This window comes from Dendronephthya gigantea, unplaced genomic scaffold, assembly GCF_004324835.1.
Source record: "Dendronephthya gigantea isolate DGI-Jeju-01 unplaced genomic scaffold, DenGig_1.0 000005F, whole genome shotgun sequence".
Lineage (NCBI taxonomy): Eukaryota > Metazoa > Cnidaria > Anthozoa > Malacalcyonacea > Nephtheidae > Dendronephthya > Dendronephthya gigantea.
This window is the reverse complement of record NW_021163015.1, coordinates 2,293,008-3,372,282: the sequence shown is the minus strand read 5'-3', so window position 1 is coordinate 3,372,282 and position 1,079,275 is coordinate 2,293,008. Positions and strand designations below refer to the sequence as shown.

The 1,079,275-nt window shown below is 37.9% G+C and overlaps 205 protein-coding genes, 5 long non-coding RNA genes, 2 other non-coding genes and 2 pseudogenes across 267 annotated transcripts in view; 91 read left to right on the top strand and 123 right to left on the bottom strand.

Moving 5' to 3' along the window:
* LOC114515828 (nucleolysin TIAR-like) overlaps positions 1–4,535 on the bottom strand; it is a 6,519-nt gene extending 1,984 nt beyond the window's left edge. The window contains exons 1-9 of the mRNA XM_028535152.1: positions 4,454–4,535; positions 4,355–4,380; positions 4,177–4,273; positions 2,731–2,829; positions 1,940–1,994; positions 1,740–1,827; positions 419–494; positions 130–160; positions 1–30 (exon numbers count right to left, since the gene is read on the bottom strand). The exon at positions 1–30 is cut by the window's left edge and continues 42 nt beyond it. Of these exons, the coding sequence (XP_028390953.1) occupies positions 1–30; positions 130–160; positions 419–494; positions 1,740–1,827; positions 1,940–1,994; positions 2,731–2,829; positions 4,177–4,273; positions 4,355–4,380; positions 4,454–4,462 (511 nt within the window). The 5' untranslated portion in view covers positions 4,463–4,535. The remainder of the gene's footprint in view (positions 31–129; positions 161–418; positions 495–1,739; positions 1,828–1,939; positions 1,995–2,730; positions 2,830–4,176; positions 4,274–4,354; positions 4,381–4,453) is intronic.
* Positions 4,536–4,705: 170 nt separating this feature from the next.
* Positions 4,706–11,469, bottom strand: LOC114516227 (probable E3 ubiquitin-protein ligase HECTD2). Its single transcript, XM_028535648.1, has 21 exons — positions 11,081–11,469; positions 9,329–9,873; positions 9,108–9,210; positions 8,920–8,994; positions 8,750–8,814; positions 8,461–8,506; positions 8,202–8,311; positions 8,058–8,103; positions 7,807–7,912; positions 7,587–7,701; positions 7,340–7,439; positions 7,022–7,129; positions 6,769–6,901; positions 6,415–6,503; positions 6,132–6,290; positions 5,955–6,029; positions 5,762–5,849; positions 5,560–5,666; positions 5,328–5,443; positions 5,085–5,231; positions 4,706–5,012 (listed from the first exon to the last, which is right to left on the bottom strand). The coding sequence occupies exons 1-21, from the start codon at positions 11,198–11,200 to the stop codon at positions 4,892–4,894; spliced, it is 2,574 nt and encodes an 857-aa protein (XP_028391449.1). The 5' UTR covers positions 11,201–11,469; the 3' UTR covers positions 4,706–4,891.
* A 255-nt stretch (positions 11,470–11,724) lies between these two features.
* LOC114516126 lies at positions 11,725–13,212 on the bottom strand. Its single transcript, XM_028535508.1, has 3 exons — positions 12,920–13,212; positions 12,058–12,605; positions 11,725–11,893 (listed from the first exon to the last, which is right to left on the bottom strand). Exons 1-2 carry the CDS (start codon positions 13,130–13,132, stop codon positions 12,105–12,107), a joined length of 714 nt encoding a protein of 237 aa, XP_028391309.1. The 5' UTR covers positions 13,133–13,212; the 3' UTR covers positions 11,725–11,893; positions 12,058–12,104.
* Positions 13,213–13,451: 239 nt separating this feature from the next.
* LOC114516108 (ADP-ribosylation factor-like protein 3) lies at positions 13,452–15,332 on the top strand. Its single transcript, XM_028535486.1, has 8 exons — positions 13,452–13,573; positions 13,653–13,796; positions 13,877–13,937; positions 14,059–14,114; positions 14,426–14,476; positions 14,570–14,668; positions 14,822–14,911; positions 14,986–15,332. The coding sequence occupies exons 1-8, from the start codon at positions 13,571–13,573 to the stop codon at positions 15,031–15,033; spliced, it is 552 nt and encodes a 183-aa protein (XP_028391287.1). The 5' UTR covers positions 13,452–13,570; the 3' UTR covers positions 15,034–15,332.
* A 202-nt stretch (positions 15,333–15,534) lies between these two features.
* On the bottom strand, positions 15,535–18,044 carry LOC114516107 (isocitrate dehydrogenase [NAD] subunit beta, mitochondrial-like). Its single transcript, XM_028535485.1, has 13 exons — positions 17,929–18,044; positions 17,687–17,755; positions 17,431–17,567; positions 17,266–17,345; positions 17,079–17,142; positions 16,936–16,998; positions 16,795–16,864; positions 16,587–16,720; positions 16,407–16,509; positions 16,176–16,322; positions 15,996–16,090; positions 15,855–15,915; positions 15,535–15,760 (listed from the first exon to the last, which is right to left on the bottom strand). The coding sequence occupies exons 1-13, from the start codon at positions 18,028–18,030 to the stop codon at positions 15,686–15,688; spliced, it is 1,200 nt and encodes a 399-aa protein (XP_028391286.1). The 5' UTR covers positions 18,031–18,044; the 3' UTR covers positions 15,535–15,685.
* A 1,422-nt stretch (positions 18,045–19,466) lies between these two features.
* On the bottom strand, positions 19,467–21,898 carry LOC114515944 (glutaredoxin-3-like). Its single transcript, XM_028535265.1, has 13 exons — positions 21,804–21,898; positions 21,566–21,674; positions 21,353–21,427; positions 21,109–21,225; positions 20,879–20,963; positions 20,710–20,793; positions 20,534–20,616; positions 20,328–20,395; positions 20,191–20,248; positions 20,041–20,096; positions 19,856–19,895; positions 19,690–19,782; positions 19,467–19,622 (listed from the first exon to the last, which is right to left on the bottom strand). The coding sequence occupies exons 1-13, from the start codon at positions 21,860–21,862 to the stop codon at positions 19,578–19,580; spliced, it is 972 nt and encodes a 323-aa protein (XP_028391066.1). The 5' UTR covers positions 21,863–21,898; the 3' UTR covers positions 19,467–19,577.
* A 63-nt stretch (positions 21,899–21,961) lies between these two features.
* On the top strand, positions 21,962–24,140 carry LOC114515945. Its single transcript, XM_028535266.1, has 3 exons — positions 21,962–22,783; positions 23,320–23,522; positions 23,615–24,140. The coding sequence occupies exons 1-3, from the start codon at positions 22,256–22,258 to the stop codon at positions 23,802–23,804; spliced, it is 921 nt and encodes a 306-aa protein (XP_028391067.1). The 5' UTR covers positions 21,962–22,255; the 3' UTR covers positions 23,805–24,140.
* A 34-nt stretch (positions 24,141–24,174) lies between these two features.
* LOC114515940 (poly(U)-binding-splicing factor PUF60-like) lies at positions 24,175–29,988 on the bottom strand. Of its 2 annotated transcripts, none has more exons than XM_028535260.1 (11): positions 29,881–29,988; positions 29,092–29,179; positions 28,137–28,333; positions 27,890–27,993; positions 27,638–27,758; positions 27,363–27,455; positions 27,132–27,259; positions 26,536–26,987; positions 26,023–26,372; positions 25,513–25,702; positions 24,175–25,346 (listed from the first exon to the last, which is right to left on the bottom strand). In XM_028535260.1, exons 1-11 carry the CDS (start codon positions 29,935–29,937, stop codon positions 25,237–25,239), a joined length of 1,890 nt encoding a protein of 629 aa, XP_028391061.1. In that variant the 5' UTR covers positions 29,938–29,988; the 3' UTR covers positions 24,175–25,236. The 2 variants fall into 2 exon arrangements, with proteins under 2 accessions (XP_028391061.1, XP_028391062.1); XM_028535261.1 differs by having other exon boundaries at positions 24,176–25,346; positions 27,902–27,993.
* An 82-nt stretch (positions 29,989–30,070) lies between these two features.
* Positions 30,071–32,713, top strand: LOC114515942 (RING finger protein 145-like). Its single transcript, XM_028535262.1, has 2 exons — positions 30,071–30,545; positions 30,768–32,713. The coding sequence occupies exons 1-2, from the start codon at positions 30,419–30,421 to the stop codon at positions 32,324–32,326; spliced, it is 1,686 nt and encodes a 561-aa protein (XP_028391063.1). The 5' UTR covers positions 30,071–30,418; the 3' UTR covers positions 32,327–32,713.
* A 3,049-nt stretch (positions 32,714–35,762) lies between these two features.
* Positions 35,763–52,932, bottom strand: LOC114515911. Its single transcript, XM_028535228.1, has 44 exons — positions 52,891–52,932; positions 51,470–51,940; positions 51,069–51,287; positions 50,611–50,826; positions 50,425–50,502; positions 50,255–50,332; positions 49,957–50,055; positions 49,667–49,816; positions 49,347–49,409; positions 49,124–49,252; positions 48,916–48,987; positions 48,713–48,805; positions 46,175–48,601; positions 43,696–45,303; positions 42,123–42,152; positions 41,930–41,962; positions 41,646–41,708; positions 41,519–41,551; positions 41,409–41,438; positions 41,207–41,284; positions 41,011–41,109; positions 40,844–40,909; positions 40,527–40,751; positions 40,322–40,456; positions 40,044–40,237; positions 39,885–39,930; positions 39,752–39,808; positions 39,357–39,557; positions 39,011–39,256; positions 38,650–38,893; positions 38,421–38,488; positions 38,294–38,333; positions 37,956–38,192; positions 37,752–37,882; positions 37,578–37,631; positions 37,302–37,418; positions 37,165–37,188; positions 37,007–37,045; positions 36,639–36,773; positions 36,465–36,542; positions 36,345–36,389; positions 36,146–36,256; positions 35,963–36,055; positions 35,763–35,869 (listed from the first exon to the last, which is right to left on the bottom strand). The coding sequence occupies exons 2-44, from the start codon at positions 51,932–51,934 to the stop codon at positions 35,774–35,776; spliced, it is 8,745 nt and encodes a 2,914-aa protein (XP_028391029.1). The 5' UTR covers positions 51,935–51,940; positions 52,891–52,932; the 3' UTR covers positions 35,763–35,773.
* LOC114515943 (loricrin-like) lies at positions 52,219–56,070 on the top strand. The gene is made up of 6 exons (XM_028535263.1): positions 52,219–53,016; positions 53,727–53,947; positions 54,207–54,324; positions 54,414–54,944; positions 55,314–55,412; positions 55,540–56,070. The coding sequence occupies exons 1-6, from the start codon at positions 52,905–52,907 to the stop codon at positions 55,785–55,787; spliced, it is 1,329 nt and encodes a 442-aa protein (XP_028391064.1). The 5' UTR covers positions 52,219–52,904; the 3' UTR covers positions 55,788–56,070.
* A 439-nt stretch (positions 56,071–56,509) lies between these two features.
* On the top strand, positions 56,510–58,099 carry LOC114515946 (BCL2/adenovirus E1B 19 kDa protein-interacting protein 3-like). Its single transcript, XM_028535267.1, has 7 exons — positions 56,510–56,713; positions 56,865–57,000; positions 57,124–57,220; positions 57,404–57,483; positions 57,574–57,642; positions 57,722–57,802; positions 57,910–58,099. The coding sequence occupies exons 1-7, from the start codon at positions 56,650–56,652 to the stop codon at positions 57,953–57,955; spliced, it is 573 nt and encodes a 190-aa protein (XP_028391068.1). The 5' UTR covers positions 56,510–56,649; the 3' UTR covers positions 57,956–58,099.
* An 889-nt stretch (positions 58,100–58,988) lies between these two features.
* On the top strand, positions 58,989–63,053 carry LOC114516065 (hemicentin-1-like). The gene is made up of 4 exons (XM_028535428.1): positions 58,989–59,582; positions 60,677–60,815; positions 60,966–61,733; positions 62,046–63,053. Exons 1-4 carry the CDS (start codon positions 59,052–59,054, stop codon positions 62,630–62,632), a joined length of 2,025 nt encoding a protein of 674 aa, XP_028391229.1. The 5' UTR covers positions 58,989–59,051; the 3' UTR covers positions 62,633–63,053.
* A 431-nt stretch (positions 63,054–63,484) lies between these two features.
* On the top strand, positions 63,485–65,604 carry LOC114516242. The gene is made up of 2 exons (XM_028535664.1): positions 63,485–64,912; positions 65,239–65,604. The coding sequence occupies exons 1-2, from the start codon at positions 63,710–63,712 to the stop codon at positions 65,578–65,580; spliced, it is 1,545 nt and encodes a 514-aa protein (XP_028391465.1). The 5' UTR covers positions 63,485–63,709; the 3' UTR covers positions 65,581–65,604.
* Positions 65,605–65,662: 58 nt separating this feature from the next.
* On the bottom strand, positions 65,663–68,010 carry LOC114516243 (ribose-5-phosphate isomerase-like). The gene is made up of 11 exons (XM_028535665.1): positions 67,856–68,010; positions 67,351–67,411; positions 67,223–67,278; positions 67,049–67,108; positions 66,904–66,968; positions 66,756–66,824; positions 66,636–66,663; positions 66,455–66,565; positions 66,298–66,351; positions 66,170–66,215; positions 65,663–65,920 (listed from the first exon to the last, which is right to left on the bottom strand). The coding sequence occupies exons 1-11, from the start codon at positions 67,994–67,996 to the stop codon at positions 65,826–65,828; spliced, it is 786 nt and encodes a 261-aa protein (XP_028391466.1). The 5' UTR covers positions 67,997–68,010; the 3' UTR covers positions 65,663–65,825.
* Positions 68,011–68,150: 140 nt separating this feature from the next.
* LOC114516139 (tRNA-dihydrouridine(20a/20b) synthase [NAD(P)+]-like) lies at positions 68,151–70,331 on the bottom strand. 2 transcript variants are annotated; one of them, XM_028535529.1, is made up of 10 exons: positions 70,096–70,331; positions 69,953–69,979; positions 69,788–69,882; positions 69,622–69,697; positions 69,489–69,530; positions 69,153–69,405; positions 68,983–69,076; positions 68,800–68,885; positions 68,545–68,632; positions 68,151–68,296 (listed from the first exon to the last, which is right to left on the bottom strand). In XM_028535529.1, exons 1-10 carry the CDS (start codon positions 70,200–70,202, stop codon positions 68,166–68,168), a joined length of 999 nt encoding a protein of 332 aa, XP_028391330.1. In that variant the 5' UTR covers positions 70,203–70,331; the 3' UTR covers positions 68,151–68,165. The 2 variants fall into 2 exon arrangements, with proteins under 2 accessions (XP_028391330.1, XP_028391331.1); XM_028535530.1 differs by having other exon boundaries at positions 68,169–68,292.
* Positions 70,332–70,486: 155 nt separating this feature from the next.
* LOC114516132 lies at positions 70,487–72,688 on the bottom strand. Of its 2 annotated transcripts, none has more exons than XM_028535513.1 (3): positions 72,628–72,688; positions 71,871–72,162; positions 70,487–71,588 (listed from the first exon to the last, which is right to left on the bottom strand). In XM_028535513.1, the coding sequence occupies exons 1-3, from the start codon at positions 72,630–72,632 to the stop codon at positions 70,740–70,742; spliced, it is 1,146 nt and encodes a 381-aa protein (XP_028391314.1). In that variant the 5' UTR covers positions 72,633–72,688; the 3' UTR covers positions 70,487–70,739. The 2 variants fall into 2 exon arrangements, with proteins under 2 accessions (XP_028391314.1, XP_028391313.1); XM_028535512.1 differs by having other exon boundaries at positions 72,265–72,680.
* Positions 72,689–72,815: 127 nt separating this feature from the next.
* On the bottom strand, positions 72,816–77,953 carry LOC114516131. Its single transcript, XM_028535511.1, has 12 exons — positions 77,819–77,953; positions 77,374–77,497; positions 77,118–77,273; positions 76,845–76,969; positions 76,605–76,767; positions 76,312–76,512; positions 75,918–76,223; positions 75,545–75,688; positions 75,104–75,367; positions 74,716–74,888; positions 74,064–74,154; positions 72,816–73,650 (listed from the first exon to the last, which is right to left on the bottom strand). The coding sequence occupies exons 2-12, from the start codon at positions 77,495–77,497 to the stop codon at positions 73,409–73,411; spliced, it is 1,989 nt and encodes a 662-aa protein (XP_028391312.1). The 5' UTR covers positions 77,819–77,953; the 3' UTR covers positions 72,816–73,408.
* A 1,099-nt stretch (positions 77,954–79,052) lies between these two features.
* On the bottom strand, positions 79,053–87,934 carry LOC114515837 (smoothelin-like protein 2). Of its 2 annotated transcripts, none has more exons than XM_028535161.1 (6): positions 87,645–87,934; positions 82,076–82,837; positions 81,768–81,994; positions 80,730–80,820; positions 80,451–80,602; positions 79,053–80,139 (listed from the first exon to the last, which is right to left on the bottom strand). In XM_028535161.1, the coding sequence occupies exons 1-6, from the start codon at positions 87,699–87,701 to the stop codon at positions 79,992–79,994; spliced, it is 1,437 nt and encodes a 478-aa protein (XP_028390962.1). In that variant the 5' UTR covers positions 87,702–87,934; the 3' UTR covers positions 79,053–79,991. The 2 variants fall into 2 exon arrangements, with proteins under 2 accessions (XP_028390962.1, XP_028390963.1); XM_028535162.1 differs by lacking the exon at positions 87,645–87,934 and adding an exon at positions 87,075–87,509.
* A 4,717-nt stretch (positions 87,935–92,651) lies between these two features.
* LOC114515994 (cilia- and flagella-associated protein 58-like) lies at positions 92,652–98,485 on the bottom strand. The gene is made up of 18 exons (XM_028535334.1): positions 98,347–98,485; positions 97,951–98,016; positions 97,412–97,627; positions 97,186–97,334; positions 97,027–97,099; positions 96,834–96,917; positions 96,453–96,647; positions 96,079–96,376; positions 95,856–95,938; positions 95,632–95,724; positions 95,353–95,550; positions 94,909–95,259; positions 94,635–94,740; positions 94,380–94,497; positions 94,122–94,233; positions 93,897–93,974; positions 93,361–93,641; positions 92,652–93,104 (listed from the first exon to the last, which is right to left on the bottom strand). The coding sequence occupies exons 1-18, from the start codon at positions 98,353–98,355 to the stop codon at positions 92,987–92,989; spliced, it is 2,628 nt and encodes an 875-aa protein (XP_028391135.1). The 5' UTR covers positions 98,356–98,485; the 3' UTR covers positions 92,652–92,986.
* A 77-nt stretch (positions 98,486–98,562) lies between these two features.
* On the bottom strand, positions 98,563–104,966 carry LOC114515995 (major surface-labeled trophozoite antigen 417-like). 3 transcript variants are annotated; one of them, XM_028535335.1, is made up of 24 exons: positions 104,741–104,961; positions 104,010–104,096; positions 103,791–103,929; positions 103,546–103,583; positions 103,336–103,399; positions 103,126–103,214; positions 102,977–103,040; positions 102,700–102,788; positions 102,552–102,615; positions 102,366–102,454; positions 102,168–102,231; positions 101,998–102,086; positions 101,777–101,840; positions 101,580–101,668; positions 101,341–101,404; positions 101,179–101,267; positions 100,813–100,876; positions 100,651–100,739; positions 100,258–100,372; positions 100,047–100,138; positions 99,856–99,968; positions 99,533–99,637; positions 99,148–99,248; positions 98,563–99,035 (listed from the first exon to the last, which is right to left on the bottom strand). In XM_028535335.1, the coding sequence occupies exons 1-24, from the start codon at positions 104,778–104,780 to the stop codon at positions 98,951–98,953; spliced, it is 1,986 nt and encodes a 661-aa protein (XP_028391136.1). In that variant the 5' UTR covers positions 104,781–104,961; the 3' UTR covers positions 98,563–98,950. The 3 variants fall into 3 exon arrangements, 2 of the variants coding, with proteins under 2 accessions (XP_028391136.1, XP_028391137.1); XM_028535336.1 differs by lacking the exons at positions 100,651–100,739; positions 100,813–100,876 and having other exon boundaries at positions 104,741–104,963; XR_003686260.1 differs by lacking the exons at positions 98,563–99,035; positions 99,148–99,248 and having other exon boundaries at positions 99,545–99,637; positions 99,856–99,967; positions 100,045–100,138; positions 104,741–104,966.
* A 229-nt stretch (positions 104,967–105,195) lies between these two features.
* On the top strand, positions 105,196–106,382 carry LOC114515998 (ankyrin repeat domain-containing protein 53-like). The gene is made up of 2 exons (XM_028535340.1): positions 105,196–105,637; positions 105,721–106,382. The coding sequence occupies exons 1-2, from the start codon at positions 105,246–105,248 to the stop codon at positions 106,361–106,363; spliced, it is 1,035 nt and encodes a 344-aa protein (XP_028391141.1). The 5' UTR covers positions 105,196–105,245; the 3' UTR covers positions 106,364–106,382.
* A 194-nt stretch (positions 106,383–106,576) lies between these two features.
* Positions 106,577–107,147, bottom strand: LOC114516000. Its single transcript, XM_028535343.1, has one exon. It carries the CDS (start codon positions 107,123–107,125, stop codon positions 106,583–106,585), a length of 543 nt encoding a protein of 180 aa, XP_028391144.1. The 5' UTR covers positions 107,126–107,147; the 3' UTR covers positions 106,577–106,582.
* A 67-nt stretch (positions 107,148–107,214) lies between these two features.
* Positions 107,215–108,891, top strand: LOC114515999 (protein TEX261-like). Its single transcript, XM_028535342.1, has 6 exons — positions 107,215–107,367; positions 107,519–107,598; positions 107,689–107,842; positions 108,006–108,073; positions 108,271–108,385; positions 108,460–108,891. Exons 1-6 carry the CDS (start codon positions 107,301–107,303, stop codon positions 108,573–108,575), a joined length of 600 nt encoding a protein of 199 aa, XP_028391143.1. The 5' UTR covers positions 107,215–107,300; the 3' UTR covers positions 108,576–108,891.
* Positions 108,892–109,398: 507 nt separating this feature from the next.
* On the top strand, positions 109,399–120,859 carry LOC114515996. The gene is made up of 6 exons (XM_028535337.1): positions 109,399–109,667; positions 117,649–118,881; positions 119,261–119,443; positions 119,586–119,758; positions 119,847–120,121; positions 120,388–120,859. The coding sequence occupies exons 2-6, from the start codon at positions 117,842–117,844 to the stop codon at positions 120,649–120,651; spliced, it is 1,935 nt and encodes a 644-aa protein (XP_028391138.1). The 5' UTR covers positions 109,399–109,667; positions 117,649–117,841; the 3' UTR covers positions 120,652–120,859.
* On the top strand, positions 110,958–112,667 carry LOC114516001 (polyadenylate-binding protein-interacting protein 2-like). The gene is made up of 2 exons (XM_028535344.1): positions 110,958–111,364; positions 112,452–112,667. The coding sequence occupies exons 1-2, from the start codon at positions 111,071–111,073 to the stop codon at positions 112,515–112,517; spliced, it is 360 nt and encodes a 119-aa protein (XP_028391145.1). The 5' UTR covers positions 110,958–111,070; the 3' UTR covers positions 112,518–112,667.
* Positions 120,860–121,301: 442 nt separating the features above from the next.
* Positions 121,302–126,610, bottom strand: LOC114515997 (G-protein coupled receptor 26-like). Of its 2 annotated transcripts, none has more exons than XM_028535338.1 (2): positions 126,526–126,610; positions 121,302–122,491 (listed from the first exon to the last, which is right to left on the bottom strand). In XM_028535338.1, the coding sequence occupies exon 2, from the start codon at positions 122,427–122,429 to the stop codon at positions 121,344–121,346; it is 1,086 nt and encodes a 361-aa protein (XP_028391139.1). In that variant the 5' UTR covers positions 122,430–122,491; positions 126,526–126,610; the 3' UTR covers positions 121,302–121,343. The 2 variants fall into 2 exon arrangements, with proteins under 2 accessions (XP_028391139.1, XP_028391140.1); XM_028535339.1 differs by lacking the exon at positions 126,526–126,610 and adding an exon at positions 123,677–124,584.
* Positions 126,611–127,444: 834 nt separating this feature from the next.
* LOC114515815 (cGMP-specific 3',5'-cyclic phosphodiesterase-like) lies at positions 127,445–136,110 on the bottom strand. Of its 2 annotated transcripts, XM_028535133.1 has the most exons (23): positions 135,303–136,110; positions 133,729–133,818; positions 131,967–132,035; positions 131,769–131,858; positions 131,547–131,687; positions 131,415–131,470; positions 131,273–131,339; positions 131,143–131,199; positions 130,939–131,011; positions 130,778–130,845; positions 130,611–130,703; positions 130,485–130,535; positions 130,265–130,411; positions 130,062–130,169; positions 129,879–129,988; positions 129,675–129,762; positions 129,343–129,443; positions 129,181–129,264; positions 128,893–128,956; positions 128,672–128,746; positions 128,475–128,558; positions 128,230–128,335; positions 127,445–128,034 (listed from the first exon to the last, which is right to left on the bottom strand). In XM_028535133.1, the coding sequence occupies exons 1-23, from the start codon at positions 135,945–135,947 to the stop codon at positions 127,757–127,759; spliced, it is 2,745 nt and encodes a 914-aa protein (XP_028390934.1). In that variant the 5' UTR covers positions 135,948–136,110; the 3' UTR covers positions 127,445–127,756. The 2 variants fall into 2 exon arrangements, with proteins under 2 accessions (XP_028390934.1, XP_028390935.1); XM_028535134.1 differs by lacking the exons at positions 133,729–133,818; positions 135,303–136,110 and adding an exon at positions 132,959–133,697 and having other exon boundaries at positions 127,455–128,034.
* Positions 136,111–137,159: 1,049 nt separating this feature from the next.
* Positions 137,160–141,155, bottom strand: LOC114515816 (peroxisome proliferator-activated receptor gamma coactivator 1-alpha-like). Its single transcript, XM_028535135.1, has 10 exons — positions 140,885–141,155; positions 140,430–140,460; positions 140,207–140,254; positions 140,070–140,115; positions 139,909–139,970; positions 138,636–139,837; positions 138,365–138,486; positions 138,223–138,284; positions 137,969–138,055; positions 137,160–137,790 (listed from the first exon to the last, which is right to left on the bottom strand). The coding sequence occupies exons 1-10, from the start codon at positions 141,140–141,142 to the stop codon at positions 137,669–137,671; spliced, it is 2,040 nt and encodes a 679-aa protein (XP_028390936.1). The 5' UTR covers positions 141,143–141,155; the 3' UTR covers positions 137,160–137,668.
* A 131-nt stretch (positions 141,156–141,286) lies between these two features.
* On the bottom strand, positions 141,287–142,989 carry LOC114515817 (protein farnesyltransferase/geranylgeranyltransferase type-1 subunit alpha-like). The gene is made up of 7 exons (XM_028535136.1): positions 142,841–142,989; positions 142,609–142,723; positions 142,418–142,522; positions 142,044–142,316; positions 141,889–141,951; positions 141,610–141,781; positions 141,287–141,533 (listed from the first exon to the last, which is right to left on the bottom strand). Exons 1-7 carry the CDS (start codon positions 142,974–142,976, stop codon positions 141,438–141,440), a joined length of 960 nt encoding a protein of 319 aa, XP_028390937.1. The 5' UTR covers positions 142,977–142,989; the 3' UTR covers positions 141,287–141,437.
* Positions 142,990–143,235: 246 nt separating this feature from the next.
* LOC114516026 (exocyst complex component 6B-like) lies at positions 143,236–151,657 on the bottom strand. The gene is made up of 33 exons (XM_028535373.1): positions 151,483–151,657; positions 150,870–151,035; positions 150,720–150,767; positions 150,551–150,641; positions 150,423–150,468; positions 150,278–150,340; positions 150,107–150,188; positions 149,890–149,949; positions 149,747–149,818; positions 149,588–149,662; positions 149,380–149,472; positions 149,132–149,178; positions 148,991–149,044; positions 148,826–148,892; positions 148,679–148,750; positions 148,553–148,602; positions 148,408–148,455; positions 148,200–148,305; positions 148,010–148,066; positions 147,884–147,936; positions 147,708–147,772; positions 147,563–147,609; positions 147,407–147,486; positions 147,221–147,275; positions 146,955–147,134; positions 146,789–146,869; positions 146,633–146,693; positions 146,482–146,555; positions 146,299–146,411; positions 145,661–146,182; positions 144,565–144,900; positions 143,795–144,124; positions 143,236–143,632 (listed from the first exon to the last, which is right to left on the bottom strand). Exons 1-30 carry the CDS (start codon positions 151,572–151,574, stop codon positions 146,050–146,052), a joined length of 2,331 nt encoding a protein of 776 aa, XP_028391174.1. The 5' UTR covers positions 151,575–151,657; the 3' UTR covers positions 143,236–143,632; positions 143,795–144,124; positions 144,565–144,900; positions 145,661–146,049.
* A 198-nt stretch (positions 151,658–151,855) lies between these two features.
* LOC114516024 (probable ATP-dependent RNA helicase DDX56) lies at positions 151,856–157,782 on the bottom strand. Its single transcript, XM_028535372.1, has 24 exons — positions 157,761–157,782; positions 155,797–155,884; positions 155,671–155,712; positions 155,509–155,585; positions 155,364–155,406; positions 155,183–155,266; positions 155,032–155,102; positions 154,810–154,882; positions 154,612–154,709; positions 154,470–154,521; positions 154,336–154,374; positions 154,198–154,262; positions 154,074–154,124; positions 153,951–154,004; positions 153,799–153,870; positions 153,632–153,720; positions 153,456–153,515; positions 153,311–153,377; positions 152,990–153,198; positions 152,850–152,908; positions 152,645–152,750; positions 152,449–152,540; positions 152,308–152,367; positions 151,856–152,235 (listed from the first exon to the last, which is right to left on the bottom strand). Exons 2-24 carry the CDS (start codon positions 155,866–155,868, stop codon positions 152,212–152,214), a joined length of 1,659 nt encoding a protein of 552 aa, XP_028391173.1. The 5' UTR covers positions 155,869–155,884; positions 157,761–157,782; the 3' UTR covers positions 151,856–152,211.
* A 2,186-nt stretch (positions 157,783–159,968) lies between these two features.
* LOC114516123 (uracil-DNA glycosylase-like) lies at positions 159,969–162,252 on the bottom strand. The gene is made up of 9 exons (XM_028535505.1): positions 161,892–162,252; positions 161,485–161,536; positions 161,326–161,369; positions 161,160–161,214; positions 161,015–161,057; positions 160,819–160,907; positions 160,662–160,726; positions 160,471–160,584; positions 159,969–160,275 (listed from the first exon to the last, which is right to left on the bottom strand). Exons 1-9 carry the CDS (start codon positions 162,144–162,146, stop codon positions 160,120–160,122), a joined length of 873 nt encoding a protein of 290 aa, XP_028391306.1. The 5' UTR covers positions 162,147–162,252; the 3' UTR covers positions 159,969–160,119.
* A 1,225-nt stretch (positions 162,253–163,477) lies between these two features.
* Positions 163,478–167,050, bottom strand: LOC114515978 (MICOS complex subunit Mic60-like). Its single transcript, XM_028535304.1, has 7 exons — positions 166,758–167,050; positions 166,574–166,665; positions 166,260–166,455; positions 165,775–166,177; positions 165,172–165,701; positions 164,849–165,064; positions 163,478–164,621 (listed from the first exon to the last, which is right to left on the bottom strand). Exons 1-7 carry the CDS (start codon positions 166,827–166,829, stop codon positions 163,782–163,784), a joined length of 2,349 nt encoding a protein of 782 aa, XP_028391105.1. The 5' UTR covers positions 166,830–167,050; the 3' UTR covers positions 163,478–163,781.
* Positions 167,051–167,162: 112 nt separating this feature from the next.
* Positions 167,163–170,816, bottom strand: LOC114515979 (cathepsin L-like). The gene is made up of 14 exons (XM_028535305.1): positions 170,593–170,816; positions 170,126–170,242; positions 169,599–169,748; positions 169,174–169,267; positions 168,960–169,073; positions 168,709–168,825; positions 168,607–168,632; positions 168,441–168,537; positions 168,122–168,322; positions 167,981–168,045; positions 167,793–167,883; positions 167,653–167,698; positions 167,554–167,578; positions 167,163–167,424 (listed from the first exon to the last, which is right to left on the bottom strand). The coding sequence occupies exons 1-14, from the start codon at positions 170,782–170,784 to the stop codon at positions 167,350–167,352; spliced, it is 1,410 nt and encodes a 469-aa protein (XP_028391106.1). The 5' UTR covers positions 170,785–170,816; the 3' UTR covers positions 167,163–167,349.
* A 149-nt stretch (positions 170,817–170,965) lies between these two features.
* Positions 170,966–172,481, bottom strand: LOC114516135 (DNA-directed RNA polymerase I subunit RPA12-like). 2 transcript variants are annotated; one of them, XR_003686267.1, is made up of 5 exons: positions 172,268–172,481; positions 171,924–172,027; positions 171,724–171,833; positions 171,521–171,617; positions 170,966–171,449 (listed from the first exon to the last, which is right to left on the bottom strand). XR_003686267.1 is itself a non-coding variant. In XM_028535517.1 (4 exons), exons 1-4 carry the CDS (start codon positions 172,434–172,436, stop codon positions 171,593–171,595), a joined length of 408 nt encoding a protein of 135 aa, XP_028391318.1. In that variant the 5' UTR covers positions 172,437–172,481; the 3' UTR covers positions 170,966–171,592. The 2 variants fall into 2 exon arrangements, 1 of the variants encoding a protein (XP_028391318.1); XM_028535517.1 differs by having other exon boundaries at positions 170,966–171,617.
* Positions 172,482–172,654: 173 nt separating this feature from the next.
* Positions 172,655–173,789, top strand: LOC114516293 (mediator of RNA polymerase II transcription subunit 28-like). The gene is made up of 4 exons (XM_028535725.1): positions 172,655–172,828; positions 173,145–173,205; positions 173,429–173,541; positions 173,610–173,789. The coding sequence occupies exons 1-4, from the start codon at positions 172,787–172,789 to the stop codon at positions 173,757–173,759; spliced, it is 366 nt and encodes a 121-aa protein (XP_028391526.1). The 5' UTR covers positions 172,655–172,786; the 3' UTR covers positions 173,760–173,789.
* On the bottom strand, positions 173,748–177,219 carry LOC114516292 (proton-coupled folate transporter-like). Its single transcript, XM_028535724.1, has 6 exons — positions 176,849–177,219; positions 175,902–176,214; positions 175,129–175,674; positions 174,836–174,919; positions 174,588–174,747; positions 173,748–174,265 (listed from the first exon to the last, which is right to left on the bottom strand). Exons 1-6 carry the CDS (start codon positions 177,038–177,040, stop codon positions 174,136–174,138), a joined length of 1,425 nt encoding a protein of 474 aa, XP_028391525.1. The 5' UTR covers positions 177,041–177,219; the 3' UTR covers positions 173,748–174,135.
* Positions 177,220–177,556: 337 nt separating this feature from the next.
* On the bottom strand, positions 177,557–181,140 carry LOC114516013 (cytosol aminopeptidase-like). Its single transcript, XM_028535358.1, has 15 exons — positions 180,979–181,140; positions 180,754–180,887; positions 180,622–180,676; positions 180,419–180,524; positions 180,287–180,355; positions 179,931–180,201; positions 179,710–179,852; positions 179,572–179,587; positions 179,265–179,478; positions 178,981–179,083; positions 178,620–178,699; positions 178,288–178,397; positions 178,173–178,209; positions 177,990–178,083; positions 177,557–177,792 (listed from the first exon to the last, which is right to left on the bottom strand). Exons 1-15 carry the CDS (start codon positions 181,078–181,080, stop codon positions 177,740–177,742), a joined length of 1,587 nt encoding a protein of 528 aa, XP_028391159.1. The 5' UTR covers positions 181,081–181,140; the 3' UTR covers positions 177,557–177,739.
* Positions 181,141–181,285: 145 nt separating this feature from the next.
* LOC114515917 (transcriptional adapter 1-like) lies at positions 181,286–182,404 on the top strand. The gene has a single exon (XM_028535235.1). It carries the CDS (start codon positions 181,286–181,288, stop codon positions 182,267–182,269), a length of 984 nt encoding a protein of 327 aa, XP_028391036.1. The 3' UTR covers positions 182,270–182,404.
* A 23-nt stretch (positions 182,405–182,427) lies between these two features.
* LOC114515916 (adhesion G protein-coupled receptor A3-like) lies at positions 182,428–192,461 on the bottom strand. The gene is made up of 20 exons (XM_028535234.1): positions 192,031–192,461; positions 191,679–191,750; positions 190,167–190,238; positions 189,853–189,924; positions 189,679–189,750; positions 189,512–189,583; positions 188,537–188,676; positions 187,892–188,415; positions 187,626–187,781; positions 187,321–187,415; positions 187,028–187,223; positions 186,626–186,821; positions 186,484–186,539; positions 186,328–186,373; positions 186,039–186,151; positions 185,815–185,927; positions 185,432–185,703; positions 185,260–185,326; positions 184,385–185,135; positions 182,428–184,186 (listed from the first exon to the last, which is right to left on the bottom strand). Exons 1-20 carry the CDS (start codon positions 192,210–192,212, stop codon positions 183,134–183,136), a joined length of 4,320 nt encoding a protein of 1,439 aa, XP_028391035.1. The 5' UTR covers positions 192,213–192,461; the 3' UTR covers positions 182,428–183,133.
* A 143-nt stretch (positions 192,462–192,604) lies between these two features.
* Positions 192,605–197,179, bottom strand: LOC114516282. Its single transcript, XM_028535710.1, has 13 exons — positions 196,882–197,179; positions 196,548–196,701; positions 195,878–196,470; positions 195,686–195,756; positions 195,521–195,606; positions 195,373–195,436; positions 195,143–195,237; positions 194,973–195,035; positions 194,722–194,852; positions 194,413–194,498; positions 194,283–194,330; positions 194,130–194,187; positions 192,605–193,956 (listed from the first exon to the last, which is right to left on the bottom strand). The coding sequence occupies exons 1-13, from the start codon at positions 197,051–197,053 to the stop codon at positions 193,262–193,264; spliced, it is 2,316 nt and encodes a 771-aa protein (XP_028391511.1). The 5' UTR covers positions 197,054–197,179; the 3' UTR covers positions 192,605–193,261.
* Positions 197,180–197,554: 375 nt separating this feature from the next.
* LOC114516079 (E3 ubiquitin-protein ligase RNF4-like) lies at positions 197,555–199,523 on the bottom strand. Its single transcript, XM_028535447.1, has 6 exons — positions 199,162–199,523; positions 198,616–198,766; positions 198,464–198,534; positions 198,264–198,379; positions 197,998–198,055; positions 197,555–197,894 (listed from the first exon to the last, which is right to left on the bottom strand). The coding sequence occupies exons 1-6, from the start codon at positions 199,282–199,284 to the stop codon at positions 197,745–197,747; spliced, it is 669 nt and encodes a 222-aa protein (XP_028391248.1). The 5' UTR covers positions 199,285–199,523; the 3' UTR covers positions 197,555–197,744.
* A 331-nt stretch (positions 199,524–199,854) lies between these two features.
* On the bottom strand, positions 199,855–202,689 carry LOC114516206 (transmembrane protein 127-like). Its single transcript, XM_028535617.1, has 3 exons — positions 202,312–202,689; positions 200,717–200,884; positions 199,855–200,592 (listed from the first exon to the last, which is right to left on the bottom strand). The coding sequence occupies exons 1-3, from the start codon at positions 202,556–202,558 to the stop codon at positions 200,285–200,287; spliced, it is 723 nt and encodes a 240-aa protein (XP_028391418.1). The 5' UTR covers positions 202,559–202,689; the 3' UTR covers positions 199,855–200,284.
* Positions 202,690–202,996: 307 nt separating this feature from the next.
* LOC114516200 (solute carrier organic anion transporter family member 4A1-like) lies at positions 202,997–210,254 on the top strand. 3 transcript variants are annotated; one of them, XM_028535605.1, is made up of 9 exons: positions 202,997–203,197; positions 206,304–206,452; positions 206,619–207,175; positions 207,449–207,614; positions 207,805–208,219; positions 208,396–208,534; positions 208,644–208,822; positions 209,118–209,332; positions 209,401–210,254. In XM_028535605.1, the coding sequence occupies exons 2-9, from the start codon at positions 206,323–206,325 to the stop codon at positions 209,688–209,690; spliced, it is 2,091 nt and encodes a 696-aa protein (XP_028391406.1). In that variant the 5' UTR covers positions 202,997–203,197; positions 206,304–206,322; the 3' UTR covers positions 209,691–210,254. The 3 variants fall into 3 exon arrangements, with proteins under 3 accessions (XP_028391406.1, XP_028391407.1, XP_028391408.1); XM_028535606.1 differs by lacking the exon at positions 202,997–203,197 and adding an exon at positions 204,382–204,908; XM_028535607.1 differs by lacking the exon at positions 202,997–203,197 and adding an exon at positions 204,382–204,912.
* Positions 210,255–210,532: 278 nt separating this feature from the next.
* LOC114516204 (putative cytochrome P450 120) lies at positions 210,533–225,322 on the bottom strand. 5 transcript variants are annotated; one of them, XM_028535612.1, is made up of 11 exons: positions 214,973–215,037; positions 214,605–214,676; positions 213,589–213,796; positions 213,049–213,393; positions 212,633–212,706; positions 212,515–212,564; positions 212,269–212,413; positions 211,588–211,698; positions 211,370–211,497; positions 211,202–211,292; positions 210,533–211,001 (listed from the first exon to the last, which is right to left on the bottom strand). In XM_028535612.1, exons 3-11 carry the CDS (start codon positions 213,785–213,787, stop codon positions 210,867–210,869), a joined length of 1,278 nt encoding a protein of 425 aa, XP_028391413.1. In that variant the 5' UTR covers positions 213,788–213,796; positions 214,605–214,676; positions 214,973–215,037; the 3' UTR covers positions 210,533–210,866. The 5 variants fall into 5 exon arrangements, with proteins under 5 accessions (XP_028391413.1, XP_028391414.1, XP_028391412.1 ...); XM_028535613.1 differs by lacking the exons at positions 214,605–214,676; positions 214,973–215,037 and adding an exon at positions 225,264–225,322; XM_028535611.1 differs by lacking the exon at positions 214,973–215,037 and having other exon boundaries at positions 214,605–214,924.
* On the bottom strand, positions 212,118–212,188 carry Trnag-gcc. Its single transcript has one exon. It is a non-coding gene; the product is annotated as a tRNA-Gly (tRNA).
* Positions 215,820–223,980, top strand: LOC114516210 (transient receptor potential cation channel subfamily A member 1 homolog). Its single transcript, XM_028535621.1, has 6 exons — positions 215,820–216,429; positions 217,004–217,169; positions 217,376–217,623; positions 217,899–218,024; positions 218,133–220,375; positions 223,468–223,980. Exons 1-5 carry the CDS (start codon positions 215,983–215,985, stop codon positions 219,708–219,710), a joined length of 2,565 nt encoding a protein of 854 aa, XP_028391422.1. The 5' UTR covers positions 215,820–215,982; the 3' UTR covers positions 219,711–220,375; positions 223,468–223,980.
* On the top strand, positions 221,928–225,259 carry LOC114515909 (growth hormone secretagogue receptor type 1-like). Its single transcript, XM_028535227.1, has 2 exons — positions 221,928–222,000; positions 224,217–225,259. The coding sequence occupies exons 1-2, from the start codon at positions 221,928–221,930 to the stop codon at positions 224,981–224,983; spliced, it is 840 nt and encodes a 279-aa protein (XP_028391028.1). The 3' UTR covers positions 224,984–225,259.
* Positions 225,323–225,760: 438 nt separating the features above from the next.
* Positions 225,761–227,035, bottom strand: LOC114516208. 2 transcript variants are annotated; one of them, XM_028535620.1, is made up of 6 exons: positions 226,901–227,035; positions 226,717–226,791; positions 226,451–226,548; positions 226,299–226,348; positions 225,971–226,164; positions 225,761–225,893 (listed from the first exon to the last, which is right to left on the bottom strand). In XM_028535620.1, exons 1-5 carry the CDS (start codon positions 226,947–226,949, stop codon positions 226,002–226,004), a joined length of 435 nt encoding a protein of 144 aa, XP_028391421.1. In that variant the 5' UTR covers positions 226,950–227,035; the 3' UTR covers positions 225,761–225,893; positions 225,971–226,001. The 2 variants fall into 2 exon arrangements, with proteins under 2 accessions (XP_028391421.1, XP_028391420.1); XM_028535619.1 differs by having other exon boundaries at positions 225,761–226,164; positions 226,901–227,030.
* Positions 227,036–227,113: 78 nt separating this feature from the next.
* Positions 227,114–232,066, bottom strand: LOC114516203 (trypsin-4-like). Its single transcript, XM_028535609.1, has 8 exons — positions 231,998–232,066; positions 231,161–231,302; positions 230,027–230,146; positions 229,743–229,778; positions 229,423–229,662; positions 229,009–229,155; positions 228,248–228,774; positions 227,114–228,146 (listed from the first exon to the last, which is right to left on the bottom strand). Exons 2-8 carry the CDS (start codon positions 231,276–231,278, stop codon positions 227,892–227,894), a joined length of 1,443 nt encoding a protein of 480 aa, XP_028391410.1. The 5' UTR covers positions 231,279–231,302; positions 231,998–232,066; the 3' UTR covers positions 227,114–227,891.
* LOC114516205 (serine protease 44-like) lies at positions 231,281–235,453 on the bottom strand. The gene is made up of 4 exons (XM_028535616.1): positions 234,890–235,453; positions 234,500–234,759; positions 232,572–233,182; positions 231,281–232,241 (listed from the first exon to the last, which is right to left on the bottom strand). The coding sequence occupies exons 1-4, from the start codon at positions 234,985–234,987 to the stop codon at positions 231,984–231,986; spliced, it is 1,227 nt and encodes a 408-aa protein (XP_028391417.1). The 5' UTR covers positions 234,988–235,453; the 3' UTR covers positions 231,281–231,983.
* On the top strand, positions 233,713–236,844 carry LOC114516212. Its single transcript, XR_003686278.1, has 4 exons — positions 233,713–233,876; positions 235,449–235,547; positions 235,632–235,725; positions 236,263–236,844. It is a non-coding gene; the product is annotated as an uncharacterized LOC114516212 (long non-coding RNA).
* A 24-nt stretch (positions 236,845–236,868) lies between these two features.
* LOC114516202 lies at positions 236,869–239,714 on the bottom strand. Its single transcript, XM_028535608.1, has 7 exons — positions 239,525–239,714; positions 238,974–239,102; positions 238,704–238,817; positions 238,041–238,457; positions 237,783–237,911; positions 237,251–237,697; positions 236,869–237,150 (listed from the first exon to the last, which is right to left on the bottom strand). Exons 1-7 carry the CDS (start codon positions 239,631–239,633, stop codon positions 236,996–236,998), a joined length of 1,500 nt encoding a protein of 499 aa, XP_028391409.1. The 5' UTR covers positions 239,634–239,714; the 3' UTR covers positions 236,869–236,995.
* Positions 239,715–240,007: 293 nt separating this feature from the next.
* Positions 240,008–245,588, bottom strand: LOC114516211 (annotated as a pseudogene).
* Positions 245,589–245,776: 188 nt separating this feature from the next.
* LOC114516198 (gamma-tubulin complex component 2-like) lies at positions 245,777–254,760 on the bottom strand. Its single transcript, XM_028535603.1, has 35 exons — positions 254,745–254,760; positions 253,386–253,455; positions 252,928–253,003; positions 252,738–252,829; positions 252,604–252,661; positions 252,374–252,523; positions 252,151–252,244; positions 251,988–252,079; positions 251,822–251,896; positions 251,651–251,735; positions 251,495–251,572; positions 251,340–251,407; positions 251,226–251,270; positions 250,996–251,088; positions 250,786–250,847; positions 250,662–250,704; positions 250,396–250,467; positions 250,248–250,309; positions 250,099–250,156; positions 249,913–249,967; positions 249,702–249,759; positions 249,500–249,592; positions 249,283–249,374; positions 249,105–249,192; positions 248,870–248,937; positions 248,733–248,780; positions 248,581–248,645; positions 248,405–248,475; positions 248,197–248,250; positions 247,995–248,115; positions 247,698–247,790; positions 247,167–247,217; positions 246,895–247,005; positions 246,467–246,683; positions 245,777–246,282 (listed from the first exon to the last, which is right to left on the bottom strand). The coding sequence occupies exons 2-35, from the start codon at positions 253,436–253,438 to the stop codon at positions 246,053–246,055; spliced, it is 2,871 nt and encodes a 956-aa protein (XP_028391404.1). The 5' UTR covers positions 253,439–253,455; positions 254,745–254,760; the 3' UTR covers positions 245,777–246,052.
* LOC114516199 (protein O-mannosyl-transferase TMTC2-like) lies at positions 253,868–258,543 on the top strand. Its single transcript, XM_028535604.1, has 7 exons — positions 253,868–254,040; positions 254,713–255,020; positions 255,418–255,677; positions 255,785–256,958; positions 257,334–257,501; positions 257,591–257,797; positions 257,911–258,543. Exons 1-7 carry the CDS (start codon positions 253,943–253,945, stop codon positions 258,255–258,257), a joined length of 2,562 nt encoding a protein of 853 aa, XP_028391405.1. The 5' UTR covers positions 253,868–253,942; the 3' UTR covers positions 258,258–258,543.
* On the bottom strand, positions 258,444–266,545 carry LOC114516197 (protein SFI1 homolog). The gene is made up of 33 exons (XM_028535602.1): positions 266,470–266,545; positions 266,164–266,198; positions 265,207–265,333; positions 264,785–264,920; positions 264,620–264,691; positions 264,441–264,551; positions 264,261–264,355; positions 264,057–264,174; positions 263,877–263,979; positions 263,631–263,787; positions 263,350–263,511; positions 263,166–263,236; positions 263,006–263,098; positions 262,834–262,931; positions 262,633–262,749; positions 262,463–262,543; positions 262,272–262,353; positions 262,071–262,163; positions 261,867–261,952; positions 261,711–261,786; positions 261,538–261,633; positions 261,267–261,343; positions 261,099–261,201; positions 260,912–261,008; positions 260,634–260,794; positions 260,478–260,552; positions 260,294–260,368; positions 260,099–260,218; positions 259,964–260,020; positions 259,300–259,849; positions 259,040–259,229; positions 258,832–258,943; positions 258,444–258,761 (listed from the first exon to the last, which is right to left on the bottom strand). The coding sequence occupies exons 3-33, from the start codon at positions 265,322–265,324 to the stop codon at positions 258,666–258,668; spliced, it is 3,678 nt and encodes a 1,225-aa protein (XP_028391403.1). The 5' UTR covers positions 265,325–265,333; positions 266,164–266,198; positions 266,470–266,545; the 3' UTR covers positions 258,444–258,665.
* LOC114516207 (UPF0687 protein C20orf27 homolog) lies at positions 265,742–267,304 on the top strand. Its single transcript, XM_028535618.1, has 3 exons — positions 265,742–265,859; positions 266,333–266,551; positions 266,624–267,304. Exons 1-3 carry the CDS (start codon positions 265,817–265,819, stop codon positions 266,845–266,847), a joined length of 486 nt encoding a protein of 161 aa, XP_028391419.1. The 5' UTR covers positions 265,742–265,816; the 3' UTR covers positions 266,848–267,304.
* A 161-nt stretch (positions 267,305–267,465) lies between these two features.
* Positions 267,466–269,543, top strand: LOC114516257 (protein MAK16 homolog). Of its 2 annotated transcripts, XM_028535680.1 has the most exons (10): positions 267,466–267,585; positions 267,762–267,808; positions 267,934–268,043; positions 268,123–268,301; positions 268,400–268,437; positions 268,506–268,560; positions 268,646–268,720; positions 268,818–268,904; positions 269,023–269,257; positions 269,441–269,543. In XM_028535680.1, exons 1-9 carry the CDS (start codon positions 267,571–267,573, stop codon positions 269,236–269,238), a joined length of 822 nt encoding a protein of 273 aa, XP_028391481.1. In that variant the 5' UTR covers positions 267,466–267,570; the 3' UTR covers positions 269,239–269,257; positions 269,441–269,543. The 2 variants fall into 2 exon arrangements, with proteins under 2 accessions (XP_028391481.1, XP_028391480.1); XM_028535679.1 differs by lacking the exon at positions 269,441–269,543 and having other exon boundaries at positions 269,023–269,328.
* Positions 269,259–271,094, bottom strand: LOC114516256 (tetratricopeptide repeat protein 23-like). Its single transcript, XM_028535678.1, has 2 exons — positions 270,300–271,094; positions 269,259–270,124 (listed from the first exon to the last, which is right to left on the bottom strand). The coding sequence occupies exons 1-2, from the start codon at positions 270,963–270,965 to the stop codon at positions 269,363–269,365; spliced, it is 1,428 nt and encodes a 475-aa protein (XP_028391479.1). The 5' UTR covers positions 270,966–271,094; the 3' UTR covers positions 269,259–269,362.
* Positions 271,095–271,277: 183 nt separating this feature from the next.
* Positions 271,278–273,141, top strand: LOC114516102 (ubiquitin-like domain-containing CTD phosphatase 1). Its single transcript, XM_028535477.1, has 9 exons — positions 271,278–271,572; positions 271,661–271,752; positions 271,854–271,945; positions 272,011–272,126; positions 272,250–272,348; positions 272,440–272,477; positions 272,575–272,673; positions 272,765–272,881; positions 272,966–273,141. The coding sequence occupies exons 1-9, from the start codon at positions 271,407–271,409 to the stop codon at positions 273,119–273,121; spliced, it is 975 nt and encodes a 324-aa protein (XP_028391278.1). The 5' UTR covers positions 271,278–271,406; the 3' UTR covers positions 273,122–273,141.
* Positions 273,142–273,436: 295 nt separating this feature from the next.
* On the bottom strand, positions 273,437–279,452 carry LOC114516101 (nucleolar protein 14-like). Its single transcript, XM_028535476.1, has 29 exons — positions 279,117–279,452; positions 278,975–279,016; positions 278,793–278,885; positions 278,540–278,660; positions 278,356–278,423; positions 278,193–278,261; positions 278,015–278,107; positions 277,812–277,898; positions 277,651–277,719; positions 277,478–277,560; positions 277,330–277,403; positions 277,016–277,141; positions 276,791–276,934; positions 276,581–276,623; positions 276,393–276,480; positions 276,113–276,198; positions 275,911–276,005; positions 275,777–275,808; positions 275,574–275,675; positions 275,292–275,354; positions 275,093–275,183; positions 274,929–275,004; positions 274,777–274,845; positions 274,466–274,576; positions 274,332–274,365; positions 274,134–274,252; positions 273,889–273,976; positions 273,666–273,736; positions 273,437–273,568 (listed from the first exon to the last, which is right to left on the bottom strand). The coding sequence occupies exons 1-29, from the start codon at positions 279,297–279,299 to the stop codon at positions 273,463–273,465; spliced, it is 2,526 nt and encodes an 841-aa protein (XP_028391277.1). The 5' UTR covers positions 279,300–279,452; the 3' UTR covers positions 273,437–273,462.
* Positions 279,453–283,061: 3,609 nt separating this feature from the next.
* Positions 283,062–288,226, bottom strand: LOC114516228. Its single transcript, XM_028535649.1, has 6 exons — positions 286,478–288,226; positions 285,583–285,669; positions 284,601–285,070; positions 284,323–284,437; positions 284,011–284,191; positions 283,062–283,862 (listed from the first exon to the last, which is right to left on the bottom strand). Exons 1-6 carry the CDS (start codon positions 288,000–288,002, stop codon positions 283,457–283,459), a joined length of 2,784 nt encoding a protein of 927 aa, XP_028391450.1. The 5' UTR covers positions 288,003–288,226; the 3' UTR covers positions 283,062–283,456.
* A 2,675-nt stretch (positions 288,227–290,901) lies between these two features.
* LOC114515793 (potassium channel subfamily K member 9-like) lies at positions 290,902–296,504 on the top strand. Its single transcript, XM_028535097.1, has 2 exons — positions 290,902–291,414; positions 295,327–296,504. The coding sequence occupies exons 1-2, from the start codon at positions 291,087–291,089 to the stop codon at positions 295,896–295,898; spliced, it is 900 nt and encodes a 299-aa protein (XP_028390898.1). The 5' UTR covers positions 290,902–291,086; the 3' UTR covers positions 295,899–296,504.
* Positions 296,505–296,528: 24 nt separating this feature from the next.
* LOC114515794 (potassium channel subfamily K member 4-like) lies at positions 296,529–301,279 on the bottom strand. Its single transcript, XM_028535099.1, has 3 exons — positions 299,838–301,279; positions 297,500–297,817; positions 296,529–297,313 (listed from the first exon to the last, which is right to left on the bottom strand). The coding sequence occupies exons 1-3, from the start codon at positions 300,151–300,153 to the stop codon at positions 297,084–297,086; spliced, it is 864 nt and encodes a 287-aa protein (XP_028390900.1). The 5' UTR covers positions 300,154–301,279; the 3' UTR covers positions 296,529–297,083.
* Positions 300,068–311,247, bottom strand: LOC114515792. The gene is made up of 24 exons (XM_028535096.1): positions 310,809–311,247; positions 310,342–310,400; positions 310,017–310,231; positions 309,734–309,854; positions 309,603–309,669; positions 309,333–309,422; positions 309,036–309,253; positions 308,757–308,834; positions 308,425–308,488; positions 304,590–304,666; positions 304,383–304,471; positions 304,093–304,266; positions 303,845–303,968; positions 303,678–303,760; positions 303,437–303,521; positions 303,207–303,359; positions 303,046–303,141; positions 302,839–302,928; positions 302,577–302,630; positions 302,253–302,324; positions 302,106–302,174; positions 301,925–302,014; positions 301,653–301,815; positions 300,068–300,154 (listed from the first exon to the last, which is right to left on the bottom strand). Exons 1-23 carry the CDS (start codon positions 310,996–310,998, stop codon positions 301,726–301,728), a joined length of 2,448 nt encoding a protein of 815 aa, XP_028390897.1. The 5' UTR covers positions 310,999–311,247; the 3' UTR covers positions 300,068–300,154; positions 301,653–301,725.
* A 5,557-nt stretch (positions 311,248–316,804) lies between these two features.
* On the top strand, positions 316,805–320,609 carry LOC114515728 (transcription factor SOX-8-like). Its single transcript, XM_028535011.1, has one exon. It carries the CDS (start codon positions 317,128–317,130, stop codon positions 318,310–318,312), a length of 1,185 nt encoding a protein of 394 aa, XP_028390812.1. The 5' UTR covers positions 316,805–317,127; the 3' UTR covers positions 318,313–320,609.
* On the bottom strand, positions 320,592–327,327 carry LOC114515727 (major vault protein-like). Its single transcript, XM_028535010.1, has 27 exons — positions 327,087–327,327; positions 326,714–326,847; positions 326,510–326,576; positions 326,391–326,442; positions 326,149–326,306; positions 325,735–325,826; positions 325,593–325,662; positions 325,424–325,518; positions 325,241–325,307; positions 324,769–325,009; positions 324,207–324,303; positions 324,058–324,118; positions 323,877–323,971; positions 323,721–323,808; positions 323,537–323,590; positions 323,357–323,407; positions 323,125–323,170; positions 322,968–323,047; positions 322,594–322,732; positions 322,295–322,437; positions 322,091–322,191; positions 321,780–321,960; positions 321,634–321,679; positions 321,327–321,391; positions 321,145–321,225; positions 320,962–321,042; positions 320,592–320,840 (listed from the first exon to the last, which is right to left on the bottom strand). The coding sequence occupies exons 1-27, from the start codon at positions 327,138–327,140 to the stop codon at positions 320,742–320,744; spliced, it is 2,538 nt and encodes an 845-aa protein (XP_028390811.1). The 5' UTR covers positions 327,141–327,327; the 3' UTR covers positions 320,592–320,741.
* A 342-nt stretch (positions 327,328–327,669) lies between these two features.
* LOC114516095 (cyclin-J-like) lies at positions 327,670–329,075 on the top strand. The gene is made up of 4 exons (XM_028535470.1): positions 327,670–328,004; positions 328,126–328,410; positions 328,519–328,678; positions 328,883–329,075. Exons 1-4 carry the CDS (start codon positions 327,731–327,733, stop codon positions 328,977–328,979), a joined length of 816 nt encoding a protein of 271 aa, XP_028391271.1. The 5' UTR covers positions 327,670–327,730; the 3' UTR covers positions 328,980–329,075.
* Positions 329,061–332,510, bottom strand: LOC114516093 (DNA cross-link repair 1A protein-like). The gene is made up of 10 exons (XM_028535468.1): positions 332,160–332,510; positions 331,245–332,012; positions 331,012–331,145; positions 330,810–330,928; positions 330,590–330,651; positions 330,432–330,513; positions 330,194–330,339; positions 329,954–330,108; positions 329,715–329,865; positions 329,061–329,626 (listed from the first exon to the last, which is right to left on the bottom strand). Exons 1-10 carry the CDS (start codon positions 332,500–332,502, stop codon positions 329,475–329,477), a joined length of 2,112 nt encoding a protein of 703 aa, XP_028391269.1. The 5' UTR covers positions 332,503–332,510; the 3' UTR covers positions 329,061–329,474.
* Positions 332,511–332,553: 43 nt separating this feature from the next.
* LOC114516094 (glycosylphosphatidylinositol anchor attachment 1 protein-like) lies at positions 332,554–335,904 on the bottom strand. The gene is made up of 11 exons (XM_028535469.1): positions 335,716–335,904; positions 335,366–335,545; positions 334,991–335,250; positions 334,827–334,928; positions 334,532–334,728; positions 334,164–334,360; positions 333,902–334,092; positions 333,597–333,745; positions 333,278–333,483; positions 333,003–333,170; positions 332,554–332,931 (listed from the first exon to the last, which is right to left on the bottom strand). The coding sequence occupies exons 1-11, from the start codon at positions 335,772–335,774 to the stop codon at positions 332,670–332,672; spliced, it is 1,971 nt and encodes a 656-aa protein (XP_028391270.1). The 5' UTR covers positions 335,775–335,904; the 3' UTR covers positions 332,554–332,669.
* Positions 335,905–336,237: 333 nt separating this feature from the next.
* On the top strand, positions 336,238–337,099 carry LOC114516018 (protein N-lysine methyltransferase METTL21A-like). The gene is made up of 2 exons (XM_028535363.1): positions 336,238–336,605; positions 336,675–337,099. The coding sequence occupies exons 1-2, from the start codon at positions 336,302–336,304 to the stop codon at positions 337,097–337,099; spliced, it is 729 nt and encodes a 242-aa protein (XP_028391164.1). The 5' UTR covers positions 336,238–336,301.
* LOC114516019 (ras-related and estrogen-regulated growth inhibitor-like) lies at positions 337,081–341,010 on the bottom strand. The gene is made up of 4 exons (XM_028535365.1): positions 340,852–341,010; positions 338,379–338,432; positions 338,227–338,300; positions 337,081–338,008 (listed from the first exon to the last, which is right to left on the bottom strand). The coding sequence occupies exons 1-4, from the start codon at positions 340,934–340,936 to the stop codon at positions 337,592–337,594; spliced, it is 630 nt and encodes a 209-aa protein (XP_028391166.1). The 5' UTR covers positions 340,937–341,010; the 3' UTR covers positions 337,081–337,591.
* A 1,641-nt stretch (positions 341,011–342,651) lies between these two features.
* On the bottom strand, positions 342,652–349,141 carry LOC114516017 (ras-related and estrogen-regulated growth inhibitor-like). 2 transcript variants are annotated; one of them, XM_028535362.1, is made up of 5 exons: positions 348,927–349,141; positions 348,165–348,400; positions 346,459–346,515; positions 343,762–343,835; positions 342,652–343,239 (listed from the first exon to the last, which is right to left on the bottom strand). In XM_028535362.1, the coding sequence occupies exons 2-5, from the start codon at positions 348,376–348,378 to the stop codon at positions 342,796–342,798; spliced, it is 789 nt and encodes a 262-aa protein (XP_028391163.1). In that variant the 5' UTR covers positions 348,379–348,400; positions 348,927–349,141; the 3' UTR covers positions 342,652–342,795. The 2 variants fall into 2 exon arrangements, with proteins under 2 accessions (XP_028391163.1, XP_028391162.1); XM_028535361.1 differs by lacking the exon at positions 348,927–349,141 and having other exon boundaries at positions 348,165–348,593.
* Positions 349,142–351,090: 1,949 nt separating this feature from the next.
* LOC114516307 (drebrin-like protein A) lies at positions 351,091–355,445 on the bottom strand. Its single transcript, XM_028535738.1, has 14 exons — positions 355,333–355,445; positions 355,164–355,219; positions 354,430–354,542; positions 354,116–354,190; positions 353,958–354,039; positions 353,770–353,828; positions 353,570–353,647; positions 353,408–353,494; positions 353,140–353,204; positions 352,855–352,987; positions 352,466–352,783; positions 352,168–352,299; positions 352,026–352,080; positions 351,091–351,938 (listed from the first exon to the last, which is right to left on the bottom strand). Exons 1-14 carry the CDS (start codon positions 355,413–355,415, stop codon positions 351,799–351,801), a joined length of 1,476 nt encoding a protein of 491 aa, XP_028391539.1. The 5' UTR covers positions 355,416–355,445; the 3' UTR covers positions 351,091–351,798.
* A 1,012-nt stretch (positions 355,446–356,457) lies between these two features.
* On the top strand, positions 356,458–359,483 carry LOC114516355. The gene is made up of 8 exons (XM_028535805.1): positions 356,458–356,825; positions 357,007–357,143; positions 357,487–357,657; positions 357,741–358,057; positions 358,165–358,436; positions 358,612–358,671; positions 358,766–358,908; positions 359,036–359,483. Exons 2-8 carry the CDS (start codon positions 357,132–357,134, stop codon positions 359,420–359,422), a joined length of 1,362 nt encoding a protein of 453 aa, XP_028391606.1. The 5' UTR covers positions 356,458–356,825; positions 357,007–357,131; the 3' UTR covers positions 359,423–359,483.
* Positions 359,484–360,954: 1,471 nt separating this feature from the next.
* On the top strand, positions 360,955–362,232 carry LOC114515908 (transcription factor SOX-9-like). The gene is made up of 2 exons (XM_028535226.1): positions 360,955–361,448; positions 361,560–362,232. The coding sequence occupies exons 1-2, from the start codon at positions 360,955–360,957 to the stop codon at positions 362,230–362,232; spliced, it is 1,167 nt and encodes a 388-aa protein (XP_028391027.1).
* Positions 362,233–362,370: 138 nt separating this feature from the next.
* Positions 362,371–365,760, bottom strand: LOC114515745. Its single transcript, XM_028535033.1, has 4 exons — positions 365,064–365,760; positions 364,397–364,653; positions 363,395–364,213; positions 362,371–363,084 (listed from the first exon to the last, which is right to left on the bottom strand). The coding sequence occupies exons 1-4, from the start codon at positions 365,705–365,707 to the stop codon at positions 362,507–362,509; spliced, it is 2,298 nt and encodes a 765-aa protein (XP_028390834.1). The 5' UTR covers positions 365,708–365,760; the 3' UTR covers positions 362,371–362,506.
* An 882-nt stretch (positions 365,761–366,642) lies between these two features.
* LOC114515749 (huntingtin-interacting protein K-like) lies at positions 366,643–367,618 on the bottom strand. The gene is made up of 4 exons (XM_028535038.1): positions 367,450–367,618; positions 367,253–367,308; positions 367,090–367,141; positions 366,643–366,893 (listed from the first exon to the last, which is right to left on the bottom strand). The coding sequence occupies exons 1-4, from the start codon at positions 367,576–367,578 to the stop codon at positions 366,798–366,800; spliced, it is 333 nt and encodes a 110-aa protein (XP_028390839.1). The 5' UTR covers positions 367,579–367,618; the 3' UTR covers positions 366,643–366,797.
* Positions 367,619–368,005: 387 nt separating this feature from the next.
* LOC114515748 (AKT-interacting protein-like) lies at positions 368,006–370,605 on the top strand. The gene is made up of 9 exons (XM_028535037.1): positions 368,006–368,664; positions 369,061–369,125; positions 369,231–369,309; positions 369,384–369,452; positions 369,523–369,579; positions 369,700–369,777; positions 369,937–370,031; positions 370,098–370,177; positions 370,255–370,605. The coding sequence occupies exons 1-9, from the start codon at positions 368,324–368,326 to the stop codon at positions 370,279–370,281; spliced, it is 891 nt and encodes a 296-aa protein (XP_028390838.1). The 5' UTR covers positions 368,006–368,323; the 3' UTR covers positions 370,282–370,605.
* Positions 370,606–370,687: 82 nt separating this feature from the next.
* Positions 370,688–378,497, bottom strand: LOC114515746 (G protein-coupled receptor kinase 5-like). 3 transcript variants are annotated; one of them, XM_028535035.1, is made up of 16 exons: positions 378,366–378,497; positions 378,042–378,125; positions 377,822–377,946; positions 377,565–377,648; positions 375,270–375,385; positions 375,097–375,189; positions 374,861–374,924; positions 374,467–374,607; positions 374,166–374,356; positions 373,848–373,975; positions 373,517–373,605; positions 373,265–373,384; positions 373,047–373,184; positions 372,825–372,962; positions 372,514–372,663; positions 370,688–372,239 (listed from the first exon to the last, which is right to left on the bottom strand). In XM_028535035.1, exons 1-16 carry the CDS (start codon positions 378,415–378,417, stop codon positions 372,198–372,200), a joined length of 1,755 nt encoding a protein of 584 aa, XP_028390836.1. In that variant the 5' UTR covers positions 378,418–378,497; the 3' UTR covers positions 370,688–372,197. The 3 variants fall into 3 exon arrangements, with proteins under 3 accessions (XP_028390836.1, XP_028390835.1, XP_028390837.1); XM_028535034.1 differs by having other exon boundaries at positions 370,688–372,235; XM_028535036.1 differs by having other exon boundaries at positions 372,221–372,311.
* A 1,899-nt stretch (positions 378,498–380,396) lies between these two features.
* On the bottom strand, positions 380,397–383,122 carry LOC114516134 (vegetative incompatibility protein HET-E-1-like). Its single transcript, XM_028535516.1, has 9 exons — positions 382,966–383,122; positions 382,739–382,874; positions 382,232–382,349; positions 381,929–382,059; positions 381,773–381,855; positions 381,588–381,693; positions 381,281–381,406; positions 380,848–381,006; positions 380,397–380,720 (listed from the first exon to the last, which is right to left on the bottom strand). Exons 1-9 carry the CDS (start codon positions 383,037–383,039, stop codon positions 380,601–380,603), a joined length of 1,053 nt encoding a protein of 350 aa, XP_028391317.1. The 5' UTR covers positions 383,040–383,122; the 3' UTR covers positions 380,397–380,600.
* Positions 383,123–383,179: 57 nt separating this feature from the next.
* Positions 383,180–387,560, bottom strand: LOC114516133 (probable ATP-dependent RNA helicase DDX41). Its single transcript, XM_028535515.1, has 22 exons — positions 387,402–387,560; positions 387,229–387,315; positions 387,067–387,159; positions 386,907–386,982; positions 386,749–386,823; positions 386,570–386,630; positions 386,309–386,426; positions 386,133–386,224; positions 385,827–385,920; positions 385,680–385,739; positions 385,543–385,606; positions 385,393–385,465; positions 385,175–385,255; positions 385,012–385,093; positions 384,844–384,925; positions 384,719–384,768; positions 384,571–384,642; positions 384,371–384,467; positions 384,067–384,216; positions 383,841–383,912; positions 383,634–383,744; positions 383,180–383,562 (listed from the first exon to the last, which is right to left on the bottom strand). The coding sequence occupies exons 1-22, from the start codon at positions 387,462–387,464 to the stop codon at positions 383,426–383,428; spliced, it is 1,890 nt and encodes a 629-aa protein (XP_028391316.1). The 5' UTR covers positions 387,465–387,560; the 3' UTR covers positions 383,180–383,425.
* Positions 387,561–388,903: 1,343 nt separating this feature from the next.
* LOC114516084 lies at positions 388,904–389,938 on the top strand. Its single transcript, XM_028535452.1, has one exon. The coding sequence runs from the start codon at positions 389,003–389,005 to the stop codon at positions 389,918–389,920; it is 918 nt and encodes a 305-aa protein (XP_028391253.1). The 5' UTR covers positions 388,904–389,002; the 3' UTR covers positions 389,921–389,938.
* A 3,271-nt stretch (positions 389,939–393,209) lies between these two features.
* Positions 393,210–395,539, bottom strand: LOC114516329. 2 transcript variants are annotated; one of them, XM_028535768.1, is made up of 2 exons: positions 395,418–395,539; positions 393,210–394,909 (listed from the first exon to the last, which is right to left on the bottom strand). In XM_028535768.1, the coding sequence occupies exon 2, from the start codon at positions 394,869–394,871 to the stop codon at positions 393,399–393,401; it is 1,473 nt and encodes a 490-aa protein (XP_028391569.1). In that variant the 5' UTR covers positions 394,872–394,909; positions 395,418–395,539; the 3' UTR covers positions 393,210–393,398. The 2 variants fall into 2 exon arrangements, with proteins under 2 accessions (XP_028391569.1, XP_028391570.1); XM_028535769.1 differs by lacking the exon at positions 395,418–395,539 and adding an exon at positions 395,323–395,410.
* An 11,231-nt stretch (positions 395,540–406,770) lies between these two features.
* On the top strand, positions 406,771–409,035 carry LOC114515752 (sorting nexin-11-like). The gene is made up of 5 exons (XM_028535044.1): positions 406,771–407,072; positions 407,259–407,342; positions 407,475–407,584; positions 407,995–408,093; positions 408,254–409,035. The coding sequence occupies exons 1-5, from the start codon at positions 406,932–406,934 to the stop codon at positions 408,594–408,596; spliced, it is 777 nt and encodes a 258-aa protein (XP_028390845.1). The 5' UTR covers positions 406,771–406,931; the 3' UTR covers positions 408,597–409,035.
* On the bottom strand, positions 408,978–412,197 carry LOC114515753 (nicotinamide/nicotinic acid mononucleotide adenylyltransferase 1-like). The gene is made up of 8 exons (XM_028535045.1): positions 411,024–412,197; positions 410,651–410,748; positions 410,458–410,525; positions 410,140–410,326; positions 409,929–410,030; positions 409,800–409,858; positions 409,593–409,677; positions 408,978–409,263 (listed from the first exon to the last, which is right to left on the bottom strand). The coding sequence occupies exons 1-8, from the start codon at positions 411,109–411,111 to the stop codon at positions 409,258–409,260; spliced, it is 693 nt and encodes a 230-aa protein (XP_028390846.1). The 5' UTR covers positions 411,112–412,197; the 3' UTR covers positions 408,978–409,257.
* On the top strand, positions 409,699–417,619 carry LOC114515750 (casein kinase I). 3 transcript variants are annotated; one of them, XM_028535042.1, is made up of 10 exons: positions 409,699–409,720; positions 413,321–413,485; positions 414,273–414,379; positions 414,484–414,610; positions 414,809–414,907; positions 415,028–415,167; positions 415,374–415,452; positions 415,549–415,623; positions 415,762–416,011; positions 416,495–417,619. In XM_028535042.1, the coding sequence occupies exons 2-10, from the start codon at positions 413,339–413,341 to the stop codon at positions 416,500–416,502; spliced, it is 1,032 nt and encodes a 343-aa protein (XP_028390843.1). In that variant the 5' UTR covers positions 409,699–409,720; positions 413,321–413,338; the 3' UTR covers positions 416,503–417,619. The 3 variants fall into 3 exon arrangements, with proteins under 3 accessions (XP_028390843.1, XP_028390842.1, XP_028390840.1); XM_028535041.1 differs by lacking the exon at positions 409,699–409,720 and adding an exon at positions 412,395–412,579; XM_028535039.1 differs by lacking the exon at positions 409,699–409,720 and adding an exon at positions 412,590–413,183.
* Positions 417,620–417,656: 37 nt separating this feature from the next.
* LOC114515751 (4-hydroxy-2-oxoglutarate aldolase, mitochondrial-like) lies at positions 417,657–420,049 on the bottom strand. Its single transcript, XM_028535043.1, has 7 exons — positions 419,878–420,049; positions 419,609–419,737; positions 419,170–419,297; positions 418,954–419,088; positions 418,760–418,856; positions 418,361–418,494; positions 417,657–418,053 (listed from the first exon to the last, which is right to left on the bottom strand). Exons 1-7 carry the CDS (start codon positions 419,990–419,992, stop codon positions 417,910–417,912), a joined length of 882 nt encoding a protein of 293 aa, XP_028390844.1. The 5' UTR covers positions 419,993–420,049; the 3' UTR covers positions 417,657–417,909.
* A 207-nt stretch (positions 420,050–420,256) lies between these two features.
* On the bottom strand, positions 420,257–424,943 carry LOC114516063 (fibroblast growth factor 2-like). Of its 2 annotated transcripts, none has more exons than XM_028535426.1 (4): positions 424,677–424,943; positions 421,388–421,679; positions 421,184–421,287; positions 420,257–420,987 (listed from the first exon to the last, which is right to left on the bottom strand). In XM_028535426.1, exons 1-4 carry the CDS (start codon positions 424,689–424,691, stop codon positions 420,721–420,723), a joined length of 678 nt encoding a protein of 225 aa, XP_028391227.1. In that variant the 5' UTR covers positions 424,692–424,943; the 3' UTR covers positions 420,257–420,720. The 2 variants fall into 2 exon arrangements, with proteins under 2 accessions (XP_028391227.1, XP_028391226.1); XM_028535425.1 differs by lacking the exon at positions 424,677–424,943 and adding an exon at positions 423,148–423,447.
* Positions 424,944–430,742: 5,799 nt separating this feature from the next.
* LOC114516041 (protein FAM166B-like) lies at positions 430,743–433,457 on the bottom strand. Of its 2 annotated transcripts, XM_028535393.1 has the most exons (7): positions 433,235–433,457; positions 432,779–432,854; positions 432,516–432,639; positions 432,035–432,262; positions 431,750–431,927; positions 431,365–431,474; positions 430,743–431,151 (listed from the first exon to the last, which is right to left on the bottom strand). In XM_028535393.1, the coding sequence occupies exons 1-7, from the start codon at positions 433,282–433,284 to the stop codon at positions 431,039–431,041; spliced, it is 879 nt and encodes a 292-aa protein (XP_028391194.1). In that variant the 5' UTR covers positions 433,285–433,457; the 3' UTR covers positions 430,743–431,038. The 2 variants fall into 2 exon arrangements, with proteins under 2 accessions (XP_028391194.1, XP_028391193.1); XM_028535392.1 differs by lacking the exon at positions 433,235–433,457 and having other exon boundaries at positions 432,779–433,224.
* Positions 433,458–434,010: 553 nt separating this feature from the next.
* Positions 434,011–439,147, top strand: LOC114516040 (ectonucleoside triphosphate diphosphohydrolase 1-like). 3 transcript variants are annotated; one of them, XR_003686262.1, is made up of 10 exons: positions 434,011–434,441; positions 434,865–435,004; positions 435,309–435,580; positions 435,710–435,884; positions 435,980–436,174; positions 436,274–436,543; positions 436,697–436,807; positions 437,032–437,157; positions 438,350–438,500; positions 439,026–439,147. XR_003686262.1 is itself a non-coding variant. In XM_028535390.1 (10 exons), the coding sequence occupies exons 1-9, from the start codon at positions 434,348–434,350 to the stop codon at positions 438,362–438,364; spliced, it is 1,398 nt and encodes a 465-aa protein (XP_028391191.1). In that variant the 5' UTR covers positions 434,011–434,347; the 3' UTR covers positions 438,365–438,407; positions 439,026–439,147. The 3 variants fall into 3 exon arrangements, 2 of the variants coding, with proteins under 2 accessions (XP_028391191.1, XP_028391190.1); XM_028535390.1 differs by having other exon boundaries at positions 438,350–438,407; XM_028535389.1 differs by lacking the exons at positions 438,350–438,500; positions 439,026–439,147 and adding an exon at positions 437,315–438,333.
* Positions 439,148–439,149: 2 nt separating this feature from the next.
* On the top strand, positions 439,150–440,891 carry LOC114515907 (transcription factor che-1-like). The gene has a single exon (XM_028535225.1). It carries the CDS (start codon positions 439,150–439,152, stop codon positions 440,725–440,727), a length of 1,578 nt encoding a protein of 525 aa, XP_028391026.1. The 3' UTR covers positions 440,728–440,891.
* Positions 440,892–441,601: 710 nt separating this feature from the next.
* On the top strand, positions 441,602–453,535 carry LOC114515980 (prominin-1-like). 2 transcript variants are annotated; one of them, XM_028535307.1, is made up of 24 exons: positions 441,602–441,960; positions 443,960–444,003; positions 444,462–444,670; positions 444,986–445,106; positions 445,265–445,421; positions 445,718–445,950; positions 446,527–446,590; positions 446,833–446,912; positions 447,280–447,362; positions 447,555–447,707; positions 447,789–447,912; positions 448,178–448,275; positions 448,655–448,739; positions 448,835–448,981; positions 449,326–449,394; positions 449,747–449,803; positions 450,041–450,094; positions 450,185–450,265; positions 450,613–450,681; positions 451,174–451,263; positions 451,496–451,620; positions 451,843–451,869; positions 452,239–452,262; positions 452,621–453,535. In XM_028535307.1, exons 1-24 carry the CDS (start codon positions 441,729–441,731, stop codon positions 452,640–452,642), a joined length of 2,448 nt encoding a protein of 815 aa, XP_028391108.1. In that variant the 5' UTR covers positions 441,602–441,728; the 3' UTR covers positions 452,643–453,535. The 2 variants fall into 2 exon arrangements, with proteins under 2 accessions (XP_028391108.1, XP_028391109.1); XM_028535308.1 differs by lacking the exon at positions 452,239–452,262.
* A 4,283-nt stretch (positions 453,536–457,818) lies between these two features.
* LOC114516301 (failed axon connections-like) lies at positions 457,819–459,864 on the top strand. The gene has a single exon (XM_028535734.1). It carries the CDS (start codon positions 457,929–457,931, stop codon positions 459,468–459,470), a length of 1,542 nt encoding a protein of 513 aa, XP_028391535.1. The 5' UTR covers positions 457,819–457,928; the 3' UTR covers positions 459,471–459,864.
* A 758-nt stretch (positions 459,865–460,622) lies between these two features.
* On the top strand, positions 460,623–465,912 carry LOC114516302 (RNA-binding region-containing protein 3-like). The gene is made up of 14 exons (XM_028535735.1): positions 460,623–460,788; positions 461,734–461,896; positions 462,009–462,056; positions 462,711–462,811; positions 463,049–463,183; positions 463,260–463,371; positions 463,474–463,542; positions 463,725–463,801; positions 463,885–464,150; positions 464,445–464,597; positions 464,733–464,827; positions 465,238–465,296; positions 465,440–465,572; positions 465,658–465,912. The coding sequence occupies exons 2-14, from the start codon at positions 461,756–461,758 to the stop codon at positions 465,688–465,690; spliced, it is 1,422 nt and encodes a 473-aa protein (XP_028391536.1). The 5' UTR covers positions 460,623–460,788; positions 461,734–461,755; the 3' UTR covers positions 465,691–465,912.
* A 259-nt stretch (positions 465,913–466,171) lies between these two features.
* LOC114516299 (transmembrane anterior posterior transformation protein 1 homolog) lies at positions 466,172–469,794 on the bottom strand. Its single transcript, XM_028535732.1, has 14 exons — positions 469,215–469,794; positions 468,917–469,047; positions 468,700–468,830; positions 468,501–468,544; positions 468,318–468,433; positions 468,105–468,237; positions 467,641–467,738; positions 467,504–467,573; positions 467,334–467,414; positions 467,140–467,249; positions 466,942–467,007; positions 466,799–466,867; positions 466,615–466,694; positions 466,172–466,451 (listed from the first exon to the last, which is right to left on the bottom strand). Exons 1-14 carry the CDS (start codon positions 469,774–469,776, stop codon positions 466,196–466,198), a joined length of 1,947 nt encoding a protein of 648 aa, XP_028391533.1. The 5' UTR covers positions 469,777–469,794; the 3' UTR covers positions 466,172–466,195.
* On the top strand, positions 468,761–469,577 carry LOC114516305. The gene is made up of 3 exons (XR_003686285.1): positions 468,761–468,850; positions 469,135–469,232; positions 469,497–469,577. It is a non-coding gene; the product is annotated as an uncharacterized LOC114516305 (long non-coding RNA).
* A 399-nt stretch (positions 469,795–470,193) lies between the features above and the next one.
* LOC114516300 (cilia- and flagella-associated protein 206-like) lies at positions 470,194–474,804 on the top strand. Its single transcript, XM_028535733.1, has 17 exons — positions 470,194–470,323; positions 470,409–470,492; positions 470,629–470,719; positions 470,812–470,913; positions 471,008–471,094; positions 471,214–471,372; positions 471,457–471,549; positions 471,627–471,745; positions 471,842–471,961; positions 472,066–472,170; positions 472,284–472,370; positions 472,455–472,565; positions 472,657–472,799; positions 472,935–473,031; positions 473,272–473,415; positions 474,051–474,139; positions 474,357–474,804. Exons 1-17 carry the CDS (start codon positions 470,216–470,218, stop codon positions 474,496–474,498), a joined length of 1,881 nt encoding a protein of 626 aa, XP_028391534.1. The 5' UTR covers positions 470,194–470,215; the 3' UTR covers positions 474,499–474,804.
* Positions 474,805–474,809: 5 nt separating this feature from the next.
* On the bottom strand, positions 474,810–477,756 carry LOC114516303 (dopamine receptor 2-like). 2 transcript variants are annotated; one of them, XM_028535737.1, is made up of 2 exons: positions 477,562–477,756; positions 474,810–476,065 (listed from the first exon to the last, which is right to left on the bottom strand). In XM_028535737.1, the coding sequence occupies exon 2, from the start codon at positions 476,013–476,015 to the stop codon at positions 474,960–474,962; it is 1,056 nt and encodes a 351-aa protein (XP_028391538.1). In that variant the 5' UTR covers positions 476,016–476,065; positions 477,562–477,756; the 3' UTR covers positions 474,810–474,959. The 2 variants fall into 2 exon arrangements, with proteins under 2 accessions (XP_028391538.1, XP_028391537.1); XM_028535736.1 differs by lacking the exon at positions 477,562–477,756 and adding an exon at positions 476,203–476,255.
* Positions 477,757–479,266: 1,510 nt separating this feature from the next.
* On the bottom strand, positions 479,267–481,910 carry LOC114515737 (nucleotide exchange factor SIL1-like). Its single transcript, XM_028535023.1, has 5 exons — positions 481,794–481,910; positions 480,986–481,381; positions 480,592–480,889; positions 479,994–480,323; positions 479,267–479,826 (listed from the first exon to the last, which is right to left on the bottom strand). Exons 1-5 carry the CDS (start codon positions 481,849–481,851, stop codon positions 479,535–479,537), a joined length of 1,374 nt encoding a protein of 457 aa, XP_028390824.1. The 5' UTR covers positions 481,852–481,910; the 3' UTR covers positions 479,267–479,534.
* Positions 481,911–481,968: 58 nt separating this feature from the next.
* Positions 481,969–485,763, top strand: LOC114515740 (receptor expression-enhancing protein 1-like). Of its 2 annotated transcripts, XM_028535027.1 has the most exons (14): positions 481,969–482,128; positions 482,300–482,372; positions 483,353–483,432; positions 483,516–483,636; positions 483,733–483,846; positions 483,942–484,198; positions 484,330–484,462; positions 484,556–484,591; positions 484,706–484,741; positions 484,855–484,887; positions 484,978–484,998; positions 485,089–485,115; positions 485,233–485,259; positions 485,370–485,763. In XM_028535027.1, exons 1-14 carry the CDS (start codon positions 482,097–482,099, stop codon positions 485,403–485,405), a joined length of 1,026 nt encoding a protein of 341 aa, XP_028390828.1. In that variant the 5' UTR covers positions 481,969–482,096; the 3' UTR covers positions 485,406–485,763. The 2 variants fall into 2 exon arrangements, with proteins under 2 accessions (XP_028390828.1, XP_028390829.1); XM_028535028.1 differs by lacking the exon at positions 484,706–484,741.
* Positions 485,764–485,784: 21 nt separating this feature from the next.
* LOC114515738 (protein O-mannose kinase-like) lies at positions 485,785–487,394 on the bottom strand. Of its 3 annotated transcripts, XM_028535025.1 has the most exons (3): positions 487,317–487,394; positions 486,579–487,154; positions 485,785–486,381 (listed from the first exon to the last, which is right to left on the bottom strand). In XM_028535025.1, the coding sequence occupies exons 2-3, from the start codon at positions 487,101–487,103 to the stop codon at positions 485,797–485,799; spliced, it is 1,110 nt and encodes a 369-aa protein (XP_028390826.1). In that variant the 5' UTR covers positions 487,104–487,154; positions 487,317–487,394; the 3' UTR covers positions 485,785–485,796. The 3 variants fall into 3 exon arrangements, with proteins under 3 accessions (XP_028390826.1, XP_028390825.1, XP_028390827.1); XM_028535024.1 differs by having other exon boundaries at positions 486,579–487,358; XM_028535026.1 differs by lacking the exon at positions 487,317–487,394 and having other exon boundaries at positions 486,574–486,641.
* LOC114515736 (condensin complex subunit 3-like) lies at positions 486,825–495,132 on the top strand. 2 transcript variants are annotated; one of them, XM_028535021.1, is made up of 16 exons: positions 486,825–486,871; positions 487,628–487,900; positions 488,106–488,526; positions 488,664–488,939; positions 489,074–489,284; positions 489,382–489,498; positions 489,634–489,847; positions 490,078–490,257; positions 490,370–490,480; positions 490,635–490,754; positions 490,844–491,161; positions 491,254–491,435; positions 491,606–491,825; positions 492,057–492,227; positions 492,306–492,387; positions 492,567–492,656. In XM_028535021.1, exons 2-16 carry the CDS (start codon positions 487,628–487,630, stop codon positions 492,635–492,637), a joined length of 2,967 nt encoding a protein of 988 aa, XP_028390822.1. In that variant the 5' UTR covers positions 486,825–486,871; the 3' UTR covers positions 492,638–492,656. The 2 variants fall into 2 exon arrangements, with proteins under 2 accessions (XP_028390822.1, XP_028390823.1); XM_028535022.1 differs by lacking the exon at positions 486,825–486,871 and adding an exon at positions 494,705–495,132 and having other exon boundaries at positions 487,543–487,900; positions 492,567–492,645.
* LOC114515741 (synaptobrevin homolog YKT6-like) lies at positions 492,951–495,380 on the bottom strand. Its single transcript, XM_028535030.1, has 8 exons — positions 495,149–495,380; positions 494,561–494,643; positions 494,333–494,433; positions 494,203–494,261; positions 494,071–494,116; positions 493,929–493,994; positions 493,234–493,335; positions 492,951–493,042 (listed from the first exon to the last, which is right to left on the bottom strand). The coding sequence occupies exons 1-8, from the start codon at positions 495,250–495,252 to the stop codon at positions 493,007–493,009; spliced, it is 597 nt and encodes a 198-aa protein (XP_028390831.1). The 5' UTR covers positions 495,253–495,380; the 3' UTR covers positions 492,951–493,006.
* An 88-nt stretch (positions 495,381–495,468) lies between these two features.
* Positions 495,469–496,353, top strand: LOC114515742. Its single transcript, XR_003686244.1, has 4 exons — positions 495,469–495,574; positions 495,736–495,790; positions 495,955–496,053; positions 496,228–496,353. It is a non-coding gene; the product is annotated as an uncharacterized LOC114515742 (long non-coding RNA).
* A 698-nt stretch (positions 496,354–497,051) lies between these two features.
* LOC114515950 (protein FAM53A-like) lies at positions 497,052–519,277 on the bottom strand. 3 transcript variants are annotated; one of them, XM_028535273.1, is made up of 7 exons: positions 519,093–519,277; positions 503,500–503,560; positions 498,923–499,147; positions 498,739–498,787; positions 497,919–498,529; positions 497,714–497,770; positions 497,052–497,599 (listed from the first exon to the last, which is right to left on the bottom strand). In XM_028535273.1, exons 3-7 carry the CDS (start codon positions 498,986–498,988, stop codon positions 497,276–497,278), a joined length of 1,107 nt encoding a protein of 368 aa, XP_028391074.1. In that variant the 5' UTR covers positions 498,989–499,147; positions 503,500–503,560; positions 519,093–519,277; the 3' UTR covers positions 497,052–497,275. The 3 variants fall into 3 exon arrangements, with proteins under 3 accessions (XP_028391074.1, XP_028391073.1, XP_028391072.1); XM_028535272.1 differs by lacking the exon at positions 519,093–519,277 and adding an exon at positions 505,483–505,722; XM_028535271.1 differs by lacking the exon at positions 519,093–519,277 and adding an exon at positions 503,729–503,867.
* LOC114515949 lies at positions 499,349–501,591 on the top strand. Its single transcript, XM_028535270.1, has 2 exons — positions 499,349–499,846; positions 500,213–501,591. The coding sequence occupies exons 1-2, from the start codon at positions 499,355–499,357 to the stop codon at positions 501,455–501,457; spliced, it is 1,737 nt and encodes a 578-aa protein (XP_028391071.1). The 5' UTR covers positions 499,349–499,354; the 3' UTR covers positions 501,458–501,591.
* On the bottom strand, positions 501,848–503,398 carry LOC114515952. The gene is made up of 2 exons (XM_028535274.1): positions 502,219–503,398; positions 501,848–502,071 (listed from the first exon to the last, which is right to left on the bottom strand). The coding sequence occupies exon 1, from the start codon at positions 503,249–503,251 to the stop codon at positions 502,226–502,228; it is 1,026 nt and encodes a 341-aa protein (XP_028391075.1). The 5' UTR covers positions 503,252–503,398; the 3' UTR covers positions 501,848–502,071; positions 502,219–502,225.
* Positions 519,278–521,622: 2,345 nt separating the features above from the next.
* On the bottom strand, positions 521,623–523,087 carry LOC114515953 (protein DPCD-like). The gene is made up of 6 exons (XM_028535275.1): positions 522,834–523,087; positions 522,616–522,696; positions 522,391–522,512; positions 522,180–522,313; positions 521,992–522,094; positions 521,623–521,878 (listed from the first exon to the last, which is right to left on the bottom strand). The coding sequence occupies exons 1-6, from the start codon at positions 522,907–522,909 to the stop codon at positions 521,774–521,776; spliced, it is 621 nt and encodes a 206-aa protein (XP_028391076.1). The 5' UTR covers positions 522,910–523,087; the 3' UTR covers positions 521,623–521,773.
* Positions 523,088–523,383: 296 nt separating this feature from the next.
* Positions 523,384–526,683, top strand: LOC114516234 (major facilitator superfamily domain-containing protein 10-like). The gene is made up of 13 exons (XM_028535657.1): positions 523,384–523,737; positions 524,041–524,137; positions 524,290–524,393; positions 524,481–524,639; positions 524,816–525,007; positions 525,144–525,240; positions 525,334–525,445; positions 525,529–525,584; positions 525,683–525,735; positions 525,820–525,910; positions 526,033–526,080; positions 526,169–526,258; positions 526,344–526,683. Exons 1-13 carry the CDS (start codon positions 523,516–523,518, stop codon positions 526,448–526,450), a joined length of 1,428 nt encoding a protein of 475 aa, XP_028391458.1. The 5' UTR covers positions 523,384–523,515; the 3' UTR covers positions 526,451–526,683.
* A 384-nt stretch (positions 526,684–527,067) lies between these two features.
* Positions 527,068–528,040, bottom strand: LOC114516235 (TM2 domain-containing protein 2-like). The gene is made up of 4 exons (XM_028535658.1): positions 527,886–528,040; positions 527,676–527,763; positions 527,446–527,561; positions 527,068–527,306 (listed from the first exon to the last, which is right to left on the bottom strand). The coding sequence occupies exons 1-4, from the start codon at positions 528,032–528,034 to the stop codon at positions 527,093–527,095; spliced, it is 567 nt and encodes a 188-aa protein (XP_028391459.1). The 5' UTR covers positions 528,035–528,040; the 3' UTR covers positions 527,068–527,092.
* Positions 528,041–528,123: 83 nt separating this feature from the next.
* LOC114516298 (syntaxin-18-like) lies at positions 528,124–533,114 on the top strand. Its single transcript, XM_028535731.1, has 11 exons — positions 528,124–528,388; positions 528,509–528,576; positions 528,807–528,922; positions 528,991–529,068; positions 529,148–529,214; positions 529,318–529,450; positions 529,523–529,581; positions 529,685–529,754; positions 529,851–529,931; positions 530,041–530,161; positions 532,951–533,114. The coding sequence occupies exons 1-10, from the start codon at positions 528,230–528,232 to the stop codon at positions 530,131–530,133; spliced, it is 924 nt and encodes a 307-aa protein (XP_028391532.1). The 5' UTR covers positions 528,124–528,229; the 3' UTR covers positions 530,134–530,161; positions 532,951–533,114.
* Positions 530,201–534,883, bottom strand: LOC114516295. 2 transcript variants are annotated; one of them, XM_028535726.1, is made up of 7 exons: positions 534,724–534,883; positions 534,302–534,577; positions 533,694–533,830; positions 533,203–533,514; positions 532,507–532,791; positions 532,259–532,370; positions 530,201–532,128 (listed from the first exon to the last, which is right to left on the bottom strand). In XM_028535726.1, the coding sequence occupies exons 2-7, from the start codon at positions 534,573–534,575 to the stop codon at positions 530,627–530,629; spliced, it is 2,622 nt and encodes an 873-aa protein (XP_028391527.1). In that variant the 5' UTR covers positions 534,576–534,577; positions 534,724–534,883; the 3' UTR covers positions 530,201–530,626. The 2 variants fall into 2 exon arrangements, with proteins under 2 accessions (XP_028391527.1, XP_028391528.1); XM_028535727.1 differs by lacking the exons at positions 534,302–534,577; positions 534,724–534,883 and adding an exon at positions 533,980–534,144.
* A 311-nt stretch (positions 534,884–535,194) lies between these two features.
* On the top strand, positions 535,195–542,699 carry LOC114515906 (DNA topoisomerase 2-binding protein 1-A-like). The gene is given in 15 exon segments (XM_028535224.1): positions 535,195–536,710; positions 536,832–537,005; positions 537,314–537,436; positions 537,439–537,506; positions 537,719–537,902; positions 538,027–538,422; positions 538,699–539,381; positions 539,770–539,961; positions 540,270–540,545; positions 540,622–540,753; positions 540,898–541,050; positions 541,191–541,543; positions 541,623–541,809; positions 541,994–542,168; positions 542,321–542,699. Coding segments are annotated over 15 exon segments (4,704 nt in total). The 5' UTR covers positions 535,195–535,329; the 3' UTR covers positions 542,548–542,699.
* Positions 542,700–542,738: 39 nt separating this feature from the next.
* LOC114516297 (histamine H2 receptor-like) lies at positions 542,739–544,485 on the bottom strand. The gene has a single exon (XM_028535730.1). It carries the CDS (start codon positions 544,088–544,090, stop codon positions 543,116–543,118), a length of 975 nt encoding a protein of 324 aa, XP_028391531.1. The 5' UTR covers positions 544,091–544,485; the 3' UTR covers positions 542,739–543,115.
* Positions 544,338–549,850, top strand: LOC114516296 (type I inositol 1,4,5-trisphosphate 5-phosphatase-like). Its single transcript, XM_028535728.1, has 19 exons — positions 544,338–544,373; positions 545,047–545,689; positions 545,791–545,832; positions 546,039–546,142; positions 546,269–546,356; positions 546,553–546,616; positions 546,924–546,958; positions 547,291–547,362; positions 547,486–547,538; positions 547,735–547,798; positions 547,939–547,994; positions 548,154–548,229; positions 548,338–548,433; positions 548,511–548,656; positions 548,750–548,803; positions 548,915–548,972; positions 549,097–549,156; positions 549,347–549,404; positions 549,689–549,850. Exons 2-19 carry the CDS (start codon positions 545,618–545,620, stop codon positions 549,736–549,738), a joined length of 1,248 nt encoding a protein of 415 aa, XP_028391529.1. The 5' UTR covers positions 544,338–544,373; positions 545,047–545,617; the 3' UTR covers positions 549,739–549,850.
* A 3,848-nt stretch (positions 549,851–553,698) lies between these two features.
* LOC114516022 (glycerol-3-phosphate acyltransferase 1, mitochondrial-like) lies at positions 553,699–560,355 on the bottom strand. 3 transcript variants are annotated; one of them, XM_028535368.1, is made up of 28 exons: positions 559,957–560,355; positions 559,460–559,600; positions 559,291–559,361; positions 559,059–559,169; positions 558,826–558,902; positions 558,643–558,748; positions 558,275–558,371; positions 558,071–558,160; positions 557,976–557,997; positions 557,816–557,843; positions 557,635–557,728; positions 557,460–557,508; positions 557,204–557,284; positions 556,976–557,025; positions 556,785–556,817; positions 556,584–556,697; positions 556,336–556,486; positions 556,139–556,209; positions 555,953–556,020; positions 555,723–555,876; positions 555,579–555,612; positions 555,257–555,342; positions 555,012–555,071; positions 554,819–554,896; positions 554,633–554,746; positions 554,335–554,449; positions 554,109–554,177; positions 553,699–553,949 (listed from the first exon to the last, which is right to left on the bottom strand). In XM_028535368.1, the coding sequence occupies exons 1-28, from the start codon at positions 560,161–560,163 to the stop codon at positions 553,792–553,794; spliced, it is 2,529 nt and encodes an 842-aa protein (XP_028391169.1). In that variant the 5' UTR covers positions 560,164–560,355; the 3' UTR covers positions 553,699–553,791. The 3 variants fall into 3 exon arrangements, with proteins under 3 accessions (XP_028391169.1, XP_028391170.1, XP_028391171.1); XM_028535369.1 differs by having other exon boundaries at positions 553,699–553,875; XM_028535370.1 differs by lacking the exons at positions 558,643–558,748; positions 559,059–559,169; positions 559,291–559,361; positions 559,460–559,600; positions 559,957–560,355 and having other exon boundaries at positions 558,826–558,904.
* An 11,686-nt stretch (positions 560,356–572,041) lies between these two features.
* On the bottom strand, positions 572,042–574,475 carry LOC114516034. The gene is made up of 3 exons (XM_028535383.1): positions 573,689–574,475; positions 573,020–573,216; positions 572,042–572,924 (listed from the first exon to the last, which is right to left on the bottom strand). Exons 1-3 carry the CDS (start codon positions 574,241–574,243, stop codon positions 572,795–572,797), a joined length of 882 nt encoding a protein of 293 aa, XP_028391184.1. The 5' UTR covers positions 574,244–574,475; the 3' UTR covers positions 572,042–572,794.
* Positions 574,476–574,775: 300 nt separating this feature from the next.
* LOC114516020 (nitric oxide-associated protein 1-like) lies at positions 574,776–578,118 on the bottom strand. The gene is made up of 7 exons (XM_028535366.1): positions 576,923–578,118; positions 576,595–576,807; positions 576,328–576,459; positions 576,169–576,219; positions 575,969–576,085; positions 575,632–575,869; positions 574,776–575,340 (listed from the first exon to the last, which is right to left on the bottom strand). Exons 1-7 carry the CDS (start codon positions 578,066–578,068, stop codon positions 575,021–575,023), a joined length of 2,217 nt encoding a protein of 738 aa, XP_028391167.1. The 5' UTR covers positions 578,069–578,118; the 3' UTR covers positions 574,776–575,020.
* A 2,067-nt stretch (positions 578,119–580,185) lies between these two features.
* On the top strand, positions 580,186–582,586 carry LOC114516249. 2 transcript variants are annotated; one of them, XM_028535672.1, is made up of 2 exons: positions 580,186–580,552; positions 581,611–582,586. In XM_028535672.1, exon 2 carries the CDS (start codon positions 581,728–581,730, stop codon positions 582,484–582,486), a length of 759 nt encoding a protein of 252 aa, XP_028391473.1. In that variant the 5' UTR covers positions 580,186–580,552; positions 581,611–581,727; the 3' UTR covers positions 582,487–582,586. The 2 variants fall into 2 exon arrangements, with proteins under 2 accessions (XP_028391473.1, XP_028391474.1); XM_028535673.1 differs by lacking the exon at positions 580,186–580,552 and adding an exon at positions 580,753–581,136.
* Positions 582,587–582,593: 7 nt separating this feature from the next.
* On the bottom strand, positions 582,594–586,264 carry LOC114516248 (coiled-coil domain-containing protein 149-A-like). The gene is made up of 12 exons (XM_028535671.1): positions 586,190–586,264; positions 585,946–586,020; positions 585,190–585,306; positions 584,993–585,118; positions 584,606–584,836; positions 584,325–584,387; positions 584,118–584,227; positions 583,968–584,040; positions 583,790–583,868; positions 583,547–583,658; positions 583,360–583,436; positions 582,594–583,180 (listed from the first exon to the last, which is right to left on the bottom strand). Exons 2-12 carry the CDS (start codon positions 585,991–585,993, stop codon positions 582,627–582,629), a joined length of 1,590 nt encoding a protein of 529 aa, XP_028391472.1. The 5' UTR covers positions 585,994–586,020; positions 586,190–586,264; the 3' UTR covers positions 582,594–582,626.
* A 4,001-nt stretch (positions 586,265–590,265) lies between these two features.
* On the top strand, positions 590,266–595,855 carry LOC114515933 (homeobox protein pv.1-like). Of its 2 annotated transcripts, none has more exons than XM_028535252.1 (3): positions 590,266–590,428; positions 592,234–592,690; positions 595,394–595,852. In XM_028535252.1, the coding sequence occupies exons 2-3, from the start codon at positions 592,234–592,236 to the stop codon at positions 595,657–595,659; spliced, it is 723 nt and encodes a 240-aa protein (XP_028391053.1). In that variant the 5' UTR covers positions 590,266–590,428; the 3' UTR covers positions 595,660–595,852. The 2 variants fall into 2 exon arrangements, with proteins under 2 accessions (XP_028391053.1, XP_028391052.1); XM_028535251.1 differs by lacking the exon at positions 590,266–590,428 and adding an exon at positions 591,671–591,752 and having other exon boundaries at positions 595,394–595,855.
* Positions 595,856–595,952: 97 nt separating this feature from the next.
* On the bottom strand, positions 595,953–600,167 carry LOC114515932 (V-type proton ATPase subunit B). Its single transcript, XM_028535250.1, has 17 exons — positions 600,027–600,167; positions 599,822–599,877; positions 599,515–599,613; positions 599,334–599,427; positions 599,141–599,218; positions 598,971–599,052; positions 598,814–598,871; positions 598,481–598,582; positions 598,294–598,391; positions 598,020–598,143; positions 597,724–597,804; positions 597,478–597,547; positions 597,296–597,378; positions 597,094–597,198; positions 596,847–596,976; positions 596,378–596,557; positions 595,953–596,160 (listed from the first exon to the last, which is right to left on the bottom strand). Exons 1-16 carry the CDS (start codon positions 600,124–600,126, stop codon positions 596,403–596,405), a joined length of 1,515 nt encoding a protein of 504 aa, XP_028391051.1. The 5' UTR covers positions 600,127–600,167; the 3' UTR covers positions 595,953–596,160; positions 596,378–596,402.
* A 1,517-nt stretch (positions 600,168–601,684) lies between these two features.
* Positions 601,685–602,681, top strand: LOC114516275 (homeobox protein vent1-like). The gene is made up of 2 exons (XM_028535702.1): positions 601,685–602,062; positions 602,388–602,681. The coding sequence occupies exons 1-2, from the start codon at positions 601,699–601,701 to the stop codon at positions 602,639–602,641; spliced, it is 618 nt and encodes a 205-aa protein (XP_028391503.1). The 5' UTR covers positions 601,685–601,698; the 3' UTR covers positions 602,642–602,681.
* A 1,225-nt stretch (positions 602,682–603,906) lies between these two features.
* On the top strand, positions 603,907–609,190 carry LOC114515905. Its single transcript, XM_028535223.1, has 10 exons — positions 603,907–604,030; positions 604,467–604,527; positions 604,981–605,072; positions 605,211–605,453; positions 605,710–605,994; positions 606,477–606,481; positions 607,470–607,558; positions 607,949–608,034; positions 608,153–608,395; positions 608,660–609,190. Exons 2-10 carry the CDS (start codon positions 604,488–604,490, stop codon positions 608,885–608,887), a joined length of 1,311 nt encoding a protein of 436 aa, XP_028391024.1. The 5' UTR covers positions 603,907–604,030; positions 604,467–604,487; the 3' UTR covers positions 608,888–609,190.
* Positions 609,191–609,435: 245 nt separating this feature from the next.
* LOC114515904 (Golgi-associated plant pathogenesis-related protein 1-like) lies at positions 609,436–610,361 on the top strand. The gene is made up of 3 exons (XM_028535222.1): positions 609,436–609,505; positions 609,593–609,678; positions 609,897–610,361. Exons 1-3 carry the CDS (start codon positions 609,436–609,438, stop codon positions 610,359–610,361), a joined length of 621 nt encoding a protein of 206 aa, XP_028391023.1.
* Positions 610,362–610,969: 608 nt separating this feature from the next.
* Trnam-cau lies at positions 610,970–611,041 on the bottom strand. Its single transcript has one exon. It is a non-coding gene; the product is annotated as a tRNA-Met (tRNA).
* Positions 611,042–611,608: 567 nt separating this feature from the next.
* LOC114516125 (serine/threonine-protein phosphatase 2A 55 kDa regulatory subunit B delta isoform-like) lies at positions 611,609–615,105 on the bottom strand. The gene is made up of 8 exons (XM_028535507.1): positions 614,899–615,105; positions 614,744–614,809; positions 614,300–614,397; positions 613,407–613,569; positions 613,023–613,313; positions 612,574–612,738; positions 612,104–612,365; positions 611,609–611,989 (listed from the first exon to the last, which is right to left on the bottom strand). Exons 1-8 carry the CDS (start codon positions 614,906–614,908, stop codon positions 611,698–611,700), a joined length of 1,347 nt encoding a protein of 448 aa, XP_028391308.1. The 5' UTR covers positions 614,909–615,105; the 3' UTR covers positions 611,609–611,697.
* Positions 615,106–617,880: 2,775 nt separating this feature from the next.
* Positions 617,881–618,906, top strand: LOC114516252. The gene has a single exon (XM_028535675.1). It carries the CDS (start codon positions 618,010–618,012, stop codon positions 618,862–618,864), a length of 855 nt encoding a protein of 284 aa, XP_028391476.1. The 5' UTR covers positions 617,881–618,009; the 3' UTR covers positions 618,865–618,906.
* Positions 618,907–619,090: 184 nt separating this feature from the next.
* On the bottom strand, positions 619,091–620,213 carry LOC114516253 (60S ribosomal protein L26-like). The gene is made up of 3 exons (XM_028535676.1): positions 619,985–620,213; positions 619,277–619,536; positions 619,091–619,151 (listed from the first exon to the last, which is right to left on the bottom strand). Exons 1-2 carry the CDS (start codon positions 620,172–620,174, stop codon positions 619,286–619,288), a joined length of 441 nt encoding a protein of 146 aa, XP_028391477.1. The 5' UTR covers positions 620,175–620,213; the 3' UTR covers positions 619,091–619,151; positions 619,277–619,285.
* A 178-nt stretch (positions 620,214–620,391) lies between these two features.
* LOC114516124 lies at positions 620,392–621,940 on the top strand. Its single transcript, XM_028535506.1, has one exon. The coding sequence runs from the start codon at positions 620,849–620,851 to the stop codon at positions 621,581–621,583; it is 735 nt and encodes a 244-aa protein (XP_028391307.1). The 5' UTR covers positions 620,392–620,848; the 3' UTR covers positions 621,584–621,940.
* A 3,157-nt stretch (positions 621,941–625,097) lies between these two features.
* LOC114516358 (G2/M phase-specific E3 ubiquitin-protein ligase-like) lies at positions 625,098–628,587 on the top strand. The gene is made up of 3 exons (XM_028535808.1): positions 625,098–625,794; positions 626,353–626,406; positions 626,510–628,587. The coding sequence occupies exons 1-3, from the start codon at positions 625,190–625,192 to the stop codon at positions 627,951–627,953; spliced, it is 2,103 nt and encodes a 700-aa protein (XP_028391609.1). The 5' UTR covers positions 625,098–625,189; the 3' UTR covers positions 627,954–628,587.
* LOC114515903 lies at positions 628,516–629,914 on the bottom strand. Its single transcript, XM_028535221.1, has one exon. The coding sequence runs from the start codon at positions 629,734–629,736 to the stop codon at positions 628,516–628,518; it is 1,221 nt and encodes a 406-aa protein (XP_028391022.1). The 5' UTR covers positions 629,737–629,914.
* Positions 629,915–630,509: 595 nt separating this feature from the next.
* LOC114515902 lies at positions 630,510–639,054 on the bottom strand (annotated as a pseudogene).
* On the top strand, positions 634,853–638,031 carry LOC114516359 (octopamine receptor beta-3R-like). Its single transcript, XM_028535809.1, has 3 exons — positions 634,853–634,959; positions 635,404–636,198; positions 636,701–638,031. The coding sequence occupies exons 2-3, from the start codon at positions 635,780–635,782 to the stop codon at positions 637,365–637,367; spliced, it is 1,086 nt and encodes a 361-aa protein (XP_028391610.1). The 5' UTR covers positions 634,853–634,959; positions 635,404–635,779; the 3' UTR covers positions 637,368–638,031.
* On the bottom strand, positions 638,979–656,488 carry LOC114516357 (dedicator of cytokinesis protein 1-like). The gene is made up of 60 exons (XM_028535807.1): positions 656,300–656,488; positions 656,131–656,214; positions 655,517–655,557; positions 655,385–655,437; positions 655,235–655,313; positions 655,055–655,147; positions 654,797–654,852; positions 653,334–653,421; positions 653,209–653,241; positions 652,930–653,093; positions 652,656–652,737; positions 652,512–652,575; positions 652,349–652,426; positions 652,155–652,230; positions 651,803–651,885; positions 651,665–651,708; positions 651,475–651,556; positions 651,079–651,132; positions 650,874–650,944; positions 650,693–650,791; positions 650,477–650,549; positions 650,249–650,355; positions 649,776–649,959; positions 649,475–649,572; positions 649,263–649,346; positions 649,005–649,105; positions 648,708–648,810; positions 648,408–648,460; positions 648,227–648,335; positions 647,899–647,969; positions 647,668–647,774; positions 647,285–647,412; positions 647,030–647,125; positions 646,632–646,730; positions 646,390–646,484; positions 646,200–646,278; positions 645,907–646,007; positions 645,636–645,694; positions 645,478–645,549; positions 645,289–645,365; positions 645,060–645,145; positions 644,775–644,934; positions 644,577–644,617; positions 644,346–644,436; positions 643,872–643,985; positions 643,688–643,777; positions 643,370–643,474; positions 643,151–643,237; positions 643,015–643,069; positions 642,805–642,886; positions 642,613–642,697; positions 642,289–642,375; positions 641,961–642,137; positions 641,626–641,709; positions 641,148–641,294; positions 640,883–641,007; positions 640,510–640,606; positions 640,039–640,197; positions 639,384–639,806; positions 638,979–639,034 (listed from the first exon to the last, which is right to left on the bottom strand). Exons 1-59 carry the CDS (start codon positions 656,367–656,369, stop codon positions 639,768–639,770), a joined length of 5,301 nt encoding a protein of 1,766 aa, XP_028391608.1. The 5' UTR covers positions 656,370–656,488; the 3' UTR covers positions 638,979–639,034; positions 639,384–639,767.
* Positions 656,489–656,826: 338 nt separating this feature from the next.
* On the top strand, positions 656,827–665,062 carry LOC114516375 (serine/threonine-protein kinase mTOR-like). The gene is given in 5 exon segments (XM_028535831.1): positions 656,827–657,926; positions 657,928–663,229; positions 663,381–663,667; positions 663,811–664,132; positions 664,336–665,062. Coding segments are annotated over 5 exon segments (7,395 nt in total). The 5' UTR covers positions 656,827–656,906; the 3' UTR covers positions 664,800–665,062.
* A 235-nt stretch (positions 665,063–665,297) lies between these two features.
* Positions 665,298–669,389, bottom strand: LOC114516377 (ATP-binding cassette sub-family D member 2-like). The gene is made up of 10 exons (XM_028535834.1): positions 668,428–669,389; positions 668,149–668,314; positions 667,882–668,000; positions 667,687–667,815; positions 667,494–667,655; positions 667,153–667,298; positions 666,932–667,077; positions 666,707–666,791; positions 666,487–666,612; positions 665,298–665,719 (listed from the first exon to the last, which is right to left on the bottom strand). Exons 1-10 carry the CDS (start codon positions 669,316–669,318, stop codon positions 665,515–665,517), a joined length of 2,175 nt encoding a protein of 724 aa, XP_028391635.1. The 5' UTR covers positions 669,319–669,389; the 3' UTR covers positions 665,298–665,514.
* Positions 669,390–669,486: 97 nt separating this feature from the next.
* On the bottom strand, positions 669,487–671,307 carry LOC114516376 (golgin subfamily A member 7-like). Of its 2 annotated transcripts, XM_028535832.1 has the most exons (4): positions 671,032–671,307; positions 670,382–670,534; positions 669,988–670,089; positions 669,487–669,886 (listed from the first exon to the last, which is right to left on the bottom strand). In XM_028535832.1, exons 1-4 carry the CDS (start codon positions 671,131–671,133, stop codon positions 669,851–669,853), a joined length of 393 nt encoding a protein of 130 aa, XP_028391633.1. In that variant the 5' UTR covers positions 671,134–671,307; the 3' UTR covers positions 669,487–669,850. The 2 variants fall into 2 exon arrangements, with proteins under 2 accessions (XP_028391633.1, XP_028391634.1); XM_028535833.1 differs by lacking the exon at positions 669,487–669,886 and having other exon boundaries at positions 669,961–670,089.
* Positions 671,308–671,885: 578 nt separating this feature from the next.
* LOC114516115 (cilia- and flagella-associated protein 299-like) lies at positions 671,886–672,923 on the bottom strand. The gene has a single exon (XM_028535496.1). The coding sequence runs from the start codon at positions 672,671–672,673 to the stop codon at positions 671,972–671,974; it is 702 nt and encodes a 233-aa protein (XP_028391297.1). The 5' UTR covers positions 672,674–672,923; the 3' UTR covers positions 671,886–671,971.
* A 961-nt stretch (positions 672,924–673,884) lies between these two features.
* LOC114515796 (CREB3 regulatory factor-like) lies at positions 673,885–678,981 on the top strand. The gene is made up of 5 exons (XM_028535105.1): positions 673,885–674,160; positions 674,316–675,379; positions 677,572–677,645; positions 677,927–678,046; positions 678,178–678,981. The coding sequence occupies exons 1-5, from the start codon at positions 674,134–674,136 to the stop codon at positions 678,285–678,287; spliced, it is 1,395 nt and encodes a 464-aa protein (XP_028390906.1). The 5' UTR covers positions 673,885–674,133; the 3' UTR covers positions 678,288–678,981.
* Positions 678,982–678,986: 5 nt separating this feature from the next.
* LOC114515795 (protein RRP5 homolog) lies at positions 678,987–690,915 on the bottom strand. 4 transcript variants are annotated; one of them, XM_028535100.1, is made up of 45 exons: positions 690,769–690,915; positions 690,503–690,620; positions 690,089–690,400; positions 689,735–690,005; positions 689,493–689,593; positions 689,347–689,418; positions 689,008–689,130; positions 688,739–688,939; positions 688,499–688,566; positions 688,337–688,393; positions 688,165–688,225; positions 687,925–688,071; positions 687,649–687,854; positions 687,437–687,545; positions 687,189–687,236; positions 686,830–687,048; positions 686,363–686,533; positions 686,171–686,239; positions 685,847–686,021; positions 685,643–685,695; positions 685,479–685,560; positions 685,182–685,318; positions 684,987–685,097; positions 684,839–684,909; positions 684,612–684,716; positions 684,399–684,498; positions 684,241–684,323; positions 683,965–684,027; positions 683,727–683,835; positions 683,538–683,621; positions 683,367–683,469; positions 683,096–683,270; positions 682,930–683,015; positions 682,757–682,856; positions 682,489–682,602; positions 682,227–682,411; positions 682,028–682,122; positions 681,924–681,959; positions 681,726–681,839; positions 681,581–681,649; positions 681,304–681,488; positions 680,914–681,082; positions 680,446–680,599; positions 680,070–680,235; positions 678,987–679,910 (listed from the first exon to the last, which is right to left on the bottom strand). In XM_028535100.1, the coding sequence occupies exons 1-45, from the start codon at positions 690,891–690,893 to the stop codon at positions 679,751–679,753; spliced, it is 5,562 nt and encodes a 1,853-aa protein (XP_028390901.1). In that variant the 5' UTR covers positions 690,894–690,915; the 3' UTR covers positions 678,987–679,750. The 4 variants fall into 4 exon arrangements, with proteins under 4 accessions (XP_028390901.1, XP_028390902.1, XP_028390904.1 ...); XM_028535101.1 differs by having other exon boundaries at positions 682,757–682,857; positions 682,934–683,015; XM_028535103.1 differs by having other exon boundaries at positions 689,347–689,409.
* A 411-nt stretch (positions 690,916–691,326) lies between these two features.
* Positions 691,327–693,453, top strand: LOC114516116 (lysosomal thioesterase PPT2-like). 2 transcript variants are annotated; one of them, XM_028535497.1, is made up of 8 exons: positions 691,327–691,712; positions 691,899–691,994; positions 692,081–692,135; positions 692,246–692,301; positions 692,445–692,534; positions 692,658–692,751; positions 692,852–692,906; positions 693,034–693,453. In XM_028535497.1, the coding sequence occupies exons 1-8, from the start codon at positions 691,421–691,423 to the stop codon at positions 693,175–693,177; spliced, it is 882 nt and encodes a 293-aa protein (XP_028391298.1). In that variant the 5' UTR covers positions 691,327–691,420; the 3' UTR covers positions 693,178–693,453. The 2 variants fall into 2 exon arrangements, with proteins under 2 accessions (XP_028391298.1, XP_028391299.1); XM_028535498.1 differs by lacking the exon at positions 691,899–691,994.
* A 261-nt stretch (positions 693,454–693,714) lies between these two features.
* On the bottom strand, positions 693,715–697,855 carry LOC114516149 (pancreas/duodenum homeobox protein 1-like). Its single transcript, XM_028535548.1, has 2 exons — positions 697,167–697,855; positions 693,715–694,629 (listed from the first exon to the last, which is right to left on the bottom strand). The coding sequence occupies exons 1-2, from the start codon at positions 697,549–697,551 to the stop codon at positions 694,208–694,210; spliced, it is 807 nt and encodes a 268-aa protein (XP_028391349.1). The 5' UTR covers positions 697,552–697,855; the 3' UTR covers positions 693,715–694,207.
* Positions 697,856–707,787: 9,932 nt separating this feature from the next.
* LOC114515901 (cation channel sperm-associated protein subunit beta-like) lies at positions 707,788–712,078 on the bottom strand. The gene is made up of 6 exons (XM_028535219.1): positions 711,934–712,078; positions 711,615–711,674; positions 711,266–711,324; positions 710,895–710,990; positions 710,408–710,551; positions 707,788–710,328 (listed from the first exon to the last, which is right to left on the bottom strand). Exons 1-6 carry the CDS (start codon positions 712,076–712,078, stop codon positions 708,094–708,096), a joined length of 2,739 nt encoding a protein of 912 aa, XP_028391020.1. The 3' UTR covers positions 707,788–708,093.
* Positions 712,079–712,309: 231 nt separating this feature from the next.
* On the bottom strand, positions 712,310–713,700 carry LOC114516068 (exosome complex component CSL4-like). Its single transcript, XM_028535431.1, has 4 exons — positions 713,449–713,700; positions 713,198–713,272; positions 712,800–713,055; positions 712,310–712,678 (listed from the first exon to the last, which is right to left on the bottom strand). Exons 1-4 carry the CDS (start codon positions 713,614–713,616, stop codon positions 712,584–712,586), a joined length of 594 nt encoding a protein of 197 aa, XP_028391232.1. The 5' UTR covers positions 713,617–713,700; the 3' UTR covers positions 712,310–712,583.
* An 841-nt stretch (positions 713,701–714,541) lies between these two features.
* Positions 714,542–716,511, top strand: LOC114516122 (uncharacterized protein C6orf163-like). Its single transcript, XM_028535504.1, has 4 exons — positions 714,542–714,733; positions 715,209–715,396; positions 715,558–715,830; positions 715,953–716,511. Exons 1-4 carry the CDS (start codon positions 714,628–714,630, stop codon positions 716,343–716,345), a joined length of 960 nt encoding a protein of 319 aa, XP_028391305.1. The 5' UTR covers positions 714,542–714,627; the 3' UTR covers positions 716,346–716,511.
* Positions 716,512–725,170: 8,659 nt separating this feature from the next.
* Positions 725,171–730,141, top strand: LOC114516276. Of its 2 annotated transcripts, none has more exons than XM_028535703.1 (4): positions 725,171–725,508; positions 728,906–729,124; positions 729,311–729,472; positions 729,603–730,141. In XM_028535703.1, the coding sequence occupies exons 1-4, from the start codon at positions 725,391–725,393 to the stop codon at positions 729,836–729,838; spliced, it is 735 nt and encodes a 244-aa protein (XP_028391504.1). In that variant the 5' UTR covers positions 725,171–725,390; the 3' UTR covers positions 729,839–730,141. The 2 variants fall into 2 exon arrangements, with proteins under 2 accessions (XP_028391504.1, XP_028391505.1); XM_028535704.1 differs by lacking the exon at positions 725,171–725,508 and adding an exon at positions 727,110–728,593.
* A 2,359-nt stretch (positions 730,142–732,500) lies between these two features.
* On the bottom strand, positions 732,501–733,360 carry LOC114516277 (histone H3). The gene has a single exon (XM_028535705.1). It carries the CDS (start codon positions 733,233–733,235, stop codon positions 732,825–732,827), a length of 411 nt encoding a protein of 136 aa, XP_028391506.1. The 5' UTR covers positions 733,236–733,360; the 3' UTR covers positions 732,501–732,824.
* A 568-nt stretch (positions 733,361–733,928) lies between these two features.
* Positions 733,929–735,644, bottom strand: LOC114516387 (5-methyltetrahydropteroyltriglutamate--homocysteine methyltransferase-like). Its single transcript, XM_028535847.1, is given in 6 exon segments — positions 733,929–734,176; positions 734,179–734,230; positions 734,527–734,673; positions 734,768–734,905; positions 735,013–735,534; positions 735,536–735,644. Coding segments are annotated over 6 exon segments (1,050 nt in total). The 5' UTR covers positions 735,587–735,644; the 3' UTR covers positions 733,929–734,036.
* Positions 735,645–736,053: 409 nt separating this feature from the next.
* LOC114516389 (riboflavin biosynthesis protein PYRR, chloroplastic-like) lies at positions 736,054–737,864 on the top strand. Its single transcript, XM_028535850.1, has 3 exons — positions 736,054–736,741; positions 736,873–737,024; positions 737,400–737,864. The coding sequence occupies exons 1-3, from the start codon at positions 736,606–736,608 to the stop codon at positions 737,607–737,609; spliced, it is 498 nt and encodes a 165-aa protein (XP_028391651.1). The 5' UTR covers positions 736,054–736,605; the 3' UTR covers positions 737,610–737,864.
* Positions 737,865–738,194: 330 nt separating this feature from the next.
* On the top strand, positions 738,195–743,188 carry LOC114516386. The gene is made up of 8 exons (XM_028535846.1): positions 738,195–738,521; positions 739,354–739,995; positions 740,808–740,930; positions 741,093–741,230; positions 741,398–741,649; positions 741,937–741,997; positions 742,356–742,487; positions 742,636–743,188. Exons 2-8 carry the CDS (start codon positions 739,390–739,392, stop codon positions 742,800–742,802), a joined length of 1,479 nt encoding a protein of 492 aa, XP_028391647.1. The 5' UTR covers positions 738,195–738,521; positions 739,354–739,389; the 3' UTR covers positions 742,803–743,188.
* A 40-nt stretch (positions 743,189–743,228) lies between these two features.
* On the bottom strand, positions 743,229–753,568 carry LOC114516385 (cilia- and flagella-associated protein 43-like). The gene is made up of 32 exons (XM_028535845.1): positions 753,426–753,568; positions 753,089–753,345; positions 752,923–753,019; positions 752,646–752,816; positions 752,379–752,545; positions 751,972–752,157; positions 751,522–751,592; positions 751,274–751,405; positions 751,046–751,165; positions 750,883–750,963; positions 750,476–750,624; positions 750,266–750,369; positions 749,949–750,104; positions 749,460–749,641; positions 749,232–749,369; positions 748,963–749,104; positions 748,606–748,823; positions 748,226–748,429; positions 747,662–747,929; positions 747,271–747,446; positions 746,816–747,092; positions 746,032–746,378; positions 745,608–745,891; positions 745,316–745,517; positions 744,922–745,034; positions 744,777–744,843; positions 744,561–744,653; positions 744,378–744,451; positions 744,149–744,239; positions 743,954–744,034; positions 743,573–743,726; positions 743,229–743,475 (listed from the first exon to the last, which is right to left on the bottom strand). The coding sequence occupies exons 1-32, from the start codon at positions 753,452–753,454 to the stop codon at positions 743,306–743,308; spliced, it is 5,001 nt and encodes a 1,666-aa protein (XP_028391646.1). The 5' UTR covers positions 753,455–753,568; the 3' UTR covers positions 743,229–743,305.
* Positions 753,569–753,802: 234 nt separating this feature from the next.
* Positions 753,803–757,631, bottom strand: LOC114516388 (sideroflexin-5-like). The gene is made up of 13 exons (XM_028535849.1): positions 757,403–757,631; positions 757,127–757,195; positions 756,895–756,972; positions 756,758–756,784; positions 756,593–756,647; positions 756,491–756,516; positions 756,327–756,380; positions 756,194–756,250; positions 755,951–756,107; positions 755,606–755,721; positions 755,309–755,394; positions 755,033–755,150; positions 753,803–753,901 (listed from the first exon to the last, which is right to left on the bottom strand). Exons 1-13 carry the CDS (start codon positions 757,481–757,483, stop codon positions 753,824–753,826), a joined length of 1,002 nt encoding a protein of 333 aa, XP_028391650.1. The 5' UTR covers positions 757,484–757,631; the 3' UTR covers positions 753,803–753,823.
* Positions 757,632–763,614: 5,983 nt separating this feature from the next.
* LOC114515800 (max dimerization protein 1-like) lies at positions 763,615–767,703 on the top strand. Its single transcript, XM_028535109.1, has 5 exons — positions 763,615–763,757; positions 763,887–763,953; positions 764,654–764,686; positions 765,993–766,107; positions 766,294–767,703. The coding sequence occupies exons 1-5, from the start codon at positions 763,703–763,705 to the stop codon at positions 766,528–766,530; spliced, it is 507 nt and encodes a 168-aa protein (XP_028390910.1). The 5' UTR covers positions 763,615–763,702; the 3' UTR covers positions 766,531–767,703.
* A 106-nt stretch (positions 767,704–767,809) lies between these two features.
* On the bottom strand, positions 767,810–772,026 carry LOC114515799 (upstream activation factor subunit spp27-like). The gene is made up of 11 exons (XM_028535108.1): positions 771,647–772,026; positions 771,442–771,532; positions 770,432–770,531; positions 770,189–770,233; positions 770,003–770,050; positions 769,847–769,909; positions 769,701–769,767; positions 769,433–769,491; positions 769,275–769,334; positions 769,022–769,076; positions 767,810–768,905 (listed from the first exon to the last, which is right to left on the bottom strand). Exons 1-11 carry the CDS (start codon positions 771,765–771,767, stop codon positions 768,829–768,831), a joined length of 786 nt encoding a protein of 261 aa, XP_028390909.1. The 5' UTR covers positions 771,768–772,026; the 3' UTR covers positions 767,810–768,828.
* A 310-nt stretch (positions 772,027–772,336) lies between these two features.
* On the top strand, positions 772,337–775,998 carry LOC114515798. Its single transcript, XM_028535107.1, has 5 exons — positions 772,337–773,064; positions 774,010–774,161; positions 774,348–775,187; positions 775,582–775,656; positions 775,857–775,998. The coding sequence occupies exons 1-5, from the start codon at positions 772,994–772,996 to the stop codon at positions 775,901–775,903; spliced, it is 1,185 nt and encodes a 394-aa protein (XP_028390908.1). The 5' UTR covers positions 772,337–772,993; the 3' UTR covers positions 775,904–775,998.
* A 123-nt stretch (positions 775,999–776,121) lies between these two features.
* Positions 776,122–779,242, bottom strand: LOC114515797 (counting factor 60-like). The gene is made up of 8 exons (XM_028535106.1): positions 779,032–779,242; positions 778,243–778,385; positions 777,811–777,981; positions 777,560–777,698; positions 777,226–777,353; positions 776,915–777,117; positions 776,656–776,725; positions 776,122–776,416 (listed from the first exon to the last, which is right to left on the bottom strand). Exons 1-8 carry the CDS (start codon positions 779,175–779,177, stop codon positions 776,139–776,141), a joined length of 1,278 nt encoding a protein of 425 aa, XP_028390907.1. The 5' UTR covers positions 779,178–779,242; the 3' UTR covers positions 776,122–776,138.
* A 535-nt stretch (positions 779,243–779,777) lies between these two features.
* Positions 779,778–782,871, bottom strand: LOC114516015 (counting factor 60-like). The gene is made up of 8 exons (XM_028535360.1): positions 782,637–782,871; positions 781,850–781,992; positions 781,514–781,684; positions 781,263–781,401; positions 780,940–781,067; positions 780,614–780,816; positions 780,255–780,324; positions 779,778–780,161 (listed from the first exon to the last, which is right to left on the bottom strand). The coding sequence occupies exons 1-8, from the start codon at positions 782,780–782,782 to the stop codon at positions 779,908–779,910; spliced, it is 1,254 nt and encodes a 417-aa protein (XP_028391161.1). The 5' UTR covers positions 782,783–782,871; the 3' UTR covers positions 779,778–779,907.
* A 609-nt stretch (positions 782,872–783,480) lies between these two features.
* LOC114516062 (homeobox protein EMX1-like) lies at positions 783,481–792,432 on the bottom strand. 2 transcript variants are annotated; one of them, XM_028535422.1, is made up of 3 exons: positions 791,804–792,432; positions 786,266–786,474; positions 783,481–785,028 (listed from the first exon to the last, which is right to left on the bottom strand). In XM_028535422.1, the coding sequence occupies exons 1-3, from the start codon at positions 792,084–792,086 to the stop codon at positions 784,867–784,869; spliced, it is 654 nt and encodes a 217-aa protein (XP_028391223.1). In that variant the 5' UTR covers positions 792,087–792,432; the 3' UTR covers positions 783,481–784,866. The 2 variants fall into 2 exon arrangements, with proteins under 2 accessions (XP_028391223.1, XP_028391224.1); XM_028535423.1 differs by lacking the exon at positions 791,804–792,432 and adding an exon at positions 790,529–790,775.
* A 4,694-nt stretch (positions 792,433–797,126) lies between these two features.
* On the top strand, positions 797,127–803,614 carry LOC114515963. The gene is made up of 7 exons (XM_028535284.1): positions 797,127–797,506; positions 797,573–797,663; positions 799,259–799,305; positions 799,763–802,107; positions 802,326–802,580; positions 802,720–802,938; positions 803,077–803,614. The coding sequence occupies exons 1-7, from the start codon at positions 797,475–797,477 to the stop codon at positions 803,226–803,228; spliced, it is 3,141 nt and encodes a 1,046-aa protein (XP_028391085.1). The 5' UTR covers positions 797,127–797,474; the 3' UTR covers positions 803,229–803,614.
* On the bottom strand, positions 803,569–806,522 carry LOC114515964 (TAF5-like RNA polymerase II p300/CBP-associated factor-associated factor 65 kDa subunit 5L). Its single transcript, XM_028535285.1, has 6 exons — positions 805,680–806,522; positions 805,408–805,556; positions 805,069–805,212; positions 804,668–804,861; positions 804,276–804,389; positions 803,569–804,175 (listed from the first exon to the last, which is right to left on the bottom strand). Exons 1-6 carry the CDS (start codon positions 806,474–806,476, stop codon positions 803,828–803,830), a joined length of 1,746 nt encoding a protein of 581 aa, XP_028391086.1. The 5' UTR covers positions 806,477–806,522; the 3' UTR covers positions 803,569–803,827.
* Positions 806,523–807,085: 563 nt separating this feature from the next.
* On the top strand, positions 807,086–810,182 carry LOC114516190 (hexokinase-2-like). Of its 2 annotated transcripts, none has more exons than XM_028535592.1 (6): positions 807,086–807,249; positions 808,345–808,869; positions 809,031–809,323; positions 809,425–809,580; positions 809,690–809,840; positions 809,919–810,182. In XM_028535592.1, the coding sequence occupies exons 1-6, from the start codon at positions 807,175–807,177 to the stop codon at positions 810,111–810,113; spliced, it is 1,395 nt and encodes a 464-aa protein (XP_028391393.1). In that variant the 5' UTR covers positions 807,086–807,174; the 3' UTR covers positions 810,114–810,182. The 2 variants fall into 2 exon arrangements, with proteins under 2 accessions (XP_028391393.1, XP_028391394.1); XM_028535593.1 differs by lacking the exon at positions 807,086–807,249 and adding an exon at positions 807,492–807,630.
* A 296-nt stretch (positions 810,183–810,478) lies between these two features.
* Positions 810,479–811,844, bottom strand: LOC114516192 (vesicle transport protein SEC20-like). Its single transcript, XM_028535595.1, has 5 exons — positions 811,663–811,844; positions 811,474–811,565; positions 811,216–811,323; positions 810,991–811,109; positions 810,479–810,686 (listed from the first exon to the last, which is right to left on the bottom strand). Exons 1-5 carry the CDS (start codon positions 811,834–811,836, stop codon positions 810,496–810,498), a joined length of 684 nt encoding a protein of 227 aa, XP_028391396.1. The 5' UTR covers positions 811,837–811,844; the 3' UTR covers positions 810,479–810,495.
* Positions 811,845–811,952: 108 nt separating this feature from the next.
* On the top strand, positions 811,953–813,569 carry LOC114516151. Its single transcript, XM_028535550.1, has 2 exons — positions 811,953–812,098; positions 812,409–813,569. The coding sequence occupies exons 1-2, from the start codon at positions 812,000–812,002 to the stop codon at positions 813,267–813,269; spliced, it is 960 nt and encodes a 319-aa protein (XP_028391351.1). The 5' UTR covers positions 811,953–811,999; the 3' UTR covers positions 813,270–813,569.
* A 19-nt stretch (positions 813,570–813,588) lies between these two features.
* On the bottom strand, positions 813,589–818,841 carry LOC114516150 (phospholipase DDHD2-like). Its single transcript, XM_028535549.1, has 20 exons — positions 818,609–818,841; positions 818,159–818,325; positions 817,510–818,043; positions 817,163–817,373; positions 816,988–817,077; positions 816,657–816,807; positions 816,430–816,532; positions 816,255–816,360; positions 816,094–816,128; positions 815,890–815,945; positions 815,600–815,756; positions 815,383–815,478; positions 815,192–815,284; positions 814,901–815,112; positions 814,688–814,757; positions 814,560–814,571; positions 814,362–814,452; positions 814,005–814,181; positions 813,751–813,895; positions 813,589–813,648 (listed from the first exon to the last, which is right to left on the bottom strand). Exons 1-20 carry the CDS (start codon positions 818,787–818,789, stop codon positions 813,597–813,599), a joined length of 2,739 nt encoding a protein of 912 aa, XP_028391350.1. The 5' UTR covers positions 818,790–818,841; the 3' UTR covers positions 813,589–813,596.
* A 253-nt stretch (positions 818,842–819,094) lies between these two features.
* On the bottom strand, positions 819,095–825,655 carry LOC114515981. 3 transcript variants are annotated; one of them, XM_028535311.1, is made up of 3 exons: positions 825,363–825,655; positions 819,847–820,067; positions 819,095–819,533 (listed from the first exon to the last, which is right to left on the bottom strand). In XM_028535311.1, the coding sequence occupies exons 1-3, from the start codon at positions 825,577–825,579 to the stop codon at positions 819,258–819,260; spliced, it is 714 nt and encodes a 237-aa protein (XP_028391112.1). In that variant the 5' UTR covers positions 825,580–825,655; the 3' UTR covers positions 819,095–819,257. The 3 variants fall into 3 exon arrangements, with proteins under 3 accessions (XP_028391112.1, XP_028391110.1, XP_028391111.1); XM_028535309.1 differs by lacking the exon at positions 825,363–825,655 and adding an exon at positions 821,521–822,149; XM_028535310.1 differs by lacking the exon at positions 825,363–825,655 and adding an exon at positions 821,527–822,149.
* Positions 825,656–827,952: 2,297 nt separating this feature from the next.
* LOC114515900 (PDZ domain-containing protein 7-like) lies at positions 827,953–833,379 on the bottom strand. Its single transcript, XM_028535218.1, has 13 exons — positions 832,384–833,379; positions 832,059–832,119; positions 831,788–831,951; positions 831,331–831,478; positions 830,855–830,933; positions 830,581–830,763; positions 830,077–830,496; positions 829,873–829,964; positions 829,480–829,574; positions 829,264–829,358; positions 828,986–829,054; positions 828,598–828,807; positions 827,953–828,209 (listed from the first exon to the last, which is right to left on the bottom strand). Exons 1-13 carry the CDS (start codon positions 833,025–833,027, stop codon positions 827,953–827,955), a joined length of 2,517 nt encoding a protein of 838 aa, XP_028391019.1. The 5' UTR covers positions 833,028–833,379.
* Positions 833,380–835,859: 2,480 nt separating this feature from the next.
* LOC114515784 (histone H3) lies at positions 835,860–836,473 on the bottom strand. The gene has a single exon (XM_028535083.1). It carries the CDS (start codon positions 836,412–836,414, stop codon positions 836,004–836,006), a length of 411 nt encoding a protein of 136 aa, XP_028390884.1. The 5' UTR covers positions 836,415–836,473; the 3' UTR covers positions 835,860–836,003.
* Positions 836,474–837,884: 1,411 nt separating this feature from the next.
* On the top strand, positions 837,885–838,437 carry LOC114516255 (histone H1-beta, late embryonic-like). Its single transcript, XM_028535677.1, has one exon. It carries the CDS (start codon positions 837,918–837,920, stop codon positions 838,413–838,415), a length of 498 nt encoding a protein of 165 aa, XP_028391478.1. The 5' UTR covers positions 837,885–837,917; the 3' UTR covers positions 838,416–838,437.
* A 307-nt stretch (positions 838,438–838,744) lies between these two features.
* LOC114516157 (ornithine aminotransferase, mitochondrial-like) lies at positions 838,745–841,315 on the bottom strand. The gene is made up of 8 exons (XM_028535557.1): positions 840,820–841,315; positions 840,258–840,544; positions 839,924–840,096; positions 839,772–839,850; positions 839,562–839,615; positions 839,338–839,397; positions 839,131–839,275; positions 838,745–839,015 (listed from the first exon to the last, which is right to left on the bottom strand). Exons 1-8 carry the CDS (start codon positions 841,157–841,159, stop codon positions 838,855–838,857), a joined length of 1,299 nt encoding a protein of 432 aa, XP_028391358.1. The 5' UTR covers positions 841,160–841,315; the 3' UTR covers positions 838,745–838,854.
* A 73-nt stretch (positions 841,316–841,388) lies between these two features.
* Positions 841,389–845,114, bottom strand: LOC114516156 (2,3-bisphosphoglycerate-independent phosphoglycerate mutase-like). Its single transcript, XM_028535556.1, has 12 exons — positions 845,036–845,114; positions 844,241–844,410; positions 844,026–844,142; positions 843,774–843,906; positions 843,523–843,701; positions 843,242–843,335; positions 843,037–843,146; positions 842,802–842,928; positions 842,511–842,659; positions 842,125–842,242; positions 841,801–841,935; positions 841,389–841,654 (listed from the first exon to the last, which is right to left on the bottom strand). Exons 1-12 carry the CDS (start codon positions 845,100–845,102, stop codon positions 841,506–841,508), a joined length of 1,548 nt encoding a protein of 515 aa, XP_028391357.1. The 5' UTR covers positions 845,103–845,114; the 3' UTR covers positions 841,389–841,505.
* Positions 845,115–845,870: 756 nt separating this feature from the next.
* Positions 845,871–846,314, top strand: LOC114516091 (histone H3). Its single transcript, XM_028535465.1, has one exon. It carries the CDS (start codon positions 845,880–845,882, stop codon positions 846,288–846,290), a length of 411 nt encoding a protein of 136 aa, XP_028391266.1. The 5' UTR covers positions 845,871–845,879; the 3' UTR covers positions 846,291–846,314.
* Positions 846,315–846,561: 247 nt separating this feature from the next.
* LOC114516003 (sideroflexin-1-like) lies at positions 846,562–849,462 on the bottom strand. Its single transcript, XM_028535346.1, has 12 exons — positions 849,339–849,462; positions 848,497–848,707; positions 848,153–848,323; positions 847,848–847,946; positions 847,682–847,757; positions 847,521–847,606; positions 847,368–847,428; positions 847,220–847,286; positions 847,070–847,119; positions 846,936–846,985; positions 846,801–846,848; positions 846,562–846,729 (listed from the first exon to the last, which is right to left on the bottom strand). Exons 2-12 carry the CDS (start codon positions 848,667–848,669, stop codon positions 846,633–846,635), a joined length of 978 nt encoding a protein of 325 aa, XP_028391147.1. The 5' UTR covers positions 848,670–848,707; positions 849,339–849,462; the 3' UTR covers positions 846,562–846,632.
* A 344-nt stretch (positions 849,463–849,806) lies between these two features.
* On the bottom strand, positions 849,807–855,226 carry LOC114515898 (DNA polymerase nu-like). The gene is given in 19 exon segments (XM_028535217.1): positions 849,807–849,931; positions 850,081–850,142; positions 850,220–850,287; positions 850,374–850,455; positions 850,550–850,660; positions 851,582–851,653; positions 851,833–851,915; positions 852,054–852,165; positions 852,277–852,385; positions 852,473–852,505; positions 852,662–852,707; positions 852,792–852,811; positions 852,931–852,984; positions 853,075–853,131; positions 853,253–853,345; positions 853,436–853,483; positions 853,687–853,751; positions 853,832–853,892; positions 854,906–855,226. Coding segments are annotated over 19 exon segments (1,566 nt in total). The 3' UTR covers positions 849,807–849,862.
* Positions 855,227–856,940: 1,714 nt separating this feature from the next.
* Positions 856,941–859,441, top strand: LOC114515929 (stabilizer of axonemal microtubules 2-like). Its single transcript, XM_028535247.1, has 2 exons — positions 856,941–857,079; positions 857,732–859,441. The coding sequence occupies exons 1-2, from the start codon at positions 857,042–857,044 to the stop codon at positions 859,089–859,091; spliced, it is 1,398 nt and encodes a 465-aa protein (XP_028391048.1). The 5' UTR covers positions 856,941–857,041; the 3' UTR covers positions 859,092–859,441.
* Positions 859,442–859,566: 125 nt separating this feature from the next.
* LOC114515928 (transcription elongation regulator 1-like) lies at positions 859,567–866,186 on the bottom strand. Of its 2 annotated transcripts, none has more exons than XM_028535245.1 (18): positions 866,111–866,186; positions 865,632–865,836; positions 865,145–865,381; positions 864,957–865,036; positions 864,739–864,848; positions 864,299–864,532; positions 863,869–864,126; positions 863,651–863,723; positions 863,398–863,581; positions 863,102–863,310; positions 862,849–863,011; positions 861,226–861,393; positions 860,965–861,147; positions 860,587–860,766; positions 860,435–860,518; positions 860,195–860,295; positions 860,026–860,086; positions 859,567–859,923 (listed from the first exon to the last, which is right to left on the bottom strand). In XM_028535245.1, exons 1-18 carry the CDS (start codon positions 866,146–866,148, stop codon positions 859,756–859,758), a joined length of 2,736 nt encoding a protein of 911 aa, XP_028391046.1. In that variant the 5' UTR covers positions 866,149–866,186; the 3' UTR covers positions 859,567–859,755. The 2 variants fall into 2 exon arrangements, with proteins under 2 accessions (XP_028391046.1, XP_028391047.1); XM_028535246.1 differs by having other exon boundaries at positions 859,568–859,923; positions 863,398–863,578.
* A 548-nt stretch (positions 866,187–866,734) lies between these two features.
* Positions 866,735–869,671, bottom strand: LOC114516086 (aspartate aminotransferase, cytoplasmic-like). Its single transcript, XM_028535454.1, has 9 exons — positions 869,538–869,671; positions 868,584–868,765; positions 868,388–868,496; positions 868,182–868,294; positions 868,001–868,105; positions 867,761–867,911; positions 867,444–867,609; positions 867,233–867,375; positions 866,735–867,087 (listed from the first exon to the last, which is right to left on the bottom strand). Exons 1-9 carry the CDS (start codon positions 869,650–869,652, stop codon positions 866,945–866,947), a joined length of 1,227 nt encoding a protein of 408 aa, XP_028391255.1. The 5' UTR covers positions 869,653–869,671; the 3' UTR covers positions 866,735–866,944.
* A 505-nt stretch (positions 869,672–870,176) lies between these two features.
* LOC114515897 (aspartate aminotransferase, cytoplasmic-like) lies at positions 870,177–872,463 on the bottom strand. Its single transcript, XM_028535216.1, has 7 exons — positions 872,349–872,463; positions 871,841–871,953; positions 871,660–871,764; positions 871,420–871,570; positions 871,103–871,268; positions 870,891–871,033; positions 870,177–870,559 (listed from the first exon to the last, which is right to left on the bottom strand). The coding sequence occupies exons 1-7, from the start codon at positions 872,461–872,463 to the stop codon at positions 870,417–870,419; spliced, it is 936 nt and encodes a 311-aa protein (XP_028391017.1). The 3' UTR covers positions 870,177–870,416.
* Positions 872,464–873,063: 600 nt separating this feature from the next.
* On the bottom strand, positions 873,064–876,164 carry LOC114516085 (aspartate aminotransferase, cytoplasmic-like). The gene is made up of 9 exons (XM_028535453.1): positions 875,974–876,164; positions 875,073–875,254; positions 874,879–874,987; positions 874,661–874,773; positions 874,480–874,584; positions 874,217–874,367; positions 873,911–874,076; positions 873,699–873,841; positions 873,064–873,390 (listed from the first exon to the last, which is right to left on the bottom strand). The coding sequence occupies exons 1-9, from the start codon at positions 876,086–876,088 to the stop codon at positions 873,248–873,250; spliced, it is 1,227 nt and encodes a 408-aa protein (XP_028391254.1). The 5' UTR covers positions 876,089–876,164; the 3' UTR covers positions 873,064–873,247.
* Positions 876,165–876,370: 206 nt separating this feature from the next.
* On the top strand, positions 876,371–878,419 carry LOC114516014 (charged multivesicular body protein 3-like). The gene is made up of 6 exons (XM_028535359.1): positions 876,371–876,502; positions 876,815–876,875; positions 876,984–877,285; positions 877,501–877,612; positions 877,702–877,745; positions 877,840–878,419. Exons 1-6 carry the CDS (start codon positions 876,458–876,460, stop codon positions 877,930–877,932), a joined length of 657 nt encoding a protein of 218 aa, XP_028391160.1. The 5' UTR covers positions 876,371–876,457; the 3' UTR covers positions 877,933–878,419.
* A 370-nt stretch (positions 878,420–878,789) lies between these two features.
* Positions 878,790–880,672, top strand: LOC114516037 (E3 ubiquitin-protein ligase MARCH5-like). Its single transcript, XM_028535387.1, has 3 exons — positions 878,790–878,970; positions 879,544–880,240; positions 880,351–880,672. The coding sequence occupies exons 1-3, from the start codon at positions 878,921–878,923 to the stop codon at positions 880,459–880,461; spliced, it is 858 nt and encodes a 285-aa protein (XP_028391188.1). The 5' UTR covers positions 878,790–878,920; the 3' UTR covers positions 880,462–880,672.
* Positions 880,673–884,956: 4,284 nt separating this feature from the next.
* On the top strand, positions 884,957–887,356 carry LOC114516121 (3'-5' exoribonuclease 1-like). Its single transcript, XM_028535502.1, is given in 6 exon segments — positions 884,957–885,246; positions 885,386–885,614; positions 885,770–885,853; positions 885,990–886,061; positions 886,063–886,100; positions 886,308–887,356. Coding segments are annotated over 6 exon segments (906 nt in total). The 5' UTR covers positions 884,957–885,088; the 3' UTR covers positions 886,633–887,356.
* A 528-nt stretch (positions 887,357–887,884) lies between these two features.
* LOC114516120 lies at positions 887,885–889,565 on the top strand. Its single transcript, XM_028535501.1, has one exon. It carries the CDS (start codon positions 888,007–888,009, stop codon positions 889,129–889,131), a length of 1,125 nt encoding a protein of 374 aa, XP_028391302.1. The 5' UTR covers positions 887,885–888,006; the 3' UTR covers positions 889,132–889,565.
* An 815-nt stretch (positions 889,566–890,380) lies between these two features.
* Positions 890,381–892,758, top strand: LOC114516035 (proteoglycan 4-like). Its single transcript, XM_028535385.1, has 2 exons — positions 890,381–890,518; positions 890,780–892,758. The coding sequence occupies exons 1-2, from the start codon at positions 890,438–890,440 to the stop codon at positions 892,511–892,513; spliced, it is 1,815 nt and encodes a 604-aa protein (XP_028391186.1). The 5' UTR covers positions 890,381–890,437; the 3' UTR covers positions 892,514–892,758.
* A 1,280-nt stretch (positions 892,759–894,038) lies between these two features.
* LOC114515821 (AP-5 complex subunit beta-1-like) lies at positions 894,039–903,322 on the bottom strand. Of its 3 annotated transcripts, XM_028535143.1 has the most exons (35): positions 903,127–903,322; positions 902,752–902,817; positions 902,452–902,480; positions 902,299–902,377; positions 901,566–901,616; positions 901,410–901,475; positions 901,069–901,143; positions 900,898–900,975; positions 900,757–900,815; positions 900,591–900,654; positions 900,283–900,342; positions 900,063–900,197; positions 899,946–899,984; positions 899,794–899,871; positions 899,657–899,712; positions 899,485–899,575; positions 899,277–899,367; positions 899,113–899,172; positions 898,802–898,958; positions 898,544–898,633; positions 898,307–898,442; positions 897,943–898,081; positions 897,736–897,783; positions 897,262–897,320; positions 897,115–897,181; positions 896,814–896,886; positions 896,645–896,718; positions 896,250–896,329; positions 895,976–896,063; positions 895,756–895,806; positions 895,596–895,659; positions 895,387–895,489; positions 895,057–895,148; positions 894,839–894,948; positions 894,039–894,563 (listed from the first exon to the last, which is right to left on the bottom strand). In XM_028535143.1, the coding sequence occupies exons 1-35, from the start codon at positions 903,202–903,204 to the stop codon at positions 894,376–894,378; spliced, it is 2,874 nt and encodes a 957-aa protein (XP_028390944.1). In that variant the 5' UTR covers positions 903,205–903,322; the 3' UTR covers positions 894,039–894,375. The 3 variants fall into 3 exon arrangements, with proteins under 3 accessions (XP_028390944.1, XP_028390943.1, XP_028390945.1); XM_028535142.1 differs by having other exon boundaries at positions 896,814–897,181; XM_028535144.1 differs by lacking the exons at positions 896,814–896,886; positions 897,115–897,181; positions 897,262–897,320 and having other exon boundaries at positions 896,645–896,761.
* A 71-nt stretch (positions 903,323–903,393) lies between these two features.
* LOC114515822 (RING finger protein 145-like) lies at positions 903,394–906,036 on the top strand. Its single transcript, XM_028535145.1, has 3 exons — positions 903,394–903,661; positions 903,850–905,058; positions 905,411–906,036. Exons 1-3 carry the CDS (start codon positions 903,526–903,528, stop codon positions 905,713–905,715), a joined length of 1,650 nt encoding a protein of 549 aa, XP_028390946.1. The 5' UTR covers positions 903,394–903,525; the 3' UTR covers positions 905,716–906,036.
* A 2-nt stretch (positions 906,037–906,038) lies between these two features.
* LOC114515823 (putative aminopeptidase W07G4.4) lies at positions 906,039–912,345 on the bottom strand. Of its 2 annotated transcripts, none has more exons than XM_028535146.1 (20): positions 912,250–912,345; positions 910,439–910,478; positions 910,197–910,346; positions 909,748–909,810; positions 909,537–909,619; positions 909,339–909,447; positions 909,142–909,216; positions 908,974–909,020; positions 908,708–908,810; positions 908,500–908,575; positions 908,294–908,385; positions 908,052–908,116; positions 907,862–907,901; positions 907,707–907,782; positions 907,341–907,459; positions 907,160–907,243; positions 906,945–907,002; positions 906,766–906,815; positions 906,550–906,672; positions 906,039–906,344 (listed from the first exon to the last, which is right to left on the bottom strand). In XM_028535146.1, exons 2-20 carry the CDS (start codon positions 910,442–910,444, stop codon positions 906,195–906,197), a joined length of 1,569 nt encoding a protein of 522 aa, XP_028390947.1. In that variant the 5' UTR covers positions 910,445–910,478; positions 912,250–912,345; the 3' UTR covers positions 906,039–906,194. The 2 variants fall into 2 exon arrangements, with proteins under 2 accessions (XP_028390947.1, XP_028390948.1); XM_028535147.1 differs by having other exon boundaries at positions 910,439–910,475; positions 912,250–912,296.
* A 451-nt stretch (positions 912,346–912,796) lies between these two features.
* LOC114515896 (putative aminopeptidase W07G4.4) lies at positions 912,797–919,765 on the bottom strand. Its single transcript, XM_028535215.1, has 20 exons — positions 919,549–919,765; positions 919,221–919,261; positions 918,993–919,142; positions 918,789–918,851; positions 918,584–918,666; positions 918,387–918,495; positions 918,147–918,221; positions 917,810–917,856; positions 915,495–915,597; positions 915,280–915,355; positions 915,068–915,159; positions 914,850–914,914; positions 914,675–914,714; positions 914,499–914,574; positions 914,130–914,248; positions 913,974–914,057; positions 913,756–913,813; positions 913,587–913,636; positions 913,343–913,462; positions 912,797–913,063 (listed from the first exon to the last, which is right to left on the bottom strand). The coding sequence occupies exons 2-20, from the start codon at positions 919,224–919,226 to the stop codon at positions 912,920–912,922; spliced, it is 1,560 nt and encodes a 519-aa protein (XP_028391016.1). The 5' UTR covers positions 919,227–919,261; positions 919,549–919,765; the 3' UTR covers positions 912,797–912,919.
* Positions 919,766–921,174: 1,409 nt separating this feature from the next.
* Positions 921,175–925,809, top strand: LOC114515807 (phosphatidylinositol 4-kinase type 2-alpha-like). Its single transcript, XM_028535120.1, has 9 exons — positions 921,175–921,957; positions 922,942–923,142; positions 923,248–923,379; positions 923,468–923,621; positions 923,706–923,791; positions 923,982–924,081; positions 924,181–924,314; positions 924,407–924,466; positions 924,548–925,809. Exons 1-9 carry the CDS (start codon positions 921,577–921,579, stop codon positions 924,716–924,718), a joined length of 1,419 nt encoding a protein of 472 aa, XP_028390921.1. The 5' UTR covers positions 921,175–921,576; the 3' UTR covers positions 924,719–925,809.
* Positions 925,810–942,038: 16,229 nt separating this feature from the next.
* Positions 942,039–946,584, bottom strand: LOC114516324 (vesicular glutamate transporter 1-like). Its single transcript, XM_028535763.1, has 11 exons — positions 946,398–946,584; positions 945,039–945,281; positions 944,888–944,921; positions 944,593–944,792; positions 944,225–944,312; positions 944,058–944,150; positions 943,819–943,946; positions 943,530–943,679; positions 943,204–943,333; positions 942,777–943,015; positions 942,039–942,581 (listed from the first exon to the last, which is right to left on the bottom strand). The coding sequence occupies exons 2-11, from the start codon at positions 945,252–945,254 to the stop codon at positions 942,264–942,266; spliced, it is 1,596 nt and encodes a 531-aa protein (XP_028391564.1). The 5' UTR covers positions 945,255–945,281; positions 946,398–946,584; the 3' UTR covers positions 942,039–942,263.
* A 2,062-nt stretch (positions 946,585–948,646) lies between these two features.
* On the top strand, positions 948,647–953,280 carry LOC114516039. Its single transcript, XR_003686261.1, has 3 exons — positions 948,647–949,090; positions 952,050–952,136; positions 952,599–953,280. It is a non-coding gene; the product is annotated as an uncharacterized LOC114516039 (long non-coding RNA).
* A 405-nt stretch (positions 953,281–953,685) lies between these two features.
* On the top strand, positions 953,686–960,151 carry LOC114516326 (coiled-coil domain-containing protein 178-like). Of its 2 annotated transcripts, none has more exons than XM_028535766.1 (21): positions 953,686–953,974; positions 954,046–954,252; positions 954,388–954,545; positions 954,633–954,900; positions 955,003–955,101; positions 955,402–955,453; positions 955,537–955,749; positions 955,875–955,978; positions 956,347–956,396; positions 956,501–956,596; positions 956,954–957,090; positions 957,178–957,256; positions 957,395–957,562; positions 957,734–957,802; positions 957,949–958,041; positions 958,280–958,393; positions 958,641–958,786; positions 958,872–958,957; positions 959,061–959,134; positions 959,256–959,405; positions 959,673–960,151. In XM_028535766.1, exons 1-21 carry the CDS (start codon positions 953,767–953,769, stop codon positions 959,922–959,924), a joined length of 2,823 nt encoding a protein of 940 aa, XP_028391567.1. In that variant the 5' UTR covers positions 953,686–953,766; the 3' UTR covers positions 959,925–960,151. The 2 variants fall into 2 exon arrangements, with proteins under 2 accessions (XP_028391567.1, XP_028391566.1); XM_028535765.1 differs by having other exon boundaries at positions 954,046–954,261.
* Positions 960,152–968,483: 8,332 nt separating this feature from the next.
* LOC114515895 (protein mono-ADP-ribosyltransferase PARP14-like) lies at positions 968,484–979,734 on the bottom strand. Its single transcript, XM_028535214.1, has 13 exons — positions 979,548–979,734; positions 978,278–978,369; positions 977,856–978,084; positions 977,430–977,672; positions 977,090–977,341; positions 976,080–976,990; positions 975,297–975,755; positions 974,875–975,147; positions 971,984–972,205; positions 971,679–971,910; positions 970,534–971,577; positions 969,735–970,061; positions 968,484–969,210 (listed from the first exon to the last, which is right to left on the bottom strand). Exons 1-13 carry the CDS (start codon positions 979,732–979,734, stop codon positions 968,924–968,926), a joined length of 4,758 nt encoding a protein of 1,585 aa, XP_028391015.1. The 3' UTR covers positions 968,484–968,923.
* A 5,381-nt stretch (positions 979,735–985,115) lies between these two features.
* Positions 985,116–992,041, top strand: LOC114515833 (cytoplasmic polyadenylation element-binding protein 2-like). The gene is given in 11 exon segments (XM_028535156.1): positions 985,116–986,154; positions 987,496–987,589; positions 989,611–989,649; positions 989,901–990,017; positions 990,219–990,308; positions 990,453–990,576; positions 990,919–991,009; positions 991,011–991,066; positions 991,068–991,114; positions 991,312–991,406; positions 991,589–992,041. Coding segments are annotated over 11 exon segments (1,869 nt in total). The 5' UTR covers positions 985,116–985,263; the 3' UTR covers positions 991,814–992,041.
* Positions 992,042–993,672: 1,631 nt separating this feature from the next.
* LOC114515831 (tRNA (guanine(26)-N(2))-dimethyltransferase-like) lies at positions 993,673–997,301 on the bottom strand. Its single transcript, XM_028535155.1, has 8 exons — positions 997,164–997,301; positions 996,831–997,032; positions 996,362–996,593; positions 996,001–996,205; positions 995,498–995,704; positions 995,205–995,396; positions 994,872–995,076; positions 993,673–994,720 (listed from the first exon to the last, which is right to left on the bottom strand). The coding sequence occupies exons 2-8, from the start codon at positions 996,893–996,895 to the stop codon at positions 994,495–994,497; spliced, it is 1,332 nt and encodes a 443-aa protein (XP_028390956.1). The 5' UTR covers positions 996,896–997,032; positions 997,164–997,301; the 3' UTR covers positions 993,673–994,494.
* A 2,549-nt stretch (positions 997,302–999,850) lies between these two features.
* On the top strand, positions 999,851–1,001,521 carry LOC114515969 (adenine DNA glycosylase-like). Its single transcript, XM_028535291.1, has 2 exons — positions 999,851–1,000,309; positions 1,000,404–1,001,521. The coding sequence occupies exons 1-2, from the start codon at positions 999,893–999,895 to the stop codon at positions 1,001,490–1,001,492; spliced, it is 1,506 nt and encodes a 501-aa protein (XP_028391092.1). The 5' UTR covers positions 999,851–999,892; the 3' UTR covers positions 1,001,493–1,001,521.
* A 32-nt stretch (positions 1,001,522–1,001,553) lies between these two features.
* LOC114515965 (insulin-degrading enzyme-like) lies at positions 1,001,554–1,009,410 on the bottom strand. The gene is made up of 31 exons (XM_028535286.1): positions 1,008,845–1,009,410; positions 1,008,294–1,008,370; positions 1,008,140–1,008,166; positions 1,007,948–1,008,051; positions 1,007,775–1,007,848; positions 1,007,474–1,007,569; positions 1,007,257–1,007,379; positions 1,007,037–1,007,149; positions 1,006,865–1,006,954; positions 1,006,648–1,006,720; positions 1,006,474–1,006,566; positions 1,006,024–1,006,115; positions 1,005,838–1,005,918; positions 1,005,609–1,005,712; positions 1,005,415–1,005,517; positions 1,005,176–1,005,271; positions 1,005,027–1,005,053; positions 1,004,857–1,004,939; positions 1,004,484–1,004,628; positions 1,004,090–1,004,200; positions 1,003,809–1,003,929; positions 1,003,647–1,003,738; positions 1,003,365–1,003,476; positions 1,003,162–1,003,229; positions 1,002,992–1,003,091; positions 1,002,784–1,002,908; positions 1,002,568–1,002,715; positions 1,002,385–1,002,446; positions 1,002,206–1,002,272; positions 1,001,959–1,002,062; positions 1,001,554–1,001,857 (listed from the first exon to the last, which is right to left on the bottom strand). Exons 1-31 carry the CDS (start codon positions 1,009,014–1,009,016, stop codon positions 1,001,750–1,001,752), a joined length of 2,991 nt encoding a protein of 996 aa, XP_028391087.1. The 5' UTR covers positions 1,009,017–1,009,410; the 3' UTR covers positions 1,001,554–1,001,749.
* Positions 1,009,186–1,011,449, top strand: LOC114515971 (DNA replication complex GINS protein SLD5-like). Its single transcript, XM_028535293.1, has 8 exons — positions 1,009,186–1,009,306; positions 1,009,783–1,009,869; positions 1,009,961–1,010,020; positions 1,010,113–1,010,166; positions 1,010,242–1,010,336; positions 1,010,424–1,010,512; positions 1,010,654–1,010,729; positions 1,010,835–1,011,449. Exons 1-8 carry the CDS (start codon positions 1,009,193–1,009,195, stop codon positions 1,010,929–1,010,931), a joined length of 672 nt encoding a protein of 223 aa, XP_028391094.1. The 5' UTR covers positions 1,009,186–1,009,192; the 3' UTR covers positions 1,010,932–1,011,449.
* A 2,544-nt stretch (positions 1,011,450–1,013,993) lies between these two features.
* On the top strand, positions 1,013,994–1,019,709 carry LOC114515966 (lysyl oxidase homolog 2A-like). Its single transcript, XM_028535288.1, has 10 exons — positions 1,013,994–1,014,346; positions 1,015,381–1,015,636; positions 1,016,187–1,016,407; positions 1,016,594–1,016,738; positions 1,016,860–1,017,057; positions 1,017,153–1,017,302; positions 1,017,467–1,017,767; positions 1,017,950–1,018,261; positions 1,018,447–1,018,776; positions 1,019,084–1,019,709. Exons 1-10 carry the CDS (start codon positions 1,014,102–1,014,104, stop codon positions 1,019,260–1,019,262), a joined length of 2,337 nt encoding a protein of 778 aa, XP_028391089.1. The 5' UTR covers positions 1,013,994–1,014,101; the 3' UTR covers positions 1,019,263–1,019,709.
* Positions 1,019,692–1,021,891, bottom strand: LOC114515894 (L-seryl-tRNA(Sec) kinase-like). Its single transcript, XM_028535213.1, is given in 7 exon segments — positions 1,019,692–1,020,648; positions 1,020,731–1,020,824; positions 1,020,964–1,021,042; positions 1,021,165–1,021,277; positions 1,021,279–1,021,364; positions 1,021,525–1,021,613; positions 1,021,884–1,021,891. Coding segments are annotated over 7 exon segments (828 nt in total). The 3' UTR covers positions 1,019,692–1,020,289.
* A 1,648-nt stretch (positions 1,021,892–1,023,539) lies between these two features.
* Positions 1,023,540–1,028,637, bottom strand: LOC114515967 (condensin complex subunit 2-like). Its single transcript, XM_028535289.1, has 19 exons — positions 1,028,265–1,028,637; positions 1,027,868–1,027,958; positions 1,027,678–1,027,776; positions 1,027,420–1,027,605; positions 1,027,245–1,027,319; positions 1,026,929–1,027,118; positions 1,026,611–1,026,699; positions 1,026,425–1,026,497; positions 1,026,187–1,026,275; positions 1,025,967–1,026,058; positions 1,025,707–1,025,864; positions 1,025,482–1,025,588; positions 1,025,206–1,025,328; positions 1,024,938–1,024,989; positions 1,024,802–1,024,866; positions 1,024,402–1,024,539; positions 1,024,136–1,024,246; positions 1,023,830–1,024,003; positions 1,023,540–1,023,674 (listed from the first exon to the last, which is right to left on the bottom strand). Exons 1-19 carry the CDS (start codon positions 1,028,531–1,028,533, stop codon positions 1,023,615–1,023,617), a joined length of 2,241 nt encoding a protein of 746 aa, XP_028391090.1. The 5' UTR covers positions 1,028,534–1,028,637; the 3' UTR covers positions 1,023,540–1,023,614.
* Positions 1,028,638–1,028,694: 57 nt separating this feature from the next.
* On the top strand, positions 1,028,695–1,029,988 carry LOC114515970. Its single transcript, XM_028535292.1, has one exon. It carries the CDS (start codon positions 1,028,794–1,028,796, stop codon positions 1,029,598–1,029,600), a length of 807 nt encoding a protein of 268 aa, XP_028391093.1. The 5' UTR covers positions 1,028,695–1,028,793; the 3' UTR covers positions 1,029,601–1,029,988.
* Positions 1,029,989–1,030,030: 42 nt separating this feature from the next.
* LOC114515968 (F-box/WD repeat-containing protein 11-like) lies at positions 1,030,031–1,034,697 on the bottom strand. Its single transcript, XM_028535290.1, has 12 exons — positions 1,034,562–1,034,697; positions 1,034,186–1,034,411; positions 1,032,860–1,033,046; positions 1,032,671–1,032,761; positions 1,032,396–1,032,533; positions 1,032,184–1,032,302; positions 1,031,799–1,032,048; positions 1,031,466–1,031,584; positions 1,031,279–1,031,341; positions 1,031,130–1,031,177; positions 1,030,970–1,031,048; positions 1,030,031–1,030,769 (listed from the first exon to the last, which is right to left on the bottom strand). Exons 1-12 carry the CDS (start codon positions 1,034,595–1,034,597, stop codon positions 1,030,599–1,030,601), a joined length of 1,527 nt encoding a protein of 508 aa, XP_028391091.1. The 5' UTR covers positions 1,034,598–1,034,697; the 3' UTR covers positions 1,030,031–1,030,598.
* Positions 1,034,698–1,034,823: 126 nt separating this feature from the next.
* On the top strand, positions 1,034,824–1,036,545 carry LOC114516174 (protein PBDC1-like). Its single transcript, XM_028535575.1, has 8 exons — positions 1,034,824–1,034,913; positions 1,035,195–1,035,254; positions 1,035,616–1,035,656; positions 1,035,782–1,035,833; positions 1,035,942–1,035,989; positions 1,036,126–1,036,193; positions 1,036,295–1,036,338; positions 1,036,438–1,036,545. The coding sequence occupies exons 1-8, from the start codon at positions 1,034,875–1,034,877 to the stop codon at positions 1,036,521–1,036,523; spliced, it is 438 nt and encodes a 145-aa protein (XP_028391376.1). The 5' UTR covers positions 1,034,824–1,034,874; the 3' UTR covers positions 1,036,524–1,036,545.
* Positions 1,036,546–1,036,810: 265 nt separating this feature from the next.
* On the bottom strand, positions 1,036,811–1,038,115 carry LOC114516173 (N-acylethanolamine-hydrolyzing acid amidase-like). Its single transcript, XM_028535574.1, has 3 exons — positions 1,037,579–1,038,115; positions 1,037,140–1,037,488; positions 1,036,811–1,037,068 (listed from the first exon to the last, which is right to left on the bottom strand). The coding sequence occupies exons 1-3, from the start codon at positions 1,038,099–1,038,101 to the stop codon at positions 1,036,831–1,036,833; spliced, it is 1,110 nt and encodes a 369-aa protein (XP_028391375.1). The 5' UTR covers positions 1,038,102–1,038,115; the 3' UTR covers positions 1,036,811–1,036,830.
* Positions 1,038,116–1,038,244: 129 nt separating this feature from the next.
* LOC114516172 lies at positions 1,038,245–1,041,057 on the top strand. The gene is made up of 8 exons (XM_028535573.1): positions 1,038,245–1,038,611; positions 1,038,979–1,039,218; positions 1,039,571–1,039,643; positions 1,039,759–1,039,854; positions 1,039,959–1,040,069; positions 1,040,225–1,040,351; positions 1,040,421–1,040,819; positions 1,040,967–1,041,057. Exons 1-7 carry the CDS (start codon positions 1,038,481–1,038,483, stop codon positions 1,040,795–1,040,797), a joined length of 1,155 nt encoding a protein of 384 aa, XP_028391374.1. The 5' UTR covers positions 1,038,245–1,038,480; the 3' UTR covers positions 1,040,798–1,040,819; positions 1,040,967–1,041,057.
* Positions 1,041,058–1,043,615: 2,558 nt separating this feature from the next.
* On the top strand, positions 1,043,616–1,045,273 carry LOC114516127. The gene is made up of 3 exons (XR_003686266.1): positions 1,043,616–1,043,719; positions 1,044,012–1,044,094; positions 1,044,524–1,045,273. It is a non-coding gene; the product is annotated as an uncharacterized LOC114516127 (long non-coding RNA).
* Positions 1,045,274–1,046,204: 931 nt separating this feature from the next.
* On the top strand, positions 1,046,205–1,048,048 carry LOC114516061 (RYamide receptor-like). The gene has a single exon (XM_028535421.1). The coding sequence runs from the start codon at positions 1,046,228–1,046,230 to the stop codon at positions 1,047,218–1,047,220; it is 993 nt and encodes a 330-aa protein (XP_028391222.1). The 5' UTR covers positions 1,046,205–1,046,227; the 3' UTR covers positions 1,047,221–1,048,048.
* Positions 1,048,049–1,048,344: 296 nt separating this feature from the next.
* Positions 1,048,345–1,052,795, top strand: LOC114516064. The gene is made up of 4 exons (XM_028535427.1): positions 1,048,345–1,048,490; positions 1,050,126–1,050,534; positions 1,050,835–1,051,117; positions 1,051,565–1,052,795. The coding sequence occupies exons 1-4, from the start codon at positions 1,048,487–1,048,489 to the stop codon at positions 1,051,967–1,051,969; spliced, it is 1,101 nt and encodes a 366-aa protein (XP_028391228.1). The 5' UTR covers positions 1,048,345–1,048,486; the 3' UTR covers positions 1,051,970–1,052,795.
* Positions 1,052,796–1,056,775: 3,980 nt separating this feature from the next.
* Positions 1,056,776–1,061,851, top strand: LOC114516327 (homeobox protein koza-like). Its single transcript, XM_028535767.1, has 2 exons — positions 1,056,776–1,057,527; positions 1,061,000–1,061,851. The coding sequence occupies exons 1-2, from the start codon at positions 1,057,254–1,057,256 to the stop codon at positions 1,061,536–1,061,538; spliced, it is 813 nt and encodes a 270-aa protein (XP_028391568.1). The 5' UTR covers positions 1,056,776–1,057,253; the 3' UTR covers positions 1,061,539–1,061,851.
* An 11,917-nt stretch (positions 1,061,852–1,073,768) lies between these two features.
* On the top strand, positions 1,073,769–1,078,761 carry LOC114516100 (homeobox protein slou-like). The gene is made up of 3 exons (XM_028535474.1): positions 1,073,769–1,074,011; positions 1,074,085–1,074,850; positions 1,077,169–1,078,761. Exons 2-3 carry the CDS (start codon positions 1,074,544–1,074,546, stop codon positions 1,077,666–1,077,668), a joined length of 807 nt encoding a protein of 268 aa, XP_028391275.1. The 5' UTR covers positions 1,073,769–1,074,011; positions 1,074,085–1,074,543; the 3' UTR covers positions 1,077,669–1,078,761.
* The last annotated feature ends 514 nt before the right edge of the window (positions 1,078,762–1,079,275 follow it).

Here is a 1,079,275-nt window from a genome sequence, read left to right as displayed (position 1 = left end):
TTCTAATCTGTTTACCATTGAGTGTTTTACCTGGAAAATAACAACGATAAATCAGGTTTTCTTTGGTCGAAATGGAGAGGATTGATCATTAAAATCATTGCAAGAAAGGGATACTGTTTCATTACGTACCATTCATTTCTTTGATTGCAGATTCTGCATTCTATATGCAAGTGAAATGATATAGCTGAAACCTACGTTTTACCAGGATATTTTGGAAACTTAGGACTCAGGGCAATGATGAAGATAGTTGTGGCAGAAAAGGCAGTAACCAGTCTCTTTTTATATATATGCTAATACTACAACATACGTTCATAATTTTTGTACAATTCTCAGTCTACAGCAAATTGCCCCCAATGAGCAGTCCTGCTCTTCACAATCATATAAAGGGTAAAATCCTCACACATTGTGATATACTTACAATTTTACTATAGAAGGAAACAAAGCCGTATCCTTTTGAAGCACCAGTTCCAACATCAACTACGACTCGTGCATCTCTGTACAGAAAAAAAGAGTCTTACTACGAGGGAAAATAAAACTTTTTGGCAATTCTAGAAGATGAAGGTGCTCAGAACAGAACATAGAGCTTTAAAAGTCAACCATATTTCAGGTCTTCGAACAGTGAAGAACCATGGTTAAACCCCGTGGCTCTTTTTTACATTTTGGCGCAAGTATTTTAAAATATCTCAAATATCTCTCATTTTGTATATCAAGTCATCCTGGTTCTCTTAGATTTGAACTTAAAACGACGCAAAGTGTTAGGCAGCATTGTTTTAATACTACAGCGACGGCTCCGCAAGAACGCAATTGTGCAGAGATTGACCACTTTGGATTGAAAACTCGGGATGTGTTGTTTGCATTTTGAAGTCTCTCATTCATTATAATTATTAATCATTATAACCTAACAACTCGTTCATATCTATTAGGAAAACGTGAAGGGGCGTTTGCAGGCAAAAGTGTGAAAATAAACAACGTAAAAAGCATACGTTGCCAGGAGCTTCATGAGCAGCTGAGGACACAACATCTGTATCAAGGAGGGTACATAGTGTTACATAGGTACAAAATGGTACAAAATAAGCCATAGAGAGATAGTTATAAGTTCTCTAGATAAACTTGATATTTTGATGGAACTAAAAAACTTTTATATTCACCACAGACAACTGATGCCAAAGCAGCGTTAATAAACAAGGATATTGATACTTACCTGGAAGACACATTAATTTATATAAAGCATTAAATATTAATTTCAATAGTTAATGCATATTATATAGGTTAATATTGTGCAAAATCAAACCGTTTAAAGCCAAATTTTTTTATGTGTTTTTAGAATGCAAAGTCATCTACTTTAACCCGTAGTAATTTTGAAGAATAAAAATTTGTATAAAGAAAGAAGAAATAAAAAACCTAAGGCCAAACCTTAGTCTTTATCTAAGAAATCCTTTTTGACTCATGTTGCTCCCTGGCAAGAAAAAGACAGCCGGGATTCTTACGGTGAACCAGGTTATATAAATTATAAAGAAGAAAGGTTTGATAGAAACGTCATTTTAATCAAGTGAAAACATAGAAATATAGAAAACAGCCTTTTCTCAGTACACATCTTGGTTTGGTTGAAGAATGAATGAGAACTGTGATGTGGACTGCCTGGCCTTTGGTTGAAGTGGTAAAAAATCTATAAACACAACTATATAACTATGCTAAGAGCGTTTATTATTAGTTCAAGTAATTGACTATGGAATACTTACGAGATTTTTCCAAATTTCTCAAAAGAGTTCTTGAGGAGATCCGTCGTCATTTCATCAGGTAAATCACCAACAAAGATGTGGAAGTGACCTTAAGATAGGTTTATAAATTGAGTGTGTCTATAAAACACTTAGGAAATTTTCATGTCTAGATATAAACTAGACTAAATGACAGGTGTTTATGGAGGAATGAATGAACTTACTGCTTGTGTCCTTCCTCATTCCGGTGTTGCTTGTTGCCCAATTCACTTTGATATCCTTTCAAGAAAACCAGAGAACATGAGGTAGGCAAGTGATGATTGTGGTTAGCAATCAAAATACATGCGAAGGTTTGCAAGAGACAGAGAGAGAATGAAACCACAAATACTGCGAGGTATCTTCCGGTGTTTACGACAACAAACAGGTGGTTGGAGACAAGTTTTGTAAACAGATGCATCTGCTAATCATGTTTTGACTTAAATCCTTGCTAATTTTTGCCAAGAAAAACAAAGAATAGTTCACTGCACAAAACTTTTTTTGGTTTACCTGTTTACACAGGTGTACACAGACTAACTTTAAGGAAAAGGCTGTCTATTTTAATGTTATCAACACCACACTTCATTTAATTTTGTGAGGTATTACCATTTTATTCAGTTAGCTAGGATATTTCAAAGAAAAATTTGTATTATTGGTGGGCAAACATCTTTTCTCTTAACTTAAAATATTATTAAATACGAACACAATTTTTTCAACACACAAATTTTTAAAGTGAAGTTTTTTACCATTCATTGAGTAATATGCCTAGCAGCCAAATGTTCATGAAAGTGTGTGTTTACACTAGTTAGACCAAAGGAAAACCTTCAAAATTTCAAAAAGCTGGAAAGACCACAACGCTAAAAGGCTCATGTAAATATTGGAGAATAACTTCTTTTATACCGTACTCAATACAAATCCTCACAAAACTTCTATATTTCTTTTGCCATGTTAAAAAAAGGTTGGGAGAGTTTCTTTCTACCTGATCAAAGACACGTCGTCCATTCATGGTTTCCAATGCGGTCTTTGCAGATTCGTGGTCTTCAAATTCCACAAAACAGTATGGGTCGTTTCCAGTGTGCTGCAAGAATAAAAGTTCAGAAGCAGATTGAAAACACTTGGCTTCTTTGGGAAACTGCTCTTGCAATACGAATAGGTCATGTCTGATAATTTCTAGAACATAGAACAGTTCTGCTGTTTGTTTTGTGATAGATTTGCTAACTTTAATATTTTACTCTATAATTAACAATTGTTATATCATTGTGCTCACATTTATTGGGAACTTTGAAAACATTCTTACAGTGGCATTTGTAAACTTGTTTACTGGAATTGAAATTGGGCAACTCCAGTATTTTTCACTATTCTGACTATTTTTTCAAAGTTACTGAATGAAATGAATTATTAATTTATTTTTTCACTGTTTTTTTTTGCTCATTGTGGAGGACTGGTTGTGAAAACAAAAAGAAAGAAACATGAATTAACCGAAGTAATCAAATAAACTTGTGAGACATTTTTCCATTCATTACAAGCTACATGAGAAGGTCAACACACCAGTTAATGCAAACATGCATATATCACATGAAACAAATCACAATCCATGGGGAAAAACCTTAAATCATCTTGAAAAAAATTGTACATACTGAACATAGGACTTTAACAGCAAATATGTAGATAAATAAACAAACACTAATTGATACTTCTCTTTGACATGAAACATCTCATCTCACAAACATCAGGTTAATAATTATTGAACAGTCAAGATCATGATATTTAAAAATTTTCAGAGGCAAAACCCTTACATTTTATACAAATATTTCACCTATTACAGTACAGAGTATGTACTTCCTATCTAGAATAGTTAAAGAGTACGTTTTAAAAGCATTTGACAAAGCAGGAAGGCAAAAATTATGGCTTTCTGCAAGCATGAAATGGCACCCCATGGTCTCAGCATCTTATGAAATTATCGTTTGTCGACTTCGCCATAAAAACTGTAGAAATATTTTCAAATAACTTTTAAACCTACCATTCACGTCAAGTATTGATCCTTGACAGCAAAACAAACGGGAAGTTGTGTGTTAACTTGATGTTTAAGCGAGCAAGCTCACACGAGAAATGTACCGGATCATTTGCACCCGGCCATTCTTATATAGAAAACTATTTGCATTTATGACTTCGCTAAAATAATAATATATTCTCAATGGCCAAAGAAATATACATTTCAATAATGGTATACAATAAAAATGTATTCCCAGTGGCGTTTACTGTTTATATTACTTGAGAAATTAATACAAATTGACTGATTGTATGATCCAAAAGTATAGCTGTCATTGACAGCCAGTCACGCCTGTCGAAATCTTGTATGAAAACATTGTTTTTTCACAGACCTTGACCTAATTTAATTATTTTAAACAGCAAAACTTTTACTTACATCATATATCATTTTACATCTCTCCACTGGGGCTATTTTACCAAACACTTGCTTTAAAAATTCCTCTGTACATCGTCTATCTAAGTTACCAACGTACCTGTGGGAAAGATATTCAATGTCAATACATGCGAACTTTAAGGTCGATTTTACGCAAATATAAAGCCTCCTCTCGACTTACAGAACTTTCGATGCACCTTGATATGACTAAAATTTAAAATAATAAGAAATTTAGAAAAAATTCGACGTAAAAATATGAAAAATATTGCAATAAACTAACCTGCATCATCGTTTCAAAATTCTCGTACTTGAACGCAGAAAAACGCCGGACACGAGTTCTTCCACCGCGCGCGCGTACATTCACGCGTATGCCTGCTGACAAGGATGGACGTGCGAACGCTGGCTCATTGAATGCCAAATGACGCGTAATTTATGCAAATTAGGAACGATAATCACGATGATTAATTATCGATAATTAGCGTAACAACAGCTAAAAACAGATGAGACAGAAATATCCACAAATGTTGGTGTTTGCAACAAAATAAATTTAAAATTTCCTTAAGTCTATCATATCATTTTGTAGAATTAACTATGTACAATATAATTAATTGAAAAATTAATTAAGATATTTGACAAAAAAGTTTTCACCACGAAAGTATTTAAAAAGTTTAGTGTGTGTACTAGTCTTCAATTTTTTCACATAAGACTTCAACGCCCGCTATTCAATGCCAAATCCTTCTGAATTTGAAATTGCAATCGTTAGTTTTGTCTTTAGTTGTTGTCTTGTTTTGTAGGGCGGCAGACAAAGCTGATTAAAACATGTGTGCGCCATTGGCAACCTAAATGTGAAATGAAATAAAACGATAGCATTAGTTTGTGTATTTGTTTCCGATTTATGCACTTCTGCTTACATTTCATCGCTGACATTCGCCATTCGTGTTATCTTGAACTCCATTTCGGCCATGCCCCCGACAGGTATGCGATCACTCCCCGTGCAGAAACGTAACAGTTTCCGCTTCAAGGAATTAGAAAACTTTCCTACGATTTCCCAGAAATATCTAAAATACACAGATGAACGAATTAAGCCGGGAAATGTCTGGACTTGAAAAATCAACACAACTACAAAACGTGCAACAAAAGGATCAATATGATACCTGATGGTTGCATCCCTTTTTGAGAAACCATCATAAATTGTGACTTTTGATAAAGCTCTCATATCAAAATCTGGATTGCCACAGACCAGCATCTCTATCTCTTCAGGACGCAACAACTGAAATAAAGTAGGAGAAGAGAATTAATGATGATCCAAGCCTAGCTTAGGTGTTCCAACAGCGAAGGTTTTTCGACGAAGGAGAGATCTCAAGAGTAACAGTGACGAGAACTTACAATCAGAGCATTTGACGCACAGACGCTGTGGAATCCGCGATAGAATGCATCAAACTGACGATAGATTGATTTATTGAGAATGTAATCAACATATAGATCAACATACTCTAAAACGAGGATTGAAGAAACAGAGGAGTTAGAGGACGATCGAATTCGCATTCAACACGGATCACAGTCACCATTTTTCGTTAGGTTTTCCTACCTTCTCTATTTTCATTTGTCACCGGAATCAAATGACCATTTTCTTTCAAATTTTCAGTGACAACAGAACCAAAGACAGTGCTGGACACCTGAAAAAGTTGTTTATACTGTATTAAATACATGCATGCATGCACCTAGCTTTGTGTTTAGTTGTATTTTAACTAGGACGCTGCATGTAGGACACTGCATTGTACCTGAAAGGTTTGACACATGTCATCTTCAACATCTCCCTCGTAGTTTAAAAGTCCTTGCAAGCCTTTAGCCAGATCCTGTGAGTGTTTGGGTAGCATGTTAGCAAATAAAATGCACATAAAGCCTAATAAATGCGATTAATTCACATTCTACGGTGGGACAATAAAGGAATTGCTTACTGGAACAACTTCTTTCAAGTCAGTGAGATCTAAGTTTGCCACACCGACTGTTGCATTTTTATCACCCGGAACCACTGCGGGACTCAACAGTTTCTTATAACAACAGAGAGGAAACCGTATATCCAATATCGTACTATTGTAAACAGCTAAACCCATTAGCTAACCCACAGTTAAGGACAATCACGGAAGCATTAAAATCGATTAAGGGATTTCATACTATATCACTCAGGAAGGAAGAGTGATAAATATTGCATTTTATGATCACTTTAAGCGCAAAAGATACAACTCCAACAAGATTGAATTCAGCGAGATTATCAACAGCCATATTTGTGAACCAATAACAGGATGATTTCTCGTCGTAACGAAACATCCCTTGAAAAAAAATAGAAAATAAATTATGAATCATGAATATAATATTTCATTTCAGCTGTCGAACAACGTCAGCTTCATCTAGACACGACGTCGTAAAAGAAACTTCGCAGGTTTAACAGGTATATTTTTATAGTTTAAGATTCGTCTGATTACGATATCATGCATGCATGAAAAATGATTTACGTGCAGACAACCAGAAACTTCCATCTTCCGCTTACAAACGGAAGTGGCATTTGATCTTCCTCGCAGGAGTTGATGAACTCACCGAATTCTGGACGAAAGACTTTTCGTATGAGCAACATAAACCACTCCTTCGTCAATCCACCCATGTCAACACCAGGTTCACCCACAAACGTCACTTTTAGTTTCTTTTTTAAATCATTCCTTTTGTGGGATATCTAAAAGAATAATAATCGCCACCTCAACGATCTATATTCCTTTTTTCTTCAAAGTTTTTATTGATGATTTAGCTACTTAATTAAATGTGAACCTCGTTCAAACCTCGCCATAAACGTTACCTCGTTCAATGAATCTGAAATTAAGTGATCCCGTCTGACGCGAAGATTAAAAAACAACATACTAACGGCAGGTGGCTCCCGTTTCTTGACACCAAGAAGTAGACTTTTCTGAAATAAAAAATAGATCTTCGCAACTGACTTCTCATCGATGCATGACTCTACACTAACATTGAATGTAGTTCGTCGCTTTTCCTGAGTTCTTCTTCGGCTATATCGCTACTATTTCATCTGCATGATGTGACCTATTCTTGCGTGTATCTGCATTTGAATATTATTATTTTCTGAATCATGCTGGCAGTGTAGGACTATGATACTCACTCGTGCAATTTCGATCATTTGCGCTTCCGAATCTTTCTGAAGAATATAACGCTTCGCGCTGAGGGTCAATAAAAACGGATATTGACAAAATGTAAAAGTCCTGCAATAAAAAATATGCACGCTGTTGAGTGGATGAAAACTTAACTCGAAAAGGAGCTACGATAATGTGCTCAGACATCGGCTCCAAGGACTTTTAAGTTGTTCTTCATTTTCAGTTGGATTGGAAAATCCAGTTTTACGAACTCACCCAGTTCTATACTGCCAATTATCGTACTCTTTTGTAAGGTTCATATTGTCCAAAATATCAATATACATGTATGCGTAAGATACGATTGGTTTGTTGTTTAACCAGTTCGATGCGTCTAAAAAAGCGCGAAAGAAATATCTTAATTTGGTATGTCGTCTAATATTTTTCTGTACAAATCTCCTCCCAATCGCAGATTAAGATCAACATAGGATCTATTTACTTAAAAGAGCCAACACTTTGACAGCAGATGGGACCCAGAAACGCATTTTCTCCGGAGAGGCCGGTAAATCATCCTCTAAATTCGGAAACAATGCGACGCTGACGAACTGCAAGGTGGAATAAAGGATATATTTTACTTATCCTATAATAATAGTAAAGATTATGATTTATAGAAAGACACGATTCAGTCAACGAGTTGTATTACCTTTTAAGTTTCATCAAAAAATTGACGAAGTTAACTGGTATACGTACCTCTCTCAGACGTCTTATCATTCCTTTGAAACATGAAATTGGTAGCCTATGGGAAAATGGATACTTCATGGTAAGAGGTGAGATTCTAGACTAACTAATTTCCAAAATATGAACTTCAACTATAATATGAGTTGGAAAACCCACCAGGTCATCCAGGACACCAACGTGTGATGTTGATTGTCGGAAAGTGAACTAACTTGGCGTAACAAGTGGGAAAATATCACATAGGAAGAGCAGCTATCAAACTGAGGATTCTAAAAAATTTAACGATCAACATCACGTGAAACTTTCAGGTTTTAAAAAAAAGAATTTTCAATCTGCATCAGTTATTTCTGGGGATTTTCACCATTGATACTCATGTGGCTTTAGATTGACTTAGATGAACTCAATGAATATCGCAAACCTGTAGCAGAATAAGATAGCCAGGAAGATCTTCATCGTTTTGCTTCCTAAACAAAATAAAGCAAGCAAGAATTAGGATGGGAACTCTTTATACGCTATATATTGTATTGAATCCGCGGAACATTACACTCTTTTTCTCACTGAAGTGAGTGAACCTTCTATACAACCGATCTAGCACGCGCAATTTCGGTTTTGTAGCTCATTTGAAAGACTCGCTGTTTATCATATCATCTTTGAACAAAGATCTGAAGATCTCATTTATACATTGCTTTACAACCTACTTGACGTACTTTTTAATATTACTCAGCAAGCAGTTGACGATTGACTTCAAAACTGTCTTCCTGTGATCGCTAGGCTGTTAAATATAACAGAAAGAAAGTTCAGCGTGATTGAAGGAAAAATACGGGGCCTTATTCATCGGCGCTTTCTGTATAATAAACGCAGGTATAAGAGTACTAACCAAAGCCATTAGGATATCAAAGGTGACGTTCACAAAGATGGAATTAATTCCACATTTTGGGTCAAATTCGCTGGCCTGAACAAAGCAAAATGTGAGTTATAAAAATGACGAGTAAGCACAACTAATTTAGTCCAGCGAAACAAATTAGGTTGTCTACATTTGCAGGCATTTCTTTTGTAAACATTTACCTTGTAAATTTCTGATAAATTTCGCAATGAGCTGAATGCTGCTTTGATGAAGTCAACGATTGTTGAATAATCTTTAGCTGCTTTTGCTTTTTTGAATTCTTTCCTGTTTTTAAAGACAAAATGCTGGACATTTACTATATACATCAGTGAAAATCATCAACCCATCTTGCATTCAAAACATCTTTCACATACACACAAGAAACGTCTTCTCGTATCCTTACTTTAAATCAAATGTATTCGTAAACATTTTAATGTTCTTCATTTCATTTTCAGTCGGGTTTTCTGATTCTCCACAAGCGAGTTGTGTCGATGTTTCTTTCGAGTCACTGCCCCCATTTTCATTTTCCTTGTCCTCAATCTTGTCAGTACTTTGACTGTTTGTGGCGGAAGAACTCGTATCATCTGTGGTCGTATCCAGTTTCTCAGGATTCCATACTTCAGAGCCACTGCTACTACTGCTACTGCTAACTGGAGTACCACTTCTCGAATCAATCGTAATACCGCGTAAGTTCGTTTCCACTGATATGAATTTTCGTTTAGCAGAGTCACGCAAGGCCCGAGCTCTCGTCCTCAAAGGTTCTGGGGGGGTATTCTGCGCGTCTCGGCGAGGCGGGGGTTGTGGTGACAGCGGGGGGAGGCTTGGTGTAGAGCTCGGAGAATTGTCGGGGGTTTGGCGTGTGGACCTCTCGCTTGAGAAGAACTTTCGGATGCTATTAAAAGATCGCTTTCCCCGACCATTATTTTTCGATCGAGATTCTTCTTTAGCCTAAATATCGTTTAATAAAACAAATGAGTTGTATTTGACGGTGGCTTCTTCATTGCAACCGCAGATGTTCGTCAACATTATATATCTTAGGTTGACAGCCGTGATAGAAACAAGAAAATTAAAACCAGGTCTTTATTTGCAGGTATCGGGTAATTTGTTCGGTTAAAAGAAAGGAATAAAATATCACAGCATATAGTTCTAAACAAGGTCGAACCTTTCGCAAATTTCAAAATGCTTGGTCTTGGGAAAAGAAACGAACCTGTGCCTGTAGAACAAACGTACGTGGCCGGCGAGGCAATTTCATAGCCAAATATAGAACGTTTTTTAGTGTAGGCGATAAAGCTAGTGCGGGGTTTTTCTCTGAAGTTGAACGTCACGTTCACGATATACGAACTTATTCTTGTTATAGATACCGCCGTCAACATCATAACGAACGTTTGATTATCCCAGGATAATCCTAAGCCGATAAAACCACAAATACTGTAATAAAACTTGTAACTGCTTCTTTATGTGCTCACTCAAAACACCCAGTCTCCCAAACTCCAAACTTCTAAAAATTCTAAAATCTATTTTCATATTTAAGCTATAAATTTTTTATTGCATTACAATTTATTCTATTTGTCTCAACAAACTTCTCCATACATATTTATTTCAAATTTCTTGGCAAGGAAACCCCTTGTAAAAGACATTATATTATATATACTTTTAATTCGTGTATAAGAGGATTGGGAGATGGATGCCTGGCCTGATGGGCAGTAAACTCTGCGTTTAAATAGCGGTGTATATAAATGACATTAATTAGAGTTTTCACCATATTATAATCTAACTGCTCAAATATATTCAATAAATTGGATAAAGTTCTCGCAAGGAATCGCATAATCAAGGAAAGGAAACGTACTATTCTTAAGTGAACCACACGGCTGTCTTGAGGGATTGTCATAAGAAATTATTTTTGAAGAGAAAATTTAGCAAGGTTAACTGCATTATATGTTATATGCAAATTACATGATAAAGTCAAAACCACTAACAAGAATCTTTGTTTTCAAAGCGACGAATAACGGATATATATGAAACAGGAACGCCGAAGAAAGCTTATTTCAAACAAGCTTGTCAATAATGCTTAACGATTTCACACAGGGAAAAAGACGGCGATTTACCAAATACTTAGAATAGGAAATTAAGATTCTGGTAAGCCGTATCAACTTACCGACACTGTAACCGTTATTTCTTCGTCATCGGAAGGATTGAAGACAGGGTTTCTAATGGAAGGTAAAAAGCGTCCTCTGCCTCTATCGTCGCTGTCACTCGCTTGCGATGCTTTTGCCATTGGTCAGCTCATCGGCAAAACGACGGACGAGAACTACGAACTCCATATAAGTTTTTGGAGGGTTTTGGGAGACATGAGTTCTCGCCGTCTTGAAATACGCAGCTGCGTGTATGTGTTACCAAGGGAGACTGCTTATTCTCATGTTAGCAGGTGTATTTCACTTTCGTAAACAATTTGAATGCAGACGAGTGACGTTGTTGTGTTGAAAGATTAATTTTCATGTAATTGTAAGCGCACGTCGCGGTCACATATTAAGCGAGTATTTTAAGGGTTTCAAATAGAATGAGTGGAAAAAATATAATTACAGGAACATCTTCAGCATACACTTTTTAAGTTTTCAAGCGCAAGAAATTAACACCTGCTGCTGCTGGTCGATCATTAAGACCGCGCGCGAATTTGCCTGGCTTGGAAATCTTTCCCAGAATTTTGTGTTTAGCTACTATATAATCGAATTAATGATCCTATATTTCTGGGGTTTTCACTAAACTAAAATGAAGTGGCTCTTTTAAAAACTTCAATAAATTTATTTGATCATGAAGTTTACAGCAATATGAAATACAGTCTTTAATATCAGACTTTAATGATCTCTATATATTATAGGCACTAGAGGACTGTCCCTAAATTGAACCCTGCTTCTAACTAGAAGTCCTGATCTAGTTGATTATTCTGACACAGTCATGTCAGCTAACAAATCTATATATATATATATATATATATATATATATATATATATATATATATATATATATATATATATATCAAAATTTAGAAAGGTTGTTATAGCAAATCAAGAGTGCACATATAAGAGTGCACATATAAGAGTGTATATATATATATATATATATATTAATATATATATATATATATATATGCTGAAATTAATGTTGTTTAAATTACTTCATGGTCATTTCTCTTCCTTTTTTTCTCGTTTTTCCCTGCCCATGACATAAAACTCATCATTTGGGCGGCAATTCATCAAGTGTGCCATTCTATTTGATAAGGCAAAGAGGGCAGCGACTGATCCAATATCCCATGCATCATCTCGACTCAATCCATTCTTCTCCAATTCTTCAAAATCACTTTCTTGAACAGGTTCAGCTCTGCCCATCTTCATTGCAAACTTCAAAATTGCTTTCTCCCTCTGAGATATGTCTGCACATTCCCAGTTTGTTGCAACTTGGTCGGCGATCAGGGGTTGCTTTGAGAAAATCCTATGCAAAGCCCCATGCGCGACAACACAGTATGTACAATTATTTGCACCACTGGTAGCAACTATGATGAGTTCTTTCTCGGCTTTTGTAAGACCGCTTTCATTTGTCATCACCACGTCATAGCAGTGAAGAAATGCTCGGAGTTCTTCTGGTCTGTGAGCCAGTGCTTTGAACACATTTGGGACAAAATTAGCCTAAAATGAGGTATTTAACTATATGGTCTGAACTGCTAATTTAAGTGATGATCATTGTGCACCCAACCAATATGGACCATAAAAGCTACAGATGCCTCAAATACATCACTCCATTGCTGGGTACATAGGGGAATTGCCTACCCCTTCATCACAGCAATTCACCCTAAACACTCCTCCCAAATATCATGGTCAATGCCCCCTCTATATGAATTTAATATAAAACCATAACAGTATCCCTTAATTATATACATATTAAGATAGTACGTAACCTCATTGATCTATGCCTTAACCATCAAGATTCCCCGATAAAATACCTTTTCTTCAACTTCATTCATGACTTGTTGCAAATCCTCTGGCAAGCTGGATCGCTCGGGCACAGGAAAACGACTAATCGTTGACATAGATTCACTCCTCAATACCAATTTAGATGCTGGAATTGAAGTACCAGTGCAAACATCTATCGCAGAACGCATACAGATTAAACTAGCCATTCTTTTTACATCAAACATTCTCCGTAATGACGACATTTTCACGATAAATTCACTTAAATCACAGAGGAAGAATATATGAAATATGATCTTTTATATACCATAGCAGCTATAGTGAGCTCAGGCAGCCCGGTCAATGCGGTGACGTCATACTATCTTATGTGTATAAAATTATCCAAAAATTATCCTAAGGCTGGCAACTCTCTGACAAAAAATATATAATGCATAAAACGACTTAAAAAAGGCATAAAAAGTGTATTTTTATCGAAATTTTGTTAGATAGACATTCTCTATTTATTGCAAAATCTGCCATTTCTATCAACTGGCGTAAAAAATCACGCGATTATTTTTGCTGGATATTTGCGTCGGACGGACGGACGCCATCTTGAATGCTGTAATCACCTTGGTAATCCAAAGTGCCAAAGCCAAAGCGTAGCTTTTCTTTTCTTTATATGCCGTCATTACGTGGTTAATAAAATGGTAAGAAACTACCCAAGATTATCATTTATTTGGCTTTTTTTCCTCGATACTTTTAACGCTAGATACTTTTTCTTAAAAGGGGCTGCTTGCTTTACTAAAGAAATTAAAAAGTGCCCCGTCGAAAGAGCTACGCTTATTACTTCTTGGCCTTGACAATGCTGGAAAAACAACGTTGCTCAAACACTTAGCGTCCGAAGATTATACAAATGTTACCCCTACACAGGTATTTAAATATAAGACGACATTTTCTAGAAGAACAGAGTTCTAGTTTTGGTTATAATTAGTTCACTGCGTAATTGCCAGGGTTTCAACATCAAAACAGTTCAAGCGAAAGGCCTACGTTTGAATATCTGGGACATAGGAGGTCGGTGTTTTAAATATCATTTGTTTTTTTAACTCCATGCTGCCTAAGATGGCATTCGGTTTATAAATTAGACGTTTTTCAAACGAGATTCTGGCTAAAATCGGTTAATTATTAACTTTAGGACAGAAAAGCATTCGTGCTTATTGGAACAACTACTATGAGAACACAGATGTCTTGGTATTGTTTTATTACTTGTTATTCACCATTATTTATTCCACCTTATTGTCTTGCTCTTGAACTACTACTATACATGGGTAGTTCCACAGTTGTTTTTTCCTCCAATCACCTGTAACCAATGTTACACTATTCTGGCTATTGTCAACTTTCTTTGATTTTGAAAGAAAATGAAATGGCTGTTATTGGGAAAAAACTTCTTGGGAATAAATAGGAATTGTGTTAAGATATGAAATATACTATAATTCATAAAATATGTGTACATTAAGTGATATATTTTATTTCTTCCTCAATATACCTCTCTATAAATTTAGATCTATGTGATTGACAGCACTGACAAAAAACGGATGGAGGAAACTGGTTTTGTGAGTAGAAATTTAGAATGAACCATCAAAAAATGTCAGAACTCTTACAAAACCATAGTTGTAGTATAATATTTCAAAAGCCTGTTCTTTTAGGAACTGACAGAATTATTAGAAGAAGAGAAGCTAGCTGGGGTTCCTGTATTGATATTTGCCAATAAACAAGATTTATTGAATGCTTTAACTCAAGCTGAGGTGAGGCTAACGTAAATTATGGTCAACTACCATTACTACTTGTAATCAACTTGACAATACCTATTCTTGCTTGTAAATAATTATTAAAAGCCAAAAGCCATAACAATTATTGATAACATTGTGTGATAACCTTTAAAGTTGTTTTTTTTACAGATTGCAGATAAGTTACAACTTGCCTCACTTGTTCGAGATAGGACATGGCATATTCAAGCATGTTCTGCCCTGACTGGTGAAGGGGTGGAGGTATGCATGTCTAAACGTGCAAACGTTTTTTTTAAAGAATGATGTTTCAGAAATATATAATCTTTGTATTACAGAGTGGCTTAGAGTTTGTATCAAAAACATTGAAAGATACAAAGAAATGATAGGAAATCTTTCCAAATTCACCTGAATCAGTATGGCAACCTCAAACACAAAAGTGCAAATTTTGGAAACTGGCCATGTGCAATTGCAAACCTAAACTAGCTGGAAGACAAACCTTTAATATATTACATTATTTTAACGTGGAAATCCTAGGCATCAGTGTTGTGTAAGAATAACCTAATATTGAATAAGAATTTAATTTAAAAATGCAGCTGCACAGATTACTAAACATGTTTTGTAATTCCTGTGCTTTTGGGCAGAACAATAATACGATTCACTTCAATCTGTCCATTGATATATGAACAAGCTAAAACCCTACATACCTCAATGCCAGGTTTATAAATTCTTTTCAGAATCACTTCTCATTCCCATTTTGTTGTGAGTCACTTGACAGTTATCACAAGACACATCTCTGTTATATTGTAAATCCAAATTTTGTATTGAGAATCTCCTGTACACATACAGTTTTGCTATTGTCTATTCACATTTCCCATACCAATTATATTATATTACTCTCACAACCTGGCTTTTTTGACTGTGTCCTGCACTTAATATCCTCAAGCCAATTGCAAACTTGCAAGAGTGAGCTGGTACCTTAACCCTTTCCCTTTGAATGATTGATTGTTCATTGGGGTCAAGATGGAACATAATTTTTCAGTAGATATTGTCAATCACAGCTTGAACAAAATCTGATGTGCTTGCGCTTCCTCCCATATCCATTGGTAAACACTAAAATGTTCCGTAATATATTTCTCTATGTAAAAATCATCATTACTTGAACCTCAAAATTGCTGCATAAGAAATTAAAAAGAATTCATATTACCTTTCCAGTGCTTATCGTTCTCTCAACCGCAGAGCGTACAGTTCTTGCATGAAGCTTTAGGCTGAGAAAAAATCACAAATGTGTAACAGCAAGCAATAATTAGTACTTGGATTTTACACAAATCAATATATTCAGACTTACTTGATGTGATCTAACATGTTTGCTCCTGAGAGCAACATAGCTGTAGGATTTGCCACATTCCTTCCAGCCATTTGAGCATATGTATGCCTTGCACCCTAGAAAAAGCAACATGTAGTTGACTAGTATAACAAAAACGACATTCAAACCATGCGCACAATCAAAAGTTCTTTAGATACTAACCGGTTCAAAAATGGCAAACTGACTACCAATACTCTTCCCAGGAACAACACCAGCACCACCAACAAGACCAGCAGCAACATTACCAATAATATTCCCATACAAATTAGGAACAACAAGAACATCAAACTGTTGAGGGTTGGAAACCATCTAAAAGTAAATACATGTAAATACAAATCTTTTTCCTCAAACTCATTTTGTAAGCTAGTTCAATATCAAACTGAAATAACATACCTGCATGCAGGCATTGTCAACGATCATTCCTTGAAATTGGATTTTTGGGTATAGTTTTGAGACCTCTTCACATGTATTCAAGAACAAGCCATCTGCCATTTTCCTGCAAAGAATCACAATTCATCAACTATTTAAAACTAATGATACCATCGCAGACAAACACTGATGCAGCATACATACATGATATTTGCTTTATGTATTGCTGTGACCTTTTTTCTTCCTTGCATTGTGGCATAGTCAAATGCAAACTTTGCAATTCTTTCCGATTTTTTTCTTGTGATTACTTTAATCATTTCCACAACACCTGGGACAGTCTGAAATCACCATGATTTTTTTATCATATTAAGGTCTTCTTCGATAAAATATGGATAATGTTTAACTCTACCACCTCATGTTCCAAACTTGTATATTCTCCTTCAGTCTGTTCTCTGACAATTATCACATCAATGTTGTTGTGCCTGAACCATAAACAACAAGACAAGTTGATAAATGTTATATTAAATTTTAAAAAATATTAGACAGTTCTAACCTTGTTTTAAAGCCAGGAAATGACTTGCAATGGACAACATTGGCAAATAAATCCAAGTCAATTCTAAAACAGAAATGAACAATCATATTCTTGTAATTTCTTACACAACCAAAATCGTTCAAGAGTGCTATTTTTTATCTTACTTCATTTTCTGATTGAGAGACAAGATATCCTGGCTGTTGATGCTTGTTGGAGTCGTCAGTGCACCTGTCATATCAAAGAGATTTAATATATTCTCCTCAGAAAAATAGTAGACCAAATTCGAAGGAAAATACATGTTGAATGGGGAGGGAAATGGAAGGTCTTTGAACGCAAGATTATTACTCAGACCTTTGATGGCAACTCCTGTTTTCTTCAGAGAGTTTGCTACATCTAACAAGGAATGTTTGCTTCCATAACTTCCAATATCGCTTGAACATTCAAAGAGAAAATAGAGTGCAAATGAACAAAGAATACGCAAATTCCGATGCATCATATGTTCAACGCATGACCAACCTGACAGCAATTTCATTCCACTCAACAGGAACACCAGCGGCAGTGAACACCATCTTCACCGACTCGCAAAGCTCTGGTCCAACACCATCGCCTGGGATCATAGTTAGGGTGTGTTTACCTCCAATGCGATTGGATGGCTAAATTATTATGAAATTAGGTGCTTAGGAAAATGACAAAGTTGCTGTTGTTTGCAGAATAATATTTGTTTCAAAGTTGTAACAAGAAAGGCAAAATAAATCATCTCTGTAAATCAAACCTGTTCTGTCTCATCTTTGGATGAAAAATGTCTTTGAATTGTGTGACTTGACAATATTTTCCCATGATTCTGTAAAGCAATTCACACGATTGAAAACAGCATAACTATCAACTGAATAATGATTTTCTACTACGGTTAATTTGCTACAAATAAACCCTAGAGGCTGTTTTGTTAAAAATATCACGCTAGGATTACACTTGGCGACTCTAAGGCTAGTAAGCGGTGGAGAATATGGTGTTTACCTTCACGGAAAATTGATTGAGAAAGCTGTTCTTCAGGCAATGAAATACACGTCCATTAAGGCACGGAGATAGCAGCAATCCTCTGGCACTGCAGGACGCCATCTTGTCTGAGAGAATGTTATATTGTGACGCATATGATTATCTGCGGTTTACCGCTGCAAGATAATGCGCTGGCACACGCTCTCCCTACTAAACAAGTTATGAAGTCATCGCAATTTTCCGCCGGTCGCGACCATGGTCGTATATTTGCCATTTTCCGGCGGTCTCGACCATGGTCGTAAATTTGCCATTTTCCGGCGAATATATGACCATGGTCGTATATTTGCCATTTTCCGGCGAATATATGACCATGGTCGTATATTTGCCATTTTCCGGCGAATATGACCATGGTCGTTCAATGAGTCGGAAGTGTTCCATAATCAATGATCAAACACCATACTGCCTTTCTTTGTCAATCGAAAATACACCAAAATTCCTTTCGGAAGTGCCCCATGAACCATGATAAATAATATCTGCATCGTTCCAAAGAAGTTCAAATTGCTTGCCCTGGAAAAATGTTTGCATCTTCCCTATAACTCACAATTAAAAATACTCCAAAATTCCAGTCGGAAGTGTTCCATAATCAATAATCAAACACCGTACTTTCTTTCTTTGTCAATCGAAAATACACCAAAATTCCTTTCGGAAGTGCCCCATGAACCATGACGAATAACATCTGCATCGTTCCAATAAATATGGCGAATATGACCATGGTCGTGTTTGCCATTTTCCGGCGAATATATGACCATGGTCGTATATATGCCTTTTTCCGGCGAATAAGACCATGGTCGTATTTGCCATTTTCCGGCGAATTCGATCATGGTCGTATTTGCCATTATCCGGCGAATTCGACCATGGTCGTATTTGCCATTTTTCAGCGAATATGACCATGGTCGTATTCGCCGGAAAACGACTAATTCGACCATGGTCGTATTCGACGGAAAACGACTAATTCGACCATGGTCGTATCGGCCGTAAAATGACGAATACGACTATGGTCGTATTGGCCGTAAAATGACGAATACGACCATGGTCGTATCATGGTCGTATTCGCCGGAAAACGACTAATTCGACCATTGTCGTATTCGACGGAAAACGACTAATTCGACCATGGTCGTATCGGCCGTAAAATGACGAATACGACCATGGTCGTATCATGGTCGTATTGGCCGTAAAATGACGAATACGACCATGGTCGTATTGGCCGTAAAATGACGAATACGATCATGGTCGTATCATGGTCGTATTGGCCGTAAAATGACGAATACGACCATGGTCGTATTGGCCGTAAAATGACGAATACGACCATGGTCGTATCATGGTCGTATTGGCCGTAAAGTGACGAATACGACCATGATCGTATCATGGTCGTATTTGCCATTTTCCGGCGAACTCGATGATGGTCGAATACGTCGTTTTACAGTTTTTTATTTCACTCAATCGTTTCTTTGCAGTCTTTGAAATGAAATAATAATCAGGCTATGAATGAAAAACTTTCCTTTATTAAGCAATAGCTTTCAGCAGAGAATATGTACAAATATTTTGTCTCTTTTAATTATGTATTATTTTGCATTATCAAATCGTCGCTTGCATGATTTAATACCAAATAGCTATGGTGACAGGACTGAACCAAGTTCTCCAGATTCATGTAGTTCCTATAATAAAACAAAACTCACATTAGATTGCATGAATACCCTTGATGATCCAGGGCTAAAAAATTACCTTTACTATATCCAGTCCACCAATAAGTTCGCCATTCACATAAATTTGAGGAAATGTTGGCCAGTTTGAGAATTTTTTTATACCCTGGCGTACCTGAAATACCAAGCATGCATGATATGTTGCATCTACCATAAAAAATAGGGAATATTATAAAAATTAAAGATACCTCTTCATCTTTCAAAATATCAAAAGTTGAGAACTTTACACTGGGAGGATAAAAAATTAACAAATTACGTGAACACTAAAGAAGAGAGGCCAAGATGCTAAACACAGGTTTTAAAAATTACGAAGATATATTTAGAATTTGTCAAGCATTTACATAACTGTAGAAGTTAGAATTAATTTTCAAACCTTGGATAACTGTCAAGGAGCTGACATAACTGTCTACTAAAGCCACACTTTGGTTCCTGCAAAAATATTATAAATTAGTGAAGATTAAAGATTAACAGATTTAAAATCAAATTAAAAGTCTGAAAGCATGTAATATTTTGTCACATAAACCTGTTGAGACCCCTTCATGACTACAAGTACTGGTGCAGAATTGACAAGTTTATGTAACCTTGATAATAAAAGATTGAAATATATTATGCATTTGTGAAAAGGAATAAAATTAATCTCATGGCAGAATTAACATTTACCTTGAGTTCAGATCCTCAACTTTTGCCTCTGCCAACATGGTCTCTAGTTCACTTGATTCGGACAACTCCTACAACAAAATTTTAGCATTTTAATTGATTAGCAGTCTAACTCTGTTAGATTAAGATCCATCATTAGAATGATTGAAATGACAAGGCATCTTGCCTTGTATTCCCAGGTAAAAGCAATGATTACAATAATTTTCTACCTTGAGGATATCAAGGCCCCCAACTAATTCTCCATTAACATAAAACTGAGGAAATGTTGGCCAGTTTGAGTATGTCTTTAGACCTGAATGAAAGAGGTTTCTTGATCAGGATTTTAGTAAGCTAATACATAGAATATATCAGATTAGCATTTGACTGGACAGATTTGGCCATTTACCTTGTCTAACTTCGTCATCTGTTAAAATATCAAATGTACCAAACTTATATCCAGACAGAATTTGCAAAACTTGTTTACTAAATCCTAATAAAATAACATTAAAACCTTAGGCCTATGTCCAACACAGAAAATGAAGCATAATAACTTTAAAGCACAACACAAAACTTACCACATCGAGGTTGTTCTGGTGTTCCTTTCATAAACAACATATTTGGTGAGCTATTTATCAACCTCTTCAGTTTCTGATCAAGACTCTATAAATAATTTAATTTAAAAATAAGTATCAGAAAAAGATTATGGTAAGATTGCCCCAGGCCTTACACTATGATCTGAGCTGTGTTTCTTGATTCATATCATATGCAGTTGATGGTCTACTCTACTTTACAGTCAGTCACTTACTTCTTGCTTGACTTCTGTGCTGGTTGTAGGTGGGACAAATGTACTAGCATGATGAGTTACTTTCTTTGTTAGTTCAGGAGCATTTGCTCCCTCCAATCTGTCAATCTCTTTTTCATTCTAGACAAAGTTAAACTCTTTAACTTTAGGTACTTTTTGTTAATTATAGAATACCAGTCCAATAGGGTGAGCTAGGTTGGAGGATGAATTGTGTGTAACCAACAACAACAAGTAACCATTAACCAACCTTGAAAAAGAGTATTGTTGGTACAGATGCTATCTTGAACTTCTCTGATAGACTGACAAGATCTTCTGCCTCAATCTATTAATTTATAATGTTAGCTAAGGGGCAATATAACGTGCGGCAAATGTGGTTAAATGCATATCATTAATATGTAATTCTAATTTCTAAGAACACACCAGGGTGCATTCTGAGAAAAGAAAACCAAAATATACATACTTGCAGAAATTTAACATGCACATTATCTTTAACGAGTTCACCGATAACGTCTGCCATTTGTTTGCAATGAGGAGCCCAGGTTGCGGCAAAATGTACCACGACAAGACCACTTTTAAAATAAAAAAACACAATACAAGGTATACAAGTTCCTGTTGCTACGAAACGATTTGAATACACCTTGTTATGTTACATATCATATGAATCACAATGTGAAAAGTATTATTCAAATGATCCTTACTTGCCAAAATCCTTCAAAATTTGTCCGAACTCGTCAACTGACTTCACTTCGACCGCCATCTTGCTTTCTTCCTCTAACAACACGGAAACGTCATGTAAAATCACTCATGTGTACCTTCGAACATCCACATTCTTCAGACACAGAATAATGCATGAGAGTCTAGAGGTGCCACTCAGCGCTGAGTAGACTGACCAGAAAGAAGGCGGGTAAGCCACCCATTACAGAGCGTTCATTGGCCAAAAAATATCACCAACCGACTGGGAAGATTGCAGAACAGATGCACAAACCGACATGCGCGACTACACCCACGTTAAAGGTTCCGGATTCGGAACTCCCTTCTAATCATCTCATTATCCTATGCCGTCTGTGGACACAGGGATTTACTACCGCTAAGAAAGAAGTTTAAAACAGTGTTCTTGTGGTATCAGTACTCACAGTACACACACTTCAATATGAAAGCTATTTTGATTATATTGGAATTATTCAACCTTCATATGGCTATCGTATACACTGCCAATGGTCTCACAAAATTGACAAGAAGAGCGACAGAAGACGGCAAACTCTTTGTCCTTGCAAAGCGGAATGGCGCCAGTTGTGTGTCCGTAGACAGCGTCGAGCCTTGTCCTTTGACTTGGAAACTCAGTTCATACGCATCGAAGATGTACCGCCACCGAGCTGAAAATGTTAACAACACGTTATATATGCTGACGACGATTCTATCAGCTAGCGATGATTGTAGAGATGCTATGAAAAAGACATTGTGCGCTGTAGCCACTCCCAAATGCTTGGCAGATGGCAGTCAGGAATACGAAGATACCGCCAGTGTCTGCCCGAAGATTTACTCAACATGTCCAGCAACCCTCGGCGAGATCTACAAGAAACAGAAGTTCTGTGATAAGGTACCCTCAGGACGCATAGCAAAGCCAACGTGCGTCGCTCCTCCAGAAATGAAAGGACACTGCCCACAACCAAAGTACAAGGTTAGTAACGGCTACTTTCTGTTTCATTGTGAACACACAGGAATGCGTTTTATTTCCGCCAGCTAATTGTAATTATTGTATCGTAAGCACCAGAAGCACCACTGCACCAGGGATGCATTCTACTCTGACAAGCGAAACTTTCCTTTGTTTCAAAGACATACAGCCGCCATTTTAACGTGTTAAAAATTACAAAAATCTAGCGTGAAAGAAATTGCTAGTAGATCTAAAAGGTCTGATTTCAACCGTTGCAATTTTCATCTATCTTTAATACATCTGAACGTGCACGTAAAAAAACTCTGGGGATGTTTTCGACAGTTTTTTCAAACGTATAATTAATCAGTCGGATGAGGTGTCCTTGTGTGCTGAATGTATTCGCATCGTTTAATAATTAATGTCTTTTGTTTTAAATGTGTTCGGCACGTGGTTTGCCGTCGTATTTTTGCATCGCTGTTTGCATTGCAAAGATAAGGCGCGTTCTACCAAATAAGTTTGGCCTTTGGTGTGCTGACGCATTGTGACAATTCCTACTTTTACAGATGCCAAGTGATGCCTTAATCGTTTACAAAATGACAACTGCAGATGACGGTTGGGTGGAAAGTCTTCCAAAAGACAACGTCCCTTCTGAATGTATATCTCGAATGACCAGGTTACAGTGTATGCCAGTTTACTGCTCTGAAGATGAAAAATATCTGCTTACGGAGTTCACAAAGGACGAGTGCAATGCTCTCGTAAATACATGGTAAGCGACGTGACCGGTCCACCACCATGATCGCTTTTATCACCTCATCTTTAACATCAATCCTTACTCTAATGTAAAATCTTTGATTACAGTTTTAAGCAATCTCCCGTAGAGCTGAAAATGAAAGCGGCATGCAACTTTTACCCAGGTGGTCCTAATGTAACCAAAGCAGCGGTACCACCCACAGTTAGATCGGCAGCCATTAATGGCCTTCAACGACTTGATTGTGTTGCGATGGTATTTACTGTTGGATTGACCATCGCTCTGAAATGGTTGCAGTAATGGCGACCACACCGAACACGATTGTCAAGGAACTTTACTGTAACGACTTTAGTTGGACTTGTACGCGAAGCTGCCAACAATAAGCTAAATACTAGATCTTAAATCACCAGTTATAATGTCTTTGTTTTTATTCGATTTACCATCCAATAAAAATAGATTCAAATAAATTACACTCTAGTTCTATTTACACACGTGTAATTTTCCTAAGGAGTCCTGAGGCTTTACGTTTTGAATGCTATAAATGATGCAATAATTTTGTCGCCTAAGGGGCTGTTTACATGAGCCCGGTTACCCGAGATTCAACGAAGCGTGAGAGGACTTTGAGGTATTGAAATAAGTCTTTATGACACCAAACAAGCACATGCTATTGTTGTGGTGATTATACGACTGCCAGCAGGCATTATAATACGCGTGTTTTTGACACACTTTGTGTCCTTGTAAAAGGCGAATGTGTCCTTGTAAATGGAAAAGTGTGTAGTTAAAAATCATGCCTCATGGACAAAAATGTCTAATATAATTTTAATTTGACTATTTAAAATAATTATTGTTTCTATTATAAAGAATATAAATACGCTTGGATAGTTGGGAATTTAAAATTATATGATCTAGAGGCCGAGACGCGTTTCCGCCCGACAGCCCCTGAACATATTCGACAGCCACTGAACACATTATTGAACCTAAAGACAATGTGTGTCCTTGTAAAAATTCCGTATTATAATGCCTGACTGCCAGGATCATGTTATCTGCTCAGTTCAATACCTTAAAATCATCTCACGCTTCGTTGAATCTCGGGTGACCGGGCTCATGTAAACAGCCCCTAAAGCATGGATAAATTTGATTGAGGAATTCACCCAATTCGGGCAAAGGCGTGAGGGTAGTGTAACTAGGCTCTGGTATAAATCAGTTAAATAACTCGATTCATAACCGCGAGTTTCTGCATATTTCACAGATAATCGATCTGTTTTGCTCGCGTTTATACACAGACAACAGAGTGAACAGACACAAACACACAGACAAAACTATACTGGCAATTGTCCAGTTGAAATAGTTCATGCCCGAATGTCCATACTGAACTATGTTGCAACCACAACCAGAGTTACATTGAAATTACACGTATGTAAATACACAAGCGCCTTCTCGCTGCTGCATGTGACAACAATATATGTCGCAGAGCAACGTAGGTAAACATCAACTAACAATACCGTAACAGAAAGCTACACGGTATAACAGTTCGTGGCCCTACACCATCCAGAGACTGTATGTAAGTCTGTAAAAGCTATATATCATGTTTCTGGCAAATACAGCATGGAAGTTATTGCAAGAACGTCTTCAACACCAAGAGGCAAGAGTTCGATTCAAAGTATCCATACGCGAGGTGTCTTTCCACAAATAACGCCAGGGCCCAAAGCAGGCGCCTCCCCAACCATAATATCTAAGCGGTTAAATCATCTGCTTCAAATTTCTCATCGTCGTAGATCTCCGCTCTGATCGTTTTCCCGCCAAACCAGCGTCCGTTCAGATTCGACACGGCCACCTCCACTTCTGTGAAATATCGGGTTAAGTATAAATTAAGCTAAGAATACTGCTGAAACCTTTGTTTAGTTCAAAGACAGACAACAATACTGGTATTATAGTGTTTCTGAAGAACAACGGATGATAAGGATTGTCCAAGTTCTAATTCTAAATATGATCATGATTAAGTTCAAACCTGGAACGGTTGAGAATTTGACAAAGATCTTTACAATCACAGGCGCGTCATCCTCCTCTCCTTGTTTCTCTTGATAGATAACGACACGAGTGACGTTGCCAAATTTGCTACATTCATCTGTGACCTCGTTCTCAAGTTCTTCATCTACGTCATCAATCTCAACCATGTTACGTAAAACCATGATCGTAGACTAAACACGGAGAGACGTCACGTTAGTGAAGCAGGCAGACAGTTTGGGGGGGAAGAATACTAGGAAATAGGGGGGGGAGAATACTAGGAAATAGGGGGGGAGGAATCCTAGGAAATAGGGGGGGAAGAATACTAGGAAATAGGGGGGGGAGAATACTAGGAAATAGGGGGGGGAGGAATCCTAGGAAATAGGGGGGGAAGAATACTAGGAAATAGGGGGGGAGGATCCTAGGAAATAGGGGGAGAAGCTCATAGGATGTTGCTGGTGGGATGGCTAGATACACTACGCAACGCAGAAATACAACCTGACGGGATAATTACCTCGGATTTTCTGGATAGTTTTTGCATCACCATATATCTCGCATTGCTCCCAGATATTGACATATGTTCCTCATGACTAAGATTGCTGTACTCTGACAATTTCTTCTGCGCCTCCTCATCATTCTTCGCGTTCTTCACCTCTATCATGGACTGTACAGGAGCCGTTGCGACCACAGCCGGGGTGGCGACCGGCACCGCGATCGTCGGCAACGCCTGCGCCTGAACGGTTAACTGTGGTTGAACAACCGCTGCCACAGGTGCGACGGCTTGCTCGTGGACTGCTTGCGTTGTCGTGTGCACCATCGGAGCGGTGCCGTACACGGTCGCCATGCCGGAGATAGGCGTAACACCTACGAAGATATCGTGTATTTAGATTCGTTGGAAGGAGTAAAGCTGGAAAGCTACCGTCTCCGTCAGACAACCTAAAGTTCTTGGGATGAGATGGTTAGGATGGATAAAACGTTTTACAAAATCTTCAACCTACAGTTCAAAGCATAGTAAATTTTCACTTACTTGTGAGCAAACCTTGAGCAGGAGCTCCCATGACTGCTGTCGACGCGGTCGGAATTACCCCTGCGAGACTGGAAACGACTGTTGGCAACGCGACCAGGCCTGCACCTGACACAACAGTCGTCATCACGGAGCTGGCGTTGATCGACATCGACGCAACCGAGACACCAGGTATGCCAGTGTCTTGAGCCTGGATCTTGGCGGACACAGCAGCTGCAGCCATAGCCGCGGCGGCCGGAAGTGTGTTAGGGGCGACAGACGAATGCGAGGGTGGGGTGATCGCACGGCCAACCCTTAGAAACTGTCCACCGAGATCAAAAAGATTCATCGACGCAATTGCATCGTTTGCAGACTGTTGAACTTCATACTCGATAAAACCAAAACCCTTGTGTTTTCCCGTTATCGTGTCAGGAGATAGAGTACACGTTTTCACCTTCCCAAACGCTTCAAACACGCTACAAAATCAATACAAATCATGCTATTAGAAACTTTACCTTTACCTGAGGAATCTCTAGTGTATTTGACGTTTAATTCCGCTTAGGAAAGTGCGTCAAGGAATGCATTTTCGGCGTGACTTTTGTACTAAAACATTCAGATACCTTTTGATATCATCTTCTCCCAAGTCCGGATGGATGGAAGCGACGTAAATCCTTGCGTATTGCTGAGCTTCTCTTTCAAACTGTTCTATCAAAGGCTGAGCCTGAGGTACATTGCTTGGTCTTCCAACCTGATATCATAAAATACGGTCTCAACACTCAACACCACGACAATAAGAGGACCGCCACAGTTTGTTGCCAGTTAGAACAACGTGAAAGAAGTACTTAACTAACCTTGATATTTCTGCCACCCAGTAAGACACCATTCATTTGTTCCAATGCTAACTGCGCTGCTTCAGGCAACTCAAACTCAACAAAGGCAAATCCCTGAAAGCAACCAAAACAATGTTGACTAGAGACCACTCTTAATTAGAAACAATTATTCCTAATTAGAACATCACTAATTACCATAGATTTAGAACATAGCTAATTTGAAAATTGGAACATTGTTAAATAGAATACTGTTAATCAAAGCAATAAGAACACATTTATTCTCCACTAATACCAACCTTGTGTTTCATTGTGAGCGGATCCCAAGATAAATCAATCTTCTTGATAGGTCCAAAAGGAATGAATGCTTGCTTGATGTGCTCTTCTCGAAGTTCAAAATTGATGCTACCAACATAAACTCTGAAGGGGTAAAATTTAGAATCCTTTTGTTATCTAGCTTTTGAGAGCTTTGCCATGCATGTCAGAAAGATTCCAATTTTCCTGAATAACTAAATTCTAACATTTATAAAATGACAAAAGGGATAGTTTACTTGGTTCTTAACCTGCACATTAAGGCCAAAGCTCGTTGTCTCTGGGTTATAGAGCTTATGGAACCCATTTGTTGTTGTTGAAGCAACTGCTGTTTTAAGAGAACCTGCAATACAAATTAATATCTATCAGAGAGATGAAAGACCATACAAAATCTCACATATACTGGGAGGGAAGTTGTAGGATATCCCAGTCGTCACAGCCCCACGCCCAACATCACTGGTTTGGCAAACTCAACTAAGAACTGACCTGCTGCACAGACTGTTCCATGGCAAATCTCTTTGCCTTCTTTAATCGCTCCTCTTGATCCAGTGTCAAGCCAGGCAACGCTCTCTTGCACTCCGACCATCTTGGTTGAATGCCACCAACACCTGGTCCTACTGTTAACTCACCCCTAGATCCATCATCCTCTGGGGGCTCTCCTTCGCCTGCAACTGTGCCATTTGCTACACAAGTTGTACACAAACAGCTTCAGAAATTTGCACCAAGTCGATTACCAGTGGCAATGTTTAAATCACATGACATTCAGATACAGTAAAATGCACATCAAATTTTTGAGACACGAAATAAAGCTCTCCTAAATTGGTATCGCACTGTATAGCAACAAGTCATAGCTTAAACACTACCAAAAGTAATTTCCACATATATGAACAACATATACCATATTTCAACAAATGAAAATCTATTTTTCAATTTTACCATTTCCCATTTGCAGCACACCAGTGCTGTGACAAATTATTAGGAGTAAACTAGAAAGTGTTAGGTAGTAAGATTACCAAAATGTTGCTCTTCTGGATTAAATTTTGCCTGTCAGGTGCAAGACCTGGTTTAGACAAGACAAAAAAAAGACAGAAAAAAGAAACACTGGGTTAAATATCGCTTGAGAAATCACAGTTTGAAAGGCTATCATTCATGGTACGGTCATCAATACACATGATTACAGACAGAGGACATTTAGTTTTAAGAGGAAATTAGGGGGGGAAATGCATGCGAAAATTCTAAAATCTGCACTTCAGAATCATAACCTCAATTCGACCTCTTGACTGAAAAATATAAAGAAGAAAAATGAATGCATTTTAACGAAATTATCCATTATTTGAGTTGATAAGACAATTAAGACTTCGTCTGGATAAAATTTACCGGTAATCATTGGCAAGATGTCACAAATTAAGATGTTTATGTCACAAATTAAGATTGTAAATACCTAAATCACCAGGTCCTATATCAAAACCTCGTTTTCTCCTTCTTTCCCTCTTCCTTTCTTGACTGATTTCACCATTCTCTGTTGGTTCCTGGAAATTCATATTTCCCATAATCAGTTCTCTGCATTTGAAACTGGCAGTACTTTAAACGAAGTGTTTAATAGCTGAATTTGCCCAGTGTTGATCAAAGGGAGTCTTTCCCATGTTAATCTCAAGTCAAGAGTTAACTTTTAAACAGACTCTTGCAATGAAAGTAAGTATTGTCTATGTAGTGGGAAAATTGAAATATAGGTACAATTTAGTGGGAAATTGCGAAGTGGAGGCATTTTGATACATTGTCAATAGATGAATTGAATCAAATACAAAGAATCTATTCAAAATCCTGACAATACAAAGAAATAACACAGAAAATATTCTTTTAATTTCTCTCACTACTGAAAAATGAAAAATGTATATTATTTCAAAATCAAAATGAAGACGGTGCACTATATATCAGCGAACAAGATGCATTAAAAGTACATAATTCATACTCACAATTCTAGAAATACGATTAGGTCAAGAATTACGTTGAAAAACGTGCCCAATATTGTTTAGACCACGCCAGATTATACAATCTTATACAAGTATAAAGTGGTATTGTAAACACAAAATATTTTTGATTTTTTAGCCCAAAAATATTAACATAAAACCAAGGGTTTCTGTGTTGTGTTTGCCCGCAAAATACGACTATACTTTCACTAGAACTCCCAACTACAAGAAAATATGGAAATTACACTTTTTAACACAAATACCTTAATTTCTGTGACCATTGGTTGCACTTCAATATTTTCAAGAACCTCAGTCGCCATTTTGAACTGAAGTAACAACGATCACGTTCTAGATCACGTGTTTGAATCATGTGCTCACACGCGTGGGAACCTCGCACATGCAACAGATAGCACACAATACTGGCAAAACTTTCAACATTTTTTATTGTTTTAAAGTCTCTTTCTTATATTTTCTTTCTTTTGAAAAAAGTATCGTATATAACAATTGCGAGTGTTATTTTAGTTTCCTGAAAAGAGTAAGGCGTGCACCAATTCGTAAATAAGTAAATAATATGTAAATAAATACTAAATATTATAATAATCATTGACGTCATACTCACGCACGACTAAACAAACACGTCGCTCATTCGTCGTCAATAACAAGCCTTCTGATTGGCCGAGAACGCGACACGCCACAACAATGTGAGTATATATGGGAAATTAGGGGAAAGAAATGTAGACGTAAGAAGTTCCCTTTTTTCTTCATAAAAATCATCTTAAATTTGAAGTTCAAAGCAGCGATATGCCTGCTAAAGACTTAGAAGTTGGATCGAGGCTTCCGTTTGTGATATCATTGGAATTATTTCTTACCTTAGAAACGGGGATTTTTGATCACTGGTTTTATTATGGCCGATTTATTCAGCTTGTCGGTAAGAATGTCTCTTGTTTCCGATGTATAATCTTGAGTGTTTTCCGCAATTTTTAACATCCTTTCATCATCAATGTGTTGTTAAAATTGTTTGATTTCAGCAAGGGTATATCGTGTGCTTGTATTATATTTAAAAAGATATGTAAAATTTAAATAATTATGTAACACTTTGTTTGCTAAAATTTAGATCATTTAAATGATACATTTTATTTTTATTCTGCAGGAATCATCGTTAGCTTGTGGTGTTTTTTGCTCCATCAAGAACAACTGACAGCAGTTTATCATTATACTTTATTTGCAATTGATATGACTTTTATCTTGTACCTGAATCTCTACAACACGATTGACTTTGGGGGTTCGTTGCTAACTCGTAAAACAGGATTGTCTTTTTGGGATGTTTTCATAGTGTTTCCCATCGTGGTCGGTGCTTGGGTATTTTATATCGCTTCAGTTATCCTGTACTCAAGAGGACTTCACACAAAGAAGCCAATTGCGTTCGCATTCTCAACAGCTCCGATTTTTGTCCACCGAATCTGTTTTCAGAAGGAAGTCAATCATCCGCCAATGTGGATTTGTATATTTGTGTTTATATCAGCATATTTGACATTACAAGCCTTGTATATCTCTGCAAAGAACATTACAAAATACATGTGGGGTTCATTTAATGTTGCAAAATGGCTGTGCCGTATGTATGGTTGGTCTGTGCTGTTCATCTTTCATTGGCGGCGCCTGTACATCGCTGATACACTCACAGTGTTCTGGACAATTGTGTTCAGCATCAATCTTCTTATACAGCACGTCTGGGCAATGCAACCAATGTCACTGTCAGCACTGATATTCAGTTCAGTTGCATACAGTTGCACATCATTATTGACAATGCTAAGCATGTGTTTTATCATTCACAAGATTTGTAACTTTATTTTGATGCACGTCAAGAACTACTATCACGAAGACCATATACTGTTGGAGGAATCAAACTCATCACCTTCTGGTGTTCGGGAAGCTTGTGGATTTTTCTTCCTTGCCTTGTACACTGGAGTTGCATCGTGTGAACCAAGCCGCAAAATGTACCTTTTGGAGTTGATATTTTATCTTCTCCTTGCAGCATTAATAAGATCAATGTTTGAAGTTGTAGAACCTGTTCTACTTGCCCTAAGCTCACTGCAGTCCGCTGGGATCCGAAGGCATTTACGTGTGTTAGGATTAATATTTTTCCTTCTTATATCAGCGTTTTACCTTGCTTTTAGCGTGTACGAGATGAAAGATAGGATACCATTTATGACGCCAAATATTATAACCATTGCTCAGATTGTTGCTGCATTGGTTCTCTACAGTCTATACTGCTATGACGCTCAACATGAAGGAGTTTGGGAGGAACTTGATGATTATGTGTACTATGTTAATGGCGGATGCCGGGTCTTCGAGTTCAGCGTAATTGCAGCAGTTCTCTGCTATCGCTTGTGTGACTTTACTTTGGAGTGGACCCTGTTCCAAATTGCTATGGCGCTCCTCCATGTGTATGTCAACATTTGGCAGCCAGCCAGGGAAGGATGGCAGAGTCTTCGTAAACGACATCAAGTTTATCAGAAGTTGAATGCTTTGCCGGAAGCAAGCCAAAAAGAGATTGATTCCCTTGAGGATGTTTGTCCAATTTGTCTGGAGGAACTCAAGACTGCAAGAGTTACGCCTTGCAACCACTTTTTCCACAATCTTTGTCTTCGGAAGTGGCTCAAAGTGCAGAACAAATGCCCAATGTGTCATGCAAATATTTTGACTCTTTAGGAACTCTAATCTCCAAGAACATGCACGATGCACCAATGTAAAAATAATTCTATTTTCTTTTTTCTTCAGGAAACGCATGCTATTTTGATGCAATTTTCTCAGCTTTTATGCTTTCAAAGAAGCTATGAAAATTTTCAAAGACGACTTAGAATATTTGAAAAATGAATTGTTACGCACTGAAAGTTGCAACAATATAGTAATGTTCGCTTCCGAAATACCAACACTAGAAATCCTTATCGTTTATTGTTCTCATATACTCACTTCGCTATAGACTAAAGATTCAAGAATTTTGTGAAATTGAACTCTATTGAATCTGTACAATGTGATGTGACTTATGTGAGCCTAATTGATTTTCTGTAATAAAGTTCATATTATCGTTACTCGTTTTAGCACAGTGTCGCTGGGGCTATCTTAAAATAGGAATGGGAACAACAAAAATTTGACTGAACACCATTGAAAATGTTTTTTAGGAACCATAAAATTTCTGCACGATAGAAATAAATAAACTACTTTAAAAATAATGACAGGGATATGTAGGGTTATCACTGATCCTCAATGCCACTGGTAAAATGATAGATCCTTACATTCAGAAGGAAAACTTACGTTAGTCAAGTAAACGCTTTTCAAAAGCAGATAAATTCAATTCTAGGAGGAAATTTTGAGAGCAATGACAACCCACTGAACTGTCAGTTTATAGAACTATAACGCTGTCAGTTTATGAAGAACGCAACCAGCTCTGTAGCGAAACATCAATCTTCAATAATCAGGAACTCCATCATCGCAATTTTTTTAATCTCATTGTTTTTTTGCGTTCAAATTAGCTTTAACATCTCAGATTTCTCCTTTTTCTCAAGCTCGAGATTCCTGTTGACACCAAACCATGGTTACTGCACGGGACAATCTCAAAAGGCTCAGTGGCACTGTCATATTTAAAGGGGTGACGAAAAACATGCTTTTGTACACTAGCTTTGAACACGATAAACGTCTCGTTTCTGGGAGGACAAACGTTATACTACACAGGATTTGAACTAAGTTAAAATCGTGCTTTTACATCAGGATTAAGACCATCCTAACATCTTAAACGTCACTGGTACTGGTGCCAATATTTATGCATGAAATTTGGCATACGACAAGCGGACAAGGTTATCATTTCTGGCGGTGCAGCGCAGCTGAATCTGGGTTTTAAATGACTACGAAAGTACACTGCCTACTTCTATTCTCGTTTACGTTCTGATCTAACAAAAGAATCACGACTTAGTGGGAAAAACACCAGCTTATTCATCCTCTTTACATTCCCAGAATTCCAAGAGTGTCTGAACGAGCTTGAAGACATAATAATTACAGGGTTGTACAGGTCAAAGGCTATAGATATAAATACAAATATTCTTATGAAAATTTGATGACAAGCTAAGAAGAAACATAGTAATATTCATGCGAAGCAACAATGGATTGAATGAACAATACAAGCTTGATTGCTGATTGTGTTCAGGTTGAGACATTGACCCGTTGACCCCGCAATAGAAGTGGGCTGTATTGACCATTAGGACGCACAGTCAGGATCACACATTACCTAATATTAAATTACTTGCAGTTGCTACGAGTTACCTGCAGCAAACTTCTGCTACCATTGACGCGATCCGGTACATCGATTCACGCAACTGGAGCTGAACTAAAGGATAACAAGCGAGATTTACAGTTAATTATGCCCAATATTCGTAGCAATACAACAGTTTCTTAAAGATTTAGGCCAAGAATTTACTCGTCTTTTAGGGCGAGCTACATACGACCTGAAGATATTTGATTGAACACAAACAAATCAAGATGGTGAGCCTTGAAGATGACATGAAGCAAAAGGACAAAGAGGCAGCCGTGTTAAAGGCAAATCACAAATACGAAATGTTGTTAAATATTGAATTGGAACGTGTGGATAAGTGCAAACGCGCGTACGAGAGCTCCCATAATTTTGAAGTCGCTGTCATGAAAAACAGGCAAAACCGAATCTTGGAAAAACAACACGAGCTTAACTCGTTAAGAGCACAAAAAAGCGGCACGAAATTTGAAATCGTGGACCTGCATCATGGTCTAAGTAAATCTCCGCCAAACGCGCATGCTAATTGGCATGATTTATCGAGCAATAATGAGATGAATAACCCATGTTGGTTTGATGACTTTGATCATCAGTTGAAGATTTCTGATAGAACAAATATTTCATCCAAATTGCAACCAAAGTGTGGCTCGCACCACAGACTGCGACCAAATGACCAATCTGATTTACAAAGCGTGCAATATGCTAATCATGGCGTTCAATGTGCTACTCATGCCGCGCCGTATGCTAATGTACAAACACGTACTGGAACAAACAATGTAGTAATTTCCAAAGGGAGTAATCTACCTGAAAGTGCACACATTGGTAGGAATCGCACGTCCTCTGTCGAAGATGCAATTAAACTGCCTGTTTTACCAACCGTTGTTTCTTCAAGTAAAACTCCTTCAACTACGGATTGTTCTTCGCCGTCAGTCGCGGTGCAACGTCACACGCACTTTCCGGAAAACCTTACCGAGACACAAGTGGTATATTCACGTGATGTCCACGCGCCTTCGAGAATTTCTTCCGAAGTAAATGATACAAATTTTAAGAAGAAGTCTCATCGCAAGTCCACAGGTAAAGATCAGTTATCACCATTTGATGAATACCGTCTTCGGTTGCAAGAGAGCGAGCAACGCATACGAAAGACGAAACATCATTTAGCTCGGGCTATCAGTGCAGTGGAGTCAACTGGACGACGCGACAAGATTGATACGAACACTGCAGGGATCAGACGGATACGTTCAGCTGACATAAAATAAGAATACCACAATGAATTATGCCTTGTCACTTCTCATTTGCCAGGCCGAACAAAATAGCATTTGAAAAGTCCTGTGGTCCAATTTCTCTATGCAGTTATCATAAGCTATCTGCAGGATGATACTACCTAATGATCGCTTGAGGTTCAAATGTACATATTATTATTCAGTATTTACAAAACTATTTACATTTTTAAAACACAAGCATAGGCTCTGACACGTAAATAAATACATCCCGTGTCTTGACTAACTGCGCCGGTGAAACGCGAAACATAAAGATGAACTTGTTCTGCCTTTTAAAAGCTAGCAAAAGTAGTTTAATTAAGTCTTTATGGTGATGGGAATAAAAATCTCTGGATGTGCGCATCCAATGCATAATATTCAACAGAAATGCCCCATATTTTGTCAAACGCCATACGTCAAAGCTCTGGAAATGAAACAATCATATTCGCACGAAACTTAGTGATAAAAGCGCACAACGAATCGCACTGTAGAATTTTCTGCATGAGACAACACAGGTATCGAAGCTCGTTACTCGGAAAAATTCGCGTGTTCTAACGTCAGTATACGAGCAACAAGTAGTACGTCGTAATTTAGTCGACACTAAACGTAACCTGTCGTCATCTGACGTGAGTCTTGCTCGTGCGCAAATTGGACTCGGCGAGGCAACGAGGCCAAACCGTTCGTCGAGTTGACTGACTGCAATAAATAAATATATATACCGATATAAGTTTAACCAACGTTGTTCAGATTTCATGGTAGATTGTTAGATGGTGAATGGCCAGTATTTACCTTAGCTGATTTTCGTTTGCATGGTTTAAGAAAAGTTGCTGGAACCAGACCTCGTTCGCCGTTAATATCGGCGTCGTAAAAACCATCTGACCTCTGAGAAAATATAAATTGTGTGTTTTAAAATTCAACTGCGATTTATGGAAGCATCAGTGCACGAAAATTCGAGATGTCGGTGTCTCTTACCATAGAGTTATGTACTCGAACAATCTGTCCCTTTCTGAAGCTAAGTTCACGATCTGGGTGCTTGTTGGGGGATTGGGTACTTGGGTTGTAATCATATATGGCGACCATCGCCTGTGAGTGAGAAATGAATCATTAAGATGCGACAAAGTACCAACATACAACAAGAAGCATAATTTCAACGGGTTTTTTTGCATAATACCTTTGCCTTTTGGGGACTCGCAGAACCATTCAGTTCTTTATCACGCTATAGAATAAAAGATCAGGAAGATATTTTATATTATTTCATGAACGTGAATGATGTGAGACTACCCTTATTAACCTTTCTATCTTGTGGCCTTGTTGCAATGGCAATTTCTTCAAGAAAGTTTGAGGGAACAAGTCCTTCGTTACCGTTCACCTGAAAGAGTTGATGCAGATGTATTAGTAACGTGTTTTGTGATAAACCAGAGCATGTGTGTCTCATCACAACTCAAGACAGAACATAAAAACCGACCTGTCCTGTGTAGTAACCGTCAGGTCGGGAGGTATCCAGCACACGAATTATATCCCCTTCTTGGAATTCCAACTCGTACGTCGGGTTTGGATTCGGAGAACTTTTCAACGGATCATAACTAAACAACGCGACAAACTAGAAGAAAAAAAAATTGAATTTATCCTTTAGTCTTTCGTCATTGTTGAATATGCTAAAAACGTATTCAGGCTGAGTAAAGAGAGATCAAACTCTGGTGTACTTCCACTCACTCGGTGGATTCTTGGTTTTTCACTGATAGATCAGTGGAAACACTATTGTTGAATCATATTCGGACAGTATCAGCACAGCAAGAGCTAGTCTTTAAACTAAATAACATCATAGACACTTACAGTTCGGTATGGGAGAGTATCCTCTGGATTTGAGACAGCCTATAAACAAAAAAACAAAATACCATTCAATGAATTGACCAATCAGCACCAAAATAATTAACCTGACAAACATATTGGCCCATCCAATATTACCACTGAAACCTCGCTCCAGTACTTACCTCCGTTGTAACTGACGTGGTATTCTGAAAAAAAAAAGAAAAAGGAAGCATCGAGTTTAAATCCTTCTTTCTGGTGACTAACAATTTCCTATCGCTTTATTCAAACACTGTTTTAAAATGTCGTGAACAAAACCTACCACCATATCAGATTCGTTAAAATGAGCGAGAGATTTTTCAGAAGAGAATCCGTTTTCGGCGACCGTTTGAATGGCGAGAACAAGAGGACGTGATAGATCAAGATTTTCAATCAAAGCCTTGTCGAAAAAAGGTAAAATTTACAACATTACTCAGGGATATCATGCTACACAGGAAGGTATGCAAGACCATGCTTGTCAACTCTTGTCAACTGTTAACCATGCTTGTCAACTCTTGTCCACATTTAATCTGATATGATATGATAAGAGAGATTTTACCTTGGCCATGTAAGGACTGCCAACGTCCAGCTTGTGTTGACCATTTACGAGTATCTTGAAAGAGAAGCGACTGTTAGACGTGAAGTTGGACGACTAAAGGACGTTTTTAGCCCTCACTTTTGTGGACGTCATTCGTTGTATGGGAAGATGAAAAACAGTTTTACAAGAGTGTACCTTGTAGCCTTTGATAAGATGGCCGTTGTTTCTCCCAAGTTGATCAAGCTCTGGCGTGAGCCAGCCAAGAAGCAAAGCATCTTTATTAACACGCCGTAAAACACGAAGATTTCTCGGCGCTGATGGCAAAGCTGGAGGGAAATGAATCAGTTTTGAACAAATTACAACCAAACTAATTACCAGAAATAAACTCCAACAACGAACCTGACGAGAAGTTCATAATCCTTCCCTCTGCGCTTTCTCTACTAACACCAGCATTCTCCGTTCTCATCGTATTCTCCAGATTACTTTGTCTAACAAACTGTTCTGTGATTTCTTTTGATGCATATGGTGTGGAACCTGGAGGACCTGCGTGGATAGCAGTTGACTGACTCGGGACGATAGGGGAATAAGATGGATAATGAAGAGTGGAAACACCTCGGGTGTTCTCTGGCGACCGAACTAAAAGATTGAAAGTACAACGTTGAGATGAGATCTAATATGAACAGTAGTAGAGTCCTCAATGACGTAGCTGTGTTTTAAAGAATGATTCATGATTTTACCTTGCTCTCTGGTCTGTACAGGAGAAGGTGTTATGTTCAACTAAAATTGAATTAAGTATTTTTTTACTTCTAGAATAATGCTTCATTATTAGCTGAATATTAGCGGAATTCTGATTCCAATTTTTACCTTGGTCGGCCTCGCGGGAGACGGAGAACTTGGTTTCAATAAGTTGGAGGGAGTGATGGCAAGTCTACCTAATAAAGAAAAAAATATAAGTGCTGTCAACGATAATTCAAAAAGAAGGTTAATAGATCCTAGCGTGGTGGTGAATTTCAACCAAGAGTTGGCTTGAGCAGAATCTTATCATGCGGTATTCCTACATAGTTTCCCGCATCACCCACGTATCCCTATTTACCTCCTTTTTCAACAGTATAATATCCATTGGCATCCACGTCACCGATGACCGTCAACACTTCCCCTGCAGTCAGCGGCAGCTCAAGGTCAGGTCTGGTTGAAGTACTTGATGTAAAAGGATTGTAATCTTTTACAGCAACAAAAGAACGTCTCACAGAACCAAGCAGGGAAGTGGATGGTTTGGGAGGTTTGTAATCCAAGTCTTTCCTCTTGAAAGAACTTTCGGAGGCGTTCAACTCACGCTGCTAAAAAATTGACAAAAGAAGAAGTTATTATACCTTGCCTTTTTAAATAAAACTATTCCTAACGTGTCAACTCCTATGCTCGCAATTTGTTGTAAAAACAAACGTGACCCTACAAACCTTTTTCAGTTTTCTCATATTATATTCATCCATCTCCTCAATATACAAACTCGACACCAATCCTCTCTTCCCATCCAGTTCGCCCATGTAATATCCATTCAGGTCAAGGTCACTGTTGATCACGATGACGTCACCTTCGTTCAGTTTCAGTTCCCTTTCTGGGTGACCTGTTGTACTCAGACGCTCAGGATTATAATCAAAGATTGCAACAAAGCGTTTGCCTTTCACAGAATCATCTGATCTGACCTGAAAATGTTAAAATGGTGCTTAATGTTTTATTTGCCTAGGATCCAAACCAGACCTTGTTGTAGTAATTTCACTTCAGCTTGGATTGAGTTTTACTTACATGATTATTATTGAAGTCAGGCGGTTCTCGAAACTTAACAGATTTCGCAGGGCTACTAAAACCAAGAGTTTGAATACCGCCTGATAAATCTTCCAAAGCAGAACTGGCGATTGAATGTTTTAGTTCACGAATCTCTGACTTGAGTTTGTTTAACTGATCGTCTTTCTCTTTGCAAGCTTTCTTCAATAATGCAACTTTAGCCTGAGGAAAATGCATGAAAGACATTCAGAATTCATCGAGAATTATCTGGACATTTTGGAGTGGAAAGTCTGCATGCATTATGCAATTGAATTCAGACTCGGAATTGAAAAAAAAAGCAAGAATTCATTATCAAATAAATATATGATTCCACTGATGGAATTCTTGATAAAATTTGTGTATGTATAGATGATCACCTTTAAAGTGGGGAGCTGCACTTCAGCGTCGTCCCGCTGACCTGTTAGTTCCGCGATCTGAAAAATCAGAAATACAAAAAATGCCTGATACGAAAAACTACTTTAGTTGAACAAAAACAACTCCAGATCCTACCTTCAACTTCAATGTATGGAATTTCTCCTCCAGTTTCTCGTTATCTCTGAAAAATTACAATATCTTGGCGTGAACTAACAACCATCAGCGAATGAAAACTTTTCATACATCGTCAAACTTTTAATGACATTGCAATGTCCTCGTCTTCATTTTTCATACCTCGTGAGTTTCTCAAGCTCAGCAGTTCGCCCTACAAGTCTATTCCTTTCCTTCAAGCAGTTTCCCAGTTCTGTTGACAACTCGGTTCGTTCACTTTCAATCTTCTTGGATTGATTACGAAGATAGTTGAGCTCTCGTTCAAGATCTTGTGATTTAGTTTGGAATTGTTTCACTTCTGACTTGAATTGAATCAACTAAGAAATTGCATAGTTTTATAGTCATCGAATCATAATTGTTATGAAAAAAATTGGTCGTAAATGACTTGTAAAATAACGAACCTCGTTCACGCGTTTTCTCAATTCGTTTCTCTCAGCATCGAGTTTTCGCAGCTGAGAGCTTCCTTCATCTCGTTCGCGTTGAATATCCAATAATTTCCTTTGCGAATCACGACATTCTTTCTCGAGACTCGATATCTAAAAGATTAGACTCGATACTTGTAGTAAAATACACAAAATGTTCACAAAAACTGCTTATAAATCTTACCTTAGTTTTGAAAGTATCATTCGTCCTTTGCAAGGCAGTATTTCTGGCTTCTAAGTTCTCTTTTTGTTGCTGTATAAGTTTGTTATTCATGAGGAAGTCATTCCTCTCTGTTTCAACTTTCCTTCCTTTCTGAGCCAAATCATCTTTCTGGGTTTTCAAAGCCTTCAACTGTTCATTCACCTCGTCTCGTTCACGCTTCACATCTTCGAGTTCTTTCAACTTTCCCTGAAGAAGCAGAAAAAAGACATCGGTTACAAACGATCCTGTATGTAGAAAGTTCAATCACACAAACAGTTTAATAAAATAAGTCTATTTACTTGTAACTTTGAAATAGTTTTTTCCAGTTCCACGAATTCTTCATCCGCTCTGTGAAGTCGGTTGACCTAAAATTATGATTGTCATTTTTATACAAGGTTAAGGTAACCTGCTAACCCAAGGTATAAAAGAAAGAAAGAAATGTGTTTCAAAATCAATATTTGTTTACCTGCTCATGAAGATGAGTATTCTCTTTTCTCAAACCCTCATATTTACATTTTAATTCTTGATTCTGGGCCTGGACGGTTTGAAGTAGAGAGACACGATCCTTGTGTAAGGAGAATATGCTTTAGATTACTGGAGTAAACTGCGGTCAGAGTGCAAGGGTGAGAACAGGGGGGGGATACAGTAGTTTGAAGAATCACCTGTAGTGAGGCCACGTTCTCTTCCAGAATTTCTCGTTGTCTTTCTGCATTTGCACGCTCTGATCTCAACTGTTCCAACTGGAATTGAACATAGAATAGTAATCAAATTAAAATAATTCGGAATGGATTGATGAAATGAATGAAACAGACTCATGATTCCATAGAGATGAAAGAAATAAAATAAGAGATAAGTTAAACTCACTTCAAAAGTATATTTATTGATTTCTCCGATCTATATAATTTTGACAATATAATTAAAATCATATAAACTCAATCAAAGGAATATAATACATTAAGTTAAGTTTAACTTACCTTTGTAAGAAGTTCCTTTTCTTTCTTTTGATTCTAAAAGTGAAAGGTGGAGGAATGTGGAAACATCGCAATTAAAGCCCAAAGAAATGAAGCAACGTGATAAGCAATATAGCGTGATATACAATACCTCCACTTTTAAAAACCTAACACTTTCGTCCATCATTTTTATATCTTCTTCTTTCTTTTGAATCTAGAAACCAAAATGTCGAGAATCAGCAATTCCCTTAAAAGACATAATTATACCTACAAGCAAATCTCCATTTTACCTAAAAGCACGCGTAAAAACGTTTGAGGTTTGCTATAAACAGCTGAGGATATGTTAGTCGATCTGTCGTGTGGTTACTGCTATCAACCTTATGTTGATACTTTTATTAAATGTACTCAATTTGCCTTAGTGCTGTTATCACTTACATATGCGTTAGTTTCAATCTCTGCCGCTTCAGCCTTAGAAGAAAAAAATATAAAATATTTGAATCTATTTATAACTTGAAATATCTATAACAAAACATTACAATCCATTGCTGCTATTTGTATCTTGACTTTCTGACTGTTCTATAGTAAGCAAGAGAAGTTTCTTTTAGGAAAACAGAATGTAAAAACATACCCTCATCGCCTGTAGTAAATTTTCTTTATTCTGAAAATTATATTAAAAAAGTTGAGTATTCATGCAAGCGTGTGAAATGTTTATGCTATGCCGTCAGTTGTGTATACATATGTACAAAACATTACTAAGTAGAACACGAAGGATGAACACCTCCATCACAAACGTTTTTATATCATTTGCGAGCAGATTTATAGACAGAGCAAAACCATTTAACTCTCAGATACTTTCAACACAAGATCCTCACTAGTCAAAACAAGACTCACTCTCTTTTGATAAGAGCTGTGCTTTGCACATTGTTCACAGATCTCACATTTAGGATAATGGCGACAGACAGGCCACGACGATAAACCGACATCCATGTTTGTTGCAGAACTCAAGCCATTCACATTTTTACGACGAGAAGAAGAACTATTTCCACTTCTGTGTGAAAGACTCGAGACACCAAAACGGGAAGGAAGCTGCAGTCTGTTCGTATCCTCAGCCATTGGAAAAACAATTCAGAGGCAGCGAAGTATTCTTACACTTCACAAATCGAGTACAAGGCGATGAAGCGAGAAATTTCTACAAAGTTCTTGAGCAAAACCGATATATTTTAAAAGATTAAATACAACTTCCCATTTGCGAAGAGACAACTGTCCTCCATTATCCTCTACGCACAAAATACGTAAGTATTTGACCCAAAAATACAAGCCAAAACCTTTATCATTCTTACGTACGGCGTTTAAGATATGACCTGATACATAAAATGCTCAAAGCAAGTATCTTTGAAGACAAACAACGTACGAATATTTGCAAGTAGTAAGTATGATAATGTTTATCGTCTAGCTGAACCAAGCTAACGTGTGCATTATTTATGAAACAACCTGTTGAATATCGTTAATAATTCATTTGTGGCGAGAATCAAATTGATTGAGAAAAGATTAGGAGTTTCTCTGTATTCTTTTGCAAAGCTATACTTTAGAGAACAATGTGATCGGAAAGTGGATTAGGTAACCTGCGTATCGAGTCATTCTGATAGTCATAACATTTCACAAGAACTTCTAAAGTGTTAAGGAAGATGGTGAAGAAGAAAGATGATAGAACACTTGCAAAATGATACGAACTTTATATTAAGCAGAAAGGAATGAAAATATCAAGATGAAAAAACGATGAGGATGTTGCATTGAGAAACATCAAGAGCGAGATTCGATCAACTGAACATGGATATATTTGGAAATGAGAGATAAAAGTGAAATAACCTTAAGACAGACGGTGCAATGCTCTTGCCACTGAGAAATAACCTTATGACAGATAAGATATAGCTGAAACACAAGACGAAATGACCTCTCCCACCCCTGACGTACGCTCAATACCTTGGATGAGAGAAGTACACTGTGAATCATTCCAGGAAAAGAATATACAAGTAGGACGCCATAAGTAAACGTTACGTCTTCTTCAAGGAAGTCCTCTCAAAGAGTTTTAACTGATCCAATAAGAAGCGACAGCAGAACATTATACACCAGACTCTTTATTTACGATGTGGTGTGAGTATTAGTGTGTAATAGTTTTTGAAAACTGTGAAAAATTAACTAACCTTCAACTGTCTTTCAAGATACAAAATCCTTTCTTTCAGCAGATCAAACTCTCCCAGGTTGAACTCGCTGGCTCGTTTTGTGACCAAGCCTACCGGAGGAAAATATCCATCCACAATATCTTTCTGTGCGGCCATAGAGTTTGTTCTCTCGCCTCGCGCAGGGACGGGGGGTAAGTCTGATATTGGAAGGTTCGTACTATGAGATCGGTATTTTGGTTTGGGTAAAACAGCTGGAGGTTGCCTGCGGAGGGGAGGTTCACTCACAGAACTAGATCCAGCCGTCGAAGCCTCACTGGCTTCGCTTTCAAAAGCAACGTGTTTAACTGGAGCACTATCCCAATCTACAATCCTTTGTGAGCTACCATAAAAATTCATTGACTTCCTAGTACTCTTTGAATGCGTATCTAAAGCAAAGTTCTCAACACTGGCAAACGTCAAATGATCGTCCGTTTTAAGTATGACATCATCATTATATACGACGTCATCACTCATAGAAGTTACATCGTCGGAAATGACATCATTATCGTGAAACGATGCGTCATTAAAAACAGCTGTATTTTCATGTTGATTGATCTTTTCCAAAGAGTCCATTCTAATATGTCGTGTATTGCTACCAATTCTGGAAGCTTGGTTTACACCAAGACTGTCCACACTCATTACTGTGTTGGACTCAGACCTGACAGACGAATCATCGCTTTCCAAAATTGTTTCAATTTCTTGTTCTAACGTGACTCGAATACCATGCGGGTTCTCAATATTATCCGGGGTCATTTCTCCGATATCTTGGTACAGTTCTCCGGCAAGAAGCTCGTCAATGTCATCGTCAAGGTCATTGTGCATGAGACTGGGTGGGGAAACAGAGGGAAGGTCTGGGGGTAGTGTGACAGGTAAAGGCGGTGGTAGATCTGTGGTAGGTGGGTGATTGGTTTGAGTAGGTGGGTGACTGTTTACGATAGGCGTGGAACTATCTTGTAAAGCTGGATTTCTGTTTTCAACGGTCGTTTGAGAAGAGTTCTCTGAACTAGAAGTTTCATCCAGCACGCTGCTTTGCTCACTCTCAGCAGAAGTTAATCTCCCTTGTCCTCCATCAGACAATTTGAAAGTGGATCCTTCTAGTTCTCTTTCAGTACCTTTAGCTGAAATGTCAACATGGCGAGAATGATAAACATTCTCAGTTTGTTTGATGTTTGATCCGGCAGAACTTTCGCCATTCATAAATTCTGCCTCCTTCGCTGCAAACGCCTCAAGTGTTTCATCGAGAGCATCTAACGTATCATCCTTCGATGTTCGGATTATTCTCGGTTCCTCGATGATAGAACGTGGCACACCGTCATGTCGTCGTGTCACAATCGGACTCTCTTCGCTGACATCCGAAGGTTCCTCTTGTGGTGTTAAAACAACATGATGTATTGGGTTAACTGGACGAGCTTCCATCTCATCAAACACATTATTAAGATCGATATTTAACGTGGGATTTGAAGACGTACTTTCTGCAATAACTCTGGACTCACCACCATCATCTGTGAGGACCGAAGTCTCCCGCAAACGAGACTCACCGTGGTCCGCCGTAATGTAGTCGTGTTCCTCCGGCAATGAGTCGTCTTTCCTCTAAAAAATGCAATAAAATGCTACTTTACACACAGAATACATCGATTAAAATGCAATTGAATACCCTTCACGATTTTCCAGAGTTTCACATTACTATATCACCCCACTGGCAATCGACATAATACTTCGTAATTTGTAAATATTTCGAGTGCAAGAACTTAATATAATTGGAACTTCGAGTTTTGAACAAAGAGTTTAAACGACCGTTATGACCTCCACGTTTGTCATACGGCTTGTCAGTGGAGAAAATCTTTTAAAACTTAATTCCTGAATTGAAATTATCGTATAAGACCTTGTGTTTAGGACTCGGTCCACCAGTTTCAAATATTCTCTACAGGTACGCCCAACTCATGTGTCTACTCGTAATAACAGCAGAGACATACGACGAATGTTGTTTCTTGATGGAAAACTCCAAAATTTAGCGAGCTCGAAAATTCATCAGATTTGAATCAAACTATTAAATTTCCACTTACACGCAGGCAAAGTATACACAAAGTGTACCCAGCAAAGAATGAAAAGTTTAAAGTTTATCCTGCCGTGTGACATCATCCAAATAAACAGGTATACCAGTTAACACATTTATACAGGCGTTAAGCAATATTTCACTTTCAAATGCAAATAACACAACAAAAACAAGAACAGTTCGCGTCTTTGTCTATCGAGAAATCTTTTCAACGAAATGTGAAGAAAACGCCGAGGTATTGCCTGATACAGGAAGGTTGTTATATTCCTTACACGCTACAAGTTCGTTCCAAGAGTTATCATTGCAGTATATGTTTACTATTACTAAACTAACTCCAATAGTATCTCCATAGTATCTCTACCTATATTAGTTCCTTTTAAATAATTTAAAGATAAATCTCATACAAACCTTGTAACCAGCGAAGACCTCACTGTCATCCAATATTGTACACTGAACAGCCTTATCTTCTCTCAGTTCCAAAGTACAGATTCCCTCGCATTGTGTTTCCACGTCTATGAGTTCTTTCCAAGAAAAATGTGGTATTCCTTCCTCTGATGGTACTTCATATTGGTCAGGAATTGTGTCGAAATTCTGAGCAATCTCCTCATCCTCTGAGAGGAATTGCGAGTTTGGAATCTGGAGGTGAAGATCTGGATTATGCTCGTCGCCGGATGGAATCTCTTCTTGATCATTATGTTTTCCGTCTTGAATCTGACAAAACAACCCCTGCCCTCGTACAACCTCGCTCAAATGCTGGTCAATTAATGCATCGTTCTGACTACATTCCTTAGCCAATGCCATAACCTCCTTAATCAATGATTCACCCTCATCTTCACGGAGTACCCCATCGGGGATGTCCAGCATTTCGTTTGAAGCAGATAACAAATCCGCAAATTCACACTGAGTATCTTTCTCACTACACGAGGGTATACAATGACCACAGGATCGACACGGGACATTTTTTAATGAACAAATAGTGTCATCAGAGGGTAGAATATCTGCAAGCTCATATTGTATTCCAATGTCCCTGCACGAAGACAAGTGAGGATGATCATGAATGTCATCATTATCAAGAACACACTGAACGCTAAAATCGCACATTTCTCGAAACCCGAAATCAACGTCAGCCAGGTGAAATTCATCCCCCAATTCCTCGTTCATTTCGGCAACATCCATTTCGTTTAAACGTGAATAAGGCATAGAACTATCCGCCGCACCATCCGGGAAAGAACGACTTTCTATTGTTTGGTTAGCAAGAAGCATCTTATTCCCGGGGGAGGCGGAAAGAAGCCTCAAACAGTGAGGACAAGTGTCAACTTTTACTCCATTTTCTGCAACACACTCGCCTTCCTGGTCGCCACATTGGATACCAATATCACACGTTTCAATATACTGACCCTCGACAGTTTTCATCTCAAGAGGAACCTGTTTAATTGCTGCAGAGATGTTTTTATTATCATCAACATCAAGATTTCGTCGACTGTTGACTTTATCTGCGAGCATATTATCATCGCTGGTGTTTTGTTTCAAAACATATTTCATCTGATCTTCCGGATGTGTTTCCACCTGATCACAAGCGGCATCATTATCGAAATCAAACGTATAATCATTGCTGGAAATTTCCTTGCAATATTTCCGATAAGATTCACAAATGACAATAAAAACATCCTCCTTTTCGTAAACAATGCAATCCAAATGCTTCGCATCATCTCCAAGTTCCGAGCCGTCCACGAAATCCTTCCATCCAAGGCCCAGTAAAGTTTTCTCGCTCGCTTCTCCATCGTGTTTCTCGCGAACTTCACTACACATGACGTCATCTCTGACGTCATCGCCCTTGACGTCATCAACCTTGATGTCATCACTCATGACCTCAACCATGGTATCATTAAAGATGACATCATTATCTGTAATGTCAATTTCAGTTTGAACAGCAACATCATTCAATATAGGAATCTCTCTAAAACGGCGTGTTTCAAATTCAGTGAAAATTTCTAAGATTTCTTCTTGATGTGTTAAAATTTCTATGATATTGCACTGCACGTCCTTGTCAATTCCAGAATCTTTGGTAGAGTGGAGAGAAGTTTGATCGTCTGGTAGGACTCTTTCAAGATCAATCGTAATGTTGACTTCACCAGGAACTAACTGAGTACCAATGTCCTTATACTTCTTAATTTTCTTAAACTTACAGACATCAACATTGCCAGCATCCAGCTTGATTATCATATCACCTTTTGGGGCTTCTATTTCTAAGATATTGCACTGAGCAGATCTTTCTACCACCGGAAGATTTGTCGAGCATTGGACTGCTGTATCGATCTTTTGAACCGATACATCTTCAGCGATAGATCTCTGGCCAAACTCCCCAGCGTGCTCGCCGCCGAAACCTGTCTGAACTTCCAAGTCACATAGCAGGTCCTCAAGAACACCATTGGGGGAATCAACGTCTCGATTGAACAACTCCTGTGTCCAAATATCACACTGGCAAGCTACCTCAATCTTCATACTAGTTATATCTTGTCTTTCTGGCTCAGATGCACTCGATTTTACAGTCAAATTGTCAAGACGATCATCAAAATCTGTCTGAAATCTATCTTCAAAGTCTTCTGAAGGTTTCTGCCTTTCAACGTCATCCTTCATCGTAGGTTCAAACGCTGATCTTTCTAACCATTCTTCCTCCAAGTCAGGCGTTATCGGGATAAATTCATCTTCTCCTTCCAATAAACTATCGCTGTGAAATGAGTCATCAAACATAGGAAGTTGAAGGAAGTCTTTTTGAGTCGCCTTGGAAGCACCAGGCGGTTTCTCCGTAAAACTAAATGCCTTAGAAACTTTCTCCTAAAAAAAAGATGCAACAATTTAGACTTTTATATGTCAATATCTTTCATTAATGACGGAGAAAATCAAACATTTCTTTGTGAAATATGAATGTGGTTTTTTTTTACTTACAGTACATATATTGACAGTGTTTGTGGTGATATTTCTCAGCAATATTTTCGCTTGTTCAAGAGCGAGCTGCTCGTCACGATTTAAAACTGGTTTCTGCAAAACAACAGTGTCATATATTATCCAATTTCAGAGACACTCGAGAGATAGTAAACATGTAGCAAGCGAGTGCTTAATTCCAAAGATATTTCATTTTATTTTCCTACTTTCTCATTTTGCAATTCCTCCAATCTCGCTTTCACCTCTTCAGCTGAGCACAAAAGTTCTTTATCTGAAAACTGCATTAATAAAGAAAAACTGTTTACGCGCCAATTTACTGTACTTTACCCTCGTTGATGATTGATGAATTACGACATCGTTCCTCTCAAACTCGTGGTAAAAAGCTTGATCAGAAATGAATACATATTTACTGACCTTGTAATCAATACACAGCGTTGGGATCTTAAATGCGGAAATATAATTTCCCTCGTCAAAATTTCGCTGCAAGGACTCCTGAAGTTGAAACTCCAGTAATTCATTGCGGTCATGAGACTCAACAAGATCCTGAATATAAGATTGTGACTTGTGAGCAAAGATTACATGTCTACATAGTTATAGCAAAACAATCGAATGAGAAAGCTTTTGCCATTTTCCAAACCTTTTTAAGCTCGTCAATTTGTCTCTGTGCCTCGATTAAGTCAGTCTGTAATTGCTCTCTCTCCTGTGAATAGTTTCAAAACAAAAAGGCATTATAGTTACATCAGGATGCAGTTGTATTATTAAAGACTAGTTACCTTAACTGTAGTTAAGGAAAGAATTGCTTAATCAGAGTTGTTTATTTCTGAGTTAACTAGAATGTAACTATGCAAAATGTAGCTTAAGAGTTTTATACAACCTGCCCAGAACTGATAAGTTACTGAAAATTATTTCATTATATGTAGACAAGCCACAAGGATTACCATAAGTGAAAAAACCTACCAACTGCGTTCGCTTCGCATCTACAGAGCTCCCAGTCTGAGCTTGTAGAAGAGAATGCGCTTTTTGTAGTTGAAGAATTTCTTTCTGTAACCTGCGAATTATTTCAGCATCTTGATTATCTTCCCATTGAAATGACTCGCCATTTAACGACTGAAAATAAACGTAAGATAAAGTTTGTGAAGAAAGATCAGATTACGATAATTACGATGAATAATCCACGGTCTTTCAAAGCTAAGCATTTTTAGCAACAATACTTTTTGCAATAATAATTATTTGCCAATAAAACCTACACTTGTGTCAGAGCTTTCCGTGCTGTTTCCAAAAACCGGTGAAATACAATCATCTCGTTCGGGTCCACTTTCGTACGACAAAATATCATCCATTGATCTCTGGAATAGAGGCAGGAAAAATATAAGAAAAATTGTTTATAAATGTCTCAAGTTAATGTTATGACTATGGTATACAGTCAAAAGTTTATAGTAGTTCTTTTATTGACAAAGAAAAGATGCAGGGAAGAATACGAGGTAATATGAAACCTATCGCGGACGCTTTAAGGAACAACCAGGTTTAATTTATATAATCACTTACATGCATCAAGCCACCGGGACCATATCTTCGGTTTTTAAACAGTTTTTGTTTGAGTAAGTCGATTCTTCTATTTTTGTCCTGAAAATGATAGGAAATAAATGAAACATCGTTCATCATTTACACACATCGGACTCGCGGATGTTATGAAAACTTATGCATACGTACTGTACCTGAATGCTTTGCTTGAGTTGGGCAATGGCGCATTTCTGTTGTTTTAACTGTATCCACAATGGATTGGAATCATCCCCCTTGAAATATATTAGCTAGCTGGTAAAATGCTTTATATATTCATGTTGATCTCGGTTGAAATGTCAGGGCTTGTGGTTTATCCATTGATTCAACAATTGATTACTTACAGATGGAAACGAAAACATTGACAGGTCACTGGATAAGTCCATTCTTGAAGATGACAATGGACTCTTTTTTCCTGAAGATTCACTTCCTTTGATGCGATCCAGTTTATCCCTCAAACTGTCTTTTTCCAGTTGTAAACGAATGTAGTGACCCGACTCAACACCAAGCTTCTTCTCCAGCTGATGGATGATGTTTGTCAGTTGTCGGATTTCCGCCATCTGTTGATGATACGTGGAGAGTCAGCTACATTTGGGCTTGTGAAATTTAGACCAGCTTAAAGGTCAAGCTATTAATCATTATATAGGTGACAATGAACAGACAAATTTGCACAAGTGTAATGGTGATGACAGAGGTTGCTAACTACATGTTGTGAACTGGCCCAAGTTCCTTGAGGTTGAGACAGAAGCTCACAAGTGACAGTTGTACTAAGGTTAGGACTGGAATGGATATCAATATTTACCTGCTTACGGCCTTCCTGCCAAGAACTTCTTTTCAGTTTTGTCAGTTCCTGTTCATGTTCTGAATGGATTCTTCTTATTTGACTAACTTTCTTTTTGTCTGCATCTTGAGCAAGCTTACAGGTTTCCTCTACCTTGCTCTTCTGTTCTTTCAGTTCTTCAATGTGAACCTCTAATTTCCTTATCTGTTTCTCATGACTCTTGTGTGCTTCTTCACGAACCTTAATTTCAAGACATTTGGAATGTATTCAGACAACAACAAGCCTTGCACGTTCACAGCCTGCTGGGATATACAGCTAGTAGCCAGGCATTGCACCTGGATATATCTCTAAGAGTGCTATCAGGAAATATAAGGCAGTATTTTGTAACCTCACAGATCAAAAGCACTTTATTTAACATTTACCTCATCTGTGAACTTAATACGAAGCTTTTGAACAAGATCTTCTTTCTCACGATGCCAGTTAAACTGAGCCTTTCTGAATTCGTCATCTTTCTGCTTGATAATGTATGTAATCTCTTTCTCCTTTTCCTTCAATAATCTTTCCCTCAACTCATGCACTTCTTGTTGTTTTTCCTTATACAATTTTCTCCTCACCTCGCTCATCATTGCCTGAGCACGCTTCCTCTCTTCCTGCCTTATCTGTCTTGCCTCAACTAGTTGTTCTCTTCTTAAATGATGCTCATGACTTTTCTCGTCCTGTAGTTCAGTTTGTAGTTCATACACTTTCTCTTTAAGTCCTTCATTTTCAGCTTCTAAACTTAGCCTGGACATGTCGAATTCCAAACCAGTCAATGGAGATTCTGGACGTTCTGGTTTGTCAGGACATGGCACTGGGATACGACTTTGTCTTGGATCAGTTGATTCCATTTCACTCTTAGAAAATATTAAAATACAAGGCCTGGTCTACTTGATGCTAGAAATGTAACACAGAAAATTGGAGAGCAGGGCTAAATATCCACCCAAGTGAACCAACTAAGCAATAACTTGGGTTTAAATGTACTGATACTTGAATAAGCGAGAAATGTACAGAAATAACAGAATATTTGTCGCACCTGACAACAGTCCAAACAATCGCGTGTAAATCTTGATATAACAGCGTTGCCCTGTTTTACTTAATTGTATATGGAGGTAAATTGTGTTTTATACTTACCAAAAGAGATAGTCCTTGACTTTTAAGGTTGTGTATGAAGAACGGCTTGTTTTATATAGATTGTTCATTTTGTTTATGGTGATCATTAATACTGACCCATTTTGGAATGTAATTAGCATATGATGCATATTAAATATTGCGTATGGGGGACTGGGCTGGGACGCCGGAACAGCGAGGGACGGGGGGCGCAGTGGCAGCTGCCCCCTTGATGAGGTATGCTAGCCCACGGTTAACCGTGGTTAGCCGTAGGTCGATTCATATTCTGTCAACTAGGGCCGGATTTTGAGAAAAAGCAGATCGTTTGTTTGCTAACACCCACCACGAAAATCTCATATTTGGTGTCGCTCAGGGCGGTGTAAGTTCGCCCTTGTGTTTCTAATGTATATGTTACAGCAATTAAGCAGGTACTTGAATTACTTCAAAAACAAACCACGGTATTAAGAACCAAGCTAACCACATCAAAAACATAAAATAAGTAGCGTTTTCGTATCAATAACAAGTCCTTCGCAACGGATATTGATTGTGGTCAAACACTGCATAGATATCTATAAACACAGCTCCCATTTGTGGGTTTTGGAACAATATCGCGTGCATTCATTTCATTATACGCACACCGTGACCGCGACGTTGACGAAAATAAAGCGTCAGTTAACGTGTAAATAAAAAGACTTACAATATCCTAAAATCATGTCAGTGAAATTCTGGATGGCTGTCACACTGACGCAGTTCATATTTCTACGGCGTTCGATACTTGCGGACGAATGTCATCGTGAAAAGAAGTTTGTTAAAGTGGATCCAGGTATGTCTTCTGGTTTGTTCTTTGTCGAGTACTCACGTTTACCCTGCAGGAACAGATTCAGAGAATTTCAAAAACATCAGCACTTTATCCTTTTCCCTTCCCAAAACCTGTGTTTTTATACACTCTACTACTATAGTAGTGAAAACACAATGTATCAATGAGAAAATTGATGCATAAAGGAATTGAAATTCGGAGGAAAAACAGAAGCAGCAACAAATTAAACAATCTTTGCAAATAAGGATCGTGTTGGGAAACGACCTGAATTTGAAGAAATACTTTGAAGAGAATTGTTACAATGAAAAGACAAATCATTGCTATGGGATAAACATTACAGATTTAAACTGATTCGGAATCTGATCAGTATTGTTTCAGACTTATATACGTCAAAGAATATGTATCGATACAGTTGTAGTTGGCGCCAGGTTTTATTAATGCGGTTAATAAGTTTTAGACCACGATGAATGATGCAGTGAATAAAATATCACCAATTGCAGGTGGATGATAAAAACAAAGCACATAAAAAGTGCCGACAGATCCCCCACAAGTTCTTAGTAAATAGGTTAGGTATATCACGTTTAAACTTCATTAGTCACGAGTCACGACTACCACAAAACTGTTTTCATTCCATGTATACATGTTATACTAATTGTGTAGATGTACGAGGGATTGTCTTATAGCAATCTCTAACGTTTTCTGCTTCTCTTTTATAGCTAGACTACCTGAGATTAGTGCAATCAAAGTTTCTACGGTGACTGACGAGGCCTTCTGCTCCATAAATTGCATTGATTTCGCAGGATGTAATTCATTTGCGTTTCTTAATGCTACATCCAATGACAATTGTCTGTTAAGCGGCAACGTGAATGGCGCATCAGTTAGTGGAAAAAGTGCAGAGCTTGAAGTATTTATAAAAAAAGTTCAATCTACCCCAAAAGTGAGTTATTACTTGTTTATTTCAAAGAGTAAGACAGACTCGCTTTAATTTATCTGAGGAGAATAGTGCGCAAAATGCCGGCTTGTCATCGGTCCCCAGGCTTAGTGTGAACCAGGCTTTTTTTTTGCCTGTACCACAACCTGCATCCACCATATTAAACCATCAGTGTCCGACTGTCCGCCTTGTAGAAAGCATGGCGTTTTTGCTGGCCTCATGACTGACGGTTGTGAAATAATTACTTCCTTTTCACTTCCCGTAGGGATGTGATCCAAACCCATGTCTGAACGGAGGGACCTGCGTCGACACGTGCGAAGAACCATTTTATCATTGCGTTTGCCCCGAAAAAACAACGGGAGAAGTATGCACTACCATCTTTGGTAAGCTCATTCGCATTATGATAGGAAAAACTCTACAATCTCACCACAACAACCTGAGTATTACCTCATAATTCGATGCATACTTTAAGAACCGTTCTTCGCTGAATTCACGAACCTCGGCGCGTCTGGACGTTTTGGACCAACATCAATTGGTAGCCACTACGACGGGAAACAACACAAAGACCTCACTACCGTACAGAATGGGATACAGCATTTCACAGTTCCTTACACAGGAACATACACCATTGTTGCTGTCGGTGCCGGGGGAGGATATGATAAAAGTGGTACTACTTACCAAGGACTCGGAGTGAAAATTGGTGGCGACTTCAATCTAGTGCAGGGGCATGTTTTGAAAATACTTGTTGGACAGACAGGTGTAACAAACAGCCTATATCCGTCCTCTGGGGGTGGAGGTGGGTCATTCGTGGCCACTTCGTCAGATACACCGTTGATTGTAGCTGGCGGGGGAGGAGGCATCGAAGTCCCCACCGTGCAGTATAACAATGCACATGCAGGCACAGGCAGTTCTGGGAAACCCAATGCTGGTCCTTCTGGTTACAGTTCCTGGCCTGGTGGCTCAAGTGGGAACGGAGCAAGCACGGCAGATACTAGTAATTCAGGTTGGTATTGTCATTGAACGGTATAAGTAAACAGCGAAAAATCAGAGTTATTACCTCCTGAATTATTCAATATTTTGCCCCAAGCATTCTACTGATACTGACCAAAATGAAGATAATCATAAACTTCGCCAGGTGTAGAAATTTCAAGACTATAGCTAAAGAGAAAACACGAAAATGATTACCGATAATTTGCTGGGGTTTTTTAAATAAATTGCAGTTACTTTTGTATTTTTACAAAATATATTTGTTTTTCCCTGAAGTCTTGAAATTTCCGCATAAAACTTGTCAGTATACAGATTAAATGGATTAAATCTATTATTTATTGGATCAAATGTCAATATACAGAATTAAAAACATGTTTCATTAAAGGTGGCGGAGGGGGAGGTTTTTACAGCAACGGTCGAAGTTCGACAAATTTTGGTGGATCATACGGAACAGGGGGGGAAGGAGGATACGGTTTTAAACAAGGTTCGTGTGAAATATTTTTACTTATGGTACTGACACGTGAGGTTGCTGAAAGAGGGCTTTGAATGGCCCCTGTTAACAATGAGAGGCCTACACCCCTGAAACACTGATATCACTTTTTTCATTTTAGGTGGTCAAGGAGGCCGAGCATTGAATCACGGCAGTGATGGAGGATTTGGTGGTGGTGGGGGTGCATACGGCAATGCAGGAGGGTCTGGGGGTGGGGGTGGATATTCCGGTGGGGCATCAGGGGATAATTATTATAATTCGTGTGGAGGAGGAGGTGGTTCATACAACAGTGGGTTTCAAAATAAACATGGTCAAGTTGCATACCGTCGTGGACATGGTTCTGTGACAATAACCAGACTTAACGTTTGAACGCAGCCGTGAGTGGCACAGTCAGAGGGCAACGCACAATCACGTGAAGGATATATAAACAATTTTTAGCTAGCAGTGTTGATCACCACCTATAACCTGAAGAAATGTACTTAACTCACATTCATGTAATATAAGGAAACCGCACAAATAGAATAATTATGAATCAAGGCTCGTTTTACCTTTTGACGACATGTATGCAGTCAAACTAACGTTTTATTAAGACAGCGTCACGGCGATTAACTCTTTTGGCACGTAAGTTTTCCGCGATGGAAGAAGAATTTTAGCAACACTGAAGGTAAAGAGGGGTAGATTTTCGTGAATTGCCATTTAAACTGAAAAGGATGTGGTCCTTTCTGGTAAAATTCAAGAGGGGGAGCTCCCCCCCCCAATTCCAGCTGCTCTCAAGGTAGCACGGGTGAACCCAAAAAACAACAAAAAAGCTTTCGTTATTATCCTTAACCAGATCAGTGTCCTTAACCAGCAATCACATTAGATTATGTCCTTTTGTGATAATTGAGGTAAACAGGTTAGGATTAAGTCTTAGATCGGGTTTATGATCGATTAGGTTTAACGCTAATCCTAAATGTAACCATAATTCTAACCTAATCTCAAGGATCAAGGATTATTCCATGTATTACCAACGACAGTCGGATCAGGATCATCAATAATCGGATTAGGTGGATGATTCGCCCCAGGTCAGCGCTTCATTAGACCAGGAGATCGTGACGTCATATCACAACAATAACAACGCTAAGATAATTTGTTGCATTTTGTTCGAAAGAGAAAAAATTGAGACAAAATCAACAATTTTGCTAACTTGACGCGTTAAAAAACTACAAAACACTCTGTGTAAGGCTACATCATGTCCGAACAAGATGCTGGCAGCCAAAATGGTCATTCTGACTCGAGCAACGATTCGCTAAACGGTGTGTTGAAATACGTTTTTAACTGCGTTTCACTGGGAATATTGCGTTTCATTTGTCAACAGATTATCTCTCAATGATTTCTCAGTAGATTAGCTTGAAATAACAACTATGCTATTAAATCTTTTATTAAAATACGTACATAATATCCTAGGATCTTGGGTGAAGCTTGATGAGTCTTTCAAGAACGGCAATGAGCGTCCATTCTCAATTCATAACGGTGAAATGGAGAACCTTTTAGCAGAAGCAGCCGACGACAAAACGCAAGGAACACAAGCACACAGACAGAGGTTGCTGGAGGATTTTTGAGTGTTAATAATGCAATTATTCATAGCAGCGAGATTGTGTTACAGTTTGGCTGCTACTATGTCTGTGATTTGTCAATAACAGTTCTTCGTATACAATTTGTTTAGTTTACTGTCGACATCAACAGATGAAAGAACGCCAACAGAGACCAGGCCGGAGTCAGACACCAGCCCTGAGACAGTCGTTAGAACGACAGATACAAGGGTAAGATTCAAGGCATTGCTTTAAACTGATTAGACAATTATTAAACTTTCACCCATACACATACTATACTTTCACCAAATATCCAGACTGAACAAATTACGCCTGATTTTCCAATGGAACAGACTCAACAGAGAGCTGATATTTCAACACATTAAACTCATGTGACCAACATTTTTTCACCAGGTGCCACCACCAAATAACTTAAACAATGAACAAAACTGGATTGAAAATTGGGCAAGTCGTGTTGAACCTCATCCTCCCAAGTAAATCAAATACTACTTCTTTAGTACTTCATATTTTTACTTGGACCAGTAACAAATGTTTTCAATCAAACTTTTTTTTCCACTTCAAAGAAAATGGCGTCTTACATATCCATCCCAAAAGCATGTGGAAAAAACCCAAAAGTCAGCCATGGTTGAAAGGTAGTCAAGTGTGTCTCTTGACTTTCAACATGAAGCAATGAATAGTTGATGTCTTTGTGTCTTTTACTTTTTCATTTAGAAAATCTGACTCATTTCAAGTAAATTTCTATATTGTTGTACCAACTCTCTTGGTTACTCACATCCTTGCATTTGGTATCGGGTAGGTGCCACCAGTAAAATTGTCCTCATGAAGTTCAGCACTAGAAGAAAACAACAATTAAAATCCACAGACGACTTGCAATGACTTGTGTTTGCTTTCTTTCATAGTTTCTACATAGGAAGACGATCCTCAACTAGTGCTGTTGCAGTTTAATCTGAAGAGACCTGAAGAAACAAACTTTTATTTAAACTGTTGATGATATTTTTTTCACCATGTGTTGTTGTAGTTTGTTGTTGTTTTCGACGTAGTTTTTTATGTTTTCAAACATTACAAGAATGACCAGCATTTTGCAATTTATATGGAGAGTGATTGCCTTGTTTCTCAATTCTTTGTGTTCATAGACATAGACCTTGCTTGCATTATCGGTGTCTTTCAAACCACCTCTTTTTCAGCAACTAATTTTGCTCAAGATGACAAATTCGTTTTTAACCATTCTTTATGCCTGGTGATGATAAAACCCCTCTTTTTCTACGACAGCTGAAAAATCCGGAAACATTGCCTCCTTGAGAATTATCCGCATTTTTCCCATACCAAACTATTTGGCTCAATTTCAAATGCAAAAATCTAATTAAATGAAATCTATGGGTTGGGAATTCATTCAAATTAAAGCATGGTTATTCGGTTGCGCTGCACATGTTAATGATGTGCGGAGGAAGCGGCCCATTTTTCTCAAATCGTTTTTCAAAAACATTAAGAATAATCTGCGCCGTTGTACACGCAACTGGCATAAGATCAAGCGATTTTGCATTTCATAATCATGCGGTCAAAAATTTGCGCAAAGAATTGTCGGGCGAAGCAAAAAGAACAGCGTTGAGCGTTCAGTCTGTTCAGTTAACAATTCAGTACCCAAAAGGGGCGAGTCGGCCGAGACAAGTCTCCGTATGCATGTAAATGTCCTAAATGACTCCTCGTAGCATCTTTAGACGCACCATTTAGCGTCATCTGGATTCGTCTCCTGCAAAGATCACCTGTCGACATATTTTGCAAAATAAAGTTCGGTTCTTTTGACTATCAGCGGGTGAGTTCATCTACAGGCTGAAAAATAAATGCGCGCAGTGTATTGTGTTATCATTCATCGCCGGCACCGTACTGTTCACAATTCACGTTTACTTCATATAATACGGGCCACTTAGAGAAGCGCATATCATTCTAATTTATGCCTGCTTCCGAAGTGAACTAGCTCGCGCTGTTATCAAAAGTAGCAAATCGTTGATACTTTTATACAAAGGCCCGTAGAACTCCGTTGAAAATGATTGGAAAAAGCGTTTGCTTTCGCATAGTGATATGCTTTCTGTACGTAATCGCAATATCTTCGACGCTCTCTCAGACGTCTGTACGACGAGGACGGAATCGAAGGTCGGATTTGGACACGCGTTTTATGGACATTGTGAGGTCAGCTTTCAACTCGCTCGCGACTGACAGAGGTCTCAAAGCAAACAACAAGTTCCATCGTGCGATTGACGAGATCGAACGAGCTCTTGCAAGCACACAGGCCGGAAGAGGATCCCGAACCTTCAATCCAAAGGAAGCCAAAGAATTCATGAAAATCTTAGCGCGCACTGCAGAGTCGGGGAACATCGAGAACTTTAGACAGATCTTAGGCCGTGCGATATTTCATAACATGACCGGGATCACATCAAAATATCTTCAGCAGCAAACGAATACAGTCATCAACGAAGATACGATAGCGTTGTTGGAAGGCGCAAAAGCATTTCTGAACGATATCGAACGACAGATCGGCAAAGAGCATTTTGAGGAACTCATTAGCTTCAGGGGAGAGGTAATTATATGCCAACTTTAAGTGTGTTGATGTTTTTCTAAATGTTCGTCATAAAGAACTTGTGTATTAATTGTTTAAAAACGTTTAAACGACATAAACAACCTAAATAATTGTAATAAAAGTTTCCGGAACGGATCGGAAGCTCATGCTTAGATAAAATAAAGTACTCTAACCTGAGCTCACAAAAAGCAATCATCAAAATCCGGTTTGTCACAACTCAGTTCATCACGCTAAAATTCTGTCCTATATGGGAAGAAAAGTAGAAAATTTGTTCAATTAGACTAAGTTTTACCATAGGTAGTGTCCAGGCTGTCCAGCCAAAGTTATAAACTCGATTAAGAAACAGGAAATCGCGAGATAAAGTTCCTTTTAAACAGTTTTGCTAGAATTTCACTTCAGCTCAACTAGCTCCAGGAAAAAGGCAAAAACGAACAATGAAATGCCTTTAAATAATTTCAAAGAACCACGAAATCAACTCCAAAAGAAGTCTTGTATATAACACACAAAGTTAAAATCTATTTATATACTTATGGTTGTTTTGTATATCAACAATCCTGCTAGTATATATAGATGTGCCCTAATTACTATATTTACGCTGTTTAATTGCTAAATTCAAGACAAACACAGGTAGGAGCATTTAGGACGGGAAACGAGCAACGATTTTCGAATTTTTTTCATTGATAAACTCCCAGGCTACAATGTCAGCACTCCTGGCGTTTGTTCAATTAAACATAACTTGCACAAAAACACAGCTCGTCTAAATGAACGTGGGAATTTTTCTCTTTTTGAACTCAATCGCATATTTACGAAGGTATCTCCAGCAGAGAAACAGACGAGACTATTGGGCATATATATAACTGAGAAAGTTTGTGAATCATATATAATTGTTGGCAGATGGTGAGAATATAGTCTTGCAAAAACACCAACAAACATACACATACATACCTTCATATATGCCTTCATTTTAATCACACTATGTCTATAGTCTCAGCATCCTCGGGGCTGACATTTCCATCGAAAGGTGCGGAAGTAAATTTTGCAGGAAACATATCTTAAATGCATTCTCATCTTCGTGCTGTTTCTCATTTGTTTAGGTCACTTTGGTGTTTGTGATTGACTCAACAGGAAGCATGAAAGAAGATATAGAGGCAGCCAAAGCCATTGCTAAGGAAATCGTCCTGCAGGATCGCGAATTTCCTGTCAACTTCATTCTATCAACTTTCAGTGATCCAGGTATACACTAAGCGATCAGTGTTACTATTGATACAACTTGGATGACGCGAAATGAAAGTTGAAGAGTACATTTCAATACGTTTTTCCCGTCTATTCAGTGTTTCCAATTCAGTCCCTCTTTCTTTAAAATATTTCTCTGTCTTTTTAAAGATGTCGCGCCTGTTGTCTACCATGATGAAAACAATGTAATTAAAGCAATAACTTCTATTGGGAACATCACTGTTGATGGTGGTGGAGATTGCCCTGAGATGGCGTTTGAGGGTCTCCTGCAGGCCCTGTACAACAGTCCAATGCCTGGTTCTGCCATGTACGTCTTCACGGATGCCTTTGCTAAGGATGATACACGAGAGAATATTGATACAGTGACCGCTCTAGCCATAGACTTGGGCGTCTCCGTTTATTTCTTCACGAGTGGGGACTGCGGTGGACATAAATCCAAGATGTCGAGTTTCAAAACAGTTGCTCAGGCAACTGGTGGACTTATGTTCCCGTTACACAGCTCTAAAGAAATCAGAAAGCTTTCAGGATTCGTCAAACAGAATTTACAAGGCGGGGCTACAGTGGACTCAAATACCGTCAACGAAGCATCGACGAAATCTTACACCATCGTTGTTGATGATACCATCAAGACATTAGTATTGACTGTTATCATGTCCAAAATGAACACAAATGTTCGCCTAATCTCCCCAGATGGAGTGGAACAGAACGCGACAAACAGACTGGATTTGAACGTAATCTTCAACTTGGAGAATCCCACCCCTGGAAACTGGACGCTACAAGTTCCTTCGTCAGCCGGAGATATTGAGTATCTTGTGAGAACCATCAGTAAACTAAATATTGATTTCAGCTATTATTACTTCAAATATAATCCAAAGATGGCGAGTCGAAGTCATGTCCCTGTTGTTCATCCATTGTTAGGTAGGTTCACCACGTACATGACCTGTTTGCCGTCCAATAACACCTTGATATCATCTTATCTGCAGTGCCTATCATCCCATATCACCTTTCCGTAGTGTTCATCTCATCTTCAACTTTCACCACCCCAATCTCATAACCACCCCAATCCATTACCATCATCATCTTCTCCTCACCTACATTCCCAAATATCCCATACCAACCGTTTCTCTTTCATCTCTTCCTAAATCCTGTCTCCGCACGATCGCAATCCTCCTCGCTCTCCTAGCTCAGGCAGTGTCTCTAAATCATCATATTTCTTCCGTTCCCATTCAGGTGAAGACGCACTGGTCATGATAACAATCTACGAGATGCAGCATGTTGATAACACCTCCCTGAATCTTAACGTTATCTACAAGAACGGCACAAATGGCGGGGCGTTTAAAATGCACCCAGTTGGTTCCAGCGGATTCCGTTTCTTTGCAACGATTAGACTTGACAAAGGTCCTTACAAACTGCAGTTGGTAGGGAGAACAAAAACTGGACACATGTTTATAAGACTCTCTCCAGTTTTCGACGAAGCTAAACCTTTCCGTTTAAGAGTGATTTATGCCAAAAAATACACGCTACCCGTCGGAAGAGAGTCGAAGTTAAACCTTGTGATCGAAAATCCTTCCGCTGAGGGATACGAATTCGATGTGAAGGATAGCTTTGGCTACGCAAGAGACGTGACGTCGCGTGTTTCATACCGCAGACACATGTCACAACAAAATTTCCACCTGAGATTTTCCGTTCCTGCCAATGCCACGGCAAATATCGACAAAACAAATCGTGTGGTGATAAATGCCATTGGGATCACAACGAGAGTTACGAGTACTGAAATTTGTCATCTTCTTATAATACCAAAGGAGGATTCAATTTAGCAGTGTTCGAAGTGAACTGTACTATTTTGCTAAGATATATTCATGAGTACATTATATGCCCTTATATAGTTATTATATAGATATAGAACTAACAGCATTCTATGTATTTGGTTAATGCATTATTCTTGGCAAAAAACATAAAAATCATAGCTTTATTAATAAGTAATAAAATACACAGTTTCTGATAGCCATTTGTTTTTAAGATTGAACAAAAATATATTACATGATTGCCCCGGGAATAGTAGCGAAGCAAGTATACTTCTTTCAACGGGGTAAAACCACGGTAGTCATGCATGCATGTCCTAGGATTCCGAAAGACCTTAGGATAATGATATTGTTTGATGTTGTACAGCCGTAAAAGACAATGTAATATAATGGCTGCAATCAAATGAAAATATATAGAAATCTTAAAGAAAGAAATATTGTGTAAGTATTTACTATTTAGTAGGACTGGATCAAGACGATTCTGTATTTCTGAAGTCTGTACAAAAAACTCTTTTTTCACTTGCTCTCTGCGAACAGTTAATGAAAGGGGCCCCCTTTCTACTAACTGTGCTTTGTGATAGTATAATGCTTAGCTGCAACTTGCAAATGCGATGCTATTAATTCATAATTCATACAATTATACGAAACCAATTTTAGGTTTTATATCTTGAGGATCATCATCACCTGGTCATTGTTTAAACGCTCTCGTTATAATCTATAAGAAAACTGATAATTTTACAGGGATCTTTTACATATTTCACGGTTTTATATTTAACACCTAATATTAATATTTCTGACATTCACCTAATTCAGATTACACAATGTGTCAAGGTATCAAATTTCGATCATCTTTGTTTGAAGATCAAACTTCAAACAATCGCTTGTTTGCGTTGGGCTGTCTGGTTGTGTATTTAGCCTCGCGCATAGCAACCGATGCAGTAACTTTAAGAAAAGAATAATACGATATTGGCCTGCTATCATTTTGAATTTGGTTCAAACCGTGTCAGCCACGGCAACAAGAAAGAAAAAACAATTGTATTTAACTGCCCCAAGTCCTGACAAACCGAATCTGGTCGCTATTGGAGACCAAAGATGGAGACAGGTAGACAGTCCAGGCAGAAGACAGACTCACAGCGTATAAGACTAGCCGAGGCGATCAGCAATGGCAGGCTTTATCAGACAAAAATGATCCTAAATGACTTTACAAATTTAGATTATTTGGATGACGAGGAACTGAGTCCTTTAATGCGTGCTTTTATGATCGAAGATGCGAAGCATCGTACAAGATCAGCCATGGTTAAACTTCTTATTCAACACAAGGCTGACGTGAATTTTCAAGACAAACATGGACAAAATGTGTTAAACTGGGCATGCAAAGCAAACAAGCTCGACTTGGTCAGACTACTTCTCGAGAAGTGTCTACAAGATATTGATCCAACCACTCAAGATTTGGAGGGGAATACTCCATTAATTTACGCAGTAATGAACAATAATGTAAATATGGTCAAGTTATTGGTGAGCGTCTTGAAAAAATATTCATTGAGCGTTGACCACAGAAACAAACTGGATCAGACTGCTTACCTGAAAGCGCTGGAATTGGGCTTTGACGAGTGTGCGAGCATCTTGTCTGAAGTTGGAAGAGCTTCACTCGACATCAAGGTCAATCCGTTTCTAGAATTTCTGGCTGTTCCCGACCAGGACGTTTCCAGGAAGATGCGAGTTCGTTCAGCGCCATTAACCCGAGGATACGGCATTGGTAGAGGAGAGAATAGGAATTCTGAACATTTTAAAGTTAATCGGCAAAATGACACGATCTTTCATCCGAACAAGGCTAATCTATCGAGGGAAAAAAAGCTGGGAAACAGACTGTTCAAATCCAGGAAAATTCATAGTGTGGTTTCTCGAAAAAGTCAAAATGAGAATTCGAAAAAGGTTTCTCAGAAATCCGCCAAACGAGACAAAAGCAAAGTCATAAAGAACACAGATCTGAATGGTAAAATATCCATTGGTGATGAAAATCTTGAAATAAGAGATTTAACCGTCGAGGGAAGTAGGGAACACACAGGAAATGAACAGATGGAAGATTTAAAGGCATCAAAAAAAGAGGAGAATTCTGGTTCAAAAAGGAAAGATCACCTCCTGCGTCTTTTACTTGACGAAACACAAAATCCTGACATTCAACGTTTACCCCGGGATACCCCATCGAATACTTCATGTAGTCAAGTGTCTAGTCTGAACGGCGGCGAAATTAAGCGCAACGTACCGACAGTGAATGGTTACTTTTCGTGCAAGCAGGTGAGGCACGTACGTGAGGTGATAAGGCGAAGAGTAACAAGCAAGAAGTCTGATATTATTTGCTCATCTTGCTGTTTTAAGTAGAGAAGGCGAATTAACAAATGCGAATTAACCAATTACTTAAATTGGATAAAATACTTTTCAATCTAAGGGTCCTTATCAGAAGAGCTAGTTTGACTCTTTTTCGATCAAAACGTCTAGACGTTTTTCTGTAAATTTCAGGCAGTTATTTTGTTACAACCCCTTAACCAGGGTAAAATACCCTAGGTTTGTGATCTTACATACTCTTTCAAGCCTGCTTCTCATATTTACGCATATATTTCCAGGCTTTTGACAATGACGAATCATCCAGAAATGGTTTCGCAAACTATCATTCATATCTCGAATGGAAGGCATCTCTCGACCATCCGCCTAACACTTTACGAAGCTTTCTCGCGTTACGAGCCGAACAGCACTCGGAGAAATCCTCGTATCGGAAAGGAATCGTTCTTCCAAAACACGATCCAACGTCGGAAGACTCCGACCGTGATCGTAGTTTCGGTGCGACGTCGCCCGTTTCCGAACGCAGCGGCAAATCAGAAGCGGGAAGAAAGATCTCGGCAGTCGCAAAAACTGTGGGACTGTCCATTTATTTAACAAACAAACGGAAAAATTCCACAAAAACGTAAATCACTCCCTAACAACAGACTCAAATATCTCTGAAACTGTTGTCTTACGAATGCATGTCTTGTGTACAAATGATGTCAGTTCTTGCGTCCGCTTTTTCATATCAATAAATAACTGCCTAGCTAACTTCATACATCAATATCTCTGTCCCAGAAACATGGACTGATTTGCCATTAATTTCCTGACCAGGAAAACCTAGCTACACGCGATGTCTTCTGCTAAAGTGTTTTGACAATTAATTCTTACTTCAGTTATCTTTTTTTCTTGTGTACGTGGTTCCGTCTGCTTTACCAAATATCACCTCGCTTGCCATATTAATAAAAAGACCAGTCTCTACAACACCTTTGGAAAGACACAAAAAACCGGTTGAATATTCATTTATAACAGTCATTACAATGATCATTATTTATTTCACCCATTCCTCACGCCAGGTAGCAATGAATATCCAGGCTGGAACGCATGCGTAAAGCATGGTAACTCTCACACGAGACCGTTTCCCAGGGGGCAGAGAAATGAGAAGTGCAGAGAATTGACAGACGAAGAAAACTTCATCTCTGTCTTTCAAGGATTTAACGTGTCCGTCAGTCTCACCTGGTATCATCATTAATATTTGGTTTAGTTCTTCCCAATTTTCCACCTAGGAAAACAGAAAATTGTGGATAGGATTTCAAACATGATAAAATCATTGTAGTACTAGAACCAATACAAATGTATCCTACCTTTTCAAACTGAAAATCAATTATAAAATTGCGGTTATCTGTCACAATTGGACCCTGATAAAAAACGTTATTCAAAATTTTATTATCCATTCCTCCAGTTTTTATTCCTCACATGACTTCCAAGATGATATTCTAATATTCATGGCATTAAACTTACGGCCTTTTCCTTTGCCATTCGCAGAACAGGAGTCAAACCCAGGCCCTTCATGGCTAGCATCACTGGACTGTAAGCCATAGGAATGACCTCAACAGGAACACCACGTTTCCACTAGAAAATATTCTTTAATTTATGAAATTTGCCTCAAATTATGTTAGGTTTGTGCTGCCTCAACACTAACCTGTTGGCCAAATTGCTTTGAATCTTTCCTAAATATTCAATTAGTAATATTCAATATTAGTTATTAATTATTAATTATTAGAGTGTATATTTTTTGGTAAAGTTGAACAAAACATCAAACCTTTCATCCGCAACAACAACAAAGGTTTCTGCACAAGATGCGACAATCTTTTCTTGTGTCAAACAGCCCCTGGAAATAGAAAATGTCTGATGCTTTTGTTTCTTATTTTTTTCTACAAAGCAGGTTTGATCTATTCCATTGCTATTACCCTCCACCTTTGATCAGGTTCATTGATTCATCCACTTCGTCAGCACCATCAAATGCAACATCAAGCTTCAAAATGAAATAAATCGGTTAATCCTGGCATTCCTCGGCAAGAAAACAGAACGCAAGTAAAGATCATGTAGACATACCTTGGGATTTCTACTCAAATCACTAAGGTACAGACCATTCTCCACTATAAGTTGATTTGCCTAAAGAAATTAAACTCCATTTTTCATATCAAGTTTTCCTTATATTCCCTTATTTTCTACCTTTCTATTTAATTATTTTCATCAACCAAGCAACTAAAGCAAGTGTAAACTTACCTGAAAAGAGGTTGGCACACATTTCACCTGCAAATTTTCTTGCTTCACTCTCTCTGCTGTTGAGAAAAAATCACCCACAGTCATGCAATTATCTACAAAACTCATTGCAAAACTGAAAAGGTAGGTACCTAAACGCTGCACAGCTGGGACGATGGTTGATCCACTGCCAATACCAATGACTTGATTGTCCTAAATGTATTGCAGTTTTATGGATTGAGGATACATGTACACATTACCCCTGAAAAGACTGCAGCACCTTTCAGGATTAATGAATTATATCTGCAGGAATACACGCATAGTTTGTGATGAATTGATGTGGCATTGTAAATACTTATTGTACTCTCTCCTGTAAGATTGGCGTTGTTTTTCTAGGATATCGGTGTTAATACAACCCACGAGATTGGCATTGGGTTAATTATTAAGTTGGCTTTAAGATTGCGGTCTTTCTTACAGTGCAAAAAGGTTACAGACCTTTTTACAAGGCTGAAGCAGCAACTATTTTCAAGAGCAATCAATGTTACATAACTACCAGCATGCGACAGCGAGTCTGGAGATTTTAGATCAAATATTCTTGCACAAAATATCACTTGAAGAATCACCATATTTCGCTGTATTTGCATACAAAAAGATTACCTTGACATGTCTATCAATAGCAGTATAACCAGCAGCCTTCTTTGCAGCCTCCATAGAGAAAAAACGAACTTTTTGGACAAGATCACAATGTCTCAAATAAATCCCTTTTAAAAACATGGAACTTCTGCAAATGTTCTGCATAATTTCCTCCTAAGGCTACTTCATGTTACTCATTGATATTGGTCCAAATGAGTAAAAAATAGAAGTAGTTCTTCCGCCCTAATCGGCTTATCCATATTACTAATCGCACTAATTAATTTTAATCCATTGATCCTAAAGCTTTTAAATCATTTTATTAAATCTATTTACATTAGCTTATTGTTAATCTGTTCTCAGAGCGCTTAGTCAGCTCAGAGTCTTTAGTCATGGAAATACCAAAATTTTCTTCCAGGTAATTCAAAACAGCTGGTATACTTCTAAGCGTATTGAACACTCTTCTTTCTTAAAAAGAAAGCACAATTAAATCTATGGGCCTTCCATAAATCTTGTGGATTGGAGACTATGGGGGAACATGGGTCTATATATAGGGATTTTGGGAATGTGCATCTGTTTATTTTCCTCATCTATCACCTTGATACGACCACACCATAAGGATTGTGTGGAAACTGGTCTCAATAACAACTATCACTTTGTCTTTAGATTGCAAATCTAGTTGACTTATACACAAAATTAATTAATGCAATACTTGCCTGGTTTACAAAGAACCTTTTCCAACATATAAATTAGATGATGATGAAAATGAGTAAACGAAATTCCTAAGGACAAGCTGAGATCAAGCTAGAGAATACGGATTAAAAAATAAGATTCAAAGCAGAATACCCTAACAGCTTAGGGCAACCGTAATTTTCATAACAACAAGCTGACTGCTAGGTACTATATCTAGCTATATCACAGAATTTCACAGTGGAAACCCAATGAACAGATAAACCCGAGATAATATTTACCCAATCTTGAAGACATTGAAGTGGAAGAGAGTCAAACCCAGCATACATTGCAGGGTTGCTTAAAATTCCTCTTGCTGCCATGACACCTGAAATATTTAATGAATAAGATGAATGAGATGTCCAGCTTAAATATATATTGCCTGCTGAAAACGAGAGTTGATTAAATTGCCAAATTTTACCAACCATTGACACCAGTTTTTGCACACACATCAGCAATATCAGCTTCAGATCTGATATCACCATTTGCAACAACTGGGATTGCAACACTGTCCTTGATCTAAATCATGTTCAAATGAGAATGTTTATATCAAAAGTAGGCAATTTCGGTGTTGTAAATTGGTATAATCCTTTACCAGTTTGATAGTTTCCAAGGAGCATGGTTCAGATCGTTGCTCTATTGTTCTACCATGAACAGTAATCCATGAAACACCAGCCTGTTCAGCTCTCTGACACATCTCCACAGTTCTTCTAGTGTCATTGTGAATTCTAATTTTGATTGACACTGGAAAATCAGTTTGAACCCGTGATTTAGTCTGTTTAACCATATCATGAATTAACTCTGGATTTTTTATCAAGCAAGCTCCATAACCAGCTTTCATCGCCCACCTAAAGATAAAGTTAATATTTCAGGATTTGATGATTTTTATCACTTTCAATTGGTACAGTAGCTGAAATATATTAGTACTTTCCTCTGAGGACAACCACAATTAATATCAACTCCATCGGCAAACCTTAAAAATAGAGAAGTAATATATATGAACAGCAACTTTTTAGGAAAACCCTGAATCACAAGAACCATTTCTAGCTGTTTTTAAGACATACGGAACAATAATTTCTGTTGCATCAGCTAAATCCTTTCCACATCTTGCCGCAAACTGAACAGTAAGTGGTCGATCCACTAAGATAGAAATATGTATATATACAAAGCATTTTTTTGCAATATTTAATCGATGATAGGCTTTAGAAAAAGATGGCAAATTATTCTTACAAAGGTTGGTGGTAAAATCACTGTCCCTTGCTTTTACGGATTGAACAAATGAATCGGAAATGATCATTGGAGTGCAAGCCAAGTCGCATCCATACCTTAAAGAACCATTAACATACGATTAATTTGTTTGGCTAACAAGATGCACCATTAGAAATTCTCTCTCACCTTCTCACCAAGCATCGAAATGGCAATCTACAGAAAGAACAAAAGAATTAGTAGTTCTAATGATTAATTAATGGCAACTAATGAGAAATGTTACTAATTATAAGTGAATTACATTACAGCTATGTTTCAAATTAGATACTGACTTGGAATATCGAACCATTGGAGCACATATCCTCACGACATCTTTCTCGTCAAAAAGTTCTAATGGTTTTTTCCATTTTGCTACGATGTCCTCCTCAAATGATCTCATATCAAAATTTGTCCATATTTGCTAATTGTACAGTTGGATATTAATACTTAAAATACATCAATCCACCTTTGAGGAATATTATTATATCTTTATTTTATTTTGTTTTAACAAGTTTTCCCCTGACTGAGATGTTTTCAATACTGGATGTATTAACGTTTCTGTCAACTGTCAAATTACTGTAAAATGAAGTAAAATATTCAAGTCGGAACTTGAATTGCTGTCTCTGTACTGCAGGCGCTAATAAAAGTTTATATGCGCGCTTCATGCTAATTGTGCGCCTACGGCCTGCGTTCAGGTTTCTGCGCCAAGTTTTTTGTTGTAAAAAGAGTTCTCGTTATACTTTTGAGGTATAGTTTCCATCAAATCACACCTTTTGCGCGCATCTCCAGTGTTATGGTCAATTTATACTATTAAAGTTAATTCTTCTTTAATTTTGAAGAGCTAAGTTCAACTGATTAAATATAATCCATATAAATATTGTACAGATATAAAGCCGTCTTTAAAAAGTGTCATCATCGATCCGTTTGACCTCATTACTCACGCTCCCAGCCAGGTTTGAGTCGTGGAAACTTTATTTTTAGAACAACGATGATCTGGATTAACACAGCCATCCTGATAGCGACCGAAGTTATCTTCACCATTGTTACCACTATTGTCCGCGGAACATTTATTACCAGTGTGGGAGTTGCTGCATTTTTTTTTACCGCTCCTATATGAATCGTGGTGAAATGGTCTATTGAATTTTTGAATCAAAAAAGCTTGGCAATTTCCGACGGCACATTCGTACCCGCGAACATTTATGAACTCAACATTCATACAATCACTGGCATTGTATGTCAGTATATCGACTTGAGATTTCAATCCTTCCATATAATCAGTTTTGTTCAGCCCATCCGTGTCAAATCGACACGTCATTCGCCATTTTGAAGAATCCTTTTGTATAGATTTCATTCTAGACAACGACAGACGGTACGATTCCCAATTTGGGTCTTCGGCATTTTTGGGATTGTCATTAAAAAAAGGCGCCTTAAATTCCGTCTTATTTTCAAATCGGTAGGACTGGATAAGTGTCCAGGATACTGTAGTATCACTAACTGACATCTTCACGAAATTGCAAAATACTTGGAAGGGTTTATTGTCGTGATCCATAATTGTGTAGTTTCCTGAGGCTGGTGGATCATGACCGCTGGCTTTAACGTAGCCACGGCACGACTTGATTGGCTGTTTACAGCGGTTCCCGCGGTACCCTGGGGGACAGTCACATGTGAAACGTGGTGAATGCAGGATATCATTAGGATAGCTGGGTTTACACACTCCATCATTGAAGCAAGTTTGGGAGGTCAGGCAACAGTTTGTGTCTTGAAAACAACCGCTCTTTCCACCGTTCTAAAATAATGAATTACAAAATTGAATATATCCCGTACGAAGATCTACTATAGTAGACCGAAAACTGATTTTCAAATTTCATGAAACATTGAGAACTATAGATGCGGTATATGGAATTGCTACATGAAGTGTTTTTTATCCCCCCTCTTCCCATCACAGTGAGTGCGAGATGGGAGTTTTCCTCACACTCGTGGCATGTAGAGATGCATCACGCTATTTATTCGCCCTTTTGACGTTCACGTCCTCGCTCTAAATCTCCCTAATATATAATTTAAAACAGACCTCATAACCATGTTGGTGATTTCTTTCAAAGGCAAAATAGCCACAGTCGCCCTGTTTTTCTTTTATCTTCAAGGATGTGCTTGTTGACAAACACAAGCTGCAAGTCTTATCTTCACCACACATCCGGAAGGCTCTGCATGTGCAATTTTGCAGACATTTCGCCAGGCAATTCCCAATCGTCGTTTCTGATGTGTTTTGAAAACTACAGCCATGCAGAGTTTTGTCTTGAATCATTGTCACCTTGTAAAAAGCCTCAGCGAAGTTAAACAGCAACACGAAGTTGATGAACGACCTAGAAAAAATATTTGTTTACGATTAAGATTGGATTCACGATACAATGATCTTTGCAAATTTGTTGTTTAAGACATTTAAATATGATTTAGATATATATTACTGCCAAGTAACATCCTCGGAGGCAGTGGGGATGGGGACGGCCCCAATCATAAAAGCTTTCTCGTTTATTCCCGGCCATTAAGACACCAAGTTTACCACATCTCCTAGTCGCTGTTAGTCACAAACTCTTGCATTTCTCAGTAATGTTCAATGTTTTCTCATGTAAATTTCCCGCTACTCCTAGTTTCAACAAGGCGTAAAGTAACTTTAAAATTTGCATGCATTTTCACTGCCGTGTTTTGTGCTTATGAGTAAGATATTTACAATAATTGCTGATTAGAAAGACTTGAACAGAAGCGGAAATTAGCCACAGTTTTGTGACAAGAGACGAGAGACAATTATTGAATATAATCGTTGTTTTTACCTCATTCTGCGATGCACTTCTGAGAATTTCTTCAAAATGATTTGGATATTACTGTCGGAGTTCTCTCTTGATTTTAATTTTCTTTTAAATTAACTTCAATTTAAGAAACTGCATTAACAAATGCGTGACATACGAAGCTGAACGTGATGTTTGACTGAACAATTAAAATTTTTAAATTTTAATATTTTAAAAAAGTATTTATGCTTATGCCGACAGAAGAACAGGTGACTTCCTAAACAGAAATTGGCTTCCTTTAATTCCTATGAAACTGAGAAATATTTACAGTTTTAAGTTTTAACTTCGCTCTACGGAGATAATGCGACTTAGAAAAGTGATAAATTGTAAAATAGTAGCTTTTTTCCGTGCATTAGAACGGATTAAAGAAGTTTTGCCATTGTTCCACCTGTTCGTAACGCACGTATAACAAAAGTCCTGTGCTACGTACGCATGTAATAATTTCAAAAGCACATAAACAGTTTAATAACTAATCCAAAATTTAAGTTGTTATGTATGGCTTGGTAATTTTGCCGAGTTTATGTAAATATATTTACAACGCTTTAAAATACAGCCGCAAATAAATATTTCTCAACGGAAGGTGCCTATCGCAGTATTGCTCGTACAATAATTTTTTTTTGGTCAAATTCATCTGACTGGCATTTTGATAATGTTCCGAGTCAATCAGTTGCAAATCTTCACTTTTTTCACTTCAAAACAAGAAAATGAGTTCGAATTTTAAGCATGACAGATCATATTGCTTTTTTCTGCCTGAAATCATCCAAAATCATTCATAATCTCGAAGGTTTCCTCTGCATGCATTATCCTTTTCACCGTGACAAGATGGGGATATGACAGGATCATACTTCACCCATGACTTATATTGCAGATGATAATGAAAGATTTCGCTGCAGTTACACGAAGCGACAAAGACCTGGGTACGGCAATACACTGGCGGATTACTAAACCAACCCAACACTTTACGAAGATTCTCACGTTTGCATTTTCTAAGATTAAGATAGTATGAACCTAAAAAGATAAACGCTCGTTATCAGTCGCCTTTTCCAACGGCTCAGGATTCAATTAAGAAGATAACAGAAAATTGGACACCTAATGTATCTTTTGTGTCTAAAATTGAATATCGTTTGCTAAAAATCTTTTCGTGACCACTATAAGGCAATATATGCATGGGTTTCTTTCCTAAAGCTTTTAATTAAAAACGAGAGCCATGCAGATAAATATAATAAAAAACAAGTCAAGAAAACGTTGGCACTTAATTGTAATGGCAGGTGCGAGTCAGAAAAAACAAGACTCGAATGAACGCAGAACAAATATGCATTCTATTTTAATTTTTGTATGTAAATTGAGGTTATTGCGGTTTAGCTGGGAATAGTGAAATATATTCGAATACATGCAGTTACCAAAATGATTTCAAATTTTACCAGTAAGGTTTTTCTTTAGCGCAAAATCCACACCAATTTTATGTCTAAGATCCGCTACATCAAATAGGATTCCCTCCATTCTCACAAATTTCTATAAAATAGAAGAAACCATTTTCATTCAAGCATCTGTCGCTGCTAACCTCTGGTAATGTGAGTTAAAAGTCAGGAATAGAATTTGGTTGGTTTTATACATGTTGACGTACAAACATGCAACTACAGTTATCAAAATAAGAAACTCTCTTAATAATTGTTCATTAATATATTTTATCTACAGTGGTACTTAGAGCTTTATTTCTCTTACAACAACACATGCATTTCTGAGTTTAACTGATCTACATTTTTTCTTTGCTGTCCAAAGGCTTACAAACTAAGAAAAATTTCGTTCCGCGCATGCAGAACGTTTCTCGTGTGAAACACAAGAGGGACATGTCGCAGTGCTCGGAAGCTTTCGTGCAATTGGATAATGCTTTTCTACGCTTTCTAAAGAACAAAGTTATGCTATTGGTTGAAACAGAAATGTATTGCAAAGTTCAGCCAATGAAAATCATTCTTGCGAGGAGCTGCGACACAAGCTGCCCCAACGTATGCAAACGACTTAACCCGTCTGCTTTAACTAACATTCATCGCTGCCATCATCGCTCCGTCACCCTACCTCGTCATTCCTGTTTTCAATCTTGAACTTAATGGTACCGGGTAAAGAACCCCGGTGACATTTCCACTCGATGTAAGGTGACGTCGGAGAAAGGAAGAAAAACGAAGATAAAATAGCGAGGATAAAAAAAACGATAATGACGGAGCAAACGCGACAATTCCGACGTGATATTTCTGAAAAATAAAAGGACAGAAGTCTAGCAGTTCCGGCTTAATGGTTAGCAACTGATAGATCAAATAACAGTTTATTTCATGACATAACAGTTCTATCATGTTTGTCCTCAGTATGCTTTTAATCTGTCACTGAATTCATGAAGTACTACAGAATGATTTCCCACGACAGAGAAACTGATTCTTCATAATTCCTCTCTTATAAAATCTTTTCTTACCTTTTCTTCTGGTGGCAACGTAATCCTGAGTTGAGCTCACAATCTGAGTCATTCCGTCCATTTTAATATCAACATCATCTCGAAACTCATCAATTCTTCTGACGAAGTTTTCGGACAACGTTTCTTCCATTCTCGCCAACAATCCTTCGACCTCATCGTTTTTAATCGACAGCAAGATTGATACAATACAGCTTACGAGTTTTACTGAATCTTTCTCACTAGTCTCAAGTGAGTAGCCCAAAAGACGTTTCCCACGCCCGCCGTCTGAGGTGGAAAGAAAACATGTTACTCGTTGAAGTGATCTTCATAATCGTCTGGGGCCAATTGTTTGAAAGACGTTTAGCTTAAACGGTGGATATGCTGTGGAACGGTGGAACTTATCCACCGTTTAAGCTAAACGCCTTTCAAACAACCGGCCCCTGATCTCAAAGCATTGCTTACTTGTATCAATACACAGTTGTTCTTCAGTGACTCCAACTCCAGGCAGTTTATTTGACGCGTAAATATGATCTCCATGCTTTACTGGACCAAGCACTTTTATCGGGATTTTACCGACCATACAGATTTTTTCACTCGGATTTTCATCTGAATTAAAGATTACGGTTTGGTTATAGTTGTAAACAGTACGGTGCCGTAACCGCTCAATAATCGATGGCAGAATAAATCACTGTTGTCAGTGATTTATTATATAAACTACCATGCAATCTTGAAAATTTATCAAACTTTCCCAAACCCCAAATAGGATCTAACCAAGGGGGGCTTATTCCTTCAGTCCTAACCACAAACTGAACGGTATATAAAAGATGAAGACTACCTTCCTTGGAGTTTGCAGCAATATAATAGGATCTTGTGATCACGCCAGCAAGAATGGCCTCTTTGTAATTTTCTGGTGTGAGAAGATCCAGGTACGTTTGATCGTTGGACCGGATCTTGCTTGGAAATATTCCAACAACATCGCCCTCCTCGTATCTTGCTGCACTATCGTCGTCTTGTAGTTGCCATGAATACGCAATGTCACCCCTGTTCGTTGTCAATTTCTGGATTCTTAGATCTTTAATTTGTGCTCGTGTGGCCTCAAGTTCCATTGCATGGATATACTTATGGCTGTTAGGTGTATATTCTAAATTTCCAAGAAAAATTATGTGATTTTTAATGTCAATGTTTATGCGCGCAATCTATTTCTTCACAAAAGCAAATATTCTCCATACCTTTGCTTTTCGTTTTAAACCGATAGACATCTTTTGCAAACGATCGTCTACCAACACAAATGTTTATCCCAAAGTTAAATATGTTGTTTGCCGGTGTAGTTTTGTCCGATGTATAAAGTTCTTTTCCTGGATTTTCATTGTAAAACTCATCTGGATCCAGGTTGGCTTCGATTTTGTAAATATAACTTGTGTCATGTGAATCTTGATTTGAAAACGGAAATATACAAGTTTTTATAGCGTCCGAAGAAAGTATAAGTGACTACGAATTAACGAGAAAACTATAGCTATCTTACTGTTGACATTTTGCGGAGAACTTTCAAATTTTAAAGGCACTTCTATTTCACCAGTCACAGCTTTTGTTTTTCCTAACATTGCTCTATCGTTGAGACGTTTTACATATCCACGCAAATACATTGCATTCAATTCTAAATTAGTTGTCACAGAGAACTGGAGTTCCTATTGGGAATAAGAAAAATGACTGGTTAAATAATCTTCGTACAGCTAAAACACAAAAATTTATTCATTCTTTTGACCTTTGTTTCAAGCCTTTGACAACGTCCTTTATGTGGTCCAGAGACCATCTGTTTCTTCATTCTAGTTCCAATTGTTTCACCATCTTTATATTCTTCTTCATCGACTTCAACAACAACTTTTAACTCTACAACAGAAAATCTATTTATGAATAATTTTGTTCGTCTCTCGATCAACCCTTATAAAAAGTTTGAAGCCGAAAGCTGGATCTTTCGGCCATATTCATCGGCATATTGCGACTACAGATAACGACGACATGGCTGTTTCTATTTTACCTTTTATTTCAACGTCACAGACTTCAAAACAGGGGTTTTCAAGCTGGTCAAACCTCAGAAATAACTTAATCATTGTACTTCCAGTCTGGTCTCTACACATATCAAGAATATCCTGAAGATAAACAGTGTAATCCTCGACCATCATTCCTTGAACATCTATACGATAGAAAAGATATACGTTTCAGTTTAATAAAGTGTTTCCGGCAAAACAGGCCTCTCGTTAGAGCTTGCTTGAAAGATCAAACCTTTTGCCTACCTTGAGTTTCCAGTGAACAACTTCCGTTCATAGGAACTTGAATCACTTCATTTTGTTCAGGAAACTGAACCCATGAAAAGGCTGTAGTAACCAGAAGCGATCGCACGACTCTCAAGTTCATCATCTGCAAACAAGATCAGGAATGAAAGGAAATGCATAGTAAAATAACTCTATATAAATTATACACCGTTACTGCACGTCTTATTCAAAATTTCTGATAAGCACAAAGTGGAACCGAACTGAAGAAAAACTGATAAAGCATTTCAATATACTACAGCCGGAATACAGATCATGAATCATTGTCTACCAACTTTCCTCAGGATCTGATAATCATAGCTTAGCCCACAGCGGCGTACCGAAGTTACTGTTGAATTGACAAGCAAGTCTAGCGAAGCACATTGAGTATTGCCTTAAATATATATCCTTAAAAGTCAAAGCAATATACCCATGGAGAGCTGTTGGTAATGCTGCCGCCATCTTGCGATTCACTACACACTGGAAATTTCAATTTGATAAATCTGTTTGTTGCTGGACATCTTGCCTCTGCTCCTGAATCCAAAATTTCGATATGGACGTTGTTGTCAACTAAAAAACACATAGAAAATTTCTTGTACTTTGTTGTTGTTGTTGTTGCTAGTTGTATGCGATTATAAAACAACTACTGTCATTTTGCATCAAGTTTTCTTCCAGTGTATACGTTCAATTTGATCATAGCCTCAAGTCAACGTAGAGATACCAAACAAAGTGCAACAATTGTGATTTACTGCTTTAGTAATATAACCAGAATTATATTCATTGCTGCTCTTGAGATACACAGTACATATATACAATAATGTAATAACAGTCTTTTGAAAAGATACCGTTATTTAAATTTGGAACTTCAATACTGCTGAACAAGTCTTCAACGTCATCAAGCCCATCCATTCGTTCCAAGAAGATCTTCCTTTTCAAATGAGGGTTTCTTCTTGACGTTTCTAACTTAAATTTGTAGCTAACGCTGTCAGAATGTGAAAGTGATAAGCAATCAAGAACGACGAACACGATGAATTCAAAATTAGTTGTGAAGCTTACATTAATACAGAAGTATCTTGCCAAATGAAAGTACTGTGTCTGTGAATAACGTAGCCAATATACAGATTGTCTTTTAGACTTACAGCTATCTTTATTGCCACTTGCGGATAACCATCAACTGCATGGAGATCCAGCAAAGCTGAAATTTTAATCCAGTTTAAAAGCGACGGACCAATATTTACACTACAACTCTTATCTACTCAACTGGAACAAGTCAACCCCCCACCAGTTTTCATACTTAGTATATTCTCATGTTTTATGTATTGAAAAACTACATCGATTGGTCACGCCGCAAAAGCCCAAAATAAAATTGCAAACTGAAAAAAAATTACTTTTTCCCACCGTTTTTTTCCCTACCATATATAAATTTTATTAAATTCCAGAAAAATGATTTTTCATGGAAACGCTGAATGCTCATATTTTCCAGGAAGTCTATAATATCATAGAACCGGCATCCCGGAAGTCGAGTCTTTTCTTGGAAGAACGCGTCTTAAGCTTCTTCGCGAAACATACCTGATAAATTTTTCAGCGCAAAAACCGCAAATCATGAATGAACGCAGTTATGAATGAACGCAGAAATATTCATTCATAAGATCAACAAAAAGGTATGAACATTAAACTCTTTTATTTGCAAAAATATTCCATTTTACATCTGCTTTTAAATTTGTGCAGTGTGTCCAAATCCCCCCCCCCCCCATTTGCCCTTAAAAAATGAAACACCAACGCTCAATTCCTTATGAAACACAGTCGTTGGACGGATCACTGACGAGAACTATCGCATAATATAGTTCTTTACTACAGCACAGGAATCAATGTCTTAGTTAAAAGGGTCTCTTCTAAAATGTTTCAGTTCTTTTGATCCGTACAAAGGCAATCATGGGATAACATTTTTGTGACTGCGGCCTCTGTTTAAATTGCCAACTAATTTATAGTATTATCTATTGTGAAATACACGAGAATTCCTTATTGTGCCATTATGCCCATTGCTTAGCTCTTTTTCTTACCAACTTTTCTTAAACAACCCTGGTAAAAACCATAAAAACCAACCGTTGCATAAAATTTTCCCTGCGCCTGTGCAACTTAAGTGCGCTTTATTGTGCAATGATGAAAAATCCTTTGACGAGTTCGACACACAGATAGGCAAATAAACGTCACACCAACACAACTCTAGATCAAATTTTGAAGCCAAATTTAACGGTTGCCGCCAATTGTTGCCACAATCGCACCGGGCGCTCCTTGAGAGCAAAAAGACTGATCAAGTGCAACGTGTCACTACCATTATGGGGATTGTAAAGGGGAAAAAAGCCAGAAAATTCTTATCAAATAACGGCTTCACAGAGCACTTCGAAGAGTGAGCTTTTCATTTGCATATCTGTGCATATCATATCCCGATCTCTCGAAAGTTACTTAAAAATGACTTGAGTTTATTCCATATATCTCGCACATTTTATCCTATTTTCTCCTAAATGACCTAATTTCGAATTATTTCTTTGCTGCCTTAAAAATTTAAAAATTTAAAATATATCTATATTGTGACCTGACCGTCTTTAGGCGATTGTCAATTGGCTCATGTCCATATCTTTTGGCCTGTATTTGCTGAAAATCATTTGGACTTGGGTTTGGATACTTCGCGGTTCTGGTTTCTTCATTCGGACCAAGTCTTCGACATCGAGTAACACGGCCACGCCGACTTTTCTGAAAGAGAGTTATGAATTGTTGAGGTTGGAGGTTGATGAGAGTTACCAAGCGAGCTTATATTAAAAAACATTTTATCAACTATCATGTCCTGATCAAACAAGAACAAGAATTTTGTGTTGCATGCAGAGAGTTCAATAAATACATTTCGAACAAGCTCTCGTGATCTCAGGCAGAACCCCGTCGAAAGAGAGCAGCTGGAATTGCGATTTCTAAATGACTTGATTCGTTGGGAATCAAGATTCCTTGCGTGCGGCTCCTCGTTTGACCAGATCCCGAGAGGATGTAAAATGCTAAAGCAACTTTCTTACTCTGCGGCTTGAAACGCTGTCGTGAAGTTTCGTTCCCTGTCGCCAGGCTTGAGAGAGTTATAGTCGAAGAGATCTGGATTGAATTTATGAATCAATGCTGCCATTGCTAAACCATCTGCAAAACTTGCACTAAAGTTCGTGATGTTGACACCCTGAAATAAAAACCCGGCGTAAACCATTCAGTAATGCACGATAATCCTAGCGACGGATGTGAAAAGCTAATGACATTTGCCGTATTTCATCCTGGCCCGTTTTTCGAGGCAAAAACACAAGCATCACCTCGTATTCCTCTGTCTGTTCTTTGCACCATTGTAAAACTAATTGAGAAACCGACATTTGTCGCTTAAGTTGTGGTTTCTTCTTTGGAGGACTAAAAATAAATAAAGTGTAAGTGTAGTTGAAAATACAAAACACTTCAGAACCTATAAATTCAACTCGTGGAGTTCACAAAGCTAAGTGATTTCTTTGACTTCAAGCTGTTTGAGCGGTTAAATTGGGTGAAACAGAACCAGAATTTTCTGGCTGCGCTTTCGTGGTTTATTTTGTAAAACAGGAAGAACAAGGAACAGAAACAATATTCATTTTGATAAAAATAACTCACTATAAAATCTTACCTATTCTTACTGATATACGAATGCTATCAAGAACACCGGTATTTTGAAATATATAATATAATGTCTGATGAAGAATCCAATGCAAACTATATTTTATCAATATTGTTTCATTCCGTCTCGAGGAAGCATTTTTTAAATACCTTATCAGTAATAAAAGCAAATAGCTTGGCCAATTATTCAATGAAATCGTATAAACGTCTACCATAATTGATTCCAGCTGAAGTATAACGTGTTTGCATGAAGCAGAAAAATTCTCATCCCTATTTTGCGCAGTTTTGTATCCGAAATTAGCCAACAAATTTCAAGATTGTTTGCTGCCCAGACAAACATGTGTTTCCCACATAGAGTGGGAGTGAAAATGATGTGAAATATTGATCTCAGGCAAGACATTATTCTGTTTTCGAAATTACACTCTTTCAGCGACTTTTTTTTCAATCATACTAAATCTTGATAGCTACTGGATGGACTCTTAGAGTTCTACGCCGGAAAACATTCAGCAATATCGCGCTGACGCAATGTTGCCAGGTAGTTATTTCAACGAAGACTTGTTTGACCAGTCACCTCGTAACCAGGCCACAGTTCATAGGCTGCTAAAACGCCGCGTGAAGCATGTGGTCATCCCGCATGATGTTCACGTGACGCAACGACATAGCGAACCAGAGAGACTGGATACGAGGCAACAAAAGCCCCAAGATTTATTTACCTTCTTCGCGGTATTTTCTCGATGGGTTTATTTTGATTGTCATTTTCTTTGTTCTGTTGTACCGGGGAAGCCGCTGGTGGCTTAGCTGCAGGCTTAGGTGCGGGTTGAGCAGGCTTCGCAGGTTTTGCGGGTTCTGCGGGTTTGTCTTGTTGAGCAGCTTGCTGGAAGTACGCCATCCTCTCAGCGGGTGAACCAAAAGCATTTGGCTTAACGGCCCCAGCCTTGCCCTTAACAAAAAACCCACCGTAAGCAAACTGCGATAGAGAGGTGTGGTTTACGAAATAGAAGACTAGGATCTAGCGACTTACCATTGGAGTAAAACGACCGGCATGTGTGTCCATCTTCGGCGTAATACGAGTCCGCGATAGTCGCCTTTGGAAACGAGCATCTTTAGCCGTAGGGGCGACTTCTGGTTCCGTTATAACCGGTCCATTCTGCATTGGTGCACTTGGTTTCTCGTGTTTGTTCACCGCAAGCTTAGCCACCGATCTACGGCGAGATCGCAAAGCATTACGGTTAGGATGATGAATTTCTGGTTCCTCCTTTTTCTCCACGTGTGTGACCGACTTCGTCTCGACGACAGTTTTTGATGTTTGTACCACGCTACGTGTTTGAGTGGTCTGCACCACTGCCGGTGATTTGTTCCCGGGTCTTGCGCCTGCTTGATTATTATTCGCGTCCTTGTTCTCAAACTTGTTCTTAAAAGCATTCACCCCCCTGGCTGGCGATGATGCGCGCGCAGCTTTCTCTCTCTGCATCACGTTACTCAGTTTGTTCACGAGGAAGCTGGTCGACGGAGGAGGCTTCGCCACACTTCGTCGCCGACTTCGCAGTTCGAGAATGTTCGTTCCGCTGTCGGTTCTCTCCATCGGCTTATCAGCGTTGGCGAACCGTACACCACCGCCATCTTTTGCATCACGTGCAGTCCCGGGGGGTGGTGCTGCTGCTGCGGCGTTGTTGTTGACACGATCATCGGCCACCTGCTGTTCGCGTTGTTCACGTTTTTCTTTCAAGGTCCGAAGCAAAGCTCGGATCTGACGACGCTCAGAGAGATCACGTGTTGTCTCCAACTGAAACAAAAAAAAATTACGCTCAATTCGTAATCACACCAGCAACTCGCGACGTGTTAACAGATTGAGACTGGAACGAACAAGTCAATAATACCAAGATGTGAGAAATTGGTCATCTCTCACGGACCTTGTTCTGTAGGAGGCAGAAGACAAATGATTTCGAAGATAAAAACTGCCCTACTCTTAAGACGTAAAAATTGCCTGATTTCATGAACACTTTAACCCATGACTTAGCTATGTTTCTGTTCCTGATAGATCGCTTTAAATTCCTCCCTTGATATCTATGAACCCCTAAAGGTTCATAAGCGTCATTATTGATTGGTTGGACGATTTCACAGGCTCAGAATGGAACCGCCAACCGGCTAGTGAAAGACACCAGTACTAATATCTATAATGGTCATGCAAGTCTCAGATAGTTAAAAAAAAAATATTTTAATTTGCCACTGAGAGACAGCTAAACTTTATGCACTTTGATAGAAAACTAACAAACGCACCAGTTGGAAAAACGAGCATGAATAGATGGATTTGGAAGAGTGCATATAGGTGCTGAAGCGGTGAACTGGGTTAAACAGTGGTGCGGTTCAAAAAGATTGAATTTATCCTACTTTCATGACTGAATTATACTGTAAACCAGGCAATACTGCTTGCACGTGTACGACAACATATTGCTGGACAATGCTAGATTGTCCTGATATTATCCACTTGGCGTCCTCCCAGCACTTTCCTAATTTGTCCCTAGAAACTCAACTTCATCACTCAAGACCTAATGAATAGAATATTCTCAGAGCTTAGAGACAAAAATTGCATTAAAATAATTGACATAATTCAACTTGGCAGATTAGCCAGCCACAAAGGACTTGGTTTGATATGTGTTGAGCCTTCCTGATCAAAAATGTTATTATTTTATATTTATAGAATGTTTTAGTACACTAAAGATTGGATAATGCATGTGGTTATATAAATTCAATGTCTTTTATGAGCATATAGGTGTGTTCAGTAAATTTTACAAACGTACGTATCTATGATATTGTTTTGATAATGATCGATGCGCCATTATAATGTTTTATGTCCAATGATAGCGATGAATTAAGATGCTATAACGACTGACGATGCGTGCGACTTCATTGGGAAATCAATTTTTTCAAGTTTTTTAAGTGTGTCATCTAAAGATTTCTTGCCTCTGGCATTTGGGCCTTGTCCAAGGATTTTTTGCTTAGTCGTTCTGCGGTAAATTGAATATAAACCCTTCGAGTTATTTGACCTTTGAATGCAGAAATAAGCTCGTTGAAAGACAATCTATAGATGCGAAATTCGTAATAAATCAAATAAAATTTAATGAACGCGTAGAATTACCAGGTCTCTAGCTGCTTCTAGTTTTGGCTAGGATTCAATATTATCAAGTTTTTGAAGTGATTTGAAGCTAAACTTTACAATAAATGACCAATCTTTCAAAAACATGTACTCTTAATTTGCTCAAATAAGCATAAATCAATTAATCTGTCAGTAATATTGGTTCATCAATTAATATTTTGGTTATTTGTATAGTCGAGAGGATATTTTAGTTTTTTATGGAATTTCCTTATCCTATTTAAAGCTTATTGATTGTAATTCAGGCCTGCGGCTAAACAGTGAAATAGCGTCGAGACTTCAGGTTACCCCCACCAAAATGAATAGTTGATATGAAGCCATATGGAAGTAAGCTGTGCTTTTTAAATCAAAAAGGGCCGTAACAAAGGGCTGACCACAAGGACCTTTCAAGTCCATGCAGGACCTCTTTCCTTGCAAAGAAATAAAATATGACGATACATGGTTAGCAATTTAGCGAACCTACATCCCACACACAAAACCGATACAACTTAGTCCTACTCACTCGCTTAAAAAGAGTGTCAACGCCTGTTTATTGCCACCCCCGTACCTCGCCTCGGTTAACCAATTCTTAAAAAGATGACAACATGGCTGTCTAACATGTTTGTGTCTGTATCGTGTCTGTTCACCCACTTCACTTGTTGATAAACAACATTCCTATGAAATTATTCCTAAAATCATCTTTCCTCGTTCATTTCAACGTGGTTAAGTAACTTAATTCTTCGAAAATCAAGAACACATTCTTTGGACACTTCGTGTAAAAGAGCCAGTGCATGCATGCTTAAGAAAGTGCAATCCAAGCTCACATAAAGAGCTTTGAATTCAGAAATTCAATTTCGTACCTTATTAATGACCTACGAGTGTTGACGTTACTGAGAGCGAAAGAATTTGGCAGATTGGCTCCTGCTAAATTGAAGTCCACCTGACTTTAAGTAAAACCTAGGGAATATATCATTTGAAATGCTGTCCTGTGCGCCTGGGTAACAGCTGAAGCCCACAGGAAACTAATCTTTGTAAAATACAACTTAGAAATAATGTTGATGCAAAAACGTCATAGAAATAAGACGTTATTATCATTTCAGCTGACACGATCACATCAGTGGTTTGGCACAAGAACAAGATTATCAAAATGTCGGCAAGAACACAGCGAGGGTAAAACCTTGAACAAATACGTAAATCTCGTAATAACTGATCATTATTTATACAAATATATGCTGTGATTACAGCGTAGAACAGGCGGGCATTGTGTCGCTTTCAATATAAGACTTTAAGTCGTCAAGTGGAGAACTACGCAAGATTCCTTTTGTAACCAATAATAACTTCTGCGTTGTTTTATGCTGAGGTATTTTCGCGCTTCAAAACCTTTCATCGCCCGATGCATTTGCGTCTCAAAGATTCGTTCCTAAATTTGGGATCCTAAGTTTTTAAGACTTTGATGATCTATCGTCAACTCTCTAGAATGACGAAAAGGAATTTTGATAGAATGCAAATCTGGGGAGGATTTTTTATCGGCTGTAAACATGCTTCAAATATTCGTGCCTATATCGCAAAAGCGAAAAACCACGGCAGACAGTCGGACATGCCATTTACAGCTGGAAATCACGGCCCTCTTAGTTACAGAGTAATTGGTATATAATTTAATCATGGTATAACATCTTGCCGCATTTAAATAAACAATCTTAAAGGTATGCAAGACTAAATTCTTTAGCCCCTTGCATTTTTTCACGCATAAACTCTCATATGAGCTTAAACATAATATATATGATCCCTTAATACCCCCTGACGTGAGCGACATACCGGAAATTATCAACAATGTTTAAAATGGCGTTGGATACGCCGGTGGTGTTGTGCTCCAAAACCTGCCAACGAAATTGAACGGTGCAATAGAAATATAGCGAAATAAAACGTCTTTAGCTCACAGAGACCGATTCGTACATTCGCCTGTTACCCTAAAGTTGCGCAAATGCTAAAAGTCAACTCACAAATCTTCAATTCACCGATCTAACAGTCTTGCGTCATTAGAGCTAGGCCATTTTGCTTATCTCTCTTGGTTAACCTCAAATGGCTCACCCTAAGCTTCAGTTATTTAACATTTTTGTGATATCGTATGTCGTTCATGCTGTTTGAAAGGACTCGACAGCATTTCTAACGCCTTTCTTCCTTTGCCTGGCACTCCAAAAGTATGCAGAGAATATGCATTTTTTACAAGGTTGTAATGAAAATCCCCCAATGAACGACCTACTGATAATCGATGTTGACAACCCTAAAGAAATGAAATCCGTTTGGCCAGACGATAGTGTATTCCTAATATTGTGCCGAACAATAAGTCATTTCATTCAAATTACTAGATTTCGAGCAGACGTTCTCGAACCATACTTATAAACTAACAGCCATACTTTAACTAACAGCTGACAGCACCCTGCAAGGTAGATTTCATCCAACAAACACACATGAATCAGCTAAGGTGTTTGACAGACTCAAAGAATTTAAATACCAAACACAGTCAACGATACTGGCTATGTTACTCTACTGTACAATATATGGTACAGTGCTCACTTCAATTATGCCCAAGGTGCGGACGAGAAGCGAATATATAAACATTGTAACCATAAACAATTGTATCTATCAGACAAGACAACTATACATGTCATCATTCATGCTCGTTTCTGCTTGCATAGGTCTTATAAAACAAACATCAATCGTTGTGGTTCTTCGTTGGTAATAAATCTATAAATGCTTAGCGCAAATTACTTCATAATGATGTTGTAAGCTCATTGTTCGCCCCCTTGCAAACAAACTAAAACATTCATAAACCAACAGACATACACGATGATTGAAAAACGCAGCAAGATATGTTATATCTCGTCTATACCTGTGACATCTTCGCATATGAAGTTACCCTAGCAGTCGAAGCCATTGAGAACGAACAAACAGCAATGGATGCCTAATACCACCGGAGTCTCTCCAAGGCAACCTAACCAAGTTCGGTCTTCACCCAAGCATGAAATGTTCTCCGCTAAATCCTGCCATACACGAGGTTTTAACCCGGGATCAACACGATTTATTTGTAATCTAAGATCGAGCCGAATGGCAACGGGTGTGCTTCCTTGATACTTATAAACACGGATACAGAAGACAGCTGAATTCTCTCATCAGGGTAATACACGATACGACTGAAATGCTGTCCAGCGCGAACTCGCTATCATCGTATCAACGTTTCACTGTGTTTATGCAGCCACTTGAAATAATAGTTCTTATCAATCAGCTTTGGGAAAAACGAGTCAATAAGGCAATAAAAAACCTCATACGTGTCGTAAAAACGGAAAATGCCACAGGTGTATAAAATTTCAAACGCCGCACGAAAATGGGCAGAGGTCTCTAGCTTTGGGCCTAAAGCATGCAGTCGCAGCTTTTAACACCAGAGGATTAGGATTTTACTCACCTTTCGCCTCAACGTAGCCTCCTCGACTTTCAAGTCTGCTAAATCATTTGAACCCATCTTGTCTGTTGCGTCGGCCGAGATACGAAGGTCGCTACTGTGTTTGAGAGTGAAGCGACTACGTTGCAAAGTTCTCTAACTGTTTGAACGAAAAACTTGCGAAAAACGTTATCCCAACGAGCGATCAGAGAGCCTCAACTCAACCGGCAAGTCCTATAGTGTAAGACAATCTGCTAAACAATACACAGCCAGCGAAATGTGCAGCGCAAACAATGTGGTAAAAAGCATTTAAATGGTGACTGGTTAATTATTATGCAAATTCATGTCATCAGGTGGACGCAAATTTACGGTCACTTCTGGGACATCATAATTAGCCCCCAATAGGGCAACCTCAGGAGATGCCTTCTGGGGTCTACCTGGGATGGTAAAGTGCTAAATCTTTCAATCGTCGTGATAATGATTCCCAGTTATTAGGTCGCTTGCAGGCTTAAACGTTTGATAAATAAGTCGGGCGATGTCAGAGGCATCTGTGATGGGAAAAGGGATACCACTCGATAAGACTACGAGAGGGTACGAGGGGTGGAGTCCGCCGAACCAGGACAATATGTTCTGGAAACAGGACATTTTTATCTTCCTTTTTTCTGATCGTAATATGATCGCATAGACCCTTAGGGATGTTGCAATGAAACCACACGTTCAACGAAGTGGCAGATTTTGATCGAGAGGTCGAACGTGAACGAGGACATGAGCATGACAGACACATCGAACGTCATCTTCGGCTCACAACACAAACATCAGCCGGAAAAATTTTTACGTTTCCATCAAGTTTCCCATCTTGAACGACGCTTGCGTCAGAATCTTCGTGCTAACTCGGTTTGTTTACCTATTAACTCTCATATTCTCACACAGTCAACCCATGAAATTACAATGGGATGACGCTAATAGACCCTTTAAAAGTTAACTACGCCATTTTACTAGTTGTGAAAAAATAATTGAAAATTTTATGGTGATATCGCTAACGTGCGCAAGGGAAGGGTATCATGGTAGAATCGTTATCGAGTCTTGTATATCGCCATTGATTAGCGTCTTCAATTTCACTCTATTTTGATATATAAGAAAAACTTAGGTTTAAACTATTTTATAGCAAAAATATCCCCCCATTCACGTAACGTGTCGGCGAGCATAATTAGTTCTTCTCTCCGTACGTCATGCATACGTCATTCTCATCTTAGGTTTATTGATTTAACAACCGCAGTATGAATCTCCTTAATTTATTTTCCCAAACGCAACGGCTTCATACTTGTAATCTTTTTCAATCTGTTGAAATGCGGAAAAGTTGATGAAATATGTGAGAAAAAGCGTATGTTCCAGACGTGATGGGTGTTCTAGAAACTACAAAACTTTGAGCGAAGAGGTCAGAGGTGGACGTGGAGTCTGTTGCGTGAGATTAGATCACTGATCTGGATAATATAACTGAAGTGATGATACAATCACAATCGAGACTATCTTATGTCAACTGACTGGTCAAACACAGACGCTTGCACTTTGAGGTGCTATGTGCACCAGCATTGGTACAGCCGTACAGATGCAAACAGGTGTCATGCAGTGGGAATTCAACTTACATAACATTACATGAGGTTTTCAAGGACACCTGTTTTGCCTAAAATATACTTTCATACCTTCTATTTATTTCCACTTAATTAGCTAAATGACTTGGCTGGAAAAGACGATTTATGTCTTTCAGTTTTCTTGCATAGAACTAGACACAGTTGGAGGAAAAAACGAGAACAATTTCTTGAAAGTTGAAAAGAAAGATGTCGGCTCCCCTTAAAAATTTGTTGGAGAGATTCCTTTGTTTTTACAGGCAGATAACTGTACCTGTTGTTGACGCCAGTGTAATAAAAATATCAGATGCATGGAAAGATAAATAATTATAGTTTGTATAAAGTTAACAGCAAGATTAGAAATATTTCATTAAAAAGGGACACAGCTTGAAATGTTTCTAAGTTTAGATTACATAATCTACATGTGGAGCATGCAAGAATAGCGAAGCATACAGCAACTCTAACCTCATGTATGACAATTTAAAATTTCATTTGTTTACGATTGCTGCCTTGATTAAGAAGAGCTTGGTGTGACCACCACATTTTTAACAAATGTTTGATGAGTCAATGTTTTGCTTGTGGAAGTGAAGATCTCCACAGCTATTCAAATAAAGGATATTTGCTCGTTGAAGGTCGCATCACGGCACCTCAAAGAACTCCAACACCACTGACAACCCCACGTACGTTTGATTAGGAATGCGCGTTGGTCTGAACTCTGAAATTGACAGTACTCGCTCGCATTGGGCAATATGATTTAGTCATGAAATATGAAATCATCACTATATAGGTCCGCCTGACGTGCTTCTCACCGATCGTAATCCAAGACCATTTAATTAAAATGCAGACGCAGGACTGTATCGTAACCTAAGCACGCCTGTATACACAGCTATTGCAAAAAACTGGCAAACCTAAAACCTTTGTCATAAATGTAAACCCCGAAGTCTGTAAAAGGATGACACGTTGATCCCGTCATTTAGGTGAAAAAAATATTGCCTTCGGAGCAAGTAGATCTACAATGCTACTGAAGCAAGTTTCGAGTAAAAGAAGCCGAAAAGCCTCCTCATCCACTTAACAGTGTAGTGTTTAATGTTTGAAGAGACAACTTTATTGATTTTGGGTATTCTTTGGTTACTTAACTAAAGTTCAAACGCATTTTTACTCACCCTCAGCTGAGAAAAGATTTCAAACTTGGAAATTACAAGTTTGTACAAGTACCAGTCGCTTGGCAAAATCGTGTTTATGTTGCATGGCTGGCCAGGCTGAACCTTACAAAACATCATGCAATGTTTTGTCTTTCACTTTATAATTTTACTATGTTTATAACGAAAGTAAATAAAGAAACCACAGTTGATTCCTTCTTGAAATATGTTTTTCATCATACAATTTTTGTAAGTGTATAACGAAAATGTAGAAAAAAAATGGAGTTTCACTTTGAGCTATAATAAACAGCCCCTATATTTATGATATGATTTATTGTATGTTTGGAATATATTTCCGAGAAAATGCCAGACTTCGCCTATGATTAGCATCCTTCCGTTTAAGACTTGCCGGCCTTCATTTTCTATTTCATTTTACATGCTTTTAACTGCTGCAGTAACTGAACTGAAACCGAAAGTATAATAATTAATAAATGCAATAATTGTTTCGCTATAGTATAGGAGCAGGTGGTTCAGTTGTATATGCATGTTGTTTAAAAGACATCAGCGTTCGTTTGTTCACTGTACACATCTCTATCATTCATTATATATAACTGAAAATACGCAAACTACCAGGAGCAGGAATGTTTCAGAATAGCATACGAAAAGGCTACCGTTTGATTAGAAATCCCAAGCGCCATAAGGATGCACTCGAAGCTGTTAAAGAAACGGTGCAGAATTTAAATCTCACTGCTGATGAAAGGCTGAGACGAAGAGAAGATCTTAGAAAAATTATTAACAGCCTTTTAGGAATTCCACGGTTTTTCACGAAAGATATATTCGACGATTTTCATCAAGGATTAAAAACCGGCTTGGGGATCGGAGAAGAGAAGTTTTTAATAGCAAAACCGTGCAAGTTTATGTCACCTCGGGATTTTGCTAAGATTCTCCATAGTGACGTAGCTTCTGCAACGGTTTACAAGCTGTTTAAGAACCAGTTCAAAACAGTATGGGATACAAGAAGTGGGATTCCCGAAATGTTCAGCTATTATGGCTTTTGCAATGACGTCGAGACCGGGAGACGAGTGCAAAGGACTTCTGGGAAACCCGTTATGACATATCAAACTAGAAAGGCCCACGTGATATCGAGGTTATATCATGCACAGGAGAAGTTGAGTGAAATTAAAGAGTTGGACTCTCATCAACTTTGCCCTCCAGTTTATACCTGGGTGAGAAATGTGGATAACAAGTTGACAAAGTGGACGAAATGGAAGTGGGATGCTTTTGAAAGAAAATTTATTATCGATGAAAACCAAGGAGACGAAGGAAGTAAGAAACAGCTGGAAGATGATATCGATCAAGTGGGGTGGATATCATATGAACCGTTGAGAAATTACATTAAAGAGAACTCAAAACGAATCATCGAAGGAGAGCGGGATATTCTAAATGAAACATCACATCTTTACTGGCTGGTACTTGAGGAAGATGACGAGACAATTGATGATCCTCTAGCAGGTAGTGTCTCGCAAGTCTATGTCGGGATGACAAAAAGTTTGCAAGACAGATGGATTAATAATGGTAGTTCCCATTGTAGGAGCATGAGACGTGCGCTCAATACTTTGTGCAATAATGATCGTCTGGAATCCTTATCGAATCAAATGTTAGTGGACTTGCGACTTCTGCTTCACAGAGCTTGTAATCCTGATGGAACGAATTGTGGCTTGTTTATAATGAAGCACGATGGTGACTTGAAAAAGACAGAGAGAAAAATCCTAAAAGATGGTGTCCAGTTAGAAACCGTTCAAAGGACGTATTTATTGCAACCAAGAAATATGCTTGATGGAATGAATGGTCGAAGGTAGAATAATTGCATGTAACCATGCAGATTATTGTCTCATGAACAATCTGCCACAAAAATGTGATATCATTCTTAAAGACTTTTAAAATTACAGTACCGTTTGCGCATTACGTTGAATTAGTTTTCATTGGCAATATTATTAGAGAAATTAGAAATATCTGTTTATTATCTCTATTGTAAAAGACATTTTTTATGTATGCCATTTCATCTTAATTAAAATATCCTCCAACGCGCAAGATTTAACAATTACTTAATGGTTTCCGTGTTTGGATGGCCTGGTCCAAACACGCGGGAATGTTGCGAGAGTTAAGAATGTTGTAAGAGCCGAAGTAATTGTTTTATAAAATAACAACAAGAAGACCTGAATTTAAATTTAAATTCTTTAAAACTTTAAACTTCCGTGTTTGGATGGCCTGATCCAAACACGGGCTTCAACCAATCAGAACACGCGTTATATACATGTTATTTTATAATCACAAACACCTATGTATTTTTGAGAGATGAAAACACACTCCGGATGCATAGAATATACGTGTATAGTATATTTCACAGGATGAAAATTGCTAGACCAAATTGCAACGACAACTGCACACAGTATATCTATCCTCTCCGCAATTACACACAAAATTACGCGCCCACATTACGAAATGAAGCTATGCATTTAAGACAATAAACTTAGACAACCACGAGTTATATACAAAACTATACACATATGAAATATTCATATAGTTAGATATACGAGAGATCTCATGCGACGGCTTTTGGTGGTTGAAGATTAAATCCACCGCCAGTAAATCTTGGACCATCTGTTCTTTGAGGTGCAAATGGTGGTATGTTCGCCTGCTGCATCGTCCTCTCTCGTTCACTAAAACAAAATAACATATTTTGAAGTGCAACGTATTGTACTATAGAAACACCAATTATTACGTTTATATAGAAATAATATTGAATTGATGTTAAGAGTTGGGCTGAAGTCTTATCTGCGTAGGAAGAGTTGTTGTAAGGTAAAGAACCGGGCCACCATGTTGTTATCTGCTTCAAGATAACAAGTGAAAGTTGGAGATGGGAAAAGGACATTTTGCAGAGTCCACAAAACAGCAATGCTCTGAACTATCACATACCGTGCTTGTTGTTCTTTCCTCTTCTGCATATAATATTTTTTCTTCGCCTCTTGGAGTTCTTTTGATAATCTTTCAAGTTCATATTGATATTCCTTAACTTGTGCCTCGTACATGTTTAGTTCCGAAGCCATGCTCTTCAACTGCTTAGTTTTATCCTTCAATGTTTGTTGGTATAACTGCACCTGCTCGGCGACCTCGGGGCCTGGTTGACGAGCCAAGATTTGCTTCAGTTCCATGTACAACTTTTCTTTCTCTTGAATGAGGAGCTCTTTCTCAACGACCTGGAAATGAACAGGGTTTGACCAGTGAGCTCTATATATAATATGGAGTATAGGAACTTGGTTGCTAAAAGTGAAGCCAAAGTTGGCGGAAATTGAAGGAGCTATTTCTCAAGAACCTGGAAGACAAAATTAACAGGGTCTAACTGAATCCCAGTTGTATATAACACGCTTCTGGTTTGCCAAATTGCATGGCGAGGTGCTGACCATTCTTAGAGCGATGGTAAAACAAAAAGCACAATGATAAAAATCGTTTACCTCTTCTGTCTTCTGGATGAGTCTTCTTTGTAAGGTTTGAATCTTCTGAATCATCTCATAGGTGCTTGGATCACTTCCCTGGAGGTGAAATATTTAAAAAGATTAAAAAAAATACACAAAAAGTGTGTGTGCAGTACTGAAGAGTCTCTGTTAGCAGCCATAGCAGCACCTCTTCTAAGATGAAGACAAATTTTCTAGGTATTGATCAAAACAAAGATCTCTGACCTCCAACTTCCGCCAGCGATGAATATTCATCGGGTTCTCCAACTCTTCTTCCAAAGCTTTGCAACGCGTCCTCTCGCGCAGTAACTCACGCTGTGTGTGGTAAACCTCGCGTCTGAAATGAAATCATGCTTCCACATTTCATAACGGTTTTTCGAAACTTCTCTGGTTTCACTGGGGGCTCCCCACAGGACTCCCCACGGGACTCCTTACAGGGATCCGAACAGGATTTCTCCTGGGGTTTTCATTCTTCTTACGCACCTGAGATCTTCAATATTGGCGACATTCTTCGTAAGAATTCCTTTCTCACGTCGTAATTTCTTAATCTCTAACTTCAATAATCTGATGTCTTCCAAGCGTTGTCTGTACTGAATCTCACCTAAAGATACACCATGAAACCTTCAGCTGAGTGACTGAGTCATGAGAAAAGATGCTATCTCACGTCTTTACATGAAATGAGTGTCCTGACAATCTTGACCCGGGATCTAGCATGGGATGTCTTTGCAATTTCATTACCTTTGTTCAGGGTGGATTGTTGTATCTTGATTTTCTCATAGAGAAGAGCCAGCTCATCGTTCCGTCTCACGAGTTGAGTGCCAAGAATATCTCTTTCACTGATCACCTGAGACAAAACCATAGTTAGTCATGATTGAAGACTGATAGGAGTATTAGCTTTAGATCCTCACTTCGTCCCTACCCTCTCCTATACCCCCCTCTCAAACCCCTGCCATCCTTTCCTACCCCGGCCACCCTCTCAATGCTATTTTGTCCTAGACAGATGACCACCCACCTGGTCGAGTTCCTTCTTTTGCCTCATCCGTTCTTGATCTGCTTCAGAGATGATCTTCAGCAATTTTCTTTCTTCAGATTCTTGCTGTTCAATATAAGCCTTACTCTCGGCGGCTTCTTGTTTCATTCTCTGAAGCTCAGCCTTCAAAGCGTCTTTCTCTTTCTCCACTCTCTGGTGCTCAAGATGTTCCTTCACAAGAGCGGATTCCTTTGCGGTAATCTCCTCCTTCAACTGATCAATCTGATGATTCATGATCTTCAGTTTTCGTTTCATCTCCGTGATCTCGTCTTGAGATTCAATCAAGTTCTTGCTGTACAAATTCCTGTCACTACGCACCGCCTCGTATAAATTCTGCAAACAAAAGCACAAATATAAACGCAAATACTTCCTACTACCAATCAAAAACTCCGTTTTCTTTTACAAAGAAACAGCTTCAGTGTTTACCTGCTGTTGTTTTAACTTCGTTTCAGCCTCTGCTATCTTCTTCTTGTAATCAAAGATCTGCATCTCTCTCACTTTAACATCCTCCATATGTTGTAAGACTTTTTGAGTGAGCTCCCCGGCTTCGTTGATGTACCTGTCTCGTTCCTTCTCCAGCTGGAAAATAATCTTCCTCTGCTTCTGCGCTTCATCTTTATAATTCTGAGAAAACCCGACGTGCGCGGTTAGTGAGAACCTTATCAAGAAGATCTTTCTCATAAACGTTCATTTATGAAGACTTACCTGAATTTCCTGCTCAAGATTCTTTCTGGTCTGTTCGTTCAAACGGACCAGACCAAGCTGTTTTTGAGTTGCACTGGCTGCTTTCAGGAGATTCTATGGCGGTGGAAGTACAGTTAATAAATACAATTTTTATATTAGGATTTTTTCATTCAACAGACGCCAGGGTGATAATGCCAAGAACGGGCTTCTGGCGCATCAAACTGAAGATGAAGAATTTCTCTCACCTTATTTAGTATATCTCGCTCCCGCACAAGATCATCAATTACTTTTTTATCAGCTTCCGTTTGTTTTTTGCTCGCTTCCAGCTCTAGGATGAGAAAGATCATGCATATCAGACTTCAAGTCCCGTTTCCTTGCGAATATGTTTGCGCAGCCACAGCTCAACTCTTCAATTCACTTCAGCTTCAGGTACAGTACTCGTTTTTTTAATATTCAAATGAAAGATACCTTTTTCTAAACCGCTGATTTGACTCTTCAAGATCTCTTTCTGCTGTTCCACTTCCATTTTCTGATCTTCAGTTGTTCGTAGTTTTCTCTGAATCGTCTCTCTCATCTTGGTCAATCTTACAGAATCTTGTTTCATGATACTAATCTCATCTTCCTTCGCCTTCAGTTCCATCATCTTCTGTCCATTCTCTGTCGCCAGCTGATCGCAGTTCAACAACTGACTTTCAAAATCCTGCTGAACCTTTGTCAGACGAGTGTTCAACAAGTCGTTGTCCTTCGTTGCTTTCTCATTTAGAATCTAAAGTGTCGAAAATCATATTGTCAGATTCTCGGAAATCCCGACATTCTGGGAAAGATTAACGTAATACACTCACTCTCTGCTCCTTGAGTTGTTGTTCTAATCTCGAGATGTCATCCAGAGCTTTCTGAAGTTGATTTTGTTTTGTTTTCAATTCTCCTCCTTTGCTCTCCAGTTCAGTCTTTGCCGTTTTCAATTCACGTTCCATCTTCTCTTTCTTTCGACTCTCCCGTTGTGCTTCGTTATTCTTCACTTGTATATCTTCCTTCAACTGCCAAAAACAACAAACAAATCCTTCATCCATGGTGCTTCAGGACTGTAAAAATGCTTCAAATGTCTAATCGTTTTTTCGTGCTGTGCAATCGTTTCTCTTGTACCGTGTTCAGCAATTGTTTGTGAAAGCACCCCCCCCCCAATCATTCTTGAATGCCTTCAAAAAGAAATGATGCAAACAAACCTCTGCAATTCTCATCTCTGCTTCACCTTTCTCTTGTTCAGCTTTCTGTTGTTTTGCCAGCAACAATGACAACTCTTCACGCAGCTGAACAACAAAAATTACATCAATCATTAAATGTTGAACTAACACGGACCAGTTACTACCACAATTTCTGACAACGTACAGTACATGATAACTGATTATCAAGTCTTACCTTCGTGATTTCTTGTAATTTTTCATCCCTTTCTTTTGTGAGATCATCTTTGATTTTTAACAATTCATTTATGCTAGAAACATGTAAAATGCCATAAGCCAAAGACTTATGAAAATAACATCATACAGTAGTTAATTAACCGAATGATGGCATTACTACCTGTGATCCTGACCCATGGAAAGACCAGCTCCTTGTTCAACCAGTTTACTCAAGTTTGAAATTTCTAATTTCAACGACTGAATAGTTTCCCTGGCTCTTTGTTCCTTGTCATGAGCTGCATCAACCATCTTCCACGCTTTCTCAATTTCCTGGTTTACCAAAGAAAATACTTATAACCATGATCACATTTCCTGATCAAAAAGTGCTATGAGGAAATAGCACTCACCTTTTTTAGAGAGGAAATTGTGTTTTGATCTTCTTGTGAAAGTTTCAATGCAGTCTGAACCTTGGCGGCATTTGCCACAATCTCGCCATTTAGTTCTCGACATTTCTGCATCAGTCGTTTTTCACTCTCGTGGGATTTCTTTAAAGCTCGATGTAACTTCTCATATTCCACTCGAAACTTCTCCAAACTTTTATCGCCCATAAGCTCACCCAGCACCTAAATATATGTAAGTGACTACAGGTGAATATCCCAGTATCGTTCAGTTTGTGACAATAAAGAATTGGCTAAAAGTTAAATGAATAATGTCACAGGGGTACACATTTGTTGCTGTTGACATGATCTGGCTTAACTGAGATTTAAAAAAAGCATGAAATGACTTTGAGGTATTTGAATAAGCAAATAACATGATCCTGAGTCAGGTAACCAGGCTTATGTAAGTAGATCCCAAGATCATGCACAAATTGCAATCGGGTATTCACTCAAAATTTAAGACATTTGCATTGTATATATACATAAATCAGTCTATTTAAACCCATTACCTCCTGAAAGTCTCGTTCCAAAACTTCAAAAGCATTTTCCTCAAAGGCAGGCTTCTCAGACGATTTCTACAAAGAAATTATCGGATAATTCAATTTTAAAGATGTCTATAGGCTATAGCGTATTGGTATTTTATATCTACCATTCCAGACCAACGCATCCCAGATGGGCTTTACTGGCATAAAATATATCCTGTATATTGCAGAAGGGAATTGCTTTTCCGATCTACGTATATTTAGTTGTTTATCTGGCTAGAATATAATTCAAAACAAAATAACAACACACAATAGTGCTCGAGTCGAAGCCGTAACTCCTTCCACAATTTTAATAGTTTCTATCATCACACAGCATCTAAATTCACCGTAATGTTAAGACGAATATATCTTTTATCATCTTACCTCCGTCATTTTTAAAAGGGATTATTCGTATTGATAAAATTATGCCTTTCTTTCTACATTCTTGTATAAGTATAAATGATGGCGGATTTCTTCTCTATCGTTTCTGTTACCTTGACAACGTAATCACGAAATACCAGATCCAGGCTCCTACCATGGTTCACCGTTCCGACGTCTCCTCTGGAACTCTCTTGATTACGACAGCGATGAATAACAATATTAAAATTGAAATATATATTAAATAGTTTTTACCACATGTACTTTTTCTTAGACTCTCTTAGAATAAAGCTGAACTAAATCGATTATGATTATTAACTCTAGCAATTTCGTCTTCAAAGCTGTTTTCTGGATTTCGTTTGTTGACACCGTCAAATTTTGTTGGGTGTAATTAACTTCTGATAGGTTTTTTATAGTAGGTTATACATAAGTTATTTAGAAATTTATTAAATATAATATTCAAGTGCAGATCAACACCCGTTAAGTATGGAGCAATCTCGAATCTGTTCTGTTAAAACTATTTCGTTGTGCATGTGTGACTTCAGATATCGAAATAGCAAAATATTTTTACTCGGTTTAATAGTTTTTGAGTGATGTGTTTCATTGAGGGTCACCAGCCAGCATAGCTTGGTGCGCTGTTATTACTGAGAAGTCCTTCTCGTTCTCTTCTTGTTCTTGCCGTTATGCTAAATAATCTAAATAAACAAAAAGGCTTTCAGATATTTTTCAATTGACATTTGTGGATAGCGATGTAAAAGCCAATACAAGAATGCCTGGAAGAGATGGGAGTTTAAAACATCGACTGACCTTCGTCGTCGTAAACGTTTTACGATAACCGCAATAAGAGCGACGCCAACAATGATAGAAGCAGTTATGAGGATGATTAGAGATACCCCAGGATAACACGTCTGCAAAACACAACATGTAAAATTCTGTCAATCGATTTCCTCTGTAAGACTCGCAATACTGTATACCCCGCTAGCAGAGCATTCTTTACCTTACGTTCAGCTTATACCTTTCTTATGGGGTATCGGGGCGACGAGCGGCGAAGGAAAGGTAAGGTAAACGATGCTCTGTCCATAAAAATCTAGCGTCAAGTTAAAAGCCACCTGGGAGAGGTTAAATATTTTTCTATAAGGACAACACCTCAGACACGATTTTGTCGTATTTCATTGCTCGGGTTAACACAAACCTCTCCACTTCTCTCATACAAATCTGGACAGGGATCACCAGGTTCGACACTACCAGGAGGACATGACTCATCATAGGAGCAAGCCACAGGTCCCTGACCTGCGTTCTACATAGAACCAGAAGTGAATGAAAACAGGCGTTAAAATATGACTCCAACCATTTCAAACTCAAAAATCACTTGTCCTGCATGAGAAAAGATTGGGAACAGGACTGGTTGGCACCTTAACCCTGCTAACTAATCTATCCATTAGAGGTTAGGGAGATGGTCACACCCAAGGGTGAATTCATTGAATCCTATCGTAGTTCCAAATGGATCTTACTCACCGGACAATAAAACCCGCGAGGGCACTCTACACAACTTCTGCTTCCAAAATGAACTTGATAATATCCACTAGGACACGGCTGACAGGAAACTGTTCCTTCGGGTTTGAAAAAACCTGTAAAAATATGCAACGATTCATTGAATCTGCGGAGTTACAGTTAGATCGTGAAGGAACTTTTTGTACACGCCATACCGTTTTGACATTCAGAACATTTCATTTGTCCAGGTTTAAAGTTTGTATCTTGACCACCTGGACATAACATACACTCACTACAGCCTGAATGACTGGAGAAAAAAGCGAGAAACGAAGCATATTAATTTGTGGAGGTGTATCGAAAACTTGCAGCCAAAACGCGTTAAAAACTGAGAGGAATATCGCAGTACACAGCATGAAGACGCCTTACCTACACACATAACCAACAGGACATACTTCACACGACGTTTTTCCCTCGCTGCTTTGGTATGTTCCATTACCACAGGCGAGACATTTGGTTGCATTTGATAAGGTATTGTAATAACCTTACAGATGAATATAGAAATAAGAAATTATAAATCACAGTAAAAACCTTTGTTATGCCAGAATCAGCTAAATTTTTAACAAGGTTTAATCCTGCTAGAGAAGGGGTCGTAAAGTACTGTAACAGGTTCGTAACAAGTTCCTACAGTACTGTAACAGGTTTGAAACAGGTTTGAAACAGGTTTGTACAGTGCTGAAACAGGTTTGTACATTGCTGTAACAGGTTTGTGACAGGTTTGTACAGCACTGTAACAGGTTTAATTCATAGCAATAGATATACCTTTTGGACAATTGTAGCACTTGGTTAATGCTGATACGTTAGCAAATGTTCCAGGAGAGCAAGGTTTGCATTTGATACTTTGAACAGAACTGAAAAAAATCCATCCCCAAATATAAAACAGCACAATATTGATATTTCATCAATGAAAAACTATGGCAGTACCTTGAAATATACCCAGGTTTACAAGCTAAACATGAACTTGATGCCTTATTGGGTTGATGATAACCTAGAAGAGAAATCAAAGTTGATGATCTTGCTAAATTGGACCAAACCATGGCTCAATTGTAACAGGTTTGTACAGTACTGTAACAGGTTCCTAACAAGTTTGTACAGCATTGTAACAGGTTTGAAACAGGTTTGTACAGTGCTGAAACAGGTTTGTACAGTACTGTAACAGGTTCCTAACAAGTTTGTACAGCATTGTAACAGGTTTGAAACAGGTTTGTACAGTGCTGAAACAGGTTTGTACAGTACTGTAACAGGTTTGTACAGTACTGTAACAGGTTTAATTCATAGCAATAGATATACCTTTTGGACAATTGTAGCACTTGGTTAATGCTGATACGTTAGCAAATGTTCCAGGAGAGCAAGGTTTGCATTTGATACTTTGAACAGCACTAAAAAAAATCCATTCCCAAATATAAAACAGCACAATATTGATATTTCATCAATGAAAAACTATGGCAGTACCTTGAAATATACCCAGGTTTACAAGCTAAACATGAACTTGATGCCTTTTTGGGTTGATAATAACCTAGAAGAGAAATCAAAGTTGATGATCTTGCTAAATTGGACCAAACCATTGCTAAATTGTAACAGGTTCGTAACAAGTCTGCACAGCATTGTAACAGGTTTGAAACAGGTTTGTACAGTGCTGAAACAGGTTTGTACAGCACTGTAACAGGTTTAATTCATAGCAATAGATATACCTTTTAGACAATTGTAGCACTTGGTTAATGCTGATACGTTAGCAAATGTTCCAGAAGAGCAAGGTTCGCATTTGATACTTTGAACAGCACTGAAAAAAAACACAACAAAAAATATAAAACTGCCCCAATAAATGTTGATATCTAATCAGTGAAAAACTATAAAATATTTATTACACAGTACCATTCTATGGCAGTACCTTGAAATATACCCAGGTTTACAAGCTAAACATGAACTTGATGCCTTATTGGGTTGATAATACCCTAAAAAAGAAATCAAAGCTGATGATCTTGCTAAATTGGACCAAACCATGTTGGTATACATGCAAAATCATGAGCTAGTACATGGGTCATGGAATACTGCTTATATATATTTATACCATCAACTTCCCTCTCGGCAATTTTTATTAGAAAAACATACCAGCTTCACACTTGAGGCATTTTGTCATTTTGCTGGAGTTTGTAAACGTGCCTGCTGAGCAATCTTCACATCCAGTACTTCTGCTTTTACTACAAAAAGTTGGAGAAGAAATATTGATGATAATTGAGCAGCAATTGAAAGTTTTGAACTCTCTTGGCTTCGTAGTTTACCTTGAAAAATGGCCTGGTTTGCATTCCAGACAGCCCTCGGCTCCTTTATTTGGTTGATAATATCCTAAAGATGAGTAAATACATCTTAAACTTGTTCCACGAAGCCTGTTTTCCTCCAACCAGCTTGTTAAGGTACAAATATATGTAAGATTAACATCCATTGAAAAGCCAATCTAAGATTTGTTACCTAATGCATACCTGCTTTGCAATCTGAACAGGCTGTCAACCCTTCTTTACTTGCAAAAGTTCCTGCAGAACATTCTTCACATTTAATGCTTTTTGCTGATCTGAAATTAAAAAAGTCTCTCTCTCAAGACCAGTTTTAGAAAAATATCAATGACCTGGCCATTTTGCAAATATTTTTAGATAGAAATTTAATTGTACCCTGAATAATGGCCAGCTGGACAAGGTGGACATGCCTTGTTACCAGGAGATGGTTGATATGAGCCTGGTAAGATGACAGTGTCAATATATATTACATAAAACATTGACTAACAAGCAAAAATTTAAACAGAGAAGCATAGCTGTTAACCTGCTTTGCATTCTGTACATAAAATTGATCCAGTGACACTTGAACATGTTCCTGCAGAGCAGTTTTGACATTTTGTGCTTTTTGTTACACTAGAAGAACACAATTATGTTTCTCAATAAATTGAAGACATTTTGTTTTAAATTCTTTTGTGCAAGACTAATGTATAAATACTATATTCCAGAACCTACAGGCATGATTAGTCAATCTTTATATATTTATCTATATATATTCAATGGTATTTGTTCAAAAAATAATAGTTTATAATTATGAAACATACTTTGAAAATTGTCCTGCAGGACAAGGTTGGCATGAGGTGCTACCTTCCTTTGATTGATAATGACCTGGAAACATTTTTTCAAAGCTTCGTGAATTAAAGTTAAATTGATTGGAAAATATCTATGATGAAACAAACAAATAATTATGTACCTTTGGAACATGGAGTACAAGCTTTTGAACCTGGTGACTTGCTGAAGGACCCAGCAGAACAGGTTTTACATTGCACACTATGCGATCCACTGTTAAAAAAGCCAGCATTCAATTAGTTGTTACTAACTACTAAGTAATTGACTAATTCTTATTATCTTGATCCAGTGAATAGTACACATTATATATAGTACACATTATAGAATTATATACCTTGAAAAATTTCCTGGTGCACATTTTAAACAGGCAATAGCACCTTTCTTAGGTTGATATTCTCCTTAAAGAAAAATAGGCTGGTTAATTTCTAACTACTTGTTCAAAGTGCCATAACAATTACTATGTACATAGTGATAAACTGTTCATTTTCATACACGATGAAACTCATTGGAAACAAATGTGATGGTTATGAAAATACGACCATACCTGGTATACATGCAGAACAAACTGAGCCACCTGCTTTACTATAAGATAAAATTTCAGGGCAAAATTTACCATTTATTCCGTTTATAATATCAATAATGTCTGCAACAGTCAAAACAAAATTATTGAAAGTTTGTAATATATTAAATGGTAGTGATTCCTGTTGTGTTTTGGGACTTAATTGTTAATGAGAGGCATGAAAATTTGACCAGTCAGGCATAATGAATAAGATAGTTGCGAACACATACCTGCTAATATACCCAGGAAGACATTGTTTACACAATGCTTGCCCAGTCGCATTTTGAAAACTTCCAGCTGGGCATTTTGTACAGTTTACAGCCCCATTGCAAAAACCAGTTTTATTACAATTTTTACAGGGAGGTAATGCTGAAAAATATAAGATTAAAAGGTCAATTAATTGACATGCGAAATCCCTGTATCAATGATAAACCTGCATGAATACATACTTTGATTTGCAAAGGCACCCTTCGGGCATGCTGCACAAGATAGCCTTACACCAGAGCTGATATCCAAATGACAAACAAAAGCAATAACTAAAATAAATTTAAATGAATCTTGCAATTGGTTTATATACATGAAATGGCTTTCTTAAAATATAAAATATCAATGGGAACGACAATTGTAACATAGCATCATAACAATAGACTTCTATATTAACTTAAAGCCACTACTGATGAGCAAAAAGTTGTGTTTCATAAAATGTGAAAATAAATTATATCTGGTCACAAGATGAGCTAATAATTTGGTTAATCAAATACGGAATTCAATTGTAAAAAAATTAACTTTCTAATAGAAAGTCACTACATTGATTAGTTTAATATATAATTTGACTGGCCTTCACTTAAATTTTTTGTAGTATTATTACACTGGAAATTTGCTAGTCAGTAGAGGTACTGGTGAAGGTGTTAACGAAATAAGCTGACTCATTTGACAGTCAAACCTGTAGTTATCTACGAGAATCACAAGACAGGTTTAAGTGCCATGACAAATTATCACTATTAAAACTGCCATGACGTTCAAACATTTCTGCGCAAATTCGAAATTTATAATCATCAAACACTAACTCATATTTAGCCCATAAAGCAAATTTCTTCCAAGGTAAATATAGTAACATAACTGACAAGGAAAATGGTAAAATTAAAAGACAACAAAGTGTAGTAATGTGTGTAGAACATACCAGTGAGAAATACTAGGAAATGGCGTATTGACATGAACATTAGCTAGCTATAGCAGCGTATAAATTTACATCAAGATTTCTTTATCAGAGCTTTTCCAAAGATATAGAAGGACCATCACACGATTAAACACATGACGCATTAAAAATAAACAAAAGTTGGAAGCTCCACATGCAAATCGTGAAGGAATCCTGACTTTTCTGGAACATTGAGCAATATTACGATGCAAAATTAAATCAATACTCGTAGTTCAAGGTCGCTCAGCCCGCAAACATTCTGCACAGTCAGCATTGACGTCACCGCCCTAAAAGAACCTCGTTTTCAAGTGTTACTATTATTAATTTGCAACATTAGAGTATTTCCTATTTCCTTGACGACTGCAAACAATATAAAGAGAATTCAATTGATGCTTTATTTCCTGTGAGAAATAACAAGTTAATACCTATCACAATAGCATACCTTCTCTCCAAAATCGCACCAAAAACGCCACTCATTTTATAGTACGGAATGACTCATGTTGCAATTAGTGCCGCGAAAGGACATTCTAATGGCGGGAATCGAAGAAGACGTAAACAAATGGAAGTTAAGAAACAAATTGACGACGATTCTCTTATGGCCAGTTCTTCGGGCGATGTTACATGGCTGGAACAAACGTTAAGAAGTAATTTTAAAAAGGCGCTCAGTCAGACTAAAAAACAAGGTTTTAGCACAATACATCTGGCTGCAATGAATGGACATTTGGAGTGCTTGAGAATTCTTATAGAAAAACAAGGAGTTCCAGTTGACTTGGAAAGCGAGACGGGATGGAGAGCTGTACACCTTGCTATCAATACAAAAAACAAAACAAATTCTCTGAAGTGTCTGATATACTTACTAGAACATGGTGGTGATCCATCAAAGTGAGTATGGTAGATTGATATCCACCAGTTGGACAGTTAATACTGTAGATAATCAACTAATGACAGCTTTTTTCATCCTCTAGACCAAATTACAATGGTTTCACCCCAGTACACCAAGCAGCGTCTACAGGCCATGTTAATTGTCTTAGAGCACTTATTGATGCTGGAGCGATGATCAATTCTCTCGACTCTGATAATCTGTTACCAGTTGACTATGCGCGTATATGGGGCCATAGAACATGTGTTAGGGTATTGAACGCTCACCAGTGGCATATTGATAAAGAAGATGAACTAAAACACAAAATAAAGATTGCAGAGGAAAATGAACATATGCAAGAGGAGATTCAGAGGTTGGATCTGGAGGAAAAATCGCATAAAGTTGAAAGGTGTAAGACAGCCTTTGCACAGTGGTTGGATAGCAAGGGATTATCAGACACACTTGAGTGCTATGAACCATTTTCTGTCAAGGTTGTTGACCCTAAATCTGGTCCAAAACCAAAGAAAAGCCCTTCTCCAGTTCTACCAAAGGTTCATGCAACTGGCATGATTGCAAATTCATCAATACCGGAACTTCCGCTTGAGTTGAAATCTCTTTATCATCAATATATGGACGAGTTTGAAGAGGAGAAACGTCTGGACTTAATACCACTTGCAAACAACTCTGCATCTAAGAGACGACAGAGAGCACAAGATACATTAAAGGCTATGAGAGATGCTGGTCGTTAGATTTGAAGCTAAATAATGAAATATATAGAGAATAATACATGAATAGACAGAAATATGTTGTAACATACAAAGACAGAATACTACAGTTAGCCCAATGGAATTTATTTACATTGATGTATATATTAAGATAATATTTATTATTGATGAGCAATCATCAGTGGGTCATATATGATTATGAAGTTTGAGTGGTTAAAAGCAAATGGATTGCCTTGACAAAAGTTAACCACAGAATATTTCTTCATTTTTCCAAATCATTTTCACACAATCAACTGCACACTGGCATGTAATTTGGTGAGACTCTCTTTCAACCTCCTTAAACCCCAATTTGCTGTAAAATTGTAGGGAATTTAACGATGCAGATACTTTTATAAATCTTGCATCTTGCTTCAATGCAATTGTTTTAACCTGGTTGAACAGTAGTCTACCTAGACCATGACCGCTGTGACTTGGGTCAACAAACAAGCCTTTTATTTCAAATTCATTATCCAAGTCTCCTGATTCATTAGCATCACCTTGCTCATCATGACCACCAGTATGGTGAATAAAGGCAACTACTACCCCATTGCTTTTTGCAACAAGTATAGCTCCGCTTTCCAGGAAAGGTATATATGTTTCTTCCTTTTGTTTTCCAGACCATATTAAAATTTCTTTCTCCCCATAATGACTCGAGCAAAGCTGTTTTATGGCCGAGGTATGAACCTCGTATATTCTCTTTGAATCTTCTACCTTTCCCTTTTCAAAAGTATAGGAGATATTCTCCATTTTTTTAAAAATATATATATAGTTCAGTTGTTCAGTTATGACGTCAGAACGCCACTGATCTATGTTGAAAATCAGGATTTCGTAGTGGAAACATTTTTGCCAACATGGCGTTTGACAGCCAAAAATATTTATTGTATTTTTGATTTTTTTTTCAGATATATGATAATATTTTAAAATGTTTTTGTATTTACTAAGCTGGTTTGCAACCTGTATTCAAATACTCTTTGTCACAGTAGCGCTGGGTATGTATATTCATACGATGAAGACTCGTAGGACTGTGTATTAATTATGGTTATGGTACAGTACTGAAATTATATATTGCTAACTGCCGTTGGTACTTAATAAATCTGTGTTATTCGTACCTTATTAAATATGGTTAATTTACTGCTTTAGCATCAGCCCTGTACTATTTGGCAGAGTTAGTAGAAGAGTACACTGTCATCGCAGGCAGAATGATCAAGATTATGATTGGTGTAAGTGGAAATAATACCAAAAAAATAAAATATCATATACCTTTGACAAAATTGAACAATGGCTTAACATATCTTGTGTTTTTCTACCAGGTTGTTACAGTTGCTTATGTTGGTCTGTTATTGTTTGAGAGTTTCCCTTGGTACATTGTAGCACTTGGTTTGGCTACAAATGTAGTCTACTTTTTATTGCTCAATGATTTTCCATACATCTCGTTCACGTCTCCTGTTTTTCTTCTCAGTGTAGGTGTGTAAATAAATATATTATAGATGCAATGAATTAATACCATGCATATTGCAGACACTCAGACAGATTTTGAGAGGGGTGCTAAGCCAGATGCTCCTTAAGGTTAACTGATTTTTGAATACCTGATATAAAAAAATTGATAATCCATTTTTCTTTCTTCCAGTATTAGTTTTTGTCAACCACTATTTGGCATTTCAGTTTTTCTCACAAGTGTACTATGCATTCTCTGAGGTACAGTATAAAGAAATATATACTCCCTGGACATCCTCACTCATAAAGGGACACGCACTCCAAGTGGGCAGTGGGGAAAGCTACCCCCACCTCCCTTGGGAGGAAGTGGGCCCAGCCCTTTGCCACCATAAAGCAATATCAAAATACATTCCTCTGCGGATCCAAAGATCTATGTTATAACTTGTTGTCTTCTTCAGATACTTGGATATTTCACTGTCTGCCTTTGGATTCTACCTTTTGCATTCTTCGTGTCCTTATCAGCAAATGATAATGTCCTACCAACAGCCTCCATGCAACAAGGCCCAAACACAGGTGTGTATTTCTTTCTGGAGCACGTCATCTGCCACACGCAAGACAAATACTTCAAATTTATGCCTTTTTTTCAGATTACACATATGTTGGTCAATCATCATCGAAACGACAAGGAATACTCGCGATATTTGATTTCATATACTCTCAATTGCAGAACATTTTTCCTACGCGATCTGTTAAGAGCTTTTAATATGAAAAAAGAGAACTATAGATGATATTCACTTGTAAAATCATTAAAATGCCCGTGTTTTATTATACTTATAAAGTGTTTAACCAACGCTGCTACCGCATGGATTCCTCTCAAATCTTAATAGCGCGTTTACTATTGGAGGTAGAGTGGAAAAAATAAAGACGAAAGACACCAGAGCTTTACGCGGTAAAGAAACAGTGTGATGATCATAAGTACGATAGTTTTCAGAGCTGTGACAGCTGTCTGTACAAATAGAAATTTCTTTCGGTTTACTCTGTAAATCTCGTATTTTTTTCATTAAAGAGTTTTAACAACAGTCATCTTTGTAATCTCTCCTAAGACTACCTTCCCGAATTCTCAATATAAAACCATTCTTGTTAATAAATAAATCATCACACAATGAATATGGGATACCACGCAGTTAGAGAATTCACCGCAACAATGACATCACTTCATACGTCACACATCACACACGTCACTTATGACGTCACTTATACAGTACCAGACACTGGTTCCAGACCATTCATGACCATACTCGAAGTCGCTCGATTTACCCACGCGTAGAAGGAAGAACCGGCAAAATTGTAATCCATTTCTGCGTGTGAAAACATATTAAACAAAATCAAGGTCCGTCCCAAACACGTCCGGTTCCGTTTCAACGTATCCTTATAAGGAAAGATCTACACACGACACACGTTCCTATGCATGGATGAACGTTTCTCTGGCCGAGTTTGTCTAGACAGGTGATCTGTACCCTTAGTAAATATGATGTATATCTCGATTCAATAGTGTTTTCCGATGTAAATACCCTTCGATAAACCATAACCATTGAATGACCTCTTAACGTTCTCATTGAAATCAAACTATCCTCAGTGGAGCCTCTACATCAAAAACAATAGGAATTTGCGCAAGTATTATGTCAAGTGGCCCGGATGTGAACCGACATAAATCATCATATTTACACAGGCGTTGTAAGACACCGGAAGATCTTTCGCCATATTCCTTCATTACCTGACAATTTGCTAATCTTAAACAAAGAACCTGCATGTTACTGATTTAACACAACACTTGACGGTTCTCAAGACAATATAGGTAAGTGACATTCATTGAATAAGGACAACTGCGCGCAACTGATTAGAGTCAAATAAAGACAGACGATTTATCCTATTCGCAATGTTATGTTTGTGGTCATTGATGCATCAATCGCTTTGTCTCTGTGATTATTTTCGAATTCGTTTATCCCCGACATCTTTGGGCATTACCAATTAATTATGAAAACAGCCTTCGGTCGTAATAACCTGGAGTGATGGTACATTACTCAAAGTGCAGTGGTAAAAGTATGCTTAGAGCTACAGTTGTTGCTGAATGAATGCGTTCTTATAATATATAAATCGTTTCTCACTTGTTAACAAGTCTATCAATCACTTTAGTAGATAAAATTGCTCAAAAATTTAAAAATTAATCTTATCTGAATACCATTTTAAAAGATCAGCCAACAGCATGTTACAAGGCTCGCCAATGAAAAAGCGTCTGCAACGGATAGATTTCTGTAGCCTGCATGGTTTTACACAGTCATAATGGTTCGTGTGATCATAGAGCGCGCGGATCTCCTGTACACGTGTGCAAAAGTCCTGCTCGTTTTATCATGGGGTTAATTAATGACGCAATTCAATTAATAGAAAAACGGAATTGAGTACAAAGACCTAAGACAATTTTTGAGGGATTTCTACCCCACGTTATATAAGTTATTCAACCTTTGTTGTTTAGGAAGTGTTTTTTCCCCAAAAAAGATCTCATAACTACCTCAATTAAAGCACGTAGAGTCCCTAAATTCCTATAATAATTGTTCATGCTTGTAAAATCCATTCTAGAATCATCCTCAGATCTAGAGGTATGAATTACATTGATATAAATTTAAACTTAATCAACCCGTGAATATAGAAAATGACTTGTACATGATGCAATTACAACAGCCACGTTGAACCCACGCGGTTGTGAAACACGACTCATTTATGCTAAGAGGGCATTTCATTCAAGTGCGCAATGACATTTACGCAACGTTGGCATGACAGCGCACGTAATTCCTGATGCAATATCAACTCGCCTTCACTCTTTTTCCTTCGTAAAACGTGTAAATAATAATACTTCGTACCAAACAATACACTGAAATGAACGCGTTCGACTCTTGCTTGTAGTAGAGATAAAGATTAGCGCGTTTTCGTGCGCGGATATCGTGGTGAATCCCTGTGTTTATTTGAGTTGGATGACGTGCGGGGGCGGCTGACCTCAATACCGGAAATGCGGTTAATGATTGTTTTGGGCGAGGTCTCGTTCTGCGCTGTGATTGGCTGTTGCGATGATTGATAGGCAAAGAACACGCACAAAAGCATTCGATTTCGCGAACTATATGCATTTTGAAAACAACATAATTTCGTAGTTTATCGAAGACAAGAGAACCCGTAAACGGCTTGAATATTTTATTTGCGGTTAAAAAAATGATGGATCGGGTTAAGAGAAACGATAAAGCTTTCGCTGAGTTTGAATGGATGGAGAAAATGGATGAATTCGACAAGCAGATCGAAGCTGAATTGTGGGAAGAAGAACTCATCCGTTGTTGTATTGAACAACTGCTGGAAGAGGAAGAAGAAAGAGAGTCGTTAACAGCTGCAGAGATTCTACAGCAAAAGATGGAAACGACGACGTTGGACGGAAGAAATGGAGCGAACCAGAGACCCGTCAATGGCAGTGTTTTACCGAACTACCAAAACGGTTACACGTCCAACTTCACGGTAAGTTATCGAGGCTTTGAAGCTTTTTAATCTACGGTCCGACGACTGTTTGACGGTTTTTAGCGTACTCTCATTTATTAAACATGCCCGCAATTGATCTCGCTTTGAAACACTTAAAAGTTTGCGCTTAAAAAACTTTGGGAATCCACAAAATACGTTCTCTAAAATTGTAAATATGTACTAGTCGAGTCCTTTACATTTATACTACAAACGCACGCTTTTGAACAACGAGATGAAAAAGGCTATAGATACACAATTTATACACAAACCTCTAGACCTCTCTTAAGTATCTTGAAAGCGACATTGTTTGCCCAATTGGTACAGATCATTTAAAGCTTTGAGTAGTTGCATAGCATCTTAAAAATATAAAAGTAGAGTATATGATGTAGAGTATATGGCCACTTGACAACTTCTATAATGGAATTATTCCGATAGCATTGTATTCAAATCGACAAGCCTTTGTCGGACGTTATATGCGGAATAACTTGTGCACTTTTAAGATATTGTCTGAGGTTAGGCGTAGAAATGCCTTGTTACTTTACAATTAAGTTTGGACTACCATTTGAAGCTCCATACTCAATGTTTGTTCTTCACTGACCTATGCCCTTGGTCGCTTAGTAAACATTAACATAATCTTTTTTGTCATCTGACAACAACAATCTTTCTGGATGGTCTCCAAAATTTTTTTGGATTATTTATTTTTATCCATGCCTAAAAATTGCTTAAGTAACTAACATCTGTTTCTTTTTTAATTAATTTGTTGTTTTCCAATTCCACCTGGCCAAGACAATAATGGTCTTATGTTTATCAAACATTTTTCAATTGTTTATAGAAATTCATTTGTGATTATTGTGAGACACCCATGTATCACATTAATTATTCCCCCTAATTGATGGCAGAAAGTGCTTGTGGCTGTGGTGTCCTAGTTTCTATTTCAGGCTGGCCCACTTATAAGCTGATAACAAGGAAATAATAAAGTTTAATTGTTCAACCTATCGATATTTGCACCTATCCACAAAAGCTTTCTTCAAATATATCAAACATAGCAGTACAATCAAATATATAATTGTATGTCTTTCTTTTACAGGGAAGAAGTACGTTAAATCCAAATGCAGCTGTGTTCGTCCCCCGCAATTGTCAGGCATCGTCATAACAACAATGCATGCCGCAAGACATTGATGGCATGAGTCTCCATTGTGTGTGAATAATTCCTAAATTATTGTACATAAAATTTTTACGTTAGACTTTTGCCAGCATTTGTAAAGATATATTTTAAATTAAATTGTTATATAAAATAAAAGTTGTGGTTAAAAACATGTTTTTGATTTGTCATCCCACTCACTTGACCAGATTTTATTAAGAAATGCATGTGTTTATTTTAAGGCTACTGTAGTTTAATCAGGAAGGTTACCTCTACAGTGGAGTAACTGAGCCTCTTTCTAGTGTATGGAACCACTTGAGCCTCTTTATAGTGTTTATTGTACTGCAGTCACCAATGGGTACCACAAACTTGAAAAGGGACTAGAGCCTTAGTGCTTGATATAAATGGCTAATTCCCTGCTAGGTTAATCATTCTGGTTAGTTGAATTACAATATTAACTGCATATTTTCTGATGGTAAAATGATTTCGAGAATTCAGAACGGTTGCTTTAGAGTCGTAAAATAAATGAGCCCAAATAAGTTACTTTATAAGATGTGTGCAAAGAGGCTTACTTTCTAATGTTGTTTCACAGGCATAATATCCTGTGCACAGACCTTGACGTACTACAGGTACATAGGCATACAAATCAGATAATCTCGTAAACCAATTTCAAGGGATTTAGTCATGATGCTTTTTTCCAAGGTGATAGACAAGGACGTGAGATTATGTTTGTTCATCTTGAAAGATTATCCACCGAAATCCCCCACCCAATGCCTCATCTGTTCTCTAAGTATTCAAATTTTAATAGGTTTAGAGACCCTGGCTCCCTGCTATGACCTCGTTGCGCAGTTGCACCTTATATATGTGCGTGTGGTGCGTCTTATTCCTATCACTTTTACAAGAGCTGTTCACAGCCAATCAAGATCCATACACTCAGCCAATCCCGAAGCAGATATATAGCTAGGACTGGACTAATACGCGTGGCTGGACTGTTGAGGTGTATGTACTTCACACTTCTCAAGTTTATCAAAACAACTCCTATCAACAGCACCATTTATAGATGACCACAACTCATGACACGGTTTGTTTGTAGGCACATCTCTGTGCATCAGACAAAACTGCAACTTCTGCGCAGATAATTTTTATTATCACTGAATCCAAACAGGAGTAAGGCTGTGAGTGGCGACCTTATTAAAACTTTGGCTATTTATACACAAGAGTGTATATACTTCCTTCCGTTAAAATTGTACAATTGGCCTCTTTTTTCACAATTCTGGATGCTCGCTCGATTTCAAAAACAACGTATAAATGGATTAACACTAAGAGATGATACTTCAAAGAGGATTTATTATCATCCATGGATCCTTACATCATCAAAATATTTCATCACGTCATTTCGCAACTAAGCTTAAAGGAACTAACGTCAAATACAGACAACTGTTATCAAATAACAGTCTAATATTTGTCTCATTTATGCACCTTGATGTAACACTGAGTCACTGCATGATGATGCAAAACTGTACGTGTTTGCTATTGTGTCTAGACTAAGGAATCCTGCAAACTTGAGGATAGAATTCATGACCACGCCTTGCTGGAAATAGATTTTTTACATAACACAAAACAGGTTTCGGTCTTCTGCTTTTTGTATAATTTTCAGCTGTCTGTTGCATCTTCATGAATACACAAACATCTCTCCTGCTAAGCCGAGCTTGTCTTTGCTTTCCCTCACAAACACAAATACACATAAGCTTGACATTTATTTCAACTCATGCATCAACCAGCACCACCTTTCGTTGAGAAAATAAGCGGAAAGATATTCTAAAGCGTAGGATTTTTCTCAGATTGAGACGCCGATTATTCCGGAATATCTTTCGAGAAGGGAGCAACCTGTGTAAATAAATCATGAGCTTTTTCCTCTGTTTACGTTCGAAAACCATTATCGACAATAACCTAAATTAAATGATCCGTTATGGGACAATGACAGTCCGGTTGCACAGTGTGGATATTAGAAAATACAAGTAGACAATTACTGGCTTTTCAAAAGGCTGCGCAAAAAGTGGATTCGGAGATAAACTGAGCCGGAATCCAAAACCACAGACTGAGCATTTGAATAAAAGCTGGTTCTTCCCGGTTGTCAACTCAAAATTCACAACGCATATATTACTTTGGCCAACTTCAGGCAAACTATTGTTAAAAAAGGTGAGAAATATTTTTGTAAAATTGTATCAAAAAACGTGCCCATATGTGTCACTGCTGTTTGGAATATGAAAATTTTATAGCGCGGTAATAAACTTGTGTTTCAGTAAAGCGACCTCATACGACAGAATGTAAATATGTTTATATTAATATATATAGCTGTATATACTATCATTACAATGCCGTTTCTTTATTGAATACAATGAAATGAGACTGACATGCATGGGGAAAAGCGAATTAGTTTTTGATATAGCTCTGAATTTCGAGAAAATGGGAATAGAGCTGATCTAGTGCAGATTGGCAACAGGATTAATGATGCCTCTTGAGCGCGTATATATATATAATCGTTTGTCACGATATATAGATTATAATGCTTTCCAACGGTTTGTTGTTTATTAACAAACTATCCTTTGATTTTAACCATCAGGTTTTTCGTAAGGAAAGGAAAGAGATCTTTCGGAATTGAATATATAGGTATAGTTTCGGTATCAGTGAATATCGAAATTCGTATTTGAAAATGAACAAGGTGTATATACGACTTATGTTTTATTCCAAGGGCTCTTGCAAACGTCGCATTTTGCAATTTGCATACAAAAAGATGGACAAAAGATAGTGAAGCGTTTATTTCAGCCGATTATCCATCGTTTCAGTTCATATACACACATAAGACGTGATAAACTGGCTTTGCCTCAAAACGGAAACTAAATAAAATGTAAGCAATATGATAAAATCTTATTATACTGAGTATGTAGGTACGTATTGCCAAGAACTGGTTCTTATTTAGTCGTAATTTCTGTGACCAAGGACACGTTAAGGTGATTTTGATCGTGAATGATCACAATGTGTAGAATATTACTACGTGACTTGTGAGTTCTGTCAACGATGGATACAAAGCCGGAAATAATGACCATGTATCTTCTATCCAAACTATTTCACAACGATAAAAACGCCTTGTCACGACCAATTTACGATTAAATAAAAATTAGGCTTAAAACAAAAGGTATATGGTTGTGTATATTGGCTTAATTATCTTCTAGAAAGCACGCAAATCATATTTGTAAGTACAGAATAATATATAGTGTATCTCATTTTACCATTAGTATTGTACATAAAAATATGAGGTCGACCACGAATAAATTAATGCCAACATAATGCCAATAATGGATAAAATGCAAATGATCTGAATAGGCGAAGCCGTCTTGATAACAAGTCACTTATTTACCAGTCTGTCAAATATAATTTTAAAAAATTCATGTCTTATATGATGCAGAATAAATTGAGCATAAATGCATAATGCCAACCTTTTTTTTATTGAAAATCTACTGAAAGTCTCGCTGTTTATATTGCAAAACTTAATTCAGCGTGAAATATTGAATACATATTCATCTTACTGAAGTACAACGACAATGATCCATAATGCATAAGTCAGGAATAACTGTGAATTTGTGGTAGTAGATATTAAACTTAGAGGAATCTGTCTGTCAACGTCTGGCTATAGGTTTCTAATCACTCAACAGCGACACCCATTTATGTTTCACAACACGAGCTGCGCAGCAAGTCATTTTACAGGGGGTTATAAAATAGAATTTGCACGGCATGTTTATATTATTACGTACCAGCCGTGACAGCAGGCTTAGTGAGATATCGGCTTTAATTACACTTTTGCAAAACGTTTTAATATCCTTGTTAATATAATCGTGGCAGGAACAGAATTATTACTAGCAAATTATGGAAGAATATAGCTAGAATAGACCTAAACAGAAATAAAGTAGTATGCCTTCACGTCCTTCATATATTGCTCGACAATCATCATGGTTATATTCGAGGAATTCCCGTCAAAATATATCGCATTAAAAGCGGTATAGCTTACCGAACTAAGCTTCACATCATATTTTAACCCAAGGAACCCTGGAAAAATTGTATTTTATTGCTCGTAAACATCAACTGTCATCAACTCTATTATAATACATAGAATCACTCACCCCCCTGAACTGACCGTCCCATTAACCTCTGTGGCTTTGGTTCCTCACACACGAAAACATAAGTAAAGTTCAGGTGGGATAAAGTATTGTCTTTTTTTCCTCTTTTACTAAATCGTTTTCATTTTCTTTAGACCTCAGGCATAATTTTAGATATAGTTTTAGGTCTTATCGACACGTTAAAACCTCTCGTTTTTCAGAGTAAAAATGTGAAATAGAGTTATGATAACCGGCAGTCATACTATATCAAAAAAGCAAGCATACTATAGGCATAGCAAATAAAGATGTGTGAAGTGTCTGCATCAGGTCAGCCTAAAGGACAGATGATTAGGTGATATTTCCACAGGTTTCCATAGGTTAGAACGCGATGTGACTCCCAGATTGATAAGCCATAGGCAACCGTTTCTTATACAATCATGTACTTCTCTTTTTTCCTCCATATAACTGAAATTGCACCTGCAGATGTCAACTGTATAATTTGAATTTTGAAATTTATTCTGTATTGCCATCGGAGGCATCGTTCAAGTGCTCCATCCATTATCTTATGTTTACCAATGGCCTGCTTTAACTAGACCTCGCTTTTTTCTCTCAAATTTAAATCGGATTTCTCAATTTTACTGCGGATGTTTTCGCCCCAAAATGGCGATGAAATCTAAAACCTTACTCACAAGAGATTGCGGTATGCATCCTGCGGATTAATACATGAGCTCGGTGTAAACGAAAAATACAAATAATAAATCATCCATCTTTGTTAGCATCATCGGATGTCGGTAAAATTCAAAAACATTTAGGGTACATAACAAAGACATATAATATAACATCTATAACAGAGCGTTTGTTTACACGAAGACTTGATATCACCTTTTATGAATCGTAGTTTAATCAATTGTGATTAGCGCAACGGATTGGGTCACTAACTACAGTTGTAAATTACTGGGAAAGGTCACCACGACATCTTTCTCTTTCAGAATGAATGCTGAATAATTTAATGGATGAATGGTTGAGAGCGTCCGCCGACAGACCAACATACACACAAGGTGCTGTAAGGGTATAAACCATTTAACATCAAGCAGAAGACAAGAAAAATGTGGACAATAAACAAAGATAATGGGATGATGGTGTAAACATTTAAGCACAACGTATACGACGTTTCGCCAGACAATGACAATGAAGCGAAAGAGTGTGACGTTGATCTGCCTGTCTGCTGTTATGTCTGTCATCGTTTGTCTACAACTTGTAAACCATTTTGTAATGCTGAAAGAGACGGCCACGGAATGCCAGTGTAGTTGTGACGTTAAACCTAGCCAAGCACCAGAGGGCGAAGAGATATTGAAGGCGCGCTTACCTTCGGAGAAACCAAAGGCGAAGGAGAGGAAATTTATTGATAATGTTGACGAAATGCTACAGATGCTGTCTGGCATGAATGAGATACAACAAACAATACTGGGTGATAAATATGACGAGTTATACGAACTTCTTACTACAGTACGAGAAATAACTGGGGGCGATAAAGACGAAAAATCGACCACAGCTCACAAAACTGAGCCTGAAGCCCTTCCACCTGAGGTGCAAGAGATTTGCCCTGAAAAGTTTATGGGGAAATCTCTCACATATGGCTACCCCTTCTTCCGCAAAGGTTTCGCGACCCTCAACTGCACACAGTTCGTACCAGTTCACGAATTGGTCACCCTCGTTTTCGATGATGTCTATACGTCGAGCATCAACCCCCCCGCTTATAAACGAGTGTTGAAAGGCTTGGCTAAATATCACCCAAAAATGAACGTTGTGTACATAACAAAAGATACGCAGGGGGGCGTAGACGAGATAAAATCTAACGTTAAGGTGGTGCGTGTGACAGAAAAGGTCAAGCAAGGAGAGGTGTGGTCGAAGGCGTTGCCCCACGTGACGACAAAATACGTTCTAATTGCGCCACATTTAGTGGAATTTGATGACGACATCAACTTAAAGAGGCTCGTGCGCATTCTAAGTCATAACCCGGATGCATTTATAGTTTCTGGTGCGTACAGGACGCGCGATGGACACTGGGATATTGGATGTCAACAGTCTAGATTTTTGAACTATACGCTGACGCTACAAGGCGGTTATTATTTATCATTCTGGGAGTGCGTCGTTTGTGATTTTATGCCAGGTCCTTGGCTTGCAAGAACGAAAGAATTGAAAGAAATGGAATTTGATAAAAAGTAGGTTCCATCTTTTATAATTTGAATAAGGAAACTTTGTCGTAGTTGTGTTATTCGATAAACAGTTTTTCTTGATGCAAAAAAAGAATTTCAATTCTGCATAAAGTTGCTGCAAAAAATCTTGTCAGCAAAATGCTTCATTCATCAGCGTCCAGCGATGACGAGTTGTGGAATAGCGCTGATGAATTATTATAGGTTGTATCAAAACCAGGCTCTGTAGTGTTTCCCATAGGTCATTCCATCTATTTCCCATATTTCTAATATTACACATAACCCATTTCGTAGCAGTGTTGTTCCGTGTTGCGGACAGGCATATCCTAGCGCGTCGAATGATTGCAACAAAAATCATTTTGACAATTAAACTGTTTCAATTTTACAGCCTACATTTTGGAGTTTTTCACGATATCTTTTGGAAGGTGAAGAAAATGAGGAAATATGCCCTGAGTTGTCCAGACGTGATGTTTAATATCGACAAGCCTGTAGTGCAAGATGAATGGTACTTGGAATTCTCAAAGAAATATGATATCAGAAAGATTGTTGAGCCTAATGGTAAAGTAAGATGGTAAGTTGGACTGTATAGAGATGCGATGCTCCTAGTATTCAAATGTCATCAGCGATAACGCCATAATCTCGATCAAGTGTCTAGGATTGCGGAAGAGTTGAAGCCACTAATGCAGTGTTCATTGGTTTTTTCATCGTCGTAGGTATGGATGTCGACGTGGTATAAAACATAGAGCGGGACGTTCATGTAACAAACCTAGGGGTGTGGGGGTGCCACCATGTGACCTCGAGAACCTCGCTGACGCTGTCAAGATGATCATGAGGGAATGTGAGAAAGCAGGGCTGTTCTGTGAGTTACAAGAAGGAACACTATTAGGTGGGTATTAGGAACACTATTAGGTGAGGTACGGCTGATAAGGATAAAACGTTTTCCAAATTCTTGGAGCTTCGTTTTCTTTCACCAGGGGCTGTTAAGTTCAACAAAATCTTGCCATGGGAACGAGACGCCGATCTGACATTTCTTACAGCCAACTACACCGCATTTAAGACGCTTGGTCCGGTGTTCAGGAGAGCAGGATACGGCTTTTCGGCGCATGATAGTTCAGTATGGTGCTGCGCTGATGGTCGGAAAGCTGGCGGCAAGTTTACGATGTCCGCCGATGGTTGGAATATTGAACTTTACGGTCAACATCTCATGGAGTCGGAAATACTCGTCGCCCGAGGAGAGAAGCCGACGAAGGTAAGTTGATATTCTGAGCACAGGCATTTGTATTCACACAAAGACGGGACAAAATGAAGGATAAACGGAGAATAAAATTAGTGGTATTCGTATGGAAAATAACAGCCTAAGAAATCAGTAGAATCTTAAATCAAACAACGGTATATATCTCATCTGTTCTTTGTCATGGCATACTGCAGAGAAACACAGTGTATATATTATGCCCGAAAGCATCCCCCATATTCTTAATAAGATGTCAAACTCAACTGAGACACTGATCTATATAGGTGGACTTTGCTGGAGAGATGGTGACGGTCGTGCGGAACCCAGGACTATTTGCACGTAATCGCTATGGCAAATCACTGTATCGTCACCAGGAACACTGGATGGACCGCGGGAAAACCTCAGGCTGGCATTTCTACAATCCAGGAGTGTTTGAAGGCTGTCCTACGGAGGGTCATTCCGGATGTCTAAATCAGTACTCGGTCGATGGTAACATGCAGTTTGATATGAATATATGTCCCTGCACTTATCGGAAGCCCATAAGGTGACAAAGTCGTCGGGGAGCGAATGAAAATATGAACTGGACAGACTGCGTTCAATACTGTAAATAAAGTAGAATGAATACTGACGTTGTCACGATCTAAGCAGCTTGAAAACACTCTCATGAAAGGTATTAAGCGACAGATCTAAGATCTTGAGCACTGGTATATCAATGATAAAATTTTTTGTTTTGCGCGGTGAGACGAAACACGTTTATTCGGTGAAACGTTTTACAAGTGAATATTAATTACACTGTGGTAAATTGAAGACACCACGAGGCATTGGTTTGTTTAGTTCATAACCATTGAGGTCGTGGGTTTATGGTCTATCTGCTTAAAGCAGAGCTTGTGATTTGTGTGAGTAAGCCTGTTATAACTACGTAGATCATTACTAAACTAGAAAAGTTTTAAATTATTGTCAAGGGCATGCAATATGTGATATTTGCTATTGCGGATATAGATAAATGGATGTATAGCTATTTTGTAAACAAATCTATTGGACGAACAGCTAAATGTAGGTCGATAATTTGGTTGTCAAAACTTGTTCGTTCACTGTTTAAGTCAGAACAATAGTCATCTTCAGGGTGATCCTATGTAGGGTGACGGGAGCTTGTTGTATGGGCAAATTACCCACCAAAAACCTTCCTTTTTCATCCACTATTTCACTAAGAAGGTTGCCGGCTGGAACCATCGTCTTCTTCCTAGTAAAACCAAAACTTTCCGTCACCTGAGTTTCGCGCTTCTATTGGTGTGAGGGAGTTCATTGCATTGTTAGTTTTCATAACATCGCTTCTTCTGCTCTGAGATGAAGTCTGGTTTAACGATGGTCGAATCCTCCTTTCCCGGGATTTCGACAAAAATAACGCGGAAAGTGCGCATCGAAAACGTCTCTGAAATAACCCATATATTAAAGGATCTAACGAACTTTTCAAAAAGTTCAGCAACTTTGCGCATACTGTAACGAACATGGGTACACCAAGTTTGTATCCCTGCATCAACTCCAGTAACCTCATGATGGTATACGGTGCGTTGCAACACAGGAACGCCGCAATAACGAGAATGATTTTTCGGGCGGCCCTCGCTTCACGTTGCCTTCCGATCTCTTTACGAATATCATCGAGGTTTTGAATGCCGAATGTTCCGAGCGTGACAACTGCTGGTGCAATGCGCTGAGAATGCCGTCTCGCCACTTGGAATATTTTGTAGTAAGCGCCAAGCATGATTGTAAGCGGAACTCCAAAGTTGAAGAAATATAGACAGTATGTGAAGGCGATCTCGCGTCTGTTAAGATACACAGACGAGAAGGTGCAGAAAAAGTAGTTCTCGTTGAAAATGTACCAGCCGTGAAGAGCGGGGACTAGGGAGAACAACGCCGCCTGCACCCAGACATAACAGACGGAATTAAAAGCCTTTTGCATTGTCATTTTTGCGCGATATTTGAGCGGCTTTATGACAGCATAAAAACGATCAATCGAGATTACAGCCAGCGTCAGGATGGCGGAAATTCCGAGGATTTGGTTGGAGAAACCGTTGAAATGGCAAAGTAGGGATGAGAACGGCCAACCACGGTATACCAAGGCGCCCAGCGAGAGAGGCATGGAAAATAACGCCGTCAAGAAGTCGCCCATTGCCAGGTTCACGATAAATACGCTAGAGAACTGCTGTCGGAGGGCCGTGTTGCGATAGACAACAAAAATAACGAGGAAGTTCGCAAGCAGAGCTGTGACGCACATTAAACCCACAATGATTCCAAGAAAAACCTTTTCCATTGTCCCAAAGTCAGACATTGCAAGCGGGATACTCTCGAAAGTAGGATAGTTCAAACCACAATGTACTCAACGACGGTTCTCTAAATAAAGAAAACACTTTTCATGACACCTTTATTTAAAGAATTCCAATTGGTTGGCACTTTTCGTGTAGCACCTGCAAGCATGGCCATTATTGATATTTCGACTGTTAAAAATGGGCATATGCCATTCAGCAGCGCAGATATACCACTGAGTCGAACCGCATAAAAACACTTCTCTCATTTAGAAATTGTTTAAATATCCAATAAAATTTAAAATGAAACATTTTTTAGTTAAGTGCTTTCGCACGTCGGCTTATAACACCAGCAGAATATTCACGCATGCACACATGGTAACAAGGATATATTATATCATTTTCTCGACATGTTTTTTAATTTCAAGCATCTAACTGCCTTAAACACAGTCCGGAATGATATCAGAGAACAGATAAAAGGCTCCTGTGACGAATATTAAAATTACTGAGGCATGTTGCTTATCTTTAGCACGAACGAGGAGCAATAAAATATTATTTATAAACATATATCCCAGTGTAAAACGTTATGAAACATTTGTGACAATAATTGTAATTACAGCCTGTATATCTTTACTTAAATCTACTCTTTGATATGTTTGTTTTAATAAAACATGATTATATCTGCGTTAAAGGTCTTATGAATTTTTCACACTTAAAGAAATAAATACAGTCTCATCTGAAGAATATGAATGTTATAACCCGTGCAAATGCAAAACTTTCAGGGCGTACGCAAACAGCGGTTAAAGTTCGCCGGTTTCTTTTCTACGCTAGTCTGCATTAGAAACGATAGACATGGCGTCTTTCTTGTTGATTACCTATTGTTTCCGATGAATTCAGCCCGTTAGACCAAATGAAACTTTCATCTCGTATCTTGTCTGGTAGAGCTTTCCCTTCCGTGGGAAAGCAGCTTACGTGTCTACATATGTGTACTGTTTTCTTTCCTTCCTTCCGAAAATATTTCCCAATATGAAACAGTAAATATGCCAATTTACGCGGTACAAGACAAGACAAGGCTCAACTTAAATAAAATCGTTTATATATGTTCACTATAGCGTTTCTTTTAATCCCACAACAGTTGAAAAGTTGCTTATACTTTATGATTTTATTCCAAACTATATTTAACTGTTTTGTTTCGAATTATTTTGTAATAGTCAGTCAGCACGCTGGAGTATATTGACTATTATAATAAGGTAGAAAAGAATGGATCACTCACGCTAGAAATCAGGGTCCATTACCAGCAGCAGTCGCCGGACGATCTCGTGCGTGGCAGGAGAAATCAATTGGTAAACAACAGGCAGAAATAATCAGAGAGCAATGTTAACAAAAACGCCAAATCTTTATTCTCTCTGTTGAACCATTAAACTTCACGAGTAAACTTGCTGAAAGTAGTACAAGCAACTCATCCGTGATATTTTTTGCCAGACTGAAAACGCGCACGTTCTATATGCAAAATCCACTTGAATACGTATGCAAAAGCGGTGGACACTTCATCAATCTTGCTGAATGCACTTATTGGCCTTAGAAACCTTATTAGTTCTGTCAAAATTTGCCCGAAATTTGGCTGTATTGTCATGCAAATGTGCAGCGCACTTAAGACAGAAATTGGACATTCAACAGTCTAGTCATCAGGATATACCTTTTCCTCACGTTTCAAATAAAATGAATACATCAGATCATTTTTAGGCTGACAAAACTTTTCCACTTTTTTACCTTCTCCGGCAAAACATTGAAGTCTAGTCTCAAGCTGATAAAGGGCTGGCCTGCGATATTGATTATTTTATGTTTTAGATATTGAGACAGCTGGACAAGACAATTATTATTCCCCAACAATTACATCGTAGCCATGACCTACTCAATTCTCGAGCAGGTAGCTGTTATTAGTTTGAAAAGGTCAAATGACTGAGACGATATTTCACCTGCCTTTCTATCATGGCTTCGATATTTATGTGTTTTTTTTCATTTAAGAAAAACATGAATCTTACAGGAACCCGGTTTATATATTTAGCCGCGTTTTCATGGCGACAGAATTCCTGTCTCCATTTAATCTTAACTCTTAAATCTAGCGGCTGGATGTTTAAACAAAAGTTTATACAAAAGGCAATGCACTGGCAAGCATTTGGTATACACGGTCTATGTATCGTAACTAGGGCTGCATTTTTAGACAAAACGAGAGTTTTCCATAAACTGCTTGTTAACCACAACACAAGAGATTGATGCAACCCGGCGTCAGCTGGAACTGCCTGCGTTCGCCATATTTTCCCGATTAACTTAAAAACCCCGACAGTTCCACTATTCTTTTATGAAATTGAAGGGATAAAGTCGTGTTCGCGAATTTGCGCATAATTATGTTTTATTAAACTGCCTTATTTAAAATAGAAAATACTGCATGCGTTCATCAGACATACATGCATTGAAAAGGAAATTTTTATCAAAGTTAAATTTATACATCTTTCTACAAATGACAACAGCCAACACAGCTAACATTAGACCGATACACCGCATATCCTATAGACCTTTTTATCACACGACTGTAATTATATCTCTTGTCTTAGTTCAATTTAAAGCCGCCGACATTAGGAAAATATTAAATTTACATACCCTGCAAAGTGGCACTCTAGTTTTATGGCAGTTATTTACTTTTCAGTTCGGCTGCGTTGCTCCAAGTAACTAACGTATACGCGATGCTTTATGCTTGCTTTATTGCTTTATTTCGATTAAATCAAGTTTAAAAACACGATCCACAACATGTTTGCAAATTAAAAAAGTCCATAGTTTATGGTTTTAAAATATTCATAGGAAAAGGAAATGATAAAAAATAGATGACATAAGTCATAACTTTAACCAAAGTGAATTTCATTACGGACATAAGGGATGGAAGTAATTAAATTCCGGAGTTGAATTGAGTTGTCAAGAATTGCAAATTGGAAACAAAGTATATTCAGGAAACCTGGGAGTGGCCAAAGTCAGACGCACAGTAAATACTTCATAATATGGGCTAAAGTCGTCGAGCACTTGACAAATGGACACAAATAAGAGATTTGTGGGCGTAGGATGTCAGGCGAGAATTAAAATAAAAAAAGAAAACTTCAACGATTCGGCTGGTGTTGAGGTGTTCAACAACATTGTTGAAGAACTGGGTTCTATTCCGGTTCTACGACGAAGGAATAAATTGCGTTTGAATAGAGGAAAAATATGACGCAAAAACGCACTGATTCATGCAGTTCATTTTCATGTCTGACGTATTTCCAGCATTTCACGCACGTGGCAATAATTAGGATGGTGCTCCATGATGTGACCAATATTATACAGAGTTTTTGTAATGATATATACTCTGATATATTCATAACGGTGATTTGATAATAGTTTCAAATCCTGTTTAGTTCAGCTGGTGCGCAAAAAGCAAAGCACTTTCCTTGCTTCTAAATCCAACTGCTTTTTGAAAGAATTCAACTACGGGATCCACGTTCATTTCAGAACGTTTTTTTCACTCTCATTTTTGAATTCCTTGCAATGTTACAACAATCTTTCTGGAGCTAGCATGGTCACGGTGTTCGCACAACCAAATTCCTTGCCAGGTACCAATATTCAGTTTTCCATTGGTTAATGGAATGGTCAAACTCGCACCCATTAGACTGGTCTTAACATGAGCTATTAAAATGAATAAAATTAAAACACCTTGCCCTTTGACTTTTGTATTCAGATTACTATGCTGTGACTGGTAGGTATTCACCATCTACTTACAAACCGAGGTTACACTGAATTTAAGGCTTTCGGCATGTTTTGCAAACCTCAGTTGATCTGTTGGCATTTTTTTGCAAACCTAGATCCAGTTAGCTAGATCTTGTGAATAAATAGCAATTTGAGAGTGTATTATCAACAGAATTGCTCCCAAAAATTGTTAGTGCATTGAAAACTAAATTATTCACTACATAATTGATAACATGAATGACCATTACCCCAGAAACGGTGCTGGGGCAAATCCTCTTTTCGACAGGTAACCACTTTACTTACTCAGACTTGAGAATAATTTTTCAATCTATTACTTTAATTATTCGACAATACCTGGCATATCATCAGGACCTTCCAATGTGTGTTTATATGGTGCATCTTCTGGGGCTAATCTATTTAACATCATTTCCATATCATCTCGGACTGATGGATCCCAGCATTCGTTCAAACTTAAACTTGCTGATGTATGCTGTAATAGCAAGTGTGCCAGACCAATCTTATATCCTTTGAGTTGAGGTAGTTTCTGAATTTCATCTGTAATGTTATGAATACCTCTGGTTTTTGCTTTGATCGTTACAGTGGTCTGGTTCCAGACAGTCTCGCTCATGTTCGTTGTCACCAGTCAGAGAATGACAGAACCTCTAGATAATTTAGGATCATACAATGTGCACCTTTCTAAGCATTGTTTTTACTCTTAAGCTAAGCCGGTCAAGGGATGCAAGTGAGATATGAAACGCTTTGATTAATGAAACGAAGAATTCATCGAAAGAATAAAAAAGAACTGTAAAATAAGCTGAAGAAGAGTGCTTACCGTGACAAGAATTTTAAAGATATCTCCAAGAAGACATTCAACAAGACTGAGCCGAATGTACACATGGTCTGCGTTAGTACAAATTCAAGTAACATTCACGAAGAGATCTTCAATCTCGTCAATAACGTGAATAATTGACACGAAATATCGTGGCTAAATATTCTCCCGACAATGTGCCAATATACTCTCCAAAGATAGCTACGTCTAGCGCATATCAATGCATTTATCAGTGATTATTCAAATACAGCGACAAACAATGTTGGTACGACAAAAAATTGCTCTTGCGAAAGAAATACTCTTCGCGAAAAACGCCATTTTTCTCAAATATCACGCTAAACGTTCTTTCAAAATTCGTCCCACGAAAAATGTTCTTTTCGCACGAAAAGTGTTCTTTTCTCACGACTCAAATGTTCTAATTGATTCTTCCCACGCTTGCTACATTTTTTGCAACATATAACTTTGATACATTCTGGAATGCTTGTTGCTACATTTTCGAACTTTTTTGCCACATTTTGGAACGTTTCCTTATACTTCGGAATGTTCTACGATGATTATCTACTATAATGCATCCTTTTCCCTAAAAAGACGCAAGTTTACGGCCGTAAACGCATCCAATACTGTACATACCTGGTAGATCTGATACCTGTCTCGTTCAAACTATCAGATTTATATATACACGTGTAAAAATATGGATTAAGAACAATTTTTACAAAAATATACAAAATGTACAAGTGAAGTAACTATTACAACATGTTATAGCAGACAACATGTTTTTGAAGTCGTCTTTGAAGACTTTTTCTTCTTTGAATCATTAACAACATTCTTGCTTCCTTTAGGATTCTCTGCAGTTATTTCAACACAGCTACTACGAGGCGAAAACGATTTCGTCTCCAAGGCGAGATTGGTGTTGTTATGATGTGGTGTTTCTTCGTCTAATAGTTCTGAGTTTCCTTGTCTTTGGCTGTTATTGTTTATTTCAGGTATTTCCTTCTGTTGGGAAGTCGTAAGACCATCCAAGCTATCTGTTGTTTCTATAATGAACAACGTAGTTAGGTTTTGATAAAACATTGTAGAAGAAGCATTCCATCGTCAACAGAAGGGAACCGAATTGCACCTACGTACACCTTAGTTTTTAATGTACGTCAACTGCGTTTCGAACCTAAATTCGATCCTGCTGTTATAGATATCACAACAACGGAAAGAACGTTGAGGTTCTTACATTTTACCTTCAACGTTGTGTGTGACATCATCAGCCAAGGCCTGCCAATTTTGACGATTGCTTGTGACGCCATCAAGCAATGGAGAAAGATTCGGCTCCATCATTGCCATAAGCTAAAATCAAAATATATATTAGCCATAAAACTACATCGGGATGTATCTACTAAGCGCTTTATAGGACATAAATAAGAGCGAGTCCACTGCAGTTTACAAGCTAAGTCACTTGAAGGAATTTAACTGAGTATTTCCTCACCTTGTATATTGGTAAACAAATGGCGTCTATGAAACCAACTTGCATTTTAGGAAGATCATCCTTCTTCTTACGGTCCATCATCGGCTAAAAAGTTGACAAAATAATAGAAAACAATGAATGACAGGATACCATGAAATACAAGAGGATTTGTATAAAATATTGTCTCCCATCACGTCCAAAAATATTTTGTTTCTAACCATAGGTTCACTTTTCAATTTGTCTCTCTCGATATCTCCTTGTTCAAAGAACTCGCTGGCGACCAGCTTGGCAACCTGAAACATTAGCTTCATCATAATTTCATCAAGGTAAAGCTTGTGAGAGATTTCGAACATGAAGCATGGCCTCATGCAGACGACTAGACACATCATCCCGAGGGCAGTTAAATACAAAATTACAGAGAAATAGTAATACTACTTACGGTCTGTTGAATAGGCCAAGGTTTGGTGATGGCGGAGACGTCGCAGGCTGTCATCATCATTGCCCTAGAGTAAAACAAGACTGATTTTCAATATATTTTAACTAATAGTCATATATCCATACACTTCTGTCATATAAAGTTGTTTATTATTACTAATATTCAACCTTCCACATTAATATTCATCGAGGTGATAAAGCAGAATGATAATACACACAAAAATAATCATCTTCATACATTGTTCTTCAGTGATAGATATTACAAGATGGTTGGCTACAAAACAAATTTTACCTCAAAATACTTCGGTTCTGATCGTTACGTCCCCATTCTGGTTGCTCATCTTCTTCAAGAATTTTGGTGAAATGATCTCGTTTTCTAGAATTCGAGTACAATGCATGAAATCAACGCAATATACTGAATTAATTAAAGTAATGTAAGCAACACTGGTCTCACTTGAAATAGATTTGCAAATCTGTGGATAAAATCGCATGTTCGAGATATTCAATTGCTTTTCGATAATCATCTGGTGGCAGCTCCGAGAAGATGTTGTTTCCCTGAAATTTAGACAAGTAAGCAGCTGGTGTTAACCGCTTCGGTTGTTCACGACAAGAAACGTGCACAATTAGTTTCACAACAGTGACGGGAAGGGGTAATTTACGGGCCAAAAGCTTAGAAAAAATCCAATAGAAAACCACAAGTGTCCTTCAATAAGTAGACACGTTTGTTTTCAATAATTAATGGTGCAAGTTTAAAACCAAATCCTTCAGACTTGAACCGCTGTTTACCTCACTATTTAAAATCATGATGCAATGATCAAAATGGTGATGTTCCATCGTCGACGTTCCATACAACTGTGCTAAAGGTGACTCAATTCTGAAACAAAGAAGTGATAAATAAAAATCGGTTAAAGCTCACATATAACAACTGAATATTACTGATTTTTCCTGATACAGTGGTTTGACTTTGAAAACCTTGAGCGAAAAACTCACTTCGACTGAAATGTGTTGTTTGTTCCTCTGTGGTCAAGATCGTGACAAAGACACGCCACAAGAAGGGCAAAAGCCTCTAAATCCGAGAAGTGTTTTCTCATCGTTCCCGTCTAAAAACCAAACAAATGATGAGAATGGCTGTTCAATCACAACATGAATCTTCATTTCTCTTTCCTCACATACCGTTAGCATAACAAACATGGTTTGCGTAACATTGAAAGCGTGTCGCCAGTTGTGATAAATAACAGGACGATAGTTCTTCTTGACGCTCAGCAACCAACTGATAAACGTCTGAAAATTAGCAAAAATACACGAAGGGAAACAAATTGAGCCGTAAATCACATGCAAGGTGAAGTCGAGAATGAAGCTGTTAGAAAATGTCGCACCTTTGATGAAATGTGAAAGCGATCCAAAATGTTTAAATCTAAGAACATCCTTAAGGAGGCTTGAATGGTTTCATCGTCGCTTAGCTGGAAATCACTGAAGGAGAAGTCGTGAAGTTTGAATTCATCTGAATGAAGAACAGGAGAGTTCTACAAAGAAGAAGGTGTAAAACAAGTTAAACGATCGTTGATAAGAATGATAGAGGAAAGTCGTAGTTTTTACCATCAATCGTTTGACATCTTCTGGAGCGGCACGAGCGTGGTAAGATAAAACCTGGAAACCAATAATAAAATTCAGTTTTGCATTTATAGTCCTGTATGCTGTGTTGAATAAATCAAACGTTATTACCTCCATTGCAACCATTTGTTTTGCCAATAATTTAGACGTCTTCTCATACATGTTTGTATTATGAATTCCAATCCCACAGAATATTGCAAATCCCTGTAAATGATACATACGAGCAAGCTTGAAACATGAACTCACGTCAGATTTGAGTACCATTTGGCCGTATATACCTCAAATAAACTTTCATCATTCTCGTCAAATGGTCGACCATCTGTTTTGTTTATTAACTGACAAACGCCTTGGGAAAATAGAACCGTGTGTCAAGGACAATAACTTCAAGAGGTTGAAGAAGATTCAACTGTCTGAGTTTCAGAAAACGGCAGAAACGTACCAATTGTTTGTTGGTTTCTCTTGATTGGTGTGCACAAGACCGACTTCGTATGAAACCCGGTCACAGCATCTGACTAAACAGAACAAAAAAATGATAAAATTAGTTGCGACGGAGCAGCAAAGATTCAAAATTCATCCCTACATATATGGTGGATTTCTAAAATGAGAAATGAGCTTTCTACTCTATACAAGAGAGGAAAGGAACCTCTTTAACTTTCTCACTGAATCTATCGTCTTGATAAGCATCACTGATGTTGATAGTCTAACAAAAAAAAAACGGAAAATGGTTTCAAATATTCTCATTTGAAAACATCGTACACTCTAGTTGAACTCACCTCGCCTGACGTGGCAGCAAACTTAGCGATTCCATTACTCAAGGACCAATGATTATCAGACGCTGAACTGAAAAATAAAATGAAAGATAGAGTTTTTTCATAGGAGGGAAAACTGGGATTTAAAACATTAGAAAAACCATACCATTCGTCCTTCGCGCCTTCTGGTAGCAAATTAAACGACTTTGAAAAGACGATCTCCTGAATAAAAACGTCAGTTTTTAAAAGAGTACATAAGGAAGAAGAATGCAAGGTAATTTCCAAAGAATTTCCTTACGTTTTCAACAGAACTATCAACTAACGAAACGGAACATCTTTCACAATGCAAAAGTTCTTGAGATTCCAACATTATATTATGAACAACTTTATCCAAACTCGTTTGTTCTTCAAAGATCCTCTTAGCCAATTGAAGCAACACCTAAAAAATCATCAGTTTACCACGATCACGGACTTACTTATACATGCACCTACATGTTTGTCGTTGTTAAATTGATCCTACCTGATTCCGTCTGTACTCCATGACTGACAGTTCAAATAGCTGAGCATTTGTTATTCCAATTCCGCAAAAAGTCAGATAATTCTTGACTACCTGCGTGAAGCGAATCAACTTGAACTAATTAATTAGATAGGATAACATCGGATAAGATTCCATCAACAACACAACACGGAAATGAAAATAATTAGCTGTAATTCTGACCTCTACATCTTTCTCTGAAAATTCATGATCTTCACATTTCTTGTTGATGACTTGAGCGACGCCAATGACCTAAAAAGAACCAGGTTTACTTATCCAATAGCAGATATAGCTATAATCAATCTATTCCGAACAGGGAAGCTCATGAATTCTTGTTAAAGCGTTTGTATACCGCCCCGAACCTCAAGCAAAAAGAGTCATGCAAGTTTATTTATAGTATTAAAGAGTTTTGCCCTCCCTGAAATAGGTTTTTTGGATCTTAAACAAGCAATGTTACAGCATTCCGCTCAGTCTGAAAAACCTAGTTGCATGCCACAATGAAAACACTCCAAGAAAAACAGAATCTGAAAATTTGATTATGGTTAAGTACGACAGAAATTCGGTCAGAAAACTGCAAAACGGAAAGAAAGCGAAGAATGAAGGGTTCTTGAGAAGTAAAACTTCCCCTCAACTTAACTGCAAGATCCTTTTAAACGCGGCAGATTAATTAAAGTACAGCAGAATCATCGATTATTCAAATTGTATTTCGAGTGACACATTTTCAACTACATCGAGGACTTTCAACTGAATTAACATAAGAATTCATAAAGCAGTTATAGATGGCTGCGAACAAGATTAATCATTCATTGTGACGGCTTGCCATAGCAACCCTGCAAATCTTAGCAAAAATAACACGATTTAACTAACTTCGGTTGATTTTTTCAAAAGTGAATGTCTGTAAGCACATAATTTAAGATATGTAGCGAGAAACATCATATAAGTCCATCGAAGAATGTTCAATTAAAACTTCTATATTTATTGCGTCTTAATAATAAGAAATCTATCGTACTTTTGACATTTGTTTATCTACCACTGCCCATATTATTAGACAGTGTTTACTATAAACAAGCTCAGAATTAAAGATCAGTTGAAATTGGAAAGCCATCTGTTATTCCTGTCGGTTTTACTAACTGTTCGTCCCGTTGCCTGTCGAGGCAGATCCAATTTGGACTTACCTGAGCAATATTTTATATCTCTACATCAATGTACATCAATCTAGTTTCTCAGAAAAATATCTTCGAAGTTTTACGGGCGTTCTGCACGCGCTCAGGATAAACTAAGCCTGTTGTTTGTGAATCTTAACGTTACAACAACACCGATATTCCAGCAACAATACAAGCACTTGTGTTACCACAATTGTATCGCAAACGATTTTTTGTACAGCACAGCCATCAATTTTAATATTCGAACAATAAAAGGCTCTTAAGAAGTCAATTAAAGTGCTTAATGACGATGCATTTGAATCAGAGCAATACGAAATAACAATGCCGATCGATATTGCACGTCGCTGTTGAGATATCATCAATTCGGAAACAGAATAGAAGATGCAGATTGTCTTTGCCTCCCCGTGAATGAATGCATGGTTAAGGAAGATATCTCAAGCTAGAGTGCTAGACTAGTATCAATTGGAAATAACTGTAAAAAGGGATGGACAAAATGGAAGATGAAAAAAATGAAGAGGAGGAGAGGACAGATTATGCGTAGTCCAAAGAGAGAGTGAAGAGGAGAAATAAACGAATGTTAAGGAAAGGATGAATATGTTAGAAAGAGTACAATGAAATGATTAAGAAAATCAGTTCAAAATTCTAAAAAGGAGGTGAATGAAAGGAATGCACTAGAAAGACTCGCTTGGTTCCTCCACGCCTCTAGCAAAAGCGACGCATGGTCACCAGGTTCTGAATTGGTCTTCTGTGAAGAAAAGAGATTATGAAGTACAACATCTTACCTGGCCTTCTCTGTTTTTTATTGGGATACAAACAATGCTGTGCGTTTTGTAACCCGTTTCTTTATCGATGGACGAGTTGAATCTTGGATCCTGCAAAGATTACAGTTCAACAATGAAGGGTGTATCAATTACTTACATAAATGTAATGCTTCCTTGAACGCACGAGGGTTGACTATACCACATGAATAATAACTCGATTACAGTAAAACTCCGAAGATAAAGTTAAACTAACATCGGTCAAGTTTTAAATAAGGCCAATCAGTGCCAATTCGTTTTGTTCGTAACAGGTTAGTGAAGGATTTGCAACTAACGAGAAAGTCCACGCATTTAATAAAACCTCTGCTAGTAAACCCACCACAGTCTTTCAAATTAAACCATCAAAAGCGAGGTTTTGAGTTTGCTTGGCAACAAATTGATTGAAACTGTAATTACAAAAACATGCGCAGCTGTAAAGGATACAATTCATTTAAAATTTAGTAATTTACGCGCATTCAAGACATGAAAAAATCATTTTTGTAAGGGAAGTAATAAAATAGCAGTCTGAGATCCAGATTTGGATATTTCGCGGGCATTTTTTATGATCTAACCGGGCTTTTTAATTCACATGTACTCAAATTGTATGTCGTCAAATTATATCCACGTTCAATTAAAGGTCTTGCGACCTTTCAAATATTTACGCACAGATGTACTGCAAAATTACGAATGTATTCTGCTTAACATATGAAATAAAAATATGACAGAATTATTAAAGAGTTTCCAGGTGATTTGTAAAGACCCAGTGAAGAGCAGAGGAGATATGACAAACGACAGCATTCAACACCAGGAACAGAACGTGAATTGATTAAAAACCAATTACAAATTGCAGCTATTATTCACCGATGGAAAACTGTGGCACAAAGAATATCTACCAGGAATATGATTTGAGAATGGATTGAATGTTTTAAGAGTGGATGTTTTCCTATAGAAGTATCACCTCACTATAACAACGAAGACCAAAAGTCATTATGTTTTTTCGAATTTTGTCCCAAATTAACACTTTAAACGATAGAGGAACAATGGTGTTATATTTCTGAATTATATGAAAGCGTATGCAGAGAAGCCAGTCATCCTTATGGAGAATACCAATCTCTTTCTACCTAACGACTACCCCATACAAATATATGATATAGGAAATACCAATATGGGTTGTTCTTCAAAACGATGGCACCATGCATGTTGCCATTACATGAAGTCCGGGACAGCGCCTTAGTTTTGCAAACAAAGTAGTTTATGATAGAGTCTCACAACGTAGATCGCATTATAGGAATTAATGGTACCTAGGCTGATAAACACTTTCCCTAAGGCTGATTCAAGAGAGAGCTAAATACTCCAAACACGACACCAGCTATCCGCTATCACAAATTACCTTCCAAGCCTACTGGTGTTAATCACGCTAAAAAACCAGCCAAATTGAACAAATGCAGTATTATTATCTGCTCTATCACATCGCAGCCGTACACTAGCTTGTACCCTTGGTACAACGATTATAAGCCACGCCCAGAGGCCAGATCGAGTTAGTTAAAATCTTGACTGACCTCATATGCGTTCCTGATGTTAACAGTCTCTCCCGTTAACGCAGCATATCCCGCGATCCCGACCCCGAAGGGGACAGTGTAGACACGATCATCGTTCTCTCGCAACGTGCTTTCCAGCGTGGATTCCGAAGTGACATCGAATAACTTTGATACCAAGAAACGATTGTCCTTCGAGCCTTCAGCTAGGAACAACGAACAACGATCAGCGTTGGTCAGAATCCCAATATTTACGAGGATTTTATGACTTAATCGTTGAACATCGAGTTCGTTTGAGATTTCACGAATCAGTTCCATCAACAATTCCCTCTCGTCAAGGCTTCGGATATCCGCACGCGTTGGGGTTACGTTTCTCGAGTCAAACGAAAGCTTCCCTGGCTCTGGTGATGTTTCTGGATCAAAAATCTCACGCACTTTCTCAGGACTCATGATAGACACCGAGCCTCGCATGGGTTTTAACACCTGACCGTGTTTGCTTGGATTTTTGACAGCCGAGGTGGGAGAATTCATCACTCCAGTTGATTCAAGAACAACATGCGACACGGCGTGTGGATACTTTCCAGCAAAATACTGACGAGCGAAGGCCGTATTTTTATCTAAATACGTCTCAACGACGGCCTCGGAGAGACCTGAGGATGCGACGTTCATGTTATAATATTACCGGCTGTCTTCAATGTTAATTTCCGTCAATTAGTTTCCAGTCAACGCCATATTATACGTGGCCTATAAGACGCTTGAGTACTGATGAATTGCAACGAGAAGATTCTCAGTTGAATCGCAGCAAATAGTCGCGAAACAATCGCTTGTTTGCCGCATTCCGAACTCATTTTGCCGGTAGTAATGTATATTATATATATAGCGTTCATTCAAGCCACAGCGATAATCAATTAGCAAGATTAAAACAAGGTGACGTAGGAACGGCCAAATCTTCTATTTGCTGTAATTGAACTAGCTTCAAACTAATGCCTTATTGGTTGACATTTCCTATACTCACAACGCATGCAGAGAATTGTGGTTTATGCGATTCGCAATAAGTTTCGACTTTTCAATAATTAAACTACGGAGTCCGCTAAATAGATTGGCCTAAAATTTAGAAAGAATCACGAACGTTGAAATCGTTATTTTGAACCGATGTTAAACTGTAATACATGCAAGACTAGCGGTTTCATTCAAGGAAAATTGTTTGGTTAAATAATTTTTCAGAGTTTGTCATTGTTTGCTCTGCTGACTCTGTAATTCCACATCACTAATCCCCTCTTATTGTGGAAATAAATTAAATATCTGGTCTGGAAATAAAAAACTTTTAAATTCACTTTGGCAGGCTCGCGTCGCAAACTTGGGGAGTGATTTCGGAAGGCCATTTTCTTAACATTGTTAAACATTGTGATGTTTCAAAAAAACAAGGATAACTAACGGATTTTAGGTGTCAGAACGGACAGTCGGTGCGGTTTTGACAAAAAAATTAATAGGTAAATAAATATAATTTTGAGTGACAAACTCATACAAGCACAGGAATACAACATTCACCGCAGTCAAACGATTCATCCCGGTTACCTTAACCTGTCTATTGTTAAATCTGTTGCTTTCAACTTATTTTAAGTATGTCTTTTGGCCTGCAGAGATAAACTTTGATATTAATAAAAAGTTAAGGTCATTATTTCAAAAATTAGTTTGATAAAAAGCCCTACTCTCTCCCGGGGATTTTGATTATATACTGAGATTGATTAAAGTTATGCGGTTAGTTTTAGTTTATCACGTCTGAAATATCCAGGGTGACCGTCTCACTGAACTCAAAGACACAACTGTAATAATCGATATAAAACGAGGAACAAACTATGATACATTACTTTGTATTTCGCAAAAATTCGTAAACCATTTACAACAAGAAAACCATACGAGTTTTAACAATACACTATATACGTTTCAACAATCAGCATTTAGAGCAATATTTATACGCAAACAATATCAGAGTAGTAAGCACCATAGTAAAAATACTAACACAGACAGCTTTCTAGAGAATTGTAAATTACATTATTTTATTCAGGACGTGTAGTGAAATATATGAATTATTAATTTGGATCCAAATCAAATTGCAAAAATAATTATTGAAGCCGTAGGCAGACAGACTATCAAACCGCTTCAAAATTAATTTTACGATCTCGCATTGCGCAGGAGAATTTGACTCAAATTCGACTCGTGAAGGACACAAGTGGGACTGTAGGAACTGTGCAATCAATTGTACTCTATTGTGACCAATCGTACCTAGGTGTAGTCAATTGTATTTATTTGTACTCCAGTGTAATCAATAGTACTCAAGTGTCATCAAATCACACAAACCATTTTGAAAAGTGCCCAGCATTGGGAAAACTTTACCGGCCAAGCCCTTTCTGGCACATGCGCAGTAGTGAATCAAAATCATCGTCCCCAGACGCGTCATCGTCAACCTTTCCGCATGTCTCAGTCATTTCCTCGATATTGCTCATAGTCGAGTCTAAAATATCAACACAGAGAATAAGAAACGGGCCGATTTAAGCGGGGACTTTTATCACCTAACATGCAATGAAGTACATTAGAGCTTTCCTCCTAAAATTGACTCCCCTAAGAATGATAACACGACAAAACTCGACAAGTTTCTCCATGCACACTAGATGAAGTCGTGGTAAACTTACCAAAATCAACATAACTTCCACCACAAAACTGCCGTCTTCCACCAAAACACAAGTCAAAATGTGGTTTCGATGGATCTGAGTTTCCCCCTGAAAAAAAAACACAACCAAATTCATCAAGACTAAATCCTCTCATGCCCTGGGGGAGAAAACACACGGAAAACACACGAATTGATTTTTAAAGTTGTATATTCTCATGTTGGAGAGAATTTGGCCCAAATGACATGGCTCCGAGATCAGCGCAATGATATACTTACGTTCAACACACTCAAGGGCATCTTCTGGCTCAAAGAAGGTCACAAAACCATAATTATCGCGTCTAAAACAAAGTGAAATATTGAAGTGAAAACTTGACTACCTTGAATCTGCTTAAAACATTGGTTTGATAAAAAAACTTACTCTCCAACACGCAAGTGTACAGTGACTTTCTCGATTGGACCAAATTTCCTAAATCTATCTCGCAATTCATCGCGAGTTGTTCCATATGGTAGACCCCCAACATAGATCACTCTTCTTTCTCCCTATGAATGGTTAGAATAGTCGATGAAAGTCTATTTTATATCGATAAAACTCAGACATCTAACCATGGTTACAGCCGGCTATACCAGTAACCACAATGGTATGGTTATAAAAAAATAGTCCTTGCAATTACGCATTTGTGAGAGATTACCTTGGCATTGTCTCTGATATTCGATCTTCCCAATCTAAAGTTAATTTTTCTTTCTTGTTCAATATCTCTAAAATATTTCCTGTCCTTTCTCTCATACTTGCTGTGGTGACGATCGTCATGGTGATGATCACCATTCCTATGCCGTACTCTTTCATCGTCTGAATATCTCCCATCATCCCTTGAATGATATCTTCTGTGTTTTTCTCTTCTTCCACCATCAGAATGTCTTGATGTATTCTGGTATCGTTCAGACTTCCGAGGATTTGATCTTTCATCAGCGCTACTGTCATCATCATCATCATCAGATGATATGGATCTTGACCTGGGGCTGTGTTTCCTCTTTCTTCCTTCATCTTTGTATTGTACATAACAATCTTCGCTTTTTCCTCTTGTATCTTCGGTGTCTCTTCTATTTCTCCTGTTATCTTCATCTCTGCCATTCGTATCTCTATGATCCTTACGTTCACCTTTTTGTATTTTTTCTTCAGTTATTTCCTCATTATTATTATTCACAGTTCTTTCAATTTCAATTTTTTGGTAATTTCTATCATTATTCTGTGATTCATCATCATCGACATTGTTTATATCTTCAGGACACTTTTCATTCACCTCACTAACATTTGAACATTTTTTATCACCCAACATCTCTTGCACATCATTTGAATGTTCAATGTTCTTCTCACTTTTACTCAATTCAGATGCCTTCTCTTTGATCAAATTAACAGCATTCGGACAAGTTACTTTTTTCAATGTTTCATTATTAGCCTTTTCAACAGAATTTTCGACTGTCTTCGCTGAGCTTACATCTACTTTATCTTTTCTTTGAGTCAGTTCAATTTTTTTCTCTTGGCAAACTTTAGAAAGTATCTTATTTTCGTTTTCTGCAAGCACCTTAACTTTCTTCGCAGAGGAAACTGTGTCCTTACTGCCAGGGATTGAGTCATTACTCTTTCTTTTACCACAATTAATTTCTTTAGCTTTTTCCCCTGACAATGTAGCAACTTTTGAACTGCCATTTCCAGTAGTTTTTTGCTGCACTTTCATAGCCTTTTTAGTCAATGCTTCTTTTTTACCAGATGTGATTTTCTTGGCTAGTAATTCACTTGTTTTCTTCTGTGCTTTTGTTGACGGTTTGCAATCATTTGGCAGGAGTTTTTGATCTGCGTGTTCTTGTACTGGTGGCGTAGTTGGGGGAGTCAATGCTGGAAAGCAAGAGTGACAACTTAGGAAGACAGATATCATCATAAGATAGATTGATATTTCATTTCCATACCTGTTGTATTGACATGTGAGTTTATTTTCAAGCTAAGAGGTTCTTTATAATTCTCAGAATGTCTAAAACAAAACACAAGCAGAATAAAGTTTTCACTATTTTTCTTGCATTTCTGAATGGGATGTTATTGAAGTCACAGGAAAGAAAATTATCAGTCTTACCTTGGTGAAGTCGCTGGAGTTAGGATACTAGGTGAGTTGCCAAAAGCTGAATGATAGAAAAGGTGATTGATCAGGTGATACAGCAAAGAAATATCTTGCATACAGCCTAACGAACAGGCATCTTGCATAGCACTAACCTTCCTCAAACTTATCCAAAAGACTGCACAAATCACTTGCTTGAATACCTTCAAATGGATGAAATTTATTCATTACATAGAAATTACATTGTTGGTTAATTAACCAATATATTGTTGATCTCTACAAGATTAATGCAATGACAATAGCATGTACAAATTACAATTAAATATAAGAAATATAGCAAAAAATTACTATAATGCTGATATTTCGAATAAATCTCACCTTCATTTGGAAAATCTCCCACTCTTCCATCCTAAGATAAGTAGGATAAGACAAGGAAATAACAATTACAAAAGACTTTCTCTTTAAACAAGAAACAGATGGCCTATGTGGCATCAGGAAGACTAAAGCTAAAAGGACTACAGGATCAAAGAACAAAATGATTTCAACAACTGCGCCAAGATGACAATGCACCATCAACACAGCAGCGCTGCTTCGGTGTTTATCATCAACAGGATTACGGATTACAGTTAATGAACATAAACTAATTTTTTTTTTACTTCCGGACAAATTAGACATTTAATAGTAATCACCCACTGACCCACGTGTACTAATATTGAAATATTTGAACACCGATCAAAATATTTCCTCCCAATCACAAAACGACGTGTGAAAAAGGTCACATTTCTCTACAGACAAGCTAAACTAAAGGTTCTTACATAAAAAACACGGAGTACCTTAACATCGCGTGAACCACATGTTACAAAACTGCCTTGAATGTTGCTCTTTACCTCCCCGTCACAAGCATGTGTGGTCTCGTCTACTATCGCTGTTTTTTGGTTGTTTGTTTCACTAGGAGAACTATGTTTCAGGTAATCATGATCGATATGAATCCTTCTAACGTGATCTAGCGTAGTTTTGGTCGTATCGTCAACTTTCTTGACAGTAGAATGCAACTTCTTTGGCAAAGAAAATTCCAATCTCACCGTAGCCATAATGAATGATCAAAGGAACGATCTCCTCTGATCTCAATATCCGAAATGTTCGTGAAAATGACGTCATGCATATTGTGATCTGTGTCGTCGTTTTCATTTACGATGCACAGAAAGAGTTAAATAGAGTAATTTACATTGTGCTAGAAAAATTTCAAGATGTGCTTCAAAAGGTTTTAGATTTCCACAAATCATGGTTTACAATGGTATTTAGCTGCACAAGACTTGAATGCCTGATTAAATGTTAGGACTGGATCTAGAAGACCAGTTATGTATGGATAATTATTATTAATTATTCTCAGTTTTGTCCATATTTTGTACCAAGACGTCGACACACATAATTCCAATACTCCTTTCTAATGCTGTCAATATCTGTTGCTAGCATATTACATAACTGTAAGAGAACAGAACGCAATATTTCAAAACACGAACTATTATCATGGAAAGTTACCAGCTTTAAATATTTTTACCTCTTGGGCCTTAGTCAGTGTTCCTGCTGGTGCTGATCCTTTTTCAAGATCCTCTTCATAAATATCTATAATAAAACTGAGCAAGTATGGTGAATCCATTCCATCTTCCAGCCATCTGAATACAGTCTCACGTAGCTCAGTTTCGCTGCTAGCTTTTCCTTTATCAAGAATCCTAAACAGGAATACATAAACCATATATTAATAGCATGCATTTGGCAAACAAGTGTACTACATTCAATTTCAGACTTGACTGGAATCTAAATATCAATATTCACCAACCCTGTAAGATAATTCCAAGCACTTTCATTATTAGGAACATCTTTGATCACTTGAATAAGGTAACTAAAATAGTAGGACAAAACGTTTACTGAAATGGTTTTGTTTAGTCAATTAACGCAGGACTTCATTTAATTTTAATTCTGTGAATAACTCACCTAATTTCCCTTTTCATAACTTCTTCAGTGTAGCCAGTTGTATGCGTAATAACAAAATATCTTTGATTCCATGCAGAATTGTTTCGTATGTCATCTGTAAGCAGTTTGTTAACATAGTCTAGTTCATTTTCCCATAGTTTAAATTCTTTAATGACCCATTGTCTGTGTTGCCAGGTGTGATAATTCTTTGCATCAAGATCCAAGATTGATGCTGAGAAGGCCAGCTCAAGTGATGGATCTTTTAGCCAACCAACAACAACCTTTCTGTGGTACCTGCAAATTATATTGATGATAATAGTTAAACACTCATCACAATGTATTGAAAATTCAATTATACTGCGCCATTTTCTGGAGTAATTCTTATTTTATCTTACCAAACTTGGTAATTTTTTGGATGCTGATCAATGACTGTTGATATAAAACTCAGTTCCTCTTTCAGATCCTTGTTGAGGGTCTGTAACAGTAGTCTTCGATAATACCTGGAATATATGATAAGGTTAGATTATCTAGGACTTAGGAGGAGGTACGTGTTCAAACTTCTCCAGAAAGCATTCTTATCTCTTACCAAACGGTATAATTTGCAGGGTTTAAATCCACTGCATCAGCAGTTAAATCCAGGGCTCTTTGGCTCTTTTCCTCAGACTTTAATATTGCACGGAAATAGTCATAAACATCTTTAACTGTTTCAAAAGAGATGGAATAATCTCAGGTATAATTGGGTAAATGCTGTCCAGAATCTGGACATCGGCTTCGAAGCAATGCAAACGTTTAACGATTTCAAGGTAAAGACGTCTTACATTTGTCGGTATAAGCAATTGCAACAACTGGAAAAGGTCCGTCGTCTTGTTCAATAGGTGTCACATCCTTCCATTCCTCCCTATCACGGTAAAACACCCAGTTTTCGTTTTCTTCTTCAGAACTGTCAGACGCCATATTGTTAGTTCTTCTTCTTTGCCACTGACCGGCATATAACCTGTATGGGGGTCAGTTGACTCAGTTCCTCTCCTCTCAGACATAGATTAAATTTGACTAAGTATTTTTCTCATTTGAGGATTATCCCAGCAGCCAGTTATCAAGATGTGAAAAGAGAAATGAAATGTAGTTACTCGAGCTTGCTGCATTCGTAAAAAGTTGCTTCAAACGCAAAAAAGTTTCAAAAAAATTGCCAAGCAAAATCTGTAAAAATTTAGTGTAGAGGAATGTATTTTAATACATAAAAAAGAAACTAAGTCTTATTATTTCAGTATTCTGCAATTATGTTATTGCAATATGCTCAACCAAGTAATCCTTCATATTCTAAAAGTTTCTACGAGATAATTAGAACACCATAAATGAACTAATTAGTGTAACAAATTAGCACTAATATTGTCCGTTGTCCTTTAACTTTCGTTGGAGAATATTTTCTTAACGTCCATCGTCTCAGTATACATTTTATGACTGATCTTCTGCAATGCCGCATACTCGTTGTCCAAACACTCGAATTTAAAAATAAGATCTTCCAATTTCGTTTGGATATTCTTGTAAAAACTGGCAGGAATATTTGGAACAAACTTGGATGAGAAAGAGTACGTTGAAGTCGTCGACAAGGACTGTTGAGAAGAAAAATACGAAAACATGTTACCTATTAAAATCACGGTACTGAATCAAACAACGAAAAGCTCTCTTTTAAAGATCTTCTTTTAAGGTAAGCATTCTCTCAAGGACTAATTTAAAAATCTAAAATCAACCTCAAAAATCGTTTAACTAGTTACCTTTCCACCGGACAAACTGTCCCTTGAGTTACCATCAGCCCCAGACCTCCTATCAGACGCTGGTATATTGCGTGGTGTATCGACAACATCTTTACCTTCAGTTGCAGGTGGTGGGGCACTATCGTCCCTAATCATGCTTAGGAATCCTCCAAAGTCTGCACCGTTATCCGCACCACCTCGATCTTCAGTTGGAGTGGAAGATCGCTTGTTTTCCTCGGGAGGCTGTTGTGGTTGTTCGTCAGGTAAATCGTCCATGGCGGCTGAAATGAGATCATCCAAGTCGGAGCTCTCCACTTCGGTCGTTTTACTGGGATTCACGCCTTCCTCGATCTATATAATCGTTTGATAAATTGAAATGAAAGTCTAAAATGGCCTAAAATACAAAATACGTATTGTCACTTTGAACGCACTACAATTAAACTGAATGTGAATGCAATATTGCGATGATTAAGATTGGTGCTATTACCAAGCGGATGCGATCATCGACCGGATGCTGATCCGGTGATAAATCATGCCGAATTCTTGCTATTTTAAGTCCTAACAGTGCATTTATTGGCTGTCAATATATTAGCAGATAGCAATGTGAAATAGCAGTCAATCTACCATAAAATTATATCACAGACCGACAGACGCGAGACTCAAAAATGCCTCCACTGAGTGACCCCCTATCGGTCATCTCTTATGCTGTGGAAAAACCTTATCTAAGAAGAAAGAATTGATTCTAAACTCGTCCATTTAAACTTTAATCAAAAGAAAGCGAGGATACATACAACATCACCGCTGTACTCTGGTTTCGGAGGCACATCTTCCAAAGGTTCCTCATCAGACTCATCATCTCTCTTTACATGACGTTTGGGTACGTTTTGATCCTCGGGTTTTACCTCTTCCCCCGCCTCCCCGAACAGCTCCTCAAAAGCATCCCCCACACTACTCTCCTCCATTGGCGTCTCTTCTTTCTTCAAATCCGGTTCGTTCGCCGTCGCAGGCTTCTGACGATCAACATTGAAGCCTTGTAGATTGGCGACGCGAGTCTTTGAAGTTCGCACGACTTTGAAACTCATTGTGTTGCTGGGAGAATTACCAAAAAATGTGAACGCAGCTTGAATCTATCGTTTAAGAAGCAATATCACACAAAACATTCCATAGATTGGGTAGAGTAAAATACGAGATACCCCCAGTAAATATATAAATTGAAGTACAGATATTGGTGATGTGCAAGAAAACTGGGAGCTGCAGAAGAAGTTGAATTGCATTCCAGTGAAAGGGTAAAATTCTGGGTGTCTGTCATTCATTGGCTTGTGTGTAACGAGGCGTTTCGTTTACAGCGAACAATCTAGTCCAAGACGACAGTCTGAATGTCTCATTAAGCAAATTTGAACCGAACCATTTGTTGGTTTTTTAACCCAGAAAGGTCGATGATCGTTGTTACTTTAAATGTATCTGCTTTTAAACACGAAAATATCTGCTTTTAAACACGAAAGTTTTCATTAAATAATTACAGGATCACTAATCGCTGTATATTTCAAAGAGCAAACGAACTATTTATTTTCAAGCAGTGAATGTACTTTAGTAAATAGTGAACTGCGTTGTAGTAATTGAAATACTAGTCGAGATATCACTAGAGCTGCTTTTTTGTACAGAGAGTCATGTACACAATATCACTATATCTTTAACTTGAGTACAGGGTGTTTAAAACTTTAATGATGCTGAACGACAGTCGCTAATTATATAAATAGCTTTCACAACTATAGGAATACCGTGAGAAGGTGTAATGCTAGTTACAAACTGTGATATATCTGAACGAAGGCAATGGTTGTTTTCAGGAAACGTTGTGAAGAAGGTTAATAGTAAAGAGTTTGTTCTTACCTCGCATCAGTTTCTCTCCCCTGAAGTCTGTCCAGAAGAATTTGCCAGATTGACCAAAGCAAGTCAAGCGGATCAAAACAGTGTAATGCAAATGTGACGTTTAATCCTAGTTTATGAAAATTCATACATGTACATATCATATGCAAATCAGTTTCAGAACAGCTCAGGCACTCACTTTTATGCAAATCTTCCTATAGCATGAAAGCATGAAACTGCCTCAAATCTTTCCATCGAAACAAACCTCTGACAACATAATATATATTTCACATATTTTACAATTTAACTAGCTTCATGTAACGTTTAAAAAAATATCAAAATTTCTAGAATAGGTTTGTATTCTGCTATGATTTGTAAACTGAAATTCATTCAACAAGCTCTACATATTTTTCTTAGTTCGTATATTTGTCACCATCCAAACTTCGCAATTTTTTTATCGTCGTTTCCCACAATTTTTTCTTCTCCCGATCTCCCTTACGAAGACTGAGAGAAATGCCTTTTTTCTTGTCCGATTCTGCGTACAATCTGAAAGAGAAATACAAAAAAAATGAGAAAAAAGATATAAAACTTGTCTTGTATCTTGCAACGATGAAAGTTTTTGAATGTTTAAATGTAAGAACGAAGAAATAACACGAGCTTACTTTTCCAATAATTTCGCTGCAACAGATGGGTTCACCCTCGAATATTTGCTGTGAGCTTTACCATGGTCTGCCATGTAGGTAGACCAGTCACCTGACATGAGAAGATCTACCAACTAAAAAAAAGAAAAAATGTTTGTATCTACAATATTCCATACAACAACAACACAATAATGTACCACCAACCTGTCTAAGTTCTGTGAAAGTCATTTGCAACGTTCCGTCATTAAAACCTTCTACTGGATTGGAATTTGCAAATTCTAGAAACGCATTTGTCATAGAAATTCGTTGATTCAAAATGATAAAAAGTGGTTGCTTCCATGCATCTTCAACGAACCTTCACACTTCCTTAGATCCTGATTGAATACTTGAAGTCCGTTCATATTCATCTCAGTAACCTTGAAGTTCATGGGAGAAATACTTCAGAAATCCTGCAAACTTCAAGATAACCCATAAGGAATAATATTCGCAGTGTTAATGACTGCATACTTACCCTATCATCAAGTAAAAAATGTCTTAAACTGTTGGCTAAATGCTTGCACGATGACATACAAGCGGTTTGGGCGACATTACCCTGGAAAAAACAATAAATTGTAAATATTTTCAAGAGTGTTACGCGAGGCAATATCCAGATCAAACAAACAAGTCATTTAACTCACAGGAAGGTTAGTGAAGGTCAGGAAGGTAACATTGAGGTAGGTCAGGAGGTCGACAAGGTATTCACTCGCATGATTCTTGCTCCCTGAAGCGGTCCAGTTATACGAGGCTAAGTCCAGGAATTGGTCCATCTTCTGGTTCAATTTCTCGTAAACTCGCTGCTCGGCTTCCGCCCTTACATCCTGTGAGAAAGAGAGACAGTTGAACGGTATGAAGCTTTTTTTTCAGAAGAATCCAACGAGAAGTGTCACGAGCAGCATAAACCTACCTTGAAAGCACCCAGGCCATAGACTCTCGCGACGTTCTCATCATCATTTGAGGTTCTGGGGTAAAATATAATTTATAATAAATTAGCGGTTAAAACGAGTCCGCGACGCTAGTTCATACTCGTCACTAAAACTATTGTAATATGAGATGTTTCTCAATCATTTTGGAACTGTAAGAATTAATTCACCCTGTTTTTGAGGCAACAAATTCCTCGAGACTCGAACAGGCAGCTTCAAGATGCAAAGTGTTGATGGATGTTTGAACCGTCTGTAAATTGTAAGAACATAAAATCATTGCTATGAAAAAGCAGCGATAATAAAGCAAATAAATATACCATCTATACCTGAGCTAGTGTCAATCTTTTTCGTCTGATAACATTATTAAGACAGCCTAAAATACATATTTAGCGTGTCTGGATTATTAAATCAGTAGACTGGTAATCGGTGCCCCTCTATTCACGAAGTGTTATATTCGGAAGTTTCCGGTACCTGCAAGTGTTTTAGTGATTAAAAAATTCGTTGATCTTCTAACATTGTCACCAATGTCCATTTGACTAAAAACACAAAATAATTCAGGACATCAACCTCTGATTGCATATATCTACGACGTTATTTAATAAAAAAAACTTAGGAAAACAACATAGGCTACATGCAATCAATCTTACCTGAAATTGAGATTTTCATAGAATTTCAGTGACGACTTGATAAATTCTTTTATCTTAACATAATAATATAATTCTATGAATTCTAAAACGTTTTCATAGTGATTGCTATGTAGAAATATGACTTACCTGAGCGTAAACTTTTATGACACATTCAGAAAAATCTATTCTCTTCGGAAAACTCTCCTAATTAAATGAAGAAAGAGAACCTTGTTTGGGATCTGGAAGGCAGGAGTTTCCTCGTCTGGAGTAGGACGCTGGATTGAATGTTTCTGTGGAAGAGACGAACGAAGAACTATATACCTGCACTGGACCTTACCTCTTTCAGTTGATCATTGTAACGCGGAAAGTCTCCAAAAACATCTTGAAATTCTTGCTTGCTTTGACAGACTATTGGATTGTAGTTATCCTCATCAAAAACGCCACTGAAATAATAAATAACGTCTGCCTAGGTACGTTATATAAGGGGGTAAAGAAATGGCGAAAGTGGCTAATAGTATTTTGCCAGTAATCAATGTTGAACGAACTTGAAAATGTCGCCCCAATGTCCCATCAAAATGGTATGATATTGTTGCCTATTTAAAAACAAAATACAAAAAGAATAAAAAACATACATGTATGCATTGCAATAATAAAGATACAATGCTCCGCTATTACAGCAAAATACTTTACCCCATGCCGTGAAGAACATCGTTCAGCTGAGAAACTGTTAAACCGTAAGCCTGAAACAAATTTGAACAACTCAGAGTTACGGCGAAAACTTTAAAACGCTCATTTTACCATTCATGTTTCACTTACAGACAAAGTATTGCAGAACCAGCCAATCAATTCCTTCACTTTAATTAGCAAATCAGTTTCCTTGCAGTAACCCTGGAGGAAATAAAGTTTTAACACCAAGCGAGCACACAAACGCAGTTCTGGCCACGACAGCTTTGACAAACTTACAGATTGGTTTTTTAAAACAACAGCAATGATTGCAACAGCCATTTCCCACATTTCATCAATGGTGCTCCTATGTTACACAAAAATGGTCGATAGCAATGAAAAATGGTCAATAACAATTGAATAACTCCCATGAAAATAATTTCTTCATTAAATCATGGTTCCTACCTGGTTACCAAACCTTGGGTCGTGTGCATTATTGTATCTTCTACAACAAAAAACCTTCAAAATAAAAATACCATGGGTTTAGAAATCATTTTCAATGGTATATAAACCTTTCTATTCTGTCACACAACTATACAAACTCACCCCACAATCTCGTGGAAATACAAGCGATAAGATTCAAGTGATCTTCCCTTGATAAAATAAATTAGTCCCAAATTACTTATAAGAATCAGGATGCTGAATGTTGATGAGATTAGCTTTAATAAATAGATCAGTTGAAAATATAATTCCCTATGGAAATAGGATTGCTTATTTTAGTGACTTTATAGTGGTGTACAGGCAAATAATTCTGGTCAAACAACTTAACAACGACCACAGTTTTTTTTACTTACAGTTGTCGAGTTGCCACTGTTGGCTTCCAAAACAAGCCTTGCTTGTTTTCGTCTTTGTGTTCGATAATATTCAACAAAATCATCTCGTAAACCCTAAAATGCATCAATGAAACTCACCGAAATCTCACACAAAAACAGCATGTAAAAGAGACATAATGATAAGCAAAGGAAAAGCCTGGTGAAGGTTTTTAGAAGTCATCTCACTTACTAGGACAGTATAAATATGAAGACCTCTGTAAACAGGTGAAAAGTCCACCAGCTCATGGGCACTTGAACAAGAATCCTAAAGAGGAGAGTTATACCATGTCATCAGACCATTTCTGAAGCATGTTACAGCTTGTTCTAAATGCATTTTATAATTGCACACCTCTTCACTCTCAAATGGGTTCAATTCTGCTCCAACTCCATGTAAAATTGATAAATTATGACGTTTTTGTGCCTGGCAGAGATGGGAATAAAAATTGAAATATGGCTTTGCTACACATGCATGAAACCAGCCTGAATCTCTACCTGTTTCATCGCAATTGAACCAAGAATCTTTGAGTGTTCCCTGATACTGGCAAGGAAATCCTAAAAAAAGAACCATCACAACTTTCTAAAATATCTGTGTTCCGTGGATGATACTAATTGTTCACTGAAGTCAAAGGATCAGCTGGGTCTTTGAAGTAATTACATGAAGATGGCTGGATTTATACAGATGTTACAGATCTATAGGATCTAAACTTACCCTCAGATCAGACATGGCTGCTTTCTTTATGTTCTCACGGTAAACTGGAATGCGAGAACTCATGATCTCCGCAAATCTGAAGCTAATGGGGAAGTATAAAACTGAATTTCCTTGCAACTTGAGGGTTGTTTTCACAAAGCTAAAGGACAATATCCCTACAATGGCATATACCTCTTAATTCGTGGAAGATATGTATGCTCAAGTTGTTCTAAGCTTTTTAGTGCTGGATAATATCTAGTCAAAAAATTGCACACAAAATAGAAATGTATATAAAAAATAGAATTGGAAATTGTTCAAATGTCAAGCCAAAATGCACCTTTTTCCGTCCAGTTGTTCTTGCAACTTGGCATACATTTCGAGAACTTGAAGAAATTAAAGATGTATGAGGCCAGAAAATACAAAACATTGCAGAATATCATTGCTATCGCATTGAAGAAAACTAACCTGGCAAACATAATGTAATTGTCTCTATAGCAGATGCTATGTTTCTTTGCATCAATCGACACTGAATCAAGCTGCTGATTTGTTTTGCAAGCTAGAATTTATATAGAAAATAAAACTTATTGAATGCCTTGATCAAAGGAACATAAAAGAAGAAAAATATTTTTGTTACCTCACAACCTGAGTTGTTGAATGACACATTTAAATCCTGTACATAAAGCTAGATTGGAAAAAATATTGTTTTTACCTCTTGTTAATTGGAGAAAACTCATGTGTTCATAGGTGATCAACTGCAGGTGACAATAACAATAATAATGCGTACCTTCAACTTGTGGGTATCGCCTTTGACATTAAGTAGCTCATTGACAGATTCAATGAAGCCTTGATAATGAAAATTACACATCTTTTCTATTTCTTTATCATGATGTGTGATGCTTTCATCCAGTTTTTGCATGAACAATTTATGACCATCACTATCATATACAGTCCTGAAATATATGGTACACATCAAGTTTCAACCCTGCTACCATTACGGCTAGTTCTAGCCACCAGGGCCACACCTTGGTTCTCATTGGCTAGCAGGTGCACCACCCGTCAATAGCCCTCAAATGACACTGAGACTGACTGAGTTCCACAGCAACAGTATGCATTGTGGTCAGATTAACAAAGCAATTATATGGTCAAACGATCGTGTTGTCAAATTCACATTGCAATTTAATAAAAGCTCGCCTCAAATCCTCGATCACGTTGAAGACTTGAGGCTGTGTGATCTGTGTTGATCTGCAGTTATCTTGATCAACGCACACATCTCATGGCCTCGCTTACACTTATACAGTACAATTACTTCTAAAGTACTGCATCATCTTTAACATCATTATCATATTTTTAGGAAATGATGACAGAATGCCAGAAATAGTTTAAATCGAAACGCTCACTTGAGTGTGGGTCCAACTGGGCCATCGCTGCTTTCAATTTCACCCAGAAGAGTGTCATGCTGCGTCGGACCACTCTGTTGTTCCTCTTCCATTCTTTCAAGCAGTTTATTCCAAGATATCTCAAGTAATTCCAGCTCTTTTCCAACACATTTTCACTTCCACTGTTTATACCTTTCCTGGTCGAAGATGAAACGAGCCTGCTGTACGCCCGTACAAGCGAGGTTACTTCATGGTACCTGGCATTTTCTGTCACAAAAACATGCACTGATGATCGCAAAACCTCCCGGGCGCCTCACCGCCCCTCACCCTCCCAAAGGCTGGATTCAGCCGGGCTAACTCGAGCAATAAAATACGCTTCGATTCCAGTGTGTGGTATTCAATATATTAGGAAAGAACCTATTACAAAATATCCCCGTTTTATGACCATGTATGTTTTAAAGTTCACAATGGAAATTTAGTAAGTAAGCTCATGATATTAAAAGTGGTTCCATTACTTCAGTACTGAGAAGTACTGAGAAATCAGTAGCACGCTACTGTTTCTTTCACCTACAGACACCTCTAGTATAATCAACATCTCAGACTTTCCAATACAGCCATTGATTGATTGCAATCCAAACCATCAATGATCTCTAAATACACCCAAGACACATGCACTTCAATCACGCTCCTATCTTCGAGGTCTCCACAATTTGTGTTCAGGAAACTTCCTAACAACTCCTTGCAACAGAATCAGCGTTTACTTTTCCGTCGTTTCTAAATTAAAAACCAGTTTACCGAATTCTTAATCTCTTTCTAAAGATATAGAACTTGAGCGCCTGTCCTTACCTTATTTTCGTGAGATTTTTGAGTTGCCTTAAAGGTACGCAGTGGGTCTAGTTTTTGTTTCTGCAAACGAAAATAGAACAATATCATTGTAAATATACGCGATAGACATACGAATAAAATATTTAACAATAGTAACGTCACCTTGTTGCTATTTTTCTGGTGTTTATGGAAGGAAACGTAGCTTCTTTTTCGTCGTTGAGAATTGGTCATTGTTGGTTTCAGCGTATCAGGAACTAAACGAAAATTCGTCGTAAATGTGTGAGGATTTATAAACTATGACAAGTGTTAAGTTTAGTCTGTCTATCGCCTGGAACAGTGCAGACAAATATTAAATTACCCAGATAATCCGGGACGTGTTTTAGGTGCGGTTGAATCTTCGCAGGATGAAGATCTTTATCATGTTTCAGAAGCTGCAAATCTCGCGGATTGTCTTCAAAGAAAGCCTGTGAACAAAGTAAAAGTGGGGACATATATCATGTAGAAGTGATTTTCAAGGTTTTTCATATCAATGACAAGATTCTTTCAGAAAGAATATAATTTACCTTTAATTTTTCTGAATTTAATATTTCCGACTTAATTTCTTTCAATCTTGCCTCCCGCACTATAAAAAAGAACACAACGTGTCGCAGGTACTGGGTACAACTTTGCTACGCCTTATCAATGAAAACTGTTCTAATCTTACCTGAAGCTTTCGTTACAGCGCGCAGAGCATCCTGGGCACGATACCGAAAACCCTCAATCTCCTCCATTTTGAACTTAAACGGTTTGAAAATGCGTTCATTTGCCGACGCAAAGTTCGGAGATAATCGCTCTTCCACGGCAGTAATCATTTTGTCATCGGATGACGTCACTAGTGAGAGTGCGTTGCCGGTATTATGACCACGAGCCGTCCTGGAAATGAAATTATAAAGAATTCACATTACGTCATTCTTCTAAGAACGTTCCTCCCCAACTCTCTCTCTCACTCCCCTATTTCTCTCTCTCAACACTAAATTCACCCTACCTGCCAACTCTGTGAACGTAATTTTCAACCGTTTTTGGAAAGTCGAAATTCAGAACATTCTCAACATCTGAAATTAAAAAAAATTGTCAACGTCGTTTTCCTGTCCATTTGTATTATTAACAACGAAACCAATTAAGATGATCACCTTGAAAGTCAATACCACGAGATACGCCATATTCACTGGCTTTATTTACATTCTTGTGAGCTGAGGGCTTGCAGTCAAAGAAACAAAAACGATGAAAACACATCTCAAACCTATAAAAAACTTATCTCAAGCCATTCGGATCATCACATTCATAAGTCGGACATTTAAAAAGATACGTTTTGAAGATTTTGCAGAATCAATGTTTTCATCTGTTGCAATGATGTAGTCATATATTCCTTTGTTGAATTCCTCCACAATATGACATCTAAAAGAAAAGAGATATTAGCTAATTTAACGCTACGAGGAACTTCCTAATCAAACATATAAATCTCAAAAAACTCACCGTGAATTATGTGGTAATTCTGAGTTAAGAACGCATGTCTTGATTGAAAATTGTTCCAGAAATAACTTCAGCCTGAAAGGGATACAATATACAATAATCAATACAAATTAAAGTTCCACTGAGTTTATTTAAAATTTCAAACATTCACACACCTGTAACAACGATCAATACCATTGACAAATATCAACGTTTTTCCAAGAACAAGCCTAGAAAAGAACGAACAAATCTCAGAAGCTGTGTCCTATGCACTGGTACAAAAAACTCATGAGACTCACTTCAACTTCAACAGGGTGTAAACCAGAAGAAATTTGTCATCAGCTTCACATCTAAAAGAACCACAAAAGCTAAATAAACTTCACATTTATAATGACAAAATCTTAAACTCCACGCAATACTTACTTGATTAAATATTGTTTTAGACTGCTTTCTTCTGGCAAATCAGAGATATCTAATTTCAAAGTCACCTACAGTGGTAAACAAGTTCAAAGTTAACTTAAATATTAAAGAAATGCAGAAATATTTAAAATAGAGACATACAGGATTTTGCAATACAATTTTCTTGAGCTCTTTTACTTCCTAATATAAAATGAAGGAAAGTAGTTTAGAGACACAGCACTGATAGACACGGCACTGATTAACCAAAGGAAGGCTTCCAGTGACTCACAACTCACCTCTGATAACGTGGCGGACATTAGGAATGCTTGATAGATCTTTGGTAGATGACTAAAAGTGAAATTATTTTATAGGATATATTATATTTATAGGATATATAGATGGAATAAAAACAATTCCTTATGTACAATGCAAGACAACCTTAACAATGTTTTCAAGTCGTATTCATAACCATATGAGAACACCAAGTCAGCTTCGTCAACAACCAACATTTTTAACGTTTCCTTCAATTCAAGATCCTATGAAATAATATACAATGATATGTCACTGAAGTTAAAACAATTGATATTATTTATAAATGTTGTATCAGTTACATTTGGGTTCCATGTGAAAACCAACCTTTGCCTGGAGATGGGCCAAAACACGACTTGGTGTACCAATAACAATATCTGGTCTTTCCAACAGAATTGGCCTGTTTAAAACATTAATTATAAAACTTTATTCAGAAATCGTTAGGCACAACAGACGTGTGTCTTTACATGATTGAGTTATTTTAGATACAATATACATTATTTAATTGCTAAATCAACAGTTTAATTATCGAATGATAACTCCATGTACCTGACCACATCCAGGGTTGCTTGAGCAACGTCTACAACACGCACACTCCGAGAGCAGTATGACGTAAGATCCTATAAAAATATGTGAAATCTTTCATTTGCGTTTCTCATTGAGGTTCAGCACGACTGTTCTAAACTTCTATAGAATATACCTTTACGTTTTTGCATGCTTGTTGAGATAATTCCTTAGTTGGAACTAAAATCAGTGCTTTCACAGATCCTTCACTTTGGTTGGTCTTAAAATGAGAAATAACATTAACATTGGAAGCTCCACTTACTGAGTGAGCAGCACCAGATATTGTTTTCAAGCAATTTATTTAATACTATACAAACCTTTTTCTCCTGCAGGATTTTTTGAATAATTGGAATAGCATACCTAATATTTTAAGAGAAGACAGGTATTTTAGGCTACTTTCTGAGCCTCAGAATGCACTATACACAACAATATATTTCAAATAATATGTGCTGATGTACTTACGCTGCAGTTTTTCCTGAACCTGTTTTTGCTCTAGCGAGAATATCCTTTCCTTCAATTGCCAAAGGAATGGCACTTTCCTATGACAAGGATAATCAAAGATTTATCAAAAAGGATTATCGTATTATTACTGACCCAATTCATATAACTTATCCCTGAATATACCTGAATTGCTGTAGGTTTCGACCACTTTAACTTCGAAATTGCCTGATGAGAAACAGAATAGAAATACCCGTAAGATAGAAAGAGAGACTGCCAGTACATCACAGTGAACTGAGGTAGATTTCCCACCTTTAAAAGACGGTCATCAAGGCCAAACTCGTGAAAATGTTTAACTTCTTTTTGCACATTCTCGTCGGCCATCTTGAAATATTGCGGGCTCAATATGAGAAGCAAAAGTACTAAAAATAGGTACGCGTTGCGAACCATAGAGATTATAAATAACACGTGTATTTGTATAATAATAATATGTATTAAATAATATGTGTTATTTATAATCTCTATGTTGCGAACCTGTACCCCGCGACTGTCCAAGTTTTAAACTTCTTTTGCGACAGTGTTCTGAGAAACGAACCCAGAAGCCACACACGTGTTTTATCACTATCAACGAACACGTATTGGTTTGGCTCCAGACATGGACACTGTTTTTAAAGCCAAACGAAAAGGAGGGAAACCGGAGTGCCCGGAGAAAAACCCTCCAAAGGTCACCTGAATTTCAGGTTACCTGACCAGCGGTCCGAATTTGGTATTTTCATTAGAAATCGTTCGCAAGACAGTTCAGTTTTTATCAATAGTTCACCGTTTTAGTTCCGCTTCTCCAAACTGAGTCCCAGGAATTGCTATTCAATTCTCGAGTTTCGTCAATTCCATCGCTGGTGGTCTAACGTGCGCCGCGCGCATATCGTGCATCGCAAAACACCAGGCTCTTAGAAATTAAACTGCGCTTTGTCCGACAATGGCAACACAAATTATTCAGTCTGTCATCGTTTTTCAAAGAAATTCACGACTTGCATGCTTTTTCATCTCAAACCGATGTAGACAACAACACTCTTCTTGACATGCACCTCATGCACCGTTTTTATCTGGATAACGCTTGACCGAAAATGAAGAGGGAAATAAACGTAATCGGGCTCAACATGCAACTTTCTAAGTCTTACTTCATATCTGCTAGTGTGGTGCTTCATGCAACTTACTTCGTATCTGCTACAAGAATCAATAATGTTCTCACCTTTCGCACCTTATAATTACCTTTCGTGAACAATTCTCTTCCTTGTCTTCCATTGCTTCATTTCAGAGTTCTTCAACAACATCTCGACGGTGAGGCGTGTAAGGAATTAAAAAACATAGTAAGTGTGTCAAAATGCAAGGGGGTTTGTTGAAAAGGAAATCTCTTTGGGCAGGAGGGTACTGTACAATAATTAAACACATGCAGTATATACCCCATATACCCTCATGAATGCAAGTCCTGTTATTGTGCAATGTAATATATCTTGTAATATAGGAGCTATATTTTACTTATAAAAACTTCAAAGTCATTTAGTCAAAATCATTAGATTACGTTTATTTCCTTCATGCTCGAGATTAACCGGAGAGTTTCAACTTCAATCGGAAAAATTAATACCAATCAGGTAAACAGAAGAGTGCTGATGTCTTAACATCAAATCGAGCATCAAATTGTCATTTTTTTATTTTAAACTTCAATTAATCCGAAAGTATAATTTTTGATGCCATTGACGGACGGTCCTTCGCAACGGTCGCATTATAACAGCCTGAACAGAGAACTTATATAATCATATAAGTACTCGCGATTACCTTCGTATTAATCTAAAATTAGGTCAATACGAATTCGAAATTATTTTCTAGCTTGCGTGCGCGTCGCCATGCTACGGCTAAACGAGAGAACTTATATAAATAATATAATCATAAAAGTACACTGGATTACCTTCGAGTTAGGCCAATATGATTTCGATTTTTTTTTCGCTGCGCGCGCGTCGACCACGGCCACGCTAATTGTATTTTGTTACTTCGAAATGAAAGAAACTACGATCGTAAGTCGTTAAAATTCACACGCAAGTGACAAAACTGGGAATGTTTCATCAAAACGCCATGTTATCATGCATTGTCGAAAAAGGTGAAATGTCACTTGATGTGTGAATATACTAGGTTAGACCACCAGCAGGAATCAATACCGGAATAAACATGCACATACATCATGCACCATGCATCACTCTAAATAGTATAACTATAGTATGTACCTCAACCAGCTTCTACTTGTACACCCGTCTCGTCGTCCATCATCTGATCCTGCGACGATCCCTGATCATCTTATCTGCGACCATCCATCATCATCTCAACTGCGACGATCCTTCATCATCTGATCCTGCGACGATCCTTCATCATCTGATCCTGCGACGATCCTTCATCATCTGATCCTGCGACGACCCTCCATCATCTGATCCTGCGACGATCTCTCATCATCAGATTTCTTAACGTATAGATACAAAATTTGATATCATTCACTTTCAAGAGAGAATGTATATATATATATAAAAGAATTCAGGATAAAATTATCACTCAAAACCCGATTGTACACCTTCAACATCTCCTACGCCACTTGTCCAAAGCCTTCGCATTGCGCACGCGAATACAAAATGTCATGCACGTTTTTGTAAGAAATATTAATCGTTTTTTTAATGATCCTGAGAAAACTAAAGCTCTCAACTATTATCTCCTTCTAGAAATACAATTTCTCATGCAATTTTAGACGTTTTGTGAGCGATAGTTTTGTTCCGGACTATTGTCGTTCAAGATGGAGAAAATACAAGTGATGGGGCCCCAAATCACTTGCATTTGCCCCGCATGCGCTTGACACGACCAGACACATGCAAAAACCGCAAGCTGAAAAGTTAAAAATCAAGGAGGTAAACAGAAGAGTGTTTAGCACATCTCAAGTCAAAAAGCCAAATCTCATGCAATTTTTCCTCATGCATATTTTCATGCACCGAAATCAAATTGAGTTTTGTATTTGCGTGCATAAATGTCCCAAGGCGAAGCTCTCTCGACACGTCGACGATTCTTTCACTCTAAAAAAGAAAACTTCAATAAAATAAAAAAATTCACAGGCATATGAAGCCTAGTTAAAGTGATTTGCTTTTGCTACTTGCTTGATTTTTTGGAAGTAGAAATCAATACACAGACTGAAATAACTTAGCACGTGTGAAATCTAGCATAAAATACATACATATACCAATATACGGGTCTTTCTCTGTACAACACGAGGCACTTGCGGACGGGACTCGGGGTTTCATGCTATTGGACAACCGTGTCCGAAATACGCATTAAGGCGGTTTTCCACTAGGCGGAATTTTTCGATCGAACGAAATTTTTCGCTCAATTTTCTTTTCAATTGTGAGAAGTCGACCGAAGCGGATTCGCTTGACCGACCACAATTGAAAAGAAAATTGAACGAAAAATTTCGTTCGATCGAAAAATTCCGCCTAGAGGAAAACCGCCTTAACGCCAGCTGGGGAAGTTTCAGCCATTTCGTGGGAAAAATTTAGGATGAAGTCCCAAAAAGTTCGATAAACTATATTCTAGTGCCTAGTTTCGCCCACTGTGTACAAACAAACGTGTTATTACAAGTCACAAATGCAAAATACACATATAATAGAACAATACCTATTATTCGCTGCGAGCAAGCGTTTGTGTTTCGCCTTCCCAATCTTTCGGCGCCGTAGTTCGTTCTGAAATGAAATAGCGAGAAAAAATAAAATCAGGTTTGTTAGCTCACTTGTATTTCACATTTTCAATCGAAATATACAAGATAGAGCAGTGAAAATTAGCAAAAATATGCCTCCACTCGCTCTATTCAAATCAACGGTAATGATGCAAAACCAAAGACCAAGCCAACTGATTCTTTCAAACAACCATGATCATGTACCTACATACCTGAGCAAGACTCTTCCAACTTTTTCCTACTGAAACTTCTTCGAGTGATCCTTCCTCTTTCGATGCAACCAACTCTGACTTTCTGCTCGAATTTAAACACCTTTTATTACCATCTACCATGCAGTGAAATAAAATTCCAACGGACAATGCACTTTATGCATCGGATATACAGTAAGTCCTGTTTCAAACGTTGTGCTTCTAACTTGCCGCATAAAGAACAATAGATAATGATCCCCGTTCATCAACTGTTGTTTTTAATTCGCTTGGCAGATAATACAGGGTGAGTAAAAAAAAACTGACACCTTTGAAATTCAAATTAGCTGCGAACTTATGGCTGGAATATGACAATTCCCATGAACAATGAACAAAAACGATTTGATAAAACTGTTCTTTTGTATTTACAGAGCTTAGAATGCATTTTAACTCCCAAAATTAATTCACAAACCTGTGAAGTTTAATTTTTTTTTATTATAAAATATCTAACAAAACACTTTAATAGAGCGATTTTTTCTTTCATGTCAAATTGTTTCTGTACAAAAATAGTTCTATACTACAAATCTTTCAGAATACTACAAATCTTTCAGAATATCAACAGCGTCTCTTTCGCAAAACAATGTAAAGATGGCATTATCTAAAAAAAATGTCTTTTTGCCAAATAACGAAGTATTAGGATGCCTCAGCAGGAAGTTCAGTCCAGTCTATTGGGGTTTTCTTCGTCTTCTTGAGATATTCATTTGCCTGTGAGAAATGTTTACAACCCAGGAATCCCCGGTATGCAGACAGCGGTGATGGATGAACAGATTTCAGCACACAATGCCTTTTCTAAAATGAGGAAAAGATATACTGGGTGAATGAACGGAAAGATTTAGGAGTTGGGTGGAATAAGAACGTCCATTGTAGCTGATTCATTCCTTGATCTCAACACTAATACCAGCTCTATAACATTAGACTCACCCTCTATCTTCCATAAAGAACACCTGTGAGCCAGTCAAATATATGAAAATTAACTTACAATACCTTGTCAATGCAAGCACCTTTCTTTTGAGCATAGGAACCCCATAAGAGAAACACAACATCATCAAGGTGGGTATTGATCCACCTTATCACTGCATCTGTGAATTTCTCCCAACCCTAAATTATAAATTTATCGTCAAGTTATTAACAATTGTTGGGTTATTAACAATTTATATATATTCGATATAACATACTTTGTCCTTGTGTGAATTTGGTTGGCTTGCTCTAACTGTCAGACAAGCATTAAGCAACAAAACACCTAATGGACAAATACTTTAGTTTTATGATAATGTCCTGCCATCAGGATGATGATTTCAAAGGTAGATTGAAGTAAATTGCATTATTTCGTACCTTGTTTTGCCCATCCAGTAAGGTTGCCATGTTTAGGAATTGAAAATCCTTGAATATCATCTTGTAATTCTTTGTAAATATTCACCAAACTTTTGGTTGGAAAGAACAATTTAATATGAAGAAAATGGACTGAGAATCAAGACCAGGTCCTTGCACCAATTACCCGAGAAATTGTTACCGAGAAATCATACCATACCTTGGTGGTGGTGTAACACCAGCCGGAACACTGAAACATAGACCTAAGAGCAAAAAAATTGAACAAATATTATATCTCGATAGAGGAGATGTGCATGTCCAATTTAATTGTAACATAAGGTAAAATAGAAAGATATAGAACTAACCATGTGCTTGTTGTGGTTGGTGGTAAGGATCTTGACCAATAATCACCACTTTCACCTTGCAATTAATATGAAAACATCTGGTAAAGCACAGCTTTATTCCCTAATCCACCCGAGGCATGATCATTGGTCTGGGCAAGAAACCATAAATATGAGGTTTCAGACCTACCTCACCGATCAAGCAATGCTTGGTCCAGGAATAAACATCACTTTCTAAAAATGTCACCATTTTGTTGTTGTGAAAAATATAACTAGTTGATGGAGTTTTGATGAACATCATGGATTTTTTTTATGAAAGATTGTAAATTAGTCACTCTTCAGATCATACCTTTAGGATAAATTGTATGTGATCGTCTCTCAGTCTGAACAAACGCCATCAGCTGAAAAATGATAATTTATCTATTACTAGTACTCTGAAAATAAAATTGTAATATTAGATGGTAAAACCGGCAAACACTAGTTAATTGGGCTGAAGAGTATAGCCATGTTTAATTGGGTTTCAATAGTGCAGGGAAACCTGACCTGGCCTAGCTAGCCCATAATTGAGTGGGCACCCTCTGGAAGGGTGGAAGTTTCATGTCATACCTCGTAGATTGTACAAATATTACCAATACAAATATTACTAATATGTTAATATATATCAAATGAACCATTGGCAAATATTCTTATCCCTGCATTTCCTACAATTTCTCATTGAACTACCATCATTTATGAATCTCAAATCACAATTCATACCTTCTTGAAATAATCTTTAGTAAACTCTGCTTCTAAAGCTTTCCTCCAACTTTCTCCCATTCCACTTGGAGCAGATTTACTTGCGAACTTAGCCAACGCTTGCAATCTTTTCTCCTCTATTGAAGCTTTCTGCTCTGGACTTAAATCTCCTGTTTTCATTGCCTTTGATGATCGCGGAGGCGACTGTTGATCCTCTAACTTACGTTTCATCGGTTGCTTTACAAAAAATCTTGATATTCTCGACTGTCCGAGCATTGCCAAATGCCAATGTATTGCTATCTATTTACTTTCACTGTATTTACTGGTATATTTTGTAACGATTTTGTTACAATTTAAAGCGATGGTAATGTACCGTTCTGGTTATAAATATCGAATCGTGGTCACATGGTATGAATTTCCCGCCAAATGTCGCAAATTTCGCGGGGTCAAATGAAGTCAAACACGTAGAAATCAGGGAACTTCAGCATGCAAAGAAAAATGCTCTATTTTTAAATGCCCTTTTTCACAATACTATTCATGCATGAAAGAGATTTGTATGTTTACGAGAAGAGAGTCGGAACCCAATATTAACTTCAACTGGTTGCAATATATATATGCAAAAAAGCATTCCAACCAGTGATACGTCCAACCCCGGGCAACCAAAAGGGATTTTATCATCCCCACTTGAAACTGAAGTTGATTTGCAAACTGAAGTTTCAACTTACTGGCTAATTTGCATTATCCAATGAACAGACTTATTCCGTATGCAGCAGGTGTTAGAAACAAATTGTAAGTGAGAGGAGCGAATGCTTTGAACGGTTGTGAATGAGTCAAACGGCCGCAAACAATAATGGATGAAGTATTTCTTCAAAAATGCCTTGTTGGAGTGATTTATCTGTGCATATTCTATGAGGTCGTAGGAATTATTCGAGAAAATATTTTGGCCGAGCCAGAGCTAATCATAGGCACAGCTGTCCAAGAAGGCAATACCGCAAAAGCGATGAAAAAGATGCAAAATGATTCTGGCAAGCAAGCAGCGAACTTCAGGAGGTTTCCATCCAGAAATTTGTATCAAATGAGGAGCTTTAGAGATTAAAGGCTGTTCCAATTATCAAAATGAAGACACGCGTCTATATGCGAAAGACTTGCCAACGTGAATAAATAAAAAGCTTTAGTTTGTTATTAATGGGGTTTTAGGATGGCCGTACTAAAGTAGATTACCATTGCAGGAATAGATTGATTCGGGAGTAAAATCTTGAGATATAAAGGCCGTGAAACGTTACAAGTCATAGATATGAAGGAATGAAAACATTCAGCATTACTTTTAATCAGAAATGAAAACAAAAGTGTGGAGACATGTTGTAGTATATTGCGAATTAATTCATTTTCCTTGTAAGCTTCAGACTGTCGAGAAGAGCTGTGATAACTCACGTTCCTTTGAAAAAACAAGAGGGCAACATCTTTCAGACGAGGATGCTCTAGCTTTCATTAAAACGCCGCACTGTTGACGGTTACCTCATTTACATAAACTTATTTATCAACAGATGATCAAATGTTGATTTTATCACTTGTTTCCACGTGTAAAACGAGAATTTAAAATATTTTACAATGAAAACAAGGTTTCGTGAAGCATGCCAAAGAAGTCGTATTTTTCTGTCGACAGATCCTGCTAGGAATCGAAACAGAAATATATGACATGTCTGGGGTCATACAATGCAGAATAATATTGACAGACTTCGGTTTTGATTGCGTTCTTCTGTGTTCCTTAAAAGGCTTTTGAGTTGCAAAATGCCGAATATAGGGGATGGAGGAACTAGAACACACTTTGCAAAGTGTAGCTAAGTATTAGAGCCAAGTATTTATTGAAAAATATAGCATAATATATAAAGCTTGACTACCATAAAATGTCGTTCATTTCTGCTGTTCAACGCCAATGTTATACGCAGACGCAAATGACGTCAGAAAGCGCGCGGCTTGTTTTGCCTCTAAAAAGAGTCTCGCTTCTTCGATCCAGTCCTTCGCTATCCGGCGCGGTTCTCCGGTCAGCTGATTCATATACCTAACTGCTTGCTCGGTGTCGTCATTCTCCAAAGCATGCGTTGCCAAAGCTAATATCTTGTACGTGTCTAGCTCGTCAGGATCAATGGATGCCGGCGGCGTAACCGTGCGTGCTTCAAACACGAAAAGAGACTGGAGATAGGAGACCAAATAGCTCCACACCCCTCCCCCGTCTTCACCAATCATCGCCACTTCCCGGCAAACTTGCTTCACTTTCGTAAACCGTCGTCGGAGTGATTCTTCAGTGTATACACCTCTTTTGAGTGCATTCTCAGGTAGCGAATCAAGAACCTTGCCTACGACTTCGTTGCCATCGGTCACACGGCGGATACCCTCGACTTCGGAAAGTATCGGGTACGGTTGGTCACGGCTGTCTCCGAAGCCAATAATAGCAGTTGAAAGTGACTGACAAGCCAGCCACAGTCGCTGTGCTTCCACGTTATATTTCTCCGTATCAGCTTTGTTACGAATCGCGGTTATGACGCCATTCAGTCGTGCCAGGCTCCCGCGTAGTTTTAACTCTGATTCTTGTTGCGCAAGCAGTAATTTTTCTCGTAAGACGCCGTCATGTTTCGTATTCAACTCGGTTTCTTGAACTTTAAGGACTTCGTTAAGATGGTCACCAAACGCTGCTGCTTGTCGACGTAACTGCGTTCGTAAGTCGTTTTCATGACGTTCAATCTCCTCTTCTTCCTATGATAGAGAGTGTGTTTAACCCCTCTCTGTGTGTCCCACCTTTATTCTCTCTCAGGACCCCACTTCGTCTCTCTCTGTGACCCCTCCTTTCCCTATCTCTGTGGCTCCCACTTTCCCTCTCTCTGTTACCGGTTACCCCCACTTTCCCTATCTCTGTGCCCCCCCCGTTTGATGTCATCTGCCAGACACGTACCCTAGACCCCCAACTATCTTTGCCCACTCACCTTTTGTTTCATCAAACTATTCAGCTCTGTTCTCAACTTCTCCAGTTCATGCTGTAGTTTCATTGAGGTCAGTTTCTCATACTCATTCTCCTGTTTCTTCAGAGCTTCTTCCAGCAGTTTCCTCTCACGATGTTCACGTGCCTGAAGCGTGTCTTCTAACAGGCGCATTCTCTTTTGTGCATAAGCCAACAATGCTGCATCTGCCTTGTCTTCTAACTAAAAAAACCGAGACATATCAAGTGGTTTAAGTAGACTTTTCCCATGCATTATACATAAACTGCTTCAGCAATTCATCTCTTCAAAATATTAAAGTGTTCACTCACTGTATCAATTTCAAACTCTGGCCTAATGGCTGCCAATTCTTGAGCTTGATGCTCCTTTTCTTCTTTGATGAATTCCTGGAATTTTTTCAACACACTTCCCTCAGCCTGTGTCTCTGAAAGACGGTTCTTCGCTTGTTGCAAAGCATAAGTCAACTTTGCCAAGGTTTCTGAAGCAACTTCCGCAGTAGAGTCCAGTCCCTTTGCTTTTGCCGCAGTTATATTTCTTTGCACATTCTCAATAAGGTCAGTCAGTTTTGTGCTAATTTGTTTAGCTTCCTCAAGGGCCTGGGTCTTAGAATCTGATAATTTACTAAGAAGTTCCCAGGCATCTTTCGAAACTCCATCTTTCTCAAATCTCTCCAGAGCCTCCTTAACAGAGTCTCTATGATGTTGTACGGCCATGGCTGCTCGCTCATGCAGATCAATTGCTGTCTCCCCAAGCTGGGAAATAGTTGCAATGGCTGTATGTAAGGCTATTTCAATTGGGTCTACTTCTTTGATTGTTTCAAGTGATTCTGGTTTTGGATCATCTGTTTGTAAAATTATAAATCACTCAGATTACTTTGTGTAAATGATCTTAGAAACTTTATACACTGTTCATACCTTTTGAAATGTCACCGGGAACTTCCATCTTGGGTGATTCTTCTTTCAATGCCCTTTTTTCATTTTCACATTCGCTACACTTCTTTTCTGTGGAAATATCTTTGCCCACGTCACCGTTGGAGACATGTATGACATCTTGAGGAATTGGGGGATCTTCTTTCTTACTGTCAGAGATGCCTTTCTCTACTGCTTTGGAAATATCAAGATCGACAGAGGAGATACCAATCTGATCAACAGAAGAAACTGTCGCAGGAACATTAGTTATTGACACAGGAGGGGAGATCTTGATTTCAGATGGTTTTACATCAGGTTTTTCTAGTTCATCTTTGTTATTAGGTATAACTGGCATCTCTTTACCAGTTACTGGCAAAAGATTGTTCTCAGAGCTCTTCTTTGCACTTGGCTAGAAAAAAGTTTAAATATTAAATCATCATAATTTCAATATATTCATGTAGATCAATCCATCTTGTTAAAGTAAACCTCACCGACACTGGAGCTTTCTTTGGAGTGTTTTTTTGTTTCGGTTCTTTTTTCCCAAGGGTAGCATTGAAGAAGGCTGAAGAATATGGAACTTTATTTTCTATCGTCTGACGGAATTCTGGATTAGTGCTGGAGTAATACATTCCGCCACCAATAACTGCACCGACGACGAGAGTTGTGCCAAGGACAACTTTTCCAGCTCTGAGACAAAGTGAATGAAACTTGCTGGTAAAAATGCAACTGATGTGGTTTGCAGAATCATAATTATAGAATCATTCAGATCTCTTTTTGTGTCAAATTTTGTATCAACGTTACTTACCCAGATCCTACTTCTGCACTTCCATTAGAGAACTGCCTCGTTCGAGAAGTCTCGCCTGGCCTGTTATACTTTCTTACGCTACATAATCGATCCTTTATAAACAAGAAAGTTTATAAATGGAACATACTTTTATCACATGTCATACAAAACATAAACTTAGGATGCTTTATAATCGTTTATTTACCTTATTGCAGTGCAAAGCTCTTCTAATAGAAAGATTATGAAGACTTGTAATTCTTGCAGATGTTTTCCACATAATGTTTTAGGTGATATTTCGTCAGAGAAATTGCAAAATGTTCATCACCATTTTGGAAAGATGTAAAATATCTTCCAACCGCTCGTAGTGGAGGAATGGTGACGACTCAATGAAATTTGACATAAAGAAGAAAGTCTGACCAAAAACTCTTGATAATTTTTGAACAGTTCAAAATGAATTAATATGTTCCGTATGAAAAAGATGCAGACTTTCATGCTGAATTTAATGGTGGTTTCAAATTTCCCATCTATCACCCACAAACATCTATGCATACCAGCAGTTCAATCTCTGTCCATTACATCTGACTTCCAAACAAATTTCATTACAAGCATATTGCACAAAAAAGTTAATAATTACATAATTACATTGTCTTAATCCATATAAAAATCATTACATTATATTTGGTCCCCATTTCTTTTATATAAATCCTATGATTAAAAATGATAGAATATAGGCTTTATGTTTCATTAAAAATTGCCATTGGTATAAAATTATCTTTGTCAGTGATGGAAGTAAAATCCTAGTCAATTGTAGCTGAAGTACACATTGTGTTGAGACCACAGCATCCAGCACCACGGTAGATAAGATAGTAACCCTAGAAGAAAGGAGAAATGGATTCAAATAAGATTTCATCATTTAAGATAAGGGCTCATCTTTCAATGTACCTCAAGAAAAACCTTTTGAGTCAATCAATAAAAACAGAGTTTCTAAGATATATAAATACCTTTTCACCCCAGCTTGCACCCCAACTAAAAAATAAAATAAATTTTTGAATTATGTATAGTTGAACCAAGTGAAATTTAATATATATGTAGATTTCTACCTGTTTTTGATAATCCAGTAGGGTGTTTTACCAAGCAAGCCATCTTCTATAAATGAGAAATATCATCTTAGTATATTTACAACTATATCATTGTATTTAAAACATTGTTAGTTGAATTTCATTACAGTTATTTCACTTACTGACTCCAAAGCCAACAATCAATACACCATGATCAAGTGTTTTAGGATTGCAGAAAATTTCCCAGGGATGAGCCACTCCACCAAGATAGAACTGTGCATAAATAAAAAGGCATTATAGTTCAGAAATTTTATCTACCATGTTTCAGCCATGCACTTTCAGAATTCAGACTAAATTATATCTCACACACCTGCATCGCCAAAGCATCAATACCAATGGAGATTGGGCCATTCTGAACAAGCCAAGCGGCCATGTCTACAGAAGGATAAAATAATTTTAAGAAACAAGTAAGGCTAACATACATACATTTCAAAACCCTCTTTTAACTCACCATCCTCATTGCTGGAGATCTTCACTGAACCATTAATGTAAACTTCAATTTCAGATTTATCCATGCTACATTTCTGATCAACACCCTTGTATGGGTAGTTAGATTCTGAAACCAGTCCACCAAGTTTCATAATTTGTTTATAAGCATTTGAAGGAAGGCCTCCATTGCAACCTTGATCCACTGTATCACAATCAACAAGTTCTGGAGGAGATCATAGTTGCCAGAGTTAGTATCCAACACATCCCTTCCTTTCACAATTATCACTTCAAGAATTGTTGCCACAATTAGTCTTGGTAACTGAGTTACATTACATCCATACCTTGCTCACTGAGAGAAATTAGTTTCTTCTTTTTGATAGCCCACTGTCCTTCAACGTTTCCTGTAGTCGAGAAAGCCCAGCAAGAACCACAGGTCCCCTGTCACAAGATACAGTTAATAAAATTGACCTGAAGGGTTGCATATTTTTACTAAGTCAAACTTCATACCTGATTCTTTACTTCAGTCACAGCACCTTGTAAATAGATAGGCAAAAATATAAGCACATATAGAATTTTCCATCTTTCTTATAATTCAGACAAGCTACTCACCATGATCTCTCCAATCAAAGGAATCTGGAACAGTGATTTCAGGAATTTTAGCTTCCTTTAGATTATAGGTATCCTCATCCCAACCATTCATTGTGTACTTTTCCAGGAATTCTTCCTCTATGTAATAAACAAACCATCAGCATAGGAGTTTAGCCCATTGTCCACCAAATCATGAACCAAGGCAGAATTCTACTCAGCATGCGCATATTGTGCTAATTATGATACCATAAAAACAAAACTCTGGTACTAACTTGTCAGATCGCTGAACTGTGTGATGCCATAACGAGCTGTTCCCCTATCTTTATCCTGCATCAGTTGGGCTAAATCAAGATTCTCTTTGAAAACTCCATACCGATGCTCAAACTCTATTCACAATTGAATACACAACTGTCAGGTTTTACCACATAGTCACATACAGGAATGAAAAAGTCAGGAATGTTAATTGGTGATTTCATCATTACAAACCGGCTTCATCATTGTGATACGTCTTTCCATATTTTTCAACAAATTGGTTGAAAGCAAAACGAATCTCTTCCTCTGTTTTGGGGATTACCTCGATCTGGATAATAGTTTTAAGCTTAGTCGATAAGTCTATTTATTTTTTTGCTTACAAGAAATTACAGCATATGAAAGAATGTAATACTATGGTAGGGAACCTTTAGAAGTTCTTTAGAACTTCGAAGTAATCTGGCTAACTTTCAAATAATGGTTTATAAAGTGAAATATACTATTTACAAACTTGAAATAATGGTAAAAGTTAAGTAATAATGTGTAACTTATGATCTAGTTTAACGTGAATAATGTCATCCGTATAATAATCCGGTTAATGTTTATTTCTTCAACTTCAAAAGCTGGGGGGAAAGTTTTTTTGGTATCTTGGCTTAACTTACATCAATTTCATTGTCCAAAATACTATTAGGATCTGTGGTCACAACACCATCAGAACATGTGAAATGATGGTCTGGTGAACATTCATGTTCCAGCAGTCTCATCGGTTCTGGAAGCCACACTTGCTCCCAGACAAAAAAGCGACACTCCATCTAGAAGAACGCAATATGTAAGGCATGTGCAAATCACTGAGGAAATAATACATTGTGGTAAATACATCACATTACATTAGGATTTAGGAATGCTTAAATGGTGCATTTGACCAATTGATTGTATATTCATCAGTCAAAGGGGAAAGCTTTTTTGCTAAACCCTAACTAAAATTATGGTGGGCTGCACAGAAATATGGAGAAATAGACAAATAATTAATTTTGTATCAACCTAGAATGACCTTGGATGTATCAAATTACATTACTGCGTCATGGCATACCAATGACACCATGCGCCTTTAGATTGTAAATTGCAACATGTTTGCCTTGGCTTGAACCATTTCGAAACTGTAACAAAATGTCTTGACCAATAAAAATACCTCTTTCTCTTCCACTGGGCATTCTTCCAGAGTAGCATCAACATTATCAGGTCTTTTTGGGCACTTGCTAGACGAACCGACCGCAACAACTGTACAATATTTCATCCCTGATACAACCTTGAAAATATTTAAATACGTCGTTAAAACATAAAACGTTTCAAAATGCACGCAATCCACATTATATTTTGCAAATAAGCAACGATATATATCAGTTGAACATATAAATCAGTTAATAAATTATGTCCCTGACATGGATTCCTGTCAAAACAAGTCCATCTTTGTTTAAACACTCTTGAACATCAGATAAAAACATTCAGAATACTAAAGTGCACTTGTAAAAATACACACTAGTAGATTAGCTACTTCCAACAGAAAGAAATATATTGTAAAATGACCAATTTTACAAATGATTATGTATATAACTTGTAGAAAATGTGAAAAAAACAAATCAAAAATTTCCCTCAAACCTGTTTCGTTGCGTCGATCGTTTCAATGGACATGTACCGATAATAGTTGTTTGACATCATATTCAGTTTTTTCATCGCAAAGCTGATGGCGCCCTTGATTTCTTTATCATCTGAAGCTACCTTATGTACTCCTCCCAAGGAGAAGACGGCAGCAATGCAAAGAGAAAGTATAAGTGCGGCACGAACGTCCATTTTGACACAGTTGTCTTGCAGGGCGGAAGGTCTCATCTGACTGAGGATTGAGCAATGTCAATTGTCAACAAAACAGCTAAGGTGTCCTGTGGTTCTTGTTTAAAAAAGATGTTGACCTATCAGATTACAACCTCAAATAAAAAACACCATCTGACCAAACTGTCAGACACCCTTGCTATTTCTATGTTACAATCTTTATAAATCACTTTTAAACCATAACACCATCTGACCAAACTGTCAGGTACCCTTTGCTATTTCTATGTTACAATCTTTATAAATCACTCTGAAACCATAATATGCACAGGAGAAACGAAACTTACTAAAGGGATATGTTCACACAGGAATGGGCTCAAATTCATACATACATTTGTCTAGTTTCTGCATGTGAACACATAGAACTGGTTGAAATTTTATCCATTTTTACCTGAAGTCACTAGGGGTCTGTGGCTATGACCCATACCTGTTCACCCAGAATAGCCAATAAAGCATTGTGATGATGGGAGATTTTTTTATTTACATCATTGCTCATTTGTAGTTGACATCCAGTTGAAAATATAGTATAATATCTAATATATTGCAGCTAAAAGATGATTTTTGCAACCTAAATCTTCCTGATTATCCAGCATTTGTTTTATATCCTCATTGATGTATTTTCCTGGGCAATTCTGCAAGAAATGGCAAGGGGAGTTATGTGCTCCGAACTCTCCAAAATTTGTTCAAAAGTGTATCAAGTTACTTCAACAGCGTATTGTGATCACCAACACTTTTCCAGATTATCCATCCAAAACTCTTCAGATAAAGTTCACAATCATGAATATTCAGTTTCTTGGTTGCTAAAAAATGGACATAAACTCCTAAAATTAGCTCTAAAAGATGTTTTAAGTGCATGTGTTTTTGTGATCATACACATACTATGCTTAATTTTGTATGTATACATACCCACAACTTGGACAATTATAAAACACTGTTTGTCCTTCATCTGCAGAACGAGTTTGTCTTGTTGTGAAAGTCATTCCTTCATGTCCACATTTTGAACATTTCTGATCAACCTTAGTTGATTTAATAAAACACATGTACAACATTAGGAAGTGTTTTGCTTTCAATTTTTAATTAAAAAGGCAGATAATCTTCAATCTTACCATGGGCCCAACAAGCTCCTTTTCATCATCCGGTTTTTGAACATCGGTTTTCGGTTTATATGTATTGAATATTTTCTTTGAATAAATCTCAACTCCTTCAAATTCTGAACGAAATGAAACGATAACGATCAATGATACTACATATTAAAGCATGCTGCTCTCTGGACTCTTTCACTCTGGAAGAACGTTACCTATGTGCTATGTTAAAGCGCGATTCTTCGGTCACTCACATGCGTTATAATGCTGTTTCTTCAGGCTTCATATATTGCGTATAACAAAATAAAATAGCAGTGTAATAAAATAGAATAGCAGTGTCACGTTTGTGACCACAGAATACCTTATACCTTTCGTATCCTTTTGGAATTTGCAAATTTTGCAAGTCACAACATCCGCTAGACCTGGCAAAGGAAATATTGATCCACAATTGGGACAGAATAACGGGTCAGAAGAGAAGATTTCCTCCTGTTGTTTTGACTCCAAACCAGCGGCTAAAGACAGAAACTTGGCCGCCATATTGAATTCTAACCAGTTGGTACCGTAATATAGCCTGATGGTTAACCACTCACCACTACTCACTGTATATGAGATATTCTGCAATCTGATTGGTTAAGATACCCACCCTGTATCAGTTCATATCATTGAATGGTTGATTATCAACCTGCGGAACCCGCGGCGGCGGATACATACAGACAGGGCCTGGTAACTATACAAATTTCTGCAAATGTAGCAAATGTAACAAAAGCACAGAAACAAATCATTTGTATGAACATTTATTTCCACATTTATTGTTGTTATTGTTTACAATTAAAACATTTTTAGGGGATATTCAAAAGTCACATATTCAGTGAATATTTTTTATTAAAATGGAGCAAAATCTAGTGAAAGGTCTCGAGTCATCTATGCAGGTTTGTGATATCATGAATCATGAATTTATAGTAGAGTCTTCTTCAGTCAAATTTCATAATTTCCCGGTGAATCATCTGTCATTTGTAGTAATAATTTGCTGTATAGTTAAGATGTAATACAAATGAACAGAGATTTAAACATATTTAGTAAAGGTTTGTATTCATATAGATGACCAGAATCCAAACCTCTGCTAAAGCCATCGATCCACAAAATGATGGAATATTGCTCTGGAGGCAAGAACTACTGAACTACAATCTACCAGTTATGACTACCCATGAGTAAAATCAATACTAGCATATCTGTTTTAATATTTAGGATTGTATATCAACACTCTTAAGCCAAGGCCGAATTGAAGATGATATCCCAAATAAAACAGGTAGATACACTGTATCAGATTTAGCACTAGAACAACTTACAATTGTCATTGCACGACACTTGCCAAAGTAATAGCCTTTCATGATTTTTGAACATTCAAAGAAACATGATTGATTGTTCAACTAATATTCTCTGCTTGCATGCTTTTAAACATCTGCTGTAAATATTTCTGCCCTTGCACTGTATATGATAATCTCACAACAAAGTGTTGTCTTTTCCCACAGGTGTAGAGTGCTGCATAGAGAAGTTCTTACAATCGGCAAGACAACTTGAAGCATATTTTTCCAAGTATCAAATGTACAGTACTGTAAATCACCCTCAGGATGCAGTAAGAGAGGTAGGTACACAAGTATAACTCATCACAATATTGTCATAGTATAAAATATCTAACTCTTACCATTTCAGGACATCACAAAACTCCGAGAAGAACTGGACAGAAAAGAAGCCTTGTTGAATTCACTCCAAGCTAAAACAATTCACTGGAATAATGAACTTGATAACTTGATCAGTAAACAGAACAATATGTTTATCAGTGACCACGAACGACGGACTTGAAATTTCATACATGAAGTGTACATAAAGTTAGGCCAATGCTGTATAAAAATACAATTTTTTAATCTACATTGTCTTTGAGTCAATACTTCTAAGTTAGGGTCTGTTAACATAGAGCGAGTTATTCAGGCTAGGCTAGAAAAAGCGCTCCATGTAAACAGGCCCTAAATCGTACATACGATAATGCTATTGATGGTCCCGCCGATAATGGTGCACCATTTAGCTACTTACAATTAAGTTCTACAAGTTGCCGCAGAACGAGATGTAAATTAACGAAGTGAACGAGTTAACTTGCTGGTCGAACTATGTTTAGTGTTTACAGCGCAATTCAAGAATGCAAATTTGTTTAAATATATTTGTAAGTTATTTTAAAAGGAGATCACGTTTTGGTTTCAGAATATGTGGAATGCGTGTCCGATATTAAGAGCGGTGTTTCTTCGTCCACTGGTTTTTCCAAAGATTCATCGATCACATTTGCAGAGGTGGCTGCTAAACTGCCAGAGAGTCGACTATACAAAAAAGAAATACGAGTATTAGTTGTCTGGGTCCACGTCTTTCCCTCCCAGCTGCCGATATAGAACCCGTTTCACCTTTCTAATACAATCCCATCCATTCCAGCTACATCGGAAGAAATGCTTCGGTTATTGTCAGGGATATCAGAACGATGCAGAATACTTTTGTATTGAAGCAAACTAAGAGTGTAGAGACCTTAGCCCCATCTAGTGAAAGGGAAGGGGGAGGTACCTTCCCTTGTCCCCCCCCTAATGCCACTGTTCTAGCGCTCAGTCCTCCCTATCATAAGATAAGAAATAAAAGGCAAGTAAAACGTACGTCGTGAAATACAAGACAACCAGACCAAGCAAAGCAGCAACCAGGAACGAGGTGCCATTAAAGTCGAATTTCAATGAAAGTGGATACAGAAGATTAAATATCGCAGATGCGGTGACTGTCGCTAACACGTCGACAAATCCAATGGCTGCAAATAACGAACCTAGTTCACAAAAAGGAAATGTAGTTATTCTAATTGTTGTGTTTCTTTGAGATGCTAATGTGGTCCACATCAACCCTTTATTACTAACCTTGTTCCTCACGTGATGCTTGCTGTGACATCATACTTCTGAAGAACGCAATCACGGCTCCAATAAACATACCTACCACAGGAACTACAATAAAGTAACATAGCATGGTGAACTCTGGATGTATTACCACGACTTAAGCAAAGGAAGCTCCCTGACGGCCTCACAAGATCCTTAAAATTAACATAACATTCTCATGTGCGTCAGCCATCAGGCTTAAAACCCGATCGTCAATGGACAAGTATTTTAACCATAAAAAATCCTAAGTTTCATAAAACACAGAAGCCAAACTTTACCTGAACATACCAAAGCTGCAGTGTCTGCAAATGCGAACAAGATAAGCGAGGTGATGTACGTTAATAATCCAAAATAAATTATATTCATTGTTTTGAAACATTTTGAAAGAAACTTCACACCAATCACAGCCCCGATACCGAGACAAAAGAAGCGCTCTGCACTGTACAGACCTATGTCAAGGGGAGACCAACATAACGGTTTGTCGAGCAGGAACAAAATCGTAACTGTATATGAACCAAAATAACTAATATGCAGGAAATAATTCAGAGCGATAAGCCAACGTAAGTTCCCTTTTCTCTCAGGCTGATTTCGAACTACATCCATGACTGCATTAAAATGTTTCTTGTCAAAAAACTTGGCTGACTTGTCTCTGTTTGCTTTTGGTAATGTCTCAGGCATTAGGAATATAGCGTAAAGAGTGGCTCCAATCATGCAACTACATACGATCCAATATGGAACCTTATAACCTCCTTCAGATTCGATGATTTTCCCACTGACCGCCTGACCAATGGTACCCCCGATAAACACGAAAAACTCTAAAATTCCTAGGAAGAAAAATACGAATATTTGAATGTTTGCGTTTGGATGAACTGAAGGCGAGAACAGGCTCCATGCAAAGAAGTACGCCTGCATGGTTCCATCAACCTGGGTCAAGTTGGAGAACCTGTTGTTGGAAGAGACGCCTTTAGGATATTTACTGATTTAGGGAAAAGATCGAGTGGTTTTTATTGATTATCTCCCTGATTGTAGTCTCCATGCACCGAGTTCTTACCGAGCCTTGCGGCGCGCATGGACTCCGGAGTCGTATCCGCGATGAAGGCCATGGTCGCCAGGATTATCGCAGGAAAGTATCCCGTCATGCCGTTGAGAAACGAGCCTGCAAACAGTACATATAACGGGAGATCAAAGTATATTACAATCAACGTGAGAGACATGTCAATCGTGGCTCCAAAACACGGGAGAATAATCGCAGGCTTTCGACCAACTTTGTCCGACCAGGAACCAATCAACAGCCCTGTTATAAGAGACGGAACTCCCGAGGAAAAGATTAATCCAAACATGTAGAATGATGTCTTTGACTCCACCTAAAATTGCAAATTGATCAATTTTAATCTACACTGAATAATATTGCTTCTCAACATTTAACAATCGGGGTTAAGTGAGCGTATTCCGAGTCGAATTAAGAAGTGATTTGCGGGGAAATTATGGATATATAATGATGATGATATACTTGAAATTTATCATGAAACGCACTCGTGACCTTATTCCTACGCTAGAGTCTGAGTAGGGGTCGATGATTAGTCATATCCAGAGACCAGAGTAAATTAACCTGAGCTTTAATGTAAATGATGTATAATGGTTTGCACTTCATAATCGACTAATCGTGGATTGTACAGAACAAAACGTAGTCAATGCAACACGTCTGTTGCCGAGGAACCACTTTCAGCATGACACACATGTGATCAAATATTTAGTTACACAAGTAATAACACAGCTCCTTGGCCTTAGAAATTAGAAAGGCTAGTTAACGTCTTGATGTGTGTGGTTTAGGAATGTTTACAATCAGTTAAGTTATGAATCAGAGCGTTAAAAACTGAGCAACGTTTTCATGCCTATCGAAAGAGGTTGCACCTAATGTCGCAGCAAAGATTGCAAATGAAATTGTCACTGAGCTACAATAATTGATCAAAATCTTGCAACCGTTTCCCACCTACCTACCTCATCATGTACATCGGAATCGTTAGCACATTGCGTTCTTGAGTCTACGTTGTTTTCATAACCTTTATCCTCGCTAACTCTGTCATACACGTATTGCTGAATTAGCGGTGAATGAATGAGCATACCAAAGGCATAGAGAAACACGACAGGTTCTGCCGTCCGAAGTCGTGCAAGACACGATGTAAACGCCATTGAGATGCCTACATTAACTGTCGTGAATCCATGGTTGATATACTTCGAACTGGGAAGAATGTCCAATCTGGCATTATGTAATATTTACTGTGTTATGTTATTGAATATGAATAATTTGAAATGCTTCGTTGGTTTTAGTCTTTCAGGTGTTATTTAAACGCTGTCGGCCGTTGACAACCGGAATTGCAGTTTTCTACAGTATATAAGCATACATTATTAACGGCAACGTTACTTCTTCATACAAAAATAATCCTTTAAATAATTTAATATCCTTGAATGATGAGATGTTTTAATCCTATAATATAGAAATTGCTCAAAATAATTGCATCAAGAGGAATATGGTAAATGCACCGTATTCTCTTGAACCCCCCCACGCACAAGATGCCTCGACCAATCACTTTATGCCTTTTGATAGAGAAGCCCCGGGCCGAACATCCGTCCAGGTTGATAAAATCAGATTCATTTGCACGGGTTTCGATGACGATGAAATAAAACTACACAGTCTACAAGCGGTTTTAAACCCATTTAATAATCTCGCATATATCTTTGACTGATTTTAATGATTGAAAATCTGAGTCTTTCAGAAAGTTCAGCGAATCCTTCTGAAAACAGTGTTCAAAGCGGCGAGGCTGTGGCTTTCAAACTCTTTCTCCTTCGCAAGATAGAAATGACCATCCAGATACTATAGCGTTCGCTGTCTCACTGTCGACATATTCTCGAGGCAAACTCGACCAAAGTCCTTGTTGGCCGTCCTGAAAAAAAAGGGCGGGGGTGGACGGTTAGGAAAATACAATGTAGGGACGGGAAAAGGTTGCTATTGCTTGTCGACAGGGTTGACTAAATAATACATTTTCTCTCTCGTGGTCTCGCCAAATCCTAAGACGTATTTCGCGCTAGCTGAACTGAAATTTATGGCCTGAAGTGTGTCTTATAATCCTGCATTCCCTACCTGACATTCCCTTCCCAAGGTACGGAACTTCGTCAGAGTTTGCCATGACGCCAGCGATATCAAAATGCGCCCAGTTGTCGCTTGGCACAAACTCCTGTTAAAAGATCGCGTGGTAAGATCACTGAAATTGCTCATCGCTCAAAGAGAAAAAGCATGGAAGCGCTTTGCGAGAATCATGCTGACCTTCAGAAATGCAGCTGCCGTACACGACCCACCAGCACTTGAAAACAAAGAAGAGATAATGAGAAAGAGCACAGATAATTTATTTATATAAAAGACAATCCGTGAAATGCATTACTGAGGTTTCTTGCCCAAATTCACTAAATCAGCCCGATCAGACTGAACTTGCTTGCTGTAGAGTTGAAATGATGGCATTCTCCAAACTCTGTCACCGCTAACAAAAGCCGCCTGGAAAGAGAAGAGAAGTCCAGTGACGTCACATGCGTACTTCGTACCCAGCCTCCTACACTCATATACCATGCACCTAGAATAACTAGGATTTTTCAGTGTGATAACGCTATGCAAATGAAGACACGTGCTAAAAGAGGATCGCAGCGTTTCAGAAACTTTTGCATTTCCATTTTTCAAAGTAATTGAACTCGTGATTTTTTGTCGCGGTTGACTACGTACCTTTTCCAAGTGAAGCCAAAGTTCGCGTGAGTTTGAATAAACGCCAGCAGCACCGGCTCCTAACGCGACGCCAATAGCACCTGGAAGAACAATGAAACAGTTATCAGGCTGGAGAAATTGCAGGAAACCGCAATGGGAATTGAACTCGATATTGCTGACTGGAGGCGAATTTATCGTTGTTTATCAGGCTGGAGAAATTGCAGGAAACCGCAATGGGAATTGAACTCGATATTGCTGACTGGAGGCGAATTTATCGTTGTTTATCAGGCTGGAGAAATTGCAGGAAACCGCAATGGGAATTGAACTCGATATTGCTGACTGGAGGCGAATTTATCGTTGTTTGAAAAACTCCTGGACCTACCCGTCAAGGTGGCAACGCTGATCAACGTTCCTGGATTGAACGAATGAGAGTAGGTAAGAGCATCAGCCAAGATAAGTCTGCCTTCAGCATCTGTGTTTTCAATCTGGCGGAAGAATTACGTGTGAAACATTTGAGGAAATAAGAGAGATTTTGGTCCATCATCTGGCCAGGAAGATTGTGATTCTTCCCGTAGCCCACTCGTTCTTTGATTAAGTCATATAACTACGCGCCACGCCCTCCCTCCCCCCAAGATAGTGTGTTCATAAAACAATTCATATTTATACCTCAATGGTTTTGCCATTCATGGCGGTAACAACATCGCCTGGTTTGTTAGCGCTACCAGAAGGCATGTTTTCGCACAGCGGCATGACTGCAATCACATTCAGCGGTAGCTCTAATCTAGCTATTGTTTCCAGGACTCCAGTAACCGTAGCCGCGCCTCCCATGTCTCCTTTCATCAAAGACATTCCAGCAGCTGGCTTGATGGATATCCCACCGCTGCAAAAACGAGACAGCAAACGGTTTAAAATTTCAAAACCTTGGCGAAAAACTCTTTAGCGTTTACCAAATAACGTAATGCTGACATCTCACCTGTCAAATGTAATTCCTACGATAGAAAAAAAAAGAGAATGTTTTTTAATTAATAAACTTGCACTTGTCATAACTTGTAACGAATGTATATTTTTACCACACAACCAAAAGACAAAGATTCTAGATCCTAGATCTCACCTTTTCCTACTAAGACAAGCGGTGCGCTATCTCTGCTTGACGCTCCGAAATATTTCATTTCTAGAAGAAACGGCAGTTCACAAGAGCCTTTTGCTACACTAAGAAACGCACCCATCTTCATTTCTTCAATCCATTCTTTCTCCCTAAAAAAACAAAGTATTTTCCCTAGTATCGAACAGATTCAACAGAACTTCAACTTTTAACATCATTGATTAATATACCTGACAATGACTTCAACAGAAGGCAGTCGAGATATTCTCTCTGTGACCTTTTCAGTAAACAATTTTGGTGTTAATAGATTGGCGGGAGTTTCCATCAACTCTCTGGCGAAGTTTTGTCCCTCGCCTAGGATACATCCTTTCTTCCAACCCTGCTTCACGCTAGAACTCCCAGAGGCGTCATGAACGCTAATGCTCAATGGACCCTGCCTTTTATCTTCCTGTTTGAGACTGTCGAACACAAACTTGCTCAAGGAAGCAGCTTCTGCCATGGCTTAGAGACAAAATAAAAATATCAAATTGCCTGAATAGAGATTCAATTCACTGTGTTGAAACAGAGCGTCTGGAATATCCTATACCTTTGGCATCATTAGAAGGATCTACTTCAATATGTGTCACACCCAAATCTCGTAAGGACCAAACGCCAACTACAAAGCAAAATGTTTGGATTGGATTGATTAATTTGGCAATTCAGAAACGCATAATCACACCTGCTGCTGCATGTCTTAAATTCTCTTTTCTTTCATTCACACATTCCAGATCATTCTGTTTTAATTTTCTTTTTCCAATATTGACAGCTGCTATAACAGGAAATTCCTAAAGAAAAAGTGAATGCACAGGTGAAACAACAGCTAGAGAATATGAGAGACTTGAGGATAAGAATACCCTAATAGATAATTCTCCAAGATCTAACCTCATCTATATTGTAGAATAGTCTTGATTTGCCAACTTTGAATTTTTTCTGACCTCTGAAATTGGACATATCATACTATCAATATAATTGGCCACAGGCACAAAAAACAGTGAGGGAACTACTGTCACCTACATAGCAAGATTTTGTGACAGTTTTCCTTTAGTTCTTTCATCAACAGCTTTTCCAACTTGTGTCAAATCTACTTCACTGTTATCATTTTCATTCTCATATACACCAACAATTAACCCTACTCGGGTACCAGCAGCCTAAAATTTTTTAACATATGAGAAAAGTAAATCTTTTGTAATGTTTTGCATGCACTCAAAGAAAATTTAAAAAGGTACGAACAGATTTTACCTCATCAGCCGCAGACGAACCAAGAAATCTTCCCAAATGCTGAGGACATGAACTAATAAACCATCCCAGAGTTCTACCTGCCTGGACTGGCCTGACCGCCATTCTGTACCAGTACCTATACTGAATTCAGGTACTCCAAGCTAAGAACACCTTGCAATTGCAACAATGTTTCCAATTTTTGCGTATTACCGCTGGACTACATGCTAGCAACCGCTGAGCAACATGTTACGACACGTGGGTTCATTTTCCAGCCGCTTGCTCTAAATATCGCAGGCGTATTTGAGAAAATGTGAAAAAAACTTTCAAAATGGCGGACTTGCAGGAGGCGCGAGAACAGTTAATGGAAGTTCTCGGCGATTTAGCTTCGAAATATTGGACAACATTGTCGCTTTGGTACAAGAAGAAGCTTTCTAAGGAAGAGTTTGACATTCAGATCGGGCAACTTTTGGGTGAAGGCAATCTTAATGTCCATAATCGATTTTTGTACGCGCTGCTATCGAAGTGTCAGGAAATGTGTTTAACTTCTGGTACACCGAATAAGAACCTGTCGCGTCCTTCTGTAACTTCTGTAGCAAGCCAGAGAAATACTGAACATATTAGGAAACACGTTAGACCGGCAAAAGTTAACTTTGAACAAAGATTCCAACCGTACAGTGTTCTAGAGGGGGCAGATAATGTTGGAAAAGTTGTTCTGACTGATGATAGTGAAATAAGCTTGTGTTCGTACGAGTTTACTCTGCCTGATGTACAGGCAATGAATGGAAGGTTATTCCTCGGAGCCTGGGACGCTGGTTTAGAGTCGGTTGAAGACCTGGGCTCCAACGCAGCTAAGCTAGTGATATCCGCAGTCAAACATCACATCAAGGACATATTAACTGCCTGCTGTTCACGCAAAGGAGGTTTTAGATTAAGAGACGGACATTTTAAGTACGGTTTAGATACAAGTTACGTCAAGCCCCATATTTGGAATAGTTTAGACTCGTATTCTCCACATTCATTTCTTCTGCACCAAGGGCAGACGGAACTGACAGAAGCGGACGCCGCGATCACTGTGGCAAGCAGTCATCACCCCACATCACATACGTCGATATCTACATATGAACTAAGAGAGGTGTTACAAGTGCACTGCAGAGTTATACCCTCGCATACTGTGTATGCAGCGAATATGGAGAGAATACTAAGCCGCCTGTGGCATCCAAGTCATGATGAAATCGAACAGGAAAGACTACATCGATTGGAGGCCAAACGAAGACAGAGCAAACTCAGACAACAAAGAAGCTTAAGATTATAAACTTATTGGAACTATATAAATCACTCTAGCTTACTGAACATATGAAACAATAATGTAATTTTATTGTTGATTGTCATTTGTTACTTGATGTTACTTCTCATATGTTATACTTGTCAGTTTAAACTACTTCGCGAGAACCATATTATGGTAGACTTGGGCAATGTGTGTATAAATTTATTTTACTCTTCTTTGAGTATACACTCACTCACGGCTAAAAAACAAGTAAAACATGACATGTTGACATGTGAACAAAATCCCAAGAACCAGAACTTTTAATACGAAGTTTAAATATTTCGTATCAAAATTGAGCTTTATTTGTGGGTTCCACAAAACCCGATTATCATACAATGCGCAAGGCTTAATAAAAATAAAAATACAAGAATCGATATTTTCAGATTCAGACTCCCACGTGTATTTAAAATGAAGCCATAGGAAGTAAAAAAGTCTTGTTATGTACAATATCACAGTTGATAAATAGTCCAACTGGTTTCCTAGGACTCCCTGTTTGTGCTTGAAAAACATCATTTACTGTGATTATTACCAGCAAAAATTAAGGATTACTTTGTGTGGACGAAATCCCATAGTTGGTGACTTAAGTGTTTTTTTTCAATATTCAGTCTCAGCGTGATCGCTTTTGAATAGTCGTACAATTGCGGCTTGAACCGTGTCAGGTATTCGTCATTCCTTCAGCAGTAAATGATAACATATCTTTGGGAAGCCTGGCAGTTCAACCAAGAGTCAAACATCCCTGGTGCTTTACTGGAATAACAACACACGCTTTTACTCAGTTCAGATAGTCTTCAGTCCATAAAGACACGGTTTCTTCCATTTTAACTCTTCCTTCGTTCCTCATATTCGTAATGCTCACACGCTGGTTTCATTATGTAACGGTTCTCTGTGGATTTTCGACACGTGAGGGATGGGAACATATGCAATCCTATTTCGAGTAGATCCGTTCCATTGCTTGGGCTCAGGCTTCAGGCGGCCGTCTCTATAACGACTTGCAGGTCGTGAGTTACTAGAGCTAGCCCCAAGATTCTGAGCAGCATTTCGCGCGTTCGTTGAGTCACTCAGTCGGTTTGCAACTTGTCCTGGGGCAGGAACTTCGCTTATAGCAGCCGAGCTAGATGCCTGGACTTGATTTTGATGAAGCTTTCGTGCCCTGGGTCCAACCGATCCGGCTTCGTTTCGTGAACCTAAAGATTCGCTCGAACGCTTTCGTTTTGAGTTGGAACGCGAGGAGAGAGTATTCTCCCCGATCGACGAGCTTGATTGCGAGGCGACGTCAGTGGCTTTTTGATAACTAGGAGGCGCGGGCTCAATTAATGCAGGCTGCACGTGAAGTGCAGGTGGGATCTGATGACCAGGTGGAACCTGATGACCAGGTGGAACCTGATGTGCAGGTGTCACTTGAAGGGTAGGCGGTATCTGATGCATTGGATGACCTTGATTTGAAGGATGGCCTTGGTTTGCAGGCGCATAGTAGGATGCAGGCATACTCGGGTGGGTAAAGGGAGCCTGGAAAACGGGTCGGAATTGATGTCCCGGGTGAGGATGTAGGTTTGCGGATGGAAATGGTATTATTCCACTACCTGGTAACACAAAAGGTCGTACCATGCCTGCATGCCCGCTAAAACGCGCCGCCTCTGCCACTGGACTATCTGCCCGAACAGGATTCTGGGGTACTTCGATGGCAGTTGGCGCCGAAGATTCGGATTTCGACGTAAGACCATCGGTAACGTCCGCGTGATCCTCGTTTGTCTCTTCCAGCAAGTTTTGACTTTCTTCGTTGTCCTCGGGAATGCTCGGAGATATTTCAGTAGCAACCTCACCAACAGTTCTACTCTTCCTCTCTGATTGTATTGAGCTATGGCTGCGTCTGTTCTCATCGCCGTTTCCAGTCTCTGTAATATCGACCTGTTTAAAACAAGCGGTTGAACAGAAGAATCGTCAGAAATAGAATTAACTCATTGATTGATCAATTAGAAATATAATTAACATATTGATTGATCAATTAGAAATATAATTAACTCACTGATTGATCAATTAGAAACATAATTAACTAATTGATTGATTAATCAACCAGTGACATGGTATATCTATATAACAAATTACCTCGTTGTCAGCAGCTCCTGCACGGGGATTTTCATCTGGTGGAAAATCTGCCTCATCAAGCAACGAAAGTCGTGCAGTAGACATTGGCCGGCCATTAACAAAGACGTCATTGGTCAGAGCAGCTGAGGACGGAAGAGTTATGTTGGATTGACGATCAGACTCCAATCTTTGAGGCATAGCTTCACCGTTCATTAAAATGGGTTCATTTACCACAAAAGTATTCTCTTTCGTTTTGAAGCTTTCCCACAGAGACCTGCAGGCCCTGCACAGCCCGCAAGAGATTTTGATCTCACGTAAACATTTCCACATTGCGGCCCATGTCTCGCGCACGTTTGGCCGTGCGACGCAATGAAAACCCAATATCGCGGTGCCTAAGGCTATGTTCGCCAACGCGTAAACATAACTAAGAAAGATCCAACGAAGCTTGGAAGTTCTCGAGTTCACAAGAAAATACGCCAAGATGAAGTTGAGATAGACGAGAGACATCACGACCCACGTGGCGACAAGGTTTAGAGTCATGGAAGACTTTTCAGCGTTTTGTGCCTCGTTAGGGTCCGGGGCATCTTCGAGGACGCCCGGTTCGTCCGTTTGTAACCTCTCCTCCTCCGTGTTCTCTTCGCTTGGGCGACGGTCGATAGCACCGCGAGCCAGTATCAAATGCAGGCGCACAAGCAAAACAGCGTTGATTATGAACAGCAGGCAAGCTGGACCAATAAACGCTCCTAAGCCCGCACTCTCTGTCAACCAGCAGCTAGGTGAAGGAAATAGAAACTTCATTTAGGCTACTCAACCCTGAATTTCAGGTAACAGCTGTTCACAGGAATTGTTGCTGTACTGGAGTTACTCAAAATATATCACGTTCGTTCGCAACTTACTAGTCAGCTGTTTTGTAGTTCTTTAGATCACCAGCTAAAGTCATACCACAAACAATCGCTGGAACTCCTAGCCGGGAAAACAAAAGTTTTTCAGAAATGAAATATTTAGCAAGTCAAACTTTCGAATTGATTGAGAATTACATATACATGAAGTAACTGAGACGTTACTTACCCCAGCTGACCATATAGTACATCAGAACAGGATTAAAGACTTCGTCGCTGGTTTCTTTTGGAGGCATCAAGCGACGTGTTACGCACACGACATAACTCCCGAGCCAGAGCAGGGAAGCAAAGAAAAAGAAATGCAAAAAAATCCCGACCATCCGACATACAATCGCGTTCTCTGTACGGTCGATTCCGAAGGCGAACGACAATACGACGACCAACAACGATAGGCAAGCGTTCATCAGCATGATAATATCCTCACGGTTAAATCGAAGATTTCTGAGAAACAAAATGAAAACACAGTCGAAAAATGTTCATGAAAGTCTACATGTACACGAAACTAAAAATCAATTTCGAAGAACTCTGCATGTGAAACCGTTTCCACAATACCTTGCCAGAGCAAAAGTGATTAAAACAGCAATCAAAAGGAGTGACGTAACAACAGCGCCCAGATAGACGACAATTTCTACAGGGTAAAACACGTCTTGGGTAGCTCCCGATTTCTTAAAAAAAAAACGAAAACAGGTTGATATAAATTCTATCAACATTAAAAGTTTCAGTTTTTCTATCTCAATATACCCTGGCTACCTTTTAAATACCAGGGAACTACTTACCGACATGATAGCCAGGTTTTTGTTCATTAAACGTGAGCACTCAACAGTTGTCATGGAAGCCGTTGAAAGTTTCACGTGGCAGCCCGTCATTCGTGACCACTGTTTGCCAGCGACTGAAACAGAAATGGAAGTTCAACAAATTGTTATAGTCTCGCTGAGTTTGCAGTAAATTTTAATGTCCACTTATCCCTGTCGAGTCAAACACAAGCTCACAACAGTTGCAACAAATGGAATGCGTTCAGAGGACTAAAGGTATGCATTCACCATGCAACACAATACTACACTTTACCTTTTTCACCCAAATCAAAATAGCTGATTATTGGATCAGTACCGGGCTAGAAATGTAAAGATAGATTGCAATTCAGAATGTTTATCAATACAACATGAAAATGATATAAAATAGGGACGAATGGGTAATCTAGCAAACAGAACACGCAAAGCAAACCTTGGTAGCAAATTGAATGACGACTGGATCTGTGAGATTTATTTCCTTTTTGACTTCTAAAATAAAAATAAATGATCATTCTTGTTTTGTTTTCTACTGTTGCCGATTTCAACAAGTCCAAAAAAATACACATTTCCCTTACCCGTTTGAATAGACAAGACATTGGATGAAACATATCTTCCTTTCATAATGTCTTCTGTCTCGTTTGAAAGAACATTAGGGAACAGGAAGGCGTTACGATAGACGAGAAACTGAAGCTTAAAATTTTTCGAAGGGAAACCAGCAGCTTCTAAACTTTGAAATATTGTGGCAGGTATAACAATGGACAAAGAGAAGTCCTAAAAAAGATAATCGTAAATTCAGGATTCAATCATCGTGCAATAGTTAGATACATACTGGAACAGGTTGTATAAAAAGACAGTTAACTTTTAACTATAATTAGTGCCAGAAATGGCCAATCATAATCGTGTATTTAAACCGAGTCAACGACAATTTAACCACTCAAAATTGAATTAAAACGTTCTTATACGAAGAGAGATCTTACTTTGCGTTTGTTTGGGTGGCAGATAACACCAGGAGAATCTTTTCTCTTGTCAGCATCAAAGAAGACTTTACACGTCGTGTTGCCATTTGAAGCAACATTCTTGAGGTTCACAGAGCCAAGCACAACATCGCTTAACTTATACGATAAAGACTTGTTCCACGCTCTACGTGATATTAGTTCCAATTGAACGGCAATTCTGCACGAAAAATTATTGATAGAACCTTGTGATGGTTGGTTAAGGCAAAATATGAAGACTATGCACACTGTAAATACTTCATATCCAACCTACTAACCTTGAGGGAGATCTATCTTTCTCTTCTGCAGCATGGAGGATCTTCTCTTTGACACCCATTATGTTGTTAAAACACGCCATCAGGTCATCCAGTAGCTAAACATAATATATAGATAAGTGGTATTACTTTACACTAGTCCCTTGAACACGAAGCAGCAGTAGGCATCTGAAGGACGAATTACATTTTGCAAATAACGTAAATTCATTCAAAGAGGTGGTGAATGCTTGGGGAGTTACGTGATCTGAAGGATACACATACCCAGGGGCCGCGGAACCGGGGGGGCATTCCGCGGCCTCTGCACATACCTTGCCCTGGAACTTCATCCGTATTCCAGTGATGGCAGAAAAAGCCTTGTAAGCCAAAGAGACATTCGCAGCGTTATCGTAAAACGACGGCACCGTTAACAGTTTTAGTTTTTCGACGACATTCAAAACTTCGGCGAAGTCTTTTTTCTTCAGCAACTAAACAAAAAGACAAACATTCAGTAGGTTTTCCTACAAATTCTAGAGTCTATTTAACACAGATGGCAGAACACCACAGCAAGAAACTACATGGTAAGACACGCCTATACCTTGGGTAATAGAAAGAGTTTCTCGGAAAGCGGTGCCAATTGACAGTTACCAGTAGTTATCTCGCCCCAAACTCCTTTCTCGTTACACGTGCGTCGCACGTGAGTATCAACACCCGTAACCTCACCGTCATTTGGCCAGGGGCATGATGCTACCTCTGCTGTTCGCCCTAATGTCACTGGCCAGAGGTATTGATCATGGCCAACTATCAACACGTCACGTGAACACATGGGTCGTTTCCAGGTCACCACTCGGACAGCAATCTCCTTGGTAATCATATCGTCACCGGAACACAAGTACGTTCCACCATCTTTCCACTTGATTGACTTAAATTTCACCATAGTTGCAATCGTTTCTCCCTTAGTGAACTTCAAAACTTGCAAATAATTTGGAAGAGGTTTCTTGTTCTTTCCCCAGTAAAGGCTTCGTTTACGTTTGCTTGTTGTTCGACACGTGATTGTAAGACTATCACCAATTGCAACAATCTGATCTTCAGCCGGGGACAGAATAAGATCCGGTGGTTTATCTGGGGATCATTTAACATTAATATACAATCGATCAATGCTATTACAAGATGAACGCACTGTGACAATGCTTTAAACAGCATTTTCTATTTAAATACAGTAAGACAAAGTTTGAGAAATTACCACAAAGATCTATTCCTTTGAGATCACCCAAGGTTTCGTCACTTTGGCAAGTGCCATGGACTTTAATAGTGTGCTTCGCTACAAATTTCATGAAGGGATTAAGTTGGCAATTGCATATAAGCGGCACACCTTTCAGGGCGCTGAAAAGAAAAGTTAAAGCAATCAAAGAGGTGTTCTTGCAAATCTACGACTATGATCTTGCAACGATTACACTACATTATGAAGATCACAAAAATGTCTTTCGTTTGTCGCTGACATTTATTTTTCATTCGGTAACCAAAATCGAAATTGTGAAACGAAAAATGATTAAAATAATCTCGACTTAGGTTGAAGGAATTCGTTGAAATTAAATATGTAGGAGAGAGTGCAGCTGCCTTTCGTGGTTTTGCAAATTCTTTGTTAACAACGGATGCATCGGGAATGTTAAGATCTTCAAATTCATGTGCCTTTATTACAAAGATTCTACTACAATCGTTTGAGCATTGTTGAATTAAAAATGGACTTGAAAATGGATGAAAATGTTTCGCTTGTTGCACTAGACAGCCTTTCACAAATCATGTCAGAATTGGATGAACTTTCCTCCGAGATACAACGTCTTATTCAAAACATTCATCTTCTTTTAATGACGAAAGTGGACTTTGGAGACACGTTAGCTAAAATTCTCATTGCTATTGGGTATTTAGTCGAAAGAATCGAGATTAATCTAGCGAAAGTTCGACGATTTATGTTTGAATTTATACGAACTTTGTATCGGGTCATGACCGTCCTTCATCGTAATCTTAGAGCAGAACATATCAGTCTTACAAAAGTCATGGTTGATGTTTACGAAGATACAAAAGAATTAGAAAAAGCCAGAGGCATTAGAGATGAAAGATCTCAAACATGAAAACACAGATGGTCAAGGTTATCAGAAGCCTTGATCTTGCATTTGGAAAATTTCATGCAGAGATTCCCACATCTCTACTTGCTACTTACATTTTGTTCAGAGAAGTCAATTCATCAAATGTTCCATTTAAAATTGTAGTAAAACTGTTGTTTTTCAAAAATCTACAGCAAAAATACATTGGTAATTTAATGAAATAACTGTCCTTACAAAAGTGAATGACATCACAAAAACTCACTTCAGACAAATTATTACTTACAATTTTGTTAATTTCTTTAATCCATCAAATGCTTTTCTATCAATTTTTTTAATCCTGTTGTTGCCAATATCACTAAATGGAAAAGAGAATCATTGACCAGAGGTCAAAAAGCAGTAGTTTGGGGGGTGGAATTTTTCAATCCACAAACAATTCGTTTACACAACCAATACTCACAGCATCTTGAGCTTTGGGAGTCCTTCAAATGATTTATTTTTTAGTTCAACCAAGTTATTTTCTTTTAGTTGTCTGCAATATTTGAAGAATTATAAATTTTATACAATAGTTTCAAAGATAAATTATCTAGGTATTGTCAAGGGTGAACGTTGCGAAGATATGCTTTATACTTGGTCTTCAACCTGTCAGAGTATCTTAATTGAGAAAGCTAGGGCTGAAAGAACTGGGAGACTCATAAATATTTGGAATCAACTGATACACACATCACCTTGTCACAATCAAACAGGTTTTAAACAAGAAAATGTTGAACTTACAGTCGCTCTAAGTTATCAAGACCAACAAATGCTCTTGCTTCAAATGCACTGATAGAATTCTTGTGCAGATATCTAAATGAAAAACAGTTGTGAATATTTTTGTTGTAAAACACTACTTGAAAAGATATGCAAAAGCTAACTGAGGAATAGCTTTTCTGATATAGAAATTGGAACATACAAGGTGCTTTAGTTTGTAAATTTTCAGACTATAATATTGTTTGCCAAACAGACAATCATCTTGATGACTTAACTACATACTAGAAATTCTATCCCTCTTGTTAAAAGTTTCAATGACATTCCAATGCATGTCATCTTAAGAGATAATCAAATAGTCTCAACACTGATATGTATAGAAATATACACAAATATTTGAAACGAATACACAGTGCTTTTTATTGTGGAAATATTTCTAAAATAACTTATATTTTGTAGGTGCAAGCCACCAGCTCTTGTGATAAATGCCAGCAAGCTATTGAAGGTGACATTTTGCAGACAAATAGACACTGTCAAACTGTGTACCACATACTGTACAGACCATAGCTAAAGCACACAATTACGGCATAAAAATACCCTTGCTAGACAAACTATATTGACAACCTATAGCTTATAAATAAAGGAAACAATGCCAAACATTTACACTGCCCACAACTATTTAGAATATAATGCAAAGATGACAGACAGTTGCATTCAAATGCTAAACAGAATCTTGCATGAAGTGAGGCATAAAGCAGGCATTCTTTAGAGAAACGATAATCTTATCATTGTCAGACTCAAAATCCAAAGGTTAATCTAAATTATCACTTAAACCAACTACAATTGAAAAAAGGAAGGAAACGCTATAAAGACATGCGACAATGAAAGATTTCATTTCCTCTACGAATCACATGAAAATATGAGAATCACTTTATCAATTAAAAACGTATCTTTCCTCTTTTTGAAACTTTATCGACAACGCAGATGAAATTCGTAGAGAGATAATTAGTTTTTAGAACAAAATCTGCCGAGGAAAGCAAATTAAAGTGCACAGATTGCTGTTGGGAAAACCAATTTTGCGGTTTTAATCACAGGAGCACAAACAAAAGGAAGGAATATCCGAATATGAACTCGACTATTAAATTTCACGATGTTTAATGTAACTATATCCTTCGCTTCGTAGTTACAAATGAAGAAAAAATCGATAGCAAAGCGTAGAGAATTCGCTTCATACTTAATATACTCTATCTACCTAAAACCACTTCAGAATATAATATCGTTCAATAGTAGAAAGACAGCAATCACAGCATCAAAGCGATCGCCGATCGCTAAATTGGCGATATTGTGTCAAGTTTGTCTGTGTTGTTTGAAACAATTTTACGTAAAAAAACTCGTTCAGCAGCCCCCAAAAGCAAGTATTTTAAAATAGAGAATCAAATCAATAAACCCCATGAAATTTACCGGCAAATCTGGGTCAAACAGGCACGATGTAAATGTAATCATGTTTTACCCAAATATTGTGATGTATAAATTACTCACAAGTTCCTCAGTTTATAATGGTTATCTAAAAAGTGCCTTCTTAAGATCGTAATGTTATTCCTTGAAAGATCCCTAGAAAATAGAAAATATCGTCAGTTATTTTGTGTCAACGTGTAAATAATGCAACCTTATATAAGGTATAAGCACGTTTTCCCACATACAACTAACTAAACATAAAACGTAAACAAACTCATGCTGGAGAATTATTGACATTGAACTAACAGCAAAGAACAAGCGATTTCCGCAGAAATTATGTTAGTAAATTTCGCTTAAAGACCACCTAAATTTCTCTTTTTAATCTACAAAAACTGCTGTACAACATAACGTTCAAAATGATGACAAAAGCGCTTACAATACATCCATATTCTTTGGGAAAGTATACAGACTTATATCCTTTATTCCTTTGTTCTGACAAATCACTTTATACATTTTCTTTCGAAGGGAACATTTACATTTTCGTTGACAAACATCGCCATAACACACTACCACGTACAGCAGCAGCAACAGACGAACTATTGGGTCTATATTAGCCATAAATATCCAACTACAACTTCAACTACTTGAGTACTGTTTATGCAAAGCACTGGCGTTCCTCTCAGCGATCTGTCAAAATGTAACGATATAGAGTAGCAACTTCATCTCTCTTCAACAGTATAGGTTCTGGGAGTCATAAAAGGCATCAAAAAACACAAATATGTTTGAAATATTATCCAATGATGCTGGTAATCAGATTGGAAGACAATATATTCTTCAGCAAAAATGATCATGCCGCATAATTCACCTTTGATCTTCTTACCGGGGGTATGATAGTCAGTCATTTCATACTAATGGGGGTAGGGTAGTTCCCTGATTAATATACTAATCACCCGTTCAAATTTTACGAGAGATCAAGTATTTCCTTTAATTACATGTTTACATCAGATTGCGCTAGTGAAAATTGCCCTGACATGGAGCAGGCATATTGTGCAAACATGTAATTTGTTGAGAAAACAAAAAATAGCAAGCAAAACAAACTTTTGTTTATGTAAAATCCTAGCAAAATATCCTTAGACGCATTTTATGACTTATGACTTGATGGAATTGATGCGCTGTGATTTTACGCGGCTTACACAAATCTCAATCATCTTATATTTCTGATAATACAATTTTTCAAATTTGACAAAAAAACCGTAGATAGGTCGAGATTTCCACACAAAGCAGAGCTGGAAGTACAGCTATGAGCTATTAGTACAAAAATCCACAAAAACAAAGCAATTAATGTTGGAACAAATCTCAGTCAAACATTGCTGAATTATTCGTACAGTATGCTGACCGATGGCCTTCGCTACCACAGATGAAACACCCAACAGGCGCCGACATTGAGCCGAAGGGAACTCGAGTTGTACCAAAGCTAGCGTTGTATGACGAAGATGACGCGGCTTGAATTTCTTGAGAATCTGCTGAATACCCCCATGGTTTATCATACGCAAATCCTCTCATATCCCTTCCGGTACTCTGAGGTCTACCACCAGCATTCCTGAAAATCTCCGGAGAACTGTTAGCATTCCATTGAGGATACCCTGTATATTCAATATTGCTCCCCATTACCCATATTGGTATCCCTTCATGTCTCTCGAATTCCACCTTGATCCACGTTTATCACCTGAATATCCGTGGTATTCTCTGTCATCGTTTGTGTTCTCCAACAATCCAGTATTATTCCTCCGCCCACGACCTCTTCCTCCTTTATATTTTTGAAATGAGCGTTCATTTCCGCCATACCTCTTTCCTTCACTTTGCTGTGTCCAATTCACAACAGGATTACCAGCTTGTGTGTTTTCATCCTTGAATTCCGCTATGTTACTTCTCCTTTCTCCCACAAGCGAGACCTCCCTTGTTGAAATCTCATTTGAGAGATGATTAACCTGCAATATCTCATTCGCACTTGTTTGAATATCTCTTGAAGAATCTACTATACGGTCTTCATTCTCCGGACACGAACCCCCGGCATCCTGGTCTAAACTATTCTGATAATCCAACAGTTTCTTTTGCAGTTCTTTAAAGTCCATTGATTCAACATTTTCAGTATTTGACTCGTCTATTGCCGCTTCAACTTCTTGTTTTTCTTCGCTATCTCTTGCTTCTTCATCGTCCTTCTGTTTCTCTGATTCAATACTCAACAAAATCTCTCTTAAATTACTTTCAACGTTCTGCAGCCGTGTGCGAGGGTCGACGACAATGTCGCGACTTGGCTTGACTTCCGGCGATTTTTCGGGAACATTACCATTAATACTGTCACCTAAATCAATATATATAAACACGCATGATTGAGAAAAACTAACACAAGATCTTTTTCCGCTGTTTGAGGTGAATGCACCCTCGCTGTGTTCTCAAAACGTGATATAAAGAAACGAGACTCTAAAAATGACAACATGAAAAAAAGTTGAACGGAAACAACCATGTTGGACATACCATTTTTCTCAAGATATAACTGTATCTCTAAAATCGCACCAGGAGCGAACGATGCTTCCTAAATAATAAAGAAACAGCCGGCTTATTCAGTCATTGCGAGATCTCGCCGCGTATCTGATAAATAAAACACTGATCTCAACATATCATCTCAACCTGAAGCGTATTCTTCAACTCGTTTTTCTCAACACAAAGCAGAGTATCCTGCGAGAAAGGAAACCAAAATCACTTTCAATAAACCAGGGTGATTTACTAAATTCTCCAAATATACTGTTGCTTTGCTTACGCGGATTAAATTATCCTGAAACTTCTCAAACAGATGGCTCAATTCTAGATCCGTCAGCATTTTCTTAACAATTCTATACGGGTCATCTACGAAAAAAAATATTTATCCCTTGAAAGAAACGATTATCTTTAAACAAAAAAAGAAACCGTTGGAAAACGTCTGTCTATGGCTATATGCCTGTGCGAATTTCTGTTGGAGGATTTAAGTTTCAGTTTGACATTCGTCCTAGGCTGATCTTGAAAACAATAATAATACTTCTGTGCTTCTGTTTTCCTAATTTAAACCATTATTTTCTCTTGCTGAACGAACCTGGCAACGGGGAGTCAGGCAATGTTTTAGCTGACGGAGGAGTCTCAACAGCTGCTTTGGAAGTTTCATTTTCTTTTGATGGTGATAATAAACACTTGAATATTTGATCCACAAGAGTCTCTTTGATCACCCTGGTCACAGAGAACATTGCAGTCAATTAGAAGAGTCTTCATTCAGTTTCATGAATGATTAGTTAATTGGAATTTGGAAGCAATAAAATAACTTCTAATCAACAAAAAATATCCATCTACCTTGGCATTTTATCACTCAAAATACAGTTTTTAATTTTACCAAAACATGATTTAATCCACAATCTAAACAAACCAGGGAGGAAACAAACTATTATGCAGCCATATTATCAAACACAAACATCCACTAAATAGATGCAAAAATTCTTTAAACACACAATCATCCCACTTGCCTTTTTTCTGCTGTTAGAACATTCTTTGTGACTTCCAGCACTCGACACAAATAAAATACTTTCACTTCAGATTCTTGCGAGTATTCCTCTGCTGTCTAAAAAATTTCAAGATAAGCTTCTCAGTCATACATCATTGCTTGTCAGTGGATGGAACTAAACTTTCCTCTCCTACTCAACTAAAACTAAGCAGCTATTTATTGGCAAATCAAAATGCATTTCATCACACTTACCTGAAATGGTGAAACCCAGTCATGAAGACATCCTCTAACTGTGTGTCTTAGACAATCTTGAAAACTTTAAGAAATCAGTTCTCATGGTTAACTTGATTGCCATCATTCATATTGTATCAGTATTTAAATAACACATTTTAAAGACTACCTTTTTGTTTCATCTTTTGCCACATCACACAATTTACCAAGAAATGTACAAAAGCTGTCGCATCTAGAATTCTTGCTTGTAGCACCCTAGACATGGTCGACAACAACTTAATATGGTTCCTCATGAGAACTTTATTTGACTGGAAACAACAGGCCAAAAACTTACACTGAATGTTTCTTGTCTATGCTGTTTTAAAACATCTTTTAAATTGGCAGAAAATTCATCTTTGTACATTACTATATTAAGACAAAGATACAAAAGGTTCAAACTGAGGTTTTGAAAAAATTTATAATCCTTGATAAGAAGAGTGTTGAAGGTGTTGTAATTCAAACTACTGATGACAATCTGACTACCCACCATTAAGTAACAAACACAACTGTACTGCAACTTGAAATGAATCTTTCTCATCAATTACACGTGCAACAATTAGATCAACGAGGACATTGACTTCGGATACACCAGGAAACTTTGTGGATAACTGACTAGCCTCGCAAAGTTTTCTCACATCTTCACTTAACCCCACAACATTTTCAACTGACAAACTAGTGATTAATTTCTTAAAACTTCGTTGCAGTTTCCATTTTTTCCAGTTCAGTTCTGATTCAACCATCTTTTGAGGAGAACGAGATTCAGTTAACCATTCAGTTGTTGTGTAAGTTGGTGCATCAAATTTCTTGTATTTTGTAACCACAGGATCTGAATAGATATCTGGCTTTCCAGAAAATCCTTTGCGTAAATGTGGAGGAATGTATCGGGAATTGGGACTAGTGCTTTGTCCAGGAGTTTCATCCTTCACACTGCTGTTTGTGTGCGAGGAAAGAAGTTCTTGTGGAGAAACGAGGTGAACTTCTTTCTTCGGATCTAACTGTAACTTTGGTTTTTGATCAGGAACTGCTTCCAAACCAAGGTGAGTAGATTGATTCTCTCTTGCAAGATTATTTTCTCCATCTCTATAAAAAAGAAAACCTATCAATTGGATGCTGTTTTGAAATTTGATATATTAATCAATGGTCATTATAACTTCTACTTCTTCAGCAAGCTTGTGTGATCATCTTCAATGACTTGGATACTTTCTTCACTTGGTTTTGGTGAAGAAGCACCTCCACATCGATCCCGTTTTCCCCTGTTTCCAAGAAGATCGAGCGATGTCCATGTTGGCTGTGGGCTCTTTTTCTCAACATCTACAAACACACATTGAACGTTGTTTTTACCAAATATATTTAAAATACCGGCGACAATAGTATGAAAAATTAATTATCATCATTAAGACATCGATAGTCATGTAATGCTAATTATAAACGGGTTCTCTGCACACTTTTCAGAAAAACATATGTAAAAATACAGTATGATCTTATGAATACCTTGTGAATGAGAGGAAATAGTAGAGGATGCACTTTCATTCGACTTCAACAAAGCTATCTCAGTAACATCATTCTGCACATTGTTTGAACTTTCAACAGAAGCTACCGCGGTCTTTCCGATTTGGGTTTCCAACAACAGGCCGAGGTAACTGCCTCTTCCTCTACCGTACATCTTCAAGATATTCTTGTCCGTTGTTGTAATGTTGTTTCACAACGTGTTTGTAATTTGAGAAGAGTGTTCAATCAAAAGAACGCAAAAAATTTCCATAATGGTCCCGAACGTGATTGACGGTTTAAAAGGCACCACAACAAACCGCCCGATTCGTACACGTTTGACGAAAACTTTATATTACCCGCTAAAAACATCGATTAGTAGTCCATTACACATACAGTTCAGTGGCAAAATAGAGATATCACATTATCACTGACATTGTCACAATCACTGGTCACAATTTGTTAAAATTGCTGATCAGTCATTTTGAGTTAAAAATTCATGTTTCAGACTCAAAGGTGGCCATAAATAGTCCCTATTGAGAATTAGATATTTTATATGCCACAGTGTGTTGGTTTTTTCAAGGTATATATTTTTATCCAATTGCTATGCCTAACTTCTTTTCTACTAATCCCGATGGCAGGGATTTGTCCTAGAAATGCCTTCGAATAAACAAGAATAACAATCAAACATGTACAAGCCCCAGATACTTATATTTTATACAAACACACCTTTATACAAACACACTTCATTTTACACAAAAACATATTTACAGAAATTCTCAGAAATTCTCATTTTATATCATCATCAGAGTTATTCTTTCTCTGTGCCAAGTGGCAAAAACCTAAAGCCCGATTCTTTACAAACAATTTTACAAAAATATTGGATGGAGTGATCTTTTTGTGAGTCTTTTCCGACATGTTGGACACTTGGATTGTGATCGTATTGAGCTAGTTATACAAGGATCGCAGAAAACATGGCCGCATGTTGTAGATGTTAGCTGACGTTTTGCTTTCTTTATCTAAACAGAAATATCTAATTGTAATGCAGTTGTTTTGAAATATTATTTTCAAAGACGTTTTGCATACAGCTTTTTAATTGTTTGCTCAAAAACAAGACCTTACCTGATTAAAATCATCCATACAGATGGCACAAGTGATGTCGGAAAGCACATTATCAACCCTGTCAGGAAACCAAATAACAGGGGCCAGTTATATAAAAGACTAGTTAACTTTTAACTGAAGTTAAGGACAGAATTGGCCAATCAGAGTCATGTATGAGTTAACTAGGAATTAACTATGCAAAATGAAGTTCAAAAGTTTTATACAACCAGCCCCAGTATATTTAAAAATACATATTTACTAAAAAATTTGTTCTGTATAATTATTACCCTTCAGTTTCTTTAGGAACGATAACCACATCATCTGTACTTTTATTTTGCTCTGGGGCTTTTGCTCTACCTACTAATGACTGATAACGAATGACGGACTGCCGATGATGTGACTGCTGCAATAGAAGGAAAATGAGATTAAAATATACCCTTATTTTTGGCCTAATTGTATTATTAAATTTCACATCATAAATACTTACATCAGGGGAACATGTAAGGTCAACATAAACCTCATTTCTTGACTCATGTGTGAGATCAACAACTGGTTTATCTAAAACATTTTAAATTATTCCTCAAAATATATATTTTCTGTTGGGAAACTGTAAGATGTCTAAATCTTAAATGTTGGTACCTTTAACAAGCTCAACATCAATTATTTCAATTCCATTATTACTTGAAGTTGGCTCAGATGTTTCTGCACTTTCGGCACTATTTGGCTCTTCATCGTTCCTTGTATCAACTAACTGTCCCTCTCTGCTACGTTTTCTATTAATATGACCTCGCTGCAATGCAAAACAAGCTTAATTACCTCACTAATGAATGGCAATTCCCCCAATATAACAACTTAGTTCACATAAACCTTTTCCACCCAACTGTTTTCTCTTGTCAGCTTATAATTTATAATATACACACTTCACCTTTCTTAAAAATTCCACCAGTAGAGTTACCTCTTACCTCAACTGTTAACCAACATCCATCTTTCCAAACAATTTTAACCGACATATTTTTTTCCCTACTCTCTCAAAAGTTTATTATTCTATCTAGTACATGATTTCTCGACAATTAGTACAAACTGAATACATATGTATGTATAACCATTTAAATATTAAATTCACATGAATTCCTTTTCGAAATTGTAACCTTTATTTTGCGCTCAAAAGCCATGGTAAATACTTACTTTTCCCCTTGAATGTGTTTTTGTCGATCTATTTTTTCTACATCTATTGGCAACAGCATTTTGGGTTGCTTGACTATGATTTATCAAATCCACAAGCTCAGTGTTCTCGCTTTGTCTATTCATGGCGAGATACGATTGAAATGAGACGGCGAGCAAACCTGCTTTAGGTTACTCAAAAAGCGCCAATTTATCCGAAGAACGCTGCTTGGTAATAGATAACGATGAAGAGCATAAAGGAAGATGTTTTTACTTCGAAATAAACACAACTAACAATATGTTTTTGACGAAAATACTTGTAGTTTTCAGTTATCCAACTTGAATTTACCAAAGTAACCAAACCTCGTAACTCCCCGTCGAAGCACGTACAACAGTCGGAAACAAGTATGACGTCAACTGGCGTCACAATGACGTTACTGTCACGCCATGTTACTATCGCCGCACGCTGATCTCCATTAGGCTTAGAACATTCCAGTGGCTAATGTAACGTCTAGGACAATATGTGTAATGTATGTACATAATATATTTATTCATGTTGGGTGGGTGTATGGGTGGAGGTTTGGGGGAGGGGGCGTACACCGCTGGATGTAAATAGGAAACAAGAAACAAATAAGCCCTGTGAATATACAAACACTGAAACACTTCATACCAATTGAGGTCAAAATATAATTAAAAAACTATCAATCTAGACATTGATACAATTTCAATAATTTACTTGTTATAAAATCACAGTATTATAATATGATTATAAGTTTTCTTATTGTACAGTTTTAATATAACAGTATTGTAATGTCAGCTGCGCTACAATTGTTTTTTCATCCCTGTATGAGTACTGGCTTTACACGTACCCAAATGAACAAAACAGAACTATCTAAACACAACTGCTCGCTCATTGGATGAGAGCATTTCTGGTTTACTTAGAATAATATTTAACCCAGAATATCCAATCTCTAGTCTTGAATGTACATTTGTATATTATATGTGTATCAACATTGATTACTTTCCTGATTCAATTATGCTTACATGTAGACATTTGGTTAATAACATATCAAATTGTATACAAAACTACAAGAATTAGCTAAACAACTGCATTAATTTAACACCTACTAGGTGCATTTAGAAAATGTTACACAGAGTATACTGGTGGTGGTTCCCCTCTGATCGAGGATGGTGGTGCTGCTTCCATGGAGTTCATTAATTCCGCTGTGAGTTCTTCTTCGCTTGAGAAATTGCTTCCATGTCTTCGGCAGCTGCATTTTATCATGTTAAAGGTGCATGCAAGTAAGGCACAAACCCCTCCGGCAACAACAAGGTAGAAACTGTACGAGAATGTTACATGAATATGTTGCACTTTTGGATTGTTATGCTCCAGGTGTTTTTTAATAGACAATGTCACCCAATACGAAAATCCACAGGAGGCAACAGTCATCACAACTGCAAAATAAAAAACATAAATTTGATCCCAAACCCAAACAGACTATTTGATACCCCAGAACTAGGAAACATATTCTTACAATTAGACGAACCTATGTCAACATCATTTTAGCAGGATACTCACCAGAAACAACATTTCCTATAGAATTTGACCGAAAGATTTGAAAGATCCTTTTTCTTGGTCCCCAAATATCCAATAAACAAGCAGCAAAACTGGTAAATGTAGCACAACATAGAAAAGCCATTATTATCTTCAACTTGAGAACTGTGTCTTCACTATAACATTGTTTTCCTACCAAAATAATAAACTTTGTAAGAGACAAAACTACTAGAAGATTTTGTAGAACAATTTCACCATTATTCGAGTGCTCTTGTGATAGAGATGTTTGAAAGGTTTTCTATTAATATACTGTAGTAAATCTTTCTCATTATGACGTCAAAACACAGAAAGCCTGATGTCACACAAAGTTCACACAAAGTTTGATTCTACAGCTTAAAATAAAACTAACATAAAGCTTTTGCATTTGACATTATTATCAGAAAGATCTATTCTTACTGCCTGTTTAAGGGCCGGTTGTTCGAAAGGAATTTAGCTTAAACGGCAGATAAATTCAAAATGAAAAAGAAATTATTCATTTATTGAACAACCAAGCCAAACTATTTCAGTGTAAATAGTTTAAAAGTCAAATGTCAATGAAAGTACATATTTAATGCATAAGATGTAGACTCACAATCATTTACAAGATGTATGAGAGTATTTTTAAACTTTGGCTTATCCACCGTTTAAGCTAAACGCCTTTCGAACAACCGGCCCCAGAAGAGTTATACATACTCACCAAATTATCTCTTGCATTAAAGGTTTAAAGCTTGCACATGGCAAAAATTAATTGTTTGAGTTAATAACCTTGTGTATAATTAAGCTTAAAAATTGCCATTTCACACCTGCCATGTACAATGGGCTTTTAAAATATTGCAGAAAAGGTATTCAGTAGAAAATTTAAGTTCATTTTTTATATTATTCAATAGCATTTTAGTTGATAGAAATACATAAAAGTGTAAATGGAACCAGTGGTGAAATTTTTGTGTTAAAATTTTATGAATACCATCTTCTGCAGGAAATAGACAAAATGGAATTGACAACACTCTTTACACATAAGATATGGCGAGATAATACATGTATACATTAGGCAAGATAAGAGTTGTCAAGTACAGGCTAGCCAGAAAGTGATCATCTCTCTAATGACAGATATAACTGTTGTTAGTTTTATGGTAAAACATTTGAAGTGGACTTTGTTTACTGCCAAAGAAAATGAAATGGAAAATAAAAATAGACAAGTGTTCAGGTTTCTGGGTTGCTAAGGCCACCAAGAACAGGTTAATACAGACTATTCTCCATAAAAAAATGTCCACAGTATAAATTATACCATCGCCGTTTGATTTCACAGTTTTTTCCCCCAGGTTTTTTCCCAGAGAGAAAGAACCTTTGAGAATTAAATAATTTTAACAATTGAATATACTTAACAGCAATCCATTGCAAATATAGCCGTTTCAGTACAAAGATGATCACTTGTTTATATTTGGAAAACGCTAAATGGTTTATTATTTACGCTATATTACAAAGATGAAACTTGATCCAATAAATTCGTATTTTATAACAATCAACGAAAATATTACCAGCAAACTTTGAAATCAAAATCTCTCACGGAACAGCATACTTACTCATCGTACTCTCGGATTTCAAAGACAACATTTTGTAAATGCCAATATGACGTGCTTTACATTTCGTTCCTTGAACAACAGTGAACCATCGTGGCTCGACCAGAGCAGTCGCTATGAAAATTACGGTAGTCAATCCAAAGAAAGCTGATACGAGGTTCCGTTGAGAAAGAGGCTTCGGTCTGTATCTTGCATGAGTTCGATGGTGTGTGCTCGGGTTGTTAAAGAATCCAGCAGGTGAAAACATCATGGAGAAGCATTAAAATATAGTAAAATATACCCAAATCCCCAAATATTATACGAAAAGACCGATAGAAACGCAAATGTTTTCTTTTACTCAGAAGAGAGCTATCATTTTACTTCCGCCTCCTTCAGCAAACGTCATTAGGCACTCGGCTTCTACTCGTAATAACTTCGTAATAACTCGTAATAACTCCGTTCACGAATTCTCGGTTAAGGCGATGTTATTTAATTCGTATAAACACTTATATTTATGCACTGTGCGATAAATTTTATCATGAATTTTCTTAAAAATTACAAAAGATAAGGAAATTTTATCTTGATATTTGAGAAATTAGTCAGAAACTTCATTGAAATTTGAAAAATTAGAGAATGTTCCATATTCGGTGGTATCGTACATATCCGTCAAACGCTTCCTACTTCTGAACGATAGGATTTTCCAATTTAAAGCACAACAAAAATGAAGGGAAGTCGCAAATATGAGAAATATGAGGAAGGTCAAGCGAAGAGTGTTGTGAGAATTATAAACTATGTACATACGGGAAAATGCTAAATATATATGAATTTAAATGCCAAGCCTTGGATGGAAAACACTTAAAAGGAATCTCCCTCTTTTAAATCTAATTTGCTTCGTCTCGCTAGAGTAGAGGTAAAGTGACATATTCCATCATTATTGGCAATAAACATTGAACATAAACACTGGCTTATCAACGTAATTCCCACAATTTAGAGTGCTAAACTTATCTGTACTAACTGCAAGAGGCAAAGCTCTTTGTGCATGCATTTTATGATTGTGTTGCAAGAAAGTTTCCGCGTTTCCAAAGCGAATATTGTGTCCTTAATAAACGGAAATTTTGAATTGCCACTCGGAGATATTCAAATCACGCTTGTGTGAATAAGTGGGATAAGTTTTAAACACGGATCACTATCTGTACCAATTAGAATTAGGTTTTAAAAGCATCTTTGGGCAATGAATTTGCGGTTAGGGTGTCTTTTCGTTAGGTTAGATGCTTTCTTTTTGGTATTTTAGATGTTGATAAAGCGGCTAGCTTATATGACAAAGACACTTTAGTCACCATTAGCAACGCTACCAGTATTTTCATATCCTTTCTTGTTAAACATGACATTTTCCAATATCCTGTAGAAATGTTGTTTGTTTAACAATAAAGCACCAGATATTCGTTGGCTTTTACAGTAGTTCTACTGCTTTCATTTATCATAATTATGCAGTAAATACTAAATACTATCATCAGGTAAAGGTACTTATTTTTTTCCAAATCCTTCATATGTCCTTTTTTATTAAAATTTTGTGCGGAAAGAGGATAGATAAGGGAGATAATGGATGGAAAGGGAGGATTGAAATTGGAATCTGTCTCATATATGTCCCATTTCAATGCAATATCCTCCATATCAAAATATATCAAAGATTTCAACAACACTCTTGCCAGGCATGCCTAAATTTCCATACAGCATTTGTTACAGTTTATATTAACACCTACCTCATAGCTGGCTATCTGTAGATGTGAATTAATATGTGTACAACTGTATTTTATTTTTGAAAATACACAGAAATTCCCATGTATATTGATGTTGGCAAGAATTTTGTTGACAATCAACTCAAGTGTTCTTATCATACAATCCTTCATTTCAGTCCTGTATTAAAATATTGAGTCTTTACTTTCCATCATGACAGAGAACTTTATTATATTTTAAGTGGTGTAGCTAGAGAAACACTGATTATGTGCGAAAGCGTCTTCTGAAATAAGTGTAGTACAGAAAGATTATGAAAGAGATTTTTATATTGCTATCAAACCTGCTAAAGTAATTGTTTCAGATTTCTTTTATGATATCAAAGCCTAGGATTATTAAACACTTTCTTTGAACATATCATTAAATTGTTAAGAATTTAGCATCCCACTCAAATTGCAATTGTTGATGTTTTGTTGTGGGCTACAAGGTATTTAACCTGAGAGACATTAAAAAATTTACATTTATCTGCACGAACTAACTTTCGGCTTTTTTTGAACTCTTAATTGCCTTCAAGTTCTAAGAAAACTAGAATAAGTTTGGCACGAAGACTTGCTCCGAGAAGTTGAAGATTTTTTTTGAGAAAAAAGTTATTTATGATGCTTAGTTTCCTTGGTAATATATTCATCTTTGAATCGGCCTCTCTCATTTCAAAGCAAGTGTTACATACTTACAACACCGGGTGGCAAATTGAAATTTCGGTCGTTCAATTATTTCGAACAAATTATGGCATAAAAACCTCGCAATTCATTTTGGACGCATCGAGGAATTCACCGCAGGGATATACGTGAAAATATTTACAGAAAAACACCGTGTCAAGAGAGTCAAGAGACGTAGGTAGAGGTTATTATTGCATTTATAGTCACGAGGATGTGAGCTTGCACTTGAAAGCGCATAATAATTCACAACGGTCGACAAAACACATTTATCATTGACATTGTCATTGTCATGAAGACAAAATACGTACGCTAAGCAGGACATTTGGCAGTTTTAACATAGGAACTATGGATGGCTGAAGCGTAAGTAAGGTATTAGGTATACAATCCGTTCCTTGGAGAGTGTTGTGATTCTGTTTTTCAACCGTGTTTTTCAAGGTCGAGACCTACGCGGAAAATGAGCTTTAATGTTAACAGTCAAGGTTACATTACATCGTTGAATGAGTGAGACGCTATTGCACAAGGGTACTAACAGTGGGATATGACTGGAGTATCACATGAGTAGACAACGAGACTAGCTTTTGAAAACTTGGCTTTCCGCATAGTCAAATAGCAGATTAATTGCCGCGAGACTATTTTTTCTAAGTTGCTGTACATTTGTTAGCATGCATATAAATGACAGTAATCAGTATGCTAAATACTGCGCTTTGTAGCGCTGATGAAGGCTTATGTTTTTTTAAAGATCTGTGATCTTCTAACATCTGAACACATCATTAGTGCAAAAAATTCATCATTAACATTCGGTAAAACCTTTTAATCGGCGTCGCAGACTTCGGACCATTGCAGAGGCTTAATAGTCTTATCATGTAATGATTCGACTAACCCCCGCGTTTGATTGTCGTAAAAGGAGGAAGTTTTTTACGCCTTGCACGATTGTCAGTTTGGGCTTAACCGCGGCTTCATCTTTCCCATCGTATTACACCATCGTATTATACTAAGATGAGAATATATCTCAACTAGCACATAGAATACAGGCTTTATCAATATTTCGATCGCTACGTGTGGTTTCAGCATGTTTTTCGGCAGATAAACGGTAGGTAAAAGAGATTCGGTTTAATTGCATCATTTGCATGGCAAACTTGAGAAGGAGTATGCTTTAAGCTTGGTCTAGACAAGAGAAATAGCTTTGCATTATAAACGCTCACTTAAACTTGGCATGTTTGCTGTGATATATTGACGCGATATTGCTCACCGATATTAGATGAACAAGCAGTAGCTAACTAGTAGTGTCTGATCTATATAACTTTATATGCCCATGGCATCATAATAGTACAATAACTGTAGTGTATAATTGGGCTTTTATATTTAAAAAATCTATTTATAAAATTTTGTGGTTGCGATCAACGATCGCATCCTGAGATAATCTGATGATATAACATGCAATAACGACGCATGCAATTCTAATAATTGCAATAACGTTTATGTATAAATACAGGAAGAGATTTTCAACATGTTCTTCCGGACCTTAAAATAGCTAGCTTTTTAATCACGAGAATGTCTGTTTGTCTTAAGGTGACGACCTGAAGCAGCAATGGAGGAAGAAGATTCCGAATACGTGGACTTGCGTTGCGGCTGGCGCTCTTGGAAGCCAAAATTCATGCAACAATTTAACAGTCCAAAATGGTTTCTTTTCTTCTTTACCGTTTTCTCCTGTGTACAAGGTAGGTGTTGAGATGAGCGTTTTTGTAGCCTGGGCCGTTTCAATTGAAAAGGAACTTGTTCATCTGCTGAGTTCAATCATTCTCAAATCAGCCGTTTACCTGGCATTATGTTCAATCCAGTTGCATGTTTAGATCAGGATATATTTCTCTTCTCTCTCTCCCGCAGGCATGATCATCAGCGGTTTCACGGCAGCGGGCCTCACGTCGATGGAACGGCGTTTTCAACTGAGCAGTAAACAAGCGGGTATGATCGTTGCGGCGCACGACGTATCTTCGCTGGTCTTCGTCGTGTTCGTTAGCTATTACGGCGAGACACGACACAAAGCGAAGTGGATCGGTATCGGAGCACTGGTGACGAGCATCGGTTGTCTCCTCTTTGCTTTGCCGCACGTCTTGGCGGGAAAATATTCGCCAAACGAGAGAGTTGGATCCTCCCTGGAAGACGCTTTGTGTTCACCAACATCGCGAAACCAAACGACAACGTGTGAAAATCTCTCCGCGTCGGAATGGAAATATATGTTCGTCTTCATTGGCGCCAAGTTAGTTCTAGGAGTAGGCATGACCCCGGCTTTTACCCTCGGACCAGCATACATCGACGAGAACGTGTCCCCGGAGGTTGCACCCATGTATATTGGGGTGTGGTTCATCGCGACTTTCTTTGGACCTGGTGTTGGATACCTAGCTGGAGGAACGTTGATGAATATCTATGTTGATCTCATTCAGGTACAGGTGGTTTCCTCAAGCAATCAGCTCAACACACACTCTTTTACATCGATTTACTCATCAAGAAGTTCAGTGGAATCCTCTAACCAAAACTTCTCGTCTACACTGAGCTCTAGAGACCCTCCTTTCCTCTCCTACAAGCACCTTCCATAACTCGCTTGAGTAATCACACCGACTGCTGGCTTTATCCCCCAGACTATTGAACTGTCGTATGCCTCGCACATCTGATAAACAAACTTGCCTCAGTTTTATAAAGTTATATTTTGATTACAGCCTCCAGATATGGATCTCACACCTTCAGACCCGCGCTGGGTGGGTGCATGGTGGTTGGGATATGTATGCGGTGGCACCATACTGCTTCTCACATCTCTACTTATCCTTGCATATCCTCGTGAAATGCCTGGCACGAAGCAGATCCGAGCGAAAGCTGTACGCGACGGTACGTTCTCACGCAGTCTTGAAAAACGTTCTCACGTAGTCTTGAAAACGTGTTTACACAAAACAAAATTATACATCCATTATCATGTGTCCCGATTACACGCATGCACATGCAGTAAGTTCAAGGTCTCAAATTCAACGTGAGATTTTGAAGTATTGAAATAAAAGTTAAAATTTACCTGTTTCTCCAGGAAAAGTAAAGGAGAAGAACCAGAATCTTCATGGTCGTATGTCAGAGATCATTCCAGCGACGAAATATTTGATATGCAACGCGGTGTACATGTGCAATACCCTAGCGCTGACAGGTACAGGGCTCGTGGTCCAGGGCTTGGCACCGTTCATATCCAAGTTCCTGCAGTCGCAGTTTGGCGCGAACACGGCAGATGCGGGCATCTTCGCCGGTGTGGTCATAATCCCCGGTACTGCGGGCGGTATCATCCTGGGTAGTTACTTGATCAAACGGCTCGACCAGAGGATCGTGTGTAAACACGCTGCGAAGTATTGCGTCATATTCTCGTTCGTCGGGATATTCGGAACGTTGACGTTCTTGATCCCCGGATGTCAAACGACCGTCATTGCTGGCGTGAACACACCATACCCAGATTCGTAAGTCGCACAGCTTAAATACATCTTCTTGAATACCTGTGCATTGTAAAAATTCTGTGGATTTCTTGACTCTGTTTTCTGTGAATCACTTGACTTTCTAAAGTCCGCCAAAACTCACTTCCCCTGATGTATCTTTTTATCAAGCATGATCCTGATTTGTTCCTCTTTTTCTACAGTTCAAGTCTCCAGAATATGTCGTCATGTTACAGTCCATGTCACTGTGAGAAAAAGCAGTACATTCCAACCTGCGGTAGAAACAATATCACATATTATGATCCCTGTCACGCTGGCTGCTCGCTTTTGTTCCCAAACAAGGTACTGCTAACGAGCTAGACTACACTCGTAATTCTTCAGACGTTATGATGCTGTTTGAGACGCTCAGTGCATGTTCTTATATTGCGATGCTTTGCTGTTGTTGTTTTAGACGTATTCAAACTGTCGTTGTGTTGCACAAGCTATGAATGCCTCAGTGTTCGAGAGCACGGCCAAGCCAGGGATTTGTGATAAGAAATGTAAAAACCTGGTACCGTTTCTTTTCGGAGCATTTGTATTGTTGTTTACCAATTTTATTGTTGCCACACCGAACAAGACTGTTGTGTTACGGTAAGTATGGTGGTTGCCTTGGTAGTGATGATGGTTGTAATGGTGCTGGTGATATGTTGATGGTACTGATAATATGGTGGTCTGTTGGTGATAGTGTTGGTGATAGATGTTGGTGCACATGGTATATTGGGTGGTTTGTTACTGATGATGGTGCTGATGATAATGGTGGTGTTGTTGATCTGTTGATGGTGCTGATGATATGGTAATTTTTCTGTAATGGTGGTGCTGTTTTAGTGATCTGTTGGTGATTATTTTCCCAGCATTTACACTCATTCATACTTCATACCATTCGTAGATCAGTGCCGTACAATTTGCGATCATATGCTCTGGGATTCCAATGGTTGATCATGTCATCGCTGGGTTCGATGCCAGGACCAGTGTTGTTCGGTGCGTTCATAGACAAAACCTGTAACCTTTGGGAAAAACGATGCGACGAGACAGGAGCATGTCTGGAGTACAATAATTCTCAGCTTAGTTACCTCATTCTCGCTGCTGGTTTGTTATTTCAAGGTAAGAACATCTTGCCACTATATTTTATACAATTATACTCTTCCTTAAAGTATTTCCTCGTCATTTAGTCCTAGCAACAATTCTGTACTTCCTCTCGTGGTATTTCTGTAAGTCGAACAAGCCACTAGAATGTGGAGAAAAGAGCGTGGTGACCGCGGACGAAGGTGTAGCAGACTGGGAGCTACAGCGAATCCAAGAGGCTCGTAATACGGGTTCTCCGCTTATCCAGGTCCGAGGCCTGGCCACCAATGACGATAAAGACATTCGTGCCAGTCAGTTGTCGTTGGTTTCACTCACAGCGCAAGGTATGGGCAATGTTGCTCGATATCCGTCAATGACCCTAGATGACAAGTTGTGATTCTTCACCGACGCTCGACGATCACCCCAGTTGTACATGCGTACCTTGCGGTTAGCTTGGCCTTTCAGCCAGACATGATGGCGTTTTCCACGACGAGATTTCGAATCTGATAATATCCTCTGTATCACTTCATGGTATTTAGAACTTTTAGAAATTCACATACAAATTCAAGCATTAATTGCTGACTTCTTCATTACATCTTACTACGATAAGACAACAGCTTATTTATACTTCGCTCGCAAAGCTATCGTAGATACCAATTGATTGCATGCGCCACACGTGATGACCCCGTGACTACGGGATATTTGTATACAAGATAAAATACTGTCAAAACAGTAATATCTCAGTGTAGCCTTAAGCGTATATTGCGGGTTTTTCTAATTCTATTTTTCTTCTTATTTTACTTAATTTATATGCATTTTTTACGCTTATTTATTCACCGCGTATTTTTGACAAGTCATCATCTAATGGTATATCCAAATTATCCACGGTAATCATTGGAAAAACAATCGAAACTTAAACTTTTTTTCAAAATCATTTCATATTCTTGTTATTGACATTACAGTATCCTATTGTATAGCTTAGTAGATTCAAATTAGAAATAACTGTATCAAATTTTATTGAAAACAAGACCTCTCAATACCAGAATATATCCTGGTTTAAGGATACTAACGGACTAAAGAGATACGTTAGTTTCTGTGTTTTCTTCAAAAAACTTGATACAGTTAATCTGTGATAAAATGTAGCATAAAAATAACAATATTATACAATGTAATATGACAATTACCTTATCGTAGAATACGTATTTTTACAGAACATTCCTACCGCGCTCGGAACAAATAAATATGTATCAAATTATATTCAATTTGTGATGAATTCAATTATATTTAAGTTCTGAAGTTCATGAGATCTCATCCCATTCTCCTGGATCTACCAGGGTTAATTTAAATAGTGCAATTATTACCTAAAAACATGCTCAACAATATGTATTACAACGGCTAGACTTTCATATACAAAATCTTAAACTTTTATCTCTATTTATCCCTAACCCGTGTGTTTACCCATGTGTTTTTAAGGACCGACCGTATATAAAAATTCAGCCAATATAAACGACTGCACACGCAACAGTATTCCTTACAAACCTGCCTGCAGGTTTAAATTCCACCCTAATGAAAGTCACAGCGCTGCTTTGCTCCAGAATTTTGCCATGACGTCATGTTTAGGTCTTGAAACAGGAAGCCATTTATAAGTCAGGTCCTGATCATTATCCAACTCCCAGCCATATTCAGCTAATAATCTCTTCATTATTATCTGCACATGATTAAAATTATTTTATTGAACTGAAAAAGTCCGTAAAATTGGATCAAGTGGTCTGGCTCCCAGTTACCCAGAATATGACATCCTGTGACAGTCAATTGCCTGACAAATAGTCCACAGTCCGCCATTATTCTGACTGGGAAATTGCAAAAATTACATCGATTCACTGACATGGTAATACATGTGATACTCACGTGTAAAATGCGCCCGATACAATGCTCTCCAATACAATTTCGCGGTCCGAATCCAAACGTGAAGACACGCGACCTTTTCTGCTGAGCGTCACTATGGAACAGACAAGTTATTATTTATCAAATCGGATTGCGCATTTACAAAATTATTACTGTTTTGAGTCTACTTACATTTCTTCCCATCGTTCGGGAAGAAATTTTTCTGGATTTTTAAACACACTTGGATCAATATTTGCACTTCGCGTTAGGTAAGCCACTGAGTATCCTTTGGGAATATGAAATCCATCTAAGACCACGCTCTAAATCAAAAGCAATAAAAATAAGATAAACGCTATCACTGTTGGAGATAAATACTTCTTGTAGTAATCTCTGCAACAAATTCTAATCACCTTTTTGGCAATTCTTCTTCCGCCAAGGAACGGCGGCCAAAGTCGCTTTACTTCAAGCAATACTTTGTCTAAATATTCGTCATCTGTGGTTGCCCGCAAACGGCGAGCAGCCTGGCAAAATAGAGTGGAAAAATTACATAAAAAAATAGATTTTTATAATGAATATCAAGCATTCGTTTAACACCTTTATACAAGCGAATTTTCAGGAATTGCAACGATTCTCGGCCAAAATGCAACATAATTTAATATGGAACTCATTTTTGTTAAACGATCCATTATAAACCCGCATCAACTTCTGCCTGACATATCATATTCCATCCTTTTTGTGTCCGCCCGCAATAGCTGACCGTGTAGCACGCGGAGGAATGGTTACAAAAATGGAACTATTTTGTTTGAAAATGGCTTAACTTTTCCGTTTTAAAAATTTAAATTGAACAATATCAGTGCGTAATAGTAACGCGATGAAAGAAAGTAAAGTTTAACATATTTTTAAAAAATTTTTAAAATAAATACGGCAGAATGAAAAGAGTTGCATTGGCCGGGAATCGAACCCGGGCCTCCCGCGTGGCAGGCGAGAATTCTACCACTGAACCACCAATGCCTTGGTGATAAAAAGCACCAAATAACAAGATATAAAGAGATCCCTTTAAACAAATCTGCACCAAAAATTTGGATACTCACGTTATGTGGCTTGGCAAGCTCCAGACAACACGAGGTCAGCAGAGAAGACAACGCTTTAGGTACCAATGCGGACACAAACAACAACATATGTCTACTAAGTTCCTCAATGTCACGAAAACCAACATCATTCATTGTACTCAATAAACTAGAAGGAAAATATGGCTTCATATCACAATGTGTTCCAAATTCTACATTTTCTGAGAATAAATTTCTGAGAATCTCATCCAATCACAAGTTACAACTCACCAATCTTTACTTTGTGGTAAGCGTTGCTTTATGACTTCAAGCAAATGTTTCTATAGAGAAAAGCATATTTTATGCATGAAAAATTAAACCAACAGTGCCAATGTGATTATTTTAATACCTGAGCTTCCATAGCTAGTCCATAGCTTGAGGCGAAGTTGCCAATTTTCAAACTTATTGGAACGGATATTAGACCTACAAAAGAGCGTGTTTGCTTAATGAGAAGTGTCTGGAATAAAGAGAGGTGCTTGAACTAAAGAGAGTGCTGCTTTAATGAAAGAGAAGTGCCCACTTTGAGTGAGGTGTCAGAATTAGAGAGGTATCAGAATTTAATAGAGAGAGATGTCAGAATTAGAGAGAGGTGCCTTAATTAGAGAGGTGTTTGAATTAGAGAGAGGTTCCTTAATTAGAGAAAGATTCCAGATTTAGAGAGAGGTGTCTGAATTCGAGAGAGGTACCTAAATTAGAAAGAGGTGTAATCCTATAGCATTAAAGTTTTTAGGTACTACAATTTCCATGTAATTGAGTGTAAATTACCATGCCAATGCGTAACGGTTAATGCAGCAATCTTTTGTGTTTCCTCCATAGACGTTTTACAATCCAAGCCAAGAAACATACTCAGGCACATCTGAGTGGTGAGCTGTTTGAAGTGATCATACACAGCAATGGACGTAGCTTGTTGGAAACCCGGAAAGTGATTGTTACATGATCTATTAACAACATCTGTGATAGTTTCTACAGTTTGAGGAATGAACAAGGAATGGATAAGGCCACGAAGTCTGCTAACACTGTCGTCTTCATTGAAGAAGAGAACAAGATCACCAAATAAAGAATGCATATAACCAAGGTCTTTGTAACCCATTTCAAAACACTGGTAGTTGTCTACAAGAGAATCCACAACTGTATTCAGACTTATTGTGTTAGCTTGACTAGGGATTAGCATGTGTGGTTGTCTAAAGTAAAAAAACACTTCCCTCTGGGCATGACAATATTGGACTTCAATATATAATATTGAACTGGCAGTAGTCTTCTATAGATCAAAACACTTATGTACATTAGCACTGAACCAAACATTACCTTCCAATAATTCTTTGACTGCATTACTAGATGTCAGGAATATAGTTGGTTTATTGAGAACCCTCACTTTAAAAACAGGTGAACAATGTTCTTTTGTTTTGTTTCTTATAAAATCTATAGGACTGTAAGCAAACTCAAATGTCTTGTCACTTAATCCAATCCATCCCACAGAACCTGGCACCTCACATGCAGTTTGCATTCTTCAGGCCTTAATATGAAAAGAAAAAACACATATATTAGAAAATGTTTTGCAATGAAGAAAACCCAGATATTGTGGCGACTCTGACTATTTTTATAACCCTTGTGATGCGCTTATAGTGCATGTAGACTCACAAATAAAGATGGTGAAGTGCCTTGGTGTTCGTTTAAGTTGTATAAAAATTTTAGCCTGATTTTTGTGTTGTCATGTTGTTATCACATGCCTTATAAAAATTATATAATCTATTTCCCTTCGACACAGGAAGTAGGATTCGATGTCTTTTTCTTAATTTGTCTAAAACACACAATATTCTGCAGTCTTTTTAAGTAAAGTCTATAAGGAAATATATTGGAATAAATATTTACGATGTTGAAAATGATTTTATTCCCCTTGAATAATACGACTTCCGTGTTAAAGATCAGGCCAAATAAACGTAAAGTAAATGATCAAAATTACGAGACGAAATCATATTTAATACTTTGAAGTGTGAACGTTTGTCTTGAACAAAAACCGTTCATGTTTTGACATACAAACTAAACGATGAAATATAATCTAATGAGATAACATGTCTTTCGATCAGAAAATTGCTTGTCGTTTCATATTATTATTAACTACAGCTGTGTGACTGTCTTCTACTGGATACCAATATTAATCGCTAATATGAAGAAATATTTTGTAAATATTTTTGTGAAAATTAAGGATTATTATGAAGATTTTTTGAATAACTGCATAAAAATTTATTTCATTTACAAGGCAATACTGCACGCGATGTCGCGATCTGTCAAAAATAAGACTTTAAAATAACCAAGAACTGTACCTTGTCAAATTAAATACGACTAGTGTGTCCTTCGGTTTCAGATTTCAGCCATCAACAGGGAAGTGAATGAAACTTTAAATTAAAACACTAAAACTGTAGTATATCCTCCAGCACTTCAATATCGTATTGTACAAGTGGCTTTATAGACTCATTGATTCGGATGCTATTTTGTGGCAATAAATTATGGAAATCATAAGAAATGCGCATAAATCTATTTTCCGGAAATCGTTACTTTGAAGGTCATTCATTGGCAGAAATTTGTTCCCGTTAAAACATTTGTTACAGTGTGGGGAATTCGGAGAAGCCGGAACAGGGAGGGGTAGCGGGGGTAGTTAGTTAGTAACCCACCTTGGTCTTTAGAAGATTACCTTGAAAAATGATGAGTTGATGACAGGAGTTATTGACTTGGTTGTCGTCCTCTTTTAAAGAGAAAAATGTATTTTATCTGGCCTCTAGGCTAAGATTGGGTGAGGTAGATTTGATACAATTTGATACAATAGATGAGAAGTGGTCTAGGTTGTGTTCTTATAAAGTTTCCTTAAAATTGCCAACGCACACGGTCCTCAAATTCCTCTGACAGACCTAAACCCCGACATCTGATCACATATGCATGAAAAAAATGAAGATGATTACAAAGTTACGATTCCTTCTTGCCTTCCTTTTTTGCGTTCGACGTTCCTCGAAAACGTGGCGACGTATATTTCTCTGAATCCCGGTATATGTTCCTAGAATGACATTTAAGTTCAGTAAATGGAAATAATGCAGCCAGCACTCAGAATGTCTTCTCGAATCGTGAAGTGGGTGAAGAGGAAATGCAAAACACAATGACAACGTTTTTTATCAAAACAAGTCAAGGAGGCTTGAGACTGAAATAAAATTAAAAATGACAACATTTAAGCAATAATAATTCCTCAGTATTGCGCAGCCTAGCACTTTCAAACCCCCCATATTTTATAACTGAAACGAGGAGTTTTTCGTTACTGTAAATCCCCTTAAACCTCAGTCAATGGTCCTGAAATTTCTCATGCAATGTCACCACATATGAGTTTCGGAAACTACATCAATATTATTAAAGGTGCTGTTTTGCTTTGAATAATTAATAGATTTTTGCGCGAGGACCTGCTGTTCAGCATATGTTATGGAAACGCAACCGGTGCTCTGAATTATTTTGAAATACACAAACTGATGTTATCTCTAACTTGATAACAGCTATGTATTCTGAATGTTTCTCTACACAATCATTCATATTTTTTGACAACGAAATACGAAGCTTTATCCTTCTATAGACAGGTGTATAGAGTCTATAGACACTTAAGTGTATTCCGTGTATTTGTAAAAGCTGAGAAACTTCGCAAATATAACGGAAAGTTCAGCCCCGATGAAATCGAACAAAGTTGATCCGTTTACTGTCGGCTTTCGTGAAGACGTACCGTTAACAGAATGTGGATTCATCAACGAAGGAATTTCAGTCCCGGAAGAGAAGATCTCCATTGCTGGACAGCGTTTCAAAAACAAGGCACGAAAAATCGCGTCTGTTAAGGCCATCACTCACGCGAAGATATCTTCAACTCACTGGCGGGAGAAAGCAACGAGACTCGTGATGCGGCGTTCAAGAAGTAAACGTTCGAGACAGCAGAAACCATTCAACGTTATTGATACGATGAGTGGAAGGAAACACACGCAAGCAACTCTTAGCGATATTGAAGACGACGAGGAGCCTTATCAGGATACCTATAAAGATGGAACACAAAGACCACAAACATCCTCATCCAAAGCTCCGAATGTTGATACCCACAGCAAAGCTCTTCTCCACTACTTTGCAAAGGTAATCCCTCGCAACTGATAAGACGCTGCATCAAGGACATTGCTTTGACCAATTCTCGTCCCTTGCATGTAACACAATTTTCCTATATGTTGGGTATTTGGAGGTTGGATGTACTACTTCCTCAGCTCATCCTCTCACTTTTAAAACATGTTTGAGACTAGTCTGAAGTATTACAGTTGTGAGATCCAAAGAATCAGTTAGCGACGTTTCAAGTCAGCAATGTACTTCTGTTTCTCAGAGATTCAAAAAGTAGCCAACTCTCACTGATTTAAAAGTTTTCCTCACATAAAACTACAATAAATTCGGACAGACATTATAATGTATACCGATTAGACCTATGTGCAAAGCAGGTTTATTACTAGCAATAAGTAAATTGGTGTCAACTTTACACAGGTGATAATATTTATTCCCTTAGGTAAATATTTAGAAACTTAAACTAAATTTAATGATATAAGTTGAAACACAAATGAATGGTTTTTAACCCATTTGCGCATGATTGTCCTCAAATTGAACTTAGTAAAAAATATTCACCGGATCAGACGTAGAGTTTTACAATCTTAAATTTCCCTTAAAGGTTGCAGCGTCAGGAAACGAAGACGAAGTGATTGATCTTGAGTTCGTTCACTCTTTAATCACCAACGGTGCGTCGGTACAAACCACAGATCGTCACGGCCAGAGCGTTTTACACGAAGCTGCTAGAGATTGGGACCTAGGAATCGCCGAGTTCCTTGTAGACAATGGTAGGGTGCATAGTTTTAGCTAAGTCAGTACAGAGCACCTTTCTTTCCCACTCTTATATTGCATCAATTTCATGCCCTTTACGGCTGTCTGTTTTTCCCAAAGCCGGATTCCACTTTACTCTATCTACTGAACTGCTTCCCGCCTTATCGGAATACGCGAATGCAATATATCAAACATACTATTGTTTGTTTCTTCTTGAAATAAGGCATTGATATAAACGTAGCAGATAAATACGGAAGAACACCTCTGCATGTTGCCGCTGCAGTCGATTACCCAGAAATGGTTCAATTTCTGCTCCTACGCGACGCGTCTATCGGATCAAGAACGTATGGGGAAGAACAAACGCCTCTACATTATGCAGCGAAAAACGATGCCACAAACTCGCTCAAAATGCTGTTGAAATATGGCGCTGATATCGATGCAAGAGACTATAAGAATAGAACTCCTTTACAAGTAAGTCTACTAAGACTACGAACCCCTGCATGTGTCTATTTATTTACAGCGAGTAGCTCCTTATAAAAAGTTAAAAACGCTACCGTTAATCCTGTGCAGTCCGGTCTTTTACAGAAGAAAACTGAAGATCAAACATAAGTTAGTTAATGGAGTGCAAAACTAAATTTTAAAATGATTTAAATATTACTATTCTGGAGGCTGCCTCCATCAGTTCAGTGAATGACGCTGGATATAGCACTCTGTTTTAAACGGTGTTATCAATGTTCTATTTGTAGATCGCTGCGGAGCTGGATCGATCAGAGACTGCCAGATTGTTGGTAGAAGAGGGATCACATGCTGGTGTTAGGGATGTGAATGGATTATCAGCGCTTGTTCTGATGATAACAAAAATGCCATCAGTGGTAAGAAATCAATTCATTAGTCATCTTCCAGGAGATTTGCGTGTGTGTGCCTGTCAGGATTGCGACAAGGTTTCCAGTTCTCCTTGTAACTTCCCTCTTCCATTCCAGGCTCAAGAAGCTCTTAATCAGTTCCATTCCCTTGATCGCGCAAACAGAAAGGAATACTACTTCTTGAATTTCCTGGAACCCTTAGTTCCAAGATGTCTTTCTGAGGGAGACGCGAAGACCCCGCTGGAGGTTGTAGTTGAACATAAACAGTTTGATCTCATAATGCATCCCGTGTTTCAAAGACTTATCAAAGTGAAATGGGAGTACTTTGGACGGAGCGGAACCTGGATCCAGATGATCATGAATGTTGGCTTTGTTCTTGTTTGGACTGTACTCGCCATCACGTTGCCAGGCAACACCGCTCAACATTATCTTCCAATATCCAGGAACTGGTGGAGACTCGGGCTTGAAGGTGTCGCCGTGGTATTAACTCTTGTGGAGATCTACGTTGAACTGAAAGAGTTCTCGAAGTCAAAGAAAGAACACCAAAAATGGCTGAATTGGCGTGAGCAACAGCTGGTTAGTGATCTGGACTACTGTCATCCACGATGGCCTGGTGAGAAGAAATATATCGATCAAGAAAAATCATCGCTACACTCTCAAAATGTTTCCTATTTTCACGATAATTGGAACTACTTTGACTGGGTCACCTATGCAATGATCGGCGCCAGTATCTTTACGCACATCGTGAAACTTTCGGAAGGTAGCGAGACCACGGCGAAGATTCACCGACGGGTCCTAGCGGCAACGATAATCTTCATTTGGCTTCGTTTGATGAAGACCGCCCGAGCGTTCACGACCCTGGGGCCATTCGTGGTCATGTTGAGTCACTTCGTTGGAGATACTTTGAAATTTGCGTTTTTATATCTTTTGTTTTACATTCCGTTCAGCGTGGCGTTCTGGATGATCTTCGGAGCGGAGCAAAGTACAGCGGTTGATGGTTATGGAACGGTCGAGGAGCTGCTTTTCAGCATGCTACGGTTGACTGTCGTTGATGATTACAATTTCGAAGGCCTGAGCGAAGCAGATCCACTAATGGCCAGATTATTGTGCGGTTTATATCTCACTCTCTCTGCAATCATCTGCTTGAATCTCTTTATTGCTCTCATGTCGGATACTTTTCAACGCGTCTACGACAACGCTAAGGCCAACGCTGTGATGGAACAAGCTGCGATGATTTTGAATTTGGAGTCAAAACTCTCTGTCACAAAACGAAAAGCTTGCTCGGACTTCATTCAACAAAGCTGTAATCCGGAGGAACTTTACTACGATGACGACGCCGTCAATGACATCGAAGGTGAACTGAAGAAAGTCACATTTCAAGTCAAGGAACAATTAAACGACGTCCACGAGATACTAAACGAGCTGCACAGCGGACAATCGTCGAGATCCAGGGTCGAGTCCGATCTGAACTTCCTCCGAAGGACAGTCAGCGACCTTCAACGTGAGCAAATCAACACGGTAGGTAGAGTCGAGCAAGACGTTGCCGAAATCAAGTCATTCCTCAGGCAATTGATGACCGCCGGGCAAGCTACGAAATCACGTCGGAAACGGTCGGCAAGTATCGGTAGCACTGACGCAACCATGCCGGTAATCGACGAGAACGAAACGAGTGAAACCGTGCAATCTCGAGAATAAGACTATATGTAACTTAACAGAGACGTTACTTTTTATTTTGTCATTCCGATAATGACGAGAATCCCACAAGTCATGAACGGTCATTTCATAAAAAGGTTTCGTGTGTCTCTTTGTGAGAATCTTTGGTAACACAGAAACCATACCACGGCTTCTTTCACTAATTACGCGCCGTCACTTTGACGTAGCTGTCCCACAATTTTGACATTTTTTATATTTGTTTGTTCTTAAACACAAATTTTGCATTTAAATAAACAATTGCATAATTCGTAAGGTAAACACGCCACAGTACTTGCATGCAACGAGGATTATGTTACGTTTAAAACCAGAGTCTTTTGTTTCGTGCAGTTTCATGAATCAAAAAGCAAAAACAGTTGAGGAACGCACGGGCAATTCTGATACACGATACATCTATATGAATACACAAAAAAATATGACGCAACTCTGAGTTTTGCCCCCAATACTTCCGATCTCTAACCTTTGGACAAACAGGAACTTATAGAGATAAGTCATGCATGTCTGAACATGTATGTGGTCAATAAAATATAATTTCAAATTCGTGGTTTTGATTTTCTTGGTAAATAGCTGGTTCGAAGCGCAGCATCGTATATAACAGGTACACTGGGCTTTTTATGCACAAATATTGGAAGACGCAGGACCATAACAAGGTAAACAATTTCATTGTATTTATATTGAATTGTGTAATTCAAGAATTAATCCGTGTCAGAAGGAATAGAGAATTGAAATAGTCAACCTTCACCTCGATGAAGCAAACTAATGCCAGGAAAGAGGTGAGATTATAGAGAAAAGGATAAGGGAAACACGAAGCAATAAAAGAACTTATATACCATTTAATTTTGATTAGGATCCAGTTCACAATAATCGGATACGTAATAGTTAATGAAGATGAAAATGTTTCCGATACAGACAAAACTTCGTCACATTTCATAACCTACTTCATGTCGATAGACCAAGGCTTCACCGTTGACTAATTCCTGTCGATGGTAAGTTGGAAATTAGTACGTAGACATTTATGGTTTAAATTTTCGTTAAGCACTCTCATTTCTCTATGCCGTTTATATTCTTTTCTATCCCAAAATGCTCGTAAATATTTGGTTAGAGGGCGTCCATCGATTAATAATGTAAAAACCTTGTCGCGTTATACGATTGTGTTTCTTAATAGGATTTTATTGTACACAATTGTAAGCCGACGTTTGTCAAAAAATATGGCAAGCATTGCTACGGCGGAAAGGCGTACGAGTGCCACTTTATCATTAAAAAACAGTGTACCACAATAGTTAAAGTCCCTTTCATATGTCGCATGTTAATGAGCCCCACCCATGCAGTCGATTCCAAAAAACTGGCATTGATTGACATTAATTAATTAAGTCGGTGCGTGATGCGATTAGACTCGCTTGCCCTGCTTGAAATAGACCCTCAAAGTTTACTGAACCGATGAGTTGAAGTGCATTATGATTGAAAACACGAATATAGCTACCCTGGCAACCTGACTAAAAATTTCAAGAAAATATAGCGCAAAACATAATAAAAAAGATTACCATCTTCAAACGAAAGATATTGAATGAAAACAAGACAAAAACGAATTTGTAATATATCATCTTTGACATGATATAACACGAACTCACCTTCGTCCTTTTTTTTTCAGTATCTCAGGTTTCAAGATGGTAATCTTTGGGTTGTGTTCTATAGCATGCTTTTCGAAACTTTCCTCCCGGGCGGTATTCGGCCACTTCAGTACAACCAACAGCATGATTTTACTGTTTTTAACGTGGTTTGCGAGCCTATCAACAATGAAATAGCAATGATGACGGTATGTAATACCGGCATAGCAATGTTAGCATTCATGCAAGAGAGGTTGGGGATAACCAGGTGTCAAGCCATTGTGGACTAAGCAATTTACGATAGATATTAACAGGTGTGTTTGTGAATTTTGTGGGTGAAACCCTCGTGAAACGTGATCATGAAACGTGATCACTAATCAATAACACTGAAATTTCTGTCGAAAAAGAAGCTGTTTGTTGTTTTGGGTGTTGCCCTCTCAACTACTCAAAAAATATCCCATGATAAAGCAAACATATAAGATAAATTCAGAGCAAAAATGCTTCAAGAGTCACATCATTCATGCAAGTATATGCAACGGAATTTTTGTGTGCCAAAAGCGTGTGGCGAAAGGGAAGATGAAAGCGAGTTTAATCTAGAATGGTAAGCGCTTTGTTCCTCAAGTGCAAGGCCTGTTTACTACCCTGGATCTCGACTGCGTTAAACGTAATTCAAACCTCACTCAACCCACTCAATCTTAGGTTGGTTTTCACGCGACCAAATAAAAAATTAATTCGACAAATTTAACTCTCTTGACGAAGGTCGAAACATCGAGAAATTATCAAAACATCGTGCGAGAAATTTCTTGTCCAATTTCTATTTTCAGGCATCTGTTATTATCACATTTGATTGTACAATGAGACTGTTATTTTTCATTCTTCATTTAAACTTTCTGACTTGATTTTATTTTAGGAGGACAGTGCTAATAACGAATCGATAATAAAAAGAGTTGTATAATATGCTAATCTGTTTGATGTTTTACAATATCAATATTGAAATGAAAAATGATTTGTAAAATCCTTTGTAGGTAAATGATGCCCTGAAATTGAAATACATTAATGATATTCATTCATCAACGTTTACTTAAGAGAGATTAGTTTGTCAAAATTTAGGCAGGTGGAAAAACGGATATCAATATATTAACATAGAGAGTTTTGTTAAGTTTAACGTTGTAACAACAATGATACTCAGTTTAATTTCACTGAAACACCAAAACTATATACGACTCTTTGACGCTGGGTATACGTAACTCTTCCTATGAAAAGAATTTGATGTTCCGGGACACTGAAAATATGACAATTGACAAACCGTATATATTGGTCTGTCAAACTATAGAAATAACTTAAATAAGCTAAATTTGTTTAAAATTTCGTTTTTGTATTTGTTTAAACAGTATCGTGTAATAAATACGCGATGGAAATAAACTTAGCCATCTTTTTAGGTATAATCCAAAAGGAATTTGTGAGGTATTTACATATACCAGCTGAATTTATTGTGGTAATATATCTATATGAGACTTGAAGTGATGCTGAGCTTTGGCAGTAAGCCAGCATGATGAATGATCGACTACAATATACATGACTAAAGAGAATGAAATATGATGTTAAGGAAACGTATGGAATGAACAATATATAGTGTGAGTGAGACACTGAGTCCAACTGCATAACGTAAGCCCGCACAGCGTTCATGGAACGAATGGTAATAATATGAGCCTGAATTGATAAAAATAAACGACGTATATTATTCATATATCTTTGTTAATTTTCCCAAATAAGTAACAATTTTCTCTTGTAGGAGTTTTTAATTAAAAGTAGCTTAGAATCGTCTAGTTATGAAACTATACAAATTGACCTTTTTGAAGAATAAATAAATAGGCTTTAAAATCGGTAGAGAAAATAAGACGCTGCACGTTAATTGACGCGGAAATACATTGCAGACTACAATGCACTAAATACTTGGCTTGCGTTTGCAATTAATTTTCTAAGATTCATTCTAATCCTGCCAAATATTTAGTTAACTTGCCGGATCCAAAGTCAGATGCGGCGTTTTAAGAGTTTTAATGGACTTTGTTGGGTCTTGTGACGCACGTGCGTGTGTGGGAGTGCTGAATGCATCATTTAAAGTACAATTTTTTTTTCAGAAAACACGAAACATCTGGTAACAATACAACGTCAAAGAAAAACTCTTTATAAACAGAGTAGTTCAGGAAGTCCTTGAGGAATCAAACGACTCCAAATCCCATCCGATATTCACTGAACTTTTTGGAAGGAGTAAACACATTTGTTTCTTTATTCCAATCACAAACTGAAATCGTCCGCCAGACGCCTGTCAGGAGAGGAAAACAACTGTTCCTGTTACCACGACGAAGCTCAGTGAACACACCAAGAACTTTACTTCGCTAATATTCAATGTTGACAGACGTCTGTGTATGAAAGCAGCCATTTCAGGTGGACACAAATCATATTTCTTCTAGATCTGTGATCCTGCAATTCACTATTGTCACCTAAAGCATCGTCCATCTTCCCGTATCTTTCGAGAACCAGGAAGGAAGTCTCACGATCAATCTTTTCCAAGAATCTTTCGGCTGTGTCAGAATTTAAAGTCTTTCAATTTCAAGTGAAATTATACAACAGCAGAAAGAGTTCTGCGTGAACATGACAGCCACGGGTTTAGACGCAAACAACACGATGCAAAATGATGACGCGGCATTTGGTGAATGCCTGAAGCTTCCGTACTATTGTGGACAAGTTGAACAATGGATGATCGCGATGAACATATTTTTCATCATAATAAACATCATTTCATGCCTCATAACTCTTGTTGCAAACGCTCTATTTCTCGTGATTTATTTTGGGACACGTTCCTTACAAAGTCCCCACTATTTTTTCATCATGTTACTGGCAGTCACCGACATTAGCGTCGGCCTCGTCTCCCAGCCACTGCTGATCGCTAGGAAATTCATGGAAATCTACAACGTTCACGACTGTGTTTTATGGACTGCAATGAGATCCACTGTATATTATTTCTCAGGCATATCGTTTCTAACGATAACCTTAGTCAGTGTAGAACGCTGGTTTGCTGTGTGCAAACCGATAAAGCATCGCAGAGACGTCACTTCGACGCGAATGGGCGTGGTCGCATCCGTGGTGTGGTCCGCGTGGTTTATATTTCCCGTCGTGCGTTTTGCTGTGCCGAAATTCTACCGAGCATTCGCGATGCTAATTGGCGGAATAATTATCATCGTTTTTATCATCAACGCCATGCTCTACGTGAAAATTCATCACAGCGTACGTGAAGGAAAACTAAAGTTCACAAGCGAGGCACACGAGAAAAGATCAAAAGACAATGTCAACTTTAGAAAAGAAGGGAGATTGGCGAAAACAGTTGCTTTACTTTTAGTCATAATGGTGTCAGCCTATTTACCAACAGCGATAGGGTTAACGTACAAAGCGCTTCGCGGAGTTAACACAATCTATCTGTTTGTATTTCTCCCCTTGGCTGATACATTAGTGCTCATGAATTCCTCTTTCAACCCTCTGTTTTATTGTTATAGAAACGCTAAAATACGCATGGAATTTCTGAAGCGTTTGAACATACAAACTGCCTCGAAAAGTTGTGACTCCTCTCTTAACAACAGGTCAACATCAAAAGTATGAGCGTTATGATTGCATATGCAATTTGCCGTGTCATTTAGAAAGAGGTATTGGGTGAACGCATTAGTTCACATACGTATAATCGATAGGATCAATAGACTTGTTCAATATTAGGACTCGCATGTCGCGATGCTGGTTTTCAAAAAAGCGAAAGGACGACTGTATTGCGAGTAGAACTAACGAAATGCTTCGTGCAATGAATGTAATATCTTTAAGACAGAATTTACTAGCACTAATAGATTATATAGACGATGCTGTAAAGAAGAAATTAACACATATTTACCCGACTCGCTGCCATGTTGTCGTCTTTGTCAAGCTTTCCATTTTGAATTTGCCGCTTCAAAGACACGCCTGTGACCTGCATTTTGCCATAAATTGATATCAAAAGCTTTCGGTTTGCAATGATTTGTCTGAGAAGCAGTTCATGTTATGAAAAAGCATTTCTTTCGAGCCATAAAAGTTAAGAAGATGCCCGCAAGCTCCCGTCCGTGATCGGCTGTAAACTCATACTGAAAACTGCATGGCAGGGCAGAGCAAGTCCATTGTCTGCCAGAAATAATTAAATTTTACGTTGAAGAACAATGGTTTTTCTTATTTGGAAGTCAACCGTGCATATTGCCTGGAAAAAATAATCCTTTAGAGACAATCCCATTCTTATTAAACGCTTGGTTTCATGTGCCTTGCAATTAAAATACAATCGTGTTCACGCACTCTTGTGTTTAGCCATTGAAAGACCCATGCAGCCATTGAAAGACATCATTTACGAATAACATGAAGCTTCCTTACAGAGCGTATAGTTTATACAATAAACTTTTACAAAATTTATTTACACTATAAATAGTTTTCAGGAACATTTTGCGTGGATGCACGCAACAGATTAGTACAGTATATCTAACCGATAGTTTGACATCATCTGAAGGGACAAAAATTATCACTGAGTTAGTGACTGTGAAGACTCAAAGACTAAGAGCTGATATCGCTGGTCCTTACTAGTTCAAGCATGCCGCTGGTATCCATGAGTTTAATAAGCATTGAACGATCCTTTATAAACTTTCAAACCATCTCCCAATGAATCATCAGGTCTGACAGCTTCATCCAAAAGCCCCGCGGCGTCTGAACCACCATTTACCATCAGATGCACCACAGTAATTGGCTGTCCATTGTCAATACCCAGAAATCCTCGTCTAAAGATCACAGAACATTAATCACCGTGTTAGCTTTGTACAACAGAAAGATATCGGCAGGGATGCAATTACAAATTTAACTGCAAACTAATGGAACTACAGCCTCAGTTCTGCAGTTCTTTTTTTGTTTATACCTGAAATAAACATTTGATATTTCTTTGTCCTGACCAACGACTTCCAACACCTAAAAATACTTGTTTATTTGTTTACCGACTCAAATGTAGTCGTGCAATGAAAAACGACAGAGAAACATCGTTCACAATAAAACTTGCAGCTTATTCCTTACCGCTTTTCTGACATTTCCCTCTAAAATTTTGAAGGCTGCCGCGTTTTCGTTTAGGAGATTTTCGTCCCATTTTGAATGTAACTTAAATGTTATCTCTCCTACAAACGAAACACTGGCTTCGTGAAATACAGAAATGGTTGTATGATAGTGATCCTTGCTTTATATTCTTGTTAAGTACTAAACTAGTATAGACAGAGAAATTGCATGCAGAGTTAAATGCAGTCCGAGATATATTATTTAATTGAAAAGGAAATGGTTATTTCTACCTGGATTCGGGTATTCAGGCATGGGCTCACGACGCTGGGCTTGTTCCATTGTGTAGCCATCTTGAAATCCACTTACTAGAAACAACAACAAGAATCCGTAATGTTAACGATATATTCAGCTAACGGCTCGGTAAGACGGCGTGATGCACACAACTTTTCTTTTATACAACGAAATCATCTTTACCTTGAGTGACCGCAAACAACACGAAAACCAAGCCCAATTGTGCAACCATTCTCTCTACAAAACAAACAAACTCTTTCCTTCACTGATTCGCAAATCCTCTGTATTACAGATTGCAATCACAGTTTACACTTAAAATACTATACAGACTACAGTGTATAAACACATTTTTTAAAGCTTTTGATCTTTGTAAATATCAACACCGCATACCACTGAGAATCACACCGTCGTTTAAATCAACAATATTTATATCAGCGCTCTTCTAAATCATCCGAAAACTTTTAAAGAGTATAAAATAGATAATAAAACGTACCTTGTTCTGTTAATGAACAAATAAAACGGTTCACTTAGTAAATAAACTAAAATTTTTGCTTCTGATCACCGCTAGTCTTCAAGGAGAAAATTCTGATTGCTGGACACCTGTTAAATGAAGCAGGTGGCATCTGTCTAACTTTGCACGACGTTCCTTAATCTTCTTACCAGACGAAGAAATCACATTCAAAGAGTTAGGGAAAAAATATTTCGTGCAGTCGGTAGAATAACCGAATGATAACGGGTTTTTGCTAGTTAATGGATACAAATAATTCAGTCGAAACATTTCATGTAATGTGCGAAGCAGTACATAGGCCCTTCCGCTAAGAATTTATCCTTTGGAATCTGGATTTATTCAATCATTTCTCATAACTATCGCTGATTACAGTTTAACATTCCTGACCCTGAAATAATCGTAGAAGTTAATCGAAGAATAATCGCAAAGTTCCGAACCGTAAACACCCGAACTTTGCGAAAGAACTTTGGTTACAAACAGACATATGGAGTATAGTGTTTGTTAATTAATCAGCTACATTTTGCTCTGTAAAGATGGCACAACCAATCATGCAAGCCAGTTTCTTGGCTTAATTTGAAGGATTTAAAACAGCGAAATTACTATGTAAGAATCGGTCCTTCAGTTTGATCAATCTATTTACAGTTTTTGCAGACCCTAGCCCGATCTTCAGGAACTGTTTCGAGCCATTACGTTTTCTACCCAGCCACGAAGTACCTGCATGTCAGCGTATACACCGTATTGGTTAACGCGGGCGCAACCTTTGCCCCAGGACACCACGCCGGCTAATTCATACGAGCCATCGGTATTCTTGCACACTAAGGGTCCTCCACTATCACCTTGACATGCGTCGACTCCGCCCTTAGCATGACCAGCGCAAAGCATATTGTCAGTAATTCGTAGGGAGGCCGAACTACCAACTGCCTGAGAAGAACAGACAGCAAGTTATTAGAATGAAACTTTCATCCAGTAAACACAAGAATATGCGCATAAATGCCACCTTGCACTGCACGAATATTTCTTACCTTTTTGCACTCGGCATGAGAGACTAGCGGAACTTTGGCCTGCTTTAGTCTCGGGCTTTTGTATCCACGTTCCGTTGTTCGGCCAAATCCAGTGACTGTGCAGTTCTTCCCAGCGGGCAGCTTTGGATTGAGATGAGGCAGGCATGCAGGTTGAATATAGTAGGTAAACTGGACGCTGCTGCTAAGACGCAGTAAGGCCACGTCATAATCATATCTTGAAGCAATCGCATAGTCGTTGTGGCTATAGATGGCCTGTATTTGTCGTTCGACTTCGTGCCCGCTCTTATGATAGATATTCGTCTCACCTAGCTTCACGAACATTTGCGAGGGATCTTTCCCAACGACGCAATGAGCAGCGGTGACCACCCACTCGTTGTTAATCAAAGTCCCCCCACAGAAAGGGAGCCTGGTGCAATTACTGCACGATGTAATGGCCGCATTCCAGGGCCATTCGCCCGGATGGGCAAATATCCCCCCAACAATACGACCACCGGTTGTGGATGAGTGGCCACAGCTTCTTGTACCAACTGAAATCGTTAAAAAAAAACCCCATTAAAATTAACAACTCCTTTAGTATCTCAAGGACAAAAACACTCGCTGCCTCGGCTAGAAGGTGTTAAAGTGATTTTAAGAATTTATTCTGCATATAATGATGTCAAAGCAAGTTGTGAATCAGCGACACGTGTTTCAACACACATCTTTTGGACAAGTTTTCATGGTTTCATTGACAATGTTTATTATTTGACAACAAAAATTGGTACCTGTGGACCGTGTGGTCGCAAGTGTAGTTGCCTGGGTCGTTGGTTTTGGGGTGGGTTGAGGGGTTGGTTTAGGGGTTCGTTTTGGAGTGGGTTTTGGAGTGGGTTTTGGGGCTGGTTTTGGAGTTGGTTTAGGTTTTGGTTTCGTGACTAGAGGAAAAAACAGCGGATGAGAATTCAATATTTGAAAACACAAATACCCGGAAATGCTTATTCTTATGATTGCGATTCGCTTTGCATTTTCCAATATCGCGTCAATCTTTCACAGACATCAAAGGGGAGAGCGAGATTACTTATATTATCTTGTTCCCATGAAGTCTGGTGATTTAGGGAATGCCGACATAAAGCTAATTGATACATTGATCCAGTCCTCAACTCTCATCCACTCATGTGCAAAGGAGATGTTCCCAGCCGTACCTGTTCTTGAGCGACAGACAACGCATGATTTCTGACAATTGATTAACATATAATTTGGATTTTTAACACATTCCCCTGTTTTACTCCACGATGCACATTGCTGGTTGTTATCCTTGCAAACACAATGTCCACACGAGAGTGCGCAGTTATCTCTCATCCATTTGGAATATCTTTTGTCCGTACAGTACTTTTGCTTCACCCAATTGTCACACTGAATTTTAGACCTTGTGTTCCTACAATCTAAAATAGCAGTAAACCCTCGCATATAAAAATCTAAATATTTCACTTTATATAGTTAAGTTGTTAGATAAATTACATACACGAGGCTGGAGGTGGCTTCGTAGTTACTGGCTTTACTAAAAAAGTAACAATATTATGTATAAGACTCAAAGGTTATATCGCAAAATTCTAAAAGCTTATTCACACTTGAACTGGTTGAACTAGTTAAGTGGGGCTTACAATCTCTTTGTAATCACTCCATGTCATCATTGGCACTTTTCTCGTATCTTAAAACTGAATGTTTCACCCTAAATCTTGCTCACTTGCGTTTAGTTTATATGTCTAGTGCAAGTCGTGTGATAAAGTTATCTTATATTGCACCAACCTTTGCACAATCCGCATGTCCTTCTGCAGTAATTTCCGTAATAATAGCAATAATTGTTGATTCTGTACGAGTAGCATGTGTTGTAATTATAATAATCCCGGCAGCTTGTTGCTCGTTTTACTTAAAACAGAAAAAGAAAAAGGTTAAAAGACTCCCAATAATGTCTTATAGTCTCTCATAAGCATTATTTGAATTTCATTTTGACGATTTTATTAAGAAAAATTGTGTAAGGGAAGCAAAATTAGCAAATGTAGGTTCATAGAGACCAAGCCAGCTATACATCGTGCTGCAATTTTTCATGCAACTTGTCTCGAAATGCATTCACTGACTTAAGTTTATTTGCTGCCCATATACAATTGCAAGTCAACATCCATCAGTAGTGAATTGGATCCAACAAAGTTGGATCGTGTGAACAGATCTCCGCATGCACGATGCAACGTGATGACTCGTTCAACGGCTTGCAATGGCTTTACATGCATCGTGTTACAGCAGGCCCTTTAGAATCTATACTGACAAAACTATACAATGTTTTCCTCATTCCGCAGTCGGTGAATCCTGAATATAAACCAGGATGGTTAAATCATATTGATCATTAAATAAAAGTACCAAGTCTAGGGCTACCTCTTCGGCATTGCCGCATAAACAATTCATGAATGGATTGAATGCTATTTTATGATTGAATTATTTATATGATCTATAAGAGGTAACCTCTTATAGATCATATTTAGAGGTATCTTCTATAAGCTATGGTATAAAAAAACATATTCGTTTACGATACAAGTGCGTCATATATGCATTGGACGACGTCACATTTGCCGTCTTCTTGTATCCGGTGATATGAATGTATAGACAATATAGTTGAACGTAAAGCGTCGGACAATAGCGTCGGATAAGGCCTTCATAAGAACCTTGAAAAGCATTTTGACATTACCAGAATTCTATCATAATTCACCGATCAATTTCGCCGCTTTTTAGGAGAATGTCTGATACCTGTGATCTGGTATAAACAAACGCATCAACGGCAATTGCTGGTCCTCAACTTGCTCTTAGTGTACGTGAGCAAGCATTACTAGCTTTTCTACTCTTGACTTCATATGAAGGAGAGAAACAGATATTTCTGGTATATCGACCTACCGCGAAATCCATCAATTTGAATGTAATTAGATCCTACTTGAGAACCAGAGACCAAGTTCAGCTCCCCCAGAAACAGGCTGAACATCAGAACCAGGACAGCAGCCTGTGGTTTCGCCATAGTTGAAGTAGGACTGTCTGAATACTGATCACAAATGAATTAATGAAAGGCGTCTTTTGTTTTGTGTGCGCTCTGATGCGTCTAGTTCCCTCCCAGATCGAGTGGCTGTATTTTAAATCTGATTTCCTTTCGACACTCAATTGTCAAGCGACGAAAAATTAATATGATAATTCAAGTATGTGTTAAATAAATAAACACACATACGAATAAAATACGTGAACCTTCAGAAACAAAAGAGACCGAGTGATTCTATCTGAAATTGATAAACTTGAACGATGTGTTTATTATAAATGAGAGCAGCGAACTGCTTCTTTTGAATGAAAATGTTCCCTTCGGAAACGTTGCAACATCGACCAACAAGGTGTAGCATGCGCCCACACCAGGCTCAAGTTGAAATACAGGAAGTATATTTGCATAATTAATGTCGTTAAGAAGGACACAGTTCAAATGTTCAATGAATGTCGCTACGTGAGAACTTAGAGAATTAGTTTTGGCAGATGAGATGCGTGAAATATTCCAATCTCGAAACTAAGAAACTGTGCTTCCTAAAAACCAGGTAAAACACCTCCACCAAATCTTTACAGTCTAAATTATTCACATTTGGTTTAATTAATAAACAGCAAGAGAATAATACATTATTAACAAGATTCAACCCTCAACTACAAAATATTACCATTTTTTCTTGCTAAGTTTAAAGTTTTACTATCATACAATCTTCCCAGTGATGTTTGTTATCCAAGCACTCAAATGCTCCATCTCAGTGTAAACACCATACGTATTAGGACGTCCACAACCAATACCCCAGGAGACGATTCCTCCAAGAACATATCGCTGTTTGCTTCGATCCCAACATGTCAGCGGTCCACCGCTGTCTCCGGCGCAGGCATCAATCCCACCTTTATCATAACCTGCGCAAATCATGTTTTTTGTTACAGGTCGAGGAGGAATCCGTCTCATGCATGCCTTGGAAATGAAAGATAGTAGTTAGAACCGCACAGTGGGAAACTTTATGGAAGGTTAGAGAACGTTGGTTGACTTTGGTTTGCGTAGCTGCTCCACGAAAAATGAAGATTGATTCTTACAGAAGTTCATATGTGTATGATGACGATTTTTGTAGTAAGAATTATCTATTCTTATATAGTAAGAACTATCACTATCTCCTTATATTGAGAACAGCAAATCAAGAAATAATATCAACCAGATAGATAGATAATCCGTTTATTAGAATCATCTAGCAGCCAGGGCTGAATTGCATGATCCATAGTTATATAAAGCAGTATTTCTTAATCTTACCTGCACGCAAACATTGTGGGCTACAATTGGTACATCTGCTTGCAATAGATGGACCGAGCTGGCTGCTCCTTCGGCAACTCTGCCATAACCGGTTACCGAGCATCTTTCCCCCGTTTTTAACTCATTCTCGTTCAAACACAACGGTCTAATGTGATCATTATAAAAGACGTCTTTATTCAGCTGTAAGATAGCAATGTCATCATCGTAGGGTGCCTTGATCGCGTACTTTTGATGAGCGTGAATCGCCGTGCAATTAAATGACTGTTTATGCTCTGTAGTATTTTTCTGATTGGTCACCCCTGCATCAATGTGTAGATCACTTGCCCGGTAGTTTACAAGGCAATGTGCAGCGGTAATCACCCATCGTTTTGCGACTATTGTGCCACCACAAAAGTACCTGCAGGTGGGACAAGATTTTATGCCGACTTGCCAAGGCCAGCCTTTTGTTGGGGCTTTTTTTCCGCCAACAATCCTACCTAATGTTGCCCGGGTGCCGCATTTGATGTTGTCGTCATCTGATGCGGTGGGCTTCTTCACCACCGCTTGGGTTGTGGGTTGACTGCCAGAACCAGCGATTGAACCAGCACCGGATCCTGCATACATAGGGGCAGCTAAAGAGAAAGATTATCGGTTATATTTTCGTGGTTTTATTCAGATGTCTACAAAGTTACTTAGCGCTGAAAATGGTAGGAATGGTAGCCATTTTACCTGCAAAACATGAGAACACGCACACAGAAAAAATTCTTTGTTAGTATCGGTTATACACTAAAACCGGACGAAAATATAGCACTAGGCCAAATGGAGAAAACGAAGTAATCTTCTATATTCTATACACAATGAATGCACAAATCTACTTACATTGCAACTGGCTGATATACAGCGCAAAATATGTCAATATGATGTACACAATACAGAACTTCATGTTAGCGTGATCTACTGAGTCTATGTATTTTATACAATATTCAGGATCAAGCCATGGGAAAGAAAAATAAATACTGTACTCAACTTCCCATCATACTATACATTTATAGAAGATGTTGATGTCGCATTTTACGTAAAAATAATTACGATTGTGGCGTGCGTTCGCGACGCATCAATACTAATTTGCGTGAATTGCGTCTACCAGATCCAGGAATACGTGCGTCATTGACTGAAAAATGTTCGAAGTCCAAAAAGACCACAAGACGTACATTAGCGTCATGAACTGGCTCTAGCTTCACAGAATCAAATAAAGACGGGGATTTTTTCATTATTTAGTGCAAATGGTTGACATACTTGTTGGTATAGATGGATTCGTAGTAACAGGTTGTACTAATAGAGACCTTAAGCATGTAGGACGAGAACACGACGACGGCAGCTATCAATACAATGCTTCATTGAAAAGAAATGAATTATTAAATACCTATGGGGTTTAGACGTGATCTACGGTCTATTTACAACAGCAAAACGTCATTTATTACGTCCTATGTAGCCGGAACGTCTACATTTCAGGACCCAGCGAGCGCTACCTCGAATTAGGCTATATAGAATTGTCCCTAAACGTAAAACAATCTTTTCAACGTCTTATATCTCATTAAATTGGTACAATTGATAATATAAAACAAAGCTTTACCATAAGATTAATTTAAAGGAATATTCCAACCACGTCGTGGTCATGTTGCCGTCCTACATGCTTAAGGTCCCTAATATTCCTAGCTATGTTTGCAATCCATGACTAATCGCTCCAGCAGACGCCTGCGAGGTGAAACGTATATTGCATACACGAAGTGCGTAAAGGAAAAAGATGCGCAACTTTTAGCTTGTCTTCAGAATTTATTGATGAACACTACGGCCTGCGAGTCTGTGTAAGATAGGCACCAACATTTTAAACGTGACCTAGTGCTACTTTATATCAGCAACAAAACAGTGTGAATGAAATCAATACATACCTGACGTTTTTATCACCAGTTTCGGTCGACAAACAGCGCATGACTTTTGACAATGAAGTAGCATATAATTTGGATTCTTAGTGCATTCGCCATTTCCTCCCCAGTATGCGCAATTATTACTGTTATCCTTGCAAAGACAATATCCACACGACTGTGCACAGTTCGTTTTCATCCACGTTGCATATTTATGTGTGCAAAATCTTAGTTTCACCCAATTGTCGCATTGAGTTTTTGGTTTTTTGTTTGCACAGTCTGAAACAGTTCAGTAATATGTTAGTCATTTGATATCGCACACTGTAATGAGAGTGAGAGAAAATACCTCAACTCATCCTCGGTACTACCGGCCGCTGAGATTTTGAAGTAAATAAAACAAGGTCTACAATTATTTACATTGTGTCAAACCATAGTATGGCGCGATAAAGATCACCAACGCAACCACAAAAGACTTCATGATTGTAAGAATTCTTGATAAAGCAATCCGCTGTCATTTGACATATGTACCGTTATATGATATTTTGCGATCACATGCACTAATGAATCAACACCATCACTTATCAATAATTACAACTTAGGCGTGAGTAAGACGCATAGAAGAATAATTTGCGCATGCAATTAACAGGAAACGCGTCATTTATTGAATTAGAAATTCTGACCAAAAAATCACTTCAAATTTTCGCTTATGATAAACGAATGTTATTCAAGGTCTTTCCGCTAGATTATCTATCGATATTTTTCCTTGGAGACTTTCATGAGAGCAATATAACCTTTTGCCCTAAATAATTAGGATAAATGGATGGAATCCAGATGAAAGGATTTGCTGTTTTTGTTCCCAACAGCGTGTGTTCTGGAACACGATGGGATAATTGAAATAGCACATTCCTCTGCGCAGTCAAAATCGATCTTTTTTGTGATTGAATTAGACTTTCATGTAGCGATCATGTTGTTTTAGGGAGTTTGCCGAGGTTTGCGCTGTTGAAAAAATTGTAACTCTTATGGTTCATGTCACGTCTTCGCATCAGGTCTAGCTGCTGATAGATAAATGAGCTTGGTGAGTGTATCATTTTCTTGAGACCCTCGAACTTGCCAGTTGTGTGGACTACAGTAAAGGCATTATCGCATTTTCTAAACGCAGAGATTATCATCGAGTGACGATACGATGCGGATAAGCAATATTGTGTTGTTTTTGTTTACCTCACTTTTTGCACTATTTGGAAATGAAAAAAATGGTGAGTACTGAATGAGATACTTGGGAATACACATGTTGAATGCCATTTACTATCAAATAAAACAACAGGAAACCATTGTAGAATATGAATAATATATTTGGAAAGTTCAAACTGTATTTGAATCTAACTCAAACCCTCAATCGAAATTGTAAAATCTAGAAATCTGGTGAAAACAACAACATACGGTGAACACTCAGGTTTTGGGCTAACCTCAGAGCTGCCAATTACTTGTACATATTTCTTGTACATTCCATGGTACAAGCACAAAATTGAGAACGAAATGAAACGGAATACGACATGTTTGCAGTATTTCTCAACCTTTGAGTTCGCCCGAAATATGATTTTACAACTTAACTCTACGAAACTTTACTGCAAGGTGTTTCAAATAAAACAGCAATGTTTTTAAGGAGTGAGTGACATTTTTTATTACTGGTAATCAAAGTTCAGAGGCCAGATACGCAAAAAGTAGGATAAAAAGTAGAAAACCGATTATTAAACCGAAAATTAATTACATCACACTGTCTCTCTCACATTCAGCTGTCGCTGTAAAAGCCACAAAGAGTTTCAGAATTGAAAGCGCAAGTTATGAGCAGTGTCTAGTGCATAGAAACCGTTTCACGCCATCGCAAAGCTACGAGCCTTCATTAACGCTCAGAAAATGTGACCAAAACTCGACTGGGTTCAGCCAACGCTGGGTATGGACAAGCAGAGGACAACTGAGGTTAAAAGGAAAAAAACGTTGCCTCACTGCTAGTCAACGTGGCGTCGTCTTTTTACAGCGCTGTCGCGTTGATGAAATTCGTGAAAAATACGAATTTCAGCAATGGGAATGCATGGGAAACCTCTTGAAGTTGAAATATATGAATGCATATTTGGTGCCGTTTCATTTCTCTTCGAAAGGCATCAACATATTTGGCATTTTGGCGCGGTCGGTGGCGAGGCGGAAGCGAATTGGTACGACAGTTTACGGAGCGGGTGAATGGTCGCGACAAGGAACAGGAGCATCCCTTTGCGGAGACCTTCCCTTTTAAGGAAGATTTCTTTTCGGATTTATTTCTCAACGCTGAAAGATCTGATTTAATTAGCTGGAAAACCATAATTAACATCTGATGAATTTATTTTTAGCAGCTTATTATCTTACTGATATAATCTTTGATATAATTTTTGTTATAATCCAAAACCGCAAAAATGTTGTGTCGGAATTTTATGGTAATTACAAAGTTTCATAGTGAATAAAATTAATTTGCCTGTAAACCATTTGTGGACGAAACTACGAAACTGAAGACGCTGTCGTTTCTGAAGGTGGGTTAGTCGTTGTTGGGTTATTTTTTGAAGGTGGTTTGGTCGTTGTTGAAGGCAAGTTAGTTGTTGTTGTAGGTGTAGTTACTTCTGGAGTACTAGGTGGTATTGTTGCTGTTGTTTTTCCTAAAAAATTCAACATATTTCTTGTGTCAATGGAGAATAAGGGGCAGAGTGTGACCAAGGTAACGATCCTAGTTGACATAATGTTGTTCGTAATACATACCATTGTCACAAACTGTCCGCCCTGTCTCTGCGCGGGACCAATCACATGTATTTCTGCCACACGAGGTCCACCTTATCGTTCTGACATTGTAATCAAACGGCAGACCACTGTACATGAATGCCAACAGATATAACTTTCTGTTCCCCCATCTCAGTTTGTTTTCGTCACACGACCATCCTTTGTTTAGACTCACCGAATTACATGGCTGAAAACGTGGCACATTATACACATTAGAAACAAGACACTTCCCATTGTAGCTCAACCTAAGACGACCATTGCCTGCCCACTGCCAAAGCTGTCGTGACGAATTTATATCGCAGGTTTCAAGCGTTAACAGAGGAGCCCATGACCGATACTCCTCGGCCAATTTTGATCGATCTCGCAATGCTACACACTTGTTAAAAGCTGCAGATCTTATTTGAAACCAAGGATTCTGAGAACCAATAGCTGCAAGAAAGAATATAGAACTGTGTTAACGCATTTGAAAAATCACGAGCATGCTCGATTTAAGAATCTCAAAAAGGTGAATTACCAGTGGTGGAGACAGACGGTGGGGGAAGGGTAGTTCTTGTAGGTGGGACAGTCGTTGTTGTATGCATTTCGGTCGTTGTGGAGGTAGTAATTTGGGTAGTGGTTGGGTTACTTGTCGTCGATGATTTCCCTAGAAATATGAGAAATATTTTGCAATCAATGACAAAGCGGGTAAAAATTCGACAAACGTAGATAGTGGCATTAAGATTTTAGAACTATGATAATTATTTTGCTGTTTGCATAATCTTAAACCACATACTATCATCACAGAGCGATTTCGTGGAACCATAACGTGACCAGCGACAGTTGTTGGTAATTCTGTTGGTAACTTTAACACTGAAACGTCCTCGTCTTCTTGAAGGGACTGGGAGCAAGTACAGATTACGGTTCTTCAACTTCAAATAACCAGTGGAGGTACAGGTCCACTGTTGAGACCACCTGCGGGAAGTACATGGTTGCAGCGAAATCCCGTATGATCTACCTCTGTAACTGGTGGTGAAGGTCACAGTAAGGCATTTCCGCTTGAAAGCCAACTGAAGTCTCCCGTCGGCTGTCCATCGCCAATTTTGCTCGAAGGAGTCTTGAGCGCAATCACGTAAAGACAATTCTCTCGAGTCCCTCCTCCCTGCGAGGCATTTCTTATAAGCTGAACTGTGAATCTGAAACCATTGTGGACCTAAACACAGAACCATATGTATTAAAAACAGCTTCAATATACACAAGTAAATTATTACAGTTCTTTTAGAGCTAATAGCTTTACCCAGTTGCATAATGTACAAGGGGAACACTTATAGAGTATTATTGTAAATAGAATCGAGTAGTTTCTTAACTGATATGTTGCAGCAAATCCTGCTTGTTTGTCATGTACTTAAATATAAAATTCTCTAACAGAATTGCTGTAACCGTCGAATTTCTGACTAACCGCAAAATCCACATGACCGGCCGCAGTTTTGCTTCATCCAACCTCTACTGCCCGTCATATAACAGTAACCATTTGAAGGATATCTGGAACAGACTCTTGCGTTGTCACGGCAACCTGAAAAGTTACCAATCGATAAAGTTAAGCATGTCAGTTTCATTTGCCATCAATTACACAAAAAACTGCTAATAATTTAATACAGATCAGCATGCGCAAATTCACTTCCCTATTTCTATCATTCAACACACGACTGGTGAAATATAATAGACTCACTTTTTGTGGGACGAACAGATGTGCAAATACCGCAGGTTTTAGCGCAGTTCTTCTTCATCCATCCTTTGTGTGATTCGCAGTATCCATATGACTTGTAGCTAGAACAGGATGAGGATTTATCGCGACAATCTAAAGTGATTTAATATAACCAAAGGTTAGACTGTACAACACACATATGACAACATACAATTTAAAAGAGCTGAGAGAGGGGCCCCTGACTGGGCTTACGTGTGTTGCTGGTACTTGCTACTTATCTTAACTCCCCAAGACTATATGATCCAGTGTTAGCGTTCTACAATTTTCCCAAATCGCATTGTTTGATCTAACACACTGGGAAGTATTTGTTTAACATTTTGAACCGCAGTTTACCCTCGTAGATATTGCAATCTCCAAAGTTTGACCTGGTTATTTTTGGTAAACTGAATACTGCCGATTCAGGTGTGCAATGTATAGTCATAGCCAAAACTTCCTACTTCGTCTGCCTCAGTTTGATCGAGAACAACAATTGCGCCTTACAGATATTATAAAACAAAGTATGCTGGATAACATACCTCTGGACACCGTAGGCGGCTTGCGATGTATACCCCAACGAATTCCGAATATCGTGGTGTAGAAAAACGAGAGTAACAACAAAATGACTAAAAAACGATTGCTCGCCATTATTTCGTTGTGGTCTCAATTCCTGAGGAGGTGATTGAAACAAAGCTGGCTTGCGTGGTGGTTTATAGCAACGCGCGCGCTGTGGGGATCAGCATATTTTGCGTCACAAGGCGCGGCAAACGTCATGAAGATGGAGATGAAGTTCTAAAATTAACCGCAAGTCTCTCGACACTCAGCGTGAGACATCACCACGCCTTCACACGGGCTGGGTCGAACCTGATCGATTCAATGTCATTCAATGGGAGACCAATCAAGAAACGACTGGAATTATCACACGAACGGTGGCGAAGAGGAAGCGAAGATGTACGAGAGTTTACGAGCTGGTGTACATACGGTCGCGACATTCGAAAACCATAAAAACATTTGATGCATTTAGTAACTTTATTATATTATTCAATTTATATACTACAATACCAACCATTAATCTTAAACCGTAAGAATGTTGCGTGAGTTTTCTGGACTACAAAACATAACTCCGAGACATCTGAGCTGGAGTAAAAATACACTATTTATACACGTGAGAAAACATGAATGTTTTTTCTTGTCTTGCTTGAGATATAGAGAACGAATCCTTGTTATAGAGTCTACGCTGCAGGCTATTCTACGCTTCAAACACTAGTCTCCATAAGCGTCCACTTTCTTCTGAATCCAGGGCGTAAACAATGCTGTTTTAGTATATACTCCATAGAGATTAGGCCTGGCACATCCTATGCCCCAGGACACCACTCCGCCTAGGATAAATCTGAATCTACTGCGATCAAGGCAGGTCAGCGGACCACCACTATCTCCTTGACATGCGTCAGTACCGCCCCGTTCATATCCGGCACATAGCATGTTTGATGTCACTTTCCTTGGTCTCAGCAAATTGGCGTACGTCTGCATAAAGACATCAATGAACGTTATAAATTCTGTCTAAACTAAATTTTACTTACTTGTATTTTCGTGCGAACGTCTCTTTTTAGAAATTTTTTTCCAGTGTTGATAATCCAGTATTGATAACCAGAAAAATATCAAGAGATGATCTTACCTTCACGCATGTCTGTAAAGCCGCAATCTTTACATTAGCTTGAAGCAGTTTCGCTGATTTTGCACCATGTTCCGTTATTCGACCAAATCCTGTAACTGTGCATAGATCTTTGTCCGTCAGCACCTTCCCTTGCTCCGGGAGGCACAGCGGGCGCACGTGATCGTTAAACTCAGCGTATTTATCCAACCGTATAAGAGCGATATCCTTGTCATATGGTGCGTCAGTGCCATAATCCTCATGTACAAGTATGAGCCGACCTTTAAAGTGTTGCTCGTGTTCAGATCTTCTGGATTGATCAACCTCCCCGACAACCAGATGTAGATCTTCCGGGAACTTGGCCGTTACACAGTGTGCAGCGGTAACTACCCACTCATCGCTAATCAGTGTACCACCGCATGAGATATTACAGCGGGCGCAATTTTTAATCCCGACCATCCACGGCCAGCTACCAGCGGCAGAGGCGGTGCCATTCACCACCCCCCCGGTCCTCCCCTTAGTTCCACACCTCACGTTTCTATTCCCGGGGGGCGGGGTTGGTTTAGGTGTTGTAAAAACGGGTGGTGGGACGGGTGGCGTGTTTCCCGGAAGGGGTGGGATTGGAGGAGTGTTTCCTGGAAATGGTTGGACGGGTGGCGTATTGTCAGGGATGAGTGAATCTGTTGGAGGTATAGGGGGAGTTGCTAAGCTGTCGGTGGGTGGAACTGGTGGCGCTGTCGTTGTTGTGAGCGGATTAGTCGTTGTTGTAGGTGGGCTAGTTGTTGTAGGTGGGTGAGTTGTTGTAGGTGGCTAGTGTGAGGTGGGTGAGTTGTTGTAGAGGTGGTCACTTGAGTTGTAGTAGGAGGACTTGTCGATGTTGTTTTTCCTGGAAAATTGAATATATTCTGTTATTAATGAATAGGGAAGAAAAGTGAAATCAACGTAGAAATCTTAATACCTACCACTGTTACAAACTGTCAGCCCTGTCTCTGCCTGAGACCAATCACACGCATTTGCACTGCAAGGGTTCCTCGTTGTTCTAACATTGTATCCAAACGGCCAACCTCTGTACATCGCTGCCCACAGATATAACTCATTGTCCCCCCATCTCAATTTGTTTTCCACACACGACCATCCTTTGTTTTGACTCACCGTATTACATGGTCGAAAACGTGGGGAGTTGTACACATTAGAAACAAGACAATTCCCATTATGGCTCAACCTAAGATGACCACTGTTTGTCCTTTGCCAAAGCTGTAGTGATGAAGTTTTATCGCAGGTTTCCAGCGTCAATAGTGGGGACCATGAACTCGATATTGATCGATACCGCAATGCTAAACACTTGTTAAAAGCAGCATTTTTTATTTGAAACCAAGTATTTTGAGAACCAATAGCTGCAAGGGAGAAAATAGAACTGTGTTAACGCAGCATGTTTTCCACAAGCATGCTCGGAGGTACATGGCCTTAGGAATCAGCGTAAGAATCTCAAAAGTTATAATCCTTTGTCAGTTTTTATTGGATTGAGTAATTTTTTAATGGTGAATATGTTGGAAATTTACTAGATGGAAATTCAAGGTTACTTACTAGTCAATTGGGTTGTTGGCACCGTTGTCGTTTGAACATCTGTATAATGATAAAAGTTAGTTTAGATTACAAATTTTTCAATATCAAAATAGTTAACGCCTGACGGCTGACGTACGTGAGAAACTCGCGTGAAAACATTCAAGTTGTTCCTGGCTGATGAAAGCAGGATTGAACAATGTTGTGCTGTATCCAGAAAGACGACGAATAACAATGTTAGAATTTTCAGGACTAACAATTGGTTATTCTTGTCTTGTCAAGAAACAAACAACTTGTCATATTCGTGCATGTAGAACCATAATCACCACTTTGAGTCAATGGAAGAGTACATACCATCAGTACAGAGTGAATTCGTGGTACCATAACGTGACCATAGACAACTGTTGGTAACTTTGTTTCGCACTTGCACACTTCCACGAGATATACCTTTGTAGAGGACAGGGATCAAGTACAGATTAATGTCATTCACCTTCAAATATCCTGCACCAGAACAGGTCCATCGCTGATAAATCATTCCAAAATCGCATTGTTTCAACGATGCACGGTATACCCCAAAGATTCTCATCACAGAAAGACATTGCTGGTTCAAAGCTGACTGGAGCTGGTTATTTCGTGTCCAACGCCATTTCTGCGACGCGGAATTTTCAACGCAATCTCGCAAAGACAGGGAAACTGTTTCGATCAATCCAAACACCCTCGCAATGCTTGCTGTAAGACATTTCTTATACGCTGAACTGTGAATCCGGAACCATTGCGATTGCGTGGCTAAATCGAGGGTAGTTCTTGTAGGTGGGACAGTCGTTGTTATGGGCGTTTCAGTCGTTGTGGGGGTAGTAATTTGGATAGTGGTGGGGCTACCTGTCGTCGATGTTTTTCCTAGAAATATGAGAAATATTTAGCAATGAATATCGAACGAGGGAAAAAGACCGACAAACGTAACTTTGCATTATTTCAGGCACCTACCATTATCACAGAGTGATTTCTTAGTATCATAACGTGACCAGCGATAGTTTCTTGTAACTCTGCTCCAAACTTTAACACTAAAACGTCCTCGTCTTCTTGAAGCGACTGGGACCAAGTACAGATTACCGTTCTTCAACTTCAAATAACCACTGGAGGTACAGGTCCACTGTTGAGACCACCTGCGGTAATTACATGGTTGCAGCGAAATCCAGTATGTTCTACCTCTGTAACTGGTGGTGAAGGTCACAGTGAGGCATTTCTGCTTGAAAGCCAACTGAAGTCTCCCGTCGGCTGTCCATCGCCAATTTTGCTCATAGTCTTGAGCGCAACCACGCAAAGACAATTCTCTCGAGTCCCTCCTCGCTGCAAGGCATTTCTTATAAGCTGAACTGTGAATTTGAAACAATTGTGGACCTAAACACAGAACCATATGTATTAAAAAACAGCTTCAATATACACAACTAAATTATTACAGTTCTTATAGAGCTAATAGCTTTACCCAGTTGCATTTAAACGGGATTAAAATACAATGTGCAATATTTACAAGGGTTTGTCGACGAGAATAAACACGTCCGGATGGTATAATATTTAAATATTTCCGGTGAGTAACACACCTTGAATTATTATGCAAACCTAAATGTATCGAGTTGTTTCGTGTATGATATGTTGTAGCAAAGTTTACTGAAGTAGTGTAAAAATCAGAATTGCTGTAACCATCGAATTTCTGACTAACCGCAAAATCCACATGACTGAGGGCAGTTTTGTTTCACCCAAAATTTCCTGCTCCACATATAACAATTGCCATTTGAACGATATCTGGAACAGATTCTACTCTTGTCACTGCAACCTGAAAGTTACCAACAGGAGTTAAAAAAGTTCACAAGTTTCACAAGTTCACAACTACATCGAATAACGTAATTTCATTTCCATCTATTACACAAAGCATTGCTAACAGTTTAATACAGATCAGTACGTGCAAATTACTTCCTTAATGCTATCAACACACAACGCGGTTGAAATATAATAGACTCACTTTTTGTGGGACGAACAGATGTGCAAATGCCGCAGGTTTTAGCGCAGTTCTTCTTCATCCATGCTTTGTGTGATTCGCAGAATCCATATGACTTGTAACTAGAACAGGATGAGGATTTATCGCGACAATCTAAAGTGATTTAATTTAACCAAAGGTTAGACTGTATAACACATTTGACAACATATAATTTATAAAGCTGAGAGAGGGATCCTTGACTGGGTGTTTACGTATCTTGGTTCTGACTCTAACTCCTGAAGACTGCATGATCCATTCTGAACTGCTCTTCACACAAAACACTGATGTAGTTATTTTATCATTACACACTCCACTTGGAGAATTTTAAAGCATCTTGTCAGAACACCTGAACCACAGCCAACCCTCTTAGATCTTGCAATCTACAGAGTTTGACCCGGTTATTTCTAGTAAACTGAACACAATACTGCCGTATCAAGGATACAGTCAGACTTTTTAGGCAAAACACCAATCTTCTTTAATCGAGAACAACAATTGCGCCTTGCTGCCTTGCAGACATAATAAAACAAAGTATGCTTGATAACATACCTCTGGACACTGTAGGCGGCTTGCGGCGTATTGTCCAACGATGTCCGAATATCGTGGTGTAGAAAAACGAGAGCAAAAACAAAGCGACCAAAAAACGATTGCTCGCCATTATATTGTTGTGGTCTCAATTCCTGAGGAGGCGATTGAGACAGAGCTGGCTTGCGTGGAGGTTTATAGCAACGCGCGCGCGCTGTGGGAATCAGCATATTTTGCGTCACAAGGCGCGGTAAACGTAAACAGAAAAAAAGGTGAAGAAATATAATGTATAATTAACCGCAGGTCTCTCGACACTCGGCGTGGGTCATGACCACAGAGACTCCTTGAAACAATGCATAATACATGACCTTCTAATGGGCCAGGTCATGGCGTCAAACCTGAACGTGATTTGATGTCATTTAATAAGAGACCATCAAAGAGAAACGACTAGCAAGCATTGTATTTGTAGCTTTCTCAAATATCTTGTAATTTAATTGCTGCACGAAAAGCGATTGTACGAGGTTGTGCCCTTTTAAAAGCATTAATGTGGCATTGTGGCTTATAAAAGCCACGATGTTTGAAGATATTGGACTCCAAAAACCTAATTAAATATCACTTCAACACACTTCAACACTTCCACCTGAATGTCAAGGGCGCATCTATGCGTCTTCATGATCAAATAAAAATCACGTACGCGCGCATTTTTTATAGTGCCGATCCACAGTTGCCGAACGCTGTAGGACCAATCGATGAAGAGAAATTCAAGATGGTTGTCGGGAGCCGTCGAACAGGTTCGTCAGATAAAAATGGGATATTTGAATTTGCAAAATTTGTGACTACAGTCAAAATGGAAACAACTCAAATCTAATGACCTCAACAAAGAGGAAACGGAAAAATCAGATCAACGAAATTGATCATGATTTTTATGGTTCGTATTTCCCAAAAAAAATGATAAGAGGGTTTAGTTGATATTAAAGATCGTGGTTCCTGAAAGGCCAATATCCCTCCGTGTGAATTGTGAAATGCTTCGGTTTTTATGGTCGTGAAATGCCATATTTGTAGTGCACTCGACAAACACGTTTGTCGATTTTGTGAAAAGAGAATAAAGAATGTCTGTGTTGTGAACCGTGCTTTGTCTCCCGATGATATAGGACTTGTTTCTTTAGCTTCCGCCACGCAAAGCTTCCGTAATGCATGCAACATACCGGTCATTCGATCTTCTTTCATTTATTCACTCTATTTATCAATACAAATCTCGGAACAAAAGTGCAAACTTAGAAACGGGTTCTTTTCAAAAAAGCCTCAAAACATATTGTAATGATCGTCATCTCCACTGGCGCTACCCCTATGCCGCGATCTAGACGGGGAGGGTGGTAGGGTAAGTTTTGTTTTGATCGAGGTCTCTGGAAACATTCTTCCAGGCATTAGACTCGGCTTATCGTAGTTGAAATTCAAACTAATGTCGCTCAGAGTCGAACTTGGTGATTGACCTGCGCTTGAATTAGAATCGGAACTGGCTACGCTGAGAGTTTCTAAAACAAATAGAAGATCTTGGCATGAAAACTGTGTTGGTCAGTGAGTTGAAATGCCGACCAGGCCTTAGATTTATGCGCAAAGTTTGGTCGGGAACGGGGGAGGGGGAAGGACCCACCTGTATCCTGTTGACCACGCACTTAGTTTCCTTATAAGTATATTAGCTTCATCGTCCGTCATTACCTGCAGCGGAAGACATTTCCAGCTGTTTCCCATAAAAACCATTGTGATCCAGCCGCGTGACAATATTCAACATTTGATGCTGGAAATCTGTTTTCGAGAAGCTGCTCAGTTTCTCCAACAAACCAAGAAGATATTTTGTAAAATTACTGTCGAAATTTGCTACGGTTCTTTCGAAATCAGAGCTGTTGATAACCTCATCCATATCTTTGGATAAAATCTAGAAATTTGAAAAAACATTTTCCCGTTTTAATGACGTCAAGCTAACAAAGATGGAGGCAATTTGAGCAAATAGCAAAATTGAGAAGTTTACACCATCAGTTTTGGTGCCATGGTAATACACTGAATTCAGTATGGGAGTTAAATAGGAGGCATTTATTCTTTGCTCGTAATTTTGAACTGGCGGAAGATATCACGGGAGTCTACCCGACCTTGGCCGCTGCTTTTTTCTTTTGCTTATCATACAACAAATCTTCCTTTTCCAGTTTTCCCGTTTTCTCAGCCGTCGGGTTTTCGCTGTTGATAACTGTCTGGGTGATTCTCTAGAGAAGAGTTGAGGAGTATCATTACTTGGAAGACAATCGTTAGTTAGGACAATGAGGGTGAATGCGTGAAATGGAGGAATGACGGGGGATGTTGGAAGGTGCATGAGATGAGATGCTTGTGGTGGAAAATTACCAGAGTTGGAGGATTTTTTTTTTACCTGAATGCAGTTAGTGAACGTAACACAAACCATCATTAGCTTACTAACAATCTGAAAGACAAATAAATTGCGAGTAAAATTACCCTGAAAGATTGAAGTCAAGAAATAACGTAATCTCTTCAAAGAAGCCCGGGGCGAGAGTTACTTAATTAAAACGTCACAATTAACACGTCGCATTTAATTAATTACGTCGACAATGAAGAAGCGCATGCGCTTGCTTCCAACCTTAGTGTTTTTGCTGTATTTGATGTCTGCGTGACAGATAAAAAAGTAAATGCTGATTCAAACTCAAGACAGAGGCGTTTTGTTTGCGAATGGAAACTCTATTCAGAATGCATGGTGAGTTTAGAAGACCTAAGGACATCGCATGCGCATGCTCACAAAGAGGTAAATGAATTGAAGAAAAAAATATCAACGATAGCAATGACCGTTTTATCTGCATTTTAAAGACGCTGTGATCAAAATATCACTGGAGAATATGAAGGTAAACTTTCTGGAATAAAGCGAGATATTGATCATTGAAAATATTACCTTTAGTAATTCAGGAGCAGTTAACATGCAGTCCTTCAGACATTTATCCAAGAAATCGTTGTGATATGTTAATACGTCATCAACATTATTCACCTATGAATGGTTTGGTTAAAATGATGCAGCATTGACAATGAAAGACCGTTAGGAACAGACTGGTATTTTGTTGCCAATAAAAAAGGCCTAACAGGTAAGATGACGGCAGCTGGATTGCTGAACGAATGATTCAGTAATCAACGACAATTGCTCGGCACCAGACGCTGAACACCCCATACTGAAATGCCCTGTTTCCGTACTTACATCTTTTAAATTATTTTCCAAGATATGCCAGTATGGTTCAATGACTTCAGACATCATGTAGTACTCGTAGTTTTGAACAAACTGCAGCATCTTCGTTCTCAAAGATGAGCACTCCACGTACCTGATATATGCATGTTAGAACCGTTAGAATAAAAGCAAACTTGTGCACGAAAAAAATTACTTTCGCCATTTCAAAACTTACCATCTTGACGCGCGAAATTTATGCTGTTTTGTTGTCTTGTCGTTTAACCAAATCCTTAAAGATGAATATATTTAAATAAAGTTATTTTGGAGTCATTGTGCAGAGGTTTTACAAAACATCGAACCCTTTTTGAATCGGATTATTTGAACTAATAGCTTCGTTTCAACAGGCTTTTTCAACACGAATGAGCCACGCTCGACCATCTTACCTGCAAAGTTGTCTTTCGACGTGTTTAGCGTAAAAAAGATGTCGGAAAAGAAGCTGATATTTTGTTAACGCCTGAAAAATAAGAAGTTTCTTGTTGTAAACCATCAACATTGCTATAATCTGCTGATAAAAAAATAATCGATATTTATGAATATTTATGAATATTTATAAATCTACCTTTCTGCTAAGAATGAGGGATACTGGCCATTTAACAACATAATCAAACGAAAATGCCTCCAATCCTAAACAAAAAAATGATGAAATTCCAAACATGAATAAAACAGGGTAAAAAAACTCAGTTACCATAACTAATTATCCTTCATTCAGACCTGATATTTGAATTTCTGTAGGGTCCTGACCGAGGGAAGACTGAACCGCTGGAAATAGAAATGAAAAATTGACGAGAGAGCTAAGGTATGTTTCTGTGAAATAGTTGATTGCTTTCTGGCGATATATAGCAAAATACCTCTGTCATTGGCAACTGACAAAATCCGGAACAACTGCGTGATGAGATCATACGGTAAGAGCTCCACTCTGGAAGGAAACACAAATTACTGAATACGTTTATCAAAAACCCAGCAGTAACCTCTCTGTCTCCCAACGACAAGAAGATTAGAAAAGGTCTAATATCTGGGCCTGCAGAGTGTGTTGGTCGAGGTTCACGTCAATGACTGGATGTATATTTTTACAAGCAACATTACCTCAAATCATCCTTGAATGGATCTGCGTTTGCGGCTGTTGTTCTAAGCGAGAGCTCAAGCAATGTTTCAAGACGACTTGGAAATATATCTGGACGGTAACAAAATGAAAATTCAGAATTCATATAGGTCAACGGTCAGAACTAAGGCGTGGAATATTGAAGTTGAAAAACATGAATACCGTCCATGTTCTTTTTCATCTCGTCTTCAGCAAGGTCCATAAACTGGACAAAAAAATCCCCCTGACCCATCAGGAAATACAGCTTGATAGACCTAAAGTTTGGAAAGCACCAATACAAATAACAAATATGCCGATCGGGGTACAAAAGTGCAAGCAGGTCACATGCAAGTCCAATGAGGTTATGGTAGTTTTCATCGTTGATCATAAATTGCTTTACCGGAGTCGACCCATCAAATCTTTTTCCTCCATCAGCAAGTCAAGCAAGGTCTTACTCGCGTAATCGTACGCCTTCTCTATTCTATCAACGTATCTGAAAATAAACGACACAAATGTCTTGAGAACAACATCGTTAAAGATTGATCTGAATTCATTCTGTCATCATGACAGCCTACACGATTGCTGATCAATCACGAACATACTCTCTCTCACGAAGTGTGTAAATGATCTCTTCCGCGTCCGGACATTGCACATCACGACCTGTGAATGAAAATTTTTAAGAAATCACTGAATCACTAAGGCAACAAACTAACATCACAGGCGATAAAATAGTGCGGGAAATAAACCACTTGTAATAAAAGTAAGTTTTCCATATTTCTTGGAGTGTTGTCACAAGACTTGCTGAGAACCTACCGCACTGACGAATCACGTTGAGGTATTTTCCTGTGCTAAGAATCTTCTGGGCCACCTGGATGAACAAAAATACTATAATTCCTAATAACTGCACAAGATTCCGATGTAAATGCTAGCATTATTAATTGACAAATATGTCGGGGCTTGCTTATACAAGAAAAAGAAGACCACAAGAATTATCATTACCGTTTCCAAGAAAACAGGAATCTTGTGTTGCACGATTGTATAACGTTGACGCCAATATGTAAGACAGGGTTAAGGAAAAAACGAATTACAAAAAACGACCTGAAAGACCTTTCACATTCAAATTGGAAAACATTGTTTGAAAGGGATATGCATCGTTATATTCTTCTGTTAATTTCTCCTTTTGAAATGCTTCCTGTTCCGCAACCAGGAACTGTCAATAGCAAAACACAAGTCATTGGATTTCACTTGAGATCGCAGAGGGAGAAAGCGAAGGGATTTAGTTGAAGGGTTTAGTACCTCAAGATAGGGATCATTAACCAGTCCTTTGTATATCCATTGTTCTAACATATCAAAATATGGAACACACGCCTGAAATATACACGATGGCTGTGTGAGATGGATTAAAATGATTTTTGTGGAATAATTTCTATAAGTTATGGTCGGATGACTTTGCTTTAGTCAGGTACACGCAGGCGAAATCTTCAGTGTTATATAATAGAATTCAAGTGAAAGTTATTTAGAGGAATACGAAACTTTCTTGTTAAAAAATACAAAACCCTCACAGCTTGCGTAAGCCAAAGGTAAAGATCTTGAGACGTCGCATCACTACAGGACAAAACCAGAATCATAACTTAGAGAGAAATACCAGAGCACGTACGTTTAAACATAATTAAAGGAAAATTTTACCCAGTGAGATTTGTAGTTCGTTCGTGCAACAATGTAAGAACTGCACCTCCTTTACACTGAGCCTAAAAAACACAAAAATATTTTCTTTTCTTTAAAGATCTTCGTGTCTTACAGTACAGTTCGACTCCTTTATTTCCAGATTGCTTTTTTTCTTTCTGCAAATCGTCTGCCATATGAAAGCATACTGAGTTAATTCGTTTCTATTCTAACCGTTTCAATTGCTTCAGCGATGGACGAGAGAACATCCATGCGGCCCAAACATGGCTGAATTAGAAACCAGAGTTTTTGTAAAGACAATTCGCCCTGCAGAAAGAAGAGAACGTCACATTCAGCTTGCATGCGCATGCAGTGTTGAAATGCCCACACAATTGAAGCTACTTTGTGGTACATCGCTATTCATCTGAAAGTGATGCTCTACACTTTACTTCGATGAAAATTACCTGATTAAACTGGTGTTCTAACTGTGCAACAAAAATGTAATATTCCTAAAAGAAAAAACGGATATTACGTTGTTTTCTAGAGCTCTCGTTACAGGTTTATTCAGGACTACATACCTGCATAATGGTTCTCATAGCAGCGCTGACAGCCTGGTTAACCAAACCGGACATGAAACCAGATTTATCTGAAGAGAAAAGTAGATTAAATGCAACCAAATATTACGATACAGCATGGGCGAATTCATCTTAAGCAGAAAATTAACAACAATCACCTTCGATGAAACGGCATAACAGAGAATAATGCGTGCATATCGGAAGAATGCGTTGAACAAGCTCTTGAAGTGAGATATCTAAAGAGAGTTTTAGTTGTAATTTCAATATTAACAGTGGAGTAGTTATCTCTTGATCTATTGCCGTGACCAAATTACCTAACGTTGAGTCAACAATGAACTCAGGTGGATCTAAACCTTGCAGAGAACTGCTGCTGAGACGAATGTATTTTCCTTCAACACCCTTGGAATAGAGAAGAGTTTTATCAAAGATTATAAAAGGAAATCCTGATGCAGACTAAGCGAGAATGATTCACAAAGTGAACGTACTGTCATCAAAAAGAGGAGATCTTCGATGACAGCAATCTCCTGCATTTTGAGAGGAAGCGTTTTCACAGGTACAGCCTGCAGTTGAAATAAGTTGGCAATCGATCAGTGCTTGTCCAAATGGAGTGAAAACACTCACACTCAATTTTAAGCTGAGAAATACTCATACTGGTTGTGGTTGGTCTATGGATTGTACAAAATCTCCAGTGAGATGAGGACGAGTTGTGAACCATTCTGGTAAGAGAGGTAGACCAGGAAGACCTGTTGAAAATAATCATTTGTAAGCAAGTTGAAGAAACAAAAAACAAGGCAATGATTTTTATAGACTTCACCTTTTCTGGCCTGTTTTTCTCGAAGATTTTTCAAAGTCGCTTCAGCTGCTGGTGAAGCAGATGGCCCTGTAATGGACGCTAGTTGTGTACGAAACTAAAGCAAAAAAATTAAAATAAATATAGTTTAGGTACTCCTGATATCATGCAATATACCAAGAGGCCATCCATCCACTTAACATCTAATAAATTGTTTAAATTCATAACAAAAACACTTAGTTTATACTTCTTCAAGCTCTTTTGCAGTCATTTGTCCTGAATATTGTTCAAGATTTTGCAATGTTTCCGCCATGCTGGATGATGCTGCAGGCTTGCTGATATCTGTCTGCCTCTTGTGACCACGTTCTCTAGCGATTCGCTCCAAAGATGCAACCATCTGCCAAAGAGAATTTAACAAGACATAAGCAAGATACAAAATAACATTCAAATGTATTGTACAGTTGTTTAAATACTAACGCTTGGATCATCTGAAATTCTTGAGAGAAGAAACACTAATGGGTCCAACTCTCGAATGCTAAAAAAATGTCAAAATTGATCAGGATGCTTGCTGGTTTACTCCATAATGTTGTCTAACAATTTTATGTTCTTACTTCTTTGATTTTAGTAAATCATATTTTTGGAGAAACTCTCTTGGATATGGTGTAGTTTCTGCTATCTTCTTTTTGGCTGTGTGGGCAGAGACCTAAACCAGACCAAGATATATTGTGATATTATTCTGTTCATGGGTGGATATGGCAGGATGTTTTACAATATCATGATAAATATGGATTGGAAATTCACCTGTGTTGTGACATATGGTGTCATGTTTTTTGTCAGGACCTCTGTGTACACCTCTGGTCCATCTCCCCCCGTCACCCTTCAAAAATGACATTGTGAGTAAGCAAGGTTGGCATCATGGTTGCATATGATGACAACCTGAAGTGGAGCCCAGGTCAGTGGAGTCAAGGTGGCTATATCCAGGGTAGTGGGGAGAAAGGTAGTGAGGATGAGGGCAGTAGGCAATAGTGGTTGGAGCCAACACATAAAGGCCAGGTTAGCTTGCCCATGGTAATGGGATCAAGTTGGCAAAGTCTAGGGTTATGGGGTCATAGTAGGTGGGTTGAAAGTATCAGAGCCCAAAACAGCAAGATCAAGGCCAGTAAAGTCAAATATACAACATCGACGGTCCGAAATGTACAAGTGAAGTTTCCTACAATAAGTTTGTACTTTCTTCTATAGTCATTCCTCAATATACATACCCAAGGAGCTTTAAAAGTTCCGCCACTCGATGATGAACCTGAAACTCGCTCATATTGATAAGTAAACCATCTAAATACAAAGAAAATAACACGAAAAGCTAAGAAACTTGCGAAGTTTTACATTTCAAAAATCGCTCGCTCCTCTTGTGTGGAATTGTAATTTGAATTTTAATGAGCACTCGTTCTGTTTCCACTTAACCCTATTCCTCTTCATCACTCCTTTGTCAAACAAAAATCAATCAGTAAATAAACTATTTGAATTTAATTTATTTTTTCCATTACAAAAAGCATACAAGCTATTTACAACTCGTCGAAGTAAACTTCAATATCCTTCATTCGTGTATATTTAATAGAAATGATCAAACCTCAACGGTTGATTCTATTTCTTTTTATAACCAACCTAAAAATTTTCCGTAAAAAATTTCCTTCGAGGACGCGTCAGTAACGTGGGCTCATAAACAATGATCAGGGGAAATCCATATGTCAACGGTTCGAGAACAAAGTTTTAATATAAAGAATTCTTTTATTTTTTATTTGCCTAATACAAACAGGAAAAAATGGTCGAAAAACTATGGAAAACTGCTGGAATAGTTTCTCTCATAGGGTTTTTATGCTATGTCAACTCGCTAGAAGGAGATTTTGTTTACGATGATAGGTAGGGGCAGTGTCACTCTCGCGTGTTCGATGCGAGAGTTGTTGCAATTTGCAAAAATAAAAGTAACAATTACAAGCAATTATTGTTGTTTGATGTAACGAACGTAGCTGAGAGTGAAATATCGGGGTAGTTTATCAGTTATATTGGCCATGTTTTTTTAGTAAACTTCAGTTAGTTATATATTGTTGTATTGTGCGTCTGTGAACGCCGATATTATATTGTTCATTGTTCTGCAAAACACAAGAAAGCGTCAATTATATTTTAGCGACACGTTTGTTAAATTTGGGAAACGTGAGATTTTAAAGTTGTTTGATTTATTGATGTCTGTTTTACCGCTCGAAAAATAGTGTTTTTATATAGTTTTGTTTTTATGCAACGCTGACGGTTTTTTAGCTCTGTTCTGCCAGGAACATCTGGCAATGAACATCTGTCCAGCTCATTGAGGTAATAGGAATATGCAACAGACAGCGTATTATGCGACCTCATTGAAAAGCAGAAGCCCCTGGAGGGGTTTTTTGTATGCATAGGCTTGCACTTGAAAAAAAATTATTCCAAAGTACCTTAACACTTCTGCAAAGAATCTCATCATCCTACCCAAACCATGTCTTATTCCAGTTTTTACAAGATATTGTTTTTTATAAGGAAAATCTACTATTCTGTACATTTTTCTAGCCGTGCAATTGTGCAAAATGCAGACATCTTACCAAGCACACCTTGGACAAATCTTTTGTTTAATGATTTCTGGGGCACACCATTAAAACACAGCGGCAGTCATAGGTCTTATCGTCCTTTGTGTGTTGCATCGTTTCGTCTCAATTACTATCTGGCTGGTCTTAACCCGTGGGGTTACCATCTGGTTAATGTTCTTCTCCACTGTGGTGTCACCATCATGGTGGTTGTTGCAGCCAACATAGTTTTTAAAGAAAATATTGCAGTTTTTGTTGCAGGAGTGTTGTTCTCTGTTCATCCAATTCATACTGGTAATACAATTATGCATGAACACATAAATGTAGCTTGAAGTACGCTGAACAGTCTGTGATACAATGCATAATAATTACACTATATGTGAGAAAATTTCATCAACCACCCCTCACTGAGTTAGAGTGGTTCACCCCCCTGGAAAAGTCAGCACTTCTTTCAGCCCTCTCTTTCAGATAAGCTCTAGGCCCCCCAACTTCTGTAAAAATGCAAAAAAGATATCTACGAAAAGGTTGAAAAGAGTTCATTACAATCTGGGTGTAGTATGAAAGCTAAGAATCTTCATCCCCCCGTTTTTATCCACCAGTTTTAACCTCCTCTTTCAGGATAGAACGCCAGAATTTGTGATATTTCTAACCTCTCAAATCTGCTAGTGAGATACGCTATCAATATTTTCAGAGGCAGTATCTGGGTTGGTTGGTCGTGCAGATGTTGGTGCAGGATCTTTCTACCTCGCTTCTTGGTTAAGCTATCATCGCGGCTGTCCCAGGAATGATGCAAGCACGAGATGGTCATGGATAATCCTGAGTATGGTGTTTGCAGCGCTCAGTATGCTCACCAAAGAACAAGGATTAACTGTGATCGGTGTATGCTTGCTGTACGACGTCGTTATCATAGCAAGAATACGGCTTCAGAATTTTGATCTCTCTGTGAAGAAGGTAAGCCACACATTTAACTTCACGATTTGAGAATCAAACTTCTCAATACCATAAATCACTCCTCACCAGATCCTCTCTTTGTTAATTCATTCTTTACTCCGTTTCAGGCGAGGAAGAATGGACTCATGAAAAGAATCACTGTACTCTTAACCACAGCCAGCATACTTCTTGCGGCTAGAATGCTATTAATGAACAACGCCCCGCCATCATTTTCAGCCTCGGACAATCCTGCGGCAAATTCCGACAGCTTTTTAACAAGAATACTGACTTTTTTATATCTTCCAGCCATGAACTTTTGGCTTTTAATATTTCCACATACACTATGCTTCGACTGGTCTATGACAAGCATACCCTTGGTGGAAAGTTTAAACGATGTAAGAAATCTTTTTTCCTTCGTGTTTTACGCATTTTTTTCACTTTTTATAACACTTTGTATCAAAGGAATTTTACAAGAAGAGGAGAAGACTGAACAGGCTGGGAAATCGGCCCCAAAAAACCTTAAAAACACCACGAAAATATCTGGTGTTAGAAACAGACGAATTTTGAGAAAAACAAATGGAAATGTTGGTAATTTATACTCGAGCAATAGTTCAGGAAATAATGTCCTGAAAACGGGGGAAAAAATGAAGGAAAGTGAAGATGTTAATCCTCCAGGCGACTGTATTGTGCTGAGCACAAATGAAAGAGCGATTTTATCGCTAGCATTTATGGTATTTCCTTTCATCCCGGCTACAAATCTCTTTTTTTATGTTGGATTCGTAATTGCGGAGCGTGTCTTGTACATGCCCAGCATAGGATTCTGTCTATTATTTGCGCATGGTTTTAACATGTCGTGGAAATCTAGTGGAAAGTTTTTGAGAATTCTGCTTGCAGCGATCACGTGTATCTATCTCGTGTTACTGTCGGCCCGAACTGTTCGGAGAAACATCGACTGGAGATCGGACGAGAATCTGTATCGCTCGGGAATTGCCGTAAATCCGAGCAAGGCTTGGAGCAACCTTGGTAATATCTTAAAGGGGCAGGGTAAGATCAACGAGGCAGAAAAAGCGTACAAGAAATCTATCGAGCACAAATGGAGCGCGGATACCTGGTATAACTTAGGTTTGTTGTATCAGGAGCAGAAAAGATTTAACGAAAGCATGAAATGTTATCAACAGGCTATAGATTTGAGACCGAGGTTTGTGCTACCGTATCTAAACATGGGAGTAGTTCTGGAAAGTTTGAATGAAAGAGAACAAGCGTTGGAGATTTTAATACAAGCAACGCACCTGGACGGAGTAGGTAATGCATTAGGCAACTGACGATGACCACGATTATCATTCAGGAATTTGTCAGCACATTGGAGAAACGCTTAGTGCAGAGCAGGAAGGTACAGTAGAGGAAAGCGCAGGACAGTGAAGTACAGTAGAGGACAGGACAGTAAAGGAAAGCGTAGGAAAGGACAGTACAGGGCAGGACAGTGCAGGAAAGTACAGTAGAGGACAGGACAGGAAAGTACAGTGCAGGAAAGGAAAAAAATGGATAATGCAGTACCGTAGTCCGATAGGACAGGACAGTGCAGGCCATTGCAAGACTTTGGAATACAAATAGAAATACAGAAAGTACAAGTGAAGTGATGTAAAGCGATAGTCAGGCTTTCGCTTCATCTGTATTTAGGCTTGAAGAATCCGAAACAACACAAATATGGCGTAGCAGCAGCGAAATATCACAGAGGACGAATACTGGCAGATATGAAACAAACCGATGAAGCTATTCAAGTTTACCGCGAAGCCGTCGAAACAAGACCAGAAGAATTCCCTCCACACAGTCTATACAACCTGTTAGGTATGATGAACTTCCACCTGTACGTTTATACCAGTCATTAGTTTAGTTTTTGAGCTGTGAACAAGGTAAAATCATTGACTATACTTCAGGTGAAGCTCTGTATACAAAAGGAAATTTTCAAGAAGCTGAGCTGTGGTACAGGAACTCGCTGAAATCAAAACCGAATCACATACCAGCATTTCTAGCCTTAGCTAAACTCGTATCCAGGTTTCCAGAACGTTCCACGGAAGCTGACGATCTCTATAAGAAAGCATTAGAACTGGAACGCAAGAACGCAGACATCTACATTCACTATTGTAAGTACTGGGGGGAGTTTCAGCGGCGCAACTATGATGGACGAGATATTTTGATCTTTTTCAAATGTTGTAATATTTTTCGACTTATTTTCGCTGATATTTTTTTCATTCAGCAAAGCACCTGGAAAATCATAATCAAGAGAAATCCGCTGCAAAGATGATGAGAGACGCAGTGAAAATGTTTCCCGAAAACTTCGACGTTGTTGCCATTTCAGCGGACCTACACCGTAAGATTGACGACTACCATCTAGCGCAACAGTACTACGAGAGAGCCGCTGAACTCAATCCTACGTTACCGTCGGCTCTGATGAACCTGGGCGCAATGTACCACCTGACCATGAAGTTTGATCTAGCGGAAAAGTATTACATGAAGACACTAGAATTGGCTCCGAATGACCAATCTACTATGGATAATCTGAAGAAGCTCCGTGACACCGTTAAGAAAAAGGAAAAGCGATGAAATAAGAGCCAAGATAGGATATTCATTCTTTCTCGGGGTTTTTACCCCATATCCTGAGGCCGATATTACTAGGCTAATAACCCCGGTGTATGGTGGACTAGTTTGGCAAACCTGTTTCACTTCAATTCGTGTCTACGTTTTAAACGTTTAGAACTATTTGAAGATAGTATAAAGTTATGAAATATTGAACAAATAGATGACAAAATATTTGATATTTATCATAGAATATAAACCTATTTATATCAATTTCTCTACAGACGTAATTATGTGATTTTATAAAAATATAGATGTTAAATAGTATTTAAATAAATATATTTATATAGACAAAATGTATAGCGAATGATAGCGTGTCAAAAACCTCAGCTCCTCATACAAACAATCAAGAGTACATACATTACTTTGCGATACTCACGAAACTTTGTCCAGTAATTTTTCCAGGTCGTTTGCGATTGTCTTGTAGCTTTCTTCCAAGTTATGACTTGTGGTTTTCACGTTTTCCGATAACTAAAGAGTTTTTCAAATCATTTATGAAACATGCTGATGAGAGACGAAGATTTCGAAAGCAAAACATTACCTCGTTAATAATATCATCCACAAGCATTCTTTCTTCTTCGTTCAATCCTTGGCCATTTTCTTTCACGTGACGCGACCAATGACGTAATCTTTCTAGCTTACGTCCTGAATCCCTAGAAAGCCGAAATATTCAAAATCTTTGTCAATGTGGCTGTTCTTCATCCTCTTCAAGGAGATGAGAATTACACTTTTAAACATAGTTACCTTACCTTAACTGGGTGGTTATTGTGTAGTACTTCAACATTCTATTACGAAGCTGCACTATCGATTGTTGACTGTTTTTATCTGTTAGGAAGCTGGGGATGACACCAGATTTAGAATTTCCATTGATTTGGGGGCGCGAAGACTCCAATTTCACCTTGCCCTTACATTTCCGTATTCCACACGTCTCTTTAAGTTCTAAAATTTCATGAATTTCGAGAATTCGAAGGCATTCCAGGAAACTATTTTACAGAAAATCACCACAAACCTTGAGAAGGAATCTTTTCTTCTCTCTTCTTACTCTTGGTTTGCTCAAAGGAAGATGGTGGTAACAGGACAGGTTTCTTAGATTTACTACCATCAGCTTTCTTAGAAATTTTCTGAGAATTCAAAGGTCTGCTCACTTCATCAGAACCAGTCTGACTGGTATTAGAACTGGTACGACTGGTTACTGAACTTGAATAAGCAGGTGGTTCAGGTAAACGTTCAGGTTGAATGAAAGGTTGAAGATTCTGAGGCAACTTTCTCGGAATATCTTCAGCGACCGTTGATGATGGAGGGTGTTCAGATAATTCCGAGAGATTGAAGCTTTCTCGTAAATATTCCGGTACCCTGGGTTGCGGTCTTTTGACAGGAGCGATATCTGGTACCGAGGTTCTCGCGTGCACTTCCTTGACTGTCGTGATATTTTTATCAAAACTGGTCGCTATTGGTCGATTCAAACTCGTAATCTGACGTCGTTTACCGCGATTTCGTACCGTCCTTCGTCTCCAATGAATCGCACATTTCTGAACGCATCTTTGCACGTTTTGGGAAAGCTAAAAGAATCATAACAAACACGAGTCAATAACAACTATGGATGTATAATTTCAAGATGAGGATAAAATGAGCATTAGGAAATCGCAAAATAAACTTGTGCCATGATGACGAACCTGAATATGCCTTGTTGCCGCAAATCTTTCTCGTTCAGCCATGAAATAGGTTGCGAACTATTTATTTAGAAAAAAAATGGAGTGTTGATCGTATTTTATTGCACAGATCAGTCAACGTTTTATCAAAATGCTTACCTTGATCCAATGAATGACAGTCACTTTATGCAGTCGCTGTCGTCTTCTTGTCAAGGCTTCGTTAATGGCTATCTTCTTTCTCTTTTTCTCTTCGACATAGTGAAACCATGCGACAAAGGCCTTGAACAAATATTACTCAGTTAAAACCTTTCGTTGAGAGTCGCATCGTGCCGTTAATGGAGAATATTTCGATACCTTTCGTTGCAGACAAAAACTCCACATCCAAAGAGCCATGTGAGATTTCTTCAAAAATTTCTTACGTTCAGCATACTAAAAGGGATGTGAGAGGATGTTGGTGTACATGTGGTGTTATCGATTGCTCAGTGGCACAATATGTTGTAGCATGCAACTGTTTCACAAACATCATCATGTCACTCACTTTTGATCGCCAGACTTTCCAATGCAACGCAATTATTCTTTCATTGTGATACAACATACACTGCTGACGTAATACCTGTGCACACCAGAGAAAAATTCAATCAAAATTCAATAATTAACTGGACACACAGCGCAAATATTGTAGCTATTTTTCGACCTGTTTTCGATACCCAAGGAATCTGTATTTCTTTAAAACATCAAAAGAGTGTTTCAGCACATTTCTCTTCCAATGCTCAGCAGCTATCATCCATTTTTCGTTGGAGGAAACTTTGAATCGATATTCTTTCTTCCATTGGCAAAATGCACGACAAAGTTTACCTATAAAAATTGCTGTTATTTAACAGGACATTATGAAAACAACTAACACTAGGTCTTTAGATCTCCTGCATGGTAAGCTCGTGCAGTGTTTTCTAACTTTCTATGCTCAATCAATACCTCGTTCAAGATGTCTTTTGGCTTCAACGATTCTACGAAACGCTTGCTGTCTCTTCCAGGAACGATCTTCAGCGTATGACTGCCATGCTGAAAAAATCTTAAGAGAATATCTGTTTCTTAGGCGAATATGGAACAACAAATACGCCAGCGTACACATTCAATTTTAGCTAAAAATATTTTGCTATACCCTGGTTATTATCTTGCTTTTCCAATGTCGAAATGATATTTGATAATGTTCCTTGCTTTTTCTCAAACACCCAGCATTTTCCCGCCAACACTCGAACCGAAGTCTGCGAGAAAACGTCACTTTTAGGATCAATAATCATATTTCCAAATTTGCAGTGTATATCTTCACCTTAAAGTCGTTTGGTCATGAAACACTTTCTTCTCTTCAACAAATGATTTCACCGCTCTCCATTCCTCGCAATATATCTAAACAGTTGAAGATCACAAATATTCAGCTTCATTTAAAGAATGCAGAATCATTTACAACATCGTTCAACATAAATGTGCGTAAACACTGTTGAAAAGAACCACGAGCCAGGTTGACCACTGCGTCGATTATACCTGACATTTCAAAGAATGTTTTGCAACAGTAAAGATCAATAATCTTTCTGAACACGAACCTTCCACGATCCAACTATTTTCCCCAGGATTTTTCGGTTAAAATGTAAATCTGCCTTGATAAGCATTCTCCATTTTTCTCTCTTCTTGATCACAAACTGAAAACAAGATTCATCCATTCAAGATTCCTTGCTGTCTATAACACCAAAATTTTCTCAATTGAAGTATCCAATACCTTCGTCCAATTTTCCCAGCACATCAACATTAATTTCCTATTTTGATGTCGCACAGCCATCTTCGACTGAAGGAAACTAAACACAGTAATTCAAGAGTATTAATACATCATCGCAATTAACCTCTCAATCATCAGGTTTAACAACGGCAGCGTTACCCGAAATTTAGATGTTTGATATATTCTCTCCACGACACAAAACATTTCTTCTTCAGTTGTCGTTGATAATGGTCCTGGCTTCGCCCCTGTAACGGATTAGTTCAGAATAAACATGGATACACCATATACGGTAGTCTAGCGGATATATCACAGTTGAAGGTATACGTCTAGACTTCTACACAAACCATAGCTCGGAATACAAACCATTAAACGGTTTTCTTTTATCCTCAATCTTGTTCTTGTCAACCAAACGTGGAAGAATTCCTTCCTGAGCTTTTCATCGTAGGAAATAATAGCCTGGATTCGAACAGTGTACTCAGTAGTCAGTATCTGCTTCTATCTTGCCCGACCAATTGATTTACGACATTTAAAAGGTAAAATTCTATGGGTCTAAGGAAAACTTACCATTCGATGCAGCATCTGCACATCCAACGTGAGATGGTGCTCCTGCAACCAGCGATAAAACGTCTTTGCCAGGAGACATTCCCTGTGACCAAATCATATTATTACTACAATATCTTGAGTATTCAGGAATACCTCATCTCAAATGAAACATTAGAACAAGGTTATATCAACGGTCAAATGGCATACTGTACCTCCGAAATTCTTCAGCTCTTCTCTGATTGATACGTTGGGACTTTACGAGATCAACGAATTCCTCCCAACGGGAAAAGTACCTGAACAAAACGATGTCAATTCTTAGCAATTCAAGGGAAAAAAACAAGCCTTGTCAAGGTATTGACAAGAAAACAAACTCCAAATTTACTTTGGTAGCATGTTCCGTCTCGCCGTTATATCCGCCTTAAATTTCTGTTCGTGTTCCAATCTTCTAAGCTCACAATATCGTCTCCAAAGGTTCAGCATTTTTCTCAATAAACACTTTCTAAATTCATTGATTGAGAAAAGAAGAATTTGAGAAATGAGTTGAGCGGACGACGATTATAAAATCATGTCGTGCTTCTTGCACCTGTAATGATTTTGAACGAAATTGATTGAACTCATCTGACGAAGATCTTCTCTCTGGTCGCAAGATCTCAGCCACGAAATCCAGAATTTTTTCATCAACTGTTCACGTAAAGATGTGTTATTTTAGAATTCAAATATTCTACTCGAAACAAAGACTCACGCTTGCAACTTACCGAGACTTTGTAAAATTTCTCTGCAGTGAGATTAAATAAAGCCGCTCTTCTTTTGATCTCAACTCTCGTCTGGAATGCTCTGATGCATTTCGTCTGCAAACAGCAGAGAGACAGAGTAATATATCATAGAACAACACAATATTGAATAACGGCTAGTTACCTTCAAAGTCATTTCAAAATGATTCATTGCAATGCATTCATTTTCCCTTCGACGATGACACAAGACGATATCTTGAGTGTGTGAAAGAAATAACTGACTGACAATAAGTAAAATCTACAATACTACGAGTTAAGTTTGCTTGTTTTCTTTCTTTCCTTTCCTTGTTGTATTTTTGAAAAGATACAGTGTTTCCAGTGAATGAATACTCGTTGTTTTCTGGCGTTGTTCCCTTTACATTTCACAGTATCCTCGAACTGAAACAACTCCACTTTGCGTTCCCAGATTATTCTCCATTTTAAAAACGCATCGCGCATTTTATGCAAACGATAAAACCGCATACCAGAGGCTGAAAAAGACAATAGTTTCCAATCATTAAGATGCCTGAAAACCTCCATAAAATAGTCTAATATCAACGATTATTAACAGCCAATCTCGTAAAGCCATGATACAAACGTGCACACTTACAGAGACGGAGTTTTTTCACATTTCTCTGCAAACGATATAATTTGAAAGAGCGCAGAACTTTGAACGCTAGTTTTCTGTTGTGAAGTTGGATTGCATACAGAGTTTGGCGTTTTTCATCAAGCGCTGTGGAGTAACTGTGAAGCCATCTTTGCCAAGCCTGGAAGATATTCATTAGAAAGAGTTTAGGAAGATAAAAGGTGAAGTTTAAACTGAAGAAATACACAAAAACCAGCAGTATACTCTTACTTTATAGAACAAGTTATGTGCCCAGAAATGCAAGGCTTGTTCTTCCATTGAATGCAATTCTTGTCTGACTTTGAGGGAGTTCTTCCACTTTGAAAACACCATTCTGTGTCACAATTGTAAAATGTTAGATGTGAATAAACCAATGTAAAATGAAAGTTCCATATTGTAGTATTCCAGCACCTTTTAACTATGATTTCTGCATCTTCCTCAGCTTGGCAGTAAAGCTGCTTTTTCTCTCTCCGTTTGCTGACATAACTCTTCCAATTCATAATCGATTTCTTCAAAAGCATTTGATTTGCTGTCAATAAAATTCATTTTTATTTATTGTGGTAAGACTTTTTTTCATGGAAAAATACTTTTTGTTTGATATTAATTTCGACTCACCTTTCTGGTTTGCAAGATTCATTTTCTCTGTTTTAATTCTCTCATATGTCAGATATGAACGCCATCCTTTCCAAACCTTCAACCACATACGAAACCTGCAGTGGGTGAGCAAGAGTTGGTAATAATTTACATAGTTCTCCACTACGGTCAGATTTTTTTAAAGTCAGAATTACGGCACACCTGTTATGATAGTCAGCTCTGATGTTTAGTTTCCATTCATTTCTACCATTCCACCAAACATCTTCCCATTGTTGAAACAACCTTTTCAGCAATTTTCGATTATAGTGGTGTCTAGAATAAGGTATAGATGGTTCTTTTTTTATACAACCACTGATAAATTACAGCCATGCATCACAAACCTTGCTTTTGATGGTGAAACCCTCCCAAATGTCTTCTGCTGCCATTTATAAACATATTTCAATGAGATAAGCCTGTCACATAGATAACAGTATAAATCATATATTATTTTGAATATATATAGACTTTGAATCTAATGAAAATTTTACAAATCAATTATAATTTACCTCACTCTAATATTGGCAAGTCTTTCTTTTTTAGTGATTTTTTTAATGATCGGAAACTGACGTTCATTTTGCTTCTTTTTTGGCATACTTTTGATGGGTGCTGATGTTTTTTTCTTTTTCATTGTCACCTCTTGTCCTAAAGTTTACCAATACTTGCGTGTCTATCACAAATGTTTGGAGTTCACTAAAGTATGTAATGGCTAGGAATTAAGCTAAACTTATGCAGTTTCATTGTTTTAGTGGTTGAAACCAGCTTGGACCAGTCTACAGAATCAAGACAACCATCACATAATTGGCTGTTGATCCTAGTTATATATGTATGTTATAAGTCCCAACCTCCCTCCCCTCTTGCCTCTCCCCCCTCCCTCCTCCCCAAAAGAGAGATCACCCCATATCCCTGTCTTCCCATCAATCAAATTCACCTTGAACACCTCCCAATGCAACATATCTTGACTTGGGATCAACACCATCCACACCAGGATATTTTCCATGCAGTGCAACCCCATGTACTTTGAAATATCGTTCATTCTTTCTTGACATACATACGCCCTGTGTGACAGTACAAATAAAGCGTTTTTTGAAAACAAAATATGTAATTTATTGTTTAATTAATTCACTGTTACTCTTGTATGATAGACTGTTACAAATCCCGAGGAGCTACAGTACAAACTCCCCCCTGAATTTTGTACATCGGAATATCTCCCGCTGTGCTGATATTTTACCCGTGAAATGAAAAAATAAGGTAACAAGTATTACACAGAAATTAGTGCAAATTAAGAGTTTAGATTTTAAATTGATTCAATTTCAGTTTGCGAGCAAATTGAAGTGCGATATATCCGCACAAAATAATATTTTCTTGGTAAAAACTCGGGAGAACAGTTTGGAACAGTGTGTTGAAAAATGGAAACATCAAACATGCGCTGCAGGAATGCAGGGGGGGAGATGAATAAACGCCGGTGAAAACTTCGTTGTTTATGTGTTTATAGTTTGTAAAGTTCTTAAAAAATCGAAATTATTAGAAAAAGCGTTGTAATGGCAAGTTGTTGTGACAGCGAGAAACATGATGAAGTAGATGGTAGGCGAATGCATCAATATTCGTAAAGCTATCTTTTCTATCGCTATTAAGCATTAAATGCTGAAAGATTGTTTAACTGTATATTTGAACTTAAAGGCGTGGGATGTCCTATTAATTAATTAGCTGTATATTTGTCAAATTGTCACAAAATATCTGAGGATTATTGCTGGGTTTGATGGAAGTTTATTAATACGTTAATCAATCGATATATTCATAAATCTTGTGTAGACACTCACAGTGTAGTATACAGAATTTATGATATTGTATCTTTTTAGTGGATACATAATTAATCACTTTGAATTACCTTTTCTGGAGCAGAGAGTTGCTTGAGAACCTTGTCTTTTTAGGTCATATAAAAATATACATATACATGCATTGTTAGTTATCTAATGCCCGAGGATTCATGCTTCTGAAAATATCATGTTATTTAAAATTTTTCATGTGGTTAATTATTTATGATTTTAAATTTACAGGCCACGTCCACTTTGCGGAGAATGTGGAGCCACATAACCTCATACAAGTTAAGCAAGATGGTGATAGCAAAGTTCAAGTTCATTTAGGATTCCTACAAACCAACCATAAATACGAAATGAAATTTGATATACCTAACCTTTCTGGTGGAGAGGATTTTACAGCATGTGAAAATGTCACAAAGGATGTCAAGTTGGATGTCACTAATGTTCAACCTACGGGTAAAATACTAATGTTATGAATTCATTTAAGTAAAAAAACCAAGTTATATATGATGTTTATAATTTTTTTAGATACTTCAAATACCATTCTAAACACCACAATCCATCTGTCAATCTTTAAAGAAGGTCTGATGAAGAATTGCTTTACTCTGCAAAACAAAGACAAAAAAGAATTCGACGTCATTATTCACGCCCGTGTTTTAGGAAAATATAGTGGGACTCCTCTGGTCAAGGATGGTATTCATTGTTTGGAGGTGATAAAGGAGGATGTTGATTCCGCAAATGAATTCACATAAATATACACAGAAATAATACAGAAATTCAATTGTAAATAAAGACAATTTAAATGACACTTTTTGACATCTTCCACCAATTCTACTCACAAGTTTAATGACATATAAAATCCACAAGTGTCAAATTTCATTGTAAGCACAAACCATTCCAAGTTGATGGGGCCATAATATACTTGAGTGGATTTGAGCATCCAATAAAAATATACGTAATTAATGTACACCAATCACTAATGATGAATTTGGTTCAATTTTTGCCATAAATTACCGACAATATCTAACGAACATTTCTATTATGCAAAGAATTTACCAACTTTATACATTTAGTCTTGAAATAAAATGAAATAGAATTTAATAGATCAGACTCCATTGTGGTCCTATTTCACTGTCAATTTAGTGCTACCAGTATTTATGGTCACCAAAAGCATATAATAAATGAAACCATTGCTCTTAAGTAGACATCTCAACAAATATATGAATAAGAAAAGTCTTCAATCTCCCCCCCCCAGTATAGCAGGTTGTTAACATGCATTGACCCACCCTTTACACCTGGAAATATAGGATTCTACCAGAGTACTGTTGCCGCGAGAAAGGTAAAGAATCTGGGTACAACACAATGTCCGTTCGTTGTCGGTCAGTGGTTTTTCCCATCGCAAATGAACCTTTTTCAAAAATTCTTATATTTCGTTCATTTTTTTCACATCTATTCCCCTTTCTCGTAAGATTATAATGCAGCACGACGAGGTATGTAAAGTATAAATTTTACACTTATCAAGTGCGAATCTTTTTTATCCAGCGAACTGAAAATGTTTGGCCTGAACTATTTAAATCCTGTTACTGTTCGAAACTATTGCAAATTACGCACCCCTAAACGACCAAAACAAAGCTGAAATATACGTACACAAATCTTATCTGTATAGGTAATATGGTCAGTCATCAACCATGGGTTTTGTTCATTTAAAGTCAAGTTAGTACCATGATAATGTGACCTTATCTTTCATACCTGAATATCACCCAGTATTGTTTATTGTGTAGTCCTGATATGAATTAACAATTTCACACTAGACTGTGATCTCTTCAATTGTTCTTTAGGACAGACACAAATAATTTCTGTAGAAATGAATACAATGTCACAGGATTGTGTAACAGACAATCATGCCCACTAGCAAACAGCAGATACGCAACTATCCGTGAAGAAAATGGTATATATCTTTCACTATTCAATAGTATATCATCACCAATGTTACAACCAAGTCTAAGACACATTTTTACACACGTCAGGGGTCTGTTATCTCTTCATGAAGACGATTGAAAGAGCACATTCACCAGCTAAAATGTGGGAGAAAATCAAACTAAATAAGAACTATGAAAAAGCACTTGAACAGATCGATACAAACCTTGTATACTGGCCAAATTTTATGATACACAAGTGCAAACAAAGGTTCACTAAAATTACACAGGTAAAAATTGAAATTGACTAGTTTAAACCCAGATATTAAATGGAAAAAAAGATAAAGAATCCCCAACAAATTACTGTCATGAATTTGCTTTCCTGTAGTATTTGATCAGGATGAGAAAACTTCAATTGAAAACAAAGTAAGTGATCTTTCCTATCAAAACTGGAGAAATAAAACAGATATTTTATTAATTTAATTATTTTTCAGACCTAAACTAGTCACAATAAATAAGAAGGTTGAAAGACGAGAGAAAAAAAGAGAGGTACATTTGTAATCTTAAAGATTTTCTTCTCAAAACACGCCTTCAAATTTCCATCCAACTATATGTGTATTTGTTTCTTTTTTAGTCCAAAGCATTGGTAGCAGCACAGTTGGATAAATCTATTGAGAAAGAGCTTTTGGAACGACTAAAGAAAGGAACGGTACTATTCTTGAAAGTTGCTTGTTTCTCCTTATACTTCTGAACCTTAATTCATTAAATTTTTCCAATTCAAATCCTGCATATCTTGCTTTGTCTAGTACGGTGATATCTATAACTTCCCAAGTACAGCATTTGAAAAAGTTATGGATGATCAGGAGTTGGAGGAAGTGGACGATGAAGACGAGGTAGTGAATAGCACATCTGTCTTGAAGTTCCTACAAAGAAAGATTACTTTACTTCTAAAACAAGATTGTGCTTGTGGTTTGAAAGATACTGTCTGACATGAGAGTTTTTTATTCATAGGAGGAAGAAACTGAGGAACAAGAGGTTGAATATGTGGCAGATGAAGATTTTGAAGAGAGTGATTTGAGTGATATTGAAGACTTTGGAGAAGAGGAAAGTGATGAAGAAGAGAAAGATGTTGAGACACTAAAATCCAGAACATTTGGCAAGAAAGCGAAAGTTGAAATTGAGTACGAGATAGAGGAGGAACCAAGGAAGAGATTAAAAACAACATGATGGCTTTATAGACAAATTGGTACTGAAATAAGTCCACGTTTTATTCCACACATAAGACTATCTGTACATTCCTTATAATAAATAGGATATCTATAGTAATAATAGAGATGTCTTAAACACAAACTCAATAGTTTGACGTTGTGCTTGATCCTAGGAGACTAGACCGACCAACAGTTCCATTAAATCTTGGCCTTTCCTTTAGTTTCTCAGCTGGAGATTGAAATTTCACAGCTCCTGGTGTTTTCTTGATCATATTGAGTGTCTCAGTAACTTGGATGGTCTTCTTGTGGTTCTTTCCAAGGACTAGAGAAAGCATTGATTGACATTTACCAAAATGTTTCAAAGCCTTGTCTGTCTTCCCTTGGCTCAATCTGATGGTACCAAGCAATTGGTATGATTCAGCCAAGCTAAGACTGGGATCACCATACACCATCATTTTACTGGTGATGACGTCACGGATAATACCAGCAGCTTTGTCGTGTTCACCCACACGAATGTATACAGAACTTAGTGCCTCCTGAGCCTGGATTGTTTTCTTATTGTCTGAACCATATGTATCCTGGTATATCTTCAAACATTGCTCTAAGCGATTCTGGCTGTGTATACTATCATATCCCTCAATACCCTGCATATCAATAGTTGTACAGTACATCACATCTGCCAGTTCAATGGTATCTGCATCAAAATTCTTCTCTGCGATTTGGAGACACTTTTCAATCATCTCGATAGCTTTTCTGGAGTTCTCGCCTTGCTTGTAAGCTCTTGCAGAACCTTGATAAAGGGGAATCATTTCTTTCCCACTTTTACCATAAATCTTTCCTCCTTGTTTCAGAGCTTTTTCATAATACTCAAATGCAGCCTCAAACTTTTTCAGTTTCACTGAAACCTGAAACATTGAAACTTGTGAAGATATTGATTGACAACAAATTAATAAGGTTGATTATATTAAGATGATATACAGATGAACATGATGGTGATTATATTGATAATGACAATGATCATATTGATGACACTATTGATGATCATGTTACAAAATTATTACTCAAAGTCATGATCATTACCTGGCCCAAACAATCCATAATCTTCACATACATTGATGACATTTTGCCATCTTCAAACTTCAATTTCTCCTTTGCTGATATTTCAGCCTTTTTAAAAGCTTGTTCAGCTTTCTTGAATTCCTTCATGAGAAAATTCGCTCTGCCCATAACGTAGTAGACAAGTTCCATGACAGCCAAGACCTCATTGCTATGAGACAACCTTGTGCTACGATATTCCTCTGCTTCACCTTGAAGTAGCTCATCTCTGCCTCTCGTTCCATGAAGTAAAGCTTGCTGAGCAAACCCCTTCCGTTTCAAGTAAGCTTCTCCAAGCTTACCATATGCTTTCGCCAATTGCCAATGACCATTCCCATGAACAAGTCTGCAATAAGCAAGACTTCTCACTCGCTCTTTCACGGCTAGTTCGTGCTCTCCTTTTTTATCAAATTCACGAGCTTGTCTTCTTGCTCGTTTCAACAGATGCAAAGGACGACCAGCAGAGCTGGAGCTGCCTAAAAAATCGTGAATTACTTCTTCATCACTAGCTTCAGAAGAGGAAATCTTTTGCCTAAAAGATGCTATATTTTCTTCATCTTCTGAGGTTTCCACAGTCGGGATTTTTATTGTTTTATCTAAGGAATGTGGTCTTTCATCTTCACTGTTTGATATTTCGCTGGTTTCACTCATTTTTATGGAATTATTAACGTTTTTCTTTCACAACTCTTTGTATATTTCGCCAAGCAACAACATTGTTTACAATTCCAGGTAAAACCCATACACCACACCGACTATATCGATCGTTTTCCTTTTAATGCTTTAAAAACAAACATCAAAAATGAATTTATTTATACAAGAAATAGTTCAAACGGGCTTTTAAATCAGTGAACAGTTTTTACATGTCAAAAAACTGCAAAACATTTGCATAAAAATGAAAATATTTTGTCTCAGAGAGCGCATTTTGAATGATGCAAATTAGTTTGACAAAGTATGACAAGGCAAGTTTATTCTGGTACAATAATATATTTTGAATATTCCCAGGCTAATATTCTTTGACTATATATTAAGTGTCGTGGTGATACTGGCCTGGATGAGTTAAAATTTCTTCAGTACAACTGACCGAATTAAAACATGACAGAGTCTGAACATTTGAGTCTAACCATTAAATGGAGTGGCACAGAGTATGTCATTGACGACATTAAGCCATCTTGGAGTGTGCTTCAATTGAAACAACAAATACATAAACAAACAGGTGTTCTGCCTGAAAGACAGAAGCTGTTAGGTTTAAAATATAAAGGTAATAAAAGTGATAAAATTAGCAGAATAAAATGCTATTCTGCACTTGCCTGCTAATATTTGCAATCTTACCATGTCTGCATGAAAAGGTAAAGTCCCAGGTGATGATGTCAAAGTTTCTATGTTGTCTCTTAAACCAAATGCAAAAGTTATGATGATGGGCACAAGAGAAGAGAATTTAGTAAGAACAAGAATATTTACTTATTTATCAGTTATTTACTGCTTACCTTGTGTTATTGATACATGGCACTTTATTGTTCAAATTCTTGTACCTTCTCCAAGGCTAGTGTCCTTCATTCCTCAACTGAGACAGATGGTGGTGATGTTATCAATGATTTTGATATTGAAGAAGAGGAAATTCTTGTAGAAAACAGGTTACAAAACAGAAGGATTCTCCATAATGTTACCATTCCCTGAATAAGTCAGTTTTCTCTTACAGAGATGAATATTTGGCTAAAATTGCAAGGAGAGTTAAGGAATATCAGATCAAAGTATTGAACGAGCCTAGAGCTGGGAAAAAGCTGTTGGTATTGGATGTTGATTACACGTTATTTGGTAGGAATCATCATCTTTGCTTTAAGTCAAGATCAAGACTATGATCTTGAGATCTCAATATTTTGTAATGTGATGTACAGAATCTGTAAGTCTGACTACCATAGTGTTCTAATATCATCGTAGATCACCGGTCATCTGCTGAGAAAGGAATCGAGCTGATGCGTCCATACTTGCATGAATTCTTAACTTCATGCTATGAAGATTATGACATAGTTATTTGGTGTGAGTATGTTTCAGCCCTTCTGTCTTCAAATCTTACATAAATTCCCACAGAAGACAATCAATTTGATTCGATATTTTCGTCATCGTTTAGCTGCAACCAACATGAAATGGGTGGAAGCGAAGATGAAGGTAATAATATACTTTGAAGAAATAAATATCAGTACTTTCTCTAACGGTACAGCTGTCAAAAAATATTCATAATCGCGATCTTTAATACACACTTTAGGAACTCTCCGTGTTGGACAATGCCAACTACAAAATAATGTTCATGCTAGACTCCCTCGCTATGATAACGGTTGACCATCCAGAATATGGAGTTATCGAGGTTACTAGCATTGATTATTGAGGTTATGGCCGTCTGACGTTACCCTTATAATCTTCACGTTTATTTTTCAATTAATTTTTCAATTATTCAGACAAAACCACTGGGTGTTATATGGGGAAAATACCCCGACAACTACAGCAAAGACAACAGTATAATCATCGATGATCTCAGACGAAATTTCATTATGAATCCTGCCAATGGACTAAAGGTGTTTCATAAATCAATCATGATAGCGTGTTGGTAAAACCTGTTCAAATTGAGATTTTTATTTTATTTTTTTCCCAATCATCAGATACGTCCGTTCCGAGAGGCTCACTTGAACAGAGAAACAGACAAGGAACTCAAAGGACTCACCAAATATCTTAAAGAAATCTCACGTTTGAAGAATTTCGAGGAACTTAATCACAACAGATGGGAGAAATATAAACCCGATGAAAAGCACAGCTGATGTTATGACAAATAAATAACTTTTCGTATTTCCACAAACTAACAACGTTCATAAAAATTTAAAGTGTTCGGAAAGGCATCAGGGACATGTAGTGTCATTCACGTACGACTGAAGATCACCCACGCAGAGTTTAGTGTTGGAGAGAGCAGAGTATGGTGCCTTTTCTTTCTAGATATTGTGTGACAACTGACACTTCGTCGACATTGGAACGACGGCAAAAATGTACATCATTCTTTTGTGTATAACTATCGACGCTTGTATACAAACTCATGTACAATTTCTGTCCCAGCACCTGATTCTCCCGGCGTCCATTGCTACGGCAGCGATAATATTTACCAAACTTAGTTCCTCTTTTTTCGTTTCTTTCTGTTAAATTCGTTTGCCTCGGCTTGCTGGTTCGACAACATCGCTTGGATTTGCTTCGTTTTTTGCGCTCGTTCCGCGTCCCTGGAAATAATGAATGACATTCAAAACCACCAACTCACATTTCCGAATCATTCCTGTTGACTGGGAGACAAAAGACAAACCACAAAAACACGAATACCTTTGTAGCTGTTCTTTCAATTGTTGCCGTGCCAAAAATTGACTGTCTTTTCGTATTTCCCTCAAAGCTCCCTGTGTAGAAGGAATTAAGTATGTATAGCGTATAACATAAGCGAAATATCCAGTGCAGTTATGGAGAAGTTAATTCATATTTAGTAAGCTTCATCAACAGTATATGTACACATTACATCCATCGTACTCATTGGCAATCCATCAACCCATACCTTAAACTCTTTTTTATGTTTGTAACGAAGTTTTTGACGTTCATTAATGTTTTTGTTGCCAGATGAGCGTTTGCGCTTTACTTCATATCTTCAAAATTAAAAAAAATATTTTCATCAAATCCAGTGATTCATGCGCCAAATGTTTTTGAACCCAGGAAACTTCCTATCCTTTTAAACCCTTCCTTTACCCTCCAGGGTCAACCCCTTGGGGCGATGTCAGTCAGACAGTTACCCATGCAACTTACTGTTCGTCAAACTTTGGTTCAAACATTTGAATTGGCGTTGGACGGCGAGTTTGCATTGCGAGTGGTTGACGATTTATCTCGTGGCTTGTGATGCTTTTCAATATCTCGCTTTGTAATTCCTAAGGATCGTTGGTTATTACAAAATTAGGGTACTTTATTACGACTTAAAATACATTTCATAGACAGCATGTATCTTACCTGGACTGCTAAAGAATATTTCGATATCGTAATGCTGCAAATAAGGGTTACATTTTGTTTACTACACAGCAAAGAATCGCAGTACAGAACATATAGAGGAGGATAGAACTCTATATCATTTGAGCAAAACTTACTTTTTCATATGTTGAGCGACCGGTTGAAATATTTCTGGGAAGGATACGAGGTCAGAATAGAGCGTGACAAATCTCTTCAACAAAACCAGGCATGTGTGCAGAGCGGTGTTTCTAGATGATAAAGAGATGTAGAACATTGTGAGAAATGTAGAAGTTGAAATTGTACAAACTTCGGAAAGGATGTGGCGTCATGCTTGCTAAGTATAAATCACTCCTATATAACTGACCATGTATCCATATTCCAGAACGATCGATATCTCAAGTTTAAAATAAGTTGGCACTTCATGCATGCAAAGATCACCAGACTTTACCTGGATATATCATCCTCTTCAACATCACAAGAGAAAATGCTATGAAGGCTGACTGGTTTTGAGACGTTACTAAACGAAGAAAACACAAACCACTTTTGGTTAGGAAAGTAATCATTAGCGACAATAATTCATCGTACGTTTGAATTCTATACCTTATTGTCGTATCAGACGAAATCTTCAGTATATCTCTGTGTTTTGAACGAGATTTGAACGGTGGAAATATTTTTCCTAAGATACAGTAAAGAGGAAGAATAATTTCATTGCTGTTCGGAACTTCAACATATTTATATCAGAAAAGAAACCGAGAAGCAATTACCTGCTGGTTGAGTCTTCTCGGATGAAAGATACAAAATTCCTATGAAGTAGTTTATCACTTCTGGAACGTATCGTTTGGACGAGTGCACAAACTAAAATATATTCCAACAACAACGTATTTATTTAGTGAAATATTCCCCAAAACTATGAATTACCATTTGAGTGGTAAATCGCTTTGAAATGTAGCTAGTATATCTCACCTCGTAAACCAGATTGCAAACAAATAACCCGATGAGAGCATCTCTTGTACTCTGAACTGTAATCTAAAAAAAAAATTTTTAACTTTGTTTATTTGTTATCCTAAAAATTTCTGACTTGATTAGGCACTTTATAAAAGAGAGAAAACATGCTCTGAAAAACAATATCCTGCATGTAAACACATGATTTGAGAGCTTTAAAACAGGGCAAAAGGTTTACGGTGATATGTATTCTCATGTCTTTTATCAAATGATCTGGGGGTGATGTTTTTTAAAAACCTTTACCTGAGATAATATTTGAGCCATAAAGATCAGCGCTGGCGTACAGACTCCGTGTCGAAAATCCGATGTTGGAAATAGGACAGACACGATTCTTAAAAATATAACCTAAAATGAAAGTTATCTTCGGTTATCAGTCGGAAAACAGCGACGGAAATCTTGCAAAGTATATAGTAAGAAAAATGAGACAATTCGTGTCAGAGACTAACCGTTTGCAAGTCCGGGACTTTATGTTTTCGACCTTAAAATAAAGAGAAAAGTCTGAATATTCAAGGTCTTTCAGCATCTCATAAAAGAAGACTAGAAACTACAACACAGCTTTAGGAATTTAACACAATCTTACTTAATTCACAAAAACGTTTCTGGATTTCTTTTAATTTATTTTGCATCGTTTTCGCCGTGTGTAAAGGTGAGTGTTGAGCCAGGTCGAAGAGATGACTGGAAACAATATAATCTTGGGTTAGTTTTGAGGAGCAATATATGCTCCAATTGAAGGTAATAAATTCACCAAAGCTTTGACAAGAATCAAATGAGATTAAGCTTACCAAACAAGAGAATCAACAACGTTTAATTTCGGCGTCGTCGCAAATACAAGATCATCAACATACTTCACGAGAATATCGAAAAACACCTGAAAAGAGGAAACTTGTTTTAGTCCTCCAAAGTTCACTTGAGTTTTCAAAGCCACACGCGAAGAGCTCGATGTTACACGAAGTTTGATTGGCTCGTTAGTTCTGCGGAGCCAATCAAACCTCGTGTAACAATTATGCTTTCTGCGTTTGACGTCATCATGAGAGATGTCTGTTAGGCGCAATTTTTCTTCACCTCCATTTTCTTTTTGTTGTGAGGATTCAGTTTTGGATGATTGCATTTTTGAATGCGTTCAACGATTTTCACCACATCTGAAGTTGACCTAAATGAAAACAATTTCATGATCAAAAACTTAAAAATTTGACATTTGCAAAAAGAAGACGTTTTCACGGGAGAAACAAGGTTAATCCGTGATCCATTACCTTTCCCTCACTAGTTTATAAAACTCTTCATATGATCCAGGAGCTTAAAAAGAAAACAGTAAAAAAACAAGTAATTACATTTTTCTAGGGACATTTTTCTAGGCTAAGGAAACATAAAGTAAAGATCCTTCTCATAATGATGTTAAACAGGAAAAGACTGATGTTACAGGTGGACTGAGTGGTGTATGTCTTACATCTTGCAAAACTCACCTTTGAAGGTGTAGGGTAGGGTATCTTCTGTTGTCTCAGATGTTTTTCTAGTTTTAGTGACATCGTTAGACATTGTCCTGAGGTGTGTTTTATCAGTTTGAGCTGACTTCACTTCTTTCGTCTCTTCTTCTGAATCTTCGCTGTCTGTACGTAAATGGAATTTTATAAGTTAGATGGTGTAGTCTTTGGTTGTTTTCACATCATTGTGTTAATCAATGTCATTACCACTTGATTCAATATCTGAATCAACTTCATCTGAATGATAACTATCTTCCTCTTCATCATCATTTTTATCATTATCGTCGGGATCTTCATCTTGTTCATCATTCTCTTGCATCTCCAAGTTCTCCTCTGAAGTAGAAAAGTTGGAAAGGTCAGAAATTACTTGAGTTTGGATTGTCCTTTCCTAAATCAAATCAGGATACTGCTCAGTCAGTCAAACTAATCACATCATAAGATTTTCTCTGAACGAAACTACCTCATAACAACTTCAACTCAAGCAAAAATAACAATAGGCAGGTGATGATACTGTAACTCACCATAACCATCTGGTAGAACCATTCTTCCTTCTTCATATGTCAACATTGACCTGTTATCCACATCCACGGTATAACTGCAATTATAAAAAGATTCGATAAACAAGATCACATTTCTCTATGAAAACCTAACAATCCAGTGTAAACTTACCAGTCAACAAGATCATCAGCGGATACATGGGTTGGTTTTTTTTCTTCACGAGGAAGACCTTTCATTCGGCGTATTCTATCAGACTAAAATAAAATAAAACATGAAAATAAAATTCCATTTTTGTTACAGTAAATTTCACAGGTTAAAACACTGGATAACAGACCATACCAGACCTCTAATTTTTTCAATCTTTCCTCTTCCATTTTTGCCAACTGTTCCTCAGTTTTCAGTTTATCACTCGCCTAAAAATGTTTGGAATCAAAACTTAGGAGAAAAATTCCAGGATATAGTAATGTAGCTTGCTAAAACATTAAAAAGGAAAAATATTACTAACTTGCGCTTTCACTTCAAATGCCATTTCTCGTACGGTTATGTCATAGTCATCCGCTTTCTGTTTCCGCTCTTGTTCATTTCCATCTGCCTGAAGCAAAAACACATGCCAAAATTTTACCTATCATTTTACCTACCTATTTACCTTGTCTTTTCTTCTTTTGGTTAACTGCTGATGATAGTTACAAGTTACAATATTTTACTTACTCGGAACTTCAACAGACTTCTGATATCATCAAGACCTTCATCGAGTTTTTGACGGACAGTATCCATTTCCTCCTTAGCCTGTTGTCTTTCATGCTATGGTCAAGAATCACGATAATGTAGAGTAGATTAAAGATAGAACACATGGTATTAGAAAAAGAAGTCAAGATCAAAAAGAAACCTTTTTAATTTTAGCGTTTGCAACCACTTCCTCCATTATTTCTTTCTTGCTTCTTGGTTCATTACCATCCTAAAAGAAGGTGTCATTTGGAGATTCAAAACATGCAGGAAGAGCAATAAATCAGTTTGTATATTGTTAAAAGCTCTAGTTTTAATTTGCCAACCTTTCCAATATCTTGAGATTTTTTCTTCAGAAAACCACCAAAATGATACTCATCTTTATAATCATTATCTATAAAAAAATGGTGATCCATTTAATGGTTACAATGATGTTGCATTAATTGGTTCCTTATCCTAACCATGTTCAACGGCTCTACCACCATGCAAAAACAGCTCTTTCTCATTTACCATCTTTCTCATCATCACTCAATACTGGACCATCAAAATGCTTGATATCACCAAGTGATTGCCCAAAATGTGTCAATTCTTCATCTTCAAGATTAAACAAGTGACTCTTTTCATGATGTTTCTACCAAAATGCAGATAACTTTGGTTAACAATGAGAATGAACTGGTATTAAGTATATTGTTTCAGCAATTTACCCAATTGAATAAGATTTTATCATATCTATTCCATATAACTCAGTAAATTATGTAAAAACCTGCTTCTCAGTTGCAAAACGTTTCAGCATTTTCTCTTCCAAAGAAAGTTGTTCATCATATTCTCCAAATCGTTTATCAATGAATGTATTAGCCTACAGTTTAGAAAATAATTTATACTGGAATTTTTTTATCTAATAATATTTAACATGCATACAATAAATGATGCTGTTAACAATCAAACCTTATGCCGTTGTTTGTACTCCACCAGCAAAGTCTTTTCACGCTAAAAAGGCAAAAATACTCCATACTAAATAACTCCACAGACAAAGTGTCAGAACATTCAAATGAAATGAGTGATGAAGCTCATATTGTCAATGTCTTACTTTCTTAAGACCACGCGAACGAGAAATACCAGGATTGCCTTTGTCGTGTTTCACTTTTTGTCCTAAAATATCGTAACGACGTTTGTTGATGCGGACTTCAAACGGATTTTCTTTCCCCTCTTTCGCCTCGTTTTTAGTGAAAGCATGTGCGGCACGTTTCGCTTTTCTCTTGTGTTTCGCCATTAACCTTGCTGCAGATTATACCAGATATAATCTTAGTACAGGGAGAATTTCACCCTCATTTCAATAAAAAGATAAACACTTTGGTTTTACAGGAAAAGAACTAGCAACTAGCTGTTAGAACTTGATAACAATAGAAGCTTAATTGCACATTTGCCGGACGCCATATTGAATCACGCGTCATAGCCTGGGGGTTGGGGATGAGTTATGTTATGACGTCATAGTGATGGTCACAGTTCACTGGATGGCCATTGACCACCCTGTTCTGCATATGGTTAACAATTACCAGCAAATTAAATGAAGATTGATAAACATTAAGGAACAAGAAGCTGAGGAGACAATTCGCTAGAATGTGGTAGAGTTCATAGACCATGGTCGAGTCTTTTGTATCAGAAATGTACAAGATTTAGGACAGTGTTCTGGGATTTGAACCCAGAAGCCAAACATTCATTTCTTCGATAACTGCATGTAGTATAAAGTTCGGCTCCAGACATGGACACTGTTTTTAAAGCCAAACGAAAAGGAGGGAAACCGGAGTGCCCGGAGAAAAACCCTCCTAACCGGCGGTCCGAATTTGGTATTTTTATTTTGAAAATGTCGTCATGTTTGCAAGCCCCCAACAGCGCAAATTTATCTGGCAACCCTTGTATAATGCAGTCTTTCTTCAGTTTTGTCAACATGATCCTGGTGGTCTAAAAAGCGTACGTCACCGCTTGTATTCAACAGTCGCATAAAATAAACTTTCAGCTTTCGAAACTGCGCTATGCGTTACATTGGCAACAAAAATTACACTGCATTTCGAAAAGATTTCGGCGAATATGACACGAAAGTAATTTGTATTCTTCGAAATAGAAAGCAAGGACACTCGACTATTGCCTCCTTAATTCTTCATGCTAAGTTTAGGTGCTCTGAGAGAGACACATCAAGTCACATTTTTTTCTACGCCGGACTAACGTCGTCCAAGCATCCAGAAATAAAAGTGATCGGGCCCAAATCACTTGTATTTACTCCTTACTTGAGACGACCAGTTTAAACCAGGGGTTGGGAGAACATGCAAAACTGACTGTAGTTCGAAAATTGAAAACGAAGGAGGTAAACAGCGAAGTGTCCAATGTTGAAGAAAATAACTCTTGAATTACGAAACTGCGAAATTTTCCACAAAACATTTTGGAAGACATGCATTTATGAAAATTTGGGAACATGCATTTATGAAAAACGAAGTGTAATATTTGATGCCAATGCAAATCATTCATTATAAAAGAGCAATTATATAATTATATAACTGCTTTGATTTATACATACATTCGCATTCGTCTTAAAAAAAGACTAATGTGAATTTCATTTCAAACTTTCGAGAATAGAAATATTCAGAAACAGTTCATGCACAACTATCGCCTTAAATAAACGTCTTGTTCGCGCTCATTCTCAGCATGCAGCGCTTCGCAATCGTTGCATTTACACGTAAGTAACAAACAGCGGAACATTTTTAACGAGAAGCTTCGCCGGATCATGCACTAAAATAGAAGAGCTGTATACATTACCTCTGCCGCTAAGCAGCCATGCGAAAATATGGTAATACTTGCCAAAAGGGAGACTGTCACTTGCGGGTAAATGCAACGAGGTTAGACCACCAGGAGAAACGCGCTTGCAGAACAACTACTTATGGTATAACTATGGTATATATATGGAATGGTACCTGGATGAGCTTACTCAACTGGGTCCTCCGACATCCGTCCTTTTGTCCTTGAGTCCATCAACAGCTATCCTCGGGTCATTTCAAAATCCGTCTTTCCGTCCTTGGATCCATCAACAGCTATCGTCGGGTCCTTCGACATCCGTCCTTCTGTCCTTGGGGCCATCCACATTTGTCTTCGGGTCTTTCCAGCCCTGTCAATCATTTTTAAACAGCAATTCAATAACATCATGATTGCTCCGATTTTTCATTCATTCTATGGAATGGATTATTATATGGAACAGTACCTGGATGAGTACTCGAATGGTTCCTTCAACTGTCAACATATATCTTCAGATCTATCAACATCTGTCTTCGCGGGTCCTTCAACATCTAATACGAGTTCTGGTCTTCTGGAAACGATACCAAGATTCAAGGTCTATTACAATTTACAACAGAACAACAACCATGCCTTAAGAACCATTAGTTTTGGAAACGATACTACACGAGTTATAACACATATATAGCATGCATCTCCTCTAAATGCATCTTCACAAACCTTCAACATCTCACTGTAGTTCTTTTTTCCTCGCCATCCCGGTGCACAGACAAATACAAAATTCCCGTTTTTGTAAGAAAGCAATTACTTCTCATGCACACAAATGTTTTAAATATTTTCGTTTCATCAAGTTTGAAAGCAAGATTTGACTTCATGCATGAATACTTTGTATTTTTTTCTCGAAAAAGGCATAGACAAAAGCACGCAACTGTTACCTCCTTGTATCCGTTAACTTTCAACTATGTTTAGGCGCTCTGAAAGCGACATATTTTGCCTATACGCCGGATTATCGTCGTTCAAGCATTCAGAAAATAGAAGTGATCGGGCCCAAATCACTTCTATTTACTCCTTACTTGAGACGAACAGTTTAAACCAGGGGTTGGGAGAACATGCAAAAAAAACTGTAGTTCGAAAATTGAAAATGAAGGAGGTAAACAGAAGAGGGCATCGTGTCTAAGCATCAAATACGACCTTTTAGTTTTAAAAGCGGAACGGAAATCAATCGCTTGAAACTCGATTGTAATTTTTAGGATTTTGTATTTGTTTGCGCTCCTCGATGGGTATCCAAGTGTCACATCTCTTGTGTTTACGACGATGGTGTGCTGGTCTGAAAGAAATAAAAGCGTAATTTTTTTAATGGTTCGTTCTAAGACAGGAAAAGAAAAGACAAACTCGTGTTATCTTTTACCTCCATCAGCACGTATTCAAGCAAGCCTAAAGCCAAAAGATGCAGTGAGAATTTTGATAGAATTCAGTCGGCCATCAGACCACTAATCTCAGCCACTAATCTCGCTATTCAAACTCGATAACCATTTGAACTAGAGTGATAAACAAACAAACGCGCTCTTTAAACTTTAAACGTTTTCGTTCGCGTTTGCTGAAGAAGATCTTTGACTTTCCTCTAGCTTTGAACAAGCTCTTCTCTGCTTTTTCTGACTAGACTTGAGATCCTTGTTTCTTGAAGACTTGAGCATATCTGAGCCTCTCTAGCTCGAATACACACCATCTTAATATACTTGCCGGATTAAACTAACCTCGCACGCAGCTGATTGTGATTGGACGATCCTCTGTTAAACCTCTTGTGATTGGACGATCCTCTATCGATCTATTGTTCCTAATAATCCATTGTCTTATTTCAGATTACCTGAATATATTAACCGAACACCTTTATCATTGTTATTATCAAGAGAACAATGACACAAGAGCTCATAAACAAAGCATTTTGGTCGAATGCAATTTAAACCATAGATAATGAGGCTGAAAGACGTTGATCGTCTCTTTGTATGTATGTATCTCTTAGTGTGTATGGCCCAGTGAACTGGTATGGCCTAGGTTATTCGTCGAATTTTAGTCGCGAGGAATGCAATTCGAATAGATAATACAAGTTTATCATCTCATTATTTATCGTTTGAATTGCATTCGACGCGACCAAAATGCGACGTATAACCCAGGCCAATATGAATAACGTCAAACAAATATCAGAAATGATGTGATTTACATCGAAATATCAAATATGTATTACACAATTCTCTTCACTTTCATTTATAATTTCAATAACATTTTATACATCCATATAGCAGGTTTTACAGAGGAACTGCCTCAAGTTAAATACTTATTTGTAGAGATTATTAGAACAGAAAATTTGTCAATTCTAATATTTCAATATATATAATATAGCAAGCACTGAATAATGCGTGTCTCTCTGAATTGTCTGTCTTTAGGTTTGTTCACAAGATCCCCTATTGATGAAGATTCACTTTCACTTGCAGTGTACATGCGGCTCATTTATTTAAAAACCCTAAATTCAAGATATTTCCGATGCTTTCGCAGGCATCATTAGGAAAATTGAAACCAGTCATTTAGTACTGGCAGCGAAATTAGTAGGAACCTGGTAGGAACTGTTCAAAATTTCCCACGACGTCATGTTGATTACCTTTGCTCCGAAGACCTCAAACAAGCTGGAATAACAAGTGGCACGCGAGATTTTCCTTTTCGTAATCTCAAATTCAGCCACTGATCTTTATTGGGTATGACTTGATTGTTTAGCAAGTCTGTTTCACCATCATAACTTGAAGTACTTGAGAGTAAAGAACTACCGCTGATGGTGCTCAGGTTTGACTCAATTTCGGGGTCCAGGCCATTCTCGCCCACGACGATCCGTTTCCGTTTATTCTTCGGTTGGATCATCAGAAGCCGAACAGCTTCGTTCAGGTGTCGGAAAACGTCGAGCACGGCAAGATCCGATTGCACCGAAGTGCTCAGAGTGGAGCCCTCTGAGGTCAACCAGAGTTTCACATAGTTAAAGTCAACTTGAAGTTGATATGCCCCAATTACACTGAAAACACGACAAGACATGGATTATTACGGTTAAGATATCGCGGACGCTGAGTAGGGGGAAAGAGTGACCCCTCTTACCTTTGGGGGAGAGGGTGGCCCAGGCGGTGGGTGACCATATAAAAAGGAAAAGAAGGAAGAAAACTGACCTGAATTTAATCTGTTCTTTCAAGATGTAACTGCTCCAAGTGTCCATCATTATTTCCACCGTTTGTATCAAGATGGAATTTTGAAGACCCTGGGGCAGTTGTGAGACACCTTCGATGACAGGCTGGAGAACTTGTATGATAGCGTGTTCGACATAGGAACTTGGTGTGCTTGGCAGATTACCTGTAAAAGAGCAGTTGATTTGCCGTTATTATTCCGAAAACAAAAAAAACACCAAGATAAATCGTGTGCAACCTGACGTAGGAATGGCCCATCATTAAGACAAAGAAATTTCCAAGAAAATCTTGACTTACCAGAGGTTCTACTACGTTTCCAAAGACGCCCTTTCGGCATCATCTCTTTCCAGAATTCACTTGCCAACCTGATAAACTTGTGTTTGAAGCTTTCCCACGAGTCAACTTCGATGATCTAAAAAAAGGAGTACAACACGATAGATTTCATTGGAGCAAACTGAAAATTTGGAAAGAAATCTCTTGAAATCTTCGAGACTAAATTCTACATGTGCTGTAGCAGGGGCGTACACCCCTGTGCAGATCCCCACAAACGCATACGATTAGAGAGGAGACTATACCTGAAGAAACCCAGCCTTTCTCTCCATCTCATTCCAATGGTACTTCAGTGCAATCGCGTGATCAGAAACGTTACCCAACTGACAGTGCATTTGCTCCATCAACTGGAGCGTCGCGTTGACTGCCTTCATTAAAATACTCATGTCGTACTGGGAGACGACGAAATATTGCTGCAGGCTCCAGCCGGCTAGAAAGTGCTTGAGTTTCGTCGTGAACCAAAAGATGCAGTAGTTCAGGAACAAGCCAAATCGATCAAACACATCCTTGATACGCACGGCAAGACACGAGGGTGAACGAAGAGTAGTTCTGTTCTCTGTGAATTCTTCCCAGTAGCTGGCTGTGGTGAAGAAATGTTGAAACACCGAACAAGCTTGCACCATGAGGCTGGTGGTCTTTGTCGATGAAATACCGTCAACAATCGATGCTGGTCTGCATTTATCTTGCTGTCCAATAGCAATCATCAGGCAGTGAACTACAAAAGCACCCAACACTTGTCAGTGGAAATAAAAGATGAGGAAAAACGCTTGACAGAACTTATTATAGGGTACTTTAGTATACAGAACAGAAGAGCGGACCAACTATTATTCAAAAAGTTTATAAGAACTCTTCATGCTTTGTATTAAACGCAGCCCAGCTAGTAAACAATGTTGGTTTACATGGTTAAGTCCATGTTTCATTATCTTACTAACTAGTGTCATTAGATGCTGATACAATGACATAACCATGAAAATCAACATTGTTTGTCAAGGCACCAATGCATGCTTGTGTGCTATATAATTCAAAGAAAACTTAGAGTTAGATGAACAGTGCTGGAGACCATTGAAAAATATAATGCTAAAATTAAGCTACATTGCATGTTTGGTTAGCCTACTCAACTACCCAAGAACATACAAAGAAGTCTGAATAAAGTATGCCCTACAGCATTTTTCATAAATTCAAGAACTAATAGCCATTTTTGTATAATTGACCCTTTGAAATACTTACAGCTATCCACACTGGAAAGCACTGATCTGAGATAAAGAGAATGACTGACATGTTGAACTGATTGCATTCCAACCTCAGTAAAGGGACCTACACAAAAACAAAAGGGTCATATATTGTAGACAAATACACAATGTTTTCTTTAAGTGAACTGTTTTAAAATATATAGGTGCTTTCCAAAATTATCTGGTGTATGTTTGATGGGAGGGGTATATTGTAGTTAGTAAGACATGACAGATATTACATGCATTGGCATGGATTTCTGACAGATTTAGATGAGACATGATGAATTATTTCTTGTCAGTTAACTGCAAAAACAACACTCATGCATGCAGGACAATACAGTAACAAGCACAAAAGCTCAGCAAGGGGTCATGATGGGGTCCATAGAAAAATACAAATCTGTCATGGAAGATAAATTGATGTAAAGTTTGTGGCATTGGCAAACACAGCTGGAGATAGGCTCTATTGAAACAGCACAATATTCTGTTTACCATGTTGCTAGGTGGTTACTATGGCTAGACATGAATATCAAGCTGTGTGTACAAGTCAAATAAACATAATTGGTATTATTAAGGGAATGATTCTTTAAACTTATTGACAATTATTTCATCTTTGACAGAGATATATGTTGCAATGATCTATCATTAAATTATCTGGCATTAGACAGAAAAGTATACTAATTAAAATAGGGGCATCTGGACATATTCCCAGGTAATCGATTAACAGGGAATACGCCTAAATGTGCGTAAATAAGCAACCTATTTTGTCTCACACTTGAAAATACACTTCATCACAAGAAACATTTGTGCATTAGTAAGTTCACTTAACCATCCTCCATAGAGTATTAAACGGAAATGGCCAACTATGCATCAAAGCACGTAACCATGCAACTAACCTGTCGCTGCCAAATTATCAAAATGTTGTGTGATCCCCATAACAACTGCCGTGGACCAACAGCACAAAGGTCCAATGGTAGTACTTGTAGAATATGGCCATTGTAACATTTCGAGAATGCTATAAAACTCGGAATCAAATCTATTCCATAAATCATCACTGTAAAAAGCAAATAACTGAAACTTTGCTTTTGACGGCTTTGACTCCATAAATAATGCACGGAGATCTTGATTTGAACCTTGGTTCTCCTGTGCTGGGCTGCACGGGGCAGTCTGTGTTGAGACTTCATGAACATCATAATACTCGGAAGGGTCTGAGCCATCCATTAGAGCCCTGATTGAGTTCTGTTTCATTTGACAGGCAAGACAATTGGCTTGCACTACACTGCACTCCTGACTACATGTCGTTTGATTGTGTTTCTCACAAAACTCATTCGGCTGTCTTCTGACTTCATTCTCGTGATGCAAAACAGCACAAACAGAGGCAGTTCCCATCAACTGCTTGATAAACTCCTCTTCTTTATAACCATATTTCTTGATAACCAGCTGCAATTTTCCGTAGCGAACATTTCCAGTGCACTCCAATAGATCCTGCGTTGACAAGTGTCCGTCAGGATTCCACGAAAATCTTGTGGTTGATAAGAAATCCTGCAATTCTACAGCTTTCGATTCTTGCACAAAATGCTCATGAGTCAATCTTGCCAGCAGTTTTGATCTTTCAACACATATGACTGAGAGAATCTCCACAAGATCTAAGGTTGGAAGCGTACTGCGAAGAACAGCACATATGTTCTTCGTATTGAAACCATAAACATTCATTGAGTCTGCACCATTCTTTATCTGGGCCGATATAATGTGGTTGAACTCCTCAATACCTTGTAGAAAATTCTGCAGATCAACAGTGCTTGAAAGCTGCTTAAAACTTGCATTTGCCAGAACTCGTACACCAGCTACAGCAATCATATGCAACCAGTGTAAAATCTTACGCCTTACACACAAGAAAGACTGTTTGAACTTCTGAATTCTTGTGCGAAGGAGGACAATGCAACGAACTGGCAAAGGCTGTTGGCTTAATTTGTACTCAATATGTTGCCAATGAAACAAATGAATCTTAGCTTCTTTGCAAACCTTATGGTAGTAATCTAAATTGAGACCTTTGTTTTTGGACAGGCCATGACAATATATAATATTTAAACGGGTCAGTTCATTTTCAACGTAATTTTCAAGCTTTTTCTTGAAATTTAACGCACATACAAACCGTTTAAGACATTCTTGAGTAAGTTTTAGCTCCGTAGTAGTCAATAGATGGGCTTGTAATGCCTTTAAACGGTAACAATACACTGAACCACTAGAAAAATGGCTAAAACATGTTTCATTTTTAGTTGCCAACAGGAAAGGTTTTTCAGCGTTCGAGAGCCCTTTAGTAATCTTGAACGATGAAGAAATACAACCATTTGTTCCACTTTTATGAAAAATCCCATCTTGACAGCTTGATTGTCCTTGAACTTGGTCCAAACCCTCAGCCATGATGATACAATTTACAGTTATACACGAGAAACTATGGGAGGAATATGGAGTAAATCTTCGGCCATACACCCGCTAAATTCCGTTGTTTTCGCCAAGTTTCAATCATCGTTTTGATGTTTTATATATAGAACAAGATGATATTGTACAAACGATGTTTTAAAGTAGCACATTCATGACAATATTTTCAATGAAATTGATTGCAGTAATTTCAAGAATGGGAAATGAAGCGGAAAATTTCAAAACAAAATCTACGTGAATCGCCGGAAATAATCGGATTCCTCCGGATATCGCCAAGGCAACGAATGACAGGGGGGGATAAGGAAGAAGCACTGAAGAAGTTTTGTAGGTAATTTCTGAAACATTTCCCACTAACTTATAACCGGATTTTACGACAGGATTTTATAATAAACGACTCGTTTTCTATAGTACAATACTCTATTCTTCATAATAGAACAATGTTTTATAATTTCTGCTATTGAAGATCAAGTCTGTTTCAATGTTTAGCATTGCATATGTTGCAACAGTAGACCAATCTATTATTGCACTCTGCCTTTCTTTCCACACTTATCCACTGTTCAAAATTTTCCCTTCTTTTGCCCTCAACATCGAATGCCTGTTCCAACTGACATGAACACACCAAAGGTCCCTCCTCCTTGCAACATGGACTTTCCAACCAGACTTGTAAGCTCTCTACCCCGTAATCCTGCCCTGAAATTATTGGACAATGAACATTGACACCCAGCACTCTATATATAGCTATGAACATTTCATCCCATTCCCAACAATGTCCCTTAATACTACCTCAGTGCAGCAAATGTCCCAAATAATCCAGCGGCGCTCATACCAACCGCAAATCCAATCGCAAAACCCATTTTAATGCGATCAAAACAACTCACTTGATGTCCTCTTTGTGCCATCGTTGTTTGATGAAAAAATATGGAATTATTGAAAATACAACACGGAGATTGGGGGAAATAGACAAAAAATGTGCCTTGCTAAAAATGTTGCTGGAGGATTGGGCCTAGTATTCCAATATCAGGTAATTTATTCCTGATTATTCAAAATGGCGGAGAATATGTTTTCTGCGCATTTTTGCGCATTTTGCGATAATCAACTCAGCCAGTAATTTAGACTTTCACAGTTCAACATTGGACAGTTGCACGAAAAGACAATTCTTTGAATGACTTACAATAAACGGACAATTAAAAGTTTACCTTCAATAAGCATGCAGTTACCTCAGTGTCACCCGGTGGACGAAATGAATTTTCAGACAGAGTTTTGTTCCATGATTTTTGCTCATGTGAAAAAGTCCGAATGAATTAATGCTATTTTTTACTGTATGTCTATATTTTTCTATTCAAGTCAGTCTTGGTTGAACAGACCCAGCACCGCCAAATCTTATCCATCACAGACAGTATGGCATCCGTTTACAAAGAGCTAAATAAAAAGTATTCTCTAGAAAATATCACCGGACATTTTGGGTCTGCTCCATTCACTGAGGCAGTAAATAATGATGCAGTCCATCAAAGCAATAATAAACCGAGAAATACCGTTGCATGATGGGAAGTAACAATCAACAGGAGATTGAACTAAAGCACTAGTCCATTTTGATTGGTTTATTCCGCCAGAAACAACGCCGAGAATTAATAAGTATGCAAATTTAGAAAAGGTTTTGTACACTACGGTTAGAAATAAGCATAAAACTAAGATTTCCTGATACATTTATTAGCAAGACAATACGATACGCGTCTGAAATATAAGAATCCGGTTGAAGATTAGCATTTAATTTTCAAAAAATGTTTGGGAAAATAAATAAAAGAAATTTCACGCCTCCACACACATCATTCCGCACATCTGCCATGGAAAAAACTGTTTTTCAAATTGCCAAAAAAAATCCGCCCACCTGTTACATTATTAATTCTATATATATCAGACGAGAATAATATTTCAAATGTTTCATGTCAACGTGCAGTAGGAAATATGGGTCCCTTGGCAACACGTTTAATTTCACGTTTGGCTTCGAAACTATAGCGCATGAAATGAAATGGTAACCATGCGCGCTTAGAATCCAAATTTTCGCTCACTTCAAACTTCCAATTGAACTTTAGGTTCCTAATTGGTTCAAAATCAATAACGGGAAAGCCGAATAAAAAAAGTTAGTTCGGAATAGTTGAAATACAAACAAAGTACTCTTTCATTTGTCTAGCTAGTTATAGAGACAATTTTTTAAAATCTCTGCCTAACGAGTGGGACAATTGAATTGATTTCTTTCGTAAGGATGTATCGCATTTCGTTAAAGTTTCGATGGCATAATTTCTTGTTCAATTTGTTCATATATTAGATGTAATTGCAACGGTTGTGTTATCTATCAAAGCAAGTGTGCGTTACATATATTTCTCCCTTCCCTATGTCGGAATTACCGACCACCAGCCCGTGTGATATAATTAATGTCTCATGCCATATAAGGCACATGTTCGTTTGCGCAGGTGATGTGATTCGTCAATATTTATGAAACTTTTTTGATGCCGGCTTACGTTCAATTTATTCAAAGCGACATGATAGTTTAATAATAAATTTCCTCGAGTAACGAGAAAAATAAATCGGCTCAGACTGTCTTGCGGTTATGCCTAGATGTAACTCTTTCGGTCGCGTTCAATACAAATTCACAACGTATTTCAAAAGTATCTTTTTTCGCGTTTGTTTCCAAGTTGGAAAATATTAAGAGGTTCGTTAGTACAAATACATGAAATACATTCTGCAAGTGTAAATAGATTCTCGCTAGTGTCATTTGGCTTAGGCTCTAATGAAACTATTGTCATTGAGATTTAATGAGCCTGTGACGTCACGAATTAGAGGTCATTCAAAAAGATTTTAAAGCATTCTGCATAATACACTAACGCTCATCAAAACAAAGCCTCCGTCTTGAACGAGACTCTCACATATATAAGCTCGTTGATCAGAGAGCTTGCAAATCCAATGCGACAGACATTGTTCTGCAGTTGAATAGAGAGATACAGCCCACTCGCTTTGAACAAGCGATGCAAGAATTGACATTTTAAAGTGGTGCGTTTTGAGACATAAGGAATGGGGGTGTTTTTCATCGAATTTCTTCGATCGCTTAAGAAGCCGACGAAATACATGCTAGGACGAACTTTATTATTTTTCGTCTATCTCGTCTTTGGCGCGCTGGTATTTCAGGCCATCGAGTCTGGGGCTGAGAGCGGCCGTAAAGAGCAACTGGAGTCGATAAAACAGAAAGTTGCTAGAAAATATGGCATAAGTGATACAGATTTAAAGTTACTCATAGATGAAATTGAAATGGCTGTTGACGGCGGTTACTTGAAGGCAGACTACGATCGATGGAACTTTGCTGGCTCCTTGCTCTTCACCAGTACAATTGTTACAACAATAGGTACGTTATGTAAGCTTTTGAGTTTTAAGCCAGTTCTCAATGTCGTCTACCCTCATCAATTGACAGAGAATATAAGATTCGTCTGTGCGCGCTAAACTACCTGGGAAATCCATCGTATACTACATATATATCGGTCAATTTGTGCGACAGTAATCGTCAAAGGCTAGTCGTGTAGTGCGGTCCTTTTTATTAGGTGGTCTCTAATTCTATTTGGCTTGAAATCTATATTCTTAAAAAAAGCCTGGGACTTCTATTAAGCGGTTACACAGTATATTATTTTACGATTGTACAATTTGAATATATAAGATTCAATTCAAATGACAGCTGATATTGAATTATCGAGGGAAAAAAAGCGTTAAAGCGTGTTTCCTGTTCTGCTCGCCAATATGTAGATATACAAACGACAAATAAGGATTTGCTGCCCGTAAAAAAGAGATTTTTTATGAATGTTCAATATCAAAACGTTTTTCCTAAACAACACGATTTGTTTTCTTTACCACCGGCTGTGAGAATATCCTGAACGGTGGAAGATGCCCTATTTCTCGTGAAAATTCTAATCTCGAGACGTCCTTTAGTTTGTTTTGCTCAGGGAGAAGACAGGGTGAAGAGCGTAAGGATACTCTGCGGTGCCGGTCAATATCTCAACAAAAATCTCGCGCGGTGATCAAAAATAAATTTAATATTAATTATATTTATAGAAAGTCTCCAAGCTCGCCTATCGCTTTATAATGTAGCAAAGATTTAGTACGAATATCCGTCATCACTACTTCAAAACTATCCGTTTAAACGGAACGGTATATATACTCTAAATGGTCTTGTTCGGTTTATTTATGATAATACAACGATACCACTTTACAAAGCCATGATCTGTTTGAACGCAATGAAGAACGTAATAGAGATTCAGAAGGGAATATACTTGAAAATAATAAAAAGCTAAGCATTTGGAGAGCATAAAAAAAGGTCGATGACGATGATATAAGCCTATTTCAATCCCACGCGCGGATGCTTCAGATAACGTCGAAAGTTATTTGCTTGCATATTATACATGCATCTTACATACTATCATCTGAAATGCTTCCCACGACAAAGCTGGACTGATTCATGCCGACCACAGCAGTCTACAATATATAACTGCCTGCCTGCTGACTTCACGACCAACGGAAAAATTTTTCAGAATTGTCGCTGCGAAATTATTATGATACTCAAAACTAGCAACTCAGAACAGCAAAATTTAGTACACACACGATGCGATTTGGCGTCGCGACGCGATTTTTTAGAACTTTAAAAAGTAAATAAAGATGTCTGTGATTGGGAATTCTGGCAGACGGTCATGTGAAATAAATCAGAGGAAAGTTACTGCTCTTCTTCTTCTTCAGGAAACCAAAGTTGTCAGCCAGCGATGATGCCGTTAATTCAGCACGCTGGCGAAACGAATTATTTTCTCGCATACACAAAGTATCGGTTTTAAGCTAACTGTACTAGGTTTTAATCTATCTTGCCGATCAAAAAATGTTGAATTCAAACATATTTTTGATGATTTGCTTATTGAAACTGATGAACTGGAATCAAAAGTTAGACATCTTAGATTGATGATATCGCCGGCGTCGCAATTAATATAATGGTTTATTTGTCGCACACAATGCCTGTCGTATCCATTACATATTAGCTTTTTGAAATATTTATTCACAAATATCTTTGCGTTGATATGTATAACATGCTGAATACACCACATCCTACTAGCTTAGGTATTTTCGCAATTTTTCAGGCGACCTCAAATCGGATTTTCTCCTTTGAGGGCTAAATAACTAGTCGACGCTCGTCTCTGTTGATATATACCTCTCTAAGAAATATGCTTCAAAAATTCTAGGAAGAACTGCTTGTAGTTTCTGACATAGTAAAAGCAAGCATATAACCACAAACCTATGAATATTTTGCCATGCAACGAAATTCATGAAAGATGTAGTTCGAAATACACTGATCAATTGACATAATAACTTTTGTAGTAAACATTTTAATGGATCTTTACAAATGCATAAAAATATGATTTTGGCCGGCATTATTCTTTCACGTTGTGGCAATGAATTTTAACCAATATTTAAAGCCAGGTTCTGTTATTCTGTTACGTCACCTACTCATAACTATAAGTTGATTGCAAAGACACAATTGATTCGTGGTGAACCACCGTCCGTAAAAATAGTATGTCATATTTCGATATTTCCGATGGAAAATGCGTTATGATAAGCGAGGTAAAATTTGAAATTAATCGAACATCCATTTAAAAAAAAAACGAATGAGAATGTAAATCAGTCAATGTAAGTAATGTCTATAAGTAATGCAGGTAAAAGTTTTATAAATGGTCTTGTTTCGATTCAAACAAATAACTCGGTATAAGAACGTTGGGCATTTACTCGAATTCAATCATGAAAAACATTTGGGCGTTCGTGAGTCTCAAAAATGATAGGCATTTTGTGATTTTTCCCTATGAACCTCTTCGGGAATTTTTAAACCTGCGATGACATATAATCATCGCAAAAGAACTGGTCAGATAAGATCTTGACAAGCTGACATAAATAAATGATCAGAAAAAGGCGAGGACAAGTTCGACGTGCGAGGCAGCGAGGGGTGAAATGAACTGCCTGATTTAATATAACTGCCGTCCATGTGCATGTGATAATCTATTTGAGATAACGAGAGAAAATATCAAACAAAGGAATGAAACGCAAATCATGCATGTGCTATGAAAACTCGATTCAGCCATTTGCTCCAAGATCTCTTCGAAAGTGAATCTCATCTCGGCATAGCGCACACAAATATATTCAAACATTTACTCGGGACCACGCCTTTACTTCCAAATACGGTGGCTAACGTTCTATTAAACTATTTTGACTAAAAATATAAACGAGGCCAGGCCGGCTTTGTTCATTAAAGTTTCCATTTTTTCCGGCAAAGATCTTATGATTATCGTTATTGTAATTAATGAAAAAACTCCCAGCGTTTAATGAACGACCAATATCGTGATGACACCGTGCATGTCTGATGGTAATGGTAAAACGTTTTCTCACATTAATAAGAATTTTTGCTTAGAAGGAAAATGTGTTTTTCTTAATGTGTTACTCGTTAGTTGATCCGTTAGTTGATGTAATGTGCCGTTGTGAACGTGCTTGAATGGTAATTATATAACAAACACCTCCTTCACTACACTTACGAGACAGAATCTATACAAAGACAAATGCTGCGCTTATTACCAACCACCAAAGACCAAAGGCTCTCTGCCATTTCTAAGTTTCCTTGCTCTTTGTTTTCCTTGCTCGTGAAACCGCTTTCTTCGGACCGTTAAACTTGATTATTCATTTAAAAGATTGCTCATCTAAAACATGTTTCGGCACGCGAAATAATCAGAATTCACAATCAGATTGTGGGCTCTCCAAGGTAATTAATTGTTGTTAATAAATTGTGTCAAGTGGGCGAAAGTGCAGAGGCATATTATTCCCACAAAGTAATCACCGATGTACGAACGTTCAAATATGAGATACCGACAAGTATTTAACACTTCTCTTTCAACAATAGGTGTTTATGACAGTGGTGTGAGTTAGGAAAGTTTTGAGAATGTGATAGTGTAACCATGATACCGTTAATACCGTGTCTAGAATCAATATCGTTGGTCATTTCATATCTATGATCTTTCCTGCGATTAATTTTGTAATTAATAAAGAATCATCCACGTAGGCTAGACGCAATCCGAATAAACGAAATGGGTGGGTTGGAGCAGTTGTGTACAAAATAATCGAAAGTTGCAAAAGGTGACCAGTTAAATCTACCTCCACTAACTAACCATAGTTGAACAGTGGTTTTATAGTCAGTTGGCAGACATCTCAAATTTGTTGTCAAATTGATTCATTTTCCTTTTTTCAGGCTACGGTCACATGACACCCATAACCACCTGGGGTCGTACATTCTGCATTGTCTATGCGTTGTTAGGAATTCCAATAGCTGGGCTCATGCTAAAATCCATCGGCGAGAAGGTGGCGGAGATATTACCCGAGGTGATCACGAGCGTGGAAAAACGACTTCTACGGAGAGAAGAGCCTGTGAACATTCAGTTCAAGACGACACTCATTGTATTCGCCATCATGGCCCTGTTACTGTTAACCTTGGCAGCGTTTGCGCATGCCTATGAAGGATGGACATTTTTCGAGGGTTTCTACTTTGCTTTTATCACTCTCTCCACGATCGGCTTCGGAGACTTCGTTCCACTTCATCCAGCGGATACAAGCAAGCATAACGGACTTCACACGGTGTTGTTCACAGTGTTGACATTCGTGTACATCACCGTTGGCCTGGCAATAGTCTCCAGTGCCCTACTGTCGATCAGCAGGTTGTTCGAATGCAAAGAGCCAGTGGAATTTATGAAGATACCATGTTCCGAATCGGATGAGAGTTTAATTTTGAGCAAAAGTGAACATGACAAGTCGGAAACACCTTGAAAAATCTTAAACAAACGTCGTAATGGAAGTTTAATAAACAACACGGTCAACACCCGTCGTATCTTCTTCGCGGATTAAGTGAACTTTCTTTCTAAATTATATCACTCAGACAACTCTGAAGGATACGAATGTTACGAATGTTTCTATGAACTTTAAAAATGCCTGAATTTAGGACGAGGCGTCGCAGGTTAACTGGTTTGCCGAATTCTACCAAGTTTCAAGCAAAACAAAATGCAAAACTCATGAAAATTATGACCTTAACTTTAAAATATCGTCTCCAAAAGTATTCACCTAATTTCGAACATTCGCTGTAAACGAACATTCGCTGTGAACAAATTTGATCAAAACTCATTCTAAAAAGTGACGTTGAAGTGCGAAACTGTACCAATTGATTCTTATCATTGGCGATGGTAGTTGTTAGTGTTCTTCTCTAATTTGTTATTTATTTAATTATCAAGATCTCCTAGTCGGTATCTCCCTGAAAAGGAACTACGGTCGGTGACGGAAACTTACTAGTTCTTCATTTCTTGTTTGTTAAACTTCCTAAGGACTAAGCCGAGTGTGTGTTGAATGAAATTAAGATAAATTTATTGCTGTGCAATTACTGTAAAGTGTTATTTGAATTTTCGTGAATGAAAATAATAAATTAACTGTACGATACGATGATGAGTTTGATTTGCCTGTAACAGAATGGATTTCAGTCAAAGATGACAGTAAACTAGAGGGTTGTGACCACTTTGTTTTCATATTGCCTAAATAAAACCTTGTTCGGTTGTTCCTATAGGTAGAACACACGTCTCCCTGGTAAAAAATGCTGCCATATTTTAATGCAGATCCTTTAATTCAAATTCTCCGTTTTTAGAGAAGCATAGTTTTGTACCAAGAGATCTATAACTCCAAGATTAAGGACAATTCCAACAACATTGAAATTACTTTAAACAAAATATCTTTTCATCAAGATTGTGCCAAGAATATTGTTTAAAAATAATTTCAATTCATTTGCTGGCACATTGGCACAGCTGCAGTGTCCTGCAAATTGAGGGGTATCAATGAACACTATTCACTCTCTATTGGTACGTGAATTCCGTGAAAGCGATTACGTAGTAGGTTCCAGGAACATCGCTGCCCATATGACGTCATCAGGTGAGAGAAACTTGATGGCGTCATATGGCGCGTACAAGAATCCTAATCGAATTCACTGTCCTGACAGGATTGGTCGGTATTGGCTACTTTGTGAAAGCCGAGCAACGATGGGTCTTCCATAGCAGCGCTGATTGATAACATCATGCTAGATACGATTGCCAGACCGATGGTAAAATATAGCAACGTCATTACCGTAAATACAGTCACGTGGGCAGCATATGCGGCCGTGTCTTGACCAGGACATGGATGGAGTGGGACCAAATCACCAAATCCTGGGAATCGAAAGAAGCGCAGTCAAATGATTGTACGAAAGTCAGACTTCGGTTTGGTAGTTGGCTTTTCCATGGGCGTTATCGTGGGGATGTTCCTAAACCTGGGGCAAACTTCCTCCTCTGCCTTTCCCCTTTTAGGAAGCTGAGTAAAATATGAGGTGATAAATCAGATACACAGATACTTACCTATAGTACTTAGTGTTACAAAACCAAAGTAGATACCATCGAGAAATGACCATTGTTCACTGTAATGTGCGACGCAGGCGATGAGAAGAATCATTGTAAAGGCCATTAAAAATGTCACAAGGGTGCATTTCAAACCCACATTTCTGGGATCACGTTTAAGAAATCTCTTCTCGAATTCTGATATGGCTCTTGACACCCCATATGATATCATGTATCCCAAACGAGCCAGCAACATCCATGTCAGAGGTATTCCAATTAGTGCGTAAAATATGCAAAATATACGACCGCTGTTCGTCGTCGGAGCGAGATGACCGTAACCTGCAAGAGATAGCAAGATTTTACGACACGTGCGTTATTGACTGGAGTTTGAAACTGGGCACATACTAGGCTATACCCATGATCGATGAATGTTAACTGGGGGCTTACCAGGGAAGTCAGGTAGGAGAGAGTTATCATAGTTGAGAATGAATCGAAGAGTTGTGATGAATGATGATGGCCTGGATCGTCATGCCAAACAATCAGATGAGTACATCCCCTTTAAATCTCATCAGAATTTAACACGCTCAAAACTGAGGAGTCAAATTAACGCTGGGCTAACTGGTTCAAAATTGAGCCTTCTTAGTCAGGTCCTTTTATAAAGAGGTCTGGTCAAACCTTACCATTTGAAATCATCCCTAATGAATCGCTCCCTTTTAGAAGCTCTATAAGCGCACCGCCATCACTTTACATAGAGTAAACTTGGCATAAAAAGAAACGAAATAATGTCCGGACGGTATCCACATTGCATGCTCGCAAAGAAAGAGATTCTTGTCTACCAGCTGCCTGTTGAAAGAAGTTCAGTTGCAAACAAAGGATCGACAGTAAACATATACGTAGAGTTTCCACAATAATACTATATTGTTTAACTGCGGGGAAGTAGAGTAATATTTGCCTTGCCATGAATATTTTATCGCTCAAAAAGATAGGCGATAGGCGAGACGTCGCTATTTTTACAATACGCAAGTCGCAAGAGTGTTTCCAAAGATAAGGTTGCTACTACGCAAGGCTTTAGTCTAGACTTTAAAAATTAAAAAAGTCAAGTTTTTTCAGTGTTATGTATATATATTTAGCTGTTTCTTTGCTATCGAGGGCGGTGAAAATTGTGAACCAGATGGTTCAAGTAAGGCCACGTTTACATAGTGCGATTTAGTCGGTAATATAAAGATGATAACTGACTGAAGAAGATACATCATTGATGTCATCTCAAGACTTGTCCGGCAACATTTGTCAGCAACGCCAACGTGCAGTCGGTGCAGAAGAACCTTAGTTCCCAGATGTTGAGATTGTTCAAATCAATGATATTATGACAGCGAATGCTTTCTGGCCCTGTGTGCTCAAGGAATTAGTGTCAACATTCCTGTTGTTTTGCCAAAACACACCTTTTCGTCTTTAAAAGCCGATATACTCGCTTCATCTCAGTTCGATAGGGTAAAAATCATTATAAGCCTATAAGTCTTTAATTACCATGCAATCGCCCAAAATAATTGCACAAAATAATTGCTGTTCTTCTTCCAATGCGCTAATACTAATATGCATTAGACAATGATTGCGAAAATAAGAAAAGCAAATGGCTTTTGATTTGTGATAAGATTTCGAATTCTATTGCATTCAGCATTCTTTTGTCGAGGCTACAGTTCACATCAACTTTTCTTTAATTTTATAAACTTGATTATATTTATCGATGTATTTCGTTATGCCGATGGCAAAGCATACATGGACACCTGAATCTCATGCATCTCTGATTAGAAAAACACTGCAAGCACAAGACTACCTGCAAGTCAATTAGTCAAAAAACAAAACCGCAATTACCATGGGTAATAACGATGTTCTCTATATATATCGTTTCACACTGTCTTCTGCAGACACTGGAATGTTATATTACCACATTGCTGACATCAGGTTAGCTCTTATGAATAATGAAACATATCAAACAATTTATTTCATTCTAACTTCAATAATGTGGAAAAAGTGTCTTCAATTGGCAGTTGGTTATTGATTTACTTCCGGAGCAAAGATACTACTCGGCGTCAAGTTACATACATACGAACAATCGATATTGTTAAAATCGGGATAATTACAGGTAATTGTGCCCCCTAAGGATAAATGTATTCTTTTCTTGGACGAATTTAATCGAAGCAGCAGTTGATAGACTTGATTTACACCAACCCAACCTCTTTTACCCATTATTGTCAATGCATAATATAACTATGATGATTAAACAATGGACGAAAGTTTCTCCAATCTATCTTCTATGCCAAACTAAATGATTAATTCTCAACATGATCCAATGTTTACTTACCGATAGTGGTAACGACTGTGCCTGAAAAGAACAACGCGCCAATGAAGTTCCATCGATCGACCCATTCATCTGAGAATCCCTGATCTGCGATGGCCTGTATCAGTTTGATGAAGCGTCTTAAATCCTCCTCTGTAACATTGTATTTTCTTTGTAAGTCCTTTCTTGAGTTGAGTAGAAGTCGTCTTTCACGTGCCTCGTTCTCCAGTTCGAGGGCTCGGAAAACGAATGCGCCGAAGATTAAGTAACAAAAAAACAGGAATAACTGGACAAGAAGGCTGGACGAACTTGTTGCCGGTGCTTTGTCCATACTCTTCATCCTGAAAAGCGATGTGCATCGAATTCGTCAGTGCAATGAGCAGCGAACTGGCACTAAATAGACGCGAGTAACAACATCTGTCTATTTATCAGCTCGAAAATCAAGAGTTGCCTGTGGGCGGACAAACTTGATCACACACACACACACACAAATCATGCCATTCCCTGCAGCTCTATTCCTTATACATAAACTGGTAAAAAGTAGACCGCGATGGGTATTCCAACAAAGCGTATCTCGCTTAAGTCTATAAAACTAACTTTATTTATTAAGAATCGCAATAATACGCACTAAACGCAGCTGCTTAGTAAAGCGCGTGTGTGTTCATTTCTTTGTTTGGCGCAACTGCGCGCCCGTCAGCAGGTGCTAGTCCCGCGTGGGAGGCATTGCACATGCGCGGAAAAACACATCCAACGGTTAATTAGTCATTTCTGAAAAAAAAATCATTTCGTTAGCCCCAAAAAAGGAGCATTTTCGCAGCGCGTAATTATCTCGCGACTCGAAGATTGGCTGGGAGGTGGAGTCATGCTAAAACAGCTCAGTTTTCACCCTTCAAATGTAATCATTTCGAATGCGCAATCATCTTGCTCAACCCCAAGAAATTAAGATGTTATAATTGGATATTTCGAAACATTAGGATGGAAAATTCTTTGTATTCAACTTCCCATTATTTTTTACTCATAAAAAGTTAAGTCGCCTTGCGCTTGTACAAATAAATTAACATTTAAAAAAAATTAAACTAAGAGAGAAGGTTAGCCTAATTTAAAGGCTCTTTGTGAAGGTATCGACAGGCTTCGGGTTTGTTTCTTATCGCATTACATTCGATCCTTACAATCCTTTCAATTCGATAGAAATTTTTGTCTGGCTGGCTGAGAGGCCCTTGAAAGAAAATCGATTCTGTTAATGCATAAATGTATATTCGTAGTTCTGACGCGGTTGTATGAAAATTATTATTCTAAACACATGCGTGCAATTATCATTTATTATAGTTGAAATGATAAAGATCACGTATGCTTATCTTATCAAGCAAGTTCTGTCTGTGTAATCTCACATAAATATCGCATGCATGGAATAAAACCAGAAATGAATAAATATAACCGCTTGTTTGGAAACGGCATGAACTGACCCGGCTGGTTGATTCAAGGGAAGTGTTTTACCTCCATGGAGTATAAATATATAAGATCGTGGTTTCAATTAAGAGTTCTCATCCTAGACACCCTATTTATATGCAAAATATGCCTGCTTTAAATGTAATTACTTTTTTTCCTTTTCTGACAAATTTTACTTCTTTTGTTTAATCAGAAAAAGAGGGTGTTATCTGCTGAATCTTGACAATTCAGCTTGACTTTGTTCTTGGAAAACACCTGCGACATTGCAAGTTTTGTATATGTCGATTCGAAAAGCGAAAATGATGATTCATTTTGTAAAGAAGGCTACGGCAACACATAATAGACAGCCCTGGGCCTGATTGAACCCGCTAACTACAGTTATAACATACATACCAAATCTCCGGAGAGTACCAAGATTAGTATATAGCAAATTAACCGTCATTACGCAAAGTGTAAACCCATGAATTCAGTTGATTCGTTCCAATAATAGGAAACATAGAATGATAGACAATATTGTAAGAAAACCACACAACATCGATAATATCCACCAAGAATTCTATAAAAACGGACGAATGAATCACAGATGGAACTGACGGACAGGTGTTGTAACAAGTGAAGTTCTAACTCAAGGGATGCTTCGAAATTTCGTTTATTTAGTAACCTACCCATGTTCCGAAGAGGTCGCGACAGAATAAGCAAACTGTTTGGTTATAAGCGTGTTTTACTGGACTACATTTGCCAACGTTACTTCTCACCTAAAATGTACGGTTTAGAATTTATACTGCATGTTTTCTTAGCACGATTGCATGTTCGTTTATTACTCTGTGCATATTTCACCAATCTCACCTTATTCACGCTGTCTTTTATGAATTTCTTGATCACTTCAACAGTGTGAACCGCTTGACGATCGACAATCTGATGTGAAGGTTGGAAACAGGACACAAAGCTCTCAAAGACAGTAAAAATTAAATGTATAAATTGCTTCAATTTTACCTCGTGCGCAGTTCGTTCCAAAGTGTCGCTGGCAATATTAGAATATAAATCACTCATGATGTTGAAGCTTTCCTACAATGGAAATAAAATAAGCGAAAATACATCTGACGCTTTCAGATTTTGGTCTAGGAAAAAGATAAATACCGGATAATGATGTTGAACGTGGCTTTTCGCTCGCGTCAAATGCAATTGACACATCATTAACCCTAACAATCATCTCATTATTATCATCCATTGTCTTATGCATGCATTCGGGGAAAATGCAACGTTTAATCTACACCTAATATTTACAAATAATGTTTAATTAGTAATAATTACACTCACAAAAGCTTTCTCTCTTGACTTGTTGAAGCTTTCTAAATGTCTATTCAACAATTTCTAAAAAGGGGAACTTTGAATGAGCTTGTCAAAGATCTGATATCTTAGGCCTTTTTCAGACGTCCAACGTTCCATCTGCCGAAACTAATGTTAATGAGCTAAAGTCGTTGTTAAGCTCATTTGCATTCGATTCGGCACATGAAACAGGCCATAAATCTTTAAAGGAATTTCTGAGACAATAAATTGAAAGATTAATTGCATTCCTCACCGACAGCACTGAATAAAGTTTGATATAATTTTCTTCAATGACATGCGCATTATTTGATAAGTTTCGGGACATCTTAAAAGGTGTGCGGGTCTGTACAATACAAAAGAAAACTAAAATTCAGCACTAAAATTACGATTTACTTGTCTCACATTCAGGACATGTTTTTCCAAAGAAAATTTCTCCGTTTAAAGCGAATAAAACACTTACCACATTTTCTTTCTTTTTGCCTGAGTGTGGTTGATAGGACGAGAGTAAACTCTTGCTCAGTTTTCGGAAAGATTTATCCAATATTGGATTATTCACCTACCGTTGGAAAAAATTGATGTTGAACCTCGACATGTGAGCGCTATCAAACTCTAAAAGCGCACCTGTTCAGCTAATGCATCAATGTTAACCTTCCCTAAACCGATGTTTCTCCATTCTCGTAAGATTCTATCAAAGTCTTGCAAATGCTTTTGTCTTCCCTTATCTAGTAGAACACCTCCGTCTCCAAACACGCGATCTGCAATGCGAGGAATTTCCTACATATGCCAAAAAACGAGAAATACTTACTTTCAACTATTAAAAAGGCTGAAGAAAGAAGTCTCAGTTAACGTACATTCAGTTTATTAACGCTATTGTTGATGTTAAATTTTTCATCCAGGTTCAACATCACCCACAAGGTACCATCTTCTGGACATTCGCTAAAGGAAGAAGGGAAAATGCTCAGGCTGGTGTCCTGGCTAACCCTGGGTTAAATTTTAATCCAGTGTTTCAGTTTATGTGCATGCTTCTGTGTTAACTTTGTAAACAAGCATGATGAATAATTGGTTGAACTCTAGAAAACGTCTGCAACGAACCTGATCTTTTTGAACAGTTTAAGTGATTTTTGTTCCTTGGTAAACAATTTAGATTCTTGAAGGAATTTAGATGTGTCTAATATCTGTAAGACAGTGGGAATATGATTTAGTGATTATCGCGGATTCAAGTGAAATAAGTTATATCAAACATGATTCACTCCACATACATTATCCAGTCTCTCGTAATGCGAGGACATCTCACAGACGAGCGCCAAGTTAGAGACAACCAGAAAGGCCACTCCAGCACACAAATTCACAACGATGGCCATGGATAGTTGAACAACAGTAGAACTTAACAGAAAATGAAAGATGCATACATTATTTTTTTACAAGTTTCTAGTTCCAAAGTTTCAATCTCAGGTTTCATGAGTGTGACTGCAATAAAACCATGCAACAATCACCATATAACATGTACCTTAAAAGAAGTCGTTTTGGCAACCAGAGAAGCCATTTTTTCGTTTCCATCATGTAATAAGTGTTGAACGGTAGACGTGAAACATACGGACCAACCAGGTTCAAAACGAGGCTGCCAAATATTGACAACGATGCCATAAGCATGACTTGGATGATTAAAAAAGAAATCCACCACCTTGTACAGAAGGATTATTCATAAACAGTGTTGTTTCCCATTAGATTCATTGTTTGTTTTTGTTGTGCAGTTGAAGAATTGCACAAAAACACATCATGAATGGTGGTATAACGCACCTCTTGTGTTCATATCGCCCAATATTGCCATCGTCTGCCAGAGTCATGTCAACTTCATTTTTCATTGGAATCAAAGATTTCTCAGCCAGCTGTAAATTCATATAAACTGAAAGTTTTCACTATATATGCTGAGATATTTAAGCATTATATTAAAACCGTGACCACGACGTTGTTCCAGACGTACATGTAACAAAGATATAAACTAACCTGGTTAGAGTATTTTTTGACAACGTCCAGAGTAAAACCTCTTGCCATCTGAATTCCATCGCAAAGTTTCTCCAATTCTGCAATAGGAATAATATCAAGTGATAGACGGCAGAAGGTGAAACAACTGCAGAATATAAAGTGAGGGATTAGGGTAATGTACTGAGAAATCTCTCTCTATATATAGGCGGTATATTGGCTTATGAGGAACCACTTAAATCAAATGAAATAAGTAATTTAATCAAACTAAATCAAATGGGAAGAAATCATCAATTAATGACAACGCTGTTTGTTGATGAATACACAGAGAACGGAATTCACGTTTTTGCCAATGTTTAGTTACACAAGAATAAGCATTAGAGGAATTGACCTTAGCCAAACATCAAAGGTGGCCGTTAAGGTGGCCATTAAGAGCAGAATTTTGATCGGAATCACAAACTTAGCAAGGCTGGGGGTTCCCAAAACATCTTTCATCTTTTTCCTTACATTGACCGACGTATACCTGCATCCTTTTAAAAACTTAAGAAGCACTTTAAACACTACAGGTGATAAATTTTAATTCCGAGAAAAATGTGGGAACAAGCTCGTGATTTGAATATTATTCATTTATATATTCTGAGAATTCTCTCCATGACAATGTGAAGGTCATAAATGCTAGCGACTACGAGGAATTGCTTTCATTACGCAGTAAGACACAATAAAGTTTACGAAGGAAATTTGATCTAGAAAGGTAGACTGGATTAGTCGCATCGTAATAAAGAGTATCGTGCAATGTATTCCCAAACATGTTCACTATAACTTCACGAGCATCACACACACACTAGTTCAGGTTGTTCACGTTGAATCGTCTAATGCACGTATAGGAAGATATATTAGAAACTTAGTGTGCTCGAGCGCACTCACTATTTAATTCCTGCACCCTCTAGCAAGACGGCTGGATACCCCATCAAGGTTACTGAGGTTAGAACAACGGACAAGTCTTGACACGAGACAATTTTCTGTAAACACCATTAAACTATGATTGATGGGCTCGTGCGATAACAAGAAAAGCCTTATGATTTCCTTGCACGCAGTCAACACCTTTACTGCATGACATTGCATAGTTGATGATTTCACTCATTTCAGTCCTTATGCAAAAGGAAATAGTCAAAAAGCCTATTACTAACTACTACGGTGTAGAGAGCTGGATTCCTGTAGTCAAATTCCCAGAGAGTTTTTCCTATAAGACGTTTTAAATATTCGTTCCGCTCTCCATCATTTGAAAGTTGAAACGGAAATGTTATAAGAATTAGAAATTGATATTTTAGAATTAAGTACAGCACAGAAATAGCCAAGCACCGCAGTGAGAGACGTTGGATTAGACAAATTAGTAGATGGTGCATCAGTAGACAAAGTTCTTCAGTTTTTCCCACTTAAAAGCAAAACATCCTATATTTAACCGAGAACCATTTCAATTTCCTCAAGTCAATCTCTTTTTCCACATTTGCCGACGTGACTACGTCTTTATTTTAGCCATTTTTTTTGTTGACAGCTAATATTAACAGCTGAACTCAGTCTCTATATTCAGACATAATCCAATTACATGTATGAGAATATTTTTTAGTGTCAGACTGCATGTGATTGTTCTTCAATTCATCCCCACGAAATCTCAGTGTCCTAAATTCGATCCACGCTTCCATAACTATTTAATGTATACCTCGCAACAATACTTTGTATAGAATTAGACAAAATTGATTATGTAATCTCACTTTCAGATTTGTACGTCATGTAGGGCCCTGTTTGAACGATTTAGGGAAGAAATCAATAAAGATATTTTCCAAACAGGAAATATTTTGACACGAACAGGATGTCACAAGTTAAATGTCTGCTACATCATCTTTGCAGCATCGCCAATCTTCCTCTAGTCAACAATTAAAAACGATAACCCCCTGATGGGCTAATTATTCGCCACGGTAAGCATAAATAGGCAAGTCGTGTCTATATACACGAGCGTTTGACTATTAATGGGGATGTGCGCGCGGTAAACATAACCTGGACAACAGAATTTACGGAAAACGCGCAACTAATGCAAATTACCACAGGACCGAAAAGGAGTTATTAGACGCAAGAGGATCATACATATTAGGATTTGCTGAGGAGTCCAGAACTCTAAACGGCGTGAATAATTGTAGAGATATCCTGGAATTTAAAATACTGCATTTATTGACAGACAGATTTAATGAGCAGGCAAAGCGGTGTAATCTATTTCGAAGACCGCATTGCCCCAAGGACTGCTTCGAATTGTAAATAGTCACGTTTAAAAGAAAGGGACATTGTCTCGTCTGTTCACACTATCATCGTGCAGAACTTCATGCAAAACAGAGTCTACTGCGTTGGGTTTTACAAAGATTTCAGTGAAACTTCTGCAACCGACAATGCTTCAGTCCAGCGACTGCAACGTGGTTGTATGTAGAGATTTGAATTGCAAACTTTGCTCAACGACCAACTCAGAAACTGTGCATGATCAAGAAGCTTACATCGTTTACACGTGTGAGAGCAAAAGATGCAAACTCTGTCGAGAAGAAACGGACGTACTTTTGGATTTGTTTTGCCCGTTTAATACGGTCGAAGACATTGCGGAAATGACGAGGAAACTAAACAACATCACGGAGTTACCGTGTGCTTCATTGTATGACAATAATGACGATTTCTGTGCATTTGAAGAGCTTCAAAACAACGCTTATGGTTTATGCAAGTCTGAAAAACATGTTGATGCCGTTAATTATCAGTCATTGAGACAGGGCAGCTTTCCAACGTCGCTACGTGATGTTTCGCCAAGCACTTCTGGACAAATGAAAGATATACCAGGAACTAATCTTGACGTCACTGAAAATTTACAGCCAGTCGATGAAGGTTTGTTGACTTATTTGGAGCGCGAACTTCAAGTGGACCAATTGGAAGACCTCCCAGAACTTATGGATATTTGCGATCTCATTTCAAGATAAGATTAAAATTGTTCACAACCAACTAAGACATGGTAGACGAACTGGGTGTTCAACAGAATAGCCATAATATTAACTTTATTACGTTATTTGTGTTGACAGACAGTCTGAGTGATCCGCTTTGAAAACCCGAGTCCTTGGCACAGGTAGAAGGGTCGAACGATGAATATAAATTGCCTGACGCACAAAAAATTCGGACCATATCAAATTATGGAGTAAATCTAATTAATTCAGGTCTAGCCAGATTTCCAGGAATTTGGTCATACGATATGTTGACGACAAAAAAATTCCAGTTTGGTGGAGCGCGCACTTGGGGATCAAATTCTTGTTTTGCAATGCAAGATTTTACAAAAGTGGTATTTATAATAGCCACTGAGCAAGGTGATGCAATATTTCACAAAACATGGCAATGAAATGTGCCTATACAAGAGTTAGTATTTTCCTAACGATTTTTTCTGAGATTAAGGTTTCAAACTTCCAAGGCACTGTAAATTTTACTATATGTAACATTAGAATATTATGACACAAGGACTGTAAACAACTAGACACATATTGGCGGTAATAAAAGTTACAAAAATGCAACCAATGTGTCATTATTTTCTTCTTTACCATGGTATGCATTCAGAGATCATTTGCTCGAACAAGACGGGAAAAGTCAGCCTATGTAGTTCTGACCAGCTCTTCCCAGCTTTTGAAATAGAATTGACTGAAATTTTGTGACAAATAGTGGGGACCTCCCACTTTGCTCTAGCCCAAGCTTGCGAACCGCCGTCTAAACCTTCCACAAACGGAAGCTTTTCGACATATGATGGCACTTTCAAGACGCATGAACAGCTATGTACTCATGTAATACAAACCTCTTAATTTGGCCGATCTTCCTTCGCATAACTGACGCTCAACATCCTCCTGGGTTTCAAGTACCTGCAAACGATTACGAGCAGACATATTAGTATAATACACGGAAAAATACTCCCACGAAGAACAGCATTTTGTGCTCTGACTAAAACAAGAAAACAAGTTTGCGGTGACACTTGTTCATGGTGTAAATTGAGGTATCCACTCGAGAGACTAGCGATGGTGTGAACGTCAATGGCGTTGTCTTTTAACGCCAGATAACGACGCATGTTCAGGTGGAAGTCATGCAGTATTGCAGTTCATGTGTATAATAATATCAAATGATGATAGGCACCTTTTTGACTGAGGAGTAGTTCAAATGCTTCAGAAACTTATCAAGCCTTGAAGTTGTTTCTGAGAGATTCCTTGACGCCTAGACAAAGAAATTCTTTCAATGAACTTCAATTTCCTTTTGTACTAATCAACAAGGCCTGATCTGAAGCGTGCGTATTTACTATGTTTTAAGTTATTATGATTGAAGTTATTTCAAGAAAGTTAGGAACCTATTATAACATTGTACACAAAGGGCGAAAATTGAGAACATAATGAAACAAAGTATTTGCCATTTACATACCTGAAGGGAGGAGCCAGGCAATAAATCATCTTTTTCACGGGCAAATTTCTTACAGACGTCACCGCTAATGATTTTCATAGAACTAGAACAGAGTCTTTTAGCTTCTTTGAAATAAAGATTCATTTTCCCAAGCTCAGATCTCAGGCCACTTGAGAGACGATACAACTCACCCAATGTCATATTGATGTGAGATAGAATGACTCTTGTCTGTTGCAAATCTAAAAAAAAACAAAGTTCATCCAGACATATTTAAAAGCTTGAGCTCATTAAATTTCATCAGTAGATTTTAATAAATACCAGAGGATGCGCGTTCAGAAACTTTAACAAAGTTGACTCTCTTCTTCTTTAGCAACGAATCCAATCCTCCAGGACTACAATCAGCAAGAACTGCAAGCGAGACATACGTTTATTTGAAAGACCGAGTTCGTTTGAAGCAAATTAAAGCTATGCATTATAGAATTGCGGAATATAAGAGCTACTACAAGGATGATGTACTGTTATTTCTTTCACTTATAAAGGAAATTTCTGTGGTGTATACATTTCAACCGCATAGGCCAAAAAACATACCTCGAAACCTATTCAGCGACCGGCTTATTGTGCTGTCAAAGTTATCTCGTAAGATATGATCTAGTTCCTACAATAGAAAAACGACATATGTAATGTACAAAATGAAATCTGCATATTTTAAGCCGACTAACTTGTATTGTGTTATTTTGAAAATCTTGCAGGCTATCAATGGAATTAATCAACGTCCTTCTGGCGTGGGGCAGGCCTTCTGAAAGATGGTTGTTTGATATGAGCAAACAAAGGTCTGTAATTCTAGGAAGATAAGAAAGGATAGCTTTGAAATGGTCGAAAAAAGCTCTAAAGGTGTAATACCGTGGCTGCACTATGCTGCAGTAATTGCATATCAAACTAGTAGGGATTAGAGGTGGCATGGTTTCTTTTTCTTTCTATATGCATCGTTATGAAATGACATACATTAAGAAACAGGACAAGAAAGCAAGTAGGAAGACGTAGCCACGATTGCCAGATGTGCAGCTAGCCACGATCGAGGTTTCGAGAGAATTCTTGTCTGGTTTAGCTTTAATAATTTTCTTGTAAAAAAGGATGACGAAGCCAGTGATGGATGTAGTGAGAACGGAGAGAAAGAGGAATCCAGAGAACGCAATGAACGGCCACTCATATAAGACAATCTAGAAAGAAGACGAAAGCAGTCAGAGAATGCAGTGGAGGCGAAGAATGTGTTCAGAGAGGCTCAGTATCGAGACTTACATAAAAAGTTTGGTGGTAGACCAATTATTACCTTGCTTTTAACATTAACTGTGTTGTTGTTCCAGTTTCCAATTACCTCTTTAAAAATTTCTATTTGATTAATGAAGACAATTAACGTACATCAATTGAAGGGAACGTATACTTTTAAATTCATATCTGCATGCAAGCATGCTTAGACAAGAATCACAGATCACACACACCATTGCAAAATAACAATCTACCTACCCATCATGCATGTAGATAGGATATTCACCAAAATTAGCACAAATATCACAGCTGGCCGAGAAACGTTATAAAGTTATCTACTGAAATCAACTCCACCATCAGGGAGTTTGACCATGTAATCCATGACTATATCACAACTATTCAACCAGTTATGATAACATTTACCTGGACCATAGACCCTTAAAGGTTGGACGGATTTCTAGTATATATATATATGTTTACAGTTACACCAGTCTTATTTTTTTATATAAAACACTCCCCCGTTAGTCCTACCGTCAGGCGGGTCCTTTTGTAGCCAATAAATAATTTGTTTTGTTGAACGGTCAAAAAACCGCATCTCATTTTGTCGGTTGAAATCTTGACGATTTCTTGTGGCACCAACAGAACAGTAGGCGCTCATGAGGGACAATAATGACAGCAATACACACCACTGCATAAAGCGATTGGATTTGCTGTGAATCATTGTTTGAAATCAAAATATAAAGCAGAAATTGTAAATACGCGTAGTGTTTCTGAAGTCTCCGCCATGTTACCTGCAAAACACCTGTTGGAAACACTAGGAAAGATGACAACAAACTAGGATTCATTTGTTGAAATTAAATGAATAAACCTGCAATATGTTTTACGGCTTCATTTTCATACAAAATGCAAAGAGAGAGATTTGCATGCAGGTATGATCAAAGACACGGACGATGCCCATGTCCAGGGATACCAAAATTTGTTGAAGAAGCAGCCCCTGCTTCTATCGCCCCGATGGTGGCCCCTTTTCTCTTTTGCCGGCAGGGGAGAGGATGGCAAAGGATGCCCTATAATCAATGAAATTAAAGAATTTTATGTTTAAAGGCAGTTTATTAATACATCAGCCGACAGAAATGTTGTTGTCTTGTCACAAACACTGTCTGAAATGAGTCAATGCAGAATAATCTTTCACGGAAATTGTGTTAGCCTAGGTATCAAAAATTCTAGTAAGCAGAATCTGTTCTTAACACTTTCAAAATTAGAAGGAAACATGCCCCTAAGCCTAGTGCTTCACCCTGCTTTCTACGCAAGGTTTACGTGAAGCGAATTTTCGCAAAAACCCCTTAGAAAAGTCAATCCTAGGAGCTTCGATTGTAGTGGGAAGTAGTAAAGATTCAACCCATTGATAACTGGACGATAATTAAACCGTTACCATCGAAAGTTTGACTAGTACATGTATCAATTATCAAATTCAATTGACCAAGCCTTTACTTCCTGTAGAACTTAGTCCTTCGTTGCCCGAGATCTAAACTCGACGTCTTGGTTCTGGAAATCCTGGGTCAAAAAGTAGTAACTGATTGTAACTGGTAACTTACTAACTCATAACCTATTTTCTTTGATATTTATTTCACTTTAATTCAATTCAATTTGAATGACCTTTGTGAAATGATCAAACGCAAAAGATATTGGTAAAATAATACGTTCAAGGACAAAGGGGATAGGCGAATGGCAATCTCTGCCGAATCCAAATTACACCGATTACACCATACAATTACAATTACAAGGCAAATCATGCGCTTGCTCATGTTGGCAAATCAGCCAAAACAAAAGCTATGGTCTTGGAGTGTATTGTTGATAAATATAGCCAACCTTTCCCGACAGAAGTGATAAATAATTAAACGGAATTTGACGCTGTTTGCGACACATTTAATTGCAAATGTCTTTGTTTTCGGGACAACATATTGTCTCCTTTTGCTAATGACCAAACCATAGACGCCTGATGGCATAAAAAACTGTTTTGTTTTTACGAGTAAGAATTCAATGAATCTGTAGTACTCTTGTAAACTCAAGCACCTCTTCTCGAGATCTCGCTTACCAGGAATTAATTATGGTTCTACAGTCAATAATTTGTCTTTGACTTTGTTAGTATATTTAATAATATTTCATTATATTCTTCGAAGAAAAACTTCTTAATCCTCGTCTGTTACTAATTCAAATCGCCCACACAAAGACACGATTGAAATGCTAAGTATTCTCTTATATTCTCTCGAAAAATATTTATAGAATTACAGGGATTAGAAAAAGACTGCGATTTCTCAGCAAGAGAACAGCGCGAAACACTAAACCTTTTGTTTTGTTCTATTCCAAGCATTTTCTTGCGAAATTTTCCCAACGTTCAGGCCGCTATTTGAACAAGACGGAAATTAAACCAGTGGCGTAGCCAGCACCTCGGTGATGGTCCTGCTCATCGAGCACCGAAGGTGCGAGCATCCCAGGGGGGTCTGGGGGCATGCTCCCCCAGAAAATTTTTGATATCTGGAAGCCTGGAAACAGCATTTGCGGCGTTCTGGGGGCAGTATCAACAAAAAATTTGCCCTAACCCTGCAACTCTGATAGACCATAAATGGCTCAGAGAATAAAGCTTTTGCACTGTAGAAGTCAAATAGACAACGCTCATCATAGCCAGAAAGTAAAAGAGTTGCATAATTGCATTTCTGTATTGCTGCAACTAAATATGCCATGGCCCATTACTCCTCGTTTTATTTTCAAATTGCAAGTACACACACTTAGCGCAAATTGGCTCACGATTGACAAAGACGATGTCACTTGTTTTCAATATCATTTAACGAGAATGAAGAAACGGAAAACAATGAAACGTACAATAGTGCGCAATGCACTAGTGACTGCTCATACATGATGAAAAGTAAGAATATAGATAATATCTAATACAGTATCAGTATGAACAGAATGGTAAATGCAAAAGAAGTAAGAAGTCACTAAGAACTATTAAACACATTACACATATGTATATTGCAGTGAAAAGGTGCAACTATGCAAGGGTGCACAAAAGACCACTCATACATGATGAATGAATATTTATTGGGGTCACCACACCTTAAGTGTGGGTATCTCCCCATTAAGAGAAAAAATATATAAGATTTTATATGTTTTTAATACTTTCTTAAACACATAGGTTACAAGAAAAGGTGCAAGAGTGCACAAAGGACTGCTCATACATGAATTTAAAGTAAATATTCAATTCAATATGAACAGGGATGGCCCATTATTTATATATTGGGGTCACCACACTTGTGGATATCTCCCCTAGAACCAATTTAGAGGACCTTCCTGAAAAGCACTATTGGTGATGGAAGCTTTCCTCTGTAAAGATTTTTTATTATTATTATAATTAGAAGAATATATTTTTATGATTTTAATATTTCTTTAACACATATATTACATGAAGTGAAAAGGTGCAAGAGTGCACAAAAAACTGCTCATAACTCATAAGCAATTAATGAATAGTAACTATTCAATACAGTGTGAACAGATGGCCCATGGGGTCACCACACCAGCAGTGAATATCTCCCCTTGGACCAATTAAATGATATACAAATAATTTTTTTAAGTTTTAATATTTTATATAACAGGCTATTACAATAAGGTGCAAGAGTGCACAAAGGACTGCTTATGATGAATGAATTATAAAAATTGAACCCATTTAACAGGGATGAACTAGTAATGAAATAGTTATACTTACATTCAACAGCTAATGTCTCTTATACTTAACCTGTCTACTATTTGTAAAGAAAGGCAAGTCTCCTTGGCTTCTCCACAAACTTCTCCACAACTTCACTATGTAGCACATTGGCATCTTCTTTTTCTTTTAGAATGTCTCTATGGATTGAAATCCTACAAAGAGAACTAAGGCGCCCTTGACTCATTCTATTTCTCAAATAGGTCTTTACCCTTTTCAAGCAGGAAAATGACCTTTCAACAGAAGCACTAGTTACTGACAAGACAACATTCATTTTCATTAATTTGACAGCTTCAGGAATACTAGATTGGAGATTAAACTTAAAAATATAGGTTAGTAATTCATTACATGTGTCTTTATGAAAATCCTGATCCCTGTAAATGAAAGAAAGTTGGCTCTCAAGCATGGAGATATCATAAAGGGGCCCATACATCTCTTTTAGTAAATTAATTTTCTCAGGTGGTACCACCCCACCCCAAGATGCAAATTTTTTTGGATTGACAAGATCTAAAAATGCATATTGTTTCATATCCTGAAACCTCTCATTCATCATACTAACAATGGAGTCGATAATCTCAAAATAAATTTGCTTATGGTTGTGTCTTTTCTCAAGTCTGCTTTCTGGTGGGCCCAATATATCTACTGCTTCTTGGTATAATTCAGAAAATTTATCATCACTACGAAGAGAAGAAACAAAGGTTACAAAACGCTGAATTCTTACCATACCATAGTTAAAGTCAGTTTGTTGGCCTTGCAGAATTTCATATAGGATTGATGATTGTTGGAAAATCTGTTGAAAAACACAGACCAAAAAGCAAAACAAAAACTACTAATATTATGTAGCAAACCATGTATCTTTCCCAATGATTCTCCATCCCAGCTCCCAGGCTCATCCACTTCTCCAAGAAAAATGTCATGAAGTTTCTGGTAATTTCTATGCAAGACACTTATCACACGAGATCGATAGTACCACCTAGTATCACCAGGGCTGGGGAACTCGATTTGATGAGAATTAAGAAAGGCTTTTCTTTGAGGGGCATTACTAGTAAAAGTACAAAATGCTCCTATATCAACAAAGAAAACTTTAACAGGGGCTATAGATGAGGCAGACTGACACAAAACTAGATTTAATCTGTGAGCTGCACAATGAACAAAGTATGCAAAAGGATATTCTTGACGCACTCGAACCTGGACACCACTAACATGACCAGACATAACAGCAGCACCATCATAGGTTTGCATCACTAATTTATCCTTGATGTTGGAATGGGGACTAAGCTTATCCTTCACAAACTGGGATATGGCAGCAGCATCTCTCTTTGTGCTGACATCTCCAAATCCCAATTGTCTTTCTACTATCTCACAACCTTTATCCATACGGACTATCATGCTTACCTGTTCCTTAGTTGAGACATCAGAAGTTTCATCAACCTGCACACTGATGAAGGTACACTCGTTAATCTCCTTAAAAATAGTATCTTCAATAATGGAATCAAGGCAACAGATTAAATCATTTTGTATTTCAGGAGAGACCCCAGTGAAACGTGAATCTCCACCCTGACCAGATTCAGCTAGTCTGCCATGCAATCGTCGTTCAAATACAGAATCTAACTTAGCATAGGACTCGAGTAACTCCCTGTAATTACCGCGGTTCAAGCTATCTTCAGATTCATCATGGCCTCTAAACGCCAACTCCTGTTTGGATAAATACAAAACAGCCTCGGTTATGGTTTTTAAAATTTCTCTGTTTTGCCTTACCTCCTCATTGTGGCGTTGTATCTCGTCTCTTCTTGCTTGGGAGATAAGAGAATCCACTCGAGCACCGGAACCGTACGTCTTCCAGGTCTTGAAAGCAGCCATGTGTGACTTCGCCTTTTCATGCTTTTTGCAATCAGAGAGGAAGCCATGCATGTCGCTATAACCATTCTTGCTCCAAGTCGGCGACTTTCCAGGGCAAAACAAAAGACACGGCCAGCAAAATAATCTCTTTAACTCTGTGCTGCCACAAAGCCAATCCTTCTTTTCATACCAAGCCATTTGAAAAGATCTCCCTCTCGCACTAATACTCAAATTCGGCATTGGCCTTTGCTTAACAATAACATTTTGTTCCGCGGTTGCTCGAACAGAAAATGATTTTCTTAACAAAGAATTTATGATATCAGCTTCAGTTGAAGCTAGATTCGTCACGCTTGCTGAAGCCATTACAAAAACACTCGCTCAAAGACAATAACTATGCAAACTACGCTCAAGTGTGTGTACTCACGCGGAAACCTCGCAAGAAAAGGCAATACAATATGCAGCTCCTGCCTTGTCGAGATAGCAGGAGTGCGGAGTTGTAACCAGCCAATTATGAGTGAGTAAGAGGCCATTTATCCAATCAGAATTGAGTATTTTCTTCTATAGAATATTATAGCAGCTCCTGCCTTGGCAAAATAGCAGGAGTGAGCCATTGATCTGTATATATATATATCATATATATGTCATATATGTTATTAGGCCTGAAGCATCAATGCGTGGGATCGATTATATTTGCGGGCGCGAGCTTCCGAGTGGTAACTGTTGCTAGAAACGAATCGAAAAATATAATTGCGGAATTTATAAGGCTTAGGCTTCAAAAATATTTCATAAATTTTTTTGGAGTGGTTTTTTCAAAATTTTGGGGAAATTTTTAGTCCTGCTGGGCAGGACGAGCAGGACCGGTAGCTACGCCACTGAATTAAACACGCTAATGTTAGCGATAGGATATTGTCTTTTCTTACTGACAATAGATTTCGGCGTCTCTTTCAAGCTTTTGTTCCCTGCATTAATTATTTCAGAGCTATTCAGGTTCAAATGCCATTATTTCCGCTGCTTTCAACTGCTTGCTGTCTATCTGAACTGGGCCTTCTTGCCATGAGGGGGAAGGTTATTTAGGGAAACGTTTATTGGGCTAAACGCGGTAACAACAGAAGAAAAGGAAGCACTTGATTAAAAATACAGATCGTATCGTTTGACAAAAGCCCTAAAGGGACACTTTTGCCACGTGACACGAAAACAATAGCTTTTACTTTGGAACAATAGTCATCGCTTTGTTTATTGCGAGCTAGAGACAGCATCATGGCCACTGAATGCGATGTAAAACCAACGATTTCTACACTGGGAATTGGACCGGACAACGTCGGGAAAGAAGGCAATCCTCTTTCAGCAACCGACGGCGAAAACAAAGTGTGGCAAGCGAACATAGACATGGATGCGATCGCGCGACCCGATGTTGCCAAACACAGCAATGGCGTCGGACAAGCAGCGAGCGTCGCACACGAAAGCGGTAAAGGAGAACACATTAACGATATCGGCAACGAAGCAAAACCTCTTTCAGAAGACGAAAGTAAGACAAAATGGCCGGCCACGTTCGATATGGAGGCAATCGCCCGAGCGGAGTTGGCGAAAGACAACCAGAGTCGCCACGAGGCTTTGGCCAAACAATTTTCGTTAGAAAGCGGCAAAGAAGGGCATATTAAAAGGCCGATGAATAGTTTTATGATCTGGGCCCAATCAATGAGAAGACAACTAGCTGAACAATACCCTCACGTTCATAACGCAGAGTTGAGTAAAATGCTAGGAAAATTATGGCGCATGTTACCCGCTGATAAGAAACAGCCCTATGTCGAAGAGGCAGCCAAACTGGACAAGCAACACAAGCGAGATAATCCCGGCTATAAATACAAACCAAAACGTCGCCAACGAGGAATGAAACGTCCTTATGGTCAATACACTAACATCTCGCAAGGTGGCCTACCTAGCCCTTGGCAAGAAACACAATATTCTAATGTCACCGTGCTGAAACATACAAATCAAGCTACCTCGACGATCATTACACAAGTCCCGGGCTCTGGAAAAAACAATTTAAATACTCCTTATGTGTTTGTACAAGGCGGGAGTGTAATTATTAGGCCCAACACGACAAACGGCCAGACTGCAGTGGTTCAACAGGCTCCTGTAACTGCAAACGGCTCCGAAGTGGTTCATGTTGTAACGCAACCCATCGCACAGACAGTGCCGATTGAAAACGGTGCAGAACACGGGGTGATCAATATTAAACGAGAGCCAGTCGAAATGCCTGCTTCCCCTCCTCATGCAAAACTCTCTCCGACTTATGGCAGCTCGCATGTTCAAACTTCGGTTATCAAAAGTAATGAATCGAACAATAACGAACGTGTTTCACCCATTGTTGAAACAAATATGATGAAAACTGTTGAGCAGAACGATACTAATATTAACATTGGGAAGGCGTACAGAATATAGTAGCCAAAACACGAAAGGTATGCAAGTGCTGGTAATACTGATTTGACGATTTTAAAAAATTTCCCTCTACGGTGCTTACACAGATTTATTGTAACGTGTACATGTTGCGTTGAACAGATTTTAGTATAGGTTTTTGTTTTATATTGTTTGAATAGGCAAGACGACCGATAGCAATATATCGGAAATATTTGCGAGCTTTTGACACCTTTGTTTGGCATAGTTCTGTTTCCGTTTTAATTTAAAAAAGATATTTTGTCTGTGCCGACACCTGCGGGCAAATACAATAATGAAATGTTGCTACGCGTTAGACAAAAACACAGTTTTGTTAATTCTTTCACAAATAGACGGCTATTTTAAGTTCCAAGATAGCTTATTTTGTCATAGTTTACATAACTTCCACTGTGGAGCCAGATTACTTCTTTGTTCATTTGTCTTAGGAGGAAATTCCTTGAATACTTCAGAAATAATTTAATCAACCTGGAGGTCAATAGTTGATTCTAGATTGTTTTATTGTCATTACATTTCAAAATGTTTATGACAGTATATTACAGTTCATTTTCCTTGCGGAACTTAAAACTATTATTCCGAAATTGAATTACCAAGTAAAATCACCATGAATCATGGTACCATAACGATTATGTCTGGTCTAACGATGGTAGTCATGAGATGGTGTAAAATGGTTTGTTTTTTAAAAGATTTGTTCAAACTTGTTTTTCCAAGTATGGTCAATGATAAGTTCAAACGTTAAACATTAAATCTAATTATTGATCTTTTGATGGCTATGAGTATTCAGGTTTTAATTTGACCATAGTAAATTGGCACTGATATACTCAAAAACTCTCAAAGTATAATTTATTAGGCGGTCTGAGGTAAATTGTTCATGTAAACTCTGTTGATTAATTCATTCATGTCTGGTCAAGCAAAGGCTCTTGATGAAAGGCATGGTCAGGCTACAAATAAATACTTCCACCATACAGTATCGGCTTACCGTTGATTTGATTTAATTATTGTCTGAATACTCTATTGTGCAAAATATATAGATGACCTGTTTTCATGTGGTAGTAATTAACATATAAATGCCCATATATATTCACTGCGAAAAATAAGTTAAAGAATGACGAGAAATAGCTGTTGTCTATTAAAACTATTCAGTATTTTAAATACTGAGGACTGTGGTTTAACGTGTGGCAGAATTTCATGTAAGAATTTTCACTGCTAATCAAAACACCAATTTAAGTATTTTATACAAATGCACCACAGATTTATAGCATTTGTATCTAAAAGTATCAATCATATTTTGAAAATGCTTTGAAGCAATTCACATTTTTGGCATACTCAAAACATTGAATTAAAATGTTCAAGTTTCATTATCTGTAGTGAAAAAGCACAAACAAACTGAGTGATAAAAAACATCTATTTATTACAACGACCAAAAAAATCTTTTCTACTTCTGAGGGCAAACCATATTTATATTTTATACAGATCATGGACTAGTGCTTCAACAATGTAAAATGTATTTCGACAAATTAGTAATATATAATTAGATGATTGTTGGTATATATGTCTAAATGAATATGGTTTGTAGCAGAACAGGATCTTGTAGATGATGACGAGAGCAGTTGATCATAAGTTTATGTTAACTGCTCAATTTATACATAAAACTACTGACATCAGAGTTTAGTTTACACATGCTTGTTACAAACTTTTTTGCACGTTATAAGATGGTTATTTCCTCTGTTGACCATCATGGTCCGTACATCAATGTTCAACCATGGCAGCTACTTAAATGCTGCCAAGTGAAAAACATGAAAACATGCATGTGTTAACACTCTGTGCCTAGCTTTAGATAAACATTAGTTAGTCGTTTTTACCTTGTATTTAGTTTTAGTATTCCCAATGTTTTTGTTTGCATGATTTCAACATTATTTATGATATACTGTGTGAAAGCTAATTTATATAACCAGTTGAAGAGTCATCTTAATGGAAAAAACTGATTTCATTCTAAAATATCCAAACCTGACAAAACTAGACTTTCTTCAAAAACATGATAAATGCCTATTTATTTACTTTAGTGTGGCCAAATTGCTTCAGTTTTTTCTAGGACTTGAGACTCTTCATAATTAGTATATTTTGACACAATTGACAATGTTGTACAATTGTATTAAAGGTTTTATCCCAGTTGGTCCGTAGTTTTTTATGCTTCTTAATAAATCTGGCTTATGTAGTAAATGTTTTAAAGTTCAATGGGTTGAATTAGTAATGGTGAACTTGTTGAAATAAAATACCTTTTTACCTGATCATTTTGCCCTATTTTCCATTTGGAAACAAATTCTCGTGTTCAATAGCGATAGCTCACATTGGCTTAATTTGCAATGTCAGCTTCTAAATTACAGTACTTACTTGGAATAATATGATTATATTTGGATGCATCAATACAGACATTGATCAGGTCTTGACAACATGTTTATTGGAGTTGAACCATCTGTGATTAAGACATTCTGGATACCAAGACTTTTTAACATCTGAGCCTAAAAAATACCATGTTTGTTGTAATTCATGGTATAACAGCAAACTGGAAAATTTCCAATTTTTTCTTTGTTTTAACGTCTATTTGGCCTAACTTTTGGCCTAACTTTTAGCCTAACCTACCTGACATTCAGGACCCTCAGAAGCAATCTCCGCCAGTGTCTTCTGGCCTATCGCCTGGATGATTGATGCAACCTTTGAGGACTGGAAACATTTAGAGACAACATGTGTTGAAGTGGAATATGGAACAGAGTAATTGACACTAACAGAAACATAATGAAAAGAATGCATCTTGATATAACTTACTTCAATAGCTGCCAATGATTCTTGCTTCCTAATTTCCATCTCATCTCTTTCTTTTTGAAATTCTATCTCTCTATCATGTTTCTACAATACAAATCAGAAATGACTGAAGATCTTGCCATAGAGGGCCAGTAAACCATGTGAACTGAATACAATTCAAACAAGGACATCCCAAAGTATAATACCTTCTGTTTCGTATCACACTCTGCTTTAAATTCAATCGCTGATGCTTCAGCTTTCAGTTTGGCAACTAAAACACAAGTTTGGTACGTTTATTTAAAAAAAAAGCTTGAAACTTTCGTAGATTTCAGGGACCGAATCCTGCTCCTGACATATGTGACCTGACAAAGTAGAGCTATATCTACATCTTTATCGGACTATGAACCAATAGCCACGCCTCGTTTAAACTTATACAGTAAGATCACATCCGTCAAAAAGACTAATCGGTTCAGGAACGATCGTGGTATATTTCGGTACAGTCAACTACCCTACCTTCAATGGCTGACTCTCCTTGTATCAGAAGTTTGTCTGCCTTTGCCTAAAAGTTTAAGACGGTCGTTTGTGTTATACAATAAATGCCACCTTTTAAAAATTGGACGCCTCAATTCAGGCTTCCTTCGTCTTTATTAAACACTCACCTGCGCTTCTGCTTTGCTCTGACCGGTAGACTCAACAGCGGCTGTAATGGCTCTCAACTCAGCCAAGGTTTTCCTTGACTCCTCCGCTTCTTTCTTATTCAAAAGCTTCTGTCTTTCCAACAAACCTCTCGCGATTTGTTCCTGGCGTTTGGCTTCGTGATCAGCTGCTTTTTCAGTCGACCTAGAATGAATGAACCACCTTATAACAGCATTGAAAACGGTAATAGAAATCTGGATTTTTAAATTTCTCTCGCTGGTGTAAAGACTAAAGTTTTTCTCCAACTGCATTCAATACAAAAGACGATACTTACATCGTAGATATTTCGATGGCCATCTGCACGGATTTCATTAAACTATTTTTCATATTTTCATCCACCGGTTCGATGCTTTGGACATCAATTTGTGTTATAACCTAGAACATAAAAGCACGAAGTGAGGGTGAAATTTGGTACGATACCATTTCAACTTGGATGTCAGTTCACGATTAGCTTGAAATACATGTGTAAAAAACATACGAGTTGATTTGCATCAAATTTTAACATCTTCTTCACTTCTCCATCGCTGTCAACACCGAAGGTAGCTTTTCGTATGATACTGTTTGAATATCTATGAAACTGGTCAAATGGAGTCTGGGCTACCATGCCTCTGATTCGACTGGCTGTATGGTTAAACCGTGAAAGTGAAAATTGTATCAGCATATCATAAAGCTGTGTGTCAAAGCCAAAGGTGCATGTTAAAAGAGACAGAAGGAGAACCTCAATAGATGTTCATGTTTACGAAAAAAAATTGTGAATAGTTTTAGCGATTTCCGTACCAACATTCCTGCAGGCATATCCAATAAAATCGGATATCGAGAAGATAGCCTTTCTGGACTCCGGGTCGTCCATATCTACATCAAAATGATTGTTCATACCAAGTTTTATCCGGAGTCTCGCATGATCAGACGTCTCTACCTATACAGAGATTTAAGAAAAGACCTTAGGCAGGAATACAGATCTATAATTTTCCAGAATATTGAACTCGATAGCATTAACCGTTTCTAAAACAGAAGTGGCCGTAATCGCTTGATGGCAGTCAGTATAATCCATATCTTCAAAAGATTCACTGGTCGTATACACAACACTTGAGAACTCGTTTGACGGTGAAATACACCCAACTGATCGCTGAGGAGTTTGTTGATGAACTAACCTCTATAATATCGGTTATAAAATCAGGACCAAGCATCAACAATATGCTTTTCAATGCTCCTTCTTTCTTTGGTTTTCCAGCTGAAAATACAAGAGAAGTTAGAAAACGATTCTGCCATTTTTAGTCATACTTTTTTCATTCTGAATGAATCACCCACCACTTAAACTGAGGACATTAAAATTCTCATGTGGTCCTAGAATAACCTGAAATTACGAGAAAAATATCACAGATAGCTATCAATATACGCATTTCTTAGAAGTGCTCAGTTAACATTTTTAGACAAGGGACCCGAGGTTTCTTTGAACTATTGAAGGGAATTAAAAACTAGCATAATCATATTTTAACCAAATACGTCTGGTATATTTGGTTTGTACGATACAAAGACTCACCATATCAGGTCCAAAGATCACCCGCGCGGTGTTTTCTTTATAGTTGTATACCTTTGAAGGAAACACCAGCTGTTTTTTAAATATTACATCTACTGATAAGCAAACCGGAGGAATTTTTCCAGCGCGAAACACAAGCCTGTGCATGATAATCATTATGAAATTATGAATGTTTGAACTGACCTGAACCGCGGTTCCTTTTGGACATTTATACGTAACAACTTTCATCTTATCTCGCTGCAGGAAACAGAATAAATACTTTAGTCTTTAGGCTAAAAATCGTAGCCGCCCAAAAAGATTCCTTTTCGTTAAAAAGAGCTGTCGATATTAACGGATGCTGCTTCAAAAAAGGTTCAACTATTCTTACTTTTCCATCGGTATAATCAGGATTGATCGCTGACTCAAAATACGCCAATTTTCTGATATCAGTACCATCACCATAGCCACCACCTAGACTAAAAAAACATTAATTTGTTACAAAAATTATTCGTTACCACAGTTTTCATAATGACCGCATAAGTACCTCAACAGTTTTTCAACCTCTGTGGAAAGATCTTTAGACCATAATTCTTCGTATTCCTTTAGTAAATACGACTGGGGTCCAAGGATCGCACGCACCTGGGAAATTCATTTATAAAGAGAGCTAATTTTTTCCACTATTTTCTGTAACCATTCACAGTATCACATAATGTCGGGCAACTAACCTCGCCAGTATGAACATTTTGCACATAAATGCCATTGTTTTCTGACAAAGCAATCGCTTTCCTAGAGAAAAAAAAGAATATAAATAACTTTGTAGGATTGTTGTGGTACGTATTATACGATGTCTAGGGGTTGACGAAATCAACGAAACCTTTTTGTTTCAACCTTGACTTCGATTGGTGGGATATAGTCACGTGGTCCATGAATCATCCATCGATCTCCGGGCGTTCTGCTAATTTTCTTGGTTTCTAAAAGATGTTAAAAAATCCACATTGACATCATTAGCCTGCATGGCAGGCGGTCAGGCAAGGCTATGACATCATTTGACGTCACTGTGTTAGAGGTTCTCACCGGTGAACAAGGCGATGACGGTCTACCAGTAGTTTTCAAAGTAAACAAGCCCAGATAATTCTTTTCATTACTCACGATAGTTTTGCATTTGATGGCAAATAAAAATGTGAGATTTTCTCTAGCTTTGTTCTCTAAACGACCACTGTTGACATTGTAAATTTTTGACTCAATTATAAAGATTTTTTCAGACATAATTATATATAATGACAACATGTTTTGTATCATTCATTCTGTGGCAAAAATTTTTTTAATAAAGTGAAAAATTCACAGTTCTACACTTCCAATGAATCATATGGGATATATTGTATCTTCAAGATGTCTTGACCGCAATCTATCGACAATTAATTATAAATATATATTACCTGAAGTATCATCTTCATAATAATCCAAAGCTGAGAGTACTAGAGCTTCATCATCACTTAGTACATAAGCTTCCTGAATACCAGCTTCAAGAACCTCACCAGGGTGTAAGAAAAAGCTCGAGACTCCGACACGAAGCTGGCGCAACCCGAGCTGATTCACGCCATTTTTATCGACAGGATCCAGAACAACACAGTACTGATTCTTACTTAAGACTGTCTTTCGGACACCACCTACTGCTTCCTAAGAAAACACAGCGAAAAAAAAAGCCTCCAGGATAGACGTATTTGCGTATTTATTTACAGATTTGCATCAACGCGAAAAAATCCTCTCAAATTGGATTACACTTGTGGAAGCGCAAATATAGGCAACAGCCTTTACGATTACGATAATCCTAAGCTTAGTAAATCCTGGTTAAGTGAGGGATTAGGGAGGGATTAGGGAGATTAGCTGCTGATATATATCATTACGTACTTCACCAACTTCGGGAATGTATGTCTCACTGTCGTCTACAGTAACCAACCACTCTTGACCAATACTCCTAAACAATATGACCCGATCAATGATAGATGCAGCCTTTTTACGCTTACCATAATAAGCGTAATATAGAAAAACTAGTTTCTGTGTATAAAAAACGCAGCAAAAAGAGCCGTTCACCTTTTCTTGCCTAATGCATCAACACAGTTTTTCGTTGCCTTGAGATGTAGCCCAGAATCATGCCTCAAAGTGTAAGCACTTTCGACTGTGACTACCTAAATTTTAGGACGTTTTTACTATAACATATGCTTCTAAATTCAGCAAAATACTTCCATCACTTCGCTCTTACTTCCTCATAAACACCTGGTAAATAGGCTCCAATCTTCCTGACCAACCACTCCTCTCCAGTAACTCTCTTCCTATTGCAGGTTTTCAAAGCAGTTTTAGTATTTCTCTCAACTAAATTATCTCAAAGAATCTCTTTTTTATACCTGTTACTTTTATCAACTAAATCCTGCTTTGCCTTTAAGCGAATTGCTTCTCCATATCCTATGACTATTGCATCACGAAAACCCATAGTTTTCTGCAACAGAAAGTACCATTTTAGGCATTCTGGACAGATTCATTCAGTTTTATCTGCATGTGAAGTCATTATCTACATATGGCAATCTTGTATTTACAGAAATGAAAAGGGAAGTGATATTACAATGAACACTAATCAAGGCCAGAGAGAGCAGAGCTGAACAGGAGGATGGGGGGCATCCGATGGCCTTGAGAGCTTAAAAAAGACCAGCAATCTCTTGCAATCTCAACTAATCCGGTTGTAAGGGACGGCCATGCCACACTCATTAGTTTGCCTCATAGTTGGCTCTCACTGATCTTGACATTAATTGTAGGTTACATACAACATCAGGTGAAGGTATGTAGGTCGTTGGTCCTTCAATTTGCCACATTTCACCAGCTTTTCTTTCAATACCATTCACATCACAATCCACATTTGCTTTAAGTTTGATGGCTTTGTGCTCGGGAACAAATGGCAACTTTTTGACAGCAGCCTTGAAATCTACCATTAGTTAACATTGAGAAATGAAACAAGTTGAAAAAGATTAAATAAGATTTTATTTAATAACATGATTTGGACGCATACCATCATTTCTTGCTCCAACCAAACACTCTCCTGGATAAAGTGGAAATGGTTCCTGTGAATGGAAAATGTCAGATAAATCATATGATAAACAAACAGGAATTTTTCATCATGTGCTTTACCCCGTAAAAACGAATCTCAACATAACCATGCTTTAAATCATGTTCCTGTCCTGGAGAACATGGTTTCCTAAAGGACGGAAATGCTATATCATTAAGATGAAAAGAAAATGAACGACATATACACCTAAATGTTTAGTTGCTGGTATGTGATATATCTCTCACTCTGCTTCACAAATTTTGTAGCATTATTATTAATGCATTTACTTGACAGGATCTTTGATTTCACAGTAATGACCAGGAGGAATGACAACAAATGGTAATGGTCCTTTAATAAGTCTATGATTATCTTGAAGAATTATTGTCCTTGGTCCAACTTCAAGGACTGTGATATTACTTGTCTACATAATATAAAAGGAATTGACAACAGATTTGCCTCAGCATTGCCTTAATGATTGCATCTATAGACTTTTTTAATATGAGCATTTCATGAGAACCAACTAATGCTAGGATTGGTAAACATCATAAAATATATATAAAAGATGGACTTCTAATGTACTGTGTGCTCAAACACCACAATTTTTCTCCAAAACTAATTAAAATTATATTCTGTTTATGCAGATATTCAATTCTTTCTTACCAAATCTTGAATATGAACATAACAATATGGACTAATTCGTACAACTTTCTCCATTTATCTACTGTACAAGTGTACTCAAGTACAAATTTAATCTAACAACCGAACTTGCAGAAACAATATGTCAGACTATCTTGCAAAATAATGCAAATATTTCCCTTTTTCGTTATCTGATGTTTTCATTTACGTCACACTACGTATAAAAGGAACTTTAACAACAAATAGGCCGTCGTTCGTCGTGAAAGGCGTCATGATTTTGCAAGACACGCAAAGCCGGAAGTAAATATATATTTAAAGGTATGATATTAATTATTAAAAACTATAAAATACGAAATTGCAAGGTAGAAATTTCCACAATTGGTGGTGCAATGGCATCGATCCATGGTTACCCATTTGGCCATTTTATTTCTTAGATAAATGTGCAAAAAATTCCGAGAAAATCAGCCATTTTGCAAACCTTCTCAAACGCTCCCCCCCCGACTGCTGCCATATATGGGCATAACCCGAAACTCGAAACTGCGGGAAGAAAAGGCGGGGATTTTAATTTTTGACTAAAGTATTTAAATATTGTTTTTCAAAGGGATTGCATTCTTTTATGGTCCCTGCAAACGTCGGACAAGCTTCACCTTGCCTATGAGGTGTTAAAGATGGCAAAAGAATGGTGGGAAGGCGAATTAGCAAACGATATTCTAGCCGTACTTCGCGTAAAGGAGCTCACCTTGGCGAAATTCAAAGCTTCATCTCCACAACTCGCTGTTCGGCGGTATCTCGTTGACTGGTTGGCGATAATCTTTGAGAAAGTCGGATCATCTTATGGCATTTTGCATCTGAGCGTCAGCCTCATGGATTATTTCATGGACAATCACGATATACCCGAACCACAGTTGCATCTGGTTGCACTCACTTGCTTTCTGTTAGCAGGTAATGCGAAAAATCGAACCATGTGCTCTGCTAGTTTTCGTTAATTCCTTCCCATTTCATTCTGTTTATTCATTTGCCTGTCTTTTGAGGATAATCATGTGTTAATTCTTCTATTTTAAAGCAAAATTTGATGAAACCGAGAATAGAATTCCTACCATCGAGCAGCTCAACTCTTTCGTACATAACTCATTTGAAAGATCAGAATTTCATGCGATGGAGTTGATTTTACTGGATCATTTCTCATGGAATGTCGATCTCCCGACTGCAGCAAGCTTCGTTGAAATGTTTCTTGTTCATTCTGTTTTACCAGATGACAATCACTCAGGCCGGCCTCTGAATAACTGCGCGAAAGCGAGAGTCTACGTTAGAAAATATGTTCACTATTTCCTAGAAATATCATTACAAGGTACCGCCCTTCCTTTCACCAGCTGCAAGGTTACGATCTCACTGTAGCACCATGTCACCTAACTATTAACCTAAAAACAACTAACAATCACATTCTTGGAGTTTTTAGATCATAAATTTCTATCATTCAAACCATCAGTTGTGACAGCAGCCGCAGTGGCTTCTGCAAGGTCCTGTCTTCATCTCACACCAACGTGGAAACCGGCGCTTGTGGAGTTAACACATTACGAATACTTCCAGATATGCGAGTGTGTTGATCTCATGCTTAAGTATGTGAAGTGAAATGGTCACTCAAGTTCAACAGCTCAAAATGCATTCAATCAGCTTAAGTTCAGATATTTCTTTCACCAGACTTGTCAATCACCAGATTACTTAACCCCTAGCTGGGTGGCACCAGTAGGTGGTTTGAACAATTAAGGGCTAAATTAAACAATTAAAATTAGTGTCAACCAACAATACATCTGTTTTTTTAGAGCTCATGATGCTGATGAAAAAGCGATGTCTAATTCTCATGCAGTTGTTCAATCCAACTCTAATGTTGTACTACAATCTCCAGCAAGTACAAACTAGCTGCATAGTATTTAATGGACTTCTCTTGGAAATTTAATTGTATACCGTATTATAAAAGAATGACAAATTATTTAAAGAGATATATATATATATATCTAATCATAGTACATTAAGAGTGAATTATTATTTCTGCCAGGAATGTGTAAGGTGTATCGACCAATGGTTGTATACTGTTGAAAGATATTTAGAGTGGACATCATTGTGTAGAACTGTATGCAGAAGTATGATTAAAATATATAGTTTGATAGCAAAATGTTAAATAAATTGAACTGGAATGGCTATATGAGAGATATAACTTATTTATAGAGTTATTGTTGTATTAGGTTTCAAATGTATTTGAGTATATTTCAAGAAAAAATAAAAAAATTGCATTTCTATAAAAAACTGTACATAAAGATTATACAAAATAATAATATATTTCACATTGTAAAATATATGATGTATGTGAAATGTATAAATGATATATTTCACATTCAACACATCTAAATAAAATACTTAATTTTTGAGCCAGGACTTGAAAAATGCTGTCATTTCTTCTCTTCTCTTGGCAGATCCATTATTCACGGTTGGAATTATCTTCTGAGGTTTGATGAACTGAACAAACTCTTTCAATTCACTGAAACTACTATGCTCACTGTATGGAACACCTGAGGGAGAAAGTGTGGACATAAAGTTAATCCAATTTAGGTGGAAAGCACGAAAAATGCATATAACAATAGCTTATCCACAGCTTACCATAAATTGTAACTTGGCCTCTTTTTGATGGTTTAATACTTTTGAGTTCACCTCCTTGATTCCGATTGCCAGTAAATGTCCAACCAGTTGGCTTTAGTGCTAACAGTTCAGTGTATTTAGCACTGTTCGATTTGAGATGATTTATCAGTTTCTGGAAAGAAATACAAAAGTAATATGATTGAGTAATATAAAGTTCCATTTGTCCTGAACCAGATGAGAGTCTAAAATATCTTTCTTACCTCATGGGTCAGGTGAGCCATTGGTAGAACATGAATTTCCGCATTTTTGTAATCCTGGACAATAATCTTCTTCAGTTGATCAGATTCCAAACATTTCAGTACATTATATTTTTCTCTTTGAACAGCCACATTGCATTGAAGAATGTTTGCCACGGCTATTTTTAGTAAGGAAAATATGAGAAAATGTTTGATCAGCATTCTCCAAATGCAATATTCAATACAAACAGGGAATATATATACCTGTAAAAATCTTTTCCTTGCCAATAGTGTATGTTCCAACAACAATCAATGTCTTGGCATTCCGTTTTATTGCCTTCGCAGCAACAGACGCACAGAATTCAATTGTTTCTGATTGTGGCGGGAAAGAATAATGTGGATCACAGTAGCTGTAATGATGAATTAAGACACAGCACTATGAGGACTGGTCAAACATATCCTAATAAAGACCTGATCGAGATGAAATTTCTGTTGATCTTACGTTGTATCCAAGTATAAGGTATGTATTGAGGCTTGTTTGAGAGTAGATATTTCCTGCATTGCTGTAGAGGCTCGGAAGTCGCCTGCAAGAAATAATTTATAGCTAGCAATCTACGATTATGATTTATGGCCAAAACATTGTCAATTAAGTTCACTCACCAGTATGAAGGTGCGTCACACCATTGGGAAGTCTAAAGATAAACATCACGGCACCTGGACAACTAAAGATAATTCAGAAGAGAAGAAGGCTTTATATGGAATAGCTAAAGATCGAACAAAAACTTTCCCACTACAAATTTTTACCAATCTCCACTTATAAAAACCTCATGTTCTGCAGAACTTCATGCAAATATCAAAATGATAATTCTGAAATACTCACTGGTTTGCCTCCAGTAATGTGACTTCTATATTTTCAATCATAGTTGGTGCATTCATAGAAAGTGGATGAATATACTTTGCTGCTACCTTAATCTTTAGTGAAATCAAATTGGCTGTCACCTAAACAAAATTAAAAATAATCTTTTTCACAACCCATTTAATAAACAATATTTTGTGATGACTGAAATCTTGAGTGGTGGTACCTGGCTACAATAGATTGGTTTGGAAAATGATCTTTTTAATCCACCATAATGATCATAATGAAAATGACTCAGGAAATAAGCAGATATTCCAGGTACATGCCCATAAGAAAATGCGTCCACTGCAAATGACGTACCTTTCAAGGACACAAAGGTCTTTTAAGAATCTGAATGTGACTTCATCTTTTTGACAAATGAAATTTAAACTTAGTGAGATACAATATATACATAATTACCTTCAACTATCTTATAAAATGGGCACTTCTTGTTTTGCAAGGTTGATTTTCCACCACCAATGAATTGTTTATTAGTCGGCTGTAATACATCACACACATTGTTTGAAGCACCCTCAGTTTTATTTTCGGTAACTTTTTGTTTTGGTTTCAACCCAAAATAAATGCCAATATCCATTTGTTTCTTGCATCTTGTATCTAGTTTTGTGGTTCTTGGTGACTTGCTCTGTGTGGATATTCTATTGGAAACGACCTTTTCTGCACTTGGTCCTAATCCTGTAACAGTTGTTCCTGTGTTTGACATATTACTATTTGTGAAAACAGTATTTGAGCTTGCAGCAGGACTGGTTTCTGTACTTGTAAAATGCTTTGTAGCATTTGACATATTTGCAGATTCCTGTTTTGTTGGTACAGAATTGTTACCACTTGATTCATAATCAATTGAATCATCATTCAGCCATTGGTTTATGACCTCATCTAAATTCTCTTTCTCTGACGACTGGGTGTGACTTTTGATACTACTTTCTGTATCCATTTCACATCTATCAATTGGAAAAGTATCTTCACCAGTATTTATAGCATTCTGAGAACATTCTTTTACACAGGAATGTATATCATGCTTGGTACTAGTTGCTTCTGCACTGGGAGAGCTTGCAACTTGGGGACATTTAGGAATGGTAGAACTACGCAAACTGGCAAGCTGCTGGTGAGAAAATTGTTTGAAATGTTCAGGTACCATAGACTTGCAATCTATACCATTTGGACAAGGAACTAGGAGAAAAAGGCATAGTTAACTATGGAATGGAATAAGAAAGATCATGTTCTGGATGAAATTGATTTATTCCCCTCTTAATCACCGGCTATTAAACCACCATATAGGCTGATTGCTGAGATAACTACAATGTTCTATTTAAATACCTAGAGACTCTGAAAAACTGGCTACACACGCTTGAACGTGGCCGTCAAGAGAAAGACCAATTAGGAGATGAACCGGCAGCTGACACACCGGGCAGAACATCAACTGATTCTTGTCATCTAACGTAACATCTTGCGGTCTCCTTTCAAAAATTGTCGTATTTCTGGACGCATTCTTTTTAGTTCGAGTCGATTTCAACGACAAAGAACGCCCTCTTTTCACCTTAGTGTTTCTAATGCGTTGTGAATGTGAGTAATTTTCAAATATTGAACCCATTTTTATCTTTTTTACTGCTTGAAAGTCGTCTTCTTCACCTGAAGCTATATCCTCCATATTGGCGGCCATATTGGATCGCGCAGACCACTGAGCTATATACTATAGGCAATAAACTGAATCTAAGAAATTATATCTTTTCTATTGTTCTTTCAAATTAATAACAAAAAAACCTCAATACTGAAGATAATTCTGTAACAGGCTGTGTACTCCTTGTATTCCCTCCTGATCCAAAGAGCCTATGTGTTTGCCACTGACCAAAAGAGAAGCCAGTTAGGCAAGATAACCAGAGTGACCACAGGATATGACCAAGTCCCAAGCAGTGCCAAATCACGAAGAGATGAAAGAATACTGTCTCTAAATAATGTCTTTGAATTACGCATCAGCTCACTAATGTGTTTTGTTTCAGTCGTAAAGAAACTGTAAACGACTATCAATAGGAATAAAATACAGGGGGGAGAGGCCAAAAACACTAGTAGTATTTGCAACTGACGACGAAACCTACAAAAAGATGAATAAACAGTTATTCTCAACTGAAACTCTCTGAAATACTAGATTCGTAGCTACAGTACCTGTTTTTTGTGGACTGGACAAGAAGGAAAGCTGGTACAGTGAAAATTGCGAGGAAAAATCCAAATGAAAAATTAACTGTTGCCAAACATCCAACTTGACAAACATATATCACCAAAGCGATAGATTTTAACAGGATCACATCTCTTTTTTCCATATTGTTTGTAATTCTGAAAAAATAACACTAAGATTGTAATGTCTAAAACTGACCCAATCATAACACTTTCAGAGTAAAAGGGAGAGTGTATCTGCCCTGCAAAACTATCCTCTTTAATACCTCATAATAAATCCTCGATTTGAGCCAAGCAGAAATGCCCCAAATAAAACAAAAATAGTGAAATTTGAAGGGTCCCATTTGACCTTAAACACATGCTTGAACCGTAACATGTATGGACTGAGGTAGACCAACAACCCCACCAAATGTCCCGCAAGGATAACACGGAGAACTTTGCCAAAATGACGAGGTATTTGAGTGAAGGCAAACTAAATAAAGAAATAGATGGTTAGATCAGTTTAGCTGTAGTAAATGTTTGAAGTGTTAGCTGAGCAGTTTAGATCAAGGCAAAGGTTGAAATAGTTGATTAAAGTGCACTCACTTCCTCATCATTATCAATGGGGTCTTTTTTAGGTAATTCATCTGTTTTTCCAGAGCTCTCATCTTCTTGTGTTTTACCATCCTCATTTTTGTCACCATTTTTCTCCTGTTTATTTTCTAATTCTTCTTCCACATTATCCATGATTTCATCTAAAGTACAACCCAACATTGAGTCAACCATTAAAGGTAGTATTTTAAATATCCATTTATCCAACTAAATGCTTAGGAGCTGCTCTTAACAAATCTTGTGCAACCATTTCATCAACATTAAAATTGAAATTTCATCACAGTATTTCTGAACCAGACCTTTCTCCAGAGCAGATGCAATCCAGCAAGCCATTGCAGCTAAAATTGGTCCAATCATGAGACAGCCGAGAGGGGGCATATAGAGACCAATGGATACATAATGGGACGTTGAGGGTAGGAGGTAGAAGAAAAAGGATTGGTGGAATCTCTCAAGAAGATTGTTCAGACTACGAAACATTCCTTCCAATGCCCTAGGGAAAAGAAAGAGATGTTTCTTAAAACATCAATTATATGATATACCACCACATCCTTCTTTTCTAACCTTCCAACTCTGGCAAAACCAACAGGAGCCTCTCCAACCGCTTTTTTCCCCAACAGGGTAACAGCTTCAATACCATATTTGGGAAACAAGCCATGATTGGCTGATGGTCGACCTGAAGCCTGACCAAACATCATTGATACCATAGTGCTTAGCGAACTTCTGTACTCGTCGAATCCATCGTTGAAAAACCGAACAGGCTTAAACAGAAATAGACATTGAATGGTTAAAAAAATCAGGGTGGTTATTTTAAATAATTTTGATATATTCGAATACAGCTAAAGTTTCATTTAGAAGATGCTTTTAGGGAATACGATGGCCCCAAAGTCACTCCCATACCCTTCTTGGCATTTCGCAAAAAATAATCCTACCAATTTCTTTAAAGCCACTGAAATGCCTTCACTTCTGCATAATCTGATGACCATGTTCACAAGATCGAGGTTTGGAAGTTGTCCATTCAAACTTTCTATCATAACTTGCATGTGACTTATATCTCTGTCCTCTAATTCTAAACTGATGGCTGCTTGTATTTCACCAGCTCTGCCTAGCATTCGAGAGGACTTCACATCTACAGAACATTGAAGAATTTCCAATCATCTTAAAACTATAGATACTAGAGAGTACTAGATATTAGAGAGTGGCATATAGAGACCCAATCTAACTTACATTTCGACTGTATTCCATGGTACTCATCTAACCATGATTGTACACCAATTTCATTTTGATCAACCACCAAGAATACAATATCTTTTGACCAATATATGTTATCTAAACAGACACAGTTTATTAGATTGTATTATAAAAATTCCTAAACAATTCACTTCACTTACGCCTGAAATGTTCTGCTAACGACAGCAAGAACACGAGTTCATAAAATGGTCCAGTCTTTCGTGTTTTGAACGGTACCAAAAACACTAATGCTTCTGTCCTTGCAGTACGAGGTGCTCTCAAAATACCGTAAACATTCGTCCCATTGATTGGATCATTTAGAATGGATAATTCTTTGGGAAAATGAACTGTGAAGTTCTGTTGGTATGCTTCTAAACCAATTGCAGTCATTTTATTCATTAACCACAGTGGAAAATTGTCCCTAAAACACATTCATATGTAAATGTTGTCAGAGCTTTTATTGGGATGTATCATCAAACAGATCACATACTATGTTCCCAATCTGGGTCCAATCCCTGATCTTGGCTTATATTCACCTGTACATTTCACTAGGATTCTCAACTTCAGCTTTTAAAGATTTTGCCTCACGACCATAACGGTATTGGGTGTCGACCATAGCTGGCAGGAGGGCGTTTTCTGAGAAATATGTTCGGCTAATAAATGATGGATGAAGTAGCGCAACAAACCAAATCACACCACTAATGTAACCCAGAAATCTGAAGTAAAAAAGGGGGGGAATGAGTTACGATTGTGCAAGACAGGGGGGGTGTAGTAAGAGTCGAAATTAAGGTGGTATATTGCCTTGCACAAGTGTACCTGAGGAAAACCTTTTGACCAGTGTACACAGCCTTCAACTCTATAAAATATTTATATTAATCATATTTACCCAATTTTAACATGATGTCTGAGGACCAAATTGAGTAATCTTCGTAATTTTGTTGCCATTTATACTGCTCCTTGAGATACTCGAGCCTTTTCCCTTTCTAATATAACACACAAATCGTTTGAATCTGCTTTAATTTCTGAACAATTTACCACCACAAGAAACACAGCAAATTGAAACTGTACTTTAGAACTTTAGAGTTTGGACACGTTTTTTGTGGCGAGCATTAAATGAAGTGTTGCAGGTTCGCAACCACTGACCATATTTAATGCACACATTTCAGTCATGTTAAGAAAATTACAGAGGGGAAAAAAGAAAGTGAAAATGACAATTCACATTTAACCAAATAGATTTATTCCCTTCACGTGAAGAAACTCTTAAACCTTTTTGTGATAGTTTTAAAGGAATCTTACAGACTTTCTTACTAATGTTGTTTATAAATTCATTTTCCTCATTCCTATTCTCCATTTACATGAAGTACTTACAAAATCTATAAACCATATTTTAAAACAAAGATGGCCGCCATCCGAGGAGCGGTTTAAAAATAGGACACGTTTACAATTAGTTTTGAGTCAAGACAAATGATTTAATGTTGTCTATAGTACTGAATAAGCTTCTATTTGTGATTGCTATTAGTGCCATGATGAGCTGTGGGGAAAAATCATCGTCAAAAAATAATATGGAATTGGTAGTTTACGAACCTCCCAAGTTATTTACAATTTTTCAAACAGATTCAAGAGAGTTCACGTTTGCAGGTCATACAGTGAATATTAGCCAAGATTGGGAGACGAATGGTGTAGCAGCTGTTGTATGGGACGCCGCCCTTGTTTTAGTAAAGTACTTAGAGACAATGGTGGATTTAACTGGGAAGAGAGTCATTGAGCTTGGAGCAGGTACTGGATCACATGAATCTATAAATCCTAATCTTTTAATCCTAATCCTGATATCCTTTTGTTGTACAGGTACTGGTTTGGTTGGGATTGTTGCAGGTTACCTTGGAGCACAAGTCACCATAACAGACAGACGGATGGCTCTGGACTTAGCTCATGATAATGTCAAGAGAAATATTAAAAATCTGAACTCATCTTCTGTTGATGTCCGTGAGTTGGAATGGGGACAAGATGTCTCGCCGTTTAAACCCCCATTTGATTACATCCTTGGTGCTGATATTGTATACATTGAAGACACATTTCCACAGCTACTTCAAACGATCACTGAGTTAAGTGATATCAGGACTATAGTGTTACTATCCTGTAAAATCAGATATAAGAGAGACAGAAACTTTCTTGGACTTCTGAATGAGAAATTCGAGATTTCAAAAGTACACTACGACGAAAATGTCGATATTTACATATACAAAGCTGTAAAAAGAGTCGATAAAAAATAAAAATTAATGTTTGCGATAAACTGTTTGTTACCTGATATTTTAATTACTTTTACATAAAAATGATGAACGCATTTCGTAATCAAAATCTCGTGGGCTTTTTAATCTGCTTTAATTAAAGCGATTGCGCAGTTGAGTACTTGTCAAAAGATATCATTCGAGAACAATGCAAGCGCGCATGGGCGGCCAGTCAATTGTCTGCAGTCAGAGTAATTATTAAAATTATATCATCGTCGGGAGTGCCGTAATGAGCCCACTCACAAACGGAAAATATAGGATTTAATCGAGTATGCGAGCCCTTGTATTCAGTGTCTCTAATGATGGCGTTGATTTGAGACTTTGGTTACAAGATCACTCAGTCGGTATCGTGTAACTTTGAAGCTTATCAAAACAGCATTAGCTCGACTTTAATTTCTCCTCTTCGCCTTCTGTTGCTAACTTCCTCCCACACGCTGATCAACATCGATCTCCTGGCCTCTTCTTGCGAATTCGCTATTACGAAATCGACATTCTTCTTTTGAACGATCTAAAAGACTTGTTCCGCGATAAATTTTCCTTCACTTTCAATAATGAAGTTCTACTTGATCTACACTCTGACGCTTTTGTGAATCCTTTCACCGCATCATTCATCATGTACTCAACATCGAAGAAGTTTTTTGCCACAGATATTTCATAGAATTTGCATTCTAATTCCTCCGAAAGTGAAGTTCCTTCGCTTTCCATGATTTCTCTGGCATGTTCTAAATCAGTTTTGTTTCCGACAAGTGCCATCTCGAAATTCCCAGAATTATTCTCTCGCAGAAAGCTTCCAAGACGTCTGGATTCTAGGAATGATGTTCGATCCGTGACTGAGTACATGATTATGTACAAGTCTCCAATTCTAAGATATTCTTCAAGTTCTTTCTCAGATTTCTGAAGACAGAAGTTTAATGTTTGTGAAGAGCTGAGTAACGTAATATGTTCATCAAAAGTTGTGTAAATCATTTCATTTAAAACAAGCCAATAAGTTTCAAAGTGAAGCTTTAAAGTCAGACATTTTTTTGGCATCAACCAATGTCATCATGTGAACAAAGACGAAGCTTTAAAGAATTGATCATTAAAATCGTTAAAAGAATTGCGAGTAATCTTACCAGTCCGGATGTATCTGTGATTGTCAATGAAACATTTTCTCCTTCATATTCTAAGCAGTGATTATAACTGTCCTCTAAATACACAAAATATTTTAGTTGTACAACGCTTACCCTCAAAATGTTTCATCACTCGCCTAAACAATAAGACTTACCAATATTACTGTATTCCCAAATAAAGCGCTTTGTTTTCAAACGAACTGTAAAAGCTAAAATAAAAGTACAATTTTTAGAGCAATTGGCAAGACATGAAGAAAACGAAAGAGAGTCAACGAATTTAAAAACAAAGTCAACAGACAAGGCTAATTTTAATGATGAGTCAGTCGATAGAGCCTATGCAATTTACACAGGTCCATCAAATAACTAATCCGGTGAAATCTGTATTGCTTGCTCAACCACGCCGTCTGCTCTCTTTTTAAAAAACTAGCAATTCATTCCTTTCCGCTGCATGAAAATCCTCTGGACTGGCAGATGCAAATCAGATTTTAATTGGGCCAAGATCGATGAGAGTCATATCTAACTTTAACTTAACCCATTGAACCCTGTACATATTAAATCTCTTTCTGCTTAAACAAAAAAATACAGTCGTGGCACGCTAAATGGTTGCAATGCGATTATATATTTACATACTTGAAATGAAAATAAACAGTGCAACGATGAATCAACGTAAACAATCCAGAATTTTCTTATAAGGACCAACTTATAGGCAAAATCTTTTTGGTTTTAGGATCTGTTTAGTTTTATATTAAGTTAAAATATTAAAAATCCAAACATGAAATTACGAGAAGACAGCCTCGCAATGCAGGTGGGCTGGAAGTGGAATTTTTTAATCTGCTGCCTGTGCCGGGAATCGTATTTCCTTCCTTGTTTTCATTTTCTGCCACTGTTTTTAGGCTTGGTATTTTATAATCTGATTTGGTAGGTCTCAAATACCCAATTAAACTGACAAGGTGGATTAAACACGGAGGCATAAAATAAAACGATATTTCTTACAATTTGCTCTGCATGCACTGAATATCTGTGGCTCATATGGCAATCCTATCTGCTATTATTTTAGGTTATCAGGTCAGGAGACACTCAAATAAACAAATGATACGTAGAAACTGGAAGAAGAAAAATCGAAAACTATATTCACTTATAAAGAGTCCTTTGATGCAGTGCAGATAATTGTATTAATTCATTCCTCTCAGCGAAGTAAAAATGACTGTGATCTAATGGAGTGTTTTTCACTGCAACTATATGATTGAACGCGATGTAGCTATATATGTACTTATCTTGTTGCAATGTGTCTAGGTACTGACAGGTGTATAAGTTAAATGCTTATTTGATATTCAGTAAATAATAATAATCTAAGAGAGTAATTGTATTTTGCATGTTCTCCGGCTAACTACAGGCTAACATCAGCTTATTTCAATCGTCAAAAATCAATTCATGCAGTGAAATCCTCGCCGATTCGGATATCATAAAATGCAAGCAATTTAACCTAATCTAGTTTCGTTTAACATCTATCAGATGTTGTTGACAGCAACGACAGATTGACGATATTTATGTAAGATCTCTCAGCCATATTTTCCAGCAAACGGTGCAAACCTCGAATTCTTCTTAACCATTTTTGGCGAAAAATGAGTGGAATTAAGAAACAAAACAAATAGTATTTGTAGTTTAGTCATAACTTGTATCAAATCATAAATGCATGAAGTCTGTGTTATAACCAGTTTGCAAAAAAATTTAAATCGGATCTTCGTTGAAAACTGAAATAGAAAGATGGTCAGAATAATGCTCTGGCCATCAAACTTGAAATGAAATCACGGCTTGTGTCAACGCAATTTGGAAAAAAAACAATGTCCTTAACCTTTCTTGACCGCAGTAGACTTTAGAAATGTGATGAAGAGTCATTGAAGATTTCGCTACAATTGTGTAAAACACTAGACCATTCTACCTGTCAAGATGAGAAGAAAAATGTAATGACGCAATGTGACGTTTTAGAAGCGGTATTGCGTAAAATGTCTGGTTACAAGAACGAGTGAACGACACAGAATGTGTAATCACGATGCAAGCTGCATGTTATCTTGAACTAGCGGGATGGTGTTTAATAATTCATCTCCGTTATCATTCTGTTAATTACCGCAACGCGTATACTGAATGACTTCTTTTGTGCGGAAATCCCGCACAAAAACAAAGGAAATTCACCAAAGCAAGACTGAACAGAACATACCCTTTAGTTTTAGGTAATCGAGGTTTATGAGAGATGAACAAATATGCAGTATTTGCATGCATAATGACAATCATGTGCTATCACTCCATCGTTTACTTGTCATCTTACACAGTTCAAACTGTACAAATATAGTCAATAACAGCCTTCCATGAATTTTGCAACACATAACCCAGTATATTATTATTTATAGTCTATCTCGTTCACTATGATAGACTAAAATAAGAGAGAGCTTCTTGCCCCAAACTTCCAACGAGGCTTAATAATCTTTATTGCGTAATGGTTTTTGATAAAAAAATATTTGATGGTGCAAGAACGTCTTTGGCTCTTTGCTCCAATAAACCACATGCTATCTGCTTATAAGTTATAAACCTACATTAGACTGATCGATATTTCATTAATTCTGAATTTCTGACCTGACTTTCCAACACCATCCTGACCAAGTACGATGACATTGACATGTTTTGTAGTTGATGATGAACGCTTTTTCGTTTTCATCATGATCCCTGAGGGATGATTTCCTTCCTCCTTCCTTCTGGAACACTTCTTCGCCTTTCTTTAACCCTCTCGCTTCAACTACAGGAAACTTTAAACACAACAAAACGCTCTGGTAATTTAATTATCTCCAGGCTGTTCGTCAACACTTGAGATGATAAATAATAGTATTATTAATCTCGTCTTTATTGCAACGCTTTGTAACCCATGGTGCCGAAATATTTGTGGCATCAGCCAATGATGTTTACATTATAAAACCTTTTGGGTTAATATATCTTCAATGATATATCATTGAAAACTCAAATGGCCATTTCTGCTTCAGGACTAATGATATTCCGTTATTTTATCAGATTAGCGAAGTCGTAGGCGATGCGGTCAAGTAGGATAACGCAAAAAAGCAATGCGGATCATTCTAATTCTAATTTTCGGGCAAAATACTTGTCGTAAACACTGTGTTTTATAAGGTTGGTGCACATATAAAAAGGGTCGCTGGGTTATCAGGTATCTTTGTACAAAGTGCCTTGTGTTTACCAGTGGTTCCGCCACAATATACTTTACGATTCTTATCAAAACGACAATATTACCTCATCTAAACTAATCAATTCGCATGCTCGTACGTATTGGGATGTTTATATATCCTCGTGGCAAACGATAACTGGGTAAACACGTCACTGGAAACGTGATTTGCGCACTTAATGTTAATCAATCTGCGCAAGGGTGTTAAGTGTCCAGGATTGATGGACATCCTCCCTGTCTTGTAAGTAAATTATTGGATATTATTCACCAGCGTGGCTGCTTTATTTTACGTGCTACAATTCCAAGTGGACCATGGCAACAGATCATTAATCAAAGCTAAACTCATTAAAATTTCCAGCATTTTTGAGTCCACCAAGTGCATGTTGGAGAAAAATCTCGTGAATGGACAATTTCAAACCAACATTTTAGGAATAGTTGGGGCATTTAACTTTATCCATTTTTCGTAATTTTCTCAACAAAACTGTGCAAATCTTAGAAAGAAATGAAATGTATGCCAGCATGGATGTTTAAAGGAGCCACACTCCAAAATAGCTCTGGCAGCCTCTAACCAATGATCGACTCTAACTGCATTTAACGCTCAAAGTTTTATCTGAAATTTAATTAAAGAGCTCGGCTACCGTCAATAATATCTCATTACGTAAAACCCCAACATGAGGATCTATTTTTGTCATATCCTCCCAAGTTGTTGTTGTCATTCCTGTTTGCGGAAAACAAAACAAACTTGTTGCCGACATACTAGAAAGAAACACGTACGCTAGCTTGTCCGAGTGACCTATAAACTCAATTACTCAACGATATTATTTTTGCTTTTTGTTGCTAGGTGCGGTCAAAAGCGACACAAATCTCGCCTTAAATAAAGTATCTAGATAGCCACAAGTGGCAGGTGTGCAGGTCATGCGGGTGGACACCATGCAGTAGTTTTTGGGAACAGATAAGCTATGGCACGATAGTTTTCTGAAAACAGCTTGCTCACACGAGAACCTATCAAAATGTCTAAAAAGCTTCTATTCTGGTTTTAGCTACAGGAAGGGAAAAACAAAGTATTGTTTAGATAAGAATACACGAGTGCCTCTCGGGAATAACAAGTTCTAACTGTTCTTTAAAGATCAAGCTGCTCCCAGACTCTCTTCTGCGCTTACTGAATTATTCTTCTCTCCTCGAGTAAAAACAGTATTACAGGAAAATTTCCTTTTATTTCAGTGTCCTAAACAGGTCATTAAATATGAAAACTACTTTATCAATAAACAATAACTATACTTAGTATAGACTAATACATAGGAATATTTATATTTACAAATTTGCATGTACTGTACAAACGACGCTATAATTTATTCTACAATGGGTACAGAATTATGCATACTTTTCTTGCGACTCAACGATGATTTGCCTAAGTTATCTTTGCTTTTTTGTTTCTTTTTCAAGATCGATTTGACGGGAGCTTTTTGCGCGCTGATTTTCTTAGAATATCTCCGCAATAATTCCTGGAATAGTCTATCAACTTGTTCGTAACCATCACTGATGGAGATTTCTTGGAAAAGGCACTGGAGTTCGTTTGCGGTTTCCTGCGCAGAGCTGAAGTCGACACGACGTAAATGTTCAAGGTCCGCTTTGGTTCCGACTAGAACAATGTTCTCCGACGCGTCTGGTTTTTTACGCTGAACCGATTCGCCCAAATGCTTAGCATGTTCTAGTGATTCCTTGTCGGTAATTGAATACATTATAATAAAAACATCCCCACAACCAACATACAAGTCCAGCTTCTCTTCGGAACACTGAAAAGGCAAACAAGCAATTGTTGAAATCGTAGGTATATTGAATTATCACCAGATGATGACCAGTTCACTGAGAATCGATGTTATCATTTGTGGGACCAAAAATCAAGTAGTTTGTGTCGGTAGTGCGTCGTTTTCATGCATGTTTTATGGGAAAGTGCGTAAGATAAAATATCTTATATAGTCTGTATTGTGGATATAATACTTCATTTTAATAGATAATTCCAGTTTTAAGATGCTATCATGCACCGTTAAAAAACTGTTTTATACAGAGTGGAATCTAATAACTCTCTTTTCTTCTCCAGTGGTGCCTGCATGTGTGGATATATTTTGGTAAATCTATGACAGGAAAGAGCTAAACAAGCACGTTTTATTGTATTCCATCTCGGTGTACAGCAGCTATTTTAAACGATATTCTTTAGTCGGAATTGCCGAATGAATGTTAAGAATTCTAAGCATTGCACACATTCAAGATCAACTTCCTAAAATTGGAGAAATGTCAAAAAATGTTTGCAGCCTTACTTCACCGGTCGTGTCGTTTATTTCAAGTGGAACGTGTTCTTCGTCAATTAAAGCCATATGTTTCCAAGTTTCATCTAAACAGCAAGAGCATATACTGTTTACTTAGACTGCTTGATCAGTTAGTGGTTAGGGAGAAAGAGAGTTATGAATATGATCTTAAATCTATCTATCTTTTATAGGGTTAATAGTTGGGTAAGAATTAAGGTCAGATTTAAGATTGAAGTTAGGATTATATTCGTGGATTTTAACATGGAATACCAGATATTCCATCGCAGACGTGCGGTAGATTTTGAGACAAAGAGTTGGGTTGTCTAAAATGGTCATTGTCAGCCCTCAAACACACACAATGGAATCTTGCATAGCTACCTCGCGTGTGTTTTATTGACACACACAGCAAACTCTTTTCCCAGCACGATCATTCACATACCGGCTTTGTTGGGAGCCGTTATTTTAATAGTTTCTCTGTTTTGATTAATTCTAAATTGGTAATGGGGTTTCTTTCAATTGTGCGGTGGACTTTGAGAGCGACAATGCAATTCAGAGAAGACAAATTTGGTTTTGTTGCGAAATAGTTCTCAGACAAAGTCGATGGTAAGTCTGTGCGTTGGTGAGAAATATTGATCGATCGAGTTGAAATTTAGAACGAAGAGTTTTTTTTTCTTGAGAAAGCCTTAGGAACATGGTTAAGGTAGGTGATCAGGGAAACGATTACGTCTTGGGCAAAGGTTATTCGATGAAAGATTTGTCTGAAAAACTAAAACGCTATAAAATGTGACAGGTGCGACAGGAAATTGGGGCGCTGAGAATCGCACCAAGGTTTTCATTTATTTATTTATTGAATTGCAAAACCTTCCGTAGAACAGTGACGGAAAATGACGAGTATTTGCGGGTAATTACCCGCCGTTTGAGACTGAGAACCATGAAAGACCCTGGGTTGGCTGAGAATGTTCAATGTATCCACACAAGGGAATATTTTTAAAGCTGTTATCACCGTGCACAATGACACTCTAGAGTTTTGCCAAATAAAGTTTGCAATGCTTTATTCAGAGATTATTGTTAAGTCGAATAGAAGGATGTTACCTAAGTACCTAAGAGTGCCAACCTTAACGTCTCTATGCCTAAAACAAGCCTTGATCATTTGTAAAATTTGGAAAAAAAATGTGAAAAATCTTCAAGTCTTAAAACCACTTGTACGCTAGAAAATTTCCCACGATAAAATCCGACAAAACTATAATAGACCAAAACATCTCTAATCCTTGAATAGTTGTGGCTTGACTGATAAAAAAAAATAATTCCAGCGAAAAAAAACTTCTAAATCTCATAAACTGAACCTACACATAATCATTGTTTTTAGAGAACGAAATTTTTTCCATAATTTTAATTAATTGGACATCGACGAGTCGATGAAAGTCGCCATGTTAACAGTTAAATATTGCACGTGCAAAGGCGGTTTATATCCAGCACGGAGCAATTAATGTTGTTGAATGAATTTATACTTGTTACCTATACGATAGCCTGAGCAGACAGACGTTCTTTCACTACCCAGGAAACCTATACGACAAAATTAATTTTTTCATTGACCCAGCTTACGTATTTGTCATCAAGAACGTCATACAATAATGAAAAACATGCGAACTGAAAATCTGTTGAATTGCTTGAACCATTTAATGGTTTTATTTCTTTCCTTTTTTTATAATTAAAAAGACTCAGTGCCCAGTCAGTGGTCATGCATTGCGTTGCATTTGATTTACCACGCGATTCAGGAAAACCCACTGGGAAAACTTTGATGTGGAATTATGATTATTGGTCGAAGGAAATCAATGATTCTTGAAATTGAAATATATTTTTGGATTTCATATATATTTTAACCCCAGTGTTTGTACTTCTGCCTTCAGGAAGACTCATACCTGGTTAAATCACCGTGGTTAAGTCGAATATGGTGCGAATTTCGCAGCCTAAAGAGCCGTTATCGATCAAGTATCTTATAGATCCTCTTAGTGAATACCCATTTTTTAGAGAAAAGAATGAACTCTACGCCCCACTAATTTGAAGGTATGCTGCTATTTTTGCACTGAGGTCTTTGAGAGAAACGATTAAAAAGATATGTTTGCCAAAAATAGAAGAGTTCCTACCGACTACCGTCACCTTGGTTCTATAGAAAGTTCAGGTGCGATCGAGAGGAACAAGCAATTAAGAAAGAGTGTCCAACTGTTCTGAACTGTTGATCTAAATAACATGTGTTTTTAACACTTTGCCTAAATCCCGAAGTTTTACAATACAAGGATTTTTTCTATTTTCTGCAACGGAAGCTCAACCGTTGGCCTGACAGATGAACTCATTATATCAACCTTTAATTGTTAAACACGGACAAATTTAGCCGCGGTTTTCACTATTTTTAAAACACGAATCAAATGTATCGAATTCCACAAAGGAAACACGCTTCATCATGTTACATGCTGGTGTCTGAAACGCTCAAAAATTTATACATCATAAACGTGGGGCAAAAAATCTCTGCGAGTGAGCGTAGATTTTGAGTGAATCCATGAAAACCTCTGTCTGAGTTCAGATTTTTGTACATCATGTTATTTTGAAGTGACCTGTCGGGCATATGCAACATGACGCTATTTTAACGTGTATATGTCTCCGTTTATCAATATCTGCAATGATTACTTCATATATATTACAACGAAAGCTCACCTCCACTGCTGTCGTATTCGCCAATGAAACGCTTCGTCATGAACCGGACGGTCAGAGCTGAAAGAAGATATTACAACAAATACAGTCTTCAGCTTTTCCACGCATGAATATGGCACATGCAATCCAAAAAACATTAAAATTTTTGTCGGGTGTCATAAATTAGAGACGAAGTGATTAAATTGACAAGTCCTACTCCCAAAACCAGTTGAGGTCATGCACATGCAGTTGTATGCCTTTGATGGAAACCCTCGTAGCGAAATATGGGCAATTTGGGTTTAAAAAACCACAAAAATCTCACAATATGATGTTGAGATAAGTTACGAATATTTCTGATCCAGCATTTCAAAGCCAAGTGCAGTTTTCATTACATTAAGGTAATGTAGGTAACGAATAGGTCACAGGTTATCAAAATGATAATAGCCGATATTTAATGAGCTGTGCTTTTTAATTTTAATATGTTAAAGTGCCTTCGAGACATTGTGGCAGACAGACAAGAAACTAGAACAATGCCGTGTGTATTTTTCTACTTATATTCTTTGAAGCTTTCCACAATTTATGAATCTACACGCATGAAATGTCGGAAGATGGGATAAAGACAAACGATCGGCAACGCTGCGTCATAGACTCATAGACACAGGTCATTAACATACTTTTACAGGATATAATCTTTTAAGCAAATTGGCGAGACATCTTAAGTATTTGATAACTACAAGACCAAATTTGAAGAAAATTGTCTCAAACAAACTCACACAAACTATTATTTTAAACTCAGCGCAATCGACTTAGGTCTTTTACCAAGATGTTTACGTTGTTCGTTTGGTTATCCGTAATGCAGCACGTTTAAATTAGACCAAAATGATTCTGGTCGGAAAAGTTGTAGCTGTTTGCACGAAAACATTCTGGAATGAAATAGCACTTAAAAAATGCATGGTTCAAGGCCTGAAGAGATTGTTTGTCGAGTGTCGCAGTAAATCATTTTGAAGGTCTACCCACGAGTGTGTGATTCATGCGTTTTCTCGTTGCGTCGCGATTGGACGCGATCCAAAATCCACGAAAATCAAACAGCTACGGTATAATGAACAATCATAATTAGTCGCATTCCTCGATCCACAATTTGAAGTAATATCACAGCACCATACTGGGATTTCGAGGCTTTTTAAATCGATACAGGATGTTAATTTACAGAACTACCGCAGTCGTTAGACACACTCGACATTTTTAGGAAAGAAGAAGAATGCTCCTCTGAAGAGTGAAAGTAGCAATTCAAATCTAGCATCCAAAATGACAATGCTGCTTGACCAATTTAATGTACTAATGTACTAACTTCAAAACTTTTTGAATATTTGGTTGAAATGTTTAAATGGTTGGTTGCACACTGCCGCTCGAAAACGCGACTGCATATGCAATGAAGACAGAGATACACACAGATACTGACAGTAGTTACCATTCTGTCCAACTCTAACGCACGATAATGCAGCCACATTCAGGACTGTACACAAATAGCCGAAGTTTGTACGATTTTTTAGTTTGGAGAAACAATTCGATAAAGATATCTTGAACCCCGATAATTAGGGTTAGAAAATTGCATTAGCCTGTTACAGTTCAACGTTAAAATCCTTGTGAATGCGTGCGTAATCCTTGTAAAAACGAGAAGTCACAATGTGAACATGCATATTTATACAATTGTAATGTAATGTAAGAATTACCTGATTTCCCGACGCCTTTCTTCCCCAGTATTACAACACGAATAGCATTAGCATGCTGTAAGATCATTCCGCTTCGTCTCCGTCTCATATCCAAATATTTGTGCTCGCAAAACTCTATCAGATGTCCGAGATCTGAGTATATTTCGAAAATGTCAACCGTAACGGTAATGTCAAACTCTGCTAAAAATGTTCGTGCAATCTTGCTCTCTGGCATGTACACGAATATGATATGTAAGCTGAAAATAAACCAACGATTGTCATGTACGAGAGTTATTAAGTGTATTACGGGTTAGTTCTCCGCCCACAAGCACCGCGGGACTCCACGCTAATAATGTTCTTATAAAGAAGTTACTGACTAAAATTGCGACAGCAACAACAATGCGTGTTGTCTGTTCACAATGCAGCGTGAATAATAACCAAAATCTTACATCCCATTGTGAATAAACCTCGCTTTATATGGCTAGACAAAGCAACATAACGCCTGCATGCATGTATATGTATACATTGGGTGACATTTGATAGCGTAGATGATTATGTCCCAAATCCCAATATAGTACACACTACATTAGGTTATATATTTAACTGTACGCTTTTAATCTGAAACGGTTTATTTCTGCAAAGGTAAACAGTGGTTAAGCTAACGCAAATAATGTTAAATGATTATTGCATCAATGTTTATATACACAGGTGATATAATGAAAAAACAATCTGTCGAAAAGATTCATTCCCTGTCAACAGTTTCTAATTGTAAAATATGTTTACCTTTGTCATTTATTTTTGAATGTTAGTCAGATTGCTTGGTGTGCTCACATTCAACAGCTATGTTTCGCAATGATTTCTTTCAAGAAGACGAAACAAGTATAGTTTGCTGAGCTAATTTTGGATTAGCTTTTGAATTCCACTCGGCGACATGCAGGAATTCACAATGGCCTGTCCATTGTATGCACAAACGATAACACACGCGGTCCTGACAAATGCAAGCTGTCGGCACATGGACAAAACGACAATCATTTATTTGTTTCAGCTTAATAATATAAAGAGAGGAATCTCTTTTTCAAGCAAGCAGTTCCTCTCCTTTTAAATCATTGTTCATAATGGATTCACCTCAGTCTTGATAAGAGTCCTAGAGATTATATATGACGTTGAATGCAGACTGCATGTATGAGAGCCAGTTCTAATTATTTTCATAATGAAAAGCGTACCTACTACAGTTTCAAAGCAGTCTGAAGCATTTGAAGCAAATCTACCCTAACCGTGACCCTCTCTATCATTTATATTCGTTCCTATATCATTTACAATCCCCGTCACTTGAAGTATGACCGTTTTGTGAGGTCTAGTTCATTTTCTAAATATAGTCCCTTTAAAATCTACAATACTGTTATAACACCCACTCACATTCATAGCAATTCCTTGCATAGTTTCATCAGACGTACAGAGTCTATAGTTAAGCATCGCGATATGCATTCCGTCGCCCTTTTTTTAATTACAGACTACAGTAAATAAGGAAATTTGGTTATGTGATTAAAACTGCATGCATTTGGAACAGAATGAATTTGAACAACATGTTACTGGGGAAATCTAATTTCCTTATCTCAACATTGAATATAGAACAACGCGTTATGACAGCATGTCACACCTCTATTCACCCTATTAACACAGTAGTTGGCATCCTTTGAACCTGGTGACATTTTTAGCAACAATGATTTAGAATGTCTCGCTTACGTACAAACAATTTGGTCAGCTGTTTTATCTCTTTAACAAAGTCGTTTAAAACAACGAATATTTCTGCAGAAAATCCGCGCGGTTGCTACCACACGCTTTCGCGAAAAACTGATGCATATAATATGGCGATAATTAGATACATTCAATTAATTATAATATTACTTGCATGTGAACAATAGTGTAATGAACAGGTTACTATACGCTGATATTCTGATAATATCACAGCTAAATTTGGTTGTGCAATTATTACAAAGGCACTAAATTTGACTAGAGAGTACATTACTTGCAATCTTTTCAACACCCTGTTCTTATCCCCCCTAACCACACCTGCACCATACCCTAAAGCTATTGTATCTCTCAATTTCTCGGCCTAGTACTCCAAGTTATTAGAGTGAACTATATATACTATAGAGAGAGAGAGCTAAAACCATTTTCGTATTGTCCCAAACGTCAAATTCCTGTCGTTAGCCACAAAACTCTCTATTCCTTCTTACTAGTTGAAAATAAAAGAAAAGTGAGATTTTTTATCTATGGATTGCTGGATAACGAAATCAAGGTATATGCATCATTGATATTTCTGGTATAGATTGTCTGCATTCTTTCCTGTGTTACCTTGAACCGGGTTGAATGACCGGTGGCTATGGTGTTATTTTTGTGTGACACGTTCTTTATCAGCGTGGGCTGGTGTTATCGCCGTGGGCAGGTTATACAGAACATCGTGGGAATTTCAAAACCAACAGCACTCTACATGCATTATCTATCATCGAAAATATATTTTCAGAATTCAAGCATATTCTCTCTGACAAGCGTCGAAACGTCGAGAAGTTTTCTCATCTATTTTAGGCAGTGCAAGACCGCATTATCCGGTAGCATATTTTTGTCTTGTTCAAAGCAAAATCAGTGTGTCATATTGAGGTTTGTGGTTGGAGATAGCAGGGGCGCAGAGATTGCGTACGGAGCGCTCTCCAGGACCATTGACACTTGGGGAGATAAAAACGACAAGTGTGAAAAATGGTCTGCGCCTTGGAAGCACCGATACAGGAACTCGTCAAGCCAGAGTTTGCATGGAGAAGCAATACCATGAAATATGGATTAGTATATTTCCGCTAATCCGTCCTTGAAAGGACATCCACAAGTACAAATAGGGTAATAAATTACATTCAGGCAAACACGGTGTTTATACAGTGTCATTCACAAAACAAACAACTCTTTTTCAAAGAAGAACTCATTCATTTATCAACTAATTTTCTATATCAAAAATTACTTTTTTTACAGTGCAATTACTGTTTCGTACTTTTGTTTTATTTAGCATTCAACTATTAATCACGTTTTAAACATAGTACAGTGCGACATTAGCTTTAAGATAAGTGCAGTCAGTTGCACTTTCTGTTCCATTACAAATACAAAGCGCGCATATAAATTAATCAAAGAGTAGACATCTCTTCTCTTTAATTCAATGCTGTGATCCGCTGGCCATGCTTGTTCGCATGGCGGTAATAAATTCCGTAATGTGATTGGCTAATGAGAAAGAAATTGCAACGGATTTTTTTTCTTCAACCAATCACATTACCGAAATTTGTTTTCGAAGTCGCTTGGCGCGAACAAGTGGCCCGGTGGCAAACCTGCTTAAAAAGGAGTTTTAGTACGAATAAATGAATTGAACTGATTGATTGGAAACGAATGGAAGGTGGTGTATATTTTCAATCAACTCAAACTTTCGGTTTTAGGAAGTTGATAACAAGCCTACCCCGGGCCCTGTTTCAACTTTCAAGACCTAGACCATTATCTGTTTATATTATTGTTTTGGTATTAATTTGAATAACGTAAAAAAATAACCTACAAATATAAAGTTTTGATGCTACAACCATGGAGCAGGCAAAATGCGGCGGTCTCTTGTTTATAATGCCATATTTCAATCAATGATTTCTACATAGTTTGCAGGAAACAAGCCATATGAACCATCAGGCGCCCTACCTTGCCACCAACCTGGATCTATCTGATTGATTTCCGTTATTATATCACCTGGATCAAACGTGATCTCGCTGTCGTCAGCTAGGTAATTTATACAAAATTATTAATGGTGACGCGCAGGAAAATGCAATTTTGTGGGGGAAGGGGAGGGGAAGACTTGTAGCATACCTGCTTGATAGTCATACAATGCTTTCGCACGAACATCATCGCCACTTGACTCTTCCTAAAAGTACATTAAACGAGAGTACATTACACATTAGCGTGCTATTTAACTTTGTTTGCAATACAAATTGTATTCGAAAATCCTCACCTGACCAGTACCCTCCACTATGGCGTCAGCGTTGTCATAGAGATTCTCGTCATCTTGTTGGTCTTGATATCCAGCTGACGGATCCCCAGTAACTGGACCGCTCTCCGGGATATCATACTCATTGTCTTGTTCCTAACGAGGTACAAAATAAAGAAGTGATTAGATCTGAGTCAGAGAAGATACAGTTGTACTGTAACATAAAGCCATGACTTAGAGAGTTGGGGATACGCATTAACGTTGGAATTAGAAAAAGATGAAAACACTGACAACACAGCGAGATTTCGCGGTCGACACCTACCAGCTCTGGTTCTGGCTCGGGTTCAGGCTCCGGTTCATAACGGTGATCGGGTTCTGGTTCTGGCTCGGGTTCAGGCTCCGGTGAATAACGAGGCTCGGGTTCAGGCTCTGGTGAATAACGAGGCTCGGGTTCAGGCTCTGGTGAATAACGAGGCTCCGGTTCAGGCTCTGGTGAATAACGAGGCTCAGGTTCAGGTTCATGTTCAGGTTCTGGTTCATTGTCCGGTTCCGGCTCGGGCACAGCTGGACGTGGCCGCGCCTGTGGAGCAGGGGGCTGGGGTCTGGCTGCCTTCCCGGCTCTGATCATGTCCGCAGCTTCCTGAAATCCAACGAAAAGATTTTGTTTACCGTTTCAAACGCTTCTGCTGAACAAAAACTCGTAATGCGAACCTCTCTCCTTCCTGCGGCAGCCGCGGCTCTTGCTTTATCTTCTTCGTATTCCTTGGTATAAGCCTGAGCTCTTGCAGCGTCTTTCTCCTTTCTTTCTTCTTCCTTCTTCTTTGCTATTTCACGTTCTTGTTTCCTGCATGAATTAAACTTAGTTGTAAGAAAAAGGCCATGATATATATTCGCAGAACATATGTAAAATACTGCATGCAAACACAAAATTTTAGTCGATGGTTTTACGGCCTTACTGGGTTATCCTAAACAAGCAAATAAACGTCTATTTGTCACCTCTTCTCGTCAATGCTTCTTGATCTTTCTCTGAACTGTTCTTCTCTCGTCTTCGCCTCTCGTAGCTATGAAATAGAACATGGAAATTCGGTTACAATTCAAGTGATTTTAGCACAAGAGACAAAGAGAAAAGCAACACTAGACCATCTAAAACTCGATGGAAACAGTTCACCATTCTGGCAGACACCAACTTATTCGTAAAACGTCAATGGCAAACTCACGAGCTTGTTGCATCTTCTTTTACAAAAGTCGAGAAACGGAAACTAACCTCTCTCTCTTTGCGCTTTCTCTCGGCTTCGTCTTTCGTCTGAGTCTTGCTTTTGGCTTCCTCGTCTTGACGTTTTGCTTCATCTATCTGTCGACGGTAAACAAAATCATCAATTTTCACTCCCAAAATGTATGAAAACACTTGTCAAGTGTCCTTCCTTACTTCCTGTTGCGACCAAAATTGATTTCGTTTAGCCATATCCGTGTCTTTGCGTACATTTTGTTTCTGGTAAACAGAACCCTGGCATGTCGAAAGAAACGAAATTTGATAAAAACGAAATAAAATTGTAGAAAATTGCATATAAATTATACTAGAGTACACAGTATGCACATCAGAAAGAGCATCAAGTAAGTCAAACTTACCACAGCAGTGGGTGCTTCAACTGGTCTGGCCTTTTCTTTATGGTAACTGTAGTTGGCTCCTAAAGAAAGGAGAAGTTTTCTGATAAACAACTAACTTTGACTTTACCATTTATAAAATAAAGCATCTGGCATTAGGCAGAGAAACAACTGTGTACAAGTCATGGTAGGAGTATATCAAATCCTTTTACCTGAAGATGATTTAACCTTTTCAATGATAACACTTTCTTCAACATCATCATCATTACGAGCGTTTATTGCCACATGATGTCCCTGAAAGAATTGTGTAACGAGTACGACCATCAAGTACTACCAAATTATCCACTGGTTACCATTCAAGTAATATTACCTTGAAAAATCTCTCCACATCTCTGACATGATTCGCACATGTTCCTTTTCTTGATGATGGAACACCTTCACCCACCTTTGATGTGAAAATGATAAGATAGTTATGGTTGGTACTGGTGAATAGCGCAAACTGTAGATTTTATGACATTATATGTATCAAGACCATGAATAAATACAGGTAAGGTTTGTGGGATAGGATTAATCAAAGGCTGAAAATAATGTGAATGATTATTAATGGCGACAATTATCATCACATTTCCATGTGGTGATAATGTTTATATATTACCAACACAATATCATTTTAAGAATACCAACCCAGTTTATCAGAACATATTTTGGTAGATTTGTATTAGGATCAATAACTTTCAAGCCAGCATACAACATTTTACCACTGTTCCACTCATCACTAAGTTCTTCAAAACCTCCATCTAAATATCATAAAGTGATTTAATCCAGTGATATACAAAACATTATAGTGAAGTATTTACTATTATAAATATTTCAACTAGTTGTCCGCTATATCACAAAGTATGAAGTAATAACTTCAAGGATTGTTACAGCTTGCTCTAGGAAGTAGTGGTTATCATGATGCAACATGCTGACTTTGCTAGCTTGTTATCACCATCGCCACATTGTTGGAGGTTATGAGATGTCTACATTTTAAACAGTTGTTTATCAACTATTTATTAAAATTCAAGTATTGGGTAATAGACACAGCAGTCAAATTTTTTTTAAAAATACTATTAAAACCGGAAGTAAATCGCAAATCCAGCAGACACAATTTCACTGATTTCATCCTTGAAGACCAATGGACAGATACATTCTAATATTATTTTTGGAGTTCTTTTGAACTATAAATTAGCTTTTAAAGCTTCTATTTAATGATATCATAACGATTGTGAAGCGAAATCCTGGGACAAAACGAAATATTCCAAATCATGTTGCAACATTAAAAATGTAAACAAATTATCTTGTATCAAAATAAAACAGGTTAAAGTTTGGGAAAAGCTTTTTGGATTGAGTTTTACATCATCGAGAAAGAAAAATACCTCCAGTGTCGGCAACTTTAAGAGTGTTGGTATTCTTTTCGTAACCAAAGAGTGCCCTATTAAAAGTATGAAAATATATACAGATCGAATTTATTGAGACATCTAAATCAGCCATTTAAACTCATAAACTTGTTAATAAACGTTCAAACTTTAACGAGTGATTACTTACCAATCTGTTTCGCATTTATCATCAAAAATATCTTGCCAAGCCTTTGAAAGGCTGGCACTGTTCGTCTTTAAATCGATAGACATGTTTATTTTGTAAAGATGGAGTGCGGAACTAGGTGGTTACGAAGGGTGTGGCCCAGTTCCGGTATCTTGTTTTACCATCCTGAGGCATGGGAAAGAGAGAATGGATGTTGAATTATATTACTTGTGTTTATTGGCAAAAGAAAAAGTGATTGAAAAGTAAATGAAAGCGATTATAAAGAAGCTAAGAGAGAACATGTCGATTTTTATTTTTACAGACGTAAATGTTTGGATATAATATAAGGATAGTATTGATATGATTACATTCGCCAAAAATTCACTCGATCGCATCTATCAAAAGGAGAAAATGTTGGAACGAAGTGTATATAGGCCTCATCTTTACTCCTTCGGTGGCAGATAAAGGTAGTGAGCATATGTAGCTACAGCGCTGAGCAGGAACTGAATTTGCAGAAAACACAAGATATTGAGCGATATGAAATCAACGTCCATTTTTAGTATAAAGACATTAATATCCAAATGACGTCACGATATATATTTCGTGTAACTTTGGGAAACCTTGACAAGCAAGGGGCAGAATCTATAGTTAATTTATATCGCTGGGACAATCGGAAGCCAAAAGAGGACAGATTTTCATGAAAGGGCACGACGCATAGAGAGTGTTTGCACTTTGCAAAACGTCGGCAGTTGAGCCTCCGTCTCATCATGTTGTTTCCATGCCAAATGATTGACCTCGTTGTCTGAAGGTGTTCCTCTAAACAATCGCGCAATATTTTTAAGCTTATTGCCTGCATTTCTATCTAGCCTTGCCTAAAGCTAATTAAAGAATTGAGAACTGCAATCTTTTAGATAGATATGGCATCTTTTGACCCCATGCCTCTCCTCGAAAAGGCAAGTGGGGCACCTGCCCTCCCCCAGTGCTTTCTACGAAGTGTCGCTAAAATCTCAATGAAGACATCTTATTTATTTCTCCTTAAACGTTTCTCCCGCCATTGCTCAATGAATGATCGCTGAATCAAAAAATAGACATTCAAAAATCATAATGATATACACAGGACTTTGTTGATCTCAGATTACAACTAAAACAAGATCTTTGACCATCACTACCAGTCTGCCTGACTCTGCCATTACCAACAACCTTGCGTGACAAGCTTTCTGCTAGAACAATCTGCCTTCCATTAAAACATTGAGTGGGGACCATTTGGTTAATATGTATATAGGTTTATGTGTACATAAATATTATGCAAATAGCGTTGTTACCCGATGCTGACAAATACAATCTGCCTTTGAGTGGACGATTTCCGTGTGAACTTTGTTAGTGAATTGACCGAATGACTTGGGAGTCTGTCGAGAACTTTTGGTAAGGTGAATAACTGAAAGGGGAGAATTATTGCTAGACAAATTAAACAGACCGGTCCATAGCGATATATTCTGTATTGTAAAGCTGTGGTAAAAGTAAGTGTTCATTCAACTTTATCGAATATTATACTTTCATATTTAGCATTTAACCTTATATTGACTTTACCGTGAATAAGACATGAGAGTGCTACTTCAAGCGGTTAGTTTACTAAGTTATCGACTTTAAAGTATCTCTTCTGTCATTGGAGTTTTTATAACAATCTATTTTTCATCACAGAGAACGGAGAACGCTGCTGTATATGACACTAGACGCAGGTGCTCTTGTCAGTGTAGTTGGATGCTGTTAAACCCAAACGATATGCCTACTGCGTTGGTTTTTCTCGATCAAGAATATTGACGTAAATGTCTGAAAAGGTGGAGCGAGTATATCTTTCCCTTAATTATATTTTGAAATACGTTGTGGTTTTTTCATAATTGGATGCGAGACATGTCTTAGACTAGTTTATCAGGAGCAACATCAAAATTTTATATTCAGCCTTTGATCCTATAAATAAACACGCTTTTAAATTTATTTATGATCTAAACAATCCAACATTTCACCTGAGTTTTGACAATGATGCATCTTTGTACGCATGCTCTAGAAGCAACTCGGTCGCTTCACGAACTTTCGTCTTTTAATTAGCTGGACTAAAATATAGAGGCACCTTTTGTGTTTTGACTCACTTAAGTATAAAGAATTGTATTTTAAACTGTTTAGCAATCTTGCAGTCCCAGCTTAATGCTGTCACCGCATACCTCGGATGTTCGTCTTTACGAGCGAGTTCGACTTCAGAGTTTCCAAAGCTTGCTCAGTGCATCCCCTGCAGGGCGCTTTCGTTCACCAACAAGACATCCGCGGGTCATACTTGAAGATCTACTAAAAGCAGAGGTAGTGATTGATGATAGTACAGACGCTGGGGTCTGGTGGGAAGAGGAAAGAAATCTTGTTGCATTTTATCTTCTGTTTCTTAGGTGTTGTCGACGCAGCTTGTATTGGCTATTGAAGACCTTGTCAAAAGTTTGTTGTCAATGATGGATTCTTGCAAGGAGAATGGAGAGGATTATGGGATGTCCAGTACCACAGAAGATGAATCAATCAGGAGTTTTCGTAGTGCGTTAGTTCAGAGTGCAAACACTTTAGACGAACTCACGAAATTACAGATTTCAGAGAACGGCAGGGATGTGAATGATCCACAAACCACAGAGAATGGTGGCTTGTTTGTAAACACTGCTTCAGTGGTTGAACATCACGAAACAAATGATGGTAACCATACGATCAACCAACCCAGGTCAGTCTCTTCATGGGCATAGCTGAGCATAGCATTTCACAACTGAAGCTAATAGTAATACAATATACGATTGTGGCAGAAGCGTGACAATTGTCTTTGCTTGATAGATTTGGCAAGATCTTGTCTTCGGGTAGTGACAGTACAACGCCAAAATCATCGTCTCTCTCAGCAAGAGAGAGTGAATTCAGTAGTACGTCCCCGTCAGACGTCACGATAGCCTGCGATGAACACGATGTGAGCGGACGAGATGAGAATGGAAATCATGTTGCTTTCTTGCATGAAGCCGTCAAAACGCTTCGAAATGAAGTCCAGGAATTGCAGGCGAAACACGAGATGCAGTTCATAACTTTTGCCAGTAAATTTATAGAGCTTGATGAAGGTTTGTTTTTAACGTTCGGCAACCAATATGCCATGATAGAGCATTAAACTAGAAAGCTAGAGTCCTACTCTGCTAAGTACCTGACTGGTTGACATCAGTGTAACATCATATTTTAAAAACACTCACTCTAAAACTATCGCTTTTTCTAAACTTGCTTTTTCTGTCTTGGCCACAGACGAGCGTCCCTCTACGAGAAACATTCTTGAAAAGATAATGCAAAAGTTATCTCCACAAGGTGATGGACGAACTGAATTGTGAAAGTAAAAGTGTAGTCATAGCTACTAGCTAAGTGTTTTCATGGGCCATGACCTTTTTGGCTTTTATTCCAGATCAGAATTGGACGTTTCATGGAAGGCTTGACGAAGCAGAAATGGAACATCTTTTCTACTTTGTCTTGCTGCAAAAAACGCTTAAATCTTGTCTTGCAGTCATGAACACCCCAGAAGCCAGAGAATTTAATAGAAAACCAGAGGTAAACGAGAAGACAAACTGTTAAGTGTTGTTTCGGCAAAACTGATACGTTACATTTCTGTGCGCAAGATCTATGGTAATGGCCAAAAATATACATTGTTTTAATGAATCGTCTCTTGCTTTTGTAGAACATACGAGTTCGTGAAAATAGACCCAATCGAAGAGATCTCATTCCATCTTCAAGCAATGCTAATGGACCGGTTTGTGTAAATTGTCGCCGATCTTTGAGAGATCGTGACAGCGCTGATGAAACTGATCCTGAAAATGTCAAAGAAAAGTATCAAACTTATGGTGAAAGTAAGACGCTGCTGAATGTCCCCAAAAGCGAAATACAATACAACAGTTCAGACAGTAATGAAGAGCCTGTCCTCAATGGCTTAACTAAATCATCTTTGAAAAGACCGCACGATTTTGAATTTGAACAGCAAAGCAAAAAAAGAAAGAAAGGAAAGAATTTGTTCTCTTGTTTCAGTACGAAGTGGTTAAGAAATAACAGACGATCCAAAAAGCTTTAGAGATCATTGGGAAAAAAGAAAAATAATGAAAAATATGTTAAATTATATATGAATATAAAATTGTACATTGAATTATATGTTGCGAGGTATATGTGTGCAGTGAGTTTGCGCTATCAGTCTGTTTTATATTAGTGGCCAAGCTGCGCATAACAGTGATGTATTATGTATGCATTACTAAGGCGTCGAATCAACTCATATTAGCTGAATTCAGAGAGTCGTTTATAACACCATTCAAAGACATCTTTAAAAAAATCACTATCTTTGAATATTTTTGATTTTCCGTACGTGGTCACCATTTTGTCTTTTCTGTTACCTGGCAACAAAATGCGTCACTTGGTCATTTAAATCTTGTTGCTATGGTGACAGAAAGCCAAATCTCTTTCCGAAATGATTGACAGCTAGCTAGCTAGCGCATATTGTGAAAAACAATTCGGTTATGGAAACTATCCATGTCTGTTAAACAATTTCTAAGTTCAAATGGAAAACGTACGAACGAGAGGAGATATTCAAAAGTGAAAATGTCTAAAACGTCCTTGGCTAAGCAGTGTTTGAAAGAGCAAAACGCGCACACTACGAACGTTGTATCAAGCCATGCCGACTACAAGTACAGGTATGTTAAAATTTTCATTCCGTTCTGAGCTTTTCAAATGCTATAAAAGCCAGCAATAGTTTAAACTACTTCGATAAAGACAGGCCCACCTTCAGTGAAAGGGAGAAGTCGTATAGAAGTATAAGATCTTTTCGAAAATAAAGAAAAATAATTTGCTTTGATGTACTTTCCTAAATAGAATGAGTCCTGGAACAGCATCTAAAGACTTGAATCAAAGAATTACACGGCAAACGATGGAAGAAAAAGGTCGAGAAGACCAAAGGGTTAGCGAGAAACTTGATAAAAATTCAATGAGGGAGAAAAATAGTTCCGAAAACACCTCTTGCGATTATTCGGTGCAAATCGAACATTTTACATTCAAGTCATTGCAAGAATCAGAAAAATCGTTGAAAGAGGAATGTGAAAAACATATCTGCTTGTGTGATGAAAAGGACACGATTTCCTCAACCTCATCACAAAATATTAAAATTACTGAACGTCGACCTCAGAAGCAAACAAACCTAAAAGTGATGAAATTGGAAAAAGGGAACAAACAAACTGCGAAGTTAATAGGCGAAAGAAATGCCTCACGGAATGCAAAATCAAAAGACAGTGTTTGTTCAGAGGAAGGTAATGGTTCGGCAAATCAAGTTTGCTTCTCTGAACGATTAGAGGCCGTACAAATGCCAGACGTTTGTTCCTCGAAACCGGAGGTAACCTCTCCATCCATAACAACCACCCCTATCCGTTCTGGCTTTAAATTGTTATCAATCGTATCAACAAGGTCAACACCTAATGCACCAGATTCACCTCCAGTAACAACAGAAACACCAATCTTACCTGATACACGCCTAAAACAGCCAAAACTATAATCACAGCTCATACAGTTCAAGATGGTAAGAGGTCGCCAATAACCTCATCGAGAACAACAAGAACGGTAGACATGACCAGTCCATCTCTTGTTAAAGCACCACAGTCACCAACAGTACCAAACGTAACCGCCACACCAAGGTCGCCTATCACCACTCAAGAAAATAAACCATCTTCAACACCCGCCAGTGTAGCAACCAGTATACTACCACCATCACGAACACCAGCCAGTGTAGCTGCCAGTACACTACCACCATCACGAACACCAACAATGCAAAACCAGACTGACACACCTAGTCCACCAACACCTCATCCATATTGCCCACCACCAACGACACTGCCGCTGAAAGCCAGTGACCTGACGAGAAAATCACAAAGCGAGCCAAGGTTCAAAGCCTGGATAACGCCGCCTGATACCGACCCAATGAGTCAGACATTCCTCAGAATGCCTTTCACTTATCAGAGTTTGCAGGTGGAATGTCACCATGGCAATCGACCTCACGTGAAGAGACCCATGAACGCTTTCATGGTTTGGGCGAAGAAGAACAGAGCTTCGATTGCAAAAAGGTAAACAAGGACTCTTCATTTCTTAAGAAAGAGGTAGTAGCAATGATGATGTATTGCTTGTAAAGTTTGCTAGAAACTCGAGATTCGTTTCAAGATTTTTTTTGTTTTAAGATTTCCAAATGCCAGTAATGCTGAGATCAGCGTGAGACTGGGTCATATTTGGAACGAGCTGCCGAGCATTGAACAAAAACCTTATTTTGACGAAGCAAACGAGTTGAAGGAAAGACACAAACATGATAATCCTAATTGGGTTTACCAGCCACGACCTGGAAAGAAATGCCGCAAGGCGCTCTTCACTACAGTCACATCTAAAAGTCAACCTACCTCGCCTGTTGCTCGGAAGATTATCGCGAAAGGCCACGAACGACCGGCGTTACCTCCACGAACCGCTCCGAGCTCGCCGAACGTCAAACGACCGCTGTGGCTCGCGAGAAAATCGGAGTTGTCAGAAGACGAATTACAGTCGCGTATTGTGGAGGATTTACTGGACAACGAGATACCAGAAGACGTTGGAACAGGGAATCCGACAATGGATAAATACATCGATGAGTGGTTAAGCCCAAAGAGAAGTCGACGAGACAGAAATGACGTGTGTTTGATGAATGACGCAATGTTACCTGCAGTGAACGACTATGAACAAGATATTTTGGAAGAAGAAACTCGTTGTGATGGAAAAGATTTTGAAAAATACATCAAACAGTTGAAAAAGGAGCGCAATAATTTCACAAAGCTTGAGAATAATATTAGCAATTTAGAAGATGATGAAAATGAATGTCATGGATAGTCTTAAACGGTTTTTAAATATTTTTATGTAGAAGAGTATCTTCAGTGTCCTGATGTAAGAAGATGTAGCATATGAAAACCTTTCATTTTTTTGTAAAAGAAATACGTGCTACTTTGTAAATGCGTTTTAATTATCATCAGTAACTTTCAATGAGAGATAATATTTGGTCTTGAATCTAAGTTTCAATAGGATAAAATCCTAATCTATGTATACACTAGTCTACAATCACGTCAATCAGGTGAATTGTTTCCGCGTAATATTTTCATCACATGGACTAGACAACTAACAATGGAACAGACATGACAGATTTGGAGCCTGAATTTCGTCCTTTAACCGACACAACAATCGTAACCGTCAAACCTCGTGTTGCCTTCGTTTTTCCTCGGAATGAGACGGAAAACGACGTTCTACGATCTTTACGAGCTAGGGCCGTGCTTCGCGATTGTCTCTCGACTGTTCCCATGCTACCAAACGAGCTTATATCCACAACCTCGCTCTCTCCAAAGTTTTCGATCATGAAGATTACATAACCTGCTCCACCTTGTGTCATAGTGTAATCGTTTCGTGCGAACACAACTTTAACAATCAGAGTTTCAGGTTTGATGGGAGAGTGAGAAATACGTTCGAATGCATGTCCTTTCTTCGTACGCCCCTTCAACTTAATTTTGAAATCTTGATTTGGTGGGAAGAATTTGAAAGAATGGCGGATCCCTTTTTTGTCTTTCGATGTGAAAGAGACGGATCTGGTTGGCGTTATGACATCGCCGCACAAGTCCACGAGTTCTGCTCTCAGAGTACTTTGGTCGACATGGCCCACGCCACCCAGAGTCAGGATAGCTTCAGCTTCGATGCCTGAAATGAAAATGAACACAATTATTGAAGAGTTGTTCATAGGAGTTATACAATAAACTACTACAACAAAAAACTACTACACAAGACCAAGATAAATTTTGAAGTAATCGCCATATTTTCTTCCACATATAAAAATTTTATTATCCTATTTATTGCCAACTATAAACATACAATATCTCACAGAAATACCACACTCAGTGTAATCTATTAACTGTGGTGTGTAATCTATCTCAGATCATCTTTGATTTATTACTTATCTTGTCATATAACGAAGAATCACGCAAGCTATACACAAAGGTCATAGTCTTACCTAGTAAAGGTGCAGTGATGGGAACTGTAGTAGACACTCCTCTTCTAACTGTGGTCCTGACAAAGTAAACTTCAAAATCGATGTTATCCGCACTGGATCCCTTCACAAAGAAATCATACTTCACATTTGGATCAGCATTGATTCCTAAATTCCAAATCCCTACATTCGGTTTGGATATCTGGTACACGGTTCCTTGGTCTAAGTTACTTGTGGTAGTGACGCCTGCAATCGTTCCCGTGGGCGAGGTCAGCGACACGCTCCACATATTCGCTTTGGGTTTGTCACCAGTCACGGATACAACCAGGGTGTCTATAGAGTCATCAACCGTGATTGAATACGAATTGGCAGTTTGGGAAGAGCTCCGTTTCTTACGCGAAGATTGATTATCACTGACTGCATTTGCTACGACAGCAGTCCCTCCAAGCGAGGTTGCTGTCAACCCTTGAAGATCATCAAGTTCCTGAGAATTTTTCAATTCATAAACCTGACCCATAGTGGCTTGCGCTATTTCGTGAAACGACGAGATGTCTACCCCTTGTGTACACGCAGTATTCTGAACAACAAAGAAATTAACGACAAGTCCTTGGGCCTGTGCAGTCTCTTTAACGTATCGTACTTTGTCTTCGGTTGCGTCTTTTGGTCCGGCATCCGTGAATACGTACAAAGGTGAGTCTAGCTGAGGTCCAGCGTCGATTGCGTCACTCATTCCTTGGAATGCCAGTTCAGGACAATCGCCCCCAGAATTGGGTGAAAGAGAAGCAATGGCTCTCACAAATCGATCTTTTTCGGTCTCTGAACAATAGGTTACTGGACCAGTACCTAACAAAAAAACACCAAAAAAACTGTTACCTTAGATGCGCCGCAAGAGATTCGACAAGTAATTTAGAAGCATCGTGTCTGACTAAGCAATGTTGTGCACTTCAAGGTTAATATTTGACTATTTGTGTACCATAAACACAGCACATGCGTAGAACTGACTTGACCGCAACTAATGCTAATTACCTGGGTCATTAAACGGTGACAGAATGTAATCAACCGGCTCCACTCGTTGCTGATTCACGATAGACGTTGCGATTCTTTTTGCGGCTTCAATTTCCTCACGCATGCTGCCCGTATCGTCGATGGCAAACATGAGTGTGACTTGACCTTGCATCGCAAGAAGATCATTGAAAGCCGATACACCAATTGTCCGCCTAACGCTGCCAAGAAAATCCTTTGATGACAGGACAATGTTTCTCTTTCTACGTCCAGTTGCTTTCCTTGATAAAATATACAGTCATTAAAATAATCAATTGCCTGCCCGCCAGCCTAGGCCTTTTTTGTCAGGTGTAATTGAGCAAATACATAACAGTATGATAAGCCTCGTTTTAGTTATATCGCCTTCCGATTATCATCTTATATTGTCTTAGTTGCATTTGTCTCGACAGAAATGCGTCGAAACCAGACTTTAGATATAAGACGATTTTGAGGCACAGGCCAACACAATTGGTAAGAACTAGGCTAGCCTGTTATGACTCAAAGGACAACCTTAAAATACAAACGCAACTTCGACTTTTGAACAAACGCCAAGGCTTAAAGCTAGGGCATGTTCGAGGGCATGTTCAGCCCATCTAACACCGTTTTCATGTAATATGCATTTATATTTCACATTTGCAATTCCAATTCTTACCTTTGCTCGTTCATTTTTCTAATCGTGAACATCGCTTCACCGATTGCCTTACGCGCAAAACGATAACTTCTTTTCTCAACAGCTGTTTTGATAAGATCTTTTAGTTTCCTCAACCTAGTTGCGTCGTGCCTGACGCGACTCACAATTTGCGCATCGGCCAAGGCTTTCTCAATATCTTCGATAGCTTCAGCGAACTTGTTCAACGAGACTCGTTTGGAGCGAACAACTGGGGAAGACGTTCTCAAAGCGACGGTTGGAATTGGTTTGAGAAGTGGTTTGAACTTAGGAGCAGGTCTTCTCCACGCAGAAATGACAGAATGATGTTTATATTTTCGCCGTGGAAATGGTCTAAACCTAGGACCCGTTCCACCCATTGATGTTACCATAGTGTGTTTCCGTTTCGAAAATTTTTTAACAGAAACAGGGCGAATAACGTCTGGTACTTCTGCCAGACTTGTGACGAAACTACCTGGTATTGGGGTGTTCACTGTTGGCTTCTCCGTTGCCAGAACACGGGGTGCGACGTGCGTTGAGTCGTAAAAAGACATGATTGCGCTTCGAGCGTCGTCCATAGAACCATAGAGATCAAACGCCGATGAGACGAGTGCATGGTAGAGAACAAAGATACTGATCGCTGCCTTCATTCTGCGAGATAGGAACTGTAGCAATTTCGCTGCGCTGTCTCTTTTTAAATAAGACTAGTTCCTTAGCGGATGTGACATACAATCAAGCAAATGACATCACTGTAGATGTCGTGCTGTGAGCAATGAAAGATGAGGAAGAGAGATGTCAAACTTCATCCGGACGATTATTAGCACACACATTATCATCTTGTAACAACATTTACAACAAATTACTAATAAAATGTCAGAATTGATAAGAAATCCTCAGGCAGCCATTAGGCAAGTGTTATGGCGTGTGCTTGACGTGTACATTTTGGGAAAATTAAGTGTCCCCTTTCCCGTTTTATTGCGCTATATTTGGGCTAGTATATATCCGTCGTTGACAGGACGGAAGTTAGAACATACGCTGAAACTCTTAAAAGAATGTTGAATGGAAACGATGCGGTCTCCGCATTATTGAAATACCACTACATTACTGTATAATAAAGTCGTAGTTCTAGTGTGTCGACTGTCGAATCAGGAGCGAGGAGAACACATTTGAGAATTATTGTAAGACTATGAAGGACTAGATTTTGATCTGTTTCCCCCGTTTATTTCCCCGCGTTCCATAATCATCCCCACTATTCCCTGTTCATGCTCTAATCACCTCTGACTGTTCTCTTTTCATTCCATAATCATCCCGCGTTATCCCCCCCTGTTTATTCCCCCTTGTCCGCTCTCAGTTTAAAAGATAGCCTAACATTCAGGCTCTATTGTTGATAGGACGGAAGTTAAATGAGAAGGATTAGGGCGGAAGGGCTAACTAAGGAAGAGCTAGGTTTGCTCTATAATGATGATCAAATTCTTGCCCTCAACTGTTAACAGCCATGGCGTCAACAGCTCCTTTGGGATACATTCCATCGTCACTTCGCATGGACTTGTGATAAAAATCGTTTTCATAGTAATACAGGCTTGAACAGGCTTGAAAGCCTTTATTTTGGTGCTCAATGCATTTTTTTATAAGCCATACTGTACAATCGTCTTTACTATTAAAAAAGTCCGCCATCTCATACCCTGCGCATCCCGAAGCCACTTTCGGCAAGAAAGTTCGAGATTTCATTTACTAGGTTTTTCAATTTGTTAGTGAAATCAATGCTTTCACAACATCCCCGCCATGACTCCTTAGACTCCATTCTGCAGCAGACTTCGAGATTTCCATCTCTCTCATCTGTTTACGAATGAAATCGGGGATTAAGTAAACACGAATGTGATCGGGATTAAGTAAACACAAATTAAATCGCGGATTAAGTAAAAATGAATTAAATCGGGGATTAAGTAAACATGAATGAAATCGGGGGTAAAGTAAAGCTGTATCATTCACTCACATGATATCATAAAATGGCTCACATTGTTGCAATACTTACGATTAAATCAACATGTTCTTTCTTTATGGCAACTTTCGACAGTTCTTTTTCGCTGAAACCAAAAATATTGAAGTATATCTGATATCTCCGCCATATATGAGTTGATTCAGTTGAATCAATTCATTCAATTTAAAACTAATATAAAGGCTTCGTTTGTATTTACCGTTCTGCTTTGGCGGCCTTTTCTTTCGAATATGTGTCATCAACAAATGAAATTGCCTATTTTAAATCATTAGTAGAATATTCAGTGAATGGGCCACAAACGTCTGTAATAGACTCTTTATAGCCTTCGGCTTCAGTCAGTCTCAGATATGTTGAAAATAATGAAATATATATTTATTTCTGCTGCACATCACTTACATTTCCAATATTCACTGGACTTATCTCTTTATCTTCTTCATAGTCAGTCACTCTCTCAAGATCTGCAGTCGTTTTACTGTCAAATGTCTTTGTCAAATTGGCAGCATTTTCGTCCACGGCGGTCGCCATATTGGATACGGAGGAGAAGAGGAGACTGGAACTAGTGAATTGTGACAATTTTAATTTCACGAAGATTTTCGTTGCTCATATTTCTCCAAACAAACGATGAAATATATTTGAGAAAATTATAGATATCTAATATTATAATAAATATCTAATACAGATTATATTTTCGATTTAAGATGAATAATTCCGGTTCCGGCAAATTCAATTTCTTTTTTAAAAAACAATCGCATATCAAGTATTGGAAACAATTAGAACTTCAATTAGAACTTCAATTGGAAAATATTCACCAAACATTATGTGTAAAATTGAAAGGAAACAGCAAAATTCGTGTAAGATTATTATCAAAGATATAGTCGGGTGATCCTTCAACAGATATGACAACAAAGTAAATGACATATGAATTATTTATTTCATGCTTGCATGCAAATAAGTCAAATAACGTCTACGCTTCATTTACCTAAGGCCAATTGGCAAAATAAATGGCAACTGAAGTGAAGAATGACTTTTACCGGATTTAGGTAATATGATATACCTCAGATAAATCATAGTTAATATTTGTTTAGCAGATTCACTTGATATTTGGTTTTTAATTTGGCATCGATGAAAGAGATAATGAAAAACAACAGACTGACGAATACACTGACTCAGTCTCGTGCATGTTAACAATCGAAATTAAATATTCACGCGCTTTCAAGAGACAACATAATTCTTAGGGCAATTTACACAAGACTATAAAACAAATATTTCAATGATGCCATCGACGGAAGAGGTTGAAGCGCAAAATTCAAAAGAAAGCAATGAAAAGGAATTTGATAATAATTACGAGCCGGCGAGTACGGACGTTCCATCTCACTCGCGGGAATCAACAGCTAACAGATCTTCGAGGGTTTCCGGGTTGAGTAATAAAATAAAGAGAGAGACGATAAAGTTATTTGGCTATCCAGGGAAGGCGATGAAACGCACCGCAGCAAGTAACGAATTTAACACAGCTGACAATGAAATTCAAAACCTAGAAGACAAGACAGACAACGCAAGAATTCATGAGGATTTCTCAAGCTATTTCAAAGAACATGATATATTAATGGAATTGTGAGTCAATCGTGTTTGAATGAAGTAAATACTCGACATTGTTGACTTGGGAAAAATTTCCCATACGCGTTTTTAATTGCCCTTGTTAACGCGTGATTATTAGGGAGAATGGAGTACATTTCAGATATTAGTTTAATTAACTCCCATATTGAGCAGCCATATTGCTAAATGTTCCCTACAATCCATGGTTTCCTGTAGGTACCAATCCCCGCAAGGGCAACGAACTTGGTAAATTTTCCTAGCTTCTTCTTTCTCATGTCTCAGTTTGTGCTATGCAATGCTTCCGAAGACTATGTGATTTCACCAATACAGCAATATTTGCACTTTGCCACAGCCTGAACCATTCATGACATTATGCTTATAAACTTGATGTGTTTGTGTGATGCTGTTTTTCAGCAAATATCTGTGTAAAAATCCTCCTGGTGGAGTATACGTGATACCATCAATAAAGTCACTTCAAGGTAGAATATTATAAATCATTAAGAATACCACCAATGTTTATCGATAAAATAACTGATAGGGCAAAATCCAATCAAAATTCTAATTTGAGTTCATACTTTTTTTAGTATGGCATGGCATAATATTTCTAAGGGCTGGGCCTTTCCGGGAAGGGGTATTTCGATTCGACATTTTATTTCAAGACAAGTACGTATGGATATTTGTTAAACTCAGCCTATACAGAGGAACTCTAAGAAATACTGAATCACGTAAATTTGTAGTTTTCCAAATGCTGCTCCACTGATCCGCTTCACAAGTCATGTTTTCCACCCACAAATCCACAAGAACGGGTAAGAAAAACCTTCTGTTTCTATTAATATATAAATCATAAATCATTAAGCGTGGTCTTTCTGTTTCAAGGATATTGAACATTGAGCAGGCGTTCCCTCGATGGAATAAACATGAAAATCATATTGGGTAGGAATGCTTATTGCGAACTTTAATGTCCAATTTCACTAAAGCAGCTTGGCCTTTCCCGAGTTTATGAAAGGAGATAACAACCGAGTGTCTCTTAATTTCGTTTTGGCGACTTTTTAGGGATTTGTTAAAATATTTGAAAAGCTCTTTCTATACAATGAACACCGGGAGACCCTTGAATGAAGAAGCTGCGAATTGGTAAGAAATTACTTCCTCGAGGTGTTAACACATACACCAGACGAACTTGACAGAATCTGTAGTCCACCATTGCAACAGTTCATCTCTTAAACCCGGCTCATCTTCATGCATTTGACATGTTTACCACCCCCCGGTAAAGTGAATTACTCTTACTTTTAGCTTGAACGAAAATTTAGAAGATTTCAAAAGCAGAGCGAGGTCTTGTGTCAAGCAATCTCTTGAGGAATTTGAAAAAGAAAGTCTAGTTACATCAGGTAAACTTGTCAGCATTTTATAATACCGTATTACGAATACCTCTGAAGATATTTTTATTGCATTAGACGATGATGGAAACTTGCTGAAAGTGAGAAATTTTTCTGCTCTCGCCATTGAAGAGTGGAAACAAAAACTTCTATGCAAGGCACGTTCAATCTTTCAGACTTGATTTCGTAATGCAGCGAGTTCTTATGGACTCATAAATATATCTTTCGTTTTCAGGACCACCTTGATACGGACGTGCTTTGAGAGTTCCACTTCTCTTCAGAACGCCACGAGTGCTCAAGTTTGCCAAATATTTTGGTGCTTTTCGGGGTAACTTTGAAAAACTCCCTGTTGTGTTGGTTGGTATCCCAATTCATCTTCATTCCTTTGCAAGACGAAACCGTAATCAAAACCACTGGATCCTTTATTAACTGTTGTTTCTATGAACAACTCGTAAACATACATAGAAAACAGAGTTATTCCCATGTCAAAATGACGTGGTATTCGGGAAATGTCGCCTGCATAAGACAACTTAAATATCTTTGTGGATAGCAAGTATACGAATATGAGTGACTTCATACACATTCCAGTCCTTGGTTCGCTTTCAACAAAAAGAAGAGTGACTTCGCTGATAGCGATACTAATACACTAACGATTATGATTCTTTCAATAATAAAACGCTCACCAGATATATTCTAAAATGCTTCAAAATTGTTCTTTATACCTGTACAATAATCAAATACCAACTATGGACCAGCCAGAAAATAATATTCACTTTGAAATGTTGCTCAACCGACATGAAACTATGGTGAGAAATAAGCGTTGGTCAGGTGTCGACTAAGTGGTGTTGACTAGGTTGTAAGTGCATTTTCAAACTAGACATTCATTTTCACCTTGCGTTTCATGAGGATTGAGCATTTTCAAAAAGTGTCTGTAGATTTTTTAATACGTCTCATATGCCAAAACCCCTTTCAGATCATATAATGCATGTCTAGAATCATCTTTAGCCTTGAAAGAACCCCGTATTTCCGTAATCATGCAACTAAAATTTTATATCTGATTATGAATGAGAAACCTGCATTGAAAATTGGTATAAATTCAAATTAGCTGTACATAAAGTGGAAGCAAAGAAAACGAAACTTCAACTATCGCAAAATCTTGCATGTGATCTTGATTAATTTTTAAATCATGCAAAATAATCATTTGTTAATTTAGGACGTATCGGAATCCAATTTATGGGAGAAATTAACATCTGAAGATCTGAAAGGAGCCAATGCAAGACAAATATCTTTTGAGGCCTGTTCGAAGACCAACCCACACTGATGTGAATTAAAACGAAGTTAGCGGATTAATTCACAGCAAACCAAAAAGGGCAATTTGCAGTACCAAGATGACGGGGAATCTAGTTTCCAGGTCCTTTCCCCCGACCTAATTATTACTCTCACTATATTATGAAGTCCTGGTAACTAGATTCCCAGCCACAAAACGCGACATTTTCTGCGGTCTCAACTAGTCTCTCGCCGTCGCACTGCACATATTTGTCGCCCATGCAGCGTGCCAAAACGAGATTGAAGAACGATAAAATTTGCCTTTCAATATACAAAAGAGTGCCTACTGTATGCAAGTGCAACCATCGTCAACACAATCTCTTCCTGAATTGCGTCGATTGCATTATCAATAATTGGTAGCTAATGGCCCATTCAAAACGTATATTGTCCCGGCCACGCTACTTTTCTTTTAAAAGAGATTTTAGTTAGTCTACACATGACATACGCTCAGTAATAATGGAAGACGTAGGTTACCATGCATCGACTAAAAAATCTCATCCAACAGCCGTCGAGGGGCGATAAAAACGGTTAGCAGTCGCCTGTATTACCGTTGCAACGAGGCATACAGACGGTTTTTCTATAACTAAAATGATTTAAGTAGAACGGGAGGCGTAAAAATGAGATGTTTTCACTAGAATATGTTCTTTTTCTATTATTTACGAGACGTCTACCGGACCAGCCTTGAATAATTTGCAAATATTTGTTACCAGTTTTCGTGGCCTTCGTGTGTGGTCAACTCTGCTGTGGCTAATCAACATATTCTCCGCTCGGAGTTGAAAATATTTCCACCGCACGAAGTTACGCGCTGTTTGTACATAGAAATTTCACGGTGGCGAAGGGGTGGGTTGAATTTCAGCTGACGCTTGTGGTGGTGGTTGTCTCGTTCGGCTCTGTCTAGAACAAAATCAACCAGCTTACACAAGGTCTGGAACTGGCTGCATAAAATTCTTATCTGCATTTCGGGTGCTTGAATCGAAACGTAAAACACACCATCGTTACAGGCCAATTCTCTATCACTAACTATACCTCTTACCAACCAGCTTTATGGGTTTCATTCCAGCCGAAGGACCTAAAGTAGTTGATTTTTCCTCAAAACGTCCCTAGTTCGAAGTGTGTTGACCGGCCTGGGGTCTTTCACACAAAACACCAAATAGCGTTTGCTACTTACCGTTTTACTGCTAGATTCCCTACCACATAGGCTGCTTAGACATCCGGGGTTTTTCTCAGGTTCCGGGGGGTGATCTCCAATTAGATCTGGAGACCTCGTTCCATTGAAACCAAATTTGTTTAGCTCTTTATAACACTCCATCTCGATCATCTTGAGAAAGAAAACAAGGTGTTTACCTCGTGGAATTCACTTCAAAATTCACTCCAGTCTTTATATTTCTGACGTGATTTAACGACGCGTATAGAGTGGCTGCCCCTCCTTTTAGCGTGGAGGTGAGGTGGGGGAGGGGTGGGTGAAGGACATGTACCTACCTCTGTTTGCCATGGAATAGCGACAGAACCCGTGGCGAATTTATGATAAAAACCCTCGTCATTGTCATCGAGTCTGACACCTTTGACTGACGAGAACTGTTCGATATCCAGAACATCTTTACAGTAGACTGCACGAGGCTGGAATAGAAAACATTCTGGGTTACATTTGACGCTATGTCAGTCATGATGCTGTAGTTTGCGTCCGTCGTCGTTTAAACTTACGTCAGGACAAAATGGCGGCTTAATAAGACCAGCTTCTAATTGCGCCCAATTGATGCTCCTAAAAAATTGATGTCTTCTTAACTCGTCCCAGCCCCCATCGCGACAACCCAGTCTCGTCTTAGGGTCTTTAGAAAGTAACTAGAGAGAAATATGGAAGAATGTTTAAAATTAATTCACAAAAAATTTCAGCTCCAAAGAGCCTTCACAGAGAGCAGTACCTGTGAACAAATATGTCGTGCATGACTGCTAAATTTATCTGAATATTCTTCAGTGTCCTCCTTTACTCTTCTTTCCACTTCGTCACGTTTCACTTTCTCTCGTCGCGCTCGAAACGGGGACTGGAAATAGTTTGGAAGCATGTCAGCGGATATGCAAAGCGCAGGCGCAGAGTGTCCTCCAGCCGAATGACTCGACAATCCAGCGATTTAGAGACAAGTGTATATAAGGGAAGCAGAGGGAAACAGACTTACTTTCCCCTGAATCATCTCGTATATTAGACAGCCGAGACCCCACCAGTCCGGGGAGAATGTGTAACGTTCGTTTTGAATAACCTCAGGTGCTAAAAAACAAATATCCGTTCTGAATATAAAATAAAAACCGTCTTCTCCTCTTGAGAAAGGAACAATCTCGTGTCGTGCAAATTCGTTGGTCGAAACTGGCCGACGAAATTAATCGCGTCATAACAGGATGGCTTATCTCCCTAATCCGTCTCCACAAGTTCCAAAGCCATTTTTGTTTGTTAATTCAAGTGTTTTTATCAGAAACCAGGAGACTAGTTTATAACAAAGCGTCTAATCTTACCCATGTATCCTACTGTCCCTACTCGTCCACGTACGTTTTCCCCCTCGGGTATCTCAATTGCCAAACCTAAATCTGAAATCCTCACATGTCCATCATCATCTAGCAATATATTCTCTGGTTTCATGTCCCTGCAATACCATGAAACAACATCAGCATATCAGCCATGCCTTGAAGGCTTAAATTAGTTATTTAAACTATTTATTTAAGCAGTTAAAAATGCAAACATTTCGCCAGCAAACGTTTTCTTCTGCAAGTGGGAATCCAGCCTCAATCTTGAGAAAAAACAGCGTGCAAATAATCGTCGAGAATTTCTCTCACCTATAAACTATTCTTTTTGAATGCAACGCAATGATCCCACTGGCTACTTCAGCGGCGTAGAAATACGCCCTGTCTTCCTCAAAGCCAGGATTGCCCATGTTATGAACGTGAAATTTCAAATCACCGCCATTCATTAGTGTTAAAACCATACAAAGAGCATCTTTTGTTTCGTATGCATATGCTAAACTAACCTGAAAGAAACGGACGATGTTTAAGACTTAAGTGTACTGTCAACAGTATACTTCAACCTTTAAACCCATGTTTATAGCCAACAACAGCACACAGGACCTTAGCCACTTACCACAAATTTACAATCTACTTTCTCGAGTAATTGTTTTTCATTCAACGCCATTGCTTCACCCTTCCGTCGTTTAATCCTCTTTTTCTCCAGCTTCTTCATTGCATACATTTTCCCGCTAATTTTGCTTTGACATGCACACACCTGTAGGTTATCAAAACATTAAAGAAGTTTATATGCTTTCCCTGAAGGAAGTGTCAAAATGATATAAGGAAGACTTAGGAAGTGACTGTTTTCCTCATAGGATTCTATCATGGTTGCCAAATAATTAATCTTCTGTGGAGGCATACGATGAGTGTTCCAGATGCACTAAGAACAGTGCTATAGATCAGAGCAGATCACTGAGCAGTGCAACAGTTCAGCAATGATCATTGTTCTGCTCTGCTAAGTTACCTACCTCACCGAAACCACCTTTTCCAAGCACTCGATAATGTCTAAATAACTTCTTTGTAACAGGTTGTCTAAAGCAAAAAAGTGCTTAACTCACAACCTGACAATATGCAAATTCTAACATACTATCCATTTGCAGTTCAGTATTTCATTGCAGACAATTTACACTAAGCAAAATTGCTCTGTTGTTACCACTGACAAATTACTTCGACCCAGTTACCAAATACATGCTAACATATTTACCTTTCTAAATATTTCCACTGGAGAAATCGTTCAAAATACATGCTCTTTTTAAATTCATCAAATGGTTCACCACCAAAGTAAGTTTCAATTGAACTAAACAAAACAGAACTCACATCAACCAATACAACAATGAAATCAGTTATTGATTTCTTTTTTTAAACATCCTACTTTACCTTTTAAATGAGCTAATGAAATGTTCAGATGGAAGTACATCACTGGTGACATTAAAGAGTTGATTAAATTCTACTATAGTATTGTCTTCAATAATGCCATCCAAGTAGCTGATGTCCTTTAAACAAAATATGTCAATAAATAAACATTAAAAGCTTTTAAAATGAAGATAAACATCTTTAATTTGTATTGCCATTAAATTGTAGGATTACGAGTTAAGTTGTTTGGGAATTGGCACAGAAGAAAACCAGTTTTAACATTTCTTCCAACTTCTGTTTAATTTGGCAGTAAAGTGCATTAGGAATTGGGCTAGACAGTCTAGTTACTTTTAATAATCAGTTTTGACATATCAACAAATAATATCCACTTGACCCCAGTGCATTACATCCTGCCTGAAATAATAACACTCCCTTGGAGAAGAATTCATGCTGTCTAACTGTCTCAAAAAGGGTGGATGGATCTTTTTTTTGGAGTCCATCCAAAACTTGAACATATTAAACTTTTATTTCCCTGGAAACCAAGAGATTTATGCAGAGGGTGTGCCAAAATTTTCTGGAATGGTACATCAGCAAATTGAACTGGATTACTTCTTAAGGTCAAGCAATTTGCACTTATACAATTTAAATATAGTATAAAATAATCCTATCTGGCAATATCATTGTTTCAAGACAATGCTTTCTCTGATCTATGAAAATTTTTTTTACCAACTTCTCAATACTGATCTCCATTAACAGAAGCTGGAATATTTATATAGAATTCCCCAAAATTCTGCAAATGTTTTTTAAGGATCTTTTGGATATTTATCTCATTTTAAATTTTCAGTGAAGATTACTCATTGACAGAAAAAGCTCATAACTGTTTTAAAAAATTCGAGTCCTCATTAAAAGATCAACTTAATAAAAACAGCTTTGAATAAATTATTCAAACATTCTTGTTATTTTTTAATCAGAAAAGCTGAAGTGAAAAAATAGACTTGAAGAGGCAAACCAAATTAATTAATCATTTTTCAAACTGTACATATGTTTTATGAAACAAGATATATTTAGGGTAGTGCAAAGTTCACTTTTTTAAAAGCTGAGATATTATAGAGAGGCATTTATTTTTGTGAAGGAAGACATTATGTTATAAATGATAATGCAAAACTGTAAGACCACAGGTGGGCCTTTTGAAATCAGATGCCAATTGGTATATATAAGATCTGCAGAGATGTGGAACATCTGGAAACTCTAATATTGATAAAATGAAGAGTTAATGTCATTCTCTTCCAATCCTCTCATAGACATTAGGAATTTCACTTGAAGCTATTACTTCACAGCTACAAACTGTGTCAGATTGTAACAAATAGCCCGAATATGATTTCTACAGAATAAATTATAGTTTTGTATTATGCCACAAAGAAGTAGGTGGCTCGACTATTGAGCATAAACTATGGACGCCGGAAGTTTTATCTTTAGAAGAAGACTGGAAGTTAAACGAGGCGAACGTTTCGTTTCAAAACCTTTGCGGAAATAGTTAAAGTTTTGTATTAAAAAAATGAGAAGAAACTCAATCAACAGCTAAAAGAAAAATTAATTTACGACAAAATTCATAACGCTGCACGAGAATCCATTAAAGACGTGCCACAACGTTTGTTTATAAAACTCGAGGACGGTTCTATCCCTTAGCACCCAATATTTGACTAAGATTTTTACCCTCGAAATGTTCGTATTTCCTTCGTTTTCGTCAGGAAGAAGAAGGGATATAAATACAAAGCGCAGACTAATTTCACCACATCACAATAAGACACAAATGCAATGAACAAGGCGACACGACTGTGTAATATAATTTAATGTGGTAAAGCGACGATTGTCAAATGTCAAAATGAAATACTTACAAAGGATTAGCGAATACATTAGAGATCCCGCGATAAATGGAGAAATCAAAGGAATATTTTTGGCCGAAAATGTGTTCGAAAGAACTCGAAGTTTAATTTAGGATTCTAATTTGATATTATGTCGGGTTTGTCGGCTGAGGTCGAGCGATTTAACTTATTAAGGGCGAATATTTCGAGATGTTTGAATCCTCGATTCTTTATGTTTTGACCGGCCGGCCACATGGCTTTACCCTATTTCGAGTTGCGATTTAGGAATGCTTTTAGTGTTGTCTGGATTAAAATGTAACCAAAAACAAACAATATGCACTACAGAGTGCAGATCTACAAAGGTGATAGGCATTGGAAGCCAAATTGCTCTTGAATGTTCGAGTAATTTGCAAGCAAAATGGCCATGCAAGGCAACAAGTCAAAATGGTCTACTCACTCCGTTCTCCGGATTCAAAAAGTCTCGAGTGAGTTTGATAGCGAGATCTTTAAGCTGGCTTTCTTCCGCCGTTTCATAGTCGATCTGCGTGTATAAAAAAAACACAGGATTATGTGTCAATGGAAAAGTTGAGATTCCGAAAATTTCAAAGACACGTCGATAAGAAATAGATCGGTTTGTTCAACAATCATACACGGCATAAACATAAGGAGACGTCAACGTAGGTTGAGGGGTTAAACTACGATTGAGAGACTTACTATAGCGCGTAGAAAATTATCCAAACGCGATAATTTGGAGTCTGCAAAGCATTTCGAAGCGCAGAATTCACAAAACAGATCCCTTCCTATCGGTTCCCGGTATATTTGGTGGTAGCTGAGGTCGACTAAAATGAGATTTTTCAAAAGTAATTTAATCACCCGTCCAACAGATTGCCATTAACATACAGTACGATGTGACTTGAGCATATAAACGACGTACGTTCGTGTTTCAGATCTAGACACAGCGAAATGTGAGGAAATTGCAAGAAGGAACGCCACTTTTTGCTTCTGCCTTTGGCTTTGCCTGCAAGTAAAACCACAAGATTATAGCACGTCTGTGTTAAGATAAGCAGAAATCTTAATGTACGTTGTACGTCCAGCATGCTATGTGTGTGTGTACATATTTCTCTACAATATATAAACCGGTCTTGCACTGCCGCTTTCGCAGTCGGTAATAAAACGCAAGGCCACTGCGATCCAGCGATCAAATGTCAACATTATTTACGATCAAAATGATATATAGAGCTATCATATGATGGCTTACTTTCCCTCGCTTTGATGTAGACTGTATTCGCGACAATGTTTTCCAATTCCATGAAGGAAAGTCGATTTGGAGCAAGAGGCTCCTCACGACAGCAAAACCCACCTTCCTAAAGATGGCCGCCTACTCCAATAACATAGCAAATTTCTCGATTCTGATTGGCTCGCAGCCAAACATCATCATTGTATTACAATTACAAATAGTCACTGCCTGTTGCTTGTATAAAATCGGAAGGCCGATATAAAATTTTATAGCTCGTCTTTCGGTGGCCTTAGGAAGATTGCGAGCATTTTCTACTCATCAATTGGACAAAATATGTCACTCAGTTGACTGACGCAACCCACATTTTTTTATTAGAACTTTGTAAAGTTCCTACGTGATCAAAAAGATGTAATATTTCTTTGAACGGAACACAACTCTAGACTGATGAAAATTTGATGAAAAATCGCAGACTGTAAAAACGCATTATTTTTTTATACAATATATACATATATATCTAGATAGATATATGTTGTTAATAATTATTTCGTAAATACTACCTGCACTCAGACAGGGTAACGCTTGAATTAGCGTCAATCAAATTCATTTCAGCATTCAAAAAGCAAATTTCATGAATATATGCGCCAAAGATATAAATATATTGAAACTTTTAAAACGATGTTAAAGTGGTTTCTCAATGGTGTTCTGCAAATCCCGTCGCTGATCTTCACTCCTAAATTCCGGTGCATATCTGGATCGAGAAAATGAGTTGGGGTGAGGTATAAAACCCCGCCTGACATTCTAATGCCGACAGAGCCTTTGTTGATGTACCTTTCAGTAAGTAGATACTGATTTGCATGCCAAGCACAAACAAGAAAGATATTTCGTATAATCAAAACCAGGTTATAAAAATTATAACACTGAACGTCTAGTCCACTTTCGAAGCCATAGAGGGAAGCGTCTTTTCGTTTGAACTATTAAAATATAAGTTTTCATGCGAGGATTTGCGGCGAAGCTAAGAAAACAGGCTACCTCGATTTCTTCCATCTTAACCGGAGGAATGCAAGGAAGGTGAAAATAAAACGTTCAGTTTTAGTAGATCTAAATTTCCGCATGACAAAATTTGTCGAGACAAGGAAAAACATTGTCAATATGCATTTAATATAGATAGTTAGACATTCAAAATGTGGCTTAGCAACTGTTAAGTAAACTTTAGCTACGAATTGACAAATATAACATCTATATATGATATATTCAAATATACATTCTCAAAACAATTATATTCTCAGATCAATTTTTCGAGTACTCTTCAGAATTTATTAGAAGCGGGTTGATTTGACAGAGTTTCCCCAAGGCTACGTGCGGCAGACAAAATTAATATAAATAATTGAATGTGTTTGCTATAGTGGCGTTACAATTGCACGGTTATCAGATTAAAATTACCTATGTCTGTAAGGGACAAATGAACAAGATCTAGAATAAAAGATCGTGCAAAAGTGCCGCTGTAGCCAATTTGGACGGCTTCTTTCGAAATTCAATTTGACAGCTGCATTATGCCATTTACACATGAAACAAATTGACACGCTTTTCTCTGATTGAAAGACATTATGTATACATCGTATGTAATTAATGCAATTTGCAATTCCATAGCTTGTGGAAAAGGGATGCAGATCATTTGAAGCGAAAAACCGAGACGTCTTGAATCTTCGCAGATATTGGCGTATAGACCGCCAATGAATAGGCGTTACTGGAAATCCATCTGGAAATTCTGGAAATCTTGTTCCCAGTGTATTTCGTACACGCGGTCTGGTGTAACGGGCAATTTCTTGGAAAGACCTGAATACATCCTCGTTCCCAAAGCATTGCGTATTAAATTAACAAGTATCTGGGGACGTGAATAGGCGTTATAACAGGTTCAAAAATCTATTTTTCCTCGAAATGAGACCGTCAAAGAAAAATTAAAGGGCATCTACAAGACCTATTAGGATAAATGAGATCGTCAAAGGAAACTAAGCGGATTGACAGGACATATTGGGATAAACGTGACCTAAAGTCTGGTATAACTGGGTATAACCGAAGTATGTACTTTAAACCAAAAAACGTCGTCAATTCCAAAGAATGATATAATAAACAAGAATATTTAAAAGCTATACATTATAATATATTATTTTAAAACAGCTGAAAGCAAATATTTCTTACACGGCGATTGAAGCAGCTGGTTAACGGCTGAGCAAAAACAAACAGCGTGATAGTTGATGGTCAGAGAATACTGGCCAGTCGTATATGGTTGCCAGTGCTACCCATGGCCAGTAAATGACCATTATCTGTAGAATCCAAAGCTTGGATGGTTCGGCCATCGTTGTCCAAACAACCGGCGACCTATAAATTTAAAAACTGATCGTAAAAAGTTTTCTTTCAAAAGTTTCTGTAAAAGAAAGGGAAACGATCCTTGACACTCATTTCTTAATTCAATCCTATCAACTTAAAGTTTTATATTACAACAAACCTCATGTGTATGGCGATATAAAAGCTTCAAATCTTTCGTTCCACTTCCTCCAGCGGCGAGCAAGTCACTACTTAAAAACCGAGCACAATAGAGAAATGCGCCTTTCTCTGAGGGAAACGGTACGGTTTCAACCAGATTACCACTTTTAAAATCCCAGATCTATATGTAATAAGAAATTGAACAGTGATTAAGAAAACCTTCGATCCGGTCCTTCCCCATTTCCCCCTCCTCCCTGCACCTTTATCCTACCATCTCCTTCCCTATCTTCCTAAACCGCTAAACGTCCACCTCACCTCCCCGCACCTCCATCAATATTCATCTCCCTAAATCCCCACCTTCCTGCACCCCATCTCCCTCCTCCCCCTCCCAAAATCGTGGTAGTTAGTCCACGCCAGTTAACTCAAACCACCACTCTCATCACACACACACATACCTGCAAGGCATCATCAGCGACCCATGATCCAGTGAGAATATTATCCACGCACATATCCAACGCATCCCCACAGATATAGGGGCCCCAAATCGTTCTCACAGAATGTGCTGTTCGAATATCCCACACCTAGGAAAGAAACACTTTCCTCATGATCACAATTGCAAGACACAAACTGCAAGACGCTATCTGTGCTTGCTTGATCACAATTGCAAGACGCTATCTGTGCTTGCTCTCTAAACGCCTACAAGACCACCGTTCAAATCTTCACGCAAATACATCGGGAAACTCGCGTTTTTAATTACCATACCTTGATGCATTTATCCCAGCCACCTGTGATGAACACATTATCATCAAAAGGATGGAACTTCAGAGCAAAGACTTTTCGTCCATGGCCAAATTCTGTGAGCTCAGAACTGATCGTGATATAGAAAACAACTCTGGATCAATATTTTTTTCATTTTTTAGGATTGCTGAACTCCAAGTCATACTCACGTATCTTCGTCTAAAATTCCAGTCCCAGGAAAATCCTTTATAACATCCAACTGATCACTGTCATAAATTCGCACAGTTCTGTCCTGTTTTTAAACAATCAAAAATCTCATCTACTCAATGTACTTACTATATAGACTTAGATAGAAAGAACTCTACCTTCCCAGCTGTTGCAAAAATCTTCCCATCATGAGAGAAGTCCAAGGTCTCAATTTCATTTCCTTTTTCAAATATTTTTCGTTTTTGTGTCCAGTCAGTTAAATCCCAGACTGTTATATCACCTTGTGAATCTAGTGATTAGATTTAGGTACATTGTAAAATTTAGATCAAAACCCTATGTTTATTCCAGACCTGCCGCAAATGGAGGATCCCTTTTAAGCATTAACAAAGAATGAAAAATGATAGTTTCCATTTCATTGGGAAGATTAGAACTACAACAGGTCAGCTTATGTGGGCTTGTACCTGTTGTTATGAGAAGATTGGAGTTGAATGGGTAAAACTTAGCACCAGTAACTGGAAGACCAAAATTCGATCCATGACGCAATGGTCGTCGTTTTTTCCCTTGTTTCACAGAATACACCTGAATGCAAAAATGGTTGTTAACCATTGGCAAAGGTAGATCTATGCACGACTTGGAATATGCATTGTTTAATGTTTGCAGTCTGATGGTGGTGTTTCAGCTGATGGTACCTGTTAATGATATAGTGGATGTTTATTCTGGGTTAATATGTGGTAAACCTTGGAGTTAATGCAGTTAGATTTGCATGTGAAGGTCAGTGAATGTACACTTATGGTTCTTGCTAGGTCAACCTGGTTTATAGGAAGTGTCAAATCTAGATAACTAAGATAAGCATATACTCTGTGTAAATTAATAGATGATCAAATAGATGCTACTTTAGACAGAAAATTTCCACCGATATGATTAAAACTCATACTGAGTACTTTGTTTACTATATTTTTTCACAGTACCTGTATAGCACTATTTCCACAGCCCACAGCAAAAAACTCGCCATCTGAGGAGAAATTGATGCAAAATACGCCACCGATATCACCAAAATCAATGTCCTGAACGCTTGAAATTTTACTTAATCCTGACGAACTATCGCTAAATATTTAAAATTACCAAAAATGTTTGTTTACAAGGATATTTTGAATATTGATATTTTCAATTACTCAAGTTTATAAATTCTGCAAACCTTTCCTCCAGGCGAGAGTCAATATCTCTGCCAATTTGAATAGCATTTTCTAAACGACGTCTTCCGGCAGACATTCCAACAACCGATTTAAAGATTTTCCATTAAAATTTTGCATAAAAATGGCATAACTTTTAAAAAACAAGCAAAAGTCGCGCCATATTTTTAATTTTTTATAGTCATTAGTCAATACGAGATAGGGCTATACGGGATTTTACATATCGGCACAGCTTCTCCATCGGGTCCTTTTCCCGGGTCTTAAAAAACTACCCTTTTTTAAGCAAATTCTGAAGTTAAATTATAAATACTTTTACTTTTCTCTTCTCAAAGGTAAACTATTCATAAAATTTACAAAGACGGACCATGAAGACTCAGTTTTTCAGGCAGTGCAGCCGCGCCAATGGCAGGCAGCCGGGCCAGTGACGTCACGTTCCCAGTACGAAGCATTCTTGTACCTAGAGCCCTACCAGTCTGCAGCCCCTGGTGCCAAGTAATCCTTTCGACCGATATTCCCAGTCTCTTTGATCTGTTTTGCTTCAAGTTTAGGACAATCCGTGATACGATGACCCAGTCCACCACAATACGCGCAACCGCGCTCGTCTAAACGACCAGAATATTAGAAGTTAGGGCAAATACACATTGGATTTCGATCAGGAATTTTTAAAGCTCACCTCCGACGTTTAACAACTCTTCATTTTCTGGTTCCAACGCGGCCAAAAATGGTGGGATCTTTTGCTTAGCCTCGGCCAATAAGTGTTTCATGTCCAATAACACAGATTCATCTAACCAAAACGAGGTGAAGAATATGTTACCATCCAAACTGTCAGTCAAACACCCAACAACAACCTTCTGGCACAAATGACAATACATTTACTTACCACAAGACTTATTAATAAAAGTTGTTGCAGTTCCTGTTTTCCCGCTACGACCAGTTCGACCAATTCTATGGACTATACAAACACACGATTAAGTTGTAATCTACCCTCTCGTTTGTCGCAAAATATTCAATGCATTGCATGGGAACTCTTGTATTGAGCAGAACTCGTCCTGTTTTGATGCATCCAGTTTATTTGAACTGCAAGAAAAGACAGATTCTTCTCTTACCGTAGTTCTCAATGTCATCTGGCATATCATAGTTGATCACATGAGCAATGTTAGGAAAGTCAAGTCCCTTGGAAGCGACGTCTGTTGCAACGAGGACATCCTTCCGTCCTTCCCGAAACGCTGACACAGCTCTCTCTCGTTCTTCTTGATCTGAAGGTAAAATATTAAAATCTTTACCCCAGTTCAAAACTGCGTCGCACGGACGGACCACTTTAAGCATTTGCGAACGATTGTCACCAAATCATCTTTTGTCAGCAGGAGACATAATGACTGAGGTTGGAAACTAACCCGAAATCTATCCTACCTTTATCACCATGAATTGCAACTGCTTCTACGCCTTTTAACAACAAGTACTCGTGTATATCATCAACGTCAGACTTCTTAGAGGCAAAAACCAGCACCTGAGTATACGATATGAGTAACGTCAGTTGCAAATCCCAAACCTTGGCTACATGATGACAATCACAATAATTCGAGTTTCTTTCTAACGAAAGGTTTACTCACTGGAGGAGAAGTCTTGTTTAGACATTCCAATAAATAAACCACCTTTGCTTCCTGCTTTACGTATTCAACTTCCTACGAAAACAAAACAAAAAAGATCTTTTTAGTGATATTATTGTATCATATATTATAGATAGATCTAGAGTAGTACCTGTATGACATCGAGACTGGCCGCTCCCGCGCGACCGACGTTGATGGTGACTAAAAATACATGAGAAAAAAATGATATATCTATATCTCACGTGGAGAGATATGTTGCTCACATAAAATACTAACTTGGTTTGACAAGGGCACTTTTTGCAAAGTTCTGGATCTTTTTAGGCATAGTTGCACTGAATAACAGAGTTTGTCTTTGACACTGAAAGAAGAAGTGTTGAATGAGAAGTCTGTGGATGTATTTCAAAAATTAAAAGTAAATCAACGAGAGTGACCGCATTGCCATACCTTGAAATACGAAAATATTGTTCTTACATCCTCTTCAAAACCCATGTCAATCATTCGATCAGCCTCGTCAAGACACAAATACCTGTAAAAAAGTTAAAATATATGAATATGATATTCATAACACCATAAAACATGTTTTATTTCGACCAATATAGTGAAATACCTGCAAATATCTAAATCAACAATCTTTTTATCAAGAAGATCCATAAGACGACCAGGTGTAGCGACGATAATATGAACGCCTCTAGAAACGCCAAAATATTTTAAAATAAAGGTACATGTTGAACTAAATAATTTCAAAAGATCTAATCTCTCAAAGACTCAACTCTCGGCGGAAATGGGAATGATTATACGACAGCCTGGATTACGTTATTTGTCTACCTTCTAATTTTTTCACTCTGATCTTTCATCGATGATCCGCCAATACAAAGCACAGTTCGGACCGAGGGGAAACCTGGAATATTTTTAAACCACATTTTTGTTTCATAAAGCACAATACACAATTTTAACAAAATACAAAGAGGTTATTACCATCAGCTTCGAGAGCTCGCGTGAAATTCTGGATAACATCACAAGTTTGCTTTGCTAACTCTCGCTGTCAAAAAGGAGGAAAAAACTAGAATTAAGATTAAAACCCCACCAGGTCTACCCTAGATTTCCACACTCACTGAAGGCACCACAATAAGGCCATATGGTCCTTCATCTCGTCGGAATGGAAGAGCTTTCTCCTACAAGATGAAACAGATGTTTGAAGTTTTGTGGCTAAATCTCAAGTAGATTTCTTGAGATTGATTTTTAATGTGATTGATTCAAACCTGTTCCAAACTGAACATGACAATTGGCAATGTAAAAACCAGCGTCTTTCCGGATCCTGTGAAGGCTATCCCAATGATATCACGACCTGTTAAACTAAAATATCATTGCTGATTAGTTCATAACTTGTAAAAGATACCCCAAGAATTGAACAGGACATCACCGGGAATAAACAATGCAACACTGCTCAGGCAATACTGAGTTCAACGCATGGACTAGCTACTGTGTTTACTGTGGAAAACATATTAGACAATGAGAAAGTTTATTTATTTTTCAACCATGATAATGGCTATATCACATATCCTTACACAGCAGGTATGCCTTGTACTTGTATTGGTGTGGGATGATGGATCTTCATTCTTTTCAAGGCGTTGATGATTGCCCGAGGAAACTTCATTTCCTGCCAAAGATAAGTTTGGCCAATCAATTTACATTCTTACCACATGCACAACATGTTAGACGTACATCCAGCATTCTCTTTTACCTTGAAGTGCTTAATAGGTGGAGGAATATCTTCTCCTTCAACTAAAATGCACCATTTTTTGCGAATTCTATCAAATTTTGACTCGGGAATATTTTGAAAATATCTTGGAGGTCGCCACCTTAATAATACGGAATAATAACATTAAACATCTTATGAACTTCCCCCCCCCCATACCAGGTCAGGTTGGAGTACATCCCCACCAGGGTGGTAATGACAAATGATTGTGAATATCATTATCTACCCATTATTATCCACACATACCCAGTTTTTATGGGATCAGTGTACACAACTCCTTTTGCGATTTCACTGACCGCCATCAATGCTGAAATTCAAACAAACACAAATGTTGATGACCATATTTTCCATACATAGTATAAATGTTATTTTAAAAGACACTAGAAGCCATTCAAGAACACCTTAAACAACTAAACATAAAATACCTTTTTTCTCGGCAATGCTTTCCAAAATTTTCTGCTCTTCTTTCAACTGCTTTTCAATTTCTGTTTCCTTGACAGCTGATAGGAAAGATTAAATACTTTTCAAGATCTAATCCCATTGGATTTAATTCACATTTGAAGCATTACAAAGGCAAACTTACTTTCTGCTTTCTTTAGAAGTTCACTATGCTGGTCAAGAAGGCTGACGTTAGGAAGTGCTGCTGTCGCACTCTCCACCTGTGTCGTAATGACAAAAAAGTTTCAATTTTATTGATCGAAGCTTAATCAAGCATTGTGATCAAACATAATGAGAAATGTAACCTTTTCCTTGTTGGTGTTGTTTTCATCAGGATTCTCTTTGGTGTTGTTTCCACCCTTAGTCCTTTTACTCAGGAGTTTTGCATGTCGTTCTTGCTGTAAATCGATGGCTTAAGTTCAGAATGCAACATTTTTAACCTGAAAACACCAATCTCTCATATGTACCTCTTGCTTCCTCCTGTCTCTCAAAGGCACATACGGAGTGTAATCCTCTTCATCAGATGAATCTGCGTCATGTTGTCGTTGAGCTCGCTGTGGAGAGGGATATTTAATACATGAACAAAGCCAACATTCAAAAGAATTAAGAATGTTCTGTGGATTTAAATGGAGTCACTTACCTTGGCATAACTGGGTTCACTGGAGTCACCCTCTAGCCTCCTCTTTCTCTCGGTTGGCTCCATCCTAATACTTAAAAATCCCAGGAATTCACTGCATATTTACAAGAAAATCCAGGTTAAAATCTAGAAGTTTCCAAAATTCTTTACTCCTCTCTTCACGTCCATTTTGTTTTTCGCAGGTTTGCGGGAAAGCTCAATTTAATTTTGCACAGAATGAACCCTAAAATCGGGAAAATTTTCAATATGGCGGACGACGAAGGCGTAGTTTTTGACAATTCACCGTTGTATAGACATTTATCCGAAGTTGGTTTTACAGATTTTCACGTAGAAACGTTGAATAACAGCGATGAACTATATGAATCCATCGTCAATAGGAGCGTGAGACCAGAGGATTGCGGAAATTTTAGTATCAGAAATTTAAAGGAGCGAGTTAACTACATTATAGATTGGGCTAAAAGATTTGTTTTAGGCATTTTATTGCCCTCTTTTGTATCAAAAAAGATCTCATGCTACAGCTACAGCTCTTGCGTAGCCATAATAAAATCATCGGGCTTGTTAACAGACGATCATTTGGAACTTTTGTACAGATTTGAGCAATGTACAGAGAACGCAATTGATTCCAAGACCAAGGACGATGAAGTCAGTGTTGTGTTTTCTGACCGTAAAACTGATGTGAACAAATTGCCAGAAGCGAAAAACTCTTTTTTGCTAGACATTGTCGAAAGCAAGTTTATTGCGGGAGCTATAATGCTGGCTGCTTTAATTTTGGGTAGCTTTTCCAACGCCAATTCGTCGAATTTTTTTTCATTCTTTTTCGTCTCGGTTCTTTTAATTTGGGGAGTTCTAAAATTGTATTCTCTACAAGTGAAGAAAAAGATTAACATCCTTAAGAAGAATATGGTATTAATTCTGCAGTACACCAAGTTTACAGCAGGATTTCTAATGCTAATACGAAAATCAATCTTGTTTATTCAGGAGAAGGAACTTATAAGTCGCGGGCATATTATTGCTAATCCTACAGCACCGGTGACCAGATTAGAATCCCAAATTAAGCAATGTATGGTATTAAGAAAATGCTTGTTTATTAAAATGAGCGACTACATTGATCTGCTTCGTAAGAAAATTACACTCCCTGATACGAAATTCAGTGCTGACTGTGGTAATTTAGGTTGGCTTTCCAAAGAGCTTAACAAGATTGTAAACGAGGGCATTATGCAGAGCGAGGAACATTTGCAGGATCACGACTACACGTTGATCAGATTGAAGAAAGTGTTTGCCACATTTGGCAGCAACCAATCCTCATTGTTGTTCTGTGCAGCAATAAATTTGATGCTCGCGATAATCTGTTTACAACAGTCGGAACGAAATGACGAGTTGTTGGAGTTTAAATATTTTGATGATTTATTGAAACAAGGAGGGAAAAGTTGTTTGATAGTCTTGATCAATGTTATAAATTTCACAAATTGGATATCCCTGCTCGCATATTTGATGAAAACCATGGACATGTACCACCGTGTGATAAAACTGTCTACACGTCTTTCATTTTGTCTCTACGTAGCTTGACCTTACACCTCCAGCAGGCTTGCAAAACGTCTGTTGAAATGGAAGAAAGACTTGATAAGCTCGTTTCTGAATCGACTCAAGACCCTGCAAGCTCCGATCTGACTAAGGTAAACGAGCAGATATTAAACATTGGTCAAGAGATAGAGAAAATCAGCATGTGTTGGCACGAAAGTCAAAATAGACTTGAGGAAATTACTTTTAGCCCATCTGAGGAGAAGACAAATATCGTGGAAAAAAAAACAAGTGGGAGCTTGGTTGAACAAGAAGATGTGCATGCTCGGATATTCAACTTGATGGAAGAAGCAGAACCTGTTCCAGACCAGATGTTTGAAGGAGAAACAACGTCTGGTCGTGAAGATGAAAAACAGAATGAATCATTATTAGGAAGAGAAGAATTATTTAGAGAGGAAAAAATGAGAGAGGAAGGCAGACATCTTCTTAAGGAACTGAAGTCTGTTTTAGCAACGAAGGATGGGGAAAAAATGGTCGGAATTCCAAGGGTTTTATTGTTAAAGAAATTCGGCGCTGTTGAGGGTGAAGACAATGGAAGAGACACAGCTGATTTTGAAGAGATTGAAGAGAACGACGCTCGATATGGAGTCGATATGAAAAGTGGTAAGAATGAAAAAGAATCATGTGTTGACGGTTCAAGTGATGAAGAACAGGCTGGTACAGTTCCAGGAGAGGCAAATATTTCTCAGAACAATGAGCAATCATTTCCATGTAATGAAAATGGAGAGAATGAAATGACCGGAATCCAAGACGTCGTTTGTAAACCATCAAATGACCGTGGTGCAGAAGAACGGGCATTTATGGGGCCAATGAGTTATGGCGCTAATCCGTTTGCATCGATTGTAGCAACAGCAGCTGCAGCGAGGAACAGACAATTTGGTGTGACAGAACAGTGCTATGAAATCGAGGCTGAAACATTTAGTGACGACAGTGATACAGGTTGATACAAAAATTAAATTTATGTAAACAGTGAAGAAACCTTATCAAAGTTTAATACAAGTAACAATATTAAAATCAATATTCAAACATCCAACGTTTATTTTTTTCTTCCAAACAACGGCCTTTGTTTGCCTTTGCCCTGCGTTTCATTTTCAAAATACACGCTACTCTGATTAGCCTTGCTTAGATCCTTGGGCCTCGGGGTTGTCCTTGGCTTTGATCTTTGTTGCGTTTGTATCTGTGACTCTATTCTTGTCTGCTGATTCTGTTGCTCAAAGTGTCTCTGTTTGTCTCTCTGTTCTCTCTGTTTTCGTAGCTGCTTTTGATAATATTTCTGGCGTAATTCATTGAGTTCCTGATCCATAGCATCATTTATTCCTTCCAAATTCAAGCTCTCCTCCTTGCAATTCTTCAACTCGGCCGTTAACCTTAAAAAAGCAACCTCAAATCTTTCACATAATTCTGGTTATTTCCGGTAAAGTTCTGTTGATCAATTCTAACCTTTTTAATTCTGGGTCATTCCTAAGTTTCGCTGAGAGCCTTTGTTTTTCCTGCCTCAGTCTTTCCGTCCTATCCTTTTCCGCTTCAATATCTTTATCATTTTCTAAATACAATATAAAATACAAAATTAGCCTGATGACTCACTCCTAGGCGGTGGTTGTGGGAGGAATAACATCATTCGTTTTAAAATAGTGGTGGTCATGATTTGGCTATAAGCTAAAGCCTAAAGGCTCAATATCGGAAGTAGACTTGAGCTATTTTCCTATAGCATCACGTCTTGATTTATCTATAGGAAGAAAAAAATATCTTGCCTTCACGTTTCGACTCCAATCTCTTGATTTCATTAAGCAACTTCTCTTTCTTATTTTCCAACACGTCAACTTCAGTTTTTGCTTTTTTGATCGAGGCGATTTCTAGTTAAATTATATTAGTTATAAATATAAACTTGGAATTATATCAATTATATTGTACTCTAAGATGGTGGCCAACAGCAAGCAGAGTCCACAAATAGCTTCTTATAAGTCTTGTATAATATTTACTAAGAGACCTGATTTTAGTTCGTCTGTGTCTTTCATTAATTCTTCAAGTTTTGTTTTTTTCGCTTCATCCCGCTTTCTCTTCCCATCTCCAGTCAAGTCATACATGCAAGAGAACTCCTCACATTCGGCAATAAATCTTTGCCTAAAAGAAGACGTTTTCTTGTAAAAAAACAGAACCGGGCGCCAAGGGGTAATTTCATAATTTTTTTTTACTTTTCGTGTATACAAAGTTTTCGTATTTTTTTTATGCCTGAAAAGGGCCACGAACTTCCTAACTTCCTCCTTTAACCTCATTCAGGAAGTCGAAAATTCCGAAAGCAAGAGCGGTATATGTTAAACAATAAAATTGATAGACACTTGAGTGTATGAGGTCCTCAATAACCAAATTGGCTTCAGCCACACTTTCTCGCGATGACGTCAAGCGCGTCCAATGTTACGCGAAGTTTGATTGGCCAACACTTCGTGTAACATCAGACTATCCGTGTTTGACGTCATTATGAGGAAAGTCTGTTAACTCTGTTTGCTTTCTCTCGATGAGAGGAAACATCCGCATATCTTGGCTTCCTAAACGGGTTTAAACAGTAAAAAAACAAGTAATTTTTCAAAATCAACTGATCAATAGCAGAAATGAATAATCCTAAAAATTATAAATCGCCTCTGCTACTTTGTATTATCACGAATGTGAAAACAAACGAGTTTCCTCAAAATTGGCGGAATATTTGTCATCTTGACATGAGAGAGGCTAATTGCATCCACTTCTATATTATTAGGGGAACTTGAGTCCGTGTTCCGTTGTATTTTAATACAATAGATAACAGGACGTGTACAATTCAAGGAATTCGCCTATATTTCTTTACATCAGTGGAGTCGTCTTCACAAAAGCTCTGTACCTTTCACAATGAATCACAGCCCGATGATTATCCTAAAATGCAAGAATATTTATTGTTGAATTACAAGGGTACTATTATCTAAATAGTCATACGGCTGCAAGTATAAATAAAAGCTATAAAGCACCAGTGTGTTTTGTAAATCCAGTTTCGTCTGTTCAAGATTATGTTTTTGTAATTTCATTATTTTTTCCTTTTCTTTTAACCATTTTGATTGCAATTCTTGTTCAGCTACTTTGTTATTTTGAATAGCAAGACTTCCTTGAAGCGATTTTAATTCGTCTCTTATTTCTGCAGTCTTTTTCTGAGTCTGGGCGATTTCCTCGTTCACTGCCAAAGAAAGGAATGACTGAAATAAGCCATTAAAGTCGGTCAAAAATTGGCCCAAATTCTGAGGGAATATATTTTTCCAACCAAGCCATTTTCGCCTACCTGCTTTGAACTTAGTATTCCTCTTCTTGACTTGCTCCTCAGATTGTAAAATTTGCGCATACAAGTCTTGTAGAATACTATTTGTTGCCATCAATTTTCATTGAAAAACAGGAGTTTTATATAATTTTCAATAATTCAATTTTACAAGATTACAAGAACATATATCAATTTCCAAGATGGCGGCAGGAATAAATGGCGGGAAAATATCATGTAAGTATAAAGTTCGTTTACTGTGGCGTTGATGTACTACTTCCCGTATTTTCGGATACTTATAGATGAAAACACTTGAATTTTCGACATTTAGGAGATAGCAATTTAATTTAAAGTTTTATACTATTATTCAAATCTTAAAAATTAAGTTTTAAACGGTTCCTAACTGCAAAATGTTGGACTCGCAGCTGGCCAAAACCGAGACCTAAATTATACTTTGGTATCAGTCAGTAGTTTATTTAGACTCTATTTGTGAAAACACTTATTCGGCTTTTTATTACTTCGGGCAAAAGACACTGTTTTGACTCGAGTTGCTATATTTGCTGTCGGGGTGTGTAGCCAAGGGGGCACAGCGTATTTGCCAAATAACAGGCTGACAAATTTGACAAACATACTGCATTCGTTGCCATTTTTGGAAAAATATGTCTGTTTAATGTTAAAACAACCTGCTCAGTCATGCTTCAATGCCAGGACCTATGTTGTGTCAATATTAGCTTGCTTGATAAACAACAGGGGCATATGAGTGGGGATATAACACCTCACTCACTTCTTTCAAAATGGTCAATTGATTTTCTCAACCTTTTAAACAATGAAAATCATAAGCAAAGATTTTGTTTGAATATATTGAAGCCTTAGCCCATAGAGGGAGGATTATGGAGCATTTGATATGGAGCATTTGATATGTCCACAAACAGACACAGAAGACATAATCACGAATAGAAGTTAATCATGTTATTTATTTAGTCAACATTAATTCATCATCCTTACAATATCAACCAAGACCAATACAAATACATATACATAATTATTTCATCTGATTCACTACCATTAATCAGTCTATGGTTGTTTATAGTTAATTTATAGTTCAGATTGTTTATCGTTGTTAAATGTAGTAAGGCTACTACTTGTCAGCATTATGACTTTCTATAAGTCATTCTCATCCTCTTAATCAAAATTCCGAAGGGTATTATACTATTATTATCTCGTATAACCCAGTATATGTCCGTGCTTTTGAAATAGGGATCAATTTCCTCCGTTGAGATCCCAGCTCTACCCATGGTCTGAAATGACCCAGGTTTAACATATACTTGTAAAGCAATCTTTGCTACCTTGAGTTCATTTGAGTCAGAGTCCTGATATTCTACAACAGGAGAGTCAAGGTCTGCACAAATGATTGATGGTGTGAGCTTCACAAAGATCTTTCCATCAGAGCCCAAAAAATCTGCTTTATTGCCCAAACCTTTCTCGAGAATACTCGGCAGCATTTCTTTAGACAATGAATAATATGCAACATTCCACGACGCCGGCTCAGCCATCCCCTTTGGTGTGTTCAAACAAAATCGACACCAACCCAGAGGTAACGAGTATGCCTGGGGTGGCGACCCAGTTTTACATAGAGGAGTGTCCAAATCCTTCAAGTGGCAACAGTTATCACAGTAACATGGGTTCATTAAGGTAGCTAAGTCAAAGTTTGCCACTGGTTGCTTAAGACTTGACAAATATTTTAGACATTCCAGTTGATAGCCACATGTAATGTGTTTTGCAAGTAGAGCATACAGTTCGTCAGATTTGCCTTGATCAACAGATAGTCTGCCTCGACGTTTGGTCTTTGACTCTGATCTATTTCTGGTTTCAACTGTACAGGTTCCGCAGTTGGTTTCAACATCTTTGACGCAATGTTTGTGAACATTTAAGCCACAGTCCTGACATTTCATTCCCTGATGCATTAGACCCCACATGAATGCGTGACAGATATCACACCATTTGGGATGCATATACTGATGAATACGAAAACTATGTGGCTTTGTGAACGATGGACGCTTTGTTTTTGTTGTTTTTTCCACTCCATTTCCGCTGATTCCACATCCGTTTATCTGACTTCCATACTGATGGATGACACGTAGCATGTTCAAGATATCGACCATCAGTTCGGTCAGTGAATTGTAGGTCTTCTCGTCAGACTCAGTGTGATATTTAGCTGTTTCTGCATCATAGAACAGCTTATAATGAAGTATATTGCCACCAGTACTGAAGGACAGTATGTGATCTCCTGGTGAACTATTGCTCTCTCGAACAAGATATCGCCCATTTCCCCCAGATAGCAACTCTGTGACTTCATCTCTTGTTAGAGTACCATGAAACAGCTCCCCAAAATGAGCAGGTCCATTAACATTGCTTTTCATGCACGCAATTCGAATTGGTTCCGGATTAGCGCTGTTCTGCAATGCTTTCAACATGTCACTTCTCCATGACTCATCTTTGCTCGGCGAAGATAGCTTTCGTCGTGGGCTGGTCGGACCAGAGACTGATTCTGCTCTAGGCTTGGATTCCATGAATGTATACTTCGACTTATGATACTCAGCAGGTTTTCTCATGAATTGCATCATTGCGACGAATTAATTCATCGGTGTTAAGATAACACAACCTGTTTGAACACAACAAGCAACATTATTAATCTTTAATAGCAGGAATATTACCCGATGATAATCGCAGTGAATCTACATACAAACTCATTCACCTTGTTTTGGAATGAACGAGCAACAAATTAGATTCATACTTATCGAAACTCGACATGGTATTAAACTGTCCCTAATCTAGCTAACATCTACCCGCTTTGAAATTAATATATATTTATTGCTTTCTTCGCATCAGAAATATTGAGAAAAGCAAAATTCCTAGACCTAGATCTCTTATGAAACCTAAATCATAATATTAGCTTCTTTTACAGACTACAGATATAAAATGTCAAATAAGATTACAAGACTTGTTAGAAGGCGCACGTCCATATTTTCTTAAAGCGACATCACATGTCCACTTAAGGCATTTTAATCTACTCACTTATTCTTGAATATTTATTGTCAAAGGTTTTCTGCCGCTAACAACGTTCTTCTATTAGTTACGTTCGCTTCGATGTGTTGTGAAATAAGACTTACCACATTGCTTCGACGAATGGCTTTATAACTTCTGCGAAGAGCCTATTTGAAGATATGACGATATTGACTTCCTGCCAAATTAATCTTCCTGTTTTTCGAATAAATTTTACTGTGGTTTGACTTCGTGCCGCGCGTGGAATTCCAAGTAATATTACGCGCCTCTTTATCCAATCAACGCCCAGTTTCAAAAGGCGGAGCATACGATAGTATTGTCACAAATATTGTCTGGCAAATTGATAATAAATATCAGTCAGAGAGACAGTCAGAGAAGCTTCAGCAGTCGCATGGTTTATCCCCGCTTTTGCGTAAATTATTGCAAAGACTCACGCGATAAATCGATTTCCCCCTAATCACCGGTAGGTATGCCCCAACGTTCTACCCTTGAAATTACGTGTACAAACGATAATGCTGATTTTATCTTCGATATTGACCGGCATATATTTGGCAGTCATATATGCTAAAACAGTGCTACCATGCTTAAGTCGATATTAATAATTAAAGTCGGATCATTTTCTGTTTTCTTTACTATAAACACGCGGTCAATTATTGTAATAAAATTGTTCTAATTTTCTTTTCGAATGGAATTGTAACCGACATAGTTCTAATTTCGTGGGAAAAAGAACAAAACTGCGACAATAACAAGTAACAAAAGCGTGGCAAAGAACAGCAAAACGCAGCTCACTGTTCGCTTCTACACCCACACAAAATTTATTCGCTTAATTTAGAATTCAGTGTAAAAACGGATGGGCGAGGTTCTATTAAAATAAGACAAGTCTAAACAAATTATCAATTTAACAAACAACTCTTCCAGCCGAAGGTGTCTTGCTGTGGATAAAAAATTGTCCAAAAATTGGTCTCAAATTCAAGATTCTCATTTAGAATATCTTGATTTCAAGATAACGCGTCATCAAAAGTGCAAAACTAAAATACAAGCACGTTTTTTCTCTCAAACAGCCAGATTGTAATCGACATGAGCTTCGATAGGCCTCCTGTCATTCCATACAAACGGACCGGATCCTGTTAATGAACCACGATTAATTAACTACGTCATAAATGATAGCTATATTTGCATGTTGTCTGCGCACTCAGTGGCTTATTATATTTACACGCTTAATTTCTGTTTACCGAGACTCGCTTTCGTTTACTCAGATTTGGAATGTTTCATATTTCGATGTTTTCAAACAAATGTCAAAGTCATTCATTGATACCCCAGTGCCTCGAAATACGAAGAAATTCACACAAAAGACACGTTTCTAGAGCTGAAGATCATCGTTACTGATAATTATTAAGCGCCGATCATGTCTAGGCTTGTTTGACAACCCTGACCTTTAATTTCACAGGAAGCAATCCACACACTTTACTAAACTAACATGCCCTTATATGCAAGTTAAAATGGCGTATTGTACTATGATCGACTCATGTCGGAATGTCTGTTCATTAATTCGCATGCAATACGCTATCATGATATAGAACAACATGAATTAGTTTATGTTTTGCCACATCATCGTCCAGTGCAGTCCAACGAAGTTTCAAAACGTGTCGGTAAGGTGACAAGAAATTATGCTTAGAGCATCAATACTATACATTCATGCAAATCACAATATCGATCCAGCATGAGCCCAGCCCACTCAACTGAGGACAACGGTTAACGACAATGCTCACGCGTGGGCCATTAGAGCCGTTTAATAAATTATCAATCAATTTCTCGATTTTCTGACCGTCTCTGAAAGCTATTTTCTTGGTAATTCGACAAATTACACTCAACCCAACTCAGTAAAAGGTACTCCCAGGAATTGCTTAGGGATACTATGGAATAGGAATACTATGGAGGTAAATGCAGCATCCAGTTTGTAGATTAACCCCCTACTGACTGTGTTAGCACCACAGATAAAGCAATTTCTAAAAGTTAGGGATCTTCGACGGTTTTTCTTTTTTTTATTTGATCGAAATTCTAAAGTTCACAATTTCTGGAAGCGAAGATTTTGAGAACCACGAGAAGTTACTAGAAGTGGATGGGATTACTTTCTAAAATTTTTTTAAAACAATCATCGAATTTTTTTGCTTATATTTCTTATGATGATTGTAAACTATCGATAGTTCATGAGCGTCTTTCCTTACTTAGAGCGTCTTCGTGAGGGGGGGAGTTAACATTTGGTGGAAGTGTATTAATATTCTATATAGCAGAGTATTGTTCTGCTCTATTTTTACCGCCTGGGAAAATCTTGACGCAGGGCGAACTGAGAAGTGCTGAAAAATCGGCAAAAGGACAAATACGGGTCCGTCTGCCTTGATCCAGGATGTCGTATCACAGCTTCAAGCGTCTGTCCGCTGTGAGATTCCGGATGCTTTGTCGGCACAGATTCTTTATTAGAATGTAAACTATTCCAATAATTTTTGCGCCGCTCAAAACTGCGTAAACACGTCACGAAGAAGTAACGAACGAATTGCAAACGTGAAATGTGAATTACAGAATATAGAGTTAAGAAAAATATGCAATCATCTCCGAGCAACCCTCGTGACGAAGGCCGTCAGGTCGAAACGTCGAGAAGTGATTTTGTCTACTTTAGCAGGTGTTATACCACATTTGATGCTAAGTTGTTTGAAGACGCTGCCACGCTGCTCCCGGGTTATATTGGAACATCTCCGAGCATATTATTATTCACATTTCACATCATTCAATTTTGGGGGTCCAATTCAATTCTGAGGACATATGGAATGTAGTATGTTATTGATAAACCAGCGCTGTATTGGCTTTAGTTGGAGTTTTTTATTTTAAACCTTTTCTCACAAGAAAAGCGAACAGGAATAATTTTATGGGATAAATGAGCCAATATAATTATTGTTTTATTTTTGTCACATGGCTTGCACCCAACTGTTCACACGTATGCCGCACTACTATGCGTTGGCGATCACGCGAAAAATATTATGATTAAAAAACTTAAACCGAATTATTTATTTCTGTCATGTCAAATATCGAGTAATGATGAACTTTAGTATTAAACTTTACTTTGCCTTAATTTATTTACTTTATTAAACTCGTATGTTTCCAAAGTCCAATACCACAAAGTTTTACCCCTTGCATTAGGGGTGCATCCAAGTTCCCTGGCATTTAGGCTATCAATAGACAGAAAGAAGAAAGTTAGGTTGATAAATAAGAGTAAAGAATATAGTATATTGTGGTGACTTGCGAAAAGGTCTTGGTATATATGGTTTAGGGGCAGCTTTTACTCTTCCTCTCGACCATGGTCGAATATACCGTTTTCTGATATACTCCACAGTCCACCATGGTCGAATAAACCGTTTTGATAAAAATGATCCAAAGTGGAAATTGGTAATTTAAAGATGGGGTAATTGTAGGGAGTCTGTAAAACCTATTGCAAAAAAAATTCTGTATTTTTGAGTCCCTATGACTTGATTTCCAGCATTTTGGTGAACGAACCATCTTGGCAGAGTGAGGTCTGTTGAGAAAATACCATTTATCACTGTAAATTTCTCATTTTATCACAGCACAGTCTACTTTTTTAGTGCAACCAGTGCAACGAATGAGCCGGTTCAGACTTTACAAGAAAAGTCATCCAGTTTTTCATATAGTTCAAGGGGATGGGCTCGCCGCGTGCAGAAAAATTTTTTGGGATCACTTGAAGACTTGGTTACTAAGCACTGATCTACAGTTTCCACTGGACGGATATTAATAACAACCTTTGACCTCCGGACACTGAGCTATATTTTCACTGGACTAACATTAGAATACAGTATCACTTCCGGTGTATCTGGATTTCCTGTTTTTAAACCAAAATTAAAACGCGCCAAATTTACATTTCCCGCGAAATATTTAAATTTCACTTCGGCTGTTCGAGATTCTCTTGTAAACGTTCGCTTTTTCTCAATATTAATAAAAATGATTACTTTACTTCCAAAAGGAATACAAAACTTGGGTAACACTTGCTTTGCTAATAGTACTCTTCAAGCATTAGTATCTGTTAAACGATACGGAAATGGACTCTTGCAAATGGAACACAACCGGACTCGTTGTCTGCAGGAAAGATCCGGTAATTTACATATTTTATTGTCCGTTCTTTTCGTCTATATTTTTCGTAATTCTGGGTTGTCATAAGAACTATATGTAAGCATTTTTAATAAACGTTGAATAATAAAAATTTTATAGCAAACAGTCATATTCTGTGCGAATGAATTTGTTATTTACATCGTAAAATATATAAGGTAAAATATGATACAGGTTAGGTGATACTCAAGGAATAGATTAATATTTACAAACATGATTGACAACATAACAGGAAACGCACGACAGTACCGAAGATGGCCTCAGCAACGATCTGAAAGAACTTACTGACACACTTCAACGCAACTCGTTCACGCAACATCTGGTTGAACGCATCATTAGTTCTTTAAAACGCACAAACAACAAACACTCTCAACATCAATTTGCCTAGTCAACAACCCAACGTTCATTCTTTATCAAAATTCAAGCTCCCATACATGCTGTTTGCTATAAAAAATTTTGTGGTTTTTGTCAAATGTTGGCCAAGAATGTTGTTCAAGTGTTCTGTAACAATGAACATTGCTTGTATATATTTAATAAATGTGCCCAATGCAGTCAGTAATAGGTGTTAGTCAGAGGGTGTGAGTGATCAGATATTAATGGGTACTAAACACAAACTCCACTTTATCATAGTAGAGGGAAAATAATGAAAATTATTTACCTAAATACATTCATTTAACCAAAAGAATAATGCTTTATTTGCCCATAAATAAATTATTTAACAAGTTAATATATTTCTCATTTACACAGCTGATCTAAGTCTAATTGACTTTATTTTTAATTTATGGACAGGTCAACCCTGTATATTGTGCAGCACAAAACTGTTTATTGATGGTTATAAGGCACAAAACTGTCATGGAATTTTAAGGCCAGCTTCACTGATATCACAGTTGCCAAACATTAATGAAAGCTTTCAACCTGGAATGCAGCAATGTGCCGCAGAGTTTTTCCAGGATTACACGCAAGCACTGAATCTAATTGCTCAGGAGTATTATGAGAATGGAATTGTTCCACCGCACTGCGATACTTCTTTTTTAAAATCCTTCCAATTTAGCCTGAGGAGTGAGGTTACGTGTCTTCTCTGTGGTCATATCTCAAAGTGCACTAGCATTGAGAGTTTGCTCCCTCTGCCTGTAAAAAAGGTATTACATTGGTGTCCTAAAGAACAATACTACCCACTTATCTCTATTTTGGTCAGATCTTTACAGTCTATAAATGTGATCCAGTTTTACTTGCTAGTTCTTTCTATACTAGGACAGATGAAATTGAAACATTTAAAAAATTTAGCAAAAATACCAAGGCATTATGTAATCCTGCATACTCACTACAATGAAATAGTGTGTTTTCTAATAGTTGGTTACATACATATGCACATGCATGTGTGCAATAAGTTCATATGCTTGGTCCATGATTTTCAATTTACATTAACTACACCTTCGCAGGGAACAAATTTGGAGACTGCAATTAAGATGTTGAATAAGCCTGAACATTTGGATGATGAATATGAATGCGATAGGTACTGTATACTAAACCCTGTTAGTACACAGTTTTTCTTTGTTCAATATAGTAACTTAGATCTCATCACTGATACTAAAATTAGAAAAGAGGCTAACAATATTTGGGGTGCAAAAGTCATATCATTTTTTGTAAATAGGTGTAAAAAGAAAACGGAGGCGTATAAACGCACTGTGTTCGAAAAACTTCCGGATGCCTTCTGTGTTCAGTTGTTGCGGTTCTCAAAGGAGGGACGGAAAATTAAAACGTTTGTCGAATATCCAGGGGTACTGAAAATGAAAGAGATGCAATCTGAAATGGAAGATGTGGAAGTTAACTTGGAGGAACAATACAATCTTGTGGCTGTTATTTCCCATCACGGCAGTACAACAAAGTCTGGTCACTATACAGCATGTGTTCTTCGCAATGGCCAATGGTATTCCTTAAACGATTCGCAAGTTTTGAAGATATCGGAATTCACGGCACTGAATCAAGAAGCGTATATTTTGGTGTACGAGAAAAACAGTAGCAGAAAGATAAATAAATCAGCCACGACTTCTAATGCTCCCCCAGACCAGGTATCCTTTGAAATAGACTCGATCCCGCCAAATTATTACGTTGATCATCCGTCTACTTCCTTTTCTTTACCAAGAGTTTGTCGCACTGAAAGAAGCAAGAAGGGATTGGTATATACGCCACTGTCAGAGCAACAGGTAAAGAATGCCAAACTTAAAGCGCATGAAGATCAAGCTCCCCCTACTCATGTAAGATTGAAAGGATATACTTCAAGTGATCTTTTAAGTCTTCTTCCAGGATCATGGTTAAATAACTTCGTACTTAATCATTATATGTGGATTCTAGAAACGAAATGCAAAGCTTTTGGTAACATCGTGCGGACAATAAACAGTGACGTATTTCATAAAATGACAACTCCTTCGATGGAGACATTCAAAAACAATCAGTACCACAGTATGTATGATGGTATTCTTTCAAGTGATGTAATTTTAGGTGCGGTAAATTTTGGTAATCACTGGTGCTTATTGGCCACATTCCCTCAGTTAAGAGCTATGATGTACCTCGACTCCTTGTATGAAGGAGCTTCTGCAAGACAGGGTTTTCAGAGAATGCAACATTTCTTGGAATGTTCCCAACGCATATCGAAAACACAAGATTTCTCTCTTGACTGGAAAGAATGGCTTTTCTATATCTTACCAAGTCGGCATCTAAGTCAGCAGACAAATGGTGATGACTGTGGTGTATTTGTTGCGAAGTGGGCTCAACATATCTCCTTAGGTCTTCCGCTGGATTTCACTCAAGGAGATATTGAATCGTTTAGGTATTCGCTGATTTTGGAAATCAGTGCTGGGGATCCTCATTTAGAAATTAAACTTCCATCTCATGAACATGACAATGTATACGAGATTCCTGATTTGCCTGCGGGTTGTAGAAAAGGGGTAAAACGAAGAGACACGCCCTCGAGATTGGAGCAGTCAAGTCCGAACTCGCCGAAACATTGCGGAGACTCGGACGACGATTTTCAACCGACGAAAAAAGTAAAGTTGTCTGGTGTTCAAGATCCAGCTGGCGTTTGTAACAGCGAAAGAGCAAAAAATACAGCAGGATTATCTTTTTCAAATCATGATTCCATCATCCACGATCATTGCTATGCAGATGTGAATGAGTGTACCGAGAAAATAAGCAACGAAAGCTCGGATTTACCAACGCATGTACAAAACATTTTACCATCAAACTATAAGTACAAGCTTGACGAATATGAAGAACTGGAGAAAGAGTGTTTTACAGGGGCACCGAAAGAAGCTTTTAAAGTATGCTTCACCATTGCTAATATAACTTCAATAGAAGAAGTAAAAACATGGGTCTCGGAACTGACTTCAACAACCAATATAAAATATAACACGCAAGGAGGATACCAACGGAAAGGCGTGAAAGTCTTAATGACAAAGTGGTACATTTGCCAATGTAAAAGGAAGAAATTGACGAAAAAACAACAAGACGCCAAAAAAACACGCTCAAAAAAACGTCAAAAGAGGTTGGGCACAAACCTCAAAAATACCTTTACAGATGATACGGAACTGCACTTGCTATCAACAGCACGTGATAAGAAGACAGATTGCCCAAGCAAGATGTCTGTTAAATTATTACCAGCAAATTCTGTTGGTAACGTATGTCATGTTCAGTTGTGGTGGACTCACAATCATAGTATCGACTGTTTTCATCTCCAGAGCTTTGCTAAAATCCTCCCAGCGACGGTGGAGACATTTAACGATTACTTCGCGAGCGGCATGTCTGCAGCAGAAGCTTTTCACCATCACGAGTCGTTACTTATGAATGATCCATCGACAATGACGCTTCTCGCCGACCGGCGATATTGCCCATCTGCAACTGACGCAAGAAGGATGTTTGAGAAATGGAGAAAGCAAACAAAGGGAGCGTCCGATGGGGTGGATATGTTCCTGGAGTTGGAAGATGTTGTGAAAGATTATAACAAACGACATTCTATGGACGGTGGTAAATGCTTTGTTCAACGTTATGAGAAGACAAAGTGCACCGAAAAACCATTAATCCTTGCTGTTGTTACCCCACTGATGGCTAGGGTACATTCTTTACCTCAAGCTGGGGAGATGGTGTTCTTGGATGCATCAGCCAGTATTGACCGACACAACAATCCTGTATACTTTCTTTGTACGCACCACCCTTCAGGAGCACTTCCACTATGTGTCTGGGTCACATCTGATAACTCCCAGCAAACAGTCGAGAGCTGTTTGGGGAAAGCAAAAAGTTTATTTCCAGAGGGTGCATTTGGTGGTCGAGGTACGCAAGAGGGGCCAAGGATTTGCTTAACGGATGATGACGCGGCCCAGAGGGGCGCTTTAAATACTACCTGGGGTTCAACAAAATTACTTCTCTGTATATTTCATTTCCTACAAGCAGCGTGGAGATGGTTATGGCAGTCAAAACATAAAATAGAATTATGTGACCGAAAACCGCTCATGAAATTGATTCAGAATTTGGTCTTTTCTGAAAGCGAAAACATATTGAACAAACTATTCGCAGAACTAAAAGAAGACAAGACAGCAAAGAAATATGCAATTTTTCTTAAGTACATCAAGAATGCGATGGCAAGAAAGTCGGAATGGGCCTTATGTCTTCGCAAACAACTAATCACTAGAGGTAACAACACGGATAATTATACGGAATCTATGATTTTCATCTTCAAGTGCATAATATTACGACGAATTAGGGCATACAACTTGGTGGAACTATTTCGATTTATCGTTGAGGACTTAGACAAGTATTTTCAACGTAAGTTACTATCGCTTGCTTTTGGAAAACCTCAAAATTTGCACATTGCATCCAGATGTTTTGGTAGAAATGCTAGCACAGTTGATTTCGCCACAATCACGCAAGACAGCACTGAACCCTTTAAGTTTTATGTGCCAAGTAGAAAGGAGAAGGGAAAGATTTACGAGGTGAACTCGTCAATCGGAATCTGTTCTTGCCCAGCAGGTGAAAATGGAAACAGTTGTCCCCATCAAGCTGCAGTTGCACTAAAATACGGCGTCTCCAACAGCAACTTTATTCCAACAAATCACATGGACAAGTACAAGCTAGCGGTATTGGCAATAGGAGACCATCCGGACTTGTGCGCAGAAAAATTCGCAGATGTTCACCAAAAGAAGTTCGATTCGACAAAACCGGTGATTCCACATCCGGAGGCTCTTGATGAGAAAGCAAGAGATATACATGTGCCATTAAATGAAGAGCCCAATAGCACAGAAACTGAATGTTCAAATATGACACACGAAGAGCAAGAGACAAGCCTAGAGGACGTTATCAAACTCCACAAAGAAGTATCCAGTGACATCGAATTTTGGTTACGCAGTGGAAATCCAAATTTTGTGAAATGCTACGGCAAGTACCTTGAAACCTATAAGAAAATCGTTAATAAAGCAAGAGGACAAGCCCCAATCAACAGTCTCTCAACCGCATATGTCTCATTTGGCAGAAACACAAATTGCAAAATGTTACCAATACTTCATCGTGCAAACAAGAGAATTAGAGTACAGCCAACTGCAATATCGCGCCGTCGGTCAGGTATAAAGTCTTCACTCGCACAGCCTTCAGGTCGCAAGGCGACTTTTAGGAAAAGTGATAAATGCACAATGCCTGCTAGGAAAAGAAAAATAGAGCCAAACAGAAAAAGAAACCTTTCACTGAATATTAATTTAAATAGGCCAAACGCTGGACATACACGTTAAAGTGAAGAGTAACATTTAATGTTCAAAGAATAGACTTGTCAAAATAGGATGTCATTGGAGAAACAACTTCCATCTGTTGCTGTAGTTCCTGCATCATATAAAGAATGTTTCAACATAGTGGTGGATCCTCTGCAGAGGAGGTACAAACTTTGGTTAAGTGTTGGATTTTAGTAGCTAAAATACAGCTAAACTGTTGCATTATATGGTATTTCGTGGAGAGTGTAGGCATTTGTGGGATTGAAAATTGATATGAGCAATTGCAGTACTTTTCTGAGGTCAATTTTGTCTTCAGATAGCCATCAGAATGCTGATAAAAGCATTTCACCAAGACCCAGGTATGCATACTCAAATCAACCTGGTGCATTCCCCTAAAATTCAGGGCTGGATCAATCACTGATCCACCACACAGCAACATAAACAAATATTTAACAGTCTCCTTTTCTTGTTCTTCCATTTTTTCAAGACAATTGAGTCATGAACATTTTATGAAACACAATGCTGTAATCATGCTGCTGCTATCATGTCAAGAATATCTTAACGTAAACAGATACTGTAATTATAATTTAAACAGTCTTCTTCTACGTCCCTTTTTTCAAGACAAATGGGTCATGAACATTTTATGGAACTAACTGCAGTTATCATGCTGCTGTACCTGTATCATATAAAGAATATCTTAATGCACTAATGTGAAAGGGAACCCTACCCTGGGGAAATGTGGGGCATAATAGGTGATTCACTTACCAAACTTTCCCTAGGGGATGGGGGATTTGTGTGTGTAGTTTCGATGGTCAGGGTAATATTGTTGTTCCCTAACCCTATCATCCCTCCCTAACATGCATAAACTTTTGTCTGTAAAACAATAATATAACCAAGATGACCAATGATATCAAGGCAATACTTGAGTACAACTAGGAACACTGAAGAACATATATGGCCCTATAATATGGGGGGCATTTTTGCATATTTTACCCGGAGTCTTGCTTATTAGGTCATGAACATCTTATATAGAACTAAATGCCTCATTCATGCTGCTGTTCTTGAATCTGACTATATTCAGATGCTCCGAAAAAATAATATGGGAGTTTACCTCGTTTAAATCAGTTCTAAAATGTATTGATTTCACGCCATTTGTTTCCGCGCTTCGTCTTTCGATATTACAGTTGAGTATAAACTGTGTAGTAAAATCATGGAGCGTATGTAAGGTAGAAAAGCTTGGCTTGCGAGGTTGCTGGAGAATGAAGATCAATGTAGATCAAAAATTGAAGCCGGAAGTAGCGCGCTGCCGACTACCGGAAGTAAAAGGGTATTAATAATGTTAGTCCAGTGAAACTATAGCTCAGTGTCTGAAAGTAAAAGGTTGCTAATAATGTTAGTCCAGTAAGAACTATAGATCAGTGCTTGGTAACCAAGCCTTCAAGTGATCCCAAAAAATTTTTCTGCTCGCCGCGTGCGTGCTGCGTGTTTAACTTGTTTCGTTTTGATTTTTAAGTTAATTCGGGGTCACGAGTTTTTCACGCGAACATGACACGAGACTCGGGACTTTGCTCGGGACCGACGGGACGTTTGTTGACGTAAAACTGCCTCCGTATTTCTTCCGCGATATCCATATTTTTCTCAGGAAATCGTGTTAGAAGTAGTAGAATGCATCTATGAGTTTAACAGTAAACGGGTAATATCTAGATGTGTGAGGTATTACATTCGCAGGGAGACGTGTCAATAATTTGTAGCATAAATGCGAAGCCGCCAAATTTCGATCACGCAGTCAAAGTACAACCCACAATAAACGCTACAATGCTTTCGAAATCTTGTTCAGAAACGGAGGTAAGAGACTCGTTTAAAGTTTTATGATGATTTTAATACGTATAAAGCTATAATCTTGGCATCGATTGCCTTGAAGTTACAGGAAACAGTATTTTTAGACATAAATGTAAAGTAGTCTTCAGTCTTGTGACTTATGTTTCGTAATTACGTCTTACAATAAATGTTCATCAATATATTATTGTATAGTATCTCTCGGTTGAAGTTCGTTATCCAAGAACGTACAAGCATCTTAACAAAGGGAAATACACAGATTATGAAGTATATATCGAGGTATGGGAATAATCTTTTTTTCTTCTCAACCGTTTTGTACATAAAAGTATTTTTGAAACGGGAAACGTCATCCATGACCGTGGCTGACGAAATAATACAGATATGATACTGATATTCCCTATTCCGTTTTAGACAAATAAAATTGCTTTTTCACGAAGAACTTCGACCGTGAGAAGACGATTCTCTGAGTTTTTGTGGTTAAGAAAGCAACTGGGTAGCGTCGAAGTGAACGGTTTAGGAAAGTGAGTATATTTTAGGGCGAAAATGAAGACAATGTTTACATCATTATATATTCTGATTCTGACACGGAATTTTATCATTACAATAATAAATACTTGTTGCTAAGAAAAATTATGAGCCGTGAAAGAAAGGAATTTGCTGTTTCTTGTTTTGAAATTAAAAAACTATTCATGGCGACTAGAACAAGTTTAGCTGGAAAAAACATTGACAATTCTTTGAAATCAATGATGAAACCTTTTAATGACATACTTGGTATTTTGCTTTGCACAATGTCACCTTGACTTATAGGGTAATTGACCTTCAGCCCTTTACTCATTAAAATTCCTATTATTGAATGAGAGTTGATGTTCTCAGTGTTATTATCCTGTATTCAAGACCCACAAATTCTCTAAGCAACAATCTTGTATTGCAGAGGAAATGTTCCGGAGTTACCACCAAAGAAAATGATTGGAAGATTTCATCCTTCGTTTCTGAGCCTGCGGCAGCAAGGACTACAGGATTTTCTTGAAAGGTAGTAATGACTCTTTCCCATTAGAGCGAATAAAAAATATCCCCTCTTCCTATCATGTTGCCTAAGGCTTGAACTGGTCATATAAAATTAGGTTTTTCCCCATAACCCAGGTGGGTTGTGATTTTTGTTAACCGTTCTGCTCTGTCTTTCCCTTATTCAGTGTCCTTGACATCAACAAATTCCTATCATTCAGTGGGCTTCACTTGTTCCTACAATCCCCCATGACTGTCGAGGAAATTGAAGCTTTCCTGGAAGGGAAATATCCGGAAAAAACAGTCGAAGACATGATGGAGGATTTCGGTTGTGCAACTAACACGGACAACCCATTTAGTGTATTTTTAAGAAGCAACAAATCAGACATTATAATTAACAACAGAGCAGGAAGATCTGTATCATATGACAGAATACCAAGTACTGTATCACAAGATGACAAAATTTTAAGTCGATCATCTATGGAGTCGTCAGATATCTCCTCAGGCAGTTACACTGGCATGTTTTATTGAAAATTGTACAAAGTTTTATATAAGTATATTGTACTGTATAGCGATAATATAGACAAACAATGCCATAAGTGGAGCTGTAGAGGCATTTAGGACTACCAAATGGCAAAATAACCTTCATGACAGTATAAAGACAACACAGAATGTCATTTACTTTCTTTCTGCAGCAAGTCAGATAGTTTCAAGAAACTTTAGGAAATGCTTTTTCAATCCTGTTAATGCAAATTCTGCATTTTGATGACAAGGGGCTTGTTGTATAGAACCTGTTAACTTGTTCTAGTCAACGGTTTGATGGTTAAATATTGCAAAAGTGTTCATCAGCCTTCGCTATACAACATACCCCACATGCAGTGTGGAGAAAGTTCACACTTTGCAAAATATAAATCACAAAACATAAATTATTAATTAATAACTTGCTATTTATATTACACCTATCAATTTTAAGCTATTCGTTTATTTTTACAAACTCCTCCAGGCACTAATTACTTGTTCATATATACCACCAAGCTTTTTACCGTTTAAATAGTAGAAGGATTGATTGTTTGTCAATCAATTTTAAGCTATTCGTTTATTTTTACAAACTCCTCCAGGCACTAATTACTTGTTCATATATACCAAGCTTTTAACCGTTTAAATAGTAGAAGGATTGATTGTTGGTTGTTTGTTAATTCTGAAAGAGAATGAACAATTCTGTATCTAAGGACAAGTGTGCTGTGTTACTGCCAATGTGTCCAAAGGCAAGGGTTTGGATTCAAAGAACAAAGGAACTATCAAAATAATGCTTGCATGTTAAGGCTCTGTTACACGGTGCAATTTTTCTTGCAACTTGCAATGCAATTCTACTTTTGAGAGATGTATTTTTGGGAACAAGGAAACTTTTGTGTTTATTAAACTTCATGCACTTTTCTTCTACAAGACTTTTCACTAATTTGCATCTCTTAGAAGTAGAATTGCATTGCAAGTTGCAAGAAAAATTGTACTGTGTAACATGGCCTTTACCTTGTATAAATTGTTTTCCTTTATGTATTCAATAACAGGATCTGGTACAACATATTTAATACTCTCATCACGTCTCAAGGCAAGCCTGCAATTTGATTTGTGAAAAGTTTATTTTAAAGATAAAAAAGGTAAATATTAAACCATATTTTTACCTATGACAGCACAGCATGGTATTTTTGAAAGGATCTCATTTTCGAGTACAATTACCTGACTTTGGTTGAACTGATGTCATTATAAATCCATTCCTTAACTATAAATATGTTGTTCTAAATTATGGAGAAAAATATGAGCCGATGGTAAATATGTATCTTGAATACTTGCAACAAGAACTCTTACCTTGTAATTTGTAAGAAGGTCAGACTCATAAATAAACTTCTCAGGATCTGAGCCAGATCTTGTGATCACAACTAAACCATAATCTCGAACAATTGCAGCCATCTTGTAAAACAAAAAAAAGATACTTGATGCGAAAGTGTATTGCCTACAACATCCATTGCAAAAGGTTTAAATCCATATAGAAATAGGGAATTCTTTCTAATATACATACATGTTCCTCATTCCATAGTCCAGGTACTGCAAAAGACTCCAAGAGATCACCACCACATAATAATTTTACACAAGGGACATCTTTACTGTCAGATGAGGAATATTTCTTCACCACAGTTTCTTTGGTGTGTTCTAAAACATTAACTGTTGGCACCCAGTTACTTTGTTTAACTTCCCAGTCATCAGCACTAAAGAAATATTAGCACAACAGATAATTAATCTTTCCCTGACTCATCACTTACAATTTATATTTAAGATAAATTCATAACTAGGGACTTACACAGCACATCTGCTAGTGCGAACATGCAACTAGACTTACTTTATCCAATTAGATGATTGCGTTGCTAACTCTGCCATGGAAAATCTGTGATGGCCTGATGCAAGTTTCTGGAATCGTACGAAATAAGGGAGTCCATTATACAGATGTACAGGCTCTCTCATGCCTGCAATTTGCACTTTTGACAAACTCCATAGAAAACTCAGGCTCATTTATCAAAAGTGCAACTAATTACCTTTGTAGTGAGTTTCTTATAGTCATCATTCACAGGTGATAAAATTCCCTCAACAACTGAGAATAATCCAGTTCTATGAAGTGCATCACGTGCCAGTTCTAAAAGCAACAAAAATATTGTTTGATGGTTGTTCTCATGGGGGATCCCCCCACACAAGGGGCAATTAAGGGGGTTGAACAAGGTAATAGAGGGTAAACCCTCCAATTATTCTAGTGTTCAGACAATCTTTCAGATCAAACCCATATCGAAATTTTATCAAATATCTAAAATTGAGTGGTGACCCAAAAAGTGAAAACGAAAGTGCAAATTCCAGAGGAATAATTGAAAATTAGAATTCACTAATTGAAAATTAGAATTCACTAATTCCACTCACCAAACATTCTTAAGTGCATATTTGTAATAGGATTAAACGATCCACATGAAAGAAGAACAATTTTCTTTCTTCCCAACCCTGCTGCCATTATTTGAAGTTCTCTCTTAAATAATTATTATATGCTTAGCTTCTAAAGCAAATCACAACACGCAGGTAGGTAGGCTAATGTAGCGTCAGTAGCGATACACCTTTATATATAAAAGTGTTTCTTTTAGTCACTAAGGATAATTTTTTATGAGCTGTATAATCTTGGATTCTTAGTTGCAAAACTGACACAATTTTCTGTCAAATCTCTTCAAACAACATGCAGTTGATACAGCTTCCGTTTTGCTTTCATTCAGTTTCCGAGTTTCGTTCCAAAACAACACTGCAAAACAATAACAACAAAATGTCGAAAGTCATCGTTCAAAAGTTGGTCGCCATCTTCGGAAGATGTCGGAAATTGTGCGCAAAAATAATTTTTCGCATTTTTTGCATTTCTTGTCTTCAACGAGCTAATGGTTTTACAAAAAAATGTTTGTCCTGACGTACAAGTATTTAGTTCTTTGTCATAAAGACATGAATACCGATATGAAATGTCAGTGATACCCATCATGCAGAGTGAAAAAAATGATGTGGTTATAGATAGGCATATGACTTTGCTGATCATCATATTTGGCAATGCACACCCTTTCCTTTGCAATCTTGTGTGTTTGAAATGATACAAGCTCATTTGGGTTTAATATGTTTGTAGGAATTCGCAATTTGTTTGTAGGAACTTGCAATTCTAGCACAGTTCAAGTAAAAACATTGGTTATATTATTATTTAATTATACACCGGAACCATTGATTGATGGCATTACGTTGTTGACTTCGTTGACGGCGTTTTAGGGTATTTTTTTCCTTCATTTAGGCAGAAATTTGAAGACTGTCGCAAAAGCATAGGCGTACGGGGCGCCCCCCAATAAGGGAGGCTGCAGCAGGGGGGCACCCCCTTGCAATGTGAACACCGCCCTTAGACCTCCTATAACCACGTGTATCACGTCAAAGGTTGCCAGGTCCATGTATTTTTTTCTCGCGAAAAGTTTATATAAGATATTTTTCTTTGTATCTTCTATGATTGTGACAGACGGGGAAACTGGGCAGTGCGCATGTCCGTCAATCAGTTTTATTTTCTATTTTGCAGCTCATTGTAATATAATTGTCTGACTATATCAGCAGGAAGCGGGTTCCTTGGGCTGCTTCATTTAAAAATCAGCCTAAAACGAGCTTGAATGTGCAATATTCAAGTGATATCACTCATACAAACTCTTACACCATAATGCTTCACATACTTCTGAATGATCTCATCTGCGCATATTTTTCGTGATCACCATGACAACAAGTTTGAGCCCCAATGTCGACTGCTGGCCCTCAAACTCCCGCAGACAAGCAAAATGGAGGTTGTTTTTGGAAGTTGATATGTAGAAAGTAATGCTTATTTCTATCATCTAAACAAAGGCGAGCCGCTTCTTTTGTATGCTTATGGTGAACTACATATCTTTAGGTTTATTTAGACGTAATTTCTTTGGGGAAAGGTGAGTTATAAAAGCGCTCATTTTTGCTTGTAAATAACTAAATATGAGCTCAATAGTGGCGTATTGTGTGGACTGTGATGTGGGGGTTTATTGCGTTTGTGGGCTTTGTTTAGCGAAATCTATGGCTTTTGGGTATTTTTTTTTTAAATGAAGGCATACGTATATAAGGGAATACTTGATTTATAAGTATATGAGTGAAAACACTGTGTTTTGGGCACAATCGAGATGATTTCGTGTGGCGAAATTGTGTCCGGATGAAGTTCGTGGTCGCTCTTCAATTATTCATGTCGCTTCAACCGCGACCAAATACCGCTTTGTTTGGACTGGATTTATAACTTAATTCTTAAAACATGTTAACTCTTTATATCGTTAAATGCATTTTCTTTGGCAACCAATGGCCAGCAATGAAATTTAGCCCTAAAAATCAGTACTAAAATTTTCACACGCTTCGCGAAATGGGCACTTATTTTTTACCGCGTACAAGCCGAACTCTTTTAAAAGGCCATTTAGGTCAAATTCCAAGGCGATTTTTCATGACAAGGCGATTTGAAATTGGACTGTCTTGATTTGCTTCTTCAAAATGGATGCCAGAGCGTTGACTACGGTGTTTATGTGTGATTGTTGTGTGAAAATATAAATAATATTTAATATTATTAAAATATAGCTAGTTCTACTGTTCTAGGCAGCTGGTCAGTTTAGTTAATCACAAAAAAAGTACTGACAAAAAGCGTGTTTGTTTAGAAACAAATATCAGAATTGATGAATAGGCGACTTCCCTCAGAAATGTCCAGCTCGAGAGAGTCAAAATCAGAGTTTATCGTCGGTAGCAAATATCGCTTGGTAAGGAAGATTGGTAGCGGTTCCTTTGGGGACATTTATTTGGCAACAAATATAACGAACACAGAGGTTTGTCATTGTTAATTTTGCACATTAGTTTTAACTAGTTTACCACGGCAAAAGAAATTAACAATGCGTGGTTTAACCTTGTAATGTTTCCCCATTACAAAAGGGCGTGTAATTGTATACTCTACCGTGTATTGCTCGTAAAATATTGGTAATCAATAAGAAAATATTTTCAGCGGAATTGTTTTAATGAACGAGATCTCATTCCATTCCTTATTTTGCATTAGTAGTTATTTAAACAGTGAGTTATGTTATTTCAACATTCAAACATCTTACAATGAGAATGATATGTTTTTGTTATGAGAAATCGATACTTCATGTATACCAATGGTGTAGAATTTCATTTTATTAATTTTTTTTAGAAGTTACATTTAAAAAGTTACATTATTAAGTTTAAAACTCATTAGTTGAATTCAAGTGAATCCCTACATGGCTAGGTCCGATATTGCAATTGCATCATTGAATTGTTAGTGTCAAAATATTTGTGATGAGATTTGTTTCAACATTTTTCTTGTTTTAATATTGGCAACACAAAAGCCAAATGTTTTGAAAATGATTGTATCTTCGGGGGGTAGTGTGGGCCAGAAGGCATAGTGCGTTCTTATATGTTTAACTATTAACCGTGAAAAATTTTGATATGCCTAGTACAACCATCGTTATCTTTACGTGCTGATGTTTTTCTAGAATGGTCTAAACTGTTCCATAAATTTCAGTCAATGCTGATTTCTCCAGAAGTTAGTTATTACAATAGAATCTTTCCTATGTTAAAAGCGTTTGGTCTGGCTTTTAGGAAGTTGCGGTGAAGTTGGAGTCGTCTAAGGCTCGTCATCCACAACTACTTTATGAATCAAAGTTGTACAAGATCCTTCAAGGTGGCGTGGGAATCCCACACATCAGGTGAAATTGATTTTTAATTAAAGTGTTGACATTACTCATAATCACTTTATCATATTATCATGCAAACAAGGCAAAGTTAGCTTATCAAACATGTTTACTTTCAGGTGGTATGGACAAGAAAAAGACTACAATATTCTAGTCATGGACTTATTAGGACCGAGTTTGGAAGATTTGTTTAATTTTTGCTCGCGCAGATTCACCATGAAAACTGTTTTGATGCTTGCAGATCAGGTGAGTTGCTGTTGATCAGAGGACAGCTGTCCAAAGCTCTCTTAACTTTAACAGTTGATAAGCTCAAAAAAAAGAGCAAAACTATACATTTGTACAGCCCAACCCTGTCATATATATCAAGTATCATATTTGATGGACACATTTGATCGACACACATACTATTGCTTTGTATTTAATTTATCATTTTAATTTTCCTAGATGATTGGTAGAATAGAATACGTGCACAACAAGAACTTCATTCACAGGGACATTAAGCCGGATAATTTTCTAATGGGAATCGGGAAGCATTGTAATAAAGTGAGTTTGTGTCATGAAAATGACAACGTTGTATCTGCTAGCTGTATTTAAAATGTTGATTTTCTTTTATTTTTTTGTACAGAATGAGGCTAATATTTGATCGTATTTTTATTTCTTCAGTTGTTTTTAATTGATTTTGGTTTGGCCAAAAAATATCGAGATAGTAGAACCAAGCAACACATTGTATATAGAGAGGACAAGAATTTGACTGGCACCGCAAGATATGCAAGTATCAACGCCCATCTAGGGATTGAACAATCGTAAGTTGTGATGTATTGACAGAGCATGTTTAAATCGATTACTTCTATCAAAAGACAAAATAAGTTGCAGGATATTGGGTCTTTCTGGAGAGATTAGTTTCATTTCACCACAAGTAAATGAGGCAAATCCTTGAGTATCGAGAGAAATAAATGAATGAATGTATTTTAACATTTCTCATCATTGTTTTGCTTGTATGTTTTTGTAGAAGACGGGATGATATGGAATCACTGGGCTATGTCTTGATGTACTTCAACAGAACGAGCTTACCCTGGCAAGGACTAAAGGTACTGCATGCAATTGCCTTTTGCTTTGACTCCTCTATAAATGCATGGAAATGGTGTGTGATTAGTGTCAATTGACTGACTGTCTGTTAATGGTAGGCTGCGACAAAGAAACAGAAATACGAAAAAATTAGTGAAAAGAAGATGTCAACTCCTGTAGAGGTCCTTTGTAAAGTAAGTAGCCTGAATGGTCTCTTCATATGTATAGACAAGACCAGATTTTTAGATTCTGCTCTGAGGGGTTACATACCACCCCCCTTCCATGTTTGTGAAAAATTTCCTCATGAATATTATTATTTATCATCATTTTAGGGTTTTCCTGCCGAATTTGCAATGTACTTGAATTACTGCCGTGGTCTGCGGTTTGAAGAGGCACCAGACTACATGTACCTTAGGCAACTATTTCGAATTCTGTTCCGCACATTGAACCATCAATACGACTACGTGTTTGATTGGACGTTGCTGAAACAGAAAGCAGCACAACAGGCCTCGAGTTCCAGCACCGCGGCAGCCACGACGGGCACTGGTGCCAAGAGGCATGAACGAGAGCCGAAGACGAGAGGTATGGTATCTCATTCCATTCCACCGTCATACATCGCTCTTCAGTTGAGATAACTTTTCTAGTATTGAAGTAGAGGGTTCTATGTGTTTATGACTGTTCACATAATCGAGCTTAGCCGTGATTAAACGGAGCGTATGATAACTTTGAGGTATTGAATGAAATGGCAGTCGTGTAGTCATCTCGACAATAGTATGTGCTTGTTTCCTTTCGTAATGACTTATTTCAATACTTCAAAATCATCTCGTGCTTCGTTTAAACTCGGTTAAACCCAGGATCACTGTAAGCATTTTTTAAATTCTGGGCTCTTCAGTTAACAGTTGCAGTTTTTATTGCGTTTTGCTCTTTACCTGCAGTAAAAATTGCTTTTTATGAAAAAATTCCGATCTTGGCTGTCCATCCAGTCTCCACCCTTAGGGATAGTGCTAATAATCATTGGGTAGTTAAGAACCCGCCTGTGACGCTCATCTTTCTATCTCTATATAGGTCGCTAGATTGTGGTCGACGGTTGACAAGTTTCTATGTTTTCACGAAATAAAATCGCCCGCCATATCGTCGCTCTACGAATTTGATGAATTCCTGAAATGTTTCTTTTTGTGGCCAACAACACAGAAAACCCAGAAATACTCTTGTAGCAGTTCTTTTTTGAATCACAACAAGTTTTGGTTTGCACGGGCCATCACTACGGTTGGATTGTTTTTAATCAGTAACCTGGACTTCACATTATATATCTATACTGTTCATACGTCGTAATATAAAGTAGTAGCCATTAATCTACACGTAGATATACATTTTATATTTTAAGTACGGAACACACCGTGGGAGGGAGGGGTCATGCATGTTTTGTTCTCGTCCATTTTGCACCAAGTTCTGGTTGGTTAGCGCACCTCACGTTACCCCGCGTCTCTAGCTCCTCAACACAATCCCCCGCCCTGCCAATACCGCGCAGTTATTAGAGAATGTTCAAAACCTGATTTCAGTGCATGTTATTTCAAGTTGTTTACGAAGAGTCTTCGTGTGTGTGTACATCTTTGTTAACATACACTGAGATCCAATTTAGCTAGAGATTCGCTCAATACATGAAGAACAACACTGTAGTTCTGAATCGTAGCTTTAGAGTTATATCGATTCAAAACTACACTGTCTACCGTTTAACGTTTCCCCTGAACTGCATTGAATAAGTTCCGTCCAACTAATAATTTAATCAATATAACGATAGTAAAGATTCGAAATATATGCACTCATCTTTTCTTAACCCTGGTGGTGTGGAATGCGATTTGAACAAGTGCATATACAAGAGTATTTACTAGACAATTGCTCGCGGTATTTTGCTTTGAGACTTAGGTGGATGGTAGTTAAAAATATTACCGTTGTGACAAGGTGTTTACGCCTTTTATGCAGATGATAGAAGTGTCAAAATGTTCCCAAACCATAGTTGTAAAAATTCTGTATATTTTGTTTCTTAATGTTGAGCCTTCGGTTTGATTCGGGCCTGCATTGTTTGGTGATGATCACCTGCAAATTCTGTACGTAATATGTCAAAACTCTCCGTTCCTTGTACCATAGAGATTAAATATACTAAATAGGACAATACATATTGGTTGTAAACTATTTTGAATGCAAATTTGTTTTAGATGATTTTTGCATATTTTGCAAGCCAAATTTTTATTTTAAAAGGTTGATGACACATATAGTGATATAGATCTACATTGTTCCTTGCAGATAGCAGGTTTTTAGGAGATGTGTGTCTGAAGGTAGGTGATGAATGTTTTCCGAAATAAAGAAGCTTTCTCAAGCACGCTGGACGTGTATAAAATATGTTTGCAACATTGTATAAAACTAGGATTAGATCAATTCCAAATAGCATTCCGTATTCCTTAGCGTCAGTCCAATAAAATATTTCACAAAAATGGTTCGAATATTTGCCGGACATCTTCGATCTGTTCTTGTTTTAAGGGCAGTAATGGTGACCTTGTTGGACCTCCGTAATATCCAAAAATCTCCATAGCAGTTTTGAGACCAGCAATCCCGTGTCTGGAGGTAACCTAGAAGAAGGTGGCACAGAGAAGGTGGTGAATCACGCTGGCCTACTGGAAAAATTTTTACCACGGTAAGATTAATCTATTTCTAGTATGGTACAAACGACAGCAACTCGGGAAAGGTGCTTGGAAATTTTGAGTAAATAATGCAGTCGAGTACAGTACAACAATATATTTGGCCAATAAAGTTGGTAACTCTAAAAATATAAAAAACTCGAATAGGCTGAATTCAATTTTTTATCGGAAGACGAAACAGTCCAGATAGGAAGGTTGTTTAAAATGTTTTTGTCTAGCTGGGCCAAGTCAAACTTACTGCAGTATTTGGCAGGATAAGTTTATGTTGCATTTCTTTCGCCTTCTCGTGGTCACCTGTTCTGTGAAGTTCAGCCAATTTACAAACTTCTTTGCCTAAGACATTAGCCAGCGCACACACGCCACCAACAGCACCTAAAACAGTGCGTTGAACATGTGAATTTTCATCCAACAATTAAACTGATATAATAACTATCATGTGCTGCTGATGAAAGTGGGAAACTGTCCTCTGCAAAGCAGTTCTTGTGTCTCTAGCCACTGCACACATTATATCATTGTGGCCCTTGCTCTTTATTCTATGATTTAACCCAATGAGCCATTTAGCTTCCAACCTGGATCCATTCAGGGCATTATAGGCAGAAGAAGACCATTAACATACACAGTAAACCTCATTCATTACCTAAACTGAGAGATGCATAGAGGAAGGATGCCGAACCAGCCAAAACTTGAAATCTTCCCTTTAAAGTTCGATGAATGACACTACCAATTTTAGTAATCTATGTGAAAATTGGTATATTCTGATGAATATTTAGACAACAGTGGAATACGCACAAATCTTACATTATATGTGTGAATGTTAGTTGAAAGTCATACATTGCCTCCACTGTCTTTGAGTCCAATAATATTTGGATGTCTTGATAAATTAACAATGGCTTCCTCAGGCAGGTCAATACCAGTATTTGCTGGGACACTGTACAAAATCACAGGCACTGGACATGAATCTGCAACCTATTCAACACAAAATAAGCATACCTAATTGAGCATAGTTTGGTTGACTCAATTGGCTTATATTCATTACACTGTAGTTACCTTGGTGTAATGCCTTTCCAAGGCTTCCTTCGTCATTCCAGCTTTATAAAAGCAAGGAGTAGCAACAAGGACAGCATCTGCTCCTACAGAAGCCATATTTTGTGCCATGCTGATGGTCTGATTTGTACCTGCATGTAGAATGGAGGATGAAACCTGAAGTATCTTTATAGTACTCTATGTTTAATTGAATGACGGCACTTGTTCCATTAAATATGTGCAATCAATCTACTGGAAGCTTTACTAAAATAGATAACACTGACAGTAAAAGCTCGTATGATGTGTTCTAATTATTTGGCAACTTTTTCTTGGTATACTAAAAATAGGTACATCTATGGGTACATCTACTTTAACTACCTTAAATTGCTACACAATGAATATTGGTTGAATTTTCTTAGTGTACTAAAATGATTCTGTCTTTCATCTACCAGCACATCATTACCTTCACATGCAGCACCAGCAATGATGAGTTTCTCCTTAGGAGCAAATTCCCTGACCTTCTTCACAAGATCTATCCTCTCGTCTGAGTCCATGTACGCAAACTCTCCATTGGAACCCTGTACAACATACCCTGTATGTAGAAATATAGGCTCAAAATTGTTCTCATCAAGTGATATTTTAATTGCTTGACATGACTATACCAGATCATCTTTTCAATTCCTGGTAAATTATGAAAACGTTCTCTTCATATTAGTATAAAATATCTCATACCTTTAAAAGGGATTTCATTCCATTTTTCAACATTCTCTTTCAACTTTTCATAGTCAATATCCTCCTTTTCATTGAAAGGTGTTGGAATGGGAGGATATATTCCACTTATATCCATTTGCTTATAACCTTTCTTCTTTTATTGAATTTTAGAATAAGATGCATAAATTATTTTTATTTCCGAAAATTTCATGCATCATGCAAACATTAGTGATCAGTGGTATGCGTTAGCGAGTACTTCATGTTATTGGGACAGAAAAATTTAGTAATCCAGGCGTGTATAAAGATCAGTGACTCTGAACTGTCTATTAGAAATTTTAACTGGATTGTCACTACACTACAATATTTTAGTTGCAAGTGATAATTTTATTAATCTTTTGATTACGTTATCTCTAAAAAGATAAAGTCTCTGGTCTTTTCTCAATTCATACTTATTTTTACAAGCATACGTACTTATAAATTTTTACAGGGTTATGCAAAATTTCAATTGAAAATGAGGCATATACATTTGCAGTATATATTTCGAACTGCTGTCCTGTATCTTGCGGTTCTTAACATTCATATATTTCTATAAAAAAGAGCTTGGCGAGGTTCAATTCTTGCATCAATATTGAACCAGAAACCAATAACAAATAACATGTCCTTTAGCACTATCCACCTCACTTACAGACTGATTATTATCTATCGACTATCGCCAAACGATCATAAAACAACTAAATTGTCTAGCCAACTATCCGCAAAACTATCTGACAGCAACAATTATTTTCTAAAATTAATTTCAATGCAAGTGCGCAGTTGTGCAAATATAATTCTTCCTTGGTCTTGCCGACTTAGTGAAATCCAAATTCAGTTGTCATCTCCGCCGACCGAGTTCTCTTTGACGTGTGTGGACGCGTGGTTCTGTCGTAGAACTATAAATTGCGTCGAATGCATTCCCGGCGCTGTTTTACATGGTCTTTTTAAAGAACCATTCTTTTTTATTGCAATAAACCATTCATCTGTATTTCCCTTCCAAGGTCCGCAATTTCGTGTTTTACTTGAACTATAACTGCACCAGTAATTCTCTTCATATTTTTCATTGAAGAACGTGTTAGCATTCTGACGGAAATTAAACTGCAAAAATAGCAGATTTTCGAGATTAATGGCTTTTAATGCCAGGTCATGTCAACCGTGCGGTCGTAGCCGGGTTTCTCTGAAACATGATTCTTACAATGCACTAGATTCCTAAGTTGTTTCTTTGAATATCTGTTTCTTTTCGAGCGAAAAATCGACCATGCATTCGTACAGAACAGCAAGGTATTTGGCCTACCGTTGAGGACAAGCGACCTCTGTGGTTGAGAGAAAGATATCTTCCACTAGCAACCCCTTTGAGACGTCTGAGAATATGACCAAATGCTTGAACTTCGATGATTGCTGTAAAGTTAATAAAAACATGTTAAAGTGCCAAATATGTCAGAAGAATGCCCTGAAATCATGACGTTCTTATAGTTGAAGTATTCTTCAGGCAACTTACTGTGTTCAGAAGACACGTTCCGTGTGCCGGCGATCAACCCATTGGGATGAATCTCGAGAAGAAATCCAGTTCTACAATATAGCTGGACCTTCATTGTACCCGAGGGTGTGTTGTTTTGAAAAGCAAGATGGCGTGGTCTTCTCTTTATACTTTTGTCGGTGAACAGTTCATTTATGTAGCTCCTGTAACTCATCAACGTTTTCCTATTAAACGTTTGCCGTAGACGTTTTGCGTTACTTGGCGTGGATGTCATGAGCAAAGCGCTTACAACGAAGTGAAACAGGACGATCACCTGAAAGAGAAGAATGGCAATGGCTCGGTTAAGCACCAACTGATGTATGAATGGAATATTGTTGTTCTAATATACCACCCCTAGATTTACCCAACGTATGGTATTATTATTGAGAAATTTGTATTTCAATTTTCTAGTTTCTGTCAACTATGTTTTCAGTTGTCGCACATTAGACGAACCAGTTTTGAATCGGCGTTGTTTTTATTCGCCCCTCCATGCACCATTCCCCTTTGATCCACCACCTTCTACCTAAGGCTCGAACGGTATGAGGAATATTCTGAGAATTCGCCAAGGAAAGTACAGCTAACCACAACTTGATGGTATTTGTTTTTATACTTCCTGCATGATGGTAAACCCATGATGGTTAACACATGTGATAGAAGAGTTTCCTGTCTTCAAGGAAGGAAGACCTTTTGTCTACGATCACCCTCGGTGTCTTTATCCTTGAGCGGAGACTTTCAGACACAATGATGAACAAGAAGAGCCTTTTCAGCAGGGGATAAGTCATGAAGTGATATGTTATAATACCAAGGAATGCGTATTATATCCACGTATATCATTGATGACCTCTTGTTTGGGTCGATAAATCATGCTAATTAAAACCTTTGAAAATTTTTGGAAACTGTGCAAATTCTGCTGGAGTCTGGACGCAATCTTTGATCCTATTATAAATGTCGTGTCTACATAATTCGTTCCCAATGGCGCAGTGTTACGTTACATCTATTGTTCAAACGGTTAAAAGATTTTTGTCCGCTAAATTTATTGGTTTGCGATGATGAATTGGTACATGCAATACCATATGACTATGAGACAAGTTAATGACTGGAAACAGATCAATCAAATACTGAACTGAATCAAATAGCAATGTACTGTCTCTCTTGATGAATGTCTCAAAAGATCGAGAAGTTCTCAGGCGTATTTCAGGCATTTGATCAGAAAATCAGGGTAATCGCATAGGACCCCAGGTCTCTTCTGCTCCTAAAGTATAATTATAACGCCTAGAGTCTTGAGCTGGTTGCTATAAAACTATGCAAGTATTTTCTATAAATCTTTGTAGGCTATGCTTTGCCTAAAGTTTCAGCGAGGTAATTGCATTTTCTTTGCCTCGGGGATACATGTTTTGTTAGAATTAATTGCATATAAATAGATTAAGAAGAAAATCATGATAGTCTGGAGATTTTGATAATCTTTTTTGGCGACCACCACCAAAGGCCGCATCAGGGGCGACAATAGAACTCTTTAGCGCTGTGAGTATTATTTATTTGAAACAGGAAATTAGGATACAAAGCCTTTGGGGATTATTACTAAAAGGTTTTGGAATTTAAAAGATTTCAATATCACGAGAAGAGAGAGAGAGGGTTATAATTTATATCCACAATCAAAGACTCTTTAAACAGACTATTATTGAGCAATTGATGCAAACATTATAAGAACAGAGAAGTGCGTATATAATTCATGGCAATCTTACCGAGATGATAACTGCGTGCGTGTGAGAGTCAAACGATAATTGGTCTTGGAGGGTGTCCACACACATTCACTGTGTCATTTCGAGTTTGATTCCAACTTAAATTAGTTTTCGGCAAATGTGAGAAGTTCCCACCTTTGCACATGTTATAGTCACGTATCAGTCAACAAATTATCAACGAACGACGGTTTACAGTGCACATTTCGTGATAGAAACATCAGCCGGCGCAATAGAGCACACGTCGGTATATTCTACCACCGTTTAATCTATTTATTTAAGCGATAATCTGACAATAATCATATGAACCAGTCAGAGGTTACGCGATTATTTTAGCTTGATTCACGCCGTGGCCCAACCACTGTTGGCAGTTTGAAATGAAGATATGGAAGCATGTTTAGGACAAGATCGCATGCAGTTGTAGTCATGAAAATACAAAGCACATCACGGCAGCTCTAGGGAACATTTTTGAGAACAAATTGCGGATCAGAAACTCGTCCCAGGGTCATGCGTTGCGATCGCGAGCATGAGATATCTTTGAAACAAACTCACCCGCGAACGGGTATACTCAATGGTATTACATATGAAATCTGTTTGGAAATACATAACGCCGCTAAAATGAACAACCTTGCGATGACAGCTCTGCGAAAATTCCGGGTTGTATTTGAGTGGTAATATATCCCGCTTTCTTTTGTCTTGCGATAGCACGAGTTTTATCTAAAGATAGCCGGGCAGAAGACCAACACTCGACTAAGCAAGTGAGTGATGTTACCCTGATGAGAAATGAACTTTTAACAGTACATGGTTTAGCCATAAGACCCTACACTTGTTCACTACATAATCTGACCGCGGTATTAATTGAAAAAAATGCGAGCATCCTTTTTTCAATGATGGATATGATCGATGAAAAAATAACTTGCTCAAGGCGTTCAAAATTAGTATGTGATAAGATCTGTGTTGCACCTACCGAAAATTAAATATCGTTTATCAATCAATAATGAAACAACACGTTTACGACACAATTAGAGACGACTGTTCATTTCATTATTATCACAAAAGCTGACAGATTCAACCGCGTCATTCAGCGAACTTAATTCCTTCGACAAAAACTTGACTTGCACTCTACTGCTTACCTTTACGCTAACTTGGAAACTTTCCATATCATTAAAGTAAACTTAGACAAATAAAGTGATTTCATTTACCGATAATAATCTGCGTCGTTTATCTTTAAAATAAATTCAATTATGAATCGTTTACGAATGATTCAAAATGACCCATCCTTACACTGGATCGTATGAATGCTCCCAGTTCACACGTTATTACACAAGTACTTAAACGCCCTTAGTCCTCAAAGAGAACTAAAAAGATAAAGAATTTCTTCATTTTCATCTACTCATGTAATCCCCCTCCCAAAGGCATGCCTTTGTGCACCACGTTCAAAAAGAAACCGCGCTAATTATGTGGAAACGATTCAAATGAGACGAAATAAGCTCTGTTTGTTTAGAAAAGCAGACCATTAGTACTCTTTTACTTACCTTTAACGCACACATTCTGTGGTATTCTTTTAAGAGGAAAACAATGTCGGCACAGGCCTTCTTCACCGCCGTTTGTCTGGAAAGTGATAGTTTGTTGCTTTGGTTCTCAGACGCTGCGTTATGAACTCTCAGTGGGCTTGGTGCGCGAGCCTTCTTGAGGCATTGACTGGTCGGAATGTCCTCCGATCAAGCTGAGCTTCGAAGAGTCATTCTTGAGATGACGCACCATGCATTTCCTTTAAACATGTCAAAAAAATTCACACTCAAATCTGCTCCGGTATGGCAACGCGCAAGAGAAATCTCAGACTGACATGAAAGCTATTTCGACCCGTGCGGGTCTAATCCTCCCATATTCTCAAGGGCTTAATAGACAAGGCGGCGTTTGGAGCCGCGTAGTTTGCGCAAATTGCCTCTATTGACTGATGTACCCTCTACTCTCATATGCCGCTCGTACCATAATTGAACAGGGTTTAAAAGATATAGAGCAATGACATGAAGGAATTTCCTTGAAAATTCATATTTGTTTACTCACGGCCACTTAAGAGCCGAGTTCGCTCGCAAATATTGTTCCTTTCCGAGTGCCATTGGGGAGGAATATTTCGCACTTGTTCGCGGCATATAAAAGGGAAAAAATAACCTCATATCTATTTCAATGATACTTTTATTTCATAGTGACGGCTTCCATTGAGATCCAATTAAGCTCTGCGCATAAAAGTTTGGCCGAAGGTGAAGCCATTTCATTTCAAACACAAGTGTGTTCCAACGGAGCAGGCGCTTTTGATAAGTAGCATTTAGAATGCTAATGAAACATTGAACCTTTTTGTTTTTTAAAAGCTGAGCTTGACAGGTTGCAGCCCATGGTTATTTAATGCTTTTTAAAAGTGTTCTTAATTCTAGTCAATAATGAATCTCTGGGAAAACTGAAAATGATTCGTTTCTGGTAATAATGAAGGAAGAAAGAGGAGTGAATGGCGAAAACTACTCGACAGGATTTCCCATGCATATTGATATTGCCAGCCGTGATAAAAAACGTGTAGTCACGATTCTTACTTAAAATGAAGGCTTTTTTCCAACGGACAATGAGTAAAAGGTGCGTTTTAGTGGAAACAGCAAGACGTCTTCATTAATTGATATAACCTATAACCTTTGCTAGTGAAGGTGCAAATTTGCTGTAGATACATAAATCGAAATGCGAATTTCTATTGAGAAACATTGGTATTTAGTACACAGAGTGCGCGAGGACGCTGCGCAGTTGTCGACCAGAGGCAGTTACGGCAACAACGTGCTCACAGCAAGGTAGCTGTGCTCGTAAAATACCTTGAAACATCTGTTTCTTCACTCGTCGCTAACTTAAGCGCGTATTTTACCGCTTTGTAATACACTGAGGCCGTCTGGGGTGCAGCCAGGCTTTTGGTTAAGAATAACATCCGAAGTAGCGGCCTGTCGTCTTGCAGCAAAAACATCAAATGTGATTTCAACAAGGGGCGAAGTGATAGCGATAGTTTGCTTATGTTGCGACAGCGACGCGTCAAGAAAGCCGAAAGGAATTTTGAAATGGAAAGCAAATGTTTTCTTTGGGCGTCTTCGATATTTTTAAAACATGGCGTAAAATCATGTTGAAAGGTTGCTGTCCATTTTGAATGCTTTTTTTGCGCAACTTTTTAAAAGCAGTGGATTAGAATGGCGGTTTACAGTCTAAGAGTCAGAGTGTGAAGCCAAGAAGTCTGCCCCAGTATTCCCCTTCGAATGAATTCAACCCCTCTTTCTGTGCTTGATCCTGGTGACGTCTAGTCTGGCTGGAAATTCATTCTTTTGGGCTTGAAATTATATCTGCCGATTAATTTGTATTCAGCCGGCAGCACGCGTCAGAGAACTTGCCAGAATACTAAACGAGCCGAGAATATGATACCGAAAGAAATGAGTTAGAGAGTTGTAAACATTCCAAAATTCCAACTATACCTACATCAATGCATTAAGTGCATGCGCGCCTTCCCCCTTCACCTGTATTCCCAATTTACCCAAAACCAACACTAGCTTTTATTCCATAATACTATCTTCGATCAGTCCAGTTTACGGTAGTTTGTATTGCTATGGTTCATTGTGAACATTTAGCGCTCAGTCATTGCTGGAAATTTCGCATTATGCAGCAGCTGGTGCCGTGGAGAGGCCTGAATGATAGGCCTGAGTGCACTCTCTTCCTCGAGCACTGGAACTACAGCGAGGAATATTCTCGGCATTCTAACAAACTGGATTTCATTGGCATTTGTCATCTCCCAAGCAAGTTGTCTCCAGCGAGATTGAGTTGTCTCTAGTGGATTAAAACAATCTCTCACTGTTTGTCTTCAAATGGAAAGTTCATTTCAAGCATCGTCTTAAGCTGTATTGAAAAATGAATCTGTCGACTTGCGCTGAACTATCACCGACAAAAGTGCAAAGAATCTATACCTAAGTTTCACGAGAGTGCTAGAACCACCTCTCTCTTCCGGAGACCTTTCTCGATGGTTTTTTATTCAGTATTTTGAGCATTCTCTTGTGAGGCCAATCGGCGCATTCTTTCAGGGAATATCTAACAGTCGAAAGTCTCGACGAATACACAAACAAATCCAAATTAAGACCCCCCAAAAAAACCTTTGCGAAAGGCAAGACGCAGACCTCCATGGTTGGGTACTTAAAAGGTGTAAACCTGAAAAACAATCGATATGTGTATTTTATCACCATATTTTATTTCACCAGACAATCTGGTTAACAGCTTAAGTGAACTTAACGAAGCTCTAGAGTGCAAGGAGAGTAAAAAAAACATTCGTTACGCCTCTAAATTGTGGTCATGCCAAAACGTCGTACTTTTTAATCCTGTGCATACGTGGAGTCAGGTGAAAAATGATATTCTTCTGCAGTTCTACGCGAGCTTTTATGATTGTATTGCGGGAGAAAAGATATCATTAACTGTATTCTGGTATCATGACATTCATTGTTTTGAATGAGTATAAGACTGTAAAAATAGTAAATTAGTAATGACCTGGAGCAAAACTCTGATTCTCGTACACCAAAAAAGCCCCCCAAACAGTGGTTAATGTTAATTAGCACCTTCGAGCAATGCTATGCTTCACGCCCTGGTTGTTAACTGAATCTAAATCAAATATCACAGTGTTAATTAAGTACAGAACCATGTTAATTAGCACAATTAGAGCGTGATTAGAACGGCTGTCAGTGGTACAAGCCGCAATATTTGTATACATGAGATATGAACACTTGCTAAAAGCCCTGTAATGTATATCAAAATATTGTTCGTCTCCGCCCTTTGTAAATAACATGGGGTCATCTTTCACTTGAAGTCTGTTTTCCTGTGTTTACGTGTGTTTTTGTTGCTATCTCACTATGGGTTCGAAAACCGACAAATTGTTTCAATATATGCATTAATTTCGTCCATTCGCCTAATCCAGTTTATTTGAGGTTTACATTTGGCTTACAATCCGGATATGTCGCAAGGTTTAAGGGAAAATTCATTGGATTCCGTTCTTCAGCAAAACAAGCAATTCACTATGTCACATTTCCATGTAAATAAACATGTCTCTAACAAAATCCTTTTTGCATACACTCCAGTTAAATTACATATCATCCTTCTGGGGATCTTGTTATCTATGTAATCCTTAAGACTTATACTAAATGATGAACTGAAATCCCAATTTGGGCTCCCAACTGCGCTTGAGTGTTCCAAGTAGGTCTTCCTGTTTGTAATGCTGGGAAGTCTATTCAAGCTGGTGTGCTGCATCTTAATCTTTCCAGGTTTAAAGTCTAGGCGTGTACGATACGAGGAAATGCTAGGAAAGATTATCTGTCTAGGCGTTTTCAAATATTACAACAGTACTACACGATATTTGATTTCGCTTCACATTCAAGACAAGGAAGACGCTTACAACCTCATTTGTCAGATTGAGATTAATGCATCGTAATGATGTTTTTTCGTCTTTAATACTTTATAAGTTTCAAAAATACCAAAGGAGATTATCATTTAGGTGAAATTGTTGCCATATTCTCTGTCATGAAGTTCTCAATTACGATCGATTTTAAGGTTTGTCATATGCGCAAAACTAAAAAGTGACTTGCACGGAGAATATCGAGTAATTCTTCAAGTTATCGTTCTATTAAATCTATAAAACTTTTTTCAAAATATTTACCTAAATTTTTTGAATAGATAAAACTTAATTTGGTCTTAATGTGAAAGCATTATAGAAGGTCACCCGTGTTTAATAACATACACCAGCACTTCACATCACAATGATAAATGTAAGAATTAGATCACTCAGCAGTTCTTAAGCATCCAAAAATACTCGCCAGGCATTGTCTGCGGTGTATGCTCTTAAACTTGATCATACATCTGCATAAATGGTTATAGCTCAGCTGCCGCATTCGAGAGCTTGATAACTGTAAAATGACAGTTATTTCAGCGCAAGGCATGCGCAAAGCGTTTACTAAATATCTCGTTTATACTTGTTGATTTCGCTGTCAACTTTTGGTATACGATTTAATCCAGTTTCCGTGCTAATAGCCAATCTAGTTTTATGGATATTAAATACAAGTGATGTGTCAACAAAGATTTAAATCAGTATTGTTCAGGATTAGTTTCAAATTCATTGTGATGTGCAATATATTATGGCTGTATAATTTATTATCGACGAAACATTAATTCCACACAGTACACGCTGAGGTAATTTAGGTCTCGTTTCTCCGACATGGAGCGGGTTGGTTTTTCCCACGCTGTTGGGGAAGCAGGCGTGATGGAAAATCGATCATTTTTATGTCTAATGAAATTAGGGCTCATGTGCATAGCTGTGTTAGGAAAGGCAAACCCTATCGAATGTTAACCAAACTTTTTTTTAACTTAAAGTGCCTTTAGGCAACATATGGCCACCATAACCCTTTTCCAAACTTTGCAATTCTCTTCACCGGGGGTTTTTTTGAGTTGTTTTTAAATCACTGACGTCTTTAGCTGAATGGAATTGAATTGAATGAACTGTAGAAGTTGAACGCAGTAGTATAAATAGTGGTGTTCTGGAAAGTACAGAGCCGTTTTTTCTTTCTTGCCACTTGTGGGTTACTGAAGATGAGCTTTGTAGAAAAAAAACAAACAGAGTGGTTTGAAGTGGTGCAACTGAAAACCGTTTTTTGCGTTTTGACATATTTGAAATATCAATCGTTTCATATTCCATCAGTTTTCAGTCTGTCATGCATGCTGCTAATTCTGTCAACTATGCAATAAATCACCAGTGATTTTTCTACAACGGTTAATGTGTCGCTCATTTTCTGATAATTGCGTTTCATTTCAATTTTAAACAAGTGGAACTCGTCATCATGAGGAGAACATGGTTTAAAACGTGATGACATTCAGATCACGCAGTTATAAATGTCGGCGAAACAGAGTTCCCAACGCTTGAAGATTTTTTTAGCAATTTTTCCTTTCATATCTTTCGGCCTGAAATGATACCCAGTAGTAGATGACAAATAACTTAATTATACAGTTTAATATTTCCACTGAGAATCAAGCAGACAGGGGCCAATGCTCAGTTTTTTCGTTGCTGTCTAGACAAATCAGCGAGGCGCCGAATCGGTAAGCTAGCAATGTCAAACCAGGTGGCTTTAGTCGTAGCTAGACCGCATCAAAAACTCTCGATTTGTGCATAAACCATAGTTAACCTATGCTTTACCGTCATGTCGTTACCTCTGATACCTGACGGCAATACCTATAAGTTGTCGAAAGCGGATGTATCAAACTCTTAATCACATTTAAACTGCCACATGCATATACCAGATTTTTTACATTCGTTCGTTTTACACTGATGCCGGGCTGATTCAAAGGCAAGAATAAAGATGATTCAGTATAAACGGTGAATATTTTTTTCTATAAGATGATTCGTTTATTTTGCACTCAAAAATACAAAATTGAAATTCACACACGTATGTACATTCGGCGAACCTTAAATACTTCTTTGCTGTCTTGCCAAATTTTCAAGACTAGAATACTTGAATTATTTATAACCTGCAACTGACAAAGTTGACATCACACCCATTCCAAACCCCCCCCCCATCCCACCCATTCCAAAACCGGCTCCGCCGCCCTTGTGAAATTCTCTAACATGTTATAGTTATGAAATTCTCTAACATGTTAGAGTTATTAAGTAAATATTAAAAATAAAATTCTAATGATTAGTCGTCTTGCATCAGTTCATGTTCCGTGCTACAGTCATATACATTGTGCCACATCAATGATTTATTAAACCATCTCTGTTCAGCCATTACTCTACGAGACCAACCTCTTGTGTCAGTCAGCCTGCATAGCCTGTGCATGGCTTGTGCGTATGAGGTGATCACACAACAGGAAAAGTTATGTATTTGCCAGCGGCATATCCATGAGGGTCTGCGCACGCAGGGCCTTCTCGCGTGGTATTTCCGTATGTCTTTCCATATCTGAAGCGGGCACCTAAAATAGAGTCTTTATTCAGCTGGTTTTATACCATTAAGGTTTCAAGATTTAGTCAGAAACAGGCTTTATAAATTAGACAAATTACTATGACAGTTTGCCATGTCCATGACGCCCTGATGATGCTAACCAGAACTATAGCTAGACCATAAATGGCTAGAGTCCTAGACCCATGGCAAACAAAACAGACTCTGAGATGTAATCTTTACTTACATGGTATGTAGCCAGTGTATTTCGGTAACATGCCTTTTTTTCTGTACAAAACTCCGAGACTTGGATTGCCTTTAAAACTTTTCAAATTCTCAGGAACTGAGCAATCGGGTCTATATATAAATAATGAAGTATATCACGACTTGAGCAACGACTCCGGCGAATATGACCATGGTCGTATATTTGCCATTTTCCGGCGAATATGACCATGGTCGTATATTTGCCATTTTCCGGCGAATATATGACCATGGTCGTATATTTGCCATTTTCCGGCGAATATATGACCATGGTCGTATAATTGCCATTTCTTTTTTCCTACCTATAACTTGCTTATCTCCTGCGCTAAAGGTGAGTCTATATCCCGTTGACTGTTTCTCTCTTATTTTACCTTTTCAAGTCAATTCTTTGCGTCAATAAATGTTCCTGTCTGAGCCTTGATTTCACGGATTCTTCCAGTCCTTCCTCGGTCCATTTCGTATACCTTTGCCCCAGACCAAACTGTTCAATGTTTGGTACAAAGCCAGTGTAGCCGAGAACGGGCGGTTCCAGAAAATCTTTTCTGTCAGCTGAAAAAAACCCGAAGGGAATTCGTGTTTTTATGCCTACGAATTCCGCAGTAAGGCCTTTTTGTGTAGTCAAGGTACTTCTTGACAAAAAATGAGCTGGAACTTACTTGTTCGATAGTTTTTGCTGTACATTGGGTTTAGATCCGGATAAACGGCTGGATCGTGGAAATCATAACGTTTTCTCAGCGATGGCGCTGAAGCTGCGGTCTGAGCTAGATCTTGTTGATCTGATCTTTGTTTTGCGTTCGTTTGAAGGAACTTCTCGAGCGCTTCCTCGGTGCTTTCCTTGTAGCGAGTGCCATATATATATCCCGGAGTGTGGATTGGCACGTAACCTTGACAAGAGAAGGAGAACTATGAATTAGAATGGAAAAATGATTCAATCTTTTGCTGTCTTACAACAAAGTATAAGGTTGGCGCCAGCACACGTTTCCATTGATGAACGATTTTAAAAAGATTTGACATTCCCCAAAATAAAAATTGCCAAACTAATTTAGCCATTTGACAGAAACTGACGGCAACTATATCGGTTGTGATATCGCCTGTTTCAAATGCAATCAAACCGGCACAAATAGAGGAAAGACCCACCTGTATATCCTGGTACCATGTTGGCTGTTAACTTATTATCTCCTGTTGGTGATGGCAATTGAACTCTTGTGGATGTCGAAGAGATTGCTTTCAGTGGATTTAACTTCTCGTTTTTCGTATGGAGCTGTGAAAAAGCAAAATAGATGAAGAACTCGGCTGTTTCTAAACTGATCTCAGGCGGTTTTAGACAGTTCCATAATGCGGTGCATTTTCAAATGATGGTTAACGGGGGAAGAAAGTCAAATTTAAATCAGTATTCTCACCCGAGTCAGTTTATCCGTATCAGCGCCATACGTTCGCCCACATTTGAATCTCAGTCGTGGACAATAACCAGTGTACCTTGAAGAAAAATTCGTTACAATTTTCACCACCATTACAGGGACAGTGGGCATAAGCCAGAGCTTGCCAGATAACTCAATAATCGTATATACAAATAGTCACATGCTTCTGACTTTTGTATATCTTCCCATTCAACAAGTGCATTTGACATAGTTGGCAAAGTTGCTGTTATAGACCAGGAAATGACGCTTTTGATTTGAGAACTAGGAAAGTATTGATAGCTAGGAAGGTGTTGTTGTACGGTACACAATTATGTAAACTATATCTCTGATTTACAAATGAAACTCATTCCGACCCATGTCATTTAATTGGCTGCATAAAAACAAGCCTGTCTGAGCCGTCTCAATCCACAGCCAATGGCACCAACAATTTTGACTTACCCTGGTAGATTACTGGATTTGTAAGGTCGAGTTACTTCTTCAAAACCCATGATGACTGTGAATGACACTGACTCGATAGTTATAGAATCCTAAGTTCCTAACTTCAAAAGTTGTCCACAACCTGTGCGTATCCTTGGTTACATGACGCCATCTCGCTAACCAAATGCAAACATCACCCGTATTTTCATTGTCTTTATATGCAATTTGCATTATGAGTAACCAAGGAAATCCGCGTGTAAACACGAACAACGTTGAGTTAAACACTCTCAGGGTAAATTATTCAGTTTGTTCATTGTTTTTTCTCAACAGATTTGGCGTTGCGAGTAAATGCGAATCTTGAGTTATAAGAATTTACACAAATATGAATATATCGATTGGGTATTTTTGAAGTGTGTAGTTTTGTTACTTAAACATAGCCTTGAGAAGGTAATTGTTTAATATCCCTTGATATGAGTGCAAATACAACAATGTCTATACTTAATGACTTTCATTGTGATCGCAATCTTTTGCATAACTATAGACAATCCCCTCGTGATAATTATGCTTATCACTGGTTGTTTGAATACGTCTTTTGAAACGAAGTTTGTGAGTTGTAACGATCAGATATGAGTGGTGATTGGCAAAGAATTTACGACAGTTTAATCGTTCAGCGTAAACGCTTTCAGTCTGACTTTGCCAAGAAGATAAATTGCTCAGGCTCAGAGGCTGTAGGGTCCAGCTTTTTTGTCAAGGTTAACACCTAAAGCTAGGGTAAACACACTGCCCTAGTTTGTTGCTTTTAGTAGGGTTCCCCTTTAGAGAGGGGCATTGCCTCTTGTGAACTAGCACCAGGTACATGCTGTGAAGACAAGGTAGAATTAGGAATATTGAAGGAGATGAGAGGACGCCTCATTCTTCCTTCTCTCATCCAAGGGTGAAATTCTCACGCATTGCGATTGCGCCACCTCTGGCGACCTCCCACAAGCATAAGACAAATCGTCAAGCCATATATAGAGCGTTAAAAACCGGCCGAATTCGTTTTACGCATGTCCAGTAAGTTTACTGCGCATGCCGCACCAACTACGAAGGCCAACGACAACCTACGAAATGGTGATTTAAATACGACATACGACCATGGCAATAACCGCTGTAGCTAGTTTGCGGGCGTTCAGGAAAATGGCAGACCATTCTCCTCTGGTCACCAGTGCGGATAGTGTCATAAATGAAGGTACTAGTTTATGAAATTTTATTTCATCTGCAAGTATTTGATGCGAGAGCTTTAAGCAATACGCTTTTGTTGAGATATAACAACTGCCTGAATAAGCTAGCCTAATTTTGAGATGGAAAGTTGAAATTGCAACTCGTAGAGTTTCATTTTGCACGACTAATTTAATACCGATGCAGTAATGTTCTTTGACTGTCACTGACCGTATGCATTTAGTGATGCCTTTACAGCATATAAAAGATAGCCATATTGAACTTGCCTGTTTAATTTTCATGTTAAATTTTAATTGATCTTGCATTCTTGATGTTTGATTAAGAATTGTATCATCATCCAGCAGGAACTACGCAATGCCATAATGCTAAATAAAGTTGACTGAGTCATGCGTTTTAGATTACCAATATTAATTGCTTTTCTTGGTATTTTTAGATACAACAATAGTAAGATATGGTAGCAACAGATGTAAGAATGTTTTGAACGTGGTATTGATATTAGGTTTCATAGTTGTTGGTTCTGTGGTGATAATTGTTCTTCTTCTGGTTCGTCCGAATGTCAGAAACAATCCTGAAGTAAGGGGAATAGGATTATGATTTTTGCAAATTACAAACTGTACAAATGATGTTCCTGGTTTTGTACTTTCTGTACTAAACCTCAGACCATTTTACTGGTTCTTATTGTCTGCCAAGGGGTTAACAATTCATTAGCCAGTTTCATTTGTTCCCTAATTGTCTGGCTGCTAATAGACCAAACTACCTGTGGATGCATATTGCCACTTTGGCAACAATTGAACTTTTGTGTATTTTAAATAGCCATATGAAGCCATCTCTAGAATTAGTTAGATTTCATTCGATTTTCATTACATTTTCTTCACAGTACGGTGTTGTATTTGATGCTGGTTCAAGGCACACGTCTGCATATGTTTATAAGTGGCCAGGAAATATAAGGTTAAGAGGAACTGCGGTTCCTGTGGATGAGATTTGCCATGTTTCCAACAGTACAGGAATATCATCATTTGTGAACAATCCAAAAGGTGCAGGTTCGTTGGTGGGCAATTTATTAAAAAATGTCATCGGAGAGGTTCCACATGACAAGAGATCATCAACTCCTGTGTATCTTGGAGCAACAGCAGGAATGAGATTGGAACGGTATGTGTGCTTGAGAGCTTGACTAACAGTCAAACATGGCTGCTGCCTAGAACCACCTGTCAAATGTATTATTATACCAGTACTTGCCAATATATTTCGTTTGCCAATATATATATTTTCTTTCTGTAGTGAGGTGAACAAGACAATTTCGGACAACATTATGTCATCTATACGGGATGTTTTTCTTGCTTCAAGCTTACAATTCTCTGCCAAGAATGCTAAGATCATTACAGGAAAAGATGAAGGTTCTTTTGGATGGATCACTGTGAACTATTTAAAGAAAGTTCTGCAGGAGAAAAATGAGGTAGACAACAGTTGGTTTGGCTTTACATTATATTCCCAAGCAACCCACTTCCTGGCCTAGAATATGCAGTGTTTTTCTTTGTCTTTTTCTGACAGGAAGACATCAAGGAGACCTCCGGAGCATTAGATTTAGGTGGAGCTTCAACTCAGATCACATTTGTGCCGCAAAACACTTCCCAAGCTAACCAACATTTTAGGCTTTATGGTAAAGACTATCCCGTCTATACTAAAACATATTTGTGTTATGGACTTTCTGAAATTTACCGAAGATTTCTAGCACAACTAGCAAAGGTATACTAGAGTAATTTCTGTTCTTATAAAAACTCGTTTCTCTGTTAAATTACTACTTTTTCCCAGTTGTCAATTTCCCGCTTCTTTTTGTCCAATCAGAATGCAAACTACTCGGCTACGATATCCAATCCCTGTGCTCGAAAAGGAAGCATTACTAACCAATCAGCGTCCAACATATTTCGTGAACCCTGCAGCTGTGAGCCATCGCCGAAACCCAGAACTGCCCAGTTCACTTTCAACGGTTCAAACAACGAGTCGGAATGCAACGAAAATATCAGGAGTCTTTTTGATTATAGTTCAACTTGTCCTAATGCTGTACCATTTTTCAACGCAAGTCATAAACAACCTCCAGTTACGGGTAATTTCCTGGTAAGTCAATTCCAGGAGGGAGGGAAATGATTATTTAAAGGTTATTCACTGTGTCTGCCAAATTTTGGAGTGACTGGGAGGTCCTAACACGAGTGGCCTGCGAAGTCCACAACCCAACTTACAAAATTGTATTGTTATTTTTAATGTTTACAGGCATTTTCAGCGTATTATATCATTAAAAAAAACTTGAATTTGCCAACTTCACCCACAATGGACGAATACAGGTCTGCTTATTTGGCCTACTGCAATAGAAATGTGGTTGAGGTGAGATATCCGTCCACTGATATTATAAATGAATTGATGTAAACTTTCTTTACCCGTCAATTTGAAAGAATCGCATGCAAAGGACCTTGAAACATCTTGGCTTCTGTTAGGTTAACTATTGCTTTTCAATACACTTAATTATCAGTTCCAGCTATTTAAAACTGCGTCCACAACCATTTGTACAACAATTACAACCAATTAACCGTCCTATTCTTCTCCAATAGAGAAAAACGCTGGATGCTTTTGTCACTGTAGTTCCGACCTGTTTTTCTGGACACTATATCTACACTTTGCTGACGTACGGTTTTCAATTTAAGAATGATACGTGGAAAATCTCTTTTGGGAAAACCGTAAGTCCATTAATCCACATAATGTTCAATTATTCTTTGTGGATTACTTTATTCAAAGTGCGGTTTTATGCGTTTCACTTCGTTATCATGCAACAAGCAATGTTAGAGCACGAAGCGAATGTTTTCTTCAAACAAATTCTTCTTGGAATTGCTATAGGTGGACAAGAAGTCACTTGGCTGGGCTCTCGGTTATATGATCAATGCAACCAACTTGATTCCATTAAATAAACCCAAACATGTCCGAATTTCGGACGAAAATCTTATACCAGCGCTTGTGGTGTGTGGTATCTGCATACTGATTGGACTAGTATTGTTTGTGAAATATTTGTCCAAGCGTGGCGTATGTAGAAATAGTTGCAGAACCAGAAGACTGAACTATTCTCATTTATAAATAACACATGGGGTTCTTCACGCTCCGAAGAAACGAAACATGAATCAAGTCATGTCCCGACTTCTGAGGTGTTGAAAAGAGGGGATGAATGATTCGATGAAGTCTTTCCTAATTCTCAGAATTGCTACTAGTCGTTGTGATTGGTTGATTTGGCCCCTTCTAAATTCTAATATATTGTCTAAATTTGATATATGGGTTTTAGACAGCGCGTTAGTTTGAGACAAACCAAAATAAAAATAAAAATATTTATGGATAGTAAATTAACTATTAAAAATTGATAAAATAAATTAAAGTCAATAAAATTTTATACAATCTTTCATGCATAAAATGGATGACTCATTGCAAACGAATGCGGTATTGTTTTACGAGTTTCAGGATTAATAATGCGTCTAGTTGTCTCACTAGAAATGTCAAGCCCTAGACTGACTGTCTTTGGTTGTTTTTGCGGCATTTTTGTTATTGTTTTATTAAACTTTTTATGGCGCCTTCCAAAACCTATTTAAGCATCCTAAACCTGCCTAAACTTAATTTTGAGGTATTAAAGTATAGTGAAATTGTTTTGTATTGTATGTGTGGTATCAATATCAATTAGGTCGATTCAGATGCACACTAGTGGTAAATGAAATATTTGCGGCAAAAGTACATCGTAATCTACCAAAATTAATTATTTTAAAACATTCAGCAAAAGCTAAAATCGTTCCTTTAAAGTTTGCATTGTGTAACAGCCAATCAGATTGCTCTAAATTATGTTCGAGACCGAAGAATTGAGTTTTATTTTATCTGGTCATTTATTTGTTTTAGAAATTGTGCTTCTGAATCAAAAAGCTCAAAGATTTGAAGTGTAAAGGTGGATGAATGTGTAAGGATAACTTGTGAAACTTGTGTGAAATATTGTGCCGCAGTTTTTGCGAGGAAAAGACCAAAAAGTCTTGATTCTTGTCGCCTTTTGAAGGTATCAAAATTTAAAACACAATGCACTTTGTTTTCAATACTGTAGCTAACAATTGTAGCTAACTTACTGTAAAGTAAAATATTATTTCACTGGAATTTGTATTCTTGCTTTTCTTTTGCTAAAACGAGTCTGCAGCCTTCACACAGGAATTGGGAAATATGCGAGATAAAACTTTTGTGAATAATACTGAATTTTATTCTTTGTAATGCAGAGTTTAACGTCGGAATAAAAGCTTAATTATTAGGAAAATGGCGGAGTAGCTATTCTTGACATAAAAGCGTCCGACAACTTGCAGTCTTTGACAGGTTTATCTGTCTGTCATCATACGATAATTGTGCTTCTTTCAGAAACTACACCGCGTTAAAAAATAACAAGCATTCAACATCGCTTTGCATGTCAAATGTATTTTTGTTTTACTTTATTAAATGTTCTAAAGTATAAACTTCATAATATGAACAGATGTTTTGAGGTGTCTTACTTGGCATTGACACTTAGGTTCAAGTTGTTTTTTTTCCTTTAATTTAGTTAGCTTGCAGAAATATCTGGGATAATGTCGTTAGGAAGATCACCAATCCTTGAGAAACTTCTTTCCACTGAAAACCAATCTGATACTAGCAATACAACCAACTTCAAACCAAACCCAGGAGGAATGCAAGACTATTCTGAATTACCATGTCCGTTTCCTAAAATTGACCTAGAAACCTCGTATGCTAAAGCATTGACTCACCTTCGTGAAAATTTTGCCAGTGAAGAAGCTTCACCTCTAAAACAGCAAGCGCCAAGCATTGTGGATTTCATCAATGACCATGACAATCCAGTTTCATCATCTGAAATAAGCGATCCAGGCTTTCTTTTAAATCTTCAAGAAGCTGTAACATCGTATACGATGACCTCTGAGCTAGGTTTTCCTGAGGAATATAAACCTTTTCATAACAATCCACTAGTGGACAATAACCAAATCGTTTGGCAAAGTCAACCATCATATTCATCAAGACAGCCATTTTGCAACCATCCAAGTGATCCAACAACACATCGTCTTCGACATTTGCCTATTACTTGTTTCAATCCTTATGAACAAGATTATTGTTCATTTCCATTCAGCCCGCAGCGTCTGTCCTATTTTGATTTCCCATATTCAAATGAAGAAGAGAGCAAGATGGTTCTACCATGCAATTATTTTGATCCAAACTTTGCTCTACCCCCAATCCCAGACTATTTCAATGGATCGCAAATCCAGGATGCTTTTATACCGATGCAGGGCTTGCCTCATTTTTATCCTCAAAATTTAATGCAACAATCTTATTTTAATCCATACCAAATGGAGACGCACAGCGCCTCGCAAACCTGCAATGACTATCATCTAACTAACGAGCGATCCACAAATTTCCTGAACGAGTTTCACCAGGAAAATTTTCATCACCTCCTTCACGACTGCCCTGACACGCGCAATATTGACTCCGAGGATGGACTGCCTTCAACGACGAATAAAATTCCTGGAAACCAAGGATACTTGGAAAATTCTATGAATGTGGATATCTCTGGAACTCAACCCTCATCACATCAAGCAGTCAGTTTGAACGTCAAACGTCGTAAAAGGACCTCTTGTATGTACGAAGGAGACCTCAAAGCATCTGCTCCAAAGGCGTTTGGAGAGCCGGAAACGGGAACTGTTGTAAAGAAAACAAATCAGACGAATGCTCAAGAGGCACGCTTGAGTGAAGAGCCCAAACGACAAGCTGTAGACAATGGAAAAGTGACAAGCAAGCGAGGCAGTCGGAGCTGTCCTGTATGCGACCGGCAACTGGCAAGAACCTCGACTTTGAAGATCCATCTCCGTCAACATTCCGGAGACAAACCTTTCAAATGTGATTTATGTCCGAAATCGTTTGCCCAGACAAGCTCACTCAAGTCCCATCATCGCACACACAGTGGAGAAAGGCCATACACGTGCCCACGTTGTTATAAAACGTTCGTGCATTCGAGCGCGCTAAAGACACACGTGCGCACGCACACGGGAGAACGGCCTCATCGTTGCCCGGTACCAACGTGTACCATGGCTTTCGCTGATAGTTCAAGCTTGTCGAAGCATGCCCGCGTTCATAGTGGCAAACGGCCTTATATCTGCGACGTTTGTGGCCGGCGGTTCACCCAGTCTGGAAACATGCACAAACACAGAAGGTCGGTACATAAAGAAACGAATGAATCTATGGTGAAAATGTGTTTGTGACTATGGTTATCTTTATCCGATTTCTCAATCTCTTGTGTCAATGATGAACACTCATTTCAAGTACAGTCTACTGACGGCTAACTAGTTCACGTTAAAAAACCAACCACACGCTGACCTCTAGTTTAGGCTATGTTGTGTCTATTGATATTGCTTTCCATATAAAATAAATCGTTTTTGTTTCCATATAAGATGAGATTCTATATAACTTCCTCAACTTATTCGAAAGCATTTTCTTATTATCAAAAAAATTTGATAAAAACGTTTTTTGAATGTTTGGAGATGATAATTGCCAATAATTGTGCATCATTGATAATACCGGAGTTTCAGCTGCTCTTTTGTGTTCTTTTTATCAATACAAAAGCTCGTTAAAACGAAACAAGTCTGGTCAGATCAGCATTGTATGAATACCAATGTTCAATTTATAGATTACAATGAACTACAATCGAAATGTTGGGGTGTAATTTATCCCGAAAAATTACCGTAAAAATTTACAAAACGCCTATTCACGCGTCTATTGTATTTCGCCCATATCAACTAACAATTACCAATATTATTAAATAAGTGGTACAATTGGGGCCAATGCCATGGATAAGTACCATTTATGAAAAGATGTTAACAAACCTTGATAACTGATAAGCAAGTAGTCTTATATCATAGAAAACAAAATATTATGACTGCGTGGCGTTTTTCACACATGAAACAGAGAGTGGGCGCTATAAATGATCATGTTTTGCATAAATCTATTTTAATTACTCTTTAAAATAATATAAAAATGCTTGTTCTGATGTCTGGTTACCATGACAATATGACAATCACAGGATGTTCCGACAATAACGGAAGAATGACTCTAGGAATAATGAACCCCGAAGGCTCAAACACCTTGGGAACATCTTTGGAAAACATCACGTTTTAATCATAAGAAGCAGTTGTTTATTTAAGACTTTTTATCTGTTTTAACTATAGAGGGGAACCTTGCGTAAAGAATTCAAACCGTTCGCTCTATGGGGAAATTTTACCTCCTAGTAATCGTGCTGTTGTGTGTCGCATCGTGCAGTTTTGCCAATCAAAATTCGGTTTCAAAGTTACCTAATGGCTCGCTGTCTATTACAACAATTCCAGAAATCATTGTTACTTCTACTTTGACGAAAACGTTTGATGGTAAAGGTTTAGAACCGTGGTATGATGTGGCTAAATCTTTCATTCATACGGTTCAAAAAGAAGATTTACCCTACGGTACGTGCAATCATGTTATGTAATTTGTGTCTTGTGTCTTGTGAGTTGTGAGTTTGTCTCAAATTTGAGCGCTGATCAGTTCGTAGGCGTAGCTTATAAACGTAAAAATATATCAAAATAATCCGAAATAACTGCTATATGGTATTTGACAGTGTTTAATGTCTGCTTGATGCCACAGGACATTAAACTGTTTTACGTAGAAAGCATTATTAGTAGCAGGAAGCAATAATTTTCTAAGCCTCTAAGGTTGAAAGTAGGTTTACGTGTGTGAATAATTGCGATTCAATACAGCGTGTACGAGAGCTTTTCGTCTAAAAACAGCTTCTTGTTTTTCTTTTGAACATTGCGCTCGAGATGAAGCAACTTCAAGCGAGACTGTCCATTAGTCGCCGTGACTTTACCACGATTGTTAACCAACATGCTAATAGTTTAGAATTCTGTGGTTTGAAAGCTTGGCTGACAGTCAACCGTTCATATATGTCTATTCTTTCTTTTCGCCTGCCTGAGACCTCAAGCTGTTTTGTAATAATAAAGAATTAGGCAAATGATTAGTAGCCAACGCAACAATTAGGGAAAAGAGTCGAAGCTAAGAGGAAATATATGAGAAAAGATCATATGATTTTTTGTCGTCATCTCGTCGATAAGTTTGTTGATTTTGTGGGCACTTCCAGAAAAAGAGAAATGTCATGACAACCTAAAGAATCTGTTGTCAAAGACGTATTTATCGTATTTTAAAGAGTAAATGCATTTCACTCCTTCCCATAACTAATTTCACAAGGAAGGATGCTTCTGTTCTTAAAGATTTTTATTTTCACACAACGCCCACAAGGAAAAATTCGTAGTTTTTCTTGCAGAAAAAGTATCAAGTTTCTTAACTGGTCGACTTAGCTGTCTGTACTTTGAATCCGTAGCCAATTTTCCGAACCTTTTCCAGGTCAAGGAATTATAAATGTGTTGTGAGATTTTCAAGCATTACCTAAAGAAATACTAAGTGCAGGCCTGTTTTCATTTGGGTGAGAGCTTGCACAGTTATGCTGCATAATGCAGTGTCTTTGTCCAATGATTTGACCTTTCAGAACAGCAGGAGTTCTAGGTCTCTTGGAAGGGGGCTGAGAATGTTATGAAGTGTGTATTCTGTAAAAGGAGTAAAGGTTAATAACTAACAGGATAGGCCACCAACACTCGCCATACTTGTGCATTTTTGACAGATGTCTAAGCGCAAGTAGCCATTATCTAGAGGGGCTGAAACCTTGTGAGCTGTCTAGCATGTTAACATTTTTACACTAGATGTAAATGACACTTTTAATCCTTTGCACACAGTCTTGTAATTCATATAATTGAAATGAATTAATGCAGTTTGCAAATTTAGGCTTCCTTGCCTAAAATAACATATACTTAGGGCAGTACCTGAAAGTAAAAGCACCTGCCTTCAGTTATGTTGCTATGGCTGCCACTTGTAAAAGTACATCATATGCATAATTTTCAGTGAGATATGTCACATTTCAACATATTGTAATACCTGTGAACATATTGTAATACACATGAAACCTAATATTGCCTTTTCTATGAATGCTGTGGCACTCTAGATTATTGCTTTTTACCCTATGAAATCTACAGTGATTACAGTTTGCAAATATATAAATAAGTATGTTTACAAAATTATTTACAAAATTATTCAAGTGTTTGGTGACAGCTCCTTAAATGCAAACATTCAGTAATTCTTGTGTCAATGAAATTGAATGTGAAAGATTTCAGACAAAGTAAAATATGATATGAAATATTTCAGGCAAATTCCAATATACCAGGGAGCATGGTGGCAGCATCTTCAAACAACTAGCATCAAATGTGGTATAACAGCTGTCTAAATTAGTTTTGTCTAGTTTAGACAGTTGTTATACCACATTTGATTTCAGGCAAAATATTACATAACTTTTCATAAAATGTGAAAGTGAAAAGTGAAGCTAAAATCTCTTCCATTTGTTATAAATATTTTTCATAGATGATATAAAAAAGGCGGATGATGGGGATTTTGAAGTGGAAGAGGTTTGTTCATCATTTAGTGCATGCAAAATGTAAATAAGATCAAATTATTTGCCCAATCGTAGACAGGTTATTAAAATTGTATACATTTGCACCACACTACTGTCAATACATAAGAATTTTGCAAGCTGTGTATGGTTTACTTATAAATTTATAAGCCATCCCAAAATAACAATTGAAAATTTATTTAGGCACAGAGCATACATGTGTTTATTGCTAACATATGAGGATATTTAACTGTAAAGGCCTATAAATTAGACTAAACAATAAGTTATTTGCAATTATCATTCTGAAGAATGCAAAAGATGGTCTATGCTAAATCTTCATTCAATTTTATTCAGTTTGGGATTTAAAGTGTCACATTTGTACTTGCATTCATACATTCACATATGCCAGAGTACGAATCGTATACGACAAATTGCATAGTGTAAATGGGTCTTGAGAGTGTATTTTTTTCGTAGTTTCTCAAAGGCTGGGAGTTACCATTTCTTGTTGTCTTTGCAATTGGATTTTTATTTGCCATCATTTTACCAATTGTTGGTTTTTGCTTTTGTTGCTGTCGATGTTGTGGAAAGTGTGGTGGTGAGATGGTGCAAAAGCAGAGCAATAAAGATGGTTGCAAGCGCGCTGTCTTTGGTGCTGTGCTTGGCATTATCACAATTTTGATGTTGTAAGTAGGAAATTACTCAATTATGGGAATTTACCAACTGCCATGAGCCCATCATGATTGATGCCCCAGATAGTTTTAATTTGTAAACCAGAATATATACTGTACTGTCTAAAACCTGGATGGATCCAGTGCACAGGATACATAGGGATCAATAGGGATGGGTGCAGACCAGTTGCCATTTGCCAATTTGGGGTACAAGCCCCAGGAAAGACTCACCAATATGCCAAAATGCCTTGTTTAATTCCATCACTGTGGACAAGATTTGTCGCATCTCTGGCTTTACATGACCTTGTTTATTTGTCGTTTTCTCTTTAGTGCTGGTTGTTTAATGGCATTTGTGTCTAATGATCGCATCACAGACACTGTAGAAAGCCTGAAAACGACACCAATCGCGGCCATTCGTGATACTGAACAATATTTCAATAAGACTGTCACTGTAAGTGGTAGTGGTGTTTTTTTTCATTTCTGCACCAAGATAGACTTTCTAAATTTATCCTCTAGTCGAATGGTACAGTCTGGGATTGTAAATACAACAATAATTCTAACAAAGGTGGGATTTCCATCTTTAAAATTTCCCTTTTTGCTTCATTTTAGGTGGTGACAAGCAGCTTGATAGGAACGGTTATAGACGTTCTTGATATTGTTGTGAAGGATGTCATAGACCTGCCTTCTACCATTGGTAATGAAGTCAAGGAGAAATTGAAAGGAGTGGTAGAATCACCGCTGCAAAGTGTCATCGAACTCGGAAAGAGTTAGTGCATCATTTCTTTATGTTTTTTTTGTGAAACTTTTTCTACCATCGTTTTCCCCAGGACTTGTGCATGCGGCATAAATAAAATCTCAGAGAGGAGGAGAGTCAGAACAGCTGGCTGCGATTTTCTTCTTTTGATAGATGTTAACGAGTAAATTAGTTACTGATGTTCAAATAAGAGCTCTTTTACAACAGAGCATTCGTAACTGATTGCTTGTTCACATCTATCAAAAGTCGAAAAAAAGAGTGTAAAAGAACCTTTAAATGACAACTTTTGTGCCATTCTCTTTTATTAGAAACAGAACGTATGGGGGAATTACTGGCGAACATAAACAGCAGCACAAATGACTTACAGTCGAAATCCCAAGACCTGGATGCTAAGATTATTTCTGTTAATATTAACCTAACCGCCATAGGTCAACCCAACATACATACAGAGGCTAACTACGGCGTTTTGCCTGACGTTAGTAATCAGTCGACAAATATCAACAATATCAATAATAACAATTTTACCAAAAAGGCAGAGCAGGTTAGTTGAAGTCTCAAATTTGTCTGAATATTGAATTTAATTCTTCCTTTGGGTGCACAGACTGCCCGAGATGAGAAATGAAATAGTCAAGCCTTAACTTATGTCATATTACCTATTTTATTATTTAGTTTAAGGTGGCTCCCATCTGGGGTCGGTTGTATGAAAGCTGGATAGCGCTATCCACCGGATAGTGATTTTTTTCAATCGCTCTAAAATTGCCCGTTGTTCGGTATAACTTTGATTAAACGTTTGTATTCATAAATTGGGATCCTCTTTGACAACTCTTAATCTCCAAAGCTGTGATTCTATTGCTTTTCCAGCATTTTTTAATCGGTTGAAATCAGCCAAAACCTTTTCCAAACTAACGGTTTCAAAAAACGCTAGGGAGCCACTATACCGTAGTGTGTATATTTTATGTATTTGGTTGTTATTTGTGCCTAAAAATATTCGTACTTCTGTAGTATGTATTTTACTCCGTCGTTAGCGTCGTATTTGCAAATTATCTACCCGTGAAAACCAGCGAACATGTTTTGGTTGTGAATAAAATGACTTTGACTGACATTCTTTTGCTTTTAGGGTCTCGGTGAATTCAATAATATCGACGCTAGAATCAGAAACGAGAGCAATGCTACAACTGAAAGTATGCATCATGAATAATTGTTCAATGAATATTTTGAAAGGAAGAAGTTCTTTACCATACACGAACATTTTTCATGAATAATTGTTCAAAGTTTTTGTCCGCGAGTCAGGACGACTTCAGTAGAGTTTCGTGGAATTTAAACATTGTATTCGTACAAATTTTTCGTATTCTACGTGCCACAATGACATGAAACTATTAGTTTACTGTATTCTAGATGGTCTAAAGTAATTCTTTTCTTGTAGAGATAAGAAATGAAACCGTTAGTGCGAAAAATGAATTTAAGGATCAAATTGAGGAAGATATCGTTAAGGAGGTGAACAAGGTACAGTATAAAACAATCGTTGATTCTGTGGCATCACACACCCTGCTCTTAGTTTGTGCTCGAGTAGCCTTCAAAAAATGGGCATCTTTAGAAATAGGACTGGTTGTTGAAAGCCTAAGTTAACGCGCTAACCCTGGGTTTTATTTTAATCCGCTGTTTTAGTTTATCTACTTCTGTTGATACAGAAAATATTCAACTTCATAAACCAGCGATTAAAAAATTGATGTAAAGTGTTGTATTTATACCCAAGGTTAACTTAACCGTCTTCTGAATAACCGCCCCCCCCCTGGCGAATTGGGAGTTATTGTAACAATTACAATAATGTATAGCGTTCAATGAAATAATGTTTATTTTTCTATTAATTCAGCTGATATTAAATAAGACAGACGGCTGGATCAAGGATGTTGAGGAATTGTGGGATGATCATATCGAACCATACGATCGATACAGGTTTGATTTTCTACCTTTGATGGATGTGAACGAATGAATAAGTCACGGATGTTCATATAAGGGCATTTCTACCATCAGAGCATTCCTAACTATTCACTCGTTCACATCTCTGAGAAGACGATAACCGTTTTGAAATTTGCAAGTATATATAATGAAAAATACATCAACACAATTCTCCCGCGAAATTTTCAGATGGAGCGCTGGCGTTGGTTTGACATGCGTGCTTCTCTTACCCGTTGTTTTAATGGCACTGGGTTTATTGTGCGGAATATTTGGTCATGACAAGGACAATGAACCGACGGAGCGTGGAACAATATCCAACATGGGTGGAAACTTTCTTATGGCGTAAGTTCGTTCTATAAACCACTGTTTTTGTCTTGTAAAAAGTACGAGTTTGTATACAGTTTTTAATCTTTTTTCTTACAGTGCAACAGGCTTCATGTTTATATTTGTGTTTTTCCTCATGTTGTTCACTGCAATCTGTTTCGTCCTCGGAGCACATTTGGAGAAATCTTGCTACAGTCTCAGGGAGGAAACATTGTACACTGATGTATGTTTTATTCGTGCATGCATGTATATGTAATAACCTTTCTTATTATATGCGTACTAGTGATGCTAATCTGTGAAAGGATATAGTGATAGTCAAATGGTTGCTATATTAGGCCTCCGGTGGCTGAATTGTAGGCAAGGCAATGACTTTACAATCCAGCCATCTTTCTCCTCAATGAAAGCCCAGTTTATGGTTTGAAATACCTGTTAATTACCAGAGAACTTAAATGGAAAATCGCTTTTAACTGTGTATTCTCTCTTTATAGTTCTTAGACAGTCCTAAATATTGGGACGGAGACTATCTGCTCGCTAAAACAATATTTGATAATGGATCCCTTCCATTGAAAATCGCGAAAGTTCTCTCGTACGTGTTTGTTTAGGCCTGTTATTAATAGAGTAATAAACTATAGGATAGCCCGCAAGAGAAATAACATATTTGCAGATCAGTGAAGAACCTGCAGCACTATATTATAAAACCCACGTTACAGTTTATAATCAGAACTAATACGGAATGCTTAAAGAAAAATAGACCGTAAGAGCTGGCCCAGAAATGGAAAAGTTATTTTGAGGTTTGAATAAACTATGTAAAAGTTGATAATAACCTTGCGGGGTATTCTATAGTTGTGCCAACGTAGAAATTATACTTTTCAAAATGTTTATTTTTCACAGAGTTTCTATTGTTCTATATTCTAACGATTTAAAAGCTGCATATAAAACAAATATCTGGAAATCTTTTCTTGTAGAGATTGCAGAGATAATAAGGCTATCTATCAAGCAATTCAAGGAGATTTAAAATGGGACCTGGATTCAAAGTTCAGTGTAAAAGATGTACGTTTTACCCCATGCTTCACGACGTTTCTTTACACTTCAAACGTTAAATGTCATTGGTCAATGAGATTATATACAACTGTTCTTTTTCACAGAAACTCGGAGATTTTGAGAAAAACTTGGACGGTTTCAATGTTTCAGTAAACGATCAGGATATTCTAAATAACGAAACTAAGAATAATTTAAGAGACTTGAGTAAATCCGGTGTGAATAAGATCGAATTTGAAAAGTTCTTTAACGAGGTATTGCCATGTTCTTTGCTATTGTAAATCTATCTCAAATAACCCCCTCTCTCTAATAATGAGCCGCTATCCTAATGGACCTCCTCTCCCTAATGAGCTTCCCTTTAATAAGCCGCTTTTCTAATGGACCTTCCCTAATGAGCCCCACTCTCTAACAAACTTTCTCTTTCTAATCACCTCTTTCGCCCTAATGGGGACTTACCTGTGGTAAACACGAGCATTTATGATCACCTATAATATGAGTATTATATTGATTCAATTTTCGTCATGTTATTGAAATTGAACTATCCATGTGATTTGCTTCTGTGGTTATAATTTAATATTGTATCATTTTATTTACGCAGACGGGAAAGAATGTTCTAAACAATGCAAGTATTATCGATGACATAAAGAAGAATGTGAATTCGAGCGATGTAAGAGGGAGTTTATAAGGTTGAACTGAACATAGGAGAGTGTTGATGCGTGAAGATACGCCTTTTTTTACATAAGAATTTTTACATACGTTTTCTCAAGAGTTCTTCACTACAGGCCGAGATTGCTTTAGCAAAGCAATTGAAGACAATTTCTGCAATTTAAAAGCATAAAAAGTTTTATATTTTTATACTATTAAATTGTTGAAATTATCGTTAACAAAAGCACTATATGCATGTTGTTGGACATGAAGTAAACTCAAGCTGGAGCAAAACTAATATATAATATTCATCTTTCGTTGGCATTTTGTGAACTAAAATACCTGATTTTTAGCACGATTTATATATATTTCAGATAACAGCAGATTTGGACAACATTCAAAATAAAGCGAATGAAATGAAGATTATTTCGGTAAGTCGGTTGTCCCTGTGGTCCCTCAATGTCCGAGTGTACTATCCCCAAGTCTCCATTATTACCCAATGATAATTTTTCGACAAGTCATTTGAAATAAAGTCGAAAATTTGCAGTCTCAACCCGTGTCTTGTTTGTTTCATATTTTGACTCTCATTAAAAAGATGTTCTGTTTATTCGAAGTCTGTTTTTTGCTTCAAACCACACCACTGATAGCTTACGTCGTTTCTTTTTCAGAATCAGTTAGAAAAAGACGTTAGAGAGTTGCAGACCCTCGGAGGAAACATTTCAGTAAGTTTCATTCTTGTTTTCTAAACTCACATGCAGATAGCATGCATTACGCACGTTAAAAATTAGGTTGACTGGCATTCTTTTCTATAGTCTCTTGCAAATGAAACATTGGTAAAGGCTGAAGGGGCAGAGGATAAGTTTAGTAGTACGGTGAATGTTAATATCGGAAAAGTATGTATTGTTTTGCATTTTTTTTAGAAAGCACATTTGTGCATATAGTTAGAATTTCTGAGAATATACGTGTTTGTAAAAGTACTGGTTTAGTGCTACTGTGCAATATTTTCATTGTTATGACGTGCATTTATATGATATCTGGTGAAGAAAAATATATATCATTGCATTTTGTTTGGTTCAGAATACCAGGAGCCCTTGCCTATCTGGAGTATAGCCTCCAGTTCGTAATCCTTAATCCTTAATCTTTTTTCCTCTTTAATCGTGCTCTTGATTATATTCAATCCTAAATCGCTACGATAATCTTTGAATGATCTGTATTAAATCATTGTGTGTTCTTTCAATAGATTGTTAGCGACGAGGCAAAACGTCTTTTAGGATATACAGACGATATAGCGGACTGGGCCATAAAGTCTGTAAGTACACTTAAGGCCCTGTTACACGGTGATAATTTTTGTTGCAACTTGCAATGCAATTCTACTTTTAAGAGATGTATATTTGGGAACAATGAAACTTTCGTGTTTATTACACTTTATGCACTTTTCTTCTGGAAGACTCTTCATTCATTTACAACTCTTAGAAGCAGAATTGCATTGCAAGTTGCGAGAAAATTGCGTGAATAATATGTGTGAGAAAGTGCGGATAAATGATGTGTAGACTCTATACTTGGATGAAATTTTCACTTTGTATCCTAGTATTTTCAAAATTGTTCATGCATTTTCAAATCTTGACTAAAACGACATTTGGTTCAAGTCTTATTTTCAATAAATGTTTTAGGGCAGAAATATTGTTAATAAATAATAATTTTAACTGTGTATTAGGAGATAATGTTTTAAGGAATTGAATGCAAGCCATTCGCAGAGGGATGAAAGAAACGTGTTGTAATTAACGTGTTCGTGTTCTTTTAGGTCAAACACGACCTGGGTCAATGCAAAATTTTAACTGACGTATACGATGCTGCTGTTAATTTGGTTTGTCGTGAAACAGTTTATCCATTTGTAAGTAACTTCAATATCAATTAGAAGAGACCATAATTACGTGTATTATCATCCATTGAACTCTATTTGAACTTAAAGCGACAAATCGGTCGCCATCATGAAGAGGTTTTTTAAGACCATGGAATATACACCAACCACAATATATTAATAAATTCTATGCGATCAATTCACCCTATGGTTGAATGTGTGGATTTTCACAATAATTCTCCAACTACCCCCTTCATTTCTTTAGAATGGTTACTGGTTTTCCGTTGGCTTCTGTCTGTTCTTTTACATCCCAGCCATAATTTTCTGCGTCAAGTTGGCGAAACATTATAGACGAATGAGATTCGAGGAAGGATTTGACAAACACGACGGGTGAGCAAGTGGTCATTTGTAAGGGTTATGGGGGGGGGGGAGGTAAATAAACGTCCCTTGGAGAATGAAGGTTGCAAGCAGGTATTATATACAGATCAGTGACTTGGAAGAGAACGCCACTGATCTCAATGTAGCTAAAAACGGGTGAGAGTCTCGTGTCGGGTCCATTGTGCTGTAAGTGAAGTCAAAATCTAAGTGCAGGATTATTTCTTTTTTATACAGCGTGGAGATGTCACACATGGGTGAAAGGTAAGATATTTTTGACTGGTTCATTCGGGCTTGAAAATTACAGGGGGAAAAACAGAATTGTAACAATGGGTAACAATCTTGAATTTCTTAAAATATGGCGGTCCAACAGCGGTATATTGACACTGTAAATAAAGAATAAAACTTGTCTTGGATAAAAACGTCTAATTTCATATTGCGATCTGAGTCGCCTGCCTCTGAGCTATGTCATCACAGACTGCAATATGAAACTAGACACACACCACTGAGCTGTATGTCATCACTGACCGCAATATTAAACTGGACACACACCTCTGAGCTAACTTTCGTAACTGACGTAAACTAATATTAACAATAAATTAACACTCTAATTTATCTCTTTTCTCTCTCCAGAAATAAAGTATGGGTTAAACCGGGGTAAACGTTTATGAATATTTTTATGAACATTTTTATGAATATTTTAACTTTTAATTTAATTTCAAAACAGTAATTACTTTTAACCATAGTTAGTGACTGAATTGTCTATTCAGCATTCGTATAAATAACTACTACTCAACTACGCAAAACATTAAGATTTTTATGCTAGTAGCCCTCTGCACTGCACTATAATTTACTCTATAATTCTTAGATAAAAGGGATTATAGTAGATTAGGATTAACTCTAATCCTGAATATAACCCTAATCGTGTTCTAATGTGAAGATTAATTGGTGTATTTAAGATTTACGGAACGTGGAATTGTTACCTGGAATTAAAACGGCTTGTCCATCTTTTTAGGAACGCAGTTTATCCCAAGTGAATCTGGAAAAACAAAGAAAGAAATTCATTATTTGCCATCCACCCTGCCCTTTAGAGAAAATCATTATTATTTATAGACGGGCCAAGACTTTTGAATAGGAATGCATATAATTCAAAACACTTTTTAGGATAATTTTTTAGCAAAGTTTCTAATTTTAGTTGTGTCGCGATTAGGTTATTTTGTAGTTTGAAAAATTTGACCCAGCAAATTCATCACTTGCCGTGGTAAAAGGCGAAGCACGCGTTGTCTAGAAGTACCGCAATTCTTATTCCATTACATTCCAGTTTTTTAAATTCCACCCTGACCCAAAACGTGCAACAGAATATATCGGAATGACAGCATTTTACCTGCCCAGGACAACACTTGTTCACATGCAATATATATACTCGTCCATCTCTTTTTCTCTGTGTTTTGGCAAATGTACAAAAATGTGCTTCAAATTTATCGCTTCACTGAAATGCCACCGACAGAAAACTACGTTTGCAGTCTGTATTTCACATTCTTTACGTTTTTTTCATCGAGCGATAACTAAATTTGAAGCATTTCGCATCTAAAAAAACCTTTCATAAATAATATCAATCGTTCACATTTAATCTTTGCCAAACCACAAATTTTGCACGATTTGGTCGTTTGAAAATGGTTTAATTTATAATCGAGATGGTTAAATATCTCATTAGGCGGGAGGAATAAAGTCGAATTTTTATTCAACCAATTCGGTCTTTGCTTATTGAAGACCAACTTTCTGTATAATAACATGTATATGTCTTGTGTGTATATATAATTATCTTGTTTCGTTGATTACTTCATTTGCCTTAACTATATACCATATATGATTGTGAATAATAATTCGTATCCGATTTTATCAAAAAATAATAATAAACTTGTATAACTTATGTCCTGAGAAATGAAATTTTATAAGCGCGAGGTATGTCAAGACCTCACAGTGGGAGACAAGGTTCCTATCTAGAATTTGGTTTTTAAGATAAAGATTTCGGGTTTTTTTCTTCAAAAGTTTTCCTCTGTTTACAGGCAGCGCCATGGCAACTTTGCGATAAGACAACCACAGGTGCAAGTAGTGTTTTCTTATAAAAAGCTGACTATATTTCATCTAACTTGTGATCCTGAACGATACTAATTGTAACAAACGATACTAATTGTAACATGGTATTGCAATCGCTTGCTGTGTTGAACAGTTTGAGCTCAATACCATGACGACCCCTGAAAGAGCCCAGTATAGGCCTAGACTTGCCGGCATTTGTGCAAAAACTCAGTTAAGAAATTCCGACTGAGAGACACGTGAAATACTTCAACTGCTTCTACTCCAAGCTTCCTGCGTGTCGCATTCTCTCGCTTTGCTAACTGTAGGTTCACCAGTAAATTGTTTCAAGATGGAGTTTGAAAAAGTATCAACAAGCTGTTTAGCTCTGCGAGAAGACTTGAGTTTGCAACGAGGTCAAGTTTAAAGCTCTTTATTTTCGCCCAAAACATGAGGGTCGGCCGGTCGAGCGACCCTGGTGTTTTCCAATCCGTTCCGTACCGTTCCTTGTCGCCTTGGAAAGAAAAATGCTCGCTAATGAATAAAATGTGTATCTCCTGCCCGTTGTCCCCCCAGGGCGTATGGAATGCTAATGTTAAACAAATATTTTTAGTCTTTTATCTACTATGTGTTATTTGTCATGTTTACCATAGGAATATATTAGACCAACAGCAGGCCGGTTGTTTGTTTGCATAACTAAGCTTCTTGGGATGCCATTAATTTGATACCTTTTTGGCAAAATTGTATGTCACCATATCAAACACGTTAATAATAAATCAAATAACAGATTAGGCACGCTGAGCCAATACTGTGTCGATAACTACGTTCATATAGTCTTTTGTGTCGTCCTTACAAATGCCTGATGACAAGACCCTTCAAGTTTCATATTCTTAAAATCGCGTTAGCATGCCATGCACTTGGCAGTATGCAGATGGTTGCTTGTCGTTGGCTGAAGAATCTTGTTAACGGGGTAAAAATGTTGACTAGATATGGGCGTTGCCGGCAATGATGGGGCAATTCTGTGCTAATTTTATTGCATTTTTTGTACGCAACGAGACGCTTAAAACTGGCATCTCTAAAAGCCAACCACTGCGTCACGAATTTAAGAAGCAATCGAAGACCTTTTACGTTGGTATTTGAAATATTGAAAGCATTTTAATATATCGTTGCATGATCGTCATCTTAGCGATGGCATCAAGGTGCTAAAATGAGCATATTGGATATGCTTAGATTGACCCGCCATTGTTGTTATCATGAATGGTGGGAATTACTACATATAACCCTCTTCTTGGTCTTATGACCCTTACTTCCTTTGCCTTGGGATATTTTTCGGTCAAGCTTTGGTGATTTCATTGTGAAATGATTGTATCAGTTTTTGATCTTTCCACAAGGCTCTGAGACAATGCTTTGATGTAATAATCTGATGATTATACTTTGTCCTATTAAATATACCATTTTACGGTTGAAAACTCAGGTTAATTACATCTGGTATACGTTTTCTCAGTGGTAACGTCGTCTGCTATTCAAGCATGGCGTCACGAGGGCTTGACTGGTTGTAATAAGACCTTAGTTAGGATAGTTTAGTTTGTGTTTGTTGCATGCGGCCGTCAGTACACAACGATCAGTATCTGAAGTGATCCAGCCAAGGGCGGTGGCGCCGGTCAGGAGACAAGAAGAGACCCAAGGGGAACAAGAAGGGACACTCGTCCCTAAAATGTTTTCTGTGTTAGGACTGTAAGGCTTTACTGAAATTCACTTAAATACGAACTGAGGTGTACATCTAATATGGTTTCCAGCAGAGCAAAGAGTACCGCCCGCGTTTTTACTAATGAAATAAAACTACAATATACTGTATAGCAACATGTTTAGAGGCAAAACTAAAATACTGTGAATCGGTAATTCTGAATTTAAAATAAATAAAAGTAACCTCGTGTTTAGAGAAAACAGACATAACAGGAAACACTTGTCTATTCCCATTGTTACCAGCGCTCTTGTGTAAAACCCAGAACACATTGGGCGTGGTCAATACATCTGTAAATGCATTCTAAAAGCTTGTATCGCTCAAAATGCTAGAATTTCCAAGCGTGCACCACAAATTGAAACATTCCAGTGATTTCAATAATGCATGACGGAAAACGGTTTACAATTATTGCAGTTTGTATTTTGAAACGACAACAATCGTCGCTAATTGAAACTTAATAAAACTTTAGTTTCACACTGAGCTAGCGGTGTCCGGGAGCTCCCCTTTCCATTGGAAAGGTACATAGTAAAATTGATGACTGCGTGAGGAGAATATCCGGTGAAATTAAAACTGAACAAAAATTAATTTTTTTAAACTAAAATAAATTGGGGATGGGTCTGGTTTCCGGGTTGAAAGGTCAATACCACACGCAAACAATGATGGATAAACTGAACATAAATACATTGCATATTTTATGTCTTTGCTTTATCAAACGGGCCTCTATATATACACCTCGAGACTTGTAGTTGATACCTTCTAAAGCAATTGACACAGTACAGGACCGAGTGTCTGATCCTTATACGTTAAAATTAGACTTCTCCCATGCATGTTCCCTTCTCAGGGGAAGGTTGAATGCATGCTACAGTCGTTTTCATCCAGTAATGCTGGATAGAATTTATAGCTCTCGACCTTTCTACACGATAGTTCAAATTTTCCGAGGTGTTTATTGTGCGAGGCAGAAGATACTGTCATCACCTTCGGAATTCTTGGCATATTTTAGACGCGCCTTTAAAAGAAATTTGAGTCGCCCATGTTGATAATGAAGGCATATGTTTGTAAATATTTTCATTTCACTTCCAACTATTGCTATATGATTTCACTAGGATGGCCGAAAATGCTATTAGATATGCAATTAAGATGTGAATTGCTTTAATGGGAATTCTCGGGCTAAAGCGATTGCAATATTTGATTGAAATTCCCTGTAAAACTCTCTGCCATCTGCCAGGACGTGTTTTCGTTTATTTTAACACTTATCGGAGCAAAGTTATTCAAAGGACTTGAATCGGTCGCAAGCCAGGCCGCTGTGGGCAAGGTTTTAAAATGCAAATTTTTCTTTCCGTCTTCTTAATCAACTTTGTAATTACAAACATTCGCCATCATTTCGACGTGTTTTGGAGCGCTAAAAAAACAAATAAATGTACGAAATATAGGTTGGGAATGCGAAACACGCTGCAGAAGTTTCAGAGGCTTGCGGTGTGAGAATTAGAGCATTCTCGTGCGATTATATTGGGACTTGGAATGTCAACTCCTTCAAAGCGTTAATAAAAAAAGCTGCTTCGATTGCAGTAATGAACTATGAATAAATGATATCTTGCGCGGGGAATATTGCAAGCAAGTCATCATTTTTAACTACGCTGTGGTGTTTGAGATATTGTTTCAATACCAACCGTGATATTTCGGTGCATTTTTTTTTCATTCCACGTACTAGCGTGGAAAACAGGAAAACATTCTGACCGCGTTTACCGAAAAAGTTCGCGCGTTTCTTCGGCATTCCCAGGCGGTATGAGCAAGTCATCAGCACGTATGACAAAAGACATTTTCTCGTGATATCCGATACAATAGGATTAGGAGGGTCGAGGAATCAGGTATTTATTACAGAATCTCTTGATATGCTGCAATCAATATTCAATATTGTGCCAACAATAGTCGACTAATTGTTGTTGGATTTTATTGCGATAAACCATTTTTCCAACTTTCCTAAAATTCTTTCAAGTTGACTTGTGGCCATTAGAAATTCTCGTGGCTTAAGTGCTGCTATCTATTTCGCTATCAAATTTCTCTAACACGACAACGCGTTCTGGCGAGTCCGTTTAGACTTTATTTGCGCAGAACAGACTTAAGAAAATATAAAACGCAAACAATTATCGTCGCACGAAACGATGGCTTTTGTTCAACGAATCATTAGGCTATTGAGTGAAAATCCCTGTTGCGTGGGTAACGCTATGCAAATGTTTGTCATTTCCTGATAGCGTCTACATGACAAGCATCACAGATTTTTTGCGTAAACAGTTGCCTGGCGCTTTGGCGGCCGCTCCTATTGGCTGACTGGATCCGCAGGCTGCTGTGATTGGTCGAGACGCACGGAGAATATCAATTATGGCGATACAAAGGCGTGTATGTACCCAGATTGCAAAGCGCTCATAAAAGACGGTGCTTACAAACGGTTTAGCTTGGCGTTCGAGCATTTGTGTGATCTTTGCTCTTTATCTTGTTCCATTCAGTTGTGATTATGGCCACGGAGGTGCAAGACATCGTTCCTGTCGACGAGACGAACCAAGAGCTTATTGCAGGCGAGAAGAAAGTTGAGTACAGCGTGAAATCCGAAGTTATAAGCACGGTGAAAACTCACGAGACGGTTACATATGTGACTGAGGTACGCAGCGAATCTGAAACAGTAGAGAACCACGTGCAGGAGACGACAACAGAAGAAGTTGTTATAGTTCAGAATGGCGATGCTGAGGAAAGCAAGGAGGAGGAAGAAAAAGCCGAACCTGTCGTGGCCGAGGAAGAAAAACCCAAGGAGAACGGAGAGGAAGAGAGTCCCGCGTCAGAAGAGCCTAAAGTCGAAGCGAATATCGAGTCGAAAGTCGAGGCAACACCCGCAGAAGCTGACGCAGGAGCAGCCGAAACGAGCCCCGAAGCAGCCGAACCAAGTCCTGATATAGAAGAAGAACCACCTAAGGTTATTCTCCATCAACTGCCACCAGTGAAAGAAATCGTGAGCCGTTCTCCGCAATGCCTTGCCCTTGAGACCTTCGTGAAAATGTCTGGCATACCATACGAGAATGAGTACGAAGAGAAGGCGCAAGATGTAACAAAGGAAAACAAGGGAAAAATACCCTATATTGTGTACAAGAAGAACAAGGTCGAAGGACTTAAGAACTGTATAAATTTCCTTAAGAAAGAGTTTGAAACTGAGACGGATAAGGATCTCTCCCCAACTGACGAAGCTGTCGTTCACGCCTTTCGCACTATGATCGAAGAAAGCACGAATTGGAGTTTGGTTTACTATCGCTGGGTTGACAACTATGGCGAATCAAAGAAAATGTTCAGCAAGTTACCACCTGTTTTGAACGTTGTAAGTCCTAAAATGTTCCAAAATAAGTGTAAGAAGTCCATCGAAAGCCATGTTATCGGTCGTCATAACCGCGAAGAGCTGTACAATATCGCTGAGCAAGACCTGAAAGCCCTTTCAGCCTTCCTGGGGGAGAAACCTTTCTTCTTAGGTGACCAACCTTCGAGTTTCGACGCCGTGGCGTTCGGCTTGCTTGGTAACTTTGACTACGGCACAGTTGGTTCCCCGCAGCAGAATTTGATCCGAGAGAAGCTGACGAATCTGCACGATTTCAACGAGCGAATGAAAGAGAAATTTTGGTCGGATTGGGACGAGATTTGTGGCGCGGAGAAGTTCCAGGAGAAACCCAAAGCATCGCTCGTGAAGCGCCTCAGTTTCCGCGGGAATAAAAAATCGAAGAAACCGGCAAAAGAAGAAGGCGAGAAATCGGAACCAACGAGTCCGAGCGAGGAGACGAAAGATGCAGGCGAAACAAAGGAGAATGGCGAGACATCTGAGAGCCCAAAAGTAAACGGCGAAGCCGAGGCAGAAGGCGAAGCCAGCGACGACAAGAAAGACGAGAGCGAGGAAAAGAAAGACGAAGCCGCGGAAAAGAAAGACGAAGAACAGAAACCAGAGGAAACAGCAACATCAGACGAAACGGCCAAACCAGAGGAAACTAAAGCTCCAGACGAAGGTGAGAAAGGTGCGGAGTAAACAATGGTCAAAATACAACAAGACATGATATCCTGTGTATAGACTGTGATAATGGACTACAATCAATCCATGAACACATAAATGACATAACTTTAAGCAGATTTAGACATCTTTCTGCTCGCTCGTGTGATGGACGTCCCCATAAAAATTTGTGGATATTTATATATGATTTTTCCAATTCAATGGGAGAGTATAAGAGACGTAGGGGGGCGCGCTCAGAAACACGATATTCATTTCATAACAAAAACATAGTTAGGTATATTATAATGTGCAACTTTTCCACAAAAGATAAAACTCGTATAAAGTGTAAGCTAGTATTCATTTTGCCTCATTTACAGGCTGTTTAATATAGAGATTTAATACAATTTTGTTGTTCGGCATCGTGTATTTGGCATGCATCTGTAATAGGGCTCGTCCGCTTCCGTTTCACAAATTTCCCACTCAAAATATGATTTCAAATACGCGGTCTCTTTTCAACGCAGCTGCTCGGTGTAAAAAACTAAGAAAATAAGCATGTACGTTTAAAAGGTGTGGCAATTTAATTATTGTTTTCTTTAGCGGACTCGTGCGATAATTTTCCCTCCTAAATGTACCTTTTGTTTGCGCTGTTGCGCTCGTGTTGGCTGGTGTTCCTTGCGTCTGTCATATGATCGTCATACCGAAATCCGGCCCTTTATAGTTCTTGTAAATGTTTTTAAAAACTCTTTGTCCACGTCGTTGAAATACTTGATACTTTTCAGTCGATTGGAATTTGATAAAGGCACCACACTGTATTTGTTTAGCTTGTTTGCTTTGCGCGTTACTGCAATTTCGTTGTCATCTCAAAACCACAATGACATGAAACGGCAAATAATACAGACCACCGTTAGATACACGAATTTCGTTGAGGTTTATAGCGACAAATGTATCTTTGCCTAGTTATTGAATTAAAGCATTAGGCACAGTCAAGACCTTATCAGTTAGAAAAAACTCTGCCAGTAATTTTGTGTTTTGATGTGGGCTGCTTGCAGATGTTTTTATTGAATTATCGTTTGAAGATCGTGGGCATAAATCTTTACGTTTTCATAGAATGTCTGCATATATACATTGTCCCTTTAACTTGAGATCAAAATGCTATTTGTTGAAAGATCCTGCCAGCAACAATAATATGATGTCATTTGTATCGTATTACTAATACCCTTTGGTTTTGTAAAAGACATTTCCCAGAGGAAAATATGTTGGTGGATAATCGTGCGGTTGCAACTCTGCTTGAGTAAACGGTTCGTGCGTGAAATTTTGTGCTTCGTCGCGTCTGCCTGGTCGGGGGCTCTTTTATTTGGTAAACATTTGCGATATCTATAGCTTATAATAGTGCGTCCTTGCACGAAACGGAAGTGGGTAATTTGTCTACGAATGTTTGTATTGTATGAACTTTTTTTGCGGGAAAAATAGACGGATGAGAATTCGGGGGGTTATAAAACGCATTTGTAAACATTGCCTATTTTGGCATTGCTCGAGACTTTAATAACGAGTAGAATATATCGACGCTCTTTACTCTTTGATCATTATACACGTTCAAATTATCAAGTTTATAATAGACATTTTTTAATGTTAATCCTCTTCAGAATTTAGGAGGGACCGAAGGAAAATTTCGTTCAAACGAGTCCTGGTCCTAAATTTTAATGCTTGCGTTCGCTTCCAAAAGGGATAAAGCAAAACGCAAAATTTGCCGAGCAATATTTTGAATTTGCAAGCAATATAATTTTAAATATTAATTGCTAAAATGCAACGGAAAGTTCTTTGTCCGTTATCTGAATATATAATAAGAAATTAATAAATAAAAAGGTCAAAGACATGGAGCATTCATGACTTGAGTAGATTGTTGCGCGTAGTTGTCGCATGTGCGAATATAATAAAATGCATGAATATAATTTGTGTTGTCTGCTGAATTTTTATGTTATATTGTGGCTTGAGTTCTTCTTTGATAAACGGTAATTGGCGCTATAAACTTAAGAGTAATAGCAGTTGCGTCTGCCACAGCTGTTGTCTGCTAAACTGCATTGGTCTTTATAAGAAAACAATACTAACGCAATGCATTTTAATCACTTTGAGAAGAAATCGTATTTGTTTGATTGTACTTAAACGACTCGCTAATTTGTACGTCATGTTTGGACCATACAGGCCTGCGCGTGCAAGGCTTGGTGCGCACATATGGTATCATTTTGGGAACTACAAAAATTCTCTGCCCCTCTCTCGTTCACCTGAGGGCACTTTATTCCGGTAGGGGAAATAACCCCGTATACAAAATGGCGCTCACACATGGGGATGCAACTGCGGAATTGTTGGTGAAAAATCTCCCAAAACAGTTCGCAGATGGCGATAAAGAGTCTTTTTTACAGTATTTTGGTGCTACCGATGTTGTCTGCATGGGATCTAGAGGAAAAATGGTAAAACATTCCAGATATTTGTAGTAAATACTGTCCAATATTTACTTAATATAAACATTTGAAAATTATGAGTCCAAACCCATAGTAACTCAATTTTATTGTTTATTTTAAGCGCAATTCAGCATATGCAACGTTTGTAGACTCTTCATCGGCAAAACAGGTATTATTGGATAGTAAAAAACGTTTTGTATAGAAAACATTCAAACATGTGTTTAAACGTCCCCCTACGTCCCCCCCCGGCTCTAAGTAGGGATTCTACTACCCCCCCTGCTGGTAGGAAAGTGATATGAGCAGATATAATTTATTGTCTTTGATTTAATGGACTCAAGTAGTATTTCCTGTTTTTCATTCCTGACACAAGCAAGCGATGATTGATGGTTGAAATTATCAATCATACTTTATTAATCATGTAACATTATATGCATGAATAAATATGAGAATTTTATTACAATAGCAGTTGTAAAGATTTAGGGGTCGATAAAGTGGTTTTCAAACCGTATAATTATTAAATTGTTAGTTGATACTTAAAATCTGTTGACAATAAAAACCAGAGATATTCTACAATTTCTTGAACTTGAGGAGCATTTGATTGGCAAGGTACTTAAATTTGCATGCTGCATTTAATGTCTGCTCTGAATCTCAGTTTCAAATCAAACATTTTCACTTTCCAAAACACTCACACCATATCTCATTTTTTTGCTATTCTTATGTGACAAAAGGTTTGCACTCTGGCTGCCAATGCTGATAGATTACCAGCCTAAATTCAGACCCCAAATAATTTTCTGTCAATTTTAACCTCAGGGTTTTATTCCAGGCCCTTGCTCGACTCCACCAGCTTGAAGTACTTGGACAGAGACTTGTGGTTGAATTTGCAAAAGCTCAGCACAAACATTTGGCAGGTCAGGAAAGGACAAGGTACAATGTTTAATATATCAAATGAGATTATAGAACTGACTGAACTGTAAGGTATAGAAGATTACAGAATTCCATAGGAGTTGAACCAGAGTCCTGTTGCTGGCCTTTTCAATAACTTCAATTATAAAAAAAGAAAAAAACATAGCTTTTAAACAATTACACAAGAGTTGACACAGCTCATGACCAGTTGCAGACACACACAGAGTTGGTTTCTAAAATCATTTTGTTAACACTCAGGCTATCTCCAAGACATGAAGATGTCGAAGCTGAAGACGAACTAGAACCATTGGAGGAAGAAAAGGAAAAAATTCCTAAAATTTCAGATGAAAATGTGAACTATGATAAAGTCGATAAAGTCAGCTCAAAGTTTGGGTAAAAACAGCAATTGCAAAATTCATCAATTGAAGATATTTTCTGTTAGTTGGATAATCAAATTATTTCATTTCAGTCTTAACCACGGCAGAAATCCGTATCTCCACTATGTATATCCTCCTCCAAGTCCCACCATCATAACAAACATTGCAAATGCTCTCATCTGTGTCCCAAAATTTTATGTTCAGGTAAGAGAAGTGTTGGAGAGACATAGAAGATGCTTTTATTTCTTTTGTTTCAGTTCAAGATTCTTTATTTATTACATATTTACTATCGTTTTAATCCTCCAGGCCTTGCATCTAATGAACAGGCTAAATCTTCCTGCACCCTTTGGTTTTCAAACACCAACGCCGCCATTTGTAAGTAATTGATAGACAAACAGAAATTTCACAGCACACGCGAATGCTCAGTGCTGGGGCCCGGTTTTTCGAAAGGTGGACAAAGTTGGATTGCTTTATCCATCTTTCAAACAACAACCGGCCTTGACCAACAGGATTTCCGAGGATGTCACCTCGAAATATTGCAAGCTTTTCTTTGCCAGCCAGGTGAGACGCAGACTGAGGAAAATGTGAGCTCAAGCGAAGAATCCGAGCTTGAAAGCGATAATGAAACCACACGGTATGAGGAGAATTACTTCAATGTGTCATTTGCATGGCTTCCCCGTCTGCGGGGTTAACCGCAACAATTCGTTTTTATTTCAGTGCCATCCACGAGGCACGCAAGAGACCGTCGACTGGAAAGAAACCAAAGCAAAAACGACTTCGTGTGCAAGCAAGTCAACTCCTTCACCCAAACCAACCAAAACTCTCCACCTCCAAGCCCCACGCTGTACAATCTGTGTTTGAACAAGCAGTCGGGAAGCCTCAACAGCCAAACAAAATTGGAATGAAACTGGCTGATACAATATCAGCGATATTTGAGGCTGGACCCCAGATGATTGTTGCCAACGATGATGAGAAAAAGAAAGGTAGAAATTTTTACCGGCATGGGATACAAGTGCGTGGGGAAGTCGCCTTTGTCTTCCTGTTTTCCAGAGCTTGATCGGAGCTTGCTTAAGATTTCCATCTGTTTTTCTGTCTTAGTCAAACGAGAGCAAGATTTGCATGAGTGTTTGAATGTTACTGTGCAAACTAATCAAATGCTCAGGGTTGATTTTGTTGTAAGCTAGCTGAAACTTGATTGAAATACAGAAAGGTTTTCTTTGAGAGAAGTTGAGTTTTCTATTCAACAATGTTGAGTTTACCGGCGGTGGTGTTTTTAGGATACGACGAAGCACCTTCAGGATTCGGTAAATTCGCGCCATCGACACAAGATGATGAAATTCAAGATAGCGATCTTGAGGATGAAACGGAGGAAGAGACCGGGGAATTTATCTCTCTTCACGAGCTGAGGAAAAACAAAATAAGCAGAGAAGGTAGATATATGCTTTCATATAGTTCATCATGTCCCGCGCCCTGCTGGTCTTCGTGTGTGTGTGTGATTTCACTCACCATATGACCTCCTGGGTTAAATCATCCCTCTTATCAATGTCAGGATTATTTTTGTCTAGAAATGAAATCTCTATCAGCGTTCAAGAACTACTCTTGCGGTGAACCAACGTGTCGCCTTTACGTAAAAAACGTCGCAAAACAAGTCGAAGTCAAGGTACTTCCCAAACACTGGTTTCTCACACAATAAAAAACTTTTTATGTTTTTTTAGCACCATTCTTAGAAAGAGGAATTTATATTATAACACAACCTAAAGCAACGAATAATTCCTTGTCACGAACACAACTTAAACTCGCATTTTTGTGTTGCTAGACTGTCGCTCCATCATTTGAACGTTGGCTATGACAAACGTCATGTCTTGACGAAAATATTTCGTGAACTTTAATCGGATAATGCTAGCTTTTAAGCTATTCTAGTTGTCTGGATACCTTATTTCGTGCCGTAGTCTGTTAATCCAAACGTGCGCCTTAAAATCCGGTTCGGGCCATTCACATAAAGAAATATTAACTAAAAAATCCGCGCTTTTAGACCAATATTTGGTTAATGTCTGTGAAATATTATTCTAGGATTTACGTCATGTGTTCGGTCGATTTATCAATCAGGACTCCGAAGAAAGTAAACTTGGGTAATCTCTATTTTTCCAGTTCTGTTAGTTTTACGTATAACACTTATAATCCCTGAATTATGAAATCCGTAATCCTTCCTGCTATAGAGAAAGCTTTTCAAGCACTTTTTCTGCAAGTGAATTACTTGTCTTAACTTGTTTAGTTTTGACGTTCGTCTAATGAAAGAAGGTCGAATGAAGGGACAGGCTTTTGTAAGTTTTGCAAACGAGAAATCGGCGGAGAAAGCGTTACAAGAGACTCATCGATATCTTTTGTTTGGAAAACCACTTGTCGTTGTAAGTTGAATACTGCAACATTTGCATTTGAATGATGTAAAAAATATTGCAAGCTGACGTTCTGCACATATTCTCTTTCATCCAGCAATTCGCGAGGTCGGCTAAACCAAAATCATGACAGAAGAAGATGGCAGTTATGATCAGCCAAGTCGCATCTGAAGGTAGGAGGACTCCATGACCAGTCCGAACTTGAGGGAAACTTCAGTCACCAATGCAAAGCATTATTAACAGAGACTTACAGAGTACACTTGTGTGAAACTATTTTTGATAATGCTATTCATGATCATTTATAAATAGTTGTCTTAAATAACTAACTGACAATCATCAGAAGAGCTTGAATTAAACAGCTTCGCAGCTGAGTAAACAATTAGTATAATTAGAAAATTTTGTCTTTTGTTGTCCCATCTTCTCTTCCTGCAAGTAAATTCGGCGATGAATTCTTTCTAAGAAGGCAAAGCTATTTCGAGTCGGGATCCTTGGACTAAGGCTTGTTTTCCACTTCAACCGTATCGTAACGTAGCGTATCCGAAGTTTCGAACAGAACTAATGACTTTAAAACAATGAGATACGCTACGATACGGTTGAGGTGGAAACATAACAGCGAATATTCTTCTGTTTCAACTTCAAACAATCCTATTGCTACATAAAGTATAACGGTCTATTTCATTCAGAGCCTTGACTTGTCGAGTTTTCGTTGTCTTGTTCGCAAACCGCTGGTCTCTGTCCAGTGGATCTGCGACCGGAAGTTGCAGGTCTGAGGGACTGGGACTACTGTCCATATATGGCTTGGTTTCGTCGTTATTCGTCGTCTTATTCATGACGTAATGACTTGATAATCCCAAGAGGACGATGCTGTTGAGGATTTTCACGGAGGTTAACCTAAAGGCGGATTAAATACGGTTGAAAATACATTGTGTACTGGACTATATATAGATCAGTGACCATGCCTGCCAATCAAAACCACTCCCAACATGGCGGCTCATTTAATATTCGCGGCGACAAAGGAATGCGTTATCCAGTTGTATTTTAGATCAGTGCCTACCATAAATAAACTAGTACCAGGACAACAATTCCGGCGGCGGTACCAGAAATTTGCACAGATTGACTGGTCACACGGTACACCTGACGTGAAAAACAAGCAGTAAAAGAAGATTATCTACAAGTTCATTGGTGTTTCCAAAAAAATAACCCCTTTAGTGCCCATTCCCCTTCGCGTTCTCGCTTACCACGCAACCCAAGGGCAGAGGAATGAACCCGAGTCGTCGGGAGACCAAATCAAAATGATCAGAACGTGCCTAGACGAATAAAACGAGTCTCATGAATGAAATTTCTCACCGAAAAATCACGCAAGCTGTGATACTGGACCTACCCGCTGACCAAAAAGTCTGCTTGTTGTAGCATCCAGTGAAAGTAGAGCTCTATACTCGCGATAAACCTTGAAGATTAGGATGACTTGATTATTTCATTTCGAAGCAATGTAAGGTTATTATTGCGCATGACACTTATGACAGAGCGCGAAATATTGTGGCAAAGGCCTGGGACATAACCATATGCGCAAGTGACATACCTCGCTTGAAATGCAGTTAAATTTTGTAATGAAAGCATGTTTGATCCAGTCAACAAACATTTCGGAAGAAAGCAGCAATGCAAGCGATGGTATTAACTCGTACAAGTGATCTAGAAATAGAGGGATATTTAGGAATAGATGCCTTCGTTATCAGGTATCATCACATGGTATCCACAATGCACACAATATCTCACCTAGGTTCCACTGAAGTTCATGCATGTTTCTTAGAGCCACCAGTGAGACTAAGACAACATAGTAAAATCTTTCCCTGATGTCTAGTTAAAAAAAACTTTAGATAGTGAAATTTTCAAACACAAACTGTTCAGCGGAAATGACAAACAACGAGACTAGTGGAATACTTCACCTGCACAGGACATTTGAAACAGATTATTTTTCTCAAATTTCTTGAACACGCAGCCTTTTAATTCCACAAACTGTAAAGATAAAGTGCTCTTAGTGTTTGCGCGCTCAAAAAATATTTCAGCGCAAAATATTTCCCACCTGGTTGGATACCATGACGACCATAAGAACTTTATTGTGAGAATTAATTGCCACGTTTAAAGTGATAGCTTGGAAAAGCACTAGCACAGCGTGTAGAACTGCCATACCATCAAGGAAGATAGTAAATGAATATTATGAGTGTAGCGTTATAATATTATAGTGAGACATCGTCGCCAGAATATTTCGGCGTCATTTTGGTAATAATCCATGTTTATTAGTGTTCGATTTAGGATTAGAGTTAACTCTAATCAATCATAAAACTAATCTAAGACTCAATCCTAAACTAATCTCAAGGATTAAATTCGTGGATTCATTGAACCATAGGTCGAAGAACGTGGAGAATTGGGACAGAGAACTCAGAGAAGAGAATTTTCCGAAGCTTTTTTTTTCATCTAATGAAAGTGTTCGTCCATTTTATCAGTGGCAGAGTTTGATATCTTTACTATTATATTTCCAAAGGATACACACATATACGGAAGCTAGCCCAAAATGTAATAAAATCGTTACAAGACTTCGTTTATGTCTGCGTTCAGCTGCAGTCCAAAATAGAGTATCCAGTGTATCCTGACCAATCGATGAAAATAATCTATCTGCAATCTGAAATAAGAAACTTTGTTTTGAGATTTCAGTTTTCAGTTACACCTAAGACTAAGGAAATGCATTTCACAGCTACTTACATCAAGCATGTTATAAATAACGTACAATTTGATGACGGATTGTCCGCGAACGATATGGTACAAGATTGACAGATCAAGACAGTTCATTGCAGCGCAGCAGGCAAGAAGAATAAGACCTGGAATTCATGAAAGAACAGTTGAGAAGAAAAGAAACGTTTGGTTTATCAAATTAGTGAGGCTAACCTCGTAGCAAATCACATATTTGATGAGATTCCAGCAAGGAAAACCTAAACAAATGAAACGGAGTATTCTGTAGTTCAGACTCAAACTTTCAGTCGTTTGGACTCAAACTTTATTTAGTTGTTTGAAGTGCATGAAGAGGAACCATAGGTTGGAACCTGGAGTCACACATTGTAAAAAGGATTAAATTGTGCTTGCTCACCCACGTCTAAGAAATTTAAGGCAGATGACATTTCCAAGAAGTTTTAATACAGCAAGCAGAACTCGTACAGGAAGATATGTGAAAACAAATAAGAAGCAATCCAGGCATAGGAGAAAACCAAACCACATCAACTAGAAAAGGTGAAATGAATGTGAGTAGTCATACAGACAATTGTCTTCTCCTCATCTCGCATATCTCTTGCTGCTGCCAATAATACCTTCTCCAGTTCACGTGGTGTTTTCATGAATGTATATACTTTTTCTCGTTGATCAATGTATTTCTCTTCTTGCTCCTCAAAGAGATAACCTCTTGTCATCTCAACTCTCAGATAATGAAACAGAGAGAAATCTAAACAATTATTTTCCTTTTGTTACAAAACATTGGAATATGAACCAATATGTAATGGACTATTAATTTATTACAATGGCTGTTTAGGTGGTGATTTACTTATTAGTTCTCAAAAACTATTGAAAACTCAATGGTATACCATTTCACCCTATTACAAACATACAAACCTTTCCTGCTGTTTTGGGGTAAGTATTTGGATGAATCAATAACCTCATGATCACCCACATCAGTAATTCCATGGAGATCACCCTTGGCATCATCATCGCACAAATCAATGTTTTCACAGTGTTCATGATGGATTACAAATTCTTGCTCAGATGATGGTTGTTTTGATGTTTCCATACATACAACATGCCTCTTTCGAATCTTTTTATGGGACCCAGTATAAGTTGGAACAGAGTTTGTAGGTTCATTATTAATGTCTGAACTATTGACTTCATTTACTGAAGTGTGAGAAGATTCCATCCCATTGCCCTCGGTGGGATTGGATCCTGTTGGTGCATCAAAAGATTTCATAGTATCATTACAAGTCACAGTTTCTTCTCCAGCAGTAAGTGAATTGCCAAGCGTATCTTCATTTAACAAACACTTGTCTGTATTTTGTATATTTGTTGATTTATCCACAGATAGTGTTTTTTCAGAAACAGAATCATTCTCACTATCTTGCTCTTTTAAATCTCCCTCTTGGATCTCTGATGTTTTATTGCCAAAGTCAGTTACCCCTGCCATTAAAGAGAAAATCCGTGCAGATTTTTATCCAGTCTACGTTCTGTTTCACTCCTGGCCAGAGATTAACTTTGAAAGTTAACGTATGCAAGCTGTGATTTGGCTAAAGCTTTGCTTCCTTGCGTAGACGTACAACATAAGTGATACGCAGTATTGTTTTCCTGTTCTTCAAGTCCTTATTTTAGGCTAAAAACAGTGAAGAATGCGTATTTTTTCAAACACCAGTCCGCCATGTTTGTTTCGCGAAAGCGGTGACGAATTCGGTGCAACAATTGGCGCACGCTGATTGGTTGATTCCAGCGTTCGTCACCAGCTCTTCTTCTTGCTCAGCCTTGTTGCCATAGCGATTGACATAAACTAGCAATATGGCCGCTATTTTTTTGCTCAAGTATTAGCTTCCCAATACATTTTGTACGAATTTTGCATGTTATAACGCTGGATCATGTCTAAGACGCAGGCAGAAAGTGTTATAAAGAATATCATTCGTGAAATTGCACAGGAATGTGCAGGAAGAGGTCAAGCTGTCTCGGAAACATTGGTCGCATTCATGGTATTAAGAGTGTTTACTTGTTATGATTTATATATTAAATTGAATATCAGTTGTTATTATTGTTTTATGCATTGTTATTATTCAGGTGAAAGCAGTTGTCCTGGATCCCACTAATGGCTTTAATGTTGATAGAACATTAACAAAGGATGATGTTGAAAAACTTATTAAGGTGTGGATACTTCGTACAATTCCAGTCACTCATTCCTAGTATAACGGAGACCTTTGTGGTGAAGTTGCTACTGTTGGATGCCACTGAACACATTGCTAGTCTTTGAATAAACGTATTCTGCTGTAATTTTCTTCAGCTTTGTGTTTCAAGACTATTGGACAACCAGTCAGCGTCTCTGGCCACTGTCAAGATGCAGGTCTACTTCGACATGAACTACACCAGCCGAGGTGAATACCTATTTGCATGAGTTGCTTTTTCCAACAGGATTACAGTTCTTCATTTTAATATCAAACCCAATTTTTAATTCACTTTTTTCCAGCTGATTTTCTGGAAGAACATCGGAGAGTTCTTGAGTCAAGGTTAAGTCCAGTTGTGCGCGAAATAACGGACAGTAGAGCAAGAAATAGAGATGAACTCGAAGGTGAGGGGTTCAGGATATTTCAATGTAGAAGAATTGAGTAGATATTTCATATAATTTTCGCTAAATTCAATCCAATTTCTGGTTAAATGCTTAGGCTTGTATAGAAAGATTGTTTCGTGCGTATTGTTGAGATCCGGGCTTGGCTCTCCTACGGATATTGCAGTTGTAAGGGAAGCGACAGGTAATTGGCTCTCTTTAATAACCATCTGTTTATCCTTCCTTACACTCCAATTTTCTGTATAAGAGTAAAAATATTCTTGCCCCTTAACTCTGCCTAAACTACCAGCCCTCAAATTTCAGCTGCGCTGCAAAGCGTTTTCCCTCACACGGAACTTGGGACATTCATGTCTCTGAGTAAACGAGACAAAGAGAAACAGCTCCAAGAACTCACCCAGATCGTCTCTGGAATCCGGCTGTTCAACAGAGAATGTGGCAAGGGAGGAGATGGCATTGATGACTGTAAGTTCAAGAGTTTTTTCTTCAAAAAAATACCAAAATAGTTAACTAATCCTGTTAATGAACGAAAAATATATCATTTAAAAGTGCCAGCAATCTTAGCCGAGGCAATGCCATCCACGAGCAACAAAGTTCAAAATGAGATTGATACAACGCTTGAAATGGCGTTCAAATTCACAGGTACAGTTCCATCGTTTCCTCCGATCATTTTTGATCATTATCCTCAAAATGACTGACTAAACAACGTCGTCTTTCAGCCATAGTTGAGCATTTCTTGTCAAATCCGGGTCGCTTGCCTGAAGACGTTTCTCTGATGTTGTTGAAAGAATGTCTCATGAATTTAAGGCAATTGGAAACATTTTTAAGTGTGATTTTGGTAAGGCTGTTATGACTTAGTTTATGAATTGTACGCGTGGTTGCTGAACCACTATAGTTATAACTTCTAAAGCGAATTTAAAAAATTATTTCAAAGCACGATGTTGTCGATTGTGCGAGACAAACAGAAGCACTGGAAATTCAATTCAAAGCAAGAATGGAGAGTCTCCGAAGTACAGTGCAATCAAAAACTGCCGTTCCAACGGCACAAGTTTATGTAAGGAAAGAAATATGGCGTGCCTTAATTTTTCGTTTTCACGATTTTCCCTGATAATGATGCTATACCCTCTCTCTGAATTTCTCCTTTTTCATGGCGTGTAGCCTCAATTTATAAACCTGTCGCATATATGGAATGGTTTTCAAGACGAGATGGTTTTACTAAGTGTCCTCAGTAATATCCAGAGCAGCTTGGGACCTTTCAGCAAGGTGATGATGTTTTCTTTTGGAATTTTTTGAGGTCTTAATACATCTCTCGGATAGCATGCATGCATGTCCTTGTGTGTCGCAAAAATTTTCAAAACTCGGGTTTATCGTTCTAGGTTATCTGGGAGCTATTTCCAGATGAGATTCTTGAGAGGCTCTTAGAAGGGATTAATGTGAAGACTGATAATGATCGTTTAATGGAGGTAACGTACACCCGCTATGGTCAAGATATGACTCTAAGAACACGCCCTAAAGCTCGACACAATGTTGACTCTCCCCTCCTGTAGACAAATGATGCAAACAGTCGCATTAATCCTCAGAATATTGATCACGATGATTTTGAAGTTTTATATCCGGAAACAACGAAGAATTTTGATCGTTTGCCCATCTTGTATAGGGTAAGAAATACAAGTGCTTTTATACTGTTTTAGTAATCGCTTAGGATTTAGCAAAGCCTAGAGTCATACAATATGTATTATCCTTTTAAAGGGCTTTTGTGCCTGGTCCCTGGTGAGTGACAAGAGTTTTATTTTGCCCTCCAATCCTGCTATTGGAGTGGTGCTGTACAGCAACAATTATTACGCGTTCTCTACCAAAGATGCTTCGTATCAATTTATGGAGGAGCCTGAAAGGTTGGTATATATAAAGTTTGCATTGAACAAAAAACAATGGTATTCCGTAAATAGCGATTGGAACTGTGAATATATATCAGTCCAGTAGTTTGTTTGGACCGGGCGGTCAGTTGACATTCGTCTTTTTTTTCTCAGGTATATTGCTGACGTGGCATCGGCGGCGAAGAAGTCACCAGAATTAATTCAACTGTTGGAACTTCACGCGCAGTTTGCAGCCATCACTCCGTATCAAGTTAGTGTCAACGTTATAAAACCGTTTAATTACAACTAGGAGAGAGGTTATTCAGAGACAAGTATGGGCGTTCGTTAGGGAGAGGCGTTTATTAAAATGAGGCGTTTATTAGAGTGAGGCGTTTATTCGAGAGGGGCGTTTATCAGAGAGGGGCGTTTATTCAAGGTCATAAGGTATAAGGTAAAGTAATCTTCCTTTAACGCATCTTTATCGTGACCCGGGGGTATTTATCTCCGCCAGGAGCAGGATTCCGGGAGGTACACGGAAGCTCCTATCACGAAATGCGACAGTGGTACCCAGACCGATACTCACTTCTTAGAGTCGAATATTGTCAAATCTTACGAATGGAACGAATGGGAGCTAAGAAGAAAAGCTATTAAATTGGTAAGGCTTTATTTTGTAACTGTTCATTGGAAACTCTATCGCCCGCGTCTGTTCTCTCTATTGCCCCGATTAGCCTGATCGAGAATACCATAAACTGATAGCTGTATTCGACCCTGATTAACTAGGTCGAGTATACTATAAACTAGTATATTTTACCACGGTTAAGGGGCTGTTTACATGAGCCCGGTTACCCGAGATTCAACGAAGCGTGAGAGGACTTTGAGGTATTGAAATAAGTCTTTATGACACCAAACAAGCGCATTCTATTGTTGTGGTGATTATACGACTGCCAGGATCATGTTATCTGCTCATTTCAATACCTCAAAGTCCTCTCACGCTTCGTTGAATCTCGGGTAACCGGGCTCATGTAAACAGCCCCTTAGTATACCATAAGCTGGTATATTGGACAATGATTACCACGGTTAAGTATACCACAAGCTGGTATATTGGACCATGATTAATTAGCCTGGTTGTCGAGTATACCATACATTGGTATATTAGACCCTGATATCAGCCAGGTCGAGTATACCTAAAACCTCGATACATTCGACCATCATAAACCTGTATCATCGACGTGCGCTCACCACGGCGAGCTTGTGTTATTAGAATATCTTGAATATGACAATCATTTTCAGGCGAACTTGAGGACGAGAGTTACTCATTCAATGCAAACAGATTTAAGCAATTACAAGGGAGATAAAACAACACAAGTTTATCTACCAAAGTAAGCAATACTATCATTATTTATTCCCATACAGCTAACCTGAATGTCTTCTTTTTCACCTCTGACATTGCATTTCACCCCTGTGTGGTGATGATCTGGTACTCCAGATCTCGATGGCCTTGCTATCACCTCCCCCCACCCCCCACAGTCCTTATCACCTCTCCCCCACTCCCCCACAGTCCTTATTGCAACTAAACAGACTCCCCCACGTGTCTAGGGACAGCGAAACGCAAACAAAACGCGAGAAATCGACAAGCGTTCCTAAACCATCTCGTTATATGGCGGGGTTACGAGGGTGTAACTCGACTAAAACCACCATCACGACAGTAGATCTTACCCTGGATGTTGACCAAACATAATGACGTCATTACATCATCTACTAATGTCACTACGTCACCACTGACCTCACTACATCACCCGGACGGTGATTGTTGATTGTTTTCACACGCGATGTACAGTTGTATATAATGTAGAGTATCAGTTATTTTTAATGAGCATGAAATCCGTGGGAAATAATTTCATTTACTCATAATATCATTCAAAAAGTTTTTGCTGTGAACTAGGCTCCCGTCATTTACGCTTTATAGGCTGCCGCAAGATAAACTTACCAAGCAGTCAAATGTATCACAACACGTTATCTTTACTTTGATAAACACAAATGAAACACAAATTTAAACGTTAGTTGAACAAGACTAAATACTTTACGTTTTACCGTCAAATGCTCTATTTAGTTCTAGAATGAAGAGTGAATTCAAGTTATTTAACAAGTGCATAACTTATTATCTATCTTACTGGGGCTTAAGCGGAACTAAATTCAACATTAGCTAGTTTTTTCCTGCATCTTCATTTCTTCATAACTGGCAGAATCCTGGGTAAACCTCATGCTTCGTGTGTTTACGCTGCTTGTACCGCTCATTAACCGGCCGCTGCTTCGAGATCGCCCGCACACGATCTTCTTGATAGCTTTGCGAAAATCTTTATTCAACGATGCGTATATTAACGGGTCCAGCAAGCTACTGCTGTACTGTAGCATCTTTACTGCGTTGATCACCTTAAACGTCGGTAATGCGCAGTCGCAGCCCGAGCAACGACGACAAATGGCGAACTTCAAGTTCATGATAAACGTCCCGGACCAACACAAGATGAACGCGCACACTACACCAGCTAGAACTCCCGCGGCCTTCACTTCCTTGATGAAAGATGCAAGAGTGCTTTTGTTGTGATTCTGAAGTCCTTTAATCCGGCGAACTTGTTTTCCCGCCACGCGTGCTATGCTGACGTATGCTGCTATGGTTACGCACAACGGAACCAGGTATCCCAAGACGGTAACCACGAGAGTTCTTGTTGTCGGATCCAGGCTCGAAATGAACCTCAAGGCGTAGAAAAGGATACCATACACCCAGCCAAACGCAATCATAATCCCACTCTTTCTTGACGACATGATTTTGCGATACGTGAATGGATAATGGATGCAGGTGTAACGATCGATGCTGATCCCCATGAGGTGCACAATCAATGTCACTCCAGTTATTTGATCGATGCCTTTCCATGCTTGTTGTAGATCTGGATGGTTGAAATGAAACCAAACGTGTCCTTTGATCATGTACGCCATGTAAATAGGCAGGCATAGCATGCCCACGAGAGCATCGGTCACGGCAAGCGATGTGACAAAAACGTTGGTTACGGTTCGAAGTGGACGAAATCGAAGAACGGCGGCAATGACCAAGCTATTTCCAGCTATGATACAGGGAATGAAGAGGCTCAACGTGAGAATGGTTAAGATACGATCACTCGTGAATTCAACTGCTGTTGTCACGCCCTCCCGTGGTGGAATCCCAGAACTTGAGTTTACCAACGTTTGATTATCCGTTGCCATTGATATTGCTATTGTAGCCAAAGTCTTATTCCCTCTGTCGCTTACTTGGCCTATAAATAAAAGAAAAACGGCTTGTTTTTACCACTCAGAACCTCAACTGTTTGAACATTTATACTTTTGTTAAATTCAATGAAAACATCGTGAATTGCAAACGGGCATTTTTGCGAAACGAAGTTCTTTTGCATACCTTCCGTTGCTGTTCGATCAAGTTTTTACAACCTACTAGTTTTAACGTGAAGTCCAATGAAGTCTTTGATAACTCTTTCAACGCTTTTTTAATTAGACGGATTTGATGATTGAAAAATATATTAATTAAAGGGCGAAAATATTGCGAAGCTCGTCGCGGTTGACTATTGTAATTAAGATTTCTTCTAATTGGCTTTAATTTGCGAGGCAGTTCAATTAAACTTGTTCTAAATGATGTCCTAAAGATGTTTATATCCGTGTGTGTTCTATTTCATATCCTTTCCAAATGTTCCGCCGCGTTATTTAGATAGTCCATCATTAATCTGCCAGTCATCACACGTTCATTTACGTTTCTTAATTTTGAACTGTCGTTAGAAATTGTCTTCCAACTAGGGAAAGCAAACACGAATGACATGCAGCCCATTAGTTAATAAACTTGGACATGCTTTATAACGAGAACTACAGGTGATATCCGGACATATGCTATGATATGTAACTGATATATAACTTTCTCAAAAGGTCGTTTAGTGTTGGTGAGGCAATTCTGATCCAACCTAAGCTAGCATCATGCAGACTGATACCATTCAATTCACATTTCACAGCATGCAAACATCAGATCTCTCATAACCGTTTTGCCAAAGATAATCACATTTTTTTACGTTTTGTAAATTTAAAATTGAGAAGACACTCAAGACAGCCTGTCTAAGAGACGCCGAATATATCACCTGAAAAGATAGCGTAAATTGCTGGCATACTGTTTGAGCAACTCATACAGAGTAATAAATATGTATAAAGAAATAATTATGGATACTTGTCATCTAAATTGTTGTATAAATTTAGTCCATTTTTCGTCAGCATACGTCAGCGTATATTAGACTCTAATGATCTCTTAAATGATGTTTCCCTTGTATTAAAGAAATGGCTTCCTATAGGTCGGTCAGCCTCTAAGTCGTTGTTCTTGACATAGATATTATTTCCTGTTCTTTATGAGCAATGGAAATGGATGTGTTATCATGCGTAATAGGAAATTTACGTCAAAAGCTGTATGGGAATGGAATAAAGGAAATGGGTCCCGCAATAAATCGTGCAATTAAATATATCCTGAACGATCATTTATACCACTCATGCAGCGCTGTTTAAAAAAGGCTTTAAAATGCCAGTCTTTAATGTAGGCTCACCTTCGCGAACGGTTTCCTAATAAAATGTGATATTAGTCTGACTTCCTAAGAAAGATTAAGTTGTATTTTTTTTATTTTAAACCACCATAAAAGTCTTCAAGACACCTACGTTTTCTATCTGTCTACCTATCATTATTAAGATTGGAAACACAGATTAAAATGATCATTTATAAAGGCAATACCTTTATTGGACGACGCTCCACTAGATCTTTCGATAATATGTCACACTAGACTCTTGTTTAAATTGTGCTTTAAGGAATGATAAAGGGAAAAAAATTCGCAGAATTTCCTCTGCCTCAATTGATGATACAGCAAAGTAGTGATCTGCAATGGACTCACAAGTTCAGCCAAGACACACTCAAGTCAGGTCACTCAGAACAACGACACAATCTGCTTGACATAATCTACTGTAATCTTACTAAACTTCACACCACATTTCTACTGACATAAAACTCATTAAGTTTGACCTTCCTGAAATAGCACACACAGCTGCTAAAGTGATTTTCAATTTTGTACACATGCACTTGCAGTGTTTGTGTTATAGCTATCTGACAACGATGACGGATTTAATATATAGCCTGCTTAATGATATTTCAACAGCGGTGCTGGGCTTTGTAAAACACGCAAATCTCCTCAAGATGTATTTGGCGCAAGGATTCTCACCATGCGAAGTTTCAGGAAGTCGTTTTCATGCATAGAAAATAAGCGAGGTGCAAATGAATTTTACTAATAGCTATGTTGACAAAAGTACTCGATCATGTGGGGTTTTGTCAGCGACACAATTCCCATAATTTGCTTTTGCAATAGACCTTATTGTTCATAGATAGATAGAAGAAATACTTAATAATAAATGAGTTCTGAAAACTAGCTTGCAGCGTGCACAAACTTCTTGCCTTTTTGCTTGATCACATGTCACTAAAGAACGTAATAAATGACCTGAAAAACGAGGCCTGAAATAATTATCTTTCTCCTTTATTTATCAAAGAGAAATGCTTCTTCACGGGAAACATACTCGCATGCAGGGCACAAAGTTTTTTGGGGAGGCAGGAGGAGTGTTTCTTATGACGATTAGGCGACTTTCAAATACCATAGCCATAGGAAAGCTGGTGACTGATTTGGGGATAGAAATTAGAAAATTTTTCATTCTTTCATAAACATACACTTACTCATAAGCTAATAAACCAGATTTACCATTCAGTTTATGTGTTTTTTCTCCACATCAAGGGGGAAGACTTTTTAATCCAAATTTTCATCCATTTTTGCTGTGTCACACCTGAATTATAGACACGTACGGTCTGTTAAATTGTCATTTTGACGATTGACGTAAGTGCAGTAAATCTCTGCAAGCGCGGCTGTCTTTTATGATGTATTGAAAACTGGTTTGATCTTGCTCTAATGTTTGTGTTTAGAAAATAGGACTTTTGAATTAAACAAGATTTGTGGACATAGTGTGGGATTAATGACAGCGAAAGAATATTAAATAAAAATAATGATGGATGATACGACATCACATTTAAATGATTGGACTGTCTTTACGTTGCCTCTGTGACCACGTCGACAGGATATTTTTTAAGGAATTTTGACTAGTAAGGTATCTGGACTTAGCTCAAGACTTAGCTCTTGACAGTGACAGGAGTGCCAATTCTTTAGAAAAATCAGGTTTATACTACTATGGTGAATGCTTCCGTATATAGTTTTTCCCTGAGTCTTTGGGTTTCAGTTGGCACCGTGGTTCACTAGGAACTCTTGTGTGTTTGCCTTTGACAAATTCAAAGCAATAAAGCTTGATATTCGTATTCAACTGTTGATATGTTGGATCAAATTATGATCAGTTTTCAAACCGTTTTCGTTTAAGTTACTAGTATATTCACACTGACAATAAACACTCTTGATTTTATAGATGTTAACAACTTTTAAAACAGCAATGATAATAAGATATTTACTGTATCAAAGTATGCTATCTTGTCTTGAATATATTTAGTTAATTTCTGTAATAGAGCGTTCATATTCACTCTCCTAGCTCAGGGCGGCCTTTAGGTCAAAACGCAGGAACTCCCATCTGTATCTCAGGCGAGTTGCTAAACAGCTATTTCACACATGACCAAGCGTCCTGATCATCCCTGCCTATCTTCCAACATCTGACAATGCAGAGTGACTACCTACACTTTTCTTCAATAAGTTCAATTGAATCAGTTAGTTTCACCAATGTCTCTAAATATCCTGTATCGTCTTGGTTGTCCCTAGCTATGTCACGTTGCCACTGCTCTCGCCAAAGTTTAAGCGCGTCCCTAAGTCTCGTATCTCGTTTCCATTCTGCACGACATGCGGGCAAGAGGATCTGAAATGCTTGCAGAAGTTTTTCCTTCGTTTCATTCTCAACTATTGTAATAAGAGTCGTTGATAATTGACACCAACCCTCGTCGTAGATTGCTTTTAATAGAGGAGCTCTAAAAAGAACAAAAACAAAATGTGAACACGGCTTGATGAGCGGTGGACTGTGAAACATACCTTACAGTTTATTCATTTCTGTCTAAATAACCTCGTTCCCATCATAGCAAGTACACATGGAAACTAGGCATTTGCGTGTGTTACAAGATGGATTATAGCTGCTCACTTCAAAACTGCTTTTTCATAGTCCTGAATTCCCATTTCCTTTGCTTTTTTTCTTATGTTGTCCATTTGCTCTGTCAATAAATCGACCAGTAACGTCAACGCTTTGATTCTTAACGGTTCACTTTCATCTTCTCGGAACAGCGAGGCAAGAATTGACAATCCTCCAATTTTGAGAAACTTTTTAGTTCCTTTAGGAAACAGTCTCAGCATGGCTGACATGGCATAGATTGCTTTCTTTCGCGAGGAGAGTGTACCGCGAGTGTTTATGAGAATTCTGGTTAACAATTGAAGTGCTCCTGAGTTCAGTAGACTTATTTGAACAGGTAGGTTGCTAGAGAAAATAAACGGATTTAATGCTGTGTGAAAGACATAAGTTGAAGACGTGCATCTGAAGTACTTGTTTTGAATTTGATGAGTAGATATAGTTGAACTTGGACAGGTTATTTATATTTCTAAGTGTTCAACAGGGACCTCTAAAAGAATCAAATAGCTGTATTTATGGCTTTCCGAGAGCTTTCTAGAGATCAAATGAAACGGTCGAATAAGCCGTTTTCCGGCGTACTCGACCATGGTCGAATAAGCCGTTTCCCAGGCTGTACCTTTGGGCAGCAGATCCTATGACATATGCGGCATGACTCTGAATCTCGTTATCAGTTTGATTGAGCAAGTTTACGACTAGTGCTAATCCTCCAATCAAGTCCAAATCCCTTGCATTATCAATTTGATGGACCAGATACTCCAATTCCTCCAACACTGCTAATATTTCTGACTTTTCAGTCTTGCTATTGTTCAACTTAGCAACAAGTTCTTGTATAATTTCAATGTCTTTTTTCATCCAAATATTTGCACCATGAAATTCTTGCTTTATTTCATCCATGCTCCGGTATTTGTTTTTCTCTAAGACAGTTTAATTATAAAACAACTGTGAGCAAATTTGTATAGTAACAGTGCAAATTAAACCCCATCCCCTAAGTGACAACAAAATATTCATACCATGCATAATGCTGGATTCATCATTTAGATCTTCACCATGAAATTTATCTTTAAAATCTTTCAAAGCATCCTTTAGTTTTTGCTTTGAGATGATATTTTTATCAATCTTGATAAACTTTTGTTTTTTTGAATACTTTGAACTTTGTTCTTTATTCTTTCCATGCGCATCATTTGTATTTTCGTCCATCAACTTCGCTCGTTTCTCACCAGTTTGCAAGTCAATCTGAACATGCAAACCAGGAGGAATTGACTGGCCTTCTTTCACGTTTTGCCACTGATTTGTTGCATGAAAGACATCATAACTGTTATCATCATTTATAAATGTTTGCTCTTGATCATCACTTTCGTTTGTACTTTCCGATGGAACTAACACTAAGTCCTTATCTTTACTGTCTTCTAAAGTAATAAAAAATACTCCATGATAGGCGTATCCAAAAATTCACATTATGGAAATTAAATCTTTGGATCAAGGCTAAATTCATTCTTTTCCGTTAGTTTATATGAATGTTTAAACAGTTGTTGGTCCCATCTGGGGGTTAGAAATTCATCTGGATTCCCAGATCTAAATAAAGTTAATTATTAACCAGATTTTAGATTACAAAGCAATACATGCAGACTTTGGCATCAATGTTAGTCTCTTTTCAGCAGCATTGACGAAAGCTCGATGGTAGATTGATAGATCACAAAAATAAATACAAACGTATTAAAGGTGACTTCACTTTATACTCATCGATATTATTTATTAAATACATAATTTTTATTTAACGCTATAAAATGCATTCACTTTTCGCAAGCTTACATCACATACCTGAGCAATTTATTTTTATCAGCACAAATATAAGTAAAAGTATGACATTTTTACACATTTTTGACACAAAAACAGATTCATTCAAATATCTTGTTTACTATACGAAACATACGTAGACTTATAAATGCTGATTCAGCAAACGATATTTTCCGAGGTGTTGTCGTCGAACTCCGACATTGACGTCATGAGATGCCAGTTAATATGTTAGCAATTTGTAAGAAAGATTTCTTTCTGCAAAACATGTTGGATAATCACCACTTTTTGTGAGATTTTGCTTAAATTTTGTCCCGGGAAGACCCAAAGATGGTATCTTACATTGTCTCCCGTATAATTGTGTAAGTAAAATTTAATTTTTGTACAGATTTGAAGCGAAACTGCGTTGGTGAACTGTCGCAACTTCAGAGGATTATTGTTATCTATAAATGGTTTGATGTTACGAAGTTGCCAGAGTTATCTCCTTCTAGACTATTAAAAACTTCCTAACACTTTCGCTTTCTTTGTTTTAGCGTGAGTCTAGGCACTCTCTATCCTGCTTACAGATCATACAAGGCAATCAGGTCGAAAGACACCAAAGAATATGTAAGTATTGAAACGCCAGACAACTGTGTTTTTGTTTATGTAGTGTTGAACCGAACGTCTTGCACTTCATATAATAAAACTCTGCCAATATTTAAGTGAAGTATGCCTTTTTACTTTTGGTTGAAAGGCAGAATGTCTTTTTCTATGTGCTTTCTTTTTTGCGTGAAAGTTTTGCATTTTGACGTGTGGATTAAAAAAATCATGTGAATTTTACTGCATTTAATTATCAATTATGTTCACTTTCGTTAGTTCGCTCTATGTCAAAACTAAATCTATATATTTGCGGTTAGAATGACCAGTATTGCGATGGCAACAATGGCAAGGGGAAAATATGATTAAAAAATCTTGTCAACTTTCGATTTAATCCATTGAATGCTAATGTAAAGTGAATACTGGTTGCAAATTGTAGGTGAAATTTGAGACCAACACTTGATATAAGTTTGATAAATTGTTTATCAATGCCAAATGCGCTTTGAATTAAAGCATTAAACCTTTTTAAAAGTATTTTAATATTCTAGGATATGATATAGGGTAATATTAGTTTGTGTACAGTATTCATGTGTGAATAATATTTTGAAACAACAGGGGGTTAAAACAAGACAATGAATAATCTCACTGTGGGGAAGATATTAGAAGCATTTTTAAAGACATATGAGATATATCAAACAGTTTGTTTAACTGAAATTTTCTATGTAAAAAACTGGTCCAACATTACAAATAAATACTCAAAAAAGCCTTTATTTAATATAATTACACAACCCAGTATATCCTAGAAAAATCTGGAGAAAGAGCCTGCAATGCAATCCCTATGACAATCAACCTGATTTCTCCTGTAAAGCAATCTGAATATGATTGTGCAGTTAGTCATACCTGGTAAATGACAAATAAGTAAAAGAAAAGTTGGATTTCTGGTTATTTTATGTCTGGAATTCAGGCACCAACATTGTTTACCAAATTTGGTTTGTTTCTTATTTCCTCAGGTGAAATGGATGATGTACTGGATTGTTTTTGCCATCTTCACAACTGCTGAAATATTTGTTGACACAATAGTTGGATTTTGGTATGTTTGCTGGTAACTCAGTAAAACTAGCTTCCTTATATATATGTACCACCATCATAATGTTCTGAGCATTTCTTCTGTAGGTTGCCATTCTATTATGAGATCAAAGTTCTGTTCCTATTTTGGATCCTGTCACCGACAACAAAGGGATCAAGTATTTTATATAAAAAATTTGTCCATCCATTCTTCATACAACATGAAAAGGTATGCTAATCAACATGCTTTGAATTGCATGCGCAAATGTTTCACACATTTTCATGACAAGAATGAAATTTAACATCTTTTCTAAATGATTTTCAGGACATTGATAGCTATATTGAACAAGCCAAGGAACATGGCTATGGCAAGTTGGTGCAGTATGGAAAGAAAGGGCTGGATTTGGCTGCTGATACCATGATGAAAACTGCAATTTCTGTAAGAGAATGGAATGCAATTATACCAGAACTCTACATTATCTTTCTCACATAAAACACTCATTTTCTGTGTCATTTGATTGTTAATTTCACCAGGGTCAAGATGTGCTTGTGCAACAATTAAGACGTTACAGATCAGAAAGCTCTCTTGATGGACTGGGCGAACCTGACCCTCCTACGGAGCGAATCAGTGATGAAGTTGATGCAAGACCAAATGGAGGAGATCAGAGACAAAAGCCAAAAGATAAGAAAACTGCAGAACCTTCAGCAGCGACTGAAACAGTTAGAACAACACAACCAACCACTACAACACAAACAAGCAGGCCTGCTGATTCAGCCAGGAAGTCAGAAAGGTAAGTAAGGATTACATTGAGCTTTGAAAAACGACATGGTTGGTCCTTAATTGAGGGGTGATGGCAATGGAAATGAACACAATGTGATATTTGTTTCATTGATTCAATTTGTTTTAATCATTCCTCCTCAGCACAAACCTGACAACTCAAAGAACCCAAGCTTCATCGCTGGATGATGTTTATATGAGAAGCTCGTTAACAGGAGATGGTTCACTCTACAATTCATCAAGTGCATCCAGACGATACTATGATGGGACAGATCAGGTATGATATATTTTATTTTGCACCTTTTCCATGGTAGCAATCAACACAAGAGATATTGCTACTAAATTGTCATGACTTCTTCCTTTTATAAAGACATTAAGAAGTCGTCCGACAAGTAATTATTATGAGGTAAAAGCCTTCAATGTTGTGTTTTCTAATATTACAGCTTTGTCAGTACCACTAACACCACAAATAATATGAGTTATAGTAATTGTAGTACTAACAAACTAATATAATGTGTAGGGCTCCTCAACATTACCAAGAAATTTTTCCACCAGTGTAAGTTGTTCATTTTATTTCCTGTAAAAGGGCCCAGGGAAAATTCGCTGAGCATCTGTCGAAGTGAAATCACTTGCACAAAAATCTATTTCTTTTTTGTTCTCCAATTCTAGAGCTATGCAGATTATTCTACAAGGCCATATGAGGTTTGTTTCTGATTATTTCACAATAATATTTAATTTGTGTAATAATAATCCATTGATGTGTCCATTAACATTGTATAATTTCTTTCTTAGACAAGCAATCTACCATCAGATGTGAGTATTGTATTATTTGCACCGGAGAAATGTTTTCATTCAACATGCGTAATTGATTTGAGGATTCAACATGTGCATTTTCTTTTCCAGTACACCTCGTCCAGCTACCGTTATGAGGTGATTAAATTTCACTTCTTTGTGGATTTTAAATTTGAAAATATACATCATAACTTTGTTGACAATTTCCTTAATATTTATGGTCAATCAATATTAATAATGTCATTTCTCTTGCAGTCCTCGACTTTGCCAAGATCACGTGATGTAAGAAGTTTAAGAATTCTCAATTCTTACAAACCATTTAATTAAGTACATATGTTTTACTTTGCAACTATGATTGTATTCTAAATGTCTGCTATTTATAATTATTTCAGAGTCGTCGCTACAATACGAGAAGTGGACGATATTAGCAAGAACTGATTATGGATCACTATTTTTGTTGCCCAAGTTTGATCTAACTTAGTTTGCTTAGAGCTTACGGAAAATATTTTTGTAAAAAGACTAAGGTAGGTACTGCAGAGACAGTACCTTAGAGTAAGACACGTTGAAGGTAGGCTGCTAAGCTTCGAACTGAATGAAATTAGTCACCTAATGCTATCAAACTGTTTCTCTGTTAAAGGTGTAAGTCCAGGATACAAGGTTATCCAATCACCATTGCACAGTGTGATGTTTTTACTCAGCTTTTGTGATATTATTAAGATCTGTAAAATATTCCTATTTTATTTTGTACTGTTCAAAATTTTATACATTTTGAACAATGACTTTCTGCTTGCTTTTTAATCAATTTTTTGTGCTAATAATTTACTTTTTTACAACTTGATTTACATTTGCTTCAAATATTCTCAATACCTCAGTGGCGCTTGGTCTATCTTTTGGATCTGTTGCTTTGCAGCTATTAAATAAATGTTTTAATTTTGCTTTTACCCTTAAACCTTCTAATGAATCCCCAAGAAACCAAATGACAACATTAGGAACTCTCCATATGTCTATCTTTTCATCATATTCTGGCATCTCAAAGTCATTGAATGGTTTATCGTCATATGGCCAAAGCTGCTCTGGGGCGACAAACCAACCAAACAGCTCTCGATGACCGCATTTCACAAATTGACCTAACTGGTGGTCAACTTTTGGCAGTGCATCCAGGTCATTGATAACGAGATGGAATTTGTCCGAGATTAAAAACTGCGAGAGGGTTTTTGTAAGATCATTTGCATCACACATGACTCGTACGCCCAAAGGACTGTCGTGTAAAAACTCTAGTATTTTTAGGTAGTCTTTCACCAGCTGTATCCGCACTTTTATTTCCTCGCTGGAATGGAGATTGAGACTTGGCAGGACTTGGTCTAATTTGTCAGCTGAACCATGGTGATAATATGTAGTTACCATCTAAGGTAAAAGAAAACAAGTTACCCTTAGGTTCTAAAGACTAATTACTAGCTGATGATCAATGATCATTTCAAACAGTAGAAAATACAGCCTTCTCTTATATATAGGCACCTTAGTTCTTATCAGTGATGGGGTAGGACCCCCTCTTAATTAAAGGGAGAGTCCTACCTATACCCAGATGATTAAAGTTACTTGACCTCCTGCTTCTCTTCACATGCACCAAGAAATTGCACAACCAATTCATTGCCTTGTAATCCTTCAACCATTCTAGTGTTGTGTCGACAATCCTCCCAAAACTGTTCATGAGAACACTTCATGTAAACAACTGTATAACCATGCCAGTCTGCTAAATAGATACTTTTAACTGCATTGTTGTGGCTTGCTGTGCTTAACACCCCCCTGGTTCTAACATTCAATTCAATATCTTCACAATCTAACCATGGATGGCATCCAATCCAGGAGCTAAAACTGAAAGTTCCTTTGCCACAGGGTAAGCAAACATTGTCTATTTGTGAGAAAAAATATCCTTCTTTACATTGCTCCAGATTGCTTGGGGAAACTTGTGGAAGCTTGCTTTCAGAGGCTTTATAAAATTTTCCTAGTTCGCCACTTGAGAATTGTCTCCAGTATATAACGAATGCTAACAGTAATACGGATGAAAAGAAAAGATAGATTGCAATATTTTTCACTGTCATATTTAAAATGCTGGCTGTAAAACCCATTTAACAAGTATTATTTGAACCATTCTTCGTTGTAGTCGTTAAGCCAGAACTCTATATAAATAATCAAATAAAAATTAACTGTTAATACTAATTAAGAATGTGGTTTACAGCATATTCGATTTGTAAAAATTGATCCAATAATTTGTAAATTAGAGACATCTTGTTTACATTCTAAATTTATATCGAATATATACAAATACAATGACAAAACACCTTAGGGGGTGATGGTAGTGCAGCCACCAACGTATCAGGAGTCAGGACGATTTAGGTTTTCTTATACCGAAGCATTTTCGTATTTTTTTTCAGATTTCTTTAGTTTCAAAAAGTATTTTTCGTTTCATTTTCTCAAATTTTTACTTTGATTTTTATTATTAATCGATTTTAATGGTAACCCTTGTCTACCCTCGATGGGTTGCTTTGGGTTGGCTCTTTCCCAGGACAAGCCGTGTTTGTATATAAAAATAAGCGCGAAAATTCAATTTTTTGATATTTTACTATTTTTTCTTTCGATATTTTGTCTTAAGATGTCATTAGATTCGAAAAATAACAAGAAGAACTCGTTCAGCAATGTTAAAGAAGTGTTCAATGTTGCTCAGAAAGGTTCTCAGCATGAAGAATCGCTTTTCAGAGCCTTGGACAGTCTCGCGCAGAGCGACAAGGACGAAGAAGAGTTTCTGGAAGAGTTTATACATTGCATGAAATATTGCATGATCGTGTTTCAAAAGGAGCCTGCCGTCGAAAGAATGATGGATTTTATTGCGATGTATACTACAAGAATAACAAAAGACCAAAGCGATGTAAGCAATATAAAATTTTAAGGGAATCTGTGGGAACTCTGGTGGGATGGAATTCTCTAGAGTTTTAAAATGGTGTTAAGAATTTTGTACACTTTATGTATAATGCATTGAAAGGCACAACTGGGTGTATATAGATGTTATAATGATAAATATCTTGTTTAAGTTCATGAAAATTTCAATTTACAAAGCCATTTCCATATTTTAGCAAGTGAACGCATCTTATGCTGAATGTGATGATGAAAGTGATGACATTATAAAGAACATGTTTCTTTCAAACATTCTCAACTTTCTTCTTGATGTTCATGATGCACAAGATAAAGCTGTCCGTTATCGAACATGTCAATTGATCAGTAAAATATTCCAAAACTTAGAGGAAGAAACTACAATAAATGAACAACTTGCCGATAAAATTTTGACCGCAATGATGACAAGGCTGTGCGATAAGATTCCTATCGTCCGATCACAAGCAATCTGTGCTTTGTCGAGACTCCAAGATCCAATGGATCCAAAATGTCCTGTTGTTGAAGTGTACCTTTATATGATGCGGTCAGACAACAGTGCCGACGTCAGGAAAATGACGTTACAGAATATTGCTATTACACAACATACCCTGCCTTATATTGTGGGTATGTATGAAAATATCTGAAGCCGAGGTTGCATTTCAGTTCACTACTTTAAAAGTGCTTTATGCTCTATCTAGAGAAAAAATCTATAGGAAGTGGTTTGACTGAACAACTATTGTTTTGTTCTATTTATCATTCAGAAAGAACACGAGATATCAAAGATGCTGTTAGAAAATATGCATTTTTTGTTCTGGGCACCAAAGTGAGCATCAGAGCTCTAACAATTGCACAAAGAGTTCAACTACTTCATGATGGTTTGAATGACCGAGTGCAGAGTGTAAAGCAGTCGTGTTATTCCAAGCTTCTCTTAAGTTGGGTCAAGTCATGTGATGAAAACATCATCAAACTGTTAGAATTGCTGGACATTGAGAACTCAGTTAAAACTGCTGAAACAGTTGTAAAAGAACTTTTAAAAGGTAAAAATGTATCTTGCTAGGAGTGAATCTTCCTTATAGGAGTGAATCTTCCTTATAGGAGTGAATCTTCCATAGTGAATCTAGGTAGGGGTGAATCTTCCAAGCAGATTTTTCCAGCATTTTTTGTTTCATAGGAACTGCTAATGATGCTCTCCTATTCCATGTAAAATTATTAAAAGAATTCATGGGCGCATCTCAAACTATTTCTCTGGAGGAACTGAACAGCGAGAGGGTGTTGTTCTGGCAGTGTCTAGTTGAACACTGTGTTAGTCTTGGTCCTAAAGCTCAAGATATACTGGACTCAATATTACCTGAGATATCTGGCTTTTGTGAATACATACAAAGGTATAACTACAAAAATTATAGTTTGTATCGATAATAGCTCTTTCTCAATATATGTATGAGGAACCAGGATATTTACGCTCGGCAATATTTTATCTAGCTTTATGGAGAAGTTCTTCTCCAATTGTGATAAGGAATGTGAATTACATGAAGTATTCATTATGCAGCAGTTACTGACAATTGCAGCTTATATGGATCTTGCAGATGAAGTTGGAAGGTGTGTGATTGCATCCTTACTCAATAGGGAAGGGGAGGGAAGGGACATTTACAAAGTTTTTTACAACCACTCGACAACAATCACATGTAGCTCATATTCCAAACCTTGCTTTCTTTTTCCGGATTCGTTTCTCAGAAAGAGATTAACGAAACTGGTTCAAGAGATGATGGTGAACCCAAACATACCGACTTTCCTCATGCCAATACTTCATGAAAGATACACCAATTTGGAACCAGATGAGGAAACCAGAATCAACCAAATAGCAGAGGTCATAGCGGATATTAAAGAACCAATCACAGTCGTCGAAACACCGCAAATCAACCAGGAAAACAGAGCAAGAGAGTTGAAGGTTGGAACTTGACCTCGTCATCTAGTTTCAGTCCCTTTTAATAGCCTTAAAACGCTTGATAATTTGGTTCTAGTATTTTTAAACCAAAACCTGTGATCATTCATCAGTATCATGTCTCATTCAATCCATTCCTTGTTCAATCCAATCCACGTTCAATCCAATCCTCGTTCAATCCAATCCTCGTTCAATCCAATCCTCATTCAATCCAAAATGAATTCCCCGTTTTTCAGCTTGCTGGTATCAGGGTAAAGATCAATCAAGTACGCGATGAGTTGGAAAGTTTTGTCTCGGCTCAAGAATTCGACAAAGCTGCTGAAGCCAAGAACAAACTCTCAGAGCTGGATCAGGAGAAATCTGATCTGGAGTCGGAAGCGAATTCTGTAAATAACTTTCAGACAAGAATTGAGAAGGTAGGTGCATGAACTACTCGCTTTGAGACCGGCTAGTTCATGCACGGAAATTAATGCTACTCTTATTTCTTTGTATAAAAATCGGAACTGAAATGGTAGTTTTTTCCCTCAGAACGATCCAGAAACGTTGGTGAAATGTTTGAGTATTGCCAGCGGTTTGTTACAGAACATCACCCAAAGTAATCTTAATAACCCGACTCTCAGTACCTTGGTTGAAACTCTGGTGAGTGCATTTTGTAATTATTGATCAAAACCCAGGTGCTATGCAGTTTTCTGTGATATGCTCCAACACAGACCGCAATATGAAACTGAACACATATCCCCAATCGGAATTATTGTGGAGCTCAGAGGTAACAACCGGTCATTATGATTTACAGATTCTTCCAGGAGTTCAAAGTGAGGAACCCATGTTACGACAGGTAGCAGTGGAATGCCTTGGTCTCTGTTCGTTGTTGTCAAAAGATTTCGCGAGACGACATCTTGTTTTGTTTCTGCAGGTATAATGAAAGGAGCTACCTTTAGTGCAATGTCCTTGACGTGATTTACTGGTTTTACTGGTTGTCTAAACTTGTCAAACTTGTTTCAGATCGTTCTTCTCGATGCTGAAGAAGTACAGATTGCTGCGTTGAAGTCGATTTTTGACTTGCTCCATGTCTATGGTCTGGAAACGTTCAAGGTGACTCCCGCTGAACAAGCCATTCTAGAGGCCGAGGAATCCCTGCTGGAGCCTGAGGACGACCTAAGTGATGACGACAGCAGTGATGACGACAACAATGACGTCAGTATAGTGGATAAAGCTGGAGTCGACGAGAAAGAAAACGATGAAAATGAGAAGATTTTGGACGAAGCTCAAAAGTCTGTTAGCAGCGTTTTCTCAACTTTGATCCATTTATTAGACAGGGAGGTAGGTCGACACTCTGGTGGTTCGTTCTCGCCCTTCTTATATAAACGTCTTCTTTGCGATAACCATGTATGAAATACTTTCTTCATCCGCAGAACACGGCGATACGCAACGTTGCAGCTGAAGGTTTTGCTAAACTCCTTCTCTCAGGTCGTGTCCACAGTCCTAAACTCTTCTCCCGCCTACTGTTGCTATGGTACAACCCAATGACAGAAGACGATATTTATCTCAGAGATTGTATTGGAGTCTTCCTAACCGCTTTCGCCAACGAATGCCGGTAAGTCCGGACCCAATTTTATGCCAACGTATTCCCCCTAAAAACCCCTTAATTCCAGCTTTTCTTTGCTGTCAAAAATGCTCGATCGATTCGTTGCGAATTTGCATTATTAATAGCTCTCCTTGTTATTGTAAATTCATTATCACTAAAGTTTCAATTGTTTCTTTCAGAGCGTTTGAAGAGCAGATCGAGGAAGCCTTCATGCCAACCCTCCGTACCTTGTTCATCGCCCCAACCTCTTCTCCACTTGCTCAGGTTGACGTATCTAACGTTGCTGAACTTTTGGTTCATTTAACCTCCGACAAAAATCTTGTCAACCAGACTCAGGCAACAACACAAAACTCCAATGAGACTGCCACACGTAACGAAGACAACACAGAAGATGTCCGGGTGGGTTAGGAACACTCGTTTTTGTGCTAGGTTTAATAATCGTACAAAACTTATCTCAATCAAATCAAGTCTAACTCCTATCATCTATAATTCCTGCTGCGCTTGGAAGTCGTTTCCACCCGTTTTTGCATATAATCTCGCAGATGAAAACTCCACCCAAAAACGCCATTGAGTTCCCCTGTCCTCCAAAACACAGCATCATAATCTCGCTATTTTTATCTGATCCTTCAGCCAGACACCATCCACGGCTCGCTAGCTCTCAAGATAGCGAACGAAATCATCTCGGAGCCATTCTCACCCGGTGTACGAGTTCTCTGCAAAACATTGACACAGTTGCAACTTATGAACGCGAAGAAAAGTGTTTTGAAGGATTTAAGTGTACTGCATGAAGCGATGATTAAGGTAGACAATTTAGAGATTTTAGACAAGGTAGAGATTTTATGTGCACGAAGATGGCTAATCTGAGCTTCTTATTTCAAGGAACTCGAGGACAACAACTCGATAAAATATTTGGAGAAATTTCATCAATCTTTGGTTGTGTTGTTAAGGGGAGACACGGAAGGTACGAATGTTCCACTACGATTCCATCGTTGCAAGAATCTGGGGTGATTGCATGAATTTAGAATGTTTTAATGTCCGCCAGACCTTTCGAATATTTCCGTTTAGATCGTAACTTCCGTTCACAGAAAGACTTCGCCGTCTTTAACTATATTTTTTACATGATTTTCAATTTTATTGTAGAATGTGAGGAGTCAGAACGAACCATCAATGCATCGAGTATAAAAGATTCGTCCGTTGAAAATACAACATGAAACAAGAGGTACTTTTACTTTTCGTGAAAAATTTGACTTATTTTGTAATCAACTTCTAATGAGGACTGTCACATTGCTAGTTCAATAAGTTACAAAAAGACATCTTTCACTGAGAATATATTTATAGCAGCCTTGAACCCATGGGTACAGGACAGCTTTTATGCTCTACTTTAAATTGATGTTTCCTAATTCTGGAAACACAGTGCATAGTAAAGTCTACTCTTGTACGAGCAAGCAAGACTCCTGCAAGAAATTTATAAATGTCAAATGTCTAGAGTTGAATTTCTGCCCCCTAATCACTCCAATCACTCTTGTTTATATACACTCCATCCTCAGCATTTGCCCTGTACAGATTCATCCTCTGTTGAGTTATAAAATAACACAGCATGAATTTGTCTTTTTTGCCTAAAAATGTTAAAGAATCCTAATGTTAGAACAGCCAGACCAGTGATTCACTGGTTGATTCTCATGTACTTCTGTTCTAGTGCATATACAGTGTATATACCTAATACATATATGTATAATTATCTTTACCAAAGATTATTTTGAAAATCGTATTCAAACTATAATACACAGAAAACCTCATTTCATATTACCGTGCTGTAGAACGTTTTTGATTGTAATGTCAATTCTCTTGATTTGTCCACTAAATCATCCAGTTTTTCTCCTCTCTCTAATACACTCTCAATTGTGTTGTGCTGTTGAAGAAACATTTAACACTTATTTACTGTGACCGAAGGAAGCATTATGTTTTGTGGACCCGAGACCTGTCAATATTTCACGAGGCGAAGCCGAGTGAAATATCGACGGTCGAGGGTCCACTAAACATAATGTTTTCTGAGGTCGCAGTAAATAAGTTTTTTATTATATACCACTTGTCAAAGAAAAACTAAACAACGAAGTAAACAACGAAATGTCGCTAGTATTGCTGGCAAATCTTTCCATTCTAGTTTTTAACAGTTGTCAAAAACAAACGCTGCGAAGGACAAAGGTCAAATTAGCCCAATGTCAACTAAAGGTCAGATGTCCACGAGTGCAGCACGTGATTAAAGTTGTTATTTCCCATGAAATAATGCATTGTTTCCCCCTGCTGGGGGTCGCGCGGGCGACATCAAAATTTCGTCACTCTCACGTGATTCGCTCTCGACCAATGAAACGCTACGAACACCAAACTTTGACAAGTGGTATATAATAATAAAAGTTCTTTTAAAGCATTCTCTGACAGGCCATGTGGAAAAATCTGCAAGTTTATACTGTTTTTCATACAAAAGTAGTGATGTCTAATTCTTACCAAAACTATTTTGGTTTCATCTAATTCTGCTTGAACTTTCATCATGGGGTCAGCTTGAGTTGGATTCTGGTGAAAATAAAAGTGTTTTATAGCAGCTGAACTGTTAGGATGCTGGTTAACTTGTTCTCCATTGTATTCTTACTTGATATTTTTCTAAGTATTCCGCACATTTTGGAAATACGATATCCCTTTGAACAGAAAGACAATGGTCAATAACACTTCTCATTAATCATAAAAGACAAGTCGTTATTTTTAGGTAATTGATACACCATACTTTTGTTCCAAGGTAGACAACCTATGTAGTGGATATTCTTGAAGAAAATCATCTAAAACCTTTCAAAAGATATTGAAATTAAATTATCTTTAAAACATTTATGAGTAAAGACTGAATATAGTATACTAACTTTTCCTAGCAGTGTAAATGCTACTCGTGATGGATATTCTGCATCTGATATCAGGACACCAGACAAGTTGTTCTCTCGGACGTAAACATGGCAGACATATTCTAAAAAAACACGACTGCTACTTTCAACGCTTGACAAGTGTGTTTAACAATCCTTGTAAACTTCATTCTGGCATTTCTGGGTTTATCATGCCACTCAAAGAGGAAGAAAGTTATGTTGCTATGGTACCTTGTTCTTTTACAGAAGCCCTTTCTTTTGTCCTTGTTCGCTCAACAATAATCCTTCCCGTAAAGTCCATGAACTCTTTTACGCTGTGCAAAAACACCATCAAATCCAAATGTCAGAATGCTTAATGGTGCTTTGTTTATGCAGATAAAAGTCTCTAGACTGGATGACTACAATGTGATGGTTAGAAGAACTACTCGCAGCTGGGCTTTTTGAAATAGCAGTGAAATGAATGAATGAACCAGCTCATGAATACCCGGCTCTGGGTAATTTTTCTAGTTGTGTGGTCCTTTTCAGTGGTCTTATTGGAAATATGGTACAGATCTTTATGAAATTCTTTGTGAGTACTACAGCTGCCTGCTTCTTCAATGATTTGAACACAATTAGATAGGAAATAAACATTCAATATCAAAATATATTTAACAATTGCTGTTCTTGCATTTAATAATAAAACACCTTCCTTTTAAACAGTTCTTATAAATTTTCACAAAGTATATAATAAATCTTTATGTCTTTACTTTTCTATTTAGTTAACGTAAACTTTACAAGTTAAAAAAATAAACGAAAGTAGAAAATTCGTTGTTTACAAACCTGGACCTTTGAAAATATCCGAAAGACTGTAAATCATAGGCAGACGTCAGCGTTTTAACATTGCTGCCTTTTAGGAAAAGGGAAAGCGCGTATAATTTTACCATGTTGTGGTCAAGGTGTATAGTCGAATATTTACTTCGATTTTAAATAAATATTTCACAATAATGCAAATTTAAAGACACGTCAGGTTGACATACATCTGTCACAAATTGTCACAAATTTCACTTAAGAAATCCGCCATCTCTATACCGCAAGCCTTTGCGGGCGCCGGGACACTGAACTCGATATTTTGCGAATAACTGGAACGTTAAGTCATTTAATGGTTTTTGCCGTCCCAGTCTCCAAATGTTTTGACCGAGAGAGTTGCCATCTTGATTTTCAACATCAAGTGGAAAGATGCCGGTCACCGTTTCTCCTGCAATTCGGGTGGGTTTCTCTCTCAATTCTAGTCTGATTTGTAGTTCAGATAAATGTTTGAAAGCAGAAGTTTGTATTTAAGGAAATGCGTCCTTGTTTTGGGTATTTTAAGGCACTTGTATTCATGTGAAAATATTGTGCTTTTTAATGTTTCAATCTTGAACTCCTAGTTTTCAAGATATGCTGCTCTGCTTGTTGGAATAGGATATGGTTACAAACGAAATGGTAAATTTACGATCACTAGTTAATCTACAGATTTATGCTAATTGTTGGACGACCCCTAGGACACACATTTTGTTGGTAAATCTGACAATTTATATCCATGCAATCCTGGGCAAACTGAATTTAACTATAGGATTTTCAGTTGGATACATAAATTTTACTTGTAGAATATTTAAAACCATATGGAGCAAAAGATAGAAAAGTTCAAGAGAAAAAGGCAGAAGAACAAGCTGAGTTAAAACGTTTACGAGAAGAAGCAGACAAAGGTATGTAATGTTAGCAGCCACGCTAATGCTAATGCTACTAATAAAAACTTAATTGCAAAATATTTTCTATTGTGTTTTCTACATACGGCATTCTACTTTCTCTTTAAGTTACCCAAGTTTAGTTTGTGATACTCCCTATTATAATTCATCTTAATATCTTTCTGTATGTTTTAGGGAAAAGCATTTTTGATTCCTGAGTGCACAATGTGTTGGTATAAAGTGTTTTGAAATGACATTTTACAAGAATGTTCCTATTATATGTTCTTGGAGCGATAATTATATTTGTCTTTTTATTTTGAATGGGTTTTTTGTCTGTTTCTAAAAGCTAGGGTGTTGCATATTTATTTAGTTCATCAACAGTCTAGCCAAGTACCTGTGAACATGATTTAAAGCTTAATATATATTCACATTCATTTTATATGTCCTTTGGCCACAGTAACAAGGGGGTTTGCCTTACACAAACAAGAGACTTTTTGGTTACTTCTAAACCTTCTAGTTTTGTATTTGATCCAATCCGACCTGAATTTATTTATATCATTATTCTTTATTCCATTTTGCTTAAACTAAACTAATTAGTTGCGAAATATTTGCACTGAATGCGTGACAAATATTTCACATTTTAAATCTTTTGCAAATGGCGATTATTTTCCCTTAGCGTGTGATTGATTTCATGTTTACACGGGTTTTTTCTGCATTGCAAGTACACAATACTTTTAGAACCCTTTTACAAGAGATTAACGGCAAGAAAAGTGCCGAAAATATGAATTCGCTTTAAAAAAGCGGCCATCTTGAATTTCTTTTCACTGCCCAAACCGGAAGTTGGCAAACGCGTCGACGCTGATTGGCTGCTTAGGAAATTATGCGCGAAATACGAAATATTTTCCCGGCAAAATCGTGTTTGTTTACATCGAAGAAGCACGTGGTGGCGATTTAAATGCCACATACCTGCAAAATGGTTCTACCGTGTTATTTAAAGAAAAAAGTAAGCATGGTTTTAATATGCATACGTTTTAATAAAACCTGTATAATAGGCGGTTGGCTGGGTAGAAAAAATTCTACTAGGATTATATATATATATAGATATATGTATTGAATAAATTACCTGAGTATGTACATTATGCATGTGTTATAGCTTAAACACTGTTATGTGTATGTTTGTATCACAAAAAATTATTTATGCTGTTACAAACAGTGAATATATAGATAAATATTTTGTATGTCTTTAAGTAAAGAACATGGTGTTGTGTGTAGAGTGGTTTAAGCTCCCATCTTCTTCAATGAGTTTTATGTCCAGTTCAACATCAGCCATGATGCTACCTGCATTAAAATAGTCTGTAAAAGGTTTCCTATTTGCATTTTCATCATCATTTTCAGTCTTAAGACCAACTTTGAAGTCTTCAAATGGCTTTACATCTGTGGTTGGAGAAGCACTGGGAGTTATCAATAAACTTGAGCCGAGATCTTCTGTATCCGTTGGCATCAACATGGTTTTCTCTTGATTTGGCAAACAGAGATGCTTTGGACTCGCAGGGAGATTCCTTTTCCTCTAAGGAATGAAGGTTGGTCGTAATGTAAATAATAATAACTACACATGCTCCCCCCTAATGATGTGTTGTTCCCTCATAATATATTAACACACTTGCTTACAAAGACAACTTACAAGATATTTTGGTGACTTCAAGCTTCTTTTGTCCACAATCTTATTAGAAAAAGACATCTAAATAAGTAGGAAAGAAAATTACACGCAAAAAGTGACCATCAAATTATTTAAATAATTCAAACGAAAGACAATAACAACAACGTGCTTCACACCCAAATATTTGCTTATTCAATAATAAATCCTTAATTTCAAAAGCTAGGATTACCGCTTTCATTTTATCGAAATCCAACGCAGGCCGGGGAATGTCTATTTCAGAAAGCCTTCTCTTTAAACCACAATTAGAAATGTGGGAAAAAGACGGGTGCGATTGACTTCGTCTGGGCACCGTTTCAGACTGCAGGTTACCACATTCATCGCTTTGCCCCACATTTGCAACAGTGTCAATTTGAATCCCATCTTTTTCCTCGCTTATAAACCTTAGTGGAAAGAACTTCGAGTCTTCGAGAGTTGAATTAGCTGACACAGGACGGGGAATAGGTGATTCTGGTGGCGTAGACCAAGTGAAAGTATCTTTGCTACAAAAATCTAATGAACGAGCACCCGAGGATTTCACACGCTCTGTCCGTTTAGGCTTTACTGGTGTCCATATAGACGAAGGCTCCGGAATCCAATTTGCATTGCCTTCATACTCTTTATACGGGTCTGAAAGCGAGCGGCACAATCGTTTTTTCGCCGGTGGATAGCTGTGGCATCTTGTAGTAAGAAAGGAAGAAGTAAGCTCTCTTAATTTGCTGCCATCTTGTGTAGAAGACGCGTCGCTTGCCGTAGTACGACTTGTCCTTCTGTGTTGAAGCCTTGACGCTCTTCTTACGGTATCTGAACAGAAAAGCATTTTAATGAGATAAAGTTACTTCATAGCGTTACTTTACGATTTAGTAAACAGAGGGGAGACAACAGAATATGAAACTGTACGTCAATTACAAACATGCAATGTTCCTCTTATCACGCGGTGCTTTGCATCTTAAAACACAGCAGTTGATTTTACATAATCTATTGAATGAAAATAAGGAGACATATCTATTTACCAATACTTGATCTGTCTCTTAGGCTTCTTCTCGGCTGTTCTCCCAGAATCTGTAAAAGAGATTTAAATAAACATAATTAAAAAGCTCATGTGAACCGAAATATCCTGAAATTCATCGTGTTGATGCGCTCGACAAAATATGTCACAAAACTCTAAAAGGTGCTCACATAAAAAAAACTATGTACCGTCTCAGTTGTTGAGATCTCTTCCAGCGTTTGGTCTTGAAGTTTCTCTGTAATTAGGGTTACCATTTCGAGTAAGCTCCATATAGAATTGACGATTTACATAGCACTGCCCCTCGCGTATCACTTTCACCCGTTGAACTGCTTCGGCAAAACGACGACAAAATCAGGCCTGTTTTCCCCTCGCAATTGGTCGCTTTTCCACAAATTACACACGCTTTATTAGAGCTATAATTATGAAAGGAAACACGGAGATTTTACTAGGTGTAAATAGGTATGTCCTGTGTAATGAAATGGTGTATCGCTAACACGTCTTACAGTCGATTTCACATCACTTTTGCCAAAATATTCCGAAGTTCGTTCCGAAGTTCCGAAGTTTGCCGATGAACTTCCGACTTTGGTAACGAACTTCCTTCTGAATTTCCGAACTTCAAAATGAACTTCCGAACTTCAAAGTGCACAAAATTCAGATTTCACAACTTCCGGCATATTACACGCGTCTTTTGGCGGGTTCGTAAGTGGTTCGTACCATATAATAGTTCGCATATCAGAGAGATAGAGATTCAAGTGGGGTTCAAAATGGGAAGTCCACAGCTCGTTAGTTGGATGTCCGAATTTCAAAACGAACTTGATCAACCGTCATTCGAAAAAATTTTTACGAGATTAAAAGACAATCATTTCATGACAAGAACCCAACTGAAGTTGCTTTTCCCTAAAGACATTGACATCATGTTTACTGCAGATGAATTGCCTTTGGGAGCAAAAGCGCTCTTATTGTATCAATTGGAAAAATTGAGGAATGAATCACCACTCCCTTTGTCTCGCAAACGTACACGACAATACGAAAGCGAAAATTCGGATCTAAATGTCGATCAGCGCGACAAAGATCAGTATGAAGACGAACCGCACCCATCGACCGCACGCAAAGTAAGTTCAAAAATTCATGTGCTCAAATATTAAGCAATCAAATAGAATGAGAGACTAGAAGTAATATCACAGTGAATATGAAATAACGCTTTTCAGCAATGGTAATAACGTGTCACTATATATAATTTACGCCCAGCTAAGCATTTCCGTCTAAATTTAGCTAAATGCTGTCCAAATATAAGTAATAATAATGCTATTATATTGGTAGGATATCAAAGATTAGTACTTTTAATTCGAGTTTCTGTTTTCCCGTGAAAATGTGGCCAGTTATTCACTGACATTGAAAGATACGTGAATTAGCAATCTTGATTTAAAATATCGAATAAACATCGAATAAATATATCTACCGTTCAAATCTATATTTAGGCGGTTTTACCTGCTTTTGAAAAGCAAGTTAATAACTTGAAGGCACAATTGGCAAGAGAGAGAGATGATTACAACGAAATTGAAATTACAATACAATCTATGAATGAAAATGTAAGAGAAAAGCCTATGGTGGGAAATTCGCGGATAATCTGTAGTAACTGCCATACTAGAGGTCATCGAAATCAACAGAGCAAACCGTGCGTTTTGCCAAAATGTGTCGACTATACAAGCTGTGGCGTTAAGGATAAGCACTCTGAATATTTCTCAAGACTTAACGGCTTGAAAGCTGATTTAAAGAGAAAGGCTAACACGGTGAAAGAGCTTGAATCGCAAATACAGTCAATGGAAGATTTTACTTCCAACAGTGAGTATCATTTCATAAAAAACCTAACACCGCGACTCTATAAATTAGACCAGAGTTACAAACTAAATAAACCAAAGCTTATGCGCGACATTCGTATGTTACGCAAATGTCTTGATGGCAAGATCCCTCCAGTCTCTGTCAATGATCCTGAGCAACTGCGTATCCTAATTAGCAAATGCAAAAAAAGTTTCGACTTGGATATTGATGCACCCAATATTACTGACAGTCGTGACCAAGCCAAAATGACGGCAGACAAACTGCCAATGTCACCTGTGAAAAACACCTACAGTGCCAATGAAAATGACAAAGAAATGCAACGAGAGAATTGTCCGTCTGGGAAAAGCAGTGTACTGCCGTCGGAGGAAAAACAAAAGAAAAATAAAAAGCGTGATAAAAAGCGACATAAAAAACACAAAAGAAAAAAGCGGCGTAGATATTCATCTAGTTCAAGCTCTGACAGTGTCAATGAAGATTTCGTTATTAAGAAACGACCCGCGCATTTTGATCGCTTTACTAATTATTCTGCTAGTTTCCCGCCATTTGGATTTAACACTGCTAGCAGCAACATTCCACATGTAGGGTATAACTACATGCCAGAGTACCTCTCCGCAAGATACGTCCCAACATGTGCAATACCATACCCTGTTCACGGCCATTTACCTCCCCACAAATCTCCTCAAGTATTCGAAAATACAAATACAGTTACAGATAATTCAACAGTTTCGCAAGTTTTACATTATGACACAGCCATTCCTTTGCCAAACTCAAACCAGCTCATGACAACTACTGATTCAAGCATAACAACTGTCATAAATGTAAATTCACCAGAAAAATGGTCAGGATTGGATACACTTGTCAATGTGGCAAATGAAATTCAATAATCGCTGTAACAAACATATGTAACAAACATGTAATCATAGATATTGAGGAAGGCAATGTGAGTATTACAAGTCATGAGCTTTGGACTCATATTTATAATGTTCGAGGAACTTATATTTATACATTTATATGTATAAGAGGTCTCGTATTTTGATATTATATTTTTCTATTCTTAATACAGCCAATTTTGAGGTTGCCCTATGAAAATTCTTAAAAAGATAAACATTGCATGCAGAAAGGATGATTTATATCTTATTACAATGTAACATGTGAGACAACTTTTTCTAAACTATACATGTGTAAGTAACAGTAAAAAGGTAGATTTCTACTTGCTGCAAAATAGTTTGCTAAAAAAATATCTGTATATTATCTTTTTATTTGAGAACAGTCAAGTTGCACTAATTTATTTATGTTGGTAAAATTCAAAAGGAAATATGAAAATATTTTGCTAGCAAGCTATTTTGTTGCAAGTGGAAATCCACCTTTAGAGTTAGGTTTTGATATTATTGCACTGGATAACATTACATATCATAACTACATTCTATATTATATTTGGACTATCAACAGGTCGGATTATTTTGGTCTGTGTCCACTTTCTGAAAAAGGTGTAGCCTTCCTGCAGAGAAATCAATTTGTTGGGTTTTTTATTTGTATTATAGAGGAAAAATAATTGTTGCTTTGCAGTCTCATCTCTTCTCTATAGCGTTGGCCTTACTTTCAGGGAAAACCTAATAAACGCAACATTTAAACATTGTGTTCATACATATCTTTCAATCGTCAGTATATCCGCAGTATTTGAAAAAGTTTCGAGACATAGAGTCCGTAATTTCACTGAGACCGTGGAGAATCGCTATTTCAGTATGTTCCTCTGCAAGTCTACTGTGTTTGCGAAGAACTCCCTTAAGGTGCCTGAAACACATTTCACAAGTGTTGTACTCCGGGTGATAAGGTGGCTGATAAATTAGTCTAAGTCCACGGTCCTCTAGCATATGCCTTAAAACAGGTTCTACATGCCGAGCGTGGTGAAATCCACAATTATCCATTATAATTGTGTCGCCATCTTTCAAAATTGGGTTGCCATAAAAGTCCTCTTCCTCGATCGCTTCAGCAAAAAAGTTTAAGAGTTCGAGGCCATTAGATGGACCAGGTAAAATGTTCACATGGCCTACTCCGTACACATTATGGAGCAAGTTCACCGTGTAAGTCGCATTACTCGCATATCGTTGGACTTCAAGTGCTCTTGTTCCGAGACAAGAATGACCATAATGTCTATTCCCAGTTGTCTTAACAACTGAACATTCATCAAAGAAATGCATTGTTCTGATATTTACACCACATACCGCGGCTAAGTAATTCTCCAGCAAGTCCTGTGCTTGTGGAGTAAGCGATTCTCTCGGAATTACTTTCAGTCTCTTATAGGAATAGCCCAAATCAGACTTTACACATCGACTTACAGATGACTGGGAAGGCACATTTTGCGGTAAACATATGTTATTCTCCACCAATGATTGTTGAATTTCTTTCGCATACATACTAGGTCGTGCTTGCTTGCAGAATTCTATGTGTACACAAACATCGTCAGTTCTTGAATTTCTTTGTTGACGGCGACCTTTAAGAGCTTCTGCACTCCCCCGAGTAACGAAATTGTTTATTATATTGCTAACAGTTTGGCGTTTAAGGTTTAAATTAAACCCTATCTGAGACGGGCTTTGGCCTTCATGCCAAAGAAATATTATTCTGTTCCTTACTTCTATTGGAAGAGCTTGCCCTTGTTTTGTAAAAGGATTTAATGCCATGTACAGTATGGAGTCTTAAATAACTTGAAGAGCGAATTTTGAATTTACCGCGCGCGTAGAAGTTTGAATTTTGTGCACTTTGAAGTTCGGAAGTTCATTTTGAAGTTCGGAAATTCAGAAGGAAGTTCGTTACCAAAGTCGGAAGTTCATCGGCAAACTTCGGAACTTCGGAACGAACTTCGGAATATTTTGGCAAAAGTGATGTGAAATCGACTGTAAAACACAAATTCGTATAAATTTTAACCAACCTGAGTGGGGGTCCATGATGACTTCAAAATGGCGAAAATCACTTGGGCTTTAAACGTTTGCCTGCGTGAACAAGAGGAAGGATACGTTAATAAAAACACAGTAACACTATCCGTTAGTTTTGAACGTAGGATAAATGTTTTGTTTCGGAGGCACAGAAAGCACGGATCTATAAATGGACAGGGTCACGAAATTGCCGAAACATAATACGCTCAATTTAAGCTCGTTTACCTTCGATTTAACAGAATACCACCGCCATTGCGTTGAAATTCGTGTACTCGAAGCAGAAACGAAAAATCAAGCGATTTATTTACAAACTACAAACGAAACGTTGCTAGAAGGACACCGCTTCTATATGCACACCCGTGAATTTAGCCATAATCACAATAACAATCATATCCCGGCCGTGGCCGTCCAATCACATTGCACTATTAAACGCATACACGACGCTGATTGGCTGTCGCGCTGCTCATGACGTCCTCTGAGTTTTATCAATGGAATTTTCAATTCATTGAAAAAAATACAAACTTTGTACATAATCTGCGCGAAAATCATCCGAGTTTATATTACGGATAATTGAAAACGATAAATTCCGTCCAGTTTTATCTACCAAGTTACTTTGGATGAAGTGAAAATAATTAGAGATGGAAATATATTTATACTTTTCAGTGGCATTTTCATATGCATGTGACCTGTTGTTTATGCATAAGGAATGCTGGGTTCTGTTAAAATAATTTTTATAAATAAAGAGGTCGTTGAAGAACGCAGAATAGTCCCCGAAAGGACGTAATTTCTTCACGTTTTACAATAAGGCGAGCGTAATTGGGTGGAAAAAAAGGAAGTAGTTATGAAAGAGAGGTCTTTCAATACTCTGTGTTACAAGTGGGATATATTATATACCGTATATATTAATATTATATGAATATATTCTCCTAGTTATACTTTCCAGTTAAATAGCATTTTGAAATAACGATAGGATTTCAAAGCGAAATATTGTAGAGAATGGAAGGGACTTATATAACTCTTAACTTATAATATTGTTTGGCTTTGAGATCGACAGGTCATTATTCATTACAGTAAAGAAAATTAAAATATGTGTGTGATATTGTAAGTGAATAAACGCACCCTATTGGTTCTCTCTTTTGTACGTACTCAAGACTGTTGTTGAAGAGTAATTTAGTCAGATATTTGAACAAGTTGATCTTTGCTGAAAAAGGTTTCGACTAGTTTCTAATTCACTTAATCGCACATAATCCACTCACTAAAATTTTTTGGGCAAATATGACTTTTTTAACTGCAGTCAATTTTACATAAAATAGATGTTGAGCTGCCATATATTTGGGGTTCGTCTTTAAAAAACGTTCCATATTGAACTAAATGTTGTCACTGAAACAGCAGATGCCATGTTGGGAGAGTATCTACATTTTGATTCAAAGGAAAATTAAAGCCTCGTGAAGCGTATACCGCCCGCAAAGAAAAGCTCGTTCATAATTAAATGTCTTTCATAACACGAGGAATAACATTGCTTATGTAAATTTAAGGTTGAATGTCACTTGTTTTTCCGTGAAGAACGCCTGCTCTGAAGCTCACAAAATAGCTTAAGGAATAAGGAGCACTCAAGAACAACGTTATGGGAAAAAGCGCATAAACTCTTGAAAGCAAGTCGTCCAAATCAGCTAAATTATTTTAAGTTTATAATTTAATTCACGACAGTTTCTGGCATTTACAACGTTACCTCGTCCTGATTGGTTTGTTTCAGTAATTAGACATAAAATATTGATTGAGCGGAAATATCTACAACACAAAACGATCGAGTGCTATTCATTCTTGTCAGCAGCAAATATTTCCGAAGTGAAAAAAAGACCTTTATAGCTTTTCTAAGATGTAATCGCTTTCAAGTATAAGCATGATATCGCCTAAGCTTGGCTATATCTGTTCTAACTCTAATTATGTACTACTTCTATAGTGCCGATGAGCGTTTTTACCTGTATGCTAAATCGATATTAATCCCAGTTTGAAGGCTGTTTAGATATACTCGAGGAAACGCGTTAGAATAAAAGTGCTTGTAGAAGGATCTAGGATGATTTGATATAATGACAGGTTTGACAGCTTTTGTCTTCAAATTTCATATTTAAAACATCATTGTCCGTACATGTGCAAGTCATATTCACCGATGGCAAGTCCAAGACATTCCTTTATTCCGTCAATACCGATAGGTTCATAGTACCTATACTGGCATATTGAATTACTCATATATTATTGAAATACCTAAATAACAATCTTCGGTTTATTAACACAGTAAGTGGGTGGCCAAATATCTTCCGTCAATTTTCATTCCTTGCACAATTGTACTACGTATACGATTTTATTTATAATGGCTTACAACGTTAATTGTAATCAGTATATATCAGTATATAAATATATCTCTCTCCTCGTAATTATTTTTAAAGCAGGCAGGTTCGACAAGGTATTATATGCTTAAGTTTCGGACGGATCGAGATTATCAGTATGCAAACGTTGCTTTTTGTAAACCGCTATGTACATCGAAAGTAAAGATGGTAAAAAGCTGCTGGAAGACACGAAATTTGCATATATCTTGTGAGCAGTTCATAGCTATTAGCGTGGGACGTATACAACAAACGATCCTTTAGTCATATCTCTTAATTAAATGCGTTAACTGAAAATCTAATCTATGCCACCAAGTGTTCACAGATCAACTGCATTATCTCAGGCATATTACAGCTTTAGGAGATATATTTGGAACAGGACTGTGTTTTATTTGATCTAAACTATCGCCGACAAAACTGAATGTGCATGGGAACCTGGCGTGTTTGCATGCAAAAAAAAACCAATTCGTTTTCGACGTGCCACCAGATTTCTGCTTTTTAATCAGATCTAAGTGGTATAATCTTTCAAAGATGACACTAAGACGTATACTATCCACATATAGCCTCAATTCCATGTTCCACTCTCATAAATTTGCGGCAACGTGAGGAATATTCAAATTGAAAAAAAAATGATTGCATTAGCAATGTATAATGAATGGCGTACAGTCTTTCGAAGAAACTAAAACTGGGCCAGCTCAGCGATCATTTTCTATCTCTTTTTCAGGTAAATAAAACTGACCTTTTGCGTGTACATGCCCATGGGCATAGGCGTCTTAATCGATGTAGACATTTAACTGTGCTTATAATTATAGGGACAAGTAGTCACGATATTCAAGTCAATATATTTAGCTTGCCTTTTTTATGAAGACGTAGCTGCGTCAGTGTATCCTATAATAGCGTAAGCCGTTAAACTGACGAGCATTAGTTCAATGTTTTTAAGGCTGACAGAAGAATAATTTTTTTTGGTTCAAACGCATGGAAAACGGTGCATGTGTACTACGTACTTTCCTTGCGCCGGATAGGGAGTTAAATGTATATATTTTTCATTTGGCAACGGCTCGTTTTCTCCTATATAATACACTATACAACACAATAGTCAGGGAAGTCTCTTGCGCCGTTATATATCAGTATTTCTACCTGCAAGACACTCGTGTTGCCAAGATGTAGCAAGTATATTTTCAGAATTCAGTTCATTTTTTTTCATCTTAGTCCATAGACTAAACAAACTCCACAACCAATACGACTGTTTTATTATTTTGAGGTTTCAAATACTTTGACCTATCGCTGTGAGAATCTGCCTATATTTTTCCAAATAGCCAACGTTCAGTTTAGCCCCCGTTTATGCTGCCAAATTTCCAGTCATTACTTGCTGAAATTGAGCATGAGTGATTGAATCAAAGAATTTTAAACCAATATCTGCATGAGTAGAAAAACTCTTTGTCAAACACTTCTATAAAATATCTTTTTAAATATAATTCCAGCAAATTCCGTCTGTCAATGTAGAATTACGTAAATGCGCTATTCCATGTAAAGGAGCACAGACGTATTCCTCTTCGATTCCTGGAATATATTTCCAGCCATTTCCTTTCTAGAAATTTTTGAGATTGTATACGTACAAATCTACCAAAATTTCACGGATTCCTTGTGGCTGTTCAGTAATCAGTCTCACGACATGCAGCTTTGCAGACGGACCGGCGGAGCATGCATATATATGAAAAATTAAATTTCGTATTTGCATGGTTTTATTTATTACCTTCGTACATGCAAACAGTAGAAATAAGAGAAACTTTGGGATTTGTCAACATTCATTGCGATTAGGTCTACGTTTTACTTCCAAAGTTTCAAGTCGTGTGGCGAGAATTTGCTCGAGAAACTGAACGAAACCTGACGGAATTGAGTTTTGCGATTGGAGCGAAGACGATCACTTAAGGCAGTCATCAATCAACTCGAATCATCCAACAACATTATTTCCCGACGTTTTTTGTGAGCTAAAGCAGTGCGCGGCTGCGCGCATTGTAATGCTATATTGTCGAAAGGAAAGCGGGAATTTACACGCGGTGTTATCTGATGAAACGATGAAAGAAAAAAGCGAATGAGATGAAATCGCACCGTATCTTGCTATTCTTGGCTATTTAAAACATCGTGTGAAATATCGTCGGTGCTCTTGAATGAGACCGCAATCTTCGGTGTGATCTGCGGGGTGCAAGCAGATTGTTGCTGCAAGTCGTGTTAAAATGTTTGTTCCTATATATTTCCAATCGGATTTTGCGACGCTCACTAAACCATCACTCAAGCATATATACAATTTCGCACAGCGTGTTACATCAGATGCAAATTAGGATAAGCCATTTTTTATGACATTACTGTTGAATCGTAAAATACTAGAAAATATTTAATCATGCATAGCTGAATTAATTAGGACTTATTGTAAAAGGTTTCAAAAGTGCAAAACGATTCCACATACAAGACAAAACCATCCATAAAGTGCAACGTGTTTTATATAGAACGCTAGGTGATATGAGCTTTCTAGTTTTCAATTGTTGTTTTTTGCATATTTATTATAGCTCCTTGTTGTTTATACATTAGCGGAATTCATATTAGAGACGGGAAACTCATCTTAGACGGGAAAGTTGATGGTAAAAACCCGTCTAAATATGAATAGGAATGGATAAATTTATAGGTGTGATGGGTCGGGTAACGCTAAAAAGGTTGTAATTATTACGATAATCATTTTTTTTAACTCTGTTCCGCGTCCTTGACCGTGTTGATATTTCAGAAACCCGTCTGATTTATCCATCTAAATACGAATTTATAAGCCGGCGTCCAGACGGGACTCCCGTCCAACTTACCCGTCTGTTTAGACGGGAAAATTCAGAGGAGAAACACAGTGTCTGGATTCACATCAGACGAGTTTCCCGTCGATGAGTTTCCCGTCTAAGACGAGACTCCCGTCTTTAATATGAATTCGGCTATCGTTAGCAGTATCCGTAAATAATATTTTTGGATGATTCTAGAGAAAAGATGGAAAATTTCATTTCAGTGGTTATTTACCTAGATTTGTCTAGAATGTTGATCAATATTGTTCGCCCGTCGAATCTTAGCGCGTGATACGATAACGCACCGCACGCAGCGAGCTAGCACGCGGTGTTGGTCATAATGACTTTATAATGATGGTTGGAGCGTTCCTGTTTGCCCAATATATTGAAGGGGCAGTCACGGAACAAGCTAATCGTTATCTTTTAAAAAAATCACATTGTTTTTTCTAAATGGTTCGAGCCTATCTGCATTCAACTTAATTCGAAATGAGCCACGCGGTAGCTTATAATTATAGGGTATACTAAAGAGTTAAATAGCTGTGGGTTTGGATCAAATAGCGAGGGATTCTCTGGTGGAATGATAACTATATACACCCTCACAAAATCTCTGGTTCATTCACAGTTGGTAATAAATTTGTTTTTATGTTTAAATATCCGGCACTGATGTTAATACTCTATTGATCTGCACGTACAGTGTTCTTCCGGCGACCTGTTCAATTCGGCATTTGTCATTTTGAAACATTCAGCCGTTTTTCTTCCGGCTATATTCTGTAGTTTAAAAATATCAATTGCACCTTGTACTTCTATACGAGACATTGTCATCACTCCATGCTCCTACGGAGAAAACGTGCATGCATGGTCTGCACTAGGAGAGATAAATATTTCAAGGTAATCGTAATGTATAGACTTCATTGCAATTTCAATGATAACCCATGCAGAATAAGGTGGAACAGAGATGGGAAGAAAGTCCACACTATATGTAAATGTGCAACAGTTGGAGATACAGCTTCTGTGTTCGCTACAACAATAGTTACGGCAACAAAAAAACAACATTCGCAGGTTGCATGCATGCAGAGCCTTTAAATCAATGACAATGAACTTCAATTTTTAACTTTGCATAGCGAGAAGCATCGTTAAAACGTCTGTAATTGCTGGCTAAGTAAGACTAGGTGGAGACTAAAAGATAAGGAGTTTTGGCTCTAGGCTATAATTCATCTTTGCTGTGATATACAGGTCTTATATACACTGTTGATTCAAATGAATGAAAATACTAGTGAAAAGTAGCAAAAACACCAGAAAGAATTGGAAAATTCGTATAGTTTGGGGGTAAAAAATTGCACCTGTTTGTAAAATTACATATAGTCATAGTGCATGTGAAGGCATATACAATCATCTGGATATTCATGCATTAAATGACCGTGCTTCTATACAAAATTTCTTCCTGCATGTGATAGGGAGTGCATGTCGTTTGAAGAGTCATATAAAAATTAACTTACTTCGCTACCGAGGAATCATGAATAAGTTCACTGCGACAGCAGTGCGACTAATGTCTGGAAGAATCGAGTCCAAATGAACTGCTTGCTTATTGAAAATAGTAATTCAAGAGCAATCCACTAGCTACAGAAAGCAATGCATTATATATAATTTTTCTACGACCAATTAATAAATCTATGTTACCCTGGGAATCTTTAGTGATCATGTCAATGGTGGTTAAACACGGGTGAAGTGAAGTTTTTACGCTGTATATACTTCCTGAAGAAGCTTGCAGACAAACATCAACGTAGTTATACTTGCATGCATGAACCCTTGAGGGCAAAAATAACTATATTCTCACGCCAGTCATTATAACAATCAATAGCCCCTATAATATATACACACCAAGCCGTCTAGATGTCACTGAGGTAATTTCATGGGAACTCCATGGGGCCCGTTTTTGGCAGGAAATTTTTGAAATGTTTGCTGAAAATAACCGTAATATTTACAAGTTGTTATTTAGCTTCAATGCTGTATAATTATATATTGCAACGCTGACGCAATTAAGAAGCACGTTTATATAACTTATATATAGGAACTCATGACATATCGCATAGAATATTGACCAAAAGGTGACATTCGCCTGTTTCATGCATGGTAACAGACTTTAAAACATGGCAGAAATTTTACCCTATAGACAAATTTAACTCGTTTGAGAAATAGATTATAAAAAACGAAAGTCAGTGGGTGTTTTATTAAGTTCAATGATGGATTGTGTTGACGCAAGCTGATGGCGTCACCAGCTGCTCTAAAATAAGGTTATTTTAGGTTGTGTTTGGCCGTATTCAGCTTGCCGGCTGCTTATTCAAGACCTCAGCTGGAGAACAATGTTTCAGTGTATCTTTTTAAGTCAAGGAATTCAGTTTGTGGTGTTTGAGAGACCCTCTATATTCAAATTGACACGTAGCACTGTCCCCTGGCAATTTTATGCATGTTCTTGGATTTCCTGACATTCCCATTTTATAAAGCTCCGTTCACAGCCTCTTTTCTGCGATTGTAGATTCCGGATTTTTTTCTTGTGATGGATGTGAACGAGGCTATAAGTAAACATGATCGTCAAACAGCGGAACCTAGCTCAGTATATACACAGAGAATTAGCAAACCTATTCGCACGTTTCAGTCGCGTTTACATCAATCAAAAGAAAAAAATCCCAAAGAGAAAGAAAACCGCAAGTGTAAAAGCGAAAATGTTTAAGTTTAGATAAATTAAGTTATTCGTCGTGACAAACGAGACGGCCATTCGGCTTCGATATTGGTGCAACTGATATGCCGCCTTATTTGGCAATAACTTTCCATGCAGCAACAATGAAGTTGATAAAATCAAACCGATATAGATACGTGTATTGTATAAATAAATAAATAAACTTACTGATAATCATTCATCGGTGGAAACGTTCGACCATTTCACATAATTACACTGCCATTAGCGATTGTAGTGTAAATTGTAAAACCATTGCACAAATCAACCACTTTGTATTAATTAAATCCTAGGAAACATGTTACTCAGAAAAGTACACGCACGGTTAACTGACGGATGTGTATATGTTGTTTATAAAAAAGAGCAAAGATTCCGCTTTTTTAAAATGCCTCAAAAGGATTTCCTGCTTTAGACTGAAGATCGCCATTACTAAGGCCTTTTTTAACCATCGCGTTTTGGTGCGTACGTATACAAATCCTTTGATGAAAGAGACAAGTGAATAAGTGAACTATATTTATTCCTGAATTAAGCTGAGAAGGATCGTGTCTCTTTCGTGCGTCAGATCTTGCAGTCAGATACGTAGGTAGAAAAACGCGCAAGCATGGGTCAGAATATTTTAACTTTATTGGATGTTAGAGCAACTGAATAATACAACCCAAACGAAAGAACGTAAATTGTTCACAACAACAGCCCGTGCATGTGAGGCACTTCCTTTAACATAGCAAATAATGATAAGCATTGAAGCAGAGTCTAATTGATTTGCGCAAAGCCATAGGCATTTATGGAATCAGATCGAGTGTGCATGCGTTGGTATTGTGTTTGCCACTGTCCGGGTAGTGATAGGAAAACATGATTGGAATTAGGCGTATTAATTTATGATCCTTGTTTTGTTGTATTCGATAAGATACTGTAGGGATATGAGTTTCGAGGAGCGTGTGTTCGCTGTTTGCAAAGGGTGGATTTATCGTTAGTTATATCATATACCTCAAAGCCTTGTTACTTCTGATATAAAACTAATTTGACTCTATACGTCCTGATGATTGCACGCCCCTCCCCTGCGACTTATGGGTCTCTGTCGCTGTAATTTGGGTAGGGCCTGGCCAATGAAATCTCCACCTTGAACCGACCCAAAGTCTACGCTTCGGCTGCTGTTGCTCTAGTGATATATAGATCATCACCCTCGCCTTTACATAAAATTATAAACTGATCTATTAATTATGAAACTCATCTTGAAGCGTCACATAAAGTGTGAATAAATAGCTCGTTATCCATTTTACTAGATGCATTTGAATTTTTGCTTGCTTAGGTATTTCGATCGTAAAGGATAAAAAAAACTCACAATCCTTGTGATAGATATCCTTTGCGTACAAATTCAGAGCCATTATGAGGACTAACAATCCTCACTCTCTAATCATCTGCCGTATATCATTTCGGTTCTCAGGCTCAGCCACACACGAGCGTTTACATTTACGTTGTGTTTTTCTTTAGTTGACCTGGTCACGTCAACGCGTGTTTTCAATGAGAGCATTTAATTTAAGTGTCTTCGGAATGAAATTGACCTTTGTAATTTCGAGACAATTACCACGTTAATTGCTAACATATATACTACTCATTTTTAACTCGGTGCAAATGGATGACTTTAGAATGATCGGAAGCTTTGGAAAATTAAAAAAAAAGGAAACTTCACATTCAGCGCCCGCGTTTCTCAATGATGAATGGGCCCCATAGGTGCATTAACATCGTCAACATCGTTTCATGATAGTGAAGAACGTGATTTCCAAAGGCGGGCTTTGAATACAGTATAGCCGAGATGAGAAATGCATCAATGATGTCATGAACAGATATGGTAATTGACTAAATATGTTATTTATTATTTATACGGACTTTGTGGGCAGTTGCATTCGGGCTGAGTGGAACCTCTACCCTGTGTTGAATATATATCCTTTGGTGAACATTTCCGCTTTTCATTTTTCTAGTAACGATATATGAAATGGCCGACCATTCTACGCCGTTTTTTATTGCTTTCACCCCAACAATATTGATTGAAATCAGTAAATGAAACACGTTGATTGAAAAAAAACATCAGTACCTTTGTATAAACAGAATTCAAAGATAAGCTGTGACATTTCAGGGCACAGGACATCGAGATCAATTTCAGGAATGCGGGAAAGCTTGAGATGAAACACAATAAACAGAAATCTTGCTTTCAAGTATTAAAAACCAACCTTCACAGTTTATTTGACAAGCCCAAAGATTATGTGCTTTGAGGTGAAATAATTTTCTCAAGACGACTCTCGTATTAAACGGCTGAAGATAACAGTTGGTCTCATTTCAACATGTCAACAGTATTCCCGAGAGAGAGCTATCTATTGATATCTTTTAATCCAATATGATCAAAGGTGGCCTAGCTAGCTCTAGTGGTTATAATCATTTACACATGACGGTCAAGGGCAACCTTTGGCCGCAAAATGTTTATTATTGCACGTCTTTGGAACTTGTATGGTTATCATCAACCTGACAAAGTCAAGCAGATTGCTGCATGTAGTCATATTCAAACCAGAATTTATCCTACTCATTACATTATTTCTTATTTACATGGGAAAATTTTGAATAAACAATACATGCACGATGATTATCATTCCGTCTGATCCAGCGGCCATCCCAGGATCAAAATTCACACTGTGTAAGTTGCGTAGTTAGTCCTAAGTCGCATCATCATGTGAGCAAATTAAGGCATATTGGAATTAGCTGTACAGGGTTTGACGGGAGGCTTTTTTTTTAAGTCAATCGAATTTTCACATGGCGATTAATCAGGCTCTAGAGAGTTCATGTGACCGGGGTTTGACCGACCGTATGTCTACTCTAGTCAAATTAGCTTGATAGGTTTGATTACTGCTTGTGTTTAGAGACTTAGAGTCTACTTAATTGGCTATCTTTAAAACCAGGAACGGGGAATCAAGGAACGGGGAACCAGGAACGGGGAACGGGGAATGAGAATCTCCGGAATCTTTAAAACCCGGAACGAGAATCTCCGGAATCTTTAAAACCCGGAACGAGAATCTCCGGAATCTTTAAAACCCGGAACGAGAATCTCCGGAATCTTTAAAACCCGGAATGGAATCTCCGGAATCTTTAAAACCCGGAACGAGAATCTCCGGAATCTTTAAAACCCGGAATGAGAATCTCCGGAATCTTTAAAACCCGGAACGAGAATCTCCGGAATCTTTAAAACCCGGAATGAGAATCTCCGGAATCTTTAAAACCCGGAACGAGAATCTCCGGAATCTTTAAAACCCGGAATGAGAATCTCCGGAATCTTTAAAACCCGGAACGAGAATCTCCGGAATCTTTAAAACCGGAACGAGAATCTCCGGAATCTTTAAAACCGGAACGAGAATCTTCCGGAATCTTTAAAAACCCGGAATGAGAATCTCCGGAATCTTTAAAACCCGGAAGAGAAAATCTTCCGGAATCTTTAAAACCCGGAACGAAAAACATGTAAACAGAAGGAGCAATAAAATAAATCCCGTTCTAAACAAGTGGTGTCATTCGATATCAACTTTTTTGACATAAAAACAGTCAATGTATGATAAAATGAGCCTGCCTCTTGAATTCTGTCGTTGGAATTTTCCAGATTCGGTCTAAAACGTGAAATAATGTTATTTGAATAGCCATGCTACAGTGCTACTACGCGCGCAATTTGTTAAATCAATGTCAAGTCTAAAATATCGTGAAAATCAAGCGTTATCGGATGCTTCTTATCCAGGCGAAATATTGGACCATCACCGAAGCCCTATTTTCTCTAAAAATGCGTTTTTCTTCGCCTCGTCGTGGTCCTTGTCCTCGCTGTCTAACCAATATATGAAATGTACATTGGAAATTGGAATACACTGGACAAGTGGCAGAAGGCATTCAATACGATCGAATTATGAAATGAATACATGTCCACATCCGTGGAAAAACGTTACAAAGTGAACTATCTTTTATGTAGTCGGGTGCATCATATCTTCTGTGATTAAAGCTGTTAAAAAGTAAGTTTTATCAAACCTAATATTACTATTAATATTGAGAGTAGTTTGGAAAAGCTAGCACTCAGTTCTAGCTTATATATATTAAACTGAAAAACACTGAAACGGTGAAACCCTTGCCCCCTAGCTCTCCTGCCCTACCATTTCAATGCCTAATGGTAGTTACAGGTTTGACGGGTACTCCCAGTGTATTTATAAACATTTTTGGTACATTTTTCCACCAGAGCCAGTAGGATGCACATAGACAGTCCAATCTAATTTATTCACACCAAAAATTTGAGCAGCTTTTGAACAAGTGAAATTATAACCATAATTTTTCCTCAGAAGAAAGAAATCAAAGGCCTAGCAATAACAATGTTAATTTAGCTTGTTCATTTAGCTTAATCCAGCACATACCTTGGCCTTTGATTAAAAAAGCAGCACTTGGTTTGTCACTAGCTATTTGTTTTCCAAAGGGGTTGACAAGTGTTCACTTTGTTGTATATATAACATTTCAATTGTCATTTAGCTCAGGGTTGTTGAACTGTCACATTAATTTACATGGGTGTAAAGGGATTCAAATTTGTGTGAGGATTTTAGCTTCCTCAATTATATATGTTTGACTTTCATTTTACCACTAAAATATATTTTTTAGGTGTCACAAAGTAATACTGAAATGATTTCTTTTGCTTTCATGCAGTGCAATATCATATGTGCACAATTTCATTGCTCCCTAACTATGTACTGACAGTTCAACAACCCTGAGCTAAATGACAATTGAAATGTTATATATAAACAAAGTGAACACTTGTCAACCCCTTTGGAAAACAAATAGCTAGTGACAAACCAAGTGCTGCTTTTTTAACCAAAGGCCAAGGTATGTGCTGGATTAAGCTAAATGAACAAGCTAAATTAACATTGTTATTGCTAGGCCTTTGATTTCTTTCTTCTGAGGAAAAATTATGGTTATAATTTCACTTGTTCAAAAGCTGCTCAAATTTTTGGTGTGAATAAATTAGATTGGACTGTCTATGTGCATCCTACTGGCTCTGGTGGAAAAATGTACCAAAAATGTTTATAAATACACTGGGAGTACCCGTCAAACCTGTAACTACCATTAGGCATTGAAATGGTAGGGCAGGAGAGCTAGGGGGCAAGGGTTTCACCGTTTCAGTGTTTTTCAGTTTAATATATATAAGCTAGAACTGAGTGCTAGCTTTTCCAAACTACTCTCAATATTAATAGTAATATTAGGTTTGATAAAACTTACTTTTTAACAGCTTTAATCACAGAAGATATGATGCACCCGACTACATAAAAGATAGTTCACTTTGTAACGTTTTTCCACGGATGTGGACATGTATTCATTTCATAATTCGATCGTATTGAATGCCTTCTGCCACTTGTCCAGTGTATTCCAATTTCCAATGTACATTTCATATATTGGTTAGACAGCGAGGACAAGGACCACGACGAGGCGAAGAAAAACGCATTTTTAGAGAAAATAGGGCTTCGGTGATGGTCCAATATTTCGCCTGGATAAGAAGCATCCGATAACGCTTGATTTTCACGATATTTTAGACTTGACATTGATTTAACAAATTGCGCGCGTAGTAGCACTGTAGCATGGCTATTCAAATAACATTATTTCACGTTTTAGACCGAATCTGGAAAATTCCAACGACAGAATTCAAGAGGCAGGCTCATTTTATCATACATTGACTGTTTTTATGTCAAAAAAGTTGATATCGAATGACACCACTTGTTTAGAACGGGATTTATTTTATTGCTCCTTCTGTTTACATGTTTCTCGTTCCGGGTTTTAAAGATTCCGGAAATTTTCATTCCGGGTTTTAAAGATTCCGGAGATTCTCATTCCGGGTTTTAAAGATTCCGAAGATTCTCGTTCCGGGTTTTAAAGATTCCGGAGTTCTCGTTCCGGGTTTTAAAGATTCCGGAGATTCTCGTTCCGGGTTTTAAAGATTCCGGAGATTCTCATTCCGGCTTTTAAAGATTCCGGAGATTCTCGTTCCGGGTTTTAAAGATTCCGGAGATTCTCATTCCGGGTTTTAAAGATTCCGGAGATTCTCGTTCCGGGTTTTAAAGATTCCGGAGATTCTCATTCCGGGTTTTAAAGATTCCGGAGATTCTCGTTCCGGGTTTTAAAGATTCCGGAGATTCTCATTCCGGGTTTTAAAGATTCCGGAGATTCTCATTCCGGCTTTTAAAGATTCCGGAGATTCTCGTTCCGGGTTTTAAAGATTCCGGAGATTCTCGTTCCGGGTTTTAAAGATTCCGGAGATTCTCATTCCGGGTTTTAAAGATTCCGGAGATTCTCATTCCGGCTTTTAAAGATTCCGGAGATTCTCGTTCCGGGTTTTAAAGATTCCGGAGATTCTCGTTCCGGGTTTTAAAGATTCCGGAGATTCTCATTCCCCGTTCCCCGTTCCTGGTTCCCCGTTCCTTGATTCCCCGTTCCTGGTTTTAAAGATAGCCTACTTAATTTCGCGGATTTTCTTGTATAGTACCAAGAAAATGCTCTGTACTATAGCCCTGGCACCTCCAAGCGTCGGCGCCAATTTTCAATTGATTAAAACTAATCAATCCACGAGAAAAGATGATATTTTTATTAAAGTTCAAATGCGCAAATCTGCTCGTACTAAGCTGACGCAAAGTAATGTTTTTTGTCTACGACTTTAAGCTCGCATGTTAATGGTATCACGTCACGCATCGACCGATTTCTTAACCGTAACATCACCGGAGAATATGTTCAGATTCTGAACGTATTGGTCACCACCAGGCATTGTATTGCGCCGCAATATATGCTGGCTGTAGTTTTTGTTTCTGGGTTTATGCTCTGGCATAGCTTTGCTTGATTTTAACCAGATTATTGTAGTGTAAATACATTTCGACAAGGCCTAGCGTAGATATACTTGTGCGGCGCCTCTTTTCACTAACTCTAACCCTAACTCTAAATTCTCTGACCGCCCGACCCATCGAAGCTCAGCCTCTTACAACACAAAGCTGAGCTTATAGCAAGAGAAATATAACTGGCTCCGGTCTCTACACCTTAGTAGAACAACAACTTTCTATGTTTGCTTTCTGTAATCAGTTGAGAACTTGTCTACATTCACATATACTTCTGGGGGCAGCTGCATGCATGCCCCCACCTCGTACGCTTGTGCCTATGGACGTGGACCTCTATTACTGATCGGTTAGAACTTAGCAGCGTTTATATCTGTACCATATTAAATGAATGCGATTATAAGTTGTTAAAAAAGTGCCTCATATGAGGTTCAGTAGATCCCATGTTCACATAGAAGTAATACTTATAAATTGAAAGGAAATGTAACACCACTCTCGCAAATAAGAAAACATCGTATGTTGAAGCTGTATTCGCTATTCGCTATCGTTCGTCCTGACGAGCAATTTTATCGGAGAAAATCACTGAAAATCGACCCTATTTTAGGCGGTTTCACCTGCTTCGAAATCAGCGAGGGAATGGAGCGTCTTATCAAAACAAAAGTGCTCTAGATCTTCTCGTTCTCCCCTCGAAATTACTGGAATTTAAAGCATTCATATTTCTACTTTAGTCGACCGACAAATAATAGTTTGAAAAATGCCGGTGTCACAATTCGCAAAACACTGGCTTACCTTAATCCTCAATTTCTGATCGTATCTATTTCAAACGCTCATTCCGTTTCCGACCGTCCTAAATCACTCCACAAACCAAAGGTCTTCGAGCGAGTCCTTGAGCAGAATTAAGATTATGTCAACTTTAACTCGCTGTTATGAATGCAACCAGTTAAAATGGTATGCACACAATTTTTGTAATGAAAAGGCTAAATAGAATGCCAAATTTGTTGAGCAGCGTTACACAGGTCCTTGTCAAATAATTCTATTGTTAAAGCTTCCCCTAATCTCGATCTGTTAAATTAATATTCAAATAGAAAAAAAACTCTTCAGATTTTCACACGCTTCACGCAAGCTACTCGTGAATGTATTTTGAAACGCGCATCTTTCACTAATGCGCTAAACATCTTTACTCTTTTCGTAAGAGCATGCAAGCCGATGTTGGGGGAAAAAAAGCTTTTATCATTCCAATCTTCTTTCAACAAAATAAATATTTTGGTTTTTATGGAAATTTGCACAGGGCTCAAAATTAATCCGCGCTCTATTTTTATTAAATGGAAATCGCATTTTGCAATCGTCGTTTGTACATGAAGCTGTATTGCCAAGGCAATGTCAAATTTGACATTCCAGTGACGGATGCAGCTTACCTACGAAATGCAAAGTGCATATTGCTATTTTTCAACAATAGTTTTTTTGCAGTAATAATTTTTGCATTCGGAACAGACGAATGCAGGTGGCATTGAAGATGGCTGAGTGGTCTCTTGTGTGTTCAGCGGAGCCACTTTACGATCTGCTGGAGCGAAGCTAAGATTTTGCAAAGCTGTTCATGTTGGCGAATACGGCTAGCATAGTTTTAACTTTCAACTCGAGAGTGAAACTAACATCAACGATGACATTGTCGGTGATTACTGATTACGCACGTAAAATGAGTGTTTCGAAGCTAGGAAGTTTATAAAAGTTGATCGTCCAGGTTATCTTTAAAAGATTGTGGGTTGGCTGCGGATCTTTCAACTGCCTGAGGTATCATCTCTGCAGTAGCATTTCCATAAACACAACAATTCACCGGCCGCCTTGTCCGCCCTTGCACAGTTCAAATGAGAAGACAGAGACGAAACCATCAACGTGCAAAAACATCCAACCAATTTTGAAATGTTTCCAAATCTACATGAACATGTTCATTAAAATTGATTACGAACTTTTTTTAAAGCAAGATACTCAAAAATTGTCAAAAGTGAAACTGAAATTAACGGTTGAAGATTTAAGTGGACATCTCACATCTGTTTTTGATTCAAGAGTTCACGTGGTCTTGTCTTATGTCGACCTCGCCCAGGGACTCAAATTTAAATTTTTTTAAGAGCGTGAGTGTTCAAAGTATCGACTTCCTAAAAACATATGTTTGGAAGATGTACAAGTGTTGATAACAGAAGATTCTTTTAAGATTCGTTCAGTCAATTCTAGCCGGAAGAAATATGTTCGAGATATTCTGTACGATTAAAAAACAAAATGCAAATGCTTTTGCCATCGAAAAAGCAAAAAAGACTATTTTTTAAAAGCTTTTCAAAGAGGTCGAAATCACTTTTTCAAAAGTTTGAGATCAAACATAGTCCAATTAATTGTAAGTCATTAACCAGGGTTTATACATTCCTCGATTTTTGTTCCTCCTCAAACCAACAACATTCATAGTTTTGTTAATTAGTTTCAAGGCACTCATTCACTCACCGAGCAACTTTATTAACAAGCTAATTTTCTACATCTGTTGAATTATGCTGACAAGTTAAAGCGATTTAATTTACTAATATATATAGTCTCTGATACAGATTGTGGGCATTTGCGTATTCTGTGATTATGCGAACGTGATACACAGCACATGTGATGGAAAACAAAAGGTACGCAGTGAGTCTTTACAGCTGTTATCGTGGAGTGCAGAATCCTTGCAACTGATCAGTAGAAAACTGCAAATACACGCATACAATTTTGAGATTAGAACACAAAGAATGTCATATTTGATACTGTGACATCTGACTTGTTGTGAACGTCAATGTCACCAATTGTTCTTCTTCCCAGCTTTACCGTGGCAACAATAAATATTTACAAAACTGTCTGGTTAGGATAATAATTGGTTTATTAGACCACGGCTGAGATAAGTCAAACATTGGAGCTTATACTGAAGGTTCATTACGAGCTGTCATCATCTGGTTTCTAGCAGTAAGACTGTAAGTGGTCAACAGTGGCTCAATGAATCTTATCATTCTTATGAAACACAGAGAATCGCACGTCTCAAAACGTTGCTTTGCGTTTAATCCTTTCTCTCAGAGTGGAAGATTTTGTATCGTTATTTCAGCGCGGAGCAGTTTTTAGATTGAGGAGGCTGAAAAGAGGAGGAGGGGGGGTGAGGGGGCGAGCAGAAACATTCTGAAGCCTGTCCTGTCCGTCAGAGCATTGGAAAGAGATCATTGTGGTCTTGTGGACCAAGCTTGACCCCGCTTCGCGGTCCCTCAGAAATGAGACAATTCACGCCGCGCAAGAAACCGTTCCGTACCACAACTAGTCAAAACAACTTCAAACTCGTTTTATAAATTATTTTAAAAGATTACGGAAAGCTCTAACATAAGTATTTAAATATTAGAATATTTACATCAATTACAGTAAACGTGGATGAGAAAAAAAAACATCCCCACGCAACTATTTCAAAGTTTATTTGGTTAACTAGGAGCGCATTCAATATCTCCTTCTCGCGATGCTTTGTTACTCTCAAGTTCTTTCATTATTAATCTTTCTTGTTCCATAATTTCAGCTGGTTTTTTATACTGAAAGATGAAGAAAAAGGTGAATATTAGAGGGGGGGATTTAGCATCCATTACTCAGAGAACACTCTAAGCTACTTTGAACCTCATTACGAGGTCACTGAGCACCATACTACCTTGATAATAAGAGTGTTATTTGCATGAGCTATTGAGATTGCTTTTTGATCCAGTGGCATATGATTTCTGACCAGATCAGGAATATCATATTTTTTGTAATATCTAGAAACATAAACTGTATAATTCTACAAAGAGTTTCATCGCCCCACAGCTCACCCAAGACAAAAACTGAGACTTTTTATTTTACTTTTTATTTTTTGTTCTGATTATAATGTGACGTCGATCATCGTTAATTGTAACATCATAAACATCAATGCTGTATGGTAGATTACGTATTCGCCATTGGAAGCACTCTCTAGTATCCTTACGAACAAATATTGGCTGAAAATGAAAATAGGTTTTTACAAAAGAAATTTGTTCAACCAAGTGTCATGTGAAAGTACCTGGCATACACTTACATTGCTCCTATTTTCAACAATTTGGCTTGTTTCATGTAGACCAGGCATTGATAAGTCTTCACCAACTTCAAATTCCCATTTTTTTTCAACACCTAATGTTGTTTTTGACTTCCATTTCCGAACTGGGATGAAAAAATATTTATTTTAGAGTCAACTTTTAGAGTCTAAGTTTTTATCCCTGGACCCTGATAACAGTCAAAAGAGTTCCAAGAGTGCGTTTTTTACCAAGTAGAAGACTAGAATGAATATCATATTCCTCCACCAGTTCTCTGGAATCGGGAAAAGTGTAGTGAATTTTTCTTCTTCCTGAAGATGAAGTAATGATTTGTGTCAGTCACTCAGTCTCAGCTAAGGGCTATTATGTGGAATTTTTCAGTGGTTTTTTACATTTTATAGCAGTGGTAAAATAAAATTAAGACTACTGCTCTATCACAAGTGCCTACCATCCTGAACTAAGCTTGTTTTTCGTGCATTTTTCAAAATCTGCAACCAAGCCGTTTCCTTTGTTTTGGTCGCCATGACAGTTCGACATGATACAGGGTGCCCGGGTCTATACGGTATGCGTATCCCCCTCGGAGTTTTTCACTCAACGTTTATTTGATTTACACGGATTCTTTACTTCCTTTGAGTCAAAATTTTCGACAAAAACTTATCTACCGTATACTTTTTACTCGCGGTTTAGCAAAAACATACCAAAAGCAAGCAACTTTACTTTTGTTCAATACAGGCGATACCTTTTAAATTCTCATTAGTTTTGAAATTACTAAATGATTCCCGTAATTACTTTCGCCCACCTATTGAATGTTGGTGTCACCATTGTTCTCGATGGGTGTCACCATTGTTGATGATTGCATGTAATTTCTAATTAATGAAATGCAATAAAAACAAGAATAAAGAGAGTTTTTTTTCACCATTCAACAAATTTGGTTCTTATGCAAATTTACTGGAAATAACGACTTTTGATTGGTCGAAAAGATCGAAACGTGGGCAACGACTTCCGGTTTCGCCTTAGAGCTGGTTTATTTTGAAAAGGAGCGGAATTTAATATTCATTCATAATGTTTTTCCTGCTATCTCGAAGAACTGCTTAAAACTTGCTCTCACACGAAAGAAAGTTATTTCAAATATGAGTGTTTCCAAAAGAAATCAGTCTTTGAAAGAAGACATGAAAAATGGCAGCGCAGTTCATTCTTCGGGCAAGGAAGTGAATAATAATCTCTTAGATCAAAAGTCGTCGTTCCGTGTTATGCTAGTTGTTTTTATTGGCTTGTTAATGGACTTGATGGCGTTTGCTGTTATATTACCCTTGTTGCCGTCGTTGTTGGATCATTACAGCAAAGATAAAGAGGTATGTGCTCACTGAAATAGCTAAATATTGTATAAACTTGCATGTACTACATGAAAAATTGAGATATGGCACATAAGTACTCATTATCATGCTCCATAATTACATAACTAATCCTGATCATTAACAATGATCTTATCAAGTAGGTTATCTAAAGTAGATTTTTCATCATGTTACAGTAATAGTTGTAATTAATCTTATTATCAATTGTTTTCTAGTTCAAAAACTTTTATGAAATGCTAAATATGTAAAATTTTGAATGCCTCTGGCCTATTTCCCATTGTTTTTTTTCTCATACTTCTTTAGGATGGCTTGTACAAATTCTTTCTAACAAATGTAAATAGATTTAGAGATTTTCTTAATATACCCAACACAGAGAGATACAATTTTGTTTTATTTGGAGGTAAGGTAAAAGATTCTTTTTGTTCCATGTGTATTTCTTGTGATATTTTTTGCCTTCAGCTTTTGATGAATAAACTACCTGCTCATTGACAGGCTTCCAACCATTGATTATTATATGTTTAGTTTCATTAAATTATTATTTTTGTTTTAAAGGTTTTGTTGGCTCCTTATTTTCGTTCCTGCAGTTTTTAGCCAGTCCTGTTCTAGGGGCATTATCAGATGTCTATGGAAGGAAGTCAATTCTTCTTTTTTCAATGGCAAGTGTTAATTTCTTGTTTTCTCATATACAGAACCATATTCTGTTGGTCACACGTACATTACTAACGGTTTTTGTCAAACTTTAGGTGGGTGTTGGCATTTCTTATGGTATCTGGGCATACTCAAGAAACTTCACAATATTTGTCTTGGCAAGAATAATTGGAGGTCTTTGTAAGGGAAATGTAACAATTAGTACAGCGATTGTGACTGATGTGACAAGCATGAGAAATCGAGGGAAAGGAATGGTGAGAATTTGACATTATCTCTGAAGATTTTGATGACTCTCTTTCTTGTAACTTTTCCTTCCCTTCTTTTCTTTCAATAGCCTTCCTTTTCCCCCTCTTCAGAATACCTCATCCTCTAATTACCCCTTCCTTAATTCTTCCCCTAAACATTTCTTCAAAATCACATTTCTATACAGGCACTCATAGGCGTTGCATACTCAGTTGGTTTCATCGTTGGTCCAGTCATTGGAGCAATATTTTCCAAGCAATCTGAGTCATCCAGTGGAACTCTATACGTACTGCCAGCAATCTTCACCTTGACGGTTGTCTCTGCCGATATCTTATTTCTGACATGTTTTCTGAAAGAGACATTGCCGAAAGATAAAAGGGTAATAAATTTCGCAAAGCTGATTTCATTTTGGATAAAATCACAGAAGAGAATCTAGCATTTCAGGCAAAGAATTTTCTTTGAAGTTTCTACTTTTGAAGACCTGCATTCACCATATCATAATTTCATCGTTTTAGGCAAACTCGTTGACGTCGGAAATGAAAAGTGCACTTCAGTTAATAAATCCAGTTTCCTTATTTAAATTCGATGCTGTCAATCTTCCAGCAGAAACAGGTATATCCCATTTGAATGCAATTATGCTGGAAAGCATTTGATTTCAGATGAACCTGAAAAAAGTTAAGATTCTTTTATGTGTCTTGTTTCTAGATTTGAATGAAGTAAAGAGAGTCGGTTTAGTCTATTTTCTTTATCTGTTTTTCTTTTCTGGCTTGGAATTTACACTGACATTTCTCACACACAGTGTCTTCCAGTACAGCAGGTTTGTATGGCAGTATAACCTAAATTTCCCTCATTCAAAAGTTCTCCCATTTTGACAGCAAGAAATATGTACCTTTCTTCCAGCATGCAGCAAGGCAAAATGTTCTTTGCTATGGGAATTATCATGGCTTTGGTACAAGGTATAGTTTTCAACCAAAAATTAAAGTATTTTTTATATATTTTGCAAGGTGTAATAAATATAATACGTTTTGTAATACGCTTTGTTTCTGTTTTAAAGGTGGATATGTAAGAAGAATAGCGCCGGGGGGTGAAAAGAAATTAGCTTCTCGAGTACGTTTGATCGTGTATTTGTGGTAAAAATAAAACACTGATATTCTACGTAGAAGCTGACGTGTGGTCTGTCATTATTTTCAGGGAATTATCGCTCTGATACCAGCAATGGTATTTCTGGGTACAGCTGGTTCAATGAAACTGTTCTATTGTGGCATCGTCCTTTTTGCTTTTGGTAATTATTACACTTCACTGCTCTTTCCTCGTCCTTGGGATGCTTTTTTAGCCTTGTTTTTTTCGCCTAAATCAAAATTTAGTCTATAGCGGGAATATCATCCATTGTTTCCACCATCTTAGGCGCTGCGACTGTGGTTTCCGCATTGACAACAATAGTATCAAAATATGGTAAGTTGTTTTACATGCAGACACCAGGCTGGGATAAAAAATTAAAGTTATCGCCAGGCAAGGATAAGAATCATGCTTTTCTTCACAGGAGACACGACACAGAAGGGCAAGATTATGGGCATTTTTCGCTCGCTTGGCGCGCTAGCCCGTGCTACAGGACCATTTTTTTCTTGTGCCAGTAAGTATATAAAGCCGAATTTTTTCACCGTCAGCAAACGCGTTTAGTTCAAACTCAGACTCGTTTTATTTCCATTTTTTCAAAGTTTACTGGAGCATTGGTCCTATGTTTTGCTATGGAATTGGCGCAAGCTTCTTTGTGATTCCATTGTACTTGCTAAAGAAATGCAATCTTTCTCAAAAACATGCGTGAATATCTGGGAAATTTCTTGGCCAGAAGAATGGCCTGAAAAACAAACATTTCTTGGAAACAGGTCACGAAGACACTTACGTAGTGCTTGAAGATGAGGAATAGAGAATTCTCTTTCAATACCGAATATATTATCTATTTTAGAATAATGCATGTATATTTTTATATCACCACACATACACACCACAGGATAGTTGAGACAATTAAAACAACTTTCACTTTTAAGACGTGCGTTAATATTTATTAGAAATATCACGTTCCTAGAATGGATGTTCAGGTAATTTTTTTTTCATTCTTATTTACAATATTTTATTATGCATTCTTTCAAGAAAGTGCTTGGTAGTTGTACAATGAATAATGTATTTCTTGTGGTTGCAATAACCTCCACCAGTAGAAGACTGTTTCAAATATTTCTAGGGTGCTGTTTTATCAGAATGAAACATTCTCCAAACTTGGATTTGTGCATGCAGATGAATTCGTATGTGTTAAGTGTTTTAGCTTAAACTCTATAAATCAATCTCTATGGAAAATAAACTACTCAGTATTTGTAATATAAATCACTATGGGGGATAACAGATTTCCCAGTATGCTGGTATAACCTTGCCAAAAATTACAACTTTACAACTATCTGATAGTATATACAAATCAATAGTAAGGCACCCAGTTGCTTTCGTCCTCAGGTTTGAGTACACCAGCAATGAGTAGCATAATATCGACAATCCACCAGACCCCCAACCCGCCCAATGTTAAGAGTTTGCCGACTCCAATGCCTGTCCAACCGAGGCAGAATCTATCGACACCCAGGAAACCAAGGAGGAGAGAGTAGAGCAAGGTTGTCAAAAAGTAATGACCATTGTATCTGAAGAAAGGAGAAGTATTAAGAGGGAAGAAATAGCAATGTAAGTTGGAATAAATTTGATGTAGGTCTGTTTTCATTTCAAACAATGCCTGTTTTCTACAAAATGGGAGGAATATAAAAAATTCAAAACACAACTAACTTTATGCATGGTACTCCATGTTTGAAGAACATTTTTTCACCATAACATTCCACTCCAGGCAGAACATAACAGACTACTTTGGTGTGGTTCACTTCTTCATGACGAGAACCTCCATACTAGGGATAATGTTGTGTGAGTCAATTCTAGTACTTCCATGTCCTTAGACATCCCTATTCATTCCCCAGGGGAATGAAAATAATTTGAGTTTATATATTCTGGGCAGGACTCACCTTGGTACATCCGTACCCAAGTCGTTTAGCCTCCGATGTGTTTTTTGAGAAGTCTTCTGGTTCATCACAATGAACAAATTCCTCAGGCCTTTAGAAATATAACATAGTAAAATAGTATTGATCAGAATATAAAAAATTTATTAATGTAATTTTTTTGTGACTCGCTGACCAATTTTCATCAAATATTTTAGATGTCACTGGAAAACGTACAGGTAAGAACAACAAACAAGTGGTGAACAAGTATTTTCCGGCTTTTGACTTTCCGGACAACACTCTTTATCACTATTACAAATAGCTCCAGCTGTATAAACGAAACAAAGAGCAAAGAACAATAATTTCACTCTTTTGGTGAGCGCCATTTTTGGCTCATTTTTTCCTTGAGTGCCCGCGTTGTTTTGCTCAGAACTTCAAGTAACGAAAGTGAAATGTCCATATTTTGGATACAAAATGTTTGTTGTTCGTTCTGGACACACGTGTATTATTTTTATTAAAATGCGTCTTTTAAACTAGTTATCTTTTGCGATTAAACCGTGTAAATCGAAAAGTGATCCTTGATGGATCGTACAGCGTTTTTTAAAGCGTGTGTACGGGCAATTCGCACACGAAATCAAGCAACAAAGTCATCAAATGGAACCAGCAAGGACACTTTAGGTATCTTGGGAAGAAGTCGTTCTAAGGTGACAACAGAATTTGGATCAAAAGCTTCAGAAGTTGTAAGTGGATTCAATATTATTGTTATTTGACTGAAAACCTGGTTATTTCGCATGCATCGTATTGCATCCATCAGATTTATAATTGAAACATTTTTTCATAGAAAGATTTTTCTTTCATAGAAACAAAGTGTATCAAAGTTGAAAGAATTTTTATTAAAACACCGGAAAGATTACATTGAAGCAGTCAGGTGTGTAAATGATGCAATATTAGTAGATTGTGATATAAAGAAATTATCATTGCATCTATCACATATTCACCTATGCTTTATCATGGTCACCTTCACCTTACCTTCACAGACCCTAACCTCCCCTTCACCTCAATCTCAGGCCCATCAGCCTACCTTTATAGAACTTTGCTGTACTTTATTGCACTTCACTGTACTTTATTGCATCCAGACAATTTGACCTTTTTATATAGTCATGTGAGTTCGGGCGTAACGGCAATGAGTGACAGGGAAAGAGACCAAATCGATCAAGATGCTCAAACATTCATCAGGACCTGCTCAACAGCAATCCAGTCTCTCAAGGATGAAGGTCTGGAGATATCTTATCTCATATATAGATATTTCTCTCTCTTTTAACATAACAGAATTACTGTTTAGTGGTGAGCCAAAAGAACAGTGAACAAGTGACAGAGCATCGGTGCATGGTTTTAGAAATACTACAGAAATATCTCAAAGGTATTAAAAAAAGATTTCAAACAATTGTTTAATTGTACCCATTTCTAGCACCAGTATAATGATCTAATTGTTGTTTTAGCGACATGCAAGTTATTCAGTGAGCAACGAGCCATCCGTGTTAAGCGAGTTGTGGACAAGAAAAGAGTGTAAGTATCAATCCTGATTTGAAAGTCCAGCAACTGCCAGGTGATTTCATTAAACATTCTGAATTGAATTGAAGTATTTCTAAAGTGTGGTTTTCTAAAACAGCTCAAGATTGCAATGTGATAGCAAGAAGGAGTCTGGCAAAACCTCAGAAATCAATCGCAGTGAAGTAACTACAACTCATTCACCAGAAATAACCGATGCAGATGTCGAATTTACTGCTGAGGAAATGCAAACAGTAAGTTGAGCAGTTTGTTCAAAGTAATTTTTCCTTGAAAATCAACATTCTTATTTAAACTTTTTCATTCAGTTCGAACAGGAGAACAAACAGATTTTTGATGAAATGAACAGTTTAGTTAATGAAGTCAGGTATAACTTAATTGACAACAAAATGTTCTCTTTAAATGTAACAATGATCTAGTTTTTTCCTTAAAATACACATTTAATCATTTTTTCTGCATTTTCCCTACAGAAACATTGAAGGAAGAGTTGTGGAAATTGCTAAGTTACAAGAGGTTTTCACTGAAAAGGTTTTAGAACAGGTAATAATAACTTTGCTAGAAGACGAGAGGATCTTAAGATTTTTATTGGTGGACAAATATCTAGGACTGCTGAAATTATTTCTACTCAATTTTCAGTCAAAGCAAATCGACCATGTTTATGAAACGACAGTAAAGACAAACGAAAATGTGAAAGAAGGAAACGAGAATATTCGAGAGGTAATATTTTGATTCGGGTTGAGACTTGGTTTATCATGGTCGTGTCCACTCACCTGATTGTCTTCTGTACGTCCACTCTTTGTTAAACAGTTTTTTCCTGTCTCAACAGGCAATCAAAAACAATGCAAGTTTTCGTGTTTGGATTCTGTTTTTTCTTGTGATGTGCTCATTTTCGCTGCTCTTCCTCGACTGGTACAGTTAATGATGTTACTTCATCTACTATGATTAAGGTAAGAAAGTTAAAATAAACTTTGCATAGAAAAAGGCATTGAAACAGCATTGTCTTGATTGCTATCTAAATGTACTTTACTAAGAAAGACAATGAAATTTGTGCAAAAAATGGCATCAAAATGAACAAAAGATTGAGCTGTAGTTAAATTATATTTTATTGAAAATGTAAAAAAAATTATCAACAGTCACACTGCAAGTCATTAAATTAAACTACCCGATAAAGTCTAAGGATAAACTATCCTCCTTTTCTATTTATCTTACATTCCTAGCAAGAATGCCTCTGAGGGGGTGGGTGGGTGCAAATGAGGGCAACTTGCTTGAGTCCAGGCCTAGGGGGGGTCCCAAGCATGGGTTTAAAAATAGTACAAAATTATAGGCTAGTTCATGTGTGCATCAACATTAACCTTGTCGATAAACATCTCGTTGCCTGGGCACAACGATGTTGAATATTTAATGCAAGGAGGTTAAGACGAACTAAATGAAGTACTCCAGTCAAACTGTGTACACAATGATTGTAGAACCCTGCTTGCCATTTCGAATTCCACGAGTGCCCAATTATGACAACCGACCGATAGGAATTTCGGAATTAATTCCTGCATCATCTTCAGTTCGACAACGATACTGGCTGCATCTTCTGAGTCCATTTGTAACATAATAAGAACCATCAACGGCAACAAATCATCAGCCGTTATCGCTAGCGAGTAGTCATTGTCATCGATCTCTAAAACGTCACTTCTCAACTTCTGGACGGAGTCCGTGACTTTCGTTACGGAGTCTATGAGACATTTCAGTTTTTCAAACACAGACGACATCTTGAAAATGTCTTTCAGAGAATCCAAAGATGGGCCAAAATACTTGGCGAATTTGGAGAGTTCATTTTGAAACTTGGACTCTTCTTCTTTGGCATTCTCCTGACTATCTTCCACATCATTCTCGTCCGCAGATGAGCCAGAATTTAAGATGAGATCTCCGGGCTTTCCGTTCACAGCGTGTTCATCTTCGGTAGTAGAAATATCATCAGGGATGCTTTGTTCGTTATTGGAAATGTGATTTTCTTTTTCGTTATTAGTTAAAGTACCACCATTTGTCACGATAGCGCCTGACATGTTATCCGCTCTGTACCTCTCATAATCATCAAAACACGAAACCTTGCTCTCTCTACAATCCTCATCGTTCAGTGATTCGGTCACATCCCTGGATTTTCTCCGAACAAAGTTCATAATTCTCCGGAGTGTCTTATTTGACCGAGGATCTGAACTACGAGACTCGTTTCCATGGTCTTTCGAGGACGAGCGCGAGGATCGCGATGAACTCGAGGTGATAGAAGAGGTCTCACTTGACGGTGGTGTACATGAGTCCATCTTTATTGGAATGGATTTATTTGCCAAACGATCGCTGGCGACCTTCACCTGACGACGTTTCTCGAACAATTCCAGCCACCATTCATTCTTCATTTGTAAATCCAAGCAATTGATTGGGTACGTTTTGAGTATATTTAAATCGTGAATCATTTTATCTTTGTATTTTCGATAAGCCGTCTCGAAAACTTTCATAATATCTTTACCAACCTCATTATAGAAATTCTCTTCATAACACAGTTGTAATTTGCGTCGTAGTAGCTCAGAGTTCATGCTATTAAATTGCTCTAAAAAGAGCCGAGCTAATTGATCACAGTGATTCTTAATCTCACTACAAAGGTTTTCCAATGGCGTCAATAACTCTTCTTCTATTGTCCCGTCATAATCGACAACAAGGAAACCATTGCCATGTCTCGACGAGTGCTTCTTTCGCGCGTCTGTGCCACCTTTTGCCAATTCTGCGTTTTTCAAAGCCAGCTGACAGTATTCTCGTATGTGTCTTGTGAACTTTTCAAACTCTTCGCCAAGCGGATGTTCCGGGTTTCTTACAATGGTGGCGACACGTTCGCTCAATGTCTGATACTCAGGAACATGACTGTCGCTGATTACTGCAAATGAGAATAGAAATAATAGATTGGAATTGAAGAGTAATATTTACCGATTAATTTTAATGATTTTTCTGGGTACTCCAGTTAATTCACCCTTGCAAAGCCTTCACCCTCCCTCGGTCCAACTTACCATCAGTTGGTCGTACTCCCATATATCTGTTAGGTATTGCACTGGCCACACCATCGTTATTTATGTCATCTTTAATACGTTCCAAGTTCGCCAAAATACTCATTGCTCGAACCTACGTTAAAGGCAAGTAAGTAAAGTCACAATCGTTAATATTTCGCTTTTATGAATTGAGGCAAACTTAGATTAGAATTTTTCATGAACTAAATTTATTGTGGTCTTGGAATTGTGAAAGACTGGATGACTTTCACCTTCTTTTCCATTTGATATGTTGCCCTTTCTTTCTGTCGCAGTGACATTTCTCTAGAAGAAAGATATTCCAAGACAACAGTCTCGTTATCCTTAGACTGAAATCCTCCACTGTCCAATGCTTCTTTTAATGTATCTGCAGATGCCATCAGTATCTTTTGCAACAAGGCATGCATGTTAGCGCTTTGTTTTCGTGCCTCTGCAAGCTGTTGTTTTTTCTCTTCAGTCTCGCCATTGCCTTGAATATCATTTTTGAGTTGTTGAACAACCCCCTGATTCGTGTCAATCTAAGGATACCCAGAAAATTACTTTAGTCCTAAGGCATGTGGTGACTTAAGTACAGCTGTAAAATGTTTAAACCTTATTGGCAAGTCAAAAGAAGCCAGGGTTTGCATGTGTGGGGTTTGGCATAGCTATAATCAGGTATTCATTTGCATTTGAACTAGATCTTAGAAGTCTTATGATGCAAGGAAGAAATAAATCACACTAGACGGTAGAAGACAATATTACTGTGGTTTCAGAAATGCAAAGATATATATTTGTATTGATTAAAAAAAGGTTTGTACATATATGTACACATATAACAGATTTTTGACAGCTCTAGGCTAATGTATCTTTTGTAGTGTTTTCTAAATTCAGTTTTAATCAAATTTATTGAAAAAGATGAATTGAAAATGATTATCGGCAAATGGTGCTACCTTTTCAAAAAGTTGATGTTTTCTTTTCTGTAAATCTGTATCAAGAGCTATAACAAATCTCTCTGTACATTTTTTCTCTGATGCAATGGATTCAAATCGATGCAATCTTTCATCTTGTTGCAAGAACAGAACCTTGTAGGATTCATCCAATGTTTGTGAGTCACGTTCAATATCTTGCTCACGTTTTGTGATATAAGACATCTGTTGCTTCACAGCCCTTTCAACTCTTGTCCAATCTTTTTTATATATTAGTATTTTTGGTAAAATACAGCAATATAACATCCTTATTAAAGAGGATTGCTCATCATGACCCTGTAAATTTTGAGAAAACTTGTCAGGAAATCTGTGAGGCACAAGCCAACATCTTATCCAAAATGGTAAAGTGAAAGTCAAGTCCAAAATGTTAAAGTAAAAGTCAAGTCTAAAAATGTTAAAGTGAAGTCAAGTTTGTATTGGTTCTTGACTTCCATACAAACACATTCTCTACTTACCTCTCTTGCGTTATTTGTACGTGAATGGCTGATTTTAATGAGGTGCTCAGCAAGGTTAAATAGTTCGTCAATATTATCATCGTATTGGTAACGATCATCGTCAGCATAATGTGTCCTATGCAAAAGATCTTCTGTACCTATGGTAATAGCCAAAAAACGGTTTGTTAGGTGACCTGGCTTGCATGTTTAGTTCAACTATGACTAACGAGTCAACTTTGACTATGACTAACGGCTGCTACCCTACAGGAAACATGAACTAATTAAATGCTATAACGCTCAGATTTACCAATCACAAGTGAATCAGATAAATAGCCAAAGCTACCAGTAGTGATGCTGCAAAATAGTTGGTATTTGAGCATTATTTATAGAGAGTAATAATATCAAAACAGCATTCTGCATATTTTTGGTTTACACTTCCCTCCCAGAATCTTGTTTGTTTGTTGAAAACCAATTTAGTTAATTCCTAATTAGATATGGTCAGACCCTTCAATTGCTTTGCACTTGGAATATTGCAAACTATTTGAAAAAAACAATTACATAAACCAATTATCTATTTACACATCGACTGAAAAGAACTCTGATAAGGCAGTCAGCTATGCGGTGATTACCTTCGTCATCTAATACTTTTCCAACGCTTGACGTAGCCCAGGAAAACCGTCGTCTTTTCACGTCGACACACACTCTGTCCAAAATCAAGATAATACCCCATGGAGCAGGTTCAACGTTGAGATCTGACACGGAATATTCTTCTGTTGGAGGCGGTGAGCGAACTCCATCACTACCAAATGTTCCTACATCGTACGTTATCCGTGGATAACAGCCATCTATCAACTCGATCGTATCGATTCTGTAGAGACTTTCATTGCGTAGATATAGTAGCATCACTAGAAAGAAGCCGGAAATGTCGGAAATATATACAGACTACAATTAGATTGTCTCTGCGTTGAGTTTCGCTTTGACTATATGTTTACACAGCAGTATATTTTAAAAAAGCTGTACTCCGAAATTGTTTTATAAGTTCCGAAAATACCTTAAAAGAAAGCTAGAATGCTTCCCTTAGTCATCTGTGGAAATGTGGAATTCCCTTCTGCAAATATTATTACGTCAAAAAATCAGAAAAATTCCAATGAAATTTGATACAATCTGATTAGATTTCGCAAAATTTCGGTAATTTGATACTTCGATGACTTGCCACATTTTTGTACACAAAAGCGCGGGGCTTGGCGCGAATTTCCGCGTAGTGTGTAGCACTTATAAATACATATTATGTATTTCGAGTTTTTTTTACATTTTAAAAGTTAAAAACTAAAGAATTTACTTACTTGTTTTCTTCAAACATATCTAGTTACCCTACCTGCTATAAATACAAGAAATTTGAAATATAAACATCAAAATTGAATTCTTAGCAATTCTTATCACAGTCCAGTAGATTTACAGATCCATTTCAAATTAATTCCCTATCCAACCCTGATTGAACCTCTCAATCCCTCTGGTAGATCACTCCAGCTTACCTTTGGAGTTCAGTGGGGCGGCCAGATTTAAGTATGTTGTTTTCCGAATATTTGCTGTAATATAAAAGTTTCGGCGTTTTTTCGTTTTTTTTTCGGATTTCGTATCTTATTTTCATAACAAAACAATGTCAAGCAATGAAACAACTTTGCACTTCATAAAAATAGGGGAATTCAGTGGAAAGTATTTGAAGCAAGCTTTTGAAAGTGCCAAATCGAAGAAGCTCGATGTGGAACTTGTGTCAGGAAGGAAGCTTTTGGAACAAGGTGTAGATGAGGACAGAATAACATTTGTAACCGATGAATTCACTGGAGATGTTTTTGAGTTGCTGTTGGCGCATAAAAAAAGGATTTTCGGGCCTATGTGTGTGCTGCAGTGTGTGGAAAACGAGATTCCTCTGCCAAATCCTAACCATCCGGTTTACTGTCTTGCTATGACTGGGGCAATTGTTTGCTGCACTAATATTGAGAATTCATTGAGAAAAAGGTTTAAAACGATCATCGAGTTCATGAACGGGGCTTATGCAAAAGATTTCACAACTCAGGTGACCCATTTGGTTGCTGGTGAAGTTGGCAGTGCCAAGTATGCGATTGCTGCAAAACATCAGAAACCTATTGTGTTACCATCTTGGATTAATGAGGCATGGAAGAAAGTAGGTAACGACTACCAGGTTGATGCCACAGATTCAAAATTTGTCGATGAACATCGTTGTCCAATTTTAAAAGGATGTTCAATTTGTGTCAGCGGATTAAATGCAAGGAGAAAAGAGGAAGTGAAAAGGTTAGTCGAGGAACATGGTGGAAATTATTTGGCTGAACTTCGTCAAAGTGAGTCAACACATTTGCTGATTGAAAAACCGACAGGTCAGAAGTATCAGTTTGCATTACGCTGGAGTGTATATTGTATTCTGCCTGATTGGTTGCATGATTGTATCAAAACTGGATATTGGCTTGAGGAAACGGCATATAAGTTGAAGTCAGGTAAAGATGTAAACAAAGATGTAAACACCACAAGCAATGTAGAAGATGGTTTGACGACTGTTAATGCCACTGTAAATAGCACAGTTTCTAATAGAGATATCTCGAGAAAAGCAGAGATGGCAGCCAGACAAAGCGCTGAGAGCTATGGAAACAAGGACATCTTAAACCAATCACTAACAAGAGTCCGAGCATCAGGCTTGAAACGTCTAAACAAATCTAGGCACAAAAGTAAGGATTCAACATGTGATTATGATGTGCCAATTCCTTCTGGGGAGCAGTTTCTGGATGGTTGCCAACTTTATCTGACTGGTTTTAATGAAGCTCAGATGGATTACCTGCAGAGAATCGTGAATGCTGGTGGGGCAACCAGGTTTAATCAGATCAATCCTAGTGTGACCCATATTGTTGTTGGTGATGAATCAATGCAAGAAATTGAAAAAATGGTAAACTCTGAGTTCGCACCTCATGTGGTGAAGGTACAGTGGTTGTTGGAGTCTTGTCGGCAAATCAAATGTCTTCCTGAGCAAGGTAAATATATGAAACAAATGAAAATACATTGCTTCATAGACTTAGAGGTTGGAATTGAGTTAAAATATAATAAATTTTTGCGATGGGGATTTTAAAATAGACCTTTTCAATTTTGCTTTAGAGTATTATTGCTTTGAATTAAATAACGAGGTTTTTGAAGAAGATCGAAAATCAAATCTAGAGTGTGATAACAAGAAATCAAATGCGCAACAAGAGATGGATGACAATTATGATAATGAAATTCTAAAACAATATTTAAATGTGATGCCAGTGGATGAACAATCAGTAGACAAAGGTAATACAGTTATTTAAAGGTACCCTTATAAAAGCTGTCGTAAATGTTTTACTTGTGTGAATGTTGTACAGATGTGAAAATGACAAATGTTTGCATCCAAGGTAATTGCAAATCTTGATAACAGGTCTGGCTTGCTCACATTCCAAAATATATTTACGTAACATATTTATGTCCAGATTTAACATTTTTTTGCTTATTTGAAAATAAAAGTTCATAAACCAGATAGGTCAAAAGATATGTGCTTTACAACTAAAATTTTATGTCTCAAATTTTTGCCAAATAATTGAGGTTTTCTGTTTCATTGACAGAACAAGTTGAGGTTGATGACGGGATCTTCGAAGGGCTGAAGATGCGTCTTGATGGTTTTAATGAAGAACAGGTAGTTCAACTGCAAGAAGAGATTGAAGAACATGGAGGGAATGTTATATTGAATGAGACATGGCAGATTTTCTAATTGTGCCTTTGAATTATGAATGTGAAAAAAAGAAAGCTAAGACAGTGGTAAGGAGCTTGGAAAGAATCAGGCTTAAATACATAAAAGATAAATTGGAAACACTGGCTACAAATATCCTCAAATTTAACTAGATGTAAGAGGGGCTATATAGATTTAAATATCAAGACATTTTCTTGTATACATATTTTCATAGGTAGTTGCTCATCATGGCCTGTTTGTAGTATATTGTGCATTCAATTTTTTTTTTACTTATTTTCAGGTGACATATTGTTGGTTGGAGCGTTGCATGGAAAGTGGTGAGATGCTCGAACCAAGCAGTGAGTTTCTCTTCAGCCCGTTTTCTCTGGATGATGATGTGTTGCCCTTGCAAGATTGTGTGATCTCTGTCAGTCAGTACGCTGATGTTAAGAGGGAACACTTGACGCAATTGATAGAGATTTTAGGTAGGTGTAATCAGATATTTAGATATTAAAGCCTATTCGTAAAATGGAAGGAATCCTTGCCAAATTGCAGATTTTGTGGAGGTTATAAGGTTTACTGATCGTAGGATTATACTTTTTCTGACAGGAGGTCATTTCCAGGAATGGTTTTCACGTACAGCCAAGGCAAACCTCCCAGCAAACACTCACCTTATTCTTGAAGAACCCCTAGGATTAAAGTATAAAGCTGCTGTAGAGTGGAGCATTCCTGCACTAAGCTCAGAGTGGTTGTACCAATGTGCACGTACAGGGGAAAAGGTCCCCGAAGCACCTTATCTCCTCGACCCTAAGAAACCTGCTGAGGTGAAACAGGATCACACAGGGATAGAAAAGGCTGGTAAAGGACATGAGGAACAGTCAAATGATATAAAAAGTGCGTTCACCAAGTTTACTGTTCCTGAAAGCAGAGATGGGGGAATGGTTAAAATTCATCAGGAGACTATTGACAAGTCAGAAGCACTTTTGTTGAAGCAGAAAGCAAAAGGTATGATTGTATGGAAGATATAATTACCTCTTTTTAAGGGATATGCAAGGCCAACTGCCTATAATTTGGGCCTCAAGCAATTAAGATGGAGATCTGGGTTAACACTATTCCCTTGTGGTATTTAATAGCTGGCCTGGACTCATTGCATGGGGGCCTGGGCATTGCCTGAATACCTGACAGGAGTAGTGATTGGTACTCTGCTCCTGGGGATATGACCCATGAAAATGAAAGAATGTGAAATCATATCTTGAATGCTCTCTGCTGACTCCTATTTAGATAAAGAAGTAACTTCCTCCAGCAAACAACCAATGTTATTGAATGTTCCTGCATTCTTTGGCAAACCTCAGCGTCCCTCATTTGACCTCACTGATGCCCTTGAATACCTTCAATCACCCTGTGCGTCCTCTGGTAGCAGCAGCGCCCACAGTCGCTTGAGTCGAGGCAGCAGAAACAGCTTTCTTATGGATGATTACATACAAGAACATTTACAAGCAGGCTTGAAGAATACTGGTAATCTACTAGAGGCTCGTAAGATCCAACACAAAGATACTGTTGATAAAGAGGGATCCACTGTTGATAAAGAAGGATTCACTGTTGATAAAGAGGGATTCACTGTTGATAAAGAAGGATTCACTATTGATAAAGAGGGATTTACTGTTGATAAAGAGAGATCCACTGTTGATAAAGAGAGATCCACTGTTGATAAAGAGGGATCCACTTTTGATAAAGAGAGATCCACTTTTGATAAAGAGGGATCCACTGTTGATAGAGGGGAAACTAATGTTGATAAAAATGATCACGAGGATGGGTCAAACGAATCTTCATTTCTTCGTGGTGTTGTGCTGTTCGTCTCCAAGAAATGCGCAAAGCAGTTCTCTGATATAAACGAAATGGCGACTTCTGCCGACGCGCAATGTAGGGACAATATGGACACGAATTGTTCGCATGTGATTCACGAGGTTAGTCTTTACCTGACTGTGGTTGTTCATTCTTGATGAACAGTCAGGGTATGTGAGGCGCTCTGAGTAATTCTCACTTCTTCTCCCCACTTCCCATGGTAATGTAAGGCGTGACCGTGACCCAAAAGAACCAAATATTGGGCTCGTCAGAGATTTCACTGAAAGGTCCACTCAAAATCGAGGCTGCAAATATTTGTAATGTTGTATAATTGCCCACCCATAAGTTTCGAAACATAACCAAACATTTGAGTTTGTCCCCCACTTGAATGGGCAGGAGACCCGCCAGTTTGAGTGCTTCTGTTCTAAGATATCGGTTCCCGGTTCTGCAGCCTCTTAGAATGAATGAAACAACATTAATTCACGTCTAGTCTTTACTCTACATTTTCAGGGTCGTCTTACAAAAGAACAGACAAGAATGAAGTCAAAAGGAGTGCATATTGTCTCACCTCACTGGCTTTATGATTGCATTGAACAAAAATGTCGTCTGGATGAAAGTTTGTACCCCCCGGGATATAATCCCAAGCTCGCGTTGTCTGTGGTTAAGACCAGAAGATCGACACGAAGCACTAAGTCTCTTGGGGTAAGTTTGAAGTGGAAGGCAGGGGGGGAATATAACTTATAACAAGAAGTTACAGTACGCCCGAGAGAGGAACTTTAAAAAATGAAGATTTACTCTAGATACCAATTGTGAGCTTGCTCATAATGTAGATCATTCATATTATGTGACAGTTCAGGCCCAATGTAGTGGTAACAAGACAAGCAGTTTTTTTGAATAACGGGCAATGAGCAATCTGTGTCTAATACATTCAACTGAAAAAACGTCTCGATATTTTCAACTAGATCCATTGTACATAAATAAAGTTCTATATTTTGTCTTTATTAATTCAGGACGAAACAATTGCTGTTCTCCCAGATGTCAAGCCGGATAAGTTACACGAAGTCTCGACCGAGTCTTTGAGTAAGAACGAGACCCGTGAAGAGTTAAAGGAACTGCCAGAGACAACATCGGAGATTCCAAACGATGAAGACATGGATGATTTCACGATGGATGAGTTGGAGGCCATAGCTGCGATGAGTCAGAGTTCAGCTCAAAGTGATTCTTTGAGAAATAGAGAAGAAATTAAACGGATACAAGCGATCATGGAGTCGATGGAATCGATGAAAGTAATGATCTGTCAAGAATTGATTAACACCGGTGGTTAGAAGGACTTGTAAACTATAATTTTGCTTTATTCTGTAGACAACCCGACGCCGCAGTAGCAGAATTCACCATTCTGGAAATTCCAGTCATTCTCGGAACTCATCTGAATCGAATGAAACGAAGAATTCTCGGAGACCTTCCTCTCGTCTGCGGTCCTTACGTTCAAGCAAGGTAGGAATGGTTTTTGTTTTTCCTTTTAGCATCTTCAACTTTCCTGGGAAGGGTTGTGTATTTCCTGGGCAGTGTAAGTCGCTGCTGATTGGTCAAAAATGTGTGGAAGTCCCTGCTGATTGGTCAAACATGTCTTCTATCCAGAATGAAAGCCAGGAAGATGATGAAGACGATGATCAGACGATTGCGGGCGAAATTACATACGACGATCCGAATAGCAGGCAGGAGAGACAGAAGATTATAGCTAAGCTGGAGGACATTAGTCCAAGCCTTAATCAAGAGCCCAGCAATGAAACGGTAACGAAAAATTTCACCTCGCAAATATCGCACCACAAGGAATAGAAAAGGACTAGCCACAAAGATAAGGCTATTCATATTATAAAATCAACTAAAAAACTATAAAATATCTTCATTTCATTTTATCGTTTCTTATATAGTTGAATCTGTCCACAAAACCAGATGGTTTTTCCTATAATAAACATCCAATAAAGAAGGAGTCCCTCTCCCCTAGTTCACCAATCCATTCCTCAACCCCAACTACAACTGCCCCACCTATTGCTTTGCACATCACGTCAAAATCGAATCTTCCTCAACCAATGAGCTTGCTGGACCCGCAAGAGGAGGTGGTAAAGGTTGAGAGAAAACCTCCACCAATGTTTACACTTTCAACGATGTCCCAGCAAGAAAAGGTTGATTATGGAGCTCTAATTGAAGATCTTGGTGGCGTGGTCTTCGATACCCAGTTCTTCAATCCTAAAAGTCGGCACACAATCGCTGGACAACTAAACAGGTTAGTTGAAATTCTTTCTTTAGCATTCAGAATATGCATTCTTGAAAGGGTTTTAATTTCTCGTTCTTTTTCGCGGCAGAAATGAGAAGTGTTTATCGTCCATCGCTGCTGGTAATTGGTTGTTACGGAAGTCGTACTTAGAGGAATGTCGTGTCACGGGCCGTTTTATTGACGAGGAACCTCACGAGTGGGGGGTTGAAATACCCGGAGAGCCTTTGACAAGTTTAGGCGTTGCTTCTCGTAGATGGAGGATAGACCTGAGCAAGGTATATGTTTCAACGTTTGTTGATTGAAATTTTAAGTATTCTGTTTTGAGTTTTACAAATACGATGTTTATAGTTCTTGATCTGTCCTATTGAAATATCACGAGCTATGACAGTCTATGATTTGTCCTAAGAATTACGAAATAACGTAAGGTATGACAGTGTATCCTGGTGCATTTTGTTGCAGAAATCTGAACGATATGGAAAGAAATTCGGTGCATTTCAAGACTGGAAAATACTTCTTTGTGTTGACAAAAATAAAGCTGGTTCCTTCACGAGAATGCTAGACGCTGGCGGGGCTAAAGTACTGGGAACTACACCACCGTTTCAGAATATTGGCGAAGCCACACATGCTTTTATCAGTAAGTCAGCGGATATTTACGAAAATATATTCAAACCCAGTTCAGCCTGTCACGGCTCTTAAAAAGCTTCATGCATGCAGCTAGACCTTTCCTGCACGAAAATACGCTATGAAAGTCATCTTTGCTACAACTATATGTATCCTTTTTTACAGGTCCTGGTGCCTCTTTGGTAAATAACGTGGATTTTGGGCGTCTTCAGCAAGCTGGTATTCAAGTTCTCAAGACTGAGTACATCGTTGATTATCTAACTGCCGGAAACAGCTCTCCAGACACATCGAAATATTTGTATAGATCTTCGTCAAGCATGTCTTCTAGGAAACGCAAAGAGCGGGACTCGAGTTTCCCAGAAACTCCTGGGAAAAAGAAACGGGCGAATTAGAGTATCTATTTTTTATGGATTGTTTATTAAAAGGAATCGATTTATAACAATAATAGTCAAAACTTCTCAATCAAAGTTCGCTTTCCTACAGTTTTTGATAAAGGAAACCCATTCAAAAAATTTAACAGCATTTTTTAAACCGTATAAAACAAATGAAATGTTGTATAATAGTTCAACTATGTTGAAAGTTATTAAATTATTTCTTAAAGAAGTCCAATTTATTATCTTTAATTCAATTGTTACACAATTATGCCATAATTATCGGTTAAAATTTCATTGAAATATACATGCATGGCTACTCAAATATATCAGTATGATTCTAAAGGTGAAATCACAGTAACTACATTAATTCAAATCATACTGAACGATATTCACTTTGTCTTAAAGTTATTGGTTTGGTAGGAAGTCAACGGAATTCGACTCTTCTTTTAGGAAGTGAAATTGCTTGCAACATTTCATCTTTAAAACTGTTTCTGTTCATTTTACCACTTTTCATTCAATATTAAATGCAGTAAAACATCCAGTTGCCTTGAATGCAACCTATATTCCTGCTCCACTGTGCCTTAAGTCACGTCATCATTTCAAACGGTGTCACAATGTTCGTATTATTGTATTTCTTACCAACTCCATGCGACCTTTTAAACCACTGAAACGGCATTAAAATCCTGAAGAACTCTTCTCGCATATCGTTGTTAAAATGAACTAACACGAGTGGTGCTAGACCTGCAAAACTGTACGTTATCACTTCAGTCAGCACATCGAAAGCTCTGGCGCTGTTCACAGTCATAGCGCTGTCGTCAATGATGAGATATATGCATCTTGGAGACCACATTAAAACGTAAAGCAGTATCACCAATATCACTACTCGAGACCAACGAACTTCGGCGGGAAAATCAAGCGGGACTCTGTTGTACTCAGTGAAACGCGAATCAACGATGCCTATTGATTGAGCATGCTTTGCAGACAACTTGGTGATTTGGAAGTGCAGGACAAACATCAAAATAAGAGGAATCACTTCAACAGTCAAGAGAAGATAAACGTAGCTCTCTTTACGTAAAATATTGAAGTTACACGTGAACAACTTTAGACCACTGCCTGTATGGTACAGCGACATGAATGCCACAAATATTGCAAAGCACCACACGGCAAGTAGTATGAGCAGAGTTTTATTGTGGGTTAACTTAGCGCGGTATTTGCCAGGCTTTGAAATCGCGATGTATCGGTCAAAACTCACAGAGACTAAGGTGAGTATGGACGCTACACACCACAATAGGGTCGAAGTTAGGTACGCTTCGCACAGCGTGGTTTCCTCACTCAACACTTCCTCGTTCTCGTTCCAAATTCTCGCAATGCGTAAAGGGATAATGGTTGTGGCCGGAATGAAGTTAGCCACGATCAAACTGATCGAATGCAGGTGCGTTACTTTTCGGAGACGTTTGTTCCGCCAGATAGCCAGGAGTAAAACAAAGTTCCCAAAAAGGGTGAACAACATTAGGACGACTAGTAGCACTGTGTTGAGTTCTGAAACGCCGTGTCTGCCCATGGTACACGACGGTTTATCTACAGCTATTAAGAAGTCTGTTGTAGTAATTAGCCAACGAGTCTCTTCAATAAAGATCCTTGTAAATGATATGGTTCCGGATTTAAAGAGACGTTTATACGTTTTAATCAGTGTGCATCACACCACAGGTGAAGCTTGTTAAATTAGCAAGGATACCAGTAATTCTCTTGTCTGTCAGAATTCACTTTGAAGATGAAGTATTGCACCAAAGGCCACGTCTTTACAGCCAAACCTTTCTTCAAATGACGCATCCAACAGACTCAATGTAAGTTCAGAATACCAAAGTCTTAATCTTCTTAATCGTGTTTGTAACGATATTCCTTAATGATACACATCCAAACGAAATGAAATTTGAATGATAGTAAAAGTACAGTATATTCGACGACGCCAAACATTGAACAGAAATATGCGGTAACCATAGATACCTGTCAACAGTTCTCACGTTTCAAAAGATATTTAATCCGGGGCGATTAGCGGTTAGCGCTGTTTGATAGTTCATTAAAAAGCAAGTTAATTGCCTTCAAAAGATCTCGTCTTTGTTTCAATAATTAATATTTCACATTGACATGTTGTTCCTGGAATATTTTCCGATGTAACTGGCCACCATTTGTAATTTGAGCAAAGAGATTTGAGCCGATATCATATGCATGCAGAAGAATGGATTTGTAAGGCAGGAAGAAAATAAATATTGGTTATCCTAATGTAGAAGAGTAAGAAGACGTTTGGTCCTATGGTTGATGCGCAAATTATTTGACTGAATGGCAATTTGGTTACGCTGAAGCAGCGCTAACCATGGTTTTGAATTATGACTGTTCACATCTTCAGACTGTTCACATCTTCAGGGCAACTGATCAATATAAGCTGAGAAAACAAGGGGCTCATTACCATTTTGAAGTGGTGGTTTCGAAAGTCCTTATCACGAAGTTCCTGTTTTTCAGAAATTCATTCCTATGAGGGGGTAAATAAAGCACCTGCAATTGAAAACAACGAGAACGTGAAGGAAAAGTTCCTTCGTCACAGGAAGTCACATACAAGGAACTACGTGAAACGGAATTCTTAAAATTCTTACACACGACTTTGGAGCGCAAATTTTTCTGTTCAGTGTTACGTTTTTCCTGTTAATGAAAGAGCAATGGGAAAGAAAAGATTTTTAAGGAAGGAGACGCTCATAATAGACGTGTTTTTTCTCATCTCTGATGTCACACGAGCCTACAACATCTACGCGTGGCGGCCACGAAATTGGCGAATATTATGTCACCCGAACAACCGGAACTAGCTTCTAGTTTCCTGCTTTGTGCGCGGTCAAGGACGTAGTAAACAAAGCGATCAGAATGACCAATATTGCATCAGGGAACTCTGTCCGTACAAAAGATGACATTTCACGGTTATTTTGCCGCTAATAACAACTGCAAAATCGTTCATCTGTGGGCCCCAAATGGTGTCCATACACAAAAAGAACTGTGAAGTCTTATTCCCATCAGGAAACCGCGAAAGCCTTCGTGTTTTGCCATGGAGGATAGTAATTCTGTCAAAGTCCCGATACTGTTAGTGACGGCTAATGTTGGCTCTCTGTTCGAGGACGTACGTATTTATTTATACTGTGGTGTTACAGTATTCTACCTTTTGTTTCGTTGCCAAAAGTAGCCACGATTATATAATATTGATTATCATGTATGTCTTAGGTGAAAAGCCTTTTGCCGGGATGGGTTCGGGAAATGCAGCAAGTGAGTTTATAAATATACTTACGAATTACTGAATTGTTTGCTTTCCTATAAATTTTATCTTCGAAACAAATGCATCACTAATTGCTTTTGAAGCGCACTTGGTTTAAAAGCATTCTGAAAGTAGCAAATACGAGCTACGTTTTTGTTCTAATTGTTGTTCGAATGCTTTATTGGAAAGTGAACTTGCTCTTTTTTCTTTCCAAAAGAAAATCGCTGCACTCGACCACCCAAAGTTCATCGCATTTCATTTTCAAGAGATCGGGGGTAAATTGCCTCAAGCGGCCTTGGACAGTGTACATCAAATCACAAAGTAAGAATGCGAACGATTTTATAATTGTCCTTGTCGCAATCTTTTTCTTTATCTATTATTTTACCTGCGTGAATTTATTCCGCTTAATTGGACAACATAATTTTTGCTATTCTCGTCCTCTTCCAGCCAACTCTTGTGCAGCCAGATCTTGTCAGAGTACAGTACAGTCGTTGGATACTTCGATCAGGACTACAAAAACGATGAAAAGTTTACGGTGAGTGTGTTTTGCTTATTTTCTTTGTGAAATAAGGAGGATGTATGAAGCAGCTGTTTACTTATGTTTTCCATGATTGTTTTCATTTAAAATTCTGCAGTGAACCCATCCCACTCATATTATACCCAGCACAGTATGTCGGATTCATTTCAATGATTTAATCGTCGGTATTCTTGTTATCTGCCTACTTTTTTAGGCGCTTGGAGCACTATTCCTTGTTCATAAATCTCTGAGGAATATTGCTATTTGGAATTATTCAGGTATATATGGTTATATCTGAAGTGTGATAATTACTAATCCATTTCTATTAGTATTTGAATTTTTCTTGCAAGTAAACACTTTGGGGGAAAAACAAAATATGGTTTACAATTTGGATGCAAGCATAGGCACGAAAGAAAGCATTAGCTTGACTGAATCCTTCTTTGATTTTTCAAAACTACCCTTGAATTCTCTCATGAATGCCAACTTGTTGTCCATGCAATATATTTTAAAATCACAAATGATTTAAAATATAGAATCACATATGATTTAAAATCAGGTGTATTAATCCTTTTTTGATTCTTCTAGATTGCCGGTTTGAAAAATTGAAGCAAGGATTGCAGGTGGGTAACCTACAAAAGCTTTATTTTTTTTACATTAGAAATGTTTCTTGATCATCAAATGTTCTTCTTAGCGACCAGCTAAAAATATGAAATACATGTTTTGCATCTTTCATGGATGCATGCTAAAATCCTGGGTAAATTAAATCACAACTTGGCATCATCTGAAGAGACAACAGTACATTTGCCAGGCATTCGATCCATTTATTCATAATTAATTAAAACAATATTTAGTGTCAGAAAAACACCTCATATTCAGAAATGTTATTTGATTATTGGAGTGGTGTTTATTTTGCCAATCTGTGGTGCTCCAAACTAATATTCATTCACTTTAGATACATACATCTAACCTGGATGCTTTGGAAACTATTGACAAATTAAAATATCCCAAAAGATTTTTTCCTCAGGTATTGTATAATATTTATATGCTATTTAAACAGTTTAATTTGTTGATAGGTTAAAAATGCATTCTCTATAGTATTTTTGTCTCAATTACAAGTAACAATTAACAGCTAAATCTATTTTTGTAGATGAAATGGTCAAGAAAGGGATATTTAAAAACAAAATGGAGGATATCTGGAACGTATGTTTTTTTGATGAAATTATCTTTTGATGTCAGGAAATGGTTATTTCAAAGGGACTGGTGCAATTTCGCATGACAAGGGGTTGATCCCAGCTTGACCACTCACTCATGAACCCATCTCATATCTCTGCTCCCATCTCATATCTACAAACCTCTTAGCAATACATGAAGATGATTTATCTTGTTTCTAATATAGGATCGTGAACCTGATTAATATTCACCTCTTTCATGACCCATCAAATTTGGTTTCCATGGAGTCGGTAAGTCATCGTTTTTGCTTCTGGATAATTTCAAGTTACCCCTCGCCAACAAACAGGGTGTGTTGAGACATTAGACAATATTTGATCTGAAAAAATAGTGTGTGATCCTTGTGAATTTACTTTTACATTCTATATTGCAGAGTCCTTCTGTGTATGCAAAAAACAGACAGAATGCCTTTGAATATGTATTGCAAGGGTGAGTATTCTTTTACAATTTGTCTCCAGAGCAGAACTTAAAAATCTTGAAAAAAACAAGTTTTAAATTGCTAGAATTCTGCTACATGTAATCTACAAGCAAAAGCACTCATTTGTTGGTCACAAACAGTAGTTTTCTTACACATGCTCTCAATTTCAGTCTTGGCAAAGACCACAGTCCAGCTTTTATTTTTGGTGACTTTAACTTTCGACTGGATCAATGCAAATTTTTAAAGGTAAAAGTTTTTCCAATGCATGAAATATTCCCAGAAGATTCTGACCCACTTGCCACTCTAAACATTAACTGAGTAAATCATCTCTTTGTGGTTTCCAATATTTTACAGATGATATCCAAACACTGTTCTGTAAAAACAACATATACGGATGGAAATGAAGAACTTTCAAAACTTGTTGTCGTTGAAAAAAAACATCCAGAAAAGGTATACTCAAAATATTCAAAGTTGTCACTTTAGCTGCAATACAGTACAATCATGTGCTACTTTTATTTCTTCTAAAGGTTCGTCTGGTTGTTGAGCCCTCAAAGTTTTTTTTACACTTTCAACAAGTTTTGGACAACAATGCTTCAAAACTTCGAAAATTCGACAAAGAAGTTCAAACGTTTAGGAGATGGCTATATGAGTTTCCCATCGAGTTTCCTCCATCGTAAGTACAAACAATTTTTATTTCTAGATTATTCCCTTCTCAACTCAATTGTCTCATCATTTCAATGCATTGTTGATTTTATATTATCCATAGGTATCCGTTTAAAGAGGATGCTGAGATCACAAAACCCTTGTATTTGGAAAAAAGGTATAGTATTTTTTGTTTTATAACATAGTACTAATAGTATTGTTGGGACAAAATCAGACATTAATAAAAAAAATTGAATTAAACATATGCCCTGTGTGATTTTTTGACAAGGTGTCCCTCTTGGTGTGACAGAGTTTTATTGACACATAATTGCAAAGAAATAATTTTGGTAAGTGTTGGCCGTTTGAGCCAATTCTTGCTTGAACTTTCTTCAATTCTTGTTATAAAACAGGGCGATGATGAAGTGCAGTGTTGATGTAGCATTTATTAACGAAGGATATATAATTTCACAGGAAAAACATTTAGCAAAATATGACTTGGATGGTCTGAACACGTGTATGGGAGACCACAAGGTATTATTATTATTACGTTTTTATTTGTTTCAAAATCTCCGTAGTTGCATGACAAAGGCGTGATGAAATAATATGTTTCCATACATAATTTGTGTTGTTTTATAAAAGCGCGATTCATTTCACTTGACTAACAACAGACCCTAGCCTTGAGTTTATTTTGGAAATTCTGAAACCATTATTTTTTTTTCAGCCGGTTTCATTGTATTTAGTCGTTGCTGGCAACGAAGACTCTTCGGTAGACCCTGTTGGTAGGTGTTTTAAATTATCCTAAAGTACTTTCGATATTTTTTACCGGTGTTTCAAAGGTTGAAAACAGTTTTCTTTTGAAAAAGCATTCAGTTAAAAATTCAGAGTTTCTGCTAGAGTCAAATGGTCTAATTTATTGAAATTTTACAATGATCGTGATTGCCAAGACTGGGCGCTGCCCCCACCTATTTTTTCCCTTATTAACTCAACTTAGGAAGACTGGAGACGAAAAAAAAATGTTCTCTGCATGACGTCATACAATCACGAGGACTGCTATTTTTTTTAGACGTGGTCGATCCCGGAGTCCCCATTTTGATGCTGGAGACATCGGTATAATATAATCGATTAGTTTTCTAAATATAACATATTTAATTTGAAATTACCTGTATATATTTATATATTGTCTCAATTTGAACATTATTGAGTTGCTTTTTTGAGACTTGAAATATAAAATTTAAAATTGCAACTGTGGATATTCAACGACGTATATTGCTTTCAAAATATCGCATATCAAATAACATCGGGTCTGTACTCAAAAACCCCAAAATTCCTACAAAATAGACTGGGAAAGGCATATTTTTCAATCGTACCATAATCGGTGATAAATTTCTATTTTAGAGCATTTTGAGACACTTTTTGAAAAGTTGAAAAAGTCGTCAAAATTGACGAAAATGGTTAAGCTTACCCCTTACCATTTTGGTCAATTTTGACGACTTTTTGAACTTTTCAAAAACTGTTTTAAAATGCTAAAAATGAATTCCTAAGACTAATATCTTTCATTTTAGAGCATTTTGAGACACTTTTTGAAAAGTTGAAAAAGTCGTCAGAATTGACCAAAATGGTAAGGCTTACCCCTTACCATTTTGGTCAATTTTGACGACTTTTTGAACTTTTCAAGAACTGTTTTAAAATGCTAAAAATGAATTCCTAAGACTAATATCTTTCATTTTAGAGCATTTTGAGACACTTTTTGAAGAGTTGAAAAAGTCGTCAAAATTGACCAAAATGGTAAGGCTTACCCCTTACCATTTTGGTCAATTTTGAAGACTTTTTGAACTGTTCAAAAACTGTCTTAAAATGCTAAAAATGGCTTCCTAAGACTAATACCTCTCATCTTAGAGCATATTTGGTTGGTTTTTGGAACATTGAGAAATCGGTAATTTTGCGTTCAAGTTTTAAAATGTATTATTTTTGTTAAGTATCAACACACTACGGCGGCCTAGTGGTTAAGGCTACCGCCCTACCAGGTTATGAGCGTAGGCTCGAATCCTGCCAGGGAAAGTGCAATTTTTCCCACCTAAGTTGCTATTTAATTTAAAATTCTGGGAATAGGATTAAATAAATAAAGAACAAGAGCTTTTGATATATAAATGTTGCTGTGGCCCAGTGGTTAAGGCTACGGCTACCAGGTTATAAACCTAGGTTCGAACCCGACGTGGGAAAGGTTCGATTTTTCCCACCAAAATTATTCTTTAATTTAAACTTCATCGAAAAGAATCAGGTCAAATAGAGAACAATAGCTTTCGACAAATGACCCGGTAGTGTAGTGGTTCAGACGTTCGTCTCTCAATCCGAGGACTAACGTTTCAACTCCTGGCAATGCAACAAAATTAGCCTGAAAAATTTCGGTGTGATTTGGAATGTTTAAAACAGTTAAAAGACTCCTCGGCCTTTGCAAAAGACCGTAAATTGAAAAAAATTTGAAATATAAAAACCAAAAAAAATTATCGCCTTCAAAAGTACCTGGAAATTGAAAAAAAAGCGCAAGTAAAAAAGTTTTAAAAACACATGTCTTCTAAAAACCCTGAAAATGAAGTAAGTCAGACGGAAAAAAATTAACAATTTCCCGCTTTTAAAAAACTCATGTTTACTTACCTTAATTTTTTTTCACGAAAATTTGACAGGGTGATTTTCTCGAGCGTGAAAAAATTTAATTTTTTTCACTTTTTTGAAATTCTCTTAGATTTTTTTTTGACGAATAAGTATTTTGTCTTGGGCTACCTGTGTCTGTCTTGGGCGACCTGTGTCTGGCTTGACACAGGTAGCCCAAGACATAATACTTCTTCTTAAAAAAAATCTCGGAGAATTTCAAAAAAGTGAAAAAACCTTTTTGAAGAAGAAGTATTATGTCTTGGGCTACCTGTGTCAAGCCAGACACAGGTAGCCCAAGACAAAATACTTATTCGTCAAAAAAAATCTAAGAGAATTTCAAAAAAGTGAAAAAAATTAAATTTTTTCACGCTCGAGAAAATCACCCTGTCAAATTTTCGTGAAAAAAAATTAAGGTAAGTAAACATGAGTTTTTTAAAAGCGGGAAATTGTTAATTTTTTTCCGTCTGACTTACTTCATTTTCAGGGTTTTTAGAAGACATGTGTTTTTAAAACTTTTTTACTTGCGCTTTTTTTTCAATTTCCAGGTACTTTTGAAGGCGATAATTTTTTTTGGTTTTTATATTTCAAATTTTTTTCAATTTACGGTCTTTTGCAAAGGCCGAGAAGTCTTTTAACTGTTTTAAACATTCCAAATCACACCGAAATTTTTCAGGCTAATTTTGTTGCATTGCCAGGAGTTGAAACGTTAGTCCTCGGATTGAGAGACGAACGTCTGAACCACTACACTACCGGGTCATTTGTCGAAAGCTATTGTTCTCTATTTGACCTAATTCTTTTCGATGAAGTTTAAATTAAAGAATAATTTTGGTGGGAAAAATCGAACCTTTCCCACGTCGGGTTCGAACCTAGGTTTATAACCTAGTAGCCGTAGCCTTAACCACTGGGCCACAGCAACATTTATATATCAAAAGCTCTTGTTCTTTATTTATTTAATCCTATTCCCAGAATTTTAAATTAAATAGCAACTTAGGTGGGAAAAATTGCACTTTCCCTGGCAGGATTCGAGCCTACGCTCATAACCTGGTAGGGCGGTAGCCTTAACCACTAGGCCACCGTAGTGTGTTGATACTTAACAAAAATACATTTTAAAACTTGAACGCAAAATTACCGATTTCTCAATGTTCCAAAAACCAACCAAATATGCTCTAAGATGAGAGGTATTAGTCTTAGGAAGCCATTTTTAGCATTTTAAGACAGTTTTTGAACAGTTCAAAAAGTCTTCAAAATTGACCAAAATGGTAAGGGGTAAGCCTTACCATTTTGGTCAATTTTGACGACTTTTTCAACTCTTAAAAAGTGTCTCAAAATGCTCTAAAATGAAAGATATTAGTCTTAGGAATTCATTTTTAGCATTTTAAAACAGTTCTTGAAAAGTTCAAAAAGTCGTCAAAATTGACCAAAATGGTAAGGCGTAAGCCTTACCATTTTGGTCAATTTTGACGACTTTTTCAACTGTTCAAAAAGTGTCTCAAAATGCTCAAAAATGAAAGATATTAGTCTTAGGAATTCATTTTTAGCATTTTAAAACAGTTTTTGAAAAGTTCAAAAAGTCATCAAAATTGACCAAAATGGTAAGGGGTAAGCCTTACCATTTATTCACATTATTAGTACTAGGGAAATTTACAATAATCAATCATGCATTAAAATTAAGTATAATAGTTCTACAGACTATTTACAAAAACAACTTAACTAGACTACTCGCTAATGTTGGAGTTCCATTCCGACAACGTAATGTCGTTAGTTGATGTGATGGACGCAGTCCTCCAACTTCGACTGCCACGAACACACACCACGCGAGCTCTAAGCAAAGCAAAGGCGATCTTTCGTCGTAACCAGCTAACCACCATAGATGGAGAATGATTCTTCTTGTCATTAAAGCCTTACCATTTTGGTCAATTTTGACGACTTTTTCAACTTTTCAAAAAGTGTCTCAAAATGCTCTAAAATGAAAGATATTAGTCTTAGGAATTCATTTTTAGCATTTTAAAACAGTTCTTGAAAAGTTCAAAAAGTCGTCAAAATTGACCAAAATGGTAAGTGGTATTATTATTATTATTATTATTATAATAATAATAATACCACTTACCATTTTGGTCAATTTTGGTCAATTTTGACGACTTTTTGAACTTTTCAAGAACTGTTTTAAAATGCTCTAAAATGAAAGATATTAGTCTTAGGAAATCATTTTTAGCATTTTAAAACAGTTTTTGAAAAGTTCAAAAAGTCGTCAAAATTGACCAAAATGGTAAGGCTTACCCCTTACCATTTTGGTCAATTCTGACGACTTTTTCAACTTTTCAAAAAGTGTCTCAAAATGCTCTAAAATGAAAGATATTAGTCTTAGGAATTCATTTTTAGCATTTTAAAACAGTTCTTGAAAAGTTGAAAAAGTCGTCAAAATTGACCAAAATGGTAAGTGGGAAGCCTTATAAGTATAAGTATTTCACTTACAACTTTCATTGAAGACATATATTAATAATAATAATATAATAATTATTATGTCTTGAACCTATTCAAATGAGTTTTTAGGTCCAGAATGGTTTTTTTTGTAGTGATCGACACGTCCTGACCAGACGTTTCCTGTTCTAGATGAGAAAAGTATTTCTTAAAAACTGATAAAGCGTTCTTTATGGAGACAAAACTACAGCTCTCCCCTATAAGAAAAAGTAATATCTGTTAAGAAATAATCTTTATGCAAATTCCTTAGCAGAGGTAGACTGCTATTTCCATATATTCGTAAACACAACGGGCAATAAAAATACGGACTCTAAGGTACAACTGGGGTTTCAAGCTAAACAACTTCTTGAACCTACCAAAAAGGAGAGTCCCAGCTTTAAAACGGGCCACAGCAGAAGCTTGGGTCGAATTCACCGACTCATTTTCTAAATGAGAAAGAAAAAAAACCCGACTGATGCAAATCCTTGATCTTTCCCATGTACACAGTATCATAATTGTAATATGTTTTGGCCATTAGTTGTAGCGTGATGTCACTAAAGTTTGTCTAAATTGAAGAGTTTAGCAAATACCTGAAATACGTACCATTTGGTTGCACTGAAAGAAAACTAGAAGCACAAAACCAGTAGCTTTCAATAACAGGAGAAAGAATATTCCGCAAAAATCTAAGCTTTCGTATAGCCTCTTCCGAAGCATTTACCTGAAAAAAATTTAGAAACAAATTCTTATCACATGAAATTTAATGATTTAATAATGTTATTAACATCTCTACTGAATGATAAAAATGCGTTTCATATTTCGAGTTTTTACATGCTACGTTTACTCGTTGTGAAAAATTACCCAACCCAAACAATCCTTAAAATGCGAATGATACATCACGGACCCTGTACTCTTGATCAATTATTTCATCTTCCTCACTCTCTGAATTGTCAGACCACGCTGTAGACACCGCCAGCCGATTGGCCCATTTCTTATCACGTGACTTTGCGCTAATATCCTGGATAAGATAGAAAGAACATTATAAGAGGAAATAGTTTAAAATATCACCAAAACAACGAAGAACACGAACCTCGCAAACGTTCAACACATCAGCTGCGATAAACTTCTCAATGGCATCGACAATCGCCTCCTCCATAGTCACACAAGGCTGAAAGTATATTATGTACCTTTTAAACTATTTAAAGGATTACAACATCGTCTTCGTTTCCTTGTAGTCAGTATTTAAGACATTTATGCTGCTCTCTTAGTATACTGCCACTTACATTGCAAAATATGAATTCCTTGCGAAGTACGTGACACAAGTCCAAAGCGGTATCAAGCAGCTAAGAGATTATTTTGGAAACACATAGAAATCAATATTCAAGGATATGGTAAGAAACGCCATTCCTCACAGTATACAAAATTTACCCATTTTTTTTCAGGCCAAATAAAAAGCCTTTTGCTAGTAGTATGAAAAGAACACTTGGAAACGGATTTTATACATAAAAACATATCTTTTGCCATTCACCTGTCGTCTTGACACCGTTGTTGTTGCATACACCAACTCCGAAAGAGACAAGTTTTCATCCTCCAGTAAAGTGACAATGGAACATGCTAGGAAAAAGTTCAACAGGATACAAAATGATATAATTCATAAAACTTAAAAAATATGGAAAAAATAGTATTTGCCGCTATTTTAAAGGACAACAGCAAAGCTGACTCTGTAATTCTTAATTGTTTTCGTTAGACTGGAATTCTCTACTTAGGCAAAACTTTTCAATTTGTAAAAACTTCAATGACATCACGCTACGAATAACGAAACTCTGCATTAGTATACTTAGATTACCTACCCACAATAGATTCAAGCAGAAATACAGATACCACCTATACGATAAACGAAACAAAAACATGTTCAGTAAGGATTGAGATTTAGGCATTTTTCTTCTCATTTTTCAATAACTTGTCAAGGGATACTTCATGTACAAGCGGCTAACCTGATTGCTGTAATAGGAGAGCTCTAAGACAGCTGGTAACAAGATATTCGGTTTGATAACACACGATTTTGAATCCCAGGATACAAGATCGCTTCCTAAAAGCTTGACTGAGTATAAGATGACGTCTTCATTACAACCGCTGAAACCATAGTCCCTGAGATTATATAAATGTGCAAAAATGGTGAGAAATGAGCTGATTTCACTAGAAAGACCTTACAGCTAGGATTCACCTTTTGTGCATAAGAATGTCCTTCTTCAGCATCTCAAAAGCCTTTGCAAATTCTTTCAAGTTAACCCCCTCAAGAAGTTGAAATTATAAGAATATTTTCATTTTTTGAACATGTAAAACTTCAAATTTTTCAAGGCTGAATGAGCATTGAATTATATCAAATTTCACTTGAGTGAGAATAATATACCTTCCGAAATTTTGTCAACAACAGAAACGCGACCATGTTTGTTCCCATAATCGTGGAACTTTCAACACATTCTGCATGTAAACAATTAAGAATTAAAAACCTAACTTAAAAAGATTTCTTGTGGATATACAGATACTGTATACACATGTTTGTTAGTGAAACTGTTGTTCTACCCTTGATAGATCATTGGATCTTACCATGGATAACATGATTGGCAATTCCCTTTGTCAGCGCTGTTGAAGGGCCGTTCAAAGTTTCATAAAAGATGCTTTGTTGATTTGAACATGAGGATGTTGTTTCCATGAAAGTTTGCCACGACAGTGAACTTTCTGAGCTCCGAAGCATTTCCTGCAAAAAGCAACTAGCATTTGAATACATGGCTTGCATGCACTGTCTGTCATGTTCTACAATCGCTTGCAAACCATCTGCAGTAAGAAATCATTACCACAAGGGAAAATGGCATCCCAAAATCGACACGAACTTGTCCAAAATAACTTCGGCAGATTCTCAAAGCATTTTTCACTGTCCGCAGAAAGGATTCTGGCCGCTTTGGTTCTCCCTGTTTTTAAAAGAAAATTAGTTTAAAGTCCGCTCCAAGGTCGCCTTTGAAAAAAGGTAATCTTGAAAACACCGAATCAAATCTTACCATAAGTTCGCCTGTATAACCAGCTTCAAGGATCTGCATAAAAAATGAAGTCAGATCACTTGTTGGTAGACTAAATGGCTGGTTTTACCACTTTTTTGGCGGCGAGCGTAATTCTTTTACCAAATTAAATCGATTCCTGCCGGAGTTTGACCGATAGTTCGCACATTTTCATCTAATATTATCTAACTTACCTGTTCATAGGAGATATTGACGGGTACAATCAATACATCAGATACGCGACCTGGTAGAAGATTGAGGAATTAACTATGGTTGAACACATAACATGTAGAATTAAATGAATTCGGACCTATCAATAGGGTAAGGATTAAATTGATTACTATCACTATTCAAAAACAGAGGAGGGGTTTTGAGAGTAGATCTACAAAATGGAGTAGGCAGCTGCCTCAGCTTGTTATTACCTTCATTTACGGCTGAAATGACCGATGATAGAACTCCGATTTTCGGCGGGTAATTTTTGCCTGACCTTGATCTTGTTCCTTCTGGAAAAAAGATGATAAAATATCAGGTCAAAGGATTAAGGTACGTTTGCTTTTGTATATAACCAAGGAAGAAAGACACGTACGTCTTATGTACCATACACAAATTACAGGCTTTTTGAGGAATACTGGATGCTATAGCCAATAGGCAAGTGTAATTACAATATATTGTACCCACCAAGAAATATTTCGAGATTATTGCCAGAGATCAAGATTTGAGCAATATACTAAAAAGAGAATTGTGGGTTGTAAGAAGTCTTGGGTGAGACTGACACATATAATGTTCAGAAAACTACTGTTAATCACAATGGTATTGAGAGGTTGACTTGGTGAACACATACAGTATCACACACCTCTTTCATGATGGCACTGTACAGTTCATTTTGAGGAGTTTGATCATCAAGCTTCCTTCGGATAAAGAATGCCCCCATGTTCCTCATCAACCAACTATAGAAAAGAAAAACATCGTCATTGTTCACCACAATTATGTTCACAATGTCGTAAAATATGTGGCTTTTGAAACATTTTTCTTACCTAAACAATGGAATATCTGTCAGATTATCTAAAATGATTGATGATGATGAGAAAAATTGGTGAGCAATTTATGTGATAAATCAGTAGAGAATCCAGCAATCCAGAACAATCCTTAATGGACTTGTAACAAACATATATAATATTAAAGATCATCACATACCTCCAGCAGCAATGTAAGGAACCTATAAAAATATTGAAGTTATGTATCCAATTTTCACTTGCATTTGCAAAACCACAACATGCATGCAGCCATACCTTGAGACCATGCCAGTTCAACACAAAAGAGATCAACAAATAATCTACATGACTTTTGTGCAATGGTAGATACACCAAAGGGATGTTCCTCTGAAAACATTTGAAACATTTGTTTTAGATTATCCTAGAGCGATGAAGTTTTGTAAAAACATTGAACATTAGTCAAAATTATAGTTGCCCTTGAGGTTGAATAATATACTGTACCTTTGATGCTTCTTTAAGCATTGTAATTTGTCCTTGATGAATCTGGATGCTGGACAGAACTTTGCCAAAAAACTTGAACAGAAACCATGATACAATCCTAGTAAAGTGAATTCTCTTATTAACTGGCAGCACATTTGTACTGGCATTATAAACAGAGTAAAATACTGGTTAAAGTAGGGCACATCTGGGTTCATTGCAAGCTAATGGGTTAAGCTCAATGAATTAATATATAAGCACATCGATATACAAGATTTTTATTTTATGTAGCCTTATTGCAACTGATATATTATTGATAATCAAGATTGAATGAAGCGAAGAGAAGATTCTTTATTAATGTGTTCATAGATCACTAAAGCTCCAAATTTTACCTAACTAAACTTCTTTTGATTGAGCCACTCATAGCCTTGATGATATTGTGTGCTTCTGCCTTAAGCTGTTTTGATGTCATGGCTGGATTTGTTATTTCTTTCTCGGCTATACAAACAGATTTAAGTCTACATCGAATGATACTATCATTTAGTCATAGAGATGTTAATTGTCCTCAATTGTACCTGAAGAGCCAGCATTTTTGGGGCTTTCGTCAGCATTTTGGTCAGATGCAGCCAGTCGATGTATGGTTGAAGAAACACTACATAATATTAGTCAAAATACAATACAAATACATGCTGATTTCTACTATCTGGACACTTTTAAGCTTTGATGAGGACTTTTTAGGTAGCTAATCTTCAGGAAAGGCTTTAAAAAATTAAATAAATGTACATTGTACAGCAGACATACATCTCACCTTGGAGAATTAACTACAGTGTTTTGAACATCCTTCAGTTTCTTGTACTTTACACTTGGCAAGTTTGCAACATAGAGAATGTCACTAAAAGCAGTCCTGAAGAAATTCTTTCTATAAATTAATGAAAAAATATCTTGTATTGTACTGTACTATACTTATAATGCCATTCATTTATTAACTTAATTTACTACAAAAATAGATCAGACTCAAGGTATGGAATAAAAGTACATACCTACAAAAAACACTCAAATCAAGTAGGTTCCTCAAAGGGCTGTTTTTGATGCCTTCTTTGGAAAACACAATCTAGTTATCACAACAAAAAAAAACGATAATGATGTCTTTTCTCATCTTTCTAAGCCATTTTTTGCAGGCGCTGAATGTAAAACACTGCTTGCAATTACCCGAATACTTTTTTGAGAGCATTTAGAACACCCTGTGCCAAGAAATGGTCGTGATGTGCGATGGTTATCCTCGACTGCAAGTGGTGGTATCAGCTGAAATTTTCGTTCAATGTGTTCCAACATTATGCGACTATTTAAGTCCTAAAAAAAGATGAGTAATTCGGCTTCATTAACATATTTGTTTGCCTGAAAGCACATATATATTAAATACATTGGTTAGATTCAAAAGACAAGTGAGACCCACTCCCCCACCTATTTAAAGACTACCCTAAAAACCCACCAACCCATACTCCACCCTTCCCATCATCATCTACATGCACACCATTGAATACACCCCATCTCACTCGCTCCTTGATGTCCGTGGACAAATTTTAATATTGAAAAGGCATTTATAATGAAAGCTCTCTCGTAGTATTAATTTAGTGCCTCGAATAGTTTAGTTTTAACCATAAATGGTCTTTACTTATATAAACTAAAAACGTATTGATATTTCTTACATATGCATCATATTCCTGGCGCTTTTTCCTGTTTGGTCGTCGCCTGGGTAATGCAGAAGCATCAAATCTTTGCTGCCAGGCTGCTCGTCCGGTTGACGAGTCCTGTTTTCCTCCGGCCTTCACGGGGGCATTCAGCCGTCTTTCTTCGCCTTTTTTCTCCCACTTTTTGAATACATCTTCTAAGGAATTCATATTCGAAGCTTTCATCCCACGTTTGTAAACCTACGTCGCTCTTTAAAGACGGATTTCACACTAGCTTTGAAAACACGTGTGAATGTACTCCGCCATCTTTGTTTTGGACTTCTGGCTTCTGATTGGTCGACATTGAAGGGCTTTAAATTCGAATTAAAAGTGGCACCTTGCTGTTTCCAAGACAATGAAACACCAAATAAAGTGCTCCAAAGTGGACCTATTGCTCTTTTTTTACACCATTTTTTACAATCCGATGCATTATGGTCTATGAGCGACAGACGCTATGACTACTGTGCAAAAAGATACAAGCTTTGTGTTCTTGATCACACAAGTTTCATACTGTACTAAACTGGCTGATGGTCGATTTTTCACAAGGAAACAATTAGAATTAATTTCTCAATTTCGTTTGAGTGATCGGTTGAATTTAAGCTACAGATATTCGAAATATACGACAAACTCATCATGAATGTTTAATTCTACTTTACGGGTGACAATTCAAATTTCAGTCTTGTTAAACCGGACACTGCAGGCTATAATCTTTTTCAATCATAAATTACGACTCCTAAATACCTTTTTATCACATGCAATATTTGCTTAATAAAAGGATAATGTTGATGTGATCAAATATGCTTGAGTACATGTCACTGAACTAAGAAATGATTAGCCGTATTCAAATTTAGAAAGTAATGAGATTTGAGATTTAAAACACTCTCTGTGTCGCCGGCAAAAAAGCAAACCCTTTCCTTCACAATAAACACACGATAGAAATAAAAAAAAACGAAAAAACAATAATTCGTTTTGTATCTAAAATACAAATTGAACGTTACTGACGGCTTTTGTTAATTCAATATGCATTTTCATATTTACATCTTAAGTGGGAACACAAAGACGTTACTCGTTGTACTAAAAGATCTCAACGCCGCCCGTCCGTTATAACTAATCTCTATACATACAAAGACTTTTGTTTCCCCATTCTATTCAGTTCCGCTTATCGTGGCATGAGCCAGTTTCGACAATGAAACAGTTTCTTTTCATACAAAAGTATATACTTTTACAAAATATCTGTGCGCCATGCATGGATTCCATGGACACACGTTGCTTCTATGATTAAATATATAAAACCTCAGTATAGTTTAGTATTTTGTGAGACTTCACTTTAAACTTTAGTCTGATTATTTTGGCCAATTCACCAATGGCTATCGTACGAATACGAACGTTTTCAAAACAACACGGCCGTTTAGATGCCAGCGAAATGGCGAACCGTTGCGTTTTTCGCGAGTAACCATATAACCTAGTAGGCAAACTGTTCTTCACGTTCTACGATGCCCGTGTTCCCCAACACCCGTCAGGGCAGCAAGAGAGTTTCTGTTGCTATCGATAGAAACTGACGAGTCAGGTCTAGGCAATGAACCAAAATCGACTGGTATGCCATAATCAACGTCTGAAATCCTCGGATCCGCTAGGGCACGATTTGAAAAACCCCCATCACCGTCCCACGAAAGTTCGTTGAAGATGATATCGTGTATTGCAGGCGTTGTTGGTTCATTCGTCTTCGTGGCACTGCGTGTTTTAAAAGGCTTCCTCGCGCCGAGCGCAGACCTTTGCGTTGAAAGACGTGGTGTAGCCTGCCTTGTCGGTTTACGACGACGAGAATAACAAGCGAAACATGCGATGAGAAAAACAACTAGGATCAAACCACAAGCACTTCCGACTATGATATACACGAGCATTACATTTGTAGCGTTTTTTGGTCCTTTATACAAGCAATTGCTGTGAAATTGACGACGTTCGCTTGGCGTTAAGTCGATCTTTTTAACAATTTCACCTCGAGTTTTTATGATTAAACAGCTGCGTGAATAGTGCGGTGACGTCATTCCGCTGCATAATATACGGACTTTGAGGAGAGGGCCAGAAGGAAGCTCGGATAAAATCAATGAGTCTTCTGGGTTCCACGTTAGCCTGGCAGAGCCGTTTACAACCTCAGAAATGTTGAATCCTGAACTATTTCCCGCGAAGTGAATGTCGTTTGTGCCATTGAAATACGAAATCCTCAAAACTTTGCAATACGATTGATTAGGAAACCTCAGTTCCATCTGCGCCTGTCTCGACAGGTAGCACAGCGGTTGTCTAGATCTTGGTATAAACGGTCGACCACAGTTCTCAAAATTTAGGATATCCTCGTCGGAGAAGCACCCTTTCATTTTAAGATGATATGTCTTGTTTTTCACTCCGCATTTGCAACGCACTGCGCACCCTTTCTTCGAGAAAGCGGAAACATTCTCAGCGGACCATCGCTTACAATCCGTGTTGCTTGCATTTACGATAACTCGGGTAAAAATATCTCCGTCATCTCGTCTGGTAATATTTAAGGATGCTTCTGGCTGTCCGAAACAGCTAAGCACATTCTGCAGCAGCCACGTCAAAGCTATGACCTTTACGATCAGACCTTTCGGCAACATTAACGTTAATACACGATCACAAACACTAAAAAATTCCAGCACCTTAAAATATTCGTTCGACTGCTGTCTACATCCCGAGGACGTGTTCACATGAGAAGGAAGAACGCGTTGAGATGATATTTAGACAATTAACCAAATATGCATAAGATAAACACGCTATACACGAACAATCGTACACAAAACTCTTCCAAGTTTAGTTGTTTCATAAGACATTTGTTTAGCTATGCTTGAATGAAGCCATGCACGTTTTACCATTGATTGACACGTCGACGCGTGGCGGGTGAAAACAAACTAACTTTCGCAGAAAATACGATGAGGATTCTACGAAGCTCAACGGATATATATATAAAAACTGAACGGATATGAGGTCAGTTAATCCTGTAAAGATTTGATTGCGTGATTATATGGGCTGCGGGATTTCCAAGCTGGTTCTCGTAGTATCGAAACGCAACGATTTTAAAACCACAAGACATTTTATTAGGTTGCCATGAAGCCAATATACATCCTTTGCTATGTAAATGCTAATGAAGTTTTGACATAGCTTGCTTGAGTTCACGTGAATACGCATATACGGACACCTTTTAACGTGCTTTTCAAGTTTATATGGTCACACAGGTATACTTAAATGTATTTTCGGCGCCCGAAATAGGATTTGGTGTGATTTGGTGTGATAGATTAGTGGTAGTTCGGCACAGAATACGCCGCGTCTTGAGGCGAGAGTCTGGTAACTATATATCGGACGATGGAATGCATCTTACGAGCTTCGTGATATCAGACCTAATTTCATAAGGAATTTTTACCACTCTATGGTGAAGTGTATATTAACGTTTGTATGCAAAAATTGTGTCATCACTGATTCACGAGATAGTCCCTCCAGATATAAGGAAAGATTTATAGCCTCAAGGCCCTTGTTTCACGGTGCAAGTTTTCTTGGATAACTTGCAATGCTATTCTTCTAGTTTGATTGAGATGTAAATTTGGCAACTACCGAACTTTTGTCTTTATTATACACTCCATGGCGTTTCTTAAACTTACATTTTAAAGCCTCTTCACTAATTTATAACTCTCAAAAGTAGAATTGCATTGCAAGTTGCAAGAAAAATTGCACCGTGTAACATGGCCTTTAAAAGATTAAAAATCTGCAAGCTCTTATTCCTGTGAAAATACCGCAAAAGATCGCTGTGAAGTGGATGAGCTTCGTCGTTCTCGGCAGTGAAAGATAATGAATTTGATATTTCGTATCTCTGAGGATGGTTCTGAAACTGAATTTGTAAATAAACTACTCGTAGTGATTTAACGCAAAGCTGTAAGTCCCTCTCATTTCTGTATCTGGTATTCTACAACATATATGCATTCTTCTCTTACGTCTTAAGCCAACTATAAAAATCTCAACCAGTGCACGTGAATGCAACGCACAATCGTAGACGCCAATTCGTCAATTTGAGTGGTGGAGAGAACTTGACATGCAGACAAACCAGAACCATCTATAACCATCCCATATGTAAATATTCAGAGCGCTTTAAGAACAATCCTCTTTCAAACTCAATCTAAACTTCACTCGCATTAATTACAGTATAATAATCATAAGTTAAGCCTACTTTGTATGCTTATTGCTTACATGTATAATACAACTGAAAATCTATTCGGCGTGCTAAATGTTAGTGAAAAGTAATGAGACAATGTTCAACTAGTTCAATGCCATGCATGAAAGTGAACTAAAAGCATATAAATATATCACGTAAAACTGATTATGGTAAACGTTTAAAATCAATATGGACAATAGATGTGAATGGCCAGAGGCCAGTTGTGTAAAACTCTTGAACTACACTCTGCATAGTTAAATCCTAGTCAAACTCAGAAATGCCAACTCTGATTGACCAATTCTGTCCTTAAATACAGTTAAAAGTTAACTAGTCTTTTATACAACTGGCGGCTATATATAACTTTTTTTTCCGAGATGAAATAAGTGCAGGAACATGAACGCTTTTAACAGCAGGGGGGGCGGTTGGCTTTAAAATACGTTGACGTGGTACAAACAGAGCAATAAATTAACATAGAAACAAGAAAACCTTATAATACTTTCACATAACATGGATCCAGCTGTTCCTCCCGTTTTGGGGGTTTGCCAGGTTTTGGTGCAATTTTAGGGCGTACTGGAGTCTTCTTTCGTACCAACCCTTGATACATGTCATTATCATTGACCATGCTGAGTAAATTCAATGATGTATATGAAATATTATGCAAGTTGTACGAATCATTGTTCGTCGTGTTTACATAATCGTCTTCATCATCCCTGTTTTGACATGACAGGTCCGGTGTGGAGCATCCGCTCATCTCCGTGTTCAACGTTTCAGCGTGGCGCCCAGGAACGCTCTCGGAAACTCCCTTTGTGTTGATGTAACTGTGATTTTCCTCTTGTTCACCGCTCACTCGTTCTCTGTTTGCTCCGGGGAGATGACCATACGGATGTTCGTAATAAATAGAACTAGTTTCCACGCTGTCATCGTTCTCTTGAGTCTGGATATTTGGCTCGTGGTAAACACCAATATTACCACATCCTTCGTTGGAGTTGGGCGGTGGGGATATTTCAATGTTTGATTCAAAATCACTAGGTCCAGATCTGTCACTTTTGCAATGATTATAACATTGTTTAGCCAAAATAACCATAACAATCAAAAGCAGCCCTCCTAAACCAGCTATAATTGGTATCACGTGTTTCTTCAACTGGTCCAATATGGAACTCTCTGGCTCTGACGAATTTGTCTTCGAAAAGCCACTGGCCGCAAAGAGGCACGTATTGGAATCCTTGTTATTATTTGAAAAATTACGAGAACCCTCAATTATTAAGCAAAACTGCTTTTGTGCTGTTCCGAGACTGTCGCAGACCACAGATCTTAATACATGATCATCGGCCATCGTTTTGTTGGCAAGTTTAAGCCAATTGCAAGATACATTTTTCTCGTATAATATGCGACAACTTTTAAGATTTGGAATCTTCGTGCCAGATCCCACCGTATTATTAACATTAAAGATATCCTGTCCTATATCTGTGAAACATATCTTGTTATTTTGAACGGCTGTTTCTACGTTAGGATACAACATCTCATTCCCGGCACACCAGTCTTCCCGCGAGTCTTTATCATACGACTTGATTTGGTCCAAGCAGAATTTTGTTTGATTTATCAAGAAGAATTGCAAATTATCCTCATCCAAACAACGAACTTTCACAAATATCAAAACCAGACATGGAACGAGTGCAGCAAGATTTCGTAATGATAGTTGTTGTTTCATGGTTATTTGAAAACGTTTGTATTATTTAGCGAATTTGAGATATAAAAGTACTAAACGAGGATAATTCGCCTTTCATTGCATTGTTTGAACGGAAATTGCAACACCAAAGTTTGACGTATTTTATATCGCGACTTCATATGGGCAAACAAATACTTAGTTCCTGATTCCAGGCCTACGAATCGGCGAGGAGCTCCTTAAATCAATACGAAATTCATAAATCAACACAAAAATGGAATGGATCAGTTTTCCCCTCTTCGAAATCAGAAACAGCCAGTATTGACGACGCTTGCTAGTAGTGGCGCTCAATATTAAAATAAGTTGATTTCATTGCTGAAGTCGCGCATGAAAATAATTATAGATGATAGTCCACAGGAAATGCAAGAAGCTTCTTGCAGGCCAGAGAGAGGAGTGTCGACCTTTCATTTAGCAATAAACAAAAGTTAAGTAATGGTTATGAAAGTCAAATACTAAACTGACTCTTGAATGCAAAATATAAGTCTACACTACTGAGTTCGAAACATTGCTAATTCTTGTTGAATTAAAGATTAAATTGAATCTGGATGAATTTTGTTGGACAGACAGTTCATTTCACTTTCCAAGCAGCATTGTCTCGTTCAAGAAGCTGTCTTTCTTACAGTATTTCGACAAAAAAAAATGAATGTAAGTACTAGGTAGGTTCATAAGCGATATGAAAACAAAGACGCCTCTTCATCCATATCGTTTCCGGGCAGAACTAAAGGGCAACAAAGCAACTTGCATCGAAAATATTCTTTTTGTAGCAACGCAAAGAGCTCTGTGTTGGATTTCACTGATTTCACGAGTCGAAAGCAGGCATATAGTAAAAATTATTATTTCAATTAAAAAAAATGTCAATTAAGAATTTTTCTTTGCACAAATAAAGCAAGTTGACAATTATCTTCAGACTTGAATGGGGGTCAAATTACTTTCGGGGCAAGTCCTGGCCTGACTGTGTCGCTAATTTCATCAGCTGATTAGCAGCAGTCTATAATAATACCTATGAAGAAATGAAATTCGCACTTAATGCGAACTTCAATATTCTACTGACAACAGTTGGGAAATTGGCCTGAGATTTGTAAGAGAGTTTTTTTTCAGACGATCCAATTCTGTCAAATCTGTAACTTACACTGTATATCTTGCATGAGAACCCGGGCCAGGGGGTGGGTTATTTTCATCAGCGCTGCATGGTTAGCAACTGAAGCACACTGGACTAGTTGGTGGAAAAGTTCAAGGAAATATCAAGTCATACTGAAAGTGATAACAATCCACCAATAAGAATTGATTTTGCTTTTAGTAAGCAAATACTCTTGCCCACAAAACCTGTGCGATACATGCAGTCGTCTTAGCCACCAGCGGTCGAGATCAATTTCTCAATGCAACGAAATTTTTCGCTCAATTATCATCTGAATTGTGACAAGTCGTCCGAGATAGATCCACTTGGGAAATCACAATTGAAAAGAGAATCGAGTGAATTGTGTTAGATCTAAAAATTGTGCTCCGTGACTGAAAAATGGCTTCTAGTTTTATGTTTCCTCAATGAGACGTGATAAGAGTGTAAAAAATCGTGATCAGCTCTAGCGAGAAGTACACGTGGCCGCGTGGGTGAAGACGTCACGGTGCGCCCTGCATGTGAAATCATATTCAAGTTATCTTAACAATCGGTCGGGTTACAAAGCTAAGTGAAAAAATTGTCGGTCAATTGTGCAATGCTGTAACCAAACTAATTAATCTTCAGTACAATGAAGTATCGGTACCCTAGCTAGCTTCATAAGGAACTTGAAACCCAAACAGGAACACCATCGGCATTGCAGGTGTTTCCCTGTTGTGGGAGTGAACTTGGAATAAGATACGCAATATTAGCCTAGTATTGTTTCCGTTGCAATGATTGCCAATATATAAACGAGTGTATGTCAATGAATATCAGAAAATCTGGTTATGTATTTACATATTTCAATTTCTTTACAAAAGTTACCCTCGTTTTACTAAATTGTTTAATTACTATAACACTGGCGGTGGAAACCAAAACTTTCCTAGAAGATGTGTTTTCTATCCTATACTCACAACACTTTGACGTATTCAAGAGGTTTTTCTGTTTTCTCTTCATAGGCGCTTTCTTGCGTCAAGTCTGGGTAATTTACATAAGTATCGTTCTCGCTGCCTTCTGCATCAGGTGAAACATAAAGCACCACGGGCTCGCTAGAGCTCAACGTTGCTATCTTCTTTTCAAAATGTTCATTCATCCAATCGTACGCGTAACGATATTCGTACCCAGATCCAGTGGAAGATCTGTGGTTTCGAGGATACTCGTATTCGCTGTCTCTTTCAGCGCTTCTCTCTCGTGGAAACGTGTTTACATAACCTGATAGCAAATGATCGTAAGCAATCGAGTATCCTTCGTTCACTTCGCGCGATCTCATATATTCATAATATGTGTCGATATATTCAGGATCACAATATTCATCCTCCTCGGTATGTGAGTCGACTACGATACTCTCATCTGAAACTGCCTCCGTGACATTATTTTGTTCCGAGTTCTGATGATCTTTCGGTTCAGCGAAACGAAACACGTCTGCCTCACAGTATATAGGACTTTCAATTACAGTGTCGCTTGGTACTGTGGAGACTGATTGTCGAATTTCCACTGCCGTAGCGACACAAACGCTTTTTCGAGAATAATAACGTTTTCTCTTGCGGCATACAACAAGTGTGATAAGAAGAAGAATAACAACTGGCGGTACAATGGCAACAATGCAAATATTCTTAACGTTGTCGAAAAAATCTTTGTTTTCACCTTGGTTCGTGGGAGAGGACACAGTTGTGTTGACATTGGAGAAAGAATTCACGGGTTTCCCGGGATCAGAGGTATCAGGTGTACTCAAACAAGACATCAATTCGGTGCAGTTATCAAGGACATCACAACATTTATTACAGTTATTCGTCCAGTCGGCAGGCTTCGATCTATTTAATGGGGTCTTTGACGCTTCACAGAAATGCTTAATACTACCGTAACTACCATTACCACACCGTTCGCAGTTCGTAATATTGCTGGCTTTAGTAGCTGGCTTTGACGAATTGCATCGTACAATGATAGCCAACAGGAACATAAACAACAAACACTGATACAATGGATGCATTTGAAATCGCATTGTAATAATTCCTAATTGTTTTGTCTGCTCTTGTTTTGATGCTTTCAGGAACACTGTTAACAGACCAACTGAGTTCCTGATTTCGTGTCATGACAGTGAAAAGGTTAGCTCACGACTCGCTGTATTTGGCGGGTCAAGTGGCACAGGGGGGGGGTGGGTGTAGACGAAGACTTAGCTTACGTTGAGGTTCAAACCGGAAAATTACTCTTGTGAACAAGCCTTCAGTGACAAAAGATTATTCAATATGCTTGACCACGCTATTCACAAAGGATTCTTCAATACGATTTGACGAAATTCGTCAGATCTAGTCGTATGGCCTGGTGGATTTCAGACAAATCTAATTATAATCACAGAAAATTCAGCCTGGACCAAGGCGTGTTAGAATAACCTAACTCTCTCATACTGTATTTTGTAAACAATTCAATATAAACAAACGAAAGTTGGTCGATAAAGTTTTGTGCACTGGTTATTCTTCAGTAAATTCTGGAAACAATTTGCACGCATTGTACTAGCCTGAATAAACAGGTATTCTATCACTACAATACTCCAACATACTTAGGTTCGCATATCCACGCTGCAAATTATGCTGTGTTTTACAATATTCATATCGTAAATGACAGTTATAAGTTATTATACCCAATTAACATACTATAACAGTAACAGTTAATCTCTGTCATTAACAAAGTTGCCAGATTATTGAATAAGACTCATGCCACCAGCCACTCAGCCGTTGGTCCGGTTCTTGAATTCTACTTTAAATTGATACAATTGTTTCTTTGAATTTACAAATAACTTTATCATGTAATCATACGAATGTATCACAGAGTAAGTGATGACAAAACTGACGAAATGAAAAGTGGAAATGAAATGACTTAGTATCCGGCGGTGTTGCCGACCCCTCCCCCCCCCGGATGCGTGGAATCTTACACAGAACAATACGTGATGTGTTTAAGAGCCTCTCATTGCTAATTGCTACTGAGACGGAAGACGTCATGACACCGTGACACCGAACGTCTTAAAAACAGAACTACGATAGCAATATCGCAGAAAACATATGCTATTATTACTCATTACAACCGCATTTATTCCCCCGCGTATATAGACGTTGCAGACTATTTCGTCATTACAACAATGATGCTACAGACAGTCGCTGCAATTCCTGGAAATTCTGAGAATAATAATGGTAATAACACCAAGTACATACAGGGGGCGGTAAAGCAAATGGCAATTCATGTCAGCGTTCTCACTTTTAAGGAAATTTCCTTAAACTAAGGAAATTTTGATCTTTTTTCACCTTTTTAAGGAATTGTTTGAGGAATTTTATTTTTTAATGAATTTCTAAGGAATTCTGAATTTTATCGAAATTATTTACTTTCGTTACAAAAGTCATAAAACTGAACAAAACATGGCAAAAATTAAAAATTGTTACTCCATTCTTACAATGTTTTTTTAACTCTTCTCAACTTCTGTGATCAGTTCGTGAACCTGGCCATCAGTGAGATTACTTTTCACATTTTTAACCATGCGGGCAAAATCTTCATCTAATTTAGCTTGGTCCGCATGGAATAACGATAATAATAAAACAGCTTTTTACACTAACTAATATAAAACCAAAACAATTTTCCCGCCTTTTTAGTAAACTACACTAGGTCCCAGGCTTCATATCTGGAAACCCGGAGATTTAAGGAAATTTTACTCAATCTGAGGAATTTTTGTCCTTAGTCTAAGGATTTCTAAACAATAGGATGTGAGAGCCCTGATTCATGTCATAACGTCAGAAATATAATAAGCTAATTTTTGCTCCATTTCTCTTATAATCGATACACATAAATAATCAGACCTATTAACCATCTATTTGACCCAATTTAAAAATAAACTTTTAAGAAACTACGAGAGCGAATAAGGATAATCAATTTTAAAGCTTCTTTACTTTGGAATAAAAGAATGAGGAGTGTTGCAACCAAATAAATCCGATTGACAGAATGACAGTGACCTTCCAACGCAGGTCATTCCTGTACCGACTCGAGTATTGATTCGATTAAAAAATTAAGGTTTCCGGTTTTCCAAAAAAAATTGCCTGATACTGTTTGTCCAGTTATTATGGACCCTAAGCATGTAGGATGGGAACGCCAGGACGGCAGCTTCGATCTACTTTCATTTTCGAAAACAGCTGTGTTAAATAACCCGGATTGACAACCCGGTCTCGTTAACAAAAGCTTCGAAATACGATCCCCACGACAATATTACATTTCTAAAAAAACACACCGGAAATCGAAAGTTTATCCGACTGTCGGGCAGAACACTTTGCCGTTTCACGCCGTATCGCAGCGGGTGATACGATTTTAAGAGCTGATATTCGGATCGAAACCTTCACCGCGACACGCCCCTCATGCTTCTCCCAGCCGCGCTAATTAAACGTCCAGCCCAAAGTCGAGACTGGTTCATAAAACCCACTGAGCAGAGTGCCCTTGTTGAGTACTACGTCTGGAGGTAGCTGGTAGTACCCGTTCTTGGGCACCGTACTCAAATTTATTTGGAAGCATTATATGCAACTTACGGGCACTCAAGATACGCATCCCGGGTAGTGTCGCAGCTCTTCGCAAGAATGATTTTCGTTGGCTGAACTTCACAATACATTTCTGTTTCAACCAATAGCATAGCTTCGTTCTTTAGAAAGCATAGAAAAGCATTATCCAATTGGACAAAAGCTTCCGACTTCTGAGCACTGCGACATGTCCCATATGTATGTCTGCGAATTAGTGCCAGGTTTCATGTTCCACTACTCAAACTTTGGTAGTGCGCTCTCATTGGTTGGTGTCAATCATAATCGGAATCGTCAGCCAATAAGACTGGAGTATTCGACAAATACACAAATACACAGCCAAGAGCTTCCACAATTTTTCCACTAGGCAAAATTTTGCGCATTGAGAGAACTTCCTTAAATTTTTAGCTCATGCAACACTGATTTGAAACAACCAATTTCAATCAGTGAGAAACGCCCTAAGCGACATAACCATTCAGGAAATAAACCTTACATGTGTACAAACCCTACTGGTGTAACACTAGAATTTGTGTTAATTTTATGTACAACAGCTCGTATTATGCATTGTTTTCAAAGGGCAGACTACATCAATCACAGAATGTTTCTATGTTTCTTACACATTTGAAATAAAGTTTATATAGTCCAGAATAATTACTATTTAACAGGATTCGAAAGAATACATCCTAGGTTAAGCATACATAATCAATATTACAATCCTTAGGTTTGAAAACGTCATTAACAAATTTTTCTTTTTAGTGATTTTCCAAATGGCAGCAGTAACCATGAGACTAGTAAGACAACCTAATCCAGGTAAAAATGGCCAGATGGACTGGTGCTATTGAATTTCAATACAGAAAGATTACTGGCATTATATATAGAGCATTTCACAAACTCAGCATTCAAGAAAAATCATTTACATCTGCCTAAAGTGGCGAAAACAGATTTATCTCTATATATATTTAACTAAATATGACCAGTTTGTCATACTCCAGTCTTAAAACAGCCTTATATCTGGCATCAGGTTAATCTCACAGTCTCGCCCTTATTTTGTAAGAAAAGATGAAAAATACTTTCCTTGTAACAAACCACAATTTGGTTTAACTCAGACCTAACATATAAGTTAAATGAAAGTACCTTTGCATATGTATATCCTTATGGCAAATTTACATGCATATAAAATCTAAGAAACACTAAATGACACAAAGTGCAAACAAAATAGTTATAAATATAAGCGCAAGGTTCCCCAAGAAAAAGGATGAGGTGCTAGGAAAGGTTAAACATATTGCATCAACATTGATCTCTCCTGGGACAAAACGAGCACTAGAGTGGAAAAATAAAAGGCTGGTTAGAAACTGATGCAATATAGAAAGATGGGATAGAATAACAGGAAATTTAACCACTTGATTGTAACTTACCATTCAAGCTCATTCGAGCATCTTTGTCTGGTGTAGTTTGTCAGAAGTTTTTGATCGTAACATACGGGATGACGGCACAGGAAGTTTTCAATTCTGATCCTGCACCAGGTTGGTAATGTGTGGTTAACACGGAAAGTTGTCAAGTTCATGAACTGCTGCACTTCTTGGTCATGTTGGTCACGAAGCCATGCTGGTAACTGAAATAAAATTACTCTAGTTATATATACTCCATATTAAAACTACAGGTTAGTTAGCTATTGGAAGAATCAAACTTGTACAGTACTATCATACCTCTGGTCAACAACTATTTTAGTTAGTTTTTTTTAAAATCTCCATAGCAAGATCACCACCATACACACTTTCACACCCCAAGTTTTGCCAGTATTTAAATTAAATGCATAGTGCGGAAATTGTTTGAAAGACTTTAAGTGCTAGCAATTTCTTTGTCGCAACTAAATATTTTATCAATTCAAGAAACTAAACGCACTAACAAAAACTCTGAAAAAAACTGTTACTTAAGAGGAATTTTTCACACGAAGAGATACATAGTTGCCTCATTGCTACATTCCTTTTTGAATTAGAATACAATGAAAAATTCTAATTCTAAATTAAAAGACGAAGAGTCGATGTACTTTATTAGTTATTAAGTCGTTTAAAACAGTCGCTCACCTCTTGTTGACTTGATCTACATCTGCTTTCTTCGTCGTATTTTACACAACGATTGAGTTCCCAGCCATCGGGAGGATAATTACTGACATGATCGCAGAGAAAGTATTTCTCTCCAACAAACTTTTCACCGACAAAACTGTTGCACGACGCGATGACTTTACTACATTTTGCAGCGATATTTCTATCGTGTTTGATTCTTCGACTGATATCCAAGTTAGGATAGCGCGGATCCTGACCTTTCTTACACTCGGGGAAGTACTGAGCACAGAGAAAATCTGCGTAAGCATGAGTGCATTGGCTACGGCTATCCAAACGCGATACATCACGAACAAGTCGATAAATTTTCTCCATCAGTTTGTAGTATTGTCTTGAAGCATAGTCAGACACAAAATGATTTCTTGATATATTACAAGGTGGTTCATTTGGGACCCGTTTACACGTCTTCAAATCACCAAGTTCGTACCATTTTCCAGTATCCAACTGGCCTTGTGTTTCACAAAACAAAATGCCAAAAAGAACAAGCAAATAAACCGCAAAGCCTTTGAACGACGCCATTAAATTCTCAAAGTGAGTTGGCTTCAGGCTTTGGAATTCAAGAGATATTTAGCCTCCCGACGAGAGACGAATATCACACAGTGCCTAAACAAATGTGTGTATTTTGAAAATAAAATTGCCACAGCTCTTTGCAGTTTCAAAAAAAATCCAAGTGTAAAAGACTTGAATAGTTTATATTCGGCTGAAAATGCTGTTTAATATTGCGCCGAAATATGTAACTTTTCGATCGCAAATATTTGTGACGTAATGACCCCTGGGTGTGAGCGCGTACTCGGAAAAAATACCCCAGCAGGTATCGTAGGGTTTAAACTCCGGTCGTATCTCACACCTGTTTTACCTGTACTTCCACTGTCTATCATGTGAGAAGCCGCTCTTTTTTGAAAGTGCGGGATTTGCCATTCATCACAAAAAATAGTTTTTAGCGCAATTTCGTTCCGTATTCGCTCTGATCACTTATTTTCAGCGCTGTATTGATTTACTTTTGGAAATGCGCATGTGCGCATGACCGCATGTACGTCGTTTATTTTAATTACAGACTCACTTTGTATTCCTAAATAGTTTACATATTTTGTATGTGAACCAATCTGGTAAAGATCCGTGAGCTACTTCCGTTAGTTTGTGTACTATTTGCACACAACTTGTTTCTTTGGTAAACCTACGACTGCCAAATGTTCCGGGCAAGTCATTTATATATATAGATATGACACATTAAACCCCGCTTTAGGGGAAATAAATGTACCTTGATCTCCGGTCTCAAATCAAAGAGATTCTTGGTTTTCATTCTTTACGTCCAACAACGCTATCTTCAATCCTTTCCCTTGATCCACTCTCCAACATCCCTTCGTCATCATAATCTGGCAGATACCGGGCTGGATTACTCCGAGCACTAAAACCAAGTCTCAACCTGGAATTGTAGCTTGTTTTCTCATATTTCAACATCGCTCTCTGTTGTTTCCGCTTCTTCTTAGCGACAGCCATCCATTGTGTCGCACCAACGTTTTCGTCCGTAAAATATTTTGCCAGCGCTGGGCTTCTCTTTCGCGTTCCTTGATACAGCGAGTGGTTAACGTGACCAAGATATGGAACACCACGTCGACCTTGCAATCATTGAGAAATGTTATCATTGATTTCATCTAATGGAATATGGTGGAAGAAGATAGGGAGGTGGGATATAAAGTTAGAGGAGAAAGAGAAAGTTAGTGGGGGGAGAGGAAGCGGGTTGAAGAAGACAAGGCAGGTGGGGAATGGAGAGCTGGTGGAGGAAGACAGGGCTGGTGGAGGAAGACAAGGCAGGTGTGGAATAGGAGGCTGGTGGGGGAAGAGAAAGGTGGTAGAGAAACATTGGCTTGGTGGGGGAGAAAAAATTCTGGTAGGAACAACCGCCTTACCTCGTTGTCGTACACTGGTAGGAAGGAGTGAAGGCTCTCTAAGGTACAGACCAGCGCCACTGGGTGTGTACGCCTTTAGTGTCACAACTAAACCCGAGCCTGCCGTCACTGCAACCCAGCCGACATTTGATAACATGACGTCAGCGACACTTCGCTTCCAATGAACACCTGTCATTTCAAACACACGGCCACTGAGCTCTGGGAGTTCTTCCATTCGTGTCTTCCCACCACAGGGCACCTAAATAAAGACATAAAGTTTAAGGAAAATTAGAGTTTATGTTTGCAAAAGGGATTTGTTTTTGTCCTGTATTCCAACAATGAGGTCTGCAAGGTTTACCTTCAAAAGATCACCACCAGCATGCTCAGAATACACACCATCAGCACTCTCTAAGCTTGTTACATGAATAGGAAGATTTGGCGAAGCAAAAATTGTGAAGAAAATAGACTGTGAGGCCTGGTGAAGAGAATTGAATTGATCCAAACATTTCACACAAAGAAGTTTTGTTGTTGTTTTCCATTGTATAAAAATTGACTTACTTTTGGTATCTCATCTTCTTTGCTAGGATCCACAGTTGACATTCTTTTCACCTGAGAAATAAAGCAGAATACTACCCCTTTACTTTCTTTAGCAATAAACCACACAGACAAAGAGTTAGCACTTATGAAACTCAAGATAAATTCATCATAAACACATACATTCAGATAGTCTAATCTTGCTAAACCACCAACAAACAGAACTTTCCCAGGCCTCAGGATGACCGTACGAGGAACGAACCATGATGTTGGGTTGAGCAACTTAAGCTCTTGGTTTGATAAAAGATGAGTAATCTATCAAAAGCAAATGTTTACCATTAAAAAACAATTTGTTTGAGAGGAACTTTGTTAGAGGAGGATTTGTTTGTCAATAAAAGGGAACCCATATTTTAGAAGGCTAGCAAAGTCCCAATAATTCTAATCCCATACTTGGTTTTTGCTGTATAATCCAGGTGTATCATATAACCATGAAAGTTCATCTTGGAGGTGATCTTTCTGTCTGGTCACAAACTGAAGCTGGTAGGGTGACAAAGCTTTCGAGACGTTCTCTGCTGGTTCCTTGATATCTCGATATTTTGTGGACTGTTTCTCAATGATGTCACCACTAAGGTCTACTTCCTGTTGGTTTTCTTTGCTTTTCATCTTGAAAGAACAAATTTAGATTTTAGGGGTGTCCTAGCTTGCATAGCATGCTTGGACCTATGGTTAAAATCTATTTTAGAGTTGATTATAATAGTTTGTGATAATAATTACACACCTCCAAATATCCAGTTTTAAGACGATCTTGCAACCTCAAAAATCTATGCTTTGTTATGGGATATCGCAAGAGACTGAGCGTTGTCCCGGCGGATTCACTGACAGTTCCTCTTTGCAACATATTATCAGAGTGCCGACTTGCGGAGAACAGGTCAACAAGAAGATTAAACAATGTTGTCTTGCCTGAGTTATTACACCCCACTAAATAAACATCTGAGTTTTTCCCCCAGTGTTTATTGATTGTTCGAACCAAGCTGAGTATACCAAACCCGGTTTTTGCACTAATCACAGAGACCTCTTGTATATTTGCATTTTGCAACCCAAATTTTCTTCCCTCATCTGACAAAATCCTCTTCAAATGTTGAATTTGATGACTTGGATGTCCATCGACTGGTAATCGATCTATTTTATTGCCGACCAGGATAATATGCTTTGTCTCACCAACAATTTTTAAAATATCTTCAGCAAAACTGCCAGGAACATTCATGATATCAACAATATATAATATCAATGCTTTTCTACGAGATATGTGGGTTAGAAATTTGGAAATAGTTTCAGGTGAAATCATCGGTGGGACATCTTTGTTATAATGCTTCAGGCTAAAACATCTTGAGCAAATTTTCTCTGCCATAAATGAGTTTTCTTCAGAATTCCTAGAAAGGCTTGGATTTCTTTTTTCAGGAATATAACCTGGTCTGTTTTCATTCTGGCTTTGCAGGATAGCACCACAACCAGTACACTTTGGAGGAAGTTTGTCAAAAATTTCTGGAAAAACCTCGATTCCTAGAAATTCTGTGTGCTGTGAAATTCCTTGCTGAGCGGTTAGACACCCATCGTCAAGTTCAGAACTTGCAATGTTTTCAGAAACTTGTGTGGGAATATTGGTAATGTTTCTGAAATAGTCGTTAGTCCTGACTGTAATACGACAGTCTGTTAAGTCAGAAATTAGTTTATTTCCATCAATGGAAGATTCATACTTATCTGAAGAATTAGAACATACACTATACGTTCTATATCCAAAACGACATGGCAGAAACTGTGTTGAAAAAATCCTCGTTTCCCGATATATACTGCCTCTCACTCCTCGTAAATAACACGAAGAACGAGCCAGAGAAGAACTAGCGATGCCAAGCATGTTACAAGCCATATTTTGTGGCGTGATTTTTGCGTAAAGTTCAAATTTAAAAAACAAAATGTACAAACATGTAACCAGCGCTAGGACGTAACGTTTCAAAAATATAATCACGCTGACCAACAAGGTGTGGTAGGCTCCTATTCTCTTTCATTACTTTTGATAAGAGAGTTTAGATGTGAACACTCGGCTTTTCATTTTTCATCAAGAAATTGGGGTTTCCATCATGACATTATTGAAATATTAATTATGCTTTGTCACTCGATTGTTAATTAATCTCTATAACCTCGTTGTCCAATATCGCACATGACTGAAGGGACTTTGTTAAACTAACAAAAAACAATAGATTATATTAAATGATTGTCCTAATGTCCTGAGCTTTATTTACATTTAACAACTTAATTACGGTTAATTTGTCACAAAAATTATGCCTATAGCTTCATTGTTTAACATTGAAAAACAGCAGAACCCGAAATTGATAAAGTTCCATAAACGTTCTCTAACTTCCCTCTCTAAACCTGAATGCACTTCAATTTAAATAGATATTTGCTTAGTGATCTATTTCTTCTATGATCTGATCAGAAATAACTAATAATGTATGGCTTCTAAATACTGCACGTTTTAGCTTTGGTAGTAGAAAAAAGACTAAGGATAAAGTATCGACTCTCTTAATCGTCATTTTGCTCTGTATAAGTTAGAAAACATTGAGAAACGAATCACGAATGATTACAAGATAAGGCTTATTTAAAGGTTTAAAGTTAATCCCTGTTGTCTATTATACGACAAGACAGTTTACTTGGACTTTATGCTTAAAATTGCTCGAAGTTATCAGAGACAGTCTTAATTGATGTTTGGGTCAACGAGAGAAGAAGTTTAATTATTTGAGAAGAGATTTCTGTGCTCGAAAAATCTGCTAATAAAATGGAAAGGTTTAGAAAGAACAATGTTCCTGTTCATTCAAAACAATGGACGACGTTTTTTGAGAAGAAAATCCTTCATGATCCTACCCACAAAGAAATAGAGCGGCAGGAAAATCTTCTTGCTGACAACTACGAGAAGAAATTGCTTGGCTGTGCTTCAGCAAGTGAAGATCTTCGCCATTTTAAGGCGAGAAAATCGATTGACAAAGACGAGAAACAGGTTAGGAGAGAAGGTTATGGAGTGAGGGAATACTTGCTGCAGCCATTGCGAAGGGTCACAGGTTTCTCAACCGGCTACTACGATGAGAGGACGACACCAGCGACTAACATGCTGTCATGTAGGAGAAAGATGAACAGAAAACCAACAAGACACTCGTGGCATTATCACGGAGTTTCGTCTGCCGTTGAATGCTGTGATGAGATTTCAGAAGAACAGAAAGAAAGTTTGGAAAATTGCTTGCAAGTACATTCGATGACAATCAATCAAAACACGGGGCAGAAGGAATGAGATTTCGCATGCAGACAACGAAGTTCTTGTTCTGGATCATGATATCCTCATGGACAACCTGTGTGTAACAATTTCTATCTTTTGTTTATCTCGTATTACGTTTCATCATATTTTTGTCTCTTTCCTTGGATTATATTGCTATACAGTATGAAGCCTAAGAGTTGATCTGAGCTAAACTGACTGTAGCAGGGTGTCACGACCAGTAAAGACTATTAATTTAGAATTTTCTTTAATGATTTTTCCTTGTTATTTCATGCACCCTTTTCAAAGGCATCATTCATAAAATAATATAACTTCGCTGAATCTAGCGCAGCAGAGCTTGTAGCTGAAATTGAACAGGGTAATTCCTGCTTATTTTAGCCAACCACTCATATACTCTCAATAGCAGAGAATTCTAATGTTCTAAGCATCGGATGATCATGCAGAATTGCCACCAAACCGTCTGGAAACAACAGCCATATTAATTCCTGGCTGTAGGTTTCGTTTACGAGTTGCACCGGTTTTGCTTACTGTGCCGTGTTCCCTTTGTACTTCAGGAACACAGAAAACTTTGACTCCCTACAAATTTCTTACATTTAAAGAAAACACCTAACTTATCGAAAAGGAACTTAATTGATCTAAACTGTGCTAAATACTATACAATTCATTCATGCAGGTGTTCCATGAATAACATTAAAACACATTTCACGTTTTTATAAAAATACTACAGAGTACAGTGCCAGTGGAATGCACATTTGAAGATACAAAAGCTTTAAAAAGTGATCTAGGATAGTTTTAAAACACGTCCTGTTATCACCTTGTTAGCCCGCCTCTAACAAACTCTATCTGGTGTTAAAATGATTACTTTATGCATGACGCAATCATATTAAACCAAATCGTTGCTACGACTGTCGTTGCAATGCAATGAATGCGGGATTTCATTTAATCTGTTTACACACGCACTCAATTCGGATTAATCACCTCTTGAGCAATCAAGTGACTATGGAGAAAAAACAAAAAAATCGTTGAAATTCGACGCAACCTCGGTATGAAATGATATGATATGATCAGCCATTTTTCCAGAGCAGTCAGGTAACAAAGATTTGTCACGAACACGTAGTATTATACCACTTTGTTTTTTAACCGCCAAAAACGTAGATAAACACATGTTTGTGAATCAGGACAATTGATATTTTTAAGTCAAATCAATGGTTTAAAGTGTCGGACATGATCAATTATTTTACACCAAACTTAAAGAAACAGAAGCCGGGAAAAGGTGATTTACCTGCATTTCATAAAACTTGAATGCTCTTAAGTTGGTACTGTATAGTATCTTAAAAGGTATTCGTTAATTTTTGTGCTGGATCAATATAGGAAGGCGCCATTGTCGGCTAATTTAATTATTATTGAAACAGGTCGTCGTATGATGTAGGCTTTTTTCAAAGGGTATAACGTCACACGTGTTTGATATACGTAGAAAGGTCTAATTATATCATTGTATCCTTGGAAAGCAATGTTTTTCTTGTGTAAGATAAGATTATAAGGTTATGAAGATAAGATTATTGTGTTGTAAGAATGTAAATCAGTTCAATAGTAATGGAATATGTTAGCATCGACTGTAATGGAGTTTCTGTTTTCCAAAACTGTTTCTGGTGTTCTTGATCGTAAACAAAAAGGTAGAAATGAGAATTTTGTTTTTAGAAGGAAGAAATAGTCGAGATGGGATTACATTTTGCCCCCGGAATATAGATTTGAATTGAAATGATGAAAATTTCTTGAAAACGATTGCACGTAATCTTTCTCTTGCCCTTGGGCTATGATCGAAGGTCTGTAGTTTAAGGTCTACAACTTCACTGAATATGATCAAGAGTCGATGCTGCCGGGCTGTAGTCACCTCTCTATCGATAGTACAAGCTCTCGGTGCGATGTAAATATCGTATAACTGAAAACTGAAGTGGTTTTGATCAGTGGTTTGGATCGCTCAGCAAGTGAAAGCTAGCCGTCTCGTCTGCAGGCAGGCTAGTGGAAGCTCGCTTTAGAGAACACAGGAGTTAGTTTTTAACATATAAAACTATATATTTAGGACTTTAGGGACATGGGAAAGTCATTAATACTGCATTAATATGAGCTAATTCTGCTTACTGATCTAGGTAATACTGGAATGTGAAATCGTTATCACAAAAATATTACAGAGAGCATTGAGGATTTGCCTCGTCCCCAGTCGCTTGCCATTGCAAAAATAGAGATCAGTGGCTGTATTGGAAGTTATGTCTTCGAGTCAGGAGGAGAACGGACACAATGACGACTGGACTGACACAACTTTACAGGAACTCGACAACGAAGAACGTTCACCTGTCGAGGAATCATTCTACGAATCTTACATCATCCAATCACGGACCGCTGTTGATAATCTGTATGCTTCAAATGTCTTGTCATGCCAGAAGCACGTGAAAGAGGTGAGCGATCTTGCGAGACAGAGAAAGGTGAAGCTGTCGGCGCTTGAGAGAGAACAGAAGAAACTTCTTAAAAGAATGGAAAATTTAAAGGAAAAACAAGAAACTCAGCGACGATCAAATGAAAGATCTTCGAGCCCAAAGGTGGAGCTGACAGGCACTTCTGACAAAGTAAATTTCACGGACCGTAGGCGTGGATCGTTACCACCGCTGACAGCAGGCAGCAAGGACTCCACTTCAAAGATGGTAACAAGTTCCGATCGGTTAAGTGTAACCTCCAATATCCTTTCGAAATCCTGTAATGATGTATCGTCTCTGGAAGCACCAAGCCAAGGACCAACGTTAGTCTTGCCTGCAATCAAACCCTCACGATCCTATGAAAACCTGTCTGGATCCCCTTTTGTCACCCATATATCATCAAAAGTACGCAAATATCCACGAACCTCAAGGGGCCTTGCGAGCCGTGAAAAAATCCATCTCTTCGGAGAGCCATGTGATGCAAAAACAAACTGGGATGACAAACATTTCAAAGATAAAATTTCTACGAAAGTTAAGTGGGTTCCTAGAAATTAATGCCGTTGTGGTTGTAACAATAATGTTCCAACATATAAGACGTCGTGTTATATTTAACATTTCTGGGGTAAAAATTAATTGTATGCGTTGTCCTAATTCAAATTTAAATGAATAGTTTCAAGGTTCAAAATGTTTCCGTTTCAAGGTTCAAAATCTGTAGTTTCATCCAACGACCAACTTCTCGTCAAACAAGGAGCTGAACAAACGCGAGAAAGTTTTCGTTTCGTGAAATTTTCCGACAAAACTGGACTGTTGGAAAGAAACGACGTGCCAGGCTCTGGTGACGAGCAACGTTCCTCCAACAACGAACGAGGGCACGGCAGCCTTAAATTATTCAGGTGTTTTTCAGGCGTGTCGCTGTCCGAGCGGCAAATATCACAATTGAAATTACTCGGTGATAGTTTGTTCATTGGCGCCAAACACGAGCAATGTTCTTCATCATTTCTACAACAACTTGTATCTAAAACATTTCCGTTGATCTCACTTGGGTCACCTATTCCCTCATTATCATTCACTATCATTAACACTGAGTTTTCATTCGATTCCATTCTCCCTTGTGGCGAGCCTCCTCCATCATCCTCAGGGTGGCCAATCACTCTACTAACTGTGTTTTTAAAGCCGTTATCCTCCAAGCTACTCTTATTTATCTCAAAACCATCGCTTGCCAAGTTCACCGAGCCATAACCTCGATGGCCTAAAATTTATCAAATATTTTCCCCTTGTTAGACCGCAGAATCTTTCTGCAGAATCAGTATAGATCATCGCAGGTTTATCGCTTGTTTGCACCAACCCTGTTCTCCTGTTTGGCCGGAGCACCCACAGAGCCCCACCCTGGGTAAATTCGTTTTTTCTAGAAAAATAAACATTACTCACCAGGTAAAGACCACAATCCTGCAACCTCCAGTGTTTTCAACTTGTTTTCCAGCTCGCTGACTCGCTTGCCGAGGATTCTATGGAAACAAAAGTCTGAGTATTTTCTGCCTGATTGTCGTCGAATCGGATCATATGTTCTCTAGTGCCAGCAGCTCTAGAATATCTCTATACTGAAATACTTTGTCACCTGTTCGCGCTTTTTTGATGCGAAAGCGCCAGGTTCTTCTCTGTAATCGTTTCCGAGAGAATATTCGCGACGTTTCTAAGATCAGCGACCGTTTTCACGGAATGATCATGGCCTAGAATTAGATAGATTGTGCTACGTAAAAATCTGAGAACTGTTTAAAAGATTACTGTCGGGTGGAGATTGCGCAGTATTTCGTACAAAATACAAACATGCAGTCTTTAAACGATCAGAAATCAGACTTACTGTGTTTAGAGTAATAGGAAGCCAGTCTTCCTCCATTCCTTTGATGAAGTATTTTGTTTTTCTTTTTCTCAAATGCAGCCTAAGTATAAAATTACCGCAAATGTTCAAAGTGCAGCTGTGTGGTTATTTGAATGTATTAAAAAATCATATCAAAGTCAATTGGTAATAACTATAGTACCTCGTATTTCTGAATGCATTCCTTCTCAAGACTTCGTTCCTCTTCCAGTATTACGAGCTTTTCTTTTAAATATCTGAATCAAGATCATGCTGAACGTGAGTTCTTTGTTTCCAAACTCAAAATACATCATCATACATGAACAAAACCTACTTGTTATCAAGAACTAGAGCATCAATGTCAACCAGCCGTCTGTCATCAGCACCAAGGATATAGTTGAGTTGTGTGTTTAACCTTTCACATTTCTCCTTATAGGAGTCTCTCTATATGTTAAATTAAAACAAAGTACGTGTCAAACATACTAATCCAGCGATACTTCGTGAAATTAGTTGAATTACATGAAAAATTTCAATTACTGACCTCTGATACAATGTCAATGTTCTCATCTTTTACGCTTTTCAATTCCTGTTCCAGATTGACAAGCTGAAAGAGACAATTTCGAATCATCAAGTGATAATTTGATCAATAAGAGACAGTTAGTTAGCTTGCAGAGAAATTTAAAATAATTCTCAGAGGTATAGAGCTACCTCTCAACATTAAGGTATTCTCATATGGAAATTCCGATCTCAATAAATTCTGAAGGAATCTAAAAGTCCAATATGATTTGTAATTAATGCTGGAGAAGCCAGTAATTTTCTAACCTGTTCTTTATACTCTTCAAGCTGTAGAATGCATTCCTCTTTTCCATCAGTGACAGTGTCTGATGCCTCATCTCCATGAGAACTAGAGGAACTTGACTGACGCCTCATTCTATCCCTCATGAGCTGAACATCCTCCTGAGACTCAATGTAAAGTTTTTTCAGTTCTTGGAAATCATATCTCAGTGCTTTGTTTGCTTGTTTGTATTCATATATCAACTGAGTAAGAGTGTCCTGAAATGAAAGAAAACATGTTTTTTAATTCTGATGCACTTCTGATGAGAAAACAGAAGAAACAGACTGCTACTGGGCATAGAATTTTCACTATATTGCCTCACCTTCTCAGGTGAATTTTTACTCCATGTCAAGCTACGTTTGGCTAAAACTTACCTTTGAAGTATGACTGGTGACTAAATCAGGACTTTGCACACGTTCTGGTGAATTTGGTTGCTCAGAATGAGCTAGCCGCTGTTTTTCATTCTTCTCACCTTGGACGTATTTGTCCAGATCTTGTTGCTATGCACAGAATCATTACTAGTAAGAATATACAGAAATTTACAGACACTATGATTTACTACAAAACTTACCAGTTGATTTACTTTATTTTTATATATTTCAGTCTCTTTTTTGGATGTCTCCCATTCTTTGGTGATGATCTTCAATGCTTCTCGTTTACTTTGCAACTTCTTTTTACAAATATTATACTAAAAATATGAATTGTCAAAAAATATATTCACAAATTGCCACATCGTGATCTTTTGATCTCTGTACTGTACTTTCAACTCTTCTTTGACTGGACATATGTGGCTCTTATCAGATAATCTCATTGGTTTCTTATGATGTGGATTCCAGTGGCCCCCCTGTATATTCATCACCCCTTTCCTTTCCCGAGGCATGCCTATACCCCTGGAAGGACAATATCCAAACGATTATATTGATGCAACCATTAAGCCATTGAAACTGACATTACGAGATGGAACTAACAAAATTGTGGGCATTCATTGCAACAAATAAGCCACAATGAAAATACTATTACAAACCCTAAGTCATTGAAACAGGTGAACTTGCTTACTTATACATTATTAAGTTTTAATAACAATTCAGAAAATATTAAAGCATGAAATATATACGATTATATACGATCACACTTTTTGAAAGTCCTCATACGAACAAATTATTTAGATAATAAATCTTAAAGCAGAAGAAAATCAATATCTCCTTGTAAAATCTTTTATTTGGGCTCGGTAAAGTGATCATGCTTGATTTAAAAAAGCATTAAAATAACAAAGCATTCTCCAAAATCCAAATAAACTCTCCGTGTCAAATTTCACAACAAATCTTACCTCACCAACAAGAATCGCCCATTCTCTCTGTGTTCTAGCAAGCGCCATATGTATCTCCTTATCGTTAAATCTTAACTATATCATAAAATTTAAAAGAAACTTTCAAAAACTATTTACAAACAAAGAAATCCGAGGAAGATTTGATCAAAATATAAATTAATGTTTTTAAATCGTTCGTGTCCTCGTGGGAGACACCGCTGACGAACAAAGATCCCAGGCGTGAAGAAGACTAAAAATTACTCACATTCTGTTCTGCGCAACTCTGTATAGCAGCTGAACCAATAAAAAACGAGGCATCTACAAAAGATCAAAGATGCGGGTCCCCAAAGGCCCTATATTCCTTTCAAACCCTAGTATATTCCAACATCAATTTCAGGGTCTTTTTTGTGTTACAAGTTGTAAAACTACCACCTTTGACTATCTTCGTTAACCAATTTACTTAATGAGCCTAATGGCGCAATGAAGTGAATGAACGTGCCTCTTCTGAACTCGTTTTTGCTCTTTTAATGAACGCATTTTAAGATCCTAGTCATGCTAAAGTTTGTTTTGACATATATATAAAAAATATCCTACTTTGGGTGTTCTACAACAGTAGTTTTCTTGTTCAGTGATTATGGCTGAAATTCATCTGCCCTTATATTTGAAAGGAAATTAACAGAGTACATACTCATCTATAAAAGTAGGCTATAATAGTCAAAGTGACAACTAAATCAAATATGACTTTGTTACGTTCAATAACTTGATAAGAAACAAATTAAAACGTTACCTTCAGCAGATAACAGACTAACAGTCAACAAGTCGTGAACGACTCGTAAAGCACTAATTAACATAGAACACCCTAGAAAAATCCCGGCCCATCACGAATATATACTCTTTTATTGAAATATAAATCACAGTAATGTTATAATTTGTCAGCTAAATTAGTTTTCACCGTTTGCTATTGTGTTCCCTCAAATACATATGTTCCGAGGAAAAACCTGTGTACATAATGTAGCCAATTGATAACAATACATACATCTGTCGTTAAATAAATGAACTGGTCCTGAATAAGTTCATGAGATGGCGCAAATATAGGCCATTTTGCTGAAAGATTTATTCAAGACAGATATATCAAACAGCTATTGTAGTCCTGACCTGAATTGTTCAGCTGAATCTTGATTTTTTCTAAGATAATGCAACGTTCAAGTTACGATCTTAAGATGGACGGAAAAAAGGTAAAAATAGTTCGTATACATGTGTCTCTAAATGCTTTTTCTTCGTTAATACGCCATATATTGATATAATTTATGTACAGGTAAGCTATCGGAAACGCTATATTCTGCAAAAATAAAAAAGTGAAATTTATTTGAAAGTGAAATCGATTCAAGTTCTTCCTCAGTAATTTCAAGGGCTGGTTGATCACCAGCACTTTTCAAAGATATCTTAATTCAGTATAGCCTAAAGGCTAAAGGCATAATTTTCAAGGCTATTCTCAACACTAAAGGCTCATTTGTCCGTGTGTTCATAAACATAAAAGTGATAAAACTAAACGGTGATACACTGAAAGCGTGTCAATAAAACAATTTACAAAATGATGACATTTTCACGCTTGGCTTTTTGCAAAATAGCTAATGCTATATACGAATTGTAGGGCAGGCCGATAACGTAGGTCTGTTTCAGTGGTTCCATGCAATTGCTATGCACACAAAATGGCCGGCTGCATCTTTAATTTTAGGTTAATAAAACGTTTAAAACGTCATTGTAAATTAAGAAATGTCTATCTTTGTATACCATGCAGTAAAATCTTCTTCATATAGTGCATGTATATATAATGTTGTTCAATCTTTACATGAATAACGTAAAATAAAACTGATTGCATGGGACATACTGATTTCTAATGTGTTGCGATGAATCGTGATAAAGAGGTTTGGAGGGAAGAGTTGGTGGTAAATTACGCCAAATATCGCGACGAAACTAGCGAAGTTTGTCAAGCAAAGGAGAAGCTTCATCAAACGGGAACAGATAGCCCTGAGACTACCTCAGAAGAGAACCAAGATAAGATATTTTAGCGACGTGCACTTGTCTCGCGAAAAACTAGACTTCAATAAGGAATGTGAATAATGCAGCATTTTGAGAAAGTGTTCCAAAAAAGTCCGATTTCTATCTAAAAACGTTTTCATATTTCAAACGAGTCGCTATTAAGGCAGTGTTAATATTTATATAGTTGTGGCGTCAGGGCAATTGAGGTTGTAAACTTGGCATTGTGGTCAGCGCGTAATTGAGATTATTCTTCATTTTTTGTCAGCGTGAGACAGCACCTAGCGGAAATACAACTTTTATTAAACTTGATTGAGTTATTACTCGAAAAACTATCACTAATAAAGGACGAAAAAGTAGCGAGCCAACACTCACGAGCGTGTGTACACAATTTTGAAGAGCATGCTCAATGCATGAGCTCAAATGAGCCTTCGTCTGAAATTTTTGAAGTGCCATAGCGTACCTTATCAGTGCAAATGCAGTTGTTGAGCGAAAACGACGCTTCTGTCCTTGCTGTTGGACGCCAGCGTGCGATCAATGTAGCAATTTAATTAAATTCGTGGCAATTTTCGAACGCCACATTAGAATAAATAGCGAAAACATGAAAATATGAAAACAAAAGTTTCGATATTTGGTTTGTGTTTTTCTTAATGAAGTATGGAATAGAGTTACTTATGATTATTTAAGCAAAAACCTCAGTAGATTTGCACCGCTAAACCGCACCGTTCTTGAGATTATGCAAGTTTGTAGCAACACAGAAAACGGATTAAAGATATATGCCAATGCTGAATGCAGTCATGCTGGGATGAACATAGAGAGTTTTGGATTTAATAAAGTGATACAAACTAGGTTTACGTCCATGATACACTGGAGACCTGTACGATTTTTGAACGCACATTTTCACACGCGATATAGCAAAACCTCTCGTGAAATTTTAGGCTTCCTGTTTTTTTTGACACGTTCTCTCGCTATCGTCATTTTGGGATCGCGCACACATCAACATAGATCGAGACATCTCAGATTGGAAATAAGAGCAAGCTTGAATTATTAATTCCGTTTGAGTGAAAAAAGCAGATGGACATGCAATTGTACAGTTGTTTTGACGAATGCCAATTTTGATCGTTTAAAAAATTGATCACAGTTTTCGGGCTTAATTTCCAACCTCCATTTCTCGAACAAACATCGCGGAGAGCCATAGCCGTTTCAGAGCGTGAGGAGCAACATAAAAACTTTCATAAACTACCGAAACTTTTGTGGACGCTGAATATATAGATTGCATTAATGCAAAGACGGTTTGGTCTGAGGGTTCTGTATATATTCATGAAGCAACCTTTTTGTGCGCGCTTGCAAAAAATCGTGAATAGTTTACAGGAAAGACGGAAATAGAAAACACGAACTTTTGAATATAGAAGGCCAAAGTATTGCCATGCATATATTTATGTAAGTGAATTTTCGTTTATAGTGCAGAGCCGACAAAAATATTGATTAAGACAAATTTCGCCCTGCCAGGGAGTCAGTGTTCTCTGAATAGATGTAATTGATGTTATTAAAAGCAGTTTGGTAAAGCTAACACCGTCACTATAAAAGTGAGTGATAGATTTGTGATCATGGTGTCCGAAAAACTGATAGCTTATTGATTCTAGAAATGTGCCAATGAGAATGTGACAAGCAATAAGAATGGCTCTAATGAGAATGAACATTGGCTAATAACTGCGCACATTCGACAGATATATACGTTGCAAGGTATTTTTTACCTAATTTTTATTATCCTTCGTAATGTTGCTAATAAGCTATTCAAATGCGGTTAGATGAAAAGGGAGTTAGTTGATAGAAAAAAGGGCTATAAGATCAATAATTAATGACTCAATACTCTCCTATCAAACACAGCATGCAGATAAATATTTCAACAGTGAATTTTGTACTAAGCAACCGTGCATGTATATAACTGCGAGTACACGTTAATTTAGGGACAAAATTTTTGGTTTACAATGTTTCGTTTGACGCTCAATTAAAAAGGAACACAATTTGAACAAATTTTTGTTTTTAATATTGATAATTTTATAGTAGAGCAAATTCTGGGTCGCGTAAAATTGGGAAAACAGTAGACGAAGAATGTTTTAGGTTTTTCCCAATATATATAATGTATACTATATTATTTTCTTTATATTTTGTTATGTTTGGGTAATTAAAGCCGGGAGTAATTAGCATGTTAGATGCCTTATCACCAATCAGAGAATATAAGTAGCTCTAACGTTGACACAGAAATTAAATTCTAAAGTAGTTTCGGCAAATTTGCTCCGAGATATACCAGGGTGATTGGGAAAAAACGGGGCGCGCCATATAGACGTAATTTGCTACAAGGGCATTCATTCGAAAAGATAATTGATACAATTTGGAACGTTTTCAAGTTGTGAGAAAAAAAAACACAAGAAAACTACGAACAATCGCTGTCGTTTGTGAAAAAAAGGTAAGCGAAACATTTGCTATTTTCATAAAGTCGAAGGAGCAACGAAGTGCCACGGACTCCGCGTGTTAGTAATAGAGCAATTAGGCAGAACAACAAAGGCAACAAAACGAAGATTCGCTAGGTTATCAAATTCGTTCACGTGGGGAAAGCCAATAACGGACAATCAACGATAATTTTCGACCTATTTCCACAACAAAAAGCCGACATTATCCACGGACCATGCACTTCTTCTTGCAAGTTAAGCCTATTGAAAACGCGAGCCTCAAAACATCACGATAAATTGACTGACCTAATGGCCTTTATTTACTCTCGTTTGCGATTTAGGTTTTCTTTCAGCTCGCAGACTCACACGTGTGCAAGCACACGATGCGTTGTTCAAGCCTTTCAAAGAGAGAAAAAGCGATCCTTTGCAATTAACATTAAAAAGTGCCTATTTAAAAAAGGTGTGAATCCTTCTGCAAATGACAAATTGTCGAATGTTTCTGCATAATTCTGTATAACAATGATATTTTTCATACAAGACAATGTTAAGGGTATAGAACGAAGCTTCGAAGTAAAATATCCATACAGTGAACTAATTTGAGGCGGCGTGCCTTCCGCATGGACAAGAATCTCTATAGTTTCCAAACAATTGCAAATTAAGGCTGTACTCGATCAATACAAATGTGTATATGTGTGCTATGATATATAGCAACTATAATTAAGTAGGAATCCAAATCGCTATGTGCAGGTGTAGTTGAGATATTGACATGAATGGCTGCTCAAAAAGAACAACATGGCCAGATGTCATAATTCTATGCCTACTTCTCGATAACAATAGAGAATACTCGCGGACTGAAATGATACCTTGAATAGATTAATTATAATCAAGCAATAGAATATTTCTGTTTCCGCGCCCATGATATTTAAGCGAAATTTGGGGGAAAAGCGAACTCCCTCGAATCGCCGAGGACATTCGATCCGAAAACCGGAATGTCGATTAGGAGGAGTGTATTTTCGCAAATTATGTCTCCCCTTAACCACAGATTAGATACGACATATTTCAGGTTGTAGTCTCTGGTTCGCTACGTATAATTTCACGCGAATTGAGTAGATATTGGCATGATTAAAAAACATTAAATCCGTATAAATCAATATAAAATTAACAAGTTTATATATCCATGGCCGAATTGTAAAAAAAAAGTCGCAAAGAATAAAATATGGCAATAGTGATTGATACATTTGAACAGGAGACAAGATTCGTTCGAAATTTACAGTGAATTCTTTCATTTACAAAACTGTATTAGTTTATGTTTTCACGTTACAAGCGATGCTATCGATAAAGGTTTGTGCTAAAGTATAGACAAGCAAGAAAATCAATTTCGTCGTAAATCGCTGAGCTTTGCCGGGAATAAGTCATAAGTGGTGTGAGAAATATACGAAGGAACTTGTTTGGAAGTATTTATGTAATTGTCTACGAACATTGTTTTATTGTATATTTTTGATATTGTATCAAACATATTATGCTTTATGCGAATGAAGTACAAAATATCATTTCTTGTTTGCCTTATTAAAAACTAGCGGCATAATTAGTCATGAATGCTTAATTACAAGTGGGGCAATGAATAGAGGCTAATAAACACACTATATATTCAAGATCTCTTTTAACAAGCGTGCTTACGAGCTCGTTGTATTGGCTAGCAACTTACTATTGTTCCCATCTCAAGCACTTTTGTGAATGTTCAATAGGGGGCGATTTTGGCTAATTGCATCCTACTGATATAAATGGTTTATATATTGAGGGAAAAGCTCATTCTTTCTCTTAGATGGAAAGCGAAGCAGTCTCACCAAAAGAACAAGAAATGACGCCGGAACTTAAGAAATGCAAGGAGGAGAAGTTTGATTTCTACGACTGGGAGGATTGCGGTCAAAGATATGCGAACAACACTCTTAGTTACTACCCAATATCGTGCTATACCACGCCAAGCACATATCCCTCACAACAAACTGCACTACGGTACTCTTTTGATGAGCACGAAGAGAGTTCTGCTAAACCCAGGATGTCCTTCAGTATATCCTCCATTCTTGGGCGACGCGAGGACACTGAAGAGCAAAGATTCCACTCGATAGCACAACACCCGAGGTACAGCTCGGGGAGAGAGGGCATCCTTGCCAGACACAAACCCTCCCTCTTTAGAACCCCACCAAAAAACTCGCGCATGAAACGCCACTTTTACCAAGAAGAAGGAACCACAGAAAACGAAGACAAGATCTTTGAGAAAGGTATTGAAAGGCCACGATTCCCCTGCTAGACTGATTTAAGTGACAATTAACAACACTTTTCTCTTAGATCAGTAGGGATTGTTACAGTTTATTTCTTTAAAGCTGGGGGATCTTGGCAACAGCCTGTGTCCTCCATAACATATATAGCCACATGCAGGCCCTTCGACTTCACAAGAAAACAAAGTGATCAATCTCATTGAGACTCGTTTCGTATATCGGTCGATCGCAAATACAGTTAATTTACGATTTTCGTTTCAAATTTCGACGCAATTTTATAATTTACTGCATTTTTAATCTCGCCGCGAGATTAATTGCGCGTGCATTAGAGTTGACAAAATTACGAGCCGTGCAAGAAAAGCGCACGATTTCTAAATGAGTGATTGTTCCGCTGTTCAAACAAATATTTGTTCACAGTGTATACATCTTGCCTGCCGAGGTAATTATGCTTATGCACTATAACCTTGTCTATATGAGCCCTGGCTCATAAATTGGCTTTTCCAGTGCAAACAATCCCAGTTAAACAACGAAATCGTTTTGAACCAAATCCGCACTAGAATCACTTATATCACAACAACGTATACATGACTCAATTTACCCGATTTATTTTTTACTGCACTAAAATGCATTGAAGCAGTCACGTGTGACTTATGATGCCCTTTTAATGTATTGCGCCAAAAGAAAAGATTATTTGGACTGGATGCGTGCCATCTTATACTGTTAGATATACAAAAAATGCTTGAAATAAATTCTGCTGTAAACAACAGTTGAACAGAAGAGGCGAAAAATGTGTCTGTGTTAGTTTGAGATTTAGTTTAAACACAGAGGAAAGTCTCATAATTAGCCTGAACAGTTGTCAAAATTTTCATCAAATTTAAATTGGACATAGTCGCTGTGTGTTCAGCTAACGAAATATTTTGTTACGCGACTCTTCATTTGTGCCAAATCGCTCGGCGATTTAGGTCGTGTTTACTTTCATTGTCTGTCTAGATTATTCAACTGCTGTTACATATTGTCGCTTTAGTATGGATTTAAAGTAACCTTTGTCATTTATTTGTCGACTATACTGAAAGCCGACAAAAATGAAAGAATAAGTTTCATTATATATAAATAGGTTAGTTCAAATATAGGTTTCTTATTTCAAATCTGCTTGGGGTGCAAAAAAACCAACGGAAAACAAGTTTTGAAAAGAATGAGTAGGTTTTTGAAATGAAGTTCAGTGTAACAGAGGCTCTGAGCGTAATTAAAGCTCGGTCGATTTATACACGAACAAAGAATTCTCGAGAAACGTTAAGTCGACAGCGCGTCGGGCAGAATTAGAAAAGTTTTTTTGAGTTAATCTATTTTCAGGTAATTATGCATAAATAATAAATGGCACATCCTTTATTGATAATGGTGAAACAAATGTTGTTCTTTTATTAGCAAATCGATTTCACAATTTTAGTGATGGCGTATTCATGAAATTTTACTGAAACGCGGAACTCGCGTCTTTAAAGGAGACGGACGCCGCTTGAAAATAGGATTATGCAGCATACGTTTAGCGTCTTTTGCGATATGAATGAAAAAAAAAATATCAAAAAAATAATAAAACAGCATCGAGAAAGATTAAAAGATCATGCCGCGACGGCAAATGGTATATAGCGGGAAATTATATCAATTAAGACAAAATATAATCTATTCACAAATTATCATGCCCAAAAATATAGACCTCCTTAGAAATCAACCTGCTCGGGTTGTCTACATCATATAATCCATGCACTCCATTTAGATCATAGCCTAAATATTTTAATGTTCAGATTTAAAGAGATAGCGACTGTATATAGTATAGTATATAGTGTTCTTTTATCTCAAGCTTATAATAATCTTTCTTTTCTTTTATGAAGTGAAAATCAATGATAAAGCATTTCGTCTTAAATAAATAATTTGAAATCGATTAAGAAATGTCGACTTAAAAAGAGACAATAGCCATATAGGACATATGTTCAATGCTAGCTGGTAATAATTTAGGATCATCGATCGCGTTTCAGAAGTATTCTCAAAACCGTGTTGCCATCCATTTTTGGACAGTTTAAAAAGAAAATAATCGAGATGAAATGATTGATATTGTATTTTCGAACGTCTAGTGTATCATACGTATATGTTACATTTAAAACAAGTAGTCAATGCGCATCTATTATGGCCAGCAATCAGTATGACACGTCACGCTTGTCCTAACTCCTAATTTACCTATATCACTTTAACTTATCCGATGATCTGCCCATCCGGATGGGGCTATCACACGTAGACTGATAACTTTCATCCCACCTTGGACTCGTAAACACACACGTTTTCTGTGATAGCGATTGATTTTTTTTACTCACAATTAATGAGCTACAAAAAAGCCGTGCATGCCTTGCCGGCAAAAAAAATAGCAATGTTTTATACACAACTCGTGTGGGCGACGCCTGCAATTCTAAAGCCAATGGTGTCCGCCTGTCCGATTTCTTAAAAAAGCTTCGAGAAAAATCTCGTAATGACTTGAACATTTTATTGTTTTATTATATCTGTAAATTGATTATATCTCATTGGGTTATGCGGAGAAATTGTATAAACGGCATCTGAATTATAGTTATAGTAGTCATACATTAAATACTGAATAAAATCTATCCGCCGTTAAAGCTACAATAAATACACAAAATAAAATAAATCATTCTTCTTATCGTGCAGGATCACCTCTTAACGAGGACTCAAATTTTACGAACGACGAAAAAGACGAACATTCGTGGAAACAGGAAAAACCAAAGCGCATTCGAACGATTTTCACGCCAGAGCAATTAGAAAGATTGGAGAAAGAGTTTGCGGAGCAACAATACTTGGTCGGCATCGAACGTCGCTACCTCGCGTCTACGCTACGACTGACTGAAACCCAAGTGAAGGTTTGGTTCCAGAATAGAAGAATAAAATGGCGCAAGCAAAGATTAACCAATCACTAAGCAGCATTCATTCAAATTGGCCAATCACTATAGCCATTTTATATGTATATAAATGCAGAGGCATGAGATGCACAGATTATGTAAATACGAAGTAAAATGGTTGTGAATATAGAAAGATTGGATTAAACCCAGTTTGTCATATATATACTGTAAATAATATGTTTGTATAGATTGAAAATATATATTCGTCACATTACTAATAAAACTTCGTTTGCCATTTGGGGTAATTACTAACAAGATCTATTTGGATGAAATCAACACACTTCAATTTAAGTTTTAATCAAGAATGTCTCCAGCAAACTTTCCAAAAGCTTACAACACTTAGTATTTATAAAATTTTATTAATACTTCATGTTATGACTACAATCCGTGAATTCCATTTTTTATTGTAGCAATTTAGTATTTATAATTACTTTATTAATTCGCCGATTAATTGTTTTCGTTTTTACACGTTTTAATTGTCGCAATATCATGCAGACCAAGCCAGGGGTGAGAACATGCCTAGTTAAAATAGAAAAACGCTTTCAGAAAAAGCCCTTTTTGTTTATCTTGACAAATACTTTTTGTCCTTTTTAAATGGTGAATTACAAAACCGAGTCTACATAACATTTAGTTGAAACTCAGTTTAACTCCTATCCGAATCTAATCCGAATCTAATCCGAATCTAATCCTATAACTCAATCCTCTAAACGCACAGAAAATGAGAAATGCTACGTACCTTCATCCGCAAATAAAACTAGGTTTTATTCCCCCGCATTCTTGGTTGCGGCCGAGTCTCTCGGGTAGTACTCTGCTAAAACATCTTGCGGAATTCTCTTCAGCATCTCTTTGGGAAAGATACGAAGCAACGACCAGCCAATGTTCAAAGATTCAAACACGGAGCGATTTTCGTAAGTTCCTGAAACGACGTTGTAAAAAATGAAATGTTGTCGGCTTTAGGGCGCGCTGCATGCGACAACTTTAGAGAAGAAAGATCTCCATGAAAACGCAACAAAGATGGACTAAAAGGGGTCCTTTTAAAGACCAGTTTACACTTGAAATTTTGCTGCTCCTGTGCGATTTTCTTCTTTTGATAGATGTGAACGAGTGTATTAGTTACGGGTGTTCAAATAGGAGCACTTATAGATCAGAGCGTTCGTAACTTATTACTCGTTCACATCTATCAAAAGAAGAAAAGGTATTCGTACCTTGACTGATGAAATTCTTCTCAAACTTCGACAAGAATTCGAGATAAAGAAGATCCTCCGCTGTCAAAGCTTCTTCGCCAACAACAGCTTTCATAGCTTGAACATCTTTACCAATAGCATAGTTGGCGTACTGTAAATCACAAATATGATTGGTTAAGGCCGTTGTCTAGACTCAGGCAAGCACTAGACGTTCTTTACTGCGGACATATATATAGAGATCGCTGTCCATTGCCCGCCATAAACTTACCAGTTGGTTCGAGACATCGGCATGATCACGTCTGGTTCTATCAGGACCTATGGCTGACTTCATCAATCTTGACAATGATGGTAAAACGTTGATTGGTGGGTACACCTGAGTACAAAATCAAATTAAATTAGCACTGCAATCCTAACATGTCCAAAGTTAACCGCCAAAATACAATACCAGTGTTTTATCTTAAAGTGGTTACCTGACGGTTGTGTAACTGTCGATCAACGTAGATTTGTCCCTCTGTGATGTAGCCAGTTAAATCGGGAATTGGATGGGTTATGTCTACGAATATAACAAAAAATCAACAGATTATCATTAATTTTCACTCCAGGAGATAAACCAGTAGGACACCTTTCTGAACAACAATTTTAAAGCACCTACCATCGTTAGGCATAGTTAGAATAGGTATCTGAGTGATGGAACCATTGCGACCTTCAACCCGACCAGCTCGCTACAGAAGAAGATGAGAACAGTTGAGGGAAATGGTTGCAAACAATGGCTTAACATGCAGCCTGACAATTTAACGCAGTCTGTGGTATTCTAAAACCCCACTCCACTCAAATTTACATCAACATAGAGATATTGCAGACGCAGGAAATCATTTCTGGGATAGCCTATTTCTCATACCTCGTAAATTGTGGCTAAATCAGTGTACATGTATCCAGGGAAACCGCGACGACCTGGGACTTCCTCGCGAGCGGCGGATACCTTTAAAAAAATACGCTTGTGAAAGGTTTTACCCTCGCCATTTTGGATATAGTTAGCTTAGTTTCCTACCATTGAAAGATTTACAAAAGAACGTCATGTCATTTTTTTATTAGGAAATAAAACTATACGTCGCCTTTCAATGATCACGTTTTTCAATAAAATATATATTTTTTATATATGATGGGAGTGAATTATATCTTGTACATTGGGTTTACCTCGCGCAAGGCTTCAGCATATGAACTCATATCAGTGAGAATGACCAAGACGTGTTTCTCACATTGATAGGCCAGGAACTCAGCAGTTGTTAATGCAAGTCGTGGCGTGATTATACGTTCAATTCTAAACGAAACAGCCATTAAATTGAGTCAAAAACAGCAACAAATTCTAATTTCCTCCAGCTATACCTTTATGAATGTATAAAATGGGTTTGAGGTGTCTCAACATGTCGAAGAATGAACTGAAAACAATTATTATGTAGATATTACTCACGTTGGGTCGTTTGCGAGGTTTAAGAACAAGCAAACATTGTCCATAGAGCCATTCTCTTCAAAATCCTGTTTGAAAAATCTAGCAGTTTCCATGTTCACCTACAAGATGAAAAACTAACCATGTTCAACTCTCTATGGTAGCTCCAAAACTGTGGAATTGAAAGAACAATAAGGAGAAGTCAACATACACCCATAGCGGCAAAAACTGTTGCAAAGTTATCTTCATGGTCGTCTTTCGTACCCTTGGTAAACTTCACCAAACCAGCTTGACGGCAGATCTGTGCTGCGATCTATGAAAACCACAAAACCACACTTACAAAAATGGCCAGTATTCTCACATATTCTCTCAGGCTGACGGCTGCCTTGTTTGGACATTATTAAAAGAAAAATTTGTATCAAACAAAATTAGCCAAGGGTAACGTTTAGTTGTCCATTTGTTACCCAATAGTTGTCTGAAACTAATGACTTCAATGACCCATGTACACACAAAACTTCATATCTTGCTTAATTCTTTAACTTACATCATTATGAGGGAGACCAGCTGCTGAGAATATAGGAATCTTCTGACCGCGAGCGATGCTAAAGGGTGAGAGAGCCCCATGGTAAGACTCTCAAAGTGATTGTATAAAACTACTGGTACCATAGCAATGGTATCCTCGAGAAGACCTGTGGACTAACCTGTTCATTGTATCAATTGCAGATATTCCTGTCTGAATCATTTCCTCTGGGTAAATCCTGGACCATGGGTTGATTGGTTGACCTAATTGTGCAAGAATGATATGTCTGTTGGTAAAATCTTTTACCATGGTACCTCTGACAATGAATGGTATAAATAATGCAACCCTTACCCATTATATCTAAGAAGTCTTCAGCTAATACAGCAGGTCCCCTATCAATCGCTTTTCCTGAACCATTGAACACTCTTCCTATGAGAACATAGGATAAGATTGGTGACAATTAAGACCTAATTTTGTCACATAAACCAGTTGATATGCATCTTTCCTTCCCATTTTTAGCTGCTTACAGTTCATCAAATCTTACCTAACATATCTTCAGACACAGGCGTCCTCAAAATATCACCGGTGAATTCACATGTAGTGTGTTTAGCGTCTATTCCTGATGTCCCCTCAAACACCTTCAGAAAATCAGCCAAGAATGAAATTTAGCGTGTGAATATAGTGAATTTGAAAACATCCCAAATACATTCCTTTCCTTGACTAACCTGAACAACAGCCTTTGATCCACTGACTTCCAAAACTTGACCACTTCGTTTTGATCCATCTGATAATGTGAGTGTAACAATCTCGGCAAATTTTGGAAACTGAAAGGAATTGGAACAACAATTTTGATCTGATTTGATTGAGATATTGACAAATGGGGCAACTTCAACAAATTTTTGTGCATAGTTTTTCTTTTGCTACACAATTACCAATAGTTTTCATACATTTTGACATTCCAATGTATCAAATTATCATCATATGTAAACATACCATGTCAAAAATTGAAAAAAATAAATGCTTAAGCAATACCTTTACATTATCTAAGATAACCAAAGGTCCATTCACTCCCGATACGGTTCTATAAGCTAAAAGATTCGATATGAACAATACATTAATAAATTACAATCAATTAAACTTCCAAGGTTCTGCTTCCCGATCTACAGAAAACATCGAATTCTACCAAAACGACAACAACACAACTGGTAAAAAAGTTCGTTGATAGTAAGTTTCATACTTATTCTTGGCTGTGAAATATAATCTCGTGTAATAGCTGCAGTATGTTCCTTTGCAAGCGCAATTGAACTTTGTTGCTCCATATCACCGACAGGCGCCATCTTTGTTTCTGGATGACCTCATTCACGTGACGTGCGCGTGCTGCTACATCTTAAGGTGGCTCTATGAAAGTTTCTTCAATGGAACCACCTTTCTTCTTCATTTTCTTCATTTTCTTCATTCCAAAGAAGCTTTTCCAACCAGCTTCTAAACTGCAATGGACACCTAGTTTTCGGCGAAAATTTTAAACAGGATCCATCGTAGAAATTTTACATGAGTAGAAACAAAGCGAGGTGCTCAATCGTTAATAAAAATATTTAAATGGATACAAACTCAGTTTGATTAATATTTCCAGTTCGACCAATGTGTAATTTAAAAGTAATTTGATTTAATTAAATTACCTCGAAATTCATAAAATGAACTAGATCAGAGAGAAGTTAGATAACCCCCGCTACCCAGAGGCTCGCTGTTTAAAACCGCTGTTTTTGAAACCGAATCAAATGATAACTTTTTGCATTCATGTTAAACAATGGTAGCTGCTTATCATTCTCGGGATTTTCCACGATAAACTGCAATTACACGCGGTCAACTACCCATTTTGGATATTTCCCACGGCTAAAACAATGCAAATTAGTCGTTTGAAAACAAGTCATTTGGAGGAACTATTGAAAAACAATGTTCACACGATAGCGCAATAAAATCGTCATTGGCGTGTTCTCGATCGTTTGCGACATTATTGACTTTGAAAAACGGATACATTTAGGCATAAATTGAGATATTATTACAAATAATATTCCCAATTGTTTAAAAAGATGTATTTTTTCAATTACGGAGTAGTTGTATGTTTGTCCTTTGGCTCCATACTGCCAACTCTACGGTAAAACTACATCACCGTTAACCGTTTCACCAACCATTTTCACAAAACATGCTAAAACCTGACCGTTGAAATGGTTCCTAAGTTTCGTTGGCATAGCGAAACTGAAGAGCTGTCAGCCTCTGCCCAGGAGACAAATTGCGTCTTTTGATGATAATTATAAAAATATTCATTTGGTTTGTTATGAAACAGCAGCCATTATAAATCAAATTTGATTGTCTTGTCATTTAAACAAAACATAATTAGATTGCAAGCAGGTGTTGAGAAAACGATTATGCATAATGAAATCAGGCCGCATGAAACTAGAACGACAAGCTAACATTGAATAAAGTTCAAGCCAAAAAAGTAGAAATGAGTTTGACCAGAACCGGTTTTTTATTACACAGCCCCTTAGAAGCGCAACTTAGTTAGAAGTAAACATGCAAATTAAATGAACGCCTTTCCATCAGAACTATGAAGAAAAAGAAGAAAAATCCTGAGAAAAGAATTGGCTTTTGCATCGTACTATATACCACTGAAAAGATCATAAACTAGCCGCCTTATGACTTTGCCCTGTATGAAATATTTAGGTTAATACGAATCCTGTTCATTATCACATATCAAATTATGTTTTCATAGCTAATTATTATTGCATACTCTGTTATGAATCATTATAACAAATTATAATATTTTCATGGACGAGGAACGTATATAAGGCGTGGGGTATATACAAGACTCCCTGCGTGACTCGAGCAACCACGAAGTAGTATTTCAAAACGCAATGAATCAGTTTCCACTCCTTGTAAAATGTCGGATGCCAAAACCCACGAATGAAAGTCGATTTTTTGGTGGTGTTTCCCAGGCTCGAAAGCAAAGCACGATTTTCACTCGAGACGTCTCACGATTCGAGCTAAAGACTCCCCGTTCCCGTTACGCATCGCTAACCTATCCCTATCAATCTCGAGAGGTGGTCACTAAATGTCACAATTGCAGCTACCGATGTTGCAACCAAGAGGCGAGCCCCAGGTGGCCCACGGTTTTACAGAATCCTTTGAAAGAGATGACTGATTCCGATGGAAAACAAGACCGTGTGGATGGACTGTTTCCAGTGCATCAAAATCTCCAGGGAGCTAGAGAAATGGCAGGTAGGATTGTTCATCTTCATCTTTCTAAACATCCATTGAATCGGATGTTGTATGCCTCGTACCTAGTTTCTTCTAAGACAATAGTTGCCTCATAATACATCTGTTATTCTGCTACCACACATTTTGTCTTTTACGGTTCTTTCATTGCCTCCAGGCGGTGACAACAACACGGCATACATGCATATACATACTTATAAGTAACTGAACATCATGCATGCAATCGTATATGAAAAGTGGCGTCGCAAAACGGACTGTTCGATGATCTGATTTCGGATTATAGCGTAGAACTGCATTCAAAATGTCAACTGAGAACGGCTCTTTTTAGACGAACAAGTGAGGGAGATGACAACGGAAAGAGCACTAACAACCTCAACAACAGCAGAAAAGCGAACAAGAACAGCCTTTACACCCATTCAGCTTCTTGTGTTGGAAACGGCGTTTGAGAAGAACCACTATGTCGTTGGAATGGAACGAAAACAGCTCGCAATTTATCTCAAGTTGACCGAACAACAAGTGAAAGTTTGGTATCAAAATAGAAGAACTAAATATAAGAAAAGTGTTCAACAGAGTTTCTCATAATGCCCTACTTAAGACAAGTGAAACTACATTTCAAATAAAACCAGGCAGATATATGTAAATAAAAATGAGTGGAAAAGAAACAAACAAGCGCTAACAACGTTGTTTTTCTGTATGGCATTCGTTATAAATTCAACTTCTGGTCCTTCAACTCTTTCATATTTCAACAGGAAACTCTTTAATACTTCAAGGACTTTCATCGCCACAAATCAAATTCAACACCACAGCATAATCATGTCATGCTTTTGCGTCCCTTTAAGACTAGTTAAGGCAGCATCTGTAAGCAAATGTCGCGGTACCCACCTATTAATGCCACCTCACCTTCCCTCTAGTGTATCGTTTCACACTCAACCCATTCACAGCCAGGGGCGTAACTATAGACTAATGGGGGGTGAATATTCATATATTCAGTTCTGCCCGACGGATTTCTATTGTAAGCTATTGCAATTACAAAAGAAATCCGTAGGGCAGAACATGATATATGAATATTCACACCCCCCCCCCCAATTATCGTTCTAGTTACGCCACTGTTCCGGCAGCAGGTGCACGAATATATATATAAATGAACAGGTGCACGTACGATCTCGAGGAGTGAGATATAGATGAGCCAGTATTTATATTTGTAATTTTCGTCAATTTTAAAAACTGTGCGCAATCGTGGGAATTTTGTTCTTTCTAAAGAAAATTAGAAATCTGAAAAGGGTGAATGAATATCAGATAGATATCAGTGAATAGATATAGCCTAAGGAATGAATCAAATAAGATTTAAGACGACAATTTTTTTAAACTTGCAGTATACAAATTTTGGAGCAAAAATCCCGCAACAATCAATTATATTTGTTCGGTACTGGAAGACGGTTGGAAGACAACAAATATAGATTGCTCAATATATAAACAAAACTTCAGTATGTATAACATACAAATTGTGATTCACGTCTTGAATTAACCAGGTAACTGAGATATTGAGTAGTAGCTACTATTTGCAGTGTTATACGGTCGCCTATTTTGAAATATTTCACGGCCGTGTATTCGCAGGCAGGCTTGGCGTTCATCATCGAAGCTGCATGGGCTGTACTTGCAAGAACCGCGGGCACAGCGTATATCCAGTATTTCTATGTTAGGATTTCCGCCAAAAAACCACAAGATGCAAGATTAAACAAACCAATATTACCATATAAGATGAGGAAGGAAGCAAATATTGAGACTTTGAGTATTGCGGAAGTGAAGTTCGTCTATAAGAAACGTCACAGTTTGCTTTGTCATTCACATTATTGTTCTGCAGCTGAAATCGCTTCCTAATTCGTTGCATAAATGGATTGAAAACTAGGGAAGGTTTTGGTAGAAAGTAAGATTTTTAGAGGGAAATTACACGAAGACGTTTGTCACACGAAGGTATCTCTATGCAATATACATAAAGAAAAAGAGCTAGTGATTCATAAAATTGGATTTTGTAAACAAGTTCTTCCTTTCTTATACTGATTTCTATTATATTTTTGGAGGCCACACGGTGGACGATGCGATAAATCCGAAGAGTCAGATGGTCGGCAAAAACTAAATTAAGCTAGCCGGAATGTAGTGTATAATATTTCTCGAATTAATATTTCTCGAAGAATAATTTTTAACATGCAGCTATGATATCGGCTTTGCTATAGCTTGTATCAATGAGATGATGGAGTTTGTGTATACGTCAAAATTAGGGCATGATATTGTTCATACTTAAAGTATACATACTTATACATATTTTTGCGGATGTATAGTTATAAATATTTTAATTTCGAGCAAATTCGCGTAATTGCTCAACAGATGTGTGATATATACTTCGTTGCAGAACGCATAAGGCTCGGCAAAGATGAAGATCCGGCTTTTATTGTTTTTGTGCTTCACCACAGGTATGTACCATCGGCAGCTGTAAATCGATACCCCCGCCGTTTCTTTTTTTCGCGGCAATACGGTATAGAGTGCATATATGAATGATATAACTTTAGAAATTTAAAACTGAACAAATCATGTCCTAACGTGCACCAAGGTTTGTAAACACATTCCGTCTTGCATCCACAAATACAGAATTTTACATTTAGGAAAGAACCGGACGTTGTATATAGAGTGATACAAAAAACTGGCTATAATTCTCTTAAACTAAAGATGTCGAGAAAGCGCATAAAATGACTTTGATATGGAATGAGTGCGCCATTGCCGCTCAACGTATATCGGAAGAAATACATATTAAATTATTCAAACACTCTTTTTTATCCAAATGTTCCCAAGATTTTCAGCTGCGTGTTCTTGACTTCATGAACTACAATACAAGCAGTTCCATTTTTCTTCTACACATTCATTTTCAGAACTCATGGTGTCAACATTCGTTGACGCTGCCTATCCTTTGAACAAAGATGAATGCATTCAAACGCACAACAAATATCGGAAGAAACATCAGGTTGGTATTATATTCAACCTAAATTTCTCTCAAAATAGCTGCCATTATCATGTCACCATCCCAGTTGCCGCCGGGTCGTTCTTGTAGTACGTTCCATTTTAATTGCCATTTGATTAAATAAACTGTTGTATTTCATAGGCTCCTGACATGAAATGGTCTGCGAAACTAGCCAGTGATGCACAAACGTGGGCGAACTATCTCGCACGAAATAATATTTTCAAACACGACCCAAGTAAGACGAACCAAGGAGAGAATCTTTACGCAAGTTCTGGAGACAGCCAAAATTCTTGTGAACGCGCAACTACAGCATTCTATAACGAAATCAAATACTACGATTTTAATAACCCGGGATTTAGTAAAGCCACCGGACACTTTACCCAGGTATATATACATAATACATTAGCATTAGTTTTTCATATTAAAATTTCCGCCAACTTCACCTTTTCTTCTCAGTTCATCCGGCTCATTGTTGCCTGCGCTTTTATTTTATCTTTCATTTTCAATCTGGACTTCTTTCGACATACATCTTCGGCAATATATGACCGCTCACCCAAAACCTCTTCATCGGCATGTTCTGTTTCACCGTGCAGCTGTGTTTACGGCATGTAGTAAGTTTACTGTCAACTTCCTTTCGAAGGTAGTATGGGTGAAATCGACAGAGCTTGGAGTTGCTAAAGCCGAGAGATCTAATGGCGGTACGGTGCTGGTATTTCGGTACTCACGACCAGGAAACTACCTCGGGCAGTTTGCTCAGAATGTGAAACCAGTGTTCACACCTGTACCGAGTCCTACAGAACCACAACTTTCATCGACGACAATAACACCGACCAGCAACTATACAGAAACAACTGGATCGGCAGCGGGACGCCATAGAACAACATTGACGAGCGTACTGACATTTGTAGTTGTTTTTACATTTTTTGTGAAAATATTGATATAGACATACGTTTGGAACCTTTTACACTAGTGTTGTTGTATGAATATATTGTAATATGCATGCATATATTGGCATTAGACGTGAAATAAATAGTGAAAAAACTAAAACAATTTGTTGATATTTATTCCAGTTCGATTACCTTTGCACTATAATTCGCGGATGTTTATCCTATACGTCTGCACATGCAGGCTAATATATATTCTGCATGCCTTTGCATGTATATGATTACAAACAACCTGAATAACTACAAGCAAATTCAACAGTGTCCATCAAGTGTACTGAAATACCTTCCCTCTCTTTTTTTTCTCGAATCGTGTTTGGCATTTAACCCTGTTGCGACAGGCATGAAGAATGATAACACCAGCTGCCAGATATCTAGCATGCAGGTACGCGCATGCATGCTCTTAGATTGCCATGACACCACATTATACAGACAAATAAAGCTGTGTTTACGTTTGTAATTTTAGCAGAGGTTTAGTCAAGACTGTGTGTTCGCGTGAGAATTCCGAGTTTTTTTTTCAGGAAAGAATCCGAGTAAAAAGACAAAGTGAGTAGTTATATAATATTATACTTATATATGCATCTAGGACCGAAATATTGAAGAAACATCGAGTATATTTGCCATGAGAGTTTTAGAAACAAAATTCTACAATGTCTATGCTAAAACTTAAACTGCGAGACTTGCAGAAGTTGTGAGAATACTAAAGTCGAAGCTTCGAAGCGAGGTTTCCCGTTGGGTTTCCCGTTGAGACCAGAGTTTATTTTTTGTCGTTGATTGATAGTCCGTGCGTGGGTTGTGTTTTGCTTGTTGTTGCTTGACTTGCTTTCCCTGTTTCACATCACGTTCACAAGGCGCGTCTCACGAAAAAAATTGATATACCACGAATTAGGCCTAGCACTGGATGCATGACGGTGGTAAGACAAATAAGAGATAGAAATTGGTAAATAAAGCAGACACTTGACATTCAACATTGATTAAGTAGTGCTTCAAGCGCGCGCTGAATCTAAGAGGTTGGTGTATCGAGAATAATCCAGGTAACTGAGATATGTTTCATCTAAATTCGTAGATGTTTAGAAGTCATATTAGTAAAATTAAAACAAAACAGATTCTGTTATAAATCAAACAGATGTTGCAAGAGAAAACATTTATTATTAATGGATATCTACCAGTTGGACTCTGAAGGGATTGCACGCAGCAAAACTTATTTTATATTTTATATGCGTGCGTTTAGTCTACCCATGCTAATGACAAAAGGAAAATGTTCTAGGTGGAGAAATGTTTTCACTGAACTGAATTGAATATGCCATTATAGTACATAAATGTACATCAACTTTGAAACAGCTGGTTGAAAGCCGCAATTGACATGATGTCAATGATTAATTCGATTGGATCCGGCGTGCGTGCATATGAATATCTTTTGCATGCATGCATATAAATATATTTTGTATCTTGAATATAGCTTGTATTTTTGCAATATAACTCAACGATATACACCGTTTCAGAAAGCGAAGATGAATGATGCTTTGTTATTTTTGTGCTGGACAGCAGGTATATATGCAAGTGAATATCATAAAACGTGTGAATGTACTGTAATCTGAATAAGTACTGAATTATCCATCAGGGGAGTGGCCGATGATATATTGCAAAAATGCATGCATCATCAGATGCTGAAAATTTTCAAGTTCTAAACCTGAGAACCGTACGTTTAGCAGTTTACATCGAGAATAAGAAAAGCATCAATTTCGAATAGACTAGTGCATGTAATTTTCCCGTTAGTACAAAGTCAAAGAGAATAGTTTTCGTTTACGCGCCAATCTAAACAATGCTGTAACAAGGGCACAAAACCCGATCGCTGCAGAGGCGTTAAGCAGTGCACGAGTGTTTCTATTTGAGCCACACACAAACATCGAGTTCATTTCATTTATTTATTCTTTGTAGTAATAGTGACCACAGTTGATGCGGCTTTTCCTTTGAACAAAAGTGAATGCATTGAATGGCACAACAAATATCGTACGAAACATCAGGTTAGTGATACTCAAGGAGCATTGTAAGTGCATGACAGGAGTTTTTAAATAATAGCACGCTCTTTTGACACGACAAGCTGTTGATATGGTAAAGGAATTAAATTGTTGTATCATATAGGCACCTAACATCACCTGGTCCGCACAACTGGCCAGCGATGCACAAAAGTGGGCAGACGAACTCGCAAAAAATAACACATTCGAGCACGACAAGAATAGAGGGAGCCAAGGTGAGAATCTTTACGCAAGCTCTGGAGACAGCCAAAATTCTTGTGAACGTGCGACTACAGCATTCTATAACGAAATCAAAGACTACGACTTTGATAACCCGGGTTTCAGCGCAGACACTGGACATTTTACCCAGGTAATCCACTTTTTATATACCATTGTGTGTATGCTCCTTGTCATCTTCATTCAACTCTTCTCGTTCTATCCCTCGTCTTCATTTAGGCTTCACATATTATTTGTGTTTAGGGTCCCACTTTTCCGGATCCTCTTTCCTTCTTGTTTGTTTTCATTTCTTATCCAAATTCCAAAATCTTTCCTATGAAGAGCTCTCTCGCAGATTATTCTATGTGACATTCAACAGTAACCCATCGGTAAATTTCATTTCAACTTTCGTTCACAGGTAGTGTGGGTGAAATCAACTCAACTTGGAGTTGGCAAAGCTGAGAAGACTAATGGTGGAACAGTGCTGGTATTTCGTTATACACCACCAGGAAACTATCGTGGGCAATTCTCTGAGAATGTGAAGCCAGCCCTTGGCTCAGCATCTCCGCTAACAGCACCACCAACTAACTGCTTCGCACTTGCATTTGGAGTTGCCCTATCAGTTTTAACGAAAGCATTGATCTAGACACTGGTTAAAAGTTGTCATACAGGTGTATGTCGTAGTGAACGTAACGTATTTGTTTATGTCCTAAGAATTAGTTCAGGTTGCTTCGGTATAATGCAGTTAGCTTGCCGAATAAAGCAACAATTGTTCAAAATTTAGTCCTTAGTTCAAGATATTTAATCATCACTAGATAAACGTGTAAAAAATAATGCATCAGTACTGTAGCAAGCATTTGCAGCGATGAGGCACTAAATAATCAATGTAATAAACATTTTGGTGAATAAAATTTGTCTTGCTTCGTGGTCGCACTTGACCAGTACACAAGTGAAGTCTGGGAGGATATACTTAGACAACTGCAGTTACAAACCCTAGATATGATGAGATGGGTGATAGAGAACGTTTGATTGAGGAGGCCTTTCTCGTCTCTCTTCTTCAGCATTCCCAGGGTCCAAGACTCATGCAGCTGACATTAATATTGCAGGCGCACGCGACATTATATGCGCGTCATCAATCGCGAGAACAAACTCATTATTAATGATATTTTAACAACGGTTTCGAAGAGAACGGAAATGCAAGAAATAACAAGGTTGAAGACGCTGGGGATTCAAAAATTAATTCTTTTCCTATGTCTTCTTGCAGGTAGGAATGAACTATGAATTGTTGGGTAACATCACTATAGGTAACTATGATCAGGTATTTCAAAATTAATCGCTCATGTTTTTTCAGGGATGGTTTGTGTGACATTCGCTATGAGTCCTTTGAACAAGACTGAATGTTTGGAATGGCATAATATATACCGAGCTATTCACCAGGTGAAAAATTCTCCCTTTTCGCTTTTCATTCTCCCCAAAATTGGCCGTGTGGGTGTGGAAACGTTCTTCGTTCACCGATCTTTTTAACTTTTTCACCATTTTACACCCCGGCACCTCAATACTCCCACCATTGCTCACAGAACCACACTGGGTAGGAGAATAGATGAAATGAATAGACCTTAAACGTACCATTTCAAATTTCGTTTTTTTCCAAAAAGACACCGAGTTTAAACTGGTCTGACACGCTTGCTGCTCGAGCTCAGCTGTGGGCTGATGACTTAGCAAACCGAGATGCCTTTGAACACGACAGCAGCAGAGGAATGGAAGGAGAGAATCTTTACAAGAGCAGCATCGACAGTCCCACAGCATGTAAAAGTGGAACCTATGCATTCTACAAAGAGGAGCAGTACTACGATTATGATAATCCTGGATTTTCAGTAGCCGTTGGACACTTTACGCAGGTCGTGTGGGTGGACTCAAGGGAACTTGGTGTAGCCAAAGCTAACACATCTAGCGGAGCAATTATTCTGGTCTATCGTTATTCACCGACTGGAAACATCGTCGGAGAATTTGCCGACAATGTCCGACCACCTCTCGGAGACGCTTCAACGTACACAAGATCCCTATTCATCAATGCCTTTACATTTTGCAGTGTAATTGCAATAAACTTGCATATGTTTTAGAAATGTATACACTGACAGTCTGGAATTACGAATTTTTGTAAATGAAAGAGTATAACCTGTATATGTACTTTATTTCTCAGAATACACATCAAATTTCACACAAGTATAACTTTCTATGAAACAAATCACTCCAGTTATTAGTGATTCTCTGCGGCGACCCCACCCGATTCGCCTGTTCATAGCAGCATGGAAAATGTCGACATTGCAACAACGATAAATACTAATGTCTAATTATTAGTAAATAGTAATTGATAAAAATTATACATATTTAAAACTTAAAAGGAGATCGTACACAGCAAAGAGATTTTACATTTATATTACGATTGGAAGAAATAATATTGAATTGCGATAGAGTTAAACTTAAACTTCGAATAAGCAAGACAGCAATTTTATCGCCGACATTTTCCGGCATGGCCGCGTCATCGACAGTGGCCTAGGCCGACTAGTAAGGTTAAAAGTCGTATTATATTGTTCGCTTTTTTTTTTTTACAACACAAATAAATTACGAAAGACTCACCAATAGTAGATAATACGTTATATCTGCAGGAAATAGTTCAAAACTAAAAATGAAATAAAATATAAATCGTCAGAGAAAAATGGAAAACGTTTAGCAGAGAGTGGTTTCGATCCACCGACCTCTGGGTTATGGGCCCAGCACGCTTCCACTGCGCCACTCTGCTTACTTGAAAACTGAGTCAAAATATTAGCAATATAATCCTTACTCGTCACATTACCCAAATTTTTAGAAAAACTCAGAGTTCGTTCTTTTAACAAACAGGGCCGTTTTCAGCCCTCTAAGTACCAATATGTAACCGCAAAATACTACATGAAATTAGGAAGTTTAAGATTAAAAGCATTAGAATAAGTATTTCTGTATTTAGACGCAAAAATATTGCTTAACTTACCTTATGTCCAGGTATGTAATTACGCAATATTTCGGATTTGAAGATGATTGGAGAAAAAACATGTTTTCAAAAATCCTCCACCATTTTATAGCAAAGAGTGAAAGCGCTGTTCTAAGCCTCCAGAGCAACGCATTCATTGGCCGTAGCGAAGGCTTAGCCTGCTAACAGACCAAAAATTAGGACCTTTTGAATAAGATACCCAAAGGAAATTGCATTTAAGTTTGGAAGAAAGTGTCGCAGGATGATCCTCAAACATTCTCTAAACTCTATTCTTCTTCAAACGTGGATTTCGCACATTTTACGAGGGAAAAAAATAAGTAGAGAACACAGCGAAAATAATTTATGTATAATTTATGGTGTATAATGATACACTATGAAAAATGAGCTATAATATTGTATAATTTCTAAGGTCAGACCTATAGAAAAATCTATCAATGCTGCTGTTGCTTGGATCGGCCTTGGAAAAGGTAGAGGTTATTAGTGGCTGCAACCGCGGTTATATTGTCCATAGGATGCCACGCGGTATGCAAGATTTTTTTGTTGAAGTCTAAGCATTCTAAAGTAATTTCGTCCTTTTTTCGTTTGCCAGAAGTGGCTACCTTCTTTAGCTCCAGAGCTTGCTTCGGTTTTGCTCCCTCACGCGATGCTCGAAAGCAAAGATCTTCCTTCGTTTGACAATTAAATATGTGGAAAAAGTTGTTATAGGACCCGGTCATAATGGATCTGAAAGACAGAGAAATTATTGCAGCTGGACACAATGTTTTTCATTTGAAAGTCACTCGAATCTCCAATAATTTTCTTTAGAGCAAAAATGAAGTTATGGAATAAACGACTTACTTATCATCTCCACTCCACGAGCATTCAAATTTATCAAAAATACAATCGTTTTCATACAGTGAACATAACTTGGTTTTTAGGTAATCATGAACGTTGAAAACGTCCACAGGTGTCTTCTCCATATTGAGATCCCAGACCTTGACCGTGAGGTAATCTCGTGTTAACATATATCTACCACTGCGACAAAATCTCACGTCTGATATTGATGAGATGATTTCCGAGAAAAATGATTTGTTGGCTGGATCTTCTGGTTGTTCAAACACTACAAATATAAGCAAACATAGATCTTAAACACATATATCAAACAACTTGCATTTAAGAGGTTTCAAGGGTCTTAATTTCAAGTGGTATTATACACACTTCAAATTCAAGCCAGAAACAGTTGATGGAAAAATTATTCAACTATAGGTCCTCCGGCAGGAGTCGAACCTACGCTTTAGTGATGGTAAAGATAAAGAAATGTGACTTACATTTTGAATGTCTATCACAAAGAGCTGCCTTTCTCATGTCACACAGCCTTACGGTTCCCTTACTGCTACTATAGGCAAAAATGTTACATTCTACAGGGTGAAACTCAGCAGCTGTGATTACTTCAGTAAGCTCTTCCATATTGGCTGGCTTAATGTCTACAATATCTGAAGAATTGCAGTTAAGGGAGACATTTTTCAAATGAGCTCATTTAATTGGATAGATGGCAGGAATTTGCAAGGGTTCAGCATTGTTAACTTTTCTCAGGGGATGGTACAAAATAAGTTATGGTACAAGGGGAATTACCAGGTCTAAAAGAGGTTGCACTAAGCAGTGTCATATGATACTCTTCTTTGTAAAGGTAGGTGGGGAGATGGTCATTTTATAAAACATGATAAATGCAAAGAGAATATATAGCAAATAAATTGAGCACCATGCAATGAAAGGATACTAAAACTTTGATTTGTAATTCCAAGATGCCAAAGATTAATCCTAAGATCATCAGCAGATAGATATGTTTCGTCATCACTATTTATAGATATGGAGTTAATATGATATGTATGGGCATTGGCAAAGATTTTTCTTGGACTCGCTTCGACGGTCAACTCGGAGGGCCTCAGAGTTGGCACTCTTAATTCAGTCAAGTTATCAGGTGCCAACCCTATTCCACGTTCATCGCAGAGATTAAAGCCTTCAGCCCTGGTGCAACGTTCAGATATTTTCCAAAGTTTCACTGTTTTATCTGAAATAGAGAAAAAATTTTCCTTAGTATTCAAATGATTCAAGTCACCACCAATCAAACATGAAATCTAGAAAACTACAAGATGATACCTACCATTTGTTGAGAGTAGAAAATGAGCCTGGTTTTTTCTTCGCAACCATTTGATTTGATTAATTTTTTCTTCAATTTCCAAACTTTTTAGATAATCAAACTCGGGTTCATGGCTTTGAAATGTGCTATATACGGTGTACTCGCCATATCTCGGTGAGCCTTTTGGCTAAAAATTTGAACAAACACATATAAAAGTTCATTGCCGAAGAAACAGGAATTATACCTTTATGTGGAACTTCTTTGTAAGGATGGCTTAACAAATGTAGCTTAACCTTGTGTGTATAATGGCAATAGTATTTTATTCTGCCCAATACTAGACAAATATACCCATTTGTGGACAAGTATTTTTGCCATTGATGGATGAAAGATCCCTTATTTGATGCCATTCATTGGCAATGAGCAAGAACCCCACCCACACTAATTCTGTTCTACGAACACAGGCCTAGTAATATAAGCACTTTGTTTGTGAATTTGTTATTGCAAACATTAAAAAGTTAGTTGCTTATTGTTGGTGGGCGTTTCCTGGTGGGAAATTTGCTGTTCTGTAAGGGAGGGGTTGGGTTGGGTGCCTCAAAATAACCATTTGCCATAACAACATATTCAAATCATGAAAATATTGATATAACAAAATCTTTAAATTAGCTATAACAATGCTATATTTAGTATTTGTTTGTACTGGTCTCTGTTATTGTAAAACAAACCAACTTAAGTCACCATTGTTTTCATAGAATTTTAACTGTTTTGGTAAAGAGTAAATTTATTAAATCACATTATGATAATTTTTTAACACCATGCCAAACCCTCACAGACTAATTGGCCAATTTCATCTCTACTTGTCGTAAGCAAAACAACAGAGATATATCGACTAAATAGTATCAGGGAAACATGACACTTACGGCGTTTTCTCGTTGAAATATCACGATTCTGCCACCTTTGTCACCTGTCGCTAATAACTCTCCGTCGTGATTGAACTCGACTGTTGAAATTATGTCAGCTTTTGGGTAAAGAAATAGTTTTAGTATAGCACAAAAAGGCAAGAATAACTTGCACTTTTAATAATGTATGTACAATCTCATGTATTGTACAAGTATTGACAGACAAAGACACACAAAATTGTATATCAAATAAACTGTACAAATATCGTTATTTAGCCACAAAATCAGCCGATTAACTCCCATAAAACAATATCATTATCAGGTTTCGATGCACATGAAGGATCTACGGTTTATTACCGAACTTTATAAGTTGTAGTATTTCAATTCCTGTTTGGCAAAGTTTGATTAATTCCGTTGCAAATCGTAAACTTTTCCGGATACAAATAAATAAGAACTCTTGCCTACCCTCTGTCACTTCTTCTTCGACAGTTCCTTTAACTTGTGAGAAACACCATTCCACATCATCGGTTCCTGGATGAGACATAAAAGCAGAATTATTTCATGTCGTAAACGAAGCAAAGCCAGTCGAAGGATAGGCGCTCGTGAATTGTCGCACCTACCATCAGCCATTAAGCCGAGGTCCTTTCTTTATTCATAAAAATAATTGACTATAGAAGTAGTAAAATATGTAGAGAATAATATTCTTTGAAAAAAACTGCTAACAAATACACGGCGGGAGAGGATGACGATGGATTTCGTTAGCCGCCATAGCCATAATACTTTTTGAATTTCAATATGGATGCCGGGTTGCTGGAATAAAACTTCCCAATTGGCCTTTTCCTGGTCATGCCATATATGGGCATGACACACCAGCCGCCGGCCACAAGTAATGAACCGTTGACTCACAAGACTAAAGTAAAGAACTTTGTAGAATGATTTTTTTTGCTATAAGAAAAAAAAAGCGATTTCAAAGATCAGCTTTAAAGATAATACAAAGAGAAAGATTTTTATACAAGCTTTGCTCTAGAAGAAAAGTAATTGACGGTTATGTCTCTATTGTGACTGATACTTTTACCATGGTGTGAATGGAGTCGAGGTTAGCACAAGGTTAGCACGTGATACACGCAGTTGGAGGGAATGCGGGGGATGAGGGGGTGTCACCTCTCTCCACCCCGTAGATCAATGCAGGAAGAGTACTCTTTATTTTCATCCGAACAGCCAGAAGTTTAGAAATCGTTGACCTCACAAAAAATTTATGTGAATTGTCGAAGCACTAAATACAATTTCATATGGAAATTCTTCTATTAAATAATCTAAGAGTCTGATGTTACACGAGAGTCTGATGTTACACGAAATTTGATTGGCTCCACAAAACTATCGAGCCAATCAAACTTCGTGTAGCATTAGACGGCACAGTCTTGGGCAACTGTGAACTCAAAACTAAATATAAATGTGCTACCACCAAAATATTCAGTTTCTCCTACCAGACCAATGGAAACTCCTCATAGCTCTATGCAAGCAACAAAATTGAACAAATGTACCCATGGTTCCACAATAGCAAATTCAGTAACCGTCTAAAAAGCATATTACATGTGATCTATATATTTTCCAAAATGTTTACTTGTTACACAGTTTCTATTGTTTTATATGTAATTATCTGTCTCGTTTATGTTATCCTGCTTCGAGTGAAGTGATTGCGAACCATTTCTTAAAATCAGACACAGGCAAGCCATTACAAGATAGAAACACGAATCTCGACAAAAGCTCGCCACCCAAAATATTGGCAAGTTCGTTTACAGCGGGATTGACTTTTAAGAGAAAATCAATTACCACCGTTTGTTTCTTAGATCGTTTAGTTTCTGAGCCTAATATATCTTGAAATATTTCTTTGAGAAGGTACGTGGCAATTTCAATCGACTCACAAAACACAGGACCCACTTTATACCCGTTATCTGGGTTGTACAACACCCTTGCAGCGGCATAACCGACAATTTCATGTTGTTGATCAACAGCCACGCGAGCGTAACTAGTCTGAAGTAAACGCTCCACAAATTTCTCTCGCTTGTAACCAAAAACTTTGGTATCGTAATCAAACAAAGCCTTTAAATCAACGTCGCTGACTTGCTTGATACTAAAATCTGGACTCGCACGGGTAGAAATATAATCTTTTATAAAGGATATAGCCTTTGGGATGTCAACAATATGCTTCTCTGTCGGCCAACGAGGAACGGCTTTAAGAACTGCTCTGTATTTTTCAACCATCTCAGGAACAGAATAGCCAGATACAATGCCATTGGGCTCAGAGCGCTGCCATGTCTCTGTGGTCATTTTCATTCCATAGCTTCGTCCTCTGAAGGCTTCGTCAACCACGAAACAGCCATAATGCCGATAATTATCGTCGTATTTAATCATGGAAGCAATCGCGATTGGTTTTTCGTTCAACTCACCAACATAGAGTGAAGTTGGGTCAATAGCAAGGTAGAAATCGACGTCATGTACGCCTGGACACCAATTCTCCTTCTCTAGCAAATCTAAGAAGAACTTCTTCAGGACTGTAGACGATTCAGTGATTGCTCGAATTTTGAACTCCACACCATTGCTAGTCATATTTTCTAAGAGTAATTGCTGTTTACTTCGCTAGCAGCGAAAGAGCCCACGGAAATGAGTTAAATTGCCTCAGGCTTAGAAGCCTTAGCTTAAAGAATGTTGTTAAATGCAGAAGAAATAGGCTTGCAATATTTGTATGCTGGATACTTTTGTATTGCGGAAACGCTTTCTAATTAATGATAATTAATGAGGTTTGTCCTCAGGATATGATTTTTTTTACTCACCAAAAAACCTACTCATGCAAGTCTTGCTGCCATTGCTCACATTACCTTGCAGTTGAGCTTGCGGCTTGCATTTCAACGCCTTGTTCCATCGGTTTGAAACGGTGCATTGATTGGTTAGCAACGCCTTGTTTCTAGGACTAAAATTAAATGATAATACATTTCCAAGATTATGACTTTTCTATCATACATAGGAAATGTATCACTGTGGTATTACTGAATTTATAAACTGTTTCACACATGTCGAATTCTCTGATCTACACAACACGCATTGCAATATGAGAAAGTTCAGCAAAGCGGATAGGACGTACAATGTTGGATGATGAAAAAAAGGTGAAAATTTTTCGTCACCATATTCCAACCATATGTTCCAACTATGATGCAATCTCACTCGTCCATCAAAAGTTGATTTTAGCCTGAGGAAACAAGGCGTTGCTAACCAATCAACGCACCGTTTCAAACAATTGAACAACGCGTTTGAAATGCCAGCCGCCAGCTCAAGTGCTCATGTCTCAACTCTCAGCTGCAAATGGCGGTATAGGGAGAAGATGTCTCAATAGTTGGTGAATTAAACGGGAAACCTAGGGCAGGCTAGAGCCAGATTTTCTTATAAAAAAGCTCCGTGTGACGCCTTCTCGTTGCAATTCTGATGCATAAGTCATACTGGAGTCTAGAGAGCAGGCAAGGAGGAATTTTCAAATGAAACATTTCACGGTTGCGCAATCGTAAAACGTGGCAAAGCATTTCTAACGAAATTGCAATATTGAAATTTGTTCTCGTCAACATACCCTCGGTGTTATTTGGAAGGTATTCTCAGAGACTGATTTAGAGGATTATGAATGCCGGTCATTTCGAGATTCGAATGATCACGGAGTCATCATCGACAGCCTTAAAAAATACTTCATGGAATTACTAGAGAAAGAGGGTTGGATGCCAGGCTTAAATGACATCGATTGCTACCTTGCCCTTGACCCAACTTCTCTCTATGTTGGTGAGTTGAACGGAAAACCAATCGCAATTGCAGCTATGTATAAATACGACGATCAGTATCGACATTTTGGTTGCTACATAGTTGACAAAGCCTTTAGAGGTCGAGGCTATGGAATGCAATTGACCGCAGAGGTTTTGCGACAATCCGAACTTAACGGTATCATATCACTATATTCGGTCCAAAATATGGTTGAAAAATACGAAAAAGTAATGAAAGCTGTTCCACAATGGGTGGCGGAAAGGCATATCGTGGACATACCAACGACTTTTTCCTTCCTCAAAGATGCCATTTCTTCCAATGCAAGTCCGCCATTTAGTATCAAGCAAGTCAGCGACGTTGATTTGAAGGCCTTGTTTGATTACGATACTAAAGTTTTTGGTTACAAGCGAGAGAAATTTGTGGAACGTTTACTTCAGGTTGGTCACGCTCGCGTGGCTCTTGATCAACAAAATGAAATTGTCGGTTATGCCGCTGCAAGGGTGTTGTACAACCCAGATAACGGGTATAGAGTGGGCCCCGTGTTCTGTGAATCGATCGAAATTGCTACGTACCTTCTCAAGGAATTATTGCAAGATTTATTGCAGTCTGGAAAATCTACCAAACAAGCTCTGACAATAGATATTCCTCTGGGCAACCCAACTGCAAATGAATTTGCTAAAATCTTGCATGGTAAAATTATACTAAAATGTGTATTTGCCTGTTCAAATGGTTTGCCCAAGTCTGTGTTCAAGAAATGGTTTGCAGTAACTTACGTTGAAGCAGGTTGAAACAGAACATATTTCATAAGTACACTTTGGGATTTTTAGAGCAATATTATAGCTTTGTGATTATGTGCTTTTTAATGCAACATTGGACTGATTTGAGTACCTGAACAGTAGTTAGAGCACCTTAAAACATTGAAATGCACCTTAAAACATTGTCCTTATTTGTTTTTAATGTAGGACTTCTTAAAACAAATGTGCTAAAGAATTAATAAAATTAGGCACACAAGGATAGGTGGCACATATTTATTTTATTACACCACAAAATTTCATGTCAGGATGACTGTTCTTTCCTACAAGAAGAAAAAATTACAATTACTCTTGGTGGAAAACTTAGTTATAACTAGTTACCATATAGATAAATTTGTTTTATTCTAATGAAATAAAAAAAATTTTTAAGATATGCTGTGGTACTTACTAAAAATGCTCATTCAACAGTAGCCATAGCAACATCTTCCTCTGTGTGTTTCCCTTTTCCTTTTTCTGTCAACCTCTTTCTGTCCTTTCTTTCTAAGATGGCTTTACGATCTTTATCCAACTTCAGTTTGACAATCTCAACCTTGCTAGGATGAATACCGACACTTACGGTCGCACCATTTGCCTTGTCTCGTTGGATTCTTTCAATGTGTATGACCCATTTTTTTCGGTATGTCTGAATAACCTTGCCAACCTGTTGACCTTTGGGCAAATACATATCACAAATGTTGATTATATTAAATGAAAAAGTGTATGACTCAGGTGAATGAATATTGTGATGGTGCTTAGTACTAGGAGTACCAACTGGGAAAATGGAAACTTTGCTTGAAAACCATGCTCAAGCTAATTTTCCAGCTTGCCTAGTTCGAAACTGGGAGTAGCACCATTGACACATAGACATCACAATTCACAATCTCTGTTTTGATATATCCTTCTAGATTTCTATATTCTCCCAGAAGAACTATAAACATACTTAACAAACTAAACAAAGTACTAAATAGTAAATAAAAAACATATCTGATATCTCTCTAATAAAAATACGATATAAAATGCGGATAAAAATTGTAATAATGAACTATTGCCTGTGCCTAAATTTGCAGCCATACACAGAAAAATGAGGTAGCTATTATAGAAATATATATCTAAATACCTTTGTGATGGCCACGTGTAACTTGAACTTCATCATCTTTGCGAATGGGTAAAGAACGTACGTTATACTTTTGACGAAGATCTTTACACAATGGCGCACTCATCAGCTTTCGTCTTACACTAGAGGGCGCTGTGAAATAGGCTTTGCGGCTTTTTCGCCGAGAAGAACTCACATTTTTATTGTATTTCATTTTGAATCAACCTTTCCAAGATGGAGGTCGGGAGAGAAGAGAACTATCCCATCATCCTTTGCCCACTTGTAATCCACATTAGGTCCCATACTTCCAGGTATGAACACATGTTCACGACCTCTGGGGACATCCAATTATTGAAGAATACGAGTATGAAATTTTTTCATAATTGTAAAGTTTGCCTATTTACGGCAATGTCGAACTTATATAACCAGGGAGCAGCGTGGTAGCGTCTTCAAATATGGTATAAAAAAAGAATCGAAATAGGTCTACTACTAGCCTTTACAAACTCAGCCCGGGCTGAAATTTCAGCCTGGTTTTAAAATAATTCTGACGTGTCATAAACACAGCCCAGGCTGAAACTTGCCATGTAATTGGCCGCGGTTTGCTGGGCTGAAAAGACACCATGTAATCAGCCCCTCAGGCCTAGGTTATACGTCGCATTTTAGTCGCGTTGAATGCAACTCTAACAATAGATAATAAACCCCATAAATCTGATTGATCATCTCATTATCTATTGTTTGAACTGCATTCAATGCAACTAGCCCTAAGCACTCGGCTGGAACAAATGACTCTGAAACAAAGAAATACAAAGATATTCACAATGCGCATTGCAAGTGGGTACTAGCACGCAAACAGTCAACCTCTCCTTGCTCGTCGTTGGAAGAACGAAAATGGCCAACGATAACGTTGATAATTTCCAGGTACGAACAATAACTGAGTCATCAACAGTCTTGAAGAAATTCTTCATAGATTTATTAGAAGAAGAAGGCTGGTTTCCTGGTCGAGATGACATCGATATCTTCCTTGCTTGTGATCCAAACTCTCTTTATGTTGGTGAGTTGAACGGAAAACCTGTCGCAGCTGGTGCTCTGTTTAAGTATAACGAGGAATACGGGCATTTTGGATGTTATGTAACCAACAAAGATCACAGAGGAGGAGACTATGGTTTTAAACTGGCCGCAGAATCATGGCGACGATGTCAACCTATTGAAAATTTAGGTGGCTTTTCTGTTCTCGATATGATTGAAAAGTACGGAAAGTCAATGGATGCTGTTGCCCACTGGCCGATGGAAAGGCATATCGTGGACATACCAACGGCTTTATCCTTCCTCAAAGATGCCATTTCTTCCAATGCAAGTCCGCCATTTAGTATCAAGCAAGTCAGCGACGTTGATTTAAAGGCATTGTTTGATTACGATACTAAAGTCTTTGGTTACAAGCGAGAGAAATTTGTTGATCGTTTACTTCAGGTTAGTCACGCTCGCGTGGCTGTGGGTCAACAACATGAAATTGTCGGTTATGCCGCAGCAAGGGTGTTGTACAACCCAGATAACGGGTATAGAGTGGGCCCCGTGTTCGGTGAATCGATTGAAATTGCCAAGTGTCTTTTGGTTGAAGTTTTTTGACTTTTTCAAGACATTTTGCATTCCGGAAAATCTGCCAAACAAGCCGTTGTGATAGATCTTCCTCTTGGAGGCAACCCAGCCGCAAATGAGCTCGCAAATATCCTGCATGGTAAATTTATACTAAAATGTGTATTTGCCTCTATTCATGGCCGTTTGCCTAAGTCTAATTTTAAGAAATGGTTTGCAATAACTATGGTTGAAGCAGGGTAGTATGTTCGAAGCATATTTATTCGCCATATTTTATAGAACATTTGAATAAGGAACTATGATTTTGACAGATTGTGCTTGAGATATCCAATGTAGCTGAAAACTGTATTTTGTGTTTTTTTTCTAAATTAACTGCACGGTTTCAGAAAATATGTGTTCAAGAATCAATAAAATAATCAACAAAAGAATAATGTGTTGTATATATCACTTTTCATGCACTTTTAGCGTTTCTCCTAAGGCTAGTTTCCACTCAGGAAAATTCTCCTTTGGATCGGACAGGACAGGACAGGACAGGACAGGACAGGACAGGACAGGACAGGACAGGACAGGACAGGACAGGACAGGACAGGACAGGACAGGACAGGACAGGACAGGACAGGACAGGACAGGACAGGACAGGACAGGACAGGACAGGACAGGAAAGTTTCCTTTGTATAAACGCCGCCTGAGAACTCACCGACAAAGGAAATTTTCCTGTCCGTTCCGATCCAAAGGAGATTTTTCCTGAGTGGAAACTAGCCTTTACGTTCTTGTAACTGAGTTGTAAGCCCGTCATTACAAAATTGTTGCATAATTTCAAATTGATGCATATCTTGTATTGTCTGCCAAAAAATTGCTGACGTCAATTACTGACGAAGGAAGGCATGCAAATTTGTTTGAAAACCTCTCAAAGTATGTAGAGAAGATGATGCATGAAAATCCCGTGGTCAGGGAGGGGAGTCTCTTGACAAAGCTTTTTCGTTTGTTTATTTCACTTTTATGTGCAGTCATAGTACTCTTAAAGGTCAAGTTATTGTCATTCGGGATTTTAAAGCGCTCGAAGAATCGAAATAGGTCTACTACCAGCCTTTACAAACTCAACCGGGCTGAAATTTCAGCCTGGTTTTAAAATAATTCTGACGTGTCATAAACACAGCCCAGGCTGAAACTTGCCATGTAATTGACCCCGGTTTGCAGGGCTGAAAAGACACATTGTAATCAGGGCCGTAGCTAGAAGCTTAATTGGGGGGGTGCATATTCATATATTCGTCATATGCCCGAATGATTTCTTTTGTATGCTATTGTTCCTATGGTATATGAACATGAATATATGAATATACACCCCCCCAATTAAGCGGTCTAGCTACGGCCCTGATTGTAATCAGCCCCTTAGGCCTGGGTTATACGTCGCATTTTAGTCGCGTTGAATGCAACTCAAAAAATAGATAACGAGATAGTAAACCCCATAAATCTGATTGATCATCTCATTATCTGTTGTTTGAACTGCATTCGACGCGACTAAAATGCGACCAGCCCTAAGCACTCGGCTGAAACAAATCACTCTGAAACAAAGAAATACAAAGATCTTCACAACGCGCATTGCAAGTGAGTACTTGCACACGGCAAACAGTCAACCTCTCCTTGTAATTCAGGGCATCCATAATTTATTTGCATATTGCTTTCCTTGCACAGGGATGGGATTGGTGAGCAGAGAGAAACAAAGAACTTTTGAAAAGGAATGTATAATTTATGCAATTAATAATTACCCTCTCCCCCATAGTGGAGCACTTTTCTAAGAAAATTTCCTTAGAAATGGAAACGCTGCCTTGTATTGGCTCCACTAAACTATTGAGCCAATCAAACTTCGTGCAAGTTGTAACATCAGACTTTTCGCGTTTGACGTCATTACTGAAAAGGTCAAGTGAGCACTAGCACGCAAACAGTCAACCTCTCCCTGCTCCTCGTTGGATGAACGAAAATGGCCAACGATAACGTTGATAATTTCCAGGTACGAACAATAACTGAGTCATCAACAGTCTTGAAGAAATTCTTCATAGATTTATTAGAAGAAGAAGGCTGGTTTCCTGGTCGAGATGACATCGATATCTTCATTGCTTGTGATCCAAACTCTCTTTATGTTGGTGAGTTGAACGGAAAACCTATAGCAGCTGGTGCTCTGTTTAAGTACAACGAGGAATACGGGCATTTTGGATGTTATGTAACCGACAAAGATCACAGAGGAAGAGGCTATGGCTCTAAACTGGCCACAGAATCATGGCGACGATGTCAGCCTATTGAAAATTTAGGTGGCTTTTCTGTTCTCGATATGATTGAAAAGTACGGAAAGTCAATGGATGCTGTTGCCCACTGGCCGATGGAAAGGCATATCGTGGACATACCAACGGCTTTATCCTTCCTCAAAGATGCCATTTCTGCCAATGCAAGCCCGCCATTTAGTATCAAGCAAGTCAGCGACGTTGATTTAAAGGCGTTGTTTGATTACGATACTAAAGTTTTTGGTTATAAACGAGAGAAATTTGTTGATCGTCTACTTCAGGTTAGTCACGCTCGCGTGGCTGTTGATCAACAACATGAAATTGTTGGTTATGCCGCTGCAAGGGTGTTGTACAACCCAGATAACGGGTATAAAGTGGGCCCCGTGTTTGCTGAATCGATCGAAATTGCCAAGTGTCTTTTGATTGAAGTTTTTCAAGAAATTTTGCATTCCGGAAAATCTGCCAAACAAGCCGTTGTGATAGATCTTCCTCTTGGAGGCAACCCAGCCGCAAATGAACTCGCAAATATCCTGCATGGTAAATTTATACTAAAATGTGTATTTGCCTCCATGCATGGCCGTTTGCCTAAGTCTAATTTTAAGAAATGGTTTGCAATAACTACGGTTGAAGCAGGGTAGTATGTTCGAAGCATATTTATTCGCCATATTTCATAGAACACTTGAATAAGAAATTACGATCTTGACAGATTGTACTTGAGATATCTGATGTAGCTGAAAACTGTATGTTGTGTTTTATCTCTAAATTAATTGCACAGTTTAAGAAAATGTGTGTTCAAAAATCAATAGAATAATCAACAATGTGTTGTATATCACTTTTCATGCACTTTTAGCGTTTCTACGGTGGCCCACAAATGCAAACACAACGCAATATTAACTAAGCACGACGGTGTATTTAGTAAAGCTCAACAGCAAGTAAACTCGAAGAAATATCGATCGGCCCATCACAACACAATATTTGCAAAACACAACAATAAATTCATGAAACACAACACAATATTTGCAAAACACAACAATAAATTCATAAAACACAACACAATATTTGCAAAACACAACAATAAATTCATAAAACACAACAATAAATTCATAAAACACAACAATAAATTCATAAAACACAACAATAAATTCATAAAACACAACACATTCATAAAACACAACAATAAATTCATAAAACACAACAATAAATTCATAAAACACAACAATAAATTCATAAAACACAACACAATATTTGCAAAACAAATGTAATACTTCATGTATAATAAATTATTAATAATACGATATCCAATGGCGAACCAGTGAACCGAACTTCGACTTGCTTTTACTTTCCGAAAATAGTATATTAAACCATGTTTTGCTCAGAATGTGGCAGACCCACGGAGGCAACAAATAAATTTTGCCCTACTTGTGGGCATAAAGCAGTGGAAAAGGGGGAGGTCTCTTCCAAAAAAGACGGTAAAAAAGACATAAAATGTCTCACTTTTGAGCAGTTTGCTGCAAAAAAAAGGCAAGAAAGATCGACACATTTCAGAACGTCGTCCAAGACTAAAAAAAAGTCAAAAGATACAGAACCTTTTGCTTTAATAAACATTGGATTAATGAAATACATCAGCGCTGATACAACAACTCCAGTTCGGGGAAAATCATTGCCACTGAAAGTTAAAAAAGATGCCCCCTATGCAGAAGTTTTCACGATGGCGCTAACAAAACGGGAGGCATATGATAAATCATTTGATACCAAATTGAGTTGGAACCTAGTATACCCTGACGGCCAACCTTGTTCAACTCTTCCTGGACAAGAAGAAGAATTCACATTGAGGAAGTATAAAGAAGACTTGGGGAAGCCATATAATAGAATTACATTATATTTATGTCCTGATGAACCCGACAATATGAATTCAGAAGACATTGGCAGTGATGATCACCATCAGTATGATCGTGATCAAAATGTCAGGTAAATTAATAAAATATATTTCTATAAAATTGGAAAATCCCAGGTTTTGACCCTAATGAGGTAAGGGGAAGTGCTGCCTGTGCAAGGTGCAGCCAGGAGGCTATAAAACACGTGTTTTATAGTCAACTTTCTGTAGAACACGTGACCTAAATCATTTGAGAAGTTCATTATTTGCAGAATAAAGGTTGAGCAATATTCAGTGTGGTTTTACTGAGACAAAAGGTGTACTATATAATATGAAAAAAATAAGCTAGTCTTTATGATGACTTGAAATGACATATAATTGGTAATATATAAATTAATTAACAATTATGCACCCCAAAAGTTACAACTGAAGTTGCCTATTGTTTAGAGGCTAGTTAATTGCCATCAGGCCCCTCTCCTTTTAGCACTTTGTTTAATTATGAAAAAAGTGAATTACTTAGGTTGTTTTTTCCAATTATTGCTTTATGGCTAATTTGGTGATTAAAATAATTACAAGATTAATCACTAGCTTCATGGATGTATGTAGCAGCACTCTGTCACACTAAATAACTAACATTGAATTAATGTTACTAGGAAAAAGGAACAAAAAGAAAATGACACTGCAGGATATATTGGTCCACAAAACAGGTAATCAAAATAAAATTGTTAATATTTTAGCAATAATATATCATGTATATAGTACTTCAATCAAGGTCATTCATGCTAATTATATGGCCTCATTTCCCTATAGTGATGATGGTAAATGTCCCATTGAAATTGATTCAGATTCTGAAAGACAACTTGATAGAATCAATTCTAGTAACAGTGTACCACCAAGTTATGGCGCAACACAACAACATGATAAGAGCTCTAGTTCCAATAATAATATTGTGCAAAGTAATGAAATTGATGCATCTTCATCTGATACAATGATGTTGCTTACTGCTAATGATGACTTGCTGTATGCATCTTTGCTTTTTGATGAGAATATGCATTGGAGTGATTCAGAAAGCGAATATTTACAGGACCCAGCAGTACCATTGGAGATTACAGATGATGACAAATCTTTGCAAGACATACTTTCAAATTTAAATACTCAAATTAACTCCAATGAAATATCCAAGTTTAATATAAGTCGAAGTCATATTTGGGAAGGGGCTGTAAGAGGCCTAAGCAGAAAGACATTCTCTCCAGCAAACAAGGTCTCTGTCAAATTCACAGATGATGTTGGGAATGCTGAAGGAGCTGTCGATTCTGGGGGCCCGATGAGAGAATTCTTCACTCTCATTATTGAGTGGATGTTATGCTCTCAGTTGTTTTGTGGTAGTGAAAGGGGAAAGTGTTTGTCAATTAATTCCAATTACCTGAATAATGACTTTTACTTTCATGCTGGTCAGCTTATAGCAATGTCAGTAGTACATGGTGGGCCTGGTCCCAGATGTTTCAGTCAGTCTCTCTATGATGCATTGACAATTGGGGTGCAGAGAGCATCTGTAGATGTAGAAGATGTCTATGATTTTGAGCTACAAGGCTCTCTTAAATCTTTTGTAAGTTCCCCAACAGTTGAAGAAGCTCAAACTGTAATATCAAACAGCAATTTAGAAACAATTTTTGATCTTGCTGGAACCCTTGAGGTGCTTAAGACAAAAGAAGATGTTTTTAATGTTGCTAAAAAAACTGCTCATTGGTTTGTATTGGAGAGGGTGCAAGCATCCCTTGAGAGGTTTAAAGCAGGTCTTAGTGTTCTTGGTGTTTTTGATGCAATGTGTATGCATTATACACAGTTTAAAAGTGTGTTTTGTTATTCAAGTACAGAGTTTAGTGCTGATACATTCGGCTCTATCTTTTCTGTCTTGCGAAGTGAAGAAGGTTCAAATAAATCTGCTCTGGAAGGTTTAGTTTTATCGCATTGGAATGACTTCTTACAAGATGTGGAAGAGAAAGTAGTTGGTGGGTTGGATTTCCCGGACATTCTTTTCTTTGCTTGTGGATGTAAAGAGCTTCCCCCTTTAGGGTTGTCTTTGGAGCTGTGTTTCCTCCATGCGCCAGAAAAAGATGGTTTGCTCTCTAAATTTCCAAAGGCCAACACTTGCTCATGTGAATTACACTTGCCAGTAGTCCATAGCACATATGACGACTTCAAAAAGGATCTAACATTAGCTTTTCTTAACACTAAAGGTTTTGGCTATGCATAATTGAGAACGCAGGATGTACATCTAGCCTATGTAAAGTTTGTTCGTTTTTGCATTTTTCAATGATTGTTTATAACTAACTTTTTTGACTATATGCATAATTGCATGCAAATGTATAGTTATATGTATAGTTATGTAAGTTGTGTTATGTTAAAATGTTTTTTATTCGCATTGAGCTTCAGCAGGATTAAAACCAACGTCTAGTTTGCAGTGACTGTATTCCAAAAATTTTTTTGGCCACGGAAATTTCCTAATATAAGAGATATAGTTATGGGGTGTGTCCATTTTAGTCCTGCTGGTTGCACATACATGTATATAGTTACAAGTTACTTAACTGATTACTATGCTTATGGCTATGTCATACGGTTGTGAATAGTTGTAAGTTGTTTTATTCAAATTTAAAAAAATCCATTTTTGATTCAACGAGTATGAAACTAATTTTCTTCCACCCGAGATTAGCCTGCGTCGTCGATGAGGCGATGTTTTCTTCAAAAATGATATTATTAATTAATTGTAAATTACAAATTGTAATGTTCGCATATATAAGTACATCGATCAGTGGTGTTTATGCGAAATGCATCAAGTTATTGTATAACAATAATGCTTCCCTCCAGTTTGATGGTAGTGTTAAATTATTGTTTTCCACGAGATAACTAATGTATTCACCATCATCGTCATCATACAATTCACAGTATTCAGCCATATCGCAAAGGTCTTCTTCAGAAACGACACACTTGTAATCTTGGTAGCCGCTATTTTCAGGTAAATAATACAGCTCGTTTGGCCTCCCTGGGATGGTGTCATATCGGGATCTGCGGATATAGTGGCTGTTCCAATTATCTTTTACCGAATCAAGATCTGCCTGTAAAATATCTTTGAAACAAAACCAAAGGCATTCCATGCTTGTTTCATTTGCGGTATTAACAACATTTCTTTCCACTAAATCCTTTAAGAAATTTATCCACCATGTGGATCTGTCGTGGCGAAGGAATGACCACCATCTTTCAATGCGTTGATTGGAATGCGACGATCCATATACATGTGCATTTAAACCTGCTTGGTTGTCATTTCCTGGGGCACGAAGGTAACACTGCATTGAAGCCATGACTCCGTTCTCGGTGCCGCAATCAGTTCGTAATATTCTTGGGCAACCATTGGTTATTTTCACGCACTCGTAGAAAAACGATGCAACATGTGATGGATCGTTGTTTGTTCGACAAACCTTCAACCACATAACACGACGACTAAACCCGTCCACACAACCGTGAATCGGAAAACCATACGGCTTTAGCTTGTCATACCCGTCTACATGCCACGCAAAGTTAGGCCCAGGATTTACATAGGATCTTCTTCTAAGTCGACGAGTTCTTCTTAATTCGGTTCCCTCTGGATCGATTTCGCGCAGAATTCTTTCGACATTATTTCTGGGCGTTTGAATTCCATATTTTAGACGGAGACTGTGCCACATCGCACGATACCCTCTCATACATCCAGGACCATCTAATTCTTGTTGGACTGCTTCATAAACGACTGCATTGGGGGTATCTGTACCTCTTCTTTTCAACCCATATTCTGACAGCCTATTTTGCAGAGTTCGAATAGAAATTTCGATCTCGTGCCGGTTATTTAAAAACAAAATAATTGACGAATAACTAAATCCACGATGAAAATAATAGCGTATAAGAAGTTCTTCCTTGTTTACAGCAGATCCACATTCTGGACAAAAGTTCATTGAGGTTAGTTCTAACTCCCGAGAGCAGTACAAACATTGTATACTCCCATCCATTCTGTTACATAAACGAGCTACATCTCTGCTGTCAATATGTCCTCCTCGATTGTTTTAAGAATTTTTCTTTTACAATTAATTGTATTTTATAGTGATAACCTCATTCAGTATAACACGTCGTGGCTGCATGTGTCGTGTTTAAGGATTTTTTTGTTGTGTTTTGCACTGAAATATTGTGTTGTGTTTTATGAATTTATTGTTGTGTTTTGCAAATATTGTGTTGTGTTTTATGAATTTATTGTTGTGTTTTGCAAATATTGTGTTGTGTTTTATGAATTTATTGTTGTGTTTGCAAATATTGTGTTGTGTTTTATGAATTTATTGTTGTGTTTTGCAAATATTGTGTTGTGTTTCATGAATTTATTGTTGTGTTTTGCAAATATTGTGTTGTGATAGGCCGATCGATATTTCTTCGAGTTTACTTGCTGTTGAGCTTTACTAAATACACCGTCGTGCTTAGTTAATATTGCGTTGTGTTTGCATTTGTGGGCCACCGTACGTTTCTCTTACGTTCTTGTAAGCCCGTCTTTACAAAATTGTTGCATATATAATTTCAAATTGATGCATATCTTGTATTGTCTGACATTAATTACTGACGTGGCGTGCAAATTTGTTTGAAAACCTCTCAAAGTATGTAGAGAAGATGATGCATGAAAATCCCGTGGTCAGGAAGGGGAGGGGAGAAGAAAGACTAGGGGCCTAGGTCTGCGGGTACGAGATTACTGAAGACTAATGGAATTAAACACATCACACAATGCGCTTCATGTATAATCAATAATATATTGTATGTATTTGAATGAACGTTAATCCTATCTGTGACTTAAGGTGAATAGGAATTAGGAACATTGTGACTTGCGATGAAGGGCTGTAGAAAATGGTACCAAAAACATGTACGAAGAAAACTAATGCTATCTATATATTTGATGAGGTGCCCAGTAAAGTTGATTCTTCAAATCATGAGGTGTCTTTAAGAACGCTTGGTGTAAATACGACTGTTTCAGTTTATAACATTGTCAGAAGCCATTCAAGTGTTGTGTAAAATTTTACAAAATCAGCGAAATGCTTTTATCGAACAAATGAGAACGTTTTCAACCAAATCATTTCTCTTACGGTTTTTTTACAACCGTTATCATTCCCTTTTGACTTCGATTGGAAAAATTATTATTTCTGGAGCAGATATAGTGATATTTCCCTTGGCTTAACTGTAAGACCAAACCTGGGTATGACGCTGGAGCATTGTTTAACAAGTTGTTTAACAAAGGTTTGCCTTTTATACACGTGAGGCAACCGTAGTAGCCAACACTCGCCAAACTTACAGCGGCATCATCCATGGTTTTCGTCTTTTCCGCGCTTGACCAGACTAGTTTCGCACCAGAGAACATAGTCGAGTTCTCGAAGGGAACTGGGTAGTTGTCAATTGGATCCAGTACTTCAACGATATTACTGCGGTCCGTACCTGTGAAAAACGCGATGTAATCGTGAGCTTAACGGGACACCAGATATTGAACGTAATACAATTAACTTATTACAATCATTACAATTGATTGGGGAAAAGTATAGTTCATTAACTGAATGTAATTAGACTCATCTTCGTTCCCAGGTTTTTCGCGTAAACGCAGTATGAATTCGACTGAGAGTTTTGTACAACTCGATATCAGCTTTGTGTAATACTACATGACGTACCTGCTTTGCCTTCCCCTGCGTCACCAGCCTGTCCATCCCCAGCTGGATTGCCATTGTTGTGCGAGTTTGAACCTGAAAAAAAACCCCCAGGATATTTGAATCAACAAAGATTACAGCTGGTTCCTCAAGAGATGGTCTCAGTCGTGCTTCCACAAGAGAGGACTGGGAAGGAGCTTACGATACGCTGCCTACGCACGAAGGGTATGCTTAAATGAAAGGAACAACGACTCGGAGGCGGCCAAAATTCAATAGTCTTATATCATACCTGTCCACTGAATATGAAGAAGTTCATTTTCACTCATCCTCAGTCTGTTTGGTATGAAATCATACTCCACAGCCGGATACGTCTGCACGATGTTTCCACGTTTCCCACGGACATTCAGGTTGAAGATCGTATCCGTATCCCTGATTTTATTCGCAATTCGTTTCTTCAGTTTGAAGACATGAGATCTATCTTGAAAGGTGCGGCCGTATTGCGCGGTGTTGATCGCAAGTCTGAGAGGTGTCTGAGCTGCCCCGATATCCACCAGTTCGTTCTGTTGGACCGGAGAGATCACCATACCCACTCTAAAAAAAGAAAAGAGCTTGGTTAGAAAAAACAGAGTTGGCAATGAAGAATCGGCGATTTTAATTGCGGTGATTGAACGTGCAACACCGCGAAGCTTATCAGAATTGATATGCTTTATTTTCTTGACACTTACAAGTTTTGATTGTGGACTGGGTAAATGGATCATAATCGTCCGTGATATGTTATATCTGCAAGATAAACGTCCGGTGATCAGCGATAAAACTAGGGTTAAATTTCGGGATTCATCCAATGAACTGAATCACAAATTCCAAACAATTAGGTCTAAATCCTTTAAAGAGTCAAGCAACAATACCTTATTCTAAAAATGCAACGCTGGGTTTTCCCGCTAGGGAAATGAGGTAGCACCCAGGTATAGTTCAATGGCACACCGTCACGGCCGTTGCCAAGGTGATTATCACGTGACCACGGGGCAAGTTCACAATGTGGTTTATCTAAACCAACCAAGCACTTTGGTTGCGGTTTCTTCGTGTCCAAGTCTTGAGTTCTGTAAGGTATTCCCCAAATGAACGGCTGGTCTTTCGTCCTCGCGCCTTCACAGGCCTCTTCGGTTCCATGCTGTGGAGCCTCTTCCAAGTAGTTACTAAACCCGAACCATTCTCCTCCGCCATCCGCGCACGCTTTGGCATTGTTGTACTTCGAGGCATGCCTGTACCCACCTCCATTATACTTTTCCAAACACTCGCCTGGAAGAAATAGATAAAAAATGTTTAAATCATGCCGTGTATGGACCGTTGGTGATAAGTTGTGACGGTTATACGGGCCTCATACCTTTGGGTTTCACATTAAAACTCTCCTTTTCATAATAGTTTTTGCATAATTTCTCATCGTGAACCAAAACTGCGATATCTTTCCAATCGGTAGGATGCCAATACGGGTAATAATCCCTTTCTTCCGGACATTCGTATCCATATCTTTGACCTCCGGGGTTCTGTCTCGTATATTTACTAGACTCACCGCGAAGTTTCTGATCAGCGGTAAACAGACCTAAAAAACGGCAAAATAATAAAAATTATCATAAGCTATCCTGAAGTGCTGCTTTATTGAAGTTTTAGCACAATAGGTTAAAAAGTTAGTTACTTGTATTTTCAAATCAGTGATCTAAACGTTTTTAAAACTACTTTAAATTTAGGGATTTAAAGACTCCCGACTCCCGAAAGACAGAGCGTGCCCCACTTCCTTCGCCCAGGGGTAGTCCCTCTTCTCAACGCTACAACAAATACCTTTATTTCTCTGTCTTTTGTCGCATTTATCATACCATTCCCAGGGTTCTTGCACAGCTCTATCGTTTTTCACATTTTGATTTTTCCTGGTGTCTTTTTGGTTCTTTGCATTGAACTTTTGATTGTTGTAGTCTTGAGTGTTGGTAGACTTGCCTTATCCAAAACAGATCAGCACTTAGTGACGATGAAACACGAATGATTCAAATAATTTTATCAGACGAATAGACATAATTTTATCAATTTAAACTAGCTCGTATAATATTTTATCTATATAGTTATTAATATCTAGAAATCTAGCCGGTTCACGGCACTGACAGTGATTTGGGAGTTGATTTTTAGCTATGCTGCAAGCCACGGTGCAAATAAAATACCTTTTTCCGGCTGAGGTAATCACACTGACGTATGTGGACATGTGTCGTTTGCAAAGTTCCTGTGATTTTCAACATCACAGCTGGCCAAAACCTCAATTCATTAATTATTGTGATGAAATTAAATCTTCAATGTGCAATAGAATTAAAATATTTACTAGAACAACTTCCCTCAAATTGAAAAACACAAGTCTTGTTTCAAATCGTTAAAACACTTTGCGTTTTATAAAGCTTGTCATATAAATAAGTTATGCTTTAATTTGTCAATTTAAAAAAACGCTAAACATTTATGACATATCTTGCGGTGCAAACTGTAAACAATGCTTTGACAAAGTTGCAATTTGCGTTTAAATTCTTATATAACCGCCTCGTTTCCAGAGAACAGCCCTTGGGCCGAACGAGGTTGCTGTTAGAATAACGTCAAATTTGCATAGTGCCACAAAGTCAAGCTGGCCCCTGCCTGCAGACAGATTAGATAATTTGTTGCAATTTTCCTTAATTATAGATTGGAATTTCAAGTTTCTTTGCTGAAAACGATTTAGAAATTAAGATGCAAAGTATTTTAATCACCGCTTTTGTTACAGAGGTTAATAATTAAGTCATTTAAAAGATCTATCAACTATCAAGACACGAGTAATGTACTTAGGAACATTGAATGACAGTTTAAATTAGAATTCGTATTTAATTGCCAACGGAAAATAGCGAAGCCGGATGAGGAAACATCACAGTTTTACACGCAATTAATCTAAATTAACGTTCATAACAAATTATAAAAGCGTAGATATCTGATCGAATGCAACCTGTGAACGTAGATAAAACTCGTAACAGCTTTGCAGAATGCATTGATACTTAGATAGCGCTTAATGCAAGCTACGGTCAGTAAACTCTTATCTAGCGATGGCATTTTGACATTAAAAAGACTGATGCATTTCAAATTTCATATCAAATTTATCGTAGAAAGTGGCTTTCCTCGAACAGCTTTGAGAGACCGATGGAGTTTAGCTATCACCAAACCCCTAAATCCACGTAATCATCAAGATAGTGACTGATTGGAAGCAGAAGTTTTAGGGGCATACCAATCTCAACGATCAACGCGATTCAAATTAAGTTCGGAATTCGGACTGAATATCATTTTTGGGTCTATAATCTTTATTAGTTCGTTGAACTTGTGACCGCTGTGCGTGTGTGAGTATAGAATCATCGACTGGTCTTTTCTCCAACATTCTTGTCATCAACATGACAATCTGACACGCGGCTTGTGTTTTCAGCTGCAGAGAAAACTATTATCAATCGTGGTTTCTCGGGTAACACAGCAGAAATACACGTCTATTCAGAGCTTTTCCCACATCAAACATCCCCGAAGGTAAGTTCTTCACCTCAGTATATATATCTCTAGATTCGCCGCGTAAGAATTTACTACAGCTGAATTTTCGATTGCGCCACGCTGCGTCCATTGTTAAAGCAATGCATTTTTATTGCAAGGATAATTAAATGCAGGATTTCCGTGTATTATCGAGATTTTTATGGCCGTGGGCACAAGAACATTCAACAAAGTAATCACAGGTAATCGTGTTTTTATAGTACAGCAAAAAACAGTGTACAGTACGATGTACACAATCAAGGATTTTAGCTGAACGATTCCCGTCGCGAAAGCGATCATGCTGTCTCAAGCAGCAAATCAAATTGCTATCAATTTAATTACCCTGCGAAAGAACCTTCTGTGTAGACCAAGGAATATCTACACTAGATTCCACAAATCTTGCGTATTACATCATTTGACCCTCTTAAAACTCGCTTTTTTTTTAAGAACGCTGAACCGAATTCCCGAGAATAAAAGACGCAATTTTGAAAGAACACAAGCTATCAGGTTTTCATCATCTCTCACTGTCAATTTTCACAACAGACGGAAGTGGGGACAAGCCTGGATGGCATGGGATTGAATGGATAATATGTAGGCGAAGCAAAAACGATTTAAGGCGTTGAAAAAAGAATATAAAAGAAAACCAACATTAGAAACAACACTCAGCCAATAATCTGCTTTGGTGTCTTTGCGAATAGTTTAAATAGCAACCCAGTAGCCAGGCAGAACTGTCGAGAGAGGGAGCACAGATTGAGCTTGTGAGTTGTGGGCAGAATACGAGGAGTTTTCGTGAAACGAAGAGAAGTAAAGGGTCAAGTCGATCATGCAGAATTTGAGTTGTAATATCAACCACACTAACAATAGCTGTCCTGGAAACGCAGGTGCTATGCCCCCAAATCAGTCTCAGACGTACGTTATAACCAGCACGGTGTTGCTCAGTGTCCTTATCCCTGCGATTATCATTGGAAATGGTCTGGTTATTTTGGCATTTGGAACGACTAGACGATTACGAACAACGACCAACTACTTCGTCGTATCTTTAGCATTTGCAGACATCATGGTCGGCCTGCTATCTCTACCAATATTCACAGTCGTTATCTATAAAAACACACAATGGTTTATAGATAACCCCGACATGAATAATCTATGGAAAGCCGTTGACATGATCACATCCATTGCAAGTATAACCAACTTGATGTACATCAGTATTGATCGTTACGTCTGTATCCAGTATCCCCTCAGGTATGGAAGTATTTACAGCCTCGAAAGAGCTTCGCATGCCAAGAAATACAGCATGCGGTTAGACTTCAAAATGGCGCGGGGTCGTGGCGCGGTCGACAATAATGGCGATAAAGACATGCCGGTGGAATTTCCCGCACACCGCAAACTTCCATCGAGGCTAAATCCTGACACAAATCCCCAAAATGCTAGACTTGTTCGAATAAGCTAGTCTCGCTCAAAATAGAGTTTAGATTTTTATAGGCCATTCAAGGTTTCCCTGGATATACCTATCAAAATCTAAAACCATTTTGAGCGAGATTGGAGGAAGTTTACCAAAATACCAGCTTTGTATCAGAATGAAAAATAGCGTGGACCTGCGCGGCAATTTTATTTCCCATTGCTTGGCCTAACCTCCAGATCATAGGTAGATCATACTGCATAGTTTTTGAGCCACAAATTAATCACTGTGGACCGGGACTGTCTATAATTCTCGTAAATAAAGTCATTTCATCTTTTTCATCAGGTATTACGGAATGGTGACAAGGAAGAAAGTAATTGTGATGATAATCGTAAGCTGGATGTATGGCGCGCTAAACTTCACCCTGATACAAGCGACGTATAGAAGGCGAATGCCTCGCCTCGATGTGAACCTGGCTGTAACGATTCTTGCTTTCATAATTCCTCTTCTGGTTATTCTTGTCATGTATGGAAAAGTTGGGAAGATTGCGTTGAACCATCGTGTTCGTATCATGGCTATTGATCAGGAGCAGAGAGCGGCCCAAGGCTATCAAAATTCAAGCCCAAACGACCAAGAATCAAGCCGGGAGAATGGTCAAGACACAGACAAGGACGGCCGAAGAACAAGTCATAAAAACAAGCGAATTATTTCGTTATTGGCGGAGCTTAAAGCAACACGAACCCTTGCTGTTGTGGTCGGAGCTTTTGTCTTGTGCTTTATCGGTTATTTCGTGATTTTGCTTCACACTACGATATGCCTCAGCTGGAGAAGCTTGAAGTGTAAGCCTGCACGAACCGAGGTGGTCGTGGCCATGCAATGGATCAAATATTTTAACAGCTCACTCAATCCGCTTATTTACAGCGTGATGAACGGTGAAATGAGGAGGGCAATGAAGAGATTGGGTAGAACCGCACGATTATCACAGACTGAATCTACGCTTGAAATGAACTGAATATAAACGCATATAAACACGCCATACAAAAGGGAAAAAATTACGAAAAAGACATTTAGACCAAAATTATTGTACTTACTCGAATAGACGCCTCCCTCAAATAAACGCCTCCCTCAAATAAACGCCCACCAAAAATTTAATAAACGCCGCGGGTAATTACGATAATAAAACCAATATAACGGGACATTAGGCAAAGCGATGATGTTGTATACTTAATATAACAAATGTCTCAAAAATCGTCCTTTCAGTTTGACATATATTAAAAAACTGTATTAGGTTAAGCATTTACAATTATATTTCCGAATTTGGAACACACATGCTTCTTGATTGGTGTGAGTTAGAAAGGTGTTTTTTTTAAAAGAGTTTATTAGAGAGAGTGCTTAGAGAAGGGTTTGTTTACTTTGTTAGTGAGACTAGATGAGGTGCATCAATATTAGAGGAGGATTTAGAAAGGGGTGTATTAGAGATAGAGAAGGGGTGTGTTGCATTAATTAAAAAGGGTTACATTAGAGAAGGTTTTCATTAGAGATTGGGTCTATTACTGGGGAGTATACAGAGGGGGGATTTAAAGAGGACCAAGAAGTATCTATTAGAAAAGTCTAGCAAACAAATAGAGAGTGAGTTTATGAAGCAAATGAGTAAGGTGCATACAACAGTTGATGATCCAACAATGTTCAACTCACCATTTCGTATGTTAAATTTTCCAGGGTTAGTAACATCAGGTTCGCACATGTATTGTAATACCAGATTACAGTTCAATTTATGTGGGTCTTTATCCTCACTTCCACCACACCCATGCTGGTTGGTCCATTCAATTGTCAGAAATGATTTGCCTTCGTTTCCTTTTCCTCTATGCTTCGGTCCACTTTGGAAAAACTCCTGACAAGCGATAACAAGACATGGGTTAACACAAAAGTGCATCACAAATCGAATGCAATCTTCTCAAATGCCTCCTCTTACCATGTTGTATTGGTCAGTTTCAGAATTTGCCGCTTGAGCTTTTTTATCCCCAACATTATAACCACCTCGATTGTTATTCTAGTAAAAGATGTAGAAAGACTACGTCTATGGAAGGAAAGATTTTGGAAAGAATATTAAGTCCTCCCAAAATGAAATACCTTCGCTTTTTACTTCCGCACACACCCAAACAATTGTTGGTACGCAAATTTAGAAAAGGTCTTTGGCAATATTTACATTTTTCAAGACACATCATGTGATCGTAAAATACTTTATAAGCAAGAGATAATTGTCGTTTCAATATTTATTATACTCAGTGATGCACAAAAACATTACATCATGATCTAAGTAACTTCGAGTTATCCGAATGTATTCTTACCTAATTTTAAAATTCTTCTAGCATATTTCCGCTTAGCGTAAAATTCAATATATACGAAGTTAGTATACTAGTAAATCTACAGTTTTGCTATTTAACTGTCGTCAAGCATACGACAAATTAATAATAACAAGAAATAATACTAAACATACATAAAGCAATTTTTAAGACAAACTTCGCTATGGAATACTGAAAGTACATGTTTCTAAAATGTAGCATATACATGTATTTAAATGTAGCAAATTAATACATTTCCTCACAAACCTGGGAGTCAAATACTCGATTTGCGTTCTTCCGATTCGCCGACCTCTCGTTCAGCCTGTTGTTAGATCCTCTTGCGAATGTAATATATCGGCATTAATGATATTGATTTAAGTCTCTGCACAAAGAACGTTGCTACGAACTTCATTATTCGATTATTTCTCCGTGCATGTTTGCTCGCCGCCGTTGTCAGAGCAGAACTGGTCAAAATTTGTCAAATAATTGCGACACTTTAGAAAGTGTTTCAAAATGCAAATTGATTGAATTCCGGTCGTAGGCGGAAGTGATAAGGCATACCATATTTGGAGAGAAATACACAGGCTTCCGTGTGCGGGGGTTCACCTGTTTAGGCGGGCCCGGTTTGAGCCATGTTTGAGGCCCTCTCGTCATAAATGTTGAGCAAGGTTATTAAAAAAAATTACCAACTTCCGTGGAATAATCACAATCATCAATTAAGAAATCTGTAGGATTATAATTTGTTGCAATACTGGGAAGTTTTTCATACTTTTACCAAATATCTGTTAGAAAAAAATTACGGGTTATTTTCTGTGTTAAGCCTAACAATATGAATGCACGTAAAAAATAGTTTCTCAGTTCAAAGATATATGGCTGACATTAGTTATTAAAATTGTGTATTTGCTTACTAATTTACCAGTAAACACCTGAACTGGTGTCTTGATTTTCATATATTACACAACCAGCTCAGTCTGATTCTGTGCCCAATTCAATTTGAAAAAATAGAAGTTTCAATTGCATATTCAAATTAAAAAAAATATTTATCTTTTTATCTTCACTTTTCCAGCAAATTACGTCTTCTTCGGGGTTTTCGGTGGTCTGGGGGGTGCCTGAAAGGAAATGTGCGTAAGTCAGTTTGTGCAGGTAATGGGAGGGTCGGAAAACTGGGGAAGAATTCAAGGACCATCAACACCCGGAATGATGATGCAAATTCGTGATACATCCCCAGGTAGCCTACGCGTACTTGTGTCCAGTTTCATATTGCGCTCTGTGAGATCGACGTTGCGTGCGTCACAGACAGCAATGAAAAACTGAACAAGGAAAAGCCTGGAACCCAATTACCTCTCCTTCAGGTGTCACCGCCCTCTGCATTGCATGCTGCGCTGGTCCATTTTCTATATTGATATCAGTCGGTCGAGCCATCGTCGACTTTCGTTCGCGTTCGGGTTTCGGAGGCGGCTGTTCGTCGTCCGATCTTGGTGATCGTGATAGTGTTGGCGACTAAAATGCGATATTAAAGAAAAAATGAAAACGTTCTCGGGACACAGATACTGCATAACAACTTAAACTGATGTCGTGACCGGGGGGGGTTAACAGAGGGAGAACGTTGCTTTGGTGAAAAGGCACCAATTCACGCGCGTGATATGTGTAGTCATAACTGCGCTAAACTGCGCTATACAATGTGCGCAATATACTACGCCCGATAATGCAATTTACCCGATCCAATTAAAAGTGTGATACATTTGAGAAAATAACCCCGTCAGAATTTATGATCATAGCTCAGGGAGAAAATGAATTCTTGAAATAACTTACGCCTTGAACTAAAACGTTAGCCACGGAGCGTCTTGGTAAGGGTGGTCCTTTTTCCGGGCTCATGGACATGTGCTTTTCAGGCAATAATGGCGGTGCTCTGTAATTTCAAAAAATACTCCGTTCAGAGGAAAAGCATTGATTGGAGTCGAATATCAACAAAACGTCATCCCTGTCTTTTATCCAAAATTCAACGAAAGGTGAGAGGATTTTGAGGTATTGAAATAAGTCTTTACGAGACCAAACAACCACATGCTATGCTCAGGGTGATTACACGACTGTCAGGATCATGTTATATACTCATTTCAATACTTCAAAAGTCGTCTCACGCTTTGCGTGAACTCGACTAAGAGGGATCATGTGAACATTCTCTTACTCCTCAGGTGTCGGTCCCAGATCATTGTCAATTATCACCGTACTCCTGTTGTGTCCGCCGACGGTGCTTCCACTTCGTACGGGTGTTGAGATCCTTTTCTGTCTTTCTTTAACACTGTTATATTGCTATGGAACAATGATAAGATGATTACATTACTTAGTAGGCGATTGTGGCACAGTCCAGTGGCAAACACATGCACTGACCGCATTAGGTTTATGTTACCAGAATGAAGTAACATGGCCTAATTATTACTTCGCAGGCTTACCCTATGGAAAGGAGGAGTCTTTTTCTTTCTCGGCGGAATAAGCGCCATCAATTCCACGAATCGTTTTTCCAACTGGTCGTGGAATGGTCTTAAAGCGTCAGTAACAAGCTCTTTGTGAACAGCCATTCCACTTTTCAGTATGTCATACTGAAACATAAGCACAGTAATTTCACCTAATTGTGCACGTCACTATATCTAAATTGCTTGAAAATCCCCACATTCTGCTCGGTAGACAAGTCTGCTTACAGTAGACACAATGACCAAGTGAAGGAATATCAAATTCATCGATAATCCTTCAAGTTTGTGCGGGATGAAAACTTTCACCTAATTCGTTTGTAACTCAACGTCTCGACCTCTCGACTTTAATGCATACACTCGAAAAGTATTAATGACAGCAAGCTCAATTTAATCTACTTCATAGTCAAAAGCCCAGTGTTGAGACAACCAGACTGCTGAAGCTCCTCAACGTCTCTCCTACCTGATCAATGATCAACTGTTTCAATCGGTCAACGCTATGTGCATCGTTCGGGTTTTGCATTAAAAATTCTTGCGAAAGAAAAGCCTAACAAATACGGAGAGATGAATTGATCACAATTTGTATATACAACGAGCAATTTCTTATCGTTTTACACCTCTACAAACTAAACAACCTAAAGCTACTTTTAAAGTTTGTTGCAAATGACGTAGTTTGCGGACAAAGAGTGTCCTGATTGGCTAATGCGGCCAGGCCACAGGCCAATCAGGAACATGCCCGCGCACTACGTCACAGCCCAGACATTTTATACAAGTTTATAAAAAAGCAGGTTTCCTCACCTTGGTGTAGTTGGCAATTCCTCCCATCACAGCGGCATCGATGACGCCATTCAAAGACATACTCAACGGGTTGATATTCTGCTGAGGATTTTTTTTATACCTGGAGATCAACGTTTTTAGTTCCTGGTTCTTCTGTTCCATCGTTTCCAAAGCCAGATTTAGAGGTGTAATTTCATACTATACAATAAAAAGAAACACTAAGATTTCCAGGAAACTTTTTCTTGGAAACAGGTAGGAATAAGGCTCACAATTCTACTTCATCCTTAAATAATTTAGCATAAAAAATTCACGTAAAATGCCAATCATTAGACTTGAAAACTAGGCTTACTCTTGATATATGTGTCACTTCAAACCAACAAAGTATTCCCGGGAAACGATATTTTGTTTGGAGACAGGTTCGTTCCAACCACAACGTCTGCAAGTTTTAATAAAAAGGTATTTATAAATCAGTTGCTTGGAAATAGATTTTCGTTCGCCGAGCCGCGAATTAAGAAGATTCGTATGCATCTAACGATGGCGCAGAGTAGACGCGAAACGAGATACAATTCGAACAAACATTTCCAACATTTCCTGAATGTTGTTCGTTGCGGATTCTCGTAGTGAAATCCCAGCCAAATTATGGCTCGGAGAAAATTTCAAATAACGAACTCACAGCAAACTCGTTATCTTTGTCTTTTTTCCCTTTATGAAAAGGTCTATCATACTTGAATTGATTCACCTCGTTTCGTTCATAAAACCTTAAAAATAAATTGATGAGTATTTGCATGGGACACTTAACGAGAGTCTAATGTTAGGATCACAGAAGGAATGCGAGGGTGACAAGAGGAATAATGGGTACACGTACTGCGTAATCTGTTCCGATATGACTTTTCCTTGGTACTTTCTTCTCTCAATAGGAACTGGATCGACTAGATTGATTTGAAGATCTTCACAGAAGTTAAGAATATAAACTACAAAAATGTTCGTACACAAACCTTGCGTTCCTCTTAATAAAACATAAACAATACTTAAAGCTGGGCACAACGAAAATTTGTAAACATTTACAAAAGGATACGCTGTTCGTTCGAGTTTTTAATATCTTCACCAGGTGGAGTTAGCTTAGTCATCACCTACAAACCAGAAACATTAACAAGTAAATATTATATTCACCATGCACCGAAACTTTGGAATATATCTGACAGTTGAAATACCTGGGCTGTTGGGAAATTATTTTGTATTCGAACTGTGAAGTCCCCAATTTGTTCGTAATCCTTTCCTCGATAGATAAACTCTTTGTTCTAGTAAAAGATAAAGTTTTTTCTTAGTTGGATCCCGAGAATCGTCCTATGCAGACATTACCTCTATCCTTCCCGTGAACAATCGCGCCACTTTCTACTTTATATAAACGTTCATATATGCAAAATTCTCACCCGCAAAAACGTGGGAAATCCTTGACCATAGAAACCAACTCTGAAGTACGAAGACTCAGCTCTTAATTTCGTCACGATATTATCAAAAAATCCAGCCTCTTTCCGCTGTAAAAAATCATACACCATGTTAGTTAATTCAATGATAAGATGTATAGTAATCACGAAGGTGATTCAGCTCTCAAAACACCGTAGACTGTGCTGCAACCTTCGATCATCACTCTCCACCGCTCTGGTACACAGCATACTGCTTCACGCGCGCCCAACTTAAGATCTTCACCAATCAATGCAGTTATGTCAACAAGCGCAACACAAACTCACCAAGATTTGACCAAGTTCGACATACTGAAACGTCTCTTTCTCGTATTGTTCAGCGAGTTCTTTGCAATATTTAATCGCCTCCTCCCAAGTCTACAAAAACATAACCGTCGATAAACGATTTAGCTTACCGATATCACAATGCATGCATGCAGGAAAAACCAAAGCACTTAGCCTACGACTTTACCTGTCCTTTGTTGAAAAGTTCAATGATCTCTTTAAATAATTTTTCTTTCATACACCTCTGAGTTTCAGCCTGAAATTTCCCATGGTCATCTATGCTGATAGCATCGTCACTCCACTATAGAAATTGAAGGTTTGAAAGGACTATTTACATAAAAGCCTGCTTAACCAAGATTCAACGAAGGCGTTTGGTGATTTTGAGGTATCAAAATTAGTCTTCCTGGAACAAAACAAATACATGCGATTGTCGGGTAACTACACGACTGTCAGGATATTGTTATATACTCATTTCAATGAAGTCGATCATCTCAAGTTTCGTTTAATCTCTGCATATATAGCATAGCAAGATCGTGTGTGAACAGCCCCTTTACATTTGTAACCAATAATCTTCTATAACGCTTCTCTGAGAAGATCAGCATAGCGCATGCTCTGACTAACAGTAACAAAGCTATCGTAACGTACTAAAGCGCATTCATACCTTCAATATATCAGCATGCAACAGCAGAGTGAAAGCTGCTTCAGTGTAGTTTAATACGCTGACGTGGAGTTCATATAACTTGTACAGATACCTTAAAGTAGACAAAATAACGCGGTCAGGTCTAGGCTGATAATATTGGATACAATATTAGTGCAATGAAGAGTTAAACCAGGTCTTTGCAATATATTAGTACGAATGACAGAAAGAAAAGATTTCATAATCCGTTCTTACCGAATATACATTTCGTCACGCTTAATCTCCTTATAAAAATTCTAGAAAACAGAAAACTTAATTCAGTTGGAAGGATTCTTAAACTTTCTCCTGCTGAGCAATATTTCGTCCTTTTTCCTAGCTTGCGTGTTCGTCAAAATTCATGGTGAAACAAAGGCTGGGTTTCTAAATCATGGAATCTTTGTTTAAAACACATACCAACAAATTCACGATGCAACTCATACGATTGTCAATACTATCATCGCTGTTCAAAACAGTCCGATAGTCCAACAATTTCTCCAGCAACGTTGTGATGGTCTCAACAAAACGTTTACCATCGTGACAAAGCTTCGGGTTGACTGAGAACAAGCTGGATAAACTAAAAAAGTAATGAAAGTTTTGAAAAATGGCTTTAAATCATATACTGTAAAAATTTGTCCAGCTCATAGTCATATGAATTCGCATAAAACACTTGTTGTTTGTAGTTTTCACGTATGTACATACATCTGTCCAAATAGAGCCTTGTACTCTTCGTCCCCCCTTCCACTTTCAAGAATAATATCCAATTTTCTTATGATCTCATTTTCAATCTGTTTCATAAATTGATGTACACAAATGTTAATGCCAATGAAGTTGCACACACACACAACAATGGAATACAAATTCTGGAGAGAAATTTGAAGTGCTTATTAGCTGAAGATCTTACAATTTTGAGGCTATTCGTATCACTCACCTCTCTGAAACCACCTTTAGCATTGTTTTCACAGATAATCATGTCAAAAAAGATGGGAATCGTGTCTTTTCTTATTTCTAAAATCAAACGCAAGAGGAAGTCAGCCTACATTCCACCTGAATTCTGGTGTGGTATTACCGATTATCGAATAATTGTGTTCTACGATTTTTACAGAACCCACACATATACCTTCTTCAGGGATTAAGGTCATTTCCAAGAACGGTCCAACAAGTCCGGGAATAAACTTCGTTTTGTGACTCCCTAATTACATTATAAATAATACTCAATTAGAATGTAGTTAATTGCGACAAATTAGGGAAATGGAATTTATTTACAAGTAGAATTACCAAGTTTTTGCCACATATCACGGATTTTCAGAGCAACACTTTTTCGCATATCGCCATATCTAAGAAGAATTATTTAAATCAAAGCGTATTCCTTCGCTTCATTGACATTATTACTTCATTTAGTTACTGTTCAGAAATGAAGGAATACTCCGAGAATACACTTCGGTTTACAAATGGTTGAAATGAAACTTAGATGTCTGGAGTATTCGTAAACTGAATCCATGGTTTTTAATTATAAATCGTGGCTTATGACTTAGTTTTTTTTGCCTACTTTGATAAAATTTTGCTTCTCTTCGTTTCGGTAAAATTTTCCAAATTTAAAGGTCCTTGGGTGATGAAGGAGACTGACAACTCGAAGAAACTCGTCCACAGCTATTGGAAAAAAAGAGGTGCTCTTTGTAGGAGAGTAAGGGAGGCTGAGAGATGAGTGGGAAGAAGTGGTAGGGAGGAATGGTAGGAGGAATGCTTAGGGTAGCTGAGTGAAAGGTAGGGACAAAGAGTGGGAGGGAAGGTAAGGGGGCTGAGGAAAAGTGGGGAAGAAGGGCAAGAAGAAAACATTCTTACCTGAATATTAAAACCGTCAAAATCTAAGAAATTGGTTTCGAGCGCTCCTGAGAAATAATTCAATGCCCTCACGATCACACTAAATTAGAATAATTAGAAAGCAAGTTGTGACGGCAAAGTTTGAAACAGTGGAATTGGTTACGATTACGAAACCAAAGATTGCCTTGTTTAAGAATCAACATTCACTCACTTATTTTGTACCATAATCATCGTGACCCAATCTTTTTGATAAAAACTGTGCGCAATGATGTCACGAAAATGCATGAATAAAGTAATCAGGAAATCCTGAAAAAACGAATAGCAAAATGAATGATAGGAATCGCCCGTGGAAGTCTTCGCTATACGGGTTATAACATGAGTTCGTCTCTGCGTGTGCATGTAGCCGCTTTAGTTCCCCAAGAATATAAGGAGAACTTAAGATATCAAGCTTACCGTGAATCTCTCACGATCCTCAAATGATACGACGTACAAATCGTAATGTTCAATACTCATGAGACTTAACAGCGAAATAAAACAGGCGAAGTATTTCCCCTAAACAAAAAAGAACATTCGTGGAAACAGCGCATCCTAAACATTACCTGCATTCGTTTGTTCAACTTTTATACTCTCACCACAATGGACACTTCAAGATTCCCGTTGACAAAAACAGCCAACCGCAAACGGCAAAGTTAGGCTACGTATTTTCTAGTCAGAGATATTATCTGTTGTCTTGAGGTTTGTCCATGAAAATTGAAGCATGCACATGAACTGTGAACTATAGGCTGTGGAAAACCGCACGCAGGATCAAATCTTAAAGTCTCTAATACACTGTATGTATTGCATATACTCACAGCATACTGCTCGGTTCTTTCAATTCTGATGACTGCATTGAGGATTGGATGCAGCAACGTCAGGGAAATCGTATGAACATCGTCAAACGTTTGTCCCTAGACACGAAACACAAATCTATCGATCACAGAACAAACTAAAGATATTTGCATGTACATCGACTGGGAGTCGGGGACACGTGAAAGTTTGTTAAATACATCTGAATGAAAGGACTGTAAATCAACACAATTCCAAATGAAATGTCAGATGAAACTTACAACATTTTGTTGATTCAGGGTGACCAAAAGATCTGAAATGATGTCCGCACAAACTTTCATCTCTGATTTTTGTATTAAGTTTAGAGAGAGTTCTCGTGTCAGCATTGGCAACAAAATATGCCGAGACACTGAAACAAAATGAGAAATACACAGTCCGCAATGATGATCATTTCTGACTAGGTGAATATTACAATGACCTAAAAATACAACGGTCTAAAAAGGTCAAGACGAATGGCACTATGCTGGAAAAAGCGAATTAGTGTAATGGCTGGAATATGCGCAAAAAGCCAAACATATACCAGCCATCCACTCGTTAACATCTATCGAAAGAAGATAACAGTAAAAATCAACCATCTAAAAGCGTCGATTAGCCAAATACTTACCTTCATTTTGAAACAACTCGCTCTTCACCATATCATGAATACACGTCAACTTTTGGGAGTTTAGGCGACCCTGAGGAATGTTGGTGATCAAATCTCGAGCAAATTCCCTGAAAGAAAACATTATCGCTGTCAATTTCAGTCACACAACGCTGCCACATGTATTTTCTAAGGAAAGTTATTGTGTTAGGGAATTTGTTCTCTTCGACAACGCCGAGGCAAAAGGATTCTCACCCTAAAAGAACGGGATCATAAATCTTCAAAGCATGACCAAAAATGGAAGGAATATTCTTCAAAGCTTGACCCTTATAAAGATACAAATATTTGTCAACAAAAGGACAACTTGAGGGTAAAAAAAGGACAACTAAAGGGTAACAAAAGGACAACTAAAGGATAACAAAAGGACAACTAAAGGATAACAAAAGGACAACTAAATGATAACAAAAGGACAACTAAAGGATAACAAAAGGACAACTAAAGGATAACAAAAGGACAACTAAAGGATAACAAAAGGACAACTAAAGGATAACAAAAGGACAACTAAAGGATAACAAAAGGGCACCTGAATTTTGAGGGTCTCATTCTTTGTGTCCATCATCATAGCGACCAATACCCGAAAGAGTCTGTTCAAATCATCTCGAAATTTCTCCGGATTAGGGTCACTCGATGTCCTGTGAAATACACGAATTGTTTAAGTCCTATTCCAGTAGAGAAACTTCACTGCAAAATCCTTCAATCGTTACCTCTCGTACAACAGCCTTGAGCGGATAATCAGTTTGAAAATGTACTCAATCGCCTGAAATATACGGAATTAAGTTTATTCTTTCGATATTCATGACCTTGTTCAGAAGAATTCTGAAGAGATACATATTCTAACTAGTGTGCTGAAGCCCTTTATCAAACAATTGCACCTATAGTCTTTTTTACCATCAATTTTATACACCCTCCCTCTCCACCAGATCTGATCAGACATCATCTTACCATTACTGGGTAAAGGATAGTACAGCCTCTAACACGGTAAATAATCTATGAGTTTCACACACCTTCATTGTCTTAAATATGTAGTCGAACTTGACCAAATCCAACTTGGGAGAGCGGCATTCAGTTATAACCATTACGTATTGAGTTATGACACATATAAGGGTACTATATTTCAAGAGAAGAAACTACCGTTGAGAAATACGATCCGTTAATCATATGGGAAACAAGAAAGAAAACAATGTTTTCCGGGGTGTCCAAGCACCTCTAAAGAGCATGACCATGTAGGTAAATGCAATAATATTCCAGTAAGGTACTGACTATAATTTAAACATCACATTGCAGTAGGATTTTGGACTTACTCGTAAGCTTTTGCGGCGGAGAATAAATCAGCAATATACGTGTCTAAAACTGGTCTAAAATGAGAATACTTCTTGTCTGCCAACAGATTGATGACAAATACCTTTGAAATTATAAAGGAAATATCGTTAATCGTTTCAATTTAAATCTCACTGGTTTTTTTTCTTCACAAAAGCCGTATTAAGATTAATCAATGAGAAGACATAACAAGAGCTACCGAGTTCATAGGAACCCTATATGGATACTATTTATACACTAACCAAATCGTCAAAAACTAATTTTCCATATTTGTCCGGACTTTCCATTAAAATGGCGAACAATGCATCGAAGATGTCTTGTAAAAACTGAAAGAGAACGAAAATGCAAACATAATGATTTGGTAAAAAGCACCGAACGATTTAGTCGGTCATTATAAAAGACTTTGCTATATATGTATTCATTATCAATGCAATGCAAATCGTCACTCCCAAACCTTCACAATCTCTTCGCCCTTTACGTTCGTTACTTGGGGCAAAATAACCCGCAGATTATTCATTTGAGACTTCCATTTCAAGAGACCCAGTAAATCGACTAAAAAAGAAAAAAAACACTTTTACCATGTGAACAAAAGTGCTTGTGTTAGGAGCATAATAGTTCAGTTACGAACACGCGAGATGCTTCATTATCTATTGTTTTAATGCGTTTGGCACATGAGAAGTTCAACGTTTTCACAGGCCTAAAACTTCCCATCACTCACAAGACACTGCAAGAATCTGGTCTGGAATTTCACGTACCATTTTGGGTGAGTTTTGTTGAGCACAGCAACGATGTGATTTGAAACGACTCTTTATGGCTCAATGTTAACTGACCAACACATAAAGCATTAGATTTGCTGAGCGTTCCAGCAGGCAGATGAAGCTCACTTTTCAACGAGGGCAACTTGAAGTAACTGTTGTCTTTGATTTCTTTCGTATCACACTAATAAGAAAAAATTAAACGAAAAATAAGACGCTATACAAGGAAACTGGCGGTTGTAACAAATACTGTTAAAAGGTTAGGTTTCTGCACTCTGTTTTAAGTTATAAGTGTGACAATTGGAAAAAATTTATCAAGGAGTATATGTACAATTCCTTATAGTAAGATATTTAGACACTTAGTTCATAATTAGGTTCTTATAATTAAGTAATTAATTCTTAATAAGTAATAAGTAAGTAATTAGTTCTTAATCAAGTGATTAATTAATTAATTGTATTTAATGCAAACTTGCCTTGTAAACAACTAAATCGTGATCACCATCAAGCAAGGTTGTTCCATCTTTCACGTTCATTAATCTCACATAAGCAAAATTAGTAATTTTCTGACCTTTGTCTTTGTCTAAAATAAATATGCAACTGTGATGTGCTGTGATGAAACAACTAATGATGCGGTCGTATTTTATTGATAATTCAATCTCGCAAACAGACAAGTACAGTTCTATGACTCTATTAAAACGTACCGAAATTTGAAGAGCGATGTTTAAAAGTGAATGTCAAGTGTGAAGAGTAGAAGTAATCAATCGGGATAACCAGCTGAAATGGAATCAAATACGATCAAAATTAGATACGTCCCAATATAACTAGGGAGCAGCGTGTACGCTGACTTCTCATCGAATTGTTAGGACAAAGTCAAAGATTATCAGCCATCATGGTTCTGGTTGAATGAATGAACAAACCTTGACAGTCTCGTGCCATTCTGGTGTGAGCGAGTGTCTGTAGACACACGAACGATATTCTGTTAAAAGAGGCTCCCCTGCACCCAAACTGATTACGTTCTAAAAAAATTCATAATTCGTGAGCTCGACACAGCAACGAAACCGTCTTTTGGATCAACTGTCTTTATCTCATAATACTCACTGGCACAACTTTCCCTGATTGGTCACAAACGCGCATCGTCATCTCGACATTTTTATTTGCAGTCTTATCGCCTAAAAATACGTCCTTTTAAGTTATTTTTTCCCTCAAAGCAGTCAGCAGACGATGATCAACGTCTTGCAGTGGGAAGAGACTGATGAGCTCAGCCCGATCAGTGCCCGTCCCAAAAATAGCAAAGCATTAATACCTTTGTCAAATTTTCCTGCCACAATCGTAATAAACATGTCGTTACGAACATCACCTGGAAAACGATTTTATAGAAACAGTTAGCCCGCGATGCATGACATCATATTGTGCAGTATAGCCGAGGAGTTTCGCTTAACACAAAGATTATACGATAAACTAAAACGAACACTGTGACGGACTAGGATTTGTAGAGAAACAGAACCCCTCTGATGTCGAGAATAGCAAATCTGGCATCAAAACGGGATCAAAACCTCTTGCGAGAATCATCCATTAATGACTAGGCACTCCGCTTTAAAGAACCACCATGCAACACCCCCCTCCCGCCACTCCGCTCCCCGCTCCCCTCCCCCCTGCTACTCATGAGAACACACAAACAATCTGCATCCACCATTCTTACCGGGCATAATGACCTCAGGAAATCCAAGTTTCCTTGCGATTGAAGTTCTGTTGTTGATTATTGCCGGATTCGCTAACGCAGCCTGAAATATTTTTAAGATATCCATCAATGGCTTGTCATCGGAAGTAATTTCTTATCGCGACGTTTGTTGATTGTAAAATCCTGTTGTTCTTAGAAAAGAGTTGTTTACCTGATCTTTATCGCCACGTAAGAGTCGCGCTGAAATCCAAATACCTGGATAACAAAGTAAAAAATGACTGTTAATACACTTGTATGTTACTTTCATATCGCATTTGCAAGAAAATGCTGTCACGGAAACGTCTCACACCTTGTCCTTTCGAAGGATTATCAGCATTTGACCGAGAGATGGCTTTCGTGATCCATTGATGAAGATATTCGGTATTGTCGATCCTAAATGTGCCGTGAAAGGTTTTTTAGAGGTGGATATATTTGAATTTATATTTTGAAGATTGTTGTTTGAGTAAAGTTCGCAAACTGCCCGTGTTTTGTACGCTCAATTCGTGTTTTATGATATCCCAAGATTTAAGCGGTAAAAAGGATGATTTAAAAGCTATCTCTAACTGGAAAATCAACTATTTCCATGTGTTCCAACAAGTGAGCTACAAGTGAGACTGCATGCATGGTCTTGCAAGCAAAACGACAACAATCTGATGACATACGTAAGAAGAGGAAGAAAACGTTCTTTATCCTCTTCCATTTCTATTTTCCTGTGAATGAAGTCAGTCACGTCCAACACTAGAAACACAATTCAATATCACGAATATTTTACATTAGACTTTCAGGGAACCACCAACCATGAATGAAAAAAAAATGAAATCCACGGTGATGAAATCTACGCCACTAATTCTCTCACCTGCGACGCCGAAGGGTCTTCTCAAATCCTGTGTGAGCTTCGTCTTCCTACTCACAACGTCTTTCAATTCCAAACGACCTAAAGAAGAAAACACCATTGACTTAAATATTTGCATATTCAGAGACCGATGATCGCGCTGTTTCATAAGGCTGGTGTGACATACCAACTCGAACAATTTGGCAAACAACATAAATCTTTTCCCGTTCAAGGTCTTTGCTTCCAAGATCCTTTGAAAAGAGATGAAAGCTCAGTTATAAGTTGCGGAAGAGATGCATGTACCAAGTAATTTGAAGTTTCCTCAACTTACAGTGAAAAGACAGCACATGTTGTGAAGCTTATTTAAATCTTTTGGTAGGCCATGTTTGTCCCAGGATACCAGGTAATGTTCACTACAAGACAAGAGAGATATTAGCGTACGAAAATCATGAGCAGTGTAGTTTAATAGACCTTAATTTCAATCTGAAATGAAATCAATTCTGCGAGCCGGAAAGGTGGTTGGTTGAACCTGAAAAGGTGGATGGTTGAACCTAAGAGAATCGTAAAATGTTTGTGAAATCTGATCTTCCAACTAACAGTCTTACCTTATGAATCGGCCTTCCTTTCCATTCAGGCCTGGAGGCTCATACAGGGTGACAAAAACATCAGCATCGTCTCCGATATTGCACACAACGTTTTTTATGTTGATGTAGAGAGAATGGATAGGATTGGAGTAAAATCGAACTTCTGGGAAACTGGTTTTGGTTTCCTGAAAAAAATGGTGTGGTGTCAAAATAGACAAAAAGCGTCACATATTTCACGGCCCCGTTATCGCAATCAAATCTCTAACAAAATAGAAAGTTGAAGTGTTTTTAGAATTTTACCTCCTCACTAATACGAGTTTGTGTGCTATCGTGCTGTAAAGTAGAAACATACTCGTCATTGACGGGGAGACACACGGAAATTATATTTTTTGTTAAAGCAACTAATGTAAAAGTGTAAAACATACTCTTCTGTAAAGCTCAATCACACCAGTGACATCTGGGTCAAGAATATTCCCGTCTTTATCACGAACAACAAGATCAAGGTCTAGAACCCTACAAATCAAGAGTTTCACCCAGATTAAAAAAACAATGGCTTTAATCGACATGACTGCCCCCCTTCAAAATGCTCTGAAAATATAACCAAGGAGCAGCGTGGCAGCGTCTTCAAACAACTTAGCATCAAATGTGGTATAACAACTGCCTAAATAGACAAAACACTTCTCGACGTTTCGACCTGAGGGCCTTCGTCAGGAAGTTAGTGTGAACATAAACTGTAGTTAACAGTGATAACTAACTCTCCTGACGATGGCCCTCAGGTCGAAACGTCGAGAAGTGTTTTGTCTATTTAGGCAGTTGATATACCACATTTGATGCTAACTTGTTCTGAAATAAGCTAATAATAGGGAGAATACTGTCACACCATTAAAAATTTTTATTAAACGGCAAGGGGCAAAAAATAGTCATATTTTCTATGACCATTAATTATAGCCAGAGTCCTGGGGCCGGTTGTATGAAAGCCGGATAGCGCTATCCACCGGATAGTGGTTTTTTCAATCGCTTCAAAATCGCCCGTTATTTGCTACAACTTTGATTAAATCTTAGTATTCCTAAATTGAAGATCCTCTTTAATAATTGTTGCTTTCAAGCTGAAATTTTATCGCTTTTCGAGAATTTTTAGAACGGTTGAAAAAATCACTATCCGGTGGATACCGCTATCCGGGTTTCATACAACCGGCCCCAGAGATAGATAAGAACTCGATCCAGACTCCCAGCATTGGAAATTTGTTTCCCGCCAATACTGCACCATTCCGCGCTTCTTTTTCATTTTGTGTAAGCATGGCCGACGAGCCGCTAAAATATCGCACGAAAAACTGAAGAAAAAGGCTTTCGTTTCAGTGCAATGAATGCTTTTCCACTCGATAAGACAACGAAAAAGGTAAATTGAGTATTCTTTTGTCTTCCTGGTCGTTTTATAGCCATGAAAAATGAGTGTTTTAACGGACAGTTACAAATTATGCTTTCGAAAGCATTTTAATATAGTTCATTGCGACAAACTAGGCAAATATGAAGAAAAAAATCATGTTTAGGCTGACCTTTAAAGGTTTTTGTGCTTTAAAATACGTTGTAGGTTGCAGTATTTATATTTGTACGTTTATTTTTGGAAGAAAAGCGGTGTCTTGGAGACGCGCGTTTGAAAAGAAATCCGTCGCATTGCCTTGTGTTTATTCTATATTTTTACTTGTTTTGGAGTCATTGAAGTTAACTTAATTTTATCTTTACAGGTTGGGTGGATTATACCACCACAGATCTAAATGAAGTACAAGTTATGTCCAGAGTAAATCCAAATAAGAAAATCAAAAATGACCTACAAAAAGTCTGTCTTCGCCATTAAATATATCCAGGTAAGGCAGTCTCACTCATATTTTACCTGTTGCCATAATCTATTGCAGCAGTAACCTTTTGTTTGAGCTTGGAAACTTGTTCCTTATTAAAAATATATATAAATTTAGGTGGGTCGAAGGAAATAGAATGTACTTGTATACAATCAAGCCAGTGGTGGGGGGGGGGGGGTTGAAGGGCAATGTGTATTACCAGTATGAACCTGTTCCTAGGAAGTAGGGTCTAGCAAATAATTATTTTTCAGTGGAAGGTGTAGTCCTTGTAAGGATATAAAAATATCATTTACCACAGTGAGGGTTCCACCTGATATTTGTCTTCTCCAAACCATTAGATCATCCATGTGTTTGGTAATCAAGTTGAACAAGTCCAGATTTTTCTCCTACAAAGTGTATTTTTGAAATGGTATCTTTGAAGTGAACAAAGTTCAGGAAAGGAAAACTAATTCCCTCTGAAGAAATTTACAAACCAGGTACAAATGTTTCCACATTAAACCCCATTCTCTCAATACACTGGTCATTTCTTGGATTAAGGCAGCATCTCTTTTACTATAAATAAGATTGAAAAATTGTTCCTGAGATTTTAATCTTTAGTTCTAACACCTTACAATACTACTTACTTTGATTGCATATTCCAGTCCTTGGTTTTGATAAATGACGCTGGAAAAATTCCCTGAAAAAAATGACATCCTTAATGTCAATAAAGCCTTTTAAAGAATTTTTTTGAAAAATACATTCAATTGTTGCTTTACCTGAACATTGCGGTTCCTGACCTTGCAACCCCGGTACCACCCTGAAAATTAGATAAATGATTAGATAAATAATTAGATAAATATGTAGGAATGAGATGCCTTTAACAGCATTCAAATTATAGATCTTTGCACATGAAAAGTTTAGGGTGTAAAGTAGTTTGCAAACAAAGAATGTTTCTCATTGAGAAATTGGCTATGCTAGGTAATTCTTTCTGTACAAACTATGACATGGCATAGACATGTCTCAGTTTGTAGATATGCATAGCTGTTTCAGGCAAGAATGTCTTTGCCAGAGACACATTTGCAAAATGCAAATTTTCAGGAAATGATTGAATAAATATTAAAAGGAATTTCCCACTTTTTATATGGATACACTATTCAATATTAATGCCTAAAATTGCAAGTGTTATATTATTAATAAAGATACCATGTGTAGAAGTATTGTACTTCGATATACAAGTACAAATGATATCTCGTTTATACTAGACCTTGTTCGCACAAGGAAGTGAACAGGCAACATGTTGTTTTAATAAATGTAATTAAATGTCTCTTCCGTAATGTCGACTCGATCATAATAAACAGTATTTTCATAATGAAAGATTGAGAACTCTAACCTCCGCACTCTTCGACGATTTTGACCGTTTCTCCGATGAGTAGCGGCAACATATAGCGGCCAGTTCCATCGAAGTTGTAAATTGCTACAAGGAGTGTAACATAGATTGATTGGCGACAAAAATGTGCATGTGAAGAATCTTAGGAAGTCTATTTAGACTAACACCCTACCAACTCCGAACAGCGGCTCCGCTAAAGGCATCCAACTTGACGGTCTTTTGGGTTGATCTTGAGCTTTCATACTTTAATCGATCTTCTTTCAACCTAAGAGCGGGTTGTTTTAACAATACAGGGTAAATTATGCCTCACTTTCCATCAAGACCACCGGACATTTTTGCTACAGTGTTTTGACATTCGACTCAGCACACGCAAAGCGCGACAGTCCCGCGCGCACGGGCTTGCTTTTTCTGTTTTCACAATGTTTCCAGTGTGAAAACAACTTTTGTTTCCCAAGCAAACTTTGTCGACATTATTAAATATTTATCGACAAACAAATATATTGCGAAGAATTAAAAAAGAAAGAATCGCGAAAAAATTGCAAGAGAGCAGCTTCGTGTATTAATATAATGCCACAATTTGCTGGCTCGGGAAAATTTACATAAAATGTTTCTAAAAAGAAACATTTCGCTTCGCAACATTTTTACAACAAAGGATATAAGTGGAAACACTGCTTCCTGTTTTTACTCCAATATGGCGAAAATAGGAGGGGTTGCTTTTTTCTAATTTTCTCTTTCAAAACCACGGCAATTCTTGGATTGTACAAGACGTGAGTTTCAATATGCTACAACAGATTGTCACCGGGCTGAAGTCCCGCAGTTCCGATCAGAAAATGGCGGCTGCCAAGCGTCTGCAACTACATGTCTCCACGGAACTTCGTGAGGTTTCAGCCGAACAGTCGACTGAATTTATGGAAAATTTAATTCATAATATATTTGAGATGACATCGAGCTCAGATGTGAGCGACAAGAAAGGCGGTATTCTTGCCATCATGGTCTTGATCGGCGTGGATCAGGCAAATGCTACGAAAATGCCGCGATTCGCAAATTATTTGAGAAATTTATTGCCATTCAACGATCCTGCTGTCATGCAAATGGCTGCCAGAGCTATGGGTAGATTAGCGCTAACCGGGGGGACATATACCGCAGATTACGTCGAGTTTGAACTAAAACAAGCCTTAGAATGGCTTGGCAATGAACGAAATGAGCCCAAAAGGCACGCGGCTGTTCTGGTCCTCAGGGAAATGGCGTTAAACGCTCCGACATTTTTCTTTCAACAAGTGCAACCATTTTTTGATAATATTTTTGGAGCCGTGCGCGATCCCAAGCAAGCAATCCGTGAAGGTGCAGTTGAGGCACTCCGTGCTTGTCTCATCATTCTCGCCCAACGCGAAACAAAACAAACTCAGAAACAGTCATGTTACAGTCAAATCTATGATCAAGCAAAGAATGGTTTTGAGGATACAACAAGCACAAAAGAGAAGGGGATGATGTTGACAAAAGAAGATAAAGTTCATGGTTCATTGTTGCTTATTAATGAACTCCTTCGGATATCTTGCATAGAGGGTGAGCGACATCGTCAAGAACTGGAGGATACTTACTCAGAGCATTTAGAAGATTTAACCAGTGTAGATAAACTTGGTTCGTCACCCCTCAAGAGCAGAATTCTTCAGCAGAGCAGCAGTCAATCCCAACATCACCTCGATATGACTTTGACCGGAAAATCCATCAATGATACGCATCACTGTCACAGTCGAATCTGTCGTGAATACCTTGAAGAAAAATTTGATGAGATTTGGCGTTGTGTCTAGGATGGTGTTCAAGTTTAGAGGCTCGCGTAATTCATTGATTCAACAAGCACTTCTGGTTTTGTTGCCACAACTGGCATCGTTCAGTCCTACAAAGTTTGTCCATAGGGGATACCTTAGGGAGACCATACCGTATTTATCTGCAGCATTCCGACGCGAGAGGGAAAGATCTGCAGCATTCAAAGCAAATGGTCTCATCATTCTAGCTGTTAGAAATCAAAGAAAAGACCTTGAGCTGTTGGCAAAGATGACCTTAGAACAAATCAAACAAGCGCTACCAATGAAGGACACTGGTCATAAATCTAAGCGTCAGCTTTCTGTAGACCCAATGGTGTTTGCTTGTATTAGTTGTCTTGCCAGGGCTGCTGGAAAGAGTATCTATAACCCTTTGAAAGAGCTATTACAACCTATGCTTTCTGTTGGTCTTAGTCCAGCTTTGACTGCTTGCTTATGTGATCTTGCAAGAGAATGTACACAACTGAAGAAAAGTATCCAGGATGGTTTGTTGACAATATTGTCACAAATTTTGAGAAGTCGGTCATCACGAACAACTCAGCCAAAGAGTTCAAGCCAGCCAAGTACTCCAGCTGGAAATGCTTTGTCAACCGACCAAGCGGAGACATCTAATATTGTCCTTGCTTTGAGAACACTTGGCTCTTTTGATTTCGATGGTCATCAGCTGACGCACAATAAGTTAATCCGTCACTGTTCAGAATCATTTCTTGCCAGCGAGAACAAAGATATTCGCATGGAAGCTGTGCGAACATGTTCTAGACTCCTTTCTCCATCAGTCAACCCGATGATTGTCCCCAATGCTCCACTACCCACAGGTCCGATCAGCCCAGCGTTGGAACAGCTTGTTTCAGAAGTTTTGGAGAAACTTCTTTTGGTCGGAATTACAGATGAAGACCCTGATATCCGTTTCTGTGTTCTCTCTTCTTTGGATGAACGATTCGACTCTCATTTGGCCCAAGCAGAATGTCTAGAGCAACTCTTTGTTGCTTTAAATGATGAAGAATTTGAAATTCGCGAAGTTGCAATTTGCACTATTGGTCGTCTCAGTGGTTTGAATCCTGCGTATATTATGCCAACATTAAGGAAAACGCTCATCCAGATTCTCACAGAACTTGAGTACAGTGGTGTGGGACGAAACAAAGAACAAAGTGCTAAGATGCTGGGTCATTTGGTCCGCAACGCACATCGCTTGATTAGACCTTACATGATCCCGATCCTCAAAGCTCTGATTCCTAAGCTTCAAGACCAAGATCCAAATGTTGTTACAAGTGTGCTTTCAGCTGTTGGTGAACACGCTCAGGTATGTGGGACGGAAATGAAAAGATGGCTTGATGAGTTATTTCCTATCATAATCAGCATGTTACAAGATGCATCATCCTTGTCCAAACGTGAAGTCGCTCTGTGGACATTGGGACAGCTGGTTGAAAGCACTGGATACGTGGTTGAGCCTTACCAAAAATATCCGAACCTTCTTGATGTTCTCTTGAACTTCCTCAAGACGGAGCAAGCGTCTAGCATCCGCAAGGAGGCTATCCGAGTGCTAGGTCTTCTTGGAGCATTGGACCCGTACAAACACAAGCTGAATCAAACTGGAGGAGTCCGTATCGATTCTGGTGTCAGTCAAGATACAGGTGAGAACGTAGAATCCACAGACAACACAACAAGTGAAATCTTGGTAAATATGGGAAGCGGACAACTTGATGAGTTCTATCCCTTGGCTGCAATTGGTGCCTTGATGAGGATCATGCGTAATCCATCTTTGTCGCAGCAGCATCCAAAAGTAATCCAAGCCGTTACTTTTATCTTCAACAGCATTGGTATGAAATGCGTTGCCTACCTTCCCCAAGTAATGCCTCCATATTTGACCGTAATCCGCACTTGTGAAGCAACTCTACGTGACTATGTCTTCCAACAACTGGGCATGCTCATTGGTATCGTGAAGCAACATATTCGCTGCCATCTTGACGAGATTTTCACCCTGATCAAAAAGTACTGGACAATGGACAGTTCACTTCAAACCCTCATCCCCCTTGTGGAAACAATATGCGTTGCAATGGGTGGCGAATTTAAGATCTACCTTCCTCAAATCATCCCACAGATCTTGAAGGTTTTCATGCATGATAACTCTACGAACAGGAAATACACTTTGAAGCTTCTGTCTGCCTTTCAGAAGTTCGGCTCCAGCTTGGATGATTATCTTCATTTGATGATTCCTCCCGTGGTGAAGCTCTTTGATTGCAGCGACATCGCAAACAACGTACGGCGGAGTGCTCTTGAAACCATTGAGAAGCTTTGCGAGCAGCTTGATCTCACGGATTTTGTGAGCAGAATAATTCATGCTGTTGTACGCACCTTGGACACGGAGCCGGAATTGCGCGGACCAGCGCTTGCTATGCTCTGTGCCCTTGTCAATCAACTAGGGAAAAAGTTTATCACATTTATTCCAATGGTTAACAAGGTTATGCTGAAGCACAAAATTCAACACAAAAGGTACGATGTAACAGTGGCCAGAATACAGCGGGAATCCTCGATGTCGTTTTGGGGTGATGAACCGTTTCTCGCATCTCCAAGACCTTCTCATAGCTCGCAAAGCTCTGAGTCAGCTAATGTCGTTGAGGCTGGTTTCAAGAAACTTGCGATGGGTGTAAATGGTTTACAAAGGGTTTGGTCGTCTGCACGATGCGTCTCCAAAGATGATTGGCTAGAATGGCTGCGTCGTCTAAGTCTCGAGTTTCTCAGGGAGTCGCCTTCTCCTCCGCTCAGATCTTGCTATTCTCTTGCACAATCTCATCCACCACTTGCAAGGGATTTGCTGAACGCATCGTTTGTATCTTGTTGGTGTGAACTTCACGAAGAGATGCAAAATGAACTCGTCAAGAATCTTGAGCATTCCTTGAAATCTCAAAATATCCCTGAAGTGACCCAAACTCTGTTAAACCTGGCTGAGTTTATGGAGCATACTAATATCGGACCGTTGCCTTTGAGCGGTGAACTACTTGGCCAGTGTGCATCAAAGTCCAGAGCTTATGCTAAAGCTCTTCATTACAAAGAACAGGATTTCCACAATGGCCCTACAACTGAGACACTTGAAGCGTTGATCAGTATCAATAATAAGCTACAGCAACCTGAGGCTGCGTATGGTATCCTTTCGTATGCCATGAAGGACCATGGTCCAGACATGAAGATGAAAGATTTGAAAGTGAAAGAGCGATGGTACGAGAAGCTTCATGAATGGGAGAATGCTCTGCAAGCGTACAAGAAGAAACTGGAGGAAGATCCTGAGGACATTGAGTATACTTTAGGAAAGATGAGATGCCTTGAAGCTCTGGGTGAATGGGGAGAACTCCATAAAGTCGCATGCCGAAAGTGGCCTGATGTGAGCGACGACACCCGTAAGGATATGGCACGTATGGCAGCCGCCGCTGCCTGGGGGCTTGGTAACTGGGAAAGCATGGAAGAATACACGTGCCTTATTCCACGCGAGACTTTGGACGGAGCATTCTATCGCGCTGTAATGGCCCTACACCAAGACCACTTCCAGCAAGCTCAGACGTGTATCGACGCCGCAAGAGATGTCCTGGACACCGAGTTGACAGCAAGAGCTGGAGAGAGTTATAACCGTGCATATGGGGCTGTCGTGAATGCCCAGATGCTTTCGGAACTGGAAGAAATTATTCAATACAAGCTTATACAAGAACGACAAGAAACGATCAAGTTGACTTGGTGGAACAGACTGCAAGGATGCCAGAAAGTTGTTGAAGATTGGCATAAAATCCTCCAAGTTCGGTCTTTAGTTTTGAGTCCCCAAGAAGACATGCAGTCTTGGTTGAAATACTCCAGTCTCTGTCGCAAGAGTGGCCACTTGGCGTTGAGTCATAAAACCTTAGTTATGCTTCTTGATAAAGATCCCTCAAAGAACCCAAATGAACCATTACCTACGACCTATCCCCAAGTAACCTTCGCCTACATGAAGTATATGTTCCGTAACGGACAAAAGGAGGACGCATTTCAACATCTTCAGCATTTTGTGCAGACAACCTTGCACCAGCAAGCTTTGCAATCAATCAGCCCACAGGATGAACAGAAGAGACAGGAACTGTTGAAGCTCTTGGCTCGAGGTTACTTGAAACTCGGTGATTGGCAGACGGATCTTGGTGGCTTTAATGAAGACACTATCCCGAAGATCTTGAAGCACTACCAGGCCGCTACGGAGAACGATCAGACGTGGTACAAAGCGTGGCATCAGTGGGCCTTCATGAACTTTGAAGCTGTTTTGTATTACAAGAACCGACAGTACATGAGCGATGATCAAGATGACCCAACAAAAGCCATGGCTACGAATCCTATCGTCAACTATGCCGTCCCAGCTGTTCACGGCTTTTTCAAATCAATTGCTCTCTCCAATCCCGGGAATAGCCTTCAAGATACACTTAGGTTACTTACCCTTGCTTTCGACTTCGGGCAGTTGCCGAGTGTTTATGATGCTATCGTGGAGGGAATGAAAACAATTGAAATTGATACATGGCTGCATGTTATTCCACAACTTATCGCTAGAATCGATACTCCTCGACAGTTGGTTGGTCGTTTGGTACAGCAGCTATTAACGGACATCGGGAAACAGCATCCACAGGCTCTGATATATCCGTTAACCGTCGCCTCGAAGTCGTCAAGCTCCGCCAGATACAGTGCAGCCAACAAGATCTTGGATAACATGTGTGAACATAGTCAGGTGTTGGTCCAACAAGCCTTGATGGTCAGCGAGGAATTGATTCGAGTCGCCATCTTGTGGCATGAACTTTGGCACGAAGGATTGGAGGAAGCCTCGCGACTTTATTTCGGCGAGAAAAACGTGAAAGGAATGTTTGCTGTTTTGGAGCCATTACATTCCAAGATGGAGCGCGGTCCGCAGACTTTGAAAGAAACTTCATTCAATCAAGCACATGGCCGTGATTTAATGGAAGCCCAGGAATGGTGTAAGAAGTATCAGCGATCTGGAAATGTTAAAGATCTCACGCAAGCGTGGGACTTGTATTATCATGTTTTCCGCAAGATTGCTAAGCAATTGCCGCAACTTACCTCGCTTGAGTTACAGTACGTCTCACCGAAATTACTCATGTCTCGAGATCTGGAACTGGCCGTTCCAGGTACCTATGAGCCTCACAAACCCGTGATTCACATAGGTCATGTCCATTCTTCCCTGAATGTTATCATTTCCAAACAACGACCAAGGAAATTAGCCATCACCGGCAGCAATGGGGCAGAGTTCATGTTCCTATTAAAAGGTAAACAAATATAAAACTCAAACAAATTAAACTTCATTTAAAACCATCTATTTATGTACAGTCAATAGGTGAATTTTTGAGTTATAACTTTGCAATTTCGTTGTTGGTGTTATTTACCATCTTTTTGAACAACAAAAATCTATCTATACAGGGCATGAAGATCTTCGTCAAGATGAACGTGTCATGCAGTTGTTCGGTTTAGTAAACACTCTATTAGACAAAGACCCGACAACCTCGAAACGACATTTGAGTATCCAGCGTTACTCGGTCATTCCACTGTCTACAAACTCCGGTCTCATAGGATGGGTCCCGCACTGCGACACACTCCACGCACTTATTCGTGACTACCGCGAGAAAAAGAAGATCCTATTGAATATAGAACATCGGATCATGTTGAGGATGGCCCCCGATTACGATCACCTCACGTTAATGCAAAAGGTGTGTAGTCTACTGTCCATGTTGCAGGATTCATACTATGGTTTGATATAAGTTAGAAATGTAAACAAACTTACTGATTGTTCTAAAACGAACTCCCTCTTAATCGTTGTAATTAAAGTAATGGTTATAAATTAATTTCACAGGTCGAGGTGTTTGAACACGCGCTAGCAAATACACAAGGGGATGATTTGGCAAAACTTTTGTGGCTGAAAAGTCCAAGTTCTGAGGTCTGGTTTGACCGTCGTACAAACTACACCCGCTCATTGGCCGTCATGTCCATGGTAGGCTATGTTTTGGGTCTTGGTGATCGACACCCTTCAAATCTTATGCTGGATCGACTTACTGGCAAGATTCTTCATATTGACTTTGGCGATTGCTTCGAGGTCGCTATGACACGCGAGAAGTTCCCGGAGAAAATCCCCTTCCGCCTAACAAGGATGTTGATCAATGCAATGGAAGTTACAGGTAAGCGTGATTCTCACTGATGTTACGTGATGGTGGTAATTTATGGTGAATGATGGTGACTGATCTTGGATGGTGGTGGGATTTATGGAGGGTGAGTTCTGGGTGATGGTCATTTAAGGGTAAATGATGGTGAGTTGTTGTGACATAGTAGCGGTGATGATTGACACTTTTATGCAATTTATTCTTTACTTACTTTTTCCAAGGTATTGATGGTAATTATCGTCTGACATGCCAGCGTGTGATGAGCGTTCTTCGTGAAAACAAGGACAGCGTCATGGCCGTGTTAGAAGCCTTTGTTTATGATCCTTTGCTCAACTGGCGTCTCATGGACACCATACCCAAAGCAAAGAAATCAAAAGGACGTTCCGACTCCATCGCGGACAGTGGCTCTGACATGTTAGAAAGCGTTCAACATGAAGTACCCAACAGGAAAACCGCTACCAATTTAGAGCAGTTGCATTCCATGGACAAAGAGAGCCATGAGCCTGAAGCGTTGAACAAAAAAGCTGTGTCCATCATCAACCGTGTTCGCGATAAGCTGACTGGAAACGACTTCTTAAACCATCCCGTACGCGATGTGAAGACACAAGTCGAGTTACTGATTGACCAAGCGACGTCATATGAAAATCTGTGTCAGGGTTACATTGGATGGTGTCCATTTTGGTGATTTTATATATCCATATGATAACACTGAACTATATATACTTCTGTTCAGTTATTGATGTTACAAATTAAGGTAAATTAGAATGCCTGCACAACCAGCCACTCCCAATTAAGAATGATTATGTGTTAATAGTTTATGGGGTGAAGGGCGATATTAAGAGTTTGTTATGACTGGGGTTTAGGGTAAACACTGGGACTGTTGCTATAACTTGATGATTTACTTCTAGTAAGAAAATACCTTTAAATTCGACGATGATTTTCCATTAATTTTGTTGGCATATTTTTGTCGCGCTTTGCTGTGCTGAACTTTAGGTACAAATTGTGCTCGGCAACTTTTTTTACTTTTAGCAGTTGTTTTTGCAAACAAACAACTTTGTGCAACTTTAAGCTAAAGTTAGCTTAACTTTAACACTAATCGTTAAACGGATAAATTTGAAATAGAGTGATTTTCTGATTGCTCGAATTCTTATTTAATTTAAAAGTCTTAAAAGAAAGGATTAGATAAAATAAAAAAACTTTACTCCCTCGCCGTCAGCACTGATAGGCCAGTGGTAAGGCTATGGCCTACAATTTAGTATAAGAATCCCTGCATCGTTTTGAACCACTCTCGGTTGTTTCCAGTAACAATGGAACTTAATCAGAACTCTTCTTCTAAAAGAAAGCCTTAAAAATTTATCCTCCAAAAAGGGATCTCTTAACTGGTCCACCAGAAGCAGGTCTTATTTAGGCTTAGGACGAAGTACAGAATCTTCTCCAAGTACATTACATAATTCGTTCAATCTCTCTTGCATCTTGGGCACTCCAGAAAGTTGAGATTCCAATTGTTGTTTTTCCTCATGTAATGTGAGTCGCGTTGCTGTATCCAAGACCTCCCAACGCCAGCCTCCTTCACCGTCAAATTGAAGCAAATGTGTGTGGAATTTCCTGAAAGAGTCAATCATATGACGGGTTCACCACCTGTTTACAGGGACATCAGATAAGGTAAGCAAGAAAATTAACTTGACCTGTTCATATATTTAATCTTGATCTAATAGATTTAATCTTAATCTGCCCGGTAGTCACGGGCAGTGTTCATAGGACTGAATTAAATTGCATTTCACAGTGATACTTATTCACTTTGAAACACAAAATACTTGTATAAGAAAAATAGTTATTTTCCTATTTTTATAACAAAAGGTGGACTAGGTGCTTTTTATTGCACTTTGCAAAGAATATCCACCAAAATTGTATCCAATGAAGATACTAGTCCAAATCCTGTTCGAGACAGCGAAAATGTTTCGTTGTTTTTACATTTTAAGATTAATATGAATTTCATATCTCTGAGAAAGGTTCTGTAATAGAACTGAAACGCTGTATGTCCTCGAAGACGAGCGCTAAGTCGTCACGAAAATTTTGTGTATGCACTTAATAGGATGATAGAACTCGCTATGTCTCCTAGTTTGTTTGATAGCCAAATTGACGGAGCAGGGTTTCTTAATAAAGTTACCCGAAGATGCGAGTTCAAATCCCGCTTGAGACAACTAAAATTTTGTTGTTCTCTACAGTGTCAGGTTGATATGAATTTCATATTTTTACGTTTAAAGAGTAGCTACTGGGTTAGGAATCAGTTGAAGTGGTGGTTCGCCACTACCACCTGATCATTTCTAGTTAAAAGTTTAGTAGTTTCGTTCGCCGGATTGCATCAAACTAACCACAAAGATGCTCGATGTGAAATAGTCAACAGAGTAATGCCAAGATCTTTTGCAGCTTGATATATCTTTCCTTCCACATCGATACTCACAGCGCTTGTACATTCGTCCAGCAATGCAAACTGTGGCCTGGGTAAATACAAAGAGACAACAGAATGATTGTGAAGATCTATGGCGCATTTACCTTAACAAACGACAATATAGACAACGACAAACTTCGCACCTTTGATAAAATAATCTCGCCATTCCCATACGTTGTTTTTCACCTCCGGATAGGATATCCTTCCAATCACCAGTAGCATCCCAACCTAGATCCAAAACAAAATGTCAAGACAAACTGTCACGAACAAAGCGTAAAATCCAAAAATTCGTAAAGGACAAAACTCAAACGGGCTCGTAGAGAAAAAACCCACTCGACTTTCGTTCTGGGTCAACAAGGTTTACATACCTCCTTCTCTTCGCACAACATGTTGTAAATGGACAACACCAAGAATATCTTCTAAATCTTCATCTTTTAGACCTTTCTCTTCCATATCAGCTCTAGAGTCCGGATAGATGACTTGATCACGTAAAGTTCCCAGCGTCATGTACGGCCTAAGAAAGACACGCAGTTTGTTTCAGAAGAAATACTGGAAAGCTCAATTTCCTTACCTCAATTGCCATCCTTACCTCTGAGGAATATAAAACATGTGTTTGGGATGTGGTCTGCTCAATCGTCCATTGTAAATAGGCCATAATCCACTGAGAATTCTAAACAATGAACTCTTGCCACAGCCGTTTGGGCCAGTAATAAGGAGATGCATGTCTGCTTTAAGCTATACAAAGTTTAAAATTCACAAGCTGATAAAATTCCTTAAATGCTTTTGCCTTTTATTAAAGCCATGTTATAATAACACCAGTTGTTACTGGTTGGAGTAAAACTACTCCCCATGGAAAGAGCGAACCAGCATATTCACCATACATAATCTAATGGATAATTTACTTTCCACCCAAAAACTTTCCATATATACCTCAAAAGATAACTTTGAGACAACCACATCACCACAAGGTGTGATTATCGGCACTTCTGAGAGATTGATGTGATGTTCAGAATCATAAATCTCTCCTCCTGGCAAGCTGGCCACATCAACAACCTCTCCATGTCTGTGATCAAGGCTGATCTTGACCATATCCTCATCAATCATCATCAAAATCTGAGGATGCTGTTTCCTCAGAAGGACTTTGATTCTCCAGAGCTTTTGACATACTCCGACAATATTTACCCCCCTTCAGATCTTCAAACACTGTTATCATTTCAGACACACGGGAAGTATAACCAGCCAGTTCAGTGATCTGAATGAGGAATACACCACTTATTGAATGTTTAGCAATTTATACAACAATGCAGAAGAGAAGTACCTCTTTATAGGATGACATTATCCTTTCAATAGCATCAGCTCCAGATACCAAGAGTTGTCTTGATGTGGTGAAAAAGCGTGCTCTTTCACCAATACCACCATCACGTTCCCCTTCTGTCTCTACAAAAACAGCAACAGAGTTACATTTGCTAGAAAAGAGTTACACTTGTTAGACAACACAGTTTGAGATTTCGCACAATGGCCACTAAGAATCTCTGGATTTGTATCTGATTATCTGGTAATAGGAATCAAGATGGATTGAACTTACTGCTTCCAAACATCACAGGGAATGCAACCATAACAAAGCCAGCAGCACCCCAGACATACTTCATCAGGAACTGTTCTAACATGATGTACCAAAGACGTTTACTGAAGAGCAGCTCCATTTGAGAAGCAAGGGATTGATAGCTGTTCCATAACAATGAACATTCCACCTAGAGATTGAAAATGTAAACATACTCTAATATGGATATTTTTCAAAGTGGGAGACCTCATGCAAAGGTAGACTTCCTCATGCAAAGGAAGACCTTAGAAAGTGGCCTCTAACCTTTGCCCCATCATAAAATGCAATTTCCTCAGCATTTGTAACAATACGAGAATGTACAAAACGTAGATTCCCTCTGCGCTGCGACTCTTCTGCTACCAGCTTACCAAACTTTGGTGAGGCTACTCGGAGAATCTGACCTGATACTGCAATGACAACTGCAGCAAGCGTCAAAGGTAGACGCCCACTGGAACCTTGTTTCCTTGCAATCCGATCTAAGGCTACAGAAACCATCACCGCATCTAATATAGGTTTCGACAGATGGGAATACAAATGTGCAACTGAACGACAAAACAACCTCAAATCCTCAGTCAGTCTTTCATCAGCATTACCTATGCGATTATCAAGATTTCCTACTCTGTAGTAGACCTGACTTGAAAAGTACAAATTGTACGTGTACTTAACCAGCCTTGTCCGAAATGCAAGTGCTAGCTTGCTTTCTAAATACCGAAGCATGCTGTTTGTGAAAGTGGCAGGAAGAGCCATTCCAAGCCACTGCGAGAGACGTATTACAAAGTTTGTAAAGTCCCTTTCAACGACCGTCTTCACCAAACGACCATCCAAGGTTGCAATATAAATGGATAAAAATGTTCTGACGACAAGACACGCTGAATGCAAGGCCAACAACCCGAATTCTTTACACCAAATACGAGGAATAAAAATTTTTAAAAGTTTGTAGAATTGTCTTAAAAACTCAAAGTTAAAGGCTGGCGTTTTGCCTTGGGTGTTGTCTTGGGCAGATGCTTTGCTGGTGGCAAACTTTTGATGGAGATAAAATCGCAAATATTTTATAAAACAAGGCCCATATTTCTTTGCAAGAAATACAACAGCAACAGACCCTGCGACCAATCCAATGGTCTGGTATTGTTGCCTTGGCCTGCTGAAAACTGGCATTTTTTAAACGCAACCCTTCTCATCAGATTTTTTACTTTGCGTCCGCCATTTTGAAACGTATCGACTCGATCGGATACGCGACAAGTGGAGATTTTCTGGTTCTCCAAATTTGCCTTTATTATATTTTGTATCGCAGCCAAAAAAATTCTTCAATATAATAGGTAGAACTCAAATAACACTCATGAAAATCCATTTTTATCCATTGAATTTTCATATACATTTTAATTTTTATCCTAACTCATAAGCCTGGTTCATTATATTAGTTCCTATAATCAGCTACCCAGAATTTGCTTCTTACAGACAGAATATGTTGCGTACAATTGTCTGCTGATAAAACGAATCACCAATTCGTACCATAGAAAGTAAGAACCTGGGAAAAGTGGTCTTACATTTAGAATAGTCTTAAACAGGTTGTATATTACATGTTTACATATAGGCCCACAATTGCAAGTCTATACACTTCAAATATAGAAAATAGTCTTGTTTTGTTGATGCCTTATACATGATAGGAGTGATGAATGATAAAAACATGTTATCTTGAGGCAACATTTAATATGCAAATTTCAACCTGAAAGGACTGTCAAGAAAAATAGTTTCATTTTAAAAGAAAGAACAGTAATCATTGTATACTGCATTTTACCGTGGACACAAGATTGTTTAAAAGGATACAACTCTGAGACCCCTATCCATTGGATTGGTTAACATGAGTCCTAGTGGAACAAACACATTTGTGTTTTGCTGATTTATATATTCTGATAATCTTTTTAAACACTAGAAAAAATAAGATGATGAATATATATAAGCTGATTATACAGGACTTCAATATAATCATGAACTTGGAAAACTTTAAAAATTCCTTCAACTACAGATATCCCGTTGTAGGATAACTCTAATATTAGTTTGCTGTAGTTTATATTGAAGTTTATATCCATTTGTCTTATATTGTGCATGCATTATAATAAGTATATGATTTGATTTTATACGTTAACAAATTATTTTACCAACAAAAAATATAATCATGAATCTAGCTTCTGCATAGTAGTAGTTCAGACTGCTGAATTACCTTGTTGTAATGTGTTTCAAAGCAGAGCAGACTGAGATAACCTGTTAAACAACCAAGGCAATTCTCAAAATACGATGCTGGACCTATTTTCTCTGCATCGTCCATTATTTCATTTATGCCTTGGATTGTATGTTGAAAAGCCTGTTCATCGATCTAAATAAATTTAATCTCGTTTATAAACGGCAGTGGCAAAATATAGTGACAAGAATAAACATAATCTTCAATGCAAGGTTTGCACACCAAAGTGGGTGTTTACAGTTCAACTTCAAAATATCTAGGATTCAATCTTGAGATTCAATCTGGAGATATTCTAGTCAGGATTACATGCATTGAATTTCTTGATCAGAGGGAAGCAAATTCCGAACGTTTTGATAAAGTTTCACACAAAATGAAAGTACTGGATATTGTGCAATACGGATTGGAGATTCTCAGTATCTCAGCCACAGAAGCTTTCTAGAAGACCAAAACCGACAAACTCCCAAATTTAGCAAGCAATGACAAAAATCTAGACAATATACACATATATTATGCATGAACTCGTGAACATTGAACATTAAATCGAAATTAGATAATTTCATGCTAGCCTTCAAAGATCATGACACAAAAACAAAGTTACACTTCACTCAACACTGTTTCATCAGTATACATACCTTTCCATTTAACTCAACGGGCATTTCGGTCATGAAACGACAATTCGTTCCACGGGAATAATCGCGTTGTACAAATACTTTTATGACCGTATTTTGAGCCATGTTTTTCGATGTTTCAACGCGTTAAATCGCGATGTAGCTTATCTTCAACCAACTCATAAGTCTTCAAAGAGAACCATCAAAGAGAAAAGCTTCAAAATACGACAATAGTTAGATATATTATTCAGAAAAAAACAGTGATTAGGAACAAACCAAAGCGATATTTTCAGCAGCCATTTTGACAGCTAATGACGTCATAGCCTGAAGGCGGTGGCCATATAAACATCGATGAGAGGGTAATATGGGAGAACCAGGGACTATTGCAGTATTAAACCTATGAAACCTATTTGAAATTGTTGATCTTTTCAGTCGTAAATACTACTAAGTAGGGACGCCATCTTTTGGGGACATACATTGTTTTACATTAGAGAATACTAGCATAAACTATATGGCAAATATAACATGTCCAACCTACTTAAACAAAATATTAGGATATTTAAAATTTCACAACCAAGACTCACGCCTGACGCGTCTGCATTCCATCTCTTCAACGTCAGCGATACTCAACTCTTCTTAGTTCTTGTTGTACTTGTAGCGCAATGTATTCAAAATGTGGTACCACTAATATTCAATAAATTGTTTTTATGAAGTTTTTTAATCGTAAGATTTTGAAGTTTTTGTATAATTTAAAACTAATTTATTTAAAAAAAGTGCAACTTGCTCAATCATTTTCGCCATTAAGTTGTTAAGAAACAAAGGCCCCATGAAATCAAGGTAAGCCAACATTGTACAACACAGAAACATTTACGGAACCATTATTTAATTGTTTAAGTTAAATTTTACATTTTACATTTCACATGACAAAACTGAATGTCTAAAACTGAATATTATTCATGTCTTTCTACGTTTTTCGTCGGGTGATATGATCGTATATAACCAACTGTACGTATTTAGGCGATTCTAAAGTAACCCGCGCTGAATTATCGCCAGGTGAAGGAGCTTTTGGATCAACATTCAAAACCTTTCTGTCTCTTTTATTCTTAAACAAGAGTCCGCTTGCGTTCTCGGCAATGACTTGGTAATTTGGGGTCGGATTTGATGTCGCGGTCTGTGTTTCCCAATTGTAAAAGCTGAGGTCAGATGGTCTTGGAAGAAGTCTTTTTCTTCCGCTAAAATATGGTTCAAAATCCTCCACTTTCAGTCTATGGGCATAGTCAATGTATCCAGAAATCTCTTGGCCTCGGGAATTTTTATCTCGTATGAATATGATGGAAGTCATTTTGCCACTACGATTCGCTTCTTCGCGTTGAGCGAGCGCCTTCAGAAACGGATCTTTCAGCTCTTTTCCAAAGCTAGCCAGCGTTTTTTGTTGGCTTCGTTTCGATAATCGACTCGCTTCTGCTGCTTGTTTTCTCGCCTGGAACTCCTCGCGTTTAAGGACTTCCCCTGAGCCTCTGTAGCCAAGTTCAACCAATTGTCTTGCAAGCTCTTCATCCTCGAGGTAATAGAGATCAAGAGGCGTTATTTGGCTGTCTAAAAAGTCCTCGTAAGTAGCAAATTCAGTGACAATATTGTCCGTCGCTCCCACAGTTTCGTCCTCCATTTTGTTTTTGCATCAGTTGCCATGGAAATACGACATTTTACGACCGAGTATCGAATATTAGCCGAGAAAAAACGGAGAATTGAAGGAAGACGACGAACTAGACAATACAAATAGGAAGTTATGTAATGGCATTACGTCGTGTTGATTGGGTCTGTCGATTGTTGAAAGATTGACTTATTGCTGCGCTGAAACACGTGATTCGCAGCTACGTGTGTCAACCCACGTGATTTATCTGAAAGACAATTTCTGCCCAAGGCTACTCTGTGGGGTGTTCCATGTTAGCGTGATTACAAAATATTAGTCAAAATCGAATAATCAATATTCACACCCATATACATGGTCCTCGACAAAATTCTTCCTTTCATTTTTATTTTGATGTAAATTTATTTCATTTTGTACATGTTTAAGTACTCAAGTGACAGTCGAATGATTTAACTTCCTAAAACACACACACCAAGCTTTGCTACGTCAACATTGCGCGCAGACTGGTCGGCTCACCTGAGTAATATCAGTGTGTTTGACAAACCTATATAAGTTGATAGCTTTTTTGGCTTACAAGGGCCAAAATTCTTCAGAATACTCCACCGTCAAAAGACAAACTGTAGAAGAATAACACTTCAAGTGGGAATCAAACCAGGGTAAAAAAATAATAAAGTTGACCTTATGCGCAAGGCCACTGGTTTTACTGAAAGGCTTTGCGTGCCGCGATCAGTATATTGCGCAAAATGCGGTCATCAGCTAGAATTTTGTGTCCTAGTGACGCTATAACACTGACTCCCACAAAAGGTTGGCAATATTTAGCACGAATGGAAGTAGGTATGGCAACCTCCGGTAACATAAGAGCCTCTTTGTTCCAGCTGGTAAAATATATGCGTTAATTAAAAAGAAAAGCGTATACAGGCCAATGCTAAGTTCCTTCATCCGCACTTAAAATTCTTTATTTTTAAAGACATCTTATGCAATCCAATAAAACCTAAAACGGGTGAATGAAGCATCTGTTTATTCAGACCCGATGAAAGATTGTGTTTAAATCAGCCGAATGACGTCATACGTGCATATTGTCTCATCCGGTTACCTTGGCAGAAGTTGAATGTTGCTCAAGGGCAGCGCTTGAGTTATGAAATTTAAAGAAAGTGAAGCAGAATTCTTTTTCAAAAATTGCTGACAAAATTAATTCCTCGAGGCTTTAGACGGATTTAAATGTAAAACAAAAGTAAGCAGAGCGAGATGTTAAAATAATTTTCCATTCCAGTTGGTTTACGTAATATCTCGCTTCTGATTGGCTAAAAACCTTTCGTTGCTATTGGCGATTAGTCTCGTGATTCAGCGACTGCGGGTAAGATATCAAAACAATAACAAACCCGAACAAAATTTTTACGCTAATTTTGTTCAATGCTGTTGTCTTTTAAAAATCTCTTGGAGAACAGACAATAGAGAGGTCTAACGAAGGATAACACTCGATGTATTCCGAGTGGAGAACAAAAACGGTAAGAGCATTGTTGAAAACGTAAAAGCTGCTCAAAAATACAGATATCTTTCGCGGGTTTTCTTGTTGAACTCTTGTATGACATCGCGGGGTTTTAGGGGCAAAATGGAGGGAAATAATTGAAACATTAACGTGAGTCTCTGTCTTGATTTTTAGCCTGCTTGGGAGGGCGATATCTTCGGCAGATTAACACCACCTCCAGAAGATATACTTGCGATGAAAAGAGGCCTTTTGAACTTTTCCCCAAACATATTTGAAGAAGAATCGAACTGTGAACAGACTTGTACTATCGAAGAGGAAGACTTGCTGGATCTGGAATTTGATACAGTATGTCCACGCGATGTTTTTGGCTTCAAGTGCGGGCCTACGTTGGCCGAACTGAACGACACAAGATCGCGTTCACCGCTAATAAACCCTGAAATGAAACGACTACATCAGGTAGCGATTTTAACCGTAGCTGACACAGACGACGAACCTATGTGCGAGGGCACATCCGCGGAGAAGGCACAAAGCGGCTCTGTGTTAGAACAACAACTTAGAACACAGCAAACGGCTAGTGTATATCATGAACAACACTTGCCAGGCTATAGCAAGTGCAGCACAGCTGTGTCATCGACTGTCAGTAGATCTGAGAGTATACCAATACCTATTAAGAGAGACCCAAAACTTGCTCAAAGTGTTTGTCTTTCTCCCCCCTCTCCGCAAGAAAGAAAACCTTTTGGATCTGAGAGAAAGCCATTTGAGCATTTCTACTCAACGCAGGGCGTTCAGCAGCACTTCAGTGCACCGCAGTTCACTACCAGTTATTCTTCCCATCGCGGGGAGATAGCTAGCTCGAGTTATTCTGCAGAGACCGTTTCGAGCTCTCAGCTATTACAACAACAAGCATCTCAAACATCTGCCTCGCATGAACAGGTAGCAAATCGTGCGGCTGCGAATGCATACCAGAGCGAAAGCGATGAAGACGATGAGATAGACAGTGAAGTCGAGGATATGGAAGAAGAGTACTGTCCATTTCAAAAAGAGGGTAAAATACAAACTAGACGAAAAGGAAGAAAAAGCGAAAGCGAGGACATGGTGCCTAATCCGTTGAAATTACTGAAAATAGGCCGGGAGTTGGACAATTTGAACAAAATAATAAGTTCTCTCAAACCGATCAACGAAGTGCCTCAGCATTCTCGGGGGCGGTCGAGAAGGGAAAAAAATAAGCTTGCTTCAAGGTATGTAAACAAGAAATGTTTTAAAATCATTATCACTGACCTTGGCTACACTGCTCAACCGGATGTCGTTTGGTCTACCTTTAGCACGATTTCCCTCTAATTGTTCCTATTCGTTCTCTGAAAGCCAAAACAAGCCAAACATTTAGCAATTCTTTAATAATGACAAAATAGCAACAGATTTGGCATGTTCTAGAACGAAAATTGCTACTTTTTGGATTCTAATTTTTCGTAATTGTAATTTTGGAATACTCTGAGGGATATTTAGAACCATTTAGAACGATTTAGAACAGCATTTAACGAGTTCTTTCCAACGATACTTTCCCACGAGTAAAACAGCAAAACCAGCCACATGTAAAAACAAATTTAAAGCTACTTTGGCGCACACGTTTATTTCATACAAAAGTGCTTAGTCATTGTTGTTGTACATCAAATCAAAAACATAGACGCACTTTTCAGCGATATGTCCGTCTGTCATTTCCCGCAAAATTTTCCCGCGAAATCTGAACCAAACAATTACTATACTCAGTATCTAGAAAGCGGGTAGAAGTTTAAAAATGACTGAAGAAATACCTAATTATGCCGTTAATAATATTGTATAGGTAAAAATGATACATAACAGATACAACAATGCACGTTTTTATGAAAAAAATGTAAACATTGTAGGACTGCACTACAAGTTGTTAGACAAGGGAAATACCTGCATAACATCTGGCAGAGTGAACTTGTTTGGGGGATTGTAACTGTTAAACTTCATCATGATATAAATCTAGACTGTTTGAAATGCAGTGAAACATTGTTTCAGGGAAAACCCTTCCTGAAAATAGAATTTGATTTTCTCTCACGCGCCGATTTAGGTAGAAGGGAACAGAATTTATCGACCGAGATTATAAACCTGTTTTGCCTTTTTTGGGCACATTAACACAACTTCCTTTGCGATTTATATTTCTCGAAGGCTGGCAGACTTCTTATATAGGCTTGTAACAACTTTTTGGGTCGATGTATATGACAAAAATTTTTCCCTCAGATTGTTTGATTTTGCAATTCAAAGGATTTATTTAAAACTATATTTTTTTAACCTTTGCGGTCCTCATGAGTGAAACTTGTTATGTAACTGAGGAAAATAACGTGGGAGAATATTCCCAAATGTTTTCGTACAATTGAGAATTTTTATCCATTCTGGCTAGTAGATCGCTTCCCATCGATATAGTGTTTCCATCATGAAATCAAAACCCATTTGAAGACGTGTTAATTTATACCTCTTATCAGCTTACACGTTCACAAATAATGCAAGACAGCTTCTTTGAGTGGGAAGCTTGAGAACAAGGTTTCATTTAAATTGATGGTTTAAGTACTTTGGGGCATAACATACACGGCTTTTATGAGATAGAAATTCTTATATACCTCTTGCGAATATAATTAACCTGTGTGTTTGTTAAGATTTTATTGCAATACATTATTTATCTATCTTGAAAAATGTAGCTATTCTTTTCAGAAAGTAAACATGAATACGTGTTTAATGTGGGCGCAATATAATTCAAAAATAAATGTATGCAGACAATAGTCCTTTGATTAGAAGAATGATGACAATATACACTCATGCTTGAACATAGCCTTGGCAACGAAACAAAGATTGACTAATGTTTGTGGTCAAAATAGCTAGTTTATTCTGTAGCACAGTATCTCCCATATTATCTTGTATTGTGAAGTACTTTACACGCGAGGTTTTAATATACAATCTCTTTTATCCTTGTTCAAATCGATCACTACCAAACAAAAGGTTTAGATCACAAATCTAATTTATATATGCAAACAACTATGTACGAATAATAGAATAGTATATAGCTCAAAAAGAAGAAAACACACAAAGGAGAATATGTTCTATAATAGGAAATGAGCAATGGATTCTCTAAATAACTAACAAGATATACTAGCGATGTGATACGATCTCAATGCGGAATGATTAATTTTTGGTCTCACCAATGTGTCTTAAAATTACTAAAGAACTTAGCGATTTTTGACAGGTAATAAAAACATTCTTACTATTTAATGATATCAACGTGAGTTACGTGATTCTGAACACGGCCGGTTTTATTAAAATTAGATATACAAGTGTACTCAGTATTCATGAGAACAGCACCGACGAAAACTACCGAATTATTTACAGCATACTTAAGATTTTTCAACGTTTTTAGGGCATGCCGTCTGAAGAAAAAACAACAACACGAAGCAAACAAAGTAAAACTACATGGCTTACAAAGTGAACAAGGTTTGTTTTTAAAATTTGTCTTAGGGGTTAAACTGAGAACGACATTGTATCGACCCACCACTTGACATATGTGATTTAGTAGACAGTCCCTGAGGACGCGACGCTATTGGTTCATTTCTATAAAGAAAGCATAATTACTGCTGGTCGTATTAAATCACATACACGTCAAGATGTTCGGATTCACTTTTGAGAATATAATCATGTGGTCTGATAATTCTAAAAGTCACAGCTGTTTGCCTAAATATTTACACATTCTTCATCAAGGTGTTCTTCCCTCTTAGAAAATCTGATGTTTTTAATCAACGATATGAAAAATGAAATTGTAAATCGGGCCCAGTACCCAAGAAAACATGGCAGTTCTTTGAGTGAGAAGTTCAAACATATGGCCAAAAAAGCTTTCGGTAGGTGCCTGGGGTTTCTTTCTTTCTGAGTGATGTTATATCGAACTAATTTATTTCGAAATAAAACCAACTGGAGATAAAATAAAACATAGTTGAACGTATTAACAAGGTAGTTTTCCTTGACACTATAGATCAACCAATCGCTGGTCATACTTCAGATTACGTACGCGAGGTTTTGCGAGAGGTCGCTAAAGGTAACAAAACAGGCGGACTAACTTTGCGAAAGTCTGATGAAACATAAAGCCAAATGATTCAATCAATGAAAATCAATATATGCAGCAACGAGTCTAGGGCAGGAATATCAGTACTTATAATTACATAATCATGCCGAAACTAGTAACTAGTTCAGATTATATTTCCAAAGGAAATTCATATTCAAAATACTAAAAGTAATTCAGTATATTGATGCAAGAAGTTATGTGCATGCACAAGGTCATCGACGGTATATAGTTTATATAGACGGAAAACTGCGAACAGAAGCGAACAGAGACATTATCATTAGATACAGGAAAAAGTGCAAACCTTCCTATGGTAAGTTAGTTTAGGGTATATATAAAAACCCGAGTGTAGTTAAAATTTTGAGTGGTAAATGCATGTTGAGTTTCATTGCAACTTTTTTTGTTTGAATGAAGAAACTTCAACACATTTATATTTGGTTATTCTTTAAACCAATAATGTATGAAATGCACTTTGCAAGAGGCTAGTTTGTTTATCCTAGGCAGAATATAAGGCGCACTGTATATTGTACAATAATGTATATAGATAATTATATGTATGTAACAATATGTAAAGAACACTATCTATAAATAACGTTTGGCTGCAGGCTTCAGTTTCCAAGAATTTTCACAAAAATTTTGTAATAATAATGTAATGGGGGTATACTGGTTATAAACTCATGTCAAATATCTCTGGTGTGAAAAATTCGATATAATTAAAGATGTGAGGAGTTTGTCTTTTACTATTTTTTATTTTTTGTTGAAGCTAAAGGATTGGTTAAGCTTGAGGATTAGTGAAGCGAAGCTCATATTTTAGAATGTTGGTACAGCATGTTCCAGCATTAAGGCGATTCTCCATTAGGCGATTCTCCATTAGGCGATTCACCCGCGTGGGCAAAGCGGCCTTTGGAATTTTGCCCATTCGACCGTGACCGGCCTGAAAAACAAAGCGCTCTTCGGACGTAATGGAGAATCGGCTTTAGAAAGATGCCGCGACGCGAGGTATATTCTAATGATCGTTGCATGCCAAGTATTTTAATGATGGCGGGGTAATATGACTAATATCCTTTGAATCCAAAGAACCCGCCGGGACTTGACTGACCTCTGTCTTAATTAAAAACTTTCATAATGAATACTCTCGACCCTTCTCTCTTTAACCCCAGTGCAGCAAAAAAAATCGCTCGTGAATGTAATCTGTTTTTCCGATAATATAATTACCAACAAGTTCTCAAATTAACCTTGTCGGTATTGGCATAGACTAAACTCGAAGAACAAAATCAACAAATCATGTCTTGTTGCATTACTTCATAATCAAAGTCCATAAAGACAGAAGATGATTATCCTTCCATGATAATAAGAACGTGACTTCCTCAACACGCGCAAAAAGCATCCAAGTTATTTTTTGGCCGACTGTCAAAAATTCCTCACCCACCATTTGTTATATATATGTCAATGTACAAGATGGAAAATGTTGTAATGTGATCAAACCTTAGCCAGCCTTGTTTCGCACATAATCTTCTGCCATTTTCTTGACGTTTTCCACCGTTCTATCGTCGCCATATTTTTTTTCAAAGTCGAGATATTTTTTAAAGATGAATTTCATCTTCTTCGACGGTAGATTGAAAGTCGAAGCTTTCTCGAGCAGCCGCCTTGAGTGACAAAAGGCAAGAGGTTAAAAACCGAGTGCAAATGTGAGATACACGAATACAGCTGGCAAAGAAATTCCTTTTTTAAATCAACTAAAGGAGCCTAAGGTTTAGGGTCACCTTAAGAATGTGTTAAAACACAATATGAGTTGCCCAACCCACCTCGCAGCGGTCAAGTCCTCATTTTTCGCCAAAACATCAACATACATCGACCAAATATCCGTTCTTTTTGGATAACTCGTTAAAATATTGTCCAGCAAAGTCTTCCCTCGTTCCGGTTCACCGTGTTTGAATTCAAGCATTGCAAATCTTGATATCGTCTCGACATCTGCAAACACATAAACAGCGGCGTGCGTCAGCAGTGATAAATAGCATATATCCAGTGGCTACCCCCTACAGGGGCTATTGTCACAGCGTCTATAAATCACTAAAGATGTCAAAAGCGCTCCCAGGGCCTTATTGTTTTCTGCTAAGTAAATGCCCAGCAAGATCTAATGTTGTGGATTCAATAGTGTTTATGCAGTAAAACTTTACATACGTTTTCGTTTCTCCAAACTTTTGAGGCTTCGCTGAAGAAGATTTCTCGCAGAATCCAGGCTGCCTCGTTCCATCAGAAAAGCAGCATAGTCAGTCCACATCTTCTTACTTGTCTTAAAACGTTTGATCATCGTCTGGTACAGCTGCTCAGCTTGCTAGAAATGAATGCAATTCTTTATATACCGAGGCTCACTGGACTATCCGCAGTGACTTGGCCAAACAAATGCGACTCATTAACCCAAGACTTTTGTTGTTTTCGTTTTGTCCCACAAATTAATGTTGTGCAATGAATGGAAAATGAATTTAAAAATGCATTATGAATAAGACAGAAATAGTAACAATTGTACACTGTTGTCTTGTACTTGAAGACGAAGAATAGTATTAGAAGATATATTCACATTCTTTGCTGCTACATAAGTGTCCACCATTACCAATACACAGAAAAAACTCCATTAACTTGTATACTAACCTCAAATTTATTTGAGCCAACGTAGATATTAACCAACTGCTTAAACACTTCTTTTGGTTCATTCTGCTCCAATGCTCTTTGAAATACTTTCACGAGGGAGCTCTGAGTACCGTACGAATTTTCCAAGTTCAACAACGCGATCCAAACGTTGAATTTCTCCGATTCTTCTCTGCAAAATGGTGATTTAAGAGAATAAGCCAGATGTCACTTGTCTATGATTATGTTTATAAAAGAAAACCAGGCAGAGATGGAGACTATCAGTGATTTAGGACTCATTTTGATTTACTGTATATTTTGCAATCTATAGAGTGGTACTCGCGGATTGGTCGACTGTTAAACACGTTAAATCTAATGCTCTTAATATGTAGTCGGGAATGCAAGTTGAAATACCTAAATGAGATAGATTTGAGAGCTCGTTCGGCCACAGTTCTCGCTTTGTCAATTTCAGTTAGGTGGAGGTAAAACGCCATGTATTGTAACCATAGTAACGAATCGTTTGGAGTCGAGATGAGAATGCGATCAAAATCTTCAGCGGTTTGGGGAGTCTTGTCTTTATTGAGCAGCGCTTGTTCCGTCTAGAAAATATAAAATCAATCGGGGAAATAAGATGAGAACATATGCTGGAGTTGGCATGTTATAAGATATTAAAAAGGTAAACTTTTCAAACCTTGTACAGAAATTCTTCTTCCGCTTTTTTGGCCGACCTTTTGGCTCGTTTTGACTTCTTTCTTGCAACCTGTTAAAACGATCTTACTTAAAAATGGTCTCCCAATTCCTAAAGATCCTACTACGGTACTCATCAGTTACTCTACCTGAGTGCTTTCTTCGTCTTCGCTTGTGTCATCTTCGGAATTAACCGCTTCATTTTCACCTTGTTCTCGGTCATCGCCGTTCTCCGCCGAGTGCCAGTTAAACCCACCAGGGATCTGTTCAATGAAAGCCCAATTATTAGACGGTGCGATGCAGACACACGAAAATTACCGAATGTTCCCATGTTCCAAGTACAATACCTTTAGAGTTGGCTTTTCTTCGACATCTTCGTCATCCTATGATTCAGAGAAACTAGATTAGCTGAAACCAACGATTGTATGAACTTTACAAAAAAAAGACAAACCTGGGAATTGTTATCTTCTGAAGATACATTGGGAGACTCTTCTCCGGACACATCATTTTCAATACCCTCTTCTTCATCTTCACTTTCTTCATCACCTGTAACAAATCAACCAGTGGAAATCATTCACTAACACGAACGCAAAACACAAGAGTTTTAAAAACTATCCGGCTCTTATGTCGCTGGCGTTGTTCAAGCAAACCTTTTCGAAGTTTCTTCAAAACTTTTTCTCCTTCATCGTCGCTGTCCGAAGCATCTTCTTCTTCATGTTGTCGTTTGCTGTTAGTTGATTTACTTTCCCGCCTCTCAGGTTTGGGAGCAGGATCTGTGTCATTCACGTCTTTGCCTTTCAGAGACAACTCAATGTTGTTGTTGTTCGGATCGATACTGAACGGAGAAGGAGTAGTACACAATAGTTTACCTCGTTCCATTGAAAGCAAACCATATGATATAGTATATATAACCTTAAAACTTTTCCTTTAACGAGTTTTCCAAGAGGAAAGAGTGGTTTCCAGTTCTTTACAAAATAATGTGACAGATTCTTGATTTGCACTCGTGCTACGATGCTTCTTGAAAGACTGGCAGAAAAATATTAAAAATGAAGAATTTTATATCAACAATAATGAAAAATTATTGCTGGTTTTGCAACAACAGGCTTTTTGCAAGTCGTACAGCCTTGGCTGCCTTGAGTTCTTTACGCAATGTAAGACAACAAACGTCATAATAATATACCTGACAAAAACACCAACATCACTAACAGCTTTAACATAACCTCTAACAATATCTCCCTCTTCAATATCATCAAAACTTTGAATATCTTTATCAGATTTCTCTGTCCGTGGGTAAGAAAAGACAAACGTTAAATATCAATTAATAAAGCTTTTTACGGAAGGAACGTCCCCTACCGTCGTCGGTAGTAATTCCTTTGGTCTTTGAAGCTCTGGTTGAAAGATCGAATGGACCATCATCTTTAACAGCCAGAATACAGCAACTAGGAAATGAAAAATTTAACACTTTGGACAAGAATAATATCAGAATTGTACAAGAAGGATGGTAGAATAGTTGACTTACCTTAGAAGTTGATTGATTTTGAAGTCTTCGGTCGGATTTTCTTTGAAGTCATCACGGACATCAGTAAGAAACACTGTACCATGTTTCAAATGCGGCAACTGGACCGCGAGGCCTTTACAAGGTAGAATCTTGGTGATCTTTCCAGAGACAATGCTACCTTTCTTCATCTCACAATCTAAATAGAGAGAATTGAAAATAACGTTATGCTAAAGGTTTGGAGGATTTCATTGAAAATGAAATGGAAGGGTTTCAGTTTTTTCTTTTTACAAACCCGACATAGTGAGTTCCAGAGATTTTTGTTCGTGGTTGACTTTCAAAACGGTACATTGATGTCCTGAACCGACTTTGAAATGGCTTGTCAGATCTTTTAACACCTTTAAAACGACAAAAACTAATTCTTATAATAGTCTCAATGATTGAAAGCATAATGACATTAACTCACCTTTGTATCTGTCGAGATATCAACAAGCGTGACTCGACCATTCAGAGATGTTGACACAACCATCCATATATCATAATCTCGTACCTACAACCAAAACATGAAAGCCAATTATCTTTGTAATACCTTTTTTTTTGCTTCAGACTCTCCAACTCCACGGCAATAAAAACGTTCGACTCTAAGCGAACTTACTGTTTTGACAAAACAGAAAATCTTTTCCCCCTCCTTATATTCTTCAAGTTTTCTTTCAAAGAACTTTCCTTCATTATTGTTATTGTTACCGTCGTCTTCCCTCAGCTGACTGCAAGGAAAGATCAAGCAATGATGACGTCAAACGCGGAAAGCTGAGGTTTGATTGGCTCCGCAAAATTGAAGAGCCAATCAAACTTTGTGTAACATTAGGCTTTCTGTGTTTGACAGTAAGAAATACCTTGGTCTTGCAGATAGCTCAGCGTAAGCCTTCGTAAAGTTACGATGTGTGATTGGTAGAAAACTGTAAAGAAACACAGGGTTTTAGCACAACAATAAATAAATTTTCTTTGTAAGCGCTCTTGGAGAGTAAATCCACTCAGAATATTATCTTATAATGATCTAATCCTGAATCCTGGTCTAACCACACTTGTTTGCCTTTCTTCTCTTTTCTTTCCGATCCTTTATCAATCTTAATTTTCAGTATAGAAGAGTGTACAAGGAAAGAAATTCTCACTTGTGTTTTGCTGTATCGCGAAATCCCAGAATCTTCACTTGTATTTTTTCACCACGAGAATAAACAGACATGGGATTTTCGTTCTGAAAATTTATTGAAACTTAGAGAATAATCCTGGACCGGTTGTAAGAAAGAGCGATGGTCGTAAAACGAATTACCTCAGATACTTTATCAGCAATCTCAGTTATAAAAACACGTCCCTTCAATTTTTTCCCACAGAACTGGACATTTATCTGCACACCTTTGATGGAAGTGATCCTTCAACAACAGATGCGAAAGTTTAGACATTTCGTGTGGTGATTGGATACAAAATAACGGATTACGCGATTCTCAATCAAGAACCGTAGATATTTTCCGTGTTTTAAACTTACAAAGCATGTACAATAGCCCCTGGCTTGATATTTTCTTGACTTTCCTCGTTTATATTAACAGACAGAACTAAATAATCACGCTTGTCCAATTTCGACCGTACATATCTACATAAGATATTACATAAAGTATTGGGACAAAAGGATAACGCTCAGTTTTTCCAATACGCTGACCTGTGCGACCATCATGCGCTTTGAAATCACATCATGAAAGACATAATCATTTGTACCTTTGCACAGTGGCTTCGCATGTTTGACCAATTTTAAAACGACTGTTAGGATCTCGTACATCATTTAACGTCTACATTGAGAAAAAAAACCAAAGGAAATTACTCCACAGACAAGTGACTACTAAAAGCTCATTCATTGTTTTCATACTTCTCTGACGGGAACGTAGGCAAGCCTAAATCCATGGTTAGGTAAAATTACCACCAAGTATTCCTTGTGAATAATCTGCACAACCGCTGACACAATCTCACCAATATTCAGCTGAAGAACAACAAAACTGTTGTAGCAAATTATGGCGAAAATAAGGATGGAGATATACGCGTATTATTCGTTTATATTTTCTACCTTCTTTTTATTCTTCGACTTTATCTCCTTGCGTTTTCTCACAATATTTGAATCAACCGACAGATCAACTCTCTTGTTCACAAGATCGTGATCCAATACAAGTGCGTCCAATATCTCACCAACTTCTAACTTTGCACCTTGGGAAAACAAGATCCACACAGTCATTGGTACAGTAGATATTTCATTATTCATATTCCATGCATGGCCATTTTATTCACAACGTCTTCACCTCGTCCATTACAACTGAATCAACTGCACGAATGATATTTTCCACTACCGTTAATACCCAATATTCACCTTTCGTCAACTGTGGCAGCGCAAAACCCTCGACGCCATTCTCCAAAAGAAACATTGTTCCTGAATTTTTAATTGCGGAAACCTTGCCAAAACAGATCGGAAAAAAATGTCTTATTACACTTATTTAAGAAGACTTGTTGTTTAGATCTTCATAAGACACGCACCTTGCCTGGGACGACGGAACTTGGTAAAATATCAATGAACGTATTGCATTCTTCTATAAGTAATAAAATGGAACAATTAAGAAATACACAAAATTAAATACCAGAAATTCATATGACGTCACCTTCATATGGCATACAGGTGACGTCATTTAAAGAAAAGTAATACCGGTCAGTATTCAGAAAACTTAATCTATATGTACTCACTCGATTTCAAACGGAGGCTTTCTAGGATCTCATCCCGCTCTTTTATGTCATCAACAAGCAAGTCAATTCTGTGTTTTTCTCTCTTGTCTTTGGCCTCCTCTGATTGGTCAGGATAACAATCACACGATTTCAAACTGACCAATAAGCGACGGCGCTCGCTATCGATCTCAGTGATCTGTGAAGAAAGACCATAATACTTACTCACAACGGCACCAAAGTAATGTCCAGTACTGTAAAGTAATGGCTAGTACTGTATAGCACTGTCTAGTAACATTAGAGTCTTGTATAGTAATGTGTTGTACTGTAGAGTACTGTGGGTTTTACCTTAGCCATCATCGACTGTCCGACTTCAAAATATTGTGATGCATCAGAAATATAATTGGTCGACAAGAGCTGAAAAGGATTGGGGAGAAAAGAGAGTGTCAACTATGAAAGTCGAAGAACATTGATCTCGAACAAATACTGGATTTGATATCACAAAGGATCACAATGTTTCTCACCATAGTTTATACTTACAGAGTTTGGAGCAAGACCATAAATATTTGGTGAGAACTCAACAAACACGCCGTACGGCATAAGTTGCCGTGTGAATCCTGGAAGAATCATTCCCACTTTTAACTCATTAAACTGCTTTAGAAAAGAACCTTCCACAGCTCTCTTTATCAACGATTGTTTACGTGTTACCATCTGTGTGCATGAAATTAAGGAACGCCGAGGACATTTTAACGAGTTAGCGGACGAGGAGTTTATCCCTCGGGTTGTTAGGCTCAATTTATCGACAACATTTAAAGTACGATCACAATCAGATTTTGGGTGCCAGTGAAGAAAACAATGAAATCACCGAGGCTGGAAATACCCACAGGGAAGAAACTTTGAATTATTGCTTACAAAATCCTCCTATAATTCCTCTAAACTTAGGAAAGAAAGCAGAAAGGGTGTTCATGTGTATCCATGTATGAATCAAATAAGTCCATAAAGGATACTATTGATTTGTCTTTTCCCTTGCCATAATACAAGACGTCCTTTATCGACTTTAGTTCAGGATTCTCTCCATGTTCTGGTGAGAAGATCTCGAGCAGGGAGCTGCAGTTATTGAGGTTGTCGGATAAATGGGGAAGCGGTAGGAAAGCAGGAACGTTACTTGGTTTAATCTGAACATCAAGTCCCGAGTCCGTTTTTCCAACAACATCAACGTCGACAAGCTATAGTTAAACAAGAAATGTTTAAGAAAGAAATGTCGCTCTGGTTCATGGACCGTTACGATAAAGTTAGAGACTTTACGCCGCACACGATTTCAAAAGGAAGGTCATAATAGTGCCTTTGTTCAGAACTGAATCATTACCGTTCCTGGAGCCAGTGATTTTAAATTGAGTGACGGAACGGCAGATGTCTAGAAAAAACAAAAAAATCCAATAATTACACATAAAACTTTCTTTCAACAGAAATACATGAACCAACTTGCACAAAACAAGGTGATAGCTACTGTCTCGCCATCTTGCGCCATCCTTATACTGTAAGACAAACTCCACCTTACAAAGAATGGCTATGTTAACGTTTTCGCTATTAACAACTGATCCTTGCATATCTTACATTGAAACTCAGAGATAACTTTTGTTTTGCGGGTGAACACGACATCACAACACACGTGACCACTTGACCAACGTAGAAAGCATCACCGGGATCCTCACTTGACTTTAAACTGCGAAAGAATAATGTGAAGAAAGTCACAAAAAGCCAGGCTCTTGGGAATATCAAAAGACACTTGTTGAATAGTTTTGTCACTTGTGACTGGACGAACTTACCCGAGCTCTGCCTTTGGTACTAATCCATGAATATTGTTATAGAAATGCACGATACAGCCGTAATCACGAATTGATGTTATAAAGCCATGAGTTTTCATTCCCAACACAACATCAGAAAGATTAGTAATGATTGGAAACTCGGAGTTGACTAAAGTCTTTTTGTGCGTCAAGCGAAGACGTTTCCTTTCCGCATCAACTTCTAGAACCTAATACAGAAATATCTTGAGTATATTCATACGAATTTCAACAACAGAGTTTCTAAAATAAATATCTTACTCGACACTTGACTTTCTTTCCTTCGTGTAATTTTTTCTCGGGATGTTTCAACGTGACGTCAGCGTAATGAAGATACTGGCAATATCCCCGGATGTGATCAGACAGCCCGACCAACATGCCAGATTTAAGCAAACTTTGAATTTTGCCCTGATGTCACGAATGAAAAACAAAACTTAGTGCAACGTTAGCATATTGCAACTGCGAGGAATTCTGATTTTTTTGAGTAGGAAATAAACTTACCGTAACAACAATGCCAGGTTTAATATCCTGATATCTGATAAATGGTTGCTCCAGGACTGATCTGTGTGGTTTGATGAAACGAGAAAATACGACACGAATATTAACTTAGTGAAATTAAGTACAGCCTTAACTGGCTTTAAATCGGAATAATTAAATATTTGCTGAAACTTACTTTTCCAATGTGACCAATGCAAGACCTATCATGGAGTTAAAGCCAAGAATTCGACAACTAAAGAAGGGTGAAAACTTGAATATTTGCTGTGCATTCACTGAGTTTGGCAGCATTTTAACTATGGTAAAAATGAAACCAGTATATTGAGTAATCTGAAGCAACCTGTGGTTAGTTCCCGCCTTAAAACGCGCGTCGATTTTCGTCACTTTTTCATCTGATATTCGAGAAATCTGTAGAAAAATATCACCAATTACTACAAGCAATTTTGTGCTTCAAAATGTCTTAAAACCGCTTATTTGAAGCCTGGATTCTTTGCTGTAATGTAAGGTGAAGACTGAAGAGTCGAACTGGCCCAACTGATATAAAGACGTTGTTTCCAAGAACTAAGTTTACACAACTTACGTGCGCATATCCGGAAATGTGTTCGTTCAACTGAAGAAGAAGTCCTCTGCTTTTATCCAGCCGTAAAACGTTTGTATCTTCAACGATATCGCCGACAACGAAGCTTGAGAAAATGAATGGTTCGCCATTCACCAAATGCTCAAGATTGCTCAAACCAACGGTCTTTGTTGCCGGACAGATATACATTATCCGACACATAACCTAAAAGAGGAAAGTTCATACAGATGTCGTATGCATTTCGTTCACCGTGAGAATTCATTCATCGCTACCTTTGTCTTCGAAGGATACATCTTTTCAATATTTCCATTACTACCATGTTTGGCAAGGTGAAGAAGATCTACTGAACCATCAAAAGCACCAAAGAAGGACAAAACAACACCGTGGTCATTCGCCTGCAAAAAAGAATTAGCCAATTCGTTAACATGCAATCTTTACAAGGGGAGGCATCCTGATAAAAAGGTGGAGCGGTGGAAATTGCATTTTGTATTCTGCTGGGAAAATCACTGATTCCAAACGTCTCCAAATTAACACGCTTGTACAATTAAAGCCACTATCTTTTAGCATTTCAGGGAAGCCAAAATGACTTGTTTTTGACTTAGAATTCTCACCTGTTTAACTGTTGCCTTAACCAGCATCCCAGGTAACAAGCCTGAAAATGCAATCTTCTCTTTCTGGGTAGTCTTGAAAACAAAATGGATGTCAGGAACAACACAACTAATATAGTAAATCAGAAATAGCTCATTACAGTACTTACAAGTGTTGGTTGCTTCTTCGAGACTTGCAGCTGAGCCATTCGCTTATCAGAACTTGTCGAGGTTACAAGACAGTTGAGAATCTGGCCAACAAAATGCATGCCTGAAAATATAACATTATAAGGAAGGAAGGTCTGTCATTTTGATATCATTATGTGTTAACAGATGTTGTCATTAAATACCACTCAAATATCATTAGCTTCCTCCTAATACTCAGGAAATAAATAGCCCAATTGAAACATACCAGCAGCATTTTTCTTTGATAAAAATCCTGTCACACCCTTCACCCCAAGGGACACAGAATATCCATGATCCTCTTTGCTTTTGATATAGCCAGACATGACCATATTGGTATAAATAGAGCTGGGGGTCAGTGAGCTGTTTACCACCTCTGGATTGATTGATAATCTGATCTTACTGTGGCCATGTTTACTGGAGTCTGTTGAAACTACCATACATCTCAACACGGTGCCAATTGGAAAATGGTTTTGTAGTTTATTGCTTTCGTATTTTGGCTAAAAAAATGTAGAAAAATTACAATTACATAGAAACACTATTTAGAGTAGTATTTTAAGTACAGAAAGTTTAAGCATTTCACCTCTTCATTTTCATCACCTTCTTCAGACTCTTGTTCCAGGAGAGAAGTGAATGCAGGGTTGATATCTGTGATGTGTACACAGCCGCTTAAATTGTTTGCCAAACTAACCACCATTTCAAACTCAAATACTTCTTCAACAACACCCAGTAACAAAATTCCCTTTGAGAGTTTCTTAAATGTGAGACTGTCAACATTAATCTCTGTTGAAACAGGAGTAAAGGTTTCACGTGTTGTAGATGACTTCCCATCACTGACAGACTCTCTTTTTTTCTTAAGCTTCTTAACCTTAGCTTTGCCAGAAGAACTTTCTGCCTAAATTTAAAGCGACTGGTTTGCAAAATGAAGCTTGATAAGCTAGGGGTACGGCTGATCAACTACGATCACAGTATTCTAGTGAAACATAAAACAAAATACCCCAAACAATATGTCTTTCTCCGCCTCATTTTTAGCCTCCCTAATCTCTAGCGGAGTCAAAGCGTGAGCACCACCTCGTGGAAAGTCTTCCTCGTCATTTGCCTCTGCTTGATCGCTACTGAAACATTCAAATCAATGATGGGACTGAATATTCGATGAATCGATGTTAGGAAATTGGGAATATAAACTGGTTAATGCCTGGTTTGCAACCGATCGCACTGATCAGGCCCGAACAAGAGATCGAATTCATATCACTGCTACCATACCTACGGTTCTTTTTCGGATTCTTTGTCTCCTTTTTGTCCCTGGCTGGAGTATTCAGTTTACGTTTTCTTGATACTTTATTTTCACGTGCGTCCGACATGTTGAATTGCGTGATGAATGAAATCATGAAAAGCGATCTAACATGAAGTATACGAGTTTCCAAATTCCAACATGGCGGAAATTTTCAAAAATTATTTCTCTAAAACATTCAAATATCTAAAATATTATTATGGTCTATCACTGTATTGCCCAAATTTTTATTTATCCTATAGATATATTTATATCCCTTTGAACAGGAAACCAATAATATATACTACCCGCGAGTTTTGAGGTGAAAACGATGTAACAGCGTTTTACATTTTTTCTAAAATAAATCACCAATTAAATAGGGTTATAGGGTAATACAAAATAATCTTTATCAAGTGGTTTATTGACGTAAAATATCCCTCACAAATGATTTCAGATTTCACCTCACCTTTCACCTAATATATGAGTATAACTTCCTGGTCGACTGGTTTTATCCGTTTTGCATATTTGATATTTGCCTAAATTATCATTCACTGTGTTTATAGCAAAAGCTTTTATTTTTATTCCAGGCAGTGTGACATATTATAGAGAAACTAACACTGTTTTTCATTGAACGTTGCATCCACAATGTCCAAGTGGCTTGTTTTAGTGCTCTTATTCGCACAATATTGTGAAGTTCGTTCGTACAAGCCTGTTGTTATTATTCATGGCATTCTGGACACTGCCGAATCACTGAACGATCTGAAATCGATGATAGAAAAAGCACATCCGGGTACAAATGTCACAGTTATAAAACTGTATCCTGAGATTCAAAGCTTATCGACACCAATGTGGGTTCAAGTTAACGGAGTTTCAAAAGTGTTGAAGGAAATTATGGCGAAGTCTAAAGATGGCGTCCATTTGATAGGCTTTTCCCAAGGTATCACATCTCACCGAAGCAATAATGGATCATATAAAAATAAGAGAAAAAAAATTAGCTTGATAGATTGACATCCTCATACAAAGTTATTAAAACTGAGGCTGAATTGTATATAAATGTTCAATTACAACACACAACAACACTTCCTCATCTCTCCTCACTGCATTTTTTATAACAACATCACAGGTGGTCTTGTAGGAAGAGCCGTTATTGAGAGCTGCAACGATCATAATGTTCAAAACTTCATTAGCCTTTCCAGTCCTCAGATGGGAGAGTACGGAAGTATGGTCAAGTCACTCAAGGCTTTTCGATACAATTTGATTAATCAGTGATCACATCTAACATCTTTTTGTTAATTTGTTTATTAGTACCATCGTTGCTCGCAAAATTTCTTCCTTCGGTGACAAAAGAGTATTTGTACCTGTAAGATATTTTTGAGATATGGTAGTTTACATCAGAAGATTGTGCATTTAAGTTACCCCAGACTTTTTCTCGCTCGTGTCTAAATCTTTTCGTTTCGCTCAATTCCACAGCTTTCTTTACAAAAAAGGGTTTCAAGACCATTTGACCATTGCTAACTACTGGAACGGTAGGTTTATTACCATCATGCAAGCTGAATAAACAATTCCATCACAGAATCGCACGAATACTCTACGTTACAAAATACCTATTAGGACGTGCTTTTAAATTGGCTTAAAGTACACATTGATTGACCCAATTGTGTAACTACAGATCCAAAGCATACGAAAGAATATTTGGCTGGAAACATCTTCTTGCCACTCGTCAATAATAATAACAATTCAAAATTTGCCGATAAACAAAGTAAGTTGACTTGAATTCAATGTGAAAAACATCGGTGACAATGTATGTGAACATTTGGAGTGCAACCATTATCTCAAAGTAGCTTAGAGGACTATTCTGTATGTTTCGATGTCAATGCTTTAGAGTATCGGCTTCAGAAAGAGAATTTTTCAAAACTCAAAAACATAACCGTGATCAGTGGACCTCAAGATGGCGTCATCATTCCCTGGCAATCAGCGTAAGTAGATCTTCAGTGAGTGGATCTTGTAGTGAACCATCACATGATTCACATAAACTTAGGTAAATCGCTATAAGTAATTTTCATTGGAACATTCTAGGTTATTTGGCTTCTACGATGCAAGTCTTAATATTGTACCAATGGAAAAACAGAAGGTATGTGGTATCTAAAGATTAAGATCGATGGACAGTGCACTTAGTATTTTCTTCAAGCCTACGTAGTGACATCCCATGTAAAGTTGTGCAATTCAAGATGATGATTGAGTTTCTATTATTTCTACAGGCATACACCGAGGACTGGTTTGGCTTGGGTACACTTGCAAAAAGAAAAGCAATTCATACATTTATGTTTGAAAATATCACACATACATCATGGCATGGATCCGAAGTCGTTTTCAACAAAGCAATAAAGCAATGGTTGACTTGAAAAATAGAAATTATTTCTATGAAAAAATTCATGTAACCGTTCTTTTTTGCGCTCTCGATCGATCTTCATATTTGGTTTCTGTTTGTAAAAAGTTTTAGTCAGTCATTCGACCTCTATGACTATGTAAAGTTGAGGATTGAGCAAAAATGAATTTGCACGAGCGTGCAAAATAGTTCTTAGAAAAGGTATGCATTCAAGCAATTCATTCTTAAGTGGGTTGCTATAGAGCAGACGAGATGTATTGTATTATCTTACGCCATGTTTTAATAAAAGAATTTCGACGATACCCATTTATTGTGTAGTTTTGCTCCCAATCACTAAACTGCGAAGTAATCGAGTTTTGTTCGTGCAAAAAACTTCATCTATATAAGACTTTATATATCACCAGTTGCTGACAACTGTTGATTTCATCGATTGCAAGAACAAATTTTAGAGAAAAGATCACAAGAGATGGTGTCTAGGTAGCGACGAATACTGCGAAGAAAGAAGCCTCCTCAGGACACAAGCTTTTAATCAAAACAATAACAAGTTTCCCGGTGTTGTTTTTTTGTTAATCAATATTCAAACAATAAATTATTTTAAAATAGTATTTTACAACAAATAGTTTTCGGTGCTGATTGTGATTGTGCAATAGTCAGTTGGTTTTTACTTGTCAAAATTTTTAGTCATGGCTTAGAAGTTCTTCTTATAGTTCAGTCCTTTTGTCTTGGACTTAAATCCAGAGTTTCAGCGTATCAGTCTTCATTAGATTATGGATTTCATGATATATACAAACGTGTAGAAATTCTTGTTCACGATTTAACACTTCTATGTAAAGAGTCCAGCTCTTTCATAGGCAGAAACATCAGTTCTACAGAAACACAACATTGAACCGCTGTTAGGAGCCTCGAGGATTGTCTTTGTGCCTTTAGTGCTGCCCACATTTGAAATTCTCTGCGATAATGGTAAAGAAAACGCGAACATCCAATTGGTTTGACTTGCAAGACTCCTAGCAGCGGTTTCTAATTATCATTGCTAGCCAGTAACTGCATTACATACGAAAAACTGAACTTGCACCGTTCGTAATAACTGGAGTGATGTTACTGGATAATGGCGGCAAACTTGGTAGCGTGGTCATTGGTTTCAATATCGGTTCATTGTTATGAGGTGAAGTATTCGGTGGCGTCATTGGCTTGGTTGGCACAAGAGAGTCTCCGGTGGGGGATTTCACCTTGGCACCGGCGGTAGCACCCCCGGAACATTTCTTGTGTTTCATGCGTCGATTTTGAAACCAAATTTTCACTTGTCTTTCGGTGAGGCTGAGCTGGGCGGCGAGTTCAGCACGGCGCTCTTTTGTCAAGAAATGGTTGAAGTGGAATTCTTTTTCAAGTTCTAACAGTTGTTTCCGAGTGTAAGCTGTTCTTTTTCTCTTTCCTTCCGTTGGTCGAGTGCTCCACACGCTAGCTGGTGTTACTAAAAACAAACCCACATGCAGGAATTTAAAAAAATGTGCCAGAAACAAATTATCGATTGCAGTAATAGGGACTTAAAACTTAGCGCTCAAAAACGACATGTCAAGCAAATTTTGCGCGGTAAGACGATAGAAAAGGTGATCTTAAATATCTGCAAATGATCTTGTTCCCTTCGAAAGATAAGCAGATTAATAAATTGAAGGAGTTAAGGGGAAATTTCAGAGAAGATCGACTCCATTGTTGCCAACAAAATTGAAACCTGAAGTCGCCAATCTTCAGAGCATCAGGGAAATTTGAGTAGGCATATTTGCTTTAAGAAACTTCTTTATTCGTCCCTGGCCCAGGTAAAAACCTGAACGAGTCATGCTTGGCCATTTGTGTTTTTTTTAGCAGGCAAGGTTTCGTTATTCTCCTCTGCAAAATTATACGTTTTTGGACCTTAAATATGAGATTTTATTCTTATACTCGAGAAGCCCTACAAACGGCTAGAGAACTCTGCCCTTGAACTTGGACGGCCCAATGTCATCTCCGCTCAGGCGAGAATTCTGGTTTAGGCCTGTACACGCACATGAAAGAGGGAAAGTCTTGGTTGAGTATTTTCTTCCTCAGATTTCACATAACTGCTTGCAAGGCCTTGATCTATGGATTTTGCCAAAGAGTTTTTGCGAGCAGATGCATTTTCTAATTCCCTGAATATCCTTAGAGAGCCCGAGCACTACAAATAATTTCGTGCGTAGTAACGATCACAAAAAGCGATGAGAAAAAGAGAAACCTCACGACCTAACGGAGTTTGCCCTGTCTCGTACAATTAGGTATAGAAACTGACAATTGAAATACCCCTTGCTTTTAGCAAGAACAAGCGTTTTACAAATCAGTTCTCTTAGAATCACGTTCGAGGTTTAAACGAGAAATTCTATTTCTTTTGCATATTTGGGTCAAATACCATGGCTCGATTAGTGCTAAATTCTTGCATGAATCTGTTTTGATTCAAGTCTCCCACAACAGCCGAACACAATAGGAAAATCCAATAAATGCTGTTGTATATTTGTTTTGACCAATGCAATACAGCAGAGGTAAGAAGATTCCACTTGCTAGACACAGGAGCCTATTCCGAGGCGACTGAAGTCTTAATGAAATCAGGGTTATCTTTTTTCTAAGATAATAATATTGCATGTGTACGTCGTTTTTATATATTAATTAATACTGGCACCGTTTCTATGATGAAGTAGTTTCCGATTGTATATAAGAAAGTGTTTTTGGCAAAACTTATCGTAAGGTAAAACCTATAAGCACACGCTATGAATGCCGGCCAGATTAATTTCCTAGTTCTTACGTATATACTGAGTGTCTTTGCTCATCAACACACAATAATTTTTTGGACAATTTAAATGAAGTTTTCTAGCAAGATTGATGTCGTTCGGTTTAGCTTCGTTGCTTAGGTTTTTTTTATGGATTTTGCATTTCACAATTTATATCCGGATAATAATTTGGCAAAATACTGATCATGATATTTGCATTTGAATCAAATTGAATGACGAATCATAAAATGCCGTGGGTGAAGAGTTTTGTAAGAGCAGGGATTTACGTACAGCTTCCCACGATTCTGTAATCACATTCACAGTTTTTTTATTTGGTTTTATCGTTTCCCCAACGTTTTCTCTCGCGAAATCTTTCTGCTCATGTGAAATGACTTCATTACAAACTTCTCAAATTGAATTTAAGCGTTGTGAGATTGCCAAGAAACTAATCCCCGAAGCCTAGCAAACACGATTTCTGCGTGTATATATTAGGAAATTCTCACAGTAGACTTTACTTAACCTAAACTTACACGTAAACCTTGATTTCTTTTGCCATTACGGCTGAAAGGGTGAAGAAAACGTGTTTTGTTATGATATATTGAAAACTTGAAATGCGAGCATGTTGGCTGAACCGTATAACTGATCCACGGGAGAACAAAACAGCTTTATCCTGGTCGTTTGAATAAATTTTTGTTTGTTGAAGTAGACGCGACAAGGCGAATGATTTATAATTACAAACTCCCTAGGCGCTCGCCTTAACCGACCACTTCTTGGGAAATAAAGGAAGTAGAGTCTTAAAAGCAAAGCAATGCGATGTTTTCAATTAAAGAGCGTATGCGTAAGGGTTCACAAGCTTTGAATAGCATAACAAGATTCGACAGTAAACCGCCATAATCTCTCTTTAAACATTTTCAGCAAATAGTATGCAAGGCAACCTCTGGTTGTACTGACAGCGATGCTTGAAGCGAAAGACAAAACACGTGTGACTTGGGACAAAATTAGCGAGGCATAGGATAAAATGATAGATAATTACGGTTGTATATGGACGAGTAAACCCAATAAGATTATAAGAGCTCGCATTCAAAGATCGCGGCATAATAAATATTGACACAACTCAAAAGGTCATCTGATATTATCTCTACCATTAAAGTAAATAACTTAACTAGATTAATAGCAAAACAAGCAATAGGGGAATTATTGGAAAGCCATAAAGGACAACATTATATTTCTATATATTTACCTGCTGTTATTCCAGTGGTTGGCCACCAGTGCGTTTCGCCGCCTTTTATCCACGGGTATTGAGGATAACCAGTCTCTGTTGGGTAGTACAAATGTTGATTTTCGTTCGGGCTCACTCCAGGGGGATTTTGAACGGACACAGCAGTGGGTCCGTAGTTCACTGTGCCGTCAGGGCTTGGTGAAACAGCGGGTTGATAAACGCTCGCTGGACTCGTGGATACGGGCATGTAGCTGGGAACAGCGCTTTGATGACTGCCAAAGAAACTCGGTGTTGGCTGTTGCATTCTGCATGGCGAGTATGGAAAATCCATGTTCTGTCCGCTTGCCCCGTCCTTGTACGCAGCCAGACCGGAGTTGAAATGTGTGTAGAGATGTTGAGATTGCATATCGTCTCGGAGCTTCGACGTGTGTGTGTGTGTGCGATGTTTGGGCGTTCAGCAAACAAGTGTTCATCAATACTGCAGTTATTTATAAATGCGACTCGAGTTGAATCATGAATAATGCAGGACGTCAAATCTCTTTGACAAGTGCCATTGTCGAGAGATCGCCGCACTAACTTTTGAAACTGCTCGAAATCTCGAACGAAGATTTGAGACTTGAAAGAGTTCTGAAGTTTTCTTCTCTTGCACTATTACTTAACTTCATTGCTATTAGCCTAACTGATTCTCTAATTATTGTATGTAAAATGAGGACAAATCGTTTTCCGATATGTTGTATACTTCGTAATCTATGTATATTTGCATAAATTTTGCACTTTAATTGCGATAAATTGAATACAAAAGTCAAATCAGGCAGGCACAAAACTATACGCGCATATATACTGTCGCGTAATCGAATTGAATTCTAAGTGAATATCTTTAAAACACTGACAGAATAAATTTTTGCCATTTTGGGTTTTCCAAGGGAATTTTTACAAAGCCGAGATAAAATGCTGTCTCAATATATCCACTAATCTGTGTATACATTTTATGCATGTGTTTAACACTTTGATTGAATGGAAGGCTTAACTCTCTGTTCCTGTGAGACAAAGGACATAGCGTTACTCACAGACGAGCCGCGATTGCGGTCGTTTGCGAAGAAAAGAATGCCCGCGACTTTATCAGTTTTTACGTTTTGGTCAAGACATGTACTTCAGTCATGATATTTTTAATCCTCTCTTTCTAAATAATTCAACAAAATGTTCACGCACCCCTCCAGGCAACATGGAAGGCGATAAATCTTCGCGTATACACATGTAATCGTGGTATTTTTTTTACATTTGTAGTATTGAATCTAGTTGTTTTCCCGAGCATGCAAATTGGGCAAAATTTGTCGCTTTGTCAGGAGATGTTTCACGACACAGAATGATAGTTGTGGGAAAGAATGCTACGCAATTGAGCACTGGCATTATTTTTCAGAGATTTTCAAATAAAGCAATTCCCACTAGGCCCTCCAGGTGATTTCAAGTTATCAAATTCAATTTTCATTTTTTGTCATATTGAATAATGTGTCTTGTTGTTTAGAAACTTTCAGAGCTATCTCGTCCCTCCTTCATATTAACTGTAGTTCGAAGTGCATTGCCATGCAATTATTTTCTCTTTCATGCCATACTACCTGCTAATCACGCATTAAGACTAAAAGAACTCAATGAAACTGCAAATAGTGGGTTGATCAAGACCTAAGCCTACGTTTTTTATCGCTTGTTTGAATTACACCGAATAAATTTCGCTCAATCGCATCCAGCATTGTTTGTCTCAACCAACTATGTTTACAACTGAGAGTATAACCTTTAAAAAGTCAGGTAACACTACCAAACATATTAGCAAGTTTGTATTGTATTTTGTAGTGTGTTGCTATCTATCAGATATGAATGGATGCTCTTTAAATTCGAGTTTTTAATTGTGCATTTTACTAGGCAAGGTTTCGTTTTTGCTTTTGGAGTAGTTGTGTAAGAGTTTTTAACACTTACACAAGAAACGACACTCACAAAAATAGTCGTCCTTTCAGAATTACCAGTTTTTTACCGAGACTATCGAAGACCTAAACATTGGTCTTGCTTCTCGACAACATGGGGGATTACCTGTCGAAGTGACCCAAGGCTATTGGCGGGAAACTCCTTAGAAATTTACCCATTGAACGCCACTCAACGAGAACCCTTTAATAGTTCCTGGGCGGAGACATTTTATTCTCAATTATTCTTTGCGATTTGAACTGCTTTCAAAGATACCTTTCCCGCTTCTCCGGTGGACAAACTAGAAAAATTATATAGCCACCATTACGATTACATTGCCTCTGCCTGATGTAACAAAGACAAATGACCAATAAGAACCACTACTTCAGTGGGCTGAGTTTGTTTCTAAAGAAGGCTTTCATTTTAACATAACATGCCATCGGTTTACTGGCATTTTTCATCAGAAATCAGCCTCTGTTCTGGTAATTTAATTGAGTATCGTCAATTGAGTGAATAGCAACTTTTAGTGTCTGTTTACCAATGTTTACCAAATGGCATTTTTGCACAAAGCTTTTTTTGCTGCCATCAAATCGAAAGACAATTAATTACAGTGAAATTGATCGCGAGTTGAAACCTTGTACTCAAGAAATTACACTGCGACGTGTTCTTCCAAATAAAAGCAACACTTAATAATCGCGCGTGCTTATTAGACAAAATTATTTTAAGTTTTGTTCCAACGATTTGTCAAGACGGTTTTAACTCATTAATCTGCTCCTTAACGAAGCTAATGGTAAGGACTAGAAATTAAGTTTTGATTTTATTACGTTTTAATGATAATTGAACTGTAACCACTCATCATTTTGTCAGTAATTCCACGTTGAAGTCGTGAAGAATTAAGCAACCTTTAAGCCTGCAGTTTGTTTGAAGAGAAATTCGCCAAAAAGATGCCGAAATAGTAAACTCTCTGTCTGTCTGGAGAAAAAGAACAATTCATCATATTTATGAACGCGACCTCAAATGATTGTTGGAGGTTTGTAAAAGGAACTCGTAGCGTATGATTCTGAAGAGCTACCTGCTTGAACGTGGATATAAGCGATCTTCAACGGACAACAATATATAATTGTATTTATCAGATCATTTTCTGAAAGAAAGTTCGGCTGCAAGATCATATATATTCGCGGTCTCTTTCAAGATCCCGAGTTGGATAATTGAATTAACCAACTCCTTGGAAAATGCAGCTAATTTAGTGTGCGGTGAAGAATGGAATATCTTAGAATTCACGCAGTTATATTTTGCAAAGTCAGAGCGGAAGATGTAATAACACCTTGGCTGTGCAACATACGTGCTTCGCCAACGCTTTGCGAAGTTGTAAACATGAATTATCTCGCGTACTGATGTCAGAGATAGGATTTTTCCATTCGTGTCTTCCGGTGCTGCTTATAATCTACGCGTGTTTTTATCTTCGTTTGTGGAGCAAAGCCCTGACCGTATCTATAGACGGGCGAGTTGATAAAAACTGCGGTCATTCTCATTTCCCCATTGAAATCGGCGATAGCCTTGTATACGCAATATAATGATTGTTTGGAAGATAACTCACACCTCTCGACACAAAACACACTGCACAATACACATTTGAGTTCATTTATACCTACATCTATGTTAATCTATACTCAAAATATTAGGCAGCTTGCTTTTAAAGGTATATTTGGCCTCGAAACTAAAAAGTCAAGTATAGACAACAGATAAAAAACATATATCTTATGCTTAAAATTGAAAAAAAAAGATCAAGTCCGCCATCGACACCTGGCAAATATGGCGTAGCTGAAAAAAATTTTCAAAGAATATTACGAAGAATCTCCGTATATAGAACGACATCAGTTTTTTCTTTTTTTTAACTTCAGTATTGGATTAATAGGATTTATGGACGAATTTGATTAAGTAGGGGATTATGTTTAGGATAATCGTAAATGTTTAATGTCTTTCTTTGGATAGAAAGATTAAAAAGATTAGCTAAGGAAGAGATTTGGAGTTTGTTAGCAAACGTCTTTATGATTTTGTGCTGCTTTTGATGATTGTAACTCTCTTAGGGTCTGTTTACATGGAGCGAGTTATCCCAGCTAGGCGAGGTAAAAAGCGCACCTGATTCAGTAGTCTTTCATTACGTGCAGTTTTCACCTCGCCTAGCCGGGATAACTCGCTCCATGTAAACTGGCACTTAAAGATTCAATTTTGGTTGGTTGCTGAACATGAAGCAAGTTTCTGACTTGCAGAACCGTCGATCATCCATTGATCATTTAGTTCTGCTAAGATTTTATGATCCTACACCAATGAACTCAAAACTCATTTAATTTAATGGCTGGCCCAATGATGATTTACGACGACACATCATGTGACTTTCCCGCCAAAAAACCTGTAGAATTATTATCCAGATTGAAGTACACTGTCTTTTTTAGCAAAAAAATTATTAGGATCTTTCATGACTCAGGCGCCGTATCCCATCTCACAATATCGGAAACACAAGAATTTGATAATTCCAAGTTCCGACCACACAGAAATATTTGAATTGGTCTGACGCAGTTCTTTTTCAATACACGCAAAATAACGTCTTAGTTACGCATCCATTTCTTTAGTGTTTATTATCCGCGAGCATTCTCCCGAATCTATAATTATCCTCTTGATAATAATTAACGTTTCGTTTGAGTTTCCTCCAGCGGAGGGCGGAGCGTATCCCTTGGCATCAAATCTATGTATTGAAAATCAAAACAATGCCCTGTCTTACTATACTTATTGGCGTTTTTATTGTCAAGGGCGGGCCAATATTTTGCGATTTCATCTCTGAAGAGATCCCATATAACGCATATCCTGTAACGGCGAAAATAATCTCTCCGCGATGTTAGAGGTTTGCACGCAACTCTTGTCTGTCCTGTTTCAATGAAAAAAATTATTGATTCGGGTTTACAAATAAAAAAATAGGATTTAGCAATGAGAAAATGCGATTTATAGGTTCCAAGATGTAAACAATCGACAGTAATCAACTAACAAAAGCTCCCAAAACACTAATCCTTGATTTTGAAAATTATTGTCCAGTGCTGTCGGGATCGCGATCAATGATGAATATTCGTATTCAATTGCTTTCAATATTTCAAATTTGTTGCACGAAAGACATTAACCAATGTCTAAGTTTGTTTAAATTTCCCGGACATAACAAGTTTTAAGTTCCGCTGAAGTCACTTTTAAACGAACGGCCGTAGCTTAAAATTATGCAGCCAGAAACACCAAAGTTTTTGATTTTGATTTATCAGAGTATAATTCTTGAAGTATTTTAACAAACAACTATGGAATAACTATGACACTCTTCAAAACCTGTTGTTCATTTATTTCCAACTGTAAATATAAACATTTATATTAAATTCAGCTGATGTTAAACGTATAGCAAAACTCCTATCGAGTTTTACTAGGAGACTTTTGTATTTTCATCCTATTTTTGTGAACAAAATAAATGCTTTTGTTTGAGCCAAGGATTTCCTATTTAACCACAGAATACCCCCCAATGACACATAACTTAATAATTTTGATTTACCACAGTTCAGTTTAACTTCATGCTAAGATTTTTGAAAAGAAGATGTGGCATCATCATGTATATGCGCGCATCTAAGTATTTCTTATCCTAGGTGCAGAATTAAACAAACTGATGGATCGTAAATGAGTTATTGTATCATATACTTGTCCACACTTAATATTTGAGGTTAAAATGGGACATGTTACTAGCGTTGCTTATTCGAGTAACCCTTTTGCAAATGATTTCCGTTTCCTGCAATTTGCAAAAGAGCCTTTTGTGTGCAATGTTTAAAAAGAGCATCGGTTTCTTTGTAGTTTGGCGATCAGCTGTAAGGAAAAATACCTCAGAATGCGAGTAACCCGCGTTTAATTCGGCGAAGATTCGAAGGTCTGCACAAAATTTGCAGCATACATATATGTTTACACTTTCCCTGACTTTTGGGGGCGCGTTGTTTTGTCTTGACGATGATTTAGAACCGACGAGTTGATAGTCAAATGAATGCAATGATATTTGGCTTAACAAGTAAGATTAACAGTGTGGATAAAGTAGAGTTTTTAGGCGGAAAAAATGCCCTTAAAATCATTATGAGATCATTACGGTCTACACACAGACCATGCACAGTTTTATAAAGTTGAATGCAAATAAAATCTCGAAGTGTTCAGAGTCTAATCTTTCAGACTGATAAGGCGATAAGCAAATGCAGTAGTTTTTGGGTATTTTTGGAGCAGCTCGCGTGCAAGTGCATGTTTTTCAAACGAACATTCCGGGCCGAACTGATCAGCTGAAAAACGAACACACAAGAGGACAACAAATAGAGTTGATAACGCTTTCATGATAAGCGCAGGAACATAATGACCCATTAATCTTCCGCTAACACCGTTTATCTGCTAATTTATATTCTCAAGGCAACAAGAGCAAAAAACGTTTATGAGCCACAAAGTGACAAACGTCTTGTCTTAAGTGTAATTGCCATAGCGAAACTCAAAGTGTCGGTTTCGAGTCTAGATTTCCTGAAAACGGCTAGAGACAGTCGGTATAAACTGCACATTGCCACTCCATCGCCTGATTAATTCGGAATAAACGCAGATGATTTTTTATTTTAACTATTTAATTATTTAATGGTTTATTCTTGAATAAGTGTAGTATTGAATGGTGGGTCTTGCTGCTAGAAGCTTTCATAAATTAGACCATGCAATCAAAACATAGTTGTTTAATATCCTGTCCGAGTTTCAATTTCCTAAATCATTCAAAGTTGTACAGATGAATAGAATGACCTAGAGAAGTGATGATTAATCATAATTTGCACAATTTCGTTTGTATTTGGCATATCCGCTCTCGATCGACAAATAGTAAACTAAGACTTTTATATTGCGATTATTTTTAAATACTGATATCAAGATTAAGTAATGATGTGCAGAACGGCATGTCAGAGATGGAAAAAGAGTAATCGAAACAATTATTTTTCCATATTGCAAGTAGGAAACAACTCGGTTGTAACTAAGTGACTACAAACAAGTTCAACACTGGCATTAATGAGGATTTTGCTTCACATGTTAAACGATAACTTTTAAAACAAATCATTCCCATTCAAGCTGTGGTAAATGCACCTTGAAGTGAGCTCATTGCAGTGTTTTCCCTATACAATGACGCAGACACCTCAATTTTATTTTAATAATATATCTGTTATCCTAATAATTGCTAAATGTGTAAATCAACTTTCACATGCAATCAATGTTCTGACTTCCGAAGTGTATTTGAAAGACGTGAATTCAAAAGCAATACCCAACTTATAGAATTGCACATAAATAGTACGACAAAGCCATCTCCCCGCCATGACTGTTGACACTATCTACTGTTAAATAACGTTTCATTCATCATTTAACAAATAAAATTGTTTTACAAATAGTGCAAATTACAATCGTACAAACTTCAAAGAGATACTTACATGACCAATATTAATAATTATCATTATCGACAATAATATGCAGATAATACTATAGCATGCTTGCATACATAGTTAATATTGTAATCGAGACTTTTCCTACACTAACGAGTAAGGTTCCGTCTTAAACAGGAATATTTCTGAAAAAAATTATAGAGACGAATAAATCATGAATCTCGTGGATTCTTGAACTGTAAATACATCATTCGTAGGACGTGAGGATTTTTATATTTTTTGTATATTATTCCATAATTCCGATGGGACATTACCGAATGCAGCACGTACAATATTCAAATGGAATGTTGCTTCATGCTTAATTTTTGGGTTAAATTTTACACAAATCATGAAAGTGCTTGGAAAATGACTGTGGATGTCATATTTATGTACAATCGTACCTATAATGACTTCTCTATAGCTATGGTCTGTAGACTATGGAGATAATAGTCAATAGATGGGACTAAAAAGAAATCTTAATCTCAAATGCATTCTGCATGCGAAGGATAATATCGGCTTACTAGGTATTAATTGCTAACTATGCACGGGGTTGTTAGCAACGTCCAGGACAAACAGTAATCATCTCTCAAAACTGTAGTCAGGACTGATAAAGAGAGGGAAACCCACGATTAAATGAAACAGAATATAAACATTTGCTTGAGTACATCGTGCGAATATGCACGACATTTTCTGTGATATTATTTCGTCACCATGCAAGCTTTCATTAACATGTGTTGCGGCAGAGCGTTGGGAAAAATCAATGATCAATATACCCAAGCACCAATTAAAGGTCCTTTGGATGTTCGACGTCCGAAAATTCAGATTGCGCAAAATCCGCTCTGCCGGACTGAACGAAAATTAACGACAAACACAAGAATAAAATTTAAAAAACTTTCAGTTGCTTTTTTTACTCATGAGTTTATTTTTTGTTCTAACACGGGTAGCTTGAAAACGTTATTCAAAAATGTTATTCACGAAGGCTTCATTAGAGAAAAGCCTTGCCTGTTCTGTACGTTAACGCATGCGCACATCAACATAGGTCATTCAAATCAACTTTTTCAAAGAGTTAGGAAACATTGTTACTCATGCAACGCAGAGTGTAATCAAATTTCACAAACAACATTCTTTTCTGAAAGTTGTGAATTTTTCCCCGAGTCCAGATATTGAAGGTCTTTGTGAAAGGTGAAAATCTTCAACTTTATGAGTTACTACACTTCACACTGAGGTCAACCAAACAGCCAATATTATCTTGTCTTTCGTCTTTCAAAGCTTTCGGAAGGAAGCAGCATGTTTGAAAGTTTGAGACCTTTTGAAAACTTAAAAAACTGGTTTGCCTACGGCTTGCTGACCATTTTAAGCCGGCACAAAACCAAATTAACAGTTGTATTCTGAGAAAGTACTATCGCCGTGACATTTAGCGACGATGATGAGCCATTTGTTCCAACCCATAATCACATGATAAATACCACGCATGATACAACTAATATAAACTTTGTTGGGAATTCTCACAAGCAGGTTACAAATAAGGAATTACAACGCCTGGTGTAAATATGCAGGGCTAGTGTATACAAAAAGCCTTTTGTCCACGCACAGTGCATGGAATGTGTAAACACACCCACGTTATGCCTATGGTTACACAGGTCCTTGACTGTGCAGGATCTTTGCATGTGGTCGTTAACTACATTGCTCCAGGGTCATACCATGCCCTCGCATATGCCTACAAATACAAGTACAAGGCATTTTGAACACTCTTGGAAAATGCGGCATCCCTGCTTTGTGTCTCAAAGTCATCTTTGAAAGAAGATAAAAAAGTTTACAATCTCTTGCTCCGTGCACACGATAGAGATTTTGAGCATTTATATTCCTCTTTCCATGCCAAAACAGGTGCAAATATTTATCAACTTATGGCACAAGTAACAGACAATTTAATGTACTGAAAATATTTTGTCCATAGGTTATGTAAACCATGCTAGAGTCAAAAGAAAGAAACGAAAGGTTTTTGAAGACGTCCATTCTCTAAATCTTCACAGCGCGAGAAGTTTCTTTTCAAAGCATATTTTGCATATTTAAAAACACCAGTCTTTTAATTCACTTCCGAAGGTGACTTCACCTTTCATTGTGAGGAAAAAACGAGTCCTCAAATATTCTTTTCTCAATTGAACGTTCTTTTTCTGATGAAACAGCTATCGAACACGCGAGTACTCGACAATCTCCATGGACGCAAAGTGTAGGCACTTAAACGTTGGCACGAAGAGGCATAGCCATAGGTATCCCCATTGACTCTATACAGCTAATTTAATTAAGATTGAATTGCTTTCTTGCAACTCACAAATTTCGAAACAAATTCTTGCAGAGTCACCTAGAGGATGATATGTAAGGCAGCGGGAATATATTTAATATTTGCTTTATGATAACCTATCATTCTTGAGTGATACATGATGAGAATTGAGGGAACTTTTTTAAAAAGCGTTGCTAGCCACTCCAAGCAAACTCTTATTCCATGATATAGGATGCCATATTTAGGCTAGTCTGCATACGTATTCGAGGTGTATTCCATGTTTACTATGAAAACTCATTTTACGTTGTTTGTGATTAAATGGAGATAAGATCATATTGGGAAGATATCAAGCAATGATTTTCAATCTTCAATATAAAAGGAGAAAAATAAAGCAGCATAGAAAAATTCATATACTGTACATAAAATACACTTAAAAAAGTAAAAAAGAACATAAAAAAAATATTGCCAATCAATTAAATGATGTATTATGTATATAAGAATTAGATAGCTATTTGTGTAACTTGCACATAGCGTGTTAGAATATTTCCGATCTCTTGTTCATTTCCGGCTGTCTCCTCAAAGGTGACGTCTTAACATGCACTCCTACACACTACAATTATATATGCTAAATATTTTAAAACTTCTATGACGATGTAGAGATTTGTCGGAAGCGGCAAAGCGAGGTTGCTATTTCTAGCCATACACCCACCAAATTCCTGACCAAGTGTGAGATAAGTGCTCGCAATCTTCTGAATAGCGCCGAAGACACTCTATTTCGTTAAAAAAACACAAAAGGCTGTAAAAACCAAACGACCATAACTTCGTGAATTGATATCGATAAAATATTGTTATCATAAACGCTTTTGTTCCATTGTATGAATCAAGGACCATCAACTGAACCTCAAACTGCATTTCCGACGTTCAGGTACTAGAACAACCGTTATACACTCCAGCAAAACTTGACCTTAACCTTGTAACCCCTAGAAGTTTAGTACGTATCCGTTTTCACGTGGTTTCATGCACGCTTGACTATTTTAAGAGCCAAAGATGGACACTTCAAGCTTCTGCACAAAATATCAAAATAGGCAGCTCTCATTGATAAACTGTGTCCGGCAAAGGGTTTTCCAACTATGCAATGCTGTTTTTCACAAAGCTCTATGCTTTTAACCCGTCTTTAGTAGTAGCACCTCAGTGTCGTTTAATCTCCGATACTCTCTTGTGCTGTCTAATCTGGAAACACCCTATTCTGGTCTCGTTGGTCGGAATAATAGAGATACCAGAGATATGCAAAGAACGACGCCATAACAAACAGCATAGCCGTTGTAAATCTGACCACATCTCTTGAAGGATTAGGCAGGGGCAGATCATCAATGAATAGAATAAATTCATCTGTCAGATCACAGAGTGTGTATCCTTCTTTCACAGCGTATGCACGAAAATGAAAAAGACCACCACCTGTAAATTCTAAAGAACTGTTGAGTCTATCTTGGAGGGCGGTGATGCTGGAATCATGATTAGCGATTCTGAAAGTAGTACTGTTTAAAATCTGAAAATCGGATCTTTGATTCAGTTCCACTATGTAATAGGGATCAATGAAATGTTTTGTGATGGCATCATCTTCTACAAGACTGAAATTTGGTCTGAATATTTCTCCATACAATAACCTATACACGGTACTAATGCAATCGGAGTAGGCGACCAATCTTGACATCGTGATGTTCCCTTGACGGCAGTCACAATGGCGACGGTAAGACTTGCCACTGCATTGCTTATACACACGGGTTCTTCGAGAGATCTCGAACCTTTCCTTATACGGTGGTTTTTCTGGGTGTACATTGTATAGGTTTGATGACATAGGAATACCAACGCCTCTAGAAGAAGGTGGTCGGTAATTTGCAGGTAGTTTGTAACGCCTTAAAACACCATCACCGTCTGTAGGTGTACCACGAAGAAACACATTTGGTGAGAAGGTAATTGGATATTGAAAAACCAGACGCTTGCTGGGCGGACACCCTCCATGGACGGTGATAACATTCGAAACACTTGGACATTTTAACGATAAGTACGGGATACTAAACGACATCTGAGACAACCCTGTTGTTAGCGGTCTCCTGGTTAAACTAACTTCCAGTGTATGGTTTGTTTCATAGTGTTCATGGGCTCCTCTGATGAAGAATAGCGATGGGTTGCTCACATGGATTGAAATTTCTGACTCGAGTGTTTCAAGGTGTTGAGCAAGAATAGCAAACTGCAGTGTTACTCCATCTTGGGTATCTAAATGATACAAGGTTTTATATCGTTTTGGGGTAACGATAGGAAAGCTGGAGCAACTCTCCTCCTCAAGCCACCACATTCCATAACCATTCTCTGGGTCACTGGAGTAAACACGTGGTTCAAGTAACTTCCATTCTGTGAAGTCCCCTACCTTCAGAGGGGAACCATTTTGAAAAGAAACTACCCCAGTCGACGCTGATTCAATTACACCATGGTTATCACCGTGAACCATTAAAACCTTACCAACATGTGAATTCGTGAAAGCAAAGTTTGTTGTGGCCTTGAACACGCCCATGGAATAACTTATACTGATGCTGTCAATCTTGTCAATGAGAACAGTTGCCGAGCTAAGATCGTACATCTGCCACGTGCCGGACATCTGGTTTACACGTGGTAAAATACTTGGTGAAATACCTGGAGGCGGCAAACCATATATGGTAGAAGCATCAATATATTTTACCAATAAGATACTCAATCCATTGGCGAGCACCACACTTCTTCCAACATCGTGACTTGACCATCCTCCACCATCAATACTAAGTTCATAAATCGCTTCATGGAAAGTCGAGCTAAAAAGCCTTAATTGCAAATCAGAGTTTAACACTGGCGCTGAGATCGGTGTTAAACCAACAAAATCTTTTATAATTTCTCCCTTGGCTTTTGTATAGTATCCAGTAGATTGGTTTAATTGCACTACCTCGGAAATATGTCCTGAACCTCCAAGTCGACTCTTAAGAACCTGCTTAACCACTGAAGAGCGAAAGCAGGAAGTGGATGAAGCCTGGTTTGAAGACTGTTCGAACGGCGTTGCAACAAATATAAAGAATTCACGATGGCCAATAAATTGCAATAAGAGATGATCGAAACAGAAATGTTTCTGGTAGGACTCAAAATCAATCTTCTCGATGGAATAATTTCCGAATATTGAACTGTCCCCATATCGGGAGAGTCCTTTCATAGACTCCAGTTCATCAACCACAATGAAATCCAGAGGCCCGGACAAAGTTTGATGATGTATGGCGATCAACCTCGAAATCCCGATTCTTCCGTTTAATACATTTCCATGGTTTGTCAAAGCTACGACTTTATCTCCATATTGTGGAAATGACACTGCAGATATTATATGTGGGCTGCGCAAGTCTGTTAGCTGTTTAAATGAGTTACCACCATCACGGGATTTCCATACCTGGAGTATAGAACGAAGAGCTGTTATAATGAGCAACTCTATCTTTGCGCCTAATCCTTGTTAAAAAGTTCTCATTTACCTCTGAACCGTAAACAAACAATGTATTTGACCAAGAATGAAATTGAATATCGGTAGCAATCGAGTTTTTCGAAAAGTACCAAGGAGGAAAAACAAAATGACGGTGAGAATCTTGTGACACAACCAAAACAACGTATCTCTCCGCCTAAAATAATTGCAAGGAGATGGAATCAGTAGATCAGTAGAATGCTAAGACTAAGTGGAGCCGATAAGAAATTCCGAGTTTCATATTCAACTCGATACGTGTTAATCGTGATTTCTGGATAAATGGATAAATGGGTACAAACCTGGTTTATTGTGGTTTTCATCAATAACACTTCACTGCGCTTCGTGACGTCATTAACGATTCCAAGAACGTCTGCGCTCTCAAATGGTAGATTGGAAATAGACATTTCCAGTAATTGGGAGTGTGGTGACACACTTCTATAAAGCGTTTTTGTTGAACCAGTTGTGAGAAGGTATATGAAGTCGTTACTCTCAGGATATACGTGGAAATCTAAGCAGTAAGGCGTGTACTGTAGTTTGATATCTCCATTAGCGAAGGACGATATGAGTGTTACAGGAGTTGAAACCTCAAAATAAACCTGAAATGCAAGGAAATAAAAAGTGTATTTAAACCATAATGATCCTATTACCTAATGTTTATGCCATCGAATATCGCTGTGAGTGTAAACATTACCTCTTCAACGGTCGCCTTGGACATCAAAACTGCAAAATTGGCGCTTTTGACAAGACCAAAAGAGGTGGCTAAGACAAGAAAGCTTCGGGTAACGACTATGTCCAAAAGCCGCAAATTGCCGCAATCTTTCGACGAGAAAACACGGCAAAGCGAGCGATTGATATTAGCACTTGGACATACATCGAACCAAAGTGTTGTCTCAGGTACAAATGCCCCATAGGTAACGCCAACATAACAGCCTAAAGCCAAAGGCAGGAAGATAAAATTGCTGTCTTTACATCCCAAGAAACGGCTTTTGGTAATTTTCTACAATATACTATTTTTCTATATGTACCTCCAATACTAGAAACAGTTTTGTTCTTGAAAGGCAAGACGAACAAGATTTCTCCACAACATGGCGTTGATCTCACCGTAAACTGTGCATTGCTACTGTTTAATACAGAGGACTTGTCCACCATACTTCCCAAGTGTTGTGTCAAGTTGACCACCGGTTCTTTAGGTAAAAGGATAGCTTTAGTTTCATACAAACCAAGTCCCATACCAAGTTCTACTGTGACGAACCATGGTTCGAAGAGAATGTCGTCAACACCTAGAAAAGAAAAGGATTATTTGTTCTTTTAATCTATGTATTAACTTGACATCTTTCAGTCGAAAAAATAGATTCAAAAGAGTAGCTGAAGTTCTTTAAAAACAATCCTTTTTTCAAATAAATCAGTTGAGTATACCTGGTGTAAAAACATTTCGTTGAATCTCAAATCGCCAGTAAAAGTTCGGATTCATTTCTGCCGTTTGAAACTTGAACGTTTTCCACCAAGTTTTATTTCTGAATGTCACGTAAGGATACAAACCAGACGAAATATATTTCTTGTTCAATTCGTCGCTTCTTGCTAAGCTCCAGTTTTGCTTGTCAACAAGTCGACAAAACACGGTCAAATTTTTCTCATTTTCCAAAAACAAGCGATTTTCGCATTGTTTCAGCTCATCCAAGGACATTTCCGAATTTGAAATTGCAAAATATATATTACGGTTTTCACGGAATGTATATCCACAAGTTTTTGTGAGAAATATAGCAAGAAAAATGAAAATATTCACACCGAGCACATACATTTTTGAAAGACTTGTTTTTGAAGGACGTTTTGGCGGGAAATCCTGAAATCAGTGTCTGCCGAGTGGAGTCCTGGACTCTAGTTTGTTTACTCCATTGAACTAACAATTGTACGAAGTTCAGTAATTTATTCATGTATATTTTAAAATTTTACAATTTTTTAATGGGATAAGGAGGGATAAGTGGGAATAAGTGGCTATTTTCCTACTTCCCAGCGTGCATTACAAGAACAAGATAATTTTGTCCATCCACTGATCTCCATATGCTGCTGATTCCATGACTATACCAATGTATATTCTCTTTGTATTTTCATTCAAACCAGCAATCTAAAGTTTGTATGGCCTTTTTTCATTGGTCATCTTTCCTTGTCTTGCATAAAGACAAATGCATTGTTTACACCTGCTGTACTTTTGCAACTTTTCGGAATTCTTTTGTCTTTGTCTCAGGGCACTGCATCTCTTTCCAACTTATTGGGATCATGGATGCACCTTTTAAAATAAAATAAAACCACCATGGAATAAGGATTGAAATGACCCTTCCTTTAAAACAATGTAGCGTATATTGGCTTTTAATGATGAATGAATTGATTAGTTAAGAGCCACATTTCACCTGCTTCACTCATGGCAAAAATCACTCCAAGTTCATTCTCAGCAGTTGATAGAAAATACGAGTGTGAATCACCCAATGAGTTTACTCTTGCTTGAACAATATCACCAGGTCGATATGACTTGTATATCTCAACTTTATCCTTCTCTGTTGCCCGAATGTCCTCTTTTCTTAAAGTTCCTCGAAATGGTTCATTCAGAGGGCATCCTTCAACAGCAAGAATTGCCAGCTTGCAAAACCTTGTGTTCACCCCAGTCACCTGGATGTACAATATTTTGCTGTTACCTTACTGGCTTGACTCAGCCGAGTATGGATAGTACACAGTGCCTACCTAAAACTCAGTCAGCCTCACTGCTCATGCAAACTTTAAGGAAGTGGACAAAAAGAACAATTATGCATACCTTAGCTGTGACAACTGCACCAATAGTAGGCAAAACCTGAGTGTGCTTATCACGCATAACAGTAACTACGCTCTCCTATCATTAAAAACACAAATGATTTGGTTAATTGGATCGTTTTTAACTTTTTTATCATTGTATGATTAGTCGATTTACTCGATTATGCACACTGACCGACCTCAGTACACAACTATAGCTAATTCAAATGCTAAAAACAGTTAATTCACAGTAAGGAAATGCTATACTGCCCGTACACTTTCATCATGTTTTTCCACAATCTTGTAACCGCTCCGGTTTGCATAGACTTGACCAAATCTCACATACGTCCCTTCCCCAGACTTAAATTCTTCGGCTGATCCAAGGCATTCACCTGGTACAACAATATCATGTTTCATTCCAACCTCTCCAGCACTTTCTTTCATGGTAAATTCACTTTTTCTTCCTTAAGTTAAATCCACAATTTCTTTCAATTCTTCCGCCATATTGGAAAAAGGGGACATAAAAGGGATGTTTGGGGGTAATAATTTTGAAAATACAATGTTTCCATTTCTGTTTCCGTAAGTTCATTGCTAAAATTCATTTGATATTTCCCAATCATCATATTTTTTAGAAGATTGGAATGCAGAACATTCCTATTTTCATTAAGTCCGTATTTTAGTCATTGCAAAAAGGTATTTTTGATTATCTTTAGGTAGATTGGCAAATTGGTTATGGACTGACATCTGACAATTTAAATGAGAAGAAACGTCATTATAATCAAAGAATTGTTGAAGTTGAACATGGCTCCTTCACCCCAGTCGTTTTTAGTGCCTATGGTGGATGTGGAAGGGAGACTTCTCACTTCCTTTCGTTCCTAGCAGGCAAACTGGCTGAGAAAAAGAACTTTAGTACCTCCATCGTTCTCAACTGGTTACGTAAGAAGATAGCTTTCGCTCTTCTTCGCGCTAGGGTTGTGTGTGTTCGTGGTAGTCGTTCCTGGAGAACCTTAAACATTCCTTCAACTACAGATATCTCGTTGTCGGAATGGAACTCTAATATTAGATAAAGTAGTTTTCTCTAGTTTATATTTATGTTTATATGCGTAATTTTACTTTTTTCCTCTTGTATTGTGCATGCATTATAAATAAAAAATTTGTTGATTGACAAGCTTACTGTAAAAAAAAATTTAAATGCCAAGTGAAGTTTAGTGAAGTTTTAGTTCACACATGTTTTACCCCTTCTTTTATTTAATTTTCTCGCAAAAACATATTTGGAATTTATTTTAATTCAAAATCTGCATATTTTTTCAACACTTCACGATTCCTTGTATAAAGTTATCCAAAAATACCAGCACGCCACTGTTGCTAGGCAACTCAGTCCAATATTATTGTCCAATATGGTTTCCAGCTGAAATCTGCCACCGGCAAACATAAATAAAACTTTTTGGATGGAAAATGGCAGAGTTTATTTCAAAGCGGGGACAAGCTATCGCGTCCGGATCTCCCTACAAAAACGCTGATGCCTTGCAAAGTCAACATGCGACTCATCGCGACATATTACGTGAGTAATCGTGTCTGTAATGTGATAATCGTGCAGCCATTGTGTGATTTTTGTCATTTTGACATTTAACAAAGTCCCCTACGCGTTGCTATAATAGCCGGTAATTGTTTCACTTTGAGCTGTTTATGTTTGTTCAATTTTAAGCATTCTCGCTCTCCGGAATATAACCGTAACACTAAATATTTATCTTAAATCTATGATTTATGATCGACCTTTTTTATAGCATTATTTTCCAATTTAAAATCAGTGTTGTGATTTTGTGCGTCTCGTATTAAAGCGTTTAATTTAATTTTATGCTTTAAAACTAATGTACTTGATGTTAAGATATTGATTTTCATTTCTACATAATTTACTAAACATAGATTTATAAACTTTTAATTGTTACTTTCAGTATGCAATATATTATATAGTATAAATATTGCTATGACAACCCCCTATAAAGCTTGCGTATTTTTCACACTTTTGATAAATACAGGATTTGGCAACAAAATTTATGAAAGAAAATGTGCAGAACTGGAGAAATTAAGGGAAGAGTCGTTAGCTGAGCTTGAGGTACGGCTTTGGCAGATCGCTAACGAAGAACGAGACCAAGCTGTGAAGGAAACTTTCGATCAGGGCCAAGAGGAACTCAAAATAAGTCAGGAGAATGCCAAGAAAGAGAAGGTAAACTTTCCTCCTATCATGCATTCACCACTATTTTGGTGATCCAGTATTTGACCAACAAAACTAGTCGTTACAAACACCACCATCATTTTCACCATATCATCCACCACCAAGCTACCATCACTACAGTTACTACATAACTACAATCAACATCCTTGCAGGAGAAAGCTGTAAAAGCAGAATGCAGGCGGGTCGAGGCATACATGAAGAAACAGTCTCAACAAAAGCTGGAGGATGCGAATGAAGCATTTCAAGCGCAACTTAAGGAAGCTCTCCATGATGCAAGGATAGAATTTGAAGTCGAGAAAATGTTGACAATTCGTGAAGTTAGAGAACAAGAAATAAACAATGCAGTGGAGGAGGCTGCGAAAACAGCAGAATTGGAGGAATCAAAAAGAAGGAAGATTATCTTGGAAGCTGAGAAAGAAAAAGCTGTAAGTAGGGTACCTTTGAAGATGTCCTTTTGTAGACATACTTCTCAGTTCCCCAGCTCAGGTTCCATGAGAGTCCTCTGTAATGCAGCTGTCATATAACAATAGTATTTTCTTTGAATCAGTATTCTTTGAAGAAACTAAAATTAAAGATGGAAGAAGAGATGCGAAAAAAGATCGCAGAAGCTGAAGAAAGATGCCGTCAGTTGGCTTTGGAAGAACTACGAAGATATGAAGAAGCACATTCGGTTGAAATGGAAAAACTTTACCAGAAACTTCGACAGCAAGAATCTGAATACGATGAAATGAAACTCCAGCTTTCCAGGAAAGAAAATATTCGCAGAAAAACCGAGACAAAATTACGCGAAGTTGTCGAAGAGTTTCAGAAATTTATTGATTTGACGAAAGGATTCACAAAAGGCCAATCCGAGTTCTTGCTGCCAGACATCAACCTACTTCAGGACATGTTAAAAGGTGCGGTTTCGTCTTGTCAAAGACTAAAAGAAGATGAACTTTGAATTGTGAATGATTGCACCGGAGCAGAGTTGTAAACTTTGTTTTTACCGAAAAATTTTATTACTCAATAATATATTTATAGTTTATCTTGTAAGAATTGTTGAAACTATCATGTTTTTAAAACACTGAAGTAATTTGTGGTTGATTTTAGCCTATTAAATTTTGATTTAAACAACTTCTTGATCATTCAAAGTTGTTCGTTTCTTAACCAGCTGTGAACGTCAAAGGCGCAAAGTCTGATGCTACATATATATAGTATTTTTAAACTTTGGTTTATTCACCGTTTAAGCTGAACACCGTTCAAGAACAACCGGTCCCAGATCATTCTGTTCGAGTGTTCAAACGTGCTGCCTAGCCGTTTTAATGCCTGAGAAATATAGACATCGTAGCTTGAAACCATACAATATCCGGATGTGAGATTGCAGTTCAACCACAGAATCAACAAAAGAGCTTGAGACGTAAAGATTCCAGCTTTTTCGAAACGTAACGGTTCCGAAATGATCGCTTTCTCGCGCTTTTACAAAGCTCTTGTTGGTAAAGTGCTCCGAAAAAGACAAGAATATTTTGGCCGAAGATCAGTTGGAGTGGATCGTATGCAAAATTGTGGTTTAACGATAATAACTGTATTTCGTGGGAAATTTAACTGATCACATTCGAGAATAAAATAGCTTGTTAAGAATTAGGAAACGACTTCAGTTAAAAAATTTATAAAGTCATACACATGTAGGAACGCAATTTAAATAACTATAGTTACTACACAACAACCGACAAATTACCCAGACCATAGTTAAAAGACTCAGACGCGCCACTTCACGTCTGTTGCATGTAAACAGACGCGCCTTCTCATGCCAGACGACTTACTCGTCAAGGTAGAGTGCTATCAGTCACTACCGTTTATTGGGCTACAATTAAATTTGTGATCTTTGATAAACACTACAATTTACGTTTCCCCTCTAAAGTTTAATTGCCTATAATCATAATTATGATGCACATTTGAACATGAGTCACGTTTAGCAAGGAAATGTTAGTATTTATCAGCAAAAGATTTTCAACAAAGAACTTCTATTTAAGTCGAGTGCTTCACAGCAGCGGATCTTGGTTTACAAGTGTCGATCGCAATTAAGGAATGAAGAATTTTTTTACAATTTGTCATCGCATCGGCTTTTTATTTATAATCATGATGCAAAAAAAAACATGTTAAGAACTTAGGGCAGTGGCAGTTGACTGAGTGACCTTTTTTAAGTCCTGGTGAATTTTAGTAATTTGAATGAATCTTATCGTGAAATCTTGCCAATGCAGGGAAAGTGGATTTAGTATTAGCGCTCTGCAGGAGAGGGAGAGATCTAGCATGAGAAATAGGGGATTTATGAAAATAATATGTCAAATATGGAGGTGTAACTACATCACATGCTGAGGCCGAGTCTTCTGGCAAACTGGCAAACGATCATATCGTAGTTTAGTATTATTATAACGCATATTTTTCCCGGATGCAATGATACTTGGAACAGGCGGAGAATTTCCGTGCATGAGGAACTAAAATTGATTAACAGTTCATGCATTAGAGCTCATTTCGATTAGATTGTGGTTTTAATAAAAATCAGTTGCTCTTTACCAAAACCCCCATTTTCTTTCATATTATTCTTCTACTATATATTACTCTCTTCCAGCTTACAAAACGGTAGAGACTAGAGCGGTCACCTGACACACCTTGTCAAGTGCAGGTATTTTCTTTAGCACCCGTACGTGTGTTGTATCCGTGTTTATCATAAACAACCCCAAGTAGACGTCTTCCTTCCCTTAGGACATGGTTGCAATTCACAGACAGACGCTCGCGGAAATTTTCTATGTTTTATTTTCTCGATCCCCTCCAATATATGCGCGGTCACTGTTTGATATATTGCAAAACATATCCGTTTCTTTTGATGAATTGTCTCCACGCTGGGATTCGTGGCCTTTTTTGGTATGGTTAAAACACACCTACAAGACCCCCAGATTTTTTGAGGAAGATATCTGTATGCACCGAGACCCGGCTGTGACCATTGAGAAACCTCACCTTCCCTCCCAGGGTCAACATTTTTGTACGTACACAACGGCTGTGAAACTGTTGTTATTAGTGAATCCTGTATAAAGCATTCCGGACCAAAATATTAAAAAATTGACGATCATTCGATGTTTGCTTTTCTGCGATTTGTCAAAAAATTACAACGGAATCTTAATAAGACGGGTACGTTGTAATCGACAATATATAAATCTGTGATTTTAATGCATGTATACTTCGACCAACTTTTGCTGCAAAGCTAACAGTTTTGAGGACAAAACGTTGGTCCATTTTCTAGTTGCTATATTACCCTATTTTTGGGCTACCAATTAGCAACTTCAGTTAATTCGCCACGTGTTTTTAATGACAGCCACAAGCGTTCTGCGAAAATCTTTACTCAATTAAATATTTCACAATCCTATAGTCACACCCCGAGTTAAAAGTTTCGAATAATTGTGCAATATTTAATTTACTAAGTAATGCATTTCCCATTACATTTTTCCCTGGATGTGTCATTAACTCTCAGGGTGGCACTGAATTAGCGATAAATAAACAACAATAACACTGTAATTAATTGCTTGTCATATACGATTACTATTTTAAGTAGTTATAGCATTTTCCTGGATAAAAAAGATTAGTATTTTATATTAAGCAGTTCTTTGACTTCTTACCTCGTGATCTTAGGTGTTATTTCAAACAACAAACAAGGATTGAGTGAAAACGAATTTTCACATCGCCATATCATGACTATTTAATGAAAGCTCACACTAAACCACACATTGAAAGTTGGCTCCAACTTCTCCAGATCGAAAGGAAACGTTTTGATGCCAAAGACCATGCAGCCGCTTGCAACAAGGAAAAAAATGCTTCATCATATATGCAGAATAGTGCTAATCCAGCTTTGAAAAACAAACCCCGAGTCAGACTATGGGGGATTTACATGAAACATGTTGTTCGTTTGCTTTTAAAGTCTACGTTCCCTCAAGGGCAAATCATCATCGGGTGCAATACTTGTGACCGATGCTCTCTAATCCTTCAAGTGCTTTTAATGCAATCAAAAATATGGGTGTGACTGAATATTAGTGCATAGAACTAGATCAGGGTGACATTTTGACTCCATTTACGTCAGTGCTTAACAGAGCTCAACAGCGCCGTCTCAAAATGCACGATCTCAACTACCGTAAAATATTTCCCAGCTGGAATATAGAAGTAGCACTCGTTTTTATATCCGTCATAGACGACCGTGTGGCTCGATTGATGACGCCGACTGGCTTGTGAAATATAGAGAGGAACTAACGTAGAATATATGCAAAATATTGAACGCAGAACAAGATTAAGTAACATCGTAAAAAATGCACAAAATCTTGACATCATCACAACCTTATTTCTCTATCTGAAGAATTCAAACTCACTGGTAACAGCCTGGCACATGTAAAAATCGCGAACCTTTTTTTCTTGAATTTATTGAGGCTGTATTGCCAATTAAATGGAAGTTTATTCATTAATATTGACCGAAACTTGTAGGCGGTAAGCCAAACAGGATGATAACACAGGAATTATCGTAAAATGAGGCAACAATTCATTATTCTTTCATGCCAAGAAAATTACCAATAATTAATTCATTCATTCCTCTCCCCTCTATCTGGCTGTCTCTCAATATTTCAACGGTCATGACGACACGATCAAATTATACACAATGCAATATGCCTGGTTGGTATCTGTTGGCCTTGTTTGAACTTCGGCCAAGAATGTTTGTGCACGAGTTCTCACATATATCAGATTACAAACACATCACGAGAACCGGCAAGCGCTTTCAGCCTTTCTTATGCGGCATCAAATTCCCATCCAGAGAATTCAAGCGAATTATACCACGAGGATTGTCGTCATATATAGGATATAGTAATATTTATAAAAAAAGCAGCGATAATGATTTTATATCATTACCTGAAGTGGCAAGTGTCTGATCACTCTGTTGCGTTTTAGGAAGAAGGTCGTTACTCTTGACGAGTGAAATTTTCAACTTGGATTGATCTGACGAAGACAGGAATTCATCTGACGCCGCTTTGTTTTTACCTAAAAGGATATAGATCATTATTGATAGATTTTTACAATTTTTTATCACCCAATAACATATGAAGTGAAAGAGACGATCTTTAAAACAGTTGGCCTGTTGTAGCTGCAAAAATTCACCCGTTTATGTATGCTTTTAAAATTTTAAATATTAACTCCACAGACAGTACAATTAGTCCTATTGGCGATATACAGTTAGCCATTCCTACTTCCTAAATTGTCGGCGAAATAGCGCGTATATAACTGGCCCTAAAAAGTCCCAAAGTGAAATAAACAAAGCTCATGCAATGACTGAGAAAACAGGAAACAATTTATTGGTTGAAGAAACACGAGTTTTCCTGCTCTCGTTTGCTATCATTCCACGCATTTTTCTTCAAAGTTCTTCCTCATATTTTTATACAAACAATCATTGGGTTTCATTTTCCTATGTTTACCCCGTAAATATTCGTTTAGTAATATAAAACTGCATGTTTGTCGATAACTGAAGATAAACAGTAGAACTATTGATTCAGAATGTTCTGATAATGGTGATAATGCGATATGGATATTGGATAACTTCCTAACTAATCGGGTTAGCGTTAATGTTTCCTTCTTAATGCAGTCAGATAAAACAATCGAAATCGTGTCTTGTTGAACAATTTGAACAATGGTCAATTGAAATTGAAATTGAATGTTTCGAGGGCAATATGCCACCGCACTTGGTTGGTCTTGCGATGAATTAGAAAGTATTTCGATAAAAAAATTCTTAGTTTTACTATATCATATCGAGAATATTTGGAAAAAAGAGACATCAGCAAGAGCGATCGAAAGGAATCACTTCTTGCAATATAGTTACATTAATCCTTTTACAATAACCATTCCTTAAAACTTTCTTTATACTCTTGATTATATAATGAGTCCCAAGAAATCATTCTGGGAGGTCATGTTTCCTTTCCATACCACAGGATTAACACCTTGTAGTACTGGGGTCGATTTTACTAAGTCTAAAGAGTCGCCATATTCACCGCAGATCCTGGATATTTCCAACCGTTGAAAAAGCTCGAAAAGCAATTAAACTCAGTATAAGGAATTGCACCGAAATCATTTAAAAGAGATCCGCAATTCAAGAATACTAAGGTTTAAGTCAAGTTATAATGAACAAGGAAGAGAGAATGACTTAAGAAACGAATGTCAAGCTCAAACCACTCAAATGGATAGCGCTTATCCAGATTTCGCGTATACAAATAATACAACCGGTCGGGAACATGCAGATGCAGAACACACATGAGCTGTGACGTATAATGCGAGATGCAGTTAATCACGCGCGCTCGTTTGGCGACAAATTTCACAGAAGGGAAAGCTAAATAAGGCCTTTCACTTAACGCAATTAATGCGAACAATCTGGTTTTAATATTGGCGTATGGAACATGCCAAAACCTCACGTAGAACGAATCTTGTTTATGAAGCTACATGTGGGGCTTGTGGGCACAACACAGACAGTATAGAATCAACAAATTAAAGATGTTTACCTTTTTAAGAACTATTTTGGCTTTGGCAAAAATATTAAAATATTTCAATCGGCCTCCCGAAACTTTACAAATCTTTACAAAATAAATTCGATATTTTTTCAACCAATTTGTATAGGATATATATTTCTAATTTTTTTAAAACAATTTCAACTCGGAGTGTGACAACTTTTGCTTGCATGCTGCTAATTCATTTATGTCAAACGATTGATGATTATAATTTTGATGACATTCATAAGCATGAAATTCCTAAGCTCCTCTACGACATATTTTATCGTCAATCATTCTTGTCAGTTATTCTTAAACGCCATGGTTTCAATCGAGCAGGCGCTACTACGGAAACGCGGCACCATATACTGACGAAATTTGGCGTGTAGTTTTGTATAGGATATATATTTCTAATTTTTTTAAAACAATTTCAACTCGGAGTGTGACAACTTTTGCTTGCATGCTGCTAATTCATTTATGTCAAACGATTGATGATTATAATTTTGATGACATTCATAAGCATGAAATTCCTAAGCTCCTCTACGACATATTTTATCGTCAATCATTCTTGTCAGTTATTCTTAAACGCCATGGTTTCAATCGAGCAGGCGCTACTACGGAAACGCGGCACCATATACTGACGAAATTTGGCGTGTAGTTTTGACGCTATATGGCGCGTGTTTACTTAACGCGTCTTATTTTTAGAGCTCTAATCCTAACTCCAGGCTTTTTTTAAAATCATTTCGGTCGAAATGAAAGGCGTCATCTGAATTGCTTGTCAAAACTGCAGTAAAAGTGTGATCTTTGTTCCTTATGAGATTCCTTGTTGCAGTGATAAAGGACAGGTTCCTATTGTGTTTTGATGTCTCTATATCAACCTACTTTCGACTCAGTAATTAATTTTTTTGTTCTTAGAATAAGCGAACACAACTTGAGGAAGAATAACGTCATACATATATTTGTGTCGTTTAAATTGAAAGTTACAAATCAATTTACTGATGAATGCCTCTTGTATTTATATATAGCCAGTAAAACTGAATGAAACTAATTTCTTTCTTCTCATTTGGCATCTGTTTTTCATTCTAAACTAAATATGTTTCATCGCTGGGCGCTGGCTGCTTTTTGAACTGAGCGTAGGCTAATATACATGTCGTGGTTGGCCGTGTTTGCACGTTTGCAGTTCGAAGTTGGTTAATTTACCAATTATAGTAAGACTTTGTTGTCTTTGTAAGAGCACACGATGATGCAGAATGGTTTCATTTGCAGTTGCCAAAAATCAGCGCATGGAAAAATCTTGATGCTTCGACCCAAGGGCTCTTCTTTACAATTATAAGAGTTGGGGCCTTGGGAGCATGATAAAACGTCCGGAGTTTTTTTTTGGCAAGGGATGAAACAATTCTTTCAGATGAGGATCCTTGAAGACGCTATAACGTTGCACGGATTTTAAGTATTCATGGTTGTACAATTTTACCAGGGATACTTTTTCATGTGACGATGATCAATGGATTATTTGCATGAAAACCCTGTTAAACACCTCTTGTTCTCAAATAAAGTTCAGTTTCTTCAATTGATCGTATCACGTCTCAAAACAGCTCATGCAGGAAGAAAAATGTCGCTCCTTACGTACAATATGAAACACATATAACGTCACTATATTCAGCCATGAGTATATTGATTATAACCACAAATTACGATTTACGAAAATCAATATGATTAAACGTCACACCACAGTCAATATGTTATTGAATGACTTCAGTTTTACTGCACAAATATGCACGTATGGTAAAAAATAGTTTTCTGACTAATAAAACTGTAAAGCTATATTTAATGTTTACCTACAGTTCACAAAGATCTTCGTTAAGCCGATCACTTAACCCACAATGTCTTAAACACTTGAACTTCAATGGCTTTACAAGGAAAAAGTGTTTTGAAAGTACACAATACAAGCTAAAGACGTTGTGAGTGAAATGAAGAAGAAACCTTTGACATAAGGTTTAAGATGAGTTCCTAATCTGCCTCAAACAACAAAGAGCTCGTTTAAAACGCTTGACTTATGGAAAATCCGTTGAGTTCGCTCTTAATTACTGTTAAAAATGCGTTTCACTCTCCACACCTGTGCACGACAACGATCAGTGGAAGAATTTCTGCTTCGGCCTGGACAAATTTTTCTGCCTTTGCCTCTCACTGGCCCTTGTACGTCACTGAAACACATTTGAGGGAAAAGAAATAAATTTCAACAAGTCACTGCCAAACTCTCGTTCATCATCCGACAGGATTAAGAATTGTATATACGTGTATGACTAACGTATATGCATGCACTAATCACAACTGAAACGACGAACGCCCGGAATTCAACTGGCCTGTCTGTTAAATTCGCATGTTCCTCCTTATATGCGGTTGCCGCTAAATTTAAAATAAGGAACAAGGAAGACGTCACGAACTAACTAACCTTTGATCAACCGATGTTCGTCCGATTTGAAAGCAAGACGATTTAAATTCTTTTCTCCAGTTGCTAGTTCACATCTCAAAAAAATTCTCAGAAATATTCGGGTGTGTTTCATTTAAGTTTAACTAGACGAAGAGGATTTGTTCTATTTTTTTTTATCTGCTTCGCCCGACGCTAAAAACAACTTCAATATACTTCCAAACATGGTTGAAAACAGCGCCCTGTGAAAGATTAGAATATTATGCATACCGGTACAACGCCACATAGCAAAATATCAAATATAGAAAATTATGGTTCTAATTGATAAAGTTAGTGTATTAAATTAATTGAATTCTTTCCTTTTTATATTTATAACCTTATATACCATTTCAATTTCTGTGAATAGAATTAGACGATTTGAGGCTTCTAGAATCAAGCAAAGTTTCACCGATATTAGGGCGCCGTTGATTAAATAATGTAACGTTTTAACGCATCAATGTTCCTTAATGAACTAACAAAATTGAGCTATTACAGTGATAATGAGAATTCATAGTAGCCAACAAGTTTCCCGTCTGTCGTTCCTTATCACACCTTTTGTATATGGGCATTATTGTGCTACAATCTCAAATCACTTTGTAAAAATTCTCGTTATCCAATATTAAACATTGCGTGTTCGTATGCAGGTATTTCACTAATCTGATTAGCCTAGAGCCACCCTAGAACATTTTTTAATATCTTATCCCATCTATAATATCGCAAATATTTCTAACATATGTCTCTGACGGAAGAGACTCGCCCATTCTTGAAGATCGCGTTCAACAAATTGCTGAATAATTTAATTTCGTATTCACGATAGTTTCCTGTCATTAGGTGCTACGTCACACCCCCATGAGGCCTTCACACCCGCTCAGAGCATCACATAAAAGTCGAGCGAAGGAGCATAGAAATCATAGACACAGTGCTTCTTATTGAGAAGATATCAGATCACTTGGGTTAATCTATCTTAAAGCAAAATACAAAAATGTCTTGTAAAGTGGCAACTCTATTGATGCTTTTTGTGGTGTGCGTACTGCAGAAGACGTACGGTTCATCATACGCTCCTCGGCATCCACAGAAAATGTATTGCGATTCAGACTATGGTAAGCGGTTACGAGTCACACATTACTTATACATTTGTACGTTCGAAGGCGTTCTTATCACGTAGTTGAGAGCAAAGTTTAATTAACAAGGTGTCAACGTTTTGTTCATGCTAAATTCTGAAGTGCATAACCCATTGAAAAGTTCTACATGTGAACTACGCCATTTGCGTGGCTGCGCGTGAGGTTTCATCACTGCCAATGTCGAAATATGAAACGCAGTATGATATACGATTGAGCACTGGGTAGTGTAAATATACTTCAATGTGGTGCTGTGGTTTAGCCATGTTTACAAGGTCATTCAGCGCTGAGATAACAGAGATAAGCCATCGGATAAATTGATTTGTCCTCCAAACAATATTTACGCAAGTTCTCAAAATCATAATAAAATGCGCAATTAGGTCGCGCTCGTTTTTTCATCGACAGCCAGTAAATCATCACAACAGTCGCTACGAAAAATTCAAAGCACGTCTTCATGCGGGGGTGGCCGTTACTTTACTATTAGCTTACTCTCAGTCTCTCAAACGTATTACTTTAAACCGCATAAGGAATTAAAGTTGAAACCTGCGCTGCTACACATTCGCAAGCGTTGTGCGAATCTTTTAATGCAGTTTACAAGTTATATACATCCTAATTTTGAACTATTTTGCGAGAGTTTGATGCTCTAGTAAATATATTTACCTTTTGCTCGTGTATAGTGTATTCCCCTTGTATTGTTGAAGCGAGCACACAACTTAACTCGATGATTTTGCCGACAAAAATCCAAATGCAATATACGAGCTCCATTTTCGGTACGTTTCCGCCTATTTCAGGCACGCTGAGTTCATCTGAATCAATGAAAAAAAAGGGTAAAAATATAAACAGATTCAACAGCAGTATACGTAGCTATATATATTGATATCATATACATGTATATAGACGTTCATAAACACAAAATTATACGACAAACGCATGTTGAATGATCGATTAAAGCTCGGATAACTATATATCATTTGCAATGTATACAACTCGCTACAGAATTATATCTGGACTCTTTGTTCCCCGATATTGCTTACGACTTCGTAAAAACGTTTACAACTTCGGTGCAGAAACGTGAGTAATACAACACAGCATTTCAAGTCAGCTTTCCTGTTTATTGTAAACGTAGCTATATTAGCAGCAACGTCATGCCATGAAGGATACTGAATGAAGGCTGAGATTTGTTCCGTTTCATTCAAAGAATCCTTCGATGCAATTGATAATTATATGGTTTTCTTATATTAGGATTTCCTTTATGAAAAGCATAGTTCCTGTGTACTCTGAGAACTTTATCACAGAATATCATAAAGGAATTTTGAGAGTGTGGTTTTACTGACAAAAGCTATTTTGTTCGGTCAAAACACCGTGACTGTTTTAAAAGATACGTAAGAAAGTCAAATCTTTGTTGTGAACTTCCTTCGAATGACAGAGCAGCCTTGATATCAATATATATTCCGTTTCACATAGAGATGTGAAAGGTTATTTTCGAAGTAAATATTTTACTTGATAAAGTTAAGGGTCTTAATTTCAAGTGGAATTATACACACTTCAAATTCAAGCCAGGAACAGTTGATGGAAAAATGAGCCACTAGAATTTACCTACATCGAGTGAAGTGCCAAAAATCATAACATATTAGCATAGTTCTATGGACTTATATTTTGACTACCTTTCGTGAGTGTTTACATTCCCCTCGAGCTCTCTTTTATTTGATCTCACCCTTTCTTAGCGATGAATCAGTCAACTGTGTTGCAACAGTTGAACAACATTATCAAAACTCCCTGAGGGGAATTGATGTAACGGAATAATATGAAATGATATTGCAATAGTGGATTAAATATCCATAAATATAAGATTGCCGAGAGGCCATTACTCGTTTTTCAAAACTTGTTTCGGTTTTCAAAAACTGACAATCAAATATACTTTTGACTAGAAGTCAAAGTAGGACTCGACTGTTCTGCTTTATAACTCGTTTGGTTCAGTCTCAATCGTGTGGGCTCGGTCAATAAACACGTTTTCTTCAACACCTGTTATAAAGCTGACTGAATCAACAGTTACTAAGAATGGAACCGCCAAGTTAGTTCGATGTTTATATTTCCCTGATCTTATCATCACATACTTGAATGAACGTGAGTTAAGGCACGAAATATATTAAAATTAGTGAAATAGGAAGGATGTGGTTGTTCCAATTAGCTTCTATATATTAAAGGTATCTCTATTTGGCCAACCACACTGATTAGAACGTTCCAATATGTATCGTGATAGAAAAACGTTTATGTTGTGTGAGATGAAATGGCAAGAGCCACCACAGACAGCTTTTGTCTTAATGTTCAGTCTAATATAGCAGTTCCCTCAGCCAGGAACAATACTGATAAACCACAAGGCTTCTATAAGTTCGTAAATTCGGTCAAATTGATTCCGCATTTATATTCAGGGCTTTCCATTAATTCATTACCTTTTTGAAAAGCAATTTAGTCCGAGATTCACACAAATCCCATGCATCTATATCAAAATTAATTCGACTTTTACAAAAAGGTTTTTGTTGGTTTTATAACAGGCTAAAATATTTGCTAACTCGTGTTTCAGTTTTGTCTGTCATCAGCAAGGGGAATCTTGGACATTCCTCGCAGTTGAAAGTTCTCAAGAACGTGTTTCCTCGCTATAATCTTCAATCTCGAACTAATCTTTCAGTCAAAATACGCGTTAGTCTCAAGGTTCCTGCTGATTTGACATTGACGTTGTTGTTCAAAACATGTAATAAACAATATTAGTCCAATTAAAATATTGGACTGTACTACGGTTAATGCGAATTATTCCGCGTTGAAAGATGTTTGCTCCGCATTCTCGAAAAAATAACCTTGAATCAATTGAATTACGTTCAATACGTGCGTAAATCGCAAATGATACAATTTGCGGGTTCTGGCCGACCTTTTGGGATAGGCTTTGTTCCCTGTTGTTCGCTGTTCATTGCTGCATGGGGCAGCATGTGAACGGTTTAACATGAATGCCGCTTTGGCATCGCTGAGCAAACGCTGTAAATTCCTTTGGTAAAATGACAACCAATGAATCAAGGTGCAGTTCGGACATCCTCACTCATATTTTTAAAACTCGGCATGTTCAGGAGAAAGCTATACCTTTATCTGTCATCAAATCAATATTTTTTTAAGCGATAAACTATGACATGACTCATGAAGCCTCATTATGCATGATGTAAAGATGTGAAAGATTCAGTTTAAGACAGAGAAACTTTCAGTTTAATATATTTTGTTTGTGGCTATCACGCTATAATAGAAAGTTTAAGATCTTTGTTAGATATATACGATAGCAAATTAGATAGGATAGCAAATTCGTCCGTACTAAATCCCGTCTTGTTTTCATCAATAGTGTTCAAGTTCAAAGCGATGCCAATGGTGGCAGAAACACGTCGGACGAGACGAGGGTTGGTTCCGGGCGGTAGAACGAAGCCCAAGGAACAGATGGTGGAAATTCAGCGTATTTACAAAGGAGAGAAAATGATGATGCCAATGATGAAGCTGAAACGAGCGTCAGCTCTTATCGATTCGTTTTCTGCAGCAACGAAAATTGAAGCGAGTCTTCAGCTAAGTAAGCATTAAAGCAGAATTGTTGTTGTATTGTAAGCCCTGAACTTAAGCCAGAACTGAATTAAATCGCATTATAAATTTGAACTGGTCACGAGAATGAAACTGAATGAGACGTTTGATTGGTAATGTCCACAATCTGTCCCGTTTGACAGGATCATTTCATCTAAACTTTATTTCTTTTCCACAGACTTAAACAAAAAAGAATTCAAAGGGAATCAGAAATGTGTTTTCTTTGGCAAATTGAGACGATACAACGACGGGACGATGATGCCCGCTAGCAAGCAAAGAATGATGGCAGGTGATGGAAATACAATTGAGGAATCGACGATCACAAAAATCATGAAAAGAGGTGGGTGGGTAGTGGTATTAAAAGTCATCAACATCATATAGGTTGATTTCGCTTCTTACTCCGTCTGTGACCAACTCTGCCTCTTATCAATCAACATCAACATCCTTGCTAATCTAATTTCCCTCCACAGGTTTGCGCAGGAAGTACGCCAAAGGCTGCAAACAGGGATGTCAAGTAGAAACAGCTTTCTGGGCAAAAAACGAGAAGAGTAAAACTCACTGTTACTGGAATATAAACGAGTACGCTCGACATCAAATTGACTGCCGGAGAACCACACAATTCTGTTACAGAGCCAAGAATGGCTTCTGCGAATGGAAGGAGACGAGCGAATACAGGAAATGCGTCCAAAAGAATAAAATGCCTTGAACTGAACAAAAACGACGAGTTTACCAAGAACGCTCGCCTAAGAATACTGCGCACGCGCAATGAACTGGTTGAAAACCGGGAAATTTTATAGACACGAAGAAATAATGTAATAAAGTGAAGAATATTTAGTTCTTTAATCCGTGATAGGAATAAACGGTTTAGATTCTAGAAACTAAACATGTTATACTTTATACAAGAAGATCTCAAACTTCGCTAATCAGTTCAGTATAGTACCGACTAACGATTAAATTCTCTTATATGTGTACAGAACCGATTTTACGTATTTTGTATATAATAGAATAAAAGAATAAAAAAATAAAAATTATTTTCTCCAAATCGGTTACTAATATTGCTATATAAAATAAAATTGATTGAAGTCACGAATTGGAGTTAAGAATGAATGAATATACGTCTTGCTGTAACTATTGCGAATGGTGAGAAATCACATAAGACCCCGGCGTTACGAATAAGTAATAGGAAATTTTTGCATCGCCTTCAGCCATATCAAGACCGGAAAATCTATTGTACATTCTATGTTATAAAATGGCCCGATTTATACGTGTACGGTCTACAAAGTGTTATCGTAATAGGCTACTAAGTCGGTTAACGTCAGTTCAGTTGCTTATTTATTAAGTATTTTGGGAAACTCACCACGAGTCGGAAAGTTTAAAAACAATTGAATTGAATTCCGACTACATGGTTGTACATGATGACCGATTTCAAGTTCAAAGCTGATAAAATTACCAGGGATACCAGCTTTATAATCGATCAAGTTTATATCCTGAAGAACTAGGATGATTTGTTTGAAATTCCGGCTCAATTCAAGTTTAAGAGTAAGACAATTTTGTTACAATGCGTACCTGGTTGCTCCGGGACCATTTGATGTGTAAATCCCACACCGACCACAGACCTCGCACAGTACCATCTTGCCAGAACGCAGATCATTCATTGAAGGCCATACATAAACAAAATTTAAGCCCGTAAAGAAGTTGATCTCCTTTGCACCACGATCCACAAACTCGGTAACAAAATACAAAATACAGCAAAATATTCAAGTTTAGCTCACAAACCATCTTTCCTTGAAGAGTCAGTTCGCGGGCTAGTAAGACCTTTGCTTACCCCAGAGATTGAAATTTGCATACCTTGAAATAATTATCCAATGAGAAGCAAGGATTTGGACCAATAAGGCGAGGGTCATGGTAATGAGCATGTCTTCCATGAGGTCCGGCTCTGGCGCGAAGGTATAAAACAAGCAGCACACAATTTCACAAACATTCGCATCTCGCAAGTTTCATATTCTGATTATTCTCAGGTAATCGAAGTATCAGAAAGCTAAGAAGATAAAATGTCAGGTCGCGGTAAAGGAGGCAAAGGTCTTGGAAAGGGAGGCGCAAAGCGTCATCGTAAAATCTTGCGAGACAACATCCAGGGAATCACGAAGCCCGCCATTCGTCGTCTCGCTCGTCGTGGTGGAGTCAAACGTATCTCTGGTCTGATCTACGAAGAAACTCGTGGTGTTCTAAAAGTGTTCCTTGAGAACGTCATTCGTGATGCTGTCACATACACCGAGCACGCCAAGAGGAAGACAGTCACAGCTATGGATGTTGTCTATGCCTTGAAACGACAAGGAAGAACCCTCTATGGTTTCGGCGGTTAGATACTGAAGAAGACAAAGACAATTTAAACAAAACGGCTCTTTTAAGAGCCAACAAATCTCACAAAAGAATACTACGAAAATCGATAGTGTGCAAACGCATATTTTCAAATCCGTATATAAATATATAATGCTCTCTCAACTCCCACCCCTCTTATTCTTTACCCGATTAATTATCGCAATTGGAGCCGTATAAATCTTGCATTTTTATACTAAAGTGTGAATCTCATCCCAATAACTCAAAGCAAAATATTCTTGTATCTGCCAACGTAACAGGAATATCTCCCACTGACATAATCTAGCGTTTAGTTTGCATTACCTAATTTACCTTCGGCTTTGAAAACCGCATGTTTTTAAACTTATACCCCCGAGCAACGCAACTAATATCAAACACAAAAAGATATGTATATCAGTAACATATTGAACTTTTAAACCCGGTTAGTGAGAGAATACGTTGAAAAGCAAGAAAAAAACTAAGTTTTTGTGGGGTTTGAAATATAAAGTTTCCGATCAAATGCGTGTCCATTTACTTTTAATTTCCGGTATCTGTTACCCAATATCCCCATGACCATAAACTCCTTTACGGTTTAAAAAAGCAGGTCAAAGTTCACAACATATATCCTACGTCTGTCAACCACTGATATAAACTCATGCATATTATTGTGTATATCTTTTTCCCTACGACAAGCAAAGCAAGTCATATACTTGATGAGGCCTTATATATATATATACATATATATATTGATGGGCACGATTACAAAGTGTCCCAAGTACGGGAAGTAGTTGGACAACAGTAGCAGATTTACCGCCACCATGGTAATGGGACAATAATTCTTAAAGCTTGTAAATTGGCAATTGAGAAGAAAGCCAAGAAGACGTCCTGACTTCTTTTATTGATCCTAGGGGAAAGTATATGAGCGAGAAACACAAATGTGTTTAAGTAAGTTTGGCGCCATTTTATACTATCTTACAATTCTCGCGGCAAACTCATTGTCCTGGGATCAGGAATCAAGGGGTACCACAATTCAATTTTACGTTATTTAAAAGCATTTTTTAAAGAAATCACGTCCATTCGGGACCTTAGAATGTCAAACATAGAGGCTAGACCGTGAAATATTTGAGAATATATTCGTCTTAGTTCCGGACTATTAGTCTATATGTATATTTGTGAAGCGAAGTATTGCATTTCCATATACACGGGCACGTGCTGTAAATTGCTCACAACGGGTCAATATGTAGGAGGAATACACATCGATAGTTTGGTTTATTTCTTTTGTAAATTTGGTGGCTCTTAAAAGAGCCGGTTTTTGTTGTTGTCTTTAGGACATTGATTTAGGCACGTTCACCACGGATTCGTCGAGCGAGCTGGATGTCTTTAGGCATGATGGTGACTCGTTTGGCGTGGATGGCGCACAAGTTTGTGTCTTCAAACAGACCAACAAGGTAAGCTTCGCTTGCTTCTTGTAAAGCCATGACGGCCGAGCTTTGGAATCGAAGGTCGGTCTTGAAATCTTGAGCAATCTCACGAACCAACCGTTGGAAAGGTAGTTTGCGGATCAGAAGCTCGGTGGATTTCTGATAACGACGGATTTCTCGAAGGGCGACAGTTCCTGGCCTGTATCTGTGAGGTTTCTTCACACCACCTGTAGCTGGGGCACTCTTACGAGCAGCTTTCGTTGCCAACGTCTTTCTTGGTGCTTTTCCACCAGTTGATTTACGAGCGGTTTGCTTGGTACGAGCCATTTCTTCTTCTTCTTAAGATTTCTTGCTTTGCGACAATCTTGAACGCGATAGAGGACAGAGGATTTGAATTCAAGAAACCCGCTTCAAGTTATATACATCACATTCGCTCGCTGATTGGCTGGCATAACACAATAGATCGCGCAAATGATTGGTTAAAAGCGCGGGTAATCATTGGCTCATACGGCTCATTAATTCCAACGCTTCTCATTTGTTAATCTTGATCCTTGCTGAAGGCGAAGCTCTGTACAGTTCCGTCCATAGCGAATTCTTCCATTCATATTCCTTTAGAGCGCTCAATAAGCCTCAATTTCTGCTCATTCAGATTAAATAGCTGGGCCGGTCAGGCAAGATTAGAAATTGGCGGTAAAAACCGACCAATATTTGTTGCAAAATCTCGTAATTTGATACAAATTTCATTTCTTTAATTGATACATTATTCCCGGTCCAACATTCATCCGTAGTAGAATTAAATAGAATTTTTATTATTCAACAAGGGTTTTTAGCCTTTTTCCGTTTAAACTTTGAAATTACGAAGAAAAGGATGCAAATTATAATTATTTGCTACGATAACACCTTCAAGATGTGAGCTGCGCGCTTTTGTAATCAGTTGTTTCTTTTCCAAGTCAAAAAAAGGCCACAGACAATGCTCAGAATACTAGAGTTGAAAATTTTCATATATTTGGCTATATTATTGTTTATATCATATTATCTTGCTGTCCAAGTACATCGTGGTATCCACGTATATATAATTGATTATTATTATTCTAAAGTACATACTGAAACAATATATTCTGAACCGAACTATATTTTTCGGCAAACCTGAACCATGTTTTGCAACTTTTTCCTCATGATCTCTTCAGGAAGAAAACCCAGACCGCAATCTGGAGCAAGAATGAGTCTTTCTCGAGGAATGTGTTGCAATACTTTCGTAACCCTGGCCTCTCTTCAACACTTTCGACCCTGCTGCAAGCGGACTGGACTACGCCCAAAATAATCTGAAACACAGCAATTTTCATCCTCGTCACTCAGAGCACATATACAATTGTAGATCGCTAAGAGAATAGGGTTTATAAGAATAAGCTAGATTTTCAGAATGTTTAAAAACCCGAGTTCTATAATCTACTTTCCCAACATTTTTGCATACCCTTTAATATAGACCACCACTACCCTTTGAAATATGTATGCAACACTTTTGGTGAAAAGAACCTCTCTGAAGTGATGAAGTTTCTTCACACCATACATGGTTGTGGAGTATATGACTATAGGCATGGACAGTAATGGACCAACATACCTTGGACTTTTTAAACAGATCAAATAATTCCAATTCATTGTGTTGATGGGCATCTTCTATTGATATTTCATCAAATCCAGCATTGTCTAACTTCTCGGCAAGTTGAAAATATACAGATGGATCTGCTTTGTGGTAATCTTGTTGGTCCTGTTGAATTCAAGAGAAGGGTAGTTGAGGGAAAATCAAAGGATATATGGTATATTTCATGAAATAGTTATTTTTTCTTGAAATTTCAACTTACCAAATAAAGAGGGTAACCACAACAGAGATGTATAACTTTAATTGTGTCGTCTGAGACACCATTAAAACATTTTACCAGATCATCGATCCCATATGAAAGTGCTTTTTCAGGAAAACGAACCATTACTGGTTCATCTATCTGTAATTAAGATATGACCCAATCGATTAACCCACAAATGTTTGGTACCTTATTGCATAAAAGAGCAGTAGAGTTACCTCTTTTGATAACTTTCAGATCATAATTACCTGAATATATTTGCATCCAGCTTTAGAAAGAGCAACTACTTCATTATTGATTTCTTTCACTAAAATTTCACAGAGCTTTCTCTCATTGTCTTTGTAATATTCATTCATAAATGTGTTCACAATTGTCAAAGGGGCAGGCAAGGTAATCTTGACTGGGTGTTTTGACATTTCTTGAGCTGCTTTCCACTCTTTCCAAATCCATGGCTCTTCTTCTTTTGCACTAATCGGACCAGTTATGGTTGGCAGTTTTGATACAAAGGCCCCACCACGCGAGGTAACCTTAGTAAGTTTATCAAAGTCAAATCCATTCAATTTGCGACAAAAATAATAAATATAATTTTCTCTCTTCATTTCACCATCTGTCATCACATCAATTCCAATTTCCTCCTGAAGCTTGAGAATTTCTGCTGTTGCCTTTAAACTAGACTTTTCTACCTCTTCTGATCTATTCCTTTTCGCCTCATTATATTTTAGGATATATTGATGACTTTCTTCTGTTTCTGCAGTCTGAAATAACCTCAGACAGGTATTCAGGCTTACGAAATGAACCAATCACAGTTGAGATTAAAGACATGACCAGTAACACCTATAGGGACAGGTACAGTACAAAAATTATGTCAATGGTTCATCTGATCTGGGAGTCTTGTCTAGTTGTAATAATGCATCTTTGTTCATTAATACCAGTTCATATGTAGTGTACATAGCTGAAAAAATGCAGCACTATCCACTCTTTCAAAGTTAAAACTGAATTATAATTGTAAGCACTTATTTGTATATAAATATTTGGTAAATATGGTGTATATTATATATAGTATATTTTGTATAGTGGTTTTTATTTAGTATGTGCATAATATGTAGGTATAATTTTTAGTTACCTTTTTTTTATCTGAACGGGAAAACACTTTTTGTGGCCGTTTAACCCAATTTTTTTGTAGAAACTAAACTATACTGAAATAAAATATAGGGCGCAAAAAAAGCTCCCCCCCGGGCCTCACCAGTCACCACTTGGACTTCAGACTTGGGAAGTTGGAACGTCAAATGGAAGGTCAAATGGAAATGAAATGTCGCAACTGGAAGTCTTGTTATACGAAAATAAAGTTAAAATTAAAGTTAAAGGCAAGTAAAGTTGGTTGGATTCGGAATGATATGGCCTAAAAAACTGTGCAAACCTTAGGGGAGGTGTTCGGTATTTGTCATAGGAATGCACAATTGCAAGGCATGAATCTGCATGATTGCACCATAATTTGTAATTGGAACACCCACTGGGCATTGGTAAAGTGATCAATTATTAAAATCCGTGGAGACCGTGTTTAGCGTGATTGTTGCTAAGTTCAAGCATATTTTGATCCATTCTGGTTTTCGTGAAGAATAATATGAATGTTTCACTTGATATAGCATCTATAGTGTTGGAATTAACCGACCAAGCCCGGCAAGCCGAGTGCGGCCTTGTCTCTGTCGAACTTCCGTTTTAGTTTCGTTTTTCGTTTATATTCCTCGATAAATCAAGATCAGCCATCTTCAGATTCTCTGTCGATTCTGTCTTCGTACAATTGATTCTGTCTTCGAACAATCAGAGGGTATTTCCTCGTAGAAATGGCAGAGGGAAACGAAGAGTTTACTTTCTTTTGGCGAGATAATTCCCCTTTCAGTCAATGGCACAAATCAATTTTCACTTTGGACGATAAAACATTCATCTGTGCAGAGCAATACATGATGTATGCCAAGGCAGGTGAGAATATACTATCCTGTAGATTCCTGCTTTTATAATATCCCATATCTTGAAGAGGATTTATATACAGGCATACACTTCACCAGGAAGTAAAATCTCTAAGATTCCAATCTTCTGTTTCAATCTTGAAGTTTTGTTCAATGATATGGAAATAGCAGAAAAAATACTACAAACGAAAGATCCAAGGAGGCAAAAGCAACTTGGACGTCAGGTTAAGAACTTTGATCGAGATAAATGGAATGAGAAATGCAAAGAAATTGTCAAGAAAGGAAATACAGCCAAGGTAATTTAAATACTTTTCACTTGCACCATCTTTTAATACTAGATCATGGTAATCCAAATACTCTCAGCATCAACTCGTTATCACAGCCTTTTCAAATCAATCTCTCATGAATTTTTACATGTTCATATATTTGTCTTATGCCTGACTGATTTCTTTTGTTAGCTATTGTTTCTATACGGTTGTACGAACATGAATATATTAATATCCAACACCCCCCCCCCAATTAAGCTTCTAGCGATGGCCCTGTAGGTGTGATCATAGACAATCAAGAAGACATGAAGAATGTCTTTTGGATTGTCTGTGGTGTGATCTATCACATCATCTTCTGTGCATAAACTTGTAACCATGCCCCAACATCAATGTTCTTCCTCTTAGTTTTCGCAGAATGAAAAAATGAAAGAGAAGCTGCTGGCGACAAAAGGTACAGTGTTAGTTGAGGCAAGTCCTTATGACCGTATATGGGGAATAGGATTGGATGAAAATGACCCAAGAGCAAAGGACAAAACCAAGTGGCAAGGGACAAACTGGTTAGGCTATATCCTTACTGAAGTCAGGAATGACCTTCTTCAAAGTAGTAATGATTGATATATAGAATGGATTTACTCTTAAAATTGCCCTCCTCTTCAAGCATTGGTTAGAGTTGGTAAGGGCTTTATTTAACTTGCATGCAGAGTTGTAAATAAGTTTAATTATTTTAAAGATATTCTGAAAGACATTTGCTGGGCTTTAAACTAGTCTATAAAATAGTTAGTACCCAAAACAAAACAACCATGGTAACATGCAATGATATTACATGAGTGATTAGTGATTTTAATGTTATAACAATGTAAACATGTTCCACATTTGTTCTCGTTTGATTCTGGCTGAGACGAAGTGTTGGTAGTGAGCTGATGGGGTTGGGTCTTCCTTTCTTCTCAAAATAGGAAACTGCACGTCTGCATCTTTCCATCTGCTAAAACTAACTGACAGATTTTAGGCAAAACGTCTCGAAATATGACGCAGCAAGTTAAAAGTCGCACGTCCCTACCAAAGCCCCTACGTATGCCGTGAAAAAGTCATTGAATATATATAAGTACATATAAGCGCCCTGGCCACTGAATGAGGCTCGTTGATTGTGCTTTCTTGCGCTGTTTGCACACACAGCATGATTTACGCAAGGCCTGGATGTTTCTCGGGAGCATTTGTGTGTAATGATATATAACGAGGGATTCGGTTGCACCCTCAAGAAGTGTCCCCAACTTCCGTCCAGCTTGACAGCCGTAGTGGCCGGAGTTCACCCTTCATGACCTCGTGGTTCCGTTTGCGGGCAGATGAAGAGGAATTTCATTGGTCAAGACGACTCTTCATCATGACTCCATCATGTCTCCGTCAGTCATGAGCACTTGCGGACTGACTCGTTGTTTTGAGTCGAGAAGCCAAGAACAAACATATGAATCAAGATAAATAAACAAAGACCACTTCACACCAAACAAGAAATCATATTCAGAACTAAATCTGGTATGTGTTGTGTAGTTAGTTGCTCCGCCGGGGCATTTAAACCTCTTGTAATGAAATAAATACAGCAAAGGAAGTCGCTTTGTCGCGGACTTGCGCGTGAAGGTTGCTTTCATCCAACACCCAACAACGAATGTCATTTGCGTATTTGCACTATTAAGGAAAAAAGGTCATCAACTTGTTAAACCGATTTAAATCGAATTGCGTTCAAAGCCTACCATCAAAGTTTTTTTTTTGCGCTGAACGTAAAACGCAAGTAGGCGACTCGTTGTTTTTAAATGCCTGCTGTTCTATCAGTTCTATGTGGCCGCTAGGATTCCCACGAACACTTGTCTGAAAGTAATGAGTAGGTTTCGTGTTCCCTTCTTGCTAGGAGTGTACACGTATGATTATCACGTTACCTTCAAGTCTATTTTAAGGGAGGGAATCGAGTAAGGTTCCTTACTTACTTTAAAGAGGAGGATAGTATGTTTACATGACACGTTTCCCTGACACCGTTGCCACAACCTGCTACTGTGAATTCCTAGCTTGCGCGACCAATTCCAAGACTCTGCTGTACATACCAAACGAAATTCTAACTTCATAAGTGACAATTTTTGCAAGAAGGGCTCTTTCTTGAGATGTCTTTTTGCCAGCGGCAACTTGCGAGAAATACGACCCTTCCAGCTGCGATCTGTCATATGTGTTTGCAAACAGGAAATAATGTGAACCATAACTTTACAACAAATAACCTCTTTATTTGGCCTATGAGGCATCCTGAAAAACTCATGAAACCATTACTGAGTATGCATGCTCTTAGGATTATGACCTCATGTAAGGTGTTTATTTCTTTTAGACAAGGTGATAGAAAGATACTTGAATATTGGGAAAGATGAGCTTACTCAACCAGTCAGCATCCCCAAGGTTGCTTGATAAACTACCAACCATGGCACAATCTCCACCAAGCTCAACCAAGCCAAAGTCGAGGATCACCAGGCATCCATGCACACCATTTTGTGATGCGAAGGTCGAATGCCCCAAACACCACGATCTTGTGTTGACTCTGATGAACTGTAACAACTGTGCTGGAGCTAAATCAAATATTCTGCAGTTTCAAAAATGTGTTATCAGGTACATCGATGAAGGCTGGGATAAAGATGATGTTGTTCCAGATCCATCTGAAGAACTTAGGTTTCCACTAGTTCATTTGGCATGTGGTTTTGGAAAATCTTCAGCTCTTGACTGGCTGATACAATATGGCTTTGAACCAAATTTGAAGTCAGAATCAACAGGACAGTTCCCACTACATTGTGCAATACGTGGGCTGCATCGATCGAAAACAAAAACCACATCAAAAGAACTTGTAGCAAAGTTGAAACGAATTATGACCATCTTGCCCAAACAGTTGTTGTTTCATGATGAAGTCAATGGTGACACTCCACTTCATACAGCAGCTGTTTTGTTAACTACAATGGACCAAAAATTTCAGTATTTTCAGGTAGGTATATTGTCATACCCCCTCTCACCACTGACAAGCACATACATCTAGCCTTGAGTTGAAGTTGCTGGGATCCAGATGGAGTTCCCAGAAGAGCTGAAACCGATTGCATCAGCTATCAAGATGCTGATGTCAGGAAAGCAATGTTAACCATTGATGTTCGAACAAGGTCAATGTAAGGACAGTTGCCACCATCTGAAGGCAATTGCAGTTCCCATGAAGTTGTAACTGTGACACCATGTCACCATAAATTTTCATGCAGGGTGATGAGTCAGGAATGCTCAAATTATGATGGAGGATGATATCAAGAAAGAATATTTAGATATGAAACTAAATTGAATATGGATCACCTTATTTTGTCTCAATGGGAATTTACTTAACTGTTTATCAAGAATCTTGGTCAGGGTTAAGTACTGGATAGTGGATACACAATACTGTGCACTGGTTGCAAGGATGAACTAACATAACTAATGCACCCACCTACCTTGAGATGATGAGGGCACACCTGTATCTGTATCTACAATCCACTCACCGTAGCTGCTGTCCAAGACCATGGTAGACCACCACTCTTATTCTTCAACACTAAGGAATTCTCCAGGAACCACAGTATTTCATGAAACTACCAAGATCTGTATACTGAGGCTGGATGTATGCAACTATTCCCACGATGATTGATATGCCACGAAACACTGTTATGGATGAATTGCCATTCTTTTGTTACCCTACTAAAATAAATATTTGCCATCTATTACCATGACAGAGAATATTTGCTGTTGGTTTAGAGTTAATAAGTGACATATTTAACCTTTCAGAGCTGTATTGAAGCGATTAGCAATGAAGCATTAAAGATGGACTGTCCTTCAAACACCATTCTAGATGCCATCAATTATGAAGGCAAAACTGCTCTACATTTGCTTGCTTCGGCCAGCAAGAAGGTGCGTTGATGGTTAAATTCTACTCCAGGATATTCCAGGCTGAAACAAACTCTGCAATGCTCTCAGCTAGCTGCAATGACGATGCCCTAGCGGAAAGTAAGGGTGTATTTCAGCTGAACTGCAGCATACACAGTCTCAGTATTTGCCATCATCTCATTTCAGGTTGAGTTCTGTGCCGGTGCGATTCGCGCTCTCGTATCTGCAGGAGCTGATAAGACCATCAGAGACAACAACGGTGAGACTGCATTGGATATTGCATTTGCTGGAGGCGTTCAAAATCTTGTACAGGAACTCCTGAGGGTAAGGAACCTAGAATGCATCAAGAGCATGCCCAGAAAGCCTGATTGCTGTTACACGAAGTTTGATTGGCTTTCTGTTAGTTTTCTGGAACCAATCAAACTTCTTAAAACTGGCTTTCTGCGTTTGACGTCGTTATGACAAAGGTCTATTGTCACAATTTTTTTTAGAACGGTGAGCAGGGTATTTACTCCGAGTTGGATACCGACCAGGAGCTTCCCGTATCAAGTGCGAGTGACTTATTTCCTTCCCCGAGTCGCACTGATGACAGTGACGCAGTGTGGAACGAGAGAGCGAGCTCACGATCATCCAGCACACCTTCCACTCTACCCATCACCAGCAACACACCGGGTATCAATGATCATAGCACGCCAACCATGGCTTTGATGGAGGTTAAACAGGAGAGGATTCTCGTATCAGAGGTAAATATATCGTATAATGTCAGTTGTGTTACCTGACGCAAGCAAAGGGCTAGAGATCTGTGTCTGGTCCATCAAAGGTAGACCTTCCCAACATGCAGTAAAAAGTGTAGGCAGTTTCCTTGGGTGAGGATAGACCCACCACCCATGGATAAACCCACCACCCATGTACGACCAAGCTAGTGATGGAGGTAGTTTCCCCTGAACGCAATTGTGTGTGTGTGTTGGCTTTTCTTTTGTCCATGGCCTATCTTTTATCCTAAGTAGAAAATCCTTTTCATTTTCAACAGGAGAACTGCGGCTCACCCTGCGCATGCAGTCCGTCGGATGAAGATGTGTCCGCGCAAGGAGGTACAAACCTTTTTCCATTTGCACTGCAGAATACGTCCGTCCGTGATACGAGTCCAGGATAAATGAACGGTCTCAGTGCGGTTTCCTGGCGTAAAAGGAGTACAGGTCAGGCTCCGGTCATAGGATAGGGTAGAAGTTCCAGCTGTAAATGATATTGAAGTGTTTCAGTGTCAGAGCCTCAGAAAGACCTTAAACTTCCTGGACATTAAAAGAATAGTTCCCCAAAATAATAATAACTAATACAAAAATTTCCTAAGTTTATTCTAAATTTCCAAATTTCCTATGGCCTCAGCAAGCACCTCTCTAGCTAAAGCACTCTCTTTAATCAAGCCATGTGTTACTTACTATATTTTCAAAGGTTTATCAAACTCCCCGGCTGTGTTGAAGTACCTCGGTGACGCTGGCTTGTTGGGTGACGTCACCGCACTTGTTGCCAGGGCCCGCGCACAAGATGAAGCTAATATGAGAAGAATTGAAACCAGAGCAAACGGTAAAATATACTTTTATGGTCAGAGGAACGCACGTGTGTCGTACGTGACTGCCACGTCTTTCATCACCCCAAACACAACCAAATACGTAATTACCTTGCCACGGAGCAAAGGAGTTGACGCTTTCATACCCAACGTTTTGTTTTCCAGAGATCGACATTCAAATAAAGAACAAGGAACATTGTATTCAGAAAATGAAACAAGAGCTTTCCACCCTCAAGAATAAACGCAAAGAATGCGACTCGGATTTTGAAAGGCTCAAAAAGAGAATGCATTCGTGCGAAAGCGCCATGAAAGAATTGCCAAGTTTATCATAAAACCAAGACGGGGGGGACAGAGAATATTGTGTTATGTTTCACGAGAACTCCGGCCGGTTTTTCTCGGTTGCCGCCATAGGTCACTGAATATATGTTTTGATCTGTATAATATCTGGAATGTGATCGAAGTTACCATGAAAAGTTTCAACTGCAAACTGTATTCAATTCTGCAATACCATTCTTTGTTGTTTTTCAAGAAACTGCATACGATTGGACGGAAAATATTGGACGAAACACTGTTGAAAATACTCAATTCGTGAAAGACAAAAAAGGCATTTGAATCTATTTGTAAATATTTGCGGTATCTACGAGTAAATATTTGTGGTTTGGGACAGAAAGATACAATCTCAAAAGCTAACATTGAATACATAGAATTCGTGATTCTAGTATCTCATTGTTAACAATACTGTATAAATATATTATATGAATGAAAACAAGAACAGCACTCTAGAACTATTTACACTGTCCCGGCTCAAAATTTTAACTTACACAAAAATACTTAACTATGGATCAACCTGTACCAAGGCTGGGAATGTGCGCATGCGTAGTCGTTCAACCTCAGCTCGCAATACCGCGACCTCTTGTGATTGAGCCTTCGCCAACTCGACGAGTTTACGACGTGCGACGATGTTCTTCAGCCTTCGTTCACTGTTCGCTTCCACCTGACTTTCGGCTGGAATGACAGAGGTTTAGTGTTACTACTCAACTGAAACAAACTGCCCTTCCCTCCCCTCTCACGGTGACACAAACTCATTATACAGTACACTGACCATTAGGATCGCTGACGTTCTTTCTCTCAGCAACTTTAAGCGCCATTTCCTCCAAGTCGACGTCCATTCTTTCGTTCTCAATCTCTTTTTTCCTGATCGCCTTTTTCAAATCGCGAATCACTCGCTGGCGATCTTCCACGTTCCTCGCGTGGGTCTGAGAAACATTTGCAAGTTAGGCGAAATATTTGCCTGTTTTCTTTAGAACTTAGACTGCATTAAATTAGTTTCCAAAGACTTTTCGAGAAGAAAGAAATGAAGATTTCAACCAGAACTAAGTTAAAATTTGACGTTCGCTTTTGCTATCACAAAAGAGGCTTAAAACTACACAATGTGATGTGTAGTTTTATTAGTATTTAGTATGTATCATTTAAGACTATTTACCTTGTGGTACAATTGAAGTGTTTGTTCCAACGTCGCTACTTCTTTCTGTTGAATAGCTTGTTGGTCGACTTCACCAAGGTACTTACGGGATAATCAAGGTAACACAAATAATTAGTATTTAAAATAATCAATATTTATAAATAATTACCAGCCAATATAGATTGGAATGGTAAAGTTCCTGGTAACTATGTATACCTGTTGCAAGTCTTTGGTCACCCTCAATAGCTGAATATCACGAGCTCTTGTTTCTAAATCTTCAATTTGCATCCTCATTTTCTTATGTTCCCTGAAGTGAAATGACTCGTTTGTTGCCAAGAGTATTCATGACATGACTTACACAATGCTAAGATGTTAGGTTTGAAATTTGACGTTTCGCTGAAATTGGACGTTTGTCTAAATTTCCCATTGCCAAGTGCCAACTCACCATTCCAAAGCATGGATCCCTTTCCTAAAATCTTTACTTTCGACCATAATGTTGATTTTGACATCTCCCAACGACTTCAAAAGAACATTATAGATGAGTTAGCTTACACCAGAAATCTTGATTGAAACCCATGCGAAATCGTTGCGAAGAAAACGCAATTGTTACCTATCCATAAACTCTTACCCTTATTGTCGCGTTTAAATCCTCAATCACAGAACGATGAACCAAAGCGCTTTCGGAGTAATCTGTGATGAAAGAATCTGGCGGAACTTCGACCTTAGAACAACATTGAAATTGCAATTGATAAAATGCGATGGATTAATATTATAATGGTCCATGTGTCGCTCCAGACACTATATGAGACCAGTAACTCTAATGTGTTCATTGTTTCATTCTCACCTGGCCTTGTTTCAGCAGCAATTGAACTTCCAAATCCATGATAAACTTCGTCTTTTCTTCGCGTAAACTACGAAGAAGAGAAGAGAGAATAAGATTGGCTTAAATGAAGTACTAACAAGAACTCAACTTTTTGATCTTCACGTACTTTTGTAACTCTTTGAAGAGCCTCTCAATTTCAGTTCGAAGTGATTCGTCCTGTTCGTATCGTCGTTGCAGAAAAGCGTTCATGTCGGCCAAAACTAATGCTTTTGTCTTCACCTAGAGCGGAGGAAATTCAAAATGTTGAAGTCGCTCGCAAACTAGTGAAGTAGACAGATCAGACAGTAATATTTCCATGTCCAGTAAATCCATTGATACGCTAATTTAAACCGGGATTAGGTTAGGATTAGGGATAGATTTAGGATTAGGGTTAATTCTTATCAACCATAAACCTAATCTAAGGGGTAATCCTAATCTAATCTTGAGGATTAAATTCGTGTATTTAGGATTTGCTGAACATGAAGTATTAACCGACCAGATTGGATCATTGCTTGGCAAACCTTTTGCTCGCTCTCGACTTTAATCCTTCGTGCCTGCACTAGTCTTTGCCAAACATGTTCATCAAGTCCCTCGGGCATGTGCCCTGGGTGATCAAGTTCCGCCATTGCTTTCTCCAGGGAATGCATCCCCGTGTGAGACTGTTTGAACGTAGTCTCGCCTTCAGCGTGAACATCCGTGGCTGCCTTCAGAGTTTTCTGACCTCTGGAAGGAAAGAAAGGTTTAAATGGTTAGTTCAACCACACCAAACCATCCCCGCTTGAGTTTTCAGGAGAGTTTCATCACAATCACTACCTTGGTCGCCGTTTAAACAGTTTATACAACTGGTCAACACTGTGAGGATCTTGATCGCTGAAATCTCGCTTGAAACCTTTGTCCAAAGCTTTGTCATCCGCCATCATAATCTCGTATTCGTCGCGAAAGATCGCCATTTCACGCTTCGCCTCAGCAAGAGCATTAGCAAGTCTTCCCTTTTTTTGTTTCTTCTCTTCCAAAACATGAACTAAATGCTCCTCGCGAGTGTTTAGTTCCTCCTCAGCGACAATGGCCGCAGTGAGTCGAAGGACCTTCAGTTCTTCCTATGTGATTGAACAAGTAAAACTAAAGTTAAACGAGCATCCCCTAGTAAATCAATGAGAGCTCAAATAACACAAGAACCATGTACCTGGTCAAATTTAATTTGCTGTATTCGTACCTTGGTATAGTGTAAAATTCCTACCTGAAATATGGTCAACTCTGTCTTAATTTTCCTTTGAAACAACTGATTTAATTTCTCGTCAAAGGCTGTCGTAGCTTCGTTAATATTCCCCTGATGTTTCCTCAGTTCTGTTTCCAAAGATTTCTTGTATTTTTCCCTCTGTTCTTTCAATTCTTGTTCTTTCTTCTCAAATTCCTTCGCGATGCGATGTTCATCCTCGCCCCACTCCTCCTCGGGTTTCTTCAGGATCTCCGGTCGTTCCAGGTCCTTCTTGAGCTCGTCCTCAGGATTCGTCTCCAACACACCTTTCATCATTTGAAACAACGCACGTTCCCTCGCGTTGTCGGCCATTTCTGCAAGGCGACGTTCTGGCAAAACAAATGAAATGCTATGATGAAAATAAGAGGCCAGCATAATACTTCCAGGTGACCCACAAGTATTTACACATTTTCTTTTTATTATGTTTCAGTTAATAGGTATTTTGCCTGGCTTTTATTTATCAGGGTTCCATTTCCCACCAAGAAAATCAATCGTGAATTAACAAAATGGGCTTCTATCAGGGTAGTGTCGCAGCTCCTCGCAAGAATGATTTTCATTTGCTGAACTTTACAATACATTTCTGTTTCAACCAATAGCATAGCTGGGTTCTTTAGAAAGCATAGAAAAGCTTTTCCAATTGGACGAAAGCTTCCGAGAGCTGCGACATGTCCCTTCTATCAACATCCTTCAACACTGCATCCCAGATCATACATCCAGTTTACGATTTCAATCTTAAGTGAAAGAGTACATCGAGAGCCTGGCGTACCCTCCTCTTTCTTTTTCTCTTCCTCGATTTTAGTCTGTTCTTCCTTGGTGATAAACCTCTCGAAAGGTACCTCACTGTCCTTGACATCCAGTAAGGTCTCCGGACGTTCATCCGTATCCATCACCGGTTCAAGAATGACATCGTTCAAACCGAGGTCACCCAAGATCTTCTTGATTCTTACGTTCTTTTCTTCGATGCGTTTCACCTCAGCCACTTTGTTGCGATAAACTTCGTCAAATACGGAGTTAAATGATTTCTTGATTTTGTAGATGCCGTCCTAGTTGTGGAATAAAACACGTTTAGGAATCCAAACGCGAATTGGATTAACACCAAGTAAGTTAATATAACCTAATGATTTTTACTAAATTTAAGAAATTGTACGGATATGAGTATCCAGTTTATAACCAAAGGAGACACTCAACTCTCAAGGTCAATCAAAGCCTCGAATGATTTACCTGAATCAAAACAATCTGGTTGTGTTTCTGTTGTGTTGTGTACAGATCAAACTGATCAGCGATCAATTCATTGCCCCCGCCATAACTTGTCGCACGACTGCCGTATATGGCTGGGGTAATTCCCCCGGCATCGTTGACAGGTTTTTCCTCCGGGGCCTCATCCTCATCATCGTCGCCTGAAGCGAAAAAGCAAGTGTCAAGATCTGGAATAACTAGAAATCCATTCTTTATGAAAACTACCTACAATCCGCTGAAATTAATTTTACTTTTGCTTCTAAGCAGTTGAACTTGTTTAATAAAAAAGACTCAAAGATACGAGTAAATAAATGGAGGAAAAAAGATTTCTATGTTGCAGCTAGTTTTAGTCTTTTTGAAAAGCAGCAGTAGCTACCTAAGATGACATTGTTGTTATCTTCCCCAAGGATGGTCTTGCGTGATTCCATTTCCGAGCACTCGATATTCCGTTGCCTGGTAACGAACGCGAGTTCCTGTAGTTCCTCGGGGCTTCGTTCTCTCATGGGATAATTGGTGACCATAAGGGGTGAATGGAAGCCTTTCACACCGTGTCCCTTCACGACCATTGAGTCCCAACATTCCTGCTTGATAACGCTACGAAGATACATCTTCGCCAGATTTTCCAGTTCGATTTCTTCCCGAACCTTAACAAGAAAAATATTTTAACTCAAATTTTGTCAAGGACAACCGTCGCATCAAAACCCTATTAATGTAATTTTTGCAGTGGTTTTCTTCTTTTGGCGGATGTGAACGAGTGAATAAGTTACAGATATTCATTTAAAGACACTTATAGATCAGAGCATGCATGACTATTCACTCATTCATATCTACCAAAGGAATAAATATCGCACCGCGAATGGCAGAAAAAGCAGCCATTGTGAACATGCCTCAAGAATGACTTTCATTGTGATGTAAACTCACAGTGTGTATCAAGCCTAACCTGTTTAACATTCTGTTCCCCCAACGCAATCAATCGCTGTCGTTCCTCCTCATCCAGATTGAATTCATAACGTTCCAACTTTTCCAATTCAGGCAGAGTGGAGTTCTCCTCAATCAACGCCATAATTTGCTCTCTCAAATGCTGTAGTTCTTTCCTCAGCACTTTTTTCCGTTCCGCGTGCTTTCCGTCTTCCTCGCGACGTGCCTAAAGAAAACGCATTGGATATTGGTAACTGTGAAATGGAAACCAGGCGGTGAGCCGATATCGGAGCCCATCCCCTTCCTCAAGAGCCCTCCCCTCAAGAAGCACTGCATTTAAAGAATTCTAAATCCCTAACAGACACTCCGAGACACAAGTGCCTCGTTATAACATATAGCTACCTGTGCGGTGACTCTCTCCAACCAAGTGATATCGTGGCCTTGATGTAGTAGATCGCTATCCACGGTATGTAACTCGCTCCCAGTCATATTCGTCTGACTTTCAGATGGATTCCACTCGGCCCTATGCCTCGCCGCAGCGTTCTGCTCAGATCTCACCTTGCTAAGCTGCGAGTTGCGTGTCTTAGACGCGTCCAATGCTGACAACGCTTTACTTTTACCTGGAGAAAAAAACAGAATGAGCTTGCTTCACTTCCACTTTATGTAGATGTCGAAGAATGAGCTGAGATTCTCGCTAATTTGTCCTTCACTTAGGTCATGGCATTCATAAAAGTAAAATAAATTTCAATGACTTCCTACCCATTTGTGTGAAATTCCACCGCCAACAAGACAGCACGTCATCTTTGCCGAACGTGAATATGCTTTGACCATTCCCAGAATACACAGCTCTGGTTGCGCCACCGTTGCCATGGTGATGAGTTGGAGTGGTTAAAGTACGATCCTGCAAAAGTAGAAATGAAATGAAATGAAATGAAAGAGATAAATTTGAAGGACGCTAGGAACGCCGTGCGCTAAAAATTCTCAACGTCAAATACAGGATGTCTCAAAGTCAAATGCCAACGTCATACCAGGGCACCAACAGCACGAAGCATCAGATGACCATCAGGACCACAACTTGCCAACCATCTTAAATGTGGTGATACAGTGAGGTAGCCACCATGGAGCTGATGACCAGCAAACGAGTCTTGAATCTCTGCAGATAACGTCTAGGAACGAAAAACAAACTACAGTGTCGTAACCTTATCGTGTTGATGTTAAGTAAGAACAGGAAGAAACGGAATTTCTTTCATTTTTACCTTATTCGTAACCGAAAGATTGAATTTAATAAATTTCTTCTCGTGATGTGATAATGCTATCAGGATATTGTTCGGGAGCAACACCAAACTGTAGCAGATAATATTGATATCACAACTTGCTTTCTTGATCGCTTCATCCTTGTATAGAAATGTTGCATCTTTCATCGCCGATGGAGTCGACCCTACAATTGATGGTAGATACGCTATGACAAGTAATCAACAGCAAACAATCTTCCACTCCATTTCTTTGAATTTCCCCCTCTTCCCCACCTCGTCTTGGTATCTCCCCCCCCCCCACACATACTTCGCCTTTGTATCTTCCGTCTCCTCTCCCCTTCTCGCTGTGTTTTCCCCCCTCCATCCCTTTCCCCTTTCCTCGTTGCATTTTCTCTCCCCCCCTCCTCTTACAGTATCCCCCTCTCTACTACATCTTCCTCCCACATCCCCCCGAATGGCCCACTCACCATAAATCCCACAGCCTGAACGTACCTGTCACCATCTCGCCGGACAGTTCAAACCAAGTTATTTTTGTTCCACTCTGTGGCTGCTCATTCGGCCTGTGGAGAACGCAAACTCTGTACGGTCCATGACGATTCTGATCCCTCACGTTGAGGCAACTAACATCAGCAACATATCCAGAAATATCTAACACGATATTATAAAAATGGTTACCGGAATCTATTTAACTCCTTTGTAAGAGCAAAAGAATCAACAAAAGATTCAGTGCTTCACCCGACTGTTACTGTAATTATAATACGGGCTAAAGTAATGAATCTAATTTGTAGCTGAATTGTATCCATATTTACCAGTGTGTCCAAGAACTTTGAAATCAGTTGTAACTCTGGGGTCGACAACAAAAACATGACCATCGCTTGAAGCGGTGATCAGGACTTGACCAAATTTATCAAAACTAAAAAACAAAGTACGATTATAATTGTATTTTCGACAAATATTCACATGCTTGATGAAGAATTGTTTCCACCACTACTAGTACTAGCTGGCAAAACTTTGCTCACCGCAAATGAAGCACGGGTTCTTTGTGAAGAAGGACGCAAGAAAGAATTCTTGGACTTTCCACCGTGGTTGCTTCGACGAAGTAAACATGACCAGTCGTGGTTCCAATAACAATGATACTTGACGCGGGACAACAAGCCATACACGACGTCTGAATGAAGACAAGAAAACAAGATGGAAAGCGAGTTGAAATTATTTAAACGTGAGATTGATCCTTCATCAGTCTTCCTCCCTGTGGAGATGAAAATACTCCATTCAACGGAGGTTACCGCAGAAGGCGGATTTTCTTTCAAGTTTTTCTTTCCCGTAAGGAAAACATAAAATGGAGTACATCAATTTTGAGAGGTGAATGGTCGAGAAGAACAATCTGAACAGAAACGACTATCAAAATGCAACCCTGATACATCACCTCGTGTTCTAAGTTGATCTGTGATATTAATTTGGATGTAATGATTGACCATATTTGAACGCAACCATTGTCTCTGCAAGACTGAAGAAAAATAATTGGAGATAATTACAAACGGTCATAAGTTCACCCAATGATCAGCATTGCATACTTCATGTATGCTTACCACAACATAGTCGTCCCCATGTTCAAGACAATCAATTGCAACGATCTCACCAAAATGATCATCGAAAACTTTCATCAACTGATTCTCCGTGTTGTTTTCATCGTATAAATAGACGGCGCCCTGGAATAAGATTGAATACAGTCAAATTTTTATATTCACTTTTTTTGGTTATTTAACATCAAAAGTTTTATTTTAAAAGTTAGTTTTATTTCTGATGCTCATACCCACCCCATCATCTGCAACGGAGAGTTTCTCATCAACTGACCACGAGCTGAGATGGCTCACGTTCATATTCAGCTCAACAGCTTTCTCGATTCTTCCTTTGCGTTTTGCGATGGTCACATATCGTAATACACCGTCCTGCAAGGAAGACGTGAAGCATCAATATTGAACCTGGATATGTCTTGTGTTTTTTTGATAAACAATCTGTCTAAGAATGATATTAGACTGAAAAACCAAAATAATTGTCATCTTACGCTTCCAGCAGCAAGTAAACCATCTTTCCATTTCAAAATGGACTGCCAAGATTCAGAGGATATAGACTCCTCTAAAAATATAGGATATACAATTCAATTATTCCAACCGTCACTTGACTCATCTTGCTGTTAGATCATGATTAGAATTAGATCATGTCCGTCTTTCTGTCTGTCCGTCTTTCTGTCTGTTTTCGTTTTTAAATAGCGGTGGGTGGCCTTAGCTAGGGTGTTATAGCCCTGTTGTTACCTGCCTATGTATGTGTCCTGGTTATTCATGTACATGAAGTTTTGAAATAAATAAATAAATAAATCCTATTGTTGTGCTTGATCAAAAGTTGGTTATTAGATAATAATTTCCTGCTGTATCGCATGTAGAAAGATAGATAGAAAGACATGTCCTATATGTACAAGTTTTAGCTTTTATCCTCAGGTAAATTAAGGCAGCTTTACCTTCCTCAATGATTTGCAGATGATTCTCACTGGATTTGCTTTCATGTATGTTACAATGCATTAACATTGACAGCTTATTTGACTCCCAGTCCAGTGAGAGTAGAAAACCTTTCTTACAACCCAAATACACAATGTTATCATTTGACCAGCAATGACTGATGGCACTACATCTCTCTTTTTCATTACCTATGAATGATTCAAATGTAGGTATAAAAAATACTGTAGGTGAAATGTAGGTGAAACACTAAAATGGGTAATGTAAATTGATGAGGATTTAAATGAGATAGCAGATGTGGCTAGGATAACAGCCTAGTTACATGTATGTACACACGTGTACACTTGTGTATGATGGTTCAAACCACCAACCTATCAACCCTTGGTGATAATTCACTGGTTCATGAGCTTACCTGGTATAAACGAGTTCAACCGTTTGATATCAATGCCAGCAATTGCAGCTTTGGTCATTTTCACAGAGGTCGATGATAATGGATTGCTCATGCGACTTATAACAGTTGATAGGTCTGCATACTCTCCTATCTCAAAACTACCATCCATGTAAGGAAGTTTCACAACACTATAAGAACATGAGACAAACAAGTCCTCATTAACCTAATCATCCCACTACAAACAACTGTTATCCCTAATCCTTGAGTCACAATTTGTCTAGCTCTTACATGGGTGTGACAAGATAGCGTTGATTTGACTGCTCGATATTCCACAGACACACGCTGTCTTCACAACCAACAGACAACAGATGCTTCCAACTGGACGGATTGAAAGACATTTCATAACAGGAGATTCCATCTGTTTCCATTGAGCAGAGCGCCTGACCTTCCAACCAATTCCTAAAAACAACCACATCTGCAAATTTTAGGATCCACAGCATGTGGTGGCAATGATTTCTCTCATTGCAAGCTATAGTGAGCAATATTAACAAACAATTGCATTTACCAAATGGTTAGTTTAAAGTCAGGGATACCAGAATAACTGGCAACAATGCTGGTGTTGTTTGCAAAAGCCATACATGTATACTCAAGCTGTGCACCTCCTGAAAACAAGAAAAGAATGATAAATTGAAGTTCTTTGCATGTTTTTAACCCTATTTTAAACTTCTTACCTTCGAGTTTCGCTCTGTGTGTAGTTAAATTGGGGTATGTGTATACGAAAATATTAGGCCCCATTGATTTATCAGCAAAGCCAACAGCCATATTTGTTGGATTCACCGCAAAGCAGGCGATCCCAGCGCCTTCTGATGACAAGATCGATTCCTCTTTCGTTGTGGTATTCACAAACTTGATACTATTTCCACAGACATAACAAATTACATCTTTTTTCATATGATACACTTTCGTACCAGCGTAACCTTGCGTCCAACTGATGAGAGAGAGGTTGAAAATTCTCAGTCAGAACTGCTTATTCTAAATGTTTTTCACCACAAATAAACCTCCTCTTACCATAATTCAAGAGTACCGAATTGATCCATAGTTCTTTACGACGTACAAATATAACAGCGATGAAAACAAAGTCAAATTCCGTCTTCCTGCCGCTCAAAGCCGTCAAAAATATTCGCCATATTGCTTTTACACGCGTTGTCATGGAAACGTATTACGACAACGCTCCAGTTACAAAGTATCGTATATCTTCCGACAGTGCACGTGTGGTAAAGAGGCACTGGAAACGAAATTTGGTATTTAAAATTTTAAATTGTACGTTGGTAAATTTGTAAAATAGTTCTATCTAATTTGAAAGACTTTCTTTCCCATTCCAAATTCTGAATGACAAAATTGTTATGGTATTTTGTGTAATGTTTGTTGAAAGTTCAAAAATGTAGAATATCTTTACTTGTACTTGATTATAGTCCCTTGTTATAATGCAAAATCAGTTCAGTGCAATTTTTTTGAATCTCTGGTTCGGTATCCTTTATGTCTATCTACAACAAAATAAATGAAGCAAGCATAAGGGTTTCCTGTGTAGAAAGATGTCTGCTGACGTGATATTATCGTGTATTTGTCTTTTAGACACAAAATATATCGTTGAAAACAACGCAAAAACGTTTAGCTTTTCATTTACCAATACTATGCAGTATCAGAAAACTCAAAACATAAGTGCAAAATTTCTTGCCAAAATCCAAGCAAGGCAACGTAAAAATATGTCTGTCGGGCTTGAGATAATAATTCAAAGGCAACATTTTTGTGTGTGGACTATGGTATGCAGAAAACCAGCCGAGCCAATCGTCTACTTTATCACCATAGAAATGAATCTTCGTCAAGTGGAAATCACTTTGTTTAATTTGCTTTGAATGAAAATGGCATGCCAGCAAAGAAAGACCATTTTAATTAAAATGGTCGAACTACGACAACGCGTCAATCATGTGGTTTCCCGCCTCACAAAATCGCTTGGCATGCCAGAACCTTCAATTGAAAACGCTGGCTTTGTTAACCAGGAAATTTCCAAACAATTCTTCTACCCATAATTGCTTGGCACTGATATTGACCATTCGCCGAGTTCGATAAAAATAGCAGAGTGTTGTTGATCGCGTGTCACTCCATTACTCTGAATTTGGAGACGATGCCTCGGTCACGAGGAGACCTATATTACTATAATTATGTGTAGTGCTTTGCGAAAACATTGTCCAGAAATTGCATCTATTTTTAGAGGAAAAATTCCACAGCACCTCAAGCTTGGCGTATAGACTCAATTATTGGCTTGTTTACTTATAAAGTATACGCATTTTCTTGTATATCGTTATGATTTGAAACGAGTCACGAACATTCCAGGCAGAGAGAGTCATATAGAATTAAAGTAATTCCGAAAAATGAAAGCATAATACAAATTTATTCTGTATATTTCGAATCAAGATCGATTCATCTTGAGCAGAATCGTTTACAAGATTTGCGTAACTATAAAGCGTGTACAATTTAAAACATGCGTGTTTAAAACACGAATTATTTCGGAATTACTTTAATTCTATATGTGCTAAAACTTAATCAGCTGGTAAAGGATTAGAGGGAGTCATAAGACACCATTTTTTACTGTCGTGTGCGGGAACAATCAATCTTACCTGTGACATCTGAGGGAATAGCGCGATTGCAAAAGGCAGAGCGATACCAAATGACAGAATACAGGCAATGGCCTGAGTTGGTAGGATGAATCTAGGGTTCTTTCTTAGGAACTTTGTTCTAGAAAGGAATATGGAAAAAGACTCAAATTTAGACAAAAAGAACAAAGAAATTAGCTTGCAGCAAAAAATAGACGAGTCGTATAGTGAACCTTGAAACTAGTAATAATATTAAATCCAAATTAGTCTGAACCCTTTCCAATATATAAGAATATTTACCTTTCTAAGGCAGTCATAATAAGAGCTGGGGTACAAAGAACCGTGCCAGACAAGAAAACTCTTGTGATAATAGTTTCAAATATTGCCTGGAAATGAGAGTACATACATCGTCATCAATATTTAGTTTAGACTGCAAGATACATTGGTAAGAGAGATGAAAACACTAATCAGTTACGTTTCTGAAGCAGGAGAATTGAGGTAGGAACTGACTTGATCTTAAACCAGGAACAAAGACGGCTATTACTTTTTACAAGACTACAACAGTGAGAAAGCCAGACAAAATGAACTAAACCATACTCGCTTCGCTGCAATTCTTGAAGTTCCCTTGACATGACCTTCCTCGTCGACCAGTTCAACGCCTTCTATAAGTTCGTTGCTTCTCATGGCCAAGACATTGCAAACGTTAGCACTAGCTTTAATAAAAGAAATCGTTTATTAGACTCACAGCACGAAATAAGAATCACCTTCTCAAAACGGTTGTTTTGGAAATGGAGGTGAAATAACGAAGTAGTATTAGTAAGGCCTAAGGGTCCTCGTCCAGGCATAAGGAAAGTTTAAATCTTGAATTGCTATATGCATTGGCGATCTTTTTAGCCTTTCCCTGGCTCATTTTGATTGTATTGTCATAGTCAGAGTTCATACCTGTTGCAGGAAATGCTATCAGTCTTTGTAGTGTCCGACGAACTTGGGGCGAGAAAAATTTCGCTTTTTGTACGAAAACTGTGAGCCCGACAGCGATTGATACAGCGCTCGTAATGGCAGTTAAATAACTGAGAACAAATCTACTGGTCGGTGTTGGCTAGGGGAAATGTGAAGTTTTATAAAATAAGAAATGCATTTGATATAAATTAGCCCGGTGATTTCTGGCAGTGTGACAGTGTCTACCTTGGTGGCGTTTCTGTTTGAGTAATTTACTGCAGCATTGTGACTTTGATTCAACCACTAAAACAAACATGAACAAACAAACAATGAAACAACAAAAATACAACAAAAACAAAGCTCTTAAATTTGTTCATACCTGCCAAAATACAACAGTGGATAATGATGGTGCTGGTAGCAACATCCCAACAACCTAAAATGTTTTGGTGCAGTTACTACAGTTATAAAACACAGTAATATAACCCAAAGGTAATTGAACCTTCGCAATCGCCATAATTTTCATGTCTATGAAAAGTCACTTACTGTAATGGTTCCAAATGGTACAAACCCTGGAATAAAGAAGATACCAACAATGTGCTTATACTATTACTTTAATACTTATTACAAAATATTTTCAATTTGTACCTGACATTCGGAATGGCATAAATATCTTCTCATTTGTATCTGGATGAAATAGAGCCTAACAAATTAAAACAACAATTTGAATGTGAAAATATTCACTTGTAAGAGAGGTTGTGCCATCCTATTCTAGTTTTAAGAAACTCTTTACCAGGTAAATGTCTTACAAACCTCCTTAATCTTTCTTGCCTCCCATAACTATATAAAATTCCAAATTATTTACAAATTGTTAGATGTATAGTGACTGTTACATGAAGGCATGATAAAGAGCGATAAGATTTTTATGAATAAAAATAGCAAATACATACTTGCTCTGAGGTAACATCAGGAGAGAGTTCATTATTTTTATATGCTTCTAAGAGCTTTAGACAATCTTGTTCTTTTTCCTAAACATTATGTTAGGTAAACGTAAATCTTCATCTCAGGAAGAAAGCCAGCAAACAGTGATGGTAATGCATGACATAAGTAATATAAACAGTGATTGACAGATAAATAGCAAAACCAGGTACATGGTACATTATATTTTGTTATATGCCACACCTTTGTAACTAGCAATGTCCTTGGGTCAATTATATCCAGACATCTTCTGTATCGTCCCCAAAACGTGGCCTTCAAATGTTAAGAAACCATACGCTCGTTTTAAATATACTGCACTAGCTGCTAGAGAATTTTGCGACAATTTATATACAATTTGCTACATCACATACTGCATGGTATGCCTACGAAGTGTGGTGCGTGGCCAGCATGGGGACTTATTTCCTTATTCTTTATAAGGAAAATGCGGTGAAAGCAACCTAAGATCTGCAAGCAACAAACCTGGTCATATCTTGGCTGTCGTAATGAAAAATCGAGTTTACCAGAAGATTCATGGGAATTCGTATTTACCACGTCCGACATTTTGGAACAAACCTCCCCTCTACCCCTCCCTGGGTGGCACAAAATGATAACATCACACAGGGTGACAGGGATACATCAAACATCGCACACGAAAGTGACAAGGTGGAATAGTATGGCGTGTTAATGCTGATATTGGTTGTTGTTGTTAGTATAACCTGCGATGACGATTTGAATGTAACCCAAAGATAAATAGGAGCTTAGCTCGCCTGCTTTTGGGCTTGGAAATGGGGTTTGAAATGGAGGGTGATTATCACCCTCCATTTCAAACCCCATTTCCACCCGGTGATACAGCAAGGACCCTGCATCATCTCTACTATTCATCCCTGCTATTATGTAAACAATTTTCATGTCTCAAATATTCATGTTTTTAAATCTCATATTTCAAAAATGCTATTTTAAATTGTGATGCATCATATCAGGTCATACAAATACTTGAGTTCCGAGACCTGTCATTTACCACAATCTATCTTCTGCGGTAGTAAATAAAGTACTTGAAATAAAAGCCAGCGATTTGATACACCACAAAGAAAACTGCTGAACTAATGCCACTTGTGTCCCTGCTCCCCCAAAGACCAAACTATCTCGTGCACGCTCTGAACGTAGGATAACTAGAATATCTAGCTATATGTTTTTAGGTGGGGTCTACTGAAAGAGGGAAGTTTGTTGTGGTTAAATTAATTCGAAGTCGTGATCCTCGGCATACCCTCAGAGTAACACTGTCCAGAAGGAACGCGTGCCTTTGTCAGATCGTTTCGGCAAATTTTCAAAGTAACAGTGTGGTAAACTAAATAAAGGGTCTTGAATATGTATGACATAAAACAGAATACCGCGATGCCGTGATGGAGGTGTGTCATAAAGTGCTTCCTCGCCCTTGAATAACCCTACAAACACATCCGATTAATAAGAGATCAACCTCCCTGTAATGACACTCCAAAAACATTATTTTGGACGTAGAAATCTTTTTTCGAAGAACATTCTAGACCTTACTATCATTTATCCTCGCTTCCCAGTCGGAAAAAGTTGCAACAAAACAACACCAGGCCAGGCAGGCTTCTTCCTTACGGCTACGGAGCAATATACTATGATTAAATGAAATCGCTTGTTAGAGAAAACGAGAGATTTTGTCATTGTTTACAGTCTCCTTTTTTCACCGCTGTGCAAAAACACTGCCGCGGTGCGCGGTTTGTTGACATGTTTACCTAAAGCACTGCTTGTTTGTTTCGTTCCAAAACGATGATTTCCTAAAAGGTACTAGACACTGAAGTGGCCAGTGGGTATAGATGTTTGCATCCACCGTTGTCTTGAAATGGCGTTATCGTTATTGTCTTTCTAACACTTCTCTCTCCGGGTCATAACCCTTTTGTACCCTTGTGGATACCAATCTATATTAGGAGGCTCAACCGTTCAGTCTGTCTAGAGTAGACATACAAATCGTAGTTTTGTGTAACATTAGTATATCAGTATATGTGTGTCGGCTGGGTTTAGTAGCTTCTGAGTTCTGATATAGGTTTCGCTCCGTGTCAAGTAGCCACTTGCAAGCTGAAGTCAAATATTCGTTTCGTGTTTACGGCGTACTTTTCCAACATATAGTATCATTTCTTTGATCAATCATGCACACAAACACTGTTCCATGTGAACCCCCGACATCTGATAGGCATCGTTTTACATATGGTGTCTTTCAACTACACTGACCCTGGTGAAATAATGTTTGTGAAGAACTCAATATCGGGTTTGGACCCCACCTCATGTACTATAGATGTGGTACAAGTGTTCGTAGGAACGCGGGAACGATGAAAAGGCATAGTGAGGAAGAACTTTATGAAGAGCACAGCCGTCTGCTGCACGTATACTTGACTGAGATTGTTTGCAAAACATTGGCAGTTAAACTTCGTCTAATCCTGTTGTAGTCCTAATCCTAGCGTTGCCTTAAGCAGAGTTATCCGGCAAAATGCAATGTAGTCCTTTATACTGGAAGGGCATTCAACTTTGGTGTGTACCCGGGGTCTTTTAGAGGGGAGAAAAACAAAAAAAACTTGAATCTTCAATGTTTTCTGACGAGATTACTGGATTTCCGTTGGCCTGAAGAACGGCATATCAAATGCATGTACTTTGTACAGCCTATTTCTACTTTTTTTTTCTACCATATTGGGAATTAAATAAACGAGGAACGATATTGCTAGGAATCACAGGCTGAACAGACAGACTTTTGAGTGACTATTGTGGGTGACATCCTCACCAAATGCTCAACTGTTCCTTGTTTTCCAAGTTCGTCTACATGACGTTTACAAAAGAAGTGCAAAATGGCTCGTTTTTCAGGACGAATGGCATATAACTTGATCGAAAGTTCACATTCCTGAACAAGGGGTGCACGTGGGTGATATCATATGACGTGGGTATGAGAATATTGCTAGTTTGCATGTCTTAAAACATGACTAATCCAAAAAAGATGTCTCGCTGGTTTGTTCTTCTACCAACATAAAAGATGTTTTACTGTCGCCTGTCGGATGTATAACCACCAAGTAGATCTATATTGCTTATTTCACAAATTTTAAAATGCTTTATATCAAATTTAAGGACATTCCATTGCTCACGTGCAATGTCGTTTTGTCTAGCCAAACTTTGATCGTGCGCCAAGCTATCTTTGTGGGCTGATCATAAAGACAAAGAAATTACCTCAAACCAACCCCTTAGCAACCAGCCTTGAATGGTTGTCGCCTACAACCGTTGTAAACAAATAGTTCCTTCACATTCAAAAGATTTATTCCGGTTTCTGAAAACATTTCCAAACACCAGGCAACTGTTTTGGGGATTTGTGAATAAACGGACAACTATCGAGGGCGGGAAAAATACCACAATGTTTATGTTAATGACAAAACGCAGTAGAAGACCAGAAGTTATTCGACTATCACGCATTAGACCAGATAATCTTATTCACTATTACCTTATTAGGTAAGCTTGTGTTCAAGGTCTTTGTGTAAAATATTAAATATTCGTCTCAGCATTCTTCAACGTATTTTAATAAATCGGCTTGTGATAAATTGTGCGAAAACAATAGAATTGCCCTCAACCGACAACCATCACATGGTTGCTCCTGGTTGATCATGACATTGCAACATCACTTGTTTATCGACAGGGGAGTACCAGGAACCTGAGAAATTTATACCTCAGCATTTCTATGATACTAATTTGACTAGTTTATTTTCCCATGATTGCTGCGAAATTCAATTATTCCTAAGTGGCTGATAATGTATCAGTTGACAAACAGAACAAACTTGTTTTCACACGTCGGATAACCACTTTAACCAGCAGTTTCACAGTACTGGTTCTCGACCAATCAGAACGCCCCTTAGATTGCTCTAAAATCGTGACAAGTAAAGTGACTCACTATGGTTATTTTTGGTCAGGTTACATGAAACACGATCTAGCTTTTTCCCCGTATCCCTGGAAATTTTTTTATGAAATACAGACATGAGACATCAATGTTTATCATTTTAGTAGGTTTCATCAAATGAAATCTATTTTTAACAGCGCTGGGGCACGCAAAACGCAGGTTCAGACACTCACTCATCGGTCGTAAACATAAATTCAAAAGTCAAGGTTAACTGTTGAAGTCACGTTTGTAGGAGCTTAGTATTGAAATATATTAGGTTCAAGTGGATTAACTGATACCCTTATTTTAGAGAACGCTTTCCTTTCAGATTTGATCACTACTACACGGGCATGGGATGTTATCTCTGCTCTTTGTTCTTTGAAGCTTCGCTTTAAGTCTATACGTTTTCAAAACAAAGAACAAGTCTTTATGTTGTGCTCGTCAACACCCCTGTGACACCCTAATCGTCATTTAACTAAGTGCTAACAATAGCTTGTTCCACGTACGGGAAGTGGTTGGTTTTACATCCCTAATGTAAATATTTAAAAGTGTGCACGGATATTTTGACAGCATATAACCTAACAAGTTACAGAGCAACGTGCAAAAATACCTTCGGGTTGCTGCGCGGTGGCCAGGAACAGGGAAGCCTATGTTTCCACTGTTTCCCAATTTGACTAATTTTTGAAGCGCGCACATCTTTTCCAAAAACGCGTCATATTAAACTTTTGTACCTTTACGTAAGCAAGCTCGTCATTCTTCTTTCCGTGAAAATTGGCGTTGTTATGAATTATTAACGAAATATACAAAAGCTGATGCTGTTTTTATCCGAAGCAGTTGTTATGCAGATGTTAATAACAGGCTCGAATGATTTCACTGCGAAATTCACGTGGGAACCATAAACCATGTGATGAAGAAAGAAGAGTTGTAACCCGACCGAAAATATTCGTTGGTGGTCATATCGGATGAGAATTTTCCACACTTGTCCATATGCATGTTTCTGAGAACATAGATTCAAACGGACCTTGTTTCGTGTAAAACCCATAATTTTGGCCAAAATACTGGCACCTGCATGTATACTTGCAAAACAGCATCAAATTTCTCGCCTGTCGTGTGGTAGACCTACACGAGAAGATTTAACATAACAACATTCCATGGTAGAAAAGAGTTCTTAATACGGACTAAATTGAATTGTATCCTAAAATCCGGCAGCATTAGAGCCCACGAAGCTGCAATTTTTGACGCGTAATTCTTTATGTAAAGTGTTGCCCAAACTATTGTTGATCATGTCAGCACTTAACTATATCAGCTGTAGGGCGGGATTGTAGGAAGTAGTGAACGCTAGAGCATGGATATAAATTAGTACTTTTACACAACCAACACCTCACTACAGTCTCTGCTTTAATAAAAAAAAACTAGAAACTGCATCAATTACGCAACTATAGTATGCTTGTGGCGTCAATTGTGCATATCAATAAACGACAATTAACGTTGAAATTGAAACACTATGTAAAAAATACGCATGTTTGCCGGTAGATGTGTCGCGATATCACAAGCAGTCGGTGCACCTAAGTGACCCAGCTCTTCACTCTAAGGGCACAGCATGGCAAAACATAGGTTTACAAATATCAACAGTAGAACAGTAGATTGAATTCTATTGGATTACGACTAATCTAAACCGACTATTCTAGCAAAGGTTACAATAGGTATTAATATTATTCCTTGTCAACGATTCCTTATCAACTTATAATAGTTCAAAAGACACAACAGTAACAATATATATATCCCGACACTGCTTGATTTTATCTAACAATATATAGCCCTAGACTGTTTGATATTATCTAGGCGAAAAGGATTAACTTTCAACCTGCCTGGGCGTGTTTTATATCCTATTGTGTCTCAGTAGTGACCAATGACCGTAAAAAGCGCTGACTTATCGCATTTTTTTATGCCTAAACGCTGTCGCTAGAAAGCGAACGAGTTTGTTCGCGTTCTGGAATATATCAGGTGATATTAACCTCTCACCGCACAATAACCTTATTAACATAAAATACAAGTGTTTTCGCTAAAAATATCAGATAGGTAAATACGAATCTGTGGGATTAGGACCGCGTTTTAAACCGTCTCGAAACATATGTCAGAGCAGTTTCGTATGACACCTCGCGATTAAATTCACAACATGCTTGTCAACAGAGGCGACCGTGGCCACGCGCTATGTTTCAATATTGTTCTTGAGGACATTCCCGTTGTGCCTTTCAATTGATCTCTACCGTACGCTATCGCAATATTTTTATTGGATGAAACCATAACCATAATCTTAGACACTTTATCGGCGACATCTACAATTAAGTTCGCGAAAACAATGTACACACAATCTGTACAATATATAACCAATTGCAGCCAAAGGCGAAAGCAAAAATACTGTATTTTTATTAGCAAGGGCACTTAGCATTTCTACGGGAATACAATACATATAAAACAGTGAGATTAGAGGTCCGATAACATCAAATTTGGGCCTCGATTGAATTTTGATTCGAAACGCTGCCCCTATGGTTTCACTTGTGTTTACAAGCACGTTGAATCGCCGCCCACGTGTGACACTCTGGCGGTCATGTGGATTTCACCGTTGTTGAAATATTGCTCTCTGATTGGTTCATTTTCCCTAAGTCAATTTCCTAATTGGTCCCTTTCAACGATCAGCCAATCAGATTCCTTGTTTTATTTGTGTTTGGGCTGAACTCGAATGACGTTATCGCGCGTGACAAAAATTTCTTTAGTCAGCCACAATCATCACCGGCACTGTTCAGTTTTGGAAATTGTATCGAACCTAGCTCAGTTCTTTGCCTGAAAATATGGGAATCGAACAGCTTCTTGCTGCAGCAAAGCTATTAGAGGAACAAGAAGCGAGTAAGTGAAGTTTTGTTCCTTCAAGAGCTTGCCAAGCTCTTCAATATCGACGCTTTCCATGTTGTCGTCAGTGACGATGCCTGTATTTTAATGTGGCTCTATAATAACAGTTTTGTTTTCATGTGCTAGTTGACAAGCGGCTACGAACGCCAGATAAGAAAAGCAAAAGACAAAATAAACGTTCACCGAGCTACAGGTAAGAAAACCGAAAACGTTCAACCAGTATCCACACGTAATAAACGGGATAAGGATTAATTGCCAACGAAACGCTCGCTGTCCTGTGTTTACTTGTGGATTGAAATATGCACGCGAAAATATGGCCGGATTTCGATGACAGTAACCGACTGAAATTCTTTACTACTTCGTGCACAACTATTCTTATCTATTTACTTGTGGCCTAGAAGTACTTTAAGCGAACGCAATTTAAATATATGTCGTACGCGAGAAATTTCGGTCGTTTTTCCCGAAGGGCCTAGTGCCATGTTGGGGGGCTTCCCCTGAGAATTCTTCCTTGCAATTTCCTTAGTATTTATGGATATTATGTCATGAGATTTTTCAAACTTCCTTTTGTATTTTGCTCGGTCTGCTTGTGAGCATTGCTTTGGTTCATTTCAATGCTATCCTTGGGTTTAATAAAACTCTGAACATAGCCAGATGGCATCGTCTTGATTACCATACATCACGCTGCGAAAAGCATAGTACGAATTGTTCACTATCTTTTTATTTTATGCACGGAAAACATTAGCAAGCGTTCAAGAGATAAAGAGCACCTAGAATAGTCTTTTAAGCAAACATAGATTACTATTGCGAGACTTTTGCATCACGATATTTAACTGATGACCCCGCGGTCCTCAATTGTTTACATTTTAATTTTGTTTTATTTCTGCAATTTTTAGCCGCTCCACACACAACCAACTCGAAAAAAACAGGTAGGCTTTCGCAAATGAAGAAATTACGTATTAAACAAACACATAGAACTTTTGAAGTTTCTCAATGGATTTTGAAGAACCACGAGTGTTTTTCCATGCCACGTGTGTGGGATAGTTATATATTCGCACGTGTCTCGTTGTCGTTCAGTTCACCTGGCGAAACTCATTCTGCTGTACATCAAAATATAAACAAAGGGAACTTTTATCAAAATGATCTCGCATGTATATATGCATGTGTGGCCTGTCGACGTTACAATTTACGCCTTTGAGCCAGAATTTTGCTAAGGAAACGGGAGTGTCCAAGTCTGACGTTTCAGGAACGCGATTGTCGTACGCTTCGCATAAAACGTACTACCGGAAAAAGGGGCGATGCTATATGTGTTAGGTTTCCGGCTTTATTGATTTTATATGTTGTTTGTAATATTGCTTTATTGTCTCAACCGTTCGCTCTAAAAAACCGCCCATTTCGTTTAATTTCTGTACATATGCACGCCGGGGAAAATGCAGCAAAATTGACACGCTTGGCAAAAGTGTGAACAAAAATCGCCATGGCAAAACACAGGTAGAGAAGCTTGGTTCGCGTTCGCACCTGTTGTGGGCCATTATTTTTAGTTTTCTCACAACTGCTGCCCAATCCACGAAGCTCTAAGCAGTGTTTAAATAAAATACAAAAATACCAAGCCGACCGCAATACTCCCCACGAATTCATCGCGTCGTTTGTAATAAAATTCGACGTTTTTATTTTGCATATTTTCGTGATGTCGCACTGCGAGATTCGTAATAGCCCATTGCTTGCTTTTTCCGTGACGGAATATTAGCTACGATGTCTTATAAATTATAAAAATATTAGATCATTTAGTATAATTTAGTTTCATCTAAAAGCCAGGTGTAAATATTCGGCCTCGTTATTACACTTTTTACAACTTTTCGATGCTCCTTGGCCTTGCCAAGGGCAAAGCAGTCCAGGGGGTAACAAAATAACCAACAATTGTGACAATATTAAAGATTTCTTTAAAAAAACACTTAAGAGTCATGGACAAATTACGCTCCCTCTAGTATAGGATTTAATTTGAAGGAATCTCATACATTAACAATGATTTTTTAACATTGAAAGTTTTGTTGACTCTTGTTATTCAGTGATAAAAATTCAAGCACACTAGTGAAAGAGCATTGTTCAAGTGCACTTATCACAACTATTAGTCTATTATATTCACAGGTTTCAACCTGTCGTAAGCCACCCTAAATTTGACTATATCTTTGATAAAACGTAGCAAAATGACTAAGTAACATCTCTCCCCACTTCTAGACGTGCACATCTTCGAGACTGTCTTGAAACACTCAAAGAAATTGTTCCAACACCACCTGATCATCAAAAATCAACAACATTATCTCTCTTACAAAATGCCAGACACTACATCAAGGTAAAACAATTCATTCATCCCATCTGTTCCTATTGATGTTAACATTTTCCCTGAAAAGTGTGTGTCAATTCTACAATTATGTATACATTGATGAAAAATGGTTTTTAATTAGTATTTTATTTTCTAAAGGTAGCCATAATATAAATTCAAACTCATTAGAATTTTTAATTATAAATGTCATGATAGGTGTTGGAGAATACTGACAAGAAAGCCGTAGCAACAAAAGAAAAATTATATAAAGAAAGGCTAAAGCTAATGAAACAACTGCGGTGTCTCAAAGGCGACCTCGAACTCAGAATACGAAAAGGCTCTGAGGGAGAGTCTGTGTGCGATGATGAGATTGATATAGAGGATACAGAGTACCATAGTGAATCTGATCGTTGCAGCACAGATGGGAGTGGCGGTAGTGATGGTGGCCTTTGAAGGCTCAATCCCTACAGGGATATATTAACAGGCAAATGTATATATTGTACTTATTTGGAGGCCTATTAGTATAATACTGTGTATCAGAGAAGTGGATTGTCAGGTCTATTGTGTAGAGACCACATGATCGGTTTATTGATAAGCAACTTCCATGATTTAACTATAACTCAGATATCCAACAACCCACCACAGCTAAAAAATTAAATTATTGCACCATTCAGTCACAGCTAAGTTGGTTTTACTGAACCAAAAACTGCCAATATACGATATATGTAAAAATTTCAGATGTACATAATGTTCTTGCGGTCAAGATTGGGATTTGTAATGTAGAAATTTTATTGAATCCAAAAATCCAAGGTAAAATTGGTATCCAATTTTACCATTGTAAAAATATTAACCCCCCCATTGGCATAATTATTCACTTCTCTGGAATATTTTTTATGAAAATATTATATTGTGTTCTGTCCTTGGGGTTAAGAGGAAACCGTTCAACTTATAGTTATGGTCTATTAAATGGGCAATGCCAGTACTGAAGAAGTGTGGCATTGCTTATTTAAGTTAGTGTAAATATAATAATATAAAATTGGCTGCTTAGAATATTCATTCTACAATTATAGCATTCAGGGAAAATATATAACTTGTAAATAAAAATGTTAATAGCAAAATATCATTAATGCGCCTTAATAGCTGAGAACAAGCGTGCACAAATTGTATATCAAGTTATTTCTAATGTAAAAAGTTACCTGGAATATGTCATGTGCCCATTTCTACGGTTGTCATATAACATTCTTTCATATTATAAATAGGATAGGTGGCTTTTAGGCGCTCTGTTTTTATGCTTTATGACATGGTTATATAGTCATCAATTTCAGGCCCTTCCACATAATTGTTTAAAAAATCAATTTGTGCACGTTTCAGCAAGACATTGCTGTTCATAAAACAAGCAAAATCTATTTATTAAAATATACTTCAAAATTGGGGACAATGAGAAGATAGAATTAGTTGAATTGCATCAAGAAGCGAAGCGACTTTTAAAGGTACTTCGCGATTTAGTTTCACTATAAAAATATGTTTTACAAAAGCATCTACACATATAAATTTTTATGCATTTTGTATATGTAGTGGGTTGAATTGTAATATTAGTGCAGAAATAAAAAATATTTTATGAATTGAGTCGTTTGTAAATTGTAATCACTCAGTTGGCAACTTGTTCCCTAAGGTAAGGTTAGTTAACCATGTGAACACCCAAATCAAAACCCCAAATTAACTCTTCCGTAACTCAATAAGTAACCAGATTTATTACCACTATGGTTAACTATAAAAACGAACATGAATATTTTTACTCCTTTAGTATACCATAACTGCCATTAACGAATGCCAATATCATTCTTAAAGAAGTTAATCAACCATTACTGTAAAGATCACAGTGGAGGCACACTTCATACCATAAGGCATGAATGAAAAAAAGAAGTCGACCAAAAGAAATAAAAGTTTAGCACAAATTAAAATAATTTAACCTTTTTTCTATGCCGGTGTTTTTAAGGAACATCAGTTAACTCATCAACATTAAGTATCAAATAAACAATTTTAGACTTCATGAATTCTAGTACTACCATCCACAATTTTTGCAGTAATTGTGGATTTAACCATAGGCAGCCCAAAACTGTGTGAGAAAATTTTTGGTAATTTTTCAATATAATTAGTAATGTACAATTACATGTAATTATACATTACTATATTTATGCATTACTAATTATATTGACAAATTACCGAAAAATTTCTAGGGCAGTTTTAGGCCGCCTACAATTTAACTCCAGTAAGATTAGGCTTAATACAACTTCATTGGAATAACAAAAACTGCTCAATAAAATGGTGGCGATAATGCACCGACTAAAGACCATAAAAAGCTATTCAAATAATCTAAAAATAATGCTATGAGAAGTCAGGGAGAGCGATTGAGTATTACATTTTGTGTGTACCATTTCAAAGCGCAAACATCTTTTCTGAATGTTGCCCTCCCAAACTTCTAGTTTTTCTGGGAATTTGTAGTGAATGGTTAATTCATAAATGTATCGTCAAAGACTGCCCAGTTTTGCATTCACTAAAGCATTGAACCTTCACTAAAACAGTTTAGTTCTTCACTTGTTAAAAAACAATTCGTGGTCACAAATCGATATCTTACTAGCATGGATGACCGCTTTAAAAACGCAACGAACGAGAACAAACTGGAACAAACTACTACATAAACTGGCACACAGCCAGATCACCTCAGGTCTTTGTTTATCCTTCTGTGTACCTTTACTGCACCTGGGATGGATCAATGACATGTTTCTTGAGGTATTTCATCATGGCAAATGTCATGAATCGCTTTTGTCCTGAGAAAAAAATGTAGAAATTGAAGGAATTTTAAATAAAAGTTTAAAACAGTTTATTATTTTCCGCATAGGCAAATAGCAAAAATATCTTCGCAGAAATAAATACATTCACCTACCAATGATTTTTTCCAGCTGTTCATCACAGATTGTGTACCGTTTGTTTGTGGGATCCTTTAGAAAACAAATCAAAACAATTCATCAAACACTGAGCAATTCATAGAACCAAATCTTTTAGAACTATTCATTTAGTTCTTTCATGTCTATCACTTTTACACCAGTTTGAGCTGCGGTGAACTAAACTTTCAAATTTTTGTTTTGCAATAGCAATTGATGTTCATGGTGTAAGAAAGAAAAGAACAAACGAATTACCAATAAATCTCTTTCTTTGATAATCTGCCACATCTTTTTCACAACCTCTGAACGAGCCATCTATAAAATAAATACATCTTTTCATTGCCATTAAAGGGAGAAAAACATTCAAATTTTAAAAAGGTTCATTAAAAATGCAACAAACAGTTTATGCTCACATGTGTTTCCCCCATGAGATCTGCCAGTTCTGGTGATAACAACATTGGCATTGAGAAACCTGTGAACATTGTAAAAACGTAAGTCTGAGTGTTTATCTGAGGCTCTGATAATGTAAGTAGCATGTAGAGAAACATATATTTTATCCCATACAGAATGTTCTTGTACTCCAACCCATAGCTAGCAGCTAGCCTGCCCTCCCTACTGCCCCCTACCATAACCACACCCAACCCTTCCCTGGGTATTTTTGTCTTCTCTACTTTCATTTACCTCCTTTCTTCTTTCCTCCTTCTCCTTTTTCGGCTTTGGGTTTCTTGGCTGCCTTTCCCTTTTCCTTCTGCAACAAATAAGAAAGCTGCAGATGATTTCATATGTTTCATGCAACTGATAACACACACTCAATGTCTTCATCTTACATTCCTAGCAGCTTTCTTCTTCCTTGGTTTTTTCTTTTCATCCGAGTCACTTTCGCTCTCACTCTAAAGAATCATCAACAAAGATGATCTAAATCTAACAAACAGAAATGACCTAAGGCAATTTCTTTTCATTCATTTGAACAAAACTATTTATACCTGGTAAGACATATCATCTGAATCACTCTCATCCTTCACTTTTCTTTTCTGTTTCACATCAAAAAATATTTTATTAACACTTAATGAAGATGAGCAAATTAGACTTTGATGAATGGTTTAGTTGGAGGAATATTGACAGTTTTGTTGGCATTAAAGTTATATTTTGAAAAATCAAATGGTATTTACCCTTTCAGATTTGACTGGAGATTTGGATTCTTTTTCTGACGATTCCTGGGAAGAAAAAATGTTTATTATTCAGTTGTTTTTCAAATTGCTTAGGACAGTCGCTGCATGCACACTGCAAACAATCTATTTGCAGTTTGAAAAAATGACAAGATGCGAACATTGGTCACAGTTTGTTAAATGAAACAACTTTTGTAGTAAAGCCAGCTAAGATTTTATCAAGAACACCACAGTCTTCAATGTTACCTCTTTCTTTCCAGCGTCACTTTTACTTCCACTCTCCTCGTCGCTGTTATCCGACTTTTCATCAACCAATTGCATGACTATGTCATCAATCTGCTTCTTTCTGTAACATCAATTGAAGCATGGATGGATTCAGAAGACCTGACAGAGAGTGCTTATCATCTCTCAGCCATGATCCAGGTAAAATATGTGGGACTTGTTCTCTTATAGTATAGAGCAGTCCATTTTTATGCAGTGAAAAAATACACAAGACTGGTACTTAGACATGATATCACAGCTAAATTTAGTGGTCAATACAACACGGCCAGGCATAACATTTTTAAATTATTAAGGTGGCATTCAGTCAGTGAGTGACTATGGAATGAGACTTTGGAATGGTTAGGCATACTCACTATGGTAGATCTAGAGAGAAAAATATTGCCTCTCAAAATTGACAAAAAAAAATTGCTAAGGAAACTCATGTGCTTTTTGAATCATTCCTATCATAAAAATTTAGACATGGGAACAACAGAAAGCAAAAGCCCTTTAAATGATTCTGGAGAAGACTGGAAAAAGCACATTTAGGTGAAAAAATCCATTGCTTTTGCATTGGTACTGTGTTATTTCATTACATTGTCAGCTGTCAAAGTCAAAGCCTAACAAAGCTTTAACACACAAGAGCAAGGTCAAAAGTTTTTTCTAGATTCAATGAGAGGTCACAGCAGCTGTAAAAGCCTAAAATCAACAGAACTTCAATAAACTCAGGCAATAACTTTTGGTTATTTGCTGCATATCATCAGATAATTATATCTAAATATAGGCAGGTTTTCCAATTTAACTTCATTCATAATCAATAACAAATTGTTTGTCAGACACAGCAGACAGACGGATTGGCATCTTCCAAAACAAAGGAAAAATGGGGGACAGTGAATTACATTGACTTGGCACAACTCTTTAACTCTCTTAAGCTAGCATGTAGCGAAATAAATAAGAAGGAATATAGTCTAGACTCTCGTGTGAACAACTTCCCTAACCTATGCGATAAGGTAGTGTTGTGTTTCTTTTCCAATATTTGTCGAATTTTCTTAGAAGTTAATGTCGCCAGATCCCCATTGTCGATAATTTCTACAGAAGGGAAAAAGAATTCTCAAAATGTGTTTTGATTGACCATTAGGATTGAGAAACTACTTTAGTTTTAGGTAATAAAATGCCAAAAAATGTATAAATTATTAGTCAAACCTGCAATATTTTCTCTCAATTCGGTCTCGCTGAGATTGTCGGCCATGATGATCGTCCCTCGTACACCCGCCTGCAGGCCTGCTCCACGTGCGCGTGCTAAGCAGGCCATGCTCTGGACCATGCTTTTACAAAAAGGCGTGGCCAAGCGTATAAAAATGGCGGCTATTCGCACTTTCTATACCTTTGCTGAACCGCATTCAGCCAATCATCAGAACACTGAATCTGAAGTGCCAGCATATGATAAATGCCTCAGCCGAGTGGCTGTAAGTAAAAAGATCTAAAAGCCCTACGTCACACAGACCTACGTTTCGCCCGACAAAAACGCGGCCAAAACTAAAAAAATTATACCCATTTAACCACTTGGCGATTTCCAAAGTTCAGCGCTAGAGAAATTTGTTACGTGTGACATTAGACGTGCAAATACAAGAGAATAATTACATAAATGAGCAGGTGATATGTTTCATTAGTATCGTGTTACTGTTTTTAACACTTGAAAACTGCCACGTTTGAACATGTCCTAATTTGTTTTAAAACATTGAAAGACCTTGGCTAAAAATAACTGAATATTATAACTGAATAACTGAATACAAAAATACATTTCGAATAAACTGTCCATAGTTAATTCATTGTCAAATAAAATATCATTAAAATATATTAAAGCTCATATATTTCCAATTTTATTTAAGCCATCCCAAAACTCCAGCCTTTTTCTCAAGAGCTCTTAGAAATTTACATTACATATTACGAGTCATGGCATATATTTGTCTTCACTGTTTAACTATGTCACTTCTTCGTGTCGAATGGCGAACTACAAAACGTTCATGTTTGTCTAATTAATGAATTACCAGAGTCCAAACAAACACATTGTTAGAAGAAAATAATTACGCTGTTTCACTGTTTGAGGCCTGTAATTTATAGCTGTGGAATATCCGTGATTTCGAAGAGGAAACCACGCTATCTTTGCGCGAGAAAGCATGGTTAGTTGTGAGAGCAAGTATCTAGCGTTAAATAACCGATGTTTCATAGCAAAAACGCGTTTTTATGTCGGTTGTCTTGAGAATCAATGCAAATGAGAGTTTCATTGCTACGCTGCTATAGCAACAAAACGCACAAAGGTCACAGCGACGCAATAAAAGGAGTTATTTTGTTGAGTCGTCGATAAATGGGAGATTAACTTACTTGCATTTCAAGGTATTTGAAACTTTGTCGAAACTAAGTATGGCCTTGCGCTATACTTGATCTAAAGTGTTACGGAAGAGATGTATCGTATATGAACTAGTTTTGTTGGGAGGTGAAGATCACTATCATATCACTGTCACATCACATAGCTGGGTTCCATCACCAATCATGAATACGAAACCTACGTGTGTCAGTGTTGAGAGAGGCCTCGCGACCAATTTTGGATCAAATGCTCGCAGGTAATAAAAGGATTATGTGCTCGTTTGTGTATTCTGGATTAAACCGATGCTGTTGAATCACTTTTACATTGATATCGAGTTATCGACGGAAATTGTTCTTCCTAAATTCTAAAGTAATGATGTAGCTAGTAACTAGCGAAAGTTTAGAAGGAGGGATACGACAAACATGCAATAATAGTGAGTATATCAAGAGGTATATACGATCATCAGAATACGGTATAAAAGCAGTGCCCCAGCGTGTTTATATTAACGCTATCAACTAGTTGTGAATACTGAGTACAATATTCAACTCTACCAACGCGCCTTCCTACTTCCTAGGCAGGTAATATATTCACGCCTTTCAGGATAAAAAATGTGTTGTTACAGAATATATTATCCTAATACTTGAAATTCTTATCAAGTTAATATATTGCTTTACCGTACCCTAATGTATTCCACAATACTGCGCAATTTAGCGAAGTAACTTTATTAAAACGCTACAAATAGTATTATGGAAAGGAAGAAGGTGACTGTTCCATACAATATTCCTGCGGTTTCTCTAATTTCGTCTATTTTACCAAAAACGTTTCTAATTTTTAGATTGGTTAATTAATTATACTAATAAATCTTTCCTTGATCTTTAACGACGGAAATAGATCAAGGAAGATCAAGTGGGATTTGGGGCCACAAATACTAATGTCTCTATTCGTCTTAGCAATAGTTCTGTAACTTTCTGCTACTTTCTTTAAAAACAGTCATTGTCGAGTTACATCGTGAACATTGTCACTGTCACAAAAACTACATTCTCGTGAAATGAGATCAGCAACTTTCAATGGTATTTCAACTGTCGAACTAATTCCATAAGAGGTTATTTCAAAAGCTGCTTCAGTAGCTACCTTGTTCTTGGTACGTATCTACCGCAGAATTATCCATTTTACTTAGTCGTAAACATTGCGTGTTTTATAGTTCATTTGAACATCAGTTTATCTCACAAAGTTGGAATACATTTCAAAGACTACGACAGTCTCAGCCCAATAAAAATCATGAAAGATTAGTAGTGACGAGGGGTGAAGGAAATGACAAAGTTAGATACTTGAGCAAACCAGCGACGGGCAGAGGTAGGGGTTTATTTTCATTGCTAGTTCCAACATATATTTTTCTACCTACAAAACACAATTACGTTTATCAAGAACAAGGAAATATAGACTATAGTATCCAAGTTAAAATAGATCTTAGATACATAAAGAGGCTTCGCAGAATAAACATAAACTTTTTATGCTGCTGAATATCTTTCGTCTCTATAGAAACGTTCAAGGTTTCTCTTCTGGCCAGAAACGACTCAAGCGAGCGTTCGAATCCTGTGTATTTGAAACCGACGACAGAAATCAAACCTTCGTATAGACCCGTGAAAAACGACCGCCGTTGGGCGAGATCCTGGGCGAACCACCGGGCACGTCAGGCCGTGCTCTCGCGAAACGAATCGACGTTCGAACGGTCAAAAAGTTGTGAAACACGGAGCACGACAAAAACGGAGAATATGAATCCACCGCGCAGATCAAAAAGCACGCGTAATATCACGTTGGATGCTAAAGCAGCCGAGACTTTTAGACGGCTTAGGTCAATTTACATCAATGAAGAAGCCCGAGATCGCCGTCTTCAGTCTATACGAGAGAGAATGAACGAATTCCAGCAGAAATCCATTAAAAAGGAAGTGAACAAAAGCATTCAGGAATTCAACAGAAGACTCAAAGAAGACGAACAGAATCGTAAGGAACTTCGAAGAGTACGAGAAAAGTTCCAAGAAACTAAGAAACAGCGCCTCAAACACATGCATGTTTCTAGGAATGCGCTCGATGTTCCGGCCGTGTCGAGGCTCGCGTATGGGTTGCCGAAGGAGGGGAAAGAATTTTCTGTCGCTTTTTCGTCGAAGAAGACGACGGATGAGATAAAGAAGTTATGGCGGATGGCAATTGTGAGACAGCAATGTATCGATAGTTTTATAAGCAAAGTTTCTCACAGCCAGCAAGAGTTACCCGGAGTCACAGTGAAACCAAGGTTAAGAGCGCCAAGTCTAACGACGACAGAGTCCTCTCTACGACCAGAAAATCTTCACGTAAACCAACCAAGGAAAGATCATTTGAAAGGTAGGTTGGTTGTGTTTGCCACCAGTTTGTGCCATTGGTTAATTTTTGGTTCCACCGATCATTGCTTCGTTCAACTGGTTGGTTCAACTGGTTGATTCAACTGGTTGGTTCAACTGGTTGGTTCAACTGGTTGGTTCAACTGGTTGGTTCAACTGGTTTGTTCAACTGGTTTGTTCAACTGGTTGGTTCAACTGGTTGGTTCAACTGGTTGGTTCAACTGGTTGGTTCAACTGGTTCGTTCCACGGGTCATTAGTTGGTTAAACTAGTAGGTTCCACTGGTTTAACTGGTTGGTTTCACTTGCCACTGGTTGGTCCTCTTTGTAGTCAACACCCGTATCTCTGTGTTAATACCAGTTGAAAAATATAAAGAATAAGATTAAAATTATTTTTCAGAAATACAAGAAGATCCTAGGAGAATGGTTAAACCGTCGATCAACGAGCTCGCAAAACTACAAACAGGAATTTTAGGTAAGTTTTCCTTTCTTCCTTAATCTTGCCACAGCACTTTAAAATACAGGACTTGAAGTTGCTCACATTTTGCGCGTTCCGTTTTCCTCGCTTGCTTTACAAATTTACAGTCGCAACTGAACTGGGGCTCAAGGTGATCATGAAGTGTGTTTAACCATTAAATATCTAGCTATGATCGTCACTTATTTTATTTTTTCCAGACACATTTGATTCATTAAGCAGTGAAGAAGATGATAACGAAAGGTGAACTCAAATAGCTCTCTCCTAGTTATAGAACTTCGCCTACTTTCAAGAAATCAACGGATCATAGATCGTACTAATTGATATGAATATACTTTTTATTATCAATCTTTTAGATCGCTGCCAATGATAAACCCTTTAAATCATACATTAATCGTTCGTACGCATCAATATTTCGTTGTACATATACTAATTTCATTCAGTTTTGCTGTGTTGATTTTCATATTTAACGTATCTTAATTTTACTGGGGGATTTTTGGTGTTTTCTCATCAACTGTTTCACTCGGCTGACAATCCTTTTCCACGCTTTCTGGTTCAAAGTTCGCCAAATACTCCCTGACAAGATTTGCGTCGCACATTTCCTTATTATCACAAAACGGAAGCTTCATGACCTTGCCATTATACAAAATGCGCATAGCGTATGAATCCTGGTTCATTTGGTAAACTTCTAAGATCAGTTGAGAGGCGTAAGGTGGCCAGACTCCGTCGCTGATGTTGAACGCCAACAATAAAGTCATCACTGATAAAAAAAATTGATCTAAAACTATAACCTAACCATACCATACCATTTCATACCATACCATTTCATACCATACCATACCATACCATACCATACCATACCATACCATACCATACCATACCATACCATACCATACCATACCATACCATACCATACCATACCATACCATACCATACCATACCATACCATACCATATCATAAATTCTGTTTAGATTAAAAAGAAATTGACTGCAACATACGTGTAATGTCGTGTCCAGAGTACAGAATGAACTTCAATTTGGATTCCTTATTTATCTTTGCTATTACCTCCTAGAAAAATTCAAAACCATTTGCATTGTGCATCATCACGGCAATGCAATCAATCAAACCTTAAAACGTTTTAGGTTTTACCTTGTCATGTGCAGTTCTCAGGACCAAATAAATGTATATTGGTCCGATCCTCCTATTTTAATGTTAAGTAATATATCCTTGGATATAAATAAAGAAAAATAAACAAACCTGTTGTATTTCTTTGAGAAAGAATCCAATTCCAACCTTCGCCGCCTCTGCGGGGCTGGGATAAGCGTACATGTGATAGAAAACATAGGTCACTTCCTCACTCACTCTCTGGTATAAATCCTGCGTAATACCAGCTGGCGTATCAACCTCATGACACTTGAACACGTTCAAACAGTCAAACAGCATAAATATATCCTGATAAGCTGGTAAAAAAGAGCAATAACTAATTCACATAAAGCATTCTCTTCCAGGATTTAAAAGGTGTCCAGTTATGTAACATCGTTTTAAGAATCAGTTGACTAAATACATACTGAACGTTTCGTCGTCCAATGCTTTTTGAAGATCGTCAACCAACTGTTTGCTAACTGCATTATAATGATCAATAAACTCCGGTGATTTGAAATACGCTGTTAAATAGTCTTTAACCTTCGGACAAAGCCTAAAGAGTTGTTAAACAATAGTAAAAATGACTAGACTTGATTTTCACCTGGTGAAATTTTCACACTGCTCCAGAATTATCGCAGCGAAATCGCGTTGCAATGTTCCCGCGCAGTGCAGGTTCTATATATTCCCTGAAATCGAGCGATATTCTTATCCTTCGTAAAATTGAAGTAAGCAGTGTAAGCGACTCTCCAAGCACCATACTTATCGTTAGGGTACATATTTTCATAGGTTCCATCCATTGTGTTGATGTCCATTATACTAGCTCGTCCTACCACGGGTTGTGAAGGTGGAAACATGCCAGTCATGAATCCTTGTGCGGATTGAAGCGTCCTAAATATGTCTGAAGAAAGTAGAGTTGAAAATACTGAAGAATTTGTTTAAAACCTACAGCAAATTAACTGCATCAACAGGAGGTATTGATGTCTGACCATGCAATAGAATTAACGACTTACTTGTGCTACGAACACGATGTTCAACAGACGAGAAATTTGGTGACAAGAAACTACTTTCAACATAATTTTTTCTGGCATTCTCGCCGTTGGAGAGTTGCTGCCTAAAACCAACATTTGTAAGTTGTCCCAGAGCACAGTTACCAGGTACTTCCTCGCGACCAGTATAGAAAACTGTAATCCAAGGAATTGTAAATTGTCAACGAGTCTCATGCAGGCAACATAAGAAACATGCAATGTTTTCACAACAAACAAAAATTATTCTTTTCTATCAACTTGTTTTGTAAGAAGCGACTTCTGTTTTCGGAGACGGAGCACTGTTTCCATGCAAGGTACACAGCCTTGTAAATGTTTTCGTAAAACATTTTCCTAGTTTGCACAAGGCTTAACATTAGTCATGACGCGGTTGATATTTTAGTATGCTTTATATCTGACCTTTTCTATAAAGTCTTTCCACTCGAAGGTGATGTTGATCCCGGTTTATAGTTGGAGTGATAGCATCAGTCAACAGACAATCCCATAAATGTTCATCACCTTTCCAACACTGCCCAGCATTGGCTTGAATACGATCTCCATGCCTAGATAATTTGTTGTGAAGTGATGTATGGAGTTGTTTTGTTCATTGCCTTGGCTTGATTCACTCTGAATCACGCAAGCTATAGCTGTTGTTGACTTGTTGCGTAGCTAGGCTGGCCTCGATAACTTGGAAGAGGACCGTATATTCATATATTCGCGTAAATACAATCGATTTCAAAAGAAATAAACAATTTAAGAACACGAATATATGAAGGGAATTGGATGTTAGCCAAGTTGAAACGTTTCCAACTTTTGCAAATCGAGTTGAACTCAACATTGCTGCTGCTTCAGCATCAGGTTTAAAATTGCTAAAATTTTGCATTGTTTGCACAAAAACGTAAATTGCAAAACTGAATTTCACTTTGAGCGCATATGTAGCAACAGCAACTACAACTGAATCATTAAAAATTTAAGTTTAAACCAGAGACCTTCCGACTTTGCAATTCACAATAAGCCATTGCAGTCACAAACAACTCTATAGTTGAGAATGCGTCAGGAAAATTCGTGTTGAAAATAAAGATTTTAGTCCATAAGCGTGCGAGGATGAGAGCTGTCAAATGCGTGTGTTTTTGCATAATACGCGTGAGATTTCGAAGACTTGTTAATTTGGTAAATATTTGTGGAAAACCAATAAATATAATTTGATACCTTGCAACTAGATGGACTTGAATAAGTGTTCCCTCACTTGGTTTTGGATAATCGCCCGAATCTGCCCCACAATATGGCGGTAAATCAGCTGCACAATAGCTAAAGGCTGTTATGGCGATGATTAAGAACAGGTAGAAGAGTTTCATTGTGATAAAATCTAGCGTGAAGCAAGCCTGACGTCTTCTTGCGTCTTGCAACCTCAATACGTCGATACGACAGAGCCAAAGGTCAGTATATTTTTCTCGCAAGTGTCAAGTGTCACAAAGACCTCTTGTGGCGAAGTTTTCTACGCAGTGAACTCGCGAGATGGTAATTAATAATAATAATAATGTGGATTAATGATAATCTATTTGATGAGGAGAAACTAATCGAAACATTTGGTCATTTTTGTGTCGACCGACTATTTTAGCCGGTTCTCTGATTGACCTGTTTGGATAGCGAGAAAAATAAGGGAGTTTTGTAAACCACTGGGCTCCCTTCATAAACATGCTTGAGCTTAAATCAGTTTGAGTCTGTTTGACTAACACTCACCACCAGTTTAATCCCCGAGGAAATTCCTGGAAACGCATGTCATTGTATTCCCCTAGTATATATTGTGCATGCATGATGCATGTAGTTCAACGCTGTTGTGGCGTGTTCAACAAGCCTCCTGTGGCGAGGTTCACGTGTAATGAACTTGTGTTAGCTTTAATTCTCAATGGATGACTTTCGTGGGATCATACAATAATAATTTCTTCGTATTAATGTTTCGTTGTAAGTATATTTATTTAATTCTATTTATTCTGATAATTTTCAAGTTTAACATATCTCAATTATACTCCCGTGTGATTCTTAAATTTCTTTTGTTTTTTCGAGTAGTTCCAGCATTTCACATCTTCAAACTCTCATTTTACTTGACTGGCAATCCTTCGCCACACTCTCCGGTTCAAATTTGGCCACATATTCCTTGACGATATCCGTGTTACACAGTTCCTTATCATCACAGAACGGGAGTTTCATAACCTTGCCATTGTACAAAATGCGCATGGTGTGCGAGTTATCAGTCATTTGGTAAACTTCAAAGATCATTTGAGAGGCGTAAGGTGGCCATACTCCATCGCTCACGTTGAATGCCAACAATAAAGTCATCACTGAGGAGAAAAATTGTTGTAAATCTATATAATCTTTACTATATTAAGCTAAATTAGTGTAGGAATTCTGCCGAGAATGGCCGAACAACTTACATGTAACGTCATGACCAGAATACAAAATGAAATCCAATTTTGATTCCATGGCTATCTTTGCTTCTATTTCCTAAAAAAATTCGGAACGACTTGAACACGCAGTTTTAGGTTAAAGTAATATAGTTATGGTTTTTGCCCTGAAAGGCATGCATCAAAACTAATCTCTCGATGTTTGAAAAAGTCACAAAGTTTTTTCGTCAGAGCAAAGCAGTCTGTCAACCTGGCTGCTCTGAGCAAGCATAAAAAACCTAAGTTTCTCCCGATCTCTCCCAATTTTCTTTTCAAAACACTTATGCAGGTTCTTGGACAAAATATTTGAGTTGTATTATTAACTATTTTCTATTACAATCTATACAAACCTGTTGTACTTCTTTGATAAAGAATCCGATTCCAACCTTCGCCGCCTCTGCGGGGCTGGGATAAGCGTACATTTGATAGAAAACGTAGGTCACTTCCTCACTCACTCTCTGGTATAAATCCTGCGTAATACCAGCTGGTGTATCAACCTCATGACACTTGAACACGTTCAAACAGTCAAACAGCATAAATATATCCTGATAAGCTGGTAAGAAAGAGCAATAACTAATTCACATAAAGCATTCTCACTCTTCCAGGATTGGGAAGTATTTAAAAGGTCTCTAACATCTTTTCTGACTTTTCAAGAATCAGTTGACTGAATACATACTGAACGTTTCGTCGTCCAATGCTTTTTGAAGATCTTCAACCAACTGTTTACTAACTGAATTATAATGATCCAAAAAGTCTTGTGATTTGAAATACGCTGTTATATAGTCTTTAGACTTCGGACAAAGCCTAAAGAGTTGTTAAACAATGGTAAAAATGATGCTCTCTTAGTTCATAGCGGGAAGTTTATCTACACTGGTTTATAAAGAAATTATTAAAACCTATAGCTCATGTGAGCAGATTACGGCGCTCACTGAAAAAGGTGCGGTATTATTCTTTGTCAAATTGAAGAAAGCAGTGTAAGCGACTTTCCAAGCACCATACTTATCGTTAGGGTACATATTTTCATAGGTTCCATCCATTGTGTTGATGTCCATTATACCAGCTCGTCCTACCACTGGTTGTGAAGGTGGAAACATGCCAGTCATGAAACCTTGTGCGGATTGAAGCGTCCTAAACATGTCTGAAGAAAGTAGAGTTGAAAATACTGAAGAATTTGTTTAAAAACTGCGGCAAATTAACTGTATCAACAGGATGTATTGCTGTCTGACCATGCAATAGAATTAATGACTTACTTGTGCTACGAACACGATGTTCAACAGACGAAAAATTTGGTGATAAGAAACCACTTTCAACATAAATCTTTCTGTAATTTTCGCCATTTGAGAGCTGTTGCTTAAAACCAATACTTGTAAGTTGCCCCAGAGCACAGTTGCCAGGTACTTCCTCGCGACCAGTATAGAAAACTGGAAACCAAGAAATTGTAAATTGTCAATGAGGGTCAGCAAAAAGGAAAACAATATTTCGCAACAAAAAGAGACGTTTCTTTATTTGATACGGGTTTTTTTTGTTTCCCAGTTTGCACCAGGCTTAAAGTGTTCACCCAAGTGTTGACATTTTATATTTCTGACCTTTTCTATAAAGTCTTTCCACTCGAAGGTAATGTTGATCCCGGTTTATTGTTGGAGTGATAGCGTCAGTCAACAGACAATCCCATAAATGTTCATCACCTTTCCAACACTGCCCTGCATTGGCTTGAATACGATCTCCATGCCTAGATAATTTGTTGTGAAGTGATGTATGGAGTTGTTTTGTTCATTGTCTTTATTGATTTTATCTGACTCAGCATAACTTGTTTGTCTAAAGAACTGAATTGCGCAAGCTCGGTATTGGCCCGTTCATATTTGGCCATGTCTCCCATTGGTAAATTCATTTCTAAGTTTGGTTTCACAAAATTGCAATAAAAATTATTTCCGGATACTTGTTTTGATTTAACCACAAGCTTTTTCTTATGCATGCTTCCTCTGCTAGCTAACGCGAGTGAAATCATTTTGCTTTTTTAATGCTTTAGTCCTTTAAAGTTTCGTTCCAAATCACATTATGGTGAAGACCGTGAAGTTATCAATTCGACAGTATTCGACTAAAGAGGACTGGATCTTAGCTAGCTCTGTAGCTCAGTAAGAACTTTCTCAATCTTTACTTTTGCGATTCAATTTTAAATATTTGCATTGCACAATATCGCGAATTGCAAAACCATTTGCTCAGCGCAAAAAACAATTGAAGCCACTGCACTTGAATAAATCTATAATATTTTGCATGAAAGCATAGAGTTTCCCCGAAGATAAGCGCGATAGAGTTGGGCGACCTGTCAAATGGATAGACACTTGCACAGAAATTGCGTTAAACATAACTTGATACCTTGCCACCAGATGGACTTGAAGAAGTTTTCCCCCGCTTGATTTTGGATAATCACCCGAATCTGGCCCACAATATGGTGGTAAATCAGCTGCACAATAGTTCAACGCTGTTATGGCGATGATTAAGAACAGATAGAAGAGTTTCATTGTGATAAAATCTAGCGTGAAGCAAGCCTGTAGTCTTTTGCGTCTTGCAACCTCGGTCCCTGCTGAAAGACTGACAATTATTAAAAAGACGTCACACATCTGTATATTTCAGTGTCATATGTCACATGCACAGACCCCTTGTGGCGAGAAACACATGCGATGAACTCGTGACAAGTTGTTTTCCTGTTTTCCACTAGGCGGAATTTTGCGCGTGGAGCAGAATTTTTCATTGTCTGTGCGCTTTCATGCAGAGCTGTAAGAAAAACAAAGAAAATTCCCCCGCGTGGAAAATTCCGCCTAGAGGAAAGCAGGCTTAATGACCAACTTTCAAGGCATTCCTGTCTGTGTTGTCTGTGTTAAATATTATTATTCTTATGTGCCAACGCATTAACAACAATAGATAGTGCGGAGCCTCCTCTTAAAAACTACGTTTTTCCGTTCGTCCGAACCTCTCAAAACAGTTCATTTAGGCCAAGGCTTCTTCAGTACATGAGTTTAATTTAATAAAAAAGTTCGAGATTTTAAAGTGGACTCAAGTCCGACTATATCTTCCTTTATTTCCGTTTATCTTTTATTTCGTGGCAGACGGTAAAAAAAAAGGCAAAAAGAAATCTTTGTTACGAAAGCGTAAAAAATACCGAAGGGAAAACAAAATTGAAAACGCAACGTGTGAATCTTGGTGAAAATGGCACGCAAAACATTGCGAGTCTGGCATTTGAATCTACTTAATTAATTAATGTAAACGAATTGAAGGCTGTTTACCTTTAGGGGCATACCATATTTATGCATGAATGGTGAATTTATTTACATTGAATCTAGGCGAATCTAACGTGTTTACCTGTTGCATACGAATATAGATGCAGGCGAGGCTTTCTGTGTTGTCGAGAGAGCGCGAAAAGAGATTATTGCATTCCTCGATGGTAAAATTGTGGACCTTGCATTCAAGGGACAGATATTGCATTGCACCGCCGAGAAACAGTGTCGTCATATGATCAAACAGTGTTAAACAATGTGATTTACACAGCTATTCTGTAATATTTTCCGTCTTCGTATACTAAATTCAAGCAGGAATACTATAAAACTAGTATTCTTCTTCTACGCTTACACTTTTTTAGTCGAATTTATATTAGGGACGGGAAACTCCGTGACAGCCTGTCTGAATATCAATTGTGATGGATAAACTTTGATGTTCGTCACGTAATCATTACGACAATAATATTGTCTATTTCCCTTACTCATAGTTTCGTTTTTTACCGTGTTGGTATTCAGTGAGAAACTCGATTGTCTGACTTATCTATCTACTGTAGATTCGAATAATTTAAAACGACTTTCTCGTTCAGACGGGACTCCCACTAACCAGTCTGTTTGCATGCATGGACGGGAAAGGTTTAGAAGGGAATATTCGGACAAGAAACTCTCTGCGGTTTCACATCAGACGAGTTTCCCGTCTCAAATATGAATCAAATCGGCTCAGTATTCTTAACTTGAACTATTCACATCTAACCCGTATTTTGTGTTATAATTTTACCTACATACCTACATATTTTCAGTTGATTTACTATGTACAATATTCCTATCAATGTCCACTATTTACACTCGAAATGACTCGATTTAAAATTTGTCTTTATCGTACAGGAAAGTTTTACATGCATTGAACAACAACGAGTGAAAACCTCGCTGAATTCATATGATTCCTGGCTTAATCCACCAAGCCAAAATATGCGACCGTGGATCTAGGAACGAGTTTAAGTGGTCAGTCATGCAAACTTATGACTTATTCCAAAGTACAGCTGTTGTTATGCTCGCTTTGAATTGCGAGATCAGTTACGTACGAGTTGTCATCTGTGAGTGAACTATATGAAAGGTTGAAGCTGTTTGAAAATTAAATTTATATCGCGGAAACATAGCATCTTTTGCATCAATGCTATCACCAGCCTCGACGTTACACTACCCCGTAATACAAACCAATATGTCACCCGTTTGGTATCCTTCGTTTGTGATGGTTAATACTGCATCCAAGCAAGCATTTTCAGTATGGTTGACCTGTTCTGTGCATGTTGATACATGGGTCCATTGAGGTCACATTACTGATCAGAGAACAGTTCTTCGGTATCCGGTCCAAAATGTTTCGTTAATATTTGCCACTTCCTGATATGATGTTCGCCTTTTCGTTTTATTCGACGTTTACCGAGCTTTTCTAGTTCTTTCTCCTTTTTGTATTTTGTTCTTCGATTTTGAAACCACACCTAAACAATAGACGTAAACGTAATGTACACTGGAACCTATAGTATACGACTAATTTATATTAGCTGCGCCTCATCTTAAAAAACAAAGGTTTTTAATTTAACAAACAGAAAGTAGGAGGAACAGAGCTGAGTAGCAGAAACAGCTGTCGCTCCTGCCTTTCACCAGCTGGGAAAAAATGAGGCAAAGGATGCTATTTAAATCTAAAGCATCACATTGCAATTCTCTGATGATAAATCTGCTCATTTAGACAATCCTTGAAATGCAGCCAAAGAGTTTAAGAGTAATAGTCAATAATCCGGCAGAGAAATCCCTGAACACCGAAATCATTCAGCAGGGAGAAACATGGTGAAACGAAGTTCAAAGGCCGATGTTTTGGAAACGATCTTTAGAATGCGTCATCTATTTTACATCGTCTTTGCATCCCTGACGCAAGGGAAGGACAGGGGAGGGGTGTCGTGCATGAATCATAGCTTATACGATTTGCTGAAGGTGGCAAGTTTAACTTGGTTAAGTCATGTTGGAGATATCCCAGCCAACAAGACTTTGTCACTATCTCCAGCTCAGTCTGTTACGTCATAAGCATAAGTGGTTTGCCGGATCATCGGATGAGGTATGTTGATAAATACTATTTATTTGAACAAAACATCACTCTAGTACCCGCGATAACAAATCCTCTAATGCAGTAATCCCAACCAATTAGCACGCAACCATATTTTTATACTTCCGCTATTCATGGCTACATTTGGCTGCGGTTTCAATATAGAAGAATAGGTTGAGAAGGTTGAGAAACGAGGGGTGGGTAGTACGAAATTCATCATCAGGGTCTTTCCTAGGTTGGCATGAACATATTTTTGACATGCCTCCAAAGGCCACGACCCTATAAAATACTTTGGCCCACGGCCATACTTGAACTAAAATATGTTGAACAATGCTGTTGATAGAATAGAAATTGAAATCCCACTCTTTTCATAGCGCCCACGCATCTTTAACCCCCCCCCCCGCCACTCCTTCAAGAGCAGGAGGAATGGTGGACCAAATGCTCCCTTATACGGCATCACCCTCTTTCACCCCCCTCTTCCCCTCCTAGAATAGGAGAGTGAGAAAAATACTCTCTCTCCCGGTCGCGTCGTGTATATCATTCGTCGAGTTGAACTGCTGTGTCAAATCTGTCATACGAACGACAATGCTAAAATTCATATCACAATTTGTGCCTAAAAGTTTGCTTTATTGACTCACCTTCACTTGCGCCTCGGATAAATCAAGTTCGGTCGCTAGTTTCTGACGTTCTGCTCCAACAACGTAATGATTGGAAACGAAGCGTTTTTCAAGACTTTTGATTTGGTCTGTTGAAAATGCCGTACGCGTTCGTTTTTTTTTGCTGTCCTTGTCGTCACGATCGACATTATAGTCGGAGAAGAAGTAGTTTCCACAAGGATAGGCCGATGCTAAAATTAATTTGGAATAAAGAGATGCTATTACTATTAGTGTTAACTTTACCAAATCGTGGTAATTGTTGAAACATAACTAACTTAAAATGCTAATGCATATTGCTTATGACGATCGCTGCGCCAAATGTGTTATAGATTCTTACATTGTCTGACTAAAATATTGTTTCACAACAGCAGTTTAAGATCACTTTTATCCGTCATCAAATATTATTCATGTATGTCCTTAATTTAGTGTAATTACCAAAAAGGAAATAACTAGTTCAAAGGTAAAAAAATACTCTGGTAAAAGGTAAAAAAATCATCTTTGCCGAGATGTAAAAGTTGTATTCACTGTGCAAGCGTTTCTCCGTTTTTAAAAGCGTGCAGTCTCGTTTAAGGACTTTCATCTTATTCACAAAAACACGTACTAGAAATGAAGTACATATTAAAAAAACAGGCTCGTTAAATACTTAATCATACTTGACACAGAAAGAAGAATATACTAGAAAAATCGCACACATGGCGGTTAAAAAATTTGTCGTAAAAACAATGAACGAAATAGCTTTTTTTTATTGGCATGTCAAGATAGGTTCATGCTTTGAATATTACGGCCGGGTACCGTCAATCGCAGTTAGAAATACATAACTCATAAGATGCACTATCATGTTTATGTTACCAATAAAAATATAGAATATGTATTTAATTTAATTAACCAGCGCTCGGAGAGGCTAGAAGGGCCAGTCTGGTTAGATTTTTGGTCTGAGATTTTTCGTGAAGTAGTGACACTTAATTTGAAGCATTTAGACTGTCACGAACGGCTTTTTGGGACTCATATCTACCCTTTCAGTGAGCAGTTGCCTGATCATAGCTGAACTTTTTCTTTATTTCATTTCGCCTAGGTCCCAGTAAACTGGAATCCAGTCCTAGTGGTGAATACCCCTTTCCCCTTTTTTCACCGGCTGCCGTTGAACTAAACTATTCACAGGCACTGGTGTGTCAGTGTCATGCCTTTAGCGACGATGGTTAACTTCAACTATCTTCCACAAGTATCGACGTTATAAATCGAGTTCAATGTAAAGTTAATTTTACCATCTATCTGTCGCCCCGTGTTGGCTTACTGAAACTCACCAACACAAGCTCTAGGGTATCATTCCATATATGTAGACTATAGCGTGGTCAGTATATGTGCATCGCATTTAATCGATAAAACTATTAGCTTTTTACGTAATCAAAGTTTGTTTTGACTTGTGGATTAAAATTGACCGCATGCATTCATGGAATATTGTGGAAAGATGCAAGCATGCATGCATGTTCATTTTTTTGTTCGAAAGTGGTGATATGCTGGAATTCTCCAGGGTGATATGAATTTTCTCACGGTGAAGTGACCAATGCAGACGTAAGCTTATTAAAGTACAAGAATTCCATCGTAATCTTGACCGCTTGTCCTGATCACGGAGTGCTCAATGTTGATGGATCCTGCCATGTGTGGGTTTATTTATCAAGCGCTTACAGTGAATGTAATAACCCGAAAAATTGCTGCATAAATATAGCTTATAGACATGTGATTATTTGATGCTTTGTCTGATAAGGCAAATATTAATTTGCAAGCCAATAAATCACAGCCGTGGGACTATGTGAATTCTTGCTGCAACACAGAGCATGCGCAAGAAAGAGAGAAAACCAGTTACATTTTGCACCAAGGTCTTCATCGTCTACAAAATGAATGCCTGCGAAAGAATCAGAAAACTTATTCCCCAAACCCTTCAACTTTACAACTTATAAAAACAAAACTAGTGTCTTCATTTCATTTGTACCGACAGCTAGCTAGCTTTTGTCAATCAACGCTGCCCGTTTCGGAGCATATATTATTTTTAATGAAACAAGTTCAAACACCGCGGAATCACTGTAGCAAAAAACTCCAATTTGGAAAAACGACAAGTATACGGTTTTCAGCAATGTAAATTGCAATCTGATCGTGGTAAACAGTTCAAATGAGTAACATGGGTTTTTAATGGTTTATACAAGCACAGAGTTCAGATATTCCAGTTATAATCAAACTCTTATCTATTCTTAAGCAGAAACCGTCTGTTATCACAGCTTTATGTAAAGCGATACTGAGCCAATGGCGTTTATATTAGTCATATAATTTGCCCACCAACCAAGCGTCGTGGTGCCAAATTTTACGCCAATGTGGAAACCATATATGTTTACTTAATAATACCCTGTGTAAAGATGAAAACTGTTCGCCCTTCTGTTAGTTGTATTCGACAAAACGGATGCAAACGCTTATCCTACGAGAGCCCATGTTAACTTTTAACCCACGCGACCTCAGCATTTCGGCAAGCCCTAATTTAGTGAAAAACGTTGTTCAAAAACATATCCTATTTTGGTCTTAGTTCAAGCTAGGAAACCTAATCGTTTACTCATGCAAGATATGTTTCGACACTATAGATTGGTCCTCAGTGGAACTAAAAAAGCCTTCCCATTTTAAACAATTATAGTAGACTAGGAGAGATATAGGAATTCATCAGTTCAACACTGAGACTTCAAGGACATTAGGACAATATTAATGTACCAACGAGTCTCTTATTCGCGTTTCAAGATTTTGTCTCTGAGAGTTTTAACCATTTTAGGCAGTCTTAAATAAGTTTTTTTACGTTAAAAGATATGTTTTATCGGCAGATCGCGTGTTCACCACAGATTTCGATAATTCAAGTCACGCATGTATTATCTAAAAATATCATATTTTCACAAAACAAAGCCGATATTGTTGTTATTAACTGACAAAAATCCCACTGACTTCCTGAGAAGTTTTGGCACAAGAAAATGCAAGGTCAATGGGTTTCGTATTAAATGTGTTTGCAAGACTTAGTGGCGGCCGTGATTAGGAAACTGCATGCTAATACCCAAAATCGGATAGTTTAGTGGTGATTCCCAGCACCGTACGGGATAGCAAACCTACCAGACTAGGAATGAGAGCAAAGCAAATTAAAACTGAGCAATACAATGCAACTACACATGACTACGTGGTTCCCTAACGTATTTCACACATTAAATAGATTGTTATATGCCCACGATTTTTCTAACGGGAACTGAACTGCAAGAGAACATGCAGATAATTAAGACTTTAAGTGGATCAAAATTAAGAAGTGAAGATTGCTAAGTAATGAGAGAACAAAGGTGACAATAGCATAGCTTTGCTGTTGGATAAACCATCTTGTGGGCAATGAACGAAAGCACCATAATTTCGGCATTATATATACACTTACGACGTCACTGAAATATCTATAACCGTTCCAGACACATTATTCGAAAGGAACCAACGATGTTCGAGACTATTCATAGGTATAGGTGGCGCACAGACTTTTGTATACTCTTAATAATCCAATCTCACGCACTCAACGGTGCGGAAACAGCGAACCAGCCCCATTATAAATTTATCCAAGACAATGGTTTGTCCCCAATATGGATCTAACTACCTACGTCTAACCATGGCTGGCATCATTCTGACTAAATTTTCACTTTTTTATCAGAACAACAACGCATTTGAGATCTGTTTGGGTTGAGATTCGTCAGTTAATTAAGATTTATGTCTGTTGTTGTGATCTTTCCCGAAAGGAAAAACGAGGATTAAAGAGCAGCTAATAAATTCAAACTGTATAAAACTAGTGAAGTCAGCGTGGGCACGAAATTCATCGCTTTGCAGTCGAGGATAGATTTTAAAACAACGCGGTGTTCATTTCGTGTGAAATAAAAAATAATACTAGTTGTGATACGAAAGAAGATAAATATAAGTCTATATAAACTTAGCCGACATTTCTTTCACAGTTCTGCGCGCGTTATTTAGCAAGGTTACCGGGGATGTTTAGTTTAAATGTACTTATGGGCTACAAAAGATTTATAAAAAGGAGATATTAAGGCCAGAAACTTACGTTTAGGTACATTTCAGCAGAGCATATTACCATACAAATAACACTTAATGATTATCGCTCTAATACACCGATGAAAAGATGAGGAACGCAAACGCGATCACGCGTATTCGCATCACGTTTATCAGGCCTGTTTCTCTCACCTAAATTACTCAGCAAAGTCATCGAATGATCGATTAAAAGCGCTTCACAAACACAACGACCATCCACAAAAGTTAGCGTGGCATTTCAATCCCGTATAATACTTCTTAGCGACAAGACAAGTTCCATGCGAAGATTTATAGCTTGTGTCCTGCCTGTGTTGAACGACATCGATTCATATTCGAGCCGTATCGCCCTCTTGATTCTTATGGTGCTACAAACAAGACACACGGGTCATTTACTTCGAGCGGTGTCCTATGCAAATGATTGGCAAGAAAATGCGTCTAAATTTGTGGCTATAAACAATTCAACTGGCCGTAACAACATGTTAAACGTCGTTCAATGATCAATTAGCACGTATTTCAGTTGCTCACTCATAAAGCTTTTCTTTTAAACGTTTCCTAATTGCATTAATGAACCAACTCTCATTCAAGCGCCGCACACAGACGTGCGCAAATTATGTAAATTACTCAGAGATGTTGCGCACATACTCACAGTCAAGTTTTCTAACTTTGCACAGACGCACTAGCGGAGACAATGGCAAGCTAAAGAACACATGTCGTCTTTCCTGAAGAAACGATAGGCATATTAATCTTCTTGTCCGTGACAAGACCGACCTTTGATGTGGTGAAGCCTAGCAATGTGTGCTTGAAATATTTGTTTAGTTTAAACAACGTTAAAAAGCATGCAATAAATTATACTATCTCCGCCGAGGAACAGGACTTAAGTAGTTGATATATCGGCCATATATACACGGATATCAGCCGCGATGGACTCTATAATTGTGGCATATTAGCGATAAGGATAAACAACGTAAACTAATTCATATGGTTGTTTAGTCAGGATTCGCTGATAATTAGTAATACACACTGCTCGCTACAGCGTAGTTGTAGCTGAAATGAAAATTTCTAAGAAAATTTCTCTTTGTTTATGTTGGATTACTAATGAATTGTTGAACACTTCTCCGGCTACATTCAAGCAAATATAATTAATTAAAAGGTATGCTCGCTTTATCGCCAAAAGGCATCTTAGTTTGCTTCGATATTTGTAAAATACGAAGCCAAATTGAATCACTTTGTAGTGTATCAGAACTTTGTAAAATCAGAGTTCTAGCGTGTCATATATTATTATAGTGATTTGGACCGGAAAGGCTAAACGTTCCTTAAACGTGATCAAATTGAATTTCATGACAATAAATCGGAATGCTCATAATTCCGAAGAGTTCTTCCGTTTTCTGTTTTGGTTAACGTGAATACTGAATATCTTAAGTGAAATACCTTGATTTGGATTGTACGTATTCAGAGAGCCCCCATACTGCATGCCTGCCGGAGAACACCATCCGCTTGATGCGTTCGGCCAGAACTGTTGCCCGCTGTTTGGTGGTGTCGGCGGAGGAGCTGCAAAATCTTGTCTGCGATAGCAATCCGTGGGAAAAACCTGCGCTTTGTCCATTGAATGAATTCCCGGGTAAGAGGGTGAATACGGGCTGAATAATCCTTGATCTTGTGCTTGGCCGGTCATCAGAGAAGCCACGCTAAACCGAGCTAACCCCGGGAGCATCTTGTACTGTTTCCAGAGGTGGTAGTTTAACTATGACGAGCCGCTTGGTTGAAACTCCGGCACACACGTCCCTTCAAGATATGATGGTTCCACACGATCCTGGAGGATTTATGCGACTTGGAAGGTTTCTCGTACAAAGGAGCCTCAAACACTCGGTATAATGCGGTTTGCAATATTTTCGTGTAGAATTGACGCACGCACGAAGGCCGTGCGAAGCCGAAGGCAGACGGAGATAAAAGTTACGCTTATCCAAAAACGCAAGCTGCCAAATGCGCGCTGTGAGTTTTCAAGGAGGTTTTAAATTAAAACGCGTTCGTTTTTTTGCAAGCGCGCGCTCACTGATTGACACGTGCGCCAACGTCTGACGTTTGCAGACTGTCGTGGCTGATATTAGGACATGGTTATTCATGGGGCTGCGCGGACAGTTGTGGAGAATAATAAGCGATCAGATTTCAGAATTGGGACGTTTTGCGAGTTGAGGTCGTGAGATAAGATTAAAGTGACATGATGTTTTTTCACTGTCCCTTTGTTTACCCTAGACAGCTTTATTGAACAGGCTGTAAAAACACAGATCACCCAAACACCGTGTTCGATAATAGCCTTGACAAAACATTTACATTCGATGTTGTTTTTATACGGTCTGTGCTCGTTATTCAAATGAAAACTTCAAAAGTTGCGCAAGTAGGGAATGCACACGTGCGCAAATTATTAAAGAAAAAGGAGGAGAGCTTGGTTTTAATTGCTCTAAAGGAAACCTGCAATTGCCTGAAACGACCTTAGTGTCATCAAATCTATTGATCATATTGTGGCAAGGTTTAGTGTTCTTGGGTGCTAATCATATTCTGTGCGCGTAAAGGAAACCACCTTTAAAGATACAACTGATCGTGCGGTCAAGGATGGAAGATTCTAGCAGAAGGTAGCGATTCCAATCCCAAAGTATCCCCTTGACCCAGCCGCGACGCACTGCAATACCCATGTGGGAACAGTTTTCCCTGCATGTAACGAGGTTTAAATTACGGCGACCCGCATATATGGTTTTGAACTGAAAGAAGAAGTTCTATTTTAAAAAATATCTTTCATAATCATTGGAAAGTTTATTAATCAACTCAGTCATTTTCCGTCGTGTGACGTAGGATGTTTCTCTGTCTGCATGCAAGATACCCTGGATAGGAAAAACTTTACTAAATACTGTTCAATCTCGTCTCATTAGTCACCTCATCAACTGCATTCAAATTGGAGGTCTGATGCAATGATATCGATTTAAATTGGAATTGATATTAAGATCAGATGGTTAGGACAATATTACATATGATTATCTCAAAGCCTACTGTGAATGAACACGGGATAGCTATGTAACCATCCATCTGCATTTGCTCTCGATAATATCTTCATGATTTTGCCTAGAGATCTTAAAATACATCTCACCTTTACACCTTCTAATAAAACCATGAGACACATACATTTGAAAGGCGTTATCTATGTTACATTATTACATTACATTTGAATCGCATTTTTTGGCTGTTTTTCGCTGTCAAGTATCCTGAGAGACAGTCGTGATACGGCATTTGAGCAATGCTTTGTTTTGCGTGTGAGTCGAAAAGCATGCGCCAAGCTGTTTGTTGTAGAACGAGCGTGCGTACTGTGTACTATACTATCTTCAGCCATGATAGACATGCTTTTGAAAATGTCATTTTCCCACCGGGAATCATGCCAATTATGATGACATTTACAAGAGCAAACAGAACTTTACCCAGGAAGTCTCAAGCGTAAATGCATGTTAGATATGATATGATATCTATACACGTCATTTACCTTAAGAAGATTTCAAACTCCTTCAAATTCTGCGCTAGCGTGAGTGCTTAAACCACTTTATGTGCCGTCGATGCTTCCAAAATTCCCACGCGTGTACCAACACGCACTAAGGTAGTTCTGTGAACACCATCGACGATTCTCTGCAGCCAGGCGTATATAAATTATGGTCAATCAGTCCGGGTTATTAATGTGTTTATTATAACCCCAGACACAACTTAGTTTTATCTTCTTAACTTTGAGTAGTTGTTAAACGGTGCTTGCGCAAATTTCAATAAAGACACTCCGCACCTTGGACACAGAAAAATCCACAAATAATTAATGATGATGTCGCGAAAATAATGCGTCAAAACGGCATTTAATAGCAATCCATTATGTTAACCAAATACCACACATGGAGTTGGCTGCGAAAACTTAATGGTGTCAAAATGCGATCTCACAAACGCAAATACATTACAAAACTCAGCTTATTTAACCCTAAGTGCATGTACACAAGCCAAGAACAGGAGTCGTATAAATTGATAGGATTAATTATCAAAAAATATTTGGAAGCATTCTGGCTATCTGTAAATCCATCCTGCTCGCAAAGTTTATTAGATTAAACGCACAGTTTCATATGGTTTTAAATTAGGCGATGCTTATCTCAGGTTATTTAGGGCGAAACAGCGGTTGTCCATTAATACAACCGTTTATCTATGTTGACAGTTTGAGCACTATTGACAGAAGAATTGCTGATGTGATGTAATCTTTCCTAAAAACGCGGGTAACTGAAGACAAGTGTGAGGTAAATCCTGACACGACGTGGGAAGAGGTTTAGGAGCCGAACTTAGCTTTGTAATACGACTGGTTACCTATAGGGAAGGTTACCATTTTATCATGATATCCAAAGCAATCTATATTCATGTTGATCACAACATTAGATACGTGTGTCTCTCAATACACACTCCATCATGCAAAAAAGTGGAAGTTCAAGCCATGCAGGTTAACCAAAGTTAATGATATACTTTGTAGTTCATTTTACACCTCTAGTATATAGTCATTTAGGAATTGAAAATTTTAAAACGACAAATGCACTAAACATTGCGCAAACTAAATGAAAAAAAACTGAAGACAATTGGATAGCACAAGATGACATATTCTACCATAACCACTTGTCTACGCACTCTGAAAAGTAGTAAAGATCCTGTGAAAGGAACATCTGTTCATTTGACATACAAAATAGACACCTTGGAAGGCAACTTATAGACTCTAAGGCGACCAGGAGGACAGAACAACAGGAACTATCTTGGCCATAGTCTAATGCACTTCTATAGACGTTTAAAGTACAAGTAGTAATGAATACTTGAGAAGGAATACCTGAGCACATGAATAATAGAAACATGCAGAATTCGCCTAATTTAATCAACTGCAGACGTTAGATCATAACAATACGACATATTTAGAATATCGTCTACAATTATACCTTCTATAAACGTTTAGAGCAGTAACGATTAATATCTGGTCACACAAACAATGTACTTGGCCGTCTATACTCGAGACAGCAACATGGAATGTCTGCACAGCATATGAGGCTTTCTTAATAGCGACTGCTCATGATAATGATCTTCCAAACAGTAACCTAATGAACACGAAGATGCCTTATTTGACAGTCGTAACATGAAAGGTTGTAACGAAAGGGAAATCACCGAAATTATAACTGGATGTAATCTTTTTAATCAATAACCTAAAGCACATATTATACAGGCAACATTGGCAACAATTAATCTGGGCAGAAGGTTGAGTATTTGAAGGGGTTTTTCTAACTTAAATGATTTGCAATATAAGAGATATAAAAGATCAAGGATTACATATCCAATTTAAGAGATCAAGGGCTACGATGGAGAGCCATTCCATCTTGCAGCGTCGTGAAGTAGCAAGACTGAGGTAAGCTAAAATGCAACATCCCCCAAAAGATATTTCAATTTAGTAAGATTCACCCTCGATCACCACGCCCTTATTCTTACATCACCAAGCGCGTCAAACCGTCGGGGGGAGGGGAGGAGAGCTTTTTGATGATCTGTAATTTAATCTACAGCGCGTAGAATTCACATTGTAGTCTCTCTCTTGCGGCAGATTAATTAAAGCCTGTTTTGCCTTCAACCAAATCGTAACCAGATCCCGCGGAATCACGCAACCTGCTTCGGCTCCGGACTGCCAGATACGCAGATCAGTGGCGTGACGCATTCCGATACGAGGCTTGTAAAGAATAGTCGTCAACCATGATAGAAACAAAAGGGATGCAAGATGTTACGCAAGGCTCGATTGGCTCAGCAATGATACAAGTTGAGCCAATTACATTTCATGTAACATCAGTTCTCCCACAGGTTCTCCCGATCCTGTTTCACCTCTTTGATGGAAAAAATTGTTTATTGAATAATTGCGCAACGTATGTAGGAATACCGAGATGTTATTTGGGGCTTTTGTTCAGCAACAAACGATTTATTTTATTCTGACGACTGATTTTTTCCTCAAAGATATCGTATATTGGCTGCAGCAACATGAAGGATGAGCGTTTATCTGAACCTTATACGAAGTATCGAAACCTTTGACAAATGTACCAGATGAATCTGGCTGATGATGAAGCATCTTTGGAAAGGAAATCTGAACAAGCATTTCATTGCTAGTATTACGACGTCCTGATAGAATTTCCGATACAATTGGTGGAAATTACCACCAGCATGAATCCACCAATATGGAGAGAGTGGTTAGTACTAATGGCATCTATTAATTCTCTCCATTCCATCCCCCTGTGAGGACAACTACAAGCAAATAAACTTGTGGAACCATGACTATCGGAGGCCCGTTGGACGGGTTGTTATGAAATCTAGAAGTCACAGCTGGTACGCGGCTGTCAGCTGAAGTCAGCCTTGAAGTTACAGCTGGTTGTGCGTTCTTCACGTTAGATTTTGATGTTATAATTTATTGGTTTATAATATGACATCATTATGGAACACTTTTGCATAATATAACGATTACAACACAGACTAATTTCTTTATTTTCCTGCCGGTTTGTCTGGAGTAACCTTGTTTGTCTGGAGTAACCTTGGGCGCGATAACCTTGACACGCATATTTTACGCCTCTATACAACATAAATTCCTCATGATTCGTGACTTTTACTATTTAACCGCTAGCGCTGACACGCTGGTCAATATTATTTTGTAAATTATCCTTTGCAAGACTTGTGCAAGAATTTGTATTCGTGGGCTAAACAACCTGGTTAAAATCTATCGATATTTTTCTTCTTACCACCATTACTAGGAAACGGTGGACAAGCTAAGGAATAGACGAAGCCGGAAATTCCATTCATTCTAATGATCAATGATTGTAACATATTTGTAACATGTGATTGGAATTCTTTGTTTACAAATGTTCCAAAGCGAGCATTTTCCCGCTCGAATACAGCGGTTCTACGTAATGCGCATGCGTAATGAGTAAAATTTGACGCAGCTCGTAAACACGGGGTTTACTCTGGCCACAGGGAAATGTGTTCATGAAACAAAGTCAATTTCAACGCTTCGGAAAACTCGATTTTTAAACCAATGGAAACCGATGCTGTTACAACGAGAGGAAGGTTAGTAGGACTGTTTATTACAGTAGAATAATTCAGCTTTTTCATGCCGATTCCCTGTTTTAACAGACGCAAACGTGTCCATTCTACGAAGTGCCCTTGCTGTTCGCATCCACCGATAAAACCGGAATTAAAGACGAGACCAACTCGAAAACGAAAGGTAGGGAATACCTTAATTTTCGAATCCAAAACACGCATAGAAGTCAATGAATATCCTCTGTATTCGTACGTTTTTTATTTCAACAAATTAAACCGGTATTTGATCGTAAAGAAATCATAAAATTATTCAACGTAGCGTGTTGCAGCGTGTACAAATTGCAACCATGACTTGCAACAAAAGTAGCATGTGACCCAGCTCACGAGAATTTTTGCTTAAAAATAGATTATCGGTCATCGGAGTTGTGGAAATATATATTAAAAGTAGTAAAAGTTGTATTGGTTAGAATTATTATTCCTACATTGATATAAATATATTTTGATCGCTGAGAATGTTATTGTATTTTATCGTAGTACGCTATTTCACGATGACGCTGTAATATCTGTGAGGTAAAAAATAATTTTCACGTCGTTTTCTCGAAACATTTCATCGATTTTGGCCCGAGGATTATAAGCAGCGACTCCTTGTGTATATTGACGATTTTTTGGGGCTTAATTTGGAGAAAAATTCGGTGTTTGTTTGACGAATTTAGGAAAAGTGGGCGCGCCACGATTTTCCCCTGGCGACAAGATATGCCAATTCACGAGAAATCAAAACAATTCGGGGAAAACTCGCTGTGTCGCTAAACAAAATTTTCATAACCGTAATCTTTTTGAGTTATTTATTTGCTTACAAAGATGGTATAAAACATGTAAATTTATAGAGTTATCAACACGCCCAATCGAGCTGAAGTCCACATAGAAAATTGTCTGTTTTTTACCAAATACCTTGTTAATATTCATAAATTTTCTACGATACTCCCAGAATCGTATTTTATATGTGTTCGGTGTTCTTATAAAGATAATAGCAAATTTTCAAAATACGAGAACACCAAGTTTTGCAATATTTTTGTGTCGTTGTACAATATTCTAAGAAGTGTAAACGTTGTATTTCCGTTCATGTACTTAATACTAATATACTGCCCTTTATCCGAAAATAATGGCAGCTGCCTTTTGACTATTCTAGAAGAAAAAGAAATAGATATCTGTAGATTTCCTGGGTTTCTCTAAAATAACATTGATATATTAAAATGAAAAAAACTGTTTATTGTCTCTGGTTGCTATATTCATGAGGGTAATTTGTTAGTGTCAATATGCCAAGCATGTCAACTTGTTGAGCAATAACATGCTGAGGACCTTAAATTCTCCTCTGTCTGAAAGCCTTGCTCGAATAAGCTAGCTTGATTGACTTTCAATGCCTAAGTGAAACACATGCATGTATAAAAGGGCTGGATGCTGCAGTTTAAAAGGACTTCTTTATTAAGATATTATCTTAAGATTACATTCCCTATTGTGAGATTTTATTGTCAAAACACCAGTTTTGTGAGTTGATGTCTAAAATTATCTTGAACCAAGAATTATTGTACATATAGGAAAGAAATTGTATACATGCTATGCCAATAGTTTTATTATCGGACAAATTATTCAAAATCTGGAATCTTGAAATTCCTGTAATTTATAATGCATAATCAAGAGTTTCTCAGAATCCAATTCAACCAGGATCATGAATCATTCACTACCTTAGGTTGTGAGGCATTAACCTTTTTCTTCATTTTGAAGGGCGATGAGATCAAAGCAGAGGGTTCACCATTATTGAAGACTAAAAGGTTAAGTCAATTTATAAGATAAACATGTGCATTGTCCTTAAATGTATCTAAGTAAAAGCCTGAAGTTGAGCTCTAAAATACTATGATCATACCATTAGTCTGTTACCATCATCACCACTTATACCATCACAAGATATTCCTCACAAAGAATCGAAGGCTGATTTGCAAATATATTTAATATATAACTATTGAATATTCCAGAGGTTTTAAAGGATCTTACTTTTGAGTGGAATTATACACACTTCAAATTCAAGCCAGGAACAGTTGATGGAAAAATGAGTCAACGCTTTTGCATGCTGGTGCAATGCTCTTGCTTGAATTTGAAGTGTGTATAATTCCACTCGAAATTAAGACCCTTTAAAACCTCTAGAGTTTACCTGCATTGAGTGAAGTGCCAAAAATCATAATCGATTTACTATGGAATAATCTTTAAATTGTACTCTTCCACAAAATTCAGGTCCTGCAAAAATTCTAAGAGCAAGAAATCAGCTATTTTGAAATCAACTGATTTGGAAGTTTCCAGTCTTACAGCCAAAGTTGACAAACCAACTACAGAAGGGCGTGTACTCCGTTCTGGAAGAAACACACCAGTTTGCATTGAAACTATAGTTGAAAAAGAGAAGCCTTCTCCCAATAAGAAATCAAAATTGAGAAAAACAATCAAACAGGAACGTGCTGGCGCTGAATCTGTAAATCAGAAGTCTACTGCAGACAATGATCTTGCAAAATCAGATTTGACTGGGGTTAAACAGGAAGACATCGCTGATAATTCGATGGGGAACGATGTCACCTCACCTAAGGCTAAGAATAGCGCGAAGGCAAAAGGCAAAACTAAGAAACAACAAAATAAATCAAGCAGTCCAAAAGCTGAAACTGCAAAGGGAAATAGTGAACAAAAAGGAGCGAAATTCACAAAGGTTGCAAAGGAGAAAACGCTTCGCGTAAATTCTTCCGAAGCGGTAAAAAACAGACGTCCCCAGATTGCAAAGTCGAAGGGAGCAATTGCCAAACGAGCCAAGAAAACCTCGGCTATTGAAAAGCTAAAAGTAAGAGCATTTGATCAATTGAAAGAGAAACTGGAAATTGCTTTCGATCGAAGTTCTATTAGCGTCCCAGAATGCGTTCAGCTCCTACAGAAAATAACTTCGCCGAATTTGAGCGAGATTTTCGAAAGCCAAGTTACTTCGGTCGAGGATAGTAGTTCTGAATCGCTCCTTGCTGGATTAGCCGGAAAAAGCCTGCCAGAAATTATGTCCGAAGGCCTGCGAAGAGGTGGAAATAGCGATGATAGGATTGCTGCTGCTAAAACAAGCAAGAATGAAACGATAGCCACAGAGAACTTGTCAAAAGCAGCCCACGCACTTGTGAGCTTCAAAAGTCAAACAGGAACAAGAAAAAATTTAGGCAACGAGGCCTCGTCATCTGACAATACACAAACAACCCAGGTTTTATTGAATGATTTTGGCCTTCAGAATACAGGATTCACGGCGATGAATCAAAAAGTGCAGAATAACAGCACTGAGAGCCAAGTTGATGTCGCGAAAACAACAACGACAAAGCAATTAACAATTCCCAATACAATCTCGATCAGCCAGACGAATCATCAAGTCGGAGAGATGCTAAAGAATGTCACAGCAAACCCTCTCTCCACATCAAACCAAGCAATGCAACAGAGTAATTTCCCGCAAACGGTCAGTCAAGGAACGATTGCAGGCATGGATTCACTTGTAAAGACCACAGAATCGTTAAATAATTTCGGTCAAGTGCTTCAAACGTTGAATCCTCTGATTCCTACATCGAGCCAACTATCTCAAATAGCCAATCTCCTAGTTCCAACAACGAATCAACTGTTCCAAACGAATACCTTTCTTCCCGCAACAAATCCTGTGCTTCCACCAAATCAATTGCTTGCAAACGTATCAGCAATTGCAAGCCCCCAATCCACAATTTCCCCTGGGAATCCCGCACTGCCCCCAGCGCAGAATGTTTTATTAGGTCAACCTCAAGTCGCATTTCAATTCGTTCAGGCCAAAGGGGCAACCCCCGCCCCCCTACCCACTACGACCGCGCAAGCCCAAACAACCCCAAGATTTATATGCCCTAACCCCGGTGCTCTGCCACAAACAACCACACCCGACCAGCAACCAGGGCATCCGCTTCCCCTCAACCAGCGTCTATTTTTGCCGAAAATTACCCCGCCGATTGACCAGAAGACCCTAGGGTCAAATCTGCCAACCCTGAGCATCAAAAGTGCCTCGATACCAACAACCAGCACCAATGAATTACCAACATCTGGCAAGCTTCGACCAATCTTACCTCGAGAGCCTTTCGTCTCCCCGACTTTAGCGATGTTTAATCCTATTCAACAAAACTTTCCCAGCATAACAAAAGCGAGTGATATAACTAGCAACGTCAAACAAGCTGTAAAAAGACTTGTCAACGGTCGAGCGAAGAGTACTGAGAATCCACCATCAAAACAAACGCTTCCGGATATCGCGAGTACATTCAACAAACCTTTATTCGCAGGGCAGGGGAAACCAGCACTTGCCCCAGCGCAGAACAGACAAGACTGTTCCGAAATGGCAAATAAAGAGCAGGCCATTAAAGCTTTATTGAGCATCGGAGGTGAACAGCAGACCGCGCAACAAGGAGCAAAAGGCGCCGCCTTTAATTGTATTCCAGCCACCAAAGTTGTCGAGACAAAAAAGGCGGATGATTTGCTGGTGGTGTTTGACACGGACAAGGGGATATTTAAAGTAGATGACGTTACCATCGACCCTCAAGTCAACACTATTGGAAAAGGTAAGTTTAAGTTACCTTGGATCCCCGATTGTCTTCCCTTGTAGCCACTCGTCAAATGTCATATAACAGCGGTCTAAAATAGACAAAAAGAGTCTAAGTACCTTATATAGGCAGAAATGAGTCTTGCTGAGGTCTTGCCTTTTGCTTTATGAAGAGAACTCGGCGCAAATATTTTTAGTTTTACTCTAGTTTAATTTTAAAACCTGTTGATTACCTAGAAAGCTACACTTGTGGTAAATGTGGAAAGATCTTCACCTCTCTGAGTTATCTCGCAAGACATATCAAGCGTGTTTGCCCTGACATGACCCACCGCAAATGGAAATGCGACCACTGTGAGAAAGCGTTTCGCCATCCGTTTGGTCTCCAACAACACGTGTTCACGCACACAGGTGAAAGACCTCACAAATGTTCGCAATGTCCCAAAGCGTTTTACAGCTCCAATGATTTACGGAGACACAGCAGGATACATTCAGGTAATGCGAAGGGCGATGATCAAGAACGCCGTTTATGCTAATGTTGTAATAATTTACCGCAACGCAAGCGCATAATTTATTAAAATTATGCATAATTAGTTTTGTCGCTTTACATAGTAATAAAATATATTCTTTTCAGGAGAACGTCCTTACAAGTGCAAGCATTGTGGGAAGACTTTTGCTACAACGATCTCGCTCAAGACCCATACCTTTATTCACACGGGCGAGAAACCACACCGCTGTCCACATTGCCCGAAGACGTTTGCCACGTCGAGTAAACTTGGTCGGCATATTGTCACGCATTCGGAACAGCGGCCTTTCGCTTGTACCCAGTGTCCGAAGACCTTCAACAGATCCGGTAAGTGAGATTTGGCTGTGATTATCCATCCCCTCGGGACCCCTCCCCATGAGTAAATAAATTTTTTTGTAATTTGTTTCTTTAATATTAAACCACGTATCACTTATTCCCGTACAATTACACTTTTTCCATACCTAGGGGATTTACGAAGACATATTCAAAATCTTCACCAAGGCAAATATCCAGTCGAAAACGACGAAGTTAAGACGAGTGCAGAGAAAAAATCTGATGTTTCTGGAGAGTTTGTGTCGATTAACGAACATCAGACAGTTGGCGAAATCAAAGCTTAATTAGTCTTTAATTAGTTAATTCGTTTTAAAATTGCAATTAGAATAACTTATAGTCTCAATTTATCATAATTTTGTGTGCACGTGTGAGTTATTGTGATCATTTGTAGTGTTCGTCTTTCTACGAAAATTAAATATTTAGATTATCAGAAAATGTAATATTTAGATTTTAGCCATGCAGTAATCGCGCTTTGGATGAAGACTTCCACTAAAATTTCAATTCCCATATTAGAATAGCATGTATGTATAAATGTTCAATATCAATATGCATGAATTACATTTATTTTCTGATAATAGCTTCAAGCATTTACTGTAAAATAGTAATGTATGAAATCTAGCGAGTAATACTGTATACAACAGATTTCTTTTTAACAATCACTTGAATAATTTAAGCTTTGTAATATATTAAAAATAAAACGATAATCGTTGATCATTTTGGGGTAAATTTGATTTATATCAGACTTAGATAATGTGAGATTTGAATGGACTTGCAAAATGAACATTTCGAACATCAACCTCGGAGTAGCCATCACACCGACAATGCAAGCATCAGAACAAAAGGGCGCAAAAACAAATTCTTAGTTACAAAAATTATATTTATATCAGTTGCTGACTGCATAAACTAAATTATCGTTGCCATATCTACAGTTTAGGATATTCGTACACTTTGCTGTATACGAATGCATAGGTTTCGACCAGGTTGTGCTGCCCTGGGGTTGTGATGTTTTTAAAACTTGATTCAGATCCCAAAACAGGACTTTCGCGTCACCTCCCCCGCTTGCTAAAAGGTTACAGGAGTTAACGGCCAAACTATAGAGCGTGTGGCTATGCGAAGTTAGTTCTCTTACACGTTTTCCTGTTGAAATATCCCACACGTGGATAACCCTGTCTTCACCAGCTCCAAGCAGGTGCTTCCCATCAGATGAAAACATCAGCGAGAATATAGCTCCCTAAAGAGAAATACTCGGTCAAAACATTGCACTGTGTTTATGATGTGCTAATACTAAGTAATAACTGAAGAGCTATCTGATATTTTTTGCATCAACCAACCTTGTGTCCACTGAACAATCTAACAAAGGAACCAGAATGAACATCCCAGAGCCTACAAGTCTGATCCGACGAGGCTGTTGCTATGTACGTGCAGTTAGGGTGGAATTTTGCCGTCTACAAAACATGTCACCTCATTATTACAGCTGTTTGAACGAGTGAAAATTGACCACTATTTTGCCAAAAGGCATGTAGCCATGGTCTCAAAAACAGGGAAGACATCGTAGCCCATATTTTTTGTACCAGGTTAACTGTCATCATTGCTAGTGAGGAAATGCTGGGAAGCGTCTCTTTATCGTAACAAAATACGATGTCAAGAAACCTCTCCAGGGTATAACCTGTTTTGGTTTAATTGTATATGATTTGAACTGAAAAAATTTAATGCATCGACTTACATCAACACTTGCTGTATGGCCAGCAAATATCCTCAAGGGATAATTATATTCAAGATTCCAAAGTCTGGCTGTCTGGTCCATCGAAGTTGAAACAAAGTAAACATCTAAGTTACTGAGATCTACATGCCAAACTGGATAGTTATGACCAATATATGATACTCGATTTGTATATGAGTTCATCGTCCATAATCTCACTAAAGAAAGTGGTTGAAAAAATTTTGCTGAAAAAATATTACCAAAAACAAAATGCAATGCAAAAATTCTTTTGTTCAACTTTTCATTGTGATTTCACTGCATGGCCCTATAGCAGGCCCCAGTAAGGTGAAATGATGTCATATGTTACACTGATAAGTACACTGTGAACCTATTTTTATAATTTTTACACATAATGCATACTATACCAGTTGTGTCCTCTGAAGCAGACAGCATAAAACTGTTATCTTGTGAAAAACAAACACTATAAACTGGACCAGTGTGGGCTCGTAGAGTTAGTGTCTCACTGGAGATAGAGGCCTTTGAATTATCATCATCATCATCAGTTACTCCTATTTTGCAAAAAGACAAGTCTTAACTGATGGAATATTCCTTTGCAATCCAATCCTAGATTATCCAATTAAAGTTTTAGCAGGATACAAGCTTCATGTTCACATAAATATAATTATGAACTTAAAGACTATCAAAATAGTACTAATCCTTAGAATGACATTCCTGTAACCCAATATTTAAAGATACCTTCTTACCTATACCTAGATTTACTTGTGACATTTCCCGAAAGTTTTCTTGATTAACAACCAATTTCTTAGGCGTAAGGCTCCACAAGCGCACAGCTGAATCTTCAAAACCAGCGCACATTAGTTGACCATCATTGGAAATAACCGCAGAAGTTACTCTTGAGGAAAAAAGATAGAGATATCAGGAAACGTTGGATGAAAGTTGTTTAATATGTTGGAATAATTGTGGAACACACCCAAAATTTCTTGAGGAATGAAAAATAGAAAATGACATATCTTACCCTTGTGTACAGTTTGTTATGTTATGCAACACCACCGTTGGTAAATTTGGTGGTTCATCTTTCATTGCTTTAATTGCATCCAACAGTTCTGTGGGAACCGTCAAATCAGTTTTTTTTACACCAACTTTAGTTTTTTCACGACCTACGTCCTCTGTATAACTTTCCAGCAGCGATGTCCGCACATTATTTACCTCCAAATGAATATTCTTGTCAATAAAATGAAGCAAAATTGAACGGTTGAGGCCACTTAAAAACTGTAGCAAATAAATAAACACTTTATGTGATAGTCTGTGAACATATTTGCTTTTGCGGAAGTTTGCAGCAATATCACTGGTACTTAATTTTTCGGGTCCAGTGATGCCTCTCAGGTGTTGCAGCTCTTCTTTATGATCAGTTAAAAAATCCCCAACATGCTGATTGTAAAAGGGCACAGATTTTTTATCCTGAGATTTTTCAACCAACTCCAGATAAATGTTGACAAATATTGGGTACTTCATTCCAATAAGTTCCTGCCTGTACGCGGAATTTGTACCAGCTATGAATGTTTTAAGTGCAATGAACTGCTCTTCCAGCTGTTGGAAGTATACAGTTGCATCTTTAGTAGTTGTAGAAAAAGATAAAACGTTACTTTGGCCACTTTCACTCTCGATTGTTTGTTTCACAAGCACGTCCATTATGGAGTCTTGGGTTGACTGGACGAGATCTACACCACTGTATTTTCTGATTTTGAAGAAGTTTGACAAAGCTGCCGACTCACTACTATCTTTAATATCTGTATCTTCTTGATTTTGACTCATAATTTGCAAACTCTCAAACACAGTTTGCACAGAAAATGTTTCAATTTTAAAATGTCCCTCGTGTGTGCTTCCACTTTGCACGGTGAATTTTGCGAGGTAAGAATGGAATAAAATTTACCACAAATTTACCTTAAATTTGTAAATTTCTCGAATTTTATGTATTGAGACTGTGAAAACATTAATGATAGGTACCAATCAATAATTACTTTTGTGCTGGCTACCAGCCAGTTAGCTTGAATGCCTCTTCACACAAATTACCTCCATAAATCATAATGCCACTATTATTCTGATATTCTTAATTAATAACAACCATCTGTTTGGTTGGGAAGAAAACAGTGGAAGTCTAGGAAACATTCTCAACTGACCTTTTCTAATTTAATAATAAACATTTGTATCCGATTATTCTTCATGATTTACATAATAGTTGATTGGTGTGTTATAACTAATTTACTTGTTTGAACTGGTGAATTCATAAAAATATTTTTCTACTGTTAAATATATTTTATATTCTTTTATTTGTCCAATGCAGCACTATATAGGAAGTTGGAATATGCGCTAATTAATATATTAGAGTAGTGACCTTTGACCTAGCCACAGCAGTGGGATGTTGTTGGGACTGTGAGTGCAAGTTGGTTGTGAATTACCTTCAGGAAGTTGTTGGCTAGTTTGAGAAAAACATCCGTTTCTACTGGTGTAAAATGCTTGGAGGTTTAGTTCATATTGGCGCTAACTTAACCAACGCTGTTTCGTCCTACCTCACTGGTGGAGTGACAGTAAGTTTCATCTAAAATCTTGCGCAAGGTTCTGTATAAAATGTTTTGTTTTAAGGACTATAAACTTCCTAAGACAAACTTGTTGTTTGCTAAATAGTTGGTCGATTGGTAACGATTGGTCGCTTCGAAATATGTTAGCGCAAAATGCGTCGGCAATTAGCAAATTCAGCGCTGCACTTGTGCGTGAATATTTATGAGATATTAGATCCGATACTTTGTAAACAATGAAAACCAGACATAAAAAGTTTGTGTACAATCGTGAATATAAATGAACGAATAAATTATTGGAAAGGAAGGTTGTGAGCCGTTTTGAAATTAAGCAGGCAATTTAGTTGAGAGCTTTCAGCATATCATCGTACAAGAAAGATGGCCAAAAATTCTGTAAGTAAATATACAATAGATTTCTGTCTCAGACATTGTGGAATAATACGATATTTTGTTGTAACATATGTAACATATAGTTGTTTGGACCATGCTTATAATACAGTTACATAACTGTATTAACTACGCCTTTGTGCAAAAAATCTTCGATGAAAGGTGTTTTTAAAAGCATCGAGATGACTTATGCTATTTGTGTCTAGGCATTGCTAGACCTGCTTTTTCTGGCAAGAGCTAGTTCACGTGAAATTGTGTTGCAATTATACTATACTATAATTTATAATCGAAAGTCATACAGTTTGTGAGAACCCTAATATCAATTGTTAGTGACAATTAGTTTGGTTGCTTGTAGAATCGCTTGAATGATGAAATTTTCTGTTATTTAGTACAACAAATAGAGGTTTATATAATCTTTGTGTGCATGGTTAATAGTGTGTCATTTTCATTATGTAAATAAAACACTTGAGATTCTTTCCAACAGTTGAAAGATAATAAAACAAGTCTGCTCATGTCTAAAATAATTCCTACCAGACTTTTATACTTGGCAAGGGTCCAGATGCGACAGCTTGTATCAGTAATAATCTTGCAAGAACTTAGGCTTGCAACAAATATATTCTGCAACTGATTGTACTGACTAACAATTTTTGCAATATCGAGGTATTCAAACAACTTACTAGAAAATTACTGTTATTAAACCAAGGTTTCCCTAATTCCTAGGTTGAGGCAGAGTTGGAAAAACTTAGATTATCAAAAGATGACCTGATCAAGGAGATGGAATTAATCACAGCTGATATGGAGAATGGTCTTTCAGGAGATGCAGAAACACGAAGCAAGTCTTCAGTGCCTATGTTAGTCACCTATGTTCGTAGCACACCTTTGGGGACTGAAACTGGAGACTTCTTAGCCCTTGACCTTGGGGGGACCAATTTTCGAGTTCTGTTGATCCACATTGAACCAGACCAAATCACAATGGATAGTCGGGTTATGCCCATGAGCAAGGAACTCATGACAAGTGATGCTGTGACATTGTTTGACTATATTGCAGAATGTATTATTAGTTTTGTTAAAGAGAAAAAAGTGCAAGATAAAGTGCTGCCTTTAGGGTTTACTTTTTCATTTCCTGTCAAAATGTTAAGTTTAACATCCGGTATCCTGTTGAAATGGACGAAAGGATTCACTGCAACCGGAGTGGAGAACCAAGATGTTGTTGTTCTCTTGAAAGAAGCACTTGATCGCAAAAAGGTAAGTTGGAAATTGGAAGGAATGGGAATCCTTACTATCATTTTTTTTACCTTAATTGGAGGTCTCAGGTCACCATTCATTTGACATAATATTTCAACACCAATGTCTTCATTCACTAATATTAGATTCCCAAACCAAGTGATCACTTCTCTCATCCATAGGAGTACAAAATAAACATTGTTGGTCTGGTGAATGACACAACGGGAACACTGATGTCTTGTGGCTGGGAAGATCAGGATGTAACAATTGGATTAATTCTCGGCACTGGAACAAATGCCTGCTATATGGAACGTCTTGAAAATGTCGGAAAGTGGACGGGCAAGATTGATGAACCTAAGCAAGTGATAATAAACACAGAATGGGGTGCTTTTGGGGATAACGGTACCCTAGATTGGATCAGGACGGACTATGATAAACAAGTTGATGCAAATTCTTTAAATCCTGGACAGCAGATGTAAGAGACTTTTTTTTCCCGCTAGCTGACATAATTTTGCAAAAGCATATAGTTTCACAAAAATGGTTGTATTAACTTGCTGCTATTTTTCTTAAAACTAGATTTGAGAAGATGATTTCTGGTATGTATCTTGGTGAGATTGTTCGTCTTGTGTGCGTCCACTTGGCATCAAAAGGTTTACTGTTTGATGGCGTATGCACCGAGAAACTTGGAAAACGCGAAGAATTCTTAACAAAGTTTGTCTCAGATGTGGAAAGGTGAGGCTTCATGAGAATTCAACAGTCTAATGATTCAAATAAAGTTGCAGGAAAAAAACAAGTGTTGCCATTGTGATACATACATCAGTCAGGTGTTTTTTCCTTCCAGTGGAAATCACGAGCGAACATTGAAAGTTTTGGAGGAGCTAGGTTATTCTCAACCCAAACAAGAGGATATTGAAATTCTCAAACAGATTTGCCAAGTGATGTCTGAAAGAGCAGCCCGTCTTGCTTCAGCTGGTCTAGCAGCAATAGTGAAGGTAGAAATCATTTTTCCTTATACTTGTGTTTTAATTATGAAGTTTAAATGACCTTGTTTTGACCTTTTGACCTTGTAGAAAATTGGCAGATCTCATTGTACGATTGCTGTTGATGGTTCTCTTTTCAAGAAACATCCTAAGTTCAAAACGTACATGGAAAGCACACTGGATGAATTACTACCTGGAAAGCATATCAAACTGATGCTTTCTGAAGATGGCTCTGGCAAAGGTGCTGCACTTGTTGCAGCCGTTGCATGCCAGAATCACCAATGATGGACAGAAACTTTTGCACACAGAACTATGTCATAAAAAGCTACAATTATTTTGTTGATAACATTTTATCTTCTTATAATTTAGTTATTAAATTACACTTGCTTGTGGGTATATTATTAAACAATGTCATGAGTTGGTTTGTGCAATTTACACCTTCAAAAAGGTGGATATATTTGTGCATCCTGTTGTTTACTGGCATGGTATATTTAGCATTAGCATTAATTTGGTTAAGACTAATTTATTACCTGTTAAATTACAATTCAAATAATTTATTGGGTTGTTTGTCATTGGCCAATAATTTTATTGGCATACTGTATTAAATATTACAAAGCACAAATCAGCTGTGGAAGCCCATGCACTAAGCTTTTAAAATTTAATTTTATCAAGGAAAAATCCTCTTTTTCATTATGTACAACACAGTTGAGAAAAATAATACTAAACCAAAAAATATCAATAATTTGTCTGTTGTTTCACGGCGGTTATATTTATTTAATAATTGTTTACTTGTGTGCACAAAACCAGACAGTCCTTTTAACTCTTCATTTGTATCAGTTATGCCTTTTGACGAGGTCACTACAAAAATGAATTTGTGTTGTTGTATTATAGTTTTATTATGTAGTTTATCATGCATAGATGGCATGGGTTATTATAGATTTTCTTTTTATCAGATGGTTGTTGAAAAATGATACCATTTTTCACAATTTCATTGTTAACCTATTTTGAGGCTTGAAGCTAGTTCAGTAGTGACAAATATTTGACAGCCACTTTGCTGTGTCATTTTGTCTTATATTATAGAATATACTGTACTGTCAAACAGGTAAATTCACCAACTACGCCTAGTTGTTAATTGATACAATACGTAAAAATATATACATACTTAAAACTTCAGTATTATTTCGACTTTGCTGCACTTGGCTTTCCATCATTTTAGCAATACTCATCAGATTTTCTGTTATGCCACCAGCAGTCTTAGCTAATCCTTCCTTGCTTTGTTGCCTAAAAGTTCAAACAACCCAATTAGAGAAAATTCCAAGAACAATTATTAATTGACATTCCAGAAAAAAAAATGTATCAATTAAATCACAATCAAAGTAACAATTACCTCTGTCGTAACTCCTTTTTGGATCCACCTGACATCAACTGAGACTTCTCATATTTTTCAATTGAGATTTGAGCGTCTATTATTGCTTTACGCAAATTCCCTTGCAAGCTGAAATTGGGTAATTGAAAGGTTTCTTTAGCAATTTACAAGCTTTCTTAAAAACCTGGTTCAAAATTTTCCTAAATTGCATATTAAGGGTGAGTGGCTGAACCTGGCTGACCTCACGACCTTGGAACCTGGAGGAGTCTTTATAACTACCTTGATAAATTATTATAGTGTTTATCAACTTCCTCCTTAATTTTAACATGACTGCTTTCTTTATCTTGTTCTTCACCTATTTGCTTTAACTCCTACATAAACAAATACACCAATATGATTGATACGGTCTATTAAAACCCGAAAAATCAAATCACTTTATCACAGGCACAACTTGCAGGCAATTATTACCTCAAGTTTTCTTCGTAAACTTTGAATCAACTTCTTAACTTTGGTATTCACTTGATTTAGTTCATCCTGTGATTCAGTGATATTTGCCGTTTCTTGAATTAAAGCTGTTATTTCAATTTCTAGTTGTACAATCTCGCGAATCTTCACTTTACTTTGAGTTGAAAATTCCGCCATTTTGTGATAGTCGCCACCAACAAAGCGCCAAAATAGTGAAAATACCGCCAAAAAAGACGTTTTGGAGTTATAAGTGGTTATAAGTGTTAGTATTTAAAACTCAAAATTTTAGTTCAAAGTCCAACAGTAAATCGTTTATATTTATATTTTTTATACTATATATATGTATGAAAAAATGCTATCTAATAGCAGGCTGCTTCAACAATTGTTGCCTTCAATTTGCCGGCGTTTTTCAACTGGTTCAAGAGCTATTATTGCACAGGTAAAAAGTCTTAAGAGGTTGTTTATAGTCTCTACTTGGGAAGTAATTTCGACTGATTTTAATACGTAGGTACAATATTGCTTTCAATCTGAGGAAAGCTTGATCGCTAAAACAGCGTTAAAAAGCCGTTAATTCATGTCTGGGGAGGGTTTTTTAGAATGAAGTATTACTTAATAGTATCCTAGGTGACAATAACCAATGATGTAGTATGTAGTATTTGGTGTTATTAAACTACAGTTTGCAGTTAGAGATCATTAGGCTCGAAGATAATGCATAACTTGCTGTGAATTTAACTCAAAATTATTTCTAGAAATCTGGCAGTGCAGAAAAGAAGAATGTGGTAATGGTACCAATACAGACTCCCTTTATGCCAGATCGTGCTGGCCGTCTTCCACTTAACATGGTACCTCAGTTAAATGAAATTGCATCTTTTCATCTGCGAGCCAATAAAGTTGGACGATTATTTGCCGATTTGGAAAAAAATGGTCTTATCTCTGTTGCAAAGGTTCAGGAAATAAAAGTTTTTCCAGAATTTTATCAACACTGGAAGACGAACGACAACTTGCAGATCCAATGCACACTTCATGATGTTGGAACAAAGTCGTTCAATCTACAATTCGACATATATGACAACACCAGTACCATAGTGCTTTGCAGGAATATGCGTAGTATTGTTGTCTGCGATGTTAAAATGAAGCCTTGTGTTATACCAAAAGAACCTCTGGATTTCTTGAATTCTGTTGCTTTTCACAAGGAAAGATATTTTATTCCTAAAGCTTTTAGTACCATACCTGTTGAAACTTATGAATGGAACACCATAATTCGGCCCAGTGACTTAGATGGTTATTATCACGTCAACCAAGCAAACTACTTGGAGATTATGCTTGACGCTGCCGTCAGTGGTGCAAGAAATGGTATATACAAGTCCCTGAGGCAGGATATTGCCTTTGCATCAGTAGATCAAATCATTCTTGATTATGCAAGGGAATTATGTTTAGACGAACAAGTGTGGGTTAAAACTTGGGAAGACAACGAACATCCAATGAAATTATGTTTTGAAATGACAACTGGTTCAAAGATGGCTTTCCAGGGAAGTATTTTACTAAAAGAACCACTGCTGAAATTAAGTGATGAAAATAAGCAAAACTTCCCCAGAGCTGAAGAATTTTAACTGCTATCAAACATTATAACATATCTCAAAGCTAGAATAGAAATTTTAGTTCTGTTGTAAAATATTTGTATGCCTTCTTAATTGTGAATTCAACAGTGTATCTTTCCAAAAAAAAGACGAATGTACATTTTGCTTTGGGAAAGTGTATCCCATTGATCTAATGATATGGCTGTATGGATATTTTGTATTATTTATACTTCATTTATAATTTCTCTGAATTATACCTGCAGAAAATTGCACAACTCAAAACACTGAATCATCAATGCCCAGCCTGCAGCCACTGTACATAACATTTTAATATCTCTCTACCACCATTTTCCTGAATAATTAATTTTTGTAAATTTCTTTAAGCATAAACAGTGCAGTGTCCTCAGATTGCCTGAAAAAAAATATGACAAAACCATTTATCAATGAACAAAATCAGCAAGAGCCTAAAAAATTCTTTTCCTCAGATAAGGTTAGGTTCTTTCACCCCACTTACCAATAACAAACATGGCTACTCAATGCAAATAAATATTCATTTAATATTTCAATTGGTTTCTCTTGGAGAACAAAATCAAAACGCTGTCCTCGGTTTAGACACCCCATGGAGAATGATTGCAATTCCTGTTTTTCTTCTACATCACCTTCAAAGAAAAATTCCCAGAAACAGTGTTTGAAATCTGGCCTTTTCGAGCACACACTTTTTGGCATCAAAATATGCATATATATTACACACAATCCCACAAAACCTACTTTGACTTTCCGCATCTGAGGTGTCTTTTCTCACCCCTGGACCGTCTGGTTCATCAGGGGATTCTACTCCAGTGTGTGCACGTGCAAAGTCATTAATTGTTGCCCATGTTTCTTTGACAGATTCCACAAATCTTTGTTTCAAGTTTGCACCAATTCTCGATAGATTCTCGCGAAGTTCTTAACAAACATTCACTATTTACAATTCAGTTTGAAATAGACAAGTAAACACAAGGGGCTAACAGCCTAGCTAACTTGTATAGCAAGAGCCCACATTAATTTCTACAGGCAGAAGCTTCAAACTTTGAAGCTATCTACCAACTCTCGTAAATTGCCTATTTTTATATGAATATTTCGTACCAAGGTGCATCCTCTTTCGACCCTTATGGTGCTGCATCAACACTGGTTCACCCGTGAAACCCTCCATTACTAGTGGTTCAATTCTGTATGCCTTGGATGGAAAGAACAATTTAATTTTAGGCACTTTGCTATAATACATAGAAACCCACTATTGTTATGTTGTAAAATGCATGAAATACTGGTATATTAGCAACTTACCACAGGATCATACTTTCATAACAATCAAATTAACAAACATAAAAGAGAAACAAATGCAGTATTACTATTAAAGTTTAATACAAATTATTTACTATTAGATTTATCACAATCTGACATAATTAACATACCGGGTGGAATATGTTATAGAAGCCAGGACACGTAGGAAAACTATAATCAGCTCCAATGTTCTCAACTCCTCTGAAATGAAAAAATATTTGGCATAGCCAGTTGGTATAATGCAATTGATTCACATCTAGAAAAGAGACTTCAGCCTGTATGTATGTATCCTCATTTATAAAAGCTTGGAGAAAACAAACAATGACTTTTGGCAAACAAATTACCTCACAGTGAGAAAGAGACCAATAGGTGACCCAAGTGCAAACATATTTCTTGGTTCAAAGTTCAGTTTTGGATAACGTACATAAGGTTGGCCAGTGCCTGCTGTTCCTTGCTGGCCATGATGATACTGGAGGATTTCAACAACCTCAATTGATGAGGAATTCTGGGAGAGATTTTTGAAGGATGATCGACTTGCAAGCAGACTATCAGATACCTAGGGTATAAAAAAATATGTTATGTATTAGAATTCTCAATCTTAAGAACAGTTGCTGAGCTTTAGTGCACCCAATTACCTCTGGTTTAGTGAATGTACTTGCAGCTGTGTCTGTGTTTTGCGTTGATGTTGTGGGGGGTTTTGTGCTTCCAGTACTCTGTTTTGCAGCCTCCTGCAGAAAAAAAGGATTAAATAGGCTTTTAAGAACACTGGATAACTGGTACTGCAAGATCGATACTGGTCTCTCTCTATGTATATAAAAAGATATACCTTTTCTTTAGCAAAGTCTTTTTGGTATGAAATTATCTTCTTTCTTGGACCCATTGGTATACTGAGCTCCTTCAAGTCTTCCTCACTACACAACATCTAAGAAAAAACATCCATTCAAATTAAGAGTCAATCTTCGCTAGGGAATGTAAGAATTAAACAAACTCAAATATAATTAGATCAATATTGAGTTTGAAAAATTGTCAGACTGTACTCGTACCAATGCCTCTCCATCAATCTGTTCCATCTGAAAGGTTAGGATGAAGTTTTCAAGACCTAAGCGTTGCAGGATTTGTTCCAGGGAAGGAGAATTATTTGAATCTGTTGTTTGTGGTGATTCCTCTTTTGGTGAACCTGTTATCTCATTTGTGGGTTTTCTACATATGAAAAAAACATTTCTGTATTCTTTGTAGGAAATTTTGCAAAAGAAAATTAGGAGCTAGGACAAACCCAACACTTAATAGACTATATTAATTGTTGATTTTTTTAGACAGTTTCTCCAAAACCTACTCTATATTTGTACGACTTCCATCTCTTGCAGTTTGAATGGGTTCCTGCTTGTCACCCTAGGCAAAACATGTCCATCTTAATATTTGAGGCTATGGAGCTAACATATGCAATTTTCGTTAGCTCACATTATGCTAAGAAAATCCTCTACATTAATGTTCAATTTGGTCAAGAGCCAGACAACTTTTAACCAGTTTCAGGTCTCACCTGATGTTGTAGTATATCAAAGCATATAGCGGAGCCTAAAGTGTTAAAAAAATTAAGCTAATACATGGAAAAATAATGTGACATGCATTTATAATAGTTTTGTTAAACTGTGTTATTTTATATTTCTAGCAGTAGTATTTTAGATTATGTTCATGACTTACCAAGGCTGTGCCCACAGACCGATATACCGCCATTGAATGACGGGTTCCTCTGTTGAAAGACACTGAGAAGCCGATTCATTTCCGAGCCAACTTGATCAACAATTGTCTGTAAAAATTATATAAAGTTTACTCAATACTATCCAATATCAACACAAGTCATAATGTTCATAGATACCTGACAATACACAGGACTTGTAAAAAACAGTATGTCCAATAAAGTGTTGTTTGTGAACTCTCTGAGTTTTGTAACGCTGTTAATTGTGATAGACTGCAGCCGTCTATAGAAAAAATAATTACAGGGCACAATAGTTTTAATTTATTGGAAGATGAAATAGGAAATTGTTTATTTAAATTTATTCATTTAAAACATATTTCTGGGCAATGGTTAGTATTTCCACCCACCTGTCTACACCAGTAGGCATGTCATCATGTACTGCACCATGCCACAGCACTGGTAGAAACTCAATCCTACCAACCAGATTGTCTTGATTTCCTGTCAACTTTTCCCGACGTCCATCCATCATGTCTAACGAGACTCTCCGAAAATCATTCACTGTGAAAAAGAAATGAGATTATGAGACTTATGTGGTCAAAATGTGATGGTTGATAGAAATATCCATTCAACTTTGACAAAGCTTCAGACTTGTAGCAGAGAAGACAAAACAAGTATTTTGGACAGTTGACTATAACAATGAAAATTGCCCTCATATAGCAAGGGTGGAAATTTGCTTACCACATTCAATTAGTGATCTGAATTTAAGGTCTGCATATGGACCAATTCCATGGACTATAAACACCAAGTGATCAATCTGGGATGGTTCCCCTAAAAGGAGAGATAGATATTTATGATAACCCTTAAATTGTTCTACTTTCAAAACAGTTTTAGACTTTCTTTCTGTCCCTCCTACCATCATCAATCTCTGCTTCGAAGTCATCAATCCCTCGACGGACAACCTTGGGCCTGCTTCTTATGTCTTCCCCAGTCCAATCGTCATCTTCTGATGTTGTTGAACTGAAGTGTACCATGACGTTTGAATTATGCATGATCACTGTTTCCCCTTTCTCAAGGTTCACTGTCTTCGGCCAGGTTTGCTCATCATGAGCATTCAAGTATGCTTGCTGTAACATGAAGTAAGACTAAACAGTTAAAAAGTGGACTACAGTGGAACAACAGAAACTGTTTTTTTTTGTAAAAAAGGTTTCCAAAATTAAAAGAGCTTTTTGCAAAATGCTGGATATATTTAAGGTTCTGCACCTCTAATTTTGCTGCAGTGCTTTCTTCGTAGGGTATCAATTTATTCTCCCCATCATGTGCTTTACAAAACCAAGTGCAGGGACGAACAACTGTAATAGGCTCACTCCAATATACACTTGTTCTAGTTCTCTTGTCAATGTTCACATCGTAACGACCACCATCTGTTGCAATGATTCTATCATTTCCCCTTGAAGGGCTTGAAAAACTCTGCTGCAGTAGACTTGAGTCTTTCCAGGAAAACGGGGTCCACACTTTACCATCTTTTAGGTAAAACCAATGTGGTCTGACCGGGGAAGCTTTGGCTCTTTGCACAGGGGTTGAAGGCAGTGCAGAGGGTGGATAAGGTGATGAAATAGGTGGAGGTAATATTGAATGTTGACTTGGAGGCAGTGGTGATTGCTGGACTGGGGGAAATACTGATTGTTGGCTAGGGGTGAATGGAGGTACCGCATGTATAGGTTTTGATGGAGTTGTCTGGGTTGGCATGGGTGGTTGTAAGGGTGAATGCTGGTATGAGATGGTTGGTGGCATTTCCTAAGCATAAAAATTGATGCAAATATGGATAAAATTTCAACCAAATCATCCAATCCAGGTAAAGCTAGCCCATGAAGTAGGGCAATCTAATAGTTACAAATAAATAAAATCATACCATTGGTGAATATATACTCTGTGGTGGGCTTGCGGTGGGTGGTGTATTGTACATTTGTGGTGGGGTACCAGTTTGTCTAGATTGAGGGGTCACTTCACCTTTACGTGGGGTTGTGGGTGGAGTGACAGGCTGACCAACAAATTTCTCAACCTCTCCCTCTAAGACATCTAGAATATTCACCAAAAAAGTAAATCTTTACACACAGATCGTTGTAACGTCATTATGATTTATGAATTATGAAGATGAAATAATTATTAAAATAGCTATGTTCATCTTTTCTGGGCATCTCTGAGCATTTCTGAGGTCATTACTTGCATTTTTCCAACGTTCCCTGTTATGCCTTAATAATAGTATGTTTCTGCTTTCGTTTTTCTGAAGCTAACAACATTCGATAAAACGTCATGAAAAGGTCAAACATGAAATAGTCAAATGGGTAAAATGGACACATACCTGGATTTAAATCGATTTCTTGGGTGATGTTTGCGCCTGACGGCTGTAAGACTGGTGCAGTAGAGGTGGGAACCAATGCTGGAGCAAACGCAAAAGGTTGATCCAGATCAAGACCATCGCCACTTGAAGGAAACAGCAAATGGGAAGTCAAAGAGGTTGTTGTTGTTGTTTTGTCCGCCATCTTGGAACACGTTGCGTTTTAAACACATATCCCACAAATCAATGCGAGCTTCCAGCGTTGTCAAATATCACTGACTCAGCAGAAATGAAGGAAACGTTTTATCAATTTGAAAATTCATTCTATTTTTTCTTCGCTTCAAAACAGCTTCTTTCTTTAAAGCAGATAAAGTGAAAAACGTTTCATAAAGAGGAAGACCTCCAGCAACAATACAGACTTAAGACGCAACCGTTCTAAAAATAGATACGCATGCGTACGCTGAAATTGCATTGCATTGCTGTCCCAAACAGGCAGAAACAGCCCTTTTATTGTACAAAATAGGTGACGACTTACATAATTCGTCCCGTCAAAAAATGAGGTACTTTCAGAAATAACGAGTTGGACCAATAGAGTATCTATGCGCGCTAACATCTACTGATTCAACTCCATTTTTAAGCTTGATATAGCGCAGTGCATATAATGCGTATGATCCTAGGACCATATTAGATGGTATGCATCGGAATAGGTCCCTGAAAAATGTTTATAGTAGACAGTTTTGAATCCTTTTTGTGCTTTGACCTGAATGTATACGCCATAGGCTTGACCAGTTTCTTGAAAACCCAGGCCAAAACCTGTGACGTACCTCGGTTCTGATGCCCTAGGAAATGGACACTGGAGTGAGGCGAATTTATATCTCAATGATCCCATTTTGATCATACTTTTAAGATCCTCCAACGTGATTGTGTTCTCCTTTGGCTCAAAACAATACTACAAAGAACATTCAAGTAGTGTTAAGTGTTAAGGGGCTGTTAACATGAGCCCGGTTACCCGAGATTCAGCGAAGCGTGAGATGATTTTGAGGTATTGAAATGAGCAGATAACACGATCCTGGCAGTCGTATAATCACCACAAAAATAGCATGTGCTTGCTTGGTGCCATAAAGACTTATTTCAATACCTCAAAGTCCTCTCACGCTTCGTTGAATCTCGGGTAACCGGGCTCATGTAAACAGCCCCTTAGCATTAAAATTACTGATTCCGAAGACTCGTTGGTACGCGATTAGTTTCTTCTACGTACTTACCCTGTAGATATTCTTCTCGCCCGGCAAAGTCTTCGGTGTAACTCTAAAGTTATAGTAACAATTTTCTAACATAGATTTCGCCTTGGGAAACATCCGAAGTATATCGTGTTTCATCAGACTTCCATATTTTCCTTTCACGAGGAACTTCTTCGTTGTCACGCACTCCTCGGCGATGAACGAGTGTGAATCAGCGTACGCTATGTCCGGCTTGTGCGGTCGATCTGCAATAAAACATGACGAAATTTTATCACAAAAGAATGGTGCAATTTAACACATCGACAGGGCCGCCGATAGAAATTGTGGGGCACGGAGCAAAAGAGTACTTCAAGGCGTTGTGCAAAAAGTTTTACAAACAGACTTTTTTCGCCGGAAAATGGCAAATACGACCATGGTCATATTCGCCGGAAAATGGCAAATACGACCATGGTCGTATTCGCCGGAAAATGGCAAATACGACCATGGTCGTATTCGTCGGAAAATGGCAAATACGACCATGGTCGTATCATGGTCGTATTGGCCGGAAAATGACGAATACGACCATGGTCGTATCATGGTCGTATTTGCCGGAAAATGACGAATACGACCATGGTCGTATTGGCCGGAAAATGACGAATACGACCATGGTCATATTCGCCGGAAAATGGCAAATACGACCATGGTCATATTCGCCAGAAAATGGCAAATACGACCATGGTCATATTCGACGGAAAATGGCAAATACGAGCATGGTCATATTCGCCGGAAAATGGCAAATACGACCATGGTCATATTCGCCGGAAAATGGCAAATACGACCATGGTCATATTCGCAGGAAAACGGCAAATACGACCATGGTCATATTTGCCGGAAAATGGCAAATACTACCACGGTCATATTCGCCGGAAAATGGCAAATACGACCATGGTCATATTCGCCGGAAAATGGCAAATACTACCACGGTCATATTCGCCGGAAAATGGCAAATACGACCATGGTCATATTCGCCGGAAAATGGCAAATACGACCATGGTCATATTCGCCGGAAAATGGCAAATACGACCATGGTCATATTCGCTGGAAAATGGCAAATACGACCATGGTCGAATTAGCTGGAAAATGTCGAATACGACCATGGTCGAATTCACCGGAAAATGGCGTATTCGACCATGGTCGAGTTTGCCGGAAAATGGCGTATTTTACCATGGTCGAGTTTGCCGGAAAATGGCGTATTCGACCATGGTCGAGTTTGCCGGAAAATGGCGTATTTTACCATGGTCGAGTCTACCCGAAATCGGCGTATTTGATCATAATCTACTATCACTTGACAAAGAAGGAAAAAGTTTGAGCCTTGATTTGAATCAACCACTTGACACAACCAAAAATTGGTGCGACTTCCGCAGACTGTAGTTCAGAGTTATCTACACTGGATAGTCAGTTTTTCAACCGTTGTAAAATGCCTGAAAATAGTACAGATTTCGTAATAATAATTATTAAAGAGAATTGTCTACATCTACACCTATTAGGTCGGTAAAATCCTATTGGATATCACACCAACCATAATGTCAATTCAGGAATACTGGAATATAAACGTTTTGAGATGATTAAAAAACTGACTACAATCCGGTGGATAGCTCTACCCACTACCCAGCGATATAGTACTTTTATTCCTCCACAAACTGCGAAAAATTCACTTACTCGTACATGAAGTATCCGGACACATCTCAGATTCAGCTTCAATCCCGACGCAACTTTTGCCAGATTCACAGTCGCGGTATCGCTCTCGTATACCTTCAAGACAATAATCCCTCTGCGTGCAAGTCGACCAGTCTGACCACTCTATCCATTGACCAAAAGATATTGATATTGATAACAAACTGCATGCGAGAACGACCCACGACACAAACAGACTCATTTTGCGCGTCGTGCCAAAGTAATCGCTTGTAATGTTAATAACCAGCCATAAATCAGCGGACGATTTATATTCGAAATTGTACACGCTGGATCTGCCTGAGATTAATACAGTGAACCTGTTTTGGAGCAATATAAATGCGAATTGCGAATCTGCGAATTCGCGTTTAGTAAAGGATGAAAAGCTGAGAATATCATTCATAAGTGATATGTGACACCCACATAGTGCAGAAAAAAATATGAAGTCTGGTGTCAAATTACGAGGCTGCGTGAAAAATCCATCCACAACGCTCACCAGCTTTATCACCTGGCTGTTAGATCACCTGATAAAAATAGTCGACATAATATGAGTACAAAATATGCACTGGACTGGACTGGACTGAACAGGTCCATATTTTGTTTCTCTAGACTCAAAATTGGACTGAAAATTGCATGGACTCAGGATTTTAAAGCGCTCGAAGAATCGAAACAGGTCTACTACCAGCCTTTACAAACTCAGTCGGGCTGAAATTTTAGCCCTGGTTTTAAAATAATTCTGACGTGTCATAACACAGCCCGCGGGCTGAAACTTTCCATGTAATTGAAAAATACTTTGGCCCCGGTTTGCCGGGCTGAAAAAACACGATGTAATCAGCCCTTAATTGCATATTCAACAAGAGCTTGGTCTTAATTGAAAGGTTTTAGATAATAAAGAAAAAATTATAGTTAGTAACTTTTATTATAATAATGATAAAGGTTATAAGAGTAAGAATTTTAAATCCTACACTAATATCAAAAAAAATAAAAAATTGACACATATACATTATTCGTATGAAACAAAGAGGTATTATATGAACCTCGTTTTCAATGTCTATCTTCTACGATGTTATATTTACTTCGTTAAATAATTATGGATGTGGCAGGTGAACTCATCTACGCAAACGGCTTGTTTTTTGTTGTGTTTCATTAAATGAACAATTGAAAGAGTGCCAAGATGGATAATTGCTCGGAATATGTCCGTTTCTGTCATTCTGAATCTAACAGTAATGATAATAAAGTCTGAAACACGCTTTATTGAAATTTTAGAGTCCAATTTTGAGTCCAGAGAAACAAAATATGAACCTGTCCAGTCCAGTCCATATTTTGTACTATGCCGAAATAGTCAAATAGTTTAATGCATAAAATACTTACAGATCCTTCCTTCCCGCCTGAAATAAGTTATATAGATACTTGCCAATTAATTAATATGTACACATAAAATTATATAGCATTAACGCTCCTATATATATAGCCCCGTTTACACTACACTCGATTTAATGGCACGGCACGGCTAAAATGGGTACCCGTACCCAATTCATCTATGCTCGGCGCCTCGGCCTTTGTTTTGCTAGCCTGAACACTAATAAAATCGGGTACGGGTACGGGTACCAATTTTAGCCGTGCCGTGTCGATAAATTGACTGTAGTGTAAACGGGGCTTATATATATCGTATCGTCATAAAAATTGTTTTTCTAACTAGTTTATATATGGTTAAATTATATGATTATGAGTGCATAGAGGAGATCGTTTAAATATTATAACACACACAAAATACGACGCAGTGTTTGGTATGGACACCACCAACCAGTTACGGCATCTTCACAAGGAAAACTTTTGAAATGGCTATCCACATTGCATGGCCATCCATGTTTCCACCACAACCGTGTAATATACTTGCATGTCTTCACGTTCCCGCGTGTTGAAGAAGACTGCCGTTGCTAACAACGGGTAGACAACGACGACGAGTTATCGAAAATGTAGCTTAAAAGTTAGCTTGGTACGCAAACAATATTCATGACGCTTTTTGACTTATCATTGTATGCCCTTCTAACGATATCCACAGCTTCAGAATGACTTACACCTTGTAAACTTTCACCATCGATTGAGATAAGCTCCCATCCAGGCTAAATCATTTAAATGAAGAAACGACAAATTCATTACGAGAACTATGACTTCGCGGAGTTCGCGCCCTTTCTTTCTCATTGGTGTCTCTAACTAACTCTAAATTTATTAGTTTAAACAGAGGACTATAGCGCCAAGATTCTTCAACGTTTTAGTCGGTTTCTGATTCTGATTTAATCAAAGTTAAAAAAGAAATTAAAGAAATTAAATCAAAGGCAAGTATAGCTCAATCAAGCCTAAACGTTTGGGTCTTAATACGTTTTTTTTATTTGTGGATTGAATCAACAATTTGTGTACCTGCAAAGTTCCGTCATCATCAGCAGCTCCACCTGGAAAGACCTTCTCGATGCGGATTTCAGGTTGAGCGCGTGAAGCGCTTCCCCCCGAGATACTGATTCCTGTAAGATGATAATTCATGCAGTTCAGACACCAATCACGTACACCCTTGATCACTTCTTCCTAATCTAACCGGCACCTACCCATGCTTGTGCGTATCTTCGGCAGTTCAAAACTGAGCTGTTGCTTTTCGGCTTCTTTGTATTCAACAGAGACTCGATCAGGGACTGTCAGGAAACTTCCAAACTCTGAACTGCTCGCTGGATTTGTGAAGGACGTGTCGTCGACCTCCACGGCTGGGAGGTCTGGGGTCAATATAGGAGGAGGTGAGGGCACGCCAAAGGTGCTGAGGTGGGGAGAATCAGCCGAGGCATCGATAACTGAACGAAATACATAAAGTTTGGATGTTAGTGTAAGCGTGAAATATCACCAAACAAGATTCATATTGTAGTTTAATTTCCCTTTTGATTACACTGGTATGAGGTAATATCCTGTCAAATCTAGTGCAATTCGTGCAATTCACACTTGTTTAATTCTGGCTCGGTCGCGTCATTATTGCGCCGGGATGAATGTTTGCAAGCCGTTTGCAAGCTCTCGCTTGCTATGTCTCATGTCCTTGTTAGCCCAATTCTAGATAGCCCAGGAGGAACCGTGTTTAGCCTGTGTGAATTACAGGTGGACCACAAAACTGGACACAACTATTGCTAGGCTTCAAAGATCTAATTGTTATAGAGTTTCCTTGAATCAAAGCAGTTCTTTTTCTATTTACCTTGTATCATCGGATTAGCTGGAAAATGTCGAATACGACCATGGTCGAATTCACCGGAAAATGGCGTATTCGACCATGGTCGAGTTTGCCGGAAAATGGCGTATTTTACCATGGTCGAGTTTGCCGGAAAATGGCGTATTCGACCATGGTCGAGTTTGCCGGAAAATGGCGTATTTTACCATGGTCGAGTCTACCCGAAATCGGCGTATTTGATCATAATCTACTATCACTTGACAAAGAAGGAAAAAGTTTGAGCCTTGATTTGAATCAACCACTTGACACAACCAAAAATTGGTGCGACTTCCGCAGACTGTAGTTCAGAGTTATCTACACTGGATAGTCAGTTTTTCAACCGTTGTAAAATGCCTGAAAATAGTACAGATTTCGTAATAATAATTATTAAAGAGAATTGTCTACATCTACACCTATTAGGTCGGTAAAATCCTATTGGATATCACACCAACCATAATGTCAATTCAGGAATACTGGAATATAAACGTTTTGAGATGATTAAAAAACTGACTACAATCCGGTGGATAGCTCTACCCACTACCCAGCGATATAGTACTTTTATTCCTCCACAAACTGCGAAAAATTCACTTACTCGTACATGAAGTATCCGGACACATCTCAGATTCAGCTTCAATCCCGACGCAACTTTTGCCAGATTCACAGTCGCGGTATCGCTCTCGTATACCTTCAAGACAATAATCCCTCTGCGTGCAAGTCGACCAGTCTGACCACTCTATCCATTGACCAAAAGATATTGATATTGATAACAAACTGCATGCGAGAACGACCCACGACACAAACAGACTCATTTTGCGCGTCGTGCCAAAGTAATCGCTTGTAATGTTAATAACCAGCCATAAATCAGCGGACGATTTATATTCGAAATTGTACACGGGATCTGCCTGAGATTAATACAGTGAACCTGTTTTGGAGCAATATAAATGCGAATTGCGAATCTGCGAATTCGCGTTTAGTAAAGGATGAAAAGCTGAGAATATCATTCATAAGTGATATGTGACACCCACATAGTGCAGAAAAAATATGAAGTCTGGTGTCAAATTACGAGGCTGCGTGAAAAATCCATCCACAACGCTCACCAGCTTTATCACCTGGCTGTTAGATCACCTGATAAAAATAGTCGACATAATATGAGTACAAAATATGCACTGGACTGGACTGGACTGAACAGGTCCATATTTTGTTTCTCTAGACTCAAAATTGGACTGAAAATTGCATGGACTCAGGATTTTAAAGCGCTCGAAGAATCGAAACAGGTCTACTACCAGCCTTTACAAACTCAGTCGGGCTGAAATTTTAGCCCTGGTTTTAAAATAATTCTGACGTGTCATAACACAGCCCGCGGGCTGAAACTTTCCATGTAATTGAAAAATACTTTGGCCCCGGTTTGCCGGGCTGAAAAAACACGATGTAATCAGCCCTTAATTACATATTCAACAAGAGCTTGGTCTTAATTGAAAGGTTTTAGATAATAAAGAAAAAATTATAGTTAGTAAACTTTTATTATAATATGATAAAGGTTATAAGAGTAAGAATTTTAAATCCTACACTAATATCAAAAATAAATAAAAAATTGACACATATACATTATTCGTATGAAACAAAGAGGTATTATATGAACCTCGTTTTCAATGTCTATCCTCTACGATGTTATATTTACTTCGTTAAATAATTATGGATGTGGCAGGTGAACTCATGCTACACAGACGGCTTGTTTTTTGTTGTGTTTCATTAAATGAACAATTGAAAGAGTGCCAAGATGGATAATTGCTCGGAATATGTCCGTTTCTGTCATTCTGAATCTAACAGTAATGATAATAAAGTCTGAAACACGCTTTATTGAAATTTTAGAGTCCAATTTTGAGTCCAGAGAAACAAAATATGAACCTGTCCAGTCCAGTCCATATTTTGTACTATGCCGAAATAGTCAAATAGTTTAATGCATAAAATACTTACAGATCTTTCCTTCACGCCTGAAATAAGTTATATAGATACTTGCCAATTAATTAATATGTACACATAAAATTATATAGCATTAACGTTCCTATATATATAGCCCCGTTTACACTACACTCGATTTAATGGCACGGCACGGCTAAAATGGGTACCCGTACCCAATTCATCTATGCTCGGCGCCTCGGCCTTTGTTTTGCTAGCCTGAACACTAATAAAATCGGGTACGGGTACGGGTACCAATTTTAGCCGTGCCGTGCCGATAAATTGACTGTAGTGTAAACGGGGCTTATATATATCGTATCGTCATAAAAATTGTTTTTCTAACTAGTTTATATATGGTTAAATTATATGATTATGAGTGCATAGAGGAGATCGTTTAAATATTATAACACACACAAAATACGACGCAGTGTTTGGAATGGAACCACCAACCAGTTACGGCATCTTCACAGGGAAAACTTTTGAAATGGCTATCCACATTGCATGGCCATCCATGTTTCCACCACAACCGTGTAATATACTTGCATGTCTTCACGTTCCCGCGTGTTGAAGAAGACTGCCGTTGCTAACAACGGGTAGACAACGACGACGAGTTATCGAAAATGTAGCTTAAAAGTTAGCTTGGTACGCAAACAATATTCATGACGCTTTTTGACTTATCATTGTATGCCCTTCTAACGATATCCACAGCTTCAGAATGACTTACACCTTGTAAACTTTCACCATCGATTGAGATAAGCTCCCATCCAGGCTAAATCATTTAAATGAAGAAACGACAAATTCATTACGAGAACTATGACTTCGCGGAGTTCGCGCCCTTTCTTTCTCATTGGTGTCTCTAACTAACTCTAAATTTATTAGTTTAAACAGAGGACTATAGCGCCAAGATTCTTCAACGTTTTAGTCGGTTTCTGATTCTGATTTAATCAAAGTTAAAAAAGAAATTAAAGAAATTAAATCAAAGGCAAGTATAGCTCAATCAAGCCTAAACGTTTGGGTCTTAATACTGTTTTTTTTTATTTGTGGATTGAATCAACAATTTGTGTACCTGCAAAGTTCCGTCATCATCAGCAGCTCCACCTGGAAAGACCTTCTCGATGCGGATTTCAGGTTGAGCGCGTGAAGCGCTTCCCCCCGATACTGATTCCTGTAAGATGATAATTCATGCAGTTCAGACACCAATCACGTACACCCTTGATCACTTCTTCCTAATCTAACCGGCACCTACCCATGCTTGTGCGTATCTTCGGCAGTTCAAAACTGAGCTGTTGCTTTTCGGCTTCTTTGTATTCAACAGAGACTCGATCAGGGACTGTCAGGAAACTTCCAAACTCTGAACTGCTCGCTGGATTTGTGAAGGACGTGTCGTCGACCTCCACGGCTGGGAGGTCTGGGGTCAATATAGGAGGAGGTGAGGGCACGCCAAAGGTGCTGAGGTGGGGAGAATCAGCCGAGGCATCGATAACTGAACGAAATACATAAAGTTTGGATGTTAGTGTAAGCGTGAAATATCACCAAACAAGATTCATATTGTAGTTTAATTTCCCTTTTGATTACACTGGTATGAGGTAATATCCTGTCAAATCTAGTGCAATTCGTGCAATTCACACTTGTTTAATTCTGGCTCGGTCGCGTCATTATTGCGCCGGGATGAATGTTTGCAAGCCGTTTGCAAGCTCTCGCTTGCTATGTCTCATGTCCTTGTTAGCCCAATTCTAGATAGCCCAGGAGGACCGTGTTTAGCCTGTGTGAATTACAGGTGGACCACAAAACTGGACACAACTATTGCTAGGCTTCAAAGATCTAATTGTTATAGAGTTTCCTTGAATCAAAGCAGTTCTTTTTCTATTTACCTTGTATCATCGGTCCCATCTCAATATTATTGTTAGCATTTTCATTTGACCAAGATGCTCTATCATCGTGTCCACTCTTCTTCGCTTCTCGCTCTAAGATAGACGATCCTTGGACTTTTAAAGCAAGACGTTCTTTCTTTAGTTCCTCGCGTGTTTTCTTGATTTGCTCAGCTTCGCTTCGAGTACGGAGATGGAAATTACCGTGGCTGTCTAGAATGAGGAAAGAAACCATTACCATACGATGATACACTACCATATCCGTTCCACTCATGCACCACAGAGCCAAATACAAGTGCGTCCAACGAACACACTTAGTTCTCTTTAATATAGGTTTTATGATCCACGTATCTTATACAGCACTAAACTCTCCACGGAGACTATAATCTACCTTGCACAGCTTCAACCAAGGTCTTCTTTGGTTTTGTAGTGATTTCATTGTCTTCCAGGACAGGAGAGGCTAACAAAATAAGACAACAAAAGTCAAATTAAAATTTTTTATCGCATTTAACAATCAGTGCATTTAATAGCACCTTCATCGGTGCAACAAAACTGCATCAAGAATTTTAGCAGAATATCTGATCGTTGGCACTAGAAACACAACAAGAAAGCGACAGCTTTTCGCACTTGAAGGTTCAAAAGGATAACTTGTTTCTTTCTTAAATGTACCTGGGGCCTTATTGCCGTAAAACTCCAGAGCTTCAACCTCCCGATTTGAAATCATCGCATCAAATCTTCCGACGTCATAGGGAAGAATAACACCCCTGAAACAGACGCACAAGAAATTACAAACCAGAAAAAATAGTTGTAGAGTTCAGCCAGCACACAGCTGTAGTGAAAGCGGTTTTGAAAAGATGACTGAAGATTGCAATCGCTTCAACATGCCTGATATCTCTGAGAAGAATAGCCTTTCTCGGAGTGTCCAGTGTTACCAGCAAATTATTCACCAGTCCTTCGACATCCACTTCTTGGTCCTTATACTAGAGAAGTTAATAAAGAAAGTGTTTCAGTTCTTTCTTGTAACCGACCATGGCTTCTGACCATCATATTCTCAACTACTCTTAATTCCAGCTCATTCCGTCGCTACAGTAATCAGGAATTCTGATCGAGTAGATCACGGATCATTCTCCGTAAAACGAGAATTCCTCCGTCAAAACAGACACTCTTCTCTTCTTTATTTTGAGAAAAGAATGCTTGAAGTAGATCTCGCTTCCCATGGTAACAGAAGTTCCATTGGGTTTCGTACTGGTGTCTCAACATGCATGAATGTTTTCTTACCGATTTAATTTCCGTCATGACCGTGTTATAATCAATGTCGTCAAGAAGGTTTTTACATCTGTTATCAACATGATTCATAATTTCTTTGTAACCTGAAAGAACAGTTAGTTCATCTTATTATGCGCTATTTAGCATCAGGAATGCTAGGGCCTTTATTTAAGGTGGTTCTCGCGAGAAAGAGTGGAACAATTTCTCATTGCTTACCTTTCTTGCGGACTTTATGCTTCTGATCTCCCTTCTTCCTAAAGCTCAGCTTCGCTTTGATTTTGTCCCCTTGTTTTTGCAAGAACGACTTGGACTTTTTCACTTTTCGTTTATCGCTCTTCCTATGGCTTCCATCTTCGTTGTCACCTGATCGACTCAGCAAGTCATCGCCGCTCACGCCACTTCCGTTCGAACTGCGCTCATTCACACTTCCAGTTGATTCATCATCGCCACTTTTTAGCTTCGCCGTCTTCGTGTTGAGACTCGTGACGTAAGGACTGGCCGCTTGTATGACGTCATAAGGACTCGGTTCAGAAGCCTGGGGAGGGTCAGTTTGGATGGATATTTCTTGTGGAGTTTTCGCGGGCTTTTTTTCGAGCAACGCTTCTTTGGGTGATTCATATAGCTCAGATTCTGAAACTGTTTTTGTAGTACTTATTAATATCCTCATGTCTAATAAGCTAGGTATTTTTGACCTTCACTACCCTTCTACTTGTCGTGTACCTTCAATTTGTATATCCTTCACAGGGATCTCGGCCTGAATGCCAATCTCTGATCTTGAAAGACTTGGAGATGGACTGAGCTCTATCAAGTCTACTTGAACACTGGAGTCCCTACGCAAAGCTTCTTGAAAACGTGTATCTGGTACAGATAGCGTCGACATATTCTGTCTTGTCTCGTGGGAAACTATCACAGAAAAAGGAGATATGTTAACTGTGGAAAATCATTGTTGCATTCACTTGTTAAAGGGGTCGGAATAGAATACTGCATCATTTACCATTTGCCTTGGTCCCGTCTGGGTATATCCAACACACATCGGAATAAAACAGTTGTGAGGCAGGCAATATTCCAACCGACTAAAAAAACAAAAAAGATTCTAGAATTAGAATGCGTAAGAACTAGACGTTCTAACTTCGTGATTCTAAAAATTGGGAAATTTAAAGTTTAGGCGCACGAAAAGTGTTGACTGATGTCATCTCCTTCTTCTATAGACTGAAGTGTTGAGTTTTGAAATTGCAAGTCAGTCAATATCAAGCGATGTGTGGGTTAACAGGTTAGCACGCCGATTTCTTCAATTCCTGATAAGAGCAGTTTGTAAGCGTGTACATTTTGATTGTAAAACAAAAAGATCCAAACCTGAACGGGAGAGCTGGAGATAAGTTTAGAAACGGGATGGTTTGACCGCAAACGACTCAGTAGAGTAATTCCGCTTTTCTGCGCAGCTAACCTGGGATCAGTGAGTCTGTGACGTACCTTCACAGTCATTATGATGTGCTGCTGGGATTTTAAAAGGTTAACTGCGTCTTGATGCGCAATACTTTCAAAACTTGTACCATTGACATTCAGTATGAGGTCTCCAACTTGCAGTCCAGCGTGCTCTGCCACGGATCCTCTGTCAACTCTATATATAGAGCATTGTAATGAATAATCAATTGAGATTTTGATGATAACCCTTTGGTTATCGTTGAAATCTCAGTTCATTCATCATAATAAAGTAATGGCGTTATGGTAACAAATATATGTAGTGCCAATTCAATTCTGAGGTAACCAGTGAAGATCAATGTATTGATGATGGTGATAATCAATAATGAAACTATTGGTGATTATAAGTTTATAACCAATGCAATGATATTCAAAGATTGCTAGCGGAATTGATACGTAAACAAATCGTTGACAGCGCTAATCAGTCTAATTTCTATACCAAACTTACTTTGAAACATAAATCCCCAATCCATACTCGTTCCCCCCTCGGATATTGAATCCAATAAATTCATTGTTTTCAGAATCAATTACAAAATTTATCCTCTTCTCGTCAACACTATTCAGAAGATTGATATTCGGTTGAAACTCGAGACTATGATGCCCGCTACTGGCCTAAAACAGAAGCACGTTCGTCACGACTTGGCAGTTGGCACGCAAGTGTGTAGTGTCCATATTAGTTTTTTTACACCGGATATGCCCAATGCAAGTTAACCCCTCACCTTATCGCTATTATCACTGTCGTTCACCACGTCTTCAACTGGTAAACCATGGCTATCAACCCTGCAAAGATACCACAACTTGACTTAGAATTGTTGACTGAGATTGCGTGCAACAGTTGTACTGCATGGTGAAATCGTAGGACACTCATTCAGGTTCAAGCCTCGACGCAGGAGGGAAGTATAAATTGAGCGTATGGTTGCCTGTAGTATAAAATAATAACCTGCCTCGCCTATTGTCTGCCATATAATTAACAATCCAAAGCGTTGACAAACATAAGCTGAATTATCTTTATTAAGATTAGAGTAAATATCACTTAAAACCCACCATGAAAAACCAGCTTTTATTTCATTAAACTCAGGTACTCTGCCTTCCGATTTCACTACCAACTTCACTTTACTAATACCAGATAACAACTTGACCGCTGAACTGTGGGTGATATTTTCAAAATCGATACCATTACATTCGATAACTTGGTCGCCAACTTGCAATCCTTCCTTGAGCGCCATAGTGTTTTCGTCAACGTTAGAAATATATACACCAGTACCGAACTCCCGACCGCCACGTATCGAGAATCCCAAACTAGAATCCGGAGTTGGTTTCTGAATGTTCACCACACGAAAGCTACCGTTTCTTCGCGACTTCAATGAGTTTGTGCTGTGTGATTTATGCATCTCTGTTTGACTAGGAGGACGGAATGGCTTTGACATCATATTGTACGGTGCTAAGTTATCGAACTTGTTTCTGTAGCTGGCTGGCAATAGGTTACGTATGTCAACGAGCAAGTCCAGCTTCTTCGGCGTATCAAGACATGACTTTAAGCTAGTAACCAAATGTTCCACCGACCTACTGGAATGAAAATCTTTCAGAAGGTCGTGAAGATAATCCCTGTCCGTGTCGGTCAACAATCTTGAAACGTCCCGTTGAAATTTCCTTAATGTTTCGGCGTTTCGTGGGCTTGTATTCGACATGTTTTGAAATAATTTGTTACACCTTTACACCATACATGAATAGAATACCCTACCTCGACAGTGGGGGACAGATCACGCCGAGAAAACGATGTTTTTTTAAGTTATTTCGGCCATAATACAACACCTTTGTAGTTCAGTAATTGCCCTTTATTAAGCGTCGTTTATATGGCGACCAAGTCATGGTGATCGAGTTTACATTATAATAGATTTGTTTGCAGACTGAAAGATCATCTGAGATCATTACCATACATATATCAAATTCCACGCATTGTTGCGTAGTATTCGTGGGGGGTGGGAAGCGACAGTCGGGTAACTTGTGTTCATGGCTGCAGTCGAGGAAGCAGCAACTATAGAACTTACTCTCAACATTGCCGCTGTATTGTTCACTCGATGCAGCTATACAGGCAGAGGGTTTCATTGTACGAGCTTTTAGTTTGTTATTATGACATTGAATACTGCTCATTGTGATCCAATTACAAGTTTTTTACCCAAATGAAGCTCAAATTTCGTAAGCTTCTTAAATCTTAATAAACTCATTAGGTTAGCAAGTACCCGAGTTGGAATCACTTCGTTTAAGGTCATTTCGTACAGTTTCATTGTCGTATAAACGGGATACCAATCTATAATTGGGAAATGAATCAAATGATTGATCTCTAAAGGCGCACTCACATCCAAACTCTATGCATCGAGTGGGAGATCTCAACCACGTTTTAACGTGAATTAATAATTTCAATTGTCACACTCAAAGAGTACGATGAGCTTTTGAATACAAAAAAGTATCTGCTTGTGCGATTTCTTGTAGTCATTTTATATCGTGACAATGTGTTTGGTACAAGATTTCATGTGCACTATTAAATACTTCTGCATGGAAAGTGGAAACAAACAAATACTTCTGGAAACAAAACAAGTTATGCATCATAATCTTTTAAATTCATCTTGTAGTTTTAGGCCGCAAGAGCAATTTGGAAAGGAAAATTGATAAAAATTTTAACAGATTGATTAGCGAAGGCACACCGGCACTTCCATTGTGGTTGGTGAGTTCCAGGAATTGGGACTAAAATATATACAAAGACGAAGTGAATGGTTTGTACAAACGGAATGCAACACACCCCTCACTGCAAATATTTTACATCTCTACTCCGAAGTCAAGGACAGTTTTACTGCATAGTCATAAACTTGTACAAGCCTCGTTATATTATATTCAAATTCCAACTAAAAGTAAAATTGTAAGTTCATCATTTATTGAACACTGTGATTCTCATTACATAAGTTATAGTTTGGAGATTATGAACATATTTTATAAACCTTCCTTCTTCCAAATCTAAATTCTTGCAAACTAAGACTCGACTAGAAGCTAAAGAAGCAGCCATGGTCATCAGATAAAAAGCGTATTAGGCAATGCTACATGCTTTAGAGTTCAGGTTCATATAAATATAAAAGTATCTGTTCTTCCAATAAAATACGAAGCATATTCACAAGCGTCATCAAAATGAGAGTAACAGAATGATAAAATTCATGGCAGGCGAAACACCGTTAAGTTGTTAATTTGGAAATGCAAAGGTCGGAATTGTTAGAATAACCTGGAGGAGATATTCCGTAGTTTGAACGCGATTATAATTCATATTCTTTTGCGAGATTTGGTGGCTCTTAAAAGAGCCGTTTGTTTAAATTGTCTTTGTCTTCTTCAATATCTAACCGCCGAAACCATAGAGGGTTCTTCCTTGTCGTTTCAAGGCATAGACAACATCCATAGCTGTGACAGTCTTCCTCTTGGCGTGCTCGGTGTATGTGACAGCATCACGAATGACGTTCTCAAGGAACACTTTTAGAACACCACGAGTTTCTTCGTAGATCAGACCAGAGATACGTTTAACTCCACCACGACGAGCAAGACGACGAATGGCGGGCTTCGTGATTCCCTGGATGTTGTCTCGTAAGATTTTACGATGACGCTTTGCGCCCCCCTTTCCAAGACCTTTGCCTCCTTTACCGCGACCTGACATTTTACCTTCTTAGCTTCGATACGAAATAGTCCTCTTGTGACGAGTTTGCGAGAATGATGTCATTCCGTTTCTACTGGCGGGAATAAATACGCTCTGAAGTGGCCGGACGTCTTCGAAGACGATACTATAATGATTTTGATTGGATAAAAGAGACGACTCCTGATTGGTTAAAAAGATCGCCTTCTAATTGGTTCGCATTCTGTGATACGATTGGTGGGTTTAGATATTAAAATTTATAATTACGAAAGTTTTGCATTTACACTTTGATCCATATTCCTTGCGATGGTCGACAATAAAATATTTCACAATATTTACCCTATTCAGAGAAGGTTGATTTATACATATTTCTCTTACGAGCATGACCGCTGATGTAGACACAAACTATATTTTTGCAACATATGTTGTACTTTGCTCCAATTCTAGACGAAATATCTTCACTTTCCCGCTTCTAGTTTACTTCTGATAGATGTTTTATTGTTTGTCGACTTGCAATATATATGGGGGCAAATCAAGTAAAATTATTGCAATGGTGCTTTATCAATGACAGACTACATTTCATACGTCAGGAGAGAATTAGATAAAACATAAAAATATATTAAATAAAATAGGGTGGTCATCGTGACGAGTACTGCTGAGCATTCCTTATAAAAAATTATTTGTCTAGCCTGCTCGCAGACTGAATTAGGGGGAATGAAATGTGGTTATATTGCCCCAGGTTTAGGAAATTTATTGGGATATTGCTTATAATGCAACTAGACAGAAGCACTTTGGAGGACTCCTTAATTAAAAATCCTTTATCTAGGGGAATTTGTTTACAAATGGTGTAAGATTACAAAGTGCTTTCTTATGTGTGATGCTGTGTGTCACTATTAAAATGAATTTTCGCATTTATCTCGATTTCGGTTTTACTCTTTTTTAGATTTTGTGGCTCTTAAAAGAGCCGGGTTTTTTGTTGTTGTCTTTAGGACTCGATTTAGGCACGTTCACCACGGATTCGTCGAGCGAGCTGGATGTCTTTAGGCATGATCGTGACTCGTTTGGCGTGGATGGCGCACAAGTTTGTGTCTTCAAACAGACCAACAAGGTAAGCTTCGCTTGCTTCTTGTAAAGCCATGACGGCCGAGCTTTGGAAACGAAGATCGGTCTTGAAATCTTGAGCAATCTCACGAACCAACCGTTGGAAAGGCAGTTTGCGGATCAGAAGCTCAGTGGATTTCTGATAACGACGGATTTCTCGAAGGGCGACAGTTCCTGGCCTGTATCTGTGAGGTTTCTTTACACCACCGGTAGCTGGGGCACTCTTACGAGCAGCTTTCGTTGCCAAGGTCTTTCTTGGTGCTTTTCCACCAGTTGATTTACGAGCGGTTTGCTTGGTACGAGCCATTGTAATACAATTTCTAACACGATGTCAAAACTACTTCAAATATTTATCTCTGACGATAATCGACTGATGAAGATGAAATCAAATTTTGCGCCACTGTTTTTATAGGCTTGTGAAGCACCATCATTATTGGTTGATTTAGAAGAAAGAAATCATAATCTGATTGGATAAATATTGGTATTCAAATTTGTTACGCCCTAGAAATGGCGCTCTGTGATTGGTGTACTCACAGAGATTCCTTGGTAACTGGTAACTGGGTAGTTAGTAATTTGGGTTTTGGATCCTCATAATAGAAAAAGCTTGCACAGACATGCTTGCAATATTGTAAACGTTTTATCTATATTATATCCACCTTATATTTGCCAAGTGACAGAATTTTTTTGTTTGAATACTATCACTCAATATATGACACTCAGTCCTGTCATTAATATCGATGGTTCCATCAAATCAAGCCCCGTTGTTCGTCATTGACTATGTCTGTATACTTTGTTATACTGTAAATAAAGCCGATGGTCACTTCATGTAATGTGCTAGTTTTATCATAATCGACGACGAGAAATCACGAGATAGCGTGAACTTATTTCACTACATGAAATTAAAGTATAAATGGTTTTAATTGTTCTGTATTTGGGGGATTGGTTTTTTGGTCTTAGACTTTGCATTCCACCCTGTCCCTGACGTTCATTATTCATATTACCTATATTGCTCACTAACACAGCTTCCTAGACCTAGAATATATGATCATTGTCGCCATGCCGGCCAGCCGAGTCTATTTATTGAATATTTGTCTCGTAATATTTTCTCATCTCAGTACAAGCGCACGTAAGCACAGTTTTTCAAGCATTGGAAACCTCAAAATTTGGTTGAACTTGCAACGGTTTCGCTTGTCGGAGATACAAAACTTCGGACACGTATTGTGTTTTCTACTACAATTCAACAAGGAAATTCACTTTGAAATAATGCGAATTCAAAAATAACGTTTTATGGTATCGAAGTTTATAACCGGAATTCTTAGTGGGTAGAATTTAAAGTGAAAACAAAGCTTACATCGACCGAGACGAACAGTTTAAAGATCAACTATGCGGCTAATGCATACTGAATATTTTATATATTTTAGAAAATTGAAGAATTGCGTTCGGCCGAAAAGCTCCATAAAGAACAAATCACTAATTTCAAAGTCCGTATAAATACTTTCACCTAACCGACTATGCATACAATCGAAAAATTCGTCCGAAAATCGACACTACAAGTCGATGAAGAAACACAATTTTATGGTAAAATGACCACCATGTTGAATGTTGCAAGTCTCTACGTTGTGGTCCGGCCAGCTATCATATAACCACGCGCAACTTTCAAAAAGTTACAATTTCGTGTGGTCCTCATTTGCAACATTAATTTAACCGTTCTCTTAGGCTCTTAGCTAGCTACAGCGAAGAAGTTAATCACAGCGTATTGAAGATGTCTAATCCAACAAATGCAAAACGTTCTCATCCGCCTTACTTGGAAATGGTCTTGAAAGCTATCGCCGGACTTAAAGAACGCGGCGGTTGTAGCCAACAGAAGATTGTTAAATACATAAAAGCCAATCACGAAGGCATATCCGAGAGAGTAAGCGTTTCAGTGAGAAAAGCGATCAAGAAACTTATCGAAGAAGGCAATGTCAAAGTTGGTACCGGGGGAGCGAAGAAATACGTATTGACCGACGCGGGTAAGAAGCTAGCAATTCAGCTAGCAAAACCAAAGGTTGTGAAGAAGCCCACGAAACCGAAAAAGCCCGAGGCAACGAAAGCTAAGAAGGACAAGAAACCCTCTGCAAAGAAACCAACAGCAAAGGCATCGGTTAAGAAGTCTGGTACACCAAAGAAGAAGCCTGCAGCGAAGAAGGCGAGCAAAGGAAAATCTCCGGCCAAGAAGGCTGCAAAGAAACCAACGCCAAAGAAAGTTGGAAAGAAACCAGCTGCGAAGCCTAAGAAGCCTGCCGCTAAGAAATCTGCAAAGAAATAAATTTAATACCGTCTTTTAAAGACAAAACAAAACGGCTCTTTTCAGAGCCACCAAATTTGTAAAAGAAATGAGCGTTATAACTCGATATTGTCCAAACCAAGGAAACCTTTCAAATCCTTAAACCAGTAGGTTTAAATCTGTTTATCAAAATTATTCTCTGATTGCAAATTTGCAACTTTGGCATATTAATTAATTGCTAGGAGATATGATCAAACTCCATGACCCCTTCCCACCTAACCATTTGCTTTTTATCTTTCTGACTTTCTACATAAATTGTGTTCCAATCATAAAATGAAATTGTATATTTTTTATAATTTTTGACTCAGTTGACTTCAATAAAGTCCCTGAGGTCCATCCACACACACAAATGTCAGAATATTTGTCTAAGCTTCAAAATACTATAACTATATATATACAGAGAATATATTGTTCAGTCAGGCTACAAAGAATTGATGGTATTCTTCAGAATATCCACAGCTTCAAAAACTTGCTCTTCATTAATAACCAGAGGTGGGGTAAAACGTATCTTGTCTCCATGTGTTGGCTTCGCTAGAAGACCATTGTCCCGAAGTCGTACACAAACCTCCCAGGCATCAATGCCTAAACAATATATAAAGTGAGGAGTTGTCATAGGATAGGGATACATCAACACAGAAATTCCATGAAATATTATGTATAACAAAGAGAAATAAGTACTATTAACAAAGTGGCATACCTTTCATTTCTTTTATAGTGATTCCAGTAAAAAGACCCTTTCCACGAATATCCACCACAACCTCTGGATTAAGCAAAGAAATCTCGGAGCGAAGTATTTCCCCCATTTTTGTGGCATTTTCTGCCAATTTTTCCTCCTCCAAAACCTGCAAAAGATTGGGATGTAAGTCCATCCTTACAACATTGAGTTTTCAAAATGATGTCAAACCTCTAAGGCAGCTATTGCAATTTTACAGGCAAGAGGATTTCCACCAAATGTTGAGCCATGCTGAAATTATATAGCAAAAATATTAGCCCATCATGTTTCATAAGAATTCCACACTAAACTTTCTAGGCCTTTAAAAAGATGCCCTAAACACTAATCAACCTGTAATCAATTCTTTATCCTTTCAATCCCTTCCCAAAAGCCATGAACAAAATATACAGACTAACCTCTCCTGGTTTAATTGTTAACATGATTTCATCATCACATAGCACAGCTGAAATCTAAAGAAGTATATAGTAGCTTTACTAGCTAATTGCCTTTGTCTCATAACCATATGCTACCAAGTACCAAACTTCTGCTTTTACATTTTTATTCCATGTTGAAAGTTCCCTCTTGGTTTGAAATGTAAAAGGAACATTTGGGCATGCAAACCTTACCGGATATAATCCACCTGAAAGGGCCTTTCCAAGAACTACAATGTCAGGACGAACTCCTTCATGATCAACACAAAGGCGTCTGATAAAGAATTAAAAGTGTCAGTGGTTTAACATTTCTTTAGCTACATTCAACATCAACAAGCTAGCTATACCTTCCAGTTCTACCTAATCCAGTTTGAACTTCATCAGCAATAAACAGGACATTGTGTTTATCACAGAGGTTTCTTACACCAGTCACATAACCTGGGTCTGGTATTATTACTCCAGCCTCTCCTTGAATTGGCTCAACCATGAAGGCACAAGTGTTAGGATCTTGAATTGCCATCTTTAACAATTAAAATGAAGTTGTATAGTCTTGTGTTAATAGTCAATGTTTAAACCACTGTTAGTTATTAGGTTGTTCATGTGCTGTTTAGTAACATGGTACCTGGTATTGATAAAGATCTCTCTTATCCATAAGAATTTAAGAAATATAAAAGACCATACCTCTAGTGCTTCCAAATTATTATATGGCACAATCTCAAATCCTGGCATGTACGGCCCATAATCCTCAAAGCAATCTGGATCAGTCGATGATGAACAAGCTGCTAATGTACGGCCCCAAAAATTATCTGCAGCAAACACAACCTTCGCCTGATTCTTAGGTACACCCTTCACCTTGTACGCCCACTTTCGTGCTAACTTTAAGGCTGTCTCCCCTCCTTCAACACCAGTATTCATGGGCAACACTTTATCATACCCAAAAAGCTTAGTCACATATTCCTCATATTCACCTATGAAAATATTCTGGTATGGTTAAAGGATTGATGTGACCATTGCTACACTCAGAGATCATAAGATTGAAACACTAGACAAGATTTAAATGAGAGCACCATATATACACAATATATATAACAACATCTGCCCAGAACGTTATATTCGTAAAATACTAGCCATTTTCTATTGAAAAATGAACAAATACGTGTACAACAATGTACAAAATACCTAAATAAAACTCTGCATTCAAGATTAGTAACAGCAATTACAATTACAGGAAAACACTTAATACCTAAAACGTCGTTATAGAAGGCTCTTGATGTTAACGTTAAATTATCGACTTGCTTTTTCATCGCGTCGATGATCTTAGGATGGCAATGTCCTTGATTTACGGCAGAGTAAGCGCTCAAAAAATCTATGTATCGTGTTCCTTCGACATCCCAGACATAGACCCCTTCTCCTTTACACAATGCCACCGGTAAAGGATGATAGTTGTGCGCCCCGTACTGCTGCTCTCGTTTAAAAATATCTTTTGTTGATAACGGCGAAGAACACGAAGCAGTGCATGACAGATTTCGACGGGAAAGCTTCGAAGATGTAGCGAAAATACGAGTTACCACAGAGCGAAACATTGTTGCTTCAACTTAAGTAACCAACTGAGCTACTTCAAAGTACATGTGACGTGTCCTGCACCTTAAATAATTACGAACTTTTGCTGTGCAGCTATCAGTTAACAAATCAGGAAAAAAATTCCGGGCCACGTGGATTTAAAAACCTTGTGTGATGAAAACCAATATAATGTAAACAAAGAAACCTTAGCCGGGTCTGATTTAATTAAAGTGGCTCTCCAGGAAAACCTTTCAGAATTCCTCAAAAGCAGGGAAGTTGCTGGGAAGCCTTATAAAACACTCGCCTTTAAATTAATAGAACCTAAGCTTGAAAGTTTTACATTAATGTTTGTCGCTTTCAGATTTCTATTCAATGTACCAGTAAAGACCGGCCTGTCATTTCTGGTGGTTGTTCAATGCCCATGACATCCAGTATGGTGGTAGCAACATCGCATAGAGCAGCATTATAACCTGCAGGACAGGCTAGCTTGAGATCTGTGTTATGCATTACTAGTGGAACTAAAGTGAAAAAAAGATCAAAGAGGAACTTAATTCTAAACTACCAATGCGCAAACCTGCACGTTTAGGTGCAATTTACCTCACTTGAATGAGTTCTAAATGTTCAGTTAAATTGATGAATATTGACAATATAGGACCCTCCTTACCTCTGTAAGTTGTATGCGCTGTATGAGGTCCACCTTGATCACTGTACATTTTCTCTGCATTTCCGTGATCAGCAGTAATGAACAGAACATACCCATTTTCATCACAGGCTGCCTTGATTTTGCCAATTGCCAAGTCTAACATGAAAATATAACTTTCTGTTTTGATCAGTGTTTTCCCATTCTTGTGATAGATCTTATCTACACACAAAGCCTAATGAGGGGTAATTAATAAAAGTACATTGAGGGACCTTTGGCAGACATGTAGTGTTCCGATAAGGTTATAATGATGTGGTACCCTATTCTATCTTCTAGACTTCTACTGACCTGTAGCTGTGCATGCGGTCACAGCAGGTTCATATTTGCCAGTGTGACCGACCATGTCTGGAGCAGCAAAATTACACATTACGAATGGAAATTTCCCACATCGTATTCCACCACAAACCTGCAAGACACAAAATCACAAATACCATTGAGACAGTTTTTTGTTGGAGGGGGGATCACTACAGAAATGCAAGTGTTCATGAGAATTCCCCACCCCCCCCCCCCTCTTCTTTGTCTCAATTCCAATCATCTTCCTCCATCTTCCCTTCATCTTCCCTTCATCGATCTCCCACACACACCACTATTATAGATGGGTGCAATAGCATCAACAAAGAAATATCTTAAACTGTAGTTGGACTTCGTATTTTTTAAAATATTCTTATGTTTACCTCTTTAGCTACTCCATCACAACTCATCTCAGGTTGCAAGTCATAGGTTGCCACTTTCGGTGATGGTACCAACTTTCTCTCTTCACCCTCAAACTGTGCCTCCTGGCCACCATTGAAGAAAAATGTCACGTGCGCATACTTCTCTGTTTCTAAGGCAAAGCAAAAGAAAACTGTATATAGTTCTACAAGATCTCCCACAAAACTCTCCTGTCAAATGAAAGCCCAATAAAATATCTTTCAACCCTGTGGTGACAATATGTAGCTTTCTAAAACAAGCCATTTTTGTCTTACCTGCTACATGATATTGTAAAACATCTTTCACAGAGAGCCACTCTGCAAGGACATTCTTAGGAACTTCAGGAGGAAAGAGAATAGGAAATGGAAACTCTTTTTTATATTGCGTCATTATATTTACACTCTATAAGATAATTTTACAAAGACATGTCTTAGGCAGCAGCATCTTTCTCTGAAAACTTCCACATATATCAATTTTTTTTGCTACTCTTGGCAGTTTCTTCTTACTTACAATATCTTTGGGTATCTTATCAGTTTCAAATTGTGGTTTTATACCAAATGCTTCGACAATCTGCCTCATTCGATCAGCTCGGAAATCAATAAAAACCAGTGTATCTCCATCTAAAGATGTTATTATTAAAACTGAAATACCTGAATCTGATGAAAAAATAATCAATTCTCGAATTATGTTATTTGTGTTGGTATACGGCCGGTACCTTGAATACGTCCATCAGGATCAACTATTATGGGTTTTAGGAATTCATCTGTCTGACAGTCATCACCTTTCGCATCATAACGCTTCTTTATTACCTTGTAATGAAAATATACCACTGAGATTAGAAGTCACTGACCAACTTGGATTAATAAAACTATACACTGAAGCAGCTAGTCCCTCTCAAGACTGTTTTCTCTATTTTAATGTTTTTATTGTGTTTCTATTGGTTTTAAATAGATTTAAATTTCATTAACATAATTATGACATGTATTCAAAAATTACTTCAATAACTGTATCTGGTGTTGCAGTTTCCCCAATTCCTTGAACCATTCCTTCAAAAGCAATCTTATTTCTTTCAAACCTCTTGTCCCGATCCATGGCATAATACCGCCCCACAACCAAGGCTAGCGAGCCGTACTGTAGTTCCTTTATTTTGTCAAGCACTTGCTGTACATAGGTTACTGCTGAATGGTTTAGACGTATTAATTGTAAGGTTCAGAAAACGAGGTCTAGAATAGAAAAGATTCACTTACCTCCACTTGTTGGCCGAGTGTCTCTACCATCAGCGAAATATTGAACAAATGTTTTTGGAACACCTAACTCCTTGGCACATTCAAGAAATGAGAACAAATGATCTATGTGGGAATGGACTCCTCCATCACTCACCTAAGAAAGTAAATAAAGTTAAGAAAAAACATTTAGATCCATGAAATTTTTTTTACCTCATCTTCTTCTCTATATTTGATCTTACCACTTCATCATTTCCTAACAATTAGGTTACTTACAAGTCCTAGAAAATGCAGTCTTCCGTTTCCATTCTTTGCCTTATTGCAAGCTGCAATTAGGTTCTTGTTTTGCACTAATGTCTTCTCTTGCACTGCTTTATTGATCCTAACAATGTCCTATTTCAAATATAAAACTATATCAGGTGAGGTTGAGTGTGGCGTTGAGTTATATTTATGTAGCAAAATATATGTATATTTCGTTTAATGCCATGTACCTGATAAAGGACTCGACCAGCACCAATATTAAGATGACCAACTTCACTGTTTCCCATGAGACCATCTGGAAGTCCTACTGCTAATCCAGATGCATCAAGTGTGAGGTACTGGTCGGCATTCTTGGAAAATGCATCCATAACTGGGGTATCAGCATGATATATTGCATTTCCTAGTGACAGATATTTTTTCTAAAATCAAGTCTTTTGTCTATCTTTTCAAATGGATATACACCAATATTATTAGATAGGCTGGATTTTAACTTGCAGAGAAATGGGATTGCTAGTGAAATATTTGCATATTTTCTTTTGATATAAATATGAGAACACTCCAGCTGAATTAATTTATTTATTCTGTTTAAATTCAAAAGAAAATATGTAAATATTTTACTACCAAACTCTTTCTCTGCACGTAGAAACCCACCCTTACACAGCTGGAAGTTATACAACCATTTGACAGTAATGGTCTGAGTTGTCAGTTGTCTGACATTTAATTTCAAAATTATAATTCTTGCTTAGCTGAGGTCAGTGTTGGGGCCAATCATATGTTTAATTTCGTAGAATCACTCCTTCAGAGTAAATCACTTTCATAATTTTCACTTAAAAGAATTTTCGCGTAAAAAAAGAAAAAAGCAAAATTACATAACATATATAAGAATCTGACCTATTATGAAAAACGAGGCAGAAGGACTGTCAATCAGCCAAAACTTTTAACAAACGTTAACAGTTTAGAGTTTATTTTATGCTCTTTATGGAAAGTAAATACGCAAAGGAAACTAGAGAAATTGTTATGTTTACCTTCTGTATTCTCGCTAATACCCCATCCATCGATAACTATGAGGCAAGCCTTCTTTGCAGCAGCCATCTTGACTAAAAATAGAAAGTCACCCCCCTTCACATGTTTCAAAAGTTCAATGCAATGAGGAATTGAAATCTTAAAAGAATTATGATCTTGGTTTTATTTTTGTCTTTTTTATATAAATTTCAAATAAAATTGATATCAATTTTTTAATAATTTATTTAGTAGTTACCATCCCACAGAAGGGGGGGGGGAAAGATTTGCAAATACTTTGGGGAAGAAATGCAATGAAAAGTAATAGACTAATAATTCCAGTGAGGCTGAAAACATTGATATATCTAAAATCATCACATTCATTACTGTTATTCAGCACTTGTTCCATCACATCTAATCAATAAAATATATTGTTAAGAGTTTCCATTTTAAAACTATCAAAAAGAGAATGCAAAGACAAAATTTGGGTTTTGTCTGCATTGGAAAAAACTCAAGCAACTCTTTCAAATCAAACCCCAACTGATATCAAAATAATATGAAATATAAAAAATATAGTGTGGGTATATGAGTATATGTAAATGTATGGTTCAATTTGTATTCTCTATAGCTGCAAAAGCTTGTAGGATCAAAATTGCTATTCCTGCACCAATCAGACGCCCTATTGCAGTAGCCAATAATATCGCATCTATGTGGACCAATTAAAACTCAATTCTTGGGGAAGAATTAGCCAATCAAGGGTTACTTCCGATTTGGCTATAAAAGCTCGCGCGGAAATTTTGAAATTATTTTCCAAGTCTCCTTCGAAAATATTACTCTTCAGTTCTACTTCTGCAAGATTTAAATCGTGAAATGGCTCGTACCAAGCAAACCGCTCGTAAATCAACTGGTGGAAAAGCACCAAGAAAGACCCTGGCAACGAAAGCTGCTCGTAAGAGTGCCCCAGCTACAGGTGGTGTGAAGAAACCTCACAGATACAGGCCAGGAACTGTCGCCCTTCGAGAAATCCGTCGTTATCAGAAATCCACCGAGCTTCTGATCCGCAAACTGCCTTTCCAACGGTTGGTTCGTGAGATTGCTCAAGATTTCAAGACCGACCTTCGTTTCCAAAGCTCGGCCGTCATGGCTTTACAAGAAGCAAGCGAAGCTTACCTTGTTGGTCTGTTTGAAGACACGAACTTGTGCGCTATCCACGCCAAACGAGTCACCATCATGCCTAAAGACATCCAGCTCGCTCGACGAATCCGTGGCGAACGTGCCTAAATCAAGTCCTAAAGACAACAAAAAAACCGGCTCTTTTAAGAGCCACAAAATTTACCAAAAGAAATGAACGAAATCGCGAGATGACAAAATTTTGCATTTAAAAATCCTATTACTGCCTGCTTGCAGTGGTACAAAAAAAAAAATGGCGCCAAATATTTCCTTATCAGACAAATCACATTGATACGCCCTCAGTCTGCTATCATGATTTCCGCAATAAATTTAGTCCTCCCAAAATATTTTTTGAGATCAGACATAGTAAATTGCAAAAGAAATCCTACAATTTTATTCCATTTTTTTACATTACAGAAAGCCTAAATACATGTTGACATATCTGCTAAAAAATTATAGTCCCTTATTGAAATACACATAATCATAAACTTGGTCCTTTCTTTTCAATTCTTCTTGCAACTCTGGTTCAAGGTGATTGAATGCTAGTGAACTGAAAACAAAAAACTCAGGATCACAATATATTTCTTTTCAAATGATCAATTGGTTTGAAAAAATACTTACAATCTTTGTGGAAATATTGCACAACACATTGGTGTGGCAAACACAAGGCTAAAATATAAGTGAAATTAATGTCTATATAACACAACTGCATCTTAGAAAACTCAAAATTGCAATAAAGCACAACAACACCCTTACCAACAGCCAACTAAGAATACTTGTATTGGAGAAGCAGTCCATGGTAATCTCTATAATGAACATAGACTCAAACTTATATTCTTTACCATTGCTGAAACTAGCTCCAGGTAAAAAAAACCTAATGCAACACTTACTTTCATAAATTGGGTAGCATCCAAACGATTCATTATAAAAGGTGGTATTACTGTAAAAGAAAAAATATTGAGTCTGTGCTCATGCAAAAATGCAGTTTATACAACAAAATAAGTATACAACAAAAGGTTGGCAGCAGTCGAATAACATACCCATTCCAGGTGTTGTCATTATAACTCTCGATAAAACCACACTGGGGACAGCTATTTTGGCAGCATACTATATAAAAAATAATTTTTATGTAAATAAAACTAGTTTAAACTTGTTCCACATATTCTAGGATTTAACATCATGTAATACCTTTGAAATTCCTAGTTTATTTCCCTCTTTGTCATACACCGGAATACCATTCTTAAGCTCTCTAGAAAAACCATTTGCACCCCAAATATAGTTGGTATAACATAAAGTAGTATTACACAAATATAATTTGAAGATAATCTTGTAAAACTCTACCTTTGCCTCATCAATGGAATGTTAACACAATTTGCAGAGGCAACAGCAACAAATGGAACAAATCTACCAACCAATGGTGGAGCTTTCTGAAATACACATCAAATCTAATTGGATACTAGTATTATTGAAGAACAGCGAAGATAAAAATTAGTTTTATGTACCTTTACTAATGAGTTCAAACCAACTGCCACTGCGACAGCACTGGTTGTTGCAACCACATATGCTTGGGTAAGTTGCCTGGTGTAGCATATGCAAGCTTTAGTTAATGATAATGATAACTACTTTATCAATAAATACAAATATCAGGTAGTGTACTATGATACATACTGATTAGTGATATGACTATCACCACTTCTATTTGTATAATTCACAATGGCATTAAATGACTGATTAATCCACTGCCAAAACAACACTTGAGGAGTAGTCCTAAAATGTAATTTAAAGATACATCAGAGGTATTTCAACAGAATTAGAAGCAGGAGGATTTTTGGAAGAAGTTGCTAGCTACTTGCCAAGTGTTTTCAAAGGCACTTGCCAATGAAAATTTGAAAACAACTAGGTACCTGTTTCTACTGAGCTAGAACCCTGATGGTTGTTCCAAGAAAGAGGGGTGGTCTCAGAAATATTCTTACTTGTAAAATGTCATCATACAACCAACTATTGTCATGTTGCAAGGAACCTGAGCTGACATTCGACCAACAATAAACATCTTCTCCCCAGTTTCTGGATGAAATGCGGACTCATAGATTTTCTTTGCATACCATATGTCTTCATCTGTTGTTCCAGGTGGTTCAAGTTTCACCCTGAAGATTAACAAATAACAAAGGCCTGATCAGTTGTGAACCAGTGTTTTTCCTATAGCCTAAAGTTTCAAGTTTCCTCAAGTTTCAAAGTCAAGACTCAAGTTTCCCAAGCTGGTTAAAGAAAGTAGATTCCCATTGACTAGATTATGGTACCATATTAAATATAGAATTACCTATACTTCTGCAAGAGGTTTTTACAGCGATCTAGCTCAGCTTCGGAGTGAAGGAGATTTCTTGGGTCAGTTACCGTAAAGAAATGTTTAGCTCTGCCCCAAAATGTGGTTTGATCATATCTTGGATGATCGAGATCAATTCTCCCATCTGGAAGTCGAGGGGCCTCTGCCATTACTGACAGATTTTGCAACACTCAAATGTACAACAACACTAAAATATAAAATTAAAATTCAGAATGAGAATTTAAATATCTCAGAAAATGATAACCTGGTTTCCTGGCTCAATACCAGGAATAGCAATACAATTATTATAAACAGTTTAGCATAAATCAAAAGTGAAACCAGGTAGCAGTTCCCGGTTCCTGTTTTTAGTCCTATTTGTTCCTCATTGCCTAGCCTTTTAACCCCTAATTTCCTGCGTTTTTAACCTTGGATCAAATTGCCCTTAATTAGTTAGTATTACCTAATTAGAACAAAATCAGGTGATAATTAGAAGATAACCAAGATATAAAAGTCTTGCGACATACGTGCATACTATTTATATTAACTGTATTTTCTCATTTTTTAAAATTTATGTCACAAAATAACTATGAATCACAATTTATCTGCTGCCTGAAAATTGAATACAAAACATAAAATTCCACTAAAAATTTAGATAGAAATAAATGCTGTTCATTTGTACACGTAGCGCGTTTGCCTTTTTTTCCCAGAAGCCTGGTTGTTCAATCGATTAATTGTTTACAATTTTTGAAATATTATTACAAAAAATCTGCGATCAGAAGAAAAGTATCTCACACATCAGTCTAGAAGATATTTAGGAAATATAAATTAAATTAACCCACCTCAAAAATGTGTTTATACTGGTCGAATAGGATGAAACGGCGCTTGTAATGAAATAAAAATATTGTACACTGTACAGTTGTTTTGATGACCAAGAGATCAACAAATCAACTTGTCGAAAGAGTGAGTCTTACACAAAGTTTTCCGCAGCATGTAAGATTCCGCTGTGCAGTCAGCTGTGCCCACAATCACATATGCATATCACTCGCACGCACCCCTCCCAGCTCCTTTTTGTCCCCCCCGTATTTCCAAGATGTAAGCATCTCTTTTTGATTCTTTCAGGGGGAGTTGCAAAACGGTGTGCATAACGGTTTATTCTGTAACTATAACAACACAGCGTATAGAAAAAACGCTCCATCAATATACTTTCCTCAATTCATGAACTAAAAGTGCAGATCTTTGTTTCACAAGTGGTTGTAAGTGGTTGTAACCACTAATCCAAAAAAAGAACCTTTACAAAAATATTTTAACAGACGCACACATATCCCCGAGTTACACAAGATTGGTACTTTCACTTCTTGTGGTATCAGTGAACGAAGTCTGGTTTCATATCTGCCCACGTCTTCCCAAAACTTACAGACACCTTCATTCCAACCTAAAGATGAGTCTGATGAGATTTATTTTATTGAATAGAATTCAATGATAAGACTGATTGAGGCTTGTTAAAGAATTCAGTCCTTTTGATTCAGTACTTTTAGACTAAAAGTACTGGAATTTTATAAACTAAAACAAGGCAAGATATACCTTCAGCTTAATATGACCTCCGCAAAGTGAATTCGTATCTTCCAGAATGACTTTGACTAATTCTTGATAGGAAAATAACAAAATAAACTATTTTTTTTAAAGTTTTACATCGTAACTTATACAAAAGATATAACTTTACCTTTCACAGTTTCAACAGAATCATCTTGGACCTCCAGGACCAGCTCATCGTGGATTTGAATAAGTAGTCTGTCGTAAGAAAAACAAATTTATCGTCTTCCTTGGCTTTTGATTACCATACGCATGAAATAAAAATCTTAAACAATATACCGCACCTTGCCTTCATCTTCAAATTCTTACTTTCTAATGATTCCACAAGCGAAATCATGCCCATCTTACAAATATCTGCTGCAGAGCCTGAACGGAAAAGTTCAAAGAGAAAGGGATCATATTGCATGCATATAGTGACAGGCATGTTTCTGGGCTGAGAAATGAATGATGTATCATGTACCTTGTATGACAAAATTAACAGCTTGTCTTTCTGACTGAGCGCGAAGTTGCGCGTCATTGGAATTTATTCCCGGGAGTAAGCGCTGACGCCCGAAGATTGTGGTTACGTAACCTATGGAAGTTGAGAAAGAAATTGTGGGTGTTTATTAAGAATGAGAAAAGAAGAGTACAGTAGTCCCTCAATAACTCGAACTTCCAAGGGGAAAGAAAAATTGTTCGAGTTACTGGGGGTTCGAGTTAACCGGAGTTGGTGTCAGATTACGTTTATTATATAAGTAATACAATAAGATATAAAATCCAATCGAATCATTCTTCAAGGGATACCAGGCCTCCCAATATGAATGGTCAGCGAGAGTAGACGACGTTTTAAAATTAAAAAGATCAAAAGAATACAAAAGGAACTAAAAAAGTTACATCAATAACGACCCTAGCACCACACAAAATCTTTTAAAATTTATAAGCATTTATATACAATTATACACTGATTAACTTGTTATTATTTTGATAGTTTCCAGTTGTCAAAATTCTATCTTCTCACATTTTAAAGTTTGATGATCTATGATTCGACACCAAAGTTCGAGTTAACCGGATATATTTGACCAAGGGGAAACAAAATTTGTTCGAATTAGCGAGGAGTTCGAGTTAAGCGAGTTCGAGTTAAGCGGAGTAAATTACTATAAAAAACACTATCAAATTCAAGGGGAACTGAATTTAGTTCGAGTTAGCGAGGAGTTCGAGTTAAGCGAGTTCGAGTTAGCGGGGGAATACTGTATCTACGTAGTATATTCAGCTGCCAATATATCACGATATAAACGCCCACCGGAATTTAGTTCGTAACTGTAGTATACCGTTCCATTTACCTTGTTTCCTGCATTCGGCAATACAGCTTTGAATGAATAGCTTCAATCCAGGAAACGTGGCTAAGATTATCAAAGTAAAACAGTTCTTATTATACGTTATCACTACGCACACGCAATCAGCATGTGTATCCAAACAATGTTCCCAAAATATAGTTATTTCAAATAACTCATACCAAGAAAACTTGTAGTAAATGACTTTGCCTGATCTGCGCTAACATTTAATGTTTCTGCCAATCGTTCTTTCCCTTTATAAAGTTAAATAATCCGTTTTACAATAGAAAACATTCACTGATATGGATATATAAACTTGAAAAGGTTGGATAGTTGAGATATATACCAGTTGATCTGATAAATTTCACATGGCTGGGTAAATGACATTCAACTAACGATGAAAACAAACGATACCACAAAATTTGCGACCTACCAACACCATAAACAACAGAATAAACTATTCTTTTAGCACGCTCTCTATCCTCGCTCCGAACTGACTTAGGGTCCACTGATAACCTGCAGATTAAAATAAACATAATGAAATGATGGTGATAGTCACGAAAAGAGGAAGCGGAGAAGATTGAGGGCAGACCGCAGACTATAGAGCAAAAGGTAATGCTGGGATATCAAATTCAAAGGTTGCAACACATATACCAAATAGATGCTAGTTGGACGAATACGTCATCATCAGACTCGTTGAATATGTGAAGTAGTAAAGCATCTTCAGAAAAATGAGCAAGTAAACGAAGTTCGATACTTTGGAAATCTGTAATGAAACCGAATGATCTGTAGCCAAAAATATGGTGTTCGGAGTGCATCGTAAAGATGTGCAATGCGGATTCAAGAAGACAAGTCCTAAAACATATTGATGTCGTACCAGAAGACACAAAAGACCATCCGGAACGACTTTTAAAAGCCTTTCTTGGAATGATAGAAATGCTCTCCAATTCTTTTCCTATAGTTATAATGGTAGATCAATGAAATATCTCCCAGGAAGGATAGTTTCAAGAATTGATTAGGTATACAGGCCTAACGTTATAGCGATATTACATGATTTAGTTACCGACAGTTACATCCAATTGAGTTTTTGGAATGGCTTGGATGTTCTTCAAATAAAAACACAAATCACCGTGAAAAGTGCTGGTATAACAGCACACGAGCAACGGATTTGGTTTTTCAATAAGTAATCTCAGATGAAAATAATATATACAGGAAAACTTTGAGTTTAATCCTAAGAGTTACGAGGAAAAATATGCACTCACAGGATTTGTAGATGTTAGTCTTCCAGTACCAGTACAGGTTTGATTCCTAGAATTTGGAATTTTTTATCTAAATATCTCCTCCATTAAATGAGTAAAATTCAAACACTAAGTATTATATTTTAGAACGTACCAGTTTGTACACAAAATATCCTGAAAAAGGAAGAAAATTTAGATGAAATATTTTCGTTTCTACATGGGCGGTGGTCGGAATTAGTCCATTCGATTTCAACTAAATAAAAAACAGATTTTAGAGAACATTCTTCACTCACATCTTGAAGAAAACCTAGTATCCCATCAACATAAGCCGACTTCACTTTCGTCACCTGCACAAAATCACAAGAGAAACGAATATCCTAAGCATTGCAAATAAGAAATTCTCTCACAAGTCAAATTTAGCTCTTTATCATACTCACAGATCTGTATTCTAAAACAATCTTAGGCAACGGGTGGAAGTTTTGAAGATGCTTAAGCTACAAGGGAGAACAATAAACACTGATGTCGGACCGTGTTTTTTGCGCAGAGATAAGCTTCTTTATAAAAGACTGTGACTCAACAGGGAAGCTTAAGACAGTGTAATACACTAATCAGTACCACACTCTCTGAAGTTGATTTGTAGTTTTTAATCTGCGTTCTGGCAAGCCGTTTTTGAACCTTCTTGTCCAGTTGTAGCTCGTTAAAAAGAACCTGAAATGAATTTCGAAAGAGTGTAAAATTGAATGTCTTGACACAACCCAATGGTCGGTATGTCGTAAGTTTTAAATAAGCGGGCCTTGCCTGTCTGAGCTGCTGTGTGCTACTCATTTGGAATTCATGACCAACACTCTTTAAAGATAAAATATATTTTTAGACTCTTTGCCTTAGTCCATCTTCTTCATCAAACTTGACGTGTATGATACAAATACCTGGCAACTCTCTTGCTCTAGGATCTTGATCTTATTCTACAGCGAAAGCAACTAAATTTTAGTTATTTTTCTGTACCGCCAACATCATACCGGATGGTATGTCAGATTTTCTCTGTGACGTACCTCTAGCACTTTTCCGTAGTCAAGAAGAAGAGTCGTATCAACCTCAACACCGACAAGCTCCATCACTACGAGAGAATATCAATCTATTACAATCATAACTATAAGCCATGGTTCCTCCTTTTTTAACCATGAATTACAAAATTACCTGAAAGAATTGGACAAATTTTCATTTCCACTTGAGAGAAGAGTTCCCAAAGCTTTTTCTCCTGCAATGAATATAAAAAGGGCGTTACCCGAAGGGTGGTATTAACAATCTTGGTAAAAATGCATCCATACCTGGAGAGCCAGAAACATGTCAGGCATTAGAGACAAAAGGGAGAACATATCTTTATTCGCTTTACATACTTCATCCAGTTTCTACGAAAGAGGAGAAGATCCAGTATGCTCAGAAGATGAAATTCAAGCTTGATACATAAATTAAAAATCGTAATTGGATTACATTGTTGGGACGTTCTTTCCCAAATCTAGCGCGCAGAAGTGCGTCAAAGTGCTCCGGAGGGTGATCTGGATCAAGCAACCATGATGCAATCTTCGGATCAAAACATCGCCAATGGAAACAAACTACGTGGCAAAGAGACTTGATAAACTTTAGAGATTAATATGACTTTACAAAAAGCTGCGATGCTAAGCAATGCATCTGGTGATCAAGTCGTCCTTTTGAAACAAACCACACGAACGCAAAAAAGTACAAAGCCATGGTATACAGCTATCTAAATCATACAAGAAAACCTTTCGACCTTCCGAGGTGGTCCTTAATTCATACCAGAATGATCTTTACTGCTCAAAACTTTCAACAATGTCTTGATGAATTTCTGTGCGTCATATATTATTTTATTGCTCCGACTGACCATAAAATTGAAAAAGAAATCTCTGAAAGCAAGAAGGAGAAAACCGACGTGTCAGTCATTTGCAGAATACGTGCTTCTCGTATCAGAGTTGGTTGCTAACCTTAACCATAAATAGTATTCAGAACTGCTCTCTTCCTCTGGTAAAGGAAACAAGATACAGGAACATTCTCCCAAGGAACATTCCGCGTTTTCTGATAAACTGAGGCAAGCCGTCTTCACCTAAGAAAGAATGTTGTTTACTGTGGTCATGGCGTATATTTGTGGTAATTCCCATTCTGTTGTCTTCAAAATGCGAGTTTGAAATCAAATCTATAGGTTCATTGGACATGGAGAGAGCCGAAACCTAAGGCAATGCACGTCAAAATACTTACGAGACTCTTAGCTTTTCCAGGGCGTAGCAAAGTGCTGCCATCCGCATATATCAAAGTACAGGCAATGTTACTTGCATCAAAAATTTTCCTCTTCATCAATTCTCTGTCTTCAAAACTCATATTTTTTATATTTCTTGCACCCTCTTTCTCAAGCTTTCCTGAAACGCAATCTCCAGTTCTCGGGTCTAGTTTGGCGCTCTTCTTTTGGTTTTTAACTTTTGGTAAATATGAAGTTATATCCGTTTGGTTTCCAGCATGATGCGTTGTTTTCAAGAGCTCTTTTCGCTTTTCACCTTTCGACTGTGGCTTGAAGCTATTCATTCCAGACTCGGTGATTGGTCGACTTCCTTGTCCGATCGTTTTCACTGGCTGTGTCTCCCCAGTTTTGGTAGGTTTAGAACTGGCTAGTTTGCTTGTATCGACGCCTTTGCAAAGACAAAAATGAACTTTTTGTCTCTAAATACACAACGCTTAGTGGCAGCGGGAAATACATACCTTGCTCAGGAGTAATACTGCACTGGCCTTGCTGTTTCCTAAGGAAAATTGGTCAATTTAGAACAGTCTTAACGCCGTGCAATTCTGAAAACTTTATACTCCAATGTAATTCGTCTACTGCAAGCTACGTTGCATTCATGAACAGTTGATTTAAAGAATTGTTCCCGAGAATTTTCCCTTAGATAGAACTTACTGTTCGCATCTGAGTGGGTGGTTAAATTCTCTCAGCCGTCTTGCTATTGAAGATGAATTAGAACGGTCTATATTTTGAGGATTTTGTTTCATTTGCTTCTTTAAGGGAGCTAACAGTGGAGGACGGGTAGTATTTGCCGCATTTTCTCTTTGACGCAAGGACTGTTGATTGACCCAAGAAAAACCATCTGGAGAATTATGATCATGTTCAAATACCATTACTTCTGGAAATATGAAAGAAATCTTTCAATGCTGGTAAAGAAAACAAGACAAAGGTCACACGGTGGAAATTTTGGCAGCAACAATCAGTGAAGTATACCATTTCCAGGACATAGATTGCTCTCCACGTGGCTGGATTTGAGAGTTGAAGGTTGGCAACTTCGGTTCGATGTAGAATAGTTTGATTTTCGAAGTATATTTGGAGATTTGCCGAAATAAGGCGATTCACCGGAATTGAGTTCAAGATTATGTGCTATATAAAAGTCAGAAACAGCGTGTTTGAAAAACATCCTCTTTCTTCTTTCAAATCTCTTTAAACCTGAAATTACCGTTTCTGATTTTATGTTCATATCCACTCAGAAGTCTTGGATTGTTCTCCTCAGTGTATCTATTTCGTATATTTCTGAGAACTGCCTGAGCTTCCTGAAACGTCAACCCAAGCCGTGTGGCGTCCATCAAAATAGTTTTCTTGACAATTTCTTCTGCCAAATTTAAAATCGATATACAACATATTTTATGACACACATCTACAAGCAGACTATGCATAAATTAGCATATTGTGCACAACCATAAAGATCTCGCAACACAGACTTACAAAGAGGGTTGACCCCCCCCCCCCTCCAATGGCTATTCAAATTGCGAAAGGTTATTAAAACTTGGTAAGCATAAGACGCAAAATATTCTATTAAACTAGCTCATTAAAATCCTGATTACTTTTCACGACTTAAAAAAAAATCACTTGAATAATTTGCGTTTAGTAACCAAACTTTGTTAAAAAATAGTTTTATCCGTTTTTACTCTTCTTCTGGTTTTAAAAACTCATTCAAACTTCTCGTAAATATTATAAACATTCAACTATTTTACCTACAAACTACCACATGCTAATTAATAAAAAAATAGAAAAAATAAAACGAAAAATCCGTACCTTATTAATTAAAAATTAATAGTATTTTAATTTTCCCGCCACAAACTTAGCCTATTATAGGGAACTGGATGGATAGAAGAGAATGAAATGACTCGAGAACTTCCGTTAGCCGACGTTTTCCGAACAGGTAACGCGTCGTCATGTATGGCGTCGCATGGCAACAAGATACAACTACATTCTATATAAACAATGAATTCAAAATAGAATAAACAGAAACAGTACAACACGCCCGTAAAGCTCAAGTCTCAAGACAACTTTCTGTCTTTCCTTGAAAAAAATCTTGGATCTTTCTCAGCTTCCAAGCAATGGCCACTCGTTGTATATGTCAGATCTGTACATGCGGGTAAGCGAAATGCATGTAATAAAATACTCCTGTTTCACTCGGCTGTTTGTCTTTCGACTGAGACCACTATGTAAATCCGTAAAAAAAATACTGGTTTGAGCGATATCTGAACCATTATAAAGCACTACACTGATCAAACTTCTTATCTTCACGTTCGTTTTAAAAGAGATTTTACTGCTGTAAGCGTATGCACGAGTTTTAAATGTTAAACCTAAAACAAGGACGGCAAAGTTTACGTGTGGCTGTAAATTTTCTTGCACCTTTTTAGTGCATGATACGAGTTTTCTGCTAAGAATATGTTTCTTTTTCGGTATTAGTTCTGTCCGTTTTTTACAGAAAGTTGACATAGCTATTATATGTATACAGTTCACTCTTAGAAGGGATTATAGAAGATTTCACGGGTAATAATTCGCATGTTGTATCGTTGTCTTGGCAACATGATATCCCGTGTGTAATTTTTCATTTGGGAAATACATTTATATTATATACAAAGTTTTTCAGCAAAAAAATGTTTTCATGTATACATAATCAACATCTTCTTTCTTGTACATGTATAAAGTTGTTCAATTTGTAATGGTCACATAGCAATTAAATACTAACAGGTTTAATGATTTACTTTTGTACAACTAAATTTCATGCCTTTTCTTTCCAGGAGACACAAATGTGTTCACCATCCTGACGTCCAAGTCAGACCTCGTTCAAAGTGCCTTCTTTCAGAATACCGTGACACATATCGCAATGTAGCTGTACCTCGTACCATGCCAATCAAACCTGATGGTGCTCCAAAGTTTTCCAACGAGCCAGTTGAGGGGAAAACAACCAACAACATGACATACATCCCACATCAAGTTCAACCACCTAGCAAACGAGAGAAGGAAGAGTATCGGAAACCTCAGGGAGACGTCGAGAAGACGTCAAGTTATACCTATGATTATATACCACACAGAACTAATCCGGCTGCAACAGCAAAACCAATGGAAAAATATGTAGCAAGCCAGGGTCCATTTGATGATGGCACAACCCACAACCACACCTACATTCCATGGGACCTGCACGACACCATGGTGAAAAGCATGAAACCTGATAACTCACTGAAGGCAACTGATGGGAAAATGGCTTCAAAATCTACACATCAGTTGGATTTCCCTGGTCACTACGGTGCTCGGACGCAGCCTATCAATCCACCAGCGCCAGCATTCCGATTGTCGTCAGCACCAATGGATGGCAAGACAACAACAAAGGTTGATTACACAAAGAAGGATATCCGACCGAGAACTGCAATGAAACCAACATACGAATATCCAACAGATAGGCCACCACTGGACGACATGACAACATGCAATCGAGATTTTACCTGGCAAGATGGAAAGCCTGCAACCAGTTTCAAACCTCCAGCAGCACTCATGAAATCTGGTGTTCCATTTGATGGTGATACCAGTTATCAGAACACTTTCAAACAATGGCCATTAACAAAACGAGAGCCCAGGGAGAAAGAAATTTACCAACCACCAGCAACAAAGTTTGATGGGACAACATCATTTCAGCGTGATTATGTGAAGCATCCATTGTGTCGTGCAAAGCTTGCAAAACCAGATGTGTATGCTTTTGCATCTAAACAACCCATTGATGATAGTACTGAACATAATGATGCATATAAACAGTGGAATGTTGGCCTCCCAGACAGGGTTCGTAAGAATGACAAATACCTTGCACCAACCACAAAGTTTGATGGACGAACCAACTACCAAAGTCACTACACTGGCGATTTCGCTCCACCTGCCGAGCAGGTCAAACCTTTAGTTAATGCCCGAACCAAAGGAGATATGGAATTCAAAACAAGCTATAAGGATACATACAAGGGCCGGCGTCCACCATCATGTCCAGCGAAGTACCTTTCATCTGGACCATCTGGAGTAGGCAATGGTTATATGTACACACACGCTGCACATGGACACACGTTTTATAGACCTGCTCCCACCGGTCCGAATGAACCAATGCAAACACAAGCCTAAGTTGATTCTCAAATGTGGCTGAAGATACAAAATACTCATAAATGCTTGAAGTTTTCAACTTCATGTCTCAATGGGAGTGAAAATAGCTTCACTAAAAAATAAACTTTTAATTGAAATCAAAAGACAAGCAATCAACATGTATTAGTTCGAACATGAGGCCCCTGCCTTAGCAAGTTTACATGCATGTGTTTTGTAACCATGAGAGGAAACATTTGAGCTTAATAGGGAAACCATGTAGATTATGTATTAACAGTCTGTAGTTGCTAGAGCTGCATGCTTGTAAAATGTGATTATAAATATTTGCATTAAATTATCTTAAATCTGCACTTCTTTCATTTCTGTGTTTTGTTTTACTTAAATGAACTGCGAAAGTAAAACACAGATAAAATTTAATATACAATTGCAATGAGCCACAATTTACCTTTAAATCTCTTCTTGATATTTTATTACAAGTGAAAATCATGATCACAAGTTACTTTGATGTTTTCAACAGGTGCATAGTCGTGTCAAACTTCAGTGAAGTGAAGTTATAACTTAAAAATGTTCAGATATGATACAATTGCCCAGCAGTTTTGATAAAAACATTCATCGTCTTAACTGCATGTGTATTCAAACATTCTGGGGCAACCTGGGACAGTTTGTGTGGCTGATGCATGAGTTGACTCTAGGTTAGGTTATCCTGTACAAACCATGGTCTCTTGCTTCTGTTAGCTGGAGTTGAGGCCGTGGGAGGTGGGGGAGGGCCACGACGAGAGAGTTCACCAATGTATTGATAAAGGATCCTATCACGCTCATCATCAGCATCATCTAGCACCAAATATCGACGGTCTTGCTGGAATGAGCAATAAAATATATGCAATTCATAAAAATTTGTGCTATTACAATCAAATTAGTATACATAAATCAATACAATTAAATTAAAATAGCCGCTAACCTTTAATGTTTCAATTATATCCTTTAAATGTCTGTCTGATTCAGCTAAAAGCTTGCTTGACCTAGGGAAATTTACTATTATCACTTACATTTTCTTGGTAGTGTTTTAAACAAAGTACTAATTATACAAAATAGTGACTAAAGGATTTATTCAGAAGGATATACCCTACCTGTGGTCAATAACATGAGTTTCTTTGAGCAGATCCCAAAATTCATTCTTGGCTTGATTAAGTTTATTTCTCATATAATCATTAAATTCTGTTTCACGCTTCTGAATGAAAAAGATGAAAAAGGCTCAATATAAATGAAATGAACAAACTCTGTGAATGGTGAACATGAACTCTGTAAAAAGACATCACAAACTAGGCACTTTACTGTCTTTACATACAGAAAAGATACATAGTACATACCCTGTCACTAGATGAATATTTTGAAAACCTTGGGTCTTCCTTTATCAATTTTCTCGCTGTTCGCCAGCTTGTGGTAAGCCCGATCTAAAAAGTAGTCAAAATATTTAAGCAACTAAATTTCACTGCCCATCCTGCCTTTTGCAAAAGTTTACCTCTGTCTGTTCATCTAGAAGTTTCCTAAATTGATCTCTTTTTCGTTGGATCAGTTGGTTGATATGATTATTGAACAACTTTTCCTTTTCCTCTTTGCTTAAACTTTCCAACATCTGCCAACGATGATCTTTTCTCAAGCTACGTTTTGTTTCCTTCCAATTTGCGTCAGCATTCCGAACCTACAGAGAAGAGAAGCATGCATTGGCGGCATTTCCATATTTCTACACTTGTAGGGAGAAGCTGCACAACAACTCCTTTGCCACAATTTTTCTTCAGTTGACAAGATTTCTCAGTCCATAAAGAAGACATGTCATGTGGCAAGGTAAAACTAAACACGAATCCTTCTGGGCTATACCCCAGAGTTATATTATACTAACCATATCAGACATGAGAGCTTGAAAATGTTGGGTAGCTTTTTCTTTCACATGTTTTTCTTTCTCCTTCTCACGTTCGTCCATCATTTCCGCCTGCTGCGCATACACTTGTCGTTCTCGTTCTCGTAGACTTGCTTCGACACGATTTAACTTCTCTTTCTCTTCATCTGGTTCGGTTTTTTCAGGCTGAGCAAAAGACAGACAAAACAAAGTTTTCAAAAAGGCGTAAATACAAGCTATAGATGACAAACATCCGGTCTTTACCTGTTGAAATTGTTGTATATATTCCTTAAACAGTTCTTTGCGGCGATGACTGCTCTCAATGGCCTTGTACCTTGGGTCCTCGCAGATGTTTGCTTTGACTGTATGCCAATGCGGATCCTCTGTCTTAATGTCTTGTTCTGATAACAGCTTAAAATACTCTTCTTTTACCTGTCAGAGGAACAAGCGACAAAAGAGAGCAAGAATGAATATCAAGCGATAGAAATTCTCATCTTTCCATGACCGCATCTTTCTATGGAGATCTGACATTTTATGATTGTTCACTGCGGAATAAAGTCCTGAAGTTACGAATTTGTTCCGAATGTTATATGGCAACAATTTTGAATTATTACAGCCATTTTGAATGAAATCTATTGTGTGTAATATAAAAACAGCGCTTGATATTTATAGCAGAATAAAACATTGATTTAAATTTGAAAAGATTGACTGTATATCGCCAAAACAATGCATGTAACAAACGTTTCTGTTCAGCCCAGAAATAAATATGGTCTCTAGTGTGTATCACCATCGAACGAATATTACGGCGCTATAACCATAAACACCATGACTACCATATTATTACTGGCAGGGACGAACATCACCAACACGAACACGACCAGAAATACATGCACTAAAAACACCACAAGTAGCAATACAGCACATCCTCCCGAGTCCCGACATTATAACCACCATGACAAACCATGCAAATAATCACACTTAACTATCTTAAATTCAACCACTATGTACCCAATGTCACAGTCATACTGGATTTCGTAACATCGTGACTAACTTATATTTATCTATCATTTATAATATGAACTTCAGAGCCAAATTCTTGGCGCAAACAGACTTGCTATTAGAAAATCGGAATTAAAGAATTGTTCCAAAATCCAAATGTTACCTACCATACTCGAAAAACCATCTCATCTCGAAAAACCATCTCATACCGCACTAAAGATTACTTATCTCGTACCCAGAGCCTTTGTGGCAGTCGGAATCAATTTACGACCCTGGGTACGAGCTGTTGACCGCGTTGTGTTTAGAAGAACAATGAAAATCGTTTACCTTTTCGGCCGGGTTTTTAACAATAGAACAAAGAAAGCACTGAAATGCCAACCTCGGAATGTGCCACTGACTTTAACAGTCTGCTGTGTATTAGATAAACAGTTAAACATCTACAACAAAACTTAGCTAGCCAATGAAAGGGAGAAATCGTTAAATTAGAACAGACTAGCACTGAATGAAACTCAACCATGTTGGACTATACATAAACGAAGACAATTTCAGGGACTTATTGATGCTTAACCATTCTTTCTGGTTAATAAACATCACAGAGAAACATAAAGTTTCGTCGCCGTGAATGGATCTTTTGAAAATATCATTACACGGTCAGAAAGTTTATGTTTCTCGACACCCAATGAAGCAATTGATAAAAATCCTACTTGCTTTTGGTTCACGGTAAAAGCCGTTAAAATTGGATATCGAAACATGATCAAAATATAATTAGCAACGAAGACATTAAATATCATTCATACATTAAGCGTTCACGCAAGCAGAATTTGAGATCAGTTGCTTCATTCTTTTCTGAGGTCCAGGACCCACCCGGCACTGAAAGTAATACGTCACCTTTTCATCGACGAAATCTTTCTTCTTCTGCGATGCTTCTCGTTCCAACTTTCGCAACTCGGCGACGTAATCTGAAAACAGACCTTCACGTTCCCTCATCTTAGCAATCTCCTTAAATCTCTCATCTTTGCCGTGTTTTAACGAGAACTCACTGAACGTTGTCCTGAAAAACACAATGGTATAAATAAATAAATAAATGCCCCATGTTCTTTTCTAAAATCTTTTCATGAAGAAAGCGCCCATGATACTTCACCTTGATGACACTTTAGCCTCTTCCAACAAGGCTTTAAACGCTTCCTTCTTTTCCTTCAACTTGTTTCTCCTTTCCACCCGTTCTTCTTCGGCACGGGATCGGACATATTGATCAAACGCCGCCTTCCTTTCTCTCTGATTCAACAACAAATAGCGAGAGTCGAAGACAAACTTCGGCAGCTCTTTATCCCATGTTGAAAACGCCGAAACCTTAGCACGATAAACAGGTTGATATATCAATGTGTAGGATTCTATGTTTACAAACCAAACACAAGACAACATTATATATGAAAGTACCGCTCTTTCTCGAAGCATTTCTTTAAAGTCGTTCATTCTTTCCTCCAAAGCTAATGTCTTTCGTTTGATGGCAGCGTCTCTTTCTCTCTCAATTGCTTTGCCTGTTTCAGTTTTTGGTTTCTCTTCTTCTTGCACAACTGCTGCAGCTGGCACTTCGGGAGTATCGCTTTCTTCATCGACACTGCTCAAAATATAAAGCATACTCTTGTAGAAAAACACCATGATAATTTGCATGAAAATTGAATAATATTACCGTTGTTTCTTAGCTTCTGGTTCTGGTTCCGGTTCCCCTGCATCGTCAGGGCTTCGCTTGAGATCTTTGCTTTCTGAAGTACATTAGATTATCAGTTATGGTGGATTTCCACTTCCCAGTAAAACAGCTTAACAACAAGATACTGCTATGTTTTATTTCAAATTGCAGGAAAATAAACAATTACACCATCCAAAAAAGATGTAAGGCAAGTTACTTACTTTCTGCTTTATTCTCAGGACCAGCCTTCAACATTTCATCCACTTTGTCATTATCAACCAGGTCTTCAGGTTTCTCCCACACAGAAACTTTTGTTGTAGGATTAAAGTAGAACACCTTCTCATCCCCAGTCCACACAATACACCATGGTGTGCCAGGTACAGCATGACTTGCCACTGGTTTATTACCAGACTGACCATCACTGAATGTATCATTACTTGTTTCACTTGGTTTTTCATCCTGAAGTGCTTTTGTTGGGTCTGGTGAAGATAATTTACCATTCCATTGAATGCATCATTTTTATAGAATTGAATGCATCATTTTTAATAGATACAATGGTTCAAACAGTAAAAACTACAATACCAGACAATAAAACAATTCTCTTCCCTGCAATAACACTGTAAAATCTTAGTTGTTAAATTTTCTCTTTACCTACGATTTTAACGTCACTACCATCTGGAATTTGTTGAGGTATATTCATCTCAGACGTTTGTTTAGAGTCTTTCATTTTCTCCTCAGGAGTTTTCAAAACATCGGGTTTTTCCCAAACAGATGCCTTTGTTTGGGAATTGTAGTAGTACGAACGACCGTCAGCTATTTTATGCTCACTCCATTCAGGATGCCGTTGAGCAGAAAGCAGAGGGGGTATGCCACCGGGGTACATACCTAAAAGAGCTTTACTCATGAAGCATACTGCTTTGAAATTTGGGGGCAGGGGTGGATGATAGGTGGTAAGAGGGGAGGGAATTGAATATAAGAATGATAATGATAGAAATGGATGGTTGCCTGGAATTTATTTAAGGAAATTTAGGAGGGGGGTATGTAGACATTTGGAAGAGCAATGTTGCCTGATTAGGTGGGAATTTATGTACCTGGATTTGTAGGCAGGTGTTGTGTCATACCAAGGCCTGGTTGGTGAGCTTGTTGGAAGCCTGCTGGAAAGGGTAATTGCATTTGCATACCATGTGGAAATTGTGGTGACCTATAAATAATACACATCACCAACATTAACAAAGATTTTCCTACAAATATTCTGGTTAAATATTTGCAAATTAGAAATTGCATATCAAGGAACTTTCTATAAACTCACCGTAGCTGTAAGAGTGGGTTTAAATTTCCCATAGGTGGTTGTGGACCATTTCGTTGTTGTTGATGTGCTTCATTTGCAGCCTAGCATTCAAAATTTATTTCATTTATATAAATTCTATAGTTAAGAACTTACCAGGAAGAAGAAACCAAGAACAATGATATGTATATTTATTTTCCTTTTAAGTTTACCTTATCACTGTCATGTTGCTGCTGTGCTTGATCTTGTTGTTTCAAGTTGTTTACAAGATTCTTTGGCTTCTCCCAAGCCGATTCTCTAGTTCTTGCATTATAATAGTAAACCTTTCCTTCTGGTGTTTTGTGTTCCAGCCACAGATCACCGTTTGTGTCAATCATGGGTGGCTGCATGTTTGGTGGCATCCCTGGCATTGGTAGGTTTGGCATACCAACAGCATTCATTGGTGGCCTCTAGGAATAAAGGTTTGCCTGAATATTGCTTGCATGTTTTTAACAATCAGATGGAAATGTTCCCATATAGTGGTGGAAATGTTCCTATATAGTGGTGGAAATGTTCCTAAATAGTGGTGGAAAGGTTCCTCCTCTAGTCAGTGTAATAGGCTTGAAATTTTTTGAAGCCACATGGTTCTCTAAACTGTAGATTACGTTTTGAAAGGATTATATTATCAATTATCAATAACTACAATAAAGATTCCCAAACCTGTAACCCTGGTAAATTCATGTGTGGTAATTGATTTCCGAAATTTGGTCTAGCGTTTGGTACCATTCCTGGCATTCCACCTGGCATCATAGCTGGCATTCGATTGAACATCATGTTTACCCCAGGTGGAAAGTTTTGTGCAGGGCCTTGTTGGGATTTACCATCATGGTCTGCTTGTGGGCCTAAATTTGGTGGAAACTGCGGTCTGCAATACAAAGAACAGTTTATGAAGGCCAGTGATTGTGATATTTGGAAGATCAGAGGAGAATAAACAAGGAAATTACTGCCACAAAAGAAATATGATAAAAATTCAGCGGTTCAGCCTTGGTTCGTAAACTTGATCGCCCAAAATATGGCAAATTTTTAATCAATTGCAAGTCTAACTGCCTTATATTTGTCGCTTTTGTACTAAGAATCAAACATTGATAACTATATTAACGATCAGGAGGATTTAAGTCGGACAAAAAATGGAAAATAACCTGTTAGCTTGATTTTCTTGTACTTCGCTGTCCGCCATCTTGAAATGAACAACGCTCTGATCACGTGTCGTGTTCATGAAAATGATGAATATTTATGTTAGTAACTTATCTTCGGTCTCCCCACCCGCCACCCACACATTTTGCAACTTTCTTTTTGTTAACAACCATTTTCGTGGGGTGCAGCACTGCCAGCACAACCTTGTTTAGTTTCTTGACACGATCCGATTTGTTCAGTGCAGTTCTGCTTTATCAATAACACACTACATTCCATACATGAGAAGCATGGATAGTTAAAAGACTATGATAGTAATTTTATTATCCATGATGAGAAGTGAATTGGTGCCAACAAAATTGGACGGTGTGAGCAGAATCATTATCGTGCTTAATTTAATTCAAAGCTTAGGTTTTTGCATATCCACCATGCACAAAGGTCACAGCGTAGTATTACGATTTGCAGATGAATTTAAAAAGAATTTCCATCTGATCACTGTTTCTCTTTCCCATACGTATGAACTGGAAAAAAGGCAAGTATTTATACGTCCAGGTATGAGGTACCCGCATTAAAACGACATAATTTAGAGAAATAAGAATAAAACACTTTCATATTTTTTAGACATTGTCACAATAAGCAATATAGTTAAAATGTCCGGAAAATGGGGAAATTTCCCCGTTTAATTTCCGGCCCACTAATTCAGTCTGCGAGCAGGCTACCGTCATATAAGCTTGATAAATATGTCACTCGTTTCACAAGAAGAAGCAATTTTCAAGTAATAACGCTTTTAAAGTAATTAGAATATATCATAACTATTTTTTATTTTAAGTTTGCAAGTTCATTCATTCCTTTATATTACGAACAGCGTCGTCGATTCCTTTCGCCAAGTACTCGACATTACTCGTGGTAACGGAACACATGTTAATACGACCATTTCCCATAGCATATATATGATACTTTTCCAGTAAATATTTGACTTGTTTTGCTAAAAAATAATCAACAAAAACGTTTACGTATTAAAAGCTGAAAAAATTTACTCGCATTCAAAAGAGAGCGTTCCTTTGAAACTTGTGAGGTTCAGATTCGACTTTCACTATGGATACATGGTGATACATGGTATGGATACTTACCAGACAATCCAGTGAAGGTGAACATGCCACAATGTTTTACGATGTGATCCCAGTTTCCAGGAGTTCCCAGCTCGCGCATTTTTTGGAAGAGATTCTCACGAGCAGACTTGATCCGTTTTGACATGGACGCCACACACTCTTTCCTACGAAAATCAACACTGCCTTTAAGTTTTGCTTATGAATTATTCTCGCCTAAGCTATTTCATCTTACCATTCGGTCAGCAAGGCAGGATTGTTTAACACAGTCGTAACAATACGTGCGCCTTGCACGGGGGGGTTGGACCACATTGGACGAATGATCGCTTTCAACTGACTTCGTATGGTATTGACATATTCCGAGGAATTCGCAACCAAAAACGCGCAACCAATTCTGGAGGCTACAAGCAAAAATATTGCAACATCAGCAAAATCTGATATGTGTATTTGTCAGGTAACACCAAGTATCAGCCTGCCAACTACAAGATGGGAGAAACTTTGAATTAAGAAGATTACTTGTCAGATTGAAAGCAGCAAGTAGAAACTACATACAATATAAACCAAAGTTTTTGGCAAATGATTGTGACACCGCTAATTCAATTCCTTGCGAGACAAAGTGTCGTACAACAAAGGCATCTTCATCAATATCTCCAGAAATGAGGCCAAGATATGCATAATCCAGTAAAGGGAAGAGATGTTTGACCTAAACAAGTACTGTATTATCAGAATACACATTAGAATGATAAAATCTCTCAATCAATACATCTCTCCAAGCTATCTTAAGTTGTTTACCTTCACAACCTCTGCAATTTTTACCCACTCTTCCGCCGATGGATCCACTCCGGTAGGGTTTTGCCCGCAACCATGTAGGATTATAACTGAGCCTTCTGGAGCATTCTGAGAAACAAATTATTATAAATCTATTAATTTACTCTGCATGACTTGCAATCAATCCATTTTGAACTGCAAATACCTGCAAGTCCTCCAGCATTCCATTGACGTCTAATGCACGAGTCTCTTTATTGTAATAACGATATTCTCTTCTGTCAGTGAAACCAACCTCTCTGGCAATGGTTGTATGGTTGGCTTTAAGTATTTATATTTAGATTTATTTTGCAGCACATGAAACTAATACTAACTAAAAATAAGAAGTGGATTACTCTACTGAAAAAATCTTACCCCAGGATGGTTTGGGCGTATACACAACTTTTGCAGGCATGAAACGTTTTGTAAACTCAAGCAGTATACGTAAACTGCCAGTACCAGACATAGCTTGCACTGCACAAACCTAGCAAAAAAAAGTGAATAATTTGCATTCTAAATCGAAGATGATTTAATTTTAGAGAACAGCAAGTTATTATTTTCTTGAACCTACTCTGTTTTCAACAATGGCTGGACTATCAGCTCCAAGGATTAAGCTGGAAGCTGCTGTAAAAAACTCCTTCATTCCATCTATACTCAAATATTCATGATTCAATGTCTTGTCGGCTGCAAGTGCCATCTCTGCACTGGACACAACAGGAAGAATCCAGGGCTTGCCTTCATTTGTACGATAGACTAAATAATTTAAAATACTGCAGATAGGAGTATGAAACAAAACCACCATAGCAAGAACCTAGAATAGAGGTAAATGTTGTTTTAAACTTCAATAAAATCTACACTGTCTACTAATTAAATAAGTATATACTGATATCTGGTACAAAAGTCCTTGCAAATATCTGCCTCTCTAATATCTGCTAATCCATGTTCAGGACATTTCACAGGTGGTTTTTAAGAATACAAATAACCCATTTAACAGAATACAATTATAGGCAGCCCGATCAATGTGGTATAGAAAAGATGAGTGAGCCTGAGCTAACTGCATTGACCGGTCTGCTTATGACACAATCATCAATAGACAATATCCTCCCAATAGAGTTCACACTTGAATACTGTATGTTGATATAGTCGATTTTGTTCAAAGATATCAAAGATTTTGTCCTTTGAATACTTTTCTAATGAAGCACAATGGAATAGATTCACAAAATATCGAAAGAAAATTTTTAACGTGCTGTCCTAAGTACCCTCTCAAAAGTCAAAATGCATAATCATCGACTTCCTAGGCTAAGATAATGGATGATAATCAGCAATAATGCAATATGCACTAAGTAATTTAGCTTGTAGGTACTAATATGCACTAGCTATTTGATTTTAAATGGTAGATGATTCTTACATGAAAACATGTTGTCTTTCTATGTACGTACAAAAACAAATCACGAATACTGGGGCCGCTTGTTCAAAAGCCGGCCCCGGGTTTAAAAAAAAATTGTAGATATTTCACAATAATTACCTCCCATTCCAAGGTCCAGTTTATTCGGCGATGTGTCGGATTTAAATTGATCCAACAGGCGAAACGTTTCAGCCACAGGGACAGGCTCGATATCGTGAAAAAAAGACTTAGCCATTGTTTAATATATTATTGCACAATCCGGTACCTCCAAGATACCCAAGGAACAGATTCAGTACCAAAGATAGTGATTTTGTTACATTTTTGTCACGTGATTCTATCACAGACAAAGAGGAGAGATTGATCCTCAGATGCTTAACTTTCTGCTTGTTAACAACCATATTCGTGGGGTGCGGCACAACATTTAGTCCGTTCAAACGATCGGATTTGTTCAGTGTAGGTCTGCTTTATCAATAACACACTACATTCCATACGTGAGAAGTGAATTGGTCCCAACAAAATTGGATGGTGTGAACAGAATCATTGTCGTGCTTAATTTAATTCAAAGCTTAAGTTTTTGCATATCCACCATGCACAAAGGTCTCAGCGTAGTATTACGATTTGCGGATGAATTTAAACAAAAATTTCAATCTTATCACTGTTTCTCTTTCCCGTACGTATGAACTGGAAAAAAAGCAAGAAATCCTACCAGGTTTTCAGAGAGTATTTATACGTCCAGGTACCCACATTAAAACGACATAATTTAGAGAAATAAGAATAAAACACTTTAATATTTTTTTAATTTTTAGACACTGTCACAATAAGCAATATAGTTAAAATGTCCGTTAATACATAAGCTTGATAAATATGTCACTCATTTCATAAGATGAAGCAATATAAGATAAATTAAGATTACAATATTTCTTTAGTAACGCCTTTCAAGTAATTAGAATATATCATAGCTATTTTTTATTAAAATTTATTTTAAGTTTGCAAGCTCACTCATTCTTTTATATTACGAACAGCGTCGTCAATTCCTTTCGCCAAGTACTCGACATTACTCGTGGTAACGGAGCACATGTTAATACGACCATTTCCCATAGCATATATATGATACTTCTCCAATAAATACTTGACTTGTTTTGCTAAAAAGTAATCAAGAAAAAAATTTCCCTATTAAAAGCTGAAAAAATTTACTCGCATTTAAAAAACAGCGTCCCTTTGAAACCTGTGAGGTTCAGATTTGACTTTCACTACACTACTCTCGCTTAACCTATCGCGCTTGTGATTGGTTGATTTGATCGACCTATCGCATTTGATTGGTTCATACTCCCCTTCTCTCGCCAATTATTGCGCTTGTGATTGGTTGATCTGATCGACTAATCGCACTTCACTCGTTGCCTCGATGGTAGTGGTAGTCACTGGTGGTAGTAGAAGTCAAATCTGGCCTCGCTATGAAGGTGGATGGATACTTACGAGACAATCCAGTGAAGGTGAACATGCCACAATGTTTTACGATGTGATCCCAGTTTCCAGGAGTTCCCAGCTCGCGCATTTTTTGGAAGAGACTCTCACGAGCAGACTTGATCCGTTTTGACATGGACGCCACACACTCTTTCCTACGAAAATCAACACTCATGACTGCCTTTTGCTTATGAATTATTCTCGCCAAAGCTATTTCATCTTACCATTCGGTCAGCAAGGCAGGATTGTTCAACACAGTCGTAACAATACGTGCGCCTTGCACGGGAGGGTTGGACCACATTGGACGAATGATCGCTTTCAACTGACTTCGTATGGTATTGACATATTCCGAGGAATTCGCCACCAAAAACGCGCAACCAATTCTCGAGGCTACAAGCAAAAATATTGCAACATCAGCAAAATCTGATATGTGTATTTGTTAGGTAACACCAAGTATCAGCCTGCCAACTACAAGATGAGAGAAACTTTGAATGAAGAAGATTACTTGTCAGATTGAAAGCAGCAAGTAGAAACTACATACAATATAAACCAAAGTTTTTGGCAAATGATTGTGACACTGCTAATTCAATTCCTTGCGAGACAAAGTATCGTACAACAAAGGCATCTTCATCGATATCTCCAGAAATGAGGCCAAGATAAGCATAATCCAGTAGAGGGAAGAGATGTTTGACCTAAACAAGTACTGTATTATCAGAATACACATTAGAATTATAAAATCTCTCAATCAATACATCTCTCCAAGCTATCTTAAGTTGTTTACCTTCACAACCTCGGCAATTTTTACCCACTCTTCCGCTGATGGATCAACTCCAGTGGGGTTTTGTCCACAACCATGTAGGATTATAACTGAGCCTTCTGGAGCATTCTGAGAAACAAATTATCATAAATCTATTATTCTACTCTGCATGACTTGCAATCAATCCATTTTAAACTGCAAATACCTGCAAGTCCTCCAGCATTCCATTGAGATCTAATCCACGAGTCTCTTTATTGTAATAACGATATTCTCTTCTGTCAGTGAAACCAACCTCTCCAGCAATGTTTGTATGGTTGGCTTTAAGTATTTATATTTAGATTTATTTTGCAGCACATGAAACTAATACTAACTAAAAATAAGAAGTGGATTACTCTACTGAAAAAATCTTACACCAGGATGGTTTGGGCGTATACACAACTTTTGCAGGCATGAAAAAATGTTTTCTTTCTATGTGGGCGTACAAAAACGAATCATATGAACTGATGCTGGTTGTTCAAAAGCCGGTGAGCTTTTAATCTCTCGTTTATGAAGCTGAACATGTTTTTTCATAAATATTTTGTGGATCAATGGAAGTCTTATTTTGTAAAATCTTGAAACAAACAGCGGTGCAGAAGCATATAAACCAAAACAGCGGAGTAAAATTTAACCCTGCCCCGGGTGTACAAAAACTGTAGATATTTCACAACAATTACCTCCCATTCCAAGATCCATTTTATTCGGCGATGTGTCGGAATTAAATTGATCCAACAGTCGAATAATTTCATCCACAGGGACAGGCTCGATATCGTGAAAAAAAGACTTGGCCATTGCTTATATTTATATCGCACAATCCTGTACCTCCAAGATACCCAAGGAACAGATTTTACCAAAGAATAGTGATTTTGTTACATTTTTGTCACGTGATTCTATCCCAGAGGAGAGATTGATCTAAGATGCTTGTTAACTTTCTGCTTGTGTATTTAGTTTATTCCTGCTTCATTAACAACCATTTTCGTGGGGTGCAGCACAACATGGTTTAGTTTCTTCGCACGATCCGATTTGTTCAGTGCAGTTCTGCTTTATCAATAACACACTACATTCCATACATGAGAAGTGAGTCATGAATTGGTTCCAACAAAATTTGGATGGTGTAAACAGAACATCATCGTGCTTAATTTAATTCAAAGCTTAGGGGTTTTTGCATATCCACCATGCACAAAGGTCTCAGCGTAGTATTACGATTTGCAGATGAATTTAAACAAAAATTTCCATCTTATCACTGTTTCTCTTTCCCGTACGTATGAACTGGAAAAAATGCAAGAAATTCAACCAGGTTTTCAGCAAGTATTTATACGTCCAGGTACCCGCATTAAAACGACACAATTTAGAGAAATAAGAAGAAAACACTTTAATATTTTTTACACACTGTCACAATAAGCAATATAGTTAAAATGTCCGTTATATAAGCTTGATAAATATGTCACTCATTTCATAAGATGAAGCAATATAAGATAAATTAAGATTACAATATTTCTTTAGTAACGCCTTTCAAGTAATTAGAATATATCATAACTATTTTTTATTAAAATTTATTTCAAGTTTGCAAGTTCATTCATTCCTTTATATTACGAACAGCGTCGTCGATTCCTTTCGCCACATACTCGACATTACTCGTGGTAACGGTACACATGTTAATACGACCATTTCCCATAGCATATATATGATACTTCTCCAGTAAATACTTGACTTGTTTTGCTAAAAAAAAATCAAGAAAAACGTTCACGTATTAAATTTACTCGCATTTAAAAGACAGCGTTCCTTTCAAACTTGTGAGGTTCAGATTTGACTTTCACTACCCTCGCAGATCTACCGCGCTTGTGATTGGTTGATCTGATCGGCTTATCGCATTTGATTGGTTCATACTCCCCTTCTCTCGCCAATTATTGCGCTAGTGATTGGTTGATCTGATCGACTAATCGCATTTGACTTTTGACTCGTTGCCTCGATGGTAGTGGCAGTAGAAGTCAAATCTAGCCTCGCTATGAAGGTGGATGGATACATACGAGACAATCCAGTGAAGGTGAACATGCCACAATGTTTTACGATGTGATCCCAGTTTCCAGGAGTTCCCAGCCCGCGCATTTTTTGGAAGAGACTCTCACGAGCAGACTTGATCCGTTTTGACATGGACGCCACACACTCTTTCCTACGAAAATCAACACTCATGACTACCTTTTGCTTATGAATTATTCTCGCTAAAGCTATTTCATCTTACCATTCGGTCAGCAAGGCAGGATTGTTCAACACCGTCGTAACAATACGTGCGCCTTGCACGGGAGGGTTGGACCACATTGGACGAATGATGACCTTCAGCTGACTTCGTATGGTATTGACATATTCCGAGGAATTCGCGATCAAAAACGCGCAACCAATTCTGGAGGCTACAAGCAAGAATATTGCAACATTAGCAAAATCTGATATGTGTATTTGTTAGGTAACACCAAGTATCAGCCTGATGAGAGAAACTTTGGATGAAGAAGATTACTTATTAGATTGAAAGCAGCTAGTAGAAACTACATACAATATAAACCAAAGTTTTTGGCAAAGGATTGTGCCACTGCTAATTCAATTCCCTGCGAGACAAAGTGTCGTACAGCAAAGGCATCTTCATCGATATCTCCAGAAATGAGGCCAAGATATGCATAATCCAGTAGAGGGAAGAGATGTTTGGCCTAAACACAACATTTAGTACTCTATTATTAGGATACACATTAGAATAATAAAATCCTAAATAAATACATCTCTCAGTCAATACATCTCTCCAAGCTATCTTAAGTTGTTTACCTTCACAACCTCTGCAATTTTTACCCACTCTTCCGCCGATGGATCCACTCCAGTGGGGTTTTGTCCACAACCATGTAGGATTATAACTGAGCCTTCTGGAGCATTCTGAGAAACAAATTATTATAAATCTATTAATCTACTCTGCATGACTTGCAATCAATCCATTTTGAACTGCAAATACCTGCAAGTCTTCGAGCATTCCATTGAGGTCTAATCCACGAGTCTCTTTATTGTAATAACGATATTCTCTTCTGTCAGTGAAACCAACATCTCTGGCAATCTTTGCATGGTTGCCTTTAAATATTCATATTTAGATTTATTCTAAATATTAATATGAAGTTGATGCAACTAATACTAGCTAAAAAAAAGAAGTGGAATACTCTACTGAAAAAATCTTACCCCAGGATGGTTTGGGCGTATACACAACTTTTGCAGGCATGAAACGTTTTGTAAACTCAAGTAGTATACGTAAACTGCCAGTACCAGACAGAACTTGCACTGCACAAACCTAGCGAAAAAAGACAGTAATTAATTTGCATTCTAAATCGAAGATGATTTTAGAGAACACCAAGTTATTATTTTCTTGAACCTACTCTGTTTTCAACAATGGCTGGACTATCAGCTCCAAGGATCAACCTGGAAGCTGCTGTATAAAACTCCTTCATTCCATCTATACTCAAATATTCATGATTCAATGTTTTGTCGGCTGCAAGTGCCATCTCTGTACTGGACACAACAGGAAGAATCCAGGGCTTGCCTTCATTTGTACGATAGACTAAATAATTTAAAATACTGCAAATAGGAGTATGAAACTAAACCACCATAGCAAGAACCTAGAATAGAGGTAAATATTGTCTTGAACTTCCATAAAATCTACATTGTCTGCTAATTGAATAAGTACATATATCTGGAACCAAGGCAAATATCTGCTTCTCTAATATCTGCTAATCCACGTTCAGGACATTTCACAAGTGGTTTCTATTTTTTTTAACAATACAAATAACCCATTCAACATAATACAACCATAGGCAGCCCGATCAATGCGGTATAGAAAAGATTACTGACGTAACTGCATTTACCGGTCTGCTCATGACACAATCATCAATAGACAATATCCTCCCAAAATAGTTCACGTTCAAACACTGTAATTGTCGCTATAGTCGATTTTGTTCAAAGATTTCAAAGATTTTGTTCTTTGAATACTTTTCTTATGAAGCGCAATGGAATAGATTCACAAAATGCTTAAAAGTTAAAATATAAAGAAAATTTTTAACGTGCTGTCCTAAGGGCCATCTCAAAAGTCAAAATGCATGATCATTGACTTCCTGAGATAATGGATGATAATCAGCACTTAGTATAAATGCACTAGCTATTTGATTTTAAATATTAGATGATCTTTACATGAAAACATGTTGTCTTTCTATGTACGTACAAAAACAAATCATTATCATGTGTACCGGTGTACAAAAACTGTAGATATTTCACAATAATTACCTCCTATTCCAAGATTCACTTTATTCGGCGATGTGTCAGAATTAAATTGATCCAACAGGCGAAACGTTTCATCCACAGGGACAGGCTCGATATCGTGAAAAAAAGACTTAGCCATTGTTTATAGTAGTGCACAATCCGGTACCTCCAAGATATCCAAGGAAACAGATTTTACCAAAGAATAGTGATTTTGTTACATTTTTGTCACGTGGGTACTATACACGTTGTTACAACCCTAGGTTACTTCCCTCATTTTCCGACTTTTCCTAAAAAACAAGAATTTTGTTAAAACAGGTAAAAATGTACAAAGATTCGGTGAACTTTAAAAAAATATGAAGGAAATCTTTAAGAAGTTTTCAAGGAATTCAATATCAAATTGCTCCATTTGCACATGCGCGCATTGCCCGAAATTTTTGATGTTTTTATTTACATCCGTCGTATTAAAATAATAAAATTGTTTCGGGTTTATAAGAATTTGTATTTTGCAATGGGTTTATTTGGGAAAACACCCCAAAAATCACCGAAAGAACAGGTAAGGAGAATGGACTTGATGTTATATGTGTCATAATTCTCTAGATCATAACGATTTTGCTCTTTCCCTAAAGTGTGTAAATAATACTGCCATATCATCTTTTTTTTATGGTGTCTAAACTTTAATACAGAAATCGAAAAGATGTTTATATCATTCTCTTCGTAACATTTACACATTTCAAAAGTATAAGTGTAGATTATAAAAATACACATAGAAATGTTACATATAGTTGAATTTCACGTTGAATGTCATTATAGTTCTAGTCACAAAAATGAAAAATACTGAATACTTGTACATTGTGCGATCTACTAGGTGCAAGAATGGTCTCGTTCCTTACGTAAAGAATCAAGACAACTAGACAGGCAAATTAGAAGTAAGTTTGTCACTTTTTGTCTGTCCCCAAAGCCTTTACAAAACAGAGTGAAAAAAATGCCCACAACAAGTGATGTGATTAACTTTTCATCTTTCTTGGTATTGTAAGGTATTGAAACGGAAAAAGCCAAGGTGACTCGTACTATTAAAGACTCTGCAAAAAAAGGTGATGTTGACAGCTGTCGTATTCTTGCAAAAGAAGTTATTAGAGCCAAGAAAGCCGTGAGCAAATTGTATGCATCAAAAGCTCAACTTAACTCGGTTGAAATGAGCATGAAAAATCAGCTTGCAACATTGAGAGTTTCAGGGTCATTACAGAAAAGCACAGAGGTTATGAAGTATATGCAACAGTTGGTCAAACTACCCGAAATACAAGCTACAATGCAAGAGCTCTCCAAGGAAATGATGAAAGTATGTGAGCATATTATATGCCCCTAACTACCACTTAACTAGATAGCACACTCTCTCCTCCCTCAATAATATAGATGTCCCCCCTTGTCTTCCTCCTCTCCCATTCTTTCCCTCTCTCTCTCCCCCTTTTCCCCCTTACCCTAAGGGGGTAAGCCCCCCTCCTCTCTCCCTCCCATGCATCCAATACAAAAACTATCCCTTCTCGCTTCCTCTAGGCTGGCATAATTGAAGAAATGTTGGAAGATACATTTGACAGTGTAGAAGAGGAAGACATGGAAGAGGAAGCCCAAGAAGAAGTTGATAAAATACTCTTTGAAGTCACCCAAGGTTTGAAATCATTGCAACAACTTCCATTCAACCACATTTTCAAGAGAAAGCGTGATCTCAACAATGCTTATTTTACTTCTAATGTTTAGGGGCATTGGGTCAAGCTGGTAGTGTTGCAACAAATGAATTACCTGTAAGTAAAGATGATGGAAATTCCAGCCAGTCTACAAGATGGTTGAAACTACTCAAATACCAATTCTTCTAATTATATTTTTGGCCTTTTTTAGGGTGAGGTGGAAGGTGCCACAGCTATGGCTGAGTCAGATGAAGAGGAGGACATGGCTGACATGCAAAAACGACTGGAGATGTTACGGAGTTAAAGTAATGCTGTTCCTTACAAAGAAACTTATGTGAATGTTATGAATTTTGGAACATAGATAATGTATCACTTGTGTCCCTCATTGCACTTAATTGTGATCTGGTGAGAGTGTGAAAGTTCTTATGATTTGTGACGTATTGTAGTAAATCTTATAGAACTAAGACATCTTTGTATATAGAAGATTAACTTAAATAACTGTACCATCGCAATCATCAGATCATGATTTCTACTTTCTAATCAGTAACAGACATTATTTACACAGAAAGCATGAGACACTTCCCAAATTTGCCCCAATTTTTACCAGACAATTGCTAGAAATAGTTGCAGGCAACATAATTGTTCAACAGACAGTTTTAATTGTTGTGCAGCAAATTTGGGAAGTTTTTTGGTATTGTAAATGTTACATAGAAATAGGGAAAAATCTTCTCATCTGCCTTGTGGTATGTGAAGTGAGGTAAAGGAATGTAATAAATTTGTGCAATAACGAATTCCTGTGATAATTAGCAATTGTTTTAACCTAAGTAATGTAAAGTGTAGAAAAATATTTTTGTTTTATACACACTTTCACTTTTCCCTCACAATCAATGCTGATTATTCAACTTCTACAAAACCCATTTATTACTTATTTAGAGTGCTGTTTTCAGAATGCGTTCAGCCCCCCCCCCCCCCCCCTCCTTTACCACTTTAAGATTTTCTAAACGTTTATGCGTGCAATATGCAAATTAGCTGGTATCAGAGTATATCAATGGGTAGCCTGTGTTTCCCAATACGTAGCTACATGACGTCTCTCTTTGACACGACACTGCGAGCCGCAAGGCTATGACACTGCTGGCTCGATAATTTAAAGACCCTGTCTGTCGGAAATTTTAAGAGGCGGACGTTGGAATATTTGATCGAAAATTTAAATTACTTTCAAGAACGTTTCAAGTCTTTTTGGCATTTTATTTAATACCCGATCATCAACTTTCGTTCGCTTCAATGATCAAACTATGGCCAATTTAAGATATGACTCGCAACAACAATTTAGCCCAACAGATCGGTAAGTGATTTGATTCGATCGGAGGTAATTTTAACATCGCATTTGTGACATATTTTAAATTTTCTGTTTAATATTGTGATGCTGGATTAAAATATGGCTTGAAAATCTTTATATGCATTAAAATATCCACGAATCGAGCTCCCCAAAAACCAATTGATGTTTTTTAGACTTTGAATTTCAGTGGGAAATCTTTCGATTACAGCGAAATTCGTAACGATTTATTTCTAGGAATCGATGCCCTAAAATACCCCAAGAATGAGGTCGTCTGTGTTTAACGATTAGGTGTATTTCCTCAACCACATTTTATGTCAAAGATTACTTTCCTGTTTGCAGGTTTTGTACTAGTTACACAGCTTTCAACACAATAGCAACATTGTTAAGTAACGAATTTTTAATTAATAAAATACGGTTTCTCAGCAACCAAGATACCATACTATAAATATAAGCTATACTAAAAAACCGTACAATAACATTGATGTATGCATTTTAAAACATCTAGTTTTAAACCATTCAAAGAACATTTTTTAGTCTTTGCAAAAAGAGGAAGTAATTTTGTGCTTTTACATGTTTTAGGCGAAGTTGCTGGGTGTGTTTTGCCTCCGAAGACGATGACCCAAGAACTCAATGGACGCATCCTTGTCGTTGCCGTGGTACAGGTCACTGGGTCCATCAGTCCTGCCTGCAGAGATGGGTGGACGAAAAGCAGGCTGGAAACTCGTCTGTCTCTGTTCATTGTCCGCAGTGCAACACCCCATACCTGATTGACTATCCACCACTTGGCGCCTTCCTGACAATAATCGAACATGTGGACGGCATTATTAACCGAGTCTGTCCTCTTGCAACCGCTGGAATTTTAGTAGGTTCTCTGTATTGGTCGGCAGTCACTTATGGAGCCATAACTATTTTTCAAGTCCTGGGGCGGAAGACGGGTCTTCGTATTATGGAAGAGGCTGATCCTTTGGTTCTGTTTATTGGTTTACCGACAATCCCATTAACTTTAATTCTCGCTAGGATGATAAGGTGGCAGGACTATGTCCTAAGAGCATGGAGACATCTTACACCTGGTATGACAGTGTTTAAGTATTTGTTTCCGGATGAGTCAATGGAACATGATCAGGTGCCGTTGAGACAGCCCTCTGAGGACACAGTTGTCGATGCTACGTCAGCAACAAGAATTATTTGTGGAGCTTTGTCCTTGCCATCGATTGCTTTGTTTTGCGGGAATTTATTGTTCCATCATAGCCCTTCAAGAACTAGAAGAATATTCTTGGTAAGCCTAAACATTTTGGTAGTTTTTTTCCTGTCAGTTGGTTTGAAAATACAATAAAACAGATGGCTTCACAAGTTTTCTGATTCATGTTTTTATCCTTTTTATTTCAGGGTGGACTTGTGTATGTTCTCACGAAAGGGTGTATTAAAATGTACTACAAACAACAACAATATACGAGGCAGTCTAAACGAAAAATCCGAGACTATCCTGATGTTTTCTAAACTTGTATCACATACCATATGGCCAACTCCTCAGTTTATACACATTAGACACTATTATTGTACTTAAAATATTATTTTATTATGCGTATAGCATGATCAATAATGCCCTTTTTATATTTTGTTTCACTTTGATTTATCAGAAGTAGCCATCCTTGTAAATTTTGAGTTCTTTTAAAAATAGAGAAAAGAAATAAAACCAGTACATTTTGCATTACATTGTGAATGTGATTAGATAAACCAACTGTCAAACATGTCAGTTGATTCTCATCAATTTGAAGCGGAGAAAACAATTTTTTACTGAGGCTGTTAAATCTGACTGCATCTTGGAAGTGGAACAAACCCAACACTTGTCTGACATTTTCTACAATCATTTTCAAAAGTAGTTGGGACACTCTTATTTATAAACTAAAATCTACTGTCTTCAACAAAATGCAGCCCAGTCTCCCACAGCAGTCTACTCACTCTTACGCCAGTGTTCTGGGAATTCGACCCAGAAGCCAAACACACGCATTTTCAACAGTTCATGAACAAATGGGATTTCTCGATTCTGTAAAATGTGCTAAACATCTTTTCACTATCAACGAACACGTTTTGGTTTGGCCCCAGACATGGACACTGTTTTTTAAAGCCAAACGAAAAGGAGGGAAACCGGAGTGCCCGGTGAAAAACCCTCCAAAGGTAACCTGAATTTCAGGTTACCTGACCGGCGTTCCGAATTTGGTGTTTTCATTTAGAAATCGTCCGCAATGGAGACAAGTAAGTACTGAAATACACGACAAGTTTAGGTTTTATACATGGTAGTTCCGCTCATCCGAGTCCCAGGAATTGCCATGCAATTCAGTCTTGAGCTTCGTCAATTGGTTTCTGGTGGTGGTCTAACCGGCGTCCGCCGTGCGCATATATCGTCCGCAATGTTAGAAATTAATTTATTTAATTAAACTGCGCTTTGTCCGACAATGGCAATAAAAATATTTCAATTATTCAAATTTTCATGCTTTTTTTGAAGGCTGGCATTCTCGAAAGAAATTCTTCGTGTTCACGACAGAGACAACAGCACTCTTCTATTGAGACATGCACCTCATGCACTGTTTTTATCTTTTTAGACATGCACCTGATGCAGTGTTTATCTCTTTATACGTTCTCGATTACCAAAAATTGGGTTGAACGTGCAACTTACTCAATATGGCTAATGTAATATGGCTAATGTAATATGGCAATGTAATATGGCTAATGTAATATGGCAATGTAATATGGCTAATGTAATATGGCTAATGTAATATGGCAATGTAATATGGCTAATGTAATATGGCAATGTAATATGGCTAATGTAATATGGCTAATGTAATATGGCAATGTAATATGGCAATGTAATATGGCAATGTAATATGGCTAATGTAATATGGCAATGTAATATGGCTAATGTAATCTCCCTTACCTTTCGCACCGTATAATTCCCGAATTTCACTTGCTTCGTTCCAAGCCGTTGTGTCCTTCTTCAACAACATCTCGACGGTGGAGCGTGTAAGAAATTAAACAACATAGTAAGTGTGTCAAAAATACAAGAATGTTCTTTATGCAATGTAATATAGGACTAATAGGAGCTATATTTGCCTTCTTATATGCAAACTTAATCAAGTTAGAGTCAAAATGAGTAGATTACGTTTATTTCCATGCATGAGAGCTTAACTGAACTGAGTTCGAAAAAATAAGAGAAACAGAAGAGTGCTAGTGTCTAAACATCATCAAATAGTATTTCTTTTTTCATTTCAAATTTTTAATGCCATTGACGGACAGTCCTTCGAAGCGGTCGCATTATAACAAGCTGAACAGAGAGCTTATATAAAAAATTATCATATAAGTACTCGCGATTACCTTCGTATTAATCTAAAGTTAGGCCAATACGAATTTGATATTTTCTCGCTGCGTGCACGTCGATCACTATATGCATGCTAAATGCATCAAGCATTTTGTTAGTTTTAACGCTTTAAAGCATCGTGCATCTGCCGCAGCCAGTCGATACGTCGTTGGAACTCACACACAAGTGACAAAACTAGAAATGTTTTATCAAGAAAGCTCGAAAAAACGCCCTCATGCATACGAACGGTGACGAAAAATTTCGTACGTGTTATCATGCATGCATAGTCGAAATGTCACTTGATGTGTGAATATGCTATAGGTTAGACCACCAGGCGAAACCAATTCCGGAATAACCATGCACTTACATTAATCATCCATTATTCTAACAAGTATACATATAGTATGTACCTCAACCAGCTTCTACTTGTACACTGTCTCGTCGTCCATCATCTGATCCTGCGACGATCCTTCATCATCTGATCCCGCGACGATCCTTCATCGTCTGATCCTGCGCCGATCCTTCATCATCTGATCCTGCGACGATCCTTCATCGTCTGATCCAGCGACGATCCTACATCATCTGATTCTGCGATGTGGATACAAAGATATGACATCAATTTTCAAGAGAGAAATGTCACTTATGTATCATTCAAGATTCAAAATCATCATTCAAAACTCGAATATTGCAGACCTTCTACATCTCCAACGCCACTCCTCCAAGGCCTTCGCATTGCGCACGCGAATACAAAAATGTCATGCACGTTTTGTACGAAATACTATTCGAAGATTTTTTAATGTTTCGTTTCCCGAGACAAATAAAACACTCGACTATTATCTCCTTCTAGAAAAACAATTTCTCATGCATTTTTATGTTTTAGGCGCTCTGTAAGCGATATTTTTTTCCGGACTATTGTCGTTCAAGAGAGGAAAAAATACAAATGATGGGGCCCCAGAATCACTTGTATTTACTCCGCATGCGCTTGACACGACCAGATTAACATGCAAAAACCGCAAGCCGAGAAAAGTTGAAAATCAAGGTGAGGTAAACAGAAGAGTGTTTAGCATATCTCGACCAAAAAAAGCCAAATACCATGCATATTTTACTCATGCAATTTTCACCGAAATCGAGTTTTGTATTTGCGTGCACAAGTGTCCCAAGGCAGCTTCGACATCTCTGGACTCTTTCTAGAAAAAGAAAACCTCAGTTAAACAAAAAAATTGACGGGACTAGAAGTCTAATGCTTCCTGAGTATTTTTTGTTTAAAACTAATTGACACGGAAATCAAAAGAAATCACTGAAGAAAGATAAGATGCTCAGTTCGAAATAGAAAACACGCTCCGAACAATAGCCCGGCTGAAATAACACAACACAGTGAAGTCTAGCATAAAGTACATGCATAGACCAATATATATACAGATTATATTATAGGCATTCAATTTCAGTTTGAATCCCGTCTTTCCCTGTACAAAGCTATTCACGATACGATAACCGTGTCCGAAGAACGCTTTGAAGAACAATACCTATTATTCCCTGCAAACCAGCGTTTGTCGGTTTAGCCTTCCCCATATTTCCGCGCTGTAGTTCGTTCTGAAATTAAATCATAAGTAAGGAAAAACAAAATCAATTTAACACTAACAGCTCACTCGCATTTCACATTTTCAATCGAAATATACAAGATATAGCCGTAAAATCAGCAAGAATATGCCTTCACTCGCTAATTTCTTCTGGCTATTCAAATCAACACGACGATGAATTAATTTGCAAAGCAAAGACAAAGCCAACAGATTTTTTTAAACCAACCATGATCTTGTACCTGAGCAAAGGTTCTTGCAACTTTTCCCTCACTTCTTCGAGTGATCCTTTCTGCTTCAAAACTACAAAGTCTGAGTTTCTTCTGAAATTAAGCCACCTTTTATTGCCTCAGAGAAGCTTACAACGGACATTGCACTTTATGCATCGATGACACTTAACAAGCGATTTTATTCTTTTGTGCAATTGAGAGCTATGAAACAAACGTAAAATGTTGTCTATCTTAGACCTAGGTTATGCGTCGCATTTTGGTCGCGTCGAATGCAATTCAAACAATAGATAATGAGATGATGAACTACATTAGGCTTCATTGCCATCTCATTATCTTTTGTCTGAATTGCAGGCCTTACAATTATTACAGGATTTACAGGCCTTATTATCTAGGCCTTAAACGTCGCATTTTGGTAACGTCGAATGCAATTCAAACAATAGCTAATGAGATGTTAATGAGCCTCAGTAAATAATGTAATTTCCTCGACCCAGTTTGGAAGCGATCAATTAACGGTTCTTTTAAAGAGTAAATGGGAATTTCATATACTTGAGAAAGAATGTTGGGCTATTTACTTTTATTTTGATATATAAAGCCCTGCGTTTGGGATTAGTTATTTCATCCCAAAACTATAAAAACTTTCACATTTATTGTCAGATTTTTACCTTTGGCTTGCCAAGTTGATAGGCTGATGGTAATATATTATTTCTATGTACACTTCGCGTATCTATTTTTTTTATCTCGATGGTAAGTGATGTTTATATTGAGTGTAAAACCAAGTATCGAAGTAAAGTTGCAAACTTTGCAAATTTTAAAAAACTTTCACTTTTAAAATACAACACAAAAATTTTATACATTATACTTCGTTTTATTTTTCATTTCATTTTCATTGCATGTATTTTATATGGTAGCGAAACCTTATGTCAAGGGTTCGTAGAATAACCTTTCAGATTCCTCGAAATTTTTAAAATATGGCGGTACTTGGCGATGAAAAAGCTCAACATTTGCACCATGAAGAGATGCACATAGCATTTACTAATGGTCGTTTATCGACCGTGAATGGTGCAATAAATCGTATGAAGAAAGAAGAAATACGCGTACATTTGAAGGTACTGGGCTTGGATGATAGGTTAGTAAATTTTGACTTTGCAGTTCGATGTCTATAGACTTAGGCTTTAAAACTCCACGTTGCTAATCTCAGGTCTTGTGTGATTCATTATTTCTTATCAAAATCATGAAATCTGTATAATTTTTGTACAAATCTTCAGGGGTGCAAAAGAGGTGATAGTAAGGAGGTTAAAGAACCATTACAAGAAGCTGCATTGTGTCAAACCTAAAAAGAAAAATGATTGCTCGACTTCCAAAATGGAGTCTGGACAACACTATTTTATGGTCATTGATTTTGAGGGAACTTGTGAGGAGAAGAATGAATCTGGTTATGTTCATGAGATAATAGAATTTCCTGCAGTTCTGGTTAATGCAAAGACATTGGAATTGGTATGTAATTCCCTCCTTCATTTAACAACTCCTTCCACAGTTCCACGCATATTCTCAACATTCACTTGTCTTTTCACAGTCTTACTTCCCTGTGTCTCAACCCTGTCCACTTTCTTCTAAAATCACATGCCTTTTTTCTAAATTCTTTCTGGCAGGAGGACGAGTTTCATCGATATTGTAGGCCTGTGGAGAAACCCATCCTATCTGAATTCTGTCAAAGACTAACAGGAATCACCCAGGTAGGATTGTTGAATCACAGGATTCCACTATCTTCCATGTTAGCCATATTGCTGCAATCTCTTTGCAATATTTTAGTCAGGAGTTATAAGGGGCTGAAGAACTACTGTCTGATCTTAATATTTTTCCACACCCCAGGAAAAGGTGAATAATGCAAAACCATTTCCAGAGGTTTTGTCTGAATTTGAAGAGTGGCTGGAAGAAACATCATTTTGGCACGGATAAAACATTTGTTGTCACAACAGACGGGTAAGGAACTTTTTGTTTATTTTTTCGCCATCCTCTCAAAGATCACCAATCACCATGTTTCCAATTTTATCCAAGTTGAAATATCACACTTAAAAAGATGAGCAAAGTGCTTAATACTTTATAAGTTTCTATAGTCAATAAACTGTTCACCAAAAACAGGTTACTTTTGGGCTACAAAACGAGTTTTCATGTGATTTTCTTATGCAGCCCATGGGATATGGGGAAATTTCTACCGGAACAATGTACCCTCTCGGGGATCCCTGTACCGGGTTTCGCGAGCCAATGGGTAAACGTTCGCAAACATTATCGACGGTATTACAAAGTTGAGGAAAAAACGCCGCTTACGTTGGAGGGGATTATCGAGAACCTGGGGATGAGTTTCGAAGGTCGCCCTCACAGCGGTATCGACGACTCACGAAATATCGCGAAGATCCTCGTGAAAATGGTGCGCGATGGCCTGGATCCTAGAGTGAATGACGACATCGCGAATCAAAAGCGAATTGCTGCACAGCGGAATTCTAGGAAGAGCTAAATGCCCAGTCATAGCCTGAATGGCTATAGGATAGTTTCCATGACTTCTAAATATGTCTCGATCGAGTCTAAATCATAGCTTTCATTTAGTTTGACTGTGTTTTTCCGCGCGTGAAAAGCCGATTTCAAACTGAATTTCGCATGGGTATGATATGTACCGGGCTTTGCCTTTGTCCTAAATCTTATCTGCGGCAACAAACAGATGAAACTCGTCTAGTTACACTGGCTTTTTGTCAGTGTTTGTCCAATTCGATATTTCATTCGCTACCGGATTCTACGAAGGTTTAAAAACAGGAGTTGTCAACATCATTGTCAACACACGGTTTTGTAAACCTTTCTAAAGTCCCTTTGTCGTAATCTTTCTTCAATTTAGACTTCATAATTCTGAACATATATCTCGAAAAATAAGGTTTTAAAAACATTAACACATAAACTACCGGCATATTTAGATATTTAAATTAAAGCAGTAGACTTCAAGAAAGACGAAAGTTTTTCAAAACGTTTTTAGATTTACTTTCAGTTTAGGTCGTTACAGACATTTTCATTTCGATGAAGGATTTATAGTTTCAACTGGTTTATTTGTATTATAGTTTCAACTAGTTTATTTGTATTGTATTCGTATTCAGTGTATATATATAGTATCAATTAGGTTTTAGTTTAGCGAAAAATATATCATAAATATGTATTATAGTAATTAACGATAGATAACGCAGGTGAATATATTGAAAAAGATGCTATATACTTCTTTGACAGACTTTGTGACTCTCGACTCCTTCCTGTACATGAACACGTCATGTTCACAAAATGGCGGCAAGAAAGATTAACGATTTAAGTGTCCGCGACTTTCGAGAAGTTTTCATCCTATATAAGTTGCAATAACTCAAGTTTCGTGATCAATATTCAATATACGATATTTTGTAGCATAGCTTGTTTTATCTACAACCCATCAGCAGAGTATTTTGTTTTTCCTTATTCGTAAATCATAATTCATCAATATTTTGTACCAAAACAATCCCCTCAGCAAGCTTGTTTGATCTTCCCTTATCTAGGATAACCGCGCAAGCGATATTTCGTAGCAAAAACAATGTTTTTTTCACAACTTCCATTATTCAAATCCATATTAAAAGACACCGGTAATGCGGTATATATTTTTATCATCGTTATTGAATCACTTGGCAACTAAGCATATATCCATTACCATAATAATAGTTAATTCGCCTGCTTAATCTTTTGGGCGATCGCGATAATGCCAATATTTGTTCGTACACAACTGGCAATTGAGGTATTTTACATTTTGTCGCAATGCGAAAACACCCCCCACGCATTCCAGTATTAACATTTAAAACAGCACCCCGCGGTGGAAAATAAACCAACGATGACTATGAACGGCAGTTCGGGAACGAAGTTCGATTCTCTGTTGGCCGACTACCTCGATGGACAGGGTATTGCGCATCTCAAACGTTACAACAAAGTTCTGCAGAAAGTTGAAAAGGTTGTCAATCCTTTGGTCAAAGAATTAAAGAAACGAGACAAACGACTTCACTTTGAGCCGATGTCTCCAGATGGATTCTTTCGCGTTCGACAACAAAACGTGCTCGAAGTTTTTCTTGTTTTTAAAAAGCTCAATTCAACAAAAGTTTCGTTTGTCGAGATGGATTCGCCGAGCGGCGTCGGTTTCGTCAGTGCAAAGGCTGCCAAGCTACAAAGATCTTGGCTGGATTTAATGGAAGGCGGAAGCAATCAGGGTTTTTTTCTGTCCTCTGAGCGTCTTCGAGAATATATATGCAGCTTTCTTGAAGATATTAGCAAGGAAAAGGACATATTGGATCCGAAGATTTGGTTTCACTCCACCAACAACGACAAAGATGGTTTGGTCTTGAGCATTTGTCTCGAAGGCGAGCAATTCTCGGTGCATTTAATCCCGACGGTATTTCTGAAGGCAACATGGCCAAACTGCGCCGCGATGTGGAAGAAAGTCATGTTCAGATGGCCGGACGATACGATAAGACGACAAATTGTGGAGGAAGGCATTCATCTGACGAGCCAACCTGTAAAATCAAGTCTCCAACATTCGTCCATGTTGTGGCATATAACTTTCTTGGCCGGTGAAAAAGCGCTGTTGAACGCTGGAAAAATCGGATGTCGGAATAAATGCCTGCAAATCGCCAAGACGCTACTAGAGGATACCCTCTCCTACCCCGGGGGTCTAACCCCTCACCACTTGGAAACGGTCACCCTTCATCTCAACTCCACAATCTCGAGTCCAACGCTGTGGCAAGACGCGAATCTCGGGGCGAGATTTCTTGACTTGCTCTCGTCGCTCCAAAAGTGTTTGGCGCAAGGCAGCTGCATGAACTTTTTCGCGCCAAGCGTCCAGCTCTTTGCTGATATTCCGTCCCATGTTCTGAAGACTTTAGCTGCTCGCTTGAAGCGAGTTCTCGATAGACCTGAGGAATTCTTTCAGACTTTCTTTCGCGATACATTGACGACACAATTTTAGGCAGGATAAAGTCGCCTCGCTCTTAATCGAAAGGGAGCTTTAGCATTGACTAGAGTGTATACGAGTACGAGTACAACATTCGTCATTCTTGCGTGTTGTTTGAATTGTTATGTTAAGACATATATAACAATTTTGTACACAGTTAGGACGTAATTCGTATTATGCTAATTTAATTAGTCGAAAATAGTTGTAAATTAATAAGATCGCGTTATTTGTCATGTGTTTTTCTGGATGTTGTTTTTCTAAACTAAGGTTTTGAGACTATATTTCTGATAGATCTCTATAGATTTGGATTAAGGAATAATAAGTCTGTATAATAGGTGTATAAAATCCGATTTAGTTTTAATAAATTTAAATGTGTGGATTAAGCAATAATTTCAGCTCAAAATTACATATTTGGCCGACATAAATGTCACCTTGGAGAACTGGTTGATAATCGAATGATCTTCCCTGAGCACCTAGTGAGGGTTGTATTTTAATTTCCTTCCTTGGTATAATTAATATCTTTTACAATCTCATTTTTTTTCGGTATATTGCCTATATAACTTTTTTATTTTGTTCCAATTTGTTGCAACGGCTGCATGTTTATATCTGAATAAAGTTTATGGCGAATGATATAATGACTTCCTAAATTTCTTCCTAAATTATTCTCTTTGAAAACATCAACTATTGATGCATGGTAACAAAAAGAAATTTTATTAGCACAAAACAAACCCAAATATTTCATTTCGCCTCGCATAAAAAAACAGACATGGTATAATTGTGTGTCCTTCGTGGAATCTATGATATGTCTCTTCTTAAAAATCTGAGAAACGTTTAAAATTTGATATCTTGTGCATGCAAAGATGTTAGAAATTTCTCAAAATATGTCAAGTGGCCTTTGGTTTAAAGATTCACGACTATGTAAATAATTATATCAATAAAACTCCAAAAGCTCAGATCCCCACTGAACAAGAAGGGAAAGAAAAAGAAGAACAGAAAGAGAAAGAATGGACACAGAAAAAAACAGGAAAAATGGTAAACCTCAACGATATTAAAATTTTTCAAAAGAAAACATCGCATTTTAAATTTAAATTATATTTTGATCATCGGCAATTAGACGATTATTCAAAGCAAAAGCAATAATTAAAAATAGTCTTATTGGATTGGCGTGCAATTTCATACACGACAATGTTAATCAAATTTAAATGCTTAGAAACCATTTATTGTACGATTTTTTAAAGACATATATATAATCGTTGCGTGCAGGCATACTAGTGATCAAAGTTATACAGTTATACCCATAGCTCGTTTGACAGCAGACAAGATGAAATTGCTAACTTTGAATCGTTACTGCATTATTGCACTTGCCACGTTTCTCTGGATGGATAATATAAGTTGTTTCACGGTAAGCATATGCATTAAATACTAGACGGAATCATTCAGATTGCCAGTTTACAAGTGTATGTTGCACCCTGAATAGCGAAAAAGCAATGAATGAATCAGAACTGTATTGCTTTAAGACTCTAGTTGAGCTAGACGAGCAAGACGAGACTGCTAAGATAATAATTATTATTATTACCAAATTGCTGTTTCTACATAGGATATTTCATACTTGTAATTCATATACGGTGTTAAAATTTGTTGCCTTGAACTGTTTAAACACTAGGTCAATCGTTTGGAGACGAAGTGTTCAGTCAATAAGATACCATGTAATGATAACTCAGACTGCGTATGTGCAAATGGCGATCCATATAGATGCGTTTATATCGAGATACGAAAGTACCACATTTGTTTACCGTATACCCAAGGGCATGCACGCGACAGCTCTTTTCCCCACCCAACTGAGTTTCCAGCATGGACAGAGGAATCAAATCCTACCACAAGCGAATCATTTCCGATCACAACCGAACCAATTGCGATAACAACCAAACAAACTCAGACCACAACCGTACCAGAAGAACCCGTAACCGAACCCAGCCCTATAACAACAGAACCATGGCCAAATCCGACCACACCCGAGCAAACTGAGACCACAACCTCCGTGCAAGAAGAGACCACAACCGAACCAATCCCTATAACAACAGAACCATGGCGAAATCCGACCACACCCGAGGAAACTGAGACCACAACCTCCGTGCAAGAAGTGACCACAACTGAATCAATCCTGATAACAACAGAACCATGGCCAAATCCGAGCACACCCGAGCAAACTGAGACCACAACCGTGCAAGAAGAGACCACAACTGAATCAATCCCTATAAAAACAGAACCATGGCGAAATCCGAGCACACCCGAGCAAACTGAGACCACAACTATGCAAGAAGAGACCACAACTGAATCAATCCTGATAACAACAGAACCATGGCCAAATCCGACCACACCCGAGCAAACTGAGACCACAGATGTGCAAGAAGAGACCACAACTGAATCAATTCTGATAACAACAGAACCATGGCCAAATCCGACCACACCCGAGCAAACTGAGACCACAGATGTGCAAGAAGAGACCACAACTGAATCAATTCTGATAACAACAGAACCATGGCCAAATCCGACCACACCCGAGCAAACTGAGACCACAACCTCCGTGCAAGAAGAGACCACAACTGAATCAATTCTGATAACAACAGAACCATGGCCAAATCCGACCACACCCGAGCAAACTGAGACCACAACCTCCGTGCAAGAAGAGACCACAACTGAACCAATTCTGATAACAACAGAACCATGGCGAAATCCGACCACACCCGAGCAAACTGAGACCACAGCCGTGCAAGAAGAGATAACAACTGAACCAATTCTGATAACAGCAGATCTATGGGCAACTACACGGCCATGGCGAAATCCGACCACACCCGAGCAAACTGAGACCACAGCCGTGCAAGAAGAGACCACAACTGAACCAATTCTGATAACAACAGAACCATGGCCAAATCCGACCACACCCGAGGAAACTGAGACCATATCCTCCGTGCAAGAAGAGACCACAACTGAACCAATTCTGATAACAACAGAACCATGGCGAAATCCGACCACACCTGAGCAAACTGAGACCACAACTGCGCAAGAAGAAACCACAAGTGAATCAATTCTGACAACAGAAAATCTATGGGGAACCACGCGGCCATGGCGAAATCCGACCACACCCGAGCAAACTGAGCCAACAACGAACGAATTTTTGTTGCCGGAAACTTCAGAGTTTCGTGTGACCACAGACGAACCAATATTAGCAATTTCTACTTCGTCCCCGACTACGGAATCTCGACACAGACCTTGGAGCTGGACCAAACCTGGAGAATGGTTTTTTAAAAACTGGGGAAAGATAACAAATAGAAAAAATGCCAAAAACAGAAAAAATAAAAAATTTGGCAAAAGCAGCGCAAGAAAGCCGGTGTGGTAAAAACTCCTCCATTCAAAATTTGCTCAACCATCAGATGTTACTAAATATCTTTCATTCTTATATATACTGATATTTTTTTTTCATTCTTATATTACAAAGGTTAAAACAGCATAACTCTTATTCCAGTTTAAACATCAATGCATGCAATTTTTCACATATGTGATGTCGGGTTCACTGTCAAAGTATAAAATGTATTTAATTAGTTTCTTTCATATATACGATGTATCAATGACCTGAAAGCAATAAATGGCTAATACTATGGGCTTCTGTGCAAATATATTTAATTTGATTACTTTTAAAAATGATTTAAAAACACGAATAAAATACAGTTTAGTTTTATTGCATGCATAGATTTGCGCGCAATTTGATAAGTAGACAATTTTAATCCGAATTTTATTACATTCTTTTCTGCTTATATGGTAAGAAAGTATTGTATGTTGAAGGTATATATAATTGCGGCATAGCAATATTAATCGAAGTTATACCCATCGCGCGCTCAGAAACACACAAGATGAAATTGCTAACTTTGAATCGTTACGGCGTCATCGCTCTTGTCGCGTTTCTTTGGGTGGACAATATAAATTGTTTTCCGGTAAGCATTATGCATTAAATGATAGAATTATTCAGATTGTAAAGAGCATTTTTGCATTTTTCATCGTTGATAGGCGACGCTGTTTGTACTCTATAGCACCGGCCATTTCCAAGTAAAGTATTTTAATTTCCAAAGTATAAACACGCGCACGGAAAATTTCTTTGACTATTTGAAGGTTAAACAACAGTGATATAGCGAGAAAGTAACGAATAATCCGTGGCATTTATTGCTAAGAATGCTTGATTGTACTCTATATGTTGAGCATGTTCCAATGGTGTAACTCGTACGGCATTGAGATCTGTTTTTTTTTCAACTTAAACATTTAGTTCTGGGGTGAAGATAGCAAGTGTCCAGATATGAGGCCGTGCGAGAATGATTTCGCTTGCCGGTGTAAAAATGGCGGAGAATATAAATGCGTTTATATCACAATACAAAACAAGCACGTTTGTATTAGGAGTACCCTAGGGATTGCACGCAGCCGCCCGAAAACTGAACAACCCGAGTTAACATGGAAAGAGAAACCCAATCCTACCACAAGTGAATCAATTACGACGGCAACCGAACCAATTCCGACCACAATCGAAGCAATTCCGACTCCACAAAATCATTTCCCATCACTAAAAATGATACCAAATCAATTTTCAACCACCACTAAAAAACAAATCTACGCCGCCAAAAACCCAAAGATTCTCGTGATCGGCAAGCTATTACGGCCTCGTCCACCAAAAAAAAGAAAAGAAAGAAAAAAATTCTCACATCGTAAAAGTTTTAAAGTTTAGTGGAAAAGAAGACTAAATATATATCTAATGGCTAATGCTAGAAGCAATATATATAGCCTATAACAACGAGAATCTGTGCAAATATGTGAAATTTATTTACTTTGAAAATGATTTTCATCAATATAAAGTTTGCGCAATCAATAATTCCTCCAATTCATTCATTAAATAAACAAAAGCGGGCAATTTTATTTCTTCTTGCTCATAAAAAGGGAAAATATGTTTCATATAATATCGATTTAATTATAAAATTTTAGTTTTTGCATGTCGAAAATTAAGTCGATTAGAACTCAAGCGAAATAAATTATTGGTTTGGCATGGGGTATTTACAATAGCATAAAGTACGTATATAATTATTTGATTTTCAAAAGATCGTGTTTAGCTCAATTTAGTGGACGCTGCGGAAATCTCTTACTCATAGGCTTTGTAAATATATCCCCAGTAAATAGTTTTTAAATAGTAAGCGTTAGTATGATTCTTCAGTTAAACTTTGGCTAAGATATCGGCGATGAAGCACTATCGATGTTAATAGTTCGTCCATGTTTCAAAAATTCTTCCAAAGAAGCTAGGATTTGCCATTTGTCCGTCGCAACGTGAACGACACAGTGAGCTGGATGAATGACAAACCGCAAGAGAAAGTGATGATGTGGTGGAAGAAAGACACCAACCGATGTTTCCACCTCTGAAAAAGAGAATTGAGAAGGTCATCTCGGTCGCAGACCCAACATCGGTCCATTGTTTCAGAGCGTGTAAGAAAATGATTGATATAGAAATGAAACAAAGGCTGTTTGTACACAAGCGTCGTTTCTCTCTTTTATTGCTTAGACGCCCTGTCCACGCGAACCAAGGAAAAATATTCTCAATATGTTAAATTAGCTTTAACTTCTATTGTAAATTGACGGTATTTGAAACAGTTTTGGCATGAAAATGATTGCGAAAAGTGATAAATCCGCTCACCATCACGTTTTATTATGTGGTTGTCAAGTTTCTCGAGAATTGCTTCGACCTTGTTTCTCTCCAGATCCAAGTAAACGATCGACTTTGCACCAGAAAAACTTTGATTCTTTCTAGAAGGTGGGATATCCAGACATGTGACCATCACGTGTTGTGCAATTGGATGAACCTTTACTGACATAGGCGCGGAGGAAATGAATATAAAAATTTACATAACCTACCTTGAATACTGATGTTCTTCAATGTGCTGCCATAATGTGTCAAACATTTGTTCGGGAGAAAAAGTGAAACCTAATTCAGGCTTCGACAAACTCTGGATAATTTCAATAATATTCACATAAATATATATCATATGATTTATGATGAAGCTATAGTCTAATCTAGTGTAAAATATGTTGGTTGTGTATTTTCGAGGGACATGCATATAGCGGATACATTTTCTCAAAATTTCAATCCGACAAATATAAATAAAGCTTTTCATGCATCAGTTACAAGAGAGATCGCGGTCAGTCTTTAGAATATATAGGATTCAAAAATGAGGAAGATCTTACATTCTCCGAATGTCTCAACGGGATGAAGAGGTCATGAAACTCAACCACGATAGGTTTTAACGCCATGATGTATGAACGACCAGAAGCGTTGCTAAAGATCACTCTTTAAGAGAAAAGAGCACGTCGATGAAAATATATCACATCACAAACAAACAATCCATAATCAATGATATAATAACTACAATTACTACAATATGTTTTTGCTCTACCTGACGTTAAAAGAAGCTGCTTCTGGTTCTATAGGTGAAAAGGTAACTTCGACAATCTGACAGCCTTTGGTGAAGAAGGAATACACAAATTTTGTGAATAATCTCTGAGATATTCTCTGCATGGATAAAAAACTTTTACATAAACTTTAAGTTAAAATACCTTCAGTTGGTTCATAGGATTTCTTGTAAGACAAATATGGCACGTGAATGTCTAGGATATTGGAGTAAAGTGTGGAATTATAATCGAATTATTCTGTTTAACATAATTCGGTCTTAATTCGGTCTTTATTTAAAATAATGCTTCAGTCTTGAATCAACGCCACCTACAGAATCTTTATTAATTCAGCCTACATTTTTGTTGGTCGCATGTGCATTTATACCTTGGATAGTTTTGTAGTTGCTTGAAGTTTGCAGTTGTAAAACCACGGCGAATATCGCTTCAGGAACATCTTCACTGGGCTCAACAACCTGTGTAGGAATGGAGATGAACATTTTGACTGAGTAATAATAGGAAATGCTGATCGGTTAGTTGACCTCATCATTGACTGGAAGCACCCTTATAAGAGTCTTACAATATGGTTGAAAAATATGGTAGGAATGACTCTGGAACATTGCAAGCGAGTGAAGCTGGAAATGCCATACAAGAGTACTTACATAATGCAGGTATAAAGGGATCGTTATTGACATGTGTTCAGCCATGTTTTCAACTTGCTTTAAATAGGATGAGAAATATTCTGAAAGTAACGTAAAAAGCTTTACTATGCTTGCTTCCAAATAACAGAATTTAGTATAGAAGTTCGGAACGGAAGCAACCAAGATTTCTATTCCTAAAGGCTTCCGACCAGTGTGTTTTGATTCTTCTCTTGAAACATACGATTTACTGGATTTCAGGATCTGGCGAGAGGAGTCAAGCTATTGGCTAATGATAATTTTACCCAGTTATATAGTGATCTTTTGCGAGATCCTTGCAAACATGGATGGAAATAGGAGAGAAGAAAAAGATGAGGTATACATCGGTTGTAGAACTAAAGAAGATGAAATCTGCCGACCTTGGATATTCTCAAAACCTGAGCTATCATCATCCTCCCAATAACAGTCGCTCCATCGTGCCCGTCCAGCACCACTAAAGTAACGACATAAATGATGACTACACTTCTCGTTTATGTCTTGGCCGCATGAAGAATTGAAAGTCAAGAAAAAACCCATTATTTCTCCAACCTGGTCAAGTTTAAAAACGGTTCATTGATCTTCGCAATTGGTGCTGTTAGCGGAAGGGACGCTGCTGCAAGACCTATAGTACAAAGAAGAGCCTCAGCTGTCAGTGATATCGTTCGGCAAAAAGATGAGCCCAACCTATACGCATGGGCGTGGCAAAGATTTTCAGCAAATACACAAGCTGGTTGACCAACGTTTATACAACGAGTTTTCTCAGGAGGGACCAGAATTTTAGGGGGCTGATGCATGGCTACGTTTCTGCTACAAAGCGGCGAATTGCATTGCGAGCTGAAAGTTTCCTCACCCGGTTTGTCCAAGGGATGATTAGTTTTGCCGAGATTAGTCAACGTCCCAGTCAACAGACGAGCGCACTAAGTTTTAAAAAACAATCGCGAGGTCAAATTTTACCGAAAGGTTAAAGGTACACGGGTAGAGCTGAGATATAACGTACTTTTTTCGTAGATATTGTTGTTAATAATGTGTAATAAAACATTGCCCGGTCACAAATATCTAATATTAAAATAATATGTTAAGGAAATACAGAATAAACCTCTCGCGTATGCCTGGCCTCGAGGCCAACCCTTGACACTCACCCCTCCCCCAGGGGGCATTTTGCGTGCTTTAGAGTCCAAGCCTCATCGCGGCGCGCGAAAATTAAAGAACAAAATGGCTTGTTGCAATCTGCAAAAGTCACAAACTGTGCAAATAAAGGCCCGGGGCGCAACCATAAAACATCGACAGCAGGTATATATTATTTTTTATATTATATTATAGATAATTATAGATAATATCTTGAAATTTTGGCTTGCATATCTTGCTTGTATCAAGTAATTTGACATGCAAAGAATTGAACTTTGATATTGCAAATTCAAAGTTTGATGGAAAAGATAGAACAGGGAAAAATACAAATTCTATAAAAGGATACCAATGTCTTGGTTGGTTTTATTTATAGTTAAAAGACATTCGCCCAATTCTGCAAATCCAGAAAGATATTATCGTTTATTAAAAGGGAATTAAATTTATGGGCCATCAAAACGAATCCAATCGATCTTTGCTAATTCGACGGAAAATTTTGGCGATATTTTGATAGACAGGGATATTTTGGTGAGTGTATATGTATGTGATAATATACCTGCAATAATTTTTGATGTATCGTGGTACTGCAGAATATTCCTGCACACGTGAAGTATGGCGTTTCCAACTGACCAATTACCGCTGTTCTTTCGTATCTCATCAAACGTCGCGAGTTGCGTGAGATATTCAACGGTCCCCTAGAACGGTAACCCAACTTGTTCATTTATATAGTCCGACTAAATTCTTAGTTACAGCATGAAATTTCATAAATGATATTTTTTTGTTAGCAAAATCATTACTTATGCCATACACTCTACACAAGATAACCAGCAATCTCAACCATGAAAGCAAACTGCTTTGCGAAGGCAAAGTTCCTTCTGGGACTGGGAGGGTATATTTTTGACCCACACCTATTTACTAACCTTGGGTGGTATATCTTTCAATCGCATTGCATACTCGAAGACTTTCAGAAAGTTTTGTATATTTCTGATTTGTTTTCGTAACGGCAATGCGACGATGTAGTCGGTAAAATTTCGCAGTATTTCGCTTGGTAAGTAGCTGAAGGAAAACAGAATTGATTGTCTGTGTATTAGTACTAGAAGCTAGATTAGATCTATGCTGTAATGTCTATCATAGAAAGCTGACAAAAATCTACTCACCTCTCCGGGGTGAGTTGTGAAATCGACATCGTGATATTTAAAACGTATGGAACTAAATGCGGCTGTTCGGTTGCAATCGAAAGAAGATATCTGAAATGGTAAAGATAACTTCAATGAGACTAAAACGTCTCACAGAAAAGTGATTTGTTTTGAACGTGGATACGAAAGCATTCATTAGTTTAATACAAATGGTTCGACACAACATCGTCAGCAAAACGGTTCACAAAATCATGATTTTCCAGGGAGAAACTTATGTACCTGTAAATTTCCTGAACTAACGCGACCGACTCGCGATGTCTCGAGTAATACGCGAACAAAACTTGGAACAGAAGCACAGCGTGGGGTCTTTTTAAACCGTGTTTTATCGGCTTCTCCAAACATACCAGACAGTTCATTAAGGTTGCGGTTGCAATATCTAAGAAGAATCGTAAGATATTTACTTTGAAATTAGGTAATTTGGAAACAGTGTGGATATATATCAGAATATATCATATTTTCTACCATGGAATGATACCATAGGGGAAAAGTAAAATTTTAGCACCATGAAATCACACAATGAAGAATATTACCTGGACCGTCACCGGGGATGTAACAACATGACAAAACGTCTAATTTTCCAGGAATCAATTCTAAGAAATATAAGGAAAAGATACGAAACATTTTAGTGTGGAATCGTGTGATATTCCATCGACGATAAAGTTGGGTCAAAAACGCATTCATAAATTGTTTTTACCCAAAGGATCGAAAACTGTTGGATGAAATTTCGCTTTTTCTGTGAAGTCCAAACATTCAGCGAGAAAACTGTATTTCCTTTCATGTTGGGCCTATGAAATATTCAAACAAAACTGTTGTTGTTTTGGTAGAAATACAAATGGCGCTGTTGTGTTTTGTTTTGTTGCGATCGTGGATCTTTGAGATGGGTTTGAAATCAAAATCATTACCTTCACGTCATGAGGAAAATTAATTAACCAATCATAGCAGAGAAGTCGCTGAGAGTTTCCAAGAACACGTTGATTCGATAGATGACAGAGTCTGCGATTATAGGAAAATCAAAAAACTTTCATGAACGTTGCCTTCAATGAAACGTTGCCGTTGATGAAAATCTTCACGCACCTTTGCAACAAGATTACAGTATCCGTGTCTTCAAATAGTTGGTTTCTAAATGTTGACTGCAAAAACACAAAAATTCCTTTTCACGTTTAAATCACAAGCTCAGTTATTTAGGTTAAGATTTTTACATTGTTTCAGACCTTGAGAAGAAGGACAAGCTGAAATAAAGGAAGATCCACTGTATTTGATAAGCTTTTGACAAACTGCGACTTGAAGACCTGATAAAGAAAATAGATCAACGATGGTCATGGTGCAGGGTGCTATAGGGTAAATAGGCGCAAAAAGTACTCACACTTGATGATAATGAAGTCAATTTTATGCAATGCATCAGCTGTAAAAACAGAGAAATTCGACGTTTTCAATTCAAGAATCTGAGATGAAGTGATCGTGGAGCATCGAGGTAACTTGCCTGAAGAAGTACATGAAAAAGTGGTATGCCAGTAAGAAGATTGTAGTTTTCTGCGATGAACGATGCAGCTCGCTTGATTTCTTTATTTTTGAACTTCGTCGGTAAACTTTTATCAAAATGGTGTCCACCCACAATCTATAATAAATACTCAAGTCATTATGAAGCGTGGAAACTGAGGTGGAGACAAACAGTGAGACAATCGAGTGTCGTCATTTCTTACGTTTGCTACAAGAGGAAATTGATCTTCTATCACCTGTCCCTGCTCCGCTAAAGAATTCATCTAAAGAAACAAAACGCTATAACTGGTTAACCAGTATAAAATATACTGCCAACTATTGTGAGTACTATAAACTATCATATTCAAATACCAGCTGCTGGATTAGACCCGGTACCATTAAATACTTTAAGGTACCAAGTACCATCCATGAAGTACCAAGGTTTCAGGTACCAAGTACCATGGGGTGCAGTGAGGTATTTTACTAACAAGTTATTTCAACTGGTAATCTGTATTGTCAGGTACCACAATACCTTCATACTGAGGTCAGCCTCACCAAACAATAACTCATTCAAATAATTCTGGTCCTCTGGAATACTAGGACGAAAACATATATACCTTACACATAATTGCTTCATTAAAAACTCGCATAAAAGCGTATGGTGCAAGTCGACTACAAGAAGTCAGATTAGAACATACTCATTTCGAAATGTTGATATGTGTACAATGGCGTTCTTCAACGTTGTCACAAACAGTATCTGAGGGGAAAATGTTATCATATAGATTAGTACCGATCCATATCGCTGAAATATTTTGAAAGGAAGACGAAATAAGACATACCATGTAACTCTGAAAAATAACAGAAAGTTCCTTCTCGCAAAGCTCGAAAAACAAACCAAGTCTATCTTGTAAAAGTCCCTGGAATAAAATATGCAAGGAATTTCTATGCTGTAGGTACTGTTTTACTTGCATATCAAGAAACATTAATTTCTGATTCATCTTCAAACTCACTGGATAAGATATCTCTATTTCCCAAAGGCATTCACACGCAGTTTTTCGGGTTAAGACAGACGACGAGTCATTGATCTATATGCATAAGAATTTTCGTGAAGTAACGTTTGGCATATTGGTTGATTTCAAGGAAAAACGGTATTTTATAGTGGTATATCTATTGAAACAAAAAAGGTGGCTTCCTTATGCTAATAATGGCACCCTATGGCCTATGAAACAAATATGAGTTGCAATTGAGTGGGCAAAAAGGCGTCCATTTGCGCAAATGGCGCTCTCATTTGAGATCATGACGTTGCCTGTGTGAGCCATTATAGTGAGGTAGAAAATATTAATGCATTTACCTTTGAAATGACATCTGTCAGAAATTGAATACTGCTGTGCAAGGTTTCACAATTTTCCTGCAAGTTCTGTAGAAAAAAACACGCTGATCGAGAAAGGCAATTACGTAAAATGATAAGTAGATTTAATTTCGTTGATTCGAAAAAAGAACATCTCACCTTCAGTTTCGAAGATGAAAGTATTAGAACCATTGTCAGAGTCACCAACAGCTATAAGAATGTAATAATCAAAACCCGTACAATTACATTAGAGAGAAGAATGGTAACAAGAAAGGGGTGTTATAGGAGAGTCTGGAGAGAGTGGGGTGTAGTGATGGGCGATACCAGCTTTTTCAAATCGATACGATACCGCTTCGATACCAGACAATTTGTAGTGGTATCGATACCAAATTTCGATACCTATACCAGAAATTTGAGCCGTTTTTTACCGTTTGTAATTTCATATACCATACCATAATGTGCATTTATTCACTCACATTTTTGGTTTTTCCCTTTGTTTTTCGCAAATGAAAAATTGGCAGAAATTATTTTGATTGGTAGCATATAATTAAAGAACTAAAGAACAAAAAAGTGACGAACAAAAGAAAAATAAATAAAAATGTTTATACTTTTTGGTAGAAAACGCTGACCTAAAATACTGTAGGCTCAGTATCGAAATTTTGCGACCACTTGGTCAAGTATCGATATTTAGTGCAAATCATAAATATCGGTGGGTATCGATACTTGGTATCGAAGTATCGCCCATCACTAGTGGGGTGCATGGCATGAATAGAGTGACCTGAAAGAGTTTAATGGAGGAGGTTACTAGGGGGGAGGGGGCATATACTTGACTTTCTGGGGTTATGGTAGGGTCCCACTTATCTGAGGGGGTCACATGAGACATATATAATACCTGTGATTTATAAAATTGTCCATCATTTTCCCCAGGGTAACTATACATGTTCTTCAATGAACCAGTGACATGCTCTGCACTAAAGAGTAACCATTTTAAAGTTGGAATATACCAAATAAATGCAATAATTACCACAACAGATTAACTCAATACCTGGTGACATCCAGTGATGTCCATTCCACCTATAAAATGCACTAGATGTAGAGATTCTCAAAAAATTGTTTTGTATGGTCTATCTAACCAAGGTCTTTCATACCAGATTTTACTGCTCCTGTTTGCATCATTTGTCAGCCTTACTCTTGCATCTTTGTCTACAGAAATCTATCTTCCTTATCTATTATACCAACTATTCTGTATAACATTTTGAAATTTGCTATCTAAACTGTAAATATATAATGCTATCGATAGAACATTATCTCATCATAACAATTGTCAGGTAAAATTTCAACACACTTTTTCTTGAAGAGCTGCTAAAAGCTTTAACTTGATGATTTCTGAGGTTTTCTCCTGACACAACAACTAAAAATTAATATATCAAATCATTTAACAGCTGGACTAGGTTTAGCATCAATTTTTATTTTGTTAACCAGTACAATCATATGGTATGCGTATAAAACAAGCTGTAGGCTATCGATGGTGTGCACTACTAGTCGAAAGCTTGTAGCTGAAACTTGGGAATAAACAGGAAATTGACTGCACCAACTAAATTTCACTCAAACAATCAAAGTTCTGTCAACCCAGTCGCTTAGAGGTGATGACCCAGAGATGAGTTAATCTTCAATGGTCACCTCACCCTTTACCCATTCCAGATAGCTGAATTTGACTTACATCCAAAGTGTCGAAGAGAAATGTTTCAATATCTTGAGCATTGTCAAGATCGATATCCATTAGTCTGGACTGAATCATTGGATTTCTTCTAAGACTAACTTTACTTTGAAGCAATCTACATCATCTAAAGTTATTATAATGAACCTTTAATTTTATACCAAGCAATAATAATTTCCACCTTGGTGATTTGTTGACCTTTGTTGACCTTGACCTTCGAAATTGTTACTATTTCCAGACCCTTTAACATTTAAATACCGCGGTCACGAAAGGAAAGATGTCGTATTAAGAATTTACGTTCATTTACACATATTGGTTTGCAATTTTACCATTACCAACGACTTCAAAGAGAATAATTTAGTGTTGCAGCAAGACGTAAAGGTTTGCAGAAACGAATGCAGAATGACATTCGGGGAAAAGATAAATCGATTTTCAAAGAAACTCGATCCGGTCCTGAGGGTGCCATTCGTTTTTGCAATCGATTGGCTTATAAACTCGCTGGATTTTGGCGACTTTTCTTCTGTTAAAGCTATACCAGGTATTGCAATCTAATTTGTCCTTGCAGAAAAATATATATACAGGCAAAAATCGGTAGACAATTAAATGGGTTTAACGTAATGAGTTAATAATTAACATAAGTCTGGAGGTAGAAGTGGACCCCTGAACTGACCAAGTACACCAATTTACATAATAGTAATCCAATTTTATATTATTTATTTTCTTTAGCCCTGCTGTTGTTATTTTCATTGCTGTTTATTGCCTCCCATGGTAATCTCATCTTCATACAAGGCTTCATGATTACTTTTGATATTTTCATCACCCTAGCATTTTTTACAATTGGTAAACACTCTCCAACTTTCCAACAATTCATCTTCACTGTGGATAAAAAAAGTATTATTACTGGAGCACTTATATTCTATCAAGGCCTGATCTTTACTATTGGTATCGATAATCTGTACAGAAGTCTTAACACACTATTCTTCTTTGCCATATGGGTAGTCTTCACAGCCATCTTGTGTAGAATGAATTATAGCTTCACTCTTGGCTTTTGGTATTTTATGTTGAGTGAATTTTTTGGAATACACAAGCAATTTCAAAAGTCTTTACAAGAGGCTTCGCTCTTGGCTAATAGCATTGGATACATGAACACGTTCATATTTTACTACCGCACTAGAAGAATATCATTGGTTTTGAGACTGTTCTGGCTCTTAACAATCGTAACAAACTTCTCATTCGAGGCAAATGCAAAATACAATCTCTCTTGGTTTTTGGTTTGCACAGGAGCCACACTGAATACGCATTTACGACTTTTTGCACTGGCACTGTGGTTACCAGAGATTTCTTACATGTTGTTATGGATTTCTCGTGCCCTGCTATCTTGGTCGTTAAGTCACACAGCAAGGGATTTAGAACCAAGAGACATGGGAAAAGCTTTGGTGTTTTATTTTATCGCAACTTTCAACTCTGTTCTGGATGTGAAAATCATTCAGCGAGTATTCTTTGTTGCTTTAATGCTGTTTATCAGCTTTTCATACATTTTACAAAGTGTTTATAAACTATGTGATGAAACCTTGAAGACAATATCAACATCGCTGCAGCACAATTATTGGGTTCATATCAGAGCGATTACACTAACATTGTCCCTTGTTTTTGTGCTTTTGTACACAAGTTGGATGTTCTGTTCGTTGTTCTCTTTCCGAGTTTGGCAGCTAGTGGTAGTCTCCTCGAACGTTGTGACAGCTGTGCAAGCCTTGGGTAGCTTGGCAGTTTATGCCTTGTTTGTGTATGACTTGAAGTCATTGAATAAACTAGAACAGTTAGATGATTGGGTGTACTATCTTAATGCTGTCTCAAAGTCTCTGGAATTCCTAAGTGCATTTTTGGTGCTGTCATTTGGAGTTTGGGATGTAATTCAAGGCAGCTGGAGTATTTTTGGTAAGGAAATTTTAAACTTTATATCTATGAAACCAAAGTAATCTGCTGTTTTGATCCTCAACTGACATGTTGTCTATTATTGAAATATATTCCTAGAGTTAGTTTTTATGCTATTCTACACAATAAAAATTAGTTCTTTTCTGAAGTAAAACTTGGTCAGTATCATCTTTACCATCTACAGTTTCAGAACCACCGAAGGAATGGCTTCAATATACTGATATACACTGTAGTCTGAAGCTCTGAGCTGCCACCATACCACTGTTTACCACAGGAATCATTCACACTGATTACGGTTTTTAAATCATTCTTTTTAAAACCAGCATAAAAAATACCATTTTCCTTTTCCAAACAGGTCTGGTGGTGATAGTCATTCATACATATTACAACGTTTGGTTGACGGCCACTAACGGTTGGAAAGTTTTCCTGAGCCGTCGCACGGCTGTTACAAAACTAAACCGACTTTCTGATGCTACAGAGGACCAACTTGCAGGACTGCAAGACGTTTGCGCGATTTGTTTCGACTCTATGTCGAGCGCGAAGGTCACCCAGTGCGGACATTACTTTCACTCGAACTGCTTGAGAAAATGGCTGTATATACAATCATCTTGTCCGCTTTGTCATCAAGATGTTCTCGTGAATGATAAAGAAGAAGATTGACAACTAATGAAGAGTTTACAAAGAATGGCGGCTGTTGGGTGAAATCATCGTGCGTCAGTTAGCACTGCAGTGTGAAAGCATAATAAAGAATATAAATGCTAAATTTTTCTAGCATTTTTTTCGCAAGGAACGATCATGGTTGAGGCTGTATGAATGCCCAGGAACAAATCAAACCTCAAAGCCAAGGCCAAGGGGCTTGTCATATAAATTATAATAAGTGCATGAGTTTTATGTCAAACAGTCGCTATAATTTTTTGTTAAACAAGTAGCTTTGAGCTTGAACTTCTGACTTAACAGAATATTGAAATATAATTGTGAAAACGTTCTCTTTGAAGTTGTGTTTATTGTTATTATTGAAGATGAGATCGAAGACGGACCTCGTCCTCTTGCAAACAATTACACATCTAAATGATTCAGTTTTAACCGAAATCCAACTATTCATCACACACTTTTTTCAATGTTTTACATTGTTCTTGTGTTTATTTCTTGATTTGCCATGATCGTCTACGCAAGTACTGGGCAGACATACCCAACAGTGGGGTAGCAGTGGGCATATCGGGATAAATTCCACTGGAACCAGCAATATCAATATGGACATATGGCAGCTGTGTTTCTGAGTCCAAACCATGCTAAAAATGAATGAAAAACGGTTAAATAGAGTGCATGGATCATGTTTAACGCCTTATATACAAGTGATAAGGATACATTATATTGTTTAGGTAAACCATCTCGACTTAAGTTTTGAAAATGCCTTTTTTCATCTTTGATCTTCACTGGAGTGATTGCGCCCAACACACTTGACGAAATTCATTGTTAAAATATTTTTACATTTACCTTATCCAAACCAGACGCCCGTTGCAAGAAAACGCCAGCATACTGATGCCCGCGATTCCCGCTTGTTTTGTCTATTTGATAGAAATCTTCGTACTCCGTTTTGGACGCGCTTGCATCAAAGTCCTGCATGAAAAAGTATAGGAAATTTGATTGTAGAGAGTGGCTGTTGCAGTAAGATTGTGTTTACACGTGAAATAAGAATTCATTGACATTCACCTCGCGACGCATCGTGGAGATTTCACACGGCTCAGCATAGGCATCTCCAGCTGAAAATCAAGTCGTTTTTCAGTTACAGTACAATTAAAATTATGTCCATGATTACTATGAACATGACATGACAGCGAAATAGGATGCTGAGCTAATATGCCTGCAAATTCCTAGTCTGAAAAACTCACCTGCTTGGAGAAACTGGCAAAGGTTTTTCTTCTTAGCCGGTCCATTTTCCATGATACCCTAAGAATAGAGGATACTTTTCAAAAGAAATAATGTGAAATCGGTATATGATTTCATGAGAATGGATAAAGCTATTCCATACAGCTGGTGTTCTCGCATTTCAAGTTTCAGCGCTTACCAAAATTACACGACTTCTATAGTTAAATGATATACTTACAGAATACTGAGTACCATAGGTCCTGATGCAGTGACCAGTCAGAGTAGCAAATGTGTAAATCTGTGGGTTAACTTTTCCAATAGCCTAAATATACCGAAAAAGTATATATAATAAAGTGAATATAGGGTGAATATTTTGACCATGAGCAGTCCTTAAGGTTGGGTTTGCAGCTTCAAAATACCTCTTGTTTCATGTAGTAAAGGCAATCTCCCATCGCAAATCTTCCCTCAGCGTCAGTGTTGTTCACTCGAATCCTCACACCAGAAGCAGCTGTGATAATTTCATCACCAACGTACATGTCTAAAGGAAAAACTCAGAGCTTGGTCACCAGTGCTTTAATCTTCTGACCGATGAAATATGACTATCTTTACCATAACCGTTCTTGGGGGCTTGTGTGCATCTTCATCTTGGACGAGTGTAGATAAATATCCCCAGAACTTAGGGTTTACTTCCATCTACCCTCCCCCCCTCTCTCCCTGTTTATCGTAGCACTGTGGTACATTCCTCCCTCTCTCCTCCCTGGTAAGAAGATAAAACTGCGACAAACCTGCTCCAACACTGTTACGGACCATTGCCATTGTTCCGCGAACTCGGATTCCAGCTGGTTTAAGAATGGACAAAATCTGCCGGCCAAACAGAAAGCTGCTCTGGTGATACAGTAAAGGAGACAATCATGCAGAGAAAAATGAAATTGCAACCAACCTTGAAGAATCCAGCAACAGCAGCTGCTCCAGACTTATCCCTAAAAGAAATAAAGCTCACAATTTAAACGACTCGCAAATCCGAAAGACAACTCACAGCTCAGTGTGGGGAGATGTCCATCTTCGAAGCCAAGCGAGAATCTTAAGGCATGCATGCGCAGGCGAAAGCAAGACAAACACGTTCTACCAACCTGTTCATACCAGGCATATTGCCGCCTGTTTTGATGTCAGCTCCGCCTGTATCGTACGCAACACCCTTAGGAAAACAGTTCAATACATCAAGATATAATCAAGGTATATATTTGCCTCCCATGTGGTTATATAGTATTGGTAACGAAGAAGCACGCGTGTAACTCCAGGAGGGTGGACCGCACTGGACCCATAAAAAGATTTAAATCTCTTAGCCAAGAATTATTCGTTATTGCCACGTTACCTTGCCAACCAACATCAAAGTATCTGTGATTTCGTCCGCCTGAGGAGGATTGTACTCAAAGTTGATAACACGTCCCTGGTGACGTTCAGTTACTGAAGAAAAAAATTGATCTGTTTTAAAACCTGAAAGGCTGAAACTATTAACTCTGAACTAAAATGCATGGTAACAGTCCAGTGAAATCACTTTACGTGCGTTATTTTACTAACCATGAGCTGCGCGATCCACAGCCGCTAATAACGGGTACTCTTTCTTAAGAGTTTCAGTGCCCCTGGTGACAGTCATCTAATAATAAAATACAAAAGATCGCAGCTACATACTAAAAGTTGTTTTGTTCATCGATTTTATGAAAGGATCATTTGGACGGATATATCTCTTTGAGCTGTTTTAAAAGTGAATGCATAAGAAAATTCAAACCTTAATATGAGGTTCATTTCCAAGAACCTTCTCCACGTATTTCTCCACCTCGCTGGTACACGAGAACTCCGGATCAGAAGCAGCGATGTCACGACAAACCGTTCTGTCCGAAAGAAAATAGACATTATCAATTGTTTCCATAGGCGTCGTGGGTTTGTCAAAGAGAAAAGACCCTTCATCCCACTTCCTCACAAACCCCTCTCCACACACACGGACACACCCCTCTCCACGTTGGTCAATGCGTCTCGATTTCTATAAAATTTTACCTTCCAATTTCCACAGCTTTCACATAGTTCAAGAGATTTTCCCCACTCTGGAAAAAAGAAGAACAATTAGAAAAAAGACAATTATACAGACAAAAAGAAGACAATTATACAGACATTGCTCTGTTAGACTGCCTTTAATTCTTCTAATGTCTTTGGAAAGTCACTTACTTCTCCTGAATAGAAAATCGCCAGGAACTCAACTTTCTTCGCTTTTGTTTGATCAAAAACTGCGACTTCGATAGGCTGAGATAAAAAAAAGAGAAGGAAACATCATATAGCATTATATAATAAGTTATAACTGATTCCGCTTTAAGTATTTTATGCATTTCCCGCAGCAGAATATTCTGGCATCAATCGGTCATTACCGTGTACAATGCATGAAGAGCCCCAAATGCCGACACTGACCAAGCCTGTTCAAACGACGTTTTGGATGGGATGGCCAAAACAGGTTTCTTTGCTCCTGCCTTGACGGCTCTGCGTGTCAGGAAAAAGTAATAAAAAAATTTTCTTTTGCGTTTCCCAAAGGTTTTGAACAGCAAGAAAATCTGAAGAAATCATCTTACCTCTTCATTCCATTGCAAGCAGCATCATAGTATCGTCTTGGATCATCGTAATCACGGTTAACAGGTCCTGTTGGTGCGTAAACCTTGAAAGGTACGATTAGGTAGATTGGATTAAAGATTAACGCGATTAACGTCTCCACATATCCCACATGTAGAGATTATTGCGAAATTAGTTAATCTTCAGTCTCCCCGTTTCTCCCATTTAACTTACCAGACGCTTGACATTGCAATTGATATCAATGAAACTGATTTCCTTTTCAAAGCCAGAGTCATTCTACGAAAATGTCAATGAAAGTGCGATAACAATCTTTCAGATTATCAAAAATCAACCATCCAGTGGATGCGTGTTTTGAGGGGTGGGTAAGGGGCAGTTGCCACCCCCAGAGGAAAGTAACACTGCCTGCCTCCCTGGCAAAAATCCCAGCGAACACTGGATGGATCTCTGTTTTGTATAAATGCAGAGCGTGCTTAATTTAGCCTAGTAATTAAGCTGGATTACTTTAGGATGCAATAAAGGGATTGTTTTTTGCGTGTTCTTTTTTTCAGTCTGGCATTATTTATATTTTTTAATCTTGGTAATAAGTTAGATCATCAAAGGGATATATCTAAGAAATATGTCCTCTTTTAGCATTGAGACGTATTAAAAAAAGTTTCCATTACCGCTTTTCTTTCTTGAAGAGGGGTTTTCAAGAATTGCAGTTGTGCATCAGCAAAATCCAAATTTTCGCTAACGAAAACGATGCAGTCGTAATCGGCTTTGTTTGGATCATCAGTGAGATTAACTGGGAAAAGTCGACCATCTAAACCATTCTAAAATACATTTGATGATTATGGTGGTATTAATTATAGATTTATGCAAAGCAAATGCAAGGTAGAACAGTTCAGGGACACTGAAATCCTACCTCCATATCTTAGCAAACTTCTTACAACTTTCTCTTACTGCTACAAAAGATATTGAAGGAAAGTGTGGTTTTTATAAAACTTTCCACAAGGTGATTGACTATTTTTATTCAGCGCCATACATGTCATACATGCATGTTTAAAATCGGAGCTTTGAGCTTTTAACTTTTGGTTTTTGGTCAGTCATGCAAACTGCAAACACGAGAGAAAACCCTCAATGCATGAAGGTAATTAAATACTTACTCGTCGCAATCTTTTAATAACCCATTCAAAACCATATTTAATTAGTTTCATGCTGTCTGTCTCATAGACAGACTACCATGCATCAGTCATCCAAAAAAAAAAACGTTCGCGCGACACACAGTGCAAACCGAAATGAGGTGATGTGGTTGGTCATGTGAAAAGAGTAAAAATACGTCGCGAAAGAATATAACGCTGGCTATAACTTGTAGATCAATCTATTGCGCACGTGATTGGTTAATATAATAGAGTTATCGCATTTGATTGGTTCAAATTTCCTCCTCTTGCTGATCTATTGTGCTCGTGATTGGTTAATCTGATAGAGTTATCGCATTTGATTGGTTCAAGTTTCCTAAAAGGTAGTGGAGGTGGGAGTGAAACTTGAACCTCACTAATTACTCAATAGCAATCGTAATTTCTGCATCACCACATCAAATGTGGTATAAACTGCCTAAAATAGACAAAAATACTTCTCGACGTTTCGACTGAAGGTCCCCCGCCAGGATGGTTAGCAGATTTGACGCGACGTTGTTTCATGAAGCCGCCAAGCTGCTCCCTGGTTATATTGGAACGCTATCTCTGCATATCTTCACGATCTGCAACGCTGGAAACCTGAAACCCGATTAACGTCCACATGTTTATGCACGAGGGTCAGATTATGTCGAATGATTTTGTACACATTTCCTTGTTTCGTAGAATTGCGTTTCGATTGACGTGGCAAGTGTTAAAATAAACTTTCGCTTTTATGACGCAAATTTTTATTTACCGTTGGATTTCAGCTGTGATAAACAAGACACAGCTGATAGACCCAGAGTGCTTCGATGGGCGTAAAATTGAACCTGCATGCTTTTATACAAACTCGGTTAGAAAGTATAGACTATAGTGCAGTCGTGGAACTAAGGAACATCAAGTATAGCGGAGTTACGTCAAATCTGGAAGAGCCACGCACGAATTACTGCGAAGCCTACTGGTTCACTTTGGCTAATACTAACCCTCGTGTCTCGTGACTTCCGCCAGATGAAAGCCGAATCTACATAAAACTAAATGGCTATCTTCATGTGTTCCTTTATCGGCTACATTAAATATACATTTTTATATAAATATAGTCCCCCTATATAGCATCCACAACTAACCTGATCGCATGCAGCGAAGCACTAGTCTGGCCTTCACAGTCATCTTGTAACCGTCTAGGTATCTAAGCTGTTATATTTTGTTTGAGATTCGTTGCAATTATTCATTAAACAGTTACAGTTGGCTACTTCAGTCTACTTGGAATTTCACGTGAGAAGTTTTCATCATAAACTGCCACACTACGACGATGGTATCTAGTCTGGAAAATCTACCACATTCAGAAGTCACAAACGCTAGCAGAAATTATATCATGCATGCAGGCAGTCCTGCTGATAAACGGAGACTCGAATAAGCTTTCGCGGAAATTGCACAATATTGAATAAACAGAATGTTTAAACACTAGATACAAAGAAGTCAGATCCTGCAAACGTCTAAACAAGATTCATTATAAGCAATTAAAGCGCTGTGGCCTGTGCGATCATCTATCATGCATCATACGTACCAAGTTTATGCGACGTTGTTTCCAAATGCAGGAACACCGAACGCGTTGAGGTAGGAAAGCAAAAGGTGCCTCTTGCAAATTGAAACGAGTTTTAAACCTGACTGGTTACACAATACCTGATAATGCCATAAACGTCATCATCGTGTGATGCACACAGCCAATGATATTCGTGAAGCAACATGCGTTCAACAAGTGTAAGCGGTTTATGTCAAATGACGTAAATTTATTCAAAGCCGGAAACCTCTCCGATTTAATTTGACAAATGGATTGTAATCTGTTATGCACGCAGTACAGCATTGGCTTTTGTTGATCTGCTGCCCATATACATTGCACGTCAACAGACTATAAAACATCCATCAGTAGTGAATTGGATCCAACAAAATTAGATTGTGTAAGCAAACCTTAACAATGATGAACTGCCTGTCCAAATCAGAACGCTTGAATGTATAATAAAAATACAACCAAATAGTCTCTTCCCGCGACATAATTCATTGGTGAAGGGCTACCTCAGAACAGTGTAATAAAATTGTAGACAAATTCACTTGAAGTCAGATTTATTTAGAATTGTTTGAAAACATGCAGGAAATTGATCTGAATGATATAATGATGATTAACTATAAACTATCTATTATCATTTTCTTTTCGCGTGTCTTTTCTTGTGTTCGCTGCTTTATATGCCAACAACGCGGTCACGCAGGTACAGAGCAGAGAGACCCAGAAGAGGTGTGGCAGTAGGCATGTTAGGATACTCTCCGCTGGATCCAGCGATGTCAATATGCACATATGGTAGCTGGGTTTCAGAGTCTGTACCATGCTAGAAATGAGAAAACCATTCGAAGAGTTAGAGTAACGGCTAAAAATACCAGTATTAAAATGAATGATAAAGTAATATCTTGATCCGAATGGTCTGGATACTTCATACTAGATTTTTTTATGTGGTCTTCCGTATCATATATCTCATTCAAGTGAATGAAATCATTTCCGCCCTCTTATCTTAGCATAACCGTTTTCCATGAATGAACTGCATTCGATTAAGCAGGGATAACTCTCCAGAGTTCATTCAGACATTGGCAAAATTTCTTCAATAGTTTACCTTGTCCAAACCAGACGCCCGTTGCAAGAAAACGCCAGCATACTGATGCCCGCGATACCCGCCTCTTTGGTCTTGAAGGTAATCCTCGTACTCCGTTTTAGACACGGTCGCGTCAAAGTCCTGTATAAAAAAGTTATGACAATCGATTGTAAAGGGTTATCGTAGTACTATGATGGATACGATTGTGCCGGTGTACATATTTTGTGAAGAACGCAATATATTTTAATAATTTCACGACATTCACCTCGCGACGCATTGTGGAGATTTCACACGGCTCAGCAAAAGCATCTCCAGCTGAAAAGAAAGTAGTTTTTCAATGAATGATGATATAGGATGCTAGATTTATACTGAATATGAAACAGGATCAAAGTGGAATGAATGCTTGTATCGGCAAACTATTACCAAAAACTAACCTGCTTGAAAAGCCTTGCAAATATTCTGATTCTTGGCTGGTCCGTTCTCCATAATCCCCTACGAAACCAAAGGTTTAAAAATTTTACACGAAAATCTTTGTATGATTTCATAAAACGTAAACTTAGCTAGATGCGTTTGTATTATGACTGCTAAAATTGTTCCGACCTCCCAGATGACATCGCTCGTGTGAAATTAACACGAACTTCAGTTTACTTACTGAATAATGCTCTCCATAAGTCCTAATGCAGTGACCGGTGAGAGTGGCAAATGTGTAAATATGAGGATTGACTTGTCCAATAGCCTTTATATAAGAAAAATATAGTATGAGTATTCTAATTACGACGAGATCACTAGGTTTGCTGCTTCAAAATACCTCTTGTTTCATGTGATAAAGGCAATCTCCCATTGCAAATCGTCCCTCAGCGTCAGTGTTGTTCACTCGAATCCTCACACCAGATGCAGCAGTGATAATTTCATCACCAACGTACATTTCTATAAACAGAGAAACTCTGTCTCAGAGCACAGTCGTTCTTCAATGTTTTCATCCAGGAAATACAGGTATCGTGGTGGAAAAATTCTTAACTTGCGTTTATCAATGCACATTAACAACCCCCCCCCCCCGTTATAGTGAGCGGGAACGTGGGGCTAACCACAGACTACCACATCGAAGGACCTTGTCATAGTAAGCTATGTCATGGTAATGCTCTCTCTCCCCTGGTAAGAAGATAAAACTGCGACAAACCTGCTCCAACACTGTTACGGACCATTGCCATTGTTCCACGAACTCGGATGCCAGCTGGTCTAAGAATGGACAGAGTCTATACAATAGAGAAGAAAGCTTATTCATTGCTCTGCATGGTCATCTATATATATATATTCAAGGAAACAATCGCAGAGAAGAATGAAATTGCAACCAACCTTAAAGAATCCTGCAACGGCAGCCGCTCCAGACTTATCCCTGAAAGAGATAAAGCTTACTTCAGGAAACTTCAGATTCAAAATAAGAGAATCTTGATTGAAACCTACAGTAGCAATGTCACACACAATACATTCAAGATCGTTAAAATCGACCAGTCTGGCAGTCCCACCCTACCTGTTCATACCAGGCATATTACCGTCGGTCTTGATGTCAGCTCCACCTGTATCGTACGCAACACCCTTAAAACAATCAACAACAAACAAGATTTTTAACTAATATTTTTTGCTTCCATTTCACCGCAACTATTGTCACCAAGTGAAGTGTATAAAGTCCCGCGTTTCAATGCAAATCAGGATTCTTATGAACATCGGAATTCGTGATCGTCAAGTTACCTTGCCAACCAACATCAAAGTATTCAGGATCGCTGCCCTCTGCAGAGGATTGTATTCAAAGTTGATAATACGCCCCTGGTGACGTTCAGTGACTGTAAAAATTGAAATTCTTATTCATTTCAAGTGTTTCGGTATTAATCTAATCTTGGCTATAAAGGCTAAAGCAATAATATTCCTAGCAGATCATTACACATGTATATTATTTTACTAACCAGAAGCGGCACGGTTAACGGCTGCCAGTAATGGATAACTTTGCTCGAGGTTTTCAGTGCCCTTGGTGACAGTTATCTAAGACAAAGAATCTCAGTTGTACTCAAGGAAGTTCTCCTCGACAATTTGCGCATGGGAAATACACTGTATACAGTATATGATGATCATTATGTTGGCTCTGAGCTATTTTTGAAAGTGAACGTAAAAAAATTCAAACCGTGATCGTTGGATCTTCACCAAGGACCTTGAGGACGTATTTTTCCACCTCGCTGGTACACGAGAATTCCGGATCAGAAGCAGCGATGTCACGACAAACCATTCTGGCGAAGAGAAAAAAATATATCATTACTATCATAGTCCGGCCTTATGCATCGCAGAGGCATCAGCGAAAGGCGCTTTGAGTCCTTAACTCGATTAAGTTGGCCTTTCCCTAATCCCTAGTATCCACGTTACCCAGTTCTGGTTTAAAAGAATAGTAAACTAGACGTTCTTATCAGAAGGAAAAATTGCTGCCGAAGATCTGAATTAAAAATCTTTACAATATAATCATATAACCAGGGAGCAGCGTGGGAGCGTCTTCAAACAACTTAGTATCAAATGTTGTATAACAACTGCCTAAAATAGACAAAACACTTCTCAAAAGTGCTAAGTTAAAAATCTTTATTTAAATGTTCAGATGAATTTTATGGATAACAGTTTTATTCAGAAACAAGGGCAACAGTGTGACATTAATGAGGGCACAATAACAAGATTCATGAACATAGCTTAACTTAACTGGAGTGGAAAAAGAACCAGCAGCATACAGTTAATCATACTTGATTATATATGATTATAAGGAAAACTTTGATATGTAAACATTTGAACAAATATATAATTTATTACAAAATATAGCAAATTCAATATAACAACTATAAAACTGCTATTGGCAAGATAAAACTGACTAAGAAGTTACAGATCTATGATGCTTAAGTATTAATTGATAAGCTTTCCTGATATTCAATAGATTAACAATATATAATATGTAAATATATCCCCCGCTAACTTGAACTCTCAAGAAAAACTGTTCGGGTTACCGGGGGTTCGAGTTAACCAGGGTTGGTGTCAGATTACGTTTATATTTACATACATGACAGGCTGAGGTGAAAGTTAATTATACTTTCTACATTCTAATAATGTAGTAAATTTGGGCATAATTTAATTTGCATTTTCTAAACACTTTGATTCGTTTTGTAATTACTGTAGTTTACTCTGTTATTTTTGTTTCATGTCCATTGATGCATTGAAGGTAACAAGGTATACACCATGCACCTTTATTTAACTAAGGTCTGCATGTATCATAGGTCAAACTTGCTCTAATTCACCCTGGCAAACATTAATTGCAGTACTTGGTAGCATTATGTGAATTGCACATGATTTTATCATCTAGACATCTACAAATATTGAGGAAAGATATCATTCATAAAATACTGGTGGATTCATAAAATATGTACAATTACCCTCTCATGGTTTACTGAAACTGTTTGTGTCTCAACTCTCAAGTATTGGTGTCTGTAATTTGTAAATACTATTTACTCTCTCAGACTCTCAATGGGACTTGCCGCATAAAATTGTGTTCAGTTGTCTCTAACTAACATGTACAATGATTGGGCTAATCCTTTGTGTCCCTCCAGTATATGTTGAGCCTCATGGGCAAAGTCATGCTGATGACTTTAGGGTTTTAAAAAACGGGCAGATCAGCTATCTGTAGTTGTTATGACAAAACACAGCTGATATGGCGACTTATTAAATGAACATAATTGTACTGGTACAGTCTAGAACTAAGTGTCAGTTCAGAGCTTTTACAATTACATACATTTTTCTTCCTTTGATATACTAACATATGTTGGTACCTAAGTTTTCCACAGACAAAAAATCTACACCTGACGGTAAGACTATAAAGCCCCTATTAAGAGCTTTTATGTACATTTTGTCCCCTTTGTAATAAGACATTATTAAATGTAATCTTCGACCACGACGATAAGGGAAAATTTCGGGCCGTAAGAAGCGCCGATAAACTCATAAAAGCACATTGTTTGCCTCTCGAGTAAATACTAAAAAGTTCATCACCTTGATGGAAATCGGCAGAAAGGAAAAAACCATACTTACTTGGCAGTTTGCATTCGCACTCGAGCTCCAGCACATCAATATTGCACCAGATTGCACACGCGTTACAATTTACAAGATATAATCCGTACGTCCCCCTTTAATTTTTTAAACATACGCACGCTTAATTATTCCCCCGGAACAAAAATCTTTCCGGACAGACAGAATCGAATCCAAATTTCGACAATACATAAATGCGCGCAAAAGCCTGGGTCGAGTGAACTCTGGAGAAACATCAACACGTCCAGAATAGTGTGCTGCCTCGCTGAGGCTCGGCAGCAATAAGGGCACACCCCACCTCATTCTTACACATTTAAAACATCAGTGATGTTAATTGCTAAGGTAAGCTTGATTACCAAAATAGAAGGTTGCGACTCTGCATAATTTTACCTTCCAATTTCCACAGCGTTCACATAATTCAAGAGCTGATCACCACTCTAAAATGGAAAGCAAATTGTAGTGAGAAATGCGAGAACACGTCGTTTTTTTAAACTATACCTCCTTGTTTTTTTCCGCCATTAAAACCAGTATCTTCATTTGGCCATTGATTTGGCAATGAGTTTTACCCATTCCTCGTTTAGCCAAAATGGAACCGCTCAATTACTGAATAAAAACTGCATCTTCTACAACTTGTATACTGTTCATAGGATACACAGTATAGCTAGTGTCGAAAAATTAGTGTCATATCGCGGGATGTTCACAAGTCTATTATGGAATCGTCACTCACATCCCCTGAATAGAAAATCTCCAAGAAGTCAACTTTTTTCGCTTTTGTTTGGTCAAATACAGCGACTTCGATGGGCTGAAATAAAAGAAATGACTAAGTTTAAATTGAGTCCTCAATTCAAAGACTACTATAAAGGTTATCGATAGTTCATCTTCCAACCGACTGGACACTTCATGATAACAGAATAACGTTGGGTCGCATGCACTAAAAGCGATCTGTATCAAATGGGTTAGTTCTTACCGTGTACAATGCATGAAGAGCCCCAAATGCCGACACTGACCAAGCCTGTTCAAACGAAGTTTCGGATGGAATGGCCAAAACAGGTTTCTTTGCTCCTGCCTTGACGGCTCTGCGTGTCAGGAAAAAGTGTTAAACAATTTTCTTTGGCGTTTCCCAAAGGTTTTGAACAGCGAGAAAATCAGACGAAATCATCTTACCTCTTCATTCCATTGCAAGCGGCATCATAGTATCGTCTTGGATCATCGTAATCACGGTTAACAGGTCCTGTTGGTGCGTACACCTTGAAAGGTAAATGAGATACGTAACTGAATTGATCATTTCGACCTAGGTTTTCTAAAACTAGTGAACTGATTACAAATAAATTTAGTTAATTTACAGTCTTCGTGTATTAGTTGAACTTACCAGACGTTTTACATTGCTATCGATATCAATCACACTGACGTCCTTCTCAAAATTCGAGTCATTCTACAATAATTTTGACGAATACAAGTGAAAATGTTATGTATTTATTGAAGACACCATTTTAACACGTTAGCCGTTTGGCATTGAACTAGGAAGTCAATTTTAGTCTTGTTGATAGTGAACTGTGAACGAACATAACATTACCGCTTTTCTTTGTTGAAGTGGGGCTTTCAAAAATTCCAGATTTGGATCAGTAAAGTCCAAATTTTCGCTAACGAAAACGATGCAGTCGTAATCGACTTTGTTTGGATCATCAGTGAGATTAACTGGGAAAATTCGACCATCTAAACCAGTCTGAAAACAGATTTAATAGTTAAAATCACGCTGATGATGGTTGCGCTTTACCGATGATCAGAATAATATATTCCTTACGTCCATATTTCAACAAAATCTGTATACGTTCCTCCTGTACGCTATAAGGGGAATTGAAGAAAGTATATGATTTTTTAGGAAATTTTCATATGGGATTAATAATGTTCCAGCTTTTTAGACTTTCTTTTCACCAGTTCTCTGCTGTCATATCTACTCCGAATTGGAATCGAGATCGGTATAAAAAAACTCTAAAAAAGTGCAGTAGTTCTCAGAGTGCACTATATTAGATACACACGCTACCCAAACACGGAACACAACAGAACCGACCATGCATGCATCTTTACTTTACTATAACAGGATAGATTATAGAGAATTAGACAATACATACCAAGTTAGTCTGACGTTAAAGTTTCCAAAAGATCTTTAAAACGTAGTCCACAGCAAAATATATCCCTTGTAATTTCGAAACGAGCTTTTAAACCTTCACGGCGACGCATAATGTAGAAACGTCATCACCTTTTGACGCACACATTCAATGATATTCTGGGAGATCATGCGTTAATTTGTGGTTACCAGTGATGGTTACTCCAAGGTAAGAAGTGACGTCTGGAAGCGTGCGTTGTTGAAGAATTGTAAGCAGCGACGTCAAATGTACGCAAAAGTCGTCACGGTTGACAAATCTTGTGATCTCTTGGCTGGGAAGTAAATTTTCTTCACATTCTTTAGAAAATGTGCTCTATATCTAATATTAGTCCACAAGGCAGATAGGAGAGCCCCACTGCTCTACGTTGTAAGTGGACTGGATAGTTTGCTCCAAGTGACACCGTAGATTTACAAGAGTCATTGTCTCATTGATCATGACACGAAAGGAGTGCATGGTGAAATAATGTTCCGCAAGTGAGATGAGTTACAAAAAAGTACAAACAATGAAAGATTTATATCCAGTTTACCAGTTCATATATAGCTAACAAAAAAATTCTCAAAACAATATTTTTACTAGTTCAGTTTTTGAGCTAAACTAAGCTAAACTGGATAATGAGACACTGAAGGTCTATATTTGATCCCACCTTCCTATTTTTACATAATTATTACAAAAAAAAACGCAAACCACTTACACACGCAAGAACCTGGTGACATAAAGGATCTTGCTGCGGAAACTCCTAAAAATAGGCACTCTTAACACAAGTAGTACGTAAGAATCTGCGGTTTACTGGTGAGAATCATTAAAAAAAGATCCCATTCCATCTGCACCAAGGATATTACGTGTCAGACGTTATTATAATCCCATTTCTGCACGCGCGCACTTACCCACTTCACTTGTGCACACTTTGGTCGATCACAAAGAAGGATTTTGTTTTGCAAATCGTCTGTGACGTAAAGGTTTCCCCAAATACGTCAAGAGCTGGCCACTGATCTGCATCGAATTAACTGGATATATTAAAAATTTCTTATCGGCACTGATCACCACGATAACTGGATGAAAATCACGGAAAAAGACACGTATGGTGAGAGATTTAATTTGTTGTCTTCAATGTCAACGATCGCGCCAACAAAGACACTAGAAAGACACTAGCATTGGCACCTGATTTGGGCTCAAACTGGCGTCAGAAATGGGAACCTTATAAGAATATATACTATATGAAGACTGGCACTGGAAAGATAACTGGCGATCTTTCCAGTGCCAGTCTTCTATAGTTCACTGAGTGAGATGGACCGAAGGATCTGTATCCAGTACTGTACCAGTTCAGTTCCAGCTATTGATGAAACTGATCTACAATGTTCAAGATTAAGCTGGATAATCAAGTTTTCATCTTATGTAAACTGTGTGTAAGTGTAACAGCAGTTTACATAATATCTGTTTACATATGAACATGTCCGTGCAGATCATCGGTCACATGCAGTTCATAAAATCGTGCAATTTGCAAACGAAAATAATTGTAAACAAAGAAAATATATCGAACTCGCGAGAATACCGGAAACAGCTACCGGAAGTAGCTGACATACCCCCTGACTTACCCTCCCTTTGTCGTTTTTACTATGATAGATTATGGCTCAATAAACTAGTAATCCCAAACGTGAAAACTGATGAGAACTTAAAGTTTTGAAATTCTTCGAGCAAAAACTTGTTTTAACTTTCGATGTAATGTTGTAGCGAGGGGAAAAGGTTAAAGGTGAAGGGAGACCACTGGACATACGTTCAAATTTACTCCCTTTCCGGGGGGAGACGTGATTTGGGAGAACTATTTGTTTTTCACCAATAGTTTTGCACTTTCATATTCAAAATGGAGGACGCGTGACAGTGCAAGTTTGTCAATTTTAACTTGGAATCGCTTTTTGGATTGGTTTACCCGCTTTCTGCCTGTGTAATGTTATGTAAATTAAACTGGACACACAATTCTCCCTCGGCTACATATAGATGGCCCAAAAGAATCATAGGACACCGAACAACACGCTCGCGAACGTTGTAGAAGGTGAAGGACAATTTGATTCAGAGATCGACTCTAATAGCTATCAAAACGATCCATCGAGTTTTAGCACTGCAATCGTTGGAGGAGGAGACGAACCTTATTATAGCGACTCTGAAATTGCATCAGGTGAACGAAAACCCTTGCTCGGCGGGTCTAAACGAACTATGGATAGAATCAGCGAGTCTGAACACCCACCGAATAACTCTATAAATGATCCAGAGTTTACTGCGATTATCCGCGCTGCTGAACATGCAATCGACTGTGGAGTTTATCCAGAGAGAATATACCAAGGAAGTTCTGGCAGCTATTTTGTCCATAATAAAGAAAAAGTAAGTAAATCGATTAGTTTTGTGGGACTGATCTAGGGATGATAAAACATAAACCTGCACGCTTTCACATGTTTGCAGAAATATCGTGTCTACTTTTTTATCTTTACGTTCAGCTAAAAATAATCGCCATCCATCGTTGAACATTGGACTTTATCGCATTATATCTTTTCGGTTGTGCTTTAGTTTTCACTTTAAGGCGTATTCGTTCCTTTAATTTTCACTATTTGTATTTCAAACGAACACAAGGTTTCACCTGACAGTACCAGCTGGGAAAAGATCAAAGCCTTTTATGTAAAAATATATTGTAGAATTTACTGAAAGAAAACCTTGAAAGCTTTTTGTTTCATATATAAAATTTTTTTATTATCATTTTAATCATTTCTAAATCATTCAATCTGGTTGTTGTCAATGTTGTGATCGTATTTTAAAACTGTTAAATTTCTTCCAAAATTTCATTAATTATTAAAACTGTTTATAATGTACTTTAAAATGTTTTACGAGGTAGTCTGATCAGAATTGTCTGATGAATTTAATGTTGCCAGTCAAAACTGAGAGTTAGTAGCATGCTCATGTACGTTGTACATTGTACAGATAGTTCTTGTTTTGAATTCATCTTGTGAGTGAAGTTTCTCTTAATAGTTTCCTGTTTCAGATTGAATTAAACATGTCTTTGCCCAACGATGAATTCTACTGGGCCTTAGGGTTCATGTAAATCTAATTCAATATATTTACTAGCAATATTATTTTCACTGACAAACATGTAAAGTCTTCCAGATTGTAGTAGATCTTCCTAAAGTCGTTATTGTAGTTAAACCAGCTGCTTTGTCAGAAAATAATAGATTACACTTTTAAAGTGCCTAAAGCTTTAAACCACATACAAAAGAGCCCTTTGCATAAGCTAACTTCACCAAGATTTTAAACTCGCAACAAACATGATAGCTGGAGTTTTTTAAGAGTTTGGAATAAATATTTCATTTTATGTAGAAAATTATTGGTGTTTTTAAACCAAAAAATGAGGAGCCTTATGGCCATCTAAACCCAAAGTGGACAAAATGGCTTCATAAGACATGCTGTCCTTGCTGTTTTGGTCGAAGTTGCTTGATTCCAAATCAAGGATATATGTCTGAGGTTGGAGCAAGTCATGTGGATGAGAAACTGGGCTTACATATTGTCCCAAAGACAAAGGTCTGTTTTTTTCCTGCATTTCAATCCAACTTTGATTATCCATGAAAACCAAATTTCTCAGCAGAAATATCAACTAGAATTTTTACGGTTTTCTACATGGTTCAGGTTGTAAGACTGGTTAGTGATACATTCAACTATACTGGTCTTGATCGAACTCTCGCAAGTTCAAAGAAACGTGCAGCAGAGAGATTCCCAGACACAATTGGAAAGCATGTGAAACTTGGTTTGCCACCAAAGGTAAGATTATTAAGGCAGAATTTATTCTCTCAGCCTAACACTTTGGGCTTTGATGGATTGATACAGTATCTCATCTCAATAAATTCAGGTTGGATCTTTCCAGTTGTTCGTTGAAGGATACAAAGATGCAGAGTTTTATTTGAGAAAATTTGAGAATGAACACCTTCCTTCAAAGACATTAAATAATTTCCAGTTCCAATTTGAGAAATTGGTTTGCCTTGATTATATCATCAGAAACACAGGTTAGTGTAATCTTACTTTTTTTAATAAAACATGGCTATGAAATGACATATTTGTCATGTAAATGTACGTACACTATATTCCAGATCGTGGGAATGATAACTGGCTTATTAAATATGATCGAACACCTCTCGTGACCAACACCAAAACTGAAGAAAATACAAATGAAGAGGTAAACATGCATTGCTTGGATATTTTCCAACATGATCACATGGCTTTGATATACAGAGTGTCTCTGAATTACCTAAGATTATGCCTTAAATGGAGAATGAGTTAGATATTTTACACACAGTTCAATAGGAACAACAGTCATATGAGCCTTTCAAAGCCAATGCAATTTTGATAAATTGTGGTGTTTATAGGAGGATGACTGGAACCTAGTTGAGCCACCAGTGATATATATTGCTGCCATTGATAATGGTCTAGCTTTTCCATACAAACACCCTGACTCATGGAGGTTATGTAAGTGATTGCAAACTTTGCATATTGTGTGCATCATCTTAGATATTCTCCTAGCTGACATACTGTAGCTTAATATCTCACGACGTTCTTTACCTTTAGATCCTTATCATTGGGCGTGGCTGCCCTATGCTAAACACGCGTTTTCCGATGAGATTCGTGAAGTGGTTCTGACCAAACTAGAGAACATGGATTTTGTGCAGGAATTAGTTGATGATTTGTACCTGCTGTTCAAGGTAATTAAGCTTATATCTATCGTTCTTATATTCACTATTCGTTATTTACATAATTCATTAAATTTTAAATCGTCGTTTGGTTTTCTCCGTAGGAAGATCGTGGCTTTGATAGATCTCTTTATGAAAAACAGATGAACGTTATGCGAGGACAAGTAGGTCTTAAAACTGTGCAGTGTATTGTCAAATTTGCCTGATGCTTTCTCAAAGCTGAAACCTGCGTCGTTTCCTTTCAGATTCTCAATCTCACCGAAGCACTGCGGCAAAAGAAGTCTCCCTTAGAGCTGGTTCAAATGCCACCAGTTCTTGTGCAAAAGAAAAAACTAGACGGAAGGGTTCATCGTTCACCAAACGAAACCTACACGCAAAGTTTCCACGAAAAGCGACCGTTTTTCTCGTGGTGCTAAGTTTTCACGTACCCACGACATGAAATTTTCTCGGATCTACAAAAAATTCTCGGAATGATCGCGAATGATACATGATTTCTGTGAACGAATGAAATTGAATGTGATAGGTTGAAAGCTCTTTTACTATTGGGGCTTGTAAAATTTGAACTCCTAAGGTTTTCATCCATGTTACCTTACTGGTAAACTTGTATTATGTTGAAGGGGCTCTCCTGTCTGTTTTTGCATACATATTTTCTGTTTTCAGTCGCTCGCATTTTATAAATTTCAATGATTGCGCAACCTGTTATGACAGTCATGCGCAGACAAGAGGTACGTAAATGAGGAAAGGTTCCGTGGCACAGAATAGAGAGTGCGGGGTAACTCACTCTCAGCTTTTGTTAAAGGTCTCTTTCGAGCTTGTAGTTCAGCGACATTTATTGCAATCAACTGGTTTGGTAACGGCGGATAAGCTATTTTAGTGTGCTTTGAGGAAAAACCTTTGTTATCGTGCAGTCGACTGGCCAGAATAATCGCGGGCAACATGCGTGCGCGGTGCGGTATGCGCAGAGATAAAAAACTTAAAAGCGTCCGTTGAGTAGCGCTTCTGTGTATTTCCTATTCTCGTGTTTTAACCATAAATCTTTCTAAACATATTGTGGAAATAGCTACTTCAAGAAAAATCAAAGTAAAACTTCACGCCTGCAAATCAACAGAAACATGACTTTATCATATTACATGTTATTTCAATAAAGAGAGGCCAAAAACAACTTTAAATACGTCAAGGGGCCATTCATAAAATACGTGACGCTATTTTGGCCATTTTTTAAGACCCCCTCACCCCTATGTGACACTGTGTGACGTTTTCCAAAATACCCCATAAAAATTACGTGACTCCTGGCCAAATACCCCCCCCCCAAATTTATTTAAGTAGCGAAATAGAAAAGAGAAGTCAACCTCAACGGTGCGAAAAAAAAATATTTAGTGATATATTAGATGTAGCTACTCAAAACTTAGTATATAGAGGGGCAATAGGCCCCTGCCAATGGAATACTTCATGTGGCAGTCAATTTAATTTTAAAGCATATCCATGTATTGTCGAGAGTCTACAGATATTTGTTACGTCACGTGACGCTGCAGTAAACACCCCCCCACCCCTATGTGTTATCATGTGACACTATAGCGAACACCCCCCCCACCCCCTATAGCGTCACGTATTTTATGAATGGCCCCCAAGAATGACAACTTTGATGATTCATCATATCACAAAAACGCATTATGTATATTGCACAATATCACCTATAAATGTTTCTACTTTTATATTCGTGGCTCTATCAGTAGCAACCTCGTTCCCAGGGTCTTCTGTGTTCAAGGCGCAGTACGGCGCAACGGACACAGAAGACTGCATGTGTACTGTTGTATCTGTAGTTTCATGTTCATATTCAAAGAGAAAGTGGGAGGATTTTCCCAAAAAACCCCAGCAAAAAATCGACAAGCTTGGAGACTACTTTACTTTATTTTATTTATTCGTTATTAAAGGGAATATTTTTTGTTTGCTTCAAAGTTATCAAAGCGCGTAGTGTGAACGCGGTATGACGCCGCTTATCCATGAAACTAATCATTAAAATTTCTATTATATTGCACTTATATTCGACTGACGACTGTAGCAAATTATTTAAACGAGTTTGCGTCAGCCCTAGCTCTTATACATGCTTAAGAGGGCTATTACAATTGGGGGAATATTCGCAGAATACTCCAAGCTTGTATTTTTAGAACAGTCCCCCACCGGCCGTGCATTACATTACATGCACAACAACACAAGAGGTATTCCAAAGGAAACCCTATTACTATTAGACAAACGCATTCGGAACGTAACGCATGCTGTGGCATGCAGGCTTGATACTTCGCCATATGTAATTTAATATCAACTCATAAAATAAACGTTGATCATAGAAATATTTATGAATGCATGCATCAGCATGTCAGTAATCACGACGTGACGCCACATTTCGTAATTATGCAAATAATTAACGCCAAATTTTCATTAGTGGTATCAAGAAAACAAACTTCATTCGTAAACTAAGACAGCACTAAATCGTTTTGTGAATTTTTGCGCGATATAAAATGGAAGAAGAGGTGACCCAAGAGGAAATAGAGCGTTGTTACCGTCTTGGTGCTGTTGGCACACGTTGTTCAAATGATGTATATAAAGACAAAGTTTGCGAACGTGCGAACGTAGAAAGACTGGACTATGAATCAACTTATCGAAGATTTCGTGAATTAGCACAAGCATATGACATTGTTATGCCAGAACAACTATCTGAAGAATACAATGAGCGATATAAAGCTATTCAACATCAGGTAGCTTGTCTTGGTACGCATTTTGAAGACAGAAACGAGCATTTGCAAATTGCGCTCCGGTGTGGAATCATCCTTGAATGTTTAGAATTTACTATTGTTATGTGTAATCTAAAAGCTCTTCAAGACCATGAAAGAGAAGAGTTCGAAGATAAGTTGGCATTGCACGCAAAGGTATTAGAAAATATGGCAGAGGAAAAAGGGATTGACATCAGAGAAGAGTTACAAAGGATTACCAGACGCAAAACAGAGTTGCAAAATAAAACTGACATTGCAAGGTTAAAATCCGACCTGAAGAAAAAAATCTGCAATTTGCCAACGAACGAGAAACGAAGCGAGGTAGATCCCACTCGAATTATCAACAATCGATGTTGGGTAATTTCCTTGGTGCGACTACCTGACAGAGGTAACAGCGAACACGCGTTTCTTGTCCTTGAAGCGAAGACAAAGATCACTTCGAAAATATGGTTCATCGACTTCGTTGCTGCCCAGGAAACTGACCTGCTCCTTCCTGGAATACGAGATGGCAAAGTTAGGATCTGGAGCTTTTCGCCAGAGGAAACTGCCGGTTCATCTGACAAATTGTTGTTTCGATGTCCAAAACGGTTGATGGATGTTCGAGAACGAGCGTTTGTTGTATAGATCATGGTCAATCTCCAAAACCTCCGCTGAGGTTTTTTTAAGGAATGTCCAGGCAAAGCAAAACAGACCTCCTAAATACAACATTTTGGGCGACACTATGTTGGCAGGCAGTTCAGCCTCATCCAGCAGTGAAGACATTGGTCATAACTGCTTCTCGTTTGCTAGAAAGATGCTTCTTGATTTAAACGACCCTTACATACATATACCGACAGATAAATTAGGAGACTGGGTTATTTCAGCAACAAGTCGTTTGCTAGTCGACCCGGAGTTTGAACGGCACAAACGTCAGATGTCAAGATTCCCAATGCTGTTTGCATTTCTGGCTGGTCTGGTTGTTAGCTATATTTATTTCAGACTGTGGCCATAAATGAAACTTTTTATTCTGACCAATCACGATTATTTACCACCAAGAAATGACTTAGTTAAGTAGTTGCATCAGTGTGACCAGACAGGGTAATTTTACCAATTTCAGTTACTTTCATCTTACTTTTGCATAAAAATTTAGATTATTAATGTGATTTTGGGGAAATTTCTTTAGTAAGTTTTATAATTTTAGATATTTGGGAATGTAAAGTTTTATGTAGTCACAGTGCAGAGTGTATGAAACTGACCATTAAAATTTCGATTTCCTAGCCATAATTTGTTTATTCAGCAAAAAATCGACAAGCTTGGAGGCTACTTTACTTTATTTCATTCATTCGTTTTTAAAGGGAATATTTTTTGTTTGCTTCAAAGTTAGACGCCGCTTATGAAACTTATCATTAACATTTCTATTATGTTACAATTATATTCGACTGTAGCAAATTATTCAAAGGAGTTTGTTTCAGCCCTCTTATACATGCTTAAGAGGGCTATTACAATTACGTGAATATTCGCAGAATACTCCAAGCTCAGTGTATTTTTAGAACAGTCCCCCACCGGCCGTGCATTACAACATACAATCATGCACAACAACACAAGAGGTATCAATACCAAAACATGAGCCGATTTTACAACATGGAGTGCCCTTAGAAGACCGCACGCAACTTTGTGGCCAAAAGTACACCAACTTTTTACCACTGACTTCTAAAATAGTTGTTTGTAACACGAGATAGCACAATGTCTAAAGTATACAAAACTGTGCGTATATCTTAAGAATGTTATATATAGTGCGAGAAATAAGAGATTTTAGTGAAAAAATGCATGTTTTTACTCAGTAGCGTAGCCCGCCTGTCGATTTGTCCCGCTATGCTAATATTTTGGTGTTCACTGACTGTAAAAACAATAGATTTCTGAAGACATGAATAATTGTAATAACTAGAAATTTACATAGCCGGAGAAAATTGTCAGGCTGGCTACGCCACTGTTTTTACTGCGCGATTATTAATATATTATGAAATCCCAGCATGACATGACATCCGATACTTGTTGACCTTTTGTCAGGGCATGTTTTGCCATGGCAAAGAAATTCTATTAGATACAAACGCATTAGGTACCTACGTAACGCGTGGCAGGCTTGATACTTCGCCATATGTAATCTCAAACTATCAACTTATCAAACAAGATGCCCGCTAGGCATTAACCTCGCGTGCATGACTCATGAGGAGCGTCGGCTATTATAGTCATCGACATTCAGTGTTTCAGCATGCCCACCGGGGATGCGCATATCACTAGGGATCTGAGCATGGGGATACCCAAAACACGGGGATGCCCATATCAACGTGACAGCGACACTCCTTGCTGGCTGAAAGCGAAACGCTGAACCATCAGGAATTGTCGACAGCACGTTGACCGTCTCCTCGCCTTTCTCTGCGATTACATACAGCTCCCTGGCGAGTCAAGGGATTATCGATAGCACGTTGGCTATCTCCATGCCTTTCTCTTCCATTGCATAAAGCTTCGGCTGGCATGTCAAGGAATTGTCGACAGCACGTTGACCGTCTCCTCGCCTTTCTGTGTTACATACAGCTCCCTGGCGAGTGAAGGGATTGTCGTTGAAAAACAAACGAAGGATAGCCATATTTCTCAAAGAGCTTGTCGAAATTGCTCGCTATTGATCAATGATCAGGAATAGAGAAGCAATGAGATTGAAAACAGCAGGGTGAGCCGGCGAGCAGATCATGCGTCGTGGCCATCACGCCACGATCACGCGCTTAATTTCGCATTCAGTTTTCCAAATATGGCGCCGAATCTTGGCCTCAACTGGCCTCAACCAATAAAATTCTCGACACGACAGAAAAATAAACGCTGGGCAAATTAAGACCTCGCTGCGCTACGCACGCGAGGTAATAAACTTAGATCATAGAACGAAAGAGAAACGAAGCGAGGTGGATCCCACTCGAATTATCAACAATCAATTTTGGGTAATTTCCTTGGTGCGACTACCTGACAGAGGTAACAACGAACACGCGTTTCTTGTCCTTGAAGCGAAGACAGAAATTACTTCGAAAATCTGGCTTGCGCAATGCGCAATGCGAGTTAAAAAAAACCAAGCCGAAACTATTAGGTCGCTATCGCTACTCGACCAAATACTGTTTACTATAACAAATTATTCAAAGGAGTTTGTTTCAGGCAGCTTCGATAATTGGAAGGGGGCATTTATAGACTTTATAGATTCCAATTATTGCTGAAAGACACGTCGCTGGGAAGCATATAAAGCATAACTTCATTCGTAAACTGAGACAGAAGTCACAGAACTGAACCATTTTGTGAATTTGTACGCGGTATATTAAATGGCTGAAGAGGTGACCCAAGAAGAAATAGAGCATTGTTATCAATTTGGTAAGGCTGGCGAAAGTTGCAGGTTTATTGCCTTTGCAAACTATATCTCTGATGTTGAACTTATGAAAGACGAAGAAAATTTAAACCTTGATACATTATATCAGGATTTCCGCCAAAAAGCACAAACATACAACATTGTTTTGCCTGAACAACTGCCTGAAGGGAGAAGGGAGCGATTTGAAACGTTAGAAGACCAGATATCTAGTCTTGATAACCATTTTCAAGGCCAAAATAAGCGTTTGAAAATTGCGTTTCACTGTGGAATGCTCCTCGAACGTTTAAAGTCATATCTTTATTTCTGCATTCATGAGACTAGTAGCCACGATACGAACATACCCTTGAAAAAATTGATCGAAGAGATTGCGTTGGCATTACAAAATATGGCGCAGCAGGAAGGTATAGACATCGATGAAGAATTACGTACCGTCGTCAGTGAGACTCAGTTGCCTGATCGCATAGACATTAACAGGATAGTATTTGACCTAAAGAGAAAATTCTGCAATTTGCCAACAAACGAAGCAATAACTTCCACGAAACGAAGCGAGGTAGATCCGACTCGAATTATCAACAATCAACGTTGGGTAATTTCCTTGGTGCGACTACCTGACAGAGGTAACAACGAACACGCATTTCTTGTCCTTGAAGCGAAGACAGGAATTACTTCGAAAATCTGCTTCATCGACTTCGTTGCTGCCCAGGAAACTGACCTGTTCCTTCCTGGAATACGAGATGGCAAAGTTAGGATCTGGAGCTTTTCGCCAGAGGAAATTGCCGGTTCATCTAGCAATTTGTTGTTTCAATGTCCAAAACGGTTGATGGATGTTCGAGAGAACGAGCGTTTGTTGCATATGTCATGGTCAATCTCTAAGACATCCGCTGAGGTTTTTTTAAAGAATGTCGAGGAAAAGCAAAAGAAACCTCCTAAATACAACATTTTGGGCGACACTATGTTGGCAGGCAGCTCGGCATCATCCAGCAGTGAAGACATTGGTCATAACTGCTTCTCGTTTGCTAGACAGATGCTTCTTGATTTAAACGACCCTTACATACAGATACCGTCAGATAAATTGGGAGACTGGATTATCTCAGCAACAAGTCGTTTGCTAGTCGACCCGGAGTTTGAGCGGCACAAACGTCAGATGTCAAGATTCCCAATGCTGTTTGCATTTCTGGCTGGTCTGGTTGTTAGCTATATTATTTTCAGACTGCTGCCATAGATGAAACTTTTTATTCTGACCAAACACGATTATTTACCACCAAGAACTGACTTAGTTAAGTAGTTGCGTCAGTGTGACCTGACAGGGTAATTTTACCAATTTTAGTTACTTTCATAAAAATTTAGGTTATTAAGTTGATTTTAGGGAAATTTCTTTTGTAACTTTTATAATTTTAGGAATTTGGGAATGAAAAGTTTTATGTAGTCACAGTGCACAGTGTAACTACGAAACTGACCATTAAAATTTCGATTTCCTAGCCATAATTAGTTTATTGGTTTGGTTGTGATCTGACATTTCGTGAACGTGTCAAGATAGACGCACTTTGTTGTTATTGTGTTTTTTTCAAACGAAGCAAGAAAGCGGAGCTGGCTTTATTAGCATATTTGTTTGGTTGTATCTGACATTTTGTGAACATGTCAAGGTGGTTGATGTGATATATAGATTATTTCTATGTGCGAATATTTCAACAATAATCGAAAAGACGAGCGTTGTTATCGACTTGGTGAGGTAGGCGCAATTCGTTGTAAATGCATGTGTTCTTTTTTCAAACGAAGCAAGAAAGAGCTGGTACTGGTTTGATAGGGGTGTTTCATCCCGAATTCCGCCGAATAGCACAAACTTATAAACATTGTTTTGCCAGAACAGCTTTCCCAGCGATTTGATATTATATCTATAAATACTGTTTACTATAACAAATTATTCAAAGGATTTTTTTTCAGGCAGCTCCGATAATTGGAAGGGGGCATTTATAAACTCATATATTCTTGTTGTGCTTGACCAATCAGTCTTTTGAAATCGATTGAGTATATACCTCCCAATTATTTCTGCAAGACACGTCGCTGCGAAGCACATGAAGGATGACTTCATTCGTAAACTGAGACAGAAGTCACAGAACTGAACCATTTTGTGAATTTTTAGGCGATATATTAAATGGCTGAAGAGATGACCCAAGAAAAAATAGAGCGTTGTTATGAATTTGGTAAGGCTGCCGGAAGTTGTAGTTTTATTGCCTTGGCAAACTATATCTCTGATGTTGAACTTATGAACGACGAAGAAAATTTAAGGAACCTTGATACATTATATCAGGATTTTCGCCAAAAAGCACAAACATACAACATTGTTAACTTCCCTGAACAACTGCCTGAAGGGAGAAGGGAGAGTTTCGAAACTTAAGGCGACCAGATATCTAGGCTTGATAACCATTTTCAAGGCCAAAATAGGCATTTAAAAATTGCGTTTCGCTGTGGAATCTTGCTTGAACGTTTAAAGTTATATCTTTATTTCTGCATTCATGAGACTATTAGCCACTTGACGATCATACCCTTGAGAAAATTGGTGGAAGAGACTGCATTGGCATTACAAGATATGGCACAGCAAGAAGGTATTGACATCGATAGATGAAGACTGAATTACGTACCGTCGTCAGTGAGACTCAGTTGCCTGATCGTATAGACATTAACAGGATAGTATTTGACCTAAAGAAAAAATTCTGCAGTTTGCCAACAAACGAAGCAATAACTTCCACGAAACGAAGCGAGGTAGATCCCACTCGAATTATCAACAATCAACGTTGGGTAATTTCCTTGGTGCGACTACCTGACAGAGATAACAACCAACACGCGTTTCTTGTCCTTGAAGCGAAGACAGAAATTACTTCGAAAATATGGTTCATCGACTTCGTTGCTGTCCAAGAAACTGACCTGTTCCTTCCTGGAATACGAGATGGCAAAGTTAGGATCAAGATGTTTCATTCAGAAGGAACTGCCGGTATATCTAACAACTTATTATTTCAATGTCAAAAACCGTTGATGGATGTCACACATGGTGATCGTTTGTTGTATAGATCATGGCCAATCCCAAAACCTACCGCTGAAGTTCTTTTAAAGAATGTCGAGGAAAAGCAAAAGAAACCACCTAAATACAACATTTTGGGCGACACTATGTTGGCAGGCAGTTCGGCATCATCCAGTAGTAAAGACATTGGTCATAACTGCTTCTCGTTTGCTAGAAAGATGCTTCTTGATTTAAACGACCCTTACATACATATACCGGCAGATAAATTAGGAGACTGGATTATCTCAGCAACAAGTCGTTTGCTAGTCGACCCGGAGTTTGAACGGCACAAACGTCAGATGTCAAGATTCCCAATGCTGTTTGCATTTCTGGCTGGTCTGGTTGTTAGCTATATTATTTTCAGACTGCTTCCATAGATGAAACTTTTTATTCTGACCAAACACGATTATTTACCACCAAGAACTGACTTAGTTAAGTATAGTTGCATCAGTGTGACAACAGTAATTGGCTAACGCTGTTGTGGCTACCCAGCCATCATCATTGCAGTGTGTATTTGCTTTTCGTCTTTTTTGTGTATCGTAATGTTAGTATGATGTGGCAAATGTAAATAATTAAATAAATAAAGTGTGATCAGACAGGGTAATTTTACTAATTTCAATTACTTTCAAGTTTCTTTAGTAAACTCCTTTAGTAACTTTTATAGTTTTAGGAATTTGTGGGAATGTAAAGTTTTATGTAGTCACAGTCAGAGTATATATGAAACTGACCATTAAAATTTCGATTTTGTAATAAAGGGGATATTTAATACGTAGGCACCAGAAGAAAGCGGGAGTGCACATGATCACAAAACGGAAACGATGACACTTCGCACAATATAATGCACAACGAACAATGCACAATGAAGCACTATAGTTGTAAATTATATAATCTCACGGGCGGCACTATTAGTGAGTTGATTGTGATTTTGATGTGAGTTGAGTTTGATGACTTGGTCTGGGGGGCACAATAATAAAATAAACAGTGAACCAAAACTTGTGTTTATATTGGTCCAAAATATTGAGCTGTTCCCCATACGGACGACAATCCTGCTGGACGAGCCCGGATAAGCTATTTTAGTGTGCTTTGAGGAAAACCTTTGTTATCGTGCAGTCGACTGGCCAGAATAATCGCGGGCAAAATGCGTGCGCGGTGCGGTATGCGCAGAGATATAAACTTAGAAGCTTCCGTTGAGTAGCGCTTCTGTGTATTTCCTATTCTTGTGTTTTACCAATAAATCTTTCTAAACATATTGTGGAAATAGCTACTTCAAGAAAGGTCAAAGTAAAACTTCACGCATGCAAATCAACAGAAACATGACTTTATCATATTACATGTTATTTCAATAAAGAGAGGCCAAAAACAACTTTGAAACTTTAAATATACGTGAAGAATGACAACTTTTATGATCCATTAGCTATATCACAAGAAAAGCATTATATTAGATTTGCACAATATCACCTATAAATGTCTCTACTGGTAGCAACCTCGTTCCCTGTGTTCAAGGCGCAGTACGGCGCAACGGCCAACGGACACAGAAGACTGCATGTGTACTGTTGTATCAGTAGTTTCATGTTCAAATTCAGAGAGAAAGTGGGAGGATTTTCCCAAAAACCCCAGCAAAAAATCGACAAGCTTGGAGACTACTTTACTTTATTTCATTCATTCGTTATTAAAGGGAATATTTTTTGTTTGTTTCAAAGTTGTCAAAGTGCGTAGTGTGAACGCAGTATGACGCCGCTTATCCATGAAACTAATCATTAAAATTTCTATATATTGCACTTATATTCGACTGACGACTGTAGCAAATTATTTAAAGGAGTTTGTTTCAGCCCTAGCTCTTATACATGCTTAAGAGGGCTATTACAATTGCGGGAATGTTGGCAGAATACTCCAAGCTTGTATTTTTAGAACAGTCCCCCACCGGCCGTGCATTACATTACATGCACAACAGCACAAGAGGTATTCCAAAGGAAACCCTATTAGACACAAACGCATTCGGAACGTAACGCATGCTGTGGCAGGCTTGATACTTCGCCCTCTGTATACGTAATTATCAACTTATAAAATAAACGTTGATCATAGAAATTTTTATGAAAGCATGCATCAGCATGTCAGTAATCACAGCGTGACGGATGTGACGCTCATTTCGTAATTATGCAAATATTTAAGGCCAAATTTTCATTAGTGGTATCAAGAAAACAAACTTCATTCGTAAACTAAGACAGCACTAAACCGTTTTGTGAATTTGTGCGCGAGGTATTGCCATATTCCTCTTCAATAGCCCTTATTATCGTTTCTCTGGCTAGGCTTTTCTTGTCTTGGGGCTTATAATCAGTGCAACTCGTGTTGAATAGGCGCTTATGCTCTGCCCAGCATCTTATCAGAGGTTCTTCTTCACCGACAGACCATGTTTTCTTTTTTATGTTTTTTTGTGTGTTTTTTGCTTCCGCCATTTTCTCCAGAAATTTGCAGGAAAATCGCGCTGATATTTGAGCAAAACGGAAGAGGTGCGATATTTTGGCAACAAAATCGCTGTAAAATCGCCATGAAAAATCGCTCGTGTAAACGGGCCTTAACAGATATTTCCCACCATACATGTCAGTAATCACGACTTGACGCCACATTTCGTTATTATGCAAATATTTAAAACAAAATTTTCATTTGTGGTATCAAGCAAACAAACTTCATTCGTAAACTAAGACAGCACTAAACCGTTATGTGAATTTGTGCGCGATATAAAATGGAAGAAGAGGTGACCCAAGAGGAAATAGAGCGTTGTTACCGTCTTGCTGATATGGGCATATTTTGTTCAAATGTTGTATATAAAGACAATATTTGCGAACGTTTGAACCTAGAAAGACAGGACTATGAATCAATTTATCGGGAATTTCGCAAATTAGCACAAGCATATGACATTGTTATGCCAGAACAATTGCCTGAAGAATACAATGAGCGAAATGAAGCTATTCAACATCTAGTAGCTAGTCTTACTACCCATTTTGAAAACAGAAACGAGCATTTGCAAACTGCGATCCAATGTGGAATTATCCTTGGAAGTTTAGAATTTAATATTGATATGTGTAATCAACAAGAAGCTTATGGCGATACGCGTGCGAAAGAACACTTCGAAAATAAGGTGGCCCATCACGCACTGGCATTACAATATATGGCAGAGGAAAGAGGGATTGACATCAGAGAAGAGTTACAAAGGATCACCAGACGCAAAACAGAGTTGCAACATAATACCGAAATTACAAGGTTAAAATTCGACCTGAAGAAAAAATTCTGCAATTTGCTAACGAAAGAGACAATAAATTCCACGAAACGAAGCGAGGTAGATCCCACTCGAATTATCAACAATCAATTTTGGGTAATTTCCTTGGTGCGACTACCTGACAGAGGTAACAACGAACACGCGTTTCTTGTCCTTGAAGCGAAGACAGAAATTACTTCGAAAATATGGTTCATCGACTTCGTTGCTGCCCAAGAAACTGACCTGCTCCTTCCTGGAATACGAGATGGCAAAGTTAGGATCTGGAGCTTTCCGCCAGAGGAAACTGCCCGTTCATCTAACAAATTGTTGTTTCAATGTCCAAAACGGTTGATGGATGTTCGAGAGAACGAGCGTTTGTTGTATATCTCATGGTCAATCTCTAGGACCTCCGCTGAGGTTTTTTTAAGGAATGTCGAGGCAAAGCAAAACAGACCTCCTAAATACAACATTTTGGGCGACACTATGTTGGCAGGCAGTTCGGCATCATCCAGCAGTGAAGACATTGGTCATAACTGCTTCTCGTTTGCTAGAAAGATGCTTCTTGATTTAAACGACCCTTACATACAGATACCGGCAGATAAATTAGGAGACTGGATTATCTCAGCAACAAGTCGTTTGCTAGTCGACCCGGAGTTTGAGCGGCACAAACGTCAGATGTCAAGATTCCCAATGCTGTTTGCATTTCTGGCTGGTCTGGTTGTTAGCTATATTATTTTCAGACTGCTTCCATAGATGAAACTTTTTATTCTGACCAAACACGATTATTTGCCACCAAGAACTGACTTAGTTAAGTATAGTTGCATCAGTGTGACAACAGTAATTGGCTAACGCTGTTGTGGCTACCCAGCCATCATCATTGCAGTGTGTATTTGCTTTTCGTCTTTTTTGTGTATCGTAATGTTAGTATGATGTGGCAAATGTAAATAATTAAATAAATAAAGTGTGATCAGACAGGGTAATTTTACTAATTTCAATTACTTTCAAGTTTCTTTAGTAACTCCTTTAGTAACTTTTATAGTTTTAGGAATTTGTGGGAATGTAAAGTTTTATGTAGTCACAGTCAGAGTATATATGAAACTGACCATTAAAATTTCGATTTTGTAATAAAGGGGATATTTAATACGTAGGCACCAGAAGAAAGCGGGAGTGCACATGATCACAAAACGGAAACGATGACACTTCGCACAATATAATGCACAACGAACAATGCACAATGAAGCACTATAGTTGTAAATTATATAATCTCACGGGCGGCACTATTAGTGAGTTGATTGTGATTTTGATGTGAGTTGAGTTGATGACTTGGTCTGGGGGGCACAATAATAAAATAAACAGTGAACCAAAACTTGTGTTTATATTGGTCCAAAATATTGAGCTGTTCCCCATACGGACGACAATCCTGCTGGACGAGCCCGGATAAGCTATTTTAGTGTGCTTTGAGGAAAAACCTTTGTTATCGTGCAGTCGACTGGCCAGAATAATCGCGGGCAACATGCGTGCGCGGTGCGGTATGCGCAGAGATATAAACCTAAAAGCTTCCGTTGAGTAGCGCTTCTGTGTATTTCCTATTCTTGTGTTTTAACCATAAATCTTTCTGAACATATTGTGGAAATAGCTACTTCAAGAAAGGTCAAAGTAAAACTTCACGCGTGCAAATCAACAGAAACATGACTATCATATTACATGTTATTTCAATAAAGAGAGGCCAAAAACAACTTTAAATACGTCAAGAATGACAACTTTTATGATTCATTATATCACAAAAAAGCATTATATAGATTGCACAATATCACCTATAAATGTCTCTACTGGTAGCAACCTCGTTCCCTGTGTTCAAGGCGCAGTACGGCGCAACGGCCAACGGACACAGAAGACTGCATGTGTACTGTTGTATCAGTAGTTTCATGTTCAAATTCAGAAAGAAAGTGGGAGGATTTTCCCAAAAAACCCCAGCAAAAAATCGACAAGCTTGGAGACTACTTTACTTTATTTCATTCATTCGTTATTAAAGGGAATATTTTTTGTTTGTTTCAAAGTTGTCAAAGTGCGTAGTGTGAACGCAGTATGACGCCGCTTATCCATGAAACTAATCATTAAAATTTCTATATATTGCACTTATATTCGACTGACGACTGTAGCAAATTATTTAAAGGAGTTTGTTTCAGCCCTAGCTCTTATACATGCTTAAGAGGGCTATTACAATTGCGGGAATGTTGGCAGAATACTCCAAGCTTGTATTTTTAGAACAGTCCCCCACCGGCCGTGCATTACATTACATGCACAACAGCACAAGAGGTATTCCAAAGGAAACCCTATTAGACACAAACGCATTCGGAACGTAACGCATGCTGTGGCAGGCTTGATACTTCGCCCTCTGTAATTATCAACTTATAAAATAAACGTTGATCATAGAAATTTTTATGAAAGCATGCATCAGCATGTCAGTAATCACAGCGTGACGGATGTGACGCTCATTTCGTAATTATGCAAATATTTAAGGCCAAATTTTCATTAGTGGTATCAAGAAAACAAACTTCATTCGTAAACTAAGACAGCACTAAAACGTTTTGTGAATTTGTGCGCGAGGTACTGCCATATTCCTCTTCAATAGACCTTATTATCGTTTCTCTGGCTAGGCTTTTCTTGTCTTGGGGCTTATAATCAGTGCAACTCGTGTTGAATAGGCGCTTATGCTCTGCCCAGCATCTTATCAGAGGTTCTTCTTCGCCGACAGACCATGTTTTCTTTTTTATGTTTTTTTTGTGTGTTTTTTGCTTCCGCCATTTTCTCCAGAAATTTGCAGGAAAATCGCGCTAATATTTGAGCAAAACCGAAGAGGTGCGATATTTTGGCAACAAAATCGCTGTAAAATCGCCATGAAAAATCGCTCGTGTAAACGGGCCTTAACAGATATTTCCCACCATACATGTCAGTAATCACGACTTGACGCCACATTTCGTTATTATGCAAATATTTAAGGCCAAATTTTCATTTGTGGTATCAAGCAAACAAACTTCATTCGTAAACTAAGACAGCACTAAACCGTTATGTGAATTTGTGCGCGATATAAAATGGAAGAAGAGGTGACCCAAGAAGAAATAGAGCGTTGTTACCGTCTTGCTAATATGGGCATATTTTGTTCAAATGTTGTATATCAAGACAATATTTGCGAACGTTTGAACCTAGAAAGACAGGACTATGAATCAATTTATCGGGAATTTCGCAAATTAGCTCAAGCATATGACATTGTTATGCCAGAACAATTGCCTGAAGAATACAATGAGCGAAATGAAGCTATTCAACATCTAGTAGCTAGTCTTACTACCCATTTTGAAAACAGAAACGAGCATTTGCAAACTGCGATCCAATGTGGAATTATCATTGGAAGTTTAGGATTTAATATTGATATGTGTAATCAACAGGAAGCTCACGATGGCGATACGAAGGAATACTTCGCAAATAAGGTGGCAATGCACGCGCTGGCATTACAATATATGGCAGAGGAAAGAGGGATTGACATCAGAGAAGAGTTACAAAGGATCACCAGACGCAAAACAGAGTTGCAACATAATACCGAAATTACAAGGTTAAAATTCGACCTGAAGAAAAAATTCTGCAATTTGCCAACGAAAGAGACAATAACTTCCACGAAACGAAGCGAGGTAGATCCCACTCGAATTATCAACAATCAATTTTGGGTAATTTCCTTGGTGCGACTACCTGACAGAGGTAACAACGAACACGCGTTTCTTGTCCTTGAAGCGAAGACAGAAATTACTTCGAAAATATGGTTCATCGACTTCGTTGCTGCCCAAGAAACTGACCTGCTCCTTCCTGGAATACGAGATGGCAAAGTTAGGATCTGGAGCTTTCCGCCAGAGGAAACTGCCCGTTCATCTAACAAATTGTTGTTTCAATGTCCAAAACGGTTGATGGATGTTCGAGAGAACGAGCGTTTGTTGTATATCTCATGGTCAATCTCTAGGACCTCCGCTGAGGTTTTTTTAAGGAATGTCGAGGCAAAGCAAAACAGACCTCCTAAATACAACATTTTGGGCGACACTATGTTGGCAGGCAGTTCGGCATCATCCAGCAGTGAAGACATTGGTCATAACTGCTTCTCGTTTGCTAGAAAGATGCTTCTTGATTTAAACGACCCTTACATACAGATACCGGCAGATAAATTAGGAGACTGGATTATCTCAGCAACAAGTCGTTTGCTAGTCGACCCGGAGTTTGAGCGGCACAAACGTCAGATGTCAAGATTCCCAATGCTGTTTGCATTTCTGGCTGGTCTGGTTGTTAGCTATATTATTTTCAGACTGCTTCCATAGATGAAACTTTTTATTCTGACCAAACACGATTATTTACCACCAAGAACTGACTTAGTTAAGTATAGTTGCATCAGTGTGACAACAGTAATTGGCTAACGCTGTTGTGGCTACCCAGCCATCATCATTGCAGTGTGTATTTGCTTTTCGTCTTTTTTGTGTATCGTAATGTTAGTATGATGTGGCAAATGTAAATAATTAAATAAATAAAGTGTGATCAGACAGGGTAATTTTACTAATTTCAATTACTTTCAAGTTTCTTTAGTAACTCCTTTAGTAACTTTTATAGTTTTAGGAATTTGTGGGAATGTAAAGTTTTATGTAGTCACAGTCAGAGTATATATGAAACTGACCATTAAAATTTCGATTTTGTAATATAGGGGATATTTAATACGTAGGCACCAGAAGAAAGCGGGAAGTGTACATGATCACAAAACGGAAACGATGACACTTCGCACAATAAAATGCACAACGAACAATGCACAATGAAGCACTATAGTTGTAAATTATATAATCTCACAGGCGGCACTATTAGTGAGTTGATTGTGATTTTGATGTGAGTTGAGTTGATGTAGTCTGGGGCGCACAATAATAAAATAAACAGTGAACCAAAACTTGTGGCTATATTGGTCCAAAATATTGAGCTGTTCCCCATACGGTCCCGACAATCCTGCTGGTATAAAAGTGAACTTTATAACAACATAAAAAGGGGTGGTTTAACAATCTCCTAGCCATGATCAGTTTAGTAGTGGTATCAAAGACACTGAGTCACTGACATTAACGCACGGCTTTTAAAGACAGTCTTTCACCTTTGTCTTAAGGAATTTGAAATCTCGTATTTTTGTAATGAGGATAAGATAAGTGAAATGATGATGTGAAAATACTATTCTTTAGGTCAGAGTTTTATCATAAAACAAGATAAACCTTTCATGGAATTATTTAATTTAACACAAGACAATGATTTCTATATTCATGAGCTGGTAAGCTGGTATAATTTCTTTCATATTTTGTCCTCGAGTCATAGTTATTCTTTTGCGTCAGAGCCATCATCATTTTCTCCTCCTTTCGTGCTTTCATCCTGTTGTTCTTCCTTTGTTTCACCATCGTCATTTTTCTCTTCACCGGGTTTAGTGTCATCTGATTCCTCCTTACTCTCACCACCGTCTTGTTCCCCCTTTATCACCCGATGTGTCCTCTGATCCACCTTTCACACCTTCTGCCTCGTCCGATCCTTCCTTGTTCCCTGCCACACCATTTGGTGTTTCCTCCTTATTCTCTTTTTCTTCCTTGTCCTCGTCAGTTTTCGGCTCTTTGTCATCTTTCCCCTTTTCTTTCTCTTTATGTGCTTTCAGCTCTTCCGGAGACATTGCCCACTCCTGTTTCTCCCCTGATACTAGAGCTCCGAAGAAAACTACACCAGCCAAATACACGATGAATGTTATCCAGAATACGGTACGCCATTCAGCCGCGGTCTAAAATATATCAGTAACCATACATTACAAGTGAGAATGGATCTACCGTTCTTTAATTCCTATTTACTCCTGTGTATCCCAAGAAATCCCTTTTGATCGCCCGTTGAAAGTAAAGCCCCTCCTCCTGAAAGAATCTCCCCATGGTGAGTTATTGTCGGAAAGCTAGTAAATATCTCCATGAATCACTCAGCTCACCTTATTCACAGTAATTATGCCAACGATTTGTGGGCTAAGGAAGCCTGGTAACGAACCGAAGACATTCGTAATTCCCATAATGACGCCGGCGAACCTTGGCGCAATGTCCAGCAGATTTACAGCGTAACCTGTTGCGTTCACCCCGGTTATGCCCACACCAATGCAGAGAAACGCGATCCCCATGACGGGATTTGGGGCGTAACCAACAGCAAGAACGAAGACGGCTGCGACGGTACAACCTAAGAACAAATGAACGACTTTAAAACAACTCAATGAAATTTAACCTCAGGGTTTTTAAGGGCAAGATCAGCTACTAAAGATCTCCTAGCCGAATTAGGGAGGTCTGTATGTAGTAGCCTGCGATCACATCAGTTATTTTCCCCGGCGAAAGAACGATCGACTGAACTCCCCCAACGGATTAACCTACCAATAGTGAAGATCAATCTCCTCGCATTTCGGACGCTCATTCCGTTTTTGATCATCAAATCTACGATAAGTCCTCCTGTTGGACCAACGAAAGCCTTCACTACGTAAGGCAAAGAGGCGACGAAACCAGTCTACAAGCAAATCAAGATTATCACCGCTTGATAATAACCAAATAAGATCTCTGGTTTACAGAGGCTATTGAATATCACGCTTATGCATACAAAGATCTATTTTGTACAATGTACAGACAGGGTGGAATTTTTTTGTACTTTAGGAGAAGGGAGAACAGTTTCGGGCAACCCTTCCGAGGTGGCTGTTATTCCTTACCTTGGCAATGTCAAACTTCAGAACCTCGACAAAGTATTTGGGAATGCAAATTAGGATTGTGTACAATCCCCAGTCGACGGAGAAATTTGCAATGATAACCGCCCAGACTGGAGCAGAGGTTATGATGGAACACCATGGAACCTTCTCATTCTGTAAAGAAAAAAACGCTTGTGCAAATAACAGAGGTACTGTGTAATCTTGACTGAAGCGATTTGAATCGTTGATACCAACATACGCGTCTATTTTTAATCTACCTGTTAATTTTTATCGTCTGCCTACTAAGCCTTACCATGCTTTGGTTTGAGCCAGTTTCTTTCATAATATATTCTCGCTCCTCGTCGGATATGGTCGGATGCTCATCGGGAGTTGGATGAACAATCAGCATCCAGACAAAAGACCAGCACAGTCCAACAGCCCCTGCAAGCAACGAACAATACTTGTTGTCAAACGATGTCCACTAAATTCTTATGTAGAGGAACTGCGTCCCCTCCCTCCACCGGGGATCACTCGGAACACTGGGATACTCACCAAAACAATAGAACGTTGAAGCCCAACCTTGGGGTCCGTATTTTGTCAGGAGCCCGGACAAAGGCATGGTGATGATAGTACCAACCGGACAACCTGGTCGTGCGGAATGAAAGTTTTGAAGTTTACGATGGTAAAAAGTTAATAATTGGCTACGTCAGCTTGCTTACCTGCGACAGTGATTGCAAATAGCCTTGCCTTCTCAGATGCTGGTGCCCACTTTCTTAAGATATCGTGGTTGCAAGGAAAAAGAACGCCCTTAATTAAAAACGAAAGTAAGAAAAACTAACACGAATTATTTCATCACATGGTATTGGGGGTTTTTAGCGAATTTTTACACGGTAGTTTGCTACGAGACTGTATGAGGTTTGAACTTTATTCACGACTAAAAACTTGATCGACTCCAATTGCTGTGGCTAATACCAAGTTGAGGACTTGATATCAAGTTGAAAATTTGATTCTCTATAACACTCATTGCAAATGTGCACTGAAAACATGGAAGTCTCGGTATGTCATGCAGGTAGGTATGTCATATTACCAGGAAAACTCCTTCTAGAACACGGAGGATAATAAGAGCGACGACGGAAAATCGCGCAACCAATGGCGTGAGCAGAGTCATCAGGGATCCAGCGAATAAGGACAAACCAAAAACCTTCGTTCCGCCAAATCTGTATGCCAGATACCCTCCTGGTATTTGCAGTACGATATACCCATAGAAGAAAGATCCCAGAATGGTTCCTGTAACAAGCAAAGGCGACATCTTTCACAGTTTCACAAGAACAAACAATTTGATACCTGGAAAAGGAGATTCTTCCTTAACATCGATACCGTACCTTGCAGTTTTGAACTCCAGTGAAACTCTGCTGGCTGAAATTGAAAACAATTACGACAGTTAGGATACAGTGCTTTTCTTCAGCTAGTAATTGTATCGTTTTTCGATTCTTTAGAATGTTTTTCAATACGAATATTGCATTTGGAACATACCTTTGTTATGGTAAATCCATTTTGTTTGACAGTTATGTTATTACACATTGCAGTAATGGCGATGTTGATGTTAACTCTAAGTGCATATTGTGTAGCCAATCCTAGAAACAACATCAACGTTATGACGTAACGTTTTGGAAATCCCGGCTTCTTCTTTGCCATCTGCTTTTCATCCTTTGAAGGCTCTGCGTTTTCTACTATTGATTCGGCGGTCATCGTGGGCTATATCGAGCTTTGTGACCTCTAAATGAAGTTTGAAAATAGATTTTACTAAACTACACTTTGGTTTGAAATCATCTCTGCCTCTGGACTCTATATTAGATTCAGCCGTGTTTATGCATCATTGTCTTTAACGTTTTCTGATCAAATCAGAGATATTTCTCATCTTGTTCTTGGTATTTATTCTATCATTTTTTAGTCTCAAAAGACTATGAGATGGTCGTTGTTAGATCAACCACTTTTAGAGGGTTGTACAAGCGATCTGCGAGCACAATGCTTATTTTCCTGCTTAATCATTTCTTTTAGTCTCCATCCATTCCTTGTTCCATTTTAATCTCTTTTCTTTGACCTTTTCTCCAGAATCACGTTTCCTTCATCATCCCCTATTTCACTTTCGTTCATCGACGCATTTCTATCGTATAAAGACCTAAGGTCCCGGTCTCCCGGATACCTTCACACATCGCATGCATATCCTCTCTCACAATGCAATGTCTGAAAAAAGGGCAGGGGGGGGAGGTAGAGCTGTGCGACAACTCTAAATCGTCACTCGTTCCCGGTGAAGCGGTCTGAAAAGTGATTGTAAGAGACTGCATAAATATCATGTAAAAAGTTGGATTGATCTAGCTTCATCGTGTTGTCGTATCAGTATTAATTGTTGCAGTCAAATAACAACAAACATTGCCTAAGATATTCAGTTAGTACCTGTAAATTTGAAAGAGCACAAAACAACATTGGATTGCTTTGTTTGGCGTTAGAATCCACTTTCATTGCATATGATGATATTGAAAACGATCGGCTTTTTTTCGCTTGTACAACCGATGTGAACTGAAAATACCGATCAAGCTGTACACCAACAACAGTTCTATTCATAAATCCAGAGATACATAAATCTGGAGAAAACCTTTGCTCCATCTTGCTGTCTACCTGTTGTGCTAGTCCCATCGCTTATATTAAACAATTTGAAAGATAATATATGTATCTACTGATATAGTTTAGAGGTAAGCACACAGCCAACCATGCATTCTTTCGAGTCACTAATATTTGAAAATCGCACCATTTCGTAACAAGTTTGCATTTAAATACGCAGTTTATTCACCTAAATGCAGTAAGATGAATAGGTCTATAAGTTGACCGACATACCTTCCTTATAACAAACGCAAATTATTCCGTTTTTCGATGTTCCAAGGACGATTATTTGTGAACAGGTGTTAGTACATATAACCAACTATAGCCATGACTGATATTCCATTTTTTAGTTAGATATATGTGTTTAGGAAAAGAAAAATTTCAGTAAGAAATGAAGTTGAAATTTCATTGATATTTTGTACGTCACGGTGAAGTGATTTTTTTGTCAGCGCAGATCGCTAAATTATTGATTACGATTCAAGATTTTCAGTCGTGCAGTTGCCGCAGTGAGGAGAAGAAAGGTGTACAAGCGGTCGATTTCAGTCTATTGCACGAGTTACAAACGTATAGGAGACTTTTGTCTCTTCAACGAAACACTAAATTCATTCCAGACAATATTGTTAAAATAGTCATGAAATTGTAAATATTTCGTACATATATTGCGTAAGAAATACGTGCCTGAAAATCCTCACCGAACCCGCTAAGGTTAAAATAATTTACTATTTCGTTTGAGGAGAAAATTTAAACATACAAACGGAGCCACTCGCTGATTGAAAGTTGTTGGAACTCTCGTGCTGCAGTGCATGTGAACAAAATAAGCTAAGCCTAAGACAACTGCATGATTTGTTCTTTTCGAATGAATTTAAACATCGATTTGCCACCTGTGTGTGCACTTTGTCTGACTTTATACAAACATGAAATATAATGAAATCTTCTAATGGAACGCATAGCTTGCAGTGAATCGATACTTGGGTAGTAAACTATTATCAAAAGCCAGTCTTATAAGGCTCCAACGAAAAGGTGAGATTGAAGTATGCCGGCAAACTGATTGGCGAAAAAGCCACGCCATCATTGGCAAATTAAGGGTAGAAAGATGAGGTTATATAGTAGGAGGGAGCCAACTGAACTTATACATACAGATGCATCTGGATTGTAATGCTCTTTTAAAACGGACTGTCGCGTTAAGAGCTGTATAGGAGATTGAAAATGAAATATTTAATGCACTATTTAAGCCAATATGTGTGTTTAAAGACAAAAGTCTTAAGTTCAGTACATATGATACCATATATAAATCCTCAACAACTAATTCCAAAATTGCAAATTGAAGAGGTCTGCACTCCGCAATGATCTATGCGTGCTTCGTTTATCACCTGCCAGCCTTGTCATCTCATGCATGCAAACATAGCTACATTCAGAAAATAGACATTTTAATCTACGCTATGTATCTTGTTGATGTGTCTACTCACTCTACTGAGGTCTGGTCGAATTTTTTTAATATGCGTCATGTTGTTAAAGGAGTTGGTTTAACGAGAAACACTCGGCACTTTCCTTTACACGGTGAAAACGGCCAAACTGTTCCTGTTGTATTTCACTACAGAAAGATTACTGCATGGTATTGTAGAGTGTTTCACTGGAGAACTCTGCATTCAAGTAGATCGTTATTTATACATCTTCCCGACTCGGGAAATATATTAAACCGCTATATTCTTAACCAAATATGACAAGTTTGACCATTTTGGCCGCTTAAAGAGGAAGCACCCGTAGCCTAAAGAAAATGCTCAAAGCATGCATGAATTATAAAGCATCATGAAATTCAAGATTTGGATCAACGCACTTGAAACTCACAACGGCGGCTATCCGCGCGTCCGTTTTGCAATAATGAGAATCTTGGATTTCAAGATATCACTGTTTTTTAGATATTTTTTTTCTTTTTAAACATATACAAGACGTCAAGTATATGATAGATAAGACTGATTAATTTTTATTTTTATTCAACAACTCATAATATAGACGTGTTGGAGGGGCATGGTATAATAACCTAAGCAGGCAGTTGGCTACATATGAAATCATGGAGTGGTATGTCAGATCATCATGTGGACATTAGAAATCTTTTGAACTCCCAATTTCTTCGGTCTTAAACTTCGATGAACTTGGCTATTTTAATCCGGCACTTGAGCTGAAAGATTTATAACTGCAGTTGGCTTAAAGCTCAGCTGTATATAGCAATTGGATTCAAGCCAGCCGTTCGGTGAACTTCCCTTGGAAATGAACCGTACTGAATCCAAAATGGACATTTCTTCTTTCATCATAAAATGATTGCAAAACGGAATTATAATGATCTTTGCTTGCTTTACAAATTCGAATATGGGGTTAACTAAGGAAGGGTACCCTTTCCGCACCCATGCATATATAGGATGCATCTATAGGTCCAGCACATATAATGTAGATTTTCCGTGTACCCATGCATAATATATATTATGCAAACATTCTCATCACGAGATCATTCGTCCAACAAACAAATAAGGTCAGCTTTCTTCCGAAGCGACCGACAATTGCCCGACTGTTAAGTGCTCGACGATTTTGTCACCACATGCAAGACGTTTTATTTCAATAATTCGGGTTTCAAGTTTATGACCAAGTTTTGGTCGCTGCATGTGTGCAGGCCGTCGTCTAGTATCGATGAGTAGGAGGGAGAGCATTACTGCGTAAACAGCACAATCATACGTTTATCTTATCGATATGCTATCAATTCATCTTAAGAATAGGGAGATAAGCGATGCCACGTCATGTCAACTTGTAAGGAATAAACATATCGCAGTTTACGGCACCCCGCAAGTTATTTTCCGGCTCACAGCTGTCAAGAAGTAGAGGCGCTACGTTGAGGGACCCTGAATTGTCGTTAAAATCGTTCAATACAAGCTTTTAATGTAAGTGTGTTGGAGATTTAATCTGCTATTCAACGCAAGCCAATAAGTGCTAGTATTAGTTATTGAAGCTATTTTGGAGCGGATTTTCAACCGCAATATTTTTCACGGTCTGCAGTTGCTATAGCGAGTTGTATAGCGAGTTACAAAGCGTAGGATCGATTGAGTTCGCCGCGAAAAATGTCAATCCAAACCTCTGGCGTTCCGTTTCACCATTTGTACAATTTTAATCGCCAGTTTGCAGCAGGCAGCAGCTAAAATAGGCCTCGAACGCTGTCTAATAATAGGAAGGCCATTTGGAGTCTAAATAAAACGCTGATATTCAATTAAAGCTTTTCTTACGCGGGGAAGGCAATTTAACTGATTATGCATAGCGTTTCCATATGTTCACGGAAAACTTAATCTCTCGTGGAAGAGTCTTGAAAACAGTCCCATGGCGACTGTTAATAATCCGTTGCGTATAAAGTTATGTTTATCAGAATGGTTTGTCGTTACCGCGAAGCTGGAAGTAATCACGACAGGGTATACTATATCGTCGTAGCTATAAATTGCATGTTTTCAATTAATAATTGGTTTCACACAAGCTTGAGAATGTCTGTTTTGGCATCCAATCATTTTAAGCCGTATAGGTAACTGAGAAGGCGATCATTTGCCAATTTGTTTCTCACGCGCTCGCCTTTGAAAGGGCATTCAAGGTATGATTGAAGACTGTTTTGCCCTTTCCAAGTTAGCATTGCCTGTAATCAACAAAGCAATTTCGGTAGCCAGACTGATATGACGTATATATAATGATGCAGCTATAGAAGACAAAATAATATGTTTTAAAGCTTTCACTGACTGTAATTTCATTCTCGTGATAAGGTGGAAAGTCGCTGGCTCAGTTGAGTGCACAGTGTTTTATTGCAGGCAGATGACGATATGAATAAGCTATTTTTTATGGGATCGCTTCAGGAATCAATTGTTGCGGATATGTAATTGGAAATTTCTGTTTGAAAAACGGAATTGGTTTTCCGCTTGATTTCCGTCCAAACCAAACCACTTTTTGACCCCTGAGATGTTATTTGGTTACACCAATCAATAGCGGTAACGGGTTTGCGGTAATTCGGGAGCGTACGAGTTGAAATTGCAGCTTTTTTTTCCTGAGAACGACATTGTTCATTGTCAAACCATATATAGCCATACCGCGGGCTATGTTTTGAATGAATATTGACTTCGGCAGGCTATTGGAATCCAAAATTCTGTGTATCAAGCTGTTTGTACTAACTGAATTTGCCGCATGGCCCAGGCCTGTTCAGCCAAAAATGTATCAAATTATTAACTGCCCATGTCCACAATTACTTGCGTGATGCGATTTGACGTCAATTTTTTACGGGACCAGATGCCGAGATGATCGTGTTTTAAATTCTTCTCCGCCTTTCGACCTTCGCGGAACATCGTAATCAATGTCAAAATTTGCCCACAAAATATGTTCGAACTCTCAACCCGCAGATCCAGCCGAATTTTTATTAAGCAGGTTTTTCATCGTATTTCTTGATAACTACGATGTTTTGCCCCGGGGTGGGCAGATGGTTTTCACACGCTCGGTGTTTGCGGCTTCCCTCGTGGTCGAAAGATGGAGAATAGAAAGTAGAAACATCGTGTTTTTAACACCAAACTTTCTTGAGGTAAACTCCAGTGAAACGAGGATTACTTAATTGACACTCTTGTGACTTGGACGAACTTTAACTAAACTTGGCAGATTCAATTCATTTAAGACAGGAAAAAAAAGGGACATTGTTTAGAAGCATCTAATTTGTCGGTCGGTACATTCTTGAGATATTTGCGGACAATATCGCTCAACATACGAGAGCATATCTGAAGACAAATAGAAAATTATCAACTGGCGAACGCACGGTGTTCTCTTCAGGTTTTGCCGACATAGTGGCGTTGAAATATCTTGTCAGGAATTCAAGAGCGTTACGCGTTGATGTTATCACTAACGCTTCGAGGCTAGCTAGGGTATATTTGCCATTTGTGTGGATACATCAACAAAAATTCAAGACGAGTTAGACGACTTCGTCTTCATAGAATTGTTGTTTTGTTTCGTCGGACGGGAAGGTGATCATCTCGCTGATTATTTTCAATACTGAACCTGTAAGTGCTGAGCATCACTTACTTCACTTACTTGACTAAAACTAGGAAATTTAGCCAAGATTTTTTTATCATATATTCCTTATGAAATGGATGAACACAGAGATTCCACCTCGTACAAAAGAATAACCCTATATCATCTATCAGTTCTAAACTGTTCTTCCTATGATAACAAAGACTGTGGCACGCGTCACATTCAATATTTTCCTGGATGGCATTCAGATAGCATTTTTATGATGAAATCACATCAGTAAATTGTTCGTCGCGCTTTATCGGATATATGCCAATAACGCCATGTGCAAATTCTACGAATTTACGTGTTAAAAATATACCCGCTTCACATGTGCCCGTTCCTATAGAGTATAGTCCATCTCCAGAGGTCGAAGTCTGAGTTTTTATCGACAAGGACGATATATTATAATTTATTCTTCGAATTTTCAAAAACTAAAATAAAAAACTGGACATACTCCATGTCCCTTTCAAGTAGCTCTTGGAGGTGTTGACTTGATAACCTCTGACATTTAGTGGGAAGATCTTTACTAAGAGATTTTCTGGCCACAATTTTCTCCATTTCAATCCCGCGCTTTTCCCGGTGTCGAACAGGTGAATTATATCACAAATGGACTAGAGTGGATCCCCCCCCCAGATACGCTGTGCCATAGCTATGAGCTGTACGCCTGTACCGTCTATCTTCATCAAAAGTTTTAGGATTTTCGGACGCAAACACCATATTATATGTCTCTATATATTCTGTTGGTATCAGTTATCATGAGCAAGTCTCTATATATCGGCTTTAGACTACAAGATACTGACATATTGAATTTAATTTCAGAGTTTTCTCAGTACAGTTCTAACGTTGGTGACTTAATGACGCAGTTAGTAAATAGAATTTTGCTGAGCATCTCGCTGATTACAACTGGTAGGTATAAATGTATTACATTATTGAATGTATTATACCTTTTCCTGATCCTTAAATGAAATGCACTCGTTTTTTCAAAGTTGCATTGCCTGTTGTATTGCAAAGTTGCATTGAATTTGCCTGTTTGCCTGATTTATTTACTTTGAACAACTTAATTTGAGGCTTAATTCACAAAAAGTCTTTAATCCACAAGACTTTAGGAACTTCAGAGGTCTAAGCCCTTACTATAATTTTAATGTGAGAAGGAAAATACAATTTCATAAGTGCATTTTCTACGCAATTTTGATTTTTAAGACATTCGTCTTGTCTAAAAAGTGTCCCTTTAAGCCTGAGACCTCTGAAGTTCCTAAAGTCTTGTGGGTTAAAAACTTTTGGTGAATTCAGCCTCGAATTAAGCTGTCCCCAGTGCACTCCCGGTTTCAAAACGTCGATTCAGTATCGACTTTTTCATGTCATTTTTAGGTTCAGCGTTACACTGTTATACATGTAAACCAAACAAAACGTTGGCTATTAAACCTGGAGAATCTTCTTGCGTAGCAAAAAAAACAAATTGTAAGAATGCTTCTCACTGTCTGAGCATTCGCAGGACCATCTCGAATTCCGTGTTGACGTATAAGACATGCGCGGAAAGTAATCGTACATGTGTCTCCGCTCACGTAGCTTGTCTGAAATTATTGAACAGTTCAAAAGCGTTGGAATGCAAGGTACATTGTTGTGATGGCAATTTTTGTAACCTCGAAGTGTATAATCAATTAGTTACGAATGGCGTCAGCTCCGTACCAGTCTCCATAGCAACGCTGATGATGTTATTGTGGCATCTTCATCATCTGTGTGATCTTTCTTTCACCTAAAAGGTGGTTCTGCTTGGTTGCTGTTCGTGAATACATTGATTAACGTGGTGAACTAGAATATTTACAATTGACCAATCTTTACAATTGACCAGCTACTGATTTGCATATTGCGCGTATAAACTTTTAAAAAATGTTCAATCGATGATGGAAAGAGGAACGTCTCCCAAAAACAGCACTTAAATAGTTAGTTCTTGTAAATAGGTAAATATTATAAAGTAATGATTGAATGAGACAATTGAGCAGCAAAGCCAAGGTATATATATATAAAACAAACTGACTATATTTATACAATTTAATTACATTGTTTACGTTATAACAATTGCCTGTTATCACAGGAATTCATAATTGAGAAGTTTTAGGAAGATAAAAAAACAGAATCACATTATGGCACGTTCGAGATCAATCATTACTCGTGGCAGAAGCCGATTTTTGTTTGGAAATCAAAAACAAAGGCAGGACAGTTTATAATGACTATTTTGACGTTCAAAACCAACAAGGATTGTTTCAAAACATTTAGCCTTAAGTGTTTAAATCTTGTGATTTCCAAGCGTTTGCCTTATTACTCATTTTCTATGCATATACTTTCTGACCCGTCTAAATTCGCCTGATAAATGATAATTTGAACGCGAGAAATTTTTCCGGCGTTTGTCATGCAGTATTGCGTCACTGTTGCCAAAGCAACCGTGAGCTTTAAACATGGCGCTGAAGTTTTGTATGTTTTTGTTTTGTTTGTAAAGTGATTTACGGTTAATATATTTGTTAAAAAGTACAATCTCACCATGCCAACACCTGCAAAATTTGACGCAGTAGTTCCGCTTCCCGGGAGAGAAGAATGTTTGCAAAATACAATGGCTTCTTGTGATTCAAGTTTGTTTAATAAAGATGTTTCAAACGAAAATTCTGATTGTGCCGAGTTGCCTTTAGTTGTTGTCCTTGATAAAGAAGACACTCGCGCAGGAAATGTGAAAGATGAAACAGTATCAAAAGGTAAAATGTATACCTGCATTGTAATCGACTATAGTCGCTACTCACTGCCTTTTTATTTCCTAAATTCTTAGGTAGACTTTCAACGCTGATCAAGGGATGGTCAACAGTCTCCTCAAAATTTTCCAGACGAGATAGCTGCGAATTCACAACATGTGTTTCCCCATGCGTGAGGAAAGCCACAACACATCTACAACAGTTAAAAGATCATATTGCAAATCTTACTCCTATACAAGAGGAATGGACATCAAATCTAGTTGACTGCCACCATCCAACTGAAGGTACTACAGGTACAATATAACTCATTTCAGTTCCCTAACATTACCCCTATTTGCCTGATGTTCTATAATCATTCCCTAAGTAGATACATTCCACTCATGAAAAATATATTTAAGTGGTGTTTTACTCAATTTCAGAAAATCCCCCAAACGGTGATCATTGCCTCATGTCATGTGCGGATACATCTGCTCCCTCAAGTATTGAGTTTTCATCTATTCGATATTCCCCATTGTCCGAGATTGTTCCTTATGATAATGACCAAGAATTTCAATCTTCAAATCATTCTCTGTCACAGGTAATGTGAGCTGGCTACATGCAAAAACCACCTGTAACCAAGTCCCTGAAAAACTGTTTCCTCATCAGTTTTTCTTAATTTTTCTAGGACAGGCCCATTGAAACATCACCAACATTACAGAGTGAACTAACACTAGTTTCTGCAGACAAGGTCAGCTCAGCTGCGCTGCCTGCGCACCACATTGGTTATGACGTTGTTGATGAAGTAATGAAATTATTGAAGAGAATGGAAGATGATAGACTGAGCACGCAGCAAATGCTAGTGAATGAAAGACAACGTGTAAGCCATTTAGGAACTCAGATTGATGAGTTTGCTTTCAAACGATTGCTAGAACTTCCTGTTGCTGTTCAAAGAGGTATATTTCATTATAGTTATTAAACACCTATTCTGCTCTCCTTGTGGTTCTTCATGAAGTTTTATACAGTGCATTATACATCATCTAATTCATTTTTTACAGAGCATGAATCTTGTGCAATTGACATCAATGAATTAAAGTGGCACTGCGCCTATCAAGGACGATTAGAGGCTAGGTTAAGAAGAAAAGTTGATCAGGCAGGTGAGTGCAAGCATTGATTCCTTTATTAAAAAGGATTAGTCAGATATGTACTAGTTAATTTAGGGATTGTATACTAGTCACAATCTGTCCTATGTGTCAAATGAATAAGGTTGGTGTAGAATATATAATGTGGAATAAGGATGAATAATGTGGAATAAGGTGGAATAATGTACGGGCCGTATAATGTGGAATAATGTGGAATTTGAATAATGTGGATCGAATAATAAGGAATTTGATTAATTTGAAATATGTTAGTCAAGGAAGTTTCAATCTTTGATTGAAAGTAAGTTTTTTTTGCAGAATTGCATCATTTAAAAATCATTGGTGAGTTGGAGTCTTCCAAAGAGAGTTGGTAAGTATGTTCATGATTGAAGTTTACATTCAAGTATAAGTATTGAAACTATAGAATCTGCAATTTATGGATTTCCGTCGTAGTCCATTAGTTCGAGAGAAGTTAGAAATTGAGGATATTGCAATGGCAAGTATCCAGTCAAAACAAGATGAAACTGATGAGGAATTACGACAAACATTGAAGCGTCTTGAAGCAACTCAAATGAAGACGAAACAAGCGAAAAAGCTGGCTGCTCAGGAAAGGATATTAATCAAGCAAGATGTGGATATATATCGAAATCTACTTAATGAAGTCAGGTAATACACTAGCTGGTGTTTCAGGCACCAGCTAGCCTGGCCTAGTCTTGTTGAAGTATGTGTTGCTGCATTGACTGCTATAATTCTAAGTACTGAGATTTGTGTGAATTTTTCATTCGAAATAGTGATGAGCTGGCCCAGCTGAGAATGAACTACACATCAAATGTTCATACTATCAGTGATATGAAGAATACATTGAAAGAAAATGCTGAACAATGTGTGAACCTAGGTGAGCTGATGATTTATTTAAAGACTGTACTTGGGCCAGTTGTATGAAAGCCGGATAGTGCGGCTATCCACCAGATAGTACGTGTTTTTTTCAATCACTTTAAAATCACTTGTTCTTTGCTATAACTTTAATTAATTCTTAATATTCCTAAATCAAGGACCCTCTTTAATAATTGTTGGTCCCAAAGATAAAATTTTATCACCTTTCGAGCATTTTTAGAAGGGTTGAGGAATCACTATCGGCTGCATGAATAGCACTATCCCGCTTTCATAAAACTGGCCCCTGATGATTAGGTAATGATTTCATGTCCAAATCCACGACAAGGTAAATTGCAAATTAGGTTTACCCAGGTGCATTTACTCCTTTAGAAAAACGTGAAGAAAGAGTTAAAGGTCAAGAGGCAGGACAACACGACAAGGTACATACAAATAATGAAAACAGAGTTTTAAATCTTAATTTAATGAAGCCGGATTATCCTGTATGAAAAGTATGTTTTTCTTCAGACATTTTGTTTTTCCCCAGGTTGGAAAATTAAGAGAAAAGATTGTGTATCAGACTTCAGAGCACTCTAGATTGACAGAGGAAAATGAACAGTTGAAGAAGGATAATCTTATCATGGTAATGTTTTATTTTTATCAGACCAAGCAAACTTGATGTTTTGATCAAATATATATAGTAATACAGTTATTCTTTATTTACGCACAATTTTTGGTACGGTAGTGAAAAAATGGTAAGGATGAAATTTTAAATTGCCATACAAAATGAGTTAGTCAAATTTCAGTTTTGGTACGGATAAAATTGAGAATTGATGAAATTTGGACTACTTAAATAGATGGTCCAAATTTCATTCCTAATTTCCTACCAAACCCTAAATTGCGCGTAGTGGGATTTGGGATGCTTTAATGCAATTTTTGTTTGGCTTGTTTTAAGACGGCATTAATCCATTATTATATATTGTGTTATACATAATACTAGGAGAGTGAATACCAGTCTTCGATTACAAAACTAAGGATAGAAATAAAACAATACGAGATTCAAGTGAGAGAATTATCGCGAAGAAACAAAGGAATGAGGGACGACATGGACAATACTGTGAAGAACACTGAAAAACTGTAAGTTTGTTCTTCTGATTTATTTCTTTTTAATGGCGGACACTTTGCGAAAGGTGGAAGTACAGTAAATGTTCTTTTATTTCTCAGGAAAAAGCAGAGAACTTCAGAAAAGAAAGCGTTAATCAGAGGTGGTCAGGAAGCAGAGAAGATAAAACAGCACATTGAGGTTAGGACATTAACAATTTTTAAATAAACGAGGTAAAAACATGGAGCGAGATGGTTGTAGAGAGATTTTTGTGATCTGCAAGTTATGCCAGTAAAACTTGTTACTATATCTCAGACAATCTTTTTTTATATGTTTCAGATGATGAACGAAGAAGCAAAGAAACTGAAAACTTTAAATCATTCACTAAAAATATCAAAAGCAAGAGTAGAAGAAGATTTCTTTACTGAGGAAGAGTCTTTGAAGAGTTCAGAACAATCGTTGAGGAATCAGCTAAAGGAAGAGTCGAACAACAGGACGATACTTCAGGTAAACAACTATGTAGCTATATTCTTTCCAAACGCGGGAAAAGGGCTACTGGAAGAACTAGCTGTCAATTAGAAATCCATTTCTCGATTAGAACAACGTAATAATGTTAACCACATGTTGAGCTAGCATATGTTAACCGTAAGTTACTGTGACCTCGTGTTCGACTTCTAGGCACGAATTGCAACAGACACATCGGATTTACTAAGATCGCGTCTGGACTCAAAGAAAAAGAAAGAAAAGGTATTGATATCCTTCATATGTGGCTCAGTCATATATTCTCAGATTACTGTTCTGTTGCATGTGCTACAGTATCCAATCCCTTGATAGGATATACATAGCATCCAATTTAGAGAAAGCATTTGCTAGGATTTTTGTTATTGTTTTAGATGTCTCGACAAGCACAGGACGCTGATAAAGTTTTGATACGCATTCGGGAACAAGTTGAAAAATTAGAAAAAGAACACGCTCAGAGAAAAGATGTAAGTAATGACAAATGAAGTTACTCTCATATCTACCAGCGAGAAGTCGATAATAATAACTTGGGGTCGATTAATTCTACTCTATTTAAAATTGCTATTGTAAACGAGATTTTTCCTTACGCGGTTCTAATTATATAGCTAAACGTCTCTGTTTTAATGCCTTTAGTAATTCAGTCTTTTAAAGAGACTGCAAACGATTCTTCCTGTTGCTAAAACTATCCAACGTTTCGTCTCTCAGACTATTTCACAGATCAATGATGTTCTCGGCAAGTTGAATCAGCAACGAGTTGATGTGGAATCAAAATACAGAGCAAAGATTGCAGAATTAAGACCCAAGGAAGAACAGGGAAAGGTGATAGAACTTTTGCTTGAAGCTTCCAATTACTTGTGTGGTACTGGGGCCAGTTGTTCGAAAGCTGGATAGCGCTATATCTTTCGGATAGTGTTTTTTTTCAATCGCTTTAAATTTGCCTGTTTGGCCGGTAACAATGTTTCATATAATATTACTGTTTCATAATGTTTTAATAAATTGTTTGTGTTAAATGATGATATTCTATTTTTTCATGATTGATATTCTATTTTTTACTATCTTCGTATAGCAAAAAACGCTGGAACTACAGCAGAATATGGACCACATTCAATGGAGATCCGATATGATGACAAAGAAAATGAAAGATATGGCATCTTCGACCGTTATGATGCGTCGACTCATTCACTCGACTGAAGCAGAAATTGACGAGTTAGAGTAAGTTGAAATATCATCGGATATTGTTCATTGGATCTACTCGAGTTTGACATCAAAACAAAACTTTTATGGTTATTTTTTAAAGGGAAGACAGCAAGGAAGTTAAACTTCGTCTTGAAGCAAGCATTGCTGTCATGGATAATTTAAAACAAGCCATCTATGATGCAGAAGGTGATTTTGTTTTTCTTCAGATTTATAAGATCACAAATTAGCATTTATAGTTTCAGGTGTTTTTGTATGGAATGTAATCAGTTTATTTCGTTATTTTCATTAGAACGTTTATCTTGTACACAAGGAAAACATGTTTCTCACATGAACAACCGAACCACGATACTAGAGGAAACATCGGTAAATTCTCTCAAGAATATTACTCATTGATTCTATTCGTCTGAAAATCAGCATCCCTGAAGAGTGAAGGTCATTTTTTTGTTGGTAATGAAGAATGTTGTTGCATTGAATTTTTTTTCAGATTGCTCTTGAAGAAAAGTTGGCAGAAAACAAAGATCTAGCCGAAAGATATCAAAGTCTTTGTTGTCAATTTTTGAAAGTAAAAGAGTTGTTTTTTACAAATTACGAAAAAATAGTTAACGAAGAAACTCATTTAAAAGATCACAGGGAGGTAAGGCGCAATATACTTTTACCATTTTACCAAAATTGCTGAAATTTAGCCCGTATTTTTCTGAACATAAACTCCACCTTATACTCATAACGAACTACATGTATAACGAACCAAAATAGTGTCAAATATTCTGACCGTTCGTGAAATATATAGTGATTGAAAATATAAACAAGCCGTTTGTTTATAGCGCCTGTAACGGCTGCAGGACATAATAACTGTAACCTACCTTTTACATTTTGTTTACGAGTTTGTTCCTTTTTTTTGCAGTTACATACGTTACAGGGACGGCTACGCACTTGCCTTCAACACTACTACAAGTTACGCGGTTTGAACAGCAAGTATCAGGTAGCACAGTTTCAGCTTAGCAGCAAAAAAAATAACGATAAGCTCTTTGATCTGCAACAAGAATTAACTGCCGTCGTAAAACATATCAACAATTTTTTAGAAAGCACATCCGATGGTCATAAAAACACGTCTTTAGGGGAGTCTTGTAAAATACGTGCGATGCCTATGGCGTGATATAACATTTTCATTTAGGTATAGATATAGAGATTCTAGCATATCATCAGCTTATCTCCAAAGCATCAAAATCAGCCTTAAAATGTTATAATGATACTTAAAGTTTTGCTTTTCCAATATCATTCGACGGTACGAGCTGTTTTTCACCGACTTTTAGGGGCTGTTTACATGAGCCCGGTTACCCGAGATTCAACGAAGCGTGAAATGATTTTGAGGTATTGAAATGAGCAGATAACATGATCCTGGCAGTCGTATAATCACCAGAACAATAGCATGTGCTTGTTTGGTGTCATAAAGACTTATTTCAATTCAATACCTCAAAGTCATCTCACGCTTCGTTGAATCTCGGGTAACTGGGCTCATAAACAAATCACTTTATAGTGGCAAAGTTTTCCTTATTATCATCACTCTTATTTCATTTAAAAGTCTCCAAAGAAAGGATAAAATGAAATAAGAACCTCTCGTCTTTCACCACCAGCAGCGGTGGCCGAGTTGGTTAGGACTGTGGTTAGTCCATAGGTGGTCGTTCAAGCCCTTCCAATGTCAAAACATAAGTTGCGAATTCTTATTTAAGTCTCTAAAGAAAGGATTAAATGAAATAAAAAAAATTGTCTGTCACCACCAGTAGCGGTGGCCTAGTTGGTTAGAGCAGTGTTTAGTCCATAAGCGGTGGTTCAAGCCCTTGCAGTGTCAAATTCTTATTTAATTTCAAAGTCTCCAAAGAAAGGATTAAGAAAGTCTCCCAAAGGGAGCACAATTTCTGTAATTAATAAATGTTCACTTATTTGACATGCTTTGTATATCATGCGCCTAATTTGAATTTGAAAGGCAGCACCTTTTTCTCCTCACTCTGTACATTGGACAAGAATTAGACCACTTAACCAGCGTGGTTATCCATATCGAAATATTTGACATCATAACCAAAGCATGGTTATATTGTTTAATGTTTGTATTTAGTATATAGTATTTATATATTAGTCTTAGGAAGCCATTTTTAGCATTTTAAGACAGTTTTTGAACAGTTCAAAAAGTCGTCAAAATTGAACAAAGGGGTAAGCCTTACCATTTTGGTCAAAATGACGACTTTTTCAATGTTCTAAAAACCAACCAAATATGCTCTAAAATGAAAGATATTAGTCTTAGCAAGCCATTTTTAGCATTTTAAGACAGTTTTTGAACAGTTCAAAAAGTCTTCAAAATTGACCAAAATGGTAAGGGTAAGCCTTACCATTTTGGTCAATTTTGACGACTTTTTCAACTTTTCAAAAAGTGTCTCAAAATGCTCTAAAATGAAAGATATTAGTCTTAGGAAGCCATTTTTAGCATTTTAAAAGAGTTTTTGAAAATTTCAAAAAGTCGTCAAAATTGACCAAAATGGTAAGGGGTAAGCCTTACCATTCTGGTCAATTTTGACGATTTTTTAATGTTCCAAAAATCAACCAAATATGCTCCAAAATGAAAGATATTAGTCTTAGGAAGCCATTTTTAGCATTTGAAAGAAGTTTTTGAACAGTTCAAAAAGTCGTCAAAATTTAATAAAATAGTAAAGGGTAAGCCTTAGCATTTTGGTCAAAATTAACGACTTTTTCAATGTTCCAAAAACCAACTAAATATGCTCTAAAATGAAAGATATTAGTCTTAGCAAGCCATTTTTAGCATTTTAAGACCGTTTTTGAACAGTTCAAAAAATCGTCAAAATTGACCAAAATGGTAATGGCTTACTACCCCGACCATTTTGGTCAATTTGACGACTTTTTGAACTGTTCAAAATCTCTCTTAAAATGCTAAAAATGGCTTCCTAAGACTAATACCTTTCAATTTAGAGCACATTTGGTTGGTTTTCAGAACATTGAAAAGGTGATCAAAATTGGCCAAAATGGTAAGGCTTACCCCTTACCATTTTGGTCAATTTTGACGACTTTTTGAACTGTTCAAAAACTGTCTTAAAATGCGAAAAATGGCTTCCTAAGACAAATGTCTTTCATTTTAGAGCACATTTGCTTAATTTTCAGAAGAATGAAAAAGTTGTCGAAATTTACGACTTTTTGAACTATTCAAAAACGGTCTAAAAATGCTAAAAATGGCTTCCAAAGACTAATATCTTTCATTTTAGAGCACATTTGGTTAGTTTTCAGAACAATGAAAAAGTGGTCAAAATTGGCCAAAATGATAAGGCTTACCACTTACCATTTTGTTCAATTTTGACGACTTTTTGAACTGTTCAAAAACTGTCTTAAAATGCTAAAAATGGCTTCGTAAAACTAATACCTTTCATTTTAGAGCATAATTAGTTGGTTTTTGGAACATTGAAAAGTCGGTAATTTTCCGTTCAAGTATTAAAATGTATTATTTTATGCTGAAAAATTCGTCACATTGAAAAAGTCGTCAATTTTGACCAAAATACCTTTCATTTTAGAGCATATTTGGTAGGTTTTTGGAACATTGAAAAATCGTCAAAATTGACCAAAATGGTAAGGCTTACCCGTTACCATTTTGGTCAATTTTGACCACTTTTTGAACTGTTCAAAACGAGTCTTAAAATGCTAAAAATGGCTTCTTCAGACTAATATCTTTCATTTTAGAGCACAATTGGTTAGTTTTCAGAACAATGAAAAAGTGGTCAAAATTGGCCAAAATGGTAAGGCTAATTACCCTTACCATTTTGGTCAATTTTGACGACTTTTTCAACTGTTCAAAAACTGTCTTAAAATGCTAAAAATGGCTTGCTAAGACTAATATCTTTCATTTTAGAGCATATTTGGTTGATTTTTGAAAAGTTGAAAAAGTCGTCAAAATTGACCAAAATGGTAAGGCTTACCCCTTACCATTTTGGTCAATTTTGACGACTTTTTGAACTTTTCAAGAACTGTTTTAAAATGCTAAAAATGAATTCCTGAGACTAATATCTTTCATTTTAGAGCATTTTGAGACACTTTTTGAAAAGTTGAAAAAGTCGTCAAAATTGACCAAAATGGTAAGGCTTACCCCTTACCATTTTGGTCAATTTTGACGACTTTTTGAACTTTTCAAGAACTGTTTTAAAATGCTAAAAACGAATTCCTAAGACTAATATCTTTCATTTTAGAGCATTTTGAGACACTTTTTCAAAAGTTGAAAAAGTCGTCAAAATTGACCAAAATGGTAAGGCTTACCCCTTACCATTTCGGTCAATTTTGACGACTTTTTGAACTTTTCAAGAACTGTTTTAAAATGCTAAAAATGAATTCCTAAGACTAATATCTTTCATTTTAGAGCATTTTGAGACACTTTTTGAAAAGTTGAAAAAGTCGTCAAAATTGACCAAAATGGTAAGGCTTACCCCTTACCATTTTGGTCAATTTTGACGACTTTTTGAACTTTTCAAGAACTGTTTTAAAATGCTAAAAATGAATTCCTAAGACTAATATCTTTCATTTTAGAGCATTTTGAAACACTTTTTGAAAAGTTGAAAAAGTCAAGAACTGTTTTAAAATGCTAAAAACGAATTCCTAAGACTAATATCTTTCATTTTAGAGCATTTGGAGACACTTTTTGAAAAGTTGAAAAAGTCGTCAAAATTGACCAAAATGGTAAGGCTTACCCCTTACCATTTTGGTCAATTTTGACGACTTTTTGAACTTTTCAAGAACTGTTTTAAAATGCTAAAAACGAATTCCTAAGACTAATATCTTTCATTTTAGAGCATTTTGAGACACTTTTTCAAAAGTTGAAAAAGTCGTCAAAATTGACCAAAATGGTAAGGCTTACCCCTTACCATTTCGGTCAATTTTGACGACTTTTTGAACTTTTCAAGAACTGTTTTAAAATGCTAAAAATGAATTCCTAAGACTAATATCTTTCATTTTAGAGCATTTTGAGACACTTTTTGAAAAGTTGAAAAAGTCGTCAAAATTGACCAAAATGGTAAGGCTTACCCCTTACCATTTTGGTCAATTTTGACGACTTTTTGAACTTTTCAAGAACTGTTTTAAAATGCTAAAAATGAATTCCTAAGACTAATATCTTTCATTTTAGAGCATTTTGAAACACTTTTTGAAAAGTTGAAAAAGTCAAGAACTGTTTTAAAATGCTAAAAACGAATTCCTAAGACTAATATCTTTCATTTTAGAGCATTTGGAGACACTTTTTGAAAAGTTGAAAAAGTCGTCAAAATTGACCAAAATGGTAAGGCTTACCCCTTACCATTTTGGTCAATTTTGACGACTTTTTGAACTTTTCAAGAACTGTTTTAAAATGCTAAAAATGAATTCCTAAGACTAATATCTTTCATTTTAGAGCATTTTGAGACACTTTTTGAAAAGTTGAAAAAGTCGTCAAAATTGACCAAAATGGTAAGGCTTACCCTTACCATTTTGGTCAATTTTGACGACTTTTTGAACTTTTCAAGAACTGTTTTAAAATGCTAAAAATGAATTCCTAAGACTAATATCTTTCATTTTAGAGCGAGATATACTATTGCTTGAGTCAGGATTCAAGGCAGGACTCGAGCCAGGACTCGAGCCAGGACTCGAGTCAAGGACTCGAGTCAAGGACTCGAGTCAATTAACCTTTCTCACGCAATGCGACCAATCCGCCATATTTGGATGACATATAGTTGATTTTATAATAAATCATTTTATGAAATAAAAATTGGGGGTAACATAACTCGTAACCAACAGGTAATTGCTGTCCAAAATATCGGATGCAAATCGTTAATTTTCATTTCTGACCATGGCATGGAGAATAAAAACACATTGTATTTCTATTATCCATTGTTTTAACTTTCAAATTTTTACGATTTAATGGTGCATGCACCGTAATGGTAAAAGAATTAGCCTTTCTAACGCTATGCGACCAATACAATGTTGCTGACTAACTAGACGTTTTGCAAAGTTCTGTTTTTGAATTCATTTAGCGATTTAAAAATTGTGGACTCAAAAAATGGTATCATAAATAATCACATTTAACGAATTCGGAAAAATTCTAGTCTACTTAAAACCTGCCGCACACGAGAGCAACTAGCCGAGCTAATAATCACTCGTGGCTGTTGGCGTAAGCAAATTTTTCTCTTGTGCGGACAAATTTTAAGCGCTTTTGTTCATTCGTGGCACTTTATTCTGGAACGAATGAACAAAAGCGCTTAAAATTTGTCCGCACACGGGAAGAACCATTAAACTGGGAATAACCATTAAACTGGGAAGAACCCGCTTACGCCAACAGGCACGCGGGAAAGACGGCAATAGAAGTTTCCATCAGCAAGACGTAAATGAGTCATTAAATCGTAGCTTGTCGGCTCGAGTCCTTGGCTCGAGTCCTGACTCGAGTCCTGACTTGAGTCCTGACTTGAATCCTGCCTCGATATTTAGGTACCCTCTTTTAGAGCATATTTGGTTGATTTTTGAAAAGTTGAAAAAGTCGTCAAAATTGACCAAAATGGTAAGGCTTACCCCTTACCATTTTGGTCAATCTTGAAGACTTTTTGAACTGTTCAAAAACTGTTTTAAAATGCTAAAAATGAATTCCTAAGACTAATACCTTTCATCTTAGAGCATATTTGGTTGGTTTTTGGAACATTGAGAATTCGGTAATTTTGCGTTCAAGTTTTAAAATGTATTATTTTATGTTAAGTATCAACACACTACGGTGGCCTAGTGGTTAAGGCTACCGCCCTACCAGGTTATGAGCGTAGGTTCGAATCCTGCCAGGAAAAGTGCAATTTTTCCCACCTAAGTTGCTATTTAATTTAAAATTCTGCGAATAGGATTAACTAAATAAAGAACAAGAGCTTTTGATATATAAATGTTGCTGTGGCCCAGTGGTTAAGGCTACGGCTACCAGGTTATAAACCTAGGTTCGAACCCGACGTGGGAAAGGTTCGATTTTTCCCACCAAAATTATTCTTTAATTTAAACTTAATCGAAAAGAATTAGGTCAAATAGAGAACAATAGCTTTCGACAAATGACCCGGTAGTGTAGTGGTTCAGACGTTCGTCTCTCAATCCGAGGACTAACGTTTCAACTCCTGGCAATGCAACAAAATTAGCCTGAAAAATTTCGGTGTGATTTGGAATGTTTAAAACAGTTAAAAGACTTCTCGGCCTTTGCAAAAGACCGTAAATTGAAAAAAATTTGAAATATAAAAACCAAAAAAAATTATCGCCTTCAAAAGTACCTGGAAATTGAAAAAAAAGCACAAGTAAAAAATTTTAAAAACACATGTCTTCTAAAAACCCTGAAAATGAAATAAGTCAGACGGAAAAAAATTAACAATTTCCCGCTTTTAAAAAACTCATGTTTACTTACCTTAATTTTTTTTCAAGAAAATTTGACAGGGTGATTTTCTCGAGCGTGAAAAAATTTAATTTTTTTCACTTTTTTGAAATTCTCTTAGATTTTTTTTGACGAATAAGTATTTTGTCTTGGGCTACCTGTGTCTGTCTTGGGCGACCTGTGTCTGGCTTGACACAGGTAGCCCAAGACATAATACTTCTTCTTAAAAAAAATCTCGGAGAATTTCAAAAAAGTGAAAAAACCTTTTTGAAGAAGAAGTATTATGTCTTGGGCTACCTGTGTCTGTCTTGGGCTACCTGTGTCTAGCTTGACACAGTAGCCCAAGACATAATACTTCTTCTTCAAAAAGGTTTTTTTAATTTTTTATAATTCTCCGAGATTTTTTTTTGAAGAAGAAGTATTATGTCTTGGGCTACCTGTGTCAAGCTAGACACAGGTAGCCCAAGACAGACACAGAGCCCAAGACAAAATACTTATTCGTCAAAAAAAAATCTAAGAGAATTTCAAAAAAGTGAAAAAAATTAAATTTTTTCACGCTCGAGAAAACCATCCTGTCAAATTTTCGTGAAAAAAAATTAAGGTAAGTAAACATGAGTTTTTTAAAAGCGGGAAATTGTTAATTTTTCTTCCCGTCTGACTTTCTTCATTTTCAGGCTTTTTAGAAGACACGTGTTTTTAAAACTTTTTTACTTGTGCTGCTTTTTTTTCAATTTCCAGGTACTTTTGAAGGCGATAATTTTTTTTGGTTTTTATATTTCAAATTTTTTCAATTTACGGTCTTTTGCAAAGGCCGAGAAGTCTTTTAACTGTTTTAAACATTCCAAATCACACCGATATTTTTCAGGCTAATTTTGTTGCATTGCCAGGAGTTGAAACGTTAGTCCTCGGATTGAGAGACGAACGTCTAAACCACTACACTACCGGGTCATTTGTCGAAAGCTATTGTTCTCTATTTGACCTAATCCTTTTCGATGAAGTTTAAATTAAAGAATAATTTTGGTGGGAAAAATCGAACCTTTCCCACGCCGGATTCGAACCTAGGTTTAAAACCTAGTAGCCGTAGCCTTAACCACTGGGCCACAGCAACATTTATGTATCAAAAGCTCTTGTTCTTTATTTACTTAATCCTATTCGCAGAATTTTAAATTAAATAGCAACTTAGGTGGGAAAAATTGCACTTTCCCTGGCAGGATTCGAACCTACGCTCATAACCTGGTAGGGCGGTAGCCTTAACCACTAAGCCACCGTAGTGTGTTGATACTTAACATAAAATAATACATTTTAAAACTTGAACGCAAAATTACCGAATTCTCAATGTTCCAAAAACTAACCAAATGTGCTCTAAAATGAAAGATATTAGTCTTAGGAATTCATTTTTAGCATTTTAAGACAGTTTTTGAACAGTTGAAAAAGTCGTCAAGATTGACCAAAATGGTAAGGGGTAAGCCTTACCATTTTGGTCAATTTTGACGATTTTTCAAAGTTCCAAAAACCAACCAAATATGCTCTAAAATGAAAGGTATTAGTCTTAGAAAGCCATTTTTAGCATTTTAAGACCCTTTTTGAATAATTCAAAATGTCGTCAAAAGTGAACAAAATGGTAAGGGGTAAGCCTTACCATTTTGGTCAATTTTGACGACTTTTTCAACTTTTCAAAAAGTGTCTCAAAATGCTCTAAAATGAAAGATATTAGTCTTAGGAATTCATTTTTAGCATTTTAAAACAGTTCTTGAAAAGTTCAAAAAGTCGTCAAAATTGACCAAAATGGTAAGGGGTAAGCCTTACCATTTTGGTCAATTTTGACGACTTTTTCAACTTTTCAAAAAGTGTCTCAAAATGCTCTAAAATGAAAGATATTAGTCTCAGGAATTCATTTTTAGCATTTTAAAACAGTTCTTGAAAAGTTCAAAAAGTCGTCAAAATTGACCAAAATGGTAAGGGGTAAGCCTTACCATTTTGGTCAATTTTGACGACTTTTTCAACTTTTCAAAAATCAACCAAATATGCTCTAAAATGAAAGATATTAGTCTTAGCAAGCCATTTTTAGCATTTTAAGACAGTTTTTGAACAGTTGAAAAAGTCGTCAAAATTGACCAAAATGGTAAGGGTAATTAGCCTTACCATTTTGGCCAATTTTGACTACTTTTTCATTGTTCTGAAAACTAACCAAATGTGCTCTAAAATGAAAGATATTAGTCTGAAGAAGCCATTTTTAGCATTTTAAGACTCGTTTTGAACAGTTCAAAAAGTGGTCAAAATTGACCAAAATGGTAAGGGGTAAGCCCCTTTTTTAATCCTTTCTTTCAGGACTTCGAAATTAAATAAGAATTCGCAACATATATTTTTGACACTGCGAGGGCTTGAACGACCGCGCTAACCACAAACAATTACTGCGCAATACAGTTAAGAGGAACTCGCGTCAATCCGGCTGATAAAACGCGTACGGTAGCCGCTAGACGATTGTTCAGCAATGACTACACTAACTTGAGTGTTTAATTCTTATTGATAACTTTAGAAAATTAAAAAACGAACTGATGAATTTGCCAATTTGGGTGCATGTTCGTCACGGTCACGATTTTTCTCTTTGATATTAGTTATGTTCTTATTCAATGTATAGATTAAGTTGTGGATCAAGTAAACAATAATCGGGAAGAGATACCTCGATAGTCGGCTGCTTTATGCATAATCGATTCTTTCAATTATAGATTACTTCATTGAATGTCAACCGGCTATTTAAAAGTGATCAAGTACTCTGGATAATAGTCGTAATCTTGAAACAGAATATACATTACTGGGTTTGTAAGATTGTCTACTACGGAGTCGAATTTTTCGTTGGGATTCGCCGTACTCTTTGTAGGCGCCACTTTCATACCAGAGTTACCCACCGCATACTCTCCTACCAGAACGTTGACGTAATACATGTACCGAAGTCCTGTTTGAGGATCTGGAGGTGAGTAGCGCGTGCTCACGGAATAACTGGCGTCTCTGGCGAAGTATACACCTTGACCATGAGAGGCTATAAAAGACCAAAAATATGTATTAAATGGCCGGTACGCGCATCATTGGTGAAGCTATAGAATGTGTATAAAAAAATCGGGGCAGTAATGTTCTCAATAGAACATATTCAAATGCCATGTAGCTAAGTAATATCTCTGACCTTTTCTTTCCTCAGAATAGTAAAGACTATGGCAGTATGGGCCGGTTGTATCAAGTCCGTTTAGCTTAAACGGTGGATAAATCAAAATTAAATAACACTTTTACAACTCTCTTGAATGAGTCAACTTGAATACTATGCACTGAGTGTACTATGTAGTTGTAAACATGCAGTAGTTTTGTATTAAGGTCAAAAATATTTTGTTCGCTTGTTGAATAAAACGGCAGGCTTGCTTTCTATTTTGAACTTATCCACCGTTTTAGCTAAACGGACTTGATACAACCGGCCCCATATGTTGAACTTTCCCCAAGCCACTACCTTGTGTACTATAGAATATCGTATATATATCAATATAAATTTCTGCGTCGCAACAAAGTAAATCTTACCACCAGAAACTGCAAAACTCCTGTTCAATCCACCATAGTTGATTTTATCAACATTTTGTGGCGGAGTTCCATGAAACAACATCTTTTCCTTTCCTGCGAAATTGCTGCCATATTTTGCCATCATCGCTCTGCGTTTCAAATCATACAGTTCATACTGTTCCTTATTCTGCACTCTTTCGATGGAGACAATTTGATTCGGAACAGTTTTTCTGAATTCCGTTTCAACGTCTTTGTATTCTTTACTGCTGGCCACAAGTTTAACCCTGTTAACCTTGGCATTCAGCGAGGTGTCCCAATGTGACGGAAGTTTTGTTGAAGGTTGTGAAACTAAAAAAAGAGTTTCCTGATAAGGTATACAGAAGCCATAGAGCTGTAGCTAGAAGCTTTATTGGGACACCGCATGCAAATTGGTATGACTTAGCCGAAATTCATAATTCTTAAACTTCAAATTTGGCGAGCAAAAAGATTTATAAATGTTCAACAAAATACGAATTGCACAAAAGATTTGAAACTTGCACATGGTAAAAACGAGTCGTCTGAATTGAATTTTAAATAACCTTTTGTGTACATTAAGCCTTAAAATGGCCCTCACAGTTGTCAAATGTGTATGATGAGCTGTCAAAGGTTGCAGCAGTTCTGGTCTTTTTAGAAGTCGATTGGATAAAATTTCGTTTTTAGACATTTTCTGTTCCATCGGTGAAACCAAAGGCCGTCACGCGGCGCATAAACACGGCTAGTCTCAACACCGTGCATTTTTTAAAATTCATACTACGGAAAGGAATTAATGGCAAGTATTTACCAGAGATATCCTTTTTTAAGATCTCTATTATCATCCTGCGTATCTCTTCCTGGATAGTTGAAATATCTGCATGATGTCCAATGATGGTAATAGATCCGTTGGTCTGATCCACTTTGATCTTGACATCAAAACGCCGCTCCAGTTGAACCAACCGACCAATATGTCCGTCAGTAAACTTTTTTATGTTGTCATCTGGAACATTAATTTCCTTGATATTTTCCTTCATATTTTTTCTCAATTCACCCCAGGCTCTGTCACATGTTCTACGATCATCAGAATAGATTGTGACTGATGTGTCCTGGCCTCCTGTTGTTGGAATCCAGGCTTTTTGCAGGGTGGAACCACTGACCGCACCACCAGAGGCAAAAAAAGCCTTGGCTGCATCTTTGAATCTTATACACTTTATTTTCTCAAGAATAACTATGCGTACTAGATTCAAGCTCCCGCTAGTTGTGTTGGCAATCTTCAACAAGTTATCAAATATCAAAGCAGCCGATTGCGTCTCTGAGAAGCCCATCGCACCCGCGCCGATGGCAGATAGCGAAATCTTGGCAATATTTTTCGCTGACACATCGGCGAAAAAATTATCCAGGCATTTCTTCAGCTCCGTGTATGAAATAGAGGCTGGTGCGATCACGTGAGCGATTTGGTTGACAGCTAGGCTTCCCGCTTTTGTGTACAGCGTTGAAAAAGGAGCTGGCTTTCCGAGCGCCCGAGTTTCTTCAACGATGCTATCGCCCCCCGCAATTATCAGCGCTTTTCCCACTCCACCCTGGAAGGACAAACCTTGATTGATCACGTGCATAATGAGGTCAGTCGTTTCTTTGCTGATGTCAGCGCAGACAATTTGAACTGTGAGATTCTTAGTTCCAAAACAAAGTTCTAACGTTCCGTCTGGTTTCTCATTTGTAGTGACATTGTTTGCCCCAGAGGGTGCGGTTGTTGCAGGATTATCATTCACGGCCGCGGGCGTTGAAACCGTTGAAATTGGCACGTTCTTTCCTGCAGAGGATATAGTCATACTCTTGATTTCTTGGACAGCACCTATTAAAGAATAATCGTACAGTACTTCTTAATAGTGACTATAGGCTGAGTTTATGAAGTCTTGAGTTAATGTGTGCTATAAATTGCTTGGAAGTACAAACCTAGAAATTCGCCAATCGTTCCTTGGTCTTTACTGTACGCCACAAAACGAATGTCGTTGATCGGCGATTTTGGAAACATTGTGAAGAAGTCAGTCATTTCTTTAAAAAGAATCTCTGTGACTACTCGACGCGGGAAACCTAAATTCCCCGAGCCGATGGCTGGGAACGCTATGGATGTCAAATTCTTCCCCCCCATTTCCGCCAGACATTTTTTAATGATGTTTTGAAGAACCTATAAAAAAAAATTTGAATTGAATATAATAAATTGTACTTGAAAGTGGCCCAAAGCGAATCTGAATCATTACCAAAACACCTCTGCCGCATTCGTAGGGAGATGCGCGAACATGAAACACGAATTTACAGTTGAGTTTTGCTGGTCCAGTTAACGCCAAATCCCCTAACTCAAGAAGTCCAATTTTCTGACACTCAGTCAATAGTTCATCGCCAGCCACATTCAGCAACGCCTTACCACAAGGGGTCGCCTTCAAATTGACTTTTTCATCGCTTGAATTTACAATTACATCGACCTTGAAGAAATAAGAAATAGATAAATTACACGAAGACCGGGGTCGGCTGTATCAAGTCCGTTTAGCTTAAACGGTGGATAAGTCAAATTTCTCATCACTAATTCGATTGTCGAGTTCGCCGGAAAACGACTAATTCGACCATGGTCGAGTTCGCCGGAAAACGACTAATTCGACCATGGTCGACTTCACCGAAAAACGACTAATTCGACCATGGTCGAGTTCGCCGGAAAACGACTAATTCGACCATGGTCGAGTTCGCCGGAAAACGACTAATTCGACCATGGTCGAGTTCGCTGGAAAACGACTAATTCGACCATGGTCGAGTTCGCCGGAAAACGACTAACTCGACCATGGTCGAGTTCGCCGGAAAACGACTAATTCGACCATGGTCGAGTTCGCCGGAAAACAACTAATTCGACCATGGTCGAGTTCTCCGGAAAACGACTAATTGGACCATGGTCGAGTTCGCCGGAAAACGACTAACTCGACCATGGTCGAGTTCGCTGGAAAACGACTAACTCGACCATGGTCGAGTTCGCCGGAAAACGACTAACTCGACCATGGTCGAGTTCGCCGGAAAACGACTAACTCGACCATGGTCGAGTTCGCCGGAAAACGACTAACTCGACCATGGTCGAGTTCGCTGGAAAACGACTAATTCGACCATGGTCGAGTTCGCTGGAAAACGACTAATTCGACCATGGTCGAGTTCGCCGGAAAACGACTAATTCTACCATGGTCGAGTTCGCCGGAAAACGACTAATTCGACCATGGTCGAGTTCGCCGGAAAACGACTAATTGGACCATGGTCGAGTTCGCCGGAAAACGACTAACTCGACCATGGTCGAGTTCGCCGGAAACGACTAACTCGACCATGGTCGAGTTCGCCGGAAAACGACTAATTCGACCATGGTCGAGTTCGCCGGAAAACGACTAACTCGACCATGGTCGAGTTCGCCGGAAAACGACTAACTCGACCATGGTCGAGTTCGCTGGAAAACGACTAACTCGACCATGGTCGAGTTCGCTGGAAAACGACTAACTCGACCATGGTCGAGTTCGCTGGAAAACGACTAATTCGACCATGGTCGAGTTCGCTGGAAAACGACTAATTCGACCATGGTCGAGTTCGCCGGAAAACGACTAATTCTACCATGGTCGAGTTCGCCGGAAAACGACTAATTCGACCATGGTCGAGTTCGCCGGAAAACGACTAATTGGACCATGGTCGAGTTCGCCGGAAAACGACTAACTCGACCATGGTCGAGTTCGCCGGAAAACGACTAACTCGACCATGGTCGAGTTCGCCGGAAAACGACTAATTCGACCATGGTCGAGTTCGCCGGAAAACGACTAACTCGACCATGGTCGAGTTCGCCGGAAAACGACTAACTCGACCATGGTCGAGTTCGCTGGAAAACGACTAACTCGACCATGGTCGAGTTCGCTGGAAAACGACTAACTCGACCATGGTCGAGTTCGCTGGAAAACGACTAATTCGACCATGGTCGAGTTCGCTGGAAAACGACTAACTCGACCTGGTCGAGTTCGCTGGAAAACGACTAACTCGACCATGGTCGAGTTCGCCGGAAAACGACTAACTCGACCATGGTCGAGTTCGCCGGAAAACGACTAACTCGACCATGGTCGAGTTCGCTGGAAAACGACTAATTCGACCATGGTCGAGTTCGCCGGAAAACGACTAATTCGACCATGGTCGAGTTCGCCGGAAAACGACTAACTCGCGACCATGGTCGAGTTCGCTGGAAAACAACTAATTTGACCAGGGTCGAGTTCGCCGGAAAACGACTAATTTGACCAGGGTCGAGTTCGCCGGAAAACGACTAATTCGACCATGGTCGAGTTCGCTGGAAAACGACTAATTGGACCATGGTCGAGTTCGCCGGAAAACGACTAACTCGACCATGGTCGAGTTCGCCGGAAAACGACTAATTCGACCATGGTCGAGTTCGCCGGAAAACGACTAACTCGACCATGGTCGAGTTCGCCGGAAAACGACTAACTCGACCATGGTCGAGTTCGCCGGAAAACGACTAACTCGACCATGGTCGAGTTCGCTGGAAAACGACTAACTCGACCATGGTCGAGTTCGCTGGAAAACGACTAACTCGACCATGGTCGAGTTCGCCGGAAAACGACTAACTCGACCATGGTCGAGTTCGCCGGAAAACGACTAACTCGACCATGGTCGAGTTCGCTGGAAAACGACTAATTCGACCATGGTCGAGTTCGCTGGAAAACGACTAATTCGACCATGGTCGAGTTCGCCGGAAAACGACTAATTCGACCATGGTCGAGTTCGCCGGAAAACGACTAACTCGCGACCATGGTCGAGTTCGCCGGAAAACAACTAATTTGACCAGGGTCGAGTTCGCCGGAAAACGACTAATTTGACCAGGGTCGAGTTCGCCGGAAAACGACTAATTTGACCATGGGCGAGTTCGCCGGAAAACGACTAATTTGACCATGGTCGAGTCCGCCAGAAAACGGCGTTTTCGACCATGGTTGAGTCCGCCGAAAAATGGCGTATTCTACCATGGTCGAGTTCGCCGAAAACGGCATATTCGAGCATGGTCGAGTCGGCCAGAAAACAACGTATTCGAGCATGTTCACTAAACCATTGTAGTTCCTCAGGAACTCAAAAATACCTTTTGTTGTGCTAAATCTCCTACAACTATGGATATCGTTTGTCCAGAGGACATTTTCACTTGCTTATCGTTTACGAAACACATGGAAGCGTAGGGCAAGTTCATTTCTGCCACACCACTAGACTTTGCGATCATCCCATGTCCCAGTACAGCGCTTTCATCATTTCCTCGTTTAATAACACATCTATGATCTTTTTCAATCCCGGAAATAATTGCCTTTGTTGCCTCTACACTCATTTGCTTTTTCATTCCCGGTTCAGTCAGGTGATAAACCTTTTTAAAAAAAGAACAGAGAGCTCACATTAGGCCGAGAAAATCTTGCTGAATATAACCACATAATCACCTCCAAACATTGCATTTTTGTGCACTAGTAGTCCAGTAAAAAGCAAGAAATATATTGTAAGGACACGTGATGTACATACTCTGGATTCAATACTTTTAGCCAGATAACTGAGAAGTTCCATCATTTGTTTTCTCCCAAGTGGTGTTCCTATCACTTCAATTGTATTAAAGCGAGTTTTGTTAACAGAAACGCCTTCTTTTTCCAAACGTTTCTCGTGTTTTTTAATTTGATTATCAAAGCAATGCTCCTTAAGGAAACGATATTTCATCGGATCCCTGAGTTTGAATATTTCACTTGAGATTTTTTTCTCATCGGTCAAACTTCCCAGTTCTCGTTCGACGTTAGAAATCCTGGATCTTTCACAAACTATCCAAATATTACAAGGATCAGTAGAGTCGATTAGCACTTGTTTTCTCGACATTTCTTCCGTGAATCGTTGTAGTTTCCCCGACTTTGTTAGAATCTCTGCCGTTTTTTCGTCCACTTCTACACACGTCTCTGATGTTTTCGTTTTTACCTTCTCTTTCAGCAACTTCGCCTGAAATAAAGTAGAACCAAAGAGAGACATCAAAAGAAAGACATCATGCAATTGTAGTAGCTGAGTACCTTTAATTTTCTGCTTCCATTGAGAAGATTACCAAAATTATACGGCCTGTTGGAAGCTGATTAAATGTGGTTATTGCGAGAGAAAGCTCTAGTTGGCTTTGATAATGAATTTGGTAAAAAAATGCACTTTTAAACAGGGCACTTTCTCTGATTAATTTCATTGGTCAGGAAAAGAAATGGGATTAGTAATGGGACCCAAGTGTAGCCGGTTCCGACTGCTCTACATTTCATTAAAATATATGAAATTACGCCCTACCTTTCCAGTGTCATATTTTCTCAAGGAAAATAACTTCGCTTGTGAGTCTTTTGCATCACGCCCTTCGGTATTTATCACCATTAACATGACGTCATCTCGGTTGAGTTCTTCGTTCACAAGCTGACAATCAGTCAACTTCAAGAAGGCAACTTGCCGGTGGCTCAACGGCACTTCGATCTCGGAGATCTTCATTATATCTTGCAAGATTCGTAGTTCTAATTCCCGTGCTTTCTCTGGTCGTCCAACGAGCGACAATTTACCAGAAGAGCCATCGATTCCATGAATTTTTATTTCCGGAAATTCCCCCATCAGTTTCTCAAAATAACCAATAAAATTCATGAATCTTAATTTATTTTTGCCCTCCAAAGGCAACTCCAGATCTCTTGTTTCGATGTTTGCCTCGGCCGTCAATTGATCTATCATCATCTCAACCAGGTGCTTCTTTTCGCCGATGCTCCGTTTCTTACCAACAAAAGAAAGAGAATAATTATCATTGTCAAAGATCAAATCGACTGCGGCATCGTCGAATTCTTCACGTTTGCCTTCAATCGTCTCTTTGACTTTTTTCCAATGAGGTTTGGGAATTCTGATTTCGTCCTTGTCAAACGTGTCAAGGAATTCGTGCAATAGGGCTTCAAATTTTTTCGCAAGATCATGATCGTCGAATTCTTTCGTGAAATGAAATATTGACTTTTCTTCATCATATTCCGTCGACTTAAGATCAAACTTCTTTTTTTCAATTTCTTTGTTGTTTTTAATATAGTCCATGACGGAAGGCTTGACGCGATAGTTACTGGAGAAGTCGAACGTTAAAGGTACTTTGGGCCGCTCTTCAAAATCATCGTAATAGGGAATGACGGCTAAACAAACTTCATTTAATCTGTGTTCCCTCTTAACGAGCTCGGAAACAACTACAAAAGAGAAAGTAGAATGAGTTCATAACTCACTTACACCATTACACAGGATTACTAACGACAAATTTGAACGATTTTACAATCAATAAAAAATACCCGAAGACTCCTCAAAGCCAACTATTGCGACGCCATTTTTTTCATCCATTTTAACGTCTGTCACCCTGCCACCTCCAATTTTAGGGTTTTTAAACTTGTATTTGATTGCATCCCGACTCGTATCTTGAGGAATATTAGTGACTCGAATGCTTCTTGTCAGGGGAGCGAATTCTAGCGAAATAACAGATTCTTCCAGTTCCAAATTGTCGCTCGAAATTTCGCTGGTAAAACTCTCTGATTGTGGCTCTTCGTCTGAATAGAAAATACATGATTAGCATCGTGAGGCATATTCTAGAAAGGTATGTGCTGATTCTTTAATGATATGTATGTGTACAAATACCTATGTCACTTTTTAGAATTACAATAGCCTTGTTATCTTTGCCTAGAACTACTTTCCAGACATCGGTATTTTTCGTCGCTTCCACAAAATTCTTCAACGTTTCCTCCCCTGTTTTTGGATTAAGGTTTTTGGCGAGTAGAACACTCCTGTAATACGTCGGTTCGTAGTCTGTGCTGACGTTTACAACATTGCCGTCCAGTTGAAGTGTTTCTTTATTTGCTTTCCTGAGAATATTTTGCACATCTAGAAGCGTAAAGATCGAAAGGTTTTATTGTTGGTAGCTAATTTCAACTATATAGTCAGTAATCTACTTTTCATATCATCCTTGTTCGGGCATGCATGTTTATGGGTGAGTAAAAAAGGATGAAAAGTGTCGAAGATAAGGGATGAAGTTGGATTGGTTAAGTTAGGAGAGGATAAACGTACCTTCGGGGGAAACGAATGTTAAACGGGCAACGGTAGGAGAGATCCTCTTGTATCCCTCTTTACCCTCACACAGATCCCCTCCGTTTGTTCTCCTTTTATTTTCAAAGAACAAACAAATCGAGTCCTTGGTTGTCTCTTTCTTAATACCACTGACGAAGATTGTTTTCACTCCATTTTCATCTTCATTACGTCTTCCGTCTTCTCTCTCTTCTGCAGTTTCTTCTTGTTTCTGCTTAAAAAATACAAGTTGAAATACATGGTCTAACAAAAGGGCCTGTAAAAAATTTGATAGTTTAGAGTAAATGCGTTTTCCAGGGGGAAGGACGCCCTTCACTCTTTTTTAGAATATCAAGTAAAGTTTTTAACGATTTTCAGAAACTACCAAAACGAAATACGTTTATAAATAGAAAGAGATTAGCGACCTTCTTCTCTGTAAACCATACTTCATAATTCTGAATTTCAACCTTCCTATTTTCAATGGTTTGCATAGGATGGCTAAGGACCCTTCTTGCATCTAAAACACAGAAGAATTCATCACCGAAAAGGCCAGGAGCGCCAGAACCACGGGGGCAGCGGGGTACGTCTAAATTTCAGTTTCCTCTTCGTGTGGTTGCTAAGGTAAAATGAATGTGCCTCTTTTAAAACTCTGCATCCGCGCCCCTGGTCGAGTTCGCCGGAAAATGGCAAATACGACCATGGTCGAGTTCGCCGGAAAATGGCAAATATACGACCATGGTCATATATTCGCCGGAAAATGGCAAATAAACGACCATGGTCATATATTCGCCGGAAAATGGCAAATATACCACCATGGTCATATATCCGCCGGAAAATGGCAAATATACGACCATGGTCATATATTCGCCGGAAAATGGCAAATATACGACCATGGTCATATATTCGCCGGAAAATGGCAAATATACGACCATGGTCATACATTCGCCGGAAAATGGCAAATATACGACCATGGTCGAATTCGCCGGAAAATGGCAAATACAACCATGGTCGAATTCGCCGGAAAATGGCAAATACGACCATGGTCGAGTCCAGCGGGAAATGACGTATTCGACCATGGTCGAGTGAAAGGCCTTGAATGAGGAAAACTATCTTGCAAAGAAGATACCAAATGAAAGCTGAAGTGATCGCTAAGATATATTAAACAAATACCAAATATGGTACAATTATAAGCTCTGTGTATGCTGAAGCCTTGTTTTGTTAAGGTCTTGCTAGAAAAAATATATTGATTAGCATCTCAAAAATGGTAATAGCTAAGAGTTAGTTCATTACATTCGAGTTAGTTCATGACAATCAGTAATGCAAAATAAGAGAGGATGTAAATGTACGTAACAGAAAGTTCATGATTGCATCTATAAATAAGTTAATTTCCTGGCGGATATAACAGCTCTTTTACATGTACAATTTCCAATGCGATTTTTGGGACAACAAAGGTGCTTTTTAGTAAACGAGATTTCTAGTTGCGTCAACCTATGCATAGCCCTTGTGCAGTAAACAGGTGCTTGAAGTTATTTAACATACAGATTCAGATACAGATACAGATACAAATACAGTATCTGTTGACCGGCATAATATTTTTACAAAAATTCTATTAGTAATGCGGAACAGGTGTCTGCGTTCATCAATATCTCACTTCAGTCCGACGAGAAAGACTTAGGTTAGGAAACTGATTCATACCTTCAACTGAGTCAAATGTGACAAACGCGTCGCTTCCAACTTTCACAACATCATCGACATCACCGCCTCCATATTTTGCTTTCTGAAAGTGAATAATCAAATCTTCTTCAACGATACATGAAGGAACATTTAGCACAACAATCGTGCGCTTGGAATTAAACTGACTCTGCTCTGAGAACGTCGACATTACGACATAGGCTCTAGAAAATGTTAATGTTTCAGGCAAGCTTGCTTCGAAATGAAAGTGAAAGTGTCACTGTTTCCCGGAACATTGCAGCAAAGTTCCCAGAAGTGGCTAATTACCAATTCCTGGTATCATATTGATATCACAATGATATCATTTTTCATAATGGCGAATGGGCACGAAGGGAAATTCCTGTTTCTTGTTTTAGTTGATCTGCGATATTACAATATAGACCGTCAAAGATTGGTGTTCGCAACAAACGCCAAACTTTGTGTTTTTTATCTATACGCTATCTTAAAATGTACGCCCATATCGTCCGATCATAGAAATGTTCACCATTCAATGGTTGTGAAATTCAGCAGTGATGTAAGAACGCAATGGGGCGATCCTGTTGTTCTTAGAAAAGTAGCGTGTGTTTCACTTAATTCACTTTGCCGTTTGCGATATACATTTAATGCTTGAACGACTGTGAGTCAGTCAGTCAGTCAGTCAGCCATGCAGTGTAGCTACAGCTTGTCTCCTTTCTTTGATTGTTGTCTTTTGTTGAGGATCGTAATCTACGTTGACCGCGTTTTTCCACAATGAGTTTATTTCGCAGCTTATGGTAAATTTGTAGTATATAATCTATAAGGTCTATCTTTTAAGGGCCTAACCTGATTTCTGAGGGTCCCTGGGATCCGAAAAGTACCAAGCGAGTGAAGCGACCTCTACGAAGAGGCTATGCAGGTGATGGCCATGATGATCTCTCATCGTTTTCCGAGTGCAATCGAGTCGCTAACTAGCGGCCTTCTTTCATATATAAAACAAACTGTTGGACATGAATTATATTAAAATATTTCAACCGGTAGCGACCCTTAAAGACGTCAGTTCAAAGATTGACATTCGAGCCCATGCATTGTAGCAGTGCAAAGTCTGATTTCCGCGTTCAAAAATCAAACCGGTAACCCCATTAGCATCGACGTTTTAACGCTTTGAAGTTTCGCCTTGACATTCTTACACGATTGGACGGCGAGTATCTAAAAGTTGTGTAAAATTTGAATTATGTAAGTGAAGTGCGACAACGATTTGACAGAACTTAAAACTTCAATTGTCCTGTTAAGGGGGCTTAAAGTGTTGGTAAACGATCGTTGTCAAAAGTGACAGTTCCCGTTCTAATAATAGGCCTTTACCTCTTATTTCGTATGCATAATTTTGAGATATGAGGAAAAAACACTCACAGCTTTGACAATACCAACCACAATCATGCACAAACACTATAAAGTTACAACGGAGTCAAGCAGGCGGATGAATTTGGACAGTCCCAGAGCTGCATGCAAACATCTTTGAGGTTCTGCCCAAAGTTTGGGATGAAATGACATTGGCCATTTGGCCTCTCTGAGTTTGAAACGACTACGAAGGAAAAGCAAAATGACTTGTAAAGTCCACAAACGCGCGTCAGGTGAGCGGTGTGCTTCTTATTATATCTAAGTACATGCGTTGCAAAGTGATTTTTGAGCATTTCAAGTCTATCAATTACATGTAATCAAGTCTCCCAGAGCTTGCACGAGTCCTTAGCATGGTCAGGCGTGATATCGCTGACATTTCAGCAGGTTTCTCTCAAATATCACACCTTATATATGAGTGATCTTTGCCCTGCATGGATCAGAGATTCTCGACAGAATTGGAGTACCACAAATTCTCAAAATCTTCAAACTGGACTCAAGCCTTACTCCGGCCTAACCATGTAACCAAAATCTCGGTGTAGCGCATTCTATAGCCAAATGGGTGCAACCGAAAAATTCAGAGCTGATGAAACGAAGCCTCTAGTTCTTGGTTTGAACAATTCGCAGCCAACGATACCGAATGCAAATTATTACACAAGGTGGCAAAGTTATAGCCAGAGCGGCTCAGTTTTCAACCGTGGCGTGCCCTCTACGGGTATTGAAAATTCTTCCCTAGAATTGTCGAAGACCGAGGTGATGTTTTTCGGTGTCTATTTGTTTCGCCCACATCATGTAGTGTATTTGTTCCGCCCACATTCTTTTGCTGGAGCGGACCATCTGCCAGCAAGCTGGGCCAGTTATACCGTGGGTTAATGAGCCTTGCAAATGCTTGTAATGCATCTAGACAAGGCATCCTTTCAGGGAAAATTGAAATGGGTCTTCATAGGTTAGTTTTTGTGAAATGTTTACATAGAAACCGTAGTATCGGTGAAAATTCATAGCCTTGCTGCGAGGTGCTGGAACTTAATAAAAACTTTCGAAACAAACTTTAGAAACTTTAGTTCGATGTATTTCTAATAATTGGGTTTGTTGACTATCAAACATATTTGACAGAGTGCTTCATGAATTCGGAAAAGCACGTTCTGCTTTGCGCTAAATTGTTTGACTTTGCTTCAGAACAAACGGTCAAATATTAATCGGAAATATCTTACCGATCTGTCTGCCTTTTGAGATGTTTTTCCCCACCGACTCTGAATAGGAAATTTCAGGGATTCTCACACCCCATGCGACAGTCCGTTGTCAGTACTGCCCTGTAGGTACATGGAAAAAACACGGGTTAGCTTGATATATACTAGTGGTTACATTTTACTTATGCACAGCATAGCCATAGAGCTGGCTGTACGGAACTACGGATATTCCATGCACAGTAGCCCCTAACGAGTAAAACATTTATCATGGAACATTATAGGAGACTTAGTAGTGACTACGGATGCGACTACAAATACGAGATTCGTTATTTTTTAGTGCTGTTTGTTGGGTTTGTTTTTAAGACCGAGTTTGCAGATCAATTTCGTAGTTCAAAACCTAATAACTTCGAGTTTCGGCAGATGGCGTAAGCAATCAGCACCGAGTGCGGTGCAAGTATAGGAACAGGGGTCTGAGAACGGATTAAGACACGGGTTTTCTTTCTTCAGGCATATTCGTTGAAACACGTGTATCTGACGTGTACACGTTCAGCGATGTATTAATATTAAGTACCTCGCTCAAAACACACCTTCTATTCATAAACTCAACTCTCTGCAGTATAAACTAGCAAATTTTTTGAAGGAACATACATGAACCAGTATTAAATAATTGCATTGGCACGCTCTGATGAAACTTCACGAACGATTTACAAAATTCCTGTAAAAATACCCCGGCATATTAGCGAAATTACAAACGATTATGCAAATATCCGCATGGGAATATTAACTTATAAGCCACAATAATACGTCCAAGACATTACGCACATGATGAAACTCATTCGAATGCAGCCAGCACGTGGCCTCGCGTGGCCGATAATCACGCGCAGCGTTCAAGGACACGAGGCGGAAGAATCGAGTGATGATAACGCTTACACAAGTTCCCACGCTGTCGAATGGGAAATCGTGTTTCAATACAGTTGATTATGGGCTCTAAAGTCAAAATCAAACTCGATTTACAAACATTGAATCAGAAATGTACGGTTATGTGAAATTCAACCGAAATCAGTGATCATTGTTTGTAATCTTAACGCAGAGTAACCTTTGAAACTACTGAACCTATAAACAGAGTTGTAAAAGGCGACAAGGCTGATCTGACAATGTTTGATGCGTGAAATTCAACCATACTAAACAAACAGCATACTGCATCCTCAATATAGTGTGTTTCTTTTGGGATTTAAGGGATCTCGCGTATCGTGCTTAATTGTGTCTTGCACTTATGTGAAGGAATCTGGAAAGAGGCATTCTTATCCAGTTGGTCAGCTTGCAGACTTATAAACCAAGGATTCTTCCACAAAACTAGTCGCATTGAAAGATTAGATGAAAACCTGAACAAAGCTTAGACCACAATTGCCTCTGATATTCGATACTATCATCATTAAGAAAGAGCAGTGTAGCAACTCCAATGTTAATGCTCAATAGACATCAAAGAAACGTTAAAAAAGTATCCAAGTTTCAATAGTTCTAGCAATGCTAATTGCTCTAAACCACCGCGATATGACAATGTACTCATTTGTTGCAATTTTACGACTTTTTTCACATTTTGTTCGTGCAAAAGTTAGCCAATGATGTCTCAACATTAGTTTCATTCATAACGCTTGCTCTTTGTGCCAGCACGCGCTGCTAATAATAGCTCATATCGTCTATGGCATTGTCTCGAAACGATCGCTATTGTTAAGGTAACCATGTGTTCACACATTCAAACGCTCAACGATGCATTGAATTAAAAACACAACGCACAATAACTTTGTATTCACTGACACCCAATACACTCGACACATCATCTTACATACAAAGCACGTTGGTTCACCACGATATGACTAAAGGTAAGACTAGAGATAACTATTCCCAACGATATATTTCTCGTAATCCTAGTTCAAGTAATTTATACGAGGGAATTTGAATATCGAATGATGCTTATCCAAGTTTAAAAGGCTCAACGGTCATTGAAAGACACGTGTGAGACCGTTAATACAGTCTTGGTCTATTTCGAGTCGATTCGAATTCATAGCGGTTGTTAATTTGTAACATTGTTGTACAAACGCCATGCATGAGATACAAGTACGCTTGCTGTCTTATAAACTACTACAGCTTTATCTAACCTGCAAGATTTTAAAATAACATTGTTTGTTTACTATTCAAAACGACGCGTGATTAAAATACTGTCAGGGGGAGTGGTCGGGAATAGATCTTCCGAATCCCTTGATGCATGCTCGACAGTTTAAACTCTCTTCAAATATAGTAACGAAATCTAGTCCGAAGTCAGAATCGTAAAACACAACTAAAACCTCTGAGTATTACAAGTTTGTCCTATAAAATTCCTCGTCCATATATCAACATCGGTAGAATGTGGTTGGACTTCGTTGCCATTGATCCCCGTATAGATCAAAACGAGTGCCAAATAGTAGCTGTCATGATATATATGTATATGTATATATATTAAAGGTTGATTATTTAGTAGTTCAAGTTTACTTCGGCCAATCTAAGTCTAGTATTTTTGACTAGACCATCGAAAATTCATGTACATCGAACACTGGCCGATTCGGTTGGTCCCCTACTGACGTATGCGATTTGCCGGATTTGCTGAAACGAGTCATCCCATTGGCTCCTTTCTCTTCGAAAGGGCAGCTAACGGTGTATTTTATCAAATCACATACGTTAGGAGTTGAGTTCTAATATATATATTTTTCGAAAACGCCCTTTAAAAATAAATTTGGGTAGTAGTATGCAATACATTCCGCGGCAAACCGTCGGATTGGCTTGCATTCACATCCGACTTTTTAATGATTTTGTAATCGCTTCTAAAAAGTTGATTATTCTGACGAACGCGAGAGCGTCTGGTCTCGAGTAGGATGAACATTAGCGCGGTTTGATATTTAAAGCGAACTAAGAAGGACGCAATTAATTCTCTTGAATTTCATTGGTTACTCGTTGCTGCGCGATCAATTGGGGTTAGACTGGACATGTGCGGGGGGGATTGCTTACAACGACGGCTGCTTTCGAGAGGGACATAATACAACCACCTGCCATCTAGAACACGTCTGTTTTTTCCCTTGGTCTAAAACATCCAAACGTTTCCTATTCGCGGTATGGCTGAATTGAGCCATACAACAGGCAGGGACTTAACACCAGTTGACTTTCAGAATTCTGACAACAGCACCAGTTTGTTTTTAAGTCCGTTGAAAGACGACAGTATTCACGAAAAGACAACGGCTTCTGAACCGAATTGCTTGAACGACGACGATTTTCTCAACGAAAATACGTTTCGAAGCTCGTTCTCTCATTCACAAATCGCAAACAACAACAACGGTGGCGTCGCGAGCGACTTTAAGCGAAATTTTCTAAGCACCGCGCCAAGCACAACAACTAACTCGATGTTTCACGATCTTACTCCAGGAAGCTTGTGGACACCGCAAAGCCGGGAGGACATTCAATCTCAAACAATGGCGATTTCGTTCGCGGGCAACAATTCCTTTACGCCAAATCGTTTTCACTCTCCGAAGCCGAGCAGAATCCCGGCTACGAACTATCCCGCCTCGACCGGACCTCAAGGAAAGCGAAACCTTCCTGGCTTCTCGTATATGCCGATAGGCAACTCCGCTAAACCTTCAACGGGATGGAACGCGACGAACAGCCAACCTGTGTCCGGTTGGCACCATTTCCCGGCCAACCCGAATACTTGGCAGTTTCATTCAAGTCCGCATTATGGCATGACGAATCACGTTAGTGTGATTGGACAGAGAAATGGTGTTGCCTTGAGTAACGGTCGTCCATCATTTCCACCTTCGAGCAAACATCCTCGTGGACAAAGATCGAATTTAAACGGGTTGTATTCAAAACCTGTGTGCACAGCAAATTTGACACAAGGACTTCAAGGCATGAGTCTATCCGAACGACCGATTGACGGAACGGTCGTTGGCGATTCTGGCATCCTTGGAATCTCTGGAAATCTAACGGAATTGTCTAATTCCTTGTACATGGTAAGAATCACTTTTTTATATGTCACTATGATATCAGAAAATAATTGTTTTTTGTTGTGTATTCCATTACAATACGGGACTGAGGATTTTATTTTCTGGTGAGTTTTACCAAGGAATAAATAGGAATTCCAGGGAAATAACACATATTATTGTTGATACTGCAATTGACATTTTTTTGGCTGTGTTAGGTGATGTTTGTAGCCGTCGCAACATTTGAACGCCAGACCGGTTTTGTGAGAATCTCATATATGAAGTACTTCAGATTAGACGGTAGACTCAAGAAACAGCATTTGATTTTGGGCCTTACATGGGGTTTTTAGACGATGTTTTAATTGTATTTATATAATAGCAGGAAAAATTAAATGAAGCTTCATACGACATAAATATATGAATGAAAAAAAACCTCTGTGAAACAAAGGAGAATTTCAAAATAGGACATGCGACAGAATATTATTATAAAACTTCCATCGCAACTGTCGTGTATAAGTCCACAATCTATCACGATTTCCCCCACACGACAAGGACAATATTTCAATGATTTATCAATAGATTTTGGCTTCATGTCATATTTTTTATTGTTCAAAACGCGAGTGTAGCTATATCTTTATGAGCTGCGTTAAAGTTAAGCCGGGTAGAGAATCGTTCAAAGCAAAGTTACTTCCTGTATAGCGAGTGCACTGCAATATATATATATATATGTATATATATATATATGTAACATGCTCAGACAGAACTAGAATAAAAATTCTAAAAGCCAACTAAATTTCACATTATATAGAATACCATCTTTAGATTACAAATGCTGTCTTATTGATATGAAAATTACATGTGTATTTAAAGATTTTTGCTCAACCACTAGCCAATAGAAGTTCCCACCAATGTTTTTGTTTGTAATTCTTCGTAATTTTGTTATTCAGTCTAACAGCAGTTTTTTTTAAACTCACAAAGAAATTTCAAATTTCACTCTATTAATATTAGATCGTGAGTATATAAAGGCCTAGCTTATCCTATACTTTTTGGCAGGATATCCTGTTGCTTCAACGCAGCATATATGCAACGTTTTGGTGAACGGAACGATCCTCAAAAGCATTTACCTTCATGTCTAAAACCTAACAGATGTAATTATAAATTTCACGACGAGGAATAATATCAGCGTGGTTGTGTCGTTGGGAAATATCCCAGCGTAGGAACAGCTGTTGCAAAATAAATAATGCCTTCATCTGCAGTTATCTCTTTGTGCAATCACAAAAAACGCGCGCCCCCTCATATAGCCAGTAACATAAAAACGCGCGGAGACAATGAATGTAGTAATTTCATATTTTCATTTATATATTCCTTTAGGATAAAACCAAGCAACATTCGAAGCTTTCAAACTTAGAAAGCAGCCTCTTGGACATGATAAAATCACCCCCTGATTGCTCAGACAATTTAACAGGTAAACTTAAATACAATTTCAAAACTGGCGCAAACGTATATGAAATATGGTCAGTTCCAGTATTCCCGATAAAAAAAAGCGCGCGGCTATTATATGAACGACAATAAAATACAGATTGATCAATACAAAATAGAATTTGACTGTAGAGTGTTTCTAAATAAATGGACGGTATTACAACACCACAGATCGACTTTTTCAGTTCGACTTTCCTATCCGGCTCTTATGTTCTCAATTGAAGCGTTGAGAAAGATTTTAATATATACATGCAAGTTAAAAAATCAAATGACTTGAGAAAAGAAAAAACGGATGAAAAAAGACTAAAAGCTCGTATTATTGTTGTATTTTCGAAGTTTCTAATCTTAAAATCGATCCAAATATGATATTTACTCTGTTAAAAGGGATGCAAAGTAGCCATTAATGTGGATTTTAACACAGGTTTGCAGATCGGCAAGAGAGTGAAAGACGTCATATTCATGTTGTCCGTGGTTTGATTTAGGCAAGCCGATTTGTCTGCGTTTTCAACCGAAGAGCAATTTTTTCATGTCTACTTGACAACTTGGGGAAATTAATTTTGACTTTTTGTTTTCATATGAATGCAAATCAGATGTATATGTACATAATTATATTATTAATGAGCGGAGAATATCAAACCCTAAATTGACGTTGAAGTATGCTTGCGATATAATATCCTTATACTGACATCCTCTGTCGATTGTGCCAAAGAACAGCTTGTATGAAAAATGATTAAGCCAACGTCTTTCATTAAGTTTTGATATGTACAGAGCTTGCCTATAGGCCTAGGGTTTATTGGTATATTTGCATATGCACTTGACAGAACGACTCGAGACAGGACAGTTCATGTGATCCTTTTTTCCTACACGTTTCAGCTTTAAATTCTTATCATAATTTGTAAGAAGTGTAATCAGCGAGAATAACAACTTTGGGAAACAAATTTTCAAACCGCCTGGCAAATTCTCGTTCATTAAATATCGCATTTGAAATCATTTTTGGCTTGTTCTAGAAGCCTCTTTCGCCCACACAAACGCAAACAATTAAAATGGAGAGAAAAATAAACGATGTTTTCAACTAATGCAACTAGCTTATACTCCCTCGGATTTCACCTGCTTTTCAAATCGCTTCAAGTGAGACGATAGATCTTAGTATGTATGTATAAGAAAGTGTTCAGCTAACAGTCAATACTCAGCTATCACACGTATAATCGTTTATATTCATCCAACCGGATGTAAATGTAAACGTTTCCTTCGATTGAGGAAACATGAAATTAAAAACAGAGATTCATTTAACTATCGACTAAAATTACTTCCGCTTTTGGCTTTGCAATTCAAACAAATCATGTTTTTCAACTGAAAAACAGTGAGAAAATTTCAAAAAGGAAAACACATTTTCAGTGCTATAGTGCTTATTTATAAAACAACGTTCCCATGCAAGCTGACCTTCGCCATAAGATATTTTTCATTTGTTTTTATTTTAAATTTTGTTTCAAAACCATACTCAACCGTGCGTTAGACTGCGGGTAAACGCGTTAGGGTTTTGTTTATAAATCTGAGGCAATATTTTTAACTGAGGAACATTCAAGAACTAGGCTTGAATGCAGGGGGAATATCGCTACTGACATCAGTATCCTCGATATATCGCCATGGAGCTCAAAACTCACGCAGATGAGATCATGAAAAACGTTTCATTTGCAGACATGCAGTGCGCCATGTGTTTTCCGATAATGTTCTAATCTATTAAAAGATCTTTTTCAACTAAAATTTAAATTAAAGCAGGCGAGCTTTTATCACCAGTTCGAAATTACTTGGGCTTTTCAATTAGTCATGATTATAAGGACCGGAAATTTTTTAGCAGTTCGGTGGTGGACACGAGCAAACGGTTGATGACAGATTGACTGCGCCAATCACTCCGGGATAACGAATAATTAATTCAACAGAGTTCAACTTACATTTTTGCTGAACGGGTTTCAAATTATCACCATCTGTTTCTTTTGATTCTCCTTGTAGCATTCCGAGCTCAGCTGCAGAAGAAGTCATATAATCAAGGTAAGTTTTTTGTGCAAAAGAGTGGCCATTGTTGAAGCAAATGGGATACAACGATACTGAATACGAAAGAAATGCACGAAGCAAATCCAGTAACTAGTGTCTGTAGATCAACGACCGTTTTTTAAGCCTTCATTCAACTCAATCAATTCAAGTTATAAGTGTGGTTCGATCAATTCAAACGATAAGCTATAGCACTCAGCACAAGTGGGTGAACATGCCCTAAGTTACTTACCTCGTTTTTTTCTCCTCAGATCAGACAGTCCCATCTTTGGGATCTTCCTTGAACACCTCGCCAAAATCCGACGATTCACTGGAACGATATTCCAGAAAGGTGTTTGTCGGTGGTCTTCCTCCTGACATAGATGAAGGTAGGTTCAATGAAAGCCTAAAGCCTCTACAAAAATCATAGACATAGATTCAACAAAGATTCTTACCATCTTTTAAAACAAGTGTTGCTTGCCTGAGTAAGAAAAGTCTAAGAGAAGAGTAATTTAGAATTCCTCACCTGCACGTTCTGCTCTTTTTGCGATCGTTGCGAGAAGATTGAGAGTGATTTTACCATTCTATAGTTGAAATCCACGCGAGTTTTTGTAAGTTTGGGAACCTGACAGTTGATTGGCCACACAAAGCTGAAAGCAAATCTTACTTCCCTCCAAAAGGTGAGTTAGTAGCACCGATATAAACACCATTGATAACAACTTTTTGGACTTCATTTTATCATAAAACACCGCACATTTTTCCAAATTCGTTATGCAGCGAACAGGAAACAGTTTTTGACAAAAACATTGAATTGTTTACCTCAGGTTATGCGTTCCTGTTGTTCCTTGAAGAGATCTCAGTGCAACGTCTCATTGAGGCTTGCATTGAACAGGATCAAAAGCTTTATCTGTGCGTCTCAAGCCCAACGATCAAAGACAAACCGGTAAGGATCCAAATTTACCTTAACTTTGACTACTAGACTTGTCAGGGAGACAGAACGGTAGTGACTAGCTGTACTGCAAAAACCAGAATATAAAATATAACGTGTTTAAGTGAAAGGGATCACAATGCCCGCTTGGCATTGAGGATGGGTCCCGTTGATCTCGTCTATTTAGACTGCTGAAGCCTGCAAAATTTTAAGCTTTAGAGAGGGATTGAGTAATTGACATGTTAACCTGTAAAAATATAGAATATAACAACGAACTCACCTTAAAGGGTGAGGTCTCCGATGTTTTACAATGTTACAATGAATATTTTCAATAAATTCATCTCGTTCCTGTCCTAAGGTACAATTCGTCCATGGTGTTTATCAGATGCCGACTTCGTCATGGATGCCTCTCAAGTGCTCGACCCACGAAAGACAATATTTGTCGGAGGCGTCCCCACGTCCCCTCAGAGCCGTGGAACTCGCCCTTATCATGGATCGTTCTACGGTGGCGTTGCTACGCTGGCATTGATGTTGACCCCGAACTGAAGTACCCAAAAGGTATGTTCAGTGGATGGAAAAAAACTGGCCGATGGTTGACCGGGGAATGCGGTAAAAACGTAGGAGGAAGGGGAGACCTGCGCGGGCAATTTAAAATTATTCCATCCAAAACATTTACAAAATCCTGTCATCACAGGGAGAAGTATTTCTGGAAATGCGTTGTCGCTTGGGCTTACGTTTTTTTCAAAACATTTCAGGTGCTGGACGCGTGGCTTTTTCTAACCAACAAAGTTACATTGCCGCTATTAGCGCACGATTTGTTCAGCTTCAACACGGAGACATTGATAAGCGGGTGAGAAATTACGATTCCTGTTGAAAAACTACAATCTTCAGAATTCCCATGAGGGAGCGCAGAGCAGGCAGCTCCCATATAACCCCACCCTTTACTCCGAAAGTGACTGTTTGGGTCTCTGCTCATTCAAGAGCACTTTTTATTCAGTTATCACTCATTTGTTTCTTTGCTCGCACGCTCAGGTTGAAGTGAAGCCATATGTCTTGGACGATCAAATGTGTGATGAATGTCATGGGGTGCGCTGTGGCGGTAAATTCGCGCCATTCTTCTGTGCCAACGTCACGTGCTTGCAATATTATTGCGAGCAATGCTGGTCGATCATTCACTCGAGAGCTGGGCGCGAGTTTCACAAACCGCTGGTCAAAGAGGGTGCCGATCGTCCACGCAGTTTGCCGTTCCGATGGTGAACGAAGCACTGGGCACTAACGAAGAAATTCTGGCGCGAAACAGGTTTTTAACAAAAGGAGGGGTGTAAATATTATGAATAGCGCAGTTCAGTTTTGTACTTGCCTTTGTAAAAGCGATGCCATTTTACTCCACATAACCACAGAGCATACAGAGGTTTGACTTTGCATTAATTATGCGTTCCTGGCGGCCATGTTGTTAGCCAGTGCGCTAAAGAGAGGCCCTATCCCCCCGAACATTATAAATAGCCATCGCTATATAAATAAACAGATCGCTCCCACTTCTATACTCTTCTATACTCTTCTAAAGGATAAAAACTAACAAAATCTGGTTTTGAGAAAAAAATTGAGCAACGTTTTTGTCAAAAATACGATTTCTCCAGATAGTTCTGTCTCGGCTGTTTATATTCCATACATGTGTTCAAGCCGCCGCCATATGCATGATTTCCCGGGGGGAGAAACCTCTCTTGAGCGCACTGGCTAAGCCAGGGGTACGCAAAATTAACAGCAGTCAAACCTCTGTATGCTCTGTGACATAACTCAACAGTCCAGATATATTTCAGTCCGTAAATTAACCGCTAGACGATGATCTCAATACACGATTAATCTGCTTCGATTTAATCAATAATAGTGCATCGCTTACAAACGATTGCAAATACTGAACTCGTGACGAAAGGGGAATTTCTTCAGATTCAAAAGGATCCCGACCATTTTTACTATTATACTTTATTTTTTATTTTAAAAATTATATTCTTAAGCTGAATCTTTGTACTAAAAACGTTTCCAGAATTTACAACCGGAAAGTAATATATATTTTAGATTAGGACGAAACGGTTCGTATCCTGTATTGCCAATCGATGAATACATCGAATTTTTTTCGAATTCAAGTTTCAAGATTAGGTTTTCAAGAAATGTATAAAAATTCTAAGAATTCAATGCTCCGAGATTCTATGAAACTTTGATAAAAGTTTTAAGTTTCCATTTTCCATCTCTGATGAGAACCGTGGATTTTTTTGGTAAAGATATATATATATATTATAGTTATCTTAAAAACGATTAAAAAAGTCGTGGACCGAATGGCCACTGATAAAAAAAATTCTTGCACAGGGAACGACGAAAGGTTGAAAGCAAATCAATGTCATTTGTAGAGTAAAGAGAAACACAATTCCGTATTGAGATATTTCTTTGTGACGTGAATACTTTATTTCGAAAAGGAAAATGCGATTTTACGACAAAACTTATCCGGTATATATATTGAGAGGAATAAAAATAAAAGTTTTTCTCTTCGAAGAATTCTAGTTCACTCAAGTTTTCAATTGAACTGCAAAGCACTGTTTGACATTGAGAGAAATTAATTTATGAAAGCCTGTTTTAAATGGGAATCGACAATAGAAACCTAAATATTTTCGATCATAATATTAAGAAAGTATATATATATACCTATAGTGCATTTTAATATGAATTTATCCTTTTTCGATTAATTTACCCAATAAGATTCGTATTTTAGCCATATTTTATGCCAAATATATTGTAAACTTTTCTAGAGATTTTATAATTCACCCATTATTGCGGTAGTGAATATATCGTTAGTGGTGCTTTGCAAATTTCACAATCTGTTATAAATAAATTTAGTAGAGCTTTTTGCACAGATAATTTCTATATGAATATAAATATATCGGTAAATTATAGTTTGATTTTGTTGTTTTGATGTATATTAAACTTAAAAATGACCTCACCGGAAAATATAAATTATTTTTTAAACATATTTGCAAATTTTCAATAACTTATTTCTGTATAAATTGACATGCCATTGATCATTTTGTACTATGAAAACAGCTGGACTTATAATAACAAATCGCTGTAAAAACTAAAAACGGTCTCTATTCTTACTGAACAGTGAACAGCAAATTAATAGAAAGATACAAATTGGTATGTAGAATTATACAGAAGTACTTCATGTAACAATATAGTCAATAGCAGTTTAAAGACAACTTTACAGTACTTAGCAAAACTTTGCGAATTTTCTAGATAAAAACTCCCTTGTTATCTAAACACTTCTTTCATTTTACACATCAGTTGATCTTGCATTGATCTTGCTAAGGAGAATCGTATTTGCTAAAACGTTGTCTTTAAACTGTGAACTGTTTTTTCAACGAAAATTCACATGAACTTGTCTATTGTGGCTTTGAATTATTCAAAGCTTTTTAATCTTGTTTTTTACTCGTGGACATGCTAAGAGAATAATGAACCGGCTTTGAAAATCAGCACGCTGAAATCAATACTTCAAACTTTGACAAGTTTTAAATTATGCGTTGCAAAAACAAATGACTTTCAGTATATAAATACTGTACTGGATTGTTTGTCTCGATGTAAATTAGTTTTCTGTTCAATATACATTCTATTTGTTTATATGAACTCTGATTATTTACTATAATTATATACGAATTGTTTAAAATTGTTCAATAAATATCTTATTGTTAAGGAACTGATGTAGCGTTTTCACTGCCTCAGAAAGAAATAACCGTCTTCAGAAACCTATTTCTTAGCAAGGTTAATACAATTTGTCTACGGGACTTTGAGGACACATGATCTGCCATGTTTGAATGCGATTTTTTAGACGCAAAGTGACATTTCACGCAACGTTTTCACTCCGACACGAACATGTACTTTCATCTACTAGACTGTCATGATATTTCATCATAATTTTTGTTCTCTTCTGTCTCTAAGCTGACTTCCTCTGAAGGATGGGAATATTTACATGCATCACCCAACGAACACAAACCTTTTTTGAACCTTTTGCATTCAAAATTCTTTAATCTTTCTTCGTTGTAGGACGGTGTTTTTCGCTTGCCTTGATTTCTCTTGCGTTTATCCGCAAGCTCGTCGGAATCATCGACACATTTGCGAGCTCTTAAAAAAGAAATAAAAAGGCAAGATTTTAGAGGAAGATACTACCATTTTGTACCATACCATACCATACCATACCATACCATACCATACCATACCATACCATACCATACCATACCATACCATAATCATTAACATACCATGCCAAACATACCTTGCCTTTGGTCCCCATTCTGGCTCAGGATTTTCAGGAAATCGCGTCATTTTGAGTTGTCTTGAAGTGGGATTGGCGCCGGGTTGAAACTCAAAGCTCACTTCTGTCTGCGGTGGTTTACTCAATATTGCATGACCCGGAGAATTTTCATGTTCCTTCTTTAAGGGATGTCTCTTTACCCATTCTCTCATTATATCCCAGATGACTAAAAGGTAAAATGATTTTGAAATAACCAATTCAGGCCTTTCTCCAAATGTTTCCAAAGAGAACCACTATTACCTGATTTATCTGATTTGTAATGGATGAGTTAAATCATTTAATTCTGCCTCTTACCATTATTAGGTGCGTTCGTCTTCACAGCCGACTTCGCGGCGTGCGATCCCGAGACTTCATAGCCGCATCTCATTATAGCTGACCGCAATTGAATCATGGATGGTGTGGTACAATGAACGACAGAACTGAGTTGATCGAGGGTATGATATAAGGGTGAATGAGGAAGCTCTTCTGAAATGAGGGTGAGCATACCTGGGGGTAGAAAATGAAAAAATTACTGACATTTGCATCAGACCAAAGGTGCAGGTTTAAAAGCAAAAATGAGGGAACCAAACAATTAGCAACATACTAACCGATTATTCTTTCTGATGTTTTATAGTTCTCATGGCTCTTCTTCACTTTATTCAAGACCTTATTCACGAAATCTAAGTTGTGAATAGGTTCGGACCATATCGGGCCTCCAAGATGAAACTTTCGTCCACACTCCGGGCAGGTCTGCCTCCGGAGGCCCGTACCAGGGGGATACTTCTTCGAATTTCCCTGTTCTATACGCTTCCCAACTAGAGGTAAAGATTGAGGGTACAGATTAGCCAAACAGCATCACTGAGTTGAAACTTTTTCTGGACCTTTGTGATTATCTTGGACTTCATTTTTCTCTCTTTTGATTCCGTTCTACTCGTCACAGAAATGTACGTTTAAAAGCGGAAGGTTTTTGATTAAGTCTCGCATTTTTTACTATCAAAGAGATTTTACATACATGGTATCCTGTTTACCAACAATTTATCTTTAAATACTGCAATTTCATTCAATTCCGTTACGATTAGAGCAACCGATTGTAACAAATAGGAAAACGTACCTGGTTGAAAGAAACAGCTTCCGCAGCCCAAACAATGGTAGACTAAGGATTTCTTGCTTGCAGATCTCTTCACCTCAGCAGCGCTTGTGAACACTTGCAAAAAGACGCGGATATAGAAATCTGCGCTAACAGAAACTAAGGGAACAATATAACGCTTGTAGTGGTTCGCGTGAGAGTCGATACAAGATAGAAGAATCCTCAATGCCTAGAAAAGAAGTAAAATTTGTTAATCTTATGCACAAGAAGCCTGCAAAGACACCAATAGGGGTTCATGTTCTGCCTTAGGAACTTCCAAGGCACAATTCCACATCTAAAGCATTACTATATATAACCCAAATGATCTATACATATATCTCCATACCATTTCATGGCAAAATTTCCCTTTCAATGACATGCTACCATATTTTGCATAGCATGCCTCGCTGTGGTTACCACAGAGCACTGCCATGTCGGTACAGGTTACAGCCAACATACCACCATCGCTGATAGATTGAACGGCACCATCCAGAAACTCTGCAGGTGAACCATAGGGGTCAAGATCAATCACATCAAACCTGCATTGAACTGGATGTCTCTTCTGGTACATCACCAAACTGGTGGATGAGAAGGATTTTTTAACTCATAAACTAGAAACACACTTTCACAATGGGGTTAATCTTCTGGAAAAAGACTTAGCACTCTGAGTGCATTGCCAACTGAAAGATCAGCAAGAGATAAGCCAGTAATGTTTTTAAATGTAACCTGCCCTGGGGTATCAAGAGTCCATCTTTCACCAGACTACTTTACTTGTCAATTTTAGTGTATAATCTATAGATTAAATGAAACTGCACCTAGCATCCATTTGCAAAGGTTTGACAATGTGAGACACTTGATTGTCTATTACATTTTTTGACATCAGCTGAAAGGCTTCGGAACTTATATCACTTGCAACAATCTCTTCAACTCCAGGAACTTCTAAAGCGTATCTGATTGAACGCAATCCAGATGCTGCTAGCCCTTCAAACAGGACTATACCAGGGTCTGTATTGCTTCCTGAAATGAAAAATTGGATGAATTAAGCTGGCACAATAAAATGATGGCTCGTTTAGGAATGATCACCACTATCAATCAGTGTCAAATCAGCAGTTTCAGTTTCCTGATAGTAAATATTTGCTGATGCGTACCAGTACTAGCCTGTTCACCAGCTACATCCTTCTCAATACACTCCTTGCGTTTTTTCTTCTTGAACTTGACAGTTAACGGGAAAAGTTCCTCGGTGTAAACCTGTATGCAAGCAACGCTCAAGTCCCTGTTGAATACTTGGACAGGGTTATAAACACCTCGTTAGGATTAGTAAACGTTATTTTCGCCTTTCCTTCATGGACCTCCTTACATTTAGAAGCCTCGGTTGCTTCATCCATTGCAAATTCTATTGATAGATTATCAAAACGTACGAAAAACACGAACAATTTTACCTAGATTAGGTCAAATTTAGCCTCCTCCGCAGGCATCTCTTATGCATTATATTAGGCATTTATATTTGGCCTGGGTTAGCTGTGTCGGGAAGGCGAGGAAAAAGTGGGAGAGATGCCTGCCATAAATCGACACAAGAATTTGCACTGCGCATACCAGCTCGCGCATGCTAATTTTAGAAAAAAACGACAAAATCATACTGTGTATAGGCGGGAGTGGAAAGGAGTGAAAGCATATTGCTACAAATTTGCGTAAAATTTTGTGGTTTATTAAAGAACGAATAAAAGTGTTCTGAAATTGTAACATGATAATCCGTGAAGTATGTAGTCTGTAGAATATAATTTGATTCTTTTGATATCGATTTTATCCATATAAAAATATTATTTCGCATGTCAAGTTTTGTCAACATCACAACATGGCTGTGCATAATAGGCGAAATCAAGCAAATGTTATCGGGAAAATGTCGAATTTGCCTGTGTTTGAACCATTAAACACGCAGGGTTTTAACGCACACTGTGAAGACGAAGGAATATAAGTTTTAATTCAAGCGAATAGTTCTCGGGAAGCTGCAATAAATGTGGGATTGATGTTCGTCGAATCACTCGAATGTATTGCTAGATCATAGATGTATGCCTTCTTCTCCTGTGTCAATACATTGCATGCAACACCCAAATCTTGTTTGTGTATACTCTAAATTATGGGGATAAAGTTTAGGTGCTATGTCTTCATTGTCTTGATTTAATGACAAAGACATACTGTCAAAAATATTTGCATAATAAAGTCCTACCAGGTTCAGGGTTAGATATTTGTAATTAGTCAAACATTGACAACATGCTTTCATTAGGTCTATCATCTATAACAATACATTCAATATGGAAATCACATGGGAAAGATTATAGGTACTTTATATAGTGCATAAACATAGTTACATAAACCAAAGATTATATTAATTTTTAACCTGGATATAGCTTTGTGCAGCATATTATTGAGGATGTTGTAAGATGTGGAATATTATCACTTTCTACATTATAACTATCTATTTAAAAATGCTACTAATTACTAAAGTTAACTAGGATATGATTGAAGTGAAAACCAGGCCTTATGCTTAATAAAACACTCCTGCTAGTTCATTAATAAAATGGCAAATAAAAATTTCTTATGTATATATATATAATTTATAGTGTAAGCACTTCTTGCAATTTATAATTATCTTTGTTTTGCCACAATGGCTAACATATGGAACTGGCATATCTACAAATGTATTACAAAAAGCAAATCAGAGTAATATCTGGCCAGATCCAATTCTATAAACATATTCAAATTCAGCTCGGTCAGAGTAACACCCTCATAACAGTAGAATCTAATGGAAGGGAACCAAAAATAAATATGTGTAACTTATAAGAAATTTAAAAGATTGCACAGCATAGAAGTTAGATCGAATTTGGTCAACTTTTCCCACATATGACAATTCCTAACAATGAAGGGTTCAGTTTTAAAACAGTTGCTTTTGATAGTCTCTTGCATTCTGGTATTGACTGGTAACCCCTTCTCTAAGACTGATATAAAGATATCACTAGCAAGTTGCTTTGCTTGGACAAAGCCTACTTCCTTTTTAATTATTTCTTTAACTTTGGTTTTGAAAGCATGATGTGTAGAAGTAGGATTGTCATTGACTATAAAGCAACAATATTTAAGTAAGTTGGCCCTTCATGTACAGAAAAATTAATTTATGGGACCAGCTCAGATGAGCATTTGAGTGCTGTATTAATCCACACAGAAAATATCACACAAGGGCAAGCACTGAGGGTAAATGCCATATACCACGCAGATTAGCATTCAGAAGGGTGAAACAGTAAAACGGTAATCGTGTTACGATGTCAGTTTGATTTAATGAATGTAAATATTCAATAGTGCATGACACAAACATCAATACACGCTGTAGCCTGTATATTCAATAGTTGATTCAATATCTTTGCTGCCGATCGACAAAGAATGTTTCTTGTATACTGGATTAAAAGACATTTTCAAAGCTTCGCTCCTTTCGAACCTCCTTTCACTCCTTCGCATTGAAGGACAATCGTGAATATATAATTAGAGTGCAAAACCTACTTAGGGGACCCGGGGTACAGCGACAAGTCCACGAGGTACAGCGACACGTCCATTTTGTGCGATTTATGGCAGGCATCTCACGCAAATTTTTTTCTCACTCCCCGACACAGCTAACCCAGGCCAAATATAAATGCCTAATATAAATGCATAAGAGATGCCTGCGGAGGAGGCTAGGTCAAATTTTAAAAATCTTGATCGTCATTTTGATCTCTTTAGCCTGCAAACAGGCTGAACACGTGCAATTTCGAAGTTGCGCAATATTTGCAAGTTTGCAAAAAAATCGATGCTTTAGTTTTGTAGAACAAACGTTTAAAGCCATAAAATAGACGAAATGAAAGCAAATTCCAAGCGATCTCGTGGCAGTAATTCACGCAATGCTTCCACGTCGCAAAACAACTCCTCCAAGGCTCATAACTTGTGTGAAAGACACGCATTTACGCCGCAAGAGATCGAAAATTTAAGACAGCAATTGTTAGATTGGTACGACGTGAACAAACGCGATCTTCCCTGGCGAAGATTGGGCGCACAGGAGAAGGACAGGAACCGTCGTGGCTATGCGGTGTGGGTCTCTGAAGTTATGTTACAGCAAACACAAGTCGCGACCGTTATCGAGTATTATAATAAGTGGATGAAACGGTGGCCAAGTTTGGAAGATTTGGCCAAGGCAAGTTTAGAGGAGGTCAATGAGATGTGGGCAGGATTGGGTTACTATTCCAGGGCAAGGCGCCTTCACGAAGGATGTAAAAAGGTACGTGAAAGTTCCAGACTCATTCAAAAGTTTGCCATGAATGATGTACTGGTCTCCCCCTTTACAATCCAAAATTCACCATCCTTCTTATTAGGTTGTGAAGGAGATGAATGGTGAAATGCCAGACAACGCCGGTGTTTTATTGAAGGATCTCCCAGGTGTTGGTAAATACACATCAGCAGCCATTGCATCAATTGCATTTAACGAACCTGTCGGTCTGGTTGATGGCAATGTGATAAGAGTCCTTTCCCGTCTTCGGATAATTGGCGCTGACTCCTCAAGCACAGTTGTGGTAGAGACGTTTTGGAAACTAGTTGATGAACTTATACCCCAGGATCATCCTGGCGATTTCAATCAAGCAATGATGGAACTTGGTGCAACAATTTGTACACCGAAATCACCTCAATGCAAATGTTGTCCAGTAAAAGACATATGTCTTGCTTATGATCAGGCCATAATAATTATACCTAGAACTGAAAATAGTTTAAAGAGTTTCTTCGGAAGTGAAAAACAGGTAGAAGATTGTCCCAGTGATTCTTTGAGAGATATTGAAGATGTGGTGGCCAATGATTGTCAGCTGTGCTTGCCAAATGATTCACGTTATGATTCCAAACTAGGAGTTTGCAACTACCCCAGGAAAGCCAAGTTGAAAGAGGCACGTCAGGAAAAGGTTGTCGTTTGTGTCCTAGAATGTGCGGCTGGTGACGATATGTTGTTGTTTCTGGTGAAGAGACCCTCAACTGGACTTCTGGCTGGTTTATGGGAGTTTCCTAATTTCATAGTTGATTCAGAGTCATCTAACAAATCTTTAATTAGTAAAGTTGAGGAATTCATGAGAGAACAATTTAACAATTTACCTGACAGTGTGAAGATATTCTTTCTGGGTGAAGTTGTTCATCTATTCTCACATATCCATCATACATACATTGTTCACAAGATAGTCATACCTGAATCTGCCCAGGAAAACATGACAACAGGTCAATCAGCTGATGGTCGAAGCACAAAGTGGGTGACACAGTTGGAGTTTCTAGAAACGGCCGTTTCAACTGCTATGAAAAAGGTCTATAACTTGTACAAAAATAATGGACAGCTTAAAACGACTGGTGTTAAAAGAAAAAGAGTGACAAAGAATGACAGTAAAAAACAGAAAGTTTTGGAATCATTCTTCATAAAAACATCATGAGAATTAATGATTAAGAAATAGGAAAATCAATTGTTATAAAAATACATTCAACAGTTTTGCACTTGTTCTGCACATCTGCAGAGTTGCCCTCTATTTGAGATTTGGTTTAATTCTCAATCATTTACCCAAAATTGTATTTACTATCTAGTTTTGTGAAGGAATCAATATATACTGTATGTACATCTATAGATCACAGAAAACGTTTTCATTGGAAAATAAATATCTGTACATAGTTGTCAGCATAGTGGATTGCATTGTTATAACTTTGATTTACTTGGTTCCTGCATCAAAGTCATAGCCCTGAGTCGAGGAAACAAAGGTAAACCGCTTTTGAAGCTTGCAACATCAAGAATCTTTGTCATTGGCTAAGGCAAAAGATTAAAATAAATTTTGATGCTTGTGACTTTGATTGTTTAAACTGACCAGGCAGTGTAGTAAGAAGGTAAGGTTATCAACCATTACATACCAAAAGATTCGTTATAAGATTGTCAGTGGTCGAAGCATCTTTTTCATTCTGCTCTGGTGTGCTCTCCAAGACATCCGCCTGAGTTGCTTCAACTGCAGACATTTCTAGGATATTTTGGATATTTCAATACAAATACGAAGTGTACATTAGCAAATAAGGACATTTTAGCTATAATGTGATGATCAGAGGATGCGCTATGAGAGGGTAATCATTCGCGTTTTCTCAAAATACTTTTGCTGGTCCTTACCGCCATTCTGTGGTAAAACGTGGACAGATAATTTGTGCCTCCTTTGGGCTGAGTGTGCGATCAATTTCTACACAAGAAATAAGATGCATTTCGTAACTGAATACACAGGTTACGACAAAATACACAAGTTACGACATGATAACACAATAGTTATGTATACGATTGTACGCATGCTCTACCTCGTAAAACTCCAGTATTTGCTGTTTAGTTATCGTGCGCAGGTAGGCGACCTCAGTTGAGTCTATAGAAAGCATTAAATACGATTTGAGCATCTGCAAAAACAGGCATGTTCCTTGAAATGCTTAATACACACTAGGTAACTCTGAACTAGATCAGCTACAGGTGTTCCCAGCGTAACATACCTCTTTCAAAGTTATACTGTTGCGACGTAATCTCTGCCCAGTATCTACCGCACTCTGCGGAAAGTTTTTTGGGTTTCTCTAAACGTTGAACTGCCAAAGATTCCTTATATTTTTCAAATTCCTCATCTTCCATCGTCGCTAACTTTTCCTAAAGAAAAACGAATTTAGTAAGCCCAGGACTGAGGTTCCAAGTTCGAAGCAAGACGTACAGTATACCTGCATTATGATCAGGAAATTCTCCACTCTTTTATCCAAATACGTTGGGGCCTTGTCTGACTGGATTATGAATCTTAAACCTTGCACACCATTGGCTCTACGAACGCCACTAACGACGATATAACCTGAGGGAATTTAATTGAAAACGTTGATAACAAGACGCAAACAAACGTTGATAGCTATCTTCACAATAAAACCTCATGTGTACCTAGTTGCTCCTTAGTTCTCAATATATCAAAACAAGACTCTGATATAATCTTGCTGAATAATTCGAGCAGCATATTGCCTTCTAAAGCCTGGAGTTCACACTGAAAAAAACACGAAAAAAACCCACGTAAGAATGGGAATGCCAACAAAAAAAAACAAAGGCTTTTATACCTGATAATATATTTCTAAACAGCAGCTTTTATGCACTTCATTTTCCACTTCGTAGAGCAGATTTGATCCTAAACACCATTACGTCACCGTAAGAAATGGACAAGCTTATACTCAGAGGCTTGCCGTGATTAGCATAATCTGCGACAGCAGGCTATGTGTGTAATAGGATAATAGTTCCGTGGGTAAAATGATCCCTAGCTTACCATCGGGTAACTGCACCTCCCGGTGTTTTGTGAGCTGCGAGGGCAGCAACGGCCTGCTGGAGGAATTTTGTTTAAAAACATTTTCCACTTTACTCGCGATATCCAAAGCCTCCTAAAATTGAAGAAAAATGGTTCGTTAATTTAACTTCCACAGCTGTGTCGGCGAAGATCTCATTCCAGTGACACAGGCTGAGTTTACTCTGTGCTGTGGGATATACCAGCACTCAATGTAGTTGTCCAGTTAAAATGAGACTCAAACAAGTGTATTCATTGTATGCAAACCTCTTTTGTTAAATTCCCATGAAGTAAAACCTCGATGTGAACACGTTTCAGTAATTCCACTATAAATTTCTTGAATACTTCCTCGTTGATATCTGTGGAAACACGGGACGTGTTTTAGTCAACGGAAGGGTGAATGAAGATAAGAAATTGAGTCAAACTCACCAGCTATTGCATCAAGCATTTCATCATTGGACCAAGCTAGTTCTTCCAGTATATATGAAGTGTAATAAACAGCGTGGTGGTGGGGTTGCTGTGCCCGGAAATTCCTTAAACTGCGTTCCGACTACAACAGGAATGAAGTATTAGACACTTAGTCAGACATTAGACACTTTTAGCATGATTGATTGCATTTGGTAAAGAGACGTGGCTATAGGATACGAGTTTTTTCTTTTATAGAAACTGTCAGGATAGGCCTTTCTTATTCCTTAAGTATCACCACTAACCTTTTCTTTAAGTATTTCAAATCTTTGCGAATCCACTTCAAAGCTGGTCATCCTCTGAAGGATTTTCAGCATGAACGTATCTTGTTTGTCATTATAACCAGACACGGATAACTAAAAATCGCAGTGCAACGATTTCAATTATACGCTCCAAAAAAACTATGATTTTTTCATGCATTATATTGAAGCAACGGTTCGAAATGTAGCCATGCGGCCTCAAATAGCCATGTAGAGATTCCATGTCACAGACAAACACTACGTTTAAATCGCTTGCAGAGTTGTTTTGGTAAAATTTATGCTCCTTGTAGCTCTTCCTGATTCACCATTTTCGGTGACTGCAACTGCTCTCAAGGAATGCCCATTCTGGGACTTTTCATATCTGTTATAATCGACTTACATTTATCCCATATATGCTGACGTCAAGGCGATACTCCATACCAGCTAACTCAGCATCATATGCGTACTCCGTGAGCGAGTCTTTTAGCAACATGACAAAGAGTCTGTTCATATTACAGTGCATTGGATCACGGTATGCTAAAGGGCTGAAAGAATCGTCGAAATTATTGCTACTGAATTGCCTTAGCGTAGTAAAAACGGATGAGAATGGGCAGACAAAAATCAATTCATAATATCTTGGTTCACAGATATATTATGCAGACACTTTTATGCGGTATAATACCGCTATACTTTGGAAACAGCGACTTAAACAAACTTAGCAAGTTTTCCCGCCAAGAATGACATAATATTTTTGAATGGATTCAATCATATACCTCGTTATTTGAAAGTAAGCGCAAGATTTTGGAACAAAGAAGGTGTCGTCTTGTTTAAACCATACTTTCATGAAAGGACAGTTCTGCGAATTAAAACAAGCAAGATGATAAAATTTAGGAATAATAAGATCACGGATAAGAGGCAAACGGATGCAAGAAATTAAACCGACCTTGATAATTTCAGGCACATCCTTTCCCTAAACAAACACGGTAAGATAAACTATTAGGAGACGAATGTCAATCATTTGATATTCCTTATTTGCTTCAAAATACAGCAATAAACCAACTATTCACCCACAGGCGAATCGAGCATTCTCACCTCAACGTTTCTCGGTTTTATATCAAAATTTGTAGCAATAAACTCGTTGGGTTTTGGTAATCTGAATGATTCATTCAACTCCACATTACACCATTTCTTCAAGGCAAAAAGTTAACATTGTAAAAAATTCCAACACGCAGTAAAGATTGGTTCCCAAATAAAGAAGAAGATCACAATCAGTGTTTTAGTACACCCCACTATCAATAACGGGGATCGAGACAAATACCACAGTTAGCTACCTCAATGGCATCATTTGGTATTTTCTTGACGCTATATTTTGTGCCATACCATTCCTCGATCTCGTCAGCAGTCTTCTCAAATTTCTTCGCCATAACGAAAACACTACATCATAACCAGAAACCATGTTCATCATTCGACAAATTCCCCAAAACCTTTCCGAGTTTTACCATTGGCCAAGCCAGCAAGCACCTACCGTATTTTTTCAGGCACAAGTAACGCCAAAAGTTCTGTAACCGTTTCTTTATCGATCTCAGAAAGTAGATAGGCTCCCGACAAGACATCTTTCATATCAAATTGCTGCCGTTTAAATAGATCATGTATACATGATTCTTACAAGGTTTATATATGACAACAAAAGACTATCATCAGCACTCCAGTCATTAACATGAAGATCATTGAGAAAGACACTGATCTATACTTACATGTAAATATTTCGAAACCCTTGTTACAAGCTGTACTGGTTTTTCCTTGTCTTTAAAACGAAAATGCATCGTAGCTAAGGCCTGAAGGGATATAAAATGGAGTTACTGTAACGGACATACAATTTCAACTGTAATATAGCGGCTTTTATCATTACCATACCATTGATCAAAGCCTGCAACCAATACCTGAACTTCCTGAAAAATCCAATCTTTAGGTCCAACTTCACGAAGCATTTTTACGTATTGAAAAAAACTAGCAATGATATCATCAACGTGATCTAAACGGGAAGAAATAACAGATAAACTACTGGGGCCGGTTGTATCAAGCCCGTTCAGCTTAAACGGTGGTTAAGTGAAAATTAAATAACACTCTTACAACTCTCTTGAATGAATCAACCTGAATATTATGCACTAAATATGTAGTAGTAAACAGTATCTTTGTATTAAGGTTATAAACATTTAGTTTGCTTCTTGAATAAAACGATAGACTTGCTTTCTATTTTGAACTTAACCACCGTTTAAGCTAAACGGGCTTGATACAACCGGCCCCTGTATACTCTATAGAAACACCGAATTGTCATTACCCAAAATATGTCTGATTTAATCTTCGTTATATATTTATCAATTTTACTATACCCAGTCCACTTTCAGTGAGTTCGATATTACAAATGAAGAACATGAATCCTTTGGCCCCTTCCATAGTTCCAGCACCGAGTGTGTTCCCCCATCCTACCGTGCGAGAAGAAAACATTTTAAATCCTGTTAAAATCTTCAAATTAACCTACTTAACATCACTTGAGATTAAATTACCTTGTTCCTTTATGAAAGACAACAGACTACCATCAGCCTCGTGGCCGATAAGATGAGATAGATATTGATCTGGCTGCGGAGATGAAAAATATCAAGAAAAGTTGGGATATACTACAGTAATTTTAGGAAGGAATTACGGCGGGGTTTTTCTACACACACAAAAACGCAAAGGACGTAAAAATCACAAGATAACACAGGATTGGAATGGAGTCTTTACCTTTGCTCTGTAACGAGACGTTATGTCCGGAAATGGAAACACAAGCCTTAGTTTTCTTGTATCCATTACAGGAACTACCTCGAAACGAACCTGGTTAAGGCAAGTCAAACGATTAGTATTTGGTATTTCATGTGAACACAAGTGTTTTTATAAACACAAAATCGTACAGTACCTGCAATTGATCCTTTTTATAAGGATGATATTCAAATATCGGAATATTTACGTTACAGTTTATAACGGGATTAAATAGACGAAAAACCAAGTCCATTAATTCATTCAGTGATTCTGAAATGTAAATATCGCGAAATTAACTACATACAGTACCACAATCTTTCTTCAGAGAGCTTCATATTTCACCTGTCTACCTTAACCAAAATAAATGACCAGCTCACCTTGACCAATGACAGTCAATGACATCATATTTGCTGAATAATATTTTTCGTGAAATTCTAACAGTGCTTTTTGAACATCAATTCCAAGTTCCCGAGGTCTTGTTTCTAGAGTTGTTTTATTTCCTAATAAAGATATTTGAGAAGTTGGACACCATCCAAAACAATTGGCACACAGTCTTTCCTTGAATAGCCAGAACAATCAACAGAGAGCCCTTACCAGTACCAAACTTTTTAAACGGATGGGATGGATCCACAGTTGATCTATTTAATTGCTCCAGGCGCCAAGAATCATGTTTCAGGTTTTTGTCATTTTCTACATGATAATTAACTACAGTTAATGAAGCTGCAGCGTTTGTGAGTTATACAAAATTGCAAAACAGGCAAACTGTTATAACTATACTTTTGCATACAGGAGGACTCTGAACTTCAAGAAAATTAACCACATAACGATAATATATAGTCTTTTTTTTGGTCTAATTTTCAACCAAACTTCTGAAATACTGTATGCTCTGTTTTACCTGAATTGACTGCATTGACTTCCCTATCTTTTGCATTTTCATCAAATAAAGGACTTATGAAAAACTCTGCAAATCTGTGAAAGAGATGTTGAGGGAAGACAGGTTCTCAACAACAACTCCTACCAAGTGGAACTAAGATTCAAGGTACTTCAAAGAACCAAAGTTGAACTTACATTTCTAGAGCTCCTTCCAGACAATCCTGCTTCACATCAAAATAGAAATTTGTATGTTCATTGGAGGTGAATGCATTGGATGAGCCGCTGTTCTCACTAAGGAACTATGATGGAAAGTTAAGGAGAAATTCATGTTACATGAGAAATAGGATGAAAGCTTTTAAATAAAGGAAATGAAATTATTTGGTAAACCTGGGTGAACTTATTCTCTTCTGGGAACTAAAAAGATAAAATTTGTAATAAAGGTTAATAGAAATTGATCTTTTTTACATTGAGATAATTATATGTCTACTTGTCACTGATCTATAGAGAGGAAAAGCTATTAGATAATAGTTCTGCACGCAACCTTTTTTGTTCCAAGGAATGCCATATGCTCACAGAAATGTGCCAAGCCAGGAATGTCATCTGGATCTGACAAACTCCCTAAAATTAAGCATAAAATTATTACAGGGTGGAGCTAGGCTAATCTGAAAGAGAGGAGCTGACAACAGCATTCTAGGTTTTTTATTGCATGTGCTAAAACTCTCCAGGGGTCCTCCTTTGTTGAATAGCAAAATGTATTTAGTGCATGCACAAAGGAAACATGTATTGGACCAATTACATTAGATGTACACAATTATTGTAACAATTTGATCACTTTTTCCTAATTGGTACATTGCAACATGCAGTCCTTCCATGGCAGTACTGACACTCGCCATAACATTTATTTATACACCATTGTAAACATTATACAATGCAATGTTTAGGATACGAGCATGTTTATAAATATATACCATGATGACACGTAATCATCAATCATTAACCAGACAACTACAATACATATACTTCAATCAATTGCACACACAATCTTTGTATTTATAGCAAGCGATAGACAATTCAAGATGGTCATATTCTTACCTATATGAACATCCATCGAGGCAGCAGCCTTTTCCGTCTTTGGATCACTAACTACGAGTATCTTCATTTCATTTTTCAGCACCAATCCACGATACAGTCTATCATCTCCTTCTGATTTCAATATATCGTCACATATTACTTTAAAACCACTAGCCTTGTCTTCAACAGTCATCGTGTGGAAAGGATGTGTTTATATTTTTCTTTTCTGATTTAGAATTGTACAATTTTAAAAAGTTTTAAACCCTGTGCTGTGTTCTTGTTTTTTTTTATTGATCTTTTTTCGACGGTTCTCCCCCCCCTGAAAATTACGTCATTCGTTAATTTTTAAGCGCGGGAAAAAAATCAAAGATGGCGGAAAGCGAGGAGCGGGAATCCTTCTCGGAGATTTTAAATGAATCCGAGGTAAACGAAGATGACGAAGAAGAAGTCACTGCTGCTGAAGTATTGGAGCGGTTGGAACAGGTTTAGTGTGATTTGTTTAACGAGAGAGGATTCAAAAACCATTTTTCCCTTTTTGAGTAAATTTCCGATTTTATACCGTCGTTTGCTTTGATAGATGAACAAACACAAGTTTTAAAATGCCTCATTGAATACCAACGTTACACTACACTACCTCCTCTATGAAGTTTTTCAATCTAATCAGCCAATTAAAAATTCTTGCTCTGCTAGGCTAATTCATCAATGCTTTAGTATTTTTGCTTTTAAATAAAATAAAATCAGCCTTACTACACATTTTTATTCAAATTTTTATGGACTAACCAAGCTAACCAACAACCTCTTGACCAGTTATCATCAGCACACAATGGTGCATATATCATTGCTTTTAAAATCCAAATTACCAGGCTGCAGCATTATGTCCTTGGCAAGCCTACATCAGGAGTCTTATTGAGATGCTTTCAATTGGTACAAATGTTCAACAACAGACTATAATTTTTTAGGCTTGGTTGAATGAAAAGTTCGCTCCAGAGCTTTTGGAGAGCAAAGTGGAACTTGTTGAGTGTATGCTTGACCAGATTAAAGAAATGGTGAATCATTTGTTCATTTTTAACATAGAAAGTCTTCATGAATGCCATCTGACTGCAACTATTGCTGATAGAAATCTTTCAACTTTTTTAGGAGGAAAACCTAAAAGAGGCTGAAAAAGGAGACTTAGCTGGATCACTTCATCGGCTAGAGGTGAATGATGTAATTTACATAGAATTAGAATTACTTCAACTGAAATTTCTGGTACATATGTGCTGAATGTACCAATGTTTGCTGTTCTTTAGATTCAAAGAATAAGATATGTCATTAGCAGCTATTTAAAAATCCGACTGAAAAAGGTTCGTAGAGTTCCTATGCATGACAATGAACAAAAAATTCCATATATGAGGTTCAAAATCCTATGTAATTTTTAGATTGAGAAGTATGCATTTCATATTATGGAACCATCACTTGACAAAACGGATTACATTTCGCATCTGTCTGCAGAAGAACATGTTTATGCCAAAGAGTATGCAAAAATCATTATTTATGTTCTTTACCAATCCCCTAACTTCAAAAGCATCTCAATATTGTATATATCATATGCATGGTTTAGGTATTGTAAAAATGTTGAAGATCTTTTGAAATCACTGGCACTTGACCACATGCCACCAAATCTGAGCAGTTTAGATAAGAAGAAATCAGGTAAACATCATTGTGTCAGAACCAAAATCTCAAAATTGGCAGCATATTATTATTAAAAAACTATCCAGTCAAACCACCAGGATTTTAGACCATACAAAGCATTTTACAGTTCTCTCAACTTCTTTCATTTTATCACTTCAGTTCCTCAGCCAAACCTGGACAGTTATTTATTCATGAAGGTTCTCCAACCTCAAGATCAGGTGGAGCTCGACCCCGAGTAAGCTCCGGAAACATAAATTGTATTTCTATCCACACCACGAGTTATACTGTATTTGTGATTTTTCGCAGATTTCATATCAATCAAATTCTGATTCGTTTTTAGTGATCAGCCAGCAGATTTGGAAGTAGGAGCACAGCATCTGGTTCGATACAGCGTCATCGCGCCTCTCTTGGAAAAAGGCGCCGTGGCTCTGATATGATATCATATGATATGACTTTTCTTCAGTCTAACTACACTAACAGAGAGAAGTCACATCCTCGCAACACCATTCTGAAATTTCTTTTTTACAAAGTACTTTCTCACAAGAGCTAAATAAGACATGATATTTTGCGTTTTTTCGAGACATGTTTCCAGTGGGAATTTAAACGCAGTACAGGCTTCGTTTCTGCGAGTACGTTCCAGTACATATATAACATCCATCGACGCCAGTCAGGCATTACGAGTTGCAAGAAGAGTAAGGAAGGTTACGTCTAAAAATCATCATTATTATGGCCTGACAGGAGAAACTCACGTTGAAATACATTGCATTACAAACACGACTAATTTGTTGTATGTAAAAAAAAGCCAGGAATGTTTTTCTCATGTGAATTATTAAAAAAATAATACGAGTATTGGTGTATTTTTATTCCAATTATAGTAGGCTAGAAGTCCACTAGAAATTTTTGCAAGCTTTCATCTAATCCTCGTTCTAGACTACCTTAAATGGACTTCCCGCAATTTCCTGCATGTATCATCTCTCCTGCGCTTAACCTGTGATACTCGACTTTACTCTTGAATTCCGCTTCTGACGACGAAGATAAAATGGTGAGATTTTCGAGCGTATTCATACGAACAATTCACAGTTATACTTCGGGAAATCGACGCCAGGAAAGGCATAGCGCGCATAGCATCCACACCCAACAAAACATTTCCGTAGCATACCAATTTTATACTGACGCGACGGGTGTCTAGAACTTTCCTCTCGACAAGGACAATGAGTAGCCTCCTCCGCAGGCATCTCTTATGCATTTATATTAGGCATTTATATTTGGCCTGGGTTAGCTGTGTCGGGGAGTGAAAAAAAATTTGCGTGAGATGCCTGCCATAAATCGCACAAAATGGACGTGTCGCTGTACCTCGTGGACTTGTCGCTGTACCCCGGGTCCCCTAAGTAGGTTTTGCACTCTAATTATATATTCACGATTGTCCTTCAATGCGAAGGAGTGAAAGGAGGTTCGAAAGGAGCGAAGCTTTGAAAATGTCTTTTAATCCAGTATACAAGAAACATTCTTTGTCGATCGGCAGCAAAGATATTGAATCAACTATTGAATATACAGGCTACAGCGTGTATTGATGTTTGTGTCATGCACTATTGAATATTTACATTCATTAAATCAAACTGACATCGTAACACGATTACCGTTTTACTGTTTCACCCTTCTGAATGCTAATCTGCGTGGTATATGGCATTTACCCTCAGTGCTTGCCTTGTGTGATATTTTCTGTGTGGATTTAATACAGCACTCAAATGCTCATCTGAGCTGGTCCCATAAATTAATTTTTCTGTACATGAAGGGCCAACTTACTTAAATATTGTTGCTTTATAGTCAATGACAATCCTACTTCTACACATCATGCTTTCAAAACCAAAGTTAAAGAAATAATTAAAAAGGAAGTAGGCTTTGTCCAAGCAAAGCAACTTGCTAGTGATATCTTTATATCAGTCTTAGAGAAGGGGTTACCAGTCAATACCAGAATGCAAGAGACTATCAAAAGCAACTGTTTTAAAACTGAACCCTTCATTGTTAGGAATTGTCATATGTGGGAAAAGTTGACCAAATTCGATCTAACTTCTATGCTGTGCAATCTTTTAAATTTCTTATAAGTTACACATATTTATTTTTGGTTCCCTTCCATTAGATTCTACTGTTATGAGGGTGTTACTCTGACCGAGCTGAATTTAATATGTTTATAGAATTGGATCGGCCAGATATTACTCTGATTTGCTTTGTAATACATTTGTAGATATGCCAGTTCCATATGTTAGCCATTGTGGCAAAACAAAGATAATTATAAATTGCAAGAAGTGCTTACACTATAAATTATATATATATACATAAGAAATTTTTATTTGCCATTTTATTAATGAACTAGCAGGAGTGTTTTATTAAGCATAAGGCCTGGTTTTCACTTCAATCATATCCTAGTTAACTTTAGTAATTAGTAGCATTTTTAAATAGATAGTTATAATGTAGAAAGTGATAATATTCCACATCTTACAACATCCTCAATAATATGCTGCACAAAGCTATATCCAGGTTAAAAATTAATATAATCTTTGGTTTATGTAACTATGTTTATGCACTATATAAAGTACCTATAATCTTTCCCATGTGATTTCCATATTGAATGTATTGTTATAGATGATAGACCTAATGAAAGCATGTTGTCAATGTTTGACTAATTACAAATATCTAACCCTGAACCTGGTAGGACTTTATTATGCAAATATTTTTGACAGTATGTCTTTGTCATTAAATCAAGACAATGAAGACATAGCACCTAAACTTTATCCCCATAATTTAGAGTATACACAAACAAGATTTGGGTGTTGCATGCAATGTATTGACACAGGAGAAGAAGGCATACATCTATGATCTAGCAATACATTCGAGTGATTCGACGAACATCAATCCCACATTTATTGCAGCTTCCCGAGAACTATTCGCTTGAATTAAAACTTATATTCCTTCGTCTTCACAGTGTGCGTTAAAACCCTGCGTGTTTAATGGTTCAAACACAGGCAAATTCGACATTTTCCCGATAACATTTGCTTGATTTCGCCTATTATGCACAGCCATGTTGTGATGTTGACAAAACTTGACATGCGAAATAATATTTTTATATGGATAAAATCGATATCAAAAGAATCAAATTATATTCTACAGACTACATACTTCACGGATTATCATGTTACAATTTCAGAACACTTTTATTCGTTCTTTAATAAACCACAAAATTTTACGCAAATTTGTAGCAATATGCTTTCACTCCTTTCCACTCCCGCCTATACACAGTATGATTTTGTCGTTTTTTTCTAAAATTAGCATGCGCGAGCTGGTATGCGCAGTGCAAATTCTTGTGTCGATTTATGGCAGGCATCTCTCCCACTTTTTTCCTCGCCTTCCCCGACACAGCTAACCCAGGCCAAATATAAATGCCTAATATAAATGCATAAGAGATGCCTGCGGAGGAGGCTAGACAATGAGCAATTGTATTATTCTTATATAATAAGCGAGGTGATGAAAACACGGACTATAATCGCCACAGACGCCACTTCGTTCGAAGCAGTTGGATCAGAGCACATCTAGCCTTCGACGCAGGTTCACGATGGTAGCGCGCAGCATTCTTTCCTTTCTGGTCGTTTTATTTTGCGTATATTGCGCGCAAGGCCGCCGCCAGCGAATACAAGTGCGTCTGGAAGCTGGCCCTCAGCCGTACGCTGGTAGAGTTATGGTTTATTATGAGCGCACTCGTAGTTGGGGCTACGTTTGTGACAATGGTTGGTCAAAGAAGAACGCCGCAGTCGTTTGTCGCCAACTCGGTTATAAAGGCGTTGTGTTGGCTACGAAAGGGCAAGTTTAATTTTATTGTTAGTATAAATTTCTAAGCAATAAAAGCTAAGCTAATGTGAACCTTACTGCGAGACATTCCAGTTAGGTTTACGATTTTACAATTAAACACGATATTAGATTTTCGCGCAAGCGCTCACACTTCAAACCATTCGTATTTCTCTGTTTGAGAAGCATACAAGGATCGAGTATGTTCATTTTCACATCGCATTTTATGTATAACAGTATATTACATTATGTACCCGTCAAAACAAATCGATGTATATACAAGAGTTAAGAGGACGTGGATGATCGCATGTTTATTCAAGTATTCAATGAGCCAAGGTCTTGACTGCGTTATATAAAGTCAATATGAACGATGTGATTGTGTAGTGTAGAACAAGAAATAATCAATGATTCGACTTTGTTGTTTTAACGTTCTATGGAATAATTGATGTATTGTATAAAGTAAACCGAGTGCGCGCGTAAATACTTAGAGAGATGCTGTAATACATGCAACATGATGTAACAGGTCAAAACCACGGGATACCAGGAGGTGTGAGGGCCATTCCTTGCAGTGCTCCGATGCTTGTGAACACGCTTGTGCAGTAAGAGAGTAAAGGATGGTATCATTTTCGGTCATTTTGCGCGCCAATTGCTCCCACAAGACAATACTATATAAATTAAAAGTACCCTATTTCCCAGCACTCAAATTCCAGTTCAATTGCTTAGGTATTCACTATTGACAGATATTAGTCAGTGGGTCAAAGTGAATTCAAACTATTATACCCATCGCAATTTCGCACATAATTACGAGTGTTGAGGATAGTATTTTAGGAATAAGATTTGTGTAAAATTCTGCCAAACATCTAAAAATGTCGCGTCCACTTAAGGAAGATGAGAAATGTCCGTTCTTCACTTTTTGTAGTTTTGTAATATTTTTGACCGTCAAATGGGACAGACTTCCCCCCCCCTCTCCTCTCCCCTTGGGACGAATGATCGTGCATCCTTTTCTTTCTGGTTTTGACAACGTGAATCATTGATTTTGTCACGTGTAGGAAGTTCTATGGCCGTGTAAATTATTACAACGTGAAGAAGTCCCGGTCACGATCGAGAACCACTCAAGCAAGGACTCGTATTTGGTTGGACAGAGTGCAGTGCTCTGGAAACGAGTTTAATCTTGGCTCTTGTGGACACAGCCGTTGGGGTCAAGTTCGCTGCAACCGAATGCGTCTGGCAGGAGTGATGTGTGATCCCGGTAAAGAGATCTTGATAAAGACGCCTCCTCTGTACAACACGACGCGACACATCAATGTAGGTGGACAGCGGACAGCGCATGATTATCAGCGTAATTCTTGGGATTCTTAGAAACTTGATCTGAAAATGTTTACACTGCGTAACGCTTCATTGTTTTTTCTCGCGGTTAAAGCCAAAATATTGGCGAGCTATAGGTTTTACTTCCACTGCAACTATCCCTATTTTTTGTTTGACCTATTCCGCTCGTGATTGGTTGATCTGATAGGGTTATCACATTTGATTGGTTCCTGTCTCCTTCTCTCGCTGATCTGTTGCGCTCGTGATTGGTTAATCTGATAGAGTTATCGCATTTGATTGGTTCACGACAAGTATGCAATAAGGGGTGCATTTGCTCACGATTAAATAATTGCTCTAACTCATAGTTTAGTCAGGGTTTTAGACTTACAACTGAATCACATTACATTCTTTCCAACATTGGATCAGCTTGAATGAGTTCGTGAAAGCTTTTCGCGAGTACCACAGCATTTTAGTGTGTTGTATTGAAGGAATTGGTGAAAGGCAGGAAACTCACCGCATCACCTCGCTAAGTTTATCTCTATCTTTGTAGATAGAGAAGTTTAAGCTCAATTTGTGGCCGGAAAACACCACAGAGGGAATAATCACGGAAGGCTTGCTTGTTGTAAAGTATGAAAAGGGAAACACTGGCGTGGTGTGCAGCGATGAATGGGGTTTGAAAGAAATGCGTGTTGCTTGTGGTGAACTAGGATTCACTCATGCTGTCGAGACCAGTATTCAGACAAGTATTGATCAGATACGAAGGAAATACTCGTAAGTACTAAAGGAACCGAGATCTAAATTTTACTAAATCATTTGCAGCATCGAAGTTTATCCAATTTGTCAGGGCCTTAAGGTTTGCAAATACCCCCTGTGTCCTGCAATTCATCTTGGGAGAACGTCCGGAGATTTGCATTTAATTATAGTTTGAAATGTACAAAGCCATTTTTCTTCGTTCAGACAAGACCTGGATTTTCATCTTGGTAACGTGGAATGTGATGGGAACGAGGCAACGCTGCTTTCTTGCAAGAGTAGTGGATTGATGAAACAGAACTGCTCGAGTGGTCAAGCAGTATGGTTGAAGTGCGAAACGAGGGCTCCACCGGTAAGTAAATCTTGCGGTTTTCTTCCAAAGAAGGGGGGTAAAGCTTTTGGGAGACATACCGTAGAAATGGTGGAGTCTCCTTGTATAAGCGAAGAACTTTCTGTATTTTGATTTACGACAGTTTGCACATGCGCGACTCCGTGGTGGTATATATGAATGGGAAGGTCGTATTGAGGTGCGCAGAAGGATAACTTGGAGCACTCTCTGTGATAAAGATATGAATATCTACACAGCTAACGTCATCTGTCGGTCGCTAGGATACGGAACAGCTAAAAACTACGCCTTGGGAACCGTGTATCCTCACGAAATGGAAGATGTGGTGAGTTGGGCCTGTTTTCCACTAGCTGGAATTGTGCGCACAGCGAAATTTTTAACCGTCTGCGCGCATTCATGCAGAACTAATTCTCTTCACAGAAAATGTACGAGTCGATCGAATGCAATGGAAAAGAAACGTATTTACAGAGCTGTTATTGGACAGAAAGGAAGAAGAAATATCCTTGCCGACATTACTCGGACGCAGGCGTACGATGCAACGTACCAGAGCAGAAACGAAAACGAATGCAGGTTTGTAATGAAAGTAATATCAAGAAACGACTACGTTTTAACAAAATACGTCTTCTTGTTCATCATTATATGCTCTTCTTCTGCACTCATTGTGCAAAGATTTACAAGAGAGGTACCCTCTTAATAAACCAGGACATATGAAAAACAGGAATTTTCTTTCAAAGATTCGTTTACGCGGTTCTTTCCACCGCTCCATGGGCAGAGTGGACGTTAAGATCGACGGGAGGTGGGGTGTTATCTGTGGTGAACAATGGACGATGAGGAACTCGATGGTTGTATGTAAACAGCTGGGTCTTGGTTACGCTGGTGCGAACTACAGCACCCGTCACTTCGGTAGAACTGGCAAGATACTTCTCAGTGGGATCACGTGTCTTGGTCATGAAAACTCGTTGGACGAATGCTTGCGACACGAGAACATCACGTGCAGGAAAACAAAGCGTATAGCTGGTGTGAAGTGCACAAAAAGTAAATATTTCTTTCCTCCATATGAAGTCAGTTCTTACGTATATCTTATGCTTTGACGAAAAGTGTTTATTGGCTTTTACTATTGGGGGGGGGGGGGAGGGGTACAAGAAACTGACACGACCCTGTTTCACAAGGCAACGGCGAAAATCATGAATATATCTTCAACTTATTTCTTTCACCAGCCGCTGCTGACTTGGTGTGGGATATAAAAGAGCTCGCCAAGACGATGAGCGTCCGTCGTTTTCCGATCGTAGCCTTGCGATGCGCTCACGAGGAGAACTGCCTATCGTCGAGCGCGGACGCCATGTTTAACGACGTGTCGCTGAGACGAGCATGGTTCGGACACGCCAGACGACTCATGAGGTTCTCCGCGAAAGTTCACAACGTCGGAACGGCGGATTATCGACCTTACCTGCCCAAGAACGCCTGGGAATATCATACGTGTCATCGACACTACCACTCGGACGAAGAATTCGCTTTCTACGACTTGATAGGTGGGGAATTTGATTGAATCGCCATATTGCAAATCCCGATTCTCTTTCAAAGGGACGCAGCAATGACGCGAGGGGAAGAACATCCTTTACCCTCTTGCTTCTAGTAAAGGGCGCCCCCCTACCTCCTTCAATTCCAGCGTCCCCCAATTAATACAATGACCTCGATACAATCACTTACTTTCTAGATCCGCACACACATCAGAAAATCGCCGAGGGCCACAAGGCAAGCTATTGCTTGGAAGACACAAAATGCGACGAAGGAGTAGACCAATTCTACTTCTGCCGCAACGGGGGTGATCAGGGGATATCGATCAATTGCCATGATAACTACGACTACACGTTGGATTGTCAGTGGATTGATGTCACAGATCTGACGGTGAGAGGACGATCCTACAAACTGCGTCTTGTTGCCAATCCGGGGTTAAAAGTACCCGAGTCAGATTATTCTAATAACGCCGTCCTCTGCGACGTAATTGATCGCAGAAGCCGAATACAAGTAGGAGAATGCGTTGTGGGTAAGTATGGTCATCCATTACAGAATGTTGACACCTTCAAAGGCCTGGTAAATGCTTGTGTAATGTTTTCACTAGAAATATGATGATCTTCAGGAAATTGAAAGATCGGAAATATTGTTGCTTGCGATTGTTCATATTCGGCCGCAACTAATCGCTTTATTATACAAAGGAAACTCCTCTATCGTTTCTGATCCTGAAGATAATTTTCTCAAGTGAAAACAAGCTTTCAGGCCTTTTTCAAGATCACATTTTCCCTCTGTCGTATGCTCAAACAATGGAGCATTGTCAATTATTATTTGCCTTACAGAATCATGCGAGAGCGGCGTTCGTTCAAATCACGGCAATGGCAACTTCGCTTGCTGTCGATTTCCGTTCATTTACGACGGAAAATCACGTGACACGTGCGTGCTGGATGACAAGACAGGACGATTTTGGTGTGCGACTAGCGAAAACTTCGACAAAGATAAACTATTTGGTTATTGTTAAGTCTATTGTAAGTTTAATACACTACACCTCACAACGAGGTTTATACCGCGTTAAATATCCACATAATAGCGAGAAGTCTTGCATTTTAACTTCAGTTGACGGATATATTAGCAAAACAGATCTTTGTACAATGTCCCAAATACGTTTTGAAATCAAATACGATTAGGAACTTTGTAACATGAGTTCTCTTCAACGTAACGTGTTCAATCAAGTATATAAATATACTACAAGAATTTACTGAAAATTAAAAATATTGCACGTATGTATCTCGCTGTTGAACAAGACCGAGAGACCTAGAATAGGGTTTAGGGCGAAGTTCGTCTACATCCAGCAGAGGAAGATCTTGAAGACAAGTGGTTCAACTTTTCCTGACGCAAACTTGTGCAAGGTGAGGATAGCAAAGAAAGGGAACCAAACAGCACCCCGAAGGGGGGGGGGGGGCGTAAAGTAGCAAATCGTGTTGCTAGGATACCAATCACGATCAAAAAGACCGGCAACTGTCGTTGTCATTTTCAGCGATGCGTTTAGGAAGTCAAAAATACACTGAAGGTTGAGTATGAAATAGTTGGTCACATTGCCCAGAAGGCGTTTACGCCAGATTCCGACGATTATAGACACGTTACCCAACACTTTACCAGGTTACCCAGCAGCCATTAAAGAGTTTCTTAACAATGAATTTTCTACGTAAACGCCACAATCTAAAACAATGCCGGATTTGATGAGACTGCTGGTAACCTAACACAAACATGATTCAGTAAAACTTTTGCAAAACAACACTAAGTGATCAAGATCTCTCAAGCGCGGAAAGGAATCACACGGACAGCGATGATCGATGCAGACTTGCAGTAAAATAGATTTCACGGGAATAACTTGTCAACTCTTAATCCTAGTATGACCAACACAGTGACATTCCTTGTGCCAGTTGTGGTAAATAGAATTAACATTTTCATTTCACAAAACTCACCGTATATAGAATGCCTCCATCCCTGCAATCTCAAAAATCATCAATATGCTTCGCAAGGGAAACTCAAGTCTGTTCAAATATTTTCCTCGCGATATCACCAAATTCTTCCCGAGAAATGACATCCCAAAAATTATCCAACAGGAAAGATTCGTCCAAAATGCGCTCATCTGAGTGTCCACGACCACCAGTCACCGTGATAGCACTGCAACTTTTGTCCGTAGTTTTTTCAAACTCACTTGTTTTGTTAGATGTTGATTCACTTGAGCTATCATCCTTTTCAGAATCAACATCCAGATCACGCAAGATATTGACCTGATTCGTAACTATCCTCGTGTCTTTCTTAACCAGTTCCATAATAGACTTTCGACGCTGATTCAAGGTCGCTGCCTCGCGCGTCAACATGTCCTTTGAATGGTTTTTAACTGAAATGTTTTGGAAGAGAAATCAGATAGGTGCATATATGTATTTTAGGGTTAATGAGGTCAAGCATAAAATGAAGAATACCTTTAATTTCTTCCAACTTGTGAGAGATGTGTTTTCGCAGAACCTGATCCAGTTGATGTATAATACTTTTTTCTGAGATTGCACGGTCTTTAGCCTACGTATAAATAGACATCATTATAAGTTATTCGATTAAATTAAGTATATTAAATCATTAAGTGAAACATTAGGCAGGCAGTTAATAAGTAACCCAAGACAAAGATACCAGAAAAAAAATCATAAAAGACTGGACCTACCTTCTGATTGTCATCTGAGACTTTCAAAGGAGGTGCTGGAGCTACGATGGCATTTTCAAGCAACCCAAGGATAGTTTTCCTGTAAAACCACATATTCACAAACCTTACCATAATTTCACGAATGAAACAAGTTGATACATAAAAAAGGATGGTAGTATTCTGTAACAAGGTAGTGCTTGCTACATGCACCCATATGCTTACCATTTCTCGTCAGAGTTCATGCTATGATCAACTGTGATGCTAAATGTCTCCCAAGAGAATTTCTCAGGATCCGGGTTCTCCATGCGATGGTACATCTTGGTTATGGTATTCTCATTCAACTGAAGCTGATCTTTGTGCATTCCGAGCTATTGCCATCTCAACTGGACAATGCAGGTAAACTTGTGCAAAACTTAGAGATGCTAAAAGAAAATGATCAGATTAGTTGAAGGTGAACGAGTAACCAACCACACAATCACCTAACTATTAGTCATGGTGGGTTTCTTGGTATCTTTCTGAACAGCGTATACCCTTGCCCCTATGCCAGGTTTTTTGTTTAGTTAAGGTGGCTCTGGTACTTACCCTTTCTCGCCAATTGGTAATACTCATAACGCATACTTCTGTAATACATATTGTCATCTATCACCAACACATGTAAAATATGGTTGGACCTACAAAATCAAAACCTTAGGATATAGAAAGCACTGGCAGGTGTTTCTGGTTTGTTTTGGAAAAATGACATAAAAATAGGTACTCTAGGGTACACTCAAACATACAAAAACAATTCAACTATAAATTGCAATTCAGCCCAACATAATGTGAGTAGAAGTTTTTATAAATGTTAAAAGCATATGAAAATGTAAATTATATTACTGTCTGTCAATTTGTCTGTCTGTCGTACAGGATTAACTGAAACCATTCATACCTAGTTATGAGATTACCCCCACATGGACACCAGCTACTAATGAATGCTTTAACATGAATGGTTTTTCATCTAAATTTCTACGCTAGTCTTTGCCAGCAACAGCTCTTCAATGCCTTTTATTATTTCCCTACGCTTGGCCTTCCAATTTATGTTAAGTGTTGTGTCACCTATAGGCAGGTTTTCGGCAATAAAATCGTCATAGTTTATGTATATAAAATGTACGCATTTCCCCTGTATTTTCCAGTCTTTTTGAATCAGTTCTTTCGCCAAAGTCGACTTTCCAGACGCTGGAATACCACAGAAAATTATTAAGCAGCCATCCGCCATCTTAGATTGTTTCCACTTTACCAAACGTTAATTATAAATTTGCATTTTCGTTTTCATTTCTCTTATATTTCTTCTTGAAAAAAAATGAGAACCACTGGGATTATTGACACGACTATAGAATACCCCGCAAGGTTAACTATCAATTCACTCATCCTCTCGAGAAAGTTTTATTTGTGGGTCAAACTTTAAGACTTTAATAAACTGTTGAACTCCCCGCCATATCTGAGTGGAAGTTCGATTTTCGAAAAAGAATTTTAAAATCCTATCCATTACAAGTTGCTAGCTTGATGGCCGTTTTGGGAAACTAATAAATACGTTTCTAAAAGCAAGGGAGATTTGGAATTAGGAAAAAAATATGCTTTTTGGACTAAATTATCAACTTGTGTTTAAAAAAAGTGAAAGATTTCTCATTACAGCACAATAATATTCGTCCGAAAAAATACCGACCTTATCCGAAGTTCATCTTCTACACATGAGTGATGTTTTTTACAATGACCTCAAAAGAAAAACAAAATGGTGAAAGCGAAGGCAGAAGCTGCTATTCCAATCGTTGTCGTTTCGTTATTTTGGCTTGGTGTAGGAGGAGTAATACCATGGTTTATCAGAGGTCCAAATAAAAGGTTTATCCAATTCCTTTCTTATGCTTTAGAATTCCACGAGTTCCCCTCTATAACATTTTGTAGTAGTGTCAATCTGTCAGATTCCTTCACCACTGTCACTGTAGAGTATACTACAAGATATATATTTTGGATTTTTTTTTCAGTACTGTTCGTACAATGATCGTATTAACCGCTATCTGTTGTTGGCTATTGTATCCTTTGTTGAAACCCGGATATTTTAGATTTTTGAGTGAAAATCTTTTGTTTTAAAAAATTATTGTTTTAAAAATTATTATGATTGAAAATGGGTACCGTAGGCCATTACATCACAAATCTTTCGTGGTATTATCTTCCTTAGCCAGAGTGTAGCTGGCTTATTGGATACATGTGCCAACTAAATCCAATCATAGGACCTACTTTGAAGAATGAAACATATCAAATAATAAAAAGTCAATGGTAATAAAAATGAAGGTAAGCAAAAAATGAACCACCCTAGACACACAAATAACCAATCACCACCATAATCACATTCACAAACCATCAATTGACATAGTTTCCCCAAATTTTAGATTGCATTGAAGTATGACCTGGTTCAAATTTGTCATATTAAGAAATGGCAACATGGGTGAACTTGTTATACTTTTGAATTACATGTATGTTGGCATTCAATAGAATCTAGTGCATTTAAATTGTGAACTTTTTAAAAAATACTGATTTTTGTAATATACTATATAATGTATGCTATATAGGTATTACATTTAGTAAATTAAACAAGGAAAGAATGAACAAAATTGTTACAATTCCACCAAATTCAGTTGCTGTTAGACACCTTGAGTGATAACAAAGTCATCCATTGATGCATGGCCTTCAAGTTTTAAATTCTAAAAAATCAATTGTGAAATGAATTGCAAGAACCAGACACTTTCAAAGTGGAGATAGAGGCACTCCCTTCACTCCTCCCACTTTTCCCCGGGCCTCTCTCTCCTCCTCTCCTCCACTTCAATTTTAGCTCTGGTAGGGCTAATTTCCTACATACCTTTTCATTTGCCAAATGAAGTAAACACACAAAAGCGATAGGAATGGACAGATTCTTTGCCATTTGCTTGGATATTTTATTGGGCATTGTGTGGAACAAGTCAGTAAAGTTACATGGCTTTGTTACGCTCTTTTTTGCCAAATCCTCAGCAACAGTATTCTCTGGCATATTTTCCTAAGGGAAAGCAAAGCATTACACACTCATTCTGCACCTCGAAGCTAGAGCAAGCCAACCAGTTTCAACTAATAAGTATGAAACACGACACCAGAATGAAGGTGTCAATACATCTTGCATATTAAATCATACCTTGTCTGCATTGGAAGAAGTGGATGAAATAATGTCCCACATTGCTCTCTTCACTTTCTTTACATCAATTTTCTTAGCTGTTTTTGAATATGCAATGTCGATCTTCTGCACCTTTTACATGTGAAAAATAACAAAAGGATTTGCTTGCTGCTGATTCATAAGCTGTAAGGGCATGTTGCTAAACCATGATAGATATGTCACTCACCCACCACCCTCTTGTAAAACCTAAATTCATCACTGCTATGGAAACAAGGCTTTTTTCTTACCTTGTTTGGTTGAGCAACGAGATTGTCACCCTGAAACACGGTCTCATTGTTAAACGAACCGATCGTCTGACTCATTTCCTGCGATAATTCATTGAAACCTCCAACCTCTTCGGACCCGAATACATCATCGTCGTCATCCTAAATCAAAACTCGCAAGCTTAATCTAGTTTCACTTGCCATTGTACATTTGACGATTTTGGATACGATTATCTGCTTTCGATGGATGTGATCGAGTGGCTAAGTTACGGATGTTAAAATAAAGACACTTAAACATGGGGAATTCAAAACTGTTCACTCGTTTGCATCCGTCTAAAGAAAGTCGTACTAGAAATAGCGGCAAAAATCACACGAGTAAGCTGCCTCTAAGCATTTTCAATGGATAATTTATTATTCCTTATACCTGTGTTCCAGCAGGGCAGAAGTTTGCACAATCATTTTCGTTTTCATAATTGTACCAATTGCTGGCTAAATAGAAACATCACTGTAAAAGATTTATGCACTGAAAATTTCCATACCCCATGCAACGTCCAACCTACCATTTCCATCGTCTGGGAGAGCGGTGGTCTGCGGACCATACTGTCGACGAATCTGTATTAAAAGATGGTATCATGGTAATGATCTTTATAAAGGTATATCTGCATTATGACGTCGCTTGCATGCAGGCAAAGCGTGCTTTTGATTGGCCGATGTTACAACGGTTGGCCAATCAGGAACATGCTTTGTCCGAAACAACATGCTTTGTCCGGACTATTACAACTATTGACAACAGATTCAATCATTCTAAACTGTCATTCTTCTTCGTACCATTAGTTTAGTCTTGAGGAACAATTTCATAAGGTTGTTGAACTCGTAATGAAGATCTTCCGGCAAAGTTTTTTGCAATGAAGCACGTTTATCCATCGACGTCTTGGACAACACTGTCCCTGCCTAGATTGAAAGAATCGTCATATGCGTTAAGCCTTCGGTCGGGGTGGATTTGCGATGATAAGAGATTCATAACTAACCACGCACATAAGCAGAACCGTATACGGCAATAGATTTGCAGCAGTAAACATTTATTGAACATTATAATTCACATACTCTTCCTTTGGAAAACAGTTTCTTGAAATCGTGAGTTGCATCGAATTCAATCCTGAAAACTTTCTTTCGCGTTGTCGTTTTTCGTTTTGAATTTCCTTTGTTCAAACCTAGAGAACGACCCCCAAGATTTTCAGACCTCGAAACGCTTGCATTTATTGTCCTTTCCCTCTGCAATTCGAGGATTTACCTTAAAGCAAGTCTCGTTATAATCAAATAAAACCATACCTTTAAGAGCGTCCATCTGAGCTCGACTCCTCCACTGTGCAGGACCAGCCCACATTGCCAAATTACTGTACGAATATTCATTGGCGTTTTCCGATGACTGAAGTGATAACATGAACGTTCCAAGATCTGTTTCACCAGGCAAAACTGTCTGGTTTGGCCTTAAAAACGATGGAATATAGCGACGATGAGCATATTTTAACAAGGTCATTTGGATGGGAAGTTTAAGTATAAGTTTAGCCAAGTACAAGTTCTCTCTTTACCTTGATTCCCCAGGTAAGAGTAAGCGTGCTTCTTGACCGTTGGCAAAACCAAAAACATTGCTAGAAATATCTGGGTTTCCCACTCCGAGACCCTGTCAGGTAAATGGCAAGATATTAGAACAAAGGTTCTCAGCGATGATTTCAAATTATTTCGCAGATAGATGACTGGACGTTGGGACGAGACGTGAGAAGATTATGGGAACAAAAAACCGATTCTTACCTCGTCAATTCCATTGTCATCGAAACCACCGCAGTCACCATCGTCGTCAAATACGTCACCATTCGGATTATTATCAGAATCGAAAGGCGCTAAAAAGCAAATTGCTCTAGTTATGAGCATATAATGTTATACCCAACTGCGTGATATATATAGTGAGATATAATATATATTAATACTATAATAGACACCATTACTTCAACAAGCATCAATGCAGGACGTATTATATCCCACGTTATACCTGGACCCGGTGCATTCATATCAAATGCATTTTCATCAGTTTCGTTGGAGGATATTTCATTTTCTTTGGCAGTCTAAATCACGAGGAATGAAAACGCGAATAATTAAGTCTTCATAAAATCTTTTAAATCGATTATTGTACAATTATCAAGGCAAACTTGAGATTATGAAAATTATCTTCACAAACCTCAGCATTGACGTCCCAGTTTGTGAAGGAAAATTCCGCATACTGGGGACAAATCTGGATGGTTGGGGATGTTAGCCTTATGTTCAAATCTACACGAAGGAAGCATATATAAGCTATCACTATGTCTATGGCCTGTCCTGTAGCATTGTCTGTTTTGTAAATGTGAGTGTGGGGAGGGACATATTCTTATATTCGTCTCTTCTACACACATTGTTCATTATTTTTCAAATTGATAGTTTTTAGGGTCAATGAATGTTAGTATATGAATCCTTCCCCACTTATCAATGCTGGTGACCCCATGCACTAGGGTAATTTTACCTTTCATATCGTGCAGATCAACCGTCTGAGAATTTCCAGGATTGAAATCAGAGATGGTGGTTGGAGGTACAGTCTTGGAGTCGAAAAGTGTCTCGCAGTAATCATCTCTTCGGATGAGGTGGTTTAATAGTAAACCGCTCGTACAACCCTCGTCAAATGTTGCTGATAATTTCTGGAACAATGGATCAACCTAAATCGTACAAGGAAATAATTGTGTTGCTGTTAAATTATTTTCATAATTTGTAGTTGTCCAAGGTAGATCTTCTCATGACACAGGCAGCATAACCCAGGGTGATTATAGCCTTATGACCCCTACCTCAAAATGCATGTCGAATTGGTTAGTGTTTAGATTGTTCAAATTTGATTCAATAACCTTTGCAGACTTGCGTGACTACAAAAAAACATAAAGAAATTTGTAAAATTAAGTAGTAAATCATAAAATACTCATACAGTCATACTAGATACATAAAGTATTGCTAAATGCTGATTACTTTTTTCTTCTTGGTAATTTGCACATTTTGATCCTGAGGATCACCACTCTCACCACCTTCATTGCCATCTTCATTAGAATTTTCAGCTCGTCCTAAACCCCCCAACATCTTGTATGCTTGAGCATGGATAGAATCAACCCTTCCTGCATAAATCTTGGCACCAGCATCTAAAGTGCAACTGGCAATCTAAAAATTAATAAAAGACACTAATTTCATCCACAAATAGTGATCACAATTCATGAAGAATCGTATTAATACCTGAAAGTTTGTAACCTCCTCATCTTTATCAACATTGGTCAGAAATTCTTGCATGTAATCGATTAATTGCAGACCAAAAGCATTCTTTGAATTAATTTTCTAAATAGATTTTTAAAGAATGCTAACTAATCATTTATTTTAGTAACATGCTCAGTCAACTTTTTTGAATACACTAAAACTTTGGACTTACATTTTCTGTGGACAGTTTTAAACAGTTGGAATACAAATCTTTCAGTTGAATGTTTGTCAATTTTGCCCTCCCATTCACTGGAATTCCTGAGCTGCAAAAGTAAATGGCCCTCTTTTAATTTTGCAAGAAACAACTATACTTTTAAAGAGTAATAATAATAGTAATAATAAAAGTAGTAATTGTAGTACATATGCAAAATCATTCAATCAAAAAATAGTTGATCACCAATTCTCTAAATATATATATGTAATCTATAACTTTACAGTTCCCATAAAAGTATTTAATAGGCCTTAGGCCTTAAGGTCTTAGGCCAAGGCAATTGTGAAGACATTTTGAATGATACAGAATGAATACACTTTTGTACTTTGTAGTGAGATTTCAATCACTTCATACAAACCTTTCCGGAACTGAATTCAATCTATTGGCCGATTTCGGAGTCATCGAAGCAGGGCTTTGCAAAGAGGTAAGCCTCGACTTTTGTCGTTGTTGTTTTTCCGTAGCATCGTCGTTTTCCGCTAACGTACCAGCTTGTGAAGCTAAAACAACTGGTCGAACTCTTCTTATTTGACTCGCTGGTGAAAGAAAATCAGTTGGCGTTGAAGGTGATGATACTGCCAAATTAGAACCATGCCTCAACTTTGGAGTTAGCGTCGATGTAGAAGCCATTCTGTGCTAAATATTTTCCAGTTGATCCGTTTATTTTGGTAATAAATCGGTTGTTTTAAACAAGAAACCTGTTGTGTCGAACTTCACATTTTAATTTTTGAGCTTCGCGCCTTCTTCTGTTCTGTACTTCTGTTTATCTGTCTCCGATTTATCGTCGATAATATCCGACCAACACCGACTATGCAAATTATGCTAAATAGCATAGCATTAAATATCGCAGATACAATATATTTAATGCTCTGACATTGTTCGGCAAGGCAATGGCAGAATACATAACAGCAAATAGATGGATAACCGGAGTTGCTACGCACAAAACTAAGAGTGGACGCATTCTCTGCACAGGTTTTGGTTGCATCGGCTGCTTCCCGCAAGACTTTCCAGAAATCGCCTGCGAGCTTGAGGTATACGACAGCAAAACCGGTCTGCTGTTCGCAGAGAGCTGGACGAACGAATTTCGCAGTGTTAACAGCGAAAGCGTCATGGAAACGGGAAAGCAAAGAAACAGGAAAATAAAACCTACGAAACAAAGACGCTGTTCTACGAACTCACAAAACGACGACTCGGATACAGAAAACGTGGATGGCATTGAAAATGAAAACGTGCAAGATTGGAAATTCAGGAAGTTGTTTATTACAGAATGCGAGCAAGAAGATACGCAAAGCAAAACGTCTGTAGAAACTGAAGCACATATACCACATCAAGAAAAACTACCTTGCATCACAGAAAACAGTAAGGAATATTCCCTGCCTTCGGGTACACAAAACCTTGCAAAACAAATAAGCTTTCATGTTGAAAGAGAGGATTGTGTTTGTTTATTCTTTGATTCAGAATATAATCATGGTTCGCGTCGGTTATCAAAGTTCGGGATTCTCGAAATCGTCAACTCACTGACCTCAATAATGCATTTAAACGAAATCAAATGCGTTCAACGGTTGAATGGGTTATGGCACATTGTGCTGAGGACCAGAGAGCATCTTCCATGTTTGTTAAAAAACGGTCTCGAAATCCGATGTCGATCCTTTAAAGTGGTGCAAGATAATACCAAGTATTGCGAGAAAGTGTACTAAATACATTTATATTGTTCTTTGTATTTTAACGAGTGATGATTGGTTGTAACAAATATGGCAAATCGCCTGATAATCCAAACATTTGTACAAGGATTAGAGCACCCTTTTTTAGCATGGTTTTATTTGTAGCCTGACGGTTAAAAATGCACAAAACGCAGACTGAGCATATGACGTCATTCCTCGCGGGTATATGACGTCATGATAATTTGTCATGACAAATAAAGGTCCAACAATAAGTTGCAAAAAAATAAATCAGGACAGAAAGCCGTGAACATGAAAGGTATTTTGTCTATAAATATACACACATTTAGTTATGCAATTTAAAAGAATAAATAAAATCACTAACTAATGCACTTGTAATTATAGGATCAAACTCCTTACGATTGGTTTATTCATTTGAAATTCATGAAGAAAAACAACTAAAAGAAACACCCTTAAACGTCTCACATTTTCTACTGTAAAATATCTATTTTTTCACTGATTTTATCAACAGGCTTAAATTTTCTATTTACAAATGCTAAATATGCATAATATGCATTCGCCACTATGTCATAGTGGAATTTTCAAAGTGTACTAGCTGCATGTGCCCCGCAGGAAGACCTCAAAACGAACCATAATAAATCAGATTAGGTTGACCTCTCTAATAAATAATTCCTTACGTGTAAGATTGAAGAGTAATCAGTTTTACAGTACTAGACTTTTTACTGCAAAAAGGAACTTTTTTCACACATTGCAGTATATTTTCTCCAGCGGGGTAAACTCGCTGGTCTTTGAGGTACCTCAGTTATAGAAGCTCATTTTTGAGGTACCTTTCACCCAACCCGTACGAAGGTATATTATGATATTTTTAAGTTCATTTCATGCTAACTTTGTTCTAAACAAAACGTTTGTAAATTACGGTGGAACGAATGCACGTGAAAATTGCGTGGGGCAATGGAAAATCGTTTGCTACAAAATGGGCGCTCCCCCCGGCCACCCACACAAGGGAGAGTAGTGTGCTACCTAGTTGGTGATGAGACCGTATTTGGCGCGGTACGCAATGTTCTCGTCGTGGGCTGACTTTGGTCCGTACCGTTCAGAAAGTCCCACACAAGGATCGTATCGTCATGAGAACTGCTCACGATCTGGAAATCGTCAAATTGAAGGCGAAAAACGCGTCCGGTATGTTCCTGAAAATACACACGCACAGTTAACTTTGAATAACGATTGTGTGCATGTGACTCTGATGAACTAATACTGTAGCCAACCGCAGGTAAGCTGAACCCACCGTGGACAAGCTTACTTTTAAGCTTGAACCCACAGAACAAATCAACACAGCTTCACCCACAGAACAAACCAAAATCTTATTTAGACAACGTGCTGCTCTTACCACGAGTGTCCGTATGCACAACGCCGACTGAGGGGTCCTAGGATCGAGTGCTGCCTTCAGATCCCATACTTTGATTTTCCTGCAATAAACAGAAGAACTTCTCTATGGCAACTACAATAAAAAGATACATCTTTTTCAATTAGAAGAATGCAAATCTTACCCGTCATACGCCCCACTAACTATCCTCTTGTTATCAAATCGAATACACCTAAAATAAAGATATTTTCACGAGTTGAGCTCCGTAACACCAACGGCGATTAGACAGTTTCCTATGGAAGAAATTTACATTGGAACTATTTAATTCCATACCTAACTAATTCCTCGTGACCTTCCAAAATTCTCAGACACGCTCCACACTCGATATCCCAAATTCTATGAAAGGATGATGATGTTTATAGAGATGTATTTACAATGAGCCTGGGTTCACAATCATTCTCACAGAGAAAGTTCTTTATACAGAAATGTTGGACAGAGAAAACACTGGATTCATTCGTACCTTATCGAGTTATCCGATGAGCCGCTGACCACAATTCTGTCGCGATATTGCAAACAAGCGATGCCACGTCGATGGCCGTTGAGAGTGCGCACAAATTCGCAAGTTGACGTACTCCAAACCTGAAAAAATACAACCAAACCAATAACATACGTACATCAGTCAGCAATTCTGAGATACATCAGTCAGCAATTCTGAGATCTATCACTGTTTTTTTCTTGAGGAAAAGAGAATTGCTATTCCTTATATTTGCCATATATATAACATTACAAGCCTTCAAACTACAAAGCATCCACCAGAAGCATCTACTAGAATTAGATCAAGAGTTAAACCAACCTTGATAGTTCGATCTCCGGATGCAGATACAATGTATTTATCATCAAAATCAACAACATTAACAGCAGCTCTGTGACCAACCAGAACTCGCCGCAGGATTATGTCAGTTGGAGAATGCATGTCCCATACTGCAATGGAACGATCTTTTGAACAGGTTACCATCATGCCATCTTGGAAGCGCAAATGGAGGACAGCCTCGCAATGATGAACAAGATTGTTCACCATCTCTGCATTGTGAATGTTCCACACCCTGTTAGGTTAACCAGAGGGAATTCAATATAATAATTAATATATTTGTAGATTTTGTAGATAGGGGTACGCTCATCAAATGTAATTTAACAGTACCATCTAGAGTACCATCTAAAACTAGTTCTACCATTCTCACCTAACAGTGGAATCACTTGATCCAGTAACAATGATATTTTCATCATACTGCAAACACAGGACAGAACCAGTGTGTCCAGTCAAAACAAGTGAACTTTCTAATGATCTCCTGTCCCAAATCTAAGAACCAAAAAAATTCATCCTAAGTTATAATTAAATGCTAGCGAGCCAGCAAAGATGACAGATTCATGAAGATCTTTTTTTCTGACAAACCTTGATTGTGTTGTCCCTCAACCCACTGACAATTTTCTCATCATCGTATTGCAAGCAATACACACCCTTGCTGTTCTCACTACGACAGACTATACGGTGAAGTTGATGACGACCAGTTCTCCAATTTGTCTCAATTGTCTAGACAGGTAACAGGAAAATCAAGTTATACCACATTTGATGCATCACAGTTTGAAGATGCTACCACACTATTCCTTGGTTTTACTGAAACTGGTATGGTACCTTTTCTTTTAAACTTGAAATGAGAGAATAGTTACCTCAAGATCAGATATAATCTGTGGATAAAGTTTGCGAAAGAATGAATTGTTCTGTGGATCTTCTGATTTTCCCTTTGCCAAGTACTGACCCCTATAATTTCAAGGAAACAATATGTTGGTGAAATAGAAAATTTTGATGGAGATAAAAACAAAGCCAATGTTTTCCAATCATCAGAAATATAAACTTACCATCCCTTTCTTTCAGATAATCCTTTCCACATAGAATCTGTGCGAACTTTTCTATCAATCAGCTTCCTCCAAAGCATACCATCATTGATAACTCTGTACCATTCCTTACAGACTAACTCTGCCGCACACATGGACTTTGCATCCAAGTATGACAAAATGTTTTCAGCGACATGATCCAAACCTTTGCCTAAGATTTAAAAACCAAACCTTAAAATCTGTTTTCAAGCCAGCAACAGGAAGATTGGGATTTATAGTATGTATTAGTTGTCATGATCATTGCTGCACAACTTTCTCTATATTGCATCAATTTCTAGAACAGCTAATCAGTTTAAAATTATAATACTTGGTCAACAAGTCAGTTAATTTGTACTAGAGACAGATCATCCTCCTAGTGAAACAGAGAAAGAAAATTATGTCTGTTTAATGACCATTTAGTGCAGACTGTAGACGCTCCATCTGCAATGACAAAGTATCTGAAATGCTTGTTTGACCTTATCATCAGATGAGGCAATCTTTTCATAATAACAGATGATCCATCTCAGTACAAATTCAGCTATTGTAGACAGCAGGCATTAGTTATGAGCATTCATCATAAAACAGAGCAGGTAAATAAGCCTTTATAAACAATATCTTTTTTAGGACACTCCTGTTATTAAATATTCATTAATCATTCCCTAATTGTCTTTATCCTCTTGTAAGGACAATCATTTAATACTCATATTCATCTATTCTTAGATATTTTCAATCTTTAACCCTTCCTGCACCTTTCAGCACTTAATAAAGATATTATATCCTCTTTAAAAAAGTGGACTAAGCTGGTTTAGGCATGTGCAAGGCAAGAAAACCTAATTTTTTAAAAAGGAGGGGAATGTATAAGATCAGGATAATATTGGCATGATTAAGAAGCCCTCAAAATTTGAATAGTCACCCTGAGACACGTAAATATCCAAGGCAAGCAAGACTTCCGGTCATTAAATACAAACAATGTATTTTTTTATTCGCAAATTGTACTGAAAATTGCAGGTAAACATAAACAAATTGTTTAGATTAAAAATCTGTTTTGGACAAGTAGCCAGGACAACAAAATATATCATACGAAAATCTCAAAAACTATATAAAATATGACACGTATTTTAAGTATTCAATAAATAGACTACCACCGAATAACACGTTGCGAATTTTCGACTTTATCATACGCTGATACAGGACACAGCAAGATTGCTCTTAAAAAACCTTCCGAAATACTTGGCATTTTTGACGAAATCTGCTATAGTTCTAGGCTAACACTTTCTACATTTGTAATACACACGAGATCATTCATCAAACCTGGCAAAGATGTGATAAAATCGCGCTGTAACATGGGTTTTAGGAATGAGTTAATGTGTCCGTGTTGGTAATGGCACATTCGCGACAAAAGATTTTCGACGAATTTAACTTGTTCCGATTCCGTCCATTTCTCAAACATTTTCAGGCAGCCAGCATTCTCTTGTTGATAGTTTGTTTTCCCCTTCTTTTTTATCGTCGCCATAGCTATAATATCTGTTTGCATCGCCTATATAACGTGAACAAATGAGTTGTAACGGGGCTTTGTTTTTGTATGGGATGTATATTTTATGGATAATAAAACGCCGTAGACACATACACAAGAAAGAATATCATTCAAAATTTGACTCGTTTAAGTAAAATAAAAGCGTATATTTACCAAGTCATCCTCGGTGTTTTTCTCCAAACCGTCCATACCCTCGATATTAGGCTGAAAAGCGAGCAATTCAAGGGTTTTTTTGAGTAAAACGAAAACCAGTTTCACTTCGGGAAGCGATAAAAACTAAATCTTGTTGTTTGCGTGCATTTTGCGCATGAGCAGAAATATAGCCTCATTTCTATGCCAACCGTGCAAGCCCGCAGTACTATATACCAGAGGAGTCGCGTGGTTGATTATCATTTAGCGCAGAATCAAACACGCGAGGTTTTCGAAAGCACGCAAATTTTCTACTCCCAAAAGAAAGCTTTCTCTGATGAGTTTCACTACAGACGCAAGCAAATACGTAAACGATGTGAGTGATACTATGTTTAGCTTGTTTTAATTATATTTTTTCAAAGTGTCTTTGCCTCTTTCAACTTTCAAAAGACTTGTGTTGATTTGATCTGACCTCAAGATTTTAACTGGAGCATTAATATGAACTGCATAGACATATTAGTCTGCTGCCCTCCCCTGATCTTAACACAAACCAGTTAAAATTGACCTAAAATTAGCCCTGAGTTCAACAAAGAATGCCTGTGCGGTTATCAACTTAGTACTAAACTCCCAAATCATGCTGTTTTACACATTTTGTAGCATACGGTTGAGGTAGCATGGGCGATGAAAGCATATGAACATGCTGAGATATATTTTAATGTAAGTTTTAACATAGAATATCTCAAAATGTTTAGTTGCCCATGTAGATAGAAACTTTACTTCACATGTTCAGAAATTTTACCATGATGTGCCATTCTCTTATATGCACAATCATCTAAATGACATCATTTAAATGACACAAACAGAAACTAAACTTAAACTAACCGTTATCCAATTCCCTAACCCTAATGGCCATCTCAAAACATCACTTGAGTATGGTAAAGTGTAAACTATCTTCAAACTGTCTGGTTTAATTAGATCTGCTACTAACTAGTATTTAATACTTACCATTATGAATAGGTAAATTACCATCAGCCTGTACAGTATATATGAACCTAGACTTCTCTTCCTTGAATTTCAGCTCATATCTTCAATCAATTGCTCAGATCTCAATTTTACAAGGTAGGTTACTCTCTAGCTAACTCCTGCATGCATTTATGTTTTTATATGGTTGATAGTTGTTCTTTTCATCAGTTCCTGTGGGTAATATTGAACTGTACCTGATTTTTTTATTCTTACGTTCATAGCTGTGACAATGAGATTTATGATAAATTTAAAAGAGAAATGAAAGACCTCAAGGTGAAATTTGAATTAGTTCTACCATGCAGCAGCCTGCTTCAGTGGAAAATGTACACAATTTCTTGGTCGTTTGGTCCATCTCCTTTTTAATTAAGTCCTTAATTGCAGATTGATAATTTAAACCTTGATGATCTTAAGACAGCGGAATCAAAAGATGTGAGTAGTTAATAATAATTTGCACATAAAGTAACTATAAATTGAAATATAGAATTGAATTTGATGTTTCACATTCATTGCCATTTTTTGAATTATGTTAAAATCAATTTTTATCAACTCAATTTTTTCTATTTAGAAATGGAGACCCTTTTGTGAATGTTTCAAAGGTTTGGTGGAAGATTATAACTTTGGGACATTACTAAGGTTTCTTTAATTTGTTAATATTGTAATAGTTTTTGAATTTCTACTCCTGAAATAAAACGATTTCTAACGGTACTGAACCTTTTTAATTATTTAACCTTTAGAATTGATTCTTCAAAAGGAATTTCTGATGATAACACAACATTGGGTCTGTACAACCTTATCCAGTTGTTTACAGCATAGGAAGCAGAACACCTGATACGAAATTAGAAAGTAATAAATTTGTGTTGTTTCTTCCAATTTTCAGTACCGAGGATCCAATTCTGGGCCATTGAAATTGCAAGAAATCGTGAAGGACTCAACAAACAGTTGTTAAGCAAACACAAAAGCTAAAATATATACCAGTTGCTTTGTTCAACACTTTAACGTTACAACTTAAAATTGTATGTAAAAAGTTTGATGCTTATATTTTCAACACTCACCCTGAATCAAGAACCATTTTTTCCAATGAGTTAAATTAGTAATTCAAGCGAAGTAAGAGGATGGGCATGAAATAAAGAGTTTTATGTTTTTTTCTCTTATTAAACTATGTAAAATATTCATTCTTAAAAATTTAAAACTATTATTAGAAAAATAATTATTGTATGTAGTGCATGTATGTGTTAATTCCAACCTTTTGCTGTGAAGGCAAAGTACTAGGCTAAGTGCAGCAATCTCTTCGCCAAGTAGTGAACACTGATGGAAATTTTGCAGACATTATTGCAGTGTATACAGTAGATGAACCCAAGACTGGTTTTGTTGACATGACATTGAATAAACCTTTAACTCCTACATTCTGCTGCCCCATTTCATTCATTGCCTTGATTGCAGGATCCCGTCTGTCATCTCCTGACGGCGGAGGCAGCCAATGGTCATAGTTTGTCTCAACCAAAAACCATCTTTCATAAAAAGTAGAAAATGTTATGGGTTATTTTATATGTTTCATGAACTGAGAGATTGTTTTGCATACCTGCCCTCGGAGATATTTAGTTTCCAAACATCAAGTGCTTTAATTCTATTTCTTGTAACAACAGCTCCTTCTTCCTTCCTCACTCCACCCACAATGATATATGCAGGTGCAATCATTTCAACTTCGGAAATTTGCTGAACTGCATAATCAAAATTGCTGTCCTTGTTTGCAAGTAATGATCTTAGAAAGAAACCAACCGGTGTTGTTTTTGCCAAAAGAAGCATAAAAACATTCTCCCAAACAAAACCTTTATCTCTTTCATCTAAAGTCACTGTAAAGGCGAGTGGTTTCTGGCCTGTTAAGATGCCAATATACCCTACGAATGTGGCACCACTGTAGGCAACCTTTCCTTTAAAAAAAAGGGGTTAATGATTACCAATTGACGTCAAAAGCAGTTTGATAAATACTTGGCAGTTAACGATTTGATTTAATTGCCTACCATTTTGGATAAAATCAATGTGAACACTTATATTTCTCAAAAGAGCAGCATCGTGGTAATCCAAGTTCCGTGCATGGTATATATCGCCTTGATCATCTTGAGCCACAATACTAGTGCAATACGCCGTAAGGTCATAGTACAGATTTAGCAAGATCACATCGGGCAGAGTCATATTCACAGCTTTTGATACACCTCTTAACTCTCCTGGATAAGGCTCTTCGAAAATAGTATCCAGATACAAAGCAACTTTTTCGGCCAGTGGAAAAATTGTGGACGGAATTTTTTCCTTCAGCATATTTTCGAGGTATGGAGTGTAGGTTGCAAAATCATGCCCAATTTTTAGCCAGTGGGTTTCAGCTGGTTGGTCCAAATCTATGCGATACTTTGGTACCTCTGTCTGGCAGTTAGCTCCGAAAATAGCACAAGAAAACACGGCCAGAGCCAGAAATATGAACAAAGGTTTCGACATTTTCAGTTGCGCTATCGAATGCGAGGGGAACTCCTGTAACAATTTTTGCAACATTTCATAATTGTAAATTTCCGGTGGGCTTTAAACCATAGCTCGCCCAAGAAATTATGCCTTTTTGTCACTAGCATTGCTTTTCTTGCAATGTTTTCAATATTTTTGTTCTGTTTGATGAATTTTCAAGTAAACATCGGAATAGAAATGGATGATGGCCTTCATTGACAAGTAGCAAGTGCACTAACTTGGATCTTCACCAATCTATAACCATCCTCCAAGGCTGTAGTTTGTTTTGGATTAAAATTTGGCGCCAAAGTCGACACGCTCTTTCGATAAATAATTTATACATGGTATTCCTGTTAAGATATTAAATGATATTACTCGATCTGGACTGAGATTAAAATTCCTTTCGAACTACGTTTTTCACTTGGGTCTTCAGATGTCTTGGGATAAAATAGATCATATGTTATTGAAATTTAATTTCACCTTCACGTGGAATTATGGTGGCGATGGTGAACTACGATCGTTGTTACCCGACGTGTTTCGTGTTTTAGACGAAGACGATGAAAGGTAGTGTTGTTTAGAGCTTTGAAGAGTACCATTTGTCTTGAATGATAACTTTAACAGACATTTAATAAAACTATGTAAATGGATACATGTATGTATCATTGAGACACTTGTACTAAATGTAGTGAAGCTGAGTGGTACTTCCAATACCCTAAATTCCCTTGAGCTGGTGGCATACTATAAATTTGATTTAACATTTTATTTAGTAAGCTATGTTACTATGTACGTATAAGCTGACCTATGTGACTGAGGGTTGATTATCTATTTATGTAATTATGTAACCCTTGGTTGTGGGGGGTTTTGTGGTCCACTCAGTGTCTTTTATTATGTTCTGCCAAGAATAATCCAGGTCAACTTTTTTCATATGCAGATCTCTTGAGCAGCTTTTGATTGGCTGTGTGCATCAGGCAAACCCTGGCTTGACACTGTGTCAGCCCAAGGATAATCCTGATATCCCGTATGAAATGAAGTTCATTGTTCATCCACCTCACGAGTCTTTCTGCATCACAAAGATTGTCCTTTTATCCGAGGCAAGAAATCTTGAGCTATATGTTAATGGCGGCTATGAGAAAAGTACTAGAGGAATCATGCTAACATTAAACAAAGAGAGGTCTGTTGAAGGCTTTGACTGTGTTGCAAGAAGTCAGGAATTAGAGTTTAAATCCTTCCACCATTCATTTGATTCCTATTATTAGAGCAAGAAAGTGAAGAAAGGCTCTTCTTATTTAAGGTCTCTCTCGTGCAATGCCATTCACAGTAATGAAGCATCTGTACAATCATAGACACATTCTGTAGGTTGTACTATTTGCCATTTAATGCATGTCTTAGATGCATTGTGCTCAAATAGTCCCAGCTCATCTCTGTTGCTCTTATCAACATACTACAACTATATACTTGAATATGGCTAAAAGTATACAAAAGTTCTGTAATTTCCAAGGTTGATACTGTCAAATGTTTTGTAGGAAACTGTCAGTCTTTGAAGCCCAGTTTGATCTTTCTGCTTATATCGACAGTAAATCAAATGCAACAATAAAAGTACGTCTCAGGTGACAAAACCATTCGAATAAAATGTACAGTACGCTAATTATGCTAATTACATTATGAAAAAAACGCAACATGATCGCTGACGTTATTCTTCGTATTTTCATAGTTTTTGTCTCATTCGTGTAAAGACCACATGAAACTTAAAGCCGTTGTGATTAAGGTTGAGAAGTGCAAACCAATCGCATCTATTCAGGACGATCAGGTGGGCGCTAAAATCGCGAAATGCTGATCATTATAACTTTTCTCCAGTCCAATTTCCCGGTTCTCGATTGTCGAAAGCTCAGCTTAATTTAATTTAAACCTCAGTTAGGCGGAGCAGTTAATCTGTCCAGTGTTAAACGCTATCTTGGTTCAGTGGGCAGACCACTTAGCGATGACGCACAAAAGATGCTGCAGTCGATAGAAAATTACCAAAAGGTAAGATGATATTGAAAGTCTGGTACCCTGTAACAGGGGTAATATTGTGATTGCTTTCTAAGAAACTTGGAGTATGAATGGAGTCTAGCTATTGATCGATAGCGTTGTTAGACGCGCTTCCCCTTGGTATTGAAACGTATTTTGCATCTCTTTAGAGTCCAGCTTTCAAAGCGCAGCAAATGCTTTCATCACAGGCAGCACTATTACAGAATATCTCACAGGCAAGGCCGGGAACTGAGCTCGCTAGGGACACTGCGACATTACCTGAACAAGATGAAAAAGGTATTAGGCAAGTCTAACAACGGGTGTTTCAATGGATTTGCCGTTTCATGTTTTATTTGCTTTGTGTAGAGGTTTCAGACGAAGTAAAAGCAAGGCTTGAGACTTCCCAGCCAGAGCAAGACGAACCTTTTATGAACATGCTTTCGGAGATGGGCCTCAAGGACAAACTTAACAGCGAGCAAAAAACTTCAATGACTCAGGACGCATCCTCGAGACCGCAAGCACGTTGGGCAGCGTATCTTCAGTCACGCGTGCGCGCAAGTCAGAGCATGTCACCGAAGTCATCAGCCGAGGTACCGAGGTCGATGTCGTTTGACGGACACGAGGGAGTAAGGGAGGACACGCGAGAGACTGGAATCAGACAACGTCACAGTTCCGATAGCTGTGTTGGCGAGAAAGGACGGGATCGGAGTTTTAATCCTGAGAACTCCGCCAAAAATGGTTAGAAGAGGGAGGGCACAGCCCAAGGTGAGTTTAAGGTTCCTTCAACATTTCTACTCTACTCTACAGGCCCTAAATGCCTCCAATGCCTTAAAAATCACCGCAGTTTCCAAGACGAAACTCTGCTAATACGAAGACTGCGTATATAATGTGCACATTTCCCTCCATTGGCAGGTGCGAAACGTGCGGATGTCCCGGATGTATCTCGGTGTTCAACTCAATATCAGCGAATATTTTTGCGGCAGAAAAGCGAATACTGGAAAAAGTTGACGATCAGTTCAGACAGCTGCGAGTGGACCTGGACTCAAAATTTCAATTACTTTACCAACTTCTAGACAAAAAAATTGTCATAGACGATGAGGAAGACTAGCCGGTGTGCATGAGTGGGCGGGTGTAATATTTGTATTTGTAAAGCGATATTTTTGTAAAAATGGAATGAGTGAAAAAAACAATGAGTTTTATGTGCAGGAAAACAACGGAAGCCGTGGAAAAGGTCCCCAATCTAAGCAAGCCTCTATCTTCAGGACCCCTGATTAGACCATCTTCATCACTCCTAAACAACACCGCTTTCCAGCTTTTTAAAGTTAATTTTCTCAACGTAAGTAGTTAAATTTCTACATCTGTGCATCTTTCATTCCTGTCCAATCGCATTCCTCTCTTGGCATAATGAAACATCACATCTCATTATCCATAATTTCCAATCTATTTGACGGAAGAAAAGACGGCGGTTTCACACAGGCTTTTCTTTATATTTTTCAAAACATCGTCAATTTTACGCAATGTTCGTGCCTTAATTGAAGTATTCATCCTATCAAATACTCCGAAGAAAGTTAGAATTCTCGACGTGAAGCAAACGTTTGTGGGTTTTTAAAATCAATTTAAATTCACCTACATTGACCAGACTTACAAGTTAAAGGTTTTTCTAGAAACGCATGCAACAATTAGGTTAGGCCTTCACGGTCCTGCCTTAACCTTGCCTCGGAGCTGGAAAAGTTACATCAGTAATTTAGCGAGCCGTGGATCCGTTTCGCCTGCATTAGATCAAATCGACCACCTGTAGTTTTTGCGAAATCGATCGAGTCAAATACATTTCAGAAGCACAAACAATCAGCGGGATCAAGTCACTTTGCTCCGCCTTCAAATAGCCGAAAAAAACTGCCTTTCATTAGGTTTAAAGCAAAGCCGAAAAATTGGTTTTGTTAATGATTAAAACGTTTAGTCTATCAGCCTACTCTTCGGAGCTTTATTGCGGTGCGTTTGAAAAACTCGTTGGTTTGTCCGACGTGTGAATATTTAGTCACACGTTTGATTCAACAAATGTGGAGCCGGAGGTGCAATTTTGATATTTTCAAAACGATGCAGGTTGAAGCTTCTAGTAGACTCGTTTATAGCAGACATGCAGCACTGCAGAGAAGCGAAATGAGTATCATGTTTTATCAGGGAATAACAGGAAAAAAATTGCAAGCAAATTTACGGTAAAACGTAAATGCGGTAAACGCCAAAACAAGAAACATATATCTTTGAGAATATAAATTATTTTAATTGGATTCCTAAGTACTTACACGCATATGCCGTTTATATTGTAACAGCGACTTTTATAAATCCATTTACGTGTTAATTTTTGATATTGCCTCAGCGGAACGTAGGTGTAGAAGATTAAATGCTATAGATGGATATATTTCGGTAAAAACCGTGATTTGGAAAATTCGTTCAGGAAATATCAATCGATAGGTATCGCTTCATGCCGAAGGGTTCATGCATGAAAACAGAAAAATTGTAATATAACTTTCTAATTTCCAAACAGCAAACTCCTGCCACAAAATGTTGAAGACTTGAGAACGATACTTGATAGTTCACTTGTCCACTCTGTCTCTGTCCAAATTGCCCACGCACGAAAATGATACATGTTAATGACAAGTGTTGGCTTGGACCTTAGTAAATAAATGCATATATTCTTAGCTTCATATACTCTTAGCTTCATATATACATATATAAAATGCAATGTTTTTATCGTGTATCAATTTGTTATCTTACAACCGTTAAAAAATCCTTTCCGGCTAAGAAATGGTTTCTATACTTCGTGGAGCTCTGTTCTGTGGTTTAATAACCATCAGTATACTACTTCACGAAATACGAATACAACTAGATTAGATTCAAGGACTGGAACTCAACGCAAATCACACATTTGATGGGGAAAAAAATTAACCATTCTTGCAAACGGAAATTGGAATAGCGTTTCCTAAATAAATTGCACGCATCTTAATAAGCTCATAAATGCATTCATTTTCAAAATGAGTTTTAGTATTGCATCTTTTTAATTGTATTAATATTTGCATTCAGACTCGCTGTTCTATAAACCTCAATCGTTCAAGAAAAGCCTGGGCGGTAGTTGGGAAAACAATAGGATATTGATTGGGCGGCAATCATTACGAATTCCATCAAGTGAATTAGGCGGTAATATATATATCGTGCTGTGTGACAGTGTCCAAATTTGATGACAAATTCAATATCATATCTTTGAGAGACGCAATGCCGGCAACCAACCACATTTTAACAAAATCCATTCAGTATAAATGATAACTGCCTTTTCAGTGCAAACTTGACAAAACTTTATCAAGCAAATCCAGTTTACTTTATATTCAGTAAGAAAAACGACAACAAAGAATCGTAGAACAGCGGAAATAGCGTTGATGTGAGCCGTTGTTCTATTTATTTCATAAAATGATTGTTTTTGTATTTATATTTTTCACCTGTTCCCATCAAAATGAAGTGATATTATCAATTAGGGTTAAAAATTCTATATATAAGGGGTGGAACCTCACAAATAGATTAAATTGTGACAGTCGTCTAAAGTATCCTTTGGCGCGTTGAAGCTGACAGTACCACTCATCTCACGTTTCTACAATATCACTGAAGAAAATTTCAAGGTAAAGTTGTAAACCATACTCATTTTTCACTTACAGGTCTTTACATGAAATATCCTATCAAAAAACTAAACGTGCATCGTATTTTTCTGATAGCTTTACTGAAAGGTGTGCGCTAATAGAACAGTCAAACTTTATGCTTTTCATCTGCAGTTTAAAAGTGAACCGATTAACCGTATATTTGTATTAATAAAACAACCAAAAATTGCTCATCCTTTGTACTTTGTCAAACGATTTTATAAGCTGTGTATTTAGAGAGATACTGTCGCTAATATATAATTTATCTTTTTTTCAGAGTTTAAAAGTCGACGGATTAAGACATGCATTCAACCGTATTTGTTCTGTTCATATTTGGAACTTGTTTGCTTCAAGTACAAGGTAACATTCCTTGCAGATTTTAAGATAACGAATGAAATTGTCCTAGGCGTACGGGACAGGGGGCAGAGAATCAAGAAATTCTAGAATCAAGAATATCGGGCAAGGTTCAGCCGAAAACTCGAGCAAACTGAAAAAGAGTTACATAGCTAAAATTTTTAAAACCGAATTTTGTAATATATATCACATATGCGTATTCTATTCGGTCATTTTTGTTACACTTTCTTGAAAGCACATCCGGATTCCATTTGAAGTGATGAAAGGTTTGCCAGAATATAGGACAAATTTATCTTTCGAGTATTTGTACGCCTTTCCTTCTATGGCTCTTGGCTCTTCGAGCCGAGTATAGTAATCTTTTATTGATAGCTAAGTTAAGCGACTGAAGCGACTGACGAGACAAAGTGTAATTTCTGTCATTTCTGTCATTTCCAGGCGATTGGTTTCGCGACATGGAGTCGACTGAGAATCGAGAACGCAGCCTGCCCAATGAAGTTACTCTAAACGGCGACGTTAAGAAATGTGGAATTGTCCTCCAACCAGCCATGAAGTGCAGCTGTCAGGCCCTCGTTTGTGATGCCCAGGAGTCTTGCGAGCACTCGTTCGGGCCATTCAAAGGCTACCGGTATGAGCTGGGATGTAAGCTGACGAAGCCCTGGGACCAAATCGACGCGCAAGCCGCGACCTTTGGAGGGCCCAGTGATGACTGCTACTGCAAGGGTAGAGCGATTATGGCATGACTAGCCGTGGACTAAGTTCGAGTTGAACTTTATGTATACGTGCGGTCTAGACTAGTAGTGATAATATCGAAAAGATTTGAATATATATGTAACATAATTGAGATATAAGATTAATAAACTCCATGAGCTATATAGTTCACTTTGTTTATTTCACTGAGTTTTTATACAGAGCTCTAATATTCAAAGACCATTTTCTCTTTTGATAGATGTGAACGAGTGAATGTGTTACTGAAGTTCAAATAAGAGCTCTTGTACATCAGAACATTCGTAACTAATTACTCGTTCCCATCCATCGAAAGGAGAAAATCGCATGCACATTAATCGCAGCAAAAATCGCAAGTGTAACCTTGCTTATGAAATTTCTCCTCTGATATACGGATATTGTTTGACAAGGAAATAATTCCACGTTAATGTAAACAAGTCAACTGTAAAGTGTTATTCCAGAGTTGGGAAATAAAGCAAATGCGTCAACGTGAATCGAACCTTGCAAGAAAATTTAGTTACTGCAATCTATCATGCAGTACCTGTATGTACAAAATGATATCGGTGCAAATCTCTGTGTCATTCTTGTATGAGGAAAGACGATAAAAAGTTTCAATAAATTTCAATTCCCAGTCCTTTGAATATATATATATTTGATTAGGTATATTGGACCGTTTAAATTTTCATTGTTAGAATTTTTTGGAGGTTATAAATTTGATAGAAGTTATAAAATATAACTTTCAATTCAAAGGCTCTGTCAATATCAGAATATAATTAGAATATACTGTTTATTATATTAGCTACCTGATTGTCATTCGAATTTCAGCATTTTCACATCCAAACATTGAATGATATTCAATAATATAGGCAAACAAGAGTCTGAGATTGCTGTCATTCAATAAACATTCAGAATAAACAGTACAAAGTCAATATTATAATAAAGTTCCCTCTTTCTTTTACGCAATGAACGATGATGAAAATGAAATTCTTTAAATCCACTGAAAAATATTTAAAAGATTAAAAAGTCGTCTCAACTGAGATGATAAGCCCTAAGCCGTTTCTATGAACCACGACTTGTCCTTGGTCTTAAGTGTAATGCAGTATTAGGTTAGAGTTTCAAAATACTTCCCTATGAACACAGTCTTTCATGAGTCAGGTTTCCCAGTAACGTATATATATTTGCTTTGGTTTCCGAAACGGTGATTCGTATATAAGTCAAGGATTTCCTTATAAGAATAAATTATACCGATATGGTGGGAATCTAAAATCCAAATTGCCCTTCCGTTTGCATATATGATTAACAACGTGATGTTAATATCTTAAACAATAAAACCGAAATTTCAGGACAATTCGAGCGAGTTGCTATAATTGTGTGGAATTGGCGGTCTTGATCGTTGAAGACGATTTCCACCATCTAATGATGTCTTTCGGTTCAAATTTCACCCGAAATGAATTGACTTTAAACGCATGTCTAGTGTCTTACATCGTAGAGTCACCGACCGAGGTTTATATCGACAGTACCATCTCGGCTTGTGTCATAAACGCCATATTGCTCATCATTGGTTTTGCAATGAACTCGTTGGTCGTCGTGATATTTGCTACGTCGAAACAGCTTCGATCCAAGTTGACATTTCTCCCAATATTGGTTTTATGTTCCGTCGACTTAGCCACTGTGTCGGTGGTGCATCCATTATTTCTGATCCAAGCAATTGCTGAGGTGCAGGGGTCTCCTGATTGCGTGTATAAAATCGCGTATTTCTCAGCGTTGTACATATTTCCAGGAATGTCTGCCACCACATTGCTAATAATGAATGTCGAAAGATACATTGCTATCGTCTGGCCGTTGTGGCATTTACGGATTTCGGGCAAGAAGCAAAAATTCATGCTGGCTTGCGTGCTTTTCTGGCTCGTGATTGCAGCCAACGTAGCGTGTCGGCTCTACAAGCCAGCGTATTCCAAGCCATTCACGACGGCTGGCGTGAGCATGGCTTGCTTAATAACACTTTTCATTTACGTTTCCATGTTTCAAGTGGCGAGAACGCGACGCTCCAAGCTGGAGGCGAGCGGGGATATCGAACGTGACTCAAACAAAGGCCGACAGAACTTAATCCACGATTTAAAGATTGCAAAAATGTATTTCCTCGTGGTCGTATTGTCGTTCATATGCTATCTTCCCATTGGCATAGTGGTGTTTGCGACGAAGTACCCTTGGCGGGAAAACGAGGCTAGGCGCACGCTGTTGGCACAAGTTTATATGTGGGCGAACACTTTCATCTCCATGAATTCTACGCTAAACTGCTTAGTGTTTTTCTGGGCGAACGCGAGACTAAGGCGGGAAGGATTGAAGCTATGGCAACGGTTATTTAAGTCAGTGCAAACCGATTCAAGAGGAAGCTCCGAGAGTATTTGACTTGAGAGGAGGTCGTATTGCACCTGCGCGTGGCGACTCATGCATGAACTTGGACGTGAACTCTTGTTGAACTTGGGAATACAAGAAGAGTTGTTATGCTAGCACTAGGATACCCTGAAGAGCGATGATTGACGAGCTCCATCTCGTATGCGAGAAACATTGGAGTTTTAGTTTTGCTCGTTAACTTGTAAGAATAAGCAGAAAATATGACTCTCTCTATAAATGCGGTTTCAGTCTGACTTGAATTCACTGTTGCAGAGGCTTGCGCAGTTTTCAAAGGACTGCCTTTATTGAATTAACTATATATATATATTGTTGACACAGGGTTAAAGTTGTATTGGTTGTAGGAATTAAGTTTGATTTGCGTAGAATCACAAGAAAGCAGATAAATCCGCGAGCAACGTTCTTCCTTCCTATGCCGTCCAGAGTCGTCTATACGCGCATTTAGATTCGTTAGCATTCATCGGCGCCTCGATCAGTCTATGATACCCCGCGTTGAAGGACAATAACATTACTTAAAATACTGTACCTTATAATATCTTTATTCAGCACTACAGGAATATAGCTTATTTGTGAGATTCTGAACTACTCAAATTTTATCAATTCAACCTGAACACCATTTGGTTAGTTACATGTTTATTTCTAATATAAATGATGGTGCTGAGTCACTGAGCGTCAAAGATGGTACCGACCATGCACGTACTGAATCTAAATGTGCGTCGTAAACGAAATATGCTAACGTCACTGAGTAATAATATTTGTCTTTGAATTTCTATCTACGCAGAAATTTATACCCTCTTTACACCCTGAGAACCAAGTTGATAAATAAAAGGCATCCACAAAAAATCATGCTGTGAAAATTGTTTTCAAGGATTGCTTCGATTTCCTAGGGATTGTTTTTATCGAGAAACAATGCAAGGTGTAGGCAGGCAAAAAGTATAAAACTTGACAACAGATGTATATATTCTACTATTCTTATGGCTGTTCTGAAGTAGTTTTCAGGCAATTCATGCTGGGGCCACTTTCCACCTGCTTTGTAACCGACCAATTGAAAAGCCCAATTCTCAGTGGCGTGAGATTAACAAACAAACACTTGAACCTTGCTATAACGTATGCGGTAGTTCGCGTCAGTCGTGTGGGAAGAAGATTTTGAAGTCGAATATACGAAAGATTTTATTATAATTTCCCAGAATCGGAGAGAAGCGAAGAGTTGTGCTATACCATTGAAACAACGGTAAAATTTTACGATACAGGGTCAGGAAGAAAATGAGTAAGTTGTCGAAAAAGGTTTTATTAATTTATGTCTGTCTATTTTATATATACTTCAATGTTCGCTATCGAATATAAACTTTAATTTTCACAGTTCAATTTGTACCGGCGAGGCAGCATTAAAAATCGTCTATTTCAAGACCATATATAGGGCAGTGTTTAGCTAATATAAGGTAGCTAGCTCCGCGCAATGGCTGAAGAATAAACAAAAATTAAAAACTACGATTAAGTTCAGCCATTATTGCGTCTTTGTTTGCACAAGGCTTTCTCACTATCACGGCTGTTTTTGAGAACGACTGACAATCAAGGATCTTATTAAAAAGGATCCCCGAACGTTCAGTGCCTATATACGATTAACCAGGATAATTTAATATAGTAATTTCTGCCAAAGATGTTGAGATTAGTTGGCGCAGTTTATTGAATATTACTTGCTTGTGAAGCAGTATGCATTTAAACAAGTGATGAAGATAATTTAGTTTGATATCGATTACTTTTTGTGTGCATAAAAGTCATATAGTCTGATAAATACAAGCACAATAGGCAACCAGGAACCGTCAGTTTTAAAAATGAGCTGTATCAATGGTTCCACCCACCCACACAGGTGATCGAGAAAGGGCTTGTATAATTTTATAACGATAGACCTATATATACCGCTTGGTCTGAGTTTATGTCCAGAGCGTGGGCAATATAAACGGGAGAATATATGTGAAAATAATTTGAAAATTCATAAATAGTATGACATTTGGTTGGAAAAACAATTGACATTGTAAAAAAGCTTTAGCTTGGGCTATAGATCTCTATAATTACATAAAGCTTAAAATGCACAATTATCATGAATATAAGAATACAATTTCCATTCTATTCCTGGCTTCAAAATTCATTTATTGGCTATATGTTCGGTGTGAAAAAGCTTTAGCTTGGGCTATTAAATCGCCCTAAAGCGTATTTTAAAGACCTAAGTTTTCGTGACATTTTTTACCCGAACAATGTGTTCAGTTAACAGGACGTGAAGCATTTCGATCTATTATGGATCTATGGATCCCCTTGAAAACATCGCATTTACGATTAAAATAAGCGACGTTGAGGTATGTCGAGGTGAGAACAACTCTGGCTTCGCGGTGAGCTAGCGTTTATACCGTTAGGTTACCGAAAATCTCCCAATTGAAGATGTTGTGACAATTTTCTGACAGAGTCCCAAAAACACCTGGGATCAGAAGATATTTATGCCTTCCGTATATTTATGCCTTACACTATTCCATTGTTACGTGAACGAGCTCCTGAGCTGACGGGTCGTGGATCGTAAGCGCTCTAATCCATAACTGACGTTTTCTTAAGTGTTCAAAGCTCGTGGTCTTTATCTCTTCCCTAATTTGTACATAAGCGAATACGATGATAGAGCTTGGGTCAGAATACTTCATATTGGTTTACCAATGATTTTGAAATAGAGTAAAAATATCTCCGTATAAACTTACTGGCTTGTTTTAAAGCTGATGCAAAGCTACAGTTGTCTTATAACCATATATTGTTCTTCGAATAGGTTTTTTCTTGTATTTTATTTAATAATTTTCCGCTGGAAAAATGGTGTTTGACATTGTATAGGTTTACCAGACCAGGTGTTTTTTCTCAATTCTTCTAGATAACTTCACGAACGGAAGTGAAACACGTCCTCAATACGAAAATGTGTCTATTCCCCAATGGGGTTTCAACTCCAGTTGTGATTGGCGCACAGCGGCCACAGTGGACCTGGCGATCTCTTCCATCGCGACATTCTATAACCTCGTCGTAGCGTTTCTCCCGTTGCGCGTGTCGCGTATGTACTCCATGCAAGGCGCTGTGATCAGTAGCCACACATGGGCCGCATTCTTGGTCAGTCTGTACTGCGCCTTTTTTGATTCACGCTTTTTGAACAGCGAGCAAGAGGTTCGAGGGGAAAGATATATACCCTATGTACTCATCTGGTTCCTCAGTTATCACTGTGTGTTCCACATGCACCTTCTATCGTGGAATCAACACCACTCCGTGACACGGTTTAACGCTCATAACAGGTGAGTTACTAGATGCGGAGAGAGAGGGTGATCTCTGCCACTAGTCCCACTCTGCACAAGGTAAGAGTAGGAAAGTCTAGTTCATCAGTCGCCATTTTACCTATCCAGTCTACCTTTATCCTAACTTTGAGAAGACTTGCTATAGTCGAAGAACTTCAGGACATATAGCTTGTGCTCAAAATGCTAGTCCAGATTATCATGTGGAATTCACTGACCGCCTTGTTAGTAATTCCCTGTGGTGAAGCGAGCTATTTGTTAAGGTTTGCTCCTGAATTAAAATCCTTCAATTGGTTTTCCAAGGTTTGCATCGCGTTCCAAATTGATACAAATTGAACTAGTGGTCTGGACGTCCTCCATCGCCCTGACATTGTTGGAGGTTTTCTTTACGTACGATCCATTAAACTATCCTGATAGTCAGTTAGCTTCAGTTTCCAAATTACGTCTTATCGTCATTCTAATCTCCATGGCGTTTTGCTGGTTCGGACCGCTAGTGCTGGTCGTCACCTGGAATGTGATTATCTTCAGTTTCCTGCTCAAAGTCATACACCATGGTTATGAAAAGAAAAAACCACCAGAGCCTGAGGTTTGCGATAACCCGCTTAAAAATCATAGATCCAATCTCAAGATTAATCGATCTAATCGCATAGGTTTTTTAATCCGATCGCAGGATTCATTGATCACTCTAAGACATTGAATACTAAGGGCTGCTTTCCAGTTACGCGTTTTTTATACCGGCACTTACACGCACGGAAATTTTTAAATGCTTCTAAATTTTTATTATTTAACATCTAGGTCAACTAATGCATACTAAAATATGCGGAAAACTAAGTTCTTTCGATTTGTTTACTTAGTTTTTTCAAAGATGACATCTATAAGGATTTAGACTTTTACGTGGAAAGCAGCCTTAAAACTCGAATGATTCAAAAGTAGGCGCAGTTTCCAATCTTAGGATTCAAATAAGCAGACTGTAACTCGGCTTTCAGTCTTTGGGCTCCATCATTCAACTTTTGGTGTGAATATTTTCATTTAGACGCCTGAACGAGACCTCTCGGAAGCTGCGCGTAACCTGGAACCATGGAACACGTTAGGCGGGGTTGAAACTTTTTACGAAGATCCACCGGAATACGCCACTTTGCCAGATGACGTCGAACACCAGCTTCAGCAAAGCTTCGTGAATTTCATCTCCGTGACCACATTCGCTACAACAATGATCATCTGGACTGGCTTCCACGTGCTTGCGATATTTCGCACTGGCGGCGAAGTCATGAAATATTATCATTTATACGAGGTCATCTACAACTGTAAGCTGTACATCTGTGTCTACACTGTCGCCAAGTTCCTTCTTCTGTGCAATCCTCTGTGGATCTTTTACTACAGGCGGGAGATGCGAGTGTGTGCGACGCTGAAAAAGCGCCACGGTGTCCCTCAAGAGTAGTATACCGGACCCATCCAAATGAGCTGCGTCGGACCTTTAAGACGGTGTTACGCTATGCAATTTTCCTTGGAACCAGTAGAATTATAATTTTGAGGGATGTTAATTTGTAAGGAGTGTTCGAAATACTAAGAAAACGTCAGCGGATTTTAAGAAATGTTCGTATTTGAAAACTTTAGATGCATCAGGAGTAGTTTTGCATTGCAAGTTGCAAGGAAAGTTGCATAGTTTAACACCGCCTTTAGCAATCTTGTTTTACTGGAGCGAGAGCTGAAAGGGCGTTATCTATCAGATAGTGATCTTTTCAACCGCTGTAAAAATGCTTTATTTTTTTTACGAGACAGATCCCCGATTTGAAAACACCAAGGTTATACCGAACGATGGGCAATTTCAGAACGATTAAAAAACAATATCCGGTGGATAGCGCTATTCAGTTTTCAAACCGGCCACTGAATGATATACTATTATTTTGTGAAATTTAACAGACCTTTCAACTCACACGCAAATCGGGTGAGATACATTGATTTCCCGACGCATGTATACATTTCATATTTCTTCAAAACCTGGTGCTTTTAGCAGAACGGTTGACAGTAATTGGGATGAAATACTATCTATAGTTCGATTTAAATGTACAGTGTTGGGAGGTCTTTACATTTCTGAGAAGATTGATTAGTTTATTTGATAGTTATATTATTTACATGTCGCATGACATTTTGAGAAAGGCTGCATTGTGAGAAGAATAGAGAGTTAATTTCATCATAGGATTTTATGCATTATATGAATAAACTAATTTTAGCCTTAAAAGCGAGATAGTGTTGTTCTACACCGCGGAGATTGGTAAAACTTAATACTTGGACTTCAAATTTGTTGAGCAAAAAGATTTATAAACATGCTCTACAAAATATGACTTGCACAGAAGATTTGAAGCTTGCACATGGTAAAAACGAATCATCTGACTGATTAACAACCTTCCCTACAATTTAAACCTCTGAAAAAGGCCATTTCACAGCTGTCAGATGTATATGATGAGCTGTTTAAAAGATTGCAGAATGCATGCGTATTCTGAATAAAAAACGAACTTTTTTAACTCATTCAATGGTATTCTCTTTGATAGCGATACGGAAATGCAGTGAAACTATAATTAGATTTTCGGGTTGCAACTTCATAAACACCAAATTCTGCGGTGTTGTGCTGTCGCCTTATGCGTAATTCCGGCCTAGTACAAGTAACGTTGTCAATCTGCGATCCCGGTTTTGTTTATTACCGTTGAAATGCATTCATTTGCGTGAAAAAAAAGGGCTAAAAGGCTATCTATCACACGCACAAATGTGGTAGCTACAAAGATGCCGGCACAGCTGGCTGTTTGTATTTTTTGGCCACGTTTATTTTTAGCTTTGTCGATGCCCAAGAAGACGAACAACGTATGCATGTTTCATATGCATATGTTGCAATAAATTATATAACGCTTCCGTGTTTCGATTCGTATAGGTTTTATGTTTAAAGACATTAGCGCCACGAAAGTACGTTTAAAATAGACGGTTTAAATTTTCCAAGAACTTTACAATAGCGTATTAACCTTTCTCACGATATAAGCTTACATGGTAAGTCCGTTGCAAAATGATAGGCAGGTTCGTAATGACAGAGGCCATATTGCAAAAGTGACAACACTTAACTGATGACGATGCCTACTCTGAAAAGCACCGTTGCAAACAAAAGATCTTCTATACAATGCAACAACGATTCCTATCGATTTCACGACTATTGTTTCATCCAAAACTTGGGGAATTTCTTGAATTTTTCCGGCGATAACTTATAAATTGGGAAGGAAAACGCCATTAAAATATTTTTTACACAGACAGAATTAATGTATTAAAAAGTTCGGTTGAGAAAACGCTTAGAACCGCGGCGTCTAAACCGGGTTTTAAAAGATAAACATTTTGACGCATTTAAGTTCAATTATTGTTTAAATATTGTATATTTCAAATAAATAATGTGCCCTTGACTTTAAAAGCCTTCGTTCTGGCTATTTATTTACAAATTGATATCTGAAAATGACGAAAAAAAACCCCTGGATTATCCTTCGTGCTGCAAGCTCCCCTCGTGATGAAAACTACCAGCCTATTTGCGTTTAATTGTCTTGCTAATTAGCAATTATGATGTTGTGCGTATGTGTTTAATCATGTGTTTAATATGGCCGGTATCATTGGTTGAATTCCACTTGCATGAGTTTTTAAGACACGAGGAAACGCGTGCGTTTCTGTTGTATGCAAATCATTGATTGTTCTTAGTGAATTAAATCTATACGATAGATATCCTTACGACAAATACCAGATCAAAATACGTATAGATCAAAATTTCAGGATGGGAATTGCTTTTGCAGGTCCTACTGCAGGAGTCTACTCGTCCGCGAATGGCCTTGCGACCAGAAATATAAATACGCTGAGGTTATTTTTGGTGTCCTTCTGTGTTCGTGTATTATGATAAACATTTGGGATCTGTACTTTCGGTTTTATAGATAAAACGCTATAATTAATATTCTTAGGACGATTTCAGCTCATTGAGGTTACATATAGACGGCTGTAACCTCTATTTAAATATATGGCTATCAACAGCGAAGGTAACTAATATGCTTGTCGGCTGGTCACAGCATATAACAGGCCTTGTATGCTATCAAGAAATGCTACATCTTAAGCACCTGGGTCAAAATATCAGCTGTGGGCGATGTGCATTGATATTCGGCCAGAGTGAGCTAAATTGTAGCATCACCACGTTGTCAGTTGTACCGTCGTGAGGGAACTGCATCTCGAATTTACTTCGTTTTTCTGATAAACGCTGAAGTGGACTAGTATGCGCGAATATCACTTATAGCTGTGCGTCTTATCTTTGCGATCTTAATGTTAAACCTCTTTCTTGCTTTCTGTTGACACAGCATGTTTTCATTAACCTTGTATAGTGTTGTTTCCAATCAGTGTATTTCTTCATTATGACGCGAGCGAAAATCGTTTAGAGACAGCGCATATTTGCAGGCGTCAGGCGTGCAATACTGTGCGCAAATATCACACCTCTCCGACGCGCTATACACAAGGACGGTGTTTTTAAATCGATATTAACGTGTAGCTGTCAACATTGAGCGAGTGTAATTCTTTTTAATGCCCCACATGGGTCAGCAACAGGTATAATTAGATAATAAAAGAGCAACGCGAATTTCACCTGTGCTCGCCCATTCGACCGCAGGCGAAGTGTCTAAAATGATTTTAAATCGATTTGTAAACACAAAGCCAAGCGTTTTCGCGAGGCTTTTAAAAAAGAAAACAGGAAAACAAGGAATTCGAAATTTTGCTTTTGACCACTTGTTGTTGGCCAAAACATATTTCTTTATCTGCAATAATCACTTGTGATCAGTAATCACCACAATCTAGCAAAGTTCACCTCCTGACCCGAGACTCTTTTGCACAGCTCCGCTTTAGTGTATCAAATAACGCAGGTATTTTCTCATTATGATTTAACGTCCCGTTGCGATGCTTTAAACGGTTAAAAAGCCCATCAATTTTGCGCTAAACTGCGCGGTTTCGCGCAGACGAACGCCTTGTGTCGAAGGCGAACGTGAAGGCCGAGCGATTTGTTGCAATCTTTTCAAATCTCGTTTGACGTCGGCGCACGACTCAAAAACCACCCGTTACATGTGAAACGCCCGCAAGATGACTTATCAAATTGTTCAGCGATATTACCTTAATAGCCCTGCTATATACAGGGGAAATTATCAAAGAATTATAAACAATTGTCAGGTACATTGCTACATAATGTTCCCATTAGCCCATTATTTCTCGTCTTAAACTCGGAACGCAAGCGTTGGATTGCACATTTAGTGCGCTAAAGACGGATGAATTGCTCGGAAAACAAGATCATTCTTCGCGCAAATCAGTTATGGAAAAGTCATTATCTTGATGCGTTCCCGAATCACTGAGATATTGAGCTATTTAGGCGCTGGAGGAAATTAAATTTGTTTAACTACAAAAGGATGTGCGCACGTGTTGTTGTGCGTACCGTTTTTCTTCGCTTGACGGGTGCAATCACCTGACATGAATTACCCCATTAGGGCTTTATTGCAATCAAACATTTAATGGTAATCGGACGAACGACGTCCTTAAACTAATAGGTTATGGCTATTTTTATTTGGCCATTTTAGCGGATGATTTTTTGTTTCCTGGTTTCTGTTTCGTGTCCGTCTCTCGATTGTTCTCGTGCGGTTTAAAAGCGGAGCACGTTGCTTCGTTTTCATTTCGAGTCGCGACCATTAAACCTCGCGACTGCCTGCCAACGATGCAGCCCCGACATCGCTTTCTTTTTTAATGAATTGCTTGACGTTGTCAAAATTAATAATTTTTAAATAATTTCAGTCGTCGGTCTCCTGACGTTCGAAGTTGAATAAAACCCGAAGCGCCGCGATATACTGCCATTGATATTTTTCGTTGGAAAGATATCAGTATCAACCCTAAACAGAGAGTTTTTGTTGTGGTAAAAACAATTGTTATGTAACCAAACTACATATACATAAACAATTCGGGAGAATTGGGTACGTACGACTCTCGATTTCTTCCCCAACGTTACGCAACGAAGATTGCGTTTATTTTTTTGCCAGCCTATTTTAAATCTGTTTATTTTTCGGCGGGTTTTCACGACCGGCAATTTATCTTATATTAAACCCTTCCCCATTTAACTGCGAATAGTCACACCGCTGGTTTTAACGACCTGTTAACGACTTAGGGGCAATTTCGTGCCGTTTGTCTGAGCTTGGTTTTGGCACGATCACAAGTGTGCCGTGTAGAAAGCGTGCAATTGTGTCGCGTATCCGTGGTTGCTCTTGTTGACTGTTTGTGAAGCGTTCGACATGAAAGATGCACTCAGCCATAACCAGGGTAATATCGCATAAGCGAGCTCGTTTTGTCCAAAGGCTGGTAAAAATAAAGCGAAATTGACGACCAATCAGATTGAAGATCGCACCGGAGCAGCCAATGAGTGAATTGAAGAGCAATTCACTTGGCGTTTGACTGCGACCATTTGGCTTCCTAATTATCCTTATCGTAAGAACAATCACTTTTATCAGACTATTGATTTACTCAATAGAAATCAAGTCATAAGCAAGTCTCTGGCAAATAAGTAGGACCACAGCGGGCTGTTGTGAAGACACTCCGCAGCGGTTAAGAGGCCAGCAAATACTGAGAGGTCACCGGACCACACTCACGGAACTAATCCGTGTGTGTTTAATCGTACAGAAGACTACGAGAAGATGCTGCAAGGGTATCCAATACGTCGAGGTAAAGGCAGCCACCGCAACACATGGCATGCTCATTTCTACTCCACACCACCGGCGAACCCAACTCCGCATTTCATCGAAGATATCTTGGGTTTGAAGTCGTCTATGACAAGCAGGGGCAAAGGACTGAAGAAATACGACGAGGAAAATGCTATGGAAGATCATGATGATACGTATCGACAATCAAAGCAAAAAGAAAAATGCAAATCACGCGGTATAAAAGGAGCTATTATGGAAAAGAATAGAGGTAAGGAACGGTTTATATACAAAGCAGCACAGTTCTAATTATTTTAACAGTGGGTGATTTGATCAGGGGATAACACGAGTCCAAATGCTTAGCCACCGAAATGCTTACAAAATGTTCGGTCAAATGAAACGATGTGCACTTGAGGTGCAGCTCAATTATGTTCTTTGTTACGAGCATAAGGAGAATGGCTTTCGTATTTAATACTCAGTACTCGGGCCTTTATTAGATGACTGTCATTGAAATTAGGAATAAAAAAGTCTTTGTGTGCGATGGAGTTACAGCTCATTGTGGATATTACACAGCTTGCATGTTATCTAATTTATCGGTTTAGACAAGCTTACTCGCATATAGACTGCCGCATTTATCACAATGAAATCCAAAGTCGACTGTGCTGCGGCAACTAGCAATTTTACGCCGCATAACTTCCATCGCTGATCGGTTCTCTTTAGCCAGTCACTCGAGAATACGAAGCGTCGATCTGGGTCACCAAAGAAGTCATGTGAACTGTAAACTAGATTTGCGCTTTTTGCTCTGAGAAAGGTCGTGAAATTTGCGCAATTGAAATGTATTTTGCGCGCTAGCATATTCAACTCTATCTTAACATGGATCTAATTGCCATGTTGCCATTTGGATAAGGCTATTAAGAAATTGCTTAATTGGTGCATTTAACATGCTTCTTGTAACAACTACCTGTGGTCATTCTAATGCTCTATTGTTAGAATTTTCTGTTTTGTATAACAGTGTTATGGCGTAGGGAAACATGCGAGAAACCGGCGTAGTTTGACTTTGCGTTACATTTAGTTTTGCGCTATTTAAAATGCCTGCGGTACGATGAGTCTTTTTAGTCATGGCTCGGGGTATTAATTGGGTTTATGCACGGAAGCGGTTTTCAACTTGAGCGAATATTGCTATGTTTGTGTGCTTCGTATTACAAAAGGCGGAAATACGATAATCCAAGTATTTTACAGCTATAAACTTGGCCTCGAACGAGATATAATTCAAGTGCGTGCGGCTATTAAGAAGGAAAAGACTATTAAGAGATCGCTTAGCTTGTTTGTCAACTGAGACCCCGCCTTGAACGTTCCCAGCCAAAGAAAAGATTAGAACGGAATGAGCATAATGCACTAACTCAGGCATGTTTTCGATTGTGGGTATGAGAAGCCAGCAATTTCTTTATAAACCGATTACAATTCTCTGTTGTTTTTTAGCGTGGTAAAACCATTAACAATAAATCGCTTCGGGGATTATATAAGCCAATGTTTGAAAATTAAGAATAGGCAAAACTCTCAACTTGACAACGGCAAAATTTTTAGGTTGCTGCGCTTTGAAAGAAAAGTTATATTTTCCCTCTCAAAGAGTTCTTTCGTTTAGTTAACAAAAGAGCAGGCTTATATTTGCAGGTATAATATCGTTTGTCTTAATGAAAACATTCAGAAATTCTCTGTTGTGTTGACACCCTGCGACCGCTGTTTCTGGTATGGATCTAACGCGTAATGTGCGAAATATCACAGTTGGTTATTTGATTTTCAACAATTAGTGACAAAGTGCTAAACAAACCCAGCAAAATATCAAAACATAAAAAAATATACGTAATCGAATTATCGAAAATACGATTCGCTCGATATTTAACCGCAGAATCTTTCAATTTTTCGCATCTTGTATATTGCAAGTTTTCGGGCGAGTACACGCGCGTCTATAGGCAAGGTCTTGGTATGTCAATGACGAGGGTATGCTGAACATATGCAAGTATTTAGGTTGAGAGTAGATGATGCATGTTTCGCCTTGTGGCTAGGATATATTGCGCTTGTATAGTGTGCATTGTTTCCGCATACAAGCGAGCATTGAAATGCTGAAAGGATATTTGAATACGCTATATTGAGACTCGAGTGAAGCACGTCTTTAACGATATGCATTCTTTGAAGGCATTCTTAGATGTGAACGCATGAATTGCCTATAAATCTCAACCATGTACATGCAGGCATTTTAATTACTTTATTGTCACTCTAAGTCTAAATTTATGACGGGTTTGCATCAATTATAGAATAAGTGGCGAGCGCTGAATATCCCTGGTTAAATATCTCCATGTAAGTAACCTGGGCTGAATATACATACAATCCACACCTCCCTTTTCAGTCACGTTCTGTTCACTTCAACTTTTATTTGAATTGAATTCAACATGCTTACACAAGCTATATTTCTCACATGCAATACACAATAAGTTTCCTGAATCCAAGGGGCGTGTGTCTATTAGAAACTTCTTTATGTGTTAAATTTTAATCGAAAGCGTAAGAAATAAATTTGAAAATATAAGCTACGAGCTGTATTGGAATGAATATTATACGCCGTCGGCTCGCGTGTTTCCTTGACACGTCTTCCTTTGTTGGTGGAAATTGATAAAGTAGATTCAAGGAGGATTTGGAACAAGCAAATTTGATCGAAAAGGTCGCATTTAAAAAAAGTGATTATCCTAACTCCTGAGAATCAGATTACAGTTATTTTTGACCAAGCGAATTGAGATCATAGCAATTAGTAGTTTGTTTTAAAGTTTTGATAACTTTCAAGAGGTTTCGAGGAGTCAGGAATGAAAGATCTAAACAGAAATTCAAGTAAACTGGAGTCCGGTAGAGATAGGTTCCTGAGTGGTTGTGTACAATGCTTAGGGGGGAAAACCGTAAATTTTTTATCATTGCTAAAAACGACGCATTTAAAGAGGGTTTAAAAAATTTGGCGCACTCGTGACTAACCTTATCGATATTGTACATTCTCCGAGGCCTTTGGGCTATATTGACCGCTGTCAGGCTAATTTAAGAGTAAATAGATGTGTGACCTTATAGACTTGATCAGATCTCTTTCAAAAATATCTCATATGGGAGGTTAAAAAGATTCGAAGGGTTTTAATGTAACGATCCACATGTATTTTGCCAGGTGATTGACTTATGTATTTGAAATTTTATCGCCCTAAGTTTGGTGGTACTGTTACAATAAGCGTCTTATTTCGAAACTTATTTCGATTGGTGAAAAGTGAAATAGCCCTTCGATTCCTGGAGACAACAAAGCAAACTCGGTCTACTTGAGGTAGGGGCTGTTTACATGAGCCTGGTTACCCGAGATTCAACGAAGCGTGAGAGGACTTTGAGGTATTGAATTGAAATAAGTCTTTATGACACCAAACAAGCACATGCTATGTTGTGGTGATTATACAACTACCAGGTTCATGTTATCTGCTCATTTCAATATCTCAAAATCTTCTCACGCTTCGTTAAATCTCGGATAACTGGGCACATGTAAACAACCCCTTAGTCAAGGATACTGCGATAGCTACTTCCCTGAGTAGCACAGTGTCCTCTAGACGTGTGGTGTTGCACGAAAGATTAACGCGAATCTACACCACCCTCTCTTCCCCGTGATTTTGATTACAAACGAACAATTGATTAACACATCTAATCTCGTCCTTTGTTTGACATCTCTGCAGATATTCCACGCACAAAAATCAAGGCAGCGTCGACGACCAGGACTACAAAGAAGGAAAAAACCCCATCCAAAATGGCTAAGCAAACACTGACAGCAAAACAGGAGAATCAGGTCGAGGGAAAGAAAAAGAAGAAGGCGCGGACGACCTTCACTGGCCGACAAATCTGGGAACTCGAGAATACTTTTAAAGAGAAGAAGTACCTGACATCCTCGGAGAGGAATGAGCTCGCAGAGCTGCTGAATGTCACAGATTGCCAGGTTAAAATTTGGTTTCAAAACAGGCGTACCAAATACAAAAAACTCGAGGTCACGCCGACGAACGGCGATGACGAGATCGGCGAAGAATCGTTGAGCGCCAGATGTTCTCCGGCATCACCGATAACTTCCGAAGATTCAACAACACACGACACCGAAGCGTCGTCTGGAAAGATATCACCAGAGAGGTTTTGCATAGGACAAAAATTTTCGGAGAAAAACGATAGAAATGAGGATAAGGAGGACGAGGACGTCTTCATGGACGTCGATGACAAAGGCGACTAAATTTAGTCGAAAATCAGTACTGTTTATTTGTTTGAAACGTTGCAAATTATTGCTTGTTTTCATTTTGCGTGATAAACTGCTGGTAGGTGCCATCGTGGTCAACTATACAGAGTTTACTTCGGCTTTTAAATACGCAACCAAGATGGCGGTAATTGCAAACAACGTATGTATAAGTACTTCATGTTAGTGTTTATGTGTTACAGTGCTCTAAGCACCTTTTAGATAAAAAGAGAAATAAAATGATAAAGTACTTTGGGCTTTGCTGTAAATATAGACAAGAATTGTAATTTTTAGAACGTAATAATCACAATATTCACAAACAAACGAGTGTGAGTCTGATCATTTTACAGCCAACGAATGCAAGTGTTGAACACGTTTGTTATTTCCCACTTTTGACAATCGAGATGCGTAATATAGAGAATATAATATTGCGTTTTGTGATGGCAATATTCTTCGTTACCTTCAGGGCAGGCTGAGAAATAAGCTTGACCACGGTGAAAATAAATTTTACATTCTAGTTCTTCGTTCAAGCCAATGGTTGGTACCTCAGAGTAGCACCATCACAATATTAATTCACCCGAGTCATGTACACAATCATTTTGAACATTACATGGTCACAAGTCGAGGGCATGTCGAGTAACGTTATCAGATAAAGACATTTTAGATGACCCAACACGTGAATTCACAAACATTCCTACTTTTCTGGTGAAATTGATGTGACAGGGTGGTAAGTTAAACCCGTGTGCACTGGGCACGTTAAAATCACGTGTGAAGCCACGTGAGCACAAAATAGCCGTATATAGCGGGGAGACCTTCCTCCTCAAATCAGACAGAATTTGTGATAAGCCGGACAATTTGAACTCGAAATCTACTTCATTAGGTTTATAAATAGATGAATATATTTTGATTACATGGTGGTGATTCTCTCCTTCGCGTCTCTTCTTCCCCTTCAGGCATTTGTTTACGAGGAAAAAATTTGCGCAAGTCATGTCTCAAACGCGTCGAGACATCAAATGTTTTTTCTTTGTACAACGACAAAAATCAAAAGGGAGCAATGTAAACATCCCTTTATAAACGATTTGCAAACGCTCGTAAAAACCAACAGGCAATTCCGGTCATATCCTGTTTCCGTCCTGCACGACTGCATGCGTAACGCCTTACAAAACAAGGCATCGTTGACGTTATAGTGGCTCGTTTCGGCAATTGAATAACGTGTTTATTTCAGTTTAGGGTTCACATTCGGGGGAATAAATCGTCTAGTTATAGTGGGCCTAGTTTGAGGTGAGGTTTCCGAGAAAGACGAACCCATTGATTACGGTTATTGTTAATTTTTGGAAAATGAACTTGGACTTTCTGTTTAAAATGTGCAGACTCCAGCTGATGCTTCTATATTTTTAACTCATGATCGTCGACAAAGACGTCATAAGAATGCATGGATGATGAATTGTTGATGTCTGTTTTGACTCCGCTGTCTATTTCAAGCCAAGATCTAGACGTCCACATGGATAGGCACTCACAACAATCCCATGCGTGCAAGAGCGCTAAATGGGGAGAAGGCAAGATTCCCCAAATGTTTGTAAAAAGTTCGAGATGTGCCCTATTTTCAGTTCAGCAAAGATGCCCCTTTTTAGTACTAACTGTGGTGTACTCCTTAGAGTTACCAATTAACGACAATATGTTTAAACTGAATAAATACTATTTCATTGACACAGCGTTTACATGTGTAAGTATTATTGACCTTCATGATAAGCCCCCTCTTTGTTAGCGCCCCGCACCCCACCCCTTTTCCATACTTTCTATAAATCGTTTCGCGGTGCTGTCATGGGTGTCATGGGTGTCATGGGTGGGTATACAAACTTTTATATATTCCTCATTAAAAAGGCCAAGGACAAACTAAGCTGATGTATTTATTGTCATTTAGACAGGGCCGTCACTAAGCGGTTTAACTAGGGCGGCGGGGTGGGGGGGGGGGGGGGGGTGGTGGTGAGTAATGGGCGTGATCAATGGGTGTGGTTTTTTAAATTTACGACATTATTACACGTAATTAAATTGTTGAAATTCGACATCTCTACTTTAGGGCCTAATTCCACGGGCGCTTTTTTCTCGGCGAAATATTTCACCTGTTTCTTTTGAATTTCGAACACTTGAATGAATTATTTCTGCCTCATTGCTCATAATTCAAAAGACGCAGGCGAAATATATCGCATTTCGCTTGAAAATTTGGCCCGTGGAAAGTAGGGCTTTACTTGTATATTGATAAAACAATAATAAATGTTGGGGATTCAATAATAAATGTTGGTTAAACTGGTTACAATGTGAAAAAACTAAACAGTAACGAAAGATCCTGCATGGGTTAAAAATCGTTCATTTGCTGAAAACTAGTTCAGTTTCAGGGGGTGTCACAATTCTCTCTCTCTCTTTGTTTCTATTTCGGGTTCTCAAAGAAAAGAGCGAACCGATTGCATTGTTTCCCGAAAAACAGGTGTTCAAATATGATTGTTACAAAAATACCTTTTTCGGTTTTCACGATCTAATTTGCGGAAACCATGAATTACTATGAACGAGTGCAAATATATGCCATAGCGACTATATTAAGATCATAAAAAGTGAAACGGAATTAGTCTCGTGTTGCTATTGACGTTACTGAAAAATTCTGCTGTCAGTAGGGAAGCATTTAGGCTTATTATCCCGGCCTTATGCAGTTGCAAAAAGTTTTTTATAAACTGATTTATACTTGATATAGGATCCTAATTTCCTTTGAGTACAAGTGCTATGTCTATGATTTTTGTATAGCGTCATAATCGCATCGTTTTCTAAAAATACTCTTATCGTTTTGTCTCCAACGGAGTCCGAATATCGCCTTATTTGCACGTTTTTATAATTGAGGAAGCCATACACTAGCATAACGACTTTAACGAGTGCAAATGTATCCCATAGCGTCTATTAGGACCATAAAAATGAAACGGAATTATCTAGTAGAAATGACGTTTTCAAGTGATTTGCTCAGGTAAATTACAGCAACTGGGAAATTCGCGGAAGGATGTCCATCAATTAAAATACGTACGCATGCAAAATTTCTTTATTCCCAAATTATTATGTCAACAAGGAAAGATTTCGTTTTAAGGTTTTAGACCAATCTAAAAACAGCACTTATATTGGAAAGGAAATGGAGGACTTAAATCAGCTTATAAGAAAACGTTTTGCAAAGGGACTCGTCAATCCATGTAGAACTGTTTCCTTCAATCTCGCTAGAGTCTGGCCTTTCTCGCTCTAACGATCGATAAGATCTGACAGCGTGGTGTTTCCTATGTGCCCCCATGGAGTCGAGGTTTTCTACACGCAGACTTCGTCACAAACTGCTGACCACACAATGACTTAGCCCAAGTAACATGGAAGAGCAAAGAGCTTGAATGTCAGTTGAACTATTCTCTATCCATTCCACAATATTGATGTCTCTCCTTTGGTCTCAAATATACCATCCCAATCTTGCTTCTCTATTACAATAGTTTCATCCTGTACTCCATCCGGTCCACATTAGGACCAGAATGTACCCTCATACCCTACGCACATGTCCCCTCATATCCTACTCAATCCATGCCACTAAGCCATATAATGGCATGTATCCCACTATCCTTTTTTATCTCTACCATCACCATCTTTAATCTACTTACTAGATTAAAGATTTGGCATTTTGGGATCCTAAAATTCACTCACGAGCGTCTATAACGTGGCTGAAAACCTTCTTCAATAAAGTTTCACAAACCATAATGTTTTTCGGGAATATTACAATATACTTTTCAGAACTTATCATGTGAAACCCATTTCCCAAAGCACTTTATACAAACATCCACGTAGGTCTTTCACGACGTTAAAATGTCCCATCAACGACATAATAGCATTTATGAAGCGGCGTCGTCGGATAAATTGTCGGTCCCCCGAAATTTAAGTGCCTCGCGAAAAGAAGATTTCATCATATGAAAATAGACGTCCCACAAGGCTATTAGGCAGACTCGTTGATTTTGTTCTATATATTGCTGATGAAATATTGCCCCGATTAAATTTGTAGAAAGATTTCTCTTGCTGTTCACGGATTCTTTCTAGTCACATTTCTGCCTGTGTGGGTTCTGGGTTTGATGATAATTTGTGCTGCAGAAAGAAATTTCTAAGCTTGGGGAAATTACTGACACAGATTCAGCCAAAAAGAAAATCACATACAATACGAAATTTTCCCGAAATCACGTACCTCGCAAGTCGGCCTTAATTCCAAGTTACATGCAGAAGCAAGATATGTCTGTACCTATTCTAAACCACCCTTACGCTTTTCTTGAAAGAAAACAACAGATGCAAAGCAGAATGCAAAAGGTACGACCATGGCGGCTATTATTATAATGAATAAATACATAACAAGGTGATGAAATGAGTTGATTAAGGTCGCATGAGAGAAAGCAAGCACTGCACACTTTTCCACGAATATACAACGCCGTATTTCAAGGTGCGATTAGTCTTCACCCGTGAAATTCACTTCAGCGAAGCTAACAGATGAAGTCAAATCGATGCGCCGGAGAACATGCAAGTTCCGTCGCTATCATTCAGTTGAAGCAAGTTGCTTTTGTCATAGTTGTGTGGTAGTTCTACACGCTTTTAAAATCGTAAAAGTTCTAATGTGAAATTATATTGCAAAGTCAGAGATGGAACTGATTGGATTATATGTTTGACGCACTACCGAAGATCAGAAAAAAACACAAGATCAATCGTTCAGGTCGCCCTGTAATGACTAAAAGGCACACCATAAGTGCATGACAAACGCGGTAATAATACCATTGGACATAATGTCTATGCTTCGACATTACCTAATGAGGCGGTCTCGATTCACCTGTCTTCTGGATCTATCAAAGGCAAGATAAGTGACCAGCTTTCAGAAATTTGTCCAATTGTGCACGCAATTGAAGTAGCGTGTTCTGCTATTGGTGCGTAAATCATCAGGAGATAAAGGAGAAAATTAGCTGGTTGAATGAAATATCATTTATCCTTATCTCTTTCAGTACTACATTGAAAAATAACATCAAGTATACGAAGCCACAATCTCCGACCGTTCAAACCATCCATACGTAGGATGTTGCACAAAAAACAATGTGGACAAAGCAATTTTAGTGACTTTCAACCCCCCGTCGATGTTGTGAACGACGCAGTAAGAATCAATATCGTGCTTAAGATGGACGGGGGGGATGTGTGGAAGAAGCGCAGCATGATTTTAAAGGTCAATGAATGAAGATCCGTGTTCGTGGTATTTTAGATGAGTTGTTGTCTTTGAAAGAACTCTTTAAAAGCGGCCAAATTTTAAACTCAGTTTAAAGTGGTTATGAAATGTCAGCCTGAGTGATGTATTTGTATCAAACTGCAGAGGAAATTGGTTACAGAAGCTGCATCGGTCGAAGTCATAAGATATCTGTGCGCAAAACATTGACGTTTTTGCATCATGATAGATCTCTAACCACCACGGTTTGCACAAGTTGTATTTAACCAAACATTTGTAAAAACACTGACAGAAACTAATTACACTAATTATTAAGAGTTAAAGATCTTTAGTCTCATAATTGAACTTGTTTTGCGGTTTCAAAAAAATTAAAAAACAATGTTGAAAACATAAAGATATTTGCTGAATCTATCGGCGATTTCAAAGCGGCCGTAAAGGCTCGCTAAGACACGGTGATAATTAACGAGCGAATATCCATTTACATCACCTCCTATTCGCGGAGGGATTATGTAAATCAGCGAAATCTCCTTGCAACACATTTGCTGCGCTCGAAATTCTGGCGGCATCGTTTCGAAGATAAAATGTATCTGGGCTCGGTGAATATCATAAGACCAGATAACAACTCGTTTTTGTTGACAATACACACGGCTAGGGGTAGGCAACCCTAGAAATGTGAAGCACTATTATCGCAAAATAACCGCTGCCCAGCATCTTCTGACGTGTTGTTTATAAAAATAATTCGACACATTCGAGGGCATTGCTTTTCTTTCCCGTCAAATCGTCCACCAATTCGGAAAGATGCAGGAATGAAAAACGCACGCACAATATTGACGTGGTAATCATAGCACTCGTATCCACGCATTGCAACCACTTAGCAGAGGCCGACAGAATGGACTTTTGAAATTTTTAAACAATTTGATTAAGTGAAATAAATATAGGATAATTTACTTCACGTGGTGCTCGAGACTATTCAGAAATTAGCAGCTTTTTTATGGCAATAAAACGCTATACTTGTCAATATTTGGTCATGCTTGCATCCAGCATCAAAATTGACACAGAGGTGCTATATATTCACGCACTTAAATCCATTTGATGAACTTGTAAGTCTTCTGTGAAGCGGTTTTCCCAGGAAATATCGCTGGGAAGGGAAGAATGTGTTTAGCGCCTTGGGGTCTTTGAGGTGATTGAAATTAAGATAAGAATGATTATTGAATCCGTTCAGTTTGGATTCAATGATTGCAGTCGAAATGAAATTGATTTTAATTAATCTTTCAAACAATCGCTTATTCTATTTATTGTGCTAGCATCAATGCTTAATTGGAATTGATTCTCACACGCAGCTCCGTCAAAAACACGCACAAACTCCGAGTGTTTTGCTCTGAACCATCAACACCGCTCCCAGAATAGTAATAACCTCCCTGTCAATCATCTCTTTTCTTAATGTTTGTGATATGGCCATAAAAGACAATCGTACATCCATTTCATACACATACAATTCACCGCACGAAATTTCCTCTGTTGGAAAGACTTTTTAAAACCGCGCAGGATTTTGCTGCTTTCTACCAATCTTTAGTTTCCAATGCCGGCTTCTGAATGCAACGCTCTGCCAGTTGGTCTGATTCCAGAAATGCTTGGCTGGTATATTGCTAGTATAATCTCGTAATATACAGCAAGTGCCAATCTTTGGTAATCGGATACTGGCTTGCCAGTGGCCTCCATCGTTCTCTGATGTAGGGTGTCAAGTAATTCCCTGAAGAAATTACCTTTATAGTTCTAAAAATCCTTACCAATACAATTCTTCATCAACAAACTTAAAGAACTTTTAGTTACTGGCATTATTTTATTTGATGATATCCCGGAATTATGAAACACACACTACACTACCATTGACGATTAGAACTAAAGCCCTGGTCAAACGAGAGTGATAGTTGATGAGAGTTGAGAAGCGAGAGTTCGCACGAGAGTTTTCCAAACTCTCGATGCGACGGTCAAACGAGAATGAGAGTTGATGAGAGTTGAGAACGAGAGTTGAGAACGAGAGTTGATTACTCTCATCAACTCTCATCAACTCTCATCAAAATTTGAACCAGTTCAAAGTCGATGAGAGTTGATGAGAGTGCACGAGAGTGTATGAGAGTTCGCGGTCAAACGCAAGCGAGAGATGCAACTCCCATCAACTCTCATCAACTATCATTCTCGTTTGACCAGGGCTTAAGGTATATTGCAACATAGAGAAGAGAAAGAAAATTTGTCATGGTTAAATGTGCGAGAACAAACATATACGCTAGAATCAATGTATTTTCATATTAACAAACACGCATATATAAATGTATCCTTCATCATAGAAATCAACTTTGCCAGCGTTTCGATTCTTCCACAGAACAATATATTAGTTTAACTTAAGCTACTTTACATTCATACACGAAAAAAATACTCTTGAAATAGCTTATTTCATTAATTAAGCTCTATACAAGGTGACTACACAGGCTACCCGAACGATCTGTTCCAACGCCGCAAGATATTAAAACATATACATGGGGTAAACAATACTTCTTGCCGGTTTTGTCCGTAAAGTCGTTCCCAGCGTCAGTTTATTATGAATGCACATAATAGCTACAGGGAGGGTGCCCAGCGTCCTTGATTATTTTGCACCTTTAGTAATGATCTAAATCTATTAAATAAAGAATATTTTCTTTTCAAATAGAAGAAACGAACACGGCAATGATCGCTTTACCAGCAAACACTTCTAGGCAAACAAACTCTGCAGGACGATTCTGAGTTGTTTATCAACTCTCGCAGAGCGCGCCATTATGAATCGATGCAACTCGGCGATATAACGGTGTTTTTTTTAGCAGCGGTTGTCAATGAATGGGAGCGTTCATCAATGTTTACGGACCATTTGTAGTATTTACAATTGACAACGCTGTGTATAGTCACACGCGATAGCAGCGTTTAAGAGAAACTGCTGCCACGGTAGCTAGTGTACTTCTCTCATGCAGTATAATGACTGAATATAATCCACGGCTGTGAAGCGGGAGATTGTTGCATATCTTGGTGATGGTTTTATCAACATTCTTTCCCTGATCAAACCGACTGACTTGACTAGGCTATTACGCCGCTTATCGTCTGAGACGAGACGCAGAAACTATCATGAAAATTTAAAGCAGCCTCGTCCAATTAAAAAAACAACGCATGCCGCTATATTCAAGAGTGATGGTTCTGGGGTAAGGATTCAAAAAAAGTTCCGTCTGGTAACCAGGGCAAAATACAGCCCGATCTGCCGCTTATATTGACTCCTGTTTATATTTGGCGCAGTGTTCTAACTTGCCTGGGTAATCGCCCATGTACCAACAAATTTTCTTTGACGGATTAATGGGACGTTATCATCTTTTTCGTACATATACAGCGGTGGAAATATATTTTTACGGTTTATTAATAGCAAAAAGCTATCAAAAGAATGCATCGGCTAGGGAATAAAAGTTACTTTTTACAAACTAGAGCAAATAAGTTAGTTCTTATGACCGTTTCTATATAGTCAGTTGCACTGAGTGCAAATTTCACAATATTGATATGGTAGGTTATTAGTTATTATACCACTGTCTATGTTACTCTCAGTGAAACCGTTGAAAATACCATCATTTATTACTGTAATAAAAACTATATCATTCATAACACATAACAAAATGATCAATAATTTGTCAACGAAAACAAATTTTTAATTGTCGTTACCATGTTGAGAATGATAATCTTATTGTCGCGAGGTCACTGCTAAATTTATCTGGTAGTGGCAGCACAAAGCGCTGTAAAGCGACTCGTATTTTATTCTCGTGTGCTAATAAGGAGTGCAATCAATGTAGTCATCATTGATTTATTAGACACCACCATGGCGGTGGATGGTCTTATTGTTGTCAAAGATTTAATATACCCGTCGCAAGCCCATGTGAGGATCATGGAGTGAAGCTTTTATTGAAATCCGAACAACTATACACGGTCTAAAATTATTTCGTTTAACGATATATATAAGTTACATGAAATAGCTACTATTGTTTATGTTTGAGTTTTAAAGTGTTTTTAACCTTCTACACGCTGCAACATTTGGAGTGTCCGTAATTTTCTCAAAAAACCTTGAAAGTTTGGCAAACATGCACTTGCAGATTTTTGCTTGAATATCGCTTTACGATAATGTTCATACTGTGCAATGGAGTGGTTTTTCCTGACAGAGTGTTGATTGCTGATACTAATATTAGCTTGGCTAGTCTGGTACTTGACCTTTCTACCACGAGACTAATCAACGATTTTGCCATTATGCATGATTTTTCAGACATTCCTATAGTCTTCACGATCCCTGATTACACAGGCGCGTCGTCGTTTTTTTACTGCAAAATAGAGATAGTTATCCTCCATAATCAACAACACATTCCTCCACTTTGAGAATTCAAAAAGAAAATGAAATTGCGAATGAGAGAATTGAAAAACGAGCTCAAAACCGATACTAAGGTCTATAAAACTACAACAAAAAGTTGTCCACGTTTAAATTCTTATTTCCTGTATATATTCCGAGCGCTTTTCTCATTCGTGTGACACAACGACCCCAATTCAGGTGAAAATGGACGTTGTTATAAGCTAGTCGTTGCTTTTGACAGTATACGTATATTTATCATTGAAGCAAGGCAGTTCAGTGCTTACAGTTTTAAATGAGAAAAGATGTAACACGTTAATTAGGTTTTCAGAGGAAGAAGACGATGCGAAAATACAAAAGATGTATATCGTTACACATTTCATGCACTCCGTTTCATGTAAAAGTTTCGAAGCCGATTTATAAAGGAGGAGACGTGTCCAGTCATTGATTCCAGCTAACGTGATTGCGATCTGAGAAAAGTGTCGAGGAAAAAAGTGAAGGCGGCAGCGTGTGAACATCAGTGTATCTCTGAGCGAGATAACTTGAACACGATGCTATCTGCGGATTACTGCTGGTGCTCATTACCTCAATAATGAGCAATGCTTAGTCAGAAATGAGCTATTAGCACATTTTCTGAGCCGGACAAACCTCTTTACAAAGCACTTGTGTGGCACACAATTAAGCAAAACACCGCGTTACTCAAGTTTTATTTAAAAGTCGCTCAAATTATCGGAGCATATTTTCAGCTCGTTCGCTTGAGCGATGATTCGAGTTTAAAACGACCTCGCACAGAGCGATAGCAGCATTACGAGCTGATATTCCCATATGCGCGGTGTTCAAAGTCATTGATCTCAAGTTTAATGACCAATTAACTTGAACCGATACACTTTAATGAGCTTTAATTGGTCTTAAAATAAGAATGCACTTTATTCTACTTGGTTTGTTTGCATTCGCAATTTAGTCTTGCCCGTCACCTGCCAGGCGCGAAATTCTCATGTTCTCGAAAGAAAAGCCGATGTTTTTATTCCCACCGGGAGCGAGCCATTTAAGATTTCGGGCAACGCGAAAATCGATCATACCGAGTTGTTTGTTGACCTCGAACGCAGCTCTTAATCCATTTAGCAATCTTTCCGCGGACTAAATCGGGCGAAAGGAAGCTATTCTTGGCACACGTGGCTCGGACCTAGTTCTATTTGCGAAACGCACGCTCGTTGAGCTCCCCGCCGATTCGAGCAGTTAGGAGCTAGCCGCGGCGCGTTTGAAGTTAATGGTTTAATTTCCGGTGCCATATCTGTTAATATGTGTTGGCTGATATATTTATTGTTCAGAGACAATAAATATCATGGGATTGCCACAAATGAAGGTATTAGGAATCTTTAAACTGCCGCTTGTCTTAGACAAAAGACTTAAGCTGCCGAGGCCGAGAACTAATCAAAAACTACATCAAACAGTATCGGAAATAAATTGATGTTTGTTTTGCATTAAACGCAAGCAAATAGGGAGAGCAAATCTTCCAGATAGAAGCGAGGAAGTGTTTGAATTTTTATCAACGCTTGCTGTCCGCTTAACAATGCAAGATAATTGAAAGTTAACAAGTGGACCTTGTCACGAAGACGCCACACAATCAAAGGGGGGTCCAAAGAGGTTTTTCAAAAGTCCAAAGTTTTGGATGCATTCTTTGTTGCTCAAAACTGATCGGGGGTTTTAACTTTTAGGTGAACGTATTAAGACCTCACAACCATTAAGCATGCACTCCGCAATACGACTGCAACATTACCTTCTAAATGCTTTATCAATGCGTATATTGTTCCTAATTGCTACAGTTATTAGCATTGTTATGAAGCCGATAATGACTTTGAAGTGTTATCACAAACACTATACATTAAAAATCAAACAGCGCTTTCCGATTACAACGCTCGAACCTGCTCAAATCTAATTTAACAATTCTGTGTCTCAGTTCCCAATTCCGCGGCACCAGCGAACCACAATCGGCCATGGGCAACCATTTAATCAACGTTTCCCAAAACATTTCGGAATTTTGGTCGCGTTCGGCAATTTTCATTTCTCGCTCTCAAAGGAACGGTGTTTCGATTCATAACATATGGAAAGGCGCTTTTCGGCTTCCGAAACACTATACAGCTTTTATTCATTCAACATGTGTTCGTGACTAAGACCACAATTCGCACGCAGCCAGCCCCGAAAGCTCGTGGCTACTTCTGTACGAATAAACATGGCGCTCTGTGAAATTTCTCACTGTACAAGTCTAGTCTAACAACTAGGTGCGAATCGCAAAGAGTGTTGTACAAATATTGAAATAGTTAATCACTTATAAGATTTGCTATTGGTTATCATGTTTGTCCTGGCCTACATGTGATCGGGTAATGATTATGAGCGCTTTCCGAGCAGTTCCTCTCTCGCGTTTATTTAGCTAGTTTATTGTCGTTCAATGTGGCATTAAAGAGAGCTGATCTCCATATGAATACCGCAATTGTTTAAAGTCTCATCGAACGCTGTTCCAATACAAATGAGTCGTTAAAATCTGCCGTGATGACGCTCAAACACTGAACGACCGCGGTCTCCCCGCGTGCAGTCCATACGGCACACGGCGAAGCACAACTGCTGCAAACACGATACCCAAGTCGTTGCAAAACAAACAAGAAATACAACATGTCTTTGCGTACGATAGCGGAGTTTGAGCGCTAGTGTGAATTACACAGTATTTACGCTATTGAAAAAAGCATTGAATTGGCCCTCACAAAGGGAGAGACTATGTCGGCAAGATCAGACGGTGTCGGTCAAACATAACTGAAAGTTAATGCGGTAAATAATAAAGCGAGCTTTTAAATGGAAAAACGCAGCATTTTCACGCCCCATTCGCCCTTTGTCTTCGCAGAGGCAGCCAGCGTACACGAATTACTCGCCGTTTCAACACCGCACCGATTCAAGTGGCCGTGAAATCGCGCACGAAACCTCGACTGAACGACAAGGCTTATCGGCTGAAGTGGGTTAGTGAAGATGTTTTAGTGCTAATCGCCGTGACAACTCATCACCACTTGAGTCTGTCAGCTTATTTAGGTAATTTGACAGGTAATTACTGCCGCTTTAGTAATCAAATCAAGCATATTTGGCCTCTCATTGTGCCCCCGAAGAATCAGCGTATGCGAGCCTGGCGTGGAAACACCGGTAAGCAATTCACCCCCCGTCGCTCTACCCGCAGACAGGCGTATGAGTACAGAGAGTTCGAGGCTCGCCAATCATAGGAGACTCGAGATAGTCAGTTGTAGACGTGCAGCGAACAGCACCCGGCGAGTTTGGAGCGAGCAACTACGAGGGATACAAAGATACATACGAAATGATGCAGTCTAACCGCAGCTTTTGCATCGAATCTTTGATTGCAAATCGGGACAAGTTCTCGCCAAAATATGCGCGAGACGATGCCGAGTTAGACGATGAAGCCAGCTCGGACTTAAGCGACCCAGAGAGCCCAAGGATAGCGCAACAAACTACCCCGTTTTCCGTGAACGACATACTCAATCCGGACAAGTTCACGCGAGAGAGAAGCCAGTCAGAAAGTCCACCGAACTCCGATACAAAGAAGGTGGTCTGGCATCCGTGGATGTCAGCAACCCGTTACAACAGGCCGCAGAAAATCATGCATGGTAAGAGGATTTTGATATGTGTTTACAAACTACCACTGCGGGGTAAATGATCACAGTTAAATTATGTACTAAACACGACCGACATTAACTTCGCATTCAGTCTACATGATTCCAAGTCATCAGCAAAGCCGATTGATTCGAAGACCTCAAATCGCGGTTGTTGTATATGTATTGACGCAGCGAAATTTTAATTATACTTCAAAATTTCACCGCGAACGCATTCAGCGCGGCGCCCTATTTAAACTTCGATCACACGTTATGGGAAATGTGGAGTGGCAAATGGTGTTTAGTGTTCTTTATCTTTAAAATTTCAGGCCGAATAAGTGGCAAATTTGTTGAAATTTTCAGGCAGGGAAGGCCAAATCAAAATGGCCAAATTTGACTCAACACGGATGTGAAATACTTTACTTGATCCCGTGTTAAATCAATTACTGATTCGCAGTACGTGAATCAGCTTAGCCCAATGCAAGCATTGATCGACACAGACAATCTACGATTCTGAGCGATCTATCATTGTGTATAGCGATTGTGTAAGCGGTTTTTTCAAATCACCATAACAGTGTAACTATAACCAACCTCAAATTATCCACTTGCATTTCCTGACTCAAATACAGGTTATAATGATTAGGGAAGTTGAAAGTCTTTCTGTTTGACGAGAAATAAAATAATCTCTTGTAAACGGGGAAAAAACAACTCGACCTTAAGATTGAGAAATTATCTCAACCAATTGTGCTATTACGATAAACGATTGATTTATTAAAGCGGCATAGAGGATTTAAATTCAGAGATTACGTCCGCTATTTAGGTTTAAAATGCCAAGTTCCTCCTATAACTATAAGATTTCAGTGTACGCCAGGTTTTTGGACATCAAGAGATCATTAGGCGAACATCATTTGCATGTTTCTGTTTCCAAATCTCGTGCTACAACACCAAATAAGATTAACTGGAGTAGAAATTAGGTTTGGATTTTTCCCTGCCTTGTCAAACACTTTCGAATGATGGAAAAGCGGGGGAAGCTGGGATAAAACGATTCCGGAAAAGATGAGAATAGAAGTTTATTTGCCGACAAAAGCATCATGCATCCTTGAAGAGTGTTTATAGATTGTTTCCGACAAGAGTTAGTCGCCCCAGAAAGTGTCAGTGCAACATATACTCTGAGATAGCATAATTGAACAATCCTAAACACATTGGGGATCAAAGGGATATTATTGATTCGTAAAACCACGGTCCAAATTCAAAGAGAGGAACACCCTCTTCACTATCAGTCATTGCTATTTTGGTATCCCGACTCCCAAAATTCATAAAGTTTCAGTAGAGGAAATTAAATAATTATTCCGAGGTCCTTTCTTAGGGTAATAACTACAGTCCGATTAATTTATCTCATTTTTAACAGAACTATAACCCAGACTCGGTGTAGAAGTACAACAATTTAGCGTGCAGAACAATGCGTTCCTTTATGATCAGGCTTGAAATCAATTCCCTTGTACAATCTCTTAAAAGCTCTCTTAAAAAGTCCAAAATATGTGGCAAATGGCAAAAGCTTCTATATATGATCACTGAAGAAGTAATTATTATTATTATATTAGACTGCGTTGTATATTGATAAATGTAATTTTAACAAAGACATGCATGGACAGACCTTACTCATAGAGCCATAGTGTTCTCGATCAAAACTTTACCAAAAAATTGAACACCGAAGTAAATAAGTTTGGACACTCAAGCACAAGCATATAATTTAGAGTGTCATTGAAATAATGTTAGTGAGAATTTTCCAGTCTGTGTACCGCGTTAGTCAGCCACATTCATTAGTGACAAGCACTGGAGCAAGACTAATATCCTCACTGTCTAGATATTTCGGATACTTGATTGCTGACGATGTCCCCATGGAAATTTGCATGCAGTTTCTAAAATGCCGTTGAAAATGTAATCTTTTTCATGCGCATTCCCCGTGATCTTTGTTACGGATCTGTTCCTTCGGATTGCCTTAATGAAAGACACTGCTGTGATTGAAATAAAAAATACTAAACATTTTCTTTGTAATGTCTAAAAACGACTTCAAGATTTTAAGATTCCGTCTTGGCAGGTCTCCACCTTCGCCTCCCTCGCATATTCAACGAGGAACTATTAAAGTTCTCCCTTTCAGATAAAAAATTAAGGATAAAATACTTGGAATCGTTAGAGATTTTTAAACTAAATCCTTCAAATCACATGTTATTTAACTTTATTATACATATAATTTCCAAAGCTAAATCACTATAAACCATGCAGTCAAATTTTTTCATCGTTTTTTTAACAAACATGTATTCATCTTTTACAAGGCGTCGAGAAAAGAAAGAGTCAGGACGAATTGAGTGCGGACGAGATTGAGAAGGAGAGCGAAGATTCAGATTCGTCCGACGAGACGAAATCAAATTCGGCAAAGAAGAGAAAACGATCAGCCGACCGAAACGGGAAGGAGGGTAAACCACGTCGTGCAAGAACAGCTTTTACTTATGAACAATTAGTCGCGTTGGAAAACAAGTTTAAAACGACGCGATACCTTTCGGTTTGTGAACGTTTGAATCTTGCCATGTCGCTAAGTTTGACCGAGACACAGGTGAAAATCTGGTTCCAAAATCGTCGAACAAAATGGAAGAAACAGAATCCTGGAATGGACGCGACCGCTCCGACAAGACCTATCATGGCACCGCCAACGTTACCTCATTGTGGTTCACCATACATTTTGAACTCACAACATCATTTTTTTCCGACAAGTTGTTCGACAGCCATTCCGTTTATGTTCGCAAAGCCACAGCCGGCCTATCCTGCACATTTTTAAGGGCGAAGGAATTGTGCCGACACAGGCAGAATGGAAGAAAACGCTATGTACATCCTCGCCAGAATTCGACAGTTTGCTTTACAACCGACAATCTATGGCCTAGTTTGCTTTGCGTTTCGCCAATTTCTGCAAAGCCGGGGCGATGCTTTTCGGTGTACAAAGGTTGATGCGGTATGTGTTGGAATAGTCCTGCTTCAAAACATAGCTTTTGTGATGGTAAACATTATAATTCAATTTTAAAAAACTGGATATAAGCTGAAATAGGCTGTCCTGTATGCTGGATTTGATTTCTAGAGTGTTTGAAGAGAACAGAATTATAATATGCCGGCTACAAGGCGTGGAGGGAAAATTTACGATCATTTCTCACTTCAAGAGCATGAAAGTTATCCGTGAAAGATACCATGGGTATAAAAATGAATTTCATTTCTCTTTCGTGTGAATATAGATATATCTTGCTGAAGATATATATTCAAATTCTGAAGTAAGCCATATTTTGCAACTAAAATCTTTTCGTAACGCATCACTTTTCATGCTGAAAGTTTGTTAAAAATTGTAAATTTTCTTCTCGCCTTATGCGGTATTTCAAGCGACCGAGAAATTGTAAAACCAAAGCTTAAACTCGCACAGATCATTTGAAGGACAATAGAAGAGAAGGTTCGTCCAACGAACAATGGCGTCGCCAAAAAGATGTACATAATGTGTATTTTAAAGTATGAATTTTATACAGAAATCGGAGCAATTGAAAGTGTTTTGTACAGACAAAATTAGGACAAGTAAATTATATAAACATGTACCTAGCGATTCAGAACTGATCGTCAACGTTCAAACATACAACCACATGGGGTTGAAAATTTAACAGACCATCTCCATTCGCATAGTGGCATTTCGCGAATAATCACTGTAAATAAATTTTTTGTACAAAGCTATTTTGTCGAAGTTGGTGGTCTTTTACATTCGCTCGTCATGCAAGCGCGCCATTTTATAAAAGTACCGTCAAAACAAGACTAAATGTGTGTGTGTGCAAAGTTGCATATGGTTGGTTTTTGTGTGGGCAGACAAAAATAACCCATTTTCTGTATGATACTAAAAGCGACTCAAATTAAAGCAAAATATTCGTTTGATGTTTCAAAATGTAAAATTCAAACGTTAAATGTTTGATAAAGCTATGTTAAATGATTGTATTGAATGTGATTCTATCATTTTCGCCAAAGATATTCTGTGCCATCGATGTGTATTATTGTATTGCACCGCAAGACAAGTTAAATCTCTATGGTTAAGACACAGCGGTTATAAATCTTGTTAAAAAGTACACTTATAAATATAGCTGTGTTGGTGAGATCTTGGCTTGAGCCGGACACGCTGACATGCTAGGAATATTTCTTGTTTAAAGGTTTTACGACGTGCATGAGAACTGTGATATTAGTTCCGGTTTAAAAATAGCTAAAACAGGGCAGCACAGCGCATTTTGACGGAGAATTTGGGCGCAACCTCGCTGGTTTGTCGGTAATTTTGACCATTGTGGTTAACAGGATCAAATGCAGTGACCCTTCATGACTTAAATTCCCACTCAATTGGGCCTCCCTGAAGAATCCAATTTGCAAAAGATG

Coding starts and splice junctions, on each gene's coding strand:
- LOC114516227 (XM_028535648.1), bottom strand. CDS start 11,200: ATGGCAAAAGCATCGCAAGCGAGTGACAGCGACGATAGAGGCAGAGGA. Junction 8,507..8,749: donor TTGCTGAGTAATATTAAAAA/GTACGTCAAGTA, acceptor TATTTTGTTTAG/GAAGCAAAACGATGAAGATC. Junction 7,913..8,057: donor TGATAAGACGTCTGAGAGAG/GTACGTATACCA, acceptor TCCACCTTGCAG/TTCGTCAGCGTCGCATTGTT.
- LOC114516126 (XM_028535508.1), bottom strand. CDS start 13,132: ATGTCGTCATTACGGAGAATGTTTGATGTAAAAAGAATGGCTAGTTTA. Junction 12,606..12,919: donor TGAATGAAGTTGAAGAAAAG/GTATTTTATCGG, acceptor ACCTCATTTTAG/GCTAATTTTGTCCCAAATGT.
- LOC114516108 (XM_028535486.1), top strand. Junction 14,477..14,569: donor GGATGGAGGAAACTGGTTTT/GTGAGTAGAAAT, acceptor CTGTTCTTTTAG/GAACTGACAGAATTATTAGA. Junction 14,912..14,985: donor TGACTGGTGAAGGGGTGGAG/GTATGCATGTCT, acceptor TTTGTATTACAG/AGTGGCTTAGAGTTTGTATC.
- LOC114516107 (XM_028535485.1), bottom strand. CDS start 18,030: ATGGCGTCCTGCAGTGCCAGAGGATTGCTGCTATCTCCGTGCCTTAAT. Junction 17,756..17,928: donor TCAATCAATTTTCCGTGAAG/GTAAACACCATA, acceptor ATTGCTTTACAG/AATCATGGGAAAATATTGTC. Junction 15,761..15,854: donor GAACGATAAGCACTGGAAAG/GTAATATGAATT, acceptor GGAACATTTTAG/TGTTTACCAATGGATATGGG.
- LOC114515944 (XM_028535265.1), bottom strand. CDS start 21,862: ATGGCGGTCGAAGTGAAGTCAGTTGACGAGTTCGGACAAATTTTGAAG. Junction 21,675..21,803: donor ATTTTGAAGGATTTTGGCAA/GTAAGGATCATT, acceptor TTATTTTAAAAG/TGGTCTTGTCGTGGTACATT. Junction 21,226..21,352: donor CAACAATACTCTTTTTCAAG/GTTGGTTAATGG, acceptor AACTTTGTCTAG/AATGAAAAAGAGATTGACAG.
- LOC114515945 (XM_028535266.1), top strand. CDS start 22,256: ATGAAAGCTATTTTGATTATATTGGAATTATTCAACCTTCATATGGCT. Junction 22,784..23,319: donor GCCCACAACCAAAGTACAAG/GTTAGTAACGGC, acceptor CTACTTTTACAG/ATGCCAAGTGATGCCTTAAT. Junction 23,523..23,614: donor AATGCTCTCGTAAATACATG/GTAAGCGACGTG, acceptor CTTTGATTACAG/TTTTAAGCAATCTCCCGTAG.
- LOC114515940 (XM_028535260.1), bottom strand. CDS start 29,937: ATGGCGACTGAGGTTCTTGAAAATATTGAAGTGCAACCAATGGTCACA. Junction 27,759..27,889: donor ATGTGCAGGTTAAGAACCAA/GTAAACTATCCC, acceptor TTACCCCTTCAG/AGTTTATGTTGGTAGCATCA. Junction 25,347..25,512: donor CAAATTCTCAACCGTTCCAG/GTTTGAACTTAA, acceptor GATATTTCACAG/AAGTGGAGGTGGCCGTGTCG.
- LOC114515942 (XM_028535262.1), top strand. CDS start 30,419: ATGCCTGCTAAAGACTTAGAAGTTGGATCGAGGCTTCCGTTTGTGATA. Junction 30,546..30,767: donor CCGATTTATTCAGCTTGTCG/GTAAGAATGTCT, acceptor TTTATTCTGCAG/GAATCATCGTTAGCTTGTGG.
- LOC114515911 (XM_028535228.1), bottom strand. CDS start 51,934: ATGGAATCAACTGATCCAAGACAAAGTCGTATCCCAGTGCCATGTCCT. Junction 42,153..43,695: donor ATCTTGAAAGACAGTTGAAG/GTTAGTTAATTT, acceptor TATAATTTTCAG/AATAAAGAAAATTTACTACA. Junction 37,632..37,751: donor ATCTTATCAAAGGCTACAAG/GTACACTCTTGT, acceptor TTCTCTTTCAAG/ATACTCGTAAATGGTCAACA.
- LOC114515943 (XM_028535263.1), top strand. CDS start 52,905: ATGTCAGTGAAATTCTGGATGGCTGTCACACTGACGCAGTTCATATTT. Junction 54,325..54,413: donor AGTATGCACTACCATCTTTG/GTAAGCTCATTC, acceptor GCATACTTTAAG/AACCGTTCTTCGCTGAATTC. Junction 54,945..55,313: donor GGCAGATACTAGTAATTCAG/GTTGGTATTGTC, acceptor GTTTCATTAAAG/GTGGCGGAGGGGGAGGTTTT.
- LOC114515946 (XM_028535267.1), top strand. CDS start 56,650: ATGTCCGAACAAGATGCTGGCAGCCAAAATGGTCATTCTGACTCGAGC. Junction 57,643..57,721: donor AAGTCAGCCATGGTTGAAAG/GTAGTCAAGTGT, acceptor TTTTTCATTTAG/AAAATCTGACTCATTTCAAG. Junction 57,803..57,909: donor ATCCTTGCATTTGGTATCGG/GTAGGTGCCACC, acceptor TTTCTTTCATAG/TTTCTACATAGGAAGACGAT.
- LOC114516065 (XM_028535428.1), top strand. CDS start 59,052: ATGATTGGAAAAAGCGTTTGCTTTCGCATAGTGATATGCTTTCTGTAC. Junction 59,583..60,676: donor TCATTAGCTTCAGGGGAGAG/GTAATTATATGC, acceptor TCATTTGTTTAG/GTCACTTTGGTGTTTGTGAT. Junction 60,816..60,965: donor ATCAACTTTCAGTGATCCAG/GTATACACTAAG, acceptor GTCTTTTTAAAG/ATGTCGCGCCTGTTGTCTAC.
- LOC114516242 (XM_028535664.1), top strand. CDS start 63,710: ATGGAGACAGGTAGACAGTCCAGGCAGAAGACAGACTCACAGCGTATA. Junction 64,913..65,238: donor GTTACTTTTCGTGCAAGCAG/GTGAGGCACGTA, acceptor ATATATTTCCAG/GCTTTTGACAATGACGAATC.
- LOC114516243 (XM_028535665.1), bottom strand. CDS start 67,996: ATGCAGAACATTTGCAGAAGTTCCATGTTTTTAAAAGGGATTTATTTG. Junction 67,279..67,350: donor CCCAGCTGTGCAGCGTTTAG/GTACCTACCTTT, acceptor TTTTCTCAACAG/CAGAGAGAGTGAAGCAAGAA. Junction 66,825..66,903: donor AACCTGATCAAAGGTGGAGG/GTAATAGCAATG, acceptor TTCTATTTCCAG/GGGCTGTTTGACACAAGAAA.
- LOC114516139 (XM_028535529.1), bottom strand. CDS start 70,202: ATGAGATCATTTGAGGAGGACATCGTAGCAAAATGGAAAAAACCATTA. Junction 69,406..69,488: donor AATTGTGGTTGTCCTCAGAG/GAAAGTACTAAT, acceptor CTTTATCTTTAG/GTGGGCGATGAAAGCTGGTT. Junction 68,633..68,799: donor TTCAATGTCTTCAAGATTGG/GTAAATATTATC, acceptor CGTATTCTCTAG/CTTGATCTCAGCTTGTCCTT.
- LOC114516132 (XM_028535512.1), bottom strand. CDS start 72,314: ATGATTGGGGCCGTCCCCATCCCCACTGCCTCCGAGGATGTTACTTGG. Junction 72,163..72,264: donor TCCGAGGATGTTACTTGGCA/GTAATATATATC, acceptor TATTTTTTCTAG/GTCGTTCATCAACTTCGTGT. Junction 71,589..71,870: donor ATCACCAACATGGTTATGAG/GTCTGTTTTAAA, acceptor TCATTATTTTAG/AACGGTGGAAAGAGCGGTTG.
- LOC114516131 (XM_028535511.1), bottom strand. CDS start 77,497: ATGATGAACTTGAGAGTCGTGCGATCGCTTCTGGTTACTACAGCCTTT. Junction 76,970..77,117: donor CTGTGACGTTGAAATAAAAG/GTAAAATAGAAA, acceptor TTTCTGTTGTAG/AGTTAAAAGTTGTTGTTGAA. Junction 74,889..75,103: donor CGTTGCCACCAGAAGAAAAG/GTAAGAAAAGAT, acceptor TTTATTTTTCAG/AAATATCACGTCGGAATTGT.
- LOC114515837 (XM_028535161.1), bottom strand. CDS start 87,701: ATGGGTTCAAATGATTTAGCAGACTTGAAAGTCGAGGAGGCTACGTTG. Junction 81,995..82,075: donor CCGGTCGTTTTACTCCAATG/GTAAGTCGCTAG, acceptor TTTTTTGTTAAG/GGCAAGGCTGGGGCCGTTAA. Junction 80,140..80,450: donor ACAGCGTTTCAAGCCGCAGA/GTAAGAAAGTTG, acceptor ACTCTCTTTCAG/AAAAGTCGGCGTGGCCGTGT.
- LOC114515994 (XM_028535334.1), bottom strand. Junction 96,918..97,026: donor AATTACAAGAAATCACGAAG/GTAAGACTTGAT, acceptor TTTGTTGTTCAG/CTGCGTGAAGAGTTGTCATT. Junction 93,105..93,360: donor AGGAAAGAACAACAAGCACG/GTATGTGATAGT, acceptor ATTTTGTTTTAG/TGAACGAGAGAGGACGATGC.
- LOC114515995 (XM_028535335.1), bottom strand. CDS start 104,780: ATGTTCATGTCAATACGCCATTTCCTAGTATTTCTCACTG. Junction 104,097..104,740: donor TTTCCTAGTATTTCTCACTG/GTATGTTCTACA, acceptor AATTTATTTTAG/TTATTGCTTTTGTTTGTCAT. Junction 99,638..99,855: donor CTCGCGGGTTTTATTGTCCG/GTGAGTAAGATC, acceptor GGTTCTATGTAG/AACGCAGGTCAGGGACCTGT.
- LOC114515998 (XM_028535340.1), top strand. CDS start 105,246: ATGACTCATGTTGCAATTAGTGCCGCGAAAGGACATTCTAATGGCGGG. Junction 105,638..105,720: donor CATGGTGGTGATCCATCAAA/GTGAGTATGGTA, acceptor TTCATCCTCTAG/ACCAAATTACAATGGTTTCA.
- LOC114516000 (XM_028535343.1), bottom strand. CDS start 107,125: ATGGAGAATATCTCCTATACTTTTGAAAAGGGAAAGGTAGAAGATTCA.
- LOC114515999 (XM_028535342.1), top strand. CDS start 107,301: ATGTTTTTGTATTTACTAAGCTGGTTTGCAACCTGTATTCAAATACTC. Junction 107,368..107,518: donor CTTTGTCACAGTAGCGCTGG/GTATGTATATTC, acceptor TTACTGCTTTAG/CATCAGCCCTGTACTATTTG. Junction 108,386..108,459: donor GCAACAAGGCCCAAACACAG/GTGTGTATTTCT, acceptor CCTTTTTTTCAG/ATTACACATATGTTGGTCAA.
- LOC114516001 (XM_028535344.1), top strand. CDS start 111,071: ATGATGGATCGGGTTAAGAGAAACGATAAAGCTTTCGCTGAGTTTGAA. Junction 111,365..112,451: donor GTTACACGTCCAACTTCACG/GTAAGTTATCGA, acceptor TTTCTTTTACAG/GGAAGAAGTACGTTAAATCC.
- LOC114515996 (XM_028535337.1), top strand. CDS start 117,842: ATGACAATGAAGCGAAAGAGTGTGACGTTGATCTGCCTGTCTGCTGTT. Junction 118,882..119,260: donor GAAATGGAATTTGATAAAAA/GTAGGTTCCATC, acceptor TCAATTTTACAG/CCTACATTTTGGAGTTTTTC. Junction 120,122..120,387: donor GAGGAGAGAAGCCGACGAAG/GTAAGTTGATAT, acceptor TGATCTATATAG/GTGGACTTTGCTGGAGAGAT.
- LOC114515997 (XM_028535338.1), bottom strand. CDS start 122,429: ATGTCTGACTTTGGGACAATGGAAAAGGTTTTTCTTGGAATCATTGTG.
- LOC114515815 (XM_028535133.1), bottom strand. CDS start 135,947: ATGAACGTCGCATCCTCAGGTCTCTCCGAGGCCGTCGTTGAGACGTAT. Junction 133,819..135,302: donor ACATCAGGAACGCATATGAG/GTCAGTCAAGAT, acceptor TAATCTTTGCAG/GATCCAAGATTCAACTCGTC. Junction 131,340..131,414: donor GAAGGCGCGAAGGACGAATG/GTATGGTTTTTC, acceptor TTTATTTTTCAG/TTCAGCGTCTGATAATCATT.
- LOC114515816 (XM_028535135.1), bottom strand. CDS start 141,142: ATGGCTACGGTGAGATTGGAATTTTCTTTGCCAAAGAAGTTGCATTCT. Junction 140,461..140,884: donor GTGGTTCACGCGATGTTAAG/GTACTCCGTGTT, acceptor TACTTATCTTAG/GATGGAAGAGTGGGAGATTT. Junction 139,838..139,908: donor CTCACATGTCAATACAACAG/GTATGGAAATGA, acceptor CTTGCTTTCCAG/CATTGACTCCCCCAACTACG.
- LOC114515817 (XM_028535136.1), bottom strand. CDS start 142,976: ATGGCGTCTGACAGTTCTGAAGAAGAAAACGAAAACTGGGTGTTTTAC. Junction 141,952..142,043: donor GTTATGAAAAGGGAAATTAG/GTGAGTTATTCA, acceptor CTACTATTTTAG/TTACCTTATTCAAGTGATCA. Junction 141,534..141,609: donor CACTGACTAAGGCCCAAGAG/GTAAAAATATTT, acceptor GTTCTCTTACAG/TTATGTAATATGCTAGCAAC.
- LOC114516026 (XM_028535373.1), bottom strand. CDS start 151,574: ATGGAAGAGGAACAACAGAGTGGTCCGACGCAGCATGACACTCTTCTG. Junction 151,036..151,482: donor CCAGTTGGACCCACACTCAA/GTGAGCGTTTCG, acceptor CATATATTTCAG/GACTGTATATGATAGTGATG. Junction 148,893..148,990: donor ACCCAAGGTTTGGTAACCAG/GTAGGAACCATG, acceptor TGTGTAACATAG/GAGCACCATTGATGAAATGT.
- LOC114516024 (XM_028535372.1), bottom strand. CDS start 155,868: ATGGCCGACGAGAATGTGCAAAAAGAAGTTAAACATTTTCACGAGTTT. Junction 154,710..154,809: donor TGGCCCATCTCCAGGCAAAG/GTTGGTTTTCAC, acceptor ATTATTTCATAG/GATCTTGAATTGAAGGAAAC. Junction 154,375..154,469: donor TGTCCGCCACGTTATCAGAG/GTGAGTTGTGAG, acceptor ATTTTATATTAG/GAAGTAAAAGAGCTCAAGAA.
- LOC114516123 (XM_028535505.1), bottom strand. CDS start 162,146: ATGCTCGGACAGTCGAGAATATCAAGATTTTTTGTAAAGCAACCGATG. Junction 161,537..161,891: donor CTAAAGATTATTTCAAGAAG/GTATGAATTGTG, acceptor ATCATTTTTCAG/CTGATGGCGTTTGTTCAGAC. Junction 160,585..160,661: donor CAAATTCACACAAGGACAAA/GTATGTTATATC, acceptor TTTATAATTTAG/GGTTGGGAGAAATTCACAGA.
- LOC114515978 (XM_028535304.1), bottom strand. CDS start 166,829: ATGTGGAAAACATCTGCAAGAATTACAAGTCTTCATAATCTTTCTATT. Junction 166,178..166,259: donor CAAAGAAAGCTCCAGTGTCG/GTGAGGTTTACT, acceptor ACTTTTTTCTAG/CCAAGTGCAAAGAAGAGCTC. Junction 165,065..165,171: donor CAGAGTTTGAAATTGATACA/GTGAGTGAACAC, acceptor CGGTTTTTTTAG/TTAGAAGACAAGGCAGATGC.
- LOC114515979 (XM_028535305.1), bottom strand. CDS start 170,784: ATGGACGTTCGTGCCGCACTTATACTTTCTCTTTGCATTGCTGCCGTC. Junction 170,243..170,592: donor CGATCGACGCAACGAAACAG/GTTTGAGGGAAA, acceptor AATATTTTCAAG/GTTGTATCAGGGATGAAATA. Junction 169,074..169,173: donor GTATCACAATGATGAAGCCG/GTTTGTAATGAT, acceptor AATTGTGAATAG/AGTTTGAGCATCGGTATGGA.
- LOC114516135 (XM_028535517.1), bottom strand. CDS start 172,436: ATGGCGGCCAAGTTTCTGTCTTTAGCCGCTGGTTTGGAGTCAAAACAA. Junction 172,028..172,267: donor ATTCCAAAAGGATACGAAAG/GTATAAGGTATT, acceptor CATTTCGTTCAG/AATTTGAAGGAGTTGAGATT. Junction 171,618..171,723: donor TATAATTGTCCAAGTTGTGG/GTATGTATACAT, acceptor TCCATTTTTTAG/CAACCAAGAAACTGAATATT.
- LOC114516293 (XM_028535725.1), top strand. CDS start 172,787: ATGGAGCAAAATCTAGTGAAAGGTCTCGAGTCATCTATGCAG. Junction 172,829..173,144: donor GTCTCGAGTCATCTATGCAG/GTTTGTGATATC, acceptor TTTAATATTTAG/GATTGTATATCAACACTCTT. Junction 173,206..173,428: donor TGATATCCCAAATAAAACAG/GTAGATACACTG, acceptor CTTTTCCCACAG/GTGTAGAGTGCTGCATAGAG.
- LOC114516292 (XM_028535724.1), bottom strand. CDS start 177,040: ATGGCGTTTACATCGTGTCTTGCACGACTTCGGACGGCAGAACCTGTC. Junction 174,920..175,128: donor TGCAGCTTTGGTATGTTCAG/GTAAAGTTTGGC, acceptor ACTTTATTGTAG/TTCCTGTGGTAGGTATGTTT. Junction 174,748..174,835: donor AGCATCACGTGAGGAACAAG/GTTAGTAATAAA, acceptor TTTGTGAACTAG/GTTCGTTATTTGCAGCCATT.
- LOC114516013 (XM_028535358.1), bottom strand. CDS start 181,080: ATGGCGGTCAGGCCAGTCCAGGCAGGTAGAACTCTGGGATGGTTTATT. Junction 178,398..178,619: donor TTTGGCTTCACTTGGAAAAG/GTACGTAGTCAA, acceptor TTCTCTTTCCAG/GCGGCTTTTGTTAGCGGTGA. Junction 177,793..177,989: donor CCTTGGGAAGGGAATGTCAG/GTAGGGAATGCA, acceptor CTTTTTTTTCAG/GACGGCCAACAAGGACTTTG.
- LOC114515917 (XM_028535235.1), top strand. CDS start 181,286: ATGGCGGACTTGCAGGAGGCGCGAGAACAGTTAATGGAAGTTCTCGGC.
- LOC114515916 (XM_028535234.1), bottom strand. CDS start 192,212: ATGGCTAATATAGACCCAATAGTTCGTCTGTTGCTGCTGCTGTACGTG. Junction 187,224..187,320: donor AAAGATAGATCTCCCTCAAG/GTTAGTAGGTTG, acceptor TTTTTCGTGCAG/AATTGCCGTTCAATTGGAAC. Junction 185,928..186,038: donor AAAACCTGGCTATCATGTCG/GTAAGTAGTTCC, acceptor TTTTTTTTTAAG/AAATCGGGAGCTACCCAAGA.
- LOC114516282 (XM_028535710.1), bottom strand. CDS start 197,053: ATGTACGGTAGAGGAAGAGGCAGTTACCTCGGCCTGTTGTTGGAAACC. Junction 195,757..195,877: donor GTTGTGTTTGTTACTTAATG/GTGGGTAGTCAG, acceptor GTCTTAATATAG/TAATGTACAAAGATGAATTT. Junction 195,036..195,142: donor GTTCTAACAGCAGAAAAAAG/GCAAGTGGGATG, acceptor TGGTTTGTTTAG/ATTGTGGATTAAATCATGTT.
- LOC114516079 (XM_028535447.1), bottom strand. CDS start 199,284: ATGAATAGACAAAGCGAGAACACTGAGCTTGTGGATTTGATAAATCAT. Junction 198,535..198,615: donor TGATGTTGAGCTTGTTAAAG/GTACCAACATTT, acceptor AAAATGTTTTAG/ATAAACCAGTTGTTGATCTC. Junction 197,895..197,997: donor GTATGGATGATTTTAATCAG/GTAAGGTCTTGT, acceptor ATTTCTGTTTAG/ATAAAGAAAGCAAAACGTCA.
- LOC114516206 (XM_028535617.1), bottom strand. CDS start 202,558: ATGATGTTTTCACCTGCTGGATTCTTTAACAACCCGAGCACACACCAT. Junction 200,885..202,311: donor GAAATCCGAGAGTACGATGA/GTAAGTATGCTG, acceptor TTATTTTGGTAG/GAAAACAATGTTATAGTGAA. Junction 200,593..200,716: donor TATAGGAAATGTTGTTTCTG/GTGAGTATCCTG, acceptor TTTATTTTGCAG/TTGTGATGACTGTTGCCTCC.
- LOC114516200 (XM_028535605.1), top strand. CDS start 206,323: ATGGAGGAAGAAGATTCCGAATACGTGGACTTGCGTTGCGGCTGGCGC. Junction 206,453..206,618: donor CGTTTTCTCCTGTGTACAAG/GTAGGTGTTGAG, acceptor TCTCTCCCGCAG/GCATGATCATCAGCGGTTTC. Junction 209,333..209,400: donor TGCTGGTTTGTTATTTCAAG/GTAAGAACATCT, acceptor CTCGTCATTTAG/TCCTAGCAACAATTCTGTAC.
- LOC114516204 (XM_028535613.1), bottom strand. CDS start 213,787: ATGCAAACTGCATGTGAGGTGCCAGGTTCTGTGGGATGGATTGGATTA. Junction 212,565..212,632: donor GACTAGCTATGGAAGCTCAG/GTATTAAAATAA, acceptor TTTTCTCTATAG/AAACATTTGCTTGAAGTCAT. Junction 212,414..212,514: donor TTACCACAAAGTAAAGATTG/GTGAGTTGTAAC, acceptor TTTTCCTTCTAG/TTTATTGAGTACAATGAATG.
- LOC114516210 (XM_028535621.1), top strand. CDS start 215,983: ATGAAATCGAACAAAGTTGATCCGTTTACTGTCGGCTTTCGTGAAGAC. Junction 217,624..217,898: donor AGAATAGAACTCCTTTACAA/GTAAGTCTACTA, acceptor TTCTATTTGTAG/ATCGCTGCGGAGCTGGATCG. Junction 218,025..218,132: donor TAACAAAAATGCCATCAGTG/GTAAGAAATCAA, acceptor CTTCCATTCCAG/GCTCAAGAAGCTCTTAATCA.
- LOC114515909 (XM_028535227.1), top strand. CDS start 221,928: ATGGTAAGCGCTTTGTTCCTCAAGTGCAAGGCCTGTTTACTACCCTGG. Junction 222,001..224,216: donor GACTGCGTTAAACGTAATTC/AAACCTCACTCA, acceptor ACTATTTTTTCA/TCATGTTACTGGCAGTCACC.
- LOC114516208 (XM_028535620.1), bottom strand. CDS start 226,949: ATGGTTGCACAATTGGGCTTGGTTTTCGTGTTGTTTGCGGTCACTCAA. Junction 226,549..226,716: donor GCCTGAATACCCGAATCCAG/GTAGAAATAACC, acceptor TTTCGTTTGTAG/GAGAGATAACATTTAAGTTA. Junction 226,165..226,298: donor ATATCAAATGTTTATTTCAG/GTATAAACAAAA, acceptor TGTGATCTTTAG/ACGAGGATTTCTGGGTATTG.
- LOC114516203 (XM_028535609.1), bottom strand. CDS start 231,278: ATGGCGAAACCACAGGCTGCTGTCCTGGTTCTGATGTTCAGCCTGTTT. Junction 229,779..230,026: donor GACATGCGGATTGTGCAAAG/GTTGGTGCAATA, acceptor TTACTTTTTTAG/TAAAGCCAGTAACTACGAAG. Junction 229,156..229,422: donor TGTCTGTCGCTCAAGAACAG/GTACGGCTGGGA, acceptor TTTTTCCTCTAG/TCACGAAACCAAAACCTAAA.
- LOC114516205 (XM_028535616.1), bottom strand. CDS start 234,987: ATGACAGCGGATTGCTTTATCAAGAATTCTTACAATCATGAAGTCTTT. Junction 234,760..234,889: donor ATACTATGGTTTGACACAAT/GTAAATAATTGT, acceptor ATATTACTGAAC/TGTTTCAGACTGTGCAAACA. Junction 232,242..232,571: donor CCCACAATGTTTGCGTGCAG/GTAAGATTAAGA, acceptor TTCATTTCCAAG/GCATGCATGAGACGGATTCC.
- LOC114516202 (XM_028535608.1), bottom strand. CDS start 239,633: ATGGCGAGCAATCGTTTTTTAGTCATTTTGTTGTTACTCTCGTTTTTC. Junction 237,912..238,040: donor GAAATCGCTCTGTGATGATA/GTATGTGGTTTA, acceptor TCATATTTCTAG/GGAAATCATCGACGACAAGT. Junction 237,151..237,250: donor GCGGACAGTTTGTGACAATG/GTATGTATTACG, acceptor TGAATTTTTTAG/GAAAAACAACAGCAACAATA.
- LOC114516198 (XM_028535603.1), bottom strand. CDS start 253,438: ATGAGCGAGTTTCAGGTTCATCATCGAGTGGCGGAACTTTTAAAGCTC. Junction 249,968..250,098: donor TTCCTGTTTTCTTGGAAACG/GTAATGATAATT, acceptor TTGTTCATCCAG/GTGGCCCAGAAGATTCTTAG. Junction 247,006..247,166: donor CGTTCACTAACTGCATTCAG/GTAAAAAAAAAA, acceptor ACTCTTCTCTAG/AGAATCACCCAGACAGTTAT.
- LOC114516199 (XM_028535604.1), top strand. CDS start 253,943: ATGGTCGAAAAACTATGGAAAACTGCTGGAATAGTTTCTCTCATAGGG. Junction 255,021..255,417: donor TGTTCATCCAATTCATACTG/GTAATACAATTA, acceptor CAATATTTTCAG/AGGCAGTATCTGGGTTGGTT. Junction 255,678..255,784: donor TTGATCTCTCTGTGAAGAAG/GTAAGCCACACA, acceptor ACTCCGTTTCAG/GCGAGGAAGAATGGACTCAT.
- LOC114516197 (XM_028535602.1), bottom strand. CDS start 265,324: ATGTCAAGAAAGAATGAACGATATTTCAAAGTACATGGGGTTGCACTG. Junction 261,202..261,266: donor CATGACCAAACGACTTTAAG/GTGAAGATATAC, acceptor GTTTTCTCGCAG/ACTTCGGTTCGAGTGTTGGC. Junction 260,219..260,293: donor GTTTTTGTCTGCAACGAAAG/GTATCGAAATAT, acceptor TATTTGTTCAAG/GCCTTTGTCGCATGGTTTCA.
- LOC114516207 (XM_028535618.1), top strand. CDS start 265,817: ATGGCAAGTTGTTGTGACAGCGAGAAACATGATGAAGTAGATG. Junction 265,860..266,332: donor GAAACATGATGAAGTAGATG/GTAGGCGAATGC, acceptor TTAAATTTACAG/GCCACGTCCACTTTGCGGAG. Junction 266,552..266,623: donor CACTAATGTTCAACCTACGG/GTAAAATACTAA, acceptor TAATTTTTTTAG/ATACTTCAAATACCATTCTA.
- LOC114516257 (XM_028535680.1), top strand. Junction 268,721..268,817: donor AACGACTAAAGAAAGGAACG/GTACTATTCTTG, acceptor TGCTTTGTCTAG/TACGGTGATATCTATAACTT. Junction 268,905..269,022: donor AAGTGGACGATGAAGACGAG/GTAGTGAATAGC, acceptor TTTTATTCATAG/GAGGAAGAAACTGAGGAACA.
- LOC114516256 (XM_028535678.1), bottom strand. CDS start 270,965: ATGAGTGAAACCAGCGAAATATCAAACAGTGAAGATGAAAGACCACAT. Junction 270,125..270,299: donor TTATGGATTGTTTGGGCCAG/GTAATGATCATG, acceptor TCAATGTTTCAG/GTTTCAGTGAAACTGAAAAA.
- LOC114516102 (XM_028535477.1), top strand. CDS start 271,407: ATGACAGAGTCTGAACATTTGAGTCTAACCATTAAATGGAGTGGCACA. Junction 271,946..272,010: donor GAAATTCTTGTAGAAAACAG/GTTACAAAACAG, acceptor TTTCTCTTACAG/AGATGAATATTTGGCTAAAA. Junction 272,127..272,249: donor TGTTGATTACACGTTATTTG/GTAGGAATCATC, acceptor ATATCATCGTAG/ATCACCGGTCATCTGCTGAG.
- LOC114516101 (XM_028535476.1), bottom strand. CDS start 279,299: ATGGCGAAACACAAGAGAAAAGCGAAACGTGCCGCACATGCTTTCACT. Junction 276,624..276,790: donor CCTACCCTACACCTTCAAAG/GTGAGTTTTGCA, acceptor TTTCTTTTTAAG/CTCCTGGATCATATGAAGAG. Junction 276,006..276,112: donor GTTGTTGATTCTCTTGTTTG/GTAAGCTTAATC, acceptor TATTGTTTCCAG/TCATCTCTTCGACCTGGCTC.
- LOC114516228 (XM_028535649.1), bottom strand. CDS start 288,002: ATGGCTGAGGGTTTGGACCAAGTTCAAGGACAATCAAGCTGTCAAGAT. Junction 284,192..284,322: donor GAAACGTAGTAGAACCTCTG/GTAAGTCAAGAT, acceptor GCTCTTTTACAG/GTAATCTGCCAAGCACACCA. Junction 283,863..284,010: donor AAAGAACAGATTAAATTCAG/GTCAGTTTTCTT, acceptor TCGTGTTTTCAG/TGTAATTGGGGCATATCAAC.
- LOC114515793 (XM_028535097.1), top strand. CDS start 291,087: ATGGGGGTGTTTTTCATCGAATTTCTTCGATCGCTTAAGAAGCCGACG. Junction 291,415..295,326: donor TACAATTGTTACAACAATAG/GTACGTTATGTA, acceptor TCCTTTTTTCAG/GCTACGGTCACATGACACCC.
- LOC114515794 (XM_028535099.1), bottom strand. CDS start 300,153: ATGAAGAGTATGGACAAAGCACCGGCAACAAGTTCGTCCAGCCTTCTT. Junction 297,818..299,837: donor CACAGTCGTTACCACTATCG/GTAAGTAAACAT, acceptor TATCTCTTGCAG/GTTACGGTCATCTCGCTCCG. Junction 297,314..297,499: donor TGTAACACTAAGTACTATAG/GTAAGTATCTGT, acceptor TTCGATTCCCAG/GATTTGGTGATTTGGTCCCA.
- LOC114515792 (XM_028535096.1), bottom strand. CDS start 310,998: ATGATTCACAGCAAATCCAATCGCTTTATGCAGTGGTGTGTATTGCTG. Junction 308,489..308,756: donor ACTACTCCTCAGTCAAAAAG/GTGCCTATCATC, acceptor AATCGTTTGCAG/GTACTTGAAACCCAGGAGGA. Junction 302,325..302,576: donor AGTCAAGAGAGAAAGCTTTT/GTGAGTGTAATT, acceptor TTTCCATTGTAG/GAAAGCTTCAACATCATGAG.
- LOC114515728 (XM_028535011.1), top strand. CDS start 317,128: ATGGCCACTGAATGCGATGTAAAACCAACGATTTCTACACTGGGAATT.
- LOC114515727 (XM_028535010.1), bottom strand. CDS start 327,140: ATGGAGAAAGTTGTACGAATTAGTCCATATTGTTATGTTCATATTCAA. Junction 326,848..327,086: donor ATGTTCATATTCAAGATTTG/GTAAGAAAGAAT, acceptor TATATTATGTAG/ACAAGTAATATCACAGTCCT. Junction 321,961..322,090: donor GCCATCGAAATATCTACGAT/GTAAGTATCGTC, acceptor CATTCATTCTAG/GTCGACTGAAAAAGCAGCTG.
- LOC114516095 (XM_028535470.1), top strand. CDS start 327,731: ATGGCAAAAGAATGGTGGGAAGGCGAATTAGCAAACGATATTCTAGCC. Junction 328,411..328,518: donor CCTAGAAATATCATTACAAG/GTACCGCCCTTC, acceptor TGGAGTTTTTAG/ATCATAAATTTCTATCATTC. Junction 328,679..328,882: donor TGTGTTGATCTCATGCTTAA/GTATGTGAAGTG, acceptor CTGTTTTTTTAG/AGCTCATGATGCTGATGAAA.
- LOC114516093 (XM_028535468.1), bottom strand. CDS start 332,502: ATGGCCGCCAATATGGAGGATATAGCTTCAGGTGAAGAAGACGACTTT. Junction 331,146..331,244: donor ATTTTATAAGATAGTTGAAG/GTAATTATGTAT, acceptor TGTCCTTGAAAG/GTACGTCATTTGCAGTGGAC. Junction 330,340..330,431: donor ACCTTATACTTGGATACAAC/GTAAGATCAACA, acceptor TCATCATTACAG/CTACTGTGATCCACATTATT.
- LOC114516094 (XM_028535469.1), bottom strand. CDS start 335,774: ATGGCAACAAAATTACGAAGATTACTCAATTTGGTCCTCAGACATCAT. Junction 334,361..334,531: donor CAGTGGCTTTAAAGAAATTG/GTAGGATTATTT, acceptor TTTCTGTTTAAG/CCTGTTCGGTTTTTCAACGA. Junction 333,484..333,596: donor CCATTGATAATGATGAGGAA/GTGAGTGCACTT, acceptor TTCTTTATTTAG/TTTGCCTTCACTCAAATACC.
- LOC114516018 (XM_028535363.1), top strand. CDS start 336,302: ATGTTGTCTATAGTACTGAATAAGCTTCTATTTGTGATTGCTATTAGT. Junction 336,606..336,674: donor AGTCATTGAGCTTGGAGCAG/GTACTGGATCAC, acceptor TTTGTTGTACAG/GTACTGGTTTGGTTGGGATT.
- LOC114516019 (XM_028535365.1), bottom strand. CDS start 340,936: ATGATGAAAACGAAAAAGCGTTCATCATCAACTACAAAACATGTCAAT. Junction 338,433..340,851: donor GGATGGTGTTGGAAAGTCAG/GTCAGAAATTCA, acceptor CTTTTATTTTAG/CTTTTACAGTTCGTTTGAAA. Junction 338,301..338,378: donor TTGGGAATACAGTAATATTG/GTAAGTCTTATT, acceptor TTGTGTATTTAG/AGGACAGTTATAATCACTGC.
- LOC114516017 (XM_028535362.1), bottom strand. CDS start 348,378: ATGCCAGAGAGCAAGATTGCACGAACATTTTTAGCAGAGTTTGACATT. Junction 343,836..346,458: donor CGAATACGACAGCAGTGGAG/GTGAGCTTTCGT, acceptor CTTGCTGTTTAG/ATGAAACTTGGAAACATATG. Junction 343,240..343,761: donor TAAACGACACGACCGGTGAA/GTAAGGCTGCAA, acceptor TTGCCTTTTCAG/TGTTCCGAAGAGAAGCTGGA.
- LOC114516307 (XM_028535738.1), bottom strand. CDS start 355,415: ATGTCTATCGATTTAAAGACGAACAGTGCCAGCCTTTCAAAGGCTTGG. Junction 353,495..353,569: donor AATTTTGGTCGCAACAGGAA/GTAAGGAAGGAC, acceptor TACCGTCGACAG/ATAGATGAAGCAAAACGTCA. Junction 351,939..352,025: donor ATTGTATGACTATCAAGCAG/GTATGCTACAAG, acceptor TAAATTACCTAG/CTGACGACAGCGAGATCACG.
- LOC114516355 (XM_028535805.1), top strand. Junction 358,058..358,164: donor CATACGATCAACCAACCCAG/GTCAGTCTCTTC, acceptor TTTGCTTGATAG/ATTTGGCAAGATCTTGTCTT. Junction 358,672..358,765: donor GCAAAAGTTATCTCCACAAG/GTGATGGACGAA, acceptor CTTTTATTCCAG/ATCAGAATTGGACGTTTCAT.
- LOC114515908 (XM_028535226.1), top strand. CDS start 360,955: ATGACCAGTCCATCTCTTGTTAAAGCACCACAGTCACCAACAGTACCA. Junction 361,449..361,559: donor AGAGCTTCGATTGCAAAAAG/GTAAACAAGGAC, acceptor TTTTGTTTTAAG/ATTTCCAAATGCCAGTAATG.
- LOC114515745 (XM_028535033.1), bottom strand. CDS start 365,707: ATGAAGGCAGCGATCAGTATCTTTGTTCTCTACCATGCACTCGTCTCA. Junction 364,654..365,063: donor AGAAAAATGAACGAGCAAAG/GTAAGAATTGGA, acceptor TATTTTATCAAG/GAAAGCAACTGGACGTAGAA. Junction 364,214..364,396: donor GTCACCGTTTAATGACCCAG/GTAATTAGCATT, acceptor TTTTTTTGTTAG/GTACTGGTCCAGTAACCTAT.
- LOC114515749 (XM_028535038.1), bottom strand. CDS start 367,578: ATGGCGACCGCCGTGGACGAAAATGCTGCCAATTTGACAAAGACATTT. Junction 367,309..367,449: donor GTCCAGTGAATATTGGAAAT/GTAAGTGATGTG, acceptor GATTTAAAATAG/GCAATTTCATTTGTTGATGA. Junction 367,142..367,252: donor AAGGCCGCCAAAGCAGAACG/GTAAATACAAAC, acceptor TTTTGGTTTCAG/CGAAAAAGAACTGTCGAAAG.
- LOC114515748 (XM_028535037.1), top strand. CDS start 368,324: ATGATGCCATCGACGGAAGAGGTTGAAGCGCAAAATTCAAAAGAAAGC. Junction 368,665..369,060: donor CATGATATATTAATGGAATT/GTGAGTCAATCG, acceptor GCTGTTTTTCAG/CAAATATCTGTGTAAAAATC. Junction 370,178..370,254: donor AACAAAAACTTCTATGCAAG/GCACGTTCAATC, acceptor TTTCGTTTTCAG/GACCACCTTGATACGGACGT.
- LOC114515746 (XM_028535034.1), bottom strand. CDS start 378,417: ATGGAATTGGAAAACATTGTCGCGAATACAGTCTACATCAAAGCGAGG. Junction 373,606..373,847: donor AGGGACAGTAGGATACATGG/GTAAGATTAGAC, acceptor TTTGTTTTTTAG/CACCTGAGGTTATTCAAAAC. Junction 372,664..372,824: donor CTATTCCATGGCAAACAGAG/GTAGGTACATGT, acceptor TTCTTTCTCAAG/ATGATCGAGATGGAGTGTTA.
- LOC114516134 (XM_028535516.1), bottom strand. CDS start 383,039: ATGTCTGCCGGAAGACGTCGTTTAGAAAATGCTATTCAAATTGGCAGA. Junction 382,060..382,231: donor CAATCTTCTCATAACAACAG/GTACAAGCCCAC, acceptor TCTAATCACTAG/ATTCACAAGGTGATATAACA. Junction 381,694..381,772: donor GGAATTTTAGACGAAGATAC/GTGAGTATGACT, acceptor TATCACGATCAG/TTCTGAGCTCACAGAATTTG.
- LOC114516133 (XM_028535515.1), bottom strand. CDS start 387,464: ATGGAGCCAACCGAGAGAAAGAGGAGGCTAGAGGGTGACTCCAGTGAA. Junction 386,824..386,906: donor ACTTCTAAAGAAAGCAGAAA/GTAAGTTTGCCT, acceptor CTTTCCTATCAG/CTGTCAAGGAAACAGAAATT. Junction 385,740..385,826: donor TCATGTTCAGTTTGGAACAG/GTTTGAATCAAT, acceptor TTCATCTTGTAG/GAGAAAGCTCTTCCATTCCG.
- LOC114516084 (XM_028535452.1), top strand. CDS start 389,003: ATGGAAGAAAGACTTGATAAGCTCGTTTCTGAATCGACTCAAGACCCT.
- LOC114516329 (XM_028535768.1), bottom strand. CDS start 394,871: ATGATGCAATTCATGAGAAAACCTGCTGAGTATCATAAGTCGAAGTAT.
- LOC114515752 (XM_028535044.1), top strand. CDS start 406,932: ATGTGTGAGGTATTACATTCGCAGGGAGACGTGTCAATAATTTGTAGC. Junction 407,073..407,258: donor AATCTTGTTCAGAAACGGAG/GTAAGAGACTCG, acceptor ATTATTGTATAG/TATCTCTCGGTTGAAGTTCG. Junction 408,094..408,253: donor CTACAGGATTTTCTTGAAAG/GTAGTAATGACT, acceptor TCCCTTATTCAG/TGTCCTTGACATCAACAAAT.
- LOC114515753 (XM_028535045.1), bottom strand. CDS start 411,111: ATGGCAGCAGGGTTGGGAAGAAAGAAAATTGTTCTTCTTTCATGTGGA. Junction 410,031..410,139: donor GACTATGGAATGAGGAACAT/GTATGTATATTA, acceptor TTGTTTTACAAG/ATGGCTGCAATTGTTCGAGA. Junction 409,678..409,799: donor ATCAGTTCAACCAAAGTCAG/GTAATTGTACTC, acceptor ATCAAATTGCAG/GCTTGCCTTGAGACGTGATG.
- LOC114515750 (XM_028535039.1), top strand. CDS start 413,160: ATGGATGCCAGAGCGTTGACTACG. Junction 414,380..414,483: donor GTGGGAATCCCACACATCAG/GTGAAATTGATT, acceptor GTTTACTTTCAG/GTGGTATGGACAAGAAAAAG. Junction 415,168..415,373: donor CATCTAGGGATTGAACAATC/GTAAGTTGTGAT, acceptor ATGTTTTTGTAG/AAGACGGGATGATATGGAAT.
- LOC114515751 (XM_028535043.1), bottom strand. CDS start 419,992: ATGGATATAAGTGGAATATATCCTCCCATTCCAACACCTTTCAATGAA. Junction 419,089..419,169: donor TGGAAAGGCATTACACCAAG/GTAACTACAGTG, acceptor TGTGTTGAATAG/GTTGCAGATTCATGTCCAGT. Junction 418,054..418,360: donor TTATCCTGCCAAATACTGCA/GTAAGTTTGACT, acceptor ACCTTCTTCTAG/GTTACCTCCAGACACGGGAT.
- LOC114516063 (XM_028535425.1), bottom strand. CDS start 423,213: ATGTGTGTGGACACCCTCCAAGACCAATTATCGTTTGACTCTCACACG. Junction 421,288..421,387: donor GAACGTGTCTTCTGAACACA/GTAAGTTGCCTG, acceptor TTAACTTTACAG/CAATCATCGAAGTTCAAGCA. Junction 420,988..421,183: donor GAGGTCGCTTGTCCTCAACG/GTAGGCCAAATA, acceptor CTATTTTTGCAG/TTTAATTTCCGTCAGAATGC.
- LOC114516041 (XM_028535392.1), bottom strand. CDS start 432,907: ATGCCCACTGTCCCTGTAATGGTGGTGAAAATTGTAACGAATTTTTCT. Junction 432,640..432,778: donor ATACGGATAAACTGACTCGG/GTGAGAATACTG, acceptor GCTTTTTCACAG/CTCCATACGAAAAACGAGAA. Junction 431,928..432,034: donor CAGCAAAAACTATCGAACAA/GTAAGTTCCAGC, acceptor GGTTTTTTTCAG/CTGACAGAAAAGATTTTCTG.
- LOC114516040 (XM_028535389.1), top strand. CDS start 434,348: ATGGCAATAACCGCTGTAGCTAGTTTGCGGGCGTTCAGGAAAATGGCA. Junction 435,005..435,308: donor ATGTCAGAAACAATCCTGAA/GTAAGGGGAATA, acceptor TTTTCTTCACAG/TACGGTGTTGTATTTGATGC. Junction 435,581..435,709: donor GCAGGAATGAGATTGGAACG/GTATGTGTGCTT, acceptor TTCTTTCTGTAG/TGAGGTGAACAAGACAATTT.
- LOC114515907 (XM_028535225.1), top strand. CDS start 439,150: ATGCAAGACTATTCTGAATTACCATGTCCGTTTCCTAAAATTGACCTA.
- LOC114515980 (XM_028535307.1), top strand. CDS start 441,729: ATGGGGAAATTTTACCTCCTAGTAATCGTGCTGTTGTGTGTCGCATCG. Junction 447,708..447,788: donor GGTGGAAACTTTCTTATGGC/GTAAGTTCGTTC, acceptor TTTTTCTTACAG/TGCAACAGGCTTCATGTTTA. Junction 450,682..451,173: donor CGGACTGGGCCATAAAGTCT/GTAAGTACACTT, acceptor GTGTTCTTTTAG/GTCAAACACGACCTGGGTCA.
- LOC114516301 (XM_028535734.1), top strand. CDS start 457,929: ATGGCCACGGAGGTGCAAGACATCGTTCCTGTCGACGAGACGAACCAA.
- LOC114516302 (XM_028535735.1), top strand. CDS start 461,756: ATGGCGCTCACACATGGGGATGCAACTGCGGAATTGTTGGTGAAAAAT. Junction 462,057..462,710: donor ACTCTTCATCGGCAAAACAG/GTATTATTGGAT, acceptor GTTTTATTCCAG/GCCCTTGCTCGACTCCACCA. Junction 463,372..463,473: donor TCCCAAAATTTTATGTTCAG/GTAAGAGAAGTG, acceptor TTAATCCTCCAG/GCCTTGCATCTAATGAACAG.
- LOC114516299 (XM_028535732.1), bottom strand. CDS start 469,776: ATGGCAGGGGTAACTGACTTTGGCAATAAAACATCAGAGATCCAAGAG. Junction 468,545..468,699: donor CTTAAATTTCTTAGACGTGG/GTGAGCAAGCAC, acceptor TCATTTGTTTAG/GTTTTCCTTGCTGGAATCTC. Junction 468,434..468,500: donor AATATGTGATTTGCTACGAG/GTTAGCCTCACT, acceptor CATGAATTCCAG/GTCTTATTCTTCTTGCCTGC.
- LOC114516300 (XM_028535733.1), top strand. CDS start 470,216: ATGTCTAAGACGCAGGCAGAAAGTGTTATAAAGAATATCATTCGTGAA. Junction 470,324..470,408: donor AAACATTGGTCGCATTCATG/GTATTAAGAGTG, acceptor GTTATTATTCAG/GTGAAAGCAGTTGTCCTGGA. Junction 470,493..470,628: donor ATGTTGAAAAACTTATTAAG/GTGTGGATACTT, acceptor AATTTTCTTCAG/CTTTGTGTTTCAAGACTATT.
- LOC114516303 (XM_028535737.1), bottom strand. CDS start 476,015: ATGGCAACGGATAATCAAACGTTGGTAAACTCAAGTTCTGGGATTCCA.
- LOC114515737 (XM_028535023.1), bottom strand. CDS start 481,851: ATGTGTAAAAATGTCATACTTTTACTTATATTTGTGCTGATAAAAATA. Junction 481,382..481,793: donor GATAAAAATAAATTGCTCAG/GTATGTGATGTA, acceptor TTATTACTTTAG/AAGACAGTAAAGATAAGGAC. Junction 480,324..480,591: donor ATAGGATCTGCTGCCCAAAG/GTACAGCCTGGG, acceptor TATTTTCTCTAG/CAACCTACCTGTTCAAATAA.
- LOC114515740 (XM_028535027.1), top strand. CDS start 482,097: ATGGTATCTTACATTGTCTCCCGTATAATTGT. Junction 483,433..483,515: donor GACACAATAGTTGGATTTTG/GTATGTTTGCTG, acceptor TTTCTTCTGTAG/GTTGCCATTCTATTATGAGA. Junction 484,999..485,088: donor CAAGCAATCTACCATCAGAT/GTGAGTATTGTA, acceptor TTTCTTTTCCAG/TACACCTCGTCCAGCTACCG.
- LOC114515738 (XM_028535025.1), bottom strand. CDS start 487,103: ATGGGTTTTACAGCCAGCATTTTAAATATGACAGTGAAAAATATTGCA. Junction 486,382..486,578: donor CATGTGAAGAGAAGCAGGAG/GTCAAGTAACTT, acceptor CTTTTACCTTAG/ATGGTAACTACATATTATCA.
- LOC114515736 (XM_028535022.1), top strand. CDS start 487,628: ATGTCATTAGATTCGAAAAATAACAAGAAGAACTCGTTCAGCAATGTT. Junction 489,285..489,381: donor TTTTGTGAATACATACAAAG/GTATAACTACAA, acceptor TATTTTATCTAG/CTTTATGGAGAAGTTCTTCT. Junction 490,258..490,369: donor TTCAGACAAGAATTGAGAAG/GTAGGTGCATGA, acceptor TTTTTCCCTCAG/AACGATCCAGAAACGTTGGT.
- LOC114515741 (XM_028535030.1), bottom strand. CDS start 495,252: ATGGTAAAATTATACGCGCTTTCCCTTTTCCTAAAAGGCAGCAATGTT. Junction 494,434..494,560: donor GGCTTCTGTAAAAGAACAAG/GTACCATAGCAA, acceptor GTGTTTTTTTAG/AATATGTCTGCCATGTTTAC. Junction 493,336..493,928: donor ATGAAACCAAAATAGTTTTG/GTAAGAATTAGA, acceptor TTTCTTCAACAG/CACAACACAATTGAGAGTGT.
- LOC114515950 (XM_028535273.1), bottom strand. CDS start 498,988: ATGGTAACCCTAATTACAGAGAAACTTCAAGACCAAACGCTGGAAGAG. Junction 498,788..498,922: donor AGATCTCAACAACTGAGACG/GTACATAGTTTT, acceptor TCTCTTTTACAG/ATTCTGGGAGAACAGCCGAG. Junction 497,600..497,713: donor TGAAGTCACCAAAATATCTT/GTAAGTTGTCTT, acceptor TTCATTCCTTAG/AGGAAAAGGAATCTCCCTGC.
- LOC114515949 (XM_028535270.1), top strand. CDS start 499,355: ATGAACTTCCGAACTTCAAAGTGCACAAAATTCAGATTTCACAACTTC. Junction 499,847..500,212: donor ACCCATCGACCGCACGCAAA/GTAAGTTCAAAA, acceptor ATCTATATTTAG/GCGGTTTTACCTGCTTTTGA.
- LOC114515952 (XM_028535274.1), bottom strand. CDS start 503,251: ATGGCATTAAATCCTTTTACAAAACAAGGGCAAGCTCTTCCAATAGAA.
- LOC114515953 (XM_028535275.1), bottom strand. CDS start 522,909: ATGGCGACCAAAACAAAGGAAACGGCTTGGTTGCAGATTTTGAAAAAT. Junction 522,314..522,390: donor TTGTTGAAAATAGGAGCAAT/GTAAGTGTATGC, acceptor TTTCATTTTCAG/CCAATATTTGTTCGTAAGGA. Junction 521,879..521,991: donor ATAACACTCTTATTATCAAG/GTAGTATGGTGC, acceptor TTCATCTTTCAG/TATAAAAAACCAGCTGAAAT.
- LOC114516234 (XM_028535657.1), top strand. CDS start 523,516: ATGAGTGTTTCCAAAAGAAATCAGTCTTTGAAAGAAGACATGAAAAAT. Junction 523,738..524,040: donor ATTACAGCAAAGATAAAGAG/GTATGTGCTCAC, acceptor ATACTTCTTTAG/GATGGCTTGTACAAATTCTT. Junction 526,081..526,168: donor AACAATAGTATCAAAATATG/GTAAGTTGTTTT, acceptor TTTTCTTCACAG/GAGACACGACACAGAAGGGC.
- LOC114516235 (XM_028535658.1), bottom strand. CDS start 528,034: ATGGCGCTCACCAAAAGAGTGAAATTATTGTTCTTTGCTCTTTGTTTC. Junction 527,764..527,885: donor CTTGTTTGTTGTTCTTACCT/GTACGTTTTCCA, acceptor ATATTTCTAAAG/GCCTGAGGAATTTGTTCATT. Junction 527,307..527,445: donor CATGGAGTACCATGCATAAA/GTTAGTTGTGTT, acceptor TCCTTTCTTCAG/ATACAATGGTCATTACTTTT.
- LOC114516298 (XM_028535731.1), top strand. CDS start 528,230: ATGGATCGTACAGCGTTTTTTAAAGCGTGTGTACGGGCAATTCGCACA. Junction 529,215..529,317: donor GTTGTGGACAAGAAAAGAGT/GTAAGTATCAAT, acceptor TTTCTAAAACAG/CTCAAGATTGCAATGTGATA. Junction 529,932..530,040: donor GAAACGAGAATATTCGAGAG/GTAATATTTTGA, acceptor CTGTCTCAACAG/GCAATCAAAAACAATGCAAG.
- LOC114516295 (XM_028535726.1), bottom strand. CDS start 534,575: ATGCTACTATATCTACGCAATGAAAGTCTCTACAGAATCGATACGATC. Junction 533,515..533,693: donor GTACAAATAACGCAAGAGAG/GTAAGTAGAGAA, acceptor CAAAATTTACAG/GGTCATGATGAGCAATCCTC. Junction 532,792..533,202: donor AACATCAACTTTTTGAAAAG/GTAGCACCATTT, acceptor GGGTATCCTTAG/ATTGACACGAATCAGGGGGT.
- LOC114516297 (XM_028535730.1), bottom strand. CDS start 544,090: ATGGGCAGACACGGCGTTTCAGAACTCAACACAGTGCTACTAGTCGTC.
- LOC114516296 (XM_028535728.1), top strand. CDS start 545,618: ATGGAGGATAGTAATTCTGTCAAAGTCCCGATACTGTTAGTGACGGCT. Junction 545,833..546,038: donor GGGTTCGGGAAATGCAGCAA/GTGAGTTTATAA, acceptor TCTTTCCAAAAG/AAAATCGCTGCACTCGACCA. Junction 547,799..547,938: donor ATTTGGTTTCCATGGAGTCG/GTAAGTCATCGT, acceptor TCTATATTGCAG/AGTCCTTCTGTGTATGCAAA.
- LOC114516022 (XM_028535368.1), bottom strand. CDS start 560,163: ATGAAAGCTTCGAATATGAATTCCTTAGAAGATGTATTCAAAAAGTGG. Junction 556,021..556,138: donor TGTTGACAAAATTTCGGAAG/GTATATTATTCT, acceptor CAACTTCTTGAG/GGGGTTAACTTGAAAGAATT. Junction 555,072..555,256: donor CAACGGTGTCAAGACGACAG/GTGAATGGCAAA, acceptor ATAATCTCTTAG/CTGCTTGATACCGCTTTGGA.
- LOC114516034 (XM_028535383.1), bottom strand. CDS start 574,243: ATGGCGTCGTTCAAAGGCTTTGCGGTTTATTTGCTTGTTCTTTTTGGC. Junction 573,217..573,688: donor GTAGATCAAGTCAACAAGAG/GTGAGCGACTGT, acceptor ATTTTATTTCAG/TTACCAGCATGGCTTCGTGA. Junction 572,925..573,019: donor TGCTCGAATGAGCTTGAATG/GTAAGTTACAAT, acceptor TTTCCACTCTAG/TGCTCGTTTTGTCCCAGGAG.
- LOC114516020 (XM_028535366.1), bottom strand. CDS start 578,068: ATGGCTTGTAACATGCTTGGCATCGCTAGTTCTTCTCTGGCTCGTTCT. Junction 576,086..576,168: donor AAGAAGATGAGATACCAAAA/GTAAGTCAATTT, acceptor TCTCTTCACCAG/GCCTCACAGTCTATTTTCTT. Junction 575,870..575,968: donor CTGGTGGTGATCTTTTGAAG/GTAAACCTTGCA, acceptor GTCTTTATTTAG/GTGCCCTGTGGTGGGAAGAC.
- LOC114516249 (XM_028535672.1), top strand. CDS start 581,728: ATGTCTTCGAGTCAGGAGGAGAACGGACACAATGACGACTGGACTGAC.
- LOC114516248 (XM_028535671.1), bottom strand. CDS start 585,993: ATGGCGCTTGCTAGAACACAGAGAGAATGGGCGATTCTTGTTGGTGAG. Junction 585,119..585,189: donor AAAATAAAGTAAATCAACTG/GTAAGTTTTGTA, acceptor TTCTGTGCATAG/CAACAAGATCTGGACAAATA. Junction 584,041..584,117: donor GCTCTAGTTCTTGATAACAA/GTAGGTTTTGTT, acceptor ATCTTGATTCAG/ATATTTAAAAGAAAAGCTCG.
- LOC114515933 (XM_028535251.1), top strand. Junction 592,691..595,393: donor AGACAAGATCTTTGAGAAAG/GTATTGAAAGGC, acceptor CTTATCGTGCAG/GATCACCTCTTAACGAGGAC.
- LOC114515932 (XM_028535250.1), bottom strand. CDS start 600,126: ATGGCGCCTGTCGGTGATATGGAGCAACAAAGTTCAATTGCGCTTGCA. Junction 597,199..597,295: donor GACAGTTACACAACCGTCAG/GTAACCACTTTA, acceptor TTTTGTACTCAG/GTGTACCCACCAATCAACGT. Junction 596,977..597,093: donor CCGATGTCTCGAACCAACTG/GTAAGTTTATGG, acceptor TGTGATTTACAG/TACGCCAACTATGCTATTGG.
- LOC114516275 (XM_028535702.1), top strand. CDS start 601,699: ATGAATCAGTTTCCACTCCTTGTAAAATGTCGGATGCCAAAACCCACG. Junction 602,063..602,387: donor GGGAGCTAGAGAAATGGCAG/GTAGGATTGTTC, acceptor GGCTCTTTTTAG/ACGAACAAGTGAGGGAGATG.
- LOC114515905 (XM_028535223.1), top strand. CDS start 604,488: ATGAAGATCCGGCTTTTATTGTTTTTGTGCTTCACCACAG. Junction 605,073..605,210: donor AATATCGGAAGAAACATCAG/GTTGGTATTATA, acceptor TGTATTTCATAG/GCTCCTGACATGAAATGGTC. Junction 608,035..608,152: donor AATATCGTACGAAACATCAG/GTTAGTGATACT, acceptor TGTATCATATAG/GCACCTAACATCACCTGGTC.
- LOC114515904 (XM_028535222.1), top strand. CDS start 609,436: ATGCAAGAAATAACAAGGTTGAAGACGCTGGGGATTCAAAAATTAATT. Junction 609,506..609,592: donor TTTCCTATGTCTTCTTGCAG/GTAGGAATGAAC, acceptor ATGTTTTTTCAG/GGATGGTTTGTGTGACATTC. Junction 609,679..609,896: donor TATACCGAGCTATTCACCAG/GTGAAAAATTCT, acceptor TTTTCCAAAAAG/ACACCGAGTTTAAACTGGTC.
- LOC114516125 (XM_028535507.1), bottom strand. Junction 612,739..613,022: donor AATTACAAATCAAAGTTTTA/GTATCCTTTCAT, acceptor GCAATTCTTCAG/ATATTGTAGACATTAAGCCA. Junction 612,366..612,573: donor TTGTGATAGACATTCAAAAT/GTAAGTCACATT, acceptor TTATATTTGTAG/TGTTTGAACAACCAGAAGAT.
- LOC114516252 (XM_028535675.1), top strand. CDS start 618,010: ATGGAATTACTAGAGAAAGAGGGTTGGATGCCAGGCTTAAATGACATC.
- LOC114516253 (XM_028535676.1), bottom strand. CDS start 620,174: ATGAAATACAATAAAAATGTGAGTTCTTCTCGGCGAAAAAGCCGCAAA. Junction 619,537..619,984: donor TACACGTGGCCATCACAAAG/GTATTTAGATAT, acceptor ATTTGCCCAAAG/GTCAACAGGTTGGCAAGGTT.
- LOC114516124 (XM_028535506.1), top strand. CDS start 620,849: ATGGCCAACGATAACGTTGATAATTTCCAGGTACGAACAATAACTGAG.
- LOC114516358 (XM_028535808.1), top strand. CDS start 625,190: ATGTTTTGCTCAGAATGTGGCAGACCCACGGAGGCAACAAATAAATTT. Junction 625,795..626,352: donor GATCGTGATCAAAATGTCAG/GTAAATTAATAA, acceptor TAATGTTACTAG/GAAAAAGGAACAAAAAGAAA. Junction 626,407..626,509: donor TATATTGGTCCACAAAACAG/GTAATCAAAATA, acceptor ATTTCCCTATAG/TGATGATGGTAAATGTCCCA.
- LOC114515903 (XM_028535221.1), bottom strand. CDS start 629,736: ATGGATGGGAGTATACAATGTTTGTACTGCTCTCGGGAGTTAGAACTA.
- LOC114516359 (XM_028535809.1), top strand. CDS start 635,780: ATGCAGAATTTGAGTTGTAATATCAACCACACTAACAATAGCTGTCCT. Junction 636,199..636,700: donor TGTATCCAGTATCCCCTCAG/GTATGGAAGTAT, acceptor CTTTTTCATCAG/GTATTACGGAATGGTGACAA.
- LOC114516357 (XM_028535807.1), bottom strand. CDS start 656,369: ATGAAAGCTCAAGATCAACCCAAAAGACCGTCAAGTTGGATGCCTTTA. Junction 655,558..656,130: donor AATCGTCGAAGAGTGCGGAG/GTTAGAGTTCTC, acceptor TCTAATTTTCAG/GGTGGTACCGGGGTTGCAAG. Junction 644,437..644,576: donor CGTGACGAAATGTATATTCG/GTAAGAACGGAT, acceptor GTCTACTTTAAG/GTATCTGTACAAGTTATATG.
- LOC114516377 (XM_028535834.1), bottom strand. CDS start 669,318: ATGCCAGTTTTCAGCAGGCCAAGGCAACAATACCAGACCATTGGATTG. Junction 667,656..667,686: donor AAAGTCCTTCTGAGGAAACA/GCATCCTCAGAT, acceptor ATGATTGATGAG/GATATGGTCAAGATCAGCCT. Junction 666,613..666,706: donor GCGAGATTATTTTATCAAAG/GTGCGAAGTTTG, acceptor GTATTTACCCAG/GCCACAGTTTGCATTGCTGG.
- LOC114516376 (XM_028535832.1), bottom strand. CDS start 671,133: ATGGCTCAAAATACGGTCATAAAAGTATTTGTACAACGCGATTATTCC. Junction 670,535..671,031: donor CCGTTGAGTTAAATGGAAAG/GTATGTATACTG, acceptor AAATTTATTTAG/ATCGATGAACAGGCTTTTCA. Junction 670,090..670,381: donor TTGAAACACATTACAACAAG/GTAATTCAGCAG, acceptor TATTTTTTCTAG/TGTTTAAAAAGATTATCAGA.
- LOC114516115 (XM_028535496.1), bottom strand. CDS start 672,673: ATGGAGGACGAAACTGTGGGAGCGACGGACAATATTGTCACTGAATTT.
- LOC114515796 (XM_028535105.1), top strand. CDS start 674,134: ATGTATTCCGAGTGGAGAACAAAAACG. Junction 674,161..674,315: donor CCGAGTGGAGAACAAAAACG/GTAAGAGCATTG, acceptor CTTGATTTTTAG/CCTGCTTGGGAGGGCGATAT. Junction 678,047..678,177: donor TATGGCCAAAAAAGCTTTCG/GTAGGTGCCTGG, acceptor TTGACACTATAG/ATCAACCAATCGCTGGTCAT.
- LOC114515795 (XM_028535100.1), bottom strand. CDS start 690,893: ATGATTTCATTCATCACGCAATTCAACATGTCGGACGCACGTGAAAAT. Junction 688,226..688,336: donor GCATTGGTCACATTGGAAAA/GTAAGTTTCAGC, acceptor CAAACCACACAG/ATCAGTCCTGGAGCAACCAT. Junction 681,083..681,303: donor CTCAAATCTATCTCATTTAG/GTATTTCAACTT, acceptor ACCATTTTGCAG/AGAAGAATCGGAGAAATTCA.
- LOC114516116 (XM_028535497.1), top strand. CDS start 691,421: ATGTCCAAGTGGCTTGTTTTAGTGCTCTTATTCGCACAATATTGTGAA. Junction 691,713..691,898: donor TTTGATAGGCTTTTCCCAAG/GTATCACATCTC, acceptor ACAACATCACAG/GTGGTCTTGTAGGAAGAGCC. Junction 692,752..692,851: donor ATCATTCCCTGGCAATCAGC/GTAAGTAGATCT, acceptor GGAACATTCTAG/GTTATTTGGCTTCTACGATG.
- LOC114516149 (XM_028535548.1), bottom strand. CDS start 697,551: ATGCAATCTCAACATCTCTACACACATTTCAACTCCGGTCTGGCTGCG. Junction 694,630..697,166: donor AACCACTGGAATAACAGCAG/GTAAATATATAG, acceptor GTTTGTTTTTAG/TAACACCAGCTAGCGTGTGG.
- LOC114515901 (XM_028535219.1), bottom strand. CDS start 712,078: ATGTCCTTGGATGAGCTGAAACAATGCGAAAATCGCTTGTTTTTGGAA. Junction 711,325..711,614: donor AGAACTTGGTATGGGACTTG/GTTTGTATGAAA, acceptor CTTTGGCTTTAG/GCTGTTATGTTGGCGTTACC. Junction 710,329..710,407: donor TGTTTGTTTACGGTTCAGAG/GTAAATGAGAAC, acceptor TCTATACTCCAG/GTATGGAAATCCCGTGATGG.
- LOC114516068 (XM_028535431.1), bottom strand. CDS start 713,616: ATGAAAGAAAGTGCTGGAGAGGTTGGAATGAAACATGATATTGTTGTA. Junction 713,273..713,448: donor TGGAAAAACATGATGAAAGT/GTACGGGCAGTA, acceptor TTTTAATGATAG/GAGAGCGTAGTTACTGTTAT. Junction 712,679..712,799: donor TTTTGCCATGAGTGAAGCAG/GTGAAATGTGGC, acceptor TTATTTTAAAAG/GTGCATCCATGATCCCAATA.
- LOC114516122 (XM_028535504.1), top strand. CDS start 714,628: ATGGCAGAGTTTATTTCAAAGCGGGGACAAGCTATCGCGTCCGGATCT. Junction 715,397..715,557: donor AGAATGCCAAGAAAGAGAAG/GTAAACTTTCCT, acceptor ACATCCTTGCAG/GAGAAAGCTGTAAAAGCAGA. Junction 715,831..715,952: donor AAGCTGAGAAAGAAAAAGCT/GTAAGTAGGGTA, acceptor TCTTTGAATCAG/TATTCTTTGAAGAAACTAAA.
- LOC114516276 (XM_028535703.1), top strand. CDS start 725,391: ATGTCTTGTAAAGTGGCAACTCTATTGATGCTTTTTGTGGTGTGCGTA. Junction 725,509..728,905: donor GTATTGCGATTCAGACTATG/GTAAGCGGTTAC, acceptor TTTCATCAATAG/TGTTCAAGTTCAAAGCGATG. Junction 729,473..729,602: donor CACAAAAATCATGAAAAGAG/GTGGGTGGGTAG, acceptor TTCCCTCCACAG/GTTTGCGCAGGAAGTACGCC.
- LOC114516277 (XM_028535705.1), bottom strand. CDS start 733,235: ATGGCTCGTACCAAGCAAACCGCTCGTAAATCAACTGGTGGAAAAGCA.
- LOC114516389 (XM_028535850.1), top strand. CDS start 736,606: ATGGCAGAGGGAAACGAAGAGTTTACTTTCTTTTGGCGAGATAATTCC. Junction 736,742..736,872: donor CATGATGTATGCCAAGGCAG/GTGAGAATATAC, acceptor TCAATCTTGAAG/TTTTGTTCAATGATATGGAA. Junction 737,025..737,399: donor AGAAAGGAAATACAGCCAAG/GTAATTTAAATA, acceptor TCTTCCTCTTAG/TTTTCGCAGAATGAAAAAAT.
- LOC114516386 (XM_028535846.1), top strand. CDS start 739,390: ATGAGCTTACTCAACCAGTCAGCATCCCCAAGGTTGCTTGATAAACTA. Junction 740,931..741,092: donor TTGCTTCGGCCAGCAAGAAG/GTGCGTTGATGG, acceptor ATCTCATTTCAG/GTTGAGTTCTGTGCCGGTGC. Junction 742,488..742,635: donor AATTGAAACCAGAGCAAACG/GTAAAATATACT, acceptor TTTGTTTTCCAG/AGATCGACATTCAAATAAAG.
- LOC114516385 (XM_028535845.1), bottom strand. CDS start 753,454: ATGGATCAATTCGGTACTCTTGAATTATG. Junction 751,406..751,521: donor GTTTACTTGCTGCTGGAAGC/GTAAGATGACAA, acceptor TCTTCCTTGCAG/GACGGTGTATTACGATATGT. Junction 745,035..745,315: donor AAGTCGAGAGCGAGCAAAAG/GTTTGCCAAGCA, acceptor CCTCCGCTCTAG/GTGAAGACAAAAGCATTAGT.
- LOC114516388 (XM_028535849.1), bottom strand. CDS start 757,483: ATGTCGGACGTGGTAAATACGAATTCCCATGAATCTTCTGGTAAACTC. Junction 756,108..756,193: donor CAAACAGAAACGCCACCAAG/GTAGACACTGTC, acceptor CATTTCCCCTAG/CCAACACCGACCAGTAGATT. Junction 753,902..755,032: donor TATTCCCTCAGATGTCACAG/GTAAGATTGATT, acceptor ATTTTGTTGTAG/ATAGACATAAAGGATACCGA.
- LOC114515800 (XM_028535109.1), top strand. CDS start 763,703: ATGGGAATCGAACAGCTTCTTGCTGCAGCAAAGCTATTAGAGGAACAA. Junction 763,758..763,886: donor ATTAGAGGAACAAGAAGCGA/GTAAGTGAAGTT, acceptor TTCATGTGCTAG/TTGACAAGCGGCTACGAACG. Junction 764,687..765,992: donor AACCAACTCGAAAAAAACAG/GTAGGCTTTCGC, acceptor CCCCACTTCTAG/ACGTGCACATCTTCGAGACT.
- LOC114515799 (XM_028535108.1), bottom strand. CDS start 771,767: ATGGTCCAGAGCATGGCCTGCTTAGCACGCGCACGTGGAGCAGGCCTG. Junction 769,910..770,002: donor CAGATGATATGTCTTACCAG/GTATAAATAGTT, acceptor ATGATTCTTTAG/AGTGAGAGCGAAAGTGACTC. Junction 769,492..769,700: donor AGGAGGAAAGAAGAAAGGAG/GTAAATGAAAGT, acceptor CAATGTTCACAG/GTTTCTCAATGCCAATGTTG.
- LOC114515798 (XM_028535107.1), top strand. CDS start 772,994: ATGAATACGAAACCTACGTGTGTCAGTGTTGAGAGAGGCCTCGCGACC. Junction 773,065..774,009: donor TTTGGATCAAATGCTCGCAG/GTAATAAAAGGA, acceptor CGTGTTTTATAG/TTCATTTGAACATCAGTTTA. Junction 775,188..775,581: donor AAGGAAAGATCATTTGAAAG/GTAGGTTGGTTG, acceptor ATTATTTTTCAG/AAATACAAGAAGATCCTAGG.
- LOC114515797 (XM_028535106.1), bottom strand. CDS start 779,177: ATGAAACTCTTCTACCTGTTCTTAATCATCGCCATAACAGCCTTTAGC. Junction 777,699..777,810: donor ACATCGTGTTCGTAGCACAA/GTAAGTCGTTAA, acceptor TACTTTCTTCAG/ACATATTTAGGACGCTTCAA. Junction 776,726..776,914: donor TTCTCAAAGAAATACAACAG/GTTTGTTTATTT, acceptor GAATTTTTCTAG/GAGGTAATAGCAAAGATAAA.
- LOC114516015 (XM_028535360.1), bottom strand. CDS start 782,782: ATGAAACTCTTCTATCTGTTCTTAATCATCGCCATAACAGCGTTGAAC. Junction 781,993..782,636: donor CAAGTCCATCTGGTGGCAAG/GTATCAAGTTAT, acceptor CAAATTATCTAG/GCATGGAGATCGTATTCAAG. Junction 780,817..780,939: donor ATTGGACGACGAAACGTTCA/GTATGTATTCAG, acceptor CTTTCTTACCAG/CTTATCAGGATATATTTATG.
- LOC114516062 (XM_028535422.1), bottom strand. CDS start 792,086: ATGCTCCCGGGGTTAGCTCGGTTTAGCGTGGCTTCTCTGATGACCGGC. Junction 786,475..791,803: donor TACGTACAATCCAAATCAAG/GTATTTCACTTA, acceptor AATTAATTTTAG/CATCGGCCTATCCTTGTGGA. Junction 785,029..786,265: donor TATCCGAGGCGCAAGTGAAG/GTGAGTCAATAA, acceptor TCTATTGTTTAG/GTGTGGTTTCAAAATCGAAG.
- LOC114515963 (XM_028535284.1), top strand. CDS start 797,475: ATGGAAACCGATGCTGTTACAACGAGAGGAAG. Junction 799,306..799,762: donor CCATTATTGAAGACTAAAAG/GTTAAGTCAATT, acceptor CACAAAATTCAG/GTCCTGCAAAAATTCTAAGA. Junction 802,581..802,719: donor ACACAGCAGGATACATTCAG/GTAATGCGAAGG, acceptor TATTCTTTTCAG/GAGAACGTCCTTACAAGTGC.
- LOC114515964 (XM_028535285.1), bottom strand. CDS start 806,476: ATGAGTCAAAATCAAGAAGATACAGATATTAAAGATAGTAGTGAGTCG. Junction 804,390..804,667: donor GCCATACAGCAAGTGTTGAT/GTAAGTCGATGC, acceptor CATGTTTTGTAG/ACGGCAAAATTCCACCCTAA. Junction 804,176..804,275: donor GATTGTTCAGTGGACACAAG/GTTGGTTGATGC, acceptor ATTTCTCTTTAG/GGAGCTATATTCTCGCTGAT.
- LOC114516190 (XM_028535592.1), top strand. CDS start 807,175: ATGCTTGGAGGTTTAGTTCATATTGGCGCTAACTTAACCAACGCTGTT. Junction 808,870..809,030: donor AAGCACTTGATCGCAAAAAG/GTAAGTTGGAAA, acceptor TCTCATCCATAG/GAGTACAAAATAAACATTGT. Junction 809,581..809,689: donor TTTGTCTCAGATGTGGAAAG/GTGAGGCTTCAT, acceptor TTTTCCTTCCAG/TGGAAATCACGAGCGAACAT.
- LOC114516192 (XM_028535595.1), bottom strand. CDS start 811,836: ATGGCGGAATTTTCAACTCAAAGTAAAGTGAAGATTCGCGAGATTGTA. Junction 811,324..811,473: donor CACTATAATAATTTATCAAG/GTAGTTATAAAG, acceptor ACCCAATTTCAG/CTTGCAAGGGAATTTGCGTA. Junction 811,110..811,215: donor AAAAAGGAGTTACGACAGAG/GTAATTGTTACT, acceptor TTGAACTTTTAG/GCAACAAAGCAAGGAAGGAT.
- LOC114516151 (XM_028535550.1), top strand. CDS start 812,000: ATGTATGAAAAAATGCTATCTAATAGCAGGCTGCTTCAACAATTGTTG. Junction 812,099..812,408: donor CAAGAGCTATTATTGCACAG/GTAAAAAGTCTT, acceptor AATTATTTCTAG/AAATCTGGCAGTGCAGAAAA.
- LOC114516150 (XM_028535549.1), bottom strand. CDS start 818,789: ATGGCGGACAAAACAACAACAACAACCTCTTTGACTTCCCATTTGCTG. Junction 817,374..817,509: donor GCACTGCAGCAAAATTAGAG/GTGCAGAACCTT, acceptor TTCATGTTACAG/CAAGCATACTTGAATGCTCA. Junction 816,361..816,429: donor CAAGTCCTGTGTATTGTCAG/GTATCTATGAAC, acceptor TAATTTTTACAG/ACAATTGTTGATCAAGTTGG.
- LOC114515981 (XM_028535309.1), bottom strand. CDS start 821,935: ATGAATGATATTCTCAGCTTTTCATCCTTTACTAAACGCGAATTCGCA. Junction 820,068..821,520: donor TCCGGATACTTCATGTACGA/GTAAGTGAATTT, acceptor GTTTTATTGCAG/ATCGACCGCACAAGCCGGAC. Junction 819,534..819,846: donor GCGAGAAGAATATCTACAGG/GTAAGTACGTAG, acceptor TGTTCTTTGTAG/TATTGTTTTGAGCCAAAGGA.
- LOC114515900 (XM_028535218.1), bottom strand. CDS start 833,027: ATGTCGAATACAAGCCCACGAAACGCCGAAACATTAAGGAAATTTCAA. Junction 831,952..832,058: donor ACAGTGATAATAGCGATAAG/GTGAGGGGTTAA, acceptor CTTCTGTTTTAG/GCCAGTAGCGGGCATCATAG. Junction 829,055..829,263: donor TTACGGCAATAAGGCCCCAG/GTACATTTAAGA, acceptor TTATTTTGTTAG/CCTCTCCTGTCCTGGAAGAC.
- LOC114515784 (XM_028535083.1), bottom strand. CDS start 836,414: ATGGCTCGTACCAAGCAAACCGCTCGTAAATCAACTGGTGGAAAAGCA.
- LOC114516255 (XM_028535677.1), top strand. CDS start 837,918: ATGGTCTTGAAAGCTATCGCCGGACTTAAAGAACGCGGCGGTTGTAGC.
- LOC114516157 (XM_028535557.1), bottom strand. CDS start 841,159: ATGTTTCGCTCTGTGGTAACTCGTATTTTCGCTACATCTTCGAAGCTT. Junction 840,545..840,819: donor CTTCTATAACGACGTTTTAG/GTATTAAGTGTT, acceptor ATATTTTCATAG/GTGAATATGAGGAATATGTG. Junction 840,097..840,257: donor ATAATTTGGAAGCACTAGAG/GTATGGTCTTTT, acceptor TAATTGTTAAAG/ATGGCAATTCAAGATCCTAA.
- LOC114516156 (XM_028535556.1), bottom strand. CDS start 845,102: ATGGCTGCTGCAAAGAAGGCTTGCCTCATAGTTATCGATGGATGGGGT. Junction 843,702..843,773: donor CACTCGGCCAACAAGTGGAG/GTAAGTGAATCT, acceptor ACCATTCAGCAG/TAACCTATGTACAGCAAGTG. Junction 842,929..843,036: donor ATAAGATACCCAAAGATATT/GTAAGTAAGAAG, acceptor ATTATCTTATAG/AGTGTAAATATAATGACGCA.
- LOC114516091 (XM_028535465.1), top strand. CDS start 845,880: ATGGCTCGTACCAAGCAAACCGCTCGTAAATCAACTGGTGGAAAAGCA.
- LOC114516003 (XM_028535346.1), bottom strand. CDS start 848,669: ATGGCAGAGGCCCCTCGACTTCCAGATGGGAGAATTGATCTCGATCAT. Junction 848,324..848,496: donor AACCTCTTGCAGAAGTATAG/GTAATTCTATAT, acceptor GTTAATCTTCAG/GGTGAAACTTGAACCACCTG. Junction 847,607..847,681: donor GTTTGAACTCATTAGTAAAG/GTACATAAAACT, acceptor TGTGTATTTCAG/AAAGCTCCACCATTGGTTGG.
- LOC114515929 (XM_028535247.1), top strand. CDS start 857,042: ATGGCCACTCGTTGTATATGTCAGATCTGTACATGCGG. Junction 857,080..857,731: donor TGTCAGATCTGTACATGCGG/GTAAGCGAAATG, acceptor TTTTCTTTCCAG/GAGACACAAATGTGTTCACC.
- LOC114515928 (XM_028535245.1), bottom strand. CDS start 866,148: ATGGCGGACAGCGAAGTACAAGAAAATCAAGCTAACAG. Junction 865,037..865,144: donor AGCAACATGACAGTGATAAG/GTAAACTTAAAA, acceptor TTTGAATGCTAG/GCTGCAAATGAAGCACATCA. Junction 860,296..860,434: donor AATATTCATCTAGTGACAGG/GTATGTACTATG, acceptor TTTTTCATTCAG/AAGCGTGAAACAGAATTTAA.
- LOC114516086 (XM_028535454.1), bottom strand. CDS start 869,652: ATGGCTAAGTCTTTTTTTCACGATATCGAGCCTGTCCCTGTGGCTGAA. Junction 868,106..868,181: donor GAATGCTGGAGGACTTGCAG/GTATTTGCAGTT, acceptor TTTGTTTCTCAG/AATGCTCCAGAAGGCTCAGT. Junction 867,912..868,000: donor AAATTGCAGAGGTTGTGAAG/GTAAACAACTTA, acceptor GTACTTGTTTAG/GTCAAACATCTCTTCCCTTT.
- LOC114515897 (XM_028535216.1), bottom strand. CDS start 872,463: ATGGCCAAGTCTTTTTTTCACGATATCGAGCCTGTCCCTGTGGATGAA. Junction 871,765..871,840: donor GAATGCTGGAGGACTTGCAG/GTATTTGCAGTT, acceptor TTTGTTTCTCAG/AATGCTCCAGAAGGCTCAGT. Junction 871,034..871,102: donor CCTGCCTTGCTGACCGAATG/GTAAGATGAAAT, acceptor TGATTTTCGTAG/GAAAGAGTGTGTGGCGTCCA.
- LOC114516085 (XM_028535453.1), bottom strand. CDS start 876,088: ATGGCTAAGTCTTTTTTTCACGATATCGAGCCTGTCCCTGTGGATGAA. Junction 874,774..874,878: donor TACGCCCAAACCATCCTGGG/GTAAGATTTTTT, acceptor GAATATTTAAAG/GCAACCATGCAAAGATTGCC. Junction 874,368..874,479: donor AAATTGCAGAGGTTGTGAAG/GTAAACAACTTA, acceptor TGTTGTGTTTAG/GCCAAACATCTCTTCCCTCT.
- LOC114516014 (XM_028535359.1), top strand. CDS start 876,458: ATGGGTTTATTTGGGAAAACACCCCAAAAATCACCGAAAGAACAG. Junction 876,503..876,814: donor AAAAATCACCGAAAGAACAG/GTAAGGAGAATG, acceptor GCGATCTACTAG/GTGCAAGAATGGTCTCGTTC. Junction 877,613..877,701: donor ACTCTTTGAAGTCACCCAAG/GTTTGAAATCAT, acceptor TCTAATGTTTAG/GGGCATTGGGTCAAGCTGGT.
- LOC114516037 (XM_028535387.1), top strand. CDS start 878,921: ATGGCCAATTTAAGATATGACTCGCAACAACAATTTAGCCCAACAGAT. Junction 878,971..879,543: donor CAATTTAGCCCAACAGATCG/GTAAGTGATTTG, acceptor TACATGTTTTAG/GCGAAGTTGCTGGGTGTGTT. Junction 880,241..880,350: donor GAACTAGAAGAATATTCTTG/GTAAGCCTAAAC, acceptor TTTTTATTTCAG/GGTGGACTTGTGTATGTTCT.
- LOC114516120 (XM_028535501.1), top strand. CDS start 888,007: ATGACTATGAACGGCAGTTCGGGAACGAAGTTCGATTCTCTGTTGGCC.
- LOC114516035 (XM_028535385.1), top strand. CDS start 890,438: ATGAAATTGCTAACTTTGAATCGTTACTGCATTATTGCACTTGCCACG. Junction 890,519..890,779: donor ATAATATAAGTTGTTTCACG/GTAAGCATATGC, acceptor TTTAAACACTAG/GTCAATCGTTTGGAGACGAA.
- LOC114515821 (XM_028535142.1), bottom strand. CDS start 903,204: ATGATTCAGTCCAGACTAATGGATATCGATCTTGACAATGCTCAAGAT. Junction 899,173..899,276: donor AACAGTTTTCGATCCTTTGG/GTAAAAACAATT, acceptor TATATTTCTTAG/AATTGATTCCTGGAAAATTA. Junction 896,719..896,813: donor CCGTTTTTAAACTTGACCAG/GTTGGAGAAATA, acceptor TCGTTACTTTAG/TGGTGCTGGACGGGCACGAT.
- LOC114515822 (XM_028535145.1), top strand. CDS start 903,526: ATGACATTCGGGGAAAAGATAAATCGATTTTCAAAGAAACTCGATCCG. Junction 903,662..903,849: donor TTCTGTTAAAGCTATACCAG/GTATTGCAATCT, acceptor TATTTTCTTTAG/CCCTGCTGTTGTTATTTTCA. Junction 905,059..905,410: donor AGGCAGCTGGAGTATTTTTG/GTAAGGAAATTT, acceptor TTTTCCAAACAG/GTCTGGTGGTGATAGTCATT.
- LOC114515823 (XM_028535146.1), bottom strand. Junction 909,217..909,338: donor CTCTTCATGCATTGTACACG/GTAATGACCGAT, acceptor TTTTTATCTCAG/CCTATCGAAGTCGCAGTTTT. Junction 906,816..906,944: donor TTGCCAGTTTCTCCAAGCAG/GTGAGTTTTTCA, acceptor CTTGATTTTCAG/CTGGAGATGCCTATGCTGAG.
- LOC114515896 (XM_028535215.1), bottom strand. Junction 917,857..918,146: donor AGATTTTCTATTCAGGGGAT/GTGAGTGACGAT, acceptor TTTCCATTTTAG/AGTGGTGATCAGCTCTTGAA. Junction 914,058..914,129: donor TTTATCACATGAAACAAGAG/GTATTTTGAAGC, acceptor TCTTATATAAAG/GCTATTGGACAAGTCAATCC.
- LOC114515807 (XM_028535120.1), top strand. CDS start 921,577: ATGGCCCAAAAGAATCATAGGACACCGAACAACACGCTCGCGAACGTT. Junction 924,082..924,180: donor CCCTGACTCATGGAGGTTAT/GTAAGTGATTGC, acceptor CTTTACCTTTAG/ATCCTTATCATTGGGCGTGG. Junction 924,467..924,547: donor TGAACGTTATGCGAGGACAA/GTAGGTCTTAAA, acceptor GTTTCCTTTCAG/ATTCTCAATCTCACCGAAGC.
- LOC114516324 (XM_028535763.1), bottom strand. CDS start 945,254: ATGACCGCCGAATCAATAGTAGAAAACGCAGAGCCTTCAAAGGATGAA. Junction 943,947..944,057: donor TTCAACGTTCTATTGTTTTG/GTGAGTATCCCA, acceptor CGTTGCTTGCAG/GGGCTGTTGGACTGTGCTGG. Junction 943,016..943,203: donor GAGATTGATCTTCACTATTG/GTAGGTTAATCC, acceptor ATTTGTTCTTAG/GTTGTACCGTCGCAGCCGTC.
- LOC114516326 (XM_028535765.1), top strand. CDS start 953,767: ATGCCAACACCTGCAAAATTTGACGCAGTAGTTCCGCTTCCCGGGAGA. Junction 955,102..955,401: donor AAGAAAAGTTGATCAGGCAG/GTGAGTGCAAGC, acceptor TTTTTTTTGCAG/AATTGCATCATTTAAAAATC. Junction 955,979..956,346: donor TGAACAATGTGTGAACCTAG/GTGAGCTGATGA, acceptor TTACTCCTTTAG/AAAAACGTGAAGAAAGAGTT.
- LOC114515895 (XM_028535214.1), bottom strand. CDS start 979,734: ATGTCGACGTTCTCAGAGCAGAGTCAGTTTAATTCCAAGCGCACGATT. Junction 975,148..975,296: donor CTAAAAGTATTGAATCCAGA/GTATGTACATCA, acceptor TTTTTTAAAAAG/GTTTATCACCTGACTGAACC. Junction 971,911..971,983: donor AATGCGGCAGAGGTGTTTTG/GTAATGATTCAG, acceptor TTTTTTTTATAG/GTTCTTCAAAACATCATTAA.
- LOC114515831 (XM_028535155.1), bottom strand. CDS start 996,895: ATGTCAAAAAATGTAATAGACAATCAAGTGTCTCACATTGTCAAACCT. Junction 995,397..995,497: donor AACATCAGAAAGAATAATCG/GTTAGTATGTTG, acceptor TTCTACCCCCAG/GTATGCTCACCCTCATTTCA. Junction 994,721..994,871: donor GAATGGGGACCAAAGGCAAG/GTATGTTTGGCA, acceptor TTCTTTTTTAAG/AGCTCGCAAATGTGTCGATG.
- LOC114515969 (XM_028535291.1), top strand. CDS start 999,893: ATGAAAGCAAATTCCAAGCGATCTCGTGGCAGTAATTCACGCAATGCT. Junction 1,000,310..1,000,403: donor TTCACGAAGGATGTAAAAAG/GTACGTGAAAGT, acceptor CCTTCTTATTAG/GTTGTGAAGGAGATGAATGG.
- LOC114515965 (XM_028535286.1), bottom strand. CDS start 1,009,016: ATGACTGTTGAAGACAAGGCTAGTGGTTTTAAAGTAATATGTGACGAT. Junction 1,007,150..1,007,256: donor ATTGACTGTCATTGGTCAAG/GTGAGCTGGTCA, acceptor TTTACATTTCAG/AATCACTGAATGAATTAATG. Junction 1,005,518..1,005,608: donor CTTGTGCCTGAAAAAATACG/GTAGGTGCTTGC, acceptor GTTATGATGTAG/TGTTTTCGTTATGGCGAAGA.
- LOC114515971 (XM_028535293.1), top strand. CDS start 1,009,193: ATGGCGGAAAGCGAGGAGCGGGAATCCTTCTCGGAGATTTTAAATGAA. Junction 1,009,870..1,009,960: donor TTGACCAGATTAAAGAAATG/GTGAATCATTTG, acceptor CAACTTTTTTAG/GAGGAAAACCTAAAAGAGGC. Junction 1,010,021..1,010,112: donor GATCACTTCATCGGCTAGAG/GTGAATGATGTA, acceptor GCTGTTCTTTAG/ATTCAAAGAATAAGATATGT.
- LOC114515966 (XM_028535288.1), top strand. CDS start 1,014,102: ATGGTAGCGCGCAGCATTCTTTCCTTTCTGGTCGTTTTATTTTGCGTA. Junction 1,017,303..1,017,466: donor AGAAACGAAAACGAATGCAG/GTTTGTAATGAA, acceptor TTTCTTTCAAAG/ATTCGTTTACGCGGTTCTTT. Junction 1,018,262..1,018,446: donor CGCTTTCTACGACTTGATAG/GTGGGGAATTTG, acceptor CTTACTTTCTAG/ATCCGCACACACATCAGAAA.
- LOC114515967 (XM_028535289.1), bottom strand. CDS start 1,028,533: ATGGCTTCTACATCGACGCTAACTCCAAAGTTGAGGCATGGTTCTAAT. Junction 1,024,247..1,024,401: donor TCGTTGCTCAACCAAACAAG/GTAAGAAAAAAG, acceptor CACATGTAAAAG/GTGCAGAAGATCGACATTGC. Junction 1,023,675..1,023,829: donor TTCATTTGGCAAATGAAAAG/GTATGTAGGAAA, acceptor TTGATTTTTTAG/AATTTAAAACTTGAAGGCCA.
- LOC114515970 (XM_028535292.1), top strand. CDS start 1,028,794: ATGGCAGAATACATAACAGCAAATAGATGGATAACCGGAGTTGCTACG.
- LOC114515968 (XM_028535290.1), bottom strand. CDS start 1,034,597: ATGGACGGTTTGGAGAAAAACACCGAGGATGACTTG. Junction 1,032,762..1,032,859: donor TTATCTGAAAGAAAGGGATG/GTAAGTTTATAT, acceptor TTGAAATTATAG/GGGTCAGTACTTGGCAAAGG. Junction 1,032,303..1,032,395: donor TGAGGGACAACACAATCAAG/GTTTGTCAGAAA, acceptor TTTGGTTCTTAG/ATTTGGGACAGGAGATCATT.
- LOC114516174 (XM_028535575.1), top strand. CDS start 1,034,875: ATGAGTTTCACTACAGACGCAAGCAAATACGTAAACGAT. Junction 1,035,255..1,035,615: donor ATGCTGAGATATATTTTAAT/GTAAGTTTTAAC, acceptor CTTGAATTTCAG/CTCATATCTTCAATCAATTG. Junction 1,036,194..1,036,294: donor AACTTTGGGACATTACTAAG/GTTTCTTTAATT, acceptor TTTAACCTTTAG/AATTGATTCTTCAAAAGGAA.
- LOC114516173 (XM_028535574.1), bottom strand. CDS start 1,038,101: ATGTTGCAAAAATTGTTACAGGAGTTCCCCTCGCATTCGATAGCGCAA. Junction 1,037,489..1,037,578: donor CATTGATTTTATCCAAAATG/GTAGGCAATTAA, acceptor TTTTTTTTAAAG/GAAAGGTTGCCTACAGTGGT. Junction 1,037,069..1,037,139: donor CTAAATATCTCCGAGGGCAG/GTATGCAAAACA, acceptor TTTTTATGAAAG/ATGGTTTTTGGTTGAGACAA.
- LOC114516172 (XM_028535573.1), top strand. CDS start 1,038,481: ATGTCTTGGGATAAAATAGATCATATGTTATTGAAATTTAATTTCACC. Junction 1,038,612..1,038,978: donor TTAGACGAAGACGATGAAAG/GTAGTGTTGTTT, acceptor TTTCATATGCAG/ATCTCTTGAGCAGCTTTTGA. Junction 1,039,855..1,039,958: donor CATCTATTCAGGACGATCAG/GTGGGCGCTAAA, acceptor TTTAAACCTCAG/TTAGGCGGAGCAGTTAATCT.
- LOC114516061 (XM_028535421.1), top strand. CDS start 1,046,228: ATGATGTCTTTCGGTTCAAATTTCACCCGAAATGAATTGACTTTAAAC.
- LOC114516064 (XM_028535427.1), top strand. Junction 1,050,535..1,050,834: donor CGGTTTAACGCTCATAACAG/GTGAGTTACTAG, acceptor TGGTTTTCCAAG/GTTTGCATCGCGTTCCAAAT. Junction 1,051,118..1,051,564: donor AAAAACCACCAGAGCCTGAG/GTTTGCGATAAC, acceptor ATTTTCATTTAG/ACGCCTGAACGAGACCTCTC.
- LOC114516327 (XM_028535767.1), top strand. CDS start 1,057,254: ATGCTGCAAGGGTATCCAATACGTCGAGGTAAAGGCAGCCACCGCAAC. Junction 1,057,528..1,060,999: donor TATTATGGAAAAGAATAGAG/GTAAGGAACGGT, acceptor ACATCTCTGCAG/ATATTCCACGCACAAAAATC.
- LOC114516100 (XM_028535474.1), top strand. CDS start 1,074,544: ATGATGCAGTCTAACCGCAGCTTTTGCATCGAATCTTTGATTGCAAAT. Junction 1,074,851..1,077,168: donor GCCGCAGAAAATCATGCATG/GTAAGAGGATTT, acceptor ATCTTTTACAAG/GCGTCGAGAAAAGAAAGAGT.